The sequence below is a fragment of the Ambystoma mexicanum genome, chromosome 8 (genome assembly GCF_040938575.1).
Source record: "Ambystoma mexicanum isolate Mex_15411 chromosome 8, UKY_AmexF1_1, whole genome shotgun sequence".
NCBI lineage: Eukaryota > Metazoa > Chordata > Amphibia > Caudata > Ambystomatidae > Ambystoma > Ambystoma mexicanum.
This window is the reverse complement of record NC_090929.1, coordinates 309,506,353-310,659,785: the sequence shown is the minus strand read 5'-3', so window position 1 is coordinate 310,659,785 and position 1,153,433 is coordinate 309,506,353. Positions and strand designations below refer to the sequence as shown.

At 45.6% G+C, this 1,153,433-nt stretch overlaps 2 protein-coding genes across 2 annotated transcripts; one reads left to right on the top strand and one right to left on the bottom strand.

Moving 5' to 3' along the window:
- The first annotated feature begins 190,802 nt into the window (after nt 1-190,802).
- Nucleotides 190,803-698,504, top strand: LOC138471868 (ficolin-1-like). Its single transcript, XM_069609727.1, has 10 exons — nt 190,803-190,975; nt 196,993-197,106; nt 243,869-243,922; nt 293,957-293,992; nt 389,364-389,399; nt 406,182-406,217; nt 441,583-441,710; nt 476,541-476,670; nt 502,020-502,154; nt 690,501-698,504. The coding sequence occupies exons 1-10, from the start codon at nt 190,897-190,899 to the stop codon at nt 690,746-690,748; spliced, it is 996 nt and encodes a 331-aa protein (XP_069465828.1). The 5' UTR covers nt 190,803-190,896; the 3' UTR covers nt 690,749-698,504.
- A 131,594-nt stretch (nt 698,505-830,098) lies between these two features.
- LOC138471867 (ficolin-1-like) lies at nt 830,099-1,153,099 on the bottom strand. The gene is made up of 10 exons (XM_069609726.1): nt 1,152,948-1,153,099; nt 1,088,420-1,088,533; nt 1,086,543-1,086,596; nt 986,758-986,811; nt 969,530-969,565; nt 936,095-936,130; nt 933,476-933,603; nt 927,286-927,415; nt 866,550-866,684; nt 830,099-837,009 (listed from the first exon to the last, which is right to left on the bottom strand). Exons 1-10 carry the CDS (start codon nt 1,153,030-1,153,032, stop codon nt 836,762-836,764), a joined length of 1,020 nt encoding a protein of 339 aa, XP_069465827.1. The 5' UTR covers nt 1,153,033-1,153,099; the 3' UTR covers nt 830,099-836,761.
- Between the last annotated feature and the right edge of the window lie 334 nt (nt 1,153,100-1,153,433).

Below are 1,153,433 nucleotides of genomic sequence, written 5' to 3'. Positions count from 1 at the left end.
TATTCACCCATGCATTCCAACACTACCTGTCTTTCGTTGCTTCTTCGGAAGTCATACATCGAAGCCAATGTTGCCGTCCCATCATTCCCGTCTATATACATCTCTGCCTGTTGCTGCAATTCCACCTTCCTTTCTTTGCTGATCGCACTGCGAGTTACCCTCGTGCATCCCCGTTGGTCAGTCCTGCCTCTTGCCCCCGTGGTTTCAACTTCAACCCCGGGAGGAATGGACCGTACCGAGTCTGTGTCTGAGGCGGGAGGTGCGGATGGAACAATGGGAACAGGGAGTGTCTGTTGTGAGCCTGGTTGGCTAATAGGAAGTGCTACGTGTGCGGTCTGTGGCTGTGGGAGGGCTTGAGCTACCGGAGGGAGAGCTTGGGCTATGGGCGGGGTTTGTGCAGTAGCTACTTACGTGTCTGGCCTCACTTCTGATCTTGGGCCTTGTTTTGTATGGGTCAATATATTTTCTATCAATTCATCTGCTATGTGTAATTCCCGTTGTGGATATATCTTTTCTATATTCAACTGGTCACGCCTACCTGCCCTTCTTAGATTTTCAGTCCATTCCTCCTCTTCTTTCTCTTCCGCTACTTCACCTTTCGATTTATGCCTGCGCGCATGCTTCGCTCTGCTTTTAAATTGGAGCATTGCTTCCTTTCTCCAGTCTTTAATAGTCTCAAACGCTGCAGGACGCGCTTTATTTCTTCTCAACATCCTTTCCAGGTTATCTATTCTCGCTATCTCAAAACTACCATTAATCGGCCACTGATGGTCTTGTTGCTTTCTGGTTTGCCTATGCCAAGTCTCACAGAATATTATCGCACCCACTCCATGCTTCACATACATCTCATACGCCGGCGTTCCCCCAGGTGGTACAATTTGGCCATCTTCCAAAGATGGTCTACCACAGCAGAAAAACCCTGCTAAGGTGGACAATACCCCAGGCATGTTTCAACCTTCCCCCTGGTTAATCAACCTTACCTAGGGCGTTTGATTTTGCAAAGTCAACTCTCAACCAATATCAGGATTACTTTGAATCGGAGAATTACTCACCTGACTAAGTCGTCTGTATACTGACCCACCAAATGACGTTGTGTCTGCGTTTCTTGGCTTCCGCCTCGTTTCTGGACCCTCGCCTCCTTGTTCTCTAGCCAGGCACGTCGATCAGGGATCAGATGTGTGCAGATCTGCAAAGGAGTCTCTCATCACTTTTACAGGGCGCCCAAACACCTCTTGATCCCGGCTCGATCGTCCCGTCCTCGCCATTCTCCGCCTTACTCAATTACAAAATTATGCGATGGAACATGTGGGGGAGGGTCCCTATTCGGGCGCCATCTTGAAAGGGCCCCTAGGGTTCCCTAACGTCTATGGAAACAAGGCGAGTCACCATACACAATAGATAAGCCAGACACAAGGTTGTATTCCCAAAGCTAGGGTTTATTGCAAAGCCAAAGTCTCAGTTGGCCAACTCAGTCTCACGCCCCGCGACGTGTATCTCTAGACCTCGAGGGACGCAAGAGAGTGACTTATGTACATCAGTTACATATATACAAAATGCATATCACACAATCAGCTATGACATGTTTAACACCCACCTTTTATTGGGTTTCTTTGAACTTGGTGTGATGATGGACATCTCCGACAACTATGACACCTTCAACGTCTATTCTAGTAACAATTTGCAATTTGTGAGTGTGGAGGCATCTTTCAGTTGTTGAATAGAACACAGCGCTTCTGTTCTTGGAAGCGAGCTACATACGGGGGGGAGAGTTGCATTCCAAATCTTGCTATCTATTAGGTGCTATTTGTGTCCTGGGAGTCGACACGCTCTAGCGGGCTCAGCAAAGGGGGGCCGTAAGAAAAGCATAATTCAAGCCTTTAACTGTATTTTTCTAACATATTCTACCATATAACGAGACTGGCTGGCAGCTGCGAAATGATTAAATGCCCTGCAGCTCTGCTTCAAGGCTACATTCGGGAGGGAGCCGGGCATTCTTCCTGGCGCTGCCTACGTTTGTGTTTCAACTAACTCTTGTTATCCTCATGGCCCTGCGGCCTTGTCCTTTTTACGTGCAGACAACAATGTTTTACAGTCGAGCAGTGTAAGCGGAAAATATACTGTGAAGCAATAGGAACAGAAAGCAATGAGCAATGGTTAGAAAACAAAATGGCGATTCTTGTTACATCAAAATGGCCGTTCATTGGCAAACTCGAAAACCTATATTCTGTCATATCGTGCATGAGACGGTTGGCCCACGGCCACCAAAATACGTTTGCGGTCACACAGTAGGGGTATCCATTTTTCTAGACTGACATGGGGGATGGATGAGGGGAGCGCAATAGACCAGTAAACTTGTTAAAGCACAGCAATCTTTCATGATACTCTTAGATGTTTGGATGTGTTGTGGACTTGCATAACATTTCTAACAACTTTCCATATTAACTCATTCAAAAACATTTTTTTAAATTTAGTTTGGTATAGTGGACGGCAATGACAAACTACAAATTGTACTGCTGCGGTCGAGGTACTGTCTGTATAACTCCCTGGTATTGTCCGTAGTCACTGGGGAATTTCTCACGAATGGCTCGAACCACGCAGGCAGGTATTACTCATTGAACGCGAAATACGAGTATTACATGAATTCACCATGTAAATGCACGATAGGCCACAAGCCTGTACCACTGGTGAAAGAGATACAAAAATAGTTGACCTGAATGGACCCAATAATTGAATATATTCTGTTTGCATTACCTTCTAAAATGTAAGACATTGTTATGCTTTGTGATTTCAAGTAGGGATCAATTAGAAATGTGAACGCCCATTCCAGCAAAAACAATTTGGGACATAGGGGAATATTGTTTTTAACTTCCAAGTGAAAGAAACATAATTGTGCAGATGTTAAATCTAAGGATGAATACTTTGGTTTGCGAATAGAAAGAGAAATGTATTCAATTTACATAAGAAATCTTCTGTCAGTGATCCATCGAAGTTATAATGATATAGGAGAACAACAAAATGTTAGCCGTCTCGCATACACGATATATAGGGTAAACTTACATGTTACCTGGATTACGAGTGTGAACTGCAGCTCGACAATCATGCATAAGGACCATTTATTTATTAGCATTTTTTTTTTAAAGCGTGCAGCAGCCCGGGCATCGTGGCACTGTTACAGACATCTTGCATCAATGTGAAAAAGTTACTGAGTAACAGAAGAAGCCACAGTACATACTTAGTTGCAAGCAGAATGAGGTTGGTAGGAGGGGGGCGGTGGAAGGATGTGTTAGTTAAAGAGTTTTGGCATCATCATTTGCAACACAGATCTCGTAAGGCAAGCTGCCCTGAAGTTATGCAGCTCGGTAATGCCTAGCGGTGGCGTGTCTTCTTCGGCTATGTAGGCCAAGCAGCCAGAGTTTTCTCTGCAACAACCGTTCTCCACCACAGTTTGCATTACCTCACAACGATGGCAGGCACCAGGTGGAAACATTCTCCATGCGCCTGCGTTCAGGCTCCAGTGAATGATCTTCACGATTTACATCTAATTCCCCCATCGTCCCGGTTTCTTTCTCTTTCAAGGATTTCCTCTTCTGAATGTTTGGGCTCGTACAGGTAGGGCTGAATTGTTGCCATAGTTCCTGAATATCGAAGAAGTACAAAATCAACGGTGAGAAAAAGTAAAAATGTTTTTGTTTGTATACACTAACGAAAATTCAATGTAAAAGAAAGACAAGAGAAGAAACAGACATGTTACAAAAACCCATCATGCAAAGACAAGATTAATAGGCTCAAACTTTGAAAGTTCGCAAGGACACATGTAAAGAAGAAGCCACATTAAAGTAGAATTTAAATATGGTTTTGTTAAGACATAATATAAAACATGTTTAAATAAAGAGGGACTATGAGTTCATTCATTTTAGGGAGGGTAAGTACCTGTTCTCAGTGCGTTGTACTTGTAAGATAGCGTGACAGCAGAAGCAAGTAATTGCGGCTGGAAATGAAATACACTGAAACAAAGGAAAAAAAACTCCAACGCTGTGTGATCAGAAAGATTTTGTTTACACTTGTCAAGGAAAGAGGCGTCTTGGCATTTCCATGGAGACACGTCAATATATTGTGCACAGAGGATGTTGACATGAGACGTGCATTGGCATTATGAAAAGGGGCTTGGGCGTCTAGTGATGTCAGCTTTAGGGGCGGGTGATCTGAATTATTGCCACCAGGGCACTTGAGCTGAGTGCGATGGATCAACGGATAAAATTAGCACAAGATGGCGGTACCCAACCCGTCGTTTTCGCATGTGTAAATTTCAGAAAAACAAAGGTAAGATGCATTGGAATTTATTTTAAGATCGATCGATGTCTGCTCAAAAATACATGCCCGGTCGAATGGAACAATACAATTTCTGAGCGAACTTCCCCTTTAAATCCTAGCAACACATACAACATGATTACATTCAATTTATATGTCTAACCTTTGGTGTGGAAGGTGGGGCAGCCAAGTGGGCCGGATGCCGCCACTAGCTGCATGATCCTGCATCCCATGGTGGAATGGGGAGTGTACCCTGGTTGCCTGCAGCTTGACACGGATGGGAGGCAGTGGCTTGCCATATGGAACCAACTTGGGACACTTTCCCTTCAAGGGACACTAAGGTACTGTCCTGTGGACATGCTTGCATATATCTCCATAGGGAGAAATGGCCCAAAAGGTGTGTAAAAGTAGTAGGCAAAAAAACACATACCCAGAGGTAATCTGAATCAACTGCAATTATAGGAACGGTACAAAAAGAGTAAAGGTGTGATCAAAATACCCATACTGCTCATCATAGTACATGGTTAACAGCGGCTGGGGTGGAGACTGGTCTGCGAAGGTTGTACAGAAGAAACAGCAGACTCCTATAGCAGAAAGGGTCATTACAGCAGCAGCCTGCTATGCACAAGGAGGGAAGCAGAGCCTCTAACCAAGATTGCAGCCCATCCCTCAATGCAATGGTGCATATCTTATGTGTTTTTTACCACTGTTGTTTTTTCAGTGTGTCATATTTTTTTTAAAACAAGACATGCATGTTCATTTTTTGTCACCAGATGGACTTTTCAATAGGCTTGCAGATTTTTCATATTCATGCAGTAGGCAATAGCACTGGACCATGATGATGCAGACAAATCACAATCCACTTTCCAGCTAAGGGTGAAACCCTCATACCACTCCCCCGCAAGGAATCACTGGAGAGCCTCTCAGCATTCTCTAGCTTCCCCCTTCATGAGCCATATGTCTTCTTCACCACCACCTTGCCACCACCAACCACTCTCCTGTGCTGTGTTCAGGGAGCTCTTATGTCCTATGCACATCTCGATCACCACAGTTTGCATGGAGGGCCGGGAGGTGCCAAAATTCTTTTGCGACATTTCAGTGATTTTTGCCCCCTCACGACCAATGTATGCTGCGACAAGGACAACCTGTGGTTTGAACTATTTATTTATTTATTCATATTTTTAAAGCGCACATCAGCCCTTAGGCATTGTGGCCCTGTTACAGAAGATACCATTGCTGGTTACACAGGGAAAGAACATAGCAGTTAACATAGGGTTATGCATTTGGCTCTTGCTTGTAGTTACATAAAGAATGCATTTGCTTTTTGGTGTGAAATTTCAAACGTTATGTAGTTGGGTAGACTGAGGTGGTAAGCGAGAGGCTTAGATGAACAGTGAACAGTGTGGTTTTGAGGGACTTGCGGAAGGAGAGTAGAGATGGTTCTGCTCTGAGAGTGTTGGGTAGGGCATTCCAAAGTTTGGGAGCTATGTAGGGGAAGCTGATGCCGCCAGCGTTGGCTTTTTCTATGGCGGGTATGCGGAGTTGGTTGACATAGTGGCTTCTTCTTGGGCGTGCAGAGGTGATCTTGGTTATGGTTTATGATAAGTAGGAGGGAGCGGAGAGATTGACGCATTTGTGTGTGAGTGTGAGGATTTTGAAATGGATCCTTTCTTTGACTGGGAGCCAGTGGGCGTTTCGGCTGGCTTGAGATATATGTTTGTTTTTGGGGATATGTATGGTGGCCCGGAGCATGTTGTTTTGTACTATTTGTAGCCTGCTGATGTTTTTTGTAGAGGTGCCTGCAAGAAGGGCATTGCAATAGTCCAGTCTTGCTCCTATGGTGGCTCTTGAGATGGAAAGGCAGTTATGGGTGGTGAGAAAGGCTTTTATGGCATAAATTAGTTTGGTGGTGAGGGCTGAGGCAGAGGAGATGGCGCTGACCTGTCTTGTTATTGAGAGTGTGGCATCTAGGTAGACTGCAGTGTCTTAACAGAGGTGGAGACTGGTATATCAGTGTTGTCGATGGTGAACTGAGGATAATTTTGGCTAAATTTGGAGAGGGTTTCCTTTGGGCCTAAGATGATAGTCTTGGTTTTGTCTCCGTTGAGGCAAAGACCATTGATTGCCATCCAGGTTTGGAAGGTGGCATATATTTGGTCGAGGGCTTCTGTATCTTTGTCATAGTCACCAGTGAGGGGGAGGAGGACTTGGGTATCATCGGCATAGTTTGTGTAAGCTATGCCGAGCGAATCCAGTAGGTCAAAGAGCGGTTTGGTGAATAGGTTGTAGAGTGTGGGAGCAGTGCAAGATCATTGAGGGACTCCACACTTGATAGTGGTGGGGGCTGCATTGGCCTGTTCAGAGTAAACTTTCATGGCTCTTCCTTCTAAGAAGGAGGAGATCTACAAGGAGGCTTCACTTGAGAAGTGTGCTGCGTTTGTTAGATGGGATGTGAGGATGTCGTGATCTACAAGGTCAAACGCTGCAGAGAGATTGAGGAGGAGAAGGTGGGAAGTGTTGCCTTTGTCTGTTATTTTGGTGATTTGGTTCTTTAAATCTAGAAGTGCAGTTTCTGTGCCGTGTCCATTGCGGAAGCCTGATTGTCTTCTGCCCAGAATGGGATTGGATTCCAGGTAGTGTTGAATTTGAATGTGAGCAGCTTTGTCAAGAAATGTAAGGAAAAAGGGGACAGTGGTGATTGGGCGGTAGTTGTTGGGGCATGCGGGGTCCAGTGATTCTGCGCATTCTTTAATGATTGTCGGGGACAAATGTCCCCCTTACATGTGGAAGGTTTGATGTGTTTGAGGAGATCTGTGACTTCCATCTACGAGACGTTCCTGAACATGAAGAGAGGGGTTTCATTAGTGGGATTGGGTGAGGAGGATGGTGGAGGTGAGGTGCTTTGGTTGGAAAGGATTTTACGCTGTACTAGTATCTTTTCTTGTAGCATGTTCACTTTGTTTATTAGTACGGCTTGAATGTTGGAGCACCAGGTTTCGTCTTTGATGATTTCATCAGGGCTAGAGGCCGGGTTGATGAGGTCTTTGAAAATTGAGAATATTTTTCTGGATTTGGAGCTGGCTTTGGAGATCCTGTGGTTGAAGGATTCTGATTTAGCTAGGAATATGGCTTTTTTGTAAGAAGAGGAGATGTCTTTGCATTCTTTTAGTGAGGATTGATTGGGGCTAGCTTGCCATTTTGCTAGAGCTTTGCATTTGTTGGTGCACATTAGAGAGAGTTCTTCAGTAAACCATGCATTGGAGTGCATGGATTTTTTTTTTCTTTTTTGTCTATAGAGGTGCTAAGGACTAAATGCCATGACTGAGGACATGGGTGTATGTGTTGGCCAGAGCGATGGGGTCGTTGGTGAAAGGCTGTTTAAGCTCTTGGATGTTGAGTAGAGGTGTGAGGTTGATTTTAGTGAGTTGTTTTGAGCTTCTGACTTTGGCCTGTCGGGCCTATGAGATCGCCTTGCGAGTGGGGATGGTGGGAATAGAAAAATGAATACAGTGGTGGTCAGTTCATGGGAGGGCTTGAATATTGGTGATGGAGGATGTACATTTGAGGTCTGCGATCCAGTCAATGGATCTGCCTTTGCAGTGAGTGGCTGCAGTGATTTTATGGTCAAACCCAATCTTAGATAGTTCCTTGGCTAGAGAGGCGGCTGCTTTGTCCTTTGGGTCAAGCAGGCCTAGATTAAGATCACCTAGCAGGATGGTTTTGCTTGAGCTTTTTAGGTTCTTACCTATGACTTGAAGGAGGTGCTTTTGGCCGTCAGGTGAGGAACCTGGTGGCCTGTAAGTAATGAAGATGTTATAGTGCAGTTGGGTGAGAGTGTCAGTTTAGCAGTGAGGAGGTTGGCGTTAATATCCCATTTTTGGTTGCATGCTCTAATGGAGAAGGTTTACTTGGAGATGAGGGCTAAGCCACCACCTTTAGATGTCTTTCGGTCCTGTCTCAGGATAGTGTAGCCTTGGGGGAGAGCAAGGGAGATGGATGGTCCTGAAGCCTCATGGAGCCAGGTTTCTGAGATGGCTAGTAGGTCTAAATCATGTGTGGTGATGAGGTCATTGATCTCCAGTGCATGAGCTGGCAGGGTCCGGGCGTTGATGAGTGCGCATTTGAGATCAGTATAGCGTGTTGTGGAAGATTGGTGTGTGTGAGTGCTAGAGTTGGGGCTAGGGTATGTGATAGGTGGTTGACTGTATGGAGGGGAGAGAGAAAGGCTGTGTACTGTGTGGTGGTTAAGAGGAGGGGATTTGGGAGAGTGGTGGGTGGGATGACATGAGTGCGTGGGAGGAGTGATGTTTCGAGTGGTGTTCCAAGAGCTGAGTCTGAGGTTTCTGAGGTGTGTATTAGGTGGGGTGCTGCGATGGGGAGTGTGATTTAGTGCAAGCTCTGAGTCTGAGGAGCCTAGTGTGTAGTAGGGTGTGTTCTTTGAGGTTTGACGTGCTGAGGCTGTGCTGTGTGTTTTGTTTAGGTGTGGAGGTGGTTTGTATGAGGTCTGAGTGTATGCTGGACATGTTGCTAGTTGGCCAGAGAGCGAGTGTGGTGAGTATGATGAAGAGGATGGCGATGAGGAGTGTAGCGTGTTGTTGAGAAGGCGTTAGCTGGTGTGGTTTGGAGTGATTAATTGGTGGGGATGCAGAGGCAGAGTGTGTCTAATGCTGTACAAGCAATGAAGCAGCCGACAGGTACAGGGTTACAGAGGTGAATGGTCAGAGACCACAGTGGAGGTTGAGTGTGAATATCTAAGTATATAACACAGTTACATGAAAGATAATAGCATTGTATTGGGATGCCAGGGCTAAATGCGAAAAATCGGGGTACAAATCCAATATAGTTGATCATTCATGCATCTAGATGGTTATATGCAAATGCTAGGGCTAGACGAGAAAGTTGGAGTACAGTTCTAGTATATATATGTAATCAGCATAATTTGTACAGCGATGCACATTTCGTTTGCTCGTTTCTACAGATTGCTGATCAAATCAACGGAGGGGCAGTGGCTAGCTGGATAGTGCAGTGTGCGTTTACACATGGCACATGTGAGATATGCTGGCAGTACAGTAAAGCAGTGTTGAGTAGAAGTACAATGTCAGGCAGTACGTGCACAAAATGTTCATAAAACGCTAATTTGCAGGAAAGATGTGCCGCGTGATTTTTAAGTTTGTAGATGCAGAGGTTTCCGAATTAGACGGGCAGCAATGTTTTGATAATCGGAAGCTAGGAGGCCTGGTAGGCAGGCGTTGTGGAAGCGATTTGGGCTGAAGGATTATACAATTAATTCAGCTGTGACTTCGCGGAATGGAAGGGGCGTAGTGGAGTGCAGTCGTATACTCGACCGGCAGAGTAACGGCGCCTTGTGACTGTTGCGTTCTGTCAGCTCGGTCAATAGCCTTGGTCTATGGCGCTGGGTCGTGAGGCCGGCTGCGCCTACCAGCTGATGCTGGTTGGCTCAAATGGATGCACAACAGCCAATAACCGGGGTGCATGAGCCGCAACGCGTAGGTGTGGGCAATTAAAAAAATAAGACGGCCATTTAGCAATATGGTGGGCCGTATGAGTGCCGATGGCGTCCGTTCCACAATTCAGTTGCCATGAAGTGTAGAAGCAGGGGGCAGGTTTCAGCTGGGCCTCACAGCGTGGCTGTAAGATTGTAGCATTCAGCTACTGTGCTCACACTGTATGGAACGCCACTAGGAGTGGGATGTCTGGTACGGCTGCAATAGTCCTTACCTCCACAGCGGTGGAAGGTGGGGGCTGCTCCTGCAGCGCTGGGAGAGAGCAAGCTCCTGCTCGGGCTGGGAGGGCACAATTTACGGTGCCTGTGCTTCTTGCACTTTGCAGAGTAGGATGACACAATAATGTGACCCCTGAAAATATATAATTAATTAATAAAGTCTCTTAAGGCATATTTGCTTGGCAGCAGTGGGGTTTCATTTTAATTTCTTAATCCCAATGTAAACTTCCATTGGAATTTGCACTGCTCTCTCACATCTGGGGGCAGTATCCTATCATTCTACACACTGCATTATAGGTAGATCTAAACATATTGAGCCAAAGCAGATTATGATGGTGTGTAGCGATATGAAGTTATGAGCAATTCAAATTTACAGATTTTAAGTTACAAAACTGTGTCTTACCCTTCATCATATGTTGATCAGCAGAAAGGGGTATATGCTGAAAGCATGACTCTTGCAAGCTGATAGCATCAGGTTTGCACTCCCCAGGAAACCACTTTGTGAGTTTCAAGTGCGATGTTATCACCTCATCCACATGAGGAGGGTCTGGGTTCTAAAGTCTGGTCTGAGTTATGACCACCTCAAAGGAGCTTTCTAGCAAGGGGGGGGGCATTTAACATTAGGTAAGTACATACGGTGTATCATTGTTTCACAGACAGAAATTACTGAGTGGTAAATCACTATGCAGTAGTTCATTGTGGCAGGAAGATAGGTATATGTTGTGGGTATGGGAAATGGGGAAATGTAGGGTAGTGGGGTAGAGGGGGTAGAGGGGCAGTCAGGAGGCAATGGAGGCATCCCCCCATTAAAAGAAAACTGAAAACTCCACAATGTTACTAACACAGAGTGTCATATCTCTCCGTGCGCTGCCGTTTTGTCAAGCTTGGAGGTCTTGTTCTTCCAACACGGTGGCCATTTTTACTATCAAGATGGCCACCGCAATTGCTCCCGGATTGCTGTGAACGCTGTCTAGTTCTCAGATGGCGTTCACATGCGCCGAAGACTCATATGCGCCTGAGACACAGCCAACCTTGTGTCTCAACGCTTGGTTGTACTTCCTTGCCTTTCGGTTTGTATTTCATAGCTCAGTTCTCTTCCTGTCCGTGTTCCCCCTTTCTTCTTCCCTTGATTACTTGCTGTCTTGCGCTCTGCACCTTGTTTGTTCCTCACCTTCCTGGTCCTGTCTTCCTAGTTCTTTCTTGCCCAGCATCCCCTGCTGCTATTCCTGAATTACCTTGCTTATTTCATTGGCTGCTTTTTCCTGGAGTACCTTGCTTGCATTACATTTGCTGCATCTTCCTGGATCATTTCATTACGATCATTCTACTGCATTTTTCTGGACTTACCTGCTCTGCCAATCTACAAACTACAGGTTTTTTTCCCCTAATTTGTTTTTTTTGTCCTCACACTGGGTGGTCTCCTCAGGGTCAGTCTGCCTGGTGCTTTGCCTAATAGGCAGGATGGCGTCAGGGGAGGCTCGCCCCCTTCTTCACGAACCCCAAACTAAAAACTCTGACCAGGTTTCCACAAGCGAGCTAGACCAATATAAGGAATTGATTCCACTTCCCAACCTTGCCGAAGAGGATAGGGAAATATTGGAACTCCCCCTAACACTAGAGGAGATCGGGCAGGCGATAAAAGATCTGGCAGCAGGAAAGGCCCCCGGTCATGACTGTCTCCCGGCAGATCTATACAAATGTTATGCGTCTGAACTGGCCCCTAAATCAATGATGCAATGGGAGGAGGCATTGTCAACTGGAACACTCCCCCGGACCATGAGAGAAGCAGTCATCACAGTCCTACTCAAGCCAAACAAAACCCGCATGAGCCCCTTATCGCTGAGAAACGCAGACACTAAAATATTCGCTAAAGCTATCGCAAACAGGCTATTACCCCACATGACTAAATTGGTAAGCCCCAACCAATCGGGATTTATTCCCACTAGGTCCACCTCTTTAAATCTACGTAGATTATTTAACATAATATCCCAATTAGACCCTAGGACAAACGTGATAGTGATCTCCCTCAACGCTGAGAAAGTGTTCAATTGGATTTCCTGGAAGTATATGTACGTTGTACTGGGACGCCTTGGGTTTGGACTCCAGTTCCTGAGACTTATTCAACTCCTATACAAAGACCCCACTGCTAGAATCAAATCAAACCAAACCCTCTCGTCCGGCTTCACACTACACAGGGGCACACGCCAGGGATGCAACCTATTCACCCTCATGTTTGCCCTCACTAAAGAAGGTATGGCAGCATTAATTCACCACAGGCATACTTGTTGGGGGGTTCGGATACGCAGTCCCCCGCAATTGATATTGCTATATGCAGCTGACACCCTAATATATATTAGAGACCCAGGGAGTAACCTATCCCCGATAATGTCAGATATAAAGGAATTCTCCAAATATTCTAGGTACAGAATCAACCCTGCTAAATCCAAAATGATCCCACTGACACAGGGGCCTGAATGCTCGGACTACATGGTGGATTTTCGTTGGTCCCATGCGCCAGTCACTACTTGGGTATCATTGTGGCCACTGACCGACACACCCTCTACACAGCTAATTATGAAGCGTACATCTGGCAGCTGGAAACCAAACTGAAAATCTGGGACAAACTTGCCGCTCTCGGAGTATGGACCTGTAGCCCTTCTGAAAATGGTAGTGGTACCAAAACATCTACACCTTTTCAGTAACATTCCGATATGACCTGGTAAAGCACTATTTGTTAGACTTAGGACACTAGCATCCAACTTTGTGTGGGGTGGTGGTGAGAATGAGCTGGGCTAAGCTCAGAGAAAGGTATGACACTCGCGGTCTTGCCGCCCCAGATTTCGAGCTACATTATTACGCTGCACAAGCCCAAGTCACAAGATATTGGTTCCAGAGTACTGAAAAACATGCCCACATACAAGTGGAGAAGTATGCAGCAGAACCCACGGACATACGCTCTGTGATTTTCACTAAATGATACTCTAAGACTAAGGAGGTAGATCCGGTTGTATGTATAGTGCGGGCATGGTACTGGCTGTTTCTGAGGACAGGGAGTATGGAACCATATAGTGCCCCCTCTCCCCTATGGCATTACCCCGATATTGCCCCCACATTTTACACAATGCTACAAAGGACTTGGGATCCCTAGATGCAGTTGACAGTGGGAGACATGTTTATGGGGGGGTACATTCGTAACACTGGATAATGTTCGGGAAAAAATAGGATGCGGCCCACAACAATACTGGGGGCCACAACAATACTGAAATACCATCGCCTGAAAGCCCTGTGCAAGCGCAAATGGCCCTCATTCCTGTCAGAACTATCCCCCCACCCATTTATATTAAGTATTATAACCCAGGATGGGGTAGAAGGGGATATATCAGCGTTATACAGAATGACACAATCCCACTCCCCATCTGCGAATGTAATGAAAACGAAATGGGAAAGAGACCTAGACACGACAATAAATGATACTCAATGGGCGAGATATTGCCAACTCACTCAATCTGTCTCCCTTAATGCAAACCTTCAGTTGATTCAGTTCAAAATCCTAAATCACCTACACTACACTCCCAAGAAAATTAAATTTGATCAGACGTCAAGAGCACTCTGTCCAAAATGCAAAGCTTTGGATGCCAACTCATTTCATATGTACTGGGACTATCCAGTCATTTATCAATTCTGGGTGGGGGTTGCTGCCGCTCTAAGCAACATTCTGGACACCCATATTCCCGCCACTCCGTTGAAAAATTCACTAGGTGACATAGGAAAGGTGTCCACCAGGGTACGCAGGTTGTTCACAGTGGCGGGGGCAGTCGCTAAACGTAGTATCCTCAGAAATTGGAAGGCGCAGTTGGCCCCTATGGTCCAGGCATGGATCAAACACTTGGCTTACATCAATGAACGTGTGGAGAGTTTTATCTCACAAGCTGACTCCACCAATAGGCCCAAAGACATATGGGCTCCAATCCGTCGCTATCTAGCGAGTAGACACGAGCTGGAAGCAACAACGGCAGGGGATGGTGTGTTAAACGTATAGTAATGCTGCAACCTAAAGAAAAAATGATTTGAATATGTATGTATTTCACTCTGTGTGTATTGTCGTATAGTACATCAACATGTTGTAACCGTCAGCAAAAAATAAAGTTTTAAAAAAAAGAATGGAGAAGGGATTATGCTTGTACTGTGCTTCTCCCAAACATATGCTACGCAATTGCCCCATTGTTCCTCCTAGACGTTCGGGAAATGGCAGGTCCCATTCTTAAATGGAGCCCAGGTTCGGGAGGTCGACAATTGCTCCTTTTTTTCTGCCTCTTTGGGACCTGCATCAAATTCCTCCTTGGTGGTCCTTCAAGTTTCCTTAATGTCGAATCGAGGTGAAACCCATTCTGTGCTCGCATTAGTAGATTACGGTGCAATGGGAATATTTATTGGTGATGAGTGGGCCCGTCAACATCGGATTCCCAGAGAAAACAAGGAACAAGTCCAATCAGTGGAAGGAATCGATGGATGCCCTTTGTCTTCTGGACGTATTACACAAAATTCAAAGCCTCTTTTCTTGACCATAACCAACCACCAGGAATATCTCCGCTTTGATATCATCAAGGCAGCCTATTATCGTGTGGTTTTGGGTATGCCATGGCTTCATCGACACAACCCATACATAAACTGGGTTATCGGTTTGTTGTTTCTGGGTTCAGAACACTGTCTTTCTCATTGCCTGTCAAAAGACTCGAATATCATACACAAGCCACTGGTTGGTCACAATGAAGATCATCCTGTCTCTGTTTCGAATATCAGGACTTTGTTGATGTCTTGACTGAAATGATCGTGCAGTCCTTACCCCCTCACCGTCCTGAGGGTTGTACCATCGAGACAGCTGAAAATGATATCATTCCCTTTGGAAGAATGTTCATCCTATGCACCCTGAAAAGAAGGCCCTGAAAGACTACTTGACAACGAATCTGGAAAATTTAATAATTCGACCATCTAAATCTTTCACCCCTGTTTGGATTAGAGAGGCTTTAATCTGGTAACTCGGAAGGATGGGTATCCTTTACCCCACATTTCGGACATTCTGGAGGCCCTTCAAGGGGTGGTTGTGTTTTCTAAATTAGACCTTTGGGGGGCTTACCACCTTATTCGGATAAGGGCAGGAGACAAATGGAAGACCGCCTTTCGGACTTCCTTTGGTCATTTTGAATATTTGGTGAAGCCCTTTGGCCTGTCTAAAGCACCAGTGGTCTTTCAGCGCTTCATGGATAGGATCTTTTCTGACATGTTGTTACTTTTTGTAATTGTCTACTTGGACGGCATACTGATTTACTCCCGGGATCCTAAATTTCATCAGGAACATGTTACCAAGGTGTTGACTAGACTTCGCGAAAATCATCTGTTGGCTAAACCTGAGAAGCCTCAGTTTCATGTGTCTGCCATCCTTTATCTTGGATTTGTTCTAAGCCCTCTGGGTATTTACATGGTTTCTAACAAAGTATCTGCTGTCATATCCTAGCCGATACCCACTACAGTGAAACAGATCCGGTCCTTCCTAGGACTAGCTAACTTCTACAGAAAGTTAATTCAAAATGTGTCCATTTTGTCCAATCATTGCATTACTCAAGAAAAATATTACTTTTGTATGGTCACTTACCCATGATTCAGCCTTCAAATTATTAAAGAAAAAGTTCACTGAAGGTCCTATTCTTTGTCTACCAGACATTTTCTAAACCTGTTTTGTAGAAACGGCTGTTTCCAAATTCGCAATCGGTACAGTGATTAAGAAAGAACAGGAAGACGGTTCGGAACATACTATTGCTTACCTATACAGGACCCTGTCTGACAGCAAAACACATTATTCAGTCCTGGAAAAGGAACTATTAGCCATACGTCAAGCTTTTGTGGAATGGCGACATCTCTTGTTAGGAGCAGTATTTCCTGTACAGGTTAGAACAGACCATCAGGACCTCCAGGTGCTGCAGTCAATGGAATGTAGAAACAGTAGACAAGCCTGTTTAGCCTATTTCTTTGCCCAATACAAGTTCCAGATTACCTACATCCCTGGACCCCTCAATGTAATTACAGATGCTCTTTCGCGATGTCCTGATTTCATCAAAAACCGCTCTCTGCCGCTGCCTAGGATGTTTCCTGAGACTGTTTTCATCAGTCATGTTGATGATTTTCCTGGATTTGCTGTGAGGAGTGGCAAAAACATCCTCATGACAACCCCTGGGGCTTAACCGTAAAAGAAGGGAAGCTCTTCTAAGGCACAGCCTTATACCTACCCTCCAAAGCTTTAAGAGATTCAATGATAAATCTCTGTCATGATACCACCTTTTCCAGACACTGGGGAGTCAAGGTTACCCTGCGGAATCTTAAAAGGTGCTTTGATGGCCTAAGATGTCAGAGGATGTACAATCATATTTGCGATCCTGTTCTGTCTGTGCTCAGAGCAAATATGATACCCGACAGCCATCTGGTTTACTATTGCAGCCCAAAAATCTTCCTCGAGCCTGGCAAGTTATTGCCACCAATTTCATTGTGAAGTTACCACCGTCTAAAGGATGTACCACCATCATGGTTACACTCACATGTCTCACTACACTCTGCTTTGTAAAATACCCATCACTTGTGAAATGGAAAATATCTTTCTTTCTGAGATTTTCCATTTACATGGGGTACCATCTACCTAATTTTGTCTGACCGGGGTACACAGTACACATCTCGTTTCTGTTCTCAGCTTTGCCAACTTCTCTGAGTTCAGAGAGCCTTGTCCTCTGGATATCATCCCCAGAGCAATGGGATAACTGAAAGGGTCAACCAAACCCATGAGCAATACTTACGATGTTTCTCATCTCAAATCCAGGACGATTGGGTGTCACTTCTTCCTGTAGCTGAATTTGCCTGCAATAACTCGGATCACACATCCTTGGACATCAGTCATTTCCTCTGCAACTATGGGTTGCATCCTTCTATTTTGCCTGTAGATTCTGTTGGAGTCAGTCATGTACCCTTCGTAGAAATCTGGATTAACAAACTTCAAACCACCCATAAGAATTTAAAGGAAGATCTGATGAGAGCCAGAGAGACCACCAAGAAGTTTGCAGACCGTAAACGTCGTCCATCTGGCCTATAAGCCATGGGTGATAAGGTCTGGCTATCCTCTAAATTCCTTCCCTGGCATTTGCCACCTAACCACATTTGTATGGTCCTTTTTCTGTGATCAAAATGATCAATCCTGTGGCATTTGGTCTTAAATTACCAGCTACTTGGACATGCATCCATCCTGTGTTTAACACTTATTTTCTTAAGCCATATCATCTGTCTACAAGAAAGACTGTCATTCCTCCACCAGTTATAAACTGATGATCACCAACTGGAATACAAGGTATCTCGGATATGTGATTCAATGTATCGTAGAGGACGCCTGCAATACCTTGTTGGATGGAAAGGTTACCCTCCGAGTGAACGTTCCTGGGAGCCCATTTGCAATATACATGCCCCTCGCCGCGTCCGCTATTTTCATCTTCTTCATCCTGGCTAACTTGGTGGTCGAGGTCTTCGGAGGGGGCATGATGTCATATCTCACCGTGCTTGGCAAGCTTGGAGGTCTCGTTCTTCGATCGCAGTGACCATTTTTACTACCAAGATGGCCGCTGCAAGTGCTCCCGGATTGCTGTGAATGCTGTTTAGTTCTTAGACAGTGTTCACATGCGCCAGACAGTCATATACATAGGAGACACTGCGAACCTTGCGTCTCAATGCTTGGTTGTACTTCCTTGCCTTTCGGTTTGTACTTCCTAGCTCTGCGCTCTTCCTGTCAGTGTTCCCCCTTCCTTATTCCCTTGATTCCTTGCTGTCTTGTGCTCTGCACCTTGTTTGTTCCTCTCCTTCCTGCTCCTTGCTGAGGATGCACAACTTACATTATACATCACTTTATATGTTATGTAACCACTTTCTATTATTTTTTCTTGTCTCTCACCTTTTTCCTACCCTTCTTTTACCCTTGCCCTCCTTCCCTCTTCTTTTTTCTTATGCAGATGACTACATTTTTTCTGCTGGTTTGACACTAAGCAATATGCAAAATCTCAGACCAAAATTTCTTTCTTCTAATTTCAAAATTTCGTACCCATTTTTTCATGAATGAATTTTATGTGAGCTTTACAAGAGTGATCATTATGTTCAAGGACAATTAATGTTAATTTTCTTTTGAGTGGCCTATTAGGAGAAACACTAGCATGTGCATCAAGGGCTAAGCATCAGCTTTTCATGTATTCTGTTGGGTGGTCAGGAAAGGTCCTGGTGATGAAGAGGGGTTCAAGTTTCACGTGACATATTTGTGACTGGGTGTCTGGTGAACTGGGTGCGATGTTGACATTTCATATGCACCCAGTGTAGTTAAATGTGAATGGGATATGGTACTTTAAGTGTTATTTTGTGTTCCAAATTGATACATATTAGATTTGAATGCACGTAGAAAGATACATGCCAAAACCACCAAATTAAATGTAAAACACAATTCAAATGATGTGCAATGAAATGCCTAGAGGCTGGGCAGTGAGGAGTTTTTATAATGCGAATGTGAGGAAGAGGACTGGTCATAGAGAACCGACTGTGAAGAAAACATGACAGTTATTAAACATTCATGCACACACAGATATACCTACACAGGGAATTATAAATATACATGTAGGAGACTTTTTCCTAAATGGACTGAACACGGCAGTTAGGGTTTCGAGAGATCAATTTTAAGTGATTTGCAGAAATTGGTTTGGAGAGTTTCACGGACCAGAGGAAGGGTAAATGAGTAAGCACGACCATCAGGTGGTCAGCTGAGCACAGAGTTTTTATGGCTTGGTAGTTTCACAGAAAGCAGATGTGACCTCTTTTAAATGCATCAGAGCCTGTAGAGGGGTCCGGCCATTTGGGGTTGACCAGCAATAAGCATGGGGTGAAGTGACCAATGCTATCTGTGTTTTGATTGTTTCCTCAGAATGTGGCCAAAGGTTATGTATGCTGAAATGGTAGTCATTTAGAAAATAATGTTTCTGGGACACCAGTAAAACCGGGGTGGATGAGTTGACTATTGATAGTTCAAAGTGAATCTGTTTATTCTGTTCTTTCATGTTGCTAAAGTATCCATGAAAACCATGTGCAATTATATTCTGGGTTAAAGGGATCAGGCCAGCAGTGACTTGTAATGAATTCTGTTTTTATGCAAATGTGTAAACATGTCATGACTTATCACAGACAAATCCCAAGAAGGGGTGGTCTATGACTATGACCTGAAGATGGTAGTTAAGATATTGGTGATCAATGAGACTGGAAGAATTGGAGAAAGATGGGATTTCTTTGCATAGATTTTGTCCAATCATGTGTGCGGACTGAATTGTGATAAAATATATGGGAGTATTTTAACTGTTGCAAAAATGTATATAATGTGTAATTGTTTTTGGTTTGGTGAGACTCCGGTTAGTTTGACTCGACAGGGTCATCTAGATCCTCACCATATGACTGTACAATGAACTTCTTTTACATACAAATGTTCACTCATTCCTTAAGTGGTGGGGCCTGCTTGGGTTAAGGTGATTAGGGGCCCACCCATAAATTTGGCAAGCAAGCCAGGAGCCCCAATTTCTGAGATGTAGGGGTCTCTCCTGTCTGTACAACTTGGCTGCAGCGGTTCTCTGCAGGGACCAGTCTTCCGTACACAGTGAAAAAGAGAGGTTTGAAGGCGCCATATTGGTTAAAGGCCTGTCTGTTCCCCGTAGGCATGGTACTGTGGGCCAGCTGTGCAGGACAACTTAATGGAGCACCAGATCGGAGCGCTTCGGATCCAAGTGAGTGCACTCTTGGGGGTAAAGCAAGAGGTTATATAGGGGGTAAAGGGGTTCTTTACTTGATTTAAGGAGTTTGGTAAGGGTGGAATTGGAGTGTGTGTGTGTGTGGAGTTAGTCGAGGTTACAGGGATTGAAAGGATGAATGCTTTCAAAGAGCGAGTGACCTGTTTTCCATTGTAAGTTCTTTGGATATATTTCTACCTAGTTTTTTATTTTAGAGGTGTGAGGTGCTATCCTACCAAGCATGTTCATTGTGAGGTGTGTCCTGATACTCTTTAGATTGCTTGTCTAGTTGGCCGGAGCCCTCACTTACGAGTGATGTGGCATCTCATGGTAAGTTCTCCTGTAGATACCTTACTGAAGAATACCCTCAGCACCCTTCATTCTCTATTGACTGTGTGGGTAAAGCCCTCTCCTCGCTTTTCTTGGTTAGTTGAAGTAGTGAAGGGGTATCTTCCAGTAGTTTTGAAAAGACAGTGTTGTAGTAGAGAAGACCCTACAAGTGATGAAGAGAGGGAGAGCAGCAGTGTTGTACTGAAAAACATTGCGATCTGTCTATGCTCAAGTGAAGGAAATATCTCAGAGTGGGTTTTTTGATAAGATGCTTTCTTTTATGTAAGAGTGAGGAGTATAATTAAAGAAAGTAACTAAGCAAGGTGATTGTGGGAAGAGCAAGTAAGGTGAGGGATTGTGGGGGAGAACTAAGAAACCAGGAAGGGGTAAAAAGGAGGGTTCTTTAGTTGAAAATATTGTGCGGCAGGATCGGCTTCTGTTATTATTTGGGAAAGTATTTTGGGTTAATTGGGTGTGAGTTTGGAGACACCACTGAATCATTTGTGTCAAGTACTTCCTTGTTATAAGGTGAAGATTCTAAAATACCATTGGGAATGGCTGTGGGAAACTAAGGGTAACATGATTAATTCTTGGCCTTATTCTTGGCCGATCGAGGGGACCTATGATAAGGGGATATTGGATAACCTGCAAACTATTTTAACTACAAGGCACAAGGGCTCATAGTGTAGTGGTTTAACATCTTAGAGCTATGGAGGATTTGTGAAAAAGGCAGGAAGGGCAGTAATGTTAAAATCTCAGAAGAAGGGCCAAAAAACATGGGTGCAGGAATTCCTCTGCACTGCCCCGTATGGGTGATATCCTTTATCACCCGCATGAGAGTATACAGACCCTGGGTTCGAACCTCCGTTTTCCCCAGCGGCCACTCCAGTAGTTGCAAGCCCGACGCAGGTAATGACTCCATCAGCTGCAATGCTTAGGAAGTGGGATAATGAGTGTTAGGCAGAATCATATGTAGTACCCTTTGGGAACACCACACACAATTAAGACTACAAGTGACAGTACAAATTCACCTTTGGTACAAGCCTGTATTACACAGTAAAGTGGTAGCGATGGATGAGCAGCCAGACTTATCTCAAGAGTAAAGTGAGCAGTATCAGAAGTTACACAAAGGACAACAATTTACTATGGTTCAAGCAAACACTGACTCAAGGTTTCTGAGTAAAAGAATATACATTTATTTACACATCATTTGTAAAACAATTCACTAATGTAAAGCAGCAGAAAATCACACCCTTAATATACTACACACCACCCAATAGATTCTGGACAAGTTAAGCTAAAAAATGAAGTGAGAGCAAAATGGCACTTAAAAGGGAGGAAAAGGCAAGGTTATTCACAATTAAGCAGCACCAACGAGTAAGTAAGCAGGGCAATCTAGAAAAGGCAACTGCGGTGAGGAAATCAAATCAAGGGGCCTGAGCCAAAGTCAATGGACCAGAGTCTTTGCAGAGGATCACACAGTTCAGAGTAGTTCACAGTTAAAACTTTGCCAAAAGTTCGAAACGAAGTTGGTCAGAAGAAAAGTTACTTTAAAGAATAGAGAAGGACAAGCCCTCGGATTGGCAAAAGATTTCAAACACTTTCACCCCGGTTGGACGTAACGAACAACTGGGTTAGCACAATACCTTTAGAGCAGAAGAATGTTGTAGCTAAGGCAGACTTTCCTGGCAGATCCTGCCTGCTCACGGTTCCTGAAGCGACTGTCGGACTGACAAGAAGGAGGAAGAGTGGAGGGTCCTGAAATGACCAGGGAAGAAACCAGCAGCGGAGCAAAGCGACAAATAAAAGGTGCGCTACTTAAAACCCAAGCAGGGTCCAGTCCTCCTGGCTATTCGGTTCACTGTAGCTGTGTACAGCAAATTCGACCAGAGGAGGGAGGCCTGGCTTTCAGTTTGGCAAACTGGTTGGTCCCACCAGCTCAAGGGGAGAAGATTCCTTGCAGATCTTCCCTGTTGTCGAAGTCTGGAGATTCAGACCCACAGTAGGGCTTCACCGGGAGGTTCAGTCGTGGTAGATGTCCTCTTCTGTCAGCTTCTCTTTGGTTCTCTTGATCCAGTGGCGACTCTGCCTTTCAAGTCCCAGAGACCTGCTTTTTATGCAGTTTTCCCCCATTCACCCCGCCTGGCTGTCAATCACACAGCAGGGTGGCTGTCCTAGGCTAACAGTGAGGAAAGTGGAAGGGTAACTCCTTCAATGATTAGGGCTAAGGAAAGGTTGAGAACAGAGAGCAGAAAGGGAATGACTCCCCCGACTGCGAGGTTATCAGAGAGATTAAGGGTGGAGGAACGAGAGAGATGGGGGCCCGCAGCTAGGAGAGTAGATGAAGGGTTGAGAATGAGGGAGAAAGGAAAGACTTTGCCTTTTTCCGATAGAATAGAGGATAGGTTTCGAGAGTAGTAGAGATGAAAGAACAGGAAAAAATGAAAGAAGTGCTGAGGCTAGTGGAGGAAGAGATAATGCTGTTACAGCGGCAGAGACATGAAGAGCAGGAAGACGTGAATAGACTGTTAAAGGCAGTAGAGGAAGGACAGTGGAAGCAGGGACAAGTTCTTGTTAGATTGGATGAATCCATTATCAAAGAGGTCAATGTGGACCTGGAGAACAGAAATGTTGCCATTAGTACAGGGTTCAAGCAGGGAGGACAGGAGAAAGGCACCCTACGGTAGTCCTGAGTATGCTTCCGTGCCTGTAGAAGTATCAGGGGAAATGATAACAGGAGTAGGAGACAAAAGGGAATGGGAATCGGATGTTGAGCTGGGAGATCAGTGAGTAGTAGCCCCAACTACCGCTTCTGTAGCAGCAGTAGTGAGTACACCATGGAGTCTTAGGACACACTGTTGTACTTGCATGCCCATAGTAAGTAGCAGGGGAGAGATGGGGGAAGCACAGTGAAAATGATTGCAACTCAGTTTCTGATGCTCCAGAAGGGTCTCGGAAAGGTGTATTATGTCCCGTGGTCACAGATGGACCGGAATACTTTGATGTATACACTCCCTTCACTCACTGCAGGCGGAGGGGAGTGGATCTATGCATTAGGCAAATACACTGCTGTGTCATGTTGGCCATAGGGTCATGAAAAGCTTATTCACGGCTCTGATGGGGGAGCAGTCAGACAAGCTGTGGAGGAGATCTGGGTATCTGGGAGTTCAGTTGGATTCAAATGCTCATGATGGAGCAGTTTGTAATAATTGCAGGGCGTAGGTATGGGGGTGTGTGAGGAATCACCCACGTAGACCTGGTGGCGAGACCGGGGTTCAGTTGAACGCGTAGTGTAGCCTTAGAAATCTTCCTGACAATGCAACTCCCAATAGTACCAAAGGACTGTTTGGAAGGGGAATTGCCCGGAAGATTATGGTGAGTCGGAACACAGCGCCTAGACAGAGAACACAGTGTCAGGAGTTGGGTTCACGAAGCAAACAAGAGCAAACAATAACTGAGCAAACCAAAGTACTCACGTAGTTGGGTACCTCTGGGCAATGTTAGGAAGTCAGGAAGAGCGGAAGGCCAGAGATATCCAGGAAACCAGTCCTGGTGCTTGTCCGTGTAATGTCCCAGCAGTAGAAGTGAAAACCCAGAAGAAATAGAAAGTCTGTCCGAGGAGCGTGGTTCCAAAATAGAGACAATCCAACCTAAACCTGTACCCGCCGGCATGTGGACGCCTTTTAGGGAAATGGAAGTCTGTGACAAGTTCCCAAAGTGAATGTTTTCCTTGTGACAAGTTCCCAAAGTGACAAGAGTTCCTTTCTGGATGAAGAGGAGAGTTTGCGCTTGCGAAAGGTCCGGGAAAAACAGATGATTGATTCTGTGTAACAGGACGTGCAGGAAGTGAGTTCCGAGGCGACAAGACAGACAAATGTAAGGCAAGAGGAATGGTCATTCGTTCCGAAGTCAAGGAATACAAAGTATCAAGTACGAGGCCAGGGGTGTCCAATATCAATCCGTAGGGCAAAAACAAGGTTGTGGTTCAAGGCAAGAGGTAACAACAAGAAGAGAGCTCCAAATGACAAATTTCAGAAGCAGCGTTCTACGGTCAGGGCGGAGATTTATACAGAGTCCCGTGACTGCGAGGGGAACGTTGCACACACCGTAGTTGTGCACGTACATGCTCAGGCAACCAGCGTTTCCAAGGCAACCCCCAGCGTTGTCGGAGGGTTTGGAAACATGAGGAGACGAAACGCTTCGGCTCCAAAGATCTCGGGGATTCGGGACTTGCATGTTTGGCATAACGTTTGGTGGTACGGGGAGCTGGTTTCCTGACAGTATCCTCTCCCAAAGATGCACTCCTCCCCCGAGAGGCCAGAAACCGAGCCAAAAGAACTGGAGCATGCAAATTAGATTCAGGCTCCCAGGTACGATCCTCGGGACCACAACCCTTCCAGTCAATAAGGAAATACCGAACACCTCGGGAAATCTTAGAAGCAAGAACAGCCTTCACCTCATACTCTTCCTCACCCTGTACCCTGACCGGAGGTGTACGAACGGGAAGTCTGGTCCCCTCAGAACAGGGTTTCAAAAGAGACACATGGAAAAACCAGATGGATCTTCCATTTGTCCGGTAGTTCCAGTCTAACTGCAGACTGGTTGATGATATCCTTGATCCCATAAGGACCTACATATCTGGGTTTCAAACAACTTCTCATGGGAATACGGACGTGCTTGGTAGAAAGCCAAACCAACATACCCGGGTGATAATCGGGCGCGGGAGACCTATGTCGGTCGGCGTTGTCCTTAGAACGTTCCTGGGCTTCTTTTAGACGAGAATGTACCTGTTGATGCAGAATAGTGATGTCCCTAAGACTGTCCTGGACTGCAGGATTGTCTGACAAGACCGGAAGATCCAATGGCAAAGAACGTGGATGGTAACCATACAAGGCGAAGAAAGGAGAAGTACCTGTGGAAGTGTGAACCGAGTTGTTATATGCAAACTCGGCTGCCACTAACACCGACAACCAGGACTCTTGATGCTGCATAGTCAAGCAACGTAAGTACTGCTCAAGAGTGGCATTCAATCGTTCTGTCTGACCGTCCGTTTCCAGATGATAAGCAGTAGAGTACCTCGCATCAACCCCCAGGGACGTGGTAAGGTGTTTCCAGAAACGCGAGGTGAATTGCGAGCCTCTATCGGATATTATGATGTCAGGTAGACCAAAACAGCGGAAAATGTGGTGAAGAAACAGATCCGCTAGTAATGGTGCCGTAGGTAGACCTTGGCATGGGACAAACACGGCCAGTTTAGAGAAAGAATCAATCACCACCCATATGGTATCAAAGCCCTGGACGGATGGGAGTTCTGTGATAAAATCCATAGATATCATAGTCCATGGTTTGCGCAGAACCGGAAGGGGACATAACAGTCCCATGGGTTTCATGGTTGTGGATTTACACTGGGCACAGACGGCGCATGTAGAGATGTAATCCGAGATGTCTTTCTACATAGAAGGCCACCAGCACCATCTGTTAAGTTGCTCCAAGGTCTTACGCAAACCGGAATTGGCTGAAATCAAAGAGTCATGACCCCAATGTAACGCTGTTCATCTGGAATCAACATCTGGAAGAAACAGACGACCGTTGACATAAGGCAATGTGTTAACAATCGTCATGTTAAAGCGCTCTATCTCCGGAGGATTCCCCGAAACCCATTTTCTAATGGAATCCTTTAATGAAGGCTTCAAGGTTCAATAGCATATGACCTGATTAGGTAACACCAGGCCACCAAAGTCCTTGGGAGAGGAGTTATCCCCATACCTCCTTGAGAGTGCGTCCGCTTTGGAATGTAGAGCTCCGGGACGATACGTAATCTGAAAATTGAACTGTGAAAAGAACTCGTGCCACCTGGCATGCCTGGCTGTGGTGCATTCCACTGACTGCATAGCAAGAAGATTACGATGATCAGTGTAGACCTGAACCGGAGTATCAGTACCCAGGAGGTGATGTCGCCAAACTTTGAAAGCATCACGCACAGACAACAGCTCATGCTCGGTGACAGTGTAGTTTGTTTCATATTTGGTAAGTTTCCTGGAATGAAACGCCACAGGATGGAGGAAACCCGTGTCCTTGCAATACTGAGACAAGACCGCACCAACTGCTTGATCCGAAGCATCAGCCTCCACTTAGAACTGTTGCATAGGCTTGGGATGCTGGAGGACTGGTGCGGAGGTAAACGCTGTTTTGAGGTTGTCAAAGGCTGTCTGTGCTTCCTCCGTCCATTTGAACTCGTTCTAAGGGCTGGTAAGAGTAGTCAAGGGGGCAACAATGGCAGAGAATGAGCGTATAAAATGTCTATAAAAATTTGCAAATCCTAAAAAGGACTGCAAGGACCTGATAGACGTAAGAGCAGGCCAATCCAGTACAGCCCTTACTTTGGAATCACTCATACCAACTCCTTGGTTCGTGATATCATATCCCAGAAATTCAACATGCTTGGCATGGAAGATGCACTTCTCTAATTTCGCATAGAGACAATGGTCTTGTAACCTTTGAAGCACTGTGGAGACATGCTGAACATGAGTATCATAATCAGGGGAGTAGATCAGGATATCGTCAAGGTATACAATGACGTATTGGTCGAGTAAATCACTGAAAACATCATTGATAAAATATTGAAACGTAGCTGGGGCATTGCTTAAGCCAAACGGCATAACCAAGTATTCATAGAGGCCATACTTAGTTTTAAAAGCCGTCTTCCATTCGTCACCCTTCTGCATTCTGACCAGATTGTAAGCGCCCCGTAAGTCCAACTTAGTGAAGATGGCAGAAGAACCCAATTGGTCTAAAAGAACTGAGATAAGCGGAATTGGGTACTGGTTACGAACGGTGATAGCGTTCAATGCGCGATCGTCGATGCAAGGGCGCAGATCGCATTTTTTTCGGGACAAAGAAAAGAGGCGATGCAGCCGGAGAACGTGATGGCCTGATAAAGCCAGAAGCCAAGGACCTGTCCAGATATTCCTTTAGCACTGCATCCTCCTTCTGGGTTAGGGAATAGACACGACCAGAGGGTACAGTTGCATTAGGAACCAAATCAATGGGACAGTCATACTGTCGATGTGGTGGTAGGATCTCAGCGCCTTTCTTGTCAAAGACGTCCTTGAAGTCTCTGTACTCCCGAGGCAATACCGTAGTCATGACTGCTCCAATGACCAAAGCGGAATCCAATAGATGAGTACTGGGTCCCGAAGATGAGGATCCTAATGTCCCACAAGACGTAGCACAGAATTCTGAATGAAAGGATACAGTCCCTTTAGCCCAATCCACTAATGGATTATGCTTCTTTAACCAAGGCAACCCAAGGATGAGCTTGAATTGGGGTGCTGTAATGACATCAAAGGCTATGGTTTCGGTATGACCAGAGGACGAAGTCATAAGGAGATCCACCGTTTGTTCGGTAACCAACCCTGATAACAGGGTCGTGCCGTCAACGGCGTTGTCCAGTTCGGGTGAAGGCTTGGGAATCAGAGGAATACCATGGTCCTGAACAAACTATCAACATAATTCCCAGTAGCCCCTGAATCCAATACTGCATCAACAGAACAAGAAACCATTGAAGGAGCGAAAATGTCAACAGTAATGGGAAACAAAACCTTGGTATCAGAGCCCGCACTAGTGGGACTCGACAAAGGGCCTCTCTCTATTGCCGAGCTTTGGAGTTTCCCTGTTTACGTGGTTTCTTGGGGCACTGTCTCAAGAAGTGTTCCGAGGAACCACAGTAATAACATAAATTGTTCTTCCTGCGGGTCTCTCTTTCCTCAGATGACAGAGGAGCCCTGAGGGTACCTTTCTGCATAGGCTCAGGCGTAGCATGGCTCTGATCACTAGATACTGGTGTTGGATAGGGATCCAGACTCTTTTCCCCTTTGCGTTCTGCCCTTCGTGCATCGACTTGAAGAACCAGGTCCACCAATTCAGAAAAAGCGGCAGGAACCACGGGGACAGTGGACAAAACATCCTTGAGTGAGTCTGAAAGACCTTTATAAAACAGAGCCCCTTTCTTCGCCTCAGGCCAATCCGTCTCTGCTACCAGTTGGTTGAACTTGGCCAAGTAGGACAATAAGGGCATATCCTTCTGTTGTAAGGAGAGCAGCTCCAGATCTGAGGCTTGGGACTTGTACCGAGTATCAAAGACACGGGACATAGCAGAGATGAGGGCATCACAATCGTACAAAAGATGGCTACCCTGTTCCAATAAGGGATTAGCCCAAACCGCTGCTCTTCCCCCAAGGTAGGATAACACAAAAGCTGCCTTGGTAGTGGCATCAGGGAAAGACGTAGGACGACATAGGATCCCCCATGAAACGTTCCGGAGGTGCCAAGGGAAACTGTACCGTCATGTAAACAGGCACATTCTCTTGTCGAGGAACGCCTGCCCCAAGGGCAGGACCAGAAGGAGGGGCACTTGCACCACCACCTGCCTGTAAGTTAACTTTCAGGGCGTCAATCCGACGCTGGGTGGCATCATGAGCCGCAGTCATATCTGCGCGTAAACCAGCGACCAACTGAACCAAAGCTGCCAACGGGTCGTCGGCAGCATCCATCATGGTTAATTATACGGCTTCTGAATATGTGAGGAATCACCCACGTAGACCTGGTGGCGAGACCGGGGTTCAGTTGAACGCGTAGTGTAGCCGTAGAAATCTTCCTGACAATGCAACTCCCAATAGTACCAAAGGACTGTTTGGAAGGGGAATTGCCCGGAAGATTATGGTGAGTCGGAACACAGCCGCCTAGACAGAGAACACAGTGTCAGGAGTTGGGTTCACAAAGCAAACAAGAGCAAACAATAACTGAGCAAACCAAAGTACTCACGTAGTTGGGTACCTCTGGGCAATGATAGGAAGTCAGGCAGAGCGGAAGGCCAGAGATATCCAGGAAACCAGTCTTGGTGCTTGTCCGTGAAATGTTCCAGCAGTGGAAGTGGAAACCCAGAAGAAATAGAAAGTCCGTCCGAAGAGCGTGGTTCCAAAATAGAGACAATCCAACCTAAACCTGTACCCGCCGGCATGCGGACGCTTGTTAGGGAAATGGAAGTCCGTGACAAGTTCTCAAAGTGAATGTTTTCCTTGTGACAAGTTCCCAAAGTGACAAGAGTTCCTTTCTGGATGAAGAGGAGAGTTAGTGCTTGCGAAAGGTCCGGGAAAAAACAGATGATTGATTCTGTGTAACAGGACGTGCAGGAAGTGAGTTCCGAGGCGACAAGCCAGACAAACGTAAGGCAAGAGGAATGGTCGTTCGTTCCAAAGTCAAGGAATACAAAGTATCAAGTACGAGGCCAGGGATGTCCAATATCAATCCGTAGGGCAAAAACAAGGTTGTGGTTCAAGGCAAGAGGTAACAACAAGAAGAGAGCTCCAAATGACAAAATTCAGAAGCAGCGTTCTACAGTCAGGGCGGAGATTTATACAGAGTCACGTAACCGCGAGGGGAACGTTGCACACGCCGTAGCTGTGCACGTACGTGCTCAGGCAACCAGCGTTTCCAAGGCACCCCCCAGCGTTGTCGGAGGGTTTGGAAACGTGAGGATACGAAACGCTTCGGCTCCAAAGATCTCGGGGATTCGGGACTTGCATGTTTGGCATAAAGTTTGGCGGTACAGGGAGCTGATTTCCTGACAGGGTGTGATGAATACACTTCCGGGGGCACCAGTGGTCCAGGGAAGAATTCTCAGTTTCTAAACCCTCAAGAAGCCCCACACTTCCAGTACACCAGAAGGGATCTGAACAGATTGGAATACAAGTAAAATATAAACATCCTTGTCAAATTCTGGTAATGTGGATAGAATGGCAGGCTTATCTTCACATGGTCGTGGATTGTTGGTTAGCTAAAATAATGCATTACCCAATGATAAAAGGGACTGTCCAGTCAAGGTTGTATACAAATATCTACTCAATTGTTACTATAACAGACAGTTCTAGCACACTACAAAATACAACCCACTCTGTAAAGGAACACAGAGGACAGACAGTTTCACAAAGGAAAGGGATGCACTCTGCATACCGACAGGAGGGTAGTCGGTACAGCAATCAGTCTTAACTGTTCATGGTTCTTTGGTTTCAGCACCAAGTGAGTAAGGGGTTGTAAATGTCACTAAGGGCTTCCGGAGAAGGACCAGGGGGACAGAAACACAATGTAACACAATGTACCTGGTGCTTGAAATGTTCTTGATGCTGGAAAATGTCAAGCCGGTTCCAGTATGCTTTTCAGCTCCTGTGACAGAGTTTGAGATCGGAGACTACATGCCAGCTTGGGTTCAAGAATTGTTGTCTCTGTGCTGGTTGGTGGATCTGGAATGCTGGTCGAGGCATCTCGAATGGCTTTAGTGACTGCAGCGTGACAACAGTCAATGGTGCAGCTGGTCAAGGTTCGAGGGCTTGACTGCCTCGAACATGTCTTTAAAAGATGGATACTGGTTGATGCTTTTTGTGGCACTCCTCATAGCTACTTCGCAGGGTGGGTGTGGTCAATAAAAGGCGACTGGACAAAAGCTGAGGAGAGTGCTTGCAGGTAACGTCCTTGTCCTTTGGTCAGAGACTCTCTGGCACTTCCCACCTAGGAAGCTTGATGGCAGAACATAGCAGGGCACGCTGTGTGTTGTCTGGGTATCATTTCTGGAGCTGCTGAACGGGTCCTCTGAGTCTGTATCTCCCTCTGTTCCCTGGGAGATGTTTAGGTGAGGGATCTTGCTTCCCTCTTGGAAGTCCTGGCCTTCCTTTACTGGCAGAAGCTATAAGGCAGATTGTACCTTCAGCCAGGGTCCAGATGAGTCCTCCTTCTTACTCCTTTTGAAGTCTTTGGATGATCTGCTAAGTGAGGGGCTCAGCCCTATTTTAAATCCAAATGGGTTCCAGTGATTGGTGCATGCTAAGCCTACCTTAAGGAACCAATCCGGGGTCCCCACCAACAATTTTCAGTTATGTGTGAGTTCAGAACCAGAGTGTTTTGCAACAGAAAAGGTAAGAAGTGACAACATGTACATCTTCCTGTCTGCTGTAGATCAAAGTGTCTCTCTGGTTAACTGAGCCCTCTGTGGCTCTTGAGCAAAGCACAAGTCTCTCTTGAGGTTTTTGGAAAGAACAGACTTCTGTCTCCCTCAAATCACATACTTCGTCGCGCTGAAAGGGAGTTTGCCTACTGTAAACAGTTGTCCCAGATATGACATTCACTGCCCTTCGTACAGAGGGGTGGGAGCTAGTTTCAAGGTGACACATTGTATATCAAAGAGGTGTTCGTTTTCCTGCCCATTGTTAAGTTCTGTGACCAGGCCTATTTGTAAGCCTGCTTCAATTAACGCTCACCAGTATGCGCGGCCACCACACAGAATTTAGACAATAGAACAGGGTGGATCCATGGAGCCTTTGATATTTAATTAGGCTGAACTTGCAAGGAGGAAGGTGTTGCTCTTCTCCTATGGATGTTTTCATGTACCACTCACTGTCACATAAATGTGACAGGGAGGACTGCGCCTGTAGGCTGTGTCCCCCAGAGTACACTGGACTATGTGTTGGTTGTGCAGTGAGCATTAGAAAATGTGTGCCGATTAGCCCGACACATTTTCGGAGATTGATTTCCCCTCATTCATTTCCAAATTTATTTTTTTAAAAGCCTAGGTGAGCGCCCTCTCCCTGTGCAGATGGCTGAATCCCTCAAAGGGGGCTCTGCGGATTATGTATTCTGATATACAAGACATAAATTCTATTTGAGCAAAAACAATGAAGTTGGATGATAATCCAGCCATACATATCCAGTTAATTCAGGAGATGTGGACGGCAGAGATGGGAGAAGAGTGGGACAAGAATGTGGCAATTTTTTTACCAAATGCTAAAAATGAGACTTGCCAAGGAAGTCCAGCACAATCTAGATAAAGTGTAGGGATGGAGGCCAAGAGTTGGCCAGAAATTCTGCACATGTTGTGCATTTTTGTAAATGAAGGCAAGAGAAGGAAAAGGAGACTATGGAGCAGACACAAAAGTCAGAGGCAAAGCTAGTTCAGAAAAAGCTAGCCAAAATATGTTTTGAAGGGGCAGTGATTACCAGCTCTATGGTGGAACAGCAGGGACAATTGGTACAACAGGGACATGGTGAATAAGACATGACACACGGGTGGATGGACAGGTATCCCCTCTTCCAATGCAAAATAGGGAGTTCCAGCAGTTTAGGGGAGTATTTTCCTGATGATGTGGGTCTTTTGACATGTTCTGAGAAATGGGGACTTAATGGGGACTTAATGGGCCAAAGGGAAATAACTATGGAGGGTTCTATGAGATTCAGTGTTGGTTGTGTGGAAGGATAGGACACATGTCATGAGATTGTTGAGACAGGTCACAGTATTTTAACGTGGGAGCCCAGCAAATGCAATCCTCAACCCTGCCAAATGCGCTGTGCAATCAGAACAGGTACGGGTTGAACAGAACCCAGCAATTGGGGCTGCACAGACCGTTTTGAGGCCTCCGACCATGCCAGCAGAGCCACTGGTACAGACAATGGAGAACAATCATTTACCCCAAGGAATGGTTACTCATTACACTGGAGCAAGGGTTTTGGGGGGGAGGAGTCCTGCTTCGCTCCCCGGTCCTAATATTTACCAAGAGTAGGACAGCCCACAGAGATCTCTGACGTATCCAGTCCTGTACGTTACCACCGAACCGGAAGAGGAACCCAGGGTAGGTGTGCAGGTAGGTGACCGAATGCTTTCACTCATGGTCGATACAGGGGCTACAAAATCTTGTATTATAGAAGGTGAGTTCCCCTTGTTAGGCAACACAATGGTCACACAGGGATTCTCTGGGGTTATCCTGTTGGTTCCTTATACTGAATAGCTACGTATCAAGGTAGGTAAACAACATGTATCTGCTCCTTTGTTGTATTGTACAGATACCCCAGCAAATCTCTTGGTCAGAGATCTCTTGAGCCAACTCCGAATGTCGATTGCTTTCACGGAGGAAGGTATAGTATGTTCAACTCCAGTTTTGTATCGCATAAGAGAAGCGACACGTTTCCATGCATATTGTAGTGACCACGCAATCAGCGGGGTGCGGTACATACAACTTTGTTTCTTTATGGGGTAATGTTTTGTTGAGTTGGGTCTCCAGGATCAGAAATCAGACATGATGGGTACTGATTGAGTTTTTGTCTCGGCCTGTCATGTTGCATGAGGTAACACCAAGCACCATTATTACGTTTTTCTTAGAGGCAGTAGTGATCAAGAAGATCAGGATGGTTCTCTCAGGCATCGATGAGGAAGGCGGAGAGTGGCACACAGTTCTGTGCATCGATCTGACCTTATCACTAAGGGACATGTCCGACAAGGAATTGTTTCAATACACAAAGACACAAGAGAGATGGATTTGAATTTGGGGTGCCTTGCTAGATCGCGATAGAGCAAAGGGAAGAACCACAGACCATGCGATTCATTAGAAATACATCATCACACTTGAAGGAGGACTTACAAATGGTGCCGGACCATTTATGGACCAGCAATCCTCGTGAGGTGGGGCTTCTAAAAAGTGTTGGAGCAGTGCGACTAAAGATGAAACCTGGTGCGAAATTACCATGGGTTAAGCAGTACCCCATGTCTAGAGAAGCAGACAAAGGGATTTACAAGACCATTATGACGTTGTTATGGCAAGGCATTACAGTCTTCTGTGTCCCCATGTAACACAGCCATCTGCCGTGTGGAGAAGGTGAAGGGGTCCAGTTGGAGGATGGTCCAGGTTTTGCACCCCCTCAATAACATTGTTGAGATGGAATTTCCGGTAGTACCAAATGCTGCCACCATTCTCTGGAATATTAGTTCTGAGTCAACCCACTTCACGGTCATTCATTTAAAAAAATAATTTTTCTCAGTCCCCTTAAACTCTGATTCTCAGTATCTCACAGCATTTGCGTATTGTGGTCAGAGATTTGAGCACACAAGGTTGCCCTAGATGTACTGTGAATCTCAGAGTGTTTTTAACAGGGTGGTTCAAATGGATTCTGGGAATTTACATGTGTCCAGTACAGTAATCCAGTATGTGGACGATTTGCTAGTCTGTAGCACTTCAGAAGAGCATTGTCGAGGTGATTCAATAATGCTCCTCACCCTGCTTGCGAAGAAGGGGTATAACGTGGACAAAGAAAAATTGCAGCACTGCCAGACAGAGGTAGTATATTTGGGGCAAGTGATATCGCCGCAGGAAGGAAGGTACGGCTAGACAGAGCCACTGCAATTAAGAATACACTCCAGCCAACCACAGTGAAACAAATGCAGCAGTTTTTGGGGCTCTGTAACTATTGTAGATCATGGATCTTTCACTATGCTAGTTATGTAAGGCCCTTACTGCAAGGATTTAAGGAAGCATAGAAGGTGAAGCGTCTGATAGAGTGGTCTGAAGAAATTGTGACTTGCTTTAGGGAACCGAAAGCTGTGATCAGCAATGCTCTAGTATTGTTGACCCCGAATTACAAGAAACCATTTTATTTGTCTCTCACTCAAACAGGCAGGTGATAACAGCAGTCTTGACCCAGCAAACATTGCTGGGCCATACACCTTTAGCATACTATATTGGACTCTTAGACCCCGTGATGCAGGGGCAGTTCCCTTGTGAGAAAGCTTTGGCAGCAGCTGCTTTTGCAATTCAAACGTCTTCAACACTTACCATGGGTTGCCCGGTGACATTGCACATGGAGCATGCAGTCTTTGCGATCTTGGAAATTATTAAGTTTTAGTATACAAGGTTATTTTATCAAATATATCGATACATCCTGTACGGTGTCACCTAGTCCATCCTGCGACATTTGTAGTCAAAGCCAGTGAAAGCTGATGACATTGCTCATGATTGTGCAATTTAAGAGAGAGAAAAAGAAGAGAGGACTAGTGTTAAGGAGGATGCCTTGGAGGGAGGTGAGGTACTTTTTGTTGATGGGTCCTCAATAATTAATCAGGACACTGGTAAGAGGCATACTGGTGCAGCGGTTGTGGTTCTTGTGGATGGGGAATACCAGGTCAGACTGAAGAAACAGTTGCCTTCGCATTACTCTGCGCAAGTGGCGGAACTAGTGGCACTTATATAGCTGCTAGAAATTAGTAATGGGAAGGCGGTCACTATTCTGACTCTGCGTATGTGACCTCCACTGTACATTAAGGGATATCAAGGTGCCAAAAAATAGGGTTTAGGAAATCTGACAGGACCCCTGTCCAGCGTGCTGCCCTGTTATCCAGACTAATCAAAGTGTTAACCTTGTCCACAGAGGTGGGCATAGTAAAATGGGCTACACACACTCATTGTACTAAGTAGCACTTGAAAATGATGCCACTGACCGGATGGCAAAAGAAGTAACACAAATTTGCCATTTACAGATTCTCAGAAAAATGAAACAGTGTCCCAGCAGGTCCAGTTACCAGTCCCATATACCACAGTCCTGGTGCTTCAAATCATAGTAATGCAAAGGAAAGCACATAAAGAGAAACAGGAGCTTTGGGCAAAGAGGGGATGTGCCCAAGGATTTGCTGTGGAGGCAGGAGCTGACAGGGAAGGTAGTAATGCCTGTATAATTGCACCTTGTGGCTCTAGAGCAACTACATTTCCTGTTGCACACTTCTCGACGTCAAATTGCAACAGAGCTCTAGGAAGAATGGTTTATACTAACCTCCAGGAACAGGGAAGCAGATTTGTAGGAAACTGTATAGTTTGCAAATAATGTAATCCTGGATACACCATAAGGTCAGTAACGGGAGTTTTGCTGAGGCCCAATTAGCCATTTCAGGAGCTCCACATAGACTTTGTAGACATTCCCACACTCAAGAATACGTCTCTAAACGTTTTGCTTGATATGTTCGATCCATTTCACCTGTGTTTCAGTGTATACATCCAGGCCATACAGTATTCCAGGCACAAAGCTAGTCCTATACATTTTTTTAAAAACTTCTTTGGAGTGAGACACCTTAGTAGAAATCTATCTTTTAATCACTCCAATGTGCCTTAGGACACAAGTTATTTTCCAAGAAAAGTAAGCTAGGTTTATCAGTAACCGGTACACCACGATATGTGTAGGACTCAACCACTTCAATCCTTCTACCATCAAGCTTCCTCACAAAGTGGTTAGCTTTATTTCTTTTACAATCAATTATTAATATTTTTGTTTTTTCCAAAGTTATTCTCAAATTGTTGGTTTTGGCATAAGCATGTAATGCACTAAAGGATCTCTGCAGTCCCAATGGAGTTCTATTCAATATTAGCCTGCTGATAAAATAAACCTTAGTGATTTCTGTAATGGGGCTAATTTCATGCTGACTGATGCCGGTCAAATGTCTATGATACAGATACTAAAATGTCTTATTATCCTTCACAATTGACAGCAAGCACAAGGGAGACAGAATCACCTGCAGCCACTCCTTCCATTTAAAGAAAGGGAAAGGATACCAGTACTGAACCAAACAAAGGGGACATGCTTTTACCAACCCCCCATCCCACAGGATGAATGCTCACTACATACCCTGAGCTATTTGGCACAGGAGGGATACAAAACCAAATTCAGAGGAGGAAAATCCTATAGCTTGAGACAGGGAAACAAACCACCAGCTCCTTAACATGCAGCAATAAACATAGATGAAGCAGGAAATTAAGATGGCATCTTCCTCATTTAAAGACAATGGGCCTCATTACGACCCTGGTGCTCCGTAATGAAGGGGGCCAGTACGGGACCGGCCCCCTTCATTACGGAAGGGCCAATTACAAGCTTCCCTTTGCGGGATCTGGATCAAACGCCTGGTAAAACCAGGCGTCCGTTCCGGGTCCCACAAGGGGAAGAGGGAGGTAATAATGGGCCAGTTGAAATCTGCCCGTTATTACCTCCCTCCCCATTCCCATTGAGCCCTATGGGGGCTCAAATGGGAATGGGGAATGGTTCCTGCAAGGAGGAATTACCGGGTCCTCCTATGTTGGAATGACCCGGTTATTCCTCATTGCAGGCGCCTGGTAATGGAGCCCGGTTTGGAGGCAGCCATGGAGCTATTAGCTCCATGGCTGCCTCCAAAGTCGTAATGAGGCCCAATGTATGTACTGGATACACCATAAGGTCAGTAACAGGAGTTTTGCTGTGGCCCTCTGAGCCATTTCAGGAGCTCCACATAGACTTTGTAGACATTCCCACACTCAAGAATACGTCTCTAAACGTTGTGCTTGATACGTTCACTCCATTTTACCTGTGTTTCAGTGTATACATCCAGGCCATACAGTATTCCAGGTACAAAGCTAGTCCTATACTTTTTAAAAAAACCTTCTTTGGAGTGAGACACCTTAGTAGCAATCTATCTTTTAATCACTCCAATGTGCCTTAGGACACAAGTTATTTTCCAAGAAAAGTAAACTAGGTTTATCAGTAACCGGTACACCAAGATATATGTAGGACTCAACCACTTCAATCCTTCTACCATCAAGCTTCCTCACAAAGTGGTTAGCTTTATTTCTTTTACAATCAATTATTAATATTTTAGCTTTTTCCAAAGTTATTCTCAACTTGTTGGTTATGGCATAAGCATGTAATGCACTAAAGGATCTCTGCAGTCCCAATGGAGTTCTATTCAATATTAGCCGGCTGATAAAATAAACCTTAGAGATTTCTGTAATGGGGCTAATTTCATGCTGACCAATGCCGGTCAAATGTCTATGATACAGATACTAAAATGTCTTATTATCATTTGCACAAGGTGCATTAAATATCAACTGTCAATATGTGTTATTTGTAGAATATCTATGAGCTTTAATCCAATTTTCATACTTGGTTTTTGCATTAGCAAAGATGGCATGTAGTGTGATTTTTAATATATTACATTATTTATTTTAACTCATTACATAATAGAGGCCAAAAAGATGATGGGACATGTAGTGTTTGCTGTTTTGTTTTTTTAAAGGAATTGGTCTATGCTGGGGGATATACTTTTGATGCACATAACTGGAGTTGCAGACTAGGGCCTAACATACATGTATCTATTAACTGTATAGGTGATAACTGGGATTTCTGCTACCACTCTGGATATTGAATGGGTGAGTGGTGCGTGTCCCCTGGTATTGGCCCTTTTGGGGTGTGGAAATCACTCCCATGGGTTACCTCAGTCTTCGCCATTATCTTGCTGACGGCAAATCTGTAATTGCATTTTGCTTGTCCAGTCCTGGTTTTACTCTGTTGAGAAAGAGAGATTATGGGAGATGGAGTATGCTTATTGATGGTTTGTTAGCAGGGTTTGGGAGGCCTGGTCCATGTACATGTTTTCCAGCCTCCTCGGTAGCCTTGAAGACCTGATTCAGTCTTAAGTATGGCCTATCCCCTCCCAGGTCCATAATTACAATTCCTGGATACAGTCTGGTTTAGTTTTCATTCAGTTAATAGATACACGGACAGATCCCCACATCCGTTGCCCACTAACAGGAACATTCAGGAGGAAACATCTCATGTCTCCTTCACAATAGCCAGCACAAGGGAAAAAGAATCACCTGCAGCCACTCCTTCCATTTAAAGAAAGGGAAAGGATACCAGTACTGAACCAAACAAAGGAGACATGTTTTTACCAACCCCCCATCCCCCAGGATGAATGCTCACTTACCCTCAGCTATTTGGCACAGGAGGGATACAAAACCAAATTCAGAGGAGGAAAATTCTATAGCTTGAGACAGGGGAACAAACCAACAGCTCCTTAACATGCAGCAATAAACATAGATGAAGCAGGAAATTAAGATGGCATCTTCCATATTTAAAGACAATGCGCCTCATTACGACACTGGTGCTCCCGTAATGAAGGGGGCCGGTACGGGACCGGCCCCCTTCATTACGGGAGCGCCAATTACAAGCTCCCCTTTGCGGGACCCAGATCAAACGTCTGGTAAAACCAGGCGTCCTTTCCGGGTCCCGCGAGGGGAAGAGGGAGGTAATACCGAGCTAGTTGAAATCTACCCGTTATTACCTCCCTCCCCATTCCCATTGAGCCCTATGGGGGCTCAAATGGGAATGGGTAATGGTTCCTGCAAGGAGGAATTACCGGGTCCTCCTATGTTGGAATGACCCGGTCATTCCTCATTGCAGGAGCCCGGTAATGGAGCCCGGTTTGGAGGCAGCCATGGAGCAATTAGCTCCATGGCTGCCTCCAAAGTCGTAATGAGGCCCAATGTATTGTTGTTGTCGAGCATGCCAAGAGAAGGCATGTGACACCTGCGGCTAGCCAAAGGGAAGCTAGTCATCTAAGCACAATATAAGGCCCAGCTCCCTTGACAAGAATGGCAGGGAGGTTTGTGGCACAGGGAAGGTGAGTTGTTGTTTTAAAGAGATGGAAGAAGATTGCTGGAGTAGAGACAAAGATTAGTGGGCTTGCTGTGAGTCCTGAAGTGGGAAGGCAGATGCAAGAACTAGAGGTTAGAGAAATAATGCTTGGCAGCTAATAAGATCTGGAGATCAATGGCAGGTGGTAAGACCCCACAGAGGAGAGGAAGATTTCTGTTGAATTTTAACTCCTCGAGAACCTGGATTGGTGTAGAGCACCAGTGGAGAGTGCAAAAAGGCAGTTACCAGCAGTGACTAGCTGTGGCTATGTTCTGTGTATTGCTGTTTCCCTGGGGAGTGAAATGGCTGTTACAATGTGCGAGGCGACATCTCTTCAAAAAGCCTGCATTGGTGTGGAGCGTCCACGGAGAGTGCAAGAGTGCAGTGACCAGCAGTGACTAGCTGTGACTATGTTCTGTGTGTTGCTGTTTCCATGGAGAGTGAAATTGCTGTAACACCTTTTGTTGAGACATCTCTTCAAAAAGCCTGTATTGGCATGGAGCGTCAGCAGAGAGTGCATGCTTGCAGTTACCAGCAGTGACTAGCTGTGACTACGTTTTGTCTGTTGCCGTTTCCCTTCGGAGTGAAATAGCCGTTACACCTTGCGATGAGACATCTCTTTAAAAAGCCTATATTGGCACGGAGCACCCGCAGAGGGTGCAATTGTGCAGTTACCAGCAGTGACTAGCGGTGACTTCGTTCTCTGTGTTGCTATTTCCCTGGGAAGTGAATGTTGTACTCCTTTTTCGACCTCCATGACACATTAGGGACAATGTGAAATCCCACACGTTGATGCTAAGTGATATAAAAGTAATGCTAGAAAATAGGGAACAACCTCCCTCCATTTTTTGTAAATGAAGGGCAGACTGTTTGCGATTGCAAGAGAATAATGTTCTGAAGCAAACACCTGCAAGGGTGGAGTTTGATGCAAATGTTCAAAGAACAGAAAAGGGAACTCTGCCAATAAGCTTACCAACTGCAGCGACAGTTGTTGGCACTAAAGAAACTGATTTGGTTTGTGCTGGTAAAAAACAGACAGGTGGGGGGGGTGAGGCCAAAAGTGTAGCTGCTCCTAGCTGCCACTCTGCTCCCGAAATCCAATTGCGGTCTCGATTCCCATGGTGCATAGTGGACGGTGTTCGTCAGCATTGTCCAGTGACTTATGCCACAGCACTGACATCTGCAGCGGGGCGGGCAGCTTGTCTGGGGTTTCTGTCCTGGCCTGGAGGACTGCAACTGCGGAGATAGTTGGCACTAAAGAAACTGATTTGGTTTGTGCTGGTAAAAAAGGTCTAGAGGGGTGTGGCCAAGATGACGACCATGTAGCTGCTCCTAGCCGCCGCTCTGCTCCTGAAATCCTGCAATATCCTGTAAAACTGCAGTTTGCTGGGACATATTATGCTCAAGTGTGGCAGAACCTAACAGGACCTTAACCCATCTTCATGGATGCCGTGATATCGCTGTTGGAGCAAGAACCCTGAGGCTCAGCAGCCTCATGACAATCTCAATTCCTGTGGCGCATGGCTGACGTCAGCAGAAATGGGGGCAGCTTGGCTGTGGTGTCGGCAATGCCCTGGGGAACCGCTCCGGCCTGAAGGTCCGGTCTGATAGGGGCTGGTCCTGCAGCTTGCAGTGGCACAGTGATGGAGTTGGTGAGAGGTGGAGCCAGCGATGCAGGAGGACCCGTACCGCATTCATGCCGTATTTGCTGCCAGCGGCTGGCCACCTTAGCAGTACTGTGAGGACGTGGTGGGGAGAATGGCCTGCCCTACAGCGAGGACATGGCAGTGGTTTGCTGCGAGCGCCTCCTCATAGCATGCTTAAACTGACAAGTATAATTCTGCAATTATACTTTTCTTGGTGCTCTGGCCACATGTAACCTAGAGGGGACCTGAGGCTTGAAGGATGTAGTAGCTGTGGTCTTGGGGTTTGGCTGCCTCACAGAGCCCTCTTCAGATGCCTCGGAAGTGGGCGGACAGAACGTCAGTGTAGAAGTCGAGCAGTTAACTGATTCAAAGGAGCTTTGAGGCGGGCAGCTCGACGCTCCATACAACTATTGAGACCACGGCTGGGGGTGCAGGGTGAGCTGTAGCCAGGCTGATCATCCATCAAATAGCGATCTTGAGCAGTTGATTCTGGGGGCCAACAGAAGCATCTCAGATCAAATTGGCACTCTGTCTCAGAGCATGTCCCTTATCAGGCAGGTCATTGACAAATTAAAGGGAAGAACAACTGAAGCGGGTAGCATTTGTCAACAGCCAAGGACTCGCTATTGGCCTCCTCTCAGAATGTCATGCTCCTAAAGAAAAGATATGGGGAGCTCCAGTGCAAGGTAACGGATTAAGAGGACCAGTCACGCCGCTTTAACGTGCGTCTCCTGGGCCTGCCTGAGAGAACCAACAAAGGGGCTATGGAGCACTTTCTCGTGGAGTTTCTGCACAGCTTAGTGCCGGAAGTGGAGGATCTATGTGGGATTAACTTTCTCTCGATGTCCACACAGCTGGTAGATCAATTGGGTCCTAGAATTAACTTGGGTGGAGATTTTAATGGTATGACATCCTTTCATCGCCGGTAATTTGAAAGCCTGGAATTTAAACATGCATATTATAACGAAAACGTTCATACATTTCTTTAGGGGTGGGTGGGAAAGGGCAGATAAGGGTTTGGCGGGATAGGGAATAGGTAAAGATAGGTGGCGGAACGGGGGGTTCCCCAAAAAGACAATAATAATTCAATTAACATTTTAATTATAATGTACACATTTAAATGCCAAGAGTTGAAATTACCGGCAATTAAATGACATAGAATCATTTTAATTGTATATTGGACACCAACTTGGACAGTTCCAGGAGGACAGGCCATCCCCTGGGGTTAGCCTTCAGAACGCTACTACAGGCCCTCAGAGGCGTTGCTAGGAGAGGACTGGAGGGGCTATAGCTGTGGGTCTTTTGGTTGTAGCCCTGAATAGAAGTTCAAGGCTACAACCAAAAGGCTAGCTATCCTCAAGTCCCGACAGTCCCTACATTAGCATAGCGCTGGAACTTTTCCAGACCTAGCAACACCCCTGCAGGTCCTTGATGAGTTCCAACTGATAGATGCTTGGTGCAATCCCCATCGGGACAGGGTGGAACTCATACTGGTCAGAGGTGCATAATGCTTTTTCTCGCATTGCTATTATATTTTTAAAGTAAGATATCAGTGCATCTGGTGAGACAGGCAACCTTTTTAGACAGGTTGATATCCAATCACTCCCCAATAGAGGTGCGGCTGGATGTGGAAGGGGGACATAGTTATCCGCCACAGTGAAGAATGCAAGCTTCTGCACTACAAGATTTGGCAAGTAGGCACATGATAGAGGAGAACATTCTTGCTTTTTTCGACATCAATAAGGGAACGGTTGAGTCTAGTGGGACGCTCTGGGAGGCCTTTAAGGTCACGAACCGAGGGTTGTAAAGGCCTAAGATCTGGGGAGTCAGAAATATGCTTAGCAGAGAGGCAACAGAGATAGAAAAACAAATACAGGAATTAGACGCCCAACACCACACAGACAAGATGGTCCCATCAGCTTAGCACAAGCACAGATCAAGTTAGGCACAGTGCAGGAGAGGTTGAGCAAGTTTTAATATCACAAGTACGTTAGGTTCCAGCATGAATATGGGGACAAAGCAGGTAAAACTCTCTCATGGATGACCTCAAGGGCACGAGATAGAAACCCCATTACTGAAATAGAGAAGCCAGAGGGGAATATTACTCAAGATCCATTGACAATTTGTAGGGTGTTCATGGACTATTACACTAAACTATTTAATGCAGTTGGCGTAGTGGCAGATGCACCCAACACTGAGGGCCTAGAAGAGATAGGGGTGCAGCTGACTCGAGTAGATCATCAACTATTGGATGATCCCATAACGATGCAAGAGATACAGGGGGCAATACAAGCCTGAAGGTGGGAGAGTCCCGGGGCTGTATGGTCCGCTGATTGAATTTTATAGTATTTTTTATCTCCTGATTCTGCACTTACAACACATCGATATGGAGGCCTTCGAAGTGGGATGGTTACCAACCACCCTGACTGAAGTGCAGATTATACTGCTGCTAACGCCAGACATATCCGAAGACAATTGTGGGTCATATAGACCCTTTTTGCTTATAAATCCAGATGTAAAGATCATCAGTAAAGTTCTGGTGGGCAGGATTGCACAGGTGGCCTCCTATCTGTTCGCTGAGGACCAAGCACGGTTTATAATGGGCAGAAATACTACTTAGCCTGTGTAGACTGTTTTTGGTACTTAACAGCGTCAATGCCACATCTTGCGATTTTGCACTACGAAGTTTAGTCGCAGAGAAAGTGTTTGATTCTGTGCAATGGGGTTCTATGTATGCAGGACTGTGGAAATATGGGTTTGGGCCGTGATACATAGAGTATCGGTAGAAGTACAAGGCAAGGGTGTCCGTTGTCCCCCCTATTATTCACCCTGATCATTGAACCACTGGCATGCAGCCTAAGAGCAAAACTAGCTCACCTGGGGATCACTATTGCTGGTGGCCATCACATTACCTCACTTTATGCCGATTACATATTGTTATACATAAAAGACCCAAGTAGCACTGTCCCACTAATGCTTCACTAAATGGAGCAATTTGGTCTAGTATGTGGGCTGAAGATTAACTGATCTAAGTCAGTCTTGTACCCACTGCTGAGTTCAGGGAGACTGGGACTAGATGACCTAGCTCTTCAGGTAACCACAGACTCTTTCAGGTTTTTAGACAGACTCTTTCAGGTATTTGGGGATTATGGTGAATGCAGATTCAGGTGTAGTATCCAAGGAGAATTTAACTGATTTGCTGCCACAGCTAGACTGTATGGTTACCACATGGATCAACCTTACGTTGTCACTTATGGAAAGAATTGCTGTGGCTAAGATGGTGATTCTACCATTGTTATTGCATCGCATGCAGGTGTTGCCAACACTCATACCTGAATTTTTTGAGAAACGTGGGGCCTCATGATGAGGACGGTGATAACGCGCAGGTGCTATTGGCGGGTTGCTGCCATCCTCGTAACACCGAATCCACCACCTGGCTTCCCGGTGCCACTGGGACATTACAAGTCCCAGCAGAGCAGGAAGTCAGGCAGCGTATTTGGTAAGTACCCACGAATGGGTTCACACAAGCATCAGCATCAATGTTCGAAACAGAACATTGCACCACCTATCAGCACAAGAAATAAAAGGGACATAACGAGTGAGAAACTGCTCCCACTAATATTACCTATACTAAACAATTCTACTAAGTTGTGTGCCGACCCTAAGGCCTTAGTCGACTTCTATGATCAAGCTATACTCAAAGCCATCAATGCCATTACCCCAATCAAACTTTGGAAATCTAAACCACATGCACACCTCAACTCTTGGTTTACACCACACCTTAGAGCGCTTCGCAAGAAAAAAAGAAATGTCGAAGCCTGCTGGAAAGGACTACTATCTCCTGAGAATTAGGACAGACTCATATTAGCATCCCTCAACTACAAAGAGGCAATCTGCCAAGTCAAAAAAGACATTTACAACATTCGGATTCCACAAGCTAAGTCGAGTACAAAAGAGCTCTTTAAGATACTTATAGAACAAGAATCTCCTTCAGCTCACCCTGATACCTGTGTCAAAGATAGCACACAGTGCTTCAATATCCAAAAAGCACTCCTTGATAAAATGTTGATGCTACAAACAAAAATCAACCTAAAAAAACAGCCTGTCCACTGACACACAGCACAGTATTCCCACCAGAGCCTCTAACCTTCCTCAACACACCCACATTCCCTTCAACTTCTCACCACTCTCTATCAAAGAAGTAGAAAATATCATCCTCAAACTCAAACCTTCGAACTGCCATGGTGACACATGCCCAGCCCCCATCATTAAGGAACCCACTAATGAATTAGCAGCTTTCATCACTGTATTAATAAATGCCTTTTTTTAACACAGGCATCATACCGAACAACCTCAAAGATGCCTGGGTCCTTCACTTACTAAAAAAACATCATTAGACCCGAGTACCCCCACAAACTACAGGCCCATCACCACCGTCCCGTTCTTACTCAAAATCTTGGATAGAGCAGCCTACAAGCAGATCCAGGAATATCTAGATTCGAATAACCTCCTTGGCCTGAGACAATCCGGCTTCCGACCTAGGCATGGAACCAAAACAGCTCTAATCGATTTAGAAACCCAAATCAAAGACCTCAAGGATAACGGCAAGTTGGCCCTCTTCCTATTGCTTGACTTGTTGGCAGCTTTTGATTTGTTCAATCACCAAATACTCTGCCAACATCACAAATCAGCAGTCCACATCTCAGACAATGCCACCACATGGATCAGTTAATTCCTGGAGAATAGATCCATGAGAGTCTTCTCCCCTCTGGCATCCGCGGAACCATCATCAGTCCTGTTTGGGGTCCCCCAAGGATCATGTGTATCACCAACTCTCTACAATGTATTTACGAAGCCCCTCTCGATATTCTTGACTATTTGGGTGTCACCTACACTAACCATGCAGATGACACCCAAATACCCATCCCAATCACTGGTGACCACAAAGCCGATTCCAAAGCACTAAATGACGTACACCTGGTTATCCAGGCTTGGATGGTCCAACATGGGCTCTGTCTTAACGATGATAAGACAGAGTTACTCCTCCTTGGATCTCAACCAAAACTTAATAAACTAGATCCAGCCTTCAACTCTTTCATCATTGATGGCAATACCATCAAGGTATCCCACGACACAAAAACCCTTGGCATATATCTAGACTCCACACTATCCTTAACAAGACAAGCCAATGCCATAACTTCCTCAACAGCCTATACGTGTAAACTTATCACAGCCTGTCGACCATTCCTCACCACCACTAATTGCATTACCATTGCTAGAACTCTGATCATGTTGAAACTCGACTATTGCAAGGCCCTTTATCTAGGGACCAGCCAACGGAACCTAAACAAACTACAAGTAACACAAAACAACATCATTCAGGCAGCATTAAATATCCCAAGAAATCATCACATCTCTGACACTAGACGTAGCCTACACTGGCTCTCCGTCACTCAAAGAATCGCCCTCAAATCATTGTCATTGACACATAAATGCCTCGCCAATCAGGCACCGAAATATCTCTCCAACCGATTCACACGTAACAACTCTGATCGCCCTCATATAGCAGCCCAAGCACATTGCCTACTATTACCTAGGTACAGGCTTCAGAAAGTAGGGGGCTGCAGTTTCCTGTTGCTCTCCGCAAGGCTGTGGATCTTGTTACCTAACCCGCTTAGATCAGAAGCTTCATTCCACTCTTTCAGAAGCAAAGCCAAAACTTGGCTTGCAGCGCAGGACCATTAGTGCCAACACCAGCCACCTTGACCACATCAGCCTACACGCCTATCCGGATATCTGTTATGCACCCTACGAACCCCAGTTTAATGGTGGCACACACTTGTATATGTATATATATATACTGTATGTAAATGGTTATGTATAATGCTATGTTATGTATATGCCTCATTGTAAATACTTGTAACTGTAATGTTTAAGAAATGTGCCTAGATGCCTTTGGGCCAGGCGCTTTACAAATAAACAAAATACAAATACACTCTGCCCCCTGATGGAGTGAAACTGCCCGGACAGCTCCGGGTCGCGGATTGAGGCTCTAAGCTGCACGATGGAACGGGTTGATAGAAAGCGGCAGCAGGGGAGCCTGGAAAGGGTGGCAGAGCACCAGAGGCAGCAGTCTGGTCAGAGGTGTGTTGGGCTGTGGATTTGCCCGGTAGGAAGCCTGTAGTGAGTCGACCTGGTCCTTGGTGGTCTGATTATGCTCCTCCTTGTTCCAACTTTGAAAGAGAAGGGAAAAGAACATACGCTAGAAGCTCAACATGGAATCTCCTGGTGCCGACAGTCTGTGGAGGTGGAGGAAGAAGCTCGCTGGAGGCCCACTGATACTGTGGTGTTGGAGATTGGCCTGAAGCAGAGACACTGGGGATAAGAGGTGGGGGCTGCATGCAGTATGTGCATGGACCTCTGATTATCAGCATAGGGAAGGTGATTGGAGGCTGGTGGCCTCAGTGGAGGAGTGGATAGGTATTGATATTAGAATGACTATGCTCACAAATAAGCAAAAGGGCCGGCGGTCGGGGGACATTAAAAGTCTAATGCATGACAGTTTTCAGGAGGAATCAGCAAAGGATAGCAGCACAGATAACTCCCTAACAGCCAGCCTGACAGATGAGGATGTCCCGACTACAAAAATGGACTGGCAGGATTTCAAGTTGGCGGCGGGGAGGATATGATATGATATGGCATTTGTAACGCGCCTATACACAAGTGTTTCAAGGCACGACGAGGCAGGGAGGGGGGAACAAGTGGAGACAGACAACGATCCTACTAGGCCAGGTGTCATTCAGATCACGCAAGTGCATCGGTAGGGGGGACGGGAAAAGTGCAAGGGGGAAAGGGAGAGGGGAAAGTGCAGTACAGGGTTAGTAATGAACAAGATAAATAATAAGGGCCAGCTGGTGGCAAGTACAAGATAAGTGCAGACAAGTGCTGGGAAGGGGGGGCTGTAGGGATACAGAGACAGTCCCGCAGTGCAGGGGTTGCCAGGAAGGCAGTGCACGGGAGAGTGGCTGGGCCAAGGACCGAGATTGGTGAGTGGCCCAGTTGCTGATTCAGTACAGTTTCAGTGATTTAGCAGGGGAGAGGGAGAGAGAAAGCAGAAGCAAAGAGGAACGTTTTGAGGTGCTTCCTCAAGGAGAAAAACGTTAGCTCTGTAGCTCCCTTATGGGCACCTGTGCCATCGGCTTTCCGGAGCAACTGCAGTGTTAACGCATGATGTGAGAGGGGAGAGGTGACCCCGCCCCCAGAGAAGGTCAGAGATCGGAAAGGCGTGCTCCATGGTAAGAGGCGCCTAGCGATCTCTTGGGTTGTCATTGGGTCGGACGATCTGGCGCGAGTCGGCCCTTCCCTGGAGGATGCAGGAAGAGGGTGGCGGCGGCTCGCCTCGCAGGAGAGGATCCATGAAGGTGGTGCAGAGGTTCCCAGCATCCAATCTCATCGGCATGCACTCCACCTGCTCAGTGAGAAGGGCCACACAGGATCCGGTGGGCTGTGGAAAAGTCAAGGCAGCGATCCACAAGACAAGGGCCTCAGCTGATCACACACCACTCCTAGGGTGTGAGGACTACTGTAATCGGTATAGACTCTTGGCTGATGCACCCAGGTCATGGGTGGAGAGGACCACTGGCAAGAAGGTAGGGGTCACCCCCTGGGCTACAAGGATGAGTTGGAAGCAATCTTTGCTGGAAGTGACTGCCAGAGTGGAGTGAGGTGCTGCAGCTGTCTCCCTCCCCCAGTCTAACATCAGCAAGGCTGGTGGGGACATAGGAGGGCCCAGCGACCTTCCCATCCGCGGGCCGCAGGAAGGTTGTACTGCAGAGAAGCCGAAAGGGAAAGGAAAGGAGACCTTGGCCTGGGCCTCATTACGACCCTGGCGGTAAGGGGTTTACGCCAGCGTTAGCTGCGCCGACCCCTTCCGCCCTACTACGAGTTCCCTTAGCGCCATGGTGATTTCAACGCCTGCTTTTTGCAGGCGTTAAAATCCATGGCGCTAAGGGACCTTGGTGTTAATTACGCCACCGTAATTTACGGTGGCGTAATTAACGCCTTCCCCACTCCCATTATGCCCTATGGGGCGAGAATGGGAATGGGGAAGGGTAAAATGGGGATTGGGGACTTACCGCCCCGCCAACCTCGGAATGGGGCGGTAAGACCACAATCCGCCATGGCGGAATTGCACCCTCTCCGCCAGGGTCGTAATGAGGCCCACAGTGTCCCCTACGCAGCGGAAGCCTACAAAGCTGCTGGAACCAAGGTCTGGGGTCAAACAGCAAAGCGCGTATAGCGGCAATGGCGTCCCCAGAGCACTGGTTCCTTGGCAGTCACAAAGGAAGAGCTCTTGCAATGTCATAATGCCTTCCAAGAGAAGTTGGCTGCCACATGTCAGGAACAACTGGTGGCCCTCAAAAAGGACTTGAAACAATCAATGATAAGCTTGTATTTTTAGCGAATTAATCCACAATACTAGTCACATATCAGGACTAATCACATCATGTCTGCATATTCACATCTACAGGTTGTCAAAACAAACAGCTGAAAGAATTTTGAAAGGATATTAAGAATGTTTAATTGTTCCAAATATTGAATATTTTGATTTATTTATACAAATATATCATAACAAACAAACAAAAGTCTTCTTTACAAAGTGCAACATCACATACAGATTAAACGTGTATATTCAAACTCAATCCAAAGAAGAGTGAATAAGGTGCAGGAGAAAAAAAAACACAAAGTGCAAGTGCTGATAGATATAACCAGAAAAGGAAGGACCCCCTCTATATACACTCCAAGGTTGATGTTGAAGGGAGAACGTATTCACTCTTCCTTTGGATTGATTTTGAGAACTTGGAAAATTGCTTGTGGCGTTCCAATATCCTTATAAAAAACATTGCAGAGGATTAGCTGGATAAAGACCTTAGAGAAATGGTGCAACATGTGTATGGGGAGTGTGAGAAACCTGAGGGCATTCTCACTCCTATTCCCCTTGGGTCCTCTGCACAGGTGGCCAGGGAAAGGCCATCGCTTTTGAATCCTGACCCTGGGGGTGGACAAGTGAGGAAGGATCACCTGGATGGAGTGTCTTTGGGGACTTGGAGTGGGATGACCTTGGGAGCGACATTGTATCCCCCTTTTCCTACTAATGACCTACCCAACCCCTCCCCCACCTTTATGGGTTATTGTGAATCAACTCCCCTGACTTCCTCAAATATGATCACTGACAGTACTGGGACGAAGAAGAGGCAACCTGGAGTAATAAGGGCAAGGTGCTTTTACCACTCTGGTACTGGGATGAGGAAGAGGCCTGCTAAGAGTTATAGAGGTCAGGTATGTCCCCTTAATGATGGTCAGGCAGGGCTGATTACACATTCACACCTGCAGCCTGTTACAGGGCTGCAGGTGTATAAAAGGAGGCAAAATCAAATAGTGTTAGGAGAAGGAGAAGAAGGACGTGAAGGCGAGGCAGTGGCGGTGCAGTAGCAGAGAGGCCAAGAGAAGCAGGAGGGAACTGTAAATGTGAGGCACGCTGACGGTTCCTGGAAGTTCAGCCCGGGAGCTGGGGCTCCATGGAACCAAATGAACGATGGAATGGGAGCCGTGCAGGAAGGCTGTCCCCTTTCCTGATGTTCACTGTGCTCATTCTCCTGTGGACAGAAGCTGACACAGAAGTGCCTGAGGGGCAGGAGGTGGAGCTCTAAGGCAGAGAACAGAAGGCTGAGTGATGTGCCCTGCGGGGAACCCAAAGAAGCAACATGTGAGTTTCTATGAAAGAGGAAACCCGGTATGCGAGTGTTTGAACTTACGCAGAGGATTACTTTGTATCGGAGTGGTTACATGCATACCGAATGGTGAAGGGAACCTTGAGTATTGGGTGGAACTATTTCATCCTGAAATTAAGGCAATTTGGAGACTTTTGTTGGAACTGTTTTACAGTTGGGGAAGGAAGCTGAAAGAAAGCTGCGAGCTGGACGGAGCTCCCAACTTTGAGCTGAACACTGTTTTGTTGGACATTGTAGACTGATGCTTCTTTAACGGGATTACGGGCTGTTTTGTCACAAAATGATGATGGGAAAAACCGAAACAACCGAACGGGAAACACAAAGAAAAGGAGGACTAAACTTAGGATGACACTGACAACATCCAGAACCGACCAGAGAAATTCTTACTACAACAAGGGAGACAATGCTAAGTCAAATAGGACACAAGCGACAGCCAGGAGGATATAAAATTAGTTTCCCCAGCAATCTCCAGCCAACAACCTCATCTGCCCCATAATTACTACCAGGTATCATACTTGTACAGAGTTGTGTGAATGCTAACACTGGCCACAATGGAACTAAGTTGTGGACACTGGCTTGGGCATTGACCATATGCAGTTGTGAATGTAGGCAAATCCCACCCCTGGATGTAATTGCAAGCGTTGACATGTACCACGTTTCTGTGGAAAGACGCAAATACGCCACCTGCCCCTGCATACAGACAAGTGTCACATAGGTGGCCGAGACCGAATGTGTATAAGGTTATGAATGTGAGAGGATGCAATGTGTGAAAGGGACTGTGAGGATCGGACGGCCCAGATCAGGGCAGAGATGCAGAGAGGCTCCCACACACCACCTGGAGAGAATACAGATTCAACGCCTCACTCCCGGACATCAATGACAACTAACCAAAACACTAACAATTTCAAACCTCTGCATACACCTCTCAAACTTTAACAAACACAACCACCAACCTACAACACAACAATCCGCACAAACTTCACTACACTGCAACAACAAACAAACCACACAGACTTGCACAACAACTACCGACTGTAAAACACCCCAAGCCCAACCAATGAACCCACCGGGTTGAGGCCGCCAACAGCACATCACTGCTCTCTTGCACTTTTCCAGCTTATTCCCACTAACTCACCACCCCCCCCTTCCCTTTCAGAGCCGCCAGAGCGCCAGGGGACCACTCCGATGGTGATAGTGTGCAGTATAAATATCCTTTAACATTAACATTAACATCAGCACCGTTGTTAACAATTCCAGTGCTTCTGTGACAACTCTGCAGGCAGGTGCCGTTGCGCCAGGGAGGGCAGGCTCGCCGGGCATAACGCGCCCTCCCCCTGCAGAATGCGGAAGGTCAGAGTGTGGCAGTCCGGAAAGGGTGCCGTTACTTTGCTTCCGGCACCTTTATTTCCGGACTGCCACGCTTATAATGAGGCCTTTGATGCGATACTTCTCAAGCTACTATGGGGTAGTAAGACTCCTAGGTTGGCCCTATTCAAATATAAATTACCCATGGAACACGGTAGACTCGCGTCCCAGATTTTCAGTGCTACTACTATGCGTCACAGCTGCAGCATGTAGTCAATTGGTGGTGGGAGGGCACATTACATTGCCTGCTAGAATGCTAGATGCTATAACCAGGGGACAACAGCTGCTAAATCTCCTGTGGTCAGGAGAGGTGAAGTCTGCGGGATTGCTGGCACCGGTAAGGGATTGCATGAGGTGTGGACCATAATGGGCCTGCGTAACCAAGGCAGGCAGGCAAATGGCAGCTAATGAGATACCACTTTGGGATGCTTGCATTTTTAAAGGTCCATTAAGCATCGACAGACACAGAAGTTCGGGAGGCTGCAGAACCTTGGGCTTCTGATATGCTGACAGTAGAACACCTTTGTTTCAAGACTTCTGCTTTAAGTAGAATATGCGTGGGCCCCAGTTCTTAACATATGCAGCAATGATGGCAGCCGTTAGAATGAAGTGGTAGGGGTTCCTTCTGAGCACCCTGTAGTTGCAGCAATTAAGGTGCTACAGAGACAGGTCTGCTCACTACGGTCCCGGCTGCAACTGGCAGCATGGGCTCGCTTTATTCCACAGCGCATGCACGGCCTCATTACGGCACGCGCATCACTTAGTAACAATGTACAGAGAGTATATATGACGCCAGAACGCATACATACATTTGCCTCGTGTGACATGGTTGCTTGCCTCAGATGCAGAGCACCATCAGCGACCCTCAGCCACATGGTCTGGGAATGCCACACAATTCGATCAGTGTGGCAACGAATATTAACACAGGTTAGTGAAGTGACAGGATGTGATCAAGAGCATTGTCCACTAGATTAGGGAAAATCCTAGTGCAGATAAACGGGAACGTTTCCAGGAAATGTATTGCACTAGGATACATTTTCTTTAAGCGTTGAATCGTAATGCTTTCCATAAACCGACTAGCAACGTGACCTGCTGAGCTGGGCCACACCTGAGAGATATCTAACTATACAGAGAGCCATTGGGGCGGGAGGTAAACGTTTGTACTCGAGGTGAGACAAGTTCGTTGACCTACTCATATACCCATCTGACCTAAGACCACCATAAAAGCAAGATCAGTGCTTGTAAGTTGGAATCTGGCGCGCTTGTTATCAGAGGCACTGGTCTCACCATGTATGTTATGAGTGGATAAGGTCAGTTGCGCAGGGCACAGCCCTCATTGCATTCAATGTAGCCAGTTTGCTAATGTGTTTGTTGATTATGGCGCTGCAGAGTATTTGCTCTCCTTTACTGTCTTCCTCATTCCTATTTAAAAAGAAATATGTATGAAAATTAATTTGACTCGCTATTATTGTTGTGATGGTTGGATGGTTGATTTAGAAATGAAATAAACAGATGCCATAACACAAAACAGACAGGGGGAAAATGGCAATCAATTGGCACAAAATAAGGACAAAGTAATACCCCAAAAGAAATCCCCAAATAAGCAGGAGAGCATGCCAATAAGAAAAATTCAACGAAGTTCCTAAAATCTTTGCATCTCATGGAAGAAGCAGCAGACATTGCGTGTGGATTACAGCCTATGGCCAGTACTTCATGGAAAGGCTCAAAATGCCATTCGATTAATTCCCCAAAACTGGTTCACTTAGTAGAAGAGAATTGGGAAAGTTGACATAGCTACAGGCACAGACTGGGATGTTAGTTGTGAGTTAGGAGTATTAGATTGTGATATTTCAGGTGGTCATGTGCCTTGCTTCAATGATAACATGTGACAGACTATCTCCTTGCAAACTACCTTGTTTCGTGACATATTCTTACAATGCCTGAGTAATTCCATTACAAATATTTGTGGTGGTGAACCACATGGCTTTGTATCTCAACAAAAATCAAATGTTGCAAACACCTTGGACATGACTAATGTGCAGAACTATGATACGCATTTAATTTTGGAGTGTGTTCTTAGGAAGGGAGCGCACATTGTTTCAATTTGCTCCAATATTTTGGCTGTACTAACTAGGATACCGTGCTTAAAGTTAAGAACAAGGAAAGATACTGCATTAGTAGATTTTTGTGATCCGTTGCGAACAACATAGTAGCAATAAAAATATCAAGAGTTGTGTCAGCCAGGGTGGTGTCTTAGGTGTGGGCATCATCTCTTCCTCCGGGCTGGTTGCTTGATTGGCTGGAGGATTGACGTCAGACATCTGTGCTCCGGATGGGTGAAGGTCAGGTCACTGTGAAACACGGTGGTCACTATCTAAGCTTAAGAAAATACATTCTAAATAATGCATGCACTAAATAATGGTTGATCAAAAAGACCCTCAGTAGTTTATCATGTCACTATACAAATCACACAGGTATCTATATCATCTATAACATTTGGGTTATACAGGTCACAGGTTTACGGGTCTTGACCACTATAATACTCTCATTGAACTGTGGGGTTAGTCTCACAAGAATCTCAGGTATGTGGCATTTGTTAGTGTTGGGCACGATATACTGCAGCAGGGGTCTAATATTAGTTGGGCGTCTGTTGGGTGGGCTTCATAGCATGGTCAGCGGTCTGGCACATGAAAGGAATATCTTGCAGGGACACAGGGTTAGAATGGCAATAAGTTTCAACTGGCGAGGGTAAGAGGGCAAGGACACTTTTGTGGAGATGGACGAGCTATGTGCTTGGCTCATGTTGGTTCACATTCAGGACAGTGATCTCAGAGGAAAAGAGATGTGTTACATTTATTATTTGTTGCAAGCATCACCGGCTTCAGCGTGAGAATGGAGCTGCAGAGTTTTCCAGTCAGAGTGGGAACGAGGGTGGGGGCCATGTGCTCCGATCTACTGCGGTGGGGAAAGGGAGAGAGGCATTTTGTACTATCGCAGTGAGGCCTGGTCACCAAGATGGAGTCGAAAGGGGGTACAAAAAATGGATTCCCCGTGCTCAGTGGTCCCATCTACGCAAATGTAACCCAAAGTTAACATTGTATAAGGGCGAGGGGCGTACCCACTACTGGAGGCACTTGGTCCGAGTTTTGTACTGAGAAGTGATGGCAGAGAGGGGCCCATTGGCCCCTCGCTCCCACACAAAGGCGAGCAGTCACCTGATTCAGAGGAGCTTTGCCGCTGGCAGCTCAACGCTCCATACAACTATTGAGACCACGGCCGGGGGTGCATGGTGAGTTGTAGCAAGGCCAATCACCCATCAAATAGCAATCTCAAGCAGTTGATTCTGGAGGCCAACAGAAGCATCTCGGATCAAACTGACACTCTGGGCCTCATTAGGACCCAGTCGGAATGGGTTTAGTGGCGTGGTAAAGGTGCCGGTGCTGTTAAACCCATTCCGCGCTATTACAAGGTTCCCTTGTGGGACCCGCTCTGGACGTCTGCAAGGCCTTTAAGGTCACGATCCGAGGGTTGCAAAGGCCTAAGATCTGGGAAGTGAGAAATATACTTAGCATAGAGGCAACAGAGATAGAAAAACAAATACGGAATTAGACGCCCAACACCACACAGACGAAACAGTCCCGTCTGCTTAGCACAAGCACAGATCAAGTTAGGCACAGCACAGGAGAGGTTGAGCATGTTTGAATATCGCGAGTACATTAGGTTCCAGCATGAATATTGGGACAAAGCAGGTAAAACTCTCTCTTGGATGACCTTGAGGCCACGAGATAGAAACACCATTACTCGAATAGAGAAGCCAGAGGGGAATATTACTCAAGATCCATTGCAAATTTGTAGGGTGTTCATGGACTATTACACTAAACTATTTAATGCAGTTGGCGTAGTGGCAGATGCACCCATCACTGAGTGTCTAGAAGAGGTAGACGTGCAGCTGACTCGAGTAGATCACCAACTATTGGATGATCCCATAACACGCAAGAGATACAGGGGGCAATAACAAGCCTGAAGGTGGGAATGGCCCCGGGACTGTATGGTCTGCTGGTCGAATTTTAGAGTATATTTAACTCCTGCATCTGCACTTAGAACACATCAATATGGAGGCCTTCGAATTGGGACGGTTACCAACCACCCTGACTGAAGTGCAAATTATACTGCTGCTAACCCGAGACATATCCGAAGACAAATGTGGGTCATATAGACCCTTATCGCTTATAAATCCAGATATAAAGATCATCAGTAATATTTGGGTGGGCAGGATTGCACAGGTGGCCTCCTATCTGTTCTCTGCCGACCAAGCAGAGTTTATAATGGGCAGAAATACTATTCGTAGCCTTTGTAGACTATTTTTAGTACTTAACAGCGTCAATGCCCGATCTTGCGATTTCGCACTAGGAAGTCTAGTCGCAGAGAATGCGTTTAATTCTGTACAATGGGGTTCTATGTATGCAGCACTGCAGAAATATGGGTTTGGGCCAATGATACATAGATGGATATTGCTGGTTTATAATAGTTCAATAGTCAAGATTAGGACAAATGACTTCACATCAGCTCCAATTAGTATAGGTAGATGTACAAGGCAAGGGTGTCCACTGTCCCCCGTATTATTCACCCTGATCATTGAACCACTGGCATGCAGCCTAAGAGAAAAACTTGTTGACCTGGGGATCGCTATTGCTGATAGCCATCACATTATCTCACTTTATGCCAATTACATACTGTTATACATAAAAGACCCAGGCAGCACTGTCCCACTAATGCTTCACGAAATAGAGCAATTTGGTCTTGTATGTGGGTTGAAGATTAACTGGTCTAAGTCAGTCTTGTACCCACTGCTGAGTTCAGGGAGACTGGGATTAGATGACCTAGCTCTTCATGTGACCATGGACTCTTTCAGGTATTCAGACAGACTCTTTCAGGTATTCGGAGATTAAGGTGAATGCAGATTCAAGTGTAGTATCCAAGGAGAATTTAACCGATTTGCTGCCACAGCTAGACTGTATGGTTTCCACATGGATCAACCTTCCGTTGTCACTTATGGGAAGAATTGCTGTGGCTAAGATGGTGATTCTACCATGATTATTGCATCGCATGCAGGTGTTGCCAACACTCATACCAGAATTCTTTAAGAAACATGGGGCCTCATGATGAGGACGGTAGTAACCCGCAGGTGCTACTGGCAGGTTGCCGCCATCCTCGTAACACCGAATCCACCGCCTGACTTCCCGGTGCCACCGGGACATTACAAGTCCCAGCAGAGCAGGAAGTCAGGCGGCGGATTTGGTAAGTACCCAGGAATGGGTTCACACAAGTATCAGCACCATTGTTAACGGTGCCAGTGCTTCTGTGACAACTTTACAGCCAGGTCAGACCTGCCGGGCATAACGCCCCCCGCCCCGGAGGTTCGGAGTGTGGCGGTCCAGATAGGGTTCCGGTACATTGCTACCGGCACCTTTATTTCCGGCATGCTACACTCATAATGAGGCCTTTGATGCGATACTACTCAAGCTACTATGGGGTAGTAAGACTCCTAGGTTGGCCCTATTCAAATATAAATTACCCATGGAACACAGTAGACTCGCGTCCCGGATTTTCAGTGCTACTACTATGCGTCACAGCTGCAGCATTTAGTTAATTGGTGGTGGGGGGGCGCATTACATCTGCCTGCTATAATGCTACATGCCATAACCAGGGAACGACAGATGCTGAATCTCCAGTGGTCAGAAGAGGCAAAGTATGTGGGATTGCCGGCACCGGTAAGGGATTGCATGAGGTGTGGACAAGAATGGGCCTGCATAACCAAAGCAGGCATGTGGCAGCTAATGAGATACCACTTTGGGATACTTGCATTGTTAAAGGTCCATTAAGCATTAACAGTCACAGAAGGTCGGGAGGCTGCAGAACCTTGGGCATCTGATATGCTGACAGTAGAACACCTTTGTTTCAAGACTTGTGCGTTAAGTAGAATATGTGTGGGCCCCGGTTCTTAACATATGCGGCAATGATGGCAGCCGTTAGAATGAAGTGAGAGGGGTTCCCTGAAATGCCCACTGAGCACCCGGTAGTTGCAGCAATTAAGGAGCTAGCAGGGGGTGGGCGAAGGATCACAACCTTATATACGACGCTCCTATTGGCACAGGTTCCCGGTTCTACGAAAGTCAGAGAACAATGGGGTAGAGACCTCAATGTGGAGTTGTATGACACATGCAGAAAAGGGTGTACCAACACGTGAGGGAAGTATGGACAAATGCTAGACTGAAACTGGTATGTACAGAGTATATATGACGCCAGAGCGCATACATACATTTGCCCCGTGTCTCATGGTTGCTTGCCTCAGATGCAGAGCACCACCAGCGACCCTCAGCGACATGGTCTGGGAATGCCACACAATTAGATCAGTGTGGCAACGAATATTAAGACAGCTTGGCGAAGTTACAGGATGGGATCTTGAGCATTTCCCATTAGATTAGGGAAATCCCAGTGCAGATAAACGGGAACGTTACCAGGAAATGTATTGCACTAGGATTAATTTTCTTTAAACGTAGAATCGTGATGCTTTCCAAACACTGACTAGCAACGTGACCTGCTGAGCTGGGCCACATCGGAGAGATATCTAAATATACAGAGAGGCACTAGGGCGGGAGGTAAACATTTGTACTCGAGGTGAGACAATTTCGTAGACCATGACTATACCCATCTGACCTAAGACCACCATAAAAGAAAGATCAGTACTCGTAAGTTGGAATCTGGCGTGCTTGTTATCAGAGGCGCCAGTCTCACCATGTATGTTATGAGTGGATAAGGTCGGTTGCGCAGGGCACAGCCCTCATTGCATTCAATGCAGCCAATTCGCTAATGTGTTTGATGATTATGGCGCTGCAGAGTATTTGTTCCCCTTTACCATGTCCTCCTTATTGCTATTTAAAAAAAAATATGTATGAAAATTAATTTGACTCGCTATTATTGTTGTAACGGTTATATGATTGACTTAAAATAAAAATAAACAGATGCAATAAAACAAAAATGGACAGGGGGGAAAATGGCAATCAATTGGCACACAATAAGGACAAAGCAAGGCCCCAAATAAGCAGTTAAAGCGGGCCACTAAGACAAATTCAACAAAGTTGCTAAAATCTTTGTATCTCACGGAAGAAGCAGCAGACATTGCGTGTGGATTACAGCCTATGGCCAGTACTTCATGGAAACGCTCAAAATGCCATTCGACTAATTCCCCAAAACGGGTTCAGTTAGTAGAAGAGAATTTAGAAACCCTTCAGGTGTCTACTGTCCAATCAAAGGACTGGATAGGAATTGGGAAAGTTGACAAAGCTACAGGCACAAACTGGGATGTTAGCTGTGAGTTATGAGTATTAGATTGTAATATTTCAGGTGGTCATGTGCCTTGCTTCAATGATAACATCTGACAGACTATCTCTATGCAAACTTCGTTGTTTCTTGTCATATTCTCACAATGCTTGAGTAATCCCATTACAAATATTGGTGGTGATGAACCACATGGCTCTGTGTCTCAACAACAATCAAATGTTGCAAACACCTTGGACATGACTAAGGTGCAGAACTATGACACACATTTAATTTTTAAATCCGCTGTTAGCAAGGGAGGGCAAATTGTTTTAATTTGCTTGAATATTTTGGCCCTACTAACTAGGATACCATGCTTAAGTTTAAGAACAAGCAAAGATATTGAATAAGTACATTTTTGTTATCCGTCGCGAGCAACAGAGTAGCAATAAAAATATCAAGAGTTGTGTTTACGATGATAACAGCAGAAATGGAATCATTTAGGCAGATGGCGTACGTCCTTGTGTCTTGCAATAGTCTGAAGCACTTCATAGGAAATGGATCGGGGTGAATAGGATTAAAAGCGGACCTAAAGATCACTTTTCCCAGGAAAGAGAAAACAGATCGTAGAGTTCTAATAGCAGAGACGGTACAGAATAGTCCCCAGGGAGGAAGTGATTGGTCATGGTTGCCAGGAATTCTATTGAAGGAGAATACATTACAAATTAAGGTTACTCATGGTCCATGGTAGCCCACGCTACAGACATTGCTGACCTACTCCACAATGAAGACTTGGACTTCTTAGCCATCACTGAATCCTGGCTACATCCAACTGCAGGCCCCGCAATTATGTTAGCCTTACCAGATGACTACACGCTACTAAGACTCGATCGTACCACCTCTCGAGGCGAAGGTCTTTCCATTATAGCAAAAACTAAATTCCCTCTGACCATTGAGTCACCATCCAACATAGGATCTTGTGAATCCTTAACTGCAAAGCTATCCTTATCTAATACACAATCCATCTCCATTCACCTCATTTACTGACCACCTGGCCCCCTAGGATCTTTTGAAGAAGACCTCACAAACATCCTATCAAATAAACTTAAGACCTCCTCCCAAAGTATCGTATTAGGTGACTTTAACCTTGGTTTTAGCGACCCCACGGATGCTAACGCCACAATAATGAATAATACTTTAGAGGAACTAGGCTTTACCCAAAAAATCACAGAGCCCACTCACACCAAAGGCAGAACCCTGGACTGGCTAGCTGTGCACAACTGCCCAGTCTTGATCTCTTCTATACTCCCACAGCCCTGGACAGACCACTACTTGATCTCGTTCACCCTAGAGGCGACACCAGCGCAAATTGACAGTAAAGCTCCAGCTGTTCAGACTAGAAATAAAAAGAACATCACCCCTGAAAATTTGATCCCTTTAATCGCACCGACCTTGAATGCCATTCCGGACCACACAGATCCCTCAATGATGGTAAACATGTATAATAGTGTCATGCTCTCTTCTCTTGATGCCATAGCCCCACTGAAGTTAAAAAAAAGCAAACCCAGAAAACATATCAACGCCTGGTTTTCTCCTCATCTTAAAGCCCTCAGACAAGAAAAGCGACGCTATGAAAAAATCTGGAGATCACTCCCCTCAGAAAAAAATAAGAAAAATTTGAGTAAACTAGCCTCTCACTACAAAAAAGAAATCATCCTGGCCAAACAAACGTCCTACAGAACTCGAATCTCACAAGCCAAATCCAACCCTAGAGAGCTCTTTACAATACTAAAAGAGGTTGAATCTCCCATCCAAGTTCCTGACTTGTGCCTCAAGGACAAAAATTGTTGCACGGGTACACAAAATGCCTTAGCTAACAAAATCTCCTCTCTCAAGACTAAGATAAACATTAAAAAAGATTCCCTTCTCTCTTCCACCAAACCCAGTATCCCCACCCCTAAAAAGAGACACCCTACTCAGACACACCGCCCTATGCATATTCCCCACTTTAACTTCCACAGAGTATCTACTAAAGAGGTAGAAAAAGTCATCCTCACCCTCAAACCTTCGAATTGCCATGGGGACCTATGCCCCGCACAATTTGATAAAGGATGCAGCTCTTGATCTCGCTCCATTTATTACCAACCTAATAAATGCGTCATTCACATCAGGCAGCGTACCTAATAATCTCAAACAATCTTGGGTCCTCCCCCTGCTTAAAAAACCAAATCTAGATCCCTCTACTCCCACCAATTACCGTCCCATCACTACATTACCATTCCTTCTTAAAGTCCTCGACAAAATAGCATACCAACAAATCCAACATTACCTTGAGCACTTCCATCTCTTAGGAGTAAGACAATCGGGCTTCAGGCCTCAACACGGCACCGAAACCGCACTCATAGATCTCAAGGCACAGATAGATGAGCTGAGAGATCAGGGTAAAGTGGCACTACTGCTTCTTCTTGATCTCTCGGCTGCATTCGACCTGGTCGACCACGAGATCCTATGCGACCACCTTCAAAAAGCCGCCCACTTTTCTCATAAGGCAACTGACTGGATCCAATCCTTTCTAAACAACTTCACAATGAGAGTCTTCTCCCTACTAGCAGCAGCCGACCCAACACCCATCACCTGTGGCGTACCTCAGGGATCTTGCGTCTCCCCGACCCTGTACAACATCTTCACAAAGCCCCTTTTTGATGATCTAGACGGTCTGGGTATCACTTACACTAACTATGCCGATGATACACAGATCCTCATCCCGTTGACGGGGGATTATGACAAGGATTTGGCCTTCGTCAACAAAGTGTACCTCATCATCCAGGCATGGATGGCCTCACATGGTCTATGCCTGAATGATGACTAAACAGAACTCCTCATTCTAGGGTCCACTCATAACCTGAACAAACTAGACCAAAATTACTCCTCCTTCGTAATTGACAACAATAAGATCACGGTAGCCAAGGAGGTAAAAACCATTGGCTTCTACCTAGACTCCACTCTCACCTTTAAAAAACAAGTTAATGCTATGGCATCCGCCACTTCTTACACATGCAAACTCATCAGAGCAGCCAAACCTTTCCTCTCTCCGTCTAACTGTATCACCTTAGCCAGGGCTCTGTCTTGTCCCAGTTGGACTATTGCACCGCACTTTATGTAGGATGCAACAAATATATCACGAACAAAATTCAGATCCTTCAAAATAATGCCCTAAGAGGGGCCCTCAGTATCCCAAAGAAAACCCACATCTCTGATACTAGAAGGTCTGTCAACTGGCTTTCCACCAAAGACAAAATATTCCTCAAATCGGTTTCCCTGACCCACAAATGCCCCCACCAAGCAGCCCCTCAATACCTTATCTCTAGATTCACCAGACCCACCTCTGCTCGCCCCTCTAGAATGACCAATTCCAATCTCCTCCTGGTGCCAAGGTTTAAGCGTTCCATGTCGGGTGGGAACAGCTTTCCGGTTAAAGCAGCACAATATTGGAACTCCCTTCCACCTCCTTGCAGGGAGGACCTCCCCTACCACCTATTCAGAACTAAGACCATCCATTGGCTCAAGATTCATGACACCTAACAAGCTCTCTTGCTGCCCTGACACTCCACTACTATGATTGTAAAGATGTATATTTAGGTTGCCAACTGATCAGTGCAGATACCCTGTCACTAGACAACCGATGTATTGTAAATAGTATTGCCTATGTTGTATACTTCTGTAACCCATGCCTCTTCGGCGCGCGTTGTTTCTTTTTGGTGTGTCCAGCATTGTAACCACGGCTGGACTTCTCTGCCCTGTATGTAACCAAGCTTTGCAATCCTCTTGTTGCCCCTGCGCCTTGCTACCCCTTTGGGGTTCAGTGCGCAATATAAATAAATAAAATACAAATACAAATCCAAATACTCATTGGCTTTAGTGTGAATAATTCATTTTTTCTTTTATCTTGGAATGTGAGGTGTTTCCTTAAATTGTCGAGGAATAATCAATTAAGTTCTCAATTAAGTACTTCCACCATCATCATTCACTAAAAGGTATGCGCTACTATAGCGGTTATTTGGAATGGTTACCATCTGATCCAACAAATGGCTGAATGCGATAATGGGGGCCGAACTTTAGGTGGCCTGATTATGCTCTAAAAAAGATTTTTTTTGGGAAAAGCCATTAATAAATATAGAGGCATGCTGGCTGTAAATGTAGCATCCTTGAGTGGGGGGGGGGAGGCGGGGTGCAGAAAAATGAGTTATTGATGAACCCTTATTGGAACACCTGACTCTCCACTATTGATATGCTGATTGAAGAGTTGGAGTTCCTTTTGGAAGCTTATATCTGTGACTCATTAATTTGGGAGATAATGGCAGCAGATTTTAGTTCTTTGTGCCTTGAATTACCCATGAAGAGAGAGAGAGATAGAGAGAGAGAGAAAGAGAGAGAGAGAGAGAGTGAGTGAGAGAGAGAGAGAGAGAGAGAGAGAGAGAGTTCCTCCAGAATCGATCTCATGTATAAAGCAAAAAGGTTGTATGGTTTAAGATGGAATAGTTGCATGAAGAAGTGGGGTCTTGTGAATGGGAATGTAACTGGGGATGTGCCTAGTCAACACACATGGCACTGCGGTTTACACTAGAAATGATTGCACCTTTGTTACAGATACCTGCTTTCAAAGATGTGGAAACTTCTGCGTTGGTGCCAATCAGTTAAGTGATCACAATATGTTAATCACTTCAATAAATTGAGATTGGCACAAACGAGATCACACAGATCCAGTTGGTTGTCAATAAATTGGAAACATTACATAATTTCATGGAGATTGAAGAACCTAATTGCCTTTAACAACCATGTTAAATCTCTCTACAATAAGACGAATCTTGAAGAAAAAAACTGAAATTCAATGCAGAACATTTCCCACCTTTTATTAAAGAGACTATTGAAGGATTATCAAGTGGCATGGGCTTGTGGAGCACACGGCCAAATGTGTTTGATAATCTGATTCAAACTAAGAAAAAGGAATTGCGACAAAGATATTTGAGCCTTAAAAAGAGTGCAACTATCGGACCTGGAAAGAAGCGAAAGAGAGCGTAAAATGAGCCAAGTTTATAAAAATTGGTTAAAAAGTCGGAATGATCTTATCCTGCAAAGAGATGGTGAACACATGCTAGCAGTTGTGCTAAAGAGGAACACAGTTGAGTTCTGGCCATTTATTCAGAATTCTGAAAATAAACAGCTCAAGTCCCAATATCATCCCATAAGTGAGGAAAGGTGGGTATATCAATTTGGTGTGATATATAGTGCACACTCCAAGGAATTACGACAAATAGAATCAACTGAATCTTGTGGTCTAGACTTTGACTGTGACATAATTCTAGACTTGATTTGAAAGTCATCAAGATCTAGAGCGCCAGGCCCTTATTGGCTGAGTAACATAGTATTTAAAGGTGCGCCAGAATTATGGTCCTCGGTTCTTTTCGTCTTATTTACAAACATAATAAACACAAATACAACTCCAGCTCTGTGGAAATTATGAAATATAATCACCATTCATAAAAATGGTGATAGAAATAACCAGCGTCAAACTTTCAAACCATTGCTCTGTTGGATGCAGAGTGTACATTATTTACATCCTTAGGTGCTGAGAGAGATAGAGGTATGGGCCAATTCAGTGGGTGTCTTTCAAAGTACCAAATTGGATTCAGAAGAGGAACTAGTACCTCTCTGAACTGCCTTATACTGGAGATTTGTGGTCAAAAGACAGCCAGGCAGGGAAATCTTCCTGTATTTTTGGTGTCGATAGACCTCTCTTTAGCCTTTGAAGAATGGTGAAGGTTAGCCAATATATTTCACTTGGAAGAATTGTGTAGGTCAGCCTATGCATTGCACTTAGAAGAACTGTGCAGGTTAGCCTTTGTATTTCAATTAGATGAATGTGCAAGGGTTGCCAATGTACCAAGTTTAGAACTGTGTACGTATTGAACCTGGAACAATTGTTAAGGGAAGGCATGTACTGCGCTTGGAAGAATTGTGAGGGTTAGCCTATTCATCGCACTTAGAAGAACTACAAAGGTTAGCCAATGTATTGCTGTTGGAAGTACTGTGAGGGTCGGGCAATGTTTGCAGCTATGTCCTACGATAAAACATTTGGTCTAGCTGGACACACAATGAGTCTCTCGCACTTGCACACTCTCCTGACCTCCTCTCAGCACCCATCCACATGCCTAACCATCATGGGTAGGTACTGGGGCTCAGCCATCCTACCCAACTCTCTATTTTGGCCAAATGCACACACACATTCTAATTCCTTCCAAAAGGGTTCCCATACCTTGGACTTTGCTCCCCCGAGGTCATTCCCCCCACGTGCTTTGAGGTCATACTAATGGGATAAAGGCGCTATATAAATGACAAACTACTACTACTTTGATATGGTGGACCTTTGACATTTGTGGGACAAACTACTGGCTTGGGACCTTCCAGTTAGATTACTAAATGTGTTAATTAATCTACACACAACCACTAAGATAAGGGTTTGTATGAATATGCAGGGTGAACTGTCTAAGGAAATACACACAATGAAAGGTTTGTGCCAGGGGTTTATTTTGGCACAGTGTCTTTCTAATCTCAATCTTTCTGGCAAGGGAGACTATTTGGAAAAGGTAGCCTTCATCTCTTCTCATTTGGCAAATAGCAGAATGTGTTGGATCACATATGCTGATGACATGATCCTCATGGATCACACCCAAATTGGGTTGCAATGTTTGATTAGCCAATTGCACCTCTATATTTGTGAAAATAAATTGAAAATCAATGTTAATAAAACAAAGATAATTAGATGTTCTATTCTTAGAGAAAACTATGGCTTTGAGTGGAAATTAGGAACTGCAAAGTTGGAGAGTTAGATATCTGTGTTTCTATTTAGTCTCTATAGCCCGAAAATGTGACTTTGAGAATAAGTTGTACAAGAAATGCAGAGCAATTAGGGGTTCAGATGAAATGTATAAAGAGGAAATATGTTACATTTACAATAATTCCTTTAATTATAATTTAGCTACAGCCATTCCAACCATACGGTATGGCCTAGAGATCACTCACTTAGTGGTACTGGCCACACCTGAAAAGGTTGAAGGGAACATTTAGAGAATGGCTTTATTTAAATCTGCCCAATTTTGTCCCAGTTAGTATATTGCATTTTGAATTGCCACTAACCTCTTGAACAGCACAGTATATATGGAGAGTACTTCTCCTGTATAGGAAAATGCTGATGGCAATAGACAATACCCTTTATTACGATCTTTTACAACAAATGGCAAAGGCCCATGTGGACATTTTAGAGATCTTAAAGCAGACAACCCTAAATACATTGAAATTGCTAAATCTAAAACAGGACAACCTGGATACCAATGTTGTTCTTGTTAAAAGGAAATTATATTAATACAATTTGTGCAGAACAAGCAACGTGAGATTCAAATACAAATTATTTAGCACCGTGGATCTAGAAAACAAAAAAACAATGCACTCTCTTAAATTATCTAAAAACATCAACAGATCCTAGATATAGGGATGCTTTTCTAAGATTAAACTTGATACTTGATACTTGATACCGGAGAGATAATGAGCATTAGGAGCGCATACTTATCTCTATTAAATTCTCTATTAAATTTGTATTGATTTTGTAAACAATAACATGTTGTGGAATCGTTAATACAAATTTGTATAGTTTTCCCTGCGCTAGCCTGTTTGAGATCAAACCATTTCTCTGAAAAGGTGTCTCCTGCCTTATATCTAAATACAGATTAACTTTGGGGAAGACTGTACAGTGGGAACAATACAGCTTTGACTGTAACAGTTATATATTTTTGTTAAGGAAATTAATCTGATTGTTTTAGGAATTTCATAATATTTTTAAATTGTTTTTATGGAAGTTTATTTTTCTTATTCTTACTTGTTATTTGAAAAATTGGTTATTGTAACGATTGTAACCTGTATCGATAATTTTGATGTAAATCTCTTTTGTATGCTATGTGTAAGGTGTGAATTAACCAGCACAATAATAAAAAACACAAAAAAGGCAGGTGAATAGAGACCTGGATATAACCGTAGTCAAGAAAAGGATGTAGGAAGCAAATGCAGAGGCCTTTGGCTTGGAAAAGGCACAGAAGTTGAAGACTAAGGCCCTGACAAAGGGGAAAGCAGAGCAGATGAGCCAACAAGAGAAAGAAACGGTGGAGGCCCTGAGGAGCAAGAAGACCAAAGTACCCCAGAGGTGCAGAGAATAAAAGGATAGAGTCCCTGATCTAAGAGACTGAGAAGATGTTGTGTAAGAAGACAAAATACCTGAAGGTGGAGGCCTCAACCCAGGAAGTAAAGCGAGGAGATGGTCCTCTAGAGACTAACTCAGGAAAGAAGATCGTACAGTGTCCTTGTAAAGTGTGGGGGAACACTATAACTAACTAACTGACCGCAAGCATCCTGACATCTTAAATAAAAGGCATAGAATGGAATATTATTGTTGCGTCATTTGTTGCAACTTACCACAGTTGACGGTAAATTCTACATTTTAAAAAACGCATAATTATAGTATTACCTTCTTACTCAGTACAACAACTTTACAGTTCAGTACAGTACATTAAATGACCTTGTTTCTCTACAGAGAAATTATATTTGGAATGAACATTCTTGGAATTCATATATCTCTTAAATGAAAGAAATGTTTGATTTAAAAATGCCCAGGTTTGAAAATAAGCTCAGCAGATAAATATATAAATAATTAAAACTATCATACCGGAAATGATGCGGCATTACGCTACACTCAAGCAATGGTTAAACCAAGCAATAAAGGAATATTATACACGTCTTTATTCATCCCTTTTGATTTTCAGATTCCATTGCATGGAACAGTAAAGGTCACAGTGCTTGTTCATGACATTTGGCTTCACACAGTTGAGCTAATCTTCCAAGGGGCCGTTTTATGGAACGATTGTGTGCCGAAATCGGTGGCGCAAGCGTGAAAAATCCAGCGCATGCGTGCGATTTGCACGCAAGCGATTTGTGGAAATCTGTGCACATGTTTTTCCTGGAAGCTGCGCCTAATCCGTGTCTACCTCACACGTCACTATAACATCTCAAACGTTGTGCGTGACGCGCACAGTGAAAGCACACAACGTGTAGCGCACACACCAAAAAGGGGGCAGAACACACGTAATGGGGAACAACGGGTGACAATTAGGGCGTAACTGGAGAAGTACTGCTGGGATATACATGGAATGCCCGCACGCTCCCGAAAAACTATTTGCACCCTCAGTAGTGTGCAGGATCATTGTGGCAGCATGTGTCTTGCACAATGTTGCAACACAGCTGAGTGTACCGGTGCACATGGTGGTGCCCCCACATCCCCAACCACACGCACAGGTCCCAGCTTGTGGCCACATTTTTTACCTAAACTCCCACCCCTGAGGAGTACACACAGGCCTGGCACATACCAGGTGATAATCGATGATGACAAAGGTCACAACCTTACCACCCTGAGAATGTTTTCCACGGAAGTGCTATGTTGTGTGCATCCCTAGCTACTTAAACATAAACAATCCGGTGTGACCAAAAGGACCACATGCATGGTGCATATCCCACCACCCCCCCTGCAAAACAGGCCATGAAAATCACTGGTATGTCACCCAAACTCTCCCAACCCCCATGACCCTCGTCGGCCACACCATGACATGGCATGGAACAGCAAAAGAGCAAACCAAATGCACAACACATGACAAAATATCGTCATGAAGTGCCATGTGATAAATGGAAACAGGCCTGAGACAATTACACCTGACATGGAATCAGATGAAATGACTGACCAACAACCTCCCACACATACAAAGTCATACACAAATGCATGCCACCAGCGTTACCATCAACAAAAGACAGAATGCCTGTTGGCATGCACATTGGCCAATCCAAATCTGCAAATCCCAAAACCGTGTGCTGTGTGTGTGTCCCTTGCAACACACCGCTCAGCACACAGCACAGTGAGTGGCCTTTGCGTTGGGGATACACCTGGAGTATCATATAAAAAAGGACAAGCAACAAAAATTACCCTGTGACGCATGTACACGATCCGAAAATTGTAAGTGATCATGCGCTGCAGGGACACAGCATGACAGAGAAGGCAATCTGTGTGCATGTGTTGGCATGGATGGGTGGTTTTATGTGTGGTAGTCGTTGTATAAGTGTGTGTGTCAGTAGTGACATGCACTCAATACATGCATTTGAAATGAAGTGACCCTCAGTGTCCTGTACACATCACATGTGAACATTGCCCTTTTGGACCACCCAGTGTGTTAAACCACACCAATACCCTGACACCTGAAAAGTTAACCCAACACAAGAACATCCATTGACCAGCAGAACACATAATGTACATAGTACCCCACATTGACAGTGTCAGACAGTGAGTAATCACTGTAGCCCAAGTGTTCCAAATTGACATTGTCACCACACAGCCCCCTCCCATCATCAGTGTGGCTTTGACAGCTAAAGTGTGCAGGCTACCGCCTACAGAATTAAGTCCATCAACCACGTATACAGGCAAGTATTGAAAAAAAATCACAATCAACTTCAAAATAAGCACAGTTCAAAAATATATTCACCAAAATTGATTGCAGACATGCCGTGGAGAAAACATCCTTAATCCCTACTAGGGGTGTATACACAAGTATGACTCCAGACTGCCACAGATATGACGAAAGTCCAATGCCCCTGTGTAATTTGCTGTCACACCAATCCATCCTTGCAAGCCCATGGAAAGAGAAAGCAGGAGAGGCATATGTGTCAGGACCCCAAGCCACAAACACATACACGAGACAAGCTTGTATGGGCCCAACTGGAACACACAGTGGATGCTTTCAAATGCCACAAAGCACCACACTGTCACATGAATGCACAATAGACAAACAATACTATAAAACAAAATAAAAATGGCCACATACGACCAGGGGGGAGGGAGGGCACCCAGGAGGGGGGAGTTACAGGGTGCACCTCAACACCCACATGCAATGATGTTGAGATTTAAAAAAAAAAAAAACTCCATGGGCTCAAAGCCTGCACAGCCCGACCTGTGTGGAAGATAAGCCGTCTGTCATGATCTCTGCTTCCAAAAGGTCAGGGTTTTCCCAACTCCCTTGGAAGCAGATCCATAACCCAGGTTCTGAGTGCCAACCAGTCCCAATTGGGACCTTTTGGACCCAGTCCTGGCGCCAGTGGCACCAGGCTCATAAATATGCCCAGTCCCAGCGCTGGAAGCGCCGGGCTCATAATGCTTGGGTGGACTTACCTGCAGCAGACCATGCTGCTTACTTGCCTGCCAGTTGAGCCTCTGATCCTCTTCTGTTTGGAACTACTTTTCCTGTTGGGTGGGGCAGGAGCCACTCCCTAGGTTCAGAACACTGGAACTCTTCTGGAAAGCAGGAACTCTTTTCTTACCTAGGTGTGGCTGTGGAAGGAGACACCTAAGCACTACAGGAGGCTATTTAAACCACACCCGATGGATGAATCTTGCTTTGTGTTATTCTGCATCCTCTGCAGCAGAACGCTCATCGTGTCTTCTGCATCTGATCCTGGGCCTAAGGAAAAAGGCTTACCATCCTGAATCCAGTCTTCAGCAACACCTATAAAGACAAGAAAGAACAGGTTAGCATTACGTCTTCAGTGACAGCTCTTCACTTACCTGGTCCATCGGCTGTCACCAACGCCTCGCACTGCATTCCGGCATCTGAAAGACAAAGGCTTACCTACTCTTCGTGCGCTCCGGAGGTCTTCACACTGCATTCCGGCATCTGAAAGACAAAAGCTTACCAACTCTTCGCACGCTCCGGAGGCCTTCGGCGCTGCATCCCGCATCTGAAAGACAAAACAAGGTGCGTTTAAAGACATTGGGGAACTTTAATACTCACGTGCCATTACTCCTTTCCACATCTAACCCAGTGGGTATTCCAGCACCCTGCAGCCGCTCCGAACTTGTACCTGCAAAATAAAAAGACAGTTAGAGCGCATCGTGAAGCAGGCAACAAGCGCTTACTTACGTGCTTCCAGGCGCTTCTATTCATCACACGGGCTCCATCTTCAACTCACTTCAACCCGTCATCCGCCATCGCCGGAACCCTGCAAAACAAGAGACATTATTACTAAAGACTTTAAAGACATTAGAATTACTCGAAACTTACCGTTCGTGCAGTAAACAACGGACGGCAGTCCTGTGAAGTCAAGAGGCCTGCTCCCCTTATCCAGTGAAGAAACTGGTTACAGCACCCTGCCCCGAGGCAAATGGAGAGCACGGTGTTCACTTACCTAAGGTGAGAGCGTTAACCTTTGGGGTTCTACAGGAGAAGAGAAAGGGAAGAAGAGAGAGACATTCCATAACCCAGTTTATTAATCCCATATTTTCTATCTGCATACATCTTACCCTTCAAGTCAGACATACAGTGCACAGAGGTCCAGCCCAAAGAGCCAGCCGTGTGTTACATATCAACTTTGAAGATACGGTATACGCCCAGTCAAGACCGGCGCCTCTACGGGAATCAGGTGAGCGTTACAGAACGCAAAGCCTACCACAAAACTCCCGTCCAGGCGCTATGGAAACCTCGGATACCGACCAGCTAGCCCAGTTACTGGGGGAACTAAGGGCAGAAGTGCATGCAGCCCGTCAGGAAACGAACGCTCTAAGAAGGGAACTGATTATTTCCAAGGAGCGAACAGATGATCTCGCTAGACAATTGCTACAGTCACAAGCCGGACAGACCCCGTTACCCGCATCTGGGGGGAATCTTCCTTCTACATCCTCTATGAATCCAGTACAGATCAACCTACCTGGGAATGTACCTCTGGCTCCGCCCGAACGATTTTCTGGTGAGCCAAAGAGGTTTGCAGTATTTATCAATCAGTGCCGGTTGCATTTCTTATGCCGGCCAGCAGCCTTTCCAACTGATCAAGCTAAAGTAGCTTTCGTGCTTTCGTACCTTAGTGGCAATGCGGCAGACTGGTCGATCCCTCTAGTAAATCAAGATGATCCGGTCCTCCATGATTTTCAAGCTTTTCAGCTCAGTATGGAAAAACTGTTCGCAAGACATTCACAGGGGCAGGCCTTGGACAATGAGCTTCTTTCGTTGCGACAAGGTAATCAAGACCTTTTGGCTTATATTGCGTCTTTCAACAGACTGATAGTGGAAACTCAATGGCCTGAGGACAAAAGGATTACGCTGTTTTATAGAGGTCTACGTGGAGAGCTCAAAGATGTGTTAGCCCAAGTAGTGAATCCCCCACAAGATTGTTCGGACTATATAGACTTAGTCGTTCAAATAGATCACAGACTGCAGAACAGGAAGGCCGATCGTTCCAGTTTTGATGCTCGAGTATTTTCCAAACCGCCAACTCCTTCCAAAGGAGTAGACTCCGGGGAACCCATGCAAATAGGGGGTCTGAAAGGTCCTCTAACACAAAAGGAGCGGGAAAGGAGAAAACAGTTGCAATTATGCCTCTATTGCGGAAACTCAGGGCACTTCCTTCGAGACTGTCCGGTGAAACCTGCCAAGAAGGCAGTAGGAGCTGCAGGTACCAAAGTTACAAACTCTGAGCAGGGAAACGACCTCGCCCGACAAGAATAGAGGTCCTCTTGCCGAGCGTGAAAACCAGTTCCGTGACCTCGCATTTCGTGATACCTATGGTCCTCATTAGCCCTGATAATCCAGATCGATTACATGCAATTGAAGCTTACGTCAACAGCGGTGCCATCGGCAATTATGTGGATCATGAAATGGTTTTGAGGATGAATGTAACTCTTTGTCCCAAGACTGTAAAGGACGTCATAACTACGGTGGATGGTACGGAGATAGCCTCCGGGCCAGTAACGCATACCACTCAAGAAGTGACGCTAGTAAGTCAAGATGGACACCAAGAGAAGATCGTGTTCGATGTGATCAAGGCCCCTCAGTTTCAGATTATTCTAGGAATACCTTGGTTAGAGAAACACAATCCTCTGATCGATTGGCGAGCAAGAACGGTCCAGTTTCCAGAATGTGTCTCTACTTGTCATCCTCCACCTGGTGTTGCACTGGCAGCAATTTCTTCAGAGACTCCCCAGTTACCTCCCGAATACCTAGAATACCAAGATGTTTTCCGGAAGGATCAGGCTAACTCTCTACCTCCTCATAGGTCTTATGACTGCCAGATAGACCTGATACCTGGATCTACTCCTCCTTGTAGTAGAATTTATGCCCTCACCGAGCCTGAGAACCTTCACCTTCAACAATACCTGGATCAATACCTGGCAAATGGGTTTATTCGTCCTTCCAAGTCCCCTGCTTCTTCAGCTTTGTTCTTCGTTCCGAAAAAGGAAGGAGACCTTAGAACTTGTATAGATTATCGCTCCCTGAACCAGATCACCGTTAAGAATAGATATCTGTTACCTTTGATCCCTGAAATCCTGGACCAAGTCAGAAAAGCATGCATATATACAAAGCTGGATCTTAGAGGAGCTTACCACTTGGTACGAGTAAAAGAGGGCGATGAATGGAAGACGGCCTTCCGCACCAAGTATGGGCTATTTGAATATCAGGTCATGCCCTTCGGACTTTGCAATGCCCCGGCCGCCTTTCAATATTTTATGAACAATGTCCTCAGAGAGCTCATAGATGTGTGTGTTGTTGTTTACATTGACGACATCCTCGTTTATTCTTCATCGGAATCTGAACATCGGAAACACATAAAAAGGGTCCTCGAAAGATTGCGTCAACACAAACTTTTCGCTAAGTTGGAAAAATGTGTTTTCAACGTGACTGAAGTTCAATTCTTGGGATTCATATTATCACCTGGCGGAGTGCGTATGGATTCAAAGAAGGTCGATGCAGTTCTCAAATGGCCATCACCATCCTCCGTAAAAGGTGTGCAAAGCATGTTAGGCTTCGCTAACTTTTACCGCAGGTTTATCCCCGAATTCTCTCGAATAGTCCAGCCCATCACTGCCTTGTTAAAGAAAAACAAACGTTTTGAATGGTCTACCGAGGCGGAACAAGCTTTCCAGGATTTGAAGACTAAATTTATCTCTGCACCAATCTTAAAACACCCTCGCCCCGAACTCCCCTACATCGTGGAAACTGATGCTTCAAGCCTTGCCATGGGGGCAGTTCTATCACAAAAGGACCCGGTAACCAATCAGTTGCATCCCGTGGCATTTTGGTCCCGCAAATTCTCGCCTCCTGAAATCAATTACACGATTACTGACAAGGAACTTCTGGCCATCAAGTCTGCCTTTAAGGCTTGGCGGCATTATCTGCTGGGGGCCCGACACACCGTTACTGTGATTACGGATCACCGAAACCTGCAATATTTGAAAACCGCAAAAGCCCAATCCTCTAGACAACTCCGTTGGGCATTATTCTTTGCCGAGTTTGACTTCATAATTACCTATCGACCTGGTACAAAAAACGGTAAAGCTGATGCCCTTTCTCGGATGGGAGTGGAAGAACACTTGATCAACCCTAAACCTGTACCAATCATTCCCGAACAAAGAATTCTGGGTGTAATCGCCACACAATCCATAGAGGAAGTTAAGGATAAAGCCAGACAACTTGTAACTCCAACAGACATACAGAATTGGCATCTGCAGGGAAAGGACTTTGCAGTAAAGGACAACTTATTGTATTTCCAAGAACGATTATACCTACCCAGCACAGATTTACAGAAAAAAGTAATCTCTTGTTATCACGATTCTTTAATGGAAGGACATCCCGGTATGGCCAAGACCTCAGAAAAGATCAAGCGCTACTTCTGGTGGCCGTCTTGGAAAAAAGATATCAGAGACTTTATAATGTCCTGTGGAGTATGCGCCCAAAACAAGAGTCAAAAGGAAAGACCAGCAGGCCTCTTACGCCCTATTGACATCCCACCTCGCCCTTGGCATACGCTTTCTAGGGACTTCATCACCGATCTACCTCCATGCTCCGGATACAATACGATTCTAGTAATCGTGGACTTATTCTCCAAGATGGCGCATTTCATTCCGCTCAAAGGCTTGCCAACAGCAGCAACTCTGGCCCGAGAATTTCTCGAAAACATCATCCGACTGCACGGTTTTCCTTCGGTTCTAATTTCGGATCGAGGTAGTCAATTTATTTCTCATTTTTGGCGAAGTTGCTGTCGGTCTGCTCAAATTGATGTGAGACTATCGACCAGTCACCACCCTCAGACCGACGGACAAACCGAGAGGACCAATCAAACTCTGGAACAGTATTTACGCTGCATGCTGCAACAAACTGAAAAAACTTGGAAAGACATCCTTTGGATAGCCGAATATGCCTACAATAACTCTGTCCATTCGGGAACTGGGAAAACCCTGTTTTTTCTTTTGTACGGCAGTCACCCTCGAACCTCAGAGTTGGATCCCCTCCAAGATCTTGATACACCAGCAGTAGACTACCTGCATTCTACAATCACCCAAGCCTTTAAGGAAGCTGTTTTTCACCTTCAAAGGGCTAAAGAACAATACAAGAAAGGAGCAGATCAACATCGGAAGGAAGCCCCTCAATATCAAGTAGGGGATCAAGTCTGGTTATCCACCAAATATCTACCTCTAAAAGGGCCACGCACATTCAACCCAAGATACCTTGGTCCCTATTCCATCACTACCATAGTAAACCCAGTAGCGGTCAAATTGGACTTGCCCCCGCACATGAAGATACATCCGGTCTTCCACGTCTCTCTATTAAAACCCGTGCAACCTCAAACCCGACTAACTAAATCTCCAAAACCTATCCTAGTTGATGGAGAACTCGAGTTTGAAGTCAAAAGCATTCTGGACTCCAAGATCTCCAAATCTAAACTATTTTACCTAATTGACTGGAAAGGCTACGGCCCCCAAGAGAGATCCTGGGAACCTGCTGAATATGTCCACGCTCCTCGCCTAATCAAAAGATTTCACCAAACATTTCCTGACAAACCAAAACCCACGGAGAAGCCCGGTTTGGGAGGGGTATTGAGGGGGGGTACTGTCATGATCTCTGCTTCCAAAAGGTCAGGGTTTTCCCAACTCCCTTGGAAGCAGATCCATAACCCAGGTTCCGAGTGCCAACCAGTCCCAATTGGGACCTTTTGGACCTAGTCCTGGCGCCAGTGGCACCAGGCTCATAAATATGCCCAGTCCCAGCGCTGGAAGCGCCGGGCTCATAATGCTTGGGTGGACTTACCTGCAGCAGACCATGCTGCTTACTTGCCTGCCAGTTGAGCCTCTGATCCTCTTCTGTTTGGAACTACTTTTCCTGTTGGGTGGGGCAGGTGCCACTCCCTAGGTTCAGAACACTGGAACTCTTCTGGAAAGCAGGAACTCTTTTCTTACCTAGGCGTGGCTGTGGAAGGAGACACCTAAGCACTACAGGAGGCTATTTAAACCACACCCGATGGATGAATCTTGCTTTGCGTTATTCTGCATCCTCTGCAGCAGAACGCTCATCGTGTCTTCTGCATCTGATCCTGGGCCTAAGGAAAAAGGCTTACCATCCTGAATCCAGTCTTCAGCAACACCTATAAAGACAAGAAAGAACAGGTTAGCATTACGTCTTCAGTGACAGCTCTTCACTTACCTGGTCCATCGGCTGTCACCAACGCCTCGCACTGCATTCCGGCATCTGAAAGACAAAGGCTTACCTACTCTTCGTGCGCTCCGGAGGTCTTCACACTGCATTCCGGCATCTGAAAGACAAAGGCTTACCTACTCTTCGTGCGCTCCGGAGGTCTTCACACTGCATTCCGGCATCTGAAAGACAAAAGCTTACCAACTCTTCGCACGCTCCGGAGGCCTTCGGCGCTGCATCCTGCATCTGAAAGACAAAACAAGGTGCGTTTAAAAACATTGGGGAACTTTAATACTCACGTGCCATTACTCCTTTCCACATCTAACTCAGTGGGTATTCCGGCACCCTGCAGCCGCTCCGAACTTGTACCTGCAAAATAAAAAGACAGTTAGAGCGCATCGTGAAGCAGGCAACAAGCGCTTACTTACGTGCTTCCAGGCGCTTCTATTCATCACACGGGCTCCATCTTCAACTCACTTCAACCCGTCATCCGCCATCGCCGGAACCCTGCAAAACAAGAGACATTATTACTAAAGACTTTAAAGACATTAGAATTACTCGAACTTACCGTTCGTGCAGTAAACAATGGACGGCAGTCCTCTGAAGTCAAGAGGCCTGCTCCCCTTATCCAGTGAAGAAACTAGTTACAGCACCCTGCCCCGAGGCAGATGGAGAGCACGGCGTTCACTTACCTAAGGTGAGAGCGTTAACCTTTGGGGTTCTACAGGAGAAGAGAAAGGGAAGAAGAGAGAGACATTCCATAACCCAGTTTATTAATCCCATATTTTCTATCTGCAGACATCTTACCCTTCAAGTCAGACATACAGTGCACAGAGGTCCAGCCCAAAGAGCCAGCCGTGTGTTACATATCACCTTTGAAGATACGGTATACGCCCAGTCAAGACCGGCGCCTCTACGGGAATCAGGTGAGCGTTACACCGTCGTCTTTGTCACCCTCTGGATGTAAATCAGAAGATGGATGTGGCACAGTTGTCTGACCACGCCTATCCGCAGCTTGCCCCTCCACGGCAGCAAGCATGCAGGTCTGGTAAGCCCGGTCCAGTGTGGCAATGGCACGTAGGTCAGCATGCAGCACCTCACGTGATACGCGTGCTTCCTCTTGCAAGGTTGCATGTTTAAGATGGAGTTCTGCCTGAATGGCTCACATGACATTCGGAGCACGTCCCGGCTTGCACGTAGCTCAGCTGAGATGGTGTTTTCAAGCTGCTCCATCCTCACCTCTGACCGCTGCCTCTGGGACATCGAGAGCACACCCAGAGTATATATGAGGGATTGGTGTTCTTCCCTCAGGGCCTCCCTGTGTGCCTCTGCCTGAGCAGCAAGTGCTTTGTGCAGAGCACCATTTGAGCCTGGTGTGCCCTGTTTGAGGCCGCCATGCCCAGCCTGAGTGAGCGGCATGTGGACTGCGTTGCCTGCTGCTGGAGCTCCACCTGCCTATCAGGGGGGGGAGCATGGATGGGGCCACACTTTCCATGCCTTAAGCAATCATCTCAATAGCTGCCCCCTGTTGCTGTGAACTTGCATACATGGCATGCTTCCACTCAGTGCTCCCCGGTGGCACACGGCCACCGCGTTGCTGGACATTACACTTGTGGGACCCAAAGTGCCGTGGTCCTTGCTGGATTGGCACTGCCCATGGCTGCAGGACTGCATCCCTCCATCGACGTGATGCCCCAGGAACATGAGCAACTGGTGTGGAGTGTGACTGTGCACCCGTAACCACCACAGGTGGATGTTCCAACACTGCCTGTGCCTCTGAGGGCACTAACCCACTGCAGGTGTTGCGGCCAGAAGATCATCCACATCAGGATCACTCACCGGCAACGAATCATCATGATGCGCATCCAATTCAACATTGTGCTCAGAGGGTTCATCAGAGCTTGACTGATTGCCAGCCCTAGACATGACAGTCTGGAGCAGAAATGGGTTCTCGTGGTCTACCACCCCACGACCAACACTTGTGCCAGTTTGTTGATGTAAAATCAACCCCGTGTCTGGAATGACATCCTCATCCTCTGGCTCCATTGCGTCATCGCCTGTAACGTGAACAAAACAAACATGAGTACACATGTCAGCAGCACATAACACACACACATACATAGACATCACTACATCGACAGCCAACACATGAAGCAGACATGTAACACACAACTCAAACTCAGTCCCCTTCCGCTTCACATGTCCAGCATGCATCACAACAGGCACGCATCAGTGAAGCATTGCATGACTCGCACATGAGAACCATTTACAGATAGCATGTAGTGTAAGTCAAGCACAACACATCACACAAGCAAACAACACATGGGCTGGAGAAACACGCAACAACACTCACCGAACGATGCATCATAATCCAGCATCTCTCCCACTCCTTGGATCAATTCTGCCTGGATGAAGTCTGCAGCAATCTGCTCGCGCGGATTGAGTTCTTCCTCCTCAGGTTGTGGCCCATTGCCAGTCACCTGAGTCATGGCATAATTGGAGGCACGCTTTTGCTTTGCACAGCGTCAGAGGTCATCCCAATGCTTTTTGCAAACCTGAGCTGTGCGCACCTGATATCCAAATGCATTAACGCCATCCGCAATATGCTGCCAGTGGACCCAATGCTGGGCAGGCGTAGTATGGCAATTTGGGACCACTAGTATATTGCGTTTGTGTTCCCACACGTAGACCACAAGGAAGTCCAGTTCCTGCTTTTTGAAAGGCTTCTTCATCGATGTGCCGGAGGCCGGAGCTGTGTTTGGGGTCCCAGCCTCTTGCGCAGGAGCAACCTTCCTCCTCTTGGGCGGTGGTACGGACCCTGACTGGCAAATGCCGCCCTGATCGGTAGGGGCAGTGGTGCTGGTGGACTAGACCAAGGGAGTGGCTGGTGGAACCAGGACGGAAGCCCTAACTTGCGTCAGTGGCTGCTGGGTGCTGTTGCCAGGACCCAGCGCAGCAACTGCCGCAGTGCCAAGGTCTGTGACCGACAAAGTCCTGGATGGCAGACTCACAGCCGGGGTGGTGTTGGCTGCATCTGCCCATGCAGTTGCCACCACCTGGCTGCTTGGGGCAACAGATAACAACACTGCCCCAGGGACATGTGCCTCAGTCAGAGCATCCCTGCGTGCACATTGCTTGTGCCTCCTGACCACCAGGAATTCAGCGTGGGAGTCCTCAGGTGCCAATGCATCATGCGCTGGCCGACCCAGAGCCTGGGTGGTGGTCACCACAGGTGCACCTGCAGCTACCGCTACCGTTGGGCCCGTGACAGTAGATGAAACTGACTGCCGGATGACATGGGCACCAGTGTCGGATGCAACAGCTGCATCTGCTGGAACCGCAAGGGGTGGTGGCATGACTGCACCAACATGTGGCAGGGCATCCTGCCCAAGGGGCGCACCCCTGTCTCTTCCCCCTCTGCATCCACCCTGGCCATCTTGGACTCCTCCTACTCCCTGGTCACCCCGGCCACGTCCCTGACCACGCCAAACATGTGGAAGTCACCCAACTGAGGCACCCCTCACCTTTCGTGGCCTCCCAACCATGGCACAGATGTACTAGTGCCAATATGAGGTGCAGACAATTGTCCTGGGAAATTGGGGTGAAGGGGGTGGGGTACGTGATGTAAACAGCACCCCTGTGCTCCTTCAAGGCTGTATGTGACCCCTGGGGGAAAATGACGGGTCATGCAATGCTCAGGCACCCCAAATATACAATAAAACCGTGCATGCAACCCCCGGTAGCCCACGTGTGTGGAATTAAGCTCCCGCAGTACGCGGTGGCACCCAGGGACACAATAAAATGCATATGCGTGGGACACACAGGGCTACTATGACCTCGAAAATGGGAACGTGATACACAGGGGGACCCGCAGTGGGAAAAATAGCGTGTGTGACTCAATGTCTGACTAGCATGGGAAAGAAAAACATGCGTAGGCAACACCCCGCCAAAAGAAGAGGTACGTCCTCGATCCGCTTTGAAGTGATGGCGTGTGAAACAACAAGAAGTAGCAACACACGCGTCGGTCTCCACGAAAAGCACGTGCAGCAAACTGCTGGCCCTTGCTGAACTTTAACCCGTGCCGAGGGAAACGCCCATGTGCGTCACGTCAGTTACGCGCTTAAGCCCTTTCCTCGAATTACACACTGACGTGCTGTTTTTTCACATGCTAAATCACTCTGCATCGAGCTGGCCACGCGACAACACACGGAAGACCACGCTCCTGCCCAGAATGCCATTTACCTGCCCCCCAGAGCCCCGAGCAGCCTCCCATGAGCCATCTGCTGGTGCCTGCCTGCCTGCTGCCATCGTGCCCTGCATTTTGGTGCCTGCACATCAGCCTTTGCCAGGGGTCCAGTTGCTGTGACCACCCCTGCTGGAACAGAACACTCCCGACTGGTGTTCCATCACTCCACAGCCCAGCCCCAGGACCCAGTTGCCCACCCACACCTGCCTCAGGTGTTGCCATGCCGGGGCAAACACCATCCGAGACCACTGGCGGAGCCCAGCCAGAGACACAGAGGGCTGTCAGCTTCTCAGCCAGAGAAGTTGGCATCTTGGTGGAGCAAGTCCTGGGGCATTATGATGCCCTCTTCAGACGACCGTGCACCGACAAGGAAAGACGGAAGAGGACCTGGTCGGACATCGTGGTTGCCATCAACATGGAGGGGGTGGCAACCCGCGACTTGAAACACGCCCAGGAGCACTGGGAGGACTTCAGGTCCAGGACCCTCCGGAAGGCCCAGCGCCTCTTGCGTGCAGCAGATGCAGGGGTGCGCCGGGTCCACCTTACCATCGACCAGTTGAGGGTCCTAGAACGTATCAACCCAGTGCTTCACCACCAGGTCCTAGAGAGGCAGACCCGTCTGGAGTCGAGCGGTGAGTGTCTGAGCTATCCCATTCCACACAGTGCATATTGAGGTGTGGCAGGAGTGTGCAGCTTGGACATATGTCTGACATGGCCCATGTATGGATGTGTGTGTGCAGGGACATGCCCGTGCTGCATGTGAGTCCAGTCATGTGTGATGCACATCAATGGTGTATGTGTTCCAATGCATGATGCCCAACTGCATGTGGAGATGCACACATTTCTGGGTATGTCCTATGGCATGGTTGGGGATGGACACATGGATGCTGGTTCCACCTTCATGTACATGCACGGTGTACATGTACATGTGCCTGTTTGGTATGTGTGTGACTGTGAGACGCCATGGATGCATGTGACACAGACAGATGTGACATAGTTGGCCATGATTGCACTGTGACAGGTGGTGGCGATGTACAGATGCATGTCTGTCTGGTGGCATGTGTGCATGTGATCAGCACTCCCCATGTTGCTTGTGACATCATGCCAACCTTTGGATGTTCATTCAGTTACGTGTGTATGGATTCTGGTGCCTGTTGCATGGCGTCTGTGATGTCTGACACTGCAATTGTTATGTGTCTAGCAGACCATTGTACGGTGCCCTGATGCCTGTGTTCTGTCTCTCCCTGTCTGCAGTGTCAACTGATGAAGAGGGAGGAGACAGTGCTGTGGAGCACAGCGGCAGGGATGCCACTGCCAGCCGGAGATGCAAGGCCCAGCTCCACTCCCAGGTTGTAATATCTTCCGGGAGTGAGGAGTCTGGTGACACGTCCATGGCCGCATCTGCCGAGGCGAGGTCCAAGAGGCTAAGGTTGGAGGTGGACTCCTCGGCAGCAGAACGGGCAGGTGGGCCCCCACAGGGGCATACTGAGGAAGACGGCCTGGAGTCATCCAGGTTGGTGGGGGTTGTGGTTGAGGAGGAGGCCGTATCAGCCGCACGCGTGGGGCCTGGAGTGGGTAGTTCCACTGATGCAAGTGGTGCAGTACAGGGGCAGGAGGCAGCACAGGCCAACGTGGAGATGCCTGTGTGTAATCCTGCCCCTGATCCTGTGACTGCATCATCCGGCACCAGCAGGGATGCCTTAGTCCAGACCCGTTCCCAGGGAGGGGATGCATCTACAACAACTGGCCTTCCTCTCCCTGCAGATGTGGCAATCCATGACCAGATTGAGCCTGTCCTAGTCGGTTTTGCGTTGCACACACGTGGTATTCGGAATGACGTGCACGTCATTTCGAATACCTGTGTGCCTGCTTCGATGTGTAGGACAGGTCACTGGGACAGGGTTCCTCCATGTGCTGGACGCTCTTGAGATCCCTTCCTCAACTGTGCCCCCTATGCGCCAGTTGTCCTCCGTGCCATCTTCCCACCCTTGTCTCACCTGGGCACCCTGTGGACCTGCCCTTCAGCACGCTGCCAGGCTGGTGGAGACCACATCCCTGCCACAGTCTGGAGTCGGAGGTACATCAGGGGTGGTCACACCACCAACTGGACCCCAACCAATGGAGGATGTATAGGCATCTACGAGCTGGGCACGTGCACAACGGCACTGGGGGAAACTATTGTACCAGAGGCCGTCATGGTGGCACAGGCACGTGTAATCTAGGCACCAGCAGACTCAACGTGGGCGGCATCAAGACTCGGGGACAACAACATCCCAGGGCAATCATCGGCCGACGGGCAGGAGGACCCAGGACTGGAGTGTCTTCCGTGTGGCAGGAAATTGATGCAGAGCAGCGGCGGGCAGAGAGGGCATGGCTCACGATGGTCAGGGCAGAGAACTCCATGCACCGGGCATTGAGGAGGGCTGAGTGCCTCGTGGCAACTTGGAGGCAGTTGGAGGAGTCCATGGCAGAATCCCTGCAAGCTCTCGAGACAGGGAACATGCCCGCCTCTGGGACATCGACGTGGAGCTGGATGATGCCCTGGGCTGGAACATTAAGAAGTGAGCCGTCGGACTAGCCCGCCTTTTTGTATTTAGGGTTAGGTTTCATTTTGTTTGTTTTTTCTGTTTTGGTGTCCACGGACTTTGCACTACTATTTTTTATATAGTTTTGTTTTTTATAGGGTTTTATGTAGGTTTAATTTTGTCATGGGATCATGGAGCCTTCAGACTTTCGGTGTAAATAGTTCAGGACCTGTACATACTTCTGTTTTTATGATCCCATGAAGGAATGGTTTTTTATACTTTTCATTTTGGATTGAGTTTATAGGACTTTGGAGATGGACGACTTTGCAGTTTGCATTTTTTTAATGTATATTTTTCACAGATTGTGCTGTATTTATGATTTGAACTTTCATGACTTTTTCTGTTTCACCTTTTTATTCCTTTTTGTCATTTCATATTTATTTGAATACATTTCACAAATGTTAATTATTGGTGTGGTCTACTCTCATTGGTTTTGTGCATGTGTCAGTCAACATTGGCACAGTCATGTGCCACTGCTGTGTGTCTCTGTTGGACATGTCTTTGGGTGCATGCGTGTGCTTTTGTGAATGTCATGGAATGGGACATTTACTGGGGAGTGGGTACAATGGATGGTGGTGTGTTTGGACTGGGGTGGTGCAGCGTGGGGTGCGATTTGGGTTTTGCATTTTTAAGGTGGGCCTGTATTGTGACAATGTTTTTGTTGGGGGCTTGCTGGCAGGTTGCCGTCACTGGGGGTGGTGTGGGGGGTAGATGAGTCGGGGCCTGCTGCCAGTTGCCGTCACTGGGTGTGGGGTGGGGGGAACTTGAGTCTGGGCCTGCTGGCACATTGCCATCACTGGGGGTGGTGTGGGGGGGACATGAGTCAGGGCCTGCTGGCAGGTTGCCGTCACTGGGAGTGGTGTTGGGGGGCCATGAGTCGGGGCCTGCTGGCAGGTTGCCATCACTGGGTGTGGTGTGGGGGGGACATGAGTCAGGTCCTGCTGGCAGGTTTCCGTCACTGAGGGTGGTGTGGGGGGGACCTGAGTCGGGTCCTGCTGGCAGGTTGCTGTCACTGGGCCTGATGTGGGGGGGACATGAGTCGGGGCCTGCTGGCAGGTTGCTGTCACTGTGGTTGGGGTGGGAGGGACTTGAGTCTGGGCCTGCTGGCAGGTTGCCATCACTGGGGATGTTGTGGGGGGGATGAGTCGGGGCCTGCTGGCAGTTTGCCGTCATTGGTGGTGAACATGATTGGAGACACGCCTACTGGCATGCTCATGGGTGATGGGGTGCTCCGTTGTTGTGTGGGCTGCCTTCTGGCATGTGCACAGGTGTTGAGGGGTACGTTGTGGCATGTGCTGCTTGCTCGTGGATGATCCGAGCACAGGCATCCTTTTTCATGCGATATGGCTGGCGCGAGCGTGGTACACATATTCCAGGGTGCACGTGGAGTTTTACACGTGATTGGGTTGGCGCGAGCGGGGTACGCGTATTCCGACGGTGTGCGAGGAACGCGTATCCTCTCGCAGCAGCCCAATCACATGTAAAATCTATGCAGACCCCCGGAATACACATACCCCGCTCGCACCAGCCCAATCGCGTGTTAAACTCCACGCACACCCCCGGAATACAAGTACCCCGCTCGCGCCAGCACAATCACGTGTAAAACTCCTCGCGCACCCCTCGGAATACATGTAACCCGCTCACGCCAGCCAAATTGCGTGTTAAATTCCACACGCACTCCCGGAATACGCATACCCCACTCACACCAGCCCAATCGCCAGCAAAATCGTGTGAAAAGCGCACTCACGTACCCCGGAATACACGTACCCCGCTCACGCCAGCCTAATCAAGTGAAAAGCTCACTCGCATACCCCCATATTCGTGCACCACTTGTGGTGAGGAGCCACATGCACCCCTGCAGGCAGCCCACACCACTACCCTGACCATGCCCCGCAGGCAGCCCATCACCCCTGGCCATGCCCCGCAGACAGCCCACACCACAGGAGACCCCCCTACAACCCTGTCCATGCCCCGCAGGCAGCCCATCACCCCTGGCCATGCCCTGCAGGCAGCCCACACCACAGGGGATCCCCCCTATAACCCTGACCATGCCCCGCAGGCAGCCCATCACCCCTGGCCATGCCTCACAGACAGCCCATTGCCCCTGGCCATGCCCCACAGGCAGCCCATCACCCCTGGCCATGCCCCGCAAGCAGCCCACACCACAGGGGGGACTTTTCCAAACGATTTGCCTGGTGCAGGCAGTGTACGCGTATTGCAGCGGATGCGCAAGGATATTTTCAAGCGATTTGGCTGCCTGTGCCCGGTACTCATGTATTTACGGGGTTACGGTAGGCCTTTTCCACATGATTTTGTAGGCACAAGCAGGGTACACGTATTCAAGGGGGTGCGTGAGTAGATTATCATGTGTTTTGGCTGCCGCGAGCAGGGTACGCGTATTGAAGGTGGTGTGCGGGGAGATTTTCACCTGTTTTGGCTGCTGTGAGTGGGGAACACCTATTCAAGAGGGTAGGGGGCCTGTAAGCTGGTCCAGGGTTAGCGTGGCCCTTTGCGACGTATTGGGGATTTCTATGGCTTTTCCTGGCGCAAGGGGTGTTCTTGGGGGCATTACTGGTGCTGCTGGATGTTCGCAGCGCCACGGCTGCAAATGGCTTGGGAAATCCATGCATACGCGGTGCGTGGAAATGGTATTTAGCGCTAGCGGCTGGCGCACTTCTTCGATTGATTTCATGAATTACTCCCCAAAAGTTTTCTTTACATTGAAATGGTTTGTTTATGTCCCCTTTTCTTGAGATTGTGTTTTAAAATATATTTAGCCATTGACGATGTTAAATTCTTAATTCTTATATTAGTGCAATGTTCTGTTGATCCTATCTCGATTCTTTTAAGCAACACTAATGTATTCCTAAACTCTCAAGACTCATATGGATACTTATGGTGCATTTCCCCATGACAGGTCTTAATCAAATTATATTTGTGAAATGTTCCAAATAGTAACAATTAATTGCTAGTTCCATTTGATGGATGAAGAACGCAAGCATGACCATAGAAGTTAATAGCACCGTTTCCACAAATAAAATGTACAGTAGGGTCAAAAAATATTCTCCTATGTGCATTGCTCATCCCCCTCCACCTTTTCCAAACAGGTACAGGGGGATGTATACCCTTTGCTCGCATAGAAATATGCACCCTGTTTGTAAATTGTAATATACTTTTCTGGTCTTCCAAATGGTACTGACTAGTGATCACAGGTGCTCCTCTTGGTATTGGGGGTGGGGGAGTCCTTCCATGAGAAGATGCGCTGGCAGTGGTACTTAGTGATACTGGCAGGTAAGGTGGTGTACTAATACAAGCGGATGCTGTAACTGTAATTGCAGCAATACTACCACTATGACTTCATTAAAAAAAATTACTGGGTCAAACCCTGGCCAAGTCTGCTGCAAGGTTTGCTGATGGCCACTATCTCCCTGAGTTTATTCATGAGTCCTGGCATATTTTTGGTTTATGTCGGGATTAACCTTTGTTGTGGCCAAGAGCTCTTGGAACCAAAAGAGGCCCTGAAAAATAATGTTCAAAGTGGCCCCATTGGCCAGTCCACCCCTGCGGCCAAGGAATCAACAGATAACCAGAAACCAATTTAGGTTGCTAGTTCTTTAATCTTGTTATGGCAATGGTTTTCATGAGCTTCCGACTGTACAACCAATAATGAGTGGACAATGAGGGGCCACGGAAGCATTAGCAGACTATATAGACAGCAGTATTAAACATTTAGTATCTGTAATACCAGCATATTTAAAAGACACCACGCACACCTTGCAAATCTTGAAAGATGTTATTTGGAAACCAACATATTTTCTGGTGACTCTAGATGTGACAGCATTATATACATCTATTACACACAAATTAGCTTTGGAAACAATTGATTTCAGTTTCAGAACCTTTTCAGCCTCACACCATACACATGTGCAAATGCTTAAAAACCTTTGGGATTTTACTTTAACACATAACCAGTTTATTTTTAATGGGGACTACTATTCCCAAATCAAAGGTATAGCCATGGGGCCAAAATATGCACCCTAATTGGCAAATCCCTTCATGAATCATATTGTTTCCTGAAAAAGGTATATTGATGATGTTTTGGCTATTTGGGAAGGCAGTAGAGAAGAGTTTGAGACATTTATGCTTTACTTGAATAATAATACCTTTGAAATTAAATTCACAGGACATATTGATGCATATGAAATTATATTTTTGGATTTACAAATTAACATTGTTTCCAATACAATTCAGACTCGCACTTACAGAAAGGCTACTACAGTAAATTCTATTCTACATGCAACTAGCAGCCATAGACGGAGTGTCATTTCCAATATACCCAGAGGTGAATTTCTTAGATCAAGAAGGAACTGCAGTCAAGATGATATCTTTCAACTAGAATGTAAGTCAATTGGCAACACATTTCAGGAAAGAGGGTCCCCTAAGCATTTAATCAGGCAAACCACTGACTCTTTGAAAATGGTCGAAAAAACCAAGCTACTTGATGATAAGATTAAAATGGATTGTGCCAACTATCCTGCACATGTTAATTTTATAACTAAGTATTCACAAGACAGCACATGTTTGTACCACATACTACAAAAACATTGGCATATACTGCTTTTAGACCCAGTTCTGACAACCTAGATTTCAGAACGACCCAATATTATTTTCACTAAAGCTACCACTCTGAGAAATCTCCTCAGTCCCTCCTTTCTTAAATAGGAGCCAATTAGACAGGATAACTGGCTATCTGCAAGCATTAAACCAGAAGGTTTTCACAAATGTGGTTCATGTAACTTTTGTCAGTATTCTTTATCGCCAACCAAGATATTCAAATGCCTTGGAGGGCTACAAGTCAAAATCAAAGATTTTATTAACTGCCACTCCAAATTTGTTATATACGGTATACAGTGCGTTTGTAAGAAAATGTATATTGGAAGCACCATCCGTGAAGTGCGTTTTCGAATTCGTGAACATTTCAACAACCTCAGCAGTCAAAATATTAGACTACCACTCGCCTCCCATTGGCAGAAACATCATCAAATGGACATCTCTAAAGACATTAAAATCATTGGACTTCAACAGATTAAACCCCATCCGAGAGGTGGTGACAGGGAGCTGATGCTACTTCAACAAGAAGCAAGAATAATATGCAAATTACGCTGTCCTTCTCTTGGACTGAACCAGGAACATGAGCTCAATGTTTTCTTATAATCACATTGGATTTACTTCTAACCTGAAGGTTCAAATAACTTAATATTATCCCATTCATGGGGCCAGACTTACAAAAATACCCCCATATTGACATCGACTGATATCTGTATGTGCATCTCCAAGTAACTAGATGTGACTCCGTATGGTAACATTTTCAGAGATTTGTTCCATTTATATATCGTTTTAGAAACCAAGTTTTTGATGAGTTCAGCCAGAGACATTATCTGTTTTGTTTGTGGGTAAGAGTATGGCGGTCATTACAACCTTGGTGCTAAGTGCACCAACTTTACCACCATGGTGTAAACTCCGTTTACACCATGGTGGATGGCGGATTTACCGCCCCATTCCAAGGTGAGTGGGGCGGTAAATCCCCATTTCCCATTTTCCCTTCCCCATTCCCATTTTTGCCCCATAGGGCATAATGGGAGTGGGGAAAGGGTGAAACACGTGTATGGGGTTGCTGGTGGTACTCTCGTTCAGGTTGGAATTGCCATTGCATTTCGGTGCTGGACTGCCCCTGGGCAGGACAAAGACTGATATGCAAATGGATATTTCCCATCTGTGAAAGGCACAGTGAGTAAAAGCAGTGGCTGCGAACTCTCAAGTGGTTAATAAATACTGAACAGGTTATCAAGTCTGTTCTTTCGAGAGAGGGGCGCCCGCTACCTTTGCAAAACTATTTTTCAAGGAACCTGGGATTGGTAACCCTAGGTCTCCTGGGGGCAACCAGACGTGGTCTCCCTCTCACTGTGCTTAGAGAGGCATCAGCTTCACCTCACTGATGATCCCCAACAAGGGTGAAACACGTGTATTGGGTTGCTGGTGGTACTCTCGTTCAGGTTGGAATTGCCATTGCATTTCGGTGCTGGACTGCCCCTGGGCAGGACAAAGACTGATATGCAAATGGTTATTTCCCATCTGTGAAAGGCACAGTGAGTAAAAGCAGTGGCTGCGAACTCTCAAGTGGTTAATAACCACTGAACAGGTTATCAAGTCTGTTCTTTCGAGAGAGGGGCGCCCGCTACCTTTGCAAAACTATTTTTCAAGGAACCTGGGATTGGTAACCCTAGGTCTCCTGGGGGCAACCAGACGTGGTCTCCCTCTCACTGTGCTTAGAGAGGCATCAGCTTCACCTCACTGATGATCCCCAACAAGGGTGAAACACGTGTATGGGGTTGCTGGTGGTACTCTCGTTCAGGTTGGAATTGCCATTGCATTTCGGTGCTGGACTGCCCCTGGGCAGGACAAAGACTGATATGCAAATGGATATTTCCCATCTGTGAAAGGCACAGTGAGTAAAAGCAGTGGCTGCGAACTCTCAAGTGGTTAATAACCACTGAACAGGTTATCAAGTCTGTTCTTTCGAGAGAGGGGCGCCCGCTACCTTTGCAAAACTATTTTTCAAGGAACCTGGGATTGGTAACCCTAGGTCTCCTGGGGGCAACCAGACGTGGTCTCCCTCTCACTGTGCTTAGAGAGGCATCAGCTTCACCTCACTGATGATCCCCAACAAGGGTGAAACACGTGTATGGGGTTGCTGGTGGTACTCTCGTTCAGGTTGGAATTGCCATTGCATTTCGGTGCTGGACTGCCCCTGGGCAGGACAAAGACTGATATGCAAATGGATATTTCCCATCTGTGAAAGGCACAGTGAGTAAAAGCAGTGGCTGCGAACTCTCAAGTGGTTAATAACCACTGAACAGGTTATCAAGTCTGTTCTTTCGAGAGAGGGGCGCCCGCTACCTTTGCAAAACTATTTTTCAAGGAACCTGGGATTGGTAACCCTAGGTCTCCTGGGGGCAACCAGACGTGGTCTCCCTCTCACTGTGCTTAGAGAGGCATCAGCTTCACCTCACTGATGATCCCCAACAAGGGTGAAACACGTGTATGGGGTTGCTGGTGGTACTCTCGTTCAGGTTGGAATTTCCATTGCATTTCGGTGCTGGACTGCCCCTGGGCAGGACAAAGACTGATATGCAAATGGATATTTCCCATCTGTGAAAGGCACAGTGAGTAAAAGCAGTGGCTGCGAACTCTCAAGTGGTTAATAACCACTGAACAGGTTATCAAGTCTGTTCTTTCGAGAGAGGGGCGCCCGCTACCTTTGCAAAACTATTTTTCAAGGAACCTGGGATTGGTAACCCTAGGTCTCCTGGGGGCAACCAGACGTGGTCTCCCTCTCACTGTGCTTAGAGAGGCATCAGCTTCACCTCACTGATGATCTCCAACAAGGGTGAAACACGTGTATGGGGTTGCTGGTGGTACTCTCGTTCAGGTTGGAATTGCCATTGCATTTCGGTGGTGGACTGCCCCTGGGCAGGACAAAGACTGATATGCAAATGGATATTTCCCATCTGTGAAAGGCACAGTGAGTAAAAGCAGTGGCTGCGAACTCTCAAGTGGTTAATAACCACTGAACAGGTTATCAAGTCTGTTCTTTCGAGAGAGGGGCACCCGCTACCTTTGCAAAACTACAATCAATACTTATCTGCTCTACAAATGGATGTTCTGTACCAATACACATTGGCAACACAATATCGACTTGCCACTCACTGCGGGCAATGACAATGAACTTCACTAACTGCGTAGACACATTGCATGAACTATCTTGGACTGTTGCAATCTAACACTTAATACAGCAATCTCTTTTTCTCACATAAAGCCACTAACTGCATGCATGTAAATCCATCACACACCATTATTTAACAGGTATTTATTATTCACTATTGTGTGAAAATAGAACTTCTGATTAACACACCAGCCCCGAGAGGTCCAGCATGAAACTATTTGTAAACTAAACCTAACACAAACCTATAGTAATAAGCCATGATGCATTAAGAGATGGTCACCCTAATCTTTCCATTGCATTTCCTTTGGGACCCCATTCGTACTAACAGTGCAAAACTTACTAGCCAGAGGAGTTTCCATTATATGGCATGAATTGATTATAATCATATACTGTTGAGGAGGGTACACTGCTAATCTTTCATAGAAGACACCTTTATTAGACTAGTTAGTTCTGTATCTGAGGAACGCTCAGTGGCAGAGGGAATTGGCTCACGGTCACTTCAATGTCTATCAGTGATACAAGAAAGCAGTTTAGTATTATAGCAAAGTCATTCTATGATGAGCATTAATACCCCATGTTAACCTAGTAAATCCCCTGTGTAACAGTAAACAAATTATCTTTCCCAAAATGTCTCTTGGTGTAAAAGGGAAGTCGCTTGATATTATACAGAAGGCGTTTGGCTACAAAGAAGTCAGAAAGTGTAACAAGAAAGCCACTAACGCCCCCACACCCCCCAACCAGGGCTAACTAGGTCGAATCTTCATCCCACTTGTCTTGTAGGAATACTTGTCCCCTTTGCCTGACAACCAGTTGACACTGATCTCGGGGGTGGCGTTCATGCCACGTAGGCACTGTCCATAGAGTTTGGAAGGGAGAAGATGTTTATACCAGCAGCCCCCCTTTTTAATTGCAGCGCAGTTAGATGCACTGCCGTCGTTATCCTGTCTTCAGTACTGAATTCCTGATTGTTGTGATACATGAAGGAATCTCCCATGAAAATAAGCAGAACACTTCATATATTAGTAGGTAGCTGATTTACATTAATCCAAAGGTGTGGGCCGTTGTTGAGAGGTCCTCTCACTGCTGTCATGAGTCAAGAAAACTGTGTTACAAAGCAATTTGCAGTGTCCACAACATTAACACAATTGTAAGAGGTATTGGATTTTTTCAAGCATAGCTTGTTGGACAATCTCGACAAAGTGTCTAAAATGTAAAAGGAACATTCTAGCCAATGGTCTTAGCCTGAAACTCCATTCTATTTGACTATCACCATCATGTTTTATTTTTAAATTATGAACAAACACACACTTAATGAAGCAATAATATACTTAGCTGGAAGTGGGATTACAGTAGGCCATACAAAAAAGGTTGATAGCCTCGTGCAAAGAAATAAGGGATTTTCAGCAGGCACAAAATTGTGAGAAATTCATTGTGCATCTCAGCCCGAGTTTGAGAGATTAGCAAATATATTGAATAAGAGAGCTACAAGGGGGCATGTTGACTCAAAACCACAAATACATGATTGAGCTGTAATGAACTAACCATGAACATTAACTATATTGTAAAGGAAGGCATGATTAAAAACATAAATACATAAGAAATATGCAGCACAAGTTGTGTGCAAAATATGATACTTCTTTAATAGTGTTTGTCAGTTCCGTCATATGAATGGCAAATTCTCCCAATTATGGGAGCCCTTCAACCTTGGAATTAAATTAGAGAGTGGCTGCATTGAAATAATTGAGTATCGTTCAGCTAAAGTACCTTAGCGGTTTTAAGGCTCATGTTCCAGTATCTATGGCAGCTCATCGCTTTATATTTTCATGATGTACAGTTATGAGACTTTGATTCTCAATGGCTCCTTAATATGCGCACGGAAGTTATTTTAGTTTGTACACAGTCTTGACTTCCAGGTATCTAATGAGAAAGTGGGACGAGACCAATGTTTTACTTCCCAAGCTTAAAATCATCCATAAGTCATGATATCTTTCTAGTACGATCCAAAAATAAACAACTTAGGTCATGTAAAACTGTAATGGGTTGTCTTTGGCAAATGTAATGTTTGTGCTACTGGCCCGTTCTCAACCAGAGTTTTTAGCAGAAGTAAGTTCCTGCAGTATATAGACCTAAAAACATTTACTCTTGAATTACTCATCTCACCACATGCCCTACTTGACATGGCCGCTAGAAAATTCAGCTTCTTATAATCATGGTTGCAAATGGTTGGTCAAAGTGCATCCTTTCCGTCCGAAATTGGAGGTTCTGCATAAGTAGATTTATAGCAGGTTCAGCAGTCACAAATCCTTCCAGGTCATGCAAAGATCCACCCGTGGCTCTTGAACTGCTTAGTACCCGCTTTCTGCCCGTATTCACTAATAGCTTTTAGTTGACAAAATAGACGACTGTGCTATAACTTGAGGGGGTTGTATTAGAAAACTGGTAGTCCCTAGGTCCTAGCATGTCACCCTTACAAGAATGTAAAATAATCCTATTAATCTGTTTATTTGGCATAGGCTGGGTCAGAGTGCTACAATTTGTCAGCATGGATGACTATTTTGCCTCCTCTTATTAAAAGGAGTCACCAGTCATCTAGTAGATGACCCATTTTGGCAGTCCTCCAATGTATGCAGTCTTCTGCTTATTCTTATTCTTGGACTGTGTAGAACAATATATCTGATTCAAAGGCTACTTTTGTCTTTCTTCTTGCTAAGTTAGTGGAGATAAACCCAGACTAAATCCACTGAGCATTGACCAATGTAAGGATTAAGGAAACTTGGTTATTACAAGACATGTATGAGTTTGTGAAAGTGCAGCGGCTAATAATGGTCAAGTTAAAGAGCAGGATACAATTATTTGGTAATGCCTTTGTTTATCATTAAGGTAAGAGAAGTCACCTATCTCATCGACTTTCCTGTTGTGGGATTTTCAGTAATATGCAAAGGTGTGTATTTTTGTGGTAGTATTAATATAGCAAGGGAGTATGACGGATAGGGCTGAGGTTTCCACTGAAGTGGAGATAAGGTAAGTAAGCTTCTTTATCCCAAAGCAGTGAACAGTCCAATGCTCCTGAAAATGTTTCTTGGGGATGAGGGCGGTCTAAAGTATCGAAAGCTAGTATAGTGTCCCTAAAGGGGACCGGGACAGGAAGATGTGAAGTGTGCTGCGATGCAAATTTAGGCTGTGTTCATAGGGATAAGTTAACTTGTGTTAATGCTCAACAGCGGGATGTGTGCTTGTGGGAAGGGGAGGTAGCATAGGCTTGAAACATGCCTACTTCACTACTAAATCAGTTTGCGTGAGAAGGAACCTAAAGTCAGTGAATGGGGATTAGTACATCTGATAACATTTAGACAATATAAATCTGTATCTGGGCAGCCCAGTTTTGACCTAAATATAAGTTTGTGAGGAACAATGAATCCCTCTGTTTAATTACTCTAACGAGAATGAGTATGATTGAAATGAAGAATAGCAGGGATCTAAGTCGAGGAATAGCAGGGAGGTAAGCCAACATATATAAAGAGCTAGGGGAAGCGCTTCGAACACTACACAAAGGACAAAGATCAATTAAAGGTGAAATTGTGTGGGCTGTACGTGTTTGAGGGACAACTCAGCTGCCTATTTCAAACTTGCATAGAGGTTTGTGGGGAATTAATCACCTGCTTATTCTAATGATAATGTGTAAAAAGTGAATCGATGGAGGGGGGTCTAAAGGTGAAACACGACCACATGCTACACGTGATGCTTGTTGTGGCTAGGCGCTGTTGGGCCCAAAAATGGAAATCACCCCAACCCCCGGGGGAGGGAGAGTGGGTCTCTAAAATACGGGCAATCTATGACATGGAATTTTTAACCCATCTGATTGACGAATCTAGGTCCAATATTGAGGGCCTATGGCTTCCCTTCGTTGATAAATATGGGAAGACAGTGAGATGCTAGAAACATTTTGAACGGACTCTTTGGGCTCGAACATTGCTGACTGGGTAATCCCCCCAATATGAAGGGATAGGCTGATGCAGGAAATGTCGATGTTGGGTCATGGCCCTTGCCTCTTGAGCGACCCCTACCATGTACTTGTGACGTGTCTTTGAGAGATAATGTGTTGGTCCCTGCTGTTATTGTAACTTCTTGAACCATGGTGTGGTAAAGGGAGGAGGGAGGGTGTGGGGGGGGAGTGGGAAGGAGGGGGGATAAATAGCTGTGATTGTTCTTGTTCATTCATCCTGTTGGTTGTATCATTGGATTGTTTATGCTATAATCACAAAATTTTAATAAAAATCGAATTTTCAAAAAAAAAAGTGATTCGATAAAAAGAGAGAAATTTAATTCAATATATGCAGAGGCCAGAAGGAAGTACTTAACATACTACCTAAGGACAGGGTCAGTTAAGCAACACAAGCCCTTTAAAATGAGGTAAAAATACTTTGAGATAGATGGGGATGCAGAATTTACTCAAACATCAATAATCAAACTGAGATAGGAAGTTGTCTTAGTGCGTCTGTTTTAATATCAATTATCTAAAACAGGGAGTATAACGAACAACAACGAACAGGCTCGATCTTCTCACTCAATGCATTTCATAAAAAAAGCAGCTTATATACTAAATTTGCGTCATCATCGACGTCAATCTACGTGGCAAACTACAAAAACCTATTCGGGAGAGTGATAGGCTTGGCTTACAGGGATATTGGTCAGGGAAGGTGATTGCGTTTCTAATATCAGGTGGGCAAGTAAGCCCTCCTTCAGTGCAGGTCACTACAAGCGTCATCAAAAACACGATGTCCCATTGGTTATACAAACTATAGGGCTCTCTATTACATGGCCCTCTATAATTGGTTGGCACCCTTGTACCACACTAATATTCCACTCACGCCAGCAGCACGCAGTCTGGCATCCAGGTGCTGGTGGGCTGGTCATAACCATAGCTTCACACCTCATTAGCCTGTCATTCATCATCACTCTGCAGTCTGCCAGTCAATTAGCCCTTTGAAGATTGGCCTTGGAACTGTTCTCTGTGCTTGGGAATAGAATAGAGTATAGGCATACTCTGTCCTTTGGTTTCAATGTAGCTCATCCCAATGTCTATTTTCATCCAACCACGTGACTGGAGACTATGGGGGTCATTCTGAGTCGGGCGGTAAGGGTTAACGGTCACCGGTAACGAGACCGGTGCCGTTAAACCCTTACCGCCCTATTCCGAGTTCCCTTTGCGGGTTGGTACTTAACGCCTGCTTTTTGCAGGCGTTAAAAATCCAACCCGCAAAGGGACCTAGGAGCTCATTACGGCACCGTAATTTACGGGGCCGTAATTAGCGCCTTCCCCATTCCCATTGAGCCCTATAGGTTATTGTTATTGTTATTGTTATTTTGCACTTATATAGCGCCTTATATACCATTGGTATGGTCTGAAGGCGCTGGTAGGTTGAACGCCCTTGGGAACCGAAGTTCATATCAGTAGAGAGAGTAGAGGGAGTCAAAAGGTGCGTGTGAGCACCGGGTATGTGTACAGCTCGTGCGGTATCAGTGTAATAGCTGCTTTCTAGCGGTAGGTGTGGTGGTTGAGAGGTCAGGAGTATGTGTTCGTTCTGGCAGGATTTATCCAGATCGGATGTGGCTGCGTTAGGCCTGAGGGGAACGCCTCGCTGGGGGGGTGTAGCCAGCAGTGATTACATAGAATGATGTGGAGTAAGCAGCGAATGTTGATATGAGAACAGTTATACCGAATGGTGTCATAGTATCTCTGTGTTCTATTTGAGTGGTGATGTAAGGAGAGAGTAAGTGTGTTGGTGAGATATGATGGGTTACATGCCCTTTCAGAGACTTCTAAAATCGCAGAGCGGCTACTGGGCACACTTCTAAATTCAGCGGCTGTTGGGCACATTTCCAGAATCCAAAGGGGCTATCGTGTACATTTCTAAGTTCAGTTCTCAATGCACACTTTTAGAATCACAGAGAGGCTGATGGGCGCGCATTCTAAAATCAATTTTCAAAATGAACTTCTAAATCCAACTTTCCACAGAGAGGTAGTTGGGCACACTTCTAATGCAACTTCTGGATGTACTTCTAAGTTCAGACTATTAAATGTACTTCAAAGTTCAACTTTCATAGAGTGGGTATACTTCTAAATTCAACGTATCACAGGGAGGCTATTGGGCACACTTCTAATGCAACTTCTGGATGCACTTCTAAGTTCAACTTTCACAGAGAGGCTATTGATTGTGCTATCTAAGTGTGGACATGCTAACATTTGCAATTCTATCTAAGTGTGGACATGCTAACAATCAAAAATCCATCTAGATGCGACACAGGCCAATGTTCTTAATTCTATCTAAGTGTGGACATGCTAACATTCACAATTCTATCTAAGTGTGGACATCCTAACATTTGCAATTCTATCTAAGTGTGGACAGAATTCCATCTAGATGCGACGCAGGCCAATGTTCATAATTCTATCTAAGTGTGGACGTGCTAACATTCACCATTCTTTCTAAGTGTGGACATGCTAACACTCAAACTTCTATCTAAGTGTGGAAATGCTAACAATCAAAATTCTATGTAGATGCAACGCAGGCCAATGTTCATAATACTATCTAAGTGTGGACATGCTAACATTCAAAATTCTATCTAAGTGTGGACATCCTAACATTTGCAATTCTATCTAAGTGTGTACAGAATTCCATCTAGATGCGATGCAGGCCAATGTTCATAATTCTATCTAAGTGTGGACATGCTAACATTCAAAATTCTATCTAAGTGTGGACATGCTAACAATCAAAATTCCATCTAGATGCGATGCAGGCCAATGTTCATAATACTATCTAAGTGTGGACATGCTAACATTCACAATTCTATCTAAGTGTGGACATGCCAATATTTGCAATTCTATCTAAGTGTGGACATGCTAACATTTGCAATTCTATCTAAGTGTGGACATGCTAACGTTTGCAATTCTGTCTAAGTGAGGACATGCTAACAATCAAAATTCCATCTAGATGCGACACAGGACAATGTTCATAATACTATCTAAGTGTGGACATGCTAACATTCACAATTCTATCTAAGTGTGGACATGCTAACGGTTGCAATTCTATTCCTATAGGCCAAAAATGGGAATGGGGAAGGGCCCATGGTGAATGGGGAATTACCGCCCCTGCCAACCTTGGAATGGGTCGGTAATTCCGCCATTCACCATGGCGGAGTCGGAACCATAACGGTGTCAACCAAGGTGCTAATAGCGCCTTGGTTAACGCCAGGGTCGGAATGAGGCCCTATGTTTCAGAGCATTTTGCTATATTAAACTCTATTAAATGAACATCTGACGTCTTTGATGTTCTTGCACCTCACCTCAGGCAGAAGTTTTTTCTTTTCACACATTCATTATAGCTTTTGCATGAAAATCCAGGCTTAAGGGGGCCTTGACTTTCTGGTGCTGGGCCAGCCAAGCCTTTCTTCGATTCACCTCCGTCGTTAGTTTATTATTACAACTGCTCCACTCTGAAAAAGCCTTTCTATCGACTGGGTTCAGACACTGCTAAAGTGCGTTGTGGAATATCTGTAGTCCATACATACCTATGCATATAAATTGGCGCATCACCGCAATCTATTCAATATGTAGCCAGCCTTAAGAATACTTTGTCTGCTTGCGTTGTTGCAACTGTATAATTGTAAAATGACTTAATATCTTCTTAATTATTCCTGTAGCATGAGCAGCTTCAGCTTGAGCCCAAAATGTTTGCTCATCTTTGACACCTCCTCCTTGATTTTATAGAACGTCTATGCTCTTCAGTCTCTTCTTATGAGTGCCTCATTTCTGCTCTTTATGACGTCACTAGCCTCCTTTCTTGCTCGTTTTTCCCACTTCCTCTGGGATTTCATTCAAATGGCCATCATATATTCGTGTGTTTATGCATGGCTTCCTCAATGGGAACCTTACTTCCATGATTCTTTGCGGTATAGGCATTTTCACAGGTACTGCATGTGTTTCACACTCTGGCTCCCAATATATAGGCAGCATGGAGGAGGAGCTTTGAGTGGGGCTACTTGGCTCCACCTCTACAGTGGATTTGGTGGGTGCTTCAGCAGATCAAAGGGCACCTCACCAGTCATTGAAATCTCCCTTCCTCTAGTTGTCTGGGCTAAGTGTCAAGCTGGGATGTACGTGAAGACTGCGTACCTGTTTTCCTGGATGTGGATCTTGTTGGGGCCGCCAGGCTGCAGTCAGCTGAATGACGAGTGTGTGACTCGGGGAACCCGCCTCTCCACCACCCAAATGGTACAGGGTGGAGGATGGACAGACTCCCAGCGTCACGGAAGGCACTCTCCTGATTAACGTGACGATGGGACTGTGCAAGCACAGACAGGAGAGGCAACTGTCAGGTTGAAGATTCGGAACAAGGTTAAGTCCAAGGGAACGCGGGAACACACCAAACAAGGATAAAGTCGGGGCACCAATCCGCAGGTAGACACTTTCAGGCGAACTTCAGATAGCTGGTTTGGAGATGGCTGACTAGTCCAATAGTCTGTAAATCCAAATAGGATGAGGCACCAGGCGGGACCAGACAGGAAAAGAGAAACCAGATTGGGAAGGGAAACCAACTAGGATGAGCCCAGGGAATAGAGAAAAAGGACAAAGGCCCAATTGGTCCCAGGGAAGTCTGCGGGGAAAACTGGAGCCAAGAGAACCCAGGGCGTGAACAAGGAACCCAGGCGACTGGAGGTTAGGGCAAGTGGGACCCAAAAGACCCTTGAGCTAAACTGGGCACCCAAGCAGGTAAAAGGCAAGCAGGACAAAAAGGACCCTGGGTAGAACAGGGCACCCAGGCTGGCTGGAGGCAAGGCAAGGCAAAAGGGCCCAAGAGGACCCAGGGGTAGAACAGGGTACCCAGGCAGGCTGGAGGCAAGGCAGAGCAAAAGGGCCCAAGAGGACCCAGGGGTAGAACAGGGTACCCAGGCAGGCTGGAGGCAAGGCAGAGCAAAAGGAAGCAGGAATCACAGGAAACCAGCAGCGAGCAACACGAACAAAGCTTCCGCGTTGAGACGCGGTTAGCTTCTGTTTGCGGTTCCCTTTTATGGACCGCCGGCACCCGTGAGGCCTGAAACGCAAGCCGTTTCGTCTCCGGGTGCCGGCGGACCCGAAACGAGGCTTGGAAGGCAAGCCCTTCCCAATGCACGGGCCCAATCTACGGCGCATGCGCGGAACCGAGACAGCGGTTTCCCGCGCATGCGCCGCAACCCTCCAACAGCGGTTCCAGAAGCTCTCCTCCTGGCGGCTCCCCAGATGCGAAAGCGCGGGTAGATCCGCCAGGAGGGAGAAGGGAGAGCGATCGCAATGGACTTCGGTCTCCCCAAAAGTGGCGTGACACTATTCCTCCTCCCAGGAAGACCCGGAGCCCCGGGTTTCCAAGGAAACCGATCATAGAACTCTCGCACCAAGCGGGGAGCATGCACATGCTGATGAGGTTCCCAAGTACGATCACAAGCCGGATACCCTTTCCAATCTACCAAGAAATGGAGCACCCCCCTGCGATAGCGGGCATCGCAAATCTCTTGAACCTCGAATTCTGGGACACCTTGGACGAGGACAGAGGCAGGGCGAGGGCAGGACCGACCATAGGGATCGGCCACATAAGGTTTCAAAAGGGAGACATGGAAAACAGGGTGTACATGCCAAGAGGGAGGCAACTGGAGACGGAAGGCTACAGAGGATAACCGTTCGGTTATCGTGAACGGACCAAAATATCGGGGAGCTAGTTTAACCGGTAAATTGCGAAGTGGAAGATTTTTGGAGGACAGCCACACCTTATTCCCCACTTGAAAATCTGGTTCCAAACTCCTTTTCCTGTCAGCCTGGGCCTTCATCCGTTCCTTGGCTCTCTTTAGGATCTCACGCGCCAATTCTTGTTGTCGTTGAATGGTTGAGACCAGGACATCAGCAAACGGAACAGTACTGATGGGCACGGAATGAAACGGCACCAGTTTGGGATGTTGACCAGTAGAGCAGAAAAATGGACTGATTCCAATGGAAGCATGAACAGTGTTGTTATAGGATACTTCTGCGAGATCTAAGCATGCCTTCCAGTTGGACTGAGTGGCGTTGGAAAAACAACGGAGGTACTCCTCCAAGGTCTGATTAGTCCTTTCAGTAAGCCCGTTGGTCTGCGGGTGATAACCAGAACTCAATGCTCTACGTATACCCAGATGATTACACACCTTGTTCCAAAAAGCTGAAAGATATTGAGAACCACGATCCGAGATTATCTTTTCTGGGAGACCATGTAATCGATAGATTTCGTGGAGAAAGACGGAAGCCATCTGAGCAGCCGTAGGGATCTTGTCGAATGGGATGAAATGAGCATATTTGGTGAAGCTGTCGACCACAACCATGATGCAAGTGTACCCGTCAGAGGGAGGTAGATCAACCACAAAATCAGTGGCGATAGTATGCCACGGGTATGGTGCCAATTCAGTGGGTACCAGCAATCCCAGAGGCCGTCTCCTTGGGACCTTACATTGGGCACAGACGGGACAACTCTCGATGAATCTCTGAACGTCGGTAGCCCACCTAGGCCACCAAAATTGTCGGGATATCAGTTCACGTGTAGCTCTCATCCCTCGATGCCCACCAATGGGTGAATCATGAAACCCATGCAATATGCCTTCTCGAATAGTACCCTCGGGAATGTAAAGCCTCTTCCGGAAAAACAGGAGTCCATCATGTTCCGATACGGACTCACGCCGAAGAAGGGCCGATCTTTCAGGATCCGTCCAGGTGGCGTCAGCGATTGATTGTAGATGAGATGACAAAGTCAATAAGAAATGTTGAGGGGAAATCAGTGGCTGATCCAAGCTGGGCGTTTCTTCCTCTTTTTCCAGAGATCGAGAGAGAGCGTCCGCTTTCAAGTTAGCAGTTCCTGGAATGTATGTGACGTGAAACACAAATGGGGAGAAAAAGAAGGCCCACCTGGCCTGTCGGGGCGTTCGGCATTGCAAGGAGCGTAGATACTGCAGGTTGCGATGATCGGTACGAACCTCCACCGAAAAACGGGCTCCAAGTAGATGATGCCTCCATTCCTCAAACGCAGTTTTTATAGCCAACAGTTCCAGCTCGATAACTGCATAATTTCTTTCACTGGGACTCAGCTTGCGCGAGAAGTAGGCCACCGGATGTTCAACGGAAGTTTCTGGATCTTTCTGCAGAAGAACTGCACCAACAGCAAAGTTCGATGCGTCTGCTTCTACGATATAAGGTAGATCATCCTGTGGGTGGCGCAGAATTGGGGCGGCCATGAAGGCTGACTTCAAGGTGTCAAACGCCTGGGAAGCGAGAGAATCCCACCTGAAAGTGATCTTACTGCTGGTCAGACGGGTAAGGGGCGCTGAGATTTGAGAGAACAGTGGGATAAAGCGCCTGTAAAAGTTTGCGAATCCCAAAAAGCGTTGTAGAGATTTTACATCATGGGGTTGTTTCCACTCCTGAATGGCTTGTACCTTCTTGGGGTCCATCTCTATCCCATCCTGATTGATAACAAATCCCAAGAACTCAATACTGGATAGGTGAAAACTGCATTTCTCAGCCTTTGCGAATAGGTGGTTGAAAGACAAACGTCGAAGGACCTCACGAACATGTCTCACATGTTCTTCGATGGAACTGGAAAAAACCAAGATATCGTCCAAATATATCCAGACTGACAAACCAATGAGATCACTAAAGATGTTGTCCATAAATCGTTGCAAGATGGCTGGGGCGTTGCACAGACCGAATGGCATGACTTTATACTCAAAATGCCCAAATGATGTCTTGAAAGCCATTTTCCATTCATCCCCGTTCTTGATGCGTACCAGATGATACGCTCCACGTAAATCCAGTTTAGTGAAGATCCGGGCAGTATGTAAAGTTTCCAGGATATTGCGAATCAATGGAAGTGGATATCGGTCTTTAGCTGTTATGTCATTTAGTTCTCGATAATCAACACAAGGTCTCAAGGTGCCTTCTTTTTTCTTCACAAAGAATAAGGGAAACCCTGCGGGAGACTTAGATGGAACTATGTATCCTTTCTGTAAACAGTCCGACAAGTAATTCTGAAGCACTTGTTTCTCATCCCGTGTTAAAGCGTATAGTTTCCCATGAGGAATCACGCAGTCAGGTAACAACTCGATTGAACAATCAAACGAGCGGTGTGGTGGTAGAGGTATATCGCCCATTTCAGAAAACACGTGCTCAAAATCGGCATACTCCTGAGGAACATGAGAGATAGAACACACACGGACCCCACTACCATTAGAGTTCAAGGGGGTCGAAGGAGCCCGAGTTGGAGCGGACAAACAGCACTTCTGAGCACCAACTGCAGAGGAAAAGGTCAGGGTGTGCGTTCTCCAATCAATTACTGGATTATGGTGTTGCAGCCAAGGTAAGCCCAGAACCACCTTGTAGGTGGGGGACTTAATGACTTCCAAAGCGAGTTCTTCAAGATGGTCGGCAATCTGAAGAGGTAGACCCACTGTGAATTGTCGGACAGGCCCAGAGGACAAAGGGGTTCCGTCGATGACTTGCACGGGCAGAGCAGTGGCTCTGGACAAGAGTGGAATCCGATTTACAGAGGCAAATGTTTCATCGATATAATTGCCGGAAGCCCCGCTATCCAACAGAGCAAACACCTCCAAACTTCTGCCAGGCAACTTGATTCGGATCTTCAGAGTCAGTAGCACCACAGGTTGCATGGGATGTAGGACTGAACAGAACGTGGAAAGGACTGAAGAAAGAGGGGGACCTGTCGCTGCCTTCCCAATACACGACAGGTCCACTAGTTTTCTGCCTTCTTCTTCTGGGATCGTAAAGGGCACGTACCCAGAAAATGCCCAGCAGCTCCACAATAGAGACATAGACGTAACGTTCTTCTCCGCCTTCTCTCTTCCTCTGATACCCCTCATAGCTCCTAGTTGCATAGGCTCTGGTCCGGATTCAGTAGGCCCAAATGATCCGGCAGGTAAACTGGTCGTTCTGGAACTGCCCCTCTCGAACCGACGTCTCTCTGCCTTCCGTTCTGCCAGTCTCTGATCAATTCGGAGCACCTGCTCGATTAGGAGTTGAAGAGTCTCTGGTTCGGTATATGGAGTAACTCATCCTTAAACTCCTCTCTTAGCCCACGACGAAACAGAGTTTTTTGTGTGATTTCAGGCCATTGGGAATCGGTTGCCAGTAGACGGAATCGACTAATGTATGTTATTATGTCGACGTTCCCCTGTTTCAAATCCATCAACTGGTTCTGCGCAGCAGAGGCCAGGTTGGGCGTCTGGAAAACCTCAAGGAATGCTTTTTCAAAAGCGGCAAAGTAATTCAGAATTGGGCTATTGGTAACCACAAACGGAGTTGCCCAGGCCAGAGCATTGCCAGTCAGATTCCCCAAGATATAACCAATCTTGGCCTTATCATTGTTGAAATGTGTCGACCTGAAAAGAAAATGGATTCGACAATGATTACAGAATTCTGCTACTCGTCGCGGATCTCCATCAAACTTGATGGGCGTTGTGTGTGCCAAGATCCTTCCGCCTGTGAGGTACTCGGAACCCCTTGGGTTATCATTTGGCATAGAGTTTGATTTTCCTGGCGTAAGGCGATCATCTCTGCCCTGAGTGCTTGTAACTCACTCCGCACTTCTTGCGAATCCTTCATCTCAAGGTCTGAAGGCAGGCGTCTCAATCTGTCAAGCTGGGATGTACGTGAAGACTGCGTACCTGTTTTCCTGGATGTGGATCTTGTTGGGGCCGCCAGGCTGCAGTCAGCTGAATGACGAGTGTGTGACTCGGGGAACCCGCCTCTCCACCACCCAAATGGTACAGGGTGGAGGATGGACAGACTCCCAGCGTCACGGAAGGCACTCTCCTGATTAACGTGACGATGGGACTGTGCAAGCACAGACAGGAGAGGCAACTGTCAGGTTGAAGATTCGGAACAAGGTGAAGTCCAAGGGAACGCGGGAACACACCAAACAATGATAAAGTCGGGGCACCAATCCGCAGGTAGACACTTTCAGGCGAACTTCAGATAGCTGGTTTGGAGATGGCTGACTAGTCCAATAGTCTGTAAATCCAAATAGGATGAGGCACCAGGCGGGACCAGACAGGAAAAGAGAAACCAGATTGGGAAGGGAAACCAACTAGGATGAGCCCAGGGAATAGAGAAAAAGGACAAAGGCCCAATTGGTCCCAGGGAAGTCTGCGGGGAAAACTGGAGCCAAGAGAACCCAGGGCGTGAACAAGGAACCCAGGCGACTGGAGGTTAGGGCAAGTGGGACCCAAAAGACCCTTGAGCTAAACTGGGCACCCAAGCAGGTAAAAGGCTAGCAGGACAAAAAGGACCCAGGGGTAGAACAGGGTACCCAGGCAGGGTGGAGGCAAGGCAGAGCAAAAGGGCCCAAGAGGACCCAGGGGTAGAACAGGGTACCCAGGGTACCCAGGCAGGCTGGAGGCAAGGCAGAGCAAAAGGAAGCAGGAATCACTGGAAACCAGGAGCGAGCAACACGAACGAAGACGCGGTTAGCTTCTGTTTGCGGTTCCCTTTTATGGACCGCCGGCACCCGTGAGGCCTGAAACGCAAGCCGTTTCGTCTCCGGGTGCCGGCGGACCCGAAACGAGGCTTGGAAGGCAAGCCCTTCCCAATGCACGGGCCCAATCTACGGCGCATGCGCGGAACCGAGACAGCGGTTTCCCGTGCATGCGCTGCAACCCTCCAACAGCGGTTCCAGAAGCTCTCCTCCTGGCGGCTCCCCAGACGCGAAAGCGCGGGTAGATCCGCCAGGAGGGAGAAGGGAAAGCGATCGCAATGGACCTCAGTCTCCCCAAAAGTGGCGTGACACTAAGTTAGAAGTGATCGCAGTATGTAATACCCTGCCCCTAGGGAATTTTGTCAGCTGAAAACAATAAAATTGTGTCCTTCAATGCCCCAGCCCATACCAGTTTTAAAGTCACCATTAGTCTTCTCATCTCTCCACTCCTTTCTGCATTCATGCAAAATGTACATCCACCACATCACCCAATGCACCACAAATCTTATGTGGAGAAACCACTCAGTGTGAATCTTGAAAGCTAGATATAGTGGTAGAACCAAAAGAAGCTTCAAGCTGAAGGTCCACAAGAGGATCTAGTGTGAAACCTGGAACTAGGTCTGGCGGAAGAGCTGGGAGACAAATGGACGTATACCAAATTTGGAAAGACAAAGTCCAGTCGCGAAACCCTGGGCCACAATGGTGAGCCTTTGTGAAAGTTGACCAAACCCTATTTTAGTCATCATATAGGGATAAAAGTATATGATCAGAAGCACTTTCAAGGCAACTGACATCCATTCCTTCTCCCTACCAAGAGGATCCCTTTATATTTAACTGTTTGATGCCACCTCCGCTGGTTGTTGTGGACTTATGACTCAGCACTTCGGAATTCCATTACCTAGTCTCCAGGCTTGCCCTTTCAAGAGGCAGCCCAATAACGGACGTCCCATGCTACCATATTTGGGTTGTTTAATGTTTGCCATCCAGTGCATGAACAAGCCCCCCGAGAGAGAGAGATAGAGTTAGTCCCTCCTCCCTGAAATGCAGAAGAGTATGTATTACTTATCAAATATATGTGTCCACTGCAATGTCTGCAATGAGGTCTCCACTTCTCAGAGAGTGTCCAACCCAGATAGGATCTCATGAAGGAAAAACGATACTTACAAGATGGCTACATATGAAAGTATTAACATGGGTAGGGCACCAGAGAAACAACGGAGTAGGGAGCTAACAACAGAGGCAGAGGAAAGTGGGCAATTTGCCAGCAAGGGATCTACAAGCAACCAGGGGGGGAAACAGTCAGGATTAGATCAGCCAGCCTCGGCTAGGATGGGGAGTGGAGGGTGTGAAGATCTAGTTGTCAGGGAGCAGCCATTCCTTGAAGAGAAGGGTATTTAGCTCCTTTCTGAACTGTAGTAGCCAGGGGGGGGGGGGTTAAGTCTTTTAGGGCATAGCCAAAGAAGGCCTGTCTTCTGGTTCTTTCCTTCATGCACTGGTAGAGCTCAGTCTTCACATGCCCTTACTCATGGTGGATCGAAGGCCTCCAGAGATGCTGAGTTTCTCATTGAGGTAGCTTTGGGACTTCAGGGTAACAGCCTTGTAGATGATGCATCAAGATTTGAAAATGATACAGGATTGCATCAGGTGCCGGTGCAGCCTTATGAGGTTCCAGGTGATGTGGTCAAATTTGTGGCATCCTTCAATGAGTCATGCTTTAGCATGACTCATAAAAGAACACATCTCAGGGGTGCTAAGGTAATCACCATTGCCACCGCCCAGGTGGGAGAGGACCAATGCTTGGACAGCGGATCTGAAGTTGTTTTCTGGGATGAAGGGTTGGATTTCCAAAGGAGAGGTAGTTGGGACCAAGTTATTTGCATCTTCGTTGCTATGTGCTGTTTTAAGGAGAAATTACTGTTGATGTAGAACCCAAGAAACTTGGCCCAGGTGGGCAGCTGGGGTGTGAAGCTTTCTAGGTGCATTTCACAGAGCGAGGACTTGGTGTCAGGATGTTTTGCCTGTGAATGTCTTCGAGCTGTGTGTCATCTGTGTATTGGTGGATGTGGATGTTGATGTTCTGTGGACAGAGGATGGTTGAAAGTGGTTCCATGTAAGAATGATGATCACGGGTGTCTGGATCCGAGTCTTGAGACTCGCAGCTCACCTGTTCGTTTTTTGTGGATCTCTTCTTGGAGTTTGCGGGTTTCTTTTTCCTGGATGAGCGAGACTTCTAGAGGTAAGGTCTAGAGTCCTCTGAATCCAGTCTGCTGGGCTACAGCGAGCACACAGGTTCTGACTCCCGGCCGCGGCGGCTCCGGGACTTGGGACTTGGAAAACGTTCAATGTTCCTGGGAGGATCCAGTATGGACCAGGACCAGGACTGGAAGGGATAAGGGAACAAAGCTCCAAATACGGAGGTCGTGAAGGGGAGAGGAAGGAGACCCGGAAGAAAAAAGAGAATGGGCACCAAGAATTAAGGAGTAAGGGCTGGGAAACTTAGAACAACACTTGCCGGAACGAAGGTGCAGGCAAGCAAGCGGTGAGATGCGCAGAAGCGCGAGGGAGTGTCTGTTTTGAAGGAAACATGTGCATGAATACAGAAAGACTAGATAGTGCCGTTTCCTGGCGTTGGCCATGTTGAAGGGAGCGGAGTGATGGTTTTTAACTGAGGGTCCAGGTAGACCAAAAGGGTTGATATCGCCGATTCATGACAACGGGGGAGAGGATGTATCCTTGTAGGACTCCACATGTGATCGGTAGAGTTGGTGATATGGAGGAATCCATTTGTACAAACTTATTGCGATTAGCAAGTTACGATTTCAACCAGCAGTAGAGGAGGTCCTAGACCCTTCCCATCCATCAAGCTGCATGCAAATGGCATGGTGGACTGATAAGTGGTTCCACTATTACAAACAATCAAAATTATAGTGCTTTTGAAGACAAAGGTGACATATATTGTTTAGGGTCAGTATGACCGAGGCAGTAGAGGGTGTCTGAGGTATTACACACACACACTATGACTATCTAAAAATGTAGTCTGAAAACTGGACAGAAAATGAGTTATGAACAAAAGTAGATTGGTTTGTCATTTGGTAGAGTGGCCAAATATCTAGACTAGGATAGATTCTAAGATGGATGCTAAAAACAAAATGGTGTCTTAGATGCAGGTGTCAAAATCCATTATTCATGCAGAATAATGAGTCATTCTTTGGCAGAAGTTCATTGTCAGTTCACTGTAGATAAATGCGTCTGGTAGGGTATATTTAGAAATTTTGGCAGAGAAACCAGACAGTGATTGATAGTAAAATAGATAAAGGCTTGGGAAAGCTACCAATTGGAGCAAGCAGCTGCATACTTGGTAAGAAGTAAGATGAGCTCATAGAGGGTATTGTAACGCTCACCTGATTCCCGTAGAGGCGCCGGTCTTGACTGGGCGTATACCGTATCTTCAAAGGTGATGTGTAACACACGGCTGGCTCTTTGGGCTGGACCTCTGTGCACTGTATGTCTGACTCGAAGGGTAAGATGTCTGCAGATAGAAAATATGGGATTAATGAACTGGGTTATTGAATGTCTCTCTCTTCTTCCCTTTCTCTTCTACTGTAGAACCCCAAAGGTTAACGCTCTCACCTTAGGTAAGTGAACGCCGTGCTCTCCATCTGCCTCGGGGCAGGGTTCTCTAACCAGTTTCTTCACTGGATAAGGGGAGCAGGCCTCTTGACTTCAGAGGACTGCTGTCCGTCGTTTACTGCACGAACGGTAAGTTTCAAGTAATTCTAATGTCTTTAAAAGTCTTTAGTAATGATGTCTCTTGTTTTGCAGGGTTCCGGCGATGGCGGATGACGGGCTGAAGTGAGTTGAAGATGGAGCCCGTGTGATGAATAGAAGCGCCTGGAAGCACGTAAGTAAGCGCTTGTTGCCTGCTTCACGATGCGCTCTAACTGTCTTTTTATTTTGCAGGTACAAGTTTGGAGCGGCTGCAGGGTGCCGGAATACCCACTAGGTTAGATGTGGAATGGAGTAATGGCACGTGAGTATTAAAGTTCCCCAATGTCTTTAAACGCACCTTGTTTTGTCTTTCAGATGCGGGATGCAGCGCCGAAGGCCTCCGGAGCGTGCGAAGAGTTGGTAAGCCTTTGTCTTTCAGATGCCGGAATGCAGCGCGAGGCGTTGGTGACAGCCGATGGACCAGATAAGTGAAGCGCTGTCACTGAAGACCGTAATGCTAACCTGTTCTTTCTTGGCTTTATAGGTGTTGCTGAAGACTGGATTCAGGATGGTAAGCCTTTTTCCTTAGGCCCAGGATCAGATGCTGAAGACACGGTGAGCGTTCTGCTGCAGAGGATGCAGAGTAACGCAAAGCAAGATTCATCCATCGGGTGTGGTTTAAATAGCCTCCTGTAGTACTTAGGTGTCTCCTTCCACAGCCACGCCTAGGTGAGAAAAGAGTTCCTGCTTTCCAGAAGAGTTCCAGTGTTCTGAACCTAGGGAGTGGCTCCTGCCCCACCCAACAGGAAAAGTAGTTCCAAACAGAAGAGGATCAGAGGCTCAACTGGCAGGCAAGTAAGCAGCATGGTCTGCTGCAGGTAAGTCCACCCAAGCATTATGAGCCCGGCGCTTCCAGCGCTGGGACTGGACATATTTATGAGCCTGGTGCCACTGGCGCCAGGACTGGGTCCAAAAGGTCCCAATTGGGACTGGTTGGCACTCGGAACCTGGGTTATGGATCTGCTTCCAAGGGAGTTGGGAAAACCCTGACCTTTTGGAAGCAGAGATCATGACAGTACCCCCCCGAAAGGCCCCTCCCAAACCGGGCTTCTCCGGGGGTTTTGGCTTGTTAGGAAATGTTCGGTGAAATCTTTTGATTAGGCGAGGAGCGTGGACATATTCAGCAGGTTCCCAGGATCTCTCTTGGGGGCCGTAGCCTTTCCAGTCAATTAGGTAAAATAGTTTAGATTTGGAGATCTTGGAGTCCAGAATGCTTTTGACTTCAAACTCGAGTTCTCCATCAACTAGGATAGGTTTTGGAGATTTAGTTAGTCGGGTTTGAGGTTGCACGGGTTTTAATAGAGAGACGTGGAAGACCGGATGTATCTTCATGTGCGGGGGCAAGTCCAACTTGACCGCTACTGGGTTTACTATGGTAGTGATGGAATAGGGACCAAGGTATCTTGGGTTGAATGTGCGTGGCCCTATTAGAGGTAGATATTTGGTGGATAACCAGACTTGATCCCCTACTTGATATTGAGGGGCTTCCTTCCGATGTTGATCTGCTCCTTTCTTGTATTGTTCTTTAGCCCTTTGAAGGTGAGAAACAGCTTCCTTAAAGGCTTGGGTGATTGTAGAATGCAGGTAGTCTACTGCTGGTGTTTCAAGATCTTGGAGGGGATCCAACTCCGAGGTTCGAGGGTGACTGCCGTATAAAAGAAAAAACGGGGTTTTCCCAGTTCCCGAATGGACAGAGTTATTGTAGGCATATTCGGCTATCCAAAGGATGTCTTTCCAAGTTTTTTCAGTTTGTTGCAGCATGCAGCGTAAATACTGTTCCAGAGTTTGATTGGTCCTCTCGGTTTGTCTGTCGGTCTGAGGGTGGTGACTGGTCGATAGTCTCACATCAATTTGAGCCGACCGACAGCAACTTCGCCAAAAATGAGAAATAAATTGACTACCTCGATCCGAAATTAGAACCGAAGGAAAACCGTGCAGTCGGACGATGTTTTCGAGAAATTCTCGGGCCAGAGTTGCTGCTGTTGGCAAGCCTTTGAGCGGAATGAAATGCGCCATCTTGGAGAATAAGTCCACGATTACTAGAATCGTATTGTATCCGGAGCATGGAGGTAGATCAGTGATGAAGTCCATAGAAAGCATATGCCAAGGGCGAGGTGGGATGTCAATAGGGCGTAAGAGGCCTGCTGGCCTTTCCTTTTGACTCTTGTTTTGGGCGCATACTCCACAGGACATTATAAAGTCTCTGATATCTTTTTTCCAAGACGGCCACCAGAAGTAGCGCTTGATCTTTTCTGAGGTCTTGGCCATACCGGGATGTCCTTCCATTAAAGAATCGTGATAACAAGAGATTACTTCTTTCTGTAAATCTGTGCTGGGCAGGTATAATCGTTCTTGGAAATACAATAAGTTGTCCTTTACTGCAAAGTCCTTTCCCTGCAGATGCCAATTCTGTATGTCTGCTGGAGTTACAAGTTGCCTGGCTTTATCCTTAACTTCCTCTATGGATTGTGTGGCGATTACACCCAGAATTCTTTGTTCGGGAATGATTGGTACAGGTTTAGGGTTGATCAAGTGTTCTTCCACTCCCATCCGAGAAAGGGCATCAGCTTTACCGTTTTTTGTACCAGGTCGATAGGTAATTATGAAGTCAAACTCGGCAAAGAATAATGCCCAACGGAGTTGTCTAGAGGATTGGGCTTTTGCGGTTTTCAAATATTGCAGGTTTCGGTGATCCGTAATAACAGTAACGGTGTGTCGGGCCCCCAGCAGATAATGCCGCCAAGCCTTAAAGGCAGACTTGATAGCCAGAAGTTCCTTGTCAGTAATTGTGTAATTGATTTCAGGAGGCGAGAATTTGCGGGACCAAAATGCCACGGGATGCAACTGATTGGTTACCGGGTCCTTTTGTGATAGAACTGCCCCCATGGCAAGGCTTGAAGCATCAGTTTCCACGATGTAGGGGAGTTCGGGGCGAGGGTGTTTTAAGATTGGTGCAGAGATAAATTTAGTCTTCAAATCCTGGAAAGCTTGTTCCGCCTCGGTAGACCATTCAAAACGTTTGTTTTTCTTTAACAAGGCAGTGATGGGCTGGACTATTCGAGAAAATTCGGGGATAAACCTGCGGTAAAAGTTAGCGAAGCCTAACATGCTTTGCACACCTTTCACGGAGGATGGTGATGGCCATTTGAGAACTGCATCGACCTTCTTTGAATCCATACGCACTCCGCTAGGTGATAATATGAATCCCAAGAATTCAACTTCAGTCACGTTGAAAACACATTTTTCCAATTTAGCGAAAAGTTTGTGTTGACGCAATCTTTCGAGGACCATTTTCACGTGTTTCCGATGTTCAGATTCCGATGAAGAATAAACGAGGATGTCGTCAATGTAAACAACAACACACACATCTATGAGCTCTCTGAGGACATCGTTCATAAAATATTGAAAGGCGGCCGGGGCATTGCAAAGTCCGAAGGGCATGACCTGATATTCAAATAGCCCATATTTGGTGCAGAAGGCCGTCTTCCATTCATCGCCCTCTTTTACTCGTACCAAGTGGTAGGCTCCTCTAAGATCCAGCTTTGTATATATGCATGCTTTTCTGACTTGGTCCAGGAGTTCAGGGATCAAAGGTAACGGATATCTATTCTTGACGGTGATCTGGTTCAGGGAGCGATAATCTATACAAGTTCTAAGGTCTCCTTCCTTTTTTGGAACGAAGAACAAAGCTGAAGAAGCAGGGGACTTGGAAGGACGAATAAACCCATTTGCCAGGTATTGATCCAGGTATTGTCGAAGGTGAAGGTTCTCAGGCTCGGTGAGGGCATAAATTCTACTACAAGGAGGAGTAGATCCAGGTATCAGGTCTATCTGGCAGTCATAAGACCTATGAGGAGGTAGAGAGTTAGCCTGATCCTTCCGGAAAACATCTTGGTATTCTAGGTATTCGGGAGGTAACTGGGGAGTCTCTGAAGAAATTGCTGCCAGTGCAACACCAGGTGGAGGGTGACAAGTGGAGACACATTCTGGAAACTGGACCGTTCTTGCTCGCCAATCGATCAGAGGATTGTGTTTCTCTAACCAAGGTATTCCTAGAATAATCTGAAACTGAGGGGCCTTGATCACATCGAACACGATCTTCTCATGGTGTCCATCTTGACTTACTAGCGTCACTTCTTGAGTGGTATGCGTTACTGGTCCGGAGGCTATCTCCGTCCCATCCACCGTAGTAATGACGTCCTTTACAGCCTTGGGACAAAGAGTTAGATTCATCCTCAAAACCATTTCATGATCCACATAATTGCCGATGGCACCGCTGTCGACGTAAGCTTCAATTGCATGTAATCGATCCGGATTATCAGGGCTAATGAGGACCATAGGTATCACGAAATGCGAGGTCACGGAACTGGTTTTCACGCTCGGCAAGAGGACCTCTATTCTTGTCGGGCGAGGTCGTTTCCCTGCTCAGAGTTTGTAACTTTGGTAACTGCAGCTCCTACTGCCTTCTTGGCAGGTTTCACCGGACAGTCTCGAAGAAAGTGCCCTGAGTTTCCGCAATAGAGGCATAATTGCAACTGTTTTCTCCTTTCCCGCTCCTTTTGTGTTAGAGGACCTTTCAGGCCCCCTATTTGCATGGGTTCCCCGGAGTCTACTCCTTTGGAAGGAGTTGGCGGTTTGGAAAATACTCGAGCATCAAACTTGGAACGATCGGCCTTCCTGTTCTGCAGTCTGTGATCTATTTGAACGACTAAGTCTATATAGTCAGAACAATCTTGTGGGGGATTCACTACTTGGGCTAACACATCTTTGAGCTCTCCACGTAGACCTCTATAAAACAGCGTAATCCTTTTGTCCTCAGGCCATTGAGTTTCCTCTATCAGTCTGTTGAAAGACGCAATATAAGCCAAAAGGTCTTGATTACCTTGTCGCAACGACAGAAGCTCATTGTCCAAGGCCTGCCCCTGTGAATGTCTTGCGAACAGTTTTTCCATACTGAGCTGAAAAGCTTGAAAATCATGGAGGACCGGATCATCTTGATTTACTAGAGGGATCGACCAGTCTGCCGCATTGCCACTAAGGTACGAAAGCACGAAAGCTACTTTAGCTTGATCAGTTGGAAAGGCTGCTGGCCGGCATAAGAAATGCAACCGGCACTGATTGATAAATACTGCAAACCTCTTTGGGTCACCAGAAAATCGTTCGGGCGGAGCCAGAGGTACATTCCCAGGTAGGTTGATCTGCACTGGATTCATAGAGGATGTAGAAGGAAGATTTCCCCCAGATGCGGGTAAAGGGGTCTGTCCGGCTTGTGACTGTAGCAATTGTCTAGCGAGATCATCTGTTCGCTCCTTGGAAATAATCAGTTCCCTTCTTAGAGCGTTCGTTTCCTGACGGGCTGCATGCACTTCTGCCCTTAGTTCCCCAAGTAACTGGGCTAGCTGGTCGGTATCCGAGGTTTCCATAGCGCCTGGACGGGAGTTTTGCGGTAGGCTTTGCGTTCTGTAACGCTCACCTGATTCCCGTAGAGGCGCCGGTCTTGACTGGGCGTATACCGTATCTTCAAAGGTGATGTGTAACACACGGCTGGCTCTTTGGGCTGGACCTCTGTGCACTGTATGTCTGACTCGAAGGGTAAGATGTCTGCAGATAGAAAATATGGGATTAATGAACTAGGTTATTGAATGTCTCTCTCTTCTTCCCTTTCTCTTCTCCTGTAGAACCCCAAAGGTTAACGCTCTCACCTTAGGTAAGTGAACGCCGTGCTCTCCATCTGCCTCGGGGCAGGGTTCTCTAACCAGTTTCTTCAATGGATAAGGGGAGCAGGCCTCTTGACTTCAGAGGACTGCTGTCCGTCGTTTACTGCACGAACGGTAAGTTTCAAGTAATTCTAATGTCTTTAAAAGTCTTTAGTAATGATGTCTCTTGTTTTGCAGGGTTCCGGCGATGGCGGATGACGGGCTGAAGTGAGTTGAAGATGGAGCCCGTGTGATGAATAGAAGCGCCTGGAAGCACGTAAGTAAGCGCTTGTTGCCTGCTTCACGATGCGCTCTAACTGTCTTTTTATTTTGCAGGTACAAGTTCGGAGCGGCTGCAGGGTGCCGGAATACCCACTGGGTTAGATGTGGAATGGAGTAATGGCACGTGAGTATTAAAGTTCCCCAATGTCTTTAAACGCACCTTGTTTTGTCTTTCAGATGCGGGATGCAGCGCCGAAGGCCTCCGGAGCGTGCGAAGAGTTGGTAAGCCTTTGTCTTTCAGATGCCGGAATGCAGCGCGAGGCGTTGGTGACAGCCGATGGACCAGGTAAGTGAAGCGCTGTCACTGAAGACCGTAATGCTAACCTGTTCTTTCTTGTCTTTATAGGTGTTGCTGAAGACTGGATTCAGGATGGTAAGCCTTTTTCCTTAGGCCCAGGATCAGATGCTGAAGACACGGTGAGCGTTCTGCTGCAGAGGATGCAGAATAACGCAAAGCAAGATTCATCCATCGGGTGTGGTTTAAATAGCCTCCTGTAGTACTTAGGTGTCTCCTTCCACAGCCACGCCTAGGTGAGAAAAGAGTTCCTGCTTTCCAGAAGAGTTCCAGTGTTCTGAACCTAGGGAGTGGCTCCTGCCCCACCCAACAGGAAAAGTAGTTCCAAACAGAAGAGGATCAGAGGCTCAACTGGCAGGCAAGTAAGTAGCATGGTCTGCTGCAGGTAAGTCCACCCAAGCATTATGAGCCCGGCGCTTCCAGCGCTGGGACTGGACATATTTATGAGCCTGGTGCCACTGGCGCCAGGACTGGGTCCAAAAGGTCCCAATTGGGACTGGTTGGCACTCGGAACCTGGGTTATGGATCTGCTTCCAAGGGAGTTGGGAAAACCCTGACCTTTTGGAAGCAGAGATCATGACAGGTATTCACGGTACAGCCTGCCAAATGAATTTGGCAGGCCTCAGCAATCTGGTAAGGGCTGCTTATTGACAGGCATCTAAGGATTTATAATGAGGTCCAGCTGATTCTCACACAAGTTTATCAGATTGTGTCAGTCAAACCATGCTTGCCAAAATGAAATCATGTGGCTTGGTGATTGACAAGTAAGCCAGCCAACTGGAGACAAGGAGGGCGCATATGCTGGTAAAGAGAGCCAATTGGGACTTATCCGGAATATGAATGAAAACATCAGGTCATTGAAATATGCCTATAAAAGGCAGCTGATTTTAGGAGTTCAGTGCTGTTGTTTCTGGTGTCTTTTGAATCTGTATTAAAGATGACTTTGAACCAAGTGCCCTGGAATCCGTTTCCAGTTCTGTCTCTGTCCAGTCTCCAGTATCTGAGTCCACAGATGTCAAAGTTCAAGGAGGGCGCAGGGCCCTCCTGTTCACAGCCGAGGACAATCTTCCTGATCCCCATGCTCCAATGCAGATTGTCTGTGATTGTCTGGTGGTCTACTATGTCAAATGCTGCTCTGGTCAAGGAAAACAAGGAGGCAAGAGAGGCCACCAACAACAATTTTAAGGGCATCACTGATCACCTTGATGGTATCTGTTTCTGTGCTGCACCTGGGTCTGAAACCAGATTGGCAGGACTGAAGGAGGTTGTTGGATTCGATGTGTTGGAGGATTTGCTTGGCTACTGCTTTCTCAAGGATCTTATGTAGGAAAGGAAGATGGGTGATTGGTCGGTAGTTGCTTAGGTCGTCAGGGTTCAGTATTGGTTGCAGGAGCATTTGTCCAGTCTTGAAGGTCGAGGGGAAGATGTCTTGAGTTAGGGAGCTTTTGATGATTGTCTGGTAAGGGAGGAGTGCTTCAGGAGGAAGGGTGATGTGTCCTTGAGGAATGCTAGGGTGACAATGTGGTCTTCCATACTGAGCGTCTTGAAAGTTGTTCAGGCAGTTGTGGTTTTGCTAGATGGGATGTGTACTGTGCTGCCAGTTGTAGCATTTGTATTTATGTGTTGGCATATCATGCTGATATTGTTGATTAAGGTGGATTTTTTGATTAAGTGCAGTACAGCGGGTTAAAGTAGTATTTGATGGCTTTGAAGAGGCCTCTGCTTTCATTATCGGCCTTGGCTGTGGTGTTTTGGTAGCAGTTGTCCTTATCAATGGTGATCAGGCGTCTTCATGTAGGATGGAGTTCCTTGAGCAGAGTGAGGTCCGGTGCACTGCAGAATTTTCACCAAGTAATTTCTTGTTTTCTGATGATTCATTTGTTGAAGTGTTGGGGTGGCCGATAATTGTTTCAATGGGAAAAAAGGGTTCACGGTGCGTGCACCATATTTTTGACTAGGAGGATGCGATATTAGCGCAATGTTGCGAGTTAGTATGTATATAGTGTAGTTAATGAAAAGGGGAAGAGTGTTACTTTTAGTGTTATTTTGTGCATAAGTGATACATTTTAGATTCCCACACATGAAGCAACATAATGACAAGTCTGCAGATACAGTACAAGTACAATGTAACTGTGGCGTGCGACACAGCGCTTAAAGATTGAAAGCGAGGAGCTTTATATGCTCATGTGAGACAGGAGATTCATGGATGGGGAAGTCACAGTGATGGTACGCGGTAGTCTTGAATATACATGTACAGACATATATACACAGGGGTTTATAGGGAAATGTGTTTGGGACAGTTTACAGTTTACAACTTGGTGCTATTGTGGATAGGAGATGCAATTTTCCTGAGAACATACACGTTTGTTATTCACTGACCAGAGAAGTCCGGCCAATGGTAGGGTTGACTTGGAACCAGGTAGTAAATCCGGTGCAAGAGGTGCTTAAGGGCAGAGTTGGCAATTGGATTATGAGTTTCAATCATGTTCTCAGGAAAGTGACCAGGATGTGGCCAGAGGCCATCCATGCTCAAATGGTAGTTATAGATTAACATGAAATGAGAGATACCAGGGACGCCAGCAAGTCTGGGTGGATAAGATGCTTCTCACTGGTTCAAAGGGAACTTGTTTTTTTCCCTCCCACCTTATATTGTAGAATTGTACCTGTAAAAGCCATTTGCAACACAACTGAGGTTAGAGGTCCCCCACCAGATGGAACTTGTGATAAATTAGGATTGTTGTAGGTGAATATGTAACCATGTAATAATGTCACAGCTGACTATGGAAAGTTCTCAAAAAGGGGTGTGCTGTAAATATGAGCTAATGCAAATGTATGTCGAAAGGGGATGGTGGTTAAATGAATGTATCCAATGAGAATGTGGGAACTGAAGGGGATTAGATTTCTTTGTATAGGGTTAACCAATCATATTTGGGGGAAAACTTTGTAATGAAATATGTAGGAGTGTGTTAAATGTCGTGATGATGTTTATAATGTGTATCCTTTCAGTGGTTCCGAAAGAATCTAGTTAGTCCATTCTCTAAAGAGTCTAGACCCTGCCGGCCATTTCTATACAATAAACTTGCTTTACAGACAAATGTGCACTCACTTCTTGAGAAGTAGGACTATTTTTGAGTAAGAAGATCGGTGGTCCACCCACACAGAAGTCGAGTACTTGGGTGGGCCATTGTGAGTAAGGTTTAGGCTTGAGGGTCCATTGTTTCACTCGGGCATGGCTATGCCATGGTGGTGGATGTTGCTTGTGACGGTGGTGTTGAGTTCATGAAGAAGTGAGTCACAAACCTGGTTCTTCAAAGTTAGATCAGCCCATGTGAAGTGGGGTTGGGCCAGGTTGCTTGTGAGAGACTCTACTGGAAAGAGCTTGAATGATCTAAAGGTTTATTTGCTGGGTTTACAATGGGTTTGCTTGACTGGAGTGGTTTGACTAATGTCAAAGGGGTTTGCTCGATGGTCTGACGAGTTGAGCTGGATTGGAGAGCAGTGATGGAGTGTGTGCAGGGCGGTGATGATGAGGTTGAGGATATTACCTTTCCTGTGAATTGGAATGTTTGTGTGCTGTGTGAGTGTGAAGTAGGCAGTGGAGATCCTGTTTCATTTACTTGGTTGCTGGGTTTCCAGGAATGTTGAAGTCACAGGGGAAGATGTTAGCATATGTGAGAAGCATGGTGGTAACCAAGTCAGTGGAGTCTTCGATGAAGGTTGTGTTGGGCTCATGTGGCCTGTAGATGAGGTGAAAAGTGATTGTGTCCTTTTGCGAGAGTGGGAAGTGGCAGGACTTTTTTTATCTAAAGAGCCATTGGTGGTGATGTATAGTTGGGTGCTTGGCCATGATGCCTCGTGGATGATGGTGAGGTCTCCCCTGATCTTGTTTGAATGGCCTTGTAGAATTCTGTAGCTTTTGGAATGAGGACATCTAGGATGTGTGTGGATGTGGATACCATCCAGGTCTCAGTAATGAAGATGGCGTCCAAGTCATGTGTAGTGATCGGGTCTGCAATATCTGCTGCATGGTTGGTCACTGAGCAGACATTGGTGAGAATCAGTTTTCGTGTAGTGGTAGAGGATGGTGTGCTTATGTCTATGATAACATGGGTGAGGTTCCTGCAATGCTGTGTCCATGATATTTCTGGTGAGTGGCATGGTGATGGTAGGGAAGGGCTGTGGGAAAAGAGGTGTGGAACACATATTCAAGGGAGCATACCTGATACCTGAGCAGGGGTTATGGCGCTGGTTCATTCCGGCCCGAAAAGGTGCAGACAGGAATGGCCCATTTGTCTAAGTGTTAAGAAAGGAAAGGAAGGGGTAGGGTTAAGCAGGTGTGTGGGGCATAGGTCACGTGACCAAGATCCATTTGCACTGTCTTACCAGCTGCAAAGGAACAGATGCAGCCTGGAAGATGCAAAAACTGGTAGTGGGCGGAGCAACTGAGTGGCAGGGCCTGTCATGTGACCAGCAGCTTTCTCAATGTTCTCTGCCTGGAGCTGACCTAGAGCCCTTAAGTAGCTGCCTGGAAGGCACCAGAACTGGTGGCAGTCGAAGCAACTGAGTGTTAGGGCCTGGTCACAAGACCAACTGCCTCCACAATGCTGTCTGAAGTACCTGCAACTATTCTCGATGAATGACTTTAAGACACTCTATATAAGTGAGATGTTCAAAACAACTTTCCGATAGATGACTGCATCATACAACTTGCCCCAGATTACTCAAGATAATTTTTACCCTTGCTAAAGTGCGTATAGCGGGAAACACTGGCCAAGTGTTGGCTCCAATAAAATATTCATATGAAGGTCCCATCCCAATAAAAAAGTATTTAACCTGAAGCTATTCTGTTTCCCATTAACAATCACGGAACTAGTCCATTATCTTACTGGGTAAGTGCAGACCAACAATTCCTGGTGCCAACGGTTTTAATGTACCATTAATATTAGGATGCTCGGGAAAAAGTCTAGTAGCGCATACCCATTCCATACTCCTTTTTGTCTCACTTTTTAAAAAAAATAATAATTTGGTTAAACTGTGTTTTTTTTTTTCCACAGTTGTTACAAAAGTGGTAAAATATGTTCTACCATTTGATCCATTAGTGTCCTATTGTTATCCTTGCTATGATTTGCTTTCCTAAGTTGTTTTCAGATTGTTTCCTCTCTTGCCAAGTTTATGTTCTGAAAGAACTGTCCGACTGCTATTACTGTTTTGGTGTTATCACCCAACATCAAAATGTTCCACCAATAGTCTTCTTCCCTGCACCATCTGTTTTTAAAGAGGGTCCCATGTGGGTCATTCTTTTAGAGGACAGTTCAGGGCATAACAGAAGAAGGTGTCTCACAGTTTCGACTGTACCTGTTTTGTTGCAAAATCTACACAGGTTGTTAGAGGCGAAACCTCTGATGAATAGAATTTCTTTAGTGTGTAGAAGGTTCAACCTAGCCCTTAGGTATGTGTTTCTGATTTGCTTGCTGGGACCTTTTAACAAGTAGCTCATAGGCTCGTTTTGTTTTTGACGATTAGCCGGTAAGTCCAAGGCCAATTTGTATTTCAAGGCGTCTTCTAATGTTTGGATCCAGTCCATTTCCTTGAATTTTTTGGAAGTGCAGGGAGTACTATTCTTTGTTTGTAATCCTTTCCTTCATTTCTATTACTGTTAGGGCTGTATGAATGAATGCTCGATACAGTGAGGCGTGTGCTTGGTTGGGGGCTGTATGTGTGATGTGCTAAGGTCAGTGTGTCTGCTGATCGAGGCAAGGGGTGTGAAGTGCTAGGAGCAGTGTACAAAGGTGTTCAATGTAGGAGGAAGTGTGTGTGAAGGCCTAGGCGCACTGTGAACAAGTGAAAAATGTGCGTGGGCAGTGTTAGGTGTTGCATGTGGTGTTGTGTGTAGTGCAGTGCTGTGTATGTGTGTTTGTGGTGTGCATGTGTATGTATTGTCCCCAGGTTCACATCGAGAATGATGAACGATATAACCTTTCTGCAAAGTACAATATAATTCTGATTTAGGACCAGGAGCTGCATTGAGAAACGTTACACTGTTTCTCACTGTATATATCTCTAAGCCACTGCTTTTTAGTGGGTTAATTATAAAGAGGTCAGACATATTGTATCCTGCTGGCAGTGCCCAGTTCTATGCTGTCCATACACCACAAGGACCTTTACCTTGAGAGGCTATAACTCTTCCTCTGAGGTTCATGTATTTTCGTTGAACTTGAACTGTTCAAATTTATGTTTATTAAATATGTTTTACGGTTATTACTACATATGGTGGGTTGAGTTCAGGCAAAATAGAAATGGGAGGAGGTTGAGGGGAGTCCTGGGTTCCCTCCCCTCTGCTAGCGTTAGAAAAAAAGCAAACAAAAATGTAATAAAAAGGATGGGACTAGTTGAAATGTTATTAACATATTCTTACTCCTCATGCTGCCTCAGTAAGCACCGTGTAAACGAAAAGGTGTGCACCAGAGAAGGATCTATGTTTACTGCAGAGCTTATTTTTGGCCCTGAGTAACAGAAAGGAAATGCATAAAAACTTTGCAAAAGGCTTTTACACATTTTGTTCCGGTTCACCCCTTTTCATTCATTTGTAGGGCAGAGAGGGGGGGAGGGGGCGGATCATAACTTATGATTCCACCACCCCTTCCATCACACAAATGCTGTGGATTCTTATGGAATCCTCCTGCTTTTTACACTAGGAATCCATTGCAAACGTTGTTTGTCATGTGTGCATACACATCCTAAAACAAAATTCCTTTGGGAACCATGACATAAACAAAGAACCCCCCCAAAAATTCAGTGTTTTTTAGCTCGCTTTTCGGGGAGCTTTTTTTCAAACTTGACAAATTCGGATTTCTGGCATGCAACCCCTCTGAAATGCTTGTTGGGGCCTAGAGAATAAGGACATCAGAAGGAATTTGCCTTCTGTGTCTTCTTGGGCATGGCTTCAACATGCCTTGGCGCACCATGAGATGAATACATTGCAGACATACCCCTCTGCGTGGCAAACACTTTTCTCCAGCTGACTCTCCTTTCGGCGCTGCTCCCTGTAGAATACAGGTGTGTCCCACAATAAATGTTGCCCAATTGTGCACATAGATCTTCTACCTTTCCTTCCCGTGTCTTCCTGAGCATCTTATCTATCCCTTGCCTCATTCCAACTATCTACCCCTCTTTACTCCTCGCTACCACTACTGCATGTTCTATCATACACCTCCTTTGCCTCTCTGTCAAGCAAAAAGTGCTTCGATTCCATAATCCATGGCAGGAGGCGATATCGAAATGCAAGGTAACATTACATGACATGGCAGGCAGCATTACGCCACCTTTTTACCCTCTCCTTTTGCACTATGCAGTGCAAATGAGAAAAATTCAACTGCGGGACCAATGCATGCAAAAAAGCCAAATTACAGGATACTGGCGCTTACTGTGGCCACGTGAAGAATAAACGTGAAGAATAAACGTAGCTGAAAATGCACCTAAATCCAGGGGAGTTAGTCATCCATCAAATAAGCATGCACTCAGTACCAACCTACTCAAGAGGATAGCACATTCCATGATGCCTTCCCTGATTCGCCTCAGAAATGCTTTTTGGGTTGGGTAATGAAACAATGTTTGCTAGGATCCTACAAGGAAATCTTATCATATTAAATTCTATTATTGAAAGATCAGGGAGTTTTGCAGAGATTACATTCATAAAAGGATCAAATATGATTACAAATCTAAAACCTATATGAATATATCCGTGATCATTTTTGTGAAGAAATCCCATGGACGAAAATAGATTCTTCAAACAATGAAATGTAAAATCAACTTGTGTATTCTTTATTTTAATATTTTATTGACTATGTTGCTTTTAATCCAAGCATAACGATGCAGAATAGGCTGTCTGCGCAATAATATATTAAAGCAGGCATTGCTTTTTTGTGGTTACCTTTATTCAATTTGTTCTTTTATGAAATGATCAGCTATTGACAGTTCCTTGCATTTTTAATAGTTCCGATTCCCAAAAGGTTTTCTCTGAATGCGCGATTGCGTGGCCCATGGATGTGAAGACAACTCCCTTTTTTGCAGGCACACTGGTTCCTAAAACAGAATCGGCATGTGCACATTGCTGGGCGCAGACAGATTCACTGTTCTGAAGCAGTGTGCTGGGAATCGGCATGTGCACATTGCTGGGCGCAGGCAGATTCACTGTTCTGAAGCAGTGTGCTGGGAATCGGCATGTGCACATTGCTGGGCGCAGGCAGATTCACTGTTCTGAAGCAGTGTGCTGGGAATCGGCATGTGCACATTGCTGGGCGCAGGCAGATTCACTGTTCTGAAGCAGTGTGCTGGGAATCGGCATGTGCACATTGCTGGGCGCAGGCAGATTCACTGTTCTGAAGCAGTGTGCTGGGAATCGGCATGTGCACATTGCTGGGCGCAGGCAGATTCACTGTTCTGAAGCATTGTGCTGGGAATCGGCATGTGCACATTGCTGGGCGCAGGCAGATTCACTGTTGTGAAGCAGTGTGCTGGGAATCGGCATGTGCACATTGCTGGGCGCAGGCAGATTCACAATCGGCATGTGCACATTGCTGGGCGCAGGCAGATTCACTGTTGTGAAGCAGGCAGATTCACTGTCCTGAAGCAGTGTGCTGGGAATCGGCATGTGCACATTGCTGGGCGCAGGCAGATTCACTGTTGTGAAGCAGTGTGCTGTAGAATGTGTGTAGGTGATTGCTCTGTGATGGGTTGGCGCAGTTCCAAGCCCATCCCTTATTTGCGCCTTTTCACCTGCACCCGGCAACCCAAGTCACAGGTCAGGTGCATGAGCAATGCTGCGGGGGACCTTTTTACACTCCTATCAGCATTGACCTGCCCATAGTACAAACATTCCTCTTTCCATTTTCTTTTTAACATTTACACCTTCCGAATGGAGTTTTTCATGTTCATGGGTCTGAAAATCACCCAACACTTGAATATATCTGACGGCTAAATCGGGTCCATTGTGCTAACATCCACCACTTAATTCACTTTGCACACATCCTTAATTATTCGCAGGCTTGCAAGATGCGTCTCTACACCGACAGATGGCTGTGAATTGACCCATTGGGCCCGATTTACAAAAAACATTTTTCAATTGAGAAATCCCATGGAAAAACGCTTTGTAAATCAGTCCACTGAGCTTTTTGCTCCTAAACGTAATATGACGGCGGGATCTGACGCCAAATTTTCAGAGTGCAAAAGTGCAGGGTAGCGTGTATGCTGATTTTTGCCCTGCACTTTTGCACTCCGCCATGCAAAGTGAGTAAACGCTGCCCGGCATGCTCGCATGCCGGGCATCGTTTACTTTTAATTGTGATCTCCTCTTGCCTTCCTCCCATGGCAAGCGCCGCTTACAATTACAATTGAACCCTGCCCATTTACAATGGAACCATATGGGGTCTGACTGCTTTATGCTGGTGCATAAAGCCAGCGGACCCATATGGATCTCCAGCATTTGCGTTGGAATGAAAATCCATGCCAGTGCAAATGCTGGAGCATTTGTATGGAGGAGAGTGTTAGGCAGAAACCTGTACAGTTCCCTTAGGGGCCACTGCAAAAAGTTTAGGACTACAGGAGTTAGCAGTAAACCCAATTGGTAGCAGTCTGCACCACCCAGATTTACTTGGTAGCTGTGGCTGAGCAGTCAGACTTCTCTCAAGAAGAGTTAGGCAGTATATAGAGCATACACAATAGGGCAGGTAAACACAGTAGAACAAGCAAACACTGACCAGAGCTTTGGTGTAAAAGATATATAATTATTTATTTAAAAACACATCTAAGAAAACACACTGGCACTAATCTCAAGCAAGTTCAAAAACACAGTCAATAAAGTATATACACTCCCTTAAAAGAATATTAGACAAGTCTTAAGTAAAGCCCCACTTATTTTCAGACAGCGGTGAGCGCTTAACGCAGATGGCACTCTAATAATTCGGTTTAAAAGGGGGAGAAAGGCAGAGCATAAATTGAAACAGATCCCAACACTTTCAGAAGAACACAGCAAGAGAGGAAGGCAGAATCAAACCGTGAAGTTAGAGTTCAGAAAACCGGATCCACTTTAAGAGGATCAGAACGAAATGTATCCAAGGTCACACGGTTGAAAAGTGCCCAAAAGTCTCGAAAAGGTCCAGAAAGAAGTTGGACCAAAAGAAAGGGACCAGGTAGATGGTCAAGAGGCCAGCCCAGTCTAGAAGGTTAAGGATTTACTGTCACTTTGTAAAAATCTATAGAAAGGGAGGCCAGGCGGACACAGTACCTTGAAATGGTGAGAACACTCCAGCGGGGGCAGTTGTTCCTGGCAGGGGTTGCGAGTCGGTGCTTCGTCCAGCAGAAGAGAAGGTCTCGTCGGGGAGGAAAGCAGGAGGTCGTTGTGCTGCCAGGGAAGAAACCAGCCGCAGAGTTTTTCGATTCAAAGGAGCGGTCCTAACTTTTGCGGTTCAGTGGTAAGTGGCTATCCGGTTGCCGGAGTGCTTGGCACGGGCAATTCGACCACTAGACGTCCTGGTAGGCAAAAAGGAAAGCGAACTGGTTGTCCCCACCAGCTCAAGGGGAAGAGACCCTCCGGCAAGAAGATCCCCTCTGTCGTCGGGAAGTGGTGAGACGGTTCAGCAGGGCTCCACCGGTGGTGGCGTCGTTGCAGGTCGGCTCAGCTTCTCCCTCTTCGGATTCTCAGGTCCTGTGGCGACTTCTGAAGTTCCAGTCCCAAAAGCCCTGCTTTTATGCAAGAAACCCCCATTCATTCAGCCTAGCTGTCAATCCAATCAAACATGCTAAGTGGTGAGCCGGCCGGCTCACCACTTGGGCCAATGACACAAGAGTGCGACTTGAGTTGCCACGGCAACTCAGTCCAGGCTGCTTAAACCCCCTCCCACACCCCCTGTGGTACCCAGACAGAGTGGCACCACTTTTCGAGGCTTCTGTGGAGAAGCCCGCCAAAAAGTGGAACAAAGGGCTCGACTTGGGTTGGAGTCACAGAAGAGAACATAAATGCCATTTTAGAATTGAGTTCTGGCAAACATTACCAACCGGTGAATTAATATTAAATAAATAACCCAGCGGTATGTTCGAGGCTATAGGAATTAAATAATTAAAGTTGGTAGCCTCGAACAATGGGAAAATCCCATAGAGATATATTTGCGGTCGAATATAAAAAGTAGTATCCACTGCCACCAGCCAAAACTTGATCAGGGGGGACGGAGACGTGCCCCCTCGAATAACAGACCCCGGGGCAATCGAATTGCCCCGACCAGTACGTCCACAATATGATGGTTTGTACTCGTTTCTGTTCGTAATTTAGGACTAGTAAAGCCAATGGTGACTTTACATGCCCTGGGAGACAGTAGTCAGTCGTTAAGGCTCATGTTACGCTCAGGTGGGCCATCGTCTCGGGGTGTATTGCCACATTAATGTTACGCCCCCATAGAACATGAGCTTCTTTGTGTTTACTGTAAGGAGCAACTCTATACCCTTTTTTAAAAATAGAAATACGCTATTTTATAAATGCTTTGGTTTACTTTGGCGTTTGCTCTGTGCGTTACTAGCAGTTCAACTCCCAACCGTGATTCTGTACTTGTCAGATTCTCCAGCGACTTTGAACGAGTTGTAATTGGCAAAGCAGAAAAGGTGATCGTAATCCTGCAGTTCATAATTCCCTGTTTAAAAAGAATATAAATACATTATGAATGCTGCACAAATAGCCAGTGCCTGTATTTCACTAAGTACCTAAGAATCAAGGAGAGGAAGTCACATGTCCTTTGGCTCCAATGACGTCAAACGAAGTGACATTGCATGACCTTTGGGCAATTATTGGCCATTTTAAATTTTCAAGGAAAAAAACGAAAATGAAATGAAAATATGAGGTTGAACCATGTTAGTAAATTGTAAGGCATGCCAAAACGTAATTTGACTATGGGGATCTGGTACGTTTGCACTTAGTCATAGTCAGGCCCCACCCCCAAATCTTCGTCATTTCCACGGCAGAGTGCAATAGTACAGGGCAAAAGGCGGTGTACATGCGTGCAAATGCGTAAACGCGCATGGCAGGCAGAATTTAATTGTAATTGTACACATGGCAGGCAGTGTTTACAATGGATACCAATGGCGCATAAAGCCAGTAGGCTTCATAGGCATGATATGATATGATAAGATATGATAAGGCATTTGTAACGCGCCTATACACAAGTGTTTCAAGGCGCGACGAGGCAGGGAGGGGGGAACAAGGGGAAGACAGACAACGATCCTACTAGGCCAGGTGTCATTCAGATCGCGCAAGTGCAGGGGGAGGGTGAGGGGAGAGGTGCATGGGGAAGGGGCGGGGGGAAGTGCAGTACAAGGTAAGTAGAATAAATAAATAAAAGGGCCAGCTGGTGGCAAGTGCAAGGTAAGTGCAGAACAAGTGCTGGGAAGGGGGGGCTGTAGGGATACAGAGACAGTCCCGCAGTGCAGGGGTTGCCAGGGAGGCAGTGCAAGTGGAGAGTGGCTGGGCCCAGGACCGAGGTCGGTGAGAGTGGCCCAGTTGCAGATTCAGTGCAGTTTCAGCGAAGAATTAGCAGGGGAGAGGGAGAGAGAAAGCAGAAGCAAAGAGGAAGGTTTTGAGGTGCTTCTGGAACCGGAGATGGTTCTCCTCAAGTTTCAGGGGGGCAGGAAGGCTGTTCCAGAGGGAGGCCCCTGCTGCGGAGAGAGATCTACCCCCAGCTCGTTGCTTTGAGAAGCGGCTGACCCTGAGGGAGTTGGAGACGGATGAGCGAAGGGCTCGGGAAGGAAGATATTTAGGAAGAGAGAGTTGAAGGTATTTAGGCCCCAGGCCCCAGAAGGCCTTGTGGACAATGCAGAGGGTTTTGAACTTTATCCTTGCAGCCACTGGGAGCCAGTGTAGAGATTTCAGTCCTGGAGAGATACTGACGAATCCAAGCATTTACACAGGCATGAACATGCATGCTGGCGCAAATGCTGTGGCATTTCTATGGTGGAGAGGAAGGGAACCAGCAGAAACAGAAGTTGCATTCTGCCCCACCTCTCCATACAAATGTATGAAAATGAGCCGTAACGCAAAAAAAATGCTTAAAAACCTTGCGCAAGTCTTTTATGCATTTTTCTTTTGTTACGTCATTGAACATGTGCCCCTATGTGGTAACAGGAGCAGGCAACCAGTCACTAAAATTACTGAAAGTGTAAGTAATGAGTAATTTCTTTTAAACATTCTGTAGTGAAAATAGATTAAGTAACAGAGATTGCAGAGCAGTCTACAGGGATTGCAAGAAACAGCATAGGGTTATCCAATGCTATCTCTAAATAATACCTCCATAAGCACTTGCATAAGCCCATTTATCTCTTGGCAGGGAAGAAGGTTGTGTTCAAAATGTGGAAGAGGTTTCACAACATGCACAGTGTCAGATCAATTAGACTAGCGCGAAAAAAAAACACCATGTGCATTTTCTGGAACAAATTATGGATTCTCCAACAATAGCTTTCACCATACAGAAAATATTTTTAAAGTAAAAAGTACTTTATTCTTTATTTTGTTCACATCCAACAATAGCTTTCACCATACAGAAAATATTTTTAAAGTAAAAAGTACTTTATTCTTTATTTTGTTCACATGTGAAAAATACACCAGTATGGATAAAGTAGTATGCTAATGAGAATCAGTCAATAAACTGATTCATATTTCCTTTTTCTGTATTTGTTTTTGAAGTTTCTCTAATTATTGTTTTCTCTCTTTCACTCGTATATGTAAGCAGTGCAATATGTATCATATGCCGCTTTTGAAAATTTCGCAAAGTTAAGAAAGCGTCAGTGGGCCAGTGCAAATCATAAAAAATCCTGCTGAAGATGGCAAAGGCACAACACACACAAGGGTCCTCATTATAAGTTTGCCGGTCTGGAAGAAAATGCCAGTAACAACGGCTACTAGCACCTTTTCCGGACTGGCAAACTACAAGTCTGTTGGTAGGGGCAGTGAACTACCAGCAGGCCTGACCTCCCGGTAGTTCAGGCCCCTATCGGCAGAAAAATCACTGAAGCACTGGCACTGTTAGTAACTTCAGTGATGCCATTCCCGTGGATCCCTATGGAACTACATGAGAATGGAAACTTACCGTTCCTCCACCGCCTGAAATATCCAGGTATTACCAGGATATCAGGCGGAGGAAACGGTAAGCCAAGGTTGCCGGTAACACCAGCGGCCTATTGGCAACCTCGTTATAAGGGCCAAGGTCTAGATGTTTACAAGTAATCCTCATTATGGCGAGTCATCACTTCCATTAACCATATTTACTTAATGAAATTAGGTCCATATGATGAAACACGCATTCTGCTGTCAAATAAATGCGTCATGGTTGAGCTATTAAAAATCACCCATGAAAAATCCTGGGTCACTAATGTTTCCTATATACCACCACCACAAGATCACAGGCAATCCCGCAGCCAGCTATACCCTGCTATTGAAATAGTACAAATACAATTTCTAGCACAACCCCAGCGCAGCACATAGTATTTTTTAATATTTCTATCGCGGGGGGACTGTGAGGTTGAAAGCCCTAAGCTGTATCTCTGGTGTAAAATGCTATTTTTTCATTTTGCTCCGACTGGTTCACTGATAATTCTCGAATAAACCTTAATCAAATGCCTTATTAGGAATGCAAATCTCATAGGTGCACCTACATGTTCTTAAAAGTTGTTGTGTTATGGTGCACAAAAGGTGCCCTTCTCCTTTATTTTAGTTTCTTTACGCAGAGGATTGTGTTGGCTTCACTGGCTGTTGGCAACCTTTGTGAATCATAGAGCAGTAAGAACAACTATAACCACAGATGTTTCCCCCGGAACCTCCATGTACATCCAGGAACATGTCCAACAGCCTAACATTGTGGCATGTGCGATGAGTCGGAAACAAATGTTGCCATGTATGGTCCTGACCGCAAACATCCTAGATAGATAGCTTCTTATGATCTTTTTAATTACAATTTTTATTCTGCTTTAAAACCATCAAGCACGGTCACATCCTAAAACATAATTTTGTAACCAATAAATACAGATAAGCGGGATGAGCTAACGCAGCAGGGGTACAAGGATGTCGGCGGTGCACACAGAAGTGTGCTGCAGTAAGGTAAGTGGGGGTGTGCGGTTTTAAGGATTGCGGGCCGGGACAGGCGGGCAAAAGTGATCTATCTGATCACTGTACCAGGACGTAATTGGAGTCGACATTTTCATCAGCGGAATTACTGGCGGCGCAGTGATCACATAGATTCCTCTTGTTCTTGCAGCTTTAATTAATTTGGAGCGGGTTATGCCTTTCACGATCTGGGAGGGTTTCCATGCTTCAATCTCACCCAGAGCTGACAGGGTGTCCTTCACATGTTTCATCCACCCAAGGTGTCCCCACATCCCAGATCTCTGCCCGTAGGTAGATACTGGTAAGGCCTGTTTGTTGTACAAGTCCAGGGCATGAGTAAGAACTGCAGATGCAAAAACCACATAGGATTAGATACATGAAATCCATTTGGATATAACCTTGAATCCATACCCAAGTGAAATACAGTGAATATTCCCTCGAAAGTTTGATTTCAGCACTCTCACCGGTTGGGTGGCTGCCATATGGCTGAATGGTTAAATGTCATTATATTGTTGCTAATGCACTGATTATGACTTTTTATCCGTACAAACAAGTGCTAAAAGTGCTGTTTTTTGGCAACCAAAAAGAAAAGAAATGTGATTAAAAACTAAAAGAAAACACTGGGGGACAAGTGGAGGGGTTAATTCATTAAAGCCCCCACTCCAAAATAAAATAATAATAACAGCAGTTACAAACCATTACTTTTGGGCCAACAGAAACACTGCCAGCATTTTACCATCCAAAATAATGACATGGAACTCTTTGAAGGGATGCAATTTTGCATTTGGTAGCTGATACACCCTCTCACCTGCCAAATACCTGCATCTCCAGCTATACCTAGTTGTGGAAGGAACAAGAAACTGCCCAAAGGTGCTCTTTGGACTTGTATTCTTCCAAGACCCTTTCTGATGGTGAAGCTCCACCACTGTGTTCAGACACCAGAATGTTTTCATTTGCCCGGAGAAGGGTCAGGTTTGGTGTTCTCTTCTGTCAGATTGTGAGCAGAGTTGAGTAGTCATCTCCAGAAACATTTCTCCCTGAAAGCTTTGCAACTCAGCCAAGTGTGGACTTACCACAAAAAAGATGGAAGCCGAGGACACTAAATGCACTGGTTGGCCATGGAGCCTGTGACATGTGGTTTCTAAAGTCATTTTGCAACCAAGTGCAACCACTCCAGCCTCGTGCACAGAGGGAGCTAGTAACTTGTCGAGTGTAGAGGCGGCAATTCTTAAGCACATCCAGGGTGGAGCCTGTGAGGATATCCAGAATGGTGTCCTCACCTTCTCCCCTGCATTTCATAAGGATATGGATGGGCCATCAACAAGTGACCCACCCTGGCCCTGAAGAGAATTATAACAGTATGGTTAATATGCTAAGGACGGTCCTACAGACTTTATGAATCTCTCATAACTGAACCTTTTCCAACAGTAGATAAAGAATATATTCTCATGATTTCTCTATGTGTTACCTTCTATTTGTGTTCACCCCATTTCCTCCTTAAGAGTTGACATTGACTGATCGACCATGGCTACCACTACTTGCGTCAGGGAAAGTTTGCAGGAAACTGTTTGCTCAGGATTAGTACATGCTCTCCCACCCAAAGCACAGAGCTAACAGAAATCACCTTAACATGGCCCATTCTAGAAAAGAAAACGCTACTTCAAGCACGCCTCGGCTTTGCAACAGAAACAGCAAATACTATGTCTGCCATCAGGCACACCTACACCCTTCCACCTGAAATGAGAACGCAGGACGAGCCATTTGTGCCAAGTAACACACAGCACATCACCACCCAATAGCCATCACTGGAAGTTCACCTCCAGTTCACAGCCAGATGGGCAATGCATGGTGGCTATGCAAATTAACTCACGTGTCAGGCCTTTGTGCCAGGAAAATGTCTTTGTCTATAGGGCAGTGCTATTTTAATTGTGGGTGTGTAAGTGCTGTGCCTACTCCCATGGGTGCCCATTAGGACTACTCTTATGTCTACAACATAACAAACAGGATAGCAGGGGTTTTTGGGGTAAAGTTAACTAGCAAGAGGGACTCCGATCCTAAAAGTGATCCTGGAGCAATGAGGCACCGCTTCAGATTTTCTAAAGAGAGTAACTGTAACCTGAACACCAATCTTATTAAAGCACTGTCCATGTGTGCTATGCAGGCAGGAGGCAGCATCAGCACACACTTTACAGCATGTGTCGGCGTAACAACTGCCGGAACACCAATGCCACCCAGGCCCAAAAAAACACATGCAGCCAAAGAAGGTGAGAGCACAGGCTGCTGCTAGCACTTTAGGCATTTTTTCAACCCATGACGGATGTCTCTTAAAGATGGTAGCTGGAGTTTCCTTAAGGTAACCAAGAGCTCGAACATGGATACATATACTATGCCCATATCTTTGAGATGATTGATGGCATCCGACCAGCCCCGTATACACCAACGTTGGATCTCAACAAAGAGAAGACATGTTTCTCTTCATGCATGTGGATGTACCCGTTTACCAAGATCCCATTCAGACGTGCCAAGGGGCCAAGCAAGTGCCATCTAACCATGTCATGGTAGGTATGTTGAAATTTTGGTGAGGAAAAGCACTGTTCAGCGTCATGGGGATGAGTTGCAGACAGAGCAAATCATTTAAACCCTCATATCCAAGAAAAATCTCAGATTATTCCAAGAGCAAGCACTATTATAGAAGACGTTTCCCATATTTATCAACTGTGATTGTCCCGCTGACTTATCAGCTAAAGGGAATCAAGCCTAACCAACTCAAGTAGACGATGGAAGCAAAGGAGACTTTTGTGATGTTGAAGTGATTCCTTTGCCATCTGCCCACCCCATAATCCCGGATTTTAATGAAACGTTTACCATGTAGACTAACGCTACAGATGTTGCCCTGGTTCAGAATGGGGTTGATCAGTTGATCCCCTTTATCTGCCACAAGTTGTACACCCCAGAAAACTTAGCTGTGTTACAGTAGAGATGTAATGTTTGCCTGTGAAATGGGCCCTTGATGCCCTTCAGTACTAGCTAAGTGGCTGAAAATGTGTAATGGCCACCCATGTCTAGTTAGCCGGGAACAAATAAGCGGATCATGTAAGGGTATTTACCTATCCAACCATGCTTCTTTACCATGGTCCATAGGGAATGGTGCTCACAGGTCAATGTGAGCATTTCAGTCGGTATATGATAGATAATCCAATGGGGAGCTCAAAGGAAGATGGGGATGTATGTGACAATGTTCCCTGCATGACCTTTGTGTGTGGGGGTGGTTCAGGGGGCCCGGACTCATCACCCACTACCTGATGTGAGGCCTAGCGGAAACATAGTGGGAACCCCTGCTCCTTCGGAGCACTGGGGGCCAGGCAAGGGGCCTACACATGAGGTTCAATACCTCTATTGGCCATTTAAAGAATATGACACAATATGAGGCATTGACAGCCGCTGCATTTGAATATACAGATCCTTGAGTTCAAAGAGTGTCATAGGAGAGTCGGACAACACCATCCACAGGCAAGACATTACTCCCATAGGCACGATAGCTCACGATCTTGAAGTGGAAGAGCTGCAAGACCCACTGACACGACATTGCAAACTCTACATACACATTCCTACAAGGGTGCATAGAAATGAAAAATTCCAAAATGGCAAACTGGCCCTTTTAAAGCTCCGTCCGTGCAGTGATGCCCGAAGCGAGGGTGCCATTTAACACATGATTTCATCATAGCCCTACAGATTGGCCAATTCTGACACTGACAAATTATCATAAAAAGGTACCAATCATAGGAAGACCAGCCCAAGAACAAGGAAGAGATTACTGTAACGCCTGGGCAGAGAAGTGAGGGTGTGGGTGCTTGGAGTAGCTGAGTAGAGACAGGTTGGGAGAATGAGTTGAGGATTTGGGAGGAGGTGAAGGTGCAGGATAGTTCAAGGTGTAGGTGGAGATGGAGATAATTAAGTATTGGAAGTGCAAGGGGAGGTGGGGGTGCAGAAGGTGATGAATGATCATAAGGACTGGAGAAAACCACAGGTGGAGGAGGTGATCTTCAAGGAGTAGGCCAACCAGTTCAAGTGTTTGGATTGAGTGAAGTTCAAGGAGGACAGGAAAGAGCAAGAGAGGTTGGAGGATATGAACAAGTAGAAGGAGAGTATGTTTTAAGTTCTGAAGAGAAGAGAGAGGAGACATGACAAAGAGGAAAGACCAGGAGTTGGAGGAAGAGTGAAGGATTAGGATGTATGACAGAAGCACAGTCGGACAGCCCTTGTGTGCAGGGACAGTGCTTGTAAGAAATAGATGCAACAAAAGCCTACCCATTGTCACAGAGAAGTGGGAGGAGGAACAAGCATGTGGTGGAACATCAAGGGGGTTAGTCGGCATCCAACTTGAGTGACAAACTTTATTCATCATATTTATTTAGTATATTTGAGCCATTACATCTTTTTATTCTATAGGATTACAATGTGAAAACACACACATGTGTGTATACATACAGTATACAATATAAAAAGAATAGAGGTGCAATGCAAAGAGCATCAGCTTATTCTACAGTAAGGTTACAATATGAGTAACACTCCGTACTTATATGTGAATTGCAATCAAATTACAATAACAAGGTCAGATAAGTGAATGTACAATAATAGAATCAGTTTTGAACATCAATACATGTCCAAAATAGGCCTAAAATAGCTTTAAGGTTAATTGTAATGAATCAGAGGTGATCATCCTAAAAACCCTGGCCTGGACCCCTCCTCATGGTTAGCAGGGGAAGGTATTATGTGGGAGGATCACATATGGGGAGGTTCAGGTCAGGAAGAATGGGAAATACTTTGAATATTTTTCCTAATGATCAAACCGAATGGCATATTGTAAAGTTGGAAGTTTTGAGACAAAAGGGAATAAGAACATTATGGACTCCTAGTCTCATAATGCCCTGAGTACTGGGACGAGGAAGAGGAGTTCAGAGTTACAGAACTCTAGTGTTCAATCTAGTGGTCATAATAACCCACAGCTTAGTGGGGCCTTTAAACATTTAAAGGCCTTTCACCTGACAGAGAAAGAGTGGAAGCAGCAGAAGTCTGAGGCAGATGCAGGAGATGGAGCTGCCACTTTTGCTTTTGTGGAAGCGGGATGCTGTGTCAAAGTTGTGGCAGAGGTTGGGAGTCCTAGAGGTTGCAGAGAGTGAGCAGCAGGAAGTAGTATGGAAACTGGCTGTCCCGAGTGAGAGAGAAGCTCTCCTGGTCTGGCGTGTTGGTTTTGTGTGTGTCATGCACTGGAGTGCGAGCCGAACAGAGGCAGCTCCAACTGCAGGAGGCACGAGCAACGGAAACATTACTGGAGCTGTCAGATGCCTGTGTTCCAAAGTAAGAAACATGACCAGCGGGTCCAGCGGAGACGTTCAGAAAGACTGGTGAGTTTGCCTTGGTTAGGTGACCTCCGGGGCACTCTGAAACAGACCACTGGCTCCAAAGGAAGGTATGAAATAATGAACTAATGAATTAAGGCAATTCGGACGCAACTATTATCTTAAGAAAGAAAGGGAAGAGAAATATTGTAACCACCATTGTTAAAGCAAAAAGGGGGCCATATGATAAATGGAGACATATTTATTCATTTCTCGAGATACAGGGATAACAGCAACACTCTGTCCCTCCGTGATGTTCTCACCCTGGGTTGCTCTGGTGCACCGCCTATCTAACAGGATAGGAAGGAGAGTAAACCTACCCTATTGCTACAATGAGAATGATATTTTTACTATAAAACATAATCTGGGAACCCATGATTGAGAAGCGGTAGCATATAGATAGATTGAATAACCGGATAGGGGCTCCACTTTTAGTCATACCTATCCTGTGTAACTGACGTCTGCCTCAAACTCAACTGTAAAACATTCCTAAAATGATCTGAAATGCTTCTCATCGTATTGAGAGATGACTTTAAATACTTTCTAGACTGCCCAAGCTGATACTCAACTTCATTCTTGTAGTCGCTGGTATTAGAATGACCACTTCATCAGCCTGCTTAATCAATGAGTCTTCATGGAAGAATTTTACATCCTGAATTTCAGCTGGTGCAAAGTTATGATGTATCCTTCTAGAGTTGCACTCCAGATGCTTCAAATCCAATTCTATATTACATCCATTATGGAAAAATTCCCAATTGTCTGGGTTCATTTAAGTTTCTTCTTACAGGTGTTTAACATCGGTACACCTATACATATTCTGATCCTTGCACTGTGGCATGATCACAATGGGTTGTGCCAATTTGTCATGCACCTGGATAGAGCAGGTCCACTGCATTGGAATCATTGGAGCAACGATGGACATGGTTGTTAATTTGACTGCTAAAGCAATTCTTGGTTGTGTACATGCTCCACAGACTTGCTGCCTGGATAAAAGTCACAGAACGCGTGCTGATCCCGAGTTCCCTGCAGGGACGTCATTTCACCAAAATGCCAGGGGTAGCGGAAGTGACATCACAGCACAACACCCCCAAGAGTGACATCACAGGAAGTGATTTCATTTGACCACACCCCCACAGGAAGTGATGTCATTTGACTGTGAAAATGCCCAATTACACAAGCTGTGGTGCTACCGAGCTTTATGGTGGAAATAATTGAGATTCTGAAACACTGGAAAGTGACCATGAGACCCCCCTTACTATCTCTAGATATAGTGATCAATGGAATGTTTATTTATTTACTTATTCATTCATGTATCATGTGGTTATCATTCAACCTTTAATAACAAATACAATGATTACAATCTAAATTCCATTAAAAGTCAAAAGTTAGAACATATAAAGGAATGTTTAGGCTTTCCTATGTCCTGGTGGTGGTAAATCAGTGCTGGCAGTATTTACCACCTTACTCTACTGTACTCATTTTTCACTAAATAAAAAGTCCTGATAAAATAAATGCACAAAAATACAAAGAAAACAAAGAGATGCTCTCATCCGCATTTGCCATAACTCAGGCATTAGTTTACCCAAAATCCTTACAATAAAATGGGCCTTGATTCGTCTAGCACAAGCAAAGCATGTTTTAATAAAGGATAACATAAGGGATGAGGCAAAGATTACTAAATAAATCCTCAGTGGGCCTGGAGTAGAGGGATTTAGTAACAGGAGCATGTAGCAGACAACCAGCTCCTTAATAATTGGGAGTCACGTGCCATTTTTCATTGTGGCTGAGGGCCGAGTGTGGGTAGAGGGGTCAATGCTCGCAGGCAGAAAGATGTGGAGGGCGACCCAGTGGAAATTGTGGGTAGAAGAAGCAGTCTATAAAGGCAAGGGCACATGTCAAGCAGTAATAAGCATAACAGAGGCTGAAGACATTATGGTAATGTATGTTGTGCCTCTGCCATAAAAGGACAAAGTGAAGGCGAATACAGAGTTTGGGGAGGGAGAGACAGATAGATGGAGGGCGGGTGGGACATGGGAGAAGCGGGCACAGTTTGTTATTTGTTTATAAATTGGGGTTTAGGGGAGAAGAGAGAGCAGCACGGCTGAGCGTAATGTGTTTTTCAAGGCGTAAGATAGACTTGGAGGGAAGTGCCAGCATTCAGCAAGGATGTGAAGTAGGCTTACTGCTTGGACAGCAAGCCTAAATGATGCAATCCGCACGTGCGGCAATATATTTTCAGAGCCAAAGTTGTGCAAACTGTTTTGTATTGTTGAAATGCTAATAAAAAGAACTTTTAACAAACTGAAGCCAAGTCAACATTTTTATTCTAATATTATCCGTTTTAATGGTTTCAACTTGAAAGCATGAATAAACCAACAGCATAGCTGGAGTAACCAATTCTGAGGCATTCAGCAAGTGACAATACATATTTTGGAAAATGCAAAACACTGTTGCCGTCAGCTACTTCAATTGTTTTTAAATCATCCAGTAACATATTCCAGCATCTTATGTTTATTTAACTGGATGCAAGACTTGGGCAACTGTGACAGTTGGTAAGGCAAACAGGTGCTGCGTCCTGCGTGACTCGGCCCGGCACATATTTGCAACGTTAGTAAAATGAATTTGGTGCTGCCGTCGGCTGCGGCACCAAATTCATTTTACTAATGTTGCAAATATGTGCCGCCGGCGGCACCTTAACAAGCTGCCGCCGGCCCGGCACATATTTGCAACGTTAGTAAAATGAACTTGGTGCACCGTCGGCTGCGGCACCAAATTCATTTTACTAACGTTGCAAATATGTGCCGCCGCCGGCAGCTTAACAAGCCGCCGCCGGCACATATTTGCAACGTAGTAAAATGAATTTGGTGCCGCAGCCGACGGCAGCACCAAATTCATTTTACTAATGTTGCAAATATGTGCCGGCTGTGGTTTGCAATGTGGTTAAGCTGCCGCCGGCAGCACATATTTGTAACTTTAGTAAAAATGAATTTGGTGCTGCGGCCGTGACCGTCGGCGACGGCGACGACCATGGACAACCGGTCAACTAACTCACCTGCCTGCACTGCAGCCTGAGCCTCATCGAAGTAGTCACTGGCCTGCTGCACCTGCCTTGCCTTCTTCAGTGGGGCACTGGGGGGTGGGTGGTCGGATCATGGTGGATGCCTACAGCCTGCCTGGACACAAACAAACTGGAGGAGAAGCACACGTTTCGGAGCGCACATGCATCAATAATAAAAATGGAGGACAAGCGTCGCAGCACGCTGTGGCCACGCCCCCTCCTCCTCTGATTCGTCAAGAGCCGGAGGTCGCAAGAGATTTGCAGAGGTCGCTGGCCAATCGCCAGCGGTTGCTCTTGCGACCTCTGGCAACCCCCAAATGACATCCCTGGTTCCCTGCGTTCACATCATGCACGTGGTGATGCTTTGATCCTTCCTCTCCATTTGGAGGGGAGCACCAGAATTACTGGTAAATAGGTAACACTTGCATGTTTCAAAGTGACTCTAATTTCCTCATGAGAATATTTACGAATCTGGCAATAACCTTTACAGGAACTCTACACACTTGGAAAGCTAACCTTGATGTCATCTTAGCCTGTGATGATGTTCTTGTCTTCCTTTAAAGTTGGATGACACAATTGATTTTTATAATATACAATTCAAATAAATAAGTGCAAAACTAAAGCCATGGCAGTTCTATCCACACACTCTTTAATGATACCAATACAATAATTAAATGACGAAATCCTATACTGCCAAAGGTACACAGAGGGGTCAAAGGCTTTTATGCACAATGTTCAATCTTTTATTATAACTTGTATCAGAGGTATTTCAATCATAAAGGCAAAACAGACAACAACATCTAGTGGCTTGGGGTCATGATATACTCTGTGGAAATGGGGTTAAGCAGCAGAAGCTTAAAAACAACATGGTGAGTGACAAAATAAAAGGAAATTCCAAGAAGATATTTATAAAAGTAATAGTCTTTTCTAAAGACACAAAGCTACTAAACCTACTGATCACCCACCTGTGAAGTGAAAAACCAAGTAATAGAGTCTGAATATACACTTATAGACAGGCAGGTAAAACTGTGGATCGTACTGGTGGAGGGATATAAAGAATAGCTAAATATTTGAAGGAAAAGAGAAACACAAAAATAAACCACTGTCTTAATTTTCTTTGACCAATGCTGGAATTCAGATTTAGCTAGTCTTCAGGGTGCAAGATAAGGCTAAGGTGGTCAGGATCACGAGACTTAGACCACAAGGCCTCCACCCATGCTTGTGGCAAAAGGCACAACAACATTGAACAGCTCTTCTAGGTGTTTCCATTGGGTTGGATCTGAAACAGAAGGTTCTGCCCAGATGATTTGAAGCGAGGAGCTGGAAGATGGTTGATGAAAGTATGAATGGCTTTGAACCAGGTAACTCGACTGGCTTTCTTGGGCTGATTTGACTGGTGTAACAGTAGCTCAGGCAAAGAAGGCAGTCAGATGCAAGAGGCAATCACACAGCTTGATAACGGTTCAGCATGCCTCAATGGAATTAATCAGCCCTGAAATACATTTAGTTTCTTGAGAGACTGCAAGTGGTACAGGTCATTAATAGGGTGCTGGATTCACAAAAAGAACCCCTAAGAGGTCTCCTGTAGGCTGAAGAATATTGAGCGAACTTCTCTTCAGGTTCATTGGAGTCCTGATCACTTGGCCCTCAGTTCCAGGCATGCTTCAAAGTTATTCCATGCAGATGCCCCTTATGTCACAGTGAAGTTAGGGAAAGGGTCTCTTTCCCTCTTCTGATAAGTCATCTTCACTCCTAAGAAAGACAACAACAACACTGGGGGCTCACACTCCATTTGAAGGGAAATACTAGCCGTCGATTTGTGGCCTCCAATCCTCCTGCTAGTATGCAATAGATTAATCTACAAGTGGAGAGTCATTCATCTTTCACAGCAGCTACTGAAGTAACTTTTTCATAGAGGAGTAGCTGCGGGGCAGAAGCTAACCATGTAGGGAGAATCTAAAATGGTGGAAAGGGTCTTTCCCGTGTCAAAACCCCAATGCTGCCTCATGCTGCCCATGCTCTGATCCCCTCGATAACTAGAGCTGGGGAGCCAGGGAACTCTAGGGTAGCTCTGATCCTGGGGGTCTGGCCTGGCTTTAGGGGCGCAATGTGGACACAGCCCGAGAAATGGTGGTGCAAATTGAGAACAGGGTTCAGGGGAAGAGGGGCAGTGGACAGTGCCAGGGTAAAAAAAGGGTCTGTGGGGAAGGAAACGGATTGGTGAAATAAAAATCTCAATAGAAAGCACGAACTTCACCCTTACCTCCACATCGAAATGCTGCACCTAGGAGCACACTGTCCATGCAATCCACAGCATGCCCTACAAACCGCGCTTCAGGTGAAATGTAGAGCCTTCTTCCTTCCACCTGTCCCCCTGTTCCTGGTGTGCCGGGCCGGCAGCATTGCCTGACTTCCTGTCCTGCCGCCTCACTTCCTGTCCTGGCCTAGCCAATCAATGAGTGACTGGCAGTCAGGCAGCCGGGAACCAGAAGACCAGCAGACGCACTCCTTTAAGTGTTCTGACAACACTTACAGGAGTGTGTGTTTTTTGTGGGTCTTTTTTTTTCCTCCTTAGACGTGGGTGAGCACCGGGTGGGGCTCATGGCTGGCCCCTGCTTTGGGTAGGTACTGGCTTGAGAGGGGGTCAGGCCATAGCCCTAGGTGGGGCTTGGCCCATCCTGAATCCCACCAGGCTCACCCAGGTCTATCCATAACAATGCGCTCTGACTGTTATTTCTAAATGCTTTACTAATCACCCCCTGCTGACATGCCCCAATGATCTTGTTAGTTCTGCTGAGCCCTCAGAAGTCACTTAATGAAATGTGGATGAAGCAAGATAATTACTCTCTCAGAAAACAAAGGCAATCCTGGGCTGGGTCCCTGCCAGCTGGGGGAAACATATGTGAGAGTGAGCTGCAGATTGATTCATGTTCGCAAAATCTCAGGTCCAATCACAGGCAGACCATTGTTAAACCTTTCAAATTATAAATACGGGATTTAACAAAACGTAAGTTCCGTAGATCCGACAGCAGAATCATATAGAGATAAGTTGCTTTATATGTCTATCTGGCCTGCATACAGTTTTGAGGCTGGTAAGCCACTACAGCCTTCTATCACAGAAAAATAAAAATGCCAATATATTTTTACACATGCTTAAAATAAACTCCATTTTACTTAAGCACAATTTTGGGCTAGCAGACACTTGCATTAATCATCTACTTTTTTCTAATTAGTAGTTTTGGTGCACCAACGGCAAGGTGTGACAATTGAAAACTGTAAAACATTAGCCCACTTTTCTAAATCCAATAAGCTGATGTGAATATTATCACCTTTACCTCACAGAGCATTTCCTCCAACTCAAGGGGAATGTCCTAAACCCCCCTCCCCCCAGTAAGAGCTGTCATAGGAATAGAGGTAGAGGAAAGCATATGCATGTCACTGTGCATCAGAACAGAGAGTGGGCAACAATACCTCTGCAATAGGTAGCCATTCTCACTCCTCTACACAGGATTGATTTACTAATGCCATGTATTTTATTGATGATTCACTGCTCAAACCTTCTACTAGCCCCTTTCCTATCAAAACATGGACCATATACAGTATGGCAATATACAGTACTTCAAATAGATGCCCCCCACTTAATACATCTACTTCTGACTTAATGATAATAAACCTTGTAAATATTATTGTAACTATACATAGCACACTCAATATGCAAAACGTTATGCAGTAATATGCATCTATCATTGTTATTACCCCTGTGTCCATTGAAGACCAGTCAACCATCTCAGAAGCATAATAGCTACTTTAAAAGAAACTGAATACCTTATTGATTCTCTGTACACAATCTCATGAAATGAACTGCCTTCTCAATACCTCTCCTCGTCCCCAATGCGATTTTTAAAATGGTCAAAACAGTCCCTCATACTCACTACTGTGCTTAGAGGGTAGGGAGAACAGGGACGTCATTTCACCACTTGACCCCTGATGACATCACAGGAACTGATATCATTTGACCCCACCCCGAAGTGATATCGCGGGAAGCGATGGAACACAAACCTTTCACCCGTTGCCAAAACAGGAAGTGACATCACAGCATTGTACAGTACGAAAAGTATGGTTACGATATCACTATAATGTGATGTACATTTCATGCAAGAATGGATTGCCATATGTAGCGTTAAGGTCAGTGTGTATAGGCCCATATTACCAAATTACTGTGAATGCAAGCAGACGTCCATGACCAAATGATAATGATGTTTTACTATATAGCACTTACACTTAAGCGCTTTATGTAGAAAAAATATACACCCAATATCACCCAACCTGTCTTGGTACTCATTTATCGACCTCAGAAGGATTAAAGGGTGAGTTGAGGCGTTTAAGAACAGACTAAATCAGTGACTCACCCCCTGAAGTGTGCCTGAAATAAACCTTTAATGAGTTTAGCAATTATTGTACAGAATTCCAGAAAGACACATTATTTGGTTTCCTATTCTTTCTTATTCAGGGTCAGTGCTGAAAGTGTTAGACTTGTGGCACTCCTGTTCTTATTTGTCTTATTATTTTTTTTTTAAAGGGCCTGAACATGAGAGCCAGCCACTCCAGGACCTTGCATTACAAAAAACGAAAAAACGAAAAAAAAAAAAAAAAAAAAAAAACGAAATTTTTTTTTTAATTTCTTTTTTTTAACAGAGGTCGCAAGGGAGACCACAGAGGTCGCAAGGGAGACCTCAGAGGTCGCAGTTGCGACCTCTGGCGACCCCCAAATGACGTCCCTGAGGGAGAAGAGAGCTGAAGGGTGGATGCCTGGAGCTTGGATGATAACTTGCGGTCTGCACACTCTAAGAATAATCCCCAAAAATATCAAATCCAATTGAAAAAATCACCTATCAAATTGACCAAGGTCTCTTAGCAAAAAGCAAAAAAAAGGTAAAAAATGGCTTTACATTTTTAAGTGTCAATTGGAATTGACCATGATGCAAACAACAGCCAATTATAAATAAAATATGTCTGTTGGTGGTGAGCTGATTGCCATGAGTAGGAATGCTTCTCTATGCAGCTCAGTCAGAAATAGCAGTTCTTCTCAAGAAGTAAAAAGGAGAGCCTTTTTGAGACTCTGGAGCCCAAACACAGATGATCCCCCTCCTCTCTCCAAAGGCATGGGTCCTTCAGCTCTGCCTGCCTCCAGCCTTGCCTCGTCCAGAATCATGAACAGCCCTGACTGCCCCCACTAGAAGTCAGCCTTTTATAGCATCAAAATGTTGTTTACATAAGGCAAACCCAAGAAGGCAATTATCTGTAAGACTTGAAGCCACATCATCTCTAAGACTTCAAGCTGAATTATCTGCATGCCCCATCTGTCAACAATCTCCATCATGTCTGGGGCGAAGCTGGAAGCCCTGTAGTCCATTGTAGTATTTAAGGACTTCGTTCTGAATGTACCCTTTAAAATAACAATTTACTAAAACAAACATAACAATTGGAACACATACCAGACCATTGAAGTGTAGCCCAGAAGTAATGTTATTGTGGTGCACCTGTTTGTTCCAAAACAACTGATTAGTCTTGCACACAGCCCAGAAATTGAAACTGAATGGAAAATATGTTGATATCCGCTGATATATGCTCACTGCATGAATACATTTCAATGAATTTTACTATTTACATGCCAACATGCCTACTGACTACATGGCATGAGATATTGTTCAACGCTAAGCATGACATAATTACATAACAGAGCATTTAAAGGAAACATATCAACAATGCTTATTTACAGTGCAGTGTGCACATTTCCCTGCTGTATGTAATTTGCCCTATAAGAAGGCATTGTTGCATATCAGCTACTGGTGTGTCAGTAGACTTTGTATAGCAAAATGTTTACACATGTCTATAAACGGATGTCAAATGATCCAGTGACACACCCTATGTGCTGACTGGCCCACTTAGTTACAGACCACAAAAAACATGTTTTAAGGCACAGAATGATTTATGGAAGTGAAGCTTTTTGACGGATGACACTTTCATGTAAATCCATTAACTCGGACACCCTCCCCGAACATTCTGACACACACACAATCACACTCATACTCATTCACCCATCAGTCACTCACCAATACACCTTTTCTCACATTCACTCATACTGCGTTCTCCACGTGTACATCCACCCAGAGCATTCACATATGCTGCATTCTCATTCACACGTGACAATACATGCACTGACACCCATACATACACACACACATCATTCACATGCCAATATATACATACATACACATCCAACATGCACACATAACACACACACACACACACACACACAAAAAGCTTTCTTGCCTGTTTCACACATCACCTTCTGTCTGCCGACTGCTCCAGGTACCCGGCTCCCGTGCTCCACAGAGACAGGAATCAAGAAGCAGGGAGAGATTCCTGGTTCCTGTATGATGTGGTACAAAGGACAGCTGGAGGCAGAGCCCCCTACTCCTCATGCCGTCAGCCACCACAGTCGTTCCGTCCAAGCCGCCCCCCTGGTTTTAGTCAGGTTGAGGGCTGAGGCAAGCCACCCCATCACAGGGGCTGCAGGCACCCCTGCTACACCAGTGCAGACAAACACAACTAACACGCGCCTTTGTGGATGGTGCAGGATCATACACAGAGATGCACACCCATCACAAACAATATCCTGTGCTTGACAGATGAACGTGAGTAACAGGAGTCCCTTACAGGAGTACATAACTGGTGGAAGTAACATAAACACAGAAGTCATGCTTGGTATCTGTGATACGGACGTACTTTAGTACCCAGAGACAATAGTAATATGTAGTAACACTACCTTTATTAATAATGTAAGTACGAATGACAAACGTGCAGTATGCAAAGTAAAACACACCAAAATGAGGAAAAAAGAGTTATGGTCACTATCTATAAAAATGTGAAGCCCACTAACGTTGGGAATGCCAACATTAAGCTAAAAACACTAAGTCCAAAGGTAATAAAATGTAGGCTTCAAAAGTTGGGAATGCCATTTTTTAACATTCCAAAACACAATTCAAATGTGCAAATTTCCTAAACAACGTCCATCACACTGCTAATTAAACATTCCCTCGCACCACACTACTACTTCACAATGCAGCCTATACATATTAGGCAGGTTTCCTCGATTCTTTGCTGAAAGTGATTATTGCAAAACGGTGGGTAATGTGGTGGTAATGGGGTTGTAGTCTGAGGACTTTGTATTATTGTATTTGTTCACTTGGACTGGGCGGATATGCGAGGTTTGTGTGCGTTCTGCATCTTTTACATGCTTGTTTGTGTGTGTGTTTTGATGAGTTCCCCCAAAGAAAACAGTTTGGTGGCTGTATATCTATGTGTGTTTGTTCAAGCATTTCCTATTTCTGTTTGGTTTTCTGTGTTTTTTTGGTTTTCCTTGACATGCTCGCAATACATATATAGTCAAAGAAAAGTGAATAATGAAAAATTGCTCAGCCCAATTTTCAAATATTTTGTGGTGTGCACTATAATCTAAATTATAGATGTATGGCAAACATCTCCTAACCTTAAGAGTACAATGTTAAGATATTCACCCTGACAGTATGTTCTTTTATGAGGGGGGCAGGGTGGGGGGGATGCAATTTGTAAAGCACACCATTTAAAAAAACAGTTTTTTAAATAACCGTCATTTTGAACCTTCATTTAGCATTTTTTTGTGGTTTTGTGAATACTTTCAAACGTTACAGAACAATCATGTAAACTGAACAATGATTTAGAAAAAAACACTTCTGTGCATATAGATAATCGTTGACAAACCTATAAACATAGATATGTATGCAAACTAAAACAGACCTGCCTACGCCTGTAAGTTGTACATCAAGCACCCTAATTTCCCAAAATCTTCAAGTAAACAAAAGGTAAAAAAATGTGCTTTTTTACCTGCATGATTTTAAGAAGAGCATAGGACACTGGTCCTGATGTGTGATTGGTTCCTGCTGCCAGTGTTGGTGCTGGAGTGGATTCTACAGTGATGGACACTTAAATGACCTCCCATTGTGAAATGCTCAAAAAAGAACACAAGCCTTTCTATGCCTAGTAAAGGGATAGAAATGCCAGTGGGACAGTAGTGGTTCGTAATGCTGGTGCCTACTTAAACAAACAGCATGAAAGGATACTCTGATGAATTGTGCATTCTCCTGCATCTATTCCAAAAAGGTGCTGGGGAATGTTTTTGGGATCTGTGCATTTTAGGTCCATCTCATTTGTGACATTTGGATGCTTTTTGAAATGCACAGAAAATCCACTTTTAAATCCTTCCTTAGGCAGCTGAGTTGAGTTGCTGCAGTCTGAGGCAGTCTACTCTCTCCTTCTCTACAGAGACTTGAGTTTCTCTTCAGTTGCTGTGTGTTCCTGTTTGTAGGAGGACCCATAAAACCCCATACTATCCGCGGAGTGGCCGCGGAGTTGGCAGCTGAGTTTGAGTTGCTGCAGTCTGTGGCAGTCCGTGAACAGGACTGGCAGACCACCACTATATGGACTCTGAAAACCCTTTGGGTGGTACGGACGAAGATGGGCGCTGGATGCGAAGTGCCAGCTTATCCTACAACAGACCAGAGTCAAACCGGGGTCCCTCGGCCCAGTCGACCCCAGGATCTCGTGGCGGCCCTCCATTGACATTGTCCAAAGAATCACTGTCCAAAGAATTAAACGGAGAAAGAAACGTAATTGCGCCAACATCAGCCGCATCAGCCGCTCGTGCGGGTCGCTTACCCCCCTTCTCCAGATTTCATCTGCCTTGGATGACTTGGCAGACTCCAGCAAACTACATACTCCAGCTGTACTGGAAGCTGTACAGGGAGGAGCATCGGGAGTAGCAATGGACACAGCACTGGACGTTCTTATACAGCCTGAGCACGTTCAGGCGGTACAAACTCCCGGCTCACCCCCAGTGCAGCCTGCCGAAGGGCGGTCTGCGAGGGATTCGCCAGCCAGTCCGAGTTGTGCCGCCGGGCTTGCTCCAAGACTTGAGTTGCAGCCCTCCCAACCACCTTCATTCAATCTCACCGTTGCTACGGCACCGATGGCGGGTGTTCGCGGCACGCTGTTCAAGGCCTCCGAAGTCCCGCTCGGAGTCCAGGGCGGTGCTGGGCGGCGCAGAGAGGGGACGGGGGTCTCCCCCCCCTCGGCACGTCATCCGAGAAAAGGCTGGTGGAGGCTTTATTCCATGCCCCAGAAGGCGCGGTCCCGCCTCTGAGTGGAGGCGCGGCTAAGTGGCTCCCGGAAGGAGTCAGGCTGATAACATCAGAGGGAAGAGCGATGTGCGCCCCCACCCCCTCGGGAACCAGTGATCAAGCAGACGACTCCATAGAAGAACTGGGAGAAGTAATAGAATCTTCTACCTCGCTGTCAGCGACCCCTCCCCCAAAAAAGAAAAACAAATTAAGAATTGGACCAAAAGTGTCCCACCTACCAACGTAAAAAAATAACAAAAAAAAAAACACTCGGCAAACTTTACAAAAAAAAAAAAAACATCTGCTTTGAAGGTACTGTCCAAAACAAGTATATGTAATTCCTTGAAGGAATACTTCATGAGCCAAGGAAAAAGAAAATACAAGTTTCTAAAAGAACTCACGGACGCAGAGATATTAAAAGTTACCATAGAACACCCAATAGGTCCAATGCAAAGTCTACCCGCCTTAGTAGCAACAAAGGACCAAAACAAAGTAAACGGCACTTTCAACGACCCCTGTGCAAGTATCGAAAACCAGAGGCCTCTTCGTCCTATTCTTCCTCCAACAGCCCCAAACTTACCACCCCAACAAATTCCAGTGGTGTCGCTCAGAGTCAAGACCTGGCGCAAGTCAATTGCACTCGCCCAACACTCAACTCTTCACCAACACCAACCCCTACAGAACTGGTGTTGCCGCGCCTTCTCTCGCCCAACACAACACCATCGGAGAGAGTGTGGCAACCTCAACCTTCGCCCGAGGACTTCCTTGCCTCCCAATTCAGGCAGACCCAGTGGTCAACCACACACGCTCGCCACCAGGGCACCCTGTACATCGACCAGTCTTATCACCAATTTCTAAGGACTCAAGTCCAAAAAAGGTGCTCCACAGATCCCTCCACTTCCGACTCTGCCTCCAATCACACCAAGAAGAAAAAGCAAATCTGGTGAGCTGCAACATGATGAAACACAGAAAGATTTGCCTCCAAAACGACTACTACTGTACGAGGCAATAAGCGACTCACTTAAGGACCAAACAACTTTACTGGCAATGACTCACACTAAACTGATTTTCCTGGAAGGATATATCACTGCTAAAGAAAAACGGGACACTGAACTGTTTAATAAAATTCTGCTGGCCCCCACGAGATCTGGGCCAACACCGGAGCTGCCACTCCAGAGAACCATTGTTATCAAGGACTCAACAGACCAAGGGAAATCACCAATACAACTGAGCAACAGTCGGTACCTAAACTACTAGCGGCAGACATAAAGTCCCTTCCTGGTAATTGTCCTGACCATCAAAGCAAACAAAAAAAGAACCAGTCTCACCCTGGTCACCCTGACCTATCCAATTTATTCTCAATTGGAACTAGTATACAGGGGTCCTCCAAGCCCTTCCTACAATCAAAAGGGCCATCAACGAAGTTGGCAGAAAACTCGAAACCTGTGGAGACCCAGTCTGGTGCACAGATGCCTGCAAAGCGGGTAGAGAATGCAAAATCCTTTCTACAGGCCGACAAAGCCTCAGATCAACCCGACCCAAAGGAAATTAAAGGACAGACTCAACAAGCAGGCCCCTCGGTCAGGCCAAAAGTGAAAGATCATAAGGAGTGTGAATCCTCGAGGCCTACGTCGAAGAGGTCTCCACCAGAGAAAAGTTTCATTCTGGCCCCTTCAAGAAAGTCACTGATCACAGCAGAGGACTTCATGAGAGACGAAAATCTCATGAACTTAACCCTCCATACATCACCTACGAGTGCCGTCGACCCCCAAAATTGGCACTTTGGCAAGCAAACCACGTTTACAAAACGTAACAAGATTGTCTCTCCAGTCTCTAAAAAACATAGAATGAGTGGTCCTCGCACAGAAGAGACCCAAGCAAACAACTCCAGATATCCAAGAGGTCGCTAAAGCTAAGAAACCTTTCATCACCTCCAAAAAACCGTCAAAAAGAAACGGATTTAAGGTCCTGTGAGAACCCAAAGCCAAGAACCAGAAGAAGCCCGGACAGTCCCCGGAGAGGATCCAGTCCGAAAAAGCAAAGCAGTCCATACAGACAAAAATACATCTCACGACTCCACAGTCCTCAGCACAACCTGTCTCCTTCTATCATCTTTAAGCTAGAACAGATCCTGCAAAACTCTGAAGCGATAACCCTGAACAGGAGCACAGTCCTGAAAATCCTGAAGCACACCAAAGACTTTAAGCACCTGACGATGGCTGACTTAATGCTAGTCGAGCCATACCACAAAGGACATAAGGCAAAGGCCTTTTTTCATGTTAAAGTACACGCAGTGAGGCGGGGTTCTAGAGAAGGCGAATCCGACCTACTCAAATGTGGATACACCATTACATAGTGGACAGGTTCAACAGATGAAGAAATCGAACACTCGACGAGTATGTACCCCAAGCCAAAACCATCCATAGCGGAAACCCAGAGGAGCCCGCATAAACACCCTAAACCAGCGAGCCATCGGATGGCCACTTTCCATGACCTTGGTGCAGAGGCCAAACGTTCAAACAGGAAAGGCAACCAAAATCCCCCGAGCGCTGTAAGAGAAAGGAGAAACCCAAGCCCAGTACCACACGGGACACCTAAAACAACAATTAAAAACTCGAACGGCAAGTCAAATGAAGCGCTGAGTGAGAGGTCTCCTCTTCCACCCCCGAAGATCTCGTCAACATTCGCTCCTATCAAACAACTGATAGCGTGGTTGCCTAAAGCTCTAACGCCCTCAATGAAGAAATAGCAATTAACACCAATGAGTCTGCTAAAGAGAGAAAAGACTCAATCACCACCTTCAGCAGCCTCTCAAAGCATGAAGACGCAAGATAGCTCCGTCCTTAAAATGATGTCTTGGAACACAAGAGGATTTAGTCACCTAACAAGTCCATGTGAAGTCAACCTTGCGGAATACGACATCATAACGCTACAAGAAACATGGCTCATCGACAAACCAGGAATGGATGGTTTCTCAGTAATGGTCTCATCAGCCAGCAAAGATCGACTGGGTCGCCCGTCCTCCGGTCTCTTAGTAGCAGTCCGGCTCGGAGCTGGTCTGACAATTAAGAAACGCCTAGCTGCAACCCAAAACCATCTCGCGGTGTTGGTGGAATGGGCGAGACCCTCTGTACCAACGACCAAAAAAAAGGAGATCAATTGGCTGGCCATAATTACAAAGTACTGGAATCCGCAGTCTATCACAGATGAGAAATTCCTTAAAATCATCGAAACAGAGATTGATGGAATTTTGGCAGCTCAGGAAGAGCCACTAATCATAATAAGTGGGGACTTAAATGCTAAGTGCCCGAAAAATGGCCAGAACACCAGCCACTCACGACCAAAAATCCAGGTAGAGTGTCGAGGGCAGAAATGGCAATCTCTAATGAATACCAGAAATCTTCACAACATCGAGGAGGCCCTGCCCCCAGTATGTTACATTCCGACCTGGGAAAGAGGCGCTCAAAAGGGGAACATTGACGACATCTTTACATCAGAGGATCTGCTTACTCGGATCACATCATTCGAAGTCCTACGGACCACCGCCAGTGACCATAATATCCTGAAAATCAGTTGGCCCTCGGAGTTTAGCCCAAGGGAGTACTCGTCTGAGGCAACGGAACCCACAGCCCAAGAAAATCATCTCAGACTCACGACTGAAAGGATGAGAGAACTTACAAGAAACTACACTAGGCAGCAGTACAGGGGGTCAGGAGTCTTAACTCCTTCATCAGACTACCAGCTTCTCCTACTCCCTTACTATTAAAATATACAGAAAATAGCAAGGGTCACTGCACACCCGATTCACGAGTACAACAGGGAGTTGGTCATTAAAAGGCGAAAACTGAGGAAACTGAAGAGGCAAGCGATTAACTTAAAAACAAACGATGCTGAGAAAATCTTCTTGGAAGAACAAAAAAGATACAAGTCATGGCTAAGATTCCACAGATTTATTCTATATCAACAAGACGCCAAAGAAATGTTAAGGAAACTGGTGGACAAAAACTCTGGAGCTTTCGACCCTCCTACCAACTAACTGTGTCGCGGAGGATGTCTGGAAATCTCACTTTTCTACCACTTTCAAGCTCCCCAAGCAGAAATCAGTCATTACGGAAGAACCCTCCGAACTTACCACCTGGGAAGACTTGTCTGATATTGACATAGTGACAGCCATAAAAAGGCTAAAACTCTAAAGAGCACCCGGACGCGATGGAATTACCAACATCGATTTGAAAAACCATCCGATAGAATGGGCCTCCTTTATCAGTCAAGTTTTCAAAAACGGTACCCTGTCTAGAACAATTCCCGGATCTTGGACCACCTCCGTGGTTGCCTCTATATACAAGAAAGGAGACAGGGCAGTCCCTGTAAACTACCACCCAATTGCTCTGCTAGACACGATCGGAAAGATCTATGGTTCGTTCCTACAAAGGAGCTTTCAAACATGGGCAAAATCTGCTCAATGCAACGACCCTTTCCAAGCGGGCTTCATGAAGAACTGTGGAACTACAGTAAATATCATGATCCTTAGTATTTTAAAGAACAAACTCATGGAAGGATCAGGAAAGGTTTTCCCCGCTTTTATCGACCTCACCCAGGCATTCGACCAAATTGACAGGGAGATGCTATAGTCAAAATTGGCCTCCTGGAACTGCCCGAACACAATACTGGGCCCTGTCAAAGCCCTTCACACCGGAACCTCAATGAGAGTTAAACTGACCCAGAAAGGCCTTCTCTCTGAAGAAATTCCAACATTCCGAAGAGTTAAGCAAGGATGTCCCCTTGCACCAGCCCTGTTTATCTCCTTCCTAGGCGATTACAAAGAGAGTGCAAATCAAATAAGATCTTTTCTGCCAAAAATTGGCCAAACAGCCTTGGCTCGACTTCTTTATGCTGATGACATTATCCTCCTCGACCAGACAGAAATCGGCCTCCAAAGACAACTGGATAACCTGGCCTCTTACATATCTGCAAACAATCTGGAGATAAATAAGGAGAAAACGAAAATCTTGATAATGGAAAAACCACCCAGAAAGAAGTAAAAAAAATCAAGCTGGCACATTGAAAAAGCTTCCCTGGAGGTAATCAAAAACTTTAAATACCTGGGAGTGATGATAGACAGTTCCAAAACAGAAGTATCAATGCAAAAGCACCTGTGGGAAAAAACACGGAAGCTAACAACTCAGGCTCAGATCATCGATAGGAAATATGGTCGGTTCTCACTGCTACCGGTGCTAAAATTCTATAAAGGGAAAGTGGTGCTGTGCCTGGTCTACGGAGGAGAAGCTTTGCCCGCGATCCCATCAACAATCTGGCAATAACTGGAGGGGTACTTCTGGCGGAAAGTTCGCCAATTTCCAAATTCACCATCGATTGCAGCCATCAGAAGAGAATTGGGCCTACGCTCCCTGAAAGCAGTAAAAGAGGCAGGAGAAATGGCCCTTTTCAGGAAAGTGCTCATGTCTTAATCTCCACCGCTATACAACCTGATAAAAATGGAAATGAATAACGACAGCTGTAAGATGTTGACTGCATGGGCGACCAAACAAAGAACAAGCCTGGCTAACATTGCATGCACAGAAGAGATACTGACACAAAATCCAACCGAAGTCAAAAAGAAAATGGACCAAGAAGACTGGATTGAAACCCAAACAATTGCAGAAAAAAACTAATTACTGGTGCATCTCCCTCCTCAAGCAAAAAAAAAAATTGCACGCCACGACTGAAATCATCAAAAAAGATTTCTGGACAGAGCTCTTCGCTCAACTTTCCTAAGGGCAAGGCTGAACTTACTGCCAACTAACGAAGTTTGGGCCATCAGGGGGCTCTCTACGACGAACCATTGTCGCCTGTGCAAAGTTTCATCAGAAAAGGAGTTAGTGAAACACCTTCTGTTAAACTGCTCTAAGACTATCAAATGGAGAAGAGTGTTCCTCGGCCCTCTACTTGAACCATTCTCTTTGTTTGAAGAAGTGTGGTGGTCCCGTCTAATGAGTGGCTCAAAATCTTCATGGTCCCTAGCAACGGAAAGAATCCTAAAAGCCGCCTTGGATGAATGCGCGAAACAAGAGACGGAGCAACTCACAGTGAGCTTGGCTGACTAGTCAGGTCCAACGTCTAAAAGCAATGGACTCAAAACATATAAATCAATAAAGAGCAAAGAAAGAAAGAAAGAAAGAAAGAAAGAAAGAAAGAAAGAAAGAAAGAAAGAAACAAAGGAAGGGAAAATCATTTTCCAAAATCATAAAATTGATAAAAGCAAAAAAATAAATAAAGAAATTAAGAAATCCTTCCTTAGAAGCAGGTATGGAAGAGAGAATCAGCATGTGGTCATCTATGATGTGCACATTTAGATGCCCGTTGTGAATTGGGAGAATGTTTGTTCTCACAGGTGAAGGGCATGTGTTAGCGCATCCCTTCACCGAGGATAAACGTTTTAAAAATGGTTTTATTGAAAACCTTTCATGGGAGATTTCTCACAATGTCGCAATCCTTTCATATCACACTATATGAAGTCTCTTGAATGTGCATACTCACCTGTGCTGTGTTAGTAATGGACCTCATTACTTCATTACCCTGCTCATCCTTTGCCCTTCGATTAGTGAGAAGTCGGCAGGAAGTTAGGTGTTTTTTGGTCTAGTGGAGGTATATGTTGTGTCATTTGTGCATAGATAGAGCTCTTGCGCAAGAGTGATCACACTTGAACACAGTACATGTTCAAGTCCATCCCGACGGTCCTTTCACTGTTACTGTTTATTGGGCACCAAAAAGTTGGCAGGTGTTTCACGTTTCACAGGCCACCATTCTCTAGATGTGAGTCAGACACCTGCCACAGGCTGACTCGACCGAAGAAGGAAAATGTGTAATAGGGCTTGTTGCATGTCAATCATGTATGGAGAGAATGTCAGCATCTTCACCCCCGCAAAGTGTTCTATTGATGGGTGATTCTGAAGCTAGCATCTGAGCTATGTTTTGGTACAAGTTCATCGTATAGCTTTTCTTATGAAAAGGGTTGGACACAGGCAATGTGTCTTGCAAATACTTGTATCTGTTCTCTAGGTCTAGTGAAGCCTTAAGTGGACATGCCAACAGGGGGATTGTTCTAGCATGTGTCCCATAAAATGCCTGGGAGGGGGACATATGCATCAAAGTATGGCTGTGGCTGCTGTAGGTGATTTATGCAGCCCAAACAAATGTAAGCAGGCCCTGGATAGTCATTGAATGGAACTTTGATGAAACTGCTCTAATATCTGGTTCACTAGATATGTTTTCCCATTGGTGTGGTGCTGAAAACTCATTCACATACACCATTCCATGTAAATGGTCTTGAAAAATACATCCTAGAGTCCTGTATGAGACTACACAATATAGAACCCCAGGAGATCAAACTATGTTTGCTAAAACGAGTTTGAACAGATATATGGTAGCTGAGAGACATTGCACGGGGTAAAATGGGCCATTGTTTGTTTCTGTTTTGTGTCTACAACAATGACTGATGACTACCCCTGGACAATCATAGTGACTGTGTGACAGGGTTTGCGAAGTGTCTAGAAAGCTATAATAACCCTACCTATTTTATATGCCGCACTCTGGCACAGATATATGGTAAAATAACGTGCTTGATGTCTTTAACCATTTATGGCCACTAGACATGTTCTTTGGCCAATTACATAGTTTATTTGAATGACCATCCAACAAAGAGTGATGATGCCAAGTTAGTGCAATCATTGAAAGTGCTTGGTACATAGATGGCTGGAACTTGGTATGATCCTCTGGCCAACCCTATTCTATACCAATTTGCTCCTGGCTTACATGAAAAAGCCTTTGTTAACTGCTAGATCAGGGACTCTGCCTGGTGTAGGCTTCCTATACTGCAGGAAGGTGGAATGAGTGTGTTGCTGTTGGAATCTCAGAAGCCTTAGACGGTTCTGAGACAGGACGGCAGTCCCTTGGTTTCCGATGCCTGGTCAGTCTGTGACTATGTACTTGTAATCACAACAACATAGTGACCAGAGAAACTGTCTTGCTCTCAGGGTGAAAGCTGTCTTTAAGTATTGCAGCTTGGGATCAGTTGGTTACTTAGGTTATGGTTTGCTTGCCTCTTTCAGCTAGCAGTACCACATTTCAAACATAATCCTAATTATTACCTGTTCCTTACTGGCAATGGCAGAATTTGGCTCTGCTTTTGTAATTTTGGAGAAAGTTATGACACTGGATGTAAATGGCTTGATTTTGGTTCTTAGGGCATTGCTGAACGTATCTGTTCTCACAATAAATTGTAATGTTGTGCTGGAGTGCTGTAGAACTAAGGAGGTTGTGGACGCATTTTTTTACCACAAGAAAAGCTGTTTCTGCCTTTTGTGTCCATTTAAATTATACTCCTTTGTCCAATTTGATTTGATTGTAGCATTTATATCACACATGACCAAAAGGAACTAAGCAATAGAATTGCATCTGGGCGCAGGGGATTTAATAGTACAGATCATGAAGCCAGATACATCATGGGCAGTTTCTCAAAAAAGAAAAGTCTTTAGCTTTTTCCTAAATTCGTCCAGAGTTTCAGTTGTCTGAAGATCAGGTGGCAGGGTGTTCCAGGCAACGAAAGCTGCATATGAAAAGTATCTATCAACCCAGCAAATCGACCATGATGGTGGGATCGCTAGGAGATGTTGTCCTGAGGATCGTAAACGGTGATCTGGGTGGTAAGGGGCAATATGTGAGGAAAGATCTATAGGAGCAGTTCCTCTAAGGCACTTAAAGACCAAGCAAATAAACTTAAACAGGACTCTTTGCTGAATCGCTAGCCAGTGGAGATTTCTCCTGAACTGTGAGATAGATGACCCTCTCGGCATGGAGTAGACAAGCCCAACGGCTGTATTTTGAGCGACCTGTAGGTGCTGCATTTGGCCTTTTGAAATAAATACTCATTAGCAGGGCATTGCAATAATCCAATCTGGAGTTTACCAATGCATCAACTCTCAAGGGTTCCATGTGTTAATTCTGCCGCAAAACTATTGCGATGCAAAAATATCGCCATATTTTTGCAGCAAAATTCACACATGGATCCTGCGGGGGACACCCCCGCAACCCCTGCATCATTTTGTGATGTGTGGGGGAAACCCCGCAACCCACGCTCCCACATAATATCCCCAACAAAAATATCGCCTATGGCGAACCAAACGGCCATATCTATGGCAATATTTTTGTTGGGGACATTATGTAGTGATAACCTTTCAAGGGACGATCTTTAGAACAAGTGGCAGTAGAGGTTTCAGCAATTTAATGTGGTAGTACACAGATTTTACAGTTTTGTTTACCTGTAAATTACAGCCTAGCTTCATCTGCCAAATACAACTAAGGTTCTGTACCTTGGATACAATAGATGAGTAATAGTGTTTTGGAAACTATGATGTCTGAAAAACCTTTTATAGACCAGGGGAAAAAGTGAGATACTCCTAAACTTGTGTCACCTTCACATAGGAAGATGCAGACCAAGTCAACACTGTATTAATCTTTGTTGCATCCATTTATGTTGCTCCTAGAGTAATAATGGACCCTAAAACGTCTCCATGGTAGGATAAAATAAGCATTTATTGCAGCGTACAGATGGTATCATGCACGGTCTGTAAGACTGCCAAAATAACCCCAATGTTCTTCAGCATTTGAATACATGAGAATGTCATCAGTGTGGATGCCCGCACATATAGCCAATTATCCTTGCAGAACCTCATTTCATAAATAGGGAAATGCTGCCCGGGTGTTGTGAAGCATGAAGCGCATCCCTTGGTACTCGAAAAGGCCAAACGGAGAGCAGAAGACAAACTCTGGCCAAGTGATTATGCCCCTTGCAGGTTAAGTTTGTTTAAATATGGGTGATCCTTAATTGATGTCAAAGTACAGGAATGTGTGGTGAGGGTATGACTTCTTTATGGTGATTTTGTTCAGCAGCTGATATTCTGTGCAGGCACTTAGTTTGCTTGATTTTTTGGTTTAAAAAAGAAGATGAGCGGTTGGTGATGTAGGATGGCAGATAAACCCATAGTACAAAAGGGTCTCTCTATCAGTTTTCAGGTGTGCCTCTTCTACCACTAATAAAAGATATCTCCTGCAAGATGGCCGACAAGTGTCCTCCGCAATGTTAGTTCGACAATCTGAAGAGCTGTGACTGGCAAAAGTCCTGCTGCTTCTCCCTTATTGAGTACATGGCAACATTCTTCATATTATGATGGCAGGTGACTATTGGTTTTACCCATTCTTTCCTATGATAAAGGTTGTTACAGCAAGACCATCTACTTTCATCTACCTCAATGGCCCAATCACTTTTGATAGTATTTCTGCAAAGAATATGGTATGAGATGAAGGCCAGTATGCTCACTGACTACGATAAACCACAGCATACCCAGGGTTAGTCTGAATTGGGCATCGTTTATTAATTCAAGGATCAGAGTTCCTTCATGATTTTGGTATCATGCAAGGCGGTTGTCTTATTGGTGATTGGTCCAGACATTCAAGGGACACATGAACAGAATGTACCTGCTCTGGTGAAACTTTCATTTGTATGGAAAGTGCCATGTTGTGTAATAGGCAGTATCAATAATGTGGCAGTATTCCCTTGACCCCAGATTGTCTGTGCTGATGATGTTCTTTCCTTGGAATTTCCAAATTACTGGTGTGAGGCTTCGGCCACAGTAGTGCATGACAAATCTGCTCCAACATCACCCGAGTTCAATTATTCCCAACTTTATTTAGTTTTGCTGGGCACCCCTTTGCAAAAGCTCCCCTTACCATAATATAAACATAATAATATAAACAGAGCTTCTTCTTGTTTCTGGTTTTTTTTTGTGCTCTGCTATAAGCGAACCTCATGCACTAAATATATTGACTTAGGGTCTTTGGTACTAGTCTCTTCCTGGTCTAATCAGACAAATTGCATCCCTTCTCTTGCTAACTCTGCAATGAGTATAGCACCCCTATCTATTTGAAGATCGACCAGCCCTTGAAATCGTTCTGCAATTCTTGATAAAACAAAGCCTGTTGCTTTGCTTCGAACAATCCAGCCTCTCACCAGCCGATTGAAATGAGTACTGGATTCTGCAGCTGCCTATCGCCTTGTTGCAGAGTTAATAATTTCCAGTCCGTTGCCTATGTTGTTGTTTATCAAAAATGCAACTGAACTCGTCCAGGTGGTGAAATCCTGCCTCATCATCTAGCAATCCCTCATGTTTCTGAAACAGCAGAGTATCACAGATTCCTGCATCCCAGGAAGATACAACACTGCAAATGCTGTTTGGCACTGGATAGACGTGAATGCTGCAGGAAGGCTAAGGAGGAGTATTTGCCAGTTCTGCAAACATGAGTGGGAACTACCTAGCTCCCGTGAATATTGCTCCAGCTGTGCCACTGGTGGAACTCGTGTGCGTTTTCTACTTGAGCACTCGTTGGTGGTATGGTCGGTGATCAAGGTACAGAAGAGCCACTCCTACGTGATGTAAGAAGCATCGTGTGCTTTCAGTTTCTCTACCTCAAACACCATATAAGGTGCACTGTCTGTAGAAGCTGCTACCGCAGCTTAGATAACTGAGCTGTTAACTCTAGCAGGTAATTCCTTCACTACCCATGTAATCGTCACTAGTGTTTGACCAGTCCATTCTGGAATGGAGAAGCTTGTGGGCCTGTTTTACTGTAACAACCTACCTGTGATTTGCAGGATAAGAATGCACCAACCTCCCTCTCAAGGATCACCACTATCACAGAAAATATGATTGTGCTGCCCCAGGAGAGAAAGAGAGTTGGAGTGTGATGTTTAGAGAAGTGTGTTGGTATTTAGAATAAGCAGATAAATGGTTATACATAAACAATGGATAGGTAGGGGCAAATAGGGAAGTTATTGCAGTTCTTGACCTAGTTTGCTCTTGGTTATACTTAATTTTTTCACAATCCTTAAAGGTTCACCCCTTTATATTACCTCAATATCACACATGCATTCTTTGCATCTGGTTAATGTTACAGAACGTGTCACTTTACATGCACATGAAACACACATAAATCAAGGACAGTTATGATCATGCATTATTTTCCATTATTAGTAAGATGAATGCACCATGTACATCTTTGCACGCAGAGTTACAATCCATGAGATCTTTTCTGGGTTACAATTAGGGCTGAGCAAAATGACTACCAGTGAAGAAAAATTGCTGAAATTGCTCCTTCATTCACTGCGCTGGTGGAACAGACTATTTTCAGAAGTACCCACTTTTTGGAGAATTTCATTGTTTGGCAAAAATATCAGAATTTTGTCTGAAATGTTAGCCCATTATTTGTATTTGTATTTTGTAATTTATTATTTATATAGCACTTTACACCAAAGCGCTTTACAGCATAACAACCAAAATACATTAAACATGGAACACAGCAGCAATAAAATAAACACGATTCAAACCAGAAAAACAGCATGTAGAACAATTTGCATTTGGGAAGGTAGAGAAGAGGAGAGGTATGGGAAAGAAGGAAGGGAAAGGGGAGAGGGAGTAGAGGGGAGGGTGGAAGTCAAGGGGGGGAGACAGGAGGAGGTAAAGGAACAGGAAGGTGGAGGGGAAAGAAGAGGAGGGAGGGGAGAAGAGTCAGGGAGGGGGTGCAGAAGGAGTGTTTTTAAGAAGGAACGGAAGGAGGAATAGGTGGAGATGGAGCAGATAGAGAAAGGGAGCGAGTTCCATTGTAATTGGGCAAGCAGTTGGAAAGAGCGGACACGAGAGGAGACACAGGGAGGGGGGAGAGAGTAAAAAGTGATCCGCGGAGCGTATAGAGCGAGAGGGGGCATAGAAATAGAGAAGAGAGGAGAGGTAAGGAGGGGCAAGGTCATGAAGAGATTTAAAAATGATGAGGCTGTAATGTTCTGCATCCACATAATTGGCCAAAAAATCAGGCAAAATATGACATTTCATCTAAAATAAAGTAACATTTCGTGTGGGAAAATGCACGGAATGGTCAATTTCGATCAGCAGGCTAAATTCACAAAGCAGGTGAATTTTGCGCAGCATTGACCAATTTCTCTGTAGAGGGATTTTTGTCGGTTTCACCCATCCAAAGTTAGAAGATTACAATGAACAAGAGCGAAAGCCTAGTTTTGTGTTGGTGAGTCTCATCCTAGCCATTTCCTTCCAGTTTTCTGTAACTTCATTGTGCTGCTTGTATTGTTTCTCGGGCTTAAGAACCATAATCACGAAGAAGAGGATGATCCACTTTGTTCTCTACATTGACTTCATGGGCATCCTTTTTCTGAAAGTGCTTGGATTTGGTTGCTCCTTCATCACTTTACATTAAAAATGTATCCCTCCCGTGGCGCAGGATAGATCCTGTGATTGCTTTCCTGCATTGTGATATTTGCATTACTATATATTCACTCACTGTCTCTGTATCTAGCGTATGGTTTGGGAAAATTTGTTGTCTCTTTCTCCATGGTAACGTGGTTACATTATTGTTCTCCTGTAGACAAGGTTCATTTTGGATGTCACCCCCGGCGTTACATTTTGCAGACCCCCTTGGCTCCTTGGAAGGAGGCCCACCTAGACAGGCGAAGCTGCCCTGCGGGTATCAGCGGTTGGACGTGTGAGCGGGCATCACTGTGCTCTCTCTGGCACCTGTTAGTTGGTGCCCCTGTCCTGGGTGACCACAAAAGATGGAAAAGAAAGTATACTGGGCTTTTGGAGTTGGCTGGCTGCCATGCTAGAGGAACATGGCCTAACCCGGAAAGTTCTAACCCCAACGCACAACAAAGGAAGGAATCTTGACTGGGTTACCACCTTAAACTGTGATACCACCATTAATAAAGTTACCCCTCAACAGTGGACAGATCATTACCTCATTGACTTCTCCTTAACACTTGACAAACAAATCACTAAAATCATAGCTATGGCCCCCCAACTTCCCACCAGATCTAAAATAAAAACAATACCCCGGAGAACCTCCTGCCACTCCTTCTCCACACCATCAATGCTCTTCCTGATAACCTGGATCCCGAACACCTTGTGGAGTGTTATAACAACGCTATGAATGAAGAATTAGATGCCATTGCACCATTGAAGTTACATAAAAGTAAACAACAAGCACACCTACATGTCTGGTTTACCCCACATCTTAAAGAACTAAGACTACAAAAAAGGAAACGTGAAACCCAATGGCAACAGACCCCCTCTGAAGAAAACAAACTGCTACTCAAACAATTCGCCAATAACTACAAAAAAAAAATCCTACGCACCAGAAAGAACCTCTTCAACGAAAGAATATCTAACTCTAGTTCCAACACCAAAGAACTATTTGCTATTTTAAGGGAATTGGAATCCCCAGTACCCCTGCCTGACAATACACCTAAAGATAAACAATGGTGCACCAGCATCCAACATGCGCTAGCTAACAAAATGTCCACACTTCAAACTAAAATCTCCACAAAAAAAGCCAACCTGACTCACAAAGAGATATCATCCACCAGCCCCACTACTAACACACCCAGTTTAGCACCTTTTAAATTTACCAAAGTCTCCATCCAGGAAACAGAAAAAATCATTGCTTCCCTTAAGCCTTCAAACTGCAAAGGTGACAATTGCCCAGCCCAACTAATCAAGGATGCAGCAAGAGACTTAGCCCCATTCATAACCAAATTGACTAACGCCTCCTTCTCCACTAACACTATACCAAGCTACTTAAAAGAGTCATGGGTCTTACCTCTCCTTAAAAAACAAACCCTAGAAACCTCTATCCCGACTAATTACAGGCCCATCACCACGGTGCCATTCCTTCCCAAGATAATAGACAGAGTAGCATACCTGCAAATCCAGTGCTATCTCGAATCTAACCAACTCCTAGGTGTCCGTCAGTCTGGGTTTAGACCACAGCATGGCACTGAAACAGCCTTGATTGACCTCAACACCCAAATTGATGCACTAAACGACATGGGAAACACAGCCATGCTATTCCTCCTTGACTTATCGGCGGCCTTTGACCTGGTGGACCACACAGTCTTGTGCAAACACCTGGCATCGGCAGCCCATTTTTCAAGCGAAGCCATAGCTTGGGTCCAATCCTTTTTGGACAATCGCACTATGAGAGTCTTTTCCACATCAGCATCTGCAGACCCCATCAAAATACCTTGCAGTGTACCCCAAGGCTTGTGTGTTTCGCCGACCATGTACAATATATTTACCAAGCCCCTATTTGACAAATTGGATAGTCTGGGAGTCACCTACACTAATTATGCAGGGCAATTTTGTCACTGATACGGCCTTGGTAAATTAAATCTACCTCATCATTCAGGCCTGGAAGGCCAATCATGGCCTCTGCCTGAATGATGACAAAACTGAAAATCTTACTATTCGGTTCTGCCACTAACCTAAAGAAACTCGACCCTAACTACTCTGCATTCAGTATTGACACAACATAATTAAAGCCGCTAAAGCTGTGAAAACACTAGGTTTTCACCTTGATTCCACCCTCACGCTGAAAAAGCAGGTAAATTCACTAGCATCATCTACCTCCTACACTTGCAAGCTTATCAGGGCCTGCCGAGCTTTCCTCACCCAAGCAAGCTGCATCATTCTCGCTAACGCCATCATACTCTCTTAACTTGACTACTGCAATGCTCTGTATTCAGGAGCTAACAAATACATCATTGACAAACTGCAAACCCTGCAAAATAATGCCTTGAGAACTGCCCTTAATCTACCCACGAGAGAACACACCTCTAAGTTAAGAAGAGAACAACAGTGGCTAAATATTAGCGATAGGATTCCCTTAAAATAGCCTCACTTACATACAAATGACCCAATAATGCAGCACCCCCCTACCTCACAGAGAGAATTGTGAGAAGAACATCCTCCCGTCCTACCAGAGCCTCCAATTCCTACTGCCTTTTGACACCTAGATTCAGGCTGCAAAAAGCAAGTGGTGGTAGCTTCCCGGTTAAGGCAGCCCAGTATTGGAACTCGCTCCCACTCGATATCAGAATAGACCAATCCTATCATAGCTTTAGAAGGAATATTATCAGATGGCTGCACGCCAATGACTCCTAAGACTCATCATGATCTACCCTGAGCCTGAACCTACCCAAATACCTACCTCGATGATTGTACATATGTATATAGACTCACCTGTCTTGAGCTACTATTTATTTGTGAATGACTTCCTCCTCATGTACCATGTATCTTTCTGTGTCTTTCCTTTGTAACTAAGCTTAAGTATCCATGTATTTTGTTCTTTGTTGCGCCCAGCTAGCCTTGGGTTTGGTGCGCTATACAAATTAATAAACAAACTAAACAAACAAACAAACATGTCTGGTGCCCGTGAGATGCCGCTGAGAGTCTGTTTTCCATGGTGAGGGTTCACCAGCAAGTGGTGTGTCAAAACGTGCTCTTTGCAACAAAGTGCACGTCGCATTTCCCAGAGTATGATTGGAATTGAAGTTTCTTCTACGCTCCGTGTATGGAGCTCAGCTTGCAGGCTTTTGAAAAGTGCTGTGTCGGTACGGTTTGTCAAGCGCTATTCATGACGGAGTGAGTGCTTCAAAGGCTCCAATATAATTCTGTGAGAACAGTTGAGAAGTGTTTGGTGAGACTTATAGTTCAAGACTATCAACCTCATTACGAGTCCAGGCGGGAACCGCCTGGTTACCGCCAGACTCGTATTACCATTCCGCCTCCGTGACTCCCAGAAATACCAGGGCGTTACGACCCTGGTGTCCCGGGAATTTCGGAGGTGGAATTCAGTAAATCCCCATTCCCATTGAGTCCCATAGGACTCAATGGGAATGGGGAAGTGGAAACACCGGCACCATCTCTTGATGGTGCCGGTGTTTCCACGTCCGCCTGCAGGTGGGCGGTGTTAAACCCGCCAGGTCAGACCTGGCGGGAACATCACCTCATCACCATTAACAGTAGCGGCGGGTTTACCGCCACTGTTATTTCCGGACTGCCGACCTGTAATGAGGCCCTATATATTTTCCCATTATTTGCCTGGATTTGTTTTGGAGGAAGGCCATGAGTGGTACAAAGATGGCAATGTCAGGTGTGCCCAGTCCCCCCACCTTTATGGTCTTGTGAAAGTGAAATGGAACCAGTGGAAAAAGGGTTTCCTACATTATGTCCATGCTGCGTGTGGAAACACCAATTCTACAGACCGGAAAGTGTCTCTCCTTATGCATTTTCTCGGCTATGAAAGCCAGCACATTTATGAGACTTTGCCAAATTTGGATGAGGCTACGGAAGAGTCATTGTCTAATGAGTTAAATTCTGCATTACTCAAATTAGATATGCACTTCAACCCCAAGACCAGCACGATTCGGGAAAGGTATAACTTTGGTGTATGGGTGCAAGAGAGTGCTGAGATGGTTGAGGAATACATCACTCCATTGTGACACCTGGTTTAGTCGTGCAAGAATGGTAACATGTTGGATGAACATATAAGAGACCAATTTATGATACACTGCAGCAATAACAAAATCAGGGAAGAGTTGTAACTGAGAGACGACCTTGGACCCGATGAGGTTCTTGCTATTGCAAAGAGAGTGGAACATTCAATGGCGTGTGTTGCAAAACTGATGAACAATTTGAGCAAATATAGTAACATCGAAATATTGAAAGTAGGGACAGATGAGAAGTGGAAGAAAAAGCCAAAGAGTGGAGCACAACACCCACGTGGAGTACCTGACAGAAAAGGGATCAGGAATAAAGGACAAAAGGTGGAGGACAGCTTGTGTTTTTGATTTGCCAATGCAACACATTTTGCGGGTTCTCAGGCATGCTCCGGCTGAAAAGTAACTTGTTTGAAGTGCAATAAGTGGGGCCACTATGCAAATTACTGTAAGAATTATACGTTTTAGAGTTAGTTTATTTAGCGATCTAATGCTCGCATCGCCCAGAGATTTATTCACCTCTGTGTATAGGGTATTTTTGGGTGGATTCAGCATTTGGATGTAATTAGTTATGCTTCTCCAATTATATTTTACAGACAGGGGTAACAGATTTAGCTCATGACAGATCATAACATTGGGAATTGAAGAAGCCATCCCCAAAGCGTTTTTCCAAAGTTTGCCCTGTAAAGTGTTTAAAAAGTCATCGAGCTCATAAGTACAGATGTCCAAAACATAAAGTATGATGGGTTCTACTTTGAGCAGATACAATTGTATCAACGGAAGTACGGAAAACATACACTATTTCTGGAATATGATCTTCATTTGAGAAGAGAGCATTTTAACCTTTTGCGTTAAAACATTTTTCCACATTTTCAAAGAGTCAGTGAGAGGATACCCTAAATAACGAAGCATGGCTGAATATTCCACTTTGATTCCATTCAGGGACCATGAAAACCGGTGAGATTTGAGTTTCCCATCTGAAAAGATATATATGAAGGATTTTTTAGGATTTGGGGAAAGGTTATGGGCATAGGCGAAATCTGCAAATAGATCTAATTTTCTTTGCAGGCCAAAAGGGGTTCTGTCAAAGAATAGCAGATCGTCTGCAAAGCCCATCCAGTCCAACTTGAAGGAGCCAAGTTTGCCAGGATAACATTCCCCACTACACCATTGTTCATCCAGGCCCAAAAGATACATACAAATTAAACAGGACTGCTGCCATGTTGCAGCCCTGTTTGACCCCCATTTCGGTGGGAATGGGGTCAGTAAGGGCTCCTTCCTTATTTAGGTGAATTAGGTAGTTGGTGTTCCTGTGTAACAATGCAATTAAAGCAACCAATTGTGATGGAATTCCTAAGGCTAACATTTTGTTCCATAGAATCTCTCGTATAACACAGTCAAAAGCTGCGGTCAAGTCCAAGCTAGCCATGTATACCAAACCGGGTTTGGAGTTTGACGTTTGCGCTTGGAGATGGCAAAGTATGGTGGCGTTCAACGGGCATCCAATACATTTCCTAAACCCTATCTGGTAGGGTGAAAGTAAATTATGGTTGCTAATATGCGTTTGCAACTTTTGTAACAGGAGTAGAGAACATTTTTTGGATGAGGCGTCAGTGAGCGCTATCGGCCGATAGTTAGAGGGCAAGTCTGGAGGGCCTTTTTGTATATAGGGATGACCAGTGCTGATGACCAAAATGGAGGAGTGATACCTGTCTGTAGAATGGTATCAAAGCTGATTTTCAGGATATGGGCCCAAAATACTGGGTTTGATTTGTATACGCAAGCAGGTATCCCATCAGGGCCAGATACTGTAAATATTGACGCCCTACCACGCCGCTCTGCAAGGCATGAGACTACAATGGATATTCCGGCACAACTACAGTCCATCCTGGCGGAAATGAAAATCATCGGCCAGCGAACACAGGAGACCAACACAATGGTCCAGGATATTAAATGCGATCTGCAGGATGTCCAGACAAGACTGAATGCAGAGGCAGAAAGGCTGACCGACAGTAAGCAGCGTATTAGCTCGCTGGAGGACAACCTTGAAACTACAACGACGGAGCTGGACGGGATAATTGGAGAAGTACAACGTCTTGGTGCTAAGCTGGAGAATCAAGAAAACAGATTAAGACGCAATAACCTCAGGATGGTGGGCATGGCGGAAAACACAGAGGGCCCAGACCTCGAAACTTTCATGTACAAATTCCTACAGCATGTGCACCACATAGATAATCCCCGGGACTACACCATCGAGAGAATCCATCAGGCACCAATCCCCAAGACAGCAGCAGGGGAACGTCATAGAGTGATAACACTGCGGCTCCTGAATTTCCAACATAAGATGGCTATCCTGAAAGCTTGCAGCACCGTCGGGCAAGTAAAAATCAAGGAGGTACTAATACTCCTTTTCAATGACTATTTGGCAGAAGTCTCCCGCCACCGGAAAAGCTTCAATCCTATATTTGATGCACTGAAAGGGAAGGAATGTAGGCACTACCTTAAGTTCCCGGTATGGTGCATACAGCTCGACAGACAGTGGCACTCATATGAAGACCCCGAAGATGCTGGACGTTTCCTGCAATGGCAGAATCTTGTCACAGCAGACTTTGCACATGGCGAGGCACAGGGTGCACAGGCACCACCTTCCTCACCAAGGGCGAATCAAAGATACCCCCGGAATAAAGGCAGGCGAGCATGAGCTGGAAGAGGCCTCAGGGGCCCAGATCATCTGTGGTATGCGCCACTGAAATAATCATGTTACCTTCAGGTAAACAGCAGATGAGTGCATCTAGTACTGAACGAAGGCGTACCGGACCGTGAGCCTGGCAGCCACCACGCGTAATTGGGAACTCTCCTTCATGTCGCTCCATGACCTGAGCCCATCCTGACCATCGCAGATCTGTGGGGGAGAGAGACATTAGCTCCAGCTCCCATGGCCAAACCGGCTCCCCCTCGACAATGACAATGATATTGACATTGATACTCACAATGTTGGTAATGTTGAACAGAACACTACCCAGGACAAGATCCCTTGTGGTCGGGAAGATCCATGGAGCGAACCAATATGGGTTAAGTGTTCTTGAGGACCGCTACAACATCTCGACAGAGGGGCCGTGGAATGCATGGAACTGGGTGCGGACCAATCGGCCCGCACCCAGCAGATCCAGGCATGGGCTGTATTTCCATGCATTGGGGGAGACAAGTTTGATTCCAATGTTGTAAGGGGACATTGGCCCCCACTTGTTTTGGTTTGTGTTATGGTTTCGGTTAAGAGGGGGAGGGGGACACTGAAAGACAAGGGTGGCATGCTCTACATCATATCAAGAAGTTTAAGGTGGCTATGCAGGTATGCTTGTGTTGTTGGCGGGTGGGACCCCTCCATTTGCGTAGATGGCTACACTCTTATTGGTAACCCTTAATGTGCAGGGACTGGGGCACCTCATTAACAGAAGACGGGCTCTGAATCATATGCGGGATCTCCAGGGAGACATTGTATATCTACAGAAAACACATCAAATGAGACAGAGTCCAAAACTGGAACGCGGCTGGGTGGGCGCTGCGGCTCATGCCATACCATGGCAAATGGAGAGTATCCATAATAATTCATATACGGATCCCCCTCCAAATTCAGAGCACAATCTCAGACAAGGAGGGTAGATATGTTGTCATAAGGGGACAAATACATCACCACTCTGTCACATTCTTTAACATCTATGCCCCCACGACGGATACCCCAGCCTTCTTCACTCACACCTTTGTCGCCTATGCACATCTCCTGGGGAATCTATCCTACATGGGTGGGGACCTCAATGTTGCTATCGACCCCATTTTAGACTGCCAAACTACTGGCATAGATGAGCCAGTGAAATGGAAAAAACAGACTGTTCTTTGTACACTATTACTGGATCTTGGCTGAGGGATTCCTGGAGACATTTACACGGGCCCCGAAGGGACTACACCTACTATTCCCACGGTCACTTTAGCTACTCCAGGATAGACTACTGGTTTATCTTAACCAATGCCCTATACATGACAGATGACTGCGCCATAATACCCATCACCATCTCCGATCATGCCCCTGCACGACTCCGGGTGACTCTCCCCAGTACCCCTCACAAAACTATACCTTGTCATCTCAACATAAGGGCACTGTCATACCCAGATTTCATAGAACATATTAAGAATGACATAGCAGGGTTTTGCTCCACGAATCTGAACCATTAATACAACACATACGCGTATTGTGATGCATTCAAAAACTTTGTGAGAGGCCTATGCATATCTAGATGGTTGTATAAACAAAAACAGTGGAAGGAGAAAGAAATGCAACTCACCATGGATCCTACCACACTCGAGATATTGCACAAACATACACCCAATCGACAGACTCTTACACGCATACGACCCATCAGAGCAGAAATTAAACACGTGACAACCACCAGAGTACAAAAGTCCTACTCAGGCTGGTCCCAAAAATATTACCTCGAAAATAACAGATCACTGAACCTGACAGCACTCGCCCTGAAACAGTGGCAAGCGGCCCAGGTGATCACCACAATATGGGCCAGGTGTGGGAACACCCTAGTGGGGGACGGAGATATCAATGCCCGGTTTGCTGAATACTATGCAAATTTATTTGCAGCCCTAAACACATATCCTGCCAAAAATGCAGGAATTTCTGGGGTCCATTAGATTACCCAGACTCACCAGGGCTTAACCGGATGCACTCGATACCCCTATTTCGGAGGCAGATATAGATTGAGCTATCCACTCCCTCTCACTGGCTCAGGCCTCCGGGCCTGATGGAATCCTGATAGATTTCTATCGAACTATGGCCGACGATATCTCTCTCAGACTGGAAAAAGTCTTCGCTGGAGCAACGCATAGGGACGACTACCACAATCGATGCTAGCCACAAATATAGTGGTGTTTCACAAGAAAGGGCGACCCCCAGATGAATGTAGTTCGCACTGGCCAATATTGCTCAAAAACTCTGATGCACAGATCCTAGCGAAATGTCTGGCGCAAAAAATAGAGGTGGTCCTCCTGCATCTGATGCACAAGGATCAGACCAGCTTCATCTGCAAAAGACATTCGGGGGATAACGTACGGAGACTACTGCACATTATTGCCGACAACCCGGAATGAGGGTATGTGATCTCAGCGATCGATGCCGAGAAGGCATTCGACAAGGTCCAATGGGACTTTATGTTCCTGGTTTTAGCAGAATACGTCTTTCCACCAGCTCTAATTAATCTGATCAGACTATTATACACCGAACCAACGGCTTCGGTGACCAATAATGGCCCGATGTTGGCCCCGGTTGGTCTTCACTCTGGGACACGTCAGAGCTGCACACTCTCACCCTTACTCTACGCCCTGTCTATAGAACCGGTTGCAACCAAGTTATGTACAGACCCCACTAGGAAGGCCTGCTATGGGGGGGAAGAACACCGGGCCTCCCTCTATGCAGATGATCTCTTGCTTTATATTGGTAAGAGCCCAACATCTATCCCGCGTGTCCAACACCTGTTATGGGAATATGGTCCAATGGCAGGATACTGTTACGCTCACCTGGTATCCACAGGGACGCCATTGAACCCTCTTCCCGATCCCGGGTGATGCCTTGATGGAAGTCGGGACTGAAAGCACAGGAGGACTGGGTTCAAGACTGGTCGGCTCAGGTAAGGTCCTCTCCCACCTCCCCTGGGTTCGACCCTTAGGCCCTCTCCTCACCTTATTATAGTATTCGGCGTGCTCTCCGTCATGCCTTCTTTGCAGGGGTGCGTAGTCTCCAGTGGGCTAGGGCGACCGAGTTAATTCACTGGTGTGAGCACATTCAAGTGTCTTTAAAGTAGGTCTTGCTGCAGCAGTCTTTGTATGACACTGTTCTTGGCTTCCTTTCTTTTGTGGTTAATGTATTTTCTTTCTCCCTAGGTGAGCGGGAGATTCGGCATGTCATGCTGGTTGGATTGAGCGAGCACCTGCCGGTAATGGATGGTATAAGAAGTGCACTATAGTTCGTTAAGTAACGTGCTATGCGCGGCGCTGCTTAGCCTTGTATTTGCTAACCTGTGTTCTTCTTTCCTTATAGGTCGCAATGGTATTCTCTGGTGGGCGCGGTATTCCGGAATGATGCCAGCCAAGAGGCGACCAGCCAGGTGAGGTTCTTGTGATGTTCGTGGCTATGCCGTGAGAAAACCTTTTCTAACGTTGTCTTTCTCCCTCTCCTTTCAGGTTGCCTCTCTCAGGTGAATATGCAGTGTCCAGAAGATGCAGTTCGCTGGATAGACGACCGCAAGTGCGCAGAATCAAGGACGAGCGTCGGGCGGATAACAGGATGGAGTTTGCAGGTAAGAGTCTATTAATGATGTTCTTTTTATCCTCTGCAGGCTTGCTGCTCTGACAATTGCCGGTATCAAGGACACTGGACACGGTGAGCGTTACGCTGCAGGCTGCAGAATAACGCAAAGCGTGTTCTGTTGCTTGGGTGTGGTTTAAATAGCCCCCCAGCAAAGTAGTCAAGGTAAAGTAGTCCCAGGCTACCACACCCAAATAACTATACCACATAGTCTAGTTCTAGGGAACTAGACGATGTGAGTGCCTCCATGTTGACTGCAGGCCCAAGGAAAAGTAGTCCCATTCAAAGATGTTCCTCAAACTGAATATGAGACTGACTCCAAGAGAGTCTTGGAAGAGGGTGCGATGCCCTAATGGAACCCCAAACCCTGACCTTACCTGGCATGTGGACATGCCAGTGGGGGTTTTAGTTAAGGATCGTGACAGATACCAAGTCAACTGGGCAAAATCTGAGATTCTCCCGTTACGTCAGGACATTCCCTGGGACCCAGGTGGGGTGTCCCCTTTCCGATTGCAAACACACCATATCACGTAACGAAAAAATTAGCGTACACTTCGGGAACCACTGTGATCTCAATTATCCCCATATGGTAGAGCAAATCCATGCTGACCTGCAAAGATGGGAAGCGTTTCCCCTACCTCTGACGGGCAGGGTAAATGCAGTGGAGATGAACTCCAGAACTCCATGCCTAAACTTATTTACCTGGCAATGATGTTGCCTTGCAGCCCCACCCCAAAGATGTATAAAGAGCTGGACACTGCCATCTCCAGGTTTGTGTGGCGAGTAAAAAAGACATGCGTGCGAACAGCTACCCTTACTGCTACCAAAGCGGATGGGGGTTTAGCTCTCCCATCATGGAAGAGTTATTACCAGGCCGCACAAGTCTGCTGGGCGAAACGGTGGCTAAACGTGGGAGACACAACAAGCTGGAAGGGAATAGAACTAACCATGATGCCCCCCCAGACTCCCATCAAAATCTTAGCCTTCCCTCCGACATAACTTCAACCCCAGGTCAAATCTCACCCTGTATTGGGCCCGAGGCTAGCACAACGGCACAAACTATGCTCCCAAGAGGGAATTCACATCAAAATAGCCCCCACATGGATGAGCGTGGGGACCTTGATGGTAATTGGAGGCAAACATAGGCTTCACCCCTGACAGGACACATTGTGGTTGCAAGTTAGGATTATGGATTTATGCGAAGACCCTCAAATACTACCATATCAAACTCGCTGTCAATTGTTGGATCTCAAGGCTGGACAATGGCTGCAGCATAGGACACTCTGTGCCATGATTTTACAACATACCTCAGCCACCTCCAGGCAAACTCCCCCAGCTCCTTGGGAACTGGAATTGGAAAAACAAGATGCTCACCCTCGCCTCAGCATCTTTTATGCTATGAGCATCCCGAACAACGTTGATAGGAACAGCGCCCTCGCGTTGGCATGGTCCACTGACCGGCAACGCTGGAGATATATATATGACCACTTTGCAGCCATACCAGGGATTTCAGTAAACATTAGAAACAGGGAAATTCAATTCAATATAATCCAACGCATATACTACTACTATGTGTCCCAGAATACCTCAGGGGTTGTGATGAAGAAGAGGGCTGAGGAGGCATGCAGAAGTAAATGACAGGCAAGTAGGCCTAACAGCCTTTGCCAGGGTCGGGCAATTAACATTGACGGCCTGCACCTGAAGTCATTTGCTCAACCTGAAAGGCATAAAAGGCTGCGGCAGGAAGGAGCAGTAGGAAGGAGCTGGAAGGTTGGCAGTAGTGGCAGAAAGGAGAAAAGCACAAGGCTGGCAGTTCACGAGGAAATGTGACCACTTAAGGGACGCTGCAACGAGAGAAGAGCAGATTTCACCTGCAGGTTCTGAGTTGGTCCTGTGTTCACAAACCCTGTCTGGCTGTGGCTGCACTGAGAGAGACTTGGGGAAGTTAATGGTTTCCCCCTGTGTGCTTAATAGCTATGACTGCAGAGCCAAGGTTGTGCAGCTACTCGAGGCCTGTGTGCAGAAGCAAGACTAGGGAAGTAGGAGAGAAGAAGACTCTCGGTGGTCGAGGCTGGATCAAGGACACCCGTACTGCAGACGGGTATCGGTCCCAAAAGTGCCTTAAGCAGTAGTAGCAGGAAGAAAAGTCGCGAAGTGGAAGCCGCCCGCAACCAAAGTGTTTTGCAGCCGGTGAGTGAAGCTCTGTACTGCAAATGCACGAAAAACTCCTTGCCGGTAACTCTAACCAGATCCAACTGAACTCGCCTAGAAGTAGAAGTGAGTAAAAGTTGTTTGTTGCCATGGGAAGTCTAGGCAACAAAGAAAATATCACTCACACGTTTAAATCAAGTTAAAGTCCTTGCATACAAGAAATCATTTCATTTTCCATAGTTGTAGTGCTCTGCCACATGGGGTAGGCACCATGTATTTGCCCACTGACTTGACTTTGCATCTGTGTGCTGCTGCCGCCCTGCAACAAGGGGTAGGCACCATGTATTTGCCCTTGATTGACTTTCGCATCAGTGTGGTGCGGCCACCCTAGCAACATGGGGTAGGCACCATGTATTTGCCCATTGATTGACTTTCGCATTGTCTGCTGCTGACACCCTGCAACATGGGGGAGGCACCATGTATTTGCCCATTGATAGACTTTCGCATTGTGTGCTGCTGCTACCCTGCAACATGGGTGGGCACCATGTATTTGCCCTTTCATTGACTTTCGCATCTGTGTGCTGCGGCCACCCTTGCAACATGGGGTAGGCACCATGTATTTGCCCATTGATTGACTTTCGCATTTGTCTGCTGCTGCTGCCATGTAACATGTGGTAGACACCATGTATTTGCCCATTGCTAGATATTCGCATCTGTATGCTGCTGCCGCCCTGCCACATGTGGTAGGCACCATGTATTTGCCCACTGACTTGACTCTGCATCTGTGTGCTGCTGCCGCCCTGCAACATGGTTTAGGCACCATGTATTTGCCCATTGATTTGACTTAGCATCTGTTTGTGGCTGCCTCCCTGCAACTTGGGGCAGGAACCATGTATTTGCCCACTGATTTGACTGTGCGTCTGCCCCTGCAACATGGGGTCGGGCCCAATGGATGTGATCACCATGTACTTCGCCTTTGCACTTGGCGTATGATGTATTACCTTTTGCACGTTCCATGATGTAATTCACCTCTTACGCTTCCTTTTCTGTAACCTGAAGCATTTTCTGTAACAGTATTCTTAAGTTAAAAGTGCCTAGATGCCTCTGGGTTTTGTGCGCTATATAAGTGCCAAATAAAAATAAAAAAATAAAATAAAATAAACCTTTCTAATGGAAATCCAGCCCTGATGAGAACTAAACACCTATGTTTTGAAGTTGTCAAAGTTGTTACCATCCAGTGTCCTCTTATACAAGGGTGACAAGGTTATCCAAGGCCGGAAGAGTGACAATACAGCTTTGAGGTAACTGCTGGAAACACTTGTGTATAGGCGCGTTACAAATGCCACATCATATCATAAGAAGGAGTGCATAAAGCTGGAGAAGGGAGCTGGGTGCTTGTTAAAAGAAGAACTGTAGAGATGAGACTGGTGAAGCTGAGAGAAAGAAGCAGTCTAGAAGCCAAGGCAGATTCTAGTGGTAGCTGTAAGACAGACAGAAGAGGCAAAGAGGCTGCCCCTTTCCTGTGGTATAGAAACAAAGAGTGTCTTGCGTACCTGTGAAGGTCGAAGAGCCTTGTCTTTGAGTTGCCTGATAAATCCTCAAAATAGCAAGCAGCAGTAGAACTGACAGAACTGTGGTTGTCTATAATATTCTCAGAGAACATTATATTGAAGGTGGTTGAGGCAGTGGTGCACTGTGAAGCAAGGGAGCCTGCTTACACAGTGCCATTAGCAGAAGGGAGTTGCCAAGAGGAAAGCAACCCCCTTAGAAGAATCATCCTGATACGTTATATACCAAAGACGCTGCAGAAGTTACAAAAAGAAGGACAGTTGTTGAAGCAGAAGTGGTACTTTTGTTTTGAACCTTGTCAAGCTTAACCTGGAAGGAGGGTATTCAGGATTACCATTGGTGCTGTTTTCTTTGTGGAAATTGGAAAGGGAACTTTTCAACCAACAGAGAAAGAACTGTTACCGGTGTGTTTGTGGTTGGATGAACTTTTGTTTCCTTTGGAACTTTGAAGAATTGGTTCAAAATGTTACTTTTCTTTATGAAAGATTGACTTTGGACATTCCTTGGAAAGGGATCTACCCAGGACAAGTGGAAGTTATTCAAGTCACTGGTTATTTGGTAATCATTTATTTTATGTTGTTGATGATTTACTTTTAATGTTTTGTTGTCCAGTGTGAGAGCCAGTGTTGTGTGTGCTAGGAGATTTTTCCTTAGAACGTAGGATAGGTAGGGAACTACCTGGTAGAGTTGGCTTAGTTAGGTTTTCTTTGCATTTTCTTTTATTAATAAAATGTAAAATACTGAGAAAATGACAAGCAGTTGTCCGCCTCGCATTACTGACCCCTCATAATGTGCTGAAACCTTTAAGCGGGCAGGTGCACCCCGCTTCCTGGGGACTATTCATGCTACGCAGGAGCAGGAGTACATCATAGGAGAAGCAGATTCTTGACCAGGAAAGCAGGTAAGAAAAAAAAACAATGTGTGTGTGGATATGTGATTCAAAGAATGGTCTATGTAGTCTAGGTGTATGTTGGGATGTGAGAGTGATTGTGTATTGGTGCATGCATTCATGTTTGTATTTGATTAAAATATGCACACCCCACATCCCTAAATCCTCTGATTTCAGTGTGCAGGGGGAGGGGCAATTCATTATGATTTGGGGAATGAATGGAGCAGAGACCCACTCTCCTGCTGTTGAGCGTGCCTCTTATTCGCTCACTCCCACATTTCCAAATCAGGGGATGCTGATGAGCTGGGGGCAGGGGAAATTTGATTTCGTAATGAATTAGAGAGGCTCACTTACCAGGACGGTGAGCACCACCCATTGTGCTGGTGAGCAGCCATCTCTGATTTGGGGAATGTATTGAGCAGAGGCCGACTCATCAGCACTGTGATCCCAAATTTGGCCTCTGATTTGGGGATGTGGTGGTAGAAGGTGTATTTATTTACTGGGCATCAATGTTAAAGGAAATATGCTGCTTGCTTTAATGCCCAATAAAAAAACAGATTGTATGCAGCAAAGCAGTCCAGTCTAGTCACGTGTTAGAGAGTTTTACTAAGTCCACCTAAGGTAGGACTGAAGAAGACTCACTCTTAGGTGTTCAGGGCTCCAGTCTTAGATTTGGCCTGAACTACTCGAAGGGTTTGATAGCTGTTAGGGAGAATTCTCATTTATGGCTAATTTCCCTCACCTAGTGAGTCCTCCAGCAGCTTTGCTGGACTTCTGGAGTTTATTTTTTTCCACTTGGTAAGAGTGAGTGCTTTTCCCCCACTCTTACCTGTGTTTTGCTATGTGTTTCCATCTGTTTTTGTAAGTGTGGACTCTGAAGTACACCACTTCAGTAGCCCCCTTCTTTGTGTGTGTCACACAGCACCTTCAGTGCCGTGGCACAGGGTTGTCTTTGAGACTTCCCTCGACTCCATTTCTGAGATGACTACTGTCCCCCAGAAAAGGGTAAAGTTACCATTAACTTTACTTAGTCAATCTACCACAGATCAAGTTCCCCCCATCTTCCATGGAGTACTGGAAAACGGTTAACTCATATCCCTTTTTATCTGTACCTCCTTTTAACATTTAGACTTGGCTGGTGGCAGTGGTATCTACCCTAACATTTCTACCGCGATCATATTAAATAAACGTGGTACTGTTCCTGGCTATTATATTAGCCTCGAACATAAAACCTGCTTGACCAAATCGTCTTTCTTTTGGCTCCGGTTGGGTTTATTCGCCATTTCTTTTGTTAAAGTCCTTCTTGTGTTTTACTTTGCGCGGCAAACCAGGTTCGCCTTCTTTGTTCACTGTCTTTTGGCGGGCTTCTACTCAGAAGCCCTCCTCAAGGCGCCTGGGTGTCTAGGTGAGCTGAATGTGTGGGAGGGGTGTAGTCACCCCCTGCAGAGGGTATCCTAGGAAACACAAGTCGCACTTTGTCTTGATTGGCCAGGGTAGTTGTCCGGGCTGGACAACCCCCCTGCTGGGTGATTGACAGCCAGGCTGCGTGAATGGGGTTTTTTCGCATAAAAGGCATGTCTCTTGGGCTAGAAGTCAGAGAGTCGCCCCTGGAACTACAAGGAACAGAAGAGAAGTTGAGAGAACAATGGCTGCTGCAACTACCCCGTCCCGGTGAAGCCCTGCTGCAGTCCTGAGCTATCTGCCCTTCAACAACTCAGAGAAGATCCAGTCCGGAGTCTCCTTCCCTTGAGCTTGGTGGGGATAACCAGCTCATCTTCTTCAGCCAGAGGGTCCTCTTCCATGGTCGAAATCGCTGCACACTGCTGTAGTGGTCCGGATAGCCACCTGAAGAGTCTCTCCTGTTTTTAAGGAGCGCACCTTTTATTCCGTGTCGCTGCTGCCGGCCTCATCCCTGTGTGGTGCAGACCCCCTTCAGACGTCCTTCCTTCTCGACGAAGCTCCAGAAATCGTTGGTCTGCGGCAAACCATCAGGAACAACTGCCAGGGCACCAGCTGCACCATTGGAACAAGGTACTGTTTTCTGTTGAGGAAACTGGATGAATCCCTTTTCTTCATTTTCAAGGCTTGCCCTTGTCTTCCCTCCTTCTTATAACTTTTGCTGCCGAACATTGACAATATCGAAGTACTTTTGGCTGCGTTGAATTGTGAACTGTCTGACCGTGTGATCTTCGGCAACTGGCCCCGGTGTCTTTCAACCCTGGCTCCGGCCCTTTGACTTTTGAACTCCTGTCTCTTAGTGTTTCTTGATTCTGCCTGCCTAACCAAAATATTGCCTGTGATTTTTGCCTCCAACTCTCTCTGGGTATCTCATGTGCTAAGTGTGTTTTTGCCCCGGTAGCATTTCATGTCACGGATACGCGTTTGACCAAACTGTCAAAAAGTGATCGCAATCGTATTCGCGGTAACGTGTTTTGTGCCTAACACAGGTTCATTTCAACACAGGGTACTTACCTTGAGACTTACTGTACAAAGTGAATTGGTTAGTTGTAGTATATTTAACGTGTGGTTTTTATTGAAGTTTCATAGAAGTGTTGTGTTTATAACGAATGGTTTTAAAATAAATGTACTTATATTTTTCTACCTGAAACCTTGAGTCAGTGTTTGCTTGAGTCACAGTAATTGTGGTCCCTTTGTGTAATCTCTGCTACTGCTCATATACTCTTGAGATAAGCCTGGCTGCTCCGCCACTGCTACCACTATGACATAGTAGTACAAACATGTATCACCACGTGTAGTCTTAATTGTGTGTAGTGGTCCCTAAGGGCACTGCACAGGATTCTGCCTAATAGTAGCAATGGACGAGCAGACAGGCTTAGTCTAGGTGAGGCAAGGGCTGTAGTTAAGTGCAAAGAACTCAGGGCACACCTATAGTCAAGAATACATTTAGACCCTAGGTGATGCGACTGCAGCTCATGTTCAGATTCATGGCCTCAAGGCTGAAGAAAGGACTTTTGTCGGGAGCAGACGGTCAGCTTCTTGTTATGGGATGCCCAGCAGACGATCTTCATGATACTGGTTTGTTGGGACTTGACACAAGCTTTGGTTCAGCAACGGTTGTCACACGACAGGCTTCTCTTTGTTTCTCAGTCCCTGATGTCTCAGAGCAGGAAAGAGTCACTGTAGGCCCATCAGGATGCCCACAAAGTTCCAGCCAAAACCGCACTTCAGGAGACGATGCACAGCAGATTGGCCCTAGGGTATTGGGGAATTGCAGCCCAGGATGGTTCGAGGGAAGGCTCAAAATGCAGGATGTCTTGAGACTGGTTAGGCCTACCAGGAATTTGTCTTGTCTGGATTTTCTCTGTCTATCAGAAGTGGAGGTTGGAGCAGCAGCGGTTACTCATCAGTCACTGTCGGTTGCTGGAGGTGGCTGCAGACATCCTTCTTCTTCCTTAGATTCTTCGTTCCATGGGTCAACTCTTTTGTTCTGCTCCAGGACCCATGCCATTATTCGGGAACCCAGCCCCAATCAGCAGTCTTGCCACATTCAAATGTTGGGGGGTGGCTTTTCCTGGGACAGCCAGCCTCCCAGTTAGAACTGGATTCAAGCAGATTCAAGATTTGATCTACTCCTGGATGAGGCTCTTGTTACAGTCGTTAAATCTACTGGCAAGTTCATCAGCAGTCTTAGTCTGGGTCCCTGTTACATTCCTTTCTGGTTAAGTCTATGCCTCAGCTGGCTATAACATCTACAACAGTTATTGGACAGCCCCCTCTTCTTTTTAGTGGCAGATATGTGCTTAAAGAGATCCCCAGGGAGTTTTCTCATCCCTGTGCCTATTCTAGAATTTTTAACAGGGCCTTCTACAGAAGGTCCTAAAGTTTCAGAGTGGCCTCCAGAAGAGGAGACTTTAGGCCTCACAGGAATCCTATCCAAATCTCCTGTAGGAGCATGTTGGGTCACAGCCTTTTGGGTAGGAGGTCCAGGGAATATCTACTTAGTCTTCTTCTTCCTCTTGGGTTTGGTGTGTTTTCCAGGCCTAGAGGCTTCCCTGTGGATACTCTGATCCATGAAGGAATTGAGGTTAACCTCAAAGCTCCTGAAATACGAGTGAGAGCTCTAAAGATATCTCCCTTCTCTAAAGGATTTGCTAATGGTATCCTGCTAGGGGGAATTTCTTTGGTAGTGACAGGAAGATCTAACTTCTTTTCAGTTAATTGAACCTCTTCCACCTCTGGGTTACCAGTAGGGGGATTTTCAAGGGGTTCAGTCACCTTAGCCTCTGCATAAGGTAGGATCATTGGAATGTCCTCTTTCTTTTTGGGCCTAGACGTTTGATTCCAAGGGGAGGATTGGGGTGTTTCTGGTCTCTGCTGAGAGGTCCCTAAGGGTGGGCTCTCTGGCTTCCTTTGTTAGATCCCTTGTCTTTTTACTTGGGAGCTCTGCTGTGCTGTACACAGCACCTAATGTCTTGAGGTCATTACATAAGAGCACAGCACCAGGCACTTCCGCCTGTATACTGACAGGTATCCTGACAGTCATGTTGTTACACTGAATGGTAACAGGCATGATAGGGAGCATCTGGACAAGGCCTCCTGCATGTCTAATGGGGCCAGAGGAGCTTTGGCTACTTCCTCTGGGTTAAGTAGAGACTCATCCACCATGGAAATGCTGGCCCCAGTGTCTAATGGCAGAGGTCTCCTGTACATTATTAAGTATACTGTTTTGTATATACTTGAGATAACTTAGCCGGACGCTTGTCCGATCCCATCTCACTCCTCCGCTGCCTGGCAGGGCACTCCCCTGCGCCCCAGAAACGGCTCTGTGCTGCCTCCAGGATCATTCCTGCGCTGCATGCAAGATGCGCCCTGTGTCTCAGGATCAGGCTCGGCGCCGCCTCCTGCATCACTCCTGTGCTCCCATGCGCCCCAGGGACAAACTCAGTGCGGAATGAGCGGTGCCGCTGCAGCTCACCTGGGACCACAACTTCAGTACCACCGACACCGTCTGCCTTCAGCACCACCTTGCCTGCTGAAGGTTAGCTACCAGGTCCGGATCCCAGAGCTATCTCGAACTGACATGTTCACATGGGACGTGTATCATGGGGGGTGATGCTCCTGGCTCAGCTGCTGCCCCCTCCTCGACAAGATCCCATCCTCTTCTCCAGTGTGATAACTTAGTACAAGAAGTCAACACCCGGACCAGCAGGTAAATTACTTCTAGGTTTATTGGTAAGCATATGCCAGGAAGACACCGGTACGTCCCTCTGTGCCAGTTTACATGTTCCAACTGTAACTGTTGGAATACCCATTCAGAACAAAACACACACAAGCACTCTACACTCACTGACATCACAACATTCCATGTAAGTGATTTCACCAGCACTCAGATATACACTACAACAATACTCCCTAGTATTTTCTGGGATTGAGGATTGGTAGAGCTGGGTGGGTTGACTCCCAGAATCTACGTCTACAAAAGCAACTCTTGACTGAATCTTATAGGGTTCTTGGGATAGGGAGTGGAAACATGTACCTGTTACTGGCAATTCCTCCTCCTGAGGAATAGCCTGAGAGACAGTGGGAGTCATCAAGGCCTTGCCTCTACATTTGAGATCTCCCTTGACATGATCACTAGCCCCACAAACTACACACTTACCAAATGTTTGATTGAATGTTTTTTTTTGTTGATAACTTCGTTCTGGTTTGGATCTATCATGATTCCTGCCCCTCATGTCCCCAGCCCTCCAAGATGTCAGGCTGGAGCCAGGCCACGATCACCTACATGGCCCTCAAGGGCCTCTCCATCCCTCCAAAGACCCACTTGGAGTCAGACTTGGCGCTTGTGGCACCAGACTCACTCACTCCCATAGGATAACATTGGGGATTGGACTTGTAGTGCATTGATGGGGACAAGATGGATGCCCCCGCATATTTCGGTTCCCAGAACTGCATGTGCGGTCTAGTCTTTTGGGTGTGGTTCAGCCCAGAGACACCTGGGATACCCAGAGGCTATTTAAGCCACACCCAGGCTGAGAAACATGCTTTGCGTTTTCTGCACCTGCAGCGTGATACTCACCGTGTTCGGATCGCTCTCCAGTAGGCCTGCATCTTTCTTCTGCGCTCAGCTCCTGCAAGAACAAGAACACCATTAGGAACAGCCTTACCTTGCGGTGCTTCTGCCCATCATTCATCGCTCCTTCTGTTCTGCGCGCATCTTCGGCGGTGTCATTCCCATCCCGGCACGCCGCTTCCTAAGGAAAATGCAAAAGAACAGAAAAAAGGCATTAGTAAGCATTCTGCAAATCTTTGCTTATTTTTAAATACTGTACGAGCTTCAAACGCTTACCTGAATCCCAGCCGCTCTGGGGGAACTCTGTCTCGGGAACTTCTCATCCATCTGCAAGTTGGAAAAGACATTCCAGGTTAGCGTGGAAACATCTAGAGGCGCCGCATACCGCGCTTACCCACCGCATTTGTTCTTCATAAACGGCATCCACGCTGAAAACGTTGTGGCACCTAAAAGACACAGAAAAATTACTCAGTCCAATGCAAATACGAAAGGGGTGCATCACGCATCGCGCTCTCACTCACCTTCAGCGCTACTCATCTCAGCAGCTAGAGAACTGTTCAAAAGACTCATTATACTTACCTGTCAGACTCTTGCCAGTGAAGTAACTAGGCAGCAACGAGCCCGCATCAATCAACGCGCCCCTGCGCTGAACGCAGGACGGAGAGCACACTATCCAAGAAAGCAAGGTGAGCTGTGGATCAAAGGGAAGGGTTGGACCCCGGGGAAGAAGGGGTTCAAGCACACAGAGACAATAGGGAGTTAAACTCCACCAATCCTGTGTTTCAGGCCCAGTCCCCAGTCGAATAGCCTCCAGGGAAGGGTTTGAGGTCGTAAGAGGTCAGAACAGGCTGAGTGACGTCCCTCTGGATACCAGGTAAGCGTTACAGGACCCAGAGGGGTTCTATTCTTTTCGAACTTCCATGGTGTTTCTGGTCTTGGTTGTTTTTTGGGGCATCAGTGGGTTAGATATTAGGGGTCTCTTCTATTTTTTGCTAGTCCTCCTTATTCTTGTAAGGGGCCGCAGAAACCTTATGAGTGGCCCTGTTGGCCACCTACAAGTCAGCAGCTAGTGCTAACTTCTTGGGGTTCAGTTCCTTTGAGTCAGCCAGGTGCTGTCTCAGTTTAGGGGAACATGCATCAAAAATGCTTTCTCGCATGACAGGACTCTTCATGCCATCAACAATTTTCACTTTGTGGCCTTCTATCCACTCATCTAGGTATTCCACAACACATCATTTGTCTTTTTCGGTTCATTAAATATTTGAGATATTGGGAAGGGATCTTCCCATATCTAGCAACGAGAGATTGTCTTACCAATCTCTAGTGTTTTCTATCAGCAGCATTGATCTCCAGAATCACATCACAGCCATTCTGAGGGAGCCTAGAAAGAGCCCATTCTCACTCACATCTTGAAGTTCACAAACAAGTTCAAATGTCTTCAGCAAGGGCCGTGCGTAGTTGCAGGCCCGGCACTCATTGTGTTCCCAAAGGTAAGGTAGTGCCCAGATAAGCCGACTCCTTATTTGCAGCTTGCTTTAACTTTTTTTCTTGTTAAGTGCACGTCCCTGTGTTCTCCCCTTTCTCCTTCCTGATTCTTGGCCCTACTCCTCGGCTCTGATCCTGCCTCCCTGCCCACCCCCCCACCGATTGGTCCATTTCACCTGGCCCTGGGCAATGAGGCTCCAGGCCCTGCGTAGTTGCAGGCCTGGCACTCGTCGGGCTTCCAAAGGTAAGGTAGTGCCCAGATAAGCCAGCTCCTTATTTGCAGCTTGCTTTAACTTTTTTCTTGTTAAATTGTATTGCTCTCTGTGCGCGGCAGTTTGTGCTCCCCCTCCTGCTTTCTGATTCTTGGCCCTGATCCTGCCTCCCTGTCCGCCCCTCCCCTGATTTGTCCATTCGTCCCTCATAACAACTCCCCGCAGGGCAGCCTGTCTGCCCATACAGCTCCTGCAGCTAAGGGCCTCAAGGCAAAGGGCGGCTCCTACAGAGACAGCTCCAGACTGTGTCTGCAGGTGTCATCAGGGGAGGCCAGGGCCAGCCATCAACCAGCAGCGACCATCAAGGTAGGTGTGGCCTGGGTGGGGAGTAGAGCAATCACTGTAAGCCAGGAAGCCCTGCCACTCTACCTCCCCTCAGAACATAGCACACCAGGCTGTTAATACTAACCAGCTTAACAACTAGATAGAACTGTGAATATTAGCCTGCTCCACGTTCAGATAGAACTGTGAATATTAGCCTGCGCCACATTGAGATAGAACTGTGAATATTGGCCTTTGCTACATTGAGTCAGAACTGTGAATATTAGCCTGCGCCATATAGATATAATACTGTGAATATTGGCCTGTGTCACATTGAGATGGAACTGTGAATAGTGGCCTGCGCCACATAAAGATAGAACTGTGAATATTAGCCTGCACCATATTGAGATAGAACTGTGAATATTGGCCAGCGTCAAATTGAAATGGAACTGTGAATAGTGGCCTGCGCCATATTAAGATAGAAATGTGAATATTGGCCTGCGCCACATTGAGATGGAACTGTGAATATTAGCCTGCGCCATATTGAGATAGAACTGTGAATATCGATGAATATCCATCGTCAACACAAAATGTTTTTTTTAAAAACTTTCATACTGTGAAACCTAGGCCTCTCTCCCACTATACAGGACTCTAAAAGCTACGTTTATCTCTCACACCCAAATTGTACTTCAAAACTTAAGCCTCTCTCGCACTATACAGGACTCTCAAATCTAGGTGTGTCTCGCATACCCATATTGTACCAGGAAACCTAGGCCTCTCTCCTACTATACAGGGTTCTCAAAACTATGTGTATCCACCTAATCTGCCTATTATTTTGTGTCACCTATTGTATTGTGAAAGCTAGGCCTCTCATCCACTATACAGGACTCTCAATTCTAAGTATGTTTCCCTGTACCCAAATTGTAGTGTGAAACCTAGGCCATATCTGCCTATTATACTGTGAAACCTACTGTATTGTGAAACTTAGGCCCCTCTCCCACTATACAGGACTCTCAAAGCTAGGTGTTTTCTCGCATATCCAATGTTTACTGTGAAACCTAGGCCTCTCTCCCACTATACAAGACTCTCATATCTAGGTGTGCCTCCCATACCCAAATTGTACTGTGAAACCTACGCCTCTCTCCTACTATACAGGGTTCCCAAATCTAGGTGTATTCCACAATATCTGACTATTATATTGTGAAACCTACTGTATTGTGAAACCTATGACTGTCTCCCACTATACAGACTCTCAAATCTAGGTGTGTCGCCTATATCTGCCTACTATATTATGAAACCTACTGTATTGTGAAAGCTAGGCCATATCTGCCTACTATACTGTGAAACCCACTGTATCTGAAACCTTGGCCTCTCTTCCAGTGTACAGGAACCACAATTCTAGGTCTGTCCTCCCATAACCAAATTGTATTGTGAGTCTTCGGCCTCCCTCCGACTATACAGGACACCCAAATCTAGGTGTGTTTTTCTCCCATGCCCAAAGTGTATTGTGAAACCAGGGCCTCTCTCCCACTCTACAGAACTCTCAAACCTAGGTGTATCCCCCATATAACTGCCTATTAGACCTGCCACTGTGTTAAACAAAGTCCTCTCTCCTGCGGTCTAAGAGTGTGAATCCTCCCCTCTCTAAACCACACTGCTAAACCCAACATCCCTATACACCAGTTACAAAACAGAGGCCGGCAGCATTCGCAGTGGCCCACCTTGACAAACTATCACCCCAAGAACAACAACATTCCCACCTGACACATATCCCAGAGAATTCACCAGCTTTTGCTGTACCACAACCCAATAAATGTACTCGCCCTCACCGCTCATATTCTCGCACCAGAGATATGACGAATAATGAGACCATGCTGACTGCACTGTACAAAGATCGCTGCAGCCGAATGACATCGAAACCTATGGTACGTATGCCTTACACCACGTCTGTGGACACAGGCTGCAGGCATGGCCGAACATCCGTGCACTACAGAATGCAGCTATGGCTATGCTCATCCAGTCTAGCAGGGCATGTAGCCCTCTACACTGAAACACCTGACGTACCTCAACACCTCTGTCACTAGCATACAGCGACTACCAATAAAAAGAAATTCGGTATAGCTGGCTACACATCGACTCTTTAAACAATTGCACACTATTGCAAACCACCAACAGAGCCCACCCACGTGCCTGACCTTTTTGGGCTGCTTAGTGGAGCCTAGCCAGCCACCTAAGTCCTATAATGGCGAAAGTGCACACATACATCTCCTAATCTAAAACTCTTAGAACCTCCAGCACATTGACTACGGTCATCAAGAGCGTTCAAATGCATTGATGACATACAAATGGGGAAAGAGCGCTATATAAATAACCAAATACAATCCAATCCAATACAATCAATCACATCATTCTATACATCATACTGACTCACCAACTATCTAGGCAGTTTGGGGTTCCTGGAGGCATCACCAGAAGAGGACCATGCAATAGAGGAAGTGTTATTTTAGGGCATCCTCCTCATTTCTAACTCATGTTGTATCTCTGTTTCTCTGAGTCCCAGTTTTCTATGCTCAACAGTAGCTTCATTTATACACATTTTGCCTTCTGTTTCTCAAGCCCCAAAAGCACTTCATGAAGGATGGCTTGGGAATAGGTAGGGGTGGGGGAATATGTTGGAGGCTGTGCTCCAACTGGTGATTCATCAATATCCAGCTCAATATCATCCTCCAAATCAGTTTGCATATCACCATTTTTCCTCAATCACCTCTAATTCAATGTTTGATCTGTTAGATATAGATGTGCTTGAGGACTTTTGAACGTCCATCAACATTTATATACGTTCAGATTTGTTGCCCTTACAGTTAAGGCCTCTTTCTTTACACACATCTTTAGGTTTTTCTACTTTGAGGGAGGTAAGAGCCTCTTGCTTATAGATATCCATATGTAATAATGTTTATTTACAACACACCTTTTCCTGTATGGCAGCCCTAGTGGATGGTTTTCCTGACCACTGATTCCTCCAAGACTCAGTGAATCTTAACCTACTCAACCCCACCACTGTGACATAACTTTTAAGGGTGTTTTACTAAAGTCCATCTGAAGAAGATTCACTCTTAGGTGTTCAGGGCTCTAATTCTTAGATATGGTCTGAACTACCCAAAAGGTTTGGTAGCAATGGACGAGTAGCCAGGCTTAGTCTAGGAGGGAGAAGGGCTGTAGGTAAGGTAATAGTACATTTTAGATGAATACAGTTAATTAGTCAGAGCAGCAAATCAATTATTTAACCAAAATTCAGGTAATGCAACAAGGATACTAGTAAATAAATGTTTTGTAACTTTTAAGGCAGCCTTGCATGCATGGCCGGCCCTAGGATTTGTGGGGCCCTGGTGGCAAAGATGTGTGGGGCCTCTTTATGTGCATCGGAGAAAATGCAGAAAATGAAGCCCCAAAATGAGTCATTAATATCCGTGGGGATCAAATGAACTGATGCTCGATATCTGAATTTTAACTGTTAGTATTACGGTTTTAGTAATATCAGGAGTGAGACTTATTTTGGAGTAGCCGATCGAGTGAGCTGAATCATTTGTAGAGAGGTGTACCTCAAAAGAAAGTACTGTGACAAGGAAGTCTCGGGAATCATTAACATACGCACAGGGTTGAATGTATTCTGAAGTGAAATAGACACATTTAATTCAACTGGCCTTTCCTAATAGAAGTAGAAGAACATTCAAAATAGAAATGAGCATTGTCTTTCACAAAATGAATCATCAATACCCGAAAGAAATGAAAAACAGCTAGAGGACTGCTGGCAAAGCATAAAAGATGTGCACCCTTTTAACTCCAAAATCTATACTGAAATATTCTTTGGAAAGCAAAACACCAATACAAGACGTGTGCTTTGAAGACACTGTGAAGCAGATCTGTGGGTTTGTGGGTTGAAATCCTGGTGGGCGAAAACTTGAGCAAACAAGCTTTTTTGCATGCTGCCCTCAAAAACAACAAAGGCACTGTGAAAAAAGGGTGACGGACACTGTGAACCCACATGAAATCTCAACTTGTACCCTGAAAATCAGCACAGGGCCAGCTAGAACATCTTCAGTCCAGCAACTTCTCTTCCCACACCCATGGACCTGTTAAATAATCACAAGAAATGTGCCCTCTGATCCTTCCCCTCCTCGCCACAACGTTTTGTTTTCAGCAATAGTCTGTTTTATAAATCGGACTTGAAAAGTACACACATCATTAAAGTACTGAAGCAGTCTAGGAATCATAATAGAAATATGTCAAACAAAAAGTGTAGTGTTATTTTCACCAGATCTTGAAGACTACAAATACCAGAATGCAATTCCACAAAATTATGAAATATGGCTTGTAGCCTGTCTTTCAAGAGTTAATGGTAACAAAAGATAACCTTTTGCATTGTTTGACAAAGGCATGCTTTATATGATGCGAGTGAAATGTGAAATCCTCCCCGCCCCCTCCACCCTCTAAATGTATTTAACACACCAAGTTCGGACAAATTAATACTATCCAGATAGTGCACCACTCTTTTTTGTCAATATGAATTAATTGTCTTAAAAGAAGATTTGGGCGGCAACTAGTTTTTCTGTATGTGCCTTTAAAATAAAAGACCCCTTTTCGACCCCTTGTCCAAAACAAAGGTTCTTAAATGGAGCATTACTTTAAACATAGAGCTTGATAAGCCCTAACTGTGAAGCCCCACCAGTGTGGGCAGGTGGTATTTTGACAGCATGGCCTCTAAGACATGCACACAGAAAAGTCCTGTGGCTGGAAGCAGCCGAGCCCTCGTTACTTCGTTCACTCAAAGCAGAAAGATAGCAGCAGATAGCTACAGGGCCCAGGGTGATGGCACAGACAGACCATGCCTCGCACGCACTAGCTCTGATTGCATGTCGAAGAAAAGTGGTGGGAGAGAAGGGAAAGCCAGCCGCTCATGGTACTGCAAGCCACAGGAATGTAAATACATGAGAAACCGATTATTAGCAGCCAAATAGGGATTTCATTTTGAAATCTGGAATGTGGAGGAATGTGGAGGAAGGAAAAAAATGCAGACGGAAGCTCTACCGAGGAAGGGGGGGTCTGGGGGGCGGTGCAAGGGGCGGCGGTTGGGGGTGATTGAAGGAACAGCTAGCGAGCTCCGGGTTACATGCACATGTAAGAGAACAGAGCAGAAGGTGCAGTGCAGCGCCATCACTACGACCAGCAGCGACCATGAGAGGGTTCGCAAAGCCAGCTGTGATCCTTGCCCTCTGGGCTGTGACAGTGTGCCATGCTGAAGACACCTGCCCAGGTGAGTAGACGACACATCAGCTTACCTTTTGGCAGTGCCCTCTGCACTTCTTGACAACGAATCTCCCTTGCTTCATTTCATTTGCAGTGCAATCAAAACCTCGTTTTTCAAAATTGGGTCGATTACAGAACCCAGTTAAATAAAAGTCTATTCATGGTGACTTCTGCATTGGTACATATTCAACCATGCATTCATTCATGCATGCACACACATGCACTGATGTATGTATTACAATGCACACAGAACCACCTATACATGTCTGGTATACAGCACTGCTGCTGGCCTCATGATGATGGAAAACACTTTGTAATCTCAGTCTAGCACTCTAAAAGAAGGGATGCTTTTTATATGCCTTGGGCAGCCCTGTTGAATATTTTTTCACTCGGAGTGATTCCCGTTAGTGGGAGGGAATCCATCCTGTTACCAGTCTTTATGAAGGGACCTAGGATGGACCCCTCAAACTTCGACCTGTTGGCAATGCTTTTTTTAAGTGCCGAGATTTTTTCCTCCCTTTTATTGAGGAAATTGAAGTCATGGGTGGAGGAGAAACAGCTCTTAAAGAAACATCAAACTGGTTTTAGGTGTGGTCACAGTATGGCCCATAATATATGTGTCCTACAGTGTATTGCGGAGGATGTATATCGTCAGCCTGATTGCTAATGATATCTTTGTTTCATTGATTATGCAAAAGCTTTTGACTGCGTCTCTATGCCCATACTGTGGAGTAAGTTGGGTGGGTTGGGGTTTAGACTACCGATTACTTCACCTTTTTACACTGCTCCACTCAGAGATGAAAGCCACTGTTAGGATAAGTCAGGCAGGCGACCTTACCTACTCTATCCAGACAAATCAGGGCTTGAAGCAGGGGTGCGTAGTGGCACCCCTTCTATTTAACATCGATGTTGTGGATATGGTAAGGCACTAAGCAGATGCCAGAACAATCCTCCAACCTTGCATGTGGTTGGCATATGCAGATGGGACGGTTCTCCTGGACCTTACCGCCATTGGACTCCAACACTGGATTCATGCCCTAAAAGATAATGCTATAGTCAAGAACATGAAAAGAAATGTAGCAACGCCAAAGATCTTGATATTGGGGGGAAAGGACCAGGAGCAAGTCCACTTTTTCTTGGAAACTGGCAAATGAGACATTGGACATAGTTGAGAGATATATCTACTTTGGCTGCCCAATTAAATCTCGCCCGTCTTAAAAATATTTGGGAGAGTACATCATGCCACTGGCGTTGAGGAAGTCAAAGGCCTGTCAAAAAGAATGTATTACCAGCAAAAGAGGTGGGGGTAGATTTTTTTTAACACTGAAGGGCTTCTTACTATCTACAACAAAAGTATAATACTGGGCATACTGTATGCCCTGGAGGCAATGCCCACTGCCTGCTCGTCGTGTCTAGGCGCTATTGAGAGCAAAATACTGCGCTCCATATTGGGTGGGTCCAACACTGTTCCAATTGCAGCCTTACGATTGGAGCTGGGGCTAAAATCCCTCACATCACTATGGGCCCTCCAGTGTACCAAATTCTATCTCAAACCTATTTTGTCTGGTACTGCTGGAGACACCATGCTGAGCCAGACGGCTCTACATTTTGTGGGGGTAGGGTGTGTACCCAATCGGTTTGGCTGTGACTTAGAAAAATGTTCTTTTTCACATTTAATTGAGATTGGCTTGACTGTGGATTCTATCTTTAGCGCTCCCAACATGCATGTTATCTTGAAAAATAAGGCTCATGATTGGGATTGATGAGTTTGTTTGGATAAACTCTACAGAAAAAAGCAGTATACTGAATATTGTAAGCAGGGCTTTAATGAACGGCTTCCCTGACTAAATTATGCTCCTCCAAGTTACGGAGATTTGTAATTTAACAACATTTTACCTAACATCTGAAGAAAGACTGCATACTAGGCCAGCAGGCAATAAAAACTAGCCATCATTTATTAACACAATGCCCAATGCTGCGGCCCCATTACCTGAAGTTTTACATGAAATTTGTAACAACATAGGATGGGATCCAGTCAGACCAATATTGGAGCACTATTTTCTGCGCAGACCTTCTGGTGATTGTAGCTGCGGCCTATATTGTATGGAGAGAAGTCTTGGTACGGTTCGATGTTGGAACCTAGATTTGTAAATATACATTGTCATTGATAGTCTTCACAATAGCAGCTTTACATATATGTGACGAGGTAACTAAAACCTGTGGAGACCAATTGGGATAGATTGTTGATATCAAGGGTGAGAGTTATCTGGGCCATTTGTTTCTGCTCAATAAAGACCTTTATGAACTTTCTTTAGTCTGGCGTGAAGTGATGGAAGGTATTTGAATTTGCTTTGAAATCGTATGTAATTGATGAAGATGAATTGCATTTGAAATTAAGTGTAGTTGTAATAGATTTTTTTTTACTTTTCAGGTTTATTTTATTGCTTCTATTTAATGAAGATGAATGTGTTTGTAATGAATTGTATTTGTTATGATTGTTTTACTGTATTTTAAGATGTTTATGCATGTAATTCTGTTTAATATGGTGTTGAAGGTTGATTTGTCTAACCAAAATAACACTTAATAAAAACAAAATGTACAAAAATATATTTGAACAATGGCCTGATACCTGGTAATGTGACTTAGCCACCAAACATGTGATTGACATAACGTGTCCTCTATCACGAGGATGGTCCTAGGCAGGGCATCATTCTCAAGTGATCCAATTCTGTCTTCCCTACTCCATCTCCTCATAGTCTGTCTGCATTTCTTTGACTTTGAAAAGTGAGGACCAGACAGTGTACATTAAAAGATGTATATTATGTGTGGGGTTGGGGCTGAGAACTAATAGTTATTTTACAAGTAACCACATTGAGAGACACCATTGGATCCCGAGAACAAAGACATGCATTGGCAAAGCCAATATGTTTTAGCTGTCATATCAACTGCAGCCTCATATTCCCAAAAGTACCAACATTTTCCTGGCATAGTCACCATTTGGCAAAGCATCGCCCCACATTAACGCCTTCTACCATCACATGCCACGTGCAGCCTCAAATTCCCCAAAAATGTGCTGTGTAAACCTTCCAAACAGATCAATATATTTATGCATAGTCTTGCAGGGAATCATTCAGTAAGTTTAGTCACACCAGTGCCAATCTTTCCGGACATCTACTAGCAATACAGTAACATCCAAAGGTGTACAACACATTGCCCACAAATGGTAATGTTGCAATTGCTAAGAATGGATTAGCAGCTAAATGCTTTCGAGTTGTGGAGTAGATCAAAACATGAGGGTTTACAAGTTTGCCTGCCTAACAATATCTTGACTACATAATATGTTCAAACCTTTTTTAAAACTGCTTTTAATTATTGTTTTTCGTTAAATCAATGTAGCAATCACCACTGTGCCAGGGGCCATCGAGGGCTTTTAACGGCCTGCCAGCCTGAATTTAGGCATGCCTTGCACATCCCACGTCAAGGGGATGATAGCTATTCGCACCCTGGGGATCTGCCCAGGGTGTGAATAGTTTTTTGCAAGAGAGATTGGCTCTGCACATATTGGGCAAGCCCAATCTCCTGTGAAAATAAACAAAAGAAAATGGCTGACACCATAGAAATAGAAATAGGAACATGTCCCTTTTCTATTTCCATGGTGCCGGTGGAGACGGGAAGGAGCACCGGAGACGGGAACTGGTACCCCCAGTAGGGAAATTGGGACAAAACGTGTGACCCAGGAGTGTTGTGGGGGGCCTGCTCCTGGCATCCAGCAGGCCCCAGTGTGCTATAGGACATCAGAACCATTGTGGCCCAGTGCCTCTGTGGGTTGGGGCCTGCTATGGACATCCAGCAGGCCACCGGGTGCTATGGGGCATCAGCACCATCTGGAGTGGGGGCAGACCAAACCATGCCTACAACCATGCAGACCACTGCCCCCGTCCTGGCATGAGGGTCCCACAGTATCATGCTCTGCAGGCCTGTGCTCCCACAGTGTGGGCCTGCAGGCACATGAATGAGGCATGCACTCAGTTGTTCCTCTGTGGGAGTCTGCCACCGTTCTGGTGCAATGTTTCTACAGCGGCTCTTTTTATTAGCTTGGGCCATGACACAGTCATTGCCCATGTTAAAAGGGCAATACACAGGGGTGGGACACATTCCCTTAAAGGGGCAACACACTTGGGAGGGTCACACGCCACACTCCTCCTTTTCCATAACAAACAAACAAATGTCAATAAAACATAAACGAAGCCCTCCCCCTGTTATCGAACGATATTACTTAGGCTACTTCTGGGGCAGGGTAATGGTTGGTGGGTGGGTTTCTGGAGCAGTGCACTTGGAAAGACAAATGTACACTGCTGAAACAGCCTTTGTAGCGATTCAGCAGTTGCACAAAAGCACCTATAAGCAGCTGGTTCTAGTATAACTCATTTGGAAATACTCAACTGGGATTTATACCCGGTAACGTGTCTTCAGGTGTAAAACATGGGGCAGCACAGTCCAATTAAGGCAATGGCGGGATCCACATCCCTCTCACCTTCTACTATATTCATTTGTGGCATTTGGATTTTGGGATAGTGGATATGTATACATGCACTTACATATGCATACCTACATATGGAGTTACATGTATATATGTATTTATATATCTATGAATACATGTATGTTCACACACATACACAGGCACATACATATGTATATATGAAGGATAGTCCATTTGAGCCAAGTCACACATTCCACAACACCACCTAGAAGCAATCGCTGGAAGTTCATTTCCAGTTCTGAGCCACATCAACAAGGCATTGTAGGTTTTACAATTAGCCCAAATGCAAGCCTTTTTTCTCCAGGAACTTGTCTTTATCTTAGAGGGGAGTGCCTATTCATACACAGCTCAATCAACAAAAATAGACAGTTTGCAAGGCTGTCAAGACAACATACCTGGTTTCTCCCCTATTGGGGATCATCAGTGCTTTATAATCTTGACAGCCTTGTGGTTGGAGAATTGGGGTATGTATAAACAGCACCAATAACGTTTTGGTGGGTTTGCACCACACATTTCCGTTTTTAACTGTGGTGTTTACATGAGGCATCCCTTTAACGAAGAGATGCAGGGATTATGACCCTCACACCCCGGTGGAGCTGTTGCTCATCCCTGCATCTCTTTTTTAAAGGGATGCCTGGTGGGGGCGGCACCCCCCATTTCTTCCCTAATGGTGGCGCTGAGCGAGAGCTTCAGGCTTTGGAAAAAAAGCCTTGACTTTTAGCAACCTTGCTTTTTCGTTCATAATTGTGGTGCCACCCCAGCCAGGTGTGGAGGCCCTGCTCCTTAATTATGTAAGAAAAGGCATTTCTTTCTAAAGCCCGAATTCCACAACACTACCTAGAATCAATCGCTGGAAATTAATTTACAGTTCTGAGCCACATCAACAAGGCATTGTAGGTTTTAAAATGAGCCCAAATGCAAGCATTTTTGCAAGCGAAGGGAGAGCTTCAGGCTGTAGTGAAAAAAAGCCTTGGCCTGGGCTTATCAGCTGGGACTACCTGGGAGTTTAGGGAGCCCCCGCAGTGCTCCTTCACATGTTTCAGACACTGCCAGGGTCTGCTTAAAGCCGTGGTTATACCACTATAATAGTGATAGTGCAGAGGGGTGAGATGAAAAGGGAAAAAAACGAAAATATCAGAGGATGTTGTGGATTAGCTACCAAACTAAAAGACAGCAATGTTTAGCTGCTCTTAGGCAGGAGACATTTTAAACTATGTTAAAAAGACAATATTAACATCTTACCTTTAGGATGAAAATACTCGCCTGAGCACTTAAGGGGTTGAAAGGGAACCAAGCGCTGATACCCACCTGAGCCATTTCACTTTTCTATGCATTTCCAAAATGTTCATAAATGTTTGGCCGTTTTCCCAGTACACACATTTGCTTTTTTAAATGACCTAGGGTTTCTCACCACTATAGCATGGTCTTGCTATATTTGGTGTATTCTTCTTCTTGCGTATGCCTAAAATGTATTTTTTCTTCAGAGGTGCAGATTGTTGGCCTTACTGGGAATGAGAAACTAGCCATCCTCCGGGGATGTCCTGGGAGTCCCGGAGCAGAGGGGCACAAAGGAGCGCCCGGAGACCCCGGGACAAAAGGTACGTTCTGAAACAGGAAGTGAATGATCACTGGAATTTGTCTAGTGAGTGTGTCTTTCTTTTCATGCGTTATTGGTGGGTGTGGTTGCTGCATTCCCCATAGTCATTTGCAGTGGTAGTGCTTAGACTGGACTGGTGAAATGGATCTATACGCGTCTTTTGTCAAGACTGCCAAATTAGATGCAGCCCATCCAATTTAAGCCGGTTCCATGTAATAATGTCCCCGCAGTAAAGTCGCCGGTTTTTGCAGAGACTTATTACATTGAACATTTGGGGGACAACCCCACAACCCCTGAATTTTTATTATTTTTAGAAGGGGAGCATCCCCGCAACCCGTCCCCATACATAATGTTACCATATATAATGTCACCAATGTATGGGGACATCATTACCTGATACCTTTCAGCCATGACATTTCCTGGCTTCATTATCACGGCCTTGAAAGTACTGAGGTAAATAGCCCCACAAGGCGTGCTCTTTATGCAATCGATGTGTACGTGGCTGCTGCTGAAGAGAAGGACGTCAGCATCAGGAACTAATCAGAGAGCGAGGAGAGGTGAAGGAAAATGAGACTTAGGGAAGCTGTGGCAGGTGGAGTAGTTCTGTGTGGAAGAGGACTGCAGGGAGGCAGAAGGATGAATAGCCAGCTGGAAACAGGTGACCGCATAGGCAGAAGGTGGAAAATCCAGGTAGCGATTTGTTGGAGAAACACTGGATTAAAAATCAAAATTAAAAAGCACAAACACGTACGAAAACACATGCAGGGAATAAGTGGCTGTTGACGGGTGGGGCTGAGAGCGAATTTGACAGTGTGGAGAAGAGCAGGATTGTTGGTCATCAGGAGATTGGGTCTCACAACTTTAGCAGTGCAGTAACATGTGTATGTTATTCCATTGTCTTGTAGTGGAGGATTTACTCCAGTGTCATGCTAGAGGTAAATCCTACACTCTAATGCCAAAAATATGCTGAATTATCACGGTAACTCCGCCTGTGATGGTTCCTCCATTTTGCTTGAGGGACTTCCTGCTATTTTCTACCATACTTATAATTGACGAAGAAGGCAAAATGACGGTAATGGTGTTACCACTACCTTTTACCATGGCTGCAGGTTCGTGATGTCTTTAAACCAGCCAGTCACTGATGAGAAAAAATGTGCCCAGCTATAAGGGTGTTAAACCAAGACACTTGTGATGAAAATGCATTAAATAAGAAGGAAATACATACTGGTGTTAGAAACCTATTCCATTAACCGCCCCCCACCTAACATCCTCTCGTTCTGAGATGTGACACAGCTCCACTAGAGGTGATCAGGATGTTTGGGGCACTGCATGACAAACATTCACTATTTTTCTGGCCAGTCAGTGCACTGAAAAGAGCCAGGGAAGCTGGCCAGTGTGATGCTGGAAATGCATCAGAGGGACAGGGCCTCCGTATCCTTGTCCTTTACTGCTTTTCATCATGTTCTGTCGTGTTTTCCGTGCAGGAGTTCGTGTGGGACTCCTGGCAGTGCAGCTCTCTCTCTTGGTTTGGTGAACAGACCCATGGGATACCCTTATGGCACCCATGGGTAGGGGTGCAACCCTGTGCCCCTAGTGTATGTTTTTGGGCACCTGTGGGTGTCCCACAGAGCAGGGTACGGGCTGGTGGCAGCTCCATGCTGAAATGACTGGTGCCCTGAGTGTCCTCCATTTTGGGATGCCCAGGCCCTGTCATTGGAATCGGTAGATTCCTGATGGAGACAAAATGGCCCCCATGGCCTCTTGCCTTCCATCGCCTGTTACCTTGATCTTCCCGAATTCCCGGGAAGCCGTGCCTCTGTCCCTTCCCCCTGACTGGCTGTTGGGTGTAAGTTCCATAAATGGTAGTGTGGGGAAGTGCTGACCAGATTGGCTGGAGCCTTCCCAGCGACCGTATGTTGTGGGTACGCCTGTGTGTGGGACCTGGGTGAATGGAGTGTGTGACGAATACGCATTCTATGTTGTGGGTGTCTAGTATCTGGTGGTTGACACAATGACTGAGACAGCCCTGCCTGAAACCGGTATGAATGCAGTATGAAGTGTTGAATTGCTCGGTACTTGTCCCAATACATATAACTTGTTGTGAGTGTCTGGAGAGAAGTGAACGGCCTAAATGCACTGTGTGCCTGATTGGTTGCCTGCCTGCATGAATGCCCTTTGTAGTGATTGGATGCTTCAGTGTGACCCAGCGGAATGAATGGGAGATCAACAGTATATCTGGGGACCTCTCACTGCTAGGAAAAGTGTTCAGAGCTGAAGTCCAAACTACACAGAGTAACTGGAGTGAAACTGACGCTTGACCTTGAAGCCCTGCTGGAAGAGAAGAATTGCTGTTGCTCTCCTTCGCAATCTGAAAGCTGCTGTGCCTCCATGGACTGATCCAGAGAGGACCGGGTAAGGCGCCCTCTTCCCGAGCTACGAGGGACCATCGTGCACCAGCAGATATTTGCCAAAGCTCCCTGGTAGACAGACATTTGATAGGCTGCCGAACCGATACGGGGACTGCTGCGGAACTCCAAAGACAAGCACCCGGACTGTTGTCCACCACTGTCGACGACCGCCGTTGCCGACTGGAGCCGCCGTGCTCCCATTTGCCTAAGAATTTTTTTGATCCAAGGACGCTCTCGTCCGCATCGACGCCGCTGTATGCTGCTGGAGAAGGCCTGACCGTCGACGTGCTGAGGAGCATCCGCCGGTGGGTTTCCCACCACCCAAAGACCACAGAGACGCCGACGACTCGATGCCCTTGCTGGGCCACAGTTCATCAAACTCTTTGCGGTGCAGAACTATCGACACTGAGGTGCCCCGCACGCCACTTCCTGGCAAGACGTTTACGCTTCCCCGTCAACGAGCACCGCTAGGAACGAAACGGCCACTTCACCGTCGTAGCTCAACCTGTTCTCCGCCGGACGTTCGACGACCCGTGACTCCTGCCTTAAAGGGAGGGCACTCAAGAAGGGCCGTCTATTCCCTGACGCGGAACGCTACAACACCAAGGTACTTTGGGGTTGCAGAACTATTGGAAAGTCTAGTGTGACCAATATATGGACTGGGCTTGTGATACAGCTTTGCTTTACAGGTTGCCCAGGTGGGGGGATCTCCACACAGAACTGTGTCTAGTTATCGGGGCCAGTATTCTGCCAATTGCTCAACCATCTTGCTTTCCTTCCTCTCTCTACAGCTGGCTTCCTCTTTATTCTGATCTCTGTGTCATTCTGACCGTATGCACTTTAATGAAATCTAATAACGTTAGTTGTACCACTTTAGAAACTGTATATATTTACCATTGCTGATTTTCGGAGTACAAAGTGAGTTATCGTGATATTGTATATACCTTTGAACATTAATTATACAAAGACTGTGTTGTAACCGATACAGTGTGTGGACATTCCTTTGTGGGTGCTTGAGGACTACACTGTACTCAAGAACCAGCTCGCATCACCTCCTGAGAAGCTAGGCCTTGATTACTCGACCACAACTACCAATAATAGAGAATCTTGGCTGGGGTCCTCTGTGCCTCTCTTCTACCATATAGAGAGCAGAAGTACAGATACCCCCCACCGGCGTCTTTACACTGGCGGCAGCAGTGGGATGCTTATGGTTTTAAGAATCAGTGTATAACCGTGCCACTTACGAAGGATATCTGCACTTTGTTAAATTAAGGTTTAGTTGTGTACAAGATAACTGCATTACAAGCAATGGAATCTATTGCGAATGGTAAATTGACTCGGGTGAGCTTAGAGGCTCTCCAGAGTGCTTGTGAAGCCAGGGAGTTAGACTTTGTGGATAAGTCTAGGGCGGAGCTGATAGCTGCCCTGGTGGACTACCAGATCGATTGTGAAACTCTTGAAGGGGGGGATGCAACCAATGAGGACTCTACCCCGGAGGTTGTCGCCGAAACTGATTCTGGGAATGCCACCATTCCTGCTGCCTCTGTTCCGAACCCCAGCAATTCTTTAAAGCTTGAGTTATTGAGGATGAAGTTGGCCTTTGAATATCGCAAGTTGGAACTAGATGCTGAGCTTAAGAAAGAGGAGTTGGCACAGCAAGTGGAGCTCAAGAACCGGGATCTTAAGCTAAAAGATAGGGATCTTGAACTCAAAGATAAGGACCTTGAACTCAAAAACCGGGACACTGAATGTCAACGAATACAGCTAGAGAAAGCTCGAGTGGAGACTTCAGCAAAACCAGTTGAGAGTGCCAGGTCCCCAGCAACCAAGTTTATGAAAGTTTTGGTTGGTGTGTATGCAGAGGGTTCTGATATCCTCCAATGGATTGAAGCGTTTGAAATGGCTTGTGCAATTCACGATGGTGATAAAAGAGATTGGGCTAAGTGTTTGTTAAGCAGAGTGCCTCAAACGGGATATGACTGTATTCTGAAACTGAGTGTGGAAGAAAGGGGTCAGTATGAGTGCATGAAGTCTGTTTTAATCTCCAAGTTTGGCAAAACGCCTACCCAATACCTTAAACGGTTCAGGTATTTTAAGAAACAAGAGAATGTGTCTTGGATTGACTGGCTGAGTGCTGCGCACATGAACATGATGGGGTGGATTGATGGTTATAAAGTGAAAACGTTTGTTGAATCGTCTCACCTCTTGTTTGTTGAGCATTTTTCAGAAGCCTGTTCACCAGAGCTGCGTGAGTATGTTGCTGACCAGAACATTTTGGACCCCTTCAAGCTGGCTAGGTTGGCTGACAAGTGGGTCTCCCACCGGGTGTCCCCTAAGGACTCCAGTGGGTAGGACAAGGACAAAGAAAAGGGGGCCTCTCAGAAAGCTAAGGAGTCCCAAAAGCAATCACAGCCGGGTAAACCAAAACCTTCCTCTCCAAAGACCCAAAAACCTAGTGGGGATAAGCCTGTTGTGGGTGGGAGTAAGAGTAGTGGACCGCCTGCTGCAAAGCAGGGTCCCAGTGGTTCCAGTACCGTACCCTGCACTCCTGGCACTTGTTGGGATTGTGGGGATCTGGATCACCGAAGGGGAGGGGCAAGTGTAAGGGTAAGGCACTTGGAGTCCAGGCTGTCAGCCTGACCTATCCCTACTCCGTACCTGAAGTGGAGGCCACTGTCCTCCCCTCCTCTACTGGGATCACCTTCGGTGTGCCCGTAGAGATTTCCTTAGTGTCCTTTGGGCCCTGGGACCAGTACGCATAAGTACTGGCGACTAGCCCACAAAACACTCGTAGGTTTTTGAGAAGTGTCCTCTTGAATGGCCAGCCTTCTACTGGTTTGAGAGACACTGGGGACAGCATGACAGTGGTGGACAGGACCCCGCTCAAGCCAGAGGACTATGTAGGTGCTCCTCTGAGAACCACCAGGTTAGCTGGTGGGCCTCCCAAATTATCACCTGTATCCTTAGTCAACATTACGATTGGAGACAAGACAGCGAAGCTTCCGGTCCTGGTTCAGGACAACGTGCCTGCGAACATTTTGTTGGGAAACGATTTGGTCGAGTTGGGGATGATCACGGATAGTCTACCCATGGCTGCTGTGGTGGTCACCCGATCGTAGGTCACACAGGGTCCGGCTGAGAGCCCGGTACCCTCGCCGATGGGGAAACCCAAGGCGCGAAGGAAACGGAAGAGTAAGAAGGACACTTCTGTGGAGGGAGCTCCCGCTCTTCCGGCTGTTCCAACAGCACCCATTGGGATCCATGCTCCGGACGGGCTGGGTCCAGTGGTGAATCCCATCTCAACTCCTGTGGGAGAAGAGCCAGAAGACTTACCTGTGGGAGAGTCTCTCAACCCAGAGGATCATCCCGACCTTCAATGCTTGTTAGCTGAAGGGGGACCCTCCCGGCGGACTTCTGTAAGGGACAGAGAGAGTGCCACTCTCTCGAGGGTCTGAGGAAACAGGCCCTGTCCCAGGCACAAGGAGAAGTGCCTAGGACATTCCGGATTTATTGGGAGGGTGAGCTCCTTGTTAGTGAGCCCACTAGGCCTGAACCTGGTGCCCTCAAGAGGTTGGTGGTACCCCAGGTTTACAGGTCCTCCCTGCTGCAGTTGGCGCATGAGGTGCCCGTGGCTGGTCATCTTGGTACCAAGAAGACTAAGCAGAGGCTCTCTGCTCATTTCTACTGGCCCCGGATGGGAGTAGAAGTGGAGTCCCACTGCAGGACCTGCACAACTTGTCACTTGTCTGGCAAGACTGAAGGCAGTGTCATTGCCCCACTGCAGCCGTTGCCAGTGGTCAGCAAACCGTTTGAGAGGGTGGGCATAGGCATTATCAGTCCCCTTGACCGTCCCACGTCAGGTGGACATCGGTTCATCCTGGTATTGGTAGATCAAGCCACCAGGTACCCTGAGGCTATACCCCTTCGGACCGTAACTCCCAAGGTGGTTGCCAGGGCTCTCCTGGGCATTTTCACCCGTGTTGGATTCCCTAAGCAGGTTGTCTCTGATAGAGGATCCAACTCATGTCGAGTTACATGAAAACCAAGTGGAAAGAGTGTGGGGTAAACTATAAATTCTCCACCTCTTACCACCCCCAGACCAATGGTCTGGTTGAGAGATTTAATAAAACTCTCAAAGGCATGCTAGGTGCTTTTTTTAGAGAGGCCATAAGGAAGAAGTGGGATCTTCTCCTGCCATGCCTGCTGTTTGCCTACAGAGAGGTACCTCAATAGGGTGTTGGTTTCAGCCCCTTTGAGTTACTCTTTGGACATCCCGTGAGGTGGCCCCTTGCCTTAATCAGAGAAGGTTGGGAGGCCACCCCTCCAGGTCCCGCCAAGCAAGTGGTGGACTATGTGTTAGGCCTCAGATGGAGGTTGACACAGATGATGGGTCAGGCAACGGCAAATCTGTTACGCTCACCTGGTATCCACAGGGATGCCACTCAGCCGGGTTACTCGCTGGTATACTTCTCAGTGGTGCCCAGATGTGGTATGCAGGGAAGTTTCTGCCTGAAAATACAGGAGGATTGTGTTCAAGACTGGCCGACCGGGGTAAGTATTCTCCCTCCACCACTCTATGATTTCAGCCCCTTTGGGGCCTTCTCCTCACCTTGTGGTAGAGTTAGGTGTGCTCTCCGTCCTGCCTTCTTTGCAGGGGTGTGTTGTCTTTCGTGGGCGTGTGCGGTCCAGTTACTTCACTGACACCGGCCCGTTTGACGTCGTTCAGGTAGGTCTTATTGCTGTTCTTTAATATTGTTGCTATCCTGCATGCCTTTCTTTGTTTAATAATGTCTCTTTTTCTCCCTTAGATATGCAGAGCTTCAGCGCGATGAACTGGCTTGGTTGAGCCTCGCTGGCAAATGATAGCGCATTAAGAGTGCTATGATGCGGTAAGTAAGGGCTATGCGCAGCGCTGCGATGTCTTGCCTTTGCTAACCTGTTTTTCCTCTTTCCTTGTTGGTCGCAGTGTTCTTCAGCGCGTGTGGAATTTCCGTAGTGGTGCCAGCCGAGAGGCCACCAGCCAGGTAAGCCTTTACAGCAGTTCGTAATTTGCAATGTCTCTTATGCTTTCTTTAATATTGCCTCTATCTTCCTCTTTCAGGTCGTTCAGTCCGGGAGGCGTGTGGATTCAAGGAAGCTGTTCTCAGGATCTGCGAGAAGCTAAAAATGAAGACTGCAGGCAAGATGCTGCTGCTAACGATGTTCCTTTTGTCACCTTGCAGGTTCTGCTTCTCCGCGATTCGTGGGTATAGCTGGACACGGTGAGCGTCACGTTGCAAACTACAAAGTAACGCGAAGTGTGTTGTCTTGCTCGGGTGTGGTTTAAATAGCCCCAACAAAATAGTCTAGGTAAAGTATTTCCTAGGCTACCACACCCAAAACACTAGACCGCATAGCTTGGTTCAAGGATCCAAGCTATGTGGATGCCTCCATGTTGGCAGAGAAACACAATAAAGTCGTTCCAAAGCACATGTTTTTCATGGTGTATGAGCCTGGCGCCATAGGCGCTAGGACTGGCCCCAGGAGGGCTTTTGAAGAGGATGCCAGGCTCTAGAGGCCCGAGTCCTGACTCCACCTGGCCAATGGGTTTGCCAGAGGGAGTTTTGGGCGAGGGTCATGACAGCACTCCCCCCTAAGGCCCCTGCCACGGTGTTCCTTCTGTCTGGCCCAGGTTTAGTTGGGAAGTTCCAATGGAATTTTCTGATTAGACGTGGTGCGTGGATGTTCGCATTGGGCTCCCAGGATCTATCTTGTGGTCCAAATCCTTTCCAATCGACGAGATAATATAACTCGGACTTAGAGTATTTAGAGTCCAGGATAACTTTGACTTCGAATTCTGGTTCTCCGTCAATAAGTATGGGCTTAGGTGGTGTCCCAATCCGCGTACCGGGTTGCATTGGTTTCAAGAGGGACACATGAAATACCGGGTGGATTCGTAGATTAGGTGGTAAATCCAGTTTCACGGCTATTGGTTTGATAATTGCCTTAATGGTATAGGGTCCTAAGTATCTGGGATGAAAGGTCTGGGTTCTCTTGATGGGTACGAATTTAGCGGCTAACCAAACTTTGTCTCCTACTTGATAGTTAGGGGCCTTTTTTCGTTGTTGGTCGGCAAATCTCTTTTGTTTTTCTTAGGCATGAATAAGATGTTCCTTCGCCTTTTTGAAAGCCTGAGTGATGGTTGTGTGTAGAGTCTTTACCGCTGGCATTTCCAAGCTGGCTGGAAGGTCTAGTTCAGAGGTTTGTGGATGTCTGCCATAAAGGGTATATTAGGGTGTTTGTCCCGTGCTTGAATGCAAGGAATTGTTATATGCATATTCGGCTATCCATAGTAAGTCTTTCCAATTCCTTTGTTCATGGTGCAGCATGCACCGTAAATATTCCTCGAGCGTCTGATTGGTTCTCTCGGTTTGGCCGTCCGTTTGGGAATGGTGACTGGTAGATAGCCAAACGTCGATCTGTGCCATAGCACAACATTTTTTCCAGAAATTAGATACAAACTGGCTGCCTCAATTAGAGACCAGAACTGAAGGGAAGCCATGTAGCTTAACAACGCCCTCCAGGAATACTTTTGCTAATGTGGATGTGTCTGGGAGGCCTTTGAGAGGAATAAAGTGTGCCATCTTTGAGAATAAGTCCACAACTACAAGGATGGTGTTGAACCCTTGGCTGGGAGGTAGATCAGTGATGAAGTCAAGGGAAAGAGTGTGCCATGGAACTGGAGGAATGTCCAATGGCTGTAGGAGACCAGATGGTTTTTGTTTCTGTGATTTATTTTGTGCGCAGACACCACAGGATTGAATATACTGAATGATGTCCTTAGGCCAGGTAGGCCACCAAAAGTTCTCTTTAACCTTAGCTAGGGTTTTGGTGATCCCAGGACACCCTTCGATCAGTGAATCATGATAACTTGAAATAATATGGTGTTGTAATTCCTTCTTGGGTACATATAGGTGATCCCTCAAAAAGGGTAGATGGTCCTTGATGGAATATTTTTCTCCTTGAGTTTGCCATGCGAGGAAAGCATCAGGATTAATTGTCAGTTGAATTTCTTTTCGTAATTCTGCTTGTGTTAAGGTTATCGTGATACCCAAGAGTTTGTCTTCAGGTATAATAGGTACTGGGTCTGGAGTTATATATACCATTTCTTCTATCCCCATACGAGATAAGGCATCTGCCTTTCCGTTTCTGACCCCTGGTCAAAACGTGATTATATAATCATATTCGGCGAAGAAAAGGGCCCACAGTAATTGCCGCGAGGACTGGGCTTTGGCTGTTTTGAGATATTGCAGGGTTCGGTGGTCTGATTTGACTGTAATGGTGTGTCTGGCCCACAGAAGATAGTGCCGCCAGGCTTGAAAAGCAGATTTGATAGCCAGGAGTTCCTTGCCCGTGATGGCATAATTAATCTCTGGACGTGAGAACTGTTTTGACCAGAAGGCCACAGGATGTAGTTAGCCGGTTTCCGGGTCTCACTGCGATAGGACAGCCCCATTGCTAGACTGGACGCATCAGTTTCAACGACATAAGGGAGGTCTGGATGAGGATGTCGCAGGATTGGAGCGGAGGTAAACCTTCGTTTAAGTTCCTGAAAGGCTTCTTCTGCTTCTTCAGTCCAAGCAAACTTTTTATTGTTTTTTCGTGATAGTACTGTGATTGGGTGCACAACCTGAGAGAAGTCTGGGATGAACCGGCGGTAGAAGTTCGCCAAGCCCAGCATGCTTTGTACCCCTTTCAGAGATGTCGGTGAAGGCCATTTCAGAATGGCATCTACCTTGTGCACATCCATTTTGATGCATCCTGGAGTAAGGATAAAACCAAGAAACTCTACTTCAGTGACGTGAAAAAAGAATTTTTCAAGTTTTGCAAACAAACGATGTTGACGGAGCTTGGTGAGGACTGAACGAACGTGCCTGACATGATCTTGTTTCAAGGCTGACTGCACTAAGATGTCATCTATATATACTAAAGCGCACACATCAATTAACTCCCTCAAGACGTCATTCATGAAATATTGGAATGCCGCAGGAGCATTGCATAACTCGAAGGGCATGACCTGATATTCAAACAAGCCGTACTTAGTACGGAAGACGGTTTTCCATTCATCTCCGTTTTTGACTCGGACCAGGTGGTACGCTCCTCGAAGGTCCAATTTGGTATAAATCTGGGCATCTTTGACTTGGTTTAGCATCTCAGGGATAAGTGGCAATGGGTAGCGGTTCTTCACGTGATCTGGTTCAATGCGCGGTAGTCAATACAGGTTCTCAAGTCCCCTTCCTTCTTCGGTACGAATAACAAAGGACTGGCTGCTGGGGACTTCGAAGGACGGATAAATCCGTTTGCAAGGTACTGGTCTAAATAGGATTTCAAATGAAGATTTTCCGGTTCTGTGAGAGCGTAGATCCTGCCACAAGGGATTTGTGCACCAGGAACAAGGTTGATCTGACAGTCAAAGGGCCTGTGTGGCGCAATGTATTGGCTTGGTCCTTTCGGAGTACATCTTGGAAATCATGGTATTCACTTGGCAAGGTGTTAGTTACTACCAGGGTTGATACTGTCGCTCCGGGAGTCATGGGGATACAGACGTTGGGTTTCTCCGCTTGATATTAGCAGGCAGGGGAATCAGTCACCAGGGAAGATTAATTTTCGTGCCCGCCAGTCTATCAAAGGGTTGTGAGCAACCAACCATGGCATCCCTAGTATTAGCCTGAACTGAGGTGCCCTGATGAGATCAAACGAAATAGACTCCCGATGTCCATCCTGGCACAGCAAGGTTACCCCGGCTGTGCACTGGGTTACTGGTCTGGAAGCGATTTCTGTCCCATCCACAGTTGTTACCTTGTCCATAGTTGGCTTAGAACACAAAGGAAGCCCCATCTCTGCTGCCAGTTCTTGATCAATATAATTTACAACTGCTCCGCTGTCGATATATGCTTCAACGGCATGCATTCTTGATGAACGTTGGTGGTTAAGATCACTGGTATTGCAAAGTGCGAGGTCAGCAACTCTTTCTTCTCACTTGACAAACTGACCTCTACGTTTGTTGAGCTTGGTAGTTTTCCGATTCCTCAACTTCATCCTTCTTTGTGGCCCTGACTGTTCTTCTTGGGGGTTTTACTGGACAGTCCTTCAGGAAATGTCCTGGTTTCCCACAATACAAACAAAGTTGTTTTGTCTTTTTTTATCCCGTTCTTGTTTTGTTAATGGAGGCCGTATCCCTCCGATCTGCATGGGTTCTACAGCGTTTTCAGGTACACGTGATGTGTTTTCCCTTGGTCGAACATACACGGTCCGAGGGTCCGTCTTAGACCGGTCTGCTTTTCGGTCCTGCAACCGGTGGTCTAGCTGCATGATCAGATTTATGAATTCGGCACAGTCTCTGAGTGGATCAACCACCTGGGCTAAGACGTCCTTTCATTTGCCTCGTAAGCCTCCATGGAATAACGTGGTTCTTTTGTTTTCTGGCCACCTAGCTTCGGTAACCAGTCTATCGAAGGTAGCAATGTACGTTAACAAGTCCTGATTCCCCTGTCGGAGGGATAAGAGTTCATTGTCTACTGCTTGTTCCTGGGTATGGTGAGCAAAAAGTTTTTCCATTTCTCTCTGGAACCCCCCAAAGTCATGTAATAGTAGATTGTCATGGGTCACCCACGGCACCAACCAATCTGCTGCACTACCACTCAGGTATGATAAAACAAAAGCTGCCCGAGCTTGGTCGTTTGGAAATGCTCCAGGCCTACAAAGAAAATGAAGGCGACACTGATTGATGAATGCCGCATACTTCCGTGGGTCGCCTGAGAACCTTTCTGGTGGTGCCAGGGGAACTGTACCAGGTAACGTGATCTGTACTGGAGTAGGGGTAGTAGATGGTAAGGTGGGGTTTTGCATCAGTTGATTGCTCCCAGGCAGAGGAGTCTGCCCTGCCTGTAATTGCAAGATCTGCCTACTGATCTCCTCTGTACGATCCTTGGTCACTAGCAAGTCCCTCCAGAGAGCATTAGTCTCTTGTCGGGCAGAATGAACCTCAGCACGAAGCTCTCCTAGTAATTGGGCCAATTGGTCAATTTCTGATGTCTCCATGGCAACCAGGTGGATTTGTTATGGTAGGCTTCGCATTCTGTTACACTCACCTGGTATCCACAGGGACGCCACCCAGCCGGGTTACTCGCTGGTATACTTCTCGGTGGTGCCCAGATGTGGTATGCGGGGAAGGTTCTGCCTGAAAATACAGGAGGACTGTGTTCAAGACTGGCCGACCGGGGTAAGTATCCTCCCTCCACCCCTGTATGATTTCAGCCCCTCTGAGGCCCTCTCCTCACCTTGTGGTAGAGTTAGGCGTGCTCTCTGTCCTGCCTTCTTTGCATGGGCGGGTTGTCTTTCGTGGGCGTGTGCGGTGCAGTTACTTCACTGATGCCGGCCCGTTTGATATCGTTCAGGTAGGTCTTATTGCTGTTCTTTAGTATTGTTGCTATCCTCCATGCCTATCTTTGTTTGATAATGTCTCTTTTTCTCCCTTAGATATGCGGAGCTTCAGCGGGGCAAACTAGCTTGGTTGAGCCTCTCTGGTAAATGATGGCGCATTAAGAGCGCTATGATGCGGTAAGTAAGCGCTATGCGCAGCGCTACGATGTCTTGCCTTTGCTAACCTGTTTTTCCTTCTTTCCTTGTAGGTCGTGGTGTTCTTCAGCACGTGTGGAATTTCCGGAGTGGTGCCAGCCGAGGGGCAACCAGCCAGGTAAGCCTTTAGAGCAGTTTGTAATTTGCAATGTCTCTTATGCTTTCTTTAATGTTGCCTCTATCTTCCTCTTTCAGGTCGTTCAGTCCAGGAGGTGTGTGGATTCAAGGAAGCTGTTCTCAGGAGCTGCGAGAAACTAAAGATGAAGACTGCAGGTAAGATGCTGCTGCTAACAATGTTCCTTTTGTCTCCTTGCAGGTTCTGCTTCTCCGAGGTTCGAGGGTATAGCTGGACACAGTGAGCATCACGTTGCAAACTGCAAAGTAACGCGACGCGTATTGCCTTGCTCGGGTGTGGTTTAAATAGCCCCAACAAAATAGTCCAGGAAAAGTAGTCGCTAGGTTACCACACCCAAAACACTAGACCGCATAGCTTGGTTCCTAGGAACCAAGCTATGTGGATGCCTCCATGTTGGCTGACAAACACAATAAAGTAGTTCCAAAGCACATGTTTTTCATGGTGTATGAGCCTGGCACTATAGGCGCCAGGACTGGCCCCAGGAAGGCTTTTTAAGAGGATGCCAGGCTCTAGAGGCCCGAATCCTGACTCCACCTGGCCAATGGGTTTGCCAGAGGGGGTTTTGGGCGAGGGTCGTGGCAGAATCTTAAGGCCAGCCAGGAATTGAATAAGTACTGGCATGACCTTAAAGCATTGCAAGTGGACTGGACTCCGGGACAGGAGGTCCTCGTGATGGAGCCTACCAAGCCTCGGGCTTTGGCAGATAAGTGGACTGGACACTTCAGGATAATCTCCAAGATGGGCGAGGTCAATTATATGTTTGACATGGGAGCCTCGGGGGTAGCCCCTCAGGTATTCCATGTTAATAGGCTGAAGCCTTTCCACAGGCGAGCCGAAGTCTCATGTTTCTTGCTGGCTTCAGAGCAAGAAGAGGATGAGAGTGAGCCCCTTCCTGATTTGCTGCATAGCAACCCTCAGGATGGCTCCGTGGAGGGAGTACATCTCTCTCCCGATCTGACGACAGAGCAGCAGAAGGCATGCTGGACTTTGCTCCGGCAGTACGCCTCTCTGTTCTCACTGACACCAGGCCTTACACCGTGGTGTAGGCACGAGATTGACACTGGTGACAGTGTGCCTGTCAAAAGCAGGTGCTACCATATGTCAGATACTGTAAAGAACCACATCCAGGCTGAGGTCGCCAAGATGTTGGATCTGGGTGTTATTGAACCCTCAACCAGTCCCTGGTCCAGTCCAGTGGTCCTTGTCCCCGAGGAGTCAATGCCGTCACCAAAACTGACGCGCACCCATTGCCCAGGGCTGATGAGCTCGTGGACACCATAGGTGCTGCCAAATTTGTGAGCACCTTTGACCTTACCTCAGGCTATTGGCAAATAGCTCTGACAGACCATGCCAAGGAAAAGTCGGTGTTCTCAACACCAGAGGGACTCTACCAGTTTAGGGTCATGCCTTTTGGATTGAAGAATACCCCTGCCACTTTCCAGAGATTGGTCAACCATTGTTACGCTCACCTGGCTCCCACAGGGGCGTCGATCTGAACTGGACAGCTGTGGTCTCCACCAATGTGACTCGTAGTGCCTAGATGACGGACTGGACTGGCCCACCTAGCTTAGTTTGCTTGGCCCGTAGGAATATTCTTCTACAAATGGAGAAAGTGAGTTAACCAGCCGTGGAGTTGAGCGTTAACCCCCCCCACTCCCACTGTTCTCCCCACTGATCACCTTTGATGTCCCCGCTTATAGTCTCACCTGATGGTTTGGAAAGATGAGCTCTCCATCCTGCATTGAGCGCAGGGGCGCATAGATAACCAGTTGCTTCACTGGCTCGAAGGAATTGGTGAGTTCCAGAACAATATTGACTCTGAGATTCCCGGCAAGACGCCGTAAGTATGTAGTTCGTAAGAGTTCAAATGTCTGACTTTCACTCTGTCCGATTCCTTGCAGGTTGCAGCTTGACCCTAGCGAAGAGTTCCTCGTGGCAACCGGTAATATTCAGGTAAGGATTTGTATTATCCAACACAGTTCGATAAAATAATGTCAATATGTAACCTGTTGCTTTCTCCTTTATTCAGGCGCTGAGAGAAAGTATGAAGTCTCGGGGAATAATGCCTCAGGCGGTGAAATCAGGTAAGTCTATTGTGGTGAGGAGGTTTCCTCTTGTTTGTCCCTTTGTTTCACCTTGCTGTCCTTTTGTTTCCCCTTAGGGGCCGGGGTTTGGCGAGGATGCAGTGAAAGCTGCGCCGACCCGTGAAGAGGAATAGTACCCCCGGTGGTAAAATCAGGTAAGTCTATGAGGGGTAACTAATATTGCCTGTGTATTCCCTTTGCTCCCTTTGCTCACCTTGCTGTTCTTGTCTTCCCCTTAGGTGCCGGAAGTGCGGTGGGAACATGCAGAAGGATGAATGAATGTGAAGATGCTGCGAAGGCCGGTGAGTTCAGTGCGGCGCTGCAGCAGGCGAGGCGACGCGCATAAAATAACTTCTTTCTTCCAGCTCGAAGGCGCGATGGAACGGGAATTCAGGTAAGGATCAAAGGTATTGCTCTTGTTCTAACCTTTTCTCCTTCTTTCTCCCTTTTTCTAGGAGCTCCAGACTCGAGGCAGGCGTGGCGGAAGACTGGATGCAGACTTGCAGGCACGGTGAGCGTTACGCTGCTGGATGCAGAATAACACGAAGCGTGTGCTGCTCTTCAGACGTGGTTTAAATAGCCTCCAAAGTAGTCCCAGGTAAGTATTCCTCCCCAGCCCCACCCGAGTAAAAAAATAGTCCCTAGGTAAAGTAGTCCCTTCCAAGCCTCTTTTGGCTTGGAGCTCTTGCAGCATGGTCTGCATCAGGTAAGTTTGCAGCATGGTCTGCATCAGGTAAGTTTTAATCTATGAGCCTGGCGCCTATGGCATCATGACAACCATGCGCTCATTGGGCTGGAAGCCTTTTGTGTGGCTTACTTAGATGACATTGCCGTCTACAGTTCCACTTGGGAAGAGCATTTTACGCATCTGGATAAAATGTTGCAGGCCTTAAAGAGGGCTAACCTCACTATCAAGGCCGCCAAGTGCCGGATAGCTCAGGGGAAAGTCACGTATCTTGGTCATGAGGAAGGAGGGGGTCGAATCCAACCTCTCCCCAGTAAGGTACAGGATGTACAGGACTGGGAGACTCCCACTACTCAAACCCAGGTGAGAGCCTTTTTGTGCCTCACTGGGTATTATCGCAATTTCATGGAAGACTATGGAACCATAGCTGCACCCCTGACAGCTCTGACTTCACCCAAACAAGGGTTAATTGGACTGAAGACTGTCAGAGGGCCTTTGATGGCTTGAAAGGAAGTCTGTGTAGGGCACCCGTGTTGTGTGCGCCCGATTACAGCAAGCCCTTTATCGTTCAAACTGACGCCTGCGACACCGGAATTGGAGCTGTCTTGTCCCAGTTAGATGACAAAGGAAGAGAACATCTGATCATATTCATAAGTAGACAATTTAAGGGTAGGGAACCTAGGTGGGCTTCTGTTGAAAAGGAATGTTTTAGTATAGTTTGGAGCCTTAGGCGTTTTAGACCCTACCTTACCGGGTCTACCTTCAAGGTCCAAACAGATCATAAGCCCCTTAAGTGACTTATGCAGATGAAGGGTGAAAACCCGAAACTGCTCAGGTGGTTCATTAGCCTGCAAGGGCTAGACTTCACCATAGAGCACAGACCAGGGAAGAGTCACGATAATGCACATGGCCTTTACAGAAGGTATGTTGACCGTCTAGATGAGGGTGTCTATCTCGTGGGAGATTAGGCCCCCAAACCTAATGCTGGAAATGAATCGGACGGACAGGGCCTCCGTATCCTTGTCCTTTATGCTTTTTATCGTGTTCTGTCGTGTTTTCCATGCAGGAGTTCATGTGGGACTCCTGGCGGTGCAGCTCTCTCTCTTGGTTTGGTGAACAGACCCATGGGATACCCTTATGGCACCCATGGGTAGGGGTGCAACCCTGTGCCCTTAGTGTATGTTTTTGGGCTCCTGTGGGTGGCCCACAGAGCAGGGTACGGGCTGGAGGCAGCTCCGTGCTGAAATGACTGGTGCCCTGAGCGTCCTCCATTTTGGGATGCCCAGGACCTGTCATTGGAATCGGTAGATTCCTGATGGAGACAAAATGGCCCCCATGGCCTCTTGCCTTCCATCGCCTGTTACCTTGATCTTCCCGAAGTCCCGGGAAGCCCTGTCTCTGTCCCTTCCCCCTGACTGGCTGTTGGGTGGAAGTTCCATATATGGTAGTGTGGGGAAGTGCTGACCAGACTGGCTGGAGCCTTCCCAATGACCGTATGTTGTGGGTACGCCTGTGGGTGGGACCTGGGTGAATAAAGTGTGTGACGAATACGCATTCTATGTTGTGGGTGTCTAGTATCTGGTGGTTGACACAATGACTGAGACAGCCCTGCCCGAAAACCGGTACGAATGGAGTATGAAGTGTTGAATGTCTCGGTACTTGTCCCAATACATATAACTTGTTGTGAGTGTCTGGAGAGAAGTGAATGGCTTGAATGCACTGTGTGCCTGATTGGTTGCCTGCCTGCATGAATGCCCTTTGTAGTGATTGGATGCTTCAGTGTGTCCCAGCGGAATGAATGGGAAATCAACAGTATATCTGGGGACCTCTCACTGCTAGGAAAAGTGTTCAGAAGTGTTCAGAGCTGAAGTCCAAACTACAAGAGTAACTGGAGTGAAACTGACGCTTGACCTTGAAGCCCTGCTGGAAGAGAAGAATTGCTGTTGCTCTCCTTCGCAATCTGAATGCTGCTGGGTCTCCAAGGACTGACCCTGAGAGGACCTGGTAAGGCGCCCTCTTCCCGAGCTACGAGGGACCATCGTACACCAGCAGATCTTTGCCAAAGCTCCCTGGTAGACAGACCTTCGGCAGGCTGCCGACCAGACACAGGGATTGCTGTGGAACTCCAAAGAGAAGCACCCGGACTGTTGTCCGCCACTGTTGACGACCGCCATCACCGACTGGAGCTGCTGTGCTCCCGTTTGCCTAAGAACTTAATTGATCCAAGGACGTTCTCGTCCGCATCGTCGCCGCTGTATCCTGCTGGAGAAGGCCTGACCGTCGACGTGCCAAGGAGCATCCGCCGGTGGGTTTCCTGCCACCCAAAGACCATAGAGACGCCAACGACTCAATGCCCTTGCTGGGCCACAGTTCTTCAAACTCTTTGTGGTACAGAACTATCGACACCGAGGTGCCCCGCACGCCTCTTCCTGGCAGGACGTTTATGCTTCCCTGTCAATGAGCACCGCTAGGAACGACGCGGCCACTTCACCGTCGTAGCTCGACCTGTTCTCTGCCGGACGTTCGATGACCCGTAACTCCTGCCTTGAAGGGAGGGCACTCAAGAAGGGCAGTCAATTCCCTGATGCGGAACGCTACAACGCCAAGGTACTTTGAGGTTGCAGAACTATTGGAAAGTCTAGTGTGACCGATATATGGACTGGGCTTGTGATATATCTTTGCTTTACAGGTTGCTCAGGTGGGGGGATCTCCACACAGAACTGTGTCTAGGTATCGGGGCCAGTATTCTTCCTATTGCTCAACCATCTTGCTTTTCTTCCTCTCTCTACTGCTGGTTTCCTCTTTATTCTGATCTGTGTGTCATTCTGACCGTATGCACTTTAATGAGATCTAATAACGTTAGTGGTACCACTTTAGAAACTGTATATATTTACCATTGCTGATTTTCGGAGTACAAATTGAGTTATCGTGATATTGTATATACCTTTGAACATTAATTATATAAAGACTGTGTTGTAACTGATACAGTGTGTGGACATTCCTTTGTGGGTGCTTGGGGACTACACTGTACTTAAGAACCAGCTTGCATCATCTCTTGAGAAGCTAGGCCTTGATTGCTCGACGACAACTACCAATAATAGAGAATCTTGGCTGGGGTCCTCTGTGCCTCTGCTCTACCATATAGAGAGCAGAAGTACAGATACCCCCCATCGGCGTCTTTACAGCCAGGTGAAGATGCTGCCCGCCCCCTGTGTTCTACAACGCGCTGCTGAGGGGGCAGGCCAGGAGGTGAGCCAGGCAGCTTCCCCATGGCAACGGGGAGGCAGCTGAGAACTAAAATGGCACAGCAGTGATGTTGAGTTGGGCCCCCAGCAAATGGGGCCCACTCTGGAGTATTATAAATACCACAGGTGTGCGGCAGTGAGTGTGGGCTGTTCCCAATGCACTCAGGGGGCTGCCCAGGACAGTTTTTGAGAGGTGAGCAGGCAGCGCAGTGAATACTGGTCGCCCCATGTTGTGGATGGAGTCACCATGAAACATGAAGAGGGCACAGGGCCCCATCAGTCATCCGGGGGTCACACTTAAGCATGAAGAAGGCCCAGAACCCCATCAGGAGTCATCAGGGGGCAGGCCCAGCTTGCAGCCAGCTTGCCGCCAGACCACCAGAACTACTAGCCAGCCACCCACCAGGAGCAGCTCTGCACTCGCTCGCCCAGAGCCAGCGCCCCATGATGTAATAGATGGCACCAGTTCCGGTCTTACCTCTTAGTCAGTTTCTAACCAGGTCTCTGCCCATCTTGGTCTGTTTCTTCCGGAAATAGTACATTCCTTGGACATATTTCTTCAGAATTAGCAATCAATGTGACAAAACCTCTTCTGAGAACGAACAAAAGATACATATTCTTGTTCTCTGGATTGTAACCCACTAAGGAGAATCTGAACCACACTTTCTCTGTTTTTGGCATAACAGAGGAGAATATTCATTTGCATATCAGTCGCATCTCTCTTTATGGTAAGTCCTGTACCAAAGGTCAGGCAAATAGCGTCTCAGTAAGATTATCAACAGCAACCCCAAACACATGTTTCTTCATCCTTAGAAGTAATCAGTAAGGTGCAGCTGAGGTGCAGGTATATCTACAGGCACAGAGAGCAAGGGGTCGACATCTGAATTCCCCTACTCAGAGTGAAACCCAGCCAAGACACTCCCAAATGTTCTAGAATGCTGGCGAGGTGCTAGTAGCCCAGTCAGCTGTTTGCTGCGGCTCCACTGGCTTTTTTAACCTTTATGGGCAACATTTTGGGGTTGAAGACAAATAATATTACACATTATATTTGTAATAAGCTTTCTGCAAGGAATCAGAAGTTAGTTGGTTAACTGAGCTTAAACAACAGGCTTTAAAGGTGGATTTGGGGCCTACTTCTCCAGACAAGAAAGGTCCCCCAAACGGCCTGCTGCAACAGAAATGAGGGAATTTTGCTGTACATTGTGTGGAGCTACGTGCATACTTTGAGTCAGTCGAAGGAGGTGGACTTGAGGCACAATTTGATGGAGCACTGTGAACGCCCATGCTTGAACCGCACATGATCAGTGGTTGCCCTAGCAACAGTCCAAGTACCCAGCTTGAACATATAGATTGCCAGAAATCGATTGATACTGCAATGTGTGCTCATCATCTGTGAAGCGGATGGTCTTACTTTTTTGTTGATCCAAATGGTGTATCTATACAGGTCCATTGTTTCATGCAGCTTCTGACAGCTCTGACCTACATACTTTCTATGCGGGTGTTCTTGTATTGGATGAGGTATTCAACATTGGATGATCTGCAGTTTTATGTCCTTTGAATCTGTATGGTTTGGTTCTTTGGGGTGTTATGGCAGATCCAGTTCAGATGTGTCGGCACGTTTTGCATTTCATAAAATTGAATAGGTGCCTTTCAGGTCTTCTTTGTTCTTGACCTAGTGGAAACATACTCCTGGTCAAAACCACAATGACCTTTAGAACGCAGACTTCTTGCTACACCAGTATGCAGATGACACCCTGATGTACCTAAAGTGAACTTCTCCCACAACATCACTTGCCTCCGGACGTGTATGACAAGTGCATACCTGAAACTCAACCGTGCCAAAATGGAATTTGTGCTCTCCGACCATGCATTGATATGGTATGATATGGCATTTATTATGCGCCTATACACAAGTGTTTCAAGGCGCGACGAGGCAAGGGGGGGGAACAAAGGGAAGACAGACAACGATCCTACTAGGCCAGGTGTCATTCAGATCGCGCAAGTGCATGGGAAGGGGGTAAAGGTAAGTGCAGTACATGGGAACAAGAAACCATCCAAGTATGGCAGATGATCGACATGCAACTAGAAGGAATCACCCCCCAACTTTCCCAGTCTTCCATATCTCTCAGGTTCGTTGTGGACAGCTACATCTCCTTTCAGCAACACATCAACCAGAAAGTTCAACCCACATGGTAGCAAATCATGCTGCTCCACATGATTAAGCACTTCCTCTCCCACCAGTACTTCCAGACGGTGCTATAAGGCCCTCATGATTGAACATATTCATGGGGCAACAGCCTGCTACCGGGCTCCCAGTCGTACACCTGTCTCCCCGCAAAGCAGTGCATGCAGCAGACTGTGTTATGAGCAGTGGGGGAAGTGTCCGAAAAGAAGTAGTGGAACTATGTTCCCTGGTTGGCTGGCCTCACTCCCCACAAACCCCATTGATATTCCCCGGCCACGCGCAATACAAACCCCCAAACAAACATGCCTTGCTGTTAAGGGAACGTTCAGTGCAGTGCACTGAAGTGCAACTTTCAACTTCTTCCTAAACTTTTATTCTAAAGTGAAATTGTTCCGGAATGGTTTCTTTTTAACATAAAAGTATAGGAACGGTAAAACGTAATAAAAAAAAGTATAGGAGCATCGCTCCCAACCGCTCCCGCCCACTTTGACTGCTGGTTATGAGAGGTTTTAAATAAATGTACCACATCACCCCCATCCAGCGCAATCTTCACTGGTTCATTATCCCTGTCAAAATCCTTTTCAAACATTCTTGTATCACCTACAAAGCAACCACCGCAGGGATGCTCACCTACCTACGAGCCAGACCATTGATAGGCTGCAAGCTAAACTATTCCACAGGTAAAAAGACAAGGACACCATTCTTGTTCTGCTACGCGCCAGCAAACTGGACCAATATCCTGGTGTCAATCAAGACTTCCTCAATGCCCCTGCAGTTCAGAAAAGATTGAAAATCATGCTCTTCAAAATATTCCAACGCTTTACTTAGGTAACTCTGCCCCAGGTTCTACCACCCCTCGAGACTCATTGTAAACTTCCCTCCTGTTCCTTGAACTCTTGTACATCACACTGTTGCTCTTGAGATAGGCTTATGTTATATGAAACATGAATAAAAATACTTGGACCATGATAGGTTTCTTGGTTGCTTGCATGCAATTAGGGGAGCTTCTTTGAAAATATATCCTGGCAACTTATTCCTGTTAAATACAGGTTGTAGGCTTTTACAGTCCTATTCAGGTGTGTTAATGCTGTGCAATAGATGACAATCTCTGTATTTTGGCTGTCTCTGTATTGTAGCAAGTTTTGTCTGGGAATTTTCAATGCGCAAATTGCTTATCAGTTTGTCTGGTTGAGCGCCCCTTTTACAAGAAAGGTGTATAGAGTTTGTCATGTTGATTGTCCCTTGTCTTCCTGCTGGAACGTATGTACTGGTACCAGATGGCCTGGCTGTAGGTAACATATTGTTTTATGTGAATTTGAAAGAAACATGCCCCATCAGTGTTTTTTCTGTGCACAGCTGTTTCTACATGGCCGTTCCTTTTAACAGAGATATGTTTTATGAAATTACTGCGGGGGGGAGGGATGGGCCTTTAAGACTGCCTCTGTCTAACCTTGAGAACATATTATATTGTACAAGCAACAATGATTTTTATTTTGAAATGCATCTAGAAATGTGGACTGTTCTCAATGAAAGCTGTTCTGTGTTCCCTGCATCCAGCAATATTATGGTGATTTAGATAAGGGAGCCATTCTAGACTTGCATTCCAGGGATACTATTGCTTCTTCCAATGGAGTTTAAACAGAAATGGCTCTTTATTTTGCAGTGAGAAGGAAATGATTAGTGGGTTACTCCTTTCCAATCATTTCATTCTGCACCATTTGATAAACAAGGGTGTGGGGCTTCAAAAATGATGCTTTGTTCCATCTATGTATACTATTTCTAGTTAGTTCAATAAAGGGTATACAAACCTGAATTTTGCATGATCAAAGAAAAACTGGAAGTACAGAGCCAAGTGTAGGATGTGAAACACAGATTCCCACAAGCAAGATGGACTGTCTGGATGCATGAATAGTATGTGTCCACAAACATACTCCTCAAAACGTTCCCAATCACGGCTCCCAACTGAAACAACACCATCAATCGTAGGAAAGAAATGGATGGAAATATGGGAATTATAACTGCAATTAGGCCCCTTGGGCCAAAAGAAAGAAAAAATAAGTGTTTGTACAAAAATACAATTTGTCATCCAGTTACCACCACAACACCTCAACACCCGCCATTACCTGTAAAAAACTAAGGTTGGTGGTGGACCTATGAAAAGACCTCTGAAAAGAGAGAGAGAGTTTGCAGGGGTAGCAGGGGTCCATAGACCTGAAACGTCCACGAATTGCATGAGGACAAAGCAAAACATACAAATAGCCCATGAGGAACCAAATTGCTGGCAAGTAGAAACACAGAGAAAGGATAAGGTCAAATCCCATGCTGTCAACCGAAAGTGTGATTATGACGGAGACCCCATTCACACTATGGGTAGCACCAGTCAAGTGCCAGTCTGTTGACAAGCTGCAGGTAGGCACGAGGAATCCAGGTGGCAGCAGAAACATAATTGGGTCCGAAAACATATCATGATTCTGAAGCCTACTTTAGCATACATGATATCTGGATATCCTGAGTCACTCAAGAGGTCAGGTAATAGCGGGTCCTGCAAGCAGGCTTAAGGTCGGAACACAAGAGAACCAGAAAATAGGAGAGGAGGGTTCAGAAAATACAGGAAAGACCTGAAACAAGTCACAGGAATATGGGGAATCATACAATAGGTCTAACCTACAAGTCACTGAATTAAGTACCCACTTTAGTGGCGTTTTCTTATGCACTGTCTACAGACCCAGAAGAGCCCACAGGAAGTCATGCATACATGCTGGGAGCTGTGATACCGTAAATACTAGTGAAGATGCCAGGGAACAAGATGGGAACGTGACTTGGAAGCAGTAAATGACCTGGGACCCATGTCCCTCAACTGTGGTGGGCTAAATCAGATGCATCAAGCAAACATAAATAATGGGACATCAAGTTAATTATAAACTGCAATGGGTTGTATTTAGTTGGGAAATAACTATTCCAAGGACCGATTATACCAGATATCACCAGACAGCTCCTGAAAAGCCAAAATACATCATAGCCAATTCTATATTTTAGAATCCAAATCGGAACATCATCTACACAGGTACCAATGTTTCACATGATGAGGAAACCAACATGATTGAAGCCACAAGGTCAATGGTAAGGTTATAAAGTTGTCAACCCCCGAAAAAAAGGCAATCCTTCCAATCCTCCTTCCAAGACATTACCCACCAGAAGAGGAGACTAATGATATCAACATGGACGTGGCAGGATCATGCTCTAAAACACTGACATGCATAAGAATTGCATTATATGCGCTCATCAACACTAGCAGAAACAACTTTGAGATATGGGCCTTAGATAGTTGCACAACACCACAAGATCACAACTCTAGACTGAGACCCAAACAGGCACCACTGATGCAGAGATAAAAGATTGTATACATCTGGATAGACTCAGAACATTGAAGACATGCAAATTACAGTCCCAACACGTAAACATTGATTAGGGACTCTTATGGTAAGGACAACTCTGATTCCACCAGGCTGGCAACACTGACAAATGCCAAACACAGGAAACTACATTGAAAAAGAAGTGAAACTCTTAGCCATACTGCCACATCATGATGAATCGCACTAAGAACCATCCAAACACCAAGACAACAGAGTCATGGAGGTGAAGGTGGTAGAGGATCAAACAACATATCACCTGGTTTCCTGAGCGATGCCTGCACCCCCTCGGTGCACCCTGCAGCCACTGCCGATGCCCTCTCCGAACGTACCCAGTACTTTGTTAGCATCACTGCACTCGACTATGCTACCACCACTGACTCTAAACAAGCTAGCTATACTGACTCTATTTCTGTTATCACTTCTGTACTGAAACATGTTAGCTACACTGAACCTGAACATAACAAACCTATTTTACTATGTCTAGCGTGCCTAATCATGTTAGCCCTACTGCATTCAGCTCCGCTACTATGTTTAGCATGTTAGCTATACTGAGCCCTGCCATACTGCATCCCTTGTTGTATGTATGTGCCTGAACCCTGTATCTAGCTGCCCCCGTGGTATGTATGTGCCTGTGTGCCGGAACCCAGTATCTAGCTGTCCCCCCTTGTTGTACATATGTGCCTGTGTGCCTGAACCCTGTATCTAGTTGCCCCCCTCCCTGTTGTGTGTAGGTGCCTGTGCCCTCTATCTAGCTGCCCCCCTCCCTGTTGTGTGTATGTGCCTGTGCCCTCTATCTAGCTGCCCCCTCCCTGTCGTGTGTATGTGCCTGTGCCCTCTATCTAGCTGCCCCTCCCTGTTGTGTGCATGTGCTTGTGCCCTGTATCTAGCTGTCCCCATGTTGTATCTATCTGCCCCCCTTTTGTATGTATGATCCTGTGTGCCTGTGCCCTCTATCTAGCTGCCCCCCTTCCCTGTTGTGTGTATGTGCCTCTGCCCTCTATCTAGCTGTCCCCCTCCCTGTTGTGTGTATGTGCCTGAACCCTGTATCTAGCTGCCCCCCTCCCTGTGGTGTGTATGTGCCTGTGCCCTCTATCTAGCTGCCCCCTCCCTGTTGTGTGCATGTGCCCTCTATCTAGCTGTCCCCCCTCCCTGTTGTGTGTATATGCCTGAACCCTGTATCTAGCTGTCCCCATGTTGTATCTATCTGCCCCCCTTTTGTATGTATGATCCTGTGTGCCTGTACCCTGTATCTAGCTGTCACCCCCCCACAACCTCCCATGTTGTATTCAGGAGCATGTGTGCCTGAACCTTGCATCCAGCTGTCCCCCTGTGCCCGCTTGTCTTCACTGCATCTTTGTGTCGCAACCGTCCTGCAACATGGGGTTAGGCTCCTCGTACGTGCCCAACTTCATTTGATTTTCTGCATCTTTGTGTCACAGCCGCCCTGCAACATGGGGTTAGGCTCCTTGAACGTTCCCCCTTGATTTGACTTCTGCCTCTTTGTATTGCAGCCGCCCTGTAACATCGAGATAGGCTCCACGATTGTGCCCACCTGTACCCTACGGCACCCTGTGACTTAGCTGCCTTGCAACATAGGGCTAGGCTACTACACTGTGCTCACCTGAACTCTACTGTCCTTTTGTTATGCAATTACCTTCTGTTTGTTCCTGTCTGTACCCTAATTCCAGTAACCACCTTAACTTTACTGTTCTCTGTGATGTAACCACTTTTTGTTAATTCTGGCCTGTAACCATAAGCACTGTAACCAATTTCTTAAGCATAAGCACCTGGATACCTCCTGGTTTGGTGCACTATATAAATAAATAAATAAATAAATAAATAAATAGTTTTGCGGCACAGAATAAAAGTTGCTCTAGTCAGTCCATGACAGGATAGCTGAAATTGAGAAAGTGATGCAATCTTAATCTGAGGAGTTTACCCACATGTCATAAGAAAATATCATAACAAATTCCACTTCACAGAAATGACGATTTTTTAAAGCAACTTAAAATCAAAGTTATACACACATGCCATCCTTTACCATTAGTAAGTTAAATGTACAAGGACTGAAATTACACAGTTTGGAGAACAACAAACTTCTTTGAAAAAAAGAATAAAAATAATATCATAATTCTTCAGTAAACATGGCACAATTCATCATCAGATGCTGTCTGCTGAGAGGGATACTAGAAATGTAGAAGCCCCACCAGAGGAATAAACAAATAAAAAGAAGGGAGACAATCAGGGGGCTACAAATATGCGACAAGACTAAACTAGAGGGACATGAAAAAGGAGAAAAAACAACACTGAGCCACAAATAGATTATGATTTCAGGAGTATTGATCAGATAAAAAATACATTTGTCAATGTGTATTACACATGGCTCTCAGCTTCACGCAATTGTTAAATGTTTCCTGTTTCATCTTCAATGCTTAGGCACAACTTTCCCGTCCTGAACATGCAAGCGGCTATCTCCCTAGTACGGTCCCATATAGATGATGCCAACATCATCTATTTCAGCATGCCAGACTACCTGGTGTCACTCTTGCAGGGGGTGCAGAACACATTGGCTCACATGCTATTGAAATATGTGAAACTTCGAGCATTTCTTACTTTCACTGCACTCACTTCACCCGCTGCCAGTCAAAGCATGAGTAGTCTTTGAGGTAGTCTGCATGTTCCATCAGTCCTTTAATCATCTAGGCCTGTAATTCCTCAGAGACAATCGGAAATGCCAAAAGGCAACACAATGCACGGTTCCAAGCCAAAAGAGGCAGAGGAATCCCAGTATAAGGACGAAATACCATGATACCATAAAACGATTCAATACAATGAGACCGAAAAAGAACCTCCAGGGCACAAGAACATTCTTTGAAGTTGAGGTAGCACTGACATTAAACCGCTCCTGGAATTAAAGAAGGGAGTTGAATGAAAAGAAGAACTCAACCGGCTTAGACCCCATAGCAGTCTACACAGACTGGAAGGTGTGATAGAAGAATCTTAAAACGTCTTGGATGTACCAGCTAACATGGCTGAGGTAAAGGGACACCTGAAACATCTTAGATCAGGCAAAGCTCTGGTACCAGACACATTAATCAATTAAATTATCCAACACATCTTCACCAAAACCCTTCTAGCAATCCTGACACTGTTCAATTTAGCACTCTCCTACAGACAGTTCCCTAAAATATGGACTGAGTGGCTGATCACCACTATACACATCAAAGTGACCATTTAGTGCCAGACAACTACATGGTTATTGGTTAATAGAGCCTTCTGGTTAATAAGATGCATATACTGTATAGTCTTCACACACCAATCGATAAATATGTTTGGGGGCTCAGAGTGGAAGAATATTTGCATTCTTCATTAACTTTCAAATGGAACACAGAACTCTTCCTAAAACTTTTAAACAGTGCTATTGGTGTAAAAACAAACAACCTAAGCAGAAGTACTCCCAAACAGCATACGACGTAAATAAACAACATGATGACAGACCACTTTCAACGAGAATAAGGAGTATGACAAGGCTGTTAACTTCACCCATTTCTATTCAATATCTATGTGTATAGCTTGGTAATCACACAAAGGTGTCATTGAGGCCTGCATTAAGACTAGCTGACAAAGAGATAAATTGCGTTTGGTATGAAGATGACCGGGCCTTTCATTGTAAAGAGAACACAAACACAATAAAGCCAGGGCTTAGAAGCCATTAAACACCTATTTTCGATTTCTATTTTTTTGTAATTTATAACACGCGGACCTGGCAGAATAGACTGCGTTTAGGCGCAGGTGGAATATCAGTATGACAGTCAGAGCAAGAACAACTGAGTGGCACCAGAATTAATAATTGAAATGGAGCCTTTTGGAATTGCAATAGCTAACTGATGTCTCTTATTTCAAGAGGCAGAGAGTTCCACAGTCGTGGCCCATATACAAAGAAACGTCTGTCCCCTCTATGGACACAAAGGCAAGGTGGTATTATCAATAGTTTTTTGTCCTCTGATATAATTGATCTTGTGGGCTAATAGAATTAAATTCAGATTACTAGATATGGTGGACCAAGTCCATACACACATTTATACATTAAGCGTAGCACTTTGAAGTCTATTCTTTGACACCTCGCTAGCCAATGTAAGGCGGTGTGAAGATTTTATACTGGAGAAGAATTTGAGGTCTTAAAATCGGTCTGACAGGCGCATTTTGAGCTAGCTGCAGTCGTCGTAATTGGCACTTTGGGATTCCTACTAAAGTGGCATAAGCATAATCCAGTTTAGAAGTTACTTGGGATCCAATCACTATAGGTAGATCCGACTGAGCCAGAAATTGAAGAAATTGAGGAACTATGTAAGGGCATCAAAGGGTATAATACATAGGGCCTCATTACGACTACGGCTGCTGCCCGAGTCGTTTTTTTCCGGCACCCGGGAATGGGCAATTACCGGGTCATTATGGCCCGCCGGACCCGGTAATTGGCCATTCCCGGGCGCCGGTAAAAAATGCTCCCCATTAGGGCTCAATGGGAATGGGAACGCCGGATGCACCGGCACATTCGGAATGGTGCTGGTGCATCCAACATGGTCTGCTTGCAAGTGCCGGTCCGCCCACCAGGTCAGACCTGGCGGGTGAAAAGGCAACCACGAGCAGACCTCGTAATTTGCCAGTACTGTAACAACGGTACTGGCAAGCTTACTGGTACTGTTGTTACTGTACCGGCAAACTTGTAATGAGACCCATAGACTGAACAATAGGACCCATTTGGTAATTACAGCTCAGGTCGGACTGCAAATAACAGCCTAGGTTCTTATTCCTAGTGGTATACATGGAGGATAATCTAAATGCAAGAGGAGGAGAAGGAGTTGCAGCTGGATTGCTAAACAGGCTTTTTAGTCCTACCAGTATAATTTCTGTTTTAGTGGGGTTGAGTCGGGTTCACCCACTGTGCAATCTCCTCAGTACACTGAGCAATATTTTCCAGAGGTTTTGTGGAGTCTTCCATCCTCAAATATAACCGGTTATCATCTGCATAAGAGTGATATCGCAAATTAAATGTGGCGATAATTGTGATCAAAGGTTGTATGTAAAAATTAAAGAGGATGGGAGACAGTGAAGAGCCTTGTGGGACTCCACAAGATACTGGAGGTACAGTGAATACACACTTTTCCAGAGCACCCGTTTGTTGGCGGTCAGTCAGAAAAGAATGACACCAGGCTAGTCTTTGATCAGACACCCCTGCCACATTTGAAAGTCTTGATGATAAAATGTTGAAATCTACTGTCGAAGGCTGCCAAGAAATCCAGCATAATTAACAAGGTTAGGGCACCATCATTCATATTTTGTAGGCTATCATTCCATACTGCAGTCATACCGGTCTCAGTACTGTGTAGTGGGTGAAACCCGGATTGGTATACATCTAAGATTTTATGCTTCTCTACATGTGACTGCAGCTGGGAAGTCACAATATTGTCTAGTGCCTTAGTCGGCAAGTGGAGACCTGCAACTGGATGTTAATTCTACAATACTTCTGGGTCTAACGATGTTTCTTGTAGTAATGAAGTTAAGCTGGTGGATTTTAGTGCAGTAGGTACAACACCATTATTATGGGAGAAGTTGACAAATGTTTCTAAACAATCCAATAAATTTGATTCATTCTTTTGTGCAACATAGGCAGGTAATCCATCAAATTAATGAATAGTAGGTTTCAAACTTTGAAGAAGCTTAAAAATGACATCAAAGCTGCTATCATGAAATTCAAAAGAGGGAGCAACGGATACCATATCTACAAGATTCAAATGTAGTTTACTTGTATTGCAATCAATATTTTGTTGGATGGGCTCTATCTTCTGTTTAAAGAAGGCATTAAATGTGTTAACACCGTAGGAACCAGAGCAGGGGATGTACTTGGAGGATTAAGGAAATTATCTATTGTTGAAAAAAGTTCACAAGGTTTATTTATAGCTAGTGCAATCTTATTCTGTATAAAAGAAGATTTAGCTCTGCAAAAAAGACATACAAGCATTCTCTGCCATAAGATACAAGCTCCATGGCATTAACCCCACCAGTGAAATTCTGGATACAGATATGTGACTCTATAATCAAACATATAGTCCTAAATGGCCTTACGGTCTCGGGACTGAAATACCCAAGACATTACACCCCCGGGACACCAATATTGGTATGCACCAGCTTTTCCGCAAACAAAGAACTCAGGGTTCACAGGAACACCCCTAACACTGCTTGTTAATCAAACCTACGGAGGCACCCGGTACTGACAGAAATAGAGAAATGAAGAACAAAGTTCGAGATAAATCCAAAGAAAAGCAATAACAAAGCCTTCCAGGGAAAAGCTCTCAAAACCCAACTGAAAACCGCTACAAACACCCAAATAAAGGGATACTAGCAGGTAAAAGAGGACCAGAGATTGAATCCTCCCTGAAAAATAACAGGACCCTTTCAGCGTGTAGTTTGGAAGAGCAGGTTGTGATCTGGTCTTGTTCAGAGCCCATTGATTTTTACTTCTAAAATCTTGATTCAAAACGAATCCCTGAGTAGTAACATATTCACTGTCACATGACACCCCAGCTTCTGTGATTCGGAGCACACCAATTTAACCTGAGACCAGGGAAGTAATCCAACCCAGGAAGGCACCAGACCCTGCAATATATCACAACCCTGAATCCAAGAGGGAGGCACAATACAACAACCACAGTGACACAGATGCAACTGTAGGTCGGAGCTCAATGATTTAACTGGAGTACAGGAAACTAACCATCCCAGGAGGGCACATGCTCCTGGAATTTTATAGAAACCTGAATCCAAAACGGAAGCACATACAACAACCACAGCGAGGCAGATGCCACTGCGGGTTGGAGCTCAACAATTTAACCAGAGACCCAGAAAGTAGCCAAACGAGGAGGGCACCCGGCCCTGGAATATACTGCATTCCGAATCCTAAATGGAGGCTACTGTAACGCTCACCTGATTCCCGTAGAGGCGCCGATCTTGACTGGGCGTATACCGTTTCTTCAAAGGTGATGTGTAACACACGGCTGGCTCTTTGGGCTGGACCTCTGTGCACTGTATGTCTGACTCGAAGGGTAAGATGTCTGCAGATAGAAAATATGGGATTAATGAACTGGGTTATTGAATGTCTCTCTCTTCTTCCCTTTCTCTTCTCCTGTAGAACCCCAAAGGTTAACGCTCTCACCTTAGGTAAGTGAACGCCGTGCTCTCCATCTGCCTCGGGGCAGGGTGCTGTAACCAGTTTCTTCACTGGATAAGGGGAGCAGGCCTCTTGACTTCAGAGGACTGCTGTCCGTCGTTTACTGCACGAACGGTAAGTTTCAAGTAATTCTAATGTCTTTAAAAGTCTTTAGTAATGATGTCTCTTGTTTTGCAGGGTTCCGGCGATGGCGGATGACGGGCTGAAGTGAGTTGAAGATGGAGCCCGTGTGATGAATAGAAGCGCCTGGAAGCACGTAAGTAAGCGCTTGTTGCCTGCTTCACGATGAACTCTAACTGTCTTTTTATTTTGCAGGTACAAGTTCGGAGCGGCTGCAGGGTGCCGGAATACCCACTGGGTTAGATGTGGGATGGAGTAATGGCACTTGAGTATTAAAGTTCCCCAATGTCTTTAAACGCACCTTGTTTTGTCTTTCAGATGCGGGATGCAGCGCCGAAGGCCTCCGGAGCGTGCAAAGAGTTGGTAAGCTTTTGTCTTTCAGATGCCGGAATGCAGTGCGAGGCGTTGGTGACAGCCGATGGACCAGGTAAGTGAAGCGCTGTCACTGAAGACCGTAATGCTAACCTGTTCTTTCTTGTCTTTATAGGTGTTGCTGAAGACTGGATTCAGGATGGTAAGCCTTTTTCCTTAGGCCCAGGATCAGATGCAGAAGACACGGTGAGCGTTCTGCTGCAGAGGATGCAGAATAACGCAAAGCAAGATTCATCCATCGGGTGTGGTTTAAATAGCCTCCTGTAGTACTTAGGTGTCTCCTTCCACAGCCACGCCTAGGTGAGAAAAGAGTTCCTGCTTTCCAGAAGAGTTCCAGTGTTCTGAACCTAGGGAGTGGCTCCTGCCCCACCCAACAGGAAAAGTAGTTCCAAACAGAAGAGGATCAGAGGCTCAACTGGCAGGCAAGTAAGCAGCATGGTCTGCTGCAGGTAAGTCCACCCAAGCATTATGAGCCCGGCGCTTCCAGCGCTGGGACTGGACATATTTATGAGCCTGGTGCCACTGGCGCCAGGACTGGGTCCAAAAGGTCCCAATTGGGACTGTTTGGCACTCGGAACCTGGTTATGGATCTGCTTCCAAGGGAGTTGGAAAAACCCTGACCTTTTGGAAGCAGAGATCATGACAGTACCCCCCCTCAAGGCCCCTCCCAAACCGGGCTTCTCCGGGGGTTTTGGCTTGTCAGGAAATGTTCGGTGAAATCTTTTGATTAGGCGAGGAGCGTGGACATATTCAGCAGGTTCCCAGGATCTCTCTTGGGGGCCGTAGCCTTTCCAGTCAATTAGGTAAAATAGTTTAGATTTGGAGATCTTGGAGTCCAGAATGCTTTTGACTTCAAACTTGAGTTCTCCATCAACTAGGATAGGTTTTGGAGATTTAGTTAGTCGGGTTTGAGGTTGCACGGGTTTTAATAGAGAGACGTGGAAGACCCGATGTATCTTCATGTGCGGGGGCAAGTCCAACTTGACCGCTACTGGGTTTACTATGGTAGTGATGGAATAGGGACCAAGGTATCTTGGGTTGAATGTGCGTGGCCCTTTTAGAGGTAGATATTTGGTGGATAACCAGACTTGATCCCCTACTTGATATTGAGGGGCTTCCTTCCGATGTTGATCTGCTCCTTTCTTGTATTGTTCTTTAGCCCTTTGAAGGTGAGAAACAGCTTCCTTAAAGGCTTGGGTGATTGTAGAATGCAGGTAGTCTACTGCTGGTGTTTCAAGATCTTGGAGGGGATCCAACTCCGAGGTTCGAGGGTGACTGCCGTATAAAAGAAAAAATGGGGTTTTCCCAGTTCCCGAATGGACAGAGTTATTGTAGGCATATTCGGCTATCCAAAGGATGTCTTTCCAAGTTTTTTTCAGTTTGTTGCAGCATGCAGCGTAAATACTGTTCCAGAGTTTGATTGGTCCTCTCGGTTTGTCCGTCGGTCTGAGGGTGGTGACTGGTCGATAGTCTCACATCAATTTGAGCCGACCGACAGCAACTTCGCCAAAAATGGGAGATAAATTGACTACCTCGATCCGAAATTAGAACCGAAGGAAAACCGTGCAGTCGGACGATGTTTTCAAGAAATTCTCGGGCCAGAGTTGCTGCTGTTGGCAAACCTTTGAGCGGAATGAAATGCGCCATCTTGGAGAATAAGTCCACGATTACTAGAATCGTATTGTATCCGGAGCATGGAGGTAGATCGGTGATGAAGTCCATAGAAAGCGTATGCCAAGGGCGAGGTGGAATGTCAATAGGGCGTAGGAGGCCTGCTGGCCTTTCCTTTTGACTCTTGTTTTGGGCGCATACTCCACAGGACATTATAAAGTCTTTGATATCTTTTTTCCAAGACGGCCACCAGAAGTACCGCTTGATCTTTTCTGAGGTCTTGGCCATACCGGGATGTCCTTCCATTAAAGAATCGTGATAACAAGAGATTACTTCTTTCTTTAAATCTGTGCTGGGCAGGTATAATCGTTCTTGGAAATACAATAAGTTGTCCTTTACTGCAAAGTCCTTTCCCTGCAGATGCCAATTCTGTATGTCTGCTGGAGTTACAAGTTGCCTGGCTTTATCCTTAACTTCCTCTACGGATTGTGTGGCGATTACACCCAGAATTCTTTGTTCGGGAATGATTGGTACAGGTTTAGGGTTGATCAAGTGTTCTTCCACTCCCATCCGAGAAAGGGCATCAGCTTTACCGTTTTTTGTACCAGGTCGATAGGTAATTATGAAGTCAAACTCGGCAAAGAATAATGCCCAACGGAGTTGTCTAGAGGATTGGGCTTTTGCGGTTTTCAAATATTGCAGGTTTCGGTGATCCGTAATCACAGTAACGGTGTGTCGGGCCCCCAGCAGATAATGCCGCCAAGCCTTAAAGGCAGACTTGATAGCCAGAAGTTCCTTGTCAGTAATCGTGTAATTGATTTCAGGAGGCGAGAATTTGCGGGACCAAAATGCCACGGGATGCAACTGATTGGTTACCGGGTCCTTTTGTGATAGAACTGCCCCCATGGCAAGGCTTGAAGCATCAGTGTCCACGATGTAGGGGAGTTCGGGGCGAGGGTGTTTTAAGATTGGTGCAGAGATAAATTTAGTCTTCAAATCCTGGAAAGCTTGTTCCGCCTCGGTAGACCACTCAAAACGTTTGTTTTTCTTTAACAAGGCAGTGATGGGCTGGACTATTCGAGAAAATTCGGGGATAAACCTGTGGTAAAAGTTAGCGAAGCCTAACATGCTTTGCACACCTTTTACGGAGGATGGTGATGGCCATTTGAGAACTGCATCGACCTTCTTTGAATCCATACGCACTCCGCTAGGTGATAATATGAATCCCAAGAATTCAACTTCAGTCACGTTGAAAACACATTTTTCCAACTTAGCGAAAAGTTTGTGTTGACGCAATCTTTCGAGGACCATTTTCACGTGTTTCCGATGTTCAGATTCCGATGAAGAATAAACGAGGATGTCGTCAATGTAAACAACAACACACACGTCTATGAGCTCTCTGAGGACATCATTCATAAAATATTGAAAGGCGGCCGGGGCATTGCAAAGTCCGAAGGGCATGACCTGATATTCAAATAGCCCATATTTGGTGCGGAAGGCCGTCTTCCATTCATCGCACTCTTTTACTCGTACCAAGTGGTAGGCTCCTCTAAGATCCAGTTTTGTATCTATGCATGCTTTTCTGACTTGGTCCAGGAGTTCAGGGATCAAAGGTAACGGATATCTATTCTTGACGGTGATCTGGTTCAGGGAGCGATAATCTATACAAGTTCTAAGGTCTCCTTCCTTTTTTGGAACGAAGAACAAAGCTGAAGAAGCAGGGGACTTGGAAGGACGAATAAACCCATTTGCCAGGTATTGTCGAAGGTGAAGGTTCTCAGGCTCGGTGAGGGCATAAATTCTACTACAAGGAGGAGTAGATCCAGGTATCAGGTCTATCTGGCAGTCATAAGACCTATGAGGAGGTAGAGAGTTAGCCTGATCCTTCCGGAAAACATCTTGGTATTCTAGGTATTCAGAAGGTAACTGGGGAGTCTCTGAAGAAATTGCTGCCAGTGCAACACCAGGTGGAGGGTGACAAGTGGAGACACATTCTGGAAACTGGACCGTTCTTGCTCGCCAATCGATCAGAGGATTGTGTTTCTCTAACCAAGGTATTCCTAGAATAATCTGAAACTGAGGGGCCTTGATCACATCGAACACGATCTTCTCATGGTGTCCATCTTGACTTACTAGCGTCACTTCTTGAGTGGTATGCGTTACTGGTCCGGAGGCTATCTCCGACCCATCCACCGTAGTAATGACGTCCTTTACAGCCTTGGGACAAAGAGTTAGATTCATCCTCAAAACCATTTCATGATCCACATAATTTCCGATGGCACCGCTGTCGACGTAAGCTTCAATTGCATGTAATCGATCCGGATTATCAGGGCTAATGAGGACCATAGGTATCACGAAATGCGAGGTCACGGAACTGGTTTTCACGCTTGGCAAGAGGACCTCTATTCTTGTCGGGCGAGGTCGTTTCCCTGCTCAGAGTTTGTAACTTTGGTAACTGCAGCTCCTACTGCCTTCTTGGCAGGTTTCACCGGACAGTCTCGAAGAAAGTGCCCTGAGTTTCCGCAATAGAGGCATAATTGCAACTGTTTTCTCCTTTCCCGCTCCTTTTGTGTTAGAGGACCTTTCAGGCCCCCTATTTGCATGGGTTCCCCGGAGTCTACTCCTTTGGAAGGAGTTGGCGGTTTGGAAAATACTCGAGCATCAAACTTGGAACGATCGGCCTTCCTGTTCTGCAGTCTGTGATCTATTTGAACGACTAAGTCTATATAGTCCGAACAATCTTGTGGAGGATTCACTACTTGGGCTAACACATCTTTGAGCTCTCCACGTAGACCTCTATAAAACAGCGTAATCCTTTTGTCCTCAGGCCATTGAGTTTCCACTATCAGTCTGTTGAAAGACGCAATATAAGCCAAAAGGTCTTGATTACCTTGTCGCAACGAAAGAAGCTCATTGTCCAAGGCCTGCCCCTGTGAATGTCTTGCGAACAGTTTTTCCATACTGAGCTGAAAACCTTGAAAATCATGGAGGACCGGATCATCTTGATTTACTAGAGGGATCGACCAGTCTGCCGCATTGCCACTAAGGTACGAAAGCACGAAAGCTACTTTAGCTTGATCAGTTGGAAAGGCTGCCGGCCGGCATAAGAAATGCAACCGGCACTGATTGATAAATACTGCAAATCTCTTTGGGTCACCAGAAAATCGTTCGGGCGGAGCCAGAGGTACATTCCCAGGTAGGTTGATCTGCACTGGATTCATAGAGGATGTAGAAGGAAGATTTCCCCCAGATGCGGGTAACGGGGTCTGTCCAGCTTGTGACTGTAGCATTTGTCTAGCGAGATCATCTGTTCGCTCCTTGGAAATAATCAGTTCCCTTCTTAGAGCGTTCGTTTCCTGACGGGCTGCATGCACTTCTGCCCTTAGTTCCCCAAGTAACTGGGCTAGCTGGTCGGTATCCGAGGTTTCCATAGCGTCTGGACGGGAGTTTTGCGGTAGGCTTTGCGTTCTGTAACGCTCACCTGATTCCCGTAGAGGCGCCGGTCTTGACTGGGCGTATACCGTTTCTTCAAAGGTGATGTGTAACACACGGCTGGCTCTTTGGGCTGGACCTCTGTGCACTGTATGTCTGACTCGAAGGGTAAGATATCTGCAGATAGAAAATATGGGATTAATGAACTGGGTTATTGAATGTCTCTCTCTTCTTCCCTTTCTCTTCTCCTGTAGAACCCCAAAGGTTAACACGCTCACCTTAGGTAAGTGAACGCAGTGCTCTCCATCTGCCTCGGGGCAGGGTGCTGTAACCAGTTTCTTCACTGAATAAGGGGAGCAGGCCTCTTGACTTCAGAGGACTGCTGTCCGTCGTTTACTGCACGAACGGTAAGTTTCAAGTAATTCTAATGTCTTTAAAAGTCTTTAGTAATGATGTCTCTTGTTTTGCAGGGTTCCGGCGATGGCGGATGACGGGCTGAAGTGAGTTGAATATGGAGCCCGTGTGATGAATAGAAGCGCCTGGAAGCACCTAAGTAAGGGCTTGTTGCCTGCTTCACGATGCACTCTAACTGTCTTTTTATTTTGCAGGTACAAGTTCGGAGCGGCTGCAGGGTGCCGGAATACCCACTGGGTTAGATGTGGAATGGAGTAATGGCACGTGAGTATTAAAGTTCCCCAATGTCTTTAAACGCACCTTGTTTTGTCTTTCAGATGCGGGATGCAGCGCCGAAGGCCTCTGGAGCGTGCGAAGAGTTGGTAAGCTTTTGTCTTTCAGATGCCGGAATGCAGTGCGAGGCGTTGGTGACAGCCGATGGACCAGGTAAGTGAAGCGCTGTCACTGAAGACCGTAATGCTAACCTGTTCTTTCTTGTCTTTATAGGTGTTGCTGAAGACTGGATTCAGGATGGTAAGCCTTTTTCCTTAGGCCCAGGATCAGATGCAGAAGACACGGTGAGCGTTCTGCTGCAGAGGATGCAGAATAACGCAAAGCAAGATTCATCCATCGGGTGTGGTTTAAATAGCCTCCTGTAGTACTTAGGTGTCTCCTTCCACAGCCACGCCTAGGTGAGAAAAGAGTTCCTGCTTTCCAGAAGAGTTCCAGTGTTCTGAACCTAGGGAGTGGCTCCTGCCCCACCCAACAGGAAAAGTAGTTCCAAACAGAAGAGGATCAGAGGCTCAACTGGCAGGCAAGCAAGCAGCATGGTCTGCTGCAGGTAAGTCCACCCAAGCATTATGAGCCCGGCGCTTCCAGCGCTGGGACTGGACATATTTATGAGCCTGGTGCCACTGGCGCCAGGACTGGGTCCAAAAGGTCCCAATTGGGACTGGTTGGCACTCGGAACCTGGGTTATGGATCTGCTTCCAAGGGAGTTGGGAAAACCCTGACCTTTTGGAAGCAGAGATCATGACAGCTACAACCTAGAACCTCAGTGAGGCAGATATCACATTGACCTACCACAGACCTCAGGAAAGAAAGCCAATCAGGAGTGCACCTCTGGAATGCACCACAAACCCAAATCCAAGACCAAGACAGTCAGACCACAAACATGACAAGATACAAGAAGGACAAAGGAACAATAATGGAAAAAAGAAATAGGAAGGAAACCGCACCCCCATGGAACGTGAACAATCCTCGAGAATTTGCAACACATCAAAATCCCCACTAGCCATGAATAAATGTACTAAGAACACGGAACAAGACAAAAACAAAAACAGAATCCATCTCCCACTAACTCCCCACCTACAAGCCTACCTCAATGGAAAACAAACAACCCACAAACAATCCACAAGCAGCTCCCAAACAATCCTGCACCCCAAACCCCACACCACACAGAACCTAGCAACTCTAAAGACTTCTTCGGGAAGACCCCAACAGGAATCAGAGCTAAGTTAGAATCTCTCACCATCGAACCTTCTTATATAACCAAAGACTGGAAAAAAGCCCACAGGTACCAGCAACCAACCCACTTCTATGAACCAGAAAAAAGAAAACCCAACCCTCATTTTAATCAAACTCCTTAACGTAGAGACAGAGACCCCAACTACACAATCCACACGTAACAGCCTCATCCAGGAGAAAACCGTAGGAAAAGAAAACCCGACAAACACCACCCCGACCGAGACACAGGAAAGGATATGCAATGATAAACAAGGAAAGACATACACTCTGCACTGCAGCCTATTAAACGTAAGATCTATGGGCAAACACAAAACAGAAATGTATGACCACCTAAGCAAAGTTTGGCATCAACACACTCTTCTTAGCAGAAACATGGCTATCCGACAATTACAAAACCGTCACCCACAAAGCCACACCAGACAACTTCAGACTAATACATTCTTACAGAGAAAACCAAAGAGGAGGTGGAATTGCAAGAGTGCACAAAGGCCACATCTGTGTCACCCCACTCCTCCAACCAATATCGAAGACTGAAAATTACTCCTAATCAACATCAAACTCAATGACCAAGCCAACCTACTGTTCCTCCTGATCTACAGACCACCATCCTACAACCTCAAATTTGCAACAAAGCTCACTGACGCCATCGCCAACCTCTCCACTTATCATGATAACATAGTTGTTCTAGGACACTCCAACATCTGGTTTGAAAGAGAAAGCAAACCACAGCAAAATCCCTCAGCGCCCTACTAGAAACCCTCCACTTCAAACAAATAGAAAACAGACCCAAATCACTGTTCTGGACACACCTGAGGTGCAATTTTCCGCAAAGATGGGCTCTCGACCACCACCACCTCAACAGTACCGATCATATGGCGTAATCACCACTTCATCCCATTCACCGCCAAAATCTCTAACTGCATCATGCCCAGAAACGCAATACTTCATACTACTAACAAAAGAAAATGGAAGAGTCTTCACCTGGAAACCCTAACAGAGCTAATGGAATTAACCAAACATCTCCCAGCTAAACAGAATGACTCCAGACTCAGTGGAAGAAAAACTTGACAGCTGGACCACAGAGGCCCTTGAATAATTAGCACCTGCAAAACTCTTCAAAGCCACCGCTTGGCAGCAAGATGGTTGACAGAAGAACTGAGGGAACTCAAGAAAACTAAACGCAAACTGGAAAAACAATGGGGAAAAAATTACAACCAATCACAAATTCCCTTAACAACTGTACAAATAAGCAGTTCTAAAATCAACTAAAGCATACTACACCACAATAATCCAATCTGCAACAAACCCACAAAAAGTAGTATTCAAAATCATCAAGGAAATCAAAAGCCCAACATCGTGCAACAAATGCATCGTACCATCACAATCCCTATGTGACAAAATCACAAACCACCTAAGAACAAAAATAGAAGCAATTCAGCAGACCACTGACGCAAGCGGCTATAAATGTAGAGGCCTTTATACAAACAAATAAAAGATACCAACCTGCCGTATCCCCCGGGGACCTATGCCCACCAGGCATCTTCAAAGAAATCCTCAACCACAGTCAACCAGCATCATACTTCCGGCTACTAATGAACCTATCCCTAAACACAGGAATAGCACCTAAAACATTCAAATCGGCATACATCAAGTCCCTCCTAAAAAATGAAATGGGAAATGCAGAAGACCACCAACTACAGACCTATATTGAACCTACCTTCCCTAGCGAAACTACTTGAGAACCACATCTGCAAAACACTACTCAGCCATGTAGAGAACAACGGAACAATCAACCACTCCCATGTCGGCTTTAGACCCATGAGAGTAACGGAATCAACACTTCTATCAATATGGGATGACTTAAAAATAAACGCAGACAACAGCACCCGATCAGCTCTTATACTACTAGACATATCAGTATTAAAGTGTAATAATCATTAATATAATCTTTTGTAAAGTTTTTATAAAACCAAACAAATAAATACATAATAATAACTAGACTTATCAGCTGCCTTTGACACAATCAGACACACAACACTAATCCAGAGACCGGATGAATGCAGCATAAAAGACTCCTGTCTACAATGGCTAAAATCTTTCCTCACCAACCGAACGGAAAGAACATACCACCATTTACATCTAATACAAAAACATCACCTGTGGCGTACCGCAAGGATCTAGCCTCTCCCCACTCCTGTTCAACATCTACATATCCCCCCTAATGAAACTCATTCAAACCCATGGACTGAATGCCTAAAGCTACGCAGGCAATACCCAACTCATCTTCAAAATACCCTCAACCAAAGACTCAAACAATATTGTCAACATATTCCTCATGGGCATATACATCTGGATGACAATTAACAATTTCAAACTATACCGGAACAAAACAGAAATAATAATCTCCCCCCCAGAGGATAAGGGAAAACAAACACACACACACCTGAGCTGGCCACCATGCATGGGAATACAACTAGATGCATACGCTGTGATAAAAAACCTGGGCATACTCGTGCACAACGGACTCCCACTAGAACCACAAGTCAATGCAATAGCAAAGAAATACTTCGACCTCCTGTGACTAATTGGACGGATACTACCCTACCTCACGTTCCCACGCAGAAATCTCGCAATCATCTCCTTGGTCTTATCGAGACTAGATTTTGAAAAAAGTGTCTACCTTGGAAAGCCAGAACACCTCACAAAAACTCCAACGTGTCCAAAATACTGCAGCAAAGCTACTCCTGAGACTAAACAGAAGAAACAACATCACACCAGACCTGAGAAGCCTACACTGGCTTCCAGTAAAAAAACGAATTAACTTTAAAGCCCTCTGCATCGCTCACAAATCACTACACGGAGAAGCAGCCAAACTTCTCCAAGCCAATATCAACCGCTACCAACCAGGAAGAAACCTAAGATCGAGCAACTATGTCCACATCGAAACAAAACACTACCACAAAAGGAAATCCGGAGGAACTACTCTCTCCCATTTGATAGCCAAACTATGGAACTCGATATCAAAGGAAATAAGAATGACAGCACCCACAACTCATATCCCGGCTCCAAAGCAATCATGGGACAGTACAGCTCCTGGAACAGACAATACAAAAAACACACACTACTAACCACAAACCTCCCATGTGCCACACATGCCCAAAGGGCTAGCAATGCTACAAACAAAACACACAATCTAAGCATCCACCACAAGAACAAAGAGCTGTAAACAACAAACATACCAGCCACTGGACGTTACCCCTCCAGGTACCACAAGCCCAGTACAAACAAAAAAAGCACACTCAGAAAGCTGACATGCAAAAGACACCAGTTTCTCCTGATTCTGTAAGCATCAACTTAAGAGCACAAACTCTATACTATCCCTCTTCCATCACTAACCTCCCCCACCCACTTTTCTTACAGAGCCATGTGGGCGCCTGGAGACCATGCAAATGGTAGTGGTGCACGGTTAAAATCAACATAACAGAACATAACATTATCACTAAACTTAATGAAGTCAGTCCAGCAAAAAGTAGAAGAAACTATGAGCATATTCTTGCAGTACAGCAGCCTATACATGTGGTGCAGAGTGAGAAAAGTAACAAAAACACATTCCCTTTCATTGTCCCCCCATCTAACATAATGCTGAGCTACACTACACTAAAATATATAAAACATGAAGCTATAGTAAATTAACATGTCTAATGACTTTAGTTCATACTACCCCTCTAAAGCCACTCATCTATCATCTAACAATTACAAAACAGGGCGGCCGGGAGGACAGCTCATAGGCAATGCATTTGTCTTGGAAGCAAGACAACACATAGCAACACAGGTTCAAATCCTAGCCTCGTGCTTAGAAACTGGTCCCTGGTATTAAGCATGTTAAAAAAGAACATTTATTAATATCAGAGTCCTTTCCCCAAGATCAGGGGATCTGCAACCTTTGGCTCTCCAAATGTTTTGGACTATAATTCCCATCAGTTCTAGCCAGAATTTTCACTGGTGAGAAAGCATGGGAGTAGTAGTCAAAAACATCTGTAGAACCGTAGGTTGCAGAACCATAATCTACAAGTCTTGGCTGAGGAAGGATTTTTTATTTATATCATTGAGGGAAGTGTTTATATTTTGGTTCCAGCTACATTTGAATTTAGCCACACTAGAATTGTGCTCAGTTAGTTAACGTTGCTTTTGGATTCAGCCACTCTACAACTGTACTGATTTGGCGCCTGCTGCTTTTGAAGCTAACCACACTAGTATTGTACTAACTTGGTTACCAGCGCTTTGAATTTAGCCACAATAGAACCGTACCAACTTGATCCCCGCTGCTTTTGAATTTAGCCACACTAGAATGGTACAGATTTAGTTAATGCTGCTTTTGAATCTTGTCACACTCGAATCTGTACTCATTTGGTTTCCCACTGCTTTAAATTTAACCACACTAAAATTGTGCCCAGTTATTTAGCATTCCTTTTTAACTGTACTGAATTAGTTAATGCTGCTTTTGAATTTACCCAAACTAAACCCATACTGATTTGACGTCTGCTCCTTTTGAATTTAGACACACTCAAATTGTACTGATTTATTTGTTTAGATTTAGTTTAGATGTGCAACTCTGCAATCCATACACCAGGACCAAAGAACAAAATGTAGAACCAAAAATAAAACTGCTCAACACCCAGAGATCACCTGAAACCAACTAACTACCCTCTCTCTCTTCTCCACATCCTCAGACCTCTGACGTACTACTCACGCCCAGAGGGCTAGTTAAACAACCCACCAAAAAACTTGCAAGCTGCACACCCTTTCTAATCATACTACAAACAACTCAGACACTGGACGCCACCCTTACATATACAACAAGCCCAGTGCACATAACAAAACAAACCCAGAAAACTCATACACACAGGCGCCAGTTCAACCTGGTTCTACATGCATCAATAGATGAGCACAAATTCAATCCTATTCCTCACTCCCGCACTAACCAATCCTACCCAATTGTCTTACAGAGCCACGTGAGCACCTGGCGACAATGCAACTGGCAGCTGTGTGTTGTATAAATCAACATAACATAACATATAAGCAGATGTGAATACATGTAGCCACATTGGGAAGATTTCCATGGTTTACGGGGAGGTTGGCAGGAAGGTCAGCGTGGTTTTAATGTGCATTTCCTTTGGCATTCGCCTGGCCACGTTGAACTTGTTCCCTGTGCTTGCCTCCTCTTTTGAGAAATGCTGCTAGAATGCCTGCCTGTTACCACTCTGTCATATTTAGATGTAATGGCTTGCTGTAGAATATTTTTGTTTGCAATTGAACGTCTTAGGAATGTCACAAACATGTGCCTTTGTTTTTCCTGGATATCAGTTTTCTTTCCAACTCTGAATACCGCCTCAACAGCAGGTTTCATCAGTAGTATGTGGCATAGACATTCATAAAAGAGAGTGTCCAGAAATGTGGACATTGCCTGGTTGGAGGAGGAGTCCTCTTTTCGCTCCACTCAGGTGTTATGCTTAGCAGTTGATCATGGATCAGAGGTCTGCAACCTTTGCCCCTCCAGATGTTTTTGACTACAACTCCCACAATCCCTCCACTTTGACTATGATGGCTAGGGATGATGGGATATGCAGTCCAAAATATTTGGAGAGGCAAAAGTTGCACCTGTCTACTCTAGTGTGAGTTGGGGTCCTTCATGTTTGGCATTTTTTCTTTTTGTCTCTCCCTAAGCAATGTTGATTTCAGACTTGCAGTTGCCCCCACTGTTTTCAGTCCTCTCTCTGCACTCTGCCATTTTCCACTTGTATTTCAACACCAAGGACTGCGACAGAGGACTTCAGCTTAGTCATACGTAGCATGGTTTTCTTTGAAGCGTTAAAATCTCGTTCAGTTTGCCTTTTATTTTGTCCTTGCCCTACACTTGATCTTCCTAGGGGTGGGCGATTTGGAGGCATACCTCTGCTTATAATAGACAGACATCATATGTTGGTGAAGGCTGGTCTTGAAAATCAGGTTAGGTTAAGGTTTTATTCAGAAGAAATTCCATTAATAAATTCAATAAAACAAAACAACAGTGAATAACAAACACATCATATAATAACCAATCCTAAAACTCAAAATGCCCTTTGTCTTCTTTTTGAAGCAACATTGCCTCACATCATGCATACAATCTAAATCACGTAGTTCCTAACACATCATCACAGCGTTATTAGAGAAAAGTACATTTTTCCAGTTCAGTCAACATGTGTGTTAAGGAGCTCCGCAGCTAGGCACCACCGTAGAAAGCAGGTTGAAGAAACTGTCATTTTTTAGCACACCTTTGTTCTTGAATTATCAGGATAGGGCCGCCAAGGCTGACGCCACAACATGTCTGTATAACATTCCAAGAATGTGACAGCATCTCTACTGAGGACAAAAATGGGCAAATAACCAGTTATCTAGGATGTTGGCCACTCAGGAGAGTCGCCAATGACATTCTAGCTCACTGCTCTTTCACAGAGGTGACATGTCAATGGGAGATTTTACCATAGGCGGAGTGATCTAACACATGCAGCTCTCCTCTGAGCAGGAGTACCACCAGCAAGCACAGAGACTGGCTCCTGCTTTATTAGGAGTCAATACTGGGGCGCTTCAGCTCTATAGGCACGGTGAGCAGAGGGTTCATACCAGTATTACCCTTACAGGCTTAGGCTGAATCCCCTGTGTTACAAAATTTGCCATCCAATTCTGCGAGTTTCCCTAACGAGAATGAATGCGGTCAAATAACATGTTCTGTGGGAGGGTTCCCACTTAAGAGGGTCAATAATGAAGTTTTATAGATATCCAATGAGAAAGTAATATATTTCAAGGGGTGGACTTTTCCCCAAATTTGCACTCCCAAGAAAATCAAGCACGTTCCCAAATATTCTAGGTCTGGAGTTTATAATAGTAAATAATACCAGTCCTAAAATATGCTGCGCAAGGTTCTTAGGGATGCAGGACAAAAAATCACTGCCCTGGCGACTTTTTCCCAGGCGAGAGGATCATATAGAAGCACTTTATTGAACTGCAGCAGAGGAGAAATAGCTTTCTCTGTCTGTTCTTGTGGGTGGGACCAGACTCATGCAAATGGACTCTACTTGCAGGAAGGACCAGGCATATATGGAAATCTATATTTCTCCTCAGGTCAGCTGCAGTCAGCTAAACGTGGTTGTAGACACTAAAACAGGTTATTTGGTGGTGGCTGTTCTCATGAGAGGGGTGCATACATGTTTTGATATGTCTCTATAACGTAGTCTGTGAAATTATTGTGTGTAAAATATTTCACTTGTGTTTTTCAGGAGAAAAGGGAGTTCTCGGAGGTAATGGTAAAGCGGGCCCAGAAGGAGCAACAGGTAAAACTGAAAGAATCTTATACCTGTCCACCTTCCGCTTAAAGTGACAGAGCGTAAATGCTGTTCAGCTTTTATAGCCAAACGGAAGCTCAAAGAACGCATTGAAAAGGAGAATAATTGTCGAGCCGCCTCACGACATGTGTATGACTCTTGCTGCTATTTGACCTCTAGTCTTTATGGTTTAACGTTGGTCAGTTTACTAAAGTCTAAGATGGAGCAGATTAGAAATCATGCCCGCTACGGACCTCAATGACATCACTGGAAGTGACGTTGTAAGACCCATGAGTCTGTACGGCATCATAGGAAGTTATGCTGAATGCCTTTCACTGTTGATGCCACCACATGCAGTAACATCACTGAAGAAGAAAGCAGAAAAAGCTGACCAAGGTTTTTTTCATGATCAACTATATCTTAACTAGGGTGTTGTAATGCTATGCCAAGTTAGCAGCTGATAGTTGAAAGGAACACCCCCAGTGAAGACATCTACCAATACAGTCTTGCATGTGCACACATACAAAAAAACAGACTCACATACACACACCCATACACCCACCCTCATAAGTATGTGCTCTGTACAGCCCTGAATGCCCAGGCCATGTTATGTCATCCTATCGTATAGTCTCACTAGGTAAGTATAGACATAATAAACTAGATGCTGACTACAGATGCCCCAATGTTGCAAAGGGCACTCTTTTATGCACAGTTACTGTTATCATATGCTATGTACAGCCTCATATGCCAAATGCTGCTCCCCTATGCAAGGTGCACTCTCATAAGCAACGTTCTGCCTTACATCCAGACATTGCAATCAATATGAGAAGTGCATCCTCATATGCTAGGTGCTGCCATTATGCCAGGTATTGTCATATATGCCAGTTATATACACCAACACATGTCCTTGACTAGGCTGTGCTTGGGATAAAGGGAGGGGGCGGCTAGGGGGCTGGGTGCCACCACACGTCATGTGAAGCTGGGCTAGCAGGAGGTACATGGAGGATGGCCCGAGTCCACCATCTATGGTAGAGGGCTGTCAATGAGTCTTCACTTACTCTATTTACTCCATATAGGCCTCTTTAAGAAGGATGTAGTACCATAAGGATCCCCAAATGCTTCCTGTTTGAAGTGGTCCACCGGAAGCAGACTGCTTGAGAACTTCTCTATGGCCAATAGGCATAGGGAACTGGAAGATCTGCTTTAGCAGAGAGGGAGGTATAGTCTGTGTGAGTGTGGGACACTGGCTGGAGTCCTGTGCACACCTGTTGAGACAAAGATAGTCGGCGTGCCTGAACTAGGTGCGGGTTACGTTTCCACGTATCACGGCAGAGGGCCAATAGAACCTCTAATTCTGCTGCTGCATCAATCATGTCACCCACTGCAAGCATTTCCCACAGGTTGGCTCAAGGGAAGGGGCTGTAACCTGTTACTCAACACACCTGGGATCAAGGGGAGCACCAGAGCCAAGCTTTCTGGGACGAAGAGAAGCACTATTTTTTCTTTTCTTTTTAAACCGATATTGAATGTACTTCCCATTAGGTGTAGAAGTTACAACATTTTATTTAAAACCAATTAATCTATCCCCATGTTCAAAATTATCAATGCTTTCTAACCCAAAGTGTTGGCTCATAGAAAGGAACTCTTAAAAAAGGCAAGTGACTGAGACCGGATACAAATTATATGCATTTAAAATGAAAACCAATGGACAATACTGTGTTAATTGGAGCAGCTATTTGTTTTAGAACTTGAATTTTTTAATAACAGATCTTTCATGGACCTTCTCCAAATCGTTCTTAGTGTTTCTCACTCTCATTGGTGAGTGTTAGGCCTTTGGGCCGATGTGGTTATTTTTCTTGTCTTTAAAGTTCCTCAGAGGTTTATTTCTATTGGCTCCAGAAAGTGTATGTCAACCCTCTCTGCTGTAGCAAGCTCAAGGGTATCCACAACCTTTTGCTTCTGCTAAAGAGAGTCTAGATGTGGGCTTTCTGGGATCCCACATTCCACGGAAAACCAACATTCTGATGTCCTGTAAGGTCTTCCTGGTCTCCTTCCATATTGTTTAGGGTTCAACCAGGAGAGGGGCCAAGGGATCACTCCCTCTTAAGGCGATATGACCTGAGAGGGCTTGCCATCACTGACCGCATTCGGCCTGCCCCCGAAAGTTATACCACCATTAGCACCCGTGCAGTTTATAAACGGGTGCTAAAGTTGTGTAAAATGTTTTTAAAAAAAAGAAATACCTTGAGGTGCGCGACGCTCTGTTTCCGAAGTGTTTTCTGCATTGATGACGATGATGTCATCAACAAGGGAACCGACTCCAGAAATTTAGTGCGGTGCACACCGCTAGGTAAGATTTCTTTTTTCTTTTTTTTTTAAGTTTAACAAACCCTGAACTATACAGGTTCCAAAGCGTGAGGTGGAGAGGGAAAGGGAAGTGGAGGCACAGGCCAGCAGCACCCAGGTTTATACCAGAGAATTCAGCATGTGTTTTGAGCTTCCAGATTGGCCAGCGTCTCCTTCTAGGGAGCTAATGTGGCAATAAGCCACAAGACGACGGGCCAATACCGCCCCAGGTAATGCCCCCGGGGCTCATTGTTAACGAGGCTCCGGGGGCATTACCTAGGGCGGTATTGGCCCGCCGTCGAGGTGCTTATTGCCATTAGTACCCCGGCCCGTTAGACTGGGGTACTAATGGCATTTTTTTCTGTTCCTAAATGCTGCCGCATTTCGGAACACAAACAAAAAAAAAGTCAAAGAAAATGGCCACCGGGAATTGAAAATGTAGTCCATTTTACCTTTCCATGGCGGCCATCTGTTTTTGGAGGGCCAAGAGTAGGACTTTTGCCAAAATCCAATTGAACCTTTGGGTCCTGGGAATTCTCTTAGTGGTCGGGAAGCTTGTGTTCCAATGTTGGTATCCCCAGTTTTCCAATGGTCGTGGTTTCTTGGTATTTATTTTTCTCACATGCTTTGCCATGGCAACTATGGGTTTGACATTGGATATCTGGGCTAATGTTAATGAAACCACCAATGAGGTACTTCCCGCTCTCTTCCAGGAAGGAGGATCCTTGTTTTGACATCCTCTTGGTTCCTAACTTTGTGGCGCTTCAGAGTCTGGGTGGACAGTGGCCTTGACACTTCGTAATTCATCGGGTTCTCTCACCATTTTGTCAGTCTCAATGGTGTCTTTGCCTGAGGGACAATTGGGGACCGTCTGCTCCTCAGGCTCCTCTCCTTGGTCAGTCAATATTAAGGGTGTCACTTCCCAAGCCCATACCCTGACTGGAGGCTTAGGGTGGGGTCTCACCGCTATGTCCTGCTTTTCACTGAAACTGAATTTCTCCTTCAGTGAGCTGTCAAGCTTTACCTGAAGGAAGATTTTGCCAGCATGCATCTCCAGCTTGTACCTGGGCTCGACATACAGCTCGGCGAGCATGTGACCTGGCCAGTTATGAATTGGTCTTCCCATCAGGTCCCACAGTAAGAAAGTAAGTTGTCCCTGGTGATCATCTGCGCATTTGACGTCCATTACTGGCGCTATGGTTACAGCCCCTTCACTCTTAAAGCAGTCTCCATCACCAGTCCCTCAAAGCCCAGAAACTCCACTTTGGTGGAGGAAAATATTTGGCAATCTGGGGATTAAGGGTATATGAGGGCCTATTGACGAGCAGCAGCGTTCTTGAAAATTGATCATAGCAGTCATCTGCCTGTGATGGGGTTTTCTGAAGATCATGATTTAAGACCCCGTAGAAATGTAGGCCTCATCATTCCCTGCTTTTCAGAAGAGCAAAAAGTCTGGGAACAGAATGGTTGGTTAATGTAAGGATGCCAGATCCCAGAATGGCCCTCTGCAGCCCATTTGAATGGGCTAGGGTGTAATCACTCTTCCTGGCGTTGCAGGCCCCCCTTCGACCCTTGGGTATGGCGGGTATGGTTTCCAGTGTGAAATGTCCCTCCTTTAAAGAAAATTCAAGGAGAAAAAGCAAAATCCAGGGTTTGATGACGAGGTTTGACCTATGGGGAAAATAGAAATAGGATTAGGATTCCCCCCACCTTGGTCAAGGCATTGGCATCCTGCATTGGATAGCTAGTTTAAGCCTTCTGATTCCCACTCCTGACACCACTTGTCATGCAGCAGACCATTTGTCGTCTCTAGACTGTATCCCAGAAGCCTAACACACAAAGGGTAGTATGAAAGTACCGCTAAGTACATGAAGTACCGCTAAGTACAGTCCTCCTGTGGGTGGCTAACAGGTGCTGTTGGATTACAGATTTCTGCTCACCCATTTGAATTTGGCAACAATGAATTGTTTGGAGCAAGTCCTGCTGACATTAAGAACAAGTCAGCAGGAGAGCTGCATCTGCGGCTATTGCCATCGTTATGTGGGGGTGTGAGGTTTGGACGGTGTCACAGAGACCCTCCCTTCAAAGCCACAGAAACGTTGCTAGTTGCTGCGAAGTACTGATAATTACAGTCCTGCTGTGGGTGGCTAGGAGGTGTGGTTGGAGTGCAGAATTCTGCTCACCCATTTGAATGTATTTGTCTGCTGTGCTAACTGGTTACCTGGCCACCCACTGAACCTCACGGGAACCTGGCTCCTGCACGAGCAGTAGCCCTTCAACTGCCTCCTGGCTTCCCACCCACTTAGGGACTGCATCTGCAACCCTGCAGTTCCCTACCTCCCTGCACCTACTTGAGTCACCACCATGGGAGCACTTACTGCAATTTTGCCACTGCACCCCCCTACCACTGGCACTACTCCTCTTCCCTCCCCCTCACACTTGTACGATCTGAATGACACAAGGCCTAGTAAGATAGTTTGTTTTGTCCTCCTTCTGTCTAGCCTTCCTTGTCTTTTCATGTCTACAAACACTTGTGTACATGCAGGTTATAAATGACTTATCACATCATATCATTTAGAACAAGCCAGCAGGAGTCCCGCATCTGTGGCTGTTAGACAGAATAGTGTGCAGTTCCCTTAGGGAGCACTACAGAAGTTTAAGACTACAGGTATATGCAAGAAAATCCCCTTTGGTATCAGTCTGTACCACAAAGATTTAGTTGGTAGCTGTGGCCAAGCAGTCAGACTTATCTCAAGAGGGAGATGAGCAGTATTCAGGGTTTACACATTAGGACTACAGCACTATGGAACAAGGAAACACTGACCAAAGCTTTGTATCAAAAATAATATATATATTTATTTTACACACTCTAATGTTCACACACAAATCACTATTATAAAAGCAAGTTAAATCAGTCAAGAAAAGTATACACAACTCCCTATTTAAAGCATGGAGCCACTGAGTGCGTGTGGGGGACGCCAGGCGAAGCCAAAGCAGAACGATACAGCGGGTTGCCAGCAGTAGACATAGACTGGCAAATTTCCTGGAGTCCCTGTCGAGCTGGGGGTGTTCGTGAAAAAGCCATGTCATTGGGGAAGGGGTGATTGTGCACTCTAATACTTTGGAAACAGTAGTGCATACTTCCTCCCAAAACTGGGAGAGGCATGGGCAGGACCATGTGCATATAGTTAGCATCATCTGGCATACATCTAGGGCACGTGGGTGGATGGTGTTTCGACATGCAGTGTAGTCTAATCGGGGTGTAGTGGAATCTATGGATTACCTTGAACTGTATCAGTTTGAATCGTGAGTTAAATGAGATGTCGTGGTGCAGGCACACATGTGGTCCCAACGCTGGTCTGTCATCTCGACCTCGAGGTCTCTACCCGAGGAGTCCCTGAGCTTAGTGAATGGGGAGGTTACCCTACTCTGGAGGATGGTGTACAATCTGGAGACTTTCCCCCTGAAGGGCGCAGTATTTAATATTTCTGAAAATATCGAGTCATTTGGGTGGATAGCAGGAAAGTCTGTGCAGCTATTCTTGAGAGAACGGCGTAGGCCTGCATAGTGTAGCCAGTGGGAGGGCCTGCCACGTAGAGGTTCCGGTAGGATGCGCCATTCCATAAAGATGCCCTGATCAAAAACATCTCAGGCAGTACCAAGGCCTGCGTCCGCCCAACGGCGTGCTGTTGCAGTATCCACTCGAGGAGATTCCGGAAAGAAGTTCCAAAGGGGGAGGTCACTGTGAAAGGGGCACGAGGTGCCGGCATGTTTCCATAACTTATGAAGGGCTAGTGCCGTGGACCAAGCTGGGTCAAGGGGTGCAAACTTGAGGTGATGAGGGTTAGGGAGCGGATATCTCTACCATCTATCGCAAGCCGTTCAAGTTTAATGTGGAGAGGAGGATTAGTAGTTACGAACCAATGTGATGCAATGTGGGCTTGAGCAGCTATCCAGTACCCATCAAAGTTAGGGTGCTAAAGCCGCCTCTTGAATTAGGGATGGTTAGCGCTTCCAATTTTAAGTGGACTGCGACAGAGTGCCACAGAAAAGCATTGATGGTCCGGGTAAGTATCGTAAAGAACTTGTGTCCCGGCCATAGGGGGACATTTAGAAATCTGTACAGGAGCTGGGTCAGCACCACCATCTTAAGGATGGTGGTTTTACCAGCCAAGGAGATTGGTAGTCTAGCCCAACCCGTACACTTACGGTCAAGCGTGGCAAGGTACTTTGCAAAATTGACTTCATTTAAGGAGCTTTGCTGACGTGTAACTCTACTTCAAGATAGATAATCTCGGATTGCTCCCACACAAAACCGAGTACGTATAGGGGGGCCAGGGGCGGTAGCCTAGGCCAAAGGAAATAGTATAGATTTAGAGCAACTAACTTGGAGACCCAAGAGCTCACCAAAGTATTCAACGTCTTTCAATAGTGGGTCTAGGTTGCGTTCCGACGATCGGATGAAGAGGTCAGCATCATCTGCGTAGTGGGAGATGATCTCAGGTGGACCGGACAACCTTATACCTCTGTGTGCATGTCATTGGCGTATCCTGTCTGCTAAGGGCTCAATGGCCCTGTCTCATGCCCCTAGCTATTGGGAATGGGGTTGAACACCCATCCGCCGTGCGAACCCTAGCAACGGGAGAGGAGTAGAGGAGTTTAACCCAGGATCTGAAGTGGGAGCGAAAGTTGCATTTTTCAAGAACCTGCCACAGATATCTCCAGGACACAGAATCAAAGGCTTTCTGCATATCAAGGGTAGCTGCCACTGCCTGTCTGTCTGGGTCTATCCGGGCAAGTATGATGAATATACAGCGCAGATTGAAGGAAGTGGAGCATCCCGGGATGAAGCCCGAATGATCAGGGTGAATGATGTCTGACATGTAGGGAGCTAACCGCAGGGCTAGCACCTTCGCATAAATGTTGACATCACAGTTGATAAGAGAGAGTGGCTGATATGATCTGCATTGCGTGGAGGGCTTGACTTGTTTAAGTAGTAATGAAATGATTGCCTCACGAAGAGAGGGGGGAGGACACCCGTTCCGCAGGCCTCCTCCCAGAGAGTTGACAAGTGGGGGACCAGGCGGTTCTTATATTGTATATAAAATTCCATGGGTAGTCCGTCAGACCCGGGGGCCCTCCCAGAGGCTAGCGAGTCTATGGCGTTAGAGATCTCCTTGGGTGTGATTGTGGTGACTAGGGCATTCCTAGTCTCTGGGGAAAGGACAGAGAGCGGGAGGCTGTCCAAGCATATTTCTATCTCGTAATGCATCTAGTTCCGTGTCAATATCGGTTAGAGTGACGGGTGATTGAGAAGAGGCATATTGGGCTTCAAGGAGGGCAAGCCAAGCGTCACTCTCGGCTATGTCCCTCCGGATAACCCTAAGTATCCCCGACTCCTTAGAGATTGCGATGCCCCTGATATATATATATATATTTTTTAATTTTTTTAATTGTTTTAGTTAATTAATTAACTTTTACAATCTTATATTTGATATAAACAATTTTGAAAAGAATTCATTTTTCATCATTACATATTAAAACACACTTGTAAATACTCATAGTCCAAGAAGAAAGAAATACAAAATTAATACAAAATCAATATAAAGTTATAGATATAGGGCATTCAGGAAATATGCAGTTGCAATTCAAAATTAATACAAGATCAAAACAAAGTTATAGATTCAGGGCATTCAGGAAATTTGCAGTTGCAATTCTGATTCTCACTAAACGTGCCGAAAAAATTATTTTCCATCTTAACTCTTGATTTACATCTGCAAGAAAAGAGTATACATTTGCAAAGTGTGTTTTCCTCAATGATACTAGCTGAGAGCAATCCATGATAAGATGTTTAATAGTTTCTTGCTTTCCTGGCAAATTACAGAAACAACAGATGTTGTCTAATTTCTTAATTATGCGTCTGTCAGCTAATGCTTCCTTTGTTGGCCATAGATTAACTCTTAGACGCATAATTGCTGATCGAACAGTCAGAGATGGACTTCTTACTAAATAAGGTGTCATAGTTTTGTACTTTTTGTCAATCATGCAATTGCATCAACATGTTTATAGGTCAAACAAAACTCTCTAGTGTGAATCCAATTGATGGTAAAGATTTGAAGTTTGGCCTTCATCAGGTTTTTGACTAGAAGATCAATTGATACATCTGTATTTGCAAGCATATGATAAATACTACGCAGCCATTTCTTAGCAAATACATTACTAGAAAATAACAGGTAAGATGACAATGTCTTCAAAACAGTAGTAGTGTCATTACACAAAAGGCATTTCCTGAATAAAGCGCATAAGCGCCAATGATATTGAGCAGTTAGTGAAATTAAGCTTAATTCATAGCGGATCCATGCTACTGGAACCCCTTGGGGTAGATGTAAGATCTGTCTCCAGAATAATGCTTCCAATTTATCAAAGGTACAATCATCAATTAATTCCAACGCTTCCATTACGTATAACAACACAGGGTGCATTTTTGGGTATAGTAGGTCCACGCTGGCATGATTGAGAATTTGCAGTAGTTTCTCATTATAATTTTAGTTTGGGATATTGCTATTTGTAATTTTTGTTGCAATCGTTCTAGATGACTTTGATTGTCAATAGTAATGCCAAGATAAACCTATTAGCTTACTACATCGAGTCGTCCTTTTTGGAGCATACATGACAATTTCAGTTTTTCCCAAATGTATACTTAATTGATTGACCTGAATATACTGTGTGAGAAGAGTTAGTAGAGTTTGTAAGCCTACCAGACTTTTGGAACAGAGGACTATGTCATCTGCACCTACCATCCAATTTCGGGCATCTGTTGTTTGATTTACAAAAGCTTCTTTGATGTCATAGATAAAGAAGCTGAACAACGCTGACACCAAAATGCACCCCTGTTTCAGTCCTTACGCAGTTTTAATTGCTGGGGAGAGTAGTCCTTCTGTATTAAGTCTAATCTGTATGGAGGTGTTGGAATGAAGTGCAAAGATGATGTCCTTGAGTGTATCCGGACAGTTTGCTGACGATAGTTTGGCCATCAGCAATGGCCTAGAGACCGAGTCAAAGGCAGCGTTGAAATCGACAAAAGCCAAATAAATTGGCTGTTTAGTGGCTTGGGCTTGGCTCTTGATAGCACTTATGCATGCTAAGTTGATGGCGGTGCCCATACCCGTTACAAACCCTGTTTGATTCGGATCTCGCCTTTGATGAAATTTGGTCCAAGAATTGAAATCTTGCAGCACAATTCTGGTGAAAATCTTGCCGGATGCATCGAGCAATGCAATTGGTCTATAATTGCTGGGTTTAGATCGATCACCCTTTTTGGAGATGGGTACAACAATAGAGGTGCGCCAGGAGTCTGGTATGCTTCTGTTACAAACAATGGCTCTAAAAATGTTGTCAAGTATTGCGGCACAAGCCGTTGGATTCGCTTTAAACATCACATTATTTAGACCATCTGGTCCTGCCGCTCTCAATCCACTTGAACATTTTATCAGCTCTTCTATGTCAGTTTGCAAAAAGTTTAGGTCCCATCTAGCTGCTTCAGGAAAATGATAGTTTATGACTGAGGTGCTTGTTTCACTATAGCGTTCAGAAAAATCGAGTATCCATTGCCATTCCATCACCCCATTTATCTGGCTATGATTTTGTTTGTCATAGTGTGCATTATTTAGTAGCAACCATATTTCTGCAGTGCTTTTATTCTCTATGGTCTGCAGCATGCATTCACTATCAGCCTGGAACATGAGTGCAGCTCTGCCACGCATCCGATTTCTGAACTTGGTTTTAGCTCTTCTCATGGCTTGAAATTGGAGTTCAAGTTGGAGTAACTTGATTGCTCTCTTTTCTCTTCTCAGTTCTGATTTACGATCTTCACGTCTTGATTAAATTGATGTTTATGAGAGAAGGCGTGTTGATCATTTTTCCTTAAGACTGTCCTATATTTGTTCATCATGCTTGCATATGAGATGTTACTCTTTTCTTGCGTGTCCAGATCTTTTCCGAGCATATATCAGTTCTTGTCAGACCACCTGAATCTTGTCTTCACATTGTTAACCATCACACTTTGCCTTATTCTTCTTGGAGATTTAGCAGATGGCTTTAAGGACCAGGGCCAAGTTAACGCAAGCAAGTGATGATCGCTGTTTGTTTGTTCTATGATCATAAACTCAGTTGCTATATTGAATAAGTTCTCATCAATATAGATGTAATCAATGATGTTGCCAGAGTCTCCAGGATGCCAGGTGTTTATTGGTGGCACATCTCCTGGAAGGGAGCCATTGGTCACTCTGAGGTTCCTATCAACCATGAACTGGAACCACCTGCTTACTTGTTCGAAGAGGGTCTTGTTCTTATTCGAAATGCAGTTAAGGTTGATGTCCCCTGCTATAATGGTGGCCGAGATGTCTGTGGAGGCCAATATTAAGTCCATGAATGAGGTCAGTGCTTCATAGAATGCGTCATCTGTGATGCCAGCAGGGTTCCTGTACATGTTGATTAGTCCAAAGGTTGAATGTTGCAAATTAATCCTGACCAGCTGAAGGAACGCATTCGGTGCAGCCCATGGCATGATGGTAAACACACTACTTTGTTTTACTGCTACTAGTAATCCCGAAGTAGGTCTGCCCTTTGTCGCTTTAACTGCTGGTGACAAGGAAATCTCATGATTATTCCAGAGAGGAGTGTTCCTCAGCCAAGTTTCTTGTAGGGCTATGATATCATAATCAGCCAGACAATTACCTTTCTCAATCTGCAGGTGGTTGTGTCCACGAGTATTCCACGAGGCAAGGGAGATGGTCTGTGAGCAAGTGATTGATTGTTGTGCTCTCCGGTTCGTCGCAATTTCATGCACAGATTTCTGATAGATCTGCGGCATGTATTTAGGGTGCTGATTCGGTTGTGGTTCTACTTGTCCTTTGGCATGCAGGTCTTGTGCAATAATGAAACCTAGTCTAAATAGCTCCATCTTTGCTTTCCATAGTGCATTTAGCACAACTCTCGATGGTAGCATAATCGTATGATTGAAAGATCTTCGTCGTTCAGAAATTCTATTTGATCGATATCTGCCGTCGATATGTCTTCTAATTCAGGAATATCTCCGAATATATTCAAAACACTTGTTCTGCACAGATCTAACATTGAGTATGCTGCTGCACGACATTTCATGATCAATGAGTATCTCTTTTCAATCACCGCGACCGTTGGTTCTTTGTTGTTCACTTTGGTTGAGTTATTCCTCGATTTGTTTCGCGGGTGCTGGTTGTTATGACTCGTGACGTATGCACTACCCTCCTTTGTGGGTACCAAGTTGAGCCACTCATCCTGACCATTTTGGTTTCTTCGAGGTGCGCAGTCATTCACCGGTCCCATGGTATTATTCTGATGGAAAACTTCAGGGCCATTTCTGGGCTCAATCTTCCAAAAATAGACATCTAAACACAATTTTATTGACTGTTCAATTCGTGCCTGTTCTTGTAGTACATCTCTTGAGGTTTGTGTTAAGTGATGTTGTATCATTCCTTCAGTGGGAGCAAAGGTGAGACCAACCTGTCTCTCACCAGGAAAGAGACAATTAAACTCTGGACATTGTTTGTTTGATGATGTGTGTATTGTATTAGGTTCTGACTCATTAATCTCATCAACTAGAGGTTGGTTCTCAGCTTCTTTTGGTTTCATCAGATTTGCACCTGTGCTGATGTGCTGTTGTGAGTCGTTAAAGCAATCCCACCTCTTTGTTGATTGTTCATGTGAGCGTCAAGTGCTTCACGTTGAGATTCTAATCGTTGATCAGATTGGGCTTCATTCAGCCTACAATTTTGATCATTGGCATGGGGGGAAATTCTAGCTGGCTCTTTTAACAACAGGTTTGAAAGATTACTCCCCTTTACTTTCAAGCACTGTAAGTAGGCTGCAACTTCAGTTCTTATGTCTAGCCTACGTTGATCGAGTAGCAAATCGTCGGTTAGGCCAGCAGTTTGTTTATTTTCCTTCAAGGGAATAACAGCAGGCATATTTTCTTTAGAAGTTTGTGGTTGATTGACTTTCGTCGCCAAGGAAGGTACTAGACACTCTTTACTCGCACAATGTTCGCCTTCCTTTAGTGCATCAAGTAGATTGTTTAAGGGAGGGTGTATTAACGTATGATTTCTGTGAGGTGAAGTTGAGGCACGACCACACATATTTTCATGATCATCTTTAGCTAGTGCAAGTGCCTGTGCTTGTGTTGTATGTAACTAGTTCATGCGTGTCATTGACAAGGATTGTTGTTTTCTTCTCCCTAATCTTGTCTTTCTTTAATTCACGGATAACTTTTGTTTATTATACTGATTGTTTTTGTTCTTGGTGAAGATATCAAAATGTCCTTCAGCAGTCTGTATCTGGTTGGTGTCTATTATGTTTTCCTGAGAGTTTTGCTCGATGCTAGTCCAAGAATTATTTTTCTTCGATTCGTTATCTGCATCGACATTAGGTATGGCGTCCTGTGATAATACAGGTGTTATTACCTGTGCAATAAATGGTATGACTGATGGGATTTCCTCCACAGGACGCATGCAGATGTCTGCTGCACCAGTGGGAGCGTTGTTGGAATGCGGTGTGACATTATCTGCGATTCTCTTATTTTTTGATGCTTGTTCGATTGCAATCCAATCTGAGATTCCTTGCATTAGCTCTGTTTGTTTTGCTAGTTTTGTCTCTAATGTTTCGTACAATTTAAAGAAACTGGTGATGGTCATGTGCACCGTTGCCAAGGTGATTTCCAACATAGTGGGGGGAACAGGTGTCATCCCGTGTGGCTCTTGCTGGGGAGCCGTAGGTCTTCGAGGAGTAGGGTGCACAAAAGAAATGGCAGGTGACCCTGGCGATGTCGAGCAGTGTATACTTGGCGTGGATGCAGTGCAGACATCGGAATTGTTGGAAATGTCATAATCACCGGCATGTAGTGAAATATCTGGAATAACCCGGGCTTTCATCAACTACGCCGGGTACAGGCGTGTCTGCTGGTAGTAAACGTGAAGGCAACCATGTGTTTCCTAACATTGTTTCATCCAAAACAACAGGGTCTTTTCCAGGATTTGTTTTGGAATTGTGTGTAGCAGGAGGCTGTGCCATCTGAGCAGAATTTCCCAGTTGCACAGCTAATTGTTGGTTCGCACTACACATGGGTATGCTTGATGTTGGTGCTAACGGAAAAGTATCAGGAAAAAATGTGCGAATATCGCGGGTTGGGGTGAGTGAAGAGCAGCGGGTCACAGCTGTCAATGTTATGACTTTGCGAGACACTCGTGTTGCGCTGCCTCCTTTAGGACCCACCCCACCCCTTCTTTGTGGTGGAAGCAAGTCTACAGGCATATCAGACTTCAAGGAATATAAACGCTGCAACATAGAGGTGCCTGCGACAACCGTTACTAAGCAAGACGAGCCCATAAGACTAAGCACACTTACATGCAATTATTCAAGTAAGATCAGTTTCTTTAATCAGTCACCACACAAGCGACTGGTCCCCAGCACTTCAGCAATGCGTTAGTAATTTGACACGTGAGGCAAAAAGGGAAAAGGAAAAAGGAACTGGGAGGGCTCACAAGCACGTGGTCCTTTCAGGTCCTTGCCTCGGTGTATGGTGTACGTAATTAGTGTCTCTCTTTAAGACCAATATATATATGTTAACATGGTAGGTCCTCGTTCAAGGTTCACCTTGTAACGGGCAGCAAAACTGGTCCAAAGGAAAAACGCTCGAGGGGGATACAGGAACAGCAGAGCAGACGTCTGTGGCAAAGTGGTCCTTTCCAGTCTTTACCTCGGTGCGCGCGCACTGGTGCACGCACGTTCCAAATTTATGCACCACGCCAAAAAGGGGGCTTGGCCAAAGTAATGAATCTTGTAACGGGCAGCAAAACTGGTCCAAAACTGGCCCAAAGGAAAAATGCTTGAGGGGGATACAGGAACAGCAGAGCAGACGTCTGTGGCAAAGTGGTCCTTTACGGTCCTTGCCGCCTTGCCTCTGTGCTTTGCCCCTGATATAGACTTTGAATGTCTCCCAGAGAGTGGCTTGTGTTTTCACAGAACCAGTATTTAGTGTAAAGAAGTCGTCAATGCTGGTTCCCAGTTCAATCTCAAAGACGACATCTTGTAAAGAATGTCGTTTCAATCTCCACGAGGGAAGCCCCAGATCGTCTGCACTCAAGTTCAGGGAAAGAGTCACAGGGGAGTGGTACAAAAATGTTCTGGGAAGGATAGACATCTGGGTGATGATATCTGAGATAAGCCATCTGTCTATACGTGAGTGGGAATCGTGGACCGAGGAGTAAAAGGAGAATGTAATGGAGTCGGGGTGAACCATGCATCAGAGATATCTATCTGGGCCTGCATAATCTACTATGGTCCAGGCTGCCTTGGAAAGTTGGAGAGGTTTGAAGCCTGATTTATCGAGCTTAGTATCGAAGATAGTGTTAAAGTCCCCAGCCCAGAGGATAGGAATAAGAGGGAATCCAGATAGAAAGAAGTGAGATGTACATAGAAGTCCGGGTCATCTATGTTGGGACCATATATGTTCTGTAACACAACCTCCCTGCTCATCAGGGACCAAAATAATAACACACAACGACCAAGGGGATCTATATGAGTCACTTTATGTTAGAATTTGAGGCTTTTATGGATTAAAGTCATGACTCCCCGATTCTTTGTAGAATAGTGTTGGGAGCCTCATGATCTCGCAAACCCCTCACATCCACTAAAGAGAGCATGTGTTTCTTGCAAAAAAAGTCATTTAACCTTATGCCGTTCAATATACAGCTGCATTTTCCACATTTTAATGTGATTACCCAGCCCCCTAATATTCCAGCTCATACACCTTACACTGTTATCAACGATTGGGACAATAAATCCGCAACAATGAGCAAGTGCCCCAGCTGGGGCATGGTTCACCAGGGCCAGGCCAGAAGTGCCAAGGCCTCGATCCAACTTGACTAGTATGAGAGGATTCAGGAACTCGAATTCCCAGCCACATGTCAAGCATTTTTCCAACTATAAAACATTCCCAGAGCGGTGAATCCCTCCCACATGTATTCCATCATCTTCTGTGACTCGGTAGCCTCGGGGGTTACTGATGTGTGTGCTTCCGATTTCGGTAGGGGTTCATTTGGTTTTGGCGCAGCTTTTGCAAACATGTTTATGGAGCTTTGCTTCCTGTTGGCTCCTTTGGTCATGGTCACACCGACCACATAGAAGCTAAGTTGTGCGGCCCTCACAGGATCGGGAGAGGGGGAACAGGCCAAAGGGCGCAATCAGCGAGCCGAAATGTGAGGCAGTAATTTTCAAGTTGTCGCATTGATTGAGCGGCAGATGCAAGGTCATGCGTCTCCTAGTGCTGCGAGGCCAGGCCGGACTGATACAGGGGAACGTTGGTCGTGGCTTGGTATATGGAGAAGCTGATTAAACAGGTGACCAGCAACTCAGGGGGAAAACTAACAGTCTCGTGCCCAACATCCCAAGAGATAGAGGCAATGAGGATTTGGTCTGGGTGTCTACCCTGGCTCCCAGACTAGGGCCAGGTGACCTGAGTCGATCAATCCTTAAATTGTGGTTGAAGTGACCCCCCAGTCTCTAGCTGAACGGACTGTGGCCTCCCACGTACAAAAGGGTAAAATGCATTTATGGAGGTAGTCCAGATAAGCTACCAGACAGCCAGACGTAGGCAGTGGCTGGCGATGAGGCGACAGGCTGCACACCCGCCGCGGGTAGAAATTATACTCCTCAATGGTGTAGAGGCTGGCAGCAGAGGGAGGAGAACGTGGGGCGTGAGCTACTCAGATGGTGATGGCACTCAGAGACTATTCCTTTCCAATGGGTTGATCAGCACGATGTTGCAGTCGCTGGGCTCCGGGAGAGGCACAACCAGGATGGTAGCAGTCGGGCCACACACGTGGGACACGTGGGTCACAGGCCCATCCAGGCTGAAGCGGTCAGAGGGATAATCCGATGCCCTATCTTGACCGTAGGGGTGATACGCAGTGCTAGTGAGGTCCAACCAGCATCCGCTGTAATGTAGGAACAGGGTACACAAGGTTCCCTCCTGTAGGACAAGCTTGGGCCATCCTGCCACCCTGTGGACAGTCACACACACACACCTCAGGTAGTTGCAGGGCTGGGAGGCAGTGCGCAAAAGGATAGTGTGCAAGGGGGGACAGGGCAGCGTGCCTCTCCCGGCCAACAATGATATTCTGTGTCCCCCACAGTGTAAACAAGTTGAGTGACACTGTATCCAGTCCACTATGTCCCAGGGGAGGGGTGTCAATACGCCAGCTGTGAGCGTCAACTTAGGGGGAAACTGCAATCTGTGGATTGACAGGGGAGTCCAAGAGGATAGCGTTGAGGCACCGAATGGGTTGTTCAAGTGGTGCGCAGCCAGGCGAGGGTTAGTGCCTCAAGCCCCACAGCACAGCAATTGTGTCCCTCCCACCACGTATCACAAATGGTAGCAGCACCTCTGTGGGTCCAGAGTAATTGGTGCACCAGCACAGCGCGCTGCTGCGGGCAGGGGGCTCTGCACCTGAAGGTTTGGTGGAGGGGAGGCGTCTCCTCTCTCGTGCTGCCCCACTGTAGATCGATTGGACCGCCGTCCGGTCCACAGGGCAGCAGCGGAGTCAGTTGAAGTGTCGCACCACTAGGGCAGCAGGTCTCCTGGCAGTCGCTAGTGTAGAGCAGAGGAGGACCTCAACGCAGAGTACACTCTCCGGGGGAATCAATAGCGCAGCTCCGAAGTAGCAGGTCACACCAGGGCTTCGGTGGACGGCAGTGGGGAAGAGAGGTCCACGAGGAGTGCACAAACAGAAGTAGAACTGCAGGGGGTCAAGGGAGCACCAGCCACCATTGCAGTAGCGTATGATGAGCCCAAGAATGGGCTCGCTGCTCCGAGGAGTGGCTGCCCCTCCCCCGAATCACCGGCTCTTGAGTGTGAAGAGGTTCGCCCACTGTGGAAGTGTGGCACGGGATGCTGTGAAGGGGTCTGGCGGCAAGGTTTTCTCCACATCCTTCTCACTCCGGGAGCTGCCAGATCGCTAGGATCTGTGTTGGACTGGGCGAAATCAGCCCGTGAAGTCTGGAGGACAAACGCGGCACGAACAAGGCAGAAATGAGTGAAAGGATCTTCCCCAGCACAGACCTCCAAATTCAGGTGGCCATATTAACCAAGCGCAACAACGCTCCCAGCTGATGCGATTTTTAAGATAAATAGCAGTTTTGCTAATATTCTTCCAAGATTATGCTCTGTGCTAGATTGTTAATGGATAATGAGTAAGAAAAGGTTTAGGAGCTGTGCAAGGGTACATTTTGAGCTTGAAAGTTCCCAGATCAGCAGAAAATGCAGTCTCAAACTGTTCACGTAGCATGGACCCGTTTGCGAAGTGCGGACTTGTTCGCGAATACGTCATCATGCTGCACGCACGCGTGTTCATGTGACACTGTCCAGAAAGTCTGCGATGATGTCAGATGTTCGCGAACATCGGCGAACACAAAAACCGTGGAAAAAGTTGCAAAAAGTGTATAGAAGTGTTTAAAATGATGCTAGAAGGTCGGGAATGGCATAGTTTTAAGGTGAAACTTTGTAAATTGGACAGAAAATGTTGCTATATTGGTAAGTATGATATTAGTAAATTGTAGGAAATTAAGGGTGCACCGGTAAAAACCTATGACATTCACAGAAAAAAAATTGTTGATGGGTGGTTATGGTTAAGTTGCACTAATAAAAATCTATGAAATTCACTGAAAAAATGTTGTTAAAGGGACGTTATGGTTAGGTTGCACTAATAAAAACCTATGAAATTCAATGAAAAAAGATAATTAAACGGATGTAATGGTTACAAGTAAAACTGAAAAACCTCAGAAATTCCCCAATTATGGTAAGCTAAGCAACCATAACACGCGCCACCACAGTACACTGCTAATACTAACACACAGGACATGAAAGATGACATCATAAATGTCATTGATGACATCACTGATGACATCACACATCTGGATCACTTGTTTTTATTTACTGACATGATCAGGCTAGTTTTTTGTTTTTACTGACAATGAGAATTTCCAAAATGTAAATGGTGCCATATATCTACTTATTAACCATTTTATATGTTCTAAAAGTACTTTCCTTACAGTTTAATCTGAGCTCATAGTGCACATACATGTGGCAATAAGCACACCTCAAACACACAACTAAGTTGTGTACACGATAATTAACTGTAATGTTATTGTCATTTCTGGTGCTGTTGTTTCTTTCTTTCTTACTTTAGTTTCCCTGTATCTGCCTCTAATTTGTATGCCTTGTGCGTTTCTATATATATTCTTTCTACTAACACAAGTGTGTGGTAGGTTTTCAATTGTTACCTATTTATTCCATGTTTAACATTGCTCAAAACTCTCGTAAATTAGTGTTAGGGAGAATTCTCCAGAATGGCTAATTTCCCTTACCTACTGAGTGCCTCGGCAGCTTTGCTGGATTTCTAGGAATTATTTTTTCCACCTGGTAAGAGTGTGAGCCTTTTTTTCCCACTCTTACATGTGTTTTGCTGTGTATGTTTTAACATTCTTCTGTTCATAGACTGTGGAGCCTCACCTACTCCACAGGCATCATCTTTTTACTGTGTGTTGCACAGCACCTTCAGTGCAGTGACACAGGGTTGTCTTTTAGACTTCCCAACTCAGACTCCATTTTCTGCGACTGACTACTGTCTCCCAGAACATGTAAAGTTGCATTGACTTTATTATTCTCTTTAAAATCCACAGACCCAGTGCAAACTATCTTATTTTTTTTTATTGATTTAGTTGTCAAACAACTTTCAATTAGAATAAATTAGAACATTTAAAACACTTAGGAAAAAGAGGGAAAAAGTAAAGAATAAAAGCAAAGAAAACAACAAAAAGTACAAATTCAAATACAAGACTCTTACCAACAGGCAACTTATTTCAAAATTTAAAAGGCAAATACTAAATTGACGGATAAAAGAAATCAACAGGTAAAAGAAAGTCATGAATTTGATAATGCATATTATAACAAGGTCTCACTCATATAGCCTATTAAATGGAATCAGCACTATCCAAAAAGCAAATTTCAATAGGGCCAAGGCTCTATTTGTAACTGAATAATACATTTGGCTATAGCTATCTGAATTGCCATGGAGTGCGAATGGAAGAGTCTATTCCATAGATCTTTTGAAGTGAGATTAGTCAAATAATCAAAATGAACCTTAAATAGCAAACTTCATTTAGATAGAAGGCTAGGACATTCAGTGAGCAGATGTTGTAGGGTCTCCTTGCACGTTGGGATAAGGCAGAAATGACAGCAGTTCTCATCATTTTTAATTTGACCACGTTGTTGTAAAATTTGCTTTGTTTTTACTAGATCTAAATGATATCTTAGATATGTCTGGCGGTGACGAAAGGAAGGACATTTTAATAAGTATGTTTCTGTTGTACGGAATTTCTTCCCTATGTAATCAATTTCCTTATAGCTATTATGCATTTTACATTTGTTCAAAGTCCAAATCCAGTCAATATGCCACAATTTATTTTTGGCTTTCACAGGGTTAAATTTGAGAGTTTCTGCTGATATCCCTGCCTCATCCATTATATAATTTGCAAGGAGACGGAACTTACAAGGGAACGTATGTTCAGAGTTAAGTATACACGTAGCAAAATTATCAATAGGTAGATCAGATTGAGGGGACATAATTAGCTTCCTGTAGAGACTCAAGACCTTCCAACAATACATTGCATAAAGAGATGACAGGCCAAGTTCATATCTCACCATACAGATGGGGGTACACTGAGGAATTACTAAAACTCTCCTTACAAAATTTGTCCTCTAGTTTTGACCAAAACTGATGAGTTTGCAGGGGCTTAGTTTCTGAGCCATATAAAACTATGGCTGTAACTTTCTGAGAGCAAAAGTTAATAAGTGAAGCATATGAAAACTTCGCGAATTTGTATTTAAGGACCAGGGTTTGTGAGATGGCGATTTGTATTTTGACTTCTAAATCGGCAAGATAAGAAACATCAGTGTGTTGGTTGCTAACATTGATTCCAAGGTATTTGTAGTGCTGAACATTTTCCAGTACCTTTCCATCGAGTCTCCATTTATGATTACATAAATGGGCTCGCCTGATGGGAGCATTAATCAGGATCTTTGTTTTTTCTATATTGATTGTCAAATAATTGCTGTTGACATACCCCTCCAAAGTTGACAGTGTTTTGGACAGCAACAGCAAATAATCAGCATAGAAAAGCGAGGCCACCGGATGGGAACCCAATCGTGGTGGGTCAGATTTTATAGATGAGAAAAGGTGACCCATATCAGCGATGAAGAAATTAAAAATCATTGCTGCAAGGAAACAGCCTTTTTTCAGCCCACGGGCAGTTATGATAGGCGCAGATAGCTTTCCATCTGTCGAGAGCCTAACACGCATGGATGTATTCGTATGTAGTTGGATAATCAGGTTTAAGATGGTGTTAGGACAACCTGCTGCTAATAGCTTTTGAAACAAGAGGGGTCTGCTAACGGAGTCAAATGCTGATTTAAAATCGACATATGCCATGTAAAGTGATTGTTTGGGCTTAATAATCTGTTGTTGCATGGCAGTTATCGTCAAGAAATGTATGGACGTACCCATGCCCGGTACAAAGCCAGTCTGGTGTGGATCAAAAAGTTTGTTGTCATTGATCCAGGTGGATAAATCACATAGTATTAGCCTGCAGAATAGTTTGCCTGGAGCATCAAGCAATGCTTTTGGGCGAGAGCTCATTGGAAGTTGACGATTCCCTTTTTTAAAAATTGGGATAACTATAGCCTTGCGCCAGCTCTCAGGAATCTGCTTGGCTGTCAATACAGCTTGAAAGATCTTAAACAGTATTACTGCCCAAATGTTAGGATTGTCTTTGAAATCACAGTTGGATACCCCGTCGGGGCTGGGAGCTCTTGAATAACTCAGTTTGTTAATGTACATCTCAATGTCATCAAGATCAAACAGAAGGCCCGGATGATGGAATTCAGGGATTAAAAAGGAATAAGCAGCACCATCAACACTGGAATAAAGATCTGTAAAGTGACTAATCCAGTTTTTTTCAGGAACAGCATTAATCTGCAAAGAAGCTTGTGAGGTTAAAGTGTTCTGATGCCATATAGTCCCTGAATTTTTGGAGTCTAACGCTCGGAGCATTTGTTCCCCATCATGCTGATACAAAATAGCTCTCCTGGATGTCACTCAATTCCTATATTTGGATTTGAGAGTTTTAATCGCAGTAGCCCTATTATTGTCATCGACAGATAGTTGACGAATGTCCCTCCGGAGATGTATTTTTTTTTGTTTTTGTTTGAGCTCATAATCAAAACAGTGCTTATGCATGAAGATAGGTTTATTAGATGGGTTCCTCACCTCCAAGAATAGGTGTAAAATTGACGTATAGTCAGATCCAGGGTAAACAGCAGCACAACCAGCTCCCATCCAGTAATGCAAGTTGGTTAATCGCTCTGGGGTCAATAGTAAACGGTTCCGACCATTACTCATATTCAACTGAACTTTATGGAATGTAGAGGTTGTGTGTGTTACTTGAACTGGCCATGACCAAGAGACAGTAAATTGGTCATGATCACTTTGATTGTGCTTAACGATCGAAAAAGTTAAGATCTCTGAAAATAAATTGAGGTCTGTATAGATATAATCTATAACAGCTTGTTGGGAATCGCGATGCCAAGTGGACTTGGCTGGAAGATCGCCTTCAACTGCGCCATTCAACATTAGCATTTGCTGATTAGCCATTAGAGAGTTCCACCTTTTCGCACTGGATGGGTGAGATAGCTTACTGTCAATAAGACTATGCTGATTCAAATCACCTGCTATAATAATAGAAGTAACTGCTTGATCAGCAACTTCCAAATCTAGCACATCTCCCATGGCACTCAAAAAATCGTTATCAGAAATTGCTAAGTGATTCCAATATACATTGACCAAAGCGATGCAATGTTGAGACATTTGTATTTTCACAAGCTGGATATATTTATTTGGGCTTATCCAATCAGTTAAGGTTAGTCCACTGGAGTTTTTGATAGCTACCAAAAGGCCCGACATTGGTCTCCCATGGGCCTCTGTAATAGCAGGGATCATAGATATGGTGTGACCATCCCAACCCAAATAGGAGTCAAAGATAACCATGTTTCCTGCAAAAGTACAATATCAAAGTCAGATAAATTAGTACAGTGCTTATTAAAAAGCTGGGAATGGCCTTGGGTGTTCCAGGATATAAGAGTTAAAGTTGAATTTTGAGAGCATTTTAATCGTTATAAGAAGGGTGCATGTCATGCTTGAAAGCAAGCACGACTGTAGTCTATTTCAGATGTAGTTTTTGTGAAAGGTAGTTTCTGGGACCCAAGAATTCCAGGAGCACTATCAAACTGAGTGTGAGTGCACCATTGGGGAGCAGGAATGATAGAGAAGATTAATGCTGCTCGACAGATTCATAGTTTAGAGTGAAACCCAGATCATACATTGTGGTTCTTGCTTGCCATATAAGGTTCAGGATGACACCTGAGCGAATCCCTAAACGGGACGATGTTAAGTCAATATCACTTAGACATTCAACCAATTCTTTGTCTGGGGATGTCATGTCTTCTAAGGCAGGTGTTTCTCCAAAAATGTTAAATACAGAAGAGCGGTTCAAATCACACTTATCTGGTCGATCTGACCGACATCGGATTAAGACTGTGTGAAAATGTGTGGTTTTAAAACCCCTGGCATGCAATGGGGTTTTTGATGGTAAATCATTATTGCTTTGAATTTCTGGTGCCAATATTGCAGGGAGGTGGCTCTGAGGCTCCTTGTCAATAGACTGTAGCAGCTGAACAGAATCCCCGCTAGGCTTTGTAGGTATAAAACGTTGAATTTGTTTTTCAATGTCTGTGAGCTTTTGATTTAGTATCAAGGAAACATCTGCATCTGAAAGTGCTCTTACATAGAGTACTGGAAAGGGTTAATACTTATCCCTTTTTGTCTGTTTCTCTTGGAGCATTGTTTTGCTCCCTTTTCATCAAGACTTGGCTGGTGGCAGTGGTAACTACCCCTGGTATTGTTTTAGGGTATCTTGGTAGCCTCGAACCTAAACCCCCTGGACCATATACGTTTTTATACAGTTCCAACTGGGTTTATTCACCATTTCCTTTTGAAAACGTCTTTCTCGTGTTTTACTCCGCGCGCCGAATCAGGTTTGGTTCCTTTGTTCACCGTCTTTTTGCGGGCTTCTCCGCAGAAGCCCTCCTTAGGCGCATGAAAGTCTGGGTAGGCAAAATGTGAGGGAGAGGTTTTAGGACCCCTGCCATGGGATCCTTTGGTAACCCAAGTCACACTCCTGTTTGATTGGCTAGGTGACTGTCCCGCCAGGACAGCCATCCTGCTGTGTGATTGACAGCCATGCTGTGTGAATGGGGAAAACTGCATAAAAAGCAGGTTTCTGGGATTGGAAAGGCAGAGTCACCACTGGAACGAAAGAACCGACGAGGAGCTGACAGAAGAGGACCCCTACAACGACTGAACAGCCCGGTGAAGCCCTGCTGCAGGTCCAAATCTTCAGACTCCAACAAGAGAGACTATCTACCAGGAATCTTCTTCCCCTGAGCTGGTGGAACCAACCAGTTCACCCAAACTGCAAGCCAGGACTCCCTCCTCTGATCGAATTTGCTGTACAGAGCTACAGTGAACCGGATAGCCAGGAAGGTCGGACCCTACTTGGGTTTTAAGGAGCGCACCTTTTATTCATTGCTCTGCTCTGCTGCTGGTTTCTTCCCTGGGCACTGCAGGACCCTCCAGTGTTCCTACTTCATGTCAGTCCTACAGTCGCTTCAGGAACCGTGAGCCTGCAGGACTTGCCAGGAACGTCCACCTCAGCTACAGCTTCTTCTCCATTTAAAGGTAGTGTGCAAATCCGGTTGTTCGTTTCGTCCAGCTGCGGTGAAGGTGTGTGAAACCTTTCGCCAATCCGAGGGCTTGCCCCTCTCTACTCTTTAAACTAACTTTTCTGCCGACCAACTTCATCTGGAACTCTTGACAAAGACTTAACCACAAACTACCCTGTACTGTGTGATCTTGAGCAAAAGACTTTTGTCCTATTGACTTTGGCCCTAAGCCTTTTTGATTTGATTCCATCACTGTAGTTCCTCTTTCTAGATTGCCCTGCTTACTTACCTGTTGGTGCTGCTCAATTTTTACCTAACTTTGTCTTTCCCTCCCTTTTTAAATCACTGGAGTGCCATTTTGCTCATACTTCATATTGAGTTTAACTTGTCCAGAATCTATTGGGAGTGGTGTGGTGTATTAAAAGTGTGATTTTTCAACTGCTTTGCTTTAGTGAGATGCTATACAACTGATGTGTAAATAAATGTATATTATTTTACTCAGAAACCTTGAGTCAGTGTTTGTTTGAATCATAGTAATTGCTATCCTTTGCGTAACTATTGATACTGCTCACTTGCTCTTGAAATAAGTCTGGCTGCTCAGCCATCGCCACTACTTTACTGTGTAGTACAGGCATGTACCAAAGGTGAATTTGTACTGTCACTTGTAGTCTTAATTGTGTGTGGTTTTCCCAAAGGGTACTGCATATAATTCTGCCTAACAGGTAGCATTTATTGTTTTACTATCGGAAATTACCAGATTAAAAATATTGTACTTCTTTGGTGCATGCTGCACCCATTGCCTAAATGTATGTTGATTAGGTTCCTCTACTAACAACAACAATAGAATATAATGATTTGTTTACATGAGTACATTCTTTAATACATTAAGTAGTTCATGATAGTTCTCCCAATCACCCCTAACATCATGTTTCCAACATTATAAACTCACCCCTTTTTAGGGACTGTCTATTAGAATTAATGTAATATGTGATGTCATCAGTGATGTCATCAATAACATTTGTGATGTCATCTTTCATGTCCTGGGTGTTAGTCTTAGCAGTGCACGGTGGTGACGCGAGTTATGTTTGCTTAGCTTACCATAACTGGCGCATTTCTGAGGTTTTCCGGTTGTACTTGTAACTATAACATCCCTTTAACAAAGTTTTTTCATTGAATATAAAATATATATAGTTCTGCCTCTCTATAGGCAGTATAGTACACATACATTGCACTTCATATAGGAAATAGAAAATTCTGCATCCCTATAACGTTTTTACGTTTTTCACCAAACTTCCCAAAAAAACACTATCGCATATTTGTGTGATTTGAATGAACTTTGAGGAAGGATTTCATATGTTATATGGAATCTAATAAATATGCTTTGTACATTTTGCATAGCAGTGTATTTCAGGACAGATTTCTAAAAATTAACTAATTCATTTTTCACAAAGCTTCATTCAATTACACAAATGTCATACAGAAAGATAGAGTCGGAAGTGGCCTCAGTTCTAGTGACTCATTTCCTGTGCGTATTACGCTGTGCTACGCTGTTTAGAGGTGCGGCTTGACTCTTTGTGGCTGTGCGGCTGTGTGGCCATAGTGCTCGATAGTCAGAGGACGCAGAGAGTGGGGAAAGAAAAGTGCGATAAGCTGTGCTGTGGTGTGGGAAGCTGTCAGTGAGAAGCCATCCGGAGCCATCGGAGAGCTGCTGCTGGGAGAAGCCACAAGCAAGTGTGCTCAGTGAAAGGTGTTTGGTGCTACGCGGAGGTGGCAGCGCCCATTGAGGCTCGCAGGAGACACTTGGTGAGGTAGGGGCAAGCGGGGTAAATCCTCTTGGCGTTGCCTTGGTGCTGCCTTGCCCGGTTGGTGTTGGGCGACCCTCGTGTTTGGGGTTGCCTAGTCACTGCAACTTCAACTTCAACCCTGTGTGGCTGTGTTGCTGTGAGGCTGTAGTTTCATTAACTTCGTAGATTACCTTTAAAGTAAGGCCGAGGTGGATAAAGTTTGAGGCGGCTGTTGTGTGTCCGCGTGTACGTGTGCTCGTGGGACATGCCTCAGTGCGGATTGACTCTAGGGCTCTGGTGCTGAGTTAGTGTACAACAGTTATATAACTACACATACCAGCTGCAACCATTTATCTGCCTCAGGTGTCCCTATTGGCTTTACTAGCATTGCTGATTTTTGAGAGAGAGGAGTATTGTAAATATTGGTGGTCTATGCGTGGGCAAAGAGATCATTTGCTACTAGTCCCAGTAGTGCCAATGACTGCGGGAGTATTTCCTTTGATCCCGGCACACCTTAAACTGAGGATTGTAAGCAGACCGATTCTCCTTATCATTTGCAAAGTGAGATAGTTGTACACATTAGTTTTTCATACAGCTTTAGATTTTGGATTTTGCATTGGTTGATCTTTTATTTTAAAGAGGCCTCACCACTGGGGGCTAAGTGAGACTGTATGCATTACACTTTAAAATCAAATTTGCCTGACATTTCAGGCTTACTGCTTCAGCCGACTAGAAGTACTAGTAGTAAACCAAACTCCACCACGCGAGTGGCAAGGAAAAACATCTCTCTAACTCCAGTTCTTCGCACTCCCCTTTCTAATAGGGACAGCCGCACCTTCTGTGCCAAAAGAAAGGAGTGTATGGCGGATGATGCTCCTGACGGTATAGCAGTAGAGCTAGAACAGGGGTCCGGAGCAGCGCCGGTGAGTTCTAGCAGCGGCCCGTGCATGGAGTCCGTCCTGCCAATGGTCACTGATCTCACCATCTTGGCTATAGCGGCCTCTCCTCCTAAAACAAACAAAAATATAAATAATGCTGATCCTATGTCTCCGGTATATGAGGACAGTGGGTCTTTGTCTACGCTAGCCGACATTTCAATCCGTGCCATGGATTCAACTATACAGTCCGTGCATATTACTGCGGACTCCTTTTTGCAACCAATGCCTAGGCGCAGACTGCCTCTTGCTCACTCAGACAATCCCTCAGAAAATGTGGCCCTAATTGAAACCACATTGGCTGCGGTCAATACTACCATTGCTAGTCTATTTAAACTGTTTGAAGCAATGGATTCGAAAATATCTTTTCAAAATATTCAAATCCAACATATAGTAGATTGGATTTCCTCAGTTCCTCTGGTGAAGACACTTGAAGGGCAGGTTGGTTATTTGTAAGTATCTGAGGGTCTGCCTGATTGGCAGGGAATGGACACTAATCAGCCTAATTCAAATGCAATTGTTCATGCATTACCTCTAATTAAAAAAATAATTTGTCCTATTGATCAGCCTAACGCTGAAGTGGTAACACTTAATGACTCCTGGACTAGCATAGAGGTGGAGTCTGAAAAGCAACCACTCACTGTATGCGTTGACCTGCATGGTCCGTCTCTGGCCGTTCCGAGCCAGAAATTGCGTGCAAAACGCTCTTCTGTTAAATCTAAAGCTGCGCCTCGCAAATTGACTACAATAGAATCATCCAAGGTTACAACTCAACAACCTAGTGTTCCAGCCAAGCGCATGCTGCCAACACCGCCTGCTGAAGTAGTAGCATCTGCTCTTAAATGTACTGCTCCAGTTTTCATACCAGCTAATTTAACTGCATCCAATAATACTCACCCATCTTGTGCTCATCCTAGTAATTATGCTCCACTGACAGAACTGATGGATCTAATCGGCTCCACATCTGAGCAACTGCCTAATCATCAGACACAAGTTGATCCCAGCAACTCTTTGATTACTGCAGGAGGTGTTAGATCGGCAATGCCAGTCAAACCTAAAGACTCTGCCGAAGACAGAGACCTGCGAGAATGCACCTTAGTAATTAAAGCAGCAGTTGACGCCTATCTAGTACAGCGTGTAACTGGACCAATGCTGCCTAATTCCTCCCAGTATGTTGTAAGTGAGAAGGATTTGACTGCCATTAGTACCATTCAATGTACCCACAATAATATTGCAAGTGGGTTTCTAATTTGTAAACCAGTTGATGAGGGTGCGAGCATGCTTAAAATGCCCTGTGCTCGAGGGGTAGAGTGCTCAGAATTACCCCTCAACAAAAACACGCATACCAAACCCATAGTCAATCTAAACCATCACGAGCAGCATTAACAAAAAAATTATTTCAAGAATTGTCACTCCCTTATTGTGAAATGTCGTGATGCTCCCTATGAGAAATAGGATCTATGCCGTTTGAGCATGCTGAACATAATTGGAGAGGTACTGAGCTTGGAGGACATTTCCTCTGGTGATATTGAGCAGGTTGAGTTTGTCTGTGAGCAGAATTTTTTGGTTGTGTGGCTCTGGGTTAAATCAGGCTTAGTCCTAAATTCAATTTGGAAAGCCAAAATTGAGCTTTTCAAAATAGGATTTTTGATCGCATAAGACCCAGAACGCTTGATCCAAGATAATAAGACTCTATCTGTGACATCACACAACAAAAGGTGTTAGCTTCTAAGATCTGTCTCTGTCCATATTGTAAGCCATCAGTGGCACAGAACCGTGAGACAGGCCAGCTTTTGGAGGCATAACCATTAACAGAAATTCCATCGAAGAACATCTCTTTGGCTAGTTGGAAGTCATTCTCACTTGCAATGGGGCCCAAATCATCCTATAAATAAATTAGATATTGTAATTCTTCAAGAGATTTGGATGTTAGTGGCTCCAGTGTGGGATGATCACAAGCTATTGTTGTTACCAGGTTTAGCCTCCCAAATAGGACGACCGACATGGGGTTTTATGGTGGCAGTCAAAATTAGTCAAGGCTTGAGGTTAACTAAGTGGGCCACCCCTAATAACTTCATACAAATGGTTAAAGTCTCAAACTCTAGTGACTTCATAGTGGTAATCAATGCGTATTGTAACCCGATGGGCATCTCGGTTGATATGTTTTATAGAGGTTTATCTACTGCTGTGGAACTAGCTTTACAAGCGCCTAATTTACTGGGTATAATGTTGGCAGGAGACATCAATTTGCATTGCCTTGAGGTGTGCAGATCTTCACGATCACAAGACAAGGAGAGGTGGACTAAATGTGTTGGAGACTGCAACCTACATATGGCGAATGGTGCATTGAGGGGGGACATTCCTTCACATCACACATGGCAAAGGGGAACATATAAATCTACAATAGATTACATCTACATGTCTAACTCCCTTTTCCAAAAAGCCACAACATTGGAAATCATCTTACAGACAGCTAGCGATCACCATATTCTTTCCTTAAATTGGCTCTGGGATCAGATGCCTGCGGAGAATAAATCACAATGGCACAAGTAAACATTGACCATTAACAATGCCAAGACCCGCTTCAGCTGTTCAGATTACTCATTAGTAAGGCTATTATGGATTATCCCAGGGAAGTTAGTCATGGATCCTATGTAGAGGTGCTGTCATTTTTGAAAAACCTCTATATTGACAAAGGCATGCACTGGTCCGCTCATACTCATGGGTTTGATTTGTTGTTACAAAAAATTGAGAGGGACATTGAAATTACCTCAAACACGTCACACAGCCCGTAGAGCCTTGAAGTGCAAATATAGGAATTGGACACGTGCAAGGAAAGCACAATTATTTCAATAGTGAGATTTTTATGAATGCGACCCAGAATAGAAATTTGGCACAGGTATGGGCCTTGCTTGGTAATGTATCAACTCACACGCAAACCAGTAGTCAACTGAATGGGGTGTCAGAAGCACAATGGATGGCCCATTTTGCCCATTTTTATGCCGATGGAAGCTTCCGAGAATATAGATACGAATGACAGTCTGTGACAGGGTGGCAGTTAGAGTGCTCTACAGAATCGATTGAGGAATTTATATGCAAATCCTCCCCTTCTCGTGCGGTAGATCCAGACGGTCTCTCTAATTTCATGTTTAAGGAAAATCCCCAAAAATAGTCCTGCATTCTAAATAATGTTTTCCATCAAATACTTCTGTCTAGACAGTTGCCAGACTCATGGCGTACTTCCTTGATAGTGCCGATTTTTCAAAAAAAGCGATTGTGGGGCCACTAATAGCTATTGCATTATTGGACGCCCCGGGTAAGATCTTCACCAGGCTTGTCCTGAGAGATTTTTCTTTGTGGACTCGATCATGTGAACATTGAGACCCTAATCAAACAGGCTTTGTAGTGGGACTTGGGACGGTAGTTAACCTTACAACCTTGAAAGCTTTGAAAGATCATGCACAAACTACTAAACAGCCACTGTACTTTGCCTTCATCCACTTGCATTCAGCTTTCGACTCAGTGTCGAGAGTGAAGGTCATATCAAAATTGTTGAAATCTAGTTGTCCTGCTACCTTGCATGATATTATTGATGCCCTACACTCGGACACTAGTATAAAGATTAGACTTACATTGGCAGGCTTGTTGTCGGCGGCTATCACAACGTTCAGAGGGCTGAAGCGGGGATGTATCCTTGCTTCCGCCCTCTTTCATTTTTTCATTCACAATGTGATGCTTGCCTTATCAATGGCCTGCTCCGACTCACCAAAATTAAATGGTTTGGTTGTCAGAGCGCTGTGGTATGCTGACGATCTTGTTCTGGTTTCAAAAACCCCCATAGGTCTTCAAACTTTACATTCAGTTTTAAGCACCTATTTGGACGAGAATGAACTAGTCATTAATTTAAAAAAAACCACAAATTGTGATTTACGCACCCAGGTTTACCCATAGATCGAAAATGGACTGGAGGATTAAAAATGTGATGGTTGAGATTGTTCCAAGCTATTTATATTTAGGTCTTGTTTTTGATGGTCAACCTTATATTGACTCTCAGTTGAAAATCATTGCACACAAGCTTGACACAGCCATATCGCAAACACGGCTCATTCTTTTTAAATTTGGTAAATTTTCCGTCTGCCCTGCGGTAACATATTGGCGACAGAACGTTATGCCTACCATACTATATGGTTAAGAGATCAAAAATATTATACCGGCATCCTTTCTGAATAAATTGGAGGTGAAATTCTGGAGGAGTGTCCTCCGTATTACACAATGTGTTCCCGGCCGTGGCTGCGTCATAAGCTAGGTCTTACTTCTCTGCTCTCTGTGGATCAGAGGCGCCTATGTGCCTTATATCGGAAATGTATAGTGAATATTGAAAATGATACCATTCTAGCATGTCTCTCGAAATATATGCTTTCCTCTTCCCATGTTTTTGTATGAACATGGACTGCAAGTGTTCTTGAAGTGCTGGCTAAGGCTAATGTGACAATTGACACCTTGGTGAATAATCAGGATAGAGAAAAATATAACGCTTACAAGTGGGACTGGATTGAAACTAGAACTAAATGTCTAACATACAAGGATTTTAAGTCCCATGGTTTTCATCCGAAACGTCTTAATGTAGTGGAAGCGTATCTGTGCCGAGCACGGTCTCCGCAACTTAGAACTGTTATCCTGAGGCTTTGATTTAATCTATATTCAACACGGGACATTCTGGCTAGAAGAAGACTCATTGATTCTAAAGAGAACTATTGCAGATTTTGTGGTGATGTAAATGTAAAAGAAACGCTGAAACACATTATTGTGGATTGCCCTGCTCATACAGACTTGTGAAGAACTTCTTTCAGTCGACATTTGGCTTACTTTGGGCTTATATCTCCTGAAAATCGATGGACAATAATTTTGGAAACCAAAGTAATGAGTATTCGAATTGCAACTTTTAATTTCTTAAATTTATTGAATCTGAACAGGATCAATGATTCAGAGTTTGAATAATGATTTAGAGGATTGTTATTGCTGAATATTATAGATTTTAAGCAGAAGGAGTGGTTGTTGGCCTTTTTGGCTAAATTAATTCTTTACACTTCTCTCAGTCGAATGGTAACACAGGTCTTGCTTTATTAATTCATTTATTTAAATGTTTTTACGTTAGTAATGTAATTTTGGTGTGTTTTTTTTGTTGCTCTTTATAATTATTCGTATTGTTTTTAAGCTTTCATTTTTTATGTTTTGTGGTATTTAACCATTCGATTTCTTAATTATTATTTTTTTCCTTTTTTCCTCTCACAAATTTTGATATGTTCCTTGATCCTGTCTTTTGTAAATTTGTAAATTTGTAAACTTGCAGATTTTAAGTATGTAATGTAAAATTGTTTTTGAAAAAGTTGAGTTTACTTAGCTAAATTCAAATTAAAAAAACCCAAAAACAATTACAGGTCTTGTCCTGAACTGGTGCAGAATGAATATTTCGTCTAAATTTAATAATTTATGATATTTTTGTCATGCACGGTAATGGTCGAGCCGCCTCGAATGAACTTTCACCTTATGTAGACAATAGATGTTCAAACCATATCAAATGATTCAAACATTTGTCACTAGCTCGACTCAATCAATATCGATCTCAAACAGATTGGAATCATTCAAGCAGATTCGAACTTGCATTTCTTTCATAAATTGAAATTACATTTCGATTGACCTAGCTATGGATTGATTATCCCATGCCAATTTAGTATCCCTGTGGTCACTATACAGAGAGGACACGATTCTGCCATCGCTGCTCTGGACACCCCAAGTTACATGCTGTGGCCATGTCTAATATCCACTCGGTACAAAGCATGTCCTTTGGCTATTCACCGGGCACCTCCAAGTCATTGTAGTGGCCAGGGGAGGTCTGCAGGCTGCCACTGGCTGTGTGGACCCAGTCTGCGGGTTTCATTCTAGTCTGTAGATTCCAGTAGCGCCTGAACCCTCTGAGGTTCTCCTCCTGTCCCCCGAGAAGGGGGACCCCGAATGGGTGTAATTTAGCCTAAAAAATGCCTTTTTTTGCATGACAGATGGACCACATCTGCGGGCTGCTGAACAGGTCCAATGTCCTCTGTGAAAACCAGCTTTTTTTAGCCATATTCAACCCCTAAGGAGCCCCCACTGGAGCCCCTAGGATGGCGGAACCCGAAAAGGTGGCAAAAGGCTCCATCAAAAAAAAAAAAAGTATGTTGTTTATAGGAAAATGATGGTACTTTAGAAAAGGTACCCAGGCCCCATACCAATCAGACCGGTTGTTTTCCAACTAGCCAATCTGGTTTGCGGAATCGGCCCAGCTCCCCTGACAGACATTGGACAATCAGGTTCTCACAAAGTCTTGTTGATTGTGAAAAGTGCCTGCCAGCAAATATACTGCTTGAAAGATTTCTGCATATTTGCCACTTAGAATTCATAATTTGCACACAAAATCATGAAACTTCGTGCTGTTATCCAGTGCAAATCCAAAAACCCTACAGTGAATGCTCAGTCATATCATCCTGGGTTCCTTTGTGGGAAGGCTTTGCTTTTCTATATAACCATCAAGGTCTCCTTATAAACTCATTGCAACCCTCCTGCTTATGTGATTAAAACATCCATCTATGCTACTGTGCCACTTTATTTGAGTGTTCCTGACAATCTATGAAGTTTGTCACATCCTGCCTTTTCTAAGAGAAAAGAAAAAGAGATCCTGAAGACTTTATCAATTGTCATCCAATCACAGCCCTGCCTTTCCCAGGGAAGTGCCTTAAAAACAAGTTCCTTTCCAGTTGGCAATCCATCTTTCAGTTCACCCATTGTTTTGGGGAGAGTCAGTCTGGGTTCCATTCTGGCTGTGGCACCGAGTCTGCCTCTACATAGAGGGTGGATGAGGCTATGTGGGTACTGGAGGGGGTGGTGCTCGTTTGCTTCTCTCAGGGGTTCTAACATTGTGCACCATGGGGGTTTATCACAGGGGTATTGGTGGTCGGGTCTTGAGGTGCTTTTCATCCTTTCTAGAAGAGGCTTTTTCAATGGATATAGGTTGGCCCCATGAGATCTGCCCCATTTCCCTATGCTATGGTGTACCCCACGAGTCCACACTGTCACCCATGTTATTTGGAATCTGCATGGAGTAGCAGGGGGATCTGATGGAAGGAAATGGCTCCACCATTCATCAGTAGGCAGATGACACCCAATCATGTCTAAAGGTGTCACCCTTAGATGACATCAACTGCTTGGGGCTTTCCTTCATGCCAAAGAGGACTGCATGTCTGTATATTTTCTTGAGGTGAGTCCTCAAAAATATGTATTTTTTGTTGTTGATTAACTTCCCTGTTTTCCGGTGTTCATTGTTTAGCCTTGGATGACCTCTTTATCTTCTTTTTGGTATTTCCCTTTTTAAATGTACCGTTTTGGCTTTATTTTGGATTGACCTCTTAATTTCCACCCCAATATGTTGAAAATAACTCCTAAATCCTGTTTTGATGAGCTTGATGTAAAAAGACAGCTAACACATATATTAGAGTTCACTTAATGGTTCAGGCTATAGTTATTCCAAGACATAAAGGGGGAAATGCAGTTTTATGTTGCATTCCTGCATCTTCTTTCGCACCCCTAACATCGGTTTGGCACGCAGCAGCATGATTGATTGGGGATTGATGCATAGACGTTTGATTACATTACTCCTATTTTAATTTAACTTCCTTGGCTTCCATTGTCTGTTTTCAAATTAAATTGGATACATGGCTTCCAAGGTTCTTGACCTTTTGTTAGTAGAACATATAGGCTACCAAATACTCTCATGTCTTCTGACGACCTGATTAAAACGTGTTTTTATTAACTGACCTTTCCTGATGTGAAATTGCTTATGTATTTTTCTACTTCAATACATTTAATTGACATTATTCTGATAGTACAGAATCAATTAACCAAATTAGCTAAAATGTATACCAAACAACTCAGATCTAATTTCAAACCAAAAAACATTCATTCCTATCATAAAAGTTACTAAAAATAGGTGTGCCTCATTTTTCCTTTCATTTCAGTGACAGGAGAATAGTTATGCTTCATTGATTCTCTCCATTCACAGTTTGGCATTCCTTTACTCACAGACATTGTGGACAAGATCCTCAACTCATGTTGTTGATACAAGTGATGATTGCAGCAGAAAACGGTGTACCTCAATCCACAAAAGGCATCTGCATCAAAGATACACACATTCAGTTGCCCTGTTTCGCTTCCTGTGCACCTGGAGGGCTTTTTGGTACATTTCAGTGCACGTCCGAAATTCCAGAAAAATAAGTGTTTTGAAAAGTGCAGAAGTTAAAACATTTCCTCACAGCCTATTTGAAACCAGCGCAGGGGAAGTCACAATGCCTGAGATGTTCATTTGCAAACCTTTTCTGCATTTCCTTTGAAGTGGAAAACTGCAGTGTTAACATCTACTCTTTCACTGGCATTTCTATCATTCGAACAAAGACTGAAAGGCTTATTTCATTTGTTCAGCATTTCACAATTCTGGGCCTTTTAATGAACCTTCAAGATGAAATGGTCTTCTTGCATCCATGTGGGTGCTTCCAGCCTGTGATGCATTCCTTCAAAGCACCAATGTATCTAAGGGGGCTTGCCAGTGTACCATTTGTTCTGCTGGTCAGCCCCTCCTGAAATGCGTAGGGCATCTTTAAGAATAAAGGGGCCAATTCATGGAATTCAGTGCAGAAATCACACAAGGGCCGCGTGCAGAAAGAAAAATGCACACAACACGTATTCATTGAATTGATTGCGCAAAGTAACCGAACTCGCTAGTCACGGCTGGAATGCCCCCGACACGCCCACACGCAAAGCAGGAAATTGCCAGATCGGCTACCTTTGAACGCTCCCCCGGCCCCGAATAAACACACTCTTCAAACAGTTCATGGGGTCCCCACATAAGCAGGCCTGCGACTCTGGGAGCCTGCACAGGGACCCCCGTAACTGTACCCGGCACCCTGACAACACGCGTTTGAAAAATCATAACTTGGCAATAACACGGGAAATGTGCATGCGAACCCAGGTCAAACGTTCCTGCACCCGCTACATTGCTTACGTGCACCCCTATGTTACATCAGAGCCCCCAGATTGAGTACACACACCCCAAAATCCGACATGCAATCCCACCTGCACGTTGAAAATCCCACACGCAAGTGCACTTACGCCAGCCTTTAGGTGGCAGATCCTATGAAGGACTTGTGTGGGCATCTCACAGCAGAGACGTTATGCAATCGATTCCATGAATACGACTCTTGCCGTGCAATAGTGGGCGTGCAAGCGAATGCCTGCAGGCTGTCCCTCTGAACGGCCACTTCTTCATAAACTAGTCCCCATTTCTGGTGTTCTGCCCCCTTCACCGCCCTCTGCACAGGTCATGCCCACCCTCTGCTTGGAATCTCGTGCAAGGCCCTCGACGGCATAGGTGTGCCAGGCCAGAGCATAATCCACACAAGTCCAGGAAAAGTGCCACGCATTCGATTCCATGAATTGACAGAGTTGTTTGTGAGATTGGCCACAGATTGGGCGCAGGTAGCCATTTTTCTGCTCTATAATGCCATGAATCCGCCCCAAAGTGTCAGGCACATGTCTCAATATAGCGCAATCCCCTACGCTTTTATTATTTGTGCGAATTTGTATGACTAGAATGTGTAAGATTTTGCGAACCTATCCAGCAATCAACAGGGTCCATAACCATAAGTTTATATCGAAGTCTATACATTTCCATTATTTTTTTAAACAGATTTTTTATATGAATTTCTTTGTGCATTTTAATAATGCACTTCTTTATAAGGATGTCTTAACTTTTTTACGGGGGTTCACAATGCAGTTTCTACTTAGCCATCTCTCCACTGACAATTTGTCACTATAACAACCAGATGGCAGTCACACCTTTACGTTACATTTAACTTCTCATTCCCTTTCCCATACTGTAAATATATTTTATTCCCTGTCCAAGAAATTGGAGATATGCAAACGTAGTTTATTTTTCTTACCTGAAAGTTAAAATGACACATATTATGTGAGATTGAAAGACAACATTGTTCACTTGAAACACTGGAAATGGACATTATTTGCTGTGGGATCCTACCACTGGGTAACGGGTTGTTCTGACCCCTCACCTATAAACATTTGCCTCTCAGAAGATTTATAATGGACACCTGGAATATAACCGAAGAGAGGATAGTTTCGTATAATTCTGCTGGTGAAGAATAAAAGTTGCATCACCTTCTAAACCTAAACAGCTGCATTTAAATATTTCCTGCAGAGTACAATCCTAACCAGCAATTTCACAGGCAACCTGATAAGGTGATCACGTGGTTTTGTGGGTAAGTATCTCGCCCTTGACAGGTGCAACTGGCTTTTTCTAGATCTGGGAGAATAGTTTTGATAGAGCCTACATCAGGGAAAATCCAGCCCAATGCCAGCACTGTTCACCAGATTATAAGTAAAGAATGATAATAAATCCTTTTCTAACAGGAGGAGTATTTAGAAACCTTGAGCAGGTTGAACCAAGTAAGGGTACTGGGGTTGCAGATCTGTGCTGATTCGGATTACCAGATGGTTAGTAAAAAGTATGAAAGGTTTTGCGTGGTGTTGCTGAAGCAAATTACTTAATTGTAATGTACTTCGACAGCATTACTTTGTTTTTTTTCCGATTTTCTTTTAATTAAAAGTGTGGGCGGGTCACGGGTGGGTGGGCCATTATCACCCCACCATCCAAACTTCGCACCCATGGCCAGCCTTAGTGGCTACAGTGCCCTGGGCAGGATGCGTAACATTTTTTTTAATACTGCCTCACTCCGGCGCCTTGCAGGGGGTTAATCACTGGAATGGGATGCTAATGCATGAGCGCGCTATTCCAATACAAACCCCCTCACTACCGAATCAGAGCGAGGAGGTAATCATGTGAATAGGGTGCTCAGCAGCCTATTGTTATTAAATGCGCCCCGCCGCCATGGGTGCATTTAATAACAAAAGGGTGCCTGCCATGCCTTCTTCCACTAAGCCAGCATCAGGAGCCCTTGAAAGACTCCCCCGAGCTGGCGTGGTGGGGGGCTAATGGCGCCCTAGAGGGGCATGGCGCCCCGGGCGGTCGCCCGGCCTGCCCTGCCCAAAGGCTGCCCCTGCTCCCACCAGCACTATACCCCACTAAACCCCTAAATCTCAAAACACATATAAAAATGTACTTTTCCTTGTAATGATCTCAAATTAAATGACAACAAAGTAATTTACTTTGGCAAAACCATAGTATGCGATGTGAAAAGTCTGTGATTTACACTGCGTCTTCCTAATTTTTGTTTGATTCCCCACACAGTGCAGGAATCCCACAAGAAAACTCTGTACCAAATGTTCCTCAAGTGGCAGTTCCCACAGCATGCAGGTAATCTGAAGTTTACCCATTGGGATCAGTAGTCTGATCCCAGGAAAGAAGCTGGATTTCTGCAGACTCTGGCTGTTTTTGCATTGAGAGCTAAAAGTAGGCATAGTCGACAGGGATACATTGAAAGTGAAGGCTGCGTTGGTTACTAAGGTGCTTGTCATTGCGGTTCGCCACTGTGTGCATGTGCGCACATGGAGGAGAGCAAGGCAAATTCACAAAATGATGTGAAACCAGGGTCTGCCTACTGTCCGCCAAAGACAGAGGAGTTCTTAAGTTTCAAAACACAAAATGTACCTCTTAGAGGGACATACCCCACAAACAATGAAGCAGATGAAGAGAACTCCCACGTGTGACTGTTGTAGTCCTCAGAACTAAATCACCCATAACCACCAGCTTCCAAATAGGAAGTCCAGGCGCTTAAGCGCCGGCGCTTCTGGGGCGTGCCGGTCTTCGTAGGTCACGCCGCAGCTTGCCGCCTCGCGCCTTGCTTGCTGGCCCTTTTCTTGTCACACTCAGCATTCTTAAGAACACAGAGCCCAGAGGCAGGCTCCCTCTACCAGTAAGCTCACATTTCCAGTTCTATAAGCACGCGACCCCTTGAACTATTTGCAATCATGTGCTCAGATAAAACAATGCATGCAAACAGTGACAAAGTATTTAACATTGCCCCATTGCTAGTCTTGCCATTTTCATTGTTAAATACTCGCTCTCTTTATAAGCATGGAGTAGAAATTGCAGACCATGTGAATGAAAACAACCCTGACATTTTCGGCATTAGCAAAACATGGCTTAACCCTGACCTTCCCAACAAAGCCACACTCTCAACTCCTGACGAGTACACCCTTTACAGGGCAGATCATTAACAAGGCAGAGGAGGCGGAGTAGCAATTATGTGCAAGTGCAGCTTTAATTGCCACGTTTTTCCACATAGTTCACCTGATGCATGTGAATCTTTGTGGGTAAAATTAAAACCTCCCTGCATACATCCCTCAACATGCTCACCATATATCGACCCCCTAAGGACATGCCCCTTTTCGAAGAACAATTGATCGATCTAACGGCACACATCTGTAAAACTAAAAGCCCTCTTATCATCATGGGCGACTTTAACTATTGGGCTAATGACCAACTGGATAAAGCGAGTCTCAGCCTACTTGACTCTATCAGCTCAATAGGACTAAAATAATGGATTAAAACTCCTACACAAAAAAGTGGACATACACTTGATTGGCTCCTATCGCAAAATGTAGACATTTCCCAACTTATAGTAACACCATACATCTGGTCAGATCAAGCTCTTATCCAGGCAAAAATCTTCCTGCCAAGTCCTCCACCGAAACTCAACTCCTACCCACGCCTACACAAATTAACGCGTAACCTGAAAAACATAACTGCCCCTAAATTCTCAACACTGCTAGCATCCAAACTGCAGCCTGTATTCAACTTCGCTGACTCTTCCGCTCTAGTTGATCATTTGACTCTTGCTATCAAGCAAGTTGTGAATGACTTAGCCCCTTTGAAGATGAAAGTAATTAAATCGGAAGCCATTAAAAACACCTGGTTCTCTGACGCAATTGTCGCCGCCTGACAATCCAAAAGGGCCCTAGAAAGAACTTGGAGGAAGAACCCCAACGCTAATACTTCATCCGACTACAGAAAATCCATACAAGAATTTAAAAAACTCATCACCAATGCTAAAGCGACACACTATAACAAAAGAATCTTTAACACCCAATCTAATGTTGGAGAGCTGTTTAAGATTCTGGCAGAATTTCAAGACCAGCCTCCACCATCTAATAGAATAACAAAGGATTCAGAATGGTGCCAAGACATCCACGATGGCTTTCTGTCTAAAATCAATTCCCATAAGGAAATAATTAAGAAATCTCTTAACAACGTGGCCCTCTCACTTACCACAAAAACTATAACACATCCCACCAATGCTCAGACTAATATATCACAATCTCCTTCTCTCATTACTTGGAAAAGGATGTGCTCAAAGTAATACAAGATTTAAAAGCCACCTCTTGCCCCGGAGATGACTGCCCCACCAATATTTTCAAGGAATCGACAGATCTACTGGTCCCTTGGATTACTAAATTAATAAACTTATCTTTTGATGAAGGCACAATACCGGTTGAACTTAAATCCGGCTGGATAACCCCCTTGTTGAAAAAAGAGAATTTAGATCCCACCAATAAAGACAATTACAGACCAATAACTAATGTACCCTTCATATTGAAGATTTTGGACAAACTTGCATGCATCCAACCCATGTCGAAGAGCACAACATCTTTGGCACTCGACAGTCAGGCTACAGGGCTCATCACGGAACAGAAACCACCATGCTTGACTTAAAGTCTACTCTAGCTGGCATAGCGGATAAAAATCAAGCTGCATTGTTGATGCTGCTTGACCTCTCCGCAGCCTTCGATCTTCTTGATCATAGCTTGCTAGTGACAGGACTCGCTGAGGTCGCAAATTGCTCCAGATTGGCATCCAAATGGATAGCGTCCTTCTTGGACCCTCGTATGGTAAGGGTCTGTGTGGGTAATAATCACTCCAACCCCATCTCTCAATTTGTATATACGACCACTACTGGATCTCCTAAATGAATTAGGTGTTCAATATACAAACTACGCGGACGACACTCAGATTGTCATCCAGCTGAGTGGTCACTATGAAAAATGCTGAAACTATCAATACCATCTATAAAGCCATCCAGGATTTGATGGCCTACAACTCCTAGCCCCTGAATAACAATAAAACAGAGCTCATGATAGTATCCTCTAAGAACACCCGAAACAAGCTAGCCACAGACTATGACAAATTCACTAATGCGGACAATGTCATCATGGTCCAAAGGAAAGTAAAAACATTAGGCGTTGTTCTAGATGACGAACTATCCATGAAGCCCACGTCTCCAGCATTCGATCTAGCTGTAGACTGATCATTAAGCAAATACACTATATACGCCCATTCATAACAACTGAAAACTGTGCACTTCTGTCCACCGCATTGATAAATTCTAGATTAGATTATTGTAACAGCCTACTGTCCGGCACCATCGCTGCCAACATACAATCTTTGCTGGTGGCTCAAAATAATGCTGTGCGCATCGTCTTTAACCAATCGCGCTGCACTCACATTTCCACCTACAGAAAGAAGCTACATTGGCTTCCGGTAAAACACAGAATAACACATAAAGTGCTAACAATGACACACAAGTGTGTGTCCTTAAGCAGTCCCTTATATTTGTCAGAACGCTTCAAAGTCAAGACAACCAGCAGGAACCTTCGTTCCTCTACGGCTATAGTACTTGCTTCCCCCAGATTCAAAATCCCAAAATTTGGAGGTACCACTCTCGAGTTCCAGGGTCCTCTCCTATGGAATGGACTTCCACCTGCAATACGCCAGGTTCAAAACTACCCTCTTTTTAAAAGAGCTATAAAGACTCACCTTTTTAACATAGAATAATCTTACAACTTCTCCACACTTCCTCTGCTTCAGTCTTTTAATCTTTTGTTTGTCTTGTTTTCATTTTCTGTGCGCCCTGAGGCCCACGGGCATGTGGCGCGTAACAAGAATTAACCTGAATAAATAAATAAATAAATGCCACAACTGGACAGAAGAGACCCCACAGCTACACAGAAATCCTAACATTCAAGCCAACACACTACCACAGCATTGAAGATTATTTTGCAGCAGGAGGACTTCAGGGTCTGTAGCCAAATACCCAGTCAGTGGATTCCTTGTTGTGGTGACTGAAAACAAGAACTTGGAAGGTACTTTGCAGCAGGGATCGATAAAGAGGGCTCTAGGCAAAGGTTTCCCTTGCAGCTGAATGCGGTTCTGCGGATTTGGCGCCTTTTCAAGGAGCTCAGAAGAAGACAGAAAATCGCAGTTCAATTCGCATCGTTACAAAGGTCCAGCACTCTGTTGAGGGGACTTTTTGGACTTGTTTCTTGTCTTTCGAGATCCTCTAGGATGCCCATGAAGTTTCCGTGACATTCGGAATTCGGAAGACCGTGCACCGCACAGTGGCTGGATGTCCCAGGGTATTGGGGTATTGCAACAATGCAAGGTCACAGCAAGGTGTGGGATGGCTCAAAATGCAGGACTTCCTGAGTCTAGTGGGTCTCACTAGGCTCTGGGTAGAGGTCGTCGTTTTCGGAGTCCCCAGGTCGATTGGAAGGAAGGTTTACAGCAGGCTCTCTGGTCCCTGGAAATCGTTTCAGCCGCTTTTCCTTCATCATTCTTTTCAGTTTCGGGTCCAGTGGTCGACCTTTCTTCAGCTTCCAGGTTCACACTATTTATCAGGAACTACACCACAACCTCTCCATTCTCTCCCCACATTTTAAAAGAAGGGGCGGTCTGGTAGTCCAATCAGGACAGCCAGCCCCCCACTGGGATTTGTCCCCATTCAGGCAAGGTGTAAGACAAAGGGCTGTGGAGTTTTTTTTTGGACTCCTCCTTCGCTTCCTGCTCTCACAGACAGAATGGCACCTGGGTGGGGAGTCCAGGGGACTCCCACCGAAGATAAAAATCACACATAGAAATTTCCTGCCCTGGATGTCAGGGGAAGGAACAAGAAACGATAAGAATCACTAAAATGCCAAAAAAAGAAGACAGGGGCCATTTTGGTCAAATGAGCACCCTTAGGTGCTTTTGCTGAAGCTGTCAACACAGCCCGCGGTAAAGGTGCACCAAATTAATACAAGGTATCACTGCCACCAGCCATTGAAGGGAAGTTTGTCACTGTAACAGAATTGTTACAGTTTTAATGTGAAAGGGGATACATTGTATCTCCCCAGCACTCCACATAAGGTGGGGTGTGCTGGTTTCACTTAACAAAATATAAAAGGGATCAAAAGATCCTTTCTACCCTTGGGATCTGTAGTTCTCTCAAGGTTAGAAAAATAAAGTTAAAAGGGGAGCCGCTAGGGCAACCCATCAACAACAGGCACTTATTGCCAATAAGTTGTAAAAGAAGATAACTTTAAAAAGACACTATGGAGAGTCAAAAAATGACACCCATACAAAGAGTTACAGATTATGTGAGTGTGGAAAAAGGTTTCCACTCACTGAGGTATTAAGGAAAAATCCCACAAATAAAGGAAAGGGTTCTGGGGTTGACCCAGGTCAGGAAGATTTAGCAGTTCTGTGACAATCTTACCTAACACTCGTCCCCCCCAGACTAAGGAACAGGAGGATATAATCCTCAACTTGATGGATCTCTTGCTTCGAGTCGATTAAACTGTTTGCTGAGTCAACTAGCAATCATTTTGCAACCCTTTCTGTGATACTTCTTTTCATATTAGTTATCATTTGCAAACTATATGATCTACAAGTAGTGCTGGGCCATTTGCTCTAGTCTAATGTATAGGGGATCTGATTAAACAGTCCCTCAGAAGTTGTGACAACTTCTGAACGTACAATAGGATTTTTAAAAGGGTTCTTATGAAGAAACCCCTTAGACCTAGAGTGGTCTCCATGATTCCTCACCACCTCTCTCACAGGCGCAGGTTGGGTCTCAGGTATCCTAATTGGAGGGATTGTGGCAAAGCATTGTACATCCTTCCACTTCCTCTTAGATCTACTTTTACCTTGGTTAGGGGTTTCCCTTTTAACACAAGGATTTAGCAGGGGGTCTTCAGCAGACGATCCCACAATGTCAAGGGGTTTAGCCTTTGACATATATTTTCTGGATTTCCACCAGTTTTGAGGTTAACCGTCCTCAAAGGCATAGTTAGGTTTACAACTTGTCTATCCACCCCTTCCTCCGAAGTAGTGTGGGTCAAAGACTTGTTTTGGGCTCCCATTTCCCTATTAGTCTAGATTTAGAGTTGCCTTTTTTAGAGGTTTCCCTGCTAACATTAGGATTTACAGTAGGATTCTCTGTAGAGGATCCCACAGGTTTAGAGTTGGCTCTTGAAACAGAGACCCTAGCCTTGTCAGAACACCTATCCATCTCTCCTGTAGGAGTAGTTGAAGTTTGAGGCTTTTTATTAGAAGGCCTAGTAAGAAAGCTAGTCTTAGGTTTCTTATAACTCTTTTTGGTTTTCAGTCCTGGAAGTTTCATTCTGGGCACTCTGAACTAAAGGAGAAAACTCAATTCCTACCTTGGGGTCAAGAAAACTCCTTGTCCTCTTAGGTTTGTTGCAAACACCTAAGCTTTTTACATCCATCTGGATAACCTTCACTGTAAGTGGATTTTTAGGTGTATCCATGTTTAGAGTTTTTAGAACCACTTCCACTGTAAGTGGGTTTTCAAATGGTTCAGCCACTACAGGTTTTACTGAAGGGAGCTTTTTTTCTAAAGGACATACACCACACAGGGTGTGTGACATGTACACCAAGGTTCCTGTCAGCTTCAACAAAGTTTTTACACAGTGTTATAGATTGGACAGGAATTCTCAAGTTTCTATCCACAGGGCGAACCACTTCCACTCTAGGTGGGTTTTCAAGAGGTTGATTCACCACATTGTTAGCTGAAGGTGGGGTCACAGCAGTGACCTGGTTAATGGCATTACACCATATTGGTATTAGGACAGAAGTTTTTAAGTTTCTGGGAACTAGTGGAACCAATTCCACTACATGTGGTTTTTCAAGAGGCTCTATCACTTTAGCAGCAGCTAAAGGTTGGATCACATGAGTGATCTCTAGCTTTGTGGGCCTAGGGGTTTTATCCCTATATGAAGTTATGGGTGCTACACCCAGTGCCCTTCAGAGTGGCAGTAAATGCCTATAATCTCTAAGGAGGGGTCTCCCGAGGGGACCTCTCTCACTTCAAGGTTAAGAGCCTCAGCCTTTTTACAAGGGGGCTCAGATGAGCCTACAGCTACAGCTTTTCTGCTATACTCAGTATTGACAGATTTCTGAAGGGATGAGGAGATAGCACTTTTTGACCTCCCTCTATTCTCAGAGTCCATTACGGGGTTTAGATATGGAGAAGCTTTGTTCTTATATCTATCTATTAGAGCTTCTTTTACCCTATCCCAGTTACCTCTTTCTACTTCATGCAAATCCAAGAGCACTTGGTAGTCTCTCTTGGGACGTCTAAAAAGAACCCAGGGTATTCTATCACTCTCACACAGACCAAACCTTTTACAGGTGAGGTGAAACGTTTTCAGCCATTCAACAATGTCACACTTCATGGCGTACTGACTCACCAATTCTGGAAACCTGGAAGCTGTAGACACAGAAGACCTGGAAAAAGAAGAGGGGTCCAGAAAACTGTCTTCTACAGACATGTTATGATTTGTTCCTATTCAAATTGTTTTTCCACAGGTATTGTCTTATATCCAATTCCTTAGATATCTCAGAGCTCATGGTAGGCAGTAAGGTAGAGGCAGGAGATGAAGTGGGGGCGAACTAGCATCTTCCTCATCAGAACCCTCATATTCCTCCTCTGAGGAGCTTGGACAGCTGTCTAACCCTCAACATCCTCACACTGAGTAATATTGTTAGAAGTGGACACATGTTCACTTAAACCATGCATATGGTCCCATAACCTTTGTAATAATTCAAGCTTACTTCCTTTACAATTGAGGCCCTTCTCTTTACACAATGTGAACACATTTTTCATTTTAGCATAAGATAAGTGTAGTCATCAGGACTAAATCAGGCCATGGTGTTGGTTCTTGTGTTAAATACAATAAGTACACTTTACTTTGGCTAAACCAAACCTACTGGATGGTTTCCTTTGGGCACAAAGTATATCAATAATCAACTTAATGCAATCAACCTTTATCCCAGAGCATGCCACAGTGTTAGGACAGTTTTTCTGAAGTCCAACTAAGGGCTTAGTAAAACCATTCAACTGAGGTAGCACACGACTCCACTCTTAGTATAAGGCTGTACGACCTGAGTACATGGTAGTGCAGACAGAGCAGCCAGATTTATTTTAGGAGGGAGAGAGGGCTGTAGAATGAGTGCAAGTGAAATTGTAATACAAATGGTCCAAAGAAACACTGAAACTCTATTTATGTAACACATACTAACACATTATATGAAATCACAATATTAAAAAAACACAACACTGTACTTGAAGGAACACAGACTCAAGTATAGACCTTATTTGAAATATCGAACAGTAGTTCTAGGAACGTCAAAACCTTTTTATACACATTCAGTATAGGTCACACCTATTCTTGGGAAGTAAAAACCAATGGTTACTTTTCACAATTACATTCAGTAATGCAAAGGCAGTAGATCCTCCCAGTTGTATAGTGACTCTCAGTTCAAATCACATAATCAGTCAACTGGACAATATACTTTTTGTGAATAGTGGAACACTTATTGCAGGTGCAGTAAAAATCTTTAATTACTTTTGTGATAACACACAGTTATACTAGGTGAGTAAAACCTAAGGATATAATATTCAATTACAGATGCTTTTGAGATCAGTGAACTACAGATAGAGATCAGCAGTAACTCTTGTAACTTATTTTTGGATGGCACACAGCTAACACAAGGTAAGTAAAACCCATACACTTTTATATCTCACAAGCAGTCCAGGTTAGATCTTTGCCAGCTATAAGGATAACTGAAGTATGAATTATCAGGGACAGTTAGAACTACAGACTCTAGGTTAGATAGCACAGGGAAAGTAAACCCTAATGGTACACTTTGTCTGAATAACTCAGTTATTCTAGTTAGGCAACAACCTAATGGAGACTTATTCTGGGCAGGCTAGCAGCAAGTCAGGGCAAGCAAGACCCAGCTGGGGACACTCATACAATTATCCTCATAGGACTAATCTGGTGGTACCAACAGTTGGAGGACACTCACACAATTACCCTGCAGGAATAATCTGGTGAAACCAAAGCTATACTTTTGGGAAGAGGCACAACCTAATCACAGGAGAGTAAAATACCTTCATTAGACTGGCAAAACTTTTGCTAAGGAAGAATAGATGTTAACCATACTTTTAAGAATAGTCCATCACACATCCAAGGTAAGTAAGAACTTTTGTAACTGTTTACTCTTGGAGTTTTAGTTACCAACCAACTCTTAACAAGTAAGTAACTTTTAAACACTTCTTTTCTTTTCTAGGCAAAAGTACCAATCCCTTGAAAGTCTTTCCCTTATTCTTGGAGCATGAGTGTTCTCAGTGGCAGAAGGGGTTTCACTAGGACTAGTGACCAACAGGCAGTGTCAGGATAGGATGTTTAGTAGCAAAAGTCAGAATTCTTTATGAAATCTGGGCAAACAGGAAAGTACTTTACTTCTAAGTTAGAAGAGGGTCCAGGGGCTTCGCAGAAGACACCCTAGCAGGATTCTAGCAGTGGGACTGGGTACACTGAATGAGAGGCCTCCCCATCACAGAGGACACCCCACAGCTAGACAGAAATTCAAACTGACTTAAGGTAAGGACATATCCAAGCCAACACAGTACCTCGGCATTGAAGAAGATTTTGCAGCAGGAGGACTTCATGGTCTGCAGCCAAATACCCAGTTAGTGGATTCCTTGTCGTGGTGACTGAAAACAAGACCTTGGAAGGGACTTTGCAGCAGGGATCAATGAAGAGTGCTCTAGGCAAGGTTTCCCTCGTGGCTGAATGTGGTTCTGCTGAGTTGGCGCCTTTTCAAGGAGCACAGAAGAAGACAGAAAATCGTGGTGGAATTCTCATCATTACAAAGGTCCAGCACTCTGTTGAGGGGACTTTTTGGACTTGTTTCTTGTCTTTTCAGATCCACTAGGATGCCCATGAAGTTTCCGCAACATTCGGAATTTGGAAGACTGTGAACCTCACAGTGGCTCAAGGTCTCAGGGTATTGGGGTATTGCAACAACTCAAGTTCGCAGCAACGCATGGAATGGTTGAAAATGCAGGTCTTCTTGAGTCTAGTGGGTCTCCCCAGGTTCTGCATTGGGGTCATTGTTTTCGGAGTCTCCAGGTTGATTTTAAGGAAGGGCTACAGCAGGCTCCAGTTACACAGCAGGCTCTCTGGTCATTGGAAATCGTTTCAGCCGCTTTTCCTTCATCATCCTCTTTGGTTTTCATTCCAGTGGTCGGCTTTTCTTCAGCTTCCAGGTTTGCAGTATTGATCTGTAACTACAGCACAACCTCTGCATTCTGTCCCCGCATTTTACAAGACGGGGCGGTCTGATTGTCCCATCAGGACAGCAAACCCCCCAATGGGATCTGTTCCCATTCAGGCCAGGTGTAAGACAAAGGGCTGTTGGACTCCTCCCTCGCTTCCTGCCCTCACAGACAGACTGGAGCCTGGGCAGGGAGTCCAGGGGACTCCCGCCGAAGATAAAAGTGACACAAAGGAATTTCCTGCCCTAGATGTCAGGGGAAGGAACAAGAAACAACAAGAAACACTAGAATGGCGAAAAAAGAAGACAGGGACCATTTTGGTAAAATGAGTACCCTTAGGTGCCTTTGCTGCAGTTGTGAACACAGCCCGTGGTAAAGGTGCACCAAATTAATACAAGGTATCACTGCCACCAGCCATTGAAGGTAAGTTTGTCACTGTAACAGAATTGTTACAGTTTTAATGTGAAAGGAGATACATTGTGTCTCGCCAGCCCTCCACATAAGGTGGGGTGTGCTGGTTTCACTTAACAAAATGTAAAAGGGATCCAAAGATCCTTTCGACCCTTGGGAACTGTAGTTCTCTAAAGGTTAGCAAAAGAAAGTTAAAAGGGGAGCCCCTAGGGCAACCCAGCAACAACAGGCCCTTATTTGCGTGAAAAATGCAGATTTTCACACCTTTCTGCCCGAAAATCCCTGTTTGAAGTATGGGGATTTTCAGGCAGGAAGGTGCGCAAATCTGCATTTTTCACGCAAATAATTCCATGAATCAGGCAGTTTATAGTTCTGTGAAAACCTTGCCTAACATCACTGTTTACCTTTATTCCACCCCTTCTTTTCTCTCCTCTTTTCTCTATTTTTCTCCTGATTGTTTATAACTCCTGTTTTTGCTATAGATGTGCTGTACTTAATTAGCTTTTTATGTTTATTTGTTTACATATTTATTGCATCGCTAGTGTTTAGCAGTGCACAACAGAAGCATATGATTATAAACAATTCATTATCACTTAATGGTTATAAAGTGTCACAGACAGCTATTTTAAAAGATTTGAATTTGAAACGCTTGTCGCAACTTTAATTAAGTATTGCAGTGGCAGCTGGAAATCGGGTTTATGCTGGCTGCAGCAACAAGCATTGTGACATCACAACCAAGCTGTAATAACTGATTGCAGAGTGGTAGTCATACCTTTGTCCTATTTCAGGTCAGTGGTGATGTCACAACTAGCCTGTAATAAGAACATTGTTTCCAATCTTTTATACGGGTAATGCGGGCTGACATGTATTATAATATTATTTCCAATGGCTCTGGTGACTTTGTTGTGCTCCTCTACTGGACTCCAGCTGGCCAACATCTTTAATCCTCTCATCCCCATGAGGAAGCTTTAGTTATTTTCTGGAAAATATAATGAAGGGGTTAGACAGGGCATCCCTAAGAACATCCCTGCGGTTTCTCTAACTCATATGAAGTTGAAAAGAAACATGTGGGCAATTCTTATTGGGGCGTTAGGGATATCCACAGGGTGTGTACCCAGTGAAGAGAGCAAGAGATAAACAAGTGGGGAGACATTGAGATTTTTTGCTTTTCTCAACAGGGTCCAAAGGTGATACTGGAAGCAAAGGAGAAAGCGGTAAGAGTTTTTCAAATTCCCAAAGCACATGCCTACCAGTAAGTGTAATATCACTTGTAATTCAATGCTGAGACTGAATTCATGACATGCATTGATCAAGGACCTTGGTATGGATTTGCTGGTTTGCGTGTTTACCATGTCAGTGCTGGCAATCTATAACAGTGTCACACGTTGGATTTCTTCAAATACAGGCTGACCAATCAATAGTTATTTTCTATCTGATTCTGTGCCCAATGCTTTTGAAACATCAGTGAAGTACAAATGAGAATCCATTTAACTAATGTACCTTGTTGCTTAATGGGTAGTTTAGTGCTAAAGATGGAAAATTGACCACATTGTTATTGGGCTGAGCTCCCAAATGTTACATGTATTTACAAAACTTAAGTCTGCAAGTTAAATAGCCAACAGTGTTCTCTGCTCAGTTTGTGTTGACATTGGGCCTCATTACAAGTTTGGCGGTAGCCTTGCCAGTAAAACAAGCAGTCTGCCGCCAAACTTGTGAATTTTTTAGGCACATGGCAATGGGGAAATACAGGGCCATTACAACCCTGGCAGACCCTGTAGTTTTCCATTGCGAGGGGCCGGAAAGTTTTACTCCCCATTCCAGTAGGGCTCAATGGGGAGGCCGGATGCACCAGCACCATTCAGAATGGTGCTGGTGCATCCGACAAGCTCTGCTCGCGGGTGCTGGTATGCCCGAGCAGAACAAGTAGTTTGACGGTCCGGTAACTTGTAATGAGGCCGAATTGTGTGCTTATTGACCAACTGTCTCCATCCGAAACTTAATTTCACTTTCTACTTTCTACTTTCTGATAAATGGTTTTATGTGCCACATGAGCACACATTCAACTGCCATGCTCGTAGGGCCTCTTGTATCTTCCATGTTGATTGGTACATACCCATTTAACACAATGCCTCATTACGAGGCTGCCGCCGGTATTCATTATTTTCTGGCACCCAGAAAAGGGCAATTACCGGGACATTATGATCTTGCCGGACATGGTAATTGCCCTTTTCTGGGCGCCGGAAAAAATTCTTCCCCATTCCCATTTGAGCACCATAGACCTCAATGGGAATGGGGAAGGTGGTAGCATCATGTCCTGCTCGCGGGTGCCGGTACGGCCACCAGGTCAGACCTGGTGACTGCAAAGGCACCCACGAGCAGAACTCATAGTTTGGCGGTATGGTAACAACGCTACCATTGTTACTGTACCAGCAAACTCATAATGAGGTCGAGGTCCAATGAGTGAGCCTTCCTTCCTTCCTTCCTTCCTTCCTTCCTTCCTTCCTTCCTTCCTTCCTTCCTTCCTTCCTTCCTTCCTTCCTTCCTTCCTTCCTTCCTTCCTTCCTTCCTTCCTTCCTTCCTTCCTTCCTTCCTTCCTTCCTTCCTTCCTTCCTTCCTTCCTTCCTTCCTTCCTTCCTTCCTTCCTTCCTTCCTTCCTTCCTTCCTTCCTTCCTTCCTTCCTTCCTTCCTTCCTTCCTTCCTTCCTTCCTTCCTTCCTTCCTTCCTTCCTATCTGGGATGAGACCAGGTCGGGTGTACAATGGAGTATAGAAATTCTTAGAAGGTAGGGTGGCACATCTCACAGAGAGAGCCTCAAAGTCCACATCTACAGCTCTCTCATTTAGGAGAGATCTGCGCTCCCTGCGAGATAGATCGCTTCCCTCAACCTCCATCCTTTTAGAAGATTAATTCCAGAATTATACCAGCACTTCATATCTTTAGTAGCATTCTGCATAGATTCACACATAGCAATCCCAATATTTGGATTCATAGCGGAATTCAGTTAAACGTTCAAATACAATATAAAAAACGTCTGCTGTGCTTGCAATACTATACTAACAATCCCCAGCTCATGTCTCAGAATGCCGCCCCCCCCTGCTCTTTGCGGGAGGCCTGTGATCCTTCACAAGCCTGAGTTCAAAGATATATCCAAACAGCTGCGTGAAGCTGCCCCCCAAATCTCTGCACCATAAAGGACTGCTGTATTGACCTTGGACGCAAGGACCTTGAGGCACTTATCCAAGCGTTTCTTGCCAAACTTCTAATAGAAACTAAGAAGGCCCCTCAGGCCCAAAACTGCTTGCTTTGCTACTGCATTTATGTGGCTTTTCCAGCCTCCCCCTTTTGCAAACACCAAGCCCAAGTACGTATATTCTTCCACCAGCTCAATGGGCTGATTATCCAAAACCCATTTAAATGGTGGTTTCCTTTTACTGAAAACAAGTACCTTAGTTTTAAGAGTATTTAATTTAGGGCTGTGCTACATAAAATACTTATTGGAGTATTCTAAACTACGCAAAAGCCTGCCTGGAGTCAAATCCATGAGCACTGTGTCATCGGCATGTAATAATGCGCTAAATTTCTCGCCATTTGAAAGGGGCGGGATCAACCCTTGGGAAACCTCATGAGGATTAAAATCGGAACTAAATAATGAGAACAATAGTGGGGCCAATGGACACCCTTGTTTTACCCCTACATTTGTCATAAAGCCAACTGAATATTTATGAGTAACTGCACACCTCAGCCTGGCTGAGGTATTCTCATAAAGGAGGATAATTGATTGAAAAAGCCCTAATATGATCCCACTCCTCCTAAGCATTACCAAAAACAGATAACGATTCACAAAATCAAAAGCCTTCCTGAGATCCAAAAGGGCCACAAAAAGGCTATTTTCCTCCTTTTTGTATACTTCTCAGCGATTGTGTTTGACAGAAAACATTGATCGATCCTGGAGAAGCCCCCCAAAAAGTCTGCATGTGTATTCGGTAGCATGGCATTGTCTGATGCCCAGATGGGCTATTCTACCAGAATTGTACGAGCATGCTCTCGAGCCACTCATACACCCAGCACTATTTGATCCTTATTTTATAATACTCAACATCTGCCTTGGAATCCCAATGCATTTATTAGCAGTGCTGCCTCTCTCTCTGAAGATAGTCTATACATAATAGACGAACATGCATCCATATTAGTGCAAACATTTTGGGGTCGATTCATGGAACAAACGTGCGCCGAAAATCCCAGCGCAAGCAGGCGCAAGGAGGCGCAAGCGTGAGAAATCAAGCGCACGTGCACGCGTGCGATACAAGGAAGGCGCTGCGCTAGTTTCCCGCTGGTTGTGCGCCAAATCCATGCATGTCGCACACGGGCACACACATCATCAAACGGCGTGCGCTACGCGCACAGCAAAAGTGCACATATGCACATATACAAGCATGTGAACGACCCGTATTCATGGATTCGAATACGGGAAACCCGCGCACGGCAAAAGACGTGCACAGGCGTCAACGCGTCCGCCACACGAAGGCAGGTGGAAGCATCCCCGTGCACAGTATAAAAGTGCGCGCAAACAACAAACACGTATATACAGCTACGATGAATGCCCCATTTGTCGCAGCACTGATCGTGGGACACCGCAGGAGGAGGATAATAGCCAGGGCACGCATTTACTCACCACGGACAAGCCTTTTTGGGATGCCTGACGACCAGGTCTACGGCAGGTATAGGTTTCCACCCCACATCATCCTAGACCTGGTCAGGGAGTGGAAAGATGACCTTATATCCCCCACCCTTTGCTCCCAAGCATTGAGCCCCTTGGAGAAGTTGCTCAATGTCCTGCATTTTCTGGCCACTGGGTCATTTCAGCAGACCACTGCCATAGTGGGGGGGGTCTCACAGGCCACGCAGTCACGCTGCCTACACCAGGTCTTGGCAACCATGACAGCGCGCCCCTCAGTCCGCAGGCACATATACATGCCCAGAACACCCGCAGAAAGGCAGGCCGTGGTCCTGGATTTTTACAGGGTGGCACACTTCCCCAAAGTGCTCGGTGCCATAGATTGCACCCATGTGGCCCTACGTCCACCTAGGGCCACTGAGCACATCTACCGAAACCGCAAGCACTGGCATTCCATCAACGTACAGGTGGTATACGATGCAAAGGGAATCATCACCTCTGTCCATGTAAACTACCCTGGCTCCACCCATGACAGTTTCATATACAGAATGTCCGCCCTGAGCCGGGCCCTGGAAGCTGGGCAGCATGGTGAAACATGGCTCCTAGGTGAGTACAAATGCCTGTGCACATGCATGCAAGTCACACACAGACAAATACCCAAACCCTAATAATCTCAACTATTATCACCTCCCCAGGGGACAGTGCCTACCCTCTGAGCAACCACATGATGATGCCAACCCGGAACCCCACCACACCACCCCAGGTAAGATACAACGAGGCCCATATTGCAACCAGGGCCATAGTGGAGTGCACATTCGGAGTGCTCAAGTCACGCTTCCGCTCCCTTGACCGCTCTGGCGGGCAGCTACTCTATGCACCCCCAGTAGTGTGCAGGATCATTGTGGCAGCATGTGTCCTGCACAATGTTGCAACACGGCAGGGCGTACCGGTGGACATGGTGGTGCCCCCACATCTCCAACCACAGGCACAGGTGCTGCCCATGGGAGGGGATAGGGCACGTGGCGAGGAAGCCCGGGCCCAGCTTGTGGCCACATTTTTCACCTAAACTCCCATCCCTGCGGAGTGCACACAGGCCTGGCACATACCAGGTGACAATCGATGATGACAAAGAGACAGTCAACTGTCACAACCTTACCACACTGAGATTGTTGCCATGGAAGTGCCACATTGTGTGCATCCCTAGCTACTTAAACACAAGCTATCCTGTGTGACCAAAAGGCACACATATGATATATGATATGATATGATATGGCATTTGTAACGCGCCTATACACAAGTGTTGCAAGGCGCAACGAGGCAGGGAGGGGGGTACAAGGGAAGACAGACAACGATCCTACTAGGCCAGGTGTCACTTAGATCGCGCAAGTGCAGGGTTAGGTGGAAGGGAAAAGTGCAAGGGGAAGGGGGGGTGGAGTGCAGTACAGGGTAAGTAGAATAAAAAATAAAAAATATAGGCCAGCAGGTGGCAAGTGCAAAGGTAAGTGCAGACAAGTGCTGGGAAGGGGGGGCTTTAGGGATACAGAGACAGTCCCGCAGTGCAGGGGTTGCCAGGGAGGCAGTGCAAGTGGAGAGTGGCTGGGCCAGGGACCGAGGTCAGTGAGACAGGCCCAGTTGCAGATTCAGTGCAGTTTCAGTGAAGAAATTTGCAAGGGAGAGGGAGAGAGAAAGCAGAAGCAAAGAAGAAGGTGTTGAGGTGCTTCCTTTTGTTTCAGGGAGGCAGGAAGGCCGTTCCAGATGAGGCCCCTGCCGCGGAGAGAGATCTACCCCCAGCTCGTTGCTTCGAGAAGCGGCTGACCCTGACATGCAAGGTGTGAATCACACACACCTGCAAAACAGGCCATGACCATCACTGTTATGTCACTCAAACCCTCCCAAACCACAACATGACATGGCAAGCAATAGCCATACACCAACACAGTACCAATAAGAGACACATTGCCATGTGAAAAATGTAAATTGGCATCAGACAATGATGCCTGACATGGAATCAGATGAAATGACTGACCAACAACCTCCCACCCAAAATAAGTCATTCCCAAATGCATCACAAAAGTAGTAGCCGCAACATAACAAAGAATGCCTGTCTACATGCACATTGTGCATTGCAAAATCAACACTGCAGCTTCTGTGTGCTGTGTCCAACTCCTGCAACACACTGCTCAGTGCACAGCACAGTGAACAGCCATTGTGTGTGATGCACACCCTGAGCATCACATCTAAGCGACAAACCACATTAAAAAGCAAAATAGGCATCTACAGGATCCATAATTGGTCACAGAACATGTGCTGCAGGGACACAGTGGGCAGCAGAAGGCAAACAGAGTGTACATGTGGATATCGAGGGGTGGTTGTACATGTAGTGCATCATAGTGCGAGTGTGCGGGTCAGCAAGGACATGCACTCAACATATGCATGTGCAATCAATTGACCATCAGTGTCCTCTACACATCACATGTGAACATTCACCATGTGTACACCCCAGCATGTCAAACCAAAACTATCTCCTCAAGCCTGAAAGGTAAATACAACACATGAACATACATTGATCAGCAGAACACATCATGTACATAGGATACCACAATTACAATGTCATGGTTCCCATCACACTGCAGGGCAAGGCAACTATCAACAACAAAACACCCCCCCCCTCACAAATGACCATGACCCACTGAACAACTGCACCTGGGTCATGGAGCCTTCAACCCTCAATTTCACCTGGCCACAGGATCACCCTTCCCCTTCGTCACCATCTCCCACCTTGTGTGTTAAAAGTTGCCTGCACCCTCAGAGTCCACCTTCATTTGCAAAGACACAAAATCCAAGGCAGAAAAACGAACCAGAACAGCCTCCAGTAGATGACTTGAAGTAGCAGTACCTCACAAAGTCCAAGTACTACCACAATGATGTAACAACCAAGGTAGCACAGTAAAACAATGTCACAACAGGATGTGAACCATGTGTGGTACATAACATAGAATGATGCACCACAAACGGATGTGTACTTTCACAGCTCCCGTGTACAGGCGCAGGAGTGGCACGAAACAACCAACCCCACCGTTGCCTGGGTGCCTGCAAGGTCAAACTCACACAGGCCTCTGAGACCCTGGTGGGGAAGGAGGGTCAGGGATATGCAGTTGGGACAGCCGTTGGCATACTGGATAACGGGAATGAGGGGCAGGAGAGGGGAGTAGGAATGACACGTGAAAGTAGGGAATGCACTAAAATGGAGTACTTGCATTAACACATACACAATCATAACAAACTTGTACATCATTGTCAGGGCCTTCCGGAGTCCAGGCGCACAAGTGGCACGAACCAACCACCCTCTCTAGGGTTTTGGCGCCTGCAAGCTTGGGGCTTACACAGGCATCCGCAACCCCAGCGGGGAAAGAGGGTTAGGGAACATTGGTTGGATAGGCACGGGAAGCAGGAACACCGGGTAGAGGGTACAGGGTTTAGAATTGGATAGGTCTCGGGGTGATTATGGAAAAGAAAACATACCAAATTGAATTACACATTCATCCATGCATCAGTGCACCCCCAGCAAGCCTATGTCGAGCAGTTTGAAAGAAAAACAACAAGACACTCAGCTCTGGTTTTGAGTGCTGGCCTCCTGCCTGCGCACTGTCAGGTCCGGTTACAGGAGCACTTCAATGCTGCAAAGAGAGCCACAGTTAATAATCTGTGCATGCCCATAACACACAAACACACCACAAAATATGCCCCATAGCAACAAACTACTCTACAAACAGACAATCTGGTGTGGATGCTTCGTACCCATACGTAACATTCCCCCTGTGATGGTTCATACACAGTCAATGCAGTAAGTCTGGCGCCGGTGGGTGCGTGGCAAATGGAACACCAATGTGTCACGATTCAAACAACATGCAATGTTCCCTGGGTAAGCAGACAGACGCATATAGCAAGGTCTGACTTCAGAACAAGTCGTGTCCCACCATGACCGTAAAAAAATAGGCAGTGCATGTTTCAAAATGTACATGGAAATGAAATGCACTGCACCCGAGTATGTCCCTTGCTGTATGTCCCTGTGAGCTGCTCCTTTCCATGTCTCGTAAGGCAACATGGGTGATACAAGTGCCTCAATGGCCCATGGTGGACCAGAGGGTATGTGCCACTGCCCCTGCAGGTGCCCCAGACAACCTTACAATCAACTAGCCATCAGTCCACCAACACATCTGAGCTGTATTGCGTGCTTCAACACCAATATTCGTCCAAGCTCACCCTCAGTGCTGCTACTAAGCCTGCATGTGCAACTGGCCTGGTGGAAGCTTTGCTCTGTTGTGGCCCCCCTGTGCTGCTCACCTTGCCTGGAGTTCCTTGGAACACGTCAGCAGTTCTAGGATGTATGTCTGCAATCCCTGTGCCTCTGCTTGCGCACACATGTGCATGTGGGCACCAACAAACGTGTCCAGAATCCAGACGTCCAATGGGCCATGTCTGCTGGCAAAGGTGGTCTGGAGGCTCATTCCCCTGCAGAAAGGGCATGAAACACATGATTAATGCTTTAGAGTCATCTGTGTGTGTCTCTTCAGGCATCTCATTACTGGACCATGTCAGAGACGTACATCAGAAATCACACAATCAGTCCGTCTTTCACATCCAAAGTGTGGAACACACTATCTACGGCATGAATTTCAACAAGCACGTGTACAGTAAAGATAAGAAACATACTACACAATGCATAGCAATGAATGTACACATTAATCATGAAACACCCCATCTAGCAAAAGCAGAACAGTGGTCAATAACACTGCAATCATCCCCACTAGGGGTGTTAACACAAGTTACACAGCACCAGACATGCCACAGATATGACAGTCCAAAGCCCTTGTGTAATAGGCTGTTACACCGAACCATCCTTGCGAGACCACGGATAAGGGAGGCAGGAGTGGCATATGTGAGTCAAGGACCCCAAGCAGCAAACACATACACAAGACAAGCCTGAAGGGCCCAGCTGGAACAGACAGTGGATGCTTTCAAAAGCCACAAAGCACCGGACCGTCACATGAAAGCACAATAGACAAGCAATTTTAAACTATATTAATTAATTACACTAACTATGAAAAACCTACATTACCTAATTAAACTAACTATCAAACAGAAACTTAACTAACTAAACTAAAAGAAAAATCAAAAATGGCCACATATGACCCGGGGGGGAGGGGAGGCACCCAGGAGGGGGGAGGTAAAGGGTGCTGCTCAACACCCACATGCGATGATGCTGAGCCAAAAAAAAAACCTCCATGGGCTCAACGCCTGCAAGCCTGACCTATGTGGGAGATAGATGGTCGTCCGAGTCTGGCTCATCCTGCAAAGGAGGACGTGGCACAGTAGCCTGGCCATGCCTAGCCGCAGCTTGCCCCTCGACGGCAGCAAGTCTGCCGCATGGGTGAGCCTGGTTCTGTGTGGCGATGTGAGGTAGGTCTGTATGCAGAACCTCACGTGATACACGTGCTTCCTCCTGCAAGGTAGCACGTGTAACACGGAGTTCCTCCTACAAGGTAGCACGTGCAACACGGAGTTCCTCCTGCAATTCCTGGCTGGACAACCGCTGCACCTCCCGGCAAGCCTGTAGCTCAGCCGAGATGGTACGCTCAATCTGTGCAAACCTCTCCTCTGCCCGCTGCCTCTGGGACATCAGAAGGACACCCAGAGTGGATTTGAGGGAAGCCTCCCTCAGGGCATCCATGTGCGCCTCTGCGTGAGCAGCAATTGCTTGACGCAGAGACAACATTTCAGCCTGGCGTGCCGTGTCTGATGCCGACATGCCCAGCCTGAGCGAGCGGGCCGTGGACCTTGCCGCCTGCTGCTGGAGAAGCACCTGCCTAGCAGGGGGGAGCACAGATCGGGCCACACGCTCCATGCTCTCAGCAATGTTCTCCATTGCTGCCCCCTGCCGTTCTGAATTGGCAGTCATGTCTTGCTCCCACTCAGTATACTGCGGTTGCGCGCGGCGACCGCGTTGCTGGGCTTGACTCCTGCGGGACCCAAGGACCGGGTGTCCTCGCTGTGTTGGCACCGCCCCCGGCTGCACGACTACATGCCCCCGTCGACGTGATGTCCCAGGCACATCAGTGACTGGTGTGGAGGGTGACCCTGCATCCCGATCCACCACGGGAGGAGGAACCAAGACTGTCTGACCCCTCAGTGCAGGTGTTGCGGACAGAGGAGTGTCCACATCAGAATCACTCACCCCTGACACATGGACTTGATGCTCATCCAACTCGACATGGACGTCAGAGTCGTCATCAGGGCTGGACTCATAGGCAGCCAGAGACAAGATGGACTGTAGCACTTGGGGATTTTCGTGGCCTACCACCCCACGACCCCCACTTGTGCCGGATTGATGTAGTGGTAACAACCCTGTGTCTGGCATGGCAACACCATCCTCCGCCACCATTGCGTCATCACCTGAAAAATATAGAGAGAAAAGGTCACTACATATGTCAGAAGCACACAACACACACACACCGACAACAAACACATCAGGCAGACATGTGACACACAAAATAGAACCTGGCATGCATGCTGGGTCAACTTTGAATTGCTTCTGTGATCAGACCTCTTGAAAGGTGGCAGTTTGCATAGAAGTGGGTCTATGCAGTGCGGCAAATGTGTATGTCACTCACTACCTACATGTACAAGGACTCCATGGTGTGTGTCAGGAAATATGAAGGCAGTGCAAGGTCAAATTCAGGCATCACGTGCACTGTGCATTCAATGGGTAGCATATCTACAAGCAAAGCACCCCTCAACCCAAGTACAAAAGCAGGGATGCCTAGCATGGTATCAAAAGGCTGACCATAGACCTGTGTATTGACAGGCAGTGTTGACTGGCATCAACAGCGTAATGTGATTCAAGTGACAACACTGCACATGATGATGGGACAGTAAGCAGGACACATGATGAAAACTCTGGAGGCCACCCACATGTGAAGAAGACACTACACCAGTTGGACAGAGTCATTGGCCATTAAACAGGCTGAGGCCTGTGACCCACACAAATTTATCAGACCCTAAACATGTGTGCAATGCAGTACTGAGCCACAGTTGACATGGGAAGGCTGATGAGATGCCATGCAATGTATATCACCCAGGACTTGTATTACAGCGATCATCCAGTCAAGGACACATAGGGGCATGCGTGCAATGCACATGGAGCATGAATGAGCACTCATGTCCCTGCGGGGCATCTGACCTATGCACAGTACAAGTGAGATACCATGCATCAAGTACTAAGGCTGTACCACACAGCATATGTCTGGCAGATTGTACGCTGGAAGTTGGCATGTACACAGGACGCATGAACAGGAAAGTACACAATGGCAAGATTGAAGCAGACCAGTGCAAAGGTGGAACTGGGGTGCAGAGTGGCGGAGGAGGGGCAAGGGAGCATGCCTACATGGAGTACCCGCATGCAGGCAGAGGACACATGCACGTCAGTCATGCTATGACATTGTGCCTGGGCTGAGAGGAAGGTCACCCCACGCCACATGCAGAAGGGCCAGTGAGCTGGAACATGGACCAGAGGGGTATACTGGTAACCAGCATGTGAGTAGGGTGCAATAGTGGTGATGTGGACATTCCCCGTCTGCTCCACATGTCCACCATCCAGCAGAGCAGACATGCATCACGGAAGCATTGCATTACTTGCACATCAGAACCATGTACACGTCACATGTAGTGGCAATCATGCACAACACATCCCACAAGTAAAACGCACACGTCCTCAACAAACACGCATCAACACTCAATGGACTGGGCATCAAAGTCCAGCATCTCTCCCACTCCTTCGACCGATTCAGGTGGTATAAACTCCACAACGAGTGACTCATGCGGAGTGAGCTCTTCCTCCTCTGGTGCAGGCCCACCGCCAGTCACCAGAGTCAAGTTGTAATTTGAGGCATGCTTAGCCTTAGCGCTGCGTTTGAGGTCATTCCAACACGTTTTGCACTCTTGCGCCGTGCGCACCTCATGACCGAATGAACTGACATGTTCCGCAACTTGCTTCCAGTGGGAGTCACGGTGGGCAGCCGTAGTCTGACTATTGGCACCCACTACCATGTCACGGCTGTGGCCCCGCACGGAGTCCACGAGGAAGTCCAGTTCCTGCTTGCAGAAAGGCTTCTTCCTCGACGTGCAGGAGGTCGTGGCTGTGTGTGGGGTCCCAGCCTGTGCTGCAGGTGCAACCTTCCTCCTCTTGGACTGTGGCGCAGACCCTGGCTGCCTAATGCCGCCCTGACCAGTATGGCCAGTGGGTTCGGTGGATTGAGCAAAGGCCTGACTTGTGTCAGTGGCAGCTGGATGCCCTCTAATGGACCCTGCGCAGCAACATCCACTGTGGCAGGGTCATTCACCGCAACGGTCCTGGTTGGCAGACTCACAACCGGGGTGTTGTTGGGTGCATCTGCCCCTGCACTTGCCAACACCCGGCTGTTCGGGGCAGCAGATGACATAACTGCCCCAGGGACACGTGTCTTGGTCAGAGCAGCCCTACATGCCCCTACGGTTTCCTTCCTGGCCTGTTGTAAATCTTCCAAGGGCTCCTCAAGTGCCAACGCAGCCTGCGCTGGCAGACCCTGAGCCTGGGTGGTGGTGTCCACAGCTGCACCTGCAGCTACCACTACCCTTGGGCCCGTGGCAGTAGATGGAACGGACTGCCGGGTCACACGGGCGCCAGTGCCAGATGCAGAAGCTGCATCTCCCGGAACCACAGGGGGTGGTGGCATGACTGCACCGACACATGGCACAACATTGTGCTCAAGTGGCGCACCCCTGCCTCTTCCCCCTCTGTGGCCGCCCTGGACACTCTGGAGTCCCCCCACTCCCTGGTCACCATGGCCACGTTCCCGACCACGCCCGCCACGACGAGTACGCCCAGCTGAGGCGCCCCTCACCTTTGCTGGCCTCCCAACCATGGCACAGATGGAGTAGTGCCAGCACAGATGGAGTAGTGCCAATGGGAGGTGTACAGCACAATTGACCTGGGCAATTGGGGTGAAGGGGGTGGGAAGCAAGATGTTAACAGCCCCCCTGCACCTGCAAGGCTGTATGTGACCCCGGTGATGTAATGACGGGTCAAGCAATGCTCAGGCACCCCAAAACTGCAGTAAAACCGTGCACGCAACCCTGCAGCCTACGTGTGTGGAATCAACCTCCCGCAGTACGTGGTGGCACCCAGTAACATGAATAACGCGTATGCGTGGGACACGCAGGCTACTATGACCTCGAAAATGGGTGCGATACACAGGGGCACCTGCAGTGGGAAAAATAGCGTGTGCGACTCACAGTCTGACTAGCGCGATGCAGAAAAACACGCGTAGCCAATACCCCCGCCAAAAGAAGAGATACGTCCTTGATAGCTGTGAAGTTGTGATGGCGCGCAAATCAACAGGAAGCAGCAACACACGTCGGTCTCCACGAAAGGCACGTACAGCGAACTGCTGCCCCCGCTCACCTTTAACCCGTGCTGAGGGAAACGCCCGCGCGCGTCACGTCACTTACGCGCATGGGCCCTTTCCTCGGATTACACGCATTCACATGCAGACGTGCAGTTTTTTCATGCGCGCTGAACCACTATGCTAACGTCATGAGGGAAACGCCTGCGCACGCTCGCGTGCGTCATGTCACAGAGGCGCTTACGCTTGAAGGGCCTTTGGTCCAATGAAAGCGCGTACGAGTGCTGATGTGCTTATGCGCTAGGGGCCTTTCCTCGAATCACACGCTGACATGCACATTTTTCACGTGCCAAATCACTCCGTATCAAGCTGGCCACGCGTTCACACACGAAGACCACGCTCCTGCCCAAAAGGCCGAATCACTGCCCCCCAGAGCCCCGAGCACGCTCCCACCTGCCATCTGCTGTTGCCTGACTGCCCGCTGCCCACGTGCCCTGCTATTTGCTGCCTGCACATCAGCCTGGGGTGCAGTTGCTGTGACCACCCCTGCTGGAACAGAAGACTCCCGACTGGGATACCATCGCTCCACAGCCCAGCCCCAGGACCCAATTGCCCACCCACTCCTGCCTCTGGGGTTGCCATGTCGGGCACTACACCATCTGGCACCACTGGCAACCCCCAGCTAGAGAGGCAGAGGGCCACCAGCTTCACTGCCACCGAAGTTGGTGTCCTGGTGGAGCAAGTCCTGGGCAGTATGATGCCCTCTTCGGAAGTTTGCGTGCCGACAAGGAAGGACGGACTCAGATCTGGACGGACATCGTGACTGCCATCAACGCAGAGGGGGTGGCAGTCCACGACTTCCAACATGTCAAGAAGCGCTGGGAGGACTTCAGGCCCAGGACCCTCAACAAGGCCCGGCGCCTCTTGAAGGCAGCGGATGCTAAGGGGCGCCGAGGCCACCTGTCGGAACATCAGATGAGGGTCCTGGAACGCATATGCCCAGCGCTCCACATCCAGGTCCTTGAGAGGCAGACCCGTCTGGAGTCGAGCGGTAAGTGTACATGCATACTGATTGGAATCTTTGCGTGTGGTGGTGTGCCAGTAGTGTGCAGGTTGTACATGTGTTTTTCTAGGGCCATGTATGGATGTGTATGTACAGGGCTGTGAGGCAGACACATGCAAGTCCTTTCATGTTTGAGACACATGGATGGTGTATGTGTGGGTAAGCATGCAAGCCAAATGCAGATGTGTGAGCACACATGTTTGGATTACTGTGTATGTCAGTTGGCATGGTTGTGGTGTCACACATGGATGTTGGTTCCAGCTGCATGTATCTGCACCGTGTACATGTGCATGTGTGTCTATTTGACAAGGGTGCAACAGTGATGCAACATGGATGCATTGACACTGATATGTGGAAGACTGATTGGCAGATGTCACATGGATGCCGATCTCAACACTGCGACAGTTGGCAGAGGTGTACACATGCATGTAAGTGTGGTGGCGTGTGTGCATGTGTAGTGCACTCCATGTGTTTCATGTGATGTCTGGCTCACCTTTGGCTGCTCATGCTGTTGTATGTGTATGGATGGTGCTGGCTGTTGCAATATGGCTGTGGAATAGCTCATGTGTGTGAGTCAAAATGACATGTGTGTTCGGGATTGTGATCCCATGTCTGAAGTTTGACAATGCCTCTCATGTACAACTGTCATGTGTGTATGAGTCCATTGTACAGTGCCCTGATGCCTGTGTTTTATTTCTCCCTGTCTGCAGCGTCAAGTGATGAAGAGGGCAGAGAAGGTGCTGTGTAGCACAGCAGCAGGGATCGCACCGCCAGCCGGAGGCGCAAGGCCCGCCTCCCCTCCCAGGTTGTCATCTCGTCGGGGAGTGAGGAGTCCGGTGCTGCGCCCCAGGCCGCAGCTGCCGAGGGGAGGTCCAAGAGGCGGAGTTGGACTCCTCGGCAGCAGAAGGGGCAGCTGAGACCCCACAGGGCCCAACGGAGGAAGATGGCATGGAGTCATCCAGGTTGGTGGGGGGTTTGGTGGAGGAGGAGGCCGTGCAAGGGACAGAGACGGGGTCTGGAGGTGGGGATTCCACTGGTGCTAGTGGTGCAGTACAGGACCAGGGACAGGAGGCAGCACAGGCCGCTGCGAGGTGCCTGTGTGCAATCCTGTCCCTGATCCTGTCACTGCATCATCTTGCACCAGCAGGGATGCCTACGTCCAGACCCGTTCTCAGGGAGGGGATTGGCTTACACCAACTGGCCTTCCTCTCCCTGCGGATGTGGCTATCCGGCACCAGGTTCAGCCTGTCCTGGGTGGGGTGGCGTTGCGTCAACGTGCCATGCGAGGTGACCTGCATTCTTTTCATGAGGAGACTGCACGTCTTCTCGCATGGCTCGTTCACCGCGGTGACCCGCTGGGACAGCTCACCATGGCCGGATTCCTCCGTTTCCTGGACCTTGTTCTGACCCCCTCCTCAACTGAACCCCCTACACCCCAGTCGTCCTCCATGCCATCTTCCCACCCATGTATCACCTGGCTGCCCTGTGGAGCTGCCTCTGACCCTGCGGCCAGGCTGGTGGACAACAGATCCCTGCCACAGTCGGGAGTCGGACATCCAGCAGGGGTGGCCACCTCCACAACTGCACCCCAGCTGGAGGAGGATGTGCAGGCAGCAGGAGCCAGGGCACAGGCAGCGGCACAGCAGCAGCAGCAACAAGGTGGGAGCCATGATGGCTCGGGGACTTCATCATTGAGGGGCAGGCAATGGCCGGAGGGCAGGAGGAACCTGGATGGGAAGTGTCTTCCGTGTGGCAGCGGTTGGGCCATGCAATAGATGCGGAGCGGCAGCGGGCGGAAGAGGCATGGCTCACGATGGTCAGGGCGGAGAACTCCATGCGTAGGGCCCTGAGGCGGGCCGAGTGCCTCCAGGCCATTCGCAGGGACCTGGAATTCCAGATGTCATCGTCCCTGCAAACTCTCGGGGCCATGGAAGAGGACCGCCTCCGGGACATCGAGCAGGAGTTCGATGATGCCCTGTCCCGGGGCATCAACATGTGAGCCGTTGGACTTGCCCGCTGCCCTTGTAAATAGTTGGATAGTATTAGGTTTCCTTTGGTTTTTTCTTTATTTTGGACCTTTTGGACAATGGACCACATTTTTTTATATAGTTTTTTTTATTAGGTAGGAGTTTTTCATAGGTTTCATTTCTTCAGTTGGGATCATGGACCCTGGATTGTTCATCTGTATATAGTTAACTGTTGGATTCTACTTTTTTGTTTGGATTTCCCCATGGAGCAATGGTTTTCACTTTTGTTTTGCCCTTGGATTTCATTTTTGGAACTGTGACTTTGGACACCTTTCCTTTGGATTATGATTTGTTGTTTTTCATTATTTTACAGACATGCAGCTTTTCTTTTTCATTTCCATTGTCGTTTGTTTGATTTTAATTCCATTCATGTTGCTTTTAATACATTTTTTTCTTCCAACTTCGATGTGTGGTATTATCTCATTGGTTTCATGCATGTCATGATATGGGTTTTGACATTCACTTGCACCCATTGTGTGTGTGTGACGGACATGTGTTCATTTAGATACAATACTTGGGTGGGTGTTTGGCATGTGGAGGCTGGCCATAAGGGCCAGGGATCTAGATTGTGATGACGTGTTGGCTGGGGGACATGTGTCGGGGCCTGCTGGCAGGAGCCCTGCACTGCTTGGGGGGTGGAGGTGCAAGGGACATGAGTGGGGGCCTGCTGGCAGGTACCCTGCACTGCTGGGGGGTGGGGGTGAAGGGGACATGAGTGGGGGCCTGCTTCCAGGTGCCCTGCACTGCTGGGGGGTGGGGGTGCAAGGGGACATGAGTGGGGGCCTGCTGGCAGGTGTCCTGCACTGCTTGGGGGGTGGGGGTGCAAGGGGACATGAGTGGGGGCCTGCTGGCAGGTGCTCTGCACTGCTTGGGGTGTGTGGTTACAGGGGACATGAGTGGGGGCCTGCTGGCAGGTGCCCTGCACTGCTTGGGGGGTGGGGGTGCAAGGTGACATGAGTGGGGGCCTGCTGGCAGGTGCCCTGCACTGCTGGGGGGTGGGGGAGCAAGGGGACATGAGTGGGGGCCTACAGGCAGGTGCCCTGCACTGCTTGGGGGGTGGGGGTGCAGGGGGACATGAGTTGGTGATCAGTGGTGCAAGCGGACAGGTGGCTTGTCTGTGGTGCATGGCCATGGTGGATGGCCTGCCTGCAGGACATGACCAGGGGTGTGGGGTAGTCCCCTGTGGTGTGGTCTGCCTGCAGGGGCCGTGTAGGGTGTAGAGGGAACACCTGGGAGAACCCACACTGTCAATTCACGTGTAGGATTCCCTGCGCACCCCCGAAATTCACGTACCCCGCTCTGACAGCTAAATCGCGTGTGAAACTTCCCACAAACCCCTTAAATACACGTACCCCACTCGCACAGGGCCTATCGCGGGTGAAACTTCACGCGAACCCCAGGAATGTTGGCCCTGTGCTAGTTAGCGGGGTATGTGTAGGTCTGGGGTACAGCGTGAAGTTTTACACGTGAAAGGGCCCTGTTGAGCGGAGTATGTGTATTCCTGGGGTTCGCATGCAGTTTCACCCGCGTTTTCAGCAGGGTACGTGTATTACGGGGTTCGCGTGCAGTTTCACCCGCGTTTTCAGCAGGATACGTGTATTCCTGGGGTCGCGTGCAGTTTCGCCCGCGTTTTCAGCAGGGTATGTGTATTCCTGGGGTTTGCGTGCCGTTTCACCGGCGTTTTCAGCAGGGTACGTGTATTACGGGGTTCGCGTGCAGTTTCACCCACGTTTTCAGCAGGGTACGTGTATTCCTGGGGTTCGCGTGCAGTTTCACCCGCGTTTTCAGCAGGGTACGTGTATTCCTGGGGTTCGCGTGCAGTTTCACCCCTGTTTTCAGCAGGGTACGTGTATTACGGGGTTCGCGTGCAGTTTCACCCGCTTTTTCAGCAGGCTACGTGTATTCCTGGGGTTCGCGTCCAGTTTCACCCACGTTTTCAGCAGGGTACGTGTATTCCTGGTGTTCGCATCCAGTTTCACCCGCGTTTTCAGCAGGGTACGTGTATTACAGGGTTCGCGTGAAGTTTCACACGCGAAAGGGCCCTGGTCGAGGGAGTACGTGAATTTCAGGGGTGCGCGACAAGTTTTACACCCGAAAGGGCAACGCCCGTGCACAATACGTCACAGACACGCTTACGCGCTAAGGGTCTTTGGTCCAATGATATCGCGTACGTGTGCTGACGCACTTACGCACTAAGGGCCTTTGGTCCAATGATATCGCGTACGTGTGGTGACGCGCTTACGCGCTAAGGGCCTTTCCTCGAATTACACGCTGACGTGCAAGATTTTCACGTGCCAAATCACTCCGTATCAAGCTGCCCACGCGTACACACACGGAAGACCACGCTCCTGCCCAGAAGGCCATTTTCCTGCCCCCCAGAGCCCCGAGCACGCTCCCACCAGCCATCTGCTGCTGCCTGTCTGCCTGCTGCCCACGTGCCCTGCTATTTGGTGCCTGCACGTCAGCCATCTAAAAGGGTCCAGTTGCTGTGTCCACCCCTGCGGGAATAGAAGACTCCCAACTGGGATTCCATCGCTCCACAGCCCAGCCCCAGGACCCAGTTGCCCACCCACTCCTGTCTCTGGGGTTGCCATGTCGGGCACTACACCATCTTGCACCACTGGCAACCCCCAGCCAGAGAGGCAGAGGGCCACCAGCTTCACTGCCACCGAAGTTGGTGTCCTGGTGGAGCATGTCCTGGGGCATTATGATGCCCTCTTCGGAAAATCACGCGCCAACAAGGAAGGACGGGAGAGGATCTGGGACGATGTAGTGGTTGCCATCAACGCGGAGGGGGTGGCAACCCGCGACATCAAGCACGTCAAGAAGCGCTGGGAGGACTTCAGGTCCAGGACCCTCCACAAGGCCCGGTGCCTCGCAGAGGGGGGCCGGGCATGCCTGAGTGCCATCCAGATGAGGGTCCTGGAACGTGTAGGCCCAGCGCTCCACGCCCAGATCCTTGTGAGGCAGACCCGTCTGGAGTTGAGCAGTGAGTGGCCAAGCATTGCTTTGTGAGACAGGGCATGTTGCAGTGTGCTGGTAGTCTGATGCTTGCCTGTATGTGTGACATAGGCCATGTATGGATGTGTGTGTGTGCAGGGACATCATGGTCATGCATGTGAGACCAGTTATGTGTGAGCCACATGGTTGGTGCATGTGTTTTAAAGCAACATTTGGAGCTCTATGTGGAATGCACACATGAATGCATGGCTGTCTCTGTTCCTGGACATGGAGGGGGGGTGAGGAATGGGTGCTGATGTCATGTACATGTATGGTGCACATGTGTGTGTGTGTGCCTGAGAAGTGTGTGTGTTACTTTGAAACGCCATGGATGCATGTGACTTTGAAGGCAACATCTTGGTTTACAGGGGCCCTTCTACATGGATGTTGATATTGATTGCAGGCGCCCGGACTGTTTCTGCATGTGTGTTGTGTGCATTCACCCATGTGTTGTGGAATGACAGGATGGAAGTGACATTTGACAGTGCCACTCATGTGCTATTGCTTCCTGTCTAGGGTATTTTGTACTGTGCCCTGATGCTTGTGTTCTATGTCTCCCTCTATGCAGCGTCAAGTGAAGAAGAGGGCGGAGACGGCACTGTGGAGCCAAGCGGCGGGGATGCCGCCACTGGGTGGCGACGCAAGGCCCAGCCACCCTCCCAGGAATTACCATCATCCGGGAGCGAGGGGGCTGGTGCTGCGTCTGCCTCAACGGCTGTGGCGAAAGGGCCGGGTGAGCCCCCACAGGGGCTTCCAATGGCAGAAGACGGTGTGGAGACATCCAGGTTGGTGGTCTCCACAGAGGAGGAGGAGCCCGCTACTGAGCCGCACATGGGGCCTGGTGGGGGTAGTACCACTGGTGCAAGTGGTGCAGTCCAGGGCCGGGGTCAGGAGGCAGCACAGGTCACCGCGGAGGGGCCTGTGCATGTCGCTGTCCTTGACCCTGTGACTGCACCATCATGCACCAGCAGGGAGGCCCCGTCCCAGGCCCGTCTGCAGGTAGGGGAGAGTGCCATATCCCCTGCCTCTCCACTACCTGCGGACGAGGGGTCCCGCGACCGTATGGGATCCATCCTGGTGGGTGTCGCGTTGCGCACGCGTGTCATTCGTGATGACGTGCGTTCTTCCTGGGCGGAGAACGCACGCCATCACGAAGAGCAGCGTCGTGACGTCGCACTGCTGGGAGTAGCCCTGGTCGGAGGGTTCCTACATGTGACACACACTCTGGCGGACCTCTCCTCCTCTGTGGGGGCTATGCGCCAGTCGTTCTCCACATCGTCTTCCGGCCCAGATTCCACCAGGGCCCCCTGTGGACCTGGCCTGACCAACACAGCCAGCTTGGTGCAGATCCCATCCCTGCCATAGTCGGGAGTTGGTGGTCCAGCAGGGGTGGACACCACAACTGGAGACCAGCAGATGGAGGATGTGCAGGCACCATCGGACAGGGCACATGGACAGCAGCAGCAGCAGCAGGAGCAGGCTGTAGGTGGGAGCAATGATGGCTCGGGGCCATCAACATCGGAGGGGCAGGCATCAGCCGGAGGGCAGGAGGACCCTGGATGGGAAGTGTCTTCCGTGTGGCAGCGGTTGGGACATGCAATAGATGCGGAGCGGCAGCGGGGGGAAGAGGCGCGGCTCACAATGCTCAGGGAGGAGAACTCCATGCGTAGGGCGCTGAGGCGGGCGGAGTGCCTCGAGGCCATTCGCAGGGACCTGGAGTTCCAGATGTCGTCGTCCCTGCGAACCCTCGGGGCCATGGAAGAGGACCGCCTCTGGGACATCGAGCAGGAGTTCGATGATGCCCTTGCCCGGGACATCAACATGTGAGTCGTTGGACTTGCCCGCTGCCCTTGTAAATAGTTATTTGGTTAGTATTAGGTTTCCTTTGGTTTTTTCTTTATTTTGACCTTTAGGACAATGGACCACATTTTTGTATATAATTTTTTTATTAGGTAGGAGTTTTTGATAGGTTTCATTTCTTCAGTTGGGATCATGGACCCTGGATTGTTCATCTGTATATAGTTCACTGTTGGATTCTACTTTTTTGTTTGGATTTCCCCATGGAGCAATGGTTTTCACTTTTGTTTTGCCCTTGCCATTGTCGTTTGTTTGATTTTAATTCCATTCATGTTGCTTTTAATACATTTTTTTCATCCAACTTCAATGTGTGGTATTATCTCATTGGTTTCATCCATGTCATGATGTGGGTTTTGACATTCACTTTCACCCATTGTGTGTGTGTGAGGGACATGTCTTCATTTACATACTTGCCATTGGGGTTGTGTCATGTAATTGGCATTTCTAGGTGGGTGGATGAAATACTTGGGTGGGTGTTTGGCATGTGGAGGCTGCCCATAAGGGCCAGGGATCGAGATTGTGATGACGTGTTGGCTGGGGGACATGTGTCGGGGCCTGTTGGCAGGTGCCCCGCACTGCTGGGGGGTGGGGGTGCAAGGGGACATTAGTGGGACATGCGTGGGTGCCTGCTGGCAGGTGCCCTGTACTGCTAGGGGGTGGGTGTGCAAGGGGACATGAGTGGGGGTCTGCTGGCAGGTGCCCCTCAGTGCTGGGGGGTGGAGATGCATGGGGACATGAGTGGGGGCCTGCTGGCAGGTGCCCCTCAGTGCAGGGGGTGCAAGGGGACATGAGTGGGGGCCTGCTGGCAGTTGCCCCTCAGTGCTGGGGGTGCAAGGGGACATGAGTGGGGGCCTGTTGGCAGGTGCCCCACACTGCTGGGGGGTGGGGGTGCAAAGGGACATGAGTGGGGGCCTGCTGGCAGGTGCCCTACACTGCTGGGGGGTGGGGGTGCAGGGGGACATGAGTGGGACATGAGTGGGTGTCTGCTGGCAGGTGCCCCGCACTGCTGGGGGGTGGGTGTGCAAGGGGACATGAGTGGGGGCCTGCTGGCAGGTGCCCTGCACTGCTAGGGGGTGGGGGTGCAGGGGGACATGAGTGGGGGCCTGCTGGCAGGTGCCCCACACTGCTGGGGGGTGGGGGTGCAAGGGGACATGAGTGGGGGCCTGCAGGCAGGTGCCCCTGACTGCTGGGGGGCGGGGGTGCTGGGGGACATGAATGGGGGCCTGCAGGCAGGTGCCCCGCAATGCTGGGGGGTGGGGGTGCAAGGGGGTAATGGGTTAGTGATCACTAGTGCAAGGTGACATGTCGCTTGGCTGGGGGGGCATGCCCATGGTTGATGGGCTGCCTGCGGGACATGCCCAGGGGTGCATGGTAGTCCCCTGTGGTGTGGTCTGCCTGCAGGGGCCGTGGAGGGTGTAGAGGGAACACCTGGGAGGATCCACACTGCCAATTCACGTGTAGGAATCCCTTGCACCCCCGAAATACACGTACCCCACTCACACAGGGACTATCGCGTGTGGAACTTCCCGCGCATCCCAGAAATATACGTACCCTGCTGAAATCGTGTGGTAAACTTGCCCCCACCCCAGAAATACACGTACCCTGCTGCTATCGCATGTGGAACTTCCCGCGCACCCCAGAAATACACATACCCTGCTGAAATCGCGTGTTAAACTTCCAGCGCACCCCAGAAATACATGTACCCTGCTAAAATCGCGTGTTAAACTTGCCCGCACCCCAGAAATACACGTACCCTGCTGAAATCGCGTGTGGAACTTCCCGCGCACCCCAGAAATACACATACCCTGCTGAAATTGCGTGTTCAACTTCCCCGCCCCAGAAATACACGTACCCTGCTGAAATCGCGTCTTAGACTTCCCTGCACCCCAGGAATACACGTACCCTGCTGAAATTGCGTGTTAAACTTGGCCGCACCCCAGAAATACACGTACCCTGCTGAAATCGCGGGTGAAACTTCCCGCAAACCCCAGGAATACACATTCCCCGCTTGCCGTGTGCTGTGTGGCGGCCCTGTATACTGGTCCAGGGTTAGCGCAGCCCTTTGCGCTGGATTGGGGATTTTGATGGCTTTTCCTTGCGCGAGGGGCGTTCTTGGGGCGTTGCTGGCGCTGCTGCAGGGTCGCTGCGCCACTCTGCGCCGCGGCTGCTTTTGGTGGCTAAAATCCATGAATACGCTGTGCGCCGAAATGGATTTTGGCGCATGTGGCTGGTGCAGACTATTGCATGCGAACACTGTGTGCCAGCCGCGTGCGCCACTTGTGCGCTTAATTCTATGAATTACCCCCTTTGTCTGGTGACCGAGAGCAAGGGCACAATATGCCTTGGACAAGGATACAGTGCTTTGAAACTACTATGGTGGTGATTCGGCCCAGTACAAAAGCAGAGAAAGAAAACATAACATATCTTTCCATTGCCATTTTCTTTCATTTTCACCGCCTACCAAAGGTAGCAACAGACTTGAACCCTGGCTACTGTAATTAGGTGATAAAACCTTCAGCCAAGCCAAGGCCTTTAAGAAGGGCAGTCTGACTATCATCTGCTGGTACAATGAGCCGCTAAAGGTGTTGTCACAATTAATAATGAATTGGTGATCTCACCACCTTTCACATTTAGGATGATACGTTTTCAAACATGATGTGATTCCAAAATGTACAAAAAGCACAAATTGAGGCTTTTTTGAAGATCATACCCTGACAACAAAATTACTCTGGAAGGCCTACAATTTTTAAAGGTTTGGGGAATTACTTTTGACATGTCAGCAAATACGAGAATAAATGGGGTCCCCAGGATCACACATTGGTCAAGAGGTGAAACTGGGATTTGCGCCCACTCTGCAATTTCTTTACTTTACCACATTGTTTTTCAAGCTCTTACCATGCACTAAAATAAGCCCATTTTATAGAACTGACTTGGAAAGTACACAAATCACATACGCCAACAGGTTAATTAAGAAAACGAACAATATAGAAACATATTGTATACATGAGAAAGCGCTTCGGATTAAGGTGCTATATAAATAACACATTATTATCATCTGCTGGCAAAGACCGGATGGTTCCACAGTCTTGAATTTGGACACCTAATAACCTCTCCAGACTAACAATTTATGCTAATCTTTGGAGGTGGCTGTCTAAGTTTTCCAACGCCCCATCTGAATAAACCAAATTCTAGACCGTCATCATACTGATGCTATGTTAGTTTTTAATAGCAATCACTATCTGGTGCAGGTTCACTGGTGATGAAGGCACTTGTTGTGCTACAAAGTACATATACATGTAGGTTAATCAAATTAAGACATAGGAAAGGCTGAGGTGGCCTTGCTGCATTTTGGTTTTGTAATCGATCACAGATCTCAGCAGTAAGTACTTGGCACACTGAGCTAACATCTGAACCATCACAACACTCACATTTATAAACATGCATTTCAACTTTGTCTATTGCCCATGATCAATATATTCCCCACAGAAAAGTGAGAATGCTGCAGGAGTTGTGCTGCAGTTAGCGTTCAAACTATGTATCCCACAAATGAACACAAAAAGCATTACAGGATGAATTTATCAGAACAGAATGTACTTGTCAACAACACACTGGCAATAGCTGTAGAACCACAGCAGAACACCATGAAATACTCTGACATGCTATTTAAGTTTGGTTAACAATGGGAAATGATTTTTGAACCCAGAGCAAGTCCCCCTTTTTCACTCCCATAAAGACTTCTCTGCTCATGACATGGCCATTTCTGCAGGACTTTTTCGGACCAGAAATAAACCAATCACGATCTGAAAATGACACCCCTTACTTTGATAATAGCCACAAGCTGGAGGTGAATCCTCGACTTTACCGTAAAAAATGTGCAGAATTACTGCATTACAATTACCGCCTGTAGTAATTCTGCCAAAACCCCCACAGTGTCCTATGGACTCCAAAAATGTATATTGCCACCCTCTTTCCCCCACTCGTAGTCCCATGGTAAACCCACAGGCCTGAGTGGCGTTAAACGTTAAACTATTTCGGCAGTAATTTGGCAGATTTACCACTGAATAACAGTGAAACTCATAATTAGGTCATTACGTATTTTTCTTCAAGTGCGTCTCCTAACAGCATCTGTCTTTTGACGGCATTTCTCATGGCTGTTGTCTTCTGGTGTTACCCGGTGCACCAGTCCCTTATGCTGCTGATGGTTTCACTCAATCATACACCAGGTGGAGAGGAAGTCTATCTGATTCTTCTTGCCTTGAAACATGGTGGCAAAGTCTATACCATCATAGAGGGCTTTATACAAGTTCTTGAACCCTCCAAGATCTCTTTCTGCTGTGTATGTGGCATATGTCACTTCTTCTAAAGTCGGAACAGACCCTAAATATTCCCTTTTAAGGTCGAAGTCTACATTCTTATCAATGCGATTCCTCCAGCACCATTGTAGAATGACCTACCAAACTGGGCAGGAGGGTATCAGAATTCTTTAAGGTACTCTCTTTTCTGCTACTTTCAGGGGATACAGCTTTGACATGAACCGTTCTGGTTCTTTCCATTCGTTAAACAATTCCTCTTTCATCCCTGGCAGAAGAGTCAACCCAGCTTTCAGGTTGGGTTGAAGTGTGGCGGGGGTACCGGCTAGCCATCCTATCCTCCATCTAAACTGCTTCTTCCACTGCAAACCACATACATTCTGTGGCATGTGCCTACACCCTGGCCACTGCCTCTTTGTCTAGATATTTTCCCTTCTGATCACCTGCGTGCAATGATTCTGAAGGTGATGATGCGAAGGGGTGAGGGGGAGTCCTTTTCCTGTTCTCGTTCTATCCCCTTCTTTAAGAGCCCTTTTGAATAGTTGGACAATTCTCATTTGAACCCCCTTGTATTTTTATGCCTCCTCCTTTATCATCTATATGAGGATGGAGGACTGTTGGGCTCAAAGTCCATTTCCACATGCCTTCTCTTTAATTTAACTCTCCCCTATGCACTCATTTCAATGCACTTGCTGGACTTGATTTGACAGAACATTGCCAGGAATGCTGCACTGCAGCAGAGTTCCTGGCATCCTTATATGCCAATGAATGTCACTACACAGCTTTACAACCCAGGTGGGCTGCCATGTTAGTGCTTCAGTTCCCTGGAGATTGTGCCAATACAATAACTTGCATGCCCTCCTCCTGTGGTGGCTAACACCAACCAGGTGCTGCTCAGGAATAGATCACTTTTCCGTCGCGGGCCAGTAGCTCATAACACGTTTCACCACTCCTTATTTCCTCAAGACTACGTGAGTCCATCCTGATTGATGCATGCATTGTTCATTCACGTGGCTGTCTGCATTGTGGCAACGCCCTCGGCTAGGAACCCTCGCTCAGACTGGGTTCCAAGAGGATTCTCCCACATTAACAAGTGTACAACATGTTTCCCCTCAAAACCCTGTAGATAGAGGATTTTGTTGCAGATGGTAGCTCAGCTGCCCCCTGTGACTGTCTGCCCATGAGGCAAAGTTAACTGTGGCATGTTGAGATTCTGGGAGTATCGTATTGCTGGGATGAGGGGTGAGTTCTTATCTTGGAATATGTTACCTCATAAGTGAATAGGGGTACAAGTAAGATGGATGTGGAGGTATTGTACCTGTAATTTAGCATATATGGCATGGTGCACAGTGCTACACATCCAGTGATGTGTCATCTTGGCAGAGTTACTTTGTGTGATGTTGCTTCAATGGTAATTTTTGGATTGATGGCAATATATTGATTTCGTTGCACATATTCCTTTGGGTGAAAGGTGGACTTGAATGCGCCAAAGAAGCCTCCAAAATCCTTCTCTATAGAAAGGGCACATAGCATTCCGCCGGGCTGATCTGGCATGCCCTCCCCCACGAGCAATAATCGCAACAATCATGAATTACAGGGATTGGGACGCTCTGGTGCAAATGACAAGGGTGATTAGCCCAAGTGTTGTAGAGTGTCTGTAGACCTTGGAACAACGTTGTGCTATCTGCAGTTGGTTTTCCCTTTTTTTAGGGGGGAAACGCTCACCCCTCCTGCCAACGCCCTCCTATATCATCTGGAGGAGGAGCGGAGTGGAGTGTGGTAGAGTGTCTGGTGTCTGCCGTCTGGAGTCTGGACCAGGCTTGGATACTGCGCCACGATGGAGGAAAACCCCCTCATATCACTGAACACCCCCATTAACTCCCGGATGGATCACATACCAACTGGATATGGTCTGGTGACCGGGGCAGAGGTCTTGAAGGCAAGTCCATCTCCATGCGAGGGATAAGCCCCTTTTGGACACCCAGGTGAGTGGTGTAAATGTGGGGGGGGCTGTTGTTAGGCACCCACCTTGAACAACTTGAAAAGCCCGAACAGACTTTTGAGGTGGAGGGAGAGGGAACAATTAATAAGAGCACAATTTTGACACCAGCTCGTAAAACTGGGAGAGACTCTGCACATGTCCTACCACCAGCCCCAAATCCCCCCTGGTACCAATGCCTTCTACACCCCATTGTGAGAGTGGTGCAAAATTCCTAAACAAGCATATATACATACACAAGAAAACCCTGCTTGACCCCAAATCTGCATCTCAAGATCAATGCCTTTCACTTGTACAGAGGACAAACTCTGAATCACTTTTTGAAGCCCCTCTGGCAGGGACAACACGGCTGATCACTCAGTTTTTTACTGCGGCCACGGTGCTAACATCGGCCTCAGAGACTGTCCTTCAACATCTTGATCTGCCACCTTGTAAAACTAAAAATCTGACACAGGGAGAGGAATCAAAAGCCTACGCTGACACTGTAGACATCCTGTCACTAAACATCAACCAGGGTAAAACCTTGTTATTCCCCTATGAATCATTGTTGCCTGTGGCTCAACATGGGTCTGCTCCCAGTCTACTTGCCTTGTCACAGGGGCCAAATTCTTTTCATTCCACATCTAACAAACAGAGATTAGCGCGGGAAAATGAGGCGCCACCAGACTCCTTGTTTAACGATCCCCCTGATCGTATTCTACTCGAAAATGAAATCCTATTAGAAGTGCTTACTACCACGCTCACCACCGCACATGAGACCGCATTGGGTGGAGCTTTTACATCATCTCCACCAGAGACAGATGCTAGCACTATCTGCAGGGGGGATAATAAGGGGAATGTGTTGTTGAAGATGCTTCCTTCCAACTTGACACAAAAAGATACGATGATTGATCAATCACTTAAAGCCTCTACTGCGACGGGGTTAGAGTTAAACTCAGAAAAGGTACGTTTAATAAAAGACATTGGGCCTCATTCCGAGGCTGGAGGTAAGGGTTAACGGTCACCGTTAATGGCAACGGTGACCGTTAACACTTACCACCATATTCCGAGTTCTCTTTTGCGGGTTGGCATTTAACGCCTGCTTTTAGCAGGCGTTAAAAATCCAACCCGCTAAGGGACCTTGGAGTAAATTACGGCACCGTAATTTACGGTGCCGTAATTTACTCCTTCCCCATTCCCATTGAGCCCTATGGGGGCAGGAATGGGGATGGGGAACCGGTATGGTGAATGGGGACTTACCGGTCCCTCCAACCTTGGAATGGACCGGTAATTACTCCATTCACCATGCCGGATATCCATGGAGTAAATAGCTCCATGGTTGCTTACCATGGTGCTCTTTACTCCATGGATAGCTCCAGCCTCGGAATGAGGCCCATTGCATCCATCTCACTATTAATTGAAAAACATCAACAAAAAGCTGCAAATTCGAGACCCAGTACAGTTATCTTGCCTAATGAGGCACACCAGTTGGCCCCGACAATGGAATCAATTCAGGGGCCTAGATCTGAAGCTGTCAGCATGAAGATCCAGCCCGGTAGAGCGTGAATCGTCTTCAGATTCTGATTCTGATTCCTCTTTGTATCGGATCAGCAAGAGCACCTGAGGACTTCGATAAATGTAAAGAAATGTAGTAAAAAAAAAGAAACTGGGAGCCACCAACAAGGATGACCTAAATCTCTTACAAACTTAATGTAGTCTGATGCCGACATTGACTATTGCACTTGCTCCCTTCATGAAACTTCATGAAGCAATTAATGACAGCTACACAGATCAAGCAACCTTACCGGCCAGGACGCACTCCAGGCTGATACATTTTAAAACGTTTGTCAACACCCTGGAAAGGCGTCTGGATAGAGAAGGTAGAGCTGATAGTCTCCTGCAAAAACTGCTGTGTGACCATATGGCAGAAGTTGGTGTGAATAAAAAACTACAATTAGAAGCAGCAAGAGAGATCTTAAAGTGGGGGAAAGAACCACCAAAAAGAATGTCGAAAGGACTCTCGAAAGAAACACAAACTCTAACCTTTGAGTCAAACCAAGGGGTGTTGAACGCCTCAGTGGTATATGGGGGGACCGGGAAAGCAAACACTACTAATCTACCCACAATTAGTGCGGTAAGGAAGAATATCACCCTAGATCCCAGTGCTCCTACCAGTCCAAACAGCACTGACATTACAACTAAGCCAGGACTGGGAAAAGGGGAACATGGGGCTGTTGTAGTGCTGGGGATGGATGAGATCAAGGTTATGGAGTGGATATCTATTGAAGAAGACCACAGAGATGCTGAAAATTATGAGATCTTTTACTCAAAAAATAAGAAAAATTGGATGGTCAGAGCCAAAGTATCTCCAGCAAAAGCGCCAAAAAAAAAAAAGAACATACCATCGAAAAAGCAAACCAAATCTAACGGTCCATGTGGATTCATCAGAAGTCTGAGAAATCTGGGGCAGAGACCGAAGACTATACTGTGCTATGACTGACAAAAAAGAAGAAAGCGATTGACCTTGCAGGGAAAGAGAGAAATTCAACATCACACTCTGTACTTCTGAGTGTAGGGACGACTGGCAATTTAAATGACTCCAATCAAAGCACAGAAGATTCCGAAATTGATCAGGAACTTCTGAACCTGTCGGTCTATGACTTGGAAGAAAACGACCAGGCGCCTCTTTTAACCATTCCATCACAAGACCAAGGCGCGATTAGGGAACTCCCGGCGCAGCCATATGAACGTGGGAAAGCTACGCAACTAACTCTCCCTCAATGCAAAGAGCCCAATGACTGGTTCATAACCTTTGAGGAGAAACATACTTTACTATAGGAGTGGTTAATGTAGAGAAGTTTGTTCCAGTGCCGCGCCAAACTCAGAACGCAACAAGAGAAACCTTGGGTGGGTTGAGAGATTTTCGTACATCCCACCTAGAAATATTCCAGCGGAAAGCCTTGTCTTCAGAAAAGAATTCTGCTGGCAAGCCACATAAATACCATCAGGATCGTAATTTAACAATTCAGCGATCCTACTGTGAAATCAGAAATGACTCACCAGGATTATTCTTGGAAAGAATGCTATCATTAAACGAAGACCTAAAGATGAATCGTACCAATATCGTAAATCTCCTCATTATATCCCATTGCTTAGATTAATTGAATCAAGTGATATAGGAGCTGTGGATTTTCCTATTCCTTTGAAATTTGACTTGGTCTGCCTGTATATCTATTAAAAAATGATCTACAATCTGCCATTGGATTCAGGCTAACAATTCTGTCCTCTGGGCTTTGACATAACAGGAAGCTTGTCCCCACGCAATGATTTATTAAAGCAGACTTGGGTCAGAAATCAACCTGCCGGTCCAAGTATGGAAGGAAAGGGAAAGATCTCAGGTGAACAAAATGAATGCCTGAGTAGGATTTGAGGAGACCAGATGCTTCCCACACTGAGGCCCAGGTACGAGCAGACCAAAGCCCTATTAACATTACATTCAATTCACAACCGGCATCAGAGAGGTCAATAACGATGCAAAGAAATTCAAGAGAAAATTAATTTAAAAATGAAAGTTGCGGATGGTTGGCGGGCACCTTGAATGCTAACCAAAGCCACTAGTGTGGGGAGTACCTCGTTAGAGAATGTGTAATGCTTGGATCGTGGAACACGAGGGGCTTCAGTCACTTATTGAACAAAAATGGAAATGACGTCTGGGAATATGACATCTTATGCCTCCAGTAGACCTGGCTATCGGTGGCCCCAGGAGTTGTGGACTTTAAGTTGCTAATAAACCCAGCTCTTAAGGGGGCAAAAGGGAGACCCTCAACAGACCTTTTGACATTGATTAAAAATATTTAGGATTTACAATTGTGGCTTCTTCCAACCTGAATCCGTACATTCAAGTAACAGTATTGGATTGGACAAAGTGGGGTCAATCACCCTGAGTATTATGATACTTATAAATATCTAATGGAATCCTACAGCATGGACTGAAAAGGGTTTTGTGGACATGGTCATGAAGGAGATCGATGATTGTGCCGTTATGTTTGTAGATCCAATGATCATAATATGTGGTGATTTTAATATGAATTGTCTGTTGGCAAAGAAGAATGCTGTAGCCTTGTGTAATGCATATGATCTGGGGCAGAGGGAAATCAAGGGCTGAGATTTGGCTGAAAGAAATGGCGGAAAGGAAATTTCATATGCTAAATGGTCATACTCCAGGGGATGTCTCGGGTGCCCCAATGTGGGGCAGAGGCAGTCAGTCTTCGCCTCTTGACTACTTCTTTGTCTCAGAATGTGTTGCTCCGATAGTTGAGAAACTGGAGGTGGTTGATATGAGACACAATAAATTGTAAGGTGGGTGCCCAGTGGCAAATTGACATAGAAATAACCCCGGGAAGAAATTGCCTGCAATTAAAACATGATGATGTGGCTCTATTATGTGAACGCTATACTACAGCTTTGAATTCTAAGAATGTGGGTTGTAACTATGTTCCTTTGTTGAGTGCCGATTGGGAATCCAAGGGGGGGACGAGGGAAACCACAATTCAAACCTAAACACAAATATGATGAAGAAACCCCTGCAAACAATCGTGAGCTGAGAAAGGATATTAAACAACTACATTGTGAAGGAAATTCTGATAGCTTAACCCTACTAAGAAAACAAAGGCACAAATATACAAACTAGTTGATATCACATAAGGTGATTGTGACACAAATGGATGCAGGAAGAATGTTGGGGGCTTTATCGAACAAAGATTCTCTGAGTCTGTGGTTTCTCCTAAATGAAATAGGGGGCCCGCAGAAGGCCCTCTTGAGTAGCGTTGTGAATGAGGAGGCTTGGCAATCCTTTTTGGAGCACTATATGTAAAGGAACCAAATTGAGATACTCTTGTCAGTCCACCAAAAATAAAGGAAGCTTGGGATTTGAGTATTCCAAAAGAAGAGATAATAGAGTTTATTAAAAAGGCTAGTAACTTTAGGGCTCCGGGCCCGGATGGCCTATCAAATTTTATGCTGAAACACGCTCCAGCAGAATGGGGGGAATTTTGCATGCACCTCTTTATGGAGATTATGACCCGAGGAGAGATCCCGGGATCTTGGAAAAAGTCTGTATTGATCCCAATATTGAAGAAGAGCGATCGGGCTGATCCTAAGAACTATTGCCCGATTGCCCTTCTGGATGTCCTGAGCAAAATATTTGCGTCCCTGATTCTGTGTCGATTGAAGAGATGGGTACTTGATTCTGGCAAATTTGATACAAGACAATCTAAATGTACCTTGTGTGTGGCAAATGAAGAGATTCACCAACGTTAGATATTTGGGTATCGACATTAATCCAAATATGTGCAATGCATAATGAGTGATAGAGTTAAAGTCAAAGCTAAAGAATTTCACAGCTCAGGGCAGGATGATCCATACACAATATGGTAATTTTTCCCTTATACCAACGTTTAGTTTTTACAAGCAGAAGGTTGTACCAATTCTTAGGTACAATGCAGAGGCCTCACTGTGCCTGCCTTGGGAAATCTGGTCACAACTTGAGGGATCTTTCTGGAGAGAAATTTGACATCTCCCAAGTCTGTACTGATGCCTATTATACGGCACGAGCTAGGTCTCCTGCCTCTGTACGCTATTGTGGTCTGGAACTCCCTGTCTTTGTATCGGAAGCTAACAATGAGAAATTCCCCGCACCAGTTCGACATCCTGAAAGAGAAAGAGGGTGTGAGGGTGGATTGGGCTTTGGACTTGCGGTCAAGGCGCTGTATCGACCTCCTCCAAAATGCAGTTATATCGCAGTACCTTTTAAAAGCTAATCCATTGGCAGCAAAAAAAAAGCTTTGACTCGGAGAATGGATTATGACCCATTCCGAAAAAACAAAGTTTGGTTTATATCCTTGCATATTAGCAGAACCCAAAGCATTAAACAGGGTCCTGAAATACCTGACCAGATTTCCAATTCACCACACTGTAACCTCTTCTTGAGATTTCACCTAAATTTTATTTCATACCAAAGAAGTCCTCATTGCTCGTAAACAGGTTACGCGAGATAAGATGGCATGCCGTTTGTGTAGTGGCCCTTCAGAAACGTTGGAACGTGTGATGTTATTTTGCCCCTTTGTAAAAGCCCTTAGAACAACCTACTTTGGAAATTTTGTTGGGGCATTTCAAACGAGGAACGCTGATGATTGGTGGCTGGAACTCAGTAAAGGTGAACATTTTCATCTGATATTTGCTTTTAAAAACATGCTTGGGAGAGATTTTCAACTTACCCCAGTGGGCTGATAACAACTTAGATGTTGAATGAGAGGATGCCTCATAAGGGGGCAGTTCTGGTAATAGTTGTTTAATTTACGCCTCTACATCTGGCGATTTGAGGGTGTCCTTTTATTCCTATTTTTAACGCTGCAAGGTTAATCTGTTTTTAGATTTTATTTTGAATTAACACAGGCTTTTTCTAAACCAATGCTTTGAAGTGTTATTTGGTGTGAATAATGTTTTAATATGGATTATTCTTTTTTGATTCTTTAAATGTATATTTTCCATACCAGTTTTTTTGTTCTCCACTTTTCTTTGTTATGCATGGTAATGTGTTTGAAATAAACCAAATGGCGAAATAAAAAATAAAAAAATAGCCCAATCACTTACAATGGTTGCAGATAGGGTTTTTTCCAAACTATACTAGGGAGATCCAGAAGGTCTGTCGATTCTTTGACTCAGTAAAGAAAAAAGCTGATCTTGCTGGCTGTTAAATGTGCCCTCTTCTTCCCTGCACAACTCAGGGTGTATCATGGTGGGACGGTTCACCTTTTTTGCAAACCCAAGAATGCATGGGCCTGGCACGAAACACAGATTTTACCCGCATCTAGGCCTAAGTCACACACGGAATGGCACGGGCAGAACTGGAGTTGGTGGCGTCCCCAGTACTGTTTGGGACACAACCCGCGGAGAAGCCCATAGGTTAGGAGGACGCGTTGGAAATAAATGGCAACGGCTGAGCTGGCTGCCAGAATGGTACCGACCCAGAGACACTCATTCCTTTTTAACGCTGGTGGTCTCTGTCTAGTGGCTTGCGTCAGGGGATCTGGGCTTGCGTCGGCTTCAATGATGGTCACCCCACACATGGTTGAAGAAGTTTTTCTGTATCCGGATGATGGAGGATTGGGGCACGAGGTGCTTCTAGTTCGGGAAAATGTACAGGGTGGGGGGATTGTTGGGGAAGCTTTTACAATGGTTACATTTGGGTTGGTTGCCTTGTTTGGTATATCCAAGGGAGGGGGCGGAGAGCACAGCCATTCTGGATCACTCGCGGTTGGGAGGGGGGAACCTATGCATTACCCGAATCTTGAAGCATATTCTCTGGTTTGATGACTCATGGAATGTGAATGGGTTGTGCTCCAGCATTAAGCGGAGCCTGGTTCTACAGTTCCTCAACAGGTACACATCAGGCTTTGCTCTCCTTTCTGAAACTCACCTGGTGAGAACGGAATGCAAGTTCTTCCAAAGATCTAATTACAGGTCTGCCTTTCATGTGGGTTTCTCGAGGGGGGCACAGGGAACACTAATACTGATACACAATAGGATTCCATTCCAGCTCATAGAAGTGCAGCCCAATCAGCATTGGCGCTTTGCTTTGCTTAAGGGAGAACTATTGGGGGTGACCTGGGACATAGTGGTGGTTTACGCACCTCCCTCTCTCACGCTTCAATTGCTGAATGAACTTCAGTCATTGATACTGCAGGACCAATGTGATATGTGGGTTGTGGGGGTGGGCTTTGATGAGGTCATGGACCTGAGATTGGATATGAACCACATGGGCACAATAAACCAAACTTTCCCCACAAAGTTGCAATCCTTTGCCGCAGCCACCGAATTGGTGGATACGTGGAGGTTGTTGCATGCATCAGACCAGGCGTACTCTTTTTTTCTCTGAGTTACATGCCTCAATGTTGCATATCAATAATTTTTTCATTCCACTCTGCTTGACCCACAGGTTCCTCTTCACAAAACATTTGGCCAGAGGGATCTCGGACCATTTGCCTTTGTTTATTGTGCTCACATGCATATGGACGAAGCCGATGGCAATGTGATGACTCAATACATGTTATTTGGGTTTCTCTGAATTCATGGAGGGCTTGTCCAATACTACGGCAGAATACTTTCAGATCAGTGAGGGGATGGTGGACAGTCTGGTCACCCTGTGGGATGTTTATAAAGCGGTCCTAAGAGGGGAGGCAATTTTGCTTGTAGCAGCACATCATAAGAGGCATGTACAGGTGATGGAGGAGGCTGAGCTGGCATCTCACCAGGCCAAGGAGGACTTTCTCGATTGTGGGTACCGTGCCTCTCGCAAGTTCCTGCTTACAGCACATGAGTCACTTTGTAATGTCACCCTGGGAATTGCCAGATCGGCACACTTGGCCATGAGGAGTCAGGTCCACGAGGCTGGCGACAAAGCATGTAAGATGCTTGCATGGTTAGAGAGGCATGATAGAGGGTATGGGTATGTACGGGCTATACTGGATGCTCAGGGAGTGGACCTCATGGAGGATGCAGACATTGCGGCAGCATTTGCCGCATTTTATTAGACACTGTATCAGCCCCCGCGGGCTTAGTCCTGGACTAAGGGATTGGGAGTTCTCAACTCAGTGACCCTTCTATGCCTTACAGTGCGGCAGGTGGCGGGACTAGAAGCAGAAATCACTGAAGAGGAGATCGTGGGAGGTCTTTCTCAGGCAAAATCCCAGGGCCTAATGGTTTCCCTGTAGCGGTATGGAAGCAGCTGGGTCGGCTGGTCACCGGGTCTATGCACCGGTTATTTGCACAGTGTAGGTGGGATGGATGTCTCCCCAAGACCTCCGGAAGGCCTGTATAGTGGTCCTCCTCAAACTCGGGAAGCCGCCCCGAGCAGTGTGACTCGTACAGGTCAATCTAACTGATAAACGGGGAGGCAAAGATCCTAGTTCAAATCCTAGCCAATCGCATTCTTGGGGTATTTGTTCTCTTATCCACCCGGACCAACGCGGATTCATGTCCTCGCGATCCACACCCATGAACCGCCACAGGGTGCAGTTCACCATAAGCCGGGCTTCTCCGATACCGGAGCTGCTTCCGCTCCTAGCAGTGGACTTGGAGAAAGCTTTTGATTCAGCTGGGTGGGATTCACTGTGGGTGATTATGGGTATCATGGGGTGCAGGGAGTATTTCCTGGCATGGACTCGTCTGCTTTACAGTTCACCCGAAGCAACTGTCAGGGTTAACGGGACATCCTCCAAAGCCTTCACCTTGGGACAAGGGCGAGACAGAGGTGCGCCCTCTCTCCCTTGTTGTTCACTTTAGCCATTGAACCCCTTGCTATCAAGCTTAGAACAAATCCAAGGTGGGATGGATTTGTGTGGCCATGGGGGGAGGGGAACGGGTCTCGCCGTACGCCAACGACCTAATGTTTTACATGAGCAGGCCCGCATCCTTCTGTCAAACCATTACATGGATCCTGACATACTACCAAAGGTTTAGTGGGCTTAAGGTAAAATCAGTTTTATCACCAATACAGGGAGGTCAGGGGGCCATCCTGCGGGACTGCCCTTGTGCAATTTCAATCTCCGGATTCAAGTATTTGGACATTCTGGTGCGTCCATGTCTCTGTGATTTTCTCCAACAGTACCTTTTCCCGGTGCTGGACAGGCTTGCACGTGATCTGCTACATTGGCAGTCTCTCCTTCTGACTGTCCTGGGAAAGCGCCACTCTTTACGATATTAACCCTTCCCAGATTCCTCTACCTGCTACAGAATGCCCCACTCTCGGTCCCCAACCTGGTCTTTCCTAAGATTGAGGCCACCCGTTGCAGGTTGTTGTGGGGTGGGAAACGGCCATTCTTCGCCATCAAAACACTGCAGCACTCTTTGTGAGTAGGAGGAATCAGCCTGCCTGATCTCCAGCATAGCTCTCAACTCACACGCTTTTGGCGGGTGTCACCCGCCTTGTAAACAGCTGACTCACCCGCCAAGGCTCCTGCACGCCCATTCGTTTCAATGGGCCTCTCACCCGCCAAAAATAAAATCAGGTGTTTTCACCAGAATTTGCAACATGAATGGTTGAGAGCTATGCTCCAGTGGTACTACTGCACAGCAGGGGGCGGTGAATGACTGCGTGCACAGATACCCTCGGCAGCCCCACATTGCGATTGAGATGGGATGGATGCGATGGACACCGCCTATACAAAGGCTGTATGGGGCAGGGAAGGGGATGACAGCCCTCCCGCTGATGCTGCAACACACCCGCCGGCTATGGGCCAAAGCTCACAAATGTATAGGTTGGGGGGAAACAGACCTTGGGGCAGCCCCTTTGGCATGGGACATTTCCGTAGTTCGGAAGATTGTGGGATATGAACCCTGGGGGATGTGGTGAAGGATGGGCGGCTCTGCACATTCCAGGAGTTGCAACATAAGTATGGATTACGGGGCAAGGAGTACTACCATCATCCTTGAAGGAGATTTCACAAGGTGCTCCCGTTGAAGCCAATCTTTTGCCAGAAGCCATTGCTACTAAGGGACATACACCCTCTACCAGGTACTTAATGTGTTTGGTGCCAAAGAGGTCACCTGGCTCAGTGAGCGCTGGGAAAGGGATGTCTGGGCAATAGAACCCGAGCAATGGGTAGAGGCACTCATGTTTCCAACAGACATTGGGATATCGACCGGGCTTAGACTCATTCAATACAAAATACTGCACCGGGTGTATTATTCTAGGGTAGCGCTCGCCCAGTGGGGCAAAGCAAACGATGATCGCTGTCTGAGTGTGGGATGTTGGGGTGCACTTTCTTCCATCTGATATGAGGTTGTATGCAGATCCAGGTCTTTTGGGGGAGGTGTTTGCATAAGCTCTCCGCTTTGCTGGAGGTTCAGTTTCCATAGACCCGAAAACTGGTGTTGCTTGGGGTATGGGGAGAAGCAGGCTTTAATAAACATGAGAAAGTGTTCTTGTCTACAACAATGGGGTTGATTAAGAAGACTATTGCAATCCTGTGGGGGGCGGCAGAATGTCCACGGGTGAGCTGCTAGAGGGCTGAAGTGGAGGGATGTATTTCTCTGGAGAAGAGGCTCTATCACACTAGTAAAGGAAGAGGTGAGGTGGTAATGCGCTTTACACTCAAAACAGTAAGGCACAATGATAAGATTGTTGATGCTTTAATTGAAACAGAAACAGCCGACACGTGTTTCGACACACAGGTCGTTCTCAAGGCTGAATTAATTTTGTGTACACAAAGCCGAAAGCAAATTATCATGTTACAAAACACAATTTAATATGGTCAAAGACATGAAAAGATTAATGACAAATCAAGGATAAATACAAAATAATACAACAACCAACATTAAAAGTCATAAATATTACACATATAGAGATATGTAAATATATTAGCGTACCACATACCCGGGTTGAAGAGTGGAGCAAAGGAAGCGAAGACAGTTGCAAAGAAAAGAAAACAATATGATAAAGCAAATAAAAATAATACTGAGTAATGGAGTGTACGGTAATGTAACCATGAAATATATTGACATGTATTAAGAACTCACTGAATATCTACATCATTAGAATATATAGTGGGGGGTAGCTGAAAAAAACGCATAGGATGCACAAATCACCGGAGCCACCACTCGTGCACAGCAAGCACCAATCACCTTAGTAGCAGTAGTGTAAATAACAACAGACACACTAAAATCTAGTAGATACCCCATCAAAAGTGGATGGAGCAGGAGGCATGAACAGAGCTACTCCAAATCCAGTGCAAGCACGCATGCAAGTAAAATAAGTAAACCACTTACCAAACGTAAGTCAATTGTACTAGTGTATTCCTAAACACGCTCTCTGTGCTGGTATCCAAAAAAACCATATAATATAAGGACCCGAGTCATAGATCAAAACAAATCAAGAATTGACATATAATGTCACAATGAAATCACATACCTAATGGAGCGTTCGAGTAATCAAATGGGAAACTGGTAACCCGTGCCAAAGAAGTGTAGATGCCACAATGGCAGTATCAATATATAACCTGTAGAGAAGTTAATATAGTCATAACTTGCCACACTAAACCTAATAGCAGCAGATTATATAAAACACGGATAGTTATATTTTCACACAAAATGCGAGAAAGGAAAAGCAACAATAACCACAGCAAACTTACTCGTACACAAAATTAATTCAGCCTTGAGAATGACCTGCGTGTCGAAACATGTGTCGGCTGTTTCTGTTTCAATTAAAGCATCAACAATCTTATCATTGTGCCTTACTGTTTTGAGTGTAAAGCGCATTACCACCTGACCTCTTCCTTTACCAGTTTCCAGTACCAGCCAGGGTGGACTGGCTGGCGTAGGTGGTTCTGCTGCCTGCACCACAATTTGTATTACGATACCTCAGTGTAATCAGTGATCACTAGCGCACAGACCCTTGTTTGCGAACCCACAGTGTTTTTCTCTAACTATCACACTAGGTTGCCCCCAAAAGTTCAAAAAGGTGTGGGGAAGATGGGCGGGAGGAGGATTAATGGGTATTGTTATTTGGCTGTACTTGCCTTATTTTCTGTTGGATGATGGAATGTATCCTTTTCTTTGCTGCTATGTCATCGATCTGCCAGGTACTGCACCGATCTTGTTTAATCAAGCAATGGCAACTCTTTCCTTTTTGTTAAGTGTTAATTTCAAAACAATAAAATGTGTTATAAAAATATACATATATATTATGACCTACGATGTATGAACATTTCAGAAGCAATTGAAATAAAGACATAAATCAACCCTTGGCCACCCATTGGCATACGGAACATGATACAGACGAAAGTGCAATGGAGTTCCGATTTCTGGGGTACTACATGTACCGTCATCAAAGAGGAAAGGCAATCATCTCCTCAACCTCCTTCATTGTGAAGCACAATGCATTTATCGTTCTAACTCCACGACAGAAGGACTGAACAGGGACCATGAACAATGACATTTTCTGTTATAGACTATCATATAAGTTGCTTAGGGCCTCATTTGCAAGTTTTGCGGTGCCAGAAATAAATGGCGGTAATTACATTACACCCACTTTACCCGCACCCTCAAATTATAATCATCCATTTTCCTCCCAAAATCGACAGATTTATCACACAGTAATTCTGCAAGTGGTTAATCTGCCAGAAATCCCCATAGAGTACTATGGACTCCAAAAATAGGGAATTACCACCAATTGTAGTCCCGTGGTAATTCCAAAGGACAAAGTGGCACTAACAGTAATTGAGTTTGCCAGTATTTCGGCGGATTTACCAGCGGAATACTGCCGAATTCACAACGAGGCCCTTAGTCTCTCCCATTATATTGTTCGCAACAGGAAGACAATATAAGTTGCACCAAATTGGCAAGGTACAAATATGATCTATTAAACTGAAAGGACATTTGCATTATGAAATTGATCACAAATATTGCAATGCATAAAAACTTGTGTATTCAACACTTATCATCTCATTTTTAGTTCGGGAGGTTTTTTGGTAGAAATGCAGCTGGACGAAATTACCATCTATGGGGGTTATGTTTGTGAAAATCCACCCAATTTAGAGAGATACTAGTGGAATACCACCAGCGATAATCCTGAAACACCACTTGCTTAATTAAAAATTAAAAATTGATGGTGAAAATGGATATCACTATACGTTACAATTTTAAATTCAGAGATTTATCAACTATTGATCATATTCGATATAAAGCTATCAGTAATTGTAAAAAGACAGAGTTCTAATGGTAAAAGCAAACATTTTTACTCTTGATTTCATTATAGTTACATACACATTTTTCCAAGTTAGAGATATACACATTTCCTAATTTCAAACACCTAGTACTCACATGCCTAGGGGTCTCAGGAACATGTTGGAGTTTACACATTCTACATGATCTCTGAATATGATCTAGGCCAATCGGGCCCTATGATTGTAAAGACCGGTAACTAGTTGATATGCAGTTTTAAAATTTATCACCAAACTTTTATATCTGGGCATTACATAAAATATTTTTGAGGTTATAAGAATGAATAAGACAACCACCCCACCACAGAGTGAGAATTTAGATTTTCAAGATGGGAGAAATTGAGATGCCAATACCAGAGTAGAATGTTGTTGCTAAAAATCTTTTTAAACTTATAACAGTACTTCTTTTCCTCACTGGTGCAAGCCTTGAAAGACCAGCTCATAGCTCAAAACAGTGCTTTGTTCACCAAAACAAAATGTGCCCCCTTTATTTAAACTTAATTTCCCTGATAACCTGCTAAGGAAGTCGGGCAGGAGATGAGGGAAAAAACTGCTATTTTAAGTATAGATCACCTCTACGCTTCAAGGCCATGATCTTGTGTGATGTCAAACCCAGCTCCAATCTTAGTACCTTCATAGGTATCGACTGGGGGAGCTTCATTATTTGCTTCCAAATGCGACCCTCAAGCCCATTCAACCAGTCAAAATCGGGGAGTACTAACGCTTCCAGGTCATAAAGTTTAGCCGGGTAGAAACATTGCATATACAGCTTCCTGATACTGGCCCAACTGTACCCGGCTGTCTGACTGGCAAAGTTGGAAAACAAGCTAGTCAACAGACCCACTCTCCTAAATTTTATGGAGAGCAATTCGCTATAACGGCCCTTTAAACCAAGTTCTATTCCCAGATACCTATAACGAGGGACACACTCAATGACTTGAAGGTCCAAAACCAGCAGCAGCTTTCTAGTCTACTCAGAATTATAAAGCATTGCTTTCGATTTACAATAATTTATCTCAAGATAATTCTCACTGGCATATATGTCCAGAGCTTTAATAGCACATAGCATACCTGTAAAGGTGTGACCAAATATGACCAAGTCATAGGTGTATATGATGGATGAGACCAAGTCCATTTCCGCTCAGTGGGGGGAGGGTGATGGGCAGCAGCCATCAATCTTTGAGAGAGATCAGAAATTTACAGTTTGAACAAGAGGGGGGCCAGAAGGCAACCCTGTTTAACCCCCAGCGTAGTAGTTACCCAATCGGTGAACGGACCACCACCATCTAGCCTAACCATTACCTTTGTATCAAAGTTAAGAAGTCCAATAATCTGAAGAAGGAATGTTGGCCATCCCAGCAGCTCCAATTTATGCCAAAGTCTAGGTTGATGGACCCTATCAAAAGCTGAACAAAAATCAATAGAACTGTCAAAAAGGCCAGCACCACCACTGCCATTCGCTCTTCTGATTAGAAAATAAACTAGCCTCAGATTATAGGAGGTGGAACTGACAGGACGAAACCCCATTTGAGAATTGTCCAATATAAAGGGCCGAATCCACCCACTGCTGTAGGGCACAGAGAACAAGCAAGTCAAAAATCTTCCCGGTCACGTCCAGCAACACAGAGACTCACAGAAGGTGAGTCAGATGGAAGGGTCTGTAGACCTTTCGTGTGTACTGGGATCAGAATTGCCTTGCACCAAGATGACAGAATGCTACGAGAGCTACAGTCCTTAGTAAAAAGTATCTCCAAAATTGAGGCCCAGATCCTTATTTAAAATGGTATTGGTAAGGCCATTCGATCCCAGAGCCTTAGAACATTTAGCTTGCCAATAGACACCACAATGTCATCACAATCCCATACTAAGTCCCATTCCTCATTGGGCGCAACTGGGTTTTGGAACGGGTCATCCATACCTCGGTAAACGGTGCGGATCTAATCCAGCCAACAAACCGAACCAATTGGATTAAGCATCTGCAGGTCTTTCTGGCCCTTTGCCACCCTGAGAATCTGCCAAATGGACTTCGAAGAACCAGTCATTCCGACTGACCCCAACAGCTCACCCAATTTCTACAGCATAATTTTATTTTTTAGTGAGAGAGGCCACTTGAAGCTTAGTTAGATCACTACCTAACACCTTCCGAAGTTTGCCACGTTTCTGTTTCTTAGGCCCTCATTACGACCCTGGCGGAGATCGTGGTGCAATAAGCACCATGGAGCACGGCGGAAAGCTGCCGATACCGCCATGGGGGTTGGCGGATTTACCGCCCCATTCCGACCTTGGCGGGGCGGTAAATCCCCAATCCCCATTTTACCCTTCCCCATTCCCATTTTTGCCCCATAGGGTATAATGGGAGTGGGGAAGGAGTTAATTACGCCACCGCAAATTACGGTGGCGTAATTAACAACAAGGTCCCGTAGCGCCATGGATTTTTCCGCCCGGAAAAACCGGGCGTAAAACTCACCATGGCGCTACAGGATCTCGTAGTAGGGCGGACGGGTCCGCCGCGAATACCGCTGGCGTAAACCCACTCCGCCAGGGTCGTAATGAGGGCCTTAGTGTCCCGTATATCGTTATCAAACACTTTACCCTTATTGTTGAATGGGGGGGATCGCATAGAAACCAGGAACCAACCCAAACTTGGCAGACAGAGAAAAAAACAACTTCAAAATGTCATCAGGAGAGAGGGGGAGTAGCTCAGAAAGAGGAACTATCTGGACATTATTCCAATAGTTGGTGATTTTGACCAAATTTGCCGCAGTCCAGGAAATTCGGTTTCCCGAATGATCACTTTCAATGTCCCCAATTTTTGGTAAAGGCTGTCGATCAGTACATTGAGATAGAATAAAAGATACCCTGAGGGTGATTAATGGGAGACCTTCTGTCGACACATCTAGCTTTGAAAACCAAACCCATCCGGACACATTCCCTGTACAAGGAGCCATGCGGGTCATAGACATTGACATCCATAGTAGGAGTATTAGGGAAAGCAGTATCAATTGCCAAAATAAAATCACTTTTGGTCTCCATTTATCTGACCAACCATGTGTTTTTTATTCCCATTTATTTATTTATTTATTCACATTTGTAATGCGTGCAACAGCCCTGAGGCATCGTGGCGCTTGTTACAGGCAGTTTACTTAGTTACATCTAAGGTGAACATTGCATTTTCCGATACAGGCATGAAAAGAGAGCAGTGCATACAGTGGGTTAGGTGAAGAGGGAGGTTTTGAGTTTTTTTTCGCATTCCCATGAGTAAACCACTATAGGTTCTTCCCATTAAAGCTTTTTTTGCCAAAGACTGGTATATTACATAACCATACATTTGAGGAGGAGCCATCAGCCATGTCTCTTGGAGCATAAACAGATCATTAACTAAAAGATCGTCAATGGAGCGGGATTTTCTCAGAAAGTGGCGATGGCCATGCGTGTTCCATTTCATGAGTCTAAAGGATCAAGCCCCATTGAATGGCCTGACCAGGAGAAAGCGCAAGAGCCATTCCCGGCCCCATAAGGTAGCACTGTCTCCAATGGCCGTCGTGACTTGGGTCTATGTTTTAAAAGTAGCTTTATTCATAGGACCTTTAGCACAAGCACAGCAAGGCTTGTTTGTCGATTCATTATAAACATCTAAGACAAAACCCAGCGGATCAATAGCCGATTTCTGCGAGTGAATCTGAGTACAGGTTTATTTTATTTCATTTTATTTATTGTGTATTTATAATGCGCCTATACAGCAAATGGCATTTCAAGGTGCAACAAGACAGGGGTTAGGGGCAGGGATGAAGCAACAAAAACGGTCCTACTAGGCCTTGTGTCATTCGGATTGTGCAAGTGCAGTAGCAAGAAGTGCGTGGGAGTGCCAGTCAATGCGCTAATGCTCAGAAGGGAAGGAAGCGCAGGTCGGAGTGGCGAGCGTGCAATAGCAGGGGGGGGGCAAAGGTGGGAAAGTGCCCATGGGTTCGGCTAGTGCTTATTGGTGGACAAATACCAGGGGACTGCAGAGAGTGCAGGGGAAAGAAGGACCACAAACAAAGTGCAAGGAACGGGCTGGATAGGCTCAAAGGGTGCAGCCCCAGTCAGGCTAGTGTAGGGGGAGGGAATCCGGTAGGGTAAGTACAGGTAAGTGTGGGGTCAGCGTAGAACAAGTGCAGGGGTAGACTGGTCGATGGAGGCCCTGGTGCCCTGTATGAAACAAAAGGAACCAGGCAGCCAGTCAGAATGAGGCAGACAGGGACATTAGCAGATGAGGGGGAGAGGGAAGGAGGAAGAGAAAAGAAGGGTCTTGAGAACTTCCGGAACCTAAGGAGATCATCTAAAATGTGTGAGGGGCAGGGAGGCCATTCCAGCGGGAGGTACCTGTGGAAGAGAGAGATCTACCCCAACTCTCTGCTTGGAAAAACGTCTGATCTGGAGAGAGTTGGAGCTGCAAGGCACGAAGGGCTCTAGCAGGAATATATTTAGGGATTGAGAGATGGATGTAATGTGGTCCCAGGCTCCAGAAAGCCTTGTGGATGATTCATATGGTCCTTAACTTATCCTTGCAGCAACCAGGAGCCACTGGAGAGAGTTTAGGATAAGTCTTGCAGTCCTTTTGTGGATTAGTTGAAGGGGGCAAAGGGAGGATCTAGCCAGATTGAGGAAAAAGCTGTTGCAGTAGTCCAGCCTAGAGAGGACCAGAGCTCTGGAGACATTACATTTCTGTGGGAAGGTGAGGAAAGGGGCAAGGCCTCTGAGGAGGTGCAGCTGGAAGTGGGCCTTCTTGGCAAGGTCTGAGATGTGTGGAGAGAAGGAGCGAGAGGAGTCGGAGATGACACCAAAGTTTTTGCCTCACAGGAGTGTGAGGGGGGCCCACGGATGGCGGCCGGAGAGAAGGAGGGAAGGAGGGAGCTGGTGTCGCAATGAGAAGGGTCTCAGCCTTACTGGCATTAGGGCAGAGATTGTTAGCAGCACACCATGCCTGAAAAGCAGTCAGACGGTTGGGAATCAGAGAGGAAGAAGAGGAGGCAGTGGAGGGAATCTTGAAGAAGAGCTGCATGTCATCTGCATAACACTGGAAGTGAGGAGAGAAGGCAGAGATCAAATCGGCTAGAGGGGCAAGGTAGATGTTGAAGAGCCATGGCGACAGGATAGTGCCCTAAAGGACGCCGCAGGTGGAGAATGTGATGTAGGAGAGAAAAGGGCCCAGTTGAACCTATGATGGTCGGCCAGTGAGGAAGGAGGTCAAACAGTCCAATGCGTGGTCCGTGATGCTGAGGGTATCACGGAGCCGCTTTATAAGGGTGGCATGATAGACCGTATCAAGGGCAGAGGAAAGGTCAAGAAGGATGAGAATGGAGGGAGAGTTGGAATCGAGATTTGAGAGCAAGTCTTCACAGGTGCTTAGGAGTGCAGGTTCCATGCCTCCGGCTGCTCTGAAACTAGACTGGTGGTCGTGGAGACAATCAACAGATTCAGTGTGGTGGATCAGCTGGAAGATTACCAGCATTTCCAAGAGTTTGTCCAGGAAGGGGGTAATGGAGGGCGGTTGTCAGCTGGGCAGGAGGGGTCGGCAGAAGGCATTTTGAGGAGTCGGTGCACAAGGGAGTGCTTGAGGAGTCGCAGGAAGGAGCCAGTGGCAAAGTAGTGATTGCAGAAATAAGCCAAGGCTGGAGCAAGGGTGGCAATGTTGTCCTTGATAGTTCTGGAGGAGCAAGGGCCACCTGTTTGGAAGAGACTTTCATAGAGAAGGCTTGTTTAGAGACAAGGTTGCAGGCATATAGCAATGGATACGAGCAAAAGAGAGTGCACCACCTGTTGAAAGAGGCTCTACAAAATCAAAATCTTCAGAAGTGAGTACGCTTAATGGTAATATTCAGTGAATAAACCGAAGCCGGTTGGAGCGATTAAACCACTTTGGCTTTTTAGAGGTTTTCAGCGCATTTGTAAAAATCTTACTCACCAAAGGGGCCACCCTCTCATGTATGTTCCTGGGCTTCAGCAGTGATTGAATCAATGGCCCGGAGCAACTGGAAGACATGCTAGTTGATGCTTCAGAGGGAAAAGATATATCCTGTTCAATTACAGCAGTTGATATAGACTCTTTGATTTTCTTTTTTTATTGCTCCTACATTCGAAAGGAAGCTGCCCAACGATGTTACTATCCTTTACAGGCCAGCTGGTCAATGTTCCTTTTGCCTTCTGGGCCAGTAGCTTACAACGCTTTTCGTGTGGCCTTTTTCGAGATTTTAATAGGTTCTGTAATCCCCATAGACTTTAAGGGATAAACCAATGGCACCAGAGTTACTTTCTTTTTCTTGGCCTCCCGAATTTATTTCGGTTTAGCCAATATTCGCTGCTTGTGTGTGAGATATATAACAGAGCTGTTCTCAGAGTCACTGATGTCAACACTCTGACATGAGGTTACTGAAATGTACTCAGTAGACTGAATCACTTGTTGAGACCTGGGCAAAGTCGGCTGCAAAGGTGGCATGGTTGCCTTTTACAGTTTTGCTTTGTTTTCTCAAAACTTAGCAATGTATCCTCATGACCATGCTGTGTTTCATGTATACTACCACAGACTTTCAACAATATTAACTGCAAATTGCAAAGTGGCGATACTAGATGATCAATTCACTGAGTCCACATAAATAGAATTGGTACCCTCAGCTGGCGGTGAGATGGGATATAAAGCCAGAGTTGTTGACAGACACTCCTTCGGGTGCTCCCCGGATGTAGCCACGTCACTCCCCCTTTCAGATCCGAGAGGGTCACTGATCATTATATGAGCAGTTTCTCTCTTTGCCGCTGAGCTCTGTAGTGAATAATAGAGCTCTAATAAAGAGTTGTTATCAATAGGCAATGATTGATCTTTGCTCACCGTGGCCCCCACCACCCCAAGCAAGGGCATCACCATGGGTTGTACCAAAGGGGGCAGATGAAATTCAACAGCTGCTTGGTCCATTGTGAAAAGGGAAGTAATTTTCCCTCGCTCAATATGTTTTGACCGAGCCCCTATGGGGCGCTCTGGCAGTCTTTCCTCCAGCGTTATGTGCTGGATGTTTAATGGGGTTTGTTAGGCTGTAGAGGCTTTCCAGGTTTTAGCAGAATTTCCTTCGGGTTTATTTTCATGGAGATGATAGTATGTGTTCTTCACTACCGCTCTTCCCGGCATAATTAGTAGTGAATGTAAACCTCCTTTGAGATTTAAGACAAGACAGACAACATTGCGACAGGGAAGCAACAACACACGTGTTTAAGAATGGCATTTAATAGATTCAGCACAATGAATTATCTGTTCAAAGTATCATTCATACCTTGAAGTCAAGTCCCATCCAGGAGAACACAGTCACGGCAATCATGGCAGCCACTGCAGCCAAACTGTGCGCACCCAGCTTGTTTTATAGTTCACAGCTGAGTAACGTGGTGTTCCACACCTGCAACAGCACTATCCAATAGAAACAATGTGGGAAATAGAGCGGAGCTGCTCCAAACTGCGACTTGTTTCGCGACTTGCTCCTCTGTATTCCTTTAATATACCAATGGAGCTATTTCCAAAATCACCTCTGAATTGGGGCAGCAATACAAAATTGTAGTATTTCACTAATACCACCATTTTTACAGTCACCACCCAACTTATAATGACACCTTTATTGTACTTCAAAATGAAATCATTGACAGTAACCACCAGTCCTTGCTCATTCTATCACACACTCTTTCTCCAAAATGCCTCACGCCGGGCAAAGTTGTCATTTTGAGCCCAGCAGCAAATGTGTTGTGAGCCATTACAAATGTAATTCTTACCTCAACCAACTTCAGTCCACAACATATTAATTAAAACTTTTTTGTTTTATATAGTTAATTAGGTTTTATTTTGGAACAAGTACATATAAATCAAAAATATATAAAATCAACAATAAATGCATTTAGACAATTCATCTTTAAAAATAAGCAGAAGTAGAAACACCATATCAAGTACATGTAAAACAAAAAGACATATGCAATAAAAACAGTCTACCCAAGCAATTCAGGTTTCATTTTATTCTGCTGTTCGTAGAGAGCAGATACTGTACATTTTGTTTGTTTAAATCTGTTTATTAGATTTTCAACAACAAAAGGAAGTAATAAAAGCCTACAACTACTGTGATATTATCGCAGAAACTGCATGATTTCTGGTAAACTCCTACAGAAAGCAAAAGAACAACATACATAATAACAGCTTGCCATCTACCATTGTCATTATCTGTAAATATACCTACCTTCTGGCGAGTTCCACCCCAAAATTGAAGCCCACCTACTATCCATAATCTAGATTGGATTACAAATCTACCCTCACCTCATAAGGCACTCTTTAAAACTAACATTAACATTATCTCAAATGGCCATATCCTCAAGGAGGAATATCATCCGAGGGTTAGAACGAGAACTGCATGAGTGAGTTCCAAGCCAAAATGTTATCGTTCACCTCCTGGGTGCTTCTTTGTGCGGACCTGTAACAAACTTTGGTCTCAGCCATTGACCAATGCTTAAGGTCGACCCACCAGGGTCCTACTTGCAGTTCAGCTGCTAATTTCCATGACGTAGAAATCCTATGCTTTACTAATATGCAGGCCAAATGCATTAGTTTGGTAACATGTTTAGTGGACTTTGGGAGAGGATGCATCCCCAGCAAGCACTCCTCATGTGTCCATGCAAACCTTGTAATCCCCCCTCCTTCTATTCTTGATCTCACACCAGACCAGAAGAGCAGCACCACAGGGGTCATGTATGTCCTGTGGAGGATGTATAACTGAACGAGCTTGAACCAGGCATTCCTATACACCTTCCGTGTGTATAATAGCGTATTCGCCCATTCTGTTTCCTCAATGTATCTAGAAAGATCAACTGCAACGGTGGCAAGTTCAATTCATCTGTCACAGATGCTGCTGCATCTTTTCTAGGAGCAATCTGTTGGGAGAACGCTTTAATGCATTTGGTTAATTCACGCAAGTACCCATGAAAATCCTACCCCCAAAACTCATGCTGCTCTGTGAGCATCTGATGCCGTGCTTGTAGGAGTAAGAGGTGTGTGCATCCTTCTCCCCATCACTATCTTGCTTGGGTGGTCTTTGCTGGGCTGCGTTCTCAGGCTAAACAAAGCCAGAGGAAGACATTGCACACAGGTCCTCCTTAACAGTACTTTTCAACAATCCCGTTGGCCTCTGGGTGTTATATGGAGCACATCTTATGCCGGATCCCCAACAGAGACGCTATCTCTTTAAGTAAGTCATTGCAAAAGTGATTTCCGTTGTCACATTTCAGGACCTCACACAACCCCCAACGAGGAAATACCTTGCGTACAAGACATTTTGCCACAGAATTTGCATCTGGGCATGCACAGGAACCAGCATCAACCCAATGGGAGAACGGGCATACCACAACAATAAGGTAACAGTAATTACTTCACCTGTTAGACATATCTGCATAGTCAATGTGAAGCTCCCGGAATTGCCCAGTGGGACAGTGCTGAGCATTTTGGGGAGTATTGTAGAGGTGCCACGTCGTGCAGTTTGCCACAAATGTGTTAGATTCTTCCAGATTGGGGACAACCCAGTCCTCCCAATACATCTGCAGCAATGTGTTGTTTTTATATATGCGCCAGGTAGTGCATCTGCTCAAAAGCAACCCTTATAAAACTCCTGTGGCATTACCACATTACCTGTAATGTTGTGTCTCCAAATGAGGTCCTTTGGGGACTACATGCAGCCCCTCTTCACCCATTAATCATTCTCTTTGGGGTGCCTATCCCTGTGTTGTGGTAGGCCTGTACTGCACAAGTTGGTAGTGTGACTGAGCAGCCAGGCTTATCTTAAGATGAGTAATGTGAGCTGTAGAGCTGTACAATGAAATCAGTAAATATGGGTATCCAAGTAATCACTCACACACTTAAAGCTATAGTATAAATATTTATTTATATACACACAAGGATACTTAGACAATCTTTAAAAAGCAGCAACTAATAGTAACATTAATCCCAAAGTTAGGATTCAATTTCAACAAGAGCAATAAAGCAGCTGAGTTACTTTTCATATGTTATACATATTCCAGCACATTGAGTGACATCATTTGAGGTCAGTAATAACACTTATTTGTGATCACCGTTGCATTATTGAGATAAACGGAGGGAACAGTTATAGTCAGATCAGAACATAATTTGTACTTTTAAAAACTGTTAGATTCTTCCAGAGGGATGTAGGCATTCTTTTATCCCAGCAATAATAGTGTTCAACAAGGAAAACATGTAAGGGAAAAAGCACTGCCACAGCCAATAGGTTCAAAAGGGGGGCTTTAGGGAGCCAGGGCAGCCAAAGTAGTCCAGTTCAGAGTTCTGATGCTCTCCTCTCAGAAAATGTTTTAAATAGTCAGTAGTTCAAATATAAAATCACAGAAGCTCAAGAGGAGCCACCTTGAAGAAGCACGAGCTGGAAGGCCAGTGCAAGTGAGTTGAGGTCAACTCAAAAGAGTGTAAAATAGTACGCCCTAAGCTAGGAAGCACCACAATTGGCAAAAGGTAGATGTACCCCAAGTCCCACAGTACCTGTGAACTGAAGAATTTGTTCCAGAAGGATGCCTTCCTGTTGCAGTATAGCGGACCCTTTTTCGTGGTCCTTGGTCATGGTGATGAAAGGGAGGACGTCTGGTGGGCTTCTGTGGAAGCACTCAAGAGAGGAGCTCTGCAGCAATTGATTATCCTTGATTCAGCATCCTATTGTGGTTTTGTCAACTTTTTCTCAGCACCAAAGAAGAACAAACAGCTCTGGTTAGAAGTTACTCAATCCCTCAGTCCTGGTCTCTGGTGAGGAAACTCTGGATGAAGATGTCCTACTTGTGTAGAGTCCTCTGGATACTCACAAAGATTTTGCTGGATTCACAATTCCAAAGACAATGCACTCTATGATGGTCAGGGGCCCCCAGGCATTGGGATTCTGCAGCCTTGGAAAATCACAGCAAATCGGAGGTTGCACCACAATGAAGCTTGTCTCAAGGCTTGTTGGTTCCACCAGCCCAAAGGAGGAAGTCATCCCATACGGGTCTTCCTAATCGAAAAAAAAACAGAGTCAGCACACCTGCAGGGCTTCATTGGGAACTTCCCAGTCCAGGACAGTGCTGCTGGCATCTTTTCACATCTTCTTTGTTGGATATTGACATCCACTGGTCGACTATGCCTCTAGTCACAAAAACCTTGTTTTTTAAGCAAGTTCCCATTGATTCACAGCCCTAGGCTGTCAATCACCCAGCAGGGTGGCTGTCCTATAGGACAGCCAGCTGACCAATCAGAAATGGTTTCCCTCAGGCACACCTAGATACAAAGGACAAGGAGGTTTCAGGACCCTCCCTCACTTCCTGCCTTTCCAGACCTTCCCTCACTTCCTGCCTTTCCAGAAAAATTGTCACCATTGGGTGCTGTACTGCAGCTGATGAATCAGGCTGCAGATACATGGCACAAAGGAAGGAAAAAATAAACCACTGCCACCAGCCATTCAAGTTAGTTAGTGTAACAGAATGTTACATGAGAAGTGGGATGAAGGGGTTACTATGTAACCCCCCCAGCACTCCACATAGGATGGTGTGTGCTGGACCCACACAATAAAACGTAAGTAAGACAAGAGTCATCTTACTATTCCTGGGAACAGTAGTTCACCCAAGAAAATGTAGTTAAACATTAAGAGAAGTCCAAGGACGTCTCAGTGGCACTGCACAAAAGGTGCTCTGTGCCACAATGCAAAAAGCAAATGCCTATGGATTTTGCCAGACTCCATTAAACAGTAAGAAACACAAAAATCCTAGTCACAAAAAACACACGAGAGTGAGGAAAAAGTCCCACTCATTCAGTTAAAATTAAAAAGCCATGAGTCCAGCAAAAGAGCTGGGGGTCTCTAAGGTTAAAGGGAATTGGCACAGAAATGAAAATTAACCCTTACACCTGTCCCCCAGATTAAGGGACAGGAGGATTTAATCCACTCCTGGATGATTCTCTTTTTCCAGTCGTTCATACTTTCTGGAGAGAACATCAGGATTTGGTGATTGCATCCTGACCTATGTGCAATGGTAAAATCAAACCCTTGAAGGCTGATAGACCATCAAAGTAATTTAGGATTTTCCCCCTTCATTTGCATTAACCAGCTCAAGGGTTGGTTGTCAGTTTGAATAAGGAAAGTAGAACCATACAAGTATGGCCGAAACTTCTTCAATGACCACACAATGGCAAAACACTCAAGTTCTATGGTTGCCCACCTTGTTTCACAGTCCTTCAGTTTTCTAGTGATGAAGCAAAGAAGGTGTTCCCTGCCTTGCTCTTCCAGTTGGCTTATGACTGCACCTGTTCCTGTATTAGAAGCATCTGGCTGTACAATAAAGGATTGGGTATAATCAGGAGCTCTTAAGACTGGAGCTTTGCAGAGGACCTGTTTCAGCCCTTCAAATGCCTTGGCACACTCCTTGTTCCATCTTTTTTTTTTAGGAAATTTGGGAGAGGAGATGGCATTTGTTAGGACTGATTTCCTATACTCTGGCCTGATGGACAGATGTATAGAAGGCCAACCTATATTGTGACAGGAACAACTCTTAGGTAGCAGTGACAGGCGGTCTAGGCTAAATTCTTCAGAGGGGGTGAGCTTTTAAAGGGTTCACAATGAGGTCACAAAATGGGAATCACAGATTACACTTAGACAGGATGTATAAAAATACAGTTATTTAATTATGGCCAAAACACACTGTAGAAAAATGACTACACACAGGTAGACGTATCACAAAACACTATCAAACTAAATACATATATACATTCACTTAGTTATAAGGCATAATACAAATCAGAAACTCATGCAAAGGAAAGGTTAGACAATTATTATGCACAAAATGATCAACAGAGATGATCCCTATCTAACATTGTCATGCCCTAAATTGCCTGGGGCCTTGTGCCCAATAGTTCAGGATACAGTTCCACCGAATTTAGGATGTAGGAAAAAATGCAGGAAGGGTGTCTGGGGTCCAGTGAAGGGTTCTTAGGGTTAGGGTTCAAGTTAGACTAATGCCCAAAAGTAGCCCTAACAGTCAGTTGTCTTGCACAAGCAAGCTATGGCAAGGCCAAAAGTGTTAGAAATAAGCATTATTATAAGCCCATCGACTTATAATGGGAATATAGGGGTAGTTTAGAAACTCTATAACTTACCCCTCATACTCTGATTCTTCCACAGACTTGGCAGAACAAATTAAGAGTGTCCGACGTTGCTTTTCCTGCCGAATGTTGCATTCATCGATTCCTAGGGATTGCAGGTTCGAGCTGATCTCCGGTTGGTGTCTTTTACTGTTGCAAGGACTCTCGGTCAAAGAATGCAGAAAAGCTTTATGCAGCACCCCTCTCAGGAATGGACTTGGGTCAGGTAAGCAATTTTCAGATGGTGGTCACCGCACATGGTGACGCAAACGGACTCAGCAGCCGCGGTCGCACTTTCCCTTCTATCTCGTGTCCCCTTGATGCTAGGATGCCGACATTTTGCAGGAGGTAGTCTTGCAGGGCCAGCTGAGGATCCCCCAGGCCGAAATTCAGTACGGTGATGCCAGCAGCATGGTAGCCCAAAAACGAAGCTGGTCAGCCACAGGATGGTTCCAGGGCACTTCCGAAGGCTTCCTTTGGCCTCTTCCTTTTTGGGAGTTCTGACATGATCAGACATTCTTTATCCTCTGCTTTTGACAGGGAGACTGTCACCAGTGAGTATATCATGCTGGCCCTAAGAGGCCAACCCTGGTATCAGAGAAAACATGGAGGCCAACTGAGTCAACAGCGCTTTGCACACCTCCTGTTGCTGCAGAGTCAGATCTGAAGAATTTGTTCCAGCTGGATGCCTTCCTGTTGCAGTGTAGCATAACCTTGCTCCTGGTTCTTGGTCGTGGTGACAAAAGGGACGATGTCTGGCAGGCTTCTGCAGCAGCACTTGAGAGAGGGGCTCTGCAGCAATGGATTCTACTTGATTCAGCAGCATTTTGTGGTTTTGGCACCTTTTTCTCAGCGCCAAAGAAGAACAAACAGCTCTGGTTAGAAGTTACTTGATCCCGTGATCCTGGACTCTGGTGAGGGGACTCTGTATGATGATTTCCTGCTTTTGTAGAGTCCTCTGGATGCCCACGAATTTTGCTTGAAAGATCACAGCAAGTCAGGGGTTGTGCCAAAATGAAGCCTGTCTCAAGGCTAGTTGGTGCCACCAGCCCAATGGAGGAAGTGGTCTCGTACGGGTCTTCCCAGTCAAAACTAAAACGGGGTCAGCACAGCTGTAGGGTTTCATCAGGCACTTCGCTTTCCAGGAGGTTTCCATTCAATCACAGACCTAGGCTGTCAATCAACCAGCAAGGTGTCTGTCCTCCTGGGAGGCCAGCCGACCAGTCAGAACTGGTTTCACACAGGCACACATAGAGACAAAGACAGGGAAGTATCGGGACCCTCCCTCACTTTCTGTCTTTCCAGACACATTGCAGCCTGGGCAGACTTCAGGGCTGAAACCCACCAAAGGCAAAATGCGTAAAGGACTTAAACACAATTCAAACAACTGAGTAAAAGCCCAGAAGGAACAAACTGACAGGAAATGGCGAAAAAAGATGACAGGAGCCATTTTGAGAAAATGGTCACCCTTGGGTGCTGTACTGCAGCTGAGGAATCAGCCTGCAGACACATGGCACAAGGTGGTAAAAAAGAAACCACTGCCAGCAGCCATTCAAGTTAGTTGGTGTAGCAGAATTTTACATGAGAAGTGGGAGGAGTTACTATGTAACCCCCAGCACTCCACATAGGGTGGTGTGTGCTGGACCCACACAAGAACGGTAAGTAAGACAGGAGTCCTCTTACTTTTATTGGAAACAGTAGTTCACCAAAGAAAATGTAGTTAAACATTAAGAGAAGTCCAAGAATGTCTCAGTGGCACTGCACAAAAGGTGCTGCCTGTCACAATGCAAAAAGCAGATGCCTATGGAGTTTACCAGACTCCATTGAAAAGTAAGACACACAAAATTCCTAGTCAGAAAAAACACATGAGAGAGTGAGAAAAATATCCCACTCACTCAGGAGTTACAATTAAAAAGCCCTGAGTCCAGGAAAAGAGCTGGGGGTCTCTAAGGTTAAAGGGAATTGGCACACAAATGAAAATTCTCCCCAATATCCTGAAACTCGATTATCTGTGTAATTGGTACTGCAGTATATGGAATTGTTAACTGTATCTGCTATTAGTGGTCAGCAATGAGAGACGGAGACACATAGGTAGTTTTCTCAACATTTGCCATGGTTTATTGAAATTAAAGGGGGATGGGATAAATGCCTATCTTTCCGTATCCTAATAAGAATATTCCTACCTAGCAGAATAAAGCTAAAGAAAACTGACCTAGAGTGAAAATTTGTCTGACCCTTCCACTAACATACATAACACAAATATATACGGAAAATAAATCTGTTTTCATTTCAACATAAATGTGCAAAAGTTAAAACTTATAATTTCTCACAAAGCAATCCTTGTGTTCACGGTTGATTCCCTTCCCCGAAATCAATTCAGGAAGACCTTCGATAGAGTTAAAATCCAACAGTATTCTATTGAGTTCAAGGAAAAAATAGTCTCTCATCCAACACGTTACTCAATTTGGCAAAGGAAACATGTCTCTTCCTTAAAACACTTATTGAAACCCAAAGCAATTGTTTCCTTCACAAGTATTCTTTTAAAGATGTTAATATAAGTGTCCCTTTCATGGAAGGTATTTCTCAGAAGGCCAAAGCAAGATTTCCCTTGTAGAATACTTGTGTCAGAATAGAAAACCAAATGTCTCTTTTTGTACAATAGTTTGTCAGGCTGATAAAGCAAATATATTCTGTCCACAACACTCTATGTAACAAAAAGATTCTCTCCTTTAAAGCAACTAAAGCAACCGCTCCTTTCCTGGTTTACTCGCCTGCCAGGAATGGTTTCAACTTAACACAACTGTTCCTCTCCTGGTTTACTTTCCTGCCAGGAAAAGGGTTTCAACTGCCTACAATTCATACAACTGTTTCTTTCCCGGTATAGTCTTCTATAAGGAAACGGGGGTTTAACTTCATACAACGTTTCCTCTCCTGGTTTATTCTCCTGCAAGGAAAAGGATTTCAACTTCATGCAACTAATACAATGGTTCCTTTCCTGGTTTACTCTACTAGCAGGAAAGGGATTTAAACTTCATACCATGGATAGTATTTCTCCACTTGTGCCAATGTATGTTCCAGGTTTCTCCACACCAACACTGTATGTGAGGAGAATTGTACAATGTTTGCCTTTCTGTCTTTTCTTTATAGTCTTTTGGCTGGTGGCAATGCGGTTGCAGGTTTCCTCAAACTAACAAGCCATTTGAAGAGAATTGTACCCTTTCTGAACTCCTTTCTCTTTCTTAAAGTCTCTTGGCTGGTTACGCTTCCAGGTTTCCGTCAACAGACTTCTCATGTGAGGGGAATTGTACCCAGTCTGCCCGTCTTTTCTTACCACGTCAGTATTCACAACCTGCTCTTCGCTCTGACAGCTTCTTTCGGTGTACCACAGGGTTACTTTTGCTGTTAGGCCAACTCACCGGCTCCTTCTGGCCTCTCTGTGTCATGTTAGGCTGCTGCGGTGCAGAGTTGCTACAGACAGGACTCCAGAACACTGTCAAGCGCTCCTTCAGATGGTCAGACTTCTACCTCTTCGCTGTTAAGGTTGCTGCTTCTTTGGGATGACAGTGCTGTTGACAGCTCTTCTGCGGATGTCTTCATCTGCACAGCACTTACCTGGAGCTCTCTAAGCTTCGTCGGGTCCCCTGACAATCCTTCATGTCGGAGCTACCCCGCAGCCACTTGGGAATACCTTTCCCCTTCAGCTGGGCTTCCTTCCATGCTTCTGCCTTCTTCCACGATTCTGGTTCCCACTCCGCACTCTGCAGCACCACACGACTTCACCTTCAACTCCTGCTCTCCTCACCTGTGGGTGACTTCCAGCTTTAAATATCCCACTTGATTGAAGGAAATAACAGCTAGACCACATATTCTTATTAGCAGCACTTTTGATTGTCATCAATTCTCATCCTAGTACCATATGCATAATGGGGGTTGAAGTCCATAATGTTTTCACACTGTTCAAAGTCAATTTTCCTCTATTGTTTGTTGGATTAAAGTTCACTCGAGACAGAAGATGTTATGTACATATTAGCAGTTTCAGTACTTGGCTCCACTTTACAATATGCCATCAGTGTTTCAGGGAGATTGGCAGAATCAGTTGTTAATGGAGTTGCCACTTTCCCCTGATATGTCTCTCATCCCACATGATCCTCCCACATTTTACCACCCCCAGGGTCAGGATCAGGTAGCGGCTACCTTTCCCTGGCTATATGAGAGTGGGCCCAATACCAGGGTTTTACTGATGATCTCACCTAATTCATCACACTGCTGATTTGCCACCACAGGATATGCAGCAACATCCGGGTCTTGTCAGGACACCATTTCTTTGGCACCCTTGTCTGCGCCATCATTGCTGAGTGAAATTGGCTCTGTATTATGAGTGTGGGTGGAGCATCTAACTACTGCTGTCATGGAAGGGCAGGACAATGCATAAAATAGTAATTCCAATAAGGCCCCATGTTGCACAAGGGTACCATCAGGCCTGCAAAACCTCCTCCTTTTCCAATGTACGGTGGTGGTAAATCATCACCCAACACCCTTGAGATGATTCTAACACTTCAATTAAAGCAATCCGTTCTGCTGCCCAAGCCGAATAATGTTTTGGCAACCTTTTTTGGACAATAATCTCATATTCCCCATCTACGAGGCATCCCACCTCTGCCCATGTGTGTCTCATCTTCAGGGCCTTCATATGTCACACAATCATTCACCTTCTCCGCTTCCTCAACTGCTATAGTAATTTACGTTGCAGGGTTCACTGTGTGGCATCTTACAATATGATTGGATGGGTTGGATAGAATTGCTTCATACATGGAGGCCCTCTGTGTTGTTAATGTGGATTTTGATCATTCAAGTATAGCGAACACAGCGTGATTTAAATATAATATAACTGAGCATTCTATAGTTATGGTTGACATTCTTTCAGTAGCAAAGGCTGCTGCTGCAAATGCCTGTTTACAAGGGAATTGACTCTGCATAATTGAAACCAATTACCACTGTAATATGCTAGATGCCTGTACCCCAAAGATGGTTGCTGAGCCAATACAGCGGTCATCACCTGTTCATTTAAATGTGATAATAAATCGAATTCCTTCTTTTATTCATGGGTCGCTAGTACTGGGGCATTACGTATGGCATTTTTCAATTCTGTAAAACATGTCACCATTTCTCATGTCCATGTCAGTGACCCCTTCCTTTTCTGTGCTTTTTTTAGTCCCTGCAGGAGAGGTTTTGTGTAACTAGAATAGTCAAAATCCAAGCTCTACAGTAATAGCACAAACCCAGGGATTGTTGAATCTGTTTAACTGTAGTGAGCTGTAGTCTATTTTGCACTGCAGCAGCTCTTTCGGCAGTTACTCTTTTCCCTGCTGATGATATTATTTGTCCCAAATACACAACCTCCTTCTGGCAATATTGCATGTTTTCCTTGTCTACCTTGTACCCTGTGTTTGCAAGCAATGTCAGTAGTGTGATGGAATCTGCCCTGCACATCTCTTATGTGTGCTACATACCAGAAGATCATCCACATACTGAATGATTGTGCTTGGTACATGTATGTTGCCTAAATACATGTGTAATACTATGTTGAAAATACTCAGGGACTTGCAGTACACATGTGGGAGTCGGGTGTGTTGGAATCGCTGCCCACTGTAAATAAACTAAGTAAGGTATTGAGAATCGGGGTGTAATGGGATAGAAAATAATGCATTTTTCAAATGGGTGACAGTAAAATGTATAGCTTTCTTGGGTATGTTGCAAAGAATTGTGGCGGGATTTGATACAAGTGAGAATTCTACCTCCACTATGCTATACAATGTGTGTAAATCTTATATGAACCTCCAACTTGAACCCTTTGCTTTTTTGACAGGCTATATTGCTGTGTTTTACAGTGACTCTGAGGGTACTATAATGCCCTGCTGCAACGGCGCAATGATTGTCTCATGTATTCCATCATCTGCTTCTCTTGACAATGGATACTGTTGCTCTCTAAGAAACACTGCTCCTTGCTTCATCTTAATGCATACTGCTCCTATGCTCTTCAAGAGCCCTACCTCACCGGGGTTGTCTGTCCATAAAGTGCTTGGGAAATGTGACAGATCATCTTGTAAATGTTCAGGCATGCTTTTAGCAATAAGTACAGGACATGGGACATTCCTATGCTGAATCATTATTTGACAGGGAACGCACACCTTTCGCCATCATTATCAGAGTCTTCAAACAACTGCCCGTCTGATACCATCTGATACCCACTCAATGGTTGAACAGGGTCGATGCACAAAATAGTTTGCCACTCACCTCCTTCTTCATCTGTCCCCATGAGCACTATTTTGTAATCCACAATGAGCACCCCCCTCCCCCAAATCTAATGTAAAAATAGTACCTGGAGCATGGTCTTGGGGCACAGCTGATCTGAACAAAATTTCTGATGGCTTGCTTTGAACGCCTTGCACCCAATTCAACAATGCTGTTATGCCATACATAAACAAATCTGGGTGCACAGGTACTCCCTTAGTAGCACCATCCCTAAACAATGCTCTTGTTATCGCCAGTACATATTCCTGGTGTTGAACACACTACCTCTTCTTCTGAGAATGAAATAGTCATATTCAGTTTGCTTAACAAATCCCTTACCCACAGGTGTACTGGTGTCGCCTTTGAAAACAATAGTGGTGCCAGTACCTCTTGGATACCTATCATTGATGGGTAAATCTTCTGTGAATGGAACCATATTTATTGCCCCAGAGAATCCCTGTGTGTCCATTATTTTGCCTGATAAGGGGAAGCACCCCCTTCCTTGATGCATGACTTTGTTGCACCTGTGTCAACCATAAAAACAAATGATTTGTTTTTTTGTCTCCACACCTACTATGGGTTCCTCTTCCAGATCGGTGGTTTCTGACAGGACTGGGCACGTCAGAGCTCTCTGTGGGCTGTCCTAATCAGGAAATGTGTTTAACACTGGGAATACAAAAGGGTTACTGCCCACCACACTTGCCCCTGTGTGAAATGTCACTGTGTTGTGCAGTAAAGTATAAAGTATTTTCATCCCAAACTTGTGGGGCTGGCTTTTGCGTCTGCTGCTACGCATACACTGATGTTTGCCCCATGTGTCTCTCTCCAGATGGTTGCATTTTGCCCCATGTGTCATTTAATAATACTAGCACAATCATTGCAAAGCTTTTGACTGTTGTTGTCTACCTACCCTGCGCTCCATGTAGTATCTGATGTTCCTAGTATGACTGAGCCACTGCTGCCTACGGACCTGTATCAAATAACGTCCGTTAGCCTTCAAATTACTGTCTGCTAGCCATGTCTATGAGGAAGACTACTCCTACGCAATTCTGGGTCATAATCAGAGCTGCCTTACTATTTATAATGTTCCTACCCACCTTAAGTACTACGTCTATAAGTGAGAAGTATATTACCTTGCAACCCACCCAGGCCCTCGTATCTTCACCCAGCAAGTATCTCCCTTAGGATATCCACTACATTACCCCATCAGGACACAATAGCACCGATTAAATGTCTGCCTCTGTGGCCAGTACATCAAACCTTACTCAACTCCCTAGTCACCACCACAAAAAACGTAACCGACATACTTAGTCACATCCAATGGATCCAGCGCTCTGCCTCCCGACCTGTCCTTAACCAACCATGCTCTCCAATAACAAGGTACCGGAGACTAGGATCTAGACTCCAACAGTCTTACTTACTATCTCCCTTCCCTAGAGAGGAAATCAACACTAAATCCCACGTAACAAGGTAAAGACCACTAAACCACATCAGGTCATGCCTTCTACCGACTCCACCCTCCAAACCAAGACCATAGTACTGTCTAACAAGCCTAGAAATATCGTCCCCATCAAGGGGGCTCTTATCAATGCAAGGTCCCTGATTGCACATGCTTTAGACATTGCCGACCTCATTACATCAAACTTGCTAGACATTTTAGCCAATACAGAGACATGGCTCCATGCCGCAGCATGACCGTATCTCTCCTTAGCCATTCCAGATAATTATACCATCACTAGATTAGACACAGAATCTTCCAAAGGTGGAGGAGTCGACGTTATTTCTAAAATTCATCTTGGCCTTAGAGCCCTTCCTAAAGGACATTTCCCCTCAGCTGAACTTTTATCCATGAAGCTCCCTCTTTCTGCTACACGTACTCTAACAATCCACCTAGTGTATAGACCCCCAGGCCCTGTATCTACTAGTTCCCAAATCCTGCTGCTTGGAGACCTCAACCTAGCCTTCCAAGACTGATGATTCCTGCCACTTCTGTAGCTAACTTAATCTCAGAACTAGGTTTCTCCCCCCGCTGCACTATGCCTACTCGTAACAATGGTAGAATCCTAAATTGGATTGCGGACCTGAACTGTGAGACCTCTATACTCGCTAACACGTCTTGTGCTTGGTCGGACCATCATATTGTCAAATTCAACGTGTGGGCCAACACCCTACCTAACCTCACTAGGGTCCTGGCACCACCCACCCTTACTAGAAATAATAAGAATATCACAGTAGAGAATCTACTGCCTCTATTAAAACCCATTTTGAACTACACAAATACAAGTACAGACCACTCAACATTAGTTGAATTATATAACACAACACTCAGCCATGCCATTGATACAATAGCACCTTTGAAGATGGCCAGAGCCAAGCTGTGTGCTCATCTTAACTCTTGGTTCACCGCTAGCCTTAAAACACTACGAGACTCCAAAAGACATGCAGAAACCTCATTGAAAAACCTTCCTACAACCTCAAATAAAGATGCATTCTTAAAAGCTGCTAGCTACTACAAAACAGCTATCATGCAAACTAAAAGTGAGATTTACAATAACAGAATTTCCAATGCCAAATCAGGCTCTAGGGAACTATTCACTACACTTAGGGAGCTGGAGTCACCTCTACCACCCATCAAAACATGCACTAAAGATAAAAACGGGTGCACCAAGATCCAAGAAGCCCTACTCAATAAAATATCAATGCTCCAAGTCAAAATAGAAAACCAAAAACATAATATATTAGCTGAACCATTGGCACAAAAGACCCTGTCCTGTACAGCGAATCCTTGTAGCCAATTCAAATTCACTCCCCTCTTGGTTAAGGAGATTGAAAATAACCATCCTTAAACCTTCCAGATTCAAGAGAGACATTTTCCCTCCAAATATCATTGAAGAGGCAGAAAGTGATCTTACCCCTTTCATAACCACCTTAATAAACACATCATTCAAAACCAGTATGGTCCCAACTAACCTAAAAGACGCTTGGGTACTTCTTCTGTTGAAAAAACCTAATTTGGATCAAAACTTCCCTACGAATTACCGACCCATTACTACTGTGCCATTCCTGCTGAAAATACTAGACAGGGCTACCTACCTACAGATTTAGGCTCATTTAGAAAACAACAATCTTCTAGACCTACGGCAAACAGGGTTTAGACCCACACAAGGTACAGAAACTGGCTTAATAGACCTGAAGACACACATCGATAACCAAAAAGACAAAGGAAACGTATCCCTCTTACTTCTACTAGACTTATCTGCAGCATTCGACTTGATCAATCATGAAGTACTGTGCAACTACTTATCTTCTGCAGCTCACTTCTCTGACAAAACCACTGCATGGATCCAATCATTCTTGAACCAGAGAACAATGAGGGTCTTCTCACCTAACGCCTGAGCTGATCCAGCTGAAGTGACTTGCAGAGTACCTCAGGGGTCTTGTGTTTCACCAACGCTGTATAATATTTTTATCAAGCCGTTGTTTGACGACCTTGACCATTTGGGTGTCACCTACACTAATTATGCAGATGACACCCATATTCTCATCCCAATCACTGGGAACTATGACCTTGACTCGACACTTCTGAATAAAATGTATCTTGTCATCCAGGCATGGATGGGCACAAACAGCCTCTGCCTCAATGATGACAAGGCGGAACTACTTCTTATCGGCTCCCAATCGAAACTAAATAAACTGGACGATCAGTTCAAAGCCTTCAACATAGACGGCAACACTATATCAGTGTCCATATATGTGAAGACATTGGGCTTCTACCTGGACTCAGCCCTTACTATGAACAGACAAGTTAATGCGACGGCCTCCGCCACAGCATACACTTGTAAACTAATAAACTCCTGCAGACCTTTCCTGTCTACATTAAGTTGCTCGACCCTGGCCAGAGCTCTTATTCTTTCAAGACCAGACTATTGCAATGCACTATATCTTATCCTAAATAAACTACAAATATTGAAAAATAATTAGCTCAGATCGGCATTCAACATTGCAAGATCGCATCACATATCAGACACCAGACGTAATCACCATTGGCTGTCAGTCAAGAGCAGAATCTCATTCAAAACCCTAGGCCTCATTCACAAATGCCTATCCAATTCAGCACCTAAATATTTGACCTGTAAATTTACTAAAAACCAATCAGAGCGACCAACCAGAATGACTCAACAACACTGCCTTAGAGTCCCTAGATTTAACGTTCAGAAATCAGGGGGTAGCAGTTTCCATGTCCTAGCTGCAAAACTATGGAACTCCCTAGCCTTTTATCTAAGAGCAGAACCCTCATTCTCTTGTTTCAGAAAAAAAGTAAAAAACTGGCTTCTCACCCAGGAGATGCCATAATTGCTGTGCTAGTCGGGCAAATCGGCTGCCATTTTTGCACTGAACTGTCTCCACTATATATCTGCCTATATTGTATATAATACTTCTGTATATTAAGTTGCCACTCCATATTGTCACATGACTGTACATAATGTATGTATCTTTACTTACCTTTTTGCATTATTTTTTCTACCCACTTTGTAACAATTTTTCTGTAATTTGTAACATGTAACCTTTTGAATGCACCTAGATATCTAGATACCTGAGAGTTTGGTGCGCTATATAAATAAATAAACAAAACTAAACTAAACTAAACTTATTGGGTGCTGGAAGTTATATACACAGGGATAAGGGTGCTTGATATTGATACTGGGGCTGTTGTACCTGCTGGGGTGCTTGCCCAGGCAACGCTCCATACGAAATGCTTGGGGGTATCATCCCATACAGCTGTTGATATGTAACAGGGCTGCTGGTCAACTAGGATACACTCCTGGATTCGATGTATACACTTGCCTGCTCCTACATTCTCGTGCAAAGGGACCCATCATCCCACATGAACAACACGGTCCTGATCCCTCCTCAACCTCCCCGTCCTCCTTGAAACCCTCCTCTTCCCCGCGGATAACCTCCTGTGTAAGCTCCTTCGTAACACCCTGGTACCCTCTCTGATACCCTTGGTTGTCCAGATACCCTGTATACCCGCTTCTTTCCATTTTGGTGCCATTCTCACTTCTACCAGGGCTGTCCTCTTTTCCACATGCTGTATGGGTGACCCAGTAACCACTGGTCCTTCTAAGATCAATGTCAATTTCTTTTGCACTAACTTTGCCTCTGCCTTCTGTGCAGTATCTGACACTTCTATTTCCTTTTCTTGACACCTTTTACAATAGTACACTATAATCGCCTGTATCACTGCCCATCCTTTTGCTTCAATCCCCACCACCTTATCCAAATCCTTCTGCACATCCTTTGGGAGTCCCTTCTTTAACATGTGATAAAATATGGCTAGTGTGGTGTCTCATGATTCCCCTGTCTCGGCCCTCCACATCTCCTAAATCTCTAATATGTACTGCTCTGGATCTTCATCCTCCTTCATAGTGTGCGCCATTATTGAATGTATGTCTGGTGTATCAGGATATGCTGTTCTCAAGGCAGCCTACACTCCAGCCCGACAATCGTTAAAGTGTGCCCCATGAGTGTCGTCACCTATTCGTACCCCTGGGTATCCTGCCTTCTTCCAAATGTCATCTACTTGATCCCCAATACTACAGCAAACAAGCTTTTCACATCTCCTACTGCCAATGTAATACCTGCATTCTGTTTCTTGAGCACATAGATCCACTTGCCAATGCCTTATTCAAATTATTTCTATCCATGTGTGACCGGGGCATATACTGTGCTCTGCCGTGACCTTTGTGTAATAACATAAACTGTGTTCCCACCTGCTTCGCTGGTAACTTTCTCCTCCTTCGCTTCCCTTTTACCACTACTATGTGGCCTGGCTGTGCTCTTAATCTTGTGCCCCACAAACTCTCTACTCTTTGTGCCACCCTGGGCAGCACCACCCCTTCCTGCTCCTCAACTGTCCCACACTCTCCCTCCTCCTCCACTACTATGGCATCAACATTTGATCTTATAGATTTGTAATCTAAACTATCTTCTTGCTGTTAACCTCCCATATAACCTTCATTATTACGACCCTCATCCCTCATTTCAACATGTACATCTCTAATCATAATACTGTCAATTCTGCATAAAATATTGCCCACTCTCCACTCATTGGAACCTAGCAGCGCTCTTCGCCCTTCTCCCCTCTTCTGCGTTACTCACACAAGCTCTGCTTCTGTCCTTCGGAGTGCTGTTTCTAAATCTCTTTGTGACATATTTTCTGTTTCCATCATTGAGCGCGGCACTTGCACTTAGGTGCTATGGGACATTTTCATAAATTGCGGGGGCTTGCGGTCGCGGAGTTGCATGGGGCACGTACTCTGGGTTAGTATATCCTGCAGCTGCTTGCATGGGGTAACAGCCCTCTGGTGGTGGCAGGGCTGTGGGGTATGTAGGTATTGCAGGTGTTGTGGGTTGTTCACTGGGCACATGTCACACGCTACGTGCAGGAGTGACACAAGGCACTTGGATTACTATTTCTCCCTTCTTTTGATACTCAGGGACATCTTCCAAATCTTTTACCAAATCTTCTACCATTCTCCACAGCTCGGGAATGCTCTTCCTATTCTTTAACGTCTTCCCCTTTGTCATGATGCCTACCCCCGGGCATCCGGATCAAGCCCATCAGCCCCGGGAGCAGGCATCCAGGTATTTAATAAAACCCCAGCAGCCCCGACTGGGGGCTGTCTGGGTTCAGTCCTGGCGCCTTAGCCGCCAGGCTCATAATAGTAATCAGTCCTGGCGCCATAGGCGCCAGGCTCATAGACTTTACTTACCTCATGCAGACCATGCTACAAATGAATCCAAGCCAATGTGAGGCCTGGATGGGACTATTTTTCTACAGGGACTATTTTTTACTCTGGTGTGGTTCTAGGGACTTCTTACCTGGAACTACTTTGGAGGCTATTTAAACCACGCCCGAACAGCAGCACATGCTTCGTGTTATTCTGCATGCAGCAGCGTAATGCTCACCGTGCCTGCAGTCAGCATCCAGTCTTCAGCCACGCCCGTCTCGAATCCAGAGCTCCTAGCAATAGAAGAAAGAAGAAGGAAAGGTTAGAAAACAGATATTATTTCAATCCTTACCTGAATTCCGGATCCATCACGTCTTCGAACTTGAAAAGGACATTATTCTACACCCGTCGCATCGCCAGCTGCAGCGCCGCGCCATACTCACCAGTCCTCACAGCATTTTTCGTTCGGGCGCAGCCTCCATCATTTTCTCCGCCGAATTCCACCATCTAGGGGACAAAAGAAACATAAGGTGAGCCGAGAGAGCCAACAAATACAACCTCTCCACCATAGACTTACCTGATTAACAACCGGAGGCATTATTCTGTAACAAACCGCAACTTCTTACGCCACACCTGTAAGGAGAGAGAAACCAGCAATTTAAACACACGCATCTTTTGCCGGACAGTGTTGGGTAATACAGAATCTTACCTCAACACCATCAGCTGCCACAAGACAATGGGCCTCATTACGACCCAGGTGTTAAGGGTTAACGCCGTCGTTAACCCTTAACGCCTATTCTGATTTTAACGGCTGCTCTTAGCAGCCGTTAAAATCCATGGCGCTAACCTGCCATGATGCTAATTACGCCACCGTAATTTACGGTGGCGTAATTAGCGCCTTCCCCACTCCCATTATGCCCTATGGGGCAAAAATGGGAATGGGGAAGGGAAAATGGGAAATGGGGATTTACCGCCCCACTCACCTTGGATTGGGGCGGTAAATCCGCCATCCACCATGGTGTAAACATAGTTTACACCATGGTGGTAAAGTTGGCGCAATTAGCGCCTGGGTCGTAATGACCCCCAATCTTCCCTCGGAACCAGCTGCAACACAAGAAATGAATGTACAAGAGTGAACATCGGACATATGGAACTCTTTGAATTTTATACTTATGGGTTCTCACCTGAAACCTCGGAGTCAATATTCATCCGGAACTCTTCCAACGCCCTCAAACCAGTGAAGTAACTGGTATCTACGCGCCCCTGCATTCCACGCAGGATGGAGAGCTCATCATTTACAAACATAAGGTGAGCTTACAGAAAGTGAATATCGGTGGTGATTAGTGGGGAGAACAGTGGGGTGCCATTACTAAAATCCACGGGTGGCTGAATCCCTTTCTCCACTTGCAGGAGAATATTTCTACGGGTCAAGCAGACGAGATTAGGCGGTCCAGTCCAGTCCAGTCTGTCATCTCTGCACTACGCTTCACGTTGGAGGTGGTCGCAGCTGTCCGAGTCCGATGGACGTCCCTGTGGGAGCCAGGTGAGCGTAACAGAACACGAAGCCTATCTACAAATTCCCACCCGGGCGTTATGGAAACCTCTGAAACAGACCAACAAGCTCAATTATTAGGGGAAGTTAGGGCAGAAGTGCACTCTGCGCGCCAAGAGACTAATGCCCTAAGGAGAGAACCTATTGTGTCAAAGGAACGCACAGATGATCTTGCTAGACAACTGCTGCAAAATCAAGCTGGGCAAACACCCCTCCCTGGACTCGGGGGAAATCCAGCTCCTGTTTCATCGAGCAATCCTGTGCAAGTAATCCTACCAGGGGCTATTCCTTTAGCTCCACCCGAACGCTTTGCTGGGGACCCAAAAAGGTTTGCAGTGTTTATGAATCAATGCCACTTGCACTTTTTATGCAGACCTGGAGCTTTTCCAAATGACCAAGCCAAAGTCGCCTTTGTACTATCATATCTTAGTGGCAGCACAGCTGACTGGTCAATTCCACTAGTCAACCAGGATGATCCTCTTCTTCGGGATTTTCAGGGTTTTCAAAGAAGCATGGAATGACTATTCACCAGACATTCACAGGGACAGGCCCTGGATAACAAACTTTTATCCCTTCGACAGGGTAATCAGGATCTGCTAACCTATATTGCAACCTTCAATAGGCTGGTGGTGGAAACCGGATGGCCTGAGGAGAAACGAATTACATTATTTCATCATGGGCTTCGGGGAGAACTCAAAGATGTTTTGGCTCAAGTTGTGAACCCACCTCAGGATTGCGCAGAATATATAGACTTAATGGTCCAGTTAGACCACCGACTTCAGAATAGAAAGGCTGAGCGAGCTAAGTTCGAGAGTCGGGTATGGGTTAAACCCAATGTCACCCCCAAAGGAACAGATGCATCAGAACCTATGCAGCTCGGGGAGTTAAAGGACCCTTAACTCAAAAGGAAAGAGAAAAGAGACGGCAGATGCAATTGTGTCTATACTGTGGAACCGCAGGACATTTTCTACGGGATTGCCCTATAAAACCACCCAAGAAAGTAGTAGGAGTTGCTGACAAAAGTCAAATAGAGCCTGATTCGGGAGACGACCACGCCCGACAAGTGTAGAGGTCCGCTTGCCGAGCTTAAAGAAGGACACTCAGACCGCCCACCTAATTATACCAATGGTCCTAATTGATCCAAGGCAGCCATCACGTTTGCACGCAGTAAGGGCATACATTGATAGCGGGGCCGTAGGAAACTACATGGACCACGAATTGCCCTCAAGGATGAATCTACCCCTTTGCAAAAAGACTGCTTCGAATGTCATCACCACAGTCGATGGAACTGAAATGGCCTCTGGGCCTGTAACTCATTCCACTACTGAGCTGACACTGTTGGGTCAAGATGGGCATCGAGAAACTATTGTGTTTGATTTAATCAAGGCCCCGCATTTCCAAATAATTCTGGGAATACCATGGTTGGAAACACATAATCCTTGTATTGATTGGCGAGAGAAGAGAGTGACCTTCCCAGATTGTGCACACACCTGTTACCTGGAAAAAACCTTGAACAAAGGCCTGGCCACCATTACTAATCCAGTTGTGCAGTTACCTCAGGAATATCAAGAATTTCAGGATGTTTTTCAAAAAGAACAGGCAAATACCTTACCACCTCACAGATCATATGATTGTCAAATTGACCTAGTACCCGGTGCACAACCTCCATGCAGTAGAATCTACACCCTTACGGAACCCGAAAATCTTCAACTACGACAATATCTGGACCAATACCTTGCTAATGGCTTCATTCGTCCATCCAAATCTCCTGCATCCTCAGCTCTATTCTTCGTGCCTAAAAAGGAAGGTGACCTTAGAACGTGCATAGACTACCGCGCATTAAATCAGATTACAGTAAAAAACCAATACCCATTGCCTCTGATCCCCGAATTACTAGACCAATTAAAGGATGCTTGTATCTACACTAAGTCAGACCTCTGGGGGGCATATCATCTGGTACGTGTAAAGAAAGGCGATGAATGAAAGACTGCCTTTCGCACCAAGTACGGGTTATTCGAATACCAGGTGATGCCCTTCGGGTTGTGCAATGCACCAGCAGCCTTCCAGTATTTTATGAACGATGTCCTTCGTGAAATCATTGACGTCTGTGTTGTCGTATACATTGACGATATTCTAGTGTACTCCTCCTCAGAATCAGACCATCTGAAGCACGTTCGTGCCGTCCTAGAGAAACTACGCCAGCACAAATTATACGCAAAATTGGAGAAATGTGTTTTTCATTCTACAGAAGTTGAATTCCTGGGATAAATCCTTACTCCAAAAGGAGTTCGAATGGACTCATGAAAGGTGGACGCAATCCTCAAGGGGCCATCACCCAGTTCTGTTAAAGGGGTACAAAGCATACTTGGATTTGCTAATTTCTATCGCAGATTTATTCCTGCATTCTCACATATTGTACACCCCATCACAGCACTTTTGCGAAAAAACAAAGGTTTTTTGTGGACTGAAGAGGCTGAAAGAGCCTTCCAAGAGCTAAAATCGAAATTCACATCTGCACCTGTCTTAAAGCATCCACGCCCTGAGCTTCCATACATAGTTGAAACCGATGCATCCAGTTTAGCCATGGGAGCTGTCCTGTCCCAGAAGGATCCCGAAACCGGTCAACTTCATCCAGTAGCATTCTGGTCAAGAAAGTTCTCAGCACCCGAATTAAACTATGCGGTTACTGATAAGGAGTTATTAGCCATCAAGTCCACCTTCAAGGCTTGGCGGCATTATCTTCTCGGTGCCAGGCATACCATCACTGTAATCACAGATCACAGGAATCTGCAGTATTTGAAAACAGCCAAGGCCCAATCATCACGTCAACTTCGGTGGGCATTATTCTTTGCTGAATTCGATTTCGTGATCACTTATCGACCAGGTTGTAAAAACGGCAAGGCAGATGCCCTATCCCGAATAGGGATGGGAGAAGTATATTCAAACTCGGAACCGGTGCCTATAATTTCAGAACAAAGAATTCTTGGCATAACTACTCTACAGACTCTAGAAGACATTCATTTAAAAATCCAACAACTTTTTGATCCAGCAGCCCTGCAGGACTGGGTAAAGAAAGGCCAAGATTATTCAGTCATCAATGACCTGCCTTACTATCAAGCACGTCTATTTCTACCACACAAGGAACTACAAGAACTAGTAATCTCCAATTATCATGAGGCCCTCATGGAAGGACACCCAGGTATCGCAAAAACTGAAGCTAACATTAAAAGACAATTCTGGTGGCCCACCTGGCGAAAGGACATAAAGTCATTTGTGATGTCTTGTGGTATCTGCGCCCAAAACAAAAGTCAGAAGAAAAAACCAGCTGGCCTTTTACAACCTTTGGATATTCCACCTACACCATGTCGCACCTTGTCTTTAGACTTCATTACAGATCTACCTCCGTGTAATGGATTTAACACCATTCTAGTTACTGTGGATCTTTTTTCCAAAATGGCCCACTTTATTCCTTTAAAAGGATTACCTTCCGCTTCGATTTTGGCCAAGGAATTTCTCAAAAACATTGTTTGAATCCATGGATTTCCTTCCGTATTGGTCTCTGACCAGGGTAGTCAATTCATTTAGCAATTTTGGAAGAAATGCTGTCAATTGGCGCAAATCGACGTAAGGCTATCAACCAGTCACCACCCCCAAACTGATGGTCAGACAGAGAGGACCAACCAGACTCTTGAACAATACCTACGTTGTATGCTACACCAAACCGAAAGCAATTGGAAAGATATTTTATGGATTTCCGAATATGCATACAATAACTCCGTACATTCAGGAACCGGACAAAGCCCCTTTTATACCATATATGGACATCATCCTCGAACCTCAGAACTCGATTTGCCTCAACACTTAGAAATGCCTGCAGTGACTCATCTGCACTCTACTAATACACAAGCCTTTAAGGAAGCAATAAAACACTTGAAACAAGCAAAGGAGAAATACAAGAAAAATGCTGATCGACATAGAAGTGAAACTCCACAATACCAGATTGGAGATCATGTTTGGCTAGCTACAAAACACATACCTCTAAAGGGAACTCGAACTTTCAATCCTAGATATTTGGGACTTTACACCATTAAGGCCATTATAAACCCGGTGGCCGTCAAACTGGAATTACCCTCTAATTTGCGGATTCATCCTGTCTTTCATGTTTCACTTCTAAAACCAGTTCAACCTGGGACAAGATTAACCAAACCACCTGACCCCATCCTAATAGATGGAGAACCTGAATTCGAGGTAAAAAATATCCTGGACTCTAAGATGGTTAAATCAAGACTTTTTTATTTAATCGACTGGAAGGGTTACAGACCACAAGAAAGGTCATGGGAACCTAGTGACCACGTTCATGCACCTCGGTTGGTGAAGAAATTCCATCGGAACTTCCCAGACAAACCAGGACCAAGGGGAAGAGCAACTTTAGGAGGGGCCTTGGGGGGGAGTGCTGTCATGATGCCTACCCCCGGGCATCCGGATCAAGCCCATCCGCCCCGGGAGCTGGCATCCAGGTATTTAATAAAACCCCAGCAGCCCCTGCTGGGGGCTGTCTGGGTTCAGTCCTGGCACCTTAGGCGCCAGGCTCATAATAGTAATCAGTCCTGGCGCCATAGGCGCCCGGCTCATAGACTTTACTTACCTCATGCAGACCATGCTGCAAATGAATCCAAGCCAATGTGAGGCCTGGATGGGACTATTTTTCTATAGGGACTATTTTTTACTCGAGTGTGGTTCTAGGGACTTCTTACCTGGAACTACTTTGGAGGCTATTTAAACCATGCCCGAACAGAAGCACATGCTTCGAGTTATTCTGCATCCAGCAGCGTAACGCTCACCGTGCCTGCAGTCAGCATTCAGTCTTCAGCCACGCCCGTCTCGAATCCAGAGCTCCTAGCAATAGAAGAAAGAAGAAGGAAAGGTTAGAAAACAGATATTATTTCAATCCTTACCTGAATACCGGATCCATCACGTCTTCAAACTTGAAAAGGACATTATTCTACACGCATCGCATCGCCAGCTGCAGGGCCGCGCCATACTCACCAGTCCTCACAGCATTTTTCGACCCGGCGCAGCCTCCATCATTTTCTCTGCCGAATTCCACCATCTAGGGGACAAAGAAACATAAGGTGAGCCGAGAGAGCCAACAAATACAACCTCTCCACCATAGCCTTACCTGATTAACAACCAGAGGCATTATTCTGTAACAAACCGCAACTTCTTACGCCGCACCTGTAAGGAGAGAGAAACCAGCAATTTAAACACACGCATCTTTTGCCGGACAGTGTTGGGTAATACAGACTCTTACCTCAACACCATCAGCTGCCACAAGACAATCTTCCCTTGGACCCAGCTGCAACACACGAAAGGAATGAACAAGAGTGAACAACGGACATATTGAACTCTTTGAACTTTATACTTACGGGTTCTCGCCTAGAACCTCTGAGTCAATATTCATCCGGAACTCTTCCAACGCCCTCAAATCAGTGAAGTAACTGGTATCTACGCGCCCCTGCATTCCACACAGGTTGGAGAGCTCATCATTTACAAACATAAGGTGAGCTTACAGAAAGTGAATATCGGTGGTGATTAGTGGGGAGAACAGTGGGTTGCCATTACTAAAATCCACGGGTGGCTGAATCCCTTTCTCCGCTTACAGGAGAATATTTCTACGGGTCAAGCAGACGAGATTAGGCGGTCCATTCCAGTCTGTCATCTCTGCACTACGCTTCACGGTGGAGGTGGTCGCAGCTGTCCGAGTCCGATCGACGCCCATGTGGGAGCCAGGTGAGCGTAACACCCTTATAGTTTGCTGCAAATAAGTGTACATACGCCCCAAAACGTCTTTGTTATTCGTTCCTCCTTCGTGCCAGGGCTTATGCATTCCCCCTCTCGTATCCACCACCCACTGTAGTAATATTTCATAGTTTCCTCCAGGTACAGCAGAAGTGCTGTACACACATGATCCTAAGGGTGTTAAGGGTTGGTTTGTGCACCAGACAAATAAAGTAATTTCCTTACTCCTTTTAGTGGAATGAATTCGATTTTTTATTTCAAATATGAAAAAACACTTTGGTTTGTGGTTTGATCACAAATCCAGTGTGTGTCATGCATTCATCATTGGGTTCTCTCTGCAGAATTATCAATTCTTCCAAAAAGTACTCACAGGTTTCTTTGTGCAAACACATGTTTTTTTTTGTCCTAAAATGGACACTGGTGGATTTCTCCACAAAGTGAAATTGTTGTTTATATCAATGTCAGTCGTTTTTAAATAAAGAAGTAAAGTTCTCTAACGGTCTTAGGAACGGTAGCAGTGTGCACCACAATACATTTCCAGAATACACAACTGTTAGTACTTCCAGTCACAGTTACTAGAGAATTCCAGATAACTATATTGCATTTCCACCTTCTATTCTATAGGGCAGATTTATACTTCTAAGAGATTTCACAAGCGACCTGTCCCCTGGAGGTTGATTTCAAAGCGGCAAGAACTCTATATGTCAAGCATCTGCAGCTGACATCAAACCAAGAAGTCGAAATGTACTTTTTTGTACATTTTCTGTTGTCCAGAAAGGACCCCGTTATCAACTCCAGCATTTTAATGGAACATTGTTTTCTCCTATCATCACAAACCCTGAGGTCCAGGATATAAATAATATTACAGTCATTCTCTCTTGACACATTAGAATTGGTGAGCACCACTTCTTCATAGGCCAATCCTGCTGCATTCTCTACCTCTCCTGTTCCCCCCAGGCCCTTTGCACAGCTTTGGCATCTCATTTCACCACTAAAACTCAAGACATCCTGTCCACTCTCTCTTCCTCTACCTCCTCTTCCGCTCCCTCTACAATTCCAAGCCCCTCCCCGGCCATTTCTCCTCTTCCTTTCTCCTCCTTCCCCCTGTTCATTCCCGACGATGTTTCTAGACAAGTCCGATCTATGAAAATCTCGTCAAAGCAGGTGCTCCCCTGCTCCTCCAGAACCATTAAGGACCACATCGACACCCTTGCTCCAGCTTTTGGCCTATTTGTGCAATCAATCTTTTGCCACTGGAATCTTCCCCTCCCCACTTAAGCACTCGCTTGGGCACCCCCTTCTTAAGAAGCCCTCTGCCAATCCTTCCTCTCCGGCAAACTGCCGCCCGTTCTCCATCATTCCTTTGCTGGGCAAACTCCTGCAATAATTGTCCATCTTCCAGCTTAATCTACATACTGAATCTGTTGTTTATCTCCATGACCACCAGTCTGGCTTCAGAGCAGCCAGAAGCACAGACACTGCTCTCCTGAACACCCCTGAAGACTTGCTCTCCAATCTTGAATTTAACCTTCCTTCTGTCCTCATCCTCCTCGATCTATCCTCTGCTTTTGACACGGTCAACCACGCCATCCTGCTCAATCATCTCTGTGACAAACTGGGTATCTCTGGTCAGGCTCAAGCCTGGTTGATCTCCTTTCTGAATGATCGGCCGTCCCATGTCCAATTTAGGTCTTTCCTCTCTTCTCTCCCTCTACTTGTGGTGTTCCCCAGGGGTTTAACCTCCCTCCCTGGCTCTTTAACCTACCACCTGTGGCCCACTGCATCACTACCTTCTGCTCCAACGTTCAGTGTTATGCAGATGACACCAAGCTCTCCTTCAGGCTCCCCCAGCCTCTTCTGCTCCTTCTCTCATACCTGACTGTCCGCAATTCAGGAATAGTGTGCCTCCAACGATCTCTGCCTTAATGCCGGCAAGACTGAGATCCTCCTCATTGGGACTCCTGCTCCTGCCTTCCCTCTCTCACTCTGGATGTCCACCCTGGGCCCTCTACATGGACCTTCCTGTGAGGCTAAGAACCTTGGTGTCATCTTCGACTCCACCCTCTCCTTCACTTCTCACATCTCTGATGTCTCTAAAAAGTCACACTATCAGCTGCACCTCCTCAGAGGTATTCTTCCTTTTCTCACTTTCCCCCAGCAGCTCACTGTCTCCGGAACCCTGGTCCTCTCTAGGCTTCACTACTGCAACAGCCTCTTTCTAAATCTGCCTGCTTCTACTCTTCGCCCTTTACAACTAATCCAGAACCGAACTGTGAGACTTGTACTTGGCCTCAAGCTCAGGGATCGTATCTCTCCAGCCCTGAAATCTTTCCACTGGCTCCCTGTGGCTGCGAGGATCAAGTTCAAGACCCTCTGCATTGTCCACAAGGCTTTCTGGGGCGCGGGACCCCACTACATCCAACTTTATTTTCCTAAGCATCTTCCTTCTCGAGCCCTCCGCTCATCCACCTCAACTCTCTGAGGGTCAGGCGCTTCTCTAGGCAGAGAATGTGGGGTAGTTCTCTGTCCTCGGCTGGGGCCTCCCTCTAAAACAGCCTCCCTGCCTCTCTCAAACTACGGGCCTACGCTTCTGTTGGGACTCGGGTCTAGCTAGTCTTTTGGTTGTAGCTCCTGGGCTTCTATCCGGGGCTACAGCCAAAAGACCCAGGGCTATACCCCTCTCAGCCCCCCCTAGCAAATCCTCTGCTTATGTCCCTGTCTGCTGCGCATACTGGTTACCTGGCCACCCACTGAATTTAAAGGACCAGGCTCCTGCATGACCAGTTGCCCTTGGCCTGCCTCTGGGCCTACCAACCACTTAAGGGACTGTATCTTTACCCCTACAGTCCCCTGAATCTCTGCACTAATGAGCCACCTCCTGGTAGCACTTCCGAGTTACTTTGCACTCTACCCTCCCCCTACCCCACTGGCACTTCACCCCCTCCCTCCACCCCACACTTACACAATCTAAATGGCACAAGGCCTAGTAAGATTGTTCTTTTGTTCTCCTTCTGTCCTCTCTTCCTTGTCTTTTCGCGCCTAGAAACACTTGTGTACAGGCGCGTTATTGATGACTTATCATATCATCCGACATCTAGAATTATATGTCAATAATGGCTTTTGCGTTTCACTTACATTGAGATCCCACGGGGGTGTTGGTAGCCCAAGATTAGTTAAGAGTGGTTTATGATCTCTTATTTCTATCAATTACAGGACAATTCAGGTAAATCCAATATAATACAGGTATCAAGAAATAATTAATATGGCTATTATAGCACCCATAATGGAATGTCTATTGGTCCAGGATGTCATTTGGAAAAACACTGTTAATTGGACCTAATCCAAGTTTCAATAAAAGAGGCCAAAATCCAGCCCCCGCTTATTCAAATGGGTATCCATTATGGTTGCGGTAGACTCCTAATACCTCGTCCTCTTCCCCGACTCATTTGGGACATCTACTCCATCCCCCACTTTTAGATTAAGGTCACCCGCTTCAATACTAAGAGGCAGAATGTGGGATGATCGATCAGGTATGTATATATTGTATGGTAAAACCTCCCTCAATTTTAGTAAGTGTGAAGCTGAATTGCTTCTATAAAGAGCATTACGAAAATGTTATATTATAAATGTTTGTTCATTCACACCTTTAAAGGTTATTATTTGCCAATTAGGGGTCATTTCATAATGCTCTGTGCTTCAGCCAGTCTGGACATGTTGTTTTTCCATGGCATGACATTGTTTAGTGGCCAAGAAAACAGGAATGAGTATGATCTTACATGGGATTAGTGGCTTATGATGGAGTAGTCGGCATGGACATGTTTTCTTGTAGTATAAACTCTGGCTTTATGGGAAAGGAAATACGAGTATGATCTTATATGGGAATGCTGGCATATATTGGTGCAGCAGTCATGTGTGTGGGCACAGCCAAAATTAAAATGTTCTTTAGACTGGCACATATTGTGGGCAAAGGTATTATGAAAATGCTGCTGTGCACTGTTGGTGGCTTGGCATCTATCGGTTATTTGCATGTGTAATCTACGAAATGCATTGCAAACTGTGACTTTTTACCAGTGGTCGAAGAGTACGAAAAGAAGTAGTGGAAGTATGTTCCCTGCTAGCCTGCCCCCGCTCCCCACAAACCCCATCCCTGCCCCCCTCGCACACACCATCCAAACCCCCAAACAAACACACCTGCTATTTATGGGAATGTGCAGTGCACTGCACTGACGTGCAAGCTTCAACTTCTTCCTACACTTTTATTTTAAAACTAAACCATTCCAGAGTGGTTTCTTTATAGAATAATAGTATAGGTTTGTGAAACTTAAAAATAAAAGACATGGGAGCACCGCTCCCGACCGCTCCCGCCCACTTCGACCTCTGCTTTTCACTCAGTTTTAACAGAAAGTGTGCCATGAAATGCACCATTTTAACTCATCATTCTATAAACTATTTTTGGGGTCAGAACCTCTTTCGGACCTCCCTTTGTGCATTCGGACCACCAAGGGTGTATGGTGTAATATATTGTAAGTGGTTATTTATAACGCGCTTAATACCCAGAGGTTTCTAAGCGCAGACCCAGCGATCGAACCTGTGTGCACGTTACCGCTTGGGGTATTTAGGGAATCAACTCTGTGACTCACACATACTGTTGCATAGTATCGTGGGTTACATGATTTTCTTCTTCCCCTTTTATTCATCAAAACCATGAATATGAAACAAGGTGCAGCATAACTATTAACAACCATATGCAGGTTTTCGTGCAGCCCACAGTGATTCTGGGTAAATCGCAGCCTCTCCCATTTCGGTAGAGCACAAGTTCATTGTGTGCATTGTTTCTTTGGACAGGAAATCACACGGTTCCTTGCAGAGCCTTGCTTCCAGTTAGGCGCTTGATGGCTGGTGTCCTCACTCCAGGGGACGCAGTCTTACTCTACCCAGCAAGTGAATAATATACTTTCCCTGGACAGTAACGTAGGCGATGCCAGCACCAGGGCTGCCAATCGACAACTGTATCATTTAGGGCACTTATCCTAAACGCAGTAGGCATTTTAGTTCATGCATGCGGATTTGAACATGTGATGTGTTCTTTTCCTCCGATGTGCATACTTTCCTGTTAGCTATCTATGCTTCCTAGCAGCTGCTGGTGTGCCGGATGCACAGTGCAAAGTACGTATAGGTGTGTTAGTGATTCAGTTACGCACGCTACGTGCTGGCAGCCCTAACCTGGCAGACACCACTAACACCACTTTTAAAGACACAGCATGCTTCATGAAAGTGAGGCTGATAAGCAGACCTGTCTTTCATGTAGAAACCATTATCTTGAGCTGCAGAAATGTGAAAGAAAAACGGTGCACATCCCTAGCAGATGGAAATCCATCACAAGGAGTATTTGCTCTGTTTTTACCATCTCATTAGAGATTACATTTCTTCTCAGTCCATTCCTAGATGTTCACTCAGTCACCCCACTTTTCTGTGTGCAAACCATTTTCTCTGATGGTCACATGCTCTTCTAACGTTTCTTCAGCTGGCATGGCTGGCTAAGGTGCCAAGCTTTACATTGCCTCTATGTTCTACCCATTAGTGCTCTATTGCCTACCTTTTTTGTCGTTCTTTGTTCTTTTGTCAATGCAATTTTGTCAACTTGGCATTGGATAATGCATTTGAATTGCATTTAGCCCATCTCAGACACTCTACCGTTTCCCTCTCTTTTGTTCAAAGGTGTCTTCCCTCCCCTTTGCTGGGAACGCCTTTTCCAGTGTGCAACCGGCGTCCTGGAAGTGGCCTCTCCAGGAATCAAATTTAGGGAGGGGGCACAGAGGGGGCCAAAGACAACAGTAGGGTGACCGCCTATAAAAGAGCAATGCTTTTCCCAAATTGATGCAAGCGAAGTAGTCCAAAGTGTCCCGGGGAGGTAAACATTGTCCATTTATACAGCAAGCAATTCTGTTGTATATACGTATATATCTTGATGTTAACGATATTGTCTCATCCTATATTGATATTGAAAATATATATCGATATATCTCCAAAACTCGATATATCGCCAAGCCCTACACCTGACTCCCTAAAGCAAATACCCCTTCCCAGCAGCAGACACTGCTGGGGCAATGGGAGGGAGCCTTTAATGACTGCTTATAACTTTTTTCTTCTAGCAGAGCATTTAAAGTGGGAGAGATTTACCAGTAATTGCCCATTTAAGAGACCATTCTCTTGGACAAGAGGTTCTTACTGTTTCTGTGTTAAGAAATGCAAAGGGCCATTTTTATTCTAAAAGCACACACAGAGCACCAGTTAAGTTCACTCCTGGGCAATTTGTTTCAATGTTGCCTGTTATCATTGGCTGGTAACGGACACCTGCCATTTTATGCACTTGAAATGATACAGTGTCCCTATTGTGTCGCATTCACCTCTGCTGTAGGTGGCCGTTCACAAGTGTGTCCACGGATCGATGCCTTTTTGTGCATCTCGCATCTGGCTGTGGGTGGTTTTCTGGAAGTTCTTTGCTGACTGAAATTGGGGCTGAGGGTTCCTTTCTCAGCAGTGTCTTTGTGTGGACATTTTATAGTGAAAATGTAGCAAAAGCACTGAGAAAATCCAGAGCGGCATGTGAACTATAGGAGCACAGTGTGTGTCAGTGTGCGCGCTATAACAGGGGTCAACCAGCGGCAAGATATGATCCTATAAAGCAAAGTCTTCTGCCGGAGATGGAGCCACTCTGATGTCTCGAGGGAAGTGTCCCTTTTGGGCCAGAAGAAAGAAACAGGCTCAGCAAAACGCCTGCAAATGCGTGAGTTACGGCTGGGGAAAGGAGGACAGCAGATTAGATCAGCAAGCCCACTGCTTCCCACAGGAAAGCCAGGGGCTCGGCCGGGAAACCCTTGTCATGGGCGAGCTACCCGCCAAAAACCCAATTTGAATTTCAACAATCACCAGCCGATGATTCAGAAACACTTATATTAGCAGTGTTTCTAACATTACATATAATGGCATGACAAGGCATAAAAGCTGTTGAAAGGCAGTTTTGCAGTGATGTAAGCAATTACCACTGATGAAGTGATGTTAGCAAATGGAAAAAGGTTTTCTTCAGTTATTAGTTGGCCTGTTGAACAAGAACTGGTAATACCGCCTGAAATCATTCTACATCCAACCTTAAATAACCACACTTGTCTACACACACAGTCCCTCCAACCCCAAAACAACAAAGGTTACACAATGAAATGCACACCTTCCTAAACACACGTGCCCATACCAAATTTCCCTAAATAGCACAGTGTCCATCACAGATACAGCAACATAACTCTCCACAGTCCTTAAACACCACTCCGGCAGCCACCAAAATCACAGAAACAATTTACACACACTAACCACTGATCCAGACAACTCACAAAATATATAAAACTAGATACCACAGAGCTGTGCACATATCAACTTTGCAACAAAATACCCTTATCCTGCTCCTAGGTTAGTCCCACACTCACCTCTTGCTGATCCTAAAACTCCAAATCGTGAAAATTGTAGACTTTATCCTATACCAGACTGAACAACATAGAATAACAGGGCATACAAAAGAGCTTCACTAATTCTCCTGTGGGCCAGTATTCTGGACAGCCCATGCCACTTTGGTGAATTGCAGCAAAAGGGGAAGAAAATTATTAATGGCTCTGCTGAGTCAAGTCTTCTGTATTAGAAGAGATTACATTATTTTCCCGGGAGCCACCACTTTGGGTAAACAGTGAGGGTGGGATTTTAAAGCATTCTAGAGTTTAGGCACTTGAAGACATACCTTCTAAACGGCATCAGATCCAAATATTTACCTTTTGGATTTCAAGGCCTAGAATAAGGTCTTGTAGAAAAGCGCTGTAAAGTTTCCCATGTCCATGCGTGAGAAAGCTATCCAGTCCTGTTTTTGCTTGGAATTCTCACCCATTTTAAATTTAGGAATACTACAAGTTCCAGAATCCAAAGGGAAAGAACAGGACTGGGTGATTTTACGCATGGCCACAGGAAACTACTCATTTTATAGGAAATCAAACTTACAATGTTTAAATTCTTAGAGAAACATATTCAGCCACTATAACGTTGCTTTGGGTTTGGTATCCGCATGCTGACTGGCAAACTAGAAGTCCCAAAATGCAAAATAATGCAAGCTGGAATAATCGTTTTTTAACACCATTGCTATTCTTTAAATACTCTGAGAATCACAAATAAAGGAGTGGTAATGTCGTTTGGATACATATCACCTTTGTGACAAACTCCCAGCTTGCTGTTTGTGTTAGGAACATTTGCTGTCTATGCAAGTCAATCACAGCTTTAAAGGGGGATTTCTCTTCTTTTGCTTATGTTTGGGCATTTCACACTGATGGGACCCATTTTGGACAGATACAAATCTGTGCGGGGTATTCATATGTAAAGGTCCCATCAGTGCTAAATGCCTAAACATATGCAAAAAGAAGAGAGCACTCAAATTGGCACTGGGTAAAAAGGACTAATTGAGCTGCAGGCAGCTCTTAAACAACCTGCAATAATTTCAGGTCGTTAAGGGCTGCCAGCAGCACTTTCCAGGACGCCCTGCGGCCGTGTCTAATGGGCTTGGCTGCTTTGTCAACAAGCCTATTACACACAGTTACTTTTGATCAAACAAGTGGACAGAAACCGCGACAAATGACCGCAACATTTTATAAGCGATTTTGGGGAAAAACAAGTCCAAAGCCGCTTATATTAAGCGCACTCGGCAACACTGCAGGCATCACTGCAGAGAGAGTAGCCCAGGTAGGGGGACACAAGGGTAGCCCAGGATTTCGGAGGAGGGGCCCAGACCCCCCCTAACCCCACCCTAGCGACGCCACTGCGTCCTGGCGCTCCTACATGGAAATCCTCCAGTTCAATGTCATCCAAGAGTTTCTATTCGTCAGTCCTATCTTTCTCTTTTTAAAGGGAGTTGCACTGCAGAATACAGAAAGATTAAAAGAATTCCTAACTCTCAATTTTTTGGAATTGTCCCTGCCAAACATTCAACTTTCCCTCTCTCACTAAGGGAAGTAGCTGTGTGTATGACCTCCAAGTTGAAATATCAGGACTATTTTATGTTGTACAATTAATTACCTTGTCTTGTCAATGTTGTTTTGCAATTAATAGGCGATTTATAAAATCCGCTTTCTGTTTCTTTGATACTTAGAACATTTTGTTGCAAAAGACAGGATTGGCATAAGAAAAGAACAATTAAAAAAGAAATGTAAAGTTATCTACACTGAATCAGCTGGGGCTCACATTCAGTGGAGCAAAATGTTAGCAATTTGGGTCGCATTTGAGCATAGCACCCAAAGCAAAATCTTCAAAGTGCTTGTTTAAAAAAATACATGTGTTACAAATCGAATCACAGTAAAAAGAAAATAGCAAGTTCACTTGGGACAAAACGGTTTTATGTGTAGTGGCAAGCAGAATGCTCTGACTTCAGACGGTATGTGGAAAATCTATGCTGCTCTAAGCTTTGGAGCCTAATGCACAGCATTCTGCATGACATCTTTACATGTGGTGGACTGGGCAAAGCAATGGGTCGCCTGGGAAGGTAGGCTTGGTGTTCTGCCAATCTTTCCCAAAAAAGAATATAGGTAAAATATAACCCAGGAAAAAGGAAGAATGATGAGAATGAACAAGTAAAAACAACATGTAATGAAAATAACTAAGGTAAAAAAGAAGAAAGCAAAAATATCCCAAATTTCATATTTCATTAGACAAAATGTATAATAGCTCAAAAGAAAAAGATTCCTGGCTGGGATGTGCATGGTTTCTATGAAAGTGAGGAGAGCAGAGGAAGTTTGAAGTGGTGCTTGACCTTTTTTGGGGTGTTTCCCCAAGCTGTAAAGTATATCTAAGTATAAATAAGTGGAGGAAACACAGCTCCTCAATGAATGCAGATAGAGTAAAGCATGCCTCAAAAAATATAAAAACACTTTATTTAAAGCGAAGTCCAATTTCCTGAGGAAAACAATCAAGGGTGCGTTAAATCAACCTAGAGAATTGTTTTCAATTATTAATTATTTTGTGCCACCAAAATGTCGCTTTTCATCCATGGAAGCTTCCATGGAGGAGGCCAATATGTTTAATTCCTTCTTTTTTACAAGATTGAATTGATCCAAGAAAAGATGACTGCCAGCAGGAGCCATTTTGAAAGAGATTAAAGACTGAAAAGGACGAGACAATCTATCAGAGGGCCTAACAGAAGCAACGTTTGGCTTACTTCTATTTGCAAAAAGCGAGCATCCCAGGGGCATCAAAACATGCTTTTCAAAACTATTCAAATTTATACCATCAAAGTTCCCTGAGATGCTGTCATTCCATCGGCCAAAGAATAGTGCTCTAAGAGAAGCGTAACAGGCAGTTGTCAAAGGTAAAGGATGAATATACCAACCTAGCCCCTTATCCCCATGTTGTGGTAGATGTGAACAGATCCAGCAATTGGTTCTATTTAAAATTGCATGAGTGGCATTCATAATTAACAAAAGAGTATTATTCTGATAGTTCCGTCTATGCGAAGAATCTCTAGGCAATAAAGTATACAATTGCACGGAAGGAGTGGGGATAACAGATACATTTTCAATAGGTAAAAAGTCCTCTAACGGATATGCTTCCTCCAGATACCATAACCCAAAACCAACAGTTACTAAAAATCCAGTTATTATTACAAAAGGCAACAATACACTTTGAGGGTCCCCTTACATGCTTGATCATTGTCTCTGCTTATCACATATTTATCTAAAGGTTTGGCACGGGCGGTAGCGGGTGCAGGCATTGTAGTCTTCAATCGAAAAAACACCAATTGGTTGTTTGCTGGCGACTCCAGTCGCACGTCTTCTCAATGTCTTTCCCACAACCCTTAGCCAACAGAATCCTTCCGTACAGTCCGGCCAAAAGACAAGCCCTAAAATGATTTTCTCAATCGCACAGTCAGACCGTGCTGTACGTCTTATTTCCTTGGACGCAAATTATATTTCACAGTTTCTGGTGAGAACAAGTGTCGTCACTTCCTCCTGGAGGTGGCGAGTGAACGGAAATGGGATCAGATCCGGAAGTTCTACTGTTGGAGAGTGCGGAGACAAGATGGCCGTTTTGTCTGGCCTTGCAAATTCTGGAACGGTCTCTGATACTCCCTTGTCGGTTGTTGCTGTTTCAGGCACGTGAGTTACAGCAGTGGGAAGGGATTCTGTGTCTTCTGTATCGTATGGCACGGGCTGCGGGATCCGTTTGGTGTGCGTCACATGGATCCAGTTCTTAGGACCTGCTATCCGCACAGCAGTTTGAGTGACTAGCAGGACTTGGTAGGGACCCCTCCACTGAGGTGCAAGGCAAGACGACCTCTCAAAAACCTTTGTGAGTATCTAGTCCCAAGGTCATAGACTGTGACCCGGACCCTCGTACCGTACAGGTAATGCCTCTCGTACCTGGTGATAAATTGAAAACAGATTTTTAGTCAACTGGTTACAGTAATCTGAAAGAAGCACATTTTCTATATCCCGCAACAAACTGCTTTTTGGCAAACCCCAAATATTAGCAGGTCTCCCCATTACCACCTCAAAGGGAGAGAGCCCAGTCTTAGTTTGAGGGGTTGTTCTCATCGATAGCAACACAATCGGTAAGGCATCCGGCCATTTTAGCTTGGTGCCAGCGCACGTTTTAGCGAGCTTGTTCTTTATAATGCCGTTATGCCTTTCCACTAATCCGGCACTTTGGGCGTGTCTGGCCGAATGAAACCGTTTATCAATCTGTAATCCTTTGCAAATTTGTAGGATTACAGTAGCGATAAAGTGTGGTCCATTATCTGACCAGATGACTCTCGGCAGCCCGAACCTAGGAAAAAACTCTTTCAACCGAGTTTTTGCCGTGGTTATGGCCGTTGCAGCTCTAACCGGGAAGGCCTCAACCCACTTACTAAAGGCACAAATGACAACCAACACATATTTAAGATTGTTACAACGTTCCATTTCAATAAAATCAAAGTGAATAACCTCAAACGGAACAGAAGGTGGAGCGAAACTTCCTCTAGGAGTCGAGGTACCTTTTCCTATATTGTGCTGCAAGCAGACCATGCACCCTTGGACAAAGCGCTCCGCAGTTTTGAAAATCTTATCATTGGCCCATACACGGTGTAGCATTTTAATCAATTTACGCACACAAACATGTGTCGGACCATGAGCCATAATAACCATCATTGGAATGTAGGCGTCAGGGAGTAACCATTTTCCTTCAATATTGTCCACCCAACACCCATCATCATCCAGTCTCCTCGCATCCTCGATCCATCTCTTAGTTTCCTCTATGGTAGCATCTGCTTGAATGTCTTTTAAAGAATTGATACTTTCACCCAAGGTGCAAATATTTACAGTTTCTCTTACAGCATACATTTCTGAACTGAAATCAGTGGCAGTTTGTTTAGCTATCTGATCAGCAAAAGCATTCCCTTTTCCTACATCATCTGTAACCTTCTGATGTGCTGCACATTTTATAATAGCTAACTGAACAGGGAGTGCGAGTGCTGAAAATAATCGCACTATTAAAGTGCCATGCTGAATTTTCGTGCCGTGCGAGGTCAAGAAACCTCGTTCTTTCCAAAGTCTACCGAAGTTGTGAACCACCCCAAAGGCATACTGACTATCGGTATATATATTTACTGTAAGCCCTTCAGAAAGTTCACGAGCTCGAGTTAACGCTATAATTTCTGCGGCCTGCACGGAATTATGCATAATTCTTTTGGTTTCCACAATCGTGCTTAAAGTAGTGATGGCATAAGCAGCCGTGGATGTACCGTTCGGAAGTTTAAAACACGAGCCATCACAAAATAGCTCTCCTTGTGGGCTATTCAAAGGCGTGTCTTTCAGATCGATTCTGCCTTTGGTCTCTTGTTCTGTCACATAAAGGCAATCGTGTGACATTTCGTCACCATCAACAGTATCTTGCGGGACAGGTAAAAGTTCAGCCGGATTTAATACACAACACCTCTGAATTTGAATGTGGGGGGCAAACAAGATTAGTTCATATCTTGTCAATCGTGCGGAAGTGAGGAGTTGCGTTTGAGTTCTATTCAATAAAATATCTACAGAGTGAGGTACCATTAGGGTTAACGCATGACCTAAGACCATTCCCTCACTCTGTTTTACAGACGCAGCAGCAGCAGCAACAGCTCTCAAACATCTCGGCAAAGCGCATGCAACAGGATCAAGGGCGGATGACAAATAGCCGCATGGCCTATTCTTCCCTCCATGTTCCTGCGTTAACACAGCCAAAGCACATCCATCACGTTCATGCACATACAACCCAAAGGCCTTGTCATAATTCGGAGTTCCTAAAACCGGCGCTGAACACAGCACGGATTTGAGCAAATCAAATGCTGTCTGGTGTTCCAAAGTCCATGGCAATGGCAAAGAAATGCCCTTCTTTGTCAAAGCCAGCATTGGTTTAATCGTTAACGAAAAGTTAGGGATTCACAATCTACAGTAAGAAGCCATACCTATCAGGGCTCTAACTTCCTTCTGCGTATTTGGGACAGACATGCCAGAAATAGTCTTTATTCGTTCAGGTGTCAACCGTCTTCCCTCCTTTGACAGGAGATAGCCTAAATAGGCGACCTCCTGACAACAATATTGGAATTTTTTAAGTGAAGCTTTGTGGCCATGTTTCGCTAGATGACAAAGCAACAACACGGTGCCTTCTTTACAGGCCCTCTCAGAATCAGCAGCCAAGAGGAGATCATCTACATACTGTAGTAATGTGAAAGTAGTAGGCAACTCGAGAGTATCGAGCTGCTCTTTCAATGCCCTACTATAAATACTTGGACACTAAGTGTACCCTTGTGGTGCACGAGTGAATGTGAACGAGCGTCCACCTAGGGTAAACGCGTACAAATACCTGCTATCCTTGTGTATAGGAATACTGAAACTATACATTTCAAAGCCTGCTTGCCTTCAACTGAGATCTTATATTGCGGGATGCGAGGCAATTTTACTCCATGTTTCAAAATAATTTTAACAGGTTCATTTTGAAGAATGCCCACATCATTATCATCAATTGCCCATAAGCATTCTGGAACATTACTGAATTCTGGCGGTAAAGGTCGAGTCAAAAACTAAGAGGCGAGTGATTGCTGAGGTGAAATTGTTAACTGAACTCCGTCCGGAGAACAATGTATTACTGCATGCAATGCCTTCAACAAATCTAGCCCCAGCAAGTTCTCCCCACAGTTTGTGGTAAGTAGAAATGGACACTGTTCCGTGAAGGGACCCAGTGTTATCGGTACCGGCAAAGAGACCGGACAAACTACAGGTGTGCCTGAAAACCCTACGGAAACGGTGGACTGCCCTGACAGGGGAATATTTGGAACCCGTGAATGATCAATGGAACATTTCTGTGCTCCCGTATTTACTAAAAATAGATGCTTCCTATTTCCCACCGCCATCTCAACGTAGGGGCCTTTCTGATGAACGGGAATAGGCGTCGGTTCCAAATCCTGCTTCGGGCAATCCTAGCGAAACAGAATATTATCAAAAGGAAGCTCTTCAGAGAGGTACGCGGCAGAAGGGTGATCAAAAATGTTTCTGTTATCCACATTCGAAACTTGCTTATCTTGTGGAGGAGGTTGCTGTGATTCTGGTGCCAACTGACCTCTGCCAGGGCCCCCTGCGCCTGGGCGACCTCTGGATCATCTACCCATGTTCCCAAATGACCTTTGCTGCAAGGTTGGACATTGTGCGCGCCAGTGGCCTTCCTGTCGACAATAGGCACAATGATTAATGGTTACCGGAGCCAGGGGCGTACTTCCCTGTGGAAAGTACTGACCTCTAAATTGATTACCCTCTCTAGGGCTTCTAACAATCTGTTGTAATAAGACCTTTGTTTTCAGGTCACCCTTTTTTTCTCAAGTTTTTCCTTTTCATTATTTACACGATTTTCATAGTACTGAGCCATATGCAGTACTTCTGATTGAGACTTCGCCTGTCAAGCGCTTTCGGAAGACATAGGGCCTCATTACGACCCAGGCGGTAAGTTACCGCCTGGGTCGTACCTTTACCACCATGGCGTAAACTACGTTTACGCCATGGTGGTTGGCAGTCTTACCGCCCCATTCCGAGGTTGGCGGGGCGGTAAGTCCCCAATCCCCATTTACCCTTCCCCATTCCCATTTTTGCCCCATAGGGCATAATGGGAGTGGGGAAGGCGTTAATTACGCCACCGTAAATTACAGTGGCGTAATTAAAAACAAGGTCCCTTAGCGCCATGGATTTTAACACCTGCTAAAAGCAGGTGTTAAATCCTCCATGGCGCTAAGGGACCTCGGAATCAGGCGGTAAGGGTCGGCGCTGTTTACGCCGCCGTAAACCCCTTACCGCCTGGGTCCTAATGAGGCCCATAATCTGTAACTGAATGTCAGGCAGCAATCTACGTACAAATTTGTCGACAAACAGCTTTTTCCCTGACTCTGTGCCTAAGTCTTGTCCACTGAAATCTGAAAATACCTGCTCAAACCTATTGAAGAAATCGGTAGCACCCTCAGATTTTCCTTGGACACAGGCCGTAAGCTTGTCCCAAATTATTCTTTTTTCAGGAACTATAGTTTTCAGTTTTACAATAATCCTATCAGGCAAGGTTAATATCACTTGAGGCGGTCGTTCGCCAGCTGGTCTTTCTCTCTAACCTAACCATGTTATTCCATGTATCTCCCAACCTAGGTATATCATCTATAGTCCTAATCTGTTTCCACAAATCGACTGGCAGTAGTACGGGAAATAATAAATCAATATCACATAAGGTGAATACCGACGACTGTAAGACCGACTCTATTTCTTTATAGAACCCGGTCGGATTCTTTCTTAAATTGGGAATAGATTGCTTTATGGTGTTCACTTCCAGCTTGAAAACGGGACGTGAACAAACTGGGATACGTAATGTGCAGGAATGTCCACCGCAAGTGTTCCTCATCCAGCATCAGTCGCAATCTCAACTTTCGGGACAAATGTCGGAGGGACCTCTCTCATAGTCAACTGAGAAGTAGGCAGCTCCGAACGCTTACTAAGCAACAGAGCCAAATCAAGCGCTAAGGCAGTCGAAGAAGTATCAATCGAAAAGGCTGTCTTATAAACACTCAACAATTCTGCGGGACAACAAATCTTTCTTTTTACACACTCATTCTGTAGGTACTCTACCATCACCTGTATCACCTTCTTTTGCATTTCTAACGTATACTGACTGTATGTTTCATATACTTCATCTGGAGTTATCGACATATACGAAATCCATTTTATCGCATCCTTTGTACAAATTCGCGCTTCCTCACCTTTTAATCCACGGTGAGGAGAAAACCGTTTCTGTAAGTACATAATACCTAAACTACCACCATCTTCTTCCTCATTCTGTAACCCTTCCAACTCCTTCCTTTACTCAAAAATCCTCTCAACATGCTCATACACCATCTCCGCAGTATCTCTGGACAACGCTAAGGCGTTCAAATCCCGTGACCCTTGTGGGAAATCTACATCATTTAATCTATTCCACATTATACTCAAATGAGTCCCTAATCCTTTAATAAAAACATTTTTCTCAGGAATACCTTTTAAATTTTCGAGTGTGGAAAAAACATCAGCTTGTTCACCCTTCTCCATACAATGTTTAGCCCAAGCAATCAATTCATTCTTTTTGTCTGGGGACACAGTATTACGAGTCACAACCCTTGGTCTCGCTCCCTGGTCTACTACAAGCGATGCAGAATCACTTGGAAGAGGAAGAGTAGGCGCATTCTGAATATCAACAGGTGGAGGCAAGGGGGCAGGCAAAGGAGCGACGGCTGGAAGAACAGGAAGAACAGCAGGGAGGACCGGAGCAACTATAGGAGGGCGAATAACAACGGGAAGGGGCAAAGCACCAGGTGGAGGGACGTACGGAGGTGGCGCGGAGGCACCGGGCCTTCGTTCATGCAAAAGTTTATTAATCAATTCATCTGACGTATGAAAATATTTTGAAGGGCAGATTTTCTGAATGCCTAATTGAAACGCCCTGTCCGTGTTCCTAACTGACTCCAATTGTTTATTTTGATCATATAACCATGCCTTTTCGACACTTGTCATATGTCTACGCATATGTTTCTCTCTACTCTTTTGTTGCTGCAAAGCTTCTGTTTTCCAACTATGCAATGCGTCAAATGCTGCAGGTCTAGCCTTTTTCTTTACTAATACAGACTCTAAATATTCTATACGAGGGATTTCAAAACTACCATTGGTTGGCCACCGAAGATTAGAATTATGTCTGGTCTGTCTGTGCCAAATTTCATTAAATGCTATACTACCAAAGCCTTTCCTACAGTACATAGTACATGCCGGTGACCCCTCCTGTGGTGCGGGACGGCTATCTTCCAAAGATCTGTTGCTGCGGAATAATGCCCTAACGCAGGCATATCAAAGTTCTGGTGTTACCTGGTCAAGTAATTGTGCTCGCGAGTACAATGCGCCAAATTCAAATTGTCAGGGTTAAATTAAGAATCGGGACACGATTCACCTGACCAAAGGACTGGGAGGCCCGATCGGGTTACTAAGGACAATGCTAAGGACCCACGTGTCTGGTGATTTTCGGCAAATTTACGCACCTCGATATATGGACCCTCATCAAGACATCATCTCGGGCTACAGCTCACCGTTCAGGGTTCGGATCGTGCAGTTTTGTCGAGGAATTCGCTTCTCGTCCAGAGTGGCCGTTACTGTTGGTACCGTTCGATCCCGGTCCTATAGCCGAGCCAACCTTCAACGAGACGAAGTCGATCTTGAAGGTCCATATTCGGGCGCCATCTGTGGAATCAGAAAAATACAATACTAAGACTTTTACACCATGCAAAGGAAAATACACCAACACGGGCGTGTAAAGATTCCCAGAATCTTTATTACAAAACTGAACAGTATCGAACAAAGTACACAAATAGCTATTCAGCTGTCAATACATCACAGAGACACCAGCAGGGTTCAATGTGAGCAGTGAGCAGGATTTGCTAGCTGGAAATCAGCGTATTTATACAGTTTGTTATAATGATGTCCAGCCTCCTGCAAGTTAATTATGTACTGGGCTAGGGTCGCACCAGGTTCGTTTCCTAATTTACATATCTCGTGCATGCGGTTTACTTTTCAACATATTTACTAACACACACTATTATTCTTTAGTTTAACGTGACACTCTTTACACATTGCTTTAATACAGATCAAACAAATGTTTCGCATGTCGTATTTGGATAGCGTTATTGTTCTTGTATACTTGTAGGTTAACATCGCCGATTCAAGTAATCCCCTGATCCCGAGGTCAACGAAGGACAAGGTCTACATGACCCTAACATGTAGCCTGAAGGCAGGTTGGACATTAACTCCCCTACAGAGGTTGGAGAGGTTAAAGCAAGAAGAAGAGCACACGAGACAGCCATTTTAGACTACAGGGTGACTTTGCACGAATAACTAAAATGGCGTCTTTAACCTAAAATGGAGGCTTGATTTACTTAAGTTCACGACCTTGCAATACGAATTTCCTCACGAAGCGACTGGGCATAGGCCAACATATAGAATGAGGACGAAACAATATTATATCAGTTCTAACACGATAAGGTGGATCACTGTATATTACTTGGAAGGCTCAGAGAAATTGGAAACATTTCGGACCAAGCCAGCAAGTGGTTTGCCTCCTTCGTTTCAGAGAGGCATCAACAGGTGAAACTGGGTGAATTCATTCAAGCCCTCTCCCACAGGAGTGTGGAGTCCCTCAGGGCTCATCACTCTCCTGTTTAATTTATATATGTGTCCCCTGATGGACTTGCTTAGAACGCACAAGGACAACTTTCACCCCTATGCGGACGACACTCAGGTGTTCATCAAATTGAGGAAAGTGAAAGAGACTTTTCAGATGGTCGAACAATGCCTGGTGGAGGTTAGGGCATGGATGTCTGCCAAACAGCTTCTGTTGAACACCAGCGAAAAAGAAGTAGGCACTGTTTGGCCCAAAACACCTCCTCAAGTTGAGTAGCTGCCCAGATCCAACAAACTACTTGGGCGCATACTTACTGTTTGCCCCGAAAAATAAAAACTTGGGGTGTGTCTGGCAGGAAAATCTCAAGTGTGCAACACAGGTGAGCGCTACGACACAGTTCGTTTGTGGCACCTGTAGCTCCTGTGACAGGTTTTACCATTTATTACAGTGGAGGACCGCTCGATGGTGGTGGGTGCTATGGTTGGTGCTATGGTGAACTCCTGTTTAGACTGTGGTAACGGACTGCAGTCAAGTATTCCACTCATGCAAATGCACCATCTGCCAGAAAGCACAAAAAGCAGCTGTTAGGCTGATCTTTGGAGTTAGAAAGTCCTCTCCAACCTCAAGTCTTTGTCGATCTTTGCATTGGTTGACTGTTAAGGATGGCACATATTTTAAAATCCTGTGCTTAATTTATAAGTGTATACATAACCTGGCTCCACTCTACCTATGTAAGAAAATCAGGCAGCATCACCCAACCTGTCAATTGCGATCTAGCGACAAATTGCAGTTGGAAATTCAGTTGGAAATTCCTTTGTCGAAGTACGTGTTCAGAGGTGGATTTGGAGTGTATAGCCCAACGATATGGAATATGCTTCCTCTGAAGATCAGGGCCCTTGATTCGCAATCTCAGTTTCGGAAGGCGCTGAAAACACACCTCTTCAAGTAAAAAGAATAAGTGTGACACACAAAAATGGATTTAAGTAGCTCAGTTAGTCGTTTTTCTTGTGGTTGACCTGTGTAGACGGTCTTTTGTGACTCTGGGTCTGATACCAGTTCAATCTGCACCTAGATATGATTAATTTCGTAAGTACGTGATACAAATACATCAAAATCAAAATTTAAACAAATATCTTCAATGCTTGAAAGGGTAAGTGCAAACAAACAGGTGATGGGTTTAGCTGGGGATGGATTATCGGGGATTCCCTTGCTATTGCTAAATGAATAAGAAATCAAAAACACATGAAAACTACTACTTATATTTTCGCAGAATTTGCTTTTTAAGAAATAAAATGTAAAATACATTTTCTTATTATTTTCTTCATTTTACACTTCTTTATTTTTACTGTTTATATTGTGCTTACTTCATTTTGAGGCAATTTAAATATGTATGTTTGAGGCTAAGGAATATAAGGGGGTGGAAAGGGCAGATGGTGCGTGGGAGGTGGGTCTGGCCATAAGAGGAGAACCCATTATATATATAATTAAAACTGAATGACAAAAAGAAATTTCATCAAAGTAAATTATCACAAAGTCATTTCTCTTCGATGTAAACACGTAGAACCGTTTATATTTATTTCTATATAAAATGTGTTATTTCAACTCTTCATTATTACTGCTTCTTTTTCAGTCTGGGGAATTATTCCGGGGATTTTACAACATAGAACCCCACACCCACAGTGCTGCAGAGTCGAGAACAAACGTTATTGGTGTTCCCCCTGACATCAGGATTAGCAGTCCAATGTCAGACATCTTAATGTGTGAACCAATCAGAGTGCAGCTCACAGAATGTTCTGTGCAGAAAGCGCAATAGACGTTTTGCAAATATGTATTGGTCTGAAATGGTTTTCTTCTTGGTTCTATGTTCCCTAATCAGCAGCACAGCGCAGAGAGTGTAATGCCCTTCCATGCTGCATTTCTGATCTGTGGCATGGAAGGTAATTCCTCTCAGTCCCACCACCAAGTGGCATTACAAAGCACCAGAGCCTCGTGTTCACTTTAACAAATAGTTGATGCAAATAAAGTTGTGATCTTCTTAAGCTATGCTGGATACCCTGGCTCACTATCTTTGGCCCATATGTCCAATGTTACCTAACACTATTATTCCAATGACATCAATCGACTGATCTGATTATGTTTGTTTTGTTAGGTGACAAGGGAGCTCCTGGTGAAGCTGCAACAGTAGGTAAGAATCACGCGATGGACAATAGCAATCTCTGATCCTCCATATACTGTAACGCTGTTCTAGCGTATATATCGACTAAAGCCAAAAAGCATAATTGGATGCTGAATGCCAAGACAATGTAGTTAACGTTGCATATTTTGGAAATGTGACATATGACACAATATTTTTTGACATTGTTCTGCAATATTTTAACATTTAAAAACATATATTTATAGTTTATCTGCTATTGTATAATTTGCCTTTCTCACTATTCCAGTCACGGAATAGAATGGACTAATGTCAATAACTAAATAATCTCCCAATTCACAGGACAGACATATCATTATAGACACACACACACATCTCCTGTATGTTGAATGAAAATATACATCAAATGTTTAAACTCTAGTCCTAAACTTGCCTGACTAGACTTTAGACTTTTTCTGCACAATTCAAATTAGAAAAGGACTTAATTCTTATTTATGTATATTCATTTATTTGTGCATGTGGGGTTTTCTAGAGAGATAACATATCTGAATAAGGTGATGAATGCATTGAAAGCTGGAAGGTGTTGGGGTGCCTTAGAGCAAGGTTGTGGGAAGGGTATGCTAGATGAAGAACAGTATTGGCACCAATAGACAAAGATGGATTGTTTGCTTGGGAGTGACAGTATGGAGAAGTTCAATTCTTTTCTGTACCAGCTACTTTTCTAATTAATTCTGGATCTAGGGGGAATCCTCATCCTCTAGGGTGACCAGCATGGAGAAGTTCCATCCTTCCCTATATCATTCATTGCGGGGCTTGTGAAATTCCTCATCCTATAGGAGAATTATTAAGTTTGGGCACGGAAATACAGGTACAACGTGCACGTCAAAGATTAAATATTTATTTCTCAATTCATGTAAATTCGTTACAGCAACCCCATGCCCTTCCAGTCTTTCCAGACTCCCTCTCCTTCTCCTTCAAAAGCAAACATTCCAAAGCCTTTCTCAACCTGGGGCAGATCCATTCTAGAATTTATATAAACACTAAATGTAAACAAGCTACAATATGGGCAAGTTAAGACAAAATTACGCAGAGGTTCTGGAGTACCAAAATTCTGGAGCCAGATCAAACAAGACTCAATGACGAAAATTGACAAAGTGCAAGGCGAAACCCAGCTTTATTAACTTCCAAATAAAGCTGGTACATCATACAAGCATACAATGTTGTGGTTCTCAGCGTGCTTATCAAAAACAACAGTTTTTATACTCACTATTTGTCATAGCTGACATCATACGGTAATCTTAACTAACAAAACCTACGGGTTACAGGGATTGCTTATATTTCAATTCTCGCTCACTCTTTTACCTCCCTTTCACCCCTTTCCCCAACAATACTTCTCTTACTCAAAACCAATCCTCCTGCGTAACCCAATATTTCAGAGCGGCACCACAAGTGCCACTCACGTTCAGAACAGCCCCACCTTACTGTTCCCTCCAAACCTTCCGAGCACACCACACCAGTCACTCACACCCTGAGCATCCCCACCTCCCTGCTCCCACACCAGACCATACTCCTCGGTCCACACCACAACTTCACCTCCTCCGCAATATGCAATAATATACACAAAAGTTTACTGTTTACAAAACCTAAACTGCCTTACAACACAAGTCTGGCGCCAGCAAGTACTACACAAATAAATACACTATGGCTGTCTTCTAAACTCCTGGTGAGCTTATCATTCTCTTATCATTACCCCGTAACAAGGTGTACTACGTGATCTTTCCCGACCCTTGTCAAAAGATATCTCTTGATCTCTTATCTCTTTATCTCATCACAATCCCCCAATATACAGAACAATCCCCTTCCCCATTTATGCCAGGCGTATGTCATACTACTTACATCTGTGGATCTGCTGAGCTGCCAGCTGCCTATGAGGCCTCCTGCGGGGACCGGACAGGATCTTTCTCCAAGGGGGCTCCTGTCGACCTCTCTCTATTGCACATAATACTGCTCTCCACAGGACACCTCTGTAGTCTTCGGGCCACGGCAGGGAGCCCTCGACAATCTGAGGACTCTAGCGAACCATCACCTCTGAAACCATCTGTTAAGACGGCCTGGAAAGTGCCAAAATTACACAGGGGTTCTTGAGCAAGATCAAACCAGACACAATGACGAAAATCGGTAAAGTGCAAGGCAAAACTCGGCTTTATTAACAAAGCAGGGGCCGCAAACAAGCATGCAATGTTATCGCTCTCAGCATGCTTGTAAAAAACAACATTTTTTATACTCACTATTTGTCATAACTGACATCATACAGTAATCTTAACTACCAAAACCTATGGGTTACAGGGATTGGATATTGACTACATATACATTCTATAGCGGTTAAACATCTGATTGGATAACAACAATATGATGGCTCCTCCTGAGACCACCTCTAAATTAATAGTGAAAGACATCATCTCTACAATAAACTATCGGTTGTCATAATACCTACTTGGTGGCCTAGCATTTGGGTTTTGATTGTTGGGCTTTCTACTGACCAACCTTGGGCAACTGACAGGTTGTCGAGCAACGAGCCAGACAGGAGTAGGGGGAGAGAGGTCCATGAACTGCTTTCCCTTCAATTAAAGAAAATACCACCCCTTATTCCTAGGCCATGAGCCAAGGTGATTTCTTTTTATATTCGACCTTGTGTGGCACCTTGTGTCTGGGAATATGCATGAGGAGTGAGGCAGGTGTCCTATCTGTGTTTGTTGCTAATGAACCAACAATGTTCCTTAATTATGGGTCACATGTGATGAGACTGTGTTTGGAATTATTTACCCTGCGTTCATTGGGATTTTAGCTAATATTAATGTGAATGTTATGGCTCCTCTTTTGACTGGGGACACACTTGAGCTATTCCCCATAGTCTCTTTGGGTTTATAATTGTCCTGCACCTGGCTTACAAAGGCTGGTTGTTTTTTTAATGAATCTAGGAATATATGGCTCGTGTCCTGGGAATTGTTATCTCATGCTTCTGCTGCAACCTTCACAGCCTCCCTTTTTCATGGTAACCTTGGCTTCTGCACAGATCTTTATTTTGTTATTTCAGCATTTTTAATTCTCATGAAGTCTTAAGGACTTTTATTTACTTAGAAGAGTGTTGTGGCTTCCATTTTGAAAATATTGCTGCCCATTTCTTCTACATTTCTATGTTAGTCAGCTATGTTCATCTGTTGTTCATGTTGCATTCAGAAAAGACATCACTTATGTTAGTATTCTTCATTTCTTATGGGTGCCATGTTAATATTTTTCATGTATAAATGCATATATTACCTTGTGTATGTGTTCTCGATGTTGAACGCACATTTGCTTTGTATCTAATGCATGCTCATGTGTTGTTTCATTGTCAGTTTGTTTATTTTTGCCACCTTCAGCTTAGATCGTGCCCATCTCTTGTTGCACCTGCCTGGGATATGGGTGGTACGGTTGCCTTAGTATCCTTATGCACGTGAGCATCCATATTTATTACTATTTTCATTCCTATTCCCTCTTTGGCAGCTTTTTTGCAGCCATTTATTGCAATTCTTAAAATGCAGAAGGCAAATAGTATTAGTATTAGAATGGCCAATAACATTTTGAACGTGTTAGCCAACCTTGTGGGTATCCATGAGAACAGGTACGCGAACCAGTCATCATTCTCAATCTCTTCCATCTCTTCTACCATTTTTGTGTGCATTTATGTTAAGGTGGTTGTGGCATCTCTAGGGATGTCATTCTCCTCATCTTGGGTGGGTGTATATGTGCAGCAGGAAGGTTCTATTTTTGCACCTACGCCCCCTCCTTGGCCGTTACCAGATCAAGAACATGCTTATTTTGGAGGGTCATAATTACTGCCCTCAACTCCTCCCTTATGTCTTTAAAGCCTTTCACGGTTGCATTTATTGTTTGCAGCAACTCCCATCTGGTTATTTGTAACCATTTTGCATTTGTGGATGCTTGCAAACCGGGAGTAAAGAAGGACATAAAGAAAATTACCGACCTTCCAAAAAATGTATGCTTATCAGGTATGTCATCATAGGCCTTTATTGAGTTAGTCGAAAAGTAGTTTTCCCTTCTACTGTGTTTAAAGGTAAGGGACCTTTGTTTTCTTAAGTGTGCATTCATTCAGGAGAAGTCACCAATCTGGACTTCACTCTGAGGTACTACTAAAGCTAGTGTATTTATTACCACCAGAGAGTACAAACCTTTCTTATTCAGAGGGAGTTGCCTACAGACTTTTAAACCACATGCCCATTAGTGGTCCATGAGCACTGCTGTTCCAATTTTCGTACCTGGTATATCCATGATTTGTTTGCACCCCTCATTTTTGCCAACTTTCACTGGGCCATTATTTCTAAAACATAACTTTGGCTCTTGCATTTTGGTTATGGGTAGTGGTTCTGCTTCATCTTCCACCCATGTTAAAAGATTGGCAGTTTGTTTCCATTCTTCACATCAGACTTATCTGTGTGTTTTGTTGCATCTATGGATGCATACGCCACTGCCTCTGCTCTACAACCCAATACTCTGTCAACCCATTTCCCCGTGGAGAATACTTTGCCAGTTGTCTGCAAGTGTGGCCTGTTAAAACATTAAAGTATCAGCTTTCCCTGGGCATCCCTGTATTTTAACATTTCATGAGGCACTAACTGGACCTCCTCTGTGTTTGGACCTGTCAGTATATATTTTAGCACCTTGCTAAGAGGTGCATTATCAGACGTGCTTCAACATTATCCATCATGTGTTTCTCCTTTATATATTTATCTATGTATGTGAAGTCTGTTGATGTCATATATTTTATAATGGCTGATTGCCCTTCAAATTGTCCTCTTGTAAGGCATAGTGCAAGATTTAAAAAGCAATGTTCTCTATATTCAGGTACTTCTTGAGGTATGAATACTCTAGAGGCGTTCATGGCATATGGAATAAGTTAGAAAACAAAACAGCTCTCATCAGACGTCTCTCTCATTGCTCGGCTTATGTGCTGGTACCACATATTATCATTTACATAGGCAGAACCAGCCATGTAGATACTCAGGTGCCTAGAGACATACTTCTTTTCATTTTTGTCATCTGCGTGCTTATTTCATTTGTTGCTATTACACTTGTCATTGTAACAGTAGTTATATTTCTGGTTACTGGTCTGGCTGCATTTTAAATAACCAATTCTCTTAATGCGATAAGAATAATAAAATAGAGGCTACAAAATGTAAAACATTTAGCTATAAGCATAATTGCTATTGTTTCTACCTTTTGCAAATAATTTGGTGTTTTCCCTTCCAAGCACCAAAAGCGAATATCTGACCGTATTGGAAAATCCCATTGTTTTCACAAGAGGAAAGTTCTTTTCAATCTCTTTGAGAAGTACATTTTCACAGGAAAAAATCATGTTAGTATTGAAATTAAACTTCTTTCACAAACAAAGTAGGCTTTCATATTAAACAATAATACGGTGAGACAGATATTCCATGCTCCTAAAAAGGGATAAGTAACCATCAAATTGGATAAAACAAGACAAATATAATTGTTATAGGTAACATTTGTTATTTTGTTTTTTACTGTGGACATATGTGTGCTTTATTTTAAGCAATCATCATTGAAAAGACAAGCTGTCTTGTCCGTATATCTATAAGGAAACAATGATTTGTATTCTTCTTGCTGCTGATTGGTTCTTGTCATCGATCTAGTTTGGACTCTTCCACGTCTTCTTCACCTTCATACTCGATGTTGGCAGGCGTGGGCAACTCTCCTTTGTAGAGTTTGACGTCGCTGAGGTGCAGCCTCCTTCCTTGAACTTTGACAGCCATCTGTGTAACTGCCTCCACAATAAATGGTCCTTCAAAATGGGTCTTGTGACACCGTCTGGTGACATTTGTACACAGAACTTTGTCCCCTGGGAAAAGTACTGGTGGTCTAAATACAGTCTCGGAATCAACTTGTAAATGTCTTTTATCAGTCTTCTTTGACTCTCCCTGCCACGCTCAAAGCTGTCGAGACATACATTTAAGAGACTCCGTCATAGCCATCAAATAATTATGCATTTCTTGCCCTAACACAGTAACTGCATTCTCTGCATCAGTGTGAGCTTGAGTGGGAGGAACAAGGAGTGTGTGCTTCTAATGTCCCATCACCAGCTAATGTGGAGTCAGGTGATGGTCAGCACTGGACTGATAGCGTAATGCAAATAGAGCTAATGGAAGGCAATGGAAGCAAACTTTTTTCAGCGTCTCTTTTAGTTTGGCAATCTGCTCCTTTAGGAGGCAGTTGAGGTGCTCACAGATTCTGTTTGCTTGTGGGTGGTAAGTGGATGAGAATGTATTTTTAATACCCAAGAGGACTGTGGTGTGCTCAAATACCTCATTTACAAAATGCAGTCTATCGTCAGACTGGAGCACTTTTTAGCCTCCCCATCTTGGAAATACCTAATTTATGAGGAACTTTGCAGCACATGCAGCATGAGGATGTGTGCATGGACTTGTTTCAATCCATTGGGGAAAGGGACATACGACTAATAGCATATATCTAGACCCATTGCAAATTTGAAAAATATCTACATAATCGATATGCAAATGCTGAAATGGTCCAGTAGGATGGAGCATTGCTCCTCTCACTGTTCGCAAAGTATGGCCAGCCATAAACTTCTGGCATGTCAAATAATTTATAACAAAATCTGAGACGTGTTCTGCCAAATTTGGGACAAACCACTACTCTGAAATCAGTACTGCAAAACAATCTCTTGGTGTGTGTGCTAGGTGGTGCAATTTGTGTAATGCTATTTGAAGCAGCCCTAGAGGCATGACTGGTTTCCGGGTGCTGTCCTGCACCCACATTGCATCTGTGGGGGACAATGAGCACCCCCTTCATCTGCATAACTCTTGCTCTTCTAGTTGTGCTGTTCCTTGTAATTCTGTAATGTTTGCTATGGGAAGTGTATTAAAACCCTCTTCATCACCATATTACGTGCACATGTGTGTATTCGGTGCAGTCAAAATGTCAGATATTTTGGAAAATATGCTGCTCTATTTGCTTCAAGCTCAGCAAACTCATTACCACGAGAAATCAAATCTGCACCTCTGGTTTACCACAGCAATGGCCGATGGAAGTTGGAGTGCATCTATGAGCCTGTCCAATAGCGGTGCATGCTGCAATGGTGTGCCATCTGCAAGTAAGAAGCCACATCTCTTTCAATGTGACATCCTCCCTGCACTGTTGATGTCACATGGGCGGAGTCAGAATACACTGTTAACACCTCTTCTTTATACATTTCTAGTGCCGAAATAAGGACTATCAATTCTGCTGCTTCTCTCAAGAAATGCACGGGCAATCTTGCACTTGTCACTGTCTCAACGTTATTATTCAGTTTTGCTTGTATTGTTTGTATTGCTATTGTCCTACTGTGTCATTCACCAATGCTCTGGTCTATTGATGATGACCCATCAATGAAGAGAATTATCCCTCCTCCCAGTGCATTTTCTTTGACGTGTGGCATCTCATCATAGTAATCAGTGTATTTATTGCAATCATGGTGGTTCTGCTATGCATCTAGCTAGCTGGATTAATCACTCAACACCTGACATTTTTAATTGATGGGTTGGATATAATTACTTCATTACCAGAGGCTCTCTGTGTGGTCAATGTGCTTTTGTCCTTTTCAAGTATAGCAAATAGGGTATGATCAACATATAATGTAACTGTGCATCCCATACGTATGCTGGCAGATTTCTCAGTCGCAAAGGAAGCTGCCACCAATGTTTGCTCGCAGGGTTAATGACCTCTCATTACTGGTTCGAAAATCCCACTGTAGAATGCTAGTGGCTTGTGTCCCATGGTAGTTTTCTGTGTGAGGACAGCCGTAATCACTTCTCCATTTCAATGGGGCAATAAAAGGAAACCTTCATTTTAATCAGGGATCCCTAACACGGGAGCTGTGATAATTGCTAGCTTCAATTTATCAAAGGCATCTATTGTCTCACCTGTCCAGGCAATATCACTGTTTTCTCTCTCTGCCTCTTTCAGTGCTTTCTAAAACAGTCTGACGTACGTGCTTTAGTAAAAAATCCATGCCCTGCAATAATTGCAAAGAGCTAACAATTGTTGTAATCCTTTCACTGTCTCTGGTCTGGATGATTTCATAATTGCTTCTGCCCTTTGAGGTGTCACTTTTCTCCCCCTTCTTTTGATATTAGCTGACCTATATACAATACATCTTCCTGGCAATATTGCATTTTCTCTTTGTTACTTTGTACCCCTTTTCTGCCAGTAATGTCATCAGTTTTATTGAGTCTCTATTACACTCTTCCTCTGTGTTAGTGCACACTAAAATGGCATCTACATATTGTACTACTGTGCTGTCAAGTTATAAGTTTCCCAAGTCCACCTGCAGCACTCAGTTAAAGACAGACGGGGAACAACTGAATATGTTTTAGTTTAATTCTGCTGCAAGTGTACAAAGTCAAATACTGGGCTTCTTCATGCACGGAGATGGAAAAGAATGCATTCTTTAAATCAGTCACTGTAAAATATTTAGCATCAGATGGAATGTTACACAGCATTGTGGCTGGATCCGGAACCAATGGGAACTCTGCCTCTGCAATTTTGTTATGGGGCGTAAATCCTGAATTCATCCCCATGACCCTCCTGTTGTTTTTTTCACTGGATACACAGCTGTGTTAAATGCGGATTCTAAAGGCACTAGTATCCCTTGTCGCACTAAGGCAGCAATAGAGTCATAAATACCCTCAGCTTCTTTTGACATGGGGTATTATATTAACCAAGTTAAAATAGCTCCCTGCTTAAATTTAATTGTGAATTCCCCCTGGAGAAAGGAGCTTACCTTTTTTACTAGAGACATTCTCTGAGGCATCTCCATATTTTCAATTTTCAACTGAAATGTAAGACTGAGTAGTCATCTGAAAACAAGCCTTCATCTGTTAAGTCAGTCAATCTGTGCTCTTCGTCAAGAGCTATCACTGTTCTCCAATTTGCCCCTTCCTCATCAACTCTGTGTAAAATTAATCTTTCTTCCCTCACTATTGCTGCTTCTAATTCAATTGTAATTATCGGTCCTTCCAATATAACTGGTGTTTTGCAAGAATATAATAATGGAATGGACATATCTTGTTCTCCAATTGTGATAGGTAAAGGGTCTGTTAAAGGAGCCACAATTGTTGCCCCAGAACATCCTTGTGCGTTCATGGCAATGCCGACATTGGGAGTTTCCCTTCTTTAACAGACGATCAACTCGCTCACCTATCTACTAGGAAGAAGAATGTTTTGTTGCCTATAGTCACCCCGATCCTTGGTTCCTTTAGTGGGTCTGGTGTGATCAATAGGATGGAACACATAAAGTCTTTCTTTGGGCTCTCCTATTGTGGGTACATGTCCATTTCCGTGCCAGTGAAAGGATTCCCTCCCACTGCTGTCACCCCCACTATCCTAGGTGTAGTGCCTGCAGCAATATGTTTGTGTTCCATGGTGTCACTGTATTCTGTTGTGCTAGTGCCTGTGTCTATACTGGTGCTTGCTGTATCTGCATCGGAGCTTGTTATGTATGGATTGGTGTTTGCTGTGTTTGGGGTGGTATCCCTGGCTGCATTTGCTGTATTGCTGGCACTTGTGTCTAATACTGCATGTGATTTTGGGCATAATATTCAGATGGCTCTAGGCTATATGGTGGGGGTATGGGGTCCCCCCTCTTGGATCAGCTGCTTACCAATTCTGAACATCCCTCCCCTGCTTCTGCATTGGTGTGAAATGTGTCCCATCTTGATTGATTGATTTTGGTTTTTATAAAGCGCGTGAAATCCAGAGGCATCTTGGCGCTGGGGGATATCGACAGAGAGTAACTTAAAACAAATGTGTCTTCACGGCACACCAGAAGAGAAGATGATCTTCTATGGCTTGAAGGTTGGGGGGCAATGAATTACAGTGCCCAGTTGCCACAATGGAGAAGAGCGCCCCATCCTAATCAGATGGAAGCAAGGAACCGGGAAAAGATCTGCATCCTGGGAGCGCAATGAGCGTGTCGGGACATATGGCCAAAATATTTCCTCCAGGTACTCTGCCCCAGGCCATAAAAGACCCAGTGGACAATACAGAGGTAAATAAAGGAAACCTGCTGTTGGACCGGCAGCCAATGAAGCGTCCAGAGTACAGTAGAAATATGGGAGCCATACCGCCGTCAGTGGAAATGTGGGCCACCAATTTTGGAGTAATTGCAATTGGTGGAATGAGTATAAAGGTTGGGCGATAAATTAAGAGTTGCAATAATCCAGGAGACTGAAGTAAAAGAGGCAACCAGCAAAGGGCGCTGATGGATGGGAAGAAAGGGCAGAACCATTCGAAGAACTCCTAACTTGAAATAGCCAGCCTTGCAGATTGCTCCAACCTGGGCATCAGTGGACAGAGAAAATGAGAGTTTAAACCCTAGGTTTTTGACCTCAGATACTGGTGATGGACAAGGGCCAAGTTCAGAGGGCCAATAAGATGAGGACCAGGCTAGGCAAGAAGAGGGAAAGCCAGAGACAGGGTCATCTTCCTCTATGTCTAACATTGCTGTGTTTGTCCCCGAAATCTAGGTTTCCCCCATTAAACTCTCCTCCTTTTGGAGCTTGAAATCCAAACACACAGCCTCTTATTACTCTCCCTTTTCTGAAAAATATCTGTTCATTGCTGGTTGTACCTGCTGTGCCCCTTGTGTGTTAAAACCTTCCCCTCCACTTGTCAATACTGCTCCTTCTACTGAACATTTCAACAGTTTTTTCTGAGCTAATCTTATTTCCTCAATCTTCGTGTCCTCAATTTTCTTTCCGTCTTTCCCTTGCTTTAAACAACAAAGGTGAACAGTCGTCAGTTGACTCTCTGCCCACGGCTTTGCTTCCATTCCCACAATCTTTTTCAATTGTCTTTGCACTTCCTTGGGAAGTCCTTGGCATAAAAAGTGATAAAAATCATTATGTTCTTGTCCCATGGTTCTCTGGTTTCTAACCTCCACTTCTCCTGAATATCCTGAATGTACGCCATCAGATCTTTTTGCACTCTCATTTTCCAAGTCATAATGGTGCTCATGTCTGATGAGTCTGGGTACTGAACCCTAAGTGCTCTCCTTACTTAAGCTCAACAGATATTAAAGGGTGGTCCGTCATGGTCGGTATTTTGTGCGGTCAATCCAGAATAGCCCGCCCACCCCCAAATGTCATCTGATTGTTCCCCCACTATAGCAGCAAGCAGGCCTTTTATGTCACCTCTTGCTAAGGTAAACCCCAGCTGTCATTCTCTAGAATTCATAGATCCATTTACCCACCCCTGATGTCAGTGAGGGCAATTTAAAAATCAAATTATTCTTGTCCATTTGTGTTTGTAAGGGAAATAGCCAACTCCTCTTGCGCGGCTAACTATCACCCAATCTCCATCACTCCCTTCCTGGGCAAGCTCCTGGAGAAGCTGGCCATCTCCCAGCTTAATCTCCAATCTGAATCTGTTGGTTGTCTTCATGACCATCAGTCTGGCTTCAGAGCAGCCAGAAGCACGGAAACTGCTCTCCTGAACATCCGTGAAGACCTGCTCCCCAACCTTGACGCAAACACCGCCTGCGTCCTCAACAATGCCATCCTGCTCAACCGTCTCTGTGATAACCTGTGTATCACTGGTCAGGCTCTGGCGTGGCTGACTTCTTTCCTCTCTGACCGACCCTCCCAGGTTCAACTTGGGTCCTTCCTCTCCGCTATCTTTTGCTCTACTTGTGATGTCCCCCAGGGGTCTGACCTCTCTCCCTGGCTGTTCAACCAATACCTGACACTCCTTGCCCACTGCATCGCCGCCTCTCTGCCCCAACTTTCAGTGCTATGCGAATGACACCCAGCTCATTTTCAGGCTACCCTCGGCCTCCTCCTCTCCTTCCCTCATTTCTCACTGTCTGACTGCTATCCAGGATTGGTGTGCCACCAATGACCTCTGCCTTAATGCCAGTAAGACTGAGATTCTCCTCATCGGCACACCCACTCCCTCCTTTCCTGTAGCTCTCTGGCCAACCTCTCTTGGCCCTCTTCCTGCTCCCACCTGCAAGGCTAAAATCCTTGGGGTCATCTTCGACTCCACACTCTCCTTCTCCTCTCACATCTCTGACGTCTCTAAGAAGTCACACTACCAGCTGCACCTCCTCAGGGGTATTCTTCCTTTCCTCTCCTTCCCCCAGAAGCTCACTGTCTCCAGAGCTCTGGTTCTCTCTAAGCTGGACTATTGCAGCAGCCTCTTTCTAAATCTTCCTGCTTCTACTCTCCACCCTCTACAACTTATCCAGAACAGGACTGTGAGACTTGTCGTATCTCTCCAGGACTGAAATCTCTGCACTTGCTCCCAGTGGCTGCAAGGATTAAGTTCAAAACCCTCTGTATCGTCCAAAAGGCCTTCTGGGGCCTGGCGCCTCAATAGCTTCAACTCTCTCTGCCTAAATATCTTCCTTCCCGAGCTCTCCGCTCATCAGCCTCCTACTCCCTCAGAGTCAGTCGCTTCTCTAAGCAATGAGTTGGTGGTAGATATCTTTCTTCGGCTGGGGCCTCCCTCTGGAATAGCCTCCCTGCCTCCCTTAAATGTGAGGAGAACATCTGCGGTTCTGGAATCACCTCAAAACCGTTCTCTTTGCTTCTGCTTTTTCTCCTCCTTTCCTCTGCTGACCTCCTGGGTGTTACTGGAACTGCACTGGCTACCTGGACATCCTCTGATCTCGTTCTCAGGTCCCTCCCATACCAGCGTCACACACCTGCACTGCCCACTGGCAACACCCGCACTTGGGGACTGTTTCTGTATCCATACAGTCCCTCTACCAGCCCCTGACACCTGATGTCTGCACTTACCCATGCACTTGCCACATGATGGGGGTTACTTTACTTAATGTTTTATCTTTTACCATGTACTGCACTGTCCCTGTGCCCTTCCCACGCACTTGCGCAATCTGAATGACAACTGGCCTAGTAGGATTGTTGTCTGTCCTCCCTCTATTCCCCTCCCTTGCCTCGTCGCACCTTGAAACACTTGTGTATAGGCATGTTATAAATGCTATATCATAACATATCATATCATAGTGTGAACCCAGCACCCTGTCCAAATGCAGCCACACCCTTTGTTTTTGTCACTGCGTCTGTCATACTAATTCTCTTTCGTCCTGGTAAATCCCTTAGTCTGTTTATATACAGCGTTTTCTCTCATAAACTATTTGATTGCCCCTCCAAGCATCTGGGAAATTCATCAGGCACTGGCCTTCTCACTGGTTCTTCCAAATCTAACCATGCTCTCTCCTTACCTATCCCCATGCCTGTCGAAGGGGCTCATGCAGCCTCCTCCTCTCCGCTTTCCCCTCTCTCTCTTCATCTGTGAACATAGTGTCATCACTTTCATCCCCTTCATCATCTTCTCTGTCTTCAAAGTCTAATCTCACAGGGGGACTCATCCTGTATGTTCCACTCATCACTTCCTCCAATATATTCCTGCCTCCATCTTGCAGAGACCCTCTTCTGCTCCCCATCATGCTGCTGGTACCATCCCTTCTGCTCCTATGCAGGGTACCAACCCTCCTTTGTATGGCCCCTTTCTCTCCTTCATCTGAAAGAGTATGCTTTTAAGAATCTAATCTACTTCCTTGCACTGTCGTTCTCAGCTCCTCTCTCTTTCTCTCTGTTCTTGTCTCTGGTCCATCTCTTTGTCTGTGAGCGTACGTCCCATAATGATATCATCAACTTCTTTTCTTCGCCTTTCTCTGCTCCTTTCTATCTCTCATTGTCTTTATCTGCCCCTCTCTTCCTCCTTTTGCTTTTCATTTTCCCTTTCTGCATCTGTCTTTCCCTTTCTCTTTCTACTTCTCGTCTCTTCTTCCTTTCTCTGTTTGCCTCTCGCTTCTTTTACCTTCCTCGTTCTTCTTAATTCCTTCTTTATTTCTCCCTCTCCTGTCTTTTCTGCTCTCTTTTTCTCTCCTCCTACTGCTCTCTAACTTCCCTTCCTCTGTCTTTAAAATTGTCCATGGCTTTTCTATCTAAATTGAGCATTATCTGTCCTCCTACCCATTCATCCGGCACAACTGCCTTATCATCCTTATTGCCCTGCCTTCATTTCTCTCTGGCGCTCTTCCTCAGTTTCTGTTAATTGTGCCTGTAAATCAAGGCACTCATCATGTTCTACATGTGTTGACAATGGTATTTGCTTGTTTATTTTTTCTACACTTATAATGTCTTCACTACTGTATGCGTGTGGTGCATATGTGGGATTAGTGTACCCTGCCGCTGCTTTTAACGCTCATAATGGATATAATCCATGTGCTTCTGAAGACGGATCACTGCTCTGGGGAAGAGGAGGAGGAGCCGTGGGTGCTGTGCCCCCTTCGTCATGCTGATTAAGTATACATTCTTTCACGGGTGGCTCCTCTATCTCTTCCCCATACATTCTCCACAGTTCCAGAATGGCTAGCCAATTCTGTAACTGTTTTCCTTTTTACACAGCATGTAAATATGTGCACATATGTTTCAGCAATGCCTTCGAATTAGTGCCTCCTGCAGCCAGGGCATATACATTTTGCCTGCAGTGTCCTGCACCCACTCAGTGTGGTACTTAAGGATTGTGTCCTTGTACCGGGATAATGCTTTGCATAGGTGAATGATAGGAAATTCATCCATGCTAGAACGTCACAGTTTAACTTGCCAATACTTACCAAATTATATTTCAATTCTCACTCACTCTTTTGCCTCCCTTTTACACCTTTCCCCAACAATACTTCTCTTACTCATCACCACTCTTCCTACGTCACCTAATATTTCAGAGTGGCACCACAAATGCCACTCGCGCTCCGAACAGCCCCACCTTGCTGTTCCCTTCAAACCTTCCAAGTGACACCACACCCATCACTCACACCATGAGCAGCCCCACCTAGCAGCTCCCACGCTGGACCACACTCCTCGGTCCACACCACAACTTCACGTCCTCCACAATATACACCAGTATACACAAAAAGTTCATTTTTCACAAAAGCTAAGCTGCCTTACAACACGAGGCTGGCGCCAGCCACTACGACACAAATAAATACACTAGAGATGTCTTCTCAACTCCTGGTGAGGATATCCTTCTCTTATTATTACCCTATAACGAGGTGTACCACATGATCTTTCCCGGCCCTTGTCAGAAGATATATCTTTATCTCTTATGTCTTTATCTCAGCACAATCCCCCAATATGCAAAACACTCCCATATGACGTTTTTGCCAGGCATATGTCATACTTAAATCCGTGGATCCGCTGAGGGTCTTTGGTATCGAGTCTCACTCAACTGCCAGCTGCCATCTGCACTACAGGGAGTCCTGCGGGGACCGGACAGTATCTTTCTCCAAGGGGGCTCCTGTCGACTTCTCTCTTCATTGTTTACAAGCCCCAAGATGAGACATGTAAGCCTACTGTTAAGAGAGCAGTACCAATTTTATTTCTCTTGAGAAAGGTTACAATTGTTTCCTTTTTAGCCGATTTCATTTAGGGCATTCCTATTGCATGAGTAGACCCTGAGAGCCACAACCATCATGTCCAAATCAGTTTCAAATGCAAATAATAATAATCATTTAAAAACATCATCATTTCATTAAACAAACCAATAACAGAAATTGTGTATAGGTATGTGAATTATCATGATTGTATGGATTCGGTGGACCTGTGCTATATCCTTTTCAGCTTCATCACAGCACTTTCAGTGGGTCTATACCAGTATTGATTAGCAAGACATGCTATACCTAAAACAGGGCAATTCAAGCACTTGCCAGCTGGGCCCCTAAAATGTTATTGTGACTGCAGGACTATAGTTTATAACAGAATAAATGAATACGACCAAAACATAAAGACAAATAATGATACTATATGAATATAATCTTGTATTACATACAGTAACTAGGCAAAGAATCCAACAATATAGGCACAAAAAAATAACAAAGGTATATGAACAATTCCAATCCCTTTAATCTCATAATATAAGCAACACACATTTAGATTATAAAGCCTAGTAAAGGTATGATTCCTACTTAGGGTGTTACATATCTTCTAGATATTGGGTCCTCCGTGTTAGTATACAATAAGGGTCTTGTATGTATCCTGATGTCGCTCATACGAGTACTCGCCTTAAGTGTAAAACACAGAGTTCTGTATTTGTAGATGTGGGTAGTGGTCTATGAGCACCTTCCGATACTGTTAAAATGTATTTTTTTAAACCCCCATTTTTTCATTTTAGAAGGACAGGCCACCACATTAAGACATAATAAACAAATGAGGCTGTTGGGACACATTGAGCACTGCATTTCAACCCGTCTTTTACAAACAGTAATACTGATGTCAATCTTGCTCAGCACACCAATGGAGTGCTTCTAGTACATGGCTTCCAGGGATTTTGTCATTTTCAAATTTTCTCCAGGTAATGCTGCAAAATCAGCGTACTATTTACACCATTCTATGTGTACAGTCAGTTGCCCCTGGTCCCTAACTCATTTCATGTAATGAATAACATACATGTTTAAAACTGTTTTTGTCAGGGTCTCGTGTATGGACACGCATTCATGTATTTATCAGACCATATGTAAGTGTGCTTCCTTATTCAATTAACCCATGTATGATGAGCGTGTCCTCTTTTTAAGTTATGCACTGAAAGATGCTAGTTGGAGAAATGTTCCCCCCTTGCTGAATCTAATGCATTACATCAAGTGATAGTGTTGTGTTGGGTGCTGGCAACTATCAATGTTATTAATTAATACATTCTAAATATGTGTTTAATCCACAGGGGAAGATGTACTCGAGGATATTCTCTGCAAGAAAGGTAAGTGGGTTTGGCAGGTCTTGATTGTTTTTATTGTTAGTTTGATTCAATAAAACTTTTTACAAAACTTACATTCTATGTCTCCAACATTTAAAATCAGTTTCATTTTTGTTCTTATTAATTGTAATCACTGAGTCTGTTACTTCTTCTAGAAGTTTCACTCAAAATTTAATATCTTTTTTTCAAGTAAATTTATTCCTGCACATGTTAGTCTTATATTCTTTCTGTGCAGGAACTCGTTCCACCAGTCTTCTGTTGATCTTGTTGTGAAGAGCCTTACGTATATGCTCAATGCTTTATTTCTTTCGGTGGAGACGGCTAGGAGAAGGTATTTTACTGTCTCCAATGTATTTTCTGTATTACAGAATCTGAAATGCCCGTTGTTCACTCCACAGTGATATCTAGTGTGTAAAAAGCCGTTTGTCAGAAATACATCCATCCGTATCTGAAGAAGTTTATATCTATGTGATTTACTTGGGAAGTACACTAAATAGTCTAGCAGAGTATCTCTTTTCCTGATAGTGTTTTCTACGTTCTTTGTTGATTGGTATGAAAGTTTAGTTTCTCTTGTTTTTATCCAATGAAGGTCTTTTATCTTTCTTTTTACTCTTTCAGGGTTTTCTATTAGATCTGTTGTATTTGAGTCAATTTCTTCAAGATAGGAGCACCAATTCTCCTTCCAGGTGTTTAGTAATTCCCCGCTTTTGCCTGTGCCTTTTCATTTCAGGATTTTATAGCCGATCACCACTTCCTTCACAATTATCTTTCTTAATAATGTGACTGGTTTCCAACAGATTACTGAATATAACGATTGTAGACCCAGTTCTGCTCTTATTGCAGAAATTGGCAAACATCTTGGCAGGTCAAGTAGTGGTTTCCAAAATCTACTCTCTTTTGAGTCCCATATCTCCCATGTTATATTCAGTCTGGCTTCCCCTCCATATGTCAGTATGGGCATGACTTTTTGGATGTAGAACAGTTTTATCTATGTCATTGAAAATTTACCATAACGTCCATTTATGATTTTTGCTTGTGAGCACAGCATTTTTACGTTTATCAGGAGGTCCTTTTTTCCAGTTTTCTTCTGAAATGGATTGGTTAAATAATATCCCTAGGTACCAAATTTCTTACGCACTTTCCAGTAACTGAGATCCTATCCTCCTTTTAAAGTCTTTTGATGTGACTCTTTTTATTCCACCAATTGTTATAATTTCTTGGTGTTTATTATTAGATCATTATTTTCCATGTAGGTTTGTAATCCCTCTAATAGATGTTGCCGACCTATTTCTGTTTGATTTAAAAGCACCAATTTGCCTGCGTAATATATTGTTGAGACTTCTGTATTGTTTAATCTAGGAGGATGATGGTTTACGTGTTTCAGTTCATCTGGTAAATCGGCAATGTATAATTTGAAGAGCGTTGCCGCCAAAGGGCAACTTTGCTTTATTCCTCTTTTTGTTTTTATTTCTTTCGACAGGGACTCTAGTTATTTAATCTAACTTAAGTTGTTGTGTTCTCGTGCAGTGCCATTATTGGTTGTAATATTGATTCTAGGCACTGCCACTTTTTTAATTTCTCCCAAAGTTTGTTGCGGTTGACTCAGTCGAACGCTTGTCTTAGATCTATAAAGGAAAGATGACGTTTTCTTTGGCCTTATCGTGTTTAGTTTCGTCAAGGATAACATAAACAGGTTAAGTACTGTCTCTGTACCCTTGGTTAAACCAGATTGTCTTGGGTTAATGATGTTCGCAGCAGTTGCCCATTCTGTCATTTTCTTTTGTAAAATTGCTGCATATATTTTCCCAATTGCAGATTATTGGTTTGTAGTGTAATGGATTTTCTTGGGAAACATTTTTAAATATCGGAATAATTGTGCTTGATGTCCAAGATATTGGAATGCACTTACAGATTTCTATTTGTTTGAAAAGTGCCAAGGTGAACTTTGCCCAGCCTTTGGGGTCCTTTTTGAGTTTCACATTTGTCAGCCCATCTGGGCCTGCTGCACCTGAGCTTTTTAGTTTTGTTATTACAGTTTCAAGATCGAGTTCATTAATTCCCATCGACCACTGTTCGATGGCTGGTCCATCATTGATCGTGTGGTCTGGGTCTTTACTGCTAAATACATTGGAGTAGTGTATTACACATTGTTTTCTGTTATGTTGTTATTTAGCATACTTTGTTGGTTCGGGGACTATTTGTTCAGCAGGGTCCATAGGTCTCTTGTTGTTTGATGGCCTAATGCTTCAATCATCATTTCCCCCTGTTCTTGATCTCGTTGTTTCTGAAAACCTTTCAACCCATTTTTATAGTGTTGTTTTTTTGTCTTTATTTGTTTTCCTACTTTGGAGGGTTCTGTACCTTTGTTCTTTATTTCTTGAATATCCTTTTTCAGGTTTTTTTTTCTTGTTCCCACCTGTATACTATATTGGTGTTTTGGATCGAGGTGCGGTAATTTCATTCTCATGTTCTTTAGTTTGTAGGAGTTCAGTGACCATTCATATGAGGTGTCATCACTGGGTTCTCTATTCACTTCCTGATATATATCAGTTAGCTTTAAGATGTCAACTTTCTTTAATCTCACTCGATTGCAACCGTGGTTTATTTCCAAACATCTATTGTCTCTTTTTGATTGTTGTTCTTTGTTAGAGATCCAGGTCTTACAATGTTATGATCACTGACCTGTTGTGGTAAGATTTTGAAGCATTGTATCTGATCTATGTTATCTTTTGATATCCATATATAGTCTATTATTGATTTGTGGGTTCCATTTTGCCAGGTGTGTTTCCCAGGGATGTCGTCATTATTAGCAAGGGTCTCTCCTTTGTTTACCTCTTTCAGTTTTCCTACTTGATTTGTGCATGGATCTGCGGCTTTAATGCCTTCCTCATGTTTTTCCTTTTTCTCTTTTTGTGTATTTTTTTTGGTGAAAAGCCCCGTAGAAGTCCCGCTTTGCTTTGCCGGGAGACGCTCTTCGCTCTTCGCTACTTCGGATTTGTGGCTGTGGACTGCATTAACCAGCAGACTTCACTTCTTTTGGAGGCGGGCTATATAAACAGGCACGCGCGCGCACCGCGCGCGCGCACCCGTGAAAGCCCCGTAGAAGTCCCGCTTTGCTTTGCCGGGAGACGCTCTTCGCTCTTCGCTACTTCGGATTTGTGGCTGTGGACTGCATTAACCAGCAGGTGAAGAACCATTTTGAAGCAGACACAAGACGACCTTAAGACATTTGTTACAGTTTATATATACCTCGTATATTCATTATTTTTTGTTTTATTCACTTAGACTTCACTTCTTTTGGAGGCGGGCTATATAAACAGGCACGCGCGCGCACCCGTGAAAGCCCCGTAGAAGTCCCGCTTCGCCGCTTTTGTCGCGGCAAGCGGCGGTTTTGTTCCTTATTTGTTTAAATTTTACTATTCATTCTCTATTGGTCACTTAGTCACGGTTGAGTTTTATTAATAGTGATTGAACGTAAGCCTCAGAAAATGAAACGTGGTTTCACAACCCTGAGAGCAGGAATGCCCGAAACTGCTCTAGGTGTCTATGATAATAATGAAAAAGCCCCCGTAAAGGGAAAACTTCGGCGGAGCTCGACACCTCGAGCAAGTGGTGCAAGTATACACTTGGACAATAAGAAAAAGTTTAATTTGCCTTTGGGAATGGACATTCGCTCTTTCTGCAAAAATCAAAGCGTGCCTCAAATGATGGGGAATGAGCCAGGAAATACAACTCATCAAACAAGTCATCCTAACACAAGTGTTGACACTTCGCGTAAAGTAATACAAAACAGACGATCTGATAGAAGCATTGTGTTGGATGGAAAAAGCAACATCTTACCAAAATCAAAATCAGTGGATCCAGATGTTATTTCCTTTGCTGAGGAACAGGTCTCACTAACTGATAGCATTTTGTTGAACAATGTCTTAACTGGTGTTGCCATTTCTGATTCAGTACCTATAGCCAAATATACAACTTCAAGTAGCCTTTTACAATTAAACACTGCCGGCCCTGGTGACATGCCGATAATAGATTTGGATCCAAATGATACAGCATTTTCTTCGCACACTTTATCTGATAATTTGTCTAAATCCCCTGTGTTATTTACCAATAATAGCTTTGCTGATTCTGTAGCAAATCCATCCTTTAGTGCTGCAACTCCGCGAAAAATAAAGGCCCTTGGTACGGGTGATTTTGGTCAAAGAGCATCTCAAGAAGCTCAAATAGGAATAACTCTTACATCCATGAATACAGCCATTCTGGCCCTAGCCAAATTGTTTGAAGTCCTAAGTAAAAAAGCTGACTTACATTCTACTCAACTAAATCAAGTTTTGGCAGAGCATCTCATCTTCACAACCAGCTTAAAAAAGCTTAATTCTTTGTATTATCCAGTCAGCAATAAGAAAACGACTGGTTCGCAGACTCTTACCTTGGTGTCCACTAACACAAAAGAATTTCAGCAGCTTCCATGCTTCTTAAATCCAATCACAGATTCCATGAATGGTGCACAAGTGTCGTTCATAGATCAACCAAAACAGACATTAATACCAACTTATCCTTTATTTGATGCTAAATTACATCTCAGCGACATAGGTAAAAAAGCCTCGAAAAAAGCTCCAACGTCAAAAAAATCTAAAAACATCAAAACTGTCACCAAACATGACAATCAAGCTAAAGCTTTTGTGAAAAGACTATCTATTCCTGCTGCCACCACGATTGCAGCTGCGAAACAAGTTGCAAAAAAATATTCTAAGCAGTCTTTAAACCGCAAAGAAAAATCTCGGCCTGAGCCGATAGAACACAGTCCTTTAAACAATCTAATTAATATGGCAACAAGTATATCTAAAAATCCCACTACATCTCAAACGGCAGATGCCTCTCTTATTCAAATAGACAGCTCACAACATCAATATGAGAAAGACATGCGCTTAAAGGACTTAAGACAGGCTATTGATAACTATATGTCAGCAAAGTCGTCTTCGAAAAAACTAGTTTTTCCTCCTTTGCAGCCTTTGTCTCCTCCTGAATCTTCCATTGCTTTGTTACAGTATCCCCAGCTAGCCTCACAAACAACTGAAAAGTCCTCTGTCTCGCAGATCATACCTCAGATAGGCCCAATACACTTTCAACAAGAGACTTGCCAAAGAGATAACCTTGCTCCAACAACTCAAAGCAGCTCTTCATCATCTGCTCAGCTTGTAGTAAATATTGATGAGAGCAAGCGCGAACCTACTAAGCATATTGAAGAAATAGTTCACAGCTCCTTGAATAAGATGTATCAAAATGGTGATTTTGCAAGACATAACTCTGTTAGTGCTACAGTGCAAACCGATAAACTTGGTTTACATATTCACAAAGACAAACCCAAGACAGTACAAAACCGAGTCAAACGTCCGGCGTTACATGCTCTAATGCTCACCTGCAAGCCTTCTCCAGCCAAACAGTATATTTTAAATCGAGCATCCATCTTGGCTATTTTTAGCGAAATTCCTGAATTAGATGACATTGGCTCCATAGATATTGAGCTTGTTGAGTTCATCGATCAGAAAAATGTTTCATCTGTAAATCTGTGGATAAACTCACGTATTATGGTGAACTTAATAATGGCTGTTAAACAACAATTATCAGACTTGGGTTTTGTACTGCACTCTTTGTTTGAATCATCGAATATGACTGAGGTTTCTACTGGTCTGCAAATAGCAAACAAAACCCAGTCTGCTACTTCTCAAAAATGCACATGTAACTGCCAGAAAATTCAATGTTAGCTTTGTAAGGTCACAACTGCTTCACTATCTCTTATTAGCTGGAATACGAGAGGTCATGTACATCTGTTAAATAATAATAATGCTCAATTATTGGGTCGTGATGTCATAATGCTCCAGGAAACGTGGCTTATAAAAATCCCCTCCTGGAATAATTATGATGTCCTATTAAATCCGGCAAAAAAGAGCTGTACTGGGCGCCCCACATCTGGACTCCTCACTGCAGTAAAGCAATCGTCAATGCTGCAACTTGAACCATGGTTTACACCAAACACATTTCTACAAATGTCAAAAGTTTCAATATCTAATTTCTCCTGTGCCTTGATTAATGTATATTGGAATCCCTTAGGAATCTCCGAAAATGATTTTCTCTGTTCTGTTACTAAGGCTTTAGACATAGTTTTGCTTGAAGGTATGACCAATTATGTTCTATTGGCCGGTGACTTAAATCTGCATTGCTTGGGACCTCAACGTAACTCTGAAAGCTGTCGCTTGCAAAAATGGAAGAGCTTGATTCAATCTCGTAATTTATTTATGTTAAATGGTTCTTTCTCACAAGATATACCTCCTCAAGCAACTTGGCATCGTGGTCAAAGCAATGGTATAATTGATTTCATTTATGTAAATGCATGCTTTCTAACTAAGATAACAGCTTTTGAAGTAATTGACACTAAAGCCAGCGATCACAATATTTTAAGCATGTTTTGGATTTTATATACCCTTAGGAAATACCCACAATCTGCAAACCCTATAGGTGTTTTAAATGTAAATTCAGCCAGAAACAGAATGATATGGTCACAAAAATCCCTCTCAGCCTTTAAAGATCATCTGCAGGCAAATTTGGAAAAACAAAAAGGGAGACCCATGCTGGATGACCTAGCTTACCATGACTTAATGCAAGTGTTTCAACACAACTCAGTTTCTCATACTCAGAAACAAAAACCCCATCTCCACTTGCCAAATCTTGAAATCAGAGCCAAAAAGGCCTCCATGCGGGCAGAAAAGAAAGCGGCCAACAAACTACCATTGGTTGTACGCACCACTATCCTCAAACAAATTAGAACTAGGTATAGAAATTGGATTAGGGGTGCAAAGGCGAAACTATATCAATTTGATGGCTACTCAATGTTAAAAGCTCTAGCTGGTAAAAATGTAGCTCAATCCTGGAACATCATTAATCATGTGACAGCGGGGCAACAGGTGGCTGTGCAAGCAAATGATGTAACAGAAACCATCTGGATTAATCACTTTTCAACGCTCTTTACGGATACCTCCTCTGTCTCAAGATCAAATCATTTAAAATTTTTGCCGAAATTTCATCTAGTCTTTGACAGAGAGGATATATTATATTATATCAAACAAGCAAGTAATTCCAGAGCCCCTGGCCCTGATGGCCTTGCAAACATGCATCTTAAACAGTATCCGGAAATCTGGACAGACATTCTTTTTCTCTTGTTTGAGCATATCAATGTCTCCCAGACTATTCCCTCTTCTTGGAAGCAAGCAATCATCATTCCTATTTACAAAAAGGGAAATCGAGCAAATCCCTCTAGCTATCGGCCTATCTCACTTTTGGATGTTCCAGGAAAAATTTTCTCACGTTTAATATTGCGAGATCTGAAAATTTGGTCTTCAACCTGCGCTAAAATGGACCCCTTTCAATCAGGCTTTGTTCCAGGTCTGGGCACCTTGCCAAACATGATCTCGCTGAATATGTTGAAAGCACAATATGCAGCTCGTAACCAATGTTTATATTTTGCTTTTATTGATTTTCGTCATGCTTTTGATTCAATTAATCGTAATTTATTATTCAACAAGTTATATGCACTTGGTTGTCCCTCAACTTTACTGTGCTTAATCATTCTTTTACATTCCGGAACCACCATGCGAGTCAGACTTTCGATTGAAGGTGCTTTGTCTGCATCTTTTGCTACAACCTTGGGTTTGAAACAGGGCTGCATTTTGGCCTCCTTCTTGTTTAATCTGTTTATTTTTGACTTGGGTAGCGTGTTTCTTCAAACATTATCTGATGCCCCGGAATTAGGCCATCAGCGTGTACCATGGTTGCTGTACGCTGATGACCTAGTTCTAATATCACAATCTCCGATAGGCCTTCAAAACATGTTATCAGCCCTTGCACATTATGCCGCAAAAAACATCTTAGCGATAAATCTAGAAAAATCACAAGTCATGATATGCACTCTGAAGGGAAAAGCCTCGAGTCGAAATTTTGCCTGGAAATTGTATCACGAATCGCTGTATATAGTTTCGGAGTACAAATATTTGGGTGTGTTCATTCAGAACACCATTAGAGATCCCAAACATATGATAATATTACAGACTAAATTAATGTCTCTTTTGTCGCAAGCAAAAATTCTAGTCTATAGATATGGTAAATTCACCTTGAAACACATTTTTATGTTCTATGAACAGAAAGTGATTCCGAGTCTGTTATATGGTATTGAGTCAAAGCTCTATTCGAATGATCTAGCATGGGACAAGTTAGAAGCTGTTTTCTGGAAAGGAGTTTTACATTTACCAAACTGTGTACCAATGCCAATACTACGTTATGAGCTGGGTTTTAATTCTCTGGCAAGCAGAGTGAAGTGGAAAATGTGTGCCTTTTTCGTAAATGTCTCTTAGGCCTTACAAATAATAATATTTTGAACACAGTAGCCCACTATTTGATCATGGCTAAGCAGACTTTCCCGAATTCTTGGCGCAGTTTTGTTTACAAACTTCTTGCAGAGGCTAGTATTCCTCTACAGATGTTATTGGATACTCCAATGAGCGCTAAAAGGAAATTTTATCAATGGGCCTGGATTCAGAATTATGAAGTATGTACAAAATATAATGATTTTGATACTAGAATTCACTGTTTTAAGAAACTGGGTCAAGTTGCAAATTATCTTGTAAAATGTCCATCACCAAGAATTAGGCAACAATTTTTACGCATAAGATTAAACCTATGGCCCTCTAGAGACCAACTATATAGGCGAAAAAATCCTTTTTGTAAAACATATAAATGTCGTTATTGTGAAAATTTTATGAGCAGAGAAACTTTGCAGCATGTAGTAGTAACATGTCCTAACTTGAAAGATGCTAGACATATCTTTTTTTCAAATCTACTAAATTTGTACACAGAAAAAAATGAAATGGAAATCTGGAGTATTCTAATAAATAGTCCCAGATTTGCCGTCATAAAAGCTGTAGTACAATATCTGGAAAAAATGCTACCATCTGAAATAGTATGTTCACCAGTCTGAGGCTTTTGCGTCTTTTATCATTCTGTTTTGTTATTACCCTAATGTTGCCTCATGTCATGTTATGCTGACAAAGTTCATTACAAATTTTAATGTATCATTTTAATTTTCAATGTCTTATCACCATCATGAACTTCTGTGTTTTCTTTTTTTGAAAAGTTGATTGATATCAGCTAAATCAAAAATAAAAAAAAATAAAAAAAAAAAAAAGTATTTTTTTGGATGTGAATCTTCTCATTTTGTTTTCGCTGCAAAATTGCTTGGTTACCATCATTTCTCAGCGTTTCGATATGTGAGACACTTTGTGTTGTGTTTGGTCTGGTTTCTTGTCTTGCTTGGATATACTGATTTGTTATTTCTGTTCTTTGGTCGGATCTCACTTCTCTGTCTTTCCGTTCTAGTGTTTTTTTCATCCATTTTATTGTATCCACCATGTCAGCCATTATTTTCTTTTTTTTCTCCTTGGTCGTTAGTGGCCATGTCCTATAGTCTACTTTGCCATACGGCCGCTGCTTCTTGGTTCATTCTTGCAGCGATTTTTGTTGTGAAGGAAACCAATTCCGCAGTTTTGTTTTGGATATTTAATGAGATGTTTGTATTGTCCCTCACATTGTTGTTTATTGTTTCGTGTAGCTTTGTGTATGGAGCTAATGAGATGGACATTGCTGCCATCAAATTATTGTGGATCTGAATCCCAGCTGCCGTTGATAGTTGTGACTTAAGTATCTGTGTTCTAGTTGCATCTATGGATGTTGGTATTTCATTCGAGGGTTCCTGGGCTGTGTAGGGGTCCCGGTCTATGGTGAATATCCCTCTGTCACAAATTGGTCCTGTCTCCTGTTGATCGGCTCTTTTTAGTGCCTTACTTGTTCGAGTCGTCACCAAGGATGTTGTTTGTATTTTTGTGTTGTTGTGAGTCATTGCCGTTTGCATTCCTTCCTCCATTCGTTTGAGTTTGTCTTTTGTTAGATCAAGTTGTATATTCTTCTCAATTCCTATAAATCCATTAGTGTATTTTGATAACCTTTCTTTAGTGGGTCTGTTTGTGGGCCATCGTTCTCCTAGTTTCATTTTCTCAATGAAGCTTGATTTTCTCTCTATTACTCTTATTTCATCGTCCAGCAAGTTTTCATTATTATTAGTTCTTTTGCGGTTTTGTTGTTTCTCTTTATTGGTGTTGACATGTGTATTTTGTCCATATTTGGAATGGGTCTTTGTTTTCCGCTGAGTACGAGTGTTCTTGGGTGTCCGTTGAGGATTGCTTTTGTTGATCCGTAGTTCTCATTGAAGACTTCATCGTCCTCTTCTTGATCGACTTTTGAGTCGTCTGATGTTTCTTCAATTTGCTCTACTGATTGCTTGTTTGGTCCATTCGTTTGTGGCTCGTTGTTTGTGCTATTATTGCTTATTGGCTCATCTCTGTTTTGCTTGACTCTGAGCACTCGTTTCTGTCCTCCTTCTAAAGATGTTTCCAGTACGTACTTTGGAGTAGTTGTTAAAATTGGTACATTTGGTTTTAAACATGTGCTCTTCCGTTCCACGTCTGACGGCGCTGATGCTATTGCCATTGTTGTAAGCTTTTCATTGCTTTGTATACTATCTGACACATTTAAGTTCTCGTACCCTTTTCCTCTCTTCCCGTATTCGTTTTATTGTTGTTGTTTAATTGTGACACTCCCCCGCTTTCCGCGGGACCGCATGAGCACAAACTCTGCTCAGCGCCCGAGGACAGTGCACGTCCGTGGCTTGACACGCCAACACGGTCTACTGACCATGACCGCGGTTTGTCTTGATGCTCGCTTGTTTGAGCAGTTGCGGGCTGATCAGCAAGAACCTCCAATTCCAATAACTCTTCATCCGTAATGTCTGCACTGCCGGTCTGGTCGCCGGTCCGCACAAGTATATAGTTGTTTTGAATCGCATTGTTCAAGTGTTGTATGTGAGTGTTTGTGGGTTGACAGCAATTACTTTCTGACATATTTACACTCACACGCATTTCCCCCGTATGGACAGTCAAACCCACACTTACTTGGCTTGTTGTTTTCAGCCCACTGATTGGGCTCCGCTTACTCGCCTCTGTGTTGTTAGCCTCTCCAACTCCTTCTACACAGGGGTTTGCTCTTGTACTCGGACGCATGTGCGCCGTGCGCTCTCAGCTTTGTGGAGTCCTAGGCATCCTGTGCAGTCCCAGGGCAAGACTGGGGACAGACTGGATTCCAGCCTGGACTCACAGATGGCCCTACGCGCCTGCGCTTAGTTTATAAAGGTAAGTCCTTGTTTAAAGAAACAGTATTCCAAAGTATTCCGAAGGCAGTTCAGCTTGCTCCTCTGCTCACATGTCTCTCCACGAGTAGAACTGGGGACAGACTGGACTCCTGCCCGGACTCACAAGCGGCGCTACTAGCCTGTGCTTAGTTTATAAAGGGAAGTCCTTGTGTAAAGAAACAGTATTCCAAAGTATTCCGAAGGTAGTTCAGCTCGCTCCTCTGCTCACACATCTCTCCACGAGTAGGCCTGGGGACAGACTGGACTCCTGCCCGGACTCACATGTGGCGCTACGCACCTGTGCTTAGTTTATAAAGGGAAGTCCTTGTTTAAAGAAACCGTATTCCAAAGTATTCCAAAGGCAGTTCAGCTCTCTCACCTGCTCACACTTCTCTCCACGAGTAAAATTGGGGACAGACTGGACTCACACGATTGATTGTTTTGGTGGATGTTACAGCACCCATTAAAACATTTGTGCGAACAAGCAGAAAAGTTGCAGCATTCATAGTTACATGTTTTTAGTTCCTTTTACATTGTAGTTTTAAATAGTTTGTGCAAATGCAATATTTTGTAAAGCTGTCAACTTTTCAGTACCCATTTATAGAGCCGGGAGACCTATCCCAGGTGATGGGTTCTGAGGTTAGCAGGTGTGGATAGATGAACATGCCTATTGGGTTTTTCATCTCTATGCCGCAGATCACAATTTGAGATTTACGAAGGATAGCTTACAAATGTTGAATTAAATCTTATTCCTAAGGGAAAGTAGACTGACCAGCAATGCATAGACCGCTGTTTAGACCTCTCATGGAAATAAAGATAGTTACTATCGCTGAGTTAAACACAATTTCAATATCTCAAAGCACTGACCGATTGGAATTGTTAAATCAAATACCCTGAATAAAAGACTTGCTCATACCCAAAAGCCATACATTTTACTGGAATTTAAATGATTTCTTTACAGATTTGCAAAGTTCTTCATGTGTAGAGCCAAAGACACCCTAAAGTTAATCACGCTCACTGTATTTTCTAGTTTCCTTTGATCATGATGAACTTTACTGGAATTGTCTTTTTGAAAATATGAATTACTTGATACTTAATATAGCCAACTATCCTAAATGGATCATAAGTGAAAATGTCTTCCCCGGCAACACACATGGCCAGATCTACCTTAGAAACCCCATCTGGATCCAGGTGGGAAACTACTTATGGACTTTCCCAATCTATCAAAGTGTCAAATTGTTAGTAAATGACAATGTTTCTCCTGATAACACACAGAAGAATGAGAATGTAAACTATGTAATGATGCCTTGATCACATTTCAGAGAATTGAAATTGGATAAGTGTAAGAATTACTGAACATTTATTGACTAACCTGGTCGATGCAGAAGTGGTAAGATAGCTTCTTATCTATCTAAAGCCACATGTTTTTTTCTTTGTGTTCAACATTATTTCTCTCATAGAAGGATTTTGAGGAACTATTCCAGGATTTATTTATTTTCTAACCTTGTTTCTGTGCTTTCGGTGTTTTAGTGTCTCATCGTTTACCTTGATTCTTCAGTAATTTTGATCTCTGAATATACCCAGAGTCTGCATTCTACTAGGAATTGCTATTCCTTGATAGTTCTCCCTCTGAAAGAGAATCAAGATGTTTCTCAATCCCCCTTGGTGAATGCATTTAAATTATTCAATGCTGTTTTAGATCTTACTTGTCTCTGTTGGGATCTGGAACTGTAGGAATAACCAATGATCATCACATGATTGGAACCTTGTTGCTTTAGGTTTCTGACAGTTATAAGGAGGGGCAGTGGTGGTGGCTGCTGCCGGTTGCCCATCGATGGGTCCTTCAAAGCCTCTGGGTTCCATTTGCTCCAGCCACAGAGCCGCTGCCAGTGCAAATACAATTCCTTCATTAACAGCTTTCAGACCATGTTCTAGAAATCGCTGCGGGTAGACCTCTAGCACATTCAATTAGTCTTGCAAAATACCAAGAGCAAACATGTTATTAAGGCAGGCCTTCTCTCCAGGAGGATGATGGGGCCATACGCATAATCTTAACTAAACAGTGCTGTGTGAGCATTACGTATAGTTCTCAAGATGGATTTTCCTTGATTTCCGTGTCGAAATCCATATATTGGAGGCAATATTAGATGTTTGACCAAGGTGCAGAGGGGCACCATGTAAGCCTTCAATGTAGCAAATCTGATCTAATTTCCAGCAAAGGGGCTTCAAAATATTACTACTGCTAGAGCAACATAAATTCTTCAACCAGGTCCCTTCAGAAGACAGAAATGATTCCCCCTGAGGACACATTGCTCCTCAACTTGAGGGCTAGAAAATTTAGAGAATTGTTGGAGGACAGAAACAGCTTTCTTTTTCTTGCGATATACCACTTTACGGGATTTCAGTTCTTACTCCTGCCTCACTTGGCCATCTCAGTGAGTCATACCCATTCTCCCAGCCCTTAGAAAATGCCTTAGGAACACATTTTTTATATAGCAGGAAACATTTGCAGACAGGATTTCCACATGCTTGCCACTTACAGAAGTGACCTGCTGCAACACCCCTTGCATTTGTCAGGTGTCTCCCACAGTTCCACCATGGCATCAAACACACTCTTGAAACTTGAATTTGATTATATTTTGCAACATGGTCTGAGCCTATCTTCATTTATGAGGACCAGTTATCTTTTGCAAATTGAACCAACCATAATAGTCCATGAATAATGTGAACAATGGATAAACCCATGAATTGTTTAAAATACAGACAACCCCCAATTAGGGTGGCACCTCAGGCTAATAAGGCCACAACCATTTGCTTTACACTACTTTCTCCACTAAGTGATTGCCTGCAGTAAACGTGTTATCACAAGAGTTGCCACCTTGTACAGTACTCTTCATATCTCTATTTTGATTTCCTATATCGGACCGATTTTTGGATCTGAAATGCACGCTCAACCAATTGTGATGTTGTGTGGTGTAAAGTAGTCTTGTAGGGTCGAACGTCCACCATTTTGGCAGCTTCATGGGACAGACTAAGAAAAGTAACAGAGCTGGTCATTTCTGGAATTGGGAAGTGACAGTTCTTGATTTGAGAAAATAAATATTTTGTTTGGAAAACCAAATGTCACCGGAATAAATGGTGGGTTGGCGAACCTTTCACTTTATTGGAACCCAAATGCTTTAATATTTCATGTACTGAAAAGCATGTGTTGAGGAAACATAGAACACCTGCTTTCTAGGAGGTGTCTTTGTAGTTGCTCTCTGCCAATTGCCCATAGATGATATTTATGGGAGGCACCGAATTCCCTTTTAGTCTAGAACCCACACTCAAAAAGTGGGTTCATAATCTCATGATTTATTTTTCATTTTGCCTGGATATTTAATTCCGAAATGATTACAATGTTGGTTCATAATTATTAAATAATCTGAAAGGTTACAATCTAACCTTAACTAGCTAACAAGCGCCTAAATGGCATTCAATTATCCATACCCGATCACCCAGTAAGTGCAATTTAAAGGCATATTATATCTTGTATGACAATTTGAGGGCTAAGTAGGTGAATTAGGTTTACAAGATAATGTAGGTGAACACATGAAAATGGCTTTCTCTTACGACCTATTCGGACTACTCAAAACAAGATTCCTCTCGCAAGAAATTGCTATTTTGAAATGACGGTCATTCGAAAAAGAGCTAGCTTGGAGTTTCAAATGGACCACCCTGGAAAGCATGTCCACAAGCACCCACTTTTTTCTGCCAAGTTCCTATAAGGTACATACAACAAGATAACAACACCGAATCACACCTAAATATGTCAATCTACTGAATGGCAAATACAGAGATGCCGGTGAAAGAAAGATATTTCATTAACAAAACACAGAACATTGATTCCCAACATAACATAAGAAACTTAAACAGAATATATTTCAGAATAGGTATCTCAGATGTATGTGATTGGGTTGGTTAAGAGATTAGTCTGACAGAGGAATATTTCTGAAACAGGAGAGCTTTTTTATAATCTTGAATATATCTGTTCTTTAATTAATAGTAATGACAGCCATTGACCATCCCAATAAGTCTGTTTTCAATCAATATCACCTGTGGGTTTTCATATGCCCAACTACAGCCATCGTATGCCGAGGTACTGCATCACATTTGAGGTGCAGCCGCATATAGAAGGGTGTGACGTAGAGAAATGCCTGAGGAGGAGGCTAAAGTGCATTGACTGAATGTCAGGTGGTTCCAAATGCAGCAACCTTTCCCAGAGGGTGAAAGGTATTCAGCGATTACCCTGGGATTTGATCATACAGGGTAGAAAATGACACCAGTACAATGGGTTATTTTGTTGCTTACAGCAAATGAACAAAGGAAGCATGTGGTTGAAATTACAGATTCAGTTTATTTGACTGATAGTACTTGTATTAAACATAAGGGGGCTCATGTCCTACGAGCATGTAACATAAATGAATGACATAAAAGCGATGCTTAAGACTTTTATGCCATTCATTCATCTTATTGCTCATATTTAATCATTTGCTTGGTGAAGAGGAGGGGTGGAACACAACTTGCGTTCACACGACCTCCCTTTCTCTCTACCATACAAATGCTGCAGCAGTTGAACCAGCATTGAATTTTCATGCCTCGTGTTTTACTCTGCGCGCCAAATCAGGTTTGGTTCCTTTGTTCACCGTCCTTTGGCGTGCTTCTGCACAGAAGCCCTCCTTAGGCCCCTGAATGTCTGAGTGGGACAGGATGTGAGGGAGGGGTTTGAGACTCCCTGCACATGGTCTCCTTGGAGACCCATGTCGCACTCTGTATGATTGGCTGTGGTGACTGCCCCACCAGGACAGCCACCTTGCTGTGTGATTTACAGCCAAGCTGTGTGAATAGGGGAAAACTGCATAAAAAGCAGGTCTCTGGGACTAGGAAGGCAGAGTCGCCACTGGATTGAGAGAACCGAAGAGAAGCTGCCAGAAGAGGACCTCTACCACGACTGAACCTCCCGGTGAAGTGCTGTGAAGTCCTGTGCTGCGGGTCCGAATCTCCAAACTTCGATGACAGGGAAGATCTCCCCTTGAGCTGGTGGGACCAACCAGTTTGCCAAACTGCAAGCCAGGCCTCCCTCCTCTGGTCGAATTTGCTGTGCACAGCTACAGTGAACCGGATAGCCAGGAGGATGGGACCCTGCTTGGGTTTTAAGGAGCGCACCTTTTATTTGTCGCTTTGCTCCGCTGCTGGTTTCTTCCCTGGGCAGTGCAGGACCCTCCAGTCTTCCTCCTTCTTATCAGTCCGACAGTCGCTTCAGGAACCGTGAGCCTGCAAAACCTGCCAGGAATGTCTGCCTCAGCTACAGCATTCTTCTGCTCTAAAGGTACTGTGCTAACCCGGTTGTTCGTTCCGTCCGACTGCAGTGAAGGTGTTGGAAATCTTTCACCAATCCGAGGGCTTGTCCTTCTCTGTTCTTTAAAGTAACTTTTCTTCCGACCAACTTCGATTCGAACTCTTGGCAAAGACTTAACCGCAAACTACTTTGAACTGTGTGATCCTCTGCAAAGACTCTGGTCCATTGACTTTGGCTCAGGCCTCTTGATTTACTTTCCTCACCGTAGTAGCCTTTTATAGATTGCCCTGCTTATTTGCTTGTTGGTGCTGCTTAATTGTGAATAGCCTCGTCTTTCCCTCCCTTTTAAATTGCTGGAGTGCCATTTTGCTCAAACTTCATTTCATTTTGAGCTTAACTTGTACAGAATCTATTCGGTGTGGTGTAGTGTATTAAGAGTTTGATTTTCTGCTACTTTACTTTAGTGAATTGTTTTACAAATGATGTGTAAAAAAATGTATATTCTTTTACTCAGAAACCTTGAGTCAGTGTTTGCTTGAACCATAGTAAATTGCTGTCCTTTGTGTAACTTCTGATACTGCTCACTTTACTCTTGAGATAAGTCTGGCTGCTCAGCCATCACTACCACTTTACTGTCTAGTACAGGTTTGTACAAAAGGTGAATTTGTACTGTCACTTATAGTCTTAATTGTGTGTGGTGTTCCCAAAGGGTACTGCATTTGATTCTGACTAACGGCGCCCTTTGACAACAGGACTTAATCAAGGCTTGTAATTTAGTGTGGGTGTCATATGATCCATGTTGAGCAACCACTGTGTAAGCATATTTTATGCTGCCGAATTTGTATCCGAGATTCTACAGATGCAATGTACCATGCTTGCACTATTAATCAATAAGAGCATGAGTAGCGAGGATCAACTCTGTGTCTCAAACTTCAGCAATATATTTAAGCCACTTTCTACAGTCGGCCTTGCAGGATACTACACATTTCTTAACTTGATTGGAGGACAATAACATAATTATCAGTGTTCAGATATTACTGAAAGCAAGGTGTTGAAAAATTGTGATAAAGTGGCTGCATTTCTGACTACACTATTGTAGATGGTCACCTTCGACAACTATTTTAGGTTCAAGGACAAGAACTATTCACAGATATGGGCACAAGAGTGAATGTATTGTTGCCCCATTGAATGCTTATCTACTTACAGATATTTTTAAATCTGAGGATATTTCACAAGATTCAAATGTAAGGAGCATATTGTAGTGTTGCATGACAATATTGATAATGTTTTTGGACTATAATGTGGTAAACAAGATGAGCTATATTTTATGGATGCATTATAAATTATATCTGACAGAATCCAATTGATTCTTTATATGGGAACATCACTAGCCCATCTTTGATATAAGAAGTATATATGGTTAAATGGCATATTTATTATGGCCATATAGAAAAAAATAGGAATAGCTTACCTTTGGTTTCCAGCCATAAACATCAGAAAATTATTAACAATCTAGCCGAAAGACAGTATGTGCAGTTGAAGAGAAGTATTACAGTAAGGGAACAAAGTGTCCTTAGGCCAGGATTTGGGAAAGATGTAAGGAAAGTAGCTACTGCAGAGAATGCATGTTTGAGGTCGTAGTTACTCTCAATGTACATCACAATAGAGACCCCAACACAGATGATGAGATTAGTTTGCCATACACTAAAATCAGCGGGAGGCCTGGACACATTATTTCATTATGTTAGAGTTTGATTGATGAGTATCCTGATCTTAATGCACTTTCCTATAGTACTTCATAGAGTTGTCACCTCCATGAAGGTCTCTTCCAAGCAGGTTGCCCCTGGCTTATCCAGAACCATCAAGGACAACACTTGCTCTCTTGCCCCTGCGCTCGCAGATTTTTGAAACCACTCCTTTGATACTTGTTCTTTTCCATCCTCACTCAATCACTCCCTTGTGCGCCCCCTCCTTAAAAAAACTTCTGCAGACCCTTCCTGCCCAGCCAACTATCCCCCCATCTTCATCACGCCTTTCCTGGGGAAACTTCTTGAGAAGTTGGCCCTCCCCCAACTTAACTGACACACTGAACTGGTTGGCAGTCTCCACGACCATCAGTCTGGATTCTGAGCATCCAGAAGCACGGAAACTGCATCCCTTGATTCCAATTCCCCTGCTGTCCTCATCCTCCTTGATCTCTCTTCTGCATTTGACACAGAGAACCACTCCATCCTCATAAAAAGGCTCCATGAAACCCTTGGTATCTCGGAGTGGGCACTGGACTGCCTTACCTCCTTCCTAACTCACTGCTCTTCCAATGTCATACTGGGCACCTTTTTCTCCCCTACTTCCTCCTCCACCTGTGGTGTCCCCCAGGGCTCCATTCTTTCACCTTGGTTCTTTAACATCAACCTTACTCTGCTGGCACGCCTCATTTCCTCCTTCTCCCCCAACTTCCAGTGCTATGCTGATGACACACAACTCTTCTTCAAACATCCCAAAGACGCCCTTGCACCCTCCATCATCCCTGACAGCCTCTCAGCCATCCAGGCCTGGTGTACTTCTAATGATCTTTGCCTCAATGCCAGCAAAACAGAGATCATCCCTATTGGGACCCGGGCACCCTATGTCTTCCCTTCACTCTGGCCTTCTTCCATGGGCTCTCCCCCTGCTCCCTCTTCAGAAGTCAGAAACATCTGAGTCATCTTCGACTCCTCTCTCTCCTTCCTCCGTCACCCTCAGCACATTGCCAAGGAGTCCCACTTTCAGCTTTTCCTTCTGAAATGAATTCTACCTTTCCTCACCTTCCCCAAGAGACTCAATGTTACCCGGGCTCTGGTTCTCTGTAAGCTTGACTATTGCAATAGCCTCCTTCTTAATCTACCTTAGTCCACTCTGCGAACCCTCCAGCTAATCCAGAATAGGGCAGCGAGACTTATCCTTGGCCTCAAGCCCAGGGACTGCATCTCTCCTGCCCTACACAGTCTTCACTGGCTCCCGATCGCAGCATGGATTAAATTCATATCCAGTGGTGTAACACAAGATCTAGGGCCCCCCCCTGCGAGCCAAGCTGAGCCCCCCCCAACTCAGCAACAAATTACGGGTCGCGCCACACACTAGGCCGGCCTAGATTACCACGCTTGCGCAATACGCACAAACCTTCTGCTGAAGGAGTATGCCACACACTGCACAAGGAGAAAGATATAAATATGGGTTTTAATGCAATATACTGTACACTTTCTGAGAAAACTGGCTAAAAAGCCACAGTGTTTGCTATTGTTTTGTAGGGTAACGCCAATCCAATACATGCAAGTCACCAACAGTGCACATGAACTTGACTCCATGAGAACCTGGATCAGGCCCTGGAGTGGCTGACCTCCTTCCGCTTGGACCGCCCCTCCCAGGTCCAACTTGGTCCCTTTCACTCTGCCACCTCTCTCTAACTGTAGCTTTCCACAGGGCTCTCTCCTCTCACCTGGTTTTGCAACCTCTATTTGGCCCATTTGGCCCACCTGATCTCTACCGTCTCCTCTAACTTTCAGTGTTATGTGGATGACACTCAGCTTTCCTTCAGGCTCCCCTCAGCCGACTCTCCTCTCTCGCTCATTCCTGGTGCCATCTTCAACTCCACTCTCTCTTTCTCTACTCACATCTCGGATGTCGCCAAGAAGTCCCACTACCAGCTGCACCTCCTCAAAGGGACTCTTCCCTTTCTCACTGTCCCCCAGAAGCTCACTGTCTCCAGAGCCGTGGTTCTCTCTAGGCTGGACTACTGCAACAGCCACTTTCTCAATCTGCATTCCTCTACTCTCCGGCTTCTGCAACTAATCCAGAACAGGACTGCAAGACTTATCCTTGGCCTCAAGCCCAGGGACCGTTTCTCTCCAGCCATGAAATCTCTCCACTGGCTGCAATGATCAAGTTCAAGACCCTTTGCATTTTGCACAAGGTTTCTGGGGCTGGGATCCACACTACATCCAACGCTCTCTTCCAAAATACCTTCCTTCTCGAGCCTTAAGATCTCTCTCCTCTGCAGGTGCCTCCCTCTGGAATGGCCCCCCTGCCCTCCCAAACTTGAGCCGGTCCACCTCAAGTTCCGGAAGCAGCTCAAAATGTTCCTCTTCTCCTCTGCTTTCTCTCTCTCCCTCCCCTGCTGACCTACCTGTCTTCTGTACCAACTCGTTGCTTGGCTACCCTCAGTCTCACTGAGTCCAGGCTCTTTCTTCATCATTCACCCTTGCACTGCCTCCGGGCCTACCAGGCATTTAGGGGCTGTAACTGTAACCCTACACTCCCTTGTTCTCCTTGCACTACCCAGAGCCGCGCTGCCCTGGCTGCACTTACTCAGAACATTGCTGCCCTGTTTTCCCCTCCCCTCTCCCTTGCACTTCCACCCTCCCTTTCCCCTTACACTTCTCGTTCTCGCACTTGCACAATCTGAATGACACAAGGCTTAGTAAGATCATTTGTCTTGTCCTCCCTGTTTTCCTTCCGTAAAAACACTTGTGTACAGGGGCGTTATATATGACTTATAAAATCATATAATTTTATCACAGATGTCCAGAAAAATATACAGTGCCACAGTAAGAAACCCAAATGCCTGTGTAGGCAGGTAATTACACTTAGCAGGACTGCTTTACCAGAAATTCCCAGTTAAAAAACTGAGGAATGACTAGACTGGCTGCACCAAAATGCCTCTGTAGCCACTCTTACCACATATCTTGCCTGCGTAGCATGGACATGGAAGACCATTATGATTTGTTGCACAATACCACCCCCCTCCCTCCCATCCTCTACCCCATCCTCCAAAATCAGCTCATTGGCCCAGAATTACCTCCACATCCCTCTTCCTTGTCCCAGTGCTTACCTATGAGGGTACTTGCCTCATAGGTAAGTACTGGGATGAGGAAGAGTCAGACTAGGAGTAATGAAGATTACAGGTAGCTAAGTCAGGTATTGCCATCATGTACCACTGCCTCGACCCAGTACTTGTGTATGAGGCATAGTGCATAGGGCATAGTACCTCATACACGCGTACTGCCTCATACACAAGTACTGGGATGAGGCAGAATAGGGCTAGGAGTAATGAAGATTACTAATAAGTAATCAAGGCTTTAACAGAAGTAGTGGTGCAAAACCATTGAGCTGACTGGTCTTCAGCACTTCGCCCCTGCAATTGTGGGCTATGTTGACTTGACCTGGCTGACCTACAGAGCAGTTGCCGGACAGAAAAGGACACAGATTTTAAACGGCACCAGGGTTTCGCTGTTAACAAGGGCCCGGCCCAGCAATTACTAATGTACAGCATTTCGCTGTTAGTATCTGCATTCAAATGCCAAATTTTTTAGGTAATTGAAATTGTGATGTGGGTTTAGTACTTGCATGCCAGGGGAGTGATTGGAAGGGTAGAGAGGAAACAGGAGACCAGTCATTCTCACAGCAGTCCATAAGTGGGTGCTTTCAGACTTAAAGGAGAGAGCTAACTGCCTGTAACATTGAATCTGCACTAGAATAGTCTCATTAAAATGCATAAAGAAGTTAGATGCCCCCACACAAATAGGTTTTCTCCTCCCCACCACACGTGAAGTTAGCGCCACTCCCAACATTTGAAGCGTTAGCTCCATTGAAATGTATTTTTTTTTTATTTATTTTATTTATTCAGATTTATTTAAGGTGCACATCAGCCCGGGGGCATCGTGGCGCTGTTACATGAATACATACATAGTCTGGTTACAATGGAAGGAAGATGGTTACAAAGCAATTTTCATTACAGGAAGCATTTCGTATCGAACACTTTTAGTATCAGATGTGTGCGAGCTGAGGTGGGTGAGGGGAAGGTGGAGTTAGTTGAATAGCGTGGTTTTGAGGGATTTGCGAAAGAGATACAGAGATGGTTCTGCTCTAAGCGCGTTGGGGAGGGCATTCCATAGCTTAGGTGCTATGTGAGGGAAGCCAATGCCGCCGGCTTTGGCTCTTTTTACAGTGGGTACTTGGAGTTGGTTGGCGTGGTGACTTCTTCTGAGGCGGATGGAGGAGTTCTTGGTTATAGTCTCAGATAGGTAGGGGGGTGCTGTGTGGTTAATGCATTTGTGTGTGAGGGTGAGGATTTTAAAGTTGATCCTTTCCTTGACTGGGAGCCAATGGACGCGTCTTCTGGCCTGTGAGATATGGTCAGTTTTGGGCATGTGTAGTGCAGCACGGAGGGCATTGTTTTGCACTGTTTGGAGCTTGTTTAGGTTTTTTGATGAGGTGCCTGCCAGGAGGGCGTTACAGTAGTCCAGTCTGGCTCCTATAGTAGCTCTGGCTATGGAGAGGCAGTTGGGCGTGGTGAGGTAGGGTTTTATGGCGTAGATGAGTTTGGTAGTCAGAGCAGAAGCTGAGGCAATGGCGCTGGTTTGTCTTGTCATTGAGAGTGTCGCGTCAATGTAGACTCCTAGGGTCTTGACGGCAGAGGAGACAGGTATGCTAATATTGTCGATGATCAAGTGCGAGTAATTGGGGCTGAGTTTGGTTAGAGTTTCGTTAGGGGCTAGGATGATGATTTCGGTTTTGTCTCCGTTTAGGCAGAGGCCATTGATAGCCATCCATGTTTGGATAGTTGAGTAGATTTTGAGGAGGGCTTCTGAGTCAAGGTCGTAGTCTCCAGAGAGGGGGAGGAGGACCTGCGTGTCATCAGCGTAGTTGGTGTACGCTATGTTGAGGGAGTCCAGTAGGTCAAAGAGGGGTTTGGTGAATAGGTTGTAGAGGGTCGGTGCGGTGCAGGACCCTTGTGGGACTCCACAATTGATAGTGGTGGGGGGGGGCGCTATCCTGGTCAGAGTACACTTTCATGGCCCTGCCTTCAAGGAAGGATGTGATCCATGTGGTAGCCTTGTGAGAGAAGTGTGCAGCATTGGAGAGGTGCGTTGTGAGAATGCTGTGGTCGACCAAATCGAATGCTGCAGAAAGGTCGAGGAGGAGGAGGAGGGCAGGTTTGCCTGTGTCCATTATTTTAGTAATCTGATTTTTTAAATCTAGAAGAGCAGTTTCAGTCCCATGGCCTTTGCGGAAACCTGACTGTCTTTTGCCTAGGATGGTGTTTGTTTCCAGGTAGTGTTGGATTTGATTGTGAGCAGCTTTGTCCAAGATTTTAAGGAGAAAGGGGACGGTGGTGATGGGGCGGTAGTTGTTAGGGGAGGAAGGATCAAGGGAGGGTTTTTTTAGGAGCGGGCGGACCCAGGCTTCTTTTAGGCATTGTGGTACACTTCCAGATGTGAAGGAGGCATTGATAAAAGCCGTGATGATGGGGGTGAGGTATTCTGCGCTCTCTTTGATTACGGAGGGTGGGCAGATATCCCCTTTGCAAGTGGAGGGTTTGATTTTTTTAAGGAGGTCATTGACTTCCGTCTCCGAGACTTCTCTGAAGGCAAAAAGGGGTGTTTGTGATGGGGAGTTGTTGGTGTGAAGTATGGGCGGGCAGGTGGGGGTGTTGAGAGCTTTGCGTTGGGAGGCTATTTTGTCTTGGAGTGATTTAACTTTGTTGAGGAGAGCAGCCTGGATGCCTGTACACCATGCTTCATCCTTGATGATTTTGTCTGGGCTAGAGGCTGGTGTGGTGAGTTCTTTGAATATGGAGAAAATTTCTCTAGATTTGGAGCTGGCATTAGTGATTCTCTGGTTGTAGGATTCGGATTTAGCAAGGAATATGGCTTTTTTGTAGGTCAGAGAGATCTCTTTAAAGTCTTTAAGCGAGGATTGATTAGGCGCTGCTTGCCACCTGGTTAGGGCTTTGCGTTTCTTGGTGCGTAGGACGGATAGTTCTTCAGTGAACCAAGAGTTGCAGTGCATAGATTTTTTCCCTTTTTTTTCTTCTAGCGGGGCAATGAGATCGATGGCTTGAGTGAGTGTGCTGGAATAGATGTTGGCTAGAGATGTAGGGTCAGTGGGGAATGGGTGCTTGAGTTGTGAGGTATCAAGGAGAGGGGCGAGGTTGGCAGCAGTGAGTTTTTTGGAGCTTCTTACTTTAGCGGGTGGGGCATGGGTTAAGGTTTTATGAGAAGGCGTGGTAGGAATGGTAAATTGGATGAGGTGATGGTCCGTCCATGGAAGGGCTGAGATGGAGGTAATTGTCGATGAGCAGTTGTGATCAGCTAGCCAGTCAATGGATCTGCCTTTGCTGTGAGTGGGTGCAGTAACTTTGTGTTCGAATCCCATGTTAGATAATTCTTTGGCTAAATTTGCGGCTGCTTTGTCCTTTGGGTCAGCTAAGCCAAGATTAATGTCCCCTAGTAGGATGCTTTTGGTGGTGCTTTTGAGGTTGTTGCCTATGTTTTGGAGGAGTTGCTTTTGGTAGTCTGTAGGTGATAAAGAAGTTTATGGTGCAATTAGGTGAAAGGGCTAGTTTGGCAGTGAGGAGATCGGCGTTATTGTCCCATTGTTGATTACACATTCTTATGGAGAGGGTGTCCTGTAGGTTTTGTTGCGTAACTGAACACAAGCACACAACCCATTCACCATATATACACATGCACACCAAGCCATCCATACATTCAAGTGTGCACCCTTTCACCATACAGGCACACCCAGGCAGCCACCCGTACATTTAAGTGTGCAACCTTTCACCATACGTCCACACACACCCAAGCACCCATACATTTGTGTGCACCCTTTCACCATACACTCACACAGGCAGCCACCTATACATTTAAGTGTGCACCCTTTCATCATACACTCACACAGACAGTCACCTATACATTTAAGTGTGCACCCTTTCACCATACAGGCACACCCAGGCAGCCACCCTTACATTTAAGTGTTCATCCTTTCACCGTGCACACGCACACACCCAGGCACCCATACATTTGTGTGCACCCTTTCACCATACACTCACACAGGCAGCCACCTATACATTTAAGTGTGCACCCTTTCATCATACACTCACACAGACAGTCACCTATACATTTAAGTGTGCTCCCTTTCACCATACAGGCACACCCAGGCAGCCACCCTTACATTTAAGTGTTCATCCTTTCACCGTACACGCACACACGCATACCCAGCCACCCATACATTTGTGTACACTTTTTCACCATAAACTCACACACGCACACGTCATGGGGTTGAGGGGAGCCATAAAACTTCAAAAATAAATGGTTTCTTTTTGAAGTCACTCTGACTTCATAAAGAAATTATTTCTGTTAAGGACTGAACCATAACGGAAATAATTTCTTTATGAAGGCAGAGTGACGTAAACAATAAACTATTTATTTTTGAAGTCCTAGGGCTTTCCCGACCCCATCACATGCAGGCTTCCAGCCTAGGGTCTTCATGTCACGGGTTGGGGGCAGCCCCCAGACTTCAAAAAGAAAGTTTCTTTTTGTATTCACTCTGCCTTCATAAAGACATTATTTCTGTTACAGAAATAATTCCTTTATAAACCCACAGTGAATTCAAAAAGAAACATTTAAAAAAAATTGAAAACTTTTTTTTAAAATTCCATATGGGGCCCCCTCCCAGGCCATGTGGTCGTGGGGCCCCCCTCATTGCAGGGGCTGCAGGGGCTACAGGGCCCCTGTTACGTCAGTGTTCATATCCCACTACATCACCCACAAGGCTTTCTGGGGCCAGTTACCACTCTATCTGCAACTCTCTCTGACCAAATACTCCCCCTCTAGGCACCTACCTTCCTCTGGCACCAACTCCTTGCGTGTAAAGCGGTTTGCTAAACTGAGGGCTGGTGGTTGATCGTTTTCCTCAGTGGGTTCCCTTCTTTGGAATAGACTCCCCCTCTCTCTTCGTCTTGAGCAGCACCTAAATAATTTCTGGAAAATCCTCAACACCTTCCTCTTTACCTCTTCCTTCCATCCCCTAGTAATCGCACAGTAGCTTGACTGGTGTGCAGGGCCCTTATGCATCCTCCGGGCCCTGACCTCCCACATCTTATCATCCCAGCTGCTGTCTATCCTCTGCACTTGCCTCGGCTCACCCTACACCACTGGAGGTTGCACTTACCTTTCTTTATAGCACTTCTCCTGCTGCTCTTCATGAACATCACTGCACCTATCCCATACTCCTCTCCCCTCTGCACTTGCATGTTCTGAACACTCTCAAGGCATAGTAGGTTTGTCTCCCCTCCCCATTGTCTCTTCTTATTTTGTTGTATTTAATTATTTATCCTTGTTGTAATTACATTGTCTATCATACCCTGTCCCCTCCCTGTTGCCCTGTGGGCGCTTTGAAAACAGTATTTGGTTCCTGTATAAGCGCCTAACAAGTGAACAATAAATAAATAAATAAACATGATATTTCTACATGCACATAGGCAGAAGACAAAGGAATTTCCTTGTTAAACCTGAGAAATAAGTTGAGTTTAGGCTAGTAGTATATAGCACAAGAAAGTATGGCTGTGTGTTGTGACTGATTCAATGCTGTCTTGCCCTGCCGGCCATCTGTGAATGCTAATAGAATGCTGGTACATGACTATGAGTGACAGCTCATAGGAATGTTGATGATTGCTTGGTATGTGAATGTTTTGAATGCGTCAGTTAAGTGCCTGAGCTGTAGCACATGAGAATGGCTGGTGGGTGAGCTCTATGTGTCATAGCAAAAATAAACTGGACAATGGTATAAGCGATATAAAGCTACCTGCAGTGCTGTAATTGGGGTGGATCTTTTTTGATCTGGGATCCTGCAAAAAATCTCTCCAGGCAGCTCAACTTCCCAGTCCTGGGAAATCCATTTGCACTCCCCTATGTACTTTACATTTATTTTCGAATGCTGCAGTGTATTCTGTGTCGGAGCTGGGATTTGGTCCCTAGGTTGAGAGGTGAGACACTTTCCCACAAGACCACTTGAGGGTCTGAGCAGGAGTGCTCTGAAACCCCATGTCAATTGTTAGAGAGAATTCTCCAGAATGGCTAATTTCCCTTACCTGTTGAGTCCCTCAGCAGCTTTGCTGGATTTCTAGGATTTATTTGTTTACCTGGTAAGAGCATGAGCCTTTTCTCCCACTCTTACATGTGTTTTTCTGTGTGTTGTACATTTTGTGCTCATGGACTATGGAGTCTCACCTACTCCATAGACATCATCGTTTTACTTTGTGTCACACAGCACCTTTAGTGCAGTGACACAGGGTTGTCTTTTTAGACTTCCCACTATTAAACTCAATTTTCTGAGACTCACTACTGTCTCCCAGAACATGTAAAGTTGCTATTGATTTTACTAGTCTTTTTAAACTTACAGACCCAGTGCAACCTATCTTCACATAGAGTACTGGAAGGGTTAATAGTTATCCTTTTTGTCTGTTTCTCATGGAACATTATTTTGTTCCCCTTTCTTTAGGATTTGGCTGGTGGCAGTGGTATCTACCATTTTTTATTCTATCGTGAGCTATGAAAATAGCCTCGATACTGTTAGAGGCTATGGTGGTAGCCTCAAACTCTAACCCACTGGACCACATTTAATTTTATTGGGTTCCGGTCGGGTTTATTCGCCATTTCTTTTTGTAAAGATCTTTCTCGTGTTTTACTCTGCGCGCCAAACCAGGTTTCCTTTGTTTGCCGACCTTTGGCGGGCTTCTGCACAGAAGCCCTCCTTAGGCGCCTGAGTGTCTGGGTGGAGAGGATGTGAGGGAGGGGTTTGAGACCCCCTGCACAGGGTCTCCTTGGAGACCCAAGTCACCCTCTAGTTCCATTGGCTAGGTGGCTGTCCTACCAGGACAGCCACCCTGCTGTGTGATTGACAGCCAGGCTGTGTGAATGGGGGAAAACTGCGTAAAAGCAGGTCTCTTGGGACTTAGAAGGCAGCGTTGCCACTGGAACGAGAGAACCAACGAGGAGCTGAAGGAAGATGACTGCTGCAACTACTGGACATCCCGGTGAAGCCCTGCTGGAAGTCCGAATCGCCTGAAACTCTGACGACAGAGAAAATCTGCAAGGAATCTCCTTCCCTTGAGCTTGGTTGTTAGGCAGAATTATATGCATTGCCCTTTGGGAACACCACACACAATTAAGACTACAAGTGACAGTACAAATTCACCGTTGGTACAAGCCTGTACTACACAGTAAAGTGGTAGCGATGGCTGAGCAGCCAGACTTATCTCAAGAGCAAGTGAGTAGTATCAATAGTTACACAAAGAACAGCAATTACTATGATTTAAAAAAACACTGACTCAAGGTTTCTGAGTAAAAGAATATACATTTATTTACACATCAGTTGTAAAACATCTCACTAAAGTAAAGCAGTTGAAAAATCACACTCTTAATACACCACACCACTCCCAATAGATTCTCGACAAGTTAAAATCAAAATGAAGTATGAGAAAAATGGCACTCTAGTAACTTAAAAAGGGAGGGAAAGACAAAGTCAGGTAACAATTGAGCAGCACCAACAGTTAAGTAAGCAGGGCAATCTAGAAAGAGGAACTACAGTGATGGAATCAAATCAAAAAGGCTTAGGGCCAAAGTCAATTGGACAAAAGTCTTTTGCTCAAGATCACACAGTTCAGGGTAGTTCTTGGTTAAGTCTTTGCCAAGAGTTCCAGACGCAGTTGGTCGGCAGAAAAGTTAGTTTAAAGAGTAGAGAAGGACAAGCCGTCAGATTGGCGAAAGGTTTCACACACCTTCACCGCGGCCGGACGAAACGAACTACTGGATTTGCACAGTGCCTTTAAATGGAGAAGAAGCTGTAGCTGAGGCGGACGCTCCTGGCAGTTCCTGCTTGCTCGTGGTTCCTGAAGTGACTGTCGGACTGACAAGTAGGAAGACTGGAGGGTCGTGCACTGCCCAGGGAAGAAACCAGCAGCAGAGCAAAGCAACAAATAAAAGGTGCGCTCCTTGAAACCTAAGCAGGGTCTGACCTTTCTGGCTATCCGGTTCACTCTAGCTCTGTACAGCAGATTCGACCAGAGGAGGGAGTCCTGGCTTGCAGTTTGGGCGAACCGGTTGGTCTCACCAGCTCAGAGGAAGAAGATTGTTGGTAGATCTTCTCTGATGGATCTTGAAGATTTGGACCTGCAGCAGGGCCTCACCAGGCGGTTCAGTCGTTGTAGGGGTCCTCTTTGGTCAGCTCCTTGTTGGTTCTTTCGTTCCAGTGGTGACTCTGCCTTTCCAATCCCAGAGTCCAGCTTTTTATGCAGTTTTCCCCCATTCACACAGCCTGGCTGTCAATCACACAGCGAGGTGGCTGTCCTGCCGGGACAGTCGCATAGCCAATCAAACTGGAGTGCGACTTGGGTTACCAAGAGAACCCATGGCAGGGGTCCTAAAACCCCTCCCTCACATCCTGCCTACCCAGACTTTCAGGCACCTAAGGAGGGCTTCTGTGGAGAAGCCCACGAGAACACAGTGAACAAGGGAACCAAACCTGGTTTGGTGCGCAGAGTTAAAAACGAGAAAGACTTTTTCAAAAAGAAATGGCAAATAAACCCAGCCGGAACCGTATAAAAACCTATATGGTCTAGCGGGTTTAAGTTCGAGGCTACAAAGGTAGCCTAAAACAATACCAAGTTTATTTAAGATAACCGCGGTAGGAAAAATAGGGTAGTTACCACTGCCACCAGACAAGTCTTGTTGAAAAGGGAGCAAAACAATGCTCCAAGAGAAACACAGACAAAACGGGATAAGTGTTAACCCTTTCCAGTACTCTATGAAAGATAGGGTGTACTGGGTCTGTGGTTTTTAAAAGACTAATAAAGTTAATGGCAACTTTACATGTTCTGGGAGACAGTAGTCAGTCCCAGAAAATAGAATCTGAGTTGGGAAGTCTAAAAGACAACCCTATGTCACTGCAGAGAGGTGCTGTGTAACACACAATAAAAAGATGATGCCTATGGAGTAGGTGAGGCTCCACAGTCTATGAACACAAGAAAATGTTAAACACACACAGCAAAACACATGTAAGAGTGGGAAAAAAAGGTTCACACTCTTACCAGGTGGAAAAAAAATCCTAGAAATCCAGCAAAGCTGCCGAGGGACTCAGTAGGTAAGGGAAATTAGCCATTCTTGAGAATTCTCCCTAACACTGCCCACCCCACCTCCAGACTAAGGGACAGGAGGATTTAATCCACGCTTGGATGAATCTCTACCTCTAGTTGGTTAAAAACATCCTAGAGAGACCATCAGCATTTTGGTGGTGACACCCTGCTCTGTGCTCAATGGTGAAATCAAAACTTTGCAGGCAGATTGACCATCTCAGACGTTTTGGCTTTTCCCCTTTCACTTGCATTAACCATCTCAAGGGTTGGTGGTCTGTCTGGATCACAAAAGTAGATCCATACAAGTATGGTCTAAACTTCTTCAGAGACCACACAATGGCAAAACATTCACACTCTATGGTCGCCCACCTTGTTTCTGGTCCCTTCAGCTTCCTACTGATGAAGCAAATGGGGTGCTCACTACCTTTCTCATCCAGTTGACTAAGGACTGCACCTATACCTGTATTGGAGGCATCTGTCTGCACAATGAAGAGTTGGTGATAATCAGGAGCTCTTAGGACTGGAGCTTGACAAAGGGCTGTCTTCAGGTTTTCAAAGGCTTGAGTGCACTCCTCATTCCATCTAACCTTTTGAGGGAATTTGGGAGAGGAGATCACATTCAAGGGAGAAGCTATGGGCCCATAGTTCTCTATGAAATTCCTGTAGTACCCAGTGAGACCTAGGAAAGCAACCACTTCGGTTTGAGTAGTAGGGGTGGGCAAGTTTTGCACAGCTTGTACTCTGCTGGGCAATGGCCTTATTTCACCTCCTCCTACCTTTTGACCAAGGTAGACCACTTTGTTCTGACCAATTTGACATTTGCTTGCCTTTATGGTCAGATAGGCCTGCTCAAGAGCCTGCAAAACATATCCTAAATTATCAATATTCTCTTTCCATGTAGGGCTGAACACTGCGATGTCATCCAAGTATGCCATGCAGAAGAAGTCCTCCATCCCATTCAGAACTTGATTGAACATCCTTTGGAATGTAGCAGGTGCATTCTTTAATCCAAAAGGCATAATCCTGAACTGGTAGATGCCTGCTGGGGTTGAGAATGCAGTTTTCTCCTTGGAAAGGTCTGTCAGGGCTATTTGCCAATAACCTGCCGTCAGATCAAATATACTGAGGTACTTGGCTGAACCAAGTCTATCCACCAGTTCATTTGTCCTTGGCAAAGGATAGGCATCAGTCTTAGTGAATGCATTTAGAGCTCTATAGTCCACACATAATCTCAACTCCTTGGATCCTGCCTTTGGTACTAGAACAACTGGACTAGACCATGGACTTGTAGATGGCTCTATAACCCCGAGATCAAGCATCTTGTTGACCTCTCCTTTGATATGGGATCTCACATGTTCTGACATTCTGTAACCTATGCTTTTCACAGGTAAACAGTCACCAGTGAGAATATCATGCTGGCCCCAAGCCGGGTGATAGTGAAGACAGGGAGGCAAACTGATTTAACAGAACTTTGCACTCCTACTGTTGTTCAGAAGTCAGTTGAGAAGAGAGATTGAGTCCTTCTATTTTCTCATCCTAAGGTTGGCCTCTGTGGAGGTTAGGTAGCGGTTCACTCTCCTCCTCCTCTTGAGCTGAAGCTAGAAGCAAAGCTCCCACTTCTGGTCTCGAGAAATATGCCTTCAAACGGTTGGTGTGAAAGACTCTGGGAGCCTCCTTAGGTCTGCCTAAGTCCACCAAATAGTTCACCTCTCCAAGTTTGCCCACAACCTTGAAGGTTCCTATCCATTTGTCCTGCAAGGCCCTCTGCCTTGTTGCACCATAACTAATACAAGCTGGTCTTGAGTAAACTCAACCATGCTGGGCTTCTGGTCATGCCAATGTTTGACCGGAGCCTGACCTGCTTTAAGTTATCACTAGCTTCTGCCATCATGTGTGACATTCTCCTCCAGAGACCTATCACATAGTCAGTCACTCTGACTGGCTTTGGGGAAGGAGCACTCTCCAACCCCTCCTTAATCAGGGTCAATGGACCTCTGACTGGATGGCCATAAAGAAGTTCAAAGGGACTGTATCCATCTCCCTCCTGAGGGACTTCTCTATGAGCAAAGAGAAGGCACCGCAGTAGAAGGTACCACTTTCTTTTAAGGGGTTCTTCTAAAGCACCTATCATGCTCTTCATAGTATTATGAAACTTCTCTACCAGTCCATTTGTCTTTGGATGGTAGACTGTAGAGAACTTGTAAGTGACAGCACAGTTTTTCCACATGGCTTGCATGTAGTGGGACATAACATTGGATCCCCTGTCGGATATCACTTCCTTAGGAAACCCTACTCTGGTAAAAATACCAAGTTGAGCCTTAGCCACAGCCTGAGCCATAACAGTTCTCATAGGTATGGCTTCGGGGTATCTTGTAGCATGGTCTGCTACAACCAGGAGAAACCTGTTCCCTCAAGATGTGGGAGGGTCAAGGGGACCAACAATGTTGATGCCCACCCTCTCAAAAGGAATTCCCACCACTGGGAGAGGCACCAAGGGTGCCATATTCTTGGCTCCACTCTTGCCAGAGGTTTGGCAAGTGTGACAGCTCCTACAGAATTTGTCAACTTCTGAACCCATCTTAGGCCAGTAGAAGTATAAGGAGAGCCTTTCCTTGGTCTTTTTGGAACTTAAATGACCAGCCAAAGGTATCTCATGGGCCAACTGTAGGAACTGGAGTCTGTTGGCAAGGGGCACTACAATTCTTTTGAAGTGCCCGGGATAGACTCTGTTGGTTCACTGTAGAAGAGGCCATCCTCCCAGCTTAACCTGTGCTTTCCAACTTCTTGCCCATCAAGTTGGTTAGCAGCCTGTTGTCGAAGACCTTTGAGAGTAGGACACTCTCTTTGTCCTCTGCTGAAGTCTGCCCTGTTGGGTCCACCTTCTGCCAGTAAAGACTGTAGCTCAGGATGGTCAACAGGGTCAAGATCTCCAACCAAAACAGTGAGCCTCATTCCGAGTGGGGCGGTAAGGGATACCAGGCACCGGTAAGGAGACCGGCTCTATTCCTTACCGCCCTACTACGAGCTCCCTTAGCGAGTCCCTCCTTTAACGCCTGGTCTGACCAGGCGTTATGGACGGGACCCTTTAAGGGAATTCAGAGCAATAACGGTACCGCAATTTGCGGTACCGTTATTAGCGCCTTCCCCATTCCCATTGAGCCCTCTGGGGGCTCAAATGGGAATGGGGAATGGCTTTTTCAATGGGGACTTACCGGTCCCGCAAAGGTCGGACTACACCGGTAAGTCCCCATTGAACGAGACCGGTGCTGGACACGTTATTGGTGGCAGTCATGGCGCAAATAGCGCCATGACTACCACCAATCTCGTAATGAGGCCCAGTGTCTTCTTCCAGATATGACTCTTCAGAAACTGGCTCAACCACACAACATTGTACCTCACTCTCTGCCTCAGCAGGTGGAGGGATCACAGGTGTGATCTTGGACAATCTTGGAGATGTCCTTGTTGGTAGCACATGGGTGCTGTCTGACTTTTTCCTTGAGGTCTTGGGTTTCGCCTTTGTCTCTTTCTTTCCAGAAATAGCAGTGAGCAACTCCTGTGGAGTGGGAGTGATAGTTTCCTCTAACAATTCCTCTGGAGAGCCTCTTAAGGTCCTCTACCTTGAAGGCCTAGTGAGCTCCTGTCTCCTCTTACTGGGAGGCTTCGGGGTACTTGACACAACTCCAAGAGTTTTCAGGTTGTTACCCAACAGAACTCTCCAAGGCACTTCAATCTGCAGACTAACAGGTATATTGACAGTCATATCATTAAACTGGATGCAAGCTGATAACTAGGTAGGCATTTGCACAGGGCCTCCAGCTAACTTGGTGAGGCATTTTGGTGCCTTAGCAACATCCTCCACCTTGAAAAATGATTCATCCACCACATTTATGCTGGCTCCAGTGTCTCTGATGGCAGGGGTCTCCTGTCCATTCAAAAGAACACTATCTTTGTAATACTCTTTAGTATTATCTGGAATGGAATTATAGACATCTAAATTCTGTTCTTCCCACAAGCCCAGGGACACTAAAGAAACACTAGATGAGACTTTCATGGGCGCTCATCAGCCAGTAGGTGAAAGTTTCCACTTGCCATAGGTACTTCTTCCTCTGGGGAGAAGGCTAAGGAGACTGTGTGGACCCCTGAAGGTTTACCCTTACATCTGGGATTCCCTCTCACATGGTCAGTTGACCCACAAACATAACATTTCCCAAATGTCTTGATGAATGGGGGTTTGTTCTGACCTCCATCTGGTTTGTGCACAGATGGTGCACTAGCCTGATTTGGTTTCCCTTGTGGCTTATCCTTATTCTGTTTGGGGCCCTCTTTTGGATTGGGGGTATTAGAATTCTCCTTGTTATCTTTCTTTGGCTGCTTTCCCTCATCCTTCTTCTGAGTTGCCCCAGAATCCTTGTGAGTAGCAACCCCAGATATAAGTCAGATATCAAGATCTGATGTCTCAGGGCAGCTTGAACCTGTTGCAGAAAAGCCATATAGGGAAACAGGTACTTGAGGGTTGTTTGTAAGTGCTATTTCCTTGATCTGGGCAAGAAGCAAACAAATAATCCAAAAAGGCACCAGCTATTTGGACTGTGTCAGAAAAGTTGTGAAATGGTCAAGCTCATGAGGTCATAATTTGTTGAATTTAAATTCTTCTAGATTACTAATGATTAGGATGTCTTCAACTAAACCTACACACATGTTTGTGAAGTCCTTTTTAATGATCCAGTGATGTTAAATACTGTATGGTATTTGTTTATTTTTCACAAAATCTCTTGTCTGCTCTTTCTAGGAGCAAAGAATTGCAAGGAGCTAATGGAGAAAGGGACCATTCTGAGTGGTTGGTACACAATCTACCCTGATGGATGTAAAGGACTGACTGTGCTCTGTGACATGGACACTGATGGAGGAGGATGGATTGTAAGTATGGAGGATAAGACCAAGATGTCTTGGAAGAGTCAGAGGGGATTGAATTGAAAAAAGCCAAGCATTAACTGACAGGCACTACAACAGCTTATGGCATGCCCTGGTGCCCATGCACACAGAGAAAGCGAACCCCCAGAAAACACATATACAGAGATAAATGTGCACAAAAAAAACCATATAAATGATAACTGGTCAAGTTATCTGTGTTCAACGCTAAGAAGGTGGGCAAAAGTAGCAGAGAAGGGGGTGGGCCTGAAAAGAGAGAATGAGGCGGCCCAAAATAAACAAAAATTACAGAGGTCATGGTGGTTTCACCATATATAAACAAAAGAAAAAATATGGGGCATGAAGACATTCCCGTTAAGAAGGACTAGGAAACAGTCTGGAGAGGGAGAGTTCCCCCGACCTGGACATGTACATGGGACAATTCATGTGCCAGGTTCTGTGGCCAGAAGCATGGTTCAGGCTTTGGGTAAAAAAATAACCAACTGGTGACTGGTGAGGGGCTAGCGGCTCGGCCCAGAAGGAGCATCCTCACCGGAAGTCGAGCCAATTCTTTACAAGTAGCGGCACGCACACGAGAGGTGTATATGCACCTATGCACACTGACACACTCATGCGCAGATCTGCAGATACACTAATGCAGACACACCCAACACACGCTCATCCATGCACTAATGCGCATGCACACAATGTAAACACCAACACACACACCCATGCACACACACACACCTCATAGAAAATGGCAGGACATGATGGGAAGGTGAATTCTTGACAAACTGATTGTGCTTTGATCAGGTATTCACCAGTATGGGATGACACACCCACACACCATTGAGTAGAACAATACGTACAAGGTCAGTGTATTGAATTCCACTGAGGTTTGACAATGAAGTTGCTTCCATGCCACACGTACAAAGCAGGTGGGAGAATGGTGCCTGACTGAAATGCCATGAGTGCCCACCTGTCAGGCTCCATTTGTGCACATGCACAGCAGTGCATGTTAGGAAGATTAGTATGTGTATACAGTGGACCACATTATACATAATCCAGTTGAATATTAAGTCATTAAGGACTCATCACATTGTATGGGCCTGTGTAGCCTGAGTCTAGGGAATTCACCACTAAGGCAAAAGAGTGAGCTTATCCCTGACATGTGCTTTAGTAGCGAGAAGGCTACAAGGATCCCTAGGGTCTATTTTACCGAGTTCTGTCTAGGAAATGCTTTAGTGTTTGCCCTGTATCATTTATAAAAACAGACAGGTATTTTGGTTACCTCAGGAAAATCCTGTAAAATGCAAGCCAGGTTAGAGACTTGCACTGGGTGAGTCACAGAAAACACACTCTAGCACAGAAAGGAATCAAGTCAGAAAGTATTTATATCGCTTAATTCTGTTTTACAACATCAACTAATAAACATTCATACACTTGAGAGCATTGACTAAATACATTTCACAAACTCCATTCCAGAATTAGGGGGGTGGGGGGGGCCAACTCCTACTCCAAGTCACTGTGGGCTTCTTTATTCTAATCCCTTCTACTCAGCAGAATCTAGAATATTAAATCTTACACAGATGTAAAAAATGGTCACTCACACCAGGCAGCTACAGACTCAAAACCTTAGGGAACCCAATAACCCAATAATTATGATGGACTGCTTACCACTGTAAAGGTTTCTGCCTGTCAGCGATCAGACCACATACTTGTGATGTTATAGGGTTAGACCACGATGCAGGACTCACTGCAACAGAACCCTTGCCAGGTGTTGCTGATCTCCTCTCTTACTCTGGGTGCTGCTGGTGTAGCGTGGGCCTACTCTAACTCTTTCTCCTGACTGGAGCCATGGAAAGAACCCCCCCAACGGTATGGTAATTTTTTCATAGGTTAGCCACAGTAGTACTCAGGAGTACCAGGTGTGCCTGGCCATAATACCATTGACTTAGATGTTGCCCCACTGTGCTGTAAAATGCTTCGTCTCCGAGGTCCTTGAGATGGTTGTGCCACTGCCAATGAGGGATTTGGGCTTGCTAATGTCAGAAACTATTTTAGATAAAATAAAATGAACTTGTACATCCTAGCGATGACCCCAAATCATGGTGCGGTTTGTCCCTATCAGCCAGGGTCATTCTGGATTCTTGTTGTAAGTGGAGCACATCTCGTCAAAGCCTGACCAGATAGTGCTTTCTCCAGCAATGCAATGGATCTTCACTTTCAAGTAAGATAATTTTGATGGTGGCATCACTAACACCAATGACATTTAGTCCAGTTACTGGCTCCAGTGGCAAATGAGATACATGTGTTGAGGGTTACTTGCTAACCACTATCAAGCAATGCTTGGTTGCGTCTTGCTTCCAAGTCGACTTGCACAATGACCATGGGTCAAGTCAGGTCATCTGGAAACCATTCTGGATTTATTTGAGTTCAGATATCTCTTGTGACTCCTGGAGACATGAGTGGAGATGCCCTGGTTGCCATTGGTCTTGAGATGGATATTATTGGTTGTGTAACCATCTATTTTGAGGATTTCATGAGGGGCAGTATCTTGGCATGTTTTGTTTGGAACTTTGATTATGGGGTGTTCCCTTTTCTCCATCTAAAGGTCCTCTACAGAATATCCCAATATGGCATGAGCAGGTGCTCCTAGTGCTACAATGTGGGGCACAAGCCTGCCAAAATCAGCTTCTTAATGACCCACCTCGGTTCAATGCCCATTTAGGCCACACCTATAACACAACCGCAGGGGTTTTTAGCTCTCCAGAACTGCTGTGGTTCATATTACCTTGAAAATGTCATGAGGTCTCTCCTGCTCTCAGGGTAGTGAGGTTTATGGTTGTGTAAAGTCAGTTTATGAGGTAGCTGTTGCAACATTTCTGTTCTCCTCAAAATAGGGCTCTTTGGTCATCCATATTTCACTCACCCCCTCTAGTCACCTCTGCATCTCACATAGTTGTCGATGCTGCATGGCATGTAGTTACACACCCCAGAAAGGTCACAACTCACCCAGTGCTCTGTGTAATTCTGGGGATCTGGAGGATACCTACAGTTTGACCCAGGAGGGGATATATGACTATCTACTTCTGGGTTATGGATGAAGTCATCTGTTTGTACTCATGCACATGAGTATCTACGTTTATCACTATTTTAATTCCTACTGCATTTTTGGCAGTCTTCTTGCATTGGCTTATGGATATTCTCAAGATGCTGAATCCCAGTAGTAATAGTACCAGTATAGCTACTAATAGTTTTAATATGTTATTCAACCAGGTGGGTATCTAGGAGAACAGATTACTGAACCAGCCACCATTTGCAATGTCGTCCAGTTCTTCCGCCATTTTTGTGTGGCGATTCTTTCAGGGTGTATATTGCATCTCTGAGGGTCTAATTTTCTTCATTTTGGGTGGATAGGTATGTGCAGCAAGAAGGTCCAATTTTTGCGCACACACCCCCTCCATGGCTGTTATTAAATCAAGGACATACCTGTTTTGAAGGGTCATAAGCCTTATTGATCTCAGCTCTTCCCTTATGGCATTGAAGCCTTTTACTGTGTGTTTACTGTCTGTAACAGCTCCCAGTAAGTTATTTGCAGCCACTTGGCATTCGTGTTGACTTTCAAACTGGCAGTAAAGAGGGATGCAAAGAACATTTCTGTTCTGCCAAACAATTTATGCTCATCTGGTATATTGTTTTTCCAATTTGCTTGAGAACAGTTACTCCTTTTTGTTCATTTGAGGGTGAGTATTCATCTGGGGGAAAATCACCAATCTGCACCTCACTCTGGGATGCAACTAAGGCTGGAGAGCTTATCACCACGAGGAAGCATAGGCCACCCCAATTTTGGGGGAAGCTTCATGTAGGCTTTTCAACCGCAGGCCCAATAATTGGCCATTAATACAGCTGTGCCTATTTTCATACCATGCACAGAAAAAAGACGTGTATGCGTCCTTGGTTTTCCCCTACTTTTATTGGGCCCACATTTATGAAGCATAAGGTGGTATTATTCAGAGGTATTATGGGTAGGGGTCCTGCTTCATCTTCTACCCGTACCAGCAATTTGGAACTTCCAGTCCATTCTTCGAGGCACACATTGTTTGCATTCTGCACAAACTCTGAACATTTGTCCATATATTAGTAATTGAGGTATTTTCCAGCACAGAAGTATTTCCTTTCCTGCTGCATGTGTGCATTGCAGTAATGCATGGTCTGCTATCTTGACCTCTCCTCTTTTCTGGCCTTTTAGGGTATACTGCATAACTTTATTTTTTTTTTGGCATCATCCATCAATGCTTTCATTTTCATATAACTACCCTCATCAGGGAACGTCTTTTTTGTCATCCATCGCAGTGTGGCCCAGCTTCCTTGAAATTGCCCCTTAGTGGTGCAAAGTGCTAAGTGTGTTAGGACATGTGCTCTGCGTGCGGGTATTTTTGTGGCTACGAATATCCTGGAAGCAATCATGGCATAAGGTATGAGAGAGCACACAAAACAGCTCTCAACAGACGTCTCTCTCCCCACTTTGAGCATATGCTGATACCACAGGTTATTGGTGACATGGGCAGAATCATGCATATATATACTCAGGTACATTGAGTCATCTAGCACACTTCTTTTTATCCTTTTAATCTGTGTGCTCACTTCAGGGAATTGCTCATGTTTACTGGGTTATCAGTATTAAAAATTATCAGTTGTCTTAATGCAACAAAAATGACGAAACAACGACCACAAAATGTGAAGAACATTGCCACAGCAATAATGGTCAGCGAATCTACCTTCTGTAAATACCTAGTGACATAGTCCCCTGTACATCCTAAGGGAGAATAACTACTTGCATTAACTGCACGCATGGTTCTACCAAAATAAATGTTTCTGCTCTTCTTCTTACCAGGGTAACCTTTATTAGTCATATAAAAGAAATTTTTATAAAAATGATAAGTGCTTTTCTATTTCTACCCAGTATAGCAGCTTGTTCAATGTTCCAGGTTCCTGAAAGAAAATCATTTTTCCCTAGGAATAAAAGGATCCGGACAATTAAAGTGTGAGTGCCTCTTTTAACAAATTTCAGCTAGGAAAAAGGTCCTCATACTGGAAAAGGTTTTATCTCTATTTCTGTTATTCTTGCTGTCACTGTTGATTGGCTCTTGTCACTGCTCACGTTAGAGGTAATCAAATTTTTCCCCACCTTCGGGTTCAGTATCCACAGACAGGGGGTGTCTCCCTTGTACAGCATGGCATTGTGACGGTGAATCCAGGTGCAGCATCCTTCTATTATTACTTTAGATGGGATGACAGCTTCTACAATGATTGTTCCCTCAAAGTGGGGTTTTTGACATCTTCTGATGAAACTCCTGCATAATATTCTGTCACCAGGGTAAAGCAAAGGTTGCCTTATTAAGATGTCAGTGTTGGATTGTTTGATGTTTTCATCTGTGTTCCTCGTACCCCCTGCCGCATCTGTATCTGTTGAGACATACATTTAAGAGACTCTGTCATCGCTGTCAAATAATCATGTATTTCCTTTCCTAACACAGTCACCACATTTTCAGCGTCAGTGTGAGCTTTTGGGGGAGGAGCAATGGGCATAGGAATTTTGCATCCTGTCATTGGCTCGTGTGGAGTCAGGTGATGGTCAGAGCGGGCCTGATTACATAATGCAAATAAGGCTAGGGGAAGGCAGTGCAACCAGCTCTTTTTCAAAGTTTTTTTTATTTTGGCAACTCTTTCTTTTTAGAGGCCATTGAGGTGCTCACAAACAACACTAACTTGGGGGTGATAAGCAGATGAGAATGTGTGCTTCATCCCCAGTAGGAGAGATATGTGCTTGAATACTTCATTTACAAAATGTGATTGTTGTCAATAACACCAGAACTTCCTCTTATACGTGGAATTTTGCGGCACATGTGGCATTTACCTGGGTACATGGACCTGCTTTGATCCATCTAGGGAAGGGGAATACGACTACCAACATGTACCTATACTTGTTACAAATTTGGAGCATATCCATAAAGTCGATATGCAAATGTTGAAATGGTCCCGTCGGACGAGGTACTGCTCCATTCACAGTGCATTTCTGACATATCAAACAATTATGAAATTTGTAATGTGCTCAGCCAATTTAGGAACAAACCACTGTTCCGAAAACAGTACTGCAAGATTTTCTCTTGTTGTGTGTGCTGGGTAGCGCAATTGTTCTAAGGCTACTGCAAGTAGCCCTCGGGGCATGACAGGTTTTCCGGTGCTGTCCTGTCACCACATTGCATCTGTGGGGGACAATGAGCATCCTCTCCTTTTCCTTAATTCTTGTTCTTCTAGGGGTGCCCTTCACTATAATTCCACTATTTGTGCAATGGGCAATGTATTAAAGCCTTCCTTTAACACCATGTTGTGTGCACATTTGTATTTGGTGCAGTCGCACTGTCTGTTATTTCTGAAAAATGTGCTGCTCTTTTTGCATCTGAATCAGTGGCTTTGTTACAGCGAGAAATAATGTCTGCACCTCTAGTGTGCTCTGCAAACTTCACCACAGTGGTAGAGGATGGTAGTTCGGGTGCGTCTGTGAGCCTCTCTAGTAATGTCACATTCTGTACAGGTGTTCCATCTGCGTGCAAGAAGCCCCTCGTTTCGACTGTGACAGTTCTGCATTTACTGTTGACGTCACGTAGCTAGAGTCAGAGTCCACCATTACCACCTCATCTGCATGCGCTTCAAGTGCTAATATTAATGCTACCAACTCTGCTGCTAGTGCTAAGAAATGCACTGGCAATCTTGCGCTTGTTACTGTCGTGAAAGCTGTCATTCAACTTTGCTTTCACCACTGCTGTCCCGCTGTGCTTCTGTAATGATTCTCCCATAACAATTCACACATAAACACATTACAACCATCAAGATTAAGTCAATAACCACCCTGACTCGGTCTTCTTGCTAGATGCTAGTAGAATCTCTCTGGTCTCCCCTCTCCGCACCAACTAAATTGTCAGGGCGAAGAGAGGCCACCAGGGATACCTCATGGGAGAAAAAACCCTGTCCTGCTAGTGTGCGTTGATGGTGGATATCTGGGTTACGTGTCAGCTTCCTGAGTCTCCACCTTCCCTATCGTTCCTCCAACTATAATGAAAAGAATCTGATCAGTAGCTGTCCTGGACGAACTGTTAGATTGCAGAAAAAGCTAAGTGAATTTACCCTGTGATTGAATTCCGTAGGGTTAGGAACGAAAGCAGACGGAAGGGGGCATGGCCTCTTGTTCTTTCGTTCTAATACATATCAGAAAAGAAAAGGTTAAGGTAAGAAGAACAGTGAAGGAGAGAGGTTGAATTCGTAGACTGAGTATGTATTTCCTACCCGTAGCGGAAGGTGTTTCTGTTCCGAATGAAGGAGATGGGTTTTGTCGAAAGCGTGTTGCCGTGAAATAGATCGGGTAATGTAGTCCGGAATTCATCGTTCGGTAAATCCTATTGGTAACCAAAGGAGGCGATTTAAATGAAACCGCCAAATTTTCTTCAAAAGCAGGTATGAGAGATTGAAGTTTACATGCGTACCTCGCAGGATGCGGACAGACGTGAGGATGAAAAGATTTGTAATGTGCACATGTCAATGATGAGGACTGGGAAAGTTCTGATATGAACAGGGGAGATAAGGTACATATGAAACAGCAGGATATAACTTGGAAAGAGGTCTAGAGGTGACAGTAAACATAGTATCAAAAGCCTAGGTTCGAAACTTACATAGCGTGACCACTGAAAGAGTAGCAACGCACTGGTGCTCTGGTTGCAGCATCTGAAATACCGTCTCTGACAACAGAGGCAGAGCCAACCTTGCCGTTTCCTGAGGGAGGACTGTAACACTGCACTGCACGTCTGACGCCATCTTGGGTGAAGGTCTGTGAATGCCCAGAACACGGTGCCACCGATGCCATAGTGACCATCAGCGATGCTGCATCATCACAGCCTCTCACCTGTGCTCGCATCGATTAACGAGGACCCATCAATGGAGAGAATTTTCCCCCCTTGTAGTGCATTTTCTTTAGCATGGGGTATCTCATCATGATATTCAGTGCAGTTTGTGCGATCGGGCACATACTCTCACTCCTTCACTGGCTCTGCTATGAATCCTGCCAGGTTTACCACTCGACGCCTGACAATTTTGATTGAGGGGTTTGATATAATTACCTCATACCTGGATGCTCTCTGTGTTGCTAATGTGTTTTTGGGTTATTCAAGGATGAAAAATAGAGTGTGCTCAACATATAATGTTACTACACAGCCCATAGTTATGGTGGCAGACTTCTGAATTGCAAAAACGGCTGCTGCTAATGCTTGCTCACATGAATAATGGCCTTGCATCAATGGGTCTAATACCCCACTATAAAATGCTAGTGGCTTGAGCCCCATGGTAGTTTTCTGTGCAAGGACAGCTGTCATTACTACTCCATTTGAATGGGAAAACAAATAGAAATGTTGACAGTCTGAATGTTCATTATAACCGCAGATCCCTAATCATCAAAAGCATTCATCATTTCACCTGTCTATGCTATGTCAATTTTCTCTTTTTGTGCTTCTTTCAGTCCTTTTGAAAGTGGCCTGACATATGTACTATAGTCAAAGACCCATGCTCTACAATGATCACAAAGGCCCGGGAATTGCTGTAATTCTTTCACTGTCTCTGTCCTGTGTGTTTTTATTATTGCTTCTGCTCTCTCAGATGTTACCCTCCTTCCTTCTTTTGACATTAACTGACCTATGTGTAGAATCTCCTCCTGACAAGAGTGCATTTTCTTTTCGACTCTTCTCTGCCAATACTGTTACCAGTTTCACTGAATCTCTCCTGAACTCTTCCTCTGTGGTGCTATATCACAATGTCTTCTCACTATGTTGTAACCTCCAACAAAGGCTATTTTGCCCTCTCTTGCTATTTATATATGTAAGTCATGCGCTCAGATGACCCAGGGCCAGGAGCACAATACAAATAGAATAAATACAAATACAAATGTGTCATCCACCTACTGGATGACTGCACTATAAAGTTGTATGTTTCCCAAGTCAATCTGTAACACTTGATTGAAGACAGAGGGTGATTCACTGTACCCTTGTGGTAACCGAGTATGTTTCAGTTTAATTCTGTGGTAATTGAACAATGTCAAATATTGTTATTCCGGATGTAGTCAAATTGAAAAGAAAGCATTTTTTAAATCAATCACTGTAAAATAGGTAGCTTTCGATGGGATGTTACATAATATCATAGCTGGGTTTGGCACTAAGTGGAACGCTGCCTCAACAATATTGTTCTGAGGAATATATCTTATGTGAATCTCCATGACCTCCCTGTCACCTTCTTTACTGAGTGCACAGCCATGTTGCTTTTTGATTCTGATGGCACTAATGTTCCCTGTGTCATTAAGGCGGCAATGGTTTCATAGATACAGTTGTCACCTTCTTTTGGCATGGGATGCTGTTTTACTCGTGGTAAAATAGCCCTTTCCTTCAGTTACATTTTTACTGCCCCTCCTCCTATTAACAGCCCAACATCATATGGAGCGCTGGTGCATGTATACCACATTTTTCTGTAAAAATGGCGGGACCTCCTTCACTAATGTCATTCTCTGGGGATTCTCCCTGTTCACAACTCGCAGCTAATATGTAAGACAAATGTTGAACATGACTTCATCTGAGTCTTCGTCTGTAAACAACTTTTCATCTGTCAAGTCTGTCAACCTGTATGCCTGACCAAGCGCTATCACTGTGCGCCAGTTTATTCCATCATTCCATCATCATCTGTCCTGTGCAAAATAACTCTGTCATCCCTTACTATAGCTGCTTCTAGCCCAAGTGTAATTAACTGCCCTTCCTCCACATCCATAGGTACTTCTGTAAATGGAATCTTTGTCGTCGCATCAGAAAAACCCTATGTGTCCATGGATATATCTGACATTGGGAACTTTCCCTCTCTGACACAAGACCGTGTAGCTCCCATATCTACTAGGAAGGAACATTTTTTGTCACCTAAGGTAACTCTGACCTGTGGTTCCTCTTGTGGGTCTGGCGCAACAGATAGGATGGGACACATCAAGTTCTCCTGTGGGCTGTCCTATTGTGGGTAAATATTCCATCCTTTGCCTGTAAAAGAGTTCACTCCCACTACTGTCACACCTCCTATCCTAGGTGTAAATGTCTGTAGGTAATACGTTTGCGGTCCATGATGTCATTGCGTCTTGCTGTGTAGGTGCCTGTGTCTGCAGTGGTGCTTGGTGGTTGTATCAGTGCCTGCTGTGTCTGTATTGGCACTTGCTGTGTTTGGAATGGCATTGCCTGCTGTGTTTGTTGCATTTGTAGTGTTTGTGCCTGATACTATGTGTGATCCTGGGCATAATATGCTGGTGGCGCTGAACTGTATAGCAGGGGATTTTCTGCCCCCCCTCTTATGTCTGCCTGCTGCCAGTTCTGTTGCATTCCTCCTCTGCCTCTGCATTGACATGAAATGCATCCCATTTTCATGCATGGCCAACACTGTTGTGGCTGTCCTCCAGATCATGGTGGCCCTCCGTTAAATCCTCCTCCTTGCTGAGCTGGAAACCCAATTCCTCTACCTTGCACCCGCCGGTCCCTGTGGGTAATTTTTATATTCTCATCTCCCTGCAAAATTTCCATTGAGCCCTGGCAACATTTGCTGTGCTTCCTGTACGGCATTGCTTTCTTCCGTGTTTGCCAACATGGCCCATTCATCATCAATTCTGATAATTTCTTCTGCACTAGCTTCGCTTCTTCTATTTCCCTTGCCTCAACTTTCTTTCTATCCTTCTCTTGTTTCAATCTGCAATTAACAATATTTAACTGTATCTTGGGCCATGATTTTGCCTTTATGCCCACAATTTTCTTTAATTGCCTCTGTACTTCTTTGGAGAGTCCCTGACTGAAAATGTGGTAAAAGATGGTGATATTTTTATCCCATGTTTCCTGTGTCTCTAATCTCCACTTCTCTTCAATGCCCTGTATGTATGCCGCTGGGTCTTCTTCTGCCCCCATTTTCCATTTCATAATTGCGCTCATGTCTGTTGTGTCTGGATACTGTATTCTCAATGCCCTCCAAACCTCTTCTCTTCAATTATTGAAAGGCGTCCCATCAGGTTGTGCATGTCACCCCAATTGCTGGCCCAATATAGCAGCAAACAAACGTTTTATGTCGCCTACTGCTAGAATCATTCAAGCTATCATTCTCTCTAATTCATAGATCAATTTTCACACCACCCTTGTGAGTGATGGTTGTTTTAGTCATGTTATTTTTGTCTGTTTGTGGCCATGGTATGTATTGTGCTAGTAATGCCCCCCCTTTTCAAGCAGGGGGAATTGGCCTCAGCCCTGTGCCCCATTCCAGTGCAGCTATGTCTCTTTTCTTTGTCACCACATCTGTCATGCTAGCTCTCTTCAGTCCGGGTACGTTTCTCAATCTTGTTACATAAGGTGTCCTTACTTAAAAACAGTCTGAGCATGCATTTGGATGCTGTGGATACTCAACGGGTTCTGGCCTTATTGCTGGCTCCTCCATTTCTGCCCACACTACCCCTCTCCATATCTGGGTACATGGGGATGGGGCTTGTGTTGCCTCCCCCTCACTTTATTCAACTCCTTCATCTTGAAACATTGTATCGTCACTTTCTGCATCTTCCCTGTCCTCAAAATCAAATTTTCTAATGGGATTGGTCCTGTACATTGCACTCATCACGTCCTCTATGATATTCCTGCTTTCCTCCGACTGTCCCGCTCTCCATATTTTTCTATTGCCCCATACCCTCCTTTCTGTTCCTGTCTAAACTGTAACTTCTCCTTCTCATAATGCCTTCTTCCTCCCGATCCAACCCTGTATGCGTGTGCATAATGGCATCAGCTTCCTTGCAGTGTTTCTCTAAGCTCCTTTCTCATTCCCCATATTTCTCTTGCTGCTTCTCTCTTTTTTTCATTCTTCCTTTAATTGCCTCTGTACTTCTTCAGAGAGTCCCTGACTGAAAATGTGGTTAAAGATGGTGATATTTCTATCCCATGCTTCCTGTGTCTGTAATCTGGACTTCTCTTGAATGCCCTGTATATATGCCATGGGGTCTTCTTCCGTCCCCATTTTTCATGTCATAATTGCTCCCATGTTTGATGTGTCTGGATACTGTATTCTCAATGCCCTCCAAACCTCTTCTCAGCAATTATTGAAAGACGCCCCATCAGGTCGTGCATTCTGGACTATCACGCCAATTGCTGGCCCAATATAGCAGCAAACAAACTCTTTGTCACCTACTGCTAAAGCCATTCCAGCTGTCATTCTCTCTAATTCATAGATCCGTTTCCCAGCCACCGCTGTGAGTGATGATCATTTATTAATCATGTTATTTTTTTCTGTCTGTGGCCATGCTATGTATTGTGCTAGTACTCCCCCCTCTTTTCAAGCAGAGGGAATTGGCTCAGCCCTGTGCCCCGTTGCAGCGCATTTGTGTCTCTTGTCTTTGTCACCACATCTGTCATGCTAGCTCTCTTCAGTGCGGGTATCTTCCTCAATCTAGTTACATACGGTGTCCTTTCTTCTAGACTGTCTGAGCACGCCTTTCGACGCTGTGGATACTCAGCGGGTTTGGGCCTTATTGATGGCTCCTCCATTTCTGCCCACGCTACTCCTCTTCATATCTGGGTACATGTATATGGGGCTTGTGCTGCCTCCCCCTCACCTTCTTCATCTCCTACATCTTCAAACATTGTATCGTCACTTTCTGCTTCTTCCCTTTCCTCAAAATCTAATTTTCTAAGGGGATTGGTTCTGTACATTCCACTCATCACGTCCTCTATGATATTCCTGCCTTCCCCCAACTGTCCCGCTCTCCATCTTTCTATTGCCCCTAGGCCCTCCTTTCTGTTCCTTTCTAACTGTAACTTCTCTTTCGCATAATGCTTTCTACCTCCTTATCCAACCCTGTATGTTTGTGCATAATGACATCAGCTTCCTTGCAGTGTTTCTGTAAGCTTCGTTCTCATTCCTAGGCTTCACCATCTCCCTCTTGCTGCCAGGGCATAAACAGCTTGCCCACCGTGTCCCAAATCCACTCAGTGTGGTACTTTTAAGATTTTGTCCTTGTACCGGGGCAGTGCCTTATATAGATGAATTTTTGGGGTACCCCCCGCATTTTAATACTTTACACACAATTTACCAATACTCACCAAACCTTACTTTAATTCTCGTCCACCCATTTCCTCCTTTTCAAGACCTCCTCCCCACAATACTTCTCCACCAATGTAATACTTCCTGCGTCTTTCTCTGAGGCCATTCCTCCTGAGTCACCCAATCCTTCTGGGCTGTACCACAAAATGCCACACAACCTTCAAGCCTTCTATGTGGCACCACAATGCCCATTACACTCCAAGCAGCTCCACCTCACTGCTCCCATTCCGGACCAGAACCTTCGGTCTACACCACAACTTTATGTCTTCCAAAAATACACAAAAATACACTTCTGCAAAGCCTTAGCTATCCTATAACATGAGGCTGGCACCAGCAATCACTACCCCATCAAATAAAATACACTACTATCATCTTCCCATCTCCTGGGGAGGTTATCCACTTCTTTTCATTTTTACCCTGTAACAAGGTTTAGTACATAGCCTTTCTTGGTCCTCTTTTCATCTCTTTCGCAGTTTTTTTATGTCATCACAATTTCCCAATATACAAGAAATACCCTCCTCCCTTTGCTGTGCCAATGTCGTACTTACACCCACTGAGCTGCTGAAGGTCTTCAGCATCGGGTCTCCCCTATCAGCTTGCGACTCTCCACTCCCTATGGGGTGGCCTGTAGGGACCAGACATGACTTTCTCCGGGGGGCTCCTGTTGACCCTTCTCTGTTACACATGTTCTCGTTCTCCAGAAGTCACCTACGCAGCCTTGGGAGGACACGACAGGGACTTTTCCGACACTTTCAATGACACTTAGGCAACCCTTTCCTCTGCTACCACGTGTTAAGTGGGCCCCGAAGTTCTGGGTATGCCAGAGGTACTGGAATTTCTTCAAGCCAAACTCAATGATGAAGTAGACAAAATGTAAGGCAAAGTTCAGCTTTATTTTTTATTATCATCCAAATAAAGCAGTGACAGCATACACCATATAAATCTTTAGTCCATAGAAAACAACATCTTAAGAAGCTTTGACGCAACATCTCTTGTATCATACATCATCACAATTTCACAAAACCTACAGGGGATGAGGATTGGTTAAGGGATGTGGCTACATATAAATCATATCGGGGTTACACAGTTAATTGGGCAAATGAAATCTGATGGTTCCTCCTGAGACCATCCCAATATTGATCAAAGTAAAAATACACAATTTTTAGGAAAACTAATTGGCTGGCATACTACATGGTGGGCGGAATGACACTAATGGATTCGATTGTTTGGCTTCCTACTAACCAACCTTGGACATTTTGACAGGTTGTCATGATATGCGCCAGACAGGTATTAGGGGGAGAGAGGCCCAAGAACTGTCTTCTAGTCATTAATTAAATTACCATCCCTCATTCCTTAGGTCAAGAGCTCAGGCAAACTCTATGTTCTTGGGTCAGTGTGCGCTTTTAGGGACTACCACAAGTGTCCCATCTTCTGCTGGCACCTAATGACTAGCCAGTGTTTTTCAATTATAAGTCACTTGTAAGAGGACGTGCGTGAAGTGAAATTACCTCCTATTTATTGGGATTTTAGCTATTATTGTGTGCGCTGTATTTTCTGCTGCCTCTGGGGACACTCTTGAGTTATTCTCCATGGGGTTCTTTTGCCTCATGGTGCCGTGGCCTTCGGCTAACAAAGGACGGTTGTGGTCTTGTGAACTTGAATTAATTGTGGAGTATCCTGCCTATGTCCTAGGAACTCGTGCCTTTGATCTGCCGTTTCCATTCAACCTATATCCTTCTGGCCTTGGCAAAAACTACTAACTACTTCCTGAGCCATGCATAGCTCTGTATTTCTGCGGAATCAGCCTTTTGAGTTTTCTGAAAGCTTCAAGGCTTTTATCTGTTTAAAAACTTGCTGCAGCGTCCATTTTAACGAAGATGGCTGCCCTATTACACTCTTGTTTCTATATTAAAGAGCTATACTCGCGTGTCTTTCATGTTGCAGTCAGCTTATACATTGGTCATGTTAGTGTTCTTCATGTCTTGTGGTTGCTATGTTAATGTTTTTCATGTCTAAATGCACATTTGACCTAGCATACTTGTTCTTCATGTGGAGTGCATATCTACTTGTCTTGTACGTGCACCTATTGATGTTAAAACGTCAGCTTGACTGCTTTTGCCATCTTCAGCTTAGAATTGTTCTCTATGTCTTGATGTACCTGCCTGAGATAAGGGCGGTATGGTTGTCTAAGTGAAAAACGCTTCTCACCTGTGCGGTATTGGAATGGGGGTGGGGCAGAAGCTAAGGCTGACATATTCATTTGCTTCCCAACAATTGTTTAATGGATAGAAATGCAAGTGTGATGTTCATACCACTATTCTCGCACTTAAAAGCAAATATCTGACAGGGCCAGCACTATCCCTGCTGTGCATTGTGCATCACCTGTGTCTGTTTCAAATAGGATCAAGGAAATGTGTTTGTTTTTTGCACATTCTAAAGAACATCTTGTTTTTGTGAATTTGGGATGTACTTGAAAATACATAGAAATATATTTATCTAATTAATGAACATTGCAGGCAAAACAATGCATTTCTACCACAAAAATGCTTACAAAATATTTTATCATTGATTTACAGAGCAGAGGTCCAGTGTCCTTAGCAAAGAGTGAGAGGATGTGGCTATAAGACCAGATCATGCTGAGGAGGTAGAAACATGAACCAGGGACAAGGACTGTAATGCATGATATAGGAACAAAATAGTAGAGGAAGTGCTACGTTTTAGGATGAAGGTATAAGGGATACTTGCCGTGGGTTTGTTGTTGAGAGGTGGGGGGTGGTGAACAGTGAGATTTGGTTGCGTAGAATACTATGTAAGTGGTTCTTGATATGATATAAGTCAATTATAACACGCCTGTACACAAGTGTTTCTAGGCGTGACAAGACAAGGAAGGGATGACAGAGGCAGGACAAGCCAAATAATCTTACTACACTTTGTGTCATTCAGATCATGCAAGTGCAAAAACGCGACGTGCAAGTGGAAAGGGAGGGTGGAAGTGCAAGGGAGAGGGGAGGGGAAAACAGGGCAGCAATGCTCTGAGTAAGTGCAGCAAGGGCAGCACGGCTCTGGGTAGTGCAAGGAGAACAAGGGAATGTAGGGTTACAGTTACAGCCCGTAAGTGCGTAGTAGGCCCACAGGCAGTGCAAGGCTGACTGATCAAGAAAGAGCCTAGTACCCAGAGTCAAGCAACCAGTTGGTACAGCAGACAGGTAGGTCAGGTAGGTCAGCAAGGGGGGAGAGAAAGCAGAGGAGGAACGTTTTGAGCTGCTTCCGGACTTCAGGTGGTCCGCCTCAAGTTTGAGAGGCACAGGGAGGCGTTTCCAGAGGGGAGGTGCCTGGTTTCAGGCACCTGCAGAGGGGAGAGATATACCCCCATACTCTCTGCTTGGAGAAGTGTCTTAACCCTTAGAGTGTTGGAGGTAGATGAGCAAAGTGCTCGAGAAGGAAGGTATTTTGGAAGAGAGCGTTGGATGTAGTGTGAGCCCCAGCCCCAGATATCCTAGTGGACAAGGCAAAGGGTCTTGAACTTGATCCTTGCAGCCACCGGGAGCCAGTGCAGCGATGTTAGGGCTGTAGAGATACGGTCCCCGAGCTTAAGGCCAAGGATAAGTCTTGCAGTCCGGTTCTGGATTAGTGGCAGAGGGCAGAGAGTAGAGGAAGGGAGATTGAGAAAGAGGCTTTTGCAGTAGTCCAGCCTAGAAAGAACCAGGGCTCTGGAGACAGTGAGCTGCTGGGGGAAAGTGAGAAAGGGAAGAGTCCCTTTTGAGGGGGTGCAGCTGGTAGTGGGACTTCTTGGCAACATCTGATATGTGAGGAGAGAAAGAGAGAGTGGAGTCGAAGATGGCACCAATATTTTTTGCCTCACAGGAAGGTGAAGAAAGAGGGCCCAAGGTAGGCAGCCAGAGTGAAAGAGGGAAAGCAGGGGCGGGGGTCCCAATGAGAAGGATCTCTATCTTACTTGCATTAAGGAAGAGACCGTTGGAGGCGCATCAATCCTGAATCGTGGATAGACAGTCAGGAATGAGCAAGAGAGGAGAGGAGGATGAGGGGAGCCTGAAGGAAAGCTGAGTGTCATCTGCACAACAATGAAAGTTAGAGGAGAAGGTAGAGATCAGGTTAGCCAAAGGGGCCAAGAAGAGGTTGAAAAACCAGGGTGATAGAATAGAACCCTGGGGAACGCCACAGGTAGAGAGAGAGGTGGTGGAGAGAAAGGGCCCAAGTTGGACCTGGGAGGTGGGTGTAAGAGTCCGGGACCCACTCTGGAAAGATCAGGGCTACCCCATCTCCAGGAAAATTGGTTCTTGGTTCGGAGAGGATCTTGTAGCCCACAGGAAGGAGAGTGTCAAAGCTTGTGACAGAACAGGCCATAAACCATATCTCGGTGAGAGCAAGGATATCTAGGTTTTGAGGAGGTGACAGAGAAGTGTTTGACAGCAGGACGAGAGTTTAGAGTAGCAACGTGGAGCAGGTTGCCACATTTGAAAGACTTCCGTGGAGGGGTACAGGGTTATGGTACACCCTGCAGAGGTGGTAGAGGGGCCTGAGGGTGGGCAGAGGAGGAAGAAGAGGGTGCCAGAGAGATGGCACAAATAGTAGCAGGGGAAGGGATGAAGTTTATAAGATGCAGGAAATGTCTATCAAAAAGGAGGAGATTGGGCTGACGGCCCTGAACCAAGATGGCGCTGTTCAGATAGACATTAATGATGGTTTTGGAGGAATGGAAGGGGGCCAAGAGGACCTCCCACCTAGTGCCACCGTTAATGGGAGAGGAGGAGAAAGGAGAGAGAACAGAGACCTTATAAAGGGCCCATAGGTCTGCAGAGGGGATGGCAGAGAGTATGTCAGTGAGAGTCTGTCTGGAAGAAGTACTGGTGTAGCTATCATTGATAGGGAGGCCTCGGTTGGAGACGAGGATGATCCTCTTGAACCTCTTTCTTCCAGACTTGGCAAGAGGGATAGGGTAAGAGATAGAGTAGCAGTTAGAGAAGATGGGAGAGACAGAGAACACCATAGGGGGTGCGAAGGAGGTAGGTGGAGGAGAAGGGGGTGAGACAACAGAGAGAGATGGACAGTCCTGTGGCATTCAACTCAGAATGCGCAGAGGGAGGAGCAGGAGGGGGGCCGGGGTCACAACAAAGGAAGACAGAGGGGAACAAGTAACTCACAACAATGAATGGCATTCCTTGCGTTGGGGGAGCGGTATCTAGGTGGGAGCCTACAGAGAACAGTGCCACAGTTACCGGAAACGTGAAAACACCCAGATTCAACTTTCAGAGAAGGGGGAGAAAGGCTACATTTTTCAGCACAGCACAATACAACACACCCAGATTCGACTTTCCTAGAAGGGTAAAAAGGCTAAGTGTTTGACCACAGCACAAAACAACACGCCCAGATTCAGGTAGGAGCGCTATGAGGTTAGATTTAAATACAGATAGAGTGGGATTAGAGTGGAGAGGGAGAGGAAGAGCATTCCAGGGTAAGGGTGTGAGGAGAGGAAGTGAGCAGAAATTAGAGGGAGCCAAGTGAGTGAGAGTAGGGAGTGAGGTGGGCTGATAGGTATGGTGGGGCAAGTCTGTGTTAGATTTTAATATGATGAGAATGAGTTTATACTTTGCCTTCTGTGTCATAGATAACCAGCCTAACAGACGATGGGCTGGGCAGGTGTAGGTTAAGCGAGGAAGTTTGAAGAGTGTCGAGAGGTGAAAAAGCGCAGTTGGGAAAGCCATAGTGGGACAGCCACAGTAGTCAGATCGAGTACAATAGAGGAGATTAGGTGCTTAGCAGTGTTGAAAGGAAGAACGTTTCTAAATTTTCTGGTGGTGAGCTGGTCACAGTGGCAGATTTGGAGATGAAGGGTGAAAAGTTGTGAGATGGGTCGAAGGTGACACCACAGTTGCGAGCAGAGTAGGGAAAGTGAGGAGAGAAGAGTAGAAGAAAAGAAAGAGTAAGAGATGTCTTGTTTGGATGAGAAGTAGAGAGCCTGCCATGAGCAAGTGAGATGCCATCCAGTATTTGATGGCGGAGAGACGGTTAGACATTTTTGACCATAACTCGTCAGATAACGAGGGAAAGGAGAAGAAGATCTGAGTGTCATTAGCAAAGTGTTGATATGAGAAGCCATAGGAGGAGATTAAAGTGCCAAGGTGTATAGAGTGAAGGGAAGTGTACACCAACAGAAAAGGGGGTGAGTGTGATCGTAAGCCGAAGTGTCTGGGGGTGAGATATGAAGCAAACCAAGCAAGGGCCTTGTCCCTGATGCCTAGGAGGAATAGTGTTGAGAGAAGGTGGAGCAGCAGAGACGTTCAGAAGAATAAGAATAAATTAATGGTCAGCGTGTCTAGCGGAAGAGATGTAGTTGCTGACATTGGTAACAGCTGACTGTGTAATGCCCTTTGAGTTGGAAATCAGGGTAAAAAAGGACATCTGAATATGAAAGTGCATATATGATTTAATATTAATATGCCCTTTGTGAATTTTGTGCAACCTTTGTGGGACAAAGTGCAGGTCTAGCACTTGCATATCTCATCAGTTGTGCGCAAAAAGTGTTAAGCATTATTCTTAAGTTCATCATCCAGTTTGAGAATGTGCTAATATTTATTGTTATCTTGCCAGAAATCACGGATATTTTGATTGTATTCTGTGTTTAAAAAAGTTTTAGGATTTCCAGTTTGGTAAGAAGTAATTTGTGTGGAATTTGATGTTCTTTTTACTACTTTCTTCAGAGTATTTTTGTTGTATCCCCCATTCATAAATCCCTTATGACTCAATTATTTTTCTTGTTCAAATGTTATTGCCTCACTAAAATTGTGTTTTACCAACATGAGTCCTCTTTTGGGGACATTGTTGATCTCAGAGTGTTTGATGTCTACTCTTGGAATGTAGTACCACATTTTCTGCAGTAGGCATGCAATACATCGAAGACTCAATTTGGTTAGTTTTTACATAGATTTTGAAGTCAGGAAATATGGTGCTTTCCTTGCTTGAAGTCATTATTAACTCTCGTTTCATTTGATTGATGCTGATCGATCTAATGATATCATGGGTCAGTTCCTTACTGGTAGGTTATCGCTGATGAATTAGTATAAACAGATTCATACCTGAATCGCTAGCATCCTACCTGGCTGAAGTCAGGTCCTCTCTTCTTTATCTTGCTCCTCCACATGCCTCCTCTAATGAACAGTACTTTATCAACTGTGACAAATCGCAAGATTCAGTCACTTCTCCCCAAGGGGGAGCCTATCCCCGTAAGGCTAGGCATATGAGCCTGCTAGGTAATACCTGCCCTAGGGGTAGAGACAAGCGGGACCTTAGTGGGAGCGACTCCCTCATGGGGACAAGCACACCCATTCCTTTGAGGAACTCCCTAACCAACCTACCTAAAGCCCATCACTAATAACACCTGCTAGAAGAAAACATGATGAACACACTACTAATTTGTTATTGTCACACAGAACCGTTGAATAAAATGAAAAAAGAAATACATATGTGCTACTGAGATGAAGACAACCACTGGAGCAGTACAGAGTACAAGTAGAACAAAGAAGAAGGACTTTGATGCTGCGCTGGGGAAGTCCCACAGCAGTGTCATGAATCTGAAATGAGGGGACCTGGGAGAGAGAGAAGACCGGGAGTTTCACATCATCAATGCGAGTGAAGCTGAAGGAAACAGAGATACATAGTGTCCAACACTGGGAAGAAGCTGGAGTGCGAATCCTAGTGTGTCGCACTCCGGAATGCTGGAAGCGAGAAAAGCCGAAGGACTGATACACTCTCCAAAGAGTGGACGAGTAAGAAATGGTGGCATGACCAAAACCCAGTGGACTTGGGAGTCCAGAAACGCTGCCCAGACCACTTACTTGAAGGCACTGCAGAGCGTGCAGAACGAGGAAGAAACAAAGAGCTGAGAAGTCAACCTGACAATCAACAGAGAGGGTCCCGCCCGGAACATATTCCTGGTGATACTATCCCTGAGACATAAAGGTAACAGGGAGAGTGGGATACCTAGGTGGGGGACCTAAAATAACGACTAGAACGCTCATACTTGTCCCAGTAAAGACCAAGTTTTGGAAGTCTATAAGAAGATGGCGACTCATTACTAGATTACTCATACACATCCCAGTAAAGATCAAGTGTTGGAAGTGCATGGGAACATTTTGAATTATTACTGGAACACTGTTACTCGTCCCTGTAAAGACTAAAGTGTTGAAAGTGCATAAAGAGAGGGATACGTGGAATACTCAAATTTGTCCCAGGCAATACAAAGTGACAAAAAAAGTAGAGAAAATGAGAATCATTATTGGAAAAATCTCATTAGTCCCAGTCAAGAGAATGATTGGACATTGAGTAAAGAGAAAGGGCCTCATTACGCGGTAAGAGGTAGCCATGGTGCATTAGCACCATGGCTACCCCCTTACCGCATACCGGGTCCGGGTTCTCAGAATGGGTAATTACCGGGTCATTCCAACCTTGGAGGACCCGGTAAGTCCCCATTCTGAGAACCATTCCCCATTCCCATTGGAGCCCCCATAGGGCTCAATTGGAATGGGGAAGTAGCTAATAACGGTACCGCAATTTGCAGTACCATTATTAGCTCTGAAGTCCCTTGGAGGGTCCCGTCCTTAACACCTGGTCAGACCAGGCATTAAGGAAGGGACCCGCTAAGGGACCTCGGAATATGGAGGTAAGGGATTACCGGCACCGGCACCCTTTCCGGTGCCGGTAATCCCTTACCTCCTACCGTGTAATCAGGCCCACAATCTTTAGTTTGGCTAACAAGGAAGGGATGTAACTTTCCCCAGGAAAAGGGGGGATAAAAATAAATAAGATCACATGAGAGAAGAATAAAAAGGAGAGGAAGAACCATTGTGAAAAAATACACTGTTTAACAGGAGAAGGGAGTCATTCTCATGTACCTTAGTTGTTTTTGTAGTGGTAGGGTCAGGTTAGATTAGTTTGGACAGAGGACAGATCTTGCTTTTTGGACTCACTGACAACTGATGAGCACCCTAGTTAGTTTTTGTTAGGTAGAGAAAACCTGAGTTTTCCTTTTTCTTTTAATAAAGAATAATCATAAAATGGAAGACCCGAGTCCGTGTCCTTCTTGTGACGACCTGCCACACAACTTTAACTTGCTTTTTATCTCCCCTTGAAGGACTAATATCCCTCTCACATGTTCACCCTATCCAATTATTGCCCCCAAATCTGGATTACACTTCAGATCCACGTTATCAAAACGGGCAAGCAACACCACCTTTGTAAGTGTCAGCCGTTCCCTTTGCTGAAAGGCAGCCATGCTCCCCTTTGCTAACCGCTGAAAAATAACTGGGGCATTACAGAGTCCAAAAAGCATGACACAATATTCAAAATGCTGAAATGATCATCTAAACACCATTTTCCACTCATATCTTGGGCTATAACAAGCAGCTGGTATAATCCTCCAAGGTCGAGTTTCATGTATATTTATGCATTCCTTACTGATTCTCGAATGTCAATGATAAGGGGAAAAGTATATTTGTTTTCGGTTGTTACCTGAATTAGTCATCTAATAATGATACAAGGCCATAAGTCTGTTCTATAGGTTCTCATGCAGATAATCCTTTAACGTCTTCTTCTCAGGTTCAGTAAGGGACTATAATATCCTATCAAAGGAACAATGGCATCCAGCATGTAAGTCAATATGACTGTCATAGGACTGGTGGGGAGGCAAATTCCTTTGTTGGTTCTCAGAAATAATATATAAGAATTCATGATAGATAGGTGCAACCAAAGAAAGGTGACAATGATCTTGTAATCCTCATCTGCTTGAGACTCATATGGGCAACTTGAAACACGCGGGGCAGAACAGTGGGTGATGAGTCCAAACCACAGAACAATGTGTGGACTGTTCAGTTGATGTACGAGTTGTGCCATTTTAACCATGGTATTCCTAGTATTACGGGATAGCATAAGGCAGAGATATGACTGTCATAGGACTGGTGGGGAGGCAAATTCCTTTGTTGGTTCTCAGAAATAATATCTAAGAATTCATGATAGATAGGTGGAACCAAAGAAAGGTCACAATGATCTTGTAATCCTCGTCTGCTTGAGACTCATACGGGCAACTTGAAACACGCGGGGCAGAACAATGGGTGATGAGTCCAAACCACAGAACAATGTGTGGACTGTTCAGTTGATGTACGAGTTGTGCCATTTTAACCATGGTATTCCTAGTATTACGGGATAGCATAAGGCAGAGATTAGATAAAAGCTTATCAATTAGTGGTGTTGGGCCATCTGTAGATGTAAGGGAACTGTTTTTAGTGTTACAGGACCAGATGCAAAGATGGTTTGATATACTGCTTCTACATTAACTGGCTGGACCTTGGTTTCCCTTGGTACACCATGCGACTGTGGCCAGGCCACGTCCATAAAGATGCTGGAACGTCCAATGTCTGGTTCTGAAAAGACTCAGGTCACATTATAGGGTCATCAATATGGTCAAGGGACGTTCCTTTGGATTGCCTGGACCTTGCGCCCTTCTCAATGCTGGGTTTTCTTGATTACTAAGAACTTGCAAGGAGGCCAGTTGGGACTATTTCTTAAAAGGTATTTATTTTCCCCACATTACATGCACAATCCTCGCCGCCTTCTCCTAAGTCGCTCATCTTCCATGAGTGGGCCATATGCAATTCCTATTCCCTCCTCATTCCTGGCTTATGGGTTGGGGAATGGCGAAATACACAGGGCACCAATCAGGATTGCGCCAGTTTTAATTTTCTGCATCTAGTTGGATTACAAGAGATGGCGATTCCTGGGAGGACTTCTCGAAGTCCACTTAGAAACAAGTTGAATTATGTGGTCTCTGATCATTCTGTCTCCTTAGCAAAATCTTTCATTCTTGTGAGGTACGATTGAGGCTCTAGATTCTTGCTGCAACTCTAACAGCTCCTCTTGTGCAGAATACATTTGGTCTTTCCTGGATGATATTGTCTTGAATTATTTGATTATTTCTTTATAGTTGTCCAGTAGAGGGCTTGACACCATAAACCGTGTAGTAACCCATTCTATGGCATTACTGGTTAAGTTCACAATCATAAACTCTACATTGGCCCAAGGAGTGGCAAACTGAAGGGGTTTAAATGTCCAAGTACATTTCTTAGGGTCTCCATTATATTTCTCACACACCAAACTGGACAATGGGGGGTCGAGGGTCATGGATTTCCTGTAGCAAGGGACAGGTTTAACACTGAATGTTCTTCTTTCAGAGCAATGGCTTCAGTTGTCAGGTCGGACACAGCTGCTGTGAGCTCTTGCAACTATTCGATGATCGGAGCTTGATTTGGTTAGCATTGCAGGTTGTGATTAGCAGGTCTTCACAGACTGTAAGTTGCATTTGAAAGCCAAGATTGGTTGAAGACTGGTTTAGTGTTTTTGGCCACAATGCTTGGTGCTGGCAGGCTTTATTTTCCCAAACTCACCAGTCTGGGACCCAGGCAAAGTATAGTCAGGGGAGGCAAGTCCAACCTTCTGGAGGCAGAGGTAATAACAGCCATTGAGGACACACAGGAAAAAGAAAGCTCTTCGGATCACAAGGACAAAAGAAAAACAAGTGAAACAAACTACACCAATGAACACAAGCACAATTAAGACACAGGCACCTACCTCTTAGCACTTCTTTTTTATGAGTCAACCTCCAGTAACCGAGAAGGGGAAACCAGCAGGCTGAACACCAAAGGCTTAGATCTTGTTCAGCAGCAATGGCCATGTTGGAATGGTTATTTATGGAATAAGTATGGCTGTGAGGGACACCTATAGAGGTGTTTTGATCAGCGTTTTGAGAGGCACTTACTGCCCGGCTGTCATGACTCGTATCTCTTGGTGACGCAGGGTGCGGTGCCGAAACTGACGGCCTGGATGTCGCTCCTAGTAGCGAGAAGGATTTGTGGACCCATGCGCCCGCATGTTGCACCCGACGGAGATGTCGGTAGCTGGTGAAGTGCAGCACCAAAGTCATCCCTTATCCATAGAGCCCTGAAAACAAGCCAGTGCCACTGGAAAGAATTCATCCTTGCCTACAGGGAACCCAATAATGATTGGTAGAGGACAATGGCCAGAGAACTGGGCTGAAGGTCCAGCCCTGCAACGACAGGACCGCAGCAGGCATACACAAATGACTCAATAGCACAGCATTCAATACTGTGATCAACTGTAGTGCAAAATCATTTCAAACCTAGTCTTACCAGGACATTTGATTTTTTTCCATTCCAGGTGTGTACATCAGTTCAGGATATTGGTGCTGTATTTGACATATGACTTAAGTTTAGACACAAAAGGAAATAGCAATGTATCAATATACTCAGATAGTGGTTACATAAGATTCCTGATGCCACTGAAAATTAGCCTGAAAGGTGGAAAGTTAATATAAGTCTTGTGGATAAAAAATAGATGGTGGACCTGATGGGGTTTCCAACAACCAGGAGCTCATGCTTCTCTTTGCTCAAAAAGCCTGAACAATTCCAGTCAAGGAGCTTGTTTTAGGTTCTGCTTGGTATAACTATGTGGATTTGTTTTTTTAATTTGCCATAGCACCTTTTGTCTAGCACTTTATGTGATGCTTCTTGAATATAGTCACTTCTATTCTTGGCAACCCCATTGCCGTTTTTGTCAACTTCTATTAATAATATCTCACTGATATTGTGGAGTCATTGCATTGCTTTATATTTCTGTTTGCTTACATGATGTATGATTTCCCACACTCCAATTGTCCACCTGGCTCTGCAAGACTACAAAGACCTGGCTTCCTGAGATACTGATGGACCAACCTTGCTTGGATTCTCCTCTGGCGTTGTCTACATCTGGCTCTGAAAGATCATGTGACTCTGGCTTCCTGGGATATTGATGTTCCATAGTTTTCCACTGGTCCAGACTTCCTTGAATTCCTCCCTGGAGTAGCCCACATCTGGCTCTACAAGACAACTTGGATATATCTCCCTGAGATACTGATTTGCCATAGTTCTCTTTTGGTACAATCTGGCCTGAATTCCTCCTAGTTTCCTGCTAGTACACCTGGCTTGGATTCCTTGCTGGAAAAGTTGTAGATCTGCTTGGAAGTCTGGCTCCTTGGAAAGCTAGAACTCTGGACTCCATAAAACTTTGGACTCCTTGGAAATTTGGACTCAGAATGCTGGATTCATCAAAACTCTAGTATCCTTTGCAATTTTATATTACTCCTCACAGTTATGGTATATGAATAACCATGTTTGAGACGCGTTTTATGTACATTTGTGTTCCAGTGTTTTTCTTCATTTTTATTTGCACTGTGACTTCATAGTTTACTGTGAATAAACAGTATTGTGTGTGTGGTAGCACACAAATCAACCATTTAGGGGTGGCGTGCAATCTGCAGGCACTTTCACATTTATGGTCAGTAATGTAACACCGTTAAAAAACAAAATGGTTAGCATTTGAAACCAGGAACCAGACTTGCAAGCCCCAAGAACTCCCTTGCAAGCAGGAGAATCAACTAGGGGTTATTTTAAGTGACCTATTTTAGCACCCCATCTGCTTTCACTTTTAGATGCAATGGAAATTAACACCATGTACCTCTGGCTGAACTAGATAGATATGCTGGGGAAGCGAGGAGATTTCAGAAATCAACTCAAATCCATTTACATTTCCAGTCTAGGCCCTGGCCTTTCCCAATGATGTCCATAAAGTGGTTTTCATATCTCGTTGGAGGTGCCATGTCTCACTCAGGCAGTGCTTTTGGCTCAAAATGATGAGCCCCATCCAGTGTACTTGGAAGGATCTGAAAGGCAACTTTGAATGTCATTCATTTACCCAGGCCGTAGAGAAGGAGTTTTTAGGAGGCAAGGGTACAGCAACATTTTAACGTATGTGACACACTTCGGTTGGTTAGTGGGTGGAAGAGTTTTTGCCTAAAATGTAAAGAATAGATTTATTCTATGGGGGCTTCAGCGAGGCGCTCACATATTTAGTTGCTCAAAGTGATGCATAACTCTGTGTGAAGAATGAAAGACCTGGTCTATGTTTTGGCCAAGCGCAGAATTGCAATGTGCTGGAAGGCGGCCCTTAGACCTAGAATGGAGATATGGTGGGGGGACCTCCTGAGATGGGCAGAAGCAGAAACTGTGGTATGGTTTGAGGCTGTCACCAGGGGGGGAGAGGAGGAAGTGGGCCCCCTGATAGCCTGGAGGCAACTGGTGTCCTCAATGGCAAATCCCCACCAGGTCAATCATGAAACAGGAGACTCGGATGAGTCAACAAGTACTGGGATTCCTGAAGATGCTTGTGCAGATGACGCAGATGGGATGGCTCGAGTTAAGGGGGATGGAGGGGGGAGGACAGAAACAATAATTGTGTAATATGATGTTTTGACAATGATTATGAACGTCCTAAAAGGTTTTAATGTTGTTTGTTTAAAATAATAAAAATTATTTAAAAAAAAAAAAACTCTGTGTGAAGATCTGATAAACCTGGATTTGTACTTAAAAAAACACCTAGCAGAATACACCTGTACAAGACCAAGTCCTCATTTATCTTTACTGTTCCCATACTCTCTGCCGTATCTCAGCAAATCTAGACACATGAATTCCAGGAACAGTGTAAATGGAGATTGATGGAATTAGGCTGCCCTTAAATCCCTGAAAATGGACAGAAGGAAAAACAGGCTTCGTCTATATTGTAATGGTGCCAATACCCCACATAGTGAAGTTCCACACTTAGCTACCACCGGGTTCACAGTGTTTTTGGATCGTAAAGTGTAGGTTTCTTGCCTAATACATTTTGAGACCATGGAAACTTTATGGATTTACAATTTGCAAATAATCCAGGAAGTTCAAGAATTACGAAACCAGATTCGCCAAACACTAAGGGTGTAAAAGGAAGAAAACTGACACATTTTCCTAAAATGGAACAAATCCTGAAACATGATTTCTGCTGCTTGCAAAATCACATGGACCAAATCTGGGGTTAGCTCGTTGATGCACCCCATTTTAAGATAATTCTTAGAATGCTTCTAAACACATATTCCAAGCATTGGTTGGAAAGCTTAATCATTTTCCTCTGACTATTGCTCAGATTACTGTATTAAAATACTTAGGAAACCCCTTCAAGCGATTTTGGATACAGTGTTAGAAAATTCCCACTGAAGTGCATTAGCTCTTCTGCAAAGTTTCTTGCGCAAAATTAGAATCTTCTATCAAGGACCCCCAAGTCACGTCGTGCCGATGGAGCCTATGGAGGCATTGGGGACTACCTTCCTGGTTTGTTCCCTCACGTTCCCATTAAACGTGAACCTGCGGTCTAGTGTTTTCCAAGATGGCCGCTGCACTATTTCTACAATGCAGCAACGCTGCTCGGAGTATTGCAACCCTCGCAGTAGTTTGCCGGGCTAGGCGCTGTTGGTTATCCTAACTCAGGTACGCCTTCCCTACTCCTCGCTCTCCCTATGCTGCCTCCTTGGTCCTGCCTTCTACATTCCGTGTGTCTCACCCCACGGACGGCTCCTTTGTTTTGTCTTCCTTTAACCCGTTAACTCCCTCTATTATTCTCTGTTCCTCAGTGACAGTCCTTCTCATTCCTCTGGGATGTATCTGCATCCTGGTACGGTACAACGAACAAAGACTTTAGGGTTTTTTGTGCCATTAAGTGCTTTTTCCCCATCTGGGCTGTCTCCCTGGGATCCACACCGCTGTGGTTGTTCCCCAACAGGGCGCCGTGGCCTTCAAGGGAGAAAGACCCTTTTTCTTCTCAAAAAAGGAAACAAGCAAGGAAATAAAGAAGAAGAAGAAAGAAAGAGAGCGTTCTTGAAAGGACTCCAAGTTCCTCAGGTCAGGAATTATTTCCTAAACTTAAGGGTGAAGGAAGTAAGGGCAATCCAGCCTTGGTAAAGTTGCGTGAACCACCTGGTTTTGAGACCCCACCAATTCTTGTTGGTCGCTTAAAAAGGCAATATGTAAATCACAAAACGTTGTCAAAACCTTTCAGCAGGACAGAATAAACTCCTTCTTTGCATGGAAAACCCAGAAAAAGTCAACTTGAAATGTGGCACTCACTGATCTCCAATGTTTGGTTCCAAACCTGGGGCAGGCTAAATTTGACAGTTCTCAGAGTTACAGGTGAAAGTTTTGCAGATCATAAATCAGACTTATCAGAAAATTATACTGATGTGTTCTCTGCTTCCAGTACTGCTGAGGAATTTGGTCTTTCACCTAGTAAGATGCTCTGTGGCCCGTAGGCGGTCCTTCACGTGTATTGCAAAGGTGATGCCTTGTGAAGGGTTATGGACAACCAGAAGATCTGTTCCCTTTGCTAGTGCCCACGATGTACCCAAGTTATTCAATATCAAACCTCAAAAGGGGTGGGTTGATATTGCAGTACCAAATACGTCTACAGCCACAGCAAATCCATGGTTGTGATTCAACAAGCCCTCATTTGCATGTAGAACTACCATTCTCCACTGGGTTATCCTTGCTTCGATTACACACTGAAGTGGCCTACACTTGGCCCTGCAAGACCCCCAGATCTGGTCTCTGGGAAGTACCAGGAGACGTCCTGTAGTTCTCTGCTGACCCAATCTCACTTTGATTCCTCATTGAAGTTGTTGCACCACTGTAGAGGTTCTCATTAAACTCTGGTCAATAAGACCTCTGGGTGCTTGGAACCCTTGATTTGGATTGCCAGATTCTGCAAACCTCCAGTTGGAACTGGGATCCTTTACATTTCAATATTATTTCTCATAGTTATTGCAAACTGTGAATAATCCTGTACAAGACCCTTCTTATACACAGTTGTGGGCTTGGGCTTTTTGTCATTTTTATGCGCACTGTGACTTAACAGTTTACTGTGAATTAACAAGATTACTAGAGGCATGCTTTACACATTTGCATGTTATAATGTAATCTTTTATGTATTGTATTTTAAATGCTATTAAACAACTATTTTGAGAACCAACACTCAATGTCTTGTGGTCTTGTATGTTGAGTTGTGTGATGATCCAGAGACACCCAAGGTCAGCTTATAACAAGCCTCAAGAACCCTCTGCTCGTAGTGAAGACTGCACTTTCCCGCTACTGGATGTGCAACTTCTGCACTCAGAAAAACAGATCCACTCCCCAGCATTAGCAGTTTAAATGTACTCTGGCTCAGCACCTTTCTGAGGAGCTCTTCTACAGACCAGCTGGTTTCCAGAAGTTCACCACCACAGGAATGGTTGCTGCAGCATCATAAACCAAGAACCATAATCATTAACAGTGAACACGAAGACTTCTTGTCAAGAGGTACTTCCGTTTTTTGGATCTCTGCAGAGAGGCACACAGATAATTCCGAACTACAGCCTTATCTTTAATATCCTTTGATTGTATTTTGTATTTGTATTTTACATTTATATCACGCACATGACGGACAAAACCATATAGCGGCGCAGATGAAATAACATAAATATGCAAAGCAACACTAGCCCATAGGGAATACAGCAGAAAAAACATCTGAGGCAAAGTTACCTAAAGAGGAAGGTTTTTAGACCTCTGCAAAACATACACAAAGATTTAATGCCCCTAATTTCAATTGGGAACGAATTCCAAATGTTTGGGCCGAAGACCGCAAATCTTCTATCTCCTATTGTTGAGTAAGCTGAGTGAGAAATTACCAAAAGGAGGCAGTCACTAGATCGCAAAGATCTCATAGGTTGGTAAGGCCGAATCAAATCACTCAAGTATGCTGGGGCCTACCCATTTATACAGGCCACCTTAAATCTAATACAGTCTTCGACCGCAAGCCAGTGTAAGGCACAACAGGAAGGTGAAACATGGGCAGTTCTGCCAGTTTACAAATCACCTTAATAGCCGCATTTTGGGGTTTCTGAAGTCTAAGCATTTGTTTAAAGGGTTGCCGGTTAATTGACTGTTACAGTAGTCTAGGTAAGCATTGGTCAAGGCACCCACCACTGGAGCATGATCTTGCCCGGGGATATAAGGGAGTACCTGACGTAAAAGTCTCAACATATAATGCACCTTGACCTTTGCTCCAACCTGACTTTCACTGCCCAGGTCTTCCTGCCAAACACAGCCTAGATTTATAACCTTGGAAACTCATTTTGAACTTGTTCCCAAAAGAGTCGGGACCGGTAGCTTCTTAGCAGCAATAAGGAGATGTTTTGGACCGAACAAAATCAGTTCGGTTTTAGCTGCATTTAGCTGGAGCTGGTTGTTGGACATCTAACAACCAACTTCCTCCAAGCACTGACCCAATTTAACAAATGCTTCAACAAAATTAACAATCCTGATGAAGATCTGGGTGTCGTCTGTGTAGGAATGAAAACTCATCCCATGACGTCTCAGGATCTCTATCAAGGGGCGTATGTACAAATGTAACAATAAGGGCGACAATGACGACCCCTGTGGAACTCCACAGTTCAACTTGATAAGATTTGATAGAAATGTGCCCAATCTCACTTACTGATGGCGATCTGTCAAAAATGATTTAAACCAACCAGCAGCCTGCTTAGAGACCCATCCGGTCACTTGAAGCCGATCTAAAAGAATGGAATGGTTTACCGTATCGAAGGCCACGGTCAGATCTAACATCATCAATAGAGACAGCTCACCCTGGTCTACCGCCTTGAACAGGTCATTCTGTATAGATAACAGAGCAGTCTCTGTTCCAAACCTGAGTCTAAACCTTCACTGGAACCTGTCCACCGAGGATTCTTGTTCCACAAATTCCTGAAGTTGGCCCTTGACCACTTTTTAAAGACTTTTGGCAGGCCAGGGAAGACTTGCTATAGGTCTCTAATTCTGCAAAATCTCTGAATCAAGAGTAGGTTTTTTCAGCAGGGGTGTAACTATAACGTGTTTAAGGCTAAAAGGTACAATCCCCTGCATCAGAGATTTATTGATAAACTCTGACACAAATGGAGTTCATCTGAGGCTAAACGTTTGGCTGCATAAGCCGGAAGGTGAATTAGAGAGTCATTGTTTGGTTTGAGAGTCTCCAATAACCGATGCACATCATCTTCTAATATTTGATGGAAATCAAAACTAGGTAATGAGCTCTGTCTCAATGAGTTAGATGATTGTATTCGAAATGAATTAGTTGGGGCTTCCAAGGCAGCTACTGCCAGTGTTTGGATTTTTACGGCAATGTCCCTTTTAATAAATTCAATTTTATCAATAAAAAAGGAATACAAATGATTAACCTGCACAAAAGAGGGTTGAATTGAGGTAGCTTTGCAGATCAGATTACAAAATTTAGAAACAATGGAGTAGAGTTCCCTGGGTAGATTATTAGTGACCTTTAATGTTTTACAAAGAAAATCTCTCTTTGCTTGAAAGATGGCCGACTTATACTTGTGCAGAACCCTCTTGGCCTTGTCAATGTTCTCAGGATTTTTCAAAAAAGGGAGCAGGCGCTCCTCTCCAGAAAGAACATGACATGATAACCTGTTCTGAGATGAGAGTTTGCAGCACACGCTTTTTGCTCACTGTACCTTTCACACATGGGGAAAAATCCATTTGCACGTCCAGCACCAAAATGCTATGGCAATTCCTCTCTGAACAAGAGTACCAAAAGCAACAAGGCTGAAACACGTGTATGGGGTTGCTGTTGGTACTCTTGTTCAGAGAGGAATTGCCATAGCATTTCAGTGCTGGACAGCCCATGTGGGCCGGACAAAGACTGATATACAAATGGGTATTTCCCATCTGTGAAAGGTACAGTGAGCAAAAAGCATGTGCTGCAAACTCTCATCTCAGAACAGGTTATCATGCCATGTTCTTTCTGCAGAAGAGCGCCTGCTACCTTTTTTGACAATGTTCTCAGGAGTTGATTTCTCCTGCCATTTTCGGCCTGTTCTACTGACTAGCCTGCAGAGAGGAATTAAATTCTGTGTAAACCTGGGTTTAAACATCTTTATTTTCTTTGGTTTAGAAGGGGCAGTCTTAGCGCAGACATCATCCATAAGTAAGACTGCAGCTGCAAAATATTCTTCACAAGAAAGCAGGGAGTCAATAGAGGCAAGAGCCTTTTTGATGTCGCCACACATAATTCTATCTAAATCCCTAAGTCTACAAGAATAAATAACAGAACTGCCTTTAATATTTACACTGTCTCCCTTTGACAATGTCAATGAAAAAAACTGAACAAAATGAGCAGACCAATAGACTGGTGTAGATTCTTTCAGGGAGGCAAGGGAGCCTCTCGCTATTAGTGCATCCAAACAGTGTCCTTTTATATTGGAATATTGGATTCCCAATGGATGTAACCCATGACTATCCATAAGTTCCCATAGTTCCTTAAAGTAAGGTTTAGCAGGGACGTCTAGCCAGACATTCCAATCTCCCATTAACAATAATTCCTTATATTTATTCCCTCCAGTAACTAGGAAGGAGTCAAAATTCTCCAAGAAACGTTTACAAGGACCAGGTGGTCTGTAGCCTAAAATAAGATGAATTGAGCCTCTAGTGGATAAAGTGAATGTCAAATGTCCAACTGGAGCATCATCCCCCCACTCAGGGGGGGCACTTGACTTCAGGGAAAGCTGCCATCAGGGCATTAAAATGAGAGATTTGCAAGGCAGTTTTGTGTATAGCTGATTCATATGAGAGACTAACTGCTGGCTGAGCAGATATAGGTATCTTGAAATTATGTTACTCCGATATTAATAATGTACTTCGGCTGCTCACTGTGGGACATTGGGTCTCACCGTCTAAATAAAGTGATGAACCATCCTGAAGGGCATGGAGGGGATGTTGGAAGGATCGTAACAAAGCACATGCAGTGACTGTGCATGCATCTTTGAACTAACTATCCTGCCCTGTAGCTTCAGCCAATTTCTGTCATCATCCATGAGGTGATGCTGTTTTAAGATGTTGTTGATAATGGTGTCCTTTATATATAATATTATTATTATTTTTTTTATACGGTTTTTACAACCTTTAAAAAAAAAGATACAATCAAGACACAGAACACAAAACCAATTCCACAAACCCCCCTTCCTAACTATTAGACATCCTATCACCCACATACACATAATCACATTCCTCTTATGGGCCACTGGGATTCTAAATTCCAACACTTCATGGGTACGAATTACAGGGGGGTTATGTGATCATTCAGGATCGCATTCTTTCGAACGATTTTTCAGATCTTCAAGAAATGTTACAAGAGCAAACAGAAGTGTGAGATTGGAGCCCTCAAACATACACTGCCACTAATCCTCCGCACAAGCTGTCTGAACTTTCACAAATACAGAGCCGAGTGTACGTGTTCTCAATGAACGTAAGTTCGGACAAAACAGAGTTAGATGTTTTAGTGTTTCTTTACAAGATTTACAAAAGCAACACTTTAACTCTGTATTAGAATTGTACAGGCGTCTACGTTCTTTGGTGTCCATCAAGTTTAGTCTGAATCTCAAATGTAAAGATCTTGTTGAAAAATCAGGAAATTGAGTCAGATACGCTAGAGAGTTATATAATATGTAATTTTAACTCCTCTGTTTTTATTCCAGTGTATTCATTGGATGTATTTATACAGCATATTTATATTTTCCAAGGAGATACTGTGTATTTTACTTGAAATGTTGCTATTGTTTTTCCAAACCCAAATAATACTGGACTAATACCTTTATGAAAAATCCTTGTTTCTTTGCAGGTGTTCCAGAGAAGGTGGGATGGCTCGGTAGACTTTTTTCGTGACTGGAACACATATAAGCGAGGTTTTGGCAGCCAGCTGACAGAGTTCTGGCTGGGGAATGACAATCTTCACAGGTTAACATATACAGGTAAGACTGTGAGATGGTATAAGGTATTGTCCCATACAACACACGTGCATGTGTAGACAGTCCGCGTGCATTTAAATTGAGCTAGCACCACACTCAGGAAAGTAAAACTAAGATAAAAGTAATGTCTTTGCATCTGGCAACTAGGCTCATTGATATTATCTTCCACCTTCTACACCTAATCTTAAGAAATATGCACAGGTTTCCCACCTTCACTTTAGTGCAACTGAGCCTCCTATTGCAGAATCTATCGCTTTTGGTTCTCCAGGGTCCATGACATTTGGTACGGGTGGGTCTTTACATTCCAGGTCTACTGATTTGAGTTCGCTTTGGTCTTCCATGTACTGCTCCATGTCCTCATTTTGGCTATCAGAGACAACAAACTAGTGTCAGGTTAGGACTAATGGACATACCCCACTTCCCAAAATAAATATTTAGATATGGCACCAATCATGCTCCTATCCCACCGAATGAGCCTCATAGAAGATAACAGAGTCTGCAATTCATATTATTTATTACAAAAACCATTTATTTGTTTATTTTTCACTGACAATATAAATCCCTGACACAACATCACGTGTTAATTTACAAAAGTGCATCTGTGCTGATGTTAAATCATCTTCACTCACCATACCATTCTGACATCTAACATCACTATCACTCATTCAACTTCAATCATACAGCCGATATCTCATTTAAAAGTGCTAGTGCTGTGACACAATGTTCACAAATATAAAAATACTCATAATCATGAAACCTCAACAGAGGCAATATGTGGATCGCTCTTTCCACCCACATATAATGATCAAACATGTGCTAGCTCTATTGATCCAAATACGTTGATTACATTCAACCTCATTTTGGCCATCATCACTAGCATTACAGCATCCATCTTCTTAGACATTCTTCTTGTGATGGCACAAAGTCTCAGTAGCTGTCTCATACCTCAGGACAGACATTCAAGGGGGTGTGTCAGCAAGGGGCATGGGCCTTTTCCTCAGTCTCCAGGTCAACTGCTTCAGGAATAGTCCACCCCTGCACCCTAAGCAGTTCACTTGCCAAATGTAGCTTGCAGCCAGGATTTGAACATCTGGTAGATTATTCTTCTGTTCTGATGCGCCTTTGCTCTTTATCTAGTGTTAGATGACAGTGCCCTGCACACTTATCTGTCAAAATAACTTCCAAGATGCAGTCTTCCTTCCTCAATTCTAAATTCTGGAAACTAATTACTGACTCCATGCACTAACCTGCTTCAGATAAGCAGTTTGGGTGGCTCTAGTTTGTTCTTCTTTTTTTTTCTTTCTGGCAGCCCAAAATGTGTTTGCATTGTCTTGGGTTTAGACTCAAAGTGCTCCTAAACATATTGCGCAGGTGCCTTTCCCTGCCTGATATTCCTGTTACTTCTCCCTTGGAACAGTATTGAGATGTTTGTTACTCTGGGACAGGTTTTCCCTGATAGAGGCATTTTGGAGGACAAGTGATGTAGGGCACCACAATATCCATTTCGGCATCCTCTTTCTTTCTGGAAATCACACAGTTTTGTGCAATGAAGCCTTTTTGTTGTTGTTGCCCCAACGTTCTGAGCCCTGACTGATCCTGCTAGTGCGAAGGGTGCATCCCAGCTCTTTTCACATGAAGTATATCACCAACACTGGGCAGAATTGTTGCTTTGATGTTGGATGAAGGCTTGATTCACATAGATATGCACTGGAACAAATTAGCAGATGCTGTTGAGCATCTCTGATTTGCACCTGCTATCCTATACCTAACTCACAAAGATAGAAACTGGAGCAAAACTGGATGTGCCACGTGTATCTCTGAGATGCACCTTTGCAAATCTTTGTGAATCAGATTTCACATGGAGGTCTCGAAGGTGCTCAGGAGCATCTCCAGATTTGCTCCAGTTTGAGGCGTTGCAATCACGTATAAAAGAGAAGTTGCAAATCTGAGAGGCTCCTTGGCATCTCCTGATTTGCTCCAGTGCAAATATTTGTGAGCAAGGCCACTTGTTTCTAGGTGTGAAAGAATGCAAAAAACCAAGACCGTAGATGTCATGTGATGGAGTCCTTGGCCAGTTAGTCAAGTTGCGGTCTGAAACATACCTGCCAATACACATTCTTTCCAGGCGTATTTTCATACATAATCGACTGTATGAACATGAGCTTAAGCCAATGATATGTGGAAAACTATACGTTTGGAATAGCAAATTATGCTGGTTTCTGTCGTTTTTTATTTTATGTTTCTTCATTGGTGATTTGTTGCACCTAGTCCAGTCACTTTAAAGTGCCTCAGGATAGACATTCGTCAGTCAGTCAATAACTTTATTTCCGCATTGAGGCCATAAAAGTACAATTTAACACATAAAACATGAAGAAAAAAACAAACAAAGTTAAGCAATCCGACCCTTATAGTCGCTAAACCAATTACAATGAACCCCAGGTCCTATCAGTACACAAACAAGCTCTATTCCCAGAAGAAGCTTGTTCAGCAGGGATTATAATAATGGCTGTCTCATTGGTTATTTCATACCTGAGTGGGTACTTTGGCCAAAGAGAGATGCCCAGTGTTCTTTTCCCCAAGGGGACAGAATTTGCACCAGAAAGCATTATACCTTGTAGCCTGGTTTCAGACAAATGATCAGCATTCTACATAGAGTGTGTTCTGATTTCTATGGCACTCGTTTATGAAGGGTGGCATCTCTTGTCAAATCCCAGTTTGCTATTTGCCACTCTCCTCTCCCTAAATTCAATGTGTATGTTTTCATGAGTGCTTTCCCCCTGGTGTCCTAACCTAGTTCAGCTTTGGATGTCCTCACGAGTTACAAACATGCAAACCTGTAAGGGTCCAATTTAGGTCTTCGCCCTGCTGGTGGGGTCCTTGGCTCTTCAAGCGCAGGGGGACGTGGCTAGTCAGCAGTACAGAGGCTCCGAAGGGAAAGCAGGAAAACGGCCTATGGCCTCCCAACACTTATGCCCTTCCCCACGGGCATCACACTGTGGGTGGGGTCCTCGGCTCTTCAAGCACAGGGGGGCGTGGCTAGTCAGCAGTACAGAGGCTCCCAAGGGAAAGCAGAAAGACTGCGTCTGGGCCTCCCAATGGCTGCGCTCTTTCCCATTAGTCAAAAGGGGCAGAGGTTAGACAGCAGGGGAGGGAGGAAGGTTATGTGATTTAAATTGAAAAGGGTACAGTAGCATAACCATTCCCAGTAAACAATTACTTTCCCATTCACATAACGACTCAAACTGTGCATACTTCATGCATTTACGTGAGTTCAGTTGTGATTAACAAGGATCATGCAGAAAGTCTTTAATTTTTGACAAAATCTGTCCTGAAAAGTACCATCTTGAGTCTTTTCATGAATTTGTGGTGCTTTTCCATATCTCTTACTTAGAACTTAGAGGGGAAGTTTATTCCACACAGTGGAGTAACGTTGATGAAAATGATTTGGGGACAAGGGTTGGGTGGAGGGAGGGTGGATGGTGGCTCCTAGGAATCATTTGAGCCAAATTGTTTGAAGAAATTTGGTTGAATGATATATTTGACTGAATTCGGTCACCACCATTAGTTTGAAGCCAAAGATATCGAACACGAAGAGCAGAGGTTGCGGGGGTGTCCCCCACTCCCTATCTTCAGTATTTTTGGCTTAGGCAGTTGTGGGGGTGTCCCCTGCTTCCTCAGCATTGGTGGCAGGGGACCGAGCAAAAAAAAGAAGAAAAAGGGACCCTGCAGCGTCACATCCGACCACGTTAGATGGATGGATCTGACGCTACAGGGTAGTAGAGAGGTGGTGGATGGAGAAAAGGTAAGTGGGGGGGGGTTTATGGGTGTACTGCCAGTTTGGGGGGACATGGGTTTGGTTTTTTGTACCGACATAAAAACGTATTTGCAGCGGAAATGACTACAGTCAATTCCGCCATGATTTTGTATCTTGGTCAAACAACCTAAATCCCTGAGGGATAACACTAGACTACTACACCACAAGAGTCCATTGCTGATGCTCTGTTATAACTTTCATAATACCGGTGACATATTTTTTAAATTCAATTTGGCCTCCACACATCTTCAGCCAGCCTGCCATGCACCCAGTGACATAACATAACATTCACAAACTTAATTCCAATAGAACATACAAACAATGTATTATTTATCATTCATTCAAGCACAAAAGTCAACACACATATGCTTGCATACACTCTCACTCACACACAAATGCACCCAGCACCTCCATTGACATACACTGTGTGCACACAACATGCATATGTACATATACAATAACACATGGAAACAGTGGCGCAACGTCCATTGAGCAGACCAGATTTTATCGCCCCCTGATCCCTGACGTTTTTGGCTAAGTTGACTTGACCTAGCTGAACTATAAAGCCATGGCCAAAAGGAACAGATTCACTGCAATGTCAGCAATTCCCTTGATTTTTCCTTTCATTCAAAGACAGAAGCCATCGGTTAATGCAGTGCAGTGGATGACCAAGTATACTTGGTATCAATTTTTAAAGGCTTCATAGCTCCAAAGTTGGGTTCTGCACAGCACTTTATGTGTACGTGCTGATAGATTTTTTCTACAAAATTCTGATGGATTAAAATTAAGGTATATTTTCCTGTGTTCAAATGGCTCCAAGCAGTGGAGTACCGAGAGAGAGAGGCAGGGGGGGCAAGCTGGCCTCTGTGGCTCTTTTAAGAGCCAGGCTGGGACATTTGTCATTGGGACACCTCTCCCGTTCCGCACCTCAAAGAGGGCGCTCAATGGCAAAGGTGTCCTGCTAGCCGGACAATGTGTCCTGAACAATTCCTGCTCCGCATGATCATTGTCCTGGCAGCAGGACACCTTACCCGTTCCGAATGGTAGCTTTGTCCCGCTGCCAGGTCAATGTCCCAGGGAACTCCAGGCAGCAGAGGGTCCTCACGTTGCTCTGTATCAACAGAGTATTACAATGTGAGCCATTAGGCACTGATGGGAGGGAAGGGGGTACTATTAGAAGGGACATTTGTCCCTTTAGAAATGTGAATGGGAGGGAGTGATCAGAAGTGAGAAGGGTGCATAATGTTGCATGCTTTATGAAATAATGACTATGGCTTTAAAACCCAAGGGGATTTGTTAGGCTCACATTAATCTACATGATGCTATTGTGACTTTGCATGCAGAATGGGGAGAATAAAACTAGAGCCATACTCCCGTTGCTCAACATATTTCTATGACAATGTATATAGTGTATAGTTAGTTTACTATGAAAGGCTAGTTCATTATGTAATGTGGTTTGCTTCATAAGCATTGCTATAAATAATTATTTAAGAACATGAAATGTAAAGCCAAACCTTAATTAATATCTATATCAACTAAACCTGGAAAGATGTGCGCGGTCGCTTAAATTGTACACATCCCAGTTTCACCATTTAACCAAGTATGTGATCCTGAGCAAATCAATTAATCACATTGTGCCTTATCTGCAGCTCTGCAAGGGACTCTGATTCATTTCAAAGCTTGCGTTAATGTATCATGGTATTATAATGGAAAAGCCTAATGACAAAAGCGTTGCTCTATATATAACAATAGTGCAATTTAGGTATTTTGCACCACAAAGTTATTTGTCACTTGGCTTATTTATGGCAACTTATTCTAAAGTCACTTCCATATAATAATCAGGAGGTTTGCATGTATTTTGCCTCAGAGGGCTTGGACAGAGCTCTAATAGATGAGTTTCCTGCATCTGGAATGATCCTGCAGTTTTATTTTTTTTGTTGTGTGTTAAAATGCCATCTTCCACTAATGTTACCAAAAAAGTAGATTGGGGCCGGGTGGGCGATTTGAGGGTGCCAATGAGACCATGTGGATTTCCACACACTGCACTTCGTTGCTCATCTCCCACCCCACACACCCCCACACTCGTACAATGCTCTTATAATGCTGGATACTCCCCCTGCTTAGTTTGGGAAGTTTTGGCAGATTTGGCAATCTTTTCAGTACCAGAGATGATCAGAATTTGATCATACACATACACTACCTTACAACCACCTAAACAACCAACCTATAAGATTTAATTCTAAACAATGAGGGAAAAAGTTGGTTAGAGTGTTAGATAAAGATATAAGTATCTAATTATTTTCAGAACTTTGTATTATTTTCACTATAAAAACTTACTATGCGTTTTTTCCTGATGTTGTTTTCAACAATGTTTTTATTCTGTTTCAATGTTTTCTAAAAATATATTTTAAGAAATTCTTTTGCATGTCTATCAATGCTTCAAAAACAATTTTTATGTTGATAATAAATTCTTATAACCTTGAAGACACACCTGTATTTCTTTCTGTTGCCTCCTCTCTGATGACTAACTTTTGAGCATTATTATTGGTCTTGCATAAACCTTTGTAACTAATTTCTTTAAATAACCTGTTGTAAACATGTGGATTTCCCCTTTTCTTTGTCTAAAGACTATGTACTGTCCCCTAAATCCACATTAGCAAACTGGGACAACCCTATTTTTCGTGTATTAGTTTGGTAAGTGAAGCAGTTTTTGGTGGCCTGAACCTGAACCATGACACCCATTTACTCATTTGCACCAAACCGTCCTGAAAAAGTGTCTGCAAAATTCAAAATACTTTTTGCCAGTTTGATGAAGATTATTTTTGGTGGCAGGGGGAAAAGTTATACAGTGCTTCTAAAAGTGGAGAGCAAAAACTGCTTAACAAAAGTTCACCATGTTTTTAAGGTGCATAGCACTCACCTTAATTTCACAGAATTTGTAGAGTATGACAGTTTTGGGTCACAGGTTTTCTTAGCTTGACTCTTTCCACTCTAATTGGGGAGGGCGCACCTTCTGCCAACTTCATTTTGAAATTAGGATGGTGGTGATTTAATAGCAAATGAAAAGTGGCAGGACTAATTTTAGAGGCGTTGCAGAGCTGTGGCTTGCCACACAGAATGCACTATTTGTTATTATTAGTGTGTCTTCATACCTGGGGCCTTAATGTGTACTGTGAGCTCTGCTCACATTGTCCAAATGTGAAACGCGCCCTCACTAGGGTCAGCCAGCAGCCCAGCCCCCCACAAACATACACAAACACAATTAAAAATGATACTTTTTTTTTTAAAGTGCCTCTGCTCTGCTTTCAAATGCCGCCCGGGGCACGTCTCATGTTACCCCGACCTAACCTCTTCGCACTCGCGCACCCCCAGACAGAAACAAGCTTCCTAGTTCCTGGCTGTATGTCACGCAAACACAAAGATGAAAAGCGATTCTCTACGTGCGGCTCCTGGAAGTGCTGCTGCTAGTGTAGCAGCACAGGCGCCAGACCCTGACAAAACCAGTTCAGCACCCTGGCTGCTGACTTTGAGTCAGGCCAGCCAGGGTGATGGACTGAGCCACGCAGGGCATCCCAACCCTGAATGTGTTGCAACGCGACTGCCAGGCATCTCAGCATTATGTAATGAGACAGTGCAAGTCTTGCTGGACACCCTAGCCGGGCCTGCGCTGTCCAATTACATAATTGATGATTGCGGCCCCGCTGCCCTCCCTCCAAAAGATGGGGGGGACAAAAAGGCATGCCACAGAAGTTGGGGGGGCAAAAACCCACTGTGCCCCCCTATAATTACGTCCATGATTCCACAGTTTGGTTCCAAGAGTGCCAAGAGGCTGACTGACATTACGTATACTATTCAAGGTAGTTAAATGGCGCTTCTTTTCACTTGCTGACCTGAAATTCCTTAATTTATGGCACTTGGTGATACCATGATTGCATTGTAGCATTATAATAAAAACATTTCCAAAAAAGCACAGGTTAATAGCAGTGTAAGTTGTCACCTTCTTTAGGAGACCGGCCCCCTCTCTGCACGGCACAAAAGGGTGTGCTTGCTTGACTTCCTGGAGCTCCAGCAGGCACCTTCGCCCGGGTCTGCGTGGACTGTGCAGGCTGGGACTTCTCTTCACCCAGGCTTCAAGGACATGGCGGCCAGAGACTTGATTTTCACCACCCCACCGATGAGGCATGGCAGACTTATGCTGCCTCATCACGTTCTTCACAGGCAGCACCTGGCATACACGGGCCAGAGGGATTTTTTCTTCAGGGCCCGCACTGTCTGGCCCTGTGGTAGCCACACAGGGGGCAGGCATGGCTCGGTCACCCGGTTCAGGCTGCCCCACACATCTGGCCTGAGCTGGGTGGCTCTTTCTTCCCCCAGACTGCTCCACGCTCATGGTACAGGTCCTGAATGTTGGGCCCACCGAGTATGGCCCTTTGGTAGGCCCTCTGCTCCTCAAGGCCCTGTCAGTGCCCGGGGTGCTTGGCCCACAGAAGACACCAGGATGCACCCACACAAGTGGCACAGATTTCATGTTTTCTTTTTTTTAAAACTTATGCTGCCTCATCCCGCTCTTCTGCCATGGCTCAAGGGACATTTGGCTGACAACAGCAGTGCCCTACCCCCAAGAGAAGTCCCAAGGGAGATCTGGGACACCTATCTGGTAACTACCACCTTTGAAAGCTTTCAATGGACCAAGACAGAGAAAGGTCACACGCTCGTCAGACATTTGTCTGGACAGGGGCCTTTTACCTTAGAGATTCTGGGACACCTAGGTGAGAAATAGGAAATCACACGTCCTCGCGACTTATACTGGGAGCTTCAAAGCCAACTCAAGAGCAGCCTTGGAAGTATGCCCTTATATGGTGGACAATGCTGACCATTTGGTTCAAACAGCTATTTTATTAATAAACTTTTCAGACTGTTATCTCTGCAACAGGACTTCACAGGAACGTAAACAGTTAACACTTTTAATGTAATTTTGGTGGCTTTAATTTAAGACGTTGTAGCTTTCACTGCCATATTGGGAACATAAATGGCAGAGAATCGGATATTTTGAGAAAAGTGTACATGGTGCCCTTTGGGCCATTCAAGTCAGTGCCCCCCCAGGGAGCCACCACTTTTCTCTTCCTTTAACCTAATGGTTCTTTTTTCCTTCAACATTTTATTACTTCAAATCTTTAAGCTCCCCTGCCCAGTCTACTCCTGAGCAGGGGAGCTCTGCCCTTTTTACCAGTTCATCCAGCCCCATGCAGGGCTGGATGGTTCAGTCCTGGTTAGTCCACAGGGCACCACCCTGGGGTCTTTATTTCTATATTTTCTTTAGGGAACAAGCAGGTAGCCCTGCCTAGCCAGGCCCAATTCGGGCCACGGCTGTTACCCCCACCCATTCAAGGAAACTCGCCTCCCCCTGGAATGCCAATTCTAGAAACGGTAGTTGGTGTTGCTAGGATGATGGCCCTGGGCCCTCAAGGGTCTAGCCCATCTCCTGGGTATCTCCAATCTAACCCCTGTTTTACGGCCACAGCCTGGGCTAGGAATTGTGCTTTCCCCAGGCCAGGGGCATATCCCTCAGAACCAACCACCTGCATCCCCCAGACCAGCTAGAAAGAAAGGGGCACGCTGCAACCTGCAAATAAAATGGTTCTTAAACAGGAGATGGGCTACGTCCTGAGTCCTTACCTTCTCTACTCCAATGGGACACAGCCACCAAGGTGGATGTTTTAGGGGTCCCAACAAGGACCCCTTTCTTTATAAACATTTCCTAAACATTTCCCCCTTACACTAAACCTCACCTCTGTTCCCCCGGCATGAGTTTTTTCTGAGGGATCTGCCCATCCACCCACATTCCCTTAAAGGAGCCACAGGGAGAATCAAAGGGTGGACCTGATGAAACAGACTAAGAACCTCCACCTGGCACCACCCTGCCCACTGCAGAAGAGGGCCAGCAGATGGCCCAAGTGGGGGGTCGTACCCCATAGGCGGCCCCAGACAGGCCGCAACTTCCCTTTCCTTAACTCATGCCAGGGTACACAACACCATTTCTTATCACCTCTAACTTATCCACTCTTCTACCCAACTCCACGTACATTAACTGATTAATGACATGCTCTATATATTAATAAGTATAAACAGCTACACCTATAACCTGTACACACCTGTAAAGGTACATTTAAATATACTACAAACAATGATACACAAACATATATACACATGTCAAATAATTAAACCGAAACATTGACATTATGTTACATGGGTGGCTGCTGCAGTCAGCCCCCCCCTCGTTTCAGTACCTGTGAGTAGTGCTTTAATTTGTGGTTAAGGGGCCCCACAACATTGTGAATGTTTTTCAAAAGATGCAATTTTATTAACTTTAACGGCTGGATAAAAGCCTCACTATCCCTACCATGACAAGGATTTCCCTGCCTAAAATAAACTGAAGGAAACACTCTAACAAAAGGTTTCTGCCCCTTACACTTGAAAATACACCAAATCAATAAGGAGATGTATAAGGAGCTATATGGCCGTTCAATAACAACAAATATACCAGTAAAGTTCACATCACAATGGCTGCTTCTTCTATTAACCTGGCCAAATCCCCTTCCCCAGATTCAAGCGGGTTTCTGTTTAACTGTTCAAAAAGGATAAGGAAATCCTGTGTTAACAAAAAGTTCCACGCTAGTTATTTTTCTGTTCCAACTTGACAATACAAAGTTCCAACTTTGATTCTAAGGATCGTTCACAATTGTTTAACAAAAGCGTTCCTCTTTCCACTTGTATCCAAGGTTTCCAGACAGCTTCTTGTCATCAACAAAATGTATTTCAGTAAAGATCTTGTAACAGATGTCTTTGTCAGGATATTTTGGCATCACTTTTAGTTTCAGCAAAACTTTAAAACATTGCAGTGATTCTTCAACTCCTTCTTCACAAGTTTTACCCCACCACAGCACTTCCACAACATTCACCTGGTTTACTCTCATGCCAGCTTTACTACTACCACCACTCTCTGTTCCAGAACAGAACCAATTGTTAGAACAGTTCCTGGACCTGGTATACACTCCAGCCTGCCAAGACAAGCTACTGCAACATACTGCCCAAAAAGAACCGATTGGAATAAAGTTCTATGGTCTGGTGTACTCCCTTTTCAGACCAAGCTACTACTCCTAAGTACTTCAGTGGTAAAGGGTCAACTTTCAGAAAGATTTTAAAAACGTGTTCTGCTTCATGCAATGGGTTTTTAGAATTCTCATCAGGGGACACAAGAATCACACTGGTGCTATTTACTACACCTAAGTGTTTGCCATTCGCAAGACAGGCAATGCTTCCTTCCTTTTGAATCTCTTGCATCAGTGGGTAGCGCGCCTTACACTTCTGTTCCAACTTTGTATTATTAACCATCTGCTCATTATAACTCTTTCTCTTCTTCACACACCTTTGGCTTTGGAAATGTGGGTTTAAGACATTGGGCCTCATTACGAGGTGGGCAGTAAGGGATTACTGGCACCGGTAAGGGGACCAGTGCTGGTAATCCCTTACCTACCCTACTACGAGTTCCCTCTGCGGGTCCTTCCTGAACGCCTAGTTTTAGCAGGCGTTAAGGACGGGACCCGCAAAGGGATACCGGGGACAATAGCGGTACCGCAATTTGCGGTACCATTATTGCTGTCTTCCCCCTTCCCATTGAGCCCTATGGGGGCTCAAATGGGAATGTGGAATGGCCCTGGTGAATGGGGAATTACCGGTCTTGCCGACCTCGGAATGGGCCAGTAATTGCTCCATTCACCAGGCCAGAGTCGGAAGGGTTTTGGAGGCTAACTCCAACCTCGTAATGAGGCCCATTCTCTACAACAGGACAACATTCCTCATACACTTGGTTATGTGCAGTTATCTTCTTTAGTTTTAGGTAACCCTGGTTGCTTGTCAATTGAGTGTACATCCGTTTTGGCTTTGGCAATTATGGTTTGGGTTCCCCTCTTCAGGTAATGTCCCTTTGTATGATTGTTTGCTATTATCACCCACTATATAGTAATCACCTCTTTCTGATGGAAACTTTGGAGTCTCTGCCTACCAATGGCTTTGGTCTACATCAGCTTGGTACAGGTCATAACCAGTACTTAGTTTCATATTATTTAGATATTCAACATTGCGGCTGGATGCATGCAACGAGTAACCACGGGGCACTGCGGGGTCACGAATCAACAGTGAACTCATTGATGGTGTGCACATATGTGTACCTTGCTGCTCCGAGCTCGTCTCCTTCACTTATCCGACGTGGCCCGGCAATCTCTCCTGCACGGCGCCTCGCGTCTCAGAGCCTTCGCGGGAGAGCCACTTGTCTGCCACCGCTGACCACTTGACTTCAGGGAAAGTTGCCATCAGGTGCGCTTTCTGCTGCGCGATCTCTGCAGCTGAAGTCCCTGAGCGTATTAGTGCTCGCCCGCCACCGTTGAAGTCTTGACTTTGGGGAAAATTACAACCAGGTGCGATTTCCGCTGCGCAACCTCTGCAGTTGAAATCTCGAGCCCACACGCCTCGCATCAACTTTTCTCGCCCTTCTGGTCCCAGTGTACAGCTTTGGTCGCCTCGCCTTCTTCCAGTTTGATCTTAATCCCGATCATGATCTAGTGGCCTGCACCTGAGGGGGCCTTTTATGCCTCTCAGTCTCCCTCAGGTGTGGGTGATTTCTATTAACAAGCTGCACTTTGCAGTTTTGTTCCTCTTTATCCCTCTTCTTCGTCCCAGTACTTCCGGGATTATGGGACTTGGAGTCCCGAACATCAAATTTAGGTTTCACAGTGATATTTTCATCACAAAATTCCTTTCTTTACTTATGATTATTCCTTAAAGGAGTATCATAAGGATCAAAGGATATATTCAATTTTACAGAGCAATGAGGCTTTTTAGGATTTACATTGGTGGCCTGCAGAGACTTCTCGGCATAATTTTCCTGGGTCTTACAGGGTTTCTTGTTTCTGAAAGTGTTGGAGTTATTACAAGAGTTTTCTGACTCTCACTACATGACATATGGGAGTGTCTTCACCCATATTCTGATAATTAGCTTCAGTGAATAATAGCTCTCTTAGACAACATGCCATTACATGTGCCTGCATTAATGATTCTCTTCTCCTGGATCAAGACAAATAGTGCGTCTTATCCCACACAGTCTCCTGTTGCCCTGGGCCCTTCTCCTCGAGTGGATTATCCCGGCTAACACCACTCCCATGCTCAGGAAATCATACTTTCCATGCAGATTTCTATTTTGTGTGCAGATGATAAAACATGCTCTACTGCCAACCAAGAAAATGTATTAAAAGGGTTAGGTACACCCCCATTTCACTAAAAATGGCTGGCATTGCATTGGTGTGGCTTCACATACTTTGAAGTAACTTCTATCATGTTGCACATTCCCCTATGATATTTGGCCGCACCATTGATTAATTTTAGGACTTGCGCCCCGCCAAAATAAAACAATGAAACAAAACCTGTATTTCAATGAAGTGCTTTAAGAGCAGCTAGACTGGCTGCAGCACTCAGAAAAACGGTGTAGAGGAATGATCTTTTAGTTCAGCTGAAAGAACCAGCATATTCAATTAAGCAGTAAAATTAGATTTACACACTAGCTTGGTAAAAGTCCCTTCTCATGTTCTTTTACCACTAGTTTCCCACGAGCTACAAAGTATTGCCCTTCTTGTTCCTTATTGTTGTATTCCCATTCCCTTCTTCCATTTCACTTATATTTTCATTTTCTCTCTAGCCTTTGGTTTCTCCTTCCCTGTTATGCCGCTGTGCTTTCCCTTTCTCATCTTTGTGTAAAGTATCATTGGGGGGAAAAGTGACACGACCTGAAGAACGCCTAAGCAAAAGGTTGTAACATGCACAATCTGGTGATTCCTCTTCAGTGTGTGGTAGACGAAAAGCCAGGGAGGAGACCTGTGGTGAGGGGTGGTTCTCTAGGATGGGCCAGGACTTGAAAGAGTGTTGAGAGTTGAAGACACTCAGTGCCAGGGGTGTCCTCTGGAGACAGAAGGTTGATGTATGCGACTTTTGAGAGCATTCAGCATTGGAGACAGGTGGGGAGGCAGATGATGTCCCCTCAACAGGTAAAGAGAGGAGATAACTCATTTAGACTTGTGAGAGTGTGAGAGTGTTAAGAGTGTGTGACAATGGGTGTTGGGGGCATTCCCAAATGCAGGTTCATAGAGAATAAAACATGAAATCAAGTTCGCTTGAAAAGGGGGGAAGGAAGGATGGGGAACAAGGGCAGCAGGTCAGCAGAGGAGGTCCAGAAGGTAGGGATGAGGGTAAGGCAGCACAGGACGGGATTCCCTAAATTGGTGGAATGGGGAGCGGGCAAGTTGAAATCATGAGGGAAAGACTGTGGAAATGAGAAGAAGGTTTGACTTGACTCTCGGACTGGCCTAAAGGGAAATAGGGCAATGCCTGCTTTATCAGTACATGATTCGAGTATGGGGCACTCTTTTTGGCCAAAGTGGGCCAGTTTTATAAGTTACTACACTAGTTGCAACCAATCTTACTATGCAAATATGCCTTATTTGTACCATATTTTACCAAAAACACTCACTTGGCTAATACTCAAACAATCTGTTCTGGATAGTAATGAATTGTAATGTGTGATTGTGGGCCACTTTTTCAATAGGTGCCTGCGCTGATTCTATGTTCCAGTCTGACCCTGGCTTGCTCTCAGATGCATATGAATCCATCCATTACACCTTTGACAACTATGTCATAATGTACAAAGCTGTGCTTATTGAAGGAAGACCTACTACTTCACAGATTAGAGAGTGGGTTTACCAATGGCAAGGTTGCAGGTACCAGTCCACTCATTGGCTTGAAAATACCCATGATGGTAGTTTGAACTGTGCATTGAGAGAGCATAAGTGAAATGTTTATTTTGTAATGTTTTGTTACTGTTATAAAAATATTGTTTTAGCTTTATTTCCTTTTCACATTTACACCTTTTCATTGGTATCTGGACTGATTTGATGTCCTTGACTGACCCTGGATAGTTTCCAGATGCACCTCCATCCCTTAAACGTTTGACAGATATGTCATAATGCAAAAAGCTGTACCTTTTGAAAGGAGGCCCAAAAGGTTAGTGGTTAGATTGTGGCTTTAGCAATAACAAGATTGCAGGTTGAAGTCCACTCATTGGCTTAAAAGTGCCCAACCTGGATGGTTGAGCGGCGCATTGCGGCGAACAAAGTAGTTTTAAATATTTATTTACTGTTACAATTGAAGAACATCGACACCTATATGACAGCCAATGAACTTGAAATGAACATTAAAAAAAAACAAAAGTTATGGCACTTACAGCTGGAATAACCCGATGGTCAAGAGACCGACTTTCTATTTGAAGAATGAAAAACTCATCCAAGTGAAATCCTTCAAATATTTAGGGATGTGGATTAATCAGTCGACAAATGAAGAACCTTGGGTAACTCATCTCATAACCAAAGCAAAATCATTGGCACGTCAAGCACTAATCATTCATAGAAAATTTGGAAAATTTTCAATTAAACCGATTATTCTTTATTACTAACAGAAAGCCGTTGTAACGCTTACCTGGCTCGCACGGAGGCGCTGGTCTGGGTTGCTGTGGCCTCTTCAAGCGTGATGCGCAGAATTCGGACCACCGATTGAACACAACCCCCAAATCTTGCTTGTCGGGCCCGTAGGATTATCCTTCTGCAGATGAGAAAGGGGATTAACTGTCTGCCGAATAGTTTGCTTGCTCCCCCTACCCCCGTTCGTTCTTCTCTGATTCCTCCAATACCCCCGGTTTAAGCTCACCTTATGGTTTGGAAGGATGAACTCTCCATCCTGCTTCTGGTGCAGGGGCGCGCGTTCGTCCAGTTACTTCACTGGTTTTCAGAATGGCGCTGGCACATCCACGTGACTTTTCTGAGTAATACGCCGTAAGTATGAAGATGCAAAAGTTCAAGTGTGAGCCTCCTTTTATGTTGTCTTTCCTGACCTTTATTTCAGGTGCAGAACAAAGGCGATGCGTTGAGGGGTTAAATTGCCGGTGGTAAAATCAGGTGAGCTAGTGATGAGGGCGACCCCTCTAAATGTCTTTATACTTCCCCAGTAATGTCTTTTGTCCTTTCCCCATAGGGGCCGGGGTGCGGTACCTGCCAAAGATGCGGCGCCGACCCAAGATGTGGAATGATTCACCAAGAAAAGCCGGTAAGTAATATGGCTGAAAATGTCCTTTCCCCTTAGGGGCAGGGGTGCGGTACCTGCAAAAGATGCGGCGCCGACCCGAGATGTGGAATGGTTCACCAAGAAAAGCCGGTAAGTAATATGGCTGAAAATTCGGCTTTCCTCTTGTGTTCCCTTGCTCACCTTTTGTCTCTTCTTCTCTCCCCTAGGTGCAGAGATGTGGCGACCGGTGCTAAGAGCCGCGATGGAGCCGGGCAGCGTCTCGGGAACAGGTGAGTGAAGCACGGCGCTGCAGCGAGCAACGCGGTGCTTTTAAATGGAAGTCTTCCTTCAGGAATGCTGGCGTGAAGATTCTGGATGCAGGTAAGAAGGTTGAATAAGTTTTCACCTTTCTCTTCTCTTTTTCCCTTACAGGTGTTCCAGGCTCGAGGCGGGTGTGGCTGGAGTCGAGGTGCAGGAGCAGACACGGTGAGCGTTCAGCTGCTGGGATGCAGAACAACGCGAAGCACATGTGGCTGTCCGGGCGTGGCTTAAATAGCTTTGGAAGAAGTTCCAGGTGAGTATTCTTCCACAGCCCCACCCAAGTAACAAAATAGTTCCATCAGAAAAATAGTTCCTCCTAAGCCTCATTTGGCTTGGTTCTTCATGCAGCATGGTCTGCATCAGGTGAGTGTGCAGCATGGTCTGCTTCATGTAAGTGCACCAAACACTTCCCCTTATGAGCCTGGCGCTTATGGCGCCAGGACTGATGTCCAACATGAGCCTGGCGCCAACGGCGCCAGGACAGAGTCCAAAGAGCCCCTATAAAGGGCCGCTGGGCTTTTACCCGGGGGCGTGATGCCTGCTCCCGGGGGTTCTGGGCCTGGGCTGGTGCTCCGGGGGTAGGCATCATGACAGCACTCCCCCCCAAGGCCCCTCCCAAAGTCTTTTCCCCAGGAGGTTTCGGTTTGTTCGGGAAATTCCGATGGAACCTTTTTACTAGTCGAGGTGCATGTACGTGGTCGCTGGGTTCCCAAGATTTTCCTGAGGCCCGTACCCCTTCCAATCAATTAGATAGAAAAGTTTTGATTTTGAGATCTTAGAGTCCAAAATGTTCTTCACCTCGAATTCAGGCTCCCCATCTATCTGGACTGGTTCTGGTGGCTTTATTAATCTGGTTCCTGGTTGCACTGGTTTCAAAAGCGACACATGAAAAACGGGATGAATCCGCATGTTAGCTGGTAGATCTAGCTTGACTGCCACTGGGTTAATTATAGCTTTGATCGAGTAAGGGCCTAAATACCTTGGATTAAAAGTCCGAGGTCCCTTGAGCGATAAGTGTTTGGTAGCCAACCATACTTGATCCCCTATTTGGTATGGAGGCGCCTCCTTTCGATGCAGATCCGCATTCTTTTTGTATTTCCCTTTCGCATGTTGTAAGTGTGCAGTAGCATCCTTGAAGGCTTGAGTAATCGTAGAATGCAAATGGTCCACTGCGGGCATTTCGAGGCTCAAAGGTGAGTCCAAGTCTGAAGTACGAGGGTGATGTCCATATAGGGTATAAAAGGGGCTCTGACCAGTTCCAGAGTGTATCGAGTTATTGTATGCATATTCAGCCACCCATAAAATATCCTTCCAATTACCCTCCGATTGGTGCAACATACATCGTAGATATTGTTCAAGGGTCTGGTTCGTTCTCTCCGTTTGACCATCGGTCTGTGGGTGGTGGCTGGTTGAGAGTCTTACGTCGATTTGTGCCAGTTGACAACACTTTTTCCAAAAATGAGAAATAAACTGGCTTCCCCGATCGGAGATTAGTATGGACGGGAATCCATGCAGACGGATGATATTTTCTAGGAATTCCTTGGCAAGAACAAAAGCTGAAGGTAATCCTTTCAACGGAATAAAATGGGCCATCTTGGAAAATAAATCCACCACAACCAAAATAGTATTGTATCCATTACAAGAGGGCAGGTCCGTGATAAAATCTAGTGACAAGGTGTGCCAAGGTGCTGGTGGAATGTCTAAGGGTTGAAGAAGACCGGCGGGTTTTGTTTTTTGACCTTTGTTTTGGGCGCACACTCCACAGGACATCACGAAAGATTTAATATCCTTTCGCCAGGACGGCCACCAGAATTGTCGTTTAATTTTTTCCTCTGTTTTGGCAATGCCAGGATGTCCTTCCATCAGAGTATCGTGATGACGGGAAATAACCAGTTCTTGCAATTCCTTTTCTGGCAAAAATAAACATCCTTGGAAGTAAGGTAAGCCATCGTTGATTGAAAAGGCAGATCCCCTCTTGATCCAATCCTGCAAGGCTGAAGAGTCCAGGAATAGTTTTACCCGTGCTTGAATGTCTTCAAGGGTTTGTAAAGTGGTTATCCCCAAGATTCTTTGTTCGGGAATTATCGGCACAGGTTCTGAGTTTGTGTCCATTTCTCCCATTCCAATTCGAGATAGCGCGTCCGCTTTGCCATTCTTACAGCCGGGACGGTAGATGATTACAAAATCGAACCCAGCAAAGAATAAAGCCCATCGGAACTGTCGTGAAGACTGAGCCTTGGCAGTTTTTAAATATTGTAAATTTCGGTGATCAATGATCACGGTGATGGTATGCCTGGCGCCAAGAAGATAATGCCGCCAAGCCTTAAAGGCGGACTTAATGGCTAATAATTCCTTATCGGTGATTGCATAATTTATCTCCGGCGGCGAGAACTTTCTGGACCAAAATGCTACGGGGTGCAGTTTGTTGGTTTCGGGGTCTCTCTGAGACAGGACAGCTCCCATGGCTAAGCTGGATGCGTCGGTTTCGACTATATATGGGAGATCAGGACGCGGGTGTTTCAAAATAGGTGCGGACGTAAATTTAGCTTTTAATTCCTGAAAGGCCTGTTCAGTTTCCTCGGTCCATTCAAAACGTTTATTCTTCCGCAAGAGTGCAGTGATGGGTTGCACCACCCGTGAAAATTCCGGGATAAACGTGCGATAAAAATTGGCAAAACCAAGCATGCTTTGGACACCTTTCACCGAACTAGGTGATGGCCATTTGAGGATGGCATCCACTTTCCGTGAGTCCATTCGGACCCCTTTAGGTGTCAGGATGAATCCAAGAAACTCAACCTCGGTGGTATGGAAAACGCATTTTTCCAGCTTTGCAAACAGTTTGTGCTGGCGCAATTTCTCAAGGACGGCCCTGACATGTTTTCTGTGATCAGATTCCGAAGAGGAGTACACCAGAATGTCATCGATATACACAACAACACAGACATCGATGAGTTCCCGAAGGACATCATTCATGAAGAATTGGAAGGCAGCAGGCGCGTTGCACAACCCGAAAGGCATCACCTGGTATTCGAATAGTCCATATTTTGTACGGAAGGCCGTTTTCCATTCGTCGCCTTTTTTTACTCGTACCAGATGATAAGCCCCCCGGAGATCTAACTTGGTGTATATGCAAGCGTCCTTCACTTGGTCAAGGAGTTCAGGGATCAAAGGCAGAGGGTAACGATTTTTAACAGTTATCTGGTTCAATGCGCGGTAATCGATACATGTTCTAAGGTCGCCTTCTTTTTTTGGCACGAAGAACAAAGCCGAGGATGCCGGAGACTTTGATGGGCGAATGAAACCATTGGCTAGGTATTGGTCTAAATATTGTCTCAAATGCAGATTCTACGGCTCAGTAAGGGCATAAATCCTGCTACAAGGGGGTTGTGCACCGGGCACCAGATCGATTTGGCAATCGTACGATCTGTGAGGAGGTAACGTGTTGGCCTGTTCCTTTTGGAAGACGTCCTGAAAGTCTTGGTATTCCGGAGGTAGTTGCATGGAGACAGAGTTTACTGATGCTAGACTGATCTTCAGATTTTCTGGGTAGCAGGTTCGTGCACACTCCGGAAAGGTTATTCTCTTCGCTCGCCAATCAATTCGAGGATTATGTGCCTCTAACCAAGTGATTCCGAGAATAACCTGAAACTGTGGAGCCTTGATTACATCAAACACAACTGCCTCCCGATGGCCGTCCGGACCTACAAGTGTCACCTCGGCTGTGGAATGTGATACCGGTCCCGAGGCAATTTCGGTTCCATCAACTGTGGTGATGACATCTTTGCTGGTTTTAAGATGCAGGGGAAGGTTAATCCTGGAGACCAATTCACGATCCACGTAGTTTCCTATAGCCCCACTATCGATGTATGCCTTTATTGCATGCAACCGCTTAGGCTGTTCCGGATCTACGAGGACCATTGGCACAGTGAAATGCAAGGTCTGAGAGTTCGTTTTCATGCTCGGCAAGCGGACCCCTACGCTTGTCGGGCGGGGTCGTTTCCCGATACAGAGGTTTCATGGATTTTATCAGCGGCTCCTACCACCTTCCTGGGCGGCCTTGCCGGGCAATCTCGTAGAAAGTGTCCAGAGGATCCACAATAAAGACATAAGTGCATCTGCCGTCCTCTTTCACGTTCCTTTTGTGTTAAAGGTCCTTTAACTCCTCCGATTTGCATTGGCTCAGAGGCTTCAGCCCCCTTGAGGTTAGCGTGGGTCTTGACTAACACCCGGGTCTCAAACTTGGACCGATCAGCTTTTCTGTTTTGCAGTCTGTTATCCAATTGGACCACTAAGTCTATATATTCTGAGCATTCTTGGGGCGGATTTACAACTTGGGCCAGGACATCTTTAAGTTCTCCGCGTAGACCTCGATAAAATAACGTGATTCTTTTATCTTCTGGCCACCCAGTTTCCACAATTAGTCTATTAAAGGTTGCAATGTAGGAAAGGAGGTCTTGATTGCCCTGTCGCAGGGATAGAAGTTCGTCATCTAGAGCCTGCCCCTGGGAGTGACGAGCAAATAACCTTTCCATGCTTGCTTGAAATCCTTGAAAATCACGAAGAATCGGGTCATCTTGAGTTACCAGTGGAACTGACCAATCGGCAGCTCTGCCGCTGAGATATGACAATACAAAGGCTACCTTGGTCTGGTCATTAGGGAAGGCCCCAGGTCTGCACAGGAAATGCAAACGACCCTGATTCATGAATACGGCGAATCATTTGGGGTCCCCAGCAAAGCGTTCGGGTGGGGCCAGCGGCATGTTTCCAGGTAGATTTATCTGCACCGGGTTACTGGAAAGCACAGGAGCGGGGTTCCCTCCGGAACCGGGTAAAGGGGTTTGTCCAGCTTGACCTTGCAAAAGCTGTCTAGCCAGGTCATCAGCTCTTTCCTTTGTTACAATCACTTCCCTCCTGAGAGCATTAGTTTCTTGACGAGCGGCGTGTACTTTGGCCCGTAATTCCCCCAGTAGTTGGGCCAACTGGTCAGTCTCGGAAGTTTCCATAGCGCCTGGGTGGGAATTTGTAGGATGGCTTCGCGTTCTGTAACGCTCACCTGGCTCCCACGGAGGCGCTGGTCTGGTCTGGGTTGCTGTGGCCTCTTCAAGCGTGATGCGCAGAATTCGGACCACCGATTGAACACGACCCCCAAATCTTGCTTGTCGGGCCTGTAGGATTATCCTTCTGCAGATGAGAAAGGGGATTAACTGTCTGCCGAATAGTGTGCTTGCTCTCCCCTTCCCCCCTTCGTTCGTCTCTGATTCCTCCAATACCCCCGGTTTAAGCTCATCTTATGGTTTGGAAGGATGAACTCTCCATCCTGCTTCTGGTGCAGGGGCGCGCGTTCGTCCCGTTACTTCACTGGTTTTCAGAATGGCGCTGGCACATCCACTTGACTTTTCTGAGTAATACGCCGTAAGTATGAAGATGCAAAATTCAAGTGTGAGCCTCCTTTTATGTTGTCTTTCCTGACCTTTATTTCAGGTGCAGAACAAAGGCGATGCGTTGAGGGGTTAAATTGCCGGTGGTAAAATCAGGTGAGTTAGTGATGAGGGCGACCCCTCTAAATGTCTTTATAATTCCCCAGTAATGTCTTTTGTCCTTTCCCCATAGGGGCCGGGGTGCGGTACCTGCCAAAGATACGGTGCCGACCCGAGATGTGGAATGGTTCACCAAGAAAAGCCAGTAAGTAATATGGCTGAAAATGTCCTTTCCCCTTAGGGGCTGGGGTGCGGTACCTGCCAAAGATACGGTGCCGACCCGAGATGTGGAATGGTTCACCAAGAAAAGCCGGTAAGTAATATGGCTGAAAATTCGGCTTTCCTCTTGTGTTCCCTTGCTCACCTTTTGTCTCTTCTTCTCTCCCCTAGGTGCAGAGATGTGGCGACCGGTGCTGAGAGCCGCGATGGAGCCGGGCGGCGTCTCGGGAACAGGTGAGTGAAGCACGGCGCTGCAGCGAGCAACGCGGTGCTTTTAAATGGAAGTCTTCCTTCAGGAATGCTGGCGTGAAGATTCTGGATGCAGGTAAGAAGGTTGAATAAGTTCTTGGTTTTCACCTTTCTCTTCTCTTATTCCCTTACAGGTGTTCCAGGCTCGAGGTGGGTGTGGCTGGAGTCCAGGTGCAGGAGCAGACACGGTGAGCGTTCAGCTGCTGGGATGCAGAACAACGCGAAGCACGTGTGGCTGTCCGGGCGTGGCTTAAATAGCTTTGGAAGAAGTTCCAGGTGAGTATTCTTCCACAGCCCCACCCAAGTAACAAAATAGTTCCATCAGAAAAATAGTTCCTCCTAAGCCTCATTTGGCTTGGTTCTTCATGCAGCATGGTCTGCATCAGGTGAGTGTGCAGCATGGTCTGCTTCAGGTAAGTGCACCAAACACTTCCCCTTATGAGCTTGGCGCTTATGGCGCCAGGACTGATGTCCAACATCAGCCTGGCACCAACGGCGCCAGGACAGAGTCCAAAGAGCCCCTATAAAGGGCCGCTGGGCTTTTACCCGGGGGCGTGATGCCTGCTCCCGGGGGTGCTGGGTCTGGCCTGGTGCTCCGGGGGTAGGCATCATGACAGCCGTGCCAATTCTGACTTATGGTGGAGAGACCATGATTAATTTACACGAACACACATGGAACAAAATACAACGAATCTTTTGGGCAAATGTTATCTCATTACCCAATGCTGTCCCTGCGGCACGTATAAGATTTGAACTAGGTCTTCAGTCTTTAAACTCAATCATAAAATGGAAGCAACTTGACCTATTAAGGAAAATCCTGAATATCGAATGCATTCCAGCATGGGACATAGTACGTGATAATTCCACAAACATCAACGCTGCAGCTCTGAACAAGTGGAAAAACTTTGTCCAAGCACTAACGATCGTCAACAACATATCGCTGGACATGCTACTAAACCGACCACAAAAAGCAAAACTGCAGGTAGCAAGACTAGGCTGGATGAAGACACAAGAAATCAAAAACCATTATAAATGAACCCTGAACTGCACAAATGACATGAGAGCGCTTAATGAACTCCCACCCTACCTCAAAATGTTTCCTGATCGGGGCGTTAGAGACTTATACCTTCGACTAAGATTGAACATTTTACCCACACAGGAAATCAACGGGTTTCGAAATCGAACTATCCCCCGCGACCAGATTCTATTCTATAGAGTCTGCAAGAAAACAGACTCTATAGAATCAATACACCACCTGCTTATGATATGTACTGTGTTCGCACCAAAACGTACTACAATAGCTCGATTATACCTAAAATCCAAAGGATATTGGACCCCGAAGAACGTTGGTCGTTGATATTAGCAGGAAATAACAGAAGGACGATTACAGCTGTTATACGATTTTGGCAAGACATACAATCATTAATTTAATTTGATATTTTTTTTTCTTTTTTTTTCTTCAATGCTTGATGACCAATTTTTTGTACTTTTCTCTGTTGAAACATAAATGTAAGGTTTAACTATATAAACCAATGGCATTTTAATAAAAATAAAAATTAAAAAAATATATTGTTTTATCGTTATTTCCATTACAAAGACTCAGAGAGAGCAGCACCTATTTTATCCCAACTGATACTGCTAATTCCCAGATACCTTTTCATTTATGATCCCTTTCACAGCTATGTCATAATGCAAAATGCTATGTGTATTATCTTGTTTATGCAGCTCATGCTGGACTAATCAGGTAAGTTCCTTTATTCACGTTACAGTGACATGTACATCTCAAAAAGATAAGAAAATAGGGACCCACTGGCCACCAGCACCCAGCTCCCAGGGGCCAGCTCTAACTGACACTGACAGGAAAACATGCAGCGAGTGATCTCACCAACTCATGACATCACAGCATTCACACGCAAACACGCTCTGGGCGGTTTTCATTGTTTTTGAAGGCAGAGTGTGCGGGTGTAACAAGAGTTACGTTTCTGCCCCCCATTTTTCCCTCGCTAAAAACAAAAAGGTTTTACGCCAGCATGAGATTTTCAGGCTGGTGTAAAAACAATGATTCCCATGGGATACGCCTTATTTTTGCACCAGCAAAAAGCCGGTGGTCTCCATGGGAAATCATTGTAAAGGCCACCTGCCAATGCTACATGGCGGCAGCGTTTACTCTATTTGCACTGTGTAACGAAACTTCCACCACCTCTTTACACTGCTCATTTGCACTCTGCAGTGCAAATGACAAACATTGCCCGGAGGTGACTTGTTTGCAGGTAAGTGCAAACGAAAGTGGTCCCCTCTGGACAATTTAAGATTTAAAGAAAATGGCCCCAATGTAGCTCCGTCAGAGGCACTGTCCTGCATGCTTAAAAAAAGTACAAAGAAACTCAGTGTCAATGTTTTTTCACAGGGTCCCCGAACAGGCTTAGTTTGGAAAAAGACACGCAAAGCCTTTTTCCACATGTACTCTTGTGGAAACTCTGAATAGAATGATGGTGTATATTTTAGAAGCACAATGCACTGATATTTGTGAGCTCAAAATATATTCACATTATGGGCCTCATCACGACTTGGGCGGTAACGGTAACGCTATTAGCGCGGGCGGTATTAGCCCTACCGCCGAACTTCCCGGCGCTAATAGTGCCGGATCACGAGTTCAGCGGTAATGTCAATCCCCATTCCCCATTGAGCCCATTCGGGAATGCCCCATTACCCACTGGGCTCAATGGGGAAATTTCGCGCTAATACCGCCGACGGATTTCCCGCCGGCGGTAATAGTGCAAATTTTCGGCGGATTTCCACCCAGCTCAGAGCTGGGGAGAAATCCGCCGAAGTCCTGCTTTGGCGGACCCTTAAATCTGGCGGTAATAGCGCTACCGCCGGATTTAAGGGTTACCGCCGAAGTCGTGATGAGGACCTATGTCTTTACAGTTCGTAATTGCAATTAAATTTCTGCTAAAGCAAATACAAGCCTTCAAACATTCTTATTCAATTGCCTAATTTACGTCCAGTTGTGCATCCTAATTGCTGTAATTTAAACCTGCTTTTTGACACATACCAATTGTAATTATTTGATCTGTTTTGGGATTTTCGTTTTCCCCCTTTCTTTTTTCTAGGGACATATGAACTTCGCATCGACATGCGAGATTTTGAAAATACCCATCACTTTGCCAAGTACAGCTCTTTTCAGATTGCCGGAGAGACAGAGAAATACAAACTGTCATATGACGCCTTCACTGAGGGCAATGCAGGTGAGCCTTTCCTGGATTGTGGGCCTTATAGAGTTCAAATATTTCTAAGTGAGCCCTGCGAGTAAAGTGCTCACCTCCAGTACCAATGTGCAACTTACAGGCAGAGGTTTCAATTCTGGGCGGGCCGACTCAGTTCTTCATCCTTCTGAGGTTGATATCTTGAATACAATTGATTTGAGCAAGAATAATACCTGTTACCAAATTCAAGCAACAGCTCATGTAAATGGTAAATATATTTCAAGAAACACAAAACTCCTTCGATTGATCAAAAACATGAAAAAGCATCCCTGAGCCGAAAGACCTGACTCATATGATGCATGTTGGAAACCAGAGCTTGTGAAGAAAGCTTTGAAGCATCATACCAGTTTAGATTCACATATATGCACTGCTAGTAGGACATACATGTTAGTGAAACTAAACAACATATACATCATATAACTGCTGTGGGGGAAGGAGTGGACGGCAATCCCCAAACTTCTTCCCATGACATAGGGACTCATCATAAGTCTGGCGGTAAACCTTAAAAGTGGCGGTAATGGAATTAGCTGTGCCATTACCGTTGTGTCGGATCACGAGCCGGTGCAACACTGACTGTTAACTCAGCTGGCACTATTACATCCGGCGCCATTTGCTCCAGCAACAGAAAGCACAATTACAGCCGCATCACAATTACATGTACGGCAGTATTAGCGCTGAAAAACAGTGCTAATACCGCCGAGAATTACCTTTAGCCACAAGCTCGAGGTAAATGAACACATCTGCCAGAAACAAAGCCACAGGTGATCCCAATACACTCAAGAGGGCTACATAAGGTACACCCCTTCCCCAAACACTGTTTCCAACACCATGCTTTCACTAGCCATTTTGAACTGGGAGAAGCAGCTACTCATGCTGCACCTGGAGGTAAAGATGCAGGACAACCAGCCCTGGGCGCAGGGTGCACGGGGCTGGGGGGAGAGCCCAAGGAAGGCGTGCACCCATCGCTAGGGTCAGGCCCTCACCCTGGACCCTCAATGACATCCGGATGGTGAAACTGTACCGCCTCAACTGGGAGACCATCACTGAGCTGGAGCAAGAGGACATAGGGAGCAGGATCAACATCCGCACAGCTGTGCCCCCACTGCTCAAGCTATTGTCAGTATTACAATTTCTCAGTACTGGCACATGATGCACGGCATGGCACAGCCCACATTCTATGCAGTTCTGGCCCAGGTGCTGGATGCCCTCCTGCGGCATTTGCAACACCACATCGTACTGCCCACCACCCCAGCCTAGGTCAATGCCATGAAGACAAAGCTCTAAGCCATAGCCCAGCTGCCTAATGTAATTGCAACCCTGGACTGCACCCATGTCGTGCCCCCCCAGGCCCATGACGCAGAATACAGAAATCACTAGCACTACCACTCCCTGAATGTGCAGGTGACCTGTGACCCCAACCTCACCGCCTACTGCTGTGCCCGCTACCCCGGTTCCACCCACGACTCCATGGTCCTGAGGAACAGCACACTACCAGGATACATGGAGAGGCGCAGAGGACCACGGACCTGGATAGTGGGTGAGTAAAACTGCCTGCACGCATGTACTGTGTAGCATCTGACCAAATTGGGGGGCGGTGCTTGAGTAATGACACAAAGCATGGCATGACAAGTAAATACAAAAGTAGTGCCTTCCCAGATCCCACACCAATGGCAGAGTACAGCCCAGGGAGCATGTACATGTTGGACACACCTGGACGGGCATTCTGACAAACACATTCAGCAGCAATCCAAACTACATACACGGCTGCAGGTACCCCAATGCATCATGCATGATCCAAAGCAATAACATACAAGTGCCACATTGCATCACACAACAACAGCCCTGCCAGTGCCACAGCCATGTACCCATGCACACCCACCCCACAATGCTGACCCGCTGCCCCAGAAGCATAGGGAAGGCATGCCACATGCAAGAGAGCAATACACAGCCACAAGACAACCACCAGGAACACATGTCACCGATGTACACATCACAAAACGTCTGCTGCAATGTAACAGGGTGCATGTGAAGTCAAAACAATGCATGATATGAGTGAGACAGCATTCACAGACATTGTAAAGGCACATGCCATGTGATGAAGCACCATATGCATGCATATGATGTCCAGTGCCCTGATGCTGTGTAAATCCACCCCCACACATTTCAGAGTGACTAATGTCTATGCCTCTCCCCATGCAGGATACCTGCAGCTGGCTTAGCTAATGACCCCTGTGCATGATTCACAAACACCACATGACAGTGCATACAACCACGCATACAGCAGGACCAGTTTGTGCATTGAGCGCACCCTTGGACTCCTTAAGGCACATTTTTTCTGCCTAGATCATACAGGCAGAGCCCTTATGTACGTTCCAGAGAAAGTAGGAAAAAATAATACTTGTGTGTGCCATGCTACACAACATCTGCATAAGGAGGAACGTACCCCTAGCCCCTGACATGGACATGTCACCCCATATGATGACGATTCAGTTCCTTAATGTAGGGACCACAGCAGGCAATGTCAGAGATGATGTGCAGGATGGGAGACTGGCTCGCCAGGCACTGATTGACAATTTCTTTTTAAGTCTTTTCCCTGGCACAAGTCATGCCCCACTGTGTGAGTGTCCGTTCTGTAAATAAACTCGACAATGACATAATCAGGGATGTCCGCTCATTGATGTGGTTCAACTGTTTTATTCTAACTGGAGGAGTAGACGTATATGTCATCAGGAAACCCTGCACCCTGACCTCCAATGTATTGGCAACACAACACTATGCCATGAATTACACCTACCATAATGCCAATACCGCAGTGAACCTATAGAAGACAGTTCCCATTGAGACAGCCATATCGTATGTATCCCTTAACTGATGAAAGCCTGCAAGAACCAATGCGCGAAGGAATATAAGAACCACTGAGCAGAAGGATAAGTTAAGTCATGAGATACAAAGACGGACTGATGTCACTAATAATGATACAAAAACAGTACACTGAAAATGATAAATAAATATTGAAGACTGACAAAGTAGTCAAAGAAACAAGGTGAACACAGGTGCAAAGAGAAATAAGTTGTATGCAAATGGAAGAAATCAAATGCACGATGAAGATAAACGTCAAGAACAATAATTGATGTACATATGCTTAATCACAAGGTAGATAAAGTCATCTTAGAGGCTTGCTAAAATAGTAATAAAATGCAGAAAAAGCCGCCGTATGGAGGAGATGGCCATCAGTATAATATAAATAGTAAGCAGGAAATCATGAAGAGAGAAACTGAGACTACAGGACGAACAAACACTGGAATACAGATCCATGGAGAAGACCAAGGGGAGTCTGTCTGGCTTGAAGTCAAGACATACTAAGGTCGGCTACCTACGCTTCAAAGAATAAGAGGATAAAACGTGTGCATATGATACATTTTTCTTAGATTAGGTGCAAGAAAGAACACTGCAGGTGCCAAGCTATGAACAATTACAATTCACAGAAATGGCTTGCAGGATGGAGTGATCAAGTCTCCAGAGGTTGAAACGGGTAATGACACATGAAGTCTTTGAATCAAATAACACTAATTAGATGGAGCTAGATGGACAAATTGTGGCCTCCTATCACGTGACTTACATGCTGAAAATAGGACCTATTGATGAGTGTAAGACAAGATAGCGAGTACCTACAATCCTGTTGAATTCTGAAGAAGAGAAAATTCTACAAGGCCAAACTATAAAGAGAAATCTTTGCCTCAAGGCATGGGAGATGAGAGATGGTGGGATAATTGGGTGGAAAGGCCGCTGTCTGGCATTTCCTCCTGCACCTCGGTTCTTAGCTTACATGCTGCTAGATGACCTAATGTCCTAGGTTGGGTACAAGTGTGCCAAAATTATAAGAGGTCTTCTAGTAGTGGACCAAATATCATTATAGGGCCAATCTGCTTCTGTTAAATATTAGTTCATGTGTTTTGTGGTGTAAGAGGTAATCCAAAGCTGCCCACCTGACAGGAGGCAGACAATTAAATCATTAATTCCTGTATTATTGTATACCTAGATGTATCCCTTAATCAATCCCAACCCCATCGATAAGTTTTGTTGTTCGCCACATACCATGACCTCATTCTGACGTACAGTGGGATTCTAACAGCTATTCGGGAATTGTAGATCATTGAGGTTATGATTGAGCTGCCGATGATGTTAGTTATATCTCCCTAGAGAATTGTTAAGAAAACAGTATTTTGTCATCTTCTTGGGTCTGTACAGTTATTTGGACACAAGTTATTTTATGGTAATCCCATCCATCACAAAGGTATGCTTCCAAGGGCTAGTGCTCATGTGGTAGCAGTGTGGATGGTTATAAAGATCCAAACTACTTTAGCTCCAGAGCTTCGAACAATCGAGTATCCTTTGCCATCAACCAGAAGACTGCAGGGTTTCCTGTTAGGAGCGGACGACATATCACGTGCAAGTCGCTGAGACGGTTGGGCAGGTTCCTCTTTGATGAAATACCTGCCCGGTCCTCATGGACGCTCTGCAGACAGAAGGGGAAGTGGTTGGTTGAGAGAGGAGTCGATGACGAAGACCTGGAGCTGATTAACGGATGTAAGTAGACCATTGAGAGTGGCAAAAAAGAGGGGTGGTATTGTGATATTTGTGTAGATATATAAGCAGGAAGATATAACAGGATTTATGTAGAGAAGAGACGCTTGGATATCCCAACCTCAAGGAGGTGGAAGGGAACGAGTCAAATTATGATTGTACGTATTTATCTCAATATTCCAGTCAGGACTGTAAAAGATTGTGTTTCAAACTTGAAACCTGAGTAAAAGTTAGAGGCGAAATAGGGTTACATATTGGTTAGAAGGGGAGAACCATAGAAGACAATCATAAGATTTAGGGTACACTGTTTTGGGTTTTGTTGTGTTGAAATATGTTTAAGTTGTGGTGGAATATGTTTTAGGTTGGAAAAAGATATAGAATGACAGTAGTCAGTTGATCAGTAGATCTTCTTCAATGATTGGCACCAGTCATAAAAGATATTGTTGAAATGAAAAGCTTTAGAGACCTGAGCAGCGAATGATGATGCTTGCTCATATTTGTTGTTTTCGTATGATAAGTGGTGAAGGTGGAAAAGAATAAAACATTGAGGTAATAGTGATTCTTTTAAAAATAAGTAATAAAGTAACCAGCCCAGTAAGCGTCGACAGTCAAATACATCTTTTCATTATGGAGGACACTCCTCTAATGCATTTGTGTAAAACATTACCACGGCACACACTGAAACTCAAACAATATAGCACAGAATGGGTGAAGGGCACGGCTGATAAAATGTATATGCTGTGCCCTCAGGGTGGGTCATTGCCAAAAATGGTATTACAGCACATGACCACATGTGTCCATGCTGCGTACACGGGGAAGAAGTTAGTCAAGAGGCTAGCAATTTTAGAATTATGGAATATGTATCAGAATAAAAAAGAAGACCCGGCCCAGGAGGAATGGATGCTTAATCAGCATGAATGGGGAGGGTGCAGAACCCTTGTCTCTCCTAACTGATCCTGAACAAAAAAGTCCAGTCAAAGGAGAGTAAGGATTTTATCCCCGAAAGAATTAAAAGCAGCGACAGGGTATATTAATCCAGCATATGCCCCCCCCACTTACAATAGTGACAATGCCCCACAAAAAAGTAAGATCAAAGAAAGCACATATAGGTCTGGACATGATAAAAGTTAGGAGTGAAGCAAGAGAAAGAATACATTGATAGAAGAGGAGATCAAGAAGTGAAAAGAAGATAAAGATAGGGCCAGCAAAGTAACACTCGTACAGAACAAATGAATGGGAGGTCAGATATTACTCAAGTTAGATGGGAAGAGCATCGATGATGTCAGACAAAGGGAGGATAAAGACAAACAAGAAAGAAAAGATAAAAAAACAAGAAAGGGCCTCTAAAGAAGAGCAGGAAAAAGAAAGAAAGCAAATGGAAGAACCAAAGGAGATATGAAAATCAGGTGAAGGAAAAAGAATATAGGGATAGGAGAGAAAGAAGGCCAGAGGAAGAAGAAGCACACATATTGAAAGAGAAGAGAGTGCAGAGAAGAAGGAAAGAGGAAATGAGAAGGGAGATGAAGAGAAAGGAAGATGAGGAAATGAGAAGGGTAATGGGCAGAAAACAAGGAGAGAAGCAAGGAGACGGGAAGATGAAGAAGAAATGAGATGGAGTAGGAAGCAAAGAGATGACAGAGTAACTTTCATTCTCAAAAGACATATATAACTTATTGAAGTGCAAAAACAACTGGAAGAAGAGAGGGCATCATTGCCACTCCATAAGGGGCTGCTAGGGATGCAAAGAGTGATAAAAATGAGGCTGAAGGTTTACGACAAAGGGTCAAGCAGTTATATAAACAGATGAGGGGAAAAGACGGGTGCGGAAATCGAGGGAGTATTGAAGGATCGCTACTACAAGAGTCGAGAGGTCGATCGGGTGACGTAATAATGGACAGGCATAGGACACTGTCTTTAAGTAGACTAGACCTTGAAAGGCATCCCAGCCGTGAGGAAGAGACGGCGTCGATACCATCCCGGCGCTGCTACAGCGGAGCCCCAGAGACCCCACTTGCCCTGCGACGCCCCGCTGGGGGGCGGCGGTGCACCGGTCCCGCGTTAGGCACTGGGACCGGGCGGAGCGGGCACGCGGCCCGCGGCTCACCCAAGGAAGGAGAACTACGACGCCGGCAGCGGGTAAGGAGACCCGGCGGTTCGCCGCTCGAAAACACAAATCACCCGAGCTGCTGCAGGACGGCGCTTGCTGCGACCCCTGTGGGGGGTGCGGCCATGCCCGCCCCGAAACACCAGCGGTGCAAGCCTTCCGCAGCCCTCGCCCTCTCGAGACGTTGGGGGGGTGACACAGGCAGAAATCGACGTCCGCAACCACACGCGACCAGATTGACAATCCTGTGGCCCGGAACACCATGCACTTGTGCACGCTTCGGCGGAGACTGAGCTGGATCCGAGCCCACATTTAGAACTTGGCCTGCGACCCACACCTGGCCTGCACACGCCGGGAGATAGGGGTTGGTGTGATGGGCAGCGGGAAGGCAGTAGGTTGGTGCTCCCGCTTAACCAGGTAGTAGCCCACTAACCTGGCCCACGATTGCGGTGCAGGCTGCGCCGGTCCTCCCCGAGTTGCACACCCGACCCCAGTCCTCCAGTGGCTTCTCAAGAGCTGTTCACCAGCCAGGAAACGGCTCTGAAGATAAGGGCAAGGCAGGCAGAGACCCCTCTCTGGCGAATTAGCTGCTCTGGACGCTGGTAACCTTAGGACACTCCTCAGAGCCAAACTATTGAGCGTGTTGTGAAGTAATACGTCGGAGGACACAGTCCACCAGAGTTGATACGCCAGAAGCCCTGGGACAAGGCAGAACGCTGTGCTAGAACTCAGAGAAGGTGAACACAGGCCACAGCCAGGACATGGATGAACCCCAAAAATCGGGTAAAGGGGCCAATACCCCCAGCAACAAGAAGAAAGGCCCTATGGACATATACACTGCCAGCCAAACACAATCTAACATTGCAGATACACCCACCAATAATAATGAAGCTCTGAACCCAGAGAATGGCGATAAAGAAGACAGATTAACAACAATTGTGCAAGATGTATTTCGGGGAATCAATACGAAGTTGGATGACATAGTGTCCACCATTGGCTCCCTAAAGGCCAGGGTGGACAAAGAGAGTGCACGTGTAACTGAAGCAGAACATAGAATAAGCACCAATGAAGATGCGATTGCACACCATGGTCACAATATCACCCAACTTAAAGAGGCCATGTCCAAAATGCAAAATAAATGTGAAGACCTTGAATCCAGATCAAGACGCAACAGCATCCGGGTGGTGGGCATTGCGGAAACATTCGGAAAAGGTCAAATAGAAAAACAATTCGAATAGCTTCTTAAAATGATATTTGTCCAGGAAGCATTTTCCGAACATCGCTTGATTGAGAGGGCGCACCACACGCTGGCCCTGGTCCCTAAACCAGGGGCACCGCCACGCACAATAATCGCCAGGCTCCTTAATTACAGAGATAGAGACTCAATCCTGCGCATGGCTAGAGATGTTGGAACACTACAACATGATGGAAACCGGATACACATATACCCAGACTTTTCTGCCGGTGTCCAAGCAAGTAGAAGATCCTACAAACCAGTTAAAAGACTCCTGAGAGAACGGCAAATGCCATACGCTCTAATGTTCCCCGCCAAGATGAGGATTCAGCACGCGGGCAGGGGGCATTTTTTCAAGTCCCCAGCTGAGGCCACGCAATACATTGAGGCTTCTATACCCCTCCCATCCAGGGGAGGCAGACCGGCTCAAAACAACAGACCCAGACCAGAAGATTAAGGTACTTTCTTTTTTAGCCAAAACGCTGTCTGCTCTGCTACACCATTAGGGCTACGGTCCTAGCAGTGCCTCGATTATGGCGGCTCCATTCCATATGGTCGACGGGGATGTGGACACGATTGGGCGGCCACATGACGCAACATGGCTACCCCTGGAATGATCCAAGAATTATTTTGGGTACACCGACGAGTTGGGGTTGATGATGAGGGTGGGAGTGCAAGGGGAGGAAGGGGGAGTTGGTCGATTTTCAGTGGAAAAGAGTAAGCAGAAGGCAGAAGTTCTGGTCACTTGGAGAAGAGTGACCCAGGTTACAGTTTGACTATGGTTAACAGTTTGTTTTATGTTAAAAAAGTGGCTGCCTCTGATACTAATGCTGCAAGAGACACACGCAATGGGAAACTGCAATTTACACATACTGCCCAAATGGGGAAGGCAGCGTTTCTACATGGACTATTCTACGCAGGCCAGAGGGGTAATTACTCTTATTCACCCAAAATTGGGGTTCGGACTGGAGGGGCATAAGGTGGATCAACAAGGTAGATATGTGGTTGTATGGGGCATGCTCGCTGGGCGACAAATGCTTCTAGTTAACACATATGGGCCTAATATAGACGACCCTGCATTTTATGTGAATATATACCAACTGATCACTGCCTATGGTTTGTCAAATGTGATATGGGGCGTGGACTTCAATGTGGTGCTTGACCCTGTCTTGGATATACTTATTGCTCCTCGGTGCATGACTCTGAGTCCAGGATTGACTACTGGTTTGTTACATCGAGCATGTCCCCTGCGCTGCAGAATTGTGAAATTTTGCCCCGTATGCTCTCTGACCACTCCCCAGTGATGATAGAATTGAAGATTCAGGACACCCCTTTTCCCGCTAAAGGATGGAGAATGCCGAGTGGAATGCTGGGTGACCCCGGGGTGGTGGAAACACTACATGTTGAGATAGCAGAATACTCCACTAATAATGTGGGCACGGTAAGAAAATACTCCACTGTGTGGGAATCATTTAAAGTTTGGATCAGGGGGGTAATTCTGTCCAAATCAGTTGGCATGCTGAAGAATGTGCGAGCTGAACTGGCGGTTATTGGAGGGAAGATATACCCAAACGCAGAATAGGGAACTACTAGCGGATATACGTACACACTTCGATAAACTGGCCGCTAGGGAAGTGCAGTATATGGCTGCCCCCATGCGTGCACGTAGGTACGGAGAAGGCAACAAGGCCGGCAGGACACTCTCAAATCTTCTCAAACACGATAAGAAACCACACCAAATAACTGGTATACAGACAACACGGGGGAGGTACTCATAAGGGAAGAGGAGATAAACCAAGAATTTGTCAAATTTTATACCAAACCATACTCGAATCAAGATAAAAAATCGCTCGCTGACATTAAAAATTATCTGGCAGCCCTCAACCTTCCCCAACTTGCAGAGGTAGATCGTTTAGCGCTAGATCAGCCGATATCGGCAGAAGAGGTTACAGAAGCTGTCAAAACATTAACATTGGGTAAGGCACCAGGGTCTGATGGGATAGGGGCAGAATTTTATAAAGAATTCCATGAAGAACTTGTCCCGATACTCCTCCAAGTATGAGAGGAATCCCTTGAATGCAATATACTGCCCCCAACTATTAGGGAGGCAGTGATCACAGTGCTCCCCAAGCCGAGACGACCACCACAAGATGTGTCTTCCTACAGGCCTCTATCACTCATAAACATGGATGCTAAAATATTTGGAAAAGTAATGGCCAATAGACTCTTACCGGCGGTCCACGCCCTGGTCCACCCCGATCAAAATGGGTTTATTCCCACCAGATCCACATCCCTAAACCTCTGCAGGCTCTTCGGGTTAATGACACAGATAGACCCCTAGAGAAACGCAGCCGCAATATCCTTAGATGCTGAGAAAGCTTTCGATTCGGTTTCCTGGGTCTATCTCCTAAAGGTGCTAGAGGCATTTGGGGTTGGACCGAACTTCATCAAGTATGTTAAGCTATTATACACTGAGCTTGAGTTCTGACCAATAGGTCCATCTCCGAACTCTTCATATTAGGTAGAGGCACCAGGCAGGGCTGTCCGTTTTGCCCCTGTTGTTTGCATTAACTATAGAGCCTATGGCAGATGCGTTGAGGCTGAAACACTCTGATAAAGGTATAAATGTAAAAGGATCCTTTCAATTGATTTCACTATACGCCGATGACACCTTATTGTATATTCGTGAGCCTAACGCAAATATAGTACCCGTAATGGCGGAAATACAAAATGTTGCTGACTACTCAGGATACACGGTTAACAGAGCCAAGTCTGAAATATGTCCACTCACGCCATCCACTGGGTGCCCTGAAGAGCTACACGGGCTTAAATGGTCGGATCAACATATCAGATGTCTGGGGATCCTGGTGTCTAGGGATAGGAACACACTGTACCTGAACGATCATGAGGCCACTCTGCAGTCCATCACCACAAAGCTTCAGATATGGAGGCGCTTGCCGATATCTCTACATGGTAGAGTAGCGGTCCTTAAAATGATAATCCTGCCCAAGCTGCTCTATCTGTTTGTCAATATTCCCATATGGCCGGGTAGAACCTTCTTCGCCAAGCTCCGTTCCATAGTAGTGGCGTTTCTTTGGAATGGGAAAACTGCCAGGATAAATTGAGAAAAGATGAATGAGTCATGCTCCATGGGCGGTATAGCGGCTCCTGACTTTAAGCTCTGCTACCATGTGGCCCAAGCACAGTTTGCAAGGCATTGGTATGATACCGTGCAGGAGACACCTCATGCACTAATAGAGGAATTTACCACACACCCCACGAATATTCAATCAGTCATATTTGATACAAAATACAAGGATATGTGTGAATACAACCCAGTTAGCTGTACGGTTAAAGCATGGGAAGCCATATATAGAAGATTGCAGATAGAAACACCACATAATCCAGAGATACCTCTTTGGAACTACCCAGGTATATCCCCCACGCATGACAGCGCAATACAAGAATCCTGGGACCCTAATATGGAAATGAAAATTGGTGATATGTTCATAAATGGCAAATTTGCGACCCTGGGGGAAATAACAAGAGCGTTTGGAGGTGGGCCACTCACAACATTTCAATATTACCACATGCGGACTGCATTTTAAAAAAAATGGCCGCTATTTCCAGACGAACCCCAGCCACACCCATATGTACAGATGGTGACCTCTGCGGGAGGCCTGGGAATATGTCGACTATACGTGGAGGTACAAGCCCATACCCCCACGATAAACCAGGTAAAAGAAAAATGGGAAAGAGACCTACAGATACCCATTGAAGACGAGAAATGGCATAGATATTGTTCCTTGACTAGGAAGGTCTCCCTGAATGCTGGCCTGCGGTTAATCCAATTCAAGATACTGAACAGGCTGCATTACACCCCAACTAAAATAGCGAAAATTACCCCAAATGCGTCGGATGCATGCCCCAAGTGTAATATGCCACAGGCAGGAGACTTTCATATGTATTGGGAGTGTCGGGTGGTGATGAAGTTTTGGAAAGATGTTGCTGTAATGCTTGAAGAAATCACACAGGTCACACCAGACCTGAAACCCCAAAAATACTTATTTGGGGATATAGGGAAATGTTCTGAGAAAACTAGAAGATTGTTTAATGTTGCATGTGCAATTGCTAAAAAGTGTATCCTGCTGAAATGGAAAAATGTGAGCCCACCCAATATGAACCAATTACTTTGTGAACTGACGTATATAAATGAATCAGAAGAACAGTATGTAATGACCCAACCCACAGCTTGCAGACCTAAAGATATATGGGGCCCTTTCAGAACTTACTTGTGTACCCGGGCCTCTGATGATGATGAATCTATAGAATTTTGTGTAAATGATACCATGATACCTATACTTTGCTTTGAAAATGTATGCTGTTGACGATGTGGTGCTATGTATTCCTATGTTGCCACTAATAAAAAGAGTTTAAAAAAAAATGTCAATTGCCTAGTTTTACTTCTGGAGCTGGTTAAGGGATAAATGAGCTAGAGCGAATGAGGGCGGAATGACGTTAGCTATAGGTGACATAAAAGGACTACTACCAGTGGAGATAGCCAACGACATTTGAAGGCGAGCAGGATATTGGAGTGTGAAAGCACAAAACACAGTGCATGATGGAGTGCCATTTGATAATTGTAGCGTGGATTTATGGAGAGAGCTTAGAGTACTATATCCTGGTCCATCATATATGGCCGCAATTATGACGCAAAGGAGGAAGGAGAAAGAAGACCCTGTTGCTTATATTCAGGATATTCTATAGCGGTGGCATCTCGGGACTAATGAACCATTGGAAAAATCTGTGACATTATTTGATCATATTCTATGTCAGGAACTGCTGGAACAAGTGCAAAGGCAGATGAAAAAACAAATAGGGATGGTAGCGAAGCCATGGCCTGAAAAACAGTTGACTATTGTACATCATTGTCGATTACTGCAAGAGAAGAACAAGAAAAAAGATGAGAACAAGAAGCTTAGGAAGCAAAGTTAGTTCAGAAAATGTTTTCAACATTTGCTATAGAAGGGCCAGTACTGATAAGCGGAGAAGGTACGATCACACAGGAGTCACTGTGCGCATCACAGGCAAATTAAATTACACCCTTGTCGTAGGGTTTCATGGCAACCAGCAACATTAATTACTTATTGAAAAGGCTCATACAGAAACTACACAATATTACTTCAATACAGAAATGCACATGTGTAATCTCTGTGGAACAACATCATAACCAATAACGCTAGGAACTTCTAATGCTCTATGCGCATTAAGAGCACGTAAAGTAGTTAATAAAATAGTCCTGTTACCTAGGAAACAGATCCAAACAGGAACTCTGGGCGCGTTCACGGCATTCTACATTGTGGACGCCAGCCATTTCTGTGGCCTTTCTGGCGGTATTCACACAGGCATATGGACTGCTAAACTGGTACAGGTCGTTTGGCAGATACATGAAAACGTTCAAGTGGTATCCACATCCATAAGATTTCTGCAACACAGTGTGAAGTACAGGTTACATTTTGGACATTAAGGTTCACCCTGACGAAGGGGATATTCTCCGAAATGCACTGTCATAGGAACATATATTTGTGTATATGTTGATGTCTGCCTCACTAAGAAGCAATTAGTTAATGCAACTTAACATAGATCACGTTGAAAAATGACGACTTTGATTTGTTTTTTCCAATGAACAGTGCAAAATATATCAGAACTTTAATTAAAAGGAACATACTAATTGAAACCCTTTTTAGGGTACCGATAGAAAGCGACTGAATAGCTAGGTTTTACTACCCAGCTTCCTGCTCCATTGAATTAAATTACACCCCACATATCAAACTTGGTGTAGTTTTTGAACCTGAGGCAAAAGAAGTGGGTTCTGAAGAAGAGGGGGTGGATTTCAGAACACCCAGTGTGGATATAATGGTGGAATCAATGGCAGGTTCATGGGAGGACAGCCACAGCAGTGTTGGAACTGTGGGAGAATGGGACATATTGCACATGTGCAAATGTAAAGGGAACATGGAACAGAATGGGCAGAATTCAAGAGGGGGAATGGGTTATCCTCCACCATATAGTGCACAGCCACAAGAGTGTTATGCCCAAGATCACACACTATATCAAGCATAAGCGCCACAGATGCAGCACACTCAGCAGGCTCCAATGCAGACAGAACCGCCACAAGGACAATCACAGGAAGCGCCTATGCAGATACAACAGCATGCGCAAATGCATCAAGCAGCAACACCACAGCGGAACACAAATGTAGGACAGATGCAGGCACCTAAACCTATGATAGGGAGTGTGCCCTTGGTGGGATGAAATGTATATCCACAATAGGATAGGACAGCTTACAGGGAGACCTGATGTGTTCAGCACTATCTCTGACACCGGACTCACAAGAGGAACCAAGGGTTAAGGTGACGATAGGAGTTAATTTCTTGTGGACACGGGAGCGACTCGTTCTTGAGTACGAGAGGGAAGATATCCAATGTCAGGCATTGCCATGGATATGCAATGATTCTCTGGGGCAACAAATTTAGTTCCATTTACTGACAAATGACCAGTCTGCATAGGAGAACACAACATGTCTGTACCACTTTTATATTCCAGACAGACTTCAGGTAAAATATTAGGACGCGATCTGATGACAAAGCTCAATATGATGATCTTGTTCACTGACAAAGGGATAGTGTGTTCCACTCCAGAGATACACTGTGTAAATGTGGGAGAAGTTATACTAGCATTCACTGGCCAAAGGGAATTATGAGGAGTTCCCTTTAGACCCAGAAGCATATATTTACAAAGTGAGCATTTTGTGAACATATCTCCCCAAACTAGTAGGTAAAATATTGAGAATACCTGATGAATTTCTGTTTAGACCACAATAGCCTATGGATGACGAAGAAGGACAGGTAATTCCTCTAGAACTAGAAGCAGCAATAGTACGAGGGGAAAGGGCAATGCTTGAAGGAACAGATGATGAAGGGCATAGAGGGAGAACAGTAATTGCTCTCGATGAGGAATATAGACTGACTTGACAGGTGAAGAATTGTTTAGAGACAAAGATTCAGATTATGAGTTGGTGTTTTTCATAAGTCTTAATTATTGGATAAAAATTGAGAAAAGGGAAATCCTGCAGACGATGGCATTGGCACAAAAGAAACCATAATTTTTTCAGGAAGACTTAAAGAAGGTGCCAAGCATCCTGTGGAGCAGCGGTCCTTATGGCGTGGGTCTTTTAAAGGGAGTAGGAGAAGTAAAAATAAAGCTTAAACCAGGAATAATTTTACCATGTGCAAAACCATATCCTATGTCCCGAGAAGCAGATGAAGGCATATTCAAAATCCTTTCTGCTTTAATGAAGCATGGAATACTGGTACCATCAGATTCTCCATGCAACACAGCAGTGTATCCGATTAAAACAATCGGAGAGGGGTTGTGGAGATTTATCCAGGATTTGAGACCCCTAAACCATCTTTTAGAAGCAGAATTTCCAGTAGTTCCCAACCCAGCAACAATATTATGCAGTATCCCGGTCACAACTAAATATTTAGATGTGATTGAGTTAAAAAATGTTTTTTTCTCAATCTCCATCAATAAAGATTCTCAAGACTTGACTTCCTTTATCCTTAGACAGATTTGTCTAAAACATACAAGACTGCCTCAGGGGTACTATGAGTCCCCCTCAATCTTTAATAGGGTCCTTCAGATGGATTTGGGCAATATCCAACTTGAGAGCACAATCATTCAATATGTGGATGACATACTGCTGTGCAGTGAAACAGAAGCACAATGCAGACAAGTCTTGGTTCAGTTAATGACAGTATTGGCAGAAAAAGGGTACAAAGTAGATAAAAAGAAATTACAGTACTGTCAGGCAGAAGTGTTATATATAGGCCAGTTGATATCTCGAGAAGGGAAAAAAGTAACACCTGAGCGGGCAAAAGCAATTATGAAGACGCAGACAACGTAAGACAGTAAGGAAATGTGCATCTGTTACAGGATGGGATTACAGCAGAATAATTCTGAGTCCAAATAACCGGACAAACTCAGGAGAATGTCAAGTCACTGTTTTATTAGCAATTATGTAAAACAGGGAGGTTACAAAGAACATCAATGGACATACTCTTATTCTTAGCAATTTCTGCACAAAATAAACATACATATCCTTTTTGTGCATCATAATGACGTCATCCTACATGGAGATAGTAAAAAACCTCTGAGAGGTCAGGATTGGTTCAGGGAAACATCTAGATATACAATAGAATAGGACCTAGGATTGTTATTGTCTCTCCTTTATCAGGTGGACAAAGTATGCCTAACTCTTCAAACATGTCATTTCAGAAATATCAGTTACACAGTGTTTCATTGGTTTCTCAAGCTATAAGGTCCTTTGTTATAAGGACTAATGCAATTGGTTTGGCACGCTTGTATCATGTCTGGAACATTTGGTTCATTTAGCAACACATAAGCCAAGACCCAAGTGCAGGGAGATAGGACATGAAGCTGCCTCACCATCCAATTACCCCAACATCTCATCACCCATGACTTCTGCCATGAAATTGTCTTTGTACTTGGCCTTTCAGAGTATTCTCGTCCTAGGAATTCAACAGGAGTGTGGGCACTCGCTATCGTTTCTGGGACTCCAAGATCAGGTCATATTTTCAGCCTCGACTCACGTGACATGAGACCATAATTCTTTTCATTCTGCAAGTTTTAAATGTCTTTAATGAATTAAGACTTGGCAACTTTTGTGTTCTTTCTTGCACCCTAACGTGAGAGGAATCCTCCTCCGAACACATGTTCTTCTTCAGTGTTGCTAGCTGATCTCGATTCCTTGGATCTTGACTTCAGGCCAGACAGCCGTGCAACGCTGCTTCAGCACCCTGTTTATTCAACTGTGACACAGCCTTCATTTCTTCTCCATGTACTTTGGCTTATTTATTTTATAATATCAACGTTCAGCTACTGTGTAATGGTGGCTTCGCCTGCATTCTATTCACTACTTGTAGCTAGCCTATACAACGACTTGATCTATCTTGCTTTTCAGTGTCTGTACATTCTTCATGCTTCTGATTTCTTCAGAATTTTTTATTGTTGAGTCTTCTCTTACACTTTAAGGTTCACTTAATTTGTTACTTTGTTATTTATTCTTTGGGATCGATACATTGTCTTCACTCGATACTTCATGACTTCATACACACTCTCTTGTGATATCATCGGTCTGTTTTCTTAGTTTGTTCTCATATTTCTTCAGGGACACATTTGATATGGTTGTCTCCATGGGTATCTTCTTCCAAACACTTGCTGCGGTATTAGAATGATAGCTGGAGTCAGACAGGGCACGGTCCCATGTCTCCAATACAAGGGAGGTAGTGGGGCGGGATTGCAGATGTATACATCTTCTCCTCTACAGTATTAACATGGGGTGTTCAATGCTATACGTCGACCATTCCCTGTCTGCCTTTTTAGAGAAACCCAAAAGCATGTTGACTACACAAAGAGTATCTGCTTTTGAGGTGATCATGTCAAACCCAGCAATTAAAATGATTAGATGCAGAGTAGCGAATCCAGCCACATTTATAGCTGAACCTGTAGAGGAAGCTGATCACATACAGGACTGCACAGATTATGTTGAATTTTATTATGACATTCCCTGCGTTAAAGAAGAACATTTTGGGAGGAGGGGAGATTCTCTTCATTGATGGTTCTTCAAAAATTTACCAAACTACTGGCAAAAGGCAAACAGGATAGGCAGTAGTAGGATTTAGACAGAATAATTACTTCGAAGTCGTGGCAAGTGCGAGATTGCTGTCACATTTTTCAATGCAAGCAGCAGAATTAGTAGTGCTTATCGCTGCACTCGAAAAACACACGGATCAGGAAGCAACAGTGTATTCCAACTCCACCTAGGTGACGTCAACCGTCCACGCAGGGTTGTCGCGTTAGAAAAGGAGGGGCTACCTCTGTGCAGACGGCACACAAGTACAACATGCGTCATTATTGGATAGTCTTATTAAGGCACTATAACTCCCAGGGGCCATTGCAGTCGTAAAATGTGCAGCGGATACTAAAAGAGCAGATATGATTTTTCACGGAAACAAACTGCAGATCTAGAAGCCAGAAGAGCAGCATATTCATCTGAGATTTCTAGCTTCTTAACTGAAGATGCTAAAAAAAGTGTCATACAGATGTATGTTAGTAAGCAAAGGCTTTAGTATGTTGTCCATTATACAGCTAATAGAGATAGAATGCAGACCCCACAAGAAGAAAAGTAGTTGTGGAAGAGGAGGGGGTGTTCTTTATCCCGCACTGTGGCAATCTGGAAGCAGGATAGTACTGGAAAACCAGTTATGCCTCTAACGCTGTTGACAGTCGCACTTGAGCAGCTCCACTACCCCACGCATATAACCAGAGAAAGTCTTGCTGCAACAAATGCAGAAAACTGGCTTTCTCCCAATCCGTTAGAACTCGTTGCACAGTTTATTGTAAACAGCATCATCTGCCATAAATTCACAGCAGCGCATACACAAACAACTATGAGAGGAGCAATACTCTTCCCAAATGTTCCTTTTCAGCATTCACTTATGTAAAATGTGGATATGTTGCAAACTTGTAATGGATACAGATGCCTATCTGTAGTGGTATGTCAATTTTCTTGATGAATTGAGGCAGGCCCATGTACTCACCCTGATGACACATGCGCTGCCAATTTCCTTGTGCGTGAGATGTTCCCTCGATGGGGTGTGTGCGAAGTGCTATGTCAGATAATGGGCTGCACTTCGTAAATGAACTGTTTGAACAAATAGAGCTTTTATTAGGTATAAAGAACACATTTTCATCAGTGTAACACCCACAGGCAAATGAGGTTTGTGAGAAACTCAACTGGCTTCTTAAAGAAAGAATCGCCAAAATCAGGATTACTTTAAAAAAAAAAGGGATGGCTATATTGAAAACCCCTAGCATTATATGCATTAAGGAATCAACCTGGCTCAGATCACCACCTGAGTCCACATGAGTTGGTGACTGGACACCGTATGGGAATCACCCTTGCTCCTCCCACCAAGGTTAGAAGTGATGCCCAAAGTGTAGCAAAGACATTAGGCAATGAAATGCATGATTATTTTCCGTGTATGGCCGCTAGCGTTTCTTTTATTTCAGAGCAAATCAAGCAATGGAGGGAGTGGTTGAGGAAAACAGAAGAGGAAGGCCCAGCAACCAATCCCAGCAAACGTTTGATACCACCTAAATTTTACCCTGGTGACCAAGTGCTGGTTCGGAACTTCACCCGCACTTGGCACAAACCCTGTTTCGATGGACTTCATTTAGTAGAAGAGGTCTATCCTACAGCTGTTAGAGTCACAGGGAAAGAGCTTGTTTACACTTGGGTGATGCAAAGATCTACAAAGGTGAGACCCTCCCTCTAACAACCGTTGACAGAGAAGCAAGACAAGAAGAAGTTCCACGCATGCAGACCAGATCAGCAACTAAGAACAAAAAGGACAAAGAATCAACAAATAGAAAGATAGACTCGAATTATTGAACGTTCCCTAAGATTTGAAAGGGGATGAATAGACTTGCTGCCAATTCCAGAGAGTTTTCAAGTTACTTATAAAACTGTAGAAAAAGAAGAAAGTTTCCAAATGTGTAAATGATAGTTTTTAATTATGGAAACTAGACCAGTGCCATGATTCTTTTTAATGACACACTAGATATTATTGCATGACACCAGCAGAAACAAAAACGTTTAGACTTATGTATGTTGCCTTTGTATTTATACTTTGTTCTTATCCAGCTCTAATAAGAAGAGACATTGACCTCATTGCATTTTTTGGCAATCCCAAGAACATTCTGATTATTCCAAGATTGCCCATTGTTATAATGCTGCAACTTTTACAATAGAATTGGAAACCATTTTAAAAGGGATAAATGGAGAATTGAAAGTAAGAGTACAAAAAAGAAAATAAGAAATGATTCAATCTATTAAACGTACACTAACAGGAAGGTGTAAGTGATTTCAATCCGGCACGCACCCAAGTCATGCCCAGCATGCAGTGCGCACTGAACCAGGCATCAGGCTAGTTTGCAAAGGTAAATATTTATTTATGTATTTAGAATTTCATCACAATATATTTCAATAGGTTTACAATAATCACCAATGGGGTGACAGAACACTGAATAGTATCTTTAATACACTATGAATCAAATAATGAGCACAAAAACAAATACAGCATAGAAAAGAATACTTTTGAATTGGTGTGGAACAGATGGCACTATGGTTAGGAGTTCCCCCTTCAACACCCCTCAAACCCCCAATAGGCAATGTAAAGAGATGGGAGGAGAGAGCAGGTATTCAGGAATAGCATAAATCAAACAGAATATCAGTCCCACCTTCCGCCTTCAAACACAAGAGAAAAACGGAATTGACTTTGCAGCTGTCAGAATGGATTTGAAATTGTCTTTGGAATTGACTGAGCAAAAACACCAAATGTGGTAAAAAAATGCTTAAATTATGATAAATTCCTAAGGGAGCCGCTTTGAACAGTTGCACACAATCACAAGCAATGGTTTAGGCAAATGAAAACAATGGAAATCTCAAAGTCCAAGTCAGAAACAATTTAAAGCTATTTCCCACATGTAAAATGTCTAAGAATCGCACTGTTTTGGGTTCTATGGATAGCTAAGGATGTTAGGTACAAGTAGGAGTTGACATTTCGTTTCTATCATAAAAACTGAAGAAGTTATAGAGGTTTTAGTAAAGGTCGTTTTTGTTAAATAGGCGCGAGAATGGAAAACAGAAATGCATTTTGAAAATGACAGATGGGTTGATTACAATAGATTATGACTATAAAAAAGTGAATGCCAAAGATGGATCTTACAGTCACATGATCAGCATAACCCGCCTGGTGTGGATACTCTACTTCTTCAGATGAGAAAAGATGAGAAAAGAGTCAGCGTAAAGATAGTTCTAGCAACACTATGGTTCTGAATTAAAGATAGGATGGGTTTGAGATAGGGATAAGACAATGCAAATATACTATGGGTCACAGTTCTTCCTATTAATACTCACAGGATAAGTTATTAAATTGGACCGTCAGTTCTGGTCATGGATTGGATCTGGTCTAGGAAGAACAGCACATCAGGCACAGGATCGGGTCAGCTAGGCTGGTCGCCGGATTTGCACAGGATCAGCCCTCCTAGTTTGAAGGTGGATATTTCAAGCAGCAGGATAGCGAGTTCCTCAGGCAAGCCTAGTGGAAGCAAGCAAGAGAATTTGAGCATACTAGTTGAAAAGGCCTTCTCACACCACAGCGCTTCAGTGGGTGGCAAGAATAAGTTTGAAGATTTAGGCCTTGCAGAAAGTCAATAGTTCTCTACTGCTTGCAAGAGTCTTGGCATCTGGATCTGGAAGGATGTTAAACCTGGATGTAGAATGCTGGATCAGAGTGCTTCGCCTGAATCAGGAAAGTGAATGAATCAGTGCGTCCCTATGTGTTGTCAGCTGTCTCTATTTATTCTTTCAAATGACATCACAAAAAGGGTGTTTGGGCCGGCTTAGCTAAGCTTGCCCCTGTGAGCTGGGATTGGATCAAAACTTCATCTCCGCCTTGCATTTGAGTGATTGGATCAAGGCCGGATGATGTCACATTTAATGGTTTGCTTTGCAGTTCTTAGAAACCTCCCCTAGCTACTGGTCTCAAAATCGGATTTTATACTAAATACACATTTCTACATTGGTCACTTTTACACAAATCACACACAAAGATGACATATTTTATGTAGCATCTGCTCCTCAAAATCCTGCAGCTGTGGGGTCTTGTTTCAACTTTCTACAGAATTTTGTCCTTTTTGCCATGAACACAATTTCCAAACTTTATGCAAATTTCCACAAATGTGTGAGTTTAACATAGGAATGTGTGGGTACATTTTTACAATTCTAGGATTAATACATTTCATATAAAACCACATATATTGCAATTCCTGTCCAGAACATGTTACACAGTTCTGCCGCTTCTTAAAACGTGCAGCCAAAAATTCGACTAACAGATATGTATATTTTTCACCATGTTGAATCACAAGTTATGAGTCTTTAAAAATTGTTCTTTGTTCATACTTAGCAGAAAATGGTACGCCCCTTTCTCTCCCCCTTGCATCCAGGAGCATCCCCCTCCCTCTTTGTTCCTTCCAGGAGCCATTTACGGCCCTCTCACACCTTCGTTTCCTGGGCAGAAGGGCCTGCTATTGTTCATTGTCTTTCTGTAGATAAGAGTCTGGATTACCCCACAATTAACATCTTCCAGTGAGTTTCTGCTGAGAGGAAGGCCCTCCCCTTGGGAGGAACCTGTTTGTCCACTTCAGAAGGGTTGAAGCTCAGCCCAGCTAATTTATTCTTAATTAAAAATCCAGGAAAAACCAAACTTGTTGCATCAAACATAAATACATTAATTTCTCAGCTTTAACTCTGTGGGATAAAAAGCAACTGAGATCTGTAGTCTTTTTAGTCACAATCCTTTTTATGTTTGCTGATCCGGCAGACTTTTTAGTTTAGTTCACTTTAAAGTTTCATCAGTAACTCATCTGACAGCTGTCATTCAGGTAGCCCAGGATACTGCACCCAGATTCTGACAGGGGCTGTCAGTTTACAGACAATCCAGTTTTTCTGAAGAATGTTTTGCTCTCCACATTAGGACTTTGTATGTTTGCAATGTTTCATAAAATTACATGAATTTCAGTGCCAAGCAAGATTTTGAATGTTGGAAAGTGTTGTTTTATACTATCAGGGTGATGCCGCCTAGCATAGTGGAGTGGGTCAATACATCCAACAGAGACCTCCCTCCCGACTTGGTTTTGACCTCCCGTCAAGGGAAAGTCGGGAGATTGGGATGTTCTTTTGTTTTGTCCATGTGGAGAAATTCAGCTGCTTCTCCCTTCAGTGCTGGAGGTGACCCGTTCTCCTTGCTGGTTCTGGTTGGGAGTATGGAGCGGCACTCCGGGCTCCTTGGGTCTTTCCACACGGTGCCTGAGTGGTCCTCCTTGGTAATCCTTGGGATGATTCTTAGTCCAATGATACAAAATAGAACATAGCATGGTTATCGAAACTTTCACACTACTGTGTCCGCACGTCATCTGGGGATGTCAGCCGTGGGAAAGACACTTGCATTGGTTAACAGTTGCAATATTCCCCATCTATGTTCACTAATAGTCTTAACAGGTGGCTTCTTTATGTGAGGTCTGGGATGGTCACCTCTCCTCCATTTCTGAAATTCCATTAATAACTAGGGTCCAAATTAATCTCAAGTTGGTTGAGGAGGTCACGGCTCATATAAAAGGCGCAAGGAACACCTAGCACAACCCAAAAAGTATCTATTATGCTTTTGTTATCCCTAGAAATTTTGATCATACAACTGCTAAGCAGTGGATGTTGGGAGCGGGGCTCTTCCAGGTCCCTTACCCATTGCGGCACTGACTCTACAGCGGGAAAAGGTCTGGTCTTTTGGGAGTTTTTTGAATAATGCTTTGCTGATGAAGCTTTCTTTGTTATTTAAGTCAACTCGGGAGAGGACAGACTCCTTCCCGTCATTTAACTGAATCGGGAGGAAGAGCTGTTCACCTTTTTCAGAATACCAGCTAAGTTTTGTGCTGGTTTGATATCAATTTTGGCTATGGGATTTTCGGATTGTACATCAGTATAACATTTCAAAGTATCTCCCTCCAGGGTGGAATGCCATTTGAGACTGGAAGGGAGGCTGATTTGCAGAAATGGAGAAGAGTTCACATCACCGTTTAGTGGTCCCACAGTTATGATGGTGACGTTGGGTGTGTCATTGTTTTGAAAGTAGAACCTAATTAGGTCCGGTTTTTGTTCAACCATGTGGCATATTCCATTTAGACTCGCATGGTTGACGCTTTGCTTTAATTTAATTGGCCTGTGGGTCCCGGGTCCAGAGGACCTTGTTTACAAAATCTATGAGGGGAGACAGCCTGCAGAGGATGTTGTTTCCTAATAGACAGGGGTTCCCCCTGGCACCACAACTAGGACCGGGTGCTTCATTTTGTGTCACCCAATTTTAATTTCCAGCTCTGCAGACCTTGCAACAGGAATTTCCTTCCCATCCAGGTTCTGGAGCTTTACAGGAAGAGGGGTGAGAGGGATTTGGTATCTCTCTCCCCTTCCCGAATTTAGCTGCTTAAAGACTCTCTTTGACAGCAAAGTTGCTTGGGATCCAGTGTCCACCAGTGCTGGAATTGCACATTGCCCTTGCACCTGGATGGAGGCGTAGAATCACCTTCCTTCTCCTCCAAGGTGCAAAGGTAATGGGTGCTCTGGGTAAGCTTGATGGTCAATTTGCTTATTTCTGACTCTGACACTGGGATAGTTGGGTCAAGAGACAGTGTCAAAGTTGAAGAATCTAGCCCAGAATTTTGATGCTATTTGGGGAGTCTCGGGCTCCCCTTGTTCTGTTTCTGGGCCCCCCCCCTTTTTGGAGGCAGCCCACAGAAGTGGTTGGAGAGGTTTGGGGTTCCTCTTGGGCTGGCTCTGGTTTGCTCCCCCCTTCTAGGAGGCGGTCCCCAGAATGGAGCTGGACGGTTTGTGTATCTGAGCACACAGTTTCATACTCAGTGATTTGAGGGGTCTCGGGCTCCTCCCTTTCTGATTTGGGGCTGCCCCCCCTTTTTGGAGACAGTCCTCAGAAGGGCTTTGGGGAGCTAGGGACTCTTCTTCCTCTGGTTCTGGGCCACGCCCCCCACCCCCTTTTTGGAGGCAGACCCCAGAATAGGTTTGGCATGATCCTGGATGTAAGCTTGGGGATCTGCAAAGAAAACAGGATAGTTGGATGTGAGGGGAGTTTTGGGCTCCCCTGGTTCTGATTCTGGGCCGCCCCCCCTTTTTGGAGGCAGTCACCAGGACTGGTTTGAACAAGGTGATTTTCTTGCTGGTCATTCTGGCGTTTGATGATGGGCAGTTTTAACTCGGTCCACACATCTACCCAGTCTTGATCAGGATTTCTTGGGACCCATTTTTCTTTGGGAGGAGTTCCCCCATCCCTGAAGGAGAAGATCCTTTTCCCAGAATCCTCTGAGGACCCCTATCCTTCAAATTGGAAGATTCAAACCTCCTCCACAAAATTGGCCTTTTTAGGCTCTTTATTTCTCCTACCAAACTCTGTTCCCTATGTTGCAGATTTTCAGTGGCAGGAGAATTTTGTTCCGGTTCCTGGGTTTCTTTCCAGGGGCTTTTCACAAGGGGGAAGGAAGCTTCCTCTAAGACTTTACGACTCCCTTCCCCCTGTGCCTCCTCCCAAGGAACCGCTGGGTTGTTGGGGTTCTCTCCCTGTCATTGCTCTGGAGCACCAGACTCTTGATTTGAGGAGTTCTGAGTTGCCATGCTCATCTGAGGGTTCTGTTGAGCCCTCAGCATGCGACCCAGATCCTGTGCCAAGTTCTGGACCTGGCGCTCCAGTTGGGACACCCGCTATGGCTGGTACGGGGTCCTCTTGTCAACCCTTGGTTGATCATGGGAAGGGTAACTGTCCATCCTTCCATAATACCCTTGGTTTGGATAGATTTGGTACCTGTCTGCCCTTGGCCTCCCCTCTCCCGGATTGGTCTGTCTGGGCTCAGGAAAGTGGGGAAAGAAAGAAGGGTTGTTTTGGGGGTTGCTGTTCGGCACGTACCGGGGAAAGAAATTCATGCCGGCATTTGGGGGATTACTGCCCTCCTGGGGAAAGTGAGGAGGGAAGTTTCCTTGGTTAGCAGCTTCCTGGCTGACCCCCCCTTTGGGCTGGGGGAGTCCACACATAGCCCAGGATGGGTCTATTGCCCTTGTAACGGGGGCTGATGTAGTCAGGGGATTTAGGGGCCCCATTTGTGGGGTTGCCTCCCTGACTCCCTTTTTGGGATTAGTCCGAGGGCCTTCTGGGTCTTTTATTTGTGGGATTTTGCACAGGAATGTTTTTAGCCCCCCCCCCCCCATCTCCAGATCTTAAATGGGGGCAACCTTCACCTCTGCCACCTTAGCAGCAGCAGGGGTGTTTGTTGGTTTTGGGCTTTTATTGGCACTTTTATTTTCTACTGGCTTCTGCACTTCGTAGATGCGAGTTGCTTGTTCAATGACCCAGTCTAATGATCTTTTCTCATGAAAGTCCCTCACCAGCTGGGTCATAATGTATTTAGGGAGGGCATGAAAGAAGGTATGGATAAATTCCCTACTGTCTGTGCGCACCCTCCTGGTGGTCTGCGCAAAGGCACGTTTCATCTCTTGGACAAATTCTTGTGGGGCCTGGTCTTCCCCACATTGCAGATTGTAGGCCACCTTGCTGGCCTCTTGAGGGTTTCTGTGTATTGAGAAATGCTTTAAGATGGCTGCCCTATAGGTAGACCATCTTGAATGGTTCTGATCCTCCATCCCCGCAAATAAGCTGGAGTATTCAGGTGAAAATGTCCACTTGACATACTGAATACAGCTTTGGCTGTCCTTCAGGTATAAAGTCTCCATCGTTTGCTCAAACAATTCGAGGTGCTCCCAAACTGAATATTTGGCATTTTTGTGGTAGGGTGTTATGACGCTCCAACTAGCCTTGATTTGCTTCAGAGGATCTTTCAGTAGGGCCCTTTTGATTTTGTTGGCTTTTTTAGTTCTGGTCACCCTGGTCCACTCATCCTCTGACTCAGCGGTACTGCTACCAGAGGTGGCTGTCTGATCTTCTAGGCTCTGCCTGATTCTGCGGGCTTGGGAATGGCTGGCAGAATGTGGGGGCCTAGTCTCTTGAAACCTGTGGCGCTCAGAATAGTCTTCCGACTCTCCCTTGCTCAAAGGATTGGCTGAGTACCCCGCAACCCCAACTGTCCTAGCTTGGAAGAGGTTCTTAAAATGCTCTTTGTGGGCCTAGTCTCATGGAATTCCCCACCAAATTTGACTGACTGATCTCTTGGTAGGTGATATTTTTGAGGATCCAATTCTCTGATTCTCCCCTCACTGGAGTCTCCCTGATCAGAGAGGCTGGCCCTAATATTTGGGAACCTGTACATAGATGCCAGCTTATCCATTTCTGGGAGGCACTTATCTGTAAGTCCCATATCTCCCATTGTATTGAAATCTACCATCCCTGTGGCCCTTGGTTCATATGAGCCAGTGGACATGAGGGTGGCAGAGTCCATGGAACTGAAGGGAGTGAAGTCCCTGATGCCAAGGGTCCTGAGGTTATGCTCAGGGGTTTCTCTTTTCCATCTTACCTCATCTATTTCCACCCCTACTCCCTGATGACATGCAAAAATCTAACCCTTTTGTTCCTCTATTAAGGCCTTACTGGTCTCTATGATTTATTCTTGCATAAAGCGGTGGAGTGAGCTGCAGAGTGTGATTTCAGACTTTGGCAGACGTTGGCGGGACATTGCAGGGGCGGTGTTTCCATTCTGACTTGCCCGCGCCTGCTAAAGTCCCCGACTTACGTGTCAACACCGGACCCGCTTTAAGATGGAGGTACCCGACAGCAACACTCTCGAACCAGCCCTGACTCAGGACTTGAGGTAACTTTGCAAAGCAGCACTAGAAGCCCTGGTCTGGAACCCGCTCCCTCCTTACATCCTGCCGCAACTGAAAGACCCCTTTCCACCCCCCCTTTCCCGAACCATCGCTCCACCTTCTCCCTTTCCCATCCCTTCCCCCTTCCCTCCACCCCCTCCACACCTACCCTTCCCATCCCAGTACCCGCTTTCCGCACACCATCCTTACCTTTCATCCCTCTCCGAGCTGTTTCGGCGGACCGCGGCCCTGTGCGGTCTGAGGAGGAGGGGGACGGGCCCCCGCGCCGGGCCCTTCGGGCGCGTAGGGAGACTGCCGTGCCTGCTGTGCGTGGACTACCCGTGAGGAAGTGGGGTGGAAGGACGGTGCTTGTCAGGCGGCCAGTGGGGCGCGCAGCTCCTTCGGGCTCGCTTGCCCAGCTCCTGCAGCCCATGGACCCGGCGGGCGAGCCGGTGACAACGCTGGCCGTCTCAGCGGTGTGTGGGGAGGCGGCTTGTTCTAGCTCCTCCCCTCTCGCCTTCTCCTGCTTGGGCAGAGCCGTTCGCCCTCAGGGCGTGCATGGGTTGTCGGGCTGCGCCGCGGATAAGGACTTGCGGCAGTCCATCATGGTTTTGGAAGAGACGGGGAAGCGAATCCATCTGTCTCCCCTGGGGAACGCGGCTCCCAGTTCACCTTGTGGACGGGGGGCCACGCGTTCCCTCTATCCAAAGGAGACTCGAATCTCGCTGCAACTGACAGTGCAATTTCCTTCGAAGGAAACGAAATTGCAGCTGAACACTTCTCATCTGTTCAAACGAAAACCCCAGTTATCAATTTAAAAAAAACACTACTTACCATTGAAATGCACCCAATCCCCAACTGGAATGACCTGTCGAGCCCTAAAGAGACTTCCTATTTTTCAGAGTCAGTTAAAGACACCAACGAGTGCATGCTGAATCCGATACCTTTTCCCAACTTAGAACACCATTTACCTGGCGCAGACATTTTTAACAAGGATGAGGTTGTATTGCCAGCGCCTGGAAGATCGGGAAGTTGCCCCTCCACTACACCTCTGGAGGAAGTACATCAAGTAGCCCAGGCGATGACTGCTAGACAAGCTCCTCATTCACAACCCAAAAACTCAGATAAAAACTTGTCAGTTGAGGATGATCAGAATTTAACTACTAAAATGTACATTAAATGACATCGCCACACAAGCAAAAAGTGCAGAAAAAGGCAGATCATAAAACCCACAGTCCCGCAAAACAAAAAGATGGGACCTATGAAACATCCTGCAAAATCTCTTACTGTGGCAGCTTTGAATGATTTTTTAAAGAGGAAACTGGAGAGCCGGTGGACCCCCCATGACGAACTCTCTGACAATGAAATCTTGGAGAGCCTAATCCATCAAGAGCAATTTGCTTCCTACCCAAACTCAGCGATAGGGGGACATCTCAAAACACTTCAGGAAGCGCAGTCCCAAACGCCGCTATCAGCGGCGAAAGATCCTCCCGTGGTTTGATGGCATTGTACTCCCAAACCTATACCAACAATGGAAACAGCTAATCAGGGTATTGAACCAACTCCTGACACTGTTGCAGTTTCATTAAACAAAGAAGATGAGGGGTCAAACATCATACCCCCGAAAGAAAGCCCAATTCTAGTCTACACAGACCCTGTTGTAATCCAGGTCTGCCAGGGCATTGATCAAAGGAGTACGTATGACGTTTCGAGCCCTTCTGTTCCGGTACAAGCAACTATCAAGTCCCCTGTTCTCAGAGGGAAAAGCCCTGCCTCAGCAAAAACCAGAGGCTCCATCAGTTTTTTCAACTTCCCTAGTACCCCGACACAATTGAGAAGACCGAATGACGGAGGCCATCCGACACTCCAATCAACGCCTCAACACAAAAAGACTGACTTGATGTCTATCATGTCCACGGTGACGATTTCACTTGCCCCTTTCAGCAAGCTTTGTGAGAGTATTAATGACACTCTACAAGACCAGATGTCCTTAATAGCATCGATGCAGTCAAAGTTGAACTATCTTGAAGGCTTTATCGTTGGCAACAACGGAAGTCTGGCGTCAAGAATAGATCAATCACTCAAAACGGCCCTCTCTAGAACATCGCTGTCCACGCATGGCACATTGGGGGATCAAGCTAACAGAGTGTCAACCTCTACCCAAACAAATTCGGAACCTCTCCTACCTGTAGTTCAGGACCAACATGAGGCCTTAGTTTTTCAACCAGGCGATAATAACGTCTCAGAACCAGAAAACCTGGCGGACCCTCTTGACGCAATAATCGCGATAATAGATGAAAACAACAAGATCACCCACAAGGACAATTGTACCACAACCTTCACTGGACCTAAGCCTCTAACGTCAAATCCTTTCTCCTATACAAAATCAGTGGGCCGCCAAAAGGCCATTACCAACGGTCCAGACCGAATCCCGAAGGTTTTTTCCTACGGCATCTTCAATCAGCATCAAACTGCATTTCACTTTGGCACAAAGAAAAATCCAAAAAAGACTGTAACGTTACAATGTCCTCAAACAGTAAAGACAAAAATCAAGCGGGTGGAAAGAACCCAAGATACAACAGCAAAACCACAAGTCAAAAACTCTGTTGTGTTGAACCACCAACCGATCATAATAAATCTAACAGGATCAGAGGAGATACCAAACCCAGTAATGACTGTAAAGGATCAATCTGACTGGAGTTCGATAACAATTGATGAAATTGGCTTGGAACCTTGCAGGAAAAAAGCCTCAAAACGGAAAGCCAAAGAAGTGTGTACTTCACCAGACAAACGAGAACCACCAATCAAAGTTCTTTTGCACGATCAACCTTCAACGGAATTGTGCGCATTAAGAAAACACCCAAAAAAACAAAGCCACTGTACAGAAAACCCAACGAATCGAACAGTTAACAAAAAAATTGATAACCATCCAGTCAGAACACCAAACACCTCTAATCGAAGAACTAGATCTCGGTCTGTGAGCCTACGCCCCCTCAATCTTGGGAGGATAACTGACCAGAAAACTTACTCACAGGGAGTGCAAGATGAATTCAGAAACAGACCTCAACCACTCTCTCAGAACCACTGTGCAGCAACAACTATCAAAAATTCGATAAGGCAGGAGAGAGAAAGGGAACTAAAGGTCTCAACAAAACAAATTGTAAGTGACTCCATTATTAGGTTGAAAAGGACGAATCCTAAGCGAGGAGGAGGCACATTGAACAGAACCAAAATTCTGAAAATATTGGCCCAAATTCCAAGCCTAAAACAAATTAGAAACAACGACTTGTGGATGGTGGAACCAAGCACGTCAGGAAGAACGGACTACTCATACATCCACTTAAATTGGAAAATCATCAAGTACCAACTGATGAAGGAAACAGAATCGCTGCTGATCCTGGGATATGAACTAACAGAAATTAACCGGTCGAACGACCAAACCGATCCATCGATACGACCAGTGGCGGATTTGAGAGAACCGATTACCACAACAACAAAGCCCGGTCTCTCTCACACCCACTACGTCAGCAGGATGGACCACTTATGTCCGTCCTACAACAAGTGAACATACGAGAAACCAAGAGAATGCACAGTCCCAGATGCGGACTTCGATTCTCCAACTAATCGACATAGGGGACAGCCAACGTTTGAGCGTCCTCAAGCCCGGCTGCAGAGAAGTTTACATCAACTTCAGAAACTTGCACCACAGAACGCATTGGAAAAAACAGAGGAGAGAACCAGAAGGCCTTGGACTTGGCTCAAGGAAGATACACAACGTAACAGGAAAAATTAGCAACCACCACCAGAAGATGGAACCAAATCACCAGATGCAGGAAAAAAGGAAAATCAACTCAAAACAGGCTTAAAGAACTGCCTAAAATTAGGAACCTGGAACACGCGTGGATTTGACCACCTAACTGAAACAACGGATGTCAACTTAGGTGTCTTCCATATCCTGTGTCTGCAAGAGACCTGGCTGACAACCAAACCCCAACTGGACGGGTGCGAAATAACCTTTTCAGCAGCAACAAAGGGTCCCATGGGTCGACCGTCTGCGGGGTTACTAACAGCTCTCAGATAGGGATCGGGACTCAAAGTAATTGAAGTCCTGGCCACACCCAAATGGATCCAGGAGATGATCCTAAACCGAACATTCATCCAGGAGCCCCCCCAGACTTCCATCAAGGGGAAAACCCTTTTACTTAACATACACTGGAATCCAGATGTAACATCTAACGAGGAATTTAAAACCATCCTCTCAAACGTGTTCGATGAAGCCGACGAGAAAACCCAGCGTCATAACATCATTGTAAACGGGGACTTCAACGCAGTATGCGAAGGGATCGGACAAGAGCATAAACAGCAAGACCAAAACACTCGGGCAAGAAGAAGAGGGAAACTGCTCGAGCACCTAGTGAGAACAAGGGTTTTGCACAACATCCATTGGTTGCGATCCAATGCTAACCTGGAGATCCCCACGTGGGAAAGAGGCGACCAACATGCCACGATCGATCACGTATTCTTCTCTAAGGACCTGTTTTCCGTGATCCATAACTTCACGGTTAAGCGGACGGTGTTCAGCGACCATAATCTTCTCATTACAGAAGGAATGAATTGCAGACCCTACTCTCTCTTATATCCGATCCCCTTGGAGAAGTCGACCACTGGGAATAGGGTAAAGATATCGGATAAAGGTCTCCGAGATATCGATTTCCAATACTCCCGCTTCCAAGGTAATGGTGGGACTCTCGGAACAAACGCCAGAGACGCCCTCAACTATACCCCACTGCTGACCAGATTCTTGATCCCAATGTCAAAGTCTCGCAATCCGGTCGTCGCCCACAATCACCTATACAACAGCGATCTGGTGGAAAAAAGAAGGCTTCATCGACGCCTAAAGAAAATTTATTTAAACAAACCAACCGCAGAAAATCTTAACCTGTGGGCGCTGGCCGTCCGCGAGTACAAGAGCTGGCTCAGACATTACCGATACAAGCTACACCAGTGTGACGCAGAACACATGCTGTCAGCCATATGCGGAAATAAATCTAAGGAATTTTGGAACCTGATCAAGGGGACTCTAAATAAAACATCTGGAGACATTCAGAACAACGTAGGAGAGGCCAAGTGGATAACCCATTTTTCAAATCTGTTCGCACCGATAGCCGACAACAACCTTCCATCTGGCTTCGATATTAGGACAACAGAACATGACATCGAATCTTGGAACATCCCTGCCGACGAAGCAACGATCATGCTCAAAATAACTAAGCTGAACAACTCAAGGGCCCCTGAGCCAAATGGCCTTTGCAATGCCGAGCTCAAGACCCATCCAGAATTATGGGCAACTATAATGAGTAAGATATTTAAAAACTGCAACCACCTTCAGGATATTCCCCTGTCCTGGAAAAAGTATTATCTTACCTATCTTCAAAAGGGGCCCAATAGATGACCGGGTAATTATAGACCGTTTGCCCTCCTGGCCGTCATGGGTAAGGTGTTTGCATCTCTGGTCCTGGATGCTTTCCAAAAATGGATCATAGATTCTGACCATGTGGATCCCTTCCAGAATGGCTTTGTCAAAAACTCTGGAACATCAACCAACATCCTCCTCCGAAGTTCTCTCAAAGCCAGAGTATTGCAGGGGGGCCCCCCCATCTACATGGCTTTTATTGACCTGGTTCAAGCTTTCGACCAGCGCGGAAGGTAGATTGTCAAGGGAAATACCCACATCAAGGGGCGTAAAGCAGGGATGCCCGCTTGCACTGGCTTTGTACAATGCTTATAATGCTTATATAGCAGATTACAAGAAATCATCGGAACTGCTCGAAAATTGAGAGACTCCTCTATGCAGATGACATCATCCTGATGGATCTAACCCCTATAGGCCTGCAACGCCAACTAGACAATCTAATACGCTACTTGACAGAAAACAACTTAAGACTGAACAAAGAAAAAACTAAAATCCTAGTATTGGGAACAAAAGCCACAAGAAGGAAAACATTCTCTTGGTACGGAGAAGGGAAGACGCTGGAAACGGTTAATGCCTTTAAATACCTGGGCATTATGATCAGCAACAACAAGGAAGAACAAGTCATGCAGGAGGCCCTCTGGTTAAAACTGAAGAAGCTTACGGCGCAGGCCAAAGCAGTGGACAGGAAGCACAGAAGATTTTCCATCATTCCCGTTATAAGATTCTATAAATCCAAAGTCATTCCTGTCCTGATTTATGGAACGGACGCAATGCCTCTGATCCCTGATTCAATCTGGCCAAAACTTGAAGGGTTCTTTTGGCGGGGGGTCTTAAACCTGGCCACCTCGACACTGATAGCATTGAAAAGAAGAGAATTGTGTTTATCTTCTCTTCTGGCCTTAAAAATGAGATCGACCCTCATGCTATATCATAAAGTCTTAGACACTCCAAGAAACAAAGCTCTGGAACTTATCAGGAGAGAAACCAACTATGGGAACAATATAATATTGATCAGATGGGCTCAATACAACCTCTCCATCCTTCAAGAACTAAACATCAACCTGGAAACACTAATACAAAATCCCAACCACGTATCAAAGAAACTTTTCGAAGCCGACTGGATAAACACCATGGAAGTGGCAAACAACTACCCAGCTTACCCAGCATGCCGATGAAACTCGATGGGGTACGTGGATACCTATGTAAGTTCCCAGACAAACGGCTGAGTAGAACCTTTTTAAGGTTCAGATTGAACCAATTGAAAACAAATGAAATTTTGTCGATTCGCAATCAATCTAGTTCAAATAACTGCCGTTTCTGCGAAGTACCGGACACCGTGGAAACTACCAAACACCTGATTCTTGAATGCCCTGGCCTAACTGCGAATAGACATCGCTTTCTAGCCGACCCACTGAAGAACTACTGAACCCTAGACGTAGAAAACTTATGGGTCCTACTGGCTAGTGGCACCAATAGAAGGTGTACTATCGGTCTATCTCTGTTGATGGAAAAGTTGAATCTGTGAAAGCGGCCTCTTTGTTGAAACTCTTCACCTTTCACTATGAATGAACAATCAAATAATCTATCATTGGCTGGATTTTTTGTAAAAATTGTAATACAATTAAATCAAATAAAAACAAAAAAAAAAATATTATTCTTGCATGGCTATCTTTTGGTGGAGCCTGTCATTTTTTTCACAGAGAGCCTCATTGTCTCTCTGTGCTTCCTGCCTGCATTGGGCATATAGGGCCAATTTTTGCTGCAGGAGACTCACCTCCTGAGTTTGGTCCTTACTGATCTGATTATTCTTTGCCAAAGCATCCTCCACCCACCTGGTGTGCTCTAAAAGCTTTTCATAATCAGTTTTGATTTTCCCAAACTCCTGAAGGGCCATGTTACTTTCATCCAATTTTGTTTTTAAATGGCTGACTTCCTGCCCTAAGGCGTCCCCCTCCTGGCTTAGAGTGCCCCTCTGTGCAGCCAGGTCATCCCTCTGCTTTTTAAGTGCCCCAGCTTTCTGGCGCTCCTCATCAAACTCTGGTTGGGATTCTAAGTCTTTAATAATTAATTTATTATTTTCCTCTTTTAATTTGTCTATGTGGTCTTGTAGGATAACTACCTGTTCTGCACAGACTCTGTTAAAAGTTAATTGCTGCACCAGCTTTTGTTGACTCTGTTGTAGAGAGTCCAACATTTCCTGACACTCTTTTTGCAGTGTCTGTGCTGGTCGTCTTGCTCTGCATTCTTTTGCAGTAAGAGAGCCAGATATTCTTGGAGTTTGGTGGCATATTGCCTAGCCTCTGTTTCAGATTATTGGCTACCCTGGAGCCTTTGCTCTGCAGAGTCCAGATTAGTCTGGATTTTTTGCTGTGCTTCCCCATGCCTCTTTGTGAAATCTACTTGGTCTGCGTACTTTTCCTGTATGACTCCTATGTGGAGGTACAGGTAGGCTGCTATTTTGGCAATTTTGCATTGCTCCTCTTTTATTTTAGGGGTCATATACAATTCACTAAGTGCTTGATGTAATGGCCCCTTGTCCTGCCAGATATCAAGATTGATTTCAGTGATTTGGTGTTTTATTCCCTGCAAGAATAAATTTGAAGATTTAGGCCTTACAGAAAGTCTATAGTTCTCTACTTCTTGCAAGAGTCTTGGCATCTGGATCTGGAAGGATGTTAAAGCTGGATGTAGAATGCTAGATCAGAGTGCTTCGCCAGAATCAGGAAAGTGAATGAATCAGTGCATCCTTATGTGTTGTCAGCTGTCTCTATTTATCCTTTCAAATGACATCTCAAAAAGGGTGTGTGGGCCGGCTTAGCTAAGCTTGCCCCTGTGAGCTGGGATTGGGTCAAAACTTCATCTCCGCCTTGCATTTGAGTGATTGGATCAAGTCCGGATGATGTCACATGTTATGGTTTGCTTTACAGTTCTTAAAAACCTCCCTTTAGCTACTGGTCTCAAAATTGGATTTTGCACTAAATACACATTTCTACATTGGTCACTTTTACACAAATCACACACAAAGATGCCATATTTTATGTAGCATCTGTTCCTCAGAATCCTGCAGCTGTGGGGTCTTGTTTCAACTTTCTACAGAATTTTGTCCTTTTTGCTATGAACACAATTTCCAAACTTTATGCAAATTTCCACAAATGTGTGTGTTTAACATAGGAATGTATGGGTACATTTCCACAATTATAGGATTAATACATTTCACATAAAACCGCATATATTGCCATTCCTGTCGAGAACATGTTACACGGTTCTGCCGCTTCTTAAAACGTGCAGCCAAAAATTCGACTAACAGATATGTCCTTGGTATATATTTCACCATTTTGAATCACAAGTTATGAGTCTTTAAAAATTGTTCTTTGTTCATGCTTAACAGGAAATGGTATGCCCCTTTCTCTCCCCCTTGCATCCAGGAGCATCCCCCTCCCTGTTTGTTTCTTCCAGGAGCCATTTATGACCCTCTCACTCCTCTGTTTCCTGGGCTGAAGGGCCTTTTTTTGTTCATTATATTTCTGTAGTCAAGAGTCTGGGTTACCCCACAAATAGAATCTCCCAGTGAGTTTCTGCTGAGAGGAAGGCACTCCCCTTGGGGGGAACCTGTTTGTCCACTTCCAAAGGGTTACAGCTCAGCTCAGCTAATTTATTTCTAATTAAAAATCCAGGAAAAACCAAACTTGTTGCATCAAACATAAATACATTAATTTCTCAGCTTTAACTCTGTGGGATAAAAAGCAACTGAGATCTGTATTCTTTTTAGCCACAATCCTTTTTATGTTTGCTGATCCAGCAGACTTTTTAGTTTAGATCACTTTAAGTTTCATCAGTAACTCATCTGATAGCTGTCATTCAGGTAGCCCAGGGTACTACACCCAGATTCCGACAGGGGCTGTCAGTTTACAGACAATCCAGTTTTTCTGAAGAATGTTTTGCACTCCACATTAGAACTTTGTATGTTTGCAATGTTTCATAAGATTACATGAATTTTAGCGCCAAGCAAGATTTTGAATATTGGAATGTGTTGTGTTATAGGCATTTTGGAGTTTTTAGCACAAAGCAAATGTCATTTATAGGCACCTTTTGAAGTTTCATTTGCAAAGCGCTGCTTCTCTCTCTGCACTCTGTTTGCTGGTCATGGAGCCCACTGTCACGTTTTCTGCAGTGTCTGCTCTATTCCACCACATATGCAACATGGGTGGCAGGTTGTGCATCCCTCTTTTTGTGTGCTGATGCACACCGTTTTTGTAGGTATTTGGCGCGCACAAGAGTTTTGCCACCATTGTTGCAGTTCCTTGCACCATACTATCAGGGTGATGCCGCATAGCATAGTGGAGTGGGTCAATACATCCCGCAGAGCCCAGCCACTCAACAGGAGATGGAATGGTGTTAGGGAGAATTCTCCAGAATGGCTAATTTCCCTTACCTACTGAGCCCCTCAGCAGCTTTGCTGTATTTCTAGGATTTATTATTTTCACCTGGTAAGAGTGTGAGCCTTTTTTCCAACTCTTACATGTGTTTTGCTGTGTGTGTTTTAGATTTTTTGTGTTCATAGACTGTGGAGCCTCACCTACTCCATAGGAATCATCATTTTACTGTGTGTTACACTGCACATTCAGTGCAGTGACACAGGGTTGTTTTTTTAGACTTCCCAACTAAGACTCCATTTTCTGGGACTGAATACTGTCACCCAGAACAGGTAAAGTTGCCCTTAACTTTATTAGTCTTTTTAAAACCACAGACCCAGTACAAACTATCTTACATAGAGTACTGAAAAGAGTTAATAGTTATCCCTTTTTGTCTGTCTCTCATGGAACATTGTTTCATTCCCTTTTCATTAACACTTGGCTGGTGGCAGTGGTAACTACTCTATTTTTCGTAACACGGTTATCTTAAATAGCCTTGGTATTGTTTTAGGCTATCTTGGTAGCCTCGAACTTAAACCCGCTGGACCATATACAATTTTATACGGTTCCAGCTGGGTTTATTCGCCATTTCTTTTTTAAAGGTCCTTCTCATGTTTTACTCTGCGTGCCAAACCAGGTTTGGTCCCTTTATGCGTCGACCTTTGGTGGGCTTCTGCACAGAAGCCCTCCTTAGGCACCTGAAAGTCTGGGTAGGCAGGATGTGAAGGAAGTGTTTTAGGGCCTCTGCCATGGGTTCCCTTGATAACCCAAGTCGCACTCCTGTTTGATTGGCTAGGTGACTTTCCCGCCAGGACAGCCACCCTGCTGTGTGATTGACAGCCAGGCTGTGTGAATGGGGGAACAACTGCATAAAAAGCAGGTCTCTGGGACTGAAAAGGCAGAGTTGCCACTGGATTGAGAGAACCGAAGAGAAGCTGAGAGAAAAGGACCTTTACCACGACTGAACCTTCCGATGAAGCCCTGCTGCGGGTACGAATCTCCAAACTTCGACGACAGGGAGATCTGCAAGGAATCTTCTCCCCTTGAGCTGGTGGGAACAACCAGTTAACCAAACTGCTAGCCAGGCCTCACTCCTCTGGTAGAATTTGCTGTACATAGCTACAGTGAACCGGATAGCCAGGACGAACTGACTCTGCTTGGGTTTTAAGGAGCGCACCTTTTATTCGTCGTTTTGCTCTGCTACTGTTTTCTTTCCTGGACAGTGCAGGACCCTCCAGTCTTCCTCCATCTTGTCAGTCTGACAGTCGCTTCAGGAACCGTGAGCCTGCAGGACCTGCCAGGAACGTGTGCCTCAGCTACAGCATTCTTCTGCTCTAAAGGTACTGTGCTAACCCGGTTGTTTGTTTCGTCCATCCGCGGTGAATGTGTGTGAAATCTTTTGCCAATCCGAAGGCTTGTCTTACTCTATTCTTTAAAGTAACTTTTTGCCTGACCATCTTCGTTCTGAACTCTTGGCAAAGATTTAACCGCAAACTACCTCGAACTGTGTGATCCTCTGCAAAGACTTTGGTCCCTTGACTTTGGCCCTGGCCTCTTGATTCGATTTCCTCACTGTAATTCCTTTTTCTAGATTGCCCTGCTTAATTACTTGTTGGTACTGCTCAACTTCTTTCTAACTTTGTCTTCCCCTCCCTTTTTATTACTGGAGTGCCATTTTGCTCACACTTCATTTTGAGCCTAACTTGTCCAGAATCTATTGGATGTGGTGTAGTGTATCAGAATCGTGATTTTTCAACTACTTGATAATAGGGAAATGTTTAATAACTGATGTCTAAATAAATGTATATTCTTTTACTCAGAAACCTTGACTCAGTGTTTGTTTGAATCATAATAATTGCTGTCCTTTGTGTAACTATTGATACTGCTCACTTTACTCTTGAGATAAGTGTGGCTGCTCAGTCATCGCTACCACTTTACTGTGTAATACAGGCTTGTACCAAAGGTGAATTTGTACTGTCACATGTAGTCCTAATTGTGTGTAGTGTTCCCAAATGGTACTGCATATAATTCTGCCTAACAAATGTCATGTGAATATTATGTCAAGAATTCTGTCTGTTATATTTCTCTGTATGTGTCTTTATGTTTTTATGTATCTGACGTTTCGCAGTATGAACTACCCAGCTGCGGTACCTGATAATGCAACACGTATGATTTTTCCTAGCATAAGCACGAGTGATGGGTTTTCTAACAGGTTTAAAAAAGTCAGGCATTTTAAAAGAGACACAGGGGAGGACTATCAAGACATAAACACATATCTTGGTAACTCAGCCCATTTGAGCAATAACATGTGGTATTAACCGATGAAATAGGCGGAGAGGAGTGTGTCAGATGAGGGCTGTTATGTATGCTCTCTCATGCCTTATGCCTGGAGCACTGCCAGAACATTCATTGTGAAATAAATGCCTTCATATGCTGCAAAGTGCGTCAGTCATTTAGCAGCATGCATAACTAGAGGACAGTTCGAAGGAAATTGGGCAACCTTGAGATGGCGATCAAGGAGAACATTTCCATATCAAGATGACTATGTCCAGACAAAACGGATGGAGAAATAGATGGGATGGACTGATAAGATGCTTGTGTATTCCTCCGTGGGTGGAGACAAAGTGAAAACTGTGGAAATAAAGATAATTAATTGTTTGGATAAAATGGAAAGAGCAGGAATGCCAGGATGTTGGGAGAGGTCTCAACTACCAGTATATGGATGAGTGGTTCCTAACGAAGGATCAGAAGACAGAATTATGTCCTGTGCCGCACACTTAGTGAAGAAGGATCCATTAAGGATAGTACAAGTAGTAAATGACAGATACCTAAAATCATGGGCCAAATATTTAAAGCTGACATCAGTTGAGGATGAAGCAGGACCAGTATTCCAGATCCAGAGCTTATATGCAGTTGCCTACGAATTGGGAGGAACATGTTCTATAGTGATCATACATGTTGCAGCATTAGTGATTCCTCAAGGTGACCTAAAGATTGATGAATTCTTGAAAATGGATGATCTCCAAAGAAAGAAGAGAACGTGCAGCCGTCGTCAAATGAAAAGGGAGAACTACTTTTCTTAAAAATCAATAGAGGCCTATGTCAATATTCCAGCAGAAAATAGACTGTTCAGCAAGACTGCAATGATAATGACATCAATCATCATGCCAGGACTCCAGACAGCAGTGAATGCCAAGTGGTTGCAGATCACAAGATGGGAGCTGTTACAGATGATTAATGTGACCATAAAATGATTTAACACAATCAAGGAAGAACTGAGGGCCATAAGACTCATGACCCGCCAGAATAGATATGTCCTGGACTAAATTACAGCAATGGAAGGAGGCGTTTGCGCCAAGGACAGGCCTTCTTGCTGTACATTTTTTTCCCTTTCAACGATGGAGTGAATGGAACCTTGACAGAGGCAATAACTATGTTAACAACCCTACACCCAACGATGGAAGATGAGGGTGCAGGAGATGACGATTGGTTTTCATCTCTTTGCTAATGAATTACAAATTCCTTCAAATCTCCTGGAGCAATACTAGTGATGATATTACTGGGATTCTGTATCATAAGGATAATAATTGGACAATGTAAGAAAACAGCAAGGAAAGCCATGGGAATTAAAATCATGATTGATGTGAATACTGGAACAGAAGAGAATATCTAGACTGAAAGCACCACTCGCAAACAAGTGAAGGCAAGTACCCTAGCACCTTCATGGATGAAACATCCTATCCGAGGGATCACAAGAACTATGTGGGACGAGGAATATTCTGCTCTCCAAGTGGGGAGTGCAACTACATGACCTGGAGTGTGAATGAACATATTAAGAATGCAGGTAACCTGAGGGGGGTGACAAAGTTATGGGTAGTAAAGAAACCCTTCTTTGTAAAGAAATTCCAGAGAGTGGAGACAATTGAAGAGGTGGTGGAGAACTCAACCACAGGGGGGAATGTGGAGGAGCAGATATATATGTCATCAGGAAACCCACCCCCTCACCTCCAATGTATTGAGACACAAGACTATGTCATGCATTACACCTGCCATAATACCAATACCGCAGCAAACCTATGGAAGACAGTTCCCATTGAGCCAGATATATCGTACGTATCCCAGAACCGATGAAAGCCTGCAAGAACCAATGCCTGAAGGAATATAAGACAGAACTGAGCAGAAGGATAAGTGATGTCATGAGAAAATGAAATACAAAGACACACTGATGAAACTAATAATGATACAATAATGGTACACTTAAAACATATAAATATTGAAGACTGACAAAGTAGTCAAAGAAACAAAGTAAACACAGGTGCAACGAGAAAGAAGTTGTATGGAAATGGAAGAAATCACATGCATGAAGAAGATAAACAATCCGAAGCATAATTGATGTACATATGCTGAAACGCAAGGTAGATAAAGTCATCTGAGAGGCTTGCTAAAATAGTAAATAGAATGCAGGTGAAGCCACCATTATAGAGGAGATGGATGCTGGTATCATATAATAGTAAGCAAGCCATCATGAAGAGAGAAACTGAGGCTACAGGACAAACAAACACTGGAATATAGATCCATGGAGAAGACCAAGGGGTGGTTGTCTGGCTTGAAGTCAAGATTGACGCACCAAGGTCGGCTACCTACGCTTCAAAGAATTAGAGGATAAAACGTGTGCGCAGGATACATTTCTTAATTTACGTGCAAGAAAGAACATTGCAGGTGCAAATCTATGAACATGGGAGGATGAGTGATCCAGTCTACAGAGTTTGAAATGGCTAATGACACCGGAAGTAATTGAATCAAATAGCACTAAATAGAAGAAGCCAGATGGACAAATCGTGGTCTCCAATCACGTGACTTACGGGCTGAAAATAGGATCTATTCATGAGCTTCAGACAAGATAGCGAGTACCTACACTCCCATTGAATTCTGACGAAGAGAACATTCTGCAAAGCTGAACTTCAAAGAGAAATCTTTGGCTCAAGACATGGGAGGTGAGAGATGGTGGGATAATTGGGTGACAAGGCAGCTGTCTGGCTTGTCCTTCTGCACCAGGATTTTACGTGCTTCTAGTGGACCAAATGTCCTGGTTGGGTACAAGCGTGCCAAACCAATGATAAGAGGTCTTCTAATAGTGGACCACAAATCACTGCAGGACCAATCTGCTGCTGTTTACTGTTAGTTCCAGTGTTTTGTGAAGTAAGAGGTAATCCAATGCTGCCCACCTGACAGGAGACAGCCAATTAAATAACTAATTCCAAAATGATTGTATACCTAGATGTAGCCCTTTTCCAATCCCAACCCTTGATAGGTTTTGTTATTCACCATGTAGGATGACGTCATTCTGATGTACTGTGGGATTATAAAAGCTGTTCTGGAATTGATGATGGTTAAGATTAAGATCGAGCTGCTGCTGATGTTCGTTATATCTCCCTGTTTTAGAGAATTGTCAATAAAACAGTGTTTTTCCATCTTCTTGGGTCTGTCCGGTTATCTGGACTCGAATTATTTTATGGTAATCCCATCAATCACAAAAGTACGCTTCCAAGGGCTACTGCTCATAATTATGTACCCTGATTAACCCCCCTCCCACCATCAACTCCCCAGCACAGTGTCCCCTCCCTCCTCCCACTACCAACTCACCAGCACACTATCCCCCCTCCCTACTCCCACCCTCAACTCACAAGCATGGCCACTCAGGGCAATAAGTGTCTGGATGTTTTCTACAACCGTGGCCTCTTCCCCCCCTGCCAGCCCCCGATGATCTTAGGTGCAAATGGAGCTGGGACTGACACCTCGGTGTGCTCTGCTGTGACTCCTCAGTGGGAGTTGTAGAACTTGAAGGGACGGACCCTGGCACCTGGAGCTGTTGGCATGTCAGTTAATTGCACTTTTGGATGGCCTCAGCGAGTGCCAAGACACCTTTGGATATCTCCCTGACCCTCAGCCCCTACACTGTCAGGCCGGCTGCACAGGCAGCTGCCTCTGCATGGCTCCTTGCCATGTTCCGCACATTCTTGCGGGTGGCCCCTTGTAAGCAGTCATGGATTGCCTGCATGTGCTCGGAGTGTGTGTGCCCTATTGCCTACATCTCCTCTGTCTGTGTGTTAAGATGGATTTCTGAACTCTGTCCTGGAGGGGCAGAGGTTCAGAAGGTCAGCCTAGTTTCTTGGAACAGGCTAACCTCTGGACAAGCCAGACCAATCAAGGTAGCGATTGTGTCGGTCAAGACTAGGTCTCAAGAGGGGTGAGGGTGACCGAAAGCCCGCAATGAGCACACAAAGCAAGGACGCTTACAAATTACTCCAAGCAGGTGTTATATTAAAAATATAGACACATTTATTACAAGGCCTTTGAAATATTGACCATAGTAAAGAATCACAATAAAACTCAAGTAAACCAATACATCAAATCAGATACAATATATATACAATTACCGAAGGGTCTAAAGTGTTCGAAGCACGAAACATGCAGACCACCTAGATGGGGAGGAAAACAGGCAGTGCAAGTAATCGTTTAGACCCAGTTCACCTTCAGAGGCCACCTAACTAGAAGGAAGTCCGAGCCCTATGAAGAGTGGAGCCTTGTGCTCAAAAGTACCTGCACACGCTGGTGCCAAAGGGCCAAGGGGAGTCTCTTCAAGGAAATCAGGCAGTTCAGAGTGATGAATAAAGGAGGGCGAACAGATCTCCGCTACTCAAGCGCGGCCTCCACTTGTGGGCAGAAGCAGAGCGCGAGTGCGAACATGGCGTGCTGTTCAACACAGCGAGGAAAAGCTACAGGCTGCTGCAGGAGGGCGACCGGTTCCTAGCGTTGCTACTCACCGGTCCCCGATGCAGGCAGGCCCAGGCTTCTCCGCGTCAGTTTCAGTGCTGGCAGGTTCAGATACGAGCAGGGGACGTCTCGGCGTCATGTAGATTCCACGGCAGCAGAACTTAGAGTTGAGGATGTCCCAAACGCAGTGAACCCGCACAGATTGTTACCACATCAGGGCAACGAAGCAGCCGTGTGTATTTCAGACCAATGTACAGTTCTCACTTCAGACCTGGGAATGCCAAGTGTACGAATCGTGTGAGAGTGTCAAGGACTCGGAATACAACACCACCTGACGGCGGTAACAGAGCAAGACTCCTGTGTAGGCTGGTCAGTCCACGCTTCCGAAGGCTTACGTGCAGGAGATGATGAAGATGCCGAGAATTGTTATTCCCACTATTCCAAAGGGTCGAAGTACCAGTACAGGCCTTCTCGTTCGATCAGAGGCAAAATGGTTTCACAGAGCGACGGCAGTGCAGAGGAGCAGTCCTTCAGCGGTTCACCAGCGATTCCTCGGTTCAGCCTCTTAGTTGCAGGATACTTGGCTCCTGTATCCGTCGTTCGTGAGAACTCAGGAGATCGACATGGTAGTGGGGTTTCCAGCCTCCTCTTATCCAGAGTTCCCTTCGCGCCAAAAGGGAGAGGACCCAATGGGAGATCTGCTCACAAAACACTCACACCATACGTGGACCTATCATGGACCACTGTGGTCCCAGGCATTCAAGGCACACTAGGCCCTCTGGCACCCAGGATGTGTATTGGGACCAGACATCCCAGGCCACATCCTGGAGGCGCACACAAGGCCTGTAGAAGCCTGCAAAAGCATCTGTGTTTCGCGGGAAAGTACATGCCCAAATAAGGAAGGCCCCGGGTCGGCTCGACCTGTGGAAGGTGAAGGGGGCAAGACGGTCAGCGGGCAGGACAAAGAGCCTCGTGGTCTGGCCATTTTGGAAGCCAAGCCACCATTATGGGCTAAGCGCGAGAAACGCGCTTAAACAGCCAAAACGAGCTCAAAACACAAAGAAACGATCGCTGCCACCAGTCCCATCTGTGATTCACTTGCACCGTTCGTTAACAATCCAAAGAGAGTGTCTAGGGCCTGTAGAGTGACTAGAGACCCAAGAGAGCAGTAATTTAGCTTACAGTTCCCTCTTGTGTCATGTTGCGCGAAAGCTGCAACATGATAAAAGAACTACGGAAAACAACGTTTCCCGGTACTGACTGTCTTAAGGGCATGTCAGTTTCCCCGTAAGAATGGAGCGAAAGCCCAGAGGAGTGCGGCGGAAGGCTGCGCTTCTCTGGCAAAGTCTAGATCAGGGTGAAAACAACAGCAAAAAGTTTAGGGGTTGCCACATGGAAGGAAAATTACCTATAATTAAGAAATATTTCCTAACACTCGCCCCTCCCAGACTATGGACAGGAGGAACTAATCCACTCCTGGATGAGTCTCTTGTTCAGGTCGGTTAAACATTCTGGACAACCCATCAGCATTGCTATGTTGGACACCTGGCCTATGCTCAATAGTGAAGTCAAAGCCTTGTAGACTTATGGACCACCTAAGCAACTTTGGATTCTCTCCCTTCATTTTCATCAGTCACTTTAAGGGCGTATGGCCAGTTTGCACAGTGAAGTGGGTCCCATAGAGGTAGGGCCTCAGCTTCCGTAGGACCCACACAACAGAGAAACATTCTTTCTCCACTGTGGACCATCTGAGCTCTCTGTCCTTAAGCTGGCGACTAATGAAACCAATAGGGTGTTCCTTACCCTTCTCATCTACTTGCGATAGTACAGCTCCTATCCCAGTGTCAGAGGCGTCTGTCTGCACAATAAAAGGTATTCGATAATCAGGGGCCCTGAGGACAGGGGCCTGGCACAAGGAGGCTTTTAAGCCATTGAAGGTCTTCTCACACTCGTCGGTCCGTTACCTTCTTGGGTTTCTTCGGAGTGGTGAGAGCAGTCAGAGGGGCAGCTATTGTGCCATAGTCTGCCATGAAGTTGCGGTAATACCCCGTGAGTCCTAAGAATGCTCTCACTTGGTTCTGTGGGGTAGGCCAGTCTTGTACTGCTTGTACTTTACTGGGAAGAGGCTGTATCCTCCCTCCACCTACTTCATGTCCAAGGTAAACCACTGAGCCTTGTCCAATCTGGCATTTACTAGCCTTTATGGTCAAGTGTGCTTTCTGAAGAGCCTGTAGCACAATCCCGAGGTGTTTCACATGGTCTTCCCAGGTGGCGCTGAAAACTGCTATATCATCCAAATATGCAAGACAGAATTCATCCAACCCATTCAACACATGATTCACAAGCCTCTGGAAAGTGGCAGGTGCATTCTTCAATCCGAACAGCATTACCCTGAATTGGTAAAGACCGTCTGGAGTGGAAAACGCTGTCTTCTCCTTGGCATGTTCTGCTAAGGGTATTTGCCAATAGCCTGCAGTGAGGTCAAAAGTGCTGAGGTACTTGGAGGCATCCAAGGTATCCACCAGCTCATCTGTTCGAGGCAAGGGGTGTGCAACTGTCTTGGTGACAGCATTCAGAGCCCTGTAATCCATGCAGAACCTCAATTCAGAAGTGCCTGCTTTTGGAACCAAAACCACAGGGCTGGAGAAAGGACTACTAGAGGGTTCAATCACCCCAAGATCTAACATTTTGTTGACCTCTGTCTTAATGTAAGACCGTACTTTGTCTGACATCCTGTATCCTCTACTTTTGGTAGGAACGCTGTCTCCTGTGTCTATGTTATGTTTGCACCAAGGTGTCAAACCAGGGGCCTGCAAAAACAGGGGGGAAAATTGCCTAAGCAAACTTTTCACCTCAGCCTGCTGATCAGAAGTCAGGGGAGGGGCCATTCGGGCAACCTCAAAGGAGCTATCTGAAGGACCGCTTTGGAACAGGTTGTGGAGAGGTTCAGACTCCTCTTCCTCAACATCTGAAGCCAGTAGCAGTGCTGCGATTTCGACTCTTGGGAAGAAAGCCTTCAGCCTATTTACGTGGAACACTTTTGGAGCCTGTCCAGGCCTTCCAAGGTCCACTAAATAGTTGACCTCACCCAGGGGCTCCACCACTGTGTAAGGGCCTGACCATTTGTCCTGTAAAGCTCTAGGCCTCATGGGATTCATGATCAGGACTTGCTGACCAGGTGTAAAGTTGATGAGGGAAGCTTTCTGGTCGTACCAATGTTTCACCAGCGCTTGTCCTGCCTTCAATTTATCACTAGCTAGACCCATCAGAAGTACCATCTATTTTCTGAGCCCTAGCACATAGTCAACTACTTTGGTAGTAACAGGGGTAGTGGGCATCTCCAACCCTCCTTGACTATGGCTAAGGGTCCCCGCACAGGGTGACCAAACAGAAATTCGAAGGGGCTGAAACCAACACCATCCTGTGGTACCTCTCAGTAGGCAAATAGTAAGCATGGTAAAAGAAGATCCACTTTTCTTCTCTGAGGTTCTTCCAGAGCCCCAATCATGCTCTTCAACGTTCTGTTGAAACGTTCCACCAGACCATTGGTCTGGGGGTGGTATGCAGAAGAGAACTTGTAGGTGACCCCACATTCTTTCCACATAGCCTGCATGTACTTTGACATTAAGTTGCTGCCTCTGTCAGACACAACTTCTTTAGGGAAGCCAACCCTAGTAAAGATGCCAAGTAACGCTTTTGCAACTGACTTGGCAGTTACAGTTTTCAATGGGATGGCCTAAGGATATCTGGTAGCATAGTCGACTAGCACCAGGATAACCCTATTGCCTGAGGATGTCTGTGGGTCAAGGGGACCAACAATGTCGATCCCTACCCTTTCGAATGGTATTCCCACAACTGGGAGTGGTACCAATGGAGCTTGGATTGTTGAGTCACTCTTACCAGATAACTGGCAGGAGGCACAACTCCTACAGTGACTTTCTACTTGCACCCCCATCTTGGGCCAGTAGAAGTGCATGGATAACCTTTGCTTGGTCCTCTTAATACCAAGGTGACCAGAACCGGGCACTTCATGCACCAGCTGCAGGAGGAAGGGTCTTGCAGCAAGGGGAACCACCAACCTCCTATGGTCTCCTTCTGTAGACTCTGTGGGCTCACTATACAGGAGTCGACCTTCCCAATAAATCCGATGCTTCCCAGGAGGTTCACCTTCATGCTGGGAGCAGGCTTGTCTCCTTAGGCCTTCCAGAGATGGGCACTCACGTTGGCCTTTACTGAATTCTTCCCTGTCAGGACCACCTTCTACTAACAAGTCTTTTAGTTCAGGATGGTCATTGGGGTCAAATACTTCAGGCATCGCCACCTCCTCGTCAGGCCCGGGCGATTGACCAACTTCCTCCACCACAGTGGTAGGTGAGTTCGGGGGAATATTTTCTTTCCCTCATTTTGGTTTTCTTACTCCTTTAGCCTTGGGTTTCCCCTTTGGCTGGGGCAGCGCATTGGTCTTGGCCAATGCTGCCCGTGTTTGAGACAGTGTGCAGGGACTGTCAGCAGTGTCTCCCACGAGCCCTAAAGCTCTGAGATCATTGCCCAACAAGAACTTTCCTGGGACGTTTCTCTGAATGCTCACTGGAATCCAGACTGCTGTAGCATTTAAAGTAAGATTTACAGGTATTACTGGAAACATGCAAGGTGGGCCGTCAGCCAACATACTGGGCATCAGAGTAGCTCTGGCAACTTCCTCTGAGTCTACCAAGGTAGAAGCCACTACAGTTCCACTGCACCCACTATCCCTAAGAGCTGGAGTATCTACTCCATTGATCAGCACACTGGGCCTCATTACGACCCTGGCGGTAAGGGGTTAACGCCAGCGTTAGCTGCGCCGACCCCTTACCGCCAACTACGAGGTCCCTTAGCGCCATGGCGCTTTTAACACCTGCTTTTAGCAGGTGTTAAAATCCATGGCGCTAAGGGACCATGGAGTTAATTACGCCACCGTAATTTACGGTGGCGTAATTAACGCCTTCCCCACTCCCATTATGCCCTATGGGGCAAAAATGGGAATGGGGAAGGGTAAATGGGGATTGGGGACTTACCGCCCCGCCGACCTCGGAATGGGGCGGTAAGTCCGCCAACCACCATGGCGTAAACGTAGTTTACGCCATGGTGGTAAAGTCACGGCCCAGGCGGTAACTTACCGCCTGGGTCGTAATGAGGCCCACTGTCTTTAAAGTAGTGCTTGGTGTTATCTGGAATCCTAGCATAACCCTCTGTGACTTTAGGCTCCCAGGAACCCAGGGAAACTAAAACTACCTCAGCTTCTATCCCACTGGGGAAGGAGACTGAGGAGAAGGATTCTCCTGTAATATCTTCTTCCTCGTAGGAGGAGAAGGCCAGATTACTGGAGTGGACCCCAAAGGTTTAACCTTACACCGGGGATCCCCCTTCACGTGGTCAGTTTCTCCACAAGCAAAACAAGATCCTTTGGGTCTGTTTACATAGGGAGGCTTATTGTAACCAGAGTTCTGTTTCGGAGGCTAACCTCCACTACCCTGTGAGTTCTCTTGTGTCTTACCCTTATTTTTCCTTTTGTGGCCCTTTTGAGAAGAAGATTTATCAGATTCCCCACCCTCCTTATCTTTGGACTTTTTCCCTTCCTCCTGCTTACCAGGATGAGTTTTGTCCTTATGGGACACTCGATGTGACACCCATAAATCTGCTGCAATGGCAAGCTTGTTAGGATCTATCTCCTTTGAATCGGCTAAATGCTGCTTAAGCTCAGGGGAAGAAGATGCAAAAATATGTTCCAGCATGACAAGACTTATCATGCCTTCAAAGGTAGAAACCTTATAACCTTCGACCCAGCCAGTCAAGTTTTTTAAGGATTCGGTTACATAAGATACCCAAGTAACACCTTCTTTTTTCTAATACTCTTGAAATCGTTTTAAATATTGGGCAGGAGTCTTTCCAAACTTTAAAATGAGAGTTTGCTTCAACATTGCAAAATCTGCTTGCTGAGCCTTCGACATTTCCATAATGGCACTGCAGCCAGAATGGGGCCGTCTGCTATGTAACCAGGCAATTTTATCAGCATTGTCAACTTGTTGAACTTCACATGCTTACTTAAACGTATTCAGCCAGTCCATAGTGTCATTATTTTCCTCATACACACTGAGCAGATCTTTTGGAAACCATGGATGATAGGAGGCCCCAGACCCATGTCCAGGACCCTTGATCCATTTTCAACCTGAAGCTTGGCCAGTTCCAACTGGTGATCCCTGTCTTTCTGTTTTTCTGCCTGTTCGATTTTTAGCTTGACCCTATTGAACTCAAGCTCTTCCTGTAGTTTGGCCATATTGAACTCAAGCTCCTTCTGCCTAAACAGCAGCTCTTGCTTCTTGAATTCAAGCATGGCCTCCCCATCGACACTGGCAGAGGAAACATTAGACATCACATCCTCCCTGTCCTCATGGTCGCGGTGGACCAGTGCAGCGGCAGAACCGTCAGTTCTACCAGTGAGAGCAGCCCCACCTCCTTCTGCACTGTCCTCGGAAGCTATAGCGTCAAGCTGAGCTTCTTGCCACGTAACAATTCTATGGGTCATATCCAATTTGGTGCCTTGAGAGGAGACACCTCTCTCCGCACAAATATTTTTCAATGTTTCGGATTTAGAAGCATTTAAAGTTAACAAGGTATTTGTTTCCATACTGTTAGATAGCACTATGGCCTTTTAAAAGTTATACTACGACAATTCACTACGTGTCCTAGTAGGAATAACTTGAAATGCCTTCGCTCGTGTGCAACACTGGATACCTTCAGTCGTATCCCACCGCTGTACACCAATTTGTTAAGATGGATTTCTGAACTCTGTCCTGGAGGGGCAGAGGTTCAGAAGGCCAGCCTAGTTTCTTGGAACAGGGTAACCTCTGGACAAGCCAGACCAATCAAGGTAGCGATCGAGGCGGTCAAGACTAGGTCTCAAGAGGGGTGAGGGTGACTGAAAGCCCGCAATGAGCACACAAAGCAAGGACGCTTACAAATTACTCCAAGCAGGTGTTATAGTAAAAATATAGACACATTTATTACAAGGCCTTTGTAATATTGACCATAGTAAAGAATCACGATAAAACTCAAGTAAACCAACACATCACAATCAAATACAATATATATACAATTACCGAAGGATCTAAAGAGTTCGAAGCACGAAACATGCAGACCACCTAGATGGGGAGGAAAACAGGCAGTGCAAGTAATCGTTTAGACCCAGTTCACCTTCAGAGGCCACCTAATTAGAAGGAAGTCTGAGCCCTTTGAAGAGTGGAGCCTTGTGCTCAAAAGTACCTGCACACGCTGGTGCCAAAGGGCCAAGGGGAGTCTCTTCAAGGAAATCAGGCAGTTCAGAGCGGTGAACAAAGGAGGGCGAACAGATCTCCGCTACTCAAGCGTGGCCTCCACTTGTGGGCAGAAGCAGAGCGCGAGTGCAAAAAAGGCGTGCTGTTCAACACAGAGAGGAAAAGCTACAGGCTACTGCAGGAGGGCGACCTGTTCCTAGCGTTGCTACTCACCGGTCCCCGATGCAGGCAGACCCGGGCTTCTCCGCGTCGATTTCAGTGCTGGCAGGTTCAGATACGAGCAGGGGACGTCTCGGCGTCGTGTAGATTCCGCGGCAGCAGAAGTTAGAGTTGAAGATGTCCCAAACGCAGTGAACCCGCACAGATTGTTACCACAGCAGGGCAACGAAGCGGCCGTGTGTATTTCAGACCAATGTACACTTCTCAATTCAGACCTGGGAATGCCAAGTGTACGAATCGTGTGAGAGTGTCAAGGACTCAGAATACAACACCACCTGACGGCGGTAACAGAGCAAGACTCCTGTGTAGGCTGGTCAGTCCACTGGATGACCCAGGGACGCTTCCGAAGGCTTACGTGCAGGTGATGATGAAGATGCTGAGAATAGTTGTTCCCACTATTCCAAAGGGTCGAAGTACCAGTACAGACCTTCTCGTTCGATCAGAGGCAGAATGGTTTCACAGAGCGATAGCAGTGCAGAGGAGCAGTCCTTCAGCGGGTCACCAGCGATTCCTCGGTTCAGCCTCTTATTTGCAGGATACTTGGCTCCTGTATCCGTCATTCGTGAGAACTCAGGAGATCGACATGGTAGTGGTGTTTCCAGCCTCCTCTTATCCAGAGTTCCCTTCGTGCTAAAACGGAGAGGACCCAATGGGAGATCTGCTCACAAAACACTCACACCATACGTGGACCTATCACGGACCACTGTGGTCCCAGGCATTCAAGACACACTAGACTCTCTGGCACCCAGGATGTGTATTGGGACCAAACATCCCAGCCAACATCCTGGAGGCGCACACAAGGCCTGTAGAAGCCCGCGAAAGCATCTGCGTTTCGCGGGAAAGTACATGCCCAAATAAGGAAGGCCCCAGGTCAGCTCGACCTGGGGGAAGGTGAAGGGGGCAAGACGGTCAGCGGGCAGGACAAAGAGCCTCGTGGTCTGGTCATTTTGGAAGCCAAGCCAGACCACCATTTTGGGCTAAGCGTGAGAAACGCGCTTAAACAGCCAAAAGGATCTCAAAACACAAAGAAACGATCGCTGCCACCAGTCCCGTCCGTGATTCACTTGCACCGTTTGTTAACAATCCAAAGAGAGTGTCTAGGGCCTGTAGAGTGACTAGAGACCCAAGAGAGCAGTAACTTAGCTTACAGTGCCCTCTTGTGTCATGTTGCGCGAAAGCTGCAACATGATAAAAGAACTACGGAAAACAACGTTTCCCGGTACTGATTGTCCTAAGGGCATGTCAGTTTCCCTGTAAGAATGGAGCGAAAGCCCAGAGGAGTGCGGGGGAAGGCTGCGCTTCTCTGGCAAAGTCTAGATCAGGGTGAAAACAACAGCAAAAAGTTTAGGGGTTGCCACATGGAAGGAAAATTACCTATAATTAAGAAATCTTTCCTAACACTGTGCTCCATCTCGTCCAGCACCAGCAGCATCGTGCTGCTTGGTGGTGTGTGGCTTATGGGAGAGGGGCGGTGTACTGGCCCTGGGCTTAAATCAAGGGAGCTACAAGAGGGTTTGTCAAAGTCCGGCTTAGGTGTCTGAGCACACTGTTGGCAGGGAGGACTCTATGGAGTCTGTTGATGCTAAGTGTGGGCAGGGCTCCCAGTGGTCTGTTGATGCTGGAGGCGGGGAGGGCCCTCCAGGGTCTGTGGCCCTTCTGTAGACAGTGGCACTGGGCTGGTGTCCCCCTGTGTCTCCACAGTTGCCCTGCCAGCAGGTGTGGCCTCTGCGTTTGTGCCTCCAGCTGCAAGACTGGGTGCAGTGTGCCTTGCACTGGTCCTGGTGATCTGTGGAGTGGACGTTGGCTTGGCCCTGCTTGGTTGCAGTGTCTTACGGCGGGACATCTACCTCGGCCTTTCCTGGCTGGGCTGTTGAGGGGTGGTGGTGGTGGCAGAGCTTGAGGGCCTGGATGCACCGCTGACAGATGAGCCGACAACCTCCTCCTCTGATGCCTCTGGAGAAGCGTGAGTGCCGGTAGGGGACATAAGAAATGTTGTCATGTATTGCTCCCCCATGTGTGTTTGCATGCGAGACACATTTGCTACGGTACAGAGTGGGACCCCACACATATGGGCAAATGGGCATGGTTGGTCAGGGGAGATTGCATGTAGGCCCAAAATCATGGGGATGCTTGTGGCAATGCGTGTGAGACACATGGCTAATTGGTATTTGGCCTGTGTGTGGGGAGGGAAGGGTGTCTATGCTGGGTCAGCTGGTGTATGGCATGCATGCCTGCGGTCCTTAATTCCCCAACATTCCCTCCCTGTGTGGCACTGACATGGTGGGGGTGGTGGCTTACTCCATGGCACTGGCATGGCACTAAGGGGCACTGTTGTACAGCCAGCAGTGTTGCACTGTGGAACAAAGTGATTGACAAGCTGAGCACATGTCTGTGTAGGGGGACGTGTACTTCCCTGTGGCTTGTCTGCAATGCCAACATGGGGCAGGCCAACTGGGTCCTCAACATGCTGGTAGACTGCCGCACGATGTGGTGGTCGCTCCCAGGTCACTCCCAGGCTGCACCAGCAGGGTCACTTGACACCCCTTCCTGCTGCTGTGACGCTCCGGGGTGCCCTTGGTGCACTGTTCCATGGCTGTTGTGGAGGGTGGCTGATGTGCCACCGCCTGATTCCACCGTGTTGGCATGCCAAGATTCTGGGTCTGTTGACATGTGTCTTTGTCCACTGGGGCATCTTATCCGGGGCTGTCATTTGTGCATGCACTTGGTTTGGGGGGTTGACTCAACTGCTGCCTCCTGGCTCCTGGCTGCTGGCACCTGCCTCCACACAACCGACTCCCTCTATTCCTTCTGTGTCCAGCAGCGTGCTGAACTTTTCCTCCCAGGCGGTGAGGACTAGTGGCTCCACAGTGCCTCCTCCAGTCGCCAGGCACTCCTCGCGATGTTGGGACAGCAGTCCCTGCACCCTGACGCTCAGGTCATTCCACCGGGTACACTCGCCACTGCAGTCACAGTCCTGTGCTGTCCAGTGGTGTTCCGATGCTGAATGCATATAGTTTGTCGCAGTGAGCAATGACCTCATCTGTAAGGGCCACAAACTCCCCCTCGCAAAATTTTGGTTTCCGCAGACGATGTTCTGCCACCTTGCCTCTGATCCTCTCCTGGGACATTCTGGCTTCTTTCCAGGACCATTGTGTTTTTCAAAATTGCTGCAGCAATGCTTCCCATTCCGGCGATGATGTAATTTCCGCTGGCGCTAATAGCACCGGGGTCGTCAGACGATATTTGGCCGGTAACCCTTATTTGGGAGAAGTTTCTGTCGGGCGATAATAGTGTTACCAGCAGAGTCGGGCGTGCGTTCACACCAGGTTGTGATGCAGCGCTAATACTGCTAAAGGACCCGGCTGTAACACTATTTTCGCTCGGCAGACATTGCACTGGTTTACCGCCCAACTTGTGATGAGGCCTATAATGGATTATTTTTTGGGCATCAGATCCAAGGTGGCCAAGTGAAGAGAACATAGTACCCAGAATCTAAAGGTCAGCTATGAGCTCATGAAGCATTGCCATGATCAGAAGGCAACAGTGACAGAGACAGAGTACACACCAGGGCAGAGAGTCTGGATAATGGAACGTGCCAAGCCCAGTTCCTTTCATGATAAGCGGGGTGGGCCCTATGTGGTTCTGGAGAAAAATCTGCCGGATGGTTTGCCTTTGGTCAGAGGACATAGGGTCTCATTATGAGTTTGGCGGTATATGGTAAAAGTGGCAGTAATGGGATTGCTGCCACTTTTACCATACCGGTGAATCATGAGTTGGTGGAAATATAATATGTGGTAATACTATCAATGGTATTACAGTCAGCGGTAATACCGTCGCCGTTAATACAGTCGGCGGAAATTTCCAACAACCGTATTAATGCTGACGGTATTAGCTCTGGAATCCCTAAACTTTATTACTGTCATATTACAAGATGGGATACGGTGATAATACTGTAAAAATTGGCCGGTAATACCACTAGAAACACAGTGCAGTTACCACCACTTAAAAGGTGGAGCTAAATGCGTACAGGTGATGGAAATTAAGCCACCCACTCTACTCAGGAAGGGTACATAAGGCCTACACCGTCCCCAAACACACTTTCTAACACCATCATGTTGCCACTTGCTCTTGTGAATACGGACGTGCAGCTGCTCCAGCTCCGCATTTAACTGCAGAGGTTGGAAGAGCAACACTGGGTACAGGGTGCAGAGGAGAGGAGGAAGAGAAGGTGGAGGAGGAGATGCCATCTAAAGCGATCGCCCACACCTCGGTTCAGGCCCTCATCCTGACCTTGACTGACAACCAGCTAATCACCATGTACTGGCTGAAAAGGCAGACCATCGCTGAGCTGCTCACCCTGATCTACGATGACATAGAGACCAGGATCAACATCAGTACACCCTTACTCGCATGGCTGAAGCTTGTATCAGTCCTGCATTTCTTGGCAACAGGCACCTTACAGCACATTTTGGGCATGTCCCAGTCCACATATTCAAATGTGCTTGTGCAGGTGCTGGAAGCACTGCAGTGCCATGTCTCCCGGCAAATCTCCCTGCCCATCAGCCCAGCACAGGAGAACGCCATTAAGGCACGTTTCTAAGAAGCAGCACACGTGCCGAATGTGATAGCTGGTCTGGACTTCACCCACGTGACAGTACCTATTGACCTGTTAGGCACGTCAGCGCTGGCGTGTCAAAGACGGTTTGTGCCAGTTTGTGTAGGGCGTTTGAAGTTGTGCTCACATTGATAGGTTAACTCAAAATAAACTTGGTTGTACTCTATACTTACCAATAATATATCTCAGTGTGAGGTATGGGCCATCATCCTAATCTTGGTTTATTTGTAGAAGCAAGGAAAGCTGCACGTGAAGCAATTGTACATAGATGTTATCTTTGACAAATAATCAAGTCAACCCAGTCAGTAATGAGTTCCTGTCCCTCACACCTGAGCCTAGTGGAGATATGGTCACATACAGCTATGCTATTCGGGAGGTAACGGTAGAACTGTTTCTTGCCACAACTTCACAATCTGTCATAGCAGAACAAACTTGTTCTCCTATGTTTGAGTTCAGTATTACCCTGGCCCTTGCACCAGCTATGCCTCAAAGCAGCACTAAACTGTTGATACTATAGCCTCAGCGTATAGCGCCGAAAATCCTTCTTTGGCCACAGCTGCTACTAATCAAACAGGTTCTAGGTAAAGAAATCATTAAAGCCTCCCTTTTAAATGCCAGATCACTTAATTATCACGCTACTGATATGCATAACTATATTCTTGATGTATTGGGCCTAATTCACAGAACCGTTTTAATAGTAAAACCCCGTTGGAAAACGCTCTGTGAATCAGGGCCATTGTGTCTAACAGAAATCTGGCTCAAAGACTCAAGTGGCCCAATAACTGATTTGACTGTACCCAAGAGCTATGAGTTTGTTTTACAAAAATTGAAAAACTTGTAACGGAGGAGTTGTGGCGATTATTGCTAGGAAGGAATTAAAACTTTTTGAAATCTTGAGGGCCTGCTCTGGCTATGAAATCATTCTCCTTAAACAAAAATCCAACTTAACTATTTGTACTAATATCTTCCTGATTTATCGCCCTCCAGAAGATATGCCTAGTGTTAGCGAGAAACTTATTTAATTACTTCAGTCCTCCAATAGGTCACCCTCGTGCTTTGGGACCTCAACCGCTGACACAGAGATATCTCTGATCGAGAGACAATCTATTTAGAGCAAAGTCTACATAATACTGAAAATGCAGTGCTAAATATTGATACCACTCATATTAAAGGTAAAATATTAGACTGGATGTCCACTCTGAATACCGGTGTTGTAATCTCCGATAGCAGAGCATGTATCTGATTCCAAATAATCTCTCAAAACATTTGAAACGTAAAATTAATCCACCTAAGAAAGTCCTTAGCAGGAACTTTAAAAAGATTAAAACCTCTCTTATTGAGTGGACTAACACACTGCTTGTGGCCATGGCAGATGCCGACAACCCTAACACCTTAGCTGCATCATACAGACTATATATGAACCAAATGCTGGATCATCTAGCACCCATGACAGTAAAAACTGTGAGGGATGGAGGCTCACATAATAGTTGGTACACCCTCTCACTTGATGACTTAAAAAAGAAGAAAACACAGGCTGAGCGCATCTGGCAAAAGTCTAACTCAGACCTCCACAAAGCTGCATGCAAAGCTCTATAGAAGTCCTACAGGCTGTGAAACTAAGAAGAAGTTTCTCAACCAAACTTTTTCAGAGGTTTTGACAGTCTGAGGCAGTCTCCCTGTTCGCCTGCCGCCTGCTTACCATTTCTATAGATGAAGAGGAGGAGCCTGCATCACAAAAAACCTTGCCGCACTGCAGAGTGTTCGCAGTGCTTTTGCTGAGATTTTGACAGTCTGTGGCTGTCTCCCTGTTTTGCCTGCAGCATGCTTACCATTTTTATTGAGGAAAAGGAGGAGTCTACATCACAGAAACCTTGCCGCAACCCAGAGCTTTTGCAGAGGTTTTGACAGTCTGTGGCAGTCTCCCTGTTTGCCTGCAGCCTGCTTACAATTTCTATTGAGGAAAAGGAGGAATCTACATCACAAAAACATTGCAGCAACCCAGAGCTTTTGCACAGGTGTTTACAGTCTGTGGCAGTCCGGAAGGGAGTACCGGTTGCTCCCGACAAAGGTGACTGCCCCAAGGGCATGGCCCCTGGAACCAGCCGCCCCTAACTGGAAGAAGTTCCTTTGGCAGGAGCCACTACCGAGGTGTTTTGGCAGAACCAGCGTTCATCGGTCTCTGCCGAACAGACTATCAAAAGGTGAGTGCCGGGCGCCTGCGGTTACACGTCCCTCGCGCACACATTGACAATAACATTGAGGAGAAATTCGATGAGGAAGTTGAAACAGATGAGCACGTGAACGGAAATAATGGCTCAAAAATTAAAAAATGTGATTCTCATCCATTCAACATCGAGGTCCAAGTAATTGCTAGCACAGCACGATACATTGACAGCCTTAAAGAGGCCTTACAGGCAGGGAAGGGGGTGGAGACTGATTCTACTGACGACATGTGTGAGTTCCAACAAACTATTACCAAACATTGCAACAAACCCCCAGTACAACTACTACAACTATTGGAACCCCCTGTAGTTAAGCTCATTGCAGAAGAAACTAAATTGATACCTCACCTTTTTTTCTCACCCTTACTGGTTTGTAAAGTCAGCACTGACATGATTTCTAGTGCCACCCATGAACCTACAATCTACATGGATTTCAATAGCTGACACTAACCTGCATGTCTGTACATCACTTTATACTAACCAGCAAGACCGTCAGGGCCTGATGCACAATCCTCCTCTTGAGTCCCTTTCGGCTATTCAAAAGGCACACAAAGAGGACGTAACCAATGTCATCAGCATCCCAGCCTCCGATGCCTCAAGAGATATTATCTATTCTAAGTAAAATGCCAAAAAATCAAAGAGCCTTCTATCGGAAAGTTGCCCAAAACACAGTCTGTGACTTATCACCCATGCTAAACCACCAAACAGCTGCTAACAGCGCGGCCCCTGACTGCGTGTTCTTCGAAAGCACAGAAAATCTAGAGACAGTAGCGCTCGCCGAAAGTAAAACACCTGGGAGTACTGAGATAGTGACTAATAAGGAAAGGGGACAGGAGCCGACCGCAGACCCAGGATCGGAAACATCTGATGGGAGCAAAGATAAAGTTTGGCTACAGGTGGGCTTGAAGGTATCCCTCCTGAGTTTGACTCCAACCCAGGAGGAATAACGTCAGCAAAGCATCACTCAAAACAACACAGGGTAGAAGCCACCCTTCCAGTTACACCCCACTCCGAGAAGTCCCAAAGGGCAACCAAAAAGAGAGCCAGGCATATCTCCCCGTGAGGGGGTTTGATGTCGAGTCCTACAGTGACAAGGACGAGTGTGATTGGGTGGGCACTAAACTACCAATCTTTGAGGAAAAAAAAAACAAAAGGAGACTCCAAAGATCATCATCTACCTTGAAACCCAAACAACCGAGAACATGGAAAAGACACCTAATCTATCTAGCACATCGAGACACAAGCCTCCAAACTAGATACCCGAGTCTAACGGAAAGTCAAACACTTTAGCTGGGTGGCAGTTAACACAGGCTAATGGTGCAGCCAGCGACAAAGAATGCTCAACAGCCAGAGACAAAGTCGATAATATTGACAAACATGGAGCAAAGATCCAATCAAAAGGCCAAGGTTGACGCTGAGGCTGATATAGAGGAGGATATAATTGACAATTAAAGGGTGGGGTCATAAGGAGAATCCAGGCAGCTGGACCTGGATGAAGACATGATCATCACTGGCACCCTAACAAGCGGTACATTGGACAAAACTGGAGTGGTACCAACTGAGTCCTGCAAAGAATACAGGATATTTACTAAAAAAATGGAAACTGGGACAGACAGAGCTGGTGGTCCCGTCACTGACTAAGCAATTAGTCGTGAGATGAACAAGAGAATGGTAAGGAAACTGCTTGGAAAGGAGCAGGTGCAGAAAATGTACAAAAACCGAACAGCTCCACATAAACCAAGATCGAATAACTGCAGATGGTTCATAAGGATCCCGACTCTACCGAGCTACGTTTGCCTTCCTTTCTCAGACACTGGGGAGTCTTCAAAGAATGCTAAGACAGTTTCGGAAGTGATTCTAAAGAACACTCAACACGTGGATCTAAGGCACACTCAATCAATCTCAAGCTTCGAGATCGCAGACGGACTATAGAATATATTGGTCTACACAATGTCAATGAAGACCTTGAGGACACTCGCTGTACGGCATAGTGAAAAGGACCATCTCCAAACTGAGCACAGCGGGGGCACGAGTGAGAGGAAGTACACAACGAGATGTGGCACCCGGCCCAGCACAAGATAGCGAACAAGAAGCAGTCCGTGTTCACCCCAACAACAGGTGAAAAACAGGAGGGGGCAACAAAACATGCACTTATGAGTTCCAAAGAGCCAACTCGAGGTAATCAGACTCCAATCATTGACCTACCCTTTTGAACCTTGCAAGAGAACAAAAAGTTGCTTCACCAGAAGAGTGATAGGGGACCCCCAAGAGCGGCCAGCCATAGCATGGAAACCGCCTTGGATCCCATGGACAACGTTACCAACTGGAAAGATCCCAATGTGGCTCACAAGCAGGACCCCAGGCCACAGTATTCAATGAGATTAAGGGGGTGCATCCTTCTGGTGAACGAGAGACCTCTGACAAGAACTATCACATGTCACCACACCGAAAGAGGAGAGCAAAATCTGAAAAGTATCTGTAGGCAAACAGAACACCCAGAAACGTCTAGCAGCAAGAAAAGGACAGTAGAATCAGTTGAATCTTCGAACTGGGCCCAAGAGGCAAATCACGAGAGGAGTGGGTCCCTTCCCTTCCCTTCACAACCGTTGAGCAAAGAAGGAAGTTCCTCATGCACGAAGGAGATCAAACCAGAAAAGATGTCTTTACCAAACACAATGCACAGGAAAGTGCGAAAGATGTAAAATATATAAGACATATAGAACTCCTTGTTGACGGGACCTGCTTACTTTTGGAGCGGATACTTCACATCAGCGATGGGCTGATATTAAATCGATCTAATGTTCTTAGATTGTTACACCACATCCCTAAATTGAAATTGATAACAACTAAAGACCTGAAAATAATTGACTTCTCAGAAGAGGAAAGGCTTGACATGGTGCTCATTCACCTAATCTTGAACTTTGTTAAAAGGCAGTTATTGGACGAGGCTCCCCACTTACCGATGGGCTTTGACCTGAGGGAAAGCTCCTTACCAGTGGCCACTGATAAAGAAGGAACCAAATCACGACATGGGGTGGTACTAGTGCAATTAGATGACAGAAGGTTAGACACAAGAGAATTGCATGGGCAGATTCAGAAGCCTAACAACAAACTGAACCAACACACTTAGTGCAGCCATTTCAGGATTGTCCAATTTTAGTTAAACGGAGTAAACTGTGTGAATTTAATCTTTCTTGGTTCCTCGCACCCTGATGCCTGCTGGCTAGCGGCGCGTTATAAGTAAGCACATAAAATAACATAACATAACACTGTGCGATCCATTAAAAGAGACAGCTCATTTGCCATCTGTTAGGCAGAATCATATGCAGTACCCTCTGGGAACACCACATACAATTAAGACTACAAGTGCAAGTACAAATTCACTTTTGGTAAAAGCCTGTACTACACAGTAAAGTGGTTACGATGGCTGAGCAGCCAGACTTATCTCAAGAGTAAAGTGAGCAGTATCAGAAGTTACACAAAGGACAGCAATTACTATGCTTCAAACAAACACTGAGTCATGGTTTCTGAGTAAAAGAATATACATTTATTTAAACCATCAGTTATAAAACAGTTCACTAATATAAAGCAGCAGAAAATCACAATCTTTTTTTAAACTTTTCTTTATTGGCATGGTGAGAGAACAGACAATCAACACACTGTACAGCATAGCAAGAGTGACAGGTATATACATAGTAGTGCAATACATGGGAATGTTAGGTAGATATCGGTGGGGCCATTGCCCAGCTCCAAGCGGCACAGCAGTGGATCAGATTATATCACCAGGAGGAGGGGAGGACAATAGTTCTAGGTCATCTTTGTTATTTAAATATGTACAAAATTCTGTCCACACATTCCTGGGGCGGGAGGCCAGCGGGAGGGTATTGATATAGTCCTCCTTGCACGATTGAGTCCAGGTGAGTGCCCTCATCCACATCTCAAACGAGGGGGGGATCGGCGCTTCCAACATTGTAATATGCATTTTTTGGTTATTATGGTGGCAACATTGAGAACCCGAGACCTTTTCCTCAATTCCGGGCTATCCCACAGGCCGAACAGTACAGCTAGGGGTTCTGCAGGGATACGGGATGCTGTGATGTCTGAGAGAGCTTCAATTATGGCCTTCCAGTATGGGCTCAGCGCGTCACAGGACCAGAACATATGAGTATGATCTGCATCAGGAGAACCGCACTTAGGGCAGGTGCGGGCCTGGGTGTGTGCAAACCTGTCCAGTCTTTGAGGTGTGTAATATAGTCTGTTAAGGAGCTTGTATTGCATACACATATGCCTGGCATTCAGAGAGGTGGTCCGAGTGTGTGTGCACATTTTCCCCCACATTGAGTCCGTGATGGGGAGGCCCAGCTCCTCACTCCACGTATCTCGCGCCTTGATTGGCACGTCTGTGGGGTCGGCCATCAACAGTTTGTACAGCGCAGATACTATCCCCCTAGCACCAGCCGAGTTGGATGTATACTGGATCTCAGGTGAGTCTGGAGGCTCATCTGGGTATAAGGGCCACTAGGCGCGAACGCCTCTCTCAGCCTGTAGTATTGTAGCAGTTCCAATGCAGTACCTAGGTGTCCGGGGCGCCATGTCTGCGGAGTGATAAACTTCCCATCAGGGTAAAAGTCGGTCAGGGCCCGATAGCCTAGATCATGCCAGTGTTTCATCAAAAGCTTATCATGTGTAGGGCTGAGGCCCGGGAACTGCCAGATGGGCAGCCATTTGTAGTACGGGTGGTGGTCAGGTTGTATCTGCAAGATATGTTTCCAGGCTCTAACAGTGGCCGCCACAGGGTCTGCCGGGGCGTCGGCGTCAGTGGTCGAAGTGTACGAAAAGTAGTAGTGGAACTATGTTCACTGCTGGCCTGCACCCACTCCCCACAAACCCCATCACCACGCCCCCTCCCACACACAATACAACCCCCCAAACAAAGGTGCCTGCTGTTTAAGGGAATGTTCAGTGCAGTGCACTAAAAGTGCAAGTTTCAACTTCTTCCTACACTTTTATTTTAAAACAAAACCATTCCGGAACGGTATCTATTTAAAATAAAACTATAGGAGCTGTAATAGGTCATTTAAAAAAGTACAGGAGCACCGCTCCCGACCGCTCCCGCTCACTTCCACCACTGGTCGGCGTGATATGTGTGATGGAGGATGAGGGAGACGGTGTTAACGCTCTCGCTCGATAGTTTCTCGAGCTTCACATGCGCGGGGGGGGTCGGAGAACGTGTACCAGTATGTGGCGTGTTGGGCCTGCGCAGCTGTCCAATATTTGGCAAAATCGGGGGCGGTGAAGCCCCTGTTACCATAGGGGAGAGCCATGTGTTGCCATTTCTTACAAACCGCGCCCGAGTGCCACAGAAATTGGGCACACGCAGCGTGTAGATTCTTGAAATATCGCTTTCCGGGCCAGATCGGCACATTTGTAAAGACGTAGAGGAATTTAGGGACCATAATCATTTTGATTAGAGATAGTCTACCCGACAAAGAGAGTGGGAGACTGCGCCATTTCAACATTTGAGCCTCAGCAAGCTGGGCCACAGCCGCATAGTTGTCAGCCAACAGTGAATCTTTAGTGAGGGACACCTGCACTCCAAGGTACCTGATGCCTCCCGGTGACCATCGAAGGGGGAATTCGCAGGACGGTTGTGTAGTGGACGGGGTGAGCGGGAAGATTTCGGATTTGGAATAATTTATGGTGAAGCCCGAGAAAGTGCCAATTTCGGTTAGGTCTCTCAATATCGGATCTAGGTGGGCAGCCGGGTCTCTAATATATAGGAGCACGTCGTCGGCGTATGGAGAAATGATCTCGGGAGTATCATGGAGACGTATACCTTTGCGCGTATGTTTGTCCCTTACGTTATCAGCCATGGGCTCTACCCGAGCGCAAAGAGTATCGGAGAAAACGGGCAGCCCTGGCGGGTACCTCTGTGGAGAGCAAAGGGGGCCGAGGCCCTGGAGTTGACCAGGACTCTGGCAGCGGGACTTGTGTAGAGGAGTTTGATGTACGACCTCATACGTGGGCCAATTCCCATTTTGTGGAGCACCGCCCACATGTATTGCCAGGACACCATATCAAATGCCTTCTGGGCATCGAGGGTGACCGCCACGGCCTGTGCGTTGGGGTCAATTCTAGCCAGAACATTGAACAGGCGACGGATATTTAGGGCGGTAGATCTGCCAGGCACGAAGCCACTCTGGTCCGAGTGGACTAGGTGGGGCATAATGGGGAGAAACCTATTGGCAATGATCTTGGCGAATATTTTTGTGTCAGTATTGATCAGAGAAAGGGGCGTATAAGACCCACATTCGTCCAATGGTTTGCCTGGCTTGGGTAATACAGGTTTAAGCGCCTCACGCATGGATGGGGGTAGGATGTTTGACTCTAGGGATTCGTTCCACAGCTCCAGGAGTCTGGCCAGAATGGCTACATGCTCCCGATAAAACTCCAGGGTGAGGCCGTCGGGGCCTGGCGCTTTGCCCCTAGGGCAGTTTGAGATGACCGTGGTTATTTCATTGAGGGTGATTGGGGCCACAAGGAGGTCGCTTGTCGCGCGGGAGAGGAGGGTCATGGGGATCTGATCTAATAGGGCGTCAGTGTCTTGCAGGCTGTGTTCTTGTTGTGGGCCATATAGGGTCATGTAGAATGTGGTGAATGTCCCGAGGATTTCCTGGTCGGACCAGCACATGGTACCTCGTGTGTCCTTGACGCAATCAATGCGATTCCTGCCCCCCTCAGTTCGGACCAGTCTGGACAGTGTTCGACCCGGCCTATCCCCCTCCCCATACTTCCTGGCCGCCACAGGGCGGCGAAGTTCCGAACCTCTCTCAGGGCGTGGGACTCGAACGTTTCTAATTCTGCTCTAATCTGTGCCAGTGCAGTCGGGGAAGGGGAGGAGGCATATGCCCTCTCAAGCTCTTTTAATTTCGCTTCTGACTCTTGCAAGCTATTTTTTATGGCCTTGAGGACCCCAGCCTCTCTAGATATGCACATCCCTCTGATGAAGACCTTGAATGCCTCCCAGCGCACTCCATCAGAGGTGTCATGTCTGTTGTTGCACTCGAAGAAGGTGTTGATATCAGCTAAGATATCGGCTTTAAAGACTGTGTCTAGCAGGGCCTCTGACTTTAATCTCCAAGAGGAGCGGGGCGGCTGGTTGTGTCCCAGTGTTATCTGGAGTGTTACCGGTGAATGGTCCGATAGTGTGCGCGGTAGTATCTTGGTCTCCATGACCCTGCCCATCATGCAGCTCGATATGAGGAACAGGTCGATCCTGGAGAGGCTATCGTGTACCAATGAGTAAAAAGTGTACTCTCTAACTTGTGGGTTGAGAGCTCTCCATGCATCTCTGAGATCCAGTGTGTCAATATGGGCGTGTAGCCTGTGGGCTGCGCGTGACGGGGCTCTGCGGGCCGTCCCGGACCTATCCAGGTCTTTGTCTAGGATCAAATTCATGTCCCCACCCCAGATGATGGGAATCCCAATGTATTTGAGAAGCGTGGTGGTGATGGCATCAAAGAACTCAGGGGCATCAAAGTTCGGGCCATATGTGCTCACTAGGAGGCATTCCATATTGGCGAGTGAGCAATGGAGGATCACATATCTACCCTCAGAGTCAATATGGCTGGAGCGCAGTGAAAACTGGACTGACTTATGGATTAGGGTTAGAACCCCCCTGGATTGGGTGGAGTACTTCGTGTAGAATCTGTTGTTGCCCCACGTGGGGGCGAGACATGCTGCTAGGCGCCCGAGAGCGTGGGTCTCTTGGAGAAAGAGGATTTTGGCGCCATGTTGCTGGGAATAGGCAGTTATCCTGCGGGTCTTAGTGAAATTGCTTAGGCCACGAACATTCCATGTGACAATGTTTAAAGCCATAGCAATATATTATGGAACATCCCAGTAGTAGTATTTGTAAGGATTGTCCCTCATGCACCTGCCGTGTGCACAGCAGCATTGAGTTAAGGTCATGCGTCTCTCAGCCATGTTTTTAACTGTTAACACAACCCCAATTACGCCACCCCCCACCCTCACTGCCCAACCCCAACATGCAGTGCAGCTCCCCCACCCCAAAACACACCCGATGCCCCTTGGGCTTGCTCCAAGCGGGAACCAAAGGTCGGAGGACCAGATCCAACGTGGATAGGGCCACATCCTAGCCCAACAGGGGCCAGTCAATAGGAAGAACAAAATAAAAGTGAAAGCAAACATTACAACTGCAACGGGGGGCGCTAGTGCCGTGCGGCCGGCATGTGTGGCTTGATGTGGGGCAGCAGACGCTGTCCCAAGTGTAGTGTTGCGGTAAAACAGGTATCATAGACATCCTCCGAGAACCAGAGAAGACACTCTGGCAAGATGACATCGCAAGAGAGAGCAGGGCACAGGGATAGCTCCAGGGGGCAGGTGAGGGAGAAGGCAAAGAAGCAGTGCAGGAGCTAGTCCATGGCCCGCATACACATGGCAAGAGGCTGCCGTTATTGAGTGGACATGGTGGGGTTGCCATCAACATATCAAAAAGTCACGGATCTGTGGACATTTTGAGAACATCGTGGGCTGTGTAGTTTATGGCGTGTGGTCGGCTCGCGGCCCGGGGAGAGGTATATGTAGTTCAATAAACTGCTTCGTCAGGGACAGTGAAGAAGAAGATCTTACCATCATGGGTAATCTTTAGTCGTGCCGGGAACAGGATGGCGTAGGGGACGTTGCACTCCCTGAGCAGCTTTTGACGCCTAGGAACTGGCGCCTTTCCTGCTGCAGCGCCAGCGAGAAGTCCGGGAAGATTCTGACCGTATGGGCTTCAAAGCGCAGGTCTCCCTTTTCCCGCGACAGGCGGAGGATGAGATCTCTGTCGCGGTAGTTGAGAATCTTGGCGATAATGGGTCTGGGGATGTCGCCGGGTCTGGGCCGTGGAGCCAGGGCCCGGTGAGCCGCCTCGACCGTGAAATACAGAGAGAGAGCAGGGTCGTCCAGCAGGTCCTTGAGGAGTTTCTCCATACATTCCTCCATCTGCCCCCTGAGGGCATTTTCGGGGACCCCGATAATGCGCAAGTTGTTCCTACGGGAGCGCGACTCCAGATAATCACACTTCGCCTTGACCCCTTTCATGTCAGGCGTTAGGGAGGCCACAGTGTCCTGGAGTGCGGTGATGCTATCCTTGTTCCCCGAGATCCTATTTTCCGCCTCAGTGATCCTCGATCCTGCCTGGCCCACTCAAGCCTTAAGCGAGGCGACATTAGCGTTGATGTCATCTAATTTTTCATGGAAGGAAGCAACGTTTTTAGCCATGGATTCCATTAGTAGGGTGAGGTCAGGGGCCTCGACTGGACGGTGCTGGATTAAATCTGGCTCGTCCTGTAGCTATGATGTGCTGGCTGGGTCATCTCGAGGGACCGCTTTAGTGTATTTGTCCATTGTGCCTCCTTGGGCCCCCGCCTTATTTCTGCTAGGCATTGTCGTTGTGGTGGGCACGGTTGCTGTGAGGGCCCACTTATGGGTAGGATGGAGAGCTGAGATGGGCCAGGGCCGGCCGGCTCAAACGTAGTGTCCTTCGGTGGCGGTAGGCGGCTAGAGGCAGGTGGGGGACTGCCGTGGATAGCAGAGAGTCAGTGGTGGAGCAGCAAGGCTGTGATGGCGAGCGATCGCGGCAGCCTTATGTGTACAGGTTACGTGGGGGTGCCAGCGGGATCTTTCTAAGGGGGGCGCGGGCAGAGGCGGCGACACTGTCAGCGGAAAGGTGGGGAGACAGTATGATGAGGGCCGCTTCTTTATGACAGTACAGGCCCGTAGTGTCGCAGGCAGCGGGCAGAGGTCTCGACGCCCACCGCTCCAGCCCCCGCTCACCCAGTCCGTGGCAGCGGGACAATGGGATCCTCCATGTCGTCGACGCCGGGGGGGTCGCAATGATCACTGATGCAGCAGGTGGCATCCACGGTGTGGCGGCGTCCACAGCAGGACCCCCAGGCACTCGCCGCGATTTCACAGAGCGGCGGGCAGCGGGAGTGGGGAGGGGACCCAGGAGACATGCAGGCCAGGCAGGAGGCCCGGATGTTAGGCAATCGCCGGGGCCGGGTGGAATGCTAGGCCCAAATCCGACAGGGCCGCCAGCCAGGTCCCAGGTGGGCCGATCGAGACCAAAATCGCACAAAATGTCCAGTGCAGTGGCAGAAACAACTCGGCCAGCTGATAGTCCTTCACAATATCGGGAACCGCAGATGGGAGCAGATGAATGCCGAGGCTGCACAGAGCTGAAAGACTAGGCAGCCATCTTGGGCTGCTCCACAGCGCCACCCAGAAAATCACAATCTTAATACACTACAACAACCCCCAATTAATTCTGGACGAGTTAGGTTCAACATGAAGTGTGAGCAAAATGGCACTCCAGTAATTTAAAAGGGAGAAAAATGCAAGGTTATTCAAAATCAACAACACCAACAAGTGATAGGCAGGGCAATCTAGAAAAGGCTTAGTACAACTAGGATTCAAATCAATAGGTCTGGGCCAATGTCAATGGTCCAGAGTCTTTGCAGATGATCACACAGTTCAGAGAAGTTTGCGGTTAAGTCTTTGCCAAGAATTCAAAACGAAGTTGGTCCGAGGAAAAGTTATTCAAAGGAGTAGAGAAGGACAAGCCTTCGGAGAGGCGAAAGATTTAAAACACTTTCACTGCTCTCAGACGGACCGAACAACTGCATTTGAAGAGTGCCTTAAAAGAAGAAGAATGCTGTAGCTGAGGCGGTAGTTCCTGGCAGTTCCTGCAGGCTCCTGATTCCTGAAGCGACTGTCATACTGACAAGAAGGAGGAAGGTTGGAGGGTCCTGCACTGCCCAGGGAAGAAGCCAGCAGCGGAGCAAAATGTCAAATAAAAGGTGCGCTCCTTAAAACCCAAACAGGTTTCTCTCCACCTGGCTATCCGGTTCACTGCAGCAAGGCACAGCAAATTCGACCAAGCAGAAAACTGGTGTCTGGCGTTTGGCGAGCTGGTTGGTCCCACCAGGCTCACGGGAAGAAGATTCCTTTCAGATCTCCTCTGTCGTCGAAGTTTCAGGTGATTCGGACCTGCAGCAGGGCTTCACCGGGATGTCTAGTAGTTGCAGTAGTCGTCTTCCTTCAGCTTCTCTTCGGTTCTCTCGATCCAGTGGCGACTCTGCCTTCCAAGTCCAAGAGACCTACTTTTCATGGAGTTTTCCCCTTTTCACACAGCCTGGCTGCCAATCACACAGCAGGTTGGCTGCCCTGGCAGGACAGTCACCTACCCAATCAAACTAAAGTGCGACTTGGGTCTCCAAGGAGACCCTGTACAGGGGGCCTCAAACCTCTCCCTCACATCCTGTCCACCAAGACACTCAGGCGCCTAAGGAGGGCTTCTGTGCAAAAGCCTGACAAAGGACGGCGAACAAAAGAACCAAACCTGTTTTGGCGCGCAGAGTAAAACACCAGAAAGACCTTTACAAAAAGAAATGGTGAATAAACCAAACCGGAACCAAATCAAAATAAAAGGGGTCCAGCGGGTTACAGTTTGAGGCTACCACCATAGCCTCTAACGTTACCAAGGCTATTTTCATATCTCGCTGTAGAATAAAAAGGGAAGCTACCATTGCCACCAGCCAAATCTTAGAGAAAGAGGAACTAAGTAATGTTCCATGAGAAACAGACAAAAAGGGATAACTATTATCCCTTCCAGTACTCTGTTGGAAGATAGGTTGCACTGGGTCTGTGAATTTAAAATGACTTGTAAAGTCAATGTCAACTTCACATGTTCTGGGAGACAGTAGTCAGTCCCAGAAAATGGAGTTTAGAGTGGGAAGTCTGAAAAAGACAACCCTGTTTCACTGCACTAAAGGTGCTGCGTGACACACAGTAAAAAGATGATGCCTATGGAGTGTGTGAGACTCCATAGTCCATGAGCAAAAATTAACAACACACAGCAAAACACATGTAAGAGTGGGAAAAAAGGCTCACACTCTTACCAGGTGAAAAAAATAAATTCTAGAAATCCAGAAATCCTAAGACTCACCCCCCCCCCCACCTCCCCACCAGACTAAGGGACAGAAGGATTTAATCCACTCCTGGATGAATCTCTTCACTCTAGTCGGCTGAAAATATCCTTGAGAGACCATCAACATGTTGGTGGTGACATCCTGACATGTGCTCAATGGTGAAATCAAACCCTTGCAGGCATATTGACCATCTTAGTAGTTTTGGGTTTTCCTCTTTCATTTGCATTAACCATCTAAGGGGTTGGTGGTTTGTCTGAATCACAAAAGTAGATTGATACAAGTATGGTCTAAACTTCTTCAGAGACCACATAATAGCAAAGCATTCACGGTCTATGGTTGCCCACCTTGTGTCTTGTTCCTTCAGCTTCCTTCTGATGAAGCATATGGGGTGCTCCCAACCTTTCTCATCCAGTTGATTAAGGACTGCACCTTTACCTATATTGGAGGCATCTGTTTGCACAATTAAGGGTTGGTGATAATCAGGAGCTCTTAGGACTGGAGCTTGACAAAGGGCTTTCTTCAGGTTTTCAAAGGCTTGAGTGCACTCCTCATTCCATCTGATCTTTTTAGGGAATTTTGGAAAGGAGACTACATTCAATGGAGAAGCTATGGTCCCTTAGTTCTCAATGAAATTCCTTTAGTACCCAGTGAGACCTAGGAAGGCTCTCACCTGGGTTTGATTAGTAGGGGTGGGCCTGTTTTGTACGGATTGTACTTTCTTAGGCAATGGCCTTATTTCACATCCTCCTACCTCATGACCAAGGTAGATCACTTTGCCCTGACCAATTTGACATTTGCTTGCCTTTATGGTCAGATGGGCCTGCTCAAGAGCCTGCAATACATATCCGTAGTGGTCAACATGTTCTTTCCAAGTAGGGCTGAACACTGCAATGTCATCCAAGTATGCCATGCAGAAGTCCTCCATCCCATTCAGAACTTGATTGACCATCCTTTGGAATGTAGCAGGTGCATTCTTTAATCCGAAAGGCATAACCTTAAACTGGTAGAGGCCTCCTGGGGTTGAAAATGCAGTTTTCTCCTTGGCATGGTCTGTCAGGGCTATTTGCCAACAGCCTGACGTCAGATCAAATGTACTGAGGTACTTGGCTGCACCAAGTTTATCCACCAGTCCATATGTCCTTGGTAAAGGATGGGCATCAGTCTTTTTGACTGCATTTAGAGGTCTATAGTCCACAAAAAATCTCAACTCCTTGGATCCTGCCTTTGGTACTCGAACAACTGGACTAGACCACAGACTTGTAGATGGCTCTATAACCCTGAGATCAAGCATATTGTTGACCTCCTCCTTTACATGGGTTCTTACATGGTCTGACATTCTGTAAACTCTGCTTTTCACAGGTAAACAGCCACCAGTGAGAATCTCATGCTGGCCCCAAGGGGTCAAGCCTGGTGAAAATGAAAACACGGAGGCAAACTGATTTAACAGAAACTTGCACTCCTCCTGTTGTTCAGATGTCAGATTAGAAGACAGATTATTAACTCCTTCTATTTTCTCATTTAAAGGTTGTCCCCTGAGTAGACAAGGTAGAGGTTCACTCTCCTCAGCTTGAACTGAAGCTAGAAGCAAAGCTCCCACTTCTGGTCTTGAGACATATGCCTTCAAACGGTTGGTGTGAAAGACTCTGGGAGCCTCCTTAGGTCTGCCTAAGTCCACCAAATAGTTCACATCTCTAAGTTTTCCCACAACCTTGAAGGGTCCTATCCACTTGTCCTGCAAGGCCTTCTGCCTTGTTGGCACCATAACTAATACACACTGGTCTTGAGCGAACTGAACCATGTTGGCCTTCTGGCATGCCAATGTTTGACCAGAGCCTGACCTGCTTTCAAGTTATCACTAACTTCTACCATCATGTTTGACATTCTCATCCGGAGACATATCACATAGTCAGTCACTCTGACTGGCTTGGGGGAAGGAGAACTCTCAAACTCCTCCTTAGTCAGGGCCAAAGGACCTCTGACTGAATGGCCATAAAGAAGTTCAAAGAGACTATATCCAACTCCCTCATGAGGGACTTCTCCATAAACAAAGAGAAGGCATGGCAATAGAAGGTCCCACTTTCTTTTAAGGGGTTCTTCTAAAGCACGTATCATGCTCTTCATAGTACGATTGAACCTGTCTATCATTCCATTGGTTTGTGGATGGTAGGCTGTAGAGAACTTGTAAGGGACACCACAGCTTTTCCACATGGCTTGCATGTAGTGGGACATAAAATGTGATCCCCTGTCGGATATCACTTCCTTAGGAAACCCTACTCTGGTAATAATACCAAGTAGAGCCTTAGCCACAGCCTGAACTGTAACAGTTCTCATAGGTATCGCCCCAGGATATCCAGTAGCATGGTCTACTACAACCAGGATAAACCTGTTTCCTGAAGATGTGGGAGGGTCAAGGGGACCAACAATGTTGATGCCCACCTTCTCAAAAGGACCTCCCACCACTGGGTGAGGCACCAACGCTGCTACATTCTTGGCTCCATTCTTGCCAGAAGGTTGGCAAGTGTGACAGCTCCTACAGAATTTGTCAACCTCTGCACCCATCTTAGGCCAGTAGAAGTGTAAAGAGAGCCTTTCCTTGGTCTTTTTGAAACTCAAATGACCAGCCAAAGGTATCTCATGGGCCAACTGTAGGAAATGGAGTCTGTTTTCTAGGGGCACTACAAGTCTTTTGGAGTTGCCAGGGATAGACTCAGTCTGTTCACTGTAGAAGAGGCCATCTTCCCAGTGCAACCTATGCTTCCTAGGCTCTTGCCCATCAAGCTGATAAGCTGCCTGTTGTTGTAGACCTTCAAGAGTAGGACAATCTCTTTGTCCTCTGCTGAAGTCTGTCCTGTTGGGTCCACTTTCTGCCAGGAAAGACTGCAGCTCAGGATGGTCAACAGGATCCAGATCGCCAACTTCCATGTCCGATTCTTCAGAAACTGGATCAACCAGACAGGGTTGTACCTCACAATCAGCCTTAGCTGGTGGAGGGGTCACAGGTGTGACTTTTGACAATCTTGGGGATGTCCTTGTTGGTAGCACAGGGGTGCTATCTGCTTTCTTCTGGGAGGTCTTAGGTTTCCCATTTGCCTCTTTCTTTCTGGAAATAGCAGTGAACAAGTCCTGTGGACTGGGGGTAATAGTTTCCTCTATCAAATCCCCTGGAGAGCCTCTTAAGGTCCTCTCCCCTGCAGGCCTAGTGAGCTCCTGTTTCCTTTTACTGGGAGGCCTGGGGTTACTGGACACAACTCCAAGAGTTTTCAAGTCATTACCCAACAGGACTGTCCCAGGCACTTCACTCTGCACACTAACAGGTATTTTGACAGTCATATCATTACACTGGATGAGAGCTGGTAACTTGGAAAGTATTAGCAAAGGGCCTCCAGCTGAATTGGTGAGGCATTTGGGTGCCTTAGCAACATCCTCAACCTTGAAAATTGATTCACAGACCGCAGTTATGCTGGCTCCAGTGTCTATGATGGCAGGAGTCTCCTGGCCATCCACAAGAACACTATCTTTATAATAGTCTCAAGTATTATCTGGGATGGAATTATAGACATCTAAATTCTGTTGTTCCCACAAGCACAGAAGCACTAAATAAACACTAGCTGAGACTCTCATGGGTTCATCAGCCAGTAGGTGAAAGTTCCCACTTGCCATAGGTACTTTTTCCTCTGAGGAGAAGGCTAAGGAGAAGGTGTGGACCCCTGAAGGTTTACCCTTACATCTGGGATCCCCTTTCACATGGTCAGTTGACCCACAAACATAACATTTCCCAAATGTTTTGAGGAATGGGGGCTTGTTCTGACCTCCTTCTGGTTTGGGTCCAGAAGGTGCACTAGCCTGATTTGGTTTCCCTTGTGGCTTAACCTTATTCTGTTTGGGGCCCTCTTTTGGATTTGAGTTATTAGAACTCTCTTTGTTATCTTTCTTTGGCTGCTTTCCCTCATCCTTTTTCTGAGTTGCCCCAGAATCCTTGTGAGTAGCCGTGTTGGCAACCCTCAAGTCAGCAGCTTTAGCTAACTTCTTTGGATCTTTCTCCTTAGAATCAGCCAAGTACTGTCTGAGCTCAGGAGAGCAGGCATCATAAATTGACTCCAACATAGCAAGATTTCTTGTACCTTCATAAGTGTTGACTCAGTAACCCTTAACTCAACCATCTACGTTTTTCAAACATTCACATACCCAGCTAGCCCAAGGGGTAGCTTCATGCTTTTTGAGGGTCCTAAACCTCTTAAGGTACTGGGAAGGGGTCTTCCCAAATGTAGCAATTAAAGCTAGCTTCACACACTCATAATCCATCTTATCCACCTCCCCCAACTCCATCACAACATCAGATGCAACAGTGTGTAGCCTAGAGACGAGCCAAGGAAGCAACCAATTCCTTGTAATGTCTTGAATCCCATGGTTATACTCAAACATTGCCAACCAATCCAAAATATCAAGTGAGCATCATACATACCAACAATTTCTTTAGGCATACAGGGTCTCTTAGGACTGGAAGACCTAGAAGACTCTGGGAGAGACGCATTTTCAATAGACAACTTTTTCATTTCTAGTGCATGGTTCAACTCCATTTCTCTGAGTTTAAGTTCTTGATGCTTTTGTTCAGTTTGAGCATTAATACGTTTGAATTACAATTCAAGCCTCACCTTTTCTAGAGCATTGAATTCAGGACTGAGTGTAGGACTTGTAGGGGGTCCCAGTGGGCAAAGGGCGAGGTTTCTGAGCAGGTAGAGGAGCTTTAGGGTCTATACTTTTAGACTCTTCTGCCTCATCTAACTCATCACTAACATCAGAGTTTGATTCTGAAACATTATCATCGTCCACAACATTTCCCACTTTTGCTGGTAGGGCAGGCATTTCAGACCCACACCCCAGACTTTGTTTCTCCAACAACCTTTCAATTAATTCTGACTTTTTGCCTTTAACGGAGAGATTCCTTTCTCTACACAGATTTTTCAAATAATCAACAGTGTAAATAAGGAGGGTCTCCTGACTGTAGCTTTCCATATCAGACATGACATGATTAAAATTACTTTTTAGTGGTGTTTAGCCTTGTGGTTATTTGAGCCAAGGTAATAGCAGCACTCTAATCACTATACTTTATCCTCACCACTGTACACCAGTGTTAGGCAGAATCATATGCAGTACCCTTTGGGAACACCACATACAATTAAGACTACAAGTGCAAGTACAAATTCACCTTTGGTACAAGCCTGTACTACACAGTAAAGTGGTAGCTATGGTTGAGCAGCCAGACTTATCTCAAGAGTAAAGTGAGCAGTATCAGAAGTTACACAAAGGACAGCAATTGCTATGGTTTAAACAAACTCTGAGTCAAGGTTTCTGAGTAAAAGAATATACATTTATTTACACCATCAGTTATAAAACAGTTCACTAATATAAAGCAGCAGAAAATCACAATCTTAATACACTACAACAACCCCTAATCAATTCTGGACAAGTTAGGCTCAAAATGAAGTGTGAGCAAAATGACACTCCAGTAACTTAAAAGGGAGAAAAGGGCAAGGTTATTCAAAATCAACAACACTAACAACTGATGGGTAGGTACATCTAGAAAAGGCTTACTACAACTATGATTCAAATCAATAGGCCTTGGCCAATGTTAATGGTTCAGAGTCTTTTGCAGATCATCACACAGTTCAGAGTAGTTTGCGGTTAAGTCTTTGCCAAGAGTTCAACACGATGTTGGTCGGAGGAAAAGTCATTCAAAGGAGTAGAGAAGGACAAGCCTTCGGAGAGGCAAAACATTTAAAACACTTTCACATTGGTCAGATGGAACGAACAACCAGATTTGAACAGTACCTTAAAAGCAGAAGAATGCTGTAGCTGAGGCGGTAGTTCCTGGCAGTTCCTGCAGGCTCACAATTCCTGAAGTGACTGTCGTACTGACAAGAAGGAGGAAGGTTGGAGGGTCCTGAACTGCCCAGGGAAGAAGCCATCAGCGGAGCAAAATGTAAAATAAAAGGTGCGCTCCTTAAAACCCAAACAGGTTTCTCTCCACCTGGCTATCCGGTTCACTGCAGCAAGGCACAGCAAATTCGACCAAGAAGAAGACCGGTGTCTGGCGTTTGGTGAGCTGGTTGGTCCCACCAGGCTCAAGGAAAGAAGATTCCTTTCAGATCTCCTCTGTCATCGAAGTTTCAGGCGATTCGGACCTGCAGCAGGGCTTCACCGGGATGTCCAGTAGTTGCAGTCGTCTTCCTTCAGCTTCTCTTCAGTTCTCTCGATATGATATGATATAATATGATATGACATTTGTAAACGCGCCTATACACAAGTGTTTCAAGGCGCGACGAGGCAGGCCGGGGAACAAGGGGAGACAGACAATGATCCTACTAGGCCAGGTGTCATTCAGATTGCGCAAGTGCAAGGGTAGAGGGGAAGGGAAAAGTGCAAGGGGAAAGTGCAGGGTTGGTAGAATACAAGATCAATAATAAGGGCCAGCTGGTGGCAAGTGCAGGGTAAGTGCAGGAAGGAGGGGTTGTCGGGATACAGAGACAGTCCCGCAGTGCAGGGGTTGCCAGGGAGGCAGTGCAGGTAAGAGTGGCTGGGCCAAGGACTGAGATCGGTGTGTGGCCCAGTTGCGGATTCAGTGTAGGTTCAGTGATTTTAGCAGGGGAGAGGGGAGAGAAAGTGGAGGAAAAGAGGAAGGTTGTGAGGTGCTTCCGGAACCGGAGATGGTTCTCCTCAAGTTTCAGGGAGGCAGGAAGGCTGTTCCACAGGGAGGCCCCTGCTGCGGAGATAGATCTACCCCCAACTCGTTGCTTGGAGAAGCGGCTGACCCTGAGGGAGTTGGAGGTGGATGAGCAAAGAGCTCGAGAAGGAAGATATTTAGGAAGAGAGAGTTGAAGGTATTTTGGTCCAAGGCCCCATAAGGCCTTGTGGACAATGCAGAGGGTTTTGAACTTAATCCTCGCAGCCACTGGGAGCCAGTGTAGTGATTTCAGTCCTGGAGAGATACGGTCCCTGGGCTTGAGGCCAAGGACAAGTCTGGCAGTCCTGTTCTGGATGCGTTGCAATGGGCCGAGAGTAGAGGCAGGCAGATTTACATAGAGGCTGTTACAGTCGTCCAGCTTCGAGAGAACCAGGGCTCTAGAGACAGTGAGCTTCTGGGGGAAGGAGAGGAAAGAAAGGATACCTCAGAGGAGGTGTAGCTGGTAGTGTGACTTCTTAGAGACAGCAGAGATGTGAGGAGAGAAGAAGAGTGTGGCGTCAAAGATGACCCCGAGATTTTTTGCCTTGCAGGTAGGAGCAGGAAGAGGGCCAAGAGAGGCCGGCCAGAGAGCTGCAGGGAAGGAGGGAGTGGGTGTGCCGATGAGTAGAATCTCAGACTTACTGGCATTAAGGCAGAGGTCGTTGGCGGCACACCATTCATGGATAGCAGAAAGACAGTCAGAGATGAGGGAAGGGGAAGAGGAGGCCGAGGGTAGTCTGAAAATGAAACAATTACTGTGGATTGATACTTGAATCCGTGCGCTATTCCCCAACCTATTTGCAAAATTAACACAAGTTAAACATCAGCAGCTGGAGTCTCGCAATCTGAGAACCCTCCACATGGGTTCACACTGTGGTGAAAATGATCAAATATTGCGATACTTTCTCTGCGCTTGATACTAATATTCACAAATTACTTGTTTACGCTGTACAAATCCATATGCAGATAGCATAAAAACAATAATAGTCCACACTGTGTGTTCAGTCCAATGTTGTCTTTATGTTGAAATTATATAGTTTGTGATTTATGTCACCAATAGCCGACACGTGTTTCGACCGTTGTGGTCATTCTTAAGGCTATATTGGTACAATTCGCCATAATCAAATGCACAATGATTCACAATAAAATAAACAAAACATTATATTTCATGTTGTCAAAAAATATTGAAAATAAAAGCATACCACACAGGTTGAAGTAGGTTTCGAGAGATGCAAGCCACCATGGAAATTCAGAATAAAGAAAGGAACCAAATATTTGATTACCAATCCAACACACATTATCATTCCTTTATGAACGATGTGATGCAAAAACTTGATTCTTTCAAAATCTATTTACAATGTCCTGTGACAACATTGGACTGAACACACAGTGTGGACTATTATTGTTTTTATGCTATCTGCATATGGATTTGTACAGCGTAAACAAGTAATTTGTGAATATTGGTATCAAGCGCGGAGAAAGTATCGCAATATTTGATTCATAGTCTGAAAATGAGCTGGGTATCATCCGCATAGCACTGAAAGTTGGGACAGAGAGCGGCGATGCGGTGGGCAGGAAGTGCCAGATACTTGTTGAACAGCCAGGAAGAGAGGTTAGATCCCTGGGGGACACCACAGGTAGAGAAAAAGATGTCAGAGAGGAAGGACCCCAGTTGGACCTGGGTGGGTCGATTGGAGAGGAAAGAGGTCAGCCACGCCAGAGCCTGACCAGTGATACCCAGGTTATCACGGAGATGGTTGAGCAGGATGGTGTGGTTGACAGTATCAAAGGCAGAAGAGAGATTGAGCAAAATGAGAACACATGGGCTGTTGGAGTCAAAGTTTGAGAGCAGGTCATCACGGATGTTCAGGAGAGCAGTTTCCGTGCTTCTGGCAGCTCTGAAGCCAGACTGATGGTCATGAAGACTACCAACAGAATCAGCATCGAGATTAAGCTGGGAGATGGCCAGTTTCTCCAGGAGCTTGCCCAGGAAGGGAGTGATATAGATTGGGCGATAGTTAGCCGGGCAGGAGGGGTCGGAAGAGGGTTTCTTAAGAAGGGGGTGCATAAGGGAGTGGTTGAGGGGTGATGGGAGGACTCCAGAGGCGAAGGAGTGATTGCAGAAGTCAGCCAGGGCAGGAGCCAAGAAGTTGATGTGGTCCTTGATAGTTTGGGAGGAAGAGGGGATGACCTGTTTTGATGAGCCTTCCATAGATCGGACTTGTCTCGAAACCTCGTCAGCAGAAAAAAGGGGAAAGGAAGATAAGGAGGGAGGAGGGGTGGCTGCAGAAGGGCCAGAGTAAGAGCAGGGAATAGAGGGGGGGAAATGATAGGAGGAGAGTGAGGACAGGATGTTCTGAGTTTTTGAGATGAAGTGAGAGGCCAGTGCCGTGCAGAGGGCCTGGGAGGGGACAGGAGAGGTAGAGACTGCAGCAGGGTTGGCCAGCTCCTTGTAGATTTTAAAGAGTTTGGCCGAATTTTTAGATGCTGCAGAGATGCAGGCTTGGATTAGGGCTCTCTTCTTGGTGAGAACGGAGAGCCGGTATTGCCTTTGGAGCAGGCAGCAGGCCAATTACTCAGAGGATGAACATGAAGCACGCCATTTCCTCTCTGCCACCCTGCACTTGCGTTTGAGGGTGACGAGATCCGAGTATCAGATATAGCAGAGTGGAGAGTGGAGGGGCTGTGTCAGGGTGGGAGTCAGCCGAAGCGGGAGGGGGGGCGAGAAGTTGGCGGTGAAAGCCTCAACAGACACGCACTTCATGGGTCGGATGACCGCGAAGGTGGGTGGCAGTGATGAAGGTGGCTTCGCCCGTGGTGTAGGGAAGGTGAGGTGGGAGGATAGGAGAAAGTGATCACTACAGGAGAGAGGAGTGGAGAGAGGGACAGAGAGGGGAAGGTGAGAAGAGATCAGAGCATCAAGAGTGTGCCCTGCAGAATGAGTCGGCCCAGACAGGAGAATAGAGAGTGAGAGAGAGTCGCAGAGGTCACGAAATAGTCCAGAGGGAGGACAGGAGGCATCCAGGTGGATGTTGAAGTCTCCAAGAAGGAGGAGTTGGGTGGTTGAGGCCAAAAGGGAGGAGGAGAGGTCCGCCCACTCGGAGAGGAAGGAGGAAATCTGACCAGGTGGTCAATAGATAGTAGCCACAGTAACGGAATGGCTAGGAGAGAGAGAGAGCCAGCAGACAAGGCATTCAAAAGAGGAGTAGGTCTGCGTAGGAGTGACAGAGGCACAAATCCACTCAGGGAAGATAAGGGCAACACCCCCACCAGAGCAGTTGGGCCTGGGCACAGAGAGGATCTTGTAGCCGTCAGGTAGAAGTGTGTCAAAGCTGGTGACAGAGCAGGTTGTGAACCAGGTCTCAGTGAGACCGAGGACATCGAGGTCAAGTTCTTCGAGAAGGCGGCAGATGTCAGAGGAATGTTTGACAGCAGAACGAGAGTTGAGAGTGGTAATGTGGAGAAGGTTGCCATCCTTGAAGGACTTCCGGGGAGGGGTACAGATCAGAGGTACGCCCTGCGGAGGTGTAGAAGGAGCCCGAGAAGGGGCAGAGAGGGAGGGAGAAGGCAAGGTAGCCGAGGAAAGGGGAGGGGGACAGCAGGAGAAGAAAGGAAATTGATTAGGCATGGGAAGCATCTATCTAAGAGGTGAAAGTTGGCCTGAGGGCCTTGGACCAGTACGGTCCCATTAGAGTAAACATTAATGATGACCTTGGAGGAGTGGAAGGAGGCCAGGAGGACATCCCAATGGGTGCCACCAATAATGGGAGAAGAGGAGAAAGGGGAGAGCACAGAGACCATATGAAGGGTCCATAGGTCAGGTGAAGGCACGACAAAGAGGATGTCGGTGAGAGTTTCCTTGGAGGCGGCACTAGTGTAGGTGTCAGTGATAGGGAGGTCTGGATTGGAGACCAGAATGTCCTTTTTAAACTTTTTCCTTCCAGATTTAGTGAGGAGAGCAGGATAGTCAATAGAGAAGCAATTAGAGAAGATAGGAGAGATAGAAAGCACCATAGAGTAGGGAGAGGAGCGGCGGGAGGTAGAGGGGGAAGACACAGGAGAGTGGAGGCGGCAATCGAGTAGCGCAGGACGACAGACCCTCAGGGTTAAAGAGCTCCAATGCTCAAAATAACCGGGGGAGGCCACCTAAGTATGAGAATCCTAAAAGGGGAGAAAAAGGCCTAGTTTCGCAGCGCAATTTTAAATACAGGTACCGTGCGTATTAAACAACTAATGAGAGACCGCCTAAGTATGAGAATCCTAAAAAGGGGAGAAAAAGGCCTAGTTTCACAGCGCAGATTTAAATACAGGTATAGTGCGTATTAAACAACTTTAGAGAGACCACCTAAGTATGAGAATCCTAAAAGGAGAGAAAAAGGTCTAGTTTCACAGCGCAAATTCAAATACAGGTACAGTGCGTATTAAACAACTTTAGAGAGACCACCTAAGTATGAGAATCCTAAAAGGAGAGAAAAAGGCCTAGTTTCACAGCGCAATTTTAAATACAGGTATAGTGCGTATTAAACAACTTTAGAGAGACCACCTAAGTATGAGAATCCTAAAAGGGGAGAAAAAGGCCTAGTTTCACAGCGCAAATTTAAATACAGGTATAGTGCGTATTAAACCAAAAAAGGTTAATGAGTCTGAGGAGGAGCAGGCAGGGGGGCGAGTGGGACAAATCAATGGATACTGGTACTGGCAGGCAACAGGCGTCCCGTGCGGACACCTGCAGACACAACAGGAGCCGCAGCCGTGGGAGCCGCCCTTTGCCTAAGGGGCCTTTAGCTGTGGGGGCTGCCGGGCAGGGGGCTGCCCAGGAGGTTCAGTATAAGACAAGAGTGCACTCAAGGGGAGGGGAAGGGACGGGAGTGGGCGGACAGGGAGGCGGGAGGGAGGAGGGGAACCAGGAAGAGGCTGCAAGGGGAGGGTGGAGGCAGCACAAAACAACGCGCTCGGAGCGCAAACAATTTTAAACAAAAACACAGAAAAACAAGTCAACTCACATAAGGCCCCACGGACCGGCTGGGGTCCAAAAGCAGCAGCTGGACTGCCGGCGAGCTGCTCTCACCCGCTACGTTCCAAAAGAGGCGAGCGGGGAGAGCAGCTGTTGGGTAGTCCAGAGGGACACCTGCAGGCACCAATCAGAGGGCGCGGGTGGGCGGGCAGGGAGGCAGGAGGGAGGAGGGGAACCAGGAAGAGGCTGCAAGGGGAGGGGGCACAGAACAACGCGCTCGGAGCGCAAACAATTTTAAACAAAAAAAAAAAAACAAGTAAACTCACATGAGGCCCCACGGACCGGCTGGGGTCCAAAAGCAGCAGCTGGACTTCCGGCGAGCTGCTCTCACCCACTACGTTCCAAAAGATCCAGTGGCGACTCTGCCTTCCAAGCAGTTTTCCCCCATTCACCCAGACTGGCTGTCAATCACACAGCAGGGTGGCTGTCCTGGCAAGAAGGACACCGAGCCAATCAAACTAGAGTGCAACTTGGGTCTCCAAGGAGACCCTGTGAAGGGGCCTCAAACCCCTCCCTCACATCCTGTCCACCCAGGCACTCAGACACCTAAGCAGGGCTTCTGTGCAGAAGTTTGCCAAAGGACGGCGCACAAAGGAACCAAACCACGAGAAATACCTTTACAAAAAAGAAATGGCGAATAAACCCAACCGTAACAAAATAAAAATAAAATGGGTCCATTGGGTTACAGCTCGAGGCTAGCCCCATAGCCTCTAACGTTACCGAGGCTATTTTCACAGCTCGCGGTAGAATAAAAATGGTAAATACCACTGCCACCAATCAAATCTTAGAGAAAGGGGAACAAAATAATGTTGCATGAGAAACAGACTAAAATGGATCACTATTAACTCTTCCAGTACTCTATTGGAAGATAGGTTGTACTGGGTATGTGAATTTAAAATGACTAGTAAAGTCTATGGCAACTTTACATGTTCTGGGAGATAGTAGTCAGTCCCAGAAAATGGAGTTTAGAGTGGAAAGTCTGAAAAAGACAACCCTGTGTCACTGCACTAAAGGTGCTGTGTAACACACAGTAAAAAGATGATGCTGTTTGTAAGACTCTATAGTCCATGAGCAAAAATGTACAACACACAGAAAAACACATGTAAGAGTGGGAACAAAACGCTCACACTCTTACCAGGTGAAAAAAATAAATCCTAAAAATCCAGCAAAGCTGCTGAGGGAGTCAGTAGGTAAGGGAAATTAGTCATTCTGGAGAATTCTCCCTAACACCATCAAAGTGGGCGGCACAGGAAGGAAGCCGCAGATACTCTTGCAAAAAAGAACTAAAATCAACGGACAAAGAGGACAACTGGAACTGGCTGGCAGAGGCATTGGTTATCACCAGCAATAAAACATAGCAGCCCAAAAACCAGGAACCCGAAAATGTTATAATCGGAAGCTGGAACACGAGAGGATTCACACATTTATTTGGGAAAAGAGACCTAAACCATGAATCGTATGACATGATCTGTTTGCAAGAAACATAGCTCAGGAGTGCGCCAGTTTTAGAGGGATATGCAATCCATCTGAATCCAGCAGTAAAAGGCTTAAAAGGTAGACCCACGTCAGGCCTACTGATAGCACTAAAACAAACAGCACATCTGAAGGTATTGTCAATGGAATATCCTAATCCTTACATCCAGGTACTGACGATGGAAGTAGGAGTGGATGATAACTTGAGACCTAACACACTAATAGTGTTTAACCTCTACTGGAATATGGCAGTTCCAGAGTCGGCAGACATTTTAATGGACATTTTGGATAAATCAATGGAAGCATAGACTGAGCCACTAATAATCCTGTGTGGTGACATTAACATCCATTGCTTTGATCAAAGCAAATTTTAATAAACGATTCACACGAATCAGCGATGCAGTCGGAAAAAAGAGGTCTGGCATGGCGAAAGGATCTGCTTTTACGAAATATCAACAGACTGAACGGGTATATTAAGGAAGACAACCCCGCAAAAACAACTTGGAAAAGGGGTTGCAAAGCCAAGACATTGGACTATTTTTTTACGTTTTGTAGTATCCACGCTCAAGTCAAGTCCTTAGAAGTCTTGCACACCAAGACAAGCAATCATAACATACTGAAGCTCATCTGCCTACCTCTGTATATATGGCGGGTGGAGGTCTATCCAACGAGGATAGGAGTGGAACCAGGAAGAAACAGACTGATTATCTACCCAGAAAGAATAGCTCAACTGACTAGCATGTTCACTTCCAAATCCAACCAGGCACTGGGGATGTCGTCTGGACAAGTGGTTGACTACCCTAAGTTTTTTATAGCCTTTGTCGAATCCAGTAACTCAGGCCCAAAAAGATCCTTTGCACATCAGCACACCTACGATAAAGAATTGCCAAAAAGGAAGAAGCTCTTGAACTCCAGACTCAAGTTTCTTACAAAGATGGAGTCAAAGGAGGGGCTGACCTTAAGTAAAAAATGAAAACAAAGCCATCCAAATTGGGTAATGCCTAGCAGGCACTGGCAATTGCAGCAGTATTCAGAAAGTATGCTAAAAAACAGCGCTTCTAAAAACACAGGTGAAATTTGGCAGATGATTAACTCATTCAATGCCCCTCAGGAAACTAACGAACGCTGTTCCAGCAAGTGTTTGGGTGGAACACTTTTCCTCATTATTTACATTTAACGAATTGGCATCAGGAGACGCAGGTGAAATCTGTTGTGAAGCTTGGACTATTCAAACAGATAAAGAAGATATACTGGCCCTTATTAACAAAGCAAGCAGCTCGTTAACCTTGGGCCTGGACGAAATGACCAACGTAATGCTGAGAAAAGACCCAGAGCTATGGGCCCCCTTCCTCGGGAACTGTTCAATTATATAAAAAGGTCAAGAATAGTCCCCTGGACATGGAATGGAAAACCTCTATTGTGGTACCCATATTAAAAAAAGGAGACAGGACGCTACCAGAAAAATATTGCCCAATAGCCCTTTGAGACGTGGCAGCAGGGAAGATCTCTGCTGCACTGATTCTAAAGGCATTGACAAGTTGGAGTACCAAATCTGGGAAATGTCAACAAGAGGCCAGCAGGCTTTGTGAAAGGAGTGGGGACAGCCCTAAACGACTTCTTAATTAACGTCTTTAAAGCAAGAGCTCTTGAGAAGAGGGACGTCGAAATCCACCTTGCCTTCATCGACCTAGCTCAGGGTTTTGATACGATCGATCGAGTAAAGCTTTGGGCCAAGCTAAAGGGGTGGTCTGCCCAGATGATATAACTTAAGCAATAAAAGACCTTTACTCAACCGCCTCTCTTAAAGTGAGACTGGATAGGAGTGGTCTCCTCTCCGAACCAACTGAGACACAGAAGGGACTGAAACAGGGTTGCTCTCTTGCCCCTGCATTATTTAATCCATTCATTTCAGACATCCAAAATACATTTAAATAAGCAAGAAGCTTCCCTCCGAAACTGGCAGGTGAAATACTGGACAGACTACTGTATTCTGATGATCTAGTCCTTGTAGAACAAACCCCGATTGGCCTGCAAAGACAGATTGAGGTGCTCCAAACGTACGTTCAGGAAAATGGTCTTATGTCATGTCCTCAGTCATGTCCTCAGGTCATTCCTTTGGCCATGTCCCGCCAACCACTCAGATAACCACCTTCTCCCAGTCACCTGTTTCCAGGGGCTCACGCAGGCATCCCAGTTTGGCTCGCGCGCTGGCGAAGCAATCGCCATACACCCTGCAGTCGCGCTTGCGGCCGTTTCTCCATTGGCAGTTGCCATGGAGATTAGGCAGCCGCTCGAGCAGGAAGACAAGTGCTCGTTCCGTTGCGACCCGATCACGTGACGTTATGCGGTCATGTGCCCCAGGCTCACGGTCACGTGATTCCATTCCGTGTCATGTGACCAGGAAGTAACCGTATTTAAGCCGGGCAGTGCTGGTATACCGCGCTTCACAGCTGTTTTCCTCAGAGACCCTGTTTTGGCTGAATAAACCCGCTTACCTGGCATCCTTGAATCTGGCTCTTGTTTTCGGACTTCTTGTGGATCACGTTCGGCTACGACGACTTCGGCTCTCCTGTTTCTCACGGCTTCTGACCTCGGACTGAATCACGGACTTCTTCTGGATCTTGCTCTTTGTTCCTCCACTGGATTCGGACTGCCTTTCCTGGCTTCATACCTTGTTTTTGCTCAACGGACACCTTTGGATTTCCCAGGCCGCATCCTTGTACAATAAATCATACTTCCCAGGTGGTAGTTGTCACCCAACTATCGAGGGACCACAACACTCTCCAGGTGGAGATTGGCTGAAAACATCCTGACCTATCCTTTAGGGTGGGTTCCTTGCCTACGTGAGTCCCGGAACCATCTCTCAGGTCCATCTTCCCTTTCATCGGATATCTGGTAAGACCCTGGCCATTCTTTGTTTTATGCATATAGTACCCTGCTTGCTTGGTATTTAATCATTGTATTTTTTACAGCTGCCTTGGGGCTCCTAGTACTTCGGTTCCGGCCTCGGATCTCTCCACCTGTGGCCTCAAAGGTTGCACAGGGAGTGATTAGCGATTCTCCCTGTGCGGCACTTGGGGACGGAGGTCTCTTATATCTTCACGACTATCAACGTATAACAGACTGTGAAGCCTGTCGTGTAAGATATGGAGGGTGCCGCCGAAGACCCCCTGGCCGCTGTCATCCAAGCACTTACGGTACTACGGGCCGACATGGTGGCTGCTAATACTGCAGTTCATCAGCGTCTCGACCTATTACAGAGCGCCCAACACCCCTTACCCGCAGATCCGGAACTCGGTGATGCCAATCCAGCACCAGCACCCCTTGCACACCCACTCCCGGCCCCCCTAGCACCCGTTCCGGTGGTTCTTCCCTCTCCCTTTCCTTTGGCCGCCCCTGAAAAGTTCCATGGGGACCCGAGGAAGTTTAGGACTTTTCTTAATCAGTGCAAACTGCATTTTTTGTGCCGGCCCCTTGCTTTCCCGGATCTTACCACCAAAGCGGCGTTTACTCTGTCCCACCTAGCCGGTACGGCTGCTGCTTGGGCAAACCCCCTGTTAGAAACAGATCATCCGGCCCTCTATGATTTTGACCAGCTAGTATCAGAAATGTCCAGAGTATTTGACACTAGATATAAAGCACAATCACATGATCTAGAATTGCTGGACTTGTCCCAGGGTAAGGGCTCCCTCATTGAGTATATCACACGATTTAATCAGCTGGCCGCTGAGACCTCATGGCCTGAAAGTAAAAAAGCGGTTGTATTCTACAGAGGGCTAAGCGACCCTATGAAAGACGCTCTAGCCATGGTACCATCCCTACCTGTTCAGTTTCCAGCTTCGGTGGATTTAGCTCTCCAAGTGGACGCACGGCGTTCTGAACGCAGGGCTGAGGCCGGGTTTTCCCAGACTACCAACTCTGCCGTTACTTCGTCTTACAATGAGTCCGGTGAACCTATGCAAATAGGGGGTGTTAGGAGTCCCATCACCTCAAGAGAAAGGGAGCGCAGAAGGGCTGAGAACGCCTGTTTTTATTGTGGCTTGGGAGGTCATTTAGTAAAGGAATGTCCACGAAAGCCCAAACCCAAGAAGCAGGATTTTCGCCCAGCTCGATCCTAGATGCGGGGGTAGGATCGAGTTCTCCATGCCCTTCCCCGGATATCACCCCGTCATTTGGTCAAATCAGGCCTATACAAGTAGAAGCCACCATACAGCCTGCCCCTGGTATCATTCATCCCGTACAAATCACTATTGACTCCGGGGCCTCTGGTAACTATATTGACATCACTCTAGCCCACACATTAAACCTACCTTTGATCAACAAATCCCGACCCGAACCAGTGCAAGCAGTCGACGGGACAGAGCTTGTTTCTGGCCCCGTCAAGCAGCAGACCGCCCCTCTCACCCTGACTATCCAATCAGTCCATAAAGAAACCCTCCACTTTGATCTAATATCCATGCCTCAGTTTGGCATCATCGTAGGAATACCTTGGTTACGGGAACATAACCCGCACATCGATTGGGGAACAGGACACGTACATTTTGAATCCGAGCTCTGTCAGACCTTTTGCCTACCTATGGACAGAGAAACGGACACCCCAGCATTGGCCCTTGGTGCTGTTGCCCAACTGGCAATACGGGGCGACGAAATTCCCCCTATTACACACATAGTGGGTTTAGTCACCAATCACATACCTATGGACTATCAGGATTACGGTATGCTATTCGATCAGGGCTCCTCCGAAGTACTCCCTCCTCACCGCCCATATGATTGCCCGATTGATTTGGTTCCCGGGGCGGTGATACCTTCAGGCCGTATCTATTCCTTGTCCCTGTCGGAGGATCTGACCCTCAAGGATTACATCGATAAAGCGCTGCGTCTGGGCCACATACGACCGTCTAAATCATCTGCAGCAAGCCCCATATTCTTCGTGCCCAAAAAGGAGGGCGATCTTCGTCCTTGTGTTGATTATCGTCGGCTCAATGCCGTCACTATTAAGAACCGTTACCCAATCCCTCTCATTTCTCCTCTTTTGGATCGGTTGACCCATGCCTCCGTTTACACCAAGTTGGATTTGCGGGGGGCTTATAACCTCGTCCGCATCCGAAAGGGAGACGAATGGAAGACCGCCTTTTGTACGCGGTATGGCCTTTATGAGTATACGGTCATGCCTTTTGGTTTATGCAACGCCCCGGCCACTTTTCAACATTTCATGAATGACATCTTCTCGGATATATTAGACATGTTTGTGGTGGTGTATCTTGATGATATACTCATTTTTTCTCACACTCTGAAAGAACACATACAACATGTACGGGAAGTGTTGTCCCGGCTGCGTAAGCATTCACTGTTTGTGAAACCCGAGAAATGTTTGTTCCATGTATCCAACGTGGAGTTTTTGGGGTTTAACATCACACCTGGTGGCCTAGCCATGAATCTCACTAAAGTACGAGCGGTCCTCGAATGGCCAACACCTAAAACCCTAAAAGCCTTGCAATCCTTTTTAGGTTTCGCTAATTTCTATCAGCGTTTTATCTCTGGGTTTTCTTCTCTTGTATCGCCTCTCACATCCCTTACCAGTCCTCTTGTCCCGTTCGAGTGGCAGGAAATACACCAGCAGGCCTTTGAGGCATTAAAAAACGCCTTTACCACAGCCCCGGTGCTCCAACACCCCGACCCTGACCAACCGTACGTTGTCGAGGCGGACGCCTCTTCTTTCGCATTGGGGGCGATCCTGTCACAAGCCTGTTCCACTACCGGGCGGCTTCATCCTGTAGCTTTCCATTCACGCAAGTTCAACCCTGCAGAAACCCACTATACCGTCACCGAAAAAGAGCTACTGGCGGTAATGGACGCTTTTCGTACCTGGCGTCATCACCTGTTAGGGGCCAAACACAAAGTTACGGTTTATACTGACCACAGAAACCTGCAAGACCTGGCGGCATTAAAATGCGTAAACAGCAGACAGGTCAGATGGCACCTGTTCTTCGCCGCTTTTGACTTCCAGATTAAACATCGTTCTGGCTCTGAGCATAGCAAGGCCGACGCTTTGTCCCGCTCCCCCGGAGGGGTTTCGTTACCAGTGTTCCCTGATACACTCATACCTCGGGGACATGTCGTCTGCACTTGTACACCCCCTATGACGCTATTGGAGGAGATCCGTTCGTGGGTCAAAAAACACCCCGACCAACTGTCGGAATGGGATCCCTCCTATCACAACGGTCTGCCATATGTACAGGACCGTCTAGTTCTCCCTACCACTGACACCAGAAACCTAGCCCTGGAGTGGTCTCATGACGCCCCGATCAATGGACACCCGGGCCAGGCCCGTACCCTAGACCTCTTGAAACGCTGGTGTTGGTGGCCTTCCATGAGACGTGACGTGGCTTGTTACGTGGACTCGTGCTCAGTCTGTGCTCAGGGCAAACATCGTAGGGGTCGTCCGTTGGGTCTTTTGCGCCCCTTGCCTTTGCCACCAAAACCCTGGCACACCCTGAGCATGGACTTCGTGACCGATTTACCCAAAATCCATGGTTATGACACTATATGGGTGGTGGTCGATGTTTTCACCAAGATGGCCCGTTTTGTCCCTTGCCGAGGAATTCCTTCTGCCCCTACCTTGGCCAAGCTGTTCTTTGACTCTGTTTTTTGTCTTTATGGCCTTCCATCTGTCCTAGTGTCCGATCGTGGCTCTCAGTTCACCTCCCGTTTCTGGCATGCCTTGGTCGCTCTGCTAGGCATCGATGCACGGTTCTCCTCCGCTTACCATCCGGAAACCGATGGTCAGACGGAGCGAACAAATCAATCCATGGAACAGTATCTGCGTTGTTTGTTGTTACAACAGCAATCGTCCTGGTTGCAGAACATCCGGTATGCTGAATTTGCCTATAACAACGCTACGCATTCTGCCACTGGTTTCTCTCCATTCTACACCATGTATGGCCAGCATCCCCGAGTCCTTCCTGTTCCCGACGTTTCTCCCTCCGATAACCCCGCCGCAGCCACTTGCGTTAGGGATATGGAGTCCCTCCATGCCCAGGTCCTCATTCATTTGCAGGAAGCGCAGGCTTCCATGAAGGCCTCCTCAGACGCTAGGCGCACCGTGGCCCCTTTGTATCCCGTTGGTTCCCGAGTTTGGTTGTCCTCCCGGCACCTCCACTGGAAGGGTTGTCGAAAGCTGTTGCCCCGTTTTGTGGGTCCCTATGTTGTTTCCCGGGTCATCAATCCGGTGGCCTATCGCCTGGTTCTCCCATCGTCCTGGCGGGTTCATCCTGTGTTCCATACCTCCCTCCTCAAGCCCTGTCCCTCCTCGACTCGTCTTCGCCCTTCTCCTGCCCCTGTTTCCCTGGATTCTCCTGATGTTTTCGAGGTCTCGGATATTCTGGGTTCACGTTTCCATAGGGGTCGACTGCAGTACCTGGTTGATTGGTTAGGTTATGGTCCGGAGGAGCGTTCTTGGGTCCCTGCCTCAGATGTCCATGCCCCCCGATTGGTTTCTCGTTTCCATCGGGAGCATCCTTCGTGCCCACGGGGTCGTGGGCCTTTGGGGGGGGGCTCTGTCATGTCCTCAGTCATGTCCTCAGGTCATTCCTTCGGCCATGTCCCGCCAACCACTCAGATAACCACCTTCTCCCAGTCACCTGTTTCCAGGGGCTCACGCAGGCATCCCAGTTTGGCTCGCGCGCTGGCGAAGCAATCGCCATACACCCTGCAGTCGCGCTTGCGGCCGTTTCTCCATTGGCAGTTGCCATGGAGATTAGGCAGCCGCTCGAGCAGGAAGACAAGTGCTTGTTCCGTTGCGACCCGATCACGTGACGTTATGCGGTCATGTGCCCCAGGCTCACGGTCACGTGATTCCATTCCGTGTCATGTGACCAGGAAGTAACCGTATTTAAGCCGGGCAGTGCTGGTATACCGCGCTTCACAGCTGTTTTCCTCGGAGACCCTGTTTTGGCTGAATAAACCCGCTTACCTGGCATCCTTGAATCTGGCTCTTGTTTTCGGACTTCTTGTGGATCACGTTCGGCTACGACGACTTCGGCTCTCCTGTTTCTCACGGCTTCTGACCTCGGACTGAATCACGGACTTCTTCTGGATCTTGCTCTTTGTTCCTCCACTGGATTCGGACTGCCTTTCCTGGCTTCATACCTTGTTTTTGCTCAACGGACACCTTTGGATTTCCCAGGCCGCATCCTTGTACAATAAATCATACTTCCCAGGTGGTAGTTGTCACCCAACTATCGAGGGACCACAACACTCTCCAGGTGGAGATTGGCTGAAAACATCCTGACCTATCCTTTAGGGTGGGTTCCTTGCCTACGTGAGTCCCAGAACCATCTCTCAGGTCCATCTTCCCTTTCATCGGATATCTGGTAAGACCCTGGCCATTCTTTGTTTTATGCATATAGTACCCTGCTTGCTTGGTATTTAATCATTGTATTTTTTACAGCTGCCTTGGGGCTCCTAGTACTTCGGTTCCGGCCTCGGATCTCTCCACCTGTGGCCTCAAAGGTTGCACAGGGAGTGATTAGCGATTCTCCCTGTGCGGCACTTGGGGACGGAGGTCTCTTATATCTTCACGACTATCAACGTATAACATCTTAAAATCAACACCACAAAATCAAGGATTTTCTAAATGGATTCCACGAATAGACACAACAGAGGCAAGCACCCTTGGTTTCTGAACAAAGAGAGGTTAATTAAAGTAACCTCCCTTACTTGGGAATGTGCCTGAACATCAGGGCGAGAGACACCCCACGAGAGATGATATTAGGAAGCAAAGTCAAGAACTTGGCAGCTCAGGCTCAGATTATTTAGAAAAAATACTTTCGTTCTACCGCATGAAGGTGGTTCCAATCCTCACCTATGGGGCAGAGGCTTTCTTTTCATTACTGGCTAAAGTGAGGTCAACCTTGGAAGGCCTATTTTGGAAGAGCGTGTTGAACCTACCTAGAGGAACTCCAATCCAAGCAATAAAAATGGAGCTTGGTGGGATTCCGGAATTAAGGCTGAGCAGGTAGCAGCTTGAACTCAGAGCTCCTGTCTCCCTGATTTCTGATATTCAAAGGATACAATGAATACAAAACAAAATTGATACTCTGGAGAATCCGGCCCCCAAGAAAACCAAAGATGACATGGAAGGAACACCCAGTGCCCAAGACATTTATTCTCTACTTCTGAAGGTGGCTCAAGTTGCAGGTGAGATGAAATCCTCTTATGCAGACCTAAATGTAAATGTATCTAACCTGAAGGAAGAATTGGGCAGGTAGAAAAGGAATCAGCAGGCATTTCAACAGAGATTGCTGGAAGCTACAGAGCTTATAATGAATTAAGTAGAGACCTTGAAGATATGAAATTTAAATATCTGTTTTTGGATTTCAAATAAAGGTTGCATAATCTCAGACTCATGGGTCTACCAGAAAGTGCAACTAGGGATGGTTAGCTAGAGGATATTTTACATCATGTTCTATCAGAGACTTATGGGAAAGCTATACTATACCCAGGAGATCTGGATTACTCTTTCAGAGTTGGAAAGCCAGACAGCACTAAACCAAGACAAATACTATTGGTTTTTACAAAAGTAAATGCAAAGGAAAGAGTGCTGAGAGCTGCCCGGGAAAAGGGTAGTGTTTTTATAATGATGTACAAATGCAGTGTTTCCCGATTTCCCAAATGAGCTAGTGGAAAAAAGGCAACTATACACAGAGGCAAAGAAACTAGCAAAGGAAAAAGACTTAAAAACATCACTATTTAAATTAGCAATTTTAAAACTTTATTTTTCAAATGGCATTAAGTCCACAGAGGATCCAGAAGAAGCAAACATATGGATTAGTAGTTATGGGACTCATGTAAATAAGAACCAAGGGCTTTAGACAGTTTACTTGATAAATATGAATGAGTGTGAATGTTAATGTGGTTTGATAGTTGTGGGGTAAATTGAGTTGATATGTGTCGAGGGGAATGCACTTATAATATCATAAAGTGTACACCTCTGGTTTCTTGATGGTTTTCTTTTACACATAACAGGTTTTTATTTTAATATTGACATTCTAAATTAAAAGGTATCAAATATAATTAGACAAAATGGCGCTGAATATTTGAACAGTTTAGAATTAACTTTCATTTTAAACATACCTGTGGTGGCCTTAAATGATGACAGGACGTTTGTGGTACTTCTAACTGTATTTACTGAGGGGTTCAGATGTCGGGTATACTATCGTCCATGTATGGGGCTTGATGAGTACTCACAGTTCTGGTGAGCTGCCTTCCAGTTACTTCACGAAAGGCAGGGTGTGCACAATGATGGCACGCTGCAGGCTTGCAGGGCACCCATGAGGCCTCCTATGGCATTGGACTTACGCTCCTGGAAGCCAGGTCCCATGGTCCTCCGGAACCTGTGGTCAGAAGGCTCTCTTATAAGGAGCAGCGCTGGGGCGGACTGTTCTCTGGCGCTCTGCCGACGTTCACCGAAGCGCGGGTCCTCGCGCTTCACGAGGAAGCGAGATCTCACGAGATTGCGGGCTCGCGATCTTGCAACATCTCCACAATACCTAAAGGTTCTCCATGAAGCGAACCATCTGTGAAAAAGTTTAGTAGGGTTGGACGGCACGCATCACATTTTTTAAAAACAAATCTTTTTATTGGTTTTAAGGTACAACTGTTTCAACATCAATAACACCCCCCTCTCTTCCTCTCCCCACCCCTTCCCCTTATTCCCTAGGACTCGAGACGACTAGAACATGACTACCAGCCATTTGAAATCAATACAGAGCTACACTTTTAGACCATATTAAGAATACAAATGTTATGGGGGCGCCATTGAAGCATATAGTCACTCTGTATTGGAGAACCGGGCCCCAGTTCAGTTGAAAGTTCTCAGTGGCTCCCTGCAGTTTACACATCATCCATTCCATTGTTACAAAGTGCCATACCTTTCTGAGCCATTGGAGTTGTGTCGGGGGTGTCTGTTGCTTCCAACCTTGGGCTATCACCAGCCAGGCAGCCACCACCAGAACCATGATCACCTTCCGCTGGCTTCTGGTGTGCGTTTTTTGTGCGGGGTCCCATATGCCTGCCAGCCAGACTCCGTCCCCAAGGTTTTCCGACCCTTGGACCATTTTCCCAGCTTGGGCCTTAACCTCGTTCCAGAAGCATGCGATGTTCGGGCAAGCTCTCCAGATGTGTCTCCAGTCTCCTTCCCGGTGACATCCACGCCAGCATAAAACATCCATTTCAGGATACATTTCTTTCAGTCTCTTTGGTGTTAGATGCCATTGTAGCAATACTTTTTGCCACATTTCCCTCAGGAGAATGGATCTTGTGTCAGTGTAGTGACGCTTCGCCATACCTCTTCCCAATGCGATCGCAGAATTTCCATCGCCAGCGTCCCCTCCCATCTCCTCGTGTATAGCCATCTAACCTCTTCCCCTTGCGAGTTCAGGTGGGCGTACAGATTGGATATCAGTTTGTGCATGCCTGGATCTGTTATCATATAGGTCTCAAATTTCGTGAGGTCTCTCGTTCCAGCTTCTTCATTGATCAGGGTGGATAGCCAGTGAATCAATTGAAAATATCGGTACCTTTCTGCTTTTGCCACTCCCAGTACTTGGACACAGTCTTCAAACGACCTAAGTGAACTGTCTTTGTACATATAGCCAACCCTTGTGCAGCCTGCCTGTTTCCAAGGTGTGAAGGCCTTCGGGTCCATCCCCGGTGGAAAGTCAGGGTTGTGGAAGAGCGGCATAAATGGGGATGGATGTTTCGTCAAGTTCCCCCTCTTTACTGTCGAATCCCACGCATTGAGAGGAGCGCTCAGTATCTCACTCAGATGGGTATTCGTGTGTCTGTGCCTTTTGTGGGACGACAAGAGGTTTGAGAGCAGGCCCCCGGCCACAGCTGTGTCCTGTTTTGTCCATTTAGACTGTGGGGAATCTGCCACCCACTCTTTGATGACTCGCAATTGCGCCGCTTCGTAATACCTCTTGAAATGTGGGAAAGCCTGGCCCCCCTCCTTCACTGCTGCTGTCATAGTAGCCATTGCCACCCTCGGTCTCCTGCGCTGCCGCACATATGCGGATGTCATCTTGTTTAGAGAGCGAAAGAAAGACCTGGGGAGCCTAATTGGGAGGGCTTGGAAGTTATAGAGGACTTTGAGGTGATTCGTCATCTTAGCCGCTGAGATGTGCCCCCACCACGAGTTAGATAGTGGTGTCCATTTTGTCAACAGTTTTTGGAGGTGGGTAAGCAATTCTGGATAATTTGCCTTGTACAGTTGCTGGATCCTGGAGGTGACTTTGATTCCAAGATAAGTTATACCATCCCGTGCCAGCTTCACTCCTTGCTCCTGGACCAAAATAGTCGCGGGGTCGGCCGACAAGTTCAGAACTTCTGATTTGCTTTTGTTTATTTTGATGCCTGAGATGGCTCTGAATGCCTCCAACTCGCTCATAAGTGTAGGCAGGGATCTGGTGGGGTCCATCAGAGCCAACAGCATGTCGTCGGCAAACGCCATGGTTTTGTGTTCCAGCCCGAAAATCTGCACTCCCTTAATTCCGTGTTGTTGTCGTATCCTCGCTAGGAGGGGTTCCAGAAACAGGGCATACAGAAGGGGGAATAGTGGACACCCTTGCTTAGTGCCTCTCATCTGCATGGCAATTTTGGACAAGAAGCTGTTGACGGCGATTCTTATGGAGGGACTTTTGTAGTTTGCCTTTATCATCCTCAAGTAAGAGTCTCCAAAGCCCATGTGTGCCATCGTACGAAAGAGCTGTGAGCATTTGACTCGGTTGAATGCTTTTTCAGCATCTAAAGCTACTAGTGTAGCCTCTATACCTGCATGCTCGGCCTTTTCTATTATATGGCACACTCTCCTGGTGTTGTCCGCTGTCTCCAGCTCCCTGATTGTACCTAGAAGGTTCGTGGAGACCCATATATAGTCTATTCTCGATAGCGAATTGGGTACATAAGAGTAGTGCGTGAAGCCCTGCCGTTCCCCATTCATTGTTCGCCAGATGTCGTGGAGGGAGAGGGAGCCGAATGCTTCCTTCAGTGCCTCCGAGGGGGCTTTTGAGCCTTCGCTAGTTCTACCCGTCCTATCCTGGGTGGGGTGCCAGGCCAGGTTCAGATCTCTTCCCAGTATAATATCTCCCGTCGCAAATTCTTCAAGCATTCCCAGCAATTCCTACACCGATGCCAGGGTGATCCGCCTCCCTTGCACCGTGATGTTCAGGAGGACATATCTCCCTTCCTTGTCGGTTCTGTAGCCATGGATCTGTGCTTTCAGAGTGGCCTTTAATGCTACCAGAACCCCTGCCCTCTTTCCCTCCGCATTTGAATGGAAAATATGTTTCGCTCCTTTTATCTTCAAACGAGTTTTTTCACTTTTCTTTATATGTGTTTCCTGGTATAGTAGGATGTTTGCTTTCTGCTTCCAGGCTTGTCTGTCCAGTTTGGCCCTTTTTATGGGGGTGTTCATGCCCCTTACATTCTGCGAGAGCACCGTCACTGGGATTTTATTTATTGTATTCATAGAAAGGTTGATGGTTGGATTCTGTGTGGTCGCCCCGTTTTCCAGTTGCGCTCTGTGTTTCGCCAAAAGTTCGTCTCGCCGTCTCTAACTTGTAAACTCCCCTTATTCCCTGCCCCCACAAAAAACAAACCCCTGAGGTCAAAACCGGGTTGCTACATGCCCTGAGACGAAGTGTCCAGTGCCCCTGGTTCGTAATTCCCCTCATAAGCACATAGTGGGGAGTCCTAAACCCCACTAGAGATTCCATTAGGTTTCTTCCGCTTCCTCTCCTCGGCCTGCTAATAGTCTTTCGGGCGATTCAGCTGCTTCCTTCTTTTCCGGTTGGTGTATGCAGCGGCGATCGTTAAGTTATTTTGAGTTCATAGTTGGCATTGGTGTGCCCTGTGGCTGACTACGTTTTCTTATCTCTTCCTTTCTTGTGGACCGTCTCCCACCCCTCCTGCTGTTTTGGCCCCCTGAGCCTCCTCTGGGGTTTCGAGTGTGTGCCCTCCCCTCCACTCGGTATGCCCAGTATCCTTTCTCCTTCTTCACAGGAGGTGATCCTGTGTTGGGCTCCCTCCCAAGTAAGCAGGAGGCCGAACGGAAAAGTCCATTTGTATTTCACCTGGGCCGCAGATAGGTGGGGAACTACCGGGCCCATCATCTGTCTTTTGAGAAGGGTGGACTGAGCCAGGTCCTGGTATAATTGCACTTCTTGACCAGTCAATCTTATCGGGGTGCCCTGTCTGGTTTTTCTCAGCATCTGTTCTTTCTGAATGTAAGACGTTATGGCCACCAGCACATCCCTGGGCCTTGTTCCCGGCTCGGCCCCTCTTTTAGGGCCCACTCTATGAATGCGGTCAATCCCTACCCCCGGGCCCTCCTCTTCGGCCAGGATCTCGGCAAATAATTGCATTACCATCGACTTCAGGTCTGTCTCACCCACGGTTTCCGGCAAATTTTTGATTCTCACATTGGATCTCCTTGATCTATTTTCAAGGTCCTCGCATTGTTGTTCAAGGTACATGGTTGTCTGGGCTACCCGGTCTAGTGTTTCTTCGGATTTTAAGGAGTCATCCTCTAGTTGCTGCAGTTTTCTTTCCACTGAGTCGGTTCTCTCCCCCAATTTGGTTACGTCCTGCCTGATTTCCTGGATTGATTGGACCATCTCACCCCTCAGAAGCTTAAATTGCTCTTGAACAGAGTTGAGTAGTTGGGATTGAAGTTCTTTAAAACACATTTGCATGTCCTCTTTGTTCGTTAGACTTCCCTCCATCTTTCCTTGGGTTGAGCTGGAGCCTAGCGGGGGGAAGTCTTCCGGCATAGGTGTGAGATCGTCTTGTGTTCCCCAAAGCTGTTTTAGGTTTCTACCCTGATTTCTCTGCGAGGAGGACTGTACTGTGGACTTTGACCGTGATTTGGACATTTATGCACCTTGTCAGACCTGGTGGTGCTTATCTGTGGGGGGTTCTGAGGGCTATCCCCAGGAGTCCAAGGAGAGTCCTTGATTGCAGTACTGGGGCTATTGCATGGCGCCACCCGTGCAGTGGGGAGAGCTGGTCTCTGTCATCAAACTATTTCTGCTGTGCCTTCAGGTTCTGCGTGCCGCCATACCAACAGCCACCGAGGGGGGTCTGTGACACAACGTTACTCTTGGGGTCCCTAGAGTGTGGCCACCAGGCAGTATGTCTTATTTATGGCCCTATCTCTCCACTTTGGCCCATTGTGTGCGTTATTCCTCATATGCTTGGGGGGATGGGCTGGCACAGGTCTGCTGTCCCCTCCTGGGCGTGAGTGAGTTGATCACTGCGTTGCGGTGCGTTCTGTAGTGGTGGTTATCTTCACCTGTGGCCACTGTCGTAGAAGGCCTGCAGGTCGCCACTGCCGGTACGCGAGAGATATTTCTGCCTCGGTGTAAGTGGCGAGGTCGAGCTTCCCAGTGTCGGTTGCTTGGGTACAGGCTTACTTGTGCTGTTGACTGGGCCCCGGCTTGGCACACTCTTTTGGAGTTTCCCTCCTGGGGCTGCTCCTTCCACTGAGCCTCCGCTCAGGCCCTGCGGTGTGCGAGGGTTGCTGGAGTTCGGAGGGGTGCGCCACTCCCGCGCAGCTCTCACGGGTGTATCGCCACGGGGCCCCGCGCCCCATGCTTTTTTGGTGCTGCTAGTGATCGGCGGGGCTCCCAGAAGGCCCGAGCGGCTCCCGGCAGTCCGCTCTGGGATGTTACTGGGTTTATTTGTGCCCCAAGGGGCTACAGCGCTGCTGTAGGGAGGGGGTCCACCTGGACACGGGTCCGATCTCTTCCCGGGGGACCCACCTCTTTTCCTGCTGGTCTGTCCGCCGCCGCAATCCGCCACCCGCCACGATCACCCCTCTTCTTGGGGCTCTACCCGGCAGATGCGCCGTTCTTTCCCTGCAGGGGTGCGCGGTCACTTGTCACTGCGATCTCCCCCCCTGCGGGCCCGGGGCACGATCCTCAACGGGTGGAGGACCGGTGCCTTCTCCTTTGATGCTGCGCTGCCTCTCGCTGCAGCGGCCTCACCCTCCAGCGGGCACCACATACGGCGCAGGCTCGCTGCTGGTCCGATGCAGTCTTTCAGCCCCGGGCTACTATGGGTCTTGCAATCCCGTTCTCCCAGGGGTTACACTGCTGCCATTCCGCTGTCATGCTTTTCTTCTCGGGATCGCCAGATATGCTGGACTGATGGGCTGATTGTCGTGGCCTTGAGAGGAGAGACGGTTAAGCGCGTCCTCACTCAACGGCCGCCATCTTGGAATTATGCATCACATTTTTTAAGGTTCTTTTCTTTAGAGTGGAAGTAGAATCATAGGATTGTTGTGGGTCATTTCCGGATTTACAAAGGATCTGGGGCGATTAAAACACATTGAGGTTAAATCCAAAGCACACATAGGTATGTACTGCAGGTTTTAAAAAGATTTTGTGTTGTGGGGCCAGTTAGGGCAAGTATGGGTGGCGGGTGGATGGTGCAGAACGAATTGGTCCATCCGTCACTGTGGCAGTCTTAGCTTAGTACAGATTTAGAAGCGAGGCACCCTCTGCGACTTTAGAATAGTAGTTAGAATAGTAAACCTTTTTTTAAACCCATCGACCTGCATGCAGTCCGCTTAAATGAAAATAAAGATTTAGCATTGCTCACAAGAAATGGTAAATGACAGCCACACAACTAGACCGAAAACGTACTTGGAGCAATCAGGCAGAACTCTATGTAAGTCATCTTTCGATAAATGTCATGAAATCCCATTAAAACCCAATTCATACCACAAACCTCACAAACCTCTTTGTGGCTATCGGAATTGGCCTTTAATACACTCGGCACTATCTGCATTATCTAATCCTCTCTGTCATTAATGTGGAGTCATCTTTAATTCCTTGGCTCTGGCTTTGGTATTTGGCATGTCTGTATCCTAGGAAAAAGAGTATCCACTAACAACGAGTCTGGATATTGAATGACTTTGCAATTGGTCCAGTCTCTGATACTTCTAATGGCTAGCTCACGGGTTTAGCGCCAAGCTCCAGTTGTTTGGGCACCCGAGTTGACAACTTATTAATGGGTGCCCACAAACAGCATGACATATGCCATAAATAATGAAATGGACTAATTCCCCACGTGAACTACTACTAATAGAGATACCATCATATGCCTTATTTTCCAATGTACAGCCATCACATGCTAGAAACCCTTTCACGTGTTGATGTGCAGCCTTGTATGCTCGATACACTTACCGCATGCCAGGAGCACCTTCTTACACTCAAGTACAGCCTTGCAAACTCACGCTCAGCTTCATAAACCCACACCTAATCGCTCTATACACAGGCTTTTCCCAACATGCTCATATATCACCAAATAGCTAGACTCAGCCTCAAACGTCTGCAGGCAGCGTTCTGCTCATTTATCAGAAACACCAGCATATGCTTAGATTCAACTTGACATGCACAGCTAGAACCTTGTCACAGACCCATAGGTCCCATGAAAGATTCATAAACCAGAAGTAGCCTTATGCGCCTGGGTTCAGCTTAACATGCCCAGGTACTGCATTGTCCAGTAATGCTCTACATGCTATGGCAGCATCCACATCTCACCCAGAAAACTGGCCTGCCTGCTTCCTCATTTCAGTGCTACAGCACAGCCAGCTGTGCAAACCTTCCTCACATTCGCAATGGTGAAGGGGGGATTTTCCACTCAATCCTTTTACTCCACAATACCTAAATCACCCATTTCACCCCTTTGCCCCAAGTACCTGAAATTCCATGAGTATCACACGCACGCAATCAAACCAAGAGGTCATTATGAATAGATGTTTTATTAATGACCCTCATTTAATGCATTGCGATTGAATCTTAGGGACATTGCGTTTTCGTCTTTTAACATCATAGCGCAATTCTCGGATCAATATTTTAAGCAAGTGTGTGGGCATCCTGTATCTGTTTCTATAACTGCTCTGTGCTGCTCTGATTTTAATACTTATCACCATAACTTGCATCTTGATGCAAACATAAATATATAAATAGGTATGTGCTTTGAACTCCAACAAGGAATCGATTCCAGCATACACTTTATTCCACAGTCCCGTGCAGAGGGATATGCCCTAACCCTATGAGCGCACCTCCCACTTCTTGGAGCCCACTCCACTCATTCCGGTTCTGGATGTGATCCTCTGAACTGCCTTTTTGGTGCTTTTGGTGCCGTTCCAGACCTGAATCTGGTCTCATAACATGTTTATTCCACTTCCTAACAATTGGGGGTTCTTTCTTTTAAAATGTGGCATTGTAAATGTTTAAAACGATTCCAGAGTGATGTGAACTGTTTCCGACGCACTGAATTCTTAAGAACTTGCTAATTAATTTCCCAGTGGCCATTCTCGGTTCACAGTCAAAATCTTAGGGCCTGGCAAGAAACCACATATGCCAACACTGGTGGGGATTTGGAGACAGATCAATGTATCTGACATAAGAGGCAAAGGTTGGATTTGGAAAACCTGAGAAAATCCCATAATACCACCTGAAGAACAGGTTTTGATTAAGGGGTGGTGGCTGCCAGTTTTCACTAATCCTCAATCTCTTGTTTCCCCCATATGAAATAATCACACCACTACATCTTTTTTTGAGAACACGCCAATTTCAATATTGGGAAGCTAAATTATGCCAATTTTAAAATCAACATTGGCCTGTAAACATCTTTGTTGATGTTAGATGAAGGGCAGGAATAACCACTGACATCTCAAATTGAGGGTATTGGTTTCTTTATTCTTTATTCATAACAAGCGCCAATCAATGTGATAATATCTCAGGGCCTCGTGGACCTACTGAATCACAAGGCACTCCAGCTCAACAATCGCCTCCTCTAAATTTGAATCTGTAATTGGTGTGTGGCAATCCCCTGGGCAATGGAATTATAATAAACAGGCCAGAGGGGGCTTATAGGGAGCTGTTATGTCCAACAATGAGGGAAGAATAGAGAACTTTAGCAGATTAGTCCCATGGGCGAAATTATGCTGATATAGTTAGAGATGGATATGCAGAGGATATTACGCATTTAACATCATTCACAACCAATCTTTAATTGGGAAATTAAGATTTCCATTCATGAATGTTTAATGCCAAGAGACAATATTTCTGAGCTGCAGAGGGGCATTCATCCATTGGAAGAACCTTCCAAAACAAATATGCAAACAGTTCTCTAGTGACAGTAGCTCTTTACATATATTTTAGATAAATGAAGCTGAGAATACACTCTGTACATGGATTATAAAAGAACTGTAAGCAATATTAAGGACAATTTAAAAAGGTGAAGGATGATAAAGGGGAAAGGGGCTCGTGCGGAGATTCTACTTGCCATGTAGTTAGTTATGCCTGTTTCGTTAAGCTTACAAAAGAGGTTGAAAAGGGTCAAATCATGTGAAAGGAAGGTGCACATACAAGTATGTAGGTGATGATCTAAGTCATCGCAATTCAAAATGAAAAGTGGGAAATTGAGCAGAAATATGATTCTGGGAAGGATATAGGATCTTTTAAGCAAGAAACTAAAATTAGGAAAGATAGGGAACATTGTTGGAAAGGGGACCAAGTGAACTTATCATAATGAAAAATTGAATTAATTATTAGGGAGAAGAAATGGGGGGGGGATTAAATACATTGTTTAACCATAATAAGGCAAATGTGGTTAGGAACTGGTTTGTTAGCATTGAATAAGGATAAAGGGAGGGTGTTGTTCTTTAGGGTTAGTAGTGCAATACATTTAAAGAGACTGCATTGACTCTCAGGCCCTGGTTCATAGATTATTTGCGCTGAAAAAAACTGGATTTGTGCGCCATTGTGCCCGCACATCCCTGTTTAAGAAATGGGGATTTGTGGGCAGAATGGTGCACACATCCAGTTTTTTTGATTCAAATAATCCATGAATCAAGGCCTCAGTCTAAGGTCCGTGTTGGAGCATGTTTTTGAAGTTAAGAAACTTTTATTTTTGTTTTCAGTTAGTACTGGTTTTGAATTATACTTGGGGAAGTTTACCTTAATACCACTCTGCTTGGAGGATATTAGGGAATCCGCGTCGAAAATGGTAGTTCCAACAACAAATTGTACAGATTTTCTGATTGTTGTATCATGGAATCTTAATGGGATAAATAATCTGATAAAGAAGAAAAATATACTGTCACATTTAAAATACCTGAAGGCAGACATTGTAATGTTACAGGAGACTCCCTTAACGGATAACAAGGCAGATAAGTTGGCTGGAGCTTGGGTAGGTCAGGTGTTCCACTCCTCTTATTCTACAAACTCAAGAGGTGTCGTAATCCTGTTTAGGAAAAACTTCCCAGGAACAATCTTAAGCTCCAAAATAGATAAAGGACGGATGGTAATAATTTCAATTCGTGTACAAGACATGGTGATGACATTATGTAACTTTTATGCATGTATCTGACATAAGAGGCAAAGGTTGGATTTGGAAAACCTGAGAAAATCCCATAATACCACCTCAAGAACAGGTTTTGATTAAGGGGTGGTGGCTGCCAGTTTTCACTAATCCTCAATCTCTTGTTTCCCCCATATGAAATAATCACACCACTACATCTTTTTTTGAGAACACGCCAATTTCAATATTGGGAAGCTAAATTATGCCAATTTTAAAATCAACATTGGCCTGTAAACATCTTTGTTGATGTTAGATGAAGGGCAGGAATAACCACTGACATCTCAAATTGAGGGTATTGGTTTCTTTATTCTTTATTCATAACAAGCGCCAATCAATGTGATAATATCTCAGGGCCTCGTGGACCTACTGAATCACAAGGCACTCCAGCTTAACAATCGCCTCCTCTAAATTTGAATCTGTAATTGGTGTGTGGCAATCCCCTGGGCAATGGAATTATAATAAACAGGCCAGAGGGGGCTTATAGGGAGCTGTTATGTCCAACAATGAGGGAAGAATAGAGAACTTTAGCAGATTAGTCCCATGGGCGAAATTATGCTGATATAGTTAGAGATGGATATGCAGAGGATATTACACATTTAACATCATTCACAACCAATCTTTAATTGGGAAATTAAGATTTCCATTCATGAATGTTTAATGCCAAGAGACAATATTTCTGAGCTGCAGAGGGGCATTCATCCATTGGAAGAACCTTCCAAAACAAATATGCAAACAGTTCTCTAGTGACAGTAGCTCTTTACATATATTTTAGATAAATGAAGCTGAGAATACACTCTGTACATGGATTATAAAAGAACTGGAAGCAATATTAAGGACAATTTAAATAGGTGAAGGATGATAAAGGGGAAAGGGGCTCGTGCGGATATTCTACTTGCCATGTAGTTAGTTATGCCTGTTTCGTTAAGCTTACAAAAGAGGTTGAAAAGGGTCAAATCATGTGAAAGGAAGGTGCACATACAAGTATGTAGGTGATGATCTAAGTCATCGCAATTCAAAATGAAAAGTGGGAAATTGAGCAGAAATATGATTCTGGGAAGGATATAGGATCTTTTAAGCAAGAAACTAAAATTAGGAAAGATAGGGAACATTGTTGGAAAGGGGACCAAGTGAACTTATCATAATGAAAAATTGAATTAATTATTAGGGAGAAGAAATGGGGGGGGATTAAATACATTGTTTAACCATAATAAGGCACATGTGGTTAGGAACTGGTTTGTTAGCACTGAATAAGGATAAAGGGAGGGTGTTGTTCTTTAGGGTTAGTAGTGCAATACATTTAAAGAGACTGCACTGACTCTCAGGCCCTGGTTCATAGATTATTTGCGCTGAAAAAAACTGGATTTGTGCGCCATTGTGCCCGCACATCCCTGTTTAAGAAATGGGGATTTGTGGGCAGAATGGTGCACACATCCAGTTTTTTTGATTCAAATAATCCATGAATCAAGGCCTCAGTCTAAGGTCCGTGTTGGAGCATGTTTTTGAAGTTAAGAAACTTTTATTTTTGTTTTCAGTTAGTACTGGTTTTGAATTATACTTGGGGAAGTTTACCTTAATACCACTCTGCTTGGAGGATATTAGGGAATCCGCGTCGAAAATGGTAGTTCCAACAACAAATTGTACAGATTTTCTGATTGTTGTATCATGGAATCTTAATGGGATAAATAATCTGATAAAGAAGAAAAATATACTGTCACATTTAAAATACCTGAAGGCAGACATTGTAATGTTACAGGAGACTCCCTTAACGGATAACAAGGCAGATAAGTTGGCTGGAGCTTGGGTAGGTCAGTTGTTCCACTCCTCTTATTCTACAAACTCAGGAGGTGTCGTAATCCTGTTTAGGAAAAACTTCCCAGGAACAATCTTAAGCTCCAAAATAGATAAAGGACGGATGGTAATAATTTCAATTCGTGTAGACATGGTGATGACATTATGTAACTTTTATGCATGTATCTGACATAAGAGGCAAAGGTTGGATTTGGAAAACCTGAGAAAATCCCATAATACCACCTCAAGAACAGGTTTTGATTAAGGGGTGGTGGCTGCCAGTTTTCACTAATCCTCAATCTCTTGTTTCCCCCATATGAAATAATCACACCACTACATCTTTTTTTGAGAACACGCCAATTTCAATATTGGGAAGCTAAATTATGCCAATTTTAAAATCAACATTGGCCTGTAAACATCTTTGTTGATGTTAGATGAAGGGCAGGAATAACCACTGACATCTCAAATTGAGGGTATTGGTTTCTTTATTCTTTATTCATAACAAGCGCCAATCAATGTGATAATATCTCAGGGCCTCGTGGACCTACTGAATCACAAGGCACTCCAGCTTAACAATCGCCTCCTCTAAATTTGAATCTGTAATTGGCGTGTGGCAATCCCCTGGGCAATGGAATTATAATAAACAGGCCAGAGGGGGCTTATAGGGAGCTGTTATGTCCAACAATGAGGGAAGAATAGAGAACTTTAGCAGATTAGTCCCATGGGCGAAATTATGCTGATATAGTTAGAGATGGATATGCAGAGGATATTACACATTTAACATCATTCACAACCAATCTTTAATTGGGAAATTAAGATTTCCATTCATGAATGTTTAATGCCAAGAGACAATATTTCTGAGCTGCAGAGGGGCATTCATCCATTGGAAGAACCTTCCAAAACAAATATGCAAACAGTTCTCTAGTGACAGTAGCTCTTTACATATATTTTAGATAAATGAAGCTGAGAATACACTCTGTACATGGATTATAAAAGAACTGTAAGCAATATTAAGGACAATTTAAATAGGTGAAGGATGATAAAGGGGAAAGGGGCTCGTGCGGATATTCTACTTGCCATGTAGTTAGTTATGCCTGTTTCGTTAAGCTTACAAAAGAGGTTGAAAAGGGTCAAATCATGTGAAAGGAAGGTGCACATACAAGTATGTAGGTGATGATCTAAGTCATCGCAATTCAAAATGAAAAGTGGGAAATTGAGCAGAAATATGATTCTGGGAAGGATATAGGATCTTTTAAGCAAGAAACTAAAATTAGGAAAGATAGGGAACATTGTTGGAAAGGGGACCAAGTGAACTTATCATAATGAAAAATTGAATTAATTATTAGGGAGAAGAAATGGGGGGGGATTAAATACATTGTTTAACCATAATAAGGCACATGTGGTTAGGAACTGGTTTGTTAGCACTGAATAAGGATAAAGGGAGGGTGTTGTTCTTTAGGGTTAGTAGTGCAATACATTTAAAGAGACTGCACTGACTCTCAGGCCCTGGTTCATAGATTATTTGCGCTGAAAAAAACTGGATTTGTGCGCCATTGTGCCCGCACATCCCTGTTTAAGAAATGGGGATTTGTGGGCAGAATGGTGCACACATCCAGTTTTTTTGATTCAAATAATCCATGAATCAAGGCCTCAGTCTAAGGTCCGTGTTGGAGCATGTTTTTGAAGTTAAGAAACTTTTATTTTTGTTTTCAGTTAGTACTGGTTTTGAATTATACTTGGGGAAGTTTACCTTAATACCACTCTGCTTGGAGGATATTAGGGAATCCGCGTCGAAAATGGTAGTTCCAACAACAAATTGTACAGATTTTCTGATTGTTGTATCATGGAATCTTAATGGGATAAATAATCTGATAAAGAAGAAAAATATACTGTCACATTTAAAATACCTGAAGGCAGACATTGTAATGTTACAGGAGACTCCCTTAACGGATAACAAGGCAGATAAGTTGGCTGGAGCTTGGGTAGGTCAGGTGTTCCACTCCTCTTATTCTACAAACTCAAGAGGTGTCGTAATCCTGTTTAGGAAAAACTTCCCAGGAACAATCTTAAGCTCCAAAATAGATAAAGGACGGATGGTAATAATTTCAATTCGTGTACAAGACATGGTGATGACATTATGTAACTTTTATGCATGTATCTGACATAAGAGGCAAAGGTTGGATTTGGAAAACCTGAGAAAATCCCATAATACCACCTCAAGAACAGGTTTTGATTAAGGGGTGGTGGCTGCCAGTTTTCACTAATCCTCAATCTCTTGTTTCCCCCATATGAAATAATCACACCACTACATCTTTTTTTGAGAACACGCCAATTTCAATATTGGGAAGCTAAATTATGCCAATTTTAAAATCAACATTGGCCTGTAAACATCTTTGTTGATGTTAGATGAAGGGCAGGAATAACCACTGACATCTCAAATTGAGGGTATTGGTTTCTTTATTCTTTATTCATAACAAGCGCCAATCAATGTGATAATATCTCAGGGCCTCGTGGACCTACTGAATCACAAGGCACTCCAGCTTAACAATCGCCTCCTCTAAATTTGAATCTGTAATTGGTGTGTGGCAATCCCCTGGGCAATGGAATTATAATAAACAGGCCAGAGGGGGCTTATAGGGAGCTGTTATGTCCAACAATGAGGGAAGAATAGAGAACTTTAGCAGATTAGTCCCATGGGCGAAATTATGCTGATATAGTTAGAGATGGATATGCAGAGGATATTACACATTTAACATCATTCACAACCAATCTTTAATTGGGAAATTAAGATTTCCATTCATGAATGTTTAATGCCAAGAGACAATATTTCTGAGCTGCAGAGGGGCATTCATCCATTGGAAGAACCTTCCAAAACAAATATGCAAACAGTTCTCTAGTGACAGTAGCTCTTTACATATATTTTAGATAAATGAAGCTGAGAATACACTCTGTACATGGATTATAAAAGAACTGTAAGCAATATTAAGGACAATTTAAATAGGTGAAGGATGATAAAGGGGAAAGGGGCTCGTGCGGATATTCTACTTGCCATGTAGTTAGTTATGCCTGTTTCGTTAAGCTTACAAAAGAGGTTGAAAAGGGTCAAATCATGTGAAAGGAAGGTGCACATACAAGTATGTAGGTGATGATCTAAGTCATCGCAATTCAAAATGAAAAGTGGGAAATTGAGCAGAAATATGATTCTGGGAAGGATATAGGATCTTTTAAGCAAGAAACTAAAATTAGGAAAGATAGGGAACATTGTTGGAAAGGGGACCAAGTGAACTTATCATAATGAAAAATTGAATTAATTATTAGGGAGAAGAAATGGGGGGGGATTAAATACATTGTTTAACCATAATAAGGCACATGTGGTTAGGAACTGGTTTGTTAGCACTGAATAAGGATAAAGGGAGGGTGTTGTTCTTTAGGGTTAGTAGTGCAATACATTTAAAGAGACTGCACTGACTCTCAGGCCCTGGTTCATAGATTATTTGCGCTGAAAAAAACTGGATTTGTGCGCCATTGTGCCCGCACATCCCTGTTTAAGAAATGGGGATTTGTGGGCAGAATGGTGCACACATCCAGTTTTTTTGATTCAAATAATCCATGAATCAAGGCCTCAGTCTAAGGTCCGTGTTGGAGCATGTTTTTGAAGTTAAGAAACTTTTATTTTTGTTTTCAGTTAGTACTGGTTTTGAATTATACTTGGGGAAGTTTACCTTAATACCACTCTGCTTGGAGGATATTAGGGAATCCGCGTCGAAAATGGTAGTTCCAACAACAAATTGTACAGATTTTCTGATTGTTGTATCATGGAATCTTAATGGGATAAATAATCTGATAAAGAAGAAAAATATACTGTCACATTTAAAATACCTGAAGGCAGACATTGTAATGTTACAGGAGACTCCCTTAACGGATAACAAGGCAGATAAGTTGGCTGGAGCTTGGGTAGGTCAGTTGTTCCACTCCTCTTATTCTACAAACTCAGGAGGTGTCGTAATCCTGTTTAGGAAAAACTTCCCAGGAACAATCTTAAGCTCCAAAATAGATAAAGGACGGATGGTAATAATTTCAATTCGTGTAGACATGGTGATGACATTATGTAACTTTTATGCACCAAATATAAATAGTACACCTATTTTGAGCAAAGTAGGATGTTACCTATTAGATACAGGGGGTAAAAATCTCCTAATAGGGGCGATTTCTATTTGGTCGTCGATCCTATTCTTGGTCGCAATAGCAGAAATCTCAAAGATGGAAGGAAAAGGGATCGGGAAATGCTTGGAGGTTGGAACACCCAACAGGGAGGCAATTTACATTGCGCTTGGGGGCACATAACATATACTCAAGAATAGATAACATCTTGACATCAGGATTAGTGACTCAGAACGATATGAGCTGTGAAATAGAAAGTATTGTTATTTCAGATCATGCTCCCATTAAGATGCAACTTTCTCTTGATTATTCTTTGAGTAAAACACATATTTGGAGGATGAACATAACATTATTGCAAGATGAGGAATTGAAGGAGATATTGGTGAGGGAGGTGGAGGAGTATATTAAGAATAACCTGAATGGTGAGGTGGAGATTGACATAGTGTGGGAGAGTTTTAAATGTGTCATGAGAGGAGTGCTTATGAGACTATCTGGAATAAAAAGGAAAAAAAAGGAAAACGTATTATTGACTATGAGTGCATCTGTTAAAGAATTAGAGAAAGAGGTGATGGGTTCATCAGATGAGAGAAAAAAATTAAAACTATTGAAAATTAAATATGACTTAAATAAAAACTTAAGTGAAAAGTCAGAGCATGAATGTTTTAAGACACAATGTAACTATTATGAGGGAGAAGAGAAATACAGCCGTCTGTTGCCACATTGTCTGAGAGTGAGAGCAGTGATCAGAGTGATCTGTGCAATTAATAGGGTAAAGGGTGGAGTGACTTATGATCCTCGAGAAATTAATGAAGAATTTAGAGGCTTTTATGAGAATCTATACAGTGAGTCCCAGATTTTTGATCCAGATCAAATAGACCATTTGTTTGCGAAACAAACCATGGAGTTTCTAACAGATGGGAAAAAATAAGTTTAGAAAATTAAATATTATTAGATGAGATTAGAAAAGCAATATGGGATTTAAACATAGGAAAGAGTCCAGGACTGGATGGTCTTCCTGCAGAATTGTACAGAGCTATGCCGTACGAGGTTCTTAGATTACTCTGGGATACTTGTTCACATTGTAAAGCCAAAGAAATTCTACCACCCACACTTAGGCACACCACTATTTCTTTACTCCTGAAACCATGGAGGCCTCCTCTGGATACTTGCAATTACAGACCAATCAGTCTAATCAATTCTGATTGTAAAATATGATCTAAGATTCTGGCGAGCAGAATCGAAAAAATACTGCCATAGCTGATTCACCATATTCAGGCAGGTTTTATAAAAGGGAGAGTTTCTGCCTCAAACTTTTGCTAACCTTATCAACGACAAGTAAATTGAAAGTGAAATCTGCTGCGTTATCTTTGGACGCAGAAAAGACCTTTGACTGGGGTTCGATGGGAGTTTTTATTCAAGACAATGGAGGAAATAAATTTTGGCCCTGAGTACTTGATCTGGGTAAAATTGCTTTATAGAAACCCCTCGGCAGAGGTGTCAACTAATGGGAGAATTTCTTGTAAATTGGAGTGGCATCGAGGGACTTGCCAGGGTTGTCCCTTGTCGCCCATGCTCTTTGTACTCTCAATTGAGCCTTTGGCAGTGGCAGTGGCAATCAGATCAGATGACAGATCTCCGGAATTAACTTGTATGGAATTACGCAAAAACTATGGCTATATGCGGATTACCTCCTTTAATTGATAACATGCACTTTACTCCAGAGAATCAAGATCCGTAGGATTGTCTCACTTGAATGGAACTTTTCTCCTTTTGGACTGTAAATACATGTACATGGATTAGAATGGCAAAGGCTTTTTTGTGTTTAAAACCAAATGCTAATAAAAATAAATAAAAAATAAAATAATAAGAAGTTTCTCAATTAACCAATACACAATGCTAAAAATAGGGCGGAGTCGGGTTGCAGAGTCTCTTGTGTTACTGTGCTTGCTGACTGAGAGGAGTTGCAGTCTTCTTTCTACTGCTACTGAATTGCCTGGAATCAGCTGACTCTTTAAAACCCAGTTCCATCCGCGGAGCGGGCCACGGAGTCGGGTTGCAGAGTCTCTTGTCTCTGGTCTTCTGGGCTGAGGGTTGAGGGTAAGACTGTGCCTAAATCTCTTGATGACTTGATGACTGTGATGAGTGCCTGACTCTGCGCTTCAGAGATTTATGACCTTGCCATCTGCCGCCCCCCCTGGAATATCTGGAATAACTGTACATTCTTCCACTCGCTTATATTGGCGGTGCTCGCCACGTAATTTGCCTAGCCGAGCTGCTCGAGCTGCGGTGGACATGCGATAAAACAAGCTTTCGCAATTTTACATGGTCCCTGACGAAATTCCGCTTTGCCGCATTTTGAATTGGGCACAACGGAATAACTACGGATACAATACGCACCGTAGCCACACGCTCCTCGAAAGGAAACGCAGGGTACCCTCCCTCCCTGTCACGCCCCCGCCCCGTTTCCCCCTCTCCCTCCTTACCCGCTTCAGCTGTGCGTCCTGAGTGAGGTCCGAAGATCCGGTGACGCCGAGTCAGGTGTATGCTGTGAGTGAGCTCTGTGCTGGCTCAAAGAGCGGGCGCTGCCGAGGAGCCAACGGTCTCACCAGATATGGGCAATTCACGAGGGTCTGTCATCGTGAAACAGTGAAAGCGTTTGGAGTGTGTGTGTTTTTTTTTTTTTTCCTCTTTATTTGTACTACTTGCTTGTGATTAACATCAGAACGGGAAAGAAGTGATTACTTAGTTAGGAGACTGTGGGATTGGAGCCTTTGATCATGACTGAACACCGATTCCTTTTATGGTGGTGTATTTGGAAAGTCAAACTTGGCTAGCTCGAACAGGAGACTGTGGGATTTAGGCCCTTTGAGCCTGACGGTGTATTTTAGAAGCAAAACTTAGCTAAAACTAGCAGGAGACTGTGGGACTTAGGTCCTTTGATCCTGCCGGTGCACTTTGGAAGCAAACCGGGGCTAATCCGAGCAGGAGGCTGTGGGACATAGGTCCTTTGATCCTGCCAGGGCACTACCTAAGACCACCATTTGCGAGAGCTCAATTTTCGCCCTGGATCTGCCAGCTGGTGTTGTGTTGCCGAGTCTCTAACAGCACTTATATTGAGTGAACTTGCTGGTGTAAATTCTTTACTCCTTTTGAAAACCCGGCAACATATCCTGTGATACAAATATTTACTACCCACTTTGCTTCTGATGGCTGCTGCAAGTGGACCAGCGACCAGATCTAAAAACAAGTCTAGAACTACTTTTGTTCCGGCGAGCCGGGGCTCTAGTCACATAGATGAAAATACACCACAACGATCGACACATGGAGTTATTTTCACACCTGACTACTCTTCCCAGGGGGGGGAAAGGCGAACGAACAACTACCCCCGGCTGTGAATGAGGCGGACCCACAAGATACTGAACTTGCCGTGACAGGGCCATCTCAAAGCATCCTCATAAAATACAGACAAAAATATGCGAGTTTCCTGCTTCACAAAAGGAAAAAGCAATCGCAGCAAAAAAACGTTGGGAATATGCATTTTCCAAGGCCAACATGAAGATAGATGTCAGAGATCAGAGCCCTAACAAAAAAGACCAGCGCCAGGTGCGTTTATCAATGGACATTACAGAAATTGAAGATTTAATGAACAATCAGGATAAAAGTAATGAAGTATTTAACTTACAGACTAAAGTCAAGGAAAAGCACTTAGCCTCAAAGCCCTGAAATACAAACCTCCACACTATGACAAAGATGCATCAAAGTTTGTGGGTATCAAAGAGCAATAATCTACCTGATGACACCGTATTACTACCAGATCAGATTGTGGATTAAAATCGCTTATGCCAATGCCAACAGAATTTACCACCTCCAAAAGCAATTGAAGTAATACCCACGACTATGTTGGACCTACAAAATCTGCTTCTAGCGGTAACTTCACAGGCAATGAGTCCATTCATGAAGTTACTAGAAAGCAATCACGATGCGCAAAAAGGTCAAGCCACACTACTTGCCTTAATCCATACGAAACAAATCCATCTGGAGGCCTTTATGAATACCATACATATTTGACTCAATTAAGAGGCCAAAACGAGTGCCCAACGGCAGTCAAGCTATTTGAAATAGCCAGAAGAGAACACAAAGAGAAGGCAACTTTAACAGCAGGGATGATGGAGATCTTGGCAAATGGGCAGAAGACAAATAGTTCAAGATGCCCTAAGGAAAATGGGACCAAATTAGTTATTCCACAGTCTACAGTCTCTTTGCAAGCCGGCAATGAGCAGGTTTCATCTAACATTCCGAACACAACTATAACTCAATCCAGTGAGGACATGCTGGTAGTACATGAAAATCAGCCAGAAAATGTTGCTATTTTTGATAAAGAGAAGAATAGTGCGAATATTCCACAGCAAATTCAATCAAAAGAAGAATCTTTAAGGAAAAACAAATCAAATGGCTCTAGAGCCTTCTTACGAAATTTGACAACCCCTAAAGTAAACACAGTTATACAACAAGGGGGGAAGAAAGTAGGGCAATCGAATGTAGCTCCAGAGGTACATATAATAGAGAAAGAGGAAAGAAACCTATTAGGGTCACCTACGAATGGAAATGTGTCATCGCACTCAAGTGAAGTCCAACAGCAAGTTGATCCACCCAGTCAAGATGTACTCATAAATCTATCTACTTACTCTGAACAAGACCAAGAAAGCAACTGGGACTCTAGAACGTCCAATAATGTCCAATCTCTAATAGTCATTGATTCCTACGAAGAAGGATATACAATAGAATCTACGCATACACAGCTCACTTGTGAAGATATATCTGACAGTGAGTTAAAGATATCAATACTCAGCGTGGAATCTATTTCAGACAGTGAATGTTTCATCTCACAGCTAAGAGAGAGAACACAAAGCATTCACAGGTCTTTTCGAGCAAACAGTATAGACCAAGATGTAGGATTAACATTGAGACAACATACTTTCATTAATCCTTTGGAATTAGTACAAGACACAGAACTAAAAATTGAAAAATTGAAAGTAGATAAATATCATCATGATCTGATCTTGAATCGAACAAACACTCTACGGCTGTTTCATGCGATTCCCGCACTTCAATGGATTAACACAAGTCATATTAAATTGGTAAAATTCATGGATGACAAGAAATTGGATGTAATACATGTGCAGTTTCACAATATAGAGAACATACATAAAATAACTAAGGAGGCTCACCATTTTTCGAAATTAGGGTTCTCATGTACCGCCATAACAACAATCAAGAGAAATAGATTTTGCTCCCGACAGAACTATGAAAAGAGATCAAACAAGCAGGGGAAACAGGGAGCAGAGGCTGCTCATGCTTCAGAGACAACTGCACAATGCAGGAAGCCCAGTTCAGCAGAAAGAGTGATTCATAAATATACTCGAGCGAACCTTACTAACATACCATTCTGGAGAGAAGCAGACTCACTAAACTTGTCAACCTCCTCAATGAGAACGAACTCTATCAACACTCCTCTTACATGACGGCGTAGTCAGCGAAAACAGTTCACTCGTAACCATCCACGAAGAATGCTACATTGACCCTCTGCACCTGGAATACCAGAGGGTCTTCTCACCTCTTTTGTGTAAACATGGATGACCTCTGGAAACATAACATCATCTGTCTGCAGGAGACATGGATCGATACTTTGCCTGGATGCGATGGATACATTGTTTCAATGAATCCAGCAATAGCCCGCAAAATAGGACGTCCGTCTTCTGGTCTCCTAACCCTGATTAAAATCGAAGAAAATATACGCATGGTGGATAGCATCAATATTTCACTGTGGATCCAACAAACTGTTATAGAAATTCTATCCACTAGTATGATAAATGGATGCGTACATCGAGGAACCACACAGAGGTTAGCGATATTTAACCTTTATTGGAACCAGGCGACGATTGAAACAGATGAATTTATTGACATGCTGTTCTCTGCGATAGATAACCTTATTTTAGAACTGAAGGAGATTGAAATAATAGTATGTGGAGATCTCAATATCCATCTACTCGACAAGCATGGTCGATTTAAGGACAAAACACAATTATCAGCGAGTGCAAGGATTTGGACCAAGGAAACCACCTTGAGGCAGCTCAACTGCACTTACAAGTTGAAAGCCAGTTCTACATCTATTACTTGGACGAATGGAAAACAAGCATAAATTCTAGATTACATTTACATATCGTCTAATCTAGCTCCTAAATTACAAGCGCAAGAGAATACAAGTTCTGTTAATAGTGACCATCACATTACTAGCATCACCTGGAAAGTGCCGCACAGAGCAGGAGGCAAAATCAACTTACCTCAGATGGAAACCAACATGGCAGTTACTAGATTGCGCATCAATGACAATGAAATGGAAAAAATAATAACAACATACTTGTCCAATACACAGACTGGCGGAAAACTAATAAGTTACGAGTGGATACTCACTCCTTTTCTACGGAAGATACACAATCAAGACCGCAATAGGAATACACATACACACGCATACAATCCCCAACTCAAAGAAAAGAAAAAAGAAATGCGGAGAAAGATCTCGGAATTTCAAAAAATGAAATGTTCGAATATAGAAAGTGACATCCGCAAAGTTAAACAACGCTATAGGAATTGGACAAAGAACGCAAAAGCTTTGCTGGCTCAACACGATGCAGAAGCCATGCTAGCACATTGAAAACGAATAATACGAGAGGATTGTGGAATCTCCTAAATCCGCAAACGGATACCCACCATAATATCATTCAAGGGATTTCTGAAGGTGTATGGATTAGTCACTGTGAGTAGATTTACAAACTGTCTGCGAGTAAACAGCAAATTGGTATGGACCAGAGAGAAATGTCCCCATGGACAAATGCCTGGTCATTCGAATCCATCATCTCAATAATAAAAAAGCTAAACACATCAAGAGCGCCTGGCTCTGATGGCCTGAGCAATTGCATTATAAAGAAATATCCTGAGGATTGGGCCAGATTCTGTTTACATCTATTCACCACCGTCGAAACCTGGAAGCAAATTCCACTTACCTGGACGGAAGCCATCTTGATACCAATATACAAAGCAGGGGATAGAAAACTGCCATCGATTTACAGACCGATCGCCCTTCTGGATCCGATTGGAAAAATCTTTGCAACACTTCTGCTCAACAAACTTAATATATGGATTAAAGAAAGTAAAAAAATTGACATCAGACAAACGGGATACACAAAAGGCATGGGAACACATGTAAACCTCATGATTTTGAATCTATTGAAACATGGAGCGATGGCCAACAAGTACAACATATATTCAGCATTCATTGATTTGCACATGGCTTTCGATATGGTGAATAGAATAACACTATGGGAAAAACTTAAAAAGTGGAATTGCCCGTCGACGGTACTGGAGCCAATTATACAATTATATCACAATACAACATTTAGAATTAGATTTTCTCAACAAGGCCACTTATCGACACCAATCACTGAGAATGGTCTTAAACAAGGCTGTCCCCTTGCTGCAACACTATTTAAGCTCTATACCACCTACTTACCTGATGCTCCTCACTTTTTGAGGGCCAATCCACCTAAACTGAACAACCATCGGATTCAGCACCTAATGTATGCAGACGATATTGTCATCCTGGACAAAACTGAGATAGAGTTACAAAGAAGCCTAGGGGAGCTTGAAAAATACATGATGGAAAACAAACTAGAGATAAATGTTGAGAAAACAAAAATTGTGGAACTAACGATAAGTAAGTAAAAAAAAAATAATTTTCAATCCCATATGAATGACAAAAAATAGAGCACAGAGTCATCAATAAAATATCTGGGCCTCATAGTGAACCAGTCGAAAGTAGAAATACCCTGGATAAATCATTTAAGAGCTAAAGCTTTGTCATTGGCAAGACAAGGTTTATTCCTACACAGAAAATTTGGTCAATATTCGTTAAAACCGTTTGTCATCTTCTATCGACAAAAAGTGACTCCCATTTTAATCTATGGCAATGAGTCATTGATAAACCTTGATCAATCAATTTGGGACCACCTGGAGGGTTTGTTCTGCAAAAAATCCTGGCTCTACCAAAATGATTTCCAATCATAAGAATTAGACATGAAGTCGCTTTGCAATCGCTGCGATCAATAGTCCAGTGGAAAAAAATTGAGTTATACAGAACGATGATTAATGAGGAAGACATTCCAGCATATCGAGTCTTTGAAGAAAGGAACATCACAGTGGCTAATACAGTCCTAGCAACATGGAAAAACTCATTGAGTCCCGTTATGTTTACTAACAACATATCTTACGAGATGCTAATGAAGTGACCGCAATGTGCAAAAAAAAGCATACAGCGAAATGATTGGATTCGCACTATGGCAGGCAAATCTCAATATCAGATGAATTTGACTTACGAAATAGATATTTGTGCAATGAATGAACTGCCGTCATATCTCAGACAATTTCCGGAAAGGAAAATCAGGGACCAATTTTTAAGATTACGATTGAATCAATTATCCACATGAGAACTCATGGTAAAAAACAGACTAATCTTGAAAGAAGCAGCCTTCTGTAGATTTTGTGAGAACAAACAGATGCTGGAGAATCTACTTCATATCATAATGATCTGCCCTGCGCTAACCGACAAGAGAAATTGGTTTCGAGAAATGATATCTACGAAGGGGTATGAGCTAGATAGCGGTGATAGATGGAACCTCATCCTGTTAGGGAACAACAGGCAGGTTGATCTCATAGCAGGAAGGTATACTGCAGCAATGAAGTATGAAGATTAACAGATTAAGGGAAGAAAAAATGTAAATTTAAATGGAATGTATTTTGCAAATGAAGGAAAGAATATTTGTCCTTTATATGTATAAATGAAAAGTTTTTTTGGTAAAAAAACTAAAGCATTTTAATAAAATAAAAAATAAAAAATTAGTTCTTAGCAACTCTGTAAGATCCTATAAACGCTACAGAAGGCCCAAGTCCAGCCACAAGCTTGTTTGCCGACTAACGAAGACTGCTTTGGAGTGCAACAAAACTTTGCAGACAAATTTCTCACTGCACGTGACAAGATTAAAGCTGACCTGTTAGCGGATCCCTGTGCTCCCTTTGTGGAGTCAGCTACCGATACATCCATTTCTTTGTTTTAAACTTTTATTTATTAGCAGAGGTTTACAGCACAACACCATTAGAGGAGCATTTAGATACCATAAACGTGGGCATAGTTCCAGTATCACATAGAGAGAAGGTAATGCATAATACAGCATAGATCAGCACAACACACCTCAGCAGTTCAGATCACCGTTGAGGGACCCTCAGTGAGAATGTTCCGGATGCATTCTCAGCTTGCCTAATAAGGTAGCTACCAAATGCGGACCACACATTCTTGGGGCGGGAGTGTGATGGGAGGGAGTTAATGTATTCCTCCTCATAGGTCTGGGACCAAGTAAGTGCATTTAGCCACCTTTTAAAGGATGGAGGGGATGTGCTTTTCCAGTTCTGTAACACACATTTCTTGGCCACCATGCAGATCACATAAAAAATTGTATCCATTATCCTGGTGTCATCCGTACTCCATATCCCAAATGACACTCCCAGCGGGCACGGTTGGACCGCTGCGCCAATGATGTCCAAAGGGGAGACTACTATACGGGCATTGCTCCAGTTACCTAAATAGGCGATTTCCAGAGTATCGGGGGTTTCGTCCAGGCAGTAGGACAACATGGCACTGAAGGCAGCACAGAGCCTGTAATATTGCAGCATTTTGAGTGCTGACGCGGTGTGGCCCGGCGCCATGTTTGGGGGCTAATGAACTTCCCTTCGGGGAATAAGATGGTCAATGCCTGGTACCCTAATGCCGACCAGTGCAGAGCTTGCAGTTTGTCATGTGTAGGTTCGAGTCCGGGGGAATCCCCAGATCGGGAGCCATTTATAGTAGGGGCAGGGTTGTGATGTCGGGTGTAGTAGGCAAAGCCAGCAGCATGGTCGCAATGGGGTCGGCTGGAAAATCAGCCGTATAGTCACGGCAAAGTATGAGGGCCATAATATTTAACTCGGCTGTTGCCAGCTTTTCCAATTTAACCTGCACCGGTGCTGTCTGAGTCAGGAACGGCATATTAGGCCTGTGCAGCAGTCCAATATAGTAACAAGTTAGGGGCAGTGAATCCCCTCTCTCATAAGGCAGACTCATATGTGACCATTTTTTACAGACTGCACCGGCACCCCATAGGAATTAAGCACACAGTTTATGCAAATTATCAAAGTATTGTTTCCCTGGCCATTTTGGTACTTTCCTGAAGACATAAACGAACTTGGGAAACGGAATCATTTTAATTAGTGAGAGCTTCCCGGCAAGTGAGTGTGGGAGGGAGTGCCATCTCATTATTTTTGATTCGGCCTGTCGTGCCACGGCAGTATAGGTTTCGGGTAGCAAGGTCCGTTTGGTTAAGGATATCTGGACACCCAAATACCGAATTCCCCCTGGAGACCACCGGAGAGGGTATTCGCACACCGGTTCTGGAGTTGCGTTTGTAAGTGGGAATATCTCCGACTTTGAGTAGTTAATCATAAAGCTAGAGAAGGTGCCTATACGTGTCACATCTCGTAGAATAGGGTCTAGGCTAGTAGTGGGGTTTCTAACATACAGTAGCATGTCGTCCGCATATAGGGATATTATTTCAGGAGTGTCCTTCAGACGTATCCCTGTGTGAACATGCCGCACTCTGATAAAATCCACCATAGGTTCAAGAACCAGCGCGAAGAGAATCGGGGAAAATGGGTTTCCCTGACATGTGCCCCTGAGTAGTGCAAATGAAGTGGATGTTAGGGAGTTGACCCAAACTCTAGACGTGGGATCTGTATACAGTAATTTAATATAGCCCATCATTTTAGGGCCCACACCCATTTTTTCTAGAACTGCCCACATGTACTGCCACAACACCATATCAAAAGCCTTTTGGGCATCGAGCGTGACCGCCACAGCATCCGAGTCCTGGTCAATCCTCGACATGACATTGAAGAGCCATCTAATATTGAGAGAAGTCAATCTCCCGGGAACAAAGCCACCTTGGTCTTCGTGCACCAAATGTGTCATAATCAGAAGGAACCTGTTTCCTATTATTATTGCAAAGATCTTGGTATCAATGTTCATGAGAGAGATAGGCCTGTATGACCCGCGTTCATCGCTAGGCTTACCGGGCTTAAGCAAGACCGTCATGATTGCCTCCTGCATAGATGGGGGAGGGTGGATTTTTGTAGTGATTCGTCCTATACTTCTAGCAATTTAGGGGCAAGGATTGCTATATGTGCTTAATAGAATTCCGACGTGAGTCCGTCCGGCCCAGGAGCCTTGCCTTTTGGGAGATCTGTGATGGCCGTGCCTATTTCATCTAATATAATCGGGGAGTCGAGTTGATCTTTGGTAGTTTGAGAAATGTATGTCATAGAGATCTGGACCAGAAGGTCACGTATATGTTGTATATCATGTTCTTGAGGGGACGTGTAGAGGCCAGTGTAGAACTGGGAGAAAACACCCAGTATCTGCTGATCTATCCATTGCTGGACACCTTGCATGTCCCTGACACACTCAATCTGAGTCTGGCCCCATTCCCCCCTGACCAGCCTGGCTAGTGTTCTCCCAGCTCTCTTGCCCTCCACATATTTTCTAGCGGCCTGTGGGCGAGTAAAGTAGCGTACCTCACGCAATGCATGTGATTCGAAAACCTCAAGTTACTCCCTTATCTGCGCGAGTTTGGCAGGGGTGGCTGCTATTGTACATTCTCGTTCCAGAGTCTGTAGCTTGGCCTCAGAGCGAAGCGCAGGTCATTTCTTATTGTCTTCAACACACCCGCCTCCCTCGAGATAGCCATGCCCCTTATGTATACCTTGAACGCCTCCCAGCGCACACCAGCTGTTGTGGCATGTTGTGTGTTACACTTGAAGAAAGTCTCAATATCAGAAAGGATGTCGGCTTTGAAAACCATATCCAGAAGGGCCGCCGACTTAAAATGACAGGTATTACGAGCGGGGGGGAACAGTCCCAATTCAATAGACAAAGTTTCAGGGGCATGGTCAGACAATGTATGTGTAAGTATCTGGGCATTTTCAACCCTGCCTATCAGTTCGCCTGATATCAGGAAGAGGTCAATCCTGGAAGAACTGTTGTGAACCGATGAATAGTATGTGTATTCTCGCCTCTGGGGGTTAAGGGCCCTCCAGACGTCCCGGATACCAAGTGATGCAATGTGCATGGTCAGCTTGTGAGCTGCTCAGGGTAGGGCCCTGGGAGCGATCCCGGTTCTATCCAGATCATTGTCTAGTATTAAATTCATATCGCCCCCCCCCAGATGATACGTACCCCGACATAGCCCATAACAATAGACGCAACTGGCAACTGTGTCAAAGAAGCCTGGGTTGTCCAAATTGGGTCCATATGTATTCACCATGAGACATTCCTCATTCGCCATTGTACAATACAAAATGATATATCTGCCCTCTGGGTCAATGTAGCCTTTTTTTATGGACTTATGGATCAAAGTCAAGACACCCCTGGCTTGTGTGGAATATGACGTATAAAATCTGTTCGGCCCCCAGGTTGGTGCCAGAACCATAGCCAGGTGGCCACAATCATGTGTTTCTTGTAACATGAGTATTTTGATTCTATGCCTTGGGCTGTAGGCCATGATTCTGCGGGCTTTCGTGTAATTTCCCAACCCACGGACCTTTCCATGTCATTAGCTGTATAATTGCGACTCCGTGCGAGCACACCCATGTCCTTGCTGTACCTCTGTCGCTCATCCAATGTGTGCAATGCCTCACCACCTCTGCAGTTTTTAATATAACATTCCCCAACGTTGTTCTCCCCCCACCCTCACCACCCCCCCCCATACTGGCAGTGCAGCATCCCTCCCCTTTAATCCAATCACCAGAGGACCGCCTCCAACTTGGCCCCCCTGTAACGCTGGCCCAGTGGGGGCGTGTGCATACCCAAATCGCCAAAACAATCGTTGCCGCTGCAGTGGGGTGCGCTGCTGCCATGCAACCAACTATGTAGCATCCATGGCATCACTCACTCAGCAATGCTCTTATCAGTCAGTGTAGGTTACCTCATTATCTGATCAGTGTACAATAGTAAGGAGACCCATGAATAATGGCAGGGTCAATCAATAGCCTACAATCCTGTACCAATTAACTCAAAAATATGCGTTACATAATAGACAGCCAGTTTCAAACATGTGTCTCTGTTTACCAGACTTCAGTGGGGTTGAGGAACCACCTAACCTGGCAGTGCAGCAGGGTCGTTAATTTCGATTCACTCAACCGCTGTCATAGTTAATGGGAAGGTGGGGATTCTTTATACCACTATCTACACATAAGCCGCAGGATGATAATGCCCAGGAGTTGGAGAGCACAGGCGGCGCCCGCATTCCTGTCAATCGTTTTCCATGAGGTCATCTGCAGGGTTGTTCAGCGGAATTTGTGTCTCGATGAATTTTATCACCTCATCCGGGACCGTGAAGAAGTAGAGCTTTTCCCTGAAGGTGAACTTGAGCCGTGCAGGAAACAGAATTGCATATGAGATGTTTCTTTCCCTGAGCATTTTCTTTACTCCAGTAAATTGGCGTCCCTCCTGCTGGACCCCTACAGAGAAGTCTGGGAAGATTCTAATGATTTGTGAGCCGAGTCAAAGCTCTCCCTTCTCCCGAGCTAGACGGAGAACCTGATCCCTGCCACTGTAGCTTAGAATTTTTGCAATGATGGGCCTGGGGAAGTCCCCAGGTCTGGGACGTGGAGCCAAGGCACAATGCGCTCTCTCGACGGTGAAGAAAGGAGACAGGTCAGGATTGTCCAACAATTCTTTGAGCAGACTTTCAACTGCTAGCTCCATTCACCCCTTGAGAGTGCTCTCAGGAACCCCTATGATTCGAATGTTATTTCTGCGGGACCTGGATTCTAAGTCGTCGCACTTTGCTTTCACGATCTTCATGTCGCGGGACAGGGAGGCCACTGTATCCTGAAGGGAATGTATGCCATCTTCATTCATCCCGATCCTAGATTCGGCCTCAGTGATCCTAGCACCGGCATGGTCCAGTTGTGATTTGAGTGATGCCACATTCACATTAATGTCATGTAGCTTTTCGTGGAAGGATGCAAAGTTTTTGGCCATAGATTCCATTGTGGTAGTGATGTCGGGGAAGGGCACATCCATTGGTGTAGTTGCTTCATCATGACTGTTCGAAGATTGGCCCAGCTCCGGTCTGGGTGCCTCCTTGGCGAATTTGTCCATGGCGCCAACCTTATTAGCGCCCCGGGAACTGTACGACATGGCCTGTACGGGTGGTAGTTTCCTAAGGATCAGGTGTACTGCGTCCAGAAGCAGCAAATTCTGCAGCCAAGGTGGTAAGTCGCTAAGTGGGTCCATCAAGAAGCAGGGTCAGATGCAGCCACCGGGCCAGTGCTCTCACACCCACCTACAGGTTCCAAAGGGTTGCTTGGTTATAGACAAGGTTAGAGAAGTGCTCCTTAAGACCGCTGCCGGGTAGAGAGTCCAAAGTCGTTGCCAATGGGGTAACTACACAGGGGCAAAGATCCCCCACATCACCGCTGAGGCCAGGCCAGTACTGCAGCCATCAATGACCTCTCCCCCAAGCCGGCATAGTAGGGTTTGGACAATGCGGTCAGTGAGGCCAGTCACAGAAGAACTAAATTGACGGGAGAGCCCCACCTCAGCGATATTCAGGAGACGTGGGTTCCTTCGGGGTCTGGAGCTCTGACACAAGCCCTTAGAAGCAGGGAAAGGACCCAATCAGCACCCAACAGCGTGCCCAGACTGCGCTCAGCAGTTCACTCAGGGACGTTGCCGCCGGGCAGGGAGGCCCCAGACGTTAAGTGCAGCATCTATCACAGATTTTTCCCCACAACGCAGGTTGTGTGCACGGTCAAGTTTCCTACCATGGGAAGCACCTCACAGGAGTATCTGGTCCGGGGTGTATAACTGGTCGGCCCGAGCAGAGACTAGGGGCACTGGTCCGGTGCAGCCCACTCACATTCAGCAGCAGTTCGCTGCTACCCCGTCTTACAGGAATTTTGTAGTATAATTGTAGACATTATGGTGAAGTGGGGGGGAGCCCACAGGTAAGTAGTAGTAAGTAGAAGACTTGGAGCGGTGATGAGATTTGGGGCGGTGATATGAAGGGCGATATGCAGGGAGCCCTTGTGGGCTATTAGAGGATCCAGAATGGGCTCCTGCGTATCATCAGGCAGCACAGCTGGAGTAGCAATGTCACTAAAGAGGTGGGGGGGAAAAGCAGAAGGCAGATGGAGCATCCCAGCCCAGTGGCCCATAAGGAGAGTAGGGCCGCGGGATGTGGCAGGACCGGCAGGCAGCAATGGGGCAATGCCCCTTCAGGTTACCCGCCAGCACAGCCACCTGGGTCCAAGAGCACGCAGCCGCCGAGAATCAGGGCCGGCACAGCCCACGTCTCGGGCCGGAATTCTTAGGGGCGAAGGGCACCTCATTCAGCACAGCACTGATGCCCGGGTGATGCCTCTGGGTGCCGCAGCAGACGTCTCCCACACCGTGCCAGTCCTCAGCCACCAACTCAATGAAGGATCTGTCAGCAGGCCAGGCCAGTGGTGACCGGGGGGGGCGTGCCACGCAGGCGTCACAGCTGGCAGCAGTAAGCAGCCCGCGGGGCAGGTGCCGCACCTCAATCCAACTCCCCAGCAGGAGGGGTAATCTCTGGCACCTCGGGGGCAAGCAATCAGGCCAGGAAATTCAGTCCACACGGCCGCCGACACTAGCCCGGCCCGGGGGCAGTAAGGCTCCACCAGTAGGCTCCGTCACCAAGCCGCGTCCCATACAGCAGTGTAGGCCTGCTCTGAACAGGGAATCACATGGCCAGATCTCAGCACCCGCTCGTCAAATCAGCACAGTTTTCGGGGAAAATGTGCCCTCCAATCTCACCAACTGCCAGTAACAGTTATAAGTACAACCATGCAGAGGAACTGCTGCTGTATTCAGATTTTTTGTTGGCAGTACACAGAGCTAATCAGCCATCTTCCAGGCTGCTCAACAGCGCCCCCGATACATCTATTTCTAACAAACCTGTTCTGGTGACGGATCATTTATTTTATTTGTATGTAGTTTGAAAAAAAATCTTTACAGAAAGAAAAGCACAAAGCAAATGGTCAGAGGCAAGCATCATAAATGGAGAATAAAAACAGCAGAATGCAGTTTCCAATACATCAATTCATCACATTCATAGTCTTGATAAAACCGGACACTGCGAGGCCCTCTGATACAGAATTTATATTTATACATCTCATCCAATATTAATACCTCAATTCCAATCACATACATTTAAAATACATTTCTTGCTAGGCATAATTAGTGCTTCGCATTCAAGTAATAAATGTCTCGATGTTTCCGTTAGTCCCTGTTTATAGAACCTACAGTTGGTCTCCTGCAGAGTGATTATGTGTCGCCCAAATAAAATCTCCTTAGTTAACAACAAGTTCCAGCATAATCTCAGTGGGATCATTCTATAATGGTGATTTGGAAATTGAGACAAAATGAATGATGGCGTTCCACGCCTTTTATCTTCATATACCAAATCTTTCAAAGAGGGATAGGAATGGAAGAGATGGTGCTACTAACCCAGTCTTGGTCATATAGGGCTTTACTGACTTTCTCTGGATTAACCAAAAGAGTATCCCTGTCCATTTCCACCCTCTTTAAAATACGAGAACACCTAACTTCCAATAATGAGAGAAAGACCCTGGTATGCCGCTGATCCTGCTTGACTTGTAATTGTGCTCTCCTTGACTTGTAATTGTGCACCCAACTCCTCATATAAGGTGTTTGGGCTTGGGGCGATCAGTTTAGAAAATAATGAAAGCAACCGCCATTGCAGCCGTGCTTCTATCGAAATACTCCACAATTCAAACCTGATCGCTGCCAAGGGTATGGCATTTGGAATTTTCAAAATGTTATGCCATAATTTAGCCTCAATAGTGTCTAATACCTTAAAAATAGATTCATCCACCAATTCCAAACCGTATATCATCTTGGGGACTATCTTGCCTCCAAATAAATTTAGCTCCGGTCTGATCGAGAATCGGCCGTATTTCCAATCCACTTTAAAGGCTTGATTAGTTAACAATTTCCCTTTAATTATGAGAGACTCTCTAATATTCTTCAACCCTGGCTGTGCACTTATCAGGAAACACAGATAAATTAGGGAATGAATCAAACCTATGGGCTTATTTCCAATCGACCAGAATTTGGGTTGATACTTTTTCCAGTGATATTGGTAAGATCATGGTCTTTCTAGGGTTAAAAACAAGACCATTATCTTTAGCAAATTGGGAAAATGTTCATAGCAAGCGTTGAAGAGAGACTCGGGAATTATCAAATAAGAGGAAATCATTGGCATACGCCAACCATTCCACTTTTGTCCCAATCTTGGGAGCAAATCAAACCTTCCCTGGTCAGATACTTTGCTGCATCAGATACGCATAGGTTAAAGAGGCGTTGTGCCAGAGTACATCCTTGCCTCAAGCCAATAAAAGTCCTAATGCGTTTTGATAGGACACACTCCTTATTCAGTCTGACACAAATATCCGAATCCTCGTAGAGGCCAATCAAAAGTTTCCAAAGCCCCCAGGATGCCCCCTAGTTGTTAATTCTACCTAGCCCAGGATGCCCCCTAGTTGTTAATTTTACCTAGAGTCTATTTCTTGGGACTTTATCAAAGATCATTGAGAGGTCGATAGAGGCCAAGTAAGTGCACCCCTTCGGATTTCCCCAAGCCAAACCTTACAAGGCCCTAACCACCAACCCATTCAGGTTAGGCTGAGTAGTGTGGGTTCACTTTGCTTCTCTTACCAGATCCCTACCTAAGTAATAAATCACAGACAACTTATGTGTATGGAAATGTTGTAGGCAGAAAATACAACACAACAAAATAATTACACTGCCATATGCTTTTGGGCACATTGTGTCCAGTCCCGAAGTTGCCCAAGGCTCCTCCTGAGTCCTTGTTATCCCTGGGGATTCGTTCCTGGGCACATGCCGCCACACCTGAGCGGGTGTTCCTTACGTCCGCTCAGGTCCCCCCCAAAAGCACCTACCTACAACCCCGTTCTTGGAGTGCCCTAAAGATGTTGTTGGAAAAAATCCCCGTCCCTTTCCTTGATAGGTGCACCCCATCCTGGTGGAACATGTCCGGATTGTTCCGGTGTAAGCCATTGTTTATGAAATGCAGCCCTGTGCTCTTGCAGTACTTTTCTACTGATTTATTTAGTTTCTTTCTGGCTATTTCAATTGCGTGCCTCTTCTGTGCCCCATACCAGACCCTTCTTGGTATTATCTCTGACATAAAAATCTCCAATTTTCCACCAGCTGCGGGCTATGCTATGCAGCGACTCACAAATGTTCCTTTGTAATTTACCCCTATTTGTGCTCACCAGGTTGTTCCCCCGAGATGTATAACCAGGTACTTGGGAGGGTCCCTGAAACCTATCAGGTCCGACAGCCTTTCGTGGATGTCCTCCCAGTGCATCCCCGGGAGGCCCCACCAGGACGTAATTGTGTTCCTGAAATGTAGTTCTTGCTTCACCTCTTCCAGCCACCTCCCCACCCGGGTCACGAAAGAGTGCCTCACTATCCATGCCGATTTGTATGGTCCGGCCTCTTTGGAAACAGGGGAGATAAGTATCATATCAGTTCCTCCCTTATGTATTTTTTAAAACATTGTGACTTCCATCCCCCAATTCTTCTCAACCCCTTTGCTCCCAGGCCCCCCGCCCACGCAGAGGTTGCTGCCCCTATCCTGAAAGAGTGTGTCCCAAATTCGGCTGGATCCCATCCTGCTCTTGCCACCGCTTGTTTCAATACTGCCTGAAACTGGTACCTGCTGAGTGCGCTGCCATCCCTATGAATTAATAACTGTCCGTCGACATCTGGTCGCAGATCTAGGAATTCTTGGGTGATGCATCTGGGACAGTGGCCCTTCTCTCTGATTGCTCTCTCCTTCCCCGTTTGGGCTGTCTTAGATTTCCTTAGCATTATAGACATCCCCTTGATACCCATACTAATGTCTTTCCTTGCCAGGCCGTCTCCTGCCACTGTATTCCTGGCCACCAGTTCCCCTATTCTGAAAGCTCCATAGTATGCTAGCGCAAATGCTGCCCTGAACAGCGCGGTTTCGTACGTGCTGCTGCATGTGTCTTGCAGCACTTTTAACAGAATTATCAATTTCCCAAAATTTACCGGCCTTCTGCTATCTGGTTTCTTCCCCTCCAACTTCGCCCATCCCCTCATAGCATATCTTATCTTAGCGCTGTCAGTCGGGTCCGGTATGCCCGCCACTTTCGTGGTATATGCCACCGTCGCCAGGTGCGCTGCTGCCCCGCTTTTCTTTTTCCCTTTGGCAAATGCCCCTTCGTGAAATTCACAAATGTTTTCCGTTGACATTTTTTCCACCTTTTTTACACCTGTTTCCACCAACACATCTTTTACATGCTTTTCGTACTGCTTACCCGTTTTGTACGTCAGGGCATTTCTGGTCAGCTTGTCGATGACCCTTTCTTTTCTCTGTTCTTCTCCCACTTCTTCTGAGTCGACCTTGTGGCCAGCCGTGCTTTCCTTTCTAGTGCCTCCAACGGGACCGATGCCTTCCGCGGCGTGGGCGTTCTTTCCTTGTCGGCATCCGGTCTCAGCTCCCTGAATTTCTCCCACTGAAAGCGAGAGATTGCATCAGCCACCACATTTTCTTCCCCAGCGATATGCCTCGCCTTTATGCATGTATTCATTTTTAGGCTTTCCAGTGTGATTGCCCTAATTAATTCTAATACTATCATGCATGACGCACTTCCTTTGTTTAACACGTGCACCACCGCCATGTTATCTGACCATACTGCCAACTCCTTGTTCCCTAGCTCTTCCCCCATGTGCATAATGCGACCCATATCGGGAAGAGCTCCAGCAGCGTTATGTTCTTTGCCCATTCCGCCACTTGCCACGATTTTGGCCAGTTGCCTGCACACCATTTTTTCCCCAGTATTGCGCCAAAACCAAAGCCACCTGCTGCATCGGCGAACAACACCCTTCTACCTTCCTCGTTCACCGGTGAGCGCCATATTACCGCCCCCTTGAAGTTTTTCAGAAATTCTGCCCACACTTCCAGATCTCTCTTGATTCCTCCCCCCAGCCTGACTCTGTGATGCCCTTTGGCAGCACCTCTCGTTTTCAGCTCGATACTTCTCTGGAACACCTTCCCCTGCGGTATGACTCTTCCTGCAAAGTTCAGTTTTCCTGCCAGCGCTTGCAATTCTCTCACTGTCGCTTTGTTTCTTCCCTGTAGTTCCTTTATTGTCTTCAGCAGCTCTGTCACCTTGTCCTCCGGGATCCGACACCTTCCCTTGTTTGAGTCGATTTCTATACCTAGGAATTTGATAATATGCTTTGGCCCCATCGTTTTCTCCTCCGCCAGAGGAAAACCCCACTTGCTAGTTATTTCCACGAATTTGTCCAGGGTTGCCCTGCATAGCTCCGAACCTTTGGGGCCGACGAATAAGAAATTGTCCAGGTAATGTACCATCATGGACTCCCTCATCTCCTGTGTTACTGCCCATTGTAAAAATGAACTTACCCTCTCGAAATATGCGCATGAGATGACGCACCCCATCGGGAGGCATTTGTCAATGAAGTATTCCCCCTCCCAATGCATACATAGCCATCTTTATGATCCGCTGTTGACTGGCAACAGGCGAAATGCTGATTTAATGTCTGCTTTTGCCATCCATGCCCCTTCCCCCGCTTTCCTGACCAGTTCCACTGCCTCCTTGAAGTCTGAATATGATACCGTTGCATCGCTCTGGGCGATGCCGTCGTTCACCGAGGCCCCCGGGGGGTAGGATAGGTGGTGTATCAGCCTGTATTCCCCTTCGTCTTTTTTCGGCACCAGCCCTAGTGGTGAACATATACATTCTTCGAATGGTAAGGCCGTGAAAGGGCCCTCTACCCTCCCCAGTTCTACTTCTTTCCTGATCTTACTGGTCACTATATCCCTGTTTTCGATTGCCGATTTTAGATTCCTAGGAATGTCTTGCGCTCCCCGCCCGGTAAACGGGATGTTAAAACCTTCTCTAAAGCCTTTTCTGATTTGTTCTGCCGCTTCTTGGTCAGGGTATTTCTGGAGCCACCTTTCCATCCTCTCGATTTTTACCGGCGTGGCCCCTTTCCCGCCCCAGTTCTTATTTCCGCGTCTCATCTCTTCTGCCGCTTGGAGCTACGGCCCTTGTGCACTTGGAGCTGCTGTGATCACCCTTGCATCTCTCGCACTTGTGGCTGAACTTGCACTTCCATCCCCAGCTACAGGGTACCCCTTTTTCAAAGCTCCTGCATTGACCTGGCGACGCTCGTGTTGTCCCCCTGCTCCCACTGCCCCCTCCTGTGTTGTCGGGGGCAGGCTGCTCTGCCACCCTCTCTGTGAACCGTACTTTCTGCTCCGAAAACTCTGGTCTCTATTTCTGTCATAGCTGGATTCGTACTTTCTGCTACTGGATCTATAATCCGCTTTGTAATCATTTTGCCAATACTGCCTTCTTTGCTGTTCCCCTGTGCTCCACTCCTTGGAATCCCATTTCTCCTTTAGCACGTTAAATATGTAGAGGTTAAAGTTTTCTTCATCCCAGCCCATATCCGGAAAGCAGTCCATCTCCTTTCTGAACTCGTGGTCATACTCCAGCCATGCATCCCCTCCAAACGCTGCGTGGACCTTCAGCACCCTCTGTTGATACTCAACTAATGCTACCCCGTCTTCTGGGAATTTTTGTAGTATAATTGTAGACATTATGGTGAAGGCCGCCATCCAGTTGTCAAAACTCCTCACTACTGGCCCCTTTTTTAGTAAGCTTTTCTCGTCCTCCTTCATGTCCTCTAGGGCCACATTCATCCCCCTCTTTTGGCAATCTAATAATGTAAAGATATCGATCAATTCCTTCCTCCATATTTTTTCCTTTACTTTGTCATTTATGTTCCGAGCCATCGCTTTCATCGACCGGCCTTGTGCATCTTTACCCATGGTTGGCCTGCCGTATTTCGTCATGAGTGGCCCCTCATTATCTGCCACTGCCACCGTCAGTGCTGCCCCCGGTGGTGCGGCCCCTGCCCCTATGTTTGGCCCTGCCGGTACACCTTGTGGTGTCGGGATCATTGGTGCTCCTTCCGCCACCGGGACTACTGGTGCCCCTTGCGGTGCCGGGACCAGGGTTTCCCTGGGCTCTGATGGTGCCCCCTGTGGTGCCGGGAACAGGGTTTCTCTGGGTTCTGCCCCTGCCCCTCTCTGTCTTTCCCTGCTCACCACTCCTCTCCATTTTACCCAAACCCTTAGATGATCCCTTTCTTCGTCATCACTGCTTGATTCATCTGATGAACTCCCCCGCTGCTCCTCCCTGGATTTCTTCCCCCGTCTGCTCTTCTTGTCATTGGTTCTGGGCGACTTACCCAAAACTGTGATGCAATTTTTTAACATTTTTACTATTTTATTTCCCACATTATTATTCAGAGTGCCTTTCTTTTTATCTTTTTTCTTTCTCTTGGTCTGTGCCTCCGTCTGTCCCTCTGACCTCTTCGGCTCCGCACTTCCCCTTTTCTGTCCTTGCGGTACCTCGTCTTCTCCTTCGCTGCTGCTGGGCTCTATGAACAGCAGAGGTGACGTTGCCTTTGCTCTTTCTTCTTTCTGCATTACTTCCAGCACCCATTGTGCCCCATACTTCTTCTCCACCTTTCTCGCCCATTCTGAGAACTCTTGGGCCCTTTTCGCTCTTCCTTCCACCATCCTTCTCATCTGAATTCTGTCGGTCACGCTTCTCATTTGACCACGACGAAAGTCCTTTTTTCGTTCGCAGCTGGTACTTCTGGGTTGCTCCTGCTCCGGCACTGTTGTAGCCACTGCGATCAGAATGAAATCTAGAGAGGTAGAAAAATGCGTAAGCCCGCAAGAGCAAATGTTTTTCCTTCCCCTTCACCAGGCACTAAGAGCCTACCCGAGAGAGGTGAGCTCTTACCTGGTTTGTGCCGCCTCTCCTTTTCCAGGCTTACTTATACCCTCCCGGGCCTTTTGTTCCTTCCTGGGGGCGGCCGGGTTACCCCCCTGACCCCTTGCTGTGACATTTCGCACCTTCCCAGGTGCTGTTTCCTACCCTTCCTGGGCTTTTGTTTCTTGTGGCGCCGTTCTGACGCCCATCTCTACGCTTTCGCGCCGTTTTCCCCCACCCGCGCCTAAACTCCCAGACCCTCTATCGTCCCGCATTTCGTGCGGCCTGGGGCCTGGGTCATAGTAGAGTGTCCCTTACGGTGTTAGGCAGAAACCTGTGCAGTTCCCCTAGGGACCACTGCAAAAGATTTAAGACTACAGGTGTTTGGCAGTAAACCAACTTGGTAGCAGTCTGTACCACACAGATACACTTGGTAGCTGTGGCTGAGCAGTCAGACCTCCCTCAAGAAGAGTTAGGCAGTATACAGAGCATACAAAATAGGTACAGAAATACAGTAGCACAAGCAAACACTGACCAGAGCTTGGGTGTAAAAGTATATAATTATTTATTTAACAGACACTTATAAAACACACTAGCACTAAATTGGTAAAATCAGTTCAAAACACAATCACTATTATCATATGTACATCCCTGATTACTTGTTGGACAAGTCTTAGTTAACACCACTTATTTCCAGACAGAGGTGAGCGCTTAACGTTCGATGGCACTCCAACAAGTTAAATAAAAAGGGAGGGAAAAGCAGAATTATGGAAGCACACACACAAAACACGTTTTAAAGAACCACAGCAAGTTAGGAAGGCACAGTCTACTGGTGAGCAAGGAAGTTTAGGTGCCAGGCCCACTTTCAAGGGAGCCAGGCGGAAGATGTCCAAGATCAGACAGTTACACAGAGTCTTGGAAGTTTGTGCAGGTAGTTCGAAAAAGGTTTAGTTCAGTTTAGAAAAGTTAGCTAAGGTGTCCCAGGCTAACCCAGGTTCGAGAGACGAGGATTTAATACACCCCATTCAATCGGTTGCAAGGGAAGCCAGGCGGAACACGGTACCTTAAATGGAGAGGATCCTCCAGCGGGGGCAGTTGTTCCTGGCAGCAGGTGCAAGTCACAGTGTCGTCCAGAGGAAGAGAAGATCTCGTCGTGGAGGAAAGATGAAGGTCGTTGCACTGCCAGGGAAGAAACCAGCCGCGGAGTTCTCCGGTACAAAGGTACTACCCTTTCGGTTCGCAGTAGTGGTGAAAACGTGGTAGCCCGGTTGCCGGGGTGCTTGGCACAGGCAAGGCGGCCATGAGATGCTCCAGGAAGGCGAACAGAAGGTAGACTGGTTATCCCCACCAGTCGAAGGAAGAAGACTCTCCGGGCTGGAGATCTCCTCTGTCGTTGGGAAAAATGGTGAGACGGTTCAGCAGGACTCCACCGTTGGTGTCATCGTTGCAGGTCGGCTCAGCTTCTCCCTCCTCGGATTCTTTAGGTCCAGTGGCGGCGTCTGAAGTTCCAGTCCCCAAAGCCCTGCTTAGCACACCCCCATTCACTCAGCCTAGCTGTCAATCAAACATGCTAAGTGGTGAGCCGGCCGGCTCACCACTTGGGCCAATTACACAAGAGTGCGACTTGAGTTACCAAGGTCCAGGGTGCCTAAACCCCCTCCCGCACCCCCTGTGGTACCCAGACAGAGTGGCACCACTTTTGGAGGCTTCTGTGGAGAAGCCTGCCAAAAAGTGGAACAAAGGGCTCGACTTGGGTTGGAGTCACGGAAGAGAACACAAATGCCATTTTAAAATCGAGTTCTGGCAAAAAATACCAACCGGCGAATTAATATTAAATAAATAAACCGGCGGTATGTTTGAGGCTATAGGAATTAAATAATTAAAGTTGGTAGCCTCGAACAATGGGAAAATCCCATAGAGATATATTTGCGGTCGAATATAAAAAGTAGTATCCACTGCCATTCAGCCAAAACTCGATCAGGGGGGACGGAGACGTGCCCCCTCGAACAACGGACCCCGGGGCAATCGAATTGCCCCGACCAGTATGTCCACAATATGATGGTTTGAACTGGTTTCTGTTCATAACTTGGGACTAGCAAAGCCAATGGTGACTTTACATGCCCTGGGAGACAGTAGTCAGTCCCAGGGTATGGAGTCTATGTTGGGGGGCTGCTACAACACCCCTGGGTTACGGCACAGAGGGTGCTGTGTAACCCACATAAAAAAAACACATGAGACCCTATGGAGTAAAAGACCCCATAGCCCATAAAACACATGGAAAGTTAAAGGAACACCTCAAATCATGTCTAAGAGTGGAAGCAAAAGAATCTCACTCTTAGCAGGAGAGAAAAAAATAAACCCCAAAAAAATCCAGCAAAGCTGCTGGGGGACTCACTAGGTTTGGGAAATTAGCCTTACAGAGAATTCTCCCTAACATATGGAAACCCACCTGAAAATTGCTAAGTCTCCGAGTTGACCTAGGCCACACTTTCAGATGTCCCAATAGAGCAGAAGCAAAGATGTTATAGTCTGCATCTATTAAGGAGATCAGACGATAGTTTGTGGGGTCTAATCTGAATCCTTTCTTAAAAATGGGCACAATGTTAGCAGTATTCCATGAAAGAGGAAAAATCCCTGAGTAAAAAATGCTCCCAAATAGCAACAGTAAAACCTTAGACCAGCTGGCTGGGTCTAATTTCAGTGTGTTATTTGTAAATCCATTTTGGCCTCGAGTTTTTTATCAAAATCCCAATGTCTTCATACTTTAACACCGGATTCCACAGTGAGGTAGGAAAATGATTTCCAACTACCGGATTGTCATACATCCCAGTTAAGGAACCGCCATAGATATCCATGAAGAAATCATTACATTGAGTTTCCGTAATCGGATTCAATTTGGTAATTTGGAACATAGGCTCCAGATTATAAATCAATTCTAACTGAAGGAGGCCTGCCTTTTTAGATTTACAGAAATTCCTTTATTTTTGCTTTAGCTTCTTCAATTCCTGTAATAATTTGAGATTGCCAGAACGTTTTAAGGCCCTAATTTCACTTCGTAATTTCCTTTTAGCAACCACCATTTTTACATCATACACATGTGTGGTCTTCACCGATATCTGGGTAGAAAATTTGGGATTAGATTTCACTCACTCATTCAACTCTCCCATAAATCTATCATAGTTCGAGGAGTTAAAAACTTTTAATTTCCAGTCTAAGGCCGTCCCTCTAATAACAAGGTCTAATTCAATATTTATGATCTCAATGTTTCGATTAGACGATTGAATGGTGTTTCCTGCACAGTTTGTTACCACAAACTGCATAATGGCCCGTGGTTTAAAATCCATTAGACAATTAAATTCAGCATGCAGTATCGCATGGTCACTCCAATTTTTTAATTCAACTGTGAATTCAACACAGCAGTTTAATAGATTTAGTCCAAAGTCAAGGAGCTCCGCCCCCGCTGCCAAGTTGATTTTACCCACACCTCCCTCTGAACAATTCTGTTAATCGGAAACAGGCCCATTGCCTCCATAGATGACCATCATAACCAGCTGTTATGATCCTTGGGGTCCTTAGATATCATATCCACGTTCACATCCCAACTACCCTCTAATGTTTCCGGCAAGAAACAGTTTGAATTAAAATCACCTTCATAATAATTCTTCCCTCAGGAATGGAGTTTGACCATGCGTTGATGAGCCCTGAAATAACATCCAAAAAACCACATAGTTGAGCAACTCCACTATGCCAATAAACGTTCACAATTAGCAGGTTCTTATATACATCATCGGTTGACAGGGCAACTGCCAGCGCCCCGAATGGGAAGTTCGGGAGTAATACCCCTTCAAAACGAGAGAAGCCCCAACTGCAGTAATCAGACTCCCCGATACTCGCCCACCCTTACTGGGATTAGCAGGTTGAGCAAACACCTGATAGCCATCGAGGAGAGGAGCGTCCAATAACCAAGTCTCCTGGCTTAAAATGACATTTGCCTATTTTAATGCTTTCATAGCGTCAATATTTCCGAACAGGTTTTGGCTTCCTCTAGAATTCCAGGAGACCATCTTCAGAGATAATTCTTGGGAGCTCCTTTCCTCTGGGCCACATTCACTATGGGAGTTTCCTTTGCCACAAAGTGGATGTGACCAAGTACACATTGGACTTATTGCCACCCTTTTGCTCCCTGACAAAATGAATTAATCTTGAGTTAGGATTATTGGAATCAATACTAATGTGACGACCTCCCCCTCCAGGCAAATGGTTGCCTTCGATTTCCATTTCCGATATGTTTTCGATGTCAAATCCCAGTTCTTTCAATTGTAATCTTTCAGAGAAGACCAGTTCTTTCCCCAATTGCGATCCAAAACAGAGAAGACAATTATTTTTGTCTACTCGATTTCGGAATGCTACTCGGTCAATATCGACTGATGACAGCAGATTCAATGATGAAATGTCCCTAAAGATAGTGAGAACATTCCCTGTATTCAGGCAGACAGGAACTTCCAGACCCAGAAGACTACTCATACAGAGTTTTGGCTGATTATTACTTTGTCTGCTAGTGAAGGATATAACTGGAGACTTGATTGCTCGGTTATCATTTTTATTCACCCCTGTGATCGACCACCCAGCGTCGCCATCCTTTGCTTGTCATAGCACACTCTAGGGTTTAGTTTTGCTCAGCACCCACCCCTTGGCCCATCCTCCCCATTTTTCACCTTCACCTGTATAATTTGTCTAACAATTGCCCGACCCCCGAATTCAGTGTTGGATATTCATTATGAGGTCAACTCTGCAGGCATTGTTTTTTTTTTTTTAGGTCCCAGAGGACATGATCTTTAGTAGAATCTCCCTGTGTCAACCTAACATCATGAGTGGTATTTCCTACTGTGTGGGGGTGGTTAAAGTCAGAGACATGCTCTCCCAAGGTAAAATTATCACTGAATTGTACAAATTGTGGGAGACAGGCAACATTAGACAGACATTCCCCCACCTGGGACATAGGCATATGCGGGGCACGATCTTTAGTAGAATCTCCCTGTGCCAACTAAAGTCATGAGTAGTATTTGCTATTGTGTGGTCGTGGTTAAGTCAGGGACATGCTCTCATAAGGTAAAATGATCACTGAATTGTATAGGTTGTGGGAGACGGGCAACATTAGAGAAACATTCCCCCACCTAGGACATAGGTATATGGGGGATTTTGTTGATGGCCACCTGGGGTATGCTTCGTAGAGCAGATCCAAAGCTACCCCTTTGTAGGGAGCCAATGGGGTCCTTCATTGCCAAGTCCACTGTTTCAAGGGACACTCTCTGCTTTGCCACTTGGTTGCCCTGCCTCTGCGGTTACCCTCCACTGGGCGTCCTTGTCTTCCCATTCATATTACTAAGTACAGTGCCCCCTGATGTAGCTTCATCCATAGGTATCATCCCTGTCTGAGTGGTAGAATCTCTATTTAGCTTATTTGGGCCCTCTTTAACACAGGTTGAGAGGGAGACACCCTCCCCGAGTGGATCTCGTCATTACACTCATTATTTAATAAGCCCTTAACCTCCCCTATTGGTTTCTCAGCTACAGGTGGCATCCTTGTTGAGGCCCCTCTTTTGTTACTCCCCAGCTTATTCATTTGTTGTACCACAGTGGAAGACTGAAGTTGTAATTTACACAGTGACAAAGGTTGTCACCTCAAACTGTTGTGCAGCTGGAATTAAGTGGATGAGGGAATTTCCCATACCCAACTCCTCAAGCTTGTCATTTATTCCCATTAATATTGAATTGTGTTCTTTCAGTTCTTGCCAGATGTTATCATATAAATTATCAAATTAACTGAGAACCATATTCAATGCTGACAGAGTGGAATGGATTAGGCAAATTCGCTCGTCAACCTCTCTTAGGGTATGGTGCAGACTGGCCTGTCCCCAAAGGCTCTGAGCCCTCTACCTGTGGTGATCAAATGGCCTTTGCACCATTTACCTCCTCATTTACCATGAGGTTTGTCAGGGCAGTCGGGAAGTTAGGCATTGATGCATCACAGGTTTGCTGAATTACGCTCATAGGCTGCTCATCCCAATCTATTCCACCGAGGCCACTTAGGGCTGTTTCTGCAAATTCAATGATACTGTCATGACCTACAGAACACGCCCCTTTTGGACTTCCTGGTCCTTGTTTCAACAGGGCTTACACTCCCTTGTACTCCCAACATAGCCGTCCACTGCGAAACGCCTTTCTCGCTCTACACGTTGGACGTAGCGTGTTCTATTAATAGACCACGCCTCCCGCGGCTCTGCGCGTCTCAATGCTATTGCGAAGTAGCGACCAGACGTGTGCTCCGTAGCTCGCGGTATTGTTTTCCTTGGTTCTTTCCCAGCCAACCCCATTCCTAGTCCCTTTCCTTCCTTTCTTGATTCCTGGACTCGTGTGCTGAGTAGCGCACTCTGTAAATTTCCCGGATTCCTGGATCTTTGCATCCCGGAACTTTGAACGCACGCTGGAGTCGGAAGAGACTCGTGCAGCCTTATTCAAGACCCGATCCATCCGCAAGAAGGCATCGACCAAGAAATCCAGCAAAGATCGAACTCAGGTGAGAAAGGGGGAACTCCTTGACAGTTTGAGACACCACCTGACCGAACTCGATATGGACATGGAAGCGGCTGTCCAGGACCTGATGCGTGGCATGCAAGAGCTATCATCCGAGGTGCAGAATCTAATGGTGGAAAATGCAGCTCTCAAACAATTAGTTCTATCCCGTGATTCTGCCACAAAAGAAAGTGTGTTGCTGGGCGGTGTTATGCTCACCTGGTTTCCACGGGGGCGTCGACCGGAACTGGGCCTCTGTTGTTTCCACCAGCGTGACGTGTAGCGCCGAGATGACTGACTGGACTGGCCCGCTCAGCCTAGTTTGTCTGGCTTGCAGGAATATTCTTCTGCAAAGGAGAAGAGGAATTAACCACCCGTGGAATTGAGTGTCAACCCACCTTCCCCACTCCTGTTGTCTTCCCACAGATCACTCTTGATGTCCCCTCCTTAGTCTCACCTGATGATTTGGAAGGATGAGCTCTCCATCCTGCGTCGACCGCAGGGGCGCGTTGATGACCAGTTACTTCACTGGCGTAGAGGAATTGGTGAGTTCCAGTATTGACTCTAAAGTCCAATTGTTCATAAGGTTTCAAATGTCTGATCTTCACTCTGTCCGATTCCTTGCAGGTTGCCGATTAATCCACTCGAAGATTTCCAAATGGCAATTGGTAAGATTCAGGTAAGTCTATTGTGGTTTTCCCCTTAGGGGCCGGGGTACGGCGATGAAGCAGAGTTGACTGCGCCGACCCGAGATCGGGTGAGTACCCCCCGTGGTAAATCAGGTAAGTCCTTGGGGGTAGCTTGTATAGCCTTAGAGAGTCCCCTTGCTCACCTTGCTGTCTTTGTCTCCTTAGGTGTCGGAGGGCGGCCGCGAGATGGAGAGAGCGTGATGGAATGCTGAAGTACCGCCAAGCAGGTGAGTTCAGCGGGGCGCCGTAGGAATGCGAAGCGATGCTTCAAAGACTTCTGTCTTTCAGCTCTGTGGCGAAATGGATCAGGATTCAGGTAAGGATTAAAGTTAAAACTCCTGTTCTAACCTTTATCCTTCTTTTCTTCTTGTTTCAGGAGTCCCAGGACTGAAGCGGGCGTGGCTGAAGACTGGAGCTGCTGAAAACACGGTGAGCGTTACGCTGCAGCAAGCAGAATAACGCGAAGCACGTGTGGCTGTCCGGGCGTGGTTTAAATAGCCTTGGAAGAAGATCCAGGTAAGTATTCTTCCACAGCCCCACCCAAGTAACAAAATAGTCCCTTCAGTAAAATAGTCCCTCCTAAGCCTCATTTGGCTTGAGTCTTCATGCAGCATGGTCTGCCTCAGGTGAGTATGCAGCATGGTCTGCTTCAGGTAAGTTATCAATAATGAGCCTGGCGCCCATGGCGCCAAGACTGACCTTATCTTTATGAGCCTGGCACCATAGGCGCCAGGACTGCACCCAAACAGCCCCTAACTGGGGATTTTGGGCATGCTCCAAGTGGCATGATGCCTGCTTCCGGGGCTGCTGGGCCTGGTCTGGTCTTCCGGGGGCAGGCATCATGACAGCACTCCCCCTCAAGGCCCCTCCTAAAGTTGTTCTCCCCCTTGGCCGTGGTTTGTCTGGAAATTCCCGATGGAACCTCTTCACTAAACGAGGTGCATGCACGTGGTCACTAGGTTCCCAAGACCTTTCCTGCGGACCATAACCTTTCCAGTCAATTAGGTAAAAGAGTTTTGATCTCACTCTTTTTGAGTCCAAAATATTCTTGACTTCGAACTCGGGCTCCCCGTCTATGAGGATAGGTTCAGGTGGAGTGGGTAGCCTAGTTCCTGGTTGCACTGGCTTCAAAAGAGACACGTGGAAGACGGGATGGATTCGCATATGAGCAGGTAGGTCCAACTTGACGGCCACTGGGTTAATAATTGCCTTGACAGAAAAAGGTCCCAAATACCTGTGGTTAAAGGTCCGACTCCCCTTGAGTGGTTCTTTAAAGGCTTGTGTAATAACAGCGTGGAGATGGTCCACTCCGGGCATCTCTAAATGCTGGGGTGAGTCCAAATCCGAGGTTCGAGGATGGTGCCCATAAATGGTAAAAAAAGGACTTTGTCCAGTTCCTGAGTGTATGGAATTATTGTACGGATACTCTGCGATCCACAGAATGTCTTTCCAATTCCCCTTAGACTGCTGTAGCATACAACGGAGATACTGTTCAAGAGTCTGGTTGGTCCTCTCTGTTTGACCGTCGGTCCGAGGGTGGTGACTGGTCGAAAGCCTAACATCAATTTGTGCCAGTTGGCAGCATTTCCTCCAAAAATGTGAAATGAATTGACTGCCCCGATCTGAAATTAACACTGAAGGAAAGCCATGCAGCCGGACAACATTTTCAAGGAATTCCTTGGCCAGGATTGAAGCTGAAGGTATCCCTTTTAAAGGAATGAGTGGGCCATTTTAGAAAAAAGATCTACAATAACTAGAATGGTATTGTAACCTTGGTACGGGGGTAAATCCGTGATAAAATCTAATGACAAGGTATGCCAAGAGGTAGGTGGTATGTCTAATGGTTGCAATAATCCAGCAGGTTTTTTCTTTTGCCCTTTATTTTGTGCGCAAATGCCACAAGACATGACAAATGACTTGACATGCTTTCGCCAGGTGGGCCACCAAAATTGCTTCCTAATTTTAGCTTCGGTTTTTGCAATACCCGGATGCCCTTCTATTAAGGTGTCATGGTAATGGGAAATGACAAGTTCCTGTATTTCTTTTTGCGGTAAAAATAGCCGGCCCTGGTAATAAGGTAAATCATCGATGACAGAGTACTCTGGACCTTTCTTTGCCCAGTCCTGTAGGGCAACGGAATCAAAGAGTTGGTGGATCTTGTTTTGAATGTCCTCCAGTGTCTGTATGGATGTCAGGCCAAGGATTCTCTGTTCCGGAATTATGGGTACGGGTTCAGAAGTTATTTCTGCTTCTCCCATTCCAATCCGACAAGGCGTCTGCTTTACCATTCTTACAACCTGGTCGATAGGTTATTACAAAATCAAACTCGGCGAAGAACAATGCCCAACGGAGTTGGCGCAAAGATTGGGCTTTGGCTGTCTTTAGGTATTGTAAGTTGCGGTGATCGGTGATGACCATGATGGTATGTCTGGCACCCAGTAGATAGTGCCGCCAAGCCTTGAAGGCGGACTTGATGGCCAGCAGCTCCTTGTCGGTTATGGCATAGTTTAATTTGGGGGCTGAACATTTTCTTGACCAAAACGCCACTGGGTGAAGCTGGTTAGTTTCGGGATCCTTTTGGGAAAGGACTGCTCCCATGGCTGAACTGGATGCATCTGTTTCCACTATGTAGGGAAGCTCGGGGCGCGGGTGTCTTAATATGGGAGCAGATTCGAATTTAGCTTTTAACTCTTGGAAGGCGTTCTCGGCTTCCTCTGTCCACACAAAGGGCCTCATTACAACTCAGGCGGTAAGGGTCGGCGCTGTTTACACCGCCGTAAACCCCTTACCGCCTGGGTCGTAATGAGGCCCAAAGTGTTTGTTTTTTCGCAATAGCGTCGTAATGGGATGTACAATGTGCGAGAATTCTGGGATAAACCTGCGGTAGAAATTGGCAAAGCCAAGCATGCTTTGAACTCCTTTGATTGAACTTGGCGAAGGCCAATTAAGAATGGCATCCATTTTCGTGTATCCATCCGGATTCCTCTCGGGGTCAGAATAAATCCAAGAAATTCCACTTCCGTAGTGTGGAAGATGCACTTTTCCAGTTTAGCATATAATTTATGCTGGCGTAACTTCTCTAGGACTGCTCGGACGTGTTTTACATGCTCAGATTCTGATAAAGAGTATACTAAGATGTTGTCGATGTAAACGACCACACAAACGTCGATAAGCTCTCGGAGGACATCGTTCATGAAGAACTGGAAGGCTGCTGGTGCATTGCATAGTCCGAAGGGCATCACCTGGTACTCAAATAGTCCGTACTTGGTGCGAAAAGCAGTCTTCCATTCGTCACCCTCTTTGACACGTACCAGATGAAATGCACCCCGAAGGTCTAGTTTCGTGTATATACAAGCGTCCTTCACCTGGTCTAGTAGTTCTGGGATCAAAGGCAGTGGGTATCGATTCTTGATGGTTATCTAATTCAGTGCGCGGTAGTCTATACATGTTCTAAGGTCGCCTTCCTTTTTCGGTACGAAGAACAAAGCTGAAGATGCAGGGGACTTGGACGGGCGAATGAAGCCATTAGCAAGGTACTGGTCTAGGTACTGGCGCAAAAGGAGATTTTCGGGTTCCATAAGGGCATAGATTCTGCTGCAAGGTGGTTGTGCTCCAGGTACAAGATCTATTTGACAATCATACGATCTGTGAGGTGGTAAGGTGTTTGCCTGTTCCTTTTGGAAGACATCCTGAAAGTCTTGGTATTCAACAGGTAATTGTATGGCTACTGGAATTACTGGGGCCAGGACTGAGTTTTGAGTTTTCCTTGGGTAGCAGGTGTGAGCACATTCTGGGAAGGTTAGTCTCTTCTCTCGCCAATCAATACAGGGATTATGTTTTTCCAACCAAGGTATCCCCAGTATCAGCTGAAACTGTGGGGCCTTGATTAAGTCAAACATCATAGCCTCTCGATCCCCATCTTGACTCAGCAATGTCATCTCTGCAGTGGAATGAGTTACGGGTCCAGAGGCAATTTCCGTTCCATCTACAGTGGTGACAACATCGGCCGTGGTCTTGCGGGTGAGAGATAGATTCATCCTGGTAGCCAATTCCCAGTCCAAGTAATTTCCTATGGCTCCACTGTCTACGTACGCCTTTACCACGTGCAATGCGTGATGGCTGCTCTGGATCTACAAGGACCATGGGTATGGTGAAATGTCAGGTCAGAGTGTCCTTCTTTAAGCTCGGCAAGCGGACCTCTATGCTTGCCGGGCGTGGTCGTTTCCCGAGTCAGATTTCACATGGTTTTCGTCTGCTGCTCCTATAACTTTCTTGGGTGGTTTTACAGGGCAGTTCCGAAGAAAATGACCAGTAGTTCCGCAATATAAACATAATTGCAGTTGCCGTCTTCTATCTCTTTCCTTCTGGGTTAAGGGTCCTTTAACCCCCCCGATTTGCATAGGTTCTGAGACATCTACTCCCTTGGAGCTTACGTGGGTTTTAACCAACACCCTGTTCTCAAACTTGGTTCGGTCAGCCTTCCTGGTTTGAAGTCTGTGATCGAGCTGGACCACTAGATCTATATGTTCAGCACAGTCTTGAGGCGGGTTCACGATTTGGGCCAAAACATCTTTGAGTTCTCCCCGAAGTCCTCGATGGAATAATGTGATTTGCTTGGCTTCAGGCCATTCGGTTTCCACTACTAATCTATTGAAAGTTGCAATGTAAGATAAAAGATCCTGGTTACCTTGACGTAGGGATAAAAGTTTGTTGTCCAAAGCCTGTCCTCGGGAGTGTCGGGCGAATAGTCTTTCCATGCTTGTTCGAAAACCCTGGAAATCTCGACGAATCGGGTCATCCTGGTTAACTAGTGGAATGGACCAATCCACCGCACTGCCGCTGAGATATGACAGTACGAAGGCTACCTTGGCCTGATCGTTTGGGAAAGCTCCCGGTCTACATAAAAAGTGCAAGCGGCATTGCTTCATGAATGTTGCAAACCCTTTTGGGTCTCCGGCAAAGCATTCAGGCGAAGCCAAAGGAACGGCTCCAGGTAAATTTATCTGCACCGGGTTACTCGATGGTACAGGAGCTGGACTTGCCCCAAGTCCTGATAGAGGTGTTTGTCCAGCCTGGCTCTGTAATAGCTGTCTGGCTAACTCATCAGTTCGTTCTTTTGACACTATCAGTTCCCTCCTGAGGGCATTGGTTTCTTGGCGGGCGGAATGCACTTCGGCCCTTAATTCCCCTAATAATTGGGCCAACTGATCAGTTTCCGAGGTCTCCATGACGCCCAGGTGGGTATTTGTGGGTAGGCTTTGCGTTCTGTTACGCTCACCTGGATCCCACGAGGGCGTCGACCGGAACTGGGACGCTGTTGTTTCCACCAGCGTGACGTGTAGCGCCGAGATGACTGACTGGACTGGCCCGCTCAGCCTAGTTTGTCTGGCTCGCAGGAATATTCTTCTGCAAAGGAGAAGAGGAATTAACCACCCGTGGAATTGAGTGTCAACCCACCTTCCCCACTCCCGTTGTCTTCCCACAGATCACTCTTGATGTCCCCTCCTTAGTCTCACCTGATGGTTTGGAAGGATGAGCTCTCCATCCTGCGTCGACCGCAGGGGCGCGTTGATGACCACTGACTTCACTGGCGTAGAGGAATTGGTGAGCTCCAGTATTGACACTAAAGTCCAATTGTTCATAAGAGTTCAAATGTCTGATCTTCACTCTGTCCGATTCCTTGCAGGTTGCCAATTAATCCACTCGAAGACTTCAAAATGGCAATTGGTAAGATTCAGGTAAGTCTATTGTGGTTTTCCCCTTAGGGGCCGGGGTATGGCGATGAAGCAGAGTTGACTGCGCCGACCCGAGATGAGGTGAGTACCCCCCGTGGTAAATCAGGTAAGTCCTTGGGGGTAGCTTGTATAGCCTTAGAGAGTCCACTTGCTCACCTTGCTGTCTTTGTCTCCTTAGGTGTCGGAGGGCGGCCGCGACATGGAGAGAGCGTGATGGAATGCTGAAGTACCGCCAAGCAGGTGAGTTCAGCACGGCGCCGTAGGAATGCGAAGCGATGCTTCAAAGACTTCTGTCTTTCAGCTCCGTGGCCAAATGGATCAGGATTCAGGTAAGGATTAAAGTTAAAACTCCTGTTCTAACCTTTATCCTTCTTTTCTTCTTGTTTCAGGAGTCCCAGGACTGAAGCGGGCGTGGCTAAAGACTGGAGCCCCTGAAAACACGGTGAGCGTTACGCTGCACCAAGCAGAATAACGCGAAGCACGTATGGCTGTCTGGGCGTGGTTTAAATAGCCTTGGAAGAAGATCCAGGTAAGTATTCTTCCACAGCCCCACCCAAGTAACAAAATAGTCCCTTCAGTAAAATAGTGCCTCCTAAGCCTCATTTGGCTTGAGTCTTCATGCAGCATGGTCTGCCTCAGGTGAGTATGCAGCATGGTCTGCTTCAGGTAAGTTATCAATAATGAGCCTGGCGCCCATGGCGCCAAGACTGACTTTATCTTTATGAGCCTGGCGCCATAGGCGCCAGGACTGCACCCAAACAGCCCCTAACTGGGGCTTTTGGGCATGCTCCAAGTGGCATGATGCCTGCTTCTGGGGCTACTAGGCCTGGTCTGGTCTTCCGGGGGCAGGCATCATGACAGGCGGCATAGTGGACAAATACGATGGGTCGGCAAAAACCCTTCGCGGATTCCTGTATTCATGTTTGGTCCACTTTACTTTTAAGCCCTACTACTTTTCGACTCCCAGGGCTAAGGTGGGGTTCATAATTTCCCATCTTTCAGGAAACGCCTTAACCTGGGCTACGCCCCTCGTTAATTCCGGCGATGCTCTCCTAGATGACTATGATGGGTTCATACAAGCCCTTAAGACCATGTTTGACCGTCCAGAGCAGGTTTATAGTGCCCAGGAACGCCTGTTAGACTTTCAGCAAGGATCCCAGGATATGCTCACCTGTGTTACCCGATTCAAGCAATTAGTCAAGGAAGCTGATTGGTCCCCTGAGGCGAGTTTTACCCTCTTCAGGAGAGGACTGAATGAGGAGATTAAGTATGAGTTGGCCAGAGTGGCTCGCCCAAACTCATTCCAGGCACTAATGGACCTTGCCATGCAAATAGATTTCCATATCCAGGAAAGGAAGGCAGAGAAGAAGAAATCCAGAGGTAATCTTCCGAAAGTGTCCTTTGAGAGTACCACCAAAACAAACACAAACCCAGGCTCAGTCTCTGAACCAGAACCCACGCAGATAGGAGCCTTCCGTGGACCTATATCCCCGCAAGAAAGGATGAGAAGGATTCATACGGGGTTGTGCCTGTATTGTGCCTCAGACAAACACTTGGTTGGGGAGTGTCCTCTAGCCCCTCCTCGGCGTTCGGGAAACGCCAGCTCCCGATCTTAGATGGAGCAGAGCTTCGGGAGAGAGGTGTTTGCTCCCCATCAATTCCATCCTTGAACTCTCCTGGACAAAACAATTTGGTGATACTACAGGCCTTCCTGTCGCCCTCCAAGAATAAGACCTATCCCATTCTGGCCTTGGTAGACTGCAGAGCTATAGGAATTTTCATTGCTCAAGACTGGGTTGTTAGTCATCATATTCCATACGAGACATGAAGCACCATGCAGCCGGTGGAAGCAATCGACGGAAGACCCCTCACTTCAGGACCCATAAGCCTGCAGACAAAAGAGATCCAGCTTTCTATAAACCATCACCAAGAACGGATTACATTCGACATCATTAAGTCAGCTCGTTACCCCATTGTATTGGGTATGCCCTGGTTACAGAAGCACAATCCGTATATCAATTGGACAGCAGGATCACTATTCCTATTCCTGGATCCCTCCTCGATACCCCCTAAAGAACCACCAAGAGACCAGCAAACACCACTCATGGTTACCAATATCATACAAGTCCCAAAGGCCTATCAGGGATATGCTGATGTATTTTCAACTGCCATAGTCCAGGCCTTACCCCCTCACAGACCTGAAGACTGCGCCATAGATACAGATCCCTCAGCAGTGATTCCGTTCGGCAGAATGTTCATCCTTTCCGAACCAGAGAAAAAGGCCCTCCGAGAATACCTGGATACCAACCTTGAAAACAGCACCATAAAACCCTCAAAATCTCGAGTCGGTGCTTCGTTGTTCTTTGTTCCCAAGAAGGACACCAAGGAACTTAGACCTTGCCTCGACTATTGTGGCTTAAATCCATGCAACCTCAAAGATCGGTACCCACTGTCCCTGATCTTGGTTATCCTGGAAGCTGTGAGAGGAGCCGCAATATTCACAAAGTTGGATCTCCGAGGTGCCTATCATTTGATCCGTGTCCGGGAAGGAGACAAATGGAAATTAGCCTTTAGAACACCCTTTGGTCACTATGAATATCTAGTCATGCCCTTTGGACTAGATAATGCTCCCGCAGTTTTTCAACGTTTTATGGATAGGGTGTTTTCTTACATGTTATTCCTCTTCATCATTGTCTATCTGGACGACATATTGATCTTTTCCAAGGATCCTCTAAAGCATGAAGAACATGTAAAGGCAGTATTACAACGACTCTGTGAACACAAACTTTTAGCCAAACCCGAAAAATGCTTGTTTCACGTTACTTCTGTTCACTACCTAGGATTCATCTTTAGCCCAGAAGGAATTGGCATGGACCCTTCAAAGGTAAAGGCCATACTGGCTTGGCCCGCTCCCACGTCCGTGAAACAAGTTCAATCCTTCCTGGGGCTTGCCAACTTCTACCGGAAGTTCATTTCTACCTTTTCTGAGCTCGTTTAGCCGGTCGTTGCTCTCTGGAAGAAAGACACCCCCTTTATGTGGTCTACACCGAAAGATAAGGCATTCCAACGTTTAAAGACAGAGTTCACGCAAGCCCCCATCTTGGCTCAACCCGACATAAATCAACCATTCCTAGTGGAAACGGATGCCTCTAACTACGCCATAGGAGTGGTCTTGAAGCAGGAACTTAAGGATAAACTAGAACACCCCATTACTTACGTTTCATGAACCCTGACTCCCAGTGAGACACATTACTCCATCCTGGAAAAGGAACTGTTAGCCATCCGCCAAGCCTTCACTGAATGGCGACATCTACTTCTGGGTGCAAGATATCCAGTTCAGGTCCGCACGGACCATCGGAATCTTCAAATTCTACAGTCATTGGAGTGTAGGAACAGTCGTCAGGCGCGTTGGGCCTACTTCTTTGCCCAGTACCAGTTCCACATCACTCATGTTCCTGGATCACAAAACCTGATTGCTGATGCCTTATCTTGACGTCCTGACTATGTAGCTACTGATGATAGGGCCTATCCTAAGATGTTTCCCCACACGATCTTTGTAGCTCAAGCAGTCAACCTCCTGGAAGAAATTCGAGTGCAAACCCAATCCTCTGACCTCTGGAAGGATATTTGAAGGAAGAATCTATGGAACCTAAGAGTTAAGGAAGGATATGTATTCAAGGACAATGCACTGCTCATTCCTACACAGAAATTACAACAACGAATAATAAACCTCTGTCATGATACCCTTCGCTCCGGACATCGTGGCATAACCAACACCCTCCGTCTCATATAAAGACAGTTTTGGTGGCCTGGAATGAAGACCGACGTACAGCAGTACATCAAAGCTTGTACTATCTGTAGTCAAAATAAACATGATAACAAGAGACCGGCGGGTCTTCTACTGCAACCTACACTGCCAACAAGGCCATGGGAATTCATTGCTACAGACTTCATTGTGGAATTACCACCTTCCCAAGGATACACGGCCATCATGGTTACCATAGACTTGCTCACTCATATGGCTCATTTTACAACCCTGTGTAAGCTACCATCCTTGTCCGAGCTTGCTGGAATCTTCCTAGAACACATATTCCGTTTGCATGGACTTCCTTCCAAGATCATATCTGATCGAGGACCTCAATACGTCTCTCAATTCTGGAAACATCTCTGTCGCATTTTGGGAATCCAATACGCCCACTCATCTGGTTATCATCCCCAAACCAAAGGGGCCACAGAACGTGCTAATCAGACCCTGGAGCACTATCTTCGATGTTTCGCCACCAAGGTTCAGGATGACTGGTCGCTCCTGATACCCGTGGCTGAATTCGCCTACAACAATTCTGATCATTCAGCACTCAAGACCAGTCCCTTTTATTGTAGCCAAGGTTTCCATCCATCGGTTCTACCCTCTGTTCTCCTTCATCCTACACCAGTACCTACTGTCGACTCATCAACGTACACCAGGAGGCCAAAGAAAACTTAGAAAAGGCCAGAACACAGACTAAGAGGTATGCAGATTCCAAAAGAAGACCAGGTCCTTCTTATGCAATTGGTGATCAAGTCTGGTTGTCCCCGAAATTACTACCCCGACATCTACGGCCAAACAAGTTAGCCCCTCGGTACTATGGTCCATTTCCCATCAAGGATATTATCAATCCAGTTTCATACTGGATCAGACTACCAGACTCCTGGAAGAAAATCCACCCAGTATTTCACACATCCTTATTAAAACCCTACACCCAATCCTCCCGGAAATCCTGCCGACCTCCTCCTCTGCTGGTCGACAACCAATTGGAATATGAAGTATCCCAAATATGTGACTCCAGGTATAAACGGGGTCAGCTTCAATACCTGGTTGAATGGAAAGGATATCCTCCTAGTGAAAGAACCTGGGAACCACTTTCTAATCTCAAGGCCCCTCGACTGCTCAGAAGATTTTACCTTATACACCCGGGCAAACCCAGAGGAACGGGTCTTCGGAGGAGGCATACTGTCATGACCTACAGAACACGCTGCTTTTGGACTTCATGGTCCTTGTCTCAACGGGGCTTACACTCCCTTGTACTCCCAACATGGCCATCCACTGTGAAACACTTTTCTCGCTCTACACGTTGGACGTAGCGTGTTCTATTAATAGACCACGCCTCCCGCGGCTCCGCGCGTCTCAATGCTATTGCGAAGTAGCGACCAGAAGGGTGCTCCTTAGCTCGCGGTATTGTTTTCCTTGGTTCTTTCCCAGCCAACCCCATTCCTAGTCCCTTTCCTTCCTTTCTTGATTCCTGGACTCGTGTGCTGAGTAGCGCACTCTGTAAATTTCCCAGATTCCTGGATCTTTGCATCCCGGAACTTTGAACGCACGCTGGAGTCGGAAGAGACTCATGCAGCCTTATTCAAGACCCGATCCGTCCGCAAGAAGGCATCGACCAAGAAATCCAGCAAAGATCGAACTCAGGTGAGAAGGGGGGAACTCCTTGACAGATACTAAGATCATGTATTTCCCCAATGCCACCATTACAATTCTTATTCAACAGGATGGAGTGGTCAATAAATGCTGTGCTTTTAATAGGAGCAATGAACTTTATCTATGTGCTAGTTCCAAATGATTTAGTGAAATAAGAGTCAATCATTATTTGGCCAGAAATCGTAGATTGAATTAAAGCTTGCTTTGTAGTCCTTAATTTTTCACTGAATGTCTTTTTTGGCATCTGCAGGCCAATTAAGCCACTATCCTATAAATTACCCATCAAAAGTGAGTGATCGGGTACCCGCGCTTGACCCTCACCTTGAGGGACATGATTTTCTACCTGTTGACCCATCAAGTTACAAGATAGAGGGGTTGAATTGCCTGTATCCTAGGGCCTCTTAGTTGGAATAATTTTCACTCTCCCCCTCGGGGCATATTCCATTAGTGATTTATTCGCCAACTCTGGGACAGGTAGCACATTCAATTCCATCGTGATCCAACCCATTTGTTTCCACACGCTTTTCTGCCTTGTTGACACTGTAAAATAGTCACTAGGATTCTCGCCAGAGGACTAGAAAAGAGCGCACAGAGGCCCAAAAAAACTAAAAACAAACATCCAAGGTCAAATTCGCTGTTAAAATGTCATTAAAAATAGTCCTTACTTTAAAAGAAAGAAATGTAAATGCAGATACAAAGATAGCTATAAAAGTGCCAATGGGATATCATTAAAATGGTCCTCACTTTAAAAGGAGAAAAATAAAAATGCAAAAATATCTATGCAAGTGAAAAAACACAGTCAAGAGAGAGGGATGTAGGCCAACCAATTAACAGACATAATGTTAGGTAATTTGTGGCTTCAAGGGACCAGCCCTGCAGTCACCACGTAAAAAGGTTAAGTAGACTTTATAGAAGGCGGCACAGATTTAATGGTCCAGAGAGAGAGAGATGCAGGCCAACCAATTAACAGGCACAGTGTTAGGTAATTTGTGTCTCAAAGGGACCAGCCCCGCAGTCACTACGTAAGTCAAGTAAACTTTATAGTAGGCTCAGTGAGCACTGCTAAACAGAAGGAGGAACCGTTGCTCCTCCACAAATGGTAGTACTGTTCAGCTAAACGTGGCTCAAAGGGACCAGCAAAACACCTAGAGCTTCTTATTTACGGGACTCAATGTCCCAGAGCATTGTTCGACCATTAATGCTAAACTTTATATCACAAACAGTCATGGAGAAGTTATTAAACACTAGTACCCATTCATCTTGTGTCTAGGTACCACTCTTTCACATGTATATGCTCTCCCTAATAGGAAGAACACCTGTCCCTGCTTATGAAGTACATTCTCTCCCTAGGCTGCGAGTGGTGTATCGCCTGCCTAACAGTGGATAGGGAAGATGCTGACCCTATCTAGACTTCTTTCATACCATATAGTCAAAGCATACCAATGAAAAATGCTAAACATATTAAAAATAAACACAACTGTATAAGCTATTAAAGACTATTCAAAAGAGACATAATGTTCATTATATCTTCTCTATCTCAGTTGCTGTGCACTGTCCTCACAGCAGGATTTCCTTCTATATTTTAATAACCAATGTTGGGAAGCAGTCACAGCCACCATGAGCCTATACAGTGTGATGGGCGATATAAAATGCTCTCATCAGAGAACACGGCGAAAGGCTATTCTAAGCTAATATAGCTTTCTAATCAAATAATCACTATTACTGGACATGTCCAAAATTGATTCTGTTGTGTATTGTATTTGGCATGAGATCACTCATGCCATATGTGGTCGACCGGTTTCAATGATGCTTATAATTGGGATCATCTTCTTCAGGACCTGTATTTTCCCAAGGACGACTTCCTTTGAGAGAATGTTGCATCCATCTCTGCGGCACTTCTGCTCCCTAGGGGTAGAACACAAAAGCAGGGAATCGGGGGCTAGAACACACCCCTGAGCAATATCCAAATGCCAACTTGGTGCAGGATATTGAAATGTGTGGTTAAATTGCTGTACTCCTTAGTCAAAAGGTAGCTATGTGTTATAGAATAACCGGAAACCCTCTATTGGCTCCAAATTCATGCACTTGTGGCGAGTGGGACCCAGGAAGTGAGTGAAGGGAGGGAAAAAGGGATAATACCCACTTCAATGGGTGGGCTCCTGTATCACCCAATGAGTGATCTGGACTAGCTCGTGTGGCATATAGTGCCTTCATCGTGTGTGTTTGTTACCAATGTGGGCAGTGCCTAAGGGGACCATTGCGTGAACAAAAGTCCTTACCTGGCAGCCGTATATCAGTAACTGGCAATCCGGTAGTAGTTTCAGTGGGATAGACAGTTTGTGTTAAATCCCGTCTAGCTGGCAGTTGGTCGGACGCTTCCTTCCTATATAAATAGGAGATAGAGAATTCTACAAGTATATAGATATTTATCTCAGGGAGAAATGTGAAAAAACTCTCTCATAACAGGTATAGCTGCTCGAGTTACCTCAGATGTCAGTACCGTGGGCTTCAGGTGACAAACTGCTTACTTTCAGTGGCTGAAGTCTAACGAGCATCTGTACTTTGTGCGCGTGTGTGTACACTGCTGCAGAGAAAGGGGAGGAAAGATAGGCAAACTGCTGTTCAGTATCTAATGCGTTAGAGCGAAGGCTAAATAAAGCTCATGCGTACAGTAACGCGCAATGGTATAATCCAGTGTTCTTACCTGCGAGCCTGCAAAAAATGTGGGAGCTCTCTAGCACTGTGTGCAATCCGGCTTCCAAAGAACTATGTTGCTTGGAGCCGGCAGCGCGCATATTTGTGAGGTAAATGGCTCTTAGAGGCTAGAGTGCGTATCGCCTCTTGAGGACGCCATCTTAGGTGAGTAAATCGACTCTCCAATACTTGTAGAAAGAACATGGTGAATCTGTTACTCGTGTTGTCAAAATTACAGGACTGTGTTCCGACATTCAGTGTCACACATGCAGACAAATGCCACTGCTGTTGAAATAGTGAGGCATAATGTTATATTGTAGCACCTATATTGAAGTGTTTAGACATGTGATCACAATGTGTATGTGATTAAAGAGAGGGCACTATGTTGCTGTAGCCGGTAGAAGATCGATGATTTTAATTATTATAAAGAGAAAGATGGGAACACCTTGCGGTCAGAAGGGCTGGAGTAGGTGTAGGTAAAGCTGCTTCCACATGCTAAGCCCCACCAGGGGCAAACCGGGAAAACCAAAGCCTCCTATCACCTCGTTGGAGCCCCTGTCTAAGTTGAGAATGTATCTCCTCTGGGTAAATTGCAAGTGAGGAACAAAAACTAGATTGTTCCTGTGGTATGTGTTGATGCCATATATTGTAATGTGTCAGGGTGTGGCAGACAGAACGAGGGGTGATTCAGAGTATCAACTGCTGTGCTGCCCGGTTACCCAAAAACCAATCATGGATGAGCGATGTTGTTGCAAAACATGTGGAGGAAGATGTTCATGTGGCATGCTCTACAAGGGTAATATACTTGCCCTTCAAGCTGGGATCAGTATAGATGTCAAATAATAATCCATGCATCACTGCCAATTCGTTCCGTTGTATTTGGTCATTGAGGCCAATTCTACTGGTCTTGAGTCTAAATATCCAACTTTGTTCTCTCTTTAGTAGCATGTTATGTAGATTGCCTCCACGTCTTGGTAAATGTATTTTTCTATCACTGTCCATCTCAATTCATCTGCAATATGTCCGGCTTGCAAGAAGCGAGTGACAAGAGGGGCAGTGATTTTTTTAGTTCTTATACATGATTTATGTTCAGTCATCCTCGTCTTCACCTTTCTCAGTGTCATCCGTACATATCGCAAATTACATGGTCATGTAATTAGATAGATAACTGCCGAGGTATTACAATTAGTAAGTGTTCTTTGTATCCAGGGTGTTTTTAAACCTACATCAATCTGTGTACTCCGGCATGTTTGTGGGCACAGGGTGCAGTTACCACACAGAGTATGACCCATGGGGGAGTTGGTATTCCAAAGGGTGGTTTGTACTGGGTTATTGTTCTGTGGTTCTTGGAGAGTTTTGACCAATTTGTCGCAGATGTTGGTTCTGCACTTTAATGCAAAGGCTGGCTCCTGCACAGGCTGTTCTCCTGTGCTTAGAATGGGCCACAGCGTTTTCATTTTGCGCTTAATCTGGTTGAAGAGAGGTGAATAGCTAAAGACTGCTGTAATATTTTCCCGTGCCGGTAGCTTAGGGTGTTGTATCAAAGTAATGGCTCTTATTATTTTTAGCATTTTGGTACGCTTTGACTATATGGTATGAAAGAAGTCTAGATAGGGTCAGCCTCTTCCCTATCCACTTTTAGATAGGCGATACACCACTCGCAGCCTAGGCAGAGAAGGTACTTCATAAGCAAGGACAGTGTGTTCTTCCTATCAGGGAGAGCATATACGTGTGAAAGAGTGGTACCTAGATACAAGATGAATGGGTACTAGTGTTTAATAACTTCTCAATGACCGTTCATCAAAGGGACCAGCCCCGCAGTCACCACGTAAAAATGACGAGTAGACTTTATGGGTGTCTTGGAGAGCGCTACTAAACAAAAGTGACTCCTCCTCAAACATTAACACTACTCGAGTAGACCTTTTTAAATAATCAGCAACAGAATGTAGCTACATCGTAGAACTCAAGTGCCTAAAATGTATCAAATGGCGTTCGGATGACCAGCAAGTCCTTAGATCAAGATTGATGACATTGTGAAATGTAGGGCATGTGAGAGCGGTGCAGCAAGAATAAGAAGCCAACATATTTCCTTTTTCGATTACGAGAAACGAAAATGCATGTGACTGAGGCAGTGATTTATCTGTTGCTCCTCACAGCCCCTCGTCGGACCACCGTAGGAACACTTTCACACCACTTTTCCACGCCGCTTTACGGAGAAAAATGGGTCTTTGTAAAGATTGCAGCAGGTTCCCAGTGCACAACCACTCCTCCAATAGATAGACACTGTAAAAATAGTCCCACCGTAGGACTGCTTTCACATTTTACACCACCTTTCCACGCCTGATCACTTAGAGTTTGCTTTTAGGGCTGCAACAGGGTAAGAATTGGTGAAGGTGCTGAATGCGATGCACCCTACCTTTTGCCTAGGCGATGTCCTCACCTCTAAATTGATTCCTGACAATAGGAAACTGTATGCGCCCTTCTTCACTCAATTTGCCAATGCCTCCTTTAAACACAACACTGTCCCTGAAAGTATCAAGGAAGTTACAATCACTCCACTAATCAAAAAAGCCAGTCTTCATCCGGCCAATATTTCCAACCTTAGGTCTATTACAAATTTGTATCTTCTTTTGAAAATTTTGGATAAAATAGCAACGAGGCAATTTCAAGAATACTTGGATCAAACTTCCATCCTATACGCCAAACAATCTGGCTTTAGACCAAACCATGGCACAGAGAGTGCTCTGATCGATTTGTAGGCTAACATGATTGATATCATTGATGGAAGCAAGTGTGGACTGGTGGTTCTACTCGATCTATTCAGCAGTGTTCTATCTCATAAACCATGAGCTTCTCTTACTCACCCTTGACAAGGTTTGGAAATGTTCTGGGAATGCCATAGAGTGGATTCGCTCCTTTCTTACCAACAGGATTTCCACTGTGCATTGGGGTGATGCCTGCTACAAAGCAGCCCCCATTTGCTGTGGAGTCCCCACGGGGCATGTTTTTCCTCCACCCTTTTCAATATCTATATCAAGGCTCTTTGTGTTCTGTTGATCCAAATTGGTGTCGAATGTACGAACTATGTGGACGATACACAACTTCTGTTTGAGCTTGATAGTGACTATGGGATGGATGCAAAAAACTGAGGGCCTAATTCACAGAGCGTTTTCCAATGGGGGTTTGCCATTATAAAACGTGTCTGTGAATTAGGCCCTGAATGTGGTATTTAAATCTACAAAACAGTGGCTGATTTCAGAATGGATGTGCTTTAAGAAGTCAAAAAACAAGCTTATGCTGTTTGGTCTACCACAAACCAGCTGTAAATTGGACCCAGAGATTTCATGTTTTTCTATCAAAAACTGCAATATTGTAGGCAAAAACAAAGTAAAGACTTTAGGTACCTATCTGGAATCATTTCTGGGCTCTGATGCCCAGGTTAATAACATTGCTTAAAGTACACAATACTACCTGAAATTGCTTAGACAAATCAAGCCGTTTGTCTCTGAAGAAAACTGTGACACTTTGGCCAGAGCAATGATCCTACCTAGAATCGACTATTGCAATGCCCTTCAGGGGGGTGCAACCAAGGGTAATCTTCAAAAACGTCAAGTAATCCAAAATGATGCTATCCGCATAGTTAAAGGTACATCTTAAAGAAAGCATATGACAGAATCAAGGAAAGACCTTCATTGGCTACCTGTAACTGCCAGGGTGCAATTTAAAATCCTTACTCTGGCACACAAGTGTGTTTATGGGAAGGCCCCAGTCTATTTAAAAGAAAAGCTCACCAACTACCAACCTAAAAGAGCTCTGCGATCAAGCAACAATCATTTATTCTCTTGTCCTAGACCAAGACGGGTTGATGGGAAAGGCATGTCCTTCCCTTTTCTAGCAGCCAGTTCCTGGAACACATTATTGCCTGCTCTACGACAGGAGAAGAGTCTGCTCTCCTTTCGAAAGAGATTAAAAACCATTCAATTTTAATAGGTGCACTGCACCTTACTTCTTCTATAGCTGGCTTGTGCTCTGCATTTCGTCTTATGTGCCATTGTTGCGTCCTGATGCCTGTAAGGCTATGGCATGATATAAATAAATGAATGTCGTGTTGGTGGCCTGCCATGCATCTGAAGTGGTATACCGCAACTGGAAGCAGTATCACTTTCTCAATGTCCAAGTCACCTGCGATCCAGACCTCCTCACAACACACTGCTGTGCCTTCTTCCCTGGTTCCACCCACGATGCAATGGTCCTGCAGAACAGTACACTGCCTGCATACATGGAAAGGCACAGAGGGCAACAGACGTGGATATTGGGTGAGTACAAGTGCCATCACACATACTATTGTCGCAGCAGAAGAGCAATGCCATGTTGGGGGGGTGGTTACCACAAATAAAGAATATATACCCTGTCAAGGCCCTCTACATGCAGGGTTTGCCACCACACACACACACATGACAGCCTACAACCCACATAATTAGTACATAAGTGAAAATTCTGCAGTCAATCACCAATGCATATTGGCCCATGAGGCCAGCAACACACACACATAGGACTACAGGAACCACAATGCAACACTATACATCCCTATACATGGAATGATGCGGTTCAGCACTGCAACAAGGGATGCAACACTGGCAAAAGTAATGCCATCTACTCAGGTAACTATGTATGTGAAGCCATAATGGAATAGATGCAGGCACCCTGCACAAGTACAACTATTCACCCATCAGGGCACATGCCTGGGAGCAACGTGCAGGCCCAACACAGGCACCATGGTATTATGCCCTATCAGTCACAGACCCCAAAAGTGACGAGTGCTGGCTGTCAGCTGTGTGCTTAATGTTACATGACAGAGCAAAGGTTATCCCTGAGTGAATGACTCCACATGCAAGTACAGTCATGTTAAATCATGTTGTTTGACAATACTTGTGAAATGCATGCACAGACGGCCTAACATGGCATTGTAAGAGGCAACACATCCACAGTGCTCTGTATCTACCACCTACGACCTTTGTCTTGGCAGGTGACTCTGGATACTCCCAGCTAGCATGGCTGATGACACCTGTGCAAAATCCACAGATGCCACAGGAGGTGGCTACAATGAGGCACACGTCCGGACCAGTCTCTGCATCAATCAAACCATCGGCCTGTTAAAGGTTTGTTTACAGGCCAGAGAAGGTCAGACAAATTGTCCTTGCCTGTGTCATGCTACACAACATTGTTCCCCTGCCCCTTGATGAAGACATGCCACGCTCAGAAGAGGAGGACTCTCTACCTGCGGGTGTTGTGCTGCCACAAAATGAGCGGGAAGAGGGTAGTGATGGACATCTGGTCCGGCAAGAACTGATTGACAATTTATTTGGTGCCCATTTAATATGCACTTGTTACACACCTCTGTATTTAGTCACATTATGAATTAAACACTTGCACACAATAAGGTATGTCCTAGCATTGCATCAAGTGAACAACTATTTAATGTACAAATGTGAAAACACCCTTCCCAAGACACCATACCAACAACACCTCCCCCTACCCAAAACACCCTCCCCAAGACAACATCCCTACAACACCTCCCCCTTCCCAAAACAACATCCCCAAGACACCCTCCACCAAACACCATCCCCAAAACACCCTCCACAAACCACCATACCCAAAACACCACCCCCACCCAAAACACTCTCTCTTGCAATTGTTCCATGTGTTAATATCCTCAAAAAAATATGGCCATAAAAGAACGGTGCCATATTTTTGTGGCAATATTAACCCATTAAACCTGCGCGGGACAGCCCTGCAAACCCCATATTATTTAAAAGGTAGCGGGGGACAGCCCCGCAACACCCGGTCCCATTTACCCAAAAAATTATCCCCACTAACGATATCGCCTATGGCCGTTCCCGATTAACACATATATATGGGGATATTATTGGTGGGGATAATATTAACTTATACCCTTGCAATCTCAAACAAAATGGTGTCTTGGCAGTCACTTCTGGTAGATTGTGGCCTTTGTTAGCCTGCTCCAGCACCTGAGGTATCAGGTGGCACTGTGAGCAGCGCCTTGGGGTGCTGGGCTGTGACCCCTCTGTGGGGATGACAGATGTGGAGGGCTCAGACCCCTGGCCCGCATATGCTGAAGAGTCAGCATCATGCAGGAATTTAGGGACTCTGCCAAGGCCAACATACCCACAGTATGTTCCTCATCCTCTGCCCGACCATGGTGATGGCAGTGGTGGCCTGACAGAGGGAACAGGAAATGTGTCAGCATGATCCCGGTAGGCAGTCCCTCATGGCCTGCACATGTTCCACCTGCTGGGCCACCTGTGTCTTCAGTGATGCCTGGAGCTGCTCTATGGCATCTTGTTGTCCCCAAATGACTGCCATGTTGTGTACAAGCAGAGATGGTGGGCTGTGGGGAGGGTTGGGGGTGAAGCATGGGGAGTGTAAGCCTGTGTCCTCCTCCTTATCAGTGGTGTGGTCGCTGCATGTTCCATGATGATGAGTAGGATGTGCTAGTGCCCTGATGTATGGGTGCCGGAGCGGGGAATGCAGCTATGTGAATTGCCACAGGGGCCGGCTGTGGAGTGGCTGCTTCAGTGTCAGCCAAGCCACTTGCATAGCTGGTGGAGGGGCCACTGGGCACCGATGTGGGGATGGTGCTTTCCTCCATCCCTGCCAGAGGTTCCACAGCAGTGGTTTCTTGTGGCATTGCTGGCTTGATCCTCCTCTTACTCCCGCTGCCTACTGGTCTGGCCTGTGCAGGGGTGGAGATGGACGGAGTGGACGCAGTGTAGGGTCCGGTCTCTTTGCCGTCTGTGGACTGTGTACCTGTTGGGAGTATAATGACATGGTGTCAGACATCTTGCAGACAAGTCAGCAGGCTTGCAAGACACTCATGTGACATTGTGTTTGTTCTACATACACACATTTTGTGTCTTTGGCATGGGTGGTAGTAGGCCAATGAGTGTAGCTAAGGCTAGGTGGAGGTAGTGCCTACTGAGGGTGTCCATGGTGCATGCATGTGTACGTTGACTGCTGGCCTTCCACTTTTGCTTGTTGTCCCTGTGCTGGGGGTACACCTACCAACATGGATTGTTATGGCATGCATGGGTGCTTATCATTTCCAGGTGAAGGCCAAATGAGTATTTTGGCCACGGAGAGCCGTTATATTTACACAGTGATGTAAGTGGCCCCCTGGTGGAAGATTCTGCCTTTTGCACCGCAGGGTGCACATGCAAAGAGCAAATGGTGACTTGCAAGTGTGTACGCCACCTCATGCCCTACACATGTGCACTCCAAAGTGCAAAGTCTGTAGATGCTGACTGCAATGCTTGCATTCCAGGCAGCATTTACTTTTGTTTGTGAGCCATGCTCGCTGTAAATACTGGAAGGGGGTATCTGTACTTCTGCCCACTATATAGTTGGAGTAGAGGCACAAAGAACCACAGCCAAGGTTCTCTTATGGTAGCAATGGACGAGCAACCAAGGCTAAGACTCAAGAGAGATGATGCAAGCAGGTTCTTAGGTACAGTGAATTCCCAAGCCCCAACAAAGGAATGTCCAAACACTATGTTATGTGAGAACACAGTCATTTTATATAAAATAAGGTTCAGGTGAATATATACAGCAAAACACACCAAACATACTCATGCAACACTATCCTAATAATGGCAAATAGGTATTCCTCTATGTGGTACCACCATGCAGTTAGATTCAGGTAAAATGCACCAACTGCTGACAGTTGTTAAAAAGCATACGAATTTCTAAGAAATGTATAACTTCATAGATATTACTGTAGATAGGCAGATAATAATTAGAACATAAGCAGGATGCTTTCTTTAGGATAACAAATGAATACTGTCTCTGGATCCCCCCCACCTAGGCAACCTGTAAGGAAACTTTAAGGTGTACTTTATCTTGTATGTTACAGCCCAGTCCAAATATGTTCAATAAAAGTCTGCTTCTCTTTCTAAAGATCCCACTACCCCAAAGTACCTGTGGGGGGCACAGGAGAACAGGATCCAAGATAAATCTGGGACACCTGGAGAAATCCTGAGGATGGAAATGCTCTTCCTCGTAACAGTACCTTGGGCGCCTTAGCAGGCGAAGTGGTGGAGTTTCTTGGCTTTACTTGATGCAACCCCTCGAGGATGGACCCCACATGGAAGAAGGAGTTGCTGGGATGTCAGTGTCGAGAAGAAGAAGGGAACCAGGCACGGCCAGTGTCACAGATCCAGTCCCCAGGTTCAGGAGTGACACGAACCAACCATCCCCCCTGCGGTCTGGACGCCTGCAAGCGAAAGCCCAAACAAGCCTCCGAGACCCCATTGGGGAAAGAGGGTTAGGGAACCGATGGTTGGATAGGTTCAAGTTGCGAGGGTAACCGGTAAAAGGGTTAGGAGAGGGGAGGTGGATAGGTGAGGGAATACAGGAAAACACAATGAAATACAGTTACACTACATACACTAACATGCACTATACACACTACACAGCATAGAACCAGAAAGGCACTTATCTCTGGGGTGAGTGCTGGCCTCCTGCCTGCGCACTCTCTGGTCCGGTATATTGGAGCAGTGTCAATGCTGCAAAGAGAGCAGGAATTACTACTCTGCGTGTTTCCTCACACACACATATGCCAACACTCTTTGTACATGCACAATGGTTAATGCCCTCTTCAGAGTGCTCTCAGCGAGTCTTTCTGCCTCAGTGTTAGTGTGCATGTAACTGCAATGATTCAGCCTTATGCGTGTGGATTTAAAGCCGCACGTGGCTCTGCGCTGCACCTGTGCTTTTTGCTGCTGGTTTAGGGTCTAAGGAGTTCTCCACAAAGGGGTGACTGGTCGTGCTGTCTGTCGCATGTGACGGGTCGCGGCTTCCAAGCCGCACAATGCTAGCCACAAACGCGGTATAAGCCCCTACATGTGGCTAATTAAGTATTTAAATGGGATGCAGAGTATATGAACTTCTCGGACTGTTCTGCAACTCTGCGTAATCGAGTTCACCCCATTGAACACTATGGGGCTATTATGTCACTAGAGTATACACTTAGCTTCAGTGAGGCATAGGGCCTGGAGCCCTGGGCGATGCCCCCTGAGCGTGCCCCTTGCTTCTTTCCATGGATTTCCTTCTAGGTGTACCACAGCGCTGCGCTTTTCCCCTGTGCTACTTGCCTCCTGTGCGCGGCTGTACTTATCTCTTGCAGGCGAGGGGCCTGTGATGAAGTTCTGTGGGGAGTGGCCCCTCGTGCTGATCTGTGTGGTGAGAGCTCCGGCAGACACGTCCTCTCAGGTCACGTATCAGAGCACAAGGCCCGTGCTTTGGTTCTTGTGCGCACGCGCGCACGTGCCTTGCCAAACGTGGGCTTGGTTAAGTAGTTCTTGGCCCAGGGGTGCTTTCGGAACTGTAGTTTACAGGTCAATTTTCCTTCAATGAGGACACAGAAGCCTTCAATAAGGCTGCAATATTTTGCTTTTTGCTTGTTTCTTTCCTCTACATGCTATTAAGCGTGTGTAAGCCCCAGTGGGGTTCTGTGTACAAAGTCCCAGGCTCTGCCCCTTGACAGCCAGAAAGGCAGCACTTTTGGTCTTCTCAGTGGTCTCCTTTGTCACATTGCTATGCCGGCTGTGTATGTCCCACGAAGATGAAACATTCTGTGGACCTTGACAAGGCCTGGCTGAAGAAGATAAGACCCTAGGTGTCTGTAAATGACTTTTGGTGGTGACGAGTGCAGTGGCAGAAGTAGGTGTCAGGTTTTCAGGATTTCACTGTTGACCATCTTTCAGTTCTTTGGTGCTGCTGCCACAACATGGACATCAGGATGGCTTCTGGTGATCTGGACATGACCACTGGTCTGAACTGCCGGCCATCACCAAGTCTGGACACTCGGGATGTCTTCTTCTGATTTTGGTGGCGGAAACCCACCGGCGGACACACCACTGCAGGCAGTGACCTTAGACATCCTCTGGCATGGACAAGTAGACAGATGTCATGGTAGGGATGCCCCTTAAAGGATTATTCAATGATTTGGAATTTTTGTAGCTCTGGGTGTCAAGCAGAACTCTGCATGGGTATCCTCTCTTCTGCGTGATACTCAACAAGCTGGCTTCCAGCAGTCACAAACACTGCTCTGGACCCTGGGTGACACAGATGAACTTCTTGGCTTCAAGATATCAAGGCACTCCTCTTCTGAACCCACGAAGATCCCTTCTCTAGACAGCAGGCACACAGGGCTGCTGGCTTCCAGGACACTTTGGGAGAAGAGCAGCAGTTGCACGATGTTCCCTCGTAGCTACAGGAAAAGGTTGCATATCCAGGTCCTCTCTGGTTCAATCCGTGAATCAGCATGGCAGCTTTTGGAATCAATGAAGAAATGCAGCCACAGTCTTCTTCCTGGATGCAAGCTTAAGATGATTTAAGCTTCTGCTTCAGGTTTCTTGATTCAGCTTCTGACACAGGGCCTAGTGTGAGGCTCCCTGTCATACAAAACATTCCCCATTCATTCAAGCTGTGCCAGGCTCAGCGAGCCAACCACAAGTACATTCATGCAGGCAACACCTATCAGGCTCACAGGCATTCAGGCCATTCACCAGAAACCAGACACCCATAACACAGAATTGTAGATTGGGGGCTAATCCCCAACCTTTCAGTGCACTACACTGCATTCATTCCAGTTTCAGTCAGGGCTGGCTCAGGCATTGTGTCACACAACCAAAACCCACAACACAGAATGCATATTGACTACTCACTCCATTCAGGCAGGCTCAATCCCATGGGTGTACCCACAAGAAGCCCCAGTGCCATGTATGGTCCTTTCACCCAACAGCCGTTCAGGGGAGGGGAACAGATCCAGGACTTCATAGAACTTTGACTAACAAGGAGGTAAGGGAAAGAAATCCAAGAGGCCACCAGTGGTCATCTTGCCTTTGTGTACGAATCCATTGATTCCTATACCAGGGCCTGGGTATCCCAAAAATGGAGGATATCTAGAGCCACTGTCACATCAGCATGTTGCTGCCACGAGCCCATACCCTGCTTTGTGGGCAACACACAGGTTTTCAAAACATACACCAGGGGTACAACACTGTACCCCTACCCATGGATGCCCTAAGGGTATCCCATTGGTACTGTTCACCAAAAGGTACAAATTAAGAGCTACACTACCAGGGGTCTATACCAGACGCCTGTGCAGATAAACACACAGAAAACACCAAGAGAGAAGTGGCAGGACAAGAACAATGAGGCCCTGTCCCTCCAAAATAATTTCCAGCATCACACTTGCATGGCAGGCAGCATGAACAATGGAACCCTATGGGGACCTCCTACTTTATGCTGTTGCATGAAGCAGGCAGACCCCATAGGGCTCACCACCATCTGAGCTGGCATGATGATCCATGAAAGGGTGGATGTATCAGCATGTGTATGTATGCCTTTTATGGCATTCATTGATATTGGGGTCTAATGGAATAGAGCTCCCACATGTGTAGACATGAACGTTTCAAGTATGCAGCATCTGCATTGCCACATGTCCCCCCTCCCCCAGGTACATGCATGTGCTCACTGTGCACTTGTACCGATTGCCATGAGTCTGCCCATTCCCTTGATCACTGTGGCCATCTATGCTATGGGATGCATGCTTTTGGCTGACATCTATGTGGGGTCTGATAGACTCACTGCCATTGCTGTTGCTTCCTGCACCATCCTCTGCACTCCCAATACCCTCAATACCCGCCATGTGGAGCATAGAGCTGCCCTTCTCCTCCCATGGTGTGAGGGTGAGGGGTTCCACAGTGCCACCTCCTGTGGCTGCACTCTCCCACCTGTGGCGTGAAAGGAGGCTGCGAAGTCTGGACTTCAAATCATTCCCCTGTTTGTGGCAGTCCTCTGCATCTTGTGGAACAGTGTCCACAGCCATCACCTTGTCCTTGATGGAGAATCATATTTCGCCCTTCCTCTGGGCAGAAGTCTTTCTCTGCCTACAGCCAAACAGCTCCTCTGCAAGGTGCACAACTTCATATGCCAGTGTGTTCAGCTCAGACTCTGTGAACTTTGGCTTACATAGCCTTAGTTTGGTTAAGCAAGACTTTCCCTGATCCTGTGACATTTTCTCTTACTCTTGTGTCTGGATGTAAACAGGAAAGGGTAGATTCAGAGTGGATTGAGTTTTTAAAGATGGGCGCTTCTGTGCTTCCTGTTCTGGCAGTGATGTTATTTCCACAGGCGGTAATACGCCGGGTGTGCCAGAAGTAATGGTAATACCTTTGTATCTGGGCAGTATTACCCTTACTGCCGGGGAAGTGTGCGTGTGCCAAGTCCTGATTTGGCAGTAATTCAGCCGATCATTACAGAGGTAATGGTAATAGCGCTGAGGCGAATTACTGCCGTATTTCCATCAGATCGTGATGATCACCATTTTTATTCCAGAAGAATCCCTAGTCATCTTCATTGGGGACTGAAGCCATGCCGAGTACCTTTTGTTTTCTAAAATAATCCTATTTGCTTACAGAGTGCTCTATTGAGTCACTACCTGCCATCCAGAAAGGCTGCCGGCTCTGGTGTGAGGTGTAAAACCTGTTTTTTTGATGGTGCACCGCCTATCTATCAAAAGGGTACACCAAGAGTTGTTTGTCCTAATTCTAAGAATGGGTTTGATATAAAAAGACGCACTCTGTTTTTAAAAAAATGCATATAGTGGGGTGCAACCGTCACAGGCGAGATTACTTATTAAGCTTTGTTCAAAGAGTCACCTGGGTCTGGGTCTGAAAGGAGAAGAGGATCTGTGTACCATATCCTCAATCCAGGTTGTGATAAGTAACATTCAACCAACAGTGATCAGAATAAAAAAAATTTAAAAAAATAATTTTTCGGGGAAAATGTAATATAATGAAACAAGAAAAGAGACACAAAAACTTAAAATGCTGCTCGTATTACTGGTGCAGCCAATAAGTACATTTATCCTGGGCTCAACATGTCATTTGCTGTTTTACTGCCATGTCAACATTCAACCGGTTTCAGCAGTACTGGTTTATTGTGCTGCCTTCTTTAGGACTAGAATCTACCCTCTGTTGGGAGTTGAAATCTTTTTGCCAGGACGCCAGGTAACCACGTGCTCTCACTGCTACATGAAATCTAGAGAAAAGATAAAAAGAAAGATATATCTTGCTCTCAACATATTTATTTAAATAGTGACCTGAACTAAATTCCTAAATCAGAATTGAGTGGTATGGGTATATTTATTCCACTCACCCCTTACTGCATCTGAAAGCTGTATCAAGCTCCATTTCATAATATTCCCAATGGTGTGTTTTCAACAGTCACTACTCGTCTGTGTGTAAAAAGAAACAGTTTTTTCATTCAAGGTGCATGAACAAAAAGGTTTCCAAATACCTCGTCCACTTTCCATATGGTGCAATTGCCTCCCCACACCATTTTTGGTGTTGGCGCTTTAGGTGGTTTAAGCCACCAAACATTGCCAAAACATTGCTACAGAAGAAGGGGGTTTCAAGAAGCAGTCTGTGTGGTTGTCATGACAACTGGAAATGCTTTGGTATACAATGACCAATGCACAACGTGTTCAATTATGTTGTACTGCACGGATGTAATCCAATCGTGGCTTGTTTAAAGTATTTTTTCCCAATCAGGAAGACTGTCACATGTCACGTGCCTGTGTGGCTTTCTCCGAGCAAGCTGAGTGATTTGTTTTGGAGACGGAAACTGAGGCAGGCCTGAGACGGAAACCGAGGAAGGCCTCCATTCTCGCTGCCTTGTGTTAGGAATGCAAAGCTACCCCCACCCCTGACATCTGTTCTCCGGGGCGTAGAGGAAATGTCCAGCTCTGATTATCCCAGATGGTTCTGGGGGTTGTAGACATGGTGTTTTGTGGCTAAGGTCTTCCCTGTGATGAAGTCACGTGGTGCGATAGCAACGTTCTGCCATTGTGCATTGATATAAATATAGGGGGAGGTCCCGCGTCATAAGCAGTGCATGCCGGGAGTCCGTGACATGAAGATCTGTGTCTGCGTGCTTATTTCAGGTACGGGGGGGCAAGGCCTTCATACGGGAGTCGCGGGGCAAGGCTGGTTGTAACATTCACAACGAGGATGCAGCTGGGAAGGGGGAAGGTGCTCCAATGCTTGTCATGGCTCCGGTGGCCCGATCTGACACCTGTCAGAGGCATTAACCCTTGTGGTAAAGCGAAAACAGCCATTTTCAGGTCCCAACGGCAGTGGCTCCATACGTGGAGTGCTCATGCGCCACAAGGGCAATTTTTGGAGCCTGCACAGGCCACTAACCAGAAACCGGGCCACAAGGGCCCCTTAAAAAAAAAGGAGAGATTTTTTTTCTTCTCTTTTTCCACTGAACAGTGCATCATTCCTACAAGCAACACATTTTCTCAGCCATACTGAAGAGTCATCTGGGAGGCCTGATGTGCCAGAAGGTGAACACGACAGCTCCGGGAGTCCGAGAAGTGTGCCAACAGGTGCAGATTGCACCCTTCTTCCACAAAGAGGGTGCCTGTGCAGTTTGCAACCATAAAGGTGCGCCAGTGGGTGCGAATTGCAGCCATCTTTCACAAAGTGGGTTCCTGTACAGTCTGCTACCATGAGTGATGAGGAGGACCCCCAGGGAGCTCATCAGGGTATGGCAAGGGGCCCTCAGGCTAGAAGGACACCACACCAACAAGGGACACTGGCCTGATGCCAGAATTTAACACTTCAGGCAGCCCCTCGAAGCTGGAACCGAAATGGCTGCTCTGGATCGAGATGTTGGACATGTATTTTAGGGCGACTGGTAAAAACGGATGATGAAGCCAAAATGTCACCCCTCATACACTCCGCTGGGTCGGCAGTTCACAGAATCTTCAAGTGCCTCACTCCCACTGACAACTCCTACCAAGCTGCCAACGATAGCCTCAGAGAACACTTCCTGCCACTAGCCAATCAAGATTATGAAAGGTTTGTTATGTGCAGTGAGAAACAGAAAGAGGAGGAGGAATCCCTGGACCAATTTTATGACAGGCTCCGTCACCTGGCAAGAACATGTGCATGGGAGAATGAGGACTGTATGGTGAGGAACTAATTGATACAATTGTGCGCTTTAGGGAAGCTGCGCCGACAAGTACTGCATGAGCCTGGGTTGTTGTTGGCCCGGATCTTAGAATTGAGAAGATCATATGAGCTGGCGGAGAGCAGCGCAACTAAAATGGACACTGTGCCTCGCTCCCTGAGAGTGGTGGATGCATGTGCATTAGGGCGCTCGCAAAATTCTGGTCCGTCAAGGCCTAGATGGCCCCCAAGGAGATCTGAGACACTACTGCCTTGCCCCAAATGTGGCTATGACCTTCCACAAGTGTGGGAATGCCTGGCAAAAGGGAGAGTGTGCGGACACCGTGGAGCAGCAGGTCACTTTACCTAGATGTGCAAACCCCCACACCAGTAACTATTCCCAAAGGGCCCTGCAGAACACCCAGTGACACTGCACGACGACCGAGACAGGTTGTGGTTGTCGAGCAAGGAACGCTGAGTCAAGACTTGGCAGAAGAGGAAGAGGAGGAAGAAGAGATATTTTTCATCTCAAGTATAGACTCGTTAAAGAAGAAGAGGAGGCAGCCCATTTGCACAGCAGCCGTGGATGGAACAATGACACCCGTACTTATGGACACTGGGGCGTCGGTGTGTGTGTGTGTTGACAACCCGCCACTACAAAGCATTGCCAGGGCCTCCAGCACTCATGAAAGCCTGGGCAAAAATATTCACATTTGGTGGTACTCAGCCAATACCTCTTAGAGGCATGTTTGTGACCAGGGTTGCCCACGAAGGATAGGAGATTCGAGCCAAGTTCTTTTTCACAGACATAAGCATGCACTCTCTACTGAGCTGCACCGCAGCAGAGGCCCTCGAAATTGTACATTAAGTCCTCAGCGTCTATGCCGAAGACATAAATGAGGTCCTCGAGAGGTTCAAAGCGGTGTTTGAAGGCGTTGGTAAATTAAAGGGCGAGCCCAGCAAATTGCACATAGACCAGACAGTACGCCCAACCACACTAAAACTCAGTTGAATCCCTCTCATGTCTGACAACAGGTGGAAAAAGAACTACAAAACCTGGTAGACCTGTACATCATAGAAATGGTGTAGGGTCCCACACCATGGTTATCCCCCATCCTCGTGGCAATAAAACCAAAGCAACCCAGATCGGTACGAATCTGCGTCGACATGAGGCCTCCAAATCTGGCCATCAAGCGTGAACGACACAACACACCGACTCTTGAGGACATGGTGGGAAAACTGCAAGAGGCGAGGGTATTTTCAAAGCTAGATCTGTGATCCGGGTACCATCAGCTGGAACTTCACCCGGATTCGCATTACATTACCACCTTCACAACCCACCAAGGGCTTTACAAGTACCAACACTTACGTTTTGGAGCCTCCTTTGCAGCTGAAGTATTTCAGAATACCATACGGGTAGCCTTGGCAGGTCTCGAAGGGGTCATCAATCTCAGCAATGACATTCTGGTCTGTGCCATGCCGAAAGCCAAACACAAGGCTTGTCTTGAGAAAACTCTGGAAATAATCCAAAGCCTTGGACTCACTTTACATCACGAGAAGTGCGAGTTCCTGAAGGACAGCATTGACTTCTTTGGATTTGTTTTCCATGAGAAGGGAATCTCCCCAGACCAGCAGAAAATCAGGGACATTCAGGAGGCAAAACCACCAGGAAACGTGTCGGAAGTCAGGAGCTTCCTGGGGATGGTGACGTATTGTGGTCGGTTCATACCAAACCTGGCGACCCTCCCTGAGCCCCTCCGGCTGCTGATGTGAAAGGACAAAATGTGGGAATTGTCCATCTAAGAGCAGGAGGTTTTTGGGACCATCAAAATGGCACTCACGGGGTAAGAATCGATGGTGTTTTTTGAGCCGGGGAAGGAGTCAGAGATCATCCTCGACGCCAGTCCGGTTGGGCTCGGAGCAGTTCTGTCGCAACAGGATGCACACAGACAGATGAGGCCGATGGCATATGCCAGCAAGGCGCTCACCAACACGAACAACGCTACTCCCAGATGGAGAGAGAAGTCCTGGCCGCACTATGGGGATGCTGACAGCATTGGATTCACATTTTGCGCAAACCTGTTACTGTAATGACTGACCAAAAACCACTACTCCCCATCATGGTGGTATTCTCGTCCAAGCCACCCCCAAGGATTGAACGATGGATGCTGGCCCTGATTGAGTATGGAGTAGTGCTGACATATAGACCTGAAGCCCATAACGCAGCTGACTACCTCTCACGACACCTGAGAAGTGGAGGAGAACGAGAAGACACAGCACCAGTAGAAGTCGAGGAGCATGTTCGCCGGTAGCTCTCACTATTCAGGAAGTAGCAGACGCCTCGAAAGAGGACAAATGTTTCCGGGTGATCCGGACTACCATGATCAGAAGTGAGTGGAAGACCGTCCTTTCCAATCCCAACCACAGGAGTCGAGAGGCGCAGCAGGATCTGGAGCAGCTGTGGCGTGTCAGGCATGAACTTTCGGCAATGAATGATGGTTTAATACTAAGAGGACACCAGCTAGTGATCCCAACAAGCACTGGTGGGAAGGATGATGGAGTTGGCACACTGTGGCCATCAGGGAACAGCAAAGACAAAGGCCAGACTACGACCAAAGGTCTGGTTTCCAGGCCTAGAAGCAAAAATGGATGGACACATTTCCAACGTTTCCAACTGCATCTGGTGTTAAGCGACTGCCCAGCTAACAAAGAGCCGAGGATAGAGTCCATGCCCCAGAGTGACCAACTGTGGGACATTGTCCAAGCTGACTTTGGGTCCACGGGGTGGGGGATACACTTCTTCGTGATGATAGACCAGTGGTCTCTATATCTGGAGGTCGAGTCTGGACACTGTACTGGTATGGGATCATCACCCCAAAGGCTCCATGGTAACTGCCGCCGATCAGAGGAGGAAAGTAACTCGTAACTCCAGTTTCCTTCGGAAGCTGGGAGGAAAATAAGGGTTGAGAGAACGAGAGGAAGAAGGTCCCCTGACAGGAACCACAGGTGTGTAGCAAACACCGAAAGACAGTGCGGAAGATGCAGGATCCACACTAGGTGAGGTGGAATTTGACACCATGGAGGAACCAGCAGGAGGAACATACCCTTGTCGAGAGAGCAGAAGATGCCCTGCGCGGTTCCGAGACTATATGATGGGTGACCAGGTGTGAAAGGACCCGTGCCAGACCAAGTCACCTAATGTTCCCCACGTTGGGCCCAACCTAGTTTGGTATGTTACCACGTTAAAGTCTGTCCTGTTTGCACTGACCAGATTATGAAAAGTTGTGTTTTTCAATTGTTATGAAAAAGGAGGAATGTGATGAAGTCACGTGGCGCGACAGCAACGTGCTGCCATCGCGCTTTGATATAAATAAAGGGGGCAGTCCGGCGACACGAGCAGTGTGTACCGGGAGCCTGTGACATGAAGAAATGAGTCCGTGTGCTTATTTCAGGTATGGGGGCATGTCCTTCATACGGGAGTCCCGGGGCAAGGCTGGTTGTAACATTCCCTGCGTTAGCCCGCTGCCACCCCACTCCATGGATAAAGGAAAAGAACTGTGCGTGATGTGAGGGCTGGGCGGCAGTGATGACCAAGTTGCAACTTGACTGCTGTGCTTGAAGAGGCCATGGGGAAGCGGTGCACAGCCGGCAGGCAAGAACAGGCAGCCTCTGTTTACCTTTCAATGCCCCACAGCATTCTCATGCCCCCTCACGGGCTGTGAAGGCAGAGCTTCTGTGTGGAAATCTCAGTCGGAGAAGGCGACAGATTGAATTCCTGCCATTCACTTGGGACAGGCAAGGATGGCACCTTCTTTATGCTTTCAACTTTGGCTTTCTCCGCTACTCACTTAATTGTGTTAAATCACAAGATAAAAGATACCCTAACATTTGGTCAGCCACACGTGTTAACCATGTTGATTTCCTACACTTTCCGCGTGACATTGGATAGCCAGGCTATTTCTTTAAAAGCTCTGACACGGTTTGCAAAAAGAGGTCCCTTAGGCTGTCAGCAGGTGGGGATGGTCAATCCTTTTTCCAGCTGTTCTGTCTGCCATGTAAGGGTGAAATTGTTAATATAGTTGTTCAGGATGTTTTGTATTTATAATAGTGCATTGAAACAAGGGGGGAACTGTTTGTTTAAATAAATTGTGTTTTTAACAAAACGTCAAAATATAGCATTTTCCAACAACAGAATGTAATAGAATACATTTATAAAGTTGTGCAAGTTAGTTTGCAGTGATGATCTTTTCTTTGATCGAGAAAACAGTCATTAAGCCGTGAAGTTGTGCACGAAGAAAGAGTGCGCTATCACACGCCTTTGTGCACAGAGCGTGTTTGAACTTGTCACTTCTATGGAATGTAAGTCCAGTGCATTCCAGTGCAGCCATGGCGCGTGCCATCCGCACATGCTCTGCTTGGCTTCTTAAGCTCACAGTGCTGCTGAAACTGGCAGACGTGAAGCTCCAAATGCTTTCAAATAGAGACCATACATGGGAAACTTGTTTTAAAAGACTTTTTTTTCCACTAACAGTTCTGTTTAATTTAGCTGTGGATGAGAGAGAACAAATGTATATCAATATCAATGCTTCACACCTGTGGCGCTGCCCCTTTAAGGGCACGCACACACGGCGGAGTGACGTTTCACTCCGCCGCCTGTGGTATAAATAAATGGGGTGCTCCCGGCCGCTGCAGTGCGACCGGGGAGCCTGAACCTACAGCATCTTGCCCATGTGTGTCTGTGAAGAGGTGGGGGGCTCACGTGCCATCCTGCAATGCGCCCGGAGAGTCTCAAAAGTGGCGACGAAGCGGGATGCATCCCGGGCCGGGCGGTGACATCAGCAGTGATTTTTTTTTCTTTTGTTGAAAGTTTCACCGTTCGACCGCGGTCGGCAGCCATTTTGTAAACTGGGCCTAGGAAGGCCGTAGCTGCTTCCTGAAGTGACAGTGAGCTATCCAGGCCCAATTTCTTGACATTATTGTGACGGATAGCCATGATTTGCACATGATGTGCTTTCTGGTGTGAATTTGTGACATTTTCACCGATTTGTGTCGAGTATTGAGTGTGGAGCCAGGGGAGACCTGCTATCCTTTTGTGTGTTCCCTGGGCCCAACCTGCTCATTTTTTGGTGCCTTTGGCCTGGACTTGGTCTGCAACATCTGCCTTCCAATAGCCTATGGAACTGTGTCTGCTGTGGGGAACTACATCCTTGAATGCCCGCTGAAGCACTGGTGATTGTTGGAGAACCCTTACTGGACTGCCTGTGGAAGAAGTTTGGCCTGCCAGTGTCCAGTTGGTGAAGAAGGGGTGAAGTCCACGCTGCAAGGTGAGGTGGTACAAGTTGCGGCCCCATTCAATCCACCTGCGGTGCCTGTGCGCTCGTCACCATGAACAATGAACAAGCCCAGCCCCCCCTGCAGTGGCAGTCCAACAAGCCCCACCAGCCGTGCAGCAACAGCCACCCCCAGTACTACCACCAAGACCGCTGATGAGACCACCGGGTGCCCTGCAGCCAATGCCTGAATTTGATATTTCAGGTGCACCTTCCGGTTTGGGGCCCAGGTGGAAAATGTGGATGGACAGGTTAGAGATGTGCTGGGCCAGCAGTGCATGAAGTGTTTCTGTCTCTCCAACCTCAGAACAGCTCGTATGCTGCGGCGAAGGATGCCCTCCACAACTATTTTCTGCCTCTGGCAAATGCAGATTATGAACATTTTCTCATGGGTGCGGCCCGCCAGAAGGACGATGAGATGTTGGACACATTCTATGGGAGGCTGTGCAGGCTCGCAGTGCCCTGTGCATGGGACAATCCTGATAGCATGATTAAGAAACAACTGATTCAAGAGTGTGCCTTTGGAAAGCTGCGCCGACAGATCTTGAGAGAACCTGGCATTACACTACCTCGCATTTTAGAACTGGGGAGGTGTCATGAGGTGTCTGATCTAAGGGCGTCCCACATGGAGGCTTGAGTGCGTCCCAACAAGGTGGAGGACGTTTGTGCTGTGGGCACAGGCAGAGGGTCCAGAGGCAGCGTGACAGAGGTTTGGGCCAGTCAACTTGTGCATGAAGTACGGGTATGACCTCCTGCACCCAGCAGAATGTCCAGCTGTGGGGAAGTCGTGTGGCCGCCGCAGGCCGCTGACCACTACGCCTGCATGTGCAAAGGCCCCAAGTCTGCTGGTCATCCCAAGAGGTCCCGTCCGTTTGGGGTTCTTACACCTGCAGCGCACCCCGAATGTGGCCCAGGTCAACCAAGGGTATGAAGGCACTGGTCCTGATGGCAATGAAGAGGAGGATGAAGAAGAAAATGTGTTCTTTGTGTCGAGTATGGGTGTCTTGCGCTCAAAGTTCCAGGCAGCAACCCCGATGCCAGGTACAAGTCAATGAAGCGTCCGTTCTGGTGCTTGTGGACACTGGCACTTCTGTCAACATCATGGCCAGAGTACATTATGATGCCATGGAGTCTCTGCCATGCCTCTCCAAGCCTGCGGCTCGCATCTTTACCTTTGGTGGGGAGCAACCAATCCCGCTTGATGGTGCTTTTGTCGCAGACATGAAGCATGGAGGAGTGAAGATTTGTGCAAGGTTTTATGTTACTCCTGTGAGCAGCAACCCTCTGCTCAGCTGCGCGGCGGCGGAGGCCCTGGGCATTGTAACCTTTGAATAATCGGTGTATGTTGAGGATATCCAGATGCTGCTGGACAAACATTCAGCTCTATTTGAAGACATTTGGTGGATGACTGGCGACCCAGTCAGGCTGCATATTGATGACTCTATCCAACCTGTGGCACTGAAATACCGGCAGGTGCCATTCCACCTGAGGGACTTGGTGGATCAGGATTTGAACAATGTAGTCAGTGTAGTCAGACTTCACATAAGTGAGAAGGTGGAGGGCCCCACTCCCTGGGTCTCCCCTATCGTGATTGCACGAAAGCCAAAGCAGCCTGACGCGGTGAGGCTATGTGTGGACATGCGTCCCCCCAATAAAGCGATCAAGCGGGAAAGACACCTGACGACCACCATCAATGACATTATCACTGAGTTTCAGGGTGCACATTTCTTCTCTAAACTCGACCTGCGAGCCGGGTACCATCAGGTGGTGCTCCACCCAGACTCTAGATACATCACCACCTTTACTACCCACTGGGGGCTGTACAGGTACAAGAGGCTCAGCTTTGGGGTGTCATTGGCTGCCAATGTTTTTCAAAATATCATCAGAGTAGCCTTCGCAGACCTCGAGGGTGTGCTCAACATCAGTGAGGATATTCTGGTGTTCGCTAAGACTGAGACAGAGCATCTATCCAGGCTGGCAAAGACATTTGAGCGCCTCTGATCCTCACCCTGCATCGCGACAAGCACAAATTCCTCAAGACGGCCATTGAGTTCTTCAGGTTGGTTTTTAACGGAAGGCAGGGTGTAGCCCGATCCACGGAAGGTGAGAGACAGCCAGGAAGCCTGACCGCCCGAAAATATATCTGAAGTGCAGAACTTCCTGGGCATGGTCACCTACTGTGGCCGGTTAATCAGGAACCTGGCCTCGCGCTCTGAGCCGCTGCAGGCCCTCACAAAAAAAGACATCACCTGGCAGTGGGGGCAGTTGGAATGAGCAGCATTTGATGACATCAAAAGTGCTCTCACCGCCGAAGACACCATGGCCTTCTTTGATCTGGCCCTACAGACAGAGATTGTGGTCGACGCAAGCCCTTATGGTCTGGGGCGGTGCTTACCCCGGTGGATTCCAATCTGGAGGTCCGGCTGATAGCGTATGCCAGCAAAGCACTATCGGACACTGAACAGCTGTACTCACAGATTGAGCGGGAGGTGCTAGTGGTCTTGTGGGGCTTCAGGCATTTCAGACTCCACTTGTTGGGGAGGCCTGTGACGGTGGTCATGGACCACAAACCCTGCTGCCCATCCTGGCAGGGTCATCCTCTAAACCACCTGCGAGGATAGAACGCTGGATGCTGGCGCTCCTTGAGTATGGCATGTCGCTGGTGTATCGGCAGGCAGCAACAATGCTGATCACTTCCTCTCCAGGTATCCCGGAGGAGGGGATGACCTGCAGTCTAGGTGTGCGGAGGAAGCGGACGAACATATCCGACTGGTGGTCGAGGCAGCAACACCTATCTCTGTGCCCGTGGAGGAACAAGAGCGGGCCTCAGCGGCTGATGAATGCTTCATCATTCTAAAGACTGCCATGGAGCAGGGTGCATGGAGAACTGTGATGGACTTGCTAGCCTGAAGAACGCAAGAGGCCAAGGTAACCCTCAAGAAGCTGTGGAGAGTGCGCGAGGAGCTGGCGTTCTCTGAGGCTGGCCTACTCCTTCGAGGGGACTGCATAGTGGTGATACAGGCAAAAGTGCAGCAGATCATCGAGCTGGCACACCAAGGGCACGAGGGTGCGCCAAAAATGAAGGCCTGCCTCCGTCAGAAGGCCTGGTTTCCGGAGCTGGAGAGGAGAGTGGAAGAGTTTGTGGCATCATGTGTGTGGTGCAAGGTGGCGTAATCTGCTCTGAGGGAACTGGTCGTAGAAACCATGCCCATAGGGACTAGACCATGGGAGGTAGTGCACGCCGACTTTGGCTCCACGGCCAGGGGCACACACGTCCTGGTGGTGGTGGACGAGTGGTCCCAGTACCCGGAGGTGGAATTCGTGGAGTCCGTCTCATTTGAAAAGGTGGTGGTGGTGCTGGAGAAGGTTTTTGCTACCCACGGACTGCCCAAAGTGTTGTGCTCAGACAACGGAGCACCCTTTCAGGGTGAGAGCTTTGCGGACCTGAAAAGAGGATACGGAATACACCACAGGAAGGTCACCCCCTTGTGGCCTAGAGCAAATGGAGAGGCGGAGCGCATGATGAGAATGCTAAACAAAGTGTTCCGCATTGCTCAGGTCCGAGGTGAATGTCTGCAGAGGGCACTGTACGTCTTTCTGCGAGGATGCCGGACCACCCCACACATTTCCGTGTGGGTGGCACCTGCGGAGACCATGTTTCAGCATTGCCCAAGGGACGTTCTGCCAGATCTGGGAGACTGTGAGCCTGCAATCATTGACAATGAGCAGGTGGAAGGGGAGAGAAGAGTACGGACAGATCTGGAAAACACCCAAAGGGGTCTGAGGCCCCCGAGACTAGCCCCGGGGTATGAGGTACTGGTGAGAAACCGGCACCCTCATGGAAAGCTTTCTCTCACGTATGAGCCGGTGCCATTGGATGTGGTGGACGTAAAGGGGTTGATGGTCACGGCGTTGGATGGCACAGCCTCTGTCACTGCAACGCCAGCTTCTTTAAAAAACTTGGCAAGTCCAGGGTAGAGGCCACGGCCGCCATGGACATGGCAGTGGTGACGGATGAAGGCAGCGGCCCCTCTCTTCTGCCGGGGTCTCTGACCCGCTAGGGGCCGGGCGAAGGAACTCCATCCCGAGAGACTGGCAGGAAGTACCCCCTGAGGACAGGGCGAGGGAAACCTGCCCATCTTACTGACTATGTGATGGACTAGATAAACTGTTGTGATGTTCCGGATGCCACGGGGGCCGATGTTCACCTAGGAACCAGGGTGGATATCATTAAAGGGGTCTCCGGGGATATGTTGGTGCAGTGTGCTGTTATGTGTGATAGTTAGTACTTCCTTTTCATGTGTTTTGTTTTTATGAAAAAGGAGACGTGTGGTGCTGCCCCTTTAAGGGCGCATGCACGCAGCGGAGTGACATTTCACTCTGCCGCATGCGGTATAAATAAATGGGGCATTCCCGACCGCGGAAGTGCGACCGGGGACCCCGAACCTATAGCATCTTGTCCATGTGTGTCTGTGAAGAGGTGGGGGTTCACGGGCCATCCAGCAATGCGTCCGGAGAGTGTCAACAACACCTACCTCAACCTAGGAGCAGCTGTCATCTCATTACCATTACCAACAAGCATCAGTAAAGCGAATAGGAGTGGCTAAAGTATATGCATTAAAAAGAGGACCTGCAGGGGAAAAAGGAGCGCCGAGGGACAGATGGTTGGTGAGGAAGAAGGGTAGAATACATTTGATAATCACCCATAATATATCAGTGCCATTAGGAGTGTAAGAACGCACAACTGATCGTCTTATGTTTTTGTTTTTACACCTTATAACAAGGTGCTAGATGCACCGAATTAAATTAGTGGGGGGGTTTTCTGAGAAAAAATGAAAATTATGAATATACATAATCTGCCATTATTGACTGCACTTCATGAAGTGCATACATACAGGTTGTGTGCTATAAAGGAGGCCGAGGGGAAGCTCCCCATTGATAACTCCATAATGTTGAATTAAGGTGTAGGCTCTAAACCATGTGGCAGCAGCGCAAATCTTGATTAAATGCCATGTGCCTCTGCCCAAGTGCCATTGCCTGCTAAATCAGCTTGCATGAGGGATGATTTGGGGCACAACCAATGCGAAATAGGTATTAGGTGTGATATATGCCTGCAGGCGTTGCAGGCAGGACAGCTGTGAAGCAGGGCCTTCGCGCGGGGCTCCGTTGGCGTTGCAGTGCGCAGGGGCGGCGCAGCAATGAATCACACGACTGCGTTCGTAGTTGCATAAACCCGGGACTGGCGTTGAAACGCCAGTTCCGGTGATACCTTTATTTTTACCTCCCGCGGTCACGTGTCACGTGACCCGGCTTCTCGGGACACGTGACACCACATTAGGTATGGCACAAAGGGTTTTGCAGCTCTAAGTATCTGCAGGCGGTTTGTTACAAATAATTCAGTGACTTAGACAGGCATAACTGCAATTTTTCCTAACGTGCCAAAGATTGCATTTTCATTTGCACATTAGATCCGTTAACTAATTACAGTGATGCACAACTCTGACCACTTACTTAAAATTAAGTATCCGAGAACCGCCTCAAAACGCAGGCTTATGGTGTAACATCTTGATATGACCACCACCCTCGAAACAATAGCCGGTCTTGGTTTCCTTTGGCGTGAAGGTGGGTGGGGGCAAGTATTGAAATAGCTGGGAGCCGTCTAGGTCCTTGTAGCCTAGAAAAGCCTGGTTAACTAGATACCCAGAGGTATCTAGGGCTGTTTTTGACCTCTGATGCCAAAGTTAGCCATCCTAACAACACACTGTATGACATTATCTTTGTTAGTATGTATAAAGGAGTATTAAGACCCATCCAGAAGATTTTAAATCATAATGGGTAATGTATAGGCCAACAAGGTATAGGTGTGCTTTTCACATGGAAGTTAGATTTGTTGCAAACCGTTTTGGCACACTCTATTAATACCCTCCTCCGTTGCTCTATTTCCCTTCTCATTCCATTGCACACCTGCACGCCCTATCGCATCCTCCTTTAAAACTTTGCATTCTCCTCCTTGCACCTGGTGCCTAAAAATGCAAAATGCAAAGAAGAACCGCAAACGCCAAAACTATTGGCGTTGGCAATGCTTGTTTGAGGAGGTCTACAGTTTTTACAAGCCCTATCAGCGCTGTTAGCCCAATACTGCCGCAGTTCTCTACACAGACATGCTCAGCAATAAAGGTTTGTCACTGGTCATATTCCTTTTTTTTCACTACAAGGCATCCATGCTTTTCTTATGTATCAAAGAAAATCTAAAAAATCGCCACACAGAGCCACTTCTTTGCGATGTACAGACCCACTGTTTCTTACCGTGAGTGTGAATCTCAAAATCCTCTCTTCGTTCTGGCGTCTCCGGTCCGTTAGTTACCGGTGGGTGCAGCGCCATCTCCTTTTATAGCAGTTTGCTGCGTATGCGCTTGCACAACAGAAGCTATGTATGTACTTGGAAAAAGGGCGTGCCATCTTGGTGTGGTACACCATGTATAAGGATCTAATTCTAAGGTCCATAAGGTGATGGTCCTGCCTCAGGCTCTGCATGTTTTTCAAAGCTGCATGTTATTTTCAATAACTTACACAAAGATCCCCTTTACCAACATTTTATTTTTCATTTTCTGAATGATGGGGGTGAAACAGTGGCATTCGCAGTAGAATTTTTCAAATTGGTGATTGATCATTTTACATATATTCAAACTGCTCTTTAATGAGAAATGACTGGCAACAAAAGGTACTAAAAACAAAGGAGGTCCCGAATCGTGACGCTTGATGGCAGCTGCCATTTTACAAAAACCTGTTTTTATTTTTATTTTTCCGGCTGTGAAATGCAACGTGCCCCGCAGCCGGGGAAACAAAACATAAGGTACTAATGGCAATAAGCCTCTCGACTGCGGGCCATTACCCCTACGGTAATGGCCCGAGGTCTTCCTTAACTATGGACCCTGGGGGCATTACCTTAGGTGGTAATGGCCCGCAGTCTAAGGCTTATTGCCACAATGTTTTCTGTTCTTCTCTCTGGGGAAAGGTTTGGTCATCTCACTGTCTCACTGCTGCTTTATTCAAAGAGTAGAGTTATTTTCTTATCTTTAGGTAAAGATTTTTTCCAAGTCTGTTAAAACTATTTAAAGGGACACTGTCTTAATATTAACACACATTTGAATGACAAAATGCAGTCTAAATACTTAATCGATCGTACCGGCTCGTTTACAAAATACAGCTTGCTGGTCTGAAAACATGTTATTAGCTATTTACCAGGCATCAACTCTTCACAAGAGAATGAATAAAAAAATTAGCTGATATTTGACTCAATCATCTTTCGTACTTTTTTAAATATGGGGATTAGCTCGACACACATTCAAGTTGATGAAATACTCTCAAGAAAAATCATGGAATTGAATATTCTTGTTAGAAATGGCCCGACAGCACGGGTTTCGATTTACATGAGTCTAAAGGAAGCCTTCCAGCGCTAGGGGTTTTGCCTATTTTTTTGAGAACTTGGTACCACCCAAACCACATGAACAGAAATTTAAAAAACCTGTCTCAACTTGAGGGACAGATAGATTAAGGCACTATCAAGAGGAAACCCATTCAAGTGAGAATAAAGACTACTACAATTAGAAAAACAGGTATCTTCAGCAATAAATGTATCTAGAAATGGTCTTAAGTTTGTAGACCACTGGATAACAATTTGCCAGAATGCCTTGGAATTTTTAACATCAAAAGATTTCAAGAATGCAACCTAGTTATGAGCAATCTCTTGCTTTTTCATAATGTAGAATAACTTGTTATAGCTTGATCTAAATTATATATTTTATTCATTTGAGGTTTTGTATATTGGTCCTTCATTCAAAGCACCGTCCAATTACAAGGTACCAACAATACAATTGTATTGAATACATAAATAACATGAAGACAAATTGAGAATCCTAAAGCAGAAGGACCACAAGCACACTCCAGAGTTATAACATTAGGCAAAAAAATTAAAATTCTGTGAATAATAAAGGATATTTAAGATGCTTCCTGAACAACAATAAGGTAAGAGAAGAACAAATCTCAAGGTGAACTGAATTCCACAATTTGGGAGCTAATAACTGAAAAGAAGAAAATTGAGAAGTGGCACAAAGAATATGCTGACATGAAAGTAAACACTGAGAAGCAGAATTAAGAAAATGAGTGGGATAATACAGAGAGACAAGGCCACAAAGAGGGTAGGAGACGGAGCTTGAACATATTTAAAACAATACAAAAAAAATGGAAAAGCAAAACGAGTTGGAATGCAAAGTCAGTGCAGCTGAACCAAATAAGGAGATATAGGAGCTGAGCAACTTAAACAGAAAATAATATGCACTGGAGAATATAAAATAGATCAAGAAGCACAATTTCAAAGCCAGGAAATCCAACAAAAGTAGTGCATGCAACAGTAGTTAAGCAGAGAGAGGAGAAGATATTGCAGCAAAAGGATTGTTGTTGGAAACATAAAAAAGATGACACATTATCTGAATGTTATAGAGTTGGTAATAACACGCACCCACTACAGCTACAATTTATCAAGGGAAGAAAAAAGTATCAAACACAAAGCCCACATTCTGGGCATTTGAGGAAATGGGGAATAGTAAAGGTGGAAAGGAAATAGACAGAGGAGAAGGCACAAAAAAGAGGCTCAAAAGAAAATAACTGCAATTTTTTTTATTCTGATGAAGAAAGTGAGACGGCATCTATGAATTGGTAACAGAAAGACAATCAGACAAAATAGGATGATGCTCCTAAGCAATAGTAGGAAGAGAATCTGTGTTTCATCAGCATAGAAATGTGCAGAGAGACCAACATCATAAAACACAAAAGCCAGTGGAATAGTAAGAAGAGTTAAAAGAAGAGAACCAAGAAACAATCATTGGGGCACACCAAATGGTAACAGCTCAGAGGAATATTCCTTACCAATTGCAGGGGTAAAGATTTTAAACGCCGCTTTCGAGAAAATAAACTCTCTATGAAGTTGGTGAGTAGCCGAAGCAAATACCCACCAAAGTCAGAACTTATTGTCGAAACCACATTTGTCGATCTTGTAAAAGCCTAACTTTGGCTAAACACAAGTAATAAAAAAAATAAGTAAAGAAATATCAAGCCCCAAAACCAAGTATAAAAATGAGAGAGAACAAAGAGTGGAGATGTAAAATAGATTATAAACTGAAGTAGATGGACTACATTGATTGAAGGACACCCTAATATCACTATCTTTATAAATGAAAAAACAGCAACATCTTCAGAATTTACTAAAGGATGGGTCCACAGGAGGAATGGACCACAGCTTATTTGATAAAGAAAAAAGACGACGAAGAAGATTGAGAAAAAAGTGATTCAAAATAGTGAGCATTAGCATCTTTAAATGCAGAACAATAAGATTAAAATAAGGAAGAGAAAGATATAAAATCAACAAATTATATGGTTGTTTTCCCTCTACGTTCCGCTTGATAAAGAGGTCTGAGATGTCAGAGGGGAGAAGAGAACTATGGATGGGGTGGTTTACTTTTAGGAACAAAGGTAGAACACATTAAGAGGATTCTTCCTTGAGTAAAAGCGGTGTGTGGTATAAACCCCCAAAAATAACATAACATAATATAACATATGCCAGGAGTTATATGCGACATTACTGTTAAAACAAAACATAGTTGGTGAAACAATATTTTTTAACCCACCAAACAGATTTCTCAACATATTTTAGGACCTATGCAATTATATAAACTAACTCAGTCCTGGAATATGTGGGGAAAGCGCTGGGTAGTGGGTCCAAAAAATATTTCCCCAACAATATTTTGTTTTCACAATGATATCACTTGATACCATGCCAAACATTGATTTAATATCGGAGTAGCAGCAGCTCACACCGGTTAATGCTTTATATACATGGCTTGGCCACTGTAGGTGAGTTACCAAAATATAATTATAATTCTTATAAATGCTGATTGGCACCATACAAAAGCTGGGAATTAACGTAACATCAATGGGGCTTAAAACTCCCTAAGGTGATACGTTCACTAGGTCCAAAAATGAGCCATTAACTGCCAGAAAAGTGTATCGATGAGAAATGATGCCTTAATCATGTAATTTGGAGAAGTTCAAAATCCACATAATTGATGAAGGAGTGGAGCTAAAAACTATCAACTTCCTCCAAACTGGTCATATAAATGATTCTTTCAGGTAATTTGACATTGAATCCGAAAACCCAAACTCCATCCACTTCATATGTCGGGGAAGTGGCAAATAACATAAATAACGTTGGTCTGACAATGGGGGGGGGTCAAGAATGCCCACCTCAAGTCCAAATCCCAGCATGTAACTCCTTCTTGCATGTGCCAAATCAAGCTGACTACAATGCGACATAGTTCGAATTTCTTCGATCTTCCTAGACATAATCACGATTTAAGGCATTTTTGGATTATTTGAAAATTATTTGGAAATGACCAGGCAATGGAATGAGCCCCCATGGCCAAAACATATTTGGTTAACAACTGCAACTGGGGCACCATGTAATTTCAGAAAGTCAGCCCTTTCCTGCACTGTTTTTCTAGTGCAAATAGCTGTTGAACGGTGAGGCTGCTCCTTGCCCCAGGACACAACTAGAGACAGTTAAGACCTTCTGCAAGGAGGAGTCCCTAACTCCTGACGGACAGCCCCCTGAGATTAGGTAAATACTGCTTAGATGCTTCAAAATTAATGCACCCTTTGACAACTGAGGAACCCTAGGCCAAGAGTCAAAACACCCCAATTCGTTGGACACATTGAAGACCAGCCTGACACAGCTCCAGCTATAATCTGACACCTGATGAGGGCAGCCTTTACATTCCTTGCTTTTGGGATAGCAAGTCTTGTTCTCATTTACGATGAAACCCTAGTCCTATGCCATTGTTTTTTTTTTCCTTTGTGGGTAGATCTTTCCAATGAGATCTGCCATAAATCAATATCTAGGAAGGTGCCACAGATTGTGCAAATATGAGATTGGAGAGCCAAAGATGTTTGAAGGGACTGGGTTTGACTTCTAGGAGAGGACTGCATGATGAATGCCTGACAAATGCCAAGCACTGCCCGACAGGCATTGCCCAGCAGGCAATAGTCCTATAAGGGCCCACTGAATGAGGTACCTGAGCTAGAGTGAGTTTTGAGACAGCACTCAGCCTGACAAGCGAAAGGATAAATATTAATGAATGGGGTCACCATACTGCCGCCTCCCCTCATTTGCCAATTCCCTGAGCACGGTAAGCAGTGTATACTCATTTGCACGGCAGAGTGCAAATGTGCGGGGCAAAAGGTGGCGTACATTCCTATTTGAAACTAAATATCGGGTGAGTTGTATGCAACCATGAACATATGTTAATCTAAAATGATTTCTTTCTTTTTGTTAGGGAGAATTCTCAAAATGTGCTAATTGACATTACCTTTTGAGACCCCCAGCAATTTTGCTGGAGTTCTGGGATTTGATTTCTTTTCCTGGAAAGAGTGTGAGCCTTTTTCCCCCACTCTTTCATGTATTTTGATGTGTGTTTTACTTTTGTGTTCTTTGTATATGGTGTTTTAAACAAACTCCATGGCATCATCTTTTTCTGTGTGTCACACAGCACCTTCAGTGCAGTGGCACAGAAGTGTATTTCAGGCTCCCCAAGGTTTAAATACCTTCCCTGGGACTGACTACTGTGTCCCAGAGTACGTAAAGTTAAATTGACTTTACTAGTCTCTTTAAATTTACTGACCCAGCACACACTATCTTCCGATAGAGTGCTGGAGGGGTTGCTTAGCTTCCCCTGAGTCAAAACACTTATGTAATAGTAAAATGTTACCTTTTCCTACTTTAAATGGCTGGTGGCAGTGATTTAGATTAACTACTGTGATTTTTCCCGACCGCTAACAACGGTAGCTAAAAATCAACAGTAGCCATGTTTTTCAATATGGCGCCCAGCACCTATCTGTAAAAACAGACTCCGGTCAACTTTTTTCGCCACTTCTTTTAGGAAAAGTTTTCTTGTGTTTGTCTCTGCGCGCCAAACCAAGTTTGGTCCCTTTGTTCATGCCCTTTGGCAGGCATCTGTGCTGAAGCCCTCCTCTGGGGCCAGAGTGTCTGGGGTGGACAGGATGTGAGGGAGGTGCCCGAAACTCCCTGTGCTTAGTCTCCTAGGAGACCTGAATGCACTCTGGCGTGATTGGCCGGCTGGCTGTCCGGCAAGGCCAGCCACCCTGCTGGTTGAGTGACAGCCAGGCTGAATGAATGGAGGGAAAACTTTAAAAGCAGGTCTCTGGGACTTGGAAAGCAGAGTCGACCAATGGAACTAAATAACCGAAGAGGAGAGGAAAGAAGGGGACTGCTGCAACTCCTGGACGACCGGTGAAGCCCTGCTGCAGGTCTGAATTGCCTGAAATTTCCGATGACAGAGAAGCCCTTCAAGGTTAACTTCTTCCCTTGAGTTTGGTGGGAACAAGCAACTCGCGAGCCACCTGGACACCGTCCTATTCTGGTCGAATTTTTTGCAGAGTGCAGTTAAAAACCGGATAGCGATAGGGAAGGAAACCAGGGGGACTTTAAGGCACTCAAACCTTAAACCGACATCTTGCTTCAGCTTTTGGCCTCTTCCCTGGGCAGTGCAGGAACCTCCCGACGTCCTTCTTGTCCACATGATTGAAGCCCAGGAACAGTGAGATCTGCTTAAACTGCCAGGAGCAGCTGCCTCAGCTACAGCTTTCTTCATTTAAAAGGAAATCTTTTCCGCCATCGAGAAAGTGCGTGAAACTTTCCTTAACTATGAAGGCTTGTCCGTCCCTACACATTAGTCAAACTTTTCGCCTAGCCAAATCCTTTAAAAATCTGTGGAAAAGACTTAACCGTTACATACCAGAACTCTGCTATCCTATACAAGAGACACTGAACCATTGACTTTGGCCCAGGCCTATTGAGAAGAATTGCTAAATTGTATTTCACTTGAACCCTTTGCCCTGCCTATGATTGTATTTGGGCTGTCAATTCTTATAACCTTGTCCTTTCATTCCTTTTCTAAGTATCTAAAGTGCCATTTTGCTCACACTTCATTTTTTAGCTAAACTTGTTTAATTACTTACCGGTTGGATTTTTGTGGTGTATTAGTGTGTGATATTGAGCTGCTTGTGCTAGTGTAATGTTTTTATTAATGATTGAGTAAATAAATGTATATACTTTTACTGAGAAACCCTGAGTAAGTGTTTACTTGAATCACTGTGTTGGTTGGTCTTTTGTGTAACTTGTTCTACTGCTCACTTAAACTCTTGAGATAAGTCTGGCTGCTCAGCCATCGCTACCACTTTACTGTGTAGTAAAGGCTTGCACCAAAGGTGAAATTGTGCTTACACTTGTAGTCCTAATTGCCTGTAGTGTCCCAAAGGGTACTGCAGGTGATTCTGCCTAACACTCTTAAACATAGTCATTTTGTTTGGATTGCTTTAAGGGGGTTTAGCTTAAAGGAATAGATGGGATTTGAAATGTTCTCAACATTAAAAAAAATATATCTACTGGACACATGTAGTGTTTCATTGCAAAAATGGCAGGCACTACAATGACCAGTGTCACTAACTTCATTAATTTACTTAAACATGATACATTTTACTCTCAAATGAAATCTCTGTTGTGCCTACTTGATTACATTAAATATAAACAAAATATGTATCTGTTCATTTCTTTTTCAGGCGACTCTTTATCACATCACAAGGGCAGTCCCTTTTCAACTAAAGATCAAGATAACGATGCATCCGCTGAGAACTGTGCAGAGAGGTACAAGGGCGCCTGGTGGTACAACAATTGCCATCACTCGAACCTGAATGGAAAGTACTGGCTGGGCTCCCATAGCAGAACTGCCAATGGGATTAACTGGCTCATGGGCAAAGGACACAACTATTCCTACAAGCATTCTGAGATGAAATTTAGACCAGTGTAGGCAAGAGGAAAAATGCTAAGCATGCGGCTATGCTATTGGTTTCAGCCAGGAGTTAGCTATCTCCGATGAAGACGACCATTTCTCGAAAAAGTTCTATGCTTTACGATTGCATGAGTTACTGTAAATGCCCTGTAGTTTATTGCTGTCATTGTGATGCTCTTCACAAATACCTTTCTTTTGGAAGCTTAGAGAAAAGGGAGTCTGCAATGTTTGGCTCTCCCGGTGTTTTGCACTACAACTCCCATCAGCCCGAGTCAGCATAGCTTTGGTGAGGGATCATGGGAATCGTAGTCGAAAACACCTAGAGAGCCACCGGTTGCAGACCTTTGCCTTACAATAACTGCACACGCTAGAATAAAAAACGACTCTCTAACACATTAATAAGTGAGACCAAGTTTTAAAAAATGGACACCCTTTATTTTCATAGAATTCCACTTAATTTCATAAGAGGTTGCATTAAGCGTACGTTTTGTCCTCAGTCCACCTCAAAATGCAGCCGCACTCGCAACCACATCTGGCAATAGAAGAAGTTTGTTCTTAATCCATCAGTCAACCCCCTCAAGCGGAGGGTCTTTTGCTGCCATCTACCCAATCTAACTACCGTGACACCATCACTGATGCCAAGGGCTTTTTTTAAGCTCTTAGAGGTCTCTGCCTTATTTGGGCATTTCTGTCATTGCTACACTACATGCCCAGGGTTATTCGACCATCTCCAAAAGGAAATCTATACCCCCCACCCCCTCTTTCTCATGTGGGGTCAGCAAGCTCATTTCAAGGGACAGGCCTTACAATTATTAATAAAAGAAACGTTCAAGCCACACATGAACACTTCTAATGCTTTCCTTTATGCCTGGTTTCTGAGAGGGGACAACAACCTCAGATAAACAGCTTCAGATCTGTACAGATTAAAGCACCTTCCTTTTAGAAACATGAATTCACATTTGCTGCATCGTTTCTTCCGAAAGCCGTCACCCTGCCAGCATTCTCTGGGTGGGCACCTTCATGGGGTGAAGCCTCAACTTGAGTGTGCGGAAACATCTTCATGAATTTGTTCCCTTGTTTTCTTATAACCAGGGGTGGACTGGGAACCAAAAGAGGCCCTGGAAATAATTTTAAAAGTGGCCCTATATTACACATTTTCAGCAGGTCCAACCATTCCCTATGGGAAAATTTGGAAACACCACACAAGAGGCACAGGGTGCAGAGACCTACCGGGAAATCTACAGAGTACCCTATAGGCCAGTCGACCCTTGCTTTAACTGATACAGTTCGGAAGTGCAGCATGATTCAATAAAAGAAGGAGAGGGCAACCATGGCTAGGATTACCAGGGTAAGGTGCCCCAAGAAGCATGGAAGTACTCGGCGTGATGTTTTCAGAAGTGCTTCGGTTTTAATGTATGGTTTTAAATGACACATTCCTCAGATTCTTGTCTGGGTGATGTTGGGAATATCCTGACTGCTTCTACATCACTGATTGGGCTTATCCCAGCGGATTTGCCTCAGAATCTGCACACCACAGATTCACCACACACATGCTCCGATCCTCTGCAAGGGGCATCCTATACCAGCCACATTTGGGCAATACTACACATTCTTCTCTCCCACAGAAACCATGTTTAGGGATCATCAAGATCTCAATGGTGGCTGCCCTGGGAGACTGTGCCAGATATGCCGTCGCATGAAAGATGAACGTGCATAGTGCAAAGTCAGGACGGTTCAGCGGCCGCAGAATCATCATAGCTGCAAGGTGTGGATGTAGCTGGGGAGATCTCACAGTCATGTGGACATTGCACCTACAGATCCTCTGATCAGGAGAACTGGCAGAATTTGGGAGAACACGCAGAAAGCCTTTTTCTGTGTCGCCTAACCTGCCTCAAAATAAACTGCTTAGATGGCAGCCCTGTATGCTTTGGTATATTGTAATATTGGAATTACACTGTGTCCGCTCTCCCGTAGCACAGTTTGGTGGAGATTCGGAGCAATAATTCTTGGATATTTTACTGTAGTGTATTGACCAAGCATATTAGTTACTCTGACTGTAGATATAACAATTTAAATACAACCACATAATAGCTACACAATTGATTCCCTGCAGTATTCAGGTTGAGTTTACTTTGCACTTTTTCTTCTTTTATATCATGCTTTTCATTGCTTTGCTAGATGTTCCTGTCTACTTTTATTGCAATATTGTGCTGCTCTGAAGTTCATTTGCAATCTCCTGCTCCCCAATCAATGTTCATTAGATATTGCTAGATGTTCATTATTATCCGTAGGAAATGTCATGTCTCAAAATGTCTATCTGAGTCCAAATACCATAATCAAGTATGATCTTTCATCAGCACCCTGGAGGAGGGCGCTGGCCAATCAGGCTGCTGGTGACGCGGGCTGTATTCTATGGCACAAGACTGTGTTCGAGCAGCCTGTGTGCCGCTAACCAGCGCCCCCTTCCCTTCACTGCAGCTCCTTCCCCCCACCACCCTCACATTTTAGCACCTGTGTAGATCATACACCGGTGCTAAGAGTTTTAAAAAGAAAAAAAGAAAACCTAGCTTGTGGTGTGGCACAGCAACGCTCCATATTTAGCAAGGTCTGTTTCCTAGTTGATGACAACACGGTCATTAACATAGAAAATGTACCTGGGTACTATGGAGCGTCACTGCACCACACCACAATGCACGTATTCTTTTTTTAAAAAAAAGAATAAACACCATTAGCACCCACATGGGATGTACACAGGTGCTAATGGCCATAAAATACTTTGGTGTGGTCCGACCACTGCCGCTAACGACTTGCTACCCTTGTTAAGCGACCCCTAATTTGCTCGGGTCCTTAACTTGGGTGGCGGGTCGTTACCGGCTGAGTCGGCCCGGCCCCTCTGGTTATATCGCCCCTATATACATCAGCAGAAGAGGATGTGAAGCTGTCTAGCACCTCATTTTATGTTAGATTCAAGGCAGAAGTAGATGCTTTGCTATCTTCCTCATGAAGACTCCTCTTTCACGATCAAGGATTCCAAGAAAAGCTCACAATAATTACATAAATTGTAAAACACATCATTGTGAACATGTCTTTTGCAGTCAAAAGACTGTTAGTGGAATAATATGATTGCCCACTTTGCATTTTGAGAGAAGTTATTTAGTGGTTTCAATATCCAGAGCTTGGTCGTAGTAAATTTGGTTGACACCTTTTCATCGAGTTGACAAATGTTAGACTAAACCACCCCTCCAATAACAGAACAAAGCAAGAAGATAAACCATGGTTGATGAAAACGTATCAACCAAATGCACACGACCCAAATGAGGTCGTTGTAACCACGTGCAAACTACAGAGGAATCATGATTAATGTCCAACGATAAACCCTCTTGGCAGCGATTCCGACCATTTGCTGACAGATCTGAACACAGTATTGGATGGACTAGCGAGTGGGTTTATCTCAGGATGTACTCTCAGCCTCTTGGAATAGGATAGATACATTTTGTTGATTTGTATTTTCCACATATAGCATTTTGCTATTACTATGTCAGTCTCATTTTACATATTGTTGGTGTTGCAATTTACCTTAGTGATCAGTCGTGACATTTTACTGCTAATAAATCTTCAATAATACATTTCTTTGTTTTACCAAGAAATCAATGTGTTTAGGAATGTTTGCTATTTTATGTATCAAGTTATCACACAGTTTCACTGTTTTCTGGGGTTAGCAAAGAGAAGCGAATAACCCCTTCTCTTGGTAGCACATACTATAAGCACACTCCACAACATTCTCATATCAGCGGCTCAAGCAATGTGGAAGTTGTATGTTCCTATAAGGAATAATAGGTTTTGAAAGAACGCCTAAGACAGTGGTTGCAAACTTAAGTGGACACCGTGGCCTAAGCAGACAAGCTTGTAGAAAATTATAGAATGCATTGGCGAGGAAAAGGCTAAGAGAAGCAATGTTTATGTGAACCCAATCATTTCTAATTCAATAATGTTGGCCAACTCTTGCCTAAGGAAAATGTGTTTCATAATAATCCTAATGGACTGGAATCAAGACATTTCCCAGTATGGGTCTGAAAATAGCTGGGAAATTCTGTCTCCCCAGTAGATCACCAATATTGTAAAGGTTCAGGTCAATCTTGGGTTGCGATCTGATTGGATGGAGGTTTATCATGATGGTAACACTTCACTAGCTTAATGACCCCCTTTTCATAATGTGGTGGGAGTTCATAGGTTGTCAAGGGCAAATCAATTCGAGCAAACTCTATACTTTTGGAATTTTCTGGATTTTATGGTCTGCAGAGACAGTGAGAATGCAAAAAGCTCAGGGTGCTCAGGCTGTGTATAAACAATGGAATCCTGCAAGCTGTTTGCTATTGAGAGAAGCAACTGGAGAGAAAAAACGGTATTTCTAGTAGTCTGATAGGGATAAGTACTGAACAATTGAAGAATAACATTTTCATTTACAAATAAAAGAACATTGACTATGACCTTTGTCGGTAGGGTTGGACCTGGCTGATTTTTCATTGTCCAGTTTAATATTTCTATTTGAAGACTGTTGGAAACAATTGAAAACATCAAGGAATGTAGTAATGTTGTAATTTATTTAGAAGAAAACACTCCCAGAATACGTAAAGATTTCTAAACTTTTCTTGCATTTTACCATAGAAGTGGAGTGACAATATAGCATAGGGGAAAGAAGCTTAAAAATGAGAAGGGCTGTGAGTCTGTGAAACATGGTGAAGTAGTGAAAAGGTACTAGTTCCTAATTCGATGAAGAGGTGCCAGTGCATGACATTCAAAACTGGCTAATGCCTTTTATGATCTGGAAAGACAGAAAGGCATGGAACGTATCTGTCAAGCATGGATATTGTACCAATAAAAGAAAGGCTAAGATGGCAGGGCCAAGGAGTCAAGAAGACCATGATGTACTGTGTGCAATGTATTCCTCTTGTAATTGTGATTGGTTATTTATAACCTGCTTAATACCCACAGGTTTCTTAGCACGGACCTGGGGACCGAACCTGTGTTTCTCCACATAGGCTTGCTTCCAAGGCGAGCACGTTGCCCCTGAGCTATCCTCCTGATTACAATTACAATGTATTCCTCTTCTGGCCACAGCAGGGCATTTGTCAGCCCAATAAAGCCCACTAGAATGTATGGGGAGCCCCTTTGGCCTGCCAATATACTGCCACATCAATCCTTTGCAGCATACTTGCTCTTCTGGCCCTTTGTGCTCATCCTTCACTCATCTCCAGCCAATCTTGCAATTGGAGCAAAAGCAGTCAACTATGTTCCACTCTCCACTGTGTTCTCCCTTCCTCTCATTCATTCATTCATTCATTCCCCCTTCCTGTTATCCCAAGTGATAGTGCCCCCCTGAAGGTCATTTGAAGAGTGGCGATGAGATTACAGTGATGCAAACCATAAGCACACATACCTTCCACCCAAAGAAAACTCAGCTGATAGAGGAGTGCCCAAAGGGATTTTTGTCTTAGTGTGAGATGTGTGTTGGGATGCACGTCCAGCTCTCATGCCCTCCCATGCGATCTAGGCTGCAGGAAATATATTAGTGCACAAGAAAGTGAAAATGCGTGGCTGCAGCGGGTGGAACATGTGAAGCGGCAACAACAAACATAGTAGCTTTGTAGTAATCATGAAAATATACATAGGCCCAGGTAGAGGGCACAAGGGCTATTGAGGTACAGTAGTTAAAATGTAGTGTACAAGGATGAACACGTAAGTTCTGGTCCTAGACGCAAGAAATGCAGAAGCACTGCCATATTGGAAGTGAGGCCTAGTATGTTGAAGGCCCTGTTGGAAGTAGTAGTGTAGTGCGAACAGAGTTTGAATCACCTGCCCACCCAGAGCTCCAGCAGTGAAACTGAGCACAAAGGCCTTCAGGCTGAACAGATACAAATATAATTGTATTGAGCTGTAGGCCTGTGAAACCAGAAAGGAATGTAAATGGCCAAGCCCGGGCATGGCTCTGCCCATCCCGAAGGACAAATTCATGGGAGCCTGGGTAGAGGTCTTTAGCTGCCAAAAGAGTCGGCTGAGATTTAGAGCACCAGAGTCCCCCAGAATAATGGCCATCCCATTTGAACTGCCAGATGCTCATAAAACAGAATACCTAAATCCATCTGAATTTTTCTGATTACTGTGAACCTCAAAAGGTCTTGGAGAAGCTCCGGGGAGGGGCAGCTGATAAGCAGGAGCAAGGAGTGAAACTTCCCATGATTTTCTATACGAGGAGCAAGAAGTGATGTCAACAAATGTATTCCCACCATGGAGAGGCATGGTCTCAAGAGAAGCATACCATTATTCTTGAGGGTCAATTTGACCTCAACGATATCCACTGAGCTTATGTTGGCGACTGGTTGCAACTAGGCCGAGAGTGGCGCGTACATCCCAGGTAACTCGCAAATCCAGTAGCTGGCAACCATAGTGACGGAGTAGGGGACCACGAGTTAGAGGGCAAGGGTAGATTAGGATGTGGCCAATCAGTTGAGGGACAATAGGGGACTGGTAGTATGTATATACATGGTAGCCAATGAGGGTGGGAGATTAACACTGTATATCGTGTGCATCATCAATGATGATGTCTTTCCTTATAACTCCATGTTTGCTTTGAACTAACTGAGACCTCTGCGTCAGTTTGGTTCTAGGGACCTTCTGTCGCCTTTTTCCTTTTGGATATGAAATTAATTTGTTTAGCATGCAACGAGCTGCACCAAGCTTTTTTTCTCAGAGGATTGTTCATTTCTTGTCTGGTTGTCTGGATGTCTTGCGTTACATGTGCAAAGAGGAATTTGGATTAGCAAACAATGCTCAAAACCTCTCTAGGTTTAAAGACCTTTTCCAGGTGCTTTTCAGTTTCTGCCCTGCTTAAGTGAAGAGCAAAATGAGTATTGAAAGGCACATAAGTAAATTTATTTTAGCCAAAATCTGTCTTGATACACATATCAGTGTTGCTCGGGGAGGCATAGGCAGTTCTTAACCAAGAACATTTGAAAGAACCGGAGATACAAGTGACTTTCTAAGCACATGGGGATATTAGCATTGGCCACATGAAAACAGTATATACAAACAACCTTTTATATACTTAAATCACCCTGTAAAAGCGGTTTTGCCACTCTCAATATGAATAGTTGCACTTATTGCCAGTTCACTTATGCCTAGAATCAGACATTGCTAGTGTCCATGCGCACAAAACGATTGTCTCTATATATCTACTTACATATATTTCCTGCCTTCATACTGTATGCCCAGCAGTACTTGCTTTCAGATACACCCAGTAACATGTACTGCCAATGTACATGCGTCCAGCAACAGACATGAATACATGTTCATGTTCAATAACAATAAATACGCTCCAGGGGACAGATTAGCTAACATTTGCACAAATGCTAAATATTGGGCGTATGCGTTGATAACACAAAATGGGTCAAACCGTTTTTTTTTCACAATCCACATTACCTAAAAACGTTTTCACTTGTGAAAACATTAATCTGACTCTTTTTTTGTACTATGTTTTCTAGATATATTAGGACAAAGGGTGTTTACTACATTTCTTTTCATTTTATGTGGCAAACAAATAAATAATAAAACAAAATGCCCACTTGTACATATGTATATATTCCTGATGTTACTGCATGCTGTATATTTTGTCTTTGTTGTAACCAAGTTTTGCAATCTCTTGTAAATGCTGTGCACTGTTACCCGAGGGTATGACTGCACGTTACAAATAATAAAACAAACAAACTGCCTGCTTCAATTTTGCCCGGTGAAAACATTTGTTGATAGTTGCAATTTGGGCTAAACTGGTTTACTGCAGACCATATTATCTAAACAGCAACATTGGTGCTAAATTCGTTTACTCTACTTGTTTGCACAAGTGCAAAGCTTTTATTATAATCTGGCGGCAGTTGCCAAATGCCAAGTAGCAAACATGATCAGTACCCATGTGCCTATATATGTTTAGGGGTGTTATTTGTTGCCCGTGCCCAGTGATGGTCATTACTAAATAACAATACAACAATGACGAGTGACAATGATCAATATTATTGTCACATTTACAAGCTCAGCCGCATGTATTGCCATGTTCACAGGCCCAGTTACAGGTATTGCTGACTTCTATGTGCTCGACATAACAAGGTTCAGGTCAGATGTCCATGCACATGTATTTCCAGGTTCACATGCCCAGTTCTGCTTTTGCCAGCTTTTAGGCCCTGTAACAGGATTGGCCAGTTTTCACGTGCTCAGCAAAGCAATATCACAGTGTAAAAAGAACTTGTGCAATACCCATTGAAGAAATATCTTTGATGCACGCCATTCAACAGCACTGGGCATTGGCTGGCAACTGGAGTGGCATTCTAATCAGCACACCCTGACAAGACATATGAGACAGGTATTTCTGATGATGGAAACGTTCCCCAAAGGGAGGATCGCCTCTAATGCAAGAATTTCGTGAAGGTGCATTACATGTCCTGCGGTCATGCATGCCAGACGGGGCACGCGCGATGAAAGTAAAAGAGGGAGGGCATTGGTGAGCCACACCTAAAAACCCATCAGCGTGTGCTGCATTTAAGGAAGAAGCTGTGAAAAAGATTCTAACATTCACTCCTGCTCACCATTACTGAAGTACTGTATTTTAATGGGAGAAAGTTTGCATTTGCCTAGGTACAATTATTGCTCATTTTCACATGCCCAGTGACAGGCATTACTAAATTACAATGCCTCATCACAAGTTGGGCAGTAGTCCTTAAATATGGCAGCAATGGTATTACTGCTGCATTTAAGGGCTGGCCCGATCACGAGTTGGACGCTAAATGGGCTGTTTTACCTCCAGCTTTTTCTGCAGGTGAAAATCCCATTTAGCGCCCTGTTTTCGGTGTAATTACCACCTGCTGTATTAACACGTGGTATTTGCGCCAAAGATTCCCATTTGGGTCCAATGGACCCAATGGGGAATGGTGATTTACAGTTAACGCCCAACCTGTGATCCAGAGGTAATAACGCCGGACCGGCTGGTGCTAACGCTATTACAGTTGGGCAGTATTACTGCCGGGATACCACCCAACTCATGATGAGGCCCAATGTAACAACCAGCTGGCGGTATTTCCAGATTTGACCTCCTTATTAATATGCACTGCCAGACACATATGCCCTGTGACAGGAATTGCTATTGTCCACATGCCCAGTGAGAGTCATCATTTCATGAATCTGCAGTGGTCAAAGTGTATGAAATGAAATAGTGGAACTATGCTTCCTGCTGACCTGCCCCCACTCCACACAAACCCCTTCGCCATGCGCCCTCCCACACACAAATCAAGCCCCCAAACAAAAGAGCCTGCTGTTTAAGGTGCAGTGCACTGAAGTGCAAGTGTGAACCGCTTCATACACTTTTGTTTTAAAAGGAGACCATTCCGGAATGGTTACTTTTTTAAATAGAAGTATAGGAACAGTAAAAGACAATTTAAAAAAGTAGAGGAGCACCGTTCCCAACCGCTCCTTCCCACTTCGAGCACTGTGAATCTGGCCAGTGATCGGTACTGGCATATCCACATGCCTCTTAACAGGTATTTCCTCATTCTCGTGTTCATTACAGACAGATTTCACATCAGAGGGCCAGACACAGGTATTGCCAGCTTCATTGACCAAAATAACAGGGGTTGCCAGCTCTATCAATACCTCAGATGCATACCGCATGACCTGAAAGAGAAAACTGTGAATACTGCATGCAATATAGAAACTGATACAGTGGTAGGGCAAGTCACATTTGCCTGGTGGCTGAACTGCCCGTACCACCGCCACCCTTTGGAAAATGTGCTTTTTAAAAATCTAACCCAAAGTACATGGTGTGGCAATGTGAAGGTAGAGATAGGAAACTGGGATTTCAAAAGCGATGCTTTAAATCATGCTATATAAAAATACGGTATTAAGTGCTTGGCCACCAATTAAAAAGTGAGGTCATTCTGATATCAGAGCCACTTTTACTCGGTCTCCATTATGTTCCGTGCCTCATTTGGCAAAAAGTAAATCGCAATTACGGGAGGTTGATGCATTGAACTGCAATGCAGCCTTGCGATCTTGCGCAAATGCAACCCTCATGTCATTTGTCAGGCTCAGAATGCTACTTTCTATTTTGCAGCCCAGAAAACAGTCAAATCTCTCTGGGACTGAAGATGTTAAGGTCTAAGCTTACTAGTTTCTGGTGTAATGTTACGCTGACTGGCTATTGGCCAGGCATTGCTGAACTGGGGTGAGGCAGATTTGGCTACAGATGGCGAAATGGTACCCACAGGGGGTTTATCTGGGAGGAGCCATTACTTTTTGCCTAAGTTACTGATAGTGACAGCAGCCAATGACTAAGAGGATGTCCATCTCGATAGGGAAGTTGTTGCTTGCTGTGAGAAGTTTAGAAAGCAGAGACCGGTGTAGACCTATTTTAGTTGTGTGGTGGTACAAAGAGTGTCCCTGACTGAGAGGGGTCCTTCATAGAACTACCTCAGATTCTCCCCTCCCCTAATGCGGGAGGGGAGAATACAAGCACATAATGGGCCTCATTACAACCCTGGCGTTGGACCATGGTGCTGTTAGCACCATGGTCCATGCCGGATTCCGCTATGGTGGATGGCGGATTTACCGCCCCATTCCAAGGTTGGCGGGGCGGTAAATCCCCATTCACCATGGCCCCTTCCCCATTCCCATTTTTGGCTCATGGGGTTCAATGGGAATGGGGAAGGCGCTAATTACGGCACCATAAATTACGGTGCCGTAATTAGCACCAAGGTCCCTTAGCGGGTTGGACTTTAACGCCTGCAAAAAGCAGGCGTTAAAGTGTGAATCTGGCGTTAAGGGTTTAACGGCGCCGCAGCCTTTTACGGCGCCATTAACCCCTTAACGCCAGGGTGCAATGAGGCCCAATGACTGTAAAACTGGCAACATGTGAGTCAATGGGCCTCATTACGAGGTTGGAGGTAAGTAACTGTTCTTACCGGCATGGTGCAAATACTGTGTCAGTGTAGGTAAGAGCCCGCTAATAGAAGCTATTACGACTTCTCGGGCACAAGCTTTGCGCCATGCCGGTGAGGACATTACTGGCATGCTGCTAAAGACCCAAAAATGGCCCTTAGCGGCATCATGGAAAGCGCAGATAGCACTACCGGCATCAATGGATATGGCATTAGCGGGCACAGCTATTAGCGGGCACCGCTATTAGAGGTGCCTGCTAATAGGCGGAACCAGAAGTAACGTCATTGCGCCAGAATGGAAAAGTGCACGTCGGCCATCTTTAAAAGCACAATCCATTGCAATCCCATGGCCACAGGCACTGAAATACAAAACTGAGATCCCAGCCTGTCAGAAAATGGGACAGTCCACCCTCAAAGGCACAACTTGTCTGCACAAACAACGTTTCTGCGACAAGGAGCTAATCATGCTGGTTGACACCCTGGCCCAGGGGAGGTGGCCCAATCTGCAAGAGATACTGCAGAGGATGATGTCCAACAGGACGAGGCTGACAAGGCAGGTCAATGTATGTCGGAGAACACTGAGGGGACACCATCCATGGGGCACACACCACAGCACTCTCTGGGACATGGGTCGTGTGGTGATAGCTCTGGGGAGGAGACAGCTGGAGCTCCCATGCGACCACCAGCCATCAAGGACATGCATGACCACAAGGCCCGCATCACCCGCATGGATGAGCGTCAGCAGTCCATGGACAACATGTTGCGATAATTCATCGCAGTAGGGGAAGCCACACGCCAGGCCCACTGTGACAGCACACAGGCACTCAATCAAGCTGTGAACCGTGTTGCTAGGCGGGTGCACCAGGGCATGGAATTAGTCACCCAGGCACTCACACATTTGGCTGCCACCATGGCACAATGCCCTGGTAGACACTGTTGCATTGTGGGTGGGCTGTTCATCTATGTAAATAGTTTTATTGATCATTACATTCCATTTTGATACAAATAACATGACTAGACATTGCTTATTAAGTGTGTCAGGATTTAATGTCAACAGTGTACACTCCCCAGAGTCCCCCAAACCCAGTGCACAGTTAGCGTGATTTGATGTACCCTCTTCATCACAGTGCATGATACGTCAATGTCCATCACTGATTGGCGCACTGCAAGTCCCTCATTGGCATTGGCACATGGCTGATGTACTACTCTTATCCTTCATCATCCCCATCTTCACCCTGTGGTTGCTGTTAAATATCAGGTGGCAGGGGTAAGTTCCACTGGATGCACATGTTGATCAGTAATGCACAGACCATGGTGATCTTGCCAACCTTCTCAGGCCCGTAAAGGAGTGCTCCACCATACCTGCTGAGGCAACGGAAACATGCCTTCAACAGGCCAAAGGTCTGCTCGATCAGAACACGGGTGCAGATATGGACCCCATTGCACTCCTCTTCGTGCCTGGTCTGCGGGATCCAAACAGGAGTGAGGATCCAGGGATTCAAGGTATAGCCACAATCACCTGCATGGGGGCACAATTGCGCGACTCAATTTGTGGCATTACACCTGTAGTAATCACTGTCATGGCTGCAGCTATTTGGTGTTCACGTGCACAGGTCCCTGGATGTATGCACACAGGTACATTTGTCGCAATGTGTGCTGGACAATGGTCCGCAGGTGTGGATTGTGTAGTCCACATGTTTCAGGGTGTTCCCTTGCATGCTCTTGCAGATGTCCTGTATTGTGCTTTGCTGCCTTTATGTGTGTTAGGCATACTCACTGCATATTGCTGGATTGTGTTTCAGAGGGTATGCTCAGTTGATGTGCAGTGGACGCGTTGAGGGATGTGGCCTTCTTCTATGTATGGCGTATCATCATTGGTGTGAACCATTGGTCTGATGTAAGGAATTGTTGGGTCCGGTTCAGGTTGGAAAATGTAGGGCCACCGTTTTATGCTGTATGTGCTGTCTCCACTTACCCACCAATCACAGCACCCAACTGCACTGCCTTGGGCCTGTCAGGTGACTTACCGAGCAGACAGGCACGTCGTCCAGCATGTCGCTCCATGTGGCGGGGTAGCAAGGAATTCCACAGCAGCATGGCATCGTGTGTGGATCCAGGATATCGGGCACAACAATGTGTGGTGATCTTGCAGGAGTCACATTCCATCTGCACATCGATGGAGTGGGATTGCTTGCAGTTGCGGTACATCTCCTCCATGGCATGCAAGACCACCTACTCCACGTGGGTGCAGTTGAGGCACCTACACAATTTGGCATGCCTGCCAGTGCATGGAAGCCACGTTTTGTATCAAATATCTCCTGTGGAGTCTGTGGTAGGGATATGTAGTCCCTTGTGTGCTTGAGGAGGGCATCCAGCACTTGGTTCAGAATCCGAGAAAATAAGGTTTGTGATATGCCATGCATGTGCCCCACTGTGTGCTGGTAGGTGCCTGTGGCAAGGAAGTGGAGCACAGACACTACCTTCAGTAGAGAGGGAATGGCGGTGCGTATTTCAATGAGGCTGACAATGTCGTTGTGTATCATGTCCACAATGGTGGTGATGGTTTCCCGGTCCAGACGGTACAGGGTGTGGATCTGCTCAGGGGTTAGGTTGAAAGGACTGGCTCTGATGCGAGGGATTGGGGGCTGCCTCTGTGGTAACGGTGGCTGCACTGGTGGGGCATGCTGGGCCTGTCTCACCTTCCTTCTCCTTCTGCGTCTCCTCTATGGTGCCGGCTGTTGTTGTTGTTGATGTGGAAATGCAAGCATGTCCTCCAGCTCCAGTAATGCTACTACTATTGGAATCATCTTGGTGTGGGAGGGGGTGTGGTGTGTGGGTGTGTTCATTTTGTACTGGGCCAGACTCCATTGCCTCCACCTGTGTTGATTGTGTGCACCTGTGGCAGTTGTGAACACTGCTAAAGGCATTTTACGGTAGGTCGGAGATGCCATATTTACTGCATGCCGGTAACCACTTTTAACGCCTTCATGATGCCGTTATTTGCAAGTCCGCTTCACTTGTGATCTCCTCCAGTTTACGGCATGCCGCTATTGTCAGCATGATGGCCCGTGTGCCCGCGCCCATGCCGCTATTAGCGGCACTGTACATTACGATGCCGCTAATAGCGGTCTGGGTGGTCAGAATAGCCCGTAGCCGTAAGCGATGCCGGCAACCCTTTACCGGCATAGTTTGTTTCCTTAGCACCAACCTCGGAATGACCCCCAATGCCTAAGTTACCTGAGAGTCCTGAGAGGGACTAGCCTGTGAGCATGCATTTTGTAGGCGTCAGGGAAGGCCAAAACCTTGAGAAGCCCATGTGCATTTCTAAAGTGAAGGAGAACGCCCAAGAAGTTAAAATCACATGTGCATTTTATAGTAAGAGGAGAAGGCCAAAGCACAGAAAACCTCACATGCATTGCGTAAGTGGAGCAGGAGGTCACACCACTGAGAACCTGATGTGCATTTAGTAGGTGGAGGAGAAGGCCAAAGCACTGATTATCGCTCATGTATTTTGGCGTCAGAAAGGAACGGCAAATCACTGAGAACCTTGCATGCCTTTTGTGGGCAGAGTGGAACCTGTAGACAGTGGTAGGTACATGTGAATTTTGTAGATGGCAAGCGGGAATTTTGTAGGTGGCAATCAGGAATTTTGTAGGTGGCAACCGCGAATTTTGTAGGTAGTGAGCAGGCCAAAGCAGTGGAAACCCCACATGAATTATGAAGATGAAGGAGAATGCCGTAGCAGAATGTTTTGACAGCAAGTAACCCACCCCACAAGGTCGTACCTGCCACTGGATGAAAAGATAAGTTTAGCCCATCAGAACAGCACACACCTAGATAGTTCCTAAAGAGCTCTAAAGATGTTAGGAAAGCTTCAGTTTTGCCAAAACCTCCCTTACAAGCAGTTGAACGCTGCAATGCCTTCTCAGTGTAATTAACTGGAGCCTCTGCAAGAATAATGCAACGCAATAGCCAACTACTTCAATAGCCAGAGGCAACAACTGGTGGGTGACTACCGAACACTTACATTGTGCACTATGTCACTCTTCAAGGTGCTGCTACTGATGTATGTGTTTGAATTAGAAATATGCAAAATGCTACATGAACAAAAATGTCTGTCAATGCAGAAGCAGGGCAACTAGCCTTGAAACTGCTCTCAACCTTCCCACAAATTATTGGGATGAAGGGGAATATGGCTAAACCCCTGCATCTTTTCTTAATTCAGTTTAAAGTCAACGTGGCAACTTTCAAACAGATATCCACGAGGAGCAGAAACGTGAAGGGATTTGACATTCTCAAGAGGAAGTGCTACGCTTACCTAAGGAGACACTAAGAGATGTTTTAAAGCCTGGATGGAACAAGAAGAGAGAACAAAGACAGAGTTCAACAACCTAGTGTGGGACTCATCTGCTGCAAAGACGCTTATTGGACACTGCACCCTTATTCTGCTCACCTTCTGACACTTGTTCAGGGGCACCACAGTGCGTTTTCTTCCAGTAGGAAACTGTAAGAGGCTGCGGAACAAACTCTGACCCCAGTTTGCCATGCTGCATGCATAGTGCTCCTGATGCAAATTCAGCAGTCTCACCGCAAGACCAGATGGTTGATTCCTATACTTGAAACATGCCATCTGGGTAGTGATGTCAATCCACTGAAATTCTGGCCTGGTAAGTGGCCAGTATGGCCCTCTGTACTTCTTCTATTAAGCTGTCGCCTAGCTAATGTGCTATGCCACTGGATATGTTGCTTTGCAGGGGCTAGTCTCTAATGCCACACAAGATCCGACAATACCACACATGCGACATATCTTACTTTCAGAGGAATTAACGAGAATCTTATATCTGAAGATTATCGAGGGAAGAAACACCAGGCCCATCACTTGGAATACCACACAACATATTATTCAGATTATGAACAATGGGTTGCAAGCCATATACAAGGACCTGAATGCGAGATATGGGGAAAGTTGGTGGTGACTTTAACTTTAATAGTAGTGGGCGATAGGTAAATGTCTATGATCATACAACACTCAGTCTTGTTTGCTACTCTTAGATACTTGAGTTCATTGAGCCAGTAGAAGTTACATTTTTTCTTCATCCTCAATCTGTACTGCTTGACCCTCTTTGGGGTAGGAAGTTCGCTCAGAAATGTTATTGGCCCAATTGATCGGGCATGTATTTTTGAGAATACATCGATCTTAAAACAAATTCCATTGCATCTTCCCTTAATTTTTCTCACATTTACAGATGCAAAATCGGCAGGCGGTACCACCATCTTGTGCTAATCGTATCAGTTGATTCATTGCCCTAAGTTCTAGTGCCCTTGCAGCAGTAATTCAGATCATCCACTCCTAAAGCTGACATCACTAGTCAAAATGACATGCTCCATCTATTTTAATGACATTCACAGCCAGTGTAGCCATACGTACCCTGTCATCACCCATGGATAACATTTTCTAACGCAGGAACATAAACACATGCATCCACATAAAATGCAAAAGATGTGTTTCTTTTCACAAAAGAAAAGAAAGAAAACATATATTTTGTAGAAAACAGCGATAGGCGGGAACTTAACAAGTATTTTTATCTTTGACATAATGCTTAAAAGAGAAGATTATGTCCACAGAAACATTGGTAACTTTTGCCAATAGAGGTTATAGCTAGCAAACATTACATGCTTTGCATTTTATGTATAACTGAACAGTGTTCTTATAATGCCGATTCTGTTCATTGAATGATTAATCACAGTATTTGCATTCTTTAGTGAGTTCTTATGTCCCATCACTGATGTTTGATCGACGCCCTTGGCGTTCCGTTAGTGAGAAGAAAGGTGTAGTTTCACTTTCAATTGCAACACTTTCACATCTGCACGTTTTCAGACCCTATATACTGCCATGTTGCTCCTTATTACTGCTACCGTAAAAGGACAGATTGGTGTCTGGCGGACAGATTGGTGTATGGCGATCGTCCCAGATAATGGTTATCAAAGATGCTTTGTTGATGATTATTGTCAAATTCTGGTTGAAGAAGCCGTCAACTGGAAGATAAAAACCATGGCAAGCACACATCAGTAGGACATAGCTATGTGAATTTGAAAATGCTAAAATATATTTCCGTAGCCAGTTTATAATAGAATATACACAGTACATAAATATGTTAACTATTAATTCACATTAAAACTAACACGTACAATGTCTATTCTTTGTGTCAAAATTGAACATTCATCCGTCATATTGTTAATCATCAAGCAAACAGAACACCTGCCATCCTAACTCATCTAAATAATATGTAAATCTATGCTTACATTATGTCTTGAGTTTACATTCTCTCCATGTGACGGTGACCAACCGCTTCAAATGACAGATCTCAGTAATAGAAACCTAACTTTCCTACGTCTGCTTTCAACATAGTGAATCCTATCAAATCTTTGTGGATATTGTGTGCTTAATATTGTTAGTATGGTTGATTCAAGAACAAATAACAATGAGACCTTTTATTCTGTGCTCACAGCCAGCTACGGGTTGGTTTCGTTTTGAGGAACACATGCCACATAAATGAACAGTATTATTATCTGCTTTCAATGGCAAGCTTTGCAGTGAAACACAATGAAATAGTGTTCCACATAGCAAAATATTTGCTTCCATTTTAAGGGTTTCAAGGTGCCTGGTCCCACAATATCTACGGAATATTTCAAAGATGTGCCTAGGCGAGGTGCAGACAAGCTCAGACTGGCCCATAGGGCAATAGGGCAACACCGCAACAAAAATGCAAAATGCTTTTGTGGGCCAGATTATTTGGTTAAAGTGTGCCAGTTTGTTGGCCAATGTGGGACACTTACATGAGTAACTTCACAATGCAGCTAGTAGGTTTGACCATTGTTGCTGAATAAATATTCTTAAAATCTCACAATTTGTATTTCATTTCATTTAAAAAAATCCCCATTGGGTACTTACTATTCAAACAGTCTGTTACAGAAGGAATGAACTGCCATTTGCAAATGTTGGCCACTTTTTCATTTTGACCGACACAATGTTATGTCACAGACTGACCATGGGTGCAGAACAAATCCACGCCATCTCCTCACTTCTCAAAAAACAGAATTCAAATATACACCATGAAAACAGGCTTTTCCACCTTGACCCCAATACAATGGGCCTCATTATGACTCTGGTGGTAGCTGTGCCGGTAAATACCGGCACGGTTGCCGGTGGAGTCATTTCTTTTCTGGCACCAGGCAAAGGCAACTTACTGGGGCATTACAGCACCGGCGGTCTCTGTAATTCCCCATTGCCGGGTGCCAGAAAATATTACTCCCCATTCCCATTTGAGTCTCATCAGACTCAATGAGAATGGAGAGGATGGATGCACCGGCACCATTCATGAATGGTTTCGGTGTATCTGTCGAGGACAGACCTGGCGGGCTGAAAGGCACCCACTCGCAGAACTCATAGTTTGCCGGTCCGGAAAACAACGGTACCGGCAAGCTTACCGGTTCCGTTGTTTCTGGACCGGCAAACTTGTAATGAGGCCCATTGACTTCTGAAATTATGTCCATTGGTAAAATATTTCACCTTTGGAACTTTGAAACCTATTGCAACATTACTCAATTCACCTAGTTTCCAACACCTGATAAGTATGTATTGCTGTTAGTTAACTAGCTATTCGCTATCCATCTTTCGTGCGGATTAAAAACAAACCCATTTCAGAAATCATATTGGACATATAGAGATGGTTACAGTGTGAAATACAGATGCATGAATATAGATGGATGAAAAGCGGTGGGTTAATTCATAGAGGCGGCATGGGTGGACCGGGAAGGGGGGTAAAAATGTTGATTGCCCCCCAATCTGGGTGGACTGTTGCTCCCAGGCCCACACGTTCAAAGTGCAACACAAAAAAAGGATGAAATCACTAAAATTCCAGCATGCCAAGAATGAGCAGAGATGCAATGTTGCAGGCGCATCTGGGTGTCCTCCCCATGTGGACCTCCACAATAAGATGAAAATGAGCAAAGGCCACAGGTGCATGTTCATATTGCACATCGGCAAAGTATGCATTTAAATGACATAGTATGTCGCCAATTATTTCAATGTTGGCTAACACTGTGGCCCATAAACCTTTAGTCTATTGCAAATTGCAGCCACTTAGCACGATTCCTACTTGTCAACGATGTAAGACTCCATGGGCCTCATTACGGGTTTGGCGGTAGCCATGCCACCAAAACCGGGTCCGGGTTCCCTGAATGGGGAATTACCGGGCCATTCCGAGTTCGGAGGGCTCTGTAATTCCTCTCTCTGGGAACCCGGGCCCGGACCTTCCCCATTCCCATTTAAGCCCCCATAGGGCTCAATGGGAATGGGAAAGGGAGCTAACAATGGGCCGATTACAACCGAACCGTTGTTAGCTCCCTGGTCCCCTCGCGGGACCCGGTAAAGACACCTGGTTTTACCAGGTTTTACCAGGTGTCCTTATCGGGTCCCGCAAGGGGAGTAATCAGGCGGAATGGTGTTAACGAGTCCGCAACCATTAGCGGAACCCGTTAACCCAATCCGCCTGACTCGTAATGAGGGCCCATATCTTCAAAGAGTTTTTCCGTGCTTTCATTTTGTGTGACGTCTACTATACTTTTCTGATGTGATTCTTGAACTCTTGTGAGTTAATTACAAAAAAGAGTTTGGTAGCACCCTCAGTAATAACCATGAATAATAAAATTATACTAGATTGTGATAGTCGCATTTGTGCACAGTTCGATAACACTTGCAGAAGGATGTAACAGTCAGGTGTTGCATATTATTATAATAGTACCATTACTGGTCATATTTTATGCACATAATACACACTATTGTCCCGTTAAAGCTTTTTCTGTAAAAGGCTGCGCGAGTGGGCGCATCTGAGATGCCATCCTTTTCACCCTTTCCCTGGCCCTTTCTGAAAACTTGAAGTGTTTTGAAGGAAAGATCCTCCTGTTTGTGCACAAAACAAATACATATTATTGGTCAGACTTACTCCGTCTCCATCAGCATGTCCATTGAGACAACCCACACAGCTCCCTCTTCTTCCATGAAATGAAATATGCAGCACACTTTACAAGAAAGTGCAAAGTCAAGTCCACTCAGCATCTTTCATAGAGTGGTCCATGGGCAGTCCTCATAGCTGCAAATACCATCAAGTGCCGAACAACAATTTCTTGCATACCATGAATGTCAAATAAATGCGATCTGATATGTACAAGTGAACAAGGGTAATGGGAGGGGGTGATTTACAAGCAATTATTCAATGGGCAATGTGGCCAAATGAACGGGGTGGTGTGCCAGGTAAGGGAAGGGAAGTCAGCAAAATGGTAAAAGAGGTATGACATTGTTTTGTAAGTAATCATAGGATGAAGGGTCATCAAGCATACAGTACAACGGCAGAACACCATATGGTGTGGTGTATGTAAAATAGGGTAGATGAGACAGAGGAATACATGATGAAACTGGGTCATTAGATTGAGTGGCCATTGCAAAATATTTATCCTTGACTTGCAAGCCAATGCAACTCCTTGTGGAATTGGCTCTACACCTTACTTTTTCTAACAAGGTGATGCATAATTGAGAACATATGTTTAAATTACGTCTGCTTTTATTTTTTTAACTGTTTTTATTGGAATTTTAAAGCATGAATAAAATTCAACAAAACATACAACCAATCGACGGCAACACCCCACCACCCCAAAACCAGAGTTACAATCAGTTCTATGGTAGGAGAAAGAAAGGCAGAAACAAAAGACACATCAGATTTAAGCCTCATTGGCTGAGCAAACATCAGACCCTTCAGAATCATCACTAACAGTTTACAATAAATATGCTAAATATGGAATCCAAATGTCTTTCGGCTTGGAGGCCTGGTGTGCCATAGCTATGTAGTCGTTCTCCAGTTCATGGTAATATAAGACATCAGACCTCCACTGGCCATATGTAGGAGGATGACCCCTTGCCCACCTTATGGCCACTCTCCTCTTGGCTAACAGTAGCAGCAAGCCCAGAAGCTGTCTGACATGCTTATGGAAGTTCCAGCGTGTAACCCAACAATGCTATTGTCTGAGTTAAGGCCACTTTCCTCTCTCACAATGCCTCCAATAATTTTGAACTGTTGTACCCAGAAAGAGTGGACTTGCAGGCAGGTCCAAGCCAGATGCAAAAAAGTAGCGAGGGAAACCACACATCTCCAGCAGGAATCTGGTGTCTCAGGGAAGAACCTATGTATATCCACTGGGGTCAGCTAGAACTGATGAAGGAATTTAAACTGTATTAGCTTGTAGTTGCTGTTAATCACCCCTTTGCATGTCTGCATACAGCACTCCACACCTCATCCGACATAGGGTTGCCCAGGGTAACCTCTCATTTAGCGCAAGAGTCCCCGGCCGACCCTACCATTTTATCATTTATAGTAGCATACAGCCTACATACCTATCTGGTTTTGATCATTCAAGCTGATCATCTCATACAGGACTGGCGGTAAAGGTGGCTCTTGGGGGAAGCTAGTGAACCTGTCCCTTAAGCGAACACAAAGCCTGATATATAGAAAAATATTCAAAGCAGATACCTCTCCCCTGGCTTTAAATTCTCTCAAAGACAGAAACTGCTCACTAGGAAAAAGATCTTGCCAGCAAGTAAATCCCAATCTATCCATATATTGTCCGAAAAACCTTCTCTCCTGTGAGCGGAATCCCTGGTACATGCTCGATTAGAAGGAGCAGAGAGTATAGAAGGTCACCATATGTTGTGCCCTCAATCCGCTTCAATGTCCTGCAAGTTAGCTCAACCATATTGTGTGTCCTGGACATTTGTTGTGGTGAAGTAAAAATGACTGCTTTTAGAAGGGAAGGAGCAACTGTCGCCCTTTCAATTTGCACAGGCTCCCTGTCAGGTTTTAAATCACACCAATACAGCAAAAATGACACCTGCGCAGCCACCCAGTATGCCTCAAAATCCGGAGGGAAAGACCCCCTTTTCCAGGGGCAGCACCAGCTTATCCCAGCGCAAAGGGCCTGCTTTCCCTGACAGACAAAGTTAGTAATGACAGACTTCAGTGATTTGAAAGATGTAGTAGGGGCCAATGTGGGTACATTAAGAAACGCATTCAGAAATCTGGGCAATATTACCATTTTAATGAGCAATAAATGATGACGGAAGAGGGACAAAGGCAAATTCAACCACCTCCCCAGAAGTGCCTCTGTGCGCACTAACTTGACTCCATAGTTCTCCTGATAAAGTACACCATGGGACCTCACCACCATCACCCGCAAGTAACGAGTGTGGTCAAGGTGCCACTGGAAGATAAAATCATCTTGGAACCTACAAGTCCCATTGGTGAGGTGTAAAAATACTGACTTAGAGGTATTTATGTTAAGCCCTGAGAAGTGACCAAATACCAGGATGTTTCTCATTACCAGTGCCAGGTTTATTGCGGGATCCCTGATGAACAGAATTAAATCATCTGCATAATATGAAATCACCAGCTTTTGTGTGTGTAGAGTTGCACCCCTGTGTCTATGTGCCTTGAGCAAAACATTTCAGCAAGCGGCTCCACAGCAATAGTGAATAACAAAGGGGTCAGTGGGCACCCTTGCCGAGTTGCCCTCCACATTTCGAAAGGTGGTGCAAGCCTACCATTCATCTGAAGACGTACCACTGGGTCCTTAAATATCAAAGAAACCATATGTATAAACTCCTCTCGCATCCGCATGCGCTTCAGGACAGAAAAAAGAAATTGCCACTCAATCGAGTCACGCGCCTCCTCGACATTGAGACGGGCCAGTACCACAGAGGGCAGATGATCAAGGACCAAGAGGGGGCCAAATACTGTACAGAGACCATAAGATGTAGACCTCCCAGGGATAAACCCAGCTTGGTCAGCCAGTACACATCTGGGCATTATAAAAGCAAGCCTACTAGCCAGCGCCTTGGTGAGTATTTTACTGTCCATATTTATCAAGGAGATCAGGTGATGTGACGCACAGGCCTCTGGGATTTTCCCTGGCTTCAGGAAAAGGGCGACCATGGCTTCTGGCATCGACTCAGGCTGCATGACATCTTGCAGCGCCTGCTGATACATACAAAGCATATGGGGAGGGTGTATATTTGCGTAAGATTTATAGACATCATCTGAGAGCCTGTCTGGACCTGCCGCTTTCCCTGCTGGTAGCGATTCAATAGCCTTGTGAATCTCTTGCTCGGATAACGGCTAACCTAACCAATCTCTTTTTTCCTGTTCTAAACAATACACACCAACTTGTTCTAGGTAGATTGATCTGGAGGAATACAACACCCTATAGAAATCGACAAATGCCCCACAATCTCCTCATCCGTTTGCAGAAGTCCCCCCACCTGATCTGAAACTGCTGCCATCTGCAACTTAGACGTTTAGGTCCTAACCAAACGAGCCATCAGGGTCCTCATCCTTTGACCTGCACCATACCATTGCAGAGCTGTGCTCCTATTAAGGAACTTGATCTCCTGGTCAACGGCATTCTGAAAGAGCCTTAATTCCTCCCAGAACCTAGCCTGCATCATATCATTTGTGAGAAACCCTGTTCCTGCTTCCAACTCTTTCAAATGAGTTTCTCGAGCAGCCAGCTCTGCCCTTATGGCATTAAGGATCCCTGCTTCTTTTGCAATACATAGCCCCCTTATCACACACTTGAAGGCTTCCCATAGGGTGGAATGCGATGCCACGGGACCTTCGTTTTCTTGAAGAAAAATTGAGAACACCCTCCCTTATTTCTTCTTGAAACACTGTTACATGCAGACTCTCATTCTTAAAATACCAGTTTCTGCCTGATGCCATTTTCCGGGGATGATAAGAGTCACAATCATAAGGGCATGGTCAGAGAGTGCATGTGCCAAAATCGCACAAACAGAGAACCACCCAGTCACATTTGTGGAAGCCAAAGCATAGTCCAGCCTAGAAGCTGAACTGTGTACCAAGGATCTAAATGTGTACCCCCTTTCTATGCTGTGGCTGGCCCGTCAAACATCTACCAGCCCCTCATTTGCACAGACCTCCTGCAGCTTACCAAATGCCTTAGTCACGCCTTTGCCGGGACCACCCATCCTGTCAAGTGAGCTGTTCATAACCGCATTAAAGTCACCAGCCCAGTACACCAAGCTCTCTGGATACCTTCATAGTTGCCCCTCAATGAATTCAATAGACTCTAAAGAGTCAGTGTTAGGACCATAATAGTTCACAAAGGTGAATCTCCTATCCTGTTGATAATCAGCCCAGTGACAACTAAAGCTATCCCCTCTATATCCCTAACCACCTCTGTACAACGAAATCCCACCGCATCCCTAATGACTATACATTCCGCCTGGGAGTGTTTGGAATACGAAGAGAAATGCCTGTGACAACCCCATGTCTTAGCAAAAAAGGCCTCACAAGAGGGGGAGAGGTGAGTCTCTTGCAGAAATGCAATATCAATGTGGTGTCTCTGCATACTTAACAGAACCTTCCATACCTTAGAGGGACAGTTTAAACCCCTGATGTTCCATGTCATACACGTGACTCCACTGCTAGTCATGCTTGCCTCCCTGAAGAAATGTTGTAGTTAGGGGACTTGCTTCCTTAGTGACCATCTGTTATCTGCTCCCCATAATGACAATTATCTGAATCCACCTCTGGTGCCAAGAGGTGTGCTCCCCATCCCACCTCCCTCCGCCCAAACCTCTCCCATATTTGACTCTTTTAAAAAGTAGTGTGGCCAGTGGCCTACATGCCATCAACAACAAACAAATAGTGGTTGAACAACCAACTTGAACAATCCCCAATCCCCCCACCACCAGCCCCACTGACAACCTCAACCCCCCAGTTAACCCACTCCCCCGATTGCATCTACAAAGCCAATGCATGGGAGCCTCACGAGGCTAGCCATCAAACCTATCACATAAGCAATTATTGGCATTGGTGGCAAGCCACCCCATGCTGCCCTGAGAAAAAAGAACCCTCCCCTCAAAGAAGGGAGCATTAGCGCACATCGCTAGCCTTATCCTGGGTCTCTGGGCAAGGACCTGCCCTGGCCATTTCTATTTTGCGCTGGCCTCGCGCCGTCATCTGCAAGATGTCAATCGCCTCCTCAGCCATTTGAAAGAAAAGGGATTTGACGTTATGTTCAACACGCTGGCACATCGGGAACGACATGGCATATTTGAACCCCTTCTCCCTGAGCCTTTTCTTTACATCAATAAAGTTTTTCTGTGAAGCCTATACATTGTTTGAAAAATCCGGAAAGAGCCGTAACGGATCACCTTTATATCTAAAGGAACCCAGTTCTCATGAGCGATGCAGGGCGAAGTCCCTATCACAGTAATTGAGAAGCCTGATAATGATGGGCCTGGGGGGTCTGCCCGGTACTGGTGGACGGCCCCCGGAATGCGGTGAGACCTCTCAACAACAGACACAGCTGAGAAACCAGATTTGCCTAGAGCCTTTTGCAACAGCACCTCCACCAGTTGTTCCATAGGTCCCTTGTCCGACACCTCAGGGACCCCCAAGATCCAAAGGTTATTTTGGCGTGATCCTGCCTCTAAGTCATCCTGTTTCTCCATAAACTCCTTGGCCGCCCTTTTTGTTGGACCATTTACTGTGCTGCTGTATTGGCACCATCCTACACCATAGAAAGGCGGTGTTCTGCTTCATCCAACCTGTCGCTGTGCATGAGATTGACTTTACAGGTGAGGGTATCCAACTTACTGCCTGGTGAACTGATAGTAGTTTGTTGTTGCATTAGGATAGCTTTAAGGTCCCGCACATTGTCTGAGGAAGGTTCAGTTCTGGTTTGTGCTGCCTCTTCCATTTCTTGAGAACCCAGACAAGTCTGCTTAGATCACACAGAAATCGCATAGGGGAGCTTCGACTGGGTTTTATCACTTTTCCCCATCTCGCTACTGGCCTGATCCGGCCTAGGAATCGTATAGGCGTATCTATTGTAGACCAGTCCTATTTGGCCCTGTTGCTGCCCCCTTCACAATGAGCAGATTACTGCTATTTGTTCAAGAGCTGTCGGCTATCCAAGACCCCAGGTCATCTTCTCCAGGCCTAGCCACACTGCAGGGGCTTCTTTTGCACCTCCATGGGCAGGGATATGCTTACTGTGGCTTAAACTCTGCCGGGCACCAAGATCCCTTTCTCACTGTGCTTACGGGTTAGTATAAATAAATTTAAATGCTAATAGCGCTCCCCTCTTTTGAAGTCCCCGGCATCTGATTGCTGCAGCAAGTCATCACCCAAGCTCCTAGGCCAGGCTTGTGATATCACCGCACCACAGCTAATGGCCGCCTCCCATGTGCTCCTCCCGAGGTGTTCTCTCCACTTAGCCTTGCATGCCCAACCAAGTCGCCCCCTGCCAATGAACGTGCTGTTGCTCCTGGGATCTTCTTAGTGTGGGATATGTGGGGCAGCCCAGTACGCACCCGCTGCCGCCGTTAGCAAGCAGGGGACGCCCCACCTCTTGTTCTGCTTTCTGATGTCCGGAGATAACTTCAGGCAAATGCGGCACCATGTAATGAGTTGGGTAATCCACCCCGGACTCGGCTTGAGCCAGCCCGTGTATCGCGGCTGTCTGGGTGGGATTCTGAGTGTTTGCATGTGGAGGACGGGTTGCTCCCTCTCATCTGACCCAGCTACTGTGGTCCCGACTGGACCTCTGCTGCCCCACAGTCTGATCAGGCCTGCTTTTGCCTCTATGCTTCCCCGCACAGCCCGGTAGCTGATCCGCACCTGCAGGAGGACTCCAGACTCGGCACTTGCCCAAGCCAGCTGGCCCTCATAACGTATCTTCCACGGCTCTGCTTTAACACAGCGCTCAAACTGCAGCACCACCTGTGGCTGTATGACTTCTCACCTCCGAAGGGAGCAAGCTGACTGATGGCTGACACTACAGGTAATTTTAAGAATGTGCCACCAGTGAACACCTCAGCCCTGGGAGGGCACAGCCTGTCCAGCACACTGCGCTGCACGTGTCACTGCCCAGCTTCAGAAACGTGGCAGCCCATTACGGCACCATGGCCACTTCTCTGTATACCTTGCCACAGGCCCACCTGTCCGAGCTGCCTTTCCCTTGCATTGGGGTCTGCGAGGGCACAGTTTTCTGCCCTCTGACAGCTCTGAACTGCTCATATCATTTATGGGGGTGAACTTGCTTCGATGCCCAGGATTATTGCCCGATTTGTAGCAGGTATGACATAAGAGTGGCCATCATGGCGTGGCTTTCGAGCGCCCCCGCCACAAATTACAACCACTTTTAATCACTCTTCTTAATGCTATGTGACAGAGAAGTAACGTACGTCAAAGTTTAAAATGAAATGCCTCTTTGTTGCATGTTAAAATCCATATATGGTGAGCCTATTTGCTCAGCGTTGTGCATGGTCAGACCTTAAACCAGTGTTCAAGTTCCAGAAAAAATTGGTTGACTCATTAACATATCAATTGAAGGTTGTTTCACCTGAAATTAGCATATTAAGGTGCACTCTGAAAAAAGTGGGTGGACTACTGGAAAAAGTGGGGCTACTCTGTCCATATTTGTGTCCCTTCGACTTCAGCCCGGTCATAATGCTCGATTACTATCAGTCACAAAATTAATAGTTAATGTTCCATTAATCCATGTCTTGTGTGCAAGATCGTACATCTTACATCTGTTGTATTTTAAATATTCAATTATGTGATTGCATTACTTTCAGTCGATGTTCTATTTTTCGTAATTAACTGTTTGCAAGGACTAATTGTTTGTGAATAAAAAAGCATATGTATCTAGAACTGTAATCAAAAAAGACTTTACAATGATTTTGAAATAAAGGCACATACTTTAAATGATCACCTTGACATTTACACCCTGATTCATGGATTATTTGTGCCAAAAAAAACGGGATTTGTGCGCCATTCTGCCCGCAAATCCCTGTTTAACAAATGGGGATTCGTGGGCAGAATGGCGCACAAATCCTGTTTTTTTGGCGCAAATAATCTATGAATCAGGGCCTTATTGTTCTAATATAAATCAATGATATTGAGGAAAGGCCAAGAAAAATAGAACTATTAATCCATATCTAGTAAGATTACATCACAAAAAATAATTATATTAATATAAATTATTCAACAATTACATTGCAAGTTATATACTATTACATTTTCTGTACAATCAAATAGTTTCCAAACACTGGGTAAAAGCTTGAAACTTGCTTTGTAAAAAATTGATAAGACAGCCACACATCATTTGAATCTCAAAGTCAACCTTTCAACAATTTCAAGTTTTGGGGGACAAACCCCTTTTTTAATGGTTTGTGGCATAGACTGGGCCCTGGGAACAAAATCTGGAGCTATTCCATGTGTTCGCATGACCAGCACAGTCAGGTCATTACAAGGTTGGAGGTAGCAATGCTGCTATTTGTGGTTTGGCTACCCCCATATTGCATACCGGGTCCGGGTTCCCTGAATGGGGAAATACCGGGCCATTTCAACCTTGGAGGACCCGGTACTTTCCCATTCAGGGAACACAACCCCATTCCCACTTGAGCCCCCATAGGGCTCAATGGGAATGGGGACCATGCTAACAACGGGCCTGTTAATAACGGCCCTGTTGTTGGCATCCTTGTCTGCTAGCGGGTCCCACGAGCAGACTCGTAATGGGGCATTAAGGGGTTGACGGCTCTGGCACCTTTACCGGCGCCGTTAACCCCTTACCGCCCACCTCAGAATGAGGTCCATTATCTTTTTCTTTGATTGACATTTTCTAGAGGATGTGGATTGTGTGAGCACGTCTGCAAGCAATTCGAAACATCTTCTGTATTGTCTGTCTCTTCTGGTTGACGTTATGTGCTGTAACAATGATCCATGGTTACATTCCCTGTGGAACTGGTGACATTCCCTTCATATTGCAGGCACTGGACATCTGCATCATGACTCTCAATCTTGAGAGGACCATGCGGAGTCTCAAAATGTAGTTGCTCCAAAATGACATTGGATTGGCAAGCAACATCATTAGTTTGTGTTGTTGTCTGAGTCTTTATGCTCCTCTTCTTCGTAGGCTTCTAATCGATGAAAACAAACATGCTTAATGGATAGCACACATAGAGAATATATCAATTACAACCTAAAATGTAATATCTATAACATCAATTCTATGCAACTTCTTAAAAAACAAGCTGACAAAGAACATTTTGAAAATATATAAACCAAGCAATTTACTCTCCACACAAGACTCATATATACATATCTACAAAGAGAAACTAATGTCTGCATGGGAACTATTAAAACATATTAAATATTATGTGAGAGATAAAATGGATGATAACTGATGTTTTACAATATCTTAAGTATACCTCTGCTTCATGTGTCTCTTCAATTTTAACTGCTTCAGTAGTGCATTCCTTGTACATAAACAATTCAACATTGTAACGGTCTGTAATTCCATCAGTGTGGTCTGCGTAAAGACAGACATGGTAATGAACACATTTAACAAAATTACCTATTTTTAAAGTACGCTATGTCAGTGTTTAGAAAGGCTCCCATTGCACTGAACTATTAGTGTATCCCTAAAGTAGGAATACACAAAGAAATCTAAAGTGAAAAATGTATAAACCACAGTACATTGTGTTGCGAAGGAAACATGTGTAATACAATATCGATGAACATATTCCCTAAAACTCAAAACCGTTCATCATGTTACCTTTTCACACACTATTTCAATATATTGAGTGATCATTCAGAAGACATATTACACAGACCAATTTAGTACATACATAAGAAATTCAGCATCCACTACTACTGGAACAGCGTGTGCTGAAATTCAAGCCGAACTGCATTGGGAAGTAATTTGCGATGGAGTCTGGGGTGACGCTTTTTAGTGTACTTTGATGATTTGTACACATCATCTGAGAAGTGCATGCTGTAGATGCGGAATCGATTGCCCCTCACGTCATGCAAGACATCCATGGCTCTCTTTTCAATCTCGGACACTGGAAATCTGCAGTTCAACAGCCATGTTCTTATTAAATTTAAATCCTTTGGGAATACATGCCTCACTGTACTATGACTTTTGGCATGCCTGATATTAGGGCATCCCCAAACGATATATGAATGTATTGTTTGATTGTCCTTAATGTCAGTTAAAATATAAAAAAATATTACAATTAACAAAGTATCAAAGTGAGTAAATCAACCATCACATGGCTTTTATATTAAAAAGTTTACATTTTAAAAAATGACACCTAAAGCAAACATGCATTGAAAATATGCACTATAAAACATTACATTTGGAAACAATATTCTGTCATGTTATGTGCTAATTTCAGAGATAAAAATACACCGAATGGTTGATAATGGTGAAGTCTTTTGAATAAATTAAAATAAGAATACGGAGTACACTGAGAATAAAGCAATGGAAAGTTGCCCAGCAGAGAACGATGAACTCCAGAAACAAATAGTAATAGTTGACCTACAATTACTTGGAAGAACAGATGACCCGATTCAGCAAGCATAGTAAAAAGTGAACAGATGGCGATATCCATTGTATATTTCAGAGATATTTTCTTGGCGACTTTCAAGGTGTTTATGAAGGTTTACAGAAGTATGTGTTTATGTGAATGTCTGAGGTGTTAGTTCACACCCACCAGGGCTCTATGACATAGCTTGACCTCCTCAATCTCGCCAGTACTGTCCCCTTGTGAGCGCATCACCACAGGTGCAAACTGCCCTTGATGCCAAAGAGGAATGGATGTGGATGAGGCGAGCGTATTGAGCCCGGTACATAGTCAAAGGTCACATACATATGTTGATTGCAGTGACTGGGTCTTCAAAGGGGAGTCTGGAGACATCGGGTGGGGGTGACCATGTGGCCAATGGTCACCGTGAGAAATAATCTGTTGAGGTGTACATGGTATTCAGCACCTTGAGCGCTCACATCCACCCATCCCCCTTGTGAGCGCACAGCCACAGGTGCGAACTGCTATTGATACCAGAGGGGGGATGGATGTGGATGAGGCGAGTGCAATAGGCCCGGAACATAGTTAAAGGACACAGAGAGATGTAGATTGCAGGGACAGTGCCTTCAAACGGGAATCTTGTGACATTGGGTCTGGGGTGGCGATGTAGCCAATGGTCCCCGTGTGAAATGATCCTTTGAGGTGTACATGGTTTTAGGCAACTTAAGCGTTCCCATCCACCGAGCACCCTTGCTAGCGCATGGCCACAGGTACAAACTGCCATTGATATGAGAGGGAGGAGGAATGTGGATGAGGAGAGCACAATAGGCCTAGAACATTGTCAAAGGACACAGAGATATGAGATATGTAGATTGCAGGGACTGTGCCTTCAAACAGGAATCTGGAGACACTGGGTCTGGGCAGGCCATGTGGCCAATGGTCGTGTACATGGTATTGGGCACCTTAAGCATTCCCATCCACCCAGTCCCACTGCTAGCGCATGGCCATGGATACGAACTGCAATTTATACTTCTGGGGGATGGTAGTGGATGAGGTGAGCATAATAGGCCTGGAACATAGTCAAAAGACACAAGATATGTAGATTGCAGGGACAGAGACTTCAAAAGGGATTGTGGAGACACCAGGTCTGTGGTGGCCAATGGTCCCTGTGCGAAATAACCCTTTGAGGTGTACATGCTATTCGTGGATCTACGTTGTAATACTGAATCCCAAAAGCTTGAATTACAAAATTGAGAAGCCCTCTTGCTCGCATTTTGTAACTCGAGCTTTTGGGATTTTGGTTGCTGGTCCCCCACTATACATTTAATGTATATGGGGGAAACCCCTGCACTCCTGCAGCCCCTAATACTGAACTACGGGAGGGGGGATACCCCCGCAACCCTGCTCCTCTTGTTCAAAATTATGGGCTTTGTTTTTTTTAAACCATACCAAATGTGTGCACAAAACGCGCATTTGGCTTTAAACGATTTTTTGGGGGTATTACCGATATTCGGCACCTTGAGCATTCCCATCCATCCAGCCCCCTTGCGTGTGCATGGGCACAGGTGCGAACTGTCATTGATAATGAAGGGTGGATGGATGTGGATGAGGCGAGCGTAATAGGCCTGGAACATAGTCAAAGGACACAGAGATATGTAGATTGCAGGGACTGGGTGTTTAAAGGAGATTCTGGAGACACCGGGTCTGCAGTGGCCATGTGGCCAATGGTCCCTGTGCAAAATAACCCTTTGAGGTGTACATGGTATTCAGCACCTTGATGATTCCCATCCACCCAACCCCCTTGTGAGCGCACAGCCACAGGTGCAAACTGCCATTGTTACTGCATGGGGGATGGATGAGGAGAGCACAATAGGCCAGTAAACTTGTTAATTCACACATCTTTCATGATCCTGTTAGAGGCTTGGATGTGTTGTAGACTTACATAACATTTCTAACAACTTTCCATTTTAACTCATTTAAAAAATATATTTTATTTTGTTTGGTATAGTGGATGGTAATGACAAACTACGAATTGTACTGCTGCGGTCGAGGTACTGTCTGACTCTGATATTGTCCGTAGTAACTGGGGAATTTCTCAAAAATGGCTCGAACCACACAGGCAGGTATTACTCATTGAACGCGGAATCCCAGTCTTCCATGAATTCACCATGTGAATGTACGTTAGGCCACAAGCCTGTACCATCGATGTAAGAGATACAAAAATAGTTTAATTGAATGGACCCAATAATTGCATTTATTCTGTGTGCTCTACCTTCTAAAATGTAAGGCATGATTATGCTTTGTGATTTCAAGTAGGGATCAATTAGAAATGTGAACGCCCATTCCAGCAAAAACAATTTGGGACATAGGGGAATATTGTTTTTAACTTCAAAGTAAAAGAAACATAATTGTGCGGATGTTAAATCTAATGATCAATACTTTGGTTTGCGAATAGAAAGAGAAATGTATTCAATTTACAGAAGAAATCTTTCATCAGTGATCCATCGAAGTTATAATGATATAGGAGAACAATAAAATGTTAGCCGTCTCGATTGACAAACATACAAGATATATCGGATAAACTTACATGTTACTTGGATTACAAGGGGGCAAACTGCAGCTCGACAATCATGCATAAGGACCATCATCATTTGCAACACAGATCTCGTAAGGCAAGCTGCGGTATGGCTATGTAGGCCAAGCAGCCAGAGTTTTCTCTGCAACAACCGTTCTCCACCACAGTTTGCATAACCTCACAACGATGGCAGGCACCAGGTGGAAGTATTTTCCATCCGACTGGGTTCAGGCTCCGGTGATTGATCGTCATGACTTCCATCTGATTCCCCATCTTCCCGGCTTCTTTCTCTTTCAAGGATTTCCTCTTCTGAATGTTCAGGCTCATACAAGTAGGGCTGAATTGTTGCCATAGTTCCTGAACATTGAATAAATACAAAATCAATGGTGAGAAAAAGTAAAATTGTTTTTATTTGTATACAGTAACAAAAATTCAATGTTAAAGAAAGACAAGAGAAGAAACAGACATGTTACAAAAACCCATCATGCAAAGACAAGATTAATAGGCTCAAACTTTGAAAGTTCTTAAGGACACATGTAAAGAACATGCCATGTTAAAGTAGAATTTAAATATGGTTTTGTTAAGACATTTGTACATAATATAAAACATGTTTAAATAAAGAGCGAATTTTGAGTTCATTCATTTTAGGGAGGGTAAGTACCTGTTCTCAGTGCGTTGTACTTGGAAGATCATGCGACAGAGCAGAAACAAGTCACTGCGGCTAGAAATGAAATACACTCAAACAAAGGAAAAAGAAACTCCAACGCTGTGTGATCAGAAAGATTTTGTTTATACTTGTCGAGGAAAGAGGCGTCTTGGCATTTCCATGGAGACACGTCAATATATGTGCACAGAGGAATCGATGTTGACATGAGGCGTGCATTGGCATTTTGAAAAGGGGCGTGAGCAACTAGTGATGTCAGCTTTAGGGGCGAGTGATCTAAATTACTGCCACCAGGGCACTTGAACTTTGTGCGATGGATCAACGGATAAGACTAGCACAAGATGGCGATACCCGACCTGTCGCTTTCGCATGTGTAAATGTGAGAAAAACTAAGGTAAGATGCATTGGAATTTATTTTAAGATCGATCGATGTGTGCTCAAAAATAAATGCCCAATCGATTAGACCAATGCAATTTCTGAGCAAACTTCCCCTTTAACATATACTCACAATATGATTATATTCAATTTATTTGGTTCTACCAACTAACAGAGTATGACAAAGTCCTCTGACATTGGGTGTGGAAGGTGGGGCAGCCAAGTGGGCCGGATGCCGTCACTAGCTGCATGATCCTGCATCCAGAAGTGGAATACGGAGTGTCCCCTGGTTGCCTGCAGCTTGACAGGGGTGGGAGGCAGTGGCTTGCCATATGGAACCAACTTGGGACACTTTCCCTTCAAGGGACACTAAGGTACTGTCCTGTGGACATGCTCACATATCTCCGTAGGGAGAAATAGCCCAAAAGGTGTGTAAAAGTGGTAGGCAAAAAAACACATACCCAGAGGTAAGCTGAATCAACAGCAATTATAGGAACGGTACAAAAAGAGTAACATTGTGATCAAAATACCCATATTGCTCATCATAGTACATGGTTAACAGCGGCTGGTGTGGGGACTGGTCTCAGAAGGTTGCACAGAAGAAACAGCAGACTCCTATGGCAGAAAGGGTCATGGACAGCAGCAGCCTGCTATGCACAAGAAGGGATGCAGAGTCTGTAACTGTAACCAAGATTGCAGCCCATCCCTCAATGCAATGGTGCATATCTGATGTGTTTTTTACCACTGTTATTTTTTCAGTGTGTCATATTTTTATGAAAACAAGACATTCTGGTTAATTTTTTGTCAGCAGATGGACTCTTCAATAGACTTGTAGTTTTTTATATTCATGCAGTAGGAACTAGCACTAGACCATGATGATGCAGACAAAGCACAATCCACTTTTCCTGCTCAGAGTGAAGCCCTCATACCACTCCCCCACAAGGAATCACTGGAGAGCCTCTCAGCATTCCCTAGCTTCACTCTTAATGGGCCATATGTCTTCTTCACCACAACCTTGCCATCACCAACCACTCTTCTGTGCTGCGTTCAGGGAGCTCTTATGTCCTATGCACATCTGGACCACCAAAGTTTGCTTGGAGGTCCGGCACCTCCATTCTCCCAAAACTCTGTTGCGACATTTCAGCGAGTTTTGCCCCCTCATGACCAATGTATGCTGCGACAAGAACAACCTGTGATTTGAACTAACGGAGAGGGACTATCTTTTGCACCTCTCGGGACCACCCCATGAAAGTATATTATTAATTAATAAAGTCTCCTAAGGCATATTTACTTGGCAGCAGTGGGGTTTCATTTTAATTTATTAATCCCAATGTAAACTTCCATTGGTATTTTCACTGTTCTCACACATCTGGGGGCAGTACCCTATCATTCTACACACTGCATTATAGGTAGATCTAAACATATTGTGCCTAAGCAGATTATGATGGTGTGTAGCGATATGAAGTTATGAGCAATTCAAATTTACAGATTTTAAGTTACAAAACTGAGTCTTACCATTCATCATATGTTGATCAGCAGAAAGGGGTATAAACTGATAGCATCATGTTTGTACTCCCTAGGACATCCCTTTGTGAGTTTCAAGTGCGATGTTATCACCTCATCCACATGAGGAGGGGCTGGGTTCTAAAGTCTGGTCTGAGTTACGACCACCTCAAAGGAGCCTTCTGGCAAGGGGGGGCCATTTAACAGTAGGTAACTACATAATATGTATCATTATTTCACAGATAGAAATTACTGAGTGGTAAATCACTATGCAGTAGTTACTTTGTGGCAGAAAGATAGGTATGTGTTGGGGGTATGGGAAATGAAGAAATGCAGGGTAGGGGGTAGAGGGGCAGTCAGGGGGTAAAGAAGGCACCCCCCTTAAAAGAAATATGAAAACTCCACAATGTAACTAACACAGAGCATCATATCTCACAGTGCCCACCCGTTTGTGGTAAGCTTGGAGGTCTCGATCTTCGATCACAGTGGCCATTTTCACTAACAAGATGGCTGCCGCAAGTGCTCCCAGATTGCTGTGAATGCTTTCTAGTTCTCAGATGGCGTTCACATGCGCTGAAGACTCATATGCACCTGAGACTAAGCGAACCTTGCGTCTCAACGCTTGGTTGTACTTCCTTGCCTTTCGTTTGTACTTCATAGCTCAGCTCTCTTCCTTTCCGTGTTCCCTCTTTCTTCTTCCCTTGATTCCTTGCTGTCTTGCAGTCTGCACCTTGTTTGTTCCTCCCCTTTCTGGTCCTGTCTTCCTTGTTCTTTCTTGCCCAGCATCCCCTGCTGCTATTCCTGGATTGCCTTGCTTATTTCATTGGCTGCCTTTTACTGGAGTACTTTGCTTGCATTACGTTTGCTGCATCTTCCTGGATCACTTCACTACGATCATTCTACTGCATTTTTCTAGACTTACCTGCTATGCCTATCTACAAACTACAGGTTTTTTCCTCGTATTCGTTTTTTGTCCTCATACTGGGTGCTCTCCCCAGGGTCAGTCTGCCTGGTGCTTTGCCTAATAGGCAGGGTGGCGTCAGGGGAGGCTCACCCCTTTCTTCACAAACCCAGACTAAAAAGAAAAACACCAACACCAAAACAACTACGAAGTCCTCACAGAAGATTCCACAGGTGAGCTCTGATCCACAATCCCCTCTATATGTCCGTTTGAGATGCCAAAAGACCACAAAACCTACGGATATGGATCCTTTAGTCCACGATTTACTGCACGGCATGCAGGAACTCTCCTCCGAGGTCCAGAATTTAAAGGTTGAAAATGCTACATTAAGACAACTGGTGTTTTCTCGAGATACCTTCATGCACGAAGGGACATCTATGGGGTTTGTGGTTGAGAAGTCCTATGGCTCCCCTAAGACGTTATGGGCATTTTTGGATTCCTGTTTGGTACACTTTACCTTTAAGCCCTATTTTCATTCTACTGATCACACTTTGCAGGTAATGCCCTCACCTGGACTACCCCCTTAGTTGTCTCAGGAAAGTTTGATCGGCCTGATATGTTGTTTTCAGCCTAGGAGAAGCTTCTTCAAGGAACGCAGGACATGCTTACCTATGTCACCAGGTTTAAGCAGTTGGCTAAGGAAGCCGATTGGTCAGCTGCCTGCTTTACCTTATTCAGGAGAGGACTGAATGAGGAGATAAAAGACGAACTCACACATGTTACCCGGCCAGGCTCTTTTCAGGCTCTCTTTGACATGGCCATGCAAATCAACTACTGCCTTAAGGGACAGAAAGCTTAAAGAAGAAAGACGCATTCCTCATCTCTGAAACCTGATCCCATCTATCCAAGTCCCTGTGAAGCACTGCAGTCCTCCATGGGAGAACCTGAACCATGCAGATGGGTTGATTACGAGGACTCCTTATCCCTGAAGAGAGGAAGCGAAGAGTGGAGAAATGGGGCGGGGGAGAGGGTGTTAGATGCTGACAAAGATGGCTGCTTCATATTGAAGCTCTGCACAAAATAAATCCTGGAATGTATATCCGTGGTTTGACTGGACCTCTCGCTCCAAGAACATTCTCAACAGGCAACAACGTGTTCCTGTGATGGCTGCTAGCTCCTGAGGTGGAATCGTACTGCAGAACACCCGATACAAGCGTTCGATTGATCATTCTATATGTCCTGGAGCCGTTGCGCAAACTGCGCACCAAACCCTAAATGCCCTGTCCCAGGGAACAAGGAATGTTAGGAGACATGCAATGAACTGCTGGTCCAAACACAGATCTGGTAGGCAGCTTCCGCTATACCTATGCTTGACACTGTCCCGAAAACCAGGTCTCTGGCAACACTAAGGCGGCTGCTGCCACAGCCGTGGAAGGTACGTGGCTGGGTCCCCCTGACTGGAGACTCAGTGCAGCCCACTTTTGTCACGGTGCTGAGTGACATGTGCATATACAGCAGAATTGGAGGCAGCGGCGAGGGATAAATGCACACCATTGTCTCTGGACCCTGCACCTAATACATGTTGAACCCCTGCAGCAGTCACACACGTGGGCTCTAATAATGCTGTCTGTGTGCTGCCAGAGTACCACGGCGGATAACCACTTTAACAACAACACTGTTTCACGCCTCCCATACTAAAGCCCTACATACCATATGCGCTGAGCCCCGCAGCAACTACACGTGGGCAATAGCAGTGTAGACAGAACTCCATTGGTGCACCGCAGCGGGTCACAGCTCTCATAACAACACAGTCCCAGCTCTAGAAGAAAGGAAAGAATGTAATATTGCTGCAGGTTTATAGACTGAGATTGCCAGAGTCTGTTTCAAGCTACTTACAGGTCTGCAGAGCAGAAAGCTGCCCTTCCCATCTGCATATTATGTGTGGACATGTCACGTGGCGTGAAAGGCAACAAAAGGGCCCCATGGATGCCTTTACAAATATGCATACCACGGAGGAATCTGATACGACCCAGCAGAACGCCCGGTGACAAGTCAGTCTAGTATAGAAATGAACATGGACACATACATGTCAGCATTGCAAGCAGGTTTCTCAGCAGTGAACAGCAAACTCAATGACATATATAATATTGTCTCCGTAAGGGATGACCTACAGAGGGTGAACACAAGAGTCATGGGGGCAGAAACCAGGGTGAGCGCTCTGGAGGACACTGCGGTTGCACATGGTAAGGACATCAAAGACATAAAGAAGAGTTTAAAAGCTGTGAGGGTCAAATGTGTGACCTGGAATCTAGGTCAAGCCGCAACAACATTGGGGTGGTGGCCATGGCAGAGAGGTCCACACATGTTCTGATGGAAGTATTCCTGGAGGAGGTACTCCGTGCTATGTTCCCGGAGGCGCAATTCTCTCCTAATACTAAAGTCTTTTTAGAATTTTCTTCATCCCTATATGCAAACTCTGACCAGGTTTCCACAAGTGAGCTAGACCAATGTATGGAATTGATTCCACTTCCCAAACTTGCCCAAGAGGATAGGGAAATATTGGAACTCTCACTAACACTAGAGGAGATCGGGCAGACGATAAAAGATCTGGCAACAGGAAAGTCCCCCGAGTCCTGACGGTTGTTACGCTCACCTGGTTCCCACAGGGGCGTCGATCGGACCCGGACAGCTTCGGTCTCCACCAACGTGATGCGTAGTGAAGAGATGACAGTCTGGACTGGCCCACCTAATCTTGTCTGCTGGACTCGTAGAAGTATTGTCCTGCAAGTGGAGAAAGGGATTTAGCCACCTGTGGACTTTAGTGATGGCCCCCCCAACTGTTCTTGTTCTCCCCACTAATCACCTCCGATATCCCCTCTTGGTAACCTCACCTTATGTTTTTAAATGATGAGCTCTCAATCCTGCATGGCAAGCAGGGGCGCGTAGATACCAGTTACTTCACTGGTTTGAAGGTACTGGAGGAGTTCTGGAGGAATATTGACCCCAGTGTCTATAAAGTTCGATGTTCACTCTTGTTCCATTCCCTCGTTAGGTTGCAGCTGGGTCCAAAAGAATATTGCCTGGAGACAGCTGATGGCGTTCAGGTAAGAGTCTGTATTACCTAACACTGTCCGGTAAAAGTTGCATGAGTTTAACTTGCTGTTTTCTCTCCCTTTATAGGTGTGGCATAGAAAGATGCAGCGAATTAAAGGATAATACCTCCAGTGGTAAAGCAGGTAAGCCTATGGTGGCAAATAGATTGTCTTTGTCGGTTTTCTCAGCTCACCTTGTTATTCCTTTTGTTTTCCCCCCAGGTGCTGGGTTTCGACGAAGAAAATGATGGAGGCAGCGCCGAATTGAAAGATGCCGTGGACTGGTGAGTATAACGCGGCGCTGCTGATGGCGAAGCGACGCATGCTGAAATAATGTCCTTTCCAGGCTCGGAGATGTGCTGGGTCCGGAATCAGGTAAGGAATCAAATAATGTCCGTGATCTAACCTCTTCTCCTTTCTTTTCCTTTTGCCTAGGAGCTCCAGATTCGAGGCGGGTGTGGCAGAAGACTGGATGCTGACTTGCAGACACGGTGAGCATTACGTTGCTGGATGCAGAATAACACGAAGCATGAGCTGCTGTTCGGGCGTGGTTTAAATAGCCTGCAAAGTAGTCCCAGGTAAGAAGTTCCCCAGAACCACACCCAAGTAAAAAATAGTCCTTGTAATAAAGTAGTCCCATCCAGGCCTCACGTTGGCTTGGACTCATTTGGAGCATTGTCTGCATAAGGTAAGTAAAGTCTATGAGCCTGGCGCCTATGGCGCCAGGACTGATTTCTATGATGAGCCTGGCACCTAAGGCACCAGGACCGAATCCAAACAGCCCCCACCCGGGGCTGTTGGGGTTTTAATGAGTATCTGGATGCCTGCTCCCGGGGATGATGGACTCGATCCGGATGCCCGGGGGTAGGCATCATGACAGCACTCCCCCCCCAAGGCCCCTCCTAAAGTTGTTCTTCCCCTTGGACCTGGCTTGTCTGGGAATTCCCGATGGAATTTTTTCACCAATCGAGGAGAATGAACGTGGTCACTAGGTTCCCATGACCTTTCTTGTGGTCCATAACCCTTCCAGTCGATTAAATAAAAAAGTCTTGATTTAACCATTTTACAGTCCAGGATGTTTTTTACCTCGAATTCAGGTTCTCCATCTATTAGGATGGGGTCAGGTGTTTTGGTTAATCTTGTCCCGGGTTGAACTGGTTTTAGAAGTGAAACATGAAAGATAGGATGAATCTGCATATTAGAGGGTAATTCTAATTTGACGGCCACCGGGTTGATAATGGCCTTAATGGTGTAAGGTCCCAAATATCTAGGATTAAAAGTCCGAGTTTCTTTCAGAGGTATATGTCTTGTAGCCAGCCAAACTTGGTCTCCGATTCGATATGGTGGGGTCTTACTTCTATGTTGATCAGCATTTTTCTTGTATTTCTCTTTTGCTTGTTTCAAATGTTTTGTTGCCTCTTTAAAAGCTTGTGTAATAGTAGAATGCAGATTAGTTACTGCCAGCATTTCTAAATGCTGGGGCAAATCGATTTTTGAGGTTCGAGGATGATGTCCATATATGGTATAAAAGGGGCTTTGTACGGTTCCTGAATGTACAGAGTTATTGTATGCATATTCAGAAATCCATAAAACGTCCTTCCAATTACTTTCGGTTTGGTGGAGCATACAACGTAGGTATTGTTCAAGAGTGTGGTTGGTTCTCTCCGTCTGACCATCGGTTTGGGGATGGTGACTGGTTGATAACCTTACATCGATTTGTGCCAATTGACAACACTTCTGCCAAAATTGCGAAATGAACTGACTACCTCGGTCAGAGATCAATACAGAAGGAAACCCATGTATTCAAACAATATTTTCGAGAAATTCCTTGGCTAAGATTGAAGCAGAAGGTAATCCTTTTAAAGGAATAAAGTGGGCCATCTTGGAAAAAAGATCCACAATAACTAGAATGGTGTTGAATCCATTACATGGCGGTAGATCTGTAATAAAGTCTAAAGACAAAGTGTGCCATGGTGTGGGTGGAATATCTAAAGGTTGTAAAAGACCAGCTGGTTTCTTCTTTTGACTTTTGTTCTGGGCGCAGATGCCACAAGACAGTACAAATGACTTTGCATCTTTTTGCCAGGTGGGCCACCAGAATTGTCTTTTCATTTTAGCTTCAGTTTTTGCAATACCTGGGTGCCCTTCCATCAGAGCTTCATGGTAATAGGAGATGACTTGTTCTTGTAGTTCCTTGTGTGGTAGAACTAGACGCCCTTGATAGTAAGGTAGGTCATTGACAACTGAATAATCTGGGCCCTTTTTAACTGAGTCTGGCAGGGCTGCTGAATCGAAAAGTTGTTGGATCTTTAAATGAATATCTTCTAAGGTCTCTAGAGTAGTTATCCCAAGAATTCTTTGTTCAGGAATTATAGGTACCGGGTCCGGGTTCGAATATGCTTCTCCCATCCCAATTCGAGATAAAGCGTCTGCTTTACCATTCTTACAACCTGGTCGATAAGTGATCACGAAATCGAATTTGGCAAGGAATAAGGCCCATCGAAGTTGAGGCGATGATTGGGCCTGGGCTGTTTTTAAATACTGCAAGTTCCTGTGATCGGTGATTACAGTAATGGTATGCCTGGCACCGAGAAGATAATGCCGCCAAGCCTTGAAGGCGGATTTGATGGCTAACAACTCTTTATCGGTAACCGCATAGTTTAATTCGGGGGCCGAGAATTTTCTGGACCAAAATGCTACTGGATGAAGTTGACAGGTTTCCGGATCCTTCTGGGACAGGACAGCCCCCATGGCTAAACTGGATGCATCGGTTTCAACTATGTATGGGAGCTCAGGCGTGGATGCTTTAAGACAGGTGCCAACGTGAATTTCAATTTCAGTTCTTGGAAGGCTTTTTCAGCCTATTCGGTCCACAAGAAGCGTTTGTTTTTTCGCAAAAGTGCTGTGATGGGGTGTACAACATATGAGAAGTCAGGAATAAATCTGCGGTAAAAATGAGCAAATCCAAGGATGCTTTGCACCCCTTTAACTGAACTGGGTGATGGCCACTTGAGAATTGCGTCCACCTTTCGAGAGTCCATTCGGACTCCTTTTCGAGTCAGGATAAATCCAAGGAATTCAACTTCTGTAGCATGAAAAACACATTTTTCCAATTTTGAATATAACTTGTGCTGGCGTAGTTTCTCAAGGACTGCACGAACGTGCTTAACATGGTCTGATTCTGAGGAGGAGTACACTAGAATATCGTCTATGTATATGACAACACAGACGTCAATGAGTTCACGAAGGACATCGTTCATAAAATACTGGCAGGCTGCTGGTGCATTGCAACCACGAAGGGCATCACCTGATATTCGAATGATCCGTACTTTGTGCGAAAAGCGGTCTTCCATTTGGCGCCCTTCTTTACATGTACCAGATGATATGCCCCTCGGAGATCTAATTTAGTGTAGATGCAAGCATCCTTTACTTGGTCTAGTAGTTCGGGGATCAGAGGCAATGGATATCGGTTCTTCACCGTGATCTGGTTTAATGCGGGGTAGTCTATGCACGTTCTGAGGTCACCTTCCTTTTTGGGCACGAAGAATAAAGCTGAAGTTGCGGGGGACTTATATGGACGAATGAAGCCATTAGCAAGGTATTGGTCCAAGTATTGCCGTAGGTGACGGTTTTCTGGTTCCGTAAGGGCGTAGATCCTACTGCATGGAGGTTGTGCACCGGGTATGAGGTCGATTTGACAATCGTATGATCTATGAGGTGGTAAGGTGTTTGCCTGTTCTTTTTGGAAAACATCCTGGAATTCTTGATATTCCTGCGGCAACTGCATGACTGGATTAGCGACTGTGGCCAGGCTTTTGTTCAAGATTTTTCAAGATAACAGGTGTGTGCACACTCCGGGAAGGTTACTCTCTTCTCTCGCCAATCAATACAAGGATTATGTGTTTCCAACCAAGGTATCCCCAGTATTATTTGGAACTGCGGGGCTTTGATTAAGTCAAAAACAATAGTCTCTCGATGCCCATCTTGACCCAACAGTTTCATCTCTGTGGTGGAATGAGTTACAGGCCCATAGGCAATTTGAGTTCCATCGACTGTGGTGATAACATCCGAAGTGGTCTTTTTGCAGAGAGATGGATTCATCCTAGAAGCCAATTTGTGGTCCACATAGTTTCCTACGGCCCGCTATCAATGTATGCCCTAACTGCGTGTATACGTGATGGCTGCCTTGGATCAATAAGGACCATTGGTATGATTAGGTGCGAGGTCTGAGTGTCCTTCTTTAAGCTCAGCAAGCGGACCTCTACGCTTGTCGGGCATGGTCGTTTCCTGAATCAGGCTCTGTTTGATTTCTATCAGCAACTCTGACTACTTTCTTGGATGGTTTTATAGGGCAATCCTGTAGCAAATGTCCTGAGGCCCCACAGTACAGACACAACGGCATCTGTCGTCTCCTTTATCTTTCTTTTTGAGTTAAGGGTCCCTTAACCCCCCCGATCTGCATTGGTTCTGATGCATCTGTTCCTTTGGGAGTAACATTGGGTTTAACCAATACCCGATTCTCGAACTTAGCTCGATCAGCTTTTCTATTCTGAAGTCGGTGGTCTAGCTGGACCACTAAGTCTATATATTCTGCGCAATCCTGAGGTGGGTTCACAACTTGGGCCACAACATCTTTGAGTTCACCCCGAAGTCCACGATGAAATAATGTAATTCGCTTTACCTCTGGCTATTCAGTTTCCACCACCAACCTATTGAAGGATGCGATATAAGTTAGCAGGTCCTGGTTTCCTTGTCGTAGGGATAGAAGTTCATATCCAGGGCCTGTCCCTGTGAATGTCTGGCGAATAGTCTTTCCATGCTCAATTGAAAACCCTGAAAATCCCGAAGAAGAGGGTCATCCTGGTTGACTAATGGAATTGACCAATCCGTTGCGCTGCCACTGAGGTATGACAGTACAAAGGCTACTTTGGCTTGGTTGTTTGGAAAAGCTCCTGGTCTGCATAAAAAGTGCAAGCGGCATTGGTTCATTAACACAGCAAACCTTTTCGGGTCCCCAGCAAAGCATTCGGGTGGAGCTAAAGGAATGCTCCCTGGTAGAACCACTTGCACAGGGCTGCTCGATGAAACAGGGGTTGAATTCCCCCCAAGTCCAGGTAGTGGTGTTTGCCCAGCTTGGTTTTACAGCAGTTGTCTGGCAAGATCATCAGTGCGCTCCTTTGACACAATCAGTTCTCTCCTGAGGGCATTAGTTTCTTGGCGCACGGAGTGCACTTCTGCCATAAGTTCTCCTAACAATTGGGCTAGTTGGTCAGTTTCTGAGGTCTCCATTACGCCCGGGTGGGGATTTGTAGATAGGCTTTGGGTTCTGTTACGCTCACCTGGTTCCCACAGGGGTGTCGATCGGACCCGGACAGCTGCGGTCTCCACCAACGAGATGCGCAGTGAAGAGATGACAGTCTGGACTGGCCCGCCTAATCTTGTCTGCTGGACTCGTAGAAGTATTCTCCTTCAAGTGGAGAAAGGGATTTAGCCACCTGTGGACTTTAGTGATGGCCCCCCCAACTGTTCTCGTTCTCCCCACTAATCACCTCCGATATCCCCTCTTGGTAACCTCACCTTATGTTTTTAAATGATGAGCTCTCCATCCTGCATGGCATGCAGGGGCGCGTAGATACCAGTTACTTCACTGGTTTGAAGGTACTGGAGGAGTTCCGGAGGAATATTGACTCCAGTGTTTATAAAGTTCAAAGAGTTCAATATGTTCGATGTTCACTCTTGTTCCATTCCCTCGTTAGGTTGCAGCTGGGTCCAAAAGAATATTGCCTGGAGGCAGCTGATGGCGTTCAGGTAAGAGTCTGTATTACCAAACACTGTCCGGTAAAAGTTGCATGAGTTTAACTTGCTGTTTTCTCTCCCTTTATAGGTGCGGCATAGAAAGATGCAGCGAATTAAAGGATAATACCTCTGGTGGTAAAGCAGGTAAGCCTATGGTGGCAAATAGATTGTCTTTGTCGGTTTTCTCAGCTCACATTGTCATTCCTTTTATTTTCCCCCCAGGTGCTGGGTTTCGACGAAGAAAATGATGGAGGCAGCGCCGAGTTGAAAGATGCGGTGGACTGGTGAGTATAACGCGGCACTGCTGCTGGCGAAGCGACGCGTGCTGAAATAATGTCCTTTCCAGGCTCGGAGATGTGCTGGGTCCGGAATCAGGTAAGGAATCAAATAATGTCTGTGATCTAACCTCTTCTCCTTTCTTTTCCTTTTGTCTAGGTGCTCCGGATTCGAGGCGGGCGTGGCAGAAGACTGGATGCTGACTTGCAGACACGGTGAGCGTTACGCTGCTGGATGCAGAATAACATGAAGCATTAGCTGCTGTTCGGGCGTGGTTTAAATAGCCTGCAAAGTAGTCCCAGGTAAGAAGTTCCCCAGAACCACACCCGAATAAAAAATAGTCCCTGTAATAAAATAGTCCCATCCAGGCCTCACGTTGGCTTGGACTCATTTGCAGCATGGTCTGCATAAGGTAAGTAAAGTCTATGAGCCTGGCGCCTATGGTGCCAGGACTGATTTCTATGATGAGCCTGGCGCCTAAAGCGCCAGGAGTGAATACAAACTGCCCCCAGTCGAGGCTGTTGGGGTTTTAATGAGTATCGGGAGGCTGATGGACTCGATCCGGATGCCCGGGGGTAGGCATCATGACAACGGTCTCCCAGCAGATCTATACAAATGTTATATGTCTGAACTGGCCCCTAAATTAATGATGGTATGGGAGGAGGCATTGTCAACTGGAACACTCCGCCCGAACATCAGAGAAGTAGTCATTATATTCCTACTCAAGCCAATCAAAACCCGCACAAGCCCACATCCTACCGCCCCTTTTTTCTGATAAACGCAGACACAAAAGTATTCCCTAAAGCAAACAGGCTAGTACCCCACATGACTTAAGTGGTGCACCCCAACCAATCAGGATTTATCCCACTAGCTCCACCTCTCTAAATCTATGCAGATTATTTGCCATAATATCCCAATTAGACCCTAGGGAAAAAGTGATAGTGATCTCCCTCGACGCTGAGAAAGTGTTCGATTCGATTTCCTGTAAGTATATGTGCACCGTACTGGGACGCCTGGGGGTTGGACCCGAGTTCCTGAGACTTATTCGACTCCTATACATCGACCCCAGTGCTAGAATCAAAACAAACCAAAACCTCTTGTCCGGCTTCACACTACACAGGGGCACACGCCAGGCATTCCCCCTAGTCCACCTCATATTTGCCCTCACTATAGAAGGTATGGCAGCATTAATTCGGCACAGGCATACGCGGTCCCGCTTAATTGATATCCCCATATGCAGATGACACCCTATTATATACTTGAGACCCAGAAAATAACCTATCCCTGATAATGTCAGATATAAAGGAATTCTCCAAATATTCTCGGTACAGAATGAACCCTGCTAAATCTAAAATTATCCCACTGACACAGGGGCTGGAATGCTGGAACGCCATGGCGGATTTTCGTTGGTCCCCATGCTCCGCTCACTACTTGAGTATCATTATGGCCACTGACAGACACACACCAAACACAGCTAATTATGAACCAGACATCTCGCAACTGGAAACCAAACTGAAAATCTGGGACAAACTTGCCTCTGTCTATTGATGTATAGTCCTGCTGAAAATGGTAGTGGTACTAAAACATCTATACCTTTTCAGTAACATTTCGATATGACCTGGCAAAGCACTATTTGTTAGACTGCGGATGTAAGCATCCAATTTTGTGTGGTGGGGGTGGTGAGAATAAACTGGGCTAGGCTGAGCGAAAGGTATGACCCTTGTGGTCTTGCCGCCCCAGATTTCGGGCTATATTATTACGCTGCACAAGCGCAATTCACAAGATATTTATTTATTTATTACATTTATTTATTTATTACATTTATATAGCGCGCAGGCAGCCCAGGGGCATTGTGGCGCTGTTACTTGTAGGGGAACTTAGTTACAGGTACAGGTACAGGTTGTGCCATGGGTTACAGTAAGGCAAGATCTTGTGTTAAGAGATAAGGCGTATCATACACCATAATACATCAACACCATAGTACATCATACATGTTAGTCATGAAGGTTTAAACATGTGGGGTTGGTTAGGTGAACAAGGTAGTTTACATGGCTTTGCGGAAGGCAATTAATGAGGGTTTAGCTCGCAGAGAGGTGGGCAGGGTGTTCCAATGTAAAGCAGTAAGGTAGGGGAAGCTGGCGCCACCTGCTCTAGCTCTTTTTACCCTGGGTACGGAGAGCATATTGGCATAGGGTGTCCTGGTAGGTCTAGTGGAGGCGGCCGGGTGGATTCTCTGGGATAGGTATGCTGGGGCTGAGAGGTGGATGCATTTGTGGGTGATGCTTAACGCTTTGAATAAAATCCTTTCCTTTATGGGGAGCCAGTGGGATGTTTTTCTGGCAGCAGTGATGTGTTCTCTCTTGGCAATGCCTTGTGCAGCACGCTGGGCGCTGTTCAGGATTACTTGCAGCTTCTCGAGGTTTTTGTTAGAGGTCCCTAGAAAGAGAACATTACAGTAGTCCAGCCGGGAACCAGTTATGGCTCTGGCTATATTGGTTCAAGAACACTGAAAAACACACCCACATACAATTGGAGAAGTATGCAGCAACACTCACTGACATACGCTCCGTGATTTTCACTAAATAATACTGTAAGACTAAGGAGGTAGATCCGGTTGTATGTATAGAGCAGCCATGGTCCGGGCTGTTTGAGGACAGGGAGTATGGAACAATATAATGCCTCCTCTCCCCCATGGCATTACCCCGATATTGCCTCAACATTTGGCACAATGCTAAAAAGGGCTTGGGATCCCTCTATGCAGTCGAAAATGGGAGACATGTTTACAGGGGGTACATTTGTAATGCCGGACGAGGTACGGGAAAACATAGGACGCAGGCCTATAACAACACTGCAATACGATTGCCTGAAAGCCCTGTGCAAGTGCAAATGGCCCTCATTCCTGTCAAAACCGTCCCCCCACCCATTCATATTAAGTATTATAACCCATGATGGGGTAGAAGGGGGTGTATCAGCGCTATGCAGAATGACACAATCCCACTCCCCATCTGCGAATGTAATGAAAACTAAATGGGAAAAAGACCTAGACTCGACAATAGATGATATGCAGTGGGCAAGATATTGCCAACTCACTAAATCTGTCTCCCTTAAGGCAAACCTTAGGTTGATTCAGTTCAAAATCCTAAATCACCTACACCACACTCCCAAGAAAACTGAAAAATTCGATCAGATGTCAAGAGGACTCTGTCCAAAATGCAAAGCTCTGGATGCCAACTCATTTCATATGTACTGAGTCTGTCCATTCATTTATCAATTCTGGGTGGTGGTCACTGCCACTCTAAGCAATATTCTGAACACCCATATTCCTGCCACTCCATTGAAATATTCACTAGGTGACATAGGAAAGGTGTCCACCAGGGTACGCAGGTTGTTCACAGTGGCGGTGGCAGTCACTAAACATAGTATCCTCAGAAAATGGAGGGCGCGGTCAGCCTCTACGGTCCAGGCATGGATTAAACACTTGGCTTACATCAATGAATATGTGGAGAGTTTTATCTTACTAGTTGGCTCCGCCAATAGGCCCAAAGACATATGGGCTTCATTCCGTCGCTATCTAGCGAGTAGGCACAAGATGGATGAAACAACGGCAAGGGATGGTGGGTTTAAACGTACAGTAATGCTGCAACCTACAGAAACAATGATTTGAATATGTATGTATTTCACTCTGTGTGCTTTGTCGTAGAGTACATCAACATGTTGTAACCATCAGCGAAAAATAAAGTTTAAAAAAAGAGCGGAGAAGGGATTATGCTTGTACTGTGCTTCTCCCAAACACATGGTACATAATTGTCCCATTGTTCCTCCTAGGCGTTCGGAAAACAAAAGGAGCCCAGGTTCGGGAGGTTGACAATTACTTCTTTTTTTCTGCCTCTTTGGGACCTTCATCACATTCCTCGTTGGTGGTCCTTCAAGTTTCCTTAATGTCGAAACAAGGTGAAACCCATTCTGTGCTCGCATTAGTAGATTGTAGTGCCATGGGAATATTTCTTAACGATGAGTGGGCCAGTTAACAACAGATTCCCAGAGAAAACAAGGAGCAAGTCCAATCAGTGGAAGGAATCGATAGACGCCCTTTGTGTTCTGGACCGACTACACAACATTCAAAGCCTCTTTTCTTGACCATAACCAACCACCAGTAATATCTCTGCTTTGATATCATCAAGCAGCCCATTATTGTGTGGTTTCCGGTATGCCATGGCTTCATCGACACAACCCGTACATAAACTGGGTTGTGGGTTTGTTGTTTCTGGGTTCAGAAAACTGTGTTTCTCATTGCCTGTCAAAAGACTCGAATATCATCCAGAGTCAACTGGTTGGTCACACTGAAGATCCTCCTGTCTCTGTTTCGAATATCAGGACTTTGTTGACATCTTCTCTGAAACAATTGTGCAGTCCTTACCCCCTCACCATCCTGAGGATTGTGCGATTGAGACAGAAGAACATGATAACATTTCCTTTGGAAGAATGTTCATCCTGTCCACCACTGAAAAGAGGGCCCTGAAAGACTACTTGACAATGAATCTGGAAATAGGAATAATTTGACCATCTAAATCTCCAGCTGGCTTTTCCATTTATCATCCTTAAGAAGGACACCGCAGAGTTACGCCCCTGTTTGGATTATAGATGCCTTAATCAGGTTACACAGAAGGATAGGTATCCTTTACCCCACATTTCAGACATTCTGGAGGCCCTTCAAGGGGTGGTTCTGTTTTCTAAATTAGACCTTTGGGGGGCTTAACACCTTATTCGGATAAGGGCAGGAGACAAATGGAAGACAGCCTTTCTGACTCCCTTTGGTCATTTTGTATATTTGGTGATGCCCTTTGGCCTGTCTAAAGCACCAGCGGTCGTTCAGCGCTTCATGGATTGGATCTTTTCTGACTTATTGTTACTTTTTGTAATCGTCTACTTTGACGACATACGGATTTACTCCCGGGATCCTAAATTTCATCAGGAACATGTTACCAAGGTTTTGACTGAACTCCGCGAAAATCATTTGTTGGCTAAACCTGAGTAGCCTCAGTTTCATGTGTCGACCATCCATTATCTTGGATTTGTTCTAAGCCCTCAGGGTATTTCCATGGTTACTAGTATCTGCTGTCATATCCTGCCCAAAACCCACTACAGTGAAACAGATCCAGTCCTTCCTAGGACTAGCTAACTTCTACAGAAAGTTAATTCAAAATGTGTCCACCATTGTTCGGCCAATCATTGCATTACTCAAGAATAATATTCCTTTTTTATGGTCAGATACCCAACATTCAGCCTTCAAATTATTAAAGAAAAAGTTCACTGAAGGTCCTATACTTTGTCAACCGGACATTTCTAAACCTTTTTTTGTGGAAACTGATGTTTCCGAATTTGCTATCAGTGCAGTGCTTAAGCAAGAACAGGAAGGTTCTGAACATCCTATAGCTTACCTATCCAGGACCCTGTCTCACAGCGAAACACATTATTCAGTCCTGGAAAAGGAACTATTGGCCATATGTCAAGCTTTTGTGGAATGGCGACATCTCTTGTTAGGAGCAGTATTTCCTGTCCAGGTTAGAACAGACCATCAGAACCTCCAGGTGCTGCAGTCAATGGAATGTATAAACAGTAGAAAAGCCTGTTTGGCCTATTTCTTTGTCCAATACAAATTCCAGATTACCTACATCCCTGGACCCCTCAATGAAATTGCAGATGCTCTCTCGCGATGTCCTGATGTCTTCAAAAACCACTCTCTGCCGCTGCCTAGGATGTTTCCTGAAACTGTTTTCATTAGTCATGTTGATGATTTCCTGAAAATAGTTAATTAAGAGACTCTTTCCTGTGAGGGGTGGTGAAAACATCCTCATGACAACCCCTGGGGCTTAACTGTAAAAGAAGGGAAGCTCTTCAAAGGCACAGCCTTGTACCTACCCTCCAAAACTTCAAGAGATTCAGTGATAAATCTCTGTCATGATACCACCTTTCCCAGACACCGGGGAGTTAAGGTTACCCTGCAGAATCTTAAAAGGTACTTTTGGTGGCCTAAGATGTGCTCAGAGCAAATATGATACCCAACAGCCATCTGTTTTACTATTGCAGCCCGAAATTCCTTCTCCACCCAGGCAAGTTATTGCCACCAATTTCCTTGTGAAGTTACCACTGTCTAACATATGTACCACCATCATGGTTACCATTGATCTCTACATTCACATGGCTCATTTCACTCTTTGTACACTGCCCACTACTTGTGAAATGGAAAATATCTTTCTTTCTGAGATTTTCCGTTTACATGGGTTACCATCTACTGGCAGAGTCATATGCAGTATCCTTTGGAACACCACACACAATTAAGACTACAAGTGTAAGTAAAATTTCACCTTTGATACAAGCCTGTACTACGCAGTAAAGTGGTATCGATGGCTGAGCAGCCAGACTTATCTCAAGAGTAAAGTGAGCCGTACAAAAAGTTACACAAAGGACAACAATAACTATGATTCAAGCAAACACTGATTCAAGGTTTCTGAGTAAAAGAATATACATTTATTTACACCATCAGTTATAAAACAGTTCACTATCATAAAGCAGCAGAAAATCACAGTCTTAAAACACTACAACAATCCCCAATCAATTCTAGACAAGTTAGGCTCAAAATGAAGTGTGAGCAAAATGGCACTCCAGCAATTTAAAAAAGGGAGGAAAGACAAGGTTATCAAAAATCATCAGCACCAACAAGTTATAGGCAGGGCAATCTAGAAAAGGCTACTACAACTAGGATTCAAGTCAATAGGTCTGGGCCAATGTTAATGGTTCAGAGTCTTTGCAGAGGATCACACAGTTCAAAGTAGTTTGCGGTTAAGTCTTTGCCAAGAGTTCAAACGAAGTTGGTCGGAGGTAAAGTTATTCAAAAGAGTAGAGAAGGACAAGCCTTCTGGGAGGTGAATGATTTCAAGCACTTTCACCGTGGTCGGACGGAAAGAACGACTGGATTTGCACAGTACCTTAAATAGAGAAGAATGCTGTAGCTGAGCTGAGGCAGTTGTTCCTAGCAGTTCCTGCAGGCTCACGGTTCCTGAAGCGACTGTCACAGTGACAAGAAGGAGGATGGCTGGAGGGTCCTGCACTGCCCAGGGAAGAAGCCAGCAGCGGAGCAAAACGTCAAATAACAGGTGCGCTCCTTAAAACCCAAACAGGTTCCGTTCCTCCAGGCAATCCGGTTCACTGCAGCGATGCACAGCAAATTCAACCAGGAGAGGGAAGCCAGCGTTTTGTGTTTGGCGAGCTGGTTGGTCCCACCAAGCTCAAGGGAAGAAGATTCCTTGCAGATCTTCTCTGCCGTCAAACTTTCGGACGATTCGGACCTGCAGCAGGGCTTCACCACGATGTCCACTAGTTGCAGCAGTCATCTTCCTTCAGCTTCTCTTCGGTTCTCTCCATCCAGTGGCGACTCGGCCTTCCAGTCCCAGAGACTGGCTTTTATGCACCAAATCCCCCATTCACACAGCCTGGCTGTCAATCACACAGCTGGGTGGCTGTCTTGGCAGGACAGCCACTTAGCCAATCAAACTAGAGTGCGACTTGGGTCTTCAAGGAGACCCTGTTCAGGGGGCTTCAAACCCCTCCCTCACATCCTGTCCACCCAGACCTCAGGTGCCCAAGGAGGGCTTCTGTGCAGAAGCCCACCAAAGGACGGCGAACAAAGGAACCAATCCTGGTTTGGCGCGCAGAGTAAAACACGAGAAAGACCTTTACAAAAAGAAATGGCGAATAAACCTGACCGGAACAAATTAAAATAAAAGGGGTCCAGCGGGTTAGAGTTAAAGGCTACCACCATAGCCTCTAACGGTAACAAGTCTATTTCCATAGCTCGCGTTAGAATTAAAATGGTAGTGCCACCAGCCAAATCTTAGAGAAAGGGGAACATAAAAATGTCCCATGAGAATTAGAGAAAAAGGGATAACTATTAACCCTTCCAGTACTCTATTGGAAGATAGGGTGTACTGGGTCTGTAACTTTAAAAAGACTAGTAAAGTACATGTTCTGGGAGACAGTAGTCAGCGCCAGAAAACGGAGTTTAAAGTGGGAAGTATAAAAAGACAACCCTGTGTCACTGCACTAAAGGTGCTGTGTGACACACAGTAAAAAGATGATGCCTATGGAGTGGGTGAGACTCCATAGTCCATGAGCAAAAAATGTACAACACACAGCAAAACACATGTAAGAGTGGGAAAAAAAGGCTCACACTCTTACCAGGTAAAAAAATGAAACCCTAGAAATCCAGCAAAGCTGCTGAGGGACTAAACAGGTAAGGGAAATTAGTCATTCTGAGAATTCTCCCTAACATCTACCATTTTGTCTGACCATGGTACTCAGTACACATCTTGTTTCTGGTCTCAGCTTTGACGACTTCTTGGAGTTCAAAGAGTCTTGTCCTCTGGATATCATCCCCAGAACAATGGGATAACTGAAAGGGTCAACCAAACCCTAGAGCAATACTTACGATGTTTCTCATCTCAAGTCCAGGACGATTGGGTGTCACTTCTTCCTGTAGTTGAATTCGCCTGCAATAACTCTGATCACCCATCCTTGGACATCAGTCCTTTCTTCTGCAACTATAGGCTGCATCCTTCTATTTTGCTTGTAGATTCTCTTGGAGTCAGTCATGTCCCGCTGTAGAAATCTGGTATAATGATCTACAAACCACCCAATGTAAAGAAACATCTGTTGAGAGCCAGAGAGGCCACTAAGAGGTTTGTGGACCGTAAACGCCGCCCATCTGTCCTATAAGCCATAGTTGATAATGGCTGGTTAGCCTCTAAATTCCTTCCCCAGCGTTTGCAACCTAACAAGTTATCACCACGCTGTTATGGTCCTTTTTCTGTGATCAAAATGATCAACCCTGTGGCATTTGGTCTTAAGTTACCAGCTACTTGGAAACGCATCCATCCTGTGTTTGACACTTCTTTTCTAAAGCCATATCATCTGTCTACAAGAAAGACTGTCATTCCTCCACCAGTTATAACTGATGATCAGCAACTGGAATGCAAGGTATCTTGGATATGTGATTCGATGTATCGGAGAGGACACCTGCAATACCTTGTTGATTGAAAAGGTTACCCTTCCAGTCAATGTTTTTGGGAGCCCATTTCCAATATACATGCCCCTCGCCACTTTTGCCGTTTTCATCTTCTTCATGCTGGCAGACCTGCTGGTCGAGGTCTTTGGAGGGGGCATGATGTCATATCTCACCGTGCCTGGCTGTTTTGGCAAGCCTAGAGGTCTCATTCTTCGATCGCGGTGGCCATTTTTACTACCAAAATGGCTGCCGCAAGTGCTCCTGGACTGCTGTGAATGCTGTTAAGTTCTTAGACAGCGTTCACATGTTCCTTGCCTTTCGGTTTGCACTTCCTAGCTCAGCGCTCTTCCTGTCGGTGTTCCCCCTTCCTTATTCCCTTGATTCCTTGCTGTCTTGCACTCTGCACCTTGTTTGTTCCTCTCCTTCCTGGTTCTCTCTTCCTTGTTCATCCTTGCCCTGCATCCCCTGCTGCTGTTCCTGGATTACCTTGCTTATTTTATTGGCTGCCTTTTCCTGGAGTAGCTTGATTGCATATAGTTTGTTGCATCTTCCTGGATCACTTTACTACGATCATTCTACTGCATTTTTCTGTACTTACCTGCTCTGCCAATCTACGAACTACAGGTTTTTCCCCTTATTTGTTTTGCTTTGTCCTGGTACTGGGTGGTCTCCCCAGGGTCAGCCTGCCTGGTGCTTTTTCTACTAGGCACGGTGGCATCAGGGGTGCCTCGCCCCTTTCTTTCGTGAAAACCAGACTAAAAAGAAAAATACCAAGACCAAAACAAATAACAAGTCCTCATAGAACATTACACAGGTGAGCTCTGTCACAGAGTACATTACCACTCAGTGATTTCAGTGAATGAAATCACTTATATCCATTACAGAGAGAGAATCTTTATTCTTCAGGAGGCTGGACTTGGGCAGAACCTAGGCAACAAGGGAGATGTGACAAATTACATTATGTTACCATATTGGATAACTCCCTTTTTGATTTCTTCAGCCCGCGAAATGTCTCCCTGGGAGAAGAGGCATCTGAAAACAGTGAAAAAGTGTGAACACATCCATAGGAAGTCATCCTTATGGGAATTTATCAAAGGAATTTAAAATGCACCAATCTCCTTCTAGGATTTTGCTATAAATGAAGTGGTATCCCATAACTCTATTGATTCTTGTTGGAGTTGAGGTCAGCTCAAATGTCCATTCCTCAAGGTTGAAGCCTTTAATTAGTAAAGGGGGAGATACCTTATCTTCAATGGCCCAGAGAATTAGAGGGGACTTACTTTTCATATGCCCTCTTGAGTGAAAAATGGAGCAAAGAGCTCCAGTTCCATTGGATTCTTAACATAGACCCTCAGCGAGATATGACATCTGCAATGATTGTTCGTGAACATTTTATCAAGACGCATTCAAGACTATTTAAAGACATCAGGATGGATCCTAACCCTGATTGAACCACTCAATGCTTCACCACTTACACTCCTTTTTATCAAAACGCTTTCAAGACTATTTAAAGACATCATGATGGATCCTAACCCTGATTGAACCACTCAATGCTTCACCACTTAGGCTCCTTTTTATCAAGACGCATTCAAGATTATTTAAAGACATCAGGATGGATCCTAACCCTGATTGAACCACTCAATGCTTCATCACTTAGGCTCCTTTTTAGCACAAAGAGCTGCTATGACAGTAAAGCCTGCTCTGAAATCCATTTGAGATGTCCTGATTCAAATAGTTCCTCGACATTTGAGCCTTTATGATCAGCTCAACACATTAAGATGCCACTCCCAAATCCTCCACTTCTCCATCAAGAAGTGCAAATAGGGTCTGCTTGACACTGACAAGACTTCTCAGAGACTAAGGTAGTGTACATGTGCTCTAGGCACCCCTTAAAAGGAAATCTAGTTACCATTTGTCCCTGGCCTTTACTTTGTGCCCCGGAGACTGGTTAGGATGCCTTACCAATGCCATTTTAAATGTAATTATTTGTAATCATTTGTGCTTTTTCCTTTTCATTAACGTTTGCCCTCATTTTTCCCTCCTCGAGTAATATTCCCAGAATGTACAGTCGATACGTTTCTATCTATTCATCTCGGGAGGATAGCTCAGGAGCCACGTGCTCGCCTTGGAAGCAAGATGACCCAGAGCAACACAGGTTCGATCCCCGGGTCCATGCTTAGAATCCTCTGGGTATTAAGCAAGTTATAAATGTCCAATTATAATTAGAATTATATGTATTGAGCGCTCGACCTAGAGAGCGCTCGACCTACATTCAAGAAGCCGCGGAGGGCTGTAGATCAGAGGAACACAGGTAAGAAGGCAGAAGTTACAATGGGGTTGTGTTCATTTAAGCAACAGAATCATTAATTAAGGGTGAGGTGGGGTTGGCCAGCAGGGTGGGTCTTTAGCTTCTATCTGAATTGCATGAAGGTGGGGGTGTGTCTAATGTTGACAGGTATGAGGTTTCACGGCCTGTGGGGATCGACCTGGAATAAATGCTTACTGTTTTTCTTTTTCAGTGCTAAGGTCCTGGTTGCTTGTAGGGCACTGGCCACCAGAGATGGTGACCTTGTCAGCTAGGTAGGAAGTAGCATGCAAGGTCATCGATATTTTAAAGGATGTAACTGATCTTGAAGGCAATACACACTTGTAGGGGAAACCAATGAAAATTTAACAAGTGTAGGTGTTAGTTGGTCAAATTTGGGGAAGCCTTTGATGAGATGGGCTGTGTCACACAGGAAATGTATCATTGGCACCAGGTGACACTGGGAATGTCAGTGAGTAGGGCATTTCCACCATCCAGATGAGAATGGGTTGGGGCTTGTATTGTGGATTATAAATAATTTTCTGGAAGTAATCGCTTGTTTTTTCACAAGAGAGCTAGTTGGTACCAAGCTGTTTGGGTATTCTTTGCTATGTTATTATGCCAATTATTATGTGCATTTTGAAGAAGAGCTTGCTATCAATGTGAAATCCAAGGGAATTTGCACATGGTGTCAGCTGTGGGATAAAGCTCACTAGGTTCATGGCTAGCAGCCATGACTGGATGTGGATGTGTTAGATGTTATTTAAGAGGAGGTGCAATTTCGTTTTCATGGGGTACAGCTTGAGGTATGCACTGGACATCCAGGTTTGTATCAGGGCAAGGCAGGCCCTAAGCTGGTAGTTGTTTTTGATGGAAGGGATTTTGATGTAGACTTTTGTATTGTCTGCTTTTTGGCAGATTTGCTGTCTGGCAAGGAGAAATCCCATGGGCTTCATATAGAGGTTGAACATTAACGGTGAGCAGATGGATCCTTGTGAGACCTCACAGATGACAGGTAGTGGGTACTCTGGAGGTATCAATTTGGACAAACTAATGGCAGTCTTTTAGGTTAGAGGTGAAACATTAGAAGGTGATCTCACTAATTCCCAAACACTTGTGTACTATGTAAATTAGGGCTTGATGATGCACTGTGTCAAAGACTGCAGAGAGATTGAGGAGTACCAGGAGGCAACAATGCCAAGATCCTCGATTTGGAGAGGATTGTCTACCACTTGGATAGTGGCTGTCCATGTGCTGCATCTGGGTCTCAAACGAGATTGATAAGTATGGTTGTTGGCAGTAATGGGTGCTTCAATTGTTTGGCTAAACATTTTTCCAGAATTCTGCCAAGGAAAGGAAGGTAATTGATGCGACAATAGTTGTTGAAGTCATCAGGGTCCAATATTGTTTATTTTGTGAGCAGAAGTAAATGTCACAATTTGGTGGCATTGGGGAGTGTTCCATGGGTGAGGGATGAATTGGAAATAGCCAGGAATTGTCAGGTGCTTATGTGGGAGAGTGTATTTGGGCTGAAGACTGTCATCTGGATACAAGGTAGCTTTGAGTGACACCAGGGAGTTAGTCAGGTCCACTAAGGACAGAGTTTTGAATGAGGTCCAATGTGGAGTCCATGATGATGTTGTGAGTCATTTCTATTGTCTGGTGAGAGTGGGAGTGGGCTGTGAAGAAAGGCGGGGTGAAACACATGGTATTTGACCTACCTAAAATGACTATATATATATATAGACTTCTTTGTTCGCGATATGTATTTAATATTTAAAATGTATATTATTTTTTAGTGGTTCGCTTATCACAGAGGAATGCTCTAATATAATGTTCTACCCCAAAAAAACAATCCCACCCCACAATTAGGGACAAGAAACAGGCTGTTTTAGTGGGAATTGTTTTGTTTTGTTTTATTAAATAAATACATGGGTGCAAAAATAGTTGGTTCCCTAATTCACAATGCTGGACAAGTCAATTTAGAACACTGCAATTGAATTCAACTTAAACGAATAAGAAGTTACTAATGCTCCTTGACTTTTGATCTCATTAATATGTTTTATCTAAAGATAGAAAATCAAGTTTGATCTGCTCAGTCACACACACTTCGATACATAAATTAATGGATTTGAATAGATAGTCTATGTAATACGCTCATATATTTACTTTTACAGTCCATTAATTACAATAAACACTTTCAACGCAAAATTGAATTTATGAAGAAAAGCAATTGTGAGCGAAACATCTCAAGTTCTTCAAAATGTTTTGCTTTACCACTTAAAAGGACATATAATTCAAAACAAATACCTGTCAAATGGTAATGGAATATTCTACTAGGCAGCCTGTGAAGGCTGTCCTCTGCAAAGTCGGTCTTTTGTTTCTGCCCCCTTTTCCCAGTCCTTTTTGAGGAGACCCTCCCATCCACATCCATCTTCAGCTGCATGGCCCCACAACCCCCGCCAACCCCTCCACTTACCTGCTGTGGGCCCAGCTCTCTGATGCAACCTTCTGTGAGTCAGACATCCTTGTACACAGCTAGAGACGACACATACAAATGCTCTATTCATATGCACTAAAGATAACCCCTTCCTTCATCAAATACACTTATTCTCTGATAAGTCTACCAAAGATTAAATAAGAGTAAGAACAAGAATGATATACTATTTTACTTTATTATATACAAGGTAGGTCATTTAGGATTATGAATATGTTTAACTAAGACTGAAACCTATATTCTTTTCTGAATGAGAAGAGAGTATGAGAGTATTAGCATGCATGATGGATTCTATTGCCAAATGGGACCAACAAAACTTAGGATATACTAGATATATAGAGTATTTATAATTATCTTACAAGCCGAATGTCTTTACCACATACACATGTACTTTATTTCAGTAAGTCGCACAAGAACGTTAATATGAAATGCTCATCAGCCAGAAAACTGAATTTGCTTTTTATAATATGAAATAGATCAAGATTGCATTCAAATCTTGTTTTGCGAAGTAGCCAAGATGTATATTAGGATTCATTACTGATTATTTCCAGCATACATGAGTTTAATACGTATGACCTAGCACAAAAATCAACATTGATGCATGATGTCATCATGTTACATCAGGGATACATTAGGCCATACAAAATGTCGGACACGTAGACTGCCATCTGGAACACCACTTTTCTTGAAATAACCAACCTTATTGAACAAAGTTTAAGCAGGGATGAGGAAGTGTAGAACCCAGACATCATACTGTTTATTACATATGTTCACCTAGTTATAGGTTGACGTCAATTCTTTTGTAGGGAAATTGTATGGATGTCCAGGGTTGTAACTAGCCTATCATCCAATAATAACCACCAAGGTAAAACATTTACTTAACTGATATTAAAGAATTGTTTGTTTAAAAAAACAGGAATCGAAACTGCATTATTTCTTCCTACTTGCAGATATTGTACACACTTGTGATTAAATTACATAATTACCCAACCACAGTTTGCAAACATGAAGAAACAAATTAGAATAACAACTTTCTCTGCATTTTGAAACTGCTGAGGGCGGGTAAGAACATAACATTATTTCAAGAGATACAGGTTCTAGTTTGTCTGGTGCCTAAACAGCAACACATACACTGATTTAACTAATAGTTACAGAGATCAAATTTCAACCAACAATGCGAATACACCCATCATATTGGACACCACTTACTTTGGATGTCAAAGCCCATAGGTTAGTGCGTTATTGTTTCTGCACTCATAATTTATAATTAAATTATGTTTTTTGAGAATTACTTTATGCTAACGTGAAGACTAGTTTACTTCTATTTTTCAAAAATTGCTAAGAATGCACAACTTACATTATACATCAATTTATATGTTATGTAACCACTTTCTATTATTTTTTCTTGTCTCTCACCTTTTCTCTTCCCTTCTTTACCCTCCTTCCTTCTTCTTTTTCTTATGCAGATGACTACATTTTGTCTGCTGGTTTGACACTAAGCAATATGCAAAATCTCAGACCAAAATTTCTTTACTTCTCTAATTTCCAAATTTTGTACCAATTGTTTCACGGATGAATTTCATGTGAGCTTTACAAGAGTGATCATTATTTCAAGGACAATTCCTTGTGATGTTAATTGTCTTTTGATTGGCCTATTAGGAGAAACACTAGCATGTGCATCAAAGGCTAAGCATCAGCTTTTCATGTATTCTGTTGGGTGGTCAGGAAAGGTCCCGATGATGAAGAGGGTTTCAAGTTGCACATGACATATTTGTGACTGGGGGTCTGGTGAACTGGGTGCGATGTTGACATTTCATATGCACCCACTGTAGTTAAATGTGAATGGGATATGGTACTTTAAGTGTTACTTTGTGTTCCAAATTGACACATATTAGATTTGCATGCACATAGAAAGATAAATGCCAAAACCACCAAATTAAATTTGAAACATGATTCAGATGATGTGCAATGAAATGCCTAGATGCTGGGCAGTGAGGAGTTTTTATAATGTGAATGGGAGGAAGAGGACTGCTCATAGAGAACTGACTGTGAAGAAAACATGACAGTTATTAAACATTCATGCACACACAGCTATACCTGAACAGGGAATTATAAATCTACATGTAGGAGACTTTTTTTAAATAAATGGACTCAACATGGCAGTTAGGGTTTTGAGAGATCCATTTTAAGTGATTTGGAGAAATTGGTTTTGCAGAGTTTCAGAGGCCAGAGGAAGGATAAATGAGTAACCACGACCAGCAGATGGTCAGCTGAGCTCAGAGTTTCTATGGCTTGGTACTTTCACAGAAAGCAGATGTGATCTCTTTTAAGTGCATGGGAGCCAGAAGAGGGGTCCGGCCATTTGGGGTTGACCTGCAATACATATGGGGTGAAGTGACCAATGCTATCTGTGTTTCGATTGTTTCCTCAGGATGTCGCCAAAGGTTATGCATGCTGAAACGGTAGTCATTTAGAAAAGAATGTTTCCAGGACACCGGTAAAACCGGGGTGGATTAGTTGACTATCAATAGTTCAAAGGGAATCTGTTTATTCTGTTCTTTCACGTTGCTAAAGTATCCATGCAAACCAAATGCAATGATATTCAGGGTTAAAGGGGTCAGGCCAGCTGTGACTCGTAATGAATTATGTTTTTATGCAAATGTGCAACCATGTCATGATGTCACAACTTACCACAGACAAATCCCAAGAAGGGGTGGTCTATCACTACGACCTGAAGATGTTAGTTAAGATATTGGTGAGCAATGAGTCTGGAAGAATTGGAGAAAGATGCGATTTCTTTGTATAGATTTTGTCCAATCATGTGTGGGGACTGAATTGTAACAAAATAAATGGGAGTATTTTAACTGTTGCAAAATTATATATAATGTGTCATCTTTTTTGGTTTGGTGAGGCTCTGATTAGTTTGACTCGACAGGGTCATCTAGCTCCTCCCCATATGATTGTACAATAAACTTGCTTTGCATATAAATGTTCACTGATTCCTTAAGTGGTGGGCCTGCTTTGGGTTAAGGTGATTGGGGACCCACTCATATATTTGGCAAGCCAGCCAGGAGCCCAGGATTTACAAGATGTTGGGGTCTCTCCTGTATGTACAACTCGGCTGCAGCGTTTCTCTGCAGGGACCAGTCTTCCATGCACAGTGAAAAAGAGAGGTTTGCAGGTGCCATATTGGTTAAGGCCTGTCTATTCCCTGATGGCATGGTACCGTGGTCCAGCTGTACAGGACACCACATCAGAGCGCTTCAGATTCAAGTGAGTGCACTCTTGGGGGTAAAGCAAGAGGGGAATAGGAGGAAAAGGGGCTGTTTACTTGATTTAAGGTGTTTGGTAAGGGTGCAATTGGAGTGTGTGTGTGTGGAGTTAGTCGAGGTTACAGGAATTGAAAGGATGAATGCTTTGAAAGAGCGAGTCAACTGTTTTACATTGTAAATTCTTTGGATATATGTTTACCTGGTTTGTTATTTTAGAGGTGTGAGGTGGTATCCTACCAAGCATGTTCGTTGTGAAGTGTGTCCTGATACCCTTTAGTTTGCTTGTCTAGTTGGCTGGAGCGCTCACTTACGAGTGAGGTGGCATCTTATGGTAAATCCACCTGTAGATACCTTCATGAAGAATACCCTTGGCACCCTTCATTCTGTATTGACTGTGCATGTAGAGCCCTCGTTAGTTGAAGTAGTGGAAGGGTATCTCCAGTAGTTTGGAAAAGATAGTGGCGTAGTAGAGAAGACCCTAGTAGTGATGAAGAGAGCGAGAGCAGCAGTGTCATAGTATAAAGCACTGCGATCCTTCTATGCTAAAGTGAAGGACATATCTCAGAGATATTGGCCAGCATGTGTTTTTTGATAAGATGCTTTCTTTTATGTAAGAGTGAGAAGTATAATTAAAGTAAGTGCTAAGCGAGGTGATTGTGGGAAGAGCGAATACAGTGAGTGATTGTGGGGGAGAACTAAGAAAACGGGGAGGGGTAAAAGGGAGGGTTCTTTATGTGAAAATATTGTGCAGCAGGATCGGCCTCAGTGTTATTTTTTGTGAAATTATTTTGTGTCAATTGGGTGTGAGTTTGGAGACGGTACTGAATCATTTATGTCAGGTACTTCCTTGTTATAAGGTGAAGATTCTAAAATACCATTGGGTATGGCTATGGGAAACTAAGGGTAACATGATTAATTCTTGGTGTATCGCGGGGACCTATGATAGGGGGATATTGGAGAACCTGCATACTTTTTTAACTACAAGGCACAAGGGCTCATAGAGTAGCGGTTTAACGTCTTAGAGCTATGGAGGATTTATGAAAAAGACAGGAAGGGCAATAATGTTAAAATCTCAGAACAGGGGCCAAAAAACGAGGATGCAGGAATTCCTTCCACCCGCCCCCATGTGGGTGCTATCCTTTATCACCCGCATGATTTATACAGACCCTGGGTTCGAACCTCCATTTTCCCCAGAAGCCATTCCATTAGTTGCAGGATGGACGCAGGTAATGGCTCCATCAGCTACAATGCCTAGGAAGTGGGATAGTAAGGAAAGTGGAAGGGTAACTCCTTCAATGGTTAGGGCTAAGGAAAGGTTGAGAACAGAGAGCAGAAAGGGAATGACTCCCCCGACTGTGAGTTTAGCAGAGAGTTTATGGGTGGAGGAATGAGAGAGATGGAGGCTAGCAGCTAGAAGTGTAGATGAAGGGTTGAGAATGACAGAGAAAGGAGAGACTTTGCCTTTTTCCGATAGAATAGAGGATAGGTTTGGAAGAGTAGTCGAGATGAAAGAGCGGGAAAAAATTAAAGAAGTGCTGAGGCTAGTGGAGGAAGAGATAATGCTTTTACAGCGGCAGAGACATGAAGAGCAGGAAGAAGTGGATAGACCGGTAAAGGATGTAGAAGAAGGAAGGTGGAAGCATGGACAAGTTCTTGTTAGATTGGATAAATCCATTATCAAAGAGATCAATGTGGACCTGGTGAACAGAAATGTTGCCATTAATACAGGGTTTGAGCAGGGAGGCAAGGAGAAAGACACCCTATGGTAGTCCTGAGTATGCTTCCGTGCCAGTAGAAGTATCAGGGGAAATGGTAAGAGGAGTAGGAGACAAACGGGAATGGGAATTGGATGTTGAGCAGGGAGATGAAGATGTAGCAGCCCCACCTCCATCTTCAGTAGCAGCAACAGCGAGTACACCATGGAGTCTTAGGACACACTGTTGTACTTGCATGCACATAGTAAGTAGCAGGGGAGAGATGGGGAGGTCGTGGAACGTCGGTTAGTTGCAAAACATTGAAAATAATGTATGACCCAATGATAAAAGGGGAATGTCCAGTCAAGGTTGTATAAAAATATCTACTTTATTGTTACTACAACAGCAAGTTCTAGCACACTGCAAAACACAACACACCCTGTTAAGGAACACAGAGGACAGACAGTTTCACGAAGAAAAGGGATGCACTCTGCATACTGACAGGAGGGTAGGTTCTTTGGTTTCAGCACCAAGTGATCAAGGGGTGGTAAATGTCACTTGGGGTCAAGAATTGTTATCTCTGTGCTGGTTGGTGGATCTGGAATGCTGGTCGAGGCGTCTCGGATGGCTTTAGTGACTGCAGCGTGACAACAGCCAATGATGCAGGCGGCCGTGTTTCGAGGGATCAACTGCCTCGAAAATGTCTTTAAAAGATGGATGCTGGTTGATGCTTGTTGTGGTACTCCTCCTAGCTACTTCGCAGAGCATGTGTGGTCCTTTAAGGTGGCCGGACCAAAGCTGAGGAGAGTGCTTGCAGGCAACGTCGTGTCCTTTGTTTAGAGACTCTCTGGCACTTCCCACCAAGGAAGCTTGATGGCAGAACCTAGCTGGGCATGTTGTGTGTTGGCTGCGTCTAGTTCTGGAGCTGCTGAACGGGTCCTCTGAGCCTGTATCTACCTCTGTTCCCTGGGAGATGTTTAGGCGAGGGATCTTGCTTCCCTCTTGGAAGTCTTGGCCTTCCTTTACTGGCGGAAGCTATAAGGCAAACTGTGCCTTCAGCCAGGGTCCAAATGACTCCTCCTTCTTACGCCTTTTGAAGTCATTGTATGATCTGCTCAGTGAGCGGCTCAGCCCTCTTTTAAAGCCAAATGGATCCCAGTGATTGGTGCAGGCTAAGCCTACCTTAAGGAACCAATTCGGGGTCCCCACCAACAATCTTCTATTATGTGTGAGGTCAGGACCAGAGTGCTTTGCAACAGGAAAAGTAAGAGGTGACAACATGTACTCCTAGGTCCCACCCATCTTCCTGTCTGTTGTAGATCAAAGTGTCTCTCTGGTTAACTGAGCCCTCTGTGGCTCTTGATCAAAGTACAAGTCTCCCTTGAGGTTTCTGTCTCCCTCAAATCACATACTTCGTCCCTCTGAAAGGGAGTTTGCCGACTGTAAACAGTTGTCCCAGACATGACATTCAATGCCCTTCATACAGAGGGGTGGGAGATACTTTCAAGGTGACACATTGCATATGAAAGAGGTGTTCGTTTTCCTGCCCATTGTTAAGTTCTGTGACCAGGCCTATTCATAGGCCTGCTTCAATTAACACTCATCATTATGCGCCACCACCACACAGAACTTAGACAATAGAACAGGGCGGATCGATGGAGCCTTTGATATTTAATGAGGCTGGCCATGGGAGGAAGAAGGTGTTGCTCTTCTCGTCTGGATGTTTTCATGCACTCCTCACCGTCATGTGTCACATAAATGTGACAGGGAGGACTGCGCCTGTAGGCTGTGTCCCCCAGAGTACACTGGACTACGTGTTGGTTGTGCAGCGAGCATTAGAAAATATGTGCGGATTAGTCACACACATTTTCAGAGGTTGATTTCCCATCATTCCATTTCCTAAAAAATAAAAAAAGCCCAGGCGAGAGCACACTCCCCGTGCGGATGGTCGAATCCCTCAAAGGGAGCTATGCAGATTATGTATTCTGATATGCCAGACCTAAATTCTATTTTAGCAAAAACAATGAAGTTGGATGATGATCCAGCCGCACACATCCAGTTCATTCAGGAGATGTGGACAGCAGAGACAGGAGAAGAGTGGGACCAAAATGTGGCGATTTTTTACCACATGCTAAAAAAGAGACTTGCCAAGGAAGTCCAGCACCATCTAGATAAAGTTTAGAGATGGAGGCCAAGAGTTGGACAGAAAATTCTGCACATATTGCACATTTTTTTAAATGAAGGCAAGAGAAGGAAAATTAAAGTATGGAGCAGACACAAAAGTCTTAGGCCAAGCTAGTTAAGAAAAAGCTAGCCAAAATGTGTTTTGAAGGGGCAGTGATTACCAGCTGTATGGTGGGACAGCAGGGACATGGTGAATCAGGCCTGACACATGGGTGGATGGACAGGTATTCCCCCTTTCCAATGCAAAATAGGGAGTTCCAGCGGTGCAGGGGAGGATTTTCACGAGGGGGTGGGTCATCTGTTGTGTTCGGAGAAATGGGGACCCGGCTTAATGGGCCAAAGGGAAATAACTATAGAGGGTTCTATGAGATTCAGTGTTGGTTTTGTGGAAGGATAGGACACATGTCGCGAGATTGTTGAGACAGGTCACAGTACTTTAACGTGGGAGCCCAGCATATGCAATCCTCAACCCTGTGAAATGCCCCAGGCGCTGTGCAATCATAACAGGTACGGGTTGAACAGAACCCAACAATCGGGGCTGCACAGACCGGTGTGAGGCCTCCGACTGTGCCAGCACAGCCACTGGTACAGACATGGGAGAACAAACATTTACCCCAAGGAATGGTTACTCATTACACTGGAGCAAGTGTTTTGGGGGGGAGTCCTTTTCCGCTCCCTGTTCCTAATATTTACCAAGAGTAGGACAGTCCACAAAGATCTCTGATGTGTCCAGTCTTATACGTTACCACCGAACCGGAAGAGGAACCCGGGATAGGTGTGCAGGTAGGTGGGTGACCGAACGCTTTCATTCATGATCGATAAAGGGGCTACAAAATCTTGCAACAAGGAAGGTGTGAACCCCTTGTCAGGCAACACAATGGTCACAGAGGGATTCTCTGGGGCTACCCTGTTGGTTCTTTATACTGAAGATCTACGTATTAAGGTAGATATACAACATTTTTCTGCTGCTTTGTTGTATTGTACAGATACCGCAGCAAATCTCATGGTCAGAGATCTCTTGAGCCAACTTTGAAAGTGGATTGCTTTCACAGAGGAAGGTACAGTATGCTAAACTCCAATTTTGTATCCAATAAGAGCAGCGCTTTTGCATGCATATTGTAGTGACCACGCAATCAGCGGGGGGCCTGTACATTCAAGTTTGTTTCTTTATGGGGTAATGTTATGTTGAATTGGGTCCCGGGGGTCAGAAATTATACATGGTGGGTACGGATTGAGTTTTTGTTTTCGGCCTGTCATGTTGCATGAGGTAACACCTGGCACCATTGTTACGTTTCTCTTAGAGGCAGTAGTGATCAAGAAGATCAGGGTGGTTCTCTCAGGCACCGATGAGGAAGGCGGAGAGTGACACACAGTTCTGTGCATCGATCCAACTAGTCCATTTCTTTACCAGCAATCCTCATGAGGTGGGGCTCCTAAAAAGTGTTGGAGCAGTGCAAATAAAGATGAAACCTGGTGCGATATTACCACGGGTTAAGCAGTACCTCATGTTTAGAGAAGCAGAGAAAGGGATTTACGAGACCATTATGGCGTTGTTAAAGCAAGGTATTATACAGTCTCATGTGTCCCCACGTAACACCACCATCTGCCCTGAGGAGAAGGTGAAGGGGTCCAGTTGGAGGATGGTCCAGGTTGTGCACCCACTCAATAATATTGTTTTCAATGGAATTTCTTGTAGTACCAAATCCTGCCACCATTCCCTGGAATATCCCTATTGAGCCGACCCAAATTCACGGTCATTGATTTAAAAAAATCATTTTTCTCAGTCCACTTAAATCCTGATTCTCAGTACCTCACAGCATTTACGTATTGTGGTCAGAGATTCGAGCACACAAAATTGCCCTACGTGTACTGTAAATCTCAGAGTGTTTTTACCAGGGTGGTTCAAATGGATTCTGGGAATTTACATGTGTCCAGTACAGTAATCCAGTATGTGGACAATTTGCTAGTATGTAACACTTCAGAAGAGCATTGTTGAGGTGATTCAATAACGCTCCTCACCCTGCTTGCGAAGAAGGGGTACAAAGTGGACAAAGAAAAATTGCAGCACTGCCAGACAGAGGTATTATATTTGGGGCAAGTGATATCGCCCACAGGAAGGAAGGTAATACCAGACAGAGCCACTGCAGTTCAAAATATGCCTCAGCCAGTCACGGCGAAACAAATGCAGCAGTTTTTGGGGCTCTGTAAATATTGTAGATCATGGATCTTTCACTACGCTAGTTACGTGAGGCCCTTACTGCAAGGACTTAAGGAAGCACAGAAGGTGAAGCGTCTGATAGAGTGGTCTGACGAAATGGTGACTTGCTTTCGGAACCGAAAACTGTGATCAGTAATGCTCTAGTATTGTTTTTTTTTTAATTTTAAAGCCTTTTATTGAATTATAAAAACAACCAAACAATACAAACCAAACAAACAGTGCATGTTCCAACAGTTTCATTACACTTTCTTAACTTCTAATCACTACTTCCCTTAACCCACCCCCCTCTACGAGTCTATTGTATTAAACCTTCAGTTTCCGCATCCTGTGGTTCGGTCTCCTCTTCTACAGGCTCCGCCGGGTCAGCTAATGACCCAAACAGTTCGGCTATCAGTGATTTCCAGGCCATCAGGGACTCAGTCTCCTCCTCCCCCCTGTGCTACTTGCTTCTTGCCATGCCATGGTTTCAGCTTCCGCCCATTTTTGCAAATCTCTCCACCACACCTCTACCTTCGGCACATGGCATGACTTCCATCCCATGGCAATCCTCCTCTTTGCAAGCACATAAGCCAGATCGCTCAGCTTACTTACGTGCCTGAGCTTCTGTGGTCTGGGGAACCCCCCCAGCAGGCAGGCCCACACTGCATCCACTACCATCTTGACCCCTTTTTTTTCCAGTTTCTCTTTCACTCCCCTCCAGAAACGCTCTATGATCGGGCATGACCAGAACATATGCACCATGCCCGCATTCTCCTCATTACACTTGGGGCATGCTTGCCGTCCTGCATTTTCAAACCTCCATATCCTCCAAGGCGTCATATATGCCCTATGCGTTATGTACAGCTGAATCTGTTTCAGCCTCGCATTTCTAGACATCTTCTTAAGATACCCATGCACCCGTTCCCACATCCCGTCTCCCATCGGGGCTCCAATCTCCATTTCCCAGTCAAGTCTCAACTGCGTGACCTCCTTCCCCACTTTAGACATTAGCATTTCATACAATCTGGAAATCTCATGACCCCCCTCAGCTATGTCATATATCACGTCTATGGTGGCATCTTATTCTTCCTCCAACACAGTTTCAGGCCATGTTCTCTTAATCCTCTGTACCACTCTATGATACGTAATATACTGGCCCTCGTGCAACCCAGTTTCTTCCCGCAGCCCCTCAAAAGTAATACTAGAGCCCTCCTGCCAAATATCACCCATTGTTGCCACCCCAGCCGGTTCCCAGTGGTTCCTGAGTATCATTCGTAGCTGCGCGTCTGCCCTCGTCAATGCAGCCAGTGGTATCTGCGGTGAGCAAGGGGATGGGTTCTCCATCCTTTGACATGCCCAGCGCCACACCTTCCACCCCAGTAGCATCATTTTATGGCGCCCCACCATTTCCGCCCTGGGTACCGACATCATCTCTTTCAAATAAAAAGGTGCACAATCACGCCCAAACAGCCTAAATTCCGAGGTCTCTTTGTCAGAGAGCCATTTGGCAACATACTGTAACTGGTTTGCAACATAGTACGCCTCATAGTTGGGCAGCTTTATCCCTCCTTTGTCATGGAAGTTCTGTAGCTTCCATAACGCCACTCTATTTCGCGTGCCATGCCACAAAAAGTCCCTACACATGCTATTCAATTTGGCGAAGAACTTCTTAGGAATCAGGTACGGTATGTTCCTGAAGTAGTGTAGGAGCCTTGGCAGGACCACCATCTTTAGCATTGCTCCCCGCCCCATCATCGCCAAGGGCAGCTTTGCCCAAAACTGCATGCACTTCTCAATTTTTTTAATGGCTACTTCTGTATTGCACCTATGCTCTTCCTCCACGGTGTGGTATATATCTATCCCCAGGTACCGAAATGTGCTAACCGCCCACGGCACTTGCAATACAGGTAGCCGCTCCGCTGCAATCCCCATATATCCCCCTAATGGGAACAAGCTGGACTTCTGGGGGTTCACTTCTATACCGGACAGAACAGCGTATCTCTCCAGCACTTCTAGGATGTACTGGAGATTTTCTTCTGGGAATCGCAAGTACAGCAGCATGTCATCTGCATATAGGGAGATCAGATGCCGCTCCCTTTTCACCTCAATGCCTATGATGTCATATTGCTGCCTCAGATATATTGCTAGGGCCAGTATGTAGAGCATTGGAGAGCACGGGCATCCCTGTCTAGTACCCCTGCTGAGCTGCCACCTTTCCGATATCATAGATCCTGTCCTAACTCTAGCCAGTGGTTCACTATATACAATTTTCACCCACCTCACATATCCAGGCCCTAACCCGTGGTGCTTCAGGGCTGCAAGCAGCCATGGCCATTTAACGGAGTCAAAGGCCTTGATTGCATCCAAAGATACAATTGCCATTTCCTCATCTCTTTCTCTGCCAAACTCAATGATTCTCTGGAGTAACCTATGATTATTGGTAATGTTTCTGTGAGGGACATAGCCCGTTTGATCCGGGTGTATTAATTTGCCAATAACCTTCTTCAGTCTATTTGCTAAGACAGCAGTTAATATCTTGCCGTCTTGATTCAGCATTGACAAGGGTCTATAGGAACCACAGCTGTGCCCACGTTTCTTAGGTTTGGGGAGAGGTATTATGACTGCCTCTCTCAGTGACTCCGTTAAGCGTCCCGTCTCGAACGCTTCGTTTAACATCTCTAACAGTGGGGGGAGGACCTCTTCCATGTATACTTTGTAAAACTCACTTGGGAGTCCATCAGTCCCTGGGGTTTTACTAGTAGGCAGCTGCCTCACCACCTCCCCTAATTCTTCCAAGGTGATTGGGGTATCTAGTTCCTCTCTCTCCTCCTCGCTTATCTTGGGCAACCCCATATCCTCAAGCGTTTCTTCCATCATAACGCAACTACTTTCCCTGTCATATCCGTATAACACCTTATAATAATCCACAAACACTTGATTAACTCCCTCCTGGGTGTCATCTACGCTACTGTCTTCTCTCTCTATAGTCCTGATTTTGACTCTGGGGCTCTCACTCTTATATAACCACTCCAAAAGTCTCCCCAGTTTATCACCTCCCGCATGCTGTCTCTCTACGTATTTTTTATAATTAAGGTTACACAATCTCTCCCAATATTCCGCACATTTTTGCTGTAGCCTAAGTGTCAATTCTAGCTTCTCTGCTGTATCGTCTCCGCCCCTTAAGGCCTCTTCTAATTTTTCTTCTGTCTCCTGCAGTTCAGCTAAAACCCCACCTTGTAGGCCCTTGGATTTCGCTATGGCTACCCCCCTCATGACAACTTTAAAGGCCTCCCATAGTGTTCCCGTGGAATCCACGCTCCCAGTATTTGTTTCAAAATAATTTACAATCTCCTCCCTCAAGTCCTCCCTAAAAAAGGGGTCTCGCAACGCTTCCGCTCGTAGGAGCCATGTCGGGATCCTCGCTCTCGTGGGCAGTATTGCCATGCGAGAATCAGGGTCGAGTGGTCCGAAAGGACCCTGGCCTTGTACTCTATTTGTGCGATCTCCGCTATCATTTCGGGTGACGTGAAGACATAATCCAACCTCGTTGATAACTGCCGTGGGGCAGAATAATGTGAATATTGCCTATCCTGGGGGTGCCTCACTCTCCATGCATCCTCCAAACCAAAGACATCCAGCAATGTCTGTAACGCCCTGGATGCAGGGGCCGGTCTATCCATCTTCCCATCCAATCTGTCCATCCTCGAGTTCAATACGCAGTTGAAGTCCCCTCCCCAGATCATCGCGCTTCCTACACATACGCTCATATTCGCACTCAATGTTCTAATGTACGCAGCTGTGTTCTGGTTCAGGGCATACGTGTTAACAATGCTTATCTCCCTGTTCTCCACCAGTCCCCTCAGCATAACCATCCTCCCGTCTGTCTCAGCCACCACTTGCAATCGCTGAAAAGGGACATGTGCCGCCACCCAAATAAGCACTCCTCTTGCATAAGCAGAGTATGATGAGCCCACCAACACCCCTTTCCACTTCCCAGTGATCGTGTCCATCCTCTCTCGTGCAAGGTGGGTTTCCTGCAGCAATGCAATATCTATTTTCTGCCTGCACAGGTACAACATAACTTTGTTCTTTTTTAAGTAGCTGTGGAGCCCCCGCACGTTCCATGTAAGTATCTTAAGGTCCCCCTTGGCCTGTACCAGTTCCGTTCCTCCTCCCCCAGGTGCAGTCTGACTGAATTCCAATCCAATCTGTATAGGCTCGCATCCGATTCTAAATTCCCTTTAACCAAAAACACACCAAACTTCCTGTTCCTCCTCCCTCCCGCCTCCTGTCCCTTCCCCAACATCACACCCCCCAACTGTTGCCCAGCTCCATCCCTGGATCTCAGGCTCCCCCGCATCTAGCTCTTTCTGGCTCTCGCCTGTACTCGAAGCTCCACAGGGTGAGGCCGCCCTAGTGGCCAACCTACTACTACTACAACTATAATTCGGGGGGTAGGGTGCATTCACCCTGCCGCTCCTATGTCACTTCGGGTTAACTACACATTGCTATACAATTTGCATATATGTACACGCTACTATATTCCAGTCCTTCAAGTCTGTTACAATCAGCAGTATTTTATCAAAATCTCAGCCTCCTACAGCCGCGCCCATTGTTCTTAATCTTCATCTAAGCACCCCTGGGGTGCTCACTCGACGCCTTAACAGTATGCATACCGTATCCCATTTACTTATTGCATCCCTCTTGGGTCTTTTCCATGTCTCATTCCAGGCAGCCCTGCAGATCCAGCCACGTCGTTGCTTCTTCCGGAGTGTCAAAAAAATACATTTTGCTCTTGTGCACCACCTTCAATTTCACGGGATACAGAAGCATATATTTTATCCCAGCCGCATGCAGCCTTCTTTTGATTGCCACATAGCTGTACCGTTGCCTCTGGACCAACATAGTGTAGTCCGGATACGCCGTGATGGTGCTCGAGGCCCTTTCGATTGTTCCACCTTTTCGGAAGTACTCCAGTATTTTCTCGAAGTCTTTGTAGTTCAATATTTTGGTGATTATCGCCCGGGGAGGGGCCCCTGGTCTCGGCTTCCTCATAAGGGCTCTATGTGCACGCTCCACTGCGAATCCCTGCGAGAGTTTGCCAGCCCCAATTCCTTGTAGGAGTAGGTTCTCGACGTAGTCTGTCGGGTCCTGTCCCTCCTCACCCTCCGGCAAGCCCACCACACGAATATTGTTCCTCCTCACTCTCCCTTCTGCTTCCTCTGCTCGAGACTCCAAGTTAGCTACCTGTTGTTTGAGTAAATGGATCTCCTCTGCGTTGTCAGTGCTGGTGTCCGTGTTGGTTTTCACCGCACCTTCCAGGCTGCTTGTTCGTTCCGCCAGCCCCCTGACATCTTGCCTCAGCAGGGAGACTTCTATGCCCACTGCGTCTATTTTAGCCTCTAGGGAAGTGCGCAGGTCTGACATCGGAACCCCCCAAGAGTCTTTCAGCACCGTGATGGCCTCTACAATCTGATGGTTATCAGCCACTGTGGTGCCCTCGCTGGTACCATCGAGCCTTTGGGTGCGATGGCTGCAGGAGAATGTTGCGTTTTGGCAAAAATATCCATTGTGGATTGCTTATTCTTGTTCTTGCTCACGGCCCCTCGCGCCGACATTCTGCGCCTCCATTGGGCCTCACTGTCTCGATTCAGCGTCCGCGTGCCTCCCCAACCGTCTTTTCCACCCTTATCAGCTGTTGTAGTACTCTTCAAGCAGTCGCACCATCCGCCGCCTCTCACCGCGGCTTTCTGCTCATCGATGCCGAGCGAGCGCTTCATATGTCTGTCGTGGCGCGGCCTATCTGTTCGCACCCCCGCTGCCCTCGGGCTCTTGCCTTCCGGGTCAGCACGCAAGCCAACATGACACAAGGCTTACCGCCACAGGGGTTTCGCTCCGTCTTCACTTCGCCATCATCATTCTTTCCCCGCGGCTGCCGTCTCTATTCTGCTGCTCCGGGTGCTTCAGTTTCATTTCCTTTGTTGTCAGCCATCTTGTGTGACAATGGACCAAGCAGCCGCCGTCGTTCGGCGAGCAATTCCTCCAGAATTCCACACACGATTCACTCGGTCTTCATACAGTGAGCAGAACACACGTTCCCATGCATGTATAGTCAATCCTGGAATCAGTAGCGAGTTTTTGTAGGTAGTTTTCACGGATCATATGTCGGATACTCCGGAGCTGCTCAGGAAGCACGTCCTACTCCATGGCTGCCCAAGCCATGCCCCAATGCTCTAGTATTGGTGACCCCGAATTACAAGAAACCATTTTATTTGTCTATCACTCAAATGGGCAGGTGATGACAGCAGTCTTGACCCAGCAAACATTGCTGGGCCATAAACCTTTAGCATACTATATTGGACTCTTAGACCCAGTGATGCAGGGGCAGTTCTCTTGTGAGAATGTTTTGGCAGCAGCGGCTTTTGCAATTCAAAAGTCTTCAACACTTTCCATGGCTTGCCTGGTGACATTGCACGTGAAGCATGCAGTCTTTGCATTCTTGGAAAAGTTCAAGTCGACTTTAACGACCCAAAGAGTTTCAGTATACAAGCTTATTTTATTAAATATATCAATACATCCCATACGGTGTCACCTAGTCCATCCTGTGACATTTGTAGTCAAAGACAGTGAAACCTGATGACATTGTTCATGATTGTTCATGAAGTTCATGATTGTGCAATTTATGAGGGAGAAAAAGAAGAGAGGACTAGTGTTAAGGAGAATGCATTGGAGGGAGGTGAGGTACTTTTTGTTGATGGGTCCTCAATAATTAATCAGGACACTGGTAAGAGGCATACTGGTGCAGCCGTTGTGGTCCTTGTGGATGAGGAATACCAGGTCAGACTGAAGAAGCAGTTGCCTTTGCATTACTCCGCTCTTAGCTGCTACAAATGAGTAAGGGGAAGGCGGTCACTATTTATTCTGACTCTGCATATGTAACCTCCACTTTATATTCAGGGTTATCAAGGTGGCAAAAAAGAGGGTTTAGGAAATCTGACGGGACCCTTGTCCAGCATGTTGCGCTGCTATCCAGACTAATCAAAGTGTTAACCTTGTCCATAGAGGTGGGCATAGTAAAATGTGCTACACACACGAATTACACACACTAATCGTTCTAAGTAGTATTTGGAAATTATGCCACTGACAGGATGGCAAAAGAGGCCACAAATTTGCCATTTACAGATTCCCAGTAAATGGAAACAGTGTCCCAGCAGGTCCAGTTACCAGTCCCATGTACCACACCACTGGTACTTCAAATCATAGTAATGCAAGGGAAAGCACAAAAAGAGAAACAGTAGCTTTGGGCAAAGAGGGGATGTGGCCAAGGATTTGCTGTGGATGCAGGAGCTGACAGGGAAGGTAGTAATGCCTGGAGAATTGCTCCTTGTGGATCTAGAGCAAATACATTTCCCGTTGCACACTTCTTGACGACAAATCAGGAAGAATGGTTTATACTAACCTTCAGGAGCAGGGATGGAGATTTGTAGGAAACTATATAGTTTGCAAATAATGTAATCCTGGATACACCATAAGGTCAGTAAGGGGAGTTTTGCTGAGGCCCTCAGGGCCATTTCAGGAGCACCACATAGACTTTATAAACATTCTCACGCTCAAGAATACATCTTTAAACTTTTTGCTTGATACGTTCGATCCATTGCACCTGTGTTTCAGTGTATATATCCAGGCCATACAGTATTCCAGGCACAAAGCTAGTCCTATATTTTTCAAAACCTTTGGTGTGATCCCCTTTAGCAGCAATGCATATTTTAATCACTTCAATGTGCCTTGGTAGACAAGTTATTTTCCAAGAAAAGTAAGCTAGGTTTATTAGCAACCGGTACTCCAAGATATGTGTAGGACTCAACCACTTCAATCCTTCTACCATCAAGCTTCCACGCAAAGTGGTTAGCTTTATTTCTTTTACAACCAATTATTAATATTTTATTTTTTTCCAAAGCTATTCTCAAATTGTTGGTTTTGGCATAAGCGCATGAAGGATCTCTGCAGTCCCAATGGAGTTCTATCCAATATTAGCCTGCTGAAATAATTAACTTAAGTGATTTCTGTAATTGTGCTAATTATATGCTGACCCATGCCAGTCATATGTTTATGATACAGATACTAAAATGTCTTATTATCATTTGCACGAGGTGCATTAACTATCAACTGCCAATGTGTTACTTGTAGAATATCTATGAGCTTTAATCCAATTTTCATACTGGGTTTTTGCATTAGCAAACATGGCATATTTTATTAAAGGGCATGGAGTGTGCTTTTTAACATATTACATTTTTACTTTAACTCATTACATCATATATGTCAAAAAGATTATGGGACATGTCGTTTTTGCTGTTTTTCATTTTTTATTTTTAAGAAATTGGTCTAAACTGGGGGATATGCTTTTACTGCACACAACTGGAGTTGCAGACTTGGGCCTAACATACCCGCATCTATTAACTGTACTTTCTGCTCCCACTCTGGATATTGAATGGGTGAGTGGTGCGTGTCCCTGGTTGTGGCCATTTTGGGGTGTGGAAAGCACTCCTGTGGGTTACCTCAGTCTTGGCCATTATCTTGCTGACTGCAAATCTGTAATCACATTGTGCTTGTCCAGTACAGGCTTTACTCTGTTGAGAAAGAGGGACTATGGGAGATGGAGTTTGCTTCTTGTTGGTTTGTTAGCAGGGTTTGGGCGGCCTGGTCCATGGACATGTTTTCCAGCCTCCTCCCTTGCCTTGAAGACCTAATTCAGTCTTAAGTATGGCCTATCACCTCCCAGGTCCATAATTACAATTCCTGGATACAGTCTGGTTTTGTTTTCATTCAGTTAACTGATATGCAGACAGATTCCCCACATCCGTTGCAAACTAACAGGAACATTGAGGAGGAAAGAACTCATGTCTCCTTCACATTGCCAGCACAAGGGAGACAGAATCACCTGCAGCCACTCCCTCCATTTAAGGGAAAGGATACCAGTACTGAACCAAACAGAGATATGCTTTTTCAAAACCCCCATCCCACAGCATGAATACTCAATATATACCCTGAGTTATTTGGCACAGGAGGGGACAAAACGAAATTCAGAGGAGGAAAACTCTCTAGCCTGAGACAGGGGAACAAACCAAAAGCTCCTTAACATGCGCAATAAACATAGGCGAAGCAGGAAATTAAGATGGCATCTTCCTCATTTAAAGACAATGGCCTCATTACGAGGTTGGAGGTAGCCTTGCCGGGAAAACTGGCAAGGCTACCTCCAAACCAGCAAGAAAATCCGGCACCGCGAATGGGCAATTACCGGGGTATATCAGCCCCGCCGGATCCTGTAGCATTACCGTGCCGGTGCTACAGGATTGCTGTGCACACAAGTGCCTTTCATTCAGCCAGGACAGGCATGGTGGAATGAAAGGCACCTGCAAGCATAACTCCGAGTTTGCCGGTCCGGATGCAACGGTACTGGCAAGCTTACCGGTACCGTTGTATCCAGACCGGCAACCTTGTAAGAGGCCCAATGTATTGTTGTTGTCGAGCATGCCAAAAGAAGGCATGTGACACCTGCGGCTAGCCAACGAGGAGCTAGTCATCCAAGCACAATATAAGGCCCAGCTCTCTTGACAAGAATGGCAGGGAGGTTTGTGGCACAGGGAAGGTGAGTTGTCGTTTTAAAGAGATGGAAGAAGATTGCTGGAGCAGAGACAAAGATAAGTGGGCTTGCTGTGAGTCCTGAAGTGGGAAGGCAGATGCAAGAACTAGAGATTAGAGAAATAATGCTTGGCAGCTAATAAGATCTGGAGATCAATGGCAGGTGGTAAGACCCCACAGAGAGGAAGATTTCTGTTGAATTTTAACTCCTCGAGAACCTGGATTGGTGTAGAGCACCTGTGGAGAGTGCAAAAAGGCAGTTACCAGCAGTGACTAGCTGTGGCTATGTTCTGTGTATTGCTGTTTCCCTGGGGAGTGAAATGGCTATTACAATGTGCGAGGAGACATCTCTTCAAAAAGCCTGTATTGGCATGGAGCGTCAGCAGAGAATGCATGCTTGCAGTTACCAGCAGTGACTAGCTGTGACTACGTTTTGTCTGTTGCAGTTTCTCTTCGGAGTGAAATAGCCGTTACACCTTGTGATGAGACACCTCTTTTTAAAAAGTGACTTCATTCTCTGTGTTGCTATTTCCCTGGGAAGTGAATGTTGTACTCCTTTGTCGACCTCCATGACACATTAGGGACAAACTGAAATCCCACACGTTGATGCTAAGTGATATAAAAGTAATGCTAGAAACTAGGGAACAACCTCCCTCCATTTTTTGTAAATTAAAGGCAGATTGTTTGCGATTGCAAGAGAAGCAAACACCTGCAAGGGTGGAGTTTGATGCAAATGTTCAAAGAACAGAAAAGGGAACTCTGCCAATAAGCTTACCAACTGCAGAGATAGTTGTTGGCACTAAAGAAACTGATTTGGTTTGTGCTGGTAAAAAACAGACAGGTGGGGGGGGGCGAGGCCAAAAGTGTAGCTGCTCCTAGCTGCCACTCTGCTCCCGAAATCCAATTCCGGTCTCGATTCCCATGGTGCATAATGGACGGTGTTTGTCAGCATTGTCCTGTGACTTATGCCACAGCACTGACATCTGCAGCGGGGCGGGCAGCTTGTCTGGGGTTTCTGTCCTGGCCTGGAGGACTGCAACTGTGGAGATAGTTGGCACTAAAGAAACTGATATGGTTTGTGCTGGTAAAAAAAGGTCTAGACGGGTGTGGCCAAGATGACGGCCATGTAGCTGCTCCTAGCCGCCGCTCTGCTACCAAAATCCTGCAATATCCTGTAAAGCTGCATTTTGCTGGGACATATTATGCTCAAGTGTGGCAGAACCTAACAGGACCTTAACCCATCTTCGTGGATGCCATGATAGCGCTGTTGGAGCAAGAACCGTGAGGCTCAGCAGCCTGATCACAATCTCAATTGCTGCGGCGCATGGCTGACGTCAGCAGAAGTGGGGGCAGCTTGGCTGTGGTGTCGGCAATGCCCTGGGGACCGCTCCGGCCTGAAGGTCTGGTGTGATAGGGGCTGGTCCTGCAGCTGGCAGTGGCACAGTGATGGAGTTGGTGAGAGGTGGAGCCAGCGATGCAGGAGGACCCCGTACCACATGCATGCCGTATTTGCTGCCGGCGGCTGGCCACCTCAGCAGTACTGCGAGGACGTGGTGGGGAAAATGGCCTGCCCTGCAGCAAGGACATGGCAGTGGTTTGCTGCAAGTGCCTCCTCATAGCATGCTTAAACTGACAAGTATAATTCTGCAATTATACTTTTTTTGGCGCTCTGGCCGCCTGTAACCTAGAGGGGACCTGAGGCTTGAAGGATGTAGTAGCTGTGGTCTGGGGGTTTGGCTGCCTCACAGAGCCCTCTTCAGATGCCTCAGAAGTGGGCGGATAAAACATCAGAGAAGAAGGTGTTTGTGCCCTCCCTGACTTACACGTGTAAAAATGAATGAAACAGACACTCCCTGGACAGGGAATAAGGCACAAAGAGAAGGCTGCGAGAGTTCAAGGAAAAGTTTATCTAGATCTCTGAGAACGCTCTGACCACATCAAGGTTACAGCACATTATATAAGCACATCGTCATATCTAACATATGATGCTACGTTGGACCCAGATTGGTCAGCCAGGGTGGTATCTTAGGTGTGGGCATCATCTCTTCCTCCGGGTTGGTTGCTTGGTTGGCGGGAGGATTGACGTCAGACATCTGTGCTCCGGATGGGTGAAGGTCAGGTCACTGTGAAACACGGTGGTCACTATCTAAGCTTAAGAAAATACATTCTAAATAATGCATGCACTAAATAATGGTTGATCAAAAAGACCCTCAGTAGTTTATCATGTCATTATACAAATCACACAGGTATCTATATCATCTATAACATTTGGGTTATACAGGTCACAGGTTTACGGGTCTTGACCACTATAATACTCTCATTGAACTGTGGGGTTAGTCTCACAAGAATCTCAGGTATGTGGCATTTGTTAGTATTGGGCACGATATACAGCAGCAGGGGTCTAATGTTAGTTGGGGGTCTGTTGGGTGGGCTTCATAGCATGGTCAGCGGTCTGGCACATGAAAGGAATATCTTGCAGGGACACCGGGTTAGAATGTCAATAAGTTTCAACTGGCGAGGGTAAGAGGAAAAGGACACTTTTGTGGAGATGGACGAGCTATGTGCTTGGCTCATGTTGGTTCACATGCAGGACAGTGATCTCAGAGGAAAAGAGATGTGTTACATTTATTATTTGTTGCAAGCATCTCCGGCTTCAGCGTGAGAATGGAGCTGCAGAGTTTTCCAGTCAGAGTGGGAACGAGGGTGGGGGCCATGTGCTCCGAGCTAATGCGGTGGGGAAAGGGAGAGAGGCATTTTGTACTATCGCAGTGAGGCCTGGTCACCAAGATGGAGTCGAAAGGGGGTACAAAAAATGGATGCCCCGTGTCCTGCTCAGTGGTCCCATCTACGCGAATGTAACCCAAAGTTAACATTGCATAAGGGCGAGGGGCGTACCCACTACTGGAGGCACTTGGTCCGAGTTTTGTACTGAGAAGTGATGGCAGAGAGGGGCCCATTGGCCCCTCGCTCCCACACAAAGTTGAGCAGTTACCTGATTCAGAGGAGCTTTGCCGCTGGCAGCTCGACGCTCCATACAACTATTGAGACCACGGCCGGGGGTGCAGGGTGAGTTATAGCAAGGCCAATCACCCATCAAATAGCAATCTGAAGCAGTTGATTCTGGGGGCCAACAGAAGCATCTCGGATCAAACTGACACTCTGGGCCTTAGGACCCAGTCGGAATGGGTTTAGCGGCGTGGTAAATTCCATTCCACCCTATTAGGAGGTTCCCCTGTGGGACCCGCTCTGGACGTCTGCAAGGCCTTTAAGGTCACGATCCGAGGGTTGCAAAGGCCTAAGATCTGGGAAGTGAGAAATATGCTTAGCATAGAGGCAACAGAGATAGAAAAACAAATACAGAATTAGACGCCCAACACCACACAGACGAAACAGCCCCGTCTGCTTAGCACAAGCACAGATCAGGTTAGGCACAGCACAGGAGAGGTTGAGCATGTTTGAATATCGCGAGTACCTTAGGTTCCAGCATGAATATTGGGACAAAGCAGGTAAAACTCTCTCTTGGATGACCTTGAGGCCACGAGATAGAAACACCATTACTCGAATAGAGAAGCCAGAGGGGAATATTACTCAAGATCCATTGCAAATTTGTAGGGTGTTCATGACTATTACACTAAACTATTTAATGCAGTTGGCGTAGTGGCAGATGCACCCATCACTGAGTGCCTAGAAGAGGTAGACGTGCAGCTGACTCGAGTAGATCATCAACTATTGGATGATTCCATAACGACGCAAGAGATACAGGGGGCAATAACAAGCCTGAAGGTAGGAATGGCCCCGGGACTGTATGGTCTGCTGGTCGAATTTTAGAGTATATTTAACTCCTGCATCTGCACTTAGAACACATCAATATGGAGGCCTTCGAATTGGGACGGTTACCAACCACCCTGACTGAAGTGCAAATTATATTGCTGCTAACCCGAGACATATCTGAAGACAAATGTGGGCCATATAGACCCTTATCGCTTATAAATCCAGATATAAAGATCATCAGTAATATTTGGGTGGGCAGGGTTGCACAGGTGGCCTCCTATCTGTTCTCTGCCGACCAAGCAGAGTTTATAATGGGCAGAAATACTATTCGTAGCCTTTGTAGACTATTTTTAGTACTTAACAGCGTCAATGCCGCATCTTGCGATTTCGCACTAGGAAGTCTAGTCGCAGAGAATGCGTTTAATTCTGTACAATGGGGTTCTATGTTTGCAGCACTGCAGAAATATGGGTTTGGGCCGATGATACATAGATGGATATTGCTGGTTTATAATAGTCCAATAGGCAACATTGGGACAAATTACTTCACATCAGCTCCAATTAGTATAGGTGGATGTAAAAGGCAAGGGTGTCCACTGTCCCCCGTATTATTCACCCTGATCATTGAACCACTGGCATGCAGCCTAAGAGAAAAACTTGTTCACCTGGGGATCGCTATTGCTGATAGCCATCACATTATCTCACTTTATGCCGATTACATACTGTTATACATAAAAGACCCAGGCAGCACTGTCCCACTAATGCTTCACGAAATAGAGCAATTTGGTCTGGTATGTGGGTTGAAGATTAACTGGTCTAAGTCAGTCTTGTACCCACTGCTGAGTTCAGGGAGACTGGGATTAGATGACCTAGCTCTTCATGTGACCATGGACTCTTTCAGGTATTAAGACAGACTCTTTCAGGTATTCGGAGATTATGGTGAATGCAGATTCAAGTGTAGTATCCAAGGAGAATTTAACCGATTTGCTGCCACAGCTAGACTGTATGGTTTCCACATGTATCAACCTTCCGTTGTCACTTATGGGAAGAACTGCTGTGGCTAAAATGGTGATTCTACCATAATTATTGCATCGCATGCAGGTGTTGCCAACACTCACCAGAATTCTTTAAGAAACATGGGGCCTCATGATGAGGACAGTGGTAACCCGCAGGTGCTACTGGCAGGCTGCGGCCATCCTCGTAACACCGAATCCACTGCCTGACTTCCCGGTGCCACCGGGACATTACAAGTCTCAGCAGAGCAGGAAGTCAGGCGGCGGATTTGGTAAGTACCCAGGAATGGGTTCACTCAAGCATCAGCACCATTGTTAACGGTGCCAGTGCTTCTGTGACAACTCTACAGCCAGGTGCTGTTGCGCCAGGCAGGTCAGACCTGCCAGGCATAACGCCCCCTGCCCCGGAAATACGGAGTGTGGCGGTCCAGATAGGGTTCCGGTACATTGCTACCGGCACCTTTATTTCCGGCATGCTACACTCATAATGAGGCCTTTGATGCGATACTACTCAAGCTACTATGGGGTAGTAAGACTCCTAGGTTGGCCCTATTCAAATATAAATTACCCATGGAACACAGTAGACTCGCGTCCCGGATTTTCAGTGCTACTACTATGCGTCACAGCTGCAGCATTTAGTTAATTGGTGGTGGGAGGGCGCATTACATCTGCTAGGGAACGACAGATGCTGAATCTCCAGTGGTCAGGAGAGGCGAAGTATGTGGGATTGCTGGCACCGGTAAGGGATTGCATGAGGTGTGGACAAGAATGGGCCTGCGTAACCAAGGCAGGCATGTGGCAGCTAATGAGATACCACTTTGGGATACTTGCATTGTTAAAGGTCCATTAAGCATTAACAGTCACAGGAGGTCGGGAGGCTGCAGAAACTTGGGTATCTGATATGCTGACAGTAGAACACCTTTGTTTCAAGACTTGTGCTTTAAGTAGAATATGTGTGGGCCCCAGTTCTTCACATATGCGGCAATGATGGCAGCCGTTAGAATGAAGTGGGAGGGGTTCCCTGAAATGCCCACTGAGCACCCGGTAGTTGCAGCAATTAAGGAGCTAGCAGGGGGTGGGCGAAGGATCACAACCTTATATACGACGCTCCTATTGGCACAGGTTCCCGGTTCTACGAAAGTCAGAGAACAATGGGGTAGAGACCTCAATGTGGAGTTGTATGACACATGCAGAAAAGGGTGTACCAACACGTGAGGGAAGTATGGACAAATGCTAGACTGAAACTGGTATGTACAGAGTATATATGACGCCAGAGCGCATACATACATTTGCCCCGTGTCTCATGGTTGCTTGCCTCAAATGCAGAGCACCACCAGCGACCCTCAGCCACATGGTCTGAGAATGCCACACAATTAGATCAGTGTGGCAACGAATATTAAGACAGCTTGGCGAAGTTACAGGATGGGATCTTGAGCATTTCCTATTAGATTAGGGAAATCCCAGTGCAGATAAACGGGAACGTTACCAGGAAATGTATTGCACTAGGATTAATTTTCTTTAAACGAAGAATCGTGATGCTTTCCAAACACTGACTAGCAACGTGACCTGCTGAGCTGGGCCACATCGGAGAGATATCTAAATATACAGAGAGGCACTAGGGCGGGAGGTAAACATTTGTACTCGAGGTGAGACAATTTCGTAGACTACTCCTATACCCATCTGACCTAAGACCACCATAAAAGAAAGATCAGTACTCGTAAGTTGGAATCTGGCGCGCTTGTTATCAGAGGCGCCAGTCTCACCATGTATGTTATGAGTGGATAAGGTCGGTTGCGCAGGGCACAGCCCTCATTGCATTCAATGCAGCCAGTTCGCTAATGTGTTTTATTATTATGGCGCTGCAGAGTATTTGTTCCCCTTTTCCATGTCCTCCTTATTGCTATTTAAAAAAAAATATGTATGAAAATTAATTTGACTCGCTATTATTGTTGTAACGGTTATATGATTGACTTAAAATAAAAATAAACAGATGCAATAAAACAAAAACGGACAGGGGGGAAAATGGCAATCAATTGGCACACAATAAGGACAAAGCAATGCCCCAAATAAGCAGTTAAAGCGGGCCACTAAGACAAATTCAAAAAAGTTCCTAAAATCTTTGTATCTCACGGAAGAAGCAGCAGACATTGTGTGTGGATTACAGCCTATGGCCAGTACTTCATGGAAACGCTCAAAATGCCATTCGACTAATTCCCCAAAACGGGTTCAGTTGGTAGAAGAGAATTTAGAAACCCTTCAGGTGTCTACTGTCCAATCAAAGGACTGGATAGGAATTGGGAAAGTTGACAAAGCTACAGGCAGGAACTGGGATGTTAGCTGTGAGTTATGAGTATTAGATTGTGATATTTCAGGTGGTCATGTGCCTTGCTTCAATGATAACATCTGACAGACTATCTCTATGCAAACTTCGTTGTTTCTTGTCATATTCTCACAATGCCTGAGTAATCCCATTACAAATATTTGTGGTGATGAACCACATGGCTCTGTGTCTCAACAACAATCAAATGCTGCAAACACCTTGGACATGACTAAGGTGCAGAACTATGACACACATTTAATTTTTAAATCCGTTGTTAGGAAGGGAGGACAAATTGTTTTAATTTGCTCGAATATTTTGGCCCTACTAACTAGGATACCATGCTTAAGTTTAAGAACAAGCAAAGATATTGAATAAGTACATTTTTGTTATCCGTCGCGAACAACAGAGTAGCAATAAAAATATCAAGAGTTGTGTTTACGATGATAACAGCAGAAACGGAATCACTTAGGCAGATGGCATACATCCTTGTGTCTTGCAATAGTCTGAAGCACTTCATAGGAAATGGATCAGGGGTGAATAGGATTAAAAGCGGACCTAAAGATCACTTTTCCCGGGAAAGAGAAAACAGATCGTAGAGTTCTAATAGCAGCGACCGTACAGAATAGTCCCCAGGGAGGAAGTGATTGGCCATGGTTGCCAGGAATTCTATTGAAGGAGAATACATTACAAATTGAGGTTACTCATGGTCCATGGTAGCCCACGCTACAGACATTGATGACCTACTCCACAATGAAGACTTGGACTTCTTAGCCGTCACTGAATCCTGGCTACATCCAACTGCAGGCCCCGCAATTATGTTAGCCTTACCAGATGACTACACGCTACTAAGACTCGATCGTACCACCTCTCGAGGCGGAGGTCTTGCCGTTATAGCAAAAACTAAATTCCGTCTGACCATTGAGTCACCAGCCAACATAGGATCTTGTGAATCCTTAACTGCAAAGCTATCCTTATCTAATACACAATCCATCTCCATTTACCTCATTTACCGACCACCTGGCCCCCTAGAATCTTTTGAAGAAGACCTCACAAACATCCTATCAAATAAACTTAAGACCTCCTCACAAAGTATCATATTAGGTGACTTTAACCTTGGTTTTAGCGACCCCACGGATGCTAACGCCACAATAATTAACAATACTTTAGAGGAACTAGGCTTTACCCAAAAAATCACAGAGCCCACTCACACCAAAGGCAGAACCCTGGACTGGCTAGCTATGCACAACTGCCCAGTCTTGATCTCTTCTATACTCCCACAGCCCTGGACAGACCACTACTTGATCTCGTTCACCCTCGAGGCGACACCAGCGCAAATTGACAGTATAGCTCCAGCTGTTCAGACTAGAAATAAAAAGAACATCACCCCTGAAAATTTGATCCCTTTAATCGCACCGACCTTGAATGCCATTCCTTCCGGACCACACAGATCCCTCAATAATGGTAGACATATATAATAGTGTCATGCTCTCTTCTCTTGATGCCATAGCCCCACTGAAGTTAAAAAAAGCAAACCCAGAAAACATATCAACGCCTGGTTTTCTCCTCATCTTAAAGCCCTAATACAAGAAAAGCGACGCTGTGAAAAAATCTGGAAATCACTCCCCTCAGAGAAAAATAAGAAGAATTTGAGTAAACTAGCCTCTCACTACAAAAAAGAAATCATCCTGGCCAAACAAACGTCCAACAGAACTCGAATCTCACAAGCCAAATCCAACACTAGAGAGCTCTTTACAATACTAAAAGAGGTTGAATCTCCCATCCAAGCTCCTGACTTGTACCTCATGGGCAAAAATTGGTGCACGGGTATACAAAATGCCTTAGCTAACAAAATCTCCTCTCTCAAGATAAACATTAAAAAAGATTCCCTTCTCTCTTCCACCAAATCCAGTATCCCCAACCCTAAAAAGAGACACCCTACTCAGACACCCCCCCCTGTGCATATTCCAAACTTTAACTTCCACAGAGTATCTGCTAAAGAGGTAGAAAAGGTCATCCTCACCCTCAAACCTTCGAATTGCCATGGGGACCTATGCCCCGCACAATTTGATAAAGGATGCGGCTCATGATCTCGCACCATTTATTACCAAACTAATAAATGTGTCATTCACATCAGGCAGCGTACCTAATAATCTCAAACAATCTTGGGTCCTCCCCCTGCTTAAAAAACCAAATCTAGATCCCTCTACTCCCACCAATTACCATCCCATCACTACATTACCATTCCTTCTTAAAATCCTCGACAAAATAGCATACCAACAAATCCAACATTACCTTGTGCACTTCCATCTCTTAGGAGTCAGACAATCGGGCTTCAGGCCTCAACACGGCACCGAAACCGCACTCATAGATCTCAAGCCACAGATAGATGAGCTGAGAGATCAGGGTAAAGTGGCACTACTGCTTCTTCTTGATCTCTCGGCTGCATTCGACCTGGTCGACCATGAGATCCTATGCGACCACCTTCAAAAAACGGCCCACTTTTCTCATAAGGCAACTGACTGGATCCAATCCTTTCTAAACAACTGCACGATGAGTGTCTTCTCCCTACTAGCAGCAGCCGACCCAACACCCATCACCTGTGGCGTACCTCAGGGATCTTTCGTCTCCCCGACCCTGTACAACAACTTCACAAAGCCCCTTTTTGATGATCTAGACGGTCTGGGTATCACCTACACTAACTATGCCGATGATACACATATCCTAATCCCGTTGACGGGCGATTATGACTAGGATTTAGCCTTCGTCAACAAAGTGTACCTCATCATCCAGGCATGGATGGCCTCACACGGTCTATGCCTGAATAATGACAAAACAGAACTCCTCATTCTAGGGTCCACTCATAACCTGAACAAACTAGACCAAAATTACTCCTCCTTCGTAATTGACAACAATAAGATCACGGTAGCCAAGGAGGCAAAAACCCTTGGATTCTACCTAGACTCCACTCTCACCTTTAAAAAACAAGTTAATGCTATGGCATCCGCCACTTCTTACACATGCAAACTCATCAGAGCAGCCAAACCTTTTCTCTCTCAGTCTAACTGTATCACCTTAGCCAGGGCTCTGTCTTGTCCAAGTTGGACTATTGCAACGCACTTTATGTAGTATGCAACAAATATATCACAAACAAAATTAAGATCCTTCAAAATAATGCCCTAAGAGCGGCCCTCAGTATCCCAAAGAAAACGCACATCTCTGATACTAGAAGGTCTGTCAACTGGCTTTCCACCAAAGACAAAATATTCCTCAAATCGGTTTCCCTGACCCACAAATGCCTCCACCAAGCAGCCCCTCAATACCTTATCTCTAGATTCACCAGACCCACCTCTGCTCGCCCCTCTAGAATGACCAATTCCAATCTCCTCCTGGTGCCAAGGTTTAAGTGTTCCATGTCGGGTGGGAACAGCTTTCTGGTTAAAGCAGCACAATATTGGAACTCCCTTCCACCTCCTTGCAGGGAGGACCTCCCCTACCACCTATTCAGAACTAAGACCATCCATTGGCTCAAGATTCATGACACCTAACAAGCTCTCTTGCTGCCCTGACACTCCACTACTATGATTGTAAATATGTATATTTAGGTTGCCAACTGATCAGTGCAGATACCCTGTCACTAGACAACCGATGTATTGTAAATAGTATTGCCTATGTTGTATACTTCTGTAACCCATGCCTCTTCGGCACGCGTTGTTTCTTTTTGGCGTGTCCAGCATTGTAACCACGGCTGGACTTCTCTGCCCTGTATGTAACCAAGCTTTGCAATCCTCTTGTTGCCCCTGCGCCTTGCTACCCCTTTGGGGTTAGGTGCGCAATATAAATAAATAAAATACAAATACAAATACAAATACTCATTGGCTTTAGTGTGAATAATTCATTGTTTCTTTTATCTTGGAATGTGAGCCGTTTCCTTAAATTGTCGAGGAATAATCAATTAAGTTCTCAATTAAGTGCTTCCACCATGATCATTCACTAAAAGGTATGCGCTACTATAGCGGTTATTTGGAATGGTTACCATCTGATCCAACAAATGGCTGAATGCGATAATGGGGGCCGACCTTTAGGTGGCCTGATTATGCCCTAAAAAATAATTTTGCTTGGAAAAGCCATACATAAAGATAGAGGCATTCTGGCTGTAAATATAACCATCCTTGAGTGGGGTGGGGGGGGTGCGGAAACATTAGTTATTGACTAACCCATATTGGAACACCTGACTCTCCACTATTGATATGGTGATTGAAGAGTTGGAGTCCCTTTTGGAAGCTTATATCTGTGACTCATTAATTTGGGAGATAATAGCGGCAGATTTTAGTTCTTTGTGCCTTAAATTACCCAGAGAAAGAGAGAGAGAGAGATAGAGAGATAGAGAGAGGGAGAGAGAGAGAGGGAGAAAGAGAGAAAGAGTAAAAGAGGGAGAGAAAGAGAGAAAGGGAGAGAGAGAGAGAGAGAGAGAGAGAGAGAGAGAGAGAGAGAGAGAGAGAGAGTTACTCCCAAAACTATCTCATGTATAAAGCACAAAGGTTGCATGGTTTAAGATAGAATAGTTGCATGAAGAAGTGGGGTCTTGTAATTGTTAATGGGAATGTAACTGGGCATGTGCCTAGTCAACACACATTGCACAGAGGTTTACACTTCTCTAGAAATGATTACACATTTGTTACAGACTCCAGCTTTAAAAGATGTAGAAACGTCTGTGTTGGTGCCAATCAGTTAAGTGATCACAATATGTTAATCACTTCAATAAATTCTCCTTACATAATTCCATGTAGATTGAAGAACATAATTGCATTTAACAACCATGTTAATTCTCTCTACAATAGGACGAATCTTGAAGAAAAAACTGAAATTCAATGCAGAACATTTCCCACTTTTTAGTAAAGAGATTATTGAAGTACTACGGAGTGCTATGGGCTTGGTGAGTACACAGCCAGTTGTGTTTGATAATGTGATTCAAACTAAGAAAAAGGAATTGCAACAAAGCTACTAGAGCCTTAAAAAGAGTCCAACTATCTGACCCGGAAAGAAGGGAAATAGAGCGTAAACTGAGCCAAGTTTATAAAAATTGGTTAAAAAGTCGGAATGATCTTATTCTGCAAAGAGATGGTGAACACATGCTAGCAATTGTGCTAAAAAGGAACACAGCTGAGTTCTGGTCATTTATTCAGAATTGTGACAATAAACAGCGCAAGTCCCAATATCATCCCATAAGTGAGGGAAGGTGGGTAGATCAATTTGGTGTGATATATAATGTACACCCCAAGGAATAGCGACAAATAGAATCAACTGGATCTTGTGGTCTAGACTTTGATTGTGACATAATTCTAGACTTGATTTGAAAGTCATCAAAATCTAGAGCACCAGGCCCTTATTGGCTGAGTAACATAGCATTTAAAGGTGCGCCAGAATTATGGTCCTCGGTTCTTTTCCTCTTATTTACAAACAGAATAAACACAAAGACAACTCCAGCTGCGTGGAAAATATGAAATATAATCACCACTCATAAAAATGGTGATAGAAATAACCAGCTTAACTATCTATCATTGCTCTGTTGGATGCAGCGAGTATATTATTTGCATCCTTAGGTGCTGAGAGAGATAGAGGTAAGGGCCAATTCAGTGGGTTCTTTGAAAGTACCAAATTGATTCAGAAGAGGAGCTAGTACCTCTCTGAACTGCCTTATACTGGAGATTTGTGGTCAAAAGACAGCCAGGAAGGGAAATCTTCCTTTATTTGTGGTGTCAATATACCTCTCTTTAGGCTTTGATGAATGGTGAAGGTTAGACAATATATTTCACTTAGAATTGTGTCGGTCAGCCTATGCATTGCACTTAGAAGAACTGTGTAGGTCAGCCTATGCATTGCACTTAGAACAACTTTGCAGATCAGCCTTTGTATTTCAATTAGAAGAATGTGCAAGGGTTGCCAATGTACCACGCTTAGAACTGTGTAAGAAGGCAATGTATTGAACCTGGAAGAATTGTTAAGGGAAGACATGTACTGCTCTTGGAAGAATTGTGAGGGTTAGCCTATGCATCGCACTTAGAAGAACTACAAAGGTTAGCCAATGTGTTGCACTCAGAAGAGTTGTGAAGGTTACCCCATGTATTGCTGTTAGAAGCACTCTGAGGGACGGCCCATGTTTGCAGCTATGTCCTACGATAAAACATTTGGTCTAGCAGGACACATAATGAGTCTCTCGCACTCACACACTCTCCTGACCTCCTCTCAGCACCCATCCACACGCCTAACCATCATGGGTAGGTTACTGGGGCTCAGTCATCCCACCCAACTCTCTATTTTGGCCAAATGCACACACACATTCTAATTCCTTCCAAAAATTGTCCCATACCTTAGACTTCGCTTCCCAGAAGTCATTCCCCCCCAAAGGCTTTGAGGTCATACTAATGGGATAAAGGCTCTATATAAATGACAAACTACTACTGCTTTGATATGGTGGACCTTCGACGTTTGTGGGGCAAACTATGGTCTTGCGACCTTGCAGTCAGATTACTAAATGTGTTAATTAATCAACAAACAAACACTAAGATAAGGGTTTGCATGAATATGCAGGGTGAACTGTCTAAGGAAATACACAATGAAAGGTTTGTGCCAGGGGTTTATTTTGGCACAGTGTCTTTCTAATCTCTATCTTTCTGGCATGGGAGACTATTTGGAAAAGGTAGCGCTCATCTCTTCTCATCTGGCAAACAGCAGAATTATTTGGATCACATATGCTGATGACATGATCCTCATGGAGCACACCCAGATTGGTTGCAATGTTTGATTAGCCAATTATACCTCTATTTTTGTGAAAATAAATTGAAAATCAATGTTAATAAAACAAAGATAATTAGATGTTCTATTCTTAGAGAAAACTATGGCTTTGAGTAGAAATTAGCAACTGCAAAGTTTGAGAGTTAGATATCTGGGTTTCTATTTAGTCTCTATAGCCCGGAAATGTGACTTTGAGAATAAATTGTACAAGAAATGCAGAGCAATTAGGGGTTCAGATTAAATGTATGAAGAGGAAATATGTTACATTTACAATAATTCATTTAATTATAATTTAGCTACATCCATTCCAACCATAATGTATGGCCTAGAGATCAGTCACTTAGTGGAACTGGCCACACTCGAAAAGGTTGGAGGGAACATTTGGAGAATGGCTTTAGCTCACCCAATACTGTCCCAGTTAGCATATCGCATTTTGAATTGGAACTAACCTCTTGAACAGCACAGTATATATGGAGAGTACTTCTCCTGTATAGGAAAATGCTGATGGCAGTAGACAATACCTTTTATTACGATCTTTTACAACAAATGGCAAAGGCCCATGTGGGCATTTTAGAGATCTTAAAGCAGACAACCCTAAATACATTGGAATTGCTAAATCTAAAACAGGACAATCTAGATACCAATGTTGTCCTTGTTAAAAGGAAATTATATTAATACAATTGGTGCAGAACATGCACCGTGAGATTCAAATACAAATTATTTAGCACCATGGATCTAGAAAACAAAAACAAATGCACTCTCCAAAATTATCTAAAAACGTTTCCAGATCCTAGATATAGGGATGCTTTTCTAAGATTAAACTTGATACTTGATACGTGATACAGGAGAGATAATGAGCATTAGGACCACATGCTTATTTCTATTAAATTCTCGATTAAAGTGTTGTCGATTTTGTAAACAATAACATGTTGTGCAATTGTTGAAACACATTTTGATCATTTTCCCAGCACTAGACTGTTTGAGATCAAAAAGTTTCTCTGAAAAGGTGTCTGCTGCCTTATGTCTAAATACAGATTAACTTTGAGGAAGATTGTACAGTGGGAACAATACAGCTTTGACTGTAACAGTTATATATTTTTTTAAAGGAAATTAATCTGATTGTTTTGGGTATTTCATAATATTTTAAAATTGCGTGGAAGTTTATTTTTCTTATTCTTACTTGTTACTTGAATAATTGGTTATTGTAAGGATTGTAACATGTATCATTCATTTTGATGTAAATCTCTTTTGTACGCTATGTGTAAGGTTTGAATTAACACAAAATAATAAAAAAACAAAAAAGGCAAGTGAATAGAGACATTGATATAGCCGTAGTCAAGAAAAGAGTGTAGGAAGAAAAGGCAGAGGCCTTTGGCTAGGAAAAGGCACAGAAGTTGAAGACTAAGGCCCTGACAAAGGGCAAAGCAGAGCAGATGAGCAGAGGGTCCGACAAGAGAAAGAAACGATGGAGGCCCTGAGGAGCAAGAACATAGAAGTGCCACGAGGTGCAGAGAATGAAATGATAGAGACCCTGATCTAAGAGACTGAGAAGGTGCACTAGAAGAAGACAAAATACCCAAGGGTGGAGGTAGAGCGAGGAGATGGTCCCTTAGAGACTAACCCAGGCAAGAAGATATTACAGTGTCTTTGTAAAGTGTGGGGGAACACTGCAACTAACCCCAGGCATCCTGACATCTTAAATAAAAGGCATAGAATGGAATATCATTGTTGTATCATTTGTTGCAACTTACCACAGGTGACAGGCAATTCTACATTGAAAGAAATGCATAATTATAGTATTACTTTCTTACTCGGTACAACAACTTTACAATTCTGTACGGTACATTAAATGACCCTGTTTCTCTACAGAGAAATTATATTTGGAATGAACATTCTTGGAATTCATATATCTCTTAAATGACAGAAATGTTTGATTTCAAAATGCTTAGGTTTGAAAATATGTTCAGCAGATAAATATATTAATAAAGAAAACTATCATACCGGAAATGATGCAGCATTACGCTACACTCAAGCAATGGTTAAACCAAGCAATAAAGGAATATTATACACGTCTTTAGTCATCCCTTCTGATTTTCAGATACCATAGCATGGAACAGTAAAGGTCACAGTCCTTGTTCACTTGTTCATGCCATTTGGCTTCACACAGTTCAGCTAATCTTCCAAAACGTCTACTTTTCATTAAAATGGTTTGTTTATGTCCCCTTCTCTTGGATTTGCTTTCAAGACTTCAGAATGTGGACACACCTTCTGATGTCATTGGAGATTGTGTTTTAAAAAATAGTTAGCCACTGAAGTTGTTAAATTCTTAGTTCTTATATTAGTGCAATATTCTGTTGATCCTATCTCAGATTCTTTTAAGCAACACTAATGGATTCATAAGCTCGAAGTACTCATGTGGATACATAGTGCATTTCCCCATGACAGGTCTTAAGCATATTATATTTGTGAAATGTTCCAAATAGGAACAAATAATTGCTAGCTCTATTTGATGGTTGAAGAACGCAAGCATGACGATAGCAGTTCATTGCACCGTTTCCGCAAATAAATGTACGGAAGGGTCAAAAATATTCTCCTATGTGCATTGCACATCCCCTCCACCTTTTCCAAACAGGTGCAGGGGGATGTATACCCTTTGCACGCATAGAGATATGCATCCTGTTTGTAAATTGTGATATACTTTTCTGGTCTTCCAAATGGTATTGACTAGTGATCACAAGTGCTGCTCTTGGTATTGGGGGAGCGGGAGGGGGTGCTTCCATGAGAAGATGCGCTGGCAGTGGTACTTAGTGATACTGGCAGGTAAGGGGGTGTACTAATACCAGTGGATGCTGCAACTGTCATTTCAGCAATACTACCATCATGAGTTAATTTCAAGAAATTACTGGGTCAAACCCTGGCCAAGCCTGCTTCAAGGTTTGCTGATCGCCAATATCTCCCTGAGTTTATTCATGAGTCCTGCCATATTTTTGCTTCATGTCGGGATTGACCTTTGTTGTGGCCAAGAGCTCATGGAACCAAAAGAGGCCCTGGAAATAATGTTCAAAGTGGCCCCATTGGCCAGTCCGCCCCTGCAGCCAAGGGATCAACAGATGACAAGAAACCAATTTAGGTTGCTAGTTTCTTTAATCTTGTTATGACAATGGTTGTGTTTGTTTGCTACATAGACAGTGATGGGATTTGAATCAAAACAACGCATAACGAGGTTTCCTACTCAGCCCTCCACTTCTGTTAGCACAGTGGTCTTAAACCCTTCCATCTCTTTTGGAGCCAGGGCCCTCGACTGGATCAGTCATTCAGAAGGTCTGGATTAATATTGTTCTACTCAGCACATCATTATTCATTCAAACATTTTTTGGCTGGTGTTCGATTCATCAGCATGTCACATTTGTCTTCCTATACTCTGCTACCAAGCACCCTAGCACCCCTAGGCGTCCTCCTGTTGTATCGTTTAGCTACCACCTGATAACTGTACTAGAGTTTGCCTCCACTAGTCTCTTGTCTCCACTTTGCTGCGGGTCACTTTAGCCCCGTTTTTAAGTTCATGGACAAACAGTTTGTTCCATGATTTTGTCTTTTGATTGTTTTACATGATGTTTTATGTTGTCATTTTATTTTTTAAGTTTGCTGCATTGCACCTGTCCCTCCTTGGAATTGGATGCACACATTATACATGTTTAAAATAAATTATATATATAGTGTGCAGGCTGCTTCACCTCGGCGTCCTGCTGTTGTTTTGTTTCTATGTGCTGTTTATGTATTGTGCATTATTTTTTTGCATGATGTATTTTTTACTTTTTGTAAACATTAAAGACACCAGTAATTCATACTGTGTCTGGTGTGTTTTGTCCAACCTTCTTTGAAACATGACATTTGTGCATGTGCCTGCGAGAGTGCGGTTTGACTTTTCCTCCTTTTTTTGAATATATATATATATATATATATATATATATATATATATATATATATATTCATGACTTGTTCATATATTGCTTTCTGGGAATCAAATCCGAAATAAATATTATAATGCATGCAAATAAATAACTAAATGCAGTTTGGCCATGGTTCACCATTGACAAGCATGGATGATAAACGGCTCAGGGACAGGCCATGGACAACCCTGGTCTATTCGTCTACATGGTCAGATGGAGATACATAGTTGTCCATGATCCTACAGCTATTGGCCAACCATGGAGAACAGTGAGCAGACCATAGATAACCAGTGTCCTATGATGTCCGTGCTACCATAGACATAAATGGTTGACCCAGAGCCTGAGGAGTTTTGATACCAAATTCGACCGAATCACTCTAACGCTCATTGAGCTGCTCTTTCTCCCACTACAAGCATGTATCACTTTCAAATCTTGCTGCATTATTTACAAGGCTGTTATCCTTAAGTTAGCAGGCTACCTCGCTGAGAAGCTCAGCATCTCGAGGCTGAGGCGCCACCAGAAGTACAAAAATGTGCAGCCTTCAACCACAGCGGTGCATGATGGAAAGACCAAGAAGAAAGGCATTCATGGTCTATACCCCCAGACACTGGAACCTGCTCTTCATCAACATGAGACTTCCCCCTCTGCTTCTACATTTCAGGAAGAAGCTCAAGACCCTCCTCTTCAAGGAATGACTCCAACCCTAATCCCTTTGGCCACACCTCCTCCATTGCACCTAACCTGAGACTTGGTGATAGACACACTACCGTTTCCTTCTCCAGTTGCTTATAGCTCTCTTGCTAAACTGCCCACCTCCCCCCCACACTGTTAGATCCCTGTTTCCTTGTATCTCTGCTTTCCTCACTGTGTACTCCCCGCCCGTGACCTGTAAAGCGTTCCATTGCTTCCTGAAGGTAGGTCAGCGCTCAGTGAATTCCCCAAAAATAATAACCAAGAATAACTATGGACATGAATATTTGAATGGCCTGGCATATTTGTTTACCCCTTCTTCATTTGACTTGTGGGCACAGCAATTTTAAAATTAAAGCATGTATAATTAAACATGACCATGGTTAGAAATAGTCACAGCTGATGACTTTCTATCTAAACATTTCAATGGTTAAGAAACTTTGATTGGCGTTTCTCTGCCTCACAACATTATTTTAAAATCTGTGTAGAAAACAGGCGAATATTCCAAAGTGGTTCAGTAAATTAACAAAATCTGTAAACAAAAAAAAATAATCTAGTTTCAGAGTTACACTGCTCCTGTCATGCTTCTTAAAAACAGGAACTATCCCAGCTAGCTTCCAACTGTTCGGGACATAATTTGATCAAACATGCATGTCCATTGATCATGGACAGATCGTTGGTCAAATTACAGTGAGCATATCAAGGCTGACAATGTACGACATTGGATAATGCTGGTTCCCATTCCTTGTATTCCTCTATTACATGGTCAGATGAAATGGACAGCTCAGAGACAAAAATAACAGATGGATAGATCAGTGATGACAAAGGCTCTCATTACAAGGTTGCCGGTAGGCGCCCGGTGCTACCGTCAGCCTACCGGCAACCTCGGCTTACCTTTTCCACGCCTGATTATGATATCCCGGTAAAACTGGGATATTACGGGCGGTGGAGGAACAGTAAGTTCCAATTCCCGTGTAGTCCCATAGGACTCCATGGGAATGGAAACACTGAAGCACCTGCACGGTGCTTCAGTGATCTTTCTGCCGGTAGGGGCCTGAACTACCGACAGGTCATGCCTCCTGGTAGTTCACAGCCCCTACCGGCAGACTCGGAGTGAGCGGGTCCAGAAAAGGTGCCTGTAACAAGGTTACCAGCACCTTATTTTCGGACCGGCTCACTTATAATGAGGGCCCATGTTTATACATGGATACATTTTTTTTATCTATGATACCATGGACAGGACAAAGGGTAGCTGTCCATTTATACCCCTATTACATGGATGTAGACCACGGACGAAATAAACATGATTCATGGACAGAAAGGAACACAAATCAGAGACAGAACAGAGAAGACAACATATATTCATAGAAAACTTTGTTTATCCATGATGCCATGGGCAGCCAACGAAGGGGCTACTGACCCTTTCTTCTCCAGCTTAAGAACACCATTCTGTCCCAGCTCTTGTACATACTTGTCTCTGAGTTACCCTCTTAACCTACCTCTCATCTGCCTGCTGGCTAACATTTTTCCCCTCGCCTCTAACCTGCCTCTGTGCATCACGTCCTCTGCTTCCAAACCACCTATCTGCACTTAAAACTGTCCAATGTTCATTGTCCTTAATCTCTGTATGTCCACTTATGTATTGTCCCTGGTGACTGTTTCATTTACCCCCCTCGAACAACCTCGTCAGAATGTTCCTCAAACTCACCCCATTGTAAGAAGTTCACCGCTTCCCGCACCGCTTCCCGTCAAATCTGATTTCTTATCTATTGTACATTCATTTTTTATCAAAAGAACTTTGTTCCTCCTGTATATAAATAAATACTTCAATTATCTTCCTTCTTCCTAGTACTCTCTAATTCCCTCTCAGCCCTTATGCATGCTCTTTTTCTTTTAGTAGTGTTCCCTCCTTCTCTCCTCTCTCTTTTCCTCTCTCTGTTCTATCCTTTCCATTTTCTCTTCTATCTCACTCCCAATGATTTTTTGTTCTCCCCACCATTCATAGTTCTTCTTTTGATTTGCTTTCCCTCTCTCTGCCGCATCCTTCCCCTGCTCTCTTCTCTGCTTCTCGTGTCATTTCTTCTCTTTATCTCATTTGTCTCACCATTGCTAGTTATCCTCCTTCTTCCCACTATCTACATAGGCTGTTCCTTCACATCATCCACTCCCACTTTCTCTATTGATGTCTCCTCTTCTTCTTTCTACTCCTTCTACACTGATGTTCCACAACACTTCTTCTTGCTTCCTCTCATTGTCACTCTCTCTATTTCTCTATCTTGATGCTCCTTCACTTCCTCTTCTCTCTTTATACATCAATGTCCCAACTTCTCCTACTCTTCTTTCTCTATACTGATGTTCTTCCTCCTGTTCCTCTATCTATTTGATATTCCATCTCCTCCTTCTCTCCTCTCTGTATTGATGCAACATCGACTCATCCCCACTCACTCTCCTTGCTCTGCTCTGAGCTCTCACTACTCTCTCCTCAGTCTTACATTCACCTTGCCACGACCTGTGTTTGCCAAAAATCTCTGGACTTCCCCCGCACCACCTGGTTGGGCTCATTTTTCCCTCCTTAGCCTGTAATGTAGCTCTTAAGTGGGGAACCTGCATCAACTGTGTGGCAATTAGGTGTGGGCCCTCTGATTGGCAGGTTCCTGAGCATATTAAGTTGTCAGCATATGAATTCACTTGTGCTGCAGATCTGGACATGGCTGAGCACACCGAAGGGACAGAAGGGTGGTCCACCATCTTGGTGTCAGGTTTTAGTGCCTCCATGGCCACACGCTTCCAAGTCAGTGATGCATGTGTGAAACTCTGCTGTGTTTGTCTGCTTGTGTAATGTTTTGTTTCAGAGCATGAGCTCCCCTTTGTGCAGGGATTACTTGCAGCACATCCTACAAACCATGCTTTCAGTTTCGTACCTGCTGCCTAAGGATATTTTCTATTTGTTGTTGGCAAAATGTGTCTCACAGGAACTTAGAAGCTGTGTTTACTCCACTCTGTATGTCTCTCTTTTCTGTATGCATGCACCTTGGCGATCAGGGTGAGGGCCTTTGTCATGTATATGATGTCTGTTACTTGAGGCGAATCATTGGTGTGGAAGCCCAGGAAGATCCCCCATCTAATGCCTTCAGGGATAGAATCAGGGAGTGGGAGATGGTCCTGAGCCCCCATCTGCCACACGGACCCATCCCATATTCTCTCTGAAGTGACTTAATTACATGCTTTCCCTGTTTTTCAAAGTTCCCCTTTGGGCTAGGTGCCATAGGGGTAGCTCTATGTTTATTACTTGATACTGATATTCTATTTATATCGCGCTCCTCTATGTTTGTGAGGTTTTACAAAAAAATGAACTCAAATGGGATTCACACAAAATCCAGGGGTCGCTCCTTGGTGTTCTGTTCCTCATGTACTGGTCACTTGCTCTGCCTTGACCTTACGGGTACTGCTCCTAATGTGGAATTCATATGGGATGGTGAGATACTTCCTTTTTTCTCTGTGATTTGCCAAATAAGAAAATGAGGGAAGGTCGGGCTCAGGCTGTCACTTTCCAGGAGTCTTGCATTGTGTTGCCTCCATCTGGAGGAATCCTTATCCAGGTTCGTGCTGGCCTTCAGGGCAATAGGCCCATGGGCAAACCAAAAACACAAAATGCTGGGGTGGACCAGTTTTTTTGGGTCAAAGTGGGCCACTTTATGGGCTAGTTTGATGAGTTAAACCATTGTTGTTGAATAGTTATTCTTTAAAATCCCAATTTGCATCATACTTTATCAAAATACTCCCCCTTGTTTACTATTCATACAGTGTCACAAAAGGAATGAATAGCCATTTGCAACTGTGGGCTACTTTTTTTATTGGTGTCCGAGACAATTTTATGGCCCAGTCTGACCCTGTCCTCATCTTCAAGGTTGTTGTGCCTTAGGGCCAATTTTCTACTTCCTATCAATATATGTGTTTGGTACAGATCAATGGTTTAGGAATTGTTCAAAGAGGATGTGGTCTCCTCTTATGGCCATCTGTTGGCTGCTGGAGTCTATCAGGACAATCACTGCTTAACTGACTAAGTTAACTTTGATATAATACTATTTTCCCGGCAAAGCCTTGGGCTGACATGTCCAGGTGTTCATCTAGAGTCTCATCTGTCACTTCGGACTCCTGCCACAAGTCTTTCTTGTCCTTAGAAAACAAGCTTGAGCAATGGGTTCTATGTCATTTCATCACCAGTCATTTTTACTTTTAAGAATACATTTTGCCGAAATAAGTCATCGAAATTAAAAAATATATATTTTTGGGGGTGTTCTCCCCAAACCTCCCCCCCACCTATTTAACTATTCCCGATACCCCCAACCCCTTATCTGTCCTTCCCCTCTCCCCTAAACTTTCAATGAATTATTCAGGCTAAGTGCACTTGTAAAAATGTTTTTAAACAACAACCGTAAAAACGACTGTCGATGAAAGAACGTTATACCGAGCAATGTGGCCCGTTTTACCACATGTGTAACATTTTAGGCTAGATGGTCTCATTCATTCCCCTGCTAGAGCGAAAAACTTAGCTCATCCGCTTTTCCTCCAGGTCCTGGGTTGGGATTGTTGGGTGTTTCACTATGGACTTGATACACTGTGATTGTTTGGGCTATCTCCAGGTCTCTTTATGGGTTTGGTCCTCTTTCCACTGGTGTTGCTGAGTGGGTAGGTTGGGGCTGGAAAGCCTTCTGATGCCCATTGGCACCGAGGTGGGTTTGATATAATTTGCATATCACTTCATGGACCTATGGGGTAGGGAGTTACATGTCTGCTCCAATAACAGAGCCTCCGTCAGATGTCATAGATTAATTCCTTAGATCCATATTTGGAGGTAGCTTTGGATCCTGTACGATCCTGTACGAGTGTTTTTGGGTTGCCGCCATCTGCTCCATCCTGTAGCTTTTGCCAGTGATAAAATGAATTGTGGCCGAGCTTTTCATGATCTCTTGCTTCAAGTCATTATAAGGGGTACCGTTATCAGGGTTTATAGCCCGATATGCTTCCTGTAATTTGCCAGTCAACAGAGTGACAATAAACCTTCCCTAATTACTTTCTCTATTTCCACTGTCACCACAACCAGTTGGTAAATAGTAAATGGTCTTCTTTTTCTAAACAGACACGCGGGGGAGGTTGTGCTGCCCCAGTGAGCTAGGCCAGGCTACAATAACGTTTAGTTTATGAACACTTTTTGTTGGGCCACTCCACGTTATTTTAGGAGACATTCCAAGGCCCTCTTAGGATCTTTCAGCTGGTTTCTACCACACTCTTGTCTGGAGAGCTCAACTAAACCTGGCAAAGAGCTGGGCAAGGTCTCCGAAAGGTCTGGTAACCCCCCCTAGTTGTAAGGGGTGGTCTGATCTACAGGACTTGCTGTGCCTTACACTGGGGATGTGACACTAGAGCTATCAGGTCTGAAGTCATCTGTCCTCTCAAACACCCACTTGGCCAGTGCTGTGTGAAAATGTGAGGATGCTGGGCTAGAACCTACCTTTTCAAAGTATGTGATCCACTTCTGATGCAATGACTGTCGATAAACAAATGACTCGAAACCAATTTGGGCTTCATGAGTTTATATATTTTTGTGATGACAATGGTTGGGGTTTACTCTTCAAACAAAAGTGGGGTTTGAATCAAAATGAGTTGCAAGTTTTGCTAATCTGCTCTCCACTTACTTTAGGGCAGTGTTTAGGTCAGGGTTGTCACCCTGTGTGGATCAATGTACTGTCTGTGGGATTTTACAGGACTCCCAAGACCTTCTTTCTTACTCAGTGTCTTTAATTGGCTGGGGCAGGAATCATCAATATGTTTGCATTGATGCTTCTGGACTCTGCTAAAGGGCACCATCATTCCGGAAACAGTTGGAGCTCATGGTATTGTGCCATTCCCCTCCTGTTTTAAACAGTACCTTTTTACGTAGAGCTGCAGTGAAGAACACTTCCAATAGTCTTTGTCCCTACTTTGATTTTGGCTTTTTTTTACCGTATCTTTTTCCACCAGCTTATTAGAACGCTTTGAAGAGGTCTTGAACATCCCTTTGTTCCATTCAAATTCTCTCTCTCTCTCTCTCTCTCTCTCTTTCTCTCTCTCTCTCTCTCTCTCTCTCTCTCTCTCTCTCTCTCTCCCTTCTGATTCCCTCTCTCTCTCTCTTTCTCGCTCTCTCCCTATCCCCCTGCACCCCCTCTCTTCCCACCTCTCTCTCTCTCGCCCCACCCCCCTCTCTCAATAGTGGGCTTTGTCCTCTGCAGGATATACAGCCCCAGGGTACTTGGCCCCTGCTGCGTCTACCTCTCTGGTCCTGGTGCACAAGCATGACTGCTCCTGGTGTGAGCCTCTGCCCTCTCTCAATGACATAACAACTATTGATACTATCACAGGGGACCTACTGCAACAGGTCATATTAACGCATGGAGATCCAAACACAAACAACGACCAATGAAAATCTCAATCTGACTTTGAAATGTGAGCATTATATTTCTTTGATCAATATGACCTGCTTTTTCTTGACTCTTTCCACCCCTTTCCAATCCCAGTTATCAATTTTCTCTTTATCTTATGCATCTTTGCTGTTGCCATTAAAGCATCATGTATTTTGTCAAAGATATTGGTTCAGAATGGTATGCAGTCTTTGCATCGAAACTTTTCCCATCGAGGGATAGTCCAACGAATGTATTCCATCTAAAAATATCCATCGAATGCCTATTTATGGGGGGTAAAGGGTTAATTTTGTTTCAGAATGTATCGTGCAGGGTGGCCAGACTTGTCTCTTTAGCATGTGTAGTTAAATCACTTGTGTCAGCTCGCAGGTAATGGCTTCCCAGTCAAAGTCCAGGATTCAATCTCACCACATTGTGCATTCTTATTACTCTATGAGGGATTTTCAGTGACATCAATACAAGTTGTCTAGGCCCTCTTCATGCTCCCGAAACAAGCAACTCACGTTTGTGTTGTCTTTTTATTTGTAACCTACCAGGCATTATGCCTACCTTACCGTTGAGGGGTTGTGGGCACAGTAGGTCGATGTATTACCCAGTTACTGCTCTAGATGAATTACAGTTTTTTTTATTTCATGTTACAAACAACAACAATACATTCAGCAAATCGATTGTAGTAAAAACACAAGCAATAGAAACAGAGTAGGCAAGCAATGGAACAATCAGGTCAAGATACGTTTGAACTTTATAATGCCTAGATGCAGGAAAAGGAAGAAAAAAAAGGAACACCTCTAATTTCAAGAACATCATGCTCACAAGTATGACACAATGGGCATCAAAACCCAAGCATAATATTGCAAATCGAATTATCACATGGGCGAAGTCATCCAACCACATTCAGGAAGGGACCCTATAGTTTATTGAACTTATCAGCATATGGAGCATGTTTGACAATTGCCCTCTAATATATAGATACAGTCAATAATTCCTCAGTCCTATCATGTAAACAGAAGGGATTGGTTGACCTCCGTGAACGTACTATTATCCAGCCAGTTTTCGCACAGAATGGCAAATCCTTCAGCAAAGACACATCTCCAAGGACTAAAAGGGAGGCTCTCCTTGGAATAGTACAGTTCAACACTAGACCCACCCTTTCACAGACCTTCTCCCAAAAGTCTCTGGTCTTGCCGCAGAACCAAAGTAAGTGGCCAAAAGTACCCGCAGCTTGCTTACACTTCTCGCACTGGACTGATTCCAACAGGTTGTAGCAAACAGGCTTTGTTAACGCATGAAGATCCAAACACAAAGCAATGACCATTGAAAATCTGTAATCCGTCTTTGAAACAAGGACATTATTATAATTTTTCTTTTATTAGCATTTTATTTTATTACAAACTTTTAGCTATATTAAAAAAAGTCCATCCTTTATTTTTTCCACTCTCTTAAGGGTCTCAAATTTGAAGCCACACATTATTTTCTTTAGATGTCAATTGTCTGGTGTTGCTATTCTTTCTTTTTTCTCGACACTTATTGCATTTTCATCTGAACATTCCTTTAATTTTGTCATTGTGGCTTTCAAGAAGTTCACTGTGGCATAGTCAAGTCTTTGGTTGTCTGCTTGATATATTCTGCCCCACCATTCATCAGCATCTAGACCCACAATATGACCTAATTCAGGGAGGAGATGGATCAATCTTAAATCATTCAATTTCGTGCAAAATAGGAACAGATGTTTTAATGATTCCTCTTTCTGGCTACATAACCAACATTCATCTACTAGTTCCTTGTTGTATCTTTTTAAGGTGCTGTTATTGTGTAAATGATGTAATCTTAGTCTCAGTAATAAACTCTGTGCAATGTTATTGGGGAATGTATTCAAATATCTCTGTCACATTAGGAAGACCATTATTAGTATTAGATCATGTGTGAGTTTTGGACTTAGCCCTCTTTTCCTCTGTTTTTTGCCCTTATTGTTTGTTTTTTTTTACAAGCTGAGGATTTTTACTCAGAGCTTCTCTGGTTGTACCAAGTTGTAGGAGGTAATTAACACATTCTGTTTTACAATTCTTCAGTCTGTTCATCTTCGAAATGCTCTCTTTTTTTGAGTATTTTAAATTGAGGGGGGCCATCTTCTAAGATTGTTTTCCTGTACAATGAGATTTTGTTCCACATGATTTTTGAATAGAGTAAATTCAATCCTAGTTCATGGTGGATTATTGCGGTTGGAAGGGATTTTGGCAAGTTTAAAATTCTTTTCCAAACAAGACCTTCACATCACTCCCAGAATTCTTTTCTTAGTCCTTTACTCATTTCTGCTCCATAGATGATGACTGGAGTAACTTTTTGTTTAAAGTATTTTAGAATCGGAGTTAGTGAGAATTTGACACATCGTTGATTTAAGGCATCTCCCTGTGCTGTCAGTTGGTGTAATTTCTTCTTCACATTCTCGATCCAGGGTCTTTTGCTCTTATATACGTTTATGATGACACCTAAATATTTCTGTTCATGAACTGGACAAAGTATCTAGGAGTCTTTTATTTTGTTTTCCTTGCCTCCATATACCAAAATCTTGGATTTGGAAATGCTGATTTTTAGATGATTTCTATCAACGTATTCTTGCAGGATGGTTAGCTTCCTCAGTAGGCCTACCTTGGCCTGTTCTAGCAGGACTAGGTCGTCCGCATATAGCAACCATCCAACTACTTCTCCATTAACCTTTGGTGGGTATGTAGTGTTGTTAGCCAAAGCCACTTGTATGGGACATTCCTGTTTTAGCCCTTTATGGCTCAAGATATCTAATCCATGTCACTGGTTCTTCATTCTCTACCCATGCAGGGACTCCTATTATACCCTATAGTACTTTTGCTGGTGCTGACTTATGCAAGGTCACCATGAGCTGACAGAGCTTTACACTCCCTGTCGGTGACAGGCATCCCACCCACATCCATGAGGAATGCACACACTCTGAATGCAGATTGCACATTTCCTAGCTGGAATTCGGAGGCACTGCTAAACCAATCTCCACAAATGCTGTGAAGTAAGCAAAACAATCTTATTTCATAAATCTTCTTATCGGCTTTCTCTAAAACATCACCTACACAGTAAGGCACCCTGCCTTTTCTACAAAATGTAGGTCAGTCTCCTGAAATGCATCCCAAATCAACTAATGCTAAGCCGTGTCCTTTGTCATAATCAGCAGCCAAAGAATTTGTCGAACAAAGATGCAGTGTCAATTGATGTTATCCCACCCAAGACCCAACCATTTTACATTTTCCCATTAATTAAGGAGTTTCCTCAGTGAGGGCATATAATCAAAAGTGGTGCATTTCTGGTAGGCTTTCCATTGATTGAGAATCAACAACTGAGCTTCCAATGCATGTTTTCTAATATACAACAGCTGTGCGGTAATGCCAATCCTTGAAAATTCACTGGGCCTATTTCTGAGTTTGGCATTCATTTGGTTACAATTCCTCTGAATTACTGACAAAATGTGTTACTCTTACCACCACTCAGATCCACAGATTTACCGTGTGATTCTGAGTGGTGGTAATTCCCAATTTTATGACTCCAGGGGGATTTTTGGCTGATTTACCGCAGGCAGAATTACAGCACAGTAAATCTGCTGATTTTACTCGAGGTAAATCCTCCACTTCACCACCAAACTCATAATACAGTGGAGCTGTAATGTGGCAATAACAGAATTACCACTGTTCAATATTTGCATCTAAGCCACATCAAAATACATTTGCCTGTTCTTCACAATGATAATCCTGATATCTAGTGGCCACATACCCAGATCATAAGAACCTTGTGCCCCTGAAATTGATTTCAGACTGAGGGCCTCTTTTACCCGATAGGAAATAGTTTTAAGTTGAAAGTTTGTCTCATCATAACATTTGTGTTCTAGCCAGGCATTAGGCTTATTTTGAATGACTGTGTTCTTGAGAAACCATATACTAATGCCTTGTTTTTACTGTATGAATTTGTAAGAAATATGATGATGCAAGATTCCAATACGAAGGCATTTCATTGGGTCTGTTTGCGCACCATTTCTCTGGATTCACATTTTGCAAATATTCGTGTGAGTTGGCAGGTAAGAGTGCATCATCAATACATTGTAACTGACATAAATAAATAAATGTGATAGGTGAACTGTCACTTCTGTTTAATGGAAATTGGTGTAACACATAAGTATCCTTTTGCATCAAAATATGTACACACATCACCTTTGACACCCCATACTTGTTCACACAATATTGGAAATCGCAAACTGGCAAGAGGGTTTATACATTTCAATGCATGTGATTGAGCATTCTGTAGGTACTATTTCAAAAATCATCCCAGTGTTTCTCATCCCAATCTGATAGCCCACATATCTTCTGGGTACCTGTACTGTTCTGCAAACAAGAAAACTCCTAATATATCCATTATTACCACATGGCAGTGGGCATGTGGCGGCCTCCTGGCCAATAAGGAGGCTCGGAACAGGGTTGTTACTTCTATCTTTCCCAATGGGATTTAGGTGAATATGCCTGTGTGCTTGCCCTAATCACCTTCCCCACACCACCAAACTCCACATCTCTGCGCCATTTACCTTGGAATCCCTTGTCCCTCCCTTAGTGTTCTCGGTACATCTTTGTTGTGGTAACGACAGCCATGGAAAGAGAGAGGGTCTATTTGTAGTTCCCTTCTCCCTAACACATGGTGGCCATCTTGGTGTCTAGTCTTTTTTAAAGTTGAAAAACGTCAACCGTTCCATTTCTCAACAACTATAACACCGGGATGCTAATAACAACAAACCCCTCTGGGCAGTGGGCTTTACTGGGACAGGTAATGCCTGGTCTAACATTAAAGACCTTGCTTTGCTCTGGCTTCTAACTGGCCTGGGCATTACCAGGCCAGGTGAAGCGTCCACCCATTAGGGTTTATTGCTCAAAATATTAAGTCCCTCTAACAAACAATAACTGCTATAGAGTATACTTCTAGCATACTCTTCCAATGATATTTGTTGCTCTTCGATATTCTACGATGTGCACACTCCCACCTGGAATAAGAAAAGAAAAATACAGTTTTCTCACAACCCTTTCACACCTGTCACCTGTGCATAGTAGACTGACACATGCACATATGCACCTGGGGATGCAGTCCACTTTCAGACACAAAGAAGACACAAATGGGAACATTTCCTTTTATTAGACACTTTGATGTTCTTGTCCAAGGACCATCCGGATCAGTAATACTTCAAATCTTTCTTGTAAAACTGCAAAATACCTAAAATGTTACTTAAATCATATTGTAAGAATTTCAGCTTATCTCATTCTTTTTTGGTCCCATTCTTCTGGTGTTTCTGTGGCCTTTTGCTATTCGTGGGGGCTACTCTACCTTCATTTCTTGTCCGTTTTACCAGCTTCGGGTGCATGGTATGGGCTCACTTCTTATTATTCAGCTGTGGTGTGTACACTTGATCGATTACTTGAGATAATGGGGGTAATTCATGGATTATTTGAGCCGAAGAAATGGGATTTGTGCGCCACTCTGCCCGCAAATCCCTGTTTAACAAATGGGGATTTGCGGGCAGAAGGGCGCACAAATCCCGTTTTTTCCAGCGCAAATAATCCATGAATTACCCCCAATGTATCAACAATCTGCTAAACTCAGAAGTCGTGAAGATCAGGAAACTGACAATTCTTGCCTTGCCATTGAGAGATGATCATCATTTCCCTTCCGCCTTGCAGCTCTCCTACATCGCTGCTTAAATTGTACCTCTCCTTCATTTTTTCCACTTGCCCTCCATCTTCATACACCCTGGGGCTCATGTTCAATAGAGCTGTGATGTAAAGTGAATGCAAGCCACATTACACCTTGCATTCACGCCTCCGCAGAGTTTCCAGGATTTGTATGGTGGAGAGGAGGGGCAGAACACAACTTATTTTTCAGCTGCTCATCCTCTCCACCATACAAATGATCCAGCATCTGCCCCACCATGGATTTTCATGCTGCCGCAAATGCTGAAGGTCTCTATGTGGTCGGTCTATTTTATACACTTGCATAAAACAGGCAGACCTCATAGGAATCCATTGTACACACTCTCCACCATGCGAGCATGGCAGGAAGCGTGCCCCAACACAATTTTACTAGAAATGAGTGATTTGGTGGATTATACGATTACATTTTATGTGCATCTTCACTTCAGTTTCTAGTCTGCACACTTCTAATTTATCTGCTGCATATACATCTTGATATGTAGCCAATAATTCAGATATTAATGGCTCTGTAATTACCTCAGCTTGTTTGTTAGTTCATTCTGCCAAAGTATGATAACCTTATACAGGTTGTGTGCTCCCACCAATCCTTCCCATTTTGTCCTTCTAGCTGCCACAGCATATTATTCACTGTGTCTACCATCAGCTGAAAATGGTGGTGCACATTACCTAAGTGGCCATCTTCCCCACTAGTGGCCATCTTTACCTGCCCCACACAACACGTCCACAAATCATTCTGTATTTACTTTTCTGCTGAACGGAATTGCGATTATTTTTCCATGTAAAGAAACCAATGCCAATGTTGGTTGTTGTGAGTGCTTCTCTGTCATCATTGCTCCCTATTGTATTGTGTTGTGCCCCGGCTAATTTGCAGGCCTTTTTGTGGGATCTTAGTCCCGAAACTGTCCAGGTCAGCAAAAAACAGAAGACCCATAAGCATATGTTTGACCCCCACTTCCATGAGCAAAAGAGGTTGAAACGAAATCATACGGCCAAGTTAAAAAGAATGGGCTTTGATAAAAAGCTTCTTGACAAATATTTAAGAGGTGTGAACATAGCTCATAGGAATTGGGTAAGCTTGCATAGACATCTAATCTACCAGCACGATGGGGAAAAGATGTTGAGGGCAGTTTTTCTCAGAAGGTAGGTTCCTTGGATGGTCAATTGCTAGACATCCAAGAAATGAACCTGCAGGAGCAGGTGTGGGTCAGGCATTTCCTAGAGGTGTATGGTGACCCTGATACCTCAGTTCCTAAAACCGAACGGAGAGGTGCCTGGTCCTTATCATTCACCCGTGAGACCATTGAACATTTGATTAAGAAATCATCCAGCTCTAGAGCAGCCAGTCCCAATGGCCTTAGTAATTCTATCCTAAAAGGAACTCCTCTTTATGGGCACGACTCTTGAAACGTTTGTTTGATAACATCCTGCAGACTAATACATTTCTGGAATCTTGGAGATTTCGGTGGTGACCGCTCTTCTAATTATCATCCAATTTCTTTGTTAGGTGTGGACAGTAAAATTTTTGAAGGTCTAATTTTTTGCTTAAATGGAGTCTTGGGCCAAGTCTAAAGGCGTTATTCCTAAACAACAGTCCGGTTTTCAAAGGGGACTTTCCACATCCCTTAATGGACTGGTATTAAGTTGTCTAAGTGTGCATTCTAGGGGGAAAGGTGGGTTGCCCCTATTTGGAGGCTGGATCGATCTCTCCCAGGCATTCGACACAATCAATAGAAATGTGCTTTGGAAAAAATGGAACACCTGGGGGACCCCGCCTCACCTCTTACCTATTCTCATTGAACTCCATCACAATACCACAATGTGAGTTAGGCTCTCGAGAGCTAGTGCACTGTCGGACCCAATTGAGATTAAAAGAGGTGTCCGCCAGGGGTGTATGATCGCCCCTTTCCAATTTATCCTTTTTATCTCAGATTTGAGTCTATGGCTGCAAGATGGGGGCCTGGCGTCTCCCAAATTCGGAAATCTGAAAACTAGTTGGCTGGCCTATGTCGATGATGTGGTGGTCTTGGACCACACCCAAGTGGGTCTTCAGCGCCTTTTATCGGCCTTAGGAGACTATGCCAAGTATAATGACTTGAAAATTAATCCAGAAAAATCTAAAATCTGTGTATCTAAACATCCAAAAAGGATACTTAAGTCGTTCACCTGGGTGTTGGAAAACCGGGTCATTCAGGTAGTTAATGAGATCACCTACATAGAGGCTAGCATTGAATCTTTTCCAACTATGGGTCACGTTGTTGAAACAATTGAAGTGAAGGTACATAATCTGAGAGCACAGATGAAGAAAATTCTTTATAAATTCTGTAAGTATTCTATCTTGCCTATGATTAAGTTCTACATAGGCAAAGTAGTTCCGATCATTGTGTCTGGTTTGGATTTTAATCCCTTATCTTTTATTATAGTTTGGGACAAAATCGAGTCCAAACTACTAAAGAAACCGTTGAACTTGCATGACTGTGTTCCTACCAGTTGTCTAAGACATGATTTGGGTCTGACCTCGTTAATGGCAATTATTCAGTGGAAATGGGCCTCAATGTTGAGGTTAATCTTAGACCCTCCTAAATGTTCATTATATTAGGATGCAGCACTGATGAGGCAGAAAAGAGGTAATTCCTTCCTCAACAAATTGGAAGCAAAATGTCAAATAATACTGGCTAACTCAGATTAGAACTACTTGTCCAGAATCCTATGAAAGTCAAAATGCGTATTCAGCGAGGAGACTGGATTAGGACGATGGACAAAACGAGCAAGGCGAAACTCTCTGCTTCTTATAACAAAACTGCTAAAGCAAGAGTGCTTTTGTCGCATTATTTAAATTGGTCATCAGATTCAGCAATTAGATCCATTCTTTTGAGATTGAGACTGAATTTACTTCCCACACGAGAAATTCTGTCAATAAGATACAGTGAGGAAGTTCCGAATAGCAGTTGTAATAATTGTGAGGATAAGGAAACTCAGTCTCTTCACCATTTACTTTCTAAATGCCCAGCGATGTGGGCATTGAGATTATCCAGATTTCAGAGATTGTTGCACGATGTTAGGTGGTTGAACTCTGATATTTTCTGGGAGTGATTATCATCTGGTGAAGAAACCTTTTTGACATTTGAAGTAGTTGCAGTTCTTAAAGAGCTAGATATAGGGGGAGTGATCTATAATGTGAACAACTAGATAACACTATGATATGTCTAAATACATTTATGGTGCTTTCAGGGCAATTTGGTTTAGATTGCTATATTGCTTCTTGTTTGTTTTAATCTTTTAACTTGATCATATTTTGTGTATATTAATAATAACGTTTTTTATCTTAATTGTTTTTTCTTTTTTTTGCTTAATTTTCTGGTGTTATTTAATCTTTTTTCTTGTTTTCATTGTATTTTGTTGATTCATTTGAAATTTTGTTTTTGCTAAATTGTTTTTCTTCTTCTTTTCTTCATTCTTTTGTGTAAAAAGTGTAAAAAGCCATTAATTGTTTTAAACATTCTTTTATGATGTTGAATATATGGCTAATTCACTATAAATAAAAAAATGTTTTTGTATTTTCTGAAGAATGGGAAACCAACCCCCCCTCCTCTGCTTTCAGTCTTTACAATGTAGTACGAGGAGTTTGAGGAAAGGGGTGTCAAGAGACAGATGAATGCGTCATCCATGGAGTTGGCCCCTCCCCTGCATCAAAGGAATGAGAGATGTGTAACAGCCCTGACGACTGCTCCCCTTCCACCACCATACTGCAGACATGAAAGACGTTATTCACTAAGATAGCCCTATCGGCCCTACCCCAGAATGGTCGAGTAAGATGTGAGCTTAAAAGATCTGGCATACATCGACATGCTGTAGCTTAAGAATAACGAAAGTAAATGATATCATCCCACTCCTGACACACGTAGAGGCATGAGAAAGGAAGCAGGTATTCATTCATCACAAAGTCACACGTACATTAGGTCAACCTGCATTTATACATGAAGAATATACATTGCACTCAATAGACACTAGAAAACATGTACTTGAATATATCCCCTGTAACGCAAGGTGCATATGAACACACATAGTGCTTGCTTAATTCAGAAACACAGCAGTAATAAGCAAATATCTTGGTTAAAGTGGACTCTGATGCCATTCTCAAATGAATGGGAGAGCTTAAAGGAGCATCAAAACTGTAGGAAAACCAAAGTCGCTGAATTGGCTAAAAGACACAGAGATGAACAAACCAGACAGTAGCTGCTCAGCACGCCAACGTTATTATAGAAAAGGGAGGTTTGGACTGGTATAGAGGAGCGCATGAGATAAACAGTTTCCAAGCTTAAAACATATTTCTCTTAGATTAAATAAGGAAACAGGTAACCTCCAAGGACCAGGTGCTCATTAATTAAGACTAATACTGAGAGAAAAACATCTCAAAAAAGTCTCCAGTGGACAGAGGGCGTGACGGCACCCACAGTAAAATAGGCTAGAATCCTGGTAAAAGCCAAGCATAATAATTCACAATGTGGTCTCCTCACACATGGCTTAGAGCCGGAGAACAGGAGCTATTCATTAGCCTCAGACTTAGAGAAACCAAGACCTCCACTCCCTCTGAATTCCCAGAATAAAAGAAATGAGATGGAACCAGTTCAAAGCTGAAGCGTGGCTTGTGGCCTAGGAAATCAGAGGTGGTGGGTTGTAATTGGGAAACACGGCACCTGGATGTTGATCGTCCTGCCATAAAATGTTGCTTATGTACTGATGACCTGCCAAGTAATCAAGTTCTGCGAAGCCAATGCCATTAAATAATTTCTCTCAAATGGTGTTGTTTTACAACAGTTGCACAAGCCAATCTGATGGGCAGAATTGCAGGCAGTACCGTCTGGGACCACTACACACAATTAGGACTACAGGTGTTAGCCAAATCAACCTTTGGTATAAGTCTGTACCACACAGTTTTTGGTAGCGAGCTGAGCAGCCAGGCTTATCTCAAGAGTGAATGTGAGCAGTAGAAGTAGTTACGCAGAGGAATTTCAATCACGGTGGTTCAAGTAGACACTTATACTCAAGGTTTCTTGGTAAAACACTTAAGGGCATCATCACGACTTTGGTGGTAACCATTAAATCCGGTGATTGCGCTATTACCGCCGGATTTAAGGGTCCGCCAAATCAGGACTTTGGCGGATTTCGCCCCAGCTCTTGGCTGGGGGGAAATCCACTGAAAATGTGCGCTATTACCGCCAGCGGGAAATCCGCCGGCGGTAAGAGCGCAAATTTTCCCCATTGAGCCCAATGGGGAATGGGGCATTCCCAAATGGGCTCAATGGGGAATTGCATTACCGCCAAACTCGTGATCCGGCGCTATTAGCGCTGGGGAGTTCGGCGGTAGGGCTAATACCGCCGGCGGTAATACTGCCGGTGTTACTGCCAAAGTCGTGATCAGGCCCTTATTACACAATCATTTAGAAAACATTTCACTCGCAGAAGACAACTTACCATTATAAACCAATACACTACAATACAAAATTCTAAGGTTTTGAGACAGTTTGAGCTCCCCGAAATAGGAGCCAGATGGCAGTTCAGTTACTTAGAAAGGAGCAAAAGGCACAACGTAAGTAAAATAGATCATGTATACTTTTTAGACAGTATAAATAGTTTCAGTTCACCAGAAGAGTTCAATTCAAGTCAATAGGCCAGGCCAAAGTCAATGGGCTAGTGTTCTGGATAGGAAAGAGCAGTTCTGGTATCAAGCGGTAAAGTCTTTGCGAAAGTTCTTAGAAGTAGTTTAGGTGAAAAAGAATCATATGTCGGGTCACAAGCTGATTAAGCCTGAAAATTGGGAAAGTTTCACAAGCTTTCACCGTGAGAGTGGCGTTCTCTCAATCGGGTTGGCACAGTACCTTTGCATGAAGAAACAAATGCTGCTGAAGTCGTGGTTCCTGGCAGGTCCTGCAGATCTCGCTGTTCCTGAGTCTCAGTCGTGGGGACAAGAGGGTAGGACGTCGGAGGACTCCTGCACTGCACGGGATCATTGAAGAAAGCAAACAAGATGGAGTTACTTCAATTTCCAGTAGCTGTTGATTCAAGAACACAAACTGGTGTCCCTCTCCCTGGTTAATCCTAACCAGCCTTGAGAATGATATCCAGGTGTCTTATGAGTTGATTGGTCCCACCAGCTCAAAGGAAGAAGCCGTCCTTGAAGGAGCTTCTCTGTCGAATGGAGTCTGGCTATTCGGACCTGCAGCAGGGCTTCACCGGGCAAACCAACGGTCCAGGAGTTGCAGCAGCCGTCCTCTTCCAGCTCTTCTTCGGTTCTTTTGTTCCAGTGCTCGACTCTGCTTTCCAGTCCTAGAGACTCGCCTTGTAAACAGTTTGCTCCCTTTCATTCCAGCATAGCTGTCACTCACCCAGCAGGGTGGCTGTCCTTGCCGGACAGTCAGCCAGCCAATCACGCCAGAGTGCATTTGGGTCTCCTAGGAGACTAAGCACAGGGAGTTTCGGGCACCTCCCTCACTTCCTGCCCACCCCATACACTCAGGCGCCAGAGGCGGTCAGCAGTCCTAAAGCCCACCAAAGGCACACGAACAAAGGGACCAAACCTGGTCTGGCACACAGAGCCAAACACTAGAAGGACCTGTCCAAAAAGAAACAGTGAAAAAAGAAGACCGGGACCTGTTTAAACAAAGGGGTTTAAGGCGCCATCTTGAAAAACATGGCTCCCGTGATTTTTAGCTACCGGTGTTCGCGGTCGGTAAAAGTCATGGTAGTTCGTTGTAAAACCACTGCCACCAAACTTTTCAATAGGAAAGGGTAGCATTTGACTGCTACATGAGTATTTAGACACAGGGGATACTATGTAACCCTTCCAGCACTCCATTGTAAGATAGTGTGTGCTGGGTCTCGGAATTTGGAAAGACCAATAAAGCCCATTTCACTTTACATTCTATGGGAAACAGTAGTTTATCCCAGAGAAGGTATTTAAACCTGTGGGAAGTCTAAAAGACATCCCTGTGTCAGTGCACTGAGGGTGCTGTGTGTGACACACATTTAAAACTCCATAATTAAAGAACACAAATGTAAAACACACATCAAAATACATGAAACAGTGGGAAAAATGGCTCACACTCTATCCAGGTGAAAATATCAAGTCCTCAAAAATCCAGCAAAGTTGATGGGGGTCTCTAAGGTGAAGGGAATTAGCACATTTATGAGAATCCTCCCTAACACTCATCCACCCCAGACTAAGGGACAGGAGGATTTAATCCACTCCTGGATGAATCTCCTTACTCCAGTCGGTCAATCATTCTGGAGAGACCATCAGCATTTTGGTGATTACACCCTGACCTGTGTTCAATGGTGAAATCAAACCCCTATAGGCTGATTGATCATCTTAACAATTCAGGATTTCCCCCTTCAGCTGCATTAACCATCTCAAGGGTTGGTGGTCTGTCTGAATCACAAAAGTAGATCCATACAAGTATGGTCTAAACTTTTCTTCAGAGACCACACAATGGCAAAACACTCACATTCTATGGTTGCCCGCCTTGTCTCAGGTTCCACCAGCTTCCTGCGGATGAAACAGATTGGGTGCTTCCTACCTTTCTCATCCAGCTGACTCAGAACTGCACCTATACCTGTATTGAAAGTATCTATTTGCAAAATGAAGGTTTGGCTGTAGTCAGGAGCTCTTAAGACTTGAGCTTGACAAAGGGCTTTCTTAAGTCCTTCAAATGCCTTATTGCACTCCTCATTCCATCTGACAATTTTAGGAAATGTGGGTGAGGAGACCACATTCAAGGGAGAAGCTATGGACCCATGGTTCTCAATGAAGTTCCTTTAATAACCAGTGAGACCTAAGAAGGCTCTCACTTGGGTTTGAGTAGTAGGGATGACCCATTCTTGTACAGCTTGTACTTTGCTAGGCAACGGCCTTATTTCACCTCTTCCTACCTCATGTCCAAGGTAGACCGCTTTGCTCTGACCACTTTGACATTTGCTTGCCTTTATGGTCAGATGGGCCTGCTCAAGAGCCTGAAATACATATCCTAGGTGGTCAACATGTTATTTCCATGTAGGGCTGTTCACTGCAATGTCATCCAAGTATGCCATGCAGAAGCCCTCCATCCTATTCAGAACTTGATTAACCATCCTTTTGAATGTTGCAGGTGCATTCTTTAGTCCAAAAGGCAATACCTTAAACTGGTAGAGGCCTGCTGGGGTTTAAAATGCAGTTTTCTCCTTGGCGTGGTCGTTCAGGGCTATTTGGCAATATCCCGATCTTAGGTCAAATGTAGTGAGGTACTTGGCTGAACCGAGTTTGTCCACCAGATCACCAGTCCTAGGGAAAGGATGGGCATCAGTCTTAGTGACCACATTTAGAGCTCTATAGTCCTCACAGAATCTCAACTCCTTGGATCCTGCCTTTGGCACTAGTACACTGGACTAGACCACGGGTTGGTAGAGGGTTCTATTATCCCAAGATCAAGCATCTTGTTGACCTCTTCCTTTATGTGGGTTATGACATTATCTGACCTCCTGTAACGTCTGCTTTTACCAGATAAACAGTCACCAGTGAGAATATCATGCTGGCCCCAAGCGGTCAAGCCTGGTGATAGTGAAAACAGAGAGGCAAACTGATTTAACAGAAATGTGTACCCTTCCTGTTGTTCCAGTGTCAGATTAGAAGAGAGATTAACTCCTCCTATTTTCTCATATAAAGGTTGTTCCCTGAGGAGATCAGGTAGAGGTTCACTCTCTTCCTCCTCTTGAGCTGAATCTAGAAGCAAAGCTCCCACTTTTGGTCTGGTGACATAAGCTTTTAGACGGTTGGTGTGAAAGACCCTGGGGGCCTCCTTAGGATTGCCTAAGTCCACCAGATAGTTGACTTCTCCAAGTTTTCCCACAACCTTGAAGGGTCCTATCCATTTACCTGTAAGGCCCTCTGCCTTGTAGGAACCATAAATAAAACCTGCTGGTCTTGAGTAAACTCAACCAGGTTTGCCTTCTGGTCATGCCAATGCTTCACCAGAGCCTGACCTGCTTTTAAGTTATCAGATGCTTCTGTCATCATTTGTGCCATTCTCCTCCGGAGACCTAACACATAGTCAGTGTCTCTCACTGGCTTGGGAGAAGGAGCACTCTCCAGCCCCTCCTTAATTACGGCCAATGGACCTCTAACTGGATGACCATAGAGAAGCTCAAAGGGACTAAATCCAACTCCCTCCTGAGGGACTTCTCTATAAGCAGATAGAAGGCATAGAAGTAGATGGTCCCACTTTCTTCTAGGGGGTTCCTCTAAAACACCTATCATGCTATTCATAGTACGGTAAAACTTCACTACCAATCAATTTGTCTCTGGATGGTAGGCAGTTGAGAACTTGTAAGTCACGCCACAGTTTATTCACATGGCCTGCATGTAGTGGGACATAAAGTTTGATCCCCTGACAGAGATGACTTCCTTAGGAAAACCTACCCTGGTCAAAATACCAAGTAGGGCCTTAGCAACAGCCTGAGCTGTAACAGTCCTCATAGGTATGGATTCAGGGTACCTAGTAGCATGGTGTACTACAACCAATATAAATTGATTTCCTGAAGAGGTTGGAGGGTCTAAGGGGCCAACAATGTTGATTCCTACCCTCTCAAAAGAGAGTTCCACCACTTGGAGGGGCACCAAAGGTGCCACATTCTTGGCTCCACTCTTGCCAGAGATCTGACAAATGTGACAGCTCCTACAAAATGTATCTACATCAGACCCCAACCTAGGCCAGCAGAAATACAGAGAAATCCTTTCCTTGGTCTTCTTGAAGCTCAAGTGACCAGCCAAAGGAATATCGTGGGCTAACTGTAGGAACTGGTGTCTTGTCTCTAGAGGCACTACAAGTCTTCTCTAGTCCCCTGGGATAGACTCAGTTGGTTCTCTGTAGAAGAGGCCATCTTCCCAGTAACCTATGCTTCCCTGGCTCTGGCCCGTCTAGCTGGGAAGCTGCCTGTTGGCGAAGACCCTCAAGAGTAGGACACTCTCTCTGGCCTCTGCTGATGTCTGCCCTACAGGGGCCACCTTTTGCCAGTAAAGACTGCAGCTCAGGATGGTCTTTAGGATCCAGATCTCCAACAGGGGTCAGGTCTTCTTCCAGCTCTGAATCTGCAGCAGCTGATTCAACCTTTCCTGGTTGTTCCTCACACTCAGCCTCAGCTGGTGGAACATTCATAGGTGTGACTGTGGACAGTCCTCTCGGGGATGTCCTTTTTGTTAGCACAGGAGTGTTTTCTGACATTTTCCTTGAGAGCTTGGGTTTCCCCTTTGTCTCATTCTTCTGTAACATTCTCTGGGGAGCCTTTTAAGGTACTCTCTCTGGCCCTTCTTGTCTGCTCCTGTTTCTTTTTTCTGGGAGGCCTTGGGGTGCTTGATACAACTCCAAGAGTTTTTAAGTCATTCCCCAAACAGGCACCTCAGTCTGTACACTAACAGGTATCTTGACAGTCATGTTGTTGGACTGGATGAGAGCTGGTAGTCTAGGAAGCATTTGGACAGGGCCTCCAGCAAGCTAAGTGAGGCTTTTGGGTACCTTAGCAACATTCTCAGCCTTGAAAAAAGATTCATCCACTACAGTAATGCTGGCCCCGGTGTCTCTAATGGCAGGGGTCTCCTGACCATTTACAAGTACACTGCCCTTGTAATATTCTTTTGTGTTAGCTGGAATCAAATTATAGACATCTAAATTCTGCTGTTCCCACAGACCCAGGGACACTAAAGAAACACTGGAAGAGAATCCAATGGGGTCTTCAGCCAGTACCTGAAAGTTGCCACTTGTCAAATGTACTTCTTCCCCTGTGGAGAAGGCTAAGGAGACAGTGTGGACCCCCTGAAGGTCTACCCTTGCATCTGGGATCCCTTTTCACATGGTCAGTAGACCCACAAGCATAACATTTTCCAAATGTTTTGACAAATGTGGGTCTCTGCTGACCTCCCTCTGGTTTGGCATCAGAGGTTTCACCAGCCTGATTCAGTTTCCCTGGTGGCTTACTCTTCTTATGTTTGGGGCACTCTTTTGGATGGGAGATATTGGAATTCTCTTTGCCATCTTTTTTTTGCTGCTTCCCATCATCCTTCTTCCGAGTTGCCCCAGAATCCTTGGGAGTGGCCCTGTTGCCAACCCACAAGTCAGCAGCCTTTGCTAACTTCTTTGGATCAATTTCCTTAGAGTCAGCTAAGTGCTGTCTCAGCTCAGGGGAGCAGGCATCAAAAATAGACTCCAACAAAAATAGATTTCTCATTCCTACAAAAGTGTTAACTCTGTAACCCTTTACCCAACCATCTATGTTTTTCAAACATTCACACACCCAGGTAGCCCAAGGGGTACCATCATGCTTTTTGAGGGTCCTAAACCTCTTAAGGTACTGGGAAGGAGTTTTCCCAAATCTAGCTATCAAAGCTAGCTTTACATTTTCATACTCCAATCTTTCAAGTTCCCCCACCTCCATTACAGCATTGGTTGCAACCTGGGGGAGCCTAGACAAAAGCCAAGGAATCAACTGATTCCCTGCGATCTCACACTCCTGCCTTCTTGGCGATTGTGGTATTCCTGGAGGTTTCGCTGCCATTGACTCTCCCTTCACGTTTTCTCACATTTTGCCTTGCTATGCTCTAGTCTCTGAGGTCGGGTGCCTGCTTTCCCCTTCTTAGCCCAGCCTCCCTTTCCCGGCTTCACGTTGCAACTACTTTGCTGTGCTTTTGCTTTGGGTCCGACGCTAACAAGTTTTTCTCCTAGCGGCTGCTGCTGTTTTTCTGTCCTATCTTTCTTTTCCCCCTGGTGCGTTTCGTGTTCTTCCTGATCTCTGCTCTGGTCTCAGTTGGTCTTTCTTGTCTTTGCTTTTTCCGTCAGCGTTCGCCACGGTAACTGCTCAGTTCCACGGTTGATTTTCTCTCTCTGCTTTCGCCTTCCTAACTTTCACTTCTTTGCCTCTCTACTTAACCTGTTTGGCCAGGTCACTGATTCCTTTCAGCGGCCCACCTTTTCTTCTCTACTGGTCTTCTCTACCACTCCTCTGTACGCGGTACTTTCTGGTGCTTCTCCCTCTTACCACGGTTTACCACGGTCTCCTTTTCCTCATGTTCTCTTACGTTCTCAAGAATTGTAAGTGCCACTCCTGCCGGTACGCCTCCTGTAGGCTTCGTGCCTCTCAGAAGCTCCTGCTTTGGGGAACCCTGCATGTCTAAGACTGCCTCTGGAATTACAGAACTCAATTTCCCAGAATCTATCAACACTGTTACCGAATTTGAAGCAGCTGAACAAGACACAAGAGGTTTTTTTAGGCTTTGGCGTTTTCCTCTTGCCCCAGGCGTTCTTGGCCGGGGGTCCTCTGTCAGCTGTGCTAAGTACGGTGACATAGTGGCTTCCATCTGAGGAAGGCCATACCTCTTCCAAAAGAAAAAGGACAGCACGAAGGAGGAAGGACAAAAAGCATTCATCTACTACAGAAGAATCAGGTGAGGAGAAGGAGGACGGTGCTCCGGCTGGGCAAGGTGATTCTACAGAGGACATTTCTGACAGTGAAACCCTGAATCCCATACTTATATTCAAAAGCAGCCAACCAATCTAAAATATCAAGTCTCACCTCATAGATACTCACAGCTTCTTTAGGCATGCAAGGCCTCTTAGGACTAGAAGACCTAGAAGACTCTGGGAGAGAACCATTTCCGGTTTATAGTGATAGTTTCGAATGCCATAGTTTCGAATGGCAAAGTTCAGAATAAAAATGCGTCGAAAAAATGTTTTTTTTAAATGTGGGGGTCCCCCCCCAACTCCTGTTTTTTTACCCCTTAACACCCATTTTAGTAAAAAAAAAAAAACCTGTACCTACAAAAAAATGCATTTTTTCGGTGCATTTTTTTCAAAACTTGTGTCATTCAAAATTATGTTTTTAAAAAACACTGGATACCCCATTTTCAAGAGACAATTTCTTCATTTCAAGTTCATGATTCAATTCCATTACTCTGAGCCTGAGTTCTTGATGTTTGTTTTCAGTTTGCATTTGCAGCCTTTTAAATTCTAACTCAAGTCTCATCTTTTCAAGGGAGACACATTCTGGACTCATTGCTGAACCTGGTAGAGTCCCTGCGGTTATAGTTTGAGGACCTAAAGCAAGTAGAGGTGCAATGGGGCACACATCCTGAGACTCCTCTGACTCTCCTAACTCATCAATAACATCTGAGCCTGACTCTGAAACATGATCATCCTTATCAACATTATCCACATTTGCTGGGGGGATAGGGGTTATAGCTCTACCTCCCAGTCTTTGATGATTCAACTATTTCTCAATCAATTAATTTTTCCGTGCCCTTAACATAGGGAGACCTGACTTTACACATATCTTTCAATTGATATACTGCTAGAATGACCAGGGTTTCTTGTTTGAAGTTATCCATATTTGGCATTATAAAACAATTGCTTTTCCAGTGATACTTAGCGTTTTGAAGGTTATTTGAACAAAAGTAAGAGCAGCACTCTCAATGTAACAACTATACTTTATCTTCACCGCTGTACACCAGTGTTAGGCAGAATTGCAGGCAGTACCCTCTGGGAACACTACACACAAATAGGACTACAGGTGTTAGCCAAACCAACCTTCGGTATAAGTCTGTACACACAGTTTTTGGTAGCGAGCTGAGCAGCCAGGCTTATCTCAAGAGCGAATGTGAGCAGTACAAGTAGTTACACAGAGGACTTTCAATCACAGTGGTTCAAGTAGACACTTATACTCAAGGTTTCTTGGTAAAGAAAACGTAGTAATTTATTACACAATCATTTAGAAAACATCTCCCTAACAGAAGACAACTTACTATTATAAACCAATAAACTTCAATACAACATTCTAAGGTTTTGAGACAGTTTGAGCTCCCCTGAAATAGGAGCCAAATGGCATTTCAGTTACTTAGAAAGGAGCAAAAGGCACAAGGTGGGTAAAATAGATCATATATACTTTTTAGACAGTGCAAATAGTTTCAGTTCACCAGAAGAGTTCAATTTAAGCCAATAGGCCAGGCCAAAGTCAATGGGCTAGTGTTCTGCATAGGAAAGAGCAGTTCTCGTATCAAACGGTAAAGTCTTTGCAAAAGTTCTTAGGAGTAGTCAGTTAAAGAGTGCACAATGGTCCATAATGTACATCAAGGCATTATCTGCAAATTAGTAAACAAGTGAGGTAGCATAGCGGCCATTTTCACAAATATCGATTGTTTTTATATTGCTGCTACGTAGGAAGCGTAAGGTAATGATACTATAAAAAAGATCAAGTACACATGCTCAGTTTAAGAACAGGTCTCTACCATCACAGAATAGGCTCTGTATTGCAGAGCATTAGTGATAGGTTTACAGATAAGCAGCATTGCTACATGTAAGCCCCCCAGTTGCAATGTGATCCTGCTTGATACAAGGTTGAGCCTGATGGACCAACCTTGACGGAGGTAAAGAAGCAGAAGTGGGATGAGTAGTGGGAACCACTATCCCAGCCGTACAAGCTATGATGTCCAGATCAGTCTGTGCAAAAGCATTGCTTGTGGACCTCACAGAGTCTGATATTGTATGTTCAGGCTGGGTGGCAAAGAGAGATTCCAGGTTGTAAGTAAACTCCTTGTCTACTTCGGACGCTATAGCATTGGTCTTAAGCAAGTAAGTAGGAGGGAATTGAGCTCTTTTGCCACTGCGTTTTGCAAGAGAAACTTTAGGCTTTTGTTGTGAGACTTTAAACTGTGAACAAAGTTTCTCTGAACGGTTGGTCGGACGAACAGCAAAAGACTGTGCGATTAAAGGCATGTTCATAATCCATTGTAATAATTCTGTTGTTGCCACCAGCCACATTGGCACAATTTGCTATCTGTAGGGCCCTCAGCGAAGAGACTTGCAAAGGATCGTTAAGAGGAGGGTTCTGAAATATGGGATACATGGCTATTGTCACATTGGGCATAAGGTCCTTAATAGGATGGGATTGTTCAAGTAGAATTCCAGAATGCAGGCAGCAGAGGCAGCAGCATAATCCTGTAGCTCCTGGCCCTCTCCAGCTATTGATTATTTTGGATTATGAACACTAAGAACAAGATTGAAGTGGCTGAAAACCCTATACCCAAAAAACAAAATCAACATCAGGAATGGATGAAACTCCCAGCACTCGGGACATTTACTCTCTACTTCTTAAAATGGCTCAAAACTTGGGAAAGGTGGTTCAAGATGTGGGAGATGTTAAATCATCAATGGATGACATGTCCAAAAAAGTCTCCCAACTGGACAGTAGAGTTACCATCCTTGAAAATGGTTCAGTCTGTATGTCATCAGAAATCAATGGACGTTTTAGAGCTTATAACATCTTGAGGGATGACGTTCAAAAAGGGAGTGAAAAAAGCTTGGAACTGGACTTGAAGGTAAGAAATAAGAATCTTAGACTTGTGGGAGTTGAAGAAAATGCAAGTGAAGATTTATTGCATCTAGTTTTGGAGATATTGAAGTGCTGCCTTGGCTGTGAGCAAATAACCTCAGGTGATATTGACAATATCTATAGAGTTGGGAGGAAGTCTGACCCAAGAGCTAGACATATTTTGATCACGCTAATGAATGTCAGGACCAAGGAAGCCATCCAGGGAACTGCAAAGAAGAAAGGTAACATTTACTATAAAAGTAAACAAATATTCGTGTATCCCGACTATCGCAGAGAGACTCTGATAATCAGGAAATCATTTAAAGAGGCCAATGACCTGGAAAGGCAACTGTGTATTAAAACTTTCCTAAACAGGGCGAATCTGCTGTCCCTGGCTTTACCAGAAGGGGAAAGGAACACATCTGACCCTAAAGAGGCCATGACATGGCTGGAGCCATTGAAAGATAAGTACATATAGTGGTTTTTATTATGTGCTTTAACATCATCACATCGATTTTAGATTTCTTTTTTTGACTTGAACTCCTCCTGATTGACTTTTTAATGGTTAAAATGGCGCTGACTGGATACATTTGTTATAAAGATTTGAGCGATCCAATTTTGAATGATTACTGTCCCTCATATTGTTGTATTCGATGCTTCGGGTGCCGCGCCGAGGATTAGAATAAAGCACCCTCTGATGCGTGCCCTCAGCGTGCCTACACGAAGTACATTACCCTGCTTGTGCTTCTCTTTTACGCGTAATACTTGCTGATGATTCGCGGCCTCCCGCGGTATGGCAGACCCGCATCAGTGAGTACCGATATATTGCTGTGTAGGCGCCTGTGTGAGACCTCTGCTTGGAGGCTGGTTCCTGGCCGCTCACCTGCCATAGGATGAGGGGAAGGTAAGGACGTGAGGCATGCAGGAGGGCGGCTTTCTCCTCCTAACCCGGTTCTGTGAAGGAAGAGTCTTCCCCCCGAAGCAGCTGCACCGATTGAATGAGGATATCGATGCTTTGTGTTACGGTCAATAAAAAAGGGGATTGTTATGCACAGGGTCACAATCTGACATGTAGACTCTGCATGCCAATGGCAATCTGATTGGTGAGCTTCCAAGTCCAGAGCCAATAGTAATTGAGGCAGGCTCAGAAGCAGCAGCGGTGCAGCGGCTAATGTATTAAATATATGTTGACTATCCTCAGTAAAGACACCAGATTCCACATTTTGCAATACTTGTATAATTTGTCCAGATGTAAAGTGTCTTTGAATTAGAATCATAGTGAAGAATGAGCTGGTGGAGTCTGGTGAAGTGCAACCTCATATTCAGGCCAGTCCGATCGGTGCCCTGCAAATTGTGACACCGGCGCAGCTGCGAAGGTGGGAGGGGCGCGGGATGGGCTGATGCAATCTTATGTTTCAATGGACTCGAGGTTAAACAAGTCTGCGTTATGCAGCATCAACAAAAACACATTAGTTTCCTTTAACAACTGTTTTCACTACTTAAGCAGTTCTAAAGATTAATTGCATTAAAACAGCAGAGCTGCTCTTTGATGGGTAACTAGCAATAGAGTTCACAATGTGGCAGACACAGTCTGTGCTATTCCAGTGATAACGATAGAAACCAAGCTTTGAATTTAACTGTACCCATGACAATTTCAATGCTTAAGTAGCACTTTCAATTATGGCCCAAAATAGTGGTCATAAGGGAACAATGAGAGCAATGCAGGACAGTTCATTCGAAGTTTCTCCCTGCAGAGACTATATTGTCAGAGGAACGTAGGGTGGTTACATCTACATTCATCAGCATATTGCCACTGGTTTGAGATATTGGGGATCTGATTAACAGAGAGGCTATAGGTATGGTCCCCTTTTGGTGCATCACTGCTAGAATTTATATTTGATGTTTCATCTTTCCTGTGGATTTGAAATCTTTTTTGGGACCTTCCCCCTGACTTTCCAATGGGAACCAAGACTGCTTAGTTTTGGACACGGACACCAGGTATAATCCAATCGATGCAGAATTCGAGCAATACTTATTAATTCAAAGTACTTACCCCGGAACTGGAATCATATTGCTGCATTCCTGTGACGTGTGAGAGACGCAACTTATATATGTATAAGGAAGTGTATAGGAAAACAGCCACTTTATTATTAATGTGTGCATTTTAGAGAAGAGATGTAAAGAGATTACTGCCTTTGGAGGGCATGGATCTATAATTGGTGAGAATGCAGGCACTCAGTCAGACACTACAAATGATACAATTGGACAATATCTGATGCTACTTCACATGATTATTTTTAATTATAGGATTGGGGTCATAATGATATCTTCGTAACTCACATTTGCTAAACTTTACTGAAGGTTGTATAACCTGCTGGTATTGTTGGTTGTGCATTCCACTGTTTATGGTTGTAATTTGAATGATCTTTGAAAATACATGATTTCACCTACACTATATTCCTGAAACAGCTGTGGGGTTAGAGTATGAACACCATAGTCTATATACCATCCTAAACTAACAATAGCAGTTATGCGGAAGTCACTATTACCACGGTCGAGTGTCTTTCCGGAAGTCATTCTGTGGATGTCTGCAATGCCAGGGTATACATAACTTCCTGGTGTAGATACATGTATTGTGGAAAGGGGTAAGTGCTGGTCATGTACACTCACGTTTCGTCTGGGCCATCACGTCATTGTGTGTGTGAGGATGGTGGGTTACGCAGGAATGGGGGACACGATTGTACATATTAGTGGAGACTTATTCTAATGGGTGAAATTCTAACTTTGCTGTCCCTCTATGTGGAGTTGGATTACATGTCCAGGATTGAATGTACAGATTATATGTCAATCATACTAATTGAGAGACAGTTTCCTTCACATGCTCTCCATTTCCGTCTCCTCTTCCTGCAATTTTCTTATGTTTCCTCTGACAGCTTTTATTTTAACATTGGCCCTATCGAATAACAAGCTAGTTACAAACATGGAGAACAAGCAGATGTGATGTAATAATTGACACAGATAGTTATTGGCTATATGTGAATGTCATGTGTCTATTTTAAACTACTATTTATGACGGTTTATTGGGTCTTTGTCATGGGTATTAGACATAACTCGGGACTGTCTTTAATTACTTCTGCTTTTTCACATTATTTGATTATATGATAGCATCATTTAATCCAATGTATTCATTGCTTTGTTTTGAGTGGATGTTGGGAGGGTGTCTGGATGATTCTGGGGTGAATATGTAATGCTCAATGTGGTATATTGCTATTTATAATTTGGTAAATATCAAAGTTATAAATGTTGGTCGGGGTGTTAGGATAGGAAGACTACCTGTGCACACTGGCAGGGGATGTGGGATTGCATGGCAGCATTTTTTCACAATCAAAAATACTGGGTTTGAGTGATGCTGTTAATATGTGTTGTTAACATGGGGGAATGGTGGCTTTCTAGGTTAGACTTAGGTTTTAAACTAGTGACTCACTATTTTTCAAATGTTCCTATTGCCGAATATTGAAATGCTTGTTTTATTGGATATATTATATGTGATTCATGAAGGAGTCTTTTTGTTTCTTGTAGGGGAAATTTAGTGAGACTAGGTTCACGGGGACAAAAGAAATGCTGTTTGAAATGGCTGGGCTATGCTCAGTGTATAATTACTTGTTGGATTAATATGAATATGTTGAGGGGCAATTAGATGCTGGATGTTATGGTTGTTGACGCTATATATGAGTATTGCATGGTTATGTTAAAGAGAATGGGCATGAATGGATAATACGTTTGGGTTGTGTAATTGGGTGGCTCTTTATATGGGATTATACGGAATGGCATTTATATTAGGATTCCGACCAGATTGCAATTGATGGCTTTGTGGTCTGAATTGTTGGGATATTTTAACTATTGAATAGACGGGGGGTGTCTTTACTGTGATTAACGAAAATATGCTCTGATGATTAGTTTTAAATCTGATATAGATATGGTGATGTTTGTTTTTTATATGGGTTTTTTGGCTGGTTTAATATTAGCATTATATTGTTCATAAGTTTATTGGAGAGGTGTCCGGGACACTAGACTAGTTGAAATGTTATACTTAGTTTATAAAATATATCTGTTGTTGTTGACTTGCTTCTATTTCAGAAAGGGGGGGTGGTTTACATCTGATTATCATTTGACAAGGTCATTTAATTTGACTGAGTTGCTTTTCATTGAAAATTTGGAACTAAAAGGTGGATTGGGGAAGATGGCCGGTGACCTATGTGTGGTTACATGGAACGTCAAAGGATTAAACAATTTAAAGAAAAGGATGAAGGTTATGACTTATTTAAGGGATCTCAAAAGTGACATTTATTTCCTTCAAGAAACTCATCTTCTTAAAGATGAAATTAAATATCTAAGGAAAGGTTGGGTTGGGAGGGTCTATGGCTCCTCCTTTTCCACACAGGGGAGTAGCGATATTGATTTGGAGAAATTTTCCAATGAATGTATTCAGAGAAATATCAGATCGGGAAGGAAGAATGATGGCATTACTGGTTAATATTCAGGGATATATTGTGGCTTTGTGTAATATTTTTTCCCCATCTGTAGATGATGGTTCTTTCTATAGGAAAAGTAGATCAAACATTGCAAGATTTGGGTACGGACAATATCATTCTAGGTGGAGATTTTAACACTGTTTTAAATAAAGACTTGGATAGAAGTGTGTCTGCGAGTGGTAAGCATACTGATCGTCACTATCTATCTTTGAAAAACTTGCTTGAAGAACATGCTCTGCAGGATTGTTGGAGGTTGGAACATCCTTTTGCTAAAAAGTATAGTTTTTATTCAGGGGCGCACTCAGTTTATTCTAGACTTGATATGTTACGGACTTCTGGGAAAATTACAGAAAATCATAAGGCAAGTGAGATAGGTACAATTCTACTGACTGATCATGCACATGTGACAATGTCTATTACAATGGGTTGTGATGGACAAAGGCAATACACCTGGAGGATGAATACAGCAGTCTTGCAAGTGGAAGAGGAAGTGCAGAAAATGTGAACTGAGATTGAGTTTTACATATCTGAAAATCATACGGGCAATATGAGGCCAGAGATTGTATGGGAAGCCTTCAAATGTATCATGCATGGTTATTTTATTATTTTGACGTCTGCTTTACACAAGAAACATTTTACTGGACAAAAAGAACTTGAAATGAAAATTGGTGATTTATCTAAAAGGACAACGTCAAACCCACGTGACTTGGATGGTACTGCCGAATTGTTGAAATTGAAAAGGGAATTGAAGAATATAATTGAAGAATGGTCGGAACGGAAATACCACAATTTGAAGTGTGTGTATTTTGAGAAAGGGGAGAAGTGTGACCGATGGCTAGGCTATCAACTGAAAAAGAGGGAGTCTGAGTGCTCTATTACATCAATTCAGGACAGAGATGGACGTATCACCTTCCATCCGGATGAGATCAACAGAATATTTCATGACTTTTATGTAAATTTATATCGGAATGAATCCAATGCGATTATTGGTGGTGATGTCTTTCTTGAGAAGGTGAATCTTTCCAAACTTACAGATGATGATTCTCAATTACTTGAGGCGGAGCTGACATTGGATGAGATTAAGGGGGCAATTAATAGACTGAATGTGGGAAAATCGGCAGGGCCTGATGGCTTTCCAGTAGAATTCTATAAGCTATTCCCAGACTCGGCCCTTGAATTGTTAAAGGATGTATATATGGCTTCTTTGGCAAATGGTCTCTTACCGAGATCTACGAGACATGCAACGATGTCTGTTTTTCCAAAGAAGGGGAAGGATGATACTCTTCCAGCGAGTTATAGGCCAATTAGTCTTATTAATATGGATAATAAGATTCTGGCAAAGGTCATGGCAATTAGACTGGAGAATCTTCTTTCAGGTTTGATCAACGAAAATCAATTGGGATTTGTGAAAGGTAGGAAGACATCAAGTAATATTAGGAAGCTGTTTCACACGATTGATAAAGCGACTGACCCGTTAGACTGAGCTGCTGTTTTCTCATTGGATGCAGAGAAGGCATTTGATCGAGTGGATTGGGAATTCCGCTTTTTAGTCCTTGAAAAAATGAGATTTGTGGTAACATATAGGTCATGGATTAGGCTGCTATATTCAGATCCAACAGCTGATGTCAACACCAACGGTAGACGCTTGGCTGCTTTCAAATTGGAGAGAGGGACAAGACAGGGGTGGCCTCTTTCCCAATTACTGTTTGTTATTGCAATCGAGCCCCTGGCAGCTTTGATTAGAGATGGCCCTGATATAAAAGGTTTGTCATGTTGGGGAGACAACAAAAACTGTGGTTATTTGCTGACAACATTCTTTTGGTTCTCTTGGAACGATCACTGCCAACCCTAATGGAAGTTTTGAGATTGTTTCAAACCTTTTCTGGTTATAAAGTAAACTGGACGAAGTCAGAGGTGCTGCCCCTGGTGTCTTGCTGTAATAATAAACAATATGTGATGAGTCTTGGGTTTCGATGGTGCCCGAATAAAATTATGTATTGTGGTATCTGGATTACTCCAAACTGATTTGAAGCACTGGGGTTTGTTAAGACTTTCATTATGGGGAAGGTTAACGCTTTAAAGATGATATTGGCCCCTAGGATCAATTATATCTTGAGTATGGTCCCACTAAATATTGATGCTTGGTGCTGGAAGGAAATGGATAGGCTTATTAAAGGTTTTTCTGGGACAAGAAACCACCCAGATTAAGTTTATGGAAACTTCAATTACCACTGGAGAAAGGTGGACTAGGAGTGCCGAATTTTAGAGCTCATCATCTTGCCTTTACTTGTGACTTTGTGGTTGGATTTTTGAAAGCAATACCCAATGAATGGGCTATGGTGGAAGCACGTTATAATGGTCATCTGTCACCTAGAGCCTTGCTGACTACAGAATCAAGAGCGGGAAGTGTGAAGGACCCGTTAACTGTCTGTCTGAGGAAGTCCTGGAAGGAATTGAACGGTTTGCTGGGTGTGGATGCTTACAAAGACCCTGGTGCATCGTTATGGATGAATCCTTTTTTTAGAGTAGGAAATAAAACGCTATTCTGGGCAGAGTGGTTTTTGGGTGGTGTGAGTTGGATTGGTGATCAATTTAAGGAGGGGAGATGGATGAGTGCTTCAGAGTTACAACAACATTTTCATATTGAGAATTTCAGATTTTCAGATGACAAGAAATTGAAGATCGCGGTTGGTGAGATTAATTTCCAGGCCAGGTTAGATCTTTTTTTTTTTTTATTTCTTTATTGGCATTTTAATATCATAACAAACAAATAACAACCCCCGCCACCCCCCCCCCCCCCAGTATTAGCAAGCAGGTGCAATCTTATACATGACCCAGCGACATTAAGACCGAGCTACAGTAAGAATACAGTGGGCTGCAAACAAAACCCTTCCACAATGCAGGCGACAAGTCCATCAAATCAATCCACAGGAGTCCTCTCTAGCGGCCCGGGCCAGAGATTAGAACCCAGATCAGACCCAATGACCCCGTCTCCACCAGGGCCCGGCACTCCAAACCCCAAGTCATCAACAGGTACCTCCCCAGCACCAAGGGGCCCTGTACACCAAGGGGCCCTGTAAACCATGCTATGGCGAGGAGGGGTTCGCCCCCCCAACACTTGCCTGTCTAAGGAGGTACAGGGTGTATGCATCCCACATGCGTCTATCCCCCCCAGTGGTTCCCTTGCATCGCACCCCATCTGGATTCAATATCATTACAGTACAGAATATCCTCCGCCCACTGAGTGACCCTAGGGCAAAACCTACTTCCCCAACCCATAGCCACTCTTCGCTTGGCTAGAATCAAGAGGAGACCTATCAATTTCCTCTTTCCCTTAGGTATTTGTTTAGTATACCCCAATAGTGTGACCATAGGGTCCGGCGCAACTCGCTGCCCCACTATTTCACCACAACTTCAAAGACTTGCCTCCAGAATTGTCGCAGTTCCACACAAGACCATGCCACGTGAAGGAACCCCGCCTCGGCTTGCCCACATCTAAGGCAAGCCCCCTTCTTCTGAGGAAAAAACTCCTTTAACTGAGCTGGGGAATAATAATATTAATGCAGGAACTTAAAATGAACCAATTTGAACCTAGTGCAAATCGCCCCTTTCCTAGTCATTTCACAGCAGTACCTCCATGTGGTAACCGCTATTTCCCTGCCCAACGTCCTCTCCCATATCTCCCGCGATGATTTCCCTGTAGCTAACCTGTCCCTCAAGGCCATTGCGTAAAGCGTGGACAACACATTGTCCCCCAGACACCCCTGTATCAATTTGTCTAATGTACCCGCTCGTGGGGTTGCTCCGGGAAGGATGGGAACAGTCGTTGCAGTGCCACCCTCAATTTATAATACAGAAAAACATCCAGCGCAGATAAGTCACCCCTCCCATGCAATTGTTCATCCAATATGAACCACCATTTGGAAACAGGTGACCGAATTTAGTCACTCCCAGCCTCTTCATCAGAGCCACATAACCCATGTCACTGGTCAGAGGGATGCCCGGAATGTAAATAACCGGAAGCTCCAGCGAATATATAATTTCCCCCCTGGTCCTCCGCTCCAAAAAGGTCCAGACCCTGCAGATGAGGTCCACCATATTCCGAGTTGCACGAGGTCAGCTCGGCGCCGTGAGATTGATCGCACGCAGCAGTGCAGGAGAAGCAATGGATCTCTCCACCTCCACATGTTGGCACTCCGCCACCATCCCGTACCAGTACCGCAGGTCGCTCACCTGTGCCACCGTATAATGTAGCTCAAAATCCAGCAGGGCCAGGCCCCCTTCTGACGCCGTCGCTACCAATTTTTCCCAGGAGATCCGCGCCTATTTACCAGCCCATATGAATTTGGTCACCACCGAGCGGAGGTCCCGAAAATACGCCTTGGGCACTGCAATAGGTGTATTCAAAAACACATACAGAAACCTAGGAAGAATGGTCATCTTGACCACTGATATCCTTCTGTATAAATTAAGCGGGAGTGTACGCCATCTAATCATTGCGGACTTGGGCAACTCCAGAGTTTCTAGATAATTCCTATGATAAACTACCCCCACCTCCCTGGCAATCGCGATCCCTAAATAGCGGGTGTGAGCCAATTCCCACTGAAATCCCCAACCATCGCGAAACTGGCCCGTTGCCTCCGTTAACGGAAATATAACTGACTTACTGGCATTTACCTTAAGCCCTGATAGCTCTCCGAACAGCTGAACGTCCATCATAATCGGGTCTAGGTTAACCTCAGGGTGACGGATAAACAGTACCATGTCATCCGCATACATTGAAATCACCACCCTATGGGTGAACAGCTGAACCCCCCGGTGTACATGCAGCTCCCATACCCGTTCTGCCCACGGCTCAATTGCCAGAGCGAACAATAGAGGGGACAGTGGGCACCCCTGGCGTGTTCCTCGCTCAAGTGGAATCAGGTCTGTTGTCTGCCCGTTCACCCTCACTCTGGCTACCGGGCCTGTGTATAATAAGGAGATCATCGAGATAAATGGGGCTCCCAGCCCCATCCTCCGCAAAACCGAGAATAAGAACGGCCATTCGATGGAATCAAATGCCTTGGTGGCATCAAGTAGGGCAGCAACCGTCGGCTCATCTTTAGGCAATGCCGTCATCAGTCCAAACATCCTACGCAGCCCAAACGATGTTGACCGCCCAGGAATAAACCCCGCCTGATCGGCTCTGACCATAGCAGGCATTAGTGGTGCCAGTCTGGTCGCCAGCACTTTTTCCAATCTTTATCAAGATTAATGAGAGAAATCGGGCGGTACGATGAACAATCCTCAGCGGGCTTGCTCGATTTTAACAACACAACTACCACCGCTTCTCAAAGGGACTCCAGCAGCCTGCCCTCGACCACTGTTTCTTGGTATACCTGCAGCAGGTGTGGTGCCAATTTGTCCACATAACATTAAAGAAATTCAGCCGTGAAGCCATCCGGCCCGGGAGATTTCCCACTCGGTAGCGACTTAATGGCCTCAATCACCTCTTCCAATGTTAAGGGTCTGCTCAACCACTCCTGTTGCCCCTCAGAGCATCAGTATAGTCCGACCTCATCAAAGTAGGAGTCTATAGCCAACTGCGTGGCCTGCGACTGGGTAGAGTATAAATGACTGTAGAATTTATGAAATTTGCAAATAATCTTCTCATCCTCGAATTGATTAACCCCTCTCTCATCAGTGATTGCCGCTATTCTATGTGCCTGCTTGCCCAGCCGAGTGGCTCTGGCTAGTGACCGGCCCGGAGCCTGACCCTCCCCATATTGACGAGGCACCGCCCTCTCCCACAGATACTTCACCTACCTCGAGGAGCGAGGATGTGAAATTCCCCTTGTTGGAGTTTTGTTGGGGTGGTGTTATCTCTTTGCAAAAAATGAATCTCCTCCTCTTTGTTGGCAAGATCCCTCCTTATATGTCGCAGAATACCCACTTCGTTGGCTAGACACACCCCCCTAATCATACACTTAAATCCTTCTCATAGGGTCCCAGCTGATGTGACCGACCCCACATTTTCCTTGAAGTACATATATATGGTAACTGATAATTCCTCCTTAAAGACTGTGTCTGTAAGGCTATCACTTTTGAACCTCCAAGGGGGCCTCGTCTCCAGCCGTCCCCTCAAGTGAAGTTTCAGCACAACCAGGCATGATCCGAGAGGGTGCGGGCTAGTATATCTATCCCCCTAGTTTGACCCAGCAGCACGCGGGAAATCAAGAAATAATCCAGCCGAGCGGCCGAATTGTGTGGGGCAAGGAAGTGCGTGAATTGACGCGCCGCTGGATTCCTCACCCTCCACACATCTTCCACTCCCCACACCGACATCATGCCCCATATTCTGTCCGAGCTTCTACTGATCGGGCGCAGGGCATTGCCCAGCCGGTCCCGAGCTGGATCCAGGACTGTGTTGAAGTCGCCTGCCCACAAAATAACTCCCTCCGGGATCTCCCCCAACTGCCTCTCGACCCACTGCAGAGGATCCAACACATCTTGATTAGGTCCATAGTAGCAAATCAATGTGTACAGCCTCCCCTGGATTATCCCCTGTACTATCAATACCCTTCCCTCACAGTCCCTCAGCATCCTCGTCTACCGAAAACCCACCGAGCTATGCACCAGGATAGCTACTCCCCTGGAGTAAGAAGAATAAGACGAAAAATACTGAGGCCAGGTTAAATCTAGATTTCCTTACAAGAGAATCATTGGCAGGGGAAGGTGGTTTAGCTAGCCGGGTTTACAGGCAAATTGTGGATGAATATAAAGACAATGCTCAGCTGCGAGATGAATGGAGTCGAATAATTGGCTCTGATATTACTGTTGAGAAATGGACAAGAATGTGTGCAAATGTCAATTTTGGTTCCTTGGTTTTGACTGAGAGAACCAGACGGATAAAGATATTAAACAGGATTTATTGGACACCTGAAAGATTATGGAAGCGTGGTTTGAAGGATGACTCGGAATGTTGGGCTTGTACTAATGAAACTGGTACACTGGAACACATGATGTGGGACTGCAGGAAGGTGCGTGGATTTTGGAGTGAAATTGGTGGGATCTTGGAGGAGGTCTTGGATGAATCGATTGATTTTAATTTTGAAACATTGATATTGGGAAATTATGCTACCTTGGAACTGCTTACTCAATGCCAAAAAGTGGTTATTTAGAGGTGCTATGATGGGTAAGAAAATCATCCTTAGAAATTGGAAATCCGATGTTGCCTTGAAGGAGGAAGACTGGTTGAAAGAAATGCTTGATCTGCAGATGTGGTAACATGTATATATAGGAAACAAGGCAAAGAAGGGCTGTTTAAGAAGATTTGGGGTACATTTCTGACATTGTATTGAATCTGTCAATTGTATACTACATGATGTGAACCTGGGGTCTATGGGGGGGGGGGTGTATCAATATGTTTTATAGTTATGTATATAGTTTTTGTTACGATTTTTCTGTCATTTTATGTATTGTTGTCATGATTAAAATGAAAATAAATTAAAAAATAAATAAAAAAATCTACATCGCTAAAAGAAAAGCAATGTAGTTAAAGAGGTAATAAGAGTTTGAACTTCTGCGAAAAGAAAGCATACAAATGAAATAATTAAAAAGAACATCAACAGAGGCTATGGTGTTAGCAAGTTTGATAGTGTAGTTTGCCCACAATCACTTCACATTTAGACGGTAAGTCCATAAGCATTGTCTCAAGAATATTAAACATGGCTGCAGATGAACTACTCTCATCAGCCAACTCAGATGTAACAGATACATAAGCGGGAGAGGGAACGTTCATGTAATCCGTCTCCAGCACCACTGACTCCAATTCCAGATTAAGTGAAGGCAAGAACCGCACCTCACCTCAGCTGGTGTGGTGACGGTATTAAAAACTGGTTCTGTTGTCACCACATTCAGAACAGTAGAGATGTTCAAGACATTCAACCCCCCCCCCAAAGTGCTCAAGCTCCCCAATTGCATGCCCGACAGCGGTGAGCTAGGGGCACAGGAGCCAGTATATGGTGAACTGGGGACAATAGGCTTTGTCTGCTGCGGGGCCGGGATGGGGGGGCAGAAGAAAAAGCTAGGGGGCAGGGCTCATAAGAGCCCTAACTACTGACTCAATGGTTTTAGACCCCAAGGAAGAAAGAGAGTTTGAGAGCTGCAAGGGTAGGTCTGCACTGAGGGCAGGGTTGGTAATCTTTCAGCTGTATCACAGTTATGAGCGGGAAAAAGGTCCGTGATTTTTGGTTCAAGCAGGGTAGCTTTAGCTGAATGCCCCAAGTTGACAGTTCTTTGTGTACGAGCACGAGTTTGATCATCTGGTGTTTCTTGCGGGGACAGAACAACTTGCGTAATCAGTGATGCTGATGATATCAGTGGCATTTGAATCCTGGTCATCCACGCATGTTTGCTCAGAAACTTCATCCAATGAAGAAACAAGAAGTACTTGGTTGGACATTATGCCAGGTAGTGTAAGGGCCGCCCTCTTCACTTCACCAAAGGAGCACCAGCAGCTTGTTTCGATGTTTTTGCAGAGGAAGTGGAGCTCAAGGGTAAGAATTCTGAATAAACAAGGAATACGGGTAAAAGGCTTTCTCTTGTAGGGGGGACCACTTTGAGCGCTCTCCACACCACAGTAAAAGCAGAGGAAGAGGAGGCTCAGGCAGCTAGTCACAGAGTGACACTCCTTCTCTTAACTCTAAGCACTCTCCCCTCCTTATATTGGACTTATCTGAGGCGTTTTATAAAGTAGATCAATGTATTCTCTGTTCTTCTTTTGGTATCCCTCTTGTACTCTCCTTTTTCATGTTGGTGTCCCACCTGGTTCAGTTCATGGACCTCTACTATTCTCTAAGTACTAGCCCTATCTCTTCACGTATTTTATTTTTTGGCTTAAATTGTGATTTGAAAACCAATGACTCTCACATTGTTTCCCACTCTTCCTCCCTCACTGATCAACTGCACACTCTATCTCTAACCGTCTCTATGCATTTAAGACCTGCAGGCTTGCTAACTCTCTCCCAGCAATTCTTCCAAAAATGAAATCCTTTTATTCTCTGTTCCTTCTCCTCACAAAGGTCCACAATCTCCTTTCCTTAATTCCTCTGATGCCTTTGTTTCGCTTCCCCTTCTTCTTGTAACCATTCATTTTGCCGTTTGTATTGCGCCTTTCGGTCGAATGCCCTTGGCGGGACCAGAGTAAAAGTTTGGGAGAATTGAGAGGTGCTATGATGCATGTGCATTTCAGCCATTAAAGTTATGTGATGGTGGTCAAGACCCTGCTAGTCACCCATGTCTGAATGGCGTGTGGATGGGCGCGGCAGAGGTAAACTATAAACTAAACAGTGGTGGATTGCGCCTAAGGAGATAGAGAATTATGTGAGATCCTATAGTTCGAATATTTGTCCTTAAAGGTAGCTTCATTCTTATGGCAGGGTTTGTGCAATAGTGTTTGTATCATATGGGAGAGCAGGGTGTGTGGAATGAGCCGTTGCCTTCTGCTAAGTTACGAGGGTGTGGTGTGCGAGGGGAGAAATGGGTTAGCTGTACAAAACAACAATGTCTACATCCTGGGTTCTATCCATGTATCTATATGCTGAATATGACTACCTTACACAACTAGGCTAAACGCAGAATATGGCTACCTTACACCACTGCCGGCCTCCCTGTGCCTAGTCCTTGCGTTGTTCTTTCTCTCTCCTTGGTCCCAATCAGTGGAATTATTTGTCCTCTCTACTTTAGCTTCTTTCAATCTTCTCCTAAAGCGAAATATTACCGATTGAAGACATGCATTTCCTCAACAGAGAGGGGCAATGGGAAGCAAGATGGCCTCTCTTAAGGTAGAGTATGTCTGCAAGAGATGGGGCTGTGTCTTTGAATTGGAGTGTTTTTGGAATGTGAAGTGTCACATTGTCTTAAATTGGGGAGGACGAGTGTGAATGTGGAGTGTTACACTTTCTGTCGGGTTGAATACATTTGCATTTTAAAATGGCACAGCTGTTTCTCTGCTGAGTTTTAATATACAGTGACGTAGGGCCGCTAAGTCTTGACGGAGAGTCCCAGTGGGAGCAGTTATATGGTACCTATGTGCTAAGTAGAAAAATGTATATTGGGTGTTCAGCAGGTCTGCCCAGCTTTGAGCTTACATTCGGACTGTAAACCAGGCAGAGTTTTTCAGCTGTGAGTAGCCTTCAGGGTGACAATGAAACAACATGATCCCCCTCCCCCTTCAGTAATTGCAAGATAAATGTAAGCCACATGTTGTGGGTATTAGTTCATCCTTTATTCATCCTCCAAAGATCAACATTGTCATTATTATCTGATTATTACAATGCTTTATTACAGCTCAAATATACAGATTTCATGTTTCAATATTAATAGACTTTCATATTCAAGAAGTAGTATTGACATGTCCTTTTCTCATGCAAATAGGTTAAGCAAAATGGACTATTAAGTAAAACTGTAGCAAATGGCGGCCGTGCCTACTGATGGCCTGCCCCATTGGCCCAGTTTATCGGTATCATTTCTTTGTTTAGCAATCAGTTGACACGCCTGGCTTTGCCCATCAGACTGAGGCCACCAGCTGTGAAGGCATTGGCTGGTTTTCCACCCTTCTCAAAGAGGTCGATCTAATTGAGCCAAGTAACAGTGCAAGAAAGAGCGTGAATGGGGTTTATTTCAGCATTTTCCCACATCTGAATAAAGAGATAAGGGGAAGAGAGTAACCAGTTGCCTAAGCCCCATAATTTTTGCTGGATACATTTGTAACATTTTTACAGTGCAGGAATAAGAGCGTAAATTCCTCAGTGCTTTTATTTTTAAGGTGCCAAATATTTATCTCTAGTGGGTTTGGGGAGTTCAAATTCCGTTTAATTTCTGTCACTGACATTCTACTGAGATACAAAGAAAGCTCTTTATTAACTGGAATGCTCTGACACTTTATTAGCTGGAATGCTCTGGCACTTTATTAACTGGAATGCTCTGGCACTTTATTAACTGGAATGGTCTATAAACCAGGACCTCCATTGCCGGTAATAGTAATGGTTCCAGTTAAGTAAATGCCAAATGACAAAGTTTTGTTGCCAGAGGGCCTGGGCGTGTAGTTTAGCTGTTTGGTTGTGTCGCGGCACCGGTGTGAAGTTTCTAATTAAGATTATATTATTGATGAAACTTTTAAGGCGTCTCGCTGCTGTTGACCCTTTTTGTGGCCCCTTGTGGACAGTGTTTGGGAGCGGCAAAACGGCAGGGGTAAGTCTTGAACTGCCTCTGGCTGTAATTGCAATATCGTTATTTTCGTTCATCTGATCTGCTTGAAGGATGTCTTATGCATAGGCTTTAAGGAGTAAAATGCACCTGTCCTCCTCTACTTCTACTGAGGCCGCTCAAACACCGGCCTCTTCCGTCGAACATGTATTGCCTTTGCAGCCTATGGCTAATTTATTGTCTCTAACTCCGCAGCTGTGGTTTGTCTTTGATATGCACCTGCACCTTTACTCACCTGAAATTGCAAATTTAAAAGAGGCCACAACTTTTTTTATCAAGTCACATAAAGACGGTTGTTTGTTCCAAGCCTTCTTCTGTTCAGCATAACAGGAAATACGGAATACTGTTCCCAAGCCAATTGATTATTTCTGATGGAATTCCCTACACTGCTCTCTTGGCAGGGTCCCAGATGGCGGGGCAATCACCACGACACCTGAGCCCTTTGCAGTCTATGAATTGTTTAGAACCTTTGCCAGTACTTTCTGATGCGCCTCATCACAAGGATGTGGACTTGGTAACTGTGGCGTCTGACTTAGCACATGATTCTGTGGCTCTCACTGCGGCGGAGGCTGGTCCTGCCTCGTGTCCTGGGATGTCTGCTGGTCAGTTTATATCTAACCCTTTGGGTGACTTATTAAAGCAAGTAGGTGATGGAAATCCATTGTTACCACTACCTGCTGGGGGTTTACGGCGCCCTGTATGTCAACTCCACATGCAGAGGCTTGCTTGGACAATCCACTATCTGCCTCACCTGTGCTTTATCCGGAGACATCAGAGAGTTCTTTGGACACTACGTCTTCATTTGTACAGCCTACGCCCAGGCGTTCATTTGGCACGGTTCATAGCACTATTCCACCTACAGATTCATCTATGTCATCATTGAACCTTGCAATGTTAACTCTAGTAAAGTTGTACGAGTCCTTGAATGCTCAAATCAATAACCAAGTCAATCTACTCACTGTGATGAACACAAAGGTTTCTTTAATTGAATGTTTTTTGATGGCCTCCAAAATGATTTTCCCTGTTTTTTTGGAAAAACGCAAATGACTATAACACATCTATGGCAATGGAGTCAGCACCTCGAATTGATACTTCTCTGTAAGCAGTATCAAGGCCGCAAGTCACTTCACTGGCTAATTTAGTCAATACTCCAGTTAACCATTCTTCCTTCTGCCTGTCTCCAATAATGGTGCCGGAATCACTGCTGGTGGTCCCTACCTCTCCTCCTGTACCATCTTTACTAATTGAAGATCAAGAGCAGCAACTACATTTTTCAATATTTAATAATGGAAAAAATGGAAGCCTAAACCAAAGAACATGCTCAATAAAAAGAAAAATAAGGAAAACATCAAAAGCTACAGTAAAACCCTCAATCAGTGCTCAGGAATGTTTCTAAGGTCAGTAACGGCTCCTCTGGCTGATACCCCTAAAGTCAAAGCACAGAACAAAAGGACGACCAAACAACAGAGTGATGTGCCTCAGAAGCCTGGGTCTGTGGCCCTGCTGAGCCTGATTCATGAATCCTGCCACGATAAGGGTTGCTCAGACTCAATAATAAGAGAGCTGCTAAATGTCACCACGCACTCCACTGAGCTAGAAGAACCTCTTGTTGTCATCTTTGAATCACCACGGAAAGTTCGGCAAGTAATCTCTCCAGCTGTGCTGTCATTGCCTTTGATGTTTTCTCAACCATCTTTGAATAAGCAGGTGTCGAATTATTAGGCTAATAATCTAGGAACCCTACAATGGAGCAGGAAAGAGAATTACTGACTCAGAAGCAACAGCACCTTAAGGACGGCCTCTCGAAATAGTCATCCACTCTCTACCATCGAATTTGTCAGATGTTCCAGTTTACCGGCTCCAGGCAGAGGGGTTTTGTAAGGTTCTGGTAAGCACATCTATCCTATTTCTTCCTATAAAACAGCAGAACAAAGGAGAGCTTTACCGGACTCTGGACTGTCACCTCGGTAGGAGATTTCCTCTAGGCAACCATGACCCAGTTTTGTTGTTAAAACTTTGCACTGTTGTCTTCTTTTGGACCGTTTAGTGGATTTGAACGATGATATCATACTTAATCATACAAATGTTTTAGACTTGTTTGATATCATTCCCACCTTGCGATCCATTCACTCTATTGATATAGATCAGATTGAATTCATTTACAATGCTGAACTGGATCGGGTTTTCTTACATGTTCCCTCAAGGATTGCTAGACATGGTATTCTGGATTCTGTGCATTGCCTTTGCCCTTTGGGCTACGACATCTCGGCAGTGAATAGGGCCGAAATTGCACAGCTGCAAAAAATGTCCCAGAGCCATCAAAGAGCAGAACCGCTACTACAAATCTCTCTCCTGTGGGAATTACATGCATGCAAATGGCACTTGGCCAAATTAGAACAATTGTACTCACAAATCGCTTTGATTGTAGCAAAGAGACAGAAAACTGGGCTAGGCTCCCGGGTACATTAGTAAATAGACTGAAGAGTAATTAACTAGACCATGTGAGTTACGCAATGCCTGTGGATTTACTCTTCAGGAACGGTTGGCCCCAACTCCTTTTTGAAAGCCACTGAATTAGTGTGGGATAAGAGCTGTTTTAATCATATGTTGTATTTTTTTGCCTAATCAACATCATTATAGTAAAATGGAAGGCCTTGGCTTTTATGAGGAAATGTTTATTGCCACTCTTTATTTCCGCTCCTCATGGGAATGTTATCTGCAGGGTCGGATGATGGCTTTGGCCGATATTACTCTGGAGAGGTTACTTGAAAACCCTGATAAAGCCAAGGAGAAACTCTGGCTATATGATTGGGCTGGCCCGCAAGGCCAATGTAGGTAATACAAGGTCTTTGTACATTTCAAAAATGAGATGAAGGCTTTTAACACCCTGCCAAGGTATTTCAGCAAGTTCCATAGCCCTCGCCATAGAAACCTATTCCTTAGAGTGTGTTTAAATGTATCGGCTACTAAGGAGATGCAAGGTATGCATCATAAATGGACTAAGAAGGACAGTTGCTTTCGATTTTGTCTGGTCGCTTCTGAAAATGAAATGTTGAAACACTTGTTGTTTTGCCCTTGTTTGGCCGACAAGAGTACTTTATTTGTGTACATTTTTTGTCAGTACAGGACTTTAACAGAGGATGCTGTGTGGTCCATTTTGTTCAGTGGTCAACATGTAACTCTAATTTTGGCCATTGTTAGGTTCTTTCAGCACATGGGCCTCACAAGTTAGCCACGTTTCAATATTCGTTTTTAGGATGATTGAATCAAATTTGTTTCTATTTCTTTATATGTTGTATTCTACGAATATTAAGACCACGGGCCTCATTATGAGTTTGCCGTTCGGGGAAATACGGTACCGGTAAGCTTGCCGGTACCATAGTTCCCGGACCGTCCAACTACAAGTTGTGCTCGCGGGTGCCTTTCTGCCCGCCAGGTCGGAACTGGCTGGCAGAAAGGCACCCGCGAGCACAGCATGTCGGTTGGACAGGCACCGACCGTTGTATCCAACCTCACCATTCCCATTCGGCCCTGTGGGGTCGAATGGGGAGCATCTATTTTCCGGCGCCCGCAATGAGGCCCATATGTTTTTAGTGGAAGAACTAACTTACTTTTACACTGTATGTGATTAGTTAATATTGTTGTATATTATATAAAATGTGTAGGTTGATTTGTAAAAAGGGATTGTATATTTTTGTAATGGTTGAACTTGTTCAGCGATGTACAATGAATTAAAATAAATAGGTTTCCATTGCTATGTTTTCCAGCTTTGACAAAGAACATTCGGTTTACCAGATTTTGTCATTAGCCACTACCATTGGGTTCCCAATGGTGCCAGATAATCAAGCTTTTACTGTAATGCTATAGGCTCGTATTAGGCTTAATCTGCAACATGTTTTTAAGTGGGGCCTTTGAGTCTGGCCTGTTAGATGTATTAAAAGACATTTGTCTTCGTGGATGTTTATTACACCTTTAATTTTCAGAGTATTATGGAGTACATTAATTGTGCATCACACTGGATAATGCAGTAATGCAGTGGAGGCTAGTACTTTTATATGACCTAAAGGTTTACATAATGCGATTAAATGCAAGAGGATATTTTGAGCAGAGACTGTCTTTGCTTCTCCATCCATTGCTTCAAAGGTGTGGTATACCACCCGGACTATAGACAGCATAGTGTTAAAAATATTTCTGCAGTGTTTATTGTAACATATATGGACTTGTTGAGGACACAACATCATTGACTAATCATAAATGAAGACTCCAAATGTAGGGGTCCAACTTCATTCTATAAATATGTGTTGTCCTCAAAGATGATTCATAGTAATTCTTAAGTATGGAACAACCAGGCATGTGAAGAATGGAAGACTCCACAGTACACAGCAAACACAGAAACAGAGTTGGCCTTTAGGTGGTCAAACTCAACTTGCTTGATTCATATTTTAGGCGGCACCAACATGAAGGCTGTCTTCTCGTGGGTGGGCTGGTATATCTTTTAAATGAGTGATGTTTCATTATCATGCTTCACAGTTCATCCAAGAAGCAGAGATTAAAAGGACAGATCACCACTTGCCTTCTGCAATTACAAACACCACAGTGTCCCTTGAATAATGAATGCAGAAATGATGAGCAAATTCAACAAATGAAACAGATCATAGATAAGAAGCCATGACTCATGAAAGTGCCATCAAGATACCAAATCAAACACAAGCAGTTTAGGCGCTATATAAAAACCCATGAACTCTGAGAAGTTGTAAGACTAAATGCAAACTTCTCTACTGGACGTACTATGACACATTTTCATGAGAACCCCAATATGCAGGCACCTAATTTAGAATCAATACGTATCTGCCCTGAAAATGGATGTTCTGTACCAATACACATTGGCAACACAATATCGACTTGCCACTCACTGCGGACAATGACAATGAACTTCACTAACTGCGTAGACACATTGCATGAACTTTCTTGGACTGTTGCAATCTAACACTTAATACAGCAATCTCTTTTTCGCACATAAAGCCACTAACTACCGCCACGTAAATCCATCATCCACCATTATTTAACAAGTATATATTATACGCTATTGTGTGAAAATAGAACATCTGATTAACACACCAGCCCCGAGAGGTTCAGCATAACACTCTTTGTAAACTAAACCTAACACAAACCTATAGTAATAAGCCACCATGCATTAAGAGATTGTCACCCTAATCTTTTGATTGCATTTCCTTTGGGACCCCATTCGTACTAACATTGCAAAACTCACTAGCCAGAGGAGTTTCCATCATATGGCATGAATTGATTATAATCATACGCTGTTGAGGAGGGTACACTGCTAATCTTTCATAGAAGACACCTTTATTAGACTAGTTAGCTCTATATCTGAGGAACGCTCAGTGGCAGAGTGAATTGGCTCAAAGTCACTTCAATGTCTATCAGTGATACAAGAAAGCAGTTTAGTATTATAGCAAAGCCATTCTATGATGAGCAGTAACACCCCATGCTAACCTAGTAAGTCCCCTGTGTAACAGTAAACAAATTACCTTTCCCAAAATGTCTCTTGGTGTAAAAGGGAAGTCATTTGATGTTATACAGCAGGTGTTTGGCTACAAATAAGTACCTCAGTGTAACAGGAAAGTCACTAACTGCCTCCCAGGGCTACACAGGTCGAATCTTCATCTCACTTGTCTTGTAGGAATACTTGTCCCCTTTGCCTGACAACCAGTTGATACCGATCTCGGGGGTGACATTCATGCCACGTAGGTACAGTCCATTGAGGTTGGAACGAAGACAATCTTTATACCACCAGCCCCCCTTTTTAATTGCAGCGCAGTTGGATCCACTGCCGTCATTATCCCGGTCTTCAGTACTGAATTGCTGATTGTTGTGATACGTGAATGAATCTCCTGTGAAAACAAGCAGAACACTTCATATATTAGCTGGTAGCTGATTTACATTAATCCAAAGGTGCAGGTCGTTATTGAGAGGTCTTCTCACTGTCATGAGTCAAGGAAACTGTGTTACAAAGCAATGTTCAGTGTCGACAACATTAACACAATTGTAGGAGGTATTGGCTTTGTTGTAGCATGATGGTTGTACAATCTCGACAAAGTGTCTAAAATGTAAAAGGAACATTCTAGCCGATGGTCTTAGCATGAAACTCCATTCTATTTGACTATCCCCATCATGTTTTACTTTTAAATTATGAACAAACACCCACTTAATGGAGCACTTACATACTTAGCTGGAAGTGGGATTACAGTAGGCCATACAAAAAAGGTTAATAGCCTTGTGCAAAGAAATAACGTATTTTCAGCACGCTCCAAATTGTGAGAAATTCATTGTGCATCACAACACTTTTTTGAGAGATTAGCAAGTACATTGAATAAGAAAGCTACAAGGGGGCATGTTGACTCAAAACCACAAATACATGATTGAACTGTAATGAACTAACCATGAACACTAACTATATTGTAAAGGAAGGCATGATTAAAAACATAAATACATAAGAAATATGTAGCACAAGTTGTGGCAAAATATGATACTTCTTTAATAGTGTATATAAGTTCCATCATATTAGTGGCACATTTTTACAATTAAGGAGCCTTAGCGGTTTTAAGGCTCATGTTCCAGTATCTATGGCAGCTCATCGCTGCATATTTTCATGATGTACAGTAATGAGACTTTGATCCACAATGGCTCCTTAATATGTGCATTGAATTTATTTTAGTTTGTACACAGTCTTGACTTGCAGGTATCTAATGAGAAAGTGGGACGAGACCAATGTTTTACTTCCGAAGCTTAAAAGCACCCATAAGTCATGTCTTTTTAGTACGCCGCGACTTGTGGAAGTGAGTTGCAGAAGTGTGTTGCTGTCTCGCTGTGGGACTCGTGCGAGCTGCTCCTTTGCCTTTGTATTCCAGATTTCAAGTGTTTCTACCGGGTGCTGTGCTGTCTACTAAGCCATGCCCCCTTGACTGTTTGGATTGGCCTCACTGGTCTCCTGCTCCCACCCACTGAAAATTGCAACTTCCTTTAAAAACTTCCAGCACGCGCAAATGCGCGCACGACTTGCAGAAGTGTGTTGTTGTCTCGCTGTGGGACTCGTGTGAGCTGCTCCTTTGCATTTGTATTCCGGATTTCAAGTGTTTCTGCCGGGTGCCGCGCTGTCTACTAAACCACGCCCCCTTGACTGTTTGGATTGGCCTCACTGGGCAGGCGAAGCGCAACAATAGCGCAACTTTACTAAGGTGGACACTTTCTGGAGGCGGGCTCTCTTTAATTTTGTTACGTTTCTTGTTTCCTGACAGCCTGCTGCTCCCGCCCACTTAAAATTGCAACTTCCTTTAAAAACTTCCAGCACGCGCGAATGTGCGCGTGACTTGCGGAAGTGAGTTGCAGAAGTCTGTTGCTGTCTCGCTGTGGGACTTGTGCAAGCTGCTCCTTTGCATTTGTATTCCGGATCTCAAGTGTTTCTGCCGGGTGCTGTGCTGTCTACTAAGCCACGCCCCCTTGACTGTTTGGATTGGCCTCACTGGGTAGGCGAAGCGCAACAATAGCGCAACTTTACCAAGGTGGACGCTTTCTGGAGGCGGGCTCTCATTAATTTTGTTACGTTTCTTGTTTCCTGACAGACTGATGCTCCCGCCCACTGAAAATTGCAACTTCCTTTAAATACTTCCAGCGCGCGCGACTTGCGGAAGTGAGTTGCAGAAGTCTGTTGCTGTCTCGCTGTGGGACTCGTGCGAGCTGCTCCTTTGCATTTGTATTCCGGATTTCAAGTGTTTCTGCTGGGTGCCGTACTGTCTACTAAGCCACGCCCCTTTGGCTGTTTGGATTGGCCTCACTGGGTAGGCGAAGCGCAACAATAGCGCAACCTTACCAAGGTGGACGCTTTCTGGAGGCGGGCGCTCTTTAATTTTGTTACGTTTCTTGTTTCTTGACAGCCTATTGCTCCCGCCCACTGAAAATTGCAACTTCCTTTAAAAACTTCCAGCACGCGCGAATGCGCGCATGACTTGCGGAAGTGAGTTGCAGAAGTGTATTGCTGTCTATCTGTCTAGCTCTCTAGCGAGCAGCAAGGCCCCCTAGTTGGTTCTATTTATACTTACGCACTTATTGATATATTCTCCATTTTGCAACTTACTTCTTTATTCAACTCACTTTACTTTGTCATGTGTTAAAATGCATTCGAGACTTCCTTCATTAAAAACGGGGATGCCCCTAAATCTACAACCCGTTCGTAACAAATTTCCTCATAATTCCATCTTGGTGATTGCTCAGAAGAAACCTTCATTAGCCTTATGTTCTACGCCGGTATCTGGCAGAAGGAATAAAGGTGTCAAGGTATGTTTTAAAGGGCCGCCATTGCCAGATATTCAGCATTTCTACAAAGAAGCTATTAAGGCTACTATGTTAGATCCTTTAGAGCCACTCCAGTTTTTCAAGCTGGATCTTTGGTAAACTCTGTGCAGCCTAATTGTCTCCCTTGTACCCACATTAAGGACAAGCCCTCGCTCCCCCATCCTGTGACTGTCATGCCGGCAGCGAATGAAGCAACTTCTCACACTGCCTCTCCTCCTCTTGCTTGTTCTGTAACTTGTGTCTCTTTATCTGACAGCATGTTGTTGCACAATATGCCGTCGTCGTCTCCTGTACATGTTGAGAACAGTCCGGAATCCTGTGTTCCATCAGATATTGCCATAATTAACTTGGATTTGAGTGAATCAGAGTTTTCACAAAACTTACTTCCTAACGGCTCACCCCAGAATCTATCACAATCCCCTATATTGTTTTCAGATATTGAACTTAACTGTTCTGCCATTGAAGTTTCGTATCTTGCCCCTAACCCACGACGCTGTATAGGGTCTCCTGTGTCTCCTTGTAAAATAGATGCGATAGTGGCGGACAAAAATGTAATCAACATTACTATATCTTCTATGAATGTAACCTTGCAAACTTTATTTAAACTCTTTGATTCTTTGAACAATACATTGCTTGACCAATGTAAAAAACTGGACAAGATCCTAGCATGGCAAGATAATGCAACCCCTTTGTTACAAAAAAATGTACCTGCGCCCTGCCCTATTGACTCAAGTGACAGGCCTTTGGCCTCAAAAGTGTCTCTGGGCACCCGAACCACAAATGACGCGCAGGCGACTCTGAGTAACCATAATGATCACTTTCCTTCTGCAAAGACTCCTTTAAACTCGGCAGTTCCTCTTATTGAAGGAATCATTAAGAATATCACAGCTCTTTCAGGCCCGCCCGTGTCAACTGTTTCTGCTACTCTGCCATGCTCCGGGGTGACCCGCCGGTGAGTGTTCCCTATATAATCTTTACTAACAAAGCACAAACAGCAGGCTCAAAATGTCCCTCCAAGACCCCTTGCAAAAAATCGAAAATTCAACAAGCTGTCAAAAAGGATAGCTCTTCGAAAACAAAAAGTTTCCTTCGTCACATTCACATCCCAAAAAAGAGTGCTCTCATTGCCTCATCGGCGGTGTCGAAGAAATATCACCAATTGGCCATTTCACGTATTCCATCAACCAACCCTCTTGGCTTGCCCCCCATTTTGCCTTATGCTCCGCTTGATGCCTTGGTTGAAGCGGCGGAGGAATCTAATTCCTCTCAGTCTTTCCCGTCTGTGTCAACGAATGTCCCACAGACAGGTCCTAAGTCTAAAAGCAACAATGGTGCCAGTCCAATAACTGAGTTGCATCAGCAAGAAATCCATCAGGCGGTTGATGCTTACATGTCAGGTCATGGTGTAATCGACAACATTTTTTGTAATCCTCCTAAATTACCCCAAAGCAAGGAAATGTCAGTACAAGTAGAACAGGCATCTCATGCCGTGGTTTCTGTTATGGCAGAACCTGTTCTTACAAATGCAAATAAAATCAAGCAATATACTGAAGTTCCCCACCTACCTCCACCTCAAGTGATTCCTTGCGTGAGTAAGCGATCACTTTTGGCTGAAGTTTCTCCCGAATTACTTGAGCTACTTCAAGCTGCCTTGCAGAAAGAGCCTAAACTATCACCCTCTAACCCATCCTTACCTTCGGTTTCTGGAAAAGGGCTTGCCTTCACTCGACCATTACAAAAACGGCTGGCCAATTATTGCTTATTGTTGAAATCTAGGCCGCTTCCGTTCACTCAATATGTATTACATCGCAACTCCATTCTGGGCATCTTTGCTGATGTGCCGTAATTAGAAGACATTAGTTCACATGATTTAACATTGGTGGACTTTTTTAATAAATCTAACCTGCATGCGGTTAGAATTTGGATGCAATCTCGAGTCATTCAATATGTCATATGGTCATCAAAAAGGCACCTGTTTGACTTGGGCTTTCAGTTAATTGTGGAAGCGAACTCTAATGCTCAAGTTTTACAGCAGTAGCATTCCTCTAATCCACTGCAACAAATCATTTATGAAAGTCTGTCTTATGGCAAAAAAGGGCCTAGAGTTCCAAGTGAGACAAATGTACAGCATTAACTAGTCCAGGTCTCGACATCAAGCAAATTTTACTTAGTAAGCTGGAATTCCAGGGGCACTCCCATTTGTTAAATAACGATTACAGCTCTCTAGGTAAATACAATCTAATTTTGCTTCAAGAAACTTGGCTAACTTCTGCCCCCATTTGGGATGCTCATGATGTTCTTATAATTGCGGCTGGAAAAGGGCCTATTAACAGCAATTCAAACCAATGTTAACATCAGTATCACTCCATGGGCCTCCCCTAATGCTTTCATTCAAATGACTCGGTTGAAATTGGTTTTAACATCGTATCCCATTATAAATGTACATTGGAACCCGGTGGGGATCATGGATGAATGCTTCCTAAAAGCCTTAAGTGATATGCTGCATACAATCCTACTGGATGGTACGGTACAAAAACTTGACTGCATTTCCAGTAGCAACTAAAATAATCTAAATCGAACTAAAAAATGGATTCAATTTGTGAAGCATTACAATCTAATTAGGCTTAATGGAGCCTTCAAGGGCGATATCCCCCTGGGTTCGACGTGGCAGAGGGGTCCCTCTTCGTCCATCATTGATTACATTTACACTAATGTTAATCTCTTTCCTGATGTTACGGACTTTGAAATTGTGGAATCAAATGGGAGTGATCACAAACACTTAACTACCAAATGGCAGTATCAAAATATTCCTAACTTAGAGAGGGACAAATTTGCCCAAGGTCATCTCATTGTTAACAATGCGGGTAACAAACTATGATGGTCGGAAAAGGCACTGGATTGTTTTCAAGCATGTCTGAACCATGAAGTCATAAAATCAAGTGCAGACATTGGCTCTTCTAATGTCTGTTACTCTGACATGATGCAAGCCTTTCGGATCTCAGTGCCTAGAACCTTGCTAAAATCTGGTAACCAAACACCTTCACTGGATGTGTTTGATCTGGAAATAAGAGATCGGAAGCGTTTGTTTAGACACCAGAAGTGGGAAGCGATGAAACTTCCAGTTAGCATCAGATATAGTTGTCTCACAAACATCAGAACTAAATACAAACATTGGCTCAGGTTTAGGCGTGCTAAGCTATTCCATACAGATAGCCAGTTGCTCTTAGCTGCTGTACAAAGTAAGAATATCACCAACATCTGGTCTCTCCTTAATCAACCCAGTGTTGGTCCTCAAGTTGCCATCCAAGCCAATGAAGTACCGTAATCCGCCTGGATCGAATACTTCAACTTATGCAAAATTCCAGAAGGGGGAGTTTCATTAGAATCCATCAACTCCCCCTCCAATTTTCACCTAAACTTTGACTTGGACGACATTTGCTTTTTCATTAAAAAGGTCAGTCAATCAAGAACTTGTGGTCCTGATGGTTTGTCCAACAAGATGCTAAAAGAACATCCCGAAACATGGGCGCAAATCTTGTTTCATGTTTTCACCATCATTATCGAGACACAAAACCTTCCACCCACCTGGACACACTCAATCATTGTCCCCATTTTCAAAAAGGGGGACAGGAAAGAGCCATCTAGCTATAGACCAATAGCGCTGTTAGACGCTCCGGGGAAAATCTTCTCCCATTTAATTCTTAGAGAGCTACACAAGTGGACCTCGCAGGCTCAGCTTAATGATCCTTTTCAGTCGGGATTTGTGGCTGGATTGGGTACCATCCCTAACATCATTATGCTGAACATGCTTCTCTCCGACCATGCCACCCAAAAACAGACTTTATTTTTGGCCTTTGTTCATTTTAAGGTTTCCTTGATTCAATTGATCGGCTCCTTCTATACAACAAATTGGTCAAGTATGGTGGCTTTAATAGTATTGCTCCATACCAACACATCTATGCAGGTTAGACTTTCATTGGGGGGCGATATGACATCGAAATTCTCTACTTATAGAGGGTTGAAGCAAAGGCGCATTTTGGCATCCTCAATATTCAACCTCTTTATATATGATCTGGGAGTGGCTCTCAGTCAAATCATGAGCGACCCTCCGAGTTTGGGCCCACATAGGATTCCCTACCTCTTTTATGCAGATGATTTAATTCTCATCTCCAAAACTCATATTGGGTTGCTAAATCTCTTAGTTGGTCTGGAATCCTAGGTGGATATGAACCATTTGAAAATAAACACAATCAAAACTCAAACCATGGTATGCAAATGGCAACCAGTTATCAAAGTTAAACCTTTTAAGTGGAGATTACACAATGTTGTCCTTGAAAAGGTATCCAACTATAAATATCTGGGTATATTGATTGCTGACACTTCACTAAACTCAGGGTATGAACCAGAGATAAGAGGCAAATTACAGTCCTTGGTTGCCCAAGCAAAAATATTAATGGGTACATTTGGTAAATTTACAATCAAACATGTGCTAACCTTCTATCTCCAGAAGGTCCTCCCAATTTTAACCTATGGGTCTGAAGCACTAATTCACAAAACTGCTGCATGGTGGGACAAACTAGAATCATCTTTTTGGAAGCAAGTTCTACATTTGCCAGCATGTACCCCATTACCTCTAATTCGTTTTCAATTGGGCTCCTTGTCAATGCACTCACATGTCACTTGGAAATACTGTGCATTCTTGCGTAAATGTCTTCTATCTTTGAATCGCTCAGACATCTTAGGCAAGGTGGCCTCTCATTTGCTGATCCGAAATGAGACATTCTCTCGGATCTGGTGTAAATTCACTATGAACGCGCTGGCCGATGCATCAATTGATTTAGAGCTACTTTTGACTAATGAAGGTCGAGCAAAAATTAAAATCCACCAGCACGACTGGTGTGTTAATCAAAACAGATGCCTGGTCTACAAGGATTTCGATCGAAACTTGTTTGGTCACAAGCGCTACAGAATCATGGATGATTATTTGGTCAAATTTCATTGTCCAAAGATTTGACAGAAGCTTCTTTGCTTCCGCCTGAATCTATGGCCGACTTTGGACGTCTTGGTTCATAGAAACCTAATTCCAAAAGCTGAAATCAGTGTCGATTTTGCAAAACCCCTGATCAAAGAGAAACACTGGAACATTGTTTGGTTTATTGTCCCCAACTGACCTCCATTCGTAAGATTTATTTAAAAAAAATCTTCGAGGAACAAAATGTGTGTATAAAAAAGGACATGTGGAAATGCATTTTTTCATCATCTTCCTTATCCATCAAGATAGCCACTGTACAGTTTTTGGATGTTGCATTTCCTGAAAATTATTATTGCATTTAATTTGACACTTATAACTGCTTCTGAAATTTTGAGAGTTATGCCAGCAATGACTCTAGTAGTATGCTCATAAGGCAATCACTTGCATTTTATATGTATGTATTGGATATCGAGGAAGATACGTGCCTGCTAATTTCTGTTTTTTTGCATTGTTTTACTTGTGAATTTTCATTCTGTTTTCCTGTGTTTTATTTTGTAGTAAAGTTTCCATCGAAAGATAATTTTAAGGTGCTTATTGTATTGTTTTATTAAGTGTTTTGAAATTTGAAAGGTTGATTTTATCAACCAAACAAAAAAAAAAAAACATTTTTAGTACGATCCAAAAATAAACAACTTAGGTCATGTAAAACTGTAATGGGTTGTCTTTGGCAAATTTAATGTTTGTGTTACTGGCCCGTTCTAAAACAGAGGTTCGAGCAGAAGTAAGTTCCTGCAGTATATAGACCTAAAAAATGTACTCTTAAATTACTCATCTCACCACATGCGGTCTTGACATGACCGCTAGCAAATTCGGCTTCTTATAATCATGCTTGAAAATGGTTGGTCAAAGCGCATCCCTTCCGTCCGAAGTTGCAGGTCCTGCATAAGTAGCCTTATAGCGGGTTCAGCAGTCACAAATCCTTCCAGGTAGCATGCAAAGAACCACCAGTGGCTCCTGAAATGCTTAGCACCGTCTATCTGCACTTATTCACTATTAGCTCTTAGTTTAAAAAGTAGACGACTGTGCTACATCTTGGAAGGGTTGTATTAGAAAACTGGTAGTCTCTAGGTCCTGGCGTGTCACCCTTACAAGAATGGAAAATAATCCTATAAATATGTTTATATTGGCACAGGCCAATACTACAATTTGTCAGCATGGATGGCTATTTTGCATCCTCTTATTAAAAGGAGTCACCAGTCATCTAGTGGAGGTCCCATTTCTGCAGTCCTCTAATGTATGCAGTCTTCTGCTTATTCCTATTCCTGGCTTGTGTAGAACAATGAATCTGATTCAAAGGCTACTTTTGTCTTGCTACTATAGGATAAGTTACTGGAGATAAACCCAGACTAAATCCACTGAGCTGTGAGCAATGTAGAGATTAAGGAAACTTGGTTATTACAAGACATATATGAGATTGTGAAAGTGCAGCTGTTAATAATGGTAAAGTTAAAGAGCAGGATACAATTATTTGGTGGTGCCTTTGTTTATCGTTAAGGTACGAGAAGTCACCTATCTGATCCCCTTTCCTGTTGTGGGATTTTCAGTAATTTGTATGTAATGCCCTGCCCCTCAGGAATTTTGTCGGCTGAAAATAATAAAAATCTGTCCTTTGATGTTTAAGTCTTTCAGTAGCCCCCAGCCCATACCGATTTGAAAGTCGCCACTAGTCTTCTCATCTCTCCACCCCTTTCTTCATTTCTGCAAAAGGTCGATCCTTCTAGTTACACCACATCACCCGATGTCCCAAAAATCTTATTTGGAGAAACCACTCAGTGTGAATCTTGAAAGTTAGATATAGTGGTAGAACCAAAAGAAGCTGAAAGCTGAAGGCCCACAAGAGGATCTAGTGTGAATCCTGGAACTTGGTATGGAGGAAGAGCTGGGAGTCCAATGGAAAATCAAGGTCGCAAATCCCTGGGCAACAATGGTGATCCTTTGAAAAAGTCGACCAAATCCTAGGTTAGTCATCATGTAGGGATAAAAGGATATGCTCAGAAGCACTTTCAAGGCAACTGACATCCGTTCGTTCTCCCTACCAAGAAGATCCCTTTATATTTAACTGTTTGATGCCACCTCCGCTGGTTGTTGTGGAATTATGACTCAGCACTTCGTAATTCTCAGGCTTGCCCTTTCAAGAGGCCTTCCTATACCGGATGTCCCATGCTACCATATTTGGGTTGTTTAATGTTCGCCATCCAGTGGGTGAACTAGCTCCCAAGAGAGAGTTAGTCCTTGGTCCCTGAAATGCAGAAGAGTAAGTATTACTTATCAAATATATGTGTGCACTGCAATGTCCGCAATGAGGTCTCTACTTCTCATAGAGTGTCCAACCCAGAAAGGATCTCATGAAGGAATTACGATACTTAAAAGATGGCTACATATGAAAGTATTATTATTATTGCTAGGGTATTTATTGAGTGCAGAGCAAGCTTTGAGAAGCAATGAAGCACTTTACAATCATAGGGTAAAACATGTTGAGGGCAGCAGAGAAACAAGGGAGTGGGGCCATAACAACAGGGGCAGAAGAAGGTTGGCAATTTGCCAGCAAGGGATCTACAAGCAACCAAGGGGGGAAACCGTGGGGATCAGATCAACCTGCCATGGCTAGGGTGGGGAGTGGACGGTGTGAGGACCTAGGTGTTTCTCATAAACTGGTGATCCTTCCCCCTGTCCCTCCTCACCTAGGTTTTTCGATGAACTTCCTGAAACGTCCGCATTTTTCTTTCTTCTGCTTGCCTTAGGCTTCCTTGTCTTCTCCTCCTTTTTCTCAAAGAGATAAGGACGAGCTTGCCCGGGTAGCCAACACCCAGGGCAGAGGGGGACTCAGAGGAGTCAACCCCTACCAGGTAAAAGGCCTTGCAGCGGAAAAAAACCCGGGAAGTGGTGGAGGCAATGTGAAATCTTGGACAAAGAGTTGGATGATAGTGTCCCAGAGAACTCTGGAAGGTCCTTGGGATGTAGAAGCTGAGCTGCTTATGATTCTGCTGCAGCGTGTAAACTGCAAGGTGAGATTGCGAAACCCACTGGTGGCTTGGGAAGGAAAAAGGGACTGGCTTCACAGGTGGAATCCCCACACTCTCAGGACAGTAGAGCAAAGGTGATTGCGGAATAGAGAGTCAGTGTAGCATCCAATCATCATTGCAACACTCACTGTGAAGAGGCTGGCTGAGGCTGAATGAATTAGAGTAAAAGGAAAGCCCCCCAACAATTGCGAGAGCACACACCAAGCCAGCAGACCTCTGACAGGAGAGGGAACCAGGGTATAACGAGAGAGAGAGTGAGAGAGTGGGAGATCAGCAGGAAATCCAGGAAGCTAGAGGAAATGACTCCAACCGCAGAGCGGTACGGAGAGGGAGAAGCATCTCTGAAAGACAGAACGCCTGGAAGGGGGAAACAATGGAAGGCAGTGTGGGAAGGGCAATGCAAGAACGAACTACGAGCATAATCACCTTTGTAGTACGGGTTGCAAAGCTCCGATCTGCAGACTGAGGGCTAGTAAATAGTGGTGGCAGCCATCTTGGAAATGAACTGGAATGCTAACATCACAATGTGGAATAACATTGCGGCAATGTCAATGAAGCCACCAGCGTTTCCACAGCTTCCATAGACGGAACATGACAGTATAACCACACCTTATCGGGGATCCCCCCGGCTTGCCTGGATGTTGCTTGTGGAATTTACGAATAAACTGGGGGGCATGAATATTCTGTTTGGGTTCTAAAGTTCTTTCTGCAGTGGAGTACCCCTTCCAATGTACTAGGTATTGTAAGGTTCCTTTCTTGTATCTGGAGTCCAACAGCTTGGACACCTCATATTCTTTGGGTTCCTTGTCCTTGGGAATTTCATGTCCTTGTTTCTTATGTGAATAAGGATCGGGGACATAAGCCTTGAAAAGGGAGGTATGTAATACCGGATGTATTCTTCTTAATCTGTGAGGTAACTTCAGCCAAAAGGCCACAGGATTCACCAGGGATGCAACAAGAAAAGGACCAATAAAGCGAGGGGAAAGCTTTCCGGCCAGACCTTGGTACCTATGTCCCATGGAGGGTTTTGTCTTCTCTTCTTGTCTGCCCAGCTCTTGTAGGTCTTCCTGCTTGCCTCCAGGTTCTGAAGTGCCTCCTTGTGGGTGCTCCTTAAGGTTTAATTAAACTGATCTATTGAGGGTATCTTGGAAGGAGAAAACCCTGTGTCTGGTATATGACTGTGGTCATATCCGTAGGTGCAAAAAAATTGACTCATCCCCATGGCGGTGTGTCTGGAGTTGTTATAGGCGAATTCTGCCATGGGGAGAAGGTCAGCCCAATCGTCCTGTTCCTGGTTGCAAAAGCACCTTAGGTATTGTTCTTAGTGGCATTGAGTGTCCCAGTCTGTCCGTTACTTTGGGGATGACACCCTGACGACAAAGCCTGATAGATGCCTAGGCGTTTTCATAGAGTAGAGCAGAACACCAAGGTAAACTATGTGCCTATATCGGACACAATGGTGAGAGGAACACCATGTAGCCTGACGACATCCTTCAGAAACATGGCTGCGGTCTTAGGGGCTGAAGGAAGGCCTTTCAGGACGGAGAAGTGGCCCATCTTGCTAAAAGAATCGATGGTGACGATTTTGCGGTTTATCCCTTGGAAGGAGGCAGATCAACAACAAAAAGTCCATTGAAAGATGTCACCAAGTTCCCGAACGGGATGTGTCTTGTTGAAGGAGACCTATGGGTCTGGAGGTAGAATACTTTCTATGGTCACAGACTGGGCAGGAGGCAACACATGCCTTCACATACTTGTGAAACGATGGCCACCAAAAGCTACATGAGACTAGCTCATGTGTGGCCGCTTGGCCCTTGTGTCCAGCAGTGGGAAGATCATGACACCATGGCATGGCTAAAGTTTGTAACTCTCTTGTAGGCAAAATCAAAGCTCCATTATGGAAATTAAGATCCTTCCTTCGTAACAAGGGATTTCCTGGAAGGTGAGGAATGTTGGACTGCACAGAGGTCTGTTGGACTTTTTGCAAAAAAGTCTTGACCTCTCACAGGGACTTCTTCCCTGCCAATATTGTTTCATGATCCTGGTACTGTGTGGTATCATCCCGAACACTGCGAGACAGTGCATCCGCCAGAACGTTTTCTCTACCAGGGATGTAAGTCATTTCAAAATCGAATTGGGAGAAAAAGTAGGCCCAATGCTCTTATCGGGAATTCCAACACTTCATCTGTTGGAGAATGCGTAGGTTGTGATGGTCTGTTCGCACCAGAAAGGGAAAAGCAGCTAGTAAGGGGGCTAGTAAATAGTGGTGGCGGCCATCTTGAAAATGAACTGGAATGCTGACATCACAACGTGGAACAACATTGCAGCAATGTCAATGAAGCCGCCAGCGTTTCCACAGCTTGCATGGACGGGACATGACAGGGTTAGGGAGGAATCATTCCTTGAAGAGAAGAGTCTTGAGCTCCTTCCTGAACTGTAATAGCCGAGGGGGAAACTTCATTTTGACAGGAGGAGGTTCAGTGTTTTAGGGCATAGACAGAGAAGGCCTGTCTTCTGGTTCTTTCCTTCCTGCACTGGTGGAGTTCAGTCTACACATGTCCTTACTCCTGGTGGATCACAGGCCTCCAGAGATGCTGAGTTTCTCAGGTAGCTCGAGGACTTCAGGGTGACAGCCTTCTAGATGATGCAGCAAGATTTGAAAATGGTACAGGATTGTATCAAGTGCCAGTGCAGCGTTATGAGGGTCAAGGTGATGTGGTCAAATTTGTGGAGTCCTTATGACTAAAGAACACATCTCAGGGGTGCTAGGGTAGTCACCAGAAGACCTTCCTAAAGGGCATTGCCACCGTTCAGGTGGAAGATGACCAACGCTTGGACAGCGGATCGGAATTTGTTTTCTGGGATGAAGGGTTGGTTGCCAAAGGAGAGGTAGTTGGTACCAAGTTATTTCTGTCTTCTTTGCTATGTGCTGTTTGAAGGAGAAATATCTGCTGATGTCGAAGCCAAGGAACTTGGTGCAGGTGGCCAGCTGGGGTGTGAAGCATTCAAGGTGCACTTCAGAGAGAGAGGTATTGGTGTCAGGATGAATGTCTTTGAGCTGCGTGTAATCTGTGTATTGGTGGATGTGGTTGTTGTGTTGACAGAGGATGGTTGAAAGTGGTTCCATGTAAAGATTGAGGATCATGGGGGAGAGAATGGATCCTTGCAGGACTCCACATGTGATGGGTAGAGTTGGTGATATGATGGAATCCACTTGTAGAAACGTATGGCGATTAGCAAGTTACGATTTGAACCAGCCAAGGACAATCTTGGTGATCCCCATGCACCGATGCAGATTGTCTGTGATTGTCTGGTGGTCTACTGTGCCAAATGCTACTGCATTCAAGGAAAACAAGGAGGCAAGAATGGCCACCATCAAGGATTTTAAGGGCATCAGTCATCACCTTGATTGAAGCTGTTTCTGTGCTGCACCTGGGTCTGAAACCAGATTGGTAGGACTGAAGGAGGTTGTTGGCTTCGAAGTGTTGGAGGATTTGCTTGGCTACTGCTTTCTCAAGGATCTTATGTAGGAAAGGAAGATGGGCGATTGGTTGGTGGTTGCTTAGGTCGTTAGGGTTCAGTATTGGTTGCAGGAGGCTTTGTCCAGTTTTGAAGGTTGAGGGGAAGGTGTCTTGATTTAGGGAGCTGTTGATAATTGTCTGTTAAGGGAGGAGTGCTTCAGGAGGAAGGGTGATGTGTCCTCGAGGGATGCTAGGGTGATGATGTGGTCTTCCATACTGAGCGTCTTGAAAGTTGTCCAGGTAGTTGTTGTTTTGCTAAATGGGATGTGTAGGGTGCTGTCAGTTGTAGCGTTGGTATCTATGTGTTGGCGTATCATACTGATATTGTTGATGATGAAAGAGTTGATGATGGTTGTTTTTTTGATTAAGTGCAGTACTGGTGGATTGGATAGAGGATTGAAGTAGTACTTGATGGCTTTGAAGAGGCCTCTGCTTTAATTGTTGGCCTATCTGTGGTGTTTTGATATTAGTTGCCTTTGGCAATGGTGATCAGTCGTCTGCATGTAGGATGAAGTTCCTTAAGCAGAGCGAGGTGGGGTGCGCTGCAGAATTTTTACTAAGTAATTTCTTGTTTTCTGATGGTTCATTGGTTGAAGTGTTGGGATGGTCGATAATGGTTTCAATGGGAAAGAAGGGTTCACGTTGCCTGCACCATACTGGTGCCTGGGGTATACGCGATGTTAGTGCAATGTTGCTATTTAGTATGTATATAGTGTAGTTCATGAGAATGGGAAGAGTGTTACTATCAGTGTTATTTTGTGTATAGGTGATACATTTTAGATTCCCACACACAAAGCAATATAATGACAGGTCTGCAGTTAGAGTATAAATACAATGTAGCTGTGTGGCGTGCAACACAGCGTTTAAAGATGGAAAGCAAGTAGCTTTATATGCTCATGCAGAAAGGAGATTCATGGATGGGGAAGTCACAGTGAGGGTACGAGGTAGTCTTGAACATACATGTACATACATATATACACAGGGGTTTACAGGGAAATGTGTTTGGGACAGTTGGGGAACAAGGGGTACATGGCGAATGTATGGGAAGGCTGTATAACGCGGGTCACTCGTAGTTGGTGTTTGTATAGGCCGCAGAAACCTGGGTTGGTGAGATGAACTCTGTGCGACCTGGGAAGCTGATTGATGGAGGTCGAAGGATGGGTGAAGGCAGCTAACTGCATTCGGCCAGCTGCAATAACATCAGGTGGTCACTTGGGCCAGGCATGGGTTTACGACTTGGTGCTATTCTGGATAGGAGATTTAATTTTCCTGAGAACATGGGAGTTTGTTATTCAGTGACCAGGGAAGTCCGGCCACCTGGTAGGGTCGACTTGGGACCAGGTAATAAATCAGGTGCAAGGGGTGCTTAAGGGCAGAGTTGGCAAATGATGTATGGGTTTCAATCACATTCTCTGGGAAATGACCAGGATGTGGCCAAAGGCCATACATGCTCAAATGGTAGTTGTTATGGACTAGCATGAAATGAGAGATACCAGCGATGCCAGAAGGTCTGGGTGGATAAGATGCTTATCACCGGTTCAAAGGGAACTTGTTTTTTTCTCTCCCACCTCATATTATAGAATTGTACTTGTAAAAGCCATGTACATCACGTGTGAGGTTAGAGGTCCCCGACCAGATGGAACTTGTGATAAAGTAGGATTGTTGTAGGTGAATATGTAACCATGTAATAATGTCATGACCGACTATGGAAAGATCCCAAAAGAGGTGAGCTAATACAAATGTATGTCAAAAGGGGATGGTGGTTAAATGAATGTATCCAATGAGAACGTGGGAACTGAGGGGGGTTAGATTTCTTTGTATAGGGTTAACCAATCATTTTTGGGAGGATAACTTTGTAATGAAGTATGTAGGAGTGTGTTAAATGTTGTCATAATGTATATCATGCGTAACCTTTCTGTGTTCGGAGAGAATCTGGTTAGTCCGGTTTCTGAAGAGTGTGCCATTGTGCGTAAGGTTTAGGCTTGTTTAACAAAGGTAGCGGGCGCCCCTCTCTCGCAAGAACAGACATGATACAACCAGACGTGGTCTCCCTCTCACTGTGCTTAGAGAGGCATCAGCTTCACCTCACTGATGATCCCCAACAAGGGTGAAACACGTGTATGGGGTTGCTGGTGGTACTCTCGTTCAGATTGGAATTGCCATTGTATTTCGGTGCTGGACTGCCCCTGGGCAGGACAAAGACTGATATGCAAATGGATATTTCCCATCTGTGAAAGGCACAGTGAGTAAAAGCAGTGGCTGCGAACTCTCAAGTGGTTAATAACCACTGAACAGGTTATCATGTCTGTTCTTGCGAGAGAGGGGCGCCCGCTACCTTTGTAAAACTATTTGTTAAGGAACCTGGGATTGGTAACCCTAGGTCTCCTGGGGGCAACCAGACGTGGTCTCCCTCTCACTGTGCTTAGAGAGGCATCAGCTTCACCTCACTGATGATCCCCAACAAGGGTGAAACACGTGTATGGGGTTGCTGGTGGTACTCTCGTTCAGATTGGAATTGCCATTGTATTTCGGTGCTGGACTGCCCCTGGGCAGGACAAAGACTGATATGCAAATGGATATTTCCCATCTGTGAAAGGCACAGTGAGTAAAAGCAGTGGCTGCGAACTCTCAAGTGGTTAATAACCACTGAACAGGTTATCATGTCTGTTCTTGCGAGAGAGGGGCGCCCGCTACCTTTGTAAAACTATTTGTTAAGGAACCTGGGATTGGTAACCCTAGGTCTCCTGGGGGCAACCAGACGTGGTCTCCCTCTCACTGTGCTTAGAGAGGCATCAGCTTCACCTCACTGATGATCCCCAACAAGGGTGAAACACGTGTATGGGGTTGCTGGTGGTACTCTCGTTCAGATTGGAATTGCCATTGTATTTCGGTGCTGGACTGCCCCTGGGCAGGACAAAGACTGATATGCAAATGGATATTTCCCATCTGTGAAAGGCACAGTGAGTAAAAGCAGTGGCTGCGAACTCTCAAGTGGTTAATAACCACTGAACAGGTTATCATGTCTGTTCTTGCGAGAGAGGGGCGCCCGCTACCTTTGTAAAACTAAGGTTTAGGCTTGAGTGTGCATTGTTTCACTGGGGCATGGCTGGGGCATGCTGGTGGATGTTGCTTGTGAAGGTGGTGTTGAGTAGTTGAAGAGGCGAGAGTAAACCTGGTTCGTCACAGTTAGATCAGCCCATGTGACGTGGAGTTTGTCCAGGTCTTCTGTGAGAGACTCCACTGGGAAGAACATGAATGATATGAAGGTTTATTTGCTGGGTTTACGATGGATTTGCTTGACTTTGACTAATGTCAAAGTGGTTTGCTCGATGGTCTGACCAGATGAGCTGGATTGGAGAGCGGTGATGGAGGGTGGGCATAGTGGTGATGATGAGGTTGAGGATATTACCTTTCCTGTGAGTTAGAATTTTTGTGTGTTGTGTGAGTGTCAAGTAGGCAGTGGAGATCTTGTTTCATTTACTCGGTTGCCAGGGGTGTTGAAGTAACAGGGGAAGATGTTTGCATTTGTGAGAAGTATGGTGGTGACCAAGTCGGTGGAGTCTTCGATGAAGGAGGTGTTGGGCTTAGGTGGTCTGTAGATGAGGTGAAAAGTGATTGTGTCCTTTGGGGTGAATGGGAAGTGGCAGGAACATTTTTTCTAAAGAGCTGTTGGTGGTGATGTCCAGTTGAGTGCATGGCCATGATGCCTTGCGGATGATAGTGAGGCCTCCCCTGATCTTGTTTGGATGGTCTTATAGAATTCTGTAGCCTTTTGAATGAGGATATCTAGGATGTGTGTGGATGTGGATACCATCCAGGTCTCAGTAATGAAGATGGAGTCCTAGTCATGTGTGGTGATGAGGTCTGCAATATCTGCTGTATAGTTGGTCACTGAGCAGACATTGGTGAGAATCAGTTTTCGTGTAGTGGTAGAGGACGGTGTGCTTATAGGGGTCTATGATAACATAGGTGAGGTTGCTGCAATACTGTGTCCATGATGTTTCTGCTGAGTGGTGTGGTTGGTGATGTGGTGATGGTAGGTAAGGGCTGTAGGGAAAGGGGTGTGGAACACATTTGAGGGAGCATACCTGATTTTACAGGAGCAGGGGTTTGGCCCTAGCTCTTCCCGGGCTGAAAATGTCCAAACAGGAATTGCCCTTTTCATTGGCTGCTCTTCACTTCGGACGAGAGAGGCATCCTTTGTCTAAGTGTTAAGAAAGATAAGGAAGGGGTAGGGTTAAGCAGGTGTGTGAGGTGTAAGTCATGTGACCAAGATCCATTTACATTGTCTTACCAACTGCAAAGGAACAGAGGCAGCCTAGAAGATGCAAAAACTGGTGGTGGGCAGAGCAACTGAGTGGCAGAGCCTGGTCACCTCACCAGCTGCCTTCTCAATATTGTCTGCCTAGAGCTGACCTGGAGCCCTTAAGTGGCTGCCTGTAATGCACCATAACTGGCGGTAGTCGAAGCAACTGAGTGTTAGGGCCTGGTCACAAGACCAACTTCCTCCACAATGCTGTCTCAAGTACCTCCAGCTATTTTCGCTTAAAGACTTTAAGACACTCTATATAAGTGAGATGTTCAAAACAGCTTTCTGATATGTGACTGTATCATAAAGCTTGCCCCAGATTACTCCCAGATTTACCCTTGATAAAGCGCATGTAGAGATAAACACTGGCCACGTTTTGGCTCTATTTAATATTCATATGAAGGTTCCATCCCAATAAAAATGTATTTAAACTGCAGCTATTCTCTTTCCCATCAACACTCTGGGAACTAGTCCATTATCTTTCTGGGTAAGTACAGACCAACAATTCCTGGTGTCAACGGTTTTAATGAATCATTAATATTAGGACGTACGGGAAAAGGTCGAGTAGCGCATACCCTGAATAACAAACTCCCATGTCCCATTCCATACTCCTTTTTGGCTCACTTCAGGGTGTACTGTTCTCTGTTTGTAATCCTTTCCCTTTATTTGTATTACTGTGACGGCTGTATGAGTGAGTGCTCGATACAGTGAGGCGTGTTCTTGGTTGGGGGCTGCATGTGTGATGTGCTAAGGACAGTGTGTCTGCTGATCGAGGCAGGGGGTGTGAAGTGCTAGGAGCAGTGTACACAGGTTTTCAATGTAGGAGGAAGTGTGTGTGAAGGCCTGGGCGCACTGTGAGCAAGTGAAAAATGTGCGTGGGCGGTGCTAGGTGTTGCATGTGGTGTTGTGTGTAGTGCAGTGCTGGGTGTGTGTGTGTGGTGCGTGTGTATGTATTGTCCCCAGGTTCCCATTGAGAATGATGAATGATATAACCTTTCTGCAAAGCACACTATAATTATGATTTAGGAACAGGAGCTGCATTGAGAAATGTTACACTGTTTCTCACTGTATATGTCTCTAGGCCACTGCTTTTTAGTGGGTTTATTATAAAGCGAACAGACATATTGTATCCTGCTGGCAGTGCCCAGTGCTATGCTGTCCATACACCACAAGGACCTTTACCTTGAGAGGCTATAACTCTTCCTCTGAGGTTCATGTATTTTAGTTGAACATGAACTGTGTATATGGTGGGTTGGGGTCAGGCAAAATAGAAAGGGGAGGAGGTTGAGCGGGAGGCCTGTGTACCCTCCCCTCTGCTAGCGTTAGAAAAAGGCAAAAACAATGTAGTAAAAAGGATTGGCCTAGTTGAAAAGTTATTCGCACATTCTTACTCTTCATGCGTAAGCACAGTGTAAACAAAAAGGTGTGCACCAGGGCAGGGCTGGTGCAAGGAAGTTTGCCACCCTAGGCAAACTGTCAGATTACCGCCCCCCCAATCTAGATCCTAACCGTTCTCACCCAACCGTCCTCATTTTGTTACCGATTTCCATAAACCCATTACATCCATGGCACCAGAATGAGGAAACAAGGAGGGGCTAGTTTGGAAATCTAAAACACAACCTTTCAACCACTTTGGTGTGCAACAAAAATGCAGATCATGTTGAGCGAGAGGCAAGCCTGCCTGAACAGTCCCTGGCACCGGCCGCATCTGTTGACACACGGCACCCCAGGTGGAGATGCTGGTGTCATGGCTTCCCAGGGGCCTGTCTACTCACCTGGGCGCTACCGTGCCATAGTCTGCCCCTGATTATAAATGATGCCTCATGATTATGCCAAAGGTGCATTGGGCTGTGGCATAGCGGTACTTACTCCAGCCATGCTGTAACCAGAGGCCCTGCCTGGAGGTCAGGAAATGGCAGTCGGAGATTACCTCCACCCTCTATCCGCACCTTTCCCCCCAGACTGCCTCATCTCCAAGGCGTTGCTAGGCAAACACACCAGCGCTACTCTGGCAGACCCGCTCCTAACCTCAGTGCTCTATCTGCTGAGGTGAAGGTCAAAATGTTCATGCCCATGAGGGGTTAATTTATACTCATCAGAGTAGGCTCTGCCAGTCAAACTGCACTACAAAGTGCAGTTCATCCCACAGACCTCTTCTAGAGAGTGCAGCCTGCCCTCAAACCTGCTCTACATAAGACAGTCGGACCCACCACTTACCAACAAAATGATGCTGAGTGCAGTGTATCCTGCAGACCTGTTCTACAGAGTGCAGTCTGTCCTCCACCCTACACTACAAAGTGCAGTCTGCCCCAAACCTGCTTTAGAATCCAGTCTGGTAGTCAAATCTGCTGTATGGCGTGCATCCTACCCTCATACCTGCTCTACAGAGTATAATCAGCCCTTCATACCTGCTCTACTCTACAGAGTGCAGCCTGTCCCCACACCTGATCCCCAGAAGTTGTTTGCACCTCACATCTGCAATACAAAGAGCATGCTCGCCCCCAAATGTGTTCTACGTGGTGTGGACTGCCCTTTACCCCTGCACTGCAAAGTGCAGTCTATCCTCCACACCTGTTCTACATGGTGCAGTCAGTCCCTGACACGTGCAACTCCTCGTCATGTTGCTTGTGTTTTCAAGGACCCTTTTAATTTATTTCCGTTTTTTGTCAGTATTTCTTTGCGCTACTCTCTCTCTATTGTGTCCTGTTTACTGCTATCAGATCTTATATTGTACCAACCCATTCATTTTATAATGCGCCTTGACGTAAGGCGCTATTGAAACAAGCAAACAAACAACACACTTGTACTTTAGAGTGCAATGTTCCCAAACACCTGCTGTGCACAGTGCAGTCTGCCCTCACAAATACTCTGTAGCCTAGTGTGCTCCTTAAATATGTTCTCATGAATGCAGTCTTGTCTTCTCTCGCACCAGCTTTACATAGTGCAGTATACCCCAACCTTTTATCCTATAGATTGCCGTCTACTCTCACCCCTACTTCACTGAATGTGATGTTTTCTCTCTCTCTTACTCTGCAGTGTGGTCAGCCCCTCACACCCGCGCACTATAGTGTAGTGTGTCATCCAACTCTGCTACACAAAAGTCAGCTTGCACCTCACATCTGCAGTACAAAGTGCAGTTTATCCCTCAGACATATTCTAGGGCTTGCAGTCTACCTCCACACTTGCACTACAGAGTGCAATGTGTTCCCAAACCTGCTCTACAAAGTAGAGTCTACCCTGTGCTGTGCAGGTTGCAGTCCACCCTCACACCTGCTCTATAGAGTGCAGATGGCCCTCGCATCCATCTGCTCTACAGTCCAAAGTGTTACACTCACCTGCTCTACAGAGTGCAGTCTACCACTCACACCTGCTCTTCAGAGTGCATCTGCCCTCACATCTACTCTACACAGTGCAGCATGTCCCCAAACCTGCTCTACAGTAGTCTACCACTCACATCCGCTCTTCAGAGTACATGTGCCTCTCACACTTGCTCTTCGAGCCGTCTGTACTCACACCTAGTCTACAGAGTGCAGTCTGCCCACTCTATAGGGCTGAATCTGCTCCTCACTCTGCTCTTGAGTGCAGCCTGCCCTTAGAAATGCTCTGCGGTGTGGTCTGAGCCTCACACCTGAGCTACAATGTGCAGTCTAGTCCAAAATCTGTTGTGCAGGGTGCAGTCTACCCCTACACCTGCACTATAAGTGTAGTCCATCCCCTAAACCGGTTGTACAGAGTGCAGTCTGCTCTTACACTTTTGCTACAGAGTCCAGTCTGCCTTCACGCCTACTATGGACTTTAGCCTAATGCTCATATCTGCCCTGCACAGTGCAGTTGACCTCTTGTCCGCTCCACAGAGTGCAGCCTGCCATGCCTACAACTGCTCTACAAAGCGTAATCTGCCCCTTACACCTGTGCTAAATGTGACACCCTGCTCCTCACACACTTCTCCTCACACCTGCTCTACAGAGGACAGTTTTTTCTAGCAACTACGGTATAGAGTGTAGTCTGACCCCCACACCTGAGCCATATAGACTGCAGTGCACTTTCTCACACTTCCGCTACAGGGTGCAGTGCGCATTCACAAGTGCAATCGGCATAGCCCCTCATACCTGCGATGTGCGTGCAGCCCATACTTCACACCTGTGCCACAGAGTGCAGCCTGCCCCCAAGACTGCACTAGCCGCCTAACACACTCTTGATACACACTGCGGTCTGCCCTTTGTATCTGTGCCACAGTGTGTGCAACCTGATCCCGGCACCCTGCTCCTCCACGGAGTGTAACCCCTTGCGCAGAGCACCATCTTCTACTCTGTTCTAATGAGTGCAACACTGCTATTAAACCATAACCACAATTGTTCTCTTTATCCCCCATGCTCCCTTGGGGCGCAGGCGCCAAGCTGACTGCCGCCACAACACACAGAGTAGTCCCATCCAGCTCAGCCACGGAGCCTGTGTGATGCCCCCACCCCATGGCCATAGAGGCCCAGGGACAGGTGACAGGGCTGAGCCTGGCGCTGGGCTGGGCCTGGTCTCTCTGGCGGCTAGCACTGCTCATCACCTCAATCTGCAGTGACCACTGGTACCGTTACTTTACTTACTGTCTTAGAAGGATAGCTCAGGGGCAACATGCTCGCCTTGGAAGCAAGAGGACACGGAGCAACACAGGTTCAATCCCCCGGTCCGCGCTTGGAAACTTCTGGGTATTAAGTGCGTTATAAATAACCTATCATATCATATCATACTTGGTCGGCACTCGGCAGTAGTCGTGACAGCACCATCCTCGGTCCACATGTCCTGCGTTGTGCGGTTGCACCAAGAACAGCGCTAACACTAATGTTACAAAATGTAATGTGAATGTGGCATTCACTTACTCATACAATACCAATGAGTCGGTGATCGGTCGTGGGGGCACGTGCAGTGCTTGGTGGCGTGCTAATGCACATTTCACAGGTTCCAGCGCTGCTACCACGCCCATGCCACTTGTGACCCTGACCGACCCCAAGTCCCAACCTTCATGGTGGCCGCCACCTAGTTTGTTGCTGCTGCAGGCCTGCAGCCAGACTGCAGACAGTCTAACAACAGCAGGACCGGTGCTATCACTACAGGCAAAGCAGTAATTAGTGTGGAGGTGTTAACGAAGCATTTTGCCGATCTAACATTTCCAACATATAGGCAAGCGCCTAACCTTGCCTAGTGACAGCACCGGCCCTGCACCAGGGAAGGCTCTATGTTTACGCCAGAGCTCATTTTTGGCCCTCAGTAATAGAAAGGAAATGCTTAAAAGCTTTGCACATGGCGTTTACATAATTCGTTCCGGTTCACCCCGTTTTCATTCATTTGTAGGGCAGAGAGGAGGGGGCGGATCGTAATTTATGATTCCACCACCCCTTCCATCACACAAATGCTGTGGATTATTATGGAGTCCTCCTGCTTTTTACACTAGGAATCCATTGCATACGCTGCTTGTCATGTGTACATAGACATGCTTTGCACCCTTAAGCACCTTGCACAGAAGCACAGGCCTAGAGCTCTGCACACAAAAACAAAATCTCTTGGGAACTATGACATAAACGAGGAAGCCTCCCAAAAATTCAGGGTTTTTTAGCTTCCTTTTTGGGGAGATTTTTCTCAAACTTGATAAATTCGGATTTCTAGCATGCAACCCCTCTAAATGTTTGTTGGGGGCCTAGAAAATAAGGAAATCAGAAGGGATTTGCCTTCTGTGTCTTGTTGGGCATGGTGTCAACATGGCTTGGCTCACCATGAGATGAATACGTTGCAGACATACCCCTCTGCGCGGCAAACCATTTTCTCCAGCTATCTCTCCTTTCGGCACTGCACCCTTTGGAATACAGTTCAGTCCCACAATAAATGTGGTCCAATTGTGCACACAGCTCTTCCACCTTTCCTTCCCGTGCCTCCCTGAGCATCTTATCTATCCCTTGCCTCATCCCAACTATCTACCCCTCTTTGCTCCTCCCTACCACTACTGCATGTTCTATCATAGTCCACCTTTGCCTCTCTGACAAGCAAAAAGCACTGGATTCCATAATCTATGGCAGGAGGCGATATCGAAATGTAAGATAACATAACATGGCAGGCAGCGTTTATTTTATTTGCACAGCAGGGGGGCAAAGGGTTGCGTATGCCACCTTTTTACCCTCTCCTTTTGCACTGAGCCGTCCAAATGAGAAAAATTCAACGGCGGGGACTGATGCACCAAAAGTGAAAACATAACAAGTCCTGCTGCCGAATTACAGGAGACTGGTGCTTACTGAGGCCACTTGAAGAATAAACATACCTGATAATTCACCTGAAGTCCACAGGAGTTAGTCGTCCATCAAATATCAGTATAACGATGCACTCAGGACCAACCTACTCAAGGGGATGCCACATTCCATGATGCCTTCCCTAATTCGCCTCAGAAATGCTTTTTGGGTAGGATAATAAAACAATATTTGCTAGGATCCTACAGGGAAATCTTATCGTATTAAATTCTATTATTGAAAGATCAGGGAGCTTTGCAGAGGTTATATTCATAAAAGGATCAAATATGATTACAAATCTTAAACCTAGATGACTATATCCGTGATAATTCTTGTGAAGAAATCCCCTGGGCAAAAATCGATTCTTAAAACAGTGAAATGTAAAATCAACTTGTGTATTCTTTATTTTAATACGTCATTGAACATGTTGCTTTTAATCCAAGCCTTTCTGATGCAGAATAGGCTGTCTGCGCAATAATACATTAAAGCAGGCATTGCTTTTTTGTGTTTACCCTTATTCAATTCGTTCTTTTATTAAATGATAAATGATCAGCTATTGACGGTTCCATGCATTTTTAATAGTTCAGATTCCCAAAAGGTTTGTGGGTATGCGTGGCCCATGCATGTGAAGACAACTCCCTTTTTTTGCAGGCACACTGCTTTCCAAAGCGGAATCGGCATGTGCACATTGCGGGCGCAGGCAGATTCACTGTTCTGAAGCAGTGTGCTGGGAATCAGCATGTGCACATTGCTGGGCGCAGGCAGATTCACTGTTCTGAAGCAGTGTGCTGGGAATCAGCATGTGCACATTGCTGGGCGCAGGCAGATTCACTGTTCTAAAGCAGTGTGCTTGAAGCAGTGGGCAGTGTGCTGGGAATCGGCATGTGCACATTGCTGGGCGCAGGCAGATTCACTGTTCTGAAGCAGTGTGCTGGGAATCAGCATGTGCACATTGCTGGGCGCAGGCAGATTCACTGTTCTGAAGCAGTGTGCTGGGAATCAGCATGTGCACATTGCTGGGCGCAGGCAGATTCACTGTTCAAGCAGTGTGCTGGGAATCAGCATGTGCACATTGCTGGGCGCAGGCAGATTCACTGTTCTGAAGCAGTGTGCTGGGAATCGGCATGTGCACATTGCTGGGCGCAGGCAGATTCACTGTTCTGAAGCAGTGTGCTGGGAATCAGCATGTGCACATTGCTGGGCGCAGGCAGATTCACTGTTCTGAAGCAGTGTGCTGGGAATCAGCATGTGCACATTGCTGGGCGCAGGCAGATTCACTGTTCTGAAGCAGTGTGCTGTAGAATGTGTGTAGGCGATTGCTGTTTGATGGGCTGGCGCATTTCCAAGCACATCCCTTTTTTGCGCTCTTTCACATGCACCCGGCAACCACAGGTCACAGGTCAGGTGCATGAGCAATGCTGCGAGGATCTGTTTATGCTTCTAGCAGCACTGACCGGCCACACTAGAAAAATTTATCTTTCCATTTTCTTTTTAAAATGCACACCTTTCGAATGGAGTTTTTCATGTTCATGGGTCTGAAAATCACCCAACACTTGAATGTATCTGACGGCTAAATCGGGTCCATCGTGCGAACATCCAGCACTTTATTCACTTTGCACACATCCTTCATAATTTGCAGGCTTGCAAGATGCGTCTCTGTGAATTGGCCCGATTTACAAAAACATTCTTCAATTGAGAAATCCCATGGGAAATTGCTTTTTAAAACAGTTCACTGTGCTCATTTTGCTCCTAAACGTAATTTGAAGGCAGGTATCGGCTACGTTAGCACTGCAACATAAACTACTCCCTGCCACCAAATTTTCAGAGTGCAAAAGTGCAGGGTAACGTGTACGCTGCTTTTTGCTCTGCACTTTTGCACTCCGCCATGCAACGTGAGTAAACGCTGCCCGCAATTGTGATTGCCACTTGCCATGCTCCCATGGCAAGCGCCGCTCACAATTACAATTGAACCCTGCCCATTTACAATGGAACCCTATGGGGTCTGACTGCTTCATGCTGGTGCCAGGCCTGGACTGGCCCACCGGGACACCGGGACATCCCCCGGTGGGCCTCTGGCCGCATAGGGCCTCTTTTGGCGGAAGGATACACATGACATGTCCCGTGATTCCGCCTGGGTGGTTTTCTTTGAATTGGCTGCCTGCTGGCTGCCACCACCGACCAAGGCAGGCGCTGCACTTTTTTTTCTTCCAAGCAGGCCTGGGCATGGGCAGCTGGGCTTGCGCCTGAGGACCTGGGCCCCGGGGAACGCACGTGCCCTGCACACGACGTTGCGCAGGTCAGGTGCAGGGCAGGCTGCAGGCAGCAGCCGGGCAGCAGCTAAGTGCGTGAGGCCTTCGGCTGGATGTCAACTCGAAGGTAAGCAGAAGCAGATGCTTTTATTTATTCCCCAAATAAAAATGCCATTCTGCATGCCAGAATATACATCCTGCAAATGGCACCTTTTGGCAACATATTTGCTGATATGAAATGTGCGACTTTGATGGTATGGCGCGTTGAGGTGGTCAATTAAAGCAGTGCAGTGTGCCACGAAATACACAGGTCCTGTGGGCTACCTAAGGGTGCAATCATGTTACTGAATTTGCGTGTCAACTTTATAGATATGTTAAACTCCATTCCCTTTTAAAACAGTACTGATTTTCTTTTCCGTTAGTGAACATACTGTACAGCCATGTTCCAGTAGGCCCTTTTTAAATGTACAAAGAAGCTTTTTATTGGCTTTTAAATTTGGCAGCTACTCATAATGAAGCATATTTCGAATGGTGGTACAAAATATTCAATGAATTTGCAATGTTGGCTTCATATATTCTGATGTCTGAATGCACTGAAAAAGCCTACGGAATGGCGCTGAAAGCAGACGCTATGATATCCCTTTAAATACTGTATTGCATAAATGTACAAAGTCAGTCTCCTTAAAGAATGTACCGAGGGTACAGCTTTCCAAAACAAATGCGCTTATAAGCTAGAAGCACACGTTCCTTCCACCTCACGAGATGCTATACATGCACGGAGATGCACAGAAATGTGTATAGGCGTGAGCTCGCCATTAGCTGATGAATTTAGAAGGTGCCATGGCCATCGCATCGTGATAGGATGCAGTGCCTTGGTGCCAATGCAGTTGAGTTGACGTATAATACTTGTGCGTAATGGGCAACTAGGTATAATGTACACGCCGGCCATGCCGACATGTGTGTGTACGACAATGTCAATATTCATTCCGGTTCAATGCGAACATTATCAATATGTTACCTGTTAAATGTCATAAATAGAGAACACGTGTATCACGTGCAAAAACACATGTGTATTATGTATGTTTCTGCCCAGTCTCCATTGCTCACAGATGTTTCCGCCATTTTCATTCGTAATTATATGCCAATCGCGTGTTAGAGCATGAAACTCTGCTGCACTTTTAGGTCCCAACCCATGACCGGTGTAAAATCTCTTTCATATCACCACATCACAATGACCAGGCTTGCAGCAGCGTTTCGCCTATGTCTTGGATGGGTGGGTGTGTTTGTGTGCGTGCTTTCCTTCTTTATATTGCATGTTTAATAAAGCGTTACAAAACATATACAGAGCGTCCCCATGATAATATAAAATTAATTTCATGTCTAGACATAAGACGCATTGCCCCCTAAATAGCCATATTCCTGTACATGAACTGAGTGCACCGGCCGTGATCACAAGATGTACATACATGCAGCTGCCTACTTGGCCCTGCAGCTGTACACATGTTCAGGGCTCCTGGCCGCTGGTGACACAGACAGGGAAGGGGGTCTGCAGCATATCTACCTGGGCCCCAACACCAGTCACTCACTCACTTACTCACTCAGGGACAACTGATTCCTTGCTCCAATAGCGCCCAACCAAAAGCAACATTTATTGACAATGCTAAACCTCTGCATGAAGCCATGCAGGCCACACAACCTCAAACCGGCTTATGTCCCCCAGACCGATACAAGCAATGAAAAGCTTCTGCCCACCTGCCCCCACATTCACATCCTCCCCCGCAGGTTAGAAGTAACAATACTTTAGACTACTTTTTCCTTTGTAACTCACTTTCTCATCGAAATCTCTAAGAGGTACTTAGATAAGTAATGTATAATAGATTACAGACACTGCTTCGAAATTATTCTCTTTTTTCTTTTGGATGAATTGCAGTCACGTTTGATGATTTGTGCACAGCTAATCCGCTGGCAGTGTGGAACCAAGAGTAAGTCAAAGGTTAAATCAAGGAGTGCTTTTGATTTCATTTGTCTATGCACGCAGCTTGGCTAAATCACAGTGGATCTCATGTCCCCCTGTCAATCAGGGCTGGACTGGCATACAGGGAACTCTGAAGATTTCCTGGTGGGCCTCTTCACTGTGTGCCTCTTCAGTATTTAATCTTCAAATGTTATCATAGGAAAAGGGTTGGGCTTGCTCAAAATGTGTAACATGGGGCCACTTTGAAAATTATTTCCAGGGACCCTTTTGGTTCCCAGTCCACCCCTGGCTGGTGCATAAAGCCAGCGGAGCCGTATGGATCTCCAGCATTTGCGCTGGAGTGAAAATCCAGGCCGGCTCAAATGCCGCAGCATTTGTATGGAGGAGAGGAAGAAAGGCGGCGGAAACGCACGTTGTGTTCCGGCCCTCCTCTCCGCCATACAAATGAATGATAATGGGGACATTATTAATGCAAGGCATAAAAGCCTTACACACGGCTTTTACATTTCCCATTAATGTTACGCCCCCATAGAACATCAGCTCCTTTGTGTGTATTGTAAGGAGCAACCCTGTACCTTTTTTTAAAAAAAATAGAAATACGCTGTTTTATAAATGCTTTGGTTTACTTTGGCGTTTGCTCTGTGAGTTCAGTGAGTACTTTCAGCTTGACATTTCATGTGTCATGTAGATACAGTGGAATTCCTCACCTGCGTTACTAGCAGTTAAACTCCCAACCGTGATTCTGTACTTGTCAGATTCTCCAGCGACTTTGAAGGAGTTGTAATTGGCAAAGTAGAAGATGTGATCATAATCCCGCAGTTCAATGCGGAGTTCATAAGTCCCTGTTAAAAAAAATATAAACATATCATGAGTGCTGAACAAATAACCAGTGCCTGTATTTCACTAAATTCCTAAGGATCAAGGAGAGGAAGTCACATGTCTTTTGGCCCCAATGACGTCAAACGAAGTGACATTGCATGACCTTTATGCAATTATTGACCATTTTACATTTTCAAGAAAAAAAACTAAAATGAAATGAAAATATGAGGTTGAACCATGTTAGTAAACTGTAAGGCACGCGAAAACGTAATTTGACTGTGGGGATCTGATACGTTTGCACTCAGTCATAGCCAGGCCCCCGCCCCCAAATCTTCGTCATTTCCACAGCAGAGTGCAAAAGTGCAGGGCAAAAGGCGGTGTACATGTGTGCAGAGGCGTAAACGCTGACTGCAATGCGCGCATGACAGGCAGTGTTTATAATGGATACCAATGGGGCATAAAGCCAGCGGGCTTCATGGGCATCCCAGGCATTTGCGCATGCATGAAAATGCATGCTGGCGCAAATGCTGTGGCATTTCTAGGGAGCAAAGGAAGGGAAGCAGCAGAAACATAAGTTGTATTCTGCCTCTCCTCGCCATAAAAATGAATGAAAATGAGCCATAACGCAAGAAAAATGCGTAGAACCCTTACACAAGGCTTTTATGCATTTTCTTACATTATGTCATTGAACATGCGTCCCTATGTGTTAACAGGCACAGGCAACCAGTCACTAAAATTACTGGAAGTGTAAGTAATGTGTAGTTTCTTTTAAACATTCTGTAGTGAAAATAGATTAAGTACCAGAGATTGCAGAGCAGTCTATAGGGATTGCAAGAAACATCATAGGGTTATCCAAAGCTATCTCTAAATAATACCTCCATAAGCACTTGCATAAGCCCATTTATCTCTTTGCAGGGAAGATGGTTGTGTTCAAAATGTGGAAGAGGTTTCACAACATGCAGTGTCAGATCAATTAGACTAGCGCGAAAAAACACCATGTGCATTTTCTGGAACAAATTATGGATTCTCCAACAATAGCTTTCACCATACAGAAAATATTTTGTTTTTTTTACATGTGAAAAGTAAACCACTGTGGATAAAGTAGTATGCTAATGAGATTCAGTCAATGCACTGATAAACATTCCCTTTTTCTGTATTTGTTTTTGAAGTTTCTCTAATTGTTGTTTTCTCTCTTTCACTCATATATGTAAGCAGTGGCACTTTAGAACATTTTGCAAAGTTAAGAAAGCCGCCAGTGGGCCAGTGCAAATCATAAAAAATCCTGCTGAAGATGGCAAAGGCACTACATAGACAAGGGTGCTCATTATAAGTTTGCCGGTCCGGCAGAAAATGCCAGTAACAACAGTTACCAGCACCTTTTCCGGACCGTGCAAACTACAAGTCTGTCAGCAGGGGCAGCGAACTACCAGCGGGCCCGACCTGCTGGTAGTGCAGGCCCCTATCGGCAGAAGCATCTCCACCGTTAGTAACGGTGCCAGTGCTTCAGTGATCCCATTCCCGTCCACGAGAATGCAAAACATACCGTTGATCCACTGCCTGCAATATCCCAGTATTTTCCGGGATATCAGGCAGTGGAAATGGTAAGCTAAGGTTGCCGGTAGCACCATCGCCCTATTGGCAACCTCGTAATGAGGGCCATGGTCTAGATGTTTACAAGTAATCCTCATTATGGCGATTCATCACTTCTACTAACCATATTTACTTCATGAAAGAGGTCCATCTGACGGAACACGCATTCTGCTGTCAAAAAAATGAGTCCTGGTTGATCTATTAAAAATCACCCATGAAAATTCCTGGGTCACTAATGTTTCCTATGTACCACCACCACAAGATCACAGGCAATCCGGGAGCCAGTCACACCCTGCTATTGAAATAGTACAGATACAGTTTCTAGCACAGTCCCAGTGCAACACATAGCATTTTTTAATATTTCTATCAGGGGGGACTGTGAGGTTGAAAGCCCTAAAGTGTATCTCTGGTGTAAAATGCTATTTTCCATTTTCCTCCGACTGGTTCACTGATAATTCTCGAATAAACCTTAATCAAATGCCTTATTAGGAATGCAAATCTCATAGGTCACCTACATGGTGTTAAAAGTTGCTGTGTTATGGTGCACAAAAGGTGCCCTTCTCCATTATTTGAGTTTCTTTACCCAGAGGATTGTGTTGGCTTCACTGGTTGTTGGCAACCTTTGTGAATCATAGAGCAGTTAGGACAACTATAACCACAGAAGTTTCCCACGGAACCTCACTGTACATCCAGGAACATGTCCAACAGCCTAACATTGTGTCACATGAGATGAGTCGGACACGAATGTTGCCATATATGGTAATGACCTAAATAGACAGTTTCTTCTAATTTTTTTTTTTACAACTTTTATTCTGCTTTAAAATCATCAAGCACGGTCACATCCTAAAACATAATTTTGTTTCCAATATATACAGAATCATATAACTACATACAGATTCCCAATATTTGAGTGCAGAATTCGCCTTCTATTTAGAAAAACATATATGAATGTCCGAGAAGAGCAAGCTCGCAGCCTCACAGGAATGAACCTGACTTAATCCATGACACAGGGTTAGTTTGTAATTTAAGATGTCTTCGACAGTAAAGCTTCACCCCTGGATTTAATCAAATGTTGTTCTATACATCCAGACCCTATGTATATAGCGCGCAGTTGCATAAACTACACGGGGCATTACAGAATGCTTACACAAATTCAGTGCATCCCCTGTGGTATAGACCCCCACTGCCTTGAAAACTGGGCACAGATAAAGACATCTGTCACTAAGGGACGCAACACACATCAAAGGGAAATGTATTACTCTTTTGCTTTCTGCCTTGCAAAGCGGGCATTCTCATTTCCCGTTGCCTGTAGAGGTGTGGGGAGTGCGATTGTAAGGATTGTGGTCCGGGGCAGGTGGGCAAAAGTGATCTATCTGATCGCTGCGCCGTAATTGTAGTTGACATTTTCATCGGCGGAATTACAGGCAGCGCATTGATCACACAGCTTTCTCTTGTTCTTGCATCTTTTATTAATCTGGAGAGGGTTATGCCTTTCACGATCTGGGGGGGCAGGGGGGGTTCCACACTTCAATCACACCCAGAGCTGACAGGGTGTCCTTCACATGCTTCATCCACCCAAGGCTTTTCCCACCTGCCAAAGCCATAAAATGTACCAGGTCCCACAAATGTTTTCCGAGGCCCTCTGTGCAACACCATCTCACCCAGTACAGCACTGGTTTGAGTGCATCTAGTTCTCCCACTGGGGAAATATGCAGTTCTAAGCACACTACGGCTGATGGAGCGCTGAAGGGGAGCAGTAGTAACTGTTTCAGAAATGTACATTCCACAGTGTCTAATGTCTTGGTGTCCCCACAACCCAGATCTCTGCCCCGTAAGTAGATACTGGTAAGTCCAGGGCATAAGTAAGAACTGCCGATGCCAAAACCATATAGGGTCAGATACAGGAAATCCATTTGGATGCAACCTTGAATCCACACCCAAGTGAAAGACAGTGAAGATTCCCTGGAAAGATTGATTTCAGCACTCTCACTGGTTGGGTAGCTGCCAAATGTCTGAATGGTTAAATGTCATTATATTGTTGCTATAAGGCACTGATTATGACTTTTTATCAGCAAAAACAAGTGCTGATCCTAATGAAACCCAAGGCCAATGAAATGACCCCATGGGTTAAGAAGACACCAGGATCCAAGCACATATCAGCAAGGTTCATTGACTGTGACCCCCAGCAGGTAAGTAGAATTCAAGGTAAGTGAGACGGACAGACATGACACTAGCACATCCACTCCACTCAGCTTCCTAGATCTGACACTTTTAGAACGCTCAGACTAGACACTGACTCAACACTCCATGGTGACATCACAGACATTCCACTCACCTTCCAATAAAGTAGAAGGCCCCACAATCCAAACTATCACAGCTGTCATATGTCTGCATTGTTATATGTCATTATATCGTTGCTAAGGCACTGATTATGAATTTTTTATCAGCACAAACAAGTGCTAAAAGTGCTGTTTTTTGGCAACAAAATTAAATGGGAATTGAAAACTGAAAAAAGACAGGGGAACATGTGGAGGGGTTCCTTCAATAAAGACCACCCCCACCACCCCATAAAAAAAATTCATAACAGCAGTTACAAAACATTACTTTTGGCCCAGCAGAATTATTGCCAATACTTTACCATCCAAAATAATGACATGTAACTGTTTGAAGGGATGCAATTTTGCATTTGATAGCTGATATGATATGATAGTTTATGTATGTAGCGCCTATACACAATGTGTTTCAAAGTGCGTCAAGGCAAGGGAGGGAACCAGGGAAAATACAATGACATTCTTACAGGCCATGAACTGTAAGGATGTGAAATTAACTATCGTACTCGGCCGACGACATTTCAGTGTAAGAGCTAAAACATAGATAAGGGAGGGAGTGGGAGAGTGGGAAGGAAATGGAAACAGACAGGTGACTACCGTACTAGGCCTGACGACATTTCTGGTAGAGCCGGAGAAAACAAAAGGTGAGGGAGAGGGGTGCAGAAAGGGAGGGGAGGAACAAAACAAGCGACTATCGTACTAGACCAGACAACTTTTCAGATAGTGCTGGACGGGGCGGGAGGGAAAAAACAAGTAAGGGGGAGGAGACAAACGAGGTTCCTATCATTCTAGGTCCAGGGACATTTCTGATCGAGTAAGTGCATAGAAGAAAGTAAGAGGAGGAGGGGAGGAGACAGGAAAAGGTAAAAAGGTAGACGAGGACAGGACCGAGAGTAAGCAGTCAAAAACAGTGGAGAAGCAAGAGGGGAGAGCAAATAGATCCTCTCACCTGCCAAATTTCCACGTCTGTAGCCATACCTAGTCGTGGGAGGAACAAGAAACTGCCCAAAGATTAATCGTGCAGAAGCTCTAATGGACTTGCATTCTTCCAAGACCCTTTCTGATGGTGAAGCTCCACCACTGTGTGCAGACACCAGAATGTTTTTATTTAACCAGAGAGGAGACAGGTTTGGTGTTATCTTCCGTCAGATTGTGAGCAGAGTTGAGTAGTCATCTCCAGAAAAATTTCTCTCTGAAAGCTTTGCAGCTCAGCCATGTGTGGCCTTGTGTTAGGCAGAATCCTGTGCAGTGCCCTTAGGGACCACTACACGCAATTAGGACTACAGGTGGCAATACAGGTTTTACCTTTGGTACAAGCCTGTACTACTATGTCAGAGTGGTAGCAGTGGCGGAGCAGCCAGGCTTATCTCAAGAGTATATGAGCAGCAGCAGAGATTACATAAAGGGACCACAATTACTGTGACTCAAGCAAACACTGACTCAAGGTTTCAGGTAGAAAAATATAAGTACATTTATATTTAAACCATTCGTTATGAACACAGCACTTATATTAAACTTCAATAAAAACAGCACATTAAATATACTACAACTAACCAATTCACTTTGTAGAGTAAGTCTCAAGGTAAGTACCCTGTGTTTGAATGAACCGGTGTTAGGAACAAAACACGTTACCGCAAATACTATTGTGATCACTTTCTGACAGTTTGGTCTACTAAATAAATGCGTATCCGTAACACAAAATGCTACCGGGGCAAAAACACACTTAGCACTTGAGATACCCAGAGGGAGTTGGAGGCAAAAATCACAGGCAATATTTTGGTTAGGCAGGCAGAATCAAGAAACACTCAGAGACAGGAGTTGAAATGTCAAAGGGCTGGAGCAAGGGGCGAGAGACACCGGGGCCTGTTGCCGAAGATCACACAGTCAGACAGTTCACGATTCCACGTAGCCAAAAGTACTTCGATATTGTCAATGTTCAGAAGCAAAAGTTATAAGAAGGAGGGAAGAGAAGGGCAAGCCTTGGAAATGAAGAAAAAGGGATTCACCCAATTTCCTCAAGCAGAACACAGTACTTTGTTGAAATGGTGCAGTTGGTGCCGTGGTAGTTGTTCCTGTTGGTTTCCCGCAGACCCACGATTCCTGGCGCTTCGGTGTGAAGGAGGACGTCTGAAGGGGGTCTGCACCACACATGGATGAAGCCGGCAGCAGCGACGAGGAATAAAAGGGGTGCTCCTTAAAAACAGAAGAGGCTCTTCAGGTGGCTATCTGGACCACTACAGCAGCGTGCAGCGATTTCGACCAAGGAAGAGGATCCTCTGGCTGTAGAAGATGAGCTGGTTACCCCCACCAAGCTCAAGGGAAGAAGACTCCAGAATGGATCTTCTCTAAGTCGTTGAAGGGAAGATAGCTCAGGACTGCAGCAGGGCTTCACCGGGACGGGGTAGTTGCAGCAGCCGTCGTTCTCTCTGCTTCTCTTCGGTTCCTTGTAGTTCCAGTGGCGACTCTCTGACTTCTAGCCCAAGAGACCTGGCTTTTATATGAAAAGCCCCCATTAACACAGCCTGGCTGTCAATCCCCCAGCAGGGGAGTTGTCCAGCCCGGACAACTACCCTGGCCAATCATGACAAAGTGCGACTTGGGTTTCCTAGGATACCCTGTGCAGGGGGTGACTACACCCCTCCCTCACATTCAGCCCACCTAGACACCCAGGCGCCTTGAGGAGGGCTTCTGAGCAGAAGCCCGCCAAAAGACAGTGAACAAAAAAGGCAAACCTAGTATGCCACGCAAAGTAAAACACAAGAAGGACTTTAACAAAAAGAAATGGCGAATAAACCCAACTGGAGCCAAAAGAAAGACGATTTGGTCAAGCGGGTTTATGTTCAAGGCTAATATAATAGCCAAGAACAGTACCACATTTATCTAATATAATTGCGGTAGAAAAGTTAGGGTAGATACCACTGCCACCAGCCAAGTCTAAATGTTAAAAGAGCGAAACAATGCCCTAGGAGGTACAGATAAAAAGGGATACGAATTAACCCTTTCCAGTACTCCATGGAAGATGGGGTGTACTGGATCTGTGGTAGATTGACTTTTCTTTTCTGGGGGACGGTAGTCAGCCTGAGAAATGGAGTCGGGGGAAGTCTCAAAGACAACCCACAAAAAGAAGGGGGCTACTGAAGTGGTGTACTTCAGAGTCCACAATCACAAAAAAGATAGAAACACATTGCAAAACACAGGTAAGAGTCGGGGAAAAGCTCTCACTCTTACCAAGTGTTAAAAAACGAAACTCCAGAAGTCCAGCAAAGCTGCTGGGTGACTCAATAGGTGAGGGAAATTAGCCATAGATGAGAATTCTCCCTAACACTTTGCCAAAAAAAAGATGGGAGCTGAGGACACTAAATGCACTGGTTAGCCATGGAGCCTGTAATATGTGGTTTCTAAAGTCATTGTTTTGCAACCAAGTGCAACGATTCAAGCCTTGAGTGAGCTAGTAACTTGTCGATTGTACATCCGGCAGTTCTTAAGCACATTCAGGGTCGAGCCTGTGAGGATATCCAGAATGGTGTCCTCACCTTCTCCCCTGCATTTCATTAGAATATTGCTGGGCCATCAGCAAGTGAACCACCCTGGCCCTGAAGAGAATCATAAGCGTATGGTTAATATGCTAAGGACGGTCCTACAAACTTTATGAATCTCTCATAACTACCATTTCCTGCAACAGTAAATAAAGAATATATTTTCATGATGTCTCTATGTGTTACCTTCTATTTGTGTTCACCCCATTTCCTCCCTAAGAGTTGACATTGACTGATCGACCATGGCTACCACTACTTGCGTCAGGGAAAGTTTGCAGTAACCTGTTTGCTAAGGATTAGTACATGCTCTCCCACCCTAAGCACAGGCCAATTCTAGAAAAAGAAAATACTACTTTCAGGCACGCCTGAGCTTTGCAACAGAAATGGCAAATACTATGTCTGCCATCAGGCACACCAACACCCTTCCACCTAAAATGAGAAAGCAGGACAAGCCATTTGAGCCAAGTAACACACAGCACATCACCACCCAATAGCCATAACTGGACGTTCACCTCCAGTTGAGAGCCAGATGGGCAATGCATGGTGGCTATGCAAATTAGCTCACGTGTCAAGCCTTTGCTCCAGGAAAATGTCTTTGTCTGTAGGGCAGCGCTATTTTAATTGTGGGTGTAGTAAGTGCTGTGCCTACTCCTATGGGTGCCCATAAGGACTACTCTTATGTCTACAACATAACTAACAGGATAGCAGGGGTTTTGGGGGTAAAGTTAACTAGCAAGAGGGACTCCGATCCTAAAAGAGATCCTGGAGCAATGAGGCACCGCTTCAGATTTTCTAAAGAGAGTAACTGTAGCCTGAACACCAATCTTAATAAAGCACTGTCCATGTGTGCTATGCAGGCAGGAGGCAGCATCAGCACACACTTTACAGCATGTGTAGGGGCGTAGCAACTGCGGGAACACCAATGCCACCCAGGCCCAAAAAGACACATGCAGCCAAAGAAGGTGAGAGCACGGGCTGCTGTTAGCACTTTAGGCATTTTTCAACCCATGACGGATGGCTCTTAAAGATGGTAGCTTGAGTTTCCTTAAGGTAACCAAGAGCTCGAACATGGATACATATACTATGCCCATATCTTTCAGATGATTGATGGCATCCGACCAGCCCAGTATATACCAACGTTGGATCTCACCAAAGAGAAGACATGGTTCTCTTCATGCATGTAGATGTACCCGTTTACCAAGATCCCATTCAGACGTGCCAAGGGGCCAAGAAGCAAGTGCCATCTAACCATGTCATGGTAAGGTATCTTGAAATTTTGGTGAGGAAAAGTACTGTTCAGCGTCATGGGGATGAGTTGCAGACAGAGCAAATCATTTAAACCCTCGTATCCAAGAAAGATCTCAGATTCTTCCAAGAGCTAGCACTATTATAGAAGACGTTTCCCATATTTATCAACTGTGATTGTCCCGCTGACTTATCAGCTAAAGGGAATCAAGTCTAACCAACTCAAGTAGACGATGGAAGCAAAGGAGACTTTTGTGATGTTGAAGTGATTCCTTCGCCATCTGCCCACCCCATAATCCCGGATTTTAATGAAACGTTTACCATGTAGACTAACGCTACAGATGTTGCCCTGGTTCAGAACGGGGTTGATCAGTTGATCCCCTTTATCTGCCACAAGTTGTACACCCCAGAAAACTTAGCTGTGTTACAGTAGAGATGTAATGTCTGCCTGTGGAATGGGCCCTTGATGCCCTTCAGTACTAGCTAAGTGGCTGAAAATGTGTAATGGCCACCCATGTCTGGTTAGCCAGGAACAAAGAGGCCAATAAGAGGATCATGTAGTGGTGTTTACCTATCCAAACATGATTCTTTACCATAGTCCATTGGGAAGGGTGCTTACACACCAATGTGACCATTTCAGTCTGTAAATCATATATAACACAATGAGGAGTTCAAAGGAAGATGGGGATGTATGTGACAATGTCCCCTGCATGACCTTTGTGTGCCTTACCGTGAATAGATTTGTAAACCAGGAGCAGACATTTAAATCTGGCCCTGTTTTGCATCATCAGTCATCCAGCTTGGTGATGATAAGAGGAAATAGGTGTGAAGTGAGGGAGTTCAAAGAGAGTCCTGGTAGCCAAGTTCATGATCTTGTTGAGAGGACAGAGAGCATAGTTGGGAAGACCCAAAAAGGATGCTGGCACAGTATTCCCGTTTAGAAGAGACAAGAGTGCTAAAGAGAGGGTTGGCAGTGTTGTAAGGAAGGAGGGGCATTATTTGTGTGTTGAATGAAAATGTGATAAATGCTGGTATATGAGAATGTATTGAATGAGTCCAAATGAGGTGTGTGAAACAACGTCTGAATGAATGTGAGAAACAACACAACATATCACCTTGTTAAGCCCAAAACAACTTTAGAATCTGTTTCTATGAGCTTTCCAAATGAAGGTCTTAGTCGTTGCATCTGTTTTCTGTCAATGAATTGTTTGTTTTAAATTTTTGGTGAAGGACAATTTACTAATTTAGTGCCTACACCAATGATGTTCTTAAAATTTGAGCGTAATTGATAAAATAAATATATATATATTTTTTCTACTAATTAGCGTCCACTATTGTATTAATATAGTGCCCAAAGTGGCTATAGGATTCAAACCAAGTGTAATGCTAGGTAATTAATGACCAGCGGTAAGCAACTTCTAGCACCAGCTCTATTGTCAAAAATTTGGAAGGGAGAACCCCTTAATGTGAAGGGTATGCTGGTGACACATACCCCTTTATCTCTCTTTGTTGTTTTAAAGTAAGGAAGGAGGTGCCTGATTTTCCTATTTATGTAGGAGGTTGAGATGAGCTGCTGTTCCAGTTTTGGAGATGAAAGTAGAAAAGGTGTGAGAAGGGTCATGGATGACACCAAAGTTTCTAGCTGAAGAAGAGTAGGGTAGAGTGTCAGAATTTTGATAGAGCGATCAGAGGAGAGTCCAGGAAAAGAGAAGATGATTTGGGTGCCGTCTGCAAAGAGTTGTTACGAGAACCCAAAGGAGAAGATTAGTGCCAAAAGAACAGAGGTGTAGAGTGTAAATAGGAGCTGACCCAAGACAGAGGCTTGTTGAGCACCAACAGTAAGAGGAGTGAGTTGAGAGGTGTTGTTGCTCCAGCAGACAGAGAATTGGCGCTAGGTCGTATTCAATCCAGGCAAGGGTTCGATTGCGAATCCCAAGAAGAAGGAGTTTTAAGGAGATCAGAGTGATCAACAGTGTCAAAAGCAGCAGACAGATCAAGGAGAATTTGGATAGAGGATAGGCTGGAGTGCTTAGCAGAGGCAATGAAGATGAACACATTCATTAGCACAGTTTCCATGGAGTGACAGGAGCATAAACCTGTTTGTAGGGTGCCTCAAAGGTTGTGTTTGCCCAAGAAATTGGTAAGACACATACGGTTAAACATAACCCTTTCGAGCACTTTAGAGTAGTGCAGAAGGAGAGACGCAGGGTGAACGTTAGCCAGTAGGTCCGGGTCAGTCCCTTGCTTTTTTAGGAGAGGGATGGCCGTCGCTGTTTTGAAAACAGAAGGAAATTTCAAGTGGAGTCGAAGGACATGTGAGAGGCCTCAAAAGGTGCAATAGGCTTGACCAGCTGAGGAGCAAGAAGGTCTGATGGGGCAGAAGAGGAGTTAGCCTTCATCAGTAGAGATAGTACTGATGAAGCACAACAGAGATAGTCAGTATTAGTGTGACTAAAGTGGGAGATAGAGGCAGAGGATGATGGTAGAATAGACAGAGTGTAAAATGTAGGAGAAGGGAGTATGAGTAAGGTCAGGAGAGAGTATCTATTTTGTGACATTTTTTGCACTGAAGTATTCAGCTAGGTCATTAGCTGTGAGAGTGGCATGATAGTTACTGACTTTGGAGGAGAGTGAGGAGTGAGTTTAGGGTGCCCTGTATCTGGCGAGGATGGCTGGAGTGAGAGTCAATGAGGGTTAGGTAGAATGTCCTTGTTTTGCTCAATCAAGAGTGGACTTGAGTGTGTTGCGGGCAGAGAGGTAGAGCTGCAGGTCCTCACAAGAGTGTGTATGCCTCCATTTGCGCAGCAGCTGAAGCACGTCAGTGCTGGCAGTGCGTATGAATGGGGGGATCCATGGCTGAAGATGTTGAGACTTAGGGGTAAAAGTAAGCAGTGGAAAGTGAGTGGAGAATGAGTTGCACAGTAGGGATTGGAAGCTGGAGAAGGCAGTGTTGGTGGAAGAGGCATCAGGTATGAAGGAGGAGCGTGAGAGTGGTAGGTTGGAGAGAAAGGGAGTAATGGCAGAAGATTTACATTTCCTTTTAGTAATAGTTGAAGCAAGTGATAAGGAAAGGTCAGTGGGTGGAAAGGAGATGGTGGTGGAAACAATGGAGTGTTCTATATGGATATTGTGACAGTATTGTGACAGTATTATTAGTGGCTGGGAGAAAGGTGGAGATGAATAAGAGATCCAAAGAGTTACCCCATGTGTGGGTAGGTAGGGTATGGGTAGATGGAGAACATGGCCACTAAGAAAAGACTGACGTTCCGATTTCTGAAAAGGGGGTGGCGAGGGAAGGTTAAAGTAACCTAAGAAAACGAGGTGATGTTTAGTGGAAAGAGAATCAAGCAGTTGTACAAGATCATCAAACAAACAATGGTCCAGTGGGACTACAAGGGAATTGATTGAGGTGTATGAACCGAGTGAGGCAGAGCAACAGTAGAGATTGTGAATTCAAAAGAGGTAGGCGAGACATTGCAATGGAGATTTGTGAGGCATTGAGGCGGGAAGAGAGTGGGTGTGTAACACCTCCACCTCTGCCAGTCAGTTGAGGAGAGTGAATTAAGGATACTTTTGAGTTCTGTAAGGCTGCCAGAGTGGCAGTGTCAGATGGAGAAATCCAGGTTTCAGTGAGAGCAAGAAGGTCTAGGGGAAGAGAGCTGGAGTGAACGTGGTCAGTGAAAAAGGAAGTTGTTGCATACAGACTGAGCATTCCAGAGTGCAATGTTCAGCTGACGAGGTAAGAAAGAGTAGAGAATTTGAGTCTCAGAGAAAGAAATGTGAGGTGGATAGATGTTAGAGGAGGTATGGTTAGCTCATCAGCTTTGTTGGTTGGTAGGAGGTGGAAGAGAGATGGAGTAGTGGGAGTTTTCGAGTTGTGAGTTTTATAATAGGGATAGGAAAGGAGGAAGCTGTAGCGTGATTGGAGAAAGTGTAGGGAGAGGTGAGTAGTAGGAGCAGCCAGATGAGCAGGAGTAAATATATGATAGGTGAGTAGCACAGTGTAGAGAGACAGTACAGTAATTAGTAAGCTTGGGGTACTCACAGGTGCAGCAAGGAGGAAGGCAAAAGCAAAGGCTCATTGGCTCAGAGTCAAAATGGCTGGTCTTTACCCTTTACTGTTCCACCCTTAACTGGTACTCCCCTGGCTGGAGGCCACTAGCAAGTTCAGAAGGGATGAAACACACTCTTGTCACCTGATTGCTTAATGCATCTGTGGTTGGTCTCTCTAATATTGTCCCTAGTTTTTGTGGGAGGAGGCAATTTCTTCCTGATTGGTGTTCCCAGAGGAGCCTCTTGTAGCCTTTGGGTGGATATGGGGTTGATCCAAGATGGCCACCGGAAGTGTTGCCACCGATCCAAGGTAGCCACAGGATGTAATGCCATCAATCCAAGATGACCACAGTAAGTGATATCCTCAAACTAAAATGGCCACTTGCAGTGAAGTTCCAGTCAGAAAGTGAAGCCAAAAACCAGAAGGGATGACACACGCTCTTGTCACCTGATCGCCTAGTCCATCAGTGGTTGATCTCTCTGATATTGCCACTGGTCTTGCTGGGATGAGGCTATCTCTTCCTGATCAGTGTTTCCAGAGAAGCCTTTTGTGACCTTAGGCTGGAGATGGGGTTGATGTAAGAAAAATCGCAATAAAGCCGTTCTATTCAGAAAACAATCATCACTATCGGTGAAGATACTTTGTATTCTTGTATTCTTAAAGACGTTTTGTGATCTTCTTCCCTTTTGTTAAGTTCAATTTTATTATCATTTTTATAGTCATCCTGTGAATCAACACTTCTATGCACTTCAGCTGGTTCAGTGGGGTCCATGAATCCTCTACTGATAGCGGTATTGTTGTTGCAAGATTAAGTGGGTCTAGCTATCTGAGACTGTAAAGTCACAGTACTCCCAATAGTTGTGGGGAAGCAGTTATTCAGCCTTGACATTGATCTATTATTATTATGGTATTTATTGAGTGCAGACCTAGCTTTGAGAAGCAACAGAGCGCTTTACAGCTATATACAACAATACAGATACATAACGGAGCACTTTACAGAGGTATACAACATGACAGATGCATAACGGAGTAACAACAGAACAAATATACAGCGGGGGGTAGGATACAGAGGGGCACCGAGTAGAGGTATAGCTGTACCAGGTGGCTGGAAGGAGAGCGGTGGGCGTCGTCTAATGAGTTAGGTGGCATGAGGGGAGGCATGATGGCCTAGGTGTTGTGGAGGATCGACTCCTTAAAGTGGTGGGTCTGAGTTATTTTCTGAATTGTAGGGGATGGGGGTGACTCCTTTCCTTTTTGCAGCAGCAGATTTCAAGTCTGCACGTGTCCTGGTTTCTGGTGGTGCGCTGTCTGCTGGAGATGCAGAGTTTCTCTGCGAGGTAGCTGGGCGACTTGAGGGGGACTGCATTATTTATGATGCACCAAGACTTCAAGCTGATTATGCGTGAAGTTGAAGCCAGTGAAGGTCGATGAGAGCCGGTGTGATGTGGTTGTATCTGCTTAGAGCCTTGATGAGGCATACAGCTGCGTATAGGACATTTCTCAGGGGAACATTGGAGGATGAAGGGAGGCCTTCGAGGAGTGCATTGCCCTATCCAGGGGGGATAAGATCAGTGTTTGAATGGTGGAACTTAAGCTGTCTGGAGGGAGGAAGGGCTTGACTATCTGCAGGAGAGAGAGCTGATATCAAGCTGTCTGAGCTTTCTTAGATATTTGTGTCTTGAAGCAGAGTCGTTTGTCGATGTGGAACCAAGGGACCTGGCGCAGGAGGTGAGCTCAGGTGTGAAGCCCTCAGCGTTCATGGTTGATAGCCAGGTCTGTATTTCTGGGTGTTCAGTGTTGTTGGTGAAGAGTAGGAATTCGGTCTTGCAGGGGTTGAGCTTCAAGTATGCACTGGACATCCAAGACTGGATCAGCAAGAGGCAAGTTTTGAGCCGATGGATGTCCTTGATGCAGTCGACCTTAAGGTATAATGTGTGTTATTTGTGGATGTGGATATGTGTGTGGCTACGAGGGCTCCCAGCAGCTCCATGTATAGATTGAAGATCACTGTGGAGAGGATGGAACCCTGCAGGACTCCATGTGTGACAGGTAGTATTGGTGATCTAGAGGAGACCATCTGAACAAACTTGAGTCAGTTGGCGAGGTAGAACTTGAGCCAACATAGGGCAAGGTTGCTGATCCCCATGTGCCGTTGTATGGTGTCCTCCATAAGCACCTGGTGGTCTAAGGTGAAAGTGGCTGAGAGGTCAAGTAGAACCGGGATGCTGGGGTGGCCATCTTGAAGGTTGTTGGGGGTGTCGTCCGTGTGGTTGTTGGCTATGTGCTGCATCTGGGTCTGAACCCCGAATTGTAGTCATGGAGGAGAGTGTTGGTGTCGATGTGTTGCTGCAGTTGTGTGGCTACTGCTTTTTGATGATCTTACCTAGGAAGGGAAGATGGATGATGGGGCGATAGTTACCTAGGTTGTCGGGCACCAGAGTGGGTTTCTTTAGTAGACTGAGGATTTGTCCTGTTTTTTGGATCAATGGGAAAGCCGTTTGAATTAGGGAGTTGTTGATGATCTCGAGGTAGGGAAGGAGAGCTTCTGCATGAAGTTTCTTGAGGGTGGCTGCACAGAGGAGTCATCTATATACAAAGTGGCTTTGAGGGCGGCCAGGGTTTCTACCAGGTTCTTTGGCGAGAGTGTCTTGAATGTTGTCCAAGGTGTGGAGATTTCACGAGGAGGGACATGAGGTGGATCTGTGGATGCAAAGCTGGTGTCTATGTGCTGGCGAATCTTGTTGATTTTGTCGATGAAATAGGTGTTGATGGTGGTGGATTTTTTGATGGTGTGGTATGGCAGGTTTGGGTAGCGGGTTGACGCAGCGCTTGACTGCTTTGAAGTGGGCTCTGCTTTTGTTGTTGGCTTCTGCTATGGTATTCTGATAGTAGGAGACCTTGGCTGTGTTGATTAGTTGGTCTTTCTCCAGAAGAGCAAGTCCAGGCCCTGCAGTATAATGGATTTTTCGCTGCCATCAAATGTGGGAGGGGAACGTGTTTCAAGAACATCCAGATGTTTGGCTTTATCCACTTTTATCAAGGGTAAATATAACAGGATGTCATTGGTTCTGGTATCTTTATTATTGTTTGTTTTTCAGAAATTCCTCATGAAATGTTTTGCTTTGTTTTTGGCTGTTGACCCTGTATCCGCTTGGGCAGGATACCTTTTTTTTAGCTTTCTTTTTAGATCTCTTAGGGCCTCATCATGACTTTGGCGGTAACACTTAAATCCAGCGGTAGCGCTATTACCGCCGGATTTAAGGGTCCGCCAAATCAGGACTTCAGTGGATTTCGCCCCAGCTCTTAGCCGGGGGAAATCCCCCGAAAATTTGTGCTCATACCGCTGGCGGAAAATCCCCCGGCGGTATTAGCGTGAAATTTCCCGATTGAGCCCAATGGGGAATGGGGCATTCCCGAATGGGCTCAATGGGGAATGGGGATTAACATTACCGCCGAACTTGTGATCCGGCGCTATTAGCGCCGGGAGTTCGGTGGTAGGGCTAATACCGCCAGCGGTAACACCGCCGGCGTTACCAAGTCGTGATGAGGCCCTTAGACTTGATATCATATTTACAGCAGTTTGTGATTATGAAATCCACCAAGGAAGAGTTAGCTGCTACGATGTTGTTATTTTTTGATTTTACACAAGTGTTTTAATTCTTAGGTTTGTTAGGATTTGTTCTCTTCTTGGAGTTGTTTTGGCTTTTTCTTGTTGGGTGATCCTTGCCAGGATTGCTCGTACAATATTTGTCCAAGGTAATTACCCCTTTTCCACTTGTTTTGAGTCTGTTTTCCCTCCCGTTCTGTTCCTTGTTTTCCCTGCCCACCCCCACTCCCACTTCCCGGCCTGCTCCCTGCCCATAGGTCTGTGGCCATGCCACATGATCAGAACCAGCCTGAGCACCGGGGGCTTACCCGCTGCTCCCGCACACACCAAGCCGTTCTAGCACCTTCCAGTGCAGCACTTTCAGTGAAGGGTGAGTCTCCCTCTTTGCAAACTCCATTTGCGGTCTTCCCCACTGCTTTTGTGTCAGTTTTCCCTAGCGCTCTGTTCCTTGTTCTCCCTGCCCACCCCAACTCCTACCTCCTGCCTGCTGCTTGCCCATAGGTCTGTGGCCATGCCACGTGACTGGAACCAGCCTTCCTGATCAACACCCTCAGGGCTGCCTTGCCCAGGCAGCCAGCGAATGGCAGAAGGCAAAGGGCAGCACACTTCCTGGGCAGCTTCATTACCTGTTTGTCCTGTGCACCCATGGTTGCCTGACAGAGCTACCTACAGCGACAACTAGAGGCAAGGTGGTATGGGCGGGGAGCACAGCCATTACTCTGCTCTGGTAAAATCCTGCCACGCCCACATTACTAATATCTACTCTTAAAAGTATGTTTTCTTGCACTGTGCTTTGAGCCTTGCCATTGTATTGCATTTAGATGAAATGTGGAGGCTAGCACATGCATTGCATTTAGTTTAAATTTGTACTGCATCTAGAAGAACTGTGAAGGCCAGCCCGTGCAATGAGCTGAGACAAACTGTGAAGAATATTCCTCTACTGCCCCTGATGAGCCTTGTAGTTTAGCCATTGCTCCGCACTTGGAAACATTTACAGGGTAGCCATGTACCACATAGAATATGGTGAAGCTAGTTTACGGTGTAGCACACAATAGTTTTTGGAGGATAACGAACACACTTAGATGAAATACAAAGATGGGCGATGTGTTGCACTTGGAGGATATCGAGGGGAGCCAATGGGCCTCTTACACGGTAGGCGGTAAGGGTTTACCGGTACTGGTAAGGGCACCGGTAAACCCTTACTACGAGGTCCCTTTGCGGGACCCGACCTTAATGGCTGGTTTCACCAGCCGTCAAGGAACGAGCCCGCTAAGGGACCTTGGTGCTAATTACGGTACCGCAATTTGCGGTACCGTAATTAGCTCCTTTCCCATTCCCATTGAGCCCTATGGGGGCAAAAATGGGAATGGGGAAGTGCCTTGGTGAATGGGGAATTACCACCCCCACTCACCTTGGAGTAGGGCGGTAACTCCACCATCCACCAAGGCGGACACAGTAAAATACCGGCGGCAACCATGGCGCTAATAGCGCCATGGTTACCGCCTACCTTGTAATGAGGCCCAATGTATTCCATTGTTTATTAATAACTCTCTAACATCCTAACACCCAACATATCCACCATGCATTACATAACTAATTTGACACAAACCTCTGATACAAGACACTGAAACTACACTCTCCCATCCCTCCACAACACCAACACACAATGAAAACACCTGCATACAACATACAAATGCCAATCCACCAAAATCATACTAGCACACAGTGACTAGGTTCTCTGTACTGAAGCTACCAACAGTACAACAAAGCTCTCTTGGCCGTTTCAAGTCACTTAGGAGCGGCTTGTTAATGAGGGAACTAGGGGCGCACCCCCTCCTTTATTTCCCTGCTCTCTCTTTGAGTCTCTCCCCTGTATGCCGATCAAGGCAGAGATTGGCAGAGCCAGGCACTGACTGTCTGTCCAGTCATGCAGTGCATTTGGGGTTAGAAGGGCGCTTTTCTGAACAGCCCCCCAGCCTCACATGCACAAATCAGATGGATGGGTGACCCTCCAAAAACTCCATCAACACTGGGCGAGGCCATGAATCACTAGACCCCGCCCTCTATCCTTGCCTATCATTAGTTGGGGTGGGGTCTGGAGCTGCTGATCCAGCTCCAGCATGTGTGGGGAAATGACAGAGATGGGGGCCAAAATAGAGGCACGACTTCCATCCCGCGTGGACTCCGCAAGGCAGCAGCACAATTCATCGCTCACAGTTGTGGCCTTCTGCTGCTGCTCTCTAGGTTATTCCTCACTTACTAAAAATGTTGTTCATTAAGTTTCCCCTGCAGCCGAGGGAAACTTCAAACAAAAATCATGGCAATCATGAAATACTTGGCCGAGTTCCCGGCAATTCTGGTTGCGGTGGAGCAAAGTATTCATTGGGCTGGGGGAGCCCAGGAAACTTAAGAAAATCATGGCAATTATGAATACTCCACTGCGGAGCAAGTATTCATAATTGCCACGCTTTTTGATGTATGTTTCCTGGGCAGAGCACAGGAAACTTACAACGAAACTCGTGGCAATTATGAAGATTCAGCTCTGTGCAACCAGAATTGCCGAGGACTCGTCTTTATTTTCCTGGGCCTGTGCAACCGGGCATGCTCAGCAGATTTTCATTAGTTTCGTTTTCGTTAACGAGGTCCAGGGAAGGAGAACGAAACTAATGAAGCTGATGGCAGGCCCGGGTTCAACACCTCTGCTGCCACAGCCTGCACCATTCGGCCAGCAGAGGTGCACCAGCTATCAACATCTGTGCCCCCATCCTTCACCTCCCCCACCACCATCCCTCCATCCACACCCAGCCCCAAGCAGAGACGTGCTGCACAGGCACTCGTCCTACCCTCACTCCACCAGAAACCATCACACTCGCTTCCTTCTTCATCACCCCTCCATCCACACTGAGCAGTGCGAGAACCTGCTAGCACACCCTCCATGAGCCTTGTCTGCACCTGCCCCATCACCCCTCTTCTGCGGCCCTATAGGCTCCCCTTCATCAATCCACTTGCCACACGCTGTGTAGGGCAGTGCCATCACTACTCTACACCTCCTCCACCTTCCCTAATCCCCCCCTCCTGTACCCTGACCCCTCCCGCTACATCCACCCCCCCTAGCAGCCCCCCTGTTCATCATCCCAGCCTCCGCCAACACTTCAGCTGAGGGCCCCGACATCCACCCCAATCAACAATCCCCACCCCCTGTCATGCATCTTTCTCCCCAAAGTCGCGCTCTTTCAGGAAGAAATAATGTAATATTTGTGTATTTTCCGCTTTCCTTTTACCCAACTATTGATAAACTACAGCACAGTGGGTTAATGCACATGCTGCAAGGTTCTAGGTCCAGACAGAAGATACCCTCCTCTATTTATGTCAAGTGTGTAGGCTGGAGACCTGAGAAACCAGCATTCACGAACATCACATCCACCGCCATTACTTCCTCTTTTAGAAAACAAAAACTGGCAAAGTTGGTCGTCTTTTTTCTTTTATTATCCCTTTAAAATAGGCAGCAGCGTGTGATGCATTTAAAGATCTCTGCAGCAGGGGCACTATAGTTGTGAGCTTACCAGTATGGTCACTGGTCTGTCAATCTGTGCAAAATTGAGTCAAGATGAAATCATACAATATACGAGGTGAAATAGTTGGTCATGCAAAGTAGGGAATTCTGATTCGCAATTGTGGTTCATGTTTTATTGACGTACTTGCCTCTTTTTGTACCAATTGGAATACTTCTCCTCTGTGAAAGATAGTGAGCTAAAGAATCTGGGTAAGGCCCTTGTAACCAGGATTAATGTCTGGCAGAGGGACTCCTAGGACCTCCCCTGTTTTTCTGAGGAGACTACAGACAACAGGGAGAATATGACAGTTCTTAAACCTCCATCAGGGAAAAAACGCCCTTTATCCAGTCATAGAAGAGTAAAGTTTAGATGCCCTCTGATATCTGTTTTCATTTCAATGGAAATAAAGGCCATTGAAATGGGCCCGATATATGGAAAAGTGCACAGAGATCCTGCAAAGCCTGAATGCCGAGAATGACTCTGCATCAGCCTGCTCACAGATGTTTTTCTGCATGCTCCGCGTATTCATGGAATTGCTTGCGCAACCGTGTAGGCAAGTTGCGGCCGGAACGCCCGACACGCCCCCACTCAAAGCAAAAAGAGCCAGAACAGCTACCTTTGTGTACTCCTTGGGCACGAATACATTCACCCTTCAAACAGTGCGAGGTGTCCCCCGCAAGCAGGCCTGAATCTCGGGAACCCTGGGCGGGATCCCCCGTAGCGGTTATCGGTATCCCAACAACATGCGTATGATTTATCGTAATTGGGGTAAAACACACAAAATCTGCATGTGAGCCCCCGTAAACTGTTCCTGCACCCCGCTACACTGCGTACGCACACCCATAAGTAAGATCGGCACACCAGCTGCGTACACGCACCCCTAAATCCGACAACTGATCTTACCTCTGAGCAGTGAATCCTATGCGCAAGTGTCTGTATGCCTGACTTCGGGTGGCAGATAGTATGAGGGCTTTTCATGGCCATTTCCCTGCCGAGAGATTGCGCGCTCGGATCCATGAATACGTATTGTTCCGTGCAATAGTGGGTGGGCGATGGACTGCCTACGGGTCATGCCTCGTAACACCCACATTTTCCCTTGTTCTTCATTTTCCGAGTTCTGCCCCCTAACCTGCCCTCTGCACAAGCCACGCTCACGGTCTGTGTGGTGTCTTGCGCAAGGCATTGGGCCTCTCGCAGTGATGGCTCAAGCTTGCGCGAAGTCCTTGCAAAGTACGGAAAAGTACTGTGCAGTGGATTCCATGAATCGACAAACAGGATTTTGCACCTGGTTTGGCACGCAAAGTTCCTATTTTCCACGCAGATAATTCCATGAATCGGTATGTGTGTCTCTGCCACTGGGACCTTCAATGTACATGAAGCATAGTAAAGCAGGCTCATGGAGACCGATTACACTGCACACAATTCCAAGCCAGTAGCCAGTAGCAGTTGTGCATATCTTTGCCGAGCATCTCAGGTGGGTATGATGAAGCAAATATGCATCCACAACACTCCCAGAGATCGGACTATTTTCCAATGGTGGTGAATTAAGTTTGGGACATATATACATTTAGAATTTTCATAAAGTTATCTGGGTTCAGCCTACCACCTGTTAAACTAGCAAGGCAACTGCAGTTGATGGGAGTTGTTGGAAATGGGTGTTATATATGCAGATTATTCTCTGAGGAGCCCAACAACCACCTAAGCTGGGCACAGTCCCCACAATGTCCTAGGTATCCCTATAGGTTTGTTGACAGTGCATAATGACTGCTCAGGCAGCAGTTTCAGGGTTGTGTTCTGAGTTGGAAATCATGGGACCTGCTTTCTTATGGTTCTGTCTCCTATAGATTTTCTGCACATTTTACTGATGTCAGACATCTCACTGGCCCTGGTGGTGTGTAGGGGCTGTGAGCAGGGCTCGTGAGCAAGGAAGAGGACATTCTTGCATTCGGTTACTGCTTCTGGGGTTGGCATGTCTCTGGACTTCTGAGATAGGTCCGTGCAGGGGCACCCATTTCAGGAGGAGGAATCCTATCCTTCAAATGTTACGGGAGGGGTTAACCAGAGAGACTGTGGTTGAGGGGCAAACTTACTTGTGTGGGGGCATCTAACTTCTTTACACATTCTAATGAGACCATTCTGGTGCAACTTCAATGTTAGAAGCGGACCGGATAACTATCTCCTTCACGTCTGACACCAGACACCTAAGGACTGCTGTGAGGATGAGCTGTACCCCCTTTACACTTGCAATCACTCCACTGACATGCAAGTGCTTACACGTCATTATGATTTAAATTGCTGAAAAATGCATGCATACGAATGCAGGTGCTAACAATGTACTGCTTTACATTATTAATGGCTATAAAATGTCATGTTCTAATTTGCATTTTTTATTTGAATTGTCAGTGTGTTTTCTTTTGGGTTGAAGCTTCTAGCATTCAGATAGTTAATTTATTCCTTTCTTCCGTCGTGCAGTAACATCAGTTTAGTGGGCTTTCGCGATGGACAGCTGTGTCACCTGTGGTGGGGAAGCATGCTGCTTGCTGTAGTATTCTGCAACCTAGGAGGACATTCGAGGTAAGACAGGTGTAACCATAAGAAGCAGTATTAAGATGTGCTCATCCGTTTACAAATGGGAGAGAACCTTTCCTCGGTAGAAAACTTGACTGCTCCGATTGTGATTCCACTGGTAGAAGTAGATTATTGTAATCAGGCAAGAAAAAGACTGCCATTTGCCTCTAGTCATCTAGTGCCAGTATATGATAGCAAATGTGATTTGACATTTTCCTCTCTTCATCTACCTAGAGTTCTGCATGGAAGCTGCCTCATCAGGTTCTTTGCTGTGATCGAGGGAATTCATTCAAGCCAAGAAAAGACATAAATGCAGATGCTGACACTGCCCTTAAGGGTACCACTTAAGAAGGTCACAGGTACATGTTAGTTTGGTCAGGAATTTAGGGACACTTTTCTATTGTTCTCTCTTTTTAATATTTGTGTGTGTGTGTGTGCATGTTTGTACATACATGATGCCTCTGTATATCACATTCAAAGGTTGAATTGTTTTCAATAGCTCAACTTGTTTGACTAAAAGCTAAGGTGTTTTTTCATGAGATAATTATGCTAGTGCTGACATTCAATGATGGCTTCCACAAAATGCAGTTTGCTGTCAAAGTAAGACATTTTGTTTGGACGTGGGAGGGAACATGTTTTTTTATTTTCTCCTCCTAGAGCTTAAGGGATCTGTATAGCTTCCAATGCATTTGTATTATGCTGTCCTCAAGATTCTAGATTGAAAAATGTGTATCTTCTTCCCCCATTTTACAAGAGTCGGGTAACTGACTTACTGCATTTGTAGTAGACCTAGTTACGATTTGCAAGGGCAGGTTGCTTCCTTCGTAGTTGGTTTTCTGGATGGAATATCCGTTACCAACAGGGTCTTCTTGTCTGCCGTACTGCTGTTTGACGCATATGTCGCTGTCGCACCGCTGAAGCACTGCTTCATTGCTGCTGGCATTTTTAAGTCGTAAAAAAGTAGGTTGGCTATAAGCGCTCCTGCCCCTCAGTCTCCACCTGTAAGAAGATGGGAGCTGTAGTCTTTTGCAAGCCTTGGTACTCTGTGGAAGTCAACGGAGCTGGCCTTAAGTGGTTTTGGCAGGAACACCTAGATTCTCTTCCTTTGAACCTCAAAATGATTCTTTCAATCCATTGAATTTCAACAGAAGCCTCAAGTTGGACCAGGAATGAAAACGGCCTTCAATGTGCCAGAGGGTCTCATAGCAACTGCATATTGTTAGGGGTCATTGGCAGTGCGCCCATGCCTCTTTAGTGCATGAAGCAGAGATTTCGACAGTTGGAGCAATACACCTTGACAAGTAACTTCCTGGAATGTTGTGTTTTATTTGCCCTTCGGAGCCGTAATAACAATTAAGTATTTGGCAGATTTTATGAGCAACCGAGAATCGGCTGGTGCATGTCCAGAGGGGTAGTGCCTAGTTCTAGGCAAAGTTTTGCCATAGGCTGAGCCGCGACTCAGAGAGTAAAGATGCAAAATGCGGTTGGCTGGCAGGTTCAGGACCCTGAGGCAAGAATGTGAGCCAGAGCTCAACCAGGCACCTAGAGAACCTCCTGGCTGATCCCACATCTGGAGGTTGCTAAAGAACCGTCTGCAACAGAGCCATTAAACATCAAAACAAATGCATCATCTGACTAACTCTACCCCGGACTTGACCTGTTGGGAGAAGCTGCATAGTGAACAGTCATCTGAGAACTGAGCGGGACCTGGAAAGACTTTGCTGACAATCCTTTTACTATGCCAGAAGACCTTTTTTTGCTATGTTGACCACTTTTGGGTTTGTCATGATTGTAAAGAGTCCCAATTAGATATTTATGGATTAGATCCATGAGTTGCATTGTCTGTGGAATCAGCCTGGCTTCATGACAGACCTCTTGTAAATGGTATTGGGGTAAAGTGACTGCCTGGCTCCCAGGAGGGTCCCCATCTTTTCTTACATGGTACTTTCCTTTTCCTGCTCCTCTGGGATGCTCTCTGACAGTTTTCTTTAAAGGGTTTTATCACTTGAGACTAGAAACATTTTTTGGAAGGTTTCCCCCTCCGAACGAACCCGTTCACTGATGGTATTTCATAGGCTTCCCCTCCTCCTGGTGCTTTTATTGTTATTGCTGTTTCTGTCTTTGTTTGCCTTTATTACTGTATATTTTATAACACAAACCAATGTACAACCGCAATCAAAAGATTTCCCTTTACTACAAATGCATAACATCAAAATCAAACTTATAAATTACACATATAAACTGCATACGTTTGTGAATTATCCCTAATGTATTCTTGCGGCTCTCTAGATGCTTTTAAATCCATTTATAGTTGCACTCATTTCCAAAGGATCTCATGACATGTGGCATTGGGATACGGAATGTGGTCCTTATGTCACACCTTTTTCTTGATCTATCATTGAATCAGACTAGTTAACCAGGTGAGGCCCCCAACCTATGCTAGTATGAAAATCAAAAGATGTAGATGATGTTTTGAAGAATTGAATGTTGTCATATTCCCTGCTCTATAAGGGAGATAAAACCAAGTTTTTCCCCAAGACACACTTTTTCCAGACAAAATGAAAAACACGCACCATTCAAGCATGAGTCATGATACTTGAATAAAGGGCGCCCCCTAGTGCTTGAGCTGGAGATTCAGTAATAGGCAGCGCGCACACACATCAGCTCACAGTCTCATTCTTGTCCACCACTGTGCCATAAACACATTGGTCCACTTGTAGCAACACTGGGACATAACACTGTTGATGCTTCTTTGGATTTCCCTGTTGATCTCTAATATTACCTCCCCAACCTTTTAGACCTCAACTTGTCTAATGGACTGGTGGAGGGATATGACTGTGGTTAATTATTTTAGGAAGTTTTTTCTTACAATGTTTATTGTCTTTGTCCACAGACACATGAGAGTTGCAGCATAGAACTCTATGTTCCTTGATTAAAATGTCATGAGTACATCCCCTCGAACCTCATCTGACCTCCCTTCACATCTGCTGCGTTCCCCGGAATACTCAAACTATAACATTATGGGATTGGTCACAGTTCGGAGGTATTTTAGAGAAGCTGGAAAGATACCACACAATCTCTTTCTATTGATAACAAAATTTGGTTATACCATATAATGAATGCAGATGTAGAATTCCTTAAATAGTAAAACATTCACTTATATTATACACATTCTTTAGACTTTCCAGGCGCACAACATATTGATGTAGAGTTCCATAGATAGAACATTATAACTTATATAATACAAAATGTTTGAACCGTTTATGAGTATGAGATGGTCTTCTACATCTCTCAGCAGCCTTGATTCTTCATCCACTCCTACTCACACACACTGTCTGTTCAGCTCACCACTCTGCATACTACCTTCCAATTTCTATCTTTATCTGTCCGTTACTCCTCCTCCCAACCCCATTGAGATTCACTGTTTCTTCTTGTTACACCTACCTTTCCAGACAGAGTGACACCAGACACTTCAGACATCTTCCATTCTCACTGCATTCCTGAACCCCATAATGATTTTAGAGAACTTTTGTTTCCTTTTCTCACTTCGATTACCCTATGTAACCTTCAAAAAATGACCCACCTAAATCTTCCTTCTCACATGGGATTGCCTGATTTTGGAATCATGACAATCCTTGTACTTGCTGTGCACCTTCGGAATAGTTCCTACAGCAAAACCCTCATCCACTCTTCTCACAACCACATTGTCCATCTAACAAGCAGGAGATCATTTCTCCACTCACCTGATCCTGAAGAGTGACACCCATGTAGTGCTATTTGGTGCAATCCTCAAATTCTGTACATTCAAAGCTTCTCTCTATTTCATTGACAAGGGCTTGTTGCAAACAGCTTATCACTCGGTTGAGTCGATCCACCATTTCATTAGTTTTTGGATAATACACTGATGAGAACTTTCAGCAGAAACCTTTGTCTTTGTAATATTTCTCCTTTACTTTTGATGTCAATCATTATCATTTAAAGTTGTCTCATGGTAGCCCTTTTCTTGTAAATTGAATCCAGAATCTCTGTAATGCATTCAGTAGCTACTGATTCTACCGCTACAACTTCAGGCCAATTGGAACACTAGTCCGTCATTATAATAACAAATGTGCTCATCCTGCCCAAACGATGACACATACATAACATATCTATACCCTAACAAATCCAAGGGCCTATCAGCACTGGGAGAGTCCAGACATCTTTATCGGGCAGTCCATTCACAGCTATCAGAACCATTCCCTCATTTTCCTTTTAGTAATTAAAATTCTTGGATGGCCCTCATATGCTAATGAAGTGACCTTATTCTTGTTTTCACTGGAGTCACCACTTCGAAACTCCTTAAAAGTGATTTGTTTTCTACAGTGAGTTCCTTTCTCACCTCATAGTATTCCATATAAACCTCATTAAGAGCCTTCTTCTCTGGCAATCCTAACCAAACCTAAATTGCAAACTTTCTTGAGCGTAATATACAAATCCATAAACCCTTCCAATTCTGGTAGCTATATGGCACTCAAAACACTGACACTGCGAACCTGCATTCTAGCTTCTAAAGACTCTTCTTCCACATCACGCTACAATGAACCAGCCACTGGCATTCACGAAAAGAAGTATGAAATGCAGTTCTTCTTGCCAGGCAAATACCTGCTCTCACAACTGAAATCTAATAACTTTATCTTTAAATCCTTGGAGTGGCCCGTGAGATTCCCTGGACAGACAACACTTCCACCAGGGGTTTGTGATCCATTCTGACAATCAGTTTTTCTCCCCAAATATATTGATGAACATGTTTGTCCCCCACAGAAGCAAGCTCTTTCAATGACATAAAACCTTGATTGTGTCACTGTTATCACACGTAAGGGAAATAAAATCACTCTTTCCTTGGATCCCTCCACTTGAGATAAAATCACTCCTAACCCCTTACTTCTAGCATCTATGCAAAAAATGCAAGGATGTACTGGCACAAATCCACTCAAGGTGGGAAACGTCATATACCCTCCTTCATGCTTCTCACCCCCTCTTCACAAGATCATTCCACACAAACATTTACATACTTCTTCATCAATTGCCTTAAAGGATGAGTGATCCAGAATAATTGCCAAATTCATTGTCATAAAATTCAGCTAGCCCTTAAAACGAGAAGGCCTCCCTATACTAGAAGTTGGGGCACATCCTTAACAGCCCTTCATCTTTTGGCGTACAACCCTCCTTAGATAAGAATGCCCCATATAAGTCACTTCTTTCTCCAGAATGTGCACTAAGTGAGCTCCACAGTCAAACCCCTCTAACTCACTCAATACAGATTTCAGTCTCTCATCATGCACCCACACCCAATCCTCATACACTGAGATGTCATCCTGGAACATCATGACACAGTGTAAACCAGACAACATGTGAGCAACAACAAATGCTGGAAAACTGCCATTGCTGATGCCTGTCCCACAGACATTCTTAAATAACTGTACAATACAAAATGTTTAAGGAATTCAATATACTGCCTTGCGACATTCTGTAATGGAATTTGATGTCCCACATTTGAGAAATCTAGTGTAGAATAAATGGACACCTATAATTGAGATCAGCATTTTTTAAAGAAATTATCTATAAGGGATTCTTCTCCACCACAATATTCTTATTTAGACCCCTCAAGTCAACACACACTCTTCTTTTCCCATTGTCCATCTGTGCCACAGCAATGGGAAACCTCAATGTTGATATCTCCACAAGCTTAATCTCTCCTTCTTCCAATAGCCTATCTAGATCCTTCTTTACTTCCTCCCTTTGTGACATGGGATTATTCTACACAGCTTGACTAAAACAGCTTAATGCCTTCCTTAAATGCAATTCTGGGGCAGTACCCTTTAAGAATCCCAACATGCTTTTATGCAGCTGGACAATTTTCCTTGTCCACCGATGCCACGCTATCTTCAACTTTCTCTAAATACCTCCCTGCCAGAGCCCTCCGCTCCTCTAACTCCAAATCTCTGCTTGTCAAACGGTTCTCCAAGCAGAGAGTTGGGGGCAGGTCTCTCTCTTCGGTTGGTGCCTCTCTTTGGAACAACCATCCTGTCCCCCTCGGCCTTGAGCCGGACCTCCTTACATTCTGGAAACTTCTCAAAACTCAGATTTTCTCTACTTCTTTACATCTTTCCCTCCCCTGCTAATCACTTCACTGCCACTGAGACTGGCGGCCTGGACCTTCATGAATCCCACAGGTACCTGGCCCCTGCCTAGTGAACACCCCCAATCTCTCAGCACTGCGCTTGTGGGCCCCCTACTGGGCGACTGTGCATCCTACTTGTCGGATTACCCCACCTTAGCACTTAACCAGCGGTCCCTCCTCTGGCATCCTTAATGGCACTTCCATCCCCAGCTCTCACCAGCAATAGGCCATACCTTGTTCAATCCCGCCGCCCTCTCCCCCTGCACTTCTCTTCACATCACTTGCACATCTGTATGCCAAAAGGCCTAGTAGGGCCACGATTGTATACTTTCGGTCTTAATTAGGTTTTTTCCTCTGCTCTTCCCTTCCCGATTTTGCCTTGTGGCACGTTGAAACAATGGTGCCTAACAATTGCTCAGTAAATAACTAAAATAAATAAAATCACGACTGACATCAGAATCATCGTTACATGGGTCTAGTTTGATCTGAAGCTTTGCTTGGTCTTCCCATACCAAAATATTCATACCTTTATCAGCTAGATAAACTTTGTCCACTTTCACACAGTCATTGAACTCCAACAATCCATTCCAATATCCTTACATGCCAATGGTAGAACCTTCAAAGCCCCCTGGATTCTTAATATCTGAGCTGACCAGTTCTTTGTGTACGGCACCCTTCTCATATGTTCTTGCACTACTTTCCTTAGGGTTCACTCACATCATATGATTTATATGTATATATATATATAAATATATATATATATATGTATATATATATATATATATATATATATATATATGAAGAAAGCTTACAACACATCAATCATTTCTGTGCATGAAGACAATCAGTTATGTTATGAACAGTTTCTGGTAATACTGCCCCTTTTTGCTTACTTTAATTTCCTTGTATATGCTCATATTTGTATGCATTGTGGTGTCTTAATGTTTTCTGTGCAGAAGTGCAATTATGTAGCTATTAATGGTAACTACTTCTTACATGTTTCACAGTACCGAAACTCTAAAACAAAAGCATTCATGATTTCACTATGTAACATGGGAAGATTTTGAAGATTACACTTCTATGGGGCATAGTACAGACAATGCCTATGTTTCCACATGAGTTGGTTCATGTACTGTAAAGAAGTCTGTAATACAATGGTGTGTATAGCAATGCATTGCTCAATGAACTACTTCTCTCATGATAGTTCTTCCAATGATCTTTGCTAGTTTTCTGCCACCGTTACAAGAACAATCCCCCTTGTGGAGGCTTTCCATGAAAACTAAATGCAAACTAAATCACTGATGCCATCAATGAGATTCGTGATGGCATCTTTGATGTCATGGGTGTTAATCCTTGCAGTGGACACTGGTGGCGCGAGTTATGGTTGCTTAGCTTACCATAACTGGCGGATTTTGTTTTTTTTCTCCGTTTTACCTGTAATCATAACGTCCCTGTAACAACGTTTTTCCATTGAATTTCATAGGTTTTTGCTAGTGCAACTTAACCATAATATCCCTTTAAAAACTTTTGTTAGTGAATTTCATAGGTTTTTAGTTAGGCGCTGTAACCAGAAAGTTGCTTTAGCATAGTGTTTTCAGTAAAAGTGATCGTTTTTAGTAGCGTAACTGAACCATAATGTCCCTTTAACAACGTGTTTTTAGAGAGTACGGACTGGAAAGTACCAAGACCAGAAAGTCATTACAATGTAGTAAGCACACTGAAGTTTGTCTACTAACTGCATAGGTGCTGCAGTAAACAATAGCAGAAAAGAATAATGTCTCGTCTCATTTATTACGGAGTAATGGTAAGCACCTTAGAATGGCTGGAAGAAAATTCCCCTCATGACGCAATGACTTACATTACTAACCCCATTGGTACGCACAGTACTGTGAAACAGCAAACACATTTTCTTTTCTTTGAGAGAACATACTGGAAAGGAAAGAAAGGAAAGCAAGGCAGCACAAGCGGCAACCCTTCCACAACAGCATACGGCCATAGCAAAGGAAAGAAACTCTGCGCAAAGCAAAAAAGGACAGGCTGGAAGCCAAAGTGAAAAAATTGGTGAACATTTGTGCCGGCTGAAAGGTTGCGTACAAGGGTGTATTATTGACAAAATTAAACAGCTCTTGCAGACCGGCACGTGTACCCCTTCCCCATGTCAACGGGCGCCATCCCCTCAAAATCTGTGTGATGGGAGACGTTACGCCATCCTCTCACAACCAACTTGAGGAAATCCCCAATTCCCCGCAATAAGTATCCACTTATGCTACCCCTTCCCTTTGCTAATGGTATGTATGAATGTGTACAAGTAAACATTAATAAGTGAAAGGTTGTTGCGTGTATATATAATATGTTCTTTTGTTGAAATGCCATTCTCACTCAGTGGCACACAGTCCTCTTTGAAATTACTGCAAATAAGGGAAAGGTACGTGTCCTATGGACACTGCAGTTGCCCAGCTTATCCACAATGACAATGGAGGCATCAGTACGACGCCAGCACGCTCCGCATGTTTGCATGTTTTCCTCCACCTAAGATGATGTGTGGGGGGGACATTTGGTTGTTGTCCAAGTACACGCATGTGTATCTGTTCCTCTGTGTCCTGGTAACACTGCCACTGTGCAGCATATGCAAACAAATGTTAATTAGGTCGTGGCACCCACCCACGGCCTACAGTTACCTATACAGATAAACATTCCACCTGTATACCTTATAAATAGCCAGAGTCTCGCAAAACTCTCGGCACACGTATGGCGCCCTATTATTCAGTATAGGAGTGGCGACGGTATGCACATGTGCACAACGTATTCCGCCCAAAACGCATCCTGCGGACAGCAGTTCAAAAGGAGAGCAGTGGCAAGGTTACCATGTGACCGCACCCACGGTGCATGTGGGCCCTTATTTCGGTGACATGATCTGGACCCATGGACAGCTGTAAAGTACACTGTTGAGGAACGTAGGGGGTGTTTTTCAGAAGGTACATGCTTACAAACACACCACAATGGTACGTTGTACATGTATTTAGGTTTCTGAACAATGTAGGCCTGTTTTCCGGGTGAAAGTTCTCCACAGCAGCCCTACAAAAAGCCACACCCCAGAGCTACTCTGCAATTTGTTTGCAGCTTTTCAGAAAACAGTAGCAGGCCACATAGGTTTGGTGTGTAAGTGATGTTGGACCAAATGGGCCGTGCTACATTGCATTTGCAAGTAAATGCAACCATGTCAGTCCGGCTCAGTGTGCACAGTAATGTAGACAATTAAGAACTGACCTTCCAGTGACCCATGCCCGCAGGTGTGATAGTCCCCACTGTCTCAATTTCATAGGTACAAAGCTGAAACCGGGAGTATGCGCATGTGCGTTTCCCCAAGGACGGCGAGGGCCGTGCCCCAATAAAGCAGAAAAATTCCTTATTCCCTTTCTACTGTCTTCTTTCCAGCACGCCGTCATTCCGTAATGTTACCACGCATCCACCAATAAGATTGAAGAGCTCCCCATGTGACAGTATCAGTTCTGTACAACAGTCCTCTCCATACACACCAAGCTTAGAAACGTTATTGCGCAATCCCTCTGTCTCCACAGTACCATTTCCATTATCTCCATCCTGAAAGTTCCCGGATGTGGCTTTCGTGCTGCGTGCAGGCGTGGGGGAATAAATTGCAACCAGCGTAGGGGGAGTTTGTTGTAAGGGGCAGCTCTGAAAAGAGCTTTTTTTGTAGATGCTTCTAGAGAAACACCTGTTTTTATTTGATTTTGTGTTTTTTGTGCTCACGTTATTACAGTAAACTCTTCAGCGCATCCTGTAGACGAGCAAAAAAACTGCATTACCAATGTTTGTTTGTTTATTTATTTATATTGCGCACCAGACCCAAGGGTATTCGGGTGCAGAAGAAGGTAAAGAGGATTGTTCAGTTTAGGTTACATTGCTGTGCATTATGATATAAAATATGAGTAAACATTGCAAGCTATATCATACAGATGAGCAAAATATTAGAACATAAAGCAACAGTTATATACAATATATACAATTATACACAGTAGTGGGCAATGTGATGGAGAGTTAAACGTCATGCTCCTTAATCGATTGGATGAGGTTAGATCTGAAGCATGGGAAGGGCATGTCTTCTCTTAAGGAGGGTGGGAGTGAGTTCCAGTTTTGGGCAGCTTTGACCGGGAAGCTGCTACCACCAGACTTTATCCGTTTGAATCTAGCACTTGAAGTAGGTTAGTATTTGCTATTCTGGAGGGGCAGTTGGTAGATTGTCTCTGGAAACTGGAGGTAAGGAATGGAGGGGCGGCCATATGTAAGCATTTGTGAGTAAGGGAGGCTGATTTGAGGAGAATTTTATCTTTAATAGAGAGCCAGTTGTTAGATCTTCTCAAGTCAGATATGTGGACTTTCTTGGGAATGTTGAGGGCTGCTCTTAAAGCATTATTTTGTAGGATCTGTATCTTGTTGGTAATGTATTTATTACAACCTATGTATAGGGCGTCACAATAATCCAGTTTGGATAATACCAAGGCTCTTGCTAGAGTAAGGCAGTTGTTAGGTGTGAGGAAAGGCTTGGCTGCTCTAATTAGCTTGCACGTGTAAGCAGTGGCCGAGGCCATGGAGTTGACTTGTTTTTGAAAGTGAGAGTGGAGTCAATGGATGACAACAAAATGCCCTTTGCTTGAAACAACTCCGCATTTCCACAACTGATGGAGTAATTGTTGCAAAAGGACATCCCACAAAGAGACAAAAAAGTATACATGCTTCTGTTGCCGAGACCCCTTCCGACCTCTAGCTGGCAACAGCAATCACTGGAATAGGCGAATAGTAATCTTGGTGGTATACATGAGAAAATCAACTTGACAGCAATATCAAGCTAGGTAGGGGATTGGCTCTTCCATCGTAGATGTATAAAGATTTTTTTTTTTTTAATGTTTTTATGTGCGTGCAAGCAACTTTTTTAGTTGTTTCTCTTTATATGTGTTTCTGTTTGCCTCTCCTCACATTTTTACCACATTCTGGTCAATGCTTCTTGCGCAGTGTAAAAGAAATAGCATTGCCAATGGCGCTCAAATTAATGCCATTTCTACGGAACCACTGCACATTTTGCGATCTCATGATCTCATAGTGGGTGGAGAACATGCCAGCAGCCTGCATAAATTCACACATGCTTCTGTTTATAACACACCTTCTGACCTCTGGCTGGTGACAAATTACACTGGCATGGCCCCATACTCCTCTTGGTGTCACGCATGAGAAAACGAACTTGGCAGTAGGAAAAATCTGCATCACTGCGTTGAGCAACCTCTTCAGGTGACGGATTAAAAGTCCACACGAGATGTAACCCAAATGTAGACTTCCATAGTGCACCGCAACAAAGTCTACATTCATGACGGAGGCCAAATATATGCAAAGCCGAACCATCCTGCCAAAACTGCAGTCACCCTGTCAGCCCCAGAAAGCATCCACTCCTTCCAACCCAAAATTACCAGCAATGCTTCTTTGCACACACCTCTGCAGATGGCACACAAAGGTATCACTGACGAAAAGCACTGTGTGTCTCGCCATCTTGACCAACCTCATGACACAGTATTGGGAAGAAATGGTACTGCCCCTTCCAGTCAACCACACCCTAAACACCTAATTGCCTATTTCCCACAATTTCATTTCCATGGCCACCATGCTCATAATGGCAGGATGTGGCATGTGTGCTTTTCCATCTACAGTGAGAGCCACGGCCCAGTAAAGCAGACACAATACTTCCCTTTGCATTGGCATTTTTGCAGCACTCCCTCATTGAGTGCTGTCAAATTTTCAAACATGCATGCAGCAATTACATACAAAACCTCTGCATTGCACACTATCATTTCTGTACACCACTCCATATTTACCGTTAAACACTCTCAGTGCATGTTCCGTTTGATTCCAAAGCCCCTCCACCAGAAACTTCTGCTAAAGAATGCACGATTGCAGCATCCACAAAAATCCTGAGGCACACCCAGCCCACCTTTGGCCATGCACACAACAGTGCAGCCCTTTCCCACACCCACCACAACACTATGGATCCATGCATGTGACCATGTGAGCAGCTAGCATTATGCATAAACGTAACATACGTAGCAGCACTTCCACCCAACTCCCCAACACCATAAAATACCCAATCATGAAAACGTGTCGCAATTAGCAGAATCCAGAAACATACCACAGCCTGCACCACGCTTACCCACTGCAATTCACAAAGTATTGGGTCACTGGCAACCTAAGCACAACATCTTCACAACATTGGGCCTACTTCAATAAATCTGCACACAGCAGAGTAACCAAGCACATAAGCTGCACTTCAACCATACCCTCTTCCATACTCACATTATATAAACACTACATCCTGTGGCCACACTGCACAACTTCTCACTGCAGCATCTCCTGCCGTAAACCAAATACTGTATAATAGCATGTTGCAACTATCACCACAACCATGGAATGCACAATACACACTTTTCAACACACTTGTGCTACTGTAGCATGTCTACAATATGCTCCACAACCATTCTCCAAAGATCACCACCCTGTACCTATAAGCTGCACTTCAACCATATCTTCTTCCATACTCACATTATATAAACACTGCACCCTGTGGTCAAACTGCACAACTTCTCACTGCACCATCTCCTGCCGTACACCAAATACTGTAGCATGTTGCAACTATCAACACAACTATGGAACGCACAAGACATGCTTTTTAACTCACTTGTACTGCTGTAGCACGTCTACAATGTGCTCCACACCCATTCTCCAAAGATCACCACCATGTGCCTGATGCAATGTCAAACCTGCATTGCTGCAGTGGCTGTGCTCCTTGCACACATTCCCCACACCGTAATGCAACCATGCATGTCAGCATGTCACCAACTACCACTATGCACATACGCACCACTGGCACCAGCACTCCTACCCAACCTCTGCACCACAAAAGAGCTATACAGCGTAAAATACAACAGTTACCATAATCTACAAACATTACACTGTCTCCAGCAACCCTACACCCTTCCATTCACATACTATGATCTTACCCACTTCCACTCAGAAAGTATTGTGTCACTGCCAACCTAACCACAAAATGTTCACAACATTGCCCCTAATCCAAGCAATCTGCACACAGCACACTATCCAAGCACATACCATCTGTACTTCAACAATACCCTCTTCCATACTGACAGTACGCAAACACTGCACCCAGTGCCCATAGTACGTTACTTTTCAACGCACCATCTCCAACCACACATGAAAAACTTTACCATGTTCTAACAGTGACCTCACCTGCGAAACCAAACATACACGCATGGCAGCTCAATTACGCTGCTCTATTACATCTAAAATGTGCTCCACAACCATTCTGTACAAGTCACCACCCTCTAACTGATGCAGAGCCAAAAATGCATTACTGTCATGGGTGTGCGGCCATGCAGCCAATAGTCTAGACCTTGAACACAGCTACTGCAACGTAATACCACCATGCATGTCACCAACTACGACAATCCACATACACACCACTGCCACTAGCACTCCTACCCAACCTGCGCACCGCCATGTAGCTGTGCAGCAATAAATTGCAACAGTTACCTTAATGTAGAAAGAGAACACTGTCTTCTGCACCCCTGTGCACTTTCATTCACATGTTATGGGCGTATTCACAAAGTAATGTGTCACTGGCAACCTACCAAAATACTCTTCACAACATTGGCCCTACTCCAACCAATCTGCACACACCACACTATGCAAGCACCACCCTCCACCGGATACAGAGTCAGACATGCATTGCTGCTGTGGGAGTGCTGAAGCCCTAGGCTCTTGACTGCATGCCCTACTGTCTATGGCCTTCGGCCATGCACCCAGTAGTATAATCCTTCAACAGACCCACCGCTACTTCATTCACCCATGCATGCCACCATGTGCCCAACTACCGCAATCCATCCGCAGAGCACAGCCACCCACGCTCCCACCCAACCTATGTCATGTGCAATTAACTCCCCTCTGAAAGTCACCTGCCACCACTCACCGCGGAAGGAACAAGTTACTTACCTGTAACTGTTGTTCTCCAGCATGGGTCTGGCATGGATTCACATGCTCATGAATATTCCCCGTCGTCAGGCTGGGAATCCTTGGTAAAGAAAAAACCAGTATCAGTTTCGTTTCTGATCTGTCTTTCGTAGTAATAACCAATCACTGGTCTCTGCGTCATACTGACCACAGCCAATGGCTGCCCTCTACCTAAGCACCGCCTCTGGCAGCCATCTTCAGATTTGGAAGCACGTGAAGTGGCAGTATGACCAAGTGAAGAGCCGCAGAGGGGTAGGCGGGAGGGTTCGCATGTGAATCCATGCCAGACCCATGCTGGAGAACAACAGTTACAGGTAAGTAACTTGTTCCTTCTCCAGCATGGGGTCTGGCATGGATTCACATGCTCATGAATAAAGAATACATAGCAGTACACACATGCACAACCACGGGAGGTGGCAAAGGCTCAACATTAAGCATCACAGCAACTCAACATTAAGCATCTTACCTCCTCACCAGGCTCACCTCAAGCGAACAGGTTGCGCAGCACTGCTTGGCCGACCCTGGACTCCTCCCTGGAATCCCGGTCGACGCAGTAGAATTTCGTGAAGGTGTGCGTCGACCTCCACGTAGCAGCCCTGCATGTGTCCAGCAGGGGCACACCAGATAGGAACGCCGTGGTAGCTGCGATCGCTCTGGTGGAATGGGCTCTCGGACGGCCAGGCAGCGGTCGGTTTGCCAACCGGTGACAGCACAGGATACAGCCGGAGAGCCATCTGGAGATGGAAGCCTTCGAGAGAGCCTTCCCCTGATTGACAGGTCCAAAGTTCACAAAGAGTTGTGACGTCTTCCGAAAACCCTTCGTGCGGTCCACGTAGAACTTCAGCGCTCTAGCTACATCCAGCGAGTGCAAAGTCCTCTCAGCCGGCGACGAAGGCGTCGGGAAGAACACAGGTAACACCAAGGGTTCGTTGAGATGGAAGTCCGACGGTACCTTGGGCATGAAGGAGGGGTGCGTCCTGGGCACTACCCTCGTGTCGTGGAAAGTCAAGTACGGGGCCTTGCAGGAAAGGGCCTGGATCTCTCCCACTCGTCGTGCGGAGGTGATGGCCACAAGAAAAGCTGTTTTCCACGATAGAAACTTCAACGGGGCCGAGTGCAGAGGCTCGAACGGAGGTCCCATGAGCTTGGTCAGCACCACGTTGAGCTCCCACGCCGGGGCCGGAGCCTTCACCGGCGGGAACGATCTGAACAGTCCCTTCATGAACTCTTTCACCAGACGATGAGACCACAAGGACGTCCGCCCCGTGGTTCTGGTGTATCGGGAGATCGCAGCAAGATGAATCTTGATGGACGCGTGTGCCAGACCAGCTTTGGCCAGCGTCAGCAGGTACGGCAGTACTTGGGGAGCCGTAATCCGTAGAGGGTTAATCTTCTGTGCGCGGCACCAGACAGAGAACCTCTTCCATTTGTGTCCGTAGCATTTAAGAGTCGAGGACGCCCTGGCCTTTGCAAGAACCTCTCTGCAATCGGCCGGTATGTCGTATCCTCCAAACTCTAGCGCTGCAGGAGCCAGGCCTGCAAGTTCAGCGACTTCGGGTCGTGGTGGAGGATGGCGCCTCCTTCCCTGGAGAGTAGATCCGCGTCCGCCGGCAGCTTGATCGGCGGGGACGCTGACAAGTCCAGCAAGTCCGGGAACCATATCTGCCTCGGCCACGCAGGTGCGACGAGGATCATCCTGCACCGTGACCTCTTGAGCTGGTTGATGAGCCGGATTAGCAGAGGCAAAGGAGGGAACGCGTAGAGGAACAGGCCCTCCCAGGGGAACGAGAAAGCATCGCCCATGCTCCTCGTCTGGGGAAACCTGCTGGCGAACCTCCGGCACTTGGTGTTCGTCGCCGTCGCGACCAGGTCGATCTGGGGTGTGCCCCACCGTCGGAAGAGGCGATCCACCAGATCCTGCCGTAGTTCCCACTCGTGGCACGAGCGCAGCTCCCTGCTGAGTGAGTCGGCGATGGTGTTTTTTATCCCTGCCAGATGAAACGGCACCAGAAAAATCCCTTGGGCGACGGCCCAATGCCACAGGTCCTGCGCCTCCTTGGACAGCGCTGGGGACCTGGTTCCGCCCTGTTTCCTGATGTAAAACATGGTGGTGGTGTTGTCGGTGAAGATCCTCACCACCTTGCCCTTGAGGGACGGAAGGAAGGACCTGAGGGCCCAAAACACTGCACGGAGCTCCAGGACGTTGATATGCAGGGACTTCTCCGTCGGGAGCCAGAGTCCCCTTGCGTGCAGATTTTCGGTGTGCGCTCCCCACCCTTCCAGGGAGGCATCCGTGGTCACAGTCTCCTGGTGGGCTGGGGCCTGGAAGTCCATGCCCGCCGTCAGATGCGCGCGGGTGCCCCACCACCGTATCGCTCGTCGGAAGCTCTCGTCGAGCTTGATCCTTTCCTCGAAGCTGCCCGTCGTCTGGATCCAGCGCGCATCCAGGAATTCTTGCAACGGGCGCATCCGGAGCCTGCACATGGGAATGAGGTAGATGCAGGAAGACATCATCCCGAGGAGGGACTTGATGGACCTCACTTTGGCCGCGTCGGCCACCAACATCCGTTGCACCTTGCCCAAGATGGTCCTGGTCCTCTCCTCCGACGGGGAGGCCAGAAGGGACACTGTGTCGAGCCTCGCTCCCAGAAACAGTGCGACTTGCGCGGGCACCAGGTGGGATTTGGCGTAGTTCACGGAGAATCCCAGGTCCGTGAGGAGTTGGACGGTCCTTGCCGTGTGGACCACGGCGAGCTCCCTCGTCTTGGCGCGGATGAGCCAGTCGTCCAGGTAGGGGTAGACGTGAATCCCCTCGCGGCGCAGCTGTGCCGCCACCGGAGCGAGGCACTTGGTGAATACCCTGGGTGCCGACCGTAGTCCGAAGGGAAGGGCTTTGAACTGGTAATGACGCCCTTGGACCACGAACCTGAGGAATTTCCGGTGCCCCTTTAGGATGGGAATGTGGAAGTAGGCATCCTCCAAATCCAACGACGATAGGAAGTCTCCTTCCTCCAGCTGACCCAGGACGTGCTGGAGGGTGACCATCCGGAACTTCTGCGCCTTGATGAACTTGTTCAGACGTCGCAGGTCTAGGATGGGGCGCCATCCTCCCGTCTTCTTCTTCACGAGGAAGTATCTCGAGTAGACTCCGGAGCCCCGAAGCCTCTTTGGGACGAGTTCGATGGCGCCCTTCCTGAGCATCGCCTTTACCTCCAGGAGAAGTTGAGGGGCGTGAAGTTCTTTCCTGGCCACGGGGGGGACGCGCGGGCACCTTCTTTGAAACTCGAGCGCGTGGCCCCGGGCCAGGGCGTCCAGCACCCAACGGTCGGTGGAGATGGACTCCCACACGCTGACGAAGCCCGCCAGCCGGCCTCCCACCGGGGTGCTTCGGTGGGGGCCCGACCCCACGGCCGGTTCAATCCTGCTTGGACGCGGCCTTGCCGCCTTGACCTCCTTGGCGACGACGGCGGGGTCCGCTAGACTTGCCTCGTCCTCTGTAGGCCTCTTGCGACGACGAGCGGGCCGCTTGACGGTAGGAAGCGAAACCGCCGCCGGAACCTTTGGAGGCGCCCTTGCCTCCGCTGCTCCGAAAGGGCGTCCGTCGTTGCTGCAGAACTCCAAGGGCCCGGGCCGTCTCAGTATCCGCCTTGATGGCCTGAAGGGAATCGTCCACTGTCTTCCCAAACAGATTGTTCCCGTCGAAGGGCATGTCCAGGACTCTGGTCTGGACGTCCTGCCGGAAGTCCGTAGCTTTGAGCCATCCACGACGTCGAAGGCAAACGCCGTTGCCCAGCTGGCGGAACCCAGTGTCGGCGATGTCCGTCGCCACGGTGATGGCGTGGTCCGAGGCCACCTCACCTCCCTGCAGGATCTCCAGGGCCTCCGCCCTCTTGTCGTCCGGCAGAAAATCCAGCAGGGGAGCTATCTTGTACCAGAGCTCCCTGTCGTAGCGAGCCACGATAGCCAAGGCGTTGGCCGCTTTAATCGTCGTCGCTGCCGACGAGATGACTCTACGTCCCATAGCATCCAATTTCCTTCCCTCGCCGTCCGGCGGGGAAGTCGATGTGGAGGCCGCACCCCCCCCCGCTTTCTTCCTGGCTGCCGCGGAGACGACGGAATCCGGGGTAGGCTGCGCCCGGAGGCACAGGGGGGCCGTGTCCGGGACCCGGTACTTTTTCTCGTACCGGTCTCTTCTAGCTGGCGTCGTGGAAGGGTTCTTGAGGAGGGAAAGGCCCTCATCCCAAATGTCGTCCAACAGAGGCACTGCGAGGACCGTCTTCCTCTTGGCCTCGCGCCGCTGATAAAGGAAGCCTTCCTTTTTCTTCTCCTCAGGGCAGAGTTGGAAAAGCTCGGAAGCCCTGGAGATCATGGAGTGGAAAGATCCGATCTCGTCGGGCGGAGAAGCCCTGGCGGGAGGCGACGACGGAAAATCCTCGTCGTATGCCTCGTCGTCCGTACCCGTCGCTGCCGTGTCAGTCCCCGTATCATCCCCTCGGGTGGACGGGGAGGAGGGCTGGACGGGGCGCGACGGTTGAAAAGGAGGTGGTGGATGGATCCTTCTTTTCTTGGTAGGGGGAACACCAGAAGGTCCCGGTTCTGGATCCCCCGATGGGAGAGGTTCCTCCGTCGGTAACGGTAGCCTCGTCCTTATCTCGGAGCATAAGGACTGTATGGCCAACAAAATGGCCGCCGAGTTGTCTTGCGGCGCTGGCAGAGGGGAATCCGACGGGCGAGCAGGGGCCCCGTCGGTATCCTCGACGATGTCGTCGTCGTCACCTGCGTCGGGGTCCATTCCGACGGGCTGGCCTTCTTCCACGCCTAGGCCGTGGCTTAAGACCTCGATCAGCTCCTCTTCTGAGGTTGAGGCCGAATCTACGACGACGCCCTGCCCCCCCTTCTTCTTCCCCACGGAGGGTTTCACGGGGGTCCTATCGATGGGCACAAAAGAAGACTCCCTCCGAGGAGGCAGGGAGATTCTGGGCCCCGAGGTCGCCACCACTGGTGCAGCCTCCACAGGCTGAGCCAGGGCCGCCGCGACCGTTTCGATAGAGGGCTTGGTCGGATGGATCAAGGCCTTCACCACCTTAGGTGCGCTCACCGCCTTATCCTTGAGGGAGGGGGCACTGCCACGCTCCTCCTCTGCCTTAGAGCTCGACCGGGGCCTCTCCAGGAGCTTCGCCGGGTGCTCGGCCTTCCTCTTACCCGACCCAGAGCGTTGGCTCGTGGTTGATGGTGCCGGGGAGGGTGCGCCCTGCCTGGCGCCCGTAGAGCCCGACCGTTCGGCGCTCCCGGTGCCAGCGGACTCGCGGTGCTTAGCTTTATGTTGGGCCCCCGTCGCCGGGGCGCCCTCAAAGGTCTTAGAAGACCGCTCGGATTTCTTCTTCTTCTCGCCAGACGGGCTCTTACCCTCCAGCCAGTTGGCGAGACGTTGATGGCGGTCCTTCATGGTCCGTTCCGACATGTTGCCGCAAAACGCACAGTCCTTCTCCACGTGCGTCTTGTCCTCATGAAGGCAGTAAAGGCAGAAAGAGTGTTCGTCCTCCTTAAAGACGTTCTGCAGCTGGCATCCAGGGCAGACCCTGAACAGCTTTCCGGGCGTCGAGCTTCCCTTCTCCTGGGCCATCTCCGAGACCGGGCCTGAGAAGCTTCTGGAGTCCCCCGAAGTGTAGCTCGACGAAATCTTCACCCTTGAGGGGCACAGACGAATCCGACACGGGTCCCCGTTGATCGGATTTAGGATCGGTGGAGCTTGAGGCTCTTTTGACCGAAAGAATCGAAGTTTTTTGTGAAAAAGCGCGAAAAATAGCACTAACGCTCGAGAGCAATAGCACGAGGATCCCAACACATGAACGTGCGGTAAAAATCTGAAGATGGCTGCCAGAGGCGGTGCTTAGGTAGAGGGCAGCCATTGGCTGTGGTCAGTATGACGCAGAGACCAGTGATTGGTTATTACTACGAAAGACAGATCAGAAACGAAACTGATACTGGTTTTTTCTTTACCGAGGATTCCCAGCCTGACGACGGGGAATATTCATGAGCATGTGAATCCATGCCAGACCCCATGCTGGAGAAAGAGGTCGCCGCAAACAGGTCGCCGCACAAGCTATCGGGTAGTTACGACATCTGCCTCTGTTAGGGAGAATTCTCCAGAATGGCTAATTTCCCTTACCTACTGAGTTCCTCAGCAGCTTTGCTGGATTTATAGGATTTATTTTTTACCTGGTAAGAGTGTGAAGCCTTTTTTCCCACTCTTACATGTGTTTTGCTGTGTGTTTTACATTTGTGTGTTCATAGACTGTGGAGACTCACCCACTCCATAGGCATCATCTTTTAACTGTGTGTCACACAGCACCTTTAGTGCAGTGACACAGGGTTGTCTTTTTCAGACTTCCCACTCTAAACTCAATTTTTTTGGACTGACTACTGTCTCCCAGAACATGTAAAGTTGCCATTGACTTTATTAGTCCTTTTAAATGCACAGACCCAGTACAACCTATCTTACATAGAGTACTGGAAAGGGTTCATAATTATCTCTTTTTGTCTGTCTCTCACAGAACATTATTTCGTTTCCCTTTCATTAAAATTTGGATGGTGGCAGTGCTATCTACCATATTTCTCCTACCGCGGTCTATGTATATAGCCCTGGTACTGTTTTAGGCTATATTACTAGCCTCGACCTTAAACCCGCTGGACCACATGTACTTTAATTTGGTTCCGGCTGGGTTTATTCGTCATTTCTTTTTGTAAAGGTCTTTCTCGTGTTTTACTCTGTGCACCAAAACAGGTTTGGTTCATTTGTTCGCCGTCCGTTGACAGGCTTCTGCACAGACTCCCTCCTTAGGCGCCTGAATGTCTGGGTAGGGCAGGATGTGAGGGAGGGGTTTTAGGACCCCTGCCAAGGGTTCCCTTGGAAACCCAAGTCACACTCCTGTTTGATGGGCTAGGTGACTGTCATGCCAGGACAGCCACCCTGATGTGTGATTGACAGCCAGGCTGTGTGAATGTGGGAAAACTGAATAAAAAGCAGGTGTCTGGGACTAGGAAGGCAGAGTCGCCACTGGATCGAGAGAACCGAAGAGAAGCTGAAGGAAGAGGACCACTACCACGACTGAACCTCTCGGTGAAGCCCTGCTGCGGGACCGAATCTCCAAACTTCGATGACAGAGAAGCTCTGCAAGGAATCTTCTTCCACTGAGCTGGTGGGACCAACCAGTTCACCAAACACCAAGCAAGGCCTCCCTCTCCTGGTCGAATTTGCTGTGCACAGCTGCAGTCAACCGGATAGCCAGGAGGCTCGGACGCTGTTTGGGTTTTAAGGAACGCACCTTTTATCTGTTGCTGTGCTCTGCTGCTGGTTTCTTCCCTGGGCAGTGCAGGACCCTCCAGTCTTCCCCCTTCATGTCAGTCCAACAGTTGCTTCAGGAACCGTGATCCTGCAGGATCTGCCAGGAACTTCTGCCTCAGCTACAGCCTTCTTCATTTAAGGTACTGTTTAAATCCGGTCGTTCGATCCGACCGACCGCGGTAAAAGTGTTTGAAATCTTTTGCCAATCCAAGGGCTTGTCCTTCTCTACTCTTTTAAGAAACTTTTCTTCCGACCAACTTCGTTTCAAACTCTTGGCAAAGATTTAACCGCAAACTACCCTGAACTGTGTGATCCGGAGCAAAGACTGTGACCCATTAACATTAGCCCAGGCCTATTGATTTGAATCCTCATTGTAGTAAGCCTTTACTAGATTGCCTGACTATTCACTTGTTGATGCTGCTTAATTTTGTATAAACTTGTCTTTCCCTCCCTTTTTAAATTGATGGAGTGCCCTTTTGCTCACACTTCATTTTGAGCTTAACTTGTCCAGAATTCATTGGGTGTGGTGTAGTGTATTAAGACTGTGATTTTTCTGCTGCTTTACTTAGTGAATTGTTTTATAACTGATATGTAAATACATCTATATTCTTTTACTCAGAAACCTTGAGTCAGTGCTTGCTTGAACCATAGTCATTGCTGTCCTTTGTGTAACTTCTGATACTGCTCACTTTATCCTTGAGATATGTCTGGCTGCTCAGCCATCGCTACCACTTTACTGTGTAGTACAGGCTTGTACCAAAGGTGAATTTGTACTTGCACTTGTAGTCTTAATTGTATGTGGTGTTCCCAAAGGGTACTGCATATGATTCTGCCTATCAGCCTCCAATCACCACACAAAGTAGTCGCCTGTCTAAGTATACGTGAAGTGGCGCAATACGCACAACTGCTGCAGGCACCACTCCTTCTTCCACCTATTTACATATGTCACATGAACCACTTCTCACTCCCCCACCCTTTTCCTACCTTCTTGCCGCCAACACATGGCATACGGTATATTTTCCAGACCCTTCCACCGGCGCACTGTCCTCCGATACACCATGGTGGCGTTAGCCAAAGAATGTTGATGCACGGCACGCTTCCCTCCAGCCAAACACCGGCCACGTTCAAAGTTCTCCGACAGCATGCCGTTCCGCAAGCCAATGACACTTCTGTCTGCGGATATCACACATTTTTAGAGACGTACATTTCAGTTGTTTGCAAAAAAAAGTACTGATCGGATTCAAACGAAATGCATGCTTTCTGACCCAACCACCCCGCTCCTGCCACAAATGTGGTGCAAATCCGTCCAGACGTTCCGGCTAAAACTGTGCGCAACATTTTTGGCCATTCAGTCTATGGAAAAAAACATTGTTTTTGTTAAAGGGACGTTATAGTTAAGTTGCACTAATAAAAACCTATGAAATTCAATGAAAAAACGTTGTTAAAGGGACGTTATGGTTCCAAGTAAAACCGAAAAACCCCTGAAATTCGCCAGTTATGGTAAGCTAAACAACCATAACTCGCGCACCATCGTGCATTGCTAAGACTAACACCCAGGACATCAAAGATGACATCACATGTCTGGCTCCCCCTTTTTTCCTTTATTGCGATATCTTGGCCACATGGTTTCCTTCAGTAACAGTCAGGAATTAAAAACTGAAAAGGTACTCTATTTGTAGACTTATCCTTCAAGTATGTTCTTACAGTAATTCCCTTAGAGTCCAGTCAAATCATGTGATGCATATGCATAGGGTAAGTGGCACCTTTGAAATAGAGCAATCATTTCTCTGCATACACGTAATCAGAATATGAACACTGTCTGCTAATACTGCTGTTTTTTCCTTACTTCAAAGTCCTTGTATATACTCATATTTGTATGTGTTGTTGTCTCTTTGTGTTTTGTCTATAATAATGCAATTATGTAGTAAGTGGGTTTTATTACCTACTTATCACCTGTTTCACAGTACGCACAATTCTAATAAGAAAACAGTTATCATTTCACAATTCAACATGGCAAGCTTATGAATATTGCACCTCCATCATATATGCTGCACACAATGCCTATGATTCTACATGAGTAGCTTAGTATACTGGATAGAACTTCATAATAGAATGCTATTTATATCAACGCATTGCTAAATGTATGCAGTAATTAGCACTTGATATTTATTCCAATATTTCTTGCCACTTTTTGGTCAACATTATAATGAGAATACCTTCTACAGAGTTTTCATGAAAAGTAAATGTACATGTGATGTCATCAGTGAAGTCATCAACGACATTTGCGATGTCATCTTTGATGTCCCGGGTGTTAGTCTTAGCAATGCACGGTGGTAGCGCGAGTTATGGTTGGTTAGGTTACCATAACTGGCGAATTTCAGGGGGTTTTCGGTTTTACTTGGAACCATAACGTCCCTTTAACAAAGTTTTTTCATTGAATTTCATAGGTTTTTATTAGTGCAACTTAACCATAACGTCCCTTTAACACATTTTTTTTACTGAATTTCATAGGTTTTTATTAGTGCAACGTAACCATAACGTCCTTTTCAATAGATGAAGACCACTAGCATCCTAGGTCCTCAAAGTGGGAACCCTGGGTGGTAAAAAAAAGATTTTTCTTCCCAAACCGGTATGCCTGTGGCGTCCCGGTGTAGGAAGGAAAGTCTTTTACCAAGATGGTCACCATGGAAAGGGAAGGCGGGGTGTATAAAGAGAACACAACAGGGCATCAGCGGGGGGTGGGGGAACAAGAGGTCAACAAGGGGCATCATAGGAGGGGGGACAAGAGGAAGACACAGGGCATGAGCGGGGGGAACAGGAGGAAGACACGGGGGATGTGCGGGGAGTGGGGGCAACAGAAGAAAGACACAGGGCATCAGCAGGGGGTGGGGGGAACAAGAGGTCAACAAGGGGCATCATAGGAGGGGGGACAGGAGGAAGACACGGGGCATGAGCATGGGTGGGGGAACAGGAGAGAGACACGGGGCATGAGCTGGGGGTGGGGGGAACAGGAGGGAGACACGGGGCATGAGTGGGGGTGGGGGGGAACAGGAGAGACATGGGGCATGAGCGGGGGTGGGGGGAACCCGAGAGAGACACGGGGCATGAGTGGGGGGTGGGAGAACAGATGGGAGACACGGGGCATGAGCAGGGGGTGGGGGGAACAGGAGAGAGACAAGGGGCATGAGCGTGGGTGGGGGGAACAGGAGGAAGACTGGGGGCATGAGCGGGGGGTGGGGGGAACAGGAGGGAGACAGGGCATGAGTGGGGGGTGGGGGGAACAGGAGGTAGATACGGGGCATGAGTGGGGGGTGGGGGGAACGGGAGGAAGACACGGGGCATGAGCGTGGGGTGGGGTAACAGGAGGGAGACACGGGGCATGAGTGGGGGGTGGAGGGAATGGGAGGAAGACACGGGGCATGAGCGGGTGGTGGGGAACAGGAGGGAGACACAGGGCATGAGCGGGGGGTGCGGGGAACGGGAGGTAGATATGGGGCATGAGCGGGGGGTGGGGGAACGGGAGGTAGACATGGGGCATGAGCGGGGGGTGGGGGCAATGGGAGGTAGACATGGGGCATGAGCGGGGGGGTGGGGGAACAGGAGGGAGACACGGGCATGAGCGGGGGGGTGGGGGAACAGGAGGGAGACACGGGGCATGAGCGGGGGGTGGGGGGATCAGGAGGTAGACATGGGGCATGAGCAGGGGGCAGGGGAACAGGAGGGAGATACGGGGCAAGAGCAGGGGTTGGGGGGAAAAGGAGAGAGACACGGGGCATGAGCGGGGGGTGGGAGGGAACTGGAGGGAGACACGGGGCACATGACCAGGGGGTGGGGAAAACAGGAGGGAGACATGGGGCATGAGTGGGGCGTGGGGGGAACAGGAGGGAGACACGGGCATGAGCAGCGGGGGTGGGGGGAACAGGAGAGAGACACGGGGCATGAGCGGGGTGGGGGAACAGGAGGAAGACACGGGGCATGAGCGGGGGTGGGGGGAACAGGAGGGAGACACAGGGCATGAGCAGGGGGTGGGGGAACGGGAGGAAGACACGGGGCATGAGCAGGGGGTGGGGAGAATGGGAGGTAGACATGGGGTATGAGCGGGGGGTGCTGGGAATGGGAGGTAGACACGGGGCATGAGCGGGCGGTGGGGAGAACAGAAGGGAGACATGGGGCATGAGCAGGGGTTGGGGGAACAGGAAGGAGACACAGGGCATGTGCGGGGGATGGGGGCAACAGGAGGGAGACACGGGGCATGAGCGGGGGGTGGAGGGAACAGAAGGTAGACATGGGGCAAGAGCGGGGGGTGGGGGAACGGGAGGTAGAAAGGGGGCATGAGCAGGGAGTGGGGGAACGGGAGGTAGACACGGGGCATGAGCAGGGAGTGGGGGAACGGGAGATAGACACGGGGCATGAGCGGGGGGTGGGGGAACGGGAGGTAGACACGGGGCATGAGCAGGGGGTGGGGGAACAAGAGGTCAACAAGGGGCATCATAGGAGGGGGGACAAGAGGAAGACACGGGGATGAGCGTGGGTGGGGGGAACAGGAGAGAGACACGGGGCATGAGCGGGGGTGGGGGGAACAGGAGGGAGACACGGGGCATGAGCGGGGGTGGGGGGAACAGGAGAGACACACGGGGCATGAGCAGGGGGTGGGGGAACAGGAGGGAGACATGGGGCATGAGCAGGGGGTGGGGGGAACAGAGGGAGACACAGGGCATGAGCGGGGGGTGGGGGGAACAGAAGGGAGACACGGGGCATGAGCGGGGGGTGGGGGGAACAGGAGAGAGACACAGGGCATGAGCGGGGGTGGGGGGAACAGGAGGAAGGCACGGGGTATGAGCGTGGGTGGGGGAACAGGAGAGAGACACGGGGCATGAGCGGGGGAATGGGGGGAACAGGAGGGAGACACGGGGCATGAGCGGAGGTGGGGGGGAACGAACAGGAGAGACATGGGGCATGAGCGGGGGTGGGGGGAACAGGGGAGAGACACGGGGCATGAGTGGGGGGTGGGGGAACGGGAGGTAGACACAGGGCATGAGCGGGGGGTGGGGGGAACAGAAGGGAGACATGGGGCAAGAGCAGGGGGCCGGGGGAACAGGAGAGAGACACGGGGCATGAATGGGGAGTGGGGGGAGCTGGAGGGAGACACGGGGCACATGAACAGGGGGTGGGGGAACAGGAGGGAGACACGGGCATGAGCGGGGGAACAGGAGGGAGACATGGGGCATGAGCGGGGGGTGGGGGAACAGGAGAGAGACACAGGGCATGAGCGGGGGTGGGGGGGAACAGGAGGAAGACACAGGGCATGAGCGGGGGGTAGGGGGAACGGGAGGAAGACACAGGGCATGAGCGGGGGGTGGGGGGAACGGGAGCTAGACATGGGGCATGAGCGGGGGGGTGGGGGAACGGGAGGTAGACACAGGGCATGAGCTGGGGTGAGGTGAACGGGAGGAAGACACGGGGCATGAGCGGGGGTGGGGGGGAACGGGAGGGAGACACAGGGCATGAGCGGGGGGGGAACGGAGGTAGACATGGGGCATGAGCGGGGGGTGGGGGGAACAGGAAGAAGACACAGGGCATGAGCAGGGGTGGGGGGAACGGGAGGGAGACACGGGGCATGAGTGGGGGGAATGGGAGGAAGACACGGGGCATGAGCGGGTGGTGGGGGGACAGGAGGGAGACACGGGGCATGAGCAGGGGGGTGGAGGGAACAGGAGGGAGACACGGGGCATGAGCAGGGGGTGGCGGAACAGGAGGGAGACACGGGGCATGAGCGGGAGCTGGGGGGAACGGGAGGTAGACACGGGGCATGAGCGGGGGTGGGGGAATGGGAGGAAGACACGGAGCATGAGCGGGGGTTGGGGGGAACAGGAGGGAGACACGGGGCATGAGCAGGGGGTCGGGGGAACAGGAGAGAGACACGGGGCATGAGCGGGGGGTGGGAGGGAACTGGAGGGAGACACAGGGCACATGAGCAGGGGGTGGGGGGAACAGGAGGGAGACCCGGGGCATGAGCGGGGGGTGGCGGAACGGGAGGGAGACACGGGGCATGAGCGGGAAGTGAGGGAACGGGAGGTAGGCACGGGGCATGAGCTGGGGTGGGGGAACGGGAGGTAGACACGGGGCATGAGCGGGAGTGGGGGGAATGGGAGGAAGACACGGGGCATGAGCAGGGGGTGGGGGGAACAGGAGGGAGATACGGGGCATGAGCGGGGGGTGGGGGGAACAGGAGGTAGACACGGGGCAGGAGCGGGGGATAGGGGAACGGGAGGAAGACACGGGGCTGAGCGGGGGTGGGGGGAATGGGAGGGAGACACAGGGCATGAGTGGGGGTGGGGGAATGGGAGGAAGACACAGGGCATGAGCGGGGGTGGGGGGAACAGGAGGGAGACACAGGGCATGAGCGGGGGGAACAGGAGGTAGACACGGGGCAGGAGCGGGGGAACGGGAGGAAGACACGGGGCATGAGCGGGGGAGCAGGATGGAGACACAGGGCATGAGCGGGGGTGGGGGAACAGGAGGGAGACACGGGGCATAATCAGGGGTGGGGGAACGGGAGGTAGACACTGGGCATGAGCGGAGTGTGGGGGAACAGGAGGTAGACACAGGGCATGAGCAGGGGGTGGGGGGAACGGGAGGTAGACACGGGGCATGAGCGGGGGGAGGGGAGAATGGGAGGAAGACACGGGGCATAAGCGGGGGGTGGAGGGAACAGGAGGTATACACAGGGCATGAGCAGGGGGTGGGGGGAACGGGAGGAAGACACGGGGCATGAGTGGGGGGTGGGGGTGAAAGGGAGGGAGACACGGGGCATGAGCGGGGGTTGGCGGAACGGGAGGGAGACACAGGGCATGAGCGGGGAGTGGGGGAACAGGAGGTAGGCACGGGGCATGAGCGGGGGTGGGGGAACGGGAGGTAGACACGGGGCATGAGCGGGAGTAGGGGGAATGGGAGGAAGACAGGGGGCATGAGCAGGGGGTGGGGGGAACAGGAGGGAGATACGGGGCATGAGCGGGGGGTGGGGGGAACAGGAGGTAGACACAGGGCAGGAGCGGGGGATGGGGGAACGGGAGGAAGACACGGGGCTGAGCGGGGGTGGGGGGAATGGGAGGGAGACACGGGGCATGAGTGGGGGTGGGGGGAATGGGAGGAAGACATGGGGCATGAGCGGGGGTGGGGGGAACAGGAGGGAGACACAGGGCATGAGCAGGGGGTGGGGGGAACAGGAGGTAGACACGGGGCAGGAGCGGGGGATGGGGGAACGGGAGGAAGACACGGGGCATGAGCGGGGGAGCAGGAGGGAGACACAGGGCATGAGCGGGGGTGGGGGGAACAGGAGGGAGACACGGGGCATAATCAGGGGTGGGGGGAAGGGGAGGAAGACACAGGGCATGAGCGGGGGGGGAACAGGAAGGAAACATAGGGCATGAGCGGGGGGAACAGGAGGGAGACACGGGGCATGAGCGGGGGTGGGGGAACGGGAGGTAGACACGGGGCATGAGCAGGGGTAGGGGGAATGGGAGGAAGACATGGGGCATGAGCGGGGGTGGGGGGAACAGGAGGGAGACACAGGGCATGAGCAGGGGGTGGGGGGAACAGGAGGTAGACACGGGGCAGGAGCGGGGGATGGGGGAACGGGAGGAAGACACGGGGCATGAGCGGGGGAGCAGGAGGGAGACACAGGGCATGAGCGGGGGTGGGGGGAACAGGAGGGAGACACGGGGCATAATCAGGGGTGGGGGGAAGGGGAGGTAGACACTGGGCATGAGCGGAGTGTGGGGGAACAGGAGGTAGACACAGGGCATGAGCAGGGGGTGGGGGGAACGGGAGGTAGACACGGGGCATGAGCGGGGGGAGGGGAGAATGGGAGGAAGACACGGGACATGAGCGGGGGGTGGAGGGAACAGGAGGGAGACACGGGGCATGAGCGGGGGGTGTGGGGAACTGGAGGGAGACATGGGGCATGAGCGGGGTAGGGGGACACAATAGGGAGACACCGGGCATGAGCGGGAGGTGGGGGAACGGAAGGTAGACACGGGGCATGAGCGGGGGGTGGGGTGAACAGGAGGGAGACACGGCGCGTGTGGAGGGGGTGGGGCGGAACAGGAGAGAGACACGGGGCATGAGCGGGGGGTGGGGGGAACAGGAGGGAGACACGGGGCATGAGCAGGGGGGTGGGGGAACAGGAGAGACACAGGGCATGAGCGGGGGGTGGGGGAAACGGGAGGAAGTCACAGGGCATGCGCGGGGGGTGGTGGGGAACAGGAGGGAGACACGGGGCATGAGCGGGGGGTGGGGGAACCGGAGAAAGACACGGGGCATGAGCAGGGGGTGAGGGGAACAGGAGGGAGACACGGGGCATGAGCGGGGTGTGGGGGGAACATGAGGGAGATATGGGGCATGAGAGGGGGGTGGGGGGAACGGGAGGGAGACACGGGGCATGAGCGGGGGGTGGGGGGAATGGGAGGGAGACACAGGGCATGAGCGGGGGTGGGGGGAACGGGAGGTAGACACGGGGCATGAGTGGGGGCGGGGGGAATGGGAGGTAGACATGGGGTATGAGCAGGGGCTTGGGGGAACAGGGGGAGACACGGGGCATGAGCGGGGGCTGGGGGGAACACGAGGGAGATACGGGGCATGAGCAGGGGTGTGGGGGGAACAGGAGAGAGACACGGGGCATGAGCGGGGATGGGGAGGAACAGGAGGGAGACACGGGGCATGAGCGGGGGGTGGGGGGAACAGGAGGGAGACACGGGGCATGAGCGGGGGGGTGGGGGGACGGGACAAAGACACGGGGGATGAGCGGGGGTGGGGGAACAGGAGGGAGACACGGGGCATGAGCGGGGTTGGGGGAACAGGAGGGAGACACAGGGCATGAGCGGGGGGTGGGGGAATAGGAGGGAGACACGGGGCATGAGCGGGGGGAACGGGAGGAAGATATGGGGCATGAGCGGGGGGTGGAACAGGAGGTAGACACTGGGCATGAGCGGGGGGTCGGAGGAACAGGAGAGAGACACGGGGCATGAGCGAGGGATGGGGGAACAGGAGGGAGACACGGGGCATGAGCGGAGGGGGGAACAGGAGGGAGACAAGGGGCATGAGCGAGGGGTGGGTGGAACGGGAGGTAGACACGGGGCATGAACGGGGGGAGGGGAGAATGGGAGACCGATATTTGGGACATGGGGTACACAGCGCCACTATCTCCCGCTTACCTTCGCTCTCAGACAACCTTTCAGCGTTCCTCTTCTATCTCCCCCTTTTCAGTCTGTGCCATTCTGAAACTGCATCTGGGGAGGCATTTTGCGGACCCAGACGGGCAGCTGCTGACCCCCACTGATTCCTCCCCTCCCCAGTGCTTCCCGGCATGGCCCCCAGCCGTTACCTCCAGAGCTCTTGTCCGGCAGGCTCCCTCCTCCGGGTGCCACGGGTTGGTCGACAGGCTTTTTATCCAGAGTGGATGCTGGAGGGACTTGCAGACATGTCCCCCTCTACCATGCATGCTCCTCGGACATTTTACCACTTTCACCTGAACGCTTGATGGTTGGTGCCGGTGCCTGGCGTCCCTCTCCCTCTCCGACCTGCTGTTAATACGCAAGGCTGCTGGTATCTTACTGTGCAGGCGGCAGATCCCGCTCCTCGGCCCTCCACAGGCCACCATGTGGCGATGGTGTGTCTCCTGGCAGTCTGCAGCAGCCCAGGACGGGTTTTATGCAGGGTCTCTGTTGACAAAGCCTCTCGTTGCGAATGATAAACAAAGATGGCGGGCGTCTCTGAAAATACGACGCACTGCACGCTTCACCGCAGCCAATGGGAGAGCGCGTCACATGTCATCAAACGTCATGCAAACCGCTTGCCCAACCCCTGTCTTGCTCGCGGAGCGAACAGGGAAGTGTGTTCGCGATGCGGACATAGCTATCACTAATTTTTTTCACTTACATTTTTGTCATTTTAAAAAGAACTACTTGATGGATTTACACCAAATTAAAAAAAGCACGCTTTCGGGACCAAGCCGCCGCTCCTGCCACAAATTTGGTGTAAATCCGTACAGCGGTTTAGGCTGTAGGCGTCAGCAAAGTTTTTTCCGATTATGTCTATGGGAAAAAAAGAAGTTTTTGGACCCCCCTATAACTTTGCCCCCCCTGGACCCAACCTCACCAAACTTTGCAAAAAAATTCTGAGTGGGCCATATACTTTTGTTTTGCAAAGTTTGGTGAAGATTCGTCCATTGGCAGCGAAGTTATAAGCCGCCCAAAAAGTGCTCTTCCTATGGAAACAGCAACTTAACCATAACTACATGGCCACTACTATATATATATATATATATATATATATATATATATATATATATATACACAGAGTGTGCCCCTTTCATCCAGTGCTGTTTATGTTTAAGGATGCTGCACCAAGTGATCTATACCTGGCTTTGGAGTGCCACACTGTAGGCTACTCTCCTCCCTCTCCCACTGTGGGTGTTTGGGAGTGAGCAGGTTCCCTGCAAACCTAATGACTGCAGTAACCATAGTTCCTTGCAGCAGAATCAACATTGAATTATTTCACCTGCACTGGCTCTTTGCTGCAAGTGAGACTGCCTCCCTGATGGCATGATAAGCACAGAAGCCGGTCGGAGGTGAACATTAGTAGCTGTGGAGGGGAATTGTGCAGGGAACCAAAGTGCGCCCCTTCCATCCAGTGCTGTGTAAATATATATATATATATATATATATATATATATATATATATATATATATATATATATATATCAATTCTTCATTTTGATATGCAAGTTGAGTTTTCAATCCAATTTACAACATTAACTGACCTCAGAACCTTCTGAGCGCCGTGTATGGATATATGCTTTGTCTTTGTGTGTAAACTTTTTTCTCCATATGCCCCTACACAACAAGTGTAACTGGTTGCAACAGAGCTTTACGTTACGGCTTAGGCGCTTTGCATATGTAAAAATTAAAATAAATAAATAATGGATGGAACACCTTTCTTCTTTTAAAACCTCTGCAAAGAGAGCAAATATATGGGTTTCAGTAGATTTAAGAATTTTAACAAAGAATTACTATCTTCTTAACTAACCAATTTTTCTAAATTACCAAGCCAATCAACATCATCTGACAGACTTGCTTCAGAACCATTGATGATAGAAACAATATGCTTTGGGACTATATCGATATTAACCCTTTGGGAATACATCCCACATGGTATAATCAGTGCCCTTTTAGTAATATACTTAGTTCGGCAGAGTTCATGATGCTTAACAGCACTCAGAGCTTGAAAACAATACTCAAAGATAGACAAAAAAGTCACCATTTCTATTAGCCCATCGCTCGCCTAGAAACCATACGGTACAGGGAGATCTTTTGTTGTGAAATACATGACCTTGGTTTTGTAAAATGTTCACAAAGATGATTCACCCGTGAATACTCCAATAGGGCTCTCAAAGGTCTTTTGAGGCTTATATTCATATGATCAAGGATGATAATGTCATGTGCATGTTCCAGCCACGAGATATGGTTGTTGCCAATCTTCTGGCTCAAATTCCTAATACAATACTAAATCAAATGGCATATCAGAAATGTATCAATTAAAGTAAGAGTGGCAAAAACAATCAAGATTTATTTTTCCTTTCTGTGACAAATGTCCAATGGTAGCTAATTTAATTTCAGCAGAAATATTGGTATAGAATTGGCCTACCGTATTGAATAAGCCTGATGGAGTAGTCCATTTCTAATATTTAGACTATAGCAACATCCTGTCTATGTTATCAACTGGGACACTGTCATTGATAAATGACACACAATGGGTAGGGCCTGTGCGTCTTCTGGCTCGTGCATAAGTAACCTTTATATACATTTGTTTACAATGGGAGAACACCCCTTACGGACCTGGTCTGTAATGGGCACAGAAGGTTATTGTTCTCAGCCTAGCTGTTTTATTCAGTGAGCAAAATGGTGGCAAAAATTGGTATCGAGCATGGCAAGAAATCTAAATTAGCCGGGTTAGCTCAATCACCTCTCTGACATACTGGTATCAGTAGGGATTGTTTTCATGAGGGATGAACCCGGTTATAACTTGCAATATTTAAATAATAATTATCCATCTAAGTACATTTTATATGTCATGCAACTTTCTTGAATTAGAAAGATGTTGCATTAAGAATTCAATGCCTTCTTTTGAATTGATCAGATGCCTATGCCCACATGTTTTCCATGTTATTTCTTTATTTCAGACTGCAGAATAGAAGTTAACCAAGACCAATTTTGTTTTCCAGATGTCAACCCAAACCCCACGCCCGCACCCAATTAAACAATTAAAAGCATGTTTTCTTCCCAGGCGACATGTTTGCCAGAATAAGCACATACGGTTTAACATGTTGGTAGCAATACCGACTTTATTGAACTGGTCCTGATGGACAGTTTCATTGGAGGCAGAACTAATATCAAACTTTCAGGAAGAAATATGGAAAATAAAGAGTATAAGTGATTATGTGTGAAGATTTATAACACCTGTGGGTCACATAAAACTTTCCTCGATCTAAGAATTCAATATACTCAAGGTCTTGTGAGGTGATGGCTCTTAATGAAGGGTTTAATGCCAAGATATATAGTATTAGGGATCTGTTAATTGGCCTACCATCTTCAGAGGTGAGAAGTTCCTGTATTATAAATGAGGTAGCAGAAGAGTTCTCTAATGGATGGCAATTTCCCTTATCCTTGGATGGTTGCTGCTCACTCTCCTCTTCCTTCTTGTCCTTTAAGAAAGTAGATTCCATAATCCTGTTTCATACAGTAAATTCTCCAGTTCACAATTTAGATTCTGGCTACAGTTTCCATTGTTCGTCAATTCAGAAGAGTTACTGACCAGGAGGGCGGTAGAAGATAACATTGAGCTAGTCTTACCTTTAAGAATGCAGTAAGCAAGATTTAAACCAGCTTTGCCCTTGGATATTTTCTCTGTTTTTTTTACTTAACTTTAGGATTCTCCCATGATATAGTTTGACCAGATGGAGTCTCTACTAGTATGTGTCGGGTCGTACACCGACAGGGCATTTTTCTTTTTTCTAATCCTGTTCGTGTTTACATTTTTTTGATTTAGGTCTGCAATAACTTGATTTTGCCCAATTGTGGACATTAATTGAAGAGAACGTTGATGGAGGTGCTTATACTTTGTTCCAAAGAGTTTGGTATTTGATTAATTAAATGTCTTGAGGATAGCTCATGCAAGATTTCAATGTGGCCAGCAGTGATGTCCTTCTGATTGTTTAGTGATGCTGGGTTTGTAAATGGTGCTTTATTATTAATTCCTGAGAAGTTGATATTGAAACTGACACTAAATCCCTTGGTGGATTAGCAACGGGTGCTCCCATAAGATCAGGTAACAGCCCCTCAATTCTCCTTATAGTGGTCTATTGCTTTTTCTTTAAAGTTGAGATGTCTTGACACATCTTAATCAGAGTGTTGAGGGCAAGAACAAAAAGGTGAAGTGACCAACACCACTTGATGAATTAGGCTTTAAAATGTAGATGTAATGAGGCTATTAACACTATTAAATGACTCCATAAGGTTGGGAGATGCGATATATATATTTTTTTTATTTATTTAAATTTATATAGCGCGCAAGTAACCCATGGGCATTGAGGCGCTGTTACTTGCAAGAGCTTAGTTACAGGCAAAGAAGCATTCATCAGTACATTATGTATTCAACAGGCATAGAGCTGCTGTTTTGGTTGGTACAGTTGGTCATTACAAACAGTTTATGCACTGGAACATAGGAGATGTATTCAGCTGGTGCGAGGAATCTTATGTGAATAAGATGGTTTTTAGGGATTTGCGGAAGTTGCAAAGGGAGGCCTGACCTCGGATTATAGGAGGTAGGGCGTTCCAGTGAGTGGGTGCGAGATATGGGAAGCTGGAGCCGCCAGCTCTGGCTTTTTTTACTAATGGCACAGAAAGCATATTAGTATATGGTGATCTGGTTGGCCTCGTAGTAGAGACGGGGTGGATCCTTTGGGAGAGGTAGTCGGGGGCAGTAAGGTGAAAGCACTTGTGAGTCAGTGTCAGCGTTTTGAAGATGATCCTTTCTTTTATTGGGAGCCAGTGTGCTCGTTTTCTGGCTTCCGAGATGTGTTCTCGTTTGGCAATGCCTTGGGCTGCCCGGAGAGCGCTATTCTGAATGATTTGTAACCTCTCTAGGTTTTTGTTGGATATACCTAGGAAGAGTACATTACAATAGTCAAGCCTAGATCCAGTGATGGCTCTGGCTATGTTAGTGCAGTTCTCTTTGGAGAGAAAGGGCCTGACTGCGTTGATTAGTTTGGCATGATATGCAGCTGCAGAGGCTATAGCGTTGACTTGTTTAACCATGTATAGGTTGGAATCTAAGTAGACGCCAAGTGTTTTGACTGATTCTGAGACAGGTATTTTGATGGAGTCTATGGTGAAGTGACTGAACTGGGAGTCTAGATTTTTCAGCGGGTCGGGTGAGCCTACCAGGAGGAGTTCAGTCTTGTCTGAGTTGAGGCATAGTCCATTGTCTGCCATCCAGGCTTGGATGGTGTTGTAGAGGTTGTTGAGGGTCATGGAGTCAGTGTCGTAGTTGCCAGTGAGGGTGAGGAGGATCTGTGTGCCATCAGCGTAGTTGGTGTATGAAATGCCCATGGCGTCAAGAATGAGAAAAAGGGGTCGTGTGAAGATGTTGTAGAGGGTGGGTGAGAGGCAGGAGCCTTGGGGCACACCACAGAGTATGATAGTAGGTGAGGCGGATGCTAGGTCCGAGAATACTTGCATGGTTCTGTCTTGTAAGAAGGAAGTGATCCATGCTGTGGCTTTAGGGGAAAATTTGGCCGTAGAGGAGAGGTGGTGGCATAGGACGTCATGATCCACGAGGTCAAAAGCCGCGGATAGGTCAAGAAGTAGGAGAAGTGCTGGTTTGCCCATGTCTCTGGCATCGTCCATTTGGTTTTTCAGGTCAAGTAGGGCGGTTTCGGTCCCGTGTCTGGGGCGGAAGCCTGATTGTCGGAGTCCTAGGAGTTTGTTCTCTTCAATGAAATGTTGAACCTGTAGGTATGCTGCTGTGTCCAGTATTTTGAGGAGGAAGGGGACAGTGGTGATGGGTCTATAGTTTTTGGGGGAGGTGGGGTGTCCCAATTCCAATTCTTGTGGGGGCAGTCATTATTGTAGCCTCCACTGAGGTTTTGTTATCGTCTCCAAGGCTTTGTTGAGTGAAACCTCCCAACCTCCGTACCACTAGCTTCCCTCTGCACGATATACCAGAGTTCTTAATACGAATTTCGCCATAGAAGAGCGAGAGCGATTTGATGTTTCTATTTTGTCTATATGGCAACTGAATTGCATTCTGGGGATGCCTGCTGTTCAACGGGTGCAGACACAGCAGTGATTTTTCATTTGTCACTAGATAAGCCGAGCTGGGGGTTGTTCATTCATGTTCGACAAGGTGTTCATTTATAAGGCATTCACTCAGAGATGTTGCGATTAGAGTAAGTGTTCGCAGTACTAGGCTAGTGTTACAGAGATAGCTGTAAGGCGAGATTACCTTTGTAGTGAACATTATCTTACCCGACTACAATGGTAAAGAGCAGAGGCACCAACTTGTTCATACGTCCTCCTTCTCCCATCTGCTGACCGCAGACTGCTTCACACTAATGGGTGTAATTTTACAGGGGGGCAAGAGTGTTTGTCTCCTCCAACTTTCCTGGCACACCATTTTGTCCCCTTCATTTGCCAGAGGCCCCTTTCATTTAGATGTTATATCACCCCTCAGCCCCCCATCATTTTGAACAAAGTTACTCCACTGTCCAGCACGTGCGCTACAGCGTCAGTTCTTAACGTTTTCAGGTGAGTGGGAGGCATGGAGAAAAATGTTGCTCCACACCCTTGCATACGCTATGGGTGTCCAGTCAAAGTTTTGAATACATAGTTTTGAAATACAATACTTTCGAAACAAAAGGACCGAAAATAAAATGTTTGAATGCTTTTTTTTGTATGCATTTCTTTTTGGGTTTGCTATAGGAAAAATTAGTGGGTTTCCCCCAAAAAACAGGGGTTTGGGGGGGATCCACCCAAATAAAAGTGCATTCGAATTAATTTTTTTCGATCCTTTTGTTTCGAAAATATTGTATTTCGAAACTATGTATTCAAAACTTTGACCATAAACCTACGCTATGTCCGCAGCCTCAGCTGTTAAGGTTTTCAGGTGAGTGAGAGGTGTGGTTTCGAGGAACAGGTCGCAGGTAACTCTGAAAATGCACAGCCACAAACTCCTTTTCAGACTGCTCCAGATTTTGCTCCAACCTCCGCGCACGTGCTACGTCAGATTTTAATATTTTCAGGTATGTGGGAGGCGTGGTTTCAAGGGAAAGGTCCTGCTGGCTTAAAACTGAATAAGTACAGCCACAAAGCCCTCTGCAGACTGTTCTGAACTGTGCTCTAGACTGCGCCTAATTTCTGTAAGAGCAATTACTGAAGTCGTGAATGGATAAAAGAGCTTTTCAATGTACTGTAAACAAGTGGCTGATACTCTACCGTTTGAAGTAAGGATGTTCAGATTGTCGTTCCCAAGCCAGAACTCCGTCAGCTGGCTGCCAAAACCTTTTTTGTATGCGCTCCAGTTGCGTTGGAAACCGACTGAACCATCCCATCGTCTTTGGAAGACCTGAGAAAAGAATAAAGGGCATGCATGGATTAGAGTTGAACAAGGCCAAGAATAGTTATGGGCACTAGTCGAAGTGTATGAAAAGAAGTAGTGGAACTATGTTCCCTGCTCGCCTGCCCTGCTCGCCACAAACCCCATCACAATACCCCCTTCCACACACAATACAAACCCACAAACAAATACGCCTGATGTTTAAGGGAACGTTCAGTGCAGTGCACAGAAATGCAACTTTCAACTGCTTCCGACACTTATTTTAAAACAAATCCATTCTGGGACTGTTTTGTTTTAAAATAAAAGTATAGAAACAGTAAAACGGAATAAAAAAATAGAGGAGCACCACTCCCAACCGCTCCCACCCACTTCGACCACTGCTTATGGGTCTATGAAGAAAGCTTTATTTCTGTTCAAAGCAAACAGCTCTTTCTCGCTCCCACCATTTGTATTAGATTCTGTTGCACACGTGTATTTCCTCCTTGTCTTTTGTGAAAGGATATTTTATGGGAGAAGGAAGAATCCAAAGAAGATATCACTATTCTTAAATGCTTCTTTCAAGGGAAGTGTTTGACTGCTTCTGTGCTAGTATATGGAGTGGAGATTTAATATTACTTTTCTACAGTTTTGCGTGACGTGGCAAAGCCTTCATTGCCTATGAAGGAACAACAAGATCGATCAGGTGTGAAAGTTTCCAGCACAGGAAGGCTAGATTAAACTAGAGATAGGGGAAAAATGCTTGAATCACATTGAAACCGATCTAAATAACAGAGATGAAATCATCTTCAAAAATTGAAACCCTTTAAAGTTCCTACTTGAAATGCTCTGAAAGATTCAAACTCTGGTTCAAGAGACTCGAGCAGAGAACAGTTCCGTTTTTGCAAAACCGGATCGAACATTCGGCAGCGTTCTCTGTTTTGCTTAATTTATTTATATTTTCTCTGATATTAGACTTTCATTCAGATTTAACCTGATTTGAACCAAAAGGTGCTTACGATTGAAACTATTTCAAACCAATTCAAAGCGCAAACAAGGGGAACTGTGCAATTTTGCAGGTTTGAATCCTCTCACGAGAAAGCTCTTTCGTGGCTTGACTGTTTCAAACTGAATCAAGCGATGCCTACCTACACGTCTTAATATGTACTAACGCTCTGAACGATTTCAAAGCACATTCTAACACAATTGTGGGGTGAATCTGGTGTTGATGGGGAGGAGGTTCCACAATCTACAGTGAAGGCCTGCCCTCTGGTTTTCCTTTCTGCACCAGCGGAGCTCAAGTCTGCACATGTCCTTGCTGATGGTGGATCGTAAGCCATTAGAGACAGTGAGTTTCTCAGTGCGGTAGGTTGAGGACTTCCGGGCTGCATCCTTGTAGATGATACAGCAGGATTTGAAGATGATAGTTTGATTAGGGTTAATGGTCAAATTTGTCGAGTTCTTTGATGAGTCACGCTGGCGCATGGGGGACACACCTCAGGGATACCAGGCTAGTCGCTGTAAAGCCTTCCAAAAGTGCATTACCACCATCCAGGTGGGAGAGGACCAAAGCTTTGACAGGCGATCTGAAGCTGTTTTCTAGGATGTAGGGATTGATGTTCCTGCAGGAGGGAAATGTTGTACAAAGCCATTTGTGTCTTCCTTGCTATGTGCTTCTTGAAGGAGATGTATCTGTTGATGTCGAACCCATGGGACTTGTCACATGTGGCCAGCTGGGGTGTGAAGCTCTCAATGTTTAAAGCAGAGAGCCAGGTCTGGATGTCAGGGTATTCAGTGCTGTTGGTCAGCAGTAGGAATTCAGTCTTGGAGGGATTGAGATTCAGGTAATCACTGGACATGCAGGACTGTAGTAATGTGAGGCAGACCTTGAGCCAGTGGATGTCTTCAATAGAGAATATCCTGAGGTAGAGCTGTTTGCCATATGCGTATTGGTGGCTATGAATGTGGTTCACAGCCACGATTGCTCAAAGTGGTTCAAGGTAAAGGGTGTGCAAGGTTTAGTCTTTGGTGCAATGGCCATTGAGGTTGGTTGTGAGGGTGGTGTTGAGTTAATGGAGAAGCCATTTGCAGTCCTGGTTCATCTGTGGTAAATCATGTGGGGTGGAGGTCTGCAAGTTTTCTATGAGAGCCACCAATGAGAATTTCTTGAATGATCTGAAGGCTTGTTTAGTGGGTTTCCAATGAGTGTGCTTGACTGAGGTGGTATGAATGATTTCAAAGGGGATTGCCAGATGGTTCAACCAATCGAGTGGGATTTCAAGAGCTGTTATGGAAGTGTGGGCAGGGCAGTGATGGAGGTTTACAATATTACTATTCTTGTTAGTTAGTTCTTTCATCCGTCGTGTGAGGTTCACAGTGTTGACAATGCAGTGGACATTTTCCTTCATTGAGTTGGTTGCTCGTTTGCCATCGCTGCTAAAGTACCTATGCAAGATGTTTATGGCGTGCATGAGAGACATGGTGGTGACCAAGTCTGTGAAGTCTTCAATGAAGGAGATGTTGAGCTTGTGTGATCTATAGATGAGGTGGAATGGGACTGTGTCCATTGGGGAGAGCGGTAAGTGGCAGGAAAGGTTTTCAATGGAGCCGATGGTGGCAACGACCACCTTAATTACTGTAGAATGATAAAACCTTTGGTAGTGGAAGACATTCCTAAATAGAAAAACCCCTATGCTACAAGGGAAATGCTACCATGCCTTGAACTGGTAGACCTGCATCACAGCACCATGGACACTCTGAAAACCACCTCCAAGCTGGGAGCAACTTGTAATATTCTTTTTGTATGCCCGGAAACCATGGACATGGGGAAACTAGATTAGGTATTGTGATTTGGACCTTCGCTCCTCTAACGCTGGAAACCCTCTGATGGACTCTGCTATCCTGAACCTCTTTTGCCAATAATTCCCTTGCTTAGTTATGCCTGACCACTGTAGTTATTCCTTTAGCCCTTCACTACAGAACACAAATAAAATGTTTTTATCTGCTATATGTGTTTGTGCGTGTGTGTTCTCTGACATTTTGGATAACTATTACTCTGCCTTTATTCTGAGATAAAAGACACTTAATGTTACTTGAATAGGAGTGTGGGACATGGGACTCATCAAAAGAGAGCTTAATTTCTCTGAAGGTTATAATGCTCTCCTAGTACAAGAAATGAATAAAAAAATAAAGCGTGCAGGGGGCAGAGATAGCTCCGGACCAAAGAGCTCATATTGACGAAGAGCTCCAGTGGAACATTCACTAGCTGTGCCACCAGAATCTTCCAAAGTGCAGGCCCCTGCATGCAGATGATGGTGGGCTAAAAGGTGGGGTGGGTTGGTCTGGTATGGCTATAATTGTGGCTTTGTGAAGGTGCCTAAATTGGAAATCTGGTGGAAAGTGCCACACAGCTTTCTGCTTGCTGCAAGCAGGATGGCACCAACTGCGAGTTGATCTTGACTCACTCGGTGCAAGTTAGATGGGATGTCTACTGCACACAGGACTTGGTCCGCTTCCCTTGCTTGTGCTGGCAAGCCTCCGGGTTAACTTGTGGGACTTAATGCATGCCTCGATTTTCTGTCATGATGTTGGGAAACTCATGGGAGACAACAGCTCATAAATGGACTGAATGGCTTAAATGTGACCTGCTCCACGATTGTCCCACTCAACGGAAAGACTTAGGGTCAAGTTGTGACACTGATCCAAGGGTATTTCTGATGCATCGGGTCCTCAGGTGCTTTCAGCAGATTTGGCACTCACTCTGGAATGTGATTGAAATTTGCATTTGGAAGTGATTTTGACCTCTGTTTTCTTTTTTTGCCTTTTTCTCTTTTGCCCCTTGACCCCCAAAACTAGCCCACCATCTATGCCTTAAAGCTAAGGATCCAGGTACTGGTGGGATGCCCCCCAAAACCCAATAGGTGAGAACCCCCTTGGTGGTGCAGATTTTTTAAACAATGGAACCCATGACAAAAGAGTTGTACATAGAGTGCCCTCACTATGGTGCTGATGGAGAACGCAGGCTTTCCAGAAGGGACCTTTGACATTTGAATTTGCTTCAAAAGGACCATAAAAAGGTAGAACTATTAATGCCACAATAGGGGAAGAATTGAAGCCACTCTCTTGATGTTTGACGAACCTGGATGCATCGGCTAGTGACTTAAAGGAATAGGTAGAAGGTTTAGCAGCAGTCGGGACTGCAGTGGATGGTCTGCCTAGGCAGGGAATGCAGTGTTAAGCTGTGCCATTTCCTGGGGCACACATGTTGAAAATAGGGTTGAAGCCATAGAATAAAAGCTTTGGGAGGGTAATGAGGGAATATTGGGCATCCTGAGACGTTGTTGGGCATGTAGGATGGGGTAATTTCCAGAGGGAGACAGCGACTTTTGGATTCATTTGAAAAATTGCATACAAACGTCAACATCAAGACTACAATGGAGGCATGGGCAAGGAGACGAGGTGAATACATTGCAAAGATAGTCCTGAGGAGCCCAGAGATAGTTATAGATCCAATCTGAAGAATATTTTGTGCAGAGAATGCATCAGGTGTATAGAAATCCTATAGGCAGTGCATAGGAAGGTAGCACTGTTATTCTTAATGCTACTGGCTGCTGTTAAATAGATGATTAGTGTTGAGAACAGCATGTTGATGGCCTGCTTTATTTAGTAAAGCTCTATGGTTGAAAGAATTGAGTGTCATTTCTAAACCACCGGATTTTAGACGCAAAGTGTGAAAACGAGCTTTGCTCTTATGACCCGGGGGATGAGGGGTACAGAATGGGACATACATCTCTGTTGTGCATTCCTGCTCCACCTTCAAATGTCACCATGGTATTCCACCAGCATGTACTTCATTCTGGAGGAAAAGCAAGGAATTCCTGTGGAATCCACCTGACTTTTAACAACTGGTAAAAGCATGCAAATTCCTTAGTAATCCATTTGGAATGCTGCCATTTAAAGTATGGGCAATTTTGCCTTTGGTTTACTCTTTTCATTGCCACTTTGTTTTGGAAATGACCAAAATTGCACAGCCGGGACCTTTTGTACTTAAGGACAAATAGACAAGGTTCCCCTCAGTGAGATTTAGGGTCTTTGTAGAATGGCCCCCGCTGCATGTTACAGAAAGCACACGTGCCTGTGCAATATACTGTATACTGCTGCCTGGAGGCTTTCTCTATTTTGCACTGGCCACACATGTTTATTCACACAGGACATGGTGGCCAGAGCCATTTTGGAAGGGCTTGAGAAGCCTGAAGGATGATGAGACTCATCTCTGTTGCATATTGGGCTTCATGGTTGATTTGGGTGCCCTGTGGCAGCTACTTCGCCTTTCTTGATGACCCCTTCTTTAGAAGGGTATTCAAATGTTGATGAAGAATTATGAATTGGAAATCTCCTTTTCCCCCCATGTTTTGGGATTCTAGTTGTTAGAGGGTGAAGATGCTGATTTAAAAATCTGTGAAGCTTCTTTTGGGGCCAATACACTCCACTTGCACATATAGAATTATAGGGGGCAAGTACAGGCTTCATCTATGGGATGGTTGCTGTTCTTTCTATGTGTTTTCCTTATGACAGTACACATGTGATTAAAATAAGAATGAAGCTTGCCTAGATAAAAGCACACTGTAGATTTAATTAGGCCTGGGTGCCCTCAATTGATGGGCACCCATCAGAAAACTGATGATCAATTCTTCACAATAGAATGGGAAGAAGATTCCAGCCAAGGGAACCCAGGAAAGTCAGGGCACGTGTGTCTGTATGTTGAAAACTGCTAAACCACTTGAATCTTGAATTTATTTTACTTATGATAATAATTTCTTGGATGGAACCGTATGCCCTTAAAGAGTTGTAATCCACTACGGATCCATGTGTTTTTGCTTCACCTGACTGCTTGGAAGCTCAATACACATTATTGATGACATTAAATTGCCAATGGGATGTGCTGCTGTCAAGAGGCATACGCAGGTGGATCTATGAACTGGAGAAAGGTGAGTGATTTCTTCTGCGGGATCCCCTGAATCCCGTGAATAGCTGCTCTCAGAGGCGTCTCAGATTAGTGCCCAACACGATCCCACTCCCTTATTTATGACTTACGGTCCACCCTCCTCCGTCGTTCTCCATATCACATAGCACAGGCATGGCAGTACAGCCATCAGGGTAGATGGTGTACCAGCCACCCACAGTGTTCCCTCTCAGCTGCAGCTCCTTGCAGGTTTTTGCTCCTGCATAGATTGGGGAAGAGAGGGTGAGTAGAAAAAGCAAGAAGACTCAATTAAAATAATGTATGATTAAAACACACTCTCGGTCATTTTCTAAGCAGCAGTGCAGCATAGCAAGGTGCAAAGCAATTTGCGCATGGCTTCATCACTCTGGGACATTTAAAGTTGAATTAGCGTTTACACCGTGCGCTCCTCCTCCATCTTCACAGCACACTTCATTTTATGCATGGGTGAGATTTTCATGCAGGGGTAAAACAAATGGGTTGCTATGGAATCCATCTTCATTTAACACCCGCTACATGCAGGCAGAATCCATACTGGTACCTTGAAAACACTGCCTGCCAAGCATAACTGGCATCCAGAATTCATATATTTCCAGCAAGACGGAAAGTAAAAGTGAGGCGTAAAGGTGTTTACGCTTCACCTTTGCATTACGTTTTGTAAAGGAAAAAAATGGCACGCAGGGAAATCTACAACATGCAAGCACTAACATTGGTAGCCGCCTGCTAGCAATGAGCACTTTTTTAGTTTTTGCTATTGGGTGGTACTATAAGCGCTGCCTTTAAACTGAAACTATTGTCATGGGAAGTGAAGATAAGGGAGAAGGTATTGTGTATAGGGACACAAAAGCCTGTGGATGTTGTTTAGATATTTACCCACCTATTCACGGCCCATGGCCATGCGAGTCCCTGTATAGAGTTCCACGCACTACCCACCCCTCCCTGCCCAAAACCCAACTCCTGGGACCTCTTTGAGTTAGTGGTATGCTTTCTGATTAGCCTTGTGAAAGCTAATGTCTTAATTGCAGTTATAAACCAGATACTAGTGTATTAAATATGTTTTAACGAAGTGTGACTTTAGCCACTTGACTTATCAGCACTAAGCCTGTCCTTGCATCTGTTCCTCACACTGAATTTGTGTTAAAAGCAAGCATTGGCAAAGGCAAAAATGTTGGCACCTATGTAGGCATCAGAAAGGCATTGCTGGGGTACTGCAATAATATGCCCAGGCACTAACGCCATTTTCCAGCTATTGCTATTTTATGGCCAGTAGAACCATTATGGCAGTGCCCAGGAAATATCTATGCTGTGTTTTCACAAAAGCCAAACTCTTTGTTCATTGTTATAGGCTGTGTTGGTTCTGATCTCCTGCCCAAAGCGGGACGAGTTCAACAAGAAAACACTTTATGAAAAAATATGGGGCGGCTTTGTATTATATGGTATTCATTTTATTTATTGAGCGCTTTCGCCAAAGCACTTTATGAAATAGGTACATCGGTACAATAAAAATGACAATGATGGCAGAATCAATAATCAGAAACTAAGCAGAGGAAAGAGAAAGAAGGAGGCGGGTTTTAAATTGAGTACGGAAAATATGATGAGTAGAAGAATCACGACTGGATGGCAGACGAGCATTCCAATGCTTAGCTACAAGGAATGAAAAATAACTAAATCGAGAAGAAGCACTAGGTGGCTTAGGGACAGAAAAGAGAAAAAGAGAGTGAGAATGAAGAGTTCAAAGAGGAGAGTAAAACGAGACAAGAGAACAAGGATAAGAAGGAGCAAGGTCATAAAGAGCTTTATGAACAAAGCAAAGAAAATGAAAGATAAGATAAAGATCAAAAGAAAGTAAGGAAGCAGAAGGAAGAAAAGGGGTAGGTAACAGAAGAGCAAAAGGGCAGCTGAAAGAGAAGACTAATAGCAGAATTGAAAGCAGAAGTAGAGGGGCAAGATGAGACTTGGGAAGACCTAATAAAGTAACTGAGCAATAGTTAAGACAAGAAAAGTCAAGTGACTAGATCGGAAGTTTAGTAGCCTGAACCGAAAGAAAAGGACGAGCACACTGAATATTTTAGAGTTGAAAGCAAGCAGAGCAAGCAGTATTAGAAATATGTAGAGAAAAAGAAAGAGGTGTCAAAGACGACACCAAGGTTTCTAGCACAGGAAGGAAAGGAAAGGAGAGATCGAGGAAAAAGACCAGGGGGAGGAGGGACAAGAGAAGGGGAGGAGGAAGGAAAGAAAAGAACCTCAATTTTAGAGGGATTAAGATGAAGAAAGCGAGGCCATCCAAGACTTGACCTCAAGCAAACAAGAAGAAACAGTGTTATGAGGAGAAGAGGAAAATGTAGAGGAGAAAATATTTTTTTATAATCAGCGCAGAAATGACAGGAAAGATTAAATGAAGAGCTAACATCAGGCAAAGGAATGGTATACAAAGAAAAGAGAAGAGGACCAAGAACAGAACCTTGTGGTCCACCATACAGAAGTGGATAGGAGGAAGAGAGCTGACCAGCCCACCTTTGCAAAATCTTTCGGCAGATGTAACTGAGAATAATGTCTTAAAACGTTTGTAATAATATATACTAGCATTTGGCACAGCTACATATTTAATTCCATAACTTTGGTGTAAGGTTACACACATGCGTGTAACCTTATGCAGTTGCAAAGTAGTAGTAGTAAAGTAGCAAAAGCTGGCGTTTACATCTTGCATTTACCTTTCTTGCAGAAGAGGTCATCCAGAGTGTTCTGTTCTGCGTACGGAAAAAAAGAGAAATGTTATTATGCCATTTGGAAAATAGAAATGTTATTCTGTGGAGGAACAACGAATTGGGTGACAGAGCAGATGGAAAATATGAGGAAGCTATGCGAAAGACATAGAGGATGATTAATTGAGGTTCTCCAGTACAATATCCCAGGAATAATACATCACACAATAAAGAGGTAAAAGCAAAGGGTTACAAATAATACATTTTACACTGAAAGCAAACAGTATTTATTATATCTAACGAATAAAAAAGTACATTATTTTTTAAAGTTGTATTTTAATGATTAAATATATTTTTGTGTCCTCAAAATCATATCATCTTTATGTGAAGATTGTGGCTTCATAACAGAAATGCAGCTCATTCCATACATGAATGCTAACAAATAATATACCTTAAATACATACAATAGAATGATGTATTCAATATGCAGTCTGCACAAATATTAGTTTGAACAGTAATAAACATTAGAATAATATGTAATAAAGTACACAATCATGTATTATATATATATGTATATTGCTTTTTTTAATGTATATTTGGTTTATAAAAAAAACATTTACAAAAGAAAATCCAACACTCAAAAAGCCAAAAAAAGATTTAACATATATCACTCATATTTCCAATCTTAAAACAGGTGAAAAAGAAAAACTTTCATGTTTCATTAATCTTAAACCATACTTCCAACAAAAAGAAGAGAGACAGCACACCTTAATAAGAGACAGTTAACATTTTCCCATGTCATTCCATGATATATCCTTAAAAAAAACAATTACAATAGGCTTCACATTTCTCATTTTTTATCCCCAATATATTTAATGTATTATATATATATTAATTTCCGTCCTTTCCAAAAAAGGAATACATCATCAATTAAAAACAAGTCAATGCTATCTCCTCTTGACCTTTCTAAGTGGTTTTGACCCACTAATTATTCCTGTTCTTTAATGCATTTTCCAATATAAAATGAGAGTGCATGAACCAGATGTTTATTATCAGTTAATAAAGAGTATACAAAAGCTATGCTATAACCGCAAATCCTAATCAAGCGCAATGGGCAACCAGATATGTTATGGACATGGTCAAATAGACCATACAGAAAAAGAGAAAATGCAACACGTTTGACTCTGTGGTATGAGCAGATGAACACTTGTAATCGTTATGTTCTACTTTATATAAATTCTTAGTACAACTGATAACAAGTTTATACATGTTTGCAGCGTAAGGGAGACACAGACTTAGGTACCCATCAATTATGTAGAAAGGTTTATGTTGGAAATATAAAATAACTGAAGGTGTCTGCAATTCGCTTTATCCTCTCGCCCTTAATAATCTTGATATCCTATTTTTCTCATTTGGAGTCATTGTAAGTTTGGCAGTAAACGGTAAAAGTTTCGGTAATATAATTACTGCCACTTTCACCATACCGCTGAAACATAAGTTGGCGGTACTGCTGAGATATCAAAACGGTATTACCACTGTATTACAAGTTGGGAAATAACATTAGAGGTCATTTACATATGTCCTGATATAGCGATGTTGAGCTTGAGCAGCCAGACCGATTCGCCCCACGTGGGCACTTTGATTAACAAACAATACTGTTTAGCTGGGAGCAACCTATGACAACCAGATGATAACAGACTCAAGAGTACGTTTGTAATATGCCTGACCTGTCTGGCTTTCGTGTGACACACGCAACGTGTCGCAAACGCACATAGCACCACTGGAAGGGCATCTAATTGGAAAAGGGTGGCTACATTTGGTTGGCAACAAGCAGCAGCAAGTTTGTTGCCCGTTCAGGAGACCAACTGAGTAAGACGTGCCGGCGGGATCTGGATAACAAGATTGACAGGACCATCCTGAGATGTAAGGATGATTAACATCTGCCAGAATGGGCCAGGGTGGGTACCAATCTTGTGTACTACTTAGTGCACTTGACTAACCAACACAGAGAGTTGGGCAGAGACACTCATTGTTTTTGTTTGGCTTTGTGTTTCCTCTCTCTCGCACTAGACCACCGAGCCACATGATGAAACATGGGCCAGGCAGATTAGACTGAGCACTAGGATCCAGCATAACCAAGAACACCCAGGTTAGTGACTGTCTCAGCCATGCACAATTAAAGGTGTTTGTTTGGTATATGAGAGTCAAGCAGTTTGACTAATCTTGGGCTCTCTAAGAAAATCTTTTTGACAATAAGGAACTCATGGTGTGTTCTGAAACAGATTGTGCATACAAGAATTGCGAACAGATGCGCTATTTCCTGTCTAATTCATTTAATTCTGTAACAATGCTGTGACCCTGTACCTTTTTTCCTCAGGGCCATAACTACAATCTCCACATACGACACACCAATGATGGTGCAATAAGATATGGTGCACACGTTAATTAACACCAGAGAATAGTGAGTATATCTCTGTAATTTTACCCGAAGACTGTCCCTAAGAAACTGGTCACAAAAAATGTATGTCGCTGAAACCGGTAGACAGCAAGAAACTGTAACAGGGGTAGCACGAATCTACCGACTCACACAGTTTTGATCTGATAATCCTCCGGACCAGTAAGCTATAAAGGGCCCGGAAGCGTATTAGATATAGGGCCTCATCACGACTTTGACGGTAACCCTTAAATCCGGCGGTCACGCTATTACTGCCGGATTTAAGGGTCCACCAAATCAGGACTTTGGCGGATTTCTCCCCAGCTCTTGGCTGGGGGGAAATCCGCCGAAAATTAGCGCTATTACCGCCGGCGGGAAATCCGCCGGTGGTAAGAGCGTGAATTTTCCCCATTGAGCCCAATGGGGAATGGGGCATTCCCGAATGGGCTCAATGGGGAATGGGGAATTACATTACTGCCGGACTCTTGATCCGGCGGTAGGGCTAATACCGCCGGCGGTAATACCACCGGCGTTACCGCCAAAGTCGTGATCAGGCCCATAGTGTCTTCACACCTATATAGAAAATACTACCTTTATATCAAAAACTATGGCCCTCATTCCGAGTTTGGAGTTCAGTACCGTCCCTTACCGGCATGGCACAAATAGCGTATCCGTGCTGGCACCGGCCCGCTAATAAAGGACTATTACGACTTCACGGGCACGAGCTTTGCGCCATGCCGGTAAGGGACATAGCGCCATGCCGCAAAAGGGCCCCAGAAAGCCCTTACCGGCATGAAGCTAGGCACAGATTACACCTCCGAAACAGTCCAATGTGACATTAGCGGTGACTGTAAATAGCGGTGACCGTAATTAACGAACACCGCTATTTACGGTCACTGTTAAATAGTGGAACCGGAAATAGCATCATCGCACAGGAATGGGAAGGAGCATGGCGGCCATCTTTAAAAACACAATCCATTGCCATCCTCAGCACACAGGACCCCTGGGACACTGCAAATCGACCGAAAAGTACATCCTACCACCCAACAATGCCTAAAGCACTCAAGAAGGGATCTGCCCGCCTCCGAAAGGAGAGATTCAGCCAGGATGAACTGCAGATGCTCGTCGAAACCTTGCATGAGAATGCAGGGACAGTGTTCAGCAGCAACCTGGGGAGGGAGGCCATGTTGCACAAAAAGGAGATTTCGGCGCTAGTGGGCCAGAAGGTCAGTGCAGTGGGCAACACACCCCGCATGGTGAAGGATTGCCGTAAGCGGTGGGATAATCTGTAAATCGTACCCAGGCCCTTGAAACCGGAGGAGGACCAAGCTCTCCCATTAGGCTCACCCCGTGGGAGGAAACATGGACGAGCATGATTGGCCCGAAATCAACAGAAGGCGTAGGAGAGATGGGAGTGTGGCACCACATCTGCTAATGGAGGTGAGTGACCAAAGTAAAAACTGCTAAGCCAAATCTGATGAAAGTCAATGCCAATGTCTGTCCGAAGAGTGACGCCATGGTCGGCCACACACACACTCCCTGTAAAGTATGCCAAAGCAAGTGAGACACATGCCGATGCCTGGTGCAAGGACGTAACGTACATGACACATACCACACAAAGTAGGAAATTCCATGAGGCACACAGCGTGCATGACCTAAATTGTGAGCATGTCAGACAGCACAGTACCTGGCCAACATGAGTGACACCGACATATGGCTGCATTTACCACCCATGTATGAAATGACGTGCTCTTCCCAACACAAATGCCTATTGACCCACAATTGTGTGGATGTGCAATCGTCCCAATGTATGTATGATGCCTATCCAAACATCACTCATGCCGTCCCTCTCTTTCAGCCCCACAGGCAGTGAGCATGACAGTGAAGAGCAGGACACCACCCCAGCACAGGCCAGACCCAGTAAGAGGTCCCAGGAGGACAGCAACCGGCCGTCTACATCCAGGGGACAAGCCAGGGGGTGCGTGTCCCAGGAAGCAAGCCACCGCAGGGACACATACCACCTGCAACACCAAGGCCCGTGGAGGGCACACCACCCCCACCCCCACTCCTCTCTGTTCTGCCTGCAGACACCTGTCCGACACCCCGTTCGTAGGAGTCCAGTGTGGCTGGGGACGTGGCAGCCACGGCACCCTTCACAGTTGAAGACAGCCCAGATGACATCTGGGGCACCATTGAGGATGATTCAGTGGATGTTGTCCACACCCCAACACAATTGGCATCCCCCCAGGTATCCATGAGTGATATCGTTGATACCAGCACCCTGGAGCAGTCTGGGCAAGACCACACCCAGGGACATATCAGTCTGGTATTCAGTCTCAGGGAGGATGAGCAGGCTGGGCATGCCAGCCAGATACCCAGCACGGTCACAGGTGCAGCCGCAGGAGCACAGCGGGCTGACCTTCTCACTGCACTCATCTGAAAATTTGTGCAGGACAACCGTCAGGCCAGGGAGGAGTGGCGCACAGATTTGGCAGCAGTGGGCCGGTCCTTCACGGATAACACAAACCGCCTCTGCGAGGTGCTAGTGTGCATCGCTGATGCTTTGGAGGCAGGTCTTCCTGCCCTACAGCCTCAGCATGAGGCCAGACCATCCACCAGCAGTTCGACCCAAACCAGCCCGCTCCGCCGGTCAGTCCGTGCGCTGCGCCAATGGGACATGCAACCCCTGGCTCTGGAGTGCGGAGTGACTGTTCTGGCAGCCTCATGTTGGCTTCGTGGACTCTATGGGACTTGTGTGGGGGAGTTGTGGGGGAAGGGGAGGGGGTTAAGGGTGTGTGGGGGAGTTGCAGGGGAGTTGTAGTGGGAGGGGTGAGGGTGTGTGGGGGAGTTGTGGGGCAAGGGGGAGGGGGAGGGAGGAGGGTATGTGGGGGAGTTGTGGGGGGAGGGGGAGGAGGGTGAGGGTGGTGGAGGGTTTTCTCATTCACGTTAATATTGTTACTTTCAATACACCGGTTGTGTAAAAAAATAACCAGAATGGACATTCATCATTGCGCATGTGTCATTTAATTTTGCACAGTACATAGTGTACATGTACCCCCACACCCAGTGTCCTATGTCCAACCGTTATGTCACCCTCTGCGTACATGTATGTCAGAAATATTGTGCGATCATTGACTGGCGCACAGCACCTCCCTCCTGTGCATCGCCACCGTGATGATGTCCTGCCACATCTTCATCATCCCCTTCATCATCATCATCAGGTGGTAGCAGTTCCATGTCAGGGGACAGGGGCATGTTCCGGCAGATGCACATATTGTGCAGCATTACACATGCCATGGTGATCTTGGTCCCCTTCTCATGTCTGTAGAGGAGAGCCCCACCCGACCGGCTGAGGCAGCGAAATCGTGCCTTCAACAGGCCAAAGGTCTGCTCGATTACCACACGTGAACAGGTATGGGAACGATTGTAGTCCTCCTTGTGCCTGTTCTGTGGGTTTCGGACAGGGGTCAGGAGCCACGGCTTCAAGGGATAGCCACCATCACCTGCATGAGAGGGAAATGAAGGTAAATGTTTGCAAATTCATGTTGGACAACTGTACTAGTCTCACATGCCTGCAGGTAATCGGTGCCCGCATGCACATGTCCCTGGATGCATTGACCCCATTTAAGGTCCCTCTATGTGTCCTGCGCCATGGACTAATGGTGTGGGTTTCATCTTCAAGATGATACATGGTTTGCACTGACATCATGTTGCATGTACATCGTATATGCATACAGCAGTGTTGGAGTCAAATTAGTGATGTGCTGTGTTCTTTGAGATTTACTAGTATGGAGCGTCGGCAGTAGTCTGTACAATATTGGGCATTCTGCGCTGATCATTCCTATGGTGACATGCAGCACTCCTATGGGTGTGCCGACCCGGTGACACACTGTGGAATCCCTAGTTGGTTCAATTCAATGCACTCCCAGGGATGATTGACCTCTGTGGTGATATGCTGGAGACAGCAACATAGTGCATATGCACTACATGGTGCAGGATGGCCTTTATGGTGGGTGAGGACCGTTGATGAGTGGCGCATGTGTTGTGTGATGTGGGCTGGTTACCTGTTAGTCATGTAGTGATAGGTGTCACCCTTACTTCATCACTATGGAATTTGGGTGTCATGTACCATTTCTGATGCTTTGGGGCACAGTGTTCGGTGATGTGCACATTGTGCAGTCACATCAACATTGCCACCCAGGTGGAGTATGCACCCCCCCCATTCCCACCCAGGTGGAGTATGCATCAACCCACCTCACAACCCTGATGCACTGCCATGGCCCAGTCAGGAAACTCGCCAAGCAGCCAGGCACGTCGTCCAGCATGTCGCTCCATGAAGCCTGGTAGCGTGGAGTTCCGCAGGACCATAGAGTCATGAGTTGATCCGGGATATCGGGCACAGCAATGTTTGATGATCTTGCTTGCGTCGCATACCATGTGTACATTGATGGAGTGGTATTGCTTGCGGTTGCGATACACCACCTCCATGGCATGCAGGACCACCAACTCCACATGGGTGCAGTCGAGGGCACCTATACAATTTGGCATGCCTGCCAGTGCATGGAAGGCAACTTGTGTATCGAATATCTCCTGGGAAGTCCGTGGTAGGGATATGTAGTGCCTTGTGTGCTTGAGGAGGGCATCCAGCACTTGGTTCAGAATCCGGGAAAATAAGGGTTGTGATATGCCATGCATGTGCCCCACTGTGTGCTGGTAGGTGCCTGTGGCAAGGAAGTGGAGCACAGACACTACCTTCAGTAGAGGGGGGATGGTGGTGCGTATTTCTATGAGGCTCACTATGTCGTCGTGTATCAGGTCCACTATGGTTATGATGGTGTCCCGGTCAAGCTGGTACAGGGTGTGGATCTGCTCAGGGGTTAGATTGAATAGACTGGCTCTGATGCGAGGGATTGTGGGCTGCCGGGGTGGTAATGCTGGCTGCACTGGTGGGGCATGCTGGGCCTTTCTCACCCTCCTTCTCCTCCTGCGTCTCCTCTCTGGTGGCGGCTGTTGTTGTTGTTGTTGTTGTTGATGTTGATGATGTTGTTGATGTTGTGCAATGCAAGCAAGTCCTCCAGCTCCAGTAATGCTACTACTATTGGAATCATCTTGGTGTGGGAGGGGGTGTGGTGTGTGGGTGTGCTCCTTTTGTACTGGGCCTGACTCCATTGCCTCCACCTGTGCTGATTGTGTGTCAGTTTGGGACACTGCTCAGGGCTTTTTAGGGCATGTCGGCGATGCCGGTATTTACGCGTGCCGTTAAGCACTTTTTGCGGCTTCATGAGGCCGTTATTTGCATGTCCGCCTCACTTCTGATCTACTCCGGTTTACGGCATGCCGCTAATGTCGTGCGCGCGACCATACCGCTATTAACTACATCGTACTTTACGATGCCGTTAATAGCGGTCTGGTTGGTCGGACTATGCCAGATTCCTTTACCGGCATCGTTTTTCCCTTTGCATCAACCTCGGAATGAGGGCCTATGTGTTATACCTGATATTTTGGGTGGGAACAAGCCCGTTCTGTCTATGGGTTTATAAACTGATTTATAACACAAACAGGCCAACAGACTTTGCCATAAATCTCATTTTAAGTATAAATGACAGGAAATAGTTGAAGAGGAGCAGAGAACAAGAAATCAAAGATCAGTCATTCGCAGCCGAGAATTAGTTTAACCGATAGGTAGTTTTAGTGAGACAAACACCCTATCCTTGTGTCTTTTCAATGTATGGATATGTAGAGGACCTCCTCTTTAACTGTGAATGAATGTGAAGCGTGTTTCATTGCACTTATATTAGGTGTGCTTGCCCTTCTTTGTGTTAATACTTTACTCTCAAGGTGTACCCTGCCTACTCAGATAAAAGGTTCCCTATTGTGTAAATAAACCCTAGTTGACACCAGGAACTGGTAACTCCTTCACTATGGGTGAAACTCTGAAGAAAATGTAGTCACAGACACACATCTTTCATACCATTCACACCTCCCCTTAATATTTAAAAGGTTAATGGGGCACACTAAGAGTACAGATGAGATAACTAATAACTACACATCCAATCCCCAACCAAAAACAAACTACACTCAATGTTGAACCACTGGCCACAAAGCTCAACCACTACTAAAAAGTCTAAAAGTGACTTTATTACTAATCTACAATCTGGTAAGTGCACACCTTGTACTAATACTCATCCTTTGTTTGGTCACCAGAGCATGCCACTCTCAGGGGATGTCTCTAACTTTCAACAAGCTACTGGCAGCCCATCATCAACAGCACCAACTAACCATCAGACACTGTGGCACAGCAGAGAGAAATGAGCGTAAACACATAGATGGAGACAAAAAACAGATAAGGCCACAGCCAACTACCAGACCATGAATCAAGTCAGAAAAAAAAGCTAAAAAAAGGTTGGTAACACCAAAATGGTTGGAAAATCACTCGTTTAGGTCCTGTAAAACCGAAGGTCACCTCAGTTACCACAATAACACACAATAGAGTAGAGTAGAACCTGAAAACAGGCAAATTCATACCTGCGCATCACACCTGCAAAAACGCAGACTAAATCCTATCAAGATGCAGGTGACACACAAAGCTGTATACTAAATACTCGATAAATGCACCTGTCACAGTTTACAACAAGATGTTGCAAAGACAACAAGCAAGAGTGCAAAATGAATTATTGGCACATTACCTAGAGCGATGCTTTAATCTTTTTCAAAATAACCATAAGTGACGGAGGCGGCCCTAACCTCACTGGCACTAAACTTAACTAAATGGTCCAAAGGTACCTAAGACTTATGGGGTTTTTACACCCCGACCGGCATAATCACACTCAAAGACCCCATTTACCAGTACAAATTACATAGCCACACAACAGTCAGGCAATGTGCTGCAAGTTGTACACTGTGCTTTCTTTCAAACTCATTTTCATACGTGAACTCTCACACACTTAGAGCACAAGGCTGTCCTTTTACATAAAGCCAGGCAACACTTTAGGGCTCTAAAAACATAGCCAATGTTCTTTAAAAACAAATGATCAAACGGCATAAGTGAATAAACAGTACCATTTGTTTAAATACGTATATTAACTGTCTGTGTGGTTTGTTACACGCACCTGAAATTCCTCAAAGTTTTAAACACTACAGTAATACTGTCAATAACACCATAAGATAGTAAAACACTATATTAATGAGGGCAATAATGGTGTATAGTAAAAACACATTCCTTTCCAACTCATTCAATCCTGACACTAACACCTGGGTTCTCATTACGACTTTGGAGGTAGCCATGCCCTTAATAAGGACATGGCTGCCTCCAAAATCGTGTCCGGATCTGGGTTCCCTGAATGGGGAAATACCGGGCCATTCCGAGTATGGAGGGCCCAGTATTTCCTCCTTCAGGGAACCCGGGCCCGGTCCTTCCCCATTCCCATTCGCCTCCACCATAGAAACATTACAGAGTGGGCATCTTTTCTATTTGCTGTCGACTTGCATGCCACTCAGTCTAACGGCAAAATGGGGAGAAGAAACTCTGTCCATACTGGATTCAGAATGGTTACGCCATCATATAATCGAGTAAGGGAAGCCCTCACACCCATTTGAACTCCTGGGCCTGTCGATATTCTTCTTTATGAAAAATAACACTGAGCAGGCACACTCTGAAGCAATAGCCACTTCCTTACTGTCCCGTAATACAGGGGAGGACGCACACAGTCATCGAAGGGTCCTTTCCTTCGATACATCCGTCACCACACAGTTCATATCGAGTCGTGGAATCATTCTGGTATGTTATAACATTCGCCAGCACCCCCAACATTTGGAGGCAAGCACAGGAACACAGCAGAGCTCCCACATGATAAGACCACCAACAGTTCTCCAAGGAAAGGGCAAGGAGTAACGGTTGAGTCCATCGGCACAACGGTAAGGTTACAGCATGCATCCCTCTGCATAAATGTCATGAAAGGAAAGTACACCTGCCAAAGCACAACGTGGTCAGAGCCACCCTCTAGAAATGTCAAAAATAAACTGTGTAAGTGGCTGGGCTGAAGGGTGCTTGCCAGGTATACTTCACATCCGAGAACATTAAGGAGGTCCGGACTGCACTCCTTTTTCCCTGGGGGGTCAAATGTTCTTGAGTGTCTACTACCTGCTCTGTGTGAAGTGACGTTGCCCAGGGGGGGCACCACACCAGCACTGGTGCTCCACCTTAACAAGGGGCAGGGATCCCTTGGGATTTGGCAGGACTTGTTTGCCCTGGATGGGCATTCCCTGCCCTGGGAACCCCATCTTAGTCCTGGGCAGCCTCATAGGTTCTGGATAGCACCACTTTGCCATGTTTGGTGCCTCTTTGCCAGGTGACACCTTCCCTGCATTGGGCAGTTCCAACTCAGCCCTGAGCAGCTACACAATGGCCCTGGGTGGTGGGTCTTTTCTTTGTGGGGGGCAGTGAATCTCCCATCCTTAATCGTGCACAGCTCGCAGCAGGTAACACTTGCCTCTATGTCTATTCTTAGGTCGAGTTCTCCATGGGTCCTGTTCCTGACCATCTCGTTGCCACTGTTGGAGGATGACTGGATGCTGCAGGTAAGTTCATCCAAGTTCCACTTTATTAGGTTGACATAGGCAGATGACAATGTAGATGACAATGTAGAGGGGCTGGGCCCCAAATGGGTCCAGTCCCCAGCAAAGAGCCTCACTGGCACCCACCACCCAGGCTAGCTGGCACCAATTGCCTCAGCTGGAACCTACATTCACACACTAACATTCCATCCACACAGGAACATTCTCTCGTGATACCACTCACTCAGGTGCCATTGGGATGGAGATATGATATGATATGATATGATATGGCATTTGTAACGCGCCTATACACAAGTGTTTCAAGGCGCGACGAGGAAGAGTGGGTGGAACAAAGGGAAGACAGACAACGATCCTACTAGGCCAGGTGTCATTCAGACCGCGCAAGTGCAGGGGTAGGGGGAAGGGAACAAGTGCAAGGGGAAAGGGGGAGGGAGGAGTGCAGTACAAATAGTAGAATAGAAATAAAATAATAAATAAATAGGGCCAGCTGGTGGCAAGTGCAAGTTAAGTGCAGACAAGTGCTGAGGGAGCGGGGGGGGGGGCTGTAGTGATACAGAGACAGTCCCGCAGTGCAGGGGTTGCCAGGGAGGCAGTGCAAGTGAAGAGTGACTGGGTCCAGGACCGAGGTCGGTGAGAGTGGCCCAGTTGCAGAATCAGTGCAGTTTTGGTGAAGAATTTAGCAGGGGAGAGGGAGAGAGAACGCAGAAGTGAAGAGGAAGGTTTTGAGGTGCTTCCGGAACCGGAGATGGTTCTCCTCAAGTTTCAGGGAGGCAGGAAGGCTTGAAATTCAGTGAAAAAACTTTAGTTAGGAGAAAGTTAAGGTGATCAGATTTAACATAACAAAACCCCTGAAATTTAGCAATCGCATTTCGAGCAATTCCACTATGCACCCCCTGTTGCACAGCATATGACCACAATGATGACATCACTGATGACACCACTGGCGACATCAATAATTAGTTCATACATGACATCACTGATGAGATGATCTGGGCCCCAAAGAAACTAATTGGTACATCATGTACAGTGGCCATGGCTGAAACACAAGGCCAGTGGGTCCCAAAGAAACTTATTGGTGCAACATGTACAGGGGCCATGTACATGGGCCATGTAGAGGGGCCATAGCCACGACAGAAGTACATATGCTATAAGTACTGTGATTGTTTAAAGGGGCAAAGTGTTTTCTGTTTTTCAGTGTCTTCTGAAGTTAAGGTACTTCTCTAAGCATTTTAGTATCTGTTGGTTGCAGGTGTCCTGTCAGGTGCACCTTGCTGTATTGAGCAGTTCCTGTGGTCTGGAGTCCTACTCGATTAAGGACTACAGACCCGAGGATAATTAGGAGCCCAAAGACACTTATCGATCACCTATCGATCACTGGTTGTCAAACCATTGAGTGTACCTCACAGGCTTGAGGCAAAAAGGACAACATTATTTGCCATGAAAAAGACTGTTTATGTTCGAAACACGTGTTGGCTTAGTTAGGACACTGCATGCAATTGCTAGCACAGAAACACTGTATTCATTTTTTTAGTGTTAAAACTTTAACAACCATGTTAGGCTTAGCTCAGTATTTTAGATGTTCAATCATACTTCCCGATATAGCTCTTGGGTAGATGTTGCAGTCATTTTATCCACACATCCATATTCTTTGGCTGTCCAAATGATTATGCTTTAAGGTTGCAAACACTTTGATGTTAGTGTGAGCATTGTGAAAATTGAAATGAGCACCCGGTCAATGTGCAATTTGTCATTTGTGGGTAAAGCATACAATATTTTATCACATGCATATTTGTAAAATCTATAAATTGACTACATCCAAAATCCAAAATGCTCTTTGATTTTATGCAAAGCAGCTGCAAACTCTTGTTGGTGTTATCTGTTCCTTTCCCGTTTTTCATAGAGCTAGAAAGCATACAATAAGAAATCATGCATATGGTTATACTAGGTTTTAATAATGTGCTTTGTCATTGAGACAATTGAACCTTTCTTATGACAGCAATATATACTGAACATAATCATTAGAAATATTAAGTTATCTTGCATTTCTATAGGGCCCCTTGCCATAGTTTATGGCAGAAAAGCGCTTTTCCTATCAGAGAAGCAAAGGCGTAGTATGATGAAACATTCACTAGTGGCAGAGAGTAGCAAAGTTGGGCATATAGTTGGGATGAAGGCGAAAGATAGATAAGATGCTCAGGAAGGCATGAGAAGGAAACGCTGGAGGAAGGCATGAGAAGGAAAAGCTGGAGGAGCTATGTGTATAATGGGCTTAATTTATCATGGGACTGTAACTGTATGCTATGGGGCATAGATCCGAAAGGAGAGATCGATGTAGAAGAGGTTTGCTGGGCCTGGGATAAGTCTGGAATTTACTCACTGTACAGTGAGCATGGGGATGTTGAAACCATACTCAGTAAAACACAAACAAAAAATCCCATCTTCTTACTTCTTTAGGCCCTCAAAATTTGGGAGGGGTTTTATGTCAGAAACCCAAATTTGTCAAGTTTACAAAAGCTGCCAGAAAAGCGGGTGGGGGGGTATTATTTTTTTTGGTTTGCTCATTTATGTCATAGTTACCAAAACCCTATGCTTGGGCTTTTGTGCAAAGTGCTCAAGGTCTACGGCTTAGCTGTAGCCAGACCTTTGAACCTTCCACAGTATTCTGGTGAGCAGAGGCATGTAGAAAACATGCCCATGAATACACAGTATCCGAAGGCTCTCTACATACCCCACTAAGCCACAAACAGCAAAGTTGTATAGATGGGAAAGCTGGAAAGAAATATGGGCACATTTAACTGGAGTTTGGGATTTTGACCACAGCTTCCTTGGGAGCAGAATTCCCAGCCCAGTCTTCCTGGAGGCTCCTGAGTCCTGCTGGTGCCTATAATGTAATGGTCATATTTGTGTGTCAAGCAGCAACCCTCTTAGGCTGAGGCTGGGCAATGATGGGAGTTACGTTACATAATTTTGCATTTGATTAGAAGTCTTCCCCTGGACTGCTGTCCTGTTAATAGAGAGCATCTTGTGAATGTGAGGTCAAAACAACGGTGTATGGTCTAGTCTACAGGTTAAATTTCCAAGTCCACACTTCTAGTTTTTCTTTTACTTGTTTAGTGGGTTGGTACCTGCTGTCTTGTGGCTGATTCAAAGGTGCTTGAAAATTTGTCATTTGAAGAAAAACAGACACCTCATCAGTGTAGGCACATAGCAAAACATGCCATCGCTAGGCATTCCAAACAAATAATGATGCAGCTCAGGTAGCATGTCACATACCCACACACACACCGGCCCCCAACTGCCCCAGGCTCACTGTTTCTGCTTTGAAGTCTTCTGCTGCTCTTGGGGTTGACTGATTTCAAGTTGTAAATGGCTGCTTTTTGTAGTCCAAGGCTCTAGGTTTTTAAAGGCAAGAGACTCCACCCCCTCACAACCTTCCTTCACTCTGCCGTGGGGCAAATTGCTGTTTCCTTTTATTAAGATGTGCCATTCCTAAATTAATTAAGACAATTAAGACTTGTTATCTCTGTTGGCCATAGGAAGGAAGATTTGGGTCCTTTTTGGTAGAAGAGTGATGACTCATCCTTTGGTGGCTTACACAAACAGATTTTTTTAAATTGTATTTATTTATTTATTTATTTATTTATTTATTTTACTTGACCAAACCCTAGGCTTGTGCTTGGTCAGACCTTTGGGTCTTCCACAGTGTCATGGCAATTCTGGGCATGTTGTAGCCCTATGAAGAAAACACAGGAGGTAATGCCCTTCTTCTTAATTTCCTAGGGCCCCCAGCAACATTTGAGTGGATTTGCATGCCAGAAATCCGAATTTGCCAATTTTGAAGCTGCTCCCTGAAAAGCAGGCAAAACATTGCATTTATGTGGGGGGTTTCTTCTGGAATGCCACGATTACCAAAAGGATAGTTTTGTGGGGGACCAAAACCCTAGGCTTGTGCTTCTGGGCAGAGTGCTTAAGGACACAGAGCATGTCGTTGGCTCTGCATTGGTCAGACTTTTGAGTGTTCCAGTGTCATGGTGAGCCTGGGCATGCTGTTGCCCTAACTATGTTATTTTTATCTTAAAAAGGGTTTGGCTCAGTTTAAAACCAAAGATCTATTTCTTCTATGAGCATCAAGGCTATGTTTAATTGTCAGAGATGCAGAGAGAGATATATCATAGGGATAGAGGGTGAGAGAGGGACAAGAGAAGAAGACACACACAGCTATAGGCGCTCATTATAAGTTACCCGGTATCCTGCCGTAAATCTGGCAGGGTACCGGAAAAATGACCTACCATGACCAGTGCCTGAGATCCCAGTATTACCGGCATATTCCAGGTGCCGGCAACAGCACTAAAAACCTCCATTCCATGGAGTCCAAAAGGACCTTCATCAGTGAAACAGACTGCCTGAGGGTGTCATGAATTCACTATGACATGGTGTGCACTGCTCAATGTATCACTTCACAAGGAACCACCCACATGAAAGGCACCAGCTACAACTGTCACCATTAGGACAGGAGAGCTTCAACAATTAGAGGCATTTTGAACAAGGCTAAAAGACTGGCTTAGTACATATTTTTGGAGTTTTCACAGTTTCAGCTACTAAGCGCCAAGCTGGCAGTTCTGCTTTACCACAAGTTTAAATTATGTTAAAGTATAGTGAAGCTTTAAGTTGTAATCATAACAGTCATGTTTCCTTTTCCGAAAATCCTGCAGAATTTCGTATAGATTTTTCTGTAGAGGTTATCATTCATTTTACGGATTGTAGGTGTATCTTTAGGATAACCAGGAAGATGAAGGTAATTTTCATTTGCAATTCCAGGGTCAGTTGGTGTGTATCATTGATGATTTCCTTTTGTCAATGACCTCTGCTGGAAAATTGGGGAAGAATGTGAATTATCCGGTTTTGGCTGTAGTCACTAGTCACTATTTACCATTTTACTCCCCAGGGGCAGAGGTAATTTTATGATACCACTATGTCATGGAAAGTAGTTCAGGGATTGTCCTCCCATCCTTCCTGCACTGAACTTAGGGGACCCCTAACAGGATGACCAGAACACCATCTTCTCCTTGAATAACTTTATGGACAGCCTGTCACGTCTAATACTAAGGTTTCGATAGAGAACATTTGAAGATTATTCGCTAAACCCTGGGCTCTTTAGAAACATATTTATTTATTTTATTTATTGTTTGATTGTTAGGTGCTTATACAGGAAGTAAATACTGTTTCAAAGCACCCACAGTGCACCAGGGAGGGGACATGGGGAAGTGAAACAGTTAAACAATTAAGCCACAAAAATACCCCAAATCAATGCACATGTCTAAAAAAAGGACCGATTCTAGTATAACATCAAACAAGATAATTATGGGTTCATGGAACACTTGTGGCTTCTCACATTTTATGAGGCCTTTGGATATAAACTTGGGAGAGTTTGATATCCTGTGCCTCCAGGAGACCTGGGTGCGGCAACAACCTGCAATTGACGGCTGCGAGATTGCTTTGTCGTCGGCAATCAAAGGACCGACCGCTCGCCCTCCGGGCTGGTTTGACCTGTGCAGTTAGAACAGGAAGAAACTTGGAGATCGAAAAAATCCTGGTTAAAGAGCCTTTGATTTTGGCAATTGTGATCCTTCACAGAGGAAACGCAGTCAGAATAAAAGAAAGGAGAAACAAATGGTATCTGCTGCTTAACTTTTATTGGAACCCAAAAGAAGTAGCGGACATCGCCTTCATAACCACGATCGAAAAAATATTAGACTCCAAGATCAGCCAAGCAATTATATGCGGCAACCTGAACACAACATTCAATTGTAAAGATCTAAAGAAGGAGGAACAGTGGCAAACATAGAAGCAGCAAGACAAGAAAAAAACAAGTACAAACGTTGGCTAAAATCCCACCAAATCAACTTATACCAAAAGGATTCAGAAATGTTTTTATCGACATTAAGCCTCTGGTCACTGATTAACACAAAGGGAAGAGAAACGCAAGAGGCAATATCAAACCATGTGCCCAAAAAAAGATTGATTGCGTACTTCTCGAAGTTGTTTAAACTTTCAAAGGCCACGTCCATCGCCCCACCAAAGAAACCTAAAACGTGGGACGTCGAACAAAACACATAGGCAATATGTGATAAGATCGCCAAACTGAAAACATTGCAAGCTACAGGACCGGATGGGATCTGAAACGTAAATCTAAAATCAAACGCTGAAGATTTGGCTGTCTTGATTGGAGAAATCTTCCAAAACTGTGCCATTTCTCGATCAATTCCCCTGTCATGGAAAACCGCCAATGTAGTACCCATTCACAAAAAACTATCGCCCTATCGCCCTACTGGACACAATTGGTAAAATCTTTGGGTCTTTCCTCCTTGTTAAGTTCAAAGCATGGGTAGTCACCTCAGAGGGTTACGACCCTTTCCAAACAGGCTTTACAAAAAACATGGGCACAGCGGCAAACATCTTTATCCTGAGTATCTTAAAAGCAAAAGTCTTGGAAGAAGCCCCTAAAATTGCTCTTGCCTTCATAGATCTCTTCCAGGCCTTTGATAAGTTAAATCAGGAACAACTCTGGGAGAAATGACACAAATGGCAATGTCTGGACTCGATACTGAATCCGATCAGGGAATTACATACAGACACATTGATGAGGGTGCGCTTGAGTGGAACGGGTTTATTGTCTGAAAAAATCTTCACTTTCAGAGGAGTAAAGCACGGCTGTCCCCTAGCACCGGCACTCTATAATGCCTACATTGGTGATATCAGCGAAATCGAAACAGACGTCCGAACTTTTCCTCCATCAGTCGGAAAGAAAAAATACACAGATTGATCTATGCAGACGATATCATCCTCTTAGATCAAACAGGCGTTGGCCTACAGCGGAAACTGCTTAGCCCACAGAAATATCTCAGAAAAAACGATCTCGAGATCAACACCATGAAAACAAACAAAAGTGATAATCCTTGAGAAAACAGCTAAAAGAAAATCTACAAACTCTTTTTCTAGAAGGATGCGGCCTGGAAACAGTAAAGAGTGTCAGGTACCAAGGAGTGATATTCAATTTGCATCGACAAGAACTCCCAATGCAGGATTTCCTGTTCAGGAAAATCAAGACCCTCACGGCTCAAGCGATGAGAATGGACAAAGAATTTGGACGTTTTTCTCTCCAAGCTTCAATACATTTCTACAAAGCAATGGTTGTGCCGGCAATAGCCTACAGTGCCGAATCTATGCCGATGATTCCACTGCATATTTGGCAAACACTTGAAGGCTATTACTAGAGGAAACTCTTGATTCTACCTCTCTCTACCGCAATAGTGAGAAAGGAGCTCAGCCTTACCCCATTGAAAGGCACAGTGGAGTTATACGGTTTGATGCTCTTCAGAAAAATCCAAATGTCAAACCAAACATTATTTGAACTTACGCATGAGGAAATGAACTAAGGCTGCAACGCTATGCTGCGTGAATGAAGAACAGAAACATCTGCCTCTTGGAAGAAATCAGTAGCTCTGAAAGAAAACTTGACTATAATCCAACAAAAAAACTAAAATAATGGGACTGTGCCAGACGTTGGATAAGGCAGAGAAAAACAAACTTACTAAACAGCTACCATTGAACGTCTGGAAGATAAACCAACCCATGACATATCTCATCAAATTTCCAAACAAGAGACTTTGTTCGACTTTCGTAAGAGCTCGGCTAAATCTGCTGAAAACCAACGGATTCTGGAAAATCAGGGGAATCTCGACAGAAGACCAATGCAGGTTTTGACACAGAGGCAAAACAACAGAACATATAACACTTCTGCTTTCCTAGTGCCAGGGTCTGGTTGAAGAGAGAAGAAAGTTTAAGGGACATTTATTCACTGAAGTCAGGCAACAAAACAAAGATTACTGGTGGAGATTTTTGATGAATGGCAAAACCACCAAATCAATAATCACTGTAGCAAACTTTCTGAAAAGTTTGAACCTGGATAACAAATGTTAGACCACCACTTGGGCAAAGAGTTACTTATTCAACCGATCCAACTCCAAACAAGTCCATTGTATGCCATCTTTAAACTCTGTTTGATGATGTAACACTTGTAAAAACTGATAACACAGTTAAACCAAGTATAATAATTAAAAAAGAATAATACAATTAAATACATAAAGAAAATACTTAAATACAGAGGGTGAGGGAGGAAGGACAAACCTACTATGCCTTGTGAGTTTTCAGAACGTGCAATTGCAGAAGGGAAGGGGAATGGGATAGATGCTGTGGTGGTCATGGGTGAGCAACAAGTGAAGTGCAAGGTGGGTAAGTGCAAGCCTCCAGGGAGGAGGGTGATCTGAGGCAAGTGCTGAGGAAAGACAGTGATTTGGTGTGGGAAGTCAGGGCCCGGAGGATGCATAAGGGCCCTGCACACCAAACAAGCAACTGTGTGATTAGCAGAGGGGAGTGGGGGGGGGGGGGGAAGAGGACATTCTTGAGGAGCTTCCGGAAAATAAAAAAGTCCTGCTCAAGACAAAGAGGGAGGGGGAGGCTGTTCCAAAGCAGGGAGCCAGCAGAGGAAAGCGATCGACCACCCGCCCTCTGTTTAGCGAAATGCTTTACACACAAAGAGTTGGTGCCAGAGGAGCGCAGGGATCTATGGGGGACATTTTTAGTAAGCGATAGTTGCATAGTTGATAGTGTGGTCCCCGCCCCCAGACAAGCTTGTGGATGATAGAGGGATTTTAATTTAATCTGTGAAGCAACCAGGAGCCAGTGAAGACTTTTTAGTGCAGAAGGGATGCGGTCCCTGGGCTTGAGGCCAAGGGTAAGTCTTGCTGGCCTATTCTGGATTAACTGGAGAGGTAGCAGAGTGGAAGAAGGGAGATTCAGGAGGAGGCTGTTGCAATAGTCAAGTCTAGAGAGAACCAGGGCTCGGGTAACATTGAGATTCTGGGGGAAGGTAAGAAAGGGTAGAATTCCTTTGAGTAGGAAGAGCTGAAAGTGGGACTTCTTGGCAATGTCCTGTGTGTGAAGGAGGAAGGAAAGAGAGGAGCCGAAGATGACTCCAAGGTTTCTGGATTCAGAAGAGGGCGAAGGGGGAGAGCCCATGGAGGAAGGACAGAGTGAAGGGAAGAAGTCAGGGCAGGGGTCCCAATGGGAAGGATCTCCATTTTGCTGGCATTGAGGCAAAGATCATTGGAAGTGCACCAGGCCTGGATGGCAAAAAGGAAATCAGGGATGAGGGAAGGTGCAAGAGGGTCAGCAGGAAGTTTGAAGAAGAGTTGTGTGTAGTCAGCATAACACTGGAAGTTGGGAGAGAAGGAGGAGATGAGGAGTGCCAGCTGTGTGAGGTAGATGTTAAAGAGTCAAGGTGAGAGGATAGAGCCCTTGGTGACGCCGCATGTGGACAAGGAAGTAGGAGAAGAGAAGGTGCCCAGGATAACTTAAGCAGAGCAATCAGTAAAGAAGGAGGTCAGCCAGTCCAGTGCCCGCTCTGAGATATCAAGGGTGTTGTGGAGCCTTTGTATGAGGATGGAGTGGTTGACTGTGTCAAAGGTAGACGAGAGATCAAGAAGGATGAGGACAGCTGCGGTGTTGGAATCCAAGAATGCAAGCAGTTCTTCACGGGTATTCAGAAGAGCAGTTTCTGTGGCCCTAGATGCTCGGAATCCAGATTGATGGTGCTGGAGACCATCAACTAGTTCAGTGTGGGAGTTGAGTTGGCCAGGACCAACTTCTCCAGTAGTTTATCCAGGAAGGTGGTGATGGAGATAGGGTGGTAGTTGGCTGGACAGGTAGGGTCTGCTAATGGTTTTTTAAGGAGGGGGCACATAAGGGTGTGCTTGAGGGAGGAGAGGAAGGAACCATTAACAAAGGAGTGGTTACAGAAATCAGCAAGTGGAGGGACAAGAGAGCCAGTGTTGTTTTTGATGGTTCTGGGGAAGCAAGGGGAAACCTGTCTGGAAGAGACCTTCATGGTGCCGACAACTCTGGAGACATCAGGTGAGACAAGGGCAAAGGAGGAGAAGGAGGAAGGAGGAGGGTGAGTGGCCAAGTGAGGCTATGGGTAAGGGATGGGTTGGGAGAGTGTGTAGAAAGGCTGTTCACGATGTCCTGAATTTTGTGGAGAAGCGAGTGGTGAGTGCGTTGCAGAGGGCCTGAGAGGGGATAGGGGAGGAGGAAACTGTGGAAGGGTTGGCTAGTTCCCTGCAGATTTTGAAAAGTTCACCCATGTTGTTGGATGCGCTAGATACCCGTGCCTGAATGTGGGCCCTTTTCTTGGCATGGATAGAGAGTCTGTACTGCCTTTGGAGCAGGTAACAGGCCAGTTTGTCAAAGGGTGTGCCTGAGGTTTGCCACTTCCGTTTTGCAGCTCTGCACTTTCATTTCAGGGCTTCAAGTTCAGATCGTACCAGGTGTTGTGCTTAGAGGTGGGTTTCAGGTGGATCCTCATGACTGGGGCAAGGATGTTGAGAGTGTTTGTGCTGGACAGGTGGAGTTTGCTGAGAGCAGTGTCGTGGTAAAGTCAGAGTTGGGGGGAAAGGGGGATAAAGGTAGAAGTGAAGGCAGCAGCTGACACTCGTTTCATCAGGCGGATGTTCATGAACGAGGTCAGCAGGGCTTTTGGAGCCGAGATCACAGGGCCATAGCGACTCAGGTGGGAGAAGAGAAGGGAGTGGTCTAACAAGACACTGGGGGACCATAGGAGAGGAGAGAGGGAGGTCAGAGTGAAGGAGGATGTCCAGAGGCTGTCCAGTAGAGTGGGTTATGATATGATGTGATATGATATTTTATTTGCATTGCGCTCATACACAAGTGTTTCAGAGCGCGGCTAGGCAAGGGAGGGGAACAGGGGCGAACACAAAAACAACAACGATCTTACTAGGCCCAGTGACATTGAGAACGTGCAAGTGCATGGGAAAGGGAAAAGGGAAAAAGTGCATAGAAGGGGCAGAGTGGAAGTCCAGAGAAGATAAATAAATAATGAATAAGAATAAATAGAAAAGGGAGGCAATAAACAGTGGTAGTGCACCCATCAAGTGGTAAGTGCTGTGTTTATGGCACAGACTGGGAAAGTCTGACAAGTGCAGAAAAAGAGAAAAAAGGGGGGGGCTTTATGGGTACAGAATACAGGTCCACCAGTCCACCAGTGCAAGGGGTGGCCAGGAGGCAGTGCAGGAGGGCAGCAGGGTGAGCAGGTACATGGGCCCAGGGGAAAGAGGGTGGCCCGGTGCACAGTGCCAAGAGAGAGCCGGTCAGCAGGGGAGAGAAGGCAGAAGCAAAGAGGAAGGTCTTGAGGTGCTTCCGGAACCAGAGATGGTTCTCCTCAAGTTTCAGAGTGTCAGGGAGGCTGTTCCAGAAGGAGGCCCCAGCTGAAGATAGAGATCTACCCCCAGCTTGTTTCTTTGAAAAACGATTGACCGTGAGGGAGTTAGAGGAGCGAAGAGCTTGAGAGGGGAGGTATTTGCGGAGGGATAGCTGTAGGTATTTTGGACCCAGGCACCAGAAGGCCTTGTGGACAATGCAGAGGGGGTTTTGAATGTAATCCTTGCATCCACTGGGACCAATGGAGAGATTTCAGGGCTGGAGAGATACAATCCCAGGGCTTGAGGCCAAGGACAAGTCTTGCAGTCCTGTTCTGGATAAGTTGCGGAGAGTAGAGGCAGGAAGATTTAGAAAGAGGCTGTTACAATAGTCCAACCTAGAGAGAACCCGAGCTTGGGAGACAGTGAGCTTCTGAGGGAAGGAGAGGAAAGGCAGAGTACCTCTGAGGAGGTGCAGTAGGAAGTTTGACTTTTTAGAGACCTCAGAGATATGGGCGGAGAAGAAAAGCATGGCGTCAAAGATGACCCCGAGGTTCTTAGCCTTGCAATTAAGGGTAGGAGGGGGTCCAAGGGAGGCTGGCCAGAGAGTGAGGGAAAAGGATGGCGAAGGTGTGCCGATGAGTAGGATCTCAGTCTTGCTGGCATTCAGACAAAGATCATTGGTGGCACACCAATCTTGAATGGCAGTTAGGCAGTCAGAGATGAGAGAGGGAGAGGAGGTGGCCAAGGGCAGCAGGAAAATGAGTTGTATCCTCAGCATAGCACTGGAAATCTGAGCAGAAAATGGCAATGCAGTGGGCAAGAGTTGCAGGTATTGGTTAAAAAGCCAGGGTGAGAGGTTAGACCCCTGGGGAACACCACAGGTAGAGAGGAAGATAGATGGTAGGAAGGACCCCAGTTGGAACTGGGAGGGCTGATCAGAGAGGAAGGAGGTCAGCCAGGCCACAGCCTGATCAGTGATACCCAGGTTATCACAGAGACGGTTGAGCAGGATGGTGTGGTTGACCGTGTCGAAGGCAGAAGAGAGATCAAGAAGGATGAGGAGAGAGGGAATGTTAGAGTCCAGGTTGGAGAGCAGATCTTCACAGATTTTAAGGAGAGCAGTTTCTGTGCTTCTGGCCGCTCTGAAGCCAGACTGGTGATCATGGAGACAGCCAACAGAATCTGAATGAAGGTTAAGCTGAGAGATGGCCAGCATTTACAGGAGTTTGCCCAGAAAGGGGGTAATGGAAATTGGGCGATAGTTAGAAGGGAGAATGCAGAGGGATAGAGAGGTGCAGAGGTCAGTGACAAGAGTAGATGCTGTGCCTGGGGAGTCCAATTTGATATTAAAGTCAGTAGCAGTTGCAGGAGGTAGAAAGGTAGAAAGTAAAGTGGAGTTAGCGCCAGGAGGCGGTAAATGTTAGCAATGGTCAGGCTGGAGGAAGGAGAGATAACCAACTTGCTTACCAGGCTGTCAAAGGAAGAGTAGAGCTGAGTGGGTAAGAGGGAAGAAGGAACCCACTCTGGGAAGATTAAGGCAATGCCACCGCCGGTACGGTGAGGTTGTGGCTTGGAAATTATCTAAAAGTCGCCTGGAAGGAGGGAGTCAAAAGAGGTGACTGAGCTATGTCTCAGTGAGAGCGAGACTGTCAAGGTCAGTGTCTTCAAGAAGGAGGCAGATTTCAGCAGAGTGTTTGTTGGTGGAGCGGGCGATAAGAGTTGCCAGGTGGAGGCAGTCTCTGCCTTTGAAGGATTTCTGAGGTGGAGTACAGGGACGTGGTATTTCAGTCAGAGGGGAGAGCAGAAGGCGAAGTAGAGGGAAAGGCCAGAGAAGGAATAAACTTAATGAGAGATGGAAGGATCCGGTTAAAGAGGCGGAGTTTGGCCTGGGGATCCTGAACCAGAATAATTCCATCGTGGTAGACATTAATGATGCAGAAGAAGCCCGCCAAGGGGACTTCCCACTTGGTGCCACCATTAATGGGAGAGGATGTGAAAGGGGCGAAAGTGGGGAAGAGAGTAGAGATGAGAAGTCCATAGGTCTGGAGAGGGGACAGAGAAAAGGATATCAGTGAAGATCTCTCTGGAGGATGTACTGACATAGGTGTCTGTGATGGGAAGACCAGGAATTGCACCCAGGATGTCTGTTTTGCGTTAATCCATCCAGATTTCATGAGAGAGGGACAATAGGTGATAGAGTAGAAGTTAGAAAATGTTGGAGAGGTGGTGAATGCAAGCCAACCTAGATTCAAATTCTTACAGAAGGGAAATCAAAGCAGTGCACACAGGATAGAATTTTGAATGCCAACCCACCCAGATTAGAAATCTTAACGGAGGAATACTTTGCAATGCAGTGCAAAAAAAAAAAACAACGTCACAAAGTGGTGCACACAGGTATGAGAGAAGAAAGGAGCACAGCATGTGATAAGAAAATACAAAAATGAAGAACACAGAGAGCTGTGCCGAAGGAGGAGGTTCAGGGAGGAAAGGCAAGAAGTGATGTTACGGTTATAGAATCTAGGGATAGCTGGAGGATGCAGTAGGTAGTTCAACCAGCACTCACATTTGCGCAGAGAAGGGGCGGGCCTGGGGCGCTGAGGTTCACGTTCATGAGACTGCAGGAAGTGCACGGGATGCTTCAGCATTGTGTGTGGGCAGCAATAGGAGGGGGCCCAACCGAGCTCAACCAGGCTCGGACAGGACGTTTTTCTGTGGGCCTTTGTCATGGGGCCGGCTCGAAAGACTGCCGGCACCCGATAGGACCAGAAAAAGAGTACCTGCACCAGTAACGTGCAAGGCATCTCCGTTTCCATGGCAGCACTCAGAGGCACCTAGGTTTCGAGGATGAGGGCGGCCATGATGGTATGCAGTGGCTTCCCAGGCTTGCAGTCTGGATTTGCGCCCTTTGTTGTTCTTTTCTTTTTTATTTTAAAAAGTCTGCCTACAGAAAGATGTCCATGGCCATTGAAGTCAGGCCGTGCAGGTGTTGGGTCTCAGTGCTGACGAAGTTGAGAGCAGAGCGTTGTAGACTCGGTTGGTCGCTCGCTCTCTGTGTGCCCCGCAGCAAAGTGCTGCGTTGAGAGGAAGGGGAGATCTTCCTGGCAACGCACCAAGTGTGAAACAATTATCATCTTGATCATGCAATTCTTTGAAATGTCTATACAAAATATGTATTGACACATTGCATGCAGTTGCATTAAAAGCTTCATCTGAGACATCCACAATTATCCAGAACACATGCTGGTTCTTTGATTGAACAGCTGTGCTTAATTTTATGTATTCCTTAAGGTTCTATCTTGACAAGCGTCCAATGCCACATGATTCCTAATTGCTATCATGCGGTCATCTTTACCCGTTTGCCTTCTGTATCAAACAAACTGGTAAGTTTCAAATGTGTCCCTCTGACCTGATTGCAATCCATGATGACATACGATCTGACGGGGGTGGTGGGATATTTATTAGGATTGATGGCCAGGGTTTCTGTGACAGATGCAGAGGCGAAGGTTTCAAGCGTTTGGAGGATGGATGTCAATATATAAGTGTAGGAACACAACTTTTTATTTGCTCACTTTAGACCAGTATTCGAAGTGTACGAAAGAAAGTCGTGTAACTATGTTCCCAGCTGGTCTTCCCCCATTCTCCACAAACCCCATTGACGCGCCCCCTCCCACGCGCAATCCAAACCCCCAAAGAAACACACCTGCTGCTTGAGGGATTGTTCAGTGCAGTGCACTGAAGTGCACGTTTCCACTTCTTGCTACACTTTTATTATTAAAACTAATCCATTGCGCAACGGTTTATTTTAAAAATAAAATTATAGGAGCAGTAAAACCATTTTTTTAAAAATCAAAGTAGAGGAGCACCACTGCCATCCGCTCCTGCCCACTTCGACCACTGCATTAGAGAATTGTATTAACTCCGGTTCTATGTGATATTGTTGAATATTAAATGTTGCACGCAAAAAAGTCTCTTTTTTTTTTGGCTAATTTGGAGCAGCCTTTAATATTCGCCAAATATCTCTTTTCACCCACCCCCCTCCCCGTCCCCCTGCCTCTGAGATTGGGGGATTTCACCCCTCTGACCATTAATCCTGCACCCTCTCCCTCCATAACCGTTCCGATGCTACCCCCACACATTTAAATATACACAAACACACACAAATACACGCATACCTTCTCGACCGCCCCCTCCCCACACACTACCCTACAACATATACACAAACACGCAAAAAGACAAACACTTGCCTCACCTCCAACTTCTGTATTCATGCGCTCATCTCGGTCACACCTGTCAGCTTCTGCACGCACTCGTGTGCTACACGGGCGTAAGAGTTAGATTTAGACAGACCACTCTGCGCAGTCTTTCTAAATAAGCATTTATTTTCATTTTACACAAAAAAAAACTTTTTCACTTAATACCTTAACTCCTTGTTGGATGAAACCACCACATTTGTAATACAGTTTCCAGAAGAATACTTGTGGTCAGGACCAAAGGGGTCATTGTTAGTCTCTACGTGAGGCTACATCTAATCAGACCAGCTGAGTGCAAAGGCCAGATCCACCAGAATATAATCCACCTGAATCATTTCCATGCTGGTCTGAATGTTGGTTTTGCTGGCGTGCCTTCGGAGGGCAAGCCATTACATGCGCGTAAGCTGGTGCTGTTGATAATTGTGACTGACAAATAAGAGGGCATTTGCATATTGTAGTAGAAGAGGTCTATTCTGAAATCATGGGACACCCGAGGCTTCATCTTCATCATTATGGTCATCGTCAAATTCAACAAGGAGTTCAAATTGGTATTAAAATCCCCCATAATTATGACATGCTTAGAGGTGGCAGCATCCCACTGATGCTGTAATGTATCCTACAAGTAAACATTTTAGCCATAGAACTTCACAAGACCAAGTAGAGTGATCTTTGGGGCCAGGAGGTCTGAGAGTCTACCTGAAGAAGGACAATTTGATTCAACAAATTGAGAGAAGACCAACATAATAAACCCACTGTTGTATCCTAAAAGAAGAAAATGTCGCCCTCAAAATTGAGGGCTGGGGGACTACTACTCCGATGCGCAACCACACAAAATATTGCTCAAATGTTCAACCCAAGAACATCATTGCTGCAGGGTTTTGCCAATGTAGACCCAGACTCCCTGATGAGCCTAACAAGTGGTATATCAACAGACAAGGTATTGGTTCAACCACTGTGCATAGACCATTGTCGATCCTCTCCTTAATATACAATGTTAACAATAGGTATCAGTATTTTTTCCAATTTTTCACAAATGAGAGTTGAACAGATTCTTCACGTTCACATTTAATTTCAATTGTTGATTAATATGCTTCTGCCAACACGTGTTTTGACCTTACAGAAAACAGGTCTTCTTCAGGGCCAATGTATCACCTTTATCCTGCTTAAATATTCTAACTAACTGATTGAATGATGTCCAGCAGCTTAGATATAACCTTGCTGGCTGTACTAAGAGACCTAATCCCCTTTGTTTTTTCAGAAAAACAATTATTTCTCCTTGGATTGGAGTTGCGCTTCCTAACCTTTGCAATGCTTCCTATAGCGTGTTGATGCTGCCTGCTTGACTCAGAGCAGACCACTGCAGGCAGCATCAACACGCTATTGTTTGTGTTTCTTGGGCGAGGCCGAACATAGCATTGTGCTGGGTTGAGGACGTGCAAGGCTTCTTCTGATCGGGTGCGTTCACAGGCAGAGACTGTGCCGCACAAATTGCTATGCCGTTACTATTGCAGGCGTTTGGGACGGTACCAGCACTGCAGGGTCCAAGGCATTCTTAAGGTACTGTGGGGGCAACTGTTGTGGAGATTGGAGCCCTATACTGCAAGTTGCAGAAGAATTGGCAGATCCACAGACTCTAGTTGTTTCCATTGTAGCCTTGGATTGTAACATAAGGTTAGAAGTGATGTGGGGCCAGTTGGACCAGTGCTTGCTTGGCTGTTGTTTGCATGTGGTGGCCTCTGTCTAGAAAATGTAAGAAACAGACGTGAGTTTTGAACCTGTTGCTTTGTTTTGCTTAGGACATGCGTCAAATGGCAACATGTTTTCTCCACAGGATCGACCAACTATTGCAGATGTTAGGCATTGGGCGTGGACCTGTTAAGTGCTAGTTTTTAACGCCTACATTGGCGTTGTTCTTCACTGTCTACTTTTTGGCATGTTGAATTGGTGGAGATGATAATATGTCCTGTGTAAACAAATGTGTAAACAAATGCTATGTGTGTGAAAGGGAGCAGCGTTTTACACCTAGTGGTGCATGTGACATTGGCAGTAGAGGTATGGTACACCTATCATCACGGGAAGAAGAGGTGTTGGACATCCAGCGGTGCATGCAGCATTTGCAGAAGAGGTGGTGGACATCTATCATCACTGCACGAGAGGTGTTGGACCCCTAAGCGGTGCGTATAGCATTTTGCACATTTGCTCCCTGGAAGATGAGGTGTTGGACATCTATTTGGAGTCTGGAGCTGTGTGACAGTTTAAGCGTTTGTTTATGGAGTTGGACACCTGTGCTTTGTGGGTGTTGGGCTTAATTTAAAGTTTGCCGCAGCAGAGGGAGTGCGCCTCATGATTGGCGCCACATTGAAGGCTATGCCACACAGTGGAAGTGGATTGTGTTATGCATGAAAGGCACAAGATAGTAGAAAAGAGGTTTTATTGCATTGTCAAAGGTCTTACTTTCTCTTATATCCCACTATTTCTTTACTTGTGTGCTTCTATTATAACAAAGAAGAATGTCATTGTATGCATGTAAAACTAAACATATTGTCGTCTAGGTAAGCGTGTAATGTGTAATTTAAACAGTAAGACAACTGACGTACTAAAATACAAAATATAAATATTTAATTTCTGGGTTTTGTGAAACATTTAAAAGGCATAGTGCCTATGAGTGGTGAACATAAGCCACAGTCATTATTTACAGCCAAATAGAAATAATAACTGCCCATTATATGGTTGTGAGACAGAAAATGTACCATATTTTTCCAGGATGAACAGTACTATACATTAGGAAAGGCATTATTGAAAAGCTATTGTTTTCAAGAGGCCTCTGTTTCTGACTGTAAAGGCATTCGAAGGCGTTTACAAAATGGTGGGGCACACCTGGAAATGGCTTATTTGAAGTCTAAGGGGCTATTGGATTCATGGAGATGTCAATTCACCCCCAAGTATCATGTTTTCTGCTGGACATTCAGGCCTCCTCAAATGAGCTAACCAATCAACGAGGCAAGCAACGAGGTGAGCATGTTTAACAATGACGTGAACATACATGTTCAACCAGTGCATTGATCTCAGAGGTGGGGTGATGTATATAGGGGAGCAACCCTTAGGGCTGCATTGAAAGATTCAGCACTGTTTCAGGGGGTGGGGGCCAGCTTTTTAGGACTAGCCAGCATTGCGTTTCAGTAGTCCACTCTCACTGAATCCAGGCCCTGGACCATAGTGGAGCACAATGCTTTGCGCAACGGGTATATCTGTGGCAATGGGGATTTAGACAGAGCTTTCAGAATGCGCTTCCAGAGGAGGGTGAAGCCCGGTGTGAATCCTTGGGATTTGTCCTCTTTCTGCCAGGGAATGTGCCAGTGGTGTGTGAATTTGCAAGACTTCTTAACACTGAGAAAACTGAGGTCCTGTTCTTTCCTGCTAACACCATTCCCCCTCATCTTCCACCTCCATTTCTGTCTTTTCCACCCTCTAAGCTTTCAATTTCAACTGCAGCTGGCAGCCCTTGCTTTCACCTTGATTAAAATCTTTCCTTCTCTCACTATATCTCTCTTACTTCGTGTTCTTGCCGTTTTCACCTTTACAAAGATTTTCAAGCGTCCAATCTTCTAATATCCTCTCTAATTTTCTGTCTACTATTATACTGTTCTTCCACCTTGTTTGGCCTTCCCAGGTTTCGCCTGGTCCCTCTAAATTCAGTTTTTAATTCTTCAATTTGTCTACTGTGTCTTCTTTTCTACCGCAACTCTATCTCCTCATCTCTTGCAACACTTCATTGGCTACCTTTTCATTCTCAAATTAAGTTGAATTTTCTTTGTCTTGTTTTTAAATCTTTTTACAGTCTTGCTCCCAACTAACTTACTGAACTCATATCTTTCTAAACTCCATCTCGCCCTCTGCGGACTTCGGCACATTTTAGACTTTTGGTTCCTCGCCCACCCTGTGCTCAGTCTCGTTTCCGATCTTTTGAACTTCTGGATCCTCACCATTGGAATGCTCTTCCACTTTCTCTCCACTCTACTAATGTCTACACTGTCTTTCATGGTTCTCTCAAAACACACTTACTTCTACACCCTTGAGTGATTGCAATCTGGTCTCAAGTGTCTACCCAATTTTATTGTACTGTGTTCTAATTTTTATTGTACACCGCTTTAGCTTAAGGACCAATAAAATACAAAAATACAAATATTTCGCTTCAACACAATTTCTCAAAATGAAGTGTTTATGAATTTGAGATGTTTTTTGCTCTGGGCAGATAATGCACACCATCTGGTTTTGTGGGTGTTTAAGTGTTCGTATGTTATAAGAGTGGGATATGTTGCCCTGTGGAAGATGAAAACAATGTTTCTTTCCTCCTCAAATAGTTAAGTTCTGCCAACACATGATAACTCTTTCCACTAGGATGTCTGAGTTGAGAATGATTGCCACCAATCATTAATGTTGAAAATATTGCTCACGGATAATTAGCTCTTGCTTCTAGTTCAAGCGGATGATAGAAAGGAATATGCCACGCACAACAAGCTTCCAGGGTGGCTAGGCCGTATCCGACTGCCACTTCCTGTATCTCTCTGCTGGGTGGTTGAATAGGGCGCCCTCCTGACTAGAGGAACTTGGATCTATCCGTTGCCCTGCTGCAACACCTTGTGTTTCTCATGTTACACAGCTAGTGCTTTGATTTTAGTGAATGCTTTTGCTCCTTTTAGGAGGTTATATTAGGCGGATTGCACAAAAATGGTTATTTAATGTTCTACCTTCTTTTTCATATTTGATTTCTTTGCGAGTCATGCTCACTAAACATGCTCGAACTTCCACAAATGGGATTATCCAGGTTTTGTCTTCCGAGATATTGTATTTTTCCTGTAAACATGTGCAACTGTAACTGCATATGTTATTCTTTGCATCCCATGTTTTCATAGCTTTTTGCCAGGAATAACAAATCAGTAAAAAAAACTGTTGCGATCAAAGCCGTCACTGGCAGATTAATTGATAAAAGGGAATCTTTGCAATTTCGGAAATTTGTATAGCTGCATAGTTGGGAATTTTGTAGAACTCCATGGGAGTTATTATGCCCACGTTCTCCTCCAGCCTACGTTTTCTTCATATCATTGACATCCCTTTTTAAACCAAGCACCTGAAACCATCAACCAGACAATTGACAGGAGGACATTGCAGGTAGCCACAGTCTACCAAAGCTACCACCACTGCCAGTTCAAAGGTGGGAGTAGCCTTCCTTCCATGGGCGATGGAAATCCCAAGGGATCCCCCACACACCCTCCCTCTAAACACACACACCTGATCGAACAGAGAGCAATCTGAGGGTTCCCTTAGACATAGAAGTGGACTGCACACATCAGGCCTAAACTGGAGGATGATCAAGAAAGGCAGCAACATGCACCCATTGACAACTGGTCAGCTAAATAAATCATGTTCCTGAATAACAATGAGCAGGTCCGGGGTGCAGAGACCTGAGCCAGTACACACTATTGTTGATTGTTATGTTACTATGACTGACAATTTAAATAATAAAGTTTTCCGAAACAGCATTTCAGAATCCACCATAGTCTGAGATAGTAGTTGCTGGCGCTTATAAATAAGTGCTGGGGTTGAGCCCTGACAAACACCCCCACAAATCCACATATTAAGCACTGAGGCAGGGTGAAGATAATGAGGTCCCAGTGCTCAATTATTGCAACCGCTAGTCTAAAGAAAACATTAGGGCAACTCTAGAGTCAATCCACCCACCCTCATTCATTGAGTAAAAGTGCCCAAGGCTTTCCCATTGTCACTATTGTAAGATGCCGATGAGTCTGGTGTGGTCTTTTGTTTTTATGTGCTTGGTTGTTTTTATTTTCATTGATGTTTTGTGTAGATATGACTAGTATTATATGTGTTTTCTTTTATTCTCTTGATGTATTGAGGGTTATTGCTTAGGATGATGCGGGGATCAAAATTGGTTTTCTTCTCCCCAAGTGCTAAAATGTATTTTATATACTTTGGTTGGTTTGGTTTTCTTTGTGTCATACATTGAAAAATGTATACATAAAGATGTAAAAAAAAAAAAAGATGCAGATGATTAATTGAGGAAGACCCGCCCACTGGTGGCTTTATTTTCTAGTCTGTCAGATGTGCACCAAACTTAAAATCGATAAGCATAATATGTATGATTTATATTAATGGGGGCGTTCACAGCAAAATGACATAATACGGTTCCAATAACTCCTAAAAACATCGCAGCAAGCACAGGCAATAAGCTTCACAGTTGTGAGAATTGCCAGGCAAAATGCTATTTTGTAGAAATCTTAAATTGCCATGGATATGGGGTAATGCCATATGCAGTGGCACCATACATGCCGTGTCAATGCATGAAAAGTCAGATGGCCTCTACTGTGGTGCTATTTGGTTTGTTGGACACTAGCTTTGCTGTGCAAGTTAAAAGCAGGTGCATATCCATAGCATAGTAGTGGCCAAGGTGAGAGGCTGTAACAGCTCTGGCAATTACACAACTCTTCTGTGGCCAAGATCAGTTCATTGCTCACTACAGAGATGCAATGAGGAGTCACTGTATGGATGCAGTGACAGACCCAGAACATGGGGTGATCACGCCCGCATGTGGCGACTACTCAGTCATCTCCTTAGATTGTCGTAAGGGACCGGCATTGGTTGAGCTATATTTCCTGGGGCCATTCTGGCCAGTCCCGAACGAATCATACAGTAACTTACTCATATCCATAGGCAGTGGACGAACAGTTGGGGCGGTGGGGTTGTGGGTCTGCAGGTAACAGAGCTCCTCAGCAGTCTTGTCCTAGTATTAAGGACACCGTATCAGCCCTTCTCAATAAGAAGCAAGATTTGTAAAGCTGGCGGTACCTGCACGACTTGTCCCCCATTTCAGCCACCAGTGAGGTATTCTTACCTAAGACGCCCGCCTCGCCTTTATCTCCTTTATGACCTGTAGAAGGAAGACATCACAAAAAATTATCAAAGAGATTAAAACAAGATACTGCTCCATGCATCACACAGTACTCCTCTTGCGGTATTACTCTCTTATTGTGTAAGTAATGTGCATAAGCTAATGATGCATAAAGACTCACTGCCTCACTCTTTTTGCCTCCCTCATATGCCACTCATTGCAGGGGGTGGTGTCACAAATAGAACATGTCCGTTCCCTCAGGTAAATATCAATTATGCCCCCACACATTTCAAAAGGGAGAAGCAACAACAATCTGTCCCGCTTTCAGATCAAGATGTAGCACTTTAAAAAAAATGTTTCTAGTGTTGGGAGTTCTGGGTTTTTGGTGGAATATTGTAGTGTACAGATGATCTGGGACACTCAGCACTCTTTGATGAAGATATATAGCCTGCAACACACAATAACAGCCTGCAAATAATCGTTTTATTACAGGCTAGTTGTAGCATCACTACTGACCTGTAAAACGAAAAGTACATCACTTTGACTCTACCTTCAGCTATTACAGTTGCATTGTGAGTCACAAATACTGCAACTTGAGCCCGCACAGAGCAGAATTCCAGCTGTCACCTCAGCCCTTAATGAAAGCCGCAACAAGCTTTTCAAATTCCTTTCTTGCGAAATAACATTTTGTGACACTTTACGACAATGATGAAGGCCTGTTTATGGTAGTATTTTTATATTGTGTAATGCTGGATTTTAACTCGAGAGCAAGAATCTATCTGCATGTTATTTCTTATTTTGAAGTGTTTTTAGAGGCATTTCATTAAACTGCTTAAATAGCTGCATATTCGTGTATTAAATTCAAACATATTCCACCTTGAGTCTGTATCAATTGCTGGGAGATCACTTACATTACATTGAGGTCATGACCGTGGATTCTACCTCTATAGGTTTACAGAGAAGGGTCGATCTGACCTCATGTTACCCAATAGAAAAGGGTTTGAAGATGAATCCGAAGAAATCGAATATTCTGACCTGCAACATTACCAAGAAGTGCAGAAGGTATGTTTGGACAGCCTTCAGTAATGCTATTCCCTTGACATCCTCATTAAAAAATCTAGGATATTTGTTTCCCCCCTCCCCAAATCACTTGTGTGTGGTTAACAATAGGCTAGAAATTAAATGGAAGCATATATCAGTGAGATGAGGGTGGTACTTGCTGCAGTAAAGCGTATGTTGTGTGCTCTAGATATAAATGATTCTTCAATGCACCTTAAAAATCTTTCACTGTTTAAATATTTTGGCCCAGATTCATGGAATATTTGCCCAGTTCAAAGTGAATTTGCACTGCTGAAAAGTGGCTTTGCACTGCCGACACAATCCATGATTCATGGGACTGTGCAAAGTGTATTTTTGCAGTGCAAATCAGGGTTTGTGTCAGCCGTGCAAAGTCACTTTTCGCCAGTGCAAATTCACTTTGAACCGTGCAGAAATTCCATGAATCGGGCCCACAGTGTCAGGTTCTCCCCAACCGTATTGACTGAAATCCCCTTAATGGTCCTTCAGGGATCAACTTCCAAGCTTCAGAATGAATCGTTACCCTTCCCTGCAGGTGACAGGCCCTCGTATTGCCCTGGTGGACCATTCTTGGCGATTATGTAAAAACAAAATTTAAGGAAATCTTTATGTCATCTGGTGTGTATTTTTTATTTTATTTTATTTTATTTATTGGGTTTTTATAATGCGCATATACACAATGTGATTCAAGGCGCAACAAGACAAGTGGGGAGAACAGGGATGACACAACAAAAACAGTTCTACTAGGCCATGTGACATTAGGATCGTGCAAGTGCAGTAAATTGAAGTGCAGGGGAGATGGGGGGTGCCGGAGGGTTAAGCAAGTGCCAGGGGAGGCCAGGTGGACAGGGCCCAGGGAGAAGAGAGTGCAGGGGCAGCAGACCCACGTGCTCAGTGCGAGAAACAGGGCTGGAAGGACTCAGGGGGTGCAGGACGAGCCATGCTAGTGCAGGGGGAGGGAGCCCAGAAGGGCAAGTGCAGGTTGGGGAGTGGGGTGATCAGAGGAGACCAAGTGAAGGGGTAGACTGGAGGGGAGGGAGGCTGGTGCCCTATAAGAATCTGAAGAAAATAGGCAGCCAGTCAAGAGGCAGTGGGGTAACATTAGCAGGGGAGAGAGAAGGAGGAAGAGAAAAGGAGGGTCTTGAAAAGTTTCCGGAACTTAAGGAGATCCGGATCAAGTCTGAGAGGGGCAGGGAGGTCATTTCAGAGGGAGGCACCTGCGAAGGAGAGAGATCTATCCCCCACTCTCTGCTTGGAGAAGCGTATGATCTACAGAGAGTTGGAGCTAGATGACCGAAGGGCTCTAGCACAGATTTATTCAGGGAGAGAAAGATGGATGTAGCAGGGTCCCAGAAGACCTTGTGGATGATGCAGGCAGTTTTGAACTTGATCCTCGCAGCCACCGGGAGCCAGTGGCAAGATTTTAGGGGTGGAGAGATGTGATCCCTGGGCTTGAGGCCAAGGATAAGTCTTGCAGCCCTATTCTGGATTTGTTTAAGGAGGCGAAGGGAGATGTTAGGTAGATTGAGGAAAAGGCTGTTGCAGTAGTCCAGCCTGGAGAGGACCAGAGCTCTGGAGACATTGAGTTTCTGGGGGTAGCGGTGGAAAGAGAGAATGCCTCTGAGGAGGTGCAGCTAAAAGTGGGCCTTCTTGGCAAGGTCCATGATGTGCGGAGAGTTGAAGATGACACCAAATGACACCAAATGTTAAAACGTGAGGTCTTACGATCTAGAAGATTGTTTTATTTCAATACATTTGTAGGTTCTACCTCAGCTGAGTTTGTTGAAAATGTATGGTCGACCTTGTTGGTTACTATTTTTATTTCCCACTTAAGTTCACTTGTAGCTTTTCTAGCAGAAATGCGAGTCCTTTTGGGTGATCACGCAAACTTGGCAACATACCATTTTTTTTAATCTATTTAATATTTATGTGATGAAATATGTTTTTTTATATATATGAAATCAATTTAGAAAATGTATGTTTTTAGTAGCTTGTTTTATGTAATTATTTTAATGTTTTGAAGACATTTTTGTTGTATGTTGTCTGAGGTTTCTTTTAAAAAAAAATGATTTAACGTATACTATTATCAAAAAGACCTTGTATAATTGCATCCTTCAACACTACAACCAAAGATCATTTTTAAAGTGATAATCTTGTAAAATCCGCAAATGTCACCATATAAAACATTACATTGCATCATTGCCATCCATAAAACCATCCCATAAAACATCATAGTACAAAAAACAATCTGAGTACCCTAACATTTACAATATTTGCTTCACATTCTATTAAGAGATGTTTAGATATACAATACAAAGTCTGCATAATCGAACATTTCAAAGGCATACCTTGCCTTGCACCCATAATCTCAAGAGAGCTACAAAGAGCCATCAATTTCCTGTGTGCAACCATTAATCTCTTCAATAATGCACTTCTGTTTGGACCTGCCAACTTTGCATGTACCATCATCCTCTTATATAACACAGTTGTTGCCATTGTCTGCATTTGTCATTGTCATTCGAGGTGTATATAACTCACACGGATAGACACTGGCATTATAAACAATGATTTAAGGACTTTCCCCTCCAATCCTTTCAGTCCTCTACCATTCTTATGAGCCCATTTTCAGCTCTGTATAAGATTTAAGGCAGTATTTTGGTTCTATATAAAATCAAAATGATCTCTGAGGAAAACCCTCCCTGTGTGCCCACAAATGTATTAATTGCACTTAGATGTTTTAGTGTCCAAGAAGTGTAAACCCGGTGTTCTTTCCAGTTCAGTTTATTATCCACCACAACAGGAGGATATGTATATGAATGAACAATTTCAATAATGGAGTAATGTAGTTTCCAATAGTACACTTTCTCCTTTCTGCCTAATGGGGAGAAGACCATTATTTTAGGTTGATCTAGATTGATTTTTAATTCATTATTTATTGCATATACTCTTAATGTATTTAATTGCTCCTGCAGACCCATTGGGATATGATCTAATATAAGGAGAACATCACTGTATCCTAGAGACACTATTTTCTCCTTCCCAAATGTAATTGGAGCAACTCTAGGTCCTTTCAGTGCTTCATTCAGATCTGCTAAGTAAAGGTTAAATAGCATTGGGGCTAGTGTGGTCCTGCTTGACCCTACATCCTCTCGGTACACGGTCAGTAACATGACGGTTTCCATTCATTTGAATATTCACTCTTGTGTTGCTACGGAGTAAAAAGATCATGGATAAAAGTTCACTGGGAATTTTTCATGATGCAAAATTCTTCCAGAGAAGACTTCTATTTATGGTATCAAATGATGCACTAAAGTCGACAAACACGGCACAAACAGGCAACTGTTGTACATTCCATGAATGGTCTACTAATCCACCAATGCTAATACATTATCAAAGGTATCAGCATGTTTACTAAGACTAGTCTGATTGAAAGGTAACAAATAATTCTTTTCTATCAAAGCTTTGAGTTCCCCCAATAATACCCTGTCAAAATGTTTTGCTGGAATATCCAACATAGCCAGGAGCTGATAATGACCAAGTCCTGCCAACTCCCTCTCTTGTGTATGGCCATGATGATACTGTCTCTCCAGGAGTCTGGTATCTTTCCTGATCGACCAATACATACGAACAGTCTCTGGACAGCCATCGCTCATACTTGCGGATTCTTTTTAATTAGAGTGTTACATGGGCCGTGAGGTCCCGCTGCCCTAGATCGATTTAAAATCAGGAAAAGATATCAAACAATCCCAGTGAGTACAAATGTTGTTTGCTTCTGAGACTCCACCATCCCTAATACCAATGGTCTGGTTAATGTAATTGGCCCAAGCTGCATTGGGGGCACTGTTTATATTCCGTCCTGTGTTGTTAATTACCTTAATCTTTGCACAACACAAATGGTACTTCTTATATAATAAAGACTGGCCAACTGTAGCCAGTTCTCATTTTCCATCTGTGTAAAATGTCTCCTCATCCATTTTTGGTGTTTGTGCTTTGGATGTTTTATTTCACTATCAACCAAACTTGGCATAACTTGCAACTTCTCATTGCATCAAATAATGTTATGTCCTGTCTCAGTTGTCATTTAGCTTGTTGGATTTCTTTGTCAAAGTTGTTCTTGCATTTAGATTTTCCATTGTACAAATCTCTATTTATCAGTGCTGGTTTATTCTCCACTTGAAATTGTATCTCTTGCATGATATGGAAAAACAGTTTAACTCCTCTATATCACTGCTCTGCTACCCCCTTTCTCCACAACTTATGAATGGGCCCAATTCTCTACCTGCCACCTTATTGGCCTTTTCCAAGCTTCTAGGATACCAAATAATCAGATGCACCTGGCGTTCAGCAAATCATTGAAACAATCCCATCCTCAATGACTAAAGAAAGTACTGCCCTCGAGGAAATTCTCCCGGAAAATAAATTGCAGTCACCTAATGATCATCAAATTGATGACGATTTGCCTGATCAATCTATCCCTGAGGTCCAACTTTATGATGTTTTCTGCCGCCCTTCTCAAAACACCCGTAGAAGACGAAAAAGGAATAGGAAGAGGACTTCCGCTCGGGGAGCGGATCTAAACTCTTCATCTGAGCAGTCCAAAAGCCAAATCTAAAACTAAAGCATTTGTGGCTACTCTCTCTGTCTATGAGCCGCAGCAGGTGCCCCCACAACATAATGAGTCGGGAAAGATCTCGAATTCCATTCCTAATGAGGTATGTCCTCTTTCTCCTGGTTTGGCTCAATTTGAAGGAAAGACACTGGAAGTTTCTATGTACAATCCTGCCATTGAAAAGTTACCGCCTGTTGATTGTGGTACTGTGGAAGATTCTATTTCTAAAGAGCATCTTATGAACCTCTCAGTTTATTCACATAATAATGTATCTATTCAGTAGGCCATTTATCAAAGCTTGCATGAAAACATCTCAGACCCAGAGGCTAAAAGTCCCAAGTTTTGTGTGAATTTAAATGATGATGGTTCATCTTTTAGAACGCTTGAACAAAAGCGAATTGGTTTAATCAGAAGATTACCTTTTGTCATATCCCCCGCTTCTAACCCTGATGATAGCGATTCGAGAGAAGCGTCACACTCTAAATCATCATCTTTTACCTTTAGGGATACAATTCAGGAATCTGCATCTCTCCCGGTAAAGGATGTTTCTCATCCTTTGGACAATCTGCAGGAGGAGACTTACCATGATAGACAGAATTCATTCTGACCCATTTCCAAGTAGATCTACTTTATTGGTGGTCTTTGAGCTTATTCCAGCTTTATGACACAGCAACTCTAGTGATATCCACAGGGTATCGTACCCAAAGCGTGCTTACCAGGATATAGTTGATATTGTGATACCCCCACTAATAATCAAAAACTATGTCTGGCAGCACAGACATCTTCTTCTTGAGAAAGGCCTAGCTCTTGGAATTGTGGCCCCTCTGATACCTGAGCCGAAAGCCTTAAAATCAACCTCTCAGCTCCAGCTGTCCATGAGTAATGAGTCAAGTAAAACCAAGGCTGAAATACACATGTGTTGCAATTGCAAGACTGCACCTCTTAATCCTGCCCAAATAGCACCTTCAAAATGGGCTTTGTCAAGGACGGCAATAATCCTTAGCTAACACCCATACTGGCTCTCCATGAGTGCGCAATGGTTTCTTGGAATACTCCTGGGTTCTCTCATTTACTGACATCCAAATCGAAGTTACTCAATCAGTATGACTTAGTATTACTTCAAGATACCTGGATGATGTTCCACCGGTGTGGTCTGACCATCAGGTTACCCTGGTTTCGGCTTCTAAAGCTGCCAGGGGTAGACCGGCAGCTGGTCTCTTAATTGCTGGGCGTATCGACTCTCAATTATCTATTGATCCACTGCCATCCCCTGACCATGGTATTCAACCTGTGATTATTCGTACTGCAAACAAAATTCACCCTTTTTTTCCAATGATGACGTTATTAAATATATATTGGAATCCGCTATCACCAACAGAATAACAGTTCATTAGTAAAATTGAGAACTTATTAGATCAAACGTCGTTAAACCCTAGTAATTCAATGACCATCATTGCTGGTGATTTGAACATGAATTTAATTACAAATTACATTCCTGGCTCTAACTCTAGACCTGATAAATGGTCAATGCTGATGGAAATAAGACCATTTTCCTACTTGAATGGCAGGTATAAGAATGACTCCCCACCCCAAGCAACCTGGTCAAGAGGTACTCTCCATTCTATCCTCGATTATGTTTATATTTCGAATCATGCCAACAAGCTTATTCACGCATTTGAAGTAATTCCAACCCAAGTTAGCGATCACACTTTGCTCCAAGTCTGCTGGTTCCCACACTCTAAGCATTCAGCATCATACTTCAAAGGAGAATTTGAGACAAATTCCTCACAGAACCACATTAAGTGGACCCTGAAACAAATTTCGTGTTTACATCAGAAAGTTGTGTATATTGCTGAAAATAAAGAATCAAATGCTCAGACATTTTATAACGATTAGATCCAGATTATTGCGCAAACAACTAGAGATGTTAACAAGCCAACCTTTAAACATAAACACAATTGGAACCCAACCATCTATAATCTTAAAAAATATTTACGAAGATCAATAAGAAGATTACCTAAAAATGCGAATAACACACTTAAAATGTCCTTGAAAACTTCATATAGAAATAAAATTAAAGAGATTGTACGAATTGCTCGAAATCCGCCAGTGAGATATGGCGAATGATAAAGTCTGTCTCTGGAAACGCCCGCACATCAGCACAACTAAATGGCATTGATGAGATTGCTTGGAGGTCTCACTATCAAAAACTCCTTTTTAAAAAAGAAATCATCCCTCAATTTATAGACTGGGAGATATCAGACCTAGCCCAATTCAAGTTTGACTCCATAGATATTTTAATAATAATCAAACAACTTAGCTCGTCTCAAGCACCGGGGCCTGATATGCTCACAAATGTTATCTTTAAAGCACATCCAGAGCCATGGGCGGAAGTATTAAACACTATTTTTCAAAATATTATCAAGACTAAGACTATTCCGCCCACCTGGCACTCAGCTATAGTTATTCCAATTTTTAAACAAGGAGATCGAGAAAATCCTTTTAATTATCATCCAATTGTGCTTTTGGATGCCCCAGTCAAAATTTTAGCAAGGCTTTTAATACGTGATTTTGCCAAATGGCTTATTAAGGAAAATGTAATGGATCCAAATCAATATGGGTTTGTTGCTGATATTGGCACACCGCTAAATCTTATAATAATATCAACCATTAAAGCCCAAGCAATTGAGAACAAGCAGCCAGTATATTGTGGCGCTAGTAGATTTTAAACAAGCTTTTGACTCTGTAGCGAGAAATATTTTAAGGAACAAACTCTTAATAGCTAACTGTCCCTCATATATTATATTTTTAATCCATCAATTTTATTCAAATACAACAATCAAAATAAAACTTTCAACTGAGGGCCTTTTATCTGAATCTACTGACACAAATATAGGCTTGAAACAAGGGTGCCCCTTTGCTTCTATTTTATTTAATTTTTATATTAGTGATTTTTATAAGGCCTTGAAGAATGTTCATTCATTTTCTCCCCGGTTAGGTTCCTGTCACGTTCCGTATTTACTGAATGCAGATGATTTGGTCCTTTTTGACATGACTCTGATTGGTCTCCAAAGAAAGCTAACAGCACTGGCAGTATTTGCAGATTACAATAATAAACACACAAAAAATCTAACATCCTAGTATTTAATCATATCAACAAAAGAGATAAATACGGATTTACTTGGGAACTTGCAAAAAAAAACTCAAGCGCAAATAAACTCCTATAAATATCTAGGAGTCAGTTTGAACGCTCATCCGCTAGAGAGACCGTATAATGAGGAACTTATCCTGAGAATGAAAATGTTGGCAATTCAAGCTAAGGCCCTACAGAGAAAATATGGGAGATTTTCATTACTGCCCGCTCGCATGTATTATCTTCAAAAACCTGTTCCTATTATTACCTATGTCAGCCAAACAAAGGTTATGGATAAAGCAGTCAGATGGGATATTCTAGAAGGCATTTACTGGAAAACTATCTTAGCAGTTCCTGCAAGCACTCCAATTGCCCTCATTCGCTACGAAATGGGATTAGTCTCTTTAGAAGTAGCTGTCCATTGGTCAATGATAGCACTTTATAGGAAAGTTCACTTATCTACAAGTTTATCAAAAAATCTTTTTCGCTAATAAAAATATATTAACGAGCGTAGTTAATAACCCACTAACTAAATGGAAAAACCATTGTGAAACAACTCTTCAAGAAGCTGACATTTCGATGGAGCACTTAATGCAATTTCCAGATAAAGCTAAACTGAAGCTATATAGGAAAGATTGGATTGTTACAGATGAAAGATGTTCCAGCTACCATGTGTATAAAGCAGATTCCTTTCTAAGTAAAGCACTAAATGATGTAGCCCTGTACATCCAAAACTTTCCTGATAGGACATATGTAGACACATTTTTACGCTTTCGATTCAATCTATTATTAACAAAATCTAAAACTACATTATACTCTAAAGATTCTGGCCTATCTAATGCTTGTAGATTTTGTAAATTACATCATAAACAAGAGACTACTGCTCACTTAATTACCGAATGTGAAGGTCTGGTTGAACTGAGGAAAAACTATTTTCTGAAGCATTTTAAAGAGAGAGATATGCTAACTAAAGAACACATGTTGAATGAGGTCTTTAATGCTTCTAGTAATGCGTTGATTATCTCCACTGTAAACCATTTTTTTAAATTGAACTTATAACAGGCACTTTTATTTTATTTATGTCTGCCTAGCTCTCTGAAGATCTTCTTATGTAAATAGTATTATTGTCTATGATGTGAACATTAGATTTTGAGAATGATGTAGAATACGTTTTATAACGGACATCTAACTAATAACTAGTGTATTTTATGAGTGTTAGTAGTATCTGATTTTTAAACTTATTAATTTTAATGTTATTCAATTTTTATGGTGTTAAAGAACTTGATCCTTCCCAAGTCTTGAGAGGATGAATATAATAACTTTCATTTCTAATGTCATGGTTTGTATTGATGAATCTGATTCTAGGAGGTTCATGGTGAAATTGATTTTTATGTATCAATGCAAATCAGTCTGTAAAAGAAAATTAAAATATTATAAGTTTAATGATGATTTATCTGTAATTGAAAAAGTTGCATGTCAACTAAATCAATTTTTTCCAATAAAAAAAGTATATCCAATAATCAGATTCTTCCCTTTGTTAATAGTCACATTACCCACACTATCCCCCACCACTACTCTCTGTTCTTTGTTCAATAAAACACATAGTGGTAGATGGCACTTCTCTAAAAACCAGTGACATATCTTTAACCATAACCAACGCTGCCTTGTTTACAAAGATATACTCAATAGTACTCATGCATAAATGATGTTGGTATAGTAGATGCCCAAGACTTCACTTTGTTGTCACAAGACCTCCTCTCCACCGGTGCCAGCGATAAATCATTGGTATTTGCGATAGGAGGAATCCTCGCATTGAAATCGCCATACACCAAGATCAGGGTATCCCTATTGGTATTTTTGAATGCATCACCTACAATCTTTATTATACCCATGTGCTTTGTCATCCCCAGAGGATAATAAACATTAATAACCATCAGTATTTCGTGTTGCTCTTTCTCCTCATTTTTTACCATGCCAATCAGGACAGTTTCCACACTCTCTTGCTTTTTCACAATAAACCAAGGATTACTAACATTACTTAATAGGCCACCTTTAGGCCTTCCCCTCAGTCCCTTGATTGCCAGAGCATTTATAGTAGTTCTTCTTAAAATTCCGTGTAGAAAACTCAAATGAGTGGACTGAATGAACAGTGGTCCTCTTTTTTGATAGGGGCTCGTGGGGGAGGACTAAATGTCAGGGAAGAGACAAGGAGGGGTCCCACCGAGCTACCTCAAGTGATGTTAGTAAAGATAGCATAAAATTGAATCGATTGTAACTGAGTATGTAGCGATCTGACTGTAAAGAAGCACAGTACAGCCATAGTAATGAATGTATACGATATGCACGCAGAGGGTGACAGCATTGTTTCACCCATGGCTTAAGACAAATATTAGAGAAAATGGAGTGGTTGGCCAATTTAATATTTATATGTATGTTTCTGTTTTTTTATAGATATGTGGAGATAATTTTGCAATAACTCTGGTACACTCCGTAAGATACGGGGTTGATGTGTCCTGAAGAAAGCCTTGCACAATCGGCTCAAATACCCAAGAATAACTAATAGTCCATTTGTGTGTCTACGAAGAAGGCTGGAAACAGATTCACTCATGTCGACACAATGTATATGTGGACCCTGCAAATAGTCGGATATGAACTGCATCTTGCAAAGTCACCCATTTGTTACTAACATCACTTGAAATTCAATGTATTCAAAGAGTGAACACTAGGACAAAAAATTGTTAAATGAATTGTCTTCCTTTTAATTTTGTTTTATGTTGTCTAAATTTGCAAACGCGACCTGTTGGTCTTGTTTTAACGTATGAGTAATCACTAAATAAATAAGAATATATTTTTTGGAACCACCTTTCTCCCCATCTTCTTACATTTGTTGATAAAGATGTGGCTATAAGCACATTAAAGTTGTTACATAGTTCTGTCACCTTCAGTGCTTACATCTTGAGGTAGCTCGGTGGAACCCCTCATTGTCTCTTCTCTTCTTAAAATTCCGCCTTCTTTAGCATCTAGATATCTTTCAACGGCAAAATCATAAAAGTTTCTATAATTTTGCAAATGATCATCTTCTGCGTTATAGTGTGAGAAGCCCTGAGTATTCCATGAACAAACCAGCAATCATCATCAGGGTCTGCTCATAAAATTAGTTTTTGATAAGCTTTTGTGAACCATTGCCAGTAGCTCTGCACCTCTTTATTTTCTCTTAATCCCGATGTGGCCACTCCCATTTCTCTTTTCTCTGTCATTACTAGATCATCATTTCTCTCACCCTTCTTTGAGGTCAAGTCCCCTTGTTTAATAAACCTCTCATCCTTGCCCTCTGAACTTACACTTCTCATTCTGGCCTTCAACCCACTGCTGCTCTTTTTTTACGCATCAAATTTATTTTCCAGTAACATTACTGTTCTACATATATATCCTCTTTGAAAAAGTTCCTCCTCATGCGACAAAATAAACTCCATGATATTTTCAGATGCTCACAGGACATTCGAGGTGACCCGTCCTACTTCTTCTGCCTGGTCTACTATTTTTTATGTCATCTGCATACATAACTTGTAAAATTACTACACTCCGAAAGATTTGCAGTAGAATGGCGTGACTAATCCGCGGATGCCTATCTACTGAGGATATAACCTATATCTGAATGGCTTTTTGATCCTTACTATCAACTCCTGGATAAACTACTGCAGTTAAATAAGAATTGCTTGACATGCTTTAACGTTAGTTCCTTCATTTACCTCACCCATTTTAGTATAATTTCCTCTATTTACCACATCAGCTGACTGTGATACCCTCTCATATTTTCAACGTATGTCTGCACCAGTTTTTCCAATAGCTGTTGAGCGGTTGGTGATCTGACAAGCTTTCGTATAAGTTCCTATCAGTACTTTAGTTTGCTTATCTGTTCTTAGCTATGAGTTTTGAAACAAGGGTTCCAATCAGTCCAATACTTCATCAAGGTCCTACATCCTCCTTTGCCTTTTGTCCCTTTTTTGTTTCTTCTTCTTACTTCTATGTTCATTAAGTCCCCGCTGCCTCAATCTCTCTTGTCTGCTTTCCTTGAAAAAATTGCATATATCATTAATGCCATGCCTCACTTAAGGTGTGCCACTTTGTATTCCAATCTCTACCCCTGGTGCTTCTTTGTACTCCCCTATTCTGTTTCCATATACCTCTGTGTTCTTTTTTCTTTTCTGAGTGCTGCCATCTCCCTCTCTTGCTTCATCAGCACACTTTCAATTTAACAGCTGCTCAGGTTTTCCATTGTCGAGGATAAATCTCAAATCATATTGGACATCTTTTTCAATAATTATAGCTTTGTTAGAATCAACCTTAACTGGTTCTTTTCTCCTCTTTTTCAATTTTTTATTTCCATACATAACTGCTACCTTTTCCATGATCTTTCTCTTTACCGGGCACCTCTCTTCTAAATTATCAGGTCTCTCAATACATTCCATAACCTCCACATCCTCATGAGAGGGTTTGCAATTCCCAGAGCCACCCTCAGCGTCCCCCCATCTGCCGTGAAATGTTTCTACGATGTAAGGTTTCTACAATGTAACCATAACACAACAAACGAAATATATATATGTTTTTAAACTACTTCAAGCAAGAAGCCAGGCATTAAACGGGGATGACAATTTGCGGCCCAACATAATAAGAAATAAAATACACTGTACTGTACTTAAAAGGATATTGCAAGTCACCTCAGAGGTGTGTGACCTTGTTAAAGATCTTGACCTTTAGCCAAATTCCTCTATTTGGTCACCTGTAATCAGGTGCCCTAATCATGGGGTCCACCTCCTTATAACAGCACTGCTGGTATGGTGGAAACATGCACAGATGTTCTAAAACACTGCATGCAGTATTTCTGAAAGTATGCATTTAGTGTGTTTACGTTTTTTTAAAAACATTCCCATTCCTGCTTTGAGGATGGAAATGGACTGTGTACAGCAATGTATTTCTTCCCCATCGCAATTTAGGACCAAGGTCTGTATGCTGTCAGCTGCTAGGAACACCAGCACATTCCATGATGCCTCGGGTCTTTTCCTCACTAGGAAATTGGCACATCCACACCGCAAGGATGCCTACAATGCCCATTGAGGTCTGAGCTGACTATTCCTCACACTAACACGCTCAGATTGTCTGTTCCAGCACAAAACATGTATACCAACTAAACTACTCATGCATAGAAATTGAACACCTACCTACTCAAAAGACATAAAAAATCAGAACGCTACACCTCCCCAAGCAACTGCACAGTCCCGATCAGCACATATTTGCACTACGTGCATATTATTCTGCTCTCTGGACACCGACACATGGCCTACCTAGAAACAGACTCATGCACAGTGCCTAGGTACTCCCGAACAGCACCCAACAGCAAAGCTACCTTGTGTTTTTCCTATGTCATCGCTAACCGACTTAGCCCCTCTCTCTTTCAGAACTGCTAGAGAAGGAAGAGAGACAGCAAATGGCAGGGAAGCACGCCATAAAACCCCAAAACATAACATAAGGTAACATAATGTAACATAACATAACTTTACATCTGCACAATGTAAAAACATCCAGAGACGGCCCATTGTTTAACAATCTCTGCATTACATTTAATGATAATGACATAGGCGTGTAACATTTGATTCACCTACTCTGGGGTCTTCCTGCTGATTTTGTACTCCTTAAATTTAAGGGATAAGCAAGTGCATCCCTTCAATTAAAGCTTTTTGGAGGCAGGGAAAAGTGTAATCATTTTTATGAGGCATTTGACCTGTGATGAAGGCCTGTCTGACTGCATTGGTGGCTAGTGGAAATATCAAGGGGGTATGGTTGCCCTGCCAATTAAAGTGATGCTGGGCCTGTGGGTGGCATGGGGATCCCTTGGCTAGCACCACCATGCTACGGGTGGAAGGCAGGGGTATGTCCCAGGGCAGCTGTAGAGACTCCTGCCCATTTAAGGGAAGCAAGGTTCAGCACTGCCATGGAGCCAGCAGCACCTGCATGCGCGGGTCTCCTCAGACAGATTCAAAAACTGCTTCTAAATCTCCCCAGATTAATAGAGCAACCTCAGCTAACCCGGTATAATTGCGAAGGAGTCATCGAGGCAACACATAAGGCCCCCACTCTCATACAGTTAAGAACATACATGCCAGAGGGTGACCACCACAGACAGGACAGAGCAACAGAGGGGGACCAGCCACCAGCCCCATGTGCCACCTCAGAACTGAAAGCCACCTCAGGGTTGTGCTAACAGCCAGTCACTATACCAGCGACCTAAAGAGGAAGAGGGAGTTTGGAACTCCAGAATGGAGAAGCAGTTCTTGAAACTATGGTTTAGCCAATATAGGAGACCAAACCTGCACACATGAGTTCCCTTAACCCAGAAAAAGGCTCAAAGGCATGTACAGGATTTTTCAGGCTGAATGAGATCAACCATCCAAGTGGATGGACGAGGAATCCCAATACACACACCACATCTGTAAGCCATCTCCAGAGGCTGAGACCGACAGCGAATCTCCATCATATATACCACACCAGAACCTCACTACACTAAAGAGAGACAGGTTGGAGGGGCCAAAGCCCTACAAAACCTAAGGGTTGCCTCTACAGGCACCGGAATTCAGAGCAAGAACACCCGAGAAGGTGAAAAAAAGAAGCTGGAGAAGATGCTGAGACAGGATCGGCAGACGAAACTGGAGCAGAAACTGGAGAGTGTAAACTGGAGCAAAACACGTGGGGCCTGGGCAGAGTTAAAGATAGAAGGATAGAAGAGAGGGTCAGAGGGCTGTCAAAAAGAGGAGACAGAAGGATGCACAGGAGGCCCGCAGGGATTGGAAAAGACTGACCCTGAAAGGCTCAGGGGGAAGGTAAGGGAACGGGCAGAAGGTGGAATTGATAGAAAAGGGGTAAAGCAGGTGAGAGTGATACCAAAGTGTTAGGGAACCCTAACAACTAAATGCAAGTTGCCCAAAGGGGTGAAGAAGGAAGGAGATTGGACGGCTGGGAAGTACTGATGACATATAGATAAGAAACACCAGAGATAGAGGGAAGGGAAGGCAATGTCGAGGAAGAGATATTGTAAAGAGGTGGAGGAAGTGAAGGAGGTGGCCATAGAAAAAAGTGAAGGGTACACATTCGATAACATCAAGCAAGTAAAGGAATAGGAAGTAGAAGGAACTTAAGAGGTGGAGTGGGGGACCATTACTAGATGAGGGGAGGAGGTGGTAGGGAGAAGGGTGTAGTGAAGTATTGTTAAAAAGTGGTGGTGGATCCTAAAACAAACAAAAAACGGGTGCACCTGGGAAGACAGGCAACCTATTGCAAAACATTTTGGGAGTAATATTTGAGTCAAGATGCTGAGGAAGAGAGAGAGAGACTGGAACAGGGGGTTGGAGGAGCAGAACCCTGGGAGAGTGTGAGCCAGTAAGGGTCATAATGAGATCCATGCCCTAACTTAAGGGAAGCCTCCTGATATTCAGTGGTTGTGATGCTTACAGAATGCGCAGTCACTCACATTCCAACTTACACAGTATGCAGGTGGCTTCAAGCTGTGAGGTAAGAACCGCACTGGCGAACCAAGCAAGAGAGCCCCTGAGGACTGTGGGGAAAAGGCATGGGAACCCCTCAGAAACATGAAACGATACAGACTAAAAGTAGGGTTCAGGAGACCATTAAGCTCAGTCTGTAAGCTCCATGGCTATTGGACTGATTTGCCAGGAGAGCCCCGGTTCTAGTCTGACTACAAACAGGGTTTGAACACTTCTACTTCTCAGAGAGACACTTTCTTTTGTTAAGTTGTCAAAGAGCACTAGCCCTTCATGGAGAATAACCATCTTGGTAACTTTTAGTTTAATTCAGATGCAACCATCTTGTTTTTTGGGGCCATATTGTACATGTTTGTTACTAAAACCTTTGTTAAGCATATTCCCAAGTCTGCGCTTACTGTCGATCAATGTCAACCGCATGACATACCTCACAGTAAAGAGGCAAGTATTACTGAAATACTGCCTGTTTTTACCACTACTGGTAAAGAAACAAGTAGCACATTAGAGTTCATTCTTTTGGAAAGAAATATTCAAACCAGACTTTTCATGTGCACATGGCCACTGCATAACTCAGGTCTGATGTGTAAACGAGGTCGCTTATATGTGTCACTGCGTCAGACTCATGAACACAGTTCAGAATATGCTCTGGCTTTTTAGCGCTGCCCTGGATCCCCCTATACTTCTTAGCACAGCTCCATATATGTGCTGAGTGCACCAGGGGAGCAATGCACCCAAGACAGGCCTCAGCTTTACCGGCGTGCATATGTGGGTTAGCATGATACATGAGATAGTTTTGCAGGATAAAGATAGATGTCTGGTATATCAGTCAGGAAGAATGCAGGCAGCCCTGGCTTCTCACCTTGAAATCCCCGGACTCCTGGAATTCCTGGGCTGCCCGAAGCGCCCTTTGATCCTATTGAACAAAACACAGTGGAAAACCATTATGACTTTATCAGAGCCCATTCTTGCCAATATTTACATATGCACATCAACATGAAGGGGCAGGAAAAAACATGTGCTTCATTCACTTAATTATCACCTAGGCTGACCAGAGCAGTAGTACATGACAACTGCTATTTACAATGCTACAAATGGCACAAAGGTGATAGTGGTGAAAGTAGCATACCAACTCTGGAACACGATCTGCCAGTAACATGCTAAAATGGATCAGAAGGCTCATGCACCAAATTTTTATGAGGTTGTTGAAATGGGTAACAATGAGCTGGTTCATAAAACACATGTAAGAGCATAGAACCAGGTTAAGGTTAAAATATTATTTTTAAAAAGACACACAGACAACATATCCCTCTTGCATGTGCACTGTGCATTATGGTACATTCAGAAACATAATATAGAACCAGAACATGGTTGTGCATGAAGTTTGTGTGGGGTGGTGGTGCTGCAGAAGTGGTAAGCGCCTCCTAGACTGGGCCACTTATTGACACCCGGATGCACTTCAGGGTGCAGTGCCTTTGCACCCTTTGCCTTACACCTGGCCTGCCCTGCTGTTCGCTCGGCGTTGGTGAAAGCACAGTGGGGACCTGGGTCATTCCTGGGTCATTCCAGATTCCTGATTGCATAGCATTCCTCTGAAAAGGACATGCCCACACTTAGCAGGAGCACTCGGATTACTTTGAGGTGTTGGCTCCTGCCCGTTGCATTAGCAAACCATTGTTAAGCAGACCCTCCAGTTTATAGCGATTTTGCGATCACGCAAAATGCCACGAAAACGGCTGTTTTGCGCAAAATGCCACGAAAACAGCCGTTTGTGCAAAAACAGCACCTTTAAAAAAAATGGAAAACAATGCGAAAAATTAATCTGCAAAAAATAAATAATTACTCAGGGTGCCAGGTTCTCAAGTTTTGTTTTTTTTTCACAAGAAATTAAATGCGCCAACACATCTCATCACTTGCACCCAAAAAAAGAGCAGCCCAATCCACAAGGGACAGATGGCCTTTTTCACCTCTTTGATCAAATAAAGTGGCGTTTCGGCCAATTTAAAATCGCATCACTCATTTCCAAGCACGATGCACTTTTAAATATGTAGGAATTGTAGGCAACCCCGCGCGCACGGGATGTGGGGGTGCCACTGCATGACAGGGTCTTTCCTGACCCTATCATGCATTTCTTTTAAGGTATGAACCGCTGCTGTGTCGCTTGCATTTCTGTTCCTCAAACAAATGGGTCGCCTGGATGGCCTGTCCCTGTGAAAGGCGCTGGGAGCTTGCAGAACACTGTCGGGAGAGCGATTCTATTCAAGGTACTACCCATTTTGATGACATAAATCGATCGAATGGTACAATTTGACCTATTTCGTCCCGTACTATTCGATCGATTTTCATAAATACCGAGCATGTGTTGCGGGGGTGTCACCCGCACCCCAAGTTCAGTATTATTTGGGTTAGGGAATTGCAGGCGTGTTCCCCACTTCCTCAAAATTGGAGGCGGGGACAGAAAAAAAAGAAAATAACGAAAAAGGGACCCTGCAGAGTCAGATCTGACCCACGTTAGAGGGACGGATCTGACAACGCAGGGTTTCAGGGGAAGCAGCAGCGACCAAGCAGTTAAGTAGGGGAGGGGGTGGTGGTGAAAGGTACATTTTGGGTTGTTTGGCTGAAGTGCAAATCAATTTTCGCCGAGATGGACTACGGTCAATTCCGCTGCAAATAATTACACTTCGGTCAAACAACCTAGAACACCATTCAAGGCAGCTGGCCAGCGCACAATTTGCGCTACAGCTCAAGCCTGTGGAAATGCACCGGTCACCTTTGAGAATAACGTGACCTGCTCATTTCCAAAAATGGGTTGTCTAAAAATAGCATATCCTCGGCTCTATTTTGAAATGCCCCATTATCTGAGGATCTGGTTCAAAATCTACATTTACATTTTTTTTTTAAATGGTTACACTATGAGAGGGAAAGGAGAGAGAGAGAGGGAGAGTGATGGGTGAGATGTGAAGTGAAAGGCAGGAAAGCAGAGGGAGAGCAGTAGGTCGGAGGAGGAAGCAGTGCACAAGAGAGCAGAGGAAGCAGTGATGCAGTGGGCCCGAAATCTGAGAGCGAGCGGAGGTACTGAAAGTAGAGGGAGCATGTGGTCAGGGAGCCAGAAAGCAGAGAGGTAGCGGTTAGCCGGAAAGAGGCTGTGAGCTGCAGATTGGGAACAAGGATGAGGGAAGAGTGCGATAGAATGGGAGAAAGGATGCAAGATGCAGAATCAGCACAAAAGAGTGAAGGACTGTATATAGCGGGAGGAAATGAGTGCAAGGTGTGAGTTGGGAGTATGATTTGGAGTGTGGCAGGGGCTGGGCAGTGCAAATTGTGACTTGACAGTGTGACATAGCACTTGAGTATTTGTATGACAGAGTGAGAGGTTCAGGAATGCAAGTTGTGATGGGGAGTTGGTGAGATGTGTGATGTGTGCTGGTGAGAGAGGTGTGTGGGGGATTGGAGAACATAGAAGGGGAATATTTTCAGCATTGCACCACAGAACTGTTAGGTGTTACCCCTTTGCATTTTGCCAAATTGTGCTATTTGAAGCTAGGTGTTACCCCTTTGCATTTTTTCCAAATTGTGCTATTTGAAGCTAGGTGTTACCCCACTGCATTTTTGCCAAATTGTGCTATTTGAAGCTAGGTGTTACCCCACTGCATTTTTGCCAAATTGTGCTATTTGAAGTTAGGTGTTACCCCATTGCATTTTTGCCAAATTGTGCTATTTGGAGTTAGGTGTTACCCCACTGCATTTTTGCCAAATTGTGCTATTTGGAGTTAGGTGTTACCCCATTGCATTTCCACCAAATTGTGCTATTTGAAGTTAGGTGTTACCCCATTGCATTTTTGCCAAATTGTGCTATTTGGAGTTAGGTGTTACCCCACTGCATTTTTGCCAAATTGTGCTATTTGGAGTTAGGTGTTACCCCACTGCATTTTTGCCAAATTGTGCTATTTGGAGTTAGGTGTTACCCCATTGCATTTTTGTCAAATTGTGCTATTTGGAGTTAGGTGTTACCTCACTGCACTTTTGCCTAATTGTGCTATTTTGAATCTAGGTGCTACCCCACCGCATATTGGCTGCCTACCACTATTCCTGCGCATATTCTGTTTACAAAGCCACCTTTCTCAGATAACACCCACATTGCTACTCCCACTCTGCTCACACAACACCAGCGCAGTACTGCAGAAAATGCTAACTTTATTACTCATCTTCTGTGCAATGGCCACGCCCGCATCCCCAGACATTCCCATCCAGGATACTGACTCAGGAGCCCCCCCTCCCCAGCCAGGCACTAGTCTCACCTACACAACTAGGTACTATCCTGACCCTTCCTACCCAAGATATCATTGCAAGTCAGGTCCTCCAACTTTTGCCTCCCACCCTTGCACTACCACCGAAAGAAACAACAAACTTCGCGCTAGACTCTCTAAACTTCATGAGCCGCCCCGAAGATTCCTGTCTGATTCCAAATGCGAAGCCAAAAGTTCTACCAAAGGCACCACTATCCCCACAACCAAGTCCAAACCTATCATTCATACAAACATCTCGGCAAAAATGGATGCACATTCCTACAAAGGAGCTCTCCTCAATACCAGATCATTGGTCGCACATGCCCTTGATATTGCAGACCTAATTATCAAAGACAAATTAGACTTTATTGCTCTAACTGAAACGTGGCTCCACAAGGCAGCAGGCCCATCTCTAATGCTAGCCATCCCAGACGGCTACACTATATCTAGGCAGGACCGGGTAGGTAACCGGGGCGGTGGCATCGCCATCATATCAAAAGTAAGTTTAGCTCTCAGACTAGCCCCGACCCAAACTCTGCAATCGTGTGAATCCCTCACCGCCAAACTCCCCATAAACAATACCCAATCCCTCACTATCCACCTGATCTACAGACCACCAGGTCCACTTGGAACCTTCGAGGAAGATCTGCACAACCTAATTTCTAACAATGCGAAAACCACTTCACAACTACTGCTACTAGGGGACCTTAATTTAGGGTTCAACGACCCAGCAGAGATACATGCCTCTACCATAGCCAATACGATCTCTTCACTCGGACTCTCACAAAAAGTCAACCTACCCACCCACCTGAAGGGTAGAACCCTAGACTGGGTTGCTGATGCTAATTGCTCAGCGGTCATCTCCGCCACCACACCACTACCTTGGACCGACCATTCGTTGGTCTCATTTAACCTATTGACCTCTAGATCACCTACCACTACCGTGTCACTGGCACCACCCTGCCTCACAAGAAACAAGAAAAATATCTCAATAGAAAAAATCATCCCAGCTATCCTTCCAACCCTAAACGCATTGCCAGACAATCTAGATCCCAACACACTAGTTCACGAATATAATAAAATCATGTTAACTACCATGGACAAAATTGCCCCACTCAAACTTCGCACCAGTAAGCCTAAAACCCATTTAAACAAATGGTACACACCCGAACTCAAAGTCCTCCGCCTAAAAAAGCGCAAATGTGAAGCTGATTGGAAATTATGCCCCTCCAGTGAAAAGAAAGTCATCCTGGACACGATTTCTTGTCATTACAAAGCTGAAATCTGCTTAGCTAAACGGAATTCCTATAACATCCGCATTGCCAACTCCAACTCAAGTATGAAGGAGCTCTTCTCCATACTGAAGGAACTTGAGTCACCCATAGCCACACCCGACACCTGCACTAAGAACCAGACCTGGTGCACAGACATCCAACAAGCACTAGCAAATAAACTAAACACCCTACAAAATAAAATTCATCTAAAAAAAGATTCCCTAAACATCACTAACCCTCCCACATCTCCGCCCAAAGCCTCACCAAGTACACACACCAACTCATTCACCTTCTCTAAAAATACCACCCTTGAGGTTGAGAAAATCATCCTCTCTCTTAAACCATCAAACTGTAAAGGCGATATCTGCCCTGCACACATAATAAAGGACGCAGCCAGAGACCTGTCACCCTTTATCTCTAAACTTATAAATGCCTCCTTCTCCTCAGGCAGTATCCCTTCCAACTTAAAACAATCTTGGGTGCTCCCCCTCCTCAAAAAACAGACGCTCGATCCCCTCATCCCCACCAACTACCGACCCATCACAACGGTACCCTTCCTACTGAAAATCTTGGACAAAGTTGCCTATGTCCAGATTCAAAAATACCTAGAACTACACAAGCTACTAGGTGCCAGACAATCAGGTTTCCGCCCATTACATGGCACGGAAACAGCCCTCATCGATCTGAAAACCCAAATTGATGATCTGAGGGACAAGGGCAAGACAGCACTCCTCCTCTTACTCGACCTCTCCGCGGCTTTCGACCTCGTCGACCACAAGGTCCTCTGCAGACACCTTGACTCAGCTGCCCATTTCTCCCCAGAAGCTATCAAATGGATTGAATCCTTTCTGAGTGAGAGAACTATGAGAGTCTTCTCCCCTTCAGCAGCAGCAGACCCCTCTCCTATCACTTGCGTAGTCCCGCAGGGCTCATGCGTCTCCCCCACACTATATAACATCTTCACCAAACCCCTGTTCGACGATCTGGACCATCTGAGTGTCACCTACACTAATTATGCTGATGACACTCAGATTCTCCTCCCACTTTCAGGGGATCACAGTAAGGACAGTGAGTTGGTGAATAGGGTATATCTCATCATTCAGGCATGGATGGCATCTCATGGTCTATGCCTGAATGATGACAAGACAGAGCTCATCATCTTAGGTACCCCTGCTAATATCAACAAACTAGGCCTTGAATATGCCAAATTCAACATAGATGGTAATCTCATCAGAGTATCCAGGGAAGTAAAAACCCTTGGCTTTTATCTGGATGCCACTATGTCATTCACTAAACAGGTTATCTCACTAGCATCTACCACTGCGTACACTTGCAAATTAATAAGGGCAGGCAGACCATTCCTATCCAATGACAGCTGCCTGATCCTGGCAAGAGCACTCATACTATCTAGGCTTGATTATTGTAATGCCCTCTATAGCGTTGCCAACAAAGCCATTATCCACAGGCTCCAAATCTTACAAAACAATGCCTTGAGAGCTGCCCTCGGCATTAATAAGAGAGATCATATCTCAACCACTAGACGCCAACAGAAATGGCTCTCTACAGACAACAAAATCAAACTAAAGTTGGCCTCCCTAACCCATAAAGCCCTCAACAATGCCGCCCCCAGTTATCTGATGGACAAGGTAAAGAGAAAGTCCTCCATCCCACAAACAAGAACTATCAATTCCAACCGTCTGATAATTCCCAGATTCAAACTCTCCACTATTGGTGGGAACACTTTCCCGGTGAAAGCTGCCACGCTCTGGAACTCTCTGCCTCACAACCTAAGAGCTGACCAACCATACTTGCACTTTAGAAGACACCTCATCAGTCACCTTAACTCCAACAACCCTTGTATTTAGCTGCACTTTCTACACCTATGTATAGATAGTGATACTCTTGTTCGTGATTTTGCCTTCGCCTCTAACAGCCCTGCACACTTCTGTACATTTACCTCCTGTATAGATATTGACTTTTATGTTTAAAGACTTGTATACCTCTTATTCCTGTAATCCTGAATATTTTTTTAGGTTTACCCGCCTCTAACAGCCCTGTACATATCTGTATATTTTCCCCTGTATAGATATTGACTTTGTATGTATGAAGATTTGTATATTTTTTATTCCTGTAATTCTGATTATTTTTATTACTACTTCAAAGTGTATATTTCTGCAACATTGTAAGCTTCGAATTATCTTTTGCCTGCGCCCTGTTGCCCCTGGGTAAGGTGCGCCATACAAATAAATAAACAAACAAACAAAACAAAACAAACAAACAACTGATAATGATCAATTTAGTTAATGCTATTAAATAGGCTTGCACATTAATTTAAGCATAGAAACTATTGGTGTGGATAGTGGTAGAGGGCAAATGTCTACTTTCGGAAAGGCGAACATTCTGTTTGAGCATTAGTTGCAAATGTGTACCTCTGTTTTCAGTTACATGGAAAGAGTCCCAGATGCCCAGTCTTGACGTCTCTGTGTCTTTCTAACTTTTTGTTTCAAGCATTCATTTATTTTGTGTTAAGCCTACTGAAGGTTTTTAATCACTTGTGTATTATATTTGTTGTCTGATAGTCATGGCATCAAGTTTATTTCTTTGTATCACCGAATGTTCTCCGAAAATGGTCTCCTGTTACATGATTAAAAGTTAGGTGTGACCAGCCAATGTAATCAATGAACACAGTGGAAAATATATTTTTGTTCTTTCGAGAGCCATCTGGGAATGCCTTTCTGATGCAGCGCTGAAAGTTAAATGGGCGAATCTGCTAATGTTATCATTCAACTCAGCGCTAAGTGTGATTCTTATTTTGGTTAGTGGGTTTTTATTAGCATGCAATTTATTAGTGAACAGAAAGCACTCAATCAATAAAGAGCTGAATTTTAAAGTCCATTTCATATGTGAGGTTGTTACTGGTTTATGAGGGCATTATTGGGGCATTTGAGGCATATGATGGCAAAACCTGTACATGTGGTGCCATACTTTAGAGTATGGAGAATATCAGGCACATTGTGGCAGAAACTCAAACTACATGATTTCATTATTATTATTATTATTATTATTATTATTATTATTATTATTATATTTATTGAGCACGGACCTACCTTCGAGAAGCCTCTAGGATCAGCCTCCAAAACATTAGGAACATCATTCCACGTCTCACCCACAACTCTGCCCGCAACTCTTACCTCCACCCTGGTTCTGAGTAGAATATACACCTGTTCTAGCATACTCACGGGTCCCCTTCCCAAATCTTTTACTACTTCTAGTAAAATACTTTATGTTGCCATATGCAACCTACCAAGATCTTCTCCTGCCTCAGCATACCGTCACCATGTAAGGTGGGACTTTATGAAGAAATGCTTCTGCTTCTTGCATTCAAATCTATTATAATCTAGCCACCCTCACCCCCCACTACCTGGCTGAATCCATTTCTTTCTCCTAGCAAGCTCAGGCTTTCAGCTCTATAGCCCTCCACAACCTCTGCTCCATATGGCCCTGCTCTGCCTCCTGCCTCACTCTTCGCCATTGGGAGGCTCTTCAAGATGTTTAAGACTAATCTGATGTTAGCCAGAGAAGGTGCATGCTCTACGGTATAGAAGTGTACCAATAAAGTAGTGGGACTGTGACTCGGGCAGGAGACAGAGTAGGAAGGATGGGAGCAACGTGCAAGGCATTTTTCAAGTGTTGCAGTCATGCTGGTTGACAGGCAATTGAGTTGAAACAGATTTCAATTTAGCTGTAACTGATATCCCGTAGCAAAGTGGGCAAGTGTACTTTCACTTCCCAAAGAACAGTTCTGGAATGGGGGACATGGTTGCAAAAAGTAGTGGAGCTGTTAACAGTAAAAAATAAAAGTAGTGGAACACTGCTCCTGCCCGTTCCCGCTCACTTCGACCACTTGCTTCTGCCTCAATCCTCTTGCAGTTTGAATGAAAATCACACACACAAAGTGTCCCAATAACATATGCCATTACAAATCATACAATTTACATCAACAGAGCACAACAATCAGAGAGACCAAATGCAGGGCCATCTTAAGCAATTGTGGGGCCCTGGGCACGGACATCGTTGGGCCCCCCAACACCAGACCATCGGAATTAAGTGATCAAGGATATCTGCCCCCTCTGCCCCGCCGCCCGTGATCACAACCCATAGATTGATATGCTGCCTCATCTTAAAAGTAAGCATGTTTACTCCATTTAAGTCCCCTTACCCTCTTCATTCGTGTTCTAATCAGAATGATAAACAAGTAGCATTTGAAGGCCAACATTATTAGTCTAAGAAGAGGTTACTTCTGTTGTAGCATAGATACAGGAGACATTTTATCAATAGCATCCAGCAAGGTATACAACCTGTAGTAATGCAGGACTGTATGTAAAAGGTACATGTAACCCAGAATAGACAGAACTCACATTTGCTGTCTCACAGAATGCAAACGTGCTTAAGCATGGATAGAGGAGACCAATTGAGAGGAAGGAGAAAGCTACACATGTAGCATGGATAGTGGATACCGATTAGAAGCTACCAGGAAGGTGTCTGTAACCCGACAGACTGAGATTATAAGTGGGACATGGTTTTCAAATAGTGTTGCCATTAGAGATCAAAAGAATAAGTGCCTGTGGTGCACAATATATCGATGTTCACTATTACAGTGAATGGAACACTATAGCCAGTGAAACCAGGAGTGTGGCTGTCTTGAAGATCATACCCTGAGAAGGAAATCACTCTGAAGGGCTAACAATTTTGAAAGGTTTAGGGACTGGCAATTTCGAGAGGCTAGGGAACACAAGAATAAATTAGATGCCCAGCATTACACACACTGGTTAAGGGGTGACTCTGGGATTTGTGCCAACTCTGCAATTTCTGCATTTGAACACTTTCATTACCAGTTCTGACAATGAACTAAAATAATCTCATTTTATAAAACTGACTTGGAAAGTATACCAATCACATTACCAAACATGACCATTTTAAAAAACAAAATAGTATAGAAGGGTGTAACACAGAATGATTCTAGCTTCATTCTCTCCATCATCAAGAGAAGGATACAAGTACCAGCATACCAAGCAATGTGATTTAACAGATTTAATCTTGGTTTGTCTTTTGTATTTTAAAGCTTTACATACTTCCAAAATACTGGGCCTCATTACAAGTCAGGCGGAATGGGTTAACGGGATCCGCTAACGTGTCGAACCACAGCATTTTTGCAGTGATTTTTTGTTCTGGTGACATTTTTGCAGCAATTCTATCACTGCATACCACAAAATTTAGTCTGTGCGGATGGAAGATACCATATGGAACAACAAATACCACATGTTTCAAAAAATCCCCTTGGCAAAGTCTTTTCAGTGAATTTCATTACCAGTGCACCCTTAATTTCCTACAGCTTACTAATACAATACTTACTCCAATATAGCAAAATATGTGTCCAATTTACAAAGTGTCACCTTAAACCTCTGCCTTTCCCCACCTTCTAGCATAATTTTTAACACTTCTATACTTTTTTGCAACTTTTTCCACTGGTTTTGTGGGTGCGGACCAGTTATTCACATTCCGCCTGATTACGAGGTCCTCTCGCGGGACCCGGTAAGGACGCCTGGTAAAACCAGGCGTCCTTACCGGGTCCCGCAAGTGGACCAGGGAGATAACAACGGTCCGGTCATAATTGGCCCGTTGTTAGCTCCCGCTCCCATTCCCATTGAGCCGTATGGGGGCTCGAATGGGAATGGGGAAGGTCCGGGCCCGGGTTCCCTGAGGGAGGAATTACCGGGCCCTCCGAACTCGGAATGGCCCGGTAATTCCTCATTCAGGGAACCCTGACCCGGTTTTGGAGGCAGCGATGCCGCCAATAGCGGCATGGCTACGGCCAAACCTGTAATGAGGCCACTGGCTTGTAAAATTGTCATTCATAAACGTGCAGAAAAACCTTTGACTTTTACAAAAATGCAAAGTGTTTTTGTGTCAAATGAGCTTTCCCGAGTCCTGCATCATCTGGTTCGCTCCCTTTGGTCTACCACCCCTTCCACTCAAATGGCTTACATTAGAAGAAATTCAAGTAATGGGCTAAACGATGCCACCAGCTCGCAAGAAGGCAAACTTCACAGAAGACAGTACAGTAATGTATGAAATATTAGACGATTTGACCAGAATCACTTTATTGTCTGCTAGAAAATCAGAATACAAGTATGAATGCTTTGGTTCCAAATTTGGATACTTATTCATCTCTTGGACTAACAGTTTATGCTCATCGTTGGAGGTGATTGCGTAGGTTTTACAACAAACCAATTTCTAGACCTTCACCAAAAGGATGACATGTTCGTATTTATTGCAACACCTATCTGGTGCAGGTACATTGCTGATAATAGCACCTGTTGTGCTGCAAGACCAAGTACAGGCAGGTTTATAAACTTCAGACATAGGAAAGGCTCAGGCAGCTTTCCAGGAATGTGCTTTTCTAATCTTGCATAGGAACACATATCTCTGCAATGTGTGCTTAACACACTGAGCTAACTTCTGAACAATTGCGGCACTAAATTTGGCTATTGCCCATGATCAGCATAATTCCCACAGGAAGAAAAGAATGCTACAGGAGTTGCGCCGGCAGGAACATACAAACTATACATACCACAGTGAACACAAAGCATTACATGATGAATTGATCGCGGCAGGCAATAGGTTTAGAGCCTCAGCACCATGCCATAAAATATCCTGACATGTGCTATTTAAGTCTGGTGAACAAAGGAGTCTTACTTCTTTAGATCAGGCGCCTCTGACCAAACGAAAACATGACTATACCGTGCAACATACAAAACCTTCTGTAACAACCACACTAACACAAAAGCAGCAAACGTAGCAATCCATGATAACATATCCACAATCATGCGCAGTATTCCAACACCACTGTGGCACACGCACGCCATGAAAAAATGCAAACAAAATGGATTCTAAGAGAATGCGTCACCACAAAATAGAAATCCAATACACCATCTCAAAATACAACCACATGAAACAAGCAGACAAACACGCACAGTATAAATGACTGCGCCATACATGTGCGAGACCATAGCGTCAGAACACATCAATTTCTCAAACACAATAATGCGCTATAAATAAAAACATGCGCACACCAGACAGGTAACACTGCATCACACTTTCCCTTTTACTTTCAAACACTTCCGGAGCAATTCAATCACATCCACACATTTTGAAAATATGAAAACACAAAAATCATGATTAGTCAATAGTCTGACAACACACTCTTACCACACCACACAAACTGAAAACAAGGTTCCTGAATCTCCTGAACCTGCAGGGAAATTTCAGAAAACGCAGTCTTCATATAAAGATTAAAAGAAAATGTCTAACAATGCACACCTAAATTCATATGTACAGAAAAGAAGTCATAACACAATATAACACAATTTGGGTGCAGGGGAGATATCACAATCCTGACACAAAGTCAGACACTACCGTCCCCGGCAGACCATACAGCTGAACATTCAGCTTACAAATATTAAAACTATTATAAAAATAACGCTTATATATATGTTTATATTAATTGTCTGATGGCAAATAAACTTTCCAGAAGATCTTTGGTCAACGCTTCTTTATTTTTAGAAGTCAACGTAGCTCTGCGCGTTTCGGGGCTCTATTCCCCTTCTTCAGGATCTTAACTGTAAATATAAACATAGACAAACGGGATATCTAGCACCCCATTTTGCATGTTTCTTACATTCATAACACATCTTATATGAATCATAACAATTTCACCAAGTATACCATAGTAGTCACCCTATCATCAGATACAAATTAAATGTTCCACCACGTCGTGATCCAATGCCCCAATGTCCGGTACACCTCAAATTATTAACCAACTACCTCACCGCCTATGCCAGTGACATAAAGCCCCATGCAGATCTAACCTCCACCTGTGTGATAACCTCAACAAATTAATATCCACTAAATATCCAGATGTGTGTCCAGAAAAGGTGTGTCAACAAATCATAATCAAACGTAAGGGGTACTGGACCCATGTGCAGCCCAAAACTAAAAATCACATGCCTGACCCCCTTTTACTGAGGAACTACCACGGGTTCCACATAGCATACAGTCTATATTCATCTCACACTAAACTAAATTGGTTCCATGTGTTAGAATCGTGGCAAAAATGGCTGTGAACACAAAATATTGCGGCAAAAAGGCTGTGGTTTTGACGTAGCAATCCATGTAAAGGATGTGGGGGACATCCCTGCAACCCCCAGACCCATTATACCATTTAACGGGAGCGGGGGACACCCCTGCAACACCCACTCTCCTTAAATGGTGTAATGGGGAACACCTTTAACGTGTCAAACCACAGCATTTTTGCAGTGACTTTTTGTTCTGGTGACATTTTTGCAGCAATTTTATCACTGCATACCACTACATTAAGTGTGTGTGGAAGGAAGATAACATATGGAACAACAAATACCACATGTTTCAAAAAATCCCCTCAACAAAGTTTTTTCAGTGAATTTCATAGGTTACCAGTGCAGCCTTAATTTCCTACAACTTACTAATACAATACTTACCCCAATATAGCAAAATATGTGTCCAATTTACAAAGTTTCACCTTAAACCTCTGCCTTTCCTCACCTTCTAGCATCGTTTTTAACACTTCTATTCTTCTTTGCAACTTTTTCCACTGGTTTTGTGGTCCTCAACGTTTGCGAACGTCTGACGTCATCGCAGACTTTTTAGACAGTGTCACGTGACCACTCGTGTGGCGTGATGAGGTGTCCGTAAACACGTCCGCACTAAGCGAACGGGTCCAAGCTTCACAAACAGTTCGGAACTGCATTTTCTGCTGATGTAGGAACTTTGAAGATCAAAATGTCCCCTTGCACAGCTCCTACACCTATTCTTACCCATTATCCATTAACAATCTAGCACAGAGCACATACTCAGCAGAATATTAGAACAACTGCTATTTATCCTACAAATGGCATCAGCTATTGCCATTCCACCTCGTCAAGAGGCAACACCACCACCGGCTGGAGGACCTATGCAACAAATAAAGGGCAGCACTTCAAAAGGCAATGAAGAGGACCAAGAAGATGAGGCAGAGGAAGTACCTACCTCTACCACCCAGAGACAATCATGGGTGTGGCAGTACTTTACCACTGTTGGAAATGTACCAAAGGCTAAAGCTACCAAAGTGAAATGCACTAAGTGCAACGTTACTCCTATGGGACCACCTCCATGCGCCACCACACACAGTCCAACCAATGCAATGCTCTCAGGAAGGTTGTTCCTTTCTTAGGAAGTAGTAGGCTGTCTTCTCCCACCTCATCATCCTCAACCAATACTGTAACCACACAGCCTACTTCAATGGGACACAAAATCCCACCCGCTAGCTTGCAAGCGATAAAAGAGGCTGTTGATCCATATCTTTTGAATCAACCATAAATTGCGCCACTGCCATGCTCTGCTCAGACTAAGAGCCAAGACATAAAAGATTGTATAACAAATGGCACTATCCATGACATCACTGATGACAACATATATCACATCACTACTCTGCAACAATCCTGATAGAAAGTCCCTACAAGGGGTTCTGTCTAGAGTGTGGCAGGGAAAATATGAAGGGTAATATGTAGGCCTTTCATAAACTACTCCATGTATCATAAAATGTAGTTATTAAATCAGAAACGCTCTACTGAAGTTTCGTTGACAATACAAAAACAGGTAACGATACAACATGGACCACAGAAGTAGAGTATTCTTAATCTGGTAGATTTGGTCAGTGGAATCATAAATCCAAACCTATTAGAGTCTTAACTAATGGTAAACTTTGAGTCAACAGCTTATAATACATGAATAACTAGATATATTTGTTAGTATACAGAATATACTTGCAGCATACACATACAGTGAAACTCTAGTTTGGTAAGGGGGCAACATACTATGAGCAGGAAATGAAACTAAGATTAGAGGCCATTGTCAGGCATAGAAAGTATACAAATTGCATTGCGTTGTATACAAACTGTAGGCAGGACCCTCACAGATAAGTATAAAAATTGGAGTATCTGTCTGTGCAAAACAGGGGGTTCTGGGTGTGTCTCTACCGGCCTCTGTCGTGGGGGAGTCCCAACCAGAGTTTCTAGCTCACTATCCCTTTCACAGAAGAGAAATATCCACAACATATCAGTCTTTGTCCTGCCCAAGGGCAGTCCAGCAACGAAATGCTAGGAAATTCTCTTCTGAACAAGAGTACCAACAGCAACCCCAGACACGTCTGTCGGCCTGGTGGGGCCTCATCAATGAGGTGGAGCTGTGCCTCTCTAAGAACAGTGATCAAGGGGTCCACGTCTGGATTACCCTAGTACCTTATCTCTCTGTCACCTGCTTATTGTTCCATGTATTTTCTCTATGAGCTCAGACCAAACTCTAATGAAAGTCCCTTAAGAAAATATGGCAAGGTTAAGATCTACTCTACGCATATAGCACCTTTACAGTATGCGTATCATGTTTTCAATGCAAAATGTCCAAGTCAATTTCTCTGCTTAAACAAGTTACTGTCACTAAACAAAAAGAACTTCCCATGATATGTGATATTATCAGTCATGTTATAGATGATCCCATTTGTGATATCATTTTTGGTGTCCTGGGTTTTAGTCTGAGCAAAGCATGATGGTGGCATGAATTATGGTTGCACTGCTTATATAACTGTCAAACTTCTTTGATTTTTTTGTGTGTGAACATTTTATATAACTATACATACACACTCTATTTTGTAAGATAAATGGCAAGCACCGTTGAATGGTTGGAACTCTGTTTTCCTAAAGATGATACAAATGAATAAGAAGAACCTGCAAATTGTAAATCATTTTGTATTTTACCATGAATTAATCCAGTTCTCCTCCTTACACATAAACCATTAAATTTAATATAGTGTGTATATTTTATGCTCCACAATTTAGAAGAACAGAAAAAACAGCATGAGAATGAAGAAAATCATGCGCAACAAAACAAGAAAATGTATACTCAACAAATATTTCAAAAATTACAGAAAAATCCTGTGAATGATATGTGTCTCCAATCTGATCAAATTAATAATCAACTTCACGATGTATGTAAATATGTAAAACATCATGTAACTAGAAATATTAACTATCATTGTCCAACTTGTTCTTGTGAGCCTTACCCCCAATAATCAACCCAATCAATTGCAGAGGACATTACTGATCAAAGCTTGGACTAAATGTCTACCCCTCCTTTAATTCCCCCAATTATAAATATGTATTACCTCCCTATTGTCCTACTCTTGTTTTCCACTCTGATTCCCCTTCCCTATCCTAACTGTATATAATGTAAACGTATGTATAAAAAATATGTATTATTTTTAAATCACAATTTGGTGTCTGCATACTATTTCCCAGTCCGCTGACAGAATACAAAACAAAACATGGGAGAAACAAATTCAAAGCACATAAACCTTCACATTCAACATTAATAACATGTCACAAAAAAAAACTGGGATCTTGAAATCTGTAACTCTTGTACAACTTTGAAACAATCCAAAGTCAGACACCAATAAGTACAGTCCACAGTCAACGAACATGTCTTCCTCTGGAAATGTTCGCAAACAGGTGCCAGGGCCTGCGGTGCTGTGATGCACATTTAATTAGCTTGAACATGTCGATGCAGGTCTACGGTCGTATGGATGCGTTCAATCAGTGTCACCGCTTGAGCGCTGACGTTCATGAATAGACTTCAATGCCCAGCACAACATGACCCATTTTTAATTGTGTCATGAACGTCAACAGAGAGCAACGGTCATATTGATGCATTCAATGGACATCACTGTGCACGCACTGACGTTTGCGAACACCTGCCGATGTGTGCGGCTTCATGACACACATTTTTGTTTAGTTTGCAAATATCAATGCTGAGCCGCAGGTGCATGGATGCATCTGGTTGACGTTATTGTGGACACTCTGATGTTCAGGAATGTTGTGACAAGGCCGTAAATGCTTAGTGACTTGTCCTGGTCGATGTCCGTGTTCTGCGAACATATATAAATCCATTATGTGAAGTTCAACCTTTGCCCTTCTGCAACTACTAGTACCATTGCTTGTTGTACTTTATACTTTGTGCTACTTTTCCTTCCTTTTTCTGGTCTCTGAAGTCAGTGTACAGGTAAAAGAGACCTCAGACAGCACCTCCAAGGTGACCCACCCATTTTTCTAGTCATACTAAATCTTACTCTCACCTGGAGAGACCAAGTTTGAGGAGCTCTGTAGTCTGCAGTACTAGAAGAACAATGGCATCTTAGGGGCCATCACTACCATCACTCAGAGGACCAGGAGGAGGTAACAGAGACACTGCAGCAGATGCGCTTCAGGAAGAACAGAGAGAGAATGATGTGGAGGAGGTCCATCAGATGTCCAGCAGCCTGAAGGAATCTTGGGTGTGGTGGTTATTTACCACCCTTAAAGGAGTGTCAAAGTTCAGGTCACACTCAGTCATGGCCAAAAGGGGCAGTACTCATTTGGCACTACATCCATCCACTGCCAAACCCGTACTTTTCATCTGGCTGCCCTCAGAAAGGCAATACCTTTCTCAGGGTGATGAAGCACCACCTCCACATCACCATACGCTTCCACCACTGCCCACAATGGTTGCAGCTCTTTTGAGCAGAGTGTTCCTCCTGCCATAGCACAATACGTACAGAAGGCAGTTGACCCCTACCTTCAGAGGACAACTGCCCTATGTATATATTGTGACAAGCTCATCTGCCAAAAGGAGCAATTTTCAAGGCTGCTGTGAAAGCTGTGAAGAATCCTACGGATCCCTCATTGAAACCCTGCCTAAAGTCTCCTGCCAGGTGGCCAGGGGAAGGTAGACACTTCCTGATCCCAACCCTGGGGGTGGTGTAGTGCAGGAGGATCACCTGGGAGGAGACAGGGCCGAGGGTGGTGAGGAGACTCTTTCAGATGAGACACTATTATTCCTCTTACTGGAAGACTTTTACCACTGTACCTAAAGAGATTATGGCCTATTGTCATTTTAATAACTCTCAACCTCAAAATAGATCTAAGGTTGTGAACTCCAAGGTTGAAAAGGCAGAACAAACTATACGGAATGAAGGATCCTATTTGGTATCCCAGACTGAACCCCTTTCTCAAACCGGAGGGTACAATGTAAAGGATTGTGGAAATGTTGGGCCTCATTACAACTCAGGCGTTAAGGGTTAATGCCGTCATTAACCCTTAACGCTTGATTGTGATTTTAACGGCTGCTTTTAGCAGCCGTTAAAAACCATGGCGCTAAACCGCCTTGGTGCTAATTACGCCACCGTAATTTACGGTGGCGTAATTAGCGCCTTCCCCACTCCCATTATGCCCTATGGGGCAAAAATGGGAATGGGGAAGGGTAAAATGGGAAATGGGGATTTACCGCCCCACTCACCTTGGAATGGGGCGGTAAATCCGCCATCCACCATGGTGTAAACGTAGTTTACACCATGTTGGTAAAGTTGGCGTACTTACCGCCTGGGTCGTAATGACCCACGTTGTCTTTACTAAACCATCTTCGCCTGTAAAAGTTAAATCTCACAGCCCCTCTGCGAAAAACCTTAAGGAAAATAAATGTACCCTTATAAATAATATAGAGTTTGAAACCCCTAGTTTCAGTGGAAGAAACTATATGTCCCAGAATCCTAGAGGTACGGAGACAAAGAAAAAGGCTGAAGAGGCATGCAGATGTATTAGTCATGCAATGAAGCCTAGTAGCCATTGCAGGGTGTCCGGTCAAATGGTCGAAAATAAATGGTCGAATGACCATTTGATCGAATCAAAATGGTCGGAAAAAAAAGGTCGCATTTTTTTATTTATTTAATTATATATTTTTTTAAGTTTTGGTTGCTTAAAAAATATTTTTAATAAAGAAAAAGGGGGGTTGGGGGGGAACCCCCCATAAAATAAAATTTAAAAAAATAAAAAAATTCAACCTTTTTTTTCCGACCATTTTACTTCGATCAAATGGTCATTCGACCATTTGGTTTTCGACCAAATGACTGGTAACCCCATTGCAGTAGTTGGGCAATTGAGGCTAATAGCACACACCTGAAAACAATCATTGAGCCTGTGAGGCATAAAAAGCCACAGCAGGAAAGCAGAAGTAGAAGGAGTTGGAACGGGATCTGGAAGGCTGGCTCTAGCAATAGTAGCCGAGGAGAAGCATGAGACTGGCAGAAATACAAGAAAGTGGAAGAACAGAAGGGAGCCAGAATTTGGAGACAGCAGATTTCACCTGAAAGTTCTGAGAGAGAGTCCTGTTCTCCCAAACTCTTAAGTGCAGAGGCTGCATAGAGGAAGATGTGCTGGAGACTGAGTCTTCCCCATGTGAGACATGTTTCCATGATTGCAGATCCGTGGAAGTGCAGGAGACTAAGGCCAGAAGCAGGAGGAAAGCCGAGGGTCTCATGAAGAAAAGGAAATCCCAACCACAGTGGGCGGACCAGAGACACCTGTGCTGGAGAAGGGTGTGGGTCTTGTGATAAACCTGAGGGTATTCTCACTCTTATTCCCCTTGGATCCTCTGTGCATTTGGCCAGGGAAAGGCCATCACTCTTAGATCCTGAATCTGGGGGTGGACAAGCGAGGGAGGATCACCTGGGTGGAGGCTCTTTAGGGACTGGGAGTGGGAGAGACATGGGGCCGGACATGGGTACCGGTAAACCCTTAACGCCTTGCTACTAGGTCCCTTTGCGGGACCCGACCTCAACGGCTGGTTTTACCAGCCGTTAAGGAACGGGCCCGCAAAAGGACCTTGGTGCTAATTACGGTACTGCAATTTGCAGTACCGTAATTAGCTCCTTCCCCATTCCCATTGAGCCCTATGGGGGCAAAAATGGGAATGGGGAAGTGCCTTGGTGAATGGGGAATTACTGCCCCCGCTCACCTTGGAGTAGGGCGGTAATTCCGCCATCCACCGAGGCGGACACAGTAAAATACCAGCGGCAACCATGGCGCTAATAGCGCCATTGGTTACCGCATACCGTGTAATGAGGCCCAAGGTATCTCCATTTTCCTACTAATGACCAATCCAACCCCCCCCCCCACCTTTATGGGGTATTTGGAGTCAACCCCTGTGTTCCTCCTACATAACTCCTAAAGTACTGGGATGAAGAAGCAGCAACCTAGAGTAATCAAGCGCAAGTGCTTTTACCATTCTGGTACTGAGACGAGGAAGAGGCCTACTGAGTGTAGTAGAGGTCAGGCATGTGCCCTAATGATGGTCAGGCAAGGCTAATTGTACATTCCCACCTGCAGCCTGTTAAAGGACTGCAGGTGTATAAAAAGCCCAATCAGGAATGCCTGAAGGGATGAGCAGTGGCGGGAGAAGCATCTGCGAGAGAACCACTGACGGTGATGAATGAGCAACAGTAGAGAGGCCAAGAAAAACAGCGTGAGCTTTACATGTGGAAGGCGCTAGCGGTTCCGGAGAGGGCAGCCTGGGAACCGGGGCTCTGTGGAACCGAATGAACCTTGACAGGGGAGCTGTGCATGGAGACTGACCCTTTTTATGAAATACAAAGTGCTTGTTCTCTTGGGGACAGAAGTCAACCCCGGAGTGCCTGAGGGGCAGGAGGTGAAGCACTGAGGCAGTGACCAAAAGACTGAGAGATGTGCACTGCTAGAACTTGCAACAAAGCAACCAGTGAGTTTCTATGAAAGTAGAAACCAGGTATGCAAGTGTTTGATCTTTTGCACAAGTTTATTTGTATTGCAATGGTCGTGTGGATAATGATACATGTTTTTGAAGGTCTCCAATCTGAATCCTTGGTAAACAGTGAACAATAGAACTTGTTAATCACTAGGTAATTGAGAATACTTTGTTAGAGAGTGGTTGCATGTACATGAAAGCACAGAATCAAAAGTCTCTGAGTGATGGGCATGTTTGAAAACAAACTACAAAAGCATATTATAACGGAATGAACTCAATATAACAACAAAGTGATCTAAATGAACACCTAGACACTTTTTGAACGCCAAACTAAATACAAAGCTATCTTCATACTTATTGAATACTGCACTGAAAGAAAACTGTTACATATGAAGATTTGAAGCTTTCCAATTTAAATAAATCCATTGTGTGCCAAGTTCAAAATTGAATACAAGTAAACATCATACATTTATTGAATCCATAAGTCAATCAAACCTTGAAACAAAGAAATCAACATATATTGAACTTGAAAGTGAATAGAACTTTTTCAAAGCAAGTGAACCCAGTGTGTATTTGACTCCAAAGTGAATGGAACTTTGGGGAAGAAATTTAACAAGTGAGCCAAAACAAACTGCATTCTTCAGCCAGAACCTACCTCCAGAGGAGGTGGGATAGCACTGATTGCCAAAGAATCACCCCCACATATATCAAAGGCCGCACACTAGATTGGATAGCAGATCTCAACTGCCATGTAACCATCCCGGCCTATTCACCATGCCCTTGGTCTGACCACCACATTGTGTTCTTCACCAATTCACCCCCTAAACACACTACCAACCCCTGGTCGGTCTTGTCACCAGCCTAGGCACGTAGATCACGCAAGCTTACTAAGGATAGTATTGCACCTCTTCTACAGGCACTCCTGTCACAACACCTGCACTCAAATGATCCTAGCATTCTTGCTGACATCTACCCGAGCACACTCACCACAGCAGTGGACACTGTTGCACCACTAGCACCAAGAAAATCTAAAACAGCAAAACACACCAATTCCTGGTTCACCCCTGAACTCACTGAGTTGCGAGAAAACACATTCTTGAAAACAGAAGCCAAAAACAAAAAAAAGCCCACAGACTCTCTGAGAGTACAATTCACTATGATGGCACATGCTACAACATGAGAATCGTCAACGCCAAGTCCAATACAAGAAAAATGTTTACAATCCTGACAGAACTAGAAGGTCCAGCCACGCCCCAGCGATCATCACCAAAGACGAGACCTGGTGCTCGTCCATCCAAAAAGCGATGTTGGACAAAATCGACTTGTTGCCGAAAGATTCTAAACAAGCTTTCCCTGCTTAAATCACCCCTGACTCTACTCCCCTCCCACCCTCCAGCGTCTAAACTTGAGACAGCCAACCACCATCCTATGTTTCACTTCGGCACTGTCTCCGAGATGGAAGTGGCCTCCATACTGAAAAGCCTGAAACATTCAAAGTGCAAAGAAAACATCTGCCCTGCCGCCATCATCAAAGAGTGTTCAGAAGAACTTACACCATTCATCACTATATTTATCAATGCCTCCTTCTCCTCGGGCCAAGTCCCTTTCAACCTTAAGGAAGCATGGGTACATCAGCTGATCAAAAAACCCTCTCCTGACCCACCAGTCCCCAACAACTATCGACCCAGCACTACTGTCCCGTTCCTACTAGAAATTCTGGACAGAGCAGCACATATCCAAATTCAACAATTCCTGGAGGCCCACCACATCCTGGGCATTCATCAATCTGGTTCCCGGCCTGGCCATGGCATGGAATCCACTCTATTAGACGTTAAGACTCAGCTAGATGTGATAAGAGATGAGGGGAAACCAGCCCTCCTCCTAATCCTCGACCTCTCAGCTGCATTCGACTTGGTTGACCATCAGATCCTCTGCCAACGCCTCACCGCTGCTGTATACTTCTCGCCTGAAACCGCCACCTGGGTTTCATCCTTCCTTGAGGGTAGATCTATGAGAGTCTTCGCCGAGAACAGTAGTGCCTAACCCGCCCCTTTCCACTGTTGGGTCCTGTGTGTCCCCCACCTTGTACAACATATTCACTAGACCGCTTTTTGACATACTCGACTCCATTGGCATATCATGCACCAACTATGCTGATGACACAAAATCCTTCTCCCCTTTCCAACTATTTGGAAGACACTTGATCATTAAACAACATATATGCTACTATCCAGGCTTTGATGGCCACCCACCGTCTGTCTGAACGACAAAAAAACAGAGCTTCCCCCTGACGGGTCAGCCAGTGGTAATCAATAATCTCATTCTCCAATACACCTCCTTTAACATTGACGGCATTCTAATACCTGTCTCATCTTTAGTGAAAATGTTCAGTGTCTACCTAGACGCTACGCTCTCATTCACACGCCAAGTGAATACGATCGCCTCCTCATCAGCACATACTACTAAATTGATTAATGCTGCCAGATCCTTCCTATGCAAAAACAGCTGTCTTACCATTATGCCAGCAATTATAGGATCAAGGCTTGACTATTGTAATGCCTATATTCGCTGGCACCGCTGGCTGGAACATTGAAGAGTTATGGGTGATACAGAACAACACTATTCGAGCAGCTCTCAACATCCCTAGACAGGAGCACATCTTGGCCACCAGAAAAATGCTCACTGGCTCCCGATCAGAGAAAAATTATTTTCAGACACTCTCCATCACACACAGGTGTTTGTCCAACTGTGGCTATTCGCATAACTGAACAAGGTAGCTGCTAAGACTTTGCCCTTCTAACCCTGAACTATTGCCATCTATTTATGTGTAACCTGTTTGTAACAGCGCCTTCATGCCCTTGGGCTTAGTACGCTTTATAAATGAATAACTATATAAATAAATATGTGGAAGATGCAAGTGTGGTACTGAACTTTAAGAAAACTGGGAAACACTATTTTATTGGAAGTGTATCTTGGGGAAGGGAGCCCTGAGATGTGAGCTTCTTATTGACTTGATTGTGAAGCCTCAAGAAACTTTGTATTTTTTACTGTGTTTTGGAACTTAGGGAAGGGAACCCCGAGTACTGGCCAAACCCATACCATCCTGAACTTAAGGCAATCCTGAAAGCTTTTGTTGGAACTGATTTATACTTGGGGAAGGGAACTGAAAGAAAGTTGCAAACTGAACAGAGCTCTGAACTTTATGTTGCACACTGTTTTGTTGGTTGCTGAAATCCCTACACTTTGTATAGACTAGTTGTGAGGGCAGGAATAGGTTTCGGACACAGACAGATTCCTGAGTTGAAGCCCTCTGATACCTTAGGGTTTAGTCACTTTGCAAATCTAAAAATAAAATAAAACTCTTGGACTTTGACTGTCCTTAGTTTTGATTTGGCAAGACCTTTTTCCATCCTGACTTTAAAGTCAATAAGTTGTATTGTTAATTCAGAATCTGTTGTCTGTGTCTTACTCCAAGATGCCTTCATAGTCCCAAGAGAGACAGAAATAGTAGCAGTAGTTGAGGAAGTTAGGGAAGCAGAACTAGTGTTTTTGAAGTCGGTGAGTGAAGCACAGCATTCAAATGCACTGTAGGAGCCTTGCCAGTAACTGTATCCCGCTCCTAAGCTAACTCCCGTATTACTGAATGTGAGAGAACACTGCTCGTTATATCAGAAGTCTTCTTAACAACGAGATTGTAGCACTCATGTGTAATGTTAAAGATCCATGATTGCCTGTAAAGCTGAAGTGCTTGTAAATCCTTTGTTGAAGTATCTAAAGACAGTTGCTGAATAACAGAGTGGTCGCTTGTCTCTAATTAACAAGTGAGAATGCTTTCTAAGACATTACCGAATATCTAACACTGTCTAGTTATAAGTTACAAGTTGCAATGAGTGAAAACTACTTGAAAAGGAGGTCACATGTGCTCAATTGTAGTTCACGAAGGAAGACAGACTTTCACACTTTACCGCTACATGGGAATACAAGTCTTTATTCCACTTTAAACTTTAAAATCCACTTGAAAGAGACATTGTGTGCACGCAATTGCGTTTTCACGTGAGAGACTAAACTGTATACTATATCACATGACATTCTTTATTCTTCGAAGTAGTAAAGAGATTAAGAGCTTGACGAGAAGAACAAGCATTACCCAAGCCAAGAGGCAACCCCTTTTTAGAGTGAAACCAGTCTTGTCAAGAGTTAAATAACCATCCAACTATTCTGTGAAGTTGCTAACAGTCATGTGACCTAAGAATCAAGTACACCACTGTTACCTGAAGCTGAAAGAGTGGCACATAAGCTTCTGGGTAATTACTTGGGCTGATCACTGGCAGGGAGGTGGAAGCAAAGCTGAGAAAGGGGAAACAAATGCTTGTAACACATACTTTGAAGTAGAATACAACCTGTGGTGCTAAAGACTGCTAACACCAGAAAAGGGAGAGTCTTGTGGGCAGAAGCAGGTTGTCCTTGTGGTAATAAGATAGACAAAGAGGCAAAGAGGCTTCCCCTTTTTAGAAAATCATTTAAAAAGAAAGAGTGCCTTGCCTACCTGACGGGTTTACAGTGTCTGGTTCAAGTCTACACAATACTTCAAAAGTACTGAGCAGTAGTAATTGTATTTGAACTGAAGTGGTGTATTAAGCTGTCAGAAGATGTCACATTGAAGTGGGTTGATGCACTAAAGTACTGTGGGACAAGGTTGACTGTTCCCACAGTCTCAACAGCATAAGTGTGGTTGTTGAAGCTATAAGCAGCAGCACAGAATAAAACATCCTGACAAATTTACCAATTGTAACTGAAGAAGTCCTAACCAAATATAAAGTTGTAATTGAAGTCCTAAAGGAATTGTGTATTACTGACAGTGAGGAATATTACACCTTCTTTTTGATATGTGAAAAATTAATTTGAAGAAGAGATAATTTATCATCATAACCAGGATTACCACAGGTGCTACTTCTTTGCTGGGAATTGGAAGGGGATCTTTTCATCCAGGAACAAAGCGTGGATTTTTGTTTGATGAACAAAACATGATTGTCTGCAGCTCCCATCCCCACTACATAAAAACAGTCATGCATAATACACTTCTTTAAACCTACCCAACAAAGCAACAGCCGTCATGTATGAAAAGTAAGTATATTGGTGTATTATATATTTCATCACAAATAAGCTAAAATAATTATACTTTGTAATACCCTGATCTGCTTCTACCTTATAAAACTATCCATTCATAATGTACTCATTGCCAAATTACACCTTCCTAGTCCCATTACTTCAATCATAATCTTTTGCATTACCCTCACACCCTCTTCCTCATACCAGTACACCTGTGCTCTGCCACCTGTGACTCTACACATTTTTTGGTCTACAGCACACAGTACCTATACATCCCTCTTCCTCATCCCATTACCCAATCATAATTAATTTAATTACCCCAGCCACCCTCATTCTCATCCCAATACCCAATACACATCCATTTTGTTACCCCAAATAATTATTTGTCACCCCATTAGACAATCACAATTATTGCCATTATCATGTCATCATTTTTCCTTGTCCCAGTACTAAAAGAATGTCCATGTCATACGTCATAATACTTTTTCCTCACAATGGTACCTAAAAATAATCCATAAAATTACTCAAACACCCTCTTTCTCTCCTCAATAGCCAATAGTAATCCATATCATTATCCCTGCACTCCTCTTCCTCATCCCGTTACACCAACAGCAATCCATATCATTTCCTCCACATCCCTCTTCCTCATTGTACTACTCAATAGACATTAATTTCATTATATCGAAATCTCTCTTCCTCATCCCAGTTGCCACTATTAATCCATGTCATTATCCCATCCCTCTTCGTATTCCCGGTACCCAATACTAATGTCTTCCAAGATACCTACAATCAATAACAGCTTGCAATACCCAATAGTAACCCGTATCATTACCTCCACATTCCTGTTCCACATTGCACTACCCAATAGCAGTAATTCATGTTTTCATCCCTACAGCCATGTTGCTCATCCCAATACACCAATAGTAATACATAGCAAAATCCCTCAATCGTGATCATTCGCATTACCTATACATTCCTCTTCTTCATCCCAGTTCCCATTCATAATCATATAATTACCCAACAACCCCCCTCTCCCTTGTTTCAGTAAATGTCCATTATGTTACATCCACATTCCTCCTTCTCATCTCACAAGCATTACCATAAGCACTTCTTTCCGCTTCTTCATCCCAGTACCAAATCGTACTCCATGCCATTACCCATATATACCTCTTCCTCACACTAGTACCCATTAGTAATCAAAATCATTACTTCCACATCCCTTTTCCCCATTCCACTATCCAATATTAATCCATGTCATTACCCCAACACCCCACTTCCTATCACAGTAACCAATTCTAATCTCTTCCTAAATATCGACAATCAGTAACAACATTAAAATACACTCTTTCTTTTCTCTTACTTATACAAAAAATGCCTACTAAACTCAACTCTGTATAAAACAAAGAAAGCATTGGGAGGGTAAAAACGAAAGAGTCATACACTCACCCTCCACTAAAAGAATGTATAGAAAATATACAAGCAAGAGAACAAGTAACACTGCTCTTGCAAAGTCCAACCGTAGTAAGCACTAACAAAACTGTTGTTCCTCAATCTCAATCAAAAAAGAAAAGTAAACAATTACCTCCTAAATCAATTCCAACAAAAAATGAACCCCCCAAAAAACAGGCATGGAAACCATATCTTCCATTGTCAATATAGCCCAATAAAACATGTTAATAAATCTATTTTGCAAATAATGTTCTGTCATAGAGTCCTTAGCAATATCATAAAAATATGAGAAAACACGCTCCTCACTTGTAAATTACCAAAGAAAACTCGTCCTAGAAGCAGTAATTGACACCATATTAAAACTAAAAGGAAAATTTGTTATATTAGTATAAAAGAGAATGAAACCATTAGAAACATGTTCATAACCAAAGAAACGTCAATTGAAAAATCTTCCCAAATATTTTATCAAATCTTCCTTTGTCCAGTTTGTCCAGTCTACAAATATTTCTGATGTTCAATATGCAATGTGCGCCAAAAGTCATTCAAATGTTTATGACAATTTCTAAAACAATACATTAAAATGAAAGACAAAAGTAGAATGGAAATTCTACAAAACATGGACTTCTGTCCACTGCACATACACTCTGGACTACAAGTATATACGTTAGGTTGAATTTCAGGAGAATCCAGTAAAAACACCTTTCATCGCATAAATGTTTTTGCAACACACCATTCCACAATGCGCACCATTTTGCATAAATTATAAAGTACTTAATGTCTCGCTCTATGTCTCGCTCTAGAATTACAAAAAAAATGACAGTCTGCTAACTGGAACAGGACAAGAAGTACTGTGACAAATGGAAGAAATACAAAGTAAATATTTTGGAACTGAAGTAGAAGTACAAAAGCAACTAACTTAGAAAGTACCAACCAGCAATTTTTTACCACCACCCTTCTTTCAAAAACATACAAAAAAGAAATAGCAATATTTCAAACCACCTCTGTTGAAATTCCAGACACAGTATGTGTCTTTTGTCACAGAACTTTCATCATGCAAAGTACAAAAAGAGTGTATATGTCCTACAAAATGTAAGACAATAAGAAATCAAAATGGTTCCTATTGGCCTTGCATCTAATAGAAGAGAATCAATACAACATAACAGACCCATTACCACTTTGCACATACTGCAATAATAAGCTTGATGATAACCAAATGCTATCTCAAGCTATTAATATTAATTTAAGGAGTTAAGGAACCAAGGTCTCCTCACATGGCTAATTACACTAAGTTGTGCAAAATATGCATGGGACGACTTACATGAATTCCTACGCACTTCACACCAAAATAAAGAAATAGTAGACATAAAAAGTACAGGAGAACTGTTCTGTAGATCTTATAGATGCTTCAAGATACTTTCACCAGTGTTTGATTACCATGTTACACTTCATCTGCAATACACATTGACATGTGTTTGTGAAAAAGAGTAACCACAATCCTACCTGGAAATTGAATCTCTAGCTACATAAAATCCTGAGAGCCAATATATCTTACAAAATAATCTGATTTACAATTACTATCCAAACAGAAAGCCTGCTTTCGAAAAAGATGTTTGTATGAGATAGCACAAAATTACCCATACAAAAATAATGTCATGTCAAACAGACCAAACAGCAAATAGTCAGTATTAAATTGAGAAGGAAGTATAGTAAGACTTTAAAAAAACGGTCTAATTAACCAAGTGAAAGTATCCTTTAAATCTACCGAACATAGAGAATTTTATTAAAAGGCAGTACTATAACTATTCAAACCTTGGAGAAAAGAGGAAGAGTTGTTACCGTGACACATTTAAAACAGCATTTAAAGTAAATGACAGCAGCATAACAAATTATAATTTCAAACAATACAAAGAAATGTTAGATAATTAAAATCAACAAGAAGAAGAAATAGAAATAGAACGTGATAAAGAAGGGAGTAAACCATCTCTTACAAGTAGCCAAGCCACTTGGAGAACCAACCATTCAAAATGAAGCAGAAATAGCAATGACTGAAGGAGAAAGCACCATGTATCAATGCAAACAATCTGAAAAGGATTTGTCAGTGACCATAGCACAGCTGTGTGATGAAGAACTCATAATTAACCTAGAAGTCACTGAAGAAAATGAACATGGATTAAAATATAGAATCAAAAATGGGATCTGTAATAGTTACAAACCTGTGCTCTTGTGTGTAAGTGGTGAAGCCGATTCTGGCATTTTTTTTTTATTTAAACAATGTTCTACATTTTTAGATGACTAAACAAACAACATTTAATTTGTTGTAACAGCCCCCACAGGCCTGGCACTTACAACATAGGAGGTGTATCTTTACACTGACTACTACTCACAGTTGAGCACCAAAAACAATTAGAATACTTCACATTGGCAGCAGAAGTTGCAATTTGAAATATGCAGAATTCTAAGAAAAATAAAACTCATTCTAATAGATGAAGTAAGCATTGTTTCCAACCCGATACTTGCTTTAATTCACCTAACAAAGCAAGATGTCCTTCAAAAAACACAAAGCAAGATTTCCTTCAAAAAACGGTTTGCAGGACAACATGTAATTTTCTTTGGCGATCTCCTACAGTTCACACCAGTCAAAGGCAAAACCATACATTCAGTTAAAGAGAATGTTGTACCACACTCGGCAGCAAAGGCAACATTAATCTATGGCAATAAAGACAACTTGCATAAGATATGCATCAGTCTGCAGATTCAACATATGCTCAAATTTTAAAGAGCATATGAACTGGTGTACTTACTGAACACGAAATATCATCCTTAAAGAGTAAACTGTTAAATGTACTGTTTGGACACAACACATCAGCCCCTGAGGTAATGCAACAATTGACAAAACTAAATCAGCAATGCATGTGTTTAATGCCCACCAGTCTAAACTGTTCCCAATTTAATAAAACAATGCTAAAAAAAGAAAAGCAACCCATGGTCCACATCAGCTGCACAGACAAACTGAATGTGTATGGAATGATACTTGCAATGTGTCAGCAAGCAATAGTACACCTACATAACCTAGACAAATCTATCTCAAATACAGCTGGTGTGAAAAAGGTATTAACTCTCTGCTTACACTGCAGAGTGATACTTAGACACAACCTTGACGTAGAGCAAGGTTGCATTAATGGAGCAATTGAAACAGTTACTGGCTTTCAAACATAACCAAACAAAAATAATATCCAGTTTGTCCTCATTAACTTAAAGAAACTAAACAAATTCTCAATACTATATCATGTTACCTCATACTACATCATGTTCCCTTCGTTTTAAAGCTATGTATCTACGCAGAGAACAATTCTCTTTCTCTCTTGCATATGCTATTTCAATTCCCAAGTCCCAAGGTATCACCCTCGAGTGCTCGGACATTGCCAGCAAGGTTATAAATTACATAACATATTCATGTCTTCATACACCCAGTGGTACATTTCTACTAAACTTTGATGCAAGCAAATTCAAAGCTGCCATTCCTTGCATCCTTGAATAAAACATACTATGTGCACTGTACACTCCACACATGGATATGTACTGTGACAAGTCCTGCTTACAGGCATTGTAGGGAAGGGAGAGAGTCCACCCCAAACATTCCCTGGTGCTCGTGTGAGTGTGTACAGACTCCCTCCCATTCCCACCTTAGCTATAGTGATGATGAACACTGATGGGGAAAACTGCAGCGGGAGGCTGCAGAGGGAAGCCACCACGCAGCAGCAGTTTGCACTGCTTCACAGCACACAGCCGGCCAAATTCTCCAGAAATCTATACACCATTCAGAAAAGGAGACCTTATTAATGAGGCTCCCACCAGCTTACCAGAGATATTAAGATTGAAGGGCTTATGGAAAAAGGACTCCAGCGCCTCACGTTCCTTGCCAGGGATGCTGCTAGAAAAGGGGGGCTTATACTTACAAGCTCTTTTTGAAGCCTCCCTAAACACTCCCCCTGCCACTCCCCCTTGAGCCAGGCAAGTGATTGGGCAGGGTGAGTGGCCAATCCTGGGAGGGGGTTGGGTATTTAAGGAGATGTGCGTGAGTGTGTGGGTTAGTTGGGTGAAGACAGGAGACGGAGCAGGACGTCAAAGAGACAAGAGGAGGCGAGAGCGACTGGAGTGCAGATACTATTGTTAAAAAGGAGGTCTGTGGAGTGTTTATGTGAGAGCGAGGAGAGTGTGAGCATTAGATGTAGAGTAGGAGTAGTAGAAGAGTGGGATAGTAGTAGGAGCAGAAGTAGCTGTAGTAGTTGTTGGAAGTAAAGTAGTAGGTGGTGGGAGTAGTGAGTGAAGGACATTAGTGGTAGAGTGGGAGTTAGTAGTAGAAGTGTGAGCAGGGCACCATATCCCTGGAGGTCCCTAAGGGTTGAACAGTGGTTAGTAGAGGGTGGGTGGGACACCATATCCCCGGGTTCTGTAACAGTAAGAGCAGTGTGCAGGGCACCATATCCCGGAGTGTCTTGGAGCCGTAAAGGTAGTAGAGAGGTAGTGGTAGTAGGGAAATAGGAACATTATTAGAGCGGGAAGAGCAACAGTGAGTGGGAGAGTAGAAGGGGCTATTGGCATTAAGTGAGATAGAAATTATAACAAGGGGAATAGCAAGAGGTGGAGAAGTAGATTGAGAGGAAGGAGGAAAAAGGAACCAAGTTAGAGGGATAGTTGGAAGTATAAGCGGCAGTAAAGAATGTATTTATTTATTGTTCATTTATTATGCACCTATACACGTGTGTATCAAGGCTCAACAAGGCATGGTGGATAGAGGAACAATCCTACTTGGCCTTGTACATTTGGTTTGTGCTAGTGCAGGTTATTTATAATGCACTCAAACGTCGAGATTGGTTTCAAGCGTGGATCTGGAATTCGGACCTGTGTGGCTCAGCATGGTCTTGCTTCCAAGACCTCCCTTCACAGAATAGGAGTGGGAATGGAAGTAACTCAAAGAGTTGATGTGGAAAGGCAGAGTGAGAGATTGGATGGACAGTAATATGGTGGCAGGATAATAGATTAAGGGATCAGTACAGGAAATGGTCAAGTGTGAAAGGGTGTGAAAGGAGTGTGCGTGATGCTGGTTGAAAGAAGGCACCATTCCTTATTGCCAGAGACTAACGATATGAGAGGGAAAACTAGAAGTTTCCTAAGGAGTCAGATAGTCATTGTTTTAGGGAAAACACCTATAGTCAAAGTTAGTAGAACAGATAAGAGTTACTGATAGGTAGTGACTTACAACCAGTTAGGTATGTATGGAGCTGGGAGGTGGGTCCCAGGCCCAGGGAAGTCAAGAGAGGAAAGGGGCTGACGTAGCGCCAATCATCCTCAGTAATTTAGACCTTAAAGAATCAGGAATATAAACATTCATTCTGACAATTAAGTTTACAAATAAACACCCTTTGACTTTTTATGCGAGTCAGCGTGAGTATTTATAGCGAGCTGCCCCGTCACATAACCTGCACTCAAAAAAGAAAACCTCCAAAAAGGGTATTACTACAAAATTAAACTGCATCAGATATCAGATCTCCCCATAATCCCCATTAAGAAAGAACAAACAAGTGTAGCTCCTTTAAATAAACCACAGGCAAAATGCCATGGTCCTCTTAAATTTAACAACCCAACTGGAGTGAACTACTATGCAAATGTAGGAATCAACCTACTATTTGATTTGCCACCAATTGGGGACAATATTTCCTTTCATGACTTAGAACAGCTATGTTTACAAACTTGTTGTTCTTAATATAAATCCCCTAAAACGCCATCCACTATATACAGTGTATCAGGGGAAAGACAGGAATTGGACCACTGGGCAAGATGTGTTACTTGTTAAATTCATCCTAAACATACATAAGGATTCCAAATAATTCCTAATGCACTAGAGAGAGAACACATCCCTGTAAACTAACTCCTACCGATTTCATACACTTGGACACAGAGATGCAGTAGCTGCAACCATGTTTCTCAAGAGTACATTCCCAATTAATAATTTGTGTATGTATCTATACCAAACTGAGACAATGGGCCTCATTACGACCCAGGTGGTAAGGGGTTTATGGCAGCGTAAACAGCGCCGACCCTTACCGCCTGAGTACGAGGTCCCTTAGCGCCATGGCGGATTTAACACCTGCTTTTAGCAGGTGTTAAAATCTATGGCGCTAAGGGACCATGGAGTTAATTACGCCACTGTAATTTACGGTGGCGTAATTAACGCCTTCCCCACTCCCATTATGCCCTATGGGGCAAAAATGGGAATGGGGAAGGGTAAATGGGGATTGGGGACTTACCGCCCCGCCAAGGTCGGAATGGGGCGGAAAGTCCGCCAACCACCATGGCGTAAATGTAGTTTACGCCATGGTGGTAAAGTCACGGCCCAGGCGGTAACTTACCGCCTGGGTCGTAATGAGGCCCAATGTGCCTCATTACAACTTTGGGGGAGGACCATGGTGCTAATAGCACCATGGTCCATGCCGCTAAGGTTGCAATTCCGCCATGGTGGATGGCGGAATTACCGCCCCATTCCAAGGTGAGTGGGGCGGTAATTCCCCATTCACCAATGGCCCCTTCCCCATTTTCGCCCCATAGGGCATAATGGGAATGGGGAAAGGCGATAAATTACGGCACCGTAAATTACGGTGCCGTAATTATCGCCAAGGTCACTTTGCGGCATGGCTTTTAACACCTGCAAAAAGCAGGCGTTAAACAGCCATCCCGCAAAGGGAACCTTGTAATCAGGCGTTAAGGGTTGGCGCCGTTTACGCCTGAGTCGGAATGAGGCCTTACAACATCTGCAAAATGCAGATGGAACTAAAAAGTAACCGTAAACTCACACAAACTGGCAGAAATAAATTCACCACTGTATGTATAATATACTACACTGGAGCCTCAACCATTTTAGGACATTATACTGCATATGCAAAATAAAGAAGGGGTTAATTTGAATGTAACAACACTTCTGTTACTCAAAAACAGCAAAGGTTAGCAGCGAACCTGAACAATGCCTACTTAATAATCCATAAATATATAGTCATTACATATTACTTTAAATTCATATTAACACTAATAAACAGTTAAACTATGCCTTTGGGTATCTAACTACTTAAAAGAATACATCATCAGGTATCTCAGTACGTTAAATACAAAATATATATATATATATATATATCAATCTTTATTAAAAAAATTACTAACGCTCACAGTAAAATTGGGGTTTTAATATTAACATTCCTACTAACCTACTTTGATTATTCATTAGGTCTCGTCACTTCTGCCCAGGGGGCATCCCTTTCCTATGAGGCTAGGGATGTGAGGCTGCTACCCAATAGTCTCCCTAGGGGTGGTAATATGAAGAAGGACCTCATTGGGAGGTACTCCCCTGAAACCATGTGTTATTGTAAATCCATGTCTGTGACAAATGTAAAACATACTGGGACAAAGAAGATCATGAGAAGCATATGGAATAACCATATGCAGAGCCAGCCAAGTACTGTAACGTGGTGGCTCACTTGAGGCATGAGGAGTGCCAAAGAGACTTTTCCAAGGGGGTGTTGTTACGCCAGGGCAGAGTCAACAGTAGAAATAGAAAGCAAAAACAGACTAAATATATCTCACAGTGGAATCCAGGATTACACGAACGAAGCCTTGGAAGTTCAAACTTGGAACGCTGAAGCTGAAGAAGATGGATCTCTCCAGGACGGGGGCAAGAAAAACAGGATGTTGCTGGAGCATCCTCGGGGCCAGCGGAAAGCTGACTCACTTGGTGGTGACGTTACCGTGGAAAGGTGGACCGTTGGGTCCAGAAAAGACACTGAGACCACCAGCGTGCAGTGGAGCCATGCAGGAAGCAAGAAGGAGGAGAGGTCCCTGCGACCCCATGAATAACTGGAGCTGTGTACCTGAGGCACTGCAGGTAATGGGAATGGTGGGAAGACCGGGTGAGGTGTGGGTAGAGGCTTAACTCAAGCAGAGTGCATCGGGAGTCATCTCCCTCATCGCAGTGGTCAGCCTAATACCACTGCCCACACAGAGTACATCAGGAGTCCTCTCCCTATTCGCAGTGGTCAATCCTATACCGCTGCTCAAGCAGAGTGTAACAGGAGCCATCTCCCTCTCGTAGTGGTCAGCCCAGTACCACTGCCCAAGCAGAGTACATCAGAAGTCCTTTCCCTCATCACAGTGGTTCATGCATACCACTGGTCAAGCAAACTGTGCCGGGAGTCATCTCCCTCATTGCAGTGATCCACCCAATACCACTGGCCAAACAGCAGAATGTAAGGCATCTCATCATCGCAGTGACTCGCCAAATACCCCCATTGAAACACAGGGCATTGGGAGTTATCACCCTAATCACTGTGACCCCACAAACATCATTGGAAAACTTGAGAGCTTTGGGAAACAATCCCCTCATTATGGTATAAAAACCAGCAGAGAGGCATACAAGAAAGAAACAGAGAACCTTGGAAAAGATATCCATCATCAAAGTGTTAAATGGAGGCCAAATAAGGTTATGAGCTTTTCTATTTCCTGGAAGGAGTTAAAGGCACTAATCCAAGTTTTCTGCAAGATTGTTTAGAAGCCACTGTAGATACCTTTTATAGAAGGGGGTAATTCCCCTGGTCCTTTATGATGGGATATTAAAGAAGATACTTCTAGTATAAGATTGTAGCAAAATACAGGAGAAGGGAGTCATTCTCCTGGTGAAGGAACCATACACTTCATTTTAGTTGAAGACTTATGTTTATATTGTTAAGGTTAGATTGGTTGGTTTCTGAAAGAGGACGGAAAACATTTCATTTGTATGGACATTCTGACAGTTTACAGAAATGTTCCTAGGGTGAGTCAGGGCTAGTCCGTTAGAAGTAAGAAGAGAGATTTTCTTGAGTTCAACAATACATGTTTATAGCCCACAACATGACCCCTCCTTGTCAGTCTCCTTCTTGTACAATCTCACGCTACCGACCATTATTCTTTTTCCCATGATCCAATTGTAACTGTAATTTTAATTGTTTATTTGTAAAGCACTTAAACACAAGTGAAGTGCTTCAAAGCGCTCCTAGGCGGGAAGGGAACAAGGGACTACAGTCATCATTCTTAGGCCTTGAAGTTTCCGAATGATCTAACAAAAAATAACTAACATACTAGAACTGAGGCATTTCTACTAGTGCAAGTGTGCATACTGGAAGTGCAAGGGAGGGGACAAGTACACCCAGTCCAGCAGGGGGCAGGGTTAAGTGCTGAGAGGTTTCCACTCTCATGGAGCGTATTCCGAGTACAGTAGTGCGAGCAGAGTGCAGAGGCCCAGAGGCAAGTGCAGCACTGGTGAGGGAGCCTAGGACCTGTGAGGCTCTGGAGGTGCAACAGGCGACCAGTCTGCAACAATGAGCAAGTTGGGAAGGAGAGATGAGGAGGGAAGCAGGAGAGAAGAGAAAGGAGGTTAGCAAGGGAGAGCGAAAGAGGAGGAGAAGTGAAAAGTCTTGAGGAGTTTCTGGAACTTAAGTAGGTCTGGCTTAAGACGTAGAGAGGCAGGGAGGCTGTTCCAGAGGGAGGCACCTGCAGAGCATAAAGATCTATCCCCAAATCTCTGTTCGGAGAAGTGGATCATCTGCAGAGAGTTGGAGGATGCAGAGCAAAGGGCTCTGGAAGGAGAGTATTTAAGAAGAGAGTGTTGTAGATAGTGTGGGCCTCGGCCCCAGAAAGCCTTATGTACTATGCGGAGGGACTTGAACTGTTCTTTGCAGCCACGGGGAGCCAGTGGAGGGATTTCAGCGCTGGAGAGATTCAGTCCCTGGGCTTGAGGCCACAGATTAATTTTGCGGTTCTGTACTGGATAAGTTGAAGAGGTCAGAGAGTAGAAGTAGGAAGATTGAGGAAGAGACTGTTGAAGTACTCCAGTCTGGAGAGAACCAGAGCTCTGGAGACGGTGAGCCTCTGGGGAAAGTGAGAAAGGGTAGATTACCACTGAGGAGGTGCAACTGGTAGTGGGATTTTCGGAGATGTCCGAGATGTGAGAGGAGAAAGAGAGAGTGGAGTCGAAGATGAACCCCAATTTATTGCCTCACTGGGGGGGTGAGGGCGCATGACCAAGAGAGGTCAGCCAGAGTGAAAGTGAGAAAGCGGAAGCAGGGGTCCCAATGAGGACGATCTCTGTTTTACTGGCATTAAGGCAGAGATCATTGGCAGCACACCAGGACTGAATTGCAGACAGAGGTCAGGAATGAGTGAGAAGCAGGAAGAGGCAGAGGGTAGTCTGAAGGAGAGCTGTGTGTCATCTGCATAACACTGAAAGTTGGAGGTGAAGGCAGAGATCTTGTGGGCCATGGGATGCCATGTAGACATTGAAAAACCAGGGGGATAGATTAGATCCCTGTGAGACATCACAAGTACAGAGAGTGATATCAGAGAGAAAGGACCCAAGTTCCACCAGTGAAGGACGGTCAGAGAGAAAGGACACAAGCCACACCAGGGCCTGATCTGTGATGCCCAGGGTATCACGGAGACAGGAGATCAGGATGTTGTGGTTTACTGTATCAAAAGTAGAGGAAAGGTCAAGAAGAATGAGGACAGATGGAGAGTTAGAGTCAAGGTTTCAGATTGATTAAAATGATTCAAATATGTTAATACAACAACAGTCAAGCACATACATATTGTTGAAAACATAGTACAGAAAATGCACAATTTAGGAGGGTCAAAAATGCTTTTATATACAAAACAAATAACTGCAATTACTTCATTACTCCAAATATCACATCCTCCAAGACCTCCAACTAGTACTTTCTAATGGCACATCAGACAAAGAAACAACCATACATAATGCCAGTATCGTACTTTCTACTCATACTTTTGTCTCCTACGCAGGTTCACAAGCGCTTTCAAAATAAATAGAAGACATACACAGGATCCCTGAATTCACTATCTGCAATATCTTTCCTTTCCACAAGAAACACAGTCTGAAAAAAGGTAGAACAAGTTGAACAAAATGGAAATTGTACATGCAGTAAATGTAAACAATATTTTTTTTTCAGTCCACCTTGGATTTTTTCCATGGCCTGATCATTAGAATAGCTGTAAACAACATCAGTGTAGCACAATCAAATGTTGTACAAAACATAGTACGTCAAATGTACTACTTATGAGGGGAAACAAACGTTAATGTATGAATACAATTTAAAGTATATATATTTTCTACATCATGTTCTACAACAAACAGTATTTTCTTTTCTTTGCAGACAAACACACACACACACAGATGATCCCTTGTGCCCATGTGCTCTGCTTTCCAACATCAATCTCTGCTGCAATGGACTGTAACCCCCGTTCAACCCAGCACTGACGCTGTCCACCGAGTGACTCAGCCTGCCTGCGCTCTGCTGTAACGGACAGTAGCTGCACTGCAGGCGCGTCATTTCGCCCTCCATACTACAGACCATCTGGGACTGACACCCTGTCTGGCTCTCTGCTTGCAGGTGATCTCCAAAGGATCCTTCCTCTCTCACCATCTCGCCCTCGGACACCCTGCTGCTCCAACCTTCACCCCACTGCCTAGACCCCCACTCAACTGCCTTGACTCCCCATTCTTCTTCTCTAAAACCTCACTCTCCCAGCCTTCTCACCCCCCCCCCACTGAACCTGAAACAGCTCCTGACACCTACTCCATTGTGGGAACTCTGCTGTGTGACCACCAACACCTACTCTGATCCCCTTCCTGTCATGCACTCTACCTGCCTTTCCCTCTGATGGCCTCCCTCCATCTACCTCCCCCTCTCCATCTCCCTTCTCCTCTTCCTCTTCCTTCACCTTACGCTCATCCTCATGTCCTCCCCACTCTCTCACCTCCCCCCGCCCATCCCTTCCCCCTTGCACAATCCCTTCTCGCTCTAATCTTATCCACCTCCCCACTGCCAATCCCTCCAGTCTCATCAACATTGCCCTCTGGAATGCCCAATCCATCTGCAAAAAAGCCACAGCGACCCTTGATCTTTTCTTCTTACACAACCTTCACTTCCTTTGCATCACCAAGACTTGGATCTCCCCCTTCAATTCCACTGTTCCTGCATCTCTCTCCACCCCCTCTTCCTCCTTCTTTCATGTTCCACGCCCCTCAGGTCACGGAGGTGGTGTCAGACACATTTTTCACCCTAAATGTCTTTCCTCATCCCCTTCCTTATCTCTCTCTACCTTCTCCTCCTCTGAATTTCTCTTCAAATCCTTCACCTTCCCTCACACAATATGCTTCTTAATCATTTACAGACCTCCCGGTCCCCTCTCTTCCTTCTATGAAGACCTGGACCATCTTCTCTCTCTCATTTCTCCCTCCCCTACTCCTCACTCTGTCCTCAGCGATTTTAACCTCCCCCTCTCAACCTCATCTCATTCTTCCCCTCTTCTCTCCTTATTTGACTCCTACCTCCTCTCTCCCCTGCCATCCCCACCCACTCCTCTGGCTCCACTCTCAATCTCATCTTTCTCTCATCATACCTTTTCTCCCCCGTATCGTCTCTTCCCAACTATCTCTCCGACCATGCCTTACTCTCCTTCTCCCTTACTCCTCCCCCTTCCTCATTGTCCTCCCCCTCTCCCTCCTTCTCTCGTTGTGATCTCTGCAACTTCAACCCTTCTCTCTTCCTTGACTCCTGTTCTTCCTCCCTTCCCCCTCTCCCTAACTTCTCATTCCTCTTGGCCGAGGACACCCTCTCCTCACTGTCCTCCTCTATATCCTCCTGTCTTGACTAACTCTATCCTCTTACCTCCTTCTCACCATCTCACAAACCTTCCCAGCCCTGGCTCACCTCTCACCTTCTATCCATGCGTCACTTCCTCAGTCGCCTCGAACGACGCTAGCTCAAATCCCCTTCTCTGACCAACCAATCCTCTTACTTCTCTTATCATTCTCTTTATGACTCTTGCCTCTCATCTGCCAAGTGCTTCTACTTTTCTAACCTCCTTCACTCACAAGCTTCTCATCCCCGCCGAATCTTTCAGACCCTCACCTGCCTTCTTTCCCCTCCTACATCTGACCCTTCCAAGAACTCTCCCCTCTCTCCCTCTGACTTTGCCAACTTCTTCTCATCCAAAATTCTCTCTCTCCACCAAAACATCCTCTCCTCTCCTTCCTTCTCCTCTCCTTCCCCCTCCTCCTCTTCCACCCCTGCTAACATGTCCACCTTCTCTCCTATCACCCCAGACTTCGTCTCCTGTCTCCTGTCCAAAACTCACCCTTCCGCTGCCCCCTCTGATCCCATCCCCACCTCCCTCATCCCCAAAGTCTACCCTCTCCTCATCCCCTACCTAACCATCTTCTTTAAGCTCTCTCCTCTGCTACCTTCCCTTCAGCCTTCAAACACGCTACCATCATCCCTATCCTGAAGAAACCCTCTGCTAGCCCTCTTCTTACCTCCACCTTCAGACCAATCTCCCTTCTCCCCTTCATCTCAAAGCTCCTTGAGCGAATAGCCTACTCTCAACGCTCAGCTTTCGTCTCCTCTCACTACCTCCTCCCCACCTCTCAGTCTGGTTTCCGCCATTAACACTCCACTGAGACTGCTCTCACTTATGTACTCAATTTCTCCCCTCACTGCTCGCTACACTAAGCAATCCTCAATTCTCATCCTCATTGACCTCTCGGCAGCCTTTGACACCGTAGATCACCCCGTACTTCTTAGCACTCTGTCCTCCTTCTGCTTCAAAGGCTCTGTCCTCTCCTAGCTATCCTCTTACCTTTCCAACCGATCCTTTACTGTCTCCTGGGGCGGCCGCACCTCCTCCAACTTCCCCCTGAACTTTGGCGTTCCCCAGGGCACCGTACTCGAACCTTTCCTTTTCTCTCTCTATAACTCCCTTCTCGCCGCCGTCATCTCTTCTTTCGGCATCCCCCACCACTTCTACGCAGATGATACCCAACTCTTTCTCCTTCTCTTCCTTCACCTCTGACCTCCACCACACACTCTCTTCCTGTTTTACGGCCATAAAAAAGTGGATGTCATCCCATTTTCTTTCTCTCAATACTGACAAGACTAAAGTGCTTTTCTTCCCTCCTAGCACTCTCTCACCTTCCCCTCCTCCTTCATCCACTTTCCCCCTCCAATCTCCCCATCTCATCCCATGCCTGCAACCTTGGCCTCCATATTGACTCCTCTCTCTCCTTCTCCAACCACATCTCTCTAACCTCTCGTGCCTGTCGGCACCACCTCTTCAACATCCACAAGATCGGATCCTCCCTTACCTTCCACGCTTCTAAACTCCTAATCTCCTCCCTTATTTTCTCCCGTCTCTTCTACTGATCCTCTCTTCTCTTTGGACTCCCCGTCTCTCACCTGACTCCCCTAAAATCCATCTACCACTCCTCTATCCGCACTCTATGTCTTCTTGGCCCTCAAGACTCTATTTCTACCTCACTCTCTCAACTCGGCTTGCTCCCCTTCTTCTCACAATTGAAATTTCAATTCCTCTGCCTTGTCTACAAATCTCTCCATGACCTCACCCCCCCTATCTTTCCTCCCTCCTCTTATTTTACTCTCCTTCCTGCTCTCTCCGCTCAGTTGATCTCTACCTTCTCACTGTACCCCCTCCCCCTTGTGCCTGCTCACGCTTCTGCTCCTTCCAACTCTTGGCCTCCCTCCACCGGAACTCCTTACCTCTCCCTATTCGCTCCACCCCCACCTCCCCATCTTTCCGCTCCTGCCTCAAAACCCTTCTTCTCCACTCCCCCCTGATTCTCCTTCCCTACCTCTCCCCCTCATACGTCTCCCCCTTCCCTTACCCTTCGCCCTTCCCCCTCCTCCCGATGACCTCAAATTGGATACTGTAACCACCATAGTGTGTAGGAGGTCACCCCCCCTTCCCCTCCCTCCTTCTGCGTCCCCCCCTCTGAGTAAATTGTTCAAAATACTGTACCACTGGTTTGTTTCATGTTTGTAAATTATGCTTCATTTATTACTCTACCTGTTGTTATTCTGTAAAGCGCTTTGGTGTAAAGCGCTATATAAACTCAATAAAACAAACAAACAAAACAAACAATCTGTATATATCATCCCTTGTCATAATAGTCAGAGTAGTCATAGAGTAGGCCAAACTATCTGACCACTGACCATGGCCATAGTAGCCACACTTAAACCTACAACTACAATACCCACTCTCCAGCACCCCCATGACAAAAATATTAAGATTGATTATTCAAACACTTTCAGCTTGCCAATCCATTGCTTATCTCAATTCCATATATCATCCCTTATGCTCATAGCCAGTGACCAGTCACCCAACAAACAAACATGCTATTGTGTACAACAATAAAACCCAAGCCATCATATACACTAACAGGCATATGATCAACATAAATTAAATAAATCATGAAAGGTATGTCGCAACTCCCACCATGGTAAAAAAAACTGTGATTTCCGCTAACCTTAAAAATAGTTTGTGGTCACCTCCCGACAGCCGTGAACATGTGAAAGATATCGCAAACACTACATTATTTTGTATCCCAAAACATCAATATTATGCACCTTTATCCCCTTACCTACCCTCCCCTGGCACTCTTCCATCCTTAACTCAACCACAAAAGTGTTTTTGCATTCCTTTGTATACTCTGTTGTCTGTGAATAACTGGCGCAGATGGCAGGGCCAACATGATGACCGCCACTTAATACTTCATATTTTGATACAGATCTGTTACGCTCACCTGGTATCCACTGGGAAGCCACCCAGCCCTGGTTGGATGATTAACACTCTCGAACCCTCTCCTGGTCCCTTGGTAAGGCCTCTGGTTAAAGATGGGTCTGCAATTTAGGACAGCTGGATTCAATACGAGATTGTCTTTATGTTTTCCCACCTCCCTTGGCCTCAACTCCTTCCTCCCCCTTTGGCCTTCTCCTTACCTTAATATTGTAAAAGGTGGATTCTCCATCCTGCTCCTCGTGGCCGGGGTAATGCGTGATGCACGGCGTTGTTTCGCCTTTTATATTGCTAACCTGTGTATTTTGTCTCCTTGCAGGTTGCGATGTTCCTCGCCGAGCGCTGTAATGTTCCAGCGATGATACTGACCAGGAGATGACTACCCAGGTAAGAATTGTGTGGCTTTCTTCGTTCGGGAGGAAACGTGAGTAAACGCTTACTAATGCTGTCTTTCTTTCTCCTCTTTCCAGGTTATGGTATTCCAGGATGCATGTGGTGCCGGATGATAGAGTTCGTACCTTCAGGTGAGTGGAACTGAAGTCGGCGATGGATTGAAGACAGGATACTATTCCAGGTAAGTTTTGTAGTGTTTTTTCTCTCTCTGCAGATCCTTGGTTTCAGGTAAACTGGCATCAAAGAACAGGACACGGTAAGCGTTACGCTGCCCACAGCAGAATAACGCGAAGCATGTTCTGCTGTTTGGGTGCAGTTTAAATAGTCTCAGGTAAAGTAGTCCAGGTAAAATAGTCCCAGGCCTGCCACACCCAAAGTAGTCCAGGTAAAGTAGTTCCAGGCCTGCCACACCTGCCAGTTCCTTGTAACTGACCTATGTGTTTGCCTCCCTGTTGGCTGAACCCCCCCCAAGTTAAAAAGTCCCAATTAAATAGTGCCATTCTAATGTTGGTCTTTATGATGGCTATGAGCATGGCGCCAAAGGCGCCAGGACTGACTCCAAGAGAGTCTTGGATGAGGTTTTAAGGCCTTTGACCTGGCCCTAACTGGAAGGCTGACTTGCCAGTGAGGGCCAGGGGTAAGGGTCATGACAGATCATGTTCCTTAGTTGGCCAATCAGCAACCTCATATGATGTCCACAAATCTGCTACACTCTCATTGGCCCAGAGGCATCTGCAGACACCAAATCAGGAAGTGAGTCAACGGACGGAACCAAGGTATCCGTACCGTTCTATGACCTTTTTTTTTACATTTTTTAATCTTCCACTGGACAGATTAACACCAAAGTTGCAAAAGCATGCTTTCGCACACACAGCTCCTCGCACAAGTTTTATGCAAATCCGTCCAGCAGTTTGGGCTGTAGCAGCAAGCAAATTATTTTTCCCATTCAAGTTCTATCTGAATTTTGAACATTTTGTGAATCCCCTTAAAACTATGCCCTCCCTTGAACAAAACACTCCAAACTTTGCAAAACAATTTAGATTTGGGGGGATAACAAAGGTATGCTGTGTCACTCTGCTCCTAAACAAATGTGATGAGTAGAATAAAAAACAAAAACTTTTTTAGAGAATATTTGTATTTGGTGCCTGTTGCTCCTCCCAGGATACTTTAAGGTATACCAAATCCCTAGAAGAAAATTTGTAATGGTCTATCCACATGATGGGCAAGGCACACAAAAGGTTGTTTTAAGACTCAAAAAATACATCATGGTTTGAAACTTAGGTACAAGTGGACATTTATTAGATGATGGTAAATGTCCATTATTTCAATGCCCAAATGTGACATGTGTTTTGGCTTTACTGCAGCCTTTTTCAAAACTGAGCATTACTTATTTAATTAGTAGCCCTTCTCATGAGGCTAGTGAAGTGGGACCGCTACCCAATAGTCCCCCTAGTGGTGGTTATTGCAGGCGGACCTCATGGGGGAGACTCCCTTACTGGCGATAAGGACAACCCCCTGGGTGATCGACAGCACACCCTACGAACCCAAACCTACCCAAAACCTCTAGCATTCCTTCATGCCCCCCTTCTGACTGACACAACTATGTGCTATTGCAATATCAGGTTAGTTTCACCAACTGAGATGAAGATAATCCAAGTTGTCCAATGTAACATCTGTCGTTTTGATCAACTGAGATGAAGTAGATCGTCCGAAAAACAAAAGCCAACCCCCATGCAAGTAATAAGAAGAGGTGGCCCTAAAGAGCCATGAAGATTGACTTATGGAACAAGAAAAGCCGTTCTAGTGCTGCACGGGGGAGTGGTCACCAAAACAACATAAAAACAGATGACAGACTCAGCCAGGGAGAACGGTCCTGGATGTGGGCCAGCCGAGAAGGAAAGCAGCACAGCAGACAATCCAGCCCAGGAGAATCAAAGGTGGTGCAGAGAATGCTCAGAGGATGCCAAGAGCTGCAAATCTCTGGAGACGAGAAGCAGGAAGCAAGAATCCTTTGCCCGGTGGTGTGTACATAGTCGTGAACATGGCTGGAGGCAGAGAAGCGGTGGCACGGCCTGGAGAAGGTGGTCCTACAACAGTGACTACACTGCCAGCCCGACGAGTGGAGAAGAACCTAGAGCAAGAGCTGCAGAGACAGTGAAGGCTCATGCAATGCTCCCGAATGAAGAAAAACCCCAAGGAAAACCAGCAGAGTATCCCGAAGTCAGCAGAGGTAACAGGTGTAACGCAGGAACCGGTAGGGGCATAAAACCTGAAAGTAAACACATGGTAATTGGAAATACTGAGTGCAAGTTAACTGAACTTGTTGCTACGAGTAATCCTCCTCGTAACAGTCCTTGGCAGGAGAGTGAACCAAGGGGGCCTGGTGAAAAGGGGAGGAAAGAAAGGGTTTGGAACCCAAGCAAGATATAGGTCTGGGAACCGAAGTGAAACCAAGCCAGTATAAGAGGGAGGCACCCTCAAGACACTGGCAGAGATAACTCGACTGGCCACCAGGGAAAGGTCTAGGACCCTGTCCATAATCACAGTGGGGATAAAGGGCCCACTAGCCATCAGGGAAGGGTTGGAAGCCCTGTCAACACAAACCGAAAGCACTGACTACCAAGGGATCCCAGGAGAAGGGAGTCATAAAACAGAAGCAGAGAGACGTCCATCGAAGGGAGTCATTCCCCCTGGCTTTGGTGTATCAAGAGCAGACCAAGAGACAGGAGGCATTCTCTTGGTCCTGAGATCAAAGTCAAACTGGTTATGCCAGGGGAACAGAGGCATTCCCTGTGGTTCTTTTGGGACTTGTACATAATCACTCCGTGAGGAGGGAGTCCTTCTACTGGAGTGAACATTGTATACAGACTGTTTTGAAAGCCTACCAATAGAGGGAAGGAAATCCTTCCCCCTGGGGTTTAAGGAACATTTTGGTTAAGTAACAAACCAGAAATGTGAGAGCGGGACAATTCTCCTAAAAGATGGAACTTTGTGTTAGTTGACTCTTTAGGTTTATAGTGTGAGGGATAGAAGTAGGTTTTGACACAGGACAGTGATTTATTCTTTGATGGACATCGAGACAGAGGCTTTTAGTATTCATTTTGAGGCAGGCTCCTCTTACAAGTTAGGTATAGCGAGGACTTATTTTCTAAAATGTATACTAAAAGTCTATAACCAAAAACATGCCACCGTTGTGTCAATCTCCTACTGCCACACCCTTACATATGGTATCAGGAGTGGGAACTGACCAAACTGATACAAGTTGGGGAACCCTGAAATATTCCAAACTGAGCGGTCAGACCACTGGTCCCACTATAGCTCCTAGTGAATCTATAGGTTTTGACTTAGAGTAGTCAGGATGTTTCTATTGAGGTTGGAGGATTCCATTTGATTCCCACAGGGTTACTCCTATCACCTAAAAAAAAAAGGTATTTACATCCACGTTTGTCAAAATCCGGGTTAGACTGGAAATGGGTTCTGGACATAATGGAGGCTGGATCCTGACTATAGGGATGATATAAAGATATTAGAACAGAACAATGGGAAACACACTTACCATATGAAAACTGGAGAGAAAGTTGCCCAAGGAATTTTAGAATCTGCCCTCTTTTCTAAGCCCATATAGGTTCAGGAACAAGAACTCACAGAGAGGGGCACTAAGGGTTTTGGAGAAGCTGATGAGGAGCCCCTTTCTATTGTAACACCAAGAGCTATGGGGGAGGAGATCTAGCTTTCAATCAGCAAAATAATCCTATCCTGTCAGATGCTTTCTCGAGAGTAGTGCCTGAAGAGGAAAGAAGGTCTAAAGACGGCCCATTTATTTTCTCAGACATACTCTGTTATACCGGGGAGATCTTAATGCGGAAAGGGTAGCCAGAACACAAATTGTTTTACCCAGGAGACATTGAATAATTGTCCTCGAAATGGCTCATACCCATTTCAATTCATGACACTTGGGGGCAGCAAAACACAGGGGAAGATTTTAAAATATCAGTCATAGCAGCAAAGAAAACCATGTTCAACAAAAGGATAGTTCAGTCTCAATCAGAAGCTAAAGAACCTTTTACAATATTGAGAGAACTAGAAACCCCATACCAGAAAAATTCTAATATATTGGTGAAAGATGCCGCTTGGTGTACATTGATTCAAGATGCTATGTGGGGGAAGTTGGATCGGATAAAAAGAATATTGAGGCAAAAAGGATGAGTACTGGTCTGGCTATTAATACCGATGAATTAGTGGTACCTATACAAAAATCAGACATTCAATTCAACTTCACAAATGTATCTGAAGTTGAATTGGCAAACATTATTGATCATCTTAAATCCACTAGCTGCAAAGGGGATCCTTGCCAATCATTAATTATAAAGGCCTATTCCTCCACCCTGATCAGTGCATTGTGTACATTTGTATCCTTTGCAGAAAATCACGTGCCAGCTGGGCTCAAAAGTGCCTGGATCACACCATTATTAAAGAAACAAGTACTATGCCGGAGTACTGTAGCTAATATCAGCCAACCACTAAAACACAATGGGCCTCATTACACGGATGGCGCTAAGGGATTACCGGCACTGGTAAGAGCACCGGTGCCGGTAATTCCTTAGCGCCATACTACGAGGTCCCTCAGCGGGTCCTGTCCTTAAGGTGTGGCCAGACCACGCAACGGCCGCCACCTTTCTTTCTTTGTCTCCCGCCTGGGGGCGGCGCAACACTGCTCTCCTCCCGGCGGGAGGTCAACACACCTCCACAGCAGCATCGGTACCATCGCCACCTCCTCCCATGGCGACGGATGCCTCAGGCTGCCCCTGTCCCTCTGCACGACGGGGCAGCCGCCTCACCTCCACTCTCAGCACACACGAGAGATGGCGGGTGTTCGTGTCTTCGCTTACTTCGCGGCAACGGCCGCTCACCTTTCTCTCTCTTCCTTCGGGGGCCGCACCAATCTTGTCTTTGCGGCGGAACGCTGTGGGGTGTGTGCCTCACCGCGGGGTGGCCCGGGCCTACATCGCCCACACCGTGGCGGTGAGGTGCAGGCCAAACTGGACCCGCGGTGGGGTCGGACGCTCTTCTCCCCCCTCCACCATTCACTGGCAGCAGAAGGGGCACGTGGCCTCGTCGTCCTCATCGCCATTGTTGGGGGTTGCCTGTCATGTCCATCCAGCAGCCAACCCTGGTGTCATCAGTTGCAAAACACGACAGGCCCAGTACCTGTGGGGATCGGTGCCTGCCCTGGACATCCTGCAGGACCACTGGTGCTATGGGGCATAAGCACCATCGGGGTGGGGGCACAGCCTTCCAGGCCCCTGTCCATGTGAACCTCTGCCTCCGCCCTGGCACGAGGATTCCAATGCATCAGGCTCTGCAGACCTGGTCCACCACGTGTAGGCCTCCAGCCTACATCATTAAAGGAGACACGGACTCAGTCGTTCCTCTTTGGGAGTCTGCAGCCGTTCAGTCTCACGTGCCTGCAGGAGCTCCTTTTATTAGCTTGGGTCATGACACAGTCATGGCCCACCTTAACGGGGCAATACACGTGGGAGGGACACATCCCCTTAAGGGGGCAATGCACACGGGAGGGTCACCCATAACAGTCGTTATTTAGACGACATGCTCATGTTTTTTGAAGGAGAGGAATATTATTAAGTTTCATAGAGTGGTTTAATATGCAAAATCCGTATTTGAGATTCACTCATGGGTACAGTAAGGAAGAAGCGACGTTCCTAGATCTAAAAATCATCAGAAAAGGAACAATGCTAGAAACTACAGTACATCGTAAAGCCACAGATCGCAAAAAATAGCAGCAAGAGAAGAAATAGAGGGTCGAGATAACTACGTTTCAGGTAAATGAAAAAATGGGTTACGTTAGAAATAGAATACTTGTGCGACCTACTGCGAAGTCATCCCAGAACTAGGGACATTCCGTTTGGATATGTTTTGAGAGCCGTGATGCCTGTCATGCATGTGGAATGCACACGAGACTCACCATGAAGTTATCCCACAATTAGGGACATCCCCACTTATTAGATGTTGTGAGTGTTTGATGTCGCAAACAGGCAGCGGCCTCGAGAAAGGAAGGAAGGGGGGGAGAGAATGTATATTTTGTAATTTGAAAACTCAGAAAAATGCAATATTGGTAAATAAATAGGCAGTTAAAGAACAAAGACACCAACACTAGAGAGTGACTGTGAACATTGTGGTGAGCTGACTCACATAAAAAACATCAACTAATGGTACTTAGCGGGGGCTGTTGTAATGTCCACATTTACACTCTGGGAATATTGTGGTGAGCTGACTCACATGAAGGGTACCAACAACTGATACTGAGAGGGAGCTGTTAGAAAGTCCAAATGACACTCTGTAAAGTCGGAGAGGAGTGAAACACCCACAGATATAAATAATAGGGTTGGAGGAGTGACATGCAAAAGCTTGTATCACACATGCATAATCCTGGATATACATGTGTGTTTGATCAAATAGGTGGTCAACTAACCTGCGCAAAGGGAGGGTGAAAAGTGCAAACAAACGTCCCAGTTCTGCATTCACTATCAAATATGCCGAAATTAAGGAAACTGGAAATTGGGTAAGCAGAACTTGGTGTAAATGATGATAACATTTAAGCAGATTGTATGCACGACACTATTAGGAACCAGTTAGATTAAGACCTTGATTATTCATCCTCAGGGTCACTGCCCTGATGAGTAGATCAAGAATCGTAAGGAGGATGAAGACATAAGTGCGAACAGAGACAGAAGCGCAGGTAAGAGAACCTGCATTCAAAACAAGTCCAGTGTAGAAACGTAGCAACACCTCAGACAGAGGCATGTATTGATGGTGCCCCTTTGTATGTATTCCCTTGTAGGGAACTTGGAGTTTCAAGACGTCCCCAGAAGGAAACATGAGATGCTCTCCCTAAATCTGAGAATTGGAGAATAAGACACAAAAGAAGATTTTCTTTTTAGGGTTTATGTGTAATCTGCCAAGTTATAGTCAGGCTTAGTGTCCTGAAGAAAGCGGAGAGGATTTCCGATTCCGCTGAAACCAGTAGACAAACACTAGCCTCAGGATGATGACCTGATCACTGAGACTTGCAAAAATGAATTACAAGCTTGGCTAAAAGATATCATTATAGGACAAGTGTAAATTACAATACACATACAAGCATCATTTGAATATTGAGACTGCTTTTTATTGTGTTTTTTGAGTGAATTGTAGTAGATAATGGATAAGACACACAAGATGGAAGCAACATGAATAAAAAGATGAGAATTGACTTCCAGAAGTGTGCACTTAATTTTAGGTGGCAGAGTAAGCATTGAGAGAGGATAGGGCAAGTCTCTTATATATCCCCTAAACTAGATAGGCGATACACCAGCGCCAATCAGGGACAGCACATGAACATATGGATATAGAGTTTCTTTGTAGGGAAATCTAGTTAGATGTAAGGAATTGAAGTTTAGTTGTAACTTAATAATTGGATTCTGTCTATATTTTAATATACATTAAAAGGTTGAGACAGAAAAAGCTAACCCCTTGACTCTAGTCGTAACCTATGACTGATGACATCACATGTGTGGCGTGCTCTTTTTTTGTTCAGTGACACATGTACACTGGGTGCTCGTCTTTACTGGGAGTCAGGAAGTAAAAATTGAAAAGGTACTATATTTGTTTACCTTACCCTTACATATGTTATGCCACTACTTTCCTTCCGGGCCAGTCACATCATATGATACACATACATAGGGGAAGAAGGCAGCCTGAAACACAGCAATCATTTCTGTACATGAAGATAATCAGTTAGGTTATGAACACTTTCTGGTAGTACTGCTACTTTTTTGCATACTTTACTTTCCCTGTATATGCTCATATTTGTATGCGTTGTGGTCTCTTTATGTTTTGTGTACCGTAGTACAATTATGTTGTAAGTAAGTACATTTTACCTACTTATTACATGTTTCACAGTACACAAAACTCTGAAACGAAAGCATGCATCATTTTACTATCCAACATGGGAAGAATTTGAATATTGCACCTATATGATGCATGCTGCAGACAATGCCTACGTTTGTACATGAGTTGGGACATGTACTGGGAAGAACTCTGAAATGCAAAGGTTAATGAACTAGTTATGTCATGATAGGTCTTCCAATGATCTCTGAAGGTTTTCTGCCAACATTACAATGACAATCCCTTGTGTAGGCTTTTCGTGAAAACTAAAAACACATGTGATGTCATCAGTCATGTCATCAATGACACTTGTGATGTCATCTTTGATGTCATGGGTGTTAGTCCTTGCAGTGCACAGTGGTAGCGCGAGTTATGGTTGCATACCTTGCCATGACTGGCAAATTTCTGCTGTTTTTCAGTTGTACCTGTAACCATAACGTCCCTGTAATAACGTTTTTCCAGTGAATTACATAGATTTTTTAGTAGTGCAACTTGACCATAATGTCCGATTAACAACGTTTTTTGTCAGTGAATTTCAAAGGTTTTTAGTAGGGCACTGACCAGAAAGTTGCTTTAGCATAGTGTTTTCAGTGAAGGCGATAGATTTGTAGTAGCGCAACTTAACCATAACGTCCCTTTAACAATGTTTTTTCACTGAATTTCATTGATTTTTAGCAGGATACCCTTACTTTGTAAATATGTACTGTGCAACATAGTGAAGCTAATGGCACCATGTTAATGGGAACAGTAGTTGTGGACTATGCATCTGGTTGCGGACATCGGGTGGCATCCAACCTGCTCAGGAAGGAAGGTGCTCTCTTACATTGTGGTAACAATAATCAAATACAAGGAACATAAACAAACAGCACTATGTACAAGAAATGCAAGGGAAAATAGAGTAGGGCTGCAAATTGTGTACTTATGTAGCAAACAGAACAAAGGCATAGGGAGTACACGATAACGGAATGCATCAACAAGAGATGGGACGTCTGCCTTGAACAATCAATACCGCACTGCTATTGTTCACGGGACCAGAGAATGAATGGCCAGAGTATGGACTGGAAAGTACAAAGACCAAAACGTCACTACAATGTAGTAAGCACACTAAAGTTTGTCTAATAATTGCACAGGTGCTGCAGTATACAATAGTAGAGAAGCATAACGTTTCGTATATTATACAGCAATGGCAAGCACCTTAGAGTGGCTGGAAGACATTTTCGATACTAACCCCATGGCTACTCACAGTAGCGTGAAGCGTAAATGATGTAATATATATTGCTATATGTACACCAAATACATGTTCTTGTCTGTAAGAGAACATATTGGAAAGGGAAGCAAGGCAGCAACCTTCCACAACAGTATACAGCCATAGGAAAGGAAAGAAACTCTGTGCATGGCAAAATGGACAGCCTGGAAGGTAAAATAAAAACATTTGTGAACAATTGTGCCACCTGAAATACAAGGGTATATTATGGACAAAATAAAACAGCAATGGCAAACCTGCACGTGTACCCCTTCCCCATGTCAGAGCCCGCCAACCCCTCAAAATCTGTGTGATGGGAGACGCTACGGTGATACCTCAATTTCTTCCTCCCCTCACAAACAACTTGTGCAAATCCCCAATTCCCCACAATAAGTATCAACTTCTGCTACCCCTTTCCTTTCCTAATGGTTTGTATGAATGTGTACAAGTAAACGTTTATAATTAAAATGTTGCTGAGTGTATATGTGGTATTGATTTTTTGTTAAAATGCCGTTCTGACTCAGCGGCACACAGTCCTCATTGGAATGACCGCAATTAAGGAAAAGGTAGGTGTCCTATGGACACCACAGCTGGCCGTCCTATCCACAATGAAAATGGAGGCATCTGTATGATGCCAGCACGCTCTGCATGTCCGCATGCTGTCCACCACCTACGATGACGTGTGGGAGCAGATGTTTGTTCGTTTTGCAAGTACATGCATGTGTATCAGTTCCTCTGTGTCCTGGTAACGCTGCCACTGTGCAGCATATGCGAACACACATTAATTAGGATGAGGGGCCCACTCATGTCCTACTGGTAGCTATACAGATAAACATCCCACCTGACCTGCTATACCCTACAAACAGCCAGTGTCTCACAAAATGATCGGCGCGCGTGTGGTATACTATTTTTCAGTAGAGAAGTGGCAACGGTGTGCATAGGACACCTATGCACATGTACACAATGTATTCCAGTGGGAACGCGTCTTGCGTGTGGCCTGTTATTTCGGGGACATGATGCGGACCCTCGGACAGCGGCAAAGTACAGCGTTGAGCAATGTATACACTGTTTTTCGTAAAGTACATGCTTACAAACACACCAAAATGTGCCGTTGTACATGTATGTATGTTTTTGAACAATTTAGGCCTGTTTTCCGGGTGCAAGTTCTCCACAGCAGCCCTACAAAAGGCAACACCCCAGAGCTGCTCCGCAATCTGTTTGCACCTTTTCAGAACAGAGTAGCAGGCCACATAGGATGGCCGTGTAAGTGATGTCGGAACAAATGTGCTGTGCTACATTGCGTTTACAACTAATAGAAATCATGTCAGTCCAGTGCGCACAGGAATTGAGAAAATTATCAATGACGCTTCCTGTGACCCACACCCACAGGTGTGATTATCCCCACTGTCCCAATCTCATGGGTAGCATGCTGAAAACGGGAGTGTGTGCATGTGCGTTTCCCCAAGGATGGCAAGGGCCATGCCCCAATAAAGCAGAAACATTCCCTCTTCCCTTTCCACTTTCTTCTTTCCAGAACGCTGTCATTGTGTACTGTTAAAAGGTTACACACGCATCCACCAATGACATTGTAGAGCTCTCCATGTAACAGTATCAGTTCTGTACAACAGTCCTCTGCGTACACACCACACCCAGAAATGGTATTTCACGATTCCTCTGCCTCCATAGTCCCATTTCCATGACCGCCATACTGAAAATCCCTTGGTGTGGCTTTCGTGCTGCATGCGGGCGTGGGGGAATAAATTGCAACCATGTTAGGGGGAGTTCATTGTAAGGGGTGGCTCTGAAAAAAGCCTTTTTTTGTAGATTCTTCTAGAGAAACACCTTTTTTTGGTTTTATTTGATTTTGTGTTTTCTTGTGCTCACATTGTTACAGTAACCTCTTCACCGCATCTTGTAGACGGGCAAACAAAACAGCATTACCAATGGGTGACAACGAAATGCCATTTGCTTGGAAAAACTCTGCTTTTCCACAACTAATGAGGTAATTGTTGCAGAAGAACATCCCACCAGTGGACAAAAAAGTATACATGCTTCTGTTGATGAGACACCTTCCATCCTCTGGCTCGGAACAACATCTATGATCATTGTCCCATACTCTTCTTGGTGTTATGGATAAGAAAAGCACCTTTGCAATGGGAAAAACCCCCTTCACTACATTCAGCAACCTCTTCAGTCGACGGAACAAACATAAACAAGCCACGTAAACTAAATGCATGCATCCGTAGTGCACGACAACAACATCGACACAAGAAGAAGTGGCCAGACCTTTGCAAAGTGCATACATATCGGCGAAACTGCGGTCATAGACAGTGCTCCACAATGCGTCCACTCCTTCCAAACCGAAATTGCCATCAAAGTGTGTTTCCAGGGCATACTTGTGCAGATCTATCATGAAAGCATCACCCAAAGTCAACACAATGCTTTTCTCCATGTCAGCCAGCCTCACTACGCAGAGTAATGTAAAACAGTATGACCGTCCCTCCCTGTGAACCACACCCACAGTACCTGATTGGATAACCCCCACAGTCCCATGTCCATTGGCCTGCATGGTGAGAAGCGCAGATTGTGATACATGCGCTGCCCAAAGTACCGCGAGGGTCGCACCCCAGTAAAGCAGGAGCAGTCCTTCTTCTCTTTCCACTATCTTTTGTCCACCAGTACCTCATTAGGTACGGGTAAATAGGCACACACAATTCCACCAATGCCATCCAAGACGGTAGCGTCTAACACTGTCAAATCTGCACAACACTTCATAGGTACCGTTACAAATTCAGCCTGCAAGTGTCCTTTCACTCGACAGCACATCCAGTAGAAAGTTCAGTAAAAGATTGCAAAATGTCTGCATCCACATTCATCCACATGAGCACCCATCATGACAAAATGGAGATATGAAAACAGTTTCTGCAGTATGTTTACAACTGTGTTATAAGTGCCTCTGTGCATGGTATCTGCCACTGAGAGGCATTACGTTCTTTAAAAGCATGCTGTTTTTTTCCCATCCCCTACCATCATGTGGCACTTCAGTGGTATGTGCTTGCAACTTTTTCATTTACCCATATCATGCATTGTAATATCGAAACAGGAACTCTCTGCTTTCCTTCCGACAATGCTACAAAATGTTTTCCCCACTAACGAATCTCCTACATAAAACATAAAAGTATGCCACCATAAGCAGCACGTTTCCAAAAGGGCCTTGGAACCTCAATACCTGCAACTCTCACTTCCTATATTTCTCAATGCTCGAGCTCTTGCCTCATGCGCCTCGAACTCCCTCAGGTTCAGTTGCTTCTGCAAGCAACCAGTTGGTGGTAGATGTTTTTTTTCGGCTGGGGCCTCCTTCTGCAACAGCCTCCCTGAAATTTGAGGAGAACCATTGCCAGTTCCGGAAGCACCTCAAAGCCTTTTCCTCAGCGTCTGCTATTTCTCCTCTCCCCGGCTGACTGCCTGGTGTAAACTGATTCTGCACTGGTTACCTGGCGACTCTGTGATGTCGGGCCCATGTCACCTCCCCCCACCAGGTGAACCCCTGCACTTGGGGACTCTTTTCTGTATCCCTAATAGTTCCTCCACTACCTGATGTGTACACTTATCCTTGCACTTGGCACAATAGGCCATATTTTTACAGGTTCCATGTCATTTCATCACCTGCCTGTTCATCCCCAGGCTGTTTAACGTGCACATTCCCCCTCCCCCACTTATATTTGCTATTGCCCATCCGCCCAAAACCTTATCTGCCCTTTCCCACCCCACCTAAAAAATTCGATGAGCACATTCGATGGAATGTGCACGTTGAAAAGCCTGGGGATGAATAGGCAGGCGATGAAAGAACGTTGTACCATTTTTACCTATTGTCATTTGTTCTTCTTCCCATGTTCTGTACCTTCCCCACCATCCACCCATGCACTTGGGCGATATAAGTCACACCTGGCCTATTAGGGTCGTTGTCTCTGTCTCCCCTCTGTTCCCCCTCCCTTGCCTCGTTGCGCTTTACTAAACGTGTGTGTAGGCACTTTGCACATCATATGATATGTGATATAATATGATATCATACACACAATGCATTCATAACAGTAGGATGCCTGCCACTTACCTTGAACACTGCAAAGTATTTTTTTGTTTTCTGCAGTACCCCACTTACTTCATACTTTTCAAAAAATATGGCTCAAAAACAGCACTGCATGCATGTTACGAACTTCAAACAAGTACATACAGTACATGCATACACCCTGAATGTCTGCCCATTACCTTGGACACTTCCACCATAGCCTTCTGCACTTCTTTGTACAAAGAGACCTTCTGCCATAGTTTTGTGTACACACCACAACCACAAACCTTACTGAGCAGTGTCTTTCGCTCCACAGTTTCATTTCCATGGCTCCCATTCTGCATTCTGAAAATGGCTGGATGTGGCACGTGTAATCCGGAAGCTATATCGTAATCTGCAGAGTTTTTGTGCTAGGAAGAGAGTGGGGGGGTGAAACAGGGTAGAGGTTTGGGTCTGTAGTACTGTCTCTGAAAATATATGTTTTTTTTCCCGCCTGTTGTTATGTACATGCTTACATACAAAACCTTTTTTTATCTCATTCAATGAGCTTCTGTTTGCTTCTCCTCCTGACATTTCTACCGATTGAAGGTCAACACTTCTCTTACATTTCTACAGGATTCTTTGCAATGTTTCATGCAGAGTGGCAAACAAAACAGCACTGCCAATGGAAGTAAAAAAAATGCCATGTCCTTGGAACCACTGCAACTCTTGCTCATTAATGCTGTCATAGTCGGTGCAGAACATCCCAGCACTGCACATAAAGTCACACATGCTTCTGTTTATGAAACACCTCCTGACCTCTGGGTGTAGACAAATTACACCGGCATGGTCCCATGCACCTCTTGGTGGTATGGTTGAGAAAATCACCTGGACAGTGGGAAAAATCTGCATGCTGTCATCAACATCTTGAGGTGATGGAGCAAACGTGAGCATGACATGTACCCCAAATTTAGTGCTCCAAAATGCACGACCACAACATCAAAAGTACGGACGGAGGCCACAAATGTACAAAGGAGAACTATGGCACCAAAACCCCATTCATAGACTGTGCCCCAAAAAGCCTCCACTCCTTCCAATTGAAAGTTAGTTAGTAGCAAAGCCTCTTTCCACGGCATACCTGTGTAGCTATTGCACAAAGGTATCACCCATGATCTTCACTCTGCATCTGTCCATCTCTGGCAACCTCACTGCATCGAGGTTTGGGGATAAATATCACTGCCCCTTCCAGTGAACCACACCCTCGACACCTGATTGGATAATCCCCACAGTTCCATTTACAAAGGTACCATGCTCAGGAGGGCAGAATGTACCACGTGCACCTTCCCAGCTACATCGAGTGCCAAACCCCAGTAAAGCAGAGGCAGTCATTCTTCTGTTTCCACTATTGTATTTGCAATACTCCCGCATTAGGTAGTATTAAATAGTCACACAAGCATGTAGCGTTCACATCGAAGACCTCCGCATCGAACACTATCATATGTTTTGTGTCATGTAAAAGTACCTACAGTTAACAGTTCTCCAAACCTATCCAGCTTTCAGTGTCCACATTCACCCAGAGCGGCACCCAGCACCAGTAACTCAGGTAGCAATATTTTTTCCCTCCCAGCACTGCATCAACTGCAATGATGCAATACTTCAAATTGCAGTACAGTAGTTAGTAATCTGCGCAATGCACACTACCCATGCACATGCACTATTCAGTTGAACCCTAAGCCCTAAGCACTGGTATATACACAGTTTCTCACCACAGAACTCAGTAGACACACTGCAGAACTGTTCACTTCATAAGCTCCTGCCATGCACTGGGAAAAGTACAATGTGCTAACAGTGAGCATATCCATGGAATGAACAATGCATGCACAACTCACAAACCACACAAGAAACGCATCAATCTGAAGAGTAGTTGCAAGCAACCCACATAGCTGTCTGTGTAAGGCCTCCAATCATGCATCTAAGATGCTACGGCCTCACCACACACAGCACACCCTAGTACACCTCATGTTTTACTGCTCATGTCATGTGTAATGCACTACCCATCTGCAATTGCGCCTGCCAACTTTCACCCTGGCCACATCCTTGCATTCATGGCTCCATGACTTTGCCTTGGCTGTGCTGAACGGTTTGTGAATGGCTGTGTACATTGTCCATATTGCAACTTTGTGATGCTGATTACCTCCTTTCATGGCACGATATATTAAAACACTTCCTCAAGCCAGGGTCTTGTAAAGTGCATCCCACAGAAAACGGAAATGGTAACATATGGCTCCCTAATGTGCAACACGTGCAGTGCCCTACACCCTGTGCTACTGAATGCATATCACCTCACTTTGGTTGTTCCACCAAGTGTAAAATGTTCTCCGCACCCATTGTTCAAAGGTCACCATCCTTGGAGAGATGCAGACTTAACCTTGCATGGCTGCATTATGTTGTGCTGGCTGTTGTCCTTGGCCATGTACTCAATAGTCTTGGCCTTACCCACACCCAGAACAACATAATGGCATCATGAATGGGAACATTTGCCACGTACCACAATCCACAAATTAACATAGGATGGGTGGTATGAAGAGCAACCCATACCAAAAGCAAATGGTGACATGTGGCTCCCTAATGTGCAAGACGTGCAATAATCTACACCATATGGTCTGTACGCATATCAGGTCACTTGTGCTGTTCTACCACGTCTACAATGTTCTGAGAACCATTCTTTGCATGTCACCACCCTTGGGGAAATGCACACTTAAAACTGGATGCCTGCATTATGGTGGCATGGCTATGGTGCAGGCCTATGCTCTTCGGTGCCTAGCCTACAAACTATGGCCTTTTGCCATTCACCCAACAGTGTAGCCCTTGGCCACACCCAGCACAACATAACCGAGTCATGCAGGTGAACAAGCGGCCAGGTACATGCAGTTCACCCCTAGCCACTACTAAGCATCCAGAACTTCACCACTGCACCCGGTGGGCACTCAGTGGACACACTAGAGGACACGTCACTCCATCAGATCCAGGCGTGGACTGAACACTATAACAATGTGCAACCAATCCCCACAACCATGAAACCAACATTGTATGCAATGATCACAAACCACACACCGAAGGCAACAAAATGAAATGAAACCTACTTCCCCCCAGGGCACATACTTGTCGATGCAAGGTGCACACCCATGCATCGAATGGGCTACGGGCTTAGCACATGCAACACAACGTAGTGCACTGTACGTTTCAAGTTTCATGTGGTCTTCATTGTACCCCCTTCTGCCATTGCTCTACAATCACTGACCATGGCAAGAGGTCGCCTCACCAGGTATCATGCCGGAACGCAGGCTAACTGCAGTCTCAACACAATATAGTTGCATGAGGAGGCAGCCCCGATTTGACGCAATACGCACGGATACTACAGGCCCACAACCGTCTTCTTCTACCTATTGACATATATGAAATTACCCGCTTCTCACTCCCCCACCCTGTCCACCCCTTCTTCCCACCACCACATGGCGTATTGTAGGATTTGCAATGCACTCTCCTTATGCAATTGAGCTGCCACCAGTGAGCATGGTAAGCTGTCACGTCAGGAGCTATCGTGCCGTAATGAAGGCTGTCTGCATTCAGCACACATGGTAGTCACCTGTGCAGGGAACTCTGAATTGGTGCACTTTGCACGGATAGTGCAAGCACACCACCGTCTTCGTCCACCTAATAATCTCATATTTGAAATTAACCACTTCTCACTCCCCACACTTTCAATCCCTTCTTCCCACCACCATATGACATAAAGTATGTTTGTCAGTCCCTTTCAGCACCGCACTCTCCTCCGATACACCATGGCGACGTTTCCCAAAAACTTTGACGCACAACACGCTTCCCTCCTGCCCGCCACCGGCCGCGTCCAATGTTCGCCGACATCACGACGTACTGCAAGCCAATTACACTTCTGTCCGTGTAGTGAACAGGGAAGTGGGTCCGCATAGCGGACCCAGATATCACACATTTATTTAGACGCACATTTCAGTTCTTTGCTACTAAAGTACTGGTCAGATTTCCCTTGGCCCTCCTCCTACCCCCACCTGTGAGGCTAAGAACCTCGGGGTCATCTTTGACTCCACCGTTTCCTTCTCCGCCCACATCTCTGAGGTCTCTAAAAAGTGAAATTTCAAACTGCACCTCCTCAGAGGTACTCTGCCTTTCCTCTCATTCCCCCAGATGCTCATGGTATCTCAAGCTCTGGTTCTCTCTAGCTTGGACTATTGTAACTGCCTCTTTCTAAATCTACCTGCCTCTACTCTCTGCCCTCTGCAACTAATCCAGAACAGGACTGCAAGACTTGTCCTTGGCCTCAAGCCCTGGGATCGTATCTCTCCAGCTCTGAAATCTCTCCACTGGCTCCCAGTGGATGCAAGGATTAAATTCAAAACCCTCTGCATTGTCCACAAGGCTTTCTGGGGCCTGGGTCCAAAATACCTTCAGCTATCCCTCCGCAAATACCTTCCCTCTCAAGCTCTTCGCTCCTCTACCTCCAACTCACTCAGGGTCAGTCGTTTTTCTAAGAAACAAGCTGGGGGTACATCTCTGTCTTCAGCTGGGGCCTCCCTCTGGAACAGCCTCCCTGCCACTCTAAAACTTGAGGAGAACCATCTCCGGTTCCGGAAGCACCTCAAGACCTTCCTCTTTTCTTCTGCCTTCGCTCCCCCTCTCCCCTGCTGATCTGTTCTCTCTTGGCACCGTGCACCTGGCCACCCTCTGTCTTTTGGGCCTAGGTACCTGCTCATCCTGTCACCCTCCCGCACTGCCTCCAGGCCACCCCTTGCACTGGGGTCTGTATCTGTACCCCTACAGCCCCCCCTTTTTCTTCCTGCACTTATCGGACCTACCCTGTCTGCTGCCTTAAACCTAGCACTTGTAAATTGCTGGCTGCATTACCACTGTTTGTTGCCTTTATTATTTATTTATTGTTATTTATCTGTTTCTCCTCTGCATCGCACTTTCCACCTCTCCCTCCTTCAATGCACTCCCCCCCCTCTCCCATGCACTTGCACGTTCTCAATGTCACTGGGCCTAGTAAGATCGCTGTTTTGTTCTCCCCTGTTCCCCTCCCTTGCCTTGTCGCGCTCTGAAACACTTGTGTACTAGCGCGATAGAAATAAAATATCAATCAATCAATTACCAAACGCACAAAATAACGCTTTCTGACTCAAGCCCCTGCCGCAAATTTGGTGAAAATCCATCCAGCCGTTTGGCCTGTAGCCGTGCGCAAAGCTTTTCCCCATTTAGTCTTTGGAAGAAAAAAAAGAAACAAAAAATGTGGAACCCCCAGTATTAACTTTGCCCCCCTGCACAAAACCTCACCAAACTTGTCGAAAGGATTCAGAGCGGGTATATGCTTTTTTTTGCAAATTTTTTTGAGGATTCCTCCAGGGGGAGCAAAGTTATAAACCAGCAAAATAAAGTGGTCTTCCTATGAGTTTAGCAACTTCACCATAACTACATGGCCGCTACTGCGGGCCGTGTAATAAAAATGTGTTCAACATAGCTGATTCACATCTTCCATTTTGGATCAGCTTTTCAGAAGCACTACCCTTTGACTGTATCCTGCATTCGTCCAGTCTACTCAACTGGGAAATGACTGAGATCTTTTCAGCTACCAGCAAAGTGAACATTCCAGACCAGACAAAGACGACTGCATCATAAGACTGTACAAAGAGCAAACTCCTGCCAACAACATGCAATATGCAGACAGTGCATCTTCATTCATTGTGGAAGAACATTGCACCGGTGAAGAGGCGAGTATCCATTACCACGATGGTGGTCTAGAGCAACGAGAAAACTGCCTATTGCTCTGTTACAAGTGAGAAAAACACAGCCTTGAAGCAGCAACTCAGCTTGCCAAACACAAAGGCAGCTGGACACTCCTGAGTTCAGAAATAACTATTCACACGTTAACGTGCAACCTATGTGTGAAGTTTCTACATTGTCACAAACTGCAAGAAGAACAAAACCATTTTCATAAATCCTTCGAGAAAAGAAGAAAGTGTTCCTGTATCAGAGCGTCCAGCCTTACATCCACTTCTGGCAGGTACAAGTGACAACACCAGTACAGTTGTTCAACACAGCAGAAAAAGAAGAACTAACTCTGGTTCTGAAGCCTACCTTTGGGGCTTCAGAATTGCTGCAAGCAAACAAGGAAACTGACAAACTGTGAGGTGAGATTTGAGGCTTGCACTGTGCCCCGAGTAGTCTCAGTCTCATAATCTTTATTATTTTGTCAAGAGACAACTCCACCTGGCCTACACAAATCAAGGCTTGAGAATACAGAGAGTCATTTTACAGAATCCTGCAATGGCAGCTAGAGATAGAAGACTTATGGCCTGGAGATGTCTCCATGCTGCACTGGGTGGGAAATGATAAGGAACACCAAAGCTAACTACAAAATGACCTTAGAACCCAGCAAAGCAAGAGTTATCTTTGAAAGAAAATTAGTCTGTAAATTATACCATTATAAGAAGACAATACTGACAAGACGTCCGACCTACTCACTTGCGCCCCCAAAAAATTGATACATGATTGCAATGAGCGGAGTTACGAATTAGACTTAAATGTTCAGTTCAACCATGGAAACGAACTGCATGTCGATCAAATGGAGCAAGAGTCAACATGAAGTATCAGATGAATCAATCAGAGGTTGTTCCAGAAAACTACCAGCAGGACAATGAACTGCTTGATCAGAGTGAAGAGGATGAGCTTACATATCAAGATCAGTTGATTGTTACAGGAAATGTGTCACCTGAAATATTAATCAATAAGGTAAAGTTTTCTGACACTGATGTGAATGTCATTGATGCATCCAACATTATCAATACTCTTAAATCCTGTACATATTCCTTCCTTAAAATGTACATACCTTTTAAACAGCCCCACTATCTAACATTCCACTAGAAATATGCACATTGTCTTTGCATCCATACATACCCTGTGTTTTCTTGTGAACATGTATATACTGGAACATGCTGGACATACAGGGACACATGCACATACTGTACCTTCACATACTCATATGTTGCATTGTCCATAACATACAGCAATTGTCATGACCTCATCCCCACCGAGGGTTCACGGGGCCCTAAAGACCTTATTTGTTTCCCCTCGGATTCCTTGGAGCTAGTCCTGGCTCTGTTGGCATCGGAGACACATGCTGGGACAGGGTTTCAATGGGCAATGGACAAGCATGGCCGCCCCCATGAGGAATACCGGGGAACTGCATTCAGCGGTCTAGCATCCAGGGCGGGTCCCACCCCGAAGGCACCTGGGATATCACCTGGCTATTTAAACCACGCCCGATTAGAGGCACGCGCTTCGCGTTATTCTGCTCTAGCAGCGTGACTTTCACCGGGTCCTGCTCTGCATCCTGACCTTCTGGGGCGAGAAGAGGCAAGAACCATCGCCATCCTTACCTGCTCAGCAGCAGCCTCCTGCAATCAAAGTCATCCAACGCTCATAGTCTTCCTACTGCATGACCACTGGGAGGTAGTGTGGGAACTGGACATCTTGGGAACTACTTACCAATTCGCCAAGAAGACCATAACCTCCAAGACATCTTTCGTCCCTTTGGATTCCAGAGAACCATTCATCCTCAGTTCTTCTCGATCTGCAAGACAAACAATAGCACAGGTTAGCCATTTGCAAGGACGCTCTCTGCGCCGCTTGGCGTACCATCTTACCTTCTTGAACACGGCTCCGGCTTCCATCGCAGCTTCCAACACCTGCAAGAAGAAGGGAGAAGGTTACTTAGTGCAAACCCTGACAAAGACATTGCTTTCACCTTTAAAGACTTACCTGAAAAGAAGGAGTTGCAGCCGATCTGAACTCTGGCCCTCGCCAGTGAAGAAACTCAGCAGAATGGTGCCATTAACAACGCGCCCCTGCCCCGTGCGGCAGGACGTTGAGTGCATCCTTATAGAAATCAAGGTGAGAGACGTCCCCCTGGGTAACTGCACGGGGAACCCGGGAGGTGGGTCGCAAGGAAGGAACAGCAGTTAAACTTCACCTCCGGTCTTCTAGAGCCGATCCTCGACAGCCCGAACTCCTGGAAAGGAGAGAGGTCCCGAAGAGCATCCCGACTCATCGTGAGGGATCCCCGTAGAAACAAGGTGAGCATTACAGCAATACACTAATGTAGGCCTGATGCTGTGAGATATATTGACCCACTCAGCTGTGCTTTACCAAATCACGTTGCCGCATTTGTGCAAGACACCCCAAAATGGCTGCGCTGGCTCCTGTGCGCACCAGTATCTCAAAACTACATTTTAACAACCAAAAAGATGGCTGCATCATCCTGCCATCCACATTTCAGGCGGGGTGGAACAGGAGACACACTGCAGGAGCATGCCAGCATGCTCTGAGACATTTAACTGGAATTAAGTGAAAGAGGCAGCATTGATTTGCTAAAAAAACAATATTCCCTTTCCCAAATGAAAACTTGTTCACCTTTAAAAATGCTGCTTGATGCTAAATTCATCTATTCCTCATGAAACTACTATGATTGAAAAGGCACTGCTATGCCCAGAAGAAGTCCTTAAGCCTCTGTAAAATGGGGCATAATTCATGAATGAAAGGCCCAGTCAAGGTAGCCTGGAAAGAAATCAACAAGGATCCTTATTTTTACTAACACTGCAACACACTTTCATTTTCTTTACAATGTAGCAAACATCAGCTGTCTTCAAAAGAACTTTAACTATCTGAGCCTGGTCAGTTTCATATACCAGTGTTCAGATAAAACTCATGCATTCAAAGAAAAATGACATTAGCTGCAAGGACATTCTGGAAATCTGAGTGAGCTGCCCAAAACCGAATTAAAGAAAGAAATGTCAGCTTGCACCACATGTGAAAATAGGCTGCTTACAAAATAAGGAAAAACTAATGCCTGTATTTTAAAACAGTACACTGGTAAATAAATGTTTTGCTTGTCTTTAGAAATATAAAGGTGTTTGTTACTGGGGAGAATATATCACATGTGCTATTTGATGTAACAGGGTTATTTAATTCTGGATTTAAGATATAAAGTGAACAATGTTAAACCCAGGGTGGCTTGAGTTACGAAGTTGAAAAACAGGTTTTCTACCAAAAGGGCTATCTCTCCCAGCAGATCCTGCCAACCCACTGATAATTATAGGGTGGAACAGACATTCATCTCTGTTGGAACCCAGGACAATGCAGTTCTCAGGGAAGGAAGCCGGAGGTGTGAAAGACCCTAAAACCTCAAAAAGGCTGAAGGAACCCCCCCATCCTGCTTGAAAGGAAATGCCATTTGGTGTCAGTTGGAGAAAAAAAAAACATGACAGACAATGACTCCCATTTGTTGTAAAGACTATTCCATAAGGAAACTTTAAAGACTTTTAACAAAATTGGTAACAATGTAGAATTTTCACAGTGTAAAAGTAAATGTGTGGCCTTTAGTTTTAAACTTGGTCGAATGTAGTGACACCAAGGGGACAGAAATGGTGATATATGTGGAATTACAAGAAAATCATCCATGTTGCAAATGTAAAATGTTGTACATATCTTCCTTATGACAATCCTCGCTCATGTGTAAAGTTGTAGAATTTGGAAAAATGTAAATCCCAGTGAAAAGTGTGAAAAACTGGTAGAGGAGCGAAACCAGGCCTCACGGACTGGAGGTGTGGATTGAAATGTGAGAAACAAATATGTAACCTGAGTAATTTGATTTACTAAAAGGTTGCAATTGCCTAAATATGTGTTTGCGGCAAAATTAGATTTTAGTTCCAGTAACTCTGGGCAGTTTCTTGGCACTATAAATATCACCCCATAATAATGATATCATTTTTCTTAGATCCAAGCAGCAAAGAGCTAGGCAGAGACTTCTACCCTTGCCCAATCCTATTGTTAGAGGCATATGTAGTAAAGCCTGCCCCTGTCATATAGTGTTATGATGTTACCTGGCATTATAAATAAGAGTCCCTGACAATACACTGACACACACTGATTCCTGATTTCCTACGCCGGCGTCCTGTTCCTGTCTCCATCTTGCATTTATCCATCTAAACTCCAGATCCCAGCCACAAGGCCAAGCATTGCTGTTCCTGCTTCAGCTGGGCCTCAATTCTAAAATAACCCCAATAACCAAGGGAAACGCTGTGGTGTTTTGGGAAGCATACTGAATTGACCTGGCTTGCTGCTCATTAAATGCATGCCTGCTGCAAACCTGTCATCCAGCTGATCTGTAGTATCCAGTGCCAGTCCAGTGCCAGTCCAGTGCCATCTGGTAACCAGTCCATGACCAGCTGATCCTGTCCTGCTGATTTTGTCCGGCTGTCCTTTGTTAGACCAGATCCGTGTGGCTGTCCAAAATCCGCTGACTGTCCAAAATACAAAAACTAAAAGTGGACTACGAGTATCAATAGGAACCATAGAAATTCATAGTATACCGTGCTTTGGTTTGTTCCATCCCAATCTAAGTCATCCTATACTTATCCTGATAACTTGTAATATTGTCAAAATCATTCTTGCCACCCTGTCTTTGATTCCTTGTGCTAGCGCCAACATCTTTAATAATTTTGTCTTGTAAAACCATAAGCTATTAATCCTGTTTGGAGTGATCGGACTGGGTTCGCCTGGGCGGGCGCAGAGGTGCTAGGGTTGAACTTGCGAGTCAACCCCAGAGCTTACTGTGTCTCAATCTGGTAGCCTAACCTGAATGTCCTAGTGTAGAGTAAAACTGTCCTTTTCAAAACAGATTTCTTTGCCTTTTTTGTGCCTTCATTTTCTCCAAAACACACCTCACTAGATCTTGCCTAACTCACTCAATTTACCAGCTAGAGACCTCATTTCACTTCCATATTGTACGTAGGATCCATAGCTACACCCCAACACAAAACCGCATCACTATTTACAATATTCCACCCATTTTTATTAAAAGCCGTTTTGGTAAATTTAGGCGGGAGTGGCAAAAGTTTGCTAATTTTACGTGTCATTTTGATTATAAACTGTTTTTAATCTTCCATGTAATTTCGAATTGTATGCTTTTGCTCAAACCATTGCTTTTGATTGCTAGTATCTTTCCAGTGTTGCTCCAGTAAAGCATTGTTTTTGTTTAAAGATTTTTATATACATTCATTGTTTTATTCAACAATTAATTCCCTAGTGTCATTTTAACATTGCAAGGGATTCAAATCCGCCTTTCACTCTCATTTGAGGAGGAAAAGTTAGATTTGAATTCTGTTTCCAGATTCATAGTCCTAACTGCCTGCTGGTTCCTTATATCCATTCAGAAGTGATTGTTTGTGGGTTGAGGGAATTCTGCAGGGGGAAATCCTAACTTGAGTACTATCTTTCCGAAAATCAAAAAGCGTTTCTATTCCCTGGTGTTGTCTGTGTTGCTAAAGGGTTGAATTAGGTGCATTGCCTCCATTCCTATCGTTCTTATCACCCAATTGCTGATTGCTGCCATATTAAAAATTGTATGATTCTTTTAATTTTCAAATAAATAAATACATATTATATTTTATCAACCAGCCTGGTTCATGGTCCATTGTGACCCGGGGTATTTGAAAAGGGGGTGTGATATGAGTGGTATATCATCTCAATATTGAATCTAATCTATACCATAAGCATTTCAATTGCGCACTGCATTCTGGGCCGAGACTAAGGTGTGCGTCGCCTGATTGAAATCCTCAACAATGCCTATACATGTATTTCATCTGCTATGTCTAGCAATTTCCCTTTTCCTACATGTACTCAACACAATTTATGTGTAGACAACAAAAGCAAAATGCAACACACATGCCTTACAAATAATGCAAGCAACACAATATAAAAAAATAACGGTTTATTACAATCGAAAGCAAAAAAGTAAAACCGAATTTATTTGCATACTAACATGAAGAAACTAAACATCATCCATTTTTACAAAGTATTTAAAATAACGTTATATTTGCAACTGTGTACAAATAAATTGAATTCTATTTAAAATAAATAAAGTTATATTTACAAATAGTTACAGCCTTATAATAGGTTTCCGTTTATCTACATACATGTGTCCAGATCACATGGTTATCTTTTCTTACTTTTACAGAAAACACATCAAATCTGCCTAGGAAACAGGAAATGATGTCAGCAAGTATAATTCCCCAAGTGCCACAACACAAAGCCAAGTAGACAAAGCATCACAAAAAGCATTAGCATGACTCTTGCATGTAACTTCCATGGATTTGTAAAATACAATTTAGAAAAAGTATACATTAGACCTAAAAAAGAAGTTCATATACACAGTTGTGCTCTTTAATATCATTGCATCAGAAAAGAAAAGGTTGTTTTGTGTGTAAGTAGCTGGCCAATGGAAAGAGGATTCTGCTTGGAATGGCTTACCCAAGCAAGCCATAGTGAATGTTGGACTTGTGGAAGAGGCCATCATTAGTGTGAGCCTCTCAGAGGAGGATATTCCACTAGGCCAGGGAGTGGCCAAATGTGGATTGATTACACTGAGTGATAACTGTACCGGATCTCCAGAAGAGACCCCAGTTCCCAATAATACTCAACTCTTTCTAGAGCATGTGTACATCAATGGACACAAAACTCCTGCGGTCTGAGACACAGCGGCTAGCGTCACCACTGTCACCCGGCAGTGGGTACAGCCAAGCCAGTATATGCCTGGGCCTGATTTGTGCGTAAGTGGATTTGATGGTAAGAGTATGTGCCCCTTTGGCGATAGTAGAGTTTAGCTGATGAGGTGAAATGACCCAGCGCCGTGTAGCGGTGAAAGACTCCATCCTTGTCCCATTTCTGTTGGGTAATGATCTTCCCGATCCCGAAATAGTCACAGCGTCTACACGATTGAGGGCCAAAGAGATTGCCAGATTGAACGCTCTCAGATCATTAGGGCCTGGAATGCTTCCAGAGGGCATGTTGGAAGGACCGGCGTGGCTGGATGAGTTTGCATCAGCTGGGGGCCCAGATCAGACTGACTTCTACAGAGCCCAGAAAGAATGTCCCACTCTGGCAGGTCTGCAGAGGCAGGCGGAGGAGCATGCTAAGGAGGAGGCACCTAGACTGTTCAAAGGGGATGGGCTCCTGTACAGTGAGCCAAAGGATTCTGAGGGCGAGGACACCAGAAGGTTGGTGGTTCCCCAACGCCACAGAAAGTTCCTTTTGGATTTGGCTCACCAAATTCCTTTAGCGGGTCGCCTGGGAGTGACTAAGACATCAGACCGGCTGCTTGCGCACTTTTACTGTAGTTGTAGTTTAGCTGTAGTTCAGTAGTTCAGTGTAAAAGTTAAGGAATTTGTTTGGTCCTCCCAAGCTTCTGGCAAGTCAGGTGGTGCCACTGAACTGGGGTTGTCGACCCAGCCCTTTAAGACGAGGCAGCAATACTTTGAGATGGATGGGGATGCAGAATATGCTCAAATATCAATAATCAAACTGACTCAGTAAGTTGGCAAATCACATCTGTTTTATTAGCAATTGTCTAAAACAGGGAGTTACAACGAACATTGACAAATTCTTTTGATCTTCTTGCTCAAGCATTTTCATAAAAAAGCAGATAATATAGTGAAAACTGGTCATTGCTGATGACAATCTATGTTGCAAACTACAGAAATCTACTTAGGAAAGTGATTGGTTCAAAGGGAAAATCCAGGAATACATTCCATACGTGTCTGGGAAAGTGATTGGGCCTCTAGCATCATGTGGGGCCACTAAGCCCTCACTTGTGGAAGTCACTATGAACGTCATCAAATACACAACATCCCATTGGTTATACAAACTATAGGGCTCTCTGTTATGTGGCCCTCTATAATTGAATGCCACCTTTGTACCCCTCTGTACTTTTCCACGTACACCAGCAGCACGCAGGCTGGCATCCAGGTGCTGGTGGGCTGGTCTTGCCCATAGCTTCCCACCAATTAGCCTGTCATCTTTCATCACTTCTGCAGTCTACACATCAATTAAGGCTTTGTACTTGGCCTTTTAAATGTTCTCTGTGCTGAAGAATACGAGGGAGTATAGGCATACTCTGTCTCCTTGCGTTGGTGTAGCTGCTCGTTATAATTGTCAATTTTCACCCATCCAGGTGACTGAAGACCATGTTTTTAGAGTTTTGCTGTATTCAAAATACTTCTAAATAATGAACATCTGACCTTTCAATGTTCTTGTGCCTCTCCTATGAACAGGTTTTGTTTGTTGTTTTAACACGTTTGGTAGCTACTGTCTGATCATTCAGGCGCAAGGCGGCCTTCACTTCTTGGTGCTGATCCAGCCTTGTCTTTCATTGATTCACCTCTGTAATTCAATTGTTTTTCAACTTCGACACACTGGAAAAGCCTTTCTTTTCTGGGTCCAGCTCTGCTAAAGTGCGTAGTGGAATCGTCCAAAGTTCATCGGTTCCTATAAATATACATTTGATGCATGCCACAGTCTTTTCACTACATATCCAGCCTTAAGAATACTTTGTCTGCTTGCTTTTCCTACATCTGTACACGTGTAAAATGACCTAATGTCTTCATCATTTCTGTAGCATGAGTATCTTCATCTCAAGCCCAAAATGTTGCTCATTTTTGACACTTTCTTAGTGCTCATAGAATATTTGTTTTCTCGCCTTGCATCCCTTTTGGGTACGTCAGTATTGCTTCGCTTGAAGTCACCATCTTCTCTTTTGTTCAGTTTTCATACTTCTTCCGGGATTTCATTCAAATGGCCATGATATTGTTGTGTATGCTTATAGCTTCCTTAATTGGAATCTTACTTCCAAGATTCTCTTTGGTATGGTATTTTCACTGGTAATGCTCTTGTTTCACACTCTGGTTCCCAGCATATAGGCAGCATGGGAGCATTGCTTGAAGCAGGGGTACTTGGCTCCTTCTCTACACCCCCACCCCTCTGGGCGATTCATCTACCACTCTCCCATCATCCTTTCACATCAAGAAATCCTTGTCTGAAGAAATGCTTCTTTGAGACCCATATTTGTATTACTCCTTTCAGGCATCCGGCTGATTTCACATGCTCATCCTTGTTCCAGGTTATAAGCATGCACGTCCATTTGGACTGCAGTAGATCCACTTCCCCACATCCTTCTTGTGGTTCATTGGGTACAGGAACTTTGTTACCTCAGGTGCATGGATGCTGGCCTTCACATAGTCTCTGATTTCTTCATCTGTCAGCTCCTTGAATTTCCATCCTGATTCGACATCAATCATGATCTTCATTCATACTGCTTTCTTTGCAGTCTTCTTGCATTGTGAGATAGCTAATCTGATTACACAGAATCCAAGCAAAAGCATCATCTCAGGGCTCCAAGGAACTTGAACATGTCCACCATCCATTGTGGAACCCATGAGACGAGTGATCTATTCCAACTATCATCACCAATGTATTCCACTTCATCTATCATTTGGATGTGTAGCTTCGGCAGCATCCCTATGGCCTCTGTCAAGATGCCATTCTCATTATCTGCAGCAACTCCTATCTGGTTATCTGTGACCAATTGGTATTTGCATCTGTCTGGATCCTGGGCAAAATGATTATCGTGAATATCGATGAAGTCTTACTAAACAACATGTGCTCATATGGAATAGAATCAAAAGCTTCTATTAATTTGGCTGAGAAATGACTCTCTCTCTTCATTAATTTTATCAGCTCCACAGATCTCGTCTTCCTCAGATGAGCATCCACTTTTGGAAAGTCACCAATATTCAGGTCACTTTTAGGAATCTGCAACGCTGAAACATGAACGCTCACTATAGAACATTGTCCTCCCCAATCTTAAGGTAGCTTCATATAATCTCTGGGTCCACAGGCCCAGTAATGATCCATTATCACTGTTGTTCCAGTGCTCATTCCTGGCACATCAAAGATTCGACTGCAATTCTGGGTCTCACCAACTTCTTGTGCCATTGTTTCTGAAACACAGCTTTGCACTTTCCAGAGGCACTATCTGCAGAGGACCTCCGTTGTCTTCGAACCAGGTCAACAGTTAGCTAGTTTCGGCCATAAAGGTTTGTATCCATTCTCCACCATGTCAATAGTCAGTTTGTAAAAGCCAATGACTACCCATGCTCTGCAGATGACCTCTCCTTCCTCCCATCCATCTGGAGAAAGTACTGATCCCCAACTCTGCATTTGACCTCTGTTCTTCCATCTTCGAATTTCTTCTGCAGATTGTCGTGGCCTCTCAAGTCTTCTGTTCACTTCCCATCTGATTCCAGCTCCTTTCACTCCTGACTGTTCGTATCTGATCACATGATTTTTGGTATGCGTTCTTGCTCTTTCCTTTGTGACTGGAACATAATCATCTTCATCTGGATCTGTCCATTCTGTTGCTCCCATGAACTGATCTCTTGTTCAGCAGAGTGCAATGTGAGATAGGCAATGTGCTGTCTGAACATCTATTTCAATAGCTGTGAAGATCATAGACTTTCCCATACTATAAGGCAGGAGTGCACATACATAGCATTCCTCCTCTGAGGTTATCCTTCCCACTTCTTTCATGTGTTGATACCACATGTTATTTCCCAAATGTGCTGTACTATCCTGGTAATCATTCAGGTCATGAGCATCCTCCCTAGTACCTGTCTAAGCTCTCTTTCTTGCCTGATGAGCTTTTGAAATCATCTCACAAAGTATATCAGCATAATTTATTCTTATCAGGAGAATCACAGGGACATCTGTTAGTGAAATAGGTGTCTCTACATGTGCTACTGGTGTAGGAACATTTGCATACAGTTACTTCCCATTGGCATAATACAAGGATACCCGTGTCATGAAGAACTTGCAAACCCAACCTTCCTCCAAAGCGCAGCCCAGACCTATCTGCCACAGGACTAGGTGCCTTCTTATGCACCACTGGAGTAGGGACAATTACATAAGGTCTTGGTTGTCTTATTATTGCCACATCTTTACCTACCTGCTGCAGAGGAAGATATACAGGGACCCTTGCTTTATTTGGATCCACATAATAGACAATACACACTGTAAGTGAGAGAAGAATCACAGTGAATGTGTAAATAATGTACCTATCGGCCCATCTCATCATGGTAGTCTCTCGTTATTTGCCACATTGTTGTTGCTGTGTATGTTGCCCATTTTCTATATTTTTTAATGAAGGAAAAAACAAACCTTAATCAGGCAAGATCATGAAATATTCTGGCAACTGCTGGATCTGTTCAACAGGCTCCAAAAGCAGCTGGCTGATCACAGGACGATCGACAGGATTCCTGATGTACACAAAGGAGTCACCCTTTCACCAAACCAAATGAAAATCCTTCTCAAGCAAATAATAAAAGGTTAAGGCCAGTAAGTTTTGAATATCTTCACTCATAAGATCCATTAATGCGTTCAAAATGAGGTGTAACTTTAATATGCGGATTTGCTTTAGAATCTCATTCAGCAGATAATTAATTACAGATCAATTTCTCTGATCTCTTATAAACACATAAGAGCTGGTTTGTCGTCCAACAAGATACGGAAATTTGTGAAACAGAAAATAAAATACCATTCCAAGCAGTTTGTAAGTGTCCTCATCAGATAGGATCATTTGTACTCTTGCACAGAACTCAGGTCACTGGAGGATATGCTCTATGATAGCTGCGAGCAGTCTCCTTACGAATGGACCATTCTTAGGATCTTGCAGGAAATTGTGAACGTTAACAGTTCTCCCCACCAAAGAAGGGTATGAACGAAGAATGTAGATAAAAACAGCAAGGATGATCTTATGAATGTTGCCATTAGACACCACCATGGGCGCCTCCAGAGAGAAATTCAGTGAGAAAGGAATCGGGGAACTCTTCCCTCTTCCAGTCATCAAAGATGAACTCTAGGTCTGGCCTTTCCTTTTTCTTTCAAGACTTCAGTCTCAGTGCAATGTTAGCACGCTCCTGTGGCTCAAGAACAATAACTTTTTTCCACTCCTTCCTTAGCAGCTATAAAGAGTGTCCCGAAAGAACCAAAGTCTAATGTACTCTTAATCTGTCTGTTTGATAGTCTCTGCGTCTTTCTACCTCGTCATTGATCAAGTCTGCACATGCTGAACTTCTTCTCCGTTGCTTGCTTCTGAATGGGGTTGGGGGTGAGGGGGACTCGCCTGTGTAGACTTTCACATCACCGAGTAATATCCAAGCTTGTCTTTCCAAGACCTTGACCGCCGATGGCGTGACATCCTCCACAATGAAAGGACTGTTAAACCTTGGTTTGTGCCACTTGCGGACAAAGTTCCGGATCAACACTTGATCTCCTGGAAATATCTTATGCAGTAAAAGTTCTTTTGATTTGTTTGCTGTATGGTCTTCATCTGTGTTCGAGCCCAACACCCCGTCCGCTTGAGCTGTTCTGAAATGACAGAGACACTTGTAGTCATACATAATAAGTAAGCATGTAACTCGTTTCCTAACTATTCTGCTGTTGTCTGGGCATCACTTCTAAATCTTGATGGAGGAGTGAGGGGCATCCTCATTCGCCTCCCTGTTACTATTTCATGGGCGTAAGATGATGGTCAGAGCCTCGATGATTCCTCAACGCATATAACGCAACAGGTAGGCAGTGTAACCATCCTTTTTCAATGTAAGTATCAGCTTAGCTATCCTGTCTTTAAGCAAGCCGGTGAGTCTCTCACATATCCCATTAGCTTGCAGGTGATAAGCTGAATCAAACTTGTGCTTTATACTGGGCAATAATCTAATTTGCTGAAAGACTTTGTTTACAAAATGTGGGCCATTATCTGATCTGAATACTTTACATATTCCCCATCTAGGAAATACTTCTCAAACTAAAATTTTCACAGCACAAGTGGCATCTGGATGTGTGCAATGGCCAGCTTCTACCCACCTTGAAAAGGGGCACACTACCACTATCATATATCTATATCCATTACAGATCTGTAGTATATCGACATAGTGAATATGTAAATGCTGAAAATGATCATTAGGTTGCGTGATAACTCCCCTGACTGTTCGCAGCGTGTGCCTAGCAGTAAACCTTTGACATATGATGCAATTTACTAAATAAAATTCAATGTGTTCTAACAGGTTTGGTATGAACCATTCCTCCGCAATGGCTGCTGTGAGGCTTTCTCTAGTGACATGTGTAGGGTAATGTAGCTGTTCCAATGCCACCCTTAACAAGGCTACAGCCATCACCGGTTTACCAATGCTTTCCTGTCACCACAATGCTTCGGAAGGGGATAAAGAACAGCCTCTCTGTGTCTACAGGTCTTTCTCGACCTATGGTGCTTTGCCTTGAACCTCCATTAATTGAGCCTTCGACAGATTGTTAAAGTTTTCATTCACATTAATCATCACCACCATTTTCTCATTCACATCCAGTGTATCAAAGCTCATTTTTTCTTATGAATATGCAACTCATTTTGCCTCTTCGTCTGCGGCTTGGTTTCCATGTGAGATAAAGTCTGCTCCCTTAGTGTGCGCTGCATACTTGACAACCGCAATGCTTACTTGGGAGCTGTAGTGCTCTAATAAGTCTGTCCAATAAAGCAGCGTGTTGCACTGGAGTGCCGTCTGCTCGGCGGTAGCCTCTCCTTTTTCAACATGCTAGCCCTGCGTTTACTGTCAATGTCACATAGGTGGAGCCACTGTACACTGTTACTTCCTGGTCTGCGTGTTTCTCGAGGGTGACAATCAGCACCACTAATTTTGCAGCTTGTGCTGAAAAGTGAGACAGTAGTCGTGCACTTGAGATTACTTCCAACTCCCCATTGACCATGTGTTTCACCACAGCGGCATCGGTATATCTCTGCTCGTCATTAAAGAGAATGTCCCCAGCTGCTAAGCATTTTCCTTCACACTTGGGATCTCGTCATAGAATTCCTCATAATTCGAGCAATCATGTGCATGCTCACTATCTGCCAGTGGTTCGGCTACAAACATGGCAGGGTTCACTTTTTTACATCTAATTATTTTAATTGCTGGATTTGATAAGACCTCCTCATTGGCAGAATCCCTTTGAGATGTCAGCATGCCTTTAGGTTTCTCCAGAACAGCAAATAAAGCATGCTCGACAAACAACGACATGGAACATCCCATTACTATGCTGGCAGACTTCTCAATGGGGAATGCGGCCGCTGCCAAAGTTTGTTCACAAGGAAAGTGACCCCTCATTACTGGGTCCAGAATCCCACTGTAATATGCTAAAAACGTGTACCCGAACGTGGTTCTCTGCATGAGTACTGCTGTCATAACTGTGCCATTCATGTGTGAAAACAAAAAGAATTCCTCAGCATAATTGGGAATCCCTAAAACTGGAGCTGTGCAAATTACCTTTTTCAACTCGTCAAACCCTTCCTCCATCTCCTCAGTCCAAGCATTTTTTTCCTGACTTGCCTGGGCAATTTGCAGAGCTTTTAATAATATGAACTTTTTTTTATATATGAACTATAATCGAATACCCAAGCACTAACATAATTACATAGTCCCAAAAACCATTACATGTGCTTTATTGTGTGTGGCTTCGCTGTTTTCAAAATTGCCTCAACCCTTTCAGGTGTAACTTTTTTCCATCATGCAAGATTTACTGCCCTATGTATAATACTTCTTCCTGGCAATACTGCAATTTCTCCTTTTCCACTTTATATCCTTTCTCTGCTAGAATAATCATTAGCTGGACTGAGTCACGTCTGCACTCTTCCTCTGATTTGCTACAAACTAAAATATCGTCTACGTTTTGCAACACAACACTTTATCAATATTGCTTAGGTCCATCTGCAGAACCCTATTGAAAATCAATGGTGACTCACAATACCCTTGAAGTGATCTTATGCTTTAAGCTTAGTTTGTATGAATGTAAATTAAGTAAGGTCCTGAGAATCTTTATGCAATCTGATTGCGAAAAACGCATTTTTCAAATCAATTACAGTGAAATATCGTGCCTCAACAGGGATACTACATAAGATTGTTGCTGGATTAGGAACTAGAGGGAACTCTGCCTCTACAAGCTGGTTAATTGGGTGCATGTCTTGGACTAAACACCACAACCCCCCTTTTGATTTTTTCACAGGGTACACTGCAGTATTGCATAGTGACTTTGACATCACTACGATGCCTTGATTCATCATGGCGGATGTTTTCTTAAAAATACCCTTCTCTGCCTCTCGAGACATGGGATACTGTCATGCTCGAGGCAAAATTGCTCCTGGCTCCAGCTTAATCTTATCTTCTCCAACCCCTTTTAATAGGCCAACGTCATAAGGGCCTGTAGTCCATAATGAAACTGGCACTTTCGAATTGTCTTCATCAAAAAAAGCAGGAAGCTCCCGCACTATCATCATTTTCTGGGGAACTTTGCGTCTTATTGTCCTAATCCAATAAGTGATACTCATTTCAAATACTACTTCATCATCTGACGGGGTGGTCTCTAAAAAATATCCTCATCAGTGATGTCAGTTAGCCTGTAACCCTTTCCAATGGCAATCACTGTGCTCCATGACCTGCCGTCAATATCAACTCCTCCAAGCATGGCTAACTCTCCTCACACTGTAGCTGCTTGTAAATCCAAGGGAAAAACATGTCCCCTCTCTTCGTCCATAGGTTTCCTCTGCCTAAATAAAAACTCATCAGGTATTCTCACAGTCTTGCCCACTAAACCAGGTAGCCATGTTAACAGAATGTTTACCCCATAGTGAAAAACCTCTGGCTTTAACGGTACCTCTCGTATGGCCATTCACCCTCTAAATGCCATGATAAATTCACTCATGTTTATACGATGCATTCCTGGCGTTGAACACACTATGGGCCTCATTATAAGGCTGGCTCTCCAGGAATGAAGGGGGCCGGTACAGCACGATTACAAGCTTCCCATCGCGGGACCCACATCGCACACCTGGTAAAGCCAGGCGTGCTTTCCGGGTCCCGCGAGGGGAAGAGGGAGGCAATAACAAGCCAGATGTAATCTGCATGTTATTACCTCCCTCCCCATTCCCATTGAGCAGTATGGGGGCTCAAATGGAAATGGGGATGGGTTCCTGCAAGGAGGAATTACCGGGTCCTTCTATGTTGGAGTAACCCGGTAAGTCCCCATTGCAGGAACCCGGTAATGGAGCCCAGAACGGAGGCAGCCATGGAGCTGATAGCTCCATGGCTACCTCCATTCTCGCAATGAGGCCCTATGCCTTCATCAGTAAAATAAATCATCATATTTAACTTTGTCATTAAATCTTGGCCCAGTATATTAACTGGTGTCTGCCTCGAATATAACAATGGCAATTTTTCAGTAAAAGGAACTCTCCTTGTAGGTCCTGAGAATCCGTGAGCATTCATGGCATTTCCAGATAGTGTACATTTCCCCTCCCATATACATGAGCATGTTGCACCTCTGTCTACCAAAAAATAAAACGAGTTGCCTCCTATAGTGACGTCAACCCTCGGTTGCTCTTGAGAATTTGGAGTCACTGATAGTATGGAACACATGAAGTCACCCAGTGACTGTCCTATTGTGGGTACAGGGTTATCCCTGTTCCTGTGAATGGATTCCCTCCTTTAACAGTGACACCCCCTATCCTAGGAGTCAATAGCTCTCCTGTGTTTGGACCCTGCTGTATCTACATGGGTGCGTGTTGTGACTGCTTGCTGTGGTTGCAAAGCCTGTTGCATTCCCGGCGCTTGTGTTTACTGCACTGTCCGATTTTGTTCAAACCCGTTCCTACTTTGTTGGCTATATGCAGGTGGATAAGTGGCCCCCCTTGAGAACTGCCCTTCTGCACAAACCCTTGGTTCCCACATGTTCGCGCTATGTGGCCTGCCATTCCACATGTCCAACATACAGGAGGGAGTCTCTTAATTTGCCCTCCCTGCATGCCTTGGTTATCATTCTGCACATCTTGGAACCCAACTTGGTTATTCTGGAAATGTCCCTGATTATTCTGAAAGCCGCCTTGATTATTCTGGAACCTCTTCCTCAAAAGCCTCCCCTTCCTCTTGGTATGAATCCATTATTCCCCTGGCCATATTGGCTTTGGTTATTCACCTGTGGCATGCCTACTGCTTGCTGTGACCCTGGCCCTTCTCGACTAGTCAAAATCGCTGCTTCCATGGCATATTTTGAAAAAATGTTCTGCACTAATTTTGCTTCTTGAACTTTCTTAACATCATCTTTCTTTCAATTCTTGTCCTGCAACAATTGGCAATAATGCCTCCAGTCCCACCAGTTTCGTGAGCTGTCTCTGCACTTGATCTGGCAGCCCTTGACACAATGTATGGTAGCATACAGGTATAGAATTCCCCCACGGTTCCCATGTTTCCAAACTCCATTCCTCCTGAAAATTCGGAATGTAATTGTGAATGTAAACAAGAGGATCCTCCTCTTCCTGCATCTTTCGTGCCATTATAGCACCCATATCTGACGTATATGGAGATTGCACTCGTAGCGCTTTCCAGACTGCCGCTCCATTATTATTAAATGGCGCTCCATCGTGTGCTGTTTTCTGTGCTGTAACACTTATGTATCCAGCTCTCAACCAAATTTTGTCAGCTCCCTCCGCAAAGATAGCGGCTAGAAGACCTTTAATGTCTCCTGTCATTTTCTCAAATTCATGTATCCATTTCCCAGCATCTGCATTTAAACTGGGGAGTTTACACCTTAAATTATCCTTATCCATCTGAGCCAAGGTATATACTGTGCCTGGCCACTCCTTTCTCTAACAAAGGAAACTGTGAAACCCCAAAATCACATTCACATTCATCCTCCATCGTTTGCCTGTCTATAGCAGACACAATGGTCCTGCACCGCCTTTTTCCCGATAGTGACCTTAGCCTGCTCACATAAATCCCCCCCTCTCACTATGGGATTGCCCTCTAGGTCGACCTGGCTGGTCCAGATCCAACCATCGCACTTCCCTAGCTATCGGAGAACATCCCTCAGGATCATATACATCAACAGCCTCCTCCCCATAGAAGGTTTCTCTGCCTTCGTCTGACATATCTTGCCCCCAACTAGTGTGGCTATCTTCTTTCTCGTCTCTTTTTAACGTTACCTTGTCCAAAGACAAAGCTCTCTGCTCGAGACTGAGCAAACCCCCCTCCTTGCCTTTCGACTGTGCACCTTAAAATCGATAATTTTTGCCTTTACCTTTTGACTCATTTTTGGCCATCATCACGTGATAAACTTTATCGATTTTGTCTCCAATGCTTCTTATATCATAATCATCCTCTAGATTTGCTCTAGATGGACCTGGCATTGGTTCATGTGTCGGGAAGAATTCTTCTATGTCTTCCCATGCTAGTACTGGATTAGGTTCCATTAACTCTTTCTCTATGCGATCAATGTCGCATGCGCTTTGCCTTCTCTTTGGTTCTATTTATTCGTCAAACTCTCTTCTTTTCCTTGTTTCCTCTCTTACACTTTCATCTTCCTGCCTTCTTGCCTCTCTCCTTTCAGTGACCCTATGCACTCCCTCATCTCTGCGTCTTTGCATTCTTTCCTCTCTTAATTTCTGATCTTCTTCCTCCTCTTTTCATTTCTAGTTTTTCTCATTCTTCTATTGCCTTCTGTCTATTATCATACTTTCTTTGCTCATCTGCCTTTTGTTGCTTTTTCAGTTGCTCATCTTGAAACAGCTTTTCCCATCTTTGTCTACTCTTTCTTTTAGCCTCGTCTTCTTTCAATCGTTCCTCTCCTTCTGTCTTTTTTATCTTGCTCGTCCTGATCTTCCCTTTGCCTTACTTCCTCAATGCTCTTTCCATCAGGTTTGAGCAGAATCTGACTGCCCATCCATTCGTTCTGTATGAGCGCCACCTCATCAGCTTTGTCTTTCTTTCCTTTCCATCTCTTCATCTCCTGCCCTATGTCTAGGGACATACTTGGGCGACCACTTCTCTCCTTGTCCTGTGGGACTTTATAGAGATTACATCCCTTTCTGGAGTCTTTTCTGGGCTTTCATCACTGCTATGCACAGGTGACTAATATGTCGGATTGCTGTATCCTATTGCTGCCTTAAGCTCTCTCAATGGGTACACTCTGTCATCCTTTGTACTATCGCCATTTACTTCAGGCGCGGCAGAGGGCGCAGAAGGCTCCACCCCCCCCCCTCTTTGCACTGGTTAAGCATCCAGTCTTCAGGAGGTGGTTCTTCCCTTTCCTCCTGATACATTTCCAAAGCTCTAAGCTAGCTAATCCTTTGTCTATTTTCTTCCCTGTGTACGCTGCGTGCAAGTGTGTCGTCATGTGTTGCAAAACTGCTTTTGATAGTGATCCCACTTGTGGCCTTTGCATGAATATTTTATCTGCTCTGCCCTTAACCCATTCCGCACAATATTACTTAAGCTTGGGTGCGTGTTTTGGCAACTGCTTGCACAAATGTATAAGCAGAGTTATATTCTCCATTTTGACTCGTCACACTTGACAGTCAATACTCACTGTTGTTTTTACACTTCATAAATACGTTTCAGAAACATAACACAATATGAGAGTGGACCAACCGTCACAGCTCAAAACCTCTTATGCCAAGTTCTAATTCAATCTACTTATTTACTAAACATAATCAGTCAACTAAATAAATAATTAGTTTTCAAATCTCAGTGCTTTCTTTCACATTTCTTCAATTTTCATTATTTCTTCACCACATATACATTATACAACATACAAACAGACACACTGACAGACTTGGTCAGCCAACATATATCTTAGTCCACACTCCTCATAACTACTCTTGCCCCTAAAATTACTCCTACGGAGTGTGAGCCGTTCCCTTTAACAGAACAATCTGTTCCGTTCCCTTTAACAGAACAATCTGTTCGTAGCCTACATCATCCACCCTGGGGCTCTGAAACAGCTCCTTCTAGATATCCATTGATGTATGATTATGGGTTTATCACATAGGTCGCTCCTCGCCTATGTGTCTCAATTGCTTGACAATCCTCTTCTGAAGTCAGTTACTTAATAACTCGACTCTCATCATCTCAAGTTAATTATTTAATAATCTTGGCACTCATCGTCTCAAGTTATTCACTTACTAACTCGACACTCATTGTCTCAAGTTAATTACCCAACCAACCCTCCATTACTTATTTCCCCTTATCACTTTCCCCACTCAGTGGTCATTCGTATTTTGCCACCTCACTCAGATTACTCACCATTCATGTTTTCGACTTCTGACTCTCGGGATCGCCACCTCCTCAACTAGCTGCTTCAGCCTTAGGTCCTGTAGAAGCCGGGAAGGTATTTCTCTTTAAAATAAGGGGCCCGTCCCACCTGTACTTGCAAGATGTATTAAACTAGCGGCCGCTATCTACAGGGAGCTTCATGTTCCTCCAGCTAAATGGCGGAGGACATCCAATATTTCAAGGACCCCAAAGCTTACTAGGTCAACGGATCTTGAACCATCCTCTCTGCTACCACATGAACTGGGGTTGTCGACCCAGCCCTTTAAGACGAGGCAGAAATAATTTGAGATGGATGGGGATGCAGAATATACTTGAACATCAATAATCAAACTAACTCAGGAAGTTGGCAAATCACATCTGTTTTATTAGCAATTGTCTAAAACAGGGAGTTACAACGAACATCAACGAATTCTCTCGATCTTCTCGCTCAAAGCATTTTCATAAAAAAGCAGATTATATTGTGGAAACTCGTCATTGCTGACGTCAATCTACGTGGCAAACTACAAAAACCTACTTAGGAAAGAGATTGGTTAAAAGGGAACATCTAGGTATACATTCCATACTTGTCTGGGAAAGTGATTGGCTCTCTAGCATCATGTGAGGCAACTAAGCCCTCGCTAGTGCAAGTCACTATGAACGTCATCAAATACACAACGTCCCATTGGTTATGCAAACTATAGTGTTCTCTGTTACGTGGCCCTCTATAATTGGTTGGCACCCTTGTACCCCTCACTACTTTTCCACATTCGCTTGCAGCACACAGGCTGGCATCCATGTGCTGGTGGGCTGGTCTTGACCTTAGCTTCCCACCAATTAGCCTGTCATCTATCATCACCTCTGCAGTCTGCACGTCAAGGAAGGCTTTGAAGTTGGTCTTGGAAATGTTATCCTTGCTGAAGAATACGAGGGAGTATAGGCATACTCTGTCTCCTTGTGTTGGTGTAGCTTGTTATAATTTGCCATTTTCACCCATCCACGTGACTGAAGACCATGTTTTTAGAGTTTTGCTGTTTTTAAAATACTACTAAATAATGAACCTCTGACGTCTTCAATGTTCTCTTGCCTCTCCTATGAACAGGAGTTTGTTCTTTTCACACTATTGGTAGCTACTGTCTGATCATTCAGGCCCAAGGCAGCCTTCACTTCTTGGTGCTGATCCAGCCGTGTCTTTCTTTGATTCACTTCTGTAATTCAATTGCTTTTCAACTGTGAAACACTGGAAAGCCTTTCTTTACTTTGTCCAGCTCTGCTAAAGTGCATAGTGGAATCGTCCATAGTTCATCCATTCCTATACATATACATTTGGCGCATGCCCAATCTATTCACTACATAGCTAGCCTTAAGAATACTTTGTCTGCTTGCGTTGTCTGCATCTGTACATGTGTAAAATGACTTAATGTCTTCATCATTCCTGTAGCATGAGTATCTTCATCTTGAGCCCAAAATGTTGCTCATTTTCAACACTTTCTTAGTGCTCATAGAATATTTATGTTTTCTCACCTCTGCAACCCTTCTGGGTATGTCAGTCTTGCTTCGCGTGACATCACCAATCTTATCTTTTGGTCAGTTTTCATACTACTTCCGGGATTTCATTCAAATGGCCATCATATTGTCATGTATGCTTGTATCGCTTCTTCTATGGGAATCTTACTTCCAAGATTCTCTTTGGTATGGTATTTTCACTGGTACTGTTCTTGTTTCGCACTTTTGTTCCCAGCATATAGGCAGCATGGGAGCATTGCTTGAAGGGGGGTTACTTGGCTCCTTTTCTACACCACAAATGCCCCCTTAATTCTACTTCCCGTGGTTAGGCGGCCTTTCGAGAGAATAGGCATGGATATTGTGGGTCCTTTGATTCCTCAAACCAGCTCAGGGAACAGATATACCTTGGTGGTGGTGGACCACACCACGCAATACCCTGAGGCTATCCCTCTGAGGAGCATCAAAGCCCCAGTGGTTGCGAAGGCTCTGATTGGGATATTCTCCCGTGTTGGTTTCCTCAAGGAAGTCATTTCTGACAGGGGATCAAACTTATATCAGCATATATGAAGGTTATGTGGGAAGAGTGTGGAGTCACCTACCGTTTCTCTATCTCCTTCCATCCACAAACCAATGGGCTTGTTGAGCGGTTCAACAAGACCCTAAAAGGCATGATAGGTGGCTTGGCAGAGCACCCGAGGAGAAAATGGGATATTCTCCTGCCATGCCTTCTGTTCACCTACAGGGAGGTGCCACAGAACAGAGTAGGGTTTTGCCCATTTGAGCTTCTGTTTAGACAAAGGACCTCTCAGTCTAGTGAAGGAGGGACGGGAAAACAAATCCTCATCCCCATCAGGAGATGTATGTACTCGGCCTTCAGTCTAGAATGGCAAAGTACATGGAACAGTCAACAAAGAATCTAAATGGCCCGTCAGGAGCTGATGAAGCACTGACATGACCAGAAGACCACAGTGACACAGGGGTGTTGCTAGGTCTGGAAAAGATCAGGGGCTAAGCTAATGTCTGGACTGGTGGGACTCGGGGCTAGCTAGCCTTTTGGCTGTAGCCCCTGAGCTTCTATCTGGGGCTACAAACAAAACACCTGGTGCTGTAGCCCCCTCAGCCCCCCCTAGCAATGCCTCTGCAGTGACAGTCTATTCTCCGAGCCAGTGGGTGTGGATTATGGAGTGTGCCAAACCGAGTGCCCTTCAGGACAAGTGGACTTGGGCTTAATGTGTGCTGGAAAAGTTCAGTGAGGTGAATTATCTCATTGAGTGAGAGGACCTAAAAAGATGTGCAGGGTCTTTCACGTCAACTGGCTAAAACCCCATTATTGCCAGAATTACTTGGTTATGGCATTAGTGACAGATGGACAGACTTTTGAGGACACTGATCTCCTCCCAGACTTCCTGCACACTGAAGCCATGGATGGGTCAGTTGAAGGTGTCAACCTTGAAACAGACCTGTCAGAACAGCAACTGGCAGACTGTCAATGTTTACTGGGACAGTTTGCCTGTCTTTTTTCGTTGACCCCCATTTGCGCAGATTGGTTCACCCATGATGATGACACTGTAGACAGTAAGCCGGTGAAGACTAGGATTCACCGGATGTCCGAGAAGGTCATGGACACCGTCAAGGAGGAAGTTTCCAAGATGTCCATAGGAGTGATAGAGCCATCCCACAGCCACTGGGCTAGCCCAGTGGTACTGGTCCCTAAAAAGACCAGTAGTGAGAAAAATGAAGTTTGCTTTTGCATCGAATACAGGGGCTCAATTCTGTCACGAAGACAGATGCTCACCCCATTCCTCGGGCAGATGAGCTCATTGGCAAGCTTGGCGCTGCCAAGTACATGAGTACTTTTGATATCACAGCGGGGTATCGGCAGGAAGGCTTGACCAATGCAGCGAAAGAGAGGTCGGCATTCTCAACCCTGGAAGGATATTATCAATTCACTGTGATGCCTCTTTGAAATGAAGAATGCCCCTGACACTTTTCAGAGGATGCTTAACCAGGTTTTGTCTGGACTGGAAAACTTCAGGGTCACCTATCTAGACGACGTTGCTGTGTTCAGCCACACCTGGGAAGATCATGTATCCCACCTGAAACAAGTGTTTCAGGCACTGCAGAACACAGGCCTGACTATCAAGGCCACAAAGTGCCAGATAGTGCAGGGTACCGTGACTTACCTAGGCCAACTGGTCAGTGGAGGTAAGAAACAACCACTCGAAGCAAAGTTACAGGCTGTAAAGGATTGCGACATCCCCACCACACAGACGCAGGTGAAAGCCTTTCTAGGTTTTACCGGGTGTTACCGGTCGTTCATCAGAGGGTATAGGATCATTGCCATGCCCCTGAATAATGTAACATCCAAAAAGATGCCAAGGAAGGTAACTTGGACCCCGCCTTTCAAACCTCCTTTCAGGATTTTAAGGATAAATTGTGTACGGCCCCAGTTCTGAAAATGCCAGACTATGGTCAGGAATTCATTATCCAGGCAGACACCTGTGATTTTGGGATTAGAACAGTGTTAGCACAGCTGAACTCTGTGAAGGGGTAGAGCTACCTGTCACCTACATTAGCAGGTGGTTGACAAAAAGGGAAAGGAACTGGGCTGTCATAGAAAAAGAGGCATACGCAGTCATCTGAGTCATAAAGAGCTGAAATCCTACATCTTGCGTCTCACTTTACGATCCAGACGGACCACAGGCCTCTGTGATGGTTATTGCGGTATAGGACAATTTTACCAACAAAAAATGGTCGCCATCACCAAAAGTTCTAAAAATGCTACCACCAAAGGTTCGAACACCAAAAGTTCTAACCTTTGGTGGTAGCATTTTAAAATAAAAAACAGGGGCTGCGTGGGTGTCCCCCGCATCGCCCCGCTCACTACACTTCATGGTATAGTGAGCGGGGGTTGCGGGGGACACCCCTGCAGCCTTCCATTTAAAAACATTTTTTAAAAGGGGGCTGCAGGGGTGTCCCCCACATCGTCCCACTCACTACACTTCATGGTATAGTGAGCGGGGGTTGCAGGGGCCACCCCTGCAGCCCTCTGTTACAAAATAAAAGAAAAGAAAAGGACCCTGTGGTGCCGGTTCCCGATCACAGAAGTGAAAGAGAACTGGAGCTGCAGGAACCCAGCCTGAAGATGAAGGTAAGTGGGGTTTATTTATGTTGGGGGTATGGGTGGGGGCGTGGTGAGGGTGTGGGGTGTTATGGGTGTGCTGTGTGTGTGAGAATGTATGTGTGTTCGCATGAGAAAGGTGCAAACTTTTGGTAGTACGCACCTTTCTCATGTGAATGTTTTGGCCGCTGTAGTTTCAGCTACGGTCAAATGACTTGGATTCGGTTATTGGCCATGCAAGGAGAGAACCCTAAGCTTTTGCTGTGGGCCATATCGCTACATCGATTAGATATGGACATCCAGCACAAGCCAGGCTCCCAGCATTTTGCCTTGATGATGAACCAAACCCACAGTAGGGTGGTGGTTCACATGTTGAGGCTGGGGGGCATTTGAGGAATTTGACCATCCGCACGGGGAGAGTGGGCCCACCTGGGCTTTTTTGTTTTTTTAATAATGAAAAGGAACAATGGGAGACCAACCACCGAGGACTGTGTGAGGCCATTCCACACACAGTCCATCTACTTCCCGCACAAAACGCATTATCACATGTACTCTTGGAAGACACAGTCTACAGGTGCCGTCTCCGCTGTCATATTCAGCTGGAATGTACATCAAAACATCTCAAGGAGGGGGAAGGCACACCTTCCTCCAACATGGGGAGACTAATTTAAATATCAAAAGCCCCATGGATCTGCTTTCCTTTGTCCTCCAGCTGGTGGCAGTGCATACTAATGCAAGATAATTGAAGCAAGCCTGAAGGGGCTTGGTTGCGTGGCTAACACCCCTTTGGTGTGCAATGTGTCAACTTGAAGCTAGTTCCCACCCTTCTGTATAAAAGGCAGTGAAATACATGTCTGGGTACACTATTTACCGTAGGCAAACCCCTGCAGAGCTGACCCCTTTCAGAGGGGAGAAGTATGTGGTTTGGGGGAGACAGTAAGTCTGCTCACAGCACAAACTTCATGGGAACCCTGCGCTTTAATCAAGAGTCACAGAGGGCTCAGTTATCCAGAGACACTTTGATCTACAACAGACGCGATGGGTGGGACTTAGTTGTATGTTGTCACCCCTCATCTGTCCTGTTGCAGAGCACTCTGGTCCTGACCTCATGCATAATAGAAAATTGTTGGCGGAGACCCAGGATTGGTTCATTAAGGTAGGCTTAGCCTGCACCAATCACTTGGGCCCATTTGGCTTTGAAAGAGGGCTGAACCCCTCACTTAGCAGATCATCTGAAGACTTAGAAAGGAGTAAGAAGAAGGACTCATTTGGACCCGAGCTGAAAGTACAGTCTACCTTACATCTTCTGCCAGTGAAGGAAGGCCAGGAGTTCCAAGAGGGAAGCAAGTCCCCTCCCCTAAACATCTCCCAGGGAATAGAGGGAGATACCGGACTCAGAGGACTTGTCCAGCAGCTCCAGAACTGGTACCCAGCCAGCACACAGCGTGCCCTGCTAGGTTCTGTCAGCAAGCTACCTAGGTGGGAAGTGCCAGAGAGTATCTGAACTAAGGACAAGGCCGTTGCCTGCAAACACTCTCCTGAGTTTTGGGCCATCCACCTTGAAAGGACACGAGCCCTGTGAAGAAGTTAGGAGTGCCACACAAGCATCACCCAGAGTCTACCTTTTAAGGACATTTTCGAGACAGTCGAGTCCTCGAATCGCATCCGGCTGCATTGCTGACTGTTGTCACGATGCAGTCAACAGAGCCGTCTCACACGCCTCGACCACCATTCTAGATCCACCAACCAGCACAGAGACAACGATTCTTGGCCCCGAGCCACCGCGCCAGACAGCCTACAGATGTAAGTCCAGCCTCGCTTGCCGAACTGGTAGCCACCTGGTACCCGCAGCTGTTTCCCACCACTAACTCTGTCTCAAGAGCTTTGAAGTGCCCTGGAACCACCTTGATGCTGTCGAGCACCAATACATTCTTCAGCACCAGGTACATTGTGGTTCTGCCCCTCTGGTCCTTCTCAGAAGGTCCCTAGAGACAGTTACGACCCTTTGCCCCCTTGGTGCTGAAACCGACTAACCATGAACTGTAAGACTGATTACTTTACCAACTACCCTCCTTTCAGTATCCAGAGTGCATGCCTTTACCTTCATGAAACTGTATGTCCTCTGTGTTCCTTTACAGGGTGGTCATATTTGTAGTGTTTTAGAACTGTCTGTTTTAGTAGTGATAAAGTAGATATTTTTATACAACCTTGACTAGACCGTCCCTTTTATCATTGGGCAATTGTATTTTTGCTGTGTTGCAGCTAACCAACGATCCATGACCTTGCGGAGATAAGCCTGCCGTTCCATCCACGTTACCAAATATTAAACAAGGGGTTGGCCTGAGTTAAGTTGAAAAGAAAGTCCCAAGTTAGAGACAGAGAAAGAAAGAGAAACAGAGAGAGAGAGAGAGATACAGAGAGAGAGAGAGAGAGACAGGGAGAGAGAAAGAGAGAGCGAGTGAGCGAGAGAGTCAGAATTCAATGCATCTGAATTCTCTATCGTGGCATGCTGCTTATTCCATGTCATATCGTGACAGCATACACAGGAACTCATCGGCAGCAAGGGTGACATCCTTAGACAGCCCCAGCAATGAGAAGACCTGCTCATCCTGAGTCTCTGTGCTGAGCACACTGGAAACTGAACACAACAGCAACCCAAACTACTAGACAAGAGCCATCGTTGAATCATCCATTAATAGTTACATTGAGCTTCCTGGCCGTGAAGCAATGCATCAAGCCCTTGCAAGACTCTGCCGCCAGACCCCACAATACTACAATCCAAAGACAAATGCAATGCTACCAACTACTTCCTCACAGGCAAAATAGATACGGTATAGCAACACATTGACAGCGCCAAACAAACGGCAGACATCTCACCCATACCAGTCAGCAACATACCATGATGGATCAAATTCTGGACAAGTACTTCAGAAGACCTGACCACCACGCAGTCCTCAAACCCACCACCTACGAACATTGCATCCACTCTACCTTCACTGTGAAGGTCATCTCAGGAGAAGTACTCACACCACTCTGAAACATTATCAATGCATTCATCATGTATTGCACCGTCCCAGACACACTGAAAATGGGATAGATATTCCCCATGCTGAACAAATCCACATTATGCCTGGACAACATTTCCCACCATCATCCTGTTGCACATCTAACCGTGCTTTGCAAAGAGATTGAGAAGACCATTGCAATCCTGCTGCATGAAAGGTTCAGGCAGCACAATCACCTGCATGACTGCCAATCCAGAGTCCAACTATGATGCAGCACAGAGACCAAGACCTCCATGTTATTGATAATGCCCTCCACAACTTTGACAAAGAGTTCCCTGACGACTCGTCACATTTGTGACATTTTGTGCCTTCAGTGTAGCCCTCCTCAACATACTTGACACTTGGAGTTGCTTTGCTACAACAGTCCTACAGTTATTTGCCCCACACCTCTCAAACAGACACCAACTAGTCCAGATGGGCCAGAGAGATCCAAGCTACACCAAGTAACTTGCAGCAACTGGAGGAAGGTGAATGGCATCAACATGGACATGCTCCCCAGAATACTGTCATTGTCAATACGACAGCCATGGTCAGATTATTCCTATGTAGTGTGGGCTTTTAGATTCATGTAACGATAAAACAGCAATTTGGTTTGCTGTTTCCTTCCTGCAGCGCATTCATCGAATCAGATTAAATGACAGGTCAGGCACACCCTTATAGGGCGAATACCCCTGTCACTCCAGCACTTTGCTTCTTCCTCCCCGGATAAAGTTCACATGTGTATGATGTAATCACACCAAGAACAAAGGTTGCAAATCGCACGCTGACCCTTTGTGTCATAAAAACAGTGTATTTACTTTTCACACATCTCACTCAACTTTGGCCAAATAATGCATACCACTCACTGAAAGAGAATTTAAGGTTAGCCTTAAAAAGAGTCCAATTAACAATGTCTTTTTTCCCACATGAGCATCCTACAGCAACAGGTGTATCCCCTCCCCACCCCACCCAAACACTGTAAATAAAATGTTTTAGCATTCATCCAAATCAATGGTCATTAGAAAGCATCTCTGAAAGATGAAAGGCGGAGATAGCACTGCCAGGATTTGAACCTGGACAGATGAGGTGCAGATGTGAGGAGCAAGTGTGAACGCTCTGAAACACCTGTGTATGGGTATGATATAAATAACATATCATATCACATCATAGCTATACCCTGCAATATATTTAATTTTACCAACTAAATGAAAGTGAATGCTTGAACAGTGCATTGGCTTGGGGAACCGAGCACAGGATTATCTGGAATGCAGTTTTGACTCAACAGACCATTTTTTTAAAATATAATGTATTCATATTTGTAGAGCGCACAACAGCCCGTGGGCATATGCAGAATGAAGTGATACTTTGTTGAATGTACATTGCTTCATAAACCCATTCATCTCATGAAAGGGCCGCCCCTATGAAGAATGAGTAATGAAACAGGGGCGACACATTACGCAAGATAGGTGCTATATTTGTTTTCCTGTTAGCGCACTGAAAAGAATAGGATAAGCTTACTCTGTCAGCATACAACTGCAGATACAAGTCTGTGTGTAACCCAGAAACCGATGCCAGTTTTGATTACTCCTCGTTTTGTTTTGACTCTTCAGAGCAGTAATACATTTAAATACAGGCCAAGGGAAAGCTCAACAGTGAAACGCATTCTCGCTTTACAAGCTATGCACGCACACATATTAATAACCAGATTTCATGAAGTATGTCGTCAAACCTGTACAAAAGAAAGGGTGTCTTCCATGTGACTGGAGTAATAGAGCATGTCATGGCAGCCCTTGGAAAACGATGATACTGTCTGGTCAAAGCATATCAAGAGTTGGCAAATTGTTGGGAGTATGGTCAGACTGTATGATGCCACTGCCTGGAAAATTAATATGCAGCTACCACAACTACTGGCTTTGCTAAGGCTCATTAATTAATGTAATTGTACTGATCAAAATAGCATACTTAAACAAGATTGATGCATTACAGACTGCTTGTGATTGGATAAAATAAATGGACTAACATTGAAGAAACGAAGCCACCCCATTGAAAAACCTGTGTTCGGTATCTTGATGTTTCGTAATTATAGAGGCAGGGGGAATCCAAGGGGGACTGTTACGAAGAATTATCATAAATGTGCTAATTCTCTTCACCTTAGAGAACCCCGGCAACTTTGCTGGATTTTGAGGACTTGATTTTTTTACCTGGAGAGTGTGTGAGCCTTTTTTCCCACTCTCGTATTTTGATGTGTGTTTTACTCTTGTGTTCTTTGAATATGGAGTTTTAGACAACTCCATAGGCATCGTCTTTTCATGTGTGCCACACAGCACCTTCAGTGCAGTGGCGCAGGGATGTATTTTAGACTTCCCAAAGGTTTAAATACCTTCTCTGGGATAAACTACTGTTTCCCAGAGAATGTAAAGTGAAATTGACTTTACTAGTCTTTTCAAACTCCTAGACCTAGCACACCCTATCTTACAATTTAGTGCTGGAGAGGTTACCTAGTATCCCCTGCGTCTAGATACTCATGTAACAATCATATGCTACCCTTTCCTATCGTAATTGCTGGTGGCAGTGATTTTACAACAAACTACCATTATTTTTCTAGACCGTGAACAACGGTAGCGTTAAATCGCATGAGCCATGTTTTTCAAGATGGTGTCTGAGCCCCCTCTGTAAAAACAGGTCCCGGTCTTCTTTTTTCGCCATTTCCTTTTGGAAAGGTCTATCTTGGGTTTTGACTCTGTGTGCCAAACCAGGTTTGGTTCCTTTGTTCCTATGCCTTTGGCGGGCTTCAGGACTGAAGAATGCCACTGGCGCCTGAGTGTCTGGGGTGGGCAGGAAGTGAGGGAGGTGCCCGAAACTCCCTGTGCTTAGTCTCCTAGGAGACCCAAATGCACACTGGCATGATTGGCTGGCTGACTGTCCAGCAAGGACAGCCGCCCTGCTGGATGAGTGACATCTAGGTTGGAATGAATGGGAGAAAACTGAATAAAAGGCAAATCTCTTGGCTTGGAAGGCAGAGTCGACCAGTGGAACGAAAGAACCAAAGATGATCTGGAAGAGTACGGCTGCTGCCACTCCTGCACCGTTGGTTTGCCCGGTGAACCCCTGCTGCAGGTCCGAATCACCAAGTTCACCTCGACAGTGACGCCCCTTCAAGGACAACTTCGCCCTTTGAGTTGGTGGGACCAATCAACTCAACACTAAGCCACCTGGATACCATTCTCAGAGCTGGTTGGGTTTAACCGGGGAGAGGGACACCAGCTTGTGTGCTTGCCTACAGCTACTCGAACCGAAGATCTGCCATTTGCCAGATTTTTAACCAGTCCCAGTGCAGTGCAGCAGTCCCCCCGACGTCCTCCCTCTTGTCCCCACGACTGAGGCTCAGGAACAGCGAAATCTGCAGGAACTGCCAGGAACAGACCTCTTCAGCTGCATCTTTTTCTTCATATTAAGGTACTGTGAATACCCGATTGAGAGTACTTACCTCTCGCTGTGAAAGTTTGTGAAACTTTCCTAACTTGCAGGCCTAATCAGCTTGTGACTCAACATATGATTCTTTCTTTTGCAAACTACTTCGGAGAACTTTGGCAAATAATTTACTGATTGCTATAAGAACTGCTCTTTCCTATCCAAAACACTATCCCATTGACTTTGGCTTAGGCCTATTGAATTGAATTGACTCTTCTGGTGAACTGAAACTATTTGCACTGTCTAAAGAGTATTTGTAATCTATTTTTATTAACTTGTGCCTTTTTGCTCACTTCAAAGTAATTGAAATGCCATTTTGCTCCTACTTCGGGGTGGCCTAAACTGTCTCAGAAACTTAGTGATTTGGACAGAAGTGTATCTGTGTATAATATTAAGTTGCCGCTTTATAGTGAATGTTTTCAATCTGACAGTGTAATAAATTAATAAGTATTTTACCAAGAAACCTTGAGTGTAAGTGTCGATTTGAACCACAGTGATTGTAAGACCTCTGTGTAACATCATTTACTGCTCACATTCCTTCTTGAGATAAGCCTGGCTGCTCAGCTCGCTATCAAAAACTGTGTAGTACATACTTATACCAAAGTTTGGTTTTGCTTACACCTGTAGTCCTAATTGTGTGTGGTGGTCCCAGAGGGTACTGCATACAATTCTGCCTAACACGGCTATGGTTAAGTTGTGTGTGCATTGCAATACCTGCTAGGATAGTGTGAATGTGGACAAAGCCAAGTTAGTGATTTTTGTAAGCTTAGACTTTCCAAATTCAAGTGATAATTTTCACACCATTGTTTGTTTGTTTGTTTATTTATGTGGTATGGCGCGCAAAACCCAGAGGTAACAGGGCGCAACAGAGGGCAGGAAGATAAGGTTACATAAAAACTTAGTTACAGGAAAGGCACATATTTACATATTTACATACAGTAATTAGAATTCCGAGAGGTCAGTTGAGTGGATATACATATATACATTCAGATAGGCTTTGGTCTGTGGGTATGATCAGTCGTGGGGATCATTGGAGCGTAACCAGGTTAGAATGTTGCGCCTGAAGCTGTGGTAGGATTGGTCAGCTGTGGTGTTGAGTGGGAGGACGTTCCAATGTAGGGCTGCCATGACAGGGAAGCTACTGCCGCCTGTTTTCTTTTGTCTGAATGTGGGGATCTGGAGTTGGAAGGAGTTAATCGTTCTGATGGGGCGGGTGGAGGTCTTTTTTATGATTCTGGCAGCGAGGTAGGAGGGGGCTGCGTTGTTTAAGCATTTAAAGGTAAGTGATGCTGTTTTGAGAGCGATACTTCACAGATTTTGAGCCATTTGTGTTCTCTTCTTTTGTTGGATATGTGTTCTCTGGAAGGTAGGTTGAGGGCTGTTCTGAGTGCATTATTTTGAAGTGTTTGGAGTTTGTTGATTATGAATTTGTTGGCTCCTAGGTACAAAGCGTTACAGTAATCAAGTTTGGAAAGTATTAGGGCGTTGGCTATGATGATGCAACTGGCTTGGGAGAGGAATGCTCTACATGCTCTGATTAGCTTGCAGGTGTAAGCGGTGGAGGAAGCTAGTGAATTTACGTGTTTATTTAGTGACAAGGCTGATTCTAGGTGAAAGCCTAGGGTTTTCATTGTTTTGGCGGCTGGAATGGTATTACCATCGATGTTGAACGCTTTGTAGCTGGGGCAGAGTTTTTTTAGGTTAGCGTTGAAGCCAAGGAGCAGGATTTCGGTTTTCTCATCGTTCAGGCAGAGGCTGTGTGTGGCCATCCATGCCTGAATTCTGAGATATATTTTGTTTACCAAGGCCGTATCCGAGTCAAAGTTGCCCAAAACGGGTATGAGGATCTGAGTGTTGTCAGCATAGTTAGTGTATGAGACCCCCAGTCTGTCCAATTTGTCAAATAGGGGCTTGGTAAAGATGTTGTAGAGGGTAGGGGAGACGCAGGATCCCTGAGGCACACCGCAAGTTATGCTGATGGGGTCTGCTGAGGCTATTGAGGAGAAGACTCTCATAGTGCGGTTGTCCAAGAATGATTGTATCCAGTTTATGGCCTCATTCGATAAGTGGGCTGCTGAGGCCAGGTGTTCCCACAGGACTGTGTGATCCACCAGGTCGAAGGCTGCCGACAGGTCGAGGAGGAGTAACATGGAGGTTCTTCCTTTGTCATTGATTTCGTTGATCTGGGTTTTTAGATCAATGAGAGCTGCCTCTGTGCCGTGTTGTGGTCTGAAGCCTGATTGGTGTGTGCCTAGGAGTTTGTGGGTTTCTAGGTATTGCTGGATTTGTAGGTAAGCTACTCTGTCTATTATCTTTAACAGGAACGGTACTGTAGTGATGGGCCTGTAGTTGGTGGGAATAGCGGGGTCTAGTGTTTGCTTCTTGAGCAGAGGCAGGACTCAAGATTCTTTGAGATTGTTAGGTATTGGTTTAGAGGAGAAGGATGCGTTGATCAGTTTGGTTATAAAGGGGGCTAGGTCCCTGGCAGCGTCCTTAATTATTTGGGGTGGGCAGTTGTCGCCTTTGCAATTCGATGGTTTAAGTGAGGCTATGACCGTTTCAGTTTCTAGGATAGATATTTTGGTGAACCTGAACGCATTTGGGTTAGATGGATTGGTTGTTTTAGCGTGGTGACTGGGTGATGATAGGGTAGGGCTTAAGGAATCTGGAGCATTTTGATTTTGTTAGAGCGTTTTGTACACTGGTACACCATGGGGGATTCTAGTTCCCTTAGTATAGCAAACAGCTCTCTTGTGTTGGAATTGGAATTTTCTATTGTTTCGTTAAATATGTTCTTTTTAGTGAGAAGGATTTCTTTCTTGTAGTTATTGGCGAAGAGTTTAAGCTGTAGTTTGTTCTCTTCTGTGGGAGTATTGCGCCATTGGGATTCTAATTTCCTTTTGTGCATTCTTAGTTCTTTCAGGTGGGGGGTGAACCAGTTGTTGAGGTGAGCTTGTTGTTTGCTTTTTTGCATTTTTAGTGGAGCAATGATGCCAAGTCTGTTTTTCATAGCATGGTTCTAGCTTTCTAAAAGGCATTCTGGATTTAGATTGTCGGGGAGGGCATTCAGGATTGGCAGTAGGAGTGGTATGAGATTGTCGGGGGTTATGTGTTTTTTTGCTCTGGTAGGTAGGGGTGGTGCCATGGTCTTTTCTTTATTGGCTTCTTTATTAAGTGATAATGTAAAGTCAATGAGATAGTGGTCTGTCCAGTGTTGAGGGGTGGTTTTGGTAATTGTGGTGTCGCAGTTCAAGGTGGCGATCCAGTCCTGGGTCTTGCCTTTATTGTGTGTGGGGGTGAGTACCTTTTGGAGTAGGCCATGTTCGGCTAACATGGGGGCTATGGCTTGTGCTGACTTGTCGTCAGGGACGTTCAGGCCAAGATTTAGGTCGCCAAGTAAGAGTAGTTGAGAGGTGTCTTTTGTGTTGTTGGCTATGAGGCTGGATAGGTCTGCTTTGAATGTGCCAATGGGGCCAGGAGGCCTATAAATGAGGTGGATCGTTAAGGTGCGGAATCGGAGATGGGTAGTTTTGCAGTGAAGAGCTCGCAGGATTTGCGGGGGGATTGGTTGAGGAGTCTTAGCACTAGGTCAGACTTTGCTATGATGGCCAGACCACCTCCTCTGTTGTTGGGTCTATCCAATCTGATTATTTGGTAATTTTCGGGGATGGCTATTGAGAGGGCTGGGCCTGCGGCTTCATGCAGCCATGTTTCTGTGATTGCTAGTAGGTCGGGGTTGTTAGTGGATAGGATGTCTGATATTTCAGTGGCGTGAGCCACTAAGGATCTGGCGTTGATCAGAGCTCTGGTGATGGTGGTTGTGTTGGGTGAGTTCTGGGTGGTTACAGGGATCAGTTTGAGTTGGGTGGAGTTGTTGCAGGGCATAGTTGAGAGAGGGCATACTTGGGGTGTTGTGAGGTGGATCTCAAGGGTGGATTAAGGCGTTTATTATGGTAGAAGGGCTCATAGAGATGGGGTAGTCTTGCTCGAAGTCTGCGGTTTCTTTCTGTGGGAGAGCAAGGTACAGTTTATACTGTGGGCATGGTTGTTGTAGCAGTGGAGAAGAAGATGGTCGTAAGGAGTTATAGTGAGATGACTGTTTGGTTTCGTTTGGTGTATATTGTGTGATACTTGAGTATTTCACGTAACATTGGTGGAGGTGATGTTTCAGCTTGGCTAGCATCAGGTAAAGTGCAGCAATTGGTATAATGCGGTGTTGGGCGATGGTCGGGCTGCTGGTGGTAGCTGTGGTGCGGCGCGTTAGCTAGCAGCATTCAATACATAAAGTAAAGTAGCTGGTAGTAGCTGTGGTGGCAGGGTGCAGCGATTAGCAGTGTGGGCAGGTCTTGAACTAAGTACACTTAGAAATTTAGCAGAGGCAAATTGGCAGCCAATAATGTTGGGAAATTGGTCAAAGGCTGTGTGAATGCCTAGAAATCGATTTAAAAACAGTGTGGCAAGGACAGTGGTGACTAGAATGGCAGAACTTTCAGGCACGTTATTCAAAGAACATCTGGCAATCAGTAATCATGAGGAATAGGTATGAGACTGTGCGAATACCTAGATTTGATTTTCAAACAATGTATCACAATCCGCGGTGAGTGAGAATGGAAGATAATGGCAGTCAATTAGCAGTTGTCGAACTAGACTATGACTATGATATGTTGCAGCTGCCGTAGGAATTTCGGCGAGGCACCTGTGCAAGCTGCAATTAGTAAATGTGATAGGAGTGAGACCAGAGCACATGTTCTAATGCACGGGGCAGTGTGAGCCATCCGCGAGAGGTGCAGGGACATGGCGAGAGAGTGCGCGTCTTGATAAAGATACGAGCTTCGAGGTAGGTAACAGGATGGCTTGAGAAGCGTTGGGTGGGGAAAGTGAAACAGTGCATGTGCGGCGCCAATGACTTGTGGATGCAGGCGGCAAGGACGTACGTCTTGGAAGAGGCGGTGATTAAGGTTCTGTGGGAAAGTTACCTTTGAGCCAGTGTTTGAGAGCCAGGGGGACTGGCAGATGGCTGACACAGCTAGACCGGCTTCACCTGCCGGCGACCAAAGGGGGTTTAAATCGGCGGCGAGCCAATCGGCTGCTGTGTGGGGCTGGTGTGGGGCTGGTTAGGCAGGGGTGAATGCAGGAGGAAAACGAACGGCCATCTTGGAGAATTCAGGAGAATGCAGGTACCTCGTGTACCTTAATGGCGATGGCACAGATATAGTGCTTTGCACCGCGGTTTGCACATATCCGTTTCTTTTAAATTGGCAGATTTCAGCGACTTTTCGCATGCGGCAAAGTGGATTTAAAATGGCATCTTGTAGATTAGCAGCGCTAAGCAAGCAGCGCTTACCACAATTCGTGGCTGGTTGTGGGGCCTTCCCTGTTTGGGTCCACTGCTTCTGCAGGGGTCGGTCCTGCGTGGAGGAGCTCCTGCTCCTCGGATGGGCCATTACTGTTCTATCGGTGGTATATTGCGCAGTGTTGCCCAGGGGAGACAATGAGGGGAACTGAGCGGTGCAGCGCAATACGTATTGTACTATAATTAACTGCACATGTGGGTACCATCGTCATCCTGCAACCCTGGTGCGCACTCCCTGAAACTTCCTATTGACTGCGTCTGTTTTTTATTACCTATGCGGAGCAGTGCCAAGCTGCCATGTACTGAATGGCCTGGGCTAAAGGAACGCACAAAAATAACCAATTATTCTTCAGAAGAAGACGTTACCAGGATGAGACCATTTTAAAGACTTCAGCCCTCATTCATGGAATTCTTTGCGTGTAAAACAGGGATTTGCGTTCCATTCTGGCCGCAAATCCCCATTCCTCAAATAGGGATTTGCAGGCAGAATGGCACGCAAATCCCCGTTTTACACGCAAATAATTCAATGAATCGTGCGTGAAGATGTTAACTCATGGGAAGTATTTCATCCAGCTCCATTAACTATCACGTTAACATAAGGTGCTTATAGCAGAGAGCTGAGACACTTTGCAACCAGGCTCAAATATCACATTTTCTTTCCACTCTCATGTTTTACCAGTTCAAGAAATACGTCTGCCACGTTGAACCATGACTGTGTGATAACATGAAGGAAGTATGAGGTCAGAGGCATGTTTAGCTATTCAGGGAGATATACAGGACCACGGGAAGCAGGGCACCCAATAGGATACTAACCATGGCCCTTGTTCATGCATGCCCTGTAAGGGCGCAGAAGGCCCTCTGAAATATCTGTCTATGGTCATGCCATTCAGTCTTTCCATGCTTTACCTGTTGCGCCAGTTGCACCTTTTGCACCTTGCGGCCCCATCGCTCCCTTTTCTCCTGTGTGTGAAGAAAAGGTGAGGTTATGCAATGCACTAGAGAAGAATTGTACAGCATAAGCAAAGCATACAACAAGACATATGGGGCTCATTTACTAAGCTGCAAACAAATTGCATAAGTGAACTTAATATTTTTTTCTAGCATACATTTAACCTTACCCTATTTTTTTGTGTGTAATAAATATAGCGTTACTTACACTATATATGTATTTTAGCTTAGTTAATCAGACCAATACATATATACATCTAGGGCTGGTTTACTAAGCTAAACAAATAAGGTAAGTAAAATGTACACCAGAACATGGCTTAAGTTGTACTTTTATGTTTGTAGTCTTACTTAAGCTACTTTCTGAACATATAGCTTTATTCCGAATGAGGTAGATGTAGAGGGACCTGTGGAAAGTGTTGTGCAGTGGGTTTTTCCCATCACACCCAATCTGCCGCACACAGCGAGGAGCTCAGCGGGAAATTCTCACTGCAGGTGTTCAAGACCGACTCCAGGCAGTGAATCCGCACGCCGCTCTGGGAGGTCGATAGTTTGATCCCGGCATAGAGGGGCATTATTCACATGGTCTTGGACGGGCATTCTGCCACCTACAGAATGGCAGCTAGAGCCCTCCGGAGCAAACTGCCGCTCTGCCTCTCTTACCAGACTCCTCCACAGGCACATGAGTGCTGGGCCGAGATCCATTCAGATTTCCCGCATCGAGGGGAAATAGGGAAGGGAACAGTGATTATAGCCGGATTCCTGTGCCCCTTTCCGCTTGAATCCGGCAAAGAGGACCTTGTCTTCTTGGGGCACAGGCGTTCAGGTCTGTTTTGACAGATTCTCGGGCTCATTTAGAATGAGTCCAAAAGTATCCTTAGCTTCTGCACCTTGGTTGACTATTTATCAGTGCTGCTTGGACCTTCCTTCAAAATGCAGTATTGATAACTGCACGTAAAGATGTATTTAAATTGACAGTGACTTCAGATTGGGGTGATATTTTTAGAATGTTTTTTTTAAATTTAAGCTAAATCTGCAATCTCCCTCATTAAACATCTGCAGACACAGTTTGCTTTTTCCTCGGTGATCGAGGAGAACAATTTCAAAGAACTGCCATGACTGTATACATTTGTGTTCCGTGTTTTCATTACCAGAACACTGACTTGTTTGGTTTGACTCAGGACAGAATGTATACCTTGTAGGTAATGTTTCATTTGATGCATTACAGGGCACACAGAGCGCCCTTATGCTAGCGGGCAGACTGATTGTCTGGCACTATCCATATCTATGGCCGCATGCTCAGCCAGTGCAGGTCCGTCACCATAGCTTCTGGCGTGTTGAGCAGTCCACCCATTTCAAACTACCAGGAAGAGCTGATCAGCACCATCCACCAGTGCCCAATACCTGCTTGTACAGAGCGGGCCTTATCACGAGTTGGGCACTAAATGGGCTGTTTTACCTCCAGCTTTTTTCTGGAGGTGAAAATCCTATTTAGCTGCCTGCTTTCAGTGTAATTACAGCCGGCTTTATAAGTGTGTGCTATTTGTGCAGAAAATTCCCCATTGGGTCCAATTGACCAATGGCAGTGTCATAGTCTGGTTGGTGCTAACGCTATAACAGTTGGGCAGTATTAAAGCCGGGATTACAGCTAGAACTGATCCAAATCCAAAGTTACACCAGCCTCTAACTAATCTAATTCTGGGCGATGTTTAGGGGGCACAAAGAGGACCCGGTTCATCAGTATTAACCTGTTGGATCCAAAACCTACTGGAATCTTCAAATGCATTATCAAAGGGTACCCATCCCTCCCCCACCCTCCATAGCAACCAAAGATCTACCTTTAATTCCTGTGTTTCCTGTTTCCCCCTTGCTGCCAGCAGGTCCAGGAAATCCAGTATGTCCTTGGAGAATAGTCACCTTGTCCTTTATATCCAGTCCAATCAGCGTTACCTCTAAAGAAAGAAACAGGTTTGGTGATTAATTCATCTCACGAAGTGCACCCAGGCATGGACTGCTCAGACCACGTGACGCTTGCAGGGCTACGTGCATCCCATTTCTGTGCCCTGTGTATTAAAAACCGGCAGAACTTTGAAAAGTTACCATCTGTAGTATTTTCCTAGGATAACCTCACCAGAAAGAAAGGCATGCAATTAGGTAATATTTTATAATCCTAGACCTCAGTAAGGGCCATCCAGATGATGCAGATGTTACCAGTCTTCACTGCCTTTGTAACGTCCTCTGTAACCTTTGTCTTATGGTGAACTATCAAGTCTTTAAATAGGGACAGGTAGGAAAGCTCTCCAGATAGGAAGAACCTTGTAGGCAACCTGTTTCCCCAATTGGCCTGGAATAACATTAGGGGCCACATGGTGACTCGCCTCCATTTCAGAAAATGAAGTTGGCGGTGCTACTCTAGCAGAGGCTGGCAGCAGAATTGCAACATTGTCACCCATTAAAGCCATTACTGTAAGAATGGGAAATATTTCTGATCACATTACCCATGAACTCTAGACACATGCATAGGTCATTAACATAATATTAATTACAAATCAGTGCATTTACAAAATAAAGAAAAACCTTATTACAGTAAAGCAATAATTGTAAGCAGAAGTCACACGTCATTCATGCCTGGGTCTCAGAAATGAAGTGCGATGTATTAATCTACACAATGTGGGTCATTATCAGGTGGGAGGATGTTTTGCCGTAACCTGGAGATAAATAAAAGCTCTGATGCCGTCTTTCTAAAAACCCACGCAATTTAATAGTAACACTATTATTACTCGAATAAAACTGGTGGTATTCCAGTGAAAGCATATTATTTTTGCCTTTTTTTCAACCATTTTCATCATTGTACTGATGGCGGAAATAGATCATGTACATTAGTGATGCATACCACCACTGTACATTTTCTTACCTTGTAACTGTAATTTCTGGCTGTTTTTTGCATTACATATGTAGGTGCCGCTCTGCACGCATGGTCTGACCATTACTGCAGCTGGTGCTAAATCCATGTGGCATCACTGGAAATGGGTACAGCTGGCTCTAAAATACATGTGGTATCACTGGAGATGGGTACAATTGGCTCTGAAATACATGTGGCATCACTCATAATGGGTACAGCTGGCTATAAAATACAAGTGGCATCACTCATAATGGGTACAGTTGGCTCTAAGACACATGTGGCATCACTGAGAATGGGTACAGTGGGCTCTGAAATACATGTGGCATCACTGAAGATGAGTTGGGGGTGATAGACTCATAGGTGATGGATACAGCACTTGTGATAGGAGCGATAGGTTCAGAGAAGCAAGTGGCAGCTGTGGTTGATGCGCCAGCAGCCTTAGCAGTGCTTGTGGGCCTCGCCCGGGTGTTAACTGTCAAAGTACTTGGGGCCAGGTTAAGCTTGAGTGCAGCAAGCCCCATGATGCATGTTGTTTTAGATGTTGCATTGATAATGGGTTTCGTGGCACGTAGGGAATCAGGGATCCTAGTGCTCGCAGGGCTTGTAGTAACTGGTGATTCAAGGACAGCCATGGTTGTAATGTGATTCAAGTTCCTCAAGGCTTGGACACTTGTGTGAGTGGCAGAGTTGGAGGGGGTAGTGGGCATGATAGGGGGATTGTGGTATGGTTTCGCCGGTTTGCGTGTGTGGTAGAAGAAGCCCACTTTGTACAAGGTGTACCGCTCCTCTGAGCCGAAGCTGAGGCATGCAGGTTGTTGGTGCGCTTGCATTGCTGGTGAATGCAAGTGTGAGTCTGTATCAGGTGCTCAGAGGGGCAGGTCAGGCTTATGGAATGAACCGCATCTGATGTCCGGGTCTCTGCATATGGTGAACATGGCAACAGTTAGGTTAGATGGGTATACTTTGGTCCTGTGTTCGAACATAGTGCGCAGCGTAAGGTGCAGGATTCTCTGCGCTATGGTGGGCGATTTAGATGGCCAGTATTTGCGAAATGGAACAGTCGTTATAGAAGTGGTCGGTGAACAAAGATATGCTAAGGCATCTTGTAGGAAGAGGGATGTCATTAGTTTGGTGCAAGACATACCTTATAAATATGCTTGGTTCCTGGTCTGCAAGTGCTATGCCACTGTTGGACGGCCACTGGCTTAGCGAGTATACAAATTGGGCATCTTCCACCTGCTTGGATAACTTCAAGCTGGTTTGGGTATAGTTGGTGTGTGGCCAGTGCAGTTAGCAGCACAGAGCTGCACAGAGTACATGAGGACTTGAGACACAGCCTTTGGACTCGGCCGGCTCTGCCATCCGGCTTCGATCAGGCTTAGGGTGATGCAAGGTCCAATCAGCTTGCTGCAAGGGGCCGGGTGCCCAGAAGTTGTATTTCGTTGTGCCTGTGGCACCCATCTTGTCGTGGGGTTAATCGCCTATGCAGCGGTCCTGATTCTCCAGCTCTTGCATGCTGGATGGCGGGGGAGAGAGTGATCTTACTCGCAGCTGAGCTGCAGAGAGTACATGAGGCCTTGAGACACGGCTTTGGACTCGGCCAGCTCCACCAAACGGTCCCGGTCGGGCCAGGCTTAGGGTGATGAAAGGTCCAATCAACTATCAACTTGCTGCAGGGGGCCAGGTGCCCAGAAGTTGTATTTTGTTGTGCCTGAGTGGGCCATCTTGTTGTTGAATCGATGCATGCTGGGTGGTGGGGGGGGTGATCTTCCTTGCAGCGGAGTTACTTCATCCTATTACATATTGACCACCTATTACACCTATTTCATCCGAAGAAATGTATGTTTAAAGCTAAAACCCAATCACAATAAATACATTTGGATAATCAGGTGGCTAGGCAGATACAATCCCATCAATATGAAATGGAGACATCCATTTGACAAATAAATCTTGCACGGTCTTAATACTCATTGAAATTTGAAATGCCAAATTTGACTGATGTGGCCTGTAAGAGTATCTTTAAGAATAGTAACATGGTAACAATTTATGCAAATATGTTTGGTTTTCAAAAGTTAATAAAAAGTCTAAGGATTCCACCTCATTTTTTTTTTATTATTTTTTTTTTTATTATAGAAAAGCTACAATTTGAATACAAAAAAAAGATTCAAACTTTTGTTTCTAGGAAAAAAGTACAGAAGTCCAGCACAGCTGATCCGAAATATTAGGCGACTGCTTTCAAAATCATGTCAAGGTAGTTCACAGTAGCACATACAAGTTTTACATTGGATCCAGAAGCGATCTTTACCCACCACCCTCCATGTCTCCATCTATGGGTGCCAGTTTGCCTAGATGTAATGAACGTTCCTTAACAGTTTGACGACATTCAATTAGCAGATGTTTTAATGTTTCAGTCGTCTGACCGCAAAAGCGGCAAAGATTGTCATGTAACGCCTTGTCTTTTCTTTTCCAGAGAATTTCTTTGGTTTTTAAGGTATTTGTTCGAAACCGTAGAAATTGCTCTCGATGATGACGAGACGGACAATTCAATAAGTAGCGTACTGGTTCATTTAATCTCCTGTGATCGGCGTCCATCAAATGTATAGATTTCATTTTTTGTCGAGCTTCGATGTTAACAATCCAGGCCCAGTTATCAAATTTCTTTTTGGCATGCTGTGGACGAGTTAAAAGTTCGCAATTAGATATGTCTGCTGCAGATAGAAAATCCGTTAATTTATGGAACCATGTGTTCAGTAAAGCTTGGCTGTTAGTAGCCTGAACATCTGCAAAAATGTTGTACGCCGGATCTGATGAATTTAGAGCTATTTTGCGCATAATGGCAATCGAGTTCCTAACCACTCTCATATATAAGGAATTTGGGGCTAATTCATGTCGCAATAAAATTATTGATGTTGATGATGATAGCCTCAATACTTTCCGCCAAAAGCATCCTTCTAATATATGCCAGGTTTGTGCTTTTATATTCCAACCAGCCTCGGCCCCAAAGATTATCGTTGGTACCACTTTATGTTGGTAAAATTTGAGGATAGGTTCTATTGAAAACTTGCCACAAAGCTAACTTTGTCATTTTTGATGTTATATCCAAAACCCATTGCTGTTCACAGATGGAATTATTGAATTGTATCCCCAGATATCTTATTGAGTTTACAGAATCAATGTTTGCTTCAGCGATTTTCCACTTAAATGCTTTATCTATTTGGCTTCTTACATTACCAATTGACATCATTTTCGTTTTTGAGATGTTTATTGTTAATTCATTACGCTCCATATATATGTGTAAACCTGTTAGTAGGCGCTGAAGCCCTATTTGCGTTCTGTCTAAGAGAACCAAATCGTCTGCATAGAGGACACAATTGAGTGGAGTTTGATTAATCTTTGGTGAAAAACAAGGAACTTTTGCAAGATCGTAAGGTAGTTCTGCCAAGAATAATTTAAATAGCTCTGCAGCCAGAGGGCATCCTTGTTTTACACCTCTAAGGGTTTTAATAGAATTGGATAATTCACCTCTGTTGTTTAGTCGAACCTTAATTGATGTGTGTTCATGCAGAGCGATAATTGGCTCTAGAATGGATGTCGGACAACCCCATTTTGACAGTTTCGCCCATAATCTACTACGGTTCACACCATCGAAGGCTTGTTTCATGTCGATAAAAGCGAAGTGGATCTTTCCATTCATCTTTATTGTTTCTAATTTTAGTATCGTCAAGATTAATAGATTTACATCCACTCCGACACCCTTTGTAAATCCTGTTTGTCGAATGTCATTTATCTTCAATTTTTCTGCCCATTTTGCAAGTTTGCTACGCAGATTAGACCCAAAATATTTTTCCAATTGTGTCAAGCAGAGCAATTGGGCGATAGTTGTTCGGATCGTCCCAGCTGCCTCGCTTGTGAATTGGGACTACAATTGCAGACTTCCATGAGTCTGGCAGTTTTTTTGTCATGCTAATTTGCATGAACAATTTTCCAATAAAATCTGCCCACTCATTTGGATATTTTTTTAGATCTACATTTGAAATCATGTCCGGGCCGGCTGCAAGTGAGCTTTTCAGAGCCTTTATGGCAAGTACAATTTCATCATGCTTCATCTGGACGTTCCACCTCATTAACACCAAAACTATCTGAAAGTAGTGAGAATAGCTTCTGGATTAGCCACTCTAGGCTTCCAGCATTTTATGATGATCAGAAGAAAAGAAGGTACATCCAATCCTCATTTTATGTGTGCCGACTTATTAAAGTAATTTTATTGTGCTTTATGGAAAACCTTCAATACAATATTGCCACGTCTTGATACTCTTTTTTTTTAGTAGCCATTATTAGTTTTTAAAATAACCATTCTATTAATAAAATGTATGGATGAATGTCTGTTTGAATAAGAGTTGTTAATTTTGTTTTCTGTCATTTATATTTTATTAGCGAGACCAAAAATATGCAGGTTGTACTATGAAGACATATTCTATTTTGTGAACCCTGGATTTATTTGTAGTATTTTGGTAACTTCCCAGTTGTGAGGTGGGGCTCACTTGTAATTTGAACCATGTTTGGGAATCAGAAGCAGCTTCCTTGTGTAGAGGAGGTCCCAAGTAAAGTCTGCACTCCCATCGCCCATTTTGAGGTACCAGGAACGTTCAAACCAAAATATGTGACTTATGATGAGCAAATAAACCAGCAGAGAGCTGCAGTAGGGCTCTGCCCAGTACCCATCATAAGAGCAACACCTATTGAAGTACCAATACCCAGACAACCAAGGACAGTAAGGTATCCATGGAGAAAACCCTACCAACAAATGAGAGGAAATGAAGATTGCCTTAGTAACGTCCCGGAAGAAACCAAAAAGGCTTTAATGGAAGACGAATGGTGACGTCACGAGAGCTCGGACAGACTCACAGATAGAACAAATGACAAACCAAGAATGACACAAGGAGACAAATAGCCATGAGAAAAGAGATTGTGAGCTTAAATTGATAGAAAGCTATCAAAACGTAAGAGAGTTAAGCTGTAAGCAAAATCAATACAGTCGATCAGTTTACACCTGTACATATGCTTGAAACTCCAAGAAAGCTAAGACAACAGTGCCGCTTCCTATGCTAAGTAGAAGAATAGAACGGCAAGTGCCATTATACATAATCTACCTCAAAACGAAGCACAGTATTATAAGTGCGATTCCACTTTACACGAAAATCAGAATCAACTCAGGTTACTAGAGACCAAACAAGACAAGATTCATATTCTAGCAAAATGAGAAGAGACGGCTGAATCGAAACTCAGCAGATGCAACTCGTGCCAGGAGAGCCAACGTCATACCAACAGAAGGAACGAACAGTAGCTACATCTAATTGAAACTTAAGAACAGAATATACGGTCTTTGAAAGGTCAAGATAAGGAAGAGTAGGCGGGTGGCAAACTGAATAAGAATTAAATGCACAAATTGAGAGGAACTAGGCAAATTCACGGTGTCTGCATCACGTGACTATCTGAGCGAGGAGAAGCACGAGTTCACACCTACGCTTGGCATCCGTCCAGGAGGAGATATCGGAACTTTCATTGACAGAAGATTCAGTTTCGAGGCCAACGACAGTAACATAATTGACACATTATTGTTGAAGTGATGATTGATTGTAACTTTAATTGGAGGCAGGCTGGGTAGCTGTAGGGGCACCCTGCACCTGGCTGACCATTCTGTGTGCTGCTAAGCAAAGTGGAAATATATGCATGGTGTTGGTGCCAACCCAATCACAATGGACCAAATAATCTAGGGTCCTATAGTTAGTAGAATCAATGGGACGTCATACTTTTAGTGACGTCTACAGTAGTCATTTTGAAGGACGGGCTTAGATGCCCACCTGACAGTATTTACTCAATACCCTCACTCTGTTACCATATACAGACATAGCACCTATATAAAAGTTACCTTTTCCGAACCAATAGAAATGCTTATTAACTTTTGAGTGTTACACGTCACTTATGACGAATTTTCAGTATAAATGATGTGTTTTTTATGAAGTTTGTTGGAGTTGAAGCTAGACGGACTATCGCATTAGTGCTGATTGCCATGACTCCTGTTTTTTGTACTTGTCATTAAACGGACTCCCTTTGCCAAACCATTGAGTTGTACTTATTGATTGGTGTTGGAGTAATAAATCTGCACCCCCATCCATCTCAAGGTGCATCTATCTCGTCTTAAAGTACTCTCTTAGCAAACCTCAGCTCTATGGGCTGGTCGGGGGTCTCCTGAGTACACTTGGTAGCAGAGATTTCATGGTTATCGATTATCAATTATCGATTTGAATAAGACACTTATTGACCGTCGACATAAAGTAACCCTATGTCTTCGTCAATATCACAAGTCCTTTGCCATTCGGCTGAGTAGACATGGTAGTGTAAATATACTGCAGACAGGGCCTGAAGGGACCCGTGTTCCCCATGCATCCCTTCTCATTCCTATGGGCAGCTGAACGGGCGGAAAACCGAAGAAGGCAGTAACAAAGGCAGTGATCCAGAGGGTCCAGAGAAGAACCATGTGAACGGTGAGTGAAAAAGACTAATGTTCTGGCAAAAATGCATGCTCTAGAACAAGTAACGGGAAAAGGTAACCGAAAAAACTAAATAGAGTTGGAAGTAGAGAAGACTGTATATATATATGGATAATGACTGCGGAATAATTCAATGAATAAAGGTTACCGGGGAGGACACCCGAGAAGAGAGAGGATTCGCCTTATTCCTACGCTTTAATATAATGGCTAGAAGAAACGTGTACCCAGAGTCCCACGTAATGGGGAACAAATAGACTACCACAACGGTTAAAGATGTTGTGAAAGGTGTACGTTTACACTCCATGAAGGGGTAATGATTAGAGGCAGAGGTATCTATGTCCAGCTGGTGTTCGTCTAGTCTGTCAAGCGTTTATCTTACATATTTTTGTTGTGACGTCATATGAAAAAAAAAATATTCTTGACAAAACTGATTTACATTTTATGCGATTGAAGAGCTGAGATATAATCACATATGAATTGATGGTTTTGAGTAAATTAGAAGGTATAACATTTTGTGGAAACATATTTGGATTGGAGCTTGCAGTGTTTGGTGCTCGCCTATGTTGTTAGAAGTTGTTTAAGCCACATGAAAGCGTTGACAAGTGTTATATAAGAGGAAAAGGGAACAGATTTAAGCATGGAAGATATGACTCCATTGGCACACTTATGCAAGCAGTTGCCAAAACACGCACCCAAGCTAAAGAAATACAGTACCGAGTGGTTTAAAGGTACGGCCCACAAGATGCTTATGCCATGGCCACAAAATGGGTCTTTATCCAAAGCCGTCTTGCAACATATACAGGCACGAAGTTAGAAAAACGCCTTGCTGTTCTCGAGTTGTGGAAAATGTATGAGCAGGGAAAGGAGGAAGAGTCACCGACAGATTTGATATTTAATGTATGTACAGAGGGGGGTGAGACGCTTACCGCGCCACCTGGCCTTTTTGAAAAAAAAATTGAAGAAAGCAAGGATGAGGGATTATACCCACTGAGAGAACTCAAAGCAGGTATGGGGTACAGCAACCCCGCATATTAGTCACCTACACATAGTAGTAACGAAAATCAAGAGAAAGATAAGGATAAGAATATTGCCTCTGCAGTCCCAAGGGACAAGGAGAGACGTGATCACGAACGAAGAGATCAGGCACAGACAAGTGCATCTCTCAACAAAGAGAGAGAAGGGAAGACATGGAAGAGAAGCAGAGATAGAACTGATGAGATAGCATTCGCAAAAGACGAATGGATGGGAGGGCCAGTTTTATTGAAACTCGATGGCAAAGGCATTTATGACGTGAAACAAAAAGAGTGGTTAGATGAGACACAGAGAAAGGGGTAAAAGAAGGAGTTGAGAGACGAAAGGATAAGAAAGAAAGACATACAAAGGCGAGAACAGCTATATCGCGAAGAGCAAGAAAAACAGCTCAATCGCAGACCAAGAGCAGCCAATGACCAAGACAGACAGAAACAGCAGAGGTTAGAGGAAAAGCAAAGGATACATGAGAAAAGAATAAAAAGATGAAGAGATGAGGAAATTCGAAGGGCAGATGCACGTAGAAATGAAAAGGGAAAGGAAGAAGATAGGGTCAGAGAAGAGGCGAGAAAACGCAAAGAATTTGATGACGATGTAGAACGTAAACGGAGACAGAGAGCACGCGATCTTGAATATCTGTCGTGAGAGGTTAAAAAACCCACTCCAGTTGTAGACTGGGAAGACATTGAAGAATTCTTTCCTGAGTATGATTCAGTACCAGGCACGTTTAGGGCAAATATTGATGATGACTTCGATACCAGACGCATCGGAGAAACGATCGATAGAATATATGATGAAATGGGGCTAGAACAAATACCCCAAGGGGAGGGGGAAGATAACTCTAGGTCTTCGGCAATATCACAAGTCCTTTGCCATTCTGCTGAGTAGACCGTGAAGCTTCCCATAGACAATGGTAGTGTAAATAGACTGCAGACAGGGCCTGAAGGGACCCGTGTTCCCCACGCATCCCTTCGGGCAGCTGAACGGGTGAAAATCCAAAGAAGGCAGTAACAAAGGCAGTGATCCCAAGGGTCCAGAGAAGAACCATGTGAACGGTGAGTGAAAAAGACTTATGTTGTGGCAAAAATGCATGCTCTAGAACAAGTAACGGGAAAAGGTAACGGAGGGAGGCAGGAAAAAACTAAATATATTTAGAAGTAGAGAAGACTGTATATGTATATATGGATAATGACTGCAGAATAATTAAATGAATAAAGGTTACCGGGGAGGACACCAGAGAAGAGAGAGGATTCGCCTTATTCCTACGCTTTAATATAGCAGCTAGAAGAAACGTGTACCCAGAGTCCCACATAATGGGGAACAAATAGACTACCACAACGGTTAAAGACGTTGTGAAAGGTGTATGTTTACACTCTATGAAGGGGTAATGATTAGAGGCAGAGATATCTATGTCCAGCTGGTGTTCGTCTAGTCTGTCAAGCGTGTGTCTTACATATTTTTGTTGTGACGTCATATAAAAAAATAATTCTTGACAAAACTGATTTCAATTTTATGCGATTGAAGAGCTGAGATATAATCGCATATGAATTGATGTTTTTGAGTAAATTAGAAGGTATAACATTTTGTGGAAACATATTTGGATTGGAGCTTGCAGTGTTTGGTGCTCGCTTATATTGTTAGAAGTTGTTTAAGCCACATGAAAGCGTTGAGAAGTGTTATATATTGTTAGAAGTTGTTTAAGCCACATGAAAGCGTCGAGAAGTGTTATATAAGAGGAAAATGGAACAGATTTAAGCATGGAAGATATGACTCCATTGGCACACTTATGCAAGCAGTTGCCAAAACACGCACCCAAGCTAAAGAAATACAGTACCGAGTAGGTTAAAGGTACGGCCCACAAAATGTTTATGCCATGGCCACAAAATGGGTCTTTATCCAAAGCTGTCTTGCAACATATGATGACATATTTGCATGCAACATATACAGGCACGAAGTTAGAAAAACGCCTTGCTGTTCTCGAGTTGTGGAAAATGTTGAACAGGGAAAGGAGGAAGAGCCACCGACAGATTTGATATTTAATGTATGTACAGAGGGGGTGAGACGCTTACCGCGCCACCTGCCCTTTCCGAAACAAAAATTGAAGAAAGCAAGGATGAGGGATTATACCCACTGAGAGAACTCAAAGCAGCCACGGGGTACAGTAACACCGCATATTAGTCACCTACACATAGTAGTGACGAAAATCAAGAGAAAGATAAGGATAAGAATATTGCCTCTGCAGTCCCAAGGGAAAAGGAGAGACGTGATCACGAACAAAGAGATCAGGCACAGACAAGTGCATCGCTCAACAAAGAGAGAGAAGGGAAGATATGGAAGGGAAGCGAAGATAGAACTGATGAGATAGCATTCGCAAAAGACAAATGGATGGGAGGGCAAATTTTATTGAAACTCGATGGCAAAGGCATTGATGACGCAAAACAAAAAGAGAGGTAAGATGAGACAGAGAAAGGGGTAAGAGAAGGGGCAGGAGAAGGAGTTGAGAGACAAAAGGATAAGAAAGAAAGACATACAAAGGCGAGAACAGCTATATCGCGAAGAGCAAGAAAAACAGCTCAATCGCAGACCAAGAGCAGTCAATGACCAAGACAGACAGAAACAGCAGAGGTTAGAGGAAGAGCAAAGGATACATGAGAAAAAAATAAAGAGACAAAGAGATGAGGAATTTGAAGGGCAGATAAACGTAGAAATGAAAAGAGAAAGGATGAAGATAGGGTCAGAGAAGAGGCGAGGAAACGGAAAGAATTTGATGACGATGTAGAACTTAAACAGAGACAGAGAGCACGCGATCTTGAATATCTGTGGAGAGGTTAAAAAACCCGCTCCAGTTGTAGACTGGGAAGACATCGAAGAATTCTTTCCTGAGTACGATTCAGTACCAGGCATGTCTAGGGTAAATATTGGCGATGACTTCGATACCACAGCATCGGAGAAATGATCGATAGAATATATGATGAAATGGGGCTACAACAAATACCCCAAGGGGAGGGGGAAGATGAGCGTCTGGAGAGCACTCAGCTGTATGACACTGAGGGTGTCACCAGAAGTAGTGGGAATAGAGAGCTATCCTTGAATAGATTAGAAATAAGGAGGAACAATGAGAAGTCGCACTAGTATGGGACAGACAATGTCCGACTCCTAAAGTGAGGAGCGTGAGGAAAATGAGGAAGAGGGACAAATCAAAAGACGAATCCCAAGGGAAAAAGGAATAAGGTGGTCAGACAATAGCAAATCTGCACTGAGAGCATCAGAGTGAGCCACGCAGCCTGACCGACATGAAGAAGTAATTCACGGTCAGAGGGGGGTGTCTTCTCTGCCCTTGTTACGCTCACCTGACTCCCACGGAGGCGCAGGCCTGGTTTGGAGTGCTGTTGCCTCTTCTATGGTGAAGCGCAGGACTCGGAAGATGGACAGGACCGGACCCTCAAATCTGGCTTGTCTGACTCGCAGAAATATCCTTCTGTGTGTGAAAAGGGAGTATTAACAATCTGCGGGATAATGTGTAAGCCTCCCACTCCCTTCTCACCCTCCACGAAACCCTTCTGCGATTCCCCGTGAAGTCTCACCTTAGGGTCTGAAAGGACGAGCTCTCCATCCTGCTTCTGATGCAGGGGCGTGTTGTAATCCAGTTACTTCACTGGATCATGGATTGTAGAGAGTTCAAGTTTGCTTGACCTTCCCGGTAAAGTACTGTGAGAATTCTGTTTATAAGTATGATCCTGAAATAATAATTGTCCGTTGTCTCTATTTCAGGTGCAGAACAAAGATTCTGAGATGAGCAATGGAACCGACGAAGGAAACATAGGTGAGTTGTTTGATGAGAGGTTCCTTTAGTGTCCTTGCATTAATGCACTAATGCTTGTGTCTTTTTTCCCCATAGGGGCCGGGGTTCGGAAATGCCGGAGATATGGCACCGACCCGAAGTGGGAGGTGCAGTTCCAGTAGATATCAGGTAAGTCTTTAATGAGCGTTCAGGTAATGTCTTAGCATTCGCTCACTAACGCTGATGTCTCTTTTTTCCCCTTAGGGGCCGGGGTCCGGAAATGCCAGGATGCGGCACCTACCCGAAATGAAGTGGGAATGACCCAACAGCTAAGTCTTATGATGGCAAATTAAGGTTTTCTTATTCTCTTCCCTAGCTCACCTTTGTTCTTGTCTTTTTCTCCCTAGGCGCTGAAATGTGGCTGCGGATCCAGATGGTCGCTGATGAACATGGAGGCGCCTAGTAAAGGTGAGTGGAATGCGGTGCTGCAGCGATCGATGCGATGTACTTTTAAAATGAATGTCTTTCTTTTCAGGATCGTCGGCGAAATGTCTCCGGAATACCGAATTTAGCAGGTAAGGACTCTTCTTTCTCCTATTCTCTTCTCTTCTCCCTTTGCAGGTGTTCCAGGATGCTGGCGGGCGTGGCAGAAGTCAGGATGCAGGAGCAGACACGGTGAGCGTCCAGCTGCTAGATGCAGAACAACGCGAAGTGTGAGTTGCTGCTTGGGCATGGCTTAAATAGCCTTCAAAGTAGTTCCAGGTATGTATCCTTCCTCTCAGGTATGTATTCTTCCTCCGGCCACACCGTGCGGTTAAGTAGTCCCCAAAGGTAAAGTAGTCCCATTCATGCCTCTAGATGGCCCGGATGTTGCAGCATGGTCTGCATCAGGTAAGTTTACACCAAGCACCTTTAAACACAAAGTCATCTTTTATGAGCCTGGCGCCTATGGCGCCAGGACTGTTGTCCAATATGAGCCTGGTGCCAAAGGCGCCAGGACTGAGTCCAAAGGGCCCCTACTTGGGGCTGCTGAGACTTCCCTCGGGGACATGATGTCTGCCTCTGGGGTAGCTGGGCCTGGTCTGGCTCCTTGGAGGTAGGCATCATGACAGCCCTATGTGGACAGACTAAGGGCATTGCCAGGTAGACGGCACTGCGGGAATATTACCCCTGCAATATACAGGAGAACAATGAGAGAAGAGATTTCCGTTGCTTGAGAAGGGGGGAGTAAGACTGCAATATTCCATGGCCACACATGGATCGAGGAAATTTGAAAAGCAAGCTGCCAATGCTGACATTGGGAGCCGGAAAATGGATACATGAGCCGGTACAGAAACAACTCAAGAAATTGGTGGGAATTGAAGCCAAGCCTTGGGCAGAAATACAGTTGACCTTCGCACATTATTGTAGACTGCTGCAGGAAAAGAATCGCAAAAAGGAAGCAACACGAAAAGGTGAGGAAGCAAAATTGGTGCAAAAGAAATTGTCAAAGTATGCTCTTGAGGAAGCCATGATAACTAGAGCAGCTGAATCAAGCATGCCGCAGGTGACTAATCAACAGCAGAGCAGTCAGAGCAATACAGGGTTTTATCCCAGGAGAAGAGGATTTAGGAGAAGAGGATGGGAGAGTAATCAGGGAGGTTTCCAAAATAACCAAGGAGGTTTTCAAAATATGCAAAATGGCTATCAAGATATGTCAAACGGGCAAATGATCTGACCACCGCCAGAATGTTGGCTGTGTGGAATGACAGGGCATTTGGTGCGCACATGCAGAAATCAAGGCATGATGCAGAACGGCTGAGGAACAGGAGGAGGCATGGAAAATCCACCTGCAGTTTTACAGCAGGGTGGTGCACAGAATCACACGGTGCAACAACAAGGGCCAAGAGCGTAACAAGGGGTGCAACCGCAAAGCATGGGAAATTTCCCACAAGGACAATCCCAACAGGCACCGCTGTAACTATCGCAGACCATGAACCCTGGAATCGGAAGTAACAATGGGAATGGGGGAAATTCACCGGCACACAGTGGGCCAAATTTGTATATAAACTAGGACAGCTCACTGGGAACCCTGATGTGTTCTATCCTATCAGTGACACCAGACCCTCACAAAGAAACCTAGGGTGGATGTCGTTATAGGGGATAAAGAATATTCCTTCTTTGTTGACACAGGTGCAACACGGTCGTGCATACGTGAAGGCAAGTTTTCCTTGTCCGGCCATAGATACTCAGAGTTTTACAGGAGCTACCAGTCGTTTCCCTTCACAAATGCACTTCCAGTCTCCATAGGACAATGTGAAATGAATGTACCTTTATTATATTCTCGGCAGACCCCAGTAAACATTTTGTGTCGAGATTTAATGACACAATTAAACATGACAATCTCGTTCACGGAGAAGGGCATAGTATGTTCCACTCCAAGAATGCACTATTCAAATGTATGCAAAATGATTAGAGCATACTCAGGACACATAGCCATGAGGCCCATACAAATGAGACAGAAATGTTCATATATGGTATGTGTGTGCTTATGGCAGGATTGCCAGGCCTTGCATACAAAGTCATGAGAACCCCTGATGAGTTCTTATTCAGATCCAGAATACCGATGCATGAGGAGAAGGACAAGTATTTCCATTGACAATACAAACGGCTGCAGTGCGAGGGAGAGTGGCCTTGATTGATGGTTATGACGAAGAGGGCTGACAATTGTGCGCAGTGATTGCCATTGAAGAAGGCTATCGATTGACTGACGTCACAGATCACTATCTGTTTGAAGAACAAGAAGATATGGTAGAGACAATAGTGGAAGTGAGTCTCACCTTTTGGGTAAAGATGGTTAAAAGTGAAGTACCTCAGAGAATGATGTTGGCACTAAATCGTCCTGAATATTTTGATGACGACATAGCCAAGGTGCCTGTCACAATATGGACTACAGGCCCCAATGACGTAGGCCTCTTGAAGGGGGTTGGAGAAGTGAAAATTAAACTGAAACCAGGAGCAATTCTACCAAAATCCCAACAATATCCCATGTCCAGAGAGTCAGATGAGGGGATTTTTAAGACAATTTCTGCCATGATAGAGCAAGGCATCTTAGTGACATCAGTGTCATCATGTAATACTTCAGTGTACCCTGTGAAAAAAAGTAAAGACGGGTCGTGGAGGCTAATTCAAGATCTGAGGCCAATAAATGATATTGTTGAGGCCGAGGTTCCCTCTAGTCCCGAACCCGGCTACAATTATATTTCATATACCTGTTGATGCAAAATATTTCACAGTGATTGACCTGAAAAATACATTTTTCTTAATCCCGTTGCACCGTGACTCACAAGATCTGACGTAATTCACGTTCAGACAAATGCGTCTGAAAAGCAAGAGTCTGCCACAATTTACCGTGCCTTGGAGGCCTGCAGGGTTATCATAGCTTTTGTATTTGTACTTTTTCTACACGTCGCATTCTCCTATTTTGGGGTTAACCATGGCAGAATATATTGCTAATCGTGAAAGGGACAGAGTAGCACTCTTCGCCCCTAAAGGTAGCATGAGCAATGCCTTTTCCAATTATGGCAAAGCTACAGAAACACTCTCTAATAAATTTGTCCGATTGGAACGACTGTTCAAACGAGAAATAAATAAATATTGGGAGAAGGTATCACTCGATAATTATATTGAGCACAACATGATTCCTAGAGGTCTGCGTATTCTTATCTTTCCGGACTTCACTCATAATGACGACCAAGATCTAGCCCAGGAATGGGAAGAAAATCTTACGCTCAGTTCAGAGAAAATGCTCAAGTTATTGGTTATCCATGCTGAACGTGAACACACACGTGTCACTACACAAATTGATGCATTACAAAAAGAAATAGCCGAAATGGCCAATCCTAACACAGTTAAAGATAAAAATTATGATAAAATGCATGCTTTACTCAAGGACTATCAGGATAAGGTGAAAATCCGGAAATTTCGCAAATTTTATCGTGACGAAAGGGATTATAACAATGATCGAGTCTATACCTTTCAGGCGAAATTTGATCAGGATAACATCAAATCTGTAATCGCAACTCCCACCACCACACCGGTTTCATCTGAGATAGAATCCGAGGAAGATCAACCCAGTGCTACCGATAAAGGGGAGGAAAGTTTTACTCCTGCTCTTACGCACCAACGCAGAGGCTTTCTAGCTGAAATCAAACGATACAAAAAAGGCAACATCCCTAGCCAAACTGCTCTATCAAATAAAACAGTTCGCTTCACTGTCCCTTTAGGGGGACCTACCATAACTCCCGCCACATCTTCCGAGGAGGAAGAGGAGCAAGGGCCAGACAAAGGAAGAAACGCAAACAAGAGGCACACTCGTTCCAGCTCCAAAAACTTGCCAACCAAATCGATACTCCGCACTTAGTTTGTAACTTATCAAGTAAGGTCTTGTCCTCCGCTGAACTGTCCCTTCTGAATAAAGGTCTTTCTTTTGTACCGAGTTGTCATTCTGATCTTATTGATTTCCAAATTGATTTATTCTAATTTATTCGCAAGCTTAGACTTAAAAAGTATTTCCATCAACAAGTTGCAATCTACAGGCCACATATTGCCTCTCCATCACTGAGTAGCTTAACCATTTCCGATATAGAGGACACACGACTTCTTATGTCACTTAACGTTGATACTGCTAGCACCTCCAATGGCTTACAACAGGAATTAGGCATTCACCAACATAATTTTGAAATGATGGAGCACAAACCCAGATCCAAATTTGTACCAGCTATTACTGATGCTACTGTTATAGACACCTTTTATCTGGCAGTCATTCAAGATATACACAAACAAATAGATCGTTCCCAGTTTCAGTCAACCAAGAGCAATCTCACTCTTTCCGAAAAAACTGCTCTCAAAAATCTTGCTGAGGATACGAGCATTGTCATTAAAGAAGCCGATAAAGGTGGTAATATTGTCATTTTAAATACTGCAGATTATATTACTATGGCTAATGAACATCTGAGTACTCCTGGATGTTATCATTTGTTACCTGGCAACCCTACCAAAGAGACGGTATCTGAATTGAAAGTTTTGTTATATGACTGGCACTCACGTGGGACATTGACAGATGAGGAAAAGGCTTTCCTTTACAGACCTAATCCGCTCATTCCCACAATGTATTTTCTCACAACACTGATTTCGTGAAGCGTTTGGACTTTGGCCACAGTGGGGAACCAGCCCCTGAACTCACAGTTGCAACGTTTGAACAAACTCCCATGTTCTGGGAATGTACCACACTGTATCAGTAACAGAGACTGCTTCAGTTATTTGCCACTTATATTCTTGAGGAGAATCAACTACTTTAGAATTGGCCCATATATCTGCCCCCCAGGAGGGCTTGGGTTTTCCAATGCAGTTTGAATAACATACGTCTTGCCTTGAAAAGGACCCGTTGTTTTGGGTCGAAACACGTGTCGGCAGTCTTGTTTTTGCATCATTTCATAAAATCTGTTTCAACAGCGTATTTTGACTGAAGAATCTACTTGCTTTGGACTCTTTGTTTCACCGTATCTGTTGTTCAGTTACACACTCAATTTGAATAGGACATTTACCATTTGCTCAGGGCTGCGCAATCATTTAGAGGTGACAATTTCAAGTGTTTGTATCTATTAGCAGTTTATGAGGTGACTGCTGGTCCCTCTTTCGTGCAGCAACCCAATCTTATTTGGTTTGTAAGGGTCTCATTGACTTTAGTTTGTCTTCTCAAATTTAGTTCTAACCCAGCGCCTCACCACACCGGCACACCTCAATTTTGTTTTTCAATTTACTGTGCCTTGGAGGCCTGCAGGGTTATCATAGCTTTTGTATTTGTACTTTTTCTACACGTCGCATTCTCCTATTTTGGGGTTAACCATGGCAGAATATATTGCTAATCATGAAAGGGACAGAGTAGCACTCTTCGCCCCTAAAGGTAGCATGAGCAATGCCTTTTCCAATTATGGCAAAGCTACAGAAACACTCTCTAATAAATTTGTCCGATTGGAATGACTGTCCAAACGAGAAATAAATAAATATTGGGAGAAGGTATCACTCGATAATTATATTGAGCACAACATGATTCCTAGAGGTCTGCGTATTCTTATCTTTCCGACTTCACTCATAATGACGACCAAGATCTAGCCCAGGAATGGGAAGAAAATCTTACGCTCAGTTCAGAGAAAATGCTCAAGTTATTGGTTATCCATGCTGAACGTGAACACACACGTGTCACTACACAAAGTGATGCATTACAAAAAGAAATAGCCGAAATGGCCAATCCTAACACAGTTAAAGATAACAATTATGATAAAATGCATGCTTTACTCAAGGACTATCAGGATGAGGTGAAAATCTGGAAATTTCGCAAATTTTATCGTGACGAAAGGGATTATAACAATGATCGAGTCTATACCTTTCAGGCGAAATTTGATCAGGATAACATCAAATCTGTAATCGCAACTCCCACCACCACACCGGTTTCATCTGAGATAGAATCCGAGGAAGATCAACCCAGTGCTACCGATAAAGGGGAGGAAAGTTTTACTCCTGCTCTTACGCACCAACGCAGAGGCTTTCTAGCTGAAATCAAACGATACAAAAAAGGCAACATCCCTAGCCAAACTGCTCTATCAAATAAAACAGTTCGCTTCACTGTCCCTTTAGGGCGACCTACCATAACTCCCGCCACATCTTCCGAGGAGGAAGAGGAAGAGGAGCAAGGGCCAGACAAAGGGAGAAACGCAAACAAGAGGCACACTCGTTCCAGCTCCAAAAACTTGCCAACCAAATCGATACTCCGCACTTAGTTTGTAACTTATCAAGTAAGGTCTTGTCCTCCGCTGAACTGTCCCTTCTGAATAAAGGTCTTTCTTTTGTACAGAGTTGTCATTCTGATCTTATTGATTTCCAAATTGATTTATTCAAATTTATTCGCAAGCTTAGACTTAAAAAGTATTTCCATCAACAAGTTGCAATCTACAGGCCACATATTGCCTCTCCATCACTGAGTAGCTTAACCATTTCCGATATAGAGGACACACGACTTCTTATGTCACTTAACGTTGATACTGCTAGCACCTCCAATGGCTTACAACAGGAATTAGGCATTCACCAACATAATTTTGAAATGATGGAGCACAAACCCAGATCCAAATTTGTACCAGCTATTACTGATGCTACTGTTATAGACACCTTTTATCAGGCAGTCATTCAAGATATACACAAACAAATAGATCGTTCCCAGTTTCAGTCAACCAAGAGCAATCTCACTCTTTCCGAAAAAACTGCTCTCAAAAATCTTGCTGAGGATACGAGCATTGTCATTAAAGAAGCCGATAAAGGTGGTAATATTGTCATTTTAAATACTGCAGATTATATTACTATGGCTAATGAACATCTGAGTACTCCTGGATGTTATCAATTGTTACCTGGCAACCCTACCAAAGAGACGGTATCTGAATTGAAAGTTTTGTTATATGACTGGCACTCACGTGGGACATTGACAGATGAGGAAAAGGCTTTCCTTTACAGACCTAATCCGGTCATTCCTACAATGTATTTTCTCACAACACTGATTTCGTGAAGCGTTTGGACTTTGGCCACAGTGGGGAACCAGCCCCAGAACTCACAGTTGCAACGTTTGAACAAACTCCCATGTTCTGGGAATGTACCACACTGTATCAGTAACAGAGACTGCTTCAGTTATTTGCCGCTTATATTTTTTGAGGAGAATCAACTACTTTAGAATTGGCCCATATATCTGCCCCCCAGGAGGGCTTGGGTTTTCCAATGCAGTTTGAATAACATACGTCTTGCCTTGAAAAGGACCCGTTGTTTTGGGTCGAAACACGTGTCGGCAGTCTTGTTTTTGCATCATTTCATAAAATCTGTTTCAACAGCGTATTTTGACTGAAGAATCTACTTGCTTTGGACTCGTTGTTTCACCGTATCTGTTGTTCAGTTACACACTCAATTTGACTAGGACATTTACCATTTGCTCAGGGCTGCGCAATCATTTAGAGGCGACAATTTCAAGTGTTTCTGCCACAGGGGTACTGTGAGTCCTGCAGATGGATTTGAGCAATATCACACTAGAATGTGTCGTCCTGCAATACGTCGATGACATCTTAATTTGTAGCACAACAGAAGAACAATGCAGGCATGATTCTATTCAGCTATTGACTATACTGGCTGAGAAAGGATATAAGGTTGACAAAGAAAAGTTACAATATTGTCAACAAGAAGTGCTGTACATAGGCCAGCTGATCTCACATGAGGGAAAGAAAGTAACCCCAGAAATGGCTGATGTCATATTTAACACGGCTAAGACACACACGATACAGCAGATGCAAAGCTTTTTAGGCTTATGCAACTATGTCAGGGCATGGGCCTTCGACTACAGCTCTTACACCAAGCCTTTACTTCAGGCCCTAAAGAAGGCCCAAGTGACGAAAGAAAAGATTGAATGGTCTGAGACCATGAAGAAAGGATTTGCTGGACTCAAAAGAGCCATCTGCACAGCACCAGTTATATGGATCCCCAATTATGCAGAGGAATTTTACCTGTTTTCACACACAAATGGCAGCGTTAGGATGGCAGTACTCACACAGAGAACCACGTTGGGGTACAAGCCCCTGGCATACTACAGTGGGAATTTGGACCCAGTAATTAGAGGTAATTTCCTGTGTGAACAATGTTTAGCTGCCACAGCGTTTGCTATAGAGAAGGCTACAACCATTGTGATGGGGTGCTCAATGATGTTGTGCGTCGAGCACTCACTATTTGACATTCTAGGGAAACCAAAGGGCACATTGACATCTCATAGAGCTTCTGCTTATGAAGTGATCATATCAAATCCATCGATTAAAATAGTCTAATGCAAGATAGTGAACCCAGCTATGTTCATAGCAGAGCCAGTCAATGAAGGAGAGCCCATACATGACTGTGCAAATTATGAAGAATTCAATGATGAAATCCCCAGGGTGAAAGAAAATGCCTTGGCAGAAGGAGAGATCGTCTTATTGACGGGTCTTTGAGGATCGACAAAAGTGATGGGCAATGATCACAGGCGTTGCTGTGATGAAACACACAACGAATCGAGAGTTTTGAGTGCTTCTTAGTGCATGAATACCATCTCATTATTCAGCACGTGCTGCAGAATTATTGGCGTTAATACTCGCCATTGAGAATCGCGCAGACCAGGAAGTAACGGTGTACAGTGACTCCGCCTATGTGATGTCGACAGTGCATGCAGGCTTAGCATGCTGGAAAAGGTGGGGCTACCTCCGAGCAGAGGGCATGCCAGTGCAGCACACAGCCTTATTGGACAGGCTGATCAAGGCACTACAGCTCCCAGTGGGCATAGCGGTCGTGAAATGCGCCGCCCAAACGAAGGGGACATATTTTATCTCACGCGGAAATCAAGCAGCAAACACGGAAGCCAAGCGCATGGCATCCAAAAGCGAAACGATAATGGAAGTGGAAGTTATCCATGCCAACGAGCGAATGATGGTTACACGAGCTGCACCTGAAAGTTACAGCAATTTGGGGCAAGCACAGCTAATGGAACTCCAAGGGGAGGCACCACAGGAAATGAAGAACTTGTTGAAACGTCAAGGGTGTTCTTTAAACCCCTCTGACAGCTTGTGGTGACAGAACAGCACTGGTAAACCAGTAATGCCTGTAGCTCTATTAAAAATAGCGCTGGAGCAGTTACATTACCCAGCGCACATGACAAAAGAGAACCTAGCAGCAACATTCGTAGAAGACTGGTTCATACCGAATTTAGCGGAGCACGTTGCATTCTTTATGATTAACTGTATAATTTGTCAGCAATTCACGGCTGGGCACACATTAAAAGTAACGAGAGGAGTCATCCCAAGGCCAAATGGGCCTTTTCAACACTTTACGTCGACATGATTCAAATATGTAACAGGTACAGATACTTAAGTGTTGTGGTGTGTCCATTATCTAAAGGGATTGAGGCATATCCATGTACACACCCAGACTCTATCTGTGGGGCCATATTTTTAGTGAGAGAATTGTTCCCCAGGTGGTGGGTGTGCAAGGTCATGAGGTCAGATAATGGCCCTCATTTTGACAATGCAGTGTTCAAGCAGATTAGCTTGCTGCTTGGTATAAAGCACAAAGTTCTCGTTGGCGTATCATCCACAAGGTAAAGGAATCTGTGAGAGGCTCAACGGCTTGTTAAAGGAAAGGATAGCCAAGTTGAAGCTTACTCTAAAGAAGGGATGGTTGCACTGCCTTCCACAGGCACTGTATCAACCCGGGTCCGACCATCATTTTACGCCACATGAGATAGCCACAGGAAGAACATTGAGAACTCCTCTGACACCCCGAGATAGAGCTAGATATGATGCCCAGCCAACAGGAGAGTTTTTAGTGTCTGAAATGCAAAACTATCTGAACTGCATGACATCTTGCCTTACTTTAATTTCAGACCAGCTGCAGCGATGACGAAAAGGGTGCAGAGCAGCACAGAACACAGAAGGAATTACTACAACAGACCAAGTTCAAGGTTTACGTGTTCTATCCATCTTCCCTCGATACGCCATCCTTGTGAAGAAACATACAAGGAAAAAGTGGGATGAACCAAGGTTCAATGGTCCTTTTACAGTGGAGGACTGCACTCCGTCTGCACTGAAACTACAAGGCAGGAGAGCTTGGATTTTTCTCGGCAACATAAACCCTACATCGGAGAAGATCCCCTGCCTGCACCCCAACAAGAGGAATCAACGAGCGAGAGGGAAGAACCACAGCACGTGCAGATGAGATCCATGACGCGGAAGGACGCATGACCAGCCAGATAAAGACAAAGAACTTTTTGCAAATTGTGGCTTAAATTGGACACTTCCTCCAAGCAAAAAGGGGAGAAGGATGTAAAAAAAAGGCTCTCTGTGCATCCTAGTTGCAGGGTGAAGTAGAAAATTGCATGTGTAAGCCACAACACAGGCTGTTGACTATTGAACTTTGGACCGAGGCACACTCAAGCTTTGAGAAAAGAATATGCCAAATTTTGACCAAGGACACTTACATTGGAAGCAAACAAAGTATCCCGACTCGTTCCTCACTGAGACCCTATTCGGAGTCACTTATGGTGTCCCGCAGTAGCGACACCACCAAGGATGTGGTCACCTATTTTGATCTAGTGCTAAGATCATACCCGTCATTGGTCGGGAGGCTCACCAGTGTCACTGACTTTCTACAAGATCCTGAAAACAAAAAGACAATAAAACAACTCCTCACTGTCATTGCCGAACAATTTATCCTACTCACTGAGTGCAGTGAGAAAGAATCAAATGTTCCCAACGCAGGCGAAAATAGATGAGCTCATCAACACACCGTTCTTTTGCATAATCAAAGACTGTGCAACTCTTATCGGGAGAACAACAGATACACTCACATTCCTTCGAGACCCAGCAAATACAGAATATTTAAGCCATCTTTTAAATAAAATCATAATTCTAGTTGCACTCCACACGACTGGACAGTTCGCATTTAGGAGAAAACATATAATTTCGAATCTCAGCAAGACAGGACGGATGTCCCTGTCACTGGAAGACAGCAGGTTGGCTCGTAATGTCCTTTTTCATCTAGTCACTGACTTTCCAGAGCTAGTGGGGAGACCAATCAATGTTGAAGTCCTCACATTCATCAGAAATCCAGCTAATGTTGCACAGATGGGCATGCTTTTGCATGGAATTGTACTGCAAATAGAGCTTTCGAACCATCAACAGAACTATCTGAGATTCTAAAAGAAAAAAAAAAAGCTTTTGCAGAGGGACAGATCAAGGAAGCAGTGTCAACAACTTCATTGGCATGTGATATTTTTCTGTCCTTACTCTTCGAATTGACCAGCATACACCATGACCTCAGGATTGAAGCAAATCAGGGGAGTAGATTGGGAGCTTACCTATTTTGAACATGCACAAAAGTGTTATTTTATTTTGATTTTTCCCATAGTCTAGCAAAGGAACTGTACCCTGACATAAGAGACAATTTGCCACTCGCGAGAGGGGGGACACTTGTGGAGCACCTAACACTTGTGGAGAAAACACAGAACTCAAAAGACGATATTGGTTAAGGGAATGCAATAAAATTGACATTTGATAAATGATCGAGATGGGGGTTCAGAGCAGCAATCTGGTCCTACCACAGGAGGAGAGAAGACCAAGTTTCTCTGGAAGAAAATGCTGCCGCCTGACCTACAGGGGCAAAATGTACCTATGCATCATATTCATTATTGTTTTACTGTCATTAACGTTCAGAACTGCATTCTTTATTGGTGCACAAAGCACCCCAATTTCAGTGCACCCACCTAATGATGCACGCATGACACCTACAAAGGCACCCAGACCTTACAATGGGCCTCATCATGACCTCGGCGGTAACCCTTAAATCCGGCTGTAGCGCTATTACCGCCGGTTTTAAGGGTCCACCGAAGCAGGGCTTCGGCGGATTTCACCCCAGCTCTTGGCTGGGGGGAAATCCGCAGAAAATTTGCGCTCTTACCGCCGGCGGATTTCCCGCCGGCAGTAAGAGCGCAAATTTTCCTCATTGAACCCAATGGGGAATGGGGCATTCCCGAATGGGCTCAATGGGGAATGGGGACTTCCAAGTCCGCCCAACTCGTGATCCCGCGCTATTAGCGCCGGGGGCTATGGCGGTCGCGCTAATAGCCCCCGCGCTCGCCGAGGTCATGATCAGGCCCATTGTCATTCCAGTCCCTAGAAGATCTGACGGTGGAGTGAATGTAATTGAAATGGATGTGATTAGCAATGATACACACACACTTGTGGTAACGAATTAAAAGAAAACCCGGAGACAGGGTCGGCAAGGAATGAATGAAGTAATATCACTGACAACTACACACATGCAAACACTGAATGCACACGAAACAGGCCTAGTGTAAAAGACTGCAGAACCACAAACAGAAGCAGCAGAGAAGAAGAGACTACCTGCCATAAGAATCTCCACAGCAGATGTTGTGAGAAAACAAGAATTAAAGCAAAAACCAACAGAAGCAGTTATATCAGAAACTCTTAAGAAAACAAGAGCCAACACTGAGAAACTCTGCACGGACACAACTGATAGTATACTCTTTAGTTCCGCACATAGCCAGAGCAAGGGAACTGCAAGAGAAACTGAAGAACAAAATCCAGAGACTGTATTACCAAGCACATATGCTCCAATGCAAGGGACAAGTACCAGTTCTACAATACAACCATACACCGGACCAGTGTCAGGCTGGTTGGCATGGGCATTTGTAACCAGCCGGAGAAAGATGTATGAGACGAGGGAAAGAACTGCCAGACTCTTGTCCACTCAAATGGAGCAGATGAGGAGGTCTGCACCATGGACCAGGATACCTGAGAATTCTCCAGCAAGAAAAAGCCATACAGATGCATTCAGGGATGTAGTCATAGCCAACTATAGGAAAACATTAAGAATCAAGAGAAGCATGCATGGAGATGACAATGAACTAAACGACTACCTGGACAGCCCAGCACATCTGGGAAACATTTGGTACCAGCACATGAAAGAAGTTGGAAGACGAAATTCAGAAGGGGAATGCTTTGTTTGCACACTCCTACCATACTGCATGGAGAAGCCCAAGATCTTCGTAGCTGTAGAAATCGATGTCCAGACACCACACTGTATGTCACACGTAGCAATGTGCAAGACTAGAGGCCAGTTCATGGTTAGTGATGCCTCTCTAAAATGGGCAACTGAAGCAACTGACCCAAATGAAGACGATTATATCCAGGACATAAAGAGAAGAAACAATGGGAAGACAAAACACATTGTGATCAGATATGAGAAGCCTGGAGTTAAAGAAGCAGAGAACAGAACAGAAGCAAACCAGAAGCTAAATGTCCAAGGAAAAACTCCAGAAGAGGCCATAAAATGGAAGAACATAGGCCAAATACAAATCTGGGGAACAGTGCTTTCACCGGACAGATGGGAGAAAGGAGTAGTGATATGCCGTGTATGGATGGTCTTCGGTCACTACGAGCCCACCATCAACATAGTGCGAAACGGATGCAAGCCATTGTGGGCAAAACCTACAAAACTACTGACATGGGTCAAAGACAGAGGAGGACCCTTACAGATAGTGCCACTAGAAAGCCCAAAATTCTGCTTCAGTAACAATGGCACAAGAACGATGGGAGAGAATCAGAACTGTGGACGAGTTTTTGACACTCCAGGAATGGTGCTTGGAACTGCAGTGATTATGGATCATTATTGGGCTTGTGGATCCAAAGCATACATCAGACTGCCAAGAGACTGGGAAGGTATATGCACAATAGTGAATGTCCATGTTCCTGCATTGGTGATCCCAAAAAGGGACCTGAATATTGACAGTTTCCCGAAAGCAGATGCTCACCTGAGGAAGAAGAGATCTGTGGAACTGATAACTTGGATGAAGAGAAATAATTACTTCTCTGCTAAATCAGAAGAAGCTTTTCATGCAATCCCATATGAACACAGGCTGGACAGCCTCACCTCATCAGTGTTCATAACAATTTTTATGCCAAGAATCCAAGTTGGAGTAAATACTAAGAGGCCGATTCATGGAATAATTAGCGCGGCGCAAGTGGCCAAAAACGTGCGATTCGCAGTGGAATAGCGAAAATCACAGTGCAAATGCGAAAACCGCACGAAAAGCAGCGCACATCGATTCATGGAAGGCCGTGCGCGAGAAAACCATCGTATGTGCGCTAAAAAAGTGTGCGGCGCACGTTGGCGCACAGGCCATCTAACGGCGTGTGCCAGGTCACAGCGAAAATCGCACAGGCCACAGCGAAAATCGCACATAGCGCGACGCACACAACAAAAGTAGGCGGAACACGGGGCGTAACACTCGGAATGGGGAACAACTTGCCAAAATGTGGGCGTCACGGGAGACGTACAGGGTGCAAGTGCGCAGAACGCCCACACGCTCGCCTACAACACGTATTCATGGAATCGAATAGGGCAAAAAAGCGCACGGCCAAACCAGCGCACAGGCACAAACACGACCGCCACAAGAAAGCAGGCGGTAGCGTCTCTGTGCCTGTAATAAATGTGCGCCAAAAGGTGCGCCAACAAATAGCACCTATATACAGCTATGATAAATGTCCTATACTGTGGCCCTCCAGGACAAATGACGTGCAAAGGGGTACCCACAAACACAGACACCCGCTGACTGAAAAATAACGTGTGCGTGTATTCCGGGGTGCGCGGAAGTTTCACACGCGATTTGGCAGGGTACGTGGATTTCAGGGGTGCGTGGGAAGTTCCACACGCGATTTGGCCGGGTACGTGCGCGGGAATTTCCACACGCGATTTGGCTGGGTACGTGGATCTCAGGGGTGCTCGGGAAGTTTCACACGAGATTTGGCAGGGTACGTGGATTTCAGGGGTGCGCGGGAAGTTCCACACGCGATTTGGCTGGATACGTGCGCGGGAATTTCCACACGCGATGTGGCTGGGTACGTGGATCTCAGGGGTGCGCGGGAAGTTTCACACGCGATTTGGCAGGGTACGTGGATTTCAGGGGTGCGCGGGAAGATCCACACGTGATTTGGCCGGGTACGTGCGCGGGAATTTCCACACGCGATTTGGCTGGGTACGTGTATTTCAGGGGTACGCCGGAAATTCTACACGCGATTTGGCTGTGTGCTCCCAGGTATTCCCTGTACACCCTCCACGGCCCCTGCAGGCAGCCGACACCACAGGGGACTACCCTGCACACCTGCTCATGTCACCCAGCACCCCCACCCCCCAGCACTGTGGGGCACCCTCCACCAGGCCCCCACTCATGTCCCCTATCACCCCCACCCCCCCAGGAGTGCAGGGGCAGCCTCCACCAGGTCCCCACTCATGTCTCCCACCACCCCCACCCCCCAGCCACCATGGGCAGCCCCCACCAGGCTCCCACCCATGTCTACCACCACCCCCACCCCACAGCAGTGCAGGGGCAGCCTCCACCAGGCCCCCACTCATGTCTCCCACCCACCCCACCCCCCAGCCACCATGGGCAGCCCCCACCAGGCTCCCACCCATGTCTACCACCACCCCACCCCCCAGCAGTGCAGGGGCAGCCTCCACCAGGCCCCCATTCATGTCCCCTATCACCCCCACCCCCCAGCCACCAGGGGCACCCTCCACCAGGCCCCCACTCATGTCTCCCACCACCCCCACCCCCCAGCCACCATGGGCAGCCCCCACCAGGCTCCCACCCATGTCTATCACCACCCCCACCCCCAGCAGTGCAGGGGCAGCCTCCACCAGGCTCCCACCCATGTCTACCACTACCCCCACCCCCCAGCAGTGCAGGGGCAGCCCCCACCAGGCTCCCACCCATGTCTACCACCACCCCACCCCCTAGCAGTGCAGGGGCAGCCTCCACCAGGCCCCACTCATGTCTCCCGCCCACCCCACCCCCCAGCCACCATGGGCAGCCCCCACCAGGCTGCCACCCATGTCTACCACCACCCCCAGCCCCCAGCAGTGCAGGGGCAGCCTCCACCAGGCCCCCACTCATGTCTCCCACCACCCCCAGCCACTATGGGCAGCCTCCACCAGGCCCCACTCATGTCCGCTATCACCCCCACCCCCCAGCAGTGCAGGAGTGCAGGGGCAGCCTCCACCAGGCCCCCACCCATGTCTACCACCCACCCCACCCCCCAGCCACCGGGGGCAGCCTCCACCAGGCCCCCACTCATGTCCCCTATCACCCCCACCCCCCCAGCCACCAGGGGCACCCTTCACCAGGCCCCCACTCATGTCTCCCACCACCCCCACCCCCCAGCCACCGGGGGCAGCCTCCACCAGGCCCCCACTCATGTCCCCTATCACCCCCACCCCCCAGCAGTGCAGGGGAAGCCTCCACCAGGCCCCCACTCAAGTCTCCCACCACCCCAACCCCCCCAGCAGTGCAGGGGCAGCCTCCACCAGGCCCCGACTCATGTCCCCTATCACCCCCACACCCCAGCAGTGCAGGGGCAGCCTCCACCAGGCCCCCACTCATGTCTACCACCACCCCCCCCCAGCCACCAGGGGCAGCCTCCACCAGGCCCCCACTCATGTCCCCTATCACTCCCACCCCCAGCAGTGCAGGGGCAGCACCACCAGGCCCCCACTCATGTCCCCTATCACGCTCACCCCCCAGCCACCAGGGGCACCCTCCACCAGGCCCCCACTCATGTCTCCCACCACCCCCACCCCCCAGCCACCGGGGGCAGCCTCCACCTGGCCCCCACTCATGTCTCCCACCCACCCCACCCCCCAGCCACCATGGGCAGCCCCCACCAGGCTCCCACCCATGTCTACCACCACCCCCACCCCCCAGCAGTGCAGGGGCAGCCTCCACCAGGCCCCCACTCATGTCCCCTATCACCCCCACCCCCCAGCCACCAGGGGCACCCGCCAGTAGGCCCCCACTCATTTCTCCCACCACGCCCACCCCCCAGCCACCATGGGCAGCCCCCACCAGGCTCCCACCCATGTCTACGACCACCCCCACCCCCCAGCAGTGCAGGGGCAGCCTCCGCCAGGCTCCCACCCATGTCTACCACCACCCCCACCCCCCAGCAGTGCAGGGGCAGCCCTCACCAGGCTCCCACCCTTGTCTACCACCACCCCCACCCCCCAGCAGTGCAGGGGGCAGCCTCCACCAGTCCCCCACTCATGTCTCCCACCCACCCCACTCCCCAGCCACCATGGGCAGCCCCCACCAGGCTCCCACCCATGTCTACCACCCCCCACCTCCCAGCAGTGCAGGGGCAGCCTCCACCAGGCCCCCACTCATGTCTCCCACCACCCCCACCCCCCAGCACTGCAGGGGCAGCCTCCACCAGGCCCCCACTCAGGTCTCCCACCCACCCCACCTCCCAGCCACCATGGGCAGCCCCCACCAGGCTCCCACCCATGTCGCCCACCACCCCCACCCCCCAGCCACCATGGGCAGCCTCCACCAGGCCCCCACTCATGTCTCCCACCACCCCCACCCCCCAGCAGTGCAGAGGCAGCCTCCACCAGGCCCCCACTCATGTCTCCCACCCACCCCACCCCCCAGCCACCATGGGCAGCCCCCACCAGGCTCCCACCCATGTCTACCACCACCCCCACCCCCCAGCAGTGCAGGGGCAGCCTCCACCAGGCCCCCACTCATGTCTCCCACCACCCCCACCCCCCAGCCACCGGGGGCAGCCTCCACCAGGCCCCCACTCATGTCCCCTATCACCCCCCCTCCCCCAGCAGTGCAGGGGCACCACCACCAGGCCCCCACTCATGTCCCCTATCACCCCCACCCCCCAGCCACCAGGGGCACCCTCCACCAGGCCCCCACTCATGTCTCCCACCACCCCCACCCCACAGCCACCGGGGGGGCAGCCTCCACCAGGCCCCCACTCATGTCCCCTATCACCCCCACCCCCCAGCAGTGCAGGGGCAGCCTCCACCAGGCCCTCACTCATGTCTCCCAACACCCTCACCCCCCAGCAGTGCAGGGACAGCCTCCAACAGGCCCCAACTCATGTCCCCTATCACCCCCACCCCCCAGCAGTGCAGGGGCAGCCTCCACCAGGCCCCCACTCATGTCTCCCACCACCCCCACCCCCCAGCCACCAGGGGCAGCCTCCACCAGGCCCCCACTCATGTCTCCCACCACCCCCACCCCCCAGCCACCGGGGGGGAAGCCTCCACCAGGTCCTCACTCATGTCCCCTATCACCCCCACCCCCCAGAAGTGCAGGGGCAGCCTCCACCAGGCCCCCACTCATGTCTCCCACCACCCCCACCCCCCAGCAGTGCAGGGGCAGCCTCCAACAGGCCCCCACTCATGTCCCCTATCACCCCGACCTCCCAGCAGTGCAGGGGCAGCCTCCACCAGGCCCCCACTCATGTCTCCCACCACCCCCACCCCCAGCCACAGGGGGCAGCCTCCACCAGGCCCCCACTCATGTCCCCTATCACCCTCACCCCCCAGCAGTGCAGGGGCAGCACCACCAGGCCCCCACTCATGTCCCCTCTCACCCCATCCCCCAGCCACCAGGGGCACACTCCACCAGGCCCCCACTCATGTCTCCCACCAGCCCCACCCCCCAGCCACCATGGGCAGCCCCCACCAGGCTCCCACCCATGTCTACCACCACCCCCACCCCCCAGCAGTGCAGGGGCAGCCTCCACCAGGCCCCCACTCATATCCCCTATCACCCCCACCCCCCAGCCACCAGGGGCACCCTCCACCAGGCCCCCACTCATTTCTCCCACCTCCCCCACCCCCCAGCCACCATGGGCAGCCCCCACCAGGCTCCCACCCATGTCTACCACCACCCCCATCCCCCAGCAGTGCAGGGGCAGCCTCCGCCAGGCTCCCACCCTTGTCTACCACCACCCCCACCCCCCAGCAGTGCAGGGGGCAGCCTCCACCAGGCCCCCACTCATGTCTCCAAAACCCACCCCACCCCCCAGCAACCATGGGCAGTCCCCACCAGGCGCCCACCCATGTCGACCACCCCCCCACCGCCCAGCAGTGCAGGGGCAGCCTCCACCAAGCCCCCACTCATGTCTCCCACCACCCCCACCCCCCAGCACTGCAGGGGCAGCCTCCACCAGGCCCCCACTCAGGTCTCCCACCCACCCCACCTCCCAGCCACCATGGGCAGCCCCCACCAGGCTCCCACCCATGTCTCCCACCACCCCCACCCCCCAGCCACCATGGGCAGCCTCCACCAGGCCCCCACTCATGTCTCCCACCACCCCCACCCCCCAGCAGTGCAGGGGCAGCCTCCACCAGGCCCCCACTCATGTCTCCCACCCACCCCACCCCCCAGCCACCATGGGCAGCCCCCACCAGGCTCCCACCCATGTCTACCACCACCCCCACCCCCCAGCAGTGCAGGGGCAGCCTCCACCAGGCCCCCACTCATGTCCCCTATCACCCCCACCCCCCAGCAGTGCAGGGGAAGCCTCCACCAGGCCCCCACTCATGTCTCCCACCACCCCCACCCCACAGCAGTGCAGGGACAGCCTCCAACAGGCCCCCACTCATGTCCCCTATCACCCCCACCCCCCAGCAGTGCAGGGGCAGCCTCCACCAGGCCCCCACTCATGTCTCCCACCACCCCCACCCCCCAGCCACCGGGGGCAGCCTCCACCAGGCCCCCACTCATGTCCCCTATCACCCTCACCCCCCAGCAGTGCAGGGGCAGCACCACCAGGCCCCCACTCATGTCCCCTATCACCCCCACCCCCCAGCCACCAGGGGCACCCTCCACCAGGCCCCCACTCATGTCTCCCACCACCCCCACCCCCCCAGCCACCGGGGGCAGCCTCCACCAGGCCCCCACTCATGTCCCCTATCGCCCCCACCCCACAGCAGTGCAGGGGCAGCACCACCAGGCCCCCACTCATGTCCCCTATCACCCCCACCCCCCAGCCACCAGGGGCACCCTCCACCAGGCCCCCACTCATGTCTCCCACCACCCCCACCCCCCAGCAGTGCAGGGGCAGCCTCCACCAGGCCCCCACCCATGTCTACCACCCCCCCCACCCCCCAGCAGTGCAGGGGCAGCCTCCACCAGGCCCCCACTCATGTCTCCCACCACCCCCACCCCCCAGCAGTGCAGGGGCAGCCTCCACCAGGCCCCCACTCATGTCCCCTATCACCCCACCCCCCAGCAGTGCAGGGGCAGCCTCCACCAGGCCCCCACTCATGTCTCCCACCCACCCCACCCCCCAGCCACCATGGGCAGCCCCCACCAGGCTCCCACCCATGTCTCCCACCACCCCCACCCCCCAGCCACCATGGGCAGCCTCCACCAGGCCCCCACTCATGTCCCCCACCACCCCCACCCCCCAGCAGTGCAGGGGCAGCCTCCACCAGGCCCCCACTCATGTCTCCCACCCACCCCACCCCCCAGCCACCAGGGGCAGCCCCCACCAGGCTCCCACCCATGTCTACCACCACCCCCACCCCCCAGCAGTGCAGGGGCAGCCTCCACCAGGCCCCCACTCATGTCCCCTATCACCCCCACCCCCCAGCAGTGCAGGGGCAGCCTCCACCAGGCCCCCACTCATGTCTCCACCCACCCCCACCCCCCAGCAGTGCAGGGACAGCCTCCAACAGGCCCCCACTCATGTCCCCTATCACCCCCACCCCCCAGCAGTGCAGGGGCAGCCTCCACCAGGCCCCCACTCATGTCTCCCACAACCCCCGCTCCCCAGCCACCGGGGGCAGCCTCCACCAGGCCCCCACTCATGTCCTCTATCTCCCTCACCCCCCAGCAGTGCAGGGGCAGCACCACCAGGCCCCCACTCATGTCCCCTATCACCCCCACCCCCCAGCCACCAGGGGCACCCTCCACCAGGCCCCCACTCATGTCTCCCACCACCCCCACCCCCAGCCACCGGGGGCAGCCTCCACCAGGCACCCACTCATGTCCCCTATCGCCCCCACCCCCCAGCAGTGCAGGGGCAGCACCACCAGGCCCCCACTCATGTCCCCTATCACCCCCACCCCCCAGCCACCAGGGGCACCCTCCACCAGGCCCCCACTCATGTCTCCCACCACCCCCACCCCCCAGCAGTGCAGGGGCAGCCTCCACCAAGCCCCCACCCATGTCTACCACCACCCCCACCCCCCAGCAGTGCAGGGGCAGCCTCCACCAGGCCCCCACTCATGTCCCCCACCACCCCCACCCCCCAGCAGTGCAGGGGCAGCCTCGACCAGGCCCCCACTCATGTCTCCCACCCACCCCACCCCCCAGCCACCATGGGCAGCCCCCACCAGGCTCCCACCCATGTCTACCACCAACCCCACCCCCCAGCAGTGCAGGGGCAGCCTCCACCAGGCCCCCACTCATGTCTCCCACCACCCCCACCCCCCAGCAGTGCAGGGGCAGCCTCCACCAGGCCCCCACTCATGTCTCCCACCACCCCACCACCCAGCCACCGGGGGCAGCCTCCACCAGGCCCCCACTGATGTCTCCCACCCATCCCACCCCCCAGCCACCATGGGCAGCCCCCACCAGGCTCCCACCCATGTCTACCACCACCCCCACCCCCCAGCAGTGCAGGGGCAGCCTCCACCAGGCCCCCACTCATGTCCCCTATCACCCCCACCCCCCAGCCACCAGGGGCACCCTCCACTAGGCCCCCACTCATGTCTCCCACCACCCCCACCCCCCAGCCACCATGGGCAGCCCCCACCAGGCTCCCACCCATGTCTACCACCACCCCACCCCCCAGCAATGCAGGGGCAGCCTCCACCAGGCCCCCACTCATGTCTACCACCCACCCCACCCCCCAGCCACCATGGGCAGCCCCCACCAGTCTCCCGCCCATGTCTACCACCACCCCAGCCCCCAGCAGTGCAGGGGCAGCCTCCACCAGGCCCCCACTCATGTCCCCCTGCACCCAGGTCCTCACAATCCCCAATCATGTGCGTTATGGTCAGCCTCCACAGCCAAAAGGCCCTACCAAGTAACCCATTCACCCACATGGAAATGGAAATTACATGTTACATCCCCAATGTTCATAAAGCAAATGAACCCATGTCCGTCACACACAATGGTTGCAATTGAATGGGAAAACACCCAACATGACATGCATGAAACCAATGAGATGATACCACACAGTGAAATATGAAAACAAAATGGTATTAAAAAAAAATTGAATGCAAATGAAATGAAACAAACTACAATGGCAATAAAAAAAAGATAAGCTGCATGTCCGTCAAAAAAAATTAAAACTACAAATCCAAATTCAAAAAAATGTCCAAAGTCACATTAAAAATAAAATCAATCCGAGAGAAAAAAATAAATGCAAAGACCATTGCTCCATGGTGAATAAAGAAAAACAAAAAAAAATAAAACAATCCAATCAAGAACTATGTACAAAACATCCAAGGGTCCATGAGCCCAACTGAACAAAGGAAACCTACAAAAAACCCTAACTAAAATGCAACTATATACAAAAAGTGGAGCAGTGTCCGTCGACTCCAAATCATAAGAAGAAACAAAGGAAACCTAAAACTAAAGAACTATATACAAAGGCGGCGGGCAAGTCCAGCGGCTCACTCCGTGGTGTTCCGGGCCAGGGCATCATCAAATTCCTCTTCGATGTCCCGGAGACGGTCCTGTTCCATGGCCCAGAGGGTCAGCAGGGACGACGCCATCGGCTCCTCCAACCCCTGCGGATTGCCTCGAGTTACTCGGCCCGCCTCAGGGCCCTCCGCATGGAGTTCTCCACCCTGACCATCGTGAGCCGCGCCTCTTCGGGCCCGCCGCCGCTCCGCACCGATCTGCTGGCCCAACCGCAGCCACACGGAAGACACTTGCCGTCCTGGGTCCTCCTGCCCTCCGGCCGATGCCTGCCCCTCCGATGTTGATGGCCCCGAGCCATGATGCCTCCCACGTTGACTCTGCTGCTGCCTTCGACGCAACCGCCTCTGCCAGCATGACGGCATCCAGGCTGATGGAATCCACCGACGCCGTCGTGCACGTGCCCTGCCTGATGATGCCGGCACATCCTCCATCTGCTGGGGTCCAGTTGCTGTGGTGTCCACCCCTGCTGGACCTCTGACTCCCGACTGTGGCAGGGATGGGATCCCCACCGAGCTGGCTGCATTGGTCAGGGCAGGTCCACAGGGGGCCCTGGTGGCATCTGGGCCGGAAGACGGCAAGGAGAACGACCGGCGTATAGCCTCCACAGAGGAGGAGAGGGCCGCCAGATTGGCCGACACATGCAGGAAACCCCTGAACATGGAAGATCCCAATTGGGCCACGTCGGCACGGTGCTCTTCGTGATGACGTGCGTGCTCCTCCTGGGAAACACGCACGTAATCACGAATTGCACCCGCGCGCATCGCGACCCCAATCAGGACCTTCTCCATACGGCCACGGGTCCACTCGTCCACAGGTGGAGGGGAGTCAGGTGACATGGACATCCCCTCTACCTGCGGACGGGCCTGGGACGGGGCATCCCTGCTGGTGCATGGTGGTGCACTCACAGGGTCAGGGACAGCGACATGCACAGGCCCTCCACGGTGACCTGTGCTGCCTCCTGCCCCTGGACTGCACCACTTGCACCAGCAGGGATGCCCCCACCAGGCCCCATGTGTGCCTCAGTGGCGGCCTCCTCCTCCTCTGTGGAAACCACCAACCTGGATGGCTTCTCACCGTCTTCCGCCGTAGCAGGCCCCTGTGGGGGCTCACCCACCCCTTCCGCTGCAGCCGTGGGGGCTTCCCCATCCGCATTTCTCCACCGCACCGTCTCCGCCCTCTTCTTCACTAGCCGCTGCGTAGAAGGAGACATAGAACACAAGCATCAGGGTACTGTACAATGGTCCCCTAGACAGGAAGCAATAGCAGATGAGTACCACTGTCAAAGTACACTTCCATCATGTCCCTCCACAACACATGGGTCAGTCCAGGCAAAACACACACAGTAACAGGCATGGTGCATGCCATGGACATTTCCATACATGTCCAATGGACTCTTGAAACATACAATGATATGGAACTCACATGCATCATGGGTCATGCCTATCACATGCACACACTTCACCTCAGTCACATCCATCTGGCCTCATACACCCCAAACACAGCGGATACAAGGATAACTAGGCTGCATCAGTGAATCTGTGCATTGTCACAGACATGTGTCATGCATCCATGGCATTCACAAGTCACATGCAGGTCAGGCACACAGACATGGCTACCATATATGTACCTGGCATCACCACCCATCTCTCACTCCCACCCATGTCCAGGAACAGAGACTGGCATGCTCTCATGTGTAATATCTGCATAGGGCTCCCCATGTCGCATTTAAACACATGCAACGACCATGTTGTTCACACATCACTGGTCGCACATGCATTACCATGATGTCCCTGCACACATACATGCGTACATGGCCTATGTCACACATACAGGCAAGTATCAGACAACCAGCACACCGCAACATGCCCTGTCTCACACAGCAATGCTTGGCCACTTACCGCTCAACTCCAGACGGGTCTCCCTCTCAAGGATCTGGGTGTGGAGCTCTGGGCGTACGCGTTCCAGGACCCTCATCTGGATAGAACTCATGCGGCCCGGCCCCCATCCACGAGGCGCCGGGCCTTCACGAGGGTCCTGGACCTCAAGTCCTACCAGCGCTTCTTGATCTTCTGGACGTCGCGGGTTGCCACCCCCTCTGCGTTGATGGCAACCACACAGTCGCGGGACGATCCAAAGAGGGCATCATACTGCCCCAGGACATGCTCCACCAGGACACCAACTTCGGTGGCAGTGAAGCTGGTGCCCCTCTGCCCCTCTGGCCTGGGGTTGCCACTGGTGCCAGATGTCGAAGTGCCCGACATGGCAACCCCAGAGGCAGGAGTGGGTGGGCAACTGGGTCCTGGGGCTGGGCTGTGGAGCGATGTTATCCCAGTCGGGAGTCTTCTGTTCCAGCTGGGGTGGACACAGCAACTGGACCCCTGCAGATGGCTGATGTGCAGGCACCAAATGGCAGGGCACGGTGGCAGCAGGCAGGCAGGCAGGCAGCAGCAGATGGTGCGTGGGAGGCTGCTCGGGGCACTGGGGGGCAGTAATTCGGCCTTCTGGGCAGGAGTGTGGTCTTCCGTGTGTTTTCGCGTGGCCAGCTTGATACGGCGTGATTTGGCACGTGAAAATCCTGCACGTCAGCGTGAAATTCGAGGAAAGGCCCTTAGCGCGTAAGCGCGTCAGCACGCATACGCGATTCTATTGGACCAAAGGCCCTCAGCGCGTAAGCGCGTCTGTGACGTGACCCGCACGGGTGTTTCCCTCATAGCACGTGATGACGGAGCACACGTGGAAAGACTGCACGTTAGAGTGTCATCGCGTGTAATTGGACAAAAGTGCGCGTATACGTGATTGGCCTATGTATGTGTATTTCAGGGGTGCGCGGGCACTTACACACGCGAGTACATCACACACGAAAAGAAACAAGTACGCCAGTAGGAAGCAGGCATACGTCGACCCGCGACGCATAAATTTGCACGCAAAAAACTAACAAGCTCAGACGCCAGGATGAATATACCGTTCCTAGCAGCAGTGGCCGTGGGCTACCAAAGGAGGAGGAGGAGGATAGTCAGGGCCAGAATTTTCACACCCAGAACCAGCCTTTTTGGGATGCCTGATGACCAGGTGTATGGGAGGTACAGGTTTCCACCACACATAATACTGGACCTGGTGAGTGAGTGGGAGGATGACTTCACATCACCCACCCTGTGCTCCCAAGCACTCAGCCCCCTGGAGAAGGTCCTCGATGTACTGCACTTCTTAGCCACTGGATCATTTCAGCGGACAAGTGCAATAGTGGGTGGGGTGTCACAGGCCACGCAGTCACGCTGCCTACACCAGGTCTTGAACATCATCACTGCATGCCCATCAGTCCGCAGGCACATATACCTGCCCAGAACACCTGCAGAAAGGCATGCTGCCGCCCTGGATTTTTATGGTGTGGCACGATTCCCCAAAGTGCTAGGTGCCATCGACTGCACCCATGTGGCTCTACGTCCCCCCAGGGCATCTGAGCACATCTATAGGAACCGCAAGCACTGGCATTCCATCAACGTACAGGTAGTATGTAATGCCAAGGGAATCATCACCTCAGTATATGCCAACTATCCCGGGTCCGCCCACGACAGCTTCATTTACCGAATGTCCACCCTAAGCCGGGACCTAGAAGCTGGGCGGCATGGCGATACATGGCTGCTTGGTGAGTATGAATGCCACTGCACATGCATGCATGTCAGATACTGAGCAAGGTCACAACCCCACCAATGATACCCATCACCACCTCCACAGGGGACAGTGCCTACCCTCTCAGCCCCCACATGATGACGCCAATTCGGGAACCCCACCACGCCACCAGAGGTAAGATATAACACAGCCCACATTGCAACCCGGGGCATAGTGGAGAGCACATTCGGATTGCTTAAGTCACGCTTTCGCTCCCTTGACCGTTCTGGCGGGCAGCTGTTATACGCTCCCCCAGCCATGGACATGGTGGTGCCCCCACATCCCCAACCACATGCACGCCCGCTGCGCATGGGAGGGGAAAGGGCACGGGGAGGCAGCCCGTACACAGCTAGTGGCTAATTACTTCACATAGAAATCACACCCCTGTGGAGTGCACACTGCCCTGGCACATACCACCTGACAATCAATGATGACTCAACCTGACAATGATCCTGAATGTCTGGAGAATCAACTGTCAAAACCATACCAGCTTGAGATTGTTCACCTGGAAGTGTTACAATGTGTGCATCCCTACCTACACAGACACCACCAATGCAGTTTCGTGAAAAAACACATTCATGCAGCTAAAATGAATACCCACTTGCAAAATGCAACATGAGGACAGTGCCATGTCACCCAACCCATCCCCAGCACCGCCACACGACACACTATGCCATGTCATGCTATGTGCGGGTAAACAAAGTAATCCCCACAACATGACACAAGTGTCACAAAGTACCGTGTCCCTAATTGAAACTCGCGACACCTGAAATGCTCACTGTAATGCAGGACCAACAACACACTTGAGCAGGTATTTAGCAATAACACTTATCAGCTACTGACCCTCAAAACTACCATTAACATGACATTACGAATGTAAGAAATTAGTAGTCTCACCACCTGGAAATGCCTGCACTCCCACCACTTCCAACTGTACAGTGTTGCCGCCATGTAGAGTTGTAGGTGCACTGCTGCCAACATGGACTCCATCTCCAAAGTAGAGGGCCTTGTGTAGACATGAGGAAAGGACCTGCAAATTAGGAGGTAGACATGGATGATGAGTTACACATCAATGCAACATGCAGTGTACAACACAACAGCAATATGCACTAGGAATGTATACACAGTATTGACTAGACTACCCACACATGTAGTGGGAGTCCAATGTCACCATGTACGTCAATGTCACTTGGGCACACCCTTTGCAAGCCCATGGAAACGGGAAGCAGGAGGGGTGTGTGTGACAAAAACCCAAGCATCTGAACCAAATACATGACAAGCTTGCATGTGCCCAGCCACAATGCAGCGTATGCCCACGGGAGCCACACAAGGCAACACACTGCCCCAAAAAATAAATAAATAAATAAATAAATAAATAAATAAATAAATAAATAAATAGAAATGGCCATTAATGGCCCGGGGGGGTTGGGGAGGCCACCCAGGAGGTCTGCGGACAGGGTGCACACCAAAACCCACCTGTGTGGATCTTGCGAAAAAATAAACACCTCCATGGACTCATGGCCCACACGGCTACCCTATTGTGGGAGTATCACTGCTGTCGCTATTCTCACCCTGTGCAGCTGCATCCGGAGGTGGTGGCTCTATGGGAGGCAGCCCACGCAAGGCCCTAGTCTGTTCCTCCATGGCTGCAAGCATGCGGGTGCGGTAGGTCTCGTTCTGGAGGATGAGTGTGCGGAGGTCCCCATGCAACAACTCACGGGATGCCCGGACCTCCGCCCTAGTTGCCTGCATCTCAGCTGAGAGCGTACAGGTGAGACGCTCCAGCTGCTGTTCTGTCCTTCGGTTTGTTGAAGCCTCAGGCTAAACAAGAGTCGTCCTGAGGTGAAGGAGTTCCAGCCTCAGGGCTTCCCTGTGGCCCTGGGACTCTATGGAGATGGCTTCCTGCAGAGTCGCCAGTGCCGTCCGCCTGTCCCTGTTGGACACCAACATGTCCTCCCTGTGTGACTGGCAGATGGAGTCGGTTGCCTGCTGTAGTCACTCCATCAGCCTTTCGGGGGGGACAATGGAAGTGGTCACCCTATCCATGGCCTGAGCCATCATCTCTGATGATGCTGCCTGTTGGGTTGCCATACCGTAAATGGATTGCTCCCATGCGGTATTGCCAGGTGGCGTACGGCCACCACGTCGGCGGGCACCACACCTGTCTGGGGCAAGGCGAACTGCGCCTTGCTGTGCCGGCACTGCCTGAGGCTGCAGGACTGCATTCCCCCTCTGATCTGCTGGCCCAGGAACAGGATCAGATTTTGCGGAGTGTGACCCTGCATCCGTAACCACCAAAGGTGTAGCTGCCAACACTGACATCCCCATTGAGGGTTCTGACCCTGGTGCAGGTGGGTCGGACAGAACAGAATCCCTCCCAGGAACACTCACCTGCGACGGCACCTAGGTCTCATCATCCGAATCAACACCTGAGTACAGCTCGGGGGAGGTGCAGCCAGAGACACCTCTTGAGAGCACGACTGGCAGCAGTTGTGGGTTCTCACCCACCACCACACCACGTGCCTCACTGGTGGTCGGTCGGCCCTCAGAGCCCTTCTGGGTCTGCACTATCTCCACAACCCCAGCAGTATCAGGTGCGTCTTCCCCTGCAAAGACATAAAAGAAAACAAATGGAAACAGGCATTAGCACCATGGCACACAATGAGGGCTGAGAAGCAACAGAACCAGTACTTGATTGACACATGTCCCACATGACTAAAACCCTCCCATGCATGCACCCTCACTGCGTATGAAGGGGAGGCAAATGGCACACATTGATGACACCAAGATGGAAGATGAACACATTTGCTGCATGCTGCCTAGCAGTGGCATCACACCTTGGCCTGTGATTGCCAGGTGAAATACACATGCCATCACACAGATGGCATGTACCATTGCTATTGAGTGAAGATGGAGAGGAGGGCAGCACTTATTCATTCCGCCCAGTTCCCTCATGTAATAGCTTTTCTAATTCAAACAGGTCTGATTTTTCACCTGGAGCTGCCAGTCCAAAATGGTCCGATTGCACAGGGACATGTCTAAACAAATGATATCCAGGTAACAAAGTCACTCCACTTTACCATAGCCATGTCAGACATGTGACTAGAGGACTGAGAAATGCCTAGTAAAAGTGGTGGAATGCAAACAATCTGCCTGAATGAACAGAGAAAAATAAACAACAATGTTGTTGCAAGGTGACACTTCACGGGCAACTGGCGTGCTGTTGGGCTAGATGTCTACTGTTGGCAGAAGGGATACTGCTATGGCCAAATGCTGCTGCGCAGAATGTATTGCATGAAGCACATGGGTGACCCAAACAACTCAGGCACACACACCCTCACCTGGCACACAAACAGAAGCCCTCACATACACACCATGCACATGGATGACACACACATGCATGTGCACTCACCGGACAATGCCTCATAATCAGGCAGATCTCCCACGCCTTGGATCTGTTCCTCCGTGACGTAGGTCCCAGCGACTGACTCATGTGGAGTGAGTTGCATGTCTTCTACTGGAGACCCACCTCCAGTCACTAGAGTTGCGGAATGACTTGAGGCCAGCTTATTCTTTGCCCTGCGCTTTAGGTCATTCCAGCGCTTATAGCAATCATTGGCTGTGCGCCTCACGATTCCAAGGGCACTTACGATGTCCGCAACGGTCTGCCAGTGTGCCTGACGTTGTGCAGGTGCGGTCTTGGATCCTGCAACAATGACCATTTCGTTATCATGTGCGGACACATACTCGACAAGTGCATTCAGTTCGGCATCCATGAAGCTGGGCTTCCTCGACGGGCCGGACTGGGTAGCCGTGTCTGGGGCATCAGCCTATGCCGGAAAAGCACTCTTCCTCTTCCGCTTGGAAGGTGGTGGTGATCCTGAGTGTCCTACGCTGCTCTGGACACTAGGGGCAGGAGCCCTGGTGGACTCTGTAACAGGAGTGTGGGATTGCACACTCAGCATGGGAGTTGGTGCAGGCATTGGCTCAAGTGTAATGGTGTCAGGGAGAATGTCAGCAGGATGGACTAGGACCGACACTGTCCTGGCTGGGTGTGTGAGAGCTGGGGTGGATGGAGCCGCAGCTGCCCCTGCAGCCTCTCCACCCTGCCTACTTGGGGCAGCAGATGACCTTGCTGCCCCTGATCCACGTGGCCTGATGACATCAACGTGCACCAGCGCACGTGTCATAGGCCTGCTGACCTGGAAGTCAGCCATGGAGTCAGCCAGGTCTGGTGCCACAATGGGCTGGTCCAACAAGGGCTGAGCATGGATGGTGTCAGCCACATCACCCTCAACCAGGGGGGGTGGGGGGGATTATGGGTGCCCTTGACTGGTCCTCCACACATGGGGGGACAGGGTCACCCTGCAAGTAACAACCACGTCCCCTACCGGATCCACCACGGCCACCACTTGTGGCTCGTCCACCTTTGCCACGCTTACGGATTCCTCGCCTCCCAACCATGGCACTGATGTTAATGTGCGTATGGGAGTGGCTGTAAACTATTGTCCTGGGCAATTGGGGGTCAAAGGGGTTGGGTACCAGATGGTAATCGTACCCTAGTGCTCTAGCAAGGCTGAATGTGACCCCTGGGGAAAGATGACAGGTCACGCAATGCACAAGAAGCCCGAAAAAGGGAGATAACGTGCACCCCCTCCTAGACCACGTGTGCGGAAAAAAAACCTGCATTACGCTGTGGCACCCAGTAACACAAGAATGAACGTATGCGTGTCACACGCAGCCTAGAATGACCTCTGATGGGGTAGGCTACACACGGGGCTAGCACAGATGTTAGATACGTGCGTGACTCACCATCTGCCAGGAAAAAGAGCGTGAAAAAGAAGCACGTATGCGCGTTGGCAACACCCCCGCCAAAAGAAGAATTGTACGCTGTCTGAGGAGACAGGACAACAGTAGAAGGGAACGCTGTTTGAGGGAACAGGCCCAGGAAAACCAGAAAAAGAGAAAAAAGAGAAAAAGCTGTCAGGGGTAACAGGGAGTACGAACTTGAAATGCTGTGAAGTAAATCGCGTGTGAAATGACAAGAAGTACAGATTTCACCCACTTGCTCTCCACGAAAAGCACGTACAAGGAAATGGTGTTCTACACGTACCTTTTATGCAGGCCCACACGTCCAGCGTCACTTCCGCGTGTACGCGCTAGGGCCATTTCCACCAATTACACGCTTTGCCACTTCCGCGTGTACGCGCTAGGGCCATTTCCACCAATTACACGCTTTGTCACTCCCGCGTATACGCGCCAGGGCCATTTCCACCAATTACACGCTTTGACACTCGGACGTGTCTTTCATTTTTTTAACACGCAACGTTTCAAACGTGTGCCATATTCAACGTGCACGTGACTTCATAGACGCGCATACGCTGGTGGGCTTTGGGCCAATGAATGTACAGACGTGTGCTGACGCGCTTACGCGCTAAGGGCCTTTCCTCGAATTACACGCAGACGTGCTGGATTTTCACGTGCAAAATCACTCCGTACCAAGCTGGCCAGGCGTTCACACACCGAAGACCATGCTCCTGCCCAGAAGGCCGAATTACTGCCCCCCAGAGCCCTGAGCACGCTCCCACCTGCCATCTGCTGCTGCCTGACTGCCTGCTGCCCACATGCCCTGACATTTGCTGCCTGCACATCAGCCAGGGGTGCTGTTGCTGTGACCACTCCTGCTGGAACCGAAGACTCCCGACTGCTTTTCCATCGCCCCACAGCCCAGCCCCAGGACCCAGTTGCCCACCCACTCCTGCCTCTGGGGTTGCCATGTCGGGCACTGCAACATCTGGCACCAGTGGCAACCCCCGGCCAAGGAGGCAGAGGGGCACCAGCTTCACTGCCACCGAAGTTGGTGTCCTGGTGGAGCATGTCCTGGGGCAGTATGATGCCCTCTTCGGAAGGTTGTGCGCCGACAAGGAAGGACGGACTCGGATCTGGATGGACATCGTGACTGCCATCAACGCGGAGGAGGTGGCAGTCCGCGACTACGAACGTGTCAGGAAGCGCTGGGAGGACTTCAGGTCCAGGACCCTCAACAAGGCCCGGTGCCTCCTGAAGGCAGCGGATGCTAAGGGGCGCCGGGGCCAGTTGTCGGAAGATCAGATGAGGGTCCTGGAACGCATATCCCCAGCGCTCCACGTCCAGGTCCTTGAGAGGCAGACCCGTCTGGAGTCGAGCGGTAAGTGTACATGCATACTGATTGTAAGCTGTGCGTGTGGTGTGCCAGGAGTGTGCAGGCTGAACATGTATTTTTATGTGGGCAAGTAGGGGGGGGTGTACAGGGCCGTGAGGGGTCTCATGTGTGACACATGGATGGTGCTTGTGTGTGTGGGCTTGCATAGCACAGGATGTGGAGGAATGATTGTCAGGTGTGACATGGATGTCGATCGGAACACTGCGACAGTTGGCGGAGGTGTACACATGCATGCAAGTTTGGTGGTGTGTGTGCATGTGTAGTGTACTTCCTATGTTGTGGATGACCTTTGGCTGCTCATGCTGTTGTATGTGAATGGATGTTGCTGGCTGTTGCAATATGGCTGTGGTATGGCTCATGTGTGCAAGTTGAAATGCCATGTGTGTTGGGGATTGTGATGCCATGTCTGAGGTTTACCAATGCCACTCATGTATAACTGTCATGTGTGTATGAGTCCATTGTACAGTGCCCTGATGCCTGTGTTTTCTTTCTCCCTGTCTGCAGCGTCAACTGATGAAGAGGGCGGAGAAGGTGCTGTGGAGCACAGCGGCAGGGGTCGCACCACCAGCCAGAGATGCAAGGCCCGGATCCCCTCCCAGGTTTTGATCTCGTCGGGGAGTGAGGAGTCTGGTGCCGTGTCCCAGGCCGCAGCTGCCGAGGGGAGGTCCAAGAGGCGGAGGTTGGAGTTGGGCTCCTTGGCAGCAGAAGGGGCAGCTGGGACCCCACAGGACCCAACGGAGGAAGATGGCACGGAGTCATCCAGGTTGGTGGGGGGTTTGGAGGAGGGGGAGGCCGTGCATGCTACAGAGGCGGGGTCTGGAGGTGGAGATTCCACTGGTGCTAGTGGTGCAGTGCAGGATCAGGGACAGGAGGCAGCCAGGCTGCCGCAGAGGTGCCTGGTTGCAATCCTGTCCCTGCTCCTGTCACTGCATCATCTTGCACCAGCGGGGATGCCTACCTCCAGACCAGTTCTCAGGGAGGGGATTGGCTTACAACACCTGGCCTTCCTCTCCCTGTGGATGTGGCTATCCTGCACCAGGTTGAGCCTGTCCAGGGTGGGGTGGCGTTGCGTCAACGGGCCATGCGAGCTGACCTGCAGTCTTTTCATGATGAGTCTGCACGTCTTCTCGCATGGCTCGTTGACCGCGTTGACCCACTGGGACAGCTCACCAGGGCTGGATTCCTCCGTTTCCTGGACCTTGTTCCGACCCCCTCCTCCACGGAACCCCCTATGCCCCAGTCGTCCTCCATGCCATCTTCCCACCCATGTGTCACCTGGGTGCCCTGTGGAGCTGCCTCCGACCGTGCAGCCAGGCTGGTGGACAACAGATCCCTGCCACAGTCGGGAGTCGGACGTCCAGCAGGGGTGGCCACATCAACGACTGCACCCCAGCTGGAGGAGGATGTGCAGGCACCATCGGACAGGGCACATGGACAGCAGCAGCTGCAGCAGGAGCCACGATAGCTCGGGGCCTTCAACATCGGAGGGGCAGGCATCGGCCGGAGGGCAGGAGGACCCTGGACGGGAAGTGTCTTCCGTGTGGCAGCGGTAGGGCCACGCCATAGATGCGGAGCGGCGGCGGGCGGAAGAGGCGCGGCTCACGATGGTCAGGGCGGAGAACTCCATGCGGAGGGCCCTGAGGCGGGCCGAGTGCCTCGAGGCAATCCGCAGGGAGTTGGAGGTGAACATGTCGGCGTCCCTGCGGATCCTCGGGGCCATGGAACAGGACCGCCTCCGGGACATAGACGAGGAGTTCGATGATGCCCTGGCCAGGAACACCACTAAGTGAGCGCTGGACTGGCCCGCCGCCATTGTATATAGTTATTTAGTGATAGGTTTCCTTTATAGTTTATTTTTATTTGGAGTTGACGGACACTGCTCCACCTTTTGTATATAGTTCCATTTTAGATAGGTTTTTTGGCAGGTTTCATTTCTTCTGTTGGGATGATGGACCCTGAATACTTTGTACATAGTTGGACTTTGGATTTGGATATTTTTTTTACTATGAATATTTTTTTCCATGGAGCAATGGTTTTCTATTTCTTTTTTCCCTTCATTTCCTTTTTATGGACTTGAACTTTGGAAGACATTTTTTTGGATTATCATTTATTGATTCTAATTTGAAAAGGGACAGCCAGCTTAATTTTGTTATTTTTTTACTTGTGTATTTTGTTTAATTTTGATTGCCATTACTGTTGTTTTTAATACATTATTTTGATTTTTTCATTCTTCAATGTGTGGTTTCATCTCATTGTTTTCATGCATGTCATGATATGGGTTTTCAGGTTCACTTGCAACCATTGTGTGTGTGTGAGACACATGTGTTGATTTACATTGTTTCCATTGGAGTAGTATAATGGGCGCATGTAATACTTGGTGTGTCTTTGAGCTGTGGTGGCTGGCCATGAGGCCCATGCTTGAGGATTGTCAGGGCCTGTGGGTAGGGGGACATTAGTGGGGGCCTGGTGGAGGCTGCCCCTGCACTGCTGGGGGGTGGGGGTGGTGGTAGACATGGGTGGGAGCCTGGTGAGGCCTGCCCATGGTGGCTGGGGGGTGTGGGTGGTGGTAGACATGGGTGGGAGCCTGGTGGAGGGTGCCCCACAGTGCTGGGGGGTGGGGTGGGTGGGAGACATGAGTGGGGGCCTGGTGGAGGCTGCCCATGGTGGCTGGGGGTGGGGGTTGTGGGAGACATGGGTGGGGGCCTGGTGGAGGGTGCCCCACACTGCTGGGGGGTGGGGGGTGGGAGACATGAGTGGGGGCCTGGTGGGGGCTGCCCATGGTGGCTGGGGGGTGGGGGTGGTGGTAGACATGGGTGGGGGCCTGGTGGAGGCTGCCCCACAGTGCTCGGGGGTGGGGGTGGTGGTAGACATGGGTGGGGGCCTGGTGGAGGCTGCCCCACAGTGCTGGGGGGTGGGGGTGGTGGTAGACATGGGTGGGAGCCTGGTGGGGGCTGCCCATGGTGGCTGGGGGGTGGGGGTGGGTGGGACACATGAGTGGGGGCCTGGTGGGGGCTGCCCATGGTGGTTGGGGGGTGGGGGTGGTGGTAGACATGGGTGGGGGCCTGGTGGAGGCTGCCCCACAGTGCTGGGGGTGGGGTGGGTGGTAGACATGAGTGGGGGCCTGGTGGAGGCTGCCCCTGCACTGCTGGGGGTGGGGGTGTTAGGGGACATGAGTGGGGGCCTGGTGGAGGCTGCCCCACAGTGCCGGGGGGTGGGGTGGGTGGGAGACATGAGTGGGGGTCTGGTGGAGGCTGCCCCTGCACTGCTGGGGGTGGGGGTGATAGGGGACATGAGTGGGGGCCTGGTGGAGGGTGCCCCTGCACTGCTGGGGGTTGGGGGTGGTGGTAGACATGGGTGGGAGCCTGGTGGGGGCTGCCCATGGTGGCTGGGGGGTGGGGTGGGTGCTTGACATGAGTGGAGGCTTGGTGGAGGGTGCCCCACACTGCCTGGGGGGTGGGAGGCATGAGTGGGGGCCTGGTGGAGGCTGCCCACGGTGGCTGGGGGGTGGGGGTGGTGGGAGACATGGGTGGGAGCCTGGTGGGGGCTGCCCATGGTGGCTGGGGGTGGGGGTGGTGGGAGACATGAGTGGGGGCCTGGTGGAGGCTGCCCATGGTGGCTGGGGGGTGGGGGTGGGTGGTTGACATGAGTGGGGTCCTGGTGGGGGCTGCCCATGGTGGCTGGGGGGTGGAGGTGGTGGTAGACATGGGTGGGAGCCTGGTGGGGGCTGCCCATGATGGCTGGGGGTGGTGGGAGACATGAGTGGGGGACTGGTGGAGGCTGCCCCATGGTGGCTGGGGTGTGGGGGTGGGTGAGAGACAAGTGGGGGCCTGGTTGGGGCTGCCCATAGTGGCTGGGGGGTGGCAGTGGTGGGAGACATGAGTGGGGGCCTGGTGGAGGCTGCCCCTGCACTGCTGGGGGCTGGGGGTGGTGGTAGACATGGGTTGGAGTCTGGTGGGGGCTGCCCATGGTGGCCGGGGGTGCGGGTGGTGGGAGACATGAGTGGGGGCCTGGTGGAGGCTGCCCCACAGTGCTGGGGGGTGGGGGTGGTGGTAGACATGGGTGGGAGCCTGGTGGGGGCTGCCCATGGTGGCTGGGGGGTGGGGGTGGGTGGGAGACATGAGTGGGGGCCTGGTGGGGTCTGCCCATGGTGGCTGGGGGTGGAGGTGGTGGTAGACATGGGTGGGAGCCTGGTGGGTGCTGCCCATGGTGGCTGGGGGGTGGGGGTGGTGGTAGACATGGGTGGGGGCTTGGTGGAGGCTGCCCCACAGTGCTGGGGTGTGGGGGTGATGGTAGACATGGGTGGGAGCCTGGTGGGGGCTGCCCATGGTGGCTGGGGGGTCGGGGTGGGTGGGAGACATGAGTGGGGGCTTGGTGGGGGCTGCCCATGGTGGCTGGGTGGTGGTAGACATGGGTGGGAGCCTGGTGGGGGCTGCCCATGGTGGCTTGGGGGGTGGGGTGGTGGGAGACATGAGTGGGGGCCTGGTGGAGGCTGCCCCACAGTGCTGTGGGGTGGGGGTGGTGGTAGACATGGGTGGGAGCCTGGTGGGGGCTGCCCATGGTGGCTGCGGGGTGGGGGTGGGTGGGAGACATGAGTGGGGGCCTGGTGGGGGCTGCCCATGGTGGCTGGGGGTGGGGGTGGTGGTAGACATGGGTGGGGGCCTGGTGGAGGCTGCCCCACAGTGCTGGGGGGTGGGGGTGGTGGTAGACATGGGTGGGAGCCTGGTGGGGGCTGCTCATGGTGGCTGGGGGGTGGGGGTGGGTGGGAGACATGAGTGGGGGCCTGGTGGGGGCTGCCCATGGTGGCTGGGGGGTGGGGGTGGTTTGTAGACATGGATGGGAGCCTGGTGGGGGCTGTCCATGGTGGCTGGGGGGTGGGAGACATGAGTGGGGGCCTGGTGGAGGCTGCCCCACAGGGCTGGGGGGTGGGGGTGGTGGTAGACATGGGTGGGAGCCTGGTGGGGGCTGCCCATGGTGGCTGGGGGGTGGGGGTGGGTGATTGACATGAGTGGGGGCCTGGTGGGTGCTGCCCATGGTGGCTGGGGGGTGGGGGTGGTGGTAGACATGGGTGGGGGCCTGGTGGAGGCTGCCCCACAGTGCTGGGGGGTGGGGGTGATGGTAGACATGGGTGGGAGCCTGGTGGGGGCTGCCCATGGTGGCTGGAGGGTGGGGGTGGGTGGGAGACATGTGTGGGGGCCTGGTGGGGGCTGCCCATGGTGGCTGGGGGGTGGGGGTGGTGGTAGACATGGGTGGGAGCCTGGTGGGGGCTGCCCATGGTGGCTGGGGGGTGGGGGCGATGGGAGACATGAGTGGGGGCCTGGTGGAGGCTGCCCCACAGTGCTGGGGGGTGGGGTGGTGGTAGACATGGGTGGGAGCCTGGTGGGGGCTGCCCATGGTGGCTGGGGGGTGGGGGTGGGTGGGAGACATGAGTGGGGGCCAGGTGGGGGCTGCCCATGGTGGCTGGGGGGTGGGGGTGGTGGTAGACATGGGTGGGGGCCTGGTGGAGGCCGCACCACAGTGCTGGGGGGTGGGGGTGGTGGTAGACATGGGTGGGAGCCTTGTGGGGGCTGCCCATGGTGGCTGGGGGGTGGGGGTGGTGGTAGACATGGATGGGAGCCTGGTTGGGGCTGCCCATGGTGGCTGGGGGGTGGGGTGGGTGGGAGACATGAGTGGGTGCCTGGTGGAGGCTGCCCCTGCACTGCTGGGGGGTGGGGGTGGGTGGGAGACATGAGTGGGGGCCTGGTGGAGGCTGCCCATGGTGGCTGGGGGGTGGGGGTGGTGGGAGACATGGGTGGGAGCCTGGTGGGGGCTGCCCATGGTGGCTGGGGGGTGGGGGTGGTGGGAGACATTGGTGGGAGCCTGGTGGAGGCTGCCCCTGCACTGCTGCGGGGTGGGGGTGGTGGTAGACATGGGTGGGAGCCTGGTGGGGGCTGCCCATGGTGGCTGGGGGGTGGGGGTGGTGTGAGACATGAGTGGGGGCCTGGTGGAGGCTGCCCCACAGTGCTGGGGGTGGGGGTGGTGGTAGACATGGGTGGGAGCCTGGTGGGGGCTGCCCATGGTGGCTGGGGAGTGGGGGTGATAGGGGACATGAGTGGGGGCCTGGTGGAGGGTGCCCCACACTGCTGGGGGTTGTGGGGGTTGGGAGACATGAGCAGGTGTGCAGGGTAGTCCCCTGTTTTGTGGGCTGCCTGCAGGGGCTGTGGAGGGTGTACAGGGAACACCTGTGAGGACCCACCCAGCCTAATTGTGTGTGTAACTTTCCGCACACCCCTGTAATACACGTACCCAGCCTAATCGCGTGTGATAATTCCCGCGCACCCCTGTAATACACATACCCAGCCAAATCGCGTGTGATTATTCCCGCACACCCCTGTAATACACGTACCCAGCCAAATCGTGTGTGATAATTCCCACGTACCCCTGTAATACACGTACCCTGGCTAATCGCGTGTAAAACTTCACGCGTACCCCTGTCATACACCTACCCAGCCAAATTGCGTGTGATAATTCCTGCGTAGCCCTGTAATACACGCACCCTGGCTAATCACGTGTAAAACTTCCCGTGTACCCCTGTAATACACTTACCCTGGCTAATCGCATGTAAAACTTCCCGCGTACCCCTGATATGAACGTTACCTGCTTTGCGTTCCTTGTTTGGCATCCCTGTAAACTGGTCCAGGGTTAGCGCAGCCCTTTGCGATGATTTAGCGATTTTGATGGCTTTTCCTTGCGCGAGGGCATTCTTGGGGGCGTTACTGGCGCTGCTGCAGGGTCGCTGCGATACTCTGCGCCACGGCTGGTTTGGGAGCCTAAAATCCATGAATACGCTGTGCGCGGAAATCGGTTTTGGCGCACGCGCCTGGCGCAGACAATCGCACGCGGACACTCTGCGCCAGCCGCTTGCGACACTTTTCTGCGAAATTCTATGAATTACCCTGTTAATGGTTGCAGATAACCAGATGCGAGTTACTACACACCATAAAAGGATTCAATGCAATCAAGGAAGAGCCAAGAGCCATCCGACTGATGACTCTCCAGAACAGATATGTCCTTGACATGATCACAGCTATGGATGGAGAAGTTTGTGCAAAAATAGGAGAATCATGTTGCACATTTATACCTTCTCACGACGAGGAAAATGGAACTTTAACAAAAGCCATAGGTATGCTGAAGAAGCTACAGAACCAGATCATCGACGAAACTGACGAAGTTGATGATGACAGTTGGTTTGGATCACTATTCTCTTGGGTCCCACAACGGATGGCAGACATATTCAAGTTCCTAGGAGCCCTGCTAGTAGATGATATTACTAGGATATTGTGTTATCAAGATAATCTTGCAATGCCAGAAAACTGTGAAGAAAGCCATAGGGATGAAGATCATGATTGATGTCAAGCCAGGATGGAAGCCCAAAGACCTGACTGATGAAGAAATAAGAGACTTTGTGAAATCTAGCATTCACGTGCCAGAAGGTACAAAGTTTCTCTATCCCAGGAAGCACAGAAACTATGTGGGAAGATGGGTTTACTGTAGCCCAAATGGACAATGGAATAAAGACGAACATGTACGAACAGCAGGAAGCCTGAAAGGAGTATTAAAAATATGGACTCCAAAGAGACACTTCTTCAAAACATCATTGTTACGCTCACCTGGTATCCACGGGGACGCCACCCAGTCCTGGTTGGATGATTTGCACTCTTGAACCATCTCTCGGTCCCTTGGTAAGGCCTCTGGTTAAAGATGTGTATTAATATTGTAAAAGGTGGATTCTCCATCCTGCTCCTCGTGTCAGGGGCGCGTAGATGTGGGAGGGCGAGCAGCGACCAAGTTACTTCACTGGTGCAAGCCCCCCTGTGGGAATCCAGGCCTGCTGCGACTCCGTAAGTTTGCTGCTTTACAGTCTTTATATGCAGTTCTTATGTTCCTCTTAGTTCGAATAATAATGTCTCACTTCTTTCCTTTTAGGTATGGAAAGGTATTTTGGTGTTGTCATGCAGTTTCAAAATGAGCATGAGCCGGTAGGCAAAAGCGCGGTATGCGCGATGCTGTCCGGTGAGTAATGCGGGATGCGCAGCGCTGTTTTGCCTTTTATATTCTCTCCTTGGAGGTTGCGATGTTCCTCGCCGAGCGCCGTAATGTTCCAGCAATGATACTGACCAGGAGATGACTACCCAGGTAAGAATTGTGTGGCTTTCTTCATTCGGGAGGAAACGTGAGTAAACGCTTACTAATGCTGTCTTTCTTTCTTCTCTTTCCAGGTTATGGTATTCCAGGATGCATGCGGTGCCGGATGATGGAGATCGTACCGTCAGGTGAGTGGAACTGAAGTCAGCGATGGATTGAAGACAGGATACTGTTCCAGGTAAGTTTCGTAGTCCTCTTTCTCCCTCTGCAGGTCCTTGGTTTCAGGTAAGCTGGCATCAAAGAACTGGACACGGTGAGCGTTATGCTGCCCACAGCAGAATAACGCAAAGCATGTTCTGCTGTTTGGGTGCGGTTTAAATAGGCTCAGGTAAAGTAGTCCAGGTAAAGTAGTCCCAGGCCTGCCACACCCAAAAGACTAGACCGCATAGCTCAGTTAGCTCAGTTCCTTGTAACTGAGCTATGTGTGTGCCTCCATGTTGGCTGAACCCCCCACCCCCAAGTTAAATAATCCCAAGTTAATAGTCCCATTCTAATGTTGGTCTTCATGTTGGTTATGAGCCTGGCGCCAAAGGCGCCGAGACTGACTCCAAGAGAGTCTTGGATGAGGTTTTAAGGCCTTTGACCTGGCCCTAACTGCAAGGCTGACTTGCCATTGAGGGCCAGGGGCAAGGGTCATGACAATCATGTATAGATCCAGAAGATGAAGAAGGAATGAACCCAGGCGATGGGGTGAAGATAGAGATAGTAGAATCAAGTGAATTGCATCCAAAGAAGGAGGTGAAAGTGTTCGATGAATCCCCAGAGGGAGGAGTGTAGAGGAGATCCCAAATAAAGCCTGCACTCCCATCGCCCATTTTGAGGTACCAGGAACGTTCACACCAAAATATGTGACGTATGATGAGCAAATAAACCAGCAGAGAGCAGCAGTAGGGCTCTGCCTAGTACCCATCAGAAGAGCAACACTTATTGAAGTACCAATACCCAGCCAACCAAGGACAGTAAGGTATCCATTGAGAAAACCCTACCAACAAATGAGACGAAATGAAGATTGCCTAAGTACCGTCCCGAAGAAACCAAAAAGGCCTTAAAGGAAGACGAATGGTGACGTCACGAGAGCCCGGACGGATTTACAGATAGAACAAATGATGATACAAGAATGACACAAGGAGACGAAATTCCATGAGAAAAGAGATAGTGAGCTTAAAGTGTTATAAAGCTATCAAAATGTAATAGAGTTAACCTGTAAGCAAAATGAAAACAGTCAATCAGTTTACGCCTGTAAATATGCTTGAAACCGCAAGGAAGCTAAGAAAACAGTGCCGCTTGCTATGCTAAGTAGAAGAATAGCGCGGCAAGCACCATTATACATAATCTACCTCAAAACAAAGCACAGTATTGTAAGTGCAATTCCACTTTACATGAAAAGCAGAATCAACTCAGTTTACGAAGAGGCCAAACAAGACAAGATTCATATTCTAGCAAAATGAGAAGAGACGGCTGAATCGAAACTCAGCAAATGCAACTCGTGTCAGGAGAGCCAAGGTCATACCAATAGAAGGAACGAACAGTAGCTACATCTAATTGAAACTTAAGAACAGAATATCCTGTCTATGAAAGGTCAAGATAAGGAAGTGTAGGCAGGTGGCAAGCCGAATAAGAATTAAATGCACAAATTGAGAGAAACTAGGCAAATTCACATTGTCTTCATCACATCCCCATCCGAGCGAGGAGAAGCACAAGTTCACACCTACGCTTGGCATCCGCCCATGAGGAGATATTGGAACTTTCCCAGACAGAAGATGCAGTTTCGAGGCCAACCACAGTAAAATAATTGACACATTGTTGTTGAAGTGATGAGTGATTGTAATCTTAATTGGAGGAAGGCCGGGTAGCTGAGGGGGCACCCTGCACCTGGCTGACCATTCTGCGTGCTGCTAAGCAAAGTGGAAATTTATGCATGGGGTTTGTGCCAACCCAATCAAAATGGACCAAATAATCTAGGGTCCTATACTTAGTAGAACCAATGGGACGTCATACTTTTAGTGACGTCTACAGTAGTCATTTTGAAGGAAGGGCTTAGATGCCCACCTGACAGTATTTATCCAATCCCCTCACTCCGTTACCATGTACAGATATAGCACCTATATTAAAGTTACATTTTCCGAACCAATAGAAATGCTTATTAACTTTTGAGTGTTACATATCACTTATGACGAATTTTCAGTATAACTGATGTGTTTTTTATGAAGTTCATTGGAGCTGAAGCGAAACAGACTATCGCATCACAGCTGATTGCCATGACTCCCCGATTTTTGTACTTGTCATTAAACAGACTCCCTTTGCCAAACCACTGAGTTGTCCTTATTGATTGGTGTTGGAGTAATAAATCTGCACCCCATCCATCTCAAGGTGCATTTATCTCGTCTTAAAGTATTCTCGGAGCAAACCTCGGCTCTATGGGCCGACCGTGGGCTCCTGAGTACACTTGGTAAGCACTTGATTTCTTCTTTGCATTTAGCTTTTTGCCGAGCATTAGAACATTTCCTTTGGTTTTGGTGACCTGTTCCGAGGCCCCTCTCTCTCTCCCTGACCTCCTGCACAACCACCAGAACCATATTGGCTGCAGGAACTGACCCACATGACCGGATATTTCAATCTTAAGAGACTCCCCCGGGACAGCCCCTGCCAAACAGCCACCAAATGGTCACAGCTAGGGGCAGCTCCCCTACTAAGCAGCTCCATGCTGTGTTTGCCTGTTGTCCCCTGGGATGCCTGACGCAGACAACCTACTGCCACTGCTAAGGTAAGTGTGATGGGACGGGGAGTGCAGCCATTACTGCACTCCAATAAAACACCCCACTCTTATTATTTAATTATCTTATAACTACTTGCATCTAGCATAATTGAGAAACTGTTCCTTCATTACTCTGCCAATGCTGAATCTAAGTGGTCTTTCATTACACTGTTGAATCCAAGTGAGTTTTGAATCTAGGTGCATTTTCCCACTACTGTGAGTTTTAAAACTCAGGTGCATTTTCCCACTACTGTGTATTTTAAATGATAGGTGCATTTTCCCACTACTGTGAGTTTTAAATATAGGTGCATTTTCTCACTGCTGTGTATTTTAAATCTAGGAGCATTTGCCCAACACTGTCAGTTTTAAATTCTACGACAGTTTCCCACTACTGTGATTGTTAAATTATAGGTGCATTTTCTGGCTACTGTGAGTTTGGACTCTAGGTGCATTTTCCCACTGCCGTACATTTTTTAATTCTGGGTGCATTTCCCCTCCACTGCTGTGAGTTTTGAATTTAGGTGCATTTTCCCGCTGCTGTGTATTTGAGATCTAGGTGCATATTCCGACTACTGTGAGTTTTAAATGCTAGGTGTATTTTCCCACTACTGTGACTTTGAATTGGGGTGCATGTCCCAGCTGCTGTGAGTTTTAAAAATAGGTGCATTTTCCCACTACTGTGAATTTTGTATCTGGGTGCAGTGGCCCACTACTGTGATTTTTCAATTCTTGGTGCATTTTCCAACTACTGTGAATTTGAATCTGGGTGCATGTGCCCACTGCTGTGAGTTTTGGACCTGGGTGCACTTTTTCCCACTGATGTGGGTTTTTAATCTATGTGCATCTTTCCCAACTCTAGACATCATGTCTCACACCACCCAGATGAGAGTGGCATGCTGGCTCTCCATAAACGTAACTAATGACCTACCCAGCCAACCTCTCCCCTCTTACTCAACCAGACTGCCCCTCTCCCCGACCATACATGCAGCCCCCTTCATCTCCTTCACCACACCCAGTTTAATGCTCCCGAAGCTCCCGAAACCAACCACCCCTTCTACGCACCCACCCAACCTCAAAGCACAACTCGCTCCTCCCAAATCAGAGCTGCATGCTGGCGAGCTAGAAATGAAAGAATCAACCCCTCCAGCCTCCTTGCCATCTCTCCTCATCAGCCCCTCCCACCGACCACTTCCCCACACAAATCCCCAGCCATTGTTCCACTTCTCCCTCTTCCCACATCTCTCTCACAATCCCCCCTCGCCCAACCAACACACACTTCCCATCGCTAAGTGCAGCAAGGGTCTCCATGACAGCACACCAATCTCGACAGCCCCCCTACTCTCATCCACACCCTTCTGCCCGTGCGTACGCCACGAAAAGGCTATGGTCTCAGCCACCTTAGGATCCCCCGCCCCCTCTCTTCTCCACTACTCCATCCTAGATCCCAATCCTTGCCCCCTCTCTACTCCACCCAATTCTCCCCACCCAACGCTAACCCTGTCCTAGCTCTGTTCCCCTCCCTCCAAAACTCCCAAACCTGCACACCTACCACTCCCATGACCTCGTCTGAACACCCCATCCTTTCATCTGGCCTCTCCTCACTCCTCATACCCCCCTGTCTTACAACAACATATGCTGGGTTCCTAGCCCTGTCAGGCCCCCCCACTCACCATTCCTCTCCAACAACACACTTGCCGACCCCTGATTCTACCTGGAATACAACCCCCTGGAATTTGAACCTCCTCTCTTGCATACTCATCAACACTAGGTCTGTCTTCGAAAACAAATGCAGCATATTTGACTTTATCTCAGACGACCTCGTTTGCAGATGCTTATAAACTTATTGGACACAAGACCTTCCCCCGGCTGGGTACACCTTGATTGTTCAGTAAAGACACAGAAGAGGAGGAGGGCTGGTCATCCTAAACAAATATCAGATCCCAGTACTACTTAAGGACACCAGATCCTGCAGCACTGATTTTGAATCATTGCATGTGAAATTCCAACTTTCCCCTGCTATCTCCACAGCGTTCTACTTCTACCCAAACCCCCTGACTACAACAAGAATTTCGCAGACTCCCTGACTGATGTACTATCGACCACCGTAAATAGGCATCCTTCGCTCACCATACTAGGAGACTTCAACATCTGGTTTGACACTCCTTCAAACCCCATGACCCACTCTCTCATGGATAACCTCGAAGCCCTCAACTTCGCACAACTCATATCCCTCCCCACCCATACCACAGGCCACACCCTCAATGTAGTAGTCAGTGCCACAAACCTTATATCCACTCTTCCCCGTCCCCTAATCTGGACAGATCACTCTGCATTCTTCTTCTCCCTCCTGACCTCCCTGACCACCGGCTCACTAACCTGCCCTCTCCAACCACTCCCTCCGATACCCCTCTCTGGAATAAAGTCACCATTGACCTGAATCTACCCAATCCCCTCCTCATCTCACTCCCAGCACCCCACTCCAGAAAGGTCCTCTCCCACTAAACTCTTCGATCACTGGCTCTCCAGTGGCCCTTCACATCCTCACTCTAATGAAACATGCCTCTCAGAGACAGGGCCCCAGTCCCAAATGATACCCAAAACTACCTCAAATCTATCAAAACTCTCAAGCACCGTATGGAGTGGACTTGGAAAACCAACCTCACTGCTCAAAACAAATCCTCTCTTGCAAGACTGACAAGGGCCTACTGGTCAGAAATTAGGAAAGACAAAAAACACTTCTACGGGAACAGAATCCTGAACTCCTGCAACCCAAACAAGGAACTGCACAGGAGCATTGCAGAATTCAATATGCCAGGTTGCTCAACTCCACCTTCTCTCTCAATCTCTATGTGACACCCTGTCCAAACACTTTCACAACATCGCTATTGACAGACACCATGCCATCATTTCTAAAATAGCATTGATGCCCCCTACCCCTCCCCGCTCTCCAACCGACCCCAGACCCACCTCCCTCCCTATGCCAGTCTTCTCCTCTTTCTCTCCCATCTCACACCATGAGTTCCTCATGCTCCTATCGCAAAGCTGTTTGTCAGGGTCTCCTGGAGTCCCCTGCTCTCCTCAATAACACCCCAACAACAACCTGTGCTGGCAGCATTGCACGGTTAATCCTTAACCAGTCCCTCACCTCAGGAATCTTCCGAAAGCCTTCAAAACATCCTATATCAAAGCCCTCCTCAGAAATGCATTGCTCGGCCTGCTCATTCCCCAGAACTACTGGCCTATTTCCAATACCCGCTTCATCGCCAAACTCTTGGACCCCACGGCATATAAACAGCTCTGCCTCTTTAGAGAAGCCAACATCCTTCTTGACCCAGCCCAAACCCTTGGAGGAACTGAGTCCTCCCTTGTGTCAGTTTGGGAGAACTTAAACAGAAACAACTTACTCACAGACAGGATACACTCCTTAAGAATCAAGGACTCGTCTCTAACATGGATCTACTCCTTCACATCGAATTGCTTGCAAATCATGCTCCTCCCCTCTTTCTCCTCCATCGCTCCCACATTGGCAAAAGGGGTTCAGCAGGAAGCTTCCATGTCTCCCCTCCTCTTCAATATTGACCTTAGCTGTCTCTCTGCACTCATCTGATCTCATAATCTCATCTGTTACAACTATGCAGATGACACCCAGATCATCTTCAAGATCCCACAATCCTCAGCCTCCACCCGCCAGCACCTCTCCTCCTGCATTCCAGATATCAGCCACTGGTTGACAACCAACCACTTCCTCCTCATCCCTGGCAAAACAGAAATCCTAGTATACAGCAACACCGCTCTCCTTCCCCAACCAATCCCATGGCCACAATCCTTAGGACCCCCCTGGCAACATCCACCTCTTTGAAAAACCTTGGATGCACTCTGGACTCAAATCTATCCTTCTCCCCAACTCTGTGCCCAAAACTTGCTTCTTCCACCTACACATCATCAGGCAAATCTTACCATACCTCATCCTAGCCACACCAAATCTCTGCTATCCTTGCCATCATCCTCTCCTGCATAGATTACGCAAACTGCCTTTATCTAGGTGTCCCACCATTCCAGCTCAGGAAATGCCAAAGAATCCAAAATGCTGCTTCCCATCTCCTCATTGGCCTCTCACCTAGAGAACATATTAGCCCTACACTCCGAGTCCTACACTGGCTCCCTATCTGTTGACGGACTACCTTTAAAGCCATGTGCATCACTCACTATGCCCTCCACAACACCTGACCCGAATTCCTCCAGGATAAACTCGTACCTTATCAACCCAACTTCTCCTGGTTATCCCCAATTCAGTCCCACCAGATTGGGAGGGTCCTCCTTCTCCATCCAAGCCACTGCCATCTGTAATTCGCTTCAGATCCACCTCTGCCACATTGATAACCACCGCTATTTCAGAAAGGCCCTCAAATCCTGGCAATTCCTTATTATAACCTGAATTCCTCTTCCCCACCCTTTTCCATCACAATAGTCTGTGGCACAAGCACCAGCCTCAATCTCATGCAAACACCAGCAAGTTACGCTGCACCAGATGCTGGCTGTTGATGCAGCAGCCCATCTTATACACATCAATCACCGACAACTTCTCATAAACAAACCCACAGATGGATGCTGCCATTATCGCTGCGGCCTGTCCTGCTATCTCAACTCCTGAACACTCTTTGCACATGATCACACATCGGCCCAGGCCTCCTTTGCTCAGACTGGTGTGCTCAGGCTACCAGTATACAACAACTGACAGTCTGAGGGTAGCATGTATGTTATTACCAATGAACATTTTCAGGACAGCCGATCAGGACACGAATTATGCACTGGGGTCCTGTGCTTACATCCGCCTCAGCTGCACACCTAGAGGACCTATACTGGTAACCCCGCTCTTGTCAAATATCTAAGGGGATTGCAAAAAATTGCTCAGAATGTTCGATTAGATAGATTGTTGGGGGTAGGAAATGTGGTGCACCGAATTGGATTTTTAGTGGGTAGGAAATGTGACAGACTTAGATGGATTTTGGTGGTAGGAAACGTGACTCACCTAGATGGATAGTTAAGGGTTAGGAAATATGTGGCACCTAGATGGATTTTGGGGTAGGAAATGTGACACACTAAGGTGGATTTTGGGGGAAGGAAGTGTGAAGCACTAAAATGGATTTTTGGGGGAAGGAAATATGACGCAATTAGAAGGAATGTTGGGGTAGGAGATGTGGTGCACCTGGATGGACCTTGGGGGGTAGGAAATGTGACACAATCGATGGATTTTAGCGGGGTTAGAATGGTGTAACACTTTCTCACTAGCCTGGCCATTTATGCAGATGTTTTATGATGATATCTCCAGCACTCTGAATATCATAGGAGACCTGCCCAAGGTGCCCGAAGTCCTTTGAGGACAGTCTGTTAATTTCACCAAGAAGATGTATTAAGACTGCCCCTTGTGTGCTTAAAGTTCTTCCAGGATACCTGCCACTGCTCCAGGGCCTTTGCACCGGACCTGACAGAATCTTGATATTAGCCTGCTTATACGCTTACAATACCTTTTTGCGCCTTGAAACACTTGTGTATAGGCGCGTTACAAATGCCATATCATATCATATCATACGTGTAACGACAGCCATGGTGTTGTACCTAGATATACGGGTAGCCTGGAACTGCAAGTATAAGAAAGCACACACAGGTTAACACATGTTTTACACTGAGAGAATTTACGCCTTATAATTTTTAGCCTGTCCATGATGCTCGATGATATATGTTGGTAACCCTCCATTGCACTTATAACAGCTTAGGTTAGCCATTGTAACATACAGTGGTTATATGTGGGTATCCATGATATTGCACTTAGTAGACTCCTTTGGTTAGCATTTGTAGAACTTGGAAGATTTGTAGTAAGACTATAGAGGTAACCTACATATTGAGCTTAGAGAATCAGATTATCCTAGTTTCTATTTTAGCCTGATGATCCAGCCTAGAAGATGTTCTAGGACAGCAAGTCTATTGTGCTTCGTAGACTTGAGGGTTGCTTGTCCATAGTGCCTTGAAAAGCCGACAAAGGTAGCTGGCTTTTCTTCCCCACAGAAGACTGGATGACACAGCGGCATCATAGATAAGCTCCATCTGAGCTTAAGGTATGCATAAACACAACACTTGGGTGGACACCTGCCGCAGGCACGGCTATACACCCACGCACTTTAGAATGCGGGCTACGACTATGACAGATTCAGTCTAGTTGGTCATATAACCGCTTCACAAACCAGACTTCCGTCAACACCTCGACCATTCAAATAAAGTGATAACCTATGACAAATTTCCGGTCGAGCTGGGTACACATCGACCCTCCTGCCCTAGCGATCTGTTGTGACCTCTCTCTGCATCTGTCCACATGACTGACCTCTTGGGTAGCTTACTGGAGCTTAGCCAGCCCTCCTAAATCCTAATACTGGCCAAATGCACACACACATCTTAAGACTCTTTTGAGAACTTTCCCATATCTGGACTTCAGTCCTCGAGGGCGTTCCTACCACAATGCTTTGAGGCCATACAGATGGGAAAAGGTGCGATATAAATGACCGCCACAATACAATACGATGTAAATGCATGTATTCTTTTCAAGTAAAAAAGATTCTAATTTAAACAGTATGTTTAATGTGCCAGATTGCACGGTGGAAATGTCTTGCAGGCATCTTTGCCTGGTGTTAATTTTGTTCATTAAAGGAGCTGGATTCGAATATTGTGTGAACCCAATATTAGGGTGGCCTTTTAAAGTGCCCTCTGTGGAGTGTGATCCAATCAAATGTATTGATTATTGAAGATTGTAAGTTTGGCAGAAGTGGTAAAAACAGGCAGTAACACTGTCAATGTGTACATTCATTTCATGTTATTCTAGGAGAGGCTTAGTGCCCTGGCAGCAGATGGATGGACAGAGTTTGGTGGTGAGCCTCTCGTTGGCGTGGTTTTAGACTTGGTCCACCAGATATGCTGAGCTGAAGAGTGAGATGGCTGATTGTCTATTTTAATAACAGTCAATGTCTTTGACAAATTGAACCCATTTGAAGTATTCTAAGCTTTAAAACTTAATTGTAGTTCTCCTTTGAGTGAGGAGATGTATCCGATTTTGAAATCCTTTAGAGTGGTACCCACTCCACCGCCCCCTTTAAATTGTTAATCCTTCCTTCTATCGTAATATTTCTTGACATATAAATCTAGTGGATTTAACTATATTATCCCAATGATATTTTATTAAAATGCTTATCTCCGCATATAATCATTTTTTTGTTTTATATTTAAAACAGCTGCTTTTTATTATATTGTCATTTTTATCGAAGTGTGTACATTGCACGGGACCCCTTAGATGTGCACTATGAAATGCAAAAACAAAAGCTGGTGCGCTTGCCTTTATGCCTTGCCTCGTACTGCAAATACCGTGCATGCAGTCTGCCACGTTTGCATCGCGTACAGCGTTTAAAATGGACGCCTATGCAGCACATCTGCTTTTAACAGATGTACAAGCGGGTGGATTCCGTCAGAACACAAGGCATTTGCACCGGCATCGCCATGTCTTTGGTGGAGATTGGGGCAGGCGGAATTGGCAACACTGAAATGCCTGGAGGGGCATCTGATGCTTAACACTTGCAAACACACCTTACGCATTGCTTCACGGACTTATACGAGGCCCATTGTGTGGCTCTTTAATTAGTTATTCCACCAGGATTCTTCAGATCGCTTCCACCGTCTGTATCACTGCATCCAGATGCCGAAGCCTCACGTGAACACTCCTGCCACTCCAAGTGTAAAAGTATATATCCGCATGTATCCTAGAACCTGCCCACAGTGGCAGAAGCCCCGCGTGACTATTCCAATGCTCCCTTCTGCCCTGTTCTGTGGGTGCCCCGTGCCTGAATACCAGATTGATGTCCCTAGTGTCAGGTCATTGCGAAGCTGCAACTGTTGCTCACGAACTCTCAAATGCCTCTCAAAATCAGAACCCTCCCACCACTCAAATCCCGGGACAACCGCAGGCTGCGCAGTCTTCTCGTGCTCTGGCCACGTGGAAGACGAACTAACGAAACCATGCTATTAAGTAGACACACTTCACCAAAGAGGGCGTGCAACGCACGAGAAGCTGCCAGCTGTTGCGCAGTGTTGCTGCTCAGGAGCTGTGCCTGGTTGCATGTCTCAAAGTTACTCACCTGGGCAGGTGAGTGTGGCAGAAGCAGCACTGAACAATGCACTCCAGAACAGGCAGAAGACATTTAGGAGGCAAATAGTCCACATTGCTAGTGTTGTCTAGGAAGGAACTTCCACGCCGAAGTTGCTCTTAAAACTCCTATGTCACAGCTTTGCGAATCTGCTGGCAGACTTTATAACCCACGATACATGTGTCACTCCACCCACTGTGACTTCTGTAACCACCCCCCCCCTCCCCGGAGCTCCCAGAAACCTCGCCTTTATGATCTGCAGCTCCTTGGCAGTGATTTGTAGCTGGGAAGTGATGGTTCCTCCCATGATCTACTTGCAGGGCACAGCCGGAGCAGAACAGGATGCAGGGAATGGCGAGGCCGTGTAGTGCAGCAGAGGCCTTTAACTGGCTCAGAAAAGGTCAGAGGAGTTTAGGGAGTCCCACGGGAGCTAGGATAATGGGCGAGGGCAAAAAAGCTACAGCCCTTTCTAGCTCA

Excerpts from the sequence above, each read along its gene's own strand:
- LOC138471868 (XM_069609727.1), top strand. The coding sequence starts at position 190,897 with ATGAGAGGGTTCGCAAAGCCAGCTGTGATCCTTGCCCTCTGGGCTGTG. Across the intron at positions 197,107-243,868 it reads CGGAGACCCCGGGACAAAAG|GAGAAAAGGGAGTTCTCGGA; the intron begins GTACGTTCTGAA and ends TGTGTTTTTCAG. Across the intron at positions 476,671-502,019 it reads TCACAGGTTAACATATACAG|GGACATATGAACTTCGCATC; the intron begins GTAAGACTGTGA and ends TCTTTTTTCTAG.
- LOC138471867 (XM_069609726.1), bottom strand. The coding sequence starts at position 1,153,032 with ATGTGGACTATTTGCCTCCTAAATGTCTTCTGCCTGTTCTGGAGTGCA. Across the intron at positions 933,604-936,094 it reads TGACCTCTTCTGCAAGAAAG|GAGCAAAAACCTGCAAGGAG; the intron begins GTAAATGCAAGA and ends CAATCTATGCAG. Across the intron at positions 837,010-866,549 it reads TTTAACTGCTAGTAACGCAG|GAGATTCATTCACGTATCAC; the intron begins GTGAGGAATTCC and ends TTGTTTTCACAG.